The 1153433-nt window shown below is 34.6% G+C and overlaps 20 protein-coding genes and 5 long non-coding RNA genes across 34 annotated transcripts; 11 read left to right on the top strand and 14 right to left on the bottom strand.

Moving 5' to 3' along the window:
- Window positions 1-20747: 20747 nt before the first annotated feature.
- LOC147073097 (trypsin-7-like) lies at window positions 20748-38770 on the bottom strand. The gene is made up of 7 exons (XM_085945599.1): window positions 38497-38770; window positions 27812-28001; window positions 26371-26576; window positions 24392-24480; window positions 23800-23916; window positions 22864-22921; window positions 20748-20860 (listed from the first exon to the last, which is right to left on the bottom strand). Exons 1-7 carry the CDS (start codon window positions 38768-38770, stop codon window positions 20748-20750), a joined length of 1047 nt encoding a protein of 348 aa, XP_085801725.1.
- Window positions 38771-78794: 40024 nt separating this feature from the next.
- Window positions 78795-109569, top strand: LOC147073096 (serine protease filzig-like). Its single transcript, XM_085945598.1, has 7 exons — window positions 78795-79346; window positions 93229-93463; window positions 97788-97950; window positions 102664-102826; window positions 104507-104638; window positions 105546-105723; window positions 109300-109569. The coding sequence occupies exons 1-7, from the start codon at window positions 78795-78797 to the stop codon at window positions 109416-109418; spliced, it is 1542 nt and encodes a 513-aa protein (XP_085801724.1). The 3' UTR covers window positions 109419-109569.
- A 4944-nt stretch (window positions 109570-114513) lies between these two features.
- Window positions 114514-145024, top strand: EloA (transcription elongation factor elongin A). The gene is made up of 10 exons (XM_085945086.1): window positions 114514-114663; window positions 117382-117580; window positions 118420-118670; window positions 123499-124531; window positions 125297-125511; window positions 126677-126867; window positions 128459-128550; window positions 140886-141085; window positions 142877-143023; window positions 144237-145024. Exons 1-10 carry the CDS (start codon window positions 114592-114594, stop codon window positions 144459-144461), a joined length of 2625 nt encoding a protein of 874 aa, XP_085801212.1. The 5' UTR covers window positions 114514-114591; the 3' UTR covers window positions 144462-145024.
- Window positions 145025-182039: 37015 nt separating this feature from the next.
- LOC147073094 (F-box/LRR-repeat protein 12-like) lies at window positions 182040-184025 on the bottom strand. The gene is made up of 2 exons (XM_085945088.1): window positions 183931-184025; window positions 182040-183593 (listed from the first exon to the last, which is right to left on the bottom strand). Exon 2 carries the CDS (start codon window positions 183477-183479, stop codon window positions 182436-182438), a length of 1044 nt encoding a protein of 347 aa, XP_085801214.1. The 5' UTR covers window positions 183480-183593; window positions 183931-184025; the 3' UTR covers window positions 182040-182435.
- A 740-nt stretch (window positions 184026-184765) lies between these two features.
- On the top strand, window positions 184766-249442 carry Gdh (glutamate dehydrogenase, mitochondrial). The gene is made up of 9 exons (XM_085945087.1): window positions 184766-185350; window positions 226350-226550; window positions 227781-227920; window positions 233319-233412; window positions 236905-237062; window positions 239287-239448; window positions 239886-240090; window positions 245273-245427; window positions 248765-249442. Exons 1-9 carry the CDS (start codon window positions 184921-184923, stop codon window positions 248879-248881), a joined length of 1662 nt encoding a protein of 553 aa, XP_085801213.1. The 5' UTR covers window positions 184766-184920; the 3' UTR covers window positions 248882-249442.
- A 2698-nt stretch (window positions 249443-252140) lies between these two features.
- LOC147073085 (uncharacterized) lies at window positions 252141-945057 on the bottom strand. The gene is made up of 3 exons (XR_015070454.1): window positions 944740-945057; window positions 942243-944577; window positions 252141-253136 (listed from the first exon to the last, which is right to left on the bottom strand). It is a non-coding gene; the product is annotated as an uncharacterized LOC147073085 (long non-coding RNA).
- Window positions 263862-330397, bottom strand: Doa (CDC like kinase darkener of apricot). 6 transcript variants are annotated; one of them, XM_085945218.1, is made up of 11 exons: window positions 327801-330397; window positions 282238-282316; window positions 280963-281029; window positions 276978-277091; window positions 275490-275580; window positions 274377-274547; window positions 272016-272145; window positions 271437-271581; window positions 270153-270258; window positions 266975-267122; window positions 263862-265084 (listed from the first exon to the last, which is right to left on the bottom strand). In XM_085945218.1, exons 1-11 carry the CDS (start codon window positions 329727-329729, stop codon window positions 265032-265034), a joined length of 3033 nt encoding a protein of 1010 aa, XP_085801344.1. In that variant the 5' UTR covers window positions 329730-330397; the 3' UTR covers window positions 263862-265031. The 6 variants fall into 6 exon arrangements, with proteins under 6 accessions (XP_085801344.1, XP_085801343.1, XP_085801347.1 ...); XM_085945217.1 differs by having other exon boundaries at window positions 266975-267125; window positions 327801-329868; XM_085945221.1 differs by lacking the exon at window positions 327801-330397 and adding an exon at window positions 289937-293369 and having other exon boundaries at window positions 266975-267125.
- Window positions 333871-585093, bottom strand: LOC147073089 (uncharacterized). Its single transcript, XM_085945226.1, has 3 exons — window positions 584959-585093; window positions 577962-578101; window positions 333871-334598 (listed from the first exon to the last, which is right to left on the bottom strand). Exons 1-3 carry the CDS (start codon window positions 585070-585072, stop codon window positions 334304-334306), a joined length of 549 nt encoding a protein of 182 aa, XP_085801352.1. The 5' UTR covers window positions 585073-585093; the 3' UTR covers window positions 333871-334303.
- On the bottom strand, window positions 400934-403878 carry LOC147073091 (uncharacterized). Its single transcript, XR_015070445.1, has 3 exons — window positions 403252-403878; window positions 402631-402787; window positions 400934-402357 (listed from the first exon to the last, which is right to left on the bottom strand). It is a non-coding gene; the product is annotated as an uncharacterized LOC147073091 (long non-coding RNA).
- Window positions 414210-423362, bottom strand: LOC147073090 (uncharacterized). Its single transcript, XR_015070448.1, has 3 exons — window positions 421316-423362; window positions 419504-421194; window positions 414210-416778 (listed from the first exon to the last, which is right to left on the bottom strand). It is a non-coding gene; the product is annotated as an uncharacterized LOC147073090 (long non-coding RNA).
- LOC147073088 (progestin and adipoQ receptor family member 4) lies at window positions 610472-910735 on the top strand. The gene is made up of 6 exons (XM_085945223.1): window positions 610472-611138; window positions 774251-774463; window positions 896255-896358; window positions 903234-903371; window positions 907546-907686; window positions 908474-910735. Exons 1-6 carry the CDS (start codon window positions 610832-610834, stop codon window positions 908579-908581), a joined length of 1011 nt encoding a protein of 336 aa, XP_085801349.1. The 5' UTR covers window positions 610472-610831; the 3' UTR covers window positions 908582-910735.
- LOC147073087 (F-box only protein 9) lies at window positions 926466-939554 on the bottom strand. The gene is made up of 10 exons (XM_085945200.1): window positions 939430-939554; window positions 938985-939101; window positions 936897-937091; window positions 936226-936400; window positions 932842-932978; window positions 932240-932403; window positions 930811-931005; window positions 929632-929761; window positions 928702-928830; window positions 926466-927502 (listed from the first exon to the last, which is right to left on the bottom strand). The coding sequence occupies exons 1-10, from the start codon at window positions 939430-939432 to the stop codon at window positions 927311-927313; spliced, it is 1437 nt and encodes a 478-aa protein (XP_085801326.1). The 5' UTR covers window positions 939433-939554; the 3' UTR covers window positions 926466-927310.
- On the top strand, window positions 940437-942248 carry LOC147073086 (uncharacterized). Its single transcript, XM_085945224.1, has one exon. The coding sequence runs from the start codon at window positions 940578-940580 to the stop codon at window positions 941223-941225; it is 648 nt and encodes a 215-aa protein (XP_085801350.1). The 5' UTR covers window positions 940437-940577; the 3' UTR covers window positions 941226-942248.
- Window positions 945058-947482: 2425 nt separating the features above from the next.
- Window positions 947483-972164, bottom strand: LOC147073083 (mitochondrial protein C2orf69 homolog). 2 transcript variants are annotated; one of them, XM_085945566.1, is made up of 8 exons: window positions 971972-972144; window positions 968188-968355; window positions 965881-966008; window positions 965587-965691; window positions 965202-965316; window positions 964487-965111; window positions 963082-963354; window positions 947483-947711 (listed from the first exon to the last, which is right to left on the bottom strand). In XM_085945566.1, the coding sequence occupies exons 2-7, from the start codon at window positions 968323-968325 to the stop codon at window positions 963128-963130; spliced, it is 1338 nt and encodes a 445-aa protein (XP_085801692.1). In that variant the 5' UTR covers window positions 968326-968355; window positions 971972-972144; the 3' UTR covers window positions 947483-947711; window positions 963082-963127. The 2 variants fall into 2 exon arrangements, with proteins under 2 accessions (XP_085801692.1, XP_085801691.1); XM_085945565.1 differs by lacking the exon at window positions 947483-947711 and having other exon boundaries at window positions 961352-963354; window positions 971972-972164.
- On the bottom strand, window positions 969636-971535 carry LOC147073084 (TWiK family of potassium channels protein 18). The gene has a single exon (XM_085945376.1). The coding sequence runs from the start codon at window positions 971514-971516 to the stop codon at window positions 970464-970466; it is 1053 nt and encodes a 350-aa protein (XP_085801502.1). The 5' UTR covers window positions 971517-971535; the 3' UTR covers window positions 969636-970463.
- A 200-nt stretch (window positions 972165-972364) lies between the features above and the next one.
- Window positions 972365-991976, top strand: LOC147073082 (uncharacterized). Its single transcript, XM_085945563.1, has 6 exons — window positions 972365-972589; window positions 975230-975376; window positions 977358-977937; window positions 986307-986519; window positions 986976-988324; window positions 989655-991976. The coding sequence occupies exons 2-6, from the start codon at window positions 975277-975279 to the stop codon at window positions 990482-990484; spliced, it is 3072 nt and encodes a 1023-aa protein (XP_085801689.1). The 5' UTR covers window positions 972365-972589; window positions 975230-975276; the 3' UTR covers window positions 990485-991976.
- A 14574-nt stretch (window positions 991977-1006550) lies between these two features.
- Window positions 1006551-1028505, bottom strand: Mcm3 (minichromosome maintenance 3). Its single transcript, XM_085945292.1, has 13 exons — window positions 1028267-1028505; window positions 1027881-1028158; window positions 1026010-1026184; window positions 1025114-1025352; window positions 1023660-1023899; window positions 1022443-1022607; window positions 1021505-1021703; window positions 1018947-1019095; window positions 1018166-1018256; window positions 1017737-1017952; window positions 1010863-1011114; window positions 1009498-1009676; window positions 1006551-1008285 (listed from the first exon to the last, which is right to left on the bottom strand). The coding sequence occupies exons 1-13, from the start codon at window positions 1028342-1028344 to the stop codon at window positions 1008084-1008086; spliced, it is 2463 nt and encodes an 820-aa protein (XP_085801418.1). The 5' UTR covers window positions 1028345-1028505; the 3' UTR covers window positions 1006551-1008083.
- A 10482-nt stretch (window positions 1028506-1038987) lies between these two features.
- ppan (Brix domain-containing protein peter pan) lies at window positions 1038988-1047986 on the top strand. Its single transcript, XM_085945420.1, has 7 exons — window positions 1038988-1039276; window positions 1040245-1040568; window positions 1041459-1041643; window positions 1042279-1042533; window positions 1045660-1045788; window positions 1046221-1046324; window positions 1047451-1047986. Exons 1-7 carry the CDS (start codon window positions 1039091-1039093, stop codon window positions 1047927-1047929), a joined length of 1662 nt encoding a protein of 553 aa, XP_085801546.1. The 5' UTR covers window positions 1038988-1039090; the 3' UTR covers window positions 1047930-1047986.
- A 3107-nt stretch (window positions 1047987-1051093) lies between these two features.
- LOC147073079 (uncharacterized) lies at window positions 1051094-1053534 on the bottom strand. Of its 4 annotated transcripts, none has more exons than XR_015070474.1 (3): window positions 1053488-1053534; window positions 1052542-1052662; window positions 1051094-1052386 (listed from the first exon to the last, which is right to left on the bottom strand). It is a non-coding gene; the product is annotated as an uncharacterized LOC147073079 (long non-coding RNA). The 4 variants fall into 4 exon arrangements; XR_015070475.1 differs by lacking the exon at window positions 1053488-1053534 and adding an exon at window positions 1053247-1053386 and having other exon boundaries at window positions 1052542-1052744; XR_015070472.1 differs by lacking the exon at window positions 1053488-1053534 and adding an exon at window positions 1053074-1053152 and having other exon boundaries at window positions 1051098-1052386; window positions 1052542-1052760.
- A 10463-nt stretch (window positions 1053535-1063997) lies between these two features.
- Window positions 1063998-1075975, top strand: LOC147073078 (tRNA (guanine(10)-N(2))-methyltransferase TRMT11). The gene is made up of 8 exons (XM_085945419.1): window positions 1063998-1064129; window positions 1066745-1067134; window positions 1068151-1068285; window positions 1069813-1070002; window positions 1070838-1070911; window positions 1072070-1072208; window positions 1073255-1073453; window positions 1075510-1075975. The coding sequence occupies exons 1-8, from the start codon at window positions 1064073-1064075 to the stop codon at window positions 1075919-1075921; spliced, it is 1596 nt and encodes a 531-aa protein (XP_085801545.1). The 5' UTR covers window positions 1063998-1064072; the 3' UTR covers window positions 1075922-1075975.
- A 2451-nt stretch (window positions 1075976-1078426) lies between these two features.
- LOC147073077 (ER membrane protein complex subunit 2-A-like) lies at window positions 1078427-1085529 on the bottom strand. The gene is made up of 7 exons (XM_085945216.1): window positions 1085376-1085529; window positions 1085121-1085234; window positions 1082849-1082999; window positions 1082232-1082375; window positions 1081936-1082092; window positions 1080901-1080996; window positions 1078427-1079433 (listed from the first exon to the last, which is right to left on the bottom strand). The coding sequence occupies exons 1-7, from the start codon at window positions 1085419-1085421 to the stop codon at window positions 1079218-1079220; spliced, it is 924 nt and encodes a 307-aa protein (XP_085801342.1). The 5' UTR covers window positions 1085422-1085529; the 3' UTR covers window positions 1078427-1079217.
- Window positions 1085530-1085856: 327 nt separating this feature from the next.
- On the top strand, window positions 1085857-1086597 carry LOC147073076 (uncharacterized). The gene is made up of 2 exons (XR_015070453.1): window positions 1085857-1086003; window positions 1086223-1086597. It is a non-coding gene; the product is annotated as an uncharacterized LOC147073076 (long non-coding RNA).
- On the top strand, window positions 1086454-1108321 carry LOC147073075 (uncharacterized). The gene is made up of 4 exons (XM_085945215.1): window positions 1086454-1089179; window positions 1091833-1091945; window positions 1092609-1093175; window positions 1096097-1108321. Exons 1-4 carry the CDS (start codon window positions 1086525-1086527, stop codon window positions 1096995-1096997), a joined length of 4236 nt encoding a protein of 1411 aa, XP_085801341.1. The 5' UTR covers window positions 1086454-1086524; the 3' UTR covers window positions 1096998-1108321.
- Window positions 1108322-1125076: 16755 nt separating this feature from the next.
- On the bottom strand, window positions 1125077-1137602 carry Ppcs (phosphopantothenoylcysteine synthetase). The gene is made up of 5 exons (XM_085945078.1): window positions 1137419-1137602; window positions 1135890-1136118; window positions 1134995-1135209; window positions 1129821-1130006; window positions 1125077-1126320 (listed from the first exon to the last, which is right to left on the bottom strand). Exons 1-5 carry the CDS (start codon window positions 1137545-1137547, stop codon window positions 1126135-1126137), a joined length of 945 nt encoding a protein of 314 aa, XP_085801204.1. The 5' UTR covers window positions 1137548-1137602; the 3' UTR covers window positions 1125077-1126134.
- Window positions 1137603-1137933: 331 nt separating this feature from the next.
- Tango10 (transport and golgi organization 10) lies at window positions 1137934-1151239 on the top strand. Its single transcript, XM_085945192.1, has 12 exons — window positions 1137934-1138304; window positions 1139546-1139686; window positions 1140716-1140895; window positions 1141350-1141469; window positions 1141919-1142055; window positions 1142599-1142837; window positions 1143293-1143475; window positions 1144529-1144620; window positions 1145967-1146077; window positions 1148632-1148846; window positions 1149161-1149239; window positions 1150982-1151239. The coding sequence occupies exons 1-12, from the start codon at window positions 1138206-1138208 to the stop codon at window positions 1151042-1151044; spliced, it is 1659 nt and encodes a 552-aa protein (XP_085801318.1). The 5' UTR covers window positions 1137934-1138205; the 3' UTR covers window positions 1151045-1151239.
- The last annotated feature ends 2194 nt before the right edge of the window (window positions 1151240-1153433 follow it).

Genomic DNA, 1153433 nt, shown 5'->3' with positions numbered 1-1153433 from the left:
TCGGTGTGGGATGCTACAGTTTTCATATACCTAATATGTATCCAGCTTTGTGTATAGCCATATATATATACTTGATGAATATCTCAACGTCATGTATAGTGTTTTGAATGTTTCCGTATTCCACAATATGAGACAATAATATGTTGAGTACACAACAAAAAAGTTCATTTAATGCAGAGCTTAAGTGCCTTAACTATGGAGCTATTGAACATGTCAATAGAAGAGTATATATTATCGTGATACAGCATTTTATTAAAAAAAAAAAAAAAGACACCCAGGGAATACAGATATAATGGGAATTATGTGTTGCTTGATGAGTAAGGCTGTAATAAGGTTTAAATCTCGAGTAAGAATAAATATTAAATAAACACATGTTAAAGAATAATATCTTATTTTCAATGTTTACGTCTGTATCATAATAACTATGGTCCCCACAAGGGGGGCTGACGAGGACTCTATCCTGTAGGCCCGGTCTCAGGGGGGCCGGCGTGGTGGGTCGACCAGATAAGTGAGATAAACACACACATCACAAATTAATAATAAATTTCTCTTAAAACCTATTTTATTTCAAGTTTATTATATTAATACATATGTGGTTGCGCGACACAATTTTTGATTACCCGATAACTCCATAATTCAAATGAATGTATTAAAAATACAAAACTCACTAAAATTACACTGAATACCCTTAATTTTACATCGAACATTTATAAAGCGCTACTGTAGGGCATGACACTGCCTTCAACCTTGACGATAGATAGGGAACCCGCTTTAGGATGTGGGGCCCATGATCATACTATTATGCATTGAAATTTATCACGTGAACGAAATGCGCATCTCTAAATTGTGGACACTCGGCGCGCTTTGTGTTTATTGCGTTGTATGGCTTGCCATAAGGTAACGAACCAAACCCGGCTGTGAAAATTTGGTCTAGTGCGACTTGCTTTTACATTATTGTATCTTATTTATCTGTTCTGTGCAAGTAGACATCATCCATCGGACCTTGTAGTCCGGTGCGTAAGGCACTGGCCTTTCATAGAGGGACTCTGGGTTCGAGATATATACGTGATTTTCTTAATACCCAGATCCGCCATAAATGGTGCACACTATACTTTGTCAGTCATACGTATTTTGTTTTCATTGAAATAAGACTACAATTTACAGATGGTGTTGGTTAGTTTTTAAAATTCAATTAAACCCTGCGAAACCAAACCATAATAGATAATAGTCAAAAAATACTCATCTATCTATAAAATAGGTATCTAAAATTATACAATTAAACCATACGTAACTTAATTTTTATTGACAGAATAATATTTTTTATCTATTATAGTTTGGTTTAGGTTGGGCATAATGAATTTAAAAAAATGAACCAACAATATGACGTGTAATAGTATGTACATATTCCTAATCCAACGAAAACAAATAAGTATGAATGAAAAAGTGTGCACAATTTTGTCGTATAGCCCAAAATACACCAAAACTATTATGGTTCGGTTTAGACAGGGTTTTTTTTAATCTAACCAATACCATCTGTAAATTGCAGTCAGTTCAATAAAAACAAATACGTATGACTAACAAAGTTTAATGTGCAATTTTTATGGCGGATCATAACAGCCTACCTCCACCCTTCGTTACTGTTAATACCTACTTACACTGCAGTTTCACTACACTACTGTCATTGGGCCGCATGGCCTAGTGCTAAAAAGAGTAAAATATTTATATTGTAAATTATTCGAGCAACCAAAATAACTTTCCACGTTATGAAACATCGACAAGTAACCGCCATGTCTAAATCGAAAATAATGTATGTCATTTGCAATCAGTAGGTAATCTTTTTTATAATAATATTTGAAACTTTATTATGGATGTGCCACACAGTGAAGGAGAAATTTAGTTACGACCGTTTCGAGTGTGAAGCAATCGGCTGATAAATAAAATTAACATGTGCGCGTAACCTCACTGACAGGCTGGCGTAAGTAAGTGAGAATGAAAGTGAGTTTAATTACATATTACAACCGCTAACTGTTCGCAGTAACTCTGTGCGTACTTGATAAAAACATGGCTACTTTTTATGGATCATTGGCGTAACTATAATTGATAACTGTGTATAACTAATATAACATTGGTGACTGACGGCAATTGAAATGGCAACAGAGTGTTCAACCTTTTTTGTATGTTGGAACCCTTGAAGCTGGACCAGAAGGGAAAATTACAAAATGCCACCTTCGTAATATGTTACATAATTATAAAATAATATAATATTATCTTAATAAAAAGCATAATAACATACATCACATTTGAAAAAAATACGACGCCCAACGGGTTTGAACCCGTATATCTACTAGTATCGTGTCAATATGCTTTAACCAATAATTAAGCTACTACAGGCCCAGGGCTCGAAATGGACCGGAACGCACCGGAACACCGTTCCTGTTCGTGAAATCGGTAAAATTATCGCTCCGTCTTGTGGAATAAATAATTTGACCGTCTGAGCTGGATAGGCCATACAATAGAAAATCTAACACACTTATTTTTATGAAAAAAAACACATAAACTTTGATAACTTTACTATGTAAAAATCTTCAAAAAACTGTCGAGCGCTCCGGTTCGTAAATTTTTCCATTTCGAGCGCTGTACAGGCCTCCGACTTAATCAAGATTATTCAAATTAGTAGGTCCTACGACCTACATGAAATGCTTATCAAATTGCGTTATTTTTGACGATCGGTTTTTGTGTTTTAAATCAAGGAATCATTAATTACCTTAATTACTAACCAACTTCCGTGATTTTTTCTAGTGCGTATATACCGTCGCCGTGGCCGGCCCTCCCTCACCCTGCAGCGGTGCTACAGGAGCGACCTATGTGCTGCAGGTCTGACATGGCGGGAGGCGCAGGAGTTGGCGATGGACTGAGGGAAGTGGCGCGAACTTGTGCTTGCACTTTGCCCCAATGTTGGGTCGTGACAGGGTGGAAGAAGAAGATGAATATATCTGAGGTTCAATATGTAGAATGTTACATTTTTAAATCTTGCGAATTATTCGTTGAATTAAAGAAATGGTTTATTAAAAATAGATGAAAGTTTGTCTATTTCGCTTACGATTTTGTACCGATTCGAATCATTCAAATTCGATTTATTCAAAATACACAACACAACACACACATGTAACATCACTTTAGACTAACCAATGTATGTTACATGTGTAATTTCACATAATATGTTATAAGACTAATAAGGTTGACACAAATAAATGTTGATATGTCCAATTTGACATTGCTTACATTAATAATTTAGTATAAAAAACAAAAGAGCGTATTTCCATTTTTGAAATGCACAACAGTCTCTGTTTGAAATGTTCAAATTAGACCAAATAACTTTATTGTTTTTTAATTTAAACAATGGTCTTTTAAAAATAATAAAACTTATACTATATACCTAGAACCTCTAAAACCTATCATTATTTTTATGTGGATATCTCAATGTGTGAGTAATCTCTTTTGCTTTTGACCTATCTACTCAATTGCGAAAAGGGTAGGTAGGTATATTTGTTTAGTTTGAAATAGTTAAAATATATAGCAACGTCAAAACAGACCAGTTATGTTTGATACAACAAAAACGTCGTTTACTACAATATTAAAATAATCGAGTAGCAGAGCACAATATAAATATATACGAATTGTAAACAGAAACCAAATAAATACAGTATGTGTCATGTCCAAAAATTGTATCAAATACCGATTATCTACGCCAACACCAACCATTGAATTGAATAATTTATATGTAGTTAGTATCTACATGCAAGGTTTGTTAATAACAAACACAGAGAACGTGTTACCATTTCAATAACAATCAAAAATAATGCAAGGGACACTGTATTTGCCGTGTATACATTAATTCAAATAAAACACAAATAAAACAACCGTTAAATTGTCTATATTAAATGTTAATTTAAAAATGGTTCAATTTATATTCTGCTGTTTTCATTATTGTACCATTGTAGGTACGTCAATTAAAAATATCTTTATGGGTAAAATTAGAATTTCAAGTATTTCTAAGCTGAGAACTATACATAGGTAGAGATTGCTCAATCTGAACCGCGAATCCATGATCCAGATTAAACGTATAATCAGAAGTTAAGTTGTAATGAATCGTTTTGATTTTCGACTTGCACTATCCGTTATCCAGATTAAAGGTGTAACGCTTGCCCATGGCCCCCACATCCTAAAGAGGGTTTGGCGGGCCCCTCTACCTATCGCTAAGTTTATTAGCATATGTGACGCACAACATAACCTTTTTCAAAATTGTGTTAGAGATAAAAGTAGGGCCTCCGGTATATTTTTAGCGATTATTTGTAGTTTTAATACATCCACTTGAATTATGGAGTGGTCGAGTATCAACACAAAACAATAAAAAATTGCATCTTATAACGGCAGGCGACTTTTTTTACTATTAGAGCAAATTTGTGATGTGTTTTTATCTTACATATATGTTTGACCCGCCACGCCGGGCCCCCCCTGAGCGTGGACCCCTAGGCTAGAGCCCTGTCAGCTCCCCCTTGGGGCCCATGCGCCTGTTACAGACTTTAAAATGAGTTAGTTTTACAAAACGTTGACATCTTTGCCTTTCAGCTTTATTTATAATATCATATTCTGACAATATGCCCTATCTGACATTTCGATCAATCGATGTCACTCTATAAATGCAATTGCTCGTGGGTGTTCAAAAATTCTGATGCATATCCTACTATAGAAAACAAATTTAACTTGTCGGAACATTCACAACTTTGACTAGGTATATATTTCATTTTATTTATAATAGTTATAATGAGAATTGAACGAAAAATAAGATTTCTAATACGATAGTTACATAAACTAATAATTGGCATTAATAAAAATATATATATGTACTTTTTAGTTTCATAACTTTGATTTATGGCTCTCCTGTGAAGTTAGCTATTTTTTTAGACAGCATACATTGCCAGAATTCTGACAATATTAAAATTAAAACAACAATAATTAGTATGTAATTTAAATTATATATATACCTCGCCTATAACGAAAACTGGCAGCACGATAGCCACCAAAACCAAAATAAACATCTTCATTCGGGAAATCATTGTCACACTTTTTTCTGGTTCTAGTATCCACTTCACTTGTATATTATCTGAATAACATCAATGTATTTTTTTAAATAACCAAAAACAATAGAATGTTATTTAATTGTGACGTTTATTTTTGACACAATACACACAAATTTACACGTAATTGGTAGTGTTTCAGATATAATTCAACCAACAAATTCAACGGTAAGTTCTCGAATGCTTTCACGAATAAATTGAGCGATTCCGAATAATATTACTCACTTTCTATAAATCAGCGTAAAATCTAATAAACGATAGTCAAGGATCCATCGTTTATTGTACTATAATAATTATTACAGAATAAGAAAACAACGTTCTCTTTGGTGAACGTTTTTTTTATTTATAGCATTGACATTTTAAATCACTTTCTTTCTTCAAAAAAATATGCAAATAATCCACACGAGATTTCAATAATGATACGTTTCCAATATCAATGCCGCTCCGAATATTTTACACGAGCCTTGACTTCTATCAAATAATTACTACAGTTAATTTTAACCGTCAAAAGATTACCACTTGGTTTGAGTACACTATATTATTAAATAGTTACGAAATTTCACAATGTGTATTTAATTAAAACAGGATTATAGAATGTTTTAAATTTATAAAATATCAATGTTCACTATTTTCTTTTACAAGTTGATTTAAATAACACATAAAATTGTACAAAAATTATAAATGTATATTATTATTCACTGTTTTTAACGAAAATAAAAATGGTGTTATATTGCGTTTATTATACTAGATTACTGTCAATCGATGTGTAATTGTCCGGCGTGTTGTTTAGCCCGTGTTATGTGGATTACTTTCCCTGCCTAGCTTTTATTCTTCATAGCACGAGCTCGTTGACCGCCGGCACTTGACTGAGAAACAAATGATCGTGGGACCTGTCTTTGACCGCCCCTCCAATTAACGTGATGGGCTTTCTTTCTGAAAAGGTAAGGCCAAACTGTAGTGGAATCGGACCGGAAACTGATGATGAAAAATCCCAATAAAACCTCCAGAAAAATGGAGGTGAAAATATCAAAGTTTTTCAAATCGAACAGTGGTCAGAATATAGTGCTTAACTACATTTTACGAGGTTGAATTTTTATAAGTAAACTAAAATATAAAAAGCAGATACTATAAAATATAAAAGAAAAAAATATGGCCGTATAGCAATGAGATCAAAAACACGCGTTGTTAAATAAGAACATTAATTTTATATTGATTAGTATCAAATATCCGATAATAAAACTATTATTATTATCAGATATTTTGATACTTATGAGCACTTACCCGATTATTTTATTTCTAATTTTCTTACTTACCAATATTTTCTTCTGTCTTTCCCTTGTATTGCGTATTTTTAAGTAGTGTTTTATGTAGATATGAATTTGATATCAATACTATACGGCCATCTATTTCCGATAGAACAACTAACGTTATTATCCGGAAACGTTATTAAACAAGGTAAATATTATGTTCTGCTTTAAAATGTGTGAAATTTCATCACCCAGTGTGTGGGCCTATTTTCTATTTTCAAAGCCACCAACAACTCGATTTTGGGGTTTTGTTAAGTAAGTATATTAATTACGTATTTATTTATATAAAATGTTTTGCAAAATTTTAAACAGTTGTATTATCCATGAGCTTTCAATTTTATACCAATTTATTATGTCATATTCAAATATTAATTAAAATAAAACACTACATATTGTAGTTATTTTAACAGTAATAATGACCAAGTGTGTCCTCTTCAATGGGACATTATAAAACCATATACATGATATGCCTACAGATATATTTTACAGTTTTTGTAATATCTGTTGTTCCTAATATAGTAAATTTTATTTTGTATCAGTGGGCGATGTCCCGTTGAATCGGATAAAACTTGGCCTGATTAATATTAAACTATGTCGAATACATACTAGGTACATATAGTTTTATTTTAAATTAATACAATCTCATTCCACTACGAATTGATCATTAATACGATTTCAGTTAAGTATTTAAAATATTCAAATATAATAGTATTAATTATAACAGTCTCGAAAGTATAACTTTGCTGTCGAAACGCGTACGGTTCTTTGTACGAATCATTTACCCTGCAAGACTTCGTTCCTGCCATATCATCACAATCATCAGCAATCACTGCTGGATGAAGGCCTCCCCTAGCTTCCTCCACTCTTCTCGATCCCTAGTCTTTTGCTGCCACGTAGATCCACCGAACTTTGTGAGTTCGTCTAACCAGTAGATTTTACTGTGTCCCTGTGGGCGTTTAGTTCCCCTCGGGTACCACTGTATGATGGCATTTGTCCAGCCTATTTTCATTTCATCTGCTTAGCGACCTCTATCATACCGAGTATGCGATGTGACTGCCATATATCCATATTACATTATAATTTTCTCTTCTAAAGTTTTTCTTTTCGGATACTCTCAAACACAGTTATTGCCCACGCAATTGGCATTACCAATAGCAGGTTAGTTCTGCAACTTGGGAGAACAAGCCACTGATGTTCCTAATTTCTAAGATAGTTATCAAGGACACACCAGACCATCTGTTGAGCCCATCGGGCCGTCCGACCTGCTCGCCACAAAGGTCAACTATAATACTTTAAAAAATGCGGCGTGTTATTTTGGATGAGAATTTTTTTTCCGTATTATTTAAACTTTGTTTTCACATATTCTATCTAAATTAATTAGAATCATTTATTTTTGGTAATTCTCCAAAGGCCACTTTGATCAAATTGTGTCTCAGTAAACTCAATCAAAGCACACTTAAGTGCGTGCAAGACCTCAGTCGTGGACATCTGCTCCTGAGACATTCCCAGGCATAAACAACTGCTGACGCTTCACATTCAAAGGTAGGGTGTCGTGATACGCTCGATTAAGACCGAGTGTGGTGCGGGGCGGTTTGGTTTGGAGGAAACTATTAGGTAATCGTCACTACAAAGAATGGCAGAGCTCGCATTTACACCCGTATTAGTCGGAAAATTTATGAAACATGAATATTATAGCTGATATCTTCTGACGTTTAGACTACAGTATGTCAACATTATTAAAAGAAAATTAGTTGTATAAATTAACGGATAGTATCCATACAGCCTCAAATAAATTATTGGAGTTGCTATTACTATTTTAATTATCTTGTTAAATTACACACTCTGATAAAGAGCCGCTTATTGGAGCGCCGCTGGTTTAAAATTATTTTATTGCTTCATTCCGTAATTATTAATATTATTTAATATTACTATTTTAATTATCGTGTTAAATTACACACTCAAGAAAAGGACCGCTTATTGGAGCGCCACTGGTTTATTTCTATACACTTCAACTTATATTACTAAATTATATAATTATTTCTCGTTGTTTTTATTTTTAAAGTAACAACTGTCACTCTGTCGTTTATCCTTTGTTTACGTAAGGAATTGCAAATGGCCGACAATAGTAAATTCGTTGCTTAGGCAACGGAATAACCGTGTGTTATACTGAGTACCTTGCGTTTGTGTACAGCTGACTGATTCGCACATGCGCGTTGGGTATACCCCGATCATGTCGCACTTTTGTAACGGTATCAATTTTAGCTTCTACTAAACGCGTCAAAAGAAGTTTAACTTTAAACATTTAATTTTAAAAAATAATTTATTAAAATTAACCATTCTTTGATATGCGGGCTCCAGATTGGTCTCACCTTTCTAAATTCACTCTCGCTACCAGCTGGCCACTGTCCGAAGAAAGTTTAGCCTTCTCCTCGTCCCTCTTCACCTCCGATTTATTGATACCCCTCGCCCGCAGCCTGTCGTCATAAATATGTTAATATAGTGGCGTAACCTTCTCCAATATAAGTGGCCGTATAAATTTCTTTTTATTAATTGCAACACAGCCTAAATATATTTTTAATTTGTCTATTGGTATCATTGACATGTTTCGATATAACTATATGACGAATACGATGACATATTTTGACTAAACAGTGCGTCACGGTTCAGATAAGACAGTTGGATTAAATCCAATGTATATCGATGGAATCCTTATTTTTGTTTTCGTATATTTTCTTACTTTTCGGTAGGTAGATATAGTAAAGGAATACTCAGCTATTGTTTCTACTATACCGGCGGTGATGTCTCGAGACATAGGCCACCCTCTCACGCAGAAACTAAAATCCGACAAACTGGTTGCTGATGGAACTCATAAACTGGCCAGTGACTGATGCTTCGCACACTGGGCTACTGAAACCTTATAATCTCATAACCTCAAATAGTCAAACCCATTGTATTTCCTACTTCATTGCAAGCTTCTCCTGTAATTTCTTTACGGTAATATTCTGGTAGCCTGCAATTATACATGCAGGCGTATTTCTCAACATCTGCCTCATATTTTAAATAAAAAATCGGTTCGCCCATCTTTAACTTTTGACGTCTTGGCTTTTTCTTTCTTGTTCAGTGCTACCAATTTTGGTAAGAAAATATGATTTTTCATCGAATCTACTGATATTGGTACCACTGTTTAATGGGTGACTAGCAACTGAGATTCTGGGAGGCAGCATGTCGGGTCTCCTCGGTTTCAGTTGTGGAGATATTGAAACTGAGAGATTCCAATCTTGCCGTCAGCGAGCCGCCATTGAAATACATTAGCTAGATACTGGAGTTTCAGTCTCGTCTTTTTTGAGTATTCACGTGAGAGGATGGCCATAGTGTCGCTTTCCACGAAACCTACTCTCAAAAAATAATGGTGGTTTTAGATAGGAATGTGAAGGTCTGTAGCGATGATTGGTTTGGTGTCGCCCTTGTATAAATATTTCCTGTTTGATAAACCGCCATTAAAATATGTATTACAGTACCTACAACAATATTTATAAGTTTTTATGTTTAAATTATTTTTTAAACAAAGATGTCGATATTTTCCAATATAGTGACCGCAGCCTCTGCGTGATTGTAAACCGCCACTGCTCCAAAAAAAATATGTTGGTTCCTTCATTTGCCACCCTGTATAATGTGCTGCCCATATGCAACGCATTACCCGCAAACCCCACACGGGACGTCACTGTACGCTGGATGGCATAACGTCATAATGTATCACGAATATTATACAAATTTCACTCAATAGCTTTGATTTTTTTTGACCATGTCCGATCGTTATAGGACCATATGGGCCTCCATATTTTTTACGAGAAATGAATGTTACCCACTTGCTCAACCCAAAACTTTATTTTCATCATCATCATCATCATCATCATCAGCCTGAATCTATCCACTGCTGGGTGAAAGTCTCTCCAAGCTGATTCCACTTTTCTCGGTCCTGTGCATTGCGCTACCACGTACTTCCGCAGAAGTTTATCATTTCATCGATCCAGCGGCCTCTAGGTCTACCTTGCGGACGTTTTGTACCTCTTGGATACCATATTGGATATTATTGTTATTGTTATTATTATCATTATTCTCTCTTGCGAGTGTAACATTTGTTATGATGTAAATCTCATGTTGTGAACGTCCTGAATTTCGATTTGTTATGTACACAATGCTTAATTTTCTTAAATAAATAAATAATAAATAAATTATGTCCATACTCTGACTCATACACAAATTGAAAAACTATCTGTGTACTTGCCAGACCCAGGATTCGAACCTGGAACCCACGACGTTATAGGCCAACGCTTAAGCTACGCGGCCATCGTGGGTGCTAAATGTTTGGCCTTCAATAGATGGCAAATATTATTTAGAAGATATTGTAATGTGTATCTAACGTCCTTGGCCTGACGGGATATAATTTATGTTTGCATTGAATATGCATAACATTGGTGCATTTTGTATTACTTGAATGTCTATGTCAGTCGACATTATGCATAATAATATTATCATTGTTTTGGCGTAACCGAGTTGTTTCGCTAACCGCAGTAAATGTTGCATCTTATTGCTCCATATTATACGATAATGTCATGCAAAATCTCAGCTCTTTGGACTGGAAAATAAACCTAATTTTTATTCTCATGTTGTGCACGTCTTGTATTTAGATTTGTTATATCGGCAATATTTTGTTTTCTTAAATAAATAAACCTAAGATGGTTTCTTCCTCGTGTCTTTGTCCATGTTCGTTCCATAGTCAGAGCAGATGGACACCATGCGATGCTTTCAATATGTTTCATGTCGCTTGTCAGTCTTCTTGCATATTTTCTTATGGATGGTATTTAGCGGCATCTGAGTAAGGACAGATCAGGTTAAAACTATCTTGAGTCATCCGTATTACGTTTCCAGTATCACCTCTTCGCTTTAAGGGTGATCCTATATGCCAACAGAGAACCTAGCGGAAAAATACAAAGCTTGCAATTTGAGATATTTTTTTTGATAATTAACAATGTCAACTGTAATAATTAATAAATATGTATCTGAAAACATTAAAAAGATTTTTTTAAATCAAAGATAAACTTACAATTCTTGGAAACAAATGTGAATCTGTCACATATTTGGTACATAGGTTATGTTATTATTGCATTATTTTTATGGTTATATTTATAAATAAAATTTTAATGAGTTTTCAATTTTTAAGCGTTTAGATTTTTTACTAATTCATAGTTTTATTATTTTTATATCTATTTTAAAAAACATCGATTTTTATAAAAAATATAAATATGTATAACTTGAAATCCTTTTTATTTAAGTATATCAAATCGAGCTTAAATATTTGGACCATTTTCATATAAATAAAAAGGATGTCAAGTTATACACATTTATATTTTTTTATAAAAATCGATGTTTTTAAAAATGCATTGGTATTAAAATATTTCGTTTTAAAAAATAAGTGAACATAACGAATAAATTATATTGTAGTCATTCTGATGTTTGATTTTTACAGCATAATGTAGATGCACTATTATATACCCACTTTGACTTCGCCATTATTATTATTTTTTATAGTGTACCTATATACCTATACCTATGTGAGTATCTCTAACAATCCACTGTATTTGTAATTTGACATTTTTACAATCTTATTTATATTAATTATTCTATGTATATTTTTATAATCTGTGTTGAATCTTGTAATCTAATATTTTAAAATACATTCAAATTTTACCTATTTTGTTCGTTCATTTTATTATCTTTATAATTTATTATTGTTTTCATAAAATGTACACACTCATTTAAAAAATAAACGTACCTACGTACATATAAAAAAAATATTTCGGTTATAACCGGTTAGCCGGTTACTTAATCATAAATTAACCGTTAAACGGTTAGTATTTTTACCCCGGTTAATTGGAAGCCCTACACATGGCATATCGTGGAGACGTATCCCATCCTGAGAGAAGTTTCAGCCATACACAAATCCAAAACAAAAGCTATTGCATGAATTGGTACATTTCTGGTTCCACTGTGAGTTCTGTAATTTTGATTCAATTATTTTTTACTATCGCCATATCATTGTAATATAATGCATTGGCTTTCGTGGGTGTAATTAAGTAATAATAATTACAAGATAAAAAGAACTTTTTATATACAACGTTTTTAAATTTTCTGTTGAATCATATAAACTTGATTTGACTAGCTTAAACGATCAAAAAAATTTGTATTTGATAAAAATAATACTGAAATGTCACATTGACACTCATATTGATTTCCATAGTAACACACGTATATATTTATAATTTAGTTGCAAGGACCCCAGACCCCTATCAACCAATAATAGTGGATTGGATTACGGATTTCTTCCGAAATAACTTTTCATACAAAACAGAATTAACTGAAAATGAATTTAATTCTGCTTAAAGATGGCTAAAAGTATTAAAAGAATGCATTGGCATCGTGTTCTGATATATTCTAAAAGGTTCAAATGTCAGATGATCAGAATACGACCTAATAAAAACGTTGTAAAATGCAAGGTTGCCAACATAAGTATTACTGAAGTGTAAATTTTTTAAAATCATATGCATACAGAATGCGACGAACCTGTTTCCACAGGGCATAAAAATACTTTCACTTTTATAATAGTGTTATGGATGGAGAAATGTTTTCGAAATGATGCACCGTAAATATTACTGCATCGCTCTTTTGACAGTTCTTATCAAGATGGCGGCCGCTTTAATCATTAACGGAACAAAGGGACGTGTTTCAAAATGTAATGAATGTAATGAATGTAATGATACTATGCCCTGACTTGAATGATTAATTATGGTAGGTACCGAGAAAACAACGCACCCACGCGCATGAATGCTAAAGCTGAATTAACAAAATTAAAATACTTGGTGATTTTAATAGGCTAAATCAGGGTTTCCCGAACTTTTTCTGCAATGGTTTGAAATGGTGAACACTTAGTTTATTTTGTAGGTTATTTATTAGCGCAGCTAACTGTTCTGCCAATTTGGAAACTGTCGTTAAACTGACAAGACTTGTCAGCCGATCAGTTAAAAACCATATACCCCATCTTTTTCACGCGCACGGTGTGAGAAAAGATGGTTCTCCGTCTGTACCTAGATCATGGCCCCCAAATCCCGAAGCGGACCCCTACTTATCGTTAAGGTGTGACAATGTGACGATCTACAGTTTCATATTCCAAATGTCGTTAGAGGTAAGATTAAGTGTATTTTTAGCGATTTTTTGTATTTTTAATACACCCACTTTTTATGTTGATATGCACAATAATGGACATGTCAAATATCGACAATAATCAAAAATTGTAAGTACCTATGGCAAAACCACATATTATTAAATGTTAGTATGCCTGAAGTGAAACAGCGCAGGCGACATTTTTTTACTATTAGTGCTTGTTTGTGATGTGTGTTTATCTCACCTGTCAGATAAGTCAGAAGTTTCTGAAAATATTAGATAACTTTGAAACCATAAATGTACTTATTAGATAAATAAAATAATATATCTACAATATTTTTCATAAAATTGAACATTATATATAATTGTTCCCAATTACACAAACACAATTTTCCATTTTACAACGTTTTTCTTATCTCGTATTCTTGTCCGGTGGTTCTTTGTCCGGTACAAATCTTTCAATCGATTTTTAACTAACTTACCGACTAGCTAGACATTTGAAACTTTTAGAATATATCAGAACACGATGCCAATGCATTCTTTTAATACTTTTAGCCATATTTAAGTATAATTGAATTCATGTTCAGTTAATTCTGTTTTGTATGAAAAGTTATTTCAACACCATTATCAGTTGCTAGGGGTCTGGGGTCCTAGCAACTAAATTATTAATATACACGTGCGTTGCTATGACATGTCAAATTGATATTTCAGTATTATTTTTTTGATCGTTTAAGCTAGTCAAGTCAAGTTTATATGATTCAACAAAAAAATTAAAAACGTTATATATAAAAAGTTCTTTTTATCTTGTAATTTTTATTTTAAATATTATTGCCTACATTTATGTTAATCAGGTAAAGTCACTAGTCACAGTCACTAGGTACTCTACTGCACAAATTCTTAACAGGACATGATATTAAAAATTTAAAACCTCGTCTTTCATAATAAAATTTCGTTTATTAATTAATAAATGTCCGGCGTCAGACATTCCACTCATATCTCATGAATGCGGACCTAAAATAATGTATAAAATCGCTTTACAAAATAACCACATAAGTGAAAGCGACAAGTTATGAAACATCCCAAGAGACTAGGGTCGAATCCGAGTTTTGCAATTGGGATTTTAGCAAGTCGTGGACTTTCTCCGGTGTCTTGACATGCTGCATGGACGAAATTTATTGGTCAAGGTGTGGAACAGCTTCTGGTAATCGACACCTTGCTAATGACATCCGCTTTTGCACTGCGCGATATAGGTGATTATTTCTTAATTACAAAATGCAAAACAGTTTTTATCATTTTATCACCGTGTAGGTAATAAAGATTCAGAATTCTTTTTTTAAATATCACCATCATCATCAGCCTGAATCTATCCACTGCTGAATGAAGGCCTCTTCAAGCTGCTTCCACTTCTCTTGGTCCTGTGCTTTGCGCTGCCACGTACTTCCGTATAACTTTATCATTTCATCGATTCAGCGGCCTCTAGGTCTACCTTGCGGACGTTTAGTACCTCTTGGATACCAGAGGATGACTAAATTTGTCCAACAATTGTCTCTTCTTCGAGCTATGTGTCCATGCCATCTCCATTTGAGGCTTTTAATGAACTCTATTACATCGTAAACCCTTGTCTGCTTCCTTATCCACTCATTCCTCTTTTTGTCCTTTCGCGTTATGCCCAGCATGTACCTCTCCATACCACGTTGTGCTACTCTAAGTTTCAGAGTCTCTCTTTTACTTAGGGTCTATGTTTCACACGCATGTGTGATTACGGGAAGCACGCACTGGTTGAACATTTTGCGCTTTAGGCACAGATCTTTTGAAGACATTATTCAGGCGGCCAAAAGCACTCCAGCCTTTTTAAATATAGTTACTCCAATCCTTCTCTTTTCACTGCTGGATAAAGGTTCTTAAAGTTATGATCAAATTGAGATGCATGTCACGTCACTCTCACGCTGTCACTTCGATAGATTTAGTCTATGGTTTCATCATTTTGCAGAATATTTTGAACGATCACCACCTCTCTAAATTCAATTATAGAGAGTTCGAAATCTAATGTATTAGTATTTTGAATACTAATACATTAGATTACAGTTTATACGTATGCGTACGTTAAAATTACTTGCAAATTATATATATAGATAATATTTTGAACAGAACCCAACCTGCATACCATAGTTAATAGACAATATTTTCACAAAAAATACATAGTGCCAACCGCTAAAAACAAAAAACGTGATTTTTACATGAAACGAAAATGTTTAGACATCTAGAAAATGATAAAAACGTTCAAAACGTCATGCATGTGTCGATCCAGTGCGGTTCAACGTGAGGTGACCTCATTGTTGTTTTGGTAATTTTGGCAGATTTTGCCAACTGTTAATGTTCGTTTAAAGGCTCAAAATGGGATGGGATTATCAGTCTGATAACATTTTAAACACCAAGAAAAACGACGTCACACACTTTTTCCCCGTAGCGGCAGCTTACTGTGACGTTACGTGATAGTCCGCGACATGCACCATAATATATTTCGCGCTTAAATCTTTCATTGCTACGTATTTCCGCTAATTTTGATAACCTCATTACTACAGCGAGCTTTCATTTGCACTATCTATATTTTAATATCACTTGTATACAATTAGATGCTGTGATTTACCCAACGATATGTTAGGTATATTTTACAGAAATTGTTAAATACTTAAACCAAAGTTTTATCTTCTCTGATTGCATTTTTCTAGCGAAGGAATTCTTCGAGGAAATAACGATTAGGTATAGGTAGTAATAATATGTTGGCATTCAATTTATTGTTTATTAAAAAATATATATTATATACTTAAGTACTGTTACACCCCCGTATGGTCCCCATTTGGGGATGTCTCTGTGTATCTGGAGAGGCCCGAGTCGGTATCAGATCCAACAAATAGTAAAGCGCTGATTACGAAAATAAATAATAAAAATAATAGAGCCGGCAATGCCGTAGCTTATGACGGTTGAAAAATATTTGCAACGTCGCCTTTTTGACAATACTTCTGGTTGAAAGCGAAACACAAGATGGCGGGCAGAACGCTGCAAACAGCAAAATCGCAAACACGTACATTTCGTCCTCCGTAAAATAAATTATTAAAAATGTAACTATTATATAATATTAACGTAAATATACCTTGTCGTTTCCAAAACAATTTCGGTGTGTTATTTGTTCACCTCCAAGTCCTAAAATCCAGACGAAAAACCAGACAACAAAATAAAAGTGACAGCATGTTTTTCACTTACAAAATGGAGGGAAATGACAGTACATACACAAAAAAATATTAATTAAAGACATTCACAACCTGAAATTGAGATGAGAAAAATAGGTGAATCAAGATACAACAAACATATAAAGCAAAAAATAATTATTGTAGTAGATTTTTGGGTTTCCACCGTGTGTCCTTCTTCCTTCTTTCTTTCCATTTAAATCCATAGAAACCCTGAAAATATTAATAGGGATGATGGATTACGGTTAAAAACGTCATGGCTTCCGGCACTATCAGCAAAATCCAATATTCGAGCCGGTATCTCTGGTCGTAACGATTGACAGATTACTCTGAGCAACGTTTGTTCTTAGCTAATCAGATTCCTTTTGACATTCTTAGAGCAACATTAACATTCATATACCTCCACTACATTTTCATCATAAAACATATCATCTCTGGATAATGGCCTCTGCAACGAGCCCGAAACGTCGAAGGAAGAAGGACACGCGGTGGAAACCCAAAAATCTACTACAATAAAAAACAACCGTGAAAGCCTCAAACATTATACAAAAAATAATTAAACCCTAAAAAACAAAATACTACAAAGCGAATCATTAAACATGTATTCGTCTCTAGGAAATGCATTGACTAGTCATGCAGCCCTTACTATGGTAGCCTGATGAAGTCTGGAGACGAGGTTTTGATTGAAACAGCTTTTATCTAGAAATATATGACACTGAAGTTAATGGTCCCTCCAAACTATACCAATCCCGCATCACACCCATTCCGACTGAAATATGTTGCAGACAATGTAGGTTTTAGATACGTGGATTTCCAAGGCCCTGCAAGTCTGGAAGCCCCCTATGCGTTAAACCGTCATTGTGTGTTTAAAATACAGCAATGGTTAAGGTTTTGGATTAGGTTAGATCGTCAAAAATATGCATTTTTTGGTATTCTGGTACTTTCTAACGAAGCAAACTCTTCATTTGCTTGATGTAAAATGCCAAGTATGACCGTCTTTAGGTATCCACTATATTCTGTGAGATATGACTATGACCACAGTTCAGGGGTCTTGACTTTTAATATTTCAGAATCGTTGTCTCAGTGGCAGACTAGTAAATGAATAATCGAATTATTAGTCTATACTTGTGTCAGTCCTTGGAGACGAATGTGAGGTGTCTTACGTGGCTGAAATCTACTCCGGATGCAACTCAAACACTCCGCACCCTTGTGTTGTTGCACAGTCCTACAGATTTGTCTTTGCCAAGTTTTATCTACGCTCTGCGTGTCTAATATGGCAAAATGGCAAAACTCGATGCTTACTCTATGATCAGCTGCCGCAGGAAAGCAAAGTAAAATAAGTAAGTTGTTTCGGTAGTTTTCTGTCGCTGGAATAGGGTTCTCAAATTAAAGTCTACTAGTTTCATGAAGAATTGTTTTTACGCTCTTTTTCATGTTTTTTTATTATTTGAATCTATCAAAATTAATATTATTATTATTTAACAGTGGCATCTATGAATAAAAACAAAAACTATTTTACTAGCACGCCTTTTCCACTTCAGAGAGACTGCATTTTTTAAAAATAAAATTTAATTCACACAAAATATTATGAGGAATACCGCTGCTAACTTAGAATTTTTTTCCAGACCTTTTTTTTATAAAAAAAAATGCAATAATCGTATCTGGCATTTAGAGTTAAATGTTATAGTGTTTTTAGATAACAGAACAATCTCATAAAAAACTAGATAGACACTTAATTTGCTTGAAAATCAGCATTTTTTTCACCTTTTGTACCTTATTGTATTACAAATAAAGGTAAATTTAATTAAATCATTATTGAGCAGAGAATATTTTTTAAATAATGTCTCTTTTCTATTTTACCACGTTTTTGTTAGCTCGTATTCTTGTTTGTCCAGTACACATTATTTCTTGTGTATCCAGTCCTAGCAATTAAATTATTAATATAAACGTGCGTTACTATGGAAATCAATAATAAATGTCAAAATGACATTTCAGTATTTTATATTTATTCAGTATCTCTATCAAGTACAAAAAAAAAGTATTTATTAATACATAGGATTGTCAAGTTTATATGATTCAACAGAAAATTTGAAAACGTGGTATATAAAAAGTTCGGTACAGTTCGGTACAGTTCGGTTATGAGGAATACAGCGGAAATTATTATATTTTTAATAATTATTTAAAAATACCCGATATACTGGATTATTTGTTATTTTGGGTTAGTTTAGGTTGGGTTAGGTTAGGTTAGGTAAGATTTGGTTAGGTTAATCTAATAAATAATCCAGTATATCGGCTATTTTCAAAATGTGTTTGCCGCTGTATTCCTCATAACCGAACTGTACCAAAAGTTTTTTTATCTTGTAATTATTTCAATCTATGCTCTCGTGAAATTAATGGCTATGAGAATTATGGGTATTATGACGCAACTTCTAGACATTTTTCTTTCATTTTGAGAAAATCTACCAATTTTTCCTGCCAACTAGCTTATTTACTGGCATATTATTTTTATCAATTAAAATCGGGAGCACTTAGCACCGTGAAGTTACACAGCCCAGTCCGAGATCGGATAACGGTCATTTTTGTATCTTTTTAAAATGTCTGACATCCGATTTCTGTCCGGGTCATGGAAAAGCGGCGAAAGGTGACTGAAAGAATAATCGGGAAAACAACATTTTCTTCCATGAATCAAAATGAAAAAGTCAAACATCATTTCTTAACATTATTATATATTTTTTACAAGTGTAATAATTTCAATAAATTATTGTATTTACTAAGTGTTTATAATTAATTATAGAATACAATATTATACTTATATAATCTAAATAATTTACTTAAATATTTATATATATATATATTATAAATAGTTTATATTTATGATAATAATTAATACATTAAATAGGTAAGGACTAATCTATTTTTTTAATATTAATGGTTTGGAATATTCATAAATAAATAAATTACTAAAATTACACGTATCTACGTTTGACTAGATTTCACACTTCTTTAAATTAGGAGTTAATTAACAATACCTATATAAAGCTTTACAATTTTGACTTGGATCTAATTAATAAATACAGTATTTTGGCTATTATAGTATTATATTATATTTATAACTAATGTTTAAATTCACATTCGATGTTAGGTAAGAACTAACAATCATAGGACCGAGCAAATAGGAATAGACATTGATCAACGATACATGGCACTGAAAGGTCTAAGAAACGTTCACAGCTTTCTTTATATAGTCAAGTGATTCTCAAACTTGGATACATTGCTCGGAAGCTTCTTTCAGGCAGCTGTGATATATTTCAATATTTAAAAAAATGACATGATTTATTAATTTTTAATTAATGTGCCTAATAAGTTGAGCAAATGCCGTAAAACTATTAATTTATTTTTTATTTAAACCCTATCTCAGACCAAGCACATATTGTGTAAATAAATAATGTTTCCCGTCCACGAAGCATTCTCGTGAAAACGAAAATTCAAGGTTTATTGTTGGCATAAACATTCGGTAATGTACGTTAATTGTCGGAAACAATTTTGATACAAATTTGTAAACAGTTTGTATATAATGTTGAACACTTAACCGATATATTACCTTGGTTTGAACTAGGCATAAGGAACCTCATGGGGATTAGCCAAGGCACTGAAGCGTAAAGCTAATGGTAATATTATATAGAATTTTAGACTGGGTATGATTAATTAATAATTATACAACCATTTGAGAAAAATTGATGAAAATCTATTATAAATTTGCATTGATTGACCATTTTTAATAGGACGATCATTATTTGTCATTGCTTGAATCATATTTTTGCAAAAATTCTGTTTTAAAATTATGAGCACGTTCCATCCAAGATTTGGTGAATAAAGGGCAGGAAGCTGGCAACTCTTGTGTAGACTCCTGGAAGATTTGGACGAGCGCATCCTCGTCCCCATGATACGACACCTATTAAACAAAAATATATCACTTAAAAATATGCAAATAACACATTTACAAAAATATGCCAAGAAGCGTAATAAAATAATCCAGATGGCCTTTTTCGCACAATTTCAAAGCATTTCAAAAAAATATGCCATAAGTATTAGCACTGTTTTTAGAAGAACATAGATTGAAGACCAACTTATTCATCATTTTTTATGTATCAAAATATTTTTTATTTTTTACAAAACTTTTAAGTACAAAAGCCAGCATGTTAATTTTAAAACAAATATGGTGTAATATTTTAATTTTTTTATGAGTCAGTATCAAAAAACGTTAGATTTAACGCCATATGCCAAATGCAAATTTTGCAACCTTGGAGTATATTAAAAAATGCTAGATCAGGCAAGAAGTGCCAACGCTGAATTTGACTATAAAATGAGAGAACCCATTGCCGACTCAAGTAGAAAGCCGATACATTCACAATGACTGGTCTTACTTTTTCCGCCCCTCCCGTTGTTGTCTATGGATGACCTGTCATTGCCTACAATTATTCTATAAAGTGCTCATACTGATGCGTTTGTCGTGTTCACACAGGTCATGGTTTGATTTGGATAGATGAGTTACATGATAAATAATATACTAATATTAACACACCTTCTACAAATTTAATGCATAGATGAATGCTACATATTTTTTAGAAATCGATACTACCACCGGTTTTTGTGTGAAGGACTAATCTGACTTTGGCAGCTGATGAATAACAGGAATATATATTATTTATAAATAACACTTATAGTTAATATACCTATTTGATTTGAGATTTTTTATAATTCAATTTGAAACGAGAAAGGGCGAATTAATATGTCAACCAATCTGATAAGTATCTGATTTTGACAGCTGAAAAGTGGACCACTCATTGCTTGTGCAAAAAGTAATGCTCAGGCTTTATTAATCTAAAGATGGCGGTGGTTAACCTTATGAAAGTATTGTGTATTTGGTAACAAGAGCAAAATTAATGTCTTCATGTTGACAAATAGTAATTATTGAAATATGGCGACTATAAAGGTTATCTGTGTTTTTAATTTTCGATTCGAATGACATACTTATGTGTTTGACATTATTTAAGTATCTTTGCAAGATCTGCACATGTTTTGCTTCAATCCTAACTTGTCAATAATAACGATGCGATTCCACATTGAGAGGCCATTTTGTCAATTAATTTCTTAGCAAATCATTTCAAGTATTTTATCATTTTCACTAATCGTCGCCACATGTCGTCATAATGTGATGCCATTTAAAGCTAAAACTACACTGTTTCGGCATAATAGCAATAATATTCATTTATGGAATTAACGGTTTGAGTGACTTAAAATAATTATGTTGAAATGCTTGCAATTTTTTACTATAATAATGAAGTTTGCTCCAAATGAATACGGAATGCAAAATAAAATTTACAGTGCCACAAATTTATCTGAAGAATTTCTGGGGAAGCCACAGTCAAAAACTACCTAACCAAGACTCGCAACTGGACAGAATCTGTCATATCGGCTGTTAAAAGTAAAAAGGACTTAACCCACAAAAATCAAATTTTACAGGAGGCACAAAAACGTTTTTGTTATTGTTTTCGGTCAAAGTTAAATTATTATACGATACACATAAACCTTAAATAAATGATGATAATTAATTAAAATTCTGATGGATTTAAGTTTTGTATTATTCCCTGGTTTCGCCTTTTGGCATCTTCAGGCATTGTGTACACTCACCAAAAGGCCAACACACATTGCCAACGAACACTATTCATTTTAACTTATATAACAAATCAATACAATAAAGTAGATAATTAATTTGCTGTTTTATTTTTAATTAAAGAAAAACCAATAAAAATTATGATTAAGTCAAAAAGTTAAATAATATAACCTATTTTGAAAAAAAACTGATGGTTAAACCCTTTTTCCTTTTTACGGTCGAAAGGCTTTGTCTAGTAGGCGCATGTACCGATTGTAGCTTATTTATAAATATATACTTGCCTATGACTTCGATAACACCTTCAGGTCCTGGTAAGATCAAGGGTCCACCACTGTCACCCTACAAGAGTAAACAAATCCTTATTAAATAGATCAAGGAGTAAAACATCACACATAGTGAGCATTGGGTGCAGTCGGAAACTTCGTATCTTAGAAAAGTGTATGTATTATATTATGTATTTTTATAGAGACAGGTACCAACTCGGATAGAATTTCAGAACTTCAGGGACATAGAGGAAATTTTAAATATCTAAACAATGATTAAAATATTTTCAACTCCAGTTTCAGTAGCTTCAGCTAATCGGAATTGTAGTAAATCAAAAATTAATGACAATCTATTTTAAATCAATTAAGTATGAAACATTAGTATTTAATGGGTTTATTTATATATAAACAATAGTCAACCGCTAAAAATGAGTGTAATTAAATTATTGAAATATATAAGTATGGCTTTTAATGTTCGCAAAGTGAATTTGTGAAAAATACGTATTTAATTCTATCCATAGCTACTTTAAGATAAAAATAGTATTATAATATTATTAATATTAGTATCCCACGATGGCCGCGTGGCTTAAGCGTCGGCCTATAGCGTCGTTAGTTCCCGGGTTGGAATCCTGAGTCTGGCAAGTACACATATTGTTTTTCAATGTTTTTTAATGAGTCAGAGTATGGACCAAAGAGATTGAGTAAGTGGCTGACATCCATTTCTCGTAAAAACAAAATCTATTAATACAAACCTCCACTCTGTGGAGGCCCATATAATTTTATTAGGATTTGGACGGAAAAAAATAATATGTTATTTAGTTAAAGATTATCAGATTATTGATAAACAATTACTTTTTAAGATCTTTTGTATTGCGAAACGGGCGCATTTTTTTCAGTCAGGGTGCTAAAATAACTAGATTCGCCTTTGTTAAAATATAATAAAATTATTCTCACCTGGCAAGCATCTACGCCTCCTTTAGTTAGTCCTGCACATAAAACAGGACCCGAAACTCTCCTTGCGGGATATCCTGAATTCTTGCAGCGTGACGAGCCCCAGATTTGAACTTGAGCCTGTGTACATAAAATATGTAATCACAATTATTATTATAATTTTTTTAAATGTTTCAACTATCCATAATATTTTCTAGTAAGTGTCTATGAGTTTGGATTCTCTTAAAAAACAAAACAATAGTTTACAAGTCGAAAACAAATTTTGGCGCCAAAACTATGTAGTCTTATTAAGTAGCTGCCAATATGTACATAATATTGATTGAAAATAATCAATAAAACCTAATTATTGTATCACTCTTAAATCATATGACATAAATTAGTCGTGACTAATAATGTTGTAAAAACTGTTAAATTGTGTTTAGTTTGATTTGAAGATTTGAGAAACTGTGTAATGAATAGCAGATTCACTCAACTCAGAAATTAGTATATTTTAGGGCGCCATGAAAACAATATTCTTAATCTCCTCAGCGTCCCTACGCGATGAAACAAAAAAAAATAAACCAGTTAGTTTAATTAATATTTTGACATAGTTTACCTGTCTGGGAACATCTGATGGTGGTTTCTGTTCGGATGTTCTTCCCCATCCCGCGACAACTGCTGTTCTTCTGGAATATTCTGCATCGTCTAAAATCAGATAAAAAAATGAAATTATTCGTGTATTTGTCTATTTTCATTTTTAATTTAATTCAGAAGCAAGTGTCGAATTCATAATTGAGTGGTTCATAAGCCAAGTGAACCAAGTCCATTCTGGTTAGTTTTGAGTAATCTAGGTTTAAACATAATATTTGAGTATTTCCAATGCCGTAAGGGTATGATTTCCCTTACAGAATAACTTATATACTCAACAAAACACTTCAGAATAGAAATGATACTCTTACAGAATTAAAAATACTCAAATTTTATGTTTGAACCTAGCTTACTCAAAACTAACCAGAATGGACTTGGTTCACTTGGTTTGTGAACCACCCAATTGAAGACCTTGGCCTAAAAACAGCAAAAATGTCACAAAACACTTTTTTTTCAGGAGAGGGTCAACACATAATATCTTGGTTTTCAAAAGGAATTTTATTAATTTGACAATGAGGAATTATAGAGAAACATTATATGCACTATATGGAAGTAAAAAATATATTAAATTTAATTCGGTTAAATAGATATTTAAAAAAGAATGAGTGTAACATTTGCTGTTTTTACACAATTTTTGGACCTTTGTTGTTTTTATTGCAAAATTGAAAAGATGGAAATGTAAATAGTATGACCAAAACTATAATTTAATTTATAATTTAATAATTATTGTTTTAATTTTGAAAATGGTTACTACGTTAACTAGGGACTGCATCAGATGCATTTCCAATCCCAACCCAACACGTTTTTTTTTTTAATATTTCACTATGGATATAAACTTTTAATGTCAGTGATCAAAAGCGATATTAATACACATTGAATTTTATTATTACAACGTTTTTATTAGGTCGTATTCCTATTTGTCAGGTGGTTGTTTGTCCGGTACAAATCTTGCAATTGATTTTTAATTAACTCCCGACTAGCTAGACATTTGAAACTTTTAGAATATATCAGAATACGATGCCAATGCATTTTTTTAATACTTTTAGCCATCTTTAAGTAGAATTAAATTCATTTTCAGTTAATTCTGTTTTGTATGAAAAGTTATTTCGGAAGAAATCCGTAATCCAATCCATTATTATTGGTTGCTAGGAAATTATTAATATATTATGTGCGTTACTATGAAAATCAATATGATTGTCAAAATGACATTTCAGTATTATTTCTATCAAATACAATTTTTTTTGATCGTTTAAGCTAGTCAAGTCAAGTTTATATGATTCAACAGAAAATTTAAAAACGTTGTATATAAAAAGTTCTTTTTATCTTGTAATTATTTTTATTATGATTCAACAGGAAAAAAATTAACTGTTTTAAAAAAAAAAATTAACACGACAAATCTCACTAATTAGTATTATTTAAAAATAATACTCAACAAATCTTCCCTATTACAATATTATTTATAAAGAATATCTACAGTAGTTAAAATATATAAATCCAACGTCATTATTTTATTCATATAGTATTTAACTGGTAAGTAAAAAAGTGAACGTATTCTTTATTATAACGAGAAAATGAAAGTGAGTATTGTCTATTAACTATTTCCATATTGAATTAACGATAAACTAGTCAATAAAAAATATTTATTTCAGATGAAAATCATATAAAAGTAAATTCTTAAATCCCAGCGTTTGATCATTTTCAATAACAAGATTTTAGAACCAACAAATCTATCAGAATCCCAGAATTCTGGAATACGGGATTGCAACCCCTAATGGGGATTATTATCCATTAAGATGACTAAACTCATCCACAAACTGCAGTAAGTAACAGTCTGAGTTGTTGATACGAGGTATATAATAATATATCAAATATAACTTATTACGAGAAATTACAATGTTTTGGAGACCATTGATATGGTTTAGGACACGCCAAGTAAATATATCCCACCTCGTGCCGGTAAACAAATCGGCCGCAGAATCGGTGAGAACGTAACTTCTTCAACCAGCTCCAGTAATGCAATGTCGTTGGTGAAAGTGAAGATGTCAAAGTTCGGATGAGACCAGGCTCTCAGGATCTTGGCACCGCCAGCTCCGGCTGCGGCTTGGGAGAGAGAATGCACACCGATCCACGCATCAAGCTCCGACAACTCGATTCTAGAAAAAAATACAGTTTTATTAATGAAATTATGAAGGATTCTAAAAAAATAATTACAATATAAAAAGAACTTTTTATATACAACGTTTTTAAATTTTCTGTTGAATCATAGAAACTTGACTTGACTAGCTTAAACGGCCAAAAAAATTTGTACTTGATAGGAATAATACTGAAATGTCATGTTGACATATCATATTGATTTCCATAGTAACGCACGTATATATTAATAATTTAGTTGCTAGGACCCCAGACCCCTAGCAACCAATAATGGTTTCGAAATAACTTTTCATACAAAACAGAATTAACTGAATATGAATTCAATTCTACTTAAAGATGGCTAAAAGTATTTTAAAAAAATGCATTGGCGTCGTGTTCTGATATATTCTAAAAGTTTCAAATGTCTAGCTAATCGGGAAGTTAGTTAAAAATCGATTGCAAGATTTGTACCGGACAAATAAGAATACGAGCTAAGAAAAACGTTGTAAAATCTCGTAGCTCGTTGATAATTATCATTGTATATTTTTAATGTTGAAACTGATTTGCTTGCAATGTAAGATTTCGTGTTCGAAATCTTCTAGCAGGTGATGTTTATATATTGGTGTTACAATTAATTTCATTGGTTACAATCAATATTTCTTTTGTCTTGGATAGAAAATGGACTCTTTTTACAACATGATAATATAAATTATATTAAATTCTACAGATTGTTTTATTAGTTGATAGTTATTTCAGTGATAACACTATTATCAAGACTACAAAAATAAATGACTTGTCTAAACTTAAGTATAAAACTGACAGAATGAGACGGGATAATCTCATATTATTCAAGAATAATAACTATTAACTTGGAAACCGTATTAATTTTAAATAATTAATAATTTACTTTCGTACAAGTTATTAATTAATATTGTTTCTGTGAATACATGCTTTTCCATGCTCTCAGGCCGTTTTATAATAATTAATGTGTGTAGTTTTGCCCTCTCTGCAGTAAACAACATTGGTTTGGGTCACAATTATCCTTCGACAGTCCCATCTATTTGTCATTAATTCATACAATTGGTTAAAATAAAACTGCGATGATGTTTTAAATTTGAATCTGATATGGGCTTGGATGTTTAAATTCTCTCCCATTCTTCACCACTATTTCCATTCCCAATATATGGGTTGGGCAAATGGCTTACAACCAATCCAAAACAATCTTATCTAAATAAAACGATACTGTTACATTTCTTACCCATCAATACAATGTGCGGCTGTCAAGAGATGCTTCTTGGATATCAGAGTCGCTCCGCAATGAGGACCAGCATCCTTGGTGAGTGCGGCAAGCCATGGCGCGGTTCCTTGCGGAATCTCGTCTCCTCCAACGACACGTCCTCTCTTCATCAGGCCAAAGCTTCGGCTCTCGATCGCGTTTTCTCTGCAACCTATAATAGTAAGATAATTGTATCAATTACTTATAGATATGCACAGAAACATAAGTAGGTACCAGTGGCGAAGACTCCATACTAGGCGATTATTTAAAGCCTACCTAGAAAAATAATTTTTATTTTCATGTTGACGTATTTATATAATCACAAATAATAATATATTCAATATGCCCAAAGACATCTATCGTATAATTGTTATAGTTTTACGATCTTTTCCCATATTTCAATAACCACCATCTATGGCATCTCTCGAAAGTTAAAAAAAATAGAACACACCGCGTTTCGCTTCACATATTGTATAGGATTATTTTCGCGTGAATCGACGGGTTTTTCAATATGAAGTTTTTTTCTCATTATTTCAAAATGTCTGGCGTCCCGCATACAAATGTACAAGCTGTTTCGTTAGCGCTTCCGTCGCGAGTGCGCATTTATTCAAATAATTAATTAGAAGATAATTTAAAAAATAATTTATATGGGATTCAATCACATAAATATGTATTGATTGTTGTTAAAAATATTAAATAATTTATCTCGTGATTTTTATTTATTTATTAGTTCACTCATTAGACAATTTAGATATCTGATATTGTACCTACCCAAGTCTGTGTTTTAAATGTAGAAGTATTTTAAAATGTCTAGTTTTACGGGTTAAATTATAAATTGTTATGGAACATTATACATATACAACAACGGATATTTTCATAGATGATAGGTAATATATTTTGAGCGTATGTTACGTTTATAAATGTTTAGGAAAATACATAAGTAATTCAAACTAATTGCTTATTTTTATGAAGTGATTATAACAAACCAATTAAGCTTTTGAAATTTATTCGTTTTAGCGTACCTATTCATCAGTAGTAATATTGGGTTATCTTCTTACTTCCCGCAAATATATCTGACAAGCATGGTTATTCCCACAGCCTACCTCTTTCAAAAAGTCACACTTCGCCACTAGTAGGTACATACACAAACACAAAATCATATCGTCAGATAAGTTTATTCTCACTGAAGAGTTAGATACCTACCAGCAAATTCTTAATCGATCCCACAGTATTTCCATGCACTAAGTCCCGTTTCAGACGGGACACCGGTGTCGTACTCGATATAATATAGGAGGCCTTTGTATTCGAATAAAGGAGCCTTTGTATTATGTTTATGAACGCCCCAGATCTAATGAGTCAACGCATAATTTCGCGTTATAAATTACAACATAAAACTGGCTGCGGTAATAAAAACAAGTGTATCGGCGGCTTGAAAATGTAGCGGCCAACGGAAAAGTGTACCGGACACGCGTTTACTCATTAGCTCAGGGGCATTCATAAACATAATACAAAGGCTCCTTTATTCGAATACAAAGGCCTCCTTATTATATACGGGCGCGACACCGGTGTCCTGTCTGAAACGGCCCTTATCGGATCGGGAAAAGTCTTAGTATCATCAATACGGAGGTTTTACGAAAAGTAAATAGTGACATTAACTCATACAACACCATGTTGCAGGAATTGAGCATCAATGTGATGTCATATCATGCGATTCTTTAGAGTTTAGACGCACTGTCCACAAGGTTCAGAAAACCTCGGAAGGTTAATTTTCGATTCACTAACATAGTGTTTTCCAAACTGTGGTACCTTTGGCACTATGTAAACTTTGTAAACAATTTGAACGAACCATTTTCTGTCACAATTTTATGTAAAAGTCTTGTAAAAAATAGTCACGTGTCATATAAATAAAAAGAAAAAAAACGACAATAACTTACTACCTATGTGTTTACATAATGGTTTCATTGTAAAGTACCGACCGTATATTTTCTAAATTTACACAGTTAATACATAATAATTACCAAATAATATTATGCTTGTTGTATCAATTTATTTTTATTTGCGGTATGTATGTATATAATAATTGAAGATTTTAGATAATAAATTAAAGACGCGAAGTATAAGAGAAACTAAAACATGGTTCGGTCCTTTACCAAGGCGATATTGTTTACTTTTGATTTGAAATAATTCATCGATGAAAATAGTCCTTTGCAATCATAATAATATATTACCCTATACATTATACCCAAAATTGATCAAAAAGTTTTCATTGAATTGAATGTAATAAAGTAATGAGTAGGTACATTTACATTCCACAATATTACTATTTTTTGTTCACAAATATATTGATATGGGTATACCAATAAAAAATATTATTCAAATTGTCGCATAGTCTGTTCGAACGCCGATAGAATAAGCTAGTGTTGCCAGTTGAAGTGATTTTTTTTAAAAAATTGGATAAATTAAAACATTGATCCACGTGTCAATTAGCGATAAGCTCATCATAGGTCCGTCATCATAGACTTGGAAGAAGATTTTCTTTGACATTTTTTGGTACGCCAGTTAAATCTTTGTATCTAAAGGGGTACTAGCACAACGTAACTTTGAGAAACACTGGACTAATATATTACTTACCTATATGCAGGTGACGTTAACAATTAACAATGTCAATATCAATTCTATACCTATTATGGTGCGAACAGCCATGAACTACTGTCAAAACTGCCTTGTGTATTTATTATTTGTCATTTTAAATAATTATTTAACGACGATCTTGAACCTATTATGCACGAGGTATTATTTTAACCTTCCGTATTATCGTTATCAATAGTCCAACTCAGTGTTTCTCAACCTTTTTCACTTCACAGCACACTATTACAATTAAATTAAATTGTCGTGCACACCGAATATTACTTTACAATCTTATTTTAAATTAACATATTTTGCGTTTTTCACTTTACATGAAATTATTTGTGATACCATAATATAAAATATTAGTATATCTCTTCTCCAGACTCACTTCTCTCCTTTCAGTATACGCAAAAAATGACGATGCGTACTAATGCAATATTTAAATTTCATTATTTCGAAAAGTAAATCGACAACACCCGTGTTTTTCACATTTCTATCCGGAAACTATCCATTAAGAATCTATTAGTTAAGGTTGTTAGAAGGACCGGACCGCCCCCAAAGTTTAACAGAATGTATTTTCAGTGTATTAGCATGTTATGTGTGCCAAATTTTTCTCTGAATATACGGAAAACATGCCAAAATTGAACGTGACAGTGAAATTGAACGAAAAAACTTTGCAAATTTTATCTTAGCTTTCGAGCAGATTTCTTATATCGTCTCCTCAATACTACAACAAGATAACTCTGATATGGTCATTGTTGAGAAAACTAAAATTTAAACTTTACTTGATGAACATAAATCTAGGCTAAAATTATTATTTAAAATAAAAATGGAAAATTGTGCTTGCCTAATTGGTAGCAATTAAATAATGTTCAATAATTGTATGAAAGAATATTATAGATATTTAATATTTTATTTATTTAATGCATTTATGGTTTTAAAGTATCTTATATTTTCAAACACATAATTAATACAGTTCCCATTAACTTCTGACTTACATATTTTTATCATTTTGTAGAGAAGGAAATGTAGAATAATTATATTTAATAGTTATCTCAAAAACAGTGAAAATCAAGTTATCTAGTTGTAGTATTGAGGTGACGATATAGGTAATAATGTTTCATAAATTTCGGTAGGCATGGCAACACTACCAGTAAAGTTTCAAAAATTAGTATTCACAAAACAATACATAATTCGGAATATCAAAACACCAATTAAACGATCGCGCCTCCATACATTGTCATCCAAATATTGCACTAAATTCGCGTTATCTGTCGATAATTGATTGCGTTTGGTCATGAAACCGTCGTTATCCTTGCATTTGCCCCTATTTACTTTGCAGCTAGTATTTATTGTGTGTAGATAATGACTACACTAATTGCCACCATCTCAAAAATGCTCTAATAGCCGAAGGTCCTTACCAAGTCTGATACAAATGGATAATCGTAACACGTGTTAATTGATTTGTATTCAATCTACACAGTAATAATATTGTATATATCATTAACAGTCTGTATCTACGGTCACCACCATAACTTGTAAACATGCCGGGTTCAATTTTATACAATTTAAATATCCCGCCGATTGTAGATGGTAGCCAAAAATGCAATGAGAGGCGTCTGACTAAGCTTACGGCTAGCATCATGGCCCCCACACCCTGAAGCGGGCCCACAGGTTAGGATATTTGGCGCCTCCCCCCCTACCTATCGCTAAGGATAAAGGCAGTGTGACGCTCTACAGTAGCGTTTTCCAAATGGTGTACGCGGTAAAATTAATATGTATATTTAGTGTTTTTATGTATATTTTAATACATCCATTTGAATTAAATATTGTATCCCACAACCACATAATTTTAAATAACATTATTGAAGGACTTTTTTTTACTGTTCGAGAGAATTTTGTTTATCTCACTTATCTGGTCGGCTCGCCACGCCGGGCCCCTCCTGAGCCCTAACAGCCTCCCGTTGTAGGGGCTAAGGCTAGCATATTAAGATACTTCAGCACTCCTTTGAGTCAAGGTTCTCCTCGCTCTGAAATACTTCGATGCTATAAAAAAACTAATACAATTTTTCTCCAACTTATATAACATTACTGTACAATTCTTGTATAAATAGAATCACTGTGACCACGTGGTAAACTCCATTTTTAAATACACTTATCTCACGACAAGGGGTCACGTTTGATCCTGTCTTACATTGGAAGGTAACATAATGTCTTATTAGGGGTTACAGTACATACAAATTGGTGGAAGGATAGTGCTTATATAGTGCTCCATCGGCGATTTAAAACACTAATTTCAAGACAGAAATATAATCTCATGTATAAAATATAAATTTCTCTAATAATTACTCTTTTTAGCTTGTATGGTACATATTATATACATTGAGACAGTATATAAGTAGGTACGTGTTTATCGTTGTTGTTATTTCTTTCATATTTAGAGTAGGTAATTTAGAACCCCAATAAAAATATTAATAGAATATATATATCTAACAACAGTATAAATTAAATTAAATACCTACGTTATAATGTTCTCACATTTTTTTTATTCGAAAATGTACAAAAATAACGGGTGTAGGTACTATTTTCAGAAATGAAATATTTGAACGGTTTTATAGCATAAAATTATTTTACGTGATCATGGCGTATATATTATATTGTTTATTATTACACAATATGAAAAGATAAGGCATAATAATGATACAAAATATATTTCGTACAATGTTAACCTAACCTTCAAATGTATCGACGTAATTATTTAATTTCAACCCATAGGCAGGAAAGCAATTATTCCTTACGTATTGAATCGATAGTTAGCTAAGATAAAAGTTGTAAATTATCCATACATACATCGAGAAATGGCCAAAAATCCATGATACATTCTATCTACATATATTTTAAGCGCAAACCAATTTTAACCAACAGTATCAAGGAAGAAGTTACGGCTTTGTTTTTGTTCGATATCAAAAGGGCGCAAACGACGGGATGATAGGTGTAGTGGAGTCCAAGACTTGTCAAGAGTCAAAGAAAAGTTCAAAGGTGTGTATGATAATCAGTATAATATGGTGAAAACGCGTGAAGATGTCTAATACTTTATCCAGCAGTTACGACATGCGCGTGGATTGCATCGCAAATTAATTCGCCTAACCCTAAAATGACCAAAACAATATTTAATTATTATTGTGTATGTGAACATGTGAAAATATAAAAGAACAAATTTACACAATGGTGGAATTTGGGACTTCGAGGCCCGATCAAAAATTAAAAAAAAAAACTGTAAATTTCAACTAACAATCACATCATATAACTAAAAGTAATAATTATTATTGGAGATAACAATCATGACATCTATTTTTTTGGTTATGTTATGGGTCCCTTTATATTGTAGGGATTTCGTAGTGCGTTGGATAATATTTTATACTCAATTTGTGAGAAATACGCGTATTTTTTAAATTTTGGTATAATTTAATAATCGCATGACTGGTTTGAACTGTTTAGAGACTTCTTTTAAATCTTTTGACGAATCAATTGCGTCATCTGCGTCAAATAAAATCGATGCTCACTTTTTGACTTAATTATTTTCATTTTCAGATTTGTTCGACACTTGAAAATAAACCCTCATTTATATGTAGATTCAGCGGTGATTTGTTTTGACTCAGATGACGCATTCGGTTCGTCAAAATATTTAAAAGGAGGCCTTGAAACAGTTCAAACCAGTCATATAATTATTAAATTATACCATCTTTTGAAAACAAGGGTACACATTTTTCAGAAATTTCTATTATTATGTATCATTGCTGTCACTCATTAAATAATAATTATTTTTAATTATGGCATGTGATTTTAGGAAAGAGATGCATAGGTATTTTAGTAGGTATGTTGGAATATACACCCACGATGGCCGCGTGGCTTAAGCGCCGGTCTATAGTGTCGAGGGTCCCAGGTTCGAATCCTGGGTCTGGCAAGTACACATATTGTTTTTCAATTTGTGTATGAGACGGAGTATCGACCTAATAGATTGAGCAAGTGGCTGACATCCATTTCTCGTAAAAATAAAATCTGTTAATACAAACCTCCACTCGTGGAGACCCATATGATCCTATTAGGATCGGACATGATCAAAAGAAAGAAGAAGAATGTTGGGATTTTGATATATACTTTTTTTGATGTGGGTATTCACATTCATAAATCTGAAACTGTGTACGATGGATTAATCATTGGACACCATTGTGATTGTAAATAGTGAAGGCGGGGTCACAATAGCACCCTGCCTGGCGCAAAAGAGTTGTAACCCGCATATTATCGCACACGGCTAGAAGGACTCGACCAAGAAAGCATCGAGAACAATGATAAATGGGTTACGCCTTTGTTGACTGTAGCGAAACATTTAAACATTAAGCCGAATCTGGTACAAGGTGAGAGCGAGGCTTTACTCGAGACATTATATTGTTTTTTTATTATCGGAAAGATAAAATATATCTTCCAGTCATATAGATGCACTTTTGCTGACTAATAACTAGTACCTATGCTATTTTACATAATATTATTATTTTAAAATAGCTCACCTCTACACACATACATAATGTATTATATTAATATTATAGATCGTGTGAAAAGTGTCCCTAATCAGTGACAATCGCTATTAAAACATTTAAATTAAGTACATATACAAAAACAGAATTAAGCATCCAAAAATATACAAGGGAATTAGTTACAAAATCATTAATGTCCACCTTTTTTGAAATTTGAGTTTTGTTCTTTGTGTACTTTTCAACCATTAACTTTAACAAATTCCTATATTTTTTTTCATTTGAGTAGATTGTTTTTTACAATTTTTTTTTTCGACCATTTCCGATCCTAATAGGATCATATGGGCCTCCACAGAGTAGAGGTTTGTATTAAGAAATTTGGTTTTTTACGAGAAATGGATGTCAGCCACTTGCTCAACCTATTAGGTCCATACCCTGACTCACGCACAATTGAAAAACAATTTGTGTACTTGCCAGACCCAGGATTCGAACCTGGGACTCACGGCGTTATAGTCCAACGCTTAAGCCGCGCGGCCGCCGTGGGTGTAAACACCATCCATTAAAATTTAAGAATTTGGGCTTGTTAACGGCCCACATGCTCGTCGTAGGTCAAAATTGAGTTTTTATAGTATTTTCAAACCATGATCCTGGACACTCCTTAAACGTTGTAGATAATCTATATATATAATTTTGAAGCCTTATTATCTTTTATAGTTATTTTAAACATTTGATGACTGCATAAAGTATTTTTGTTACATAAAATAGTATTCTTTTAAACCTCTCGCTCAAACACGCGCGTTAACATAATTTTACTCCCTACTTTAATTATAGTTTGTCAATTTATGGCTACGGCCGTATGTTGTAGCTTATCCACTGGGGAATGCCAAAAGAAATGGCGTATTTCAAAAAAACACTACCTTATTCTTAGGTCAATAATTATTATACAGCAATCATTATTCGTAGGATGTTTATCATACTTGAATGTTCAAAGACATAGCTTATAATGAGTATCTTTAGAATTATCTTCAAATGTGTTAATCTTGCCGATTTTTGAATAATAAAATGCCTAATTCTTGTCAAATTTGGGATCACAGAGATTATCAATATAATTTTTTATCGTGAATATTTTACAAAAATTATCTCGTCATAAATTATACTAATGGTTTTATAAATGCGTTTCAAAATTAATAAATGTAAAAAATCTTAACACCACTGCACAGTTATGTACGGAAATATGATTATATTCTAAAACATTAGAGCAGAGGTTTAAAAGAATACTATTTTATGTAACAAAAATACTTTATGCAGTCATAAAATGTTTAAAATAAATATGAGGGATAATAAGGCTTCAAAATTATATAAATAGATTATCAACAACGTTTAAGGAGTGTCCAGGATCATGGTTTGAAAATACAATAAAAACTCAATTTTGACCTACGACGAGCATGTACCCCCTTAAAAAAGTTATGAAAATTAAACACGATTAACTATTAGCATAATTACTGGTCATGCAATTTTCAAACAAAAAATGTTCTAAGATACACATTTTTATGGCAGTGTTGTTAACAATCCTAAGCAGAATCGTGTCGTCTTCTTCTCGGTTTACAAGAAACCAGCGGCAAAAAAAATTTGAAAATAGCCGATATATTGAATTATATACCGTATAGTATACGGTCAACTCTTTCCGATAAGAAAGCTCACGGCGAACTGTGCTACGGTGAAATGTAATACGTACAATTTACACGTAATCAGGCAAAATATGCATTAAGGTGGCTCATTGACTTTAGTGACAAGTATGTGTATTGCATTATTTTTAAAACAAATGCCATGCTTTTGCATTGAAGTAAAAAGGCAACTAATATAATATTATTATTTATATTCTCTTCGAAGAGTACTTTCATTTACATTATATTATCTGTTTCACCATGCACGTATCAAAAATAAAGATTTTGTCCACTATTACATTAACGGCCCACGTGCGCAACGTAGGTCAAAATGGAGATTTTATGGTATTCTCAGAGCATATTCCTGGACATTCCTAAAACGTTGTAGATAATCTATGTATATAATTTTGAAGCCTTATTATCCTTTATATTTATTTTAAACATTTGATACTCGTAACTACATAAAGTATTTTTATTACATAAAATAGTATTCTTTTAAACCTCGTTTAAAAAAACACGTTTTTTTCGGTTAGGTACATGTTCAAACACGCGCATTAACATGATCTTACTCCCTACTTCATTTATCGTTAATTTATGGTTACGGCCGTATGTTGTAGCTTAACCACTGAGAAATGCCAATAGAAATGGCGTATTTCAAAAATATACTACCTTATTTTTAGGATAATAATTATTATAAGACAATCATTATTCGTACGATGTTTATCAGATTTTAGAAGACATAGGTTATAGATCAATGTCTTTAGAATTATCTTCAAATGTGTTAATTGTGCCTATTTTGTTGAATAATAAAATGCCTAATTCTTCTCAAATTTGGGGATCACAGAGATTATCAATATATATATGTTATCGTAAATATTTCACTATAATATTGTCAACATAAATTTTACTAATGGTTTTATAAATGCGTTTAAAAATTAATAAATCTTAACACCACTGCATATACTATACTGAAATATGACTATATTCTAAAACATTAGATGGAGAGGTTTAAACGAATACTATTTTATGTAATAAAAATACTTTATGGAGTCATCAACTGTTCAAAATAAATATAAAGGATAATAAGGGTTCAAAATTATATAAATAGATTATCTACAACGTGTAAGGAATGTCCAGGGTTATTCTCTGAAAATACCATAAAACTCCATTTTGACCTACGTTGGGCATGTGTGCCCTTAAGGTTTCGAAATAAATGTTTATGAAGATAACTAACTTCGCAACTAGTACCCTCATTCGTTATGCTAGGTATATGAATTTAAAAGCTAATTCACAAAAATAATAGGTAGGTGATAACATTTAGTTGGTAAATAACTATTATATAACAGTTTGTTAAAGGATTGTTTATATATTTATTACCACAATATATTTGTTGAATCCGCAGCTCTTTTACTTGTCACAATATTTATAAATTATTAAAAGTAAAAATTTTCCTTCCCTATGACTTTCATATCTTATTCACATGAAAACACGAAGAAACTAAATGGTGTAATATTTTTATGACGTAGTTAAAAATAATATAAAATAAGTTATTGTATTGAATAATACGGTAATGATAAAATAGTTTTTTGTTATTTCTACAATTGAAGTAGTGTGTTGACAGCTATTTTAACGTATAATTTCCAAATCACATAAAGATTCCCACAAGATCTAAAATCATAACTTAAATCTAATTGATATTTTACTCTTGGAATTCACAGTGTTTTTTCTTTCAAAAAAACAAACTTAGGTATATCTAAAGCAATCTAAAAATGGGTGATGAATCCATAAATTCTCTTCCCGTTGCTTGAAATATAAATAAAACCATCAATATAATATAACCACTTACCGCATTTGTATGGATCAAAATACTGCTGGGGTGAAGTGATGTTCATGAAAGGAAATCCAGCGGCAACACTTAAACTAGAAGCCAACCAAACGTACAGCAAAAATCTGATTTTCCCTTTAAACGAACTGTACAACCTATCTAAACCACCACGATATTCAGATCTTTTCAGTTCGTCACTATTTTGATTATATTCATCTTTTACAAGTGCAGCTTTTTCACTTATTTCATTGTGATCTTCTTCTTCAACAATACATTTCTTAGAAGTGTTGTTCATTCTTGAAGTATCTTCTTTTAAAATTCTTGTCTCTCCTTCATCATTTTTAACAGACTTTATTATTTCATCAACACTAAATTTGTCACTTTCTTTTATATTCTTCAAAAAATCTTCACTTTTCACACTAAATTCCCGAATATTTTCAAAATCATCTTCTGAATAAAAACAATCACCCTTTTCAAAATCTGCTCCATATTCAACTTCTTTGAACTTTTCAACTCTTTCCTCTTCACAAATTTCTTCACTATCTTCATATAATTCATTTTTTCTTTTAAAACTCCAAATATTTTCATACGAAAATATAACGTTATTTTCTTGAATTCTTTCAAAGCTTCTGACACCCATTTCAATTATCGCGCACTATTCACAAAGTTTTAAATATTTTTCAACTACTTTTATTACTTAATAAATAATTATTTTTTATAAAATTTATCACTGATTTTTGTTTATTTATTATTATTGTAATTTTAGATTATTTTTAAATGATTTTAATATATTTTTAGGGCACTTTGAGTTGTTTCGGTACCACAGTTGGCATCCAAACCCGAAGCAACACGGTGTATCTTGCAACAGGATCGAATGCAAAGTGGTTGTTGTAGCAATAATGAAAATCTTTTTTATAGTAGTTGACAACGACCTCCGAGATAAGGCTTCGATTTGCGGAAGGGAGGTCGGAGGTACAGAGGAGAGAGGAGAGAGGCAGACGCGCCGTTGTCACTGCAACCAAAATAAACTCAACCACCCGCAATATTACAATGCATCCGGACCTCTCAGTTACACAAATTAATTTGAATTAAGAATTATTTTTAATAATTAAATAAATTGGAAGTTTTTTTTAATTAAATGCACTAAAATATTCCGTTACTTTAATGGCTACTTACAAATATGAAAAAAAAATATTAGACCCTGTATTAATTATATATCAGTATTTAAATAAATATACAATATATAATTTATTGAAAATAAAGCATGAATACGTAATAAATTTAATTAAAAATTCCTGCTATAAATTTACAATGATATTTTTTTCTTTAAAAAGGTACTGTTTTACTTGACGTCAAATGGATAAATCGGGTTAGAAAAAGGTTTCAAATCTGATCTACTATTTTTTTTTAAAAAGACTAAAATTTAAATACAAAATATATTTTAAAAAAAAACTAATAATAAGATGTACCTAATACTTACAACAATAGGTCGCAAATTTATTTTCTTGATTTATACTAGATTCAATAACGATTAGAACCGATTTCGTCAGCCCTCAAGAACGCATTATTTATTTTTTATTATAGTAATAAATTTGTCCTGATTTATCTATCTATCTGTAAAGCAAAATCGTGCGTCTTTGTTGCACGATCGCATAAATATAATACCCTTCATGTCACTCACACGCAATGATATTCAAATTGTCGTGTTATTTACCTATGAATATTGTTATCCTATATTGCTTTGCTTATGATATAAATATAGTATTATTGAGGTCATCGACAAGAATATTGATAGGTGACGCTACCACCTGGTATTTTTAAAGTATATTATATAGTTGTTTATTTCATTTAATGGGGCACCATTAATTTGTAGTTGTTTTTATAAGGGACACAGAACTGTTTTTAATAGTTATTTATTATTAAATATATTAAAATGATAGTATGACTTTATTATTTTGATAGTTTAATAAGTTTAATGTCTATTGCGGACAAACAGTATTCGAGGAACGATTATTTGTGAACTGCTTGATTGAAAGGTTCGATATCGACTAATCATTATATTATCTAATACAATATAATATCATGAGCAGTTTGATTGGCGGGTATTTAATTATCGTCCGAGATCTTTAGTTCTATTTTATGTTGATAGATGTTACTATAATATATAAATAACTTATATATATAATGGTATTCAAATAAAGAATATTGAATGCTCGATAATTTTGATAATACTGACGAAATAAAGAAAATTATTAATAGTAATATTATGCAAAATTAAATAAAGACACTATGTGCTCTTTAGTCTATTTTGGATACATATTATGACTCAATAAATTATTATTCAATTTTAATTTGGCTATCCAATGTTAAATTAAATTGTCAAGGCATTTTTATAATAATCTTGAATGATGCAATATAATGTCATAATATGTCAGGGATACTAGATCCTACCAATGGTCGTGTACATAAAAATGTGGATCACACATTACATTGTGTGTTTTTGTTTCACTTTTTTTCACATAACATAATTCCAGAGCGTATATTTTATGTATGTATTTAAAAAAAATTCAAACTAAACCACACTTTTGTCTTGATTTAAAAACAAAGATGATGATCACTAAGCTGCTTCATTCACCATATAAAACACCTGACTAGGGTTTGCAATCCCGGTAACAATAGCTCGATCGCGATTTCCCGGGATATTGGGATAAGTATTCTGTGACGTCCCTAGACAAAATGCCGCCCCATTTTTTTATACCTACAGTATTTTTATCATCCTTCTATGACTCCAAAATCTAAGAAATGTGTTGTATAGATACGTCATTACTAACAAAATATATACCATTAAAACATACAAAATTAAATTTATAAATATTTATTGTGGGTTTTTTTTGACGTTGGTAATACTGTGGCTACTTCTTCGTCGTATTGGGTTTTCAATAGCTACAATGTGTCACTCCAAAAGTTGGCGAAGGCAACATAATTTTCCTAGGCTTGTAGGTTCTCGCCGAAATTGCAGCTTACAGGACAAGCCTTGCATGAAAGAAGGTGCTCCATGCTTTGCATTTCACCGAACTCACAGGTTTGGTCTCGGAGAACTTCCACATGTTGTCTCGAGTGCGCCCTACTATGGTTCTCAGTCTGTTTAAGGCTTTCCATATATGGTACCTGAGACTGGCTCCGAGTGGGAGATGCTCTGCTGGCTTTACCCAATCTTCAAGACTCTCAGAGGCTAGGTTCGCCTCCCATGCGGATAGTCTATCTTCTTCGGGTAGGATGCTACTTACATACCTCCTCCTTCTTGATGAATTCAATGCGGGCATGTCGCTTTCTTCTTCACAAAACTTGGCAACTTCGACGGCCAACGCAACTTCCGTGCGCACTGGTTAATAAGTCAGACTGTAATTTATTATACGCAAATCTGCACGTGTCGTTTCTGGTCACCAATGACGTTAAAGGGCAACGGAAGTAAACTAGACGTCGCGAACCCGACAAAAAAATACAGTCCTCTTAAACCTTTTATGTCAATAAACACATTTTGTTTCTATTCAGTGCGCTGATTTTTTTAATGGAAAGATATTTTCGTTATACTAAGCTGAGGTAGCTATTTCTATATATTTATACTAAATGATTCTCCCTAGTTTTCCGCCTTTTGAGTAACTACCCCCAAGCGACGCTCAATCTGCCTTATTTTTGAGAAGTTTTATCTTCCAACGTAGAAACCTTTTGAGATATCGAGATTAACCCTACTTAATTATTGACACAAACAGTATCTATCTTCTTCTTATTGTGTAATCCCCTAGCGGAGGTCGGCCACCATCAAGGCGATCTTAGATTTATCGTCTGCTACCCGGAACAGTTCAGTGAAGCTGCACTCGTACCAATCACGGAGGTTCTCAAGCCACGAAATGCGGCGCCGTCCTCTGATATGCTTACCATTGATCTTTCTTTGAATGACAAGTTAGGGAATGCTGTACGTTTGTCCTTTCATAATGTGGCCGAGGTACCGTAGTTTCCTGGTTTTGATACTACGCAGAACTTCTCGGTCCTTCCCCATTCGATTGGAAACTTCAACATTTGTCAACCGGTCAGTCCAAGGAATTTTGAGGATGCGTCTGTACAGCCACATCTTGAAAGCTTCAAGTCTCCTTGACATCTCTTAGTTTAGTGTCCATACAGTATCTATAGCTCTCTGCCAATCATTAATTATTTTTTAATTATAACCAAACGAGATTCTCTGCCAGCTGAATCGAATTTACTCTAAAAAAGTATTTACTTCACATTGTTTCTACTTGTGGTAATATTTTGTATTATATAACCTATTGTATACAATTAAAATTATTATTGTCACTAATCCCGGATACTTTAAGCCGGGAACATGTAAACTAATCTCTAAATCCCGGTATTGGAAATTCGGTCCGGAATTGCAAACCCTACAGCTGACTTGTTTCACCAGCTATATTTTCAATACGAAAGACGAATTTAATGTACATTCATTTTTACACCTTTTGCCCTGTCAGTCTTTCGTGTACTCATGTATGGATATTAAATTACGTAAATATTGTTTATTAACAGGTTGCATTGCGAAGGAATTTGAAAGTTCGCGCCAAAGCTCATTATTCAATAAATAAAAATCGCGCCCCTTCTCGGCAAAGTTACGACTATCTTAATAATTTACAGCGACAGTAAAAGTTGACAATTTTTTCATTCAATTTAAAATTGATTTATTGCTTTTAACAAGGAATACTTATACATTGATTTTTTTTAAATATAATTTCACCGAGGCCTTCGACTGAGACCCGCTGTTATATATTTCCTATCTGAGGCTCTGTTGTTCAGGACCCCTCTTCAATTCTGTCAAAAAAACTTTAATATATTTTACCATAACACTTCCACCTTCCCCAACCCATTGGCAGTTCCTCGACATTATCAAAGATATCTTCAAGTCACAGGTTTACTCCGTGTTGCCAAAAGCTTCAACATTGTAGAGTATATGCTTCATGACTTTACACTCCGGCTCAAGGATAAAAATGCTGTAATATACTCTAAAAATATTTTTTTACATATATTATCTATTTAATTATTTATTACTACATAATATATCATTTGATCCTATTTTATGCGAAGTAATCAGGCAAAGAGGCGTAGTAGTAAAAAGTGCAAAGTTATAAAACGTATTTATACTCTTCCGCTGTATGCAATGCCTCATCGCAGAGGTTCAAATCACTTCTGTATTTCACACATAAATAGTTAACAATCAACCCTCATATGCAGTATCTGTCAAGAAAAGTAATACATAATTTGAAAAAACTATAGGTATAATAAAAAATAGGTATATACTTAACCATTAGAAAAAATCTTTTTCACCCAGCAGGATATACCCAGCAGTCGTAGTTTGTAATATTTCTCAGAAGCGTTTTCAAAATATTTACGTTCAATAAAAAGAATGTTACATTATTAAGCCTTGTGAATTATTCTTTGAATAAAAAACTCACGATGGCCGCGCGTCGTGGGTCCCAGATTCGAATCCTGGGTCTGGCAAGTACACATATTGTTTTTCAATTTGTGCATGAGTCAGAGTATGGACCTAATAGTTTGAGCAAGTGGCTGACATCCATTTATCGTAAAAACAAAATCTGTTAATACAAACATCCACTTTGTGGAGGCCCATATGATCTTATTAGCATCGAATATGGTCGGAAAAAAATTGTTAAAAAAAAATGTCAAAGATGGATAAATATAATGTAAAAATATGGAATATAGCCTCTTTGTTAATTCACTAAACTAATGCTATCAAGTAGTGTTGCATGGTTTCCGGAGTGGGCGGGGCTGCATAAAGAGTCAAACGTCATTCCGTTTCTGGCCTAATTTACCCCGATTTTTAACGGAAACCGTGATTTACCTTGACGAGAGGAGGCCTTATGTTAATTTCACCCATTTATACACATTTTTAAAAAGCTTTCGCTTAACAATTAATATTCTCAATGACAAATGATTCCGCGAATGAAATGAATGTTTTTTTTATCTTAACGCGACAAAAAAAAGAAAAACAATATTAGCATTAATTTGAACACACCCATAAAATAAATGAGTCACGATATCAGTGCATAATTTGTCAATAATGATGTTTTCTGATCCAGTTTTTTATTGCTTAAACCTTCGAAATGCATTATTTGCATAGAACCTGTATATGTATTAGCTTGAACTCACCCATTAACCTTTTAATCTGCCCCTATTTCCACAGTTATTTTGGCAATAATTCACACTTAATTTACTTCTGGTTAACACATTTCTCGTTTGTTGTTTTTTTTCAAAATAATACGGGTAAATGCATTGAAAGGTTTCCAGCAAGTTCAAGAACGATGTTAAATTCTCTAAAATACATTAAAATCAATGTAACTGTCTGCTGTAACCTTTTCGAAGAGTAACACGTACCTACCTCATGGGCCCCACAAGGGGGGGCTGATAGGGCTCTAGCCTGGGGGGGTGGGCTCATGGGGGGCCCGGCGTGGCGAGTCGACCAAATAAGTGAGATAAACACACATCACAAATTTGCTCTAATAGTAAAAACTGCGGCACTATTAATTTAATTTAATTTATTTTATTTTTTAAATATCTGATTGTGCAATGTAATTTTGAATTGTGTCTTTACTCATTAATTAACTCCATAATTAGAGTGGATGTAAGCATTAATAATTACAAGATAAAAAGAACTTTTTATATACTTACAACGTTTTTAAATTCTGTTAAACCATATAAACTTGACTTGACTAGCTTAAACGATCAAAAAAAATTGTCCTTAACATGTCATATTGATTTCCATAGTAACGCACGTATATATTAATAATTTAGTTGCTAGGGCCCCATACCTAACAACCAATAATGGTGTCGAAATAACTTTTCATACAAAACAGAATTAACTGAAAATGAATTCAATTCTACTTAAAGATGGCTAAAGGTATTAAAAAAATGCATTGGCATCGTGTTCTGATATATTCTAAAAGTTTCAAATGTCTAGCTAGTCGGGAAGCTAGTTAAAAATCGATTACAAGATTTGTACCGGACAAAGAACCACCGGACAAATAAGAATACAAGCTAAGAAAAACGTTGTAAAATACACTAAATACCCTTAATTTTACCGTGAACGCCATTTGGAAAACGCTACTGTAGAGCGTCACACTGCCTTTAACTTTGGCGATAGGTAGGGGGGCGACAAAGATCCTAGCCTTGGGACCCGCTTCAGGATGTGGGGGCCATGACCTACCTACTGTAAAAATAACGAAATAATGAATGTGTACTGTTGAACGACGGATTCATAAAAACTTTATGTAGGTATTAATTACCTACGACAAAATTTGACAGATCAGAGCATTTTACAACGTTTTTCTTAGGTCGTATTCTTATTTGTCCGGTACAAATCTTGAAATCGATTTTTAACTAACTTCCCGACTAGCTAGACATTTGAAACTTTCAGAATATATCATAACACGATGCCAATGCAATTGTTTAATACTTTTAGCCATCTTTAAGTAGAATTGAATTCATTTTTAGTTAATTCGGTTTTTTATGAAAAGTTATTTCAATACCATTATTGATTGCTGGGGGTCCTAGCAACTAAATTATTAAATAATATATACGTGCGTTACTATGGAAATCAATATGAAATGACATTTCATTATTCAGTATTTCTATCGAGTACAATTTTTTTGATCGTTTAAGCTAGTCAAGTCAAGTTTATATGATTCAACTGAAAATTTAAAAAAAGTTATTTTTATCTTATAATTATTTAGTATGGTTCAATTGGTAACTATAAATAGTTTAATACTCCCATATTGACAACTTTACTGTCGTTGATAAAAATAAATTAAAATGAAAAATCATCGATATTAATCATATGAATATTAATCCATTTGTTAAAAAATGCTATGTCGAAAATACAACCAATTTTGAATAATAAAAACATTACAAAATTGACTAAAATGCATCTGGTGAGATCTAGTTTGTCCAATATGTATGTCTCTGAGACTTGAACGATCAAGGCAAGATAAAAATAAAGTCTAGAAATATTTGAAAAGTGTTGCTGGAGGCGTATACTAAGAGTCTCGTGTACGGCTAAACAGATTGTACGAATCAATCATAGAGATAGGTTCTCCTCAATTTGTCCTCATTTAATACAACCCGCACGAAAGAGGACAACTAATGGTATTTTATATGGCCTCCATATCTACAGACAGGTAAACGAACTTGATCAAGAATGCCCCCTGTTTTCTTTCCAATGAAATAATCCCTGCGTGTCAATGAATACTGTGAAGGGTAGAGCAAAGCCGTGGAGAATGTTAGACAATGGACAAATTATCGATCTCAGTTATTATAATATCCCGATAAAGAACTCGAAGGTTTAAAATACCATTTTTAATTATCATTTAATTTACATCCAAGACCATGGCCCCCACAAGGGTGGGGGCTGACAGGGCTCTAGCCTGGAGGCCCGGGCTTAGAGGGGGCCCGGTGTGGCAAGTTGACCAGTTAAATGAGAAAAACACACTACAAATTTGCTCTAATAGTAAAAAAGTCGCCTGTGGCGCTATTTTACTTATTGATTCTTTACATACAAAAATATGTGACTGTGAAATGTAATTTGATATGATATGATATGATGATCGATATAATTAAATGATAATTCATGCGTAGAATTTTATTTTATAATTATTTGAAGTGTGTTTCCCGACATATATTTACTCTCCTTTACTTGGGTACCTACCACAAAAGGAGGTCACGATCAGTGCCCCATAATAAATGCTGAATGCCGAGAACTCAATAAATCAACTAGATTTATTCAAAAATCGTTAAAATACAAGGAATACCCTTAACCCTGGGGTTCCGTGGGAACCACTTGGGGAACACTACTAACTGTAGAAAATCACACTGCCCTTAACTTTAGCAATAGGTATGGGGGCCCGCCATAGATCCTGGCCTGGGGGCCCGCTTCAGGATGTGGGGGCCATGTCCAAGACACAATACTGGACCTGACTCGGACGTGTGCTACCGATGTAAAAGACCATCTCGTGGATTCCGGCATCCTGGAATGCCGTTAAATAGGTACCTACCGTCCAACGTTAAGTCTGCAGAACTCCAAGATACTGACAGTGACGTACCTAGGCAAAATTCCGCCCCTAAGCAGCGCCAAAAAGCCGCCCCACGTTTTATGCAGTATTTTTATCACCCTTTCGTGACTCCAGTATCTAAAAAATGTGTTGTATTGATACATTACTAAGAAAATATACACCAATAAAGCATAAAAAATTAAATTTAGATATAAAAAGCGAATAAATATTATAATTAAGTTAGACACTTACCCAAATCATCAAAGTCTGATGACGTATTTGGTTGATATTTCTGACACATTTGGTTTGTACCATTTAGCAATACACAGATTTGTTATTTCCACACCATTTTTACAAACCTATTATTGTAGGTAGGTACAATATGTAAACAAAATATTTTTAGCTATTTCTATAAGTAGGTATACCAAATCTCGATTTGCCGCCCTTCGAGTAACTGCCGCCCCCAAGCGACGCTAAATCTGCCTACCCCCACGGGACGTCACTGGATGCTGTATGATCTTGAAAATGCAAAAATACTGGAAAGTTACAGGAATTCTTGAAGGCACCACGTGCTCTTTAATATGCTCTGATTAAGAATCTGACATGTACAAATAAAATTAAATACCTATAGAACCTTTTGCCCTAAATAACGAAGGCTACTATTATAATAATTTTATACATTGGCATTAAACATGTTTACACCGCTCCATTTTAGTTGATTTAGCCCGAATAGTTTTCAAAAGTCAACACAACACAGTAATATTTCGACATCTTGTTTTGGAGGCTCGTCTTTTGTTTTCGAGGAAATCAAATAAACAAGTGCTCTTAGTTGACCTTAGCTTACAAAATCTCAATGAGATTCATAAGGACAAAATAAATATTTTTTTACGATACATGGCGTCGTGGATAAATTGCATCAAATGTTACGTCACAGATGACAAATCGACAACCTTTTTTTAAAAAAAATCTCAAATGAATCTTTTAGGCTTGGGAAAAATGTCTACTATGACAAATATAGCCTGTTGTGTGCACAGTTGAACAGTCATACTTACGGAACTTGTGTAATTGAATTGTGTTTCATCTTCAACATTTTAATAATGAAGTATTTCTTCTTCTTCTTCGACCATGTCCGATCGTAATAGGATAATAATATGGGCCTCAACAGAGTGAAGGTTTGTATTAACAGATTTTGTTTTACGAGAAATGGATGTCAGCGACTTGCTCAACCTATTAGGTCCATACTCTGACTCATGGCCCCCACATCCTGAAGCGGGCCCCCAGGCTAGGATCTTTGACGGGCCCCCTACCTATCGCTAAAGATAAAGGCAGTGTGTCACTCTACAGTAGCTCCAAATGGTGTACGCGGTAAAATTAATGTGTTTTGTATATTTGAATTATGGATTTGTCGAGTATCGATACACAATTAAAAATTGTTACAACCACATAATTTTAAATAATAATAATGTTGAAGATAAATAGCGCCGTAGGCGATTTTTTTTTACTGTTCGAAAGAATTTGTGATGTGTGTTTAAATCACTTATCTGGTCGATTCGCCACGCCGGGCCCTTTCTGAGCCCGGGCCCCCAGCCTAGAGCCCTGTCAGCCCCCCCTTTGTGGGGGCAATGCTCTGACGCATACACAAATTGAAAAACAATACGTGTAGGTACTTGTCAGACCCAGGATTTGAACCTGGTTAGGTTAGGTAGGCCGACGCTTAAGCCACGCGGCTAACGTGGGTGATGTAGTATTTAATAATATTTATTAAATTGGTATTTTTATGTTCATATGAATTGAAATATATTTTTATAATGATTTTCAGTAGGTATATTACAATATTAATTTCTTATAACATAAATATTAAACCAATACCACCGCAGTCTCAATATCAGACTGTCAAATGTTTACAAACCTACCGTTTTATTTTTCTGGTATACGCTTAGCTTGTTAATAATTTCCTCGTCCACGCATATATTTTTTTAATATTGTTTATGACGTTTTCTGCGTAATTGTTAAGATTTTGAAAGCGTTGGATAGGCTTGTATAATAGTGAGATATATATGCAGATTCTGCCTCATTTAAACATGTAAATAATATTTTATACCATTTTATTAAATGATTTTTTTATAAATTAAGATAAACATTAAATGTTAAATAATCGCTTGCTATCGAGTCTTCGCTACCTTTTTATGATGCGCACTAAATAATCGTTCAGTAACGAGTCAACCCTTTGAATGCTAAACAACGATATATCTCGTTCATAATAACAACGAAAAAATAATGCTAACAACAACCATTATTGACGTTGTAATGTTTGTAATAGTAATTGAACTTCCTAGTTTTTATTTTGATTATTTCACACATTAATTATTTTTTTATCGGAAATTAAAGTTATTTATAGCTGGGCAAACCTAAGTAGTTACCTACCTACCATGTTATAAAACTTATAATAGTCAATAAAACGATAAAATTAATTACACGCCTGGTCCATTCGTTTTACCAAACGTTCAGCTGAAATACCCTAAAATGTATTGTATATGTCATTACTAGTGTTGTTGTTTTAGTCTCCCGCACGCAATGTGTTATACATTACTATATCGCACAATCAATAAATGATATGGTCAATCAAAATAATTATAAATAGTAGCATTACTCACTGGGAATTCGAAAAATATAAACTAAAGGGTTGTAGCGGCAGAATAATAGCGAATCAAATATCTGTTGTTTAAGATATAAAATTGCTCTGCGATTATACATTCCCAAGCGAATCCATTTTCTAGTAAACAACTGAGCAAATCGGTTGGTGAAATCAGAGACAGTGTAGTATTACATATCACAATACTTTATACCATTACAGTGTATGAGCTGAATAATCACTTTTCATGTATTATATTTTTGTACAACTGTAATAACAAATAATATTTCATTTCACTACTCGATTTAAAACGCTGATTATATAATTAGTTTAATATGATTATGTACCAGAATTATATGTTAATGTATCATTTTTTATTGTATAAATAACGAAGAATAATTTACCTTAATGTCACTCGAATCAGAGTACTTAGCTAGTATCTATCATGTATAATATACTATTGTACCGATACGCTGCTAATAAATCTCACCCCGCTACATCGTAGACTTCGTCATTATCATCATCCTCTACCTACACATCGACACCACACCCGAGTGACCCCAACAGGGTTAATGAGTAGAATGTAAAAAAACTTACCATGATTGGCTATATTCAGAACATCGAGAGTCTCGATAGATTTAACTACTTGGAGGTACACATGATGGGAGATACTATAATTGCTATAACATTATGTTTTAATTTACTCCTATTTAAAAAATGGACATGTTACTAAATAAAAACAGCCAATTGAATATAATATGTCGTCAGTTCCCAACCACTGACATAGATAAGAAAATTAAAAATCATCTTACGATATTTACCCTAAGAAGACGCACGTGGAAATATCCATCAGATATGAAGTGCCCTAAAAACTATTTAACAATATAGTCCAATTATTATCTACAATTGGTTTTCGTAGTCATAATTTTCACAAAATAAGCATAAAAAAATCTTTTAACAATATTCTTCCAATGGATAGTTATTTTAATAAAATTTATCAAATGTATTTTTTAGTTACACATTTTTGAACATTTGAGATCACTTTTACTTTATTTTTATTACAACGTTTTTATTAGGTCGTTTTCTTATTTGTCCGATACAAATCTTGCAATCGATTTTTAACTAACTTCCCGACTAGCTAGACATTTGAAACTTTTAGAATATATCAGAACACGATGCCAATGCATTCTTTTAATACTTTTAGCCATATTTAAGTAGAATTTAATTCATTTTCAGTTAATTCAGTTTTGTATGAAAAATTATTTCGGAAGAAATCCGTAATCCAATCCACTATTATTAGTTGCTAAGGGGGTGGTCCTAGCAACTAAATTATTAATATATACGTGCGTTACTATGGAAATCAATATGAGTGTCAAAATGACATTTCAATATTATTTCTATCAAATACAATTTTTTTTGGTCGTTTAAGCTAGTCAAGTCAAGTTTATATGATTCAACAGAAAATTCAAAAACGTTGCATATAAAAAGTTCTTTTTATCTTGTAATTATTCACTTTACTCTACTGTATTTTACTTTTCACCATTTTCTGGGGATTATTTTTGTAAGTAAATTATGGTCAGAAAGACTAATCAGTGACGTCACGTGAGAGCTGGCAGATCATGCGCTGTTTAGATTTGAATAATGCATCGATTTAATTGATTTTTAATTGAAATGAAAAAAACATTGTTTTATCAAGAAACTTGTGACCATTGTGCGATAATTTGAATTTTTATTTTATGCCCTACGCTTCCATATTATTTATAAATTATTAATTTTCAACCAAAACCAGGTACGGGTAAGTACTTTATAATTTGACAGTTAATAGGGCCACTGAGTTTTGGCGCTTAACTTTTGGATTGACTCGTTATAATATGTTCTAGAGCAGTGGTCTCCAAACTCAATAAGTATGTGAGCTACTTATACATATTCCTTCTTTATAATTTTTCATCGTCCTTTATCATACCATACATAATATTATTATATTACTTAAATAAATTAGGACATCGGACTTCCAATAAAACATAAAATGAGTACCTACTCATTTTATGTTTTATTGGAAGTCCTTCGATTATTTTATTGGAAATACTTCAATTATGTATTCTTAAACAAAATAATAATTTTAATATTAATACTTTCGATCCTATATGATGTTTTACATATGAGACTTTATTATGGTCAATTTTATTGACACAAAATTTATATACGTTCGTATGAGTTATATATGTTTGTATGAGAGTCTATGGTTGAGGATTTAGGTATGTAGAGTTGTATAATATATATATATATATTATTAGGTGAGTTATATATTATATTATATTAAGCGAGTTTATATGTATAATTTTGTTTTTGTTAAAAAATAATGTTATAAAATTAGGTACCTTGTAAGAGTATTATTAAAGACTAATATCTCATTAGTTAACTCGATTAATTATTTTTCTTAGAATTGACGATTTACACCTCTTGAGTGTAGTATTTTTATTGTTATAAAGAATTTTGACATATAATTCTTAGGTTTGACGATTTATTATAATAATATGCTGTCCAGTGTATTGTTATTAATAAGATAGGGTTTTTACTAATTAGGTTTTTTACTGACACTTCAGCTATTCAAAATTTGTTTATTGTATTTTTTGTTGTAACCTCTGACTAAATAGGTAGGTAATGGAGTTTTTAACTACTTTATTCTATTGATTTACTATATAAGGTAGAGTTAAGGGTATTCGTTGTCAGTGTGTGTGTTTGCCTTTGGTGAGTGTACACGACGCCTGAAGATGCCGAAAGGCGAAACCCGGGTCGCAAATAACGACTTAAATGGAGTAGTACAGAGCTTGAATCCATTAGAATTTAAAATAATAATTGAAAAATATCTTGAAACAAGTGTGAGTAAAAATAATTAGTGAAAAGAATGGCATTCACTTTTTCCCTCTACAATTTTTTCAATTCCCGGTAAGTACCTTGTCACTCCCATCCGAATGCAATTATCAAGATGTACATCTATCAGTCTGTTTCTATATTTACTTCTAACCACCTTCATAGTGGAAAACGTTGATCACATAAGTAGATAGAACAAAACAATGCCTTCATTTTGAGCAATAAAATTTGAGAAACAAATTTATAAATATGATAAAATATTCTACTAGGTAGCTCGCGAGCGACCGTTTGGCGATCACTGTTCTAGAGATATACCTACATTGATAATATGCATTATAAAGCATGACAGTTTTATAACTGCATGTCCATGTTGCAATAAGTATGTTTCTAGATTTCACCAGATTAGAAGATATTAATTTATCTAATATCATGGCCGTATTTTCAAAAAATTAATTATTTTGTAGCATATAGTCAGAGCCGGATTTACTATATGATTAAAGGGGCTGTAGCTCAGGGCCCCCAAATTGGTAGGAGTCCCGCGATCAAAATATATATTTTGGAAAAAAACTCTTGAGTGAATGAAATGAAAGTCCGAAAAAAATGATTTTACGCCCACGGCGGCCACGACATGGAAAATACCCATGTCGTTTTTAAATGTGTTTTTAGTACCTAATAGATTAAGCAAGTGGCTTTTAACATCCATTTATCTAAAAAAAAATCTGTTAATATAACCTCCACTCCGTAAAGGCTCATATTATGATCTTCTTATGATGGAACATGGTAAAAAACGTGGCTATTTTCAATAATATATCATGTAGGTATAACCTGTTATAGGATTTAATTTTAAAATGCCACCGAAAGAAGTGGTAAAATTTTTACTTATTTTCATATCAGAAGCCACCGCAGTGTCACCATTAATTTTACACGCATTAGTCTAAAAATGTATGATTGTGTAGAAGTTTTAGCCAACTCTACAACTGACATAATATTGTAAATGCTCATTTTAGAGCATAGACAATAACGGGACGGAAACATCAGTTGTCTAGACCCTAGAGAGCTTCAATAGATAGAGATTACAACGCACTCGTCCTTTTCTAAAATGTCAAGTTAAAAGTATCATTATACACCTGTGGTGTATGTACATCATAGATTGATATTCTTTTGTGCATCCTGCCATGTAATATCACCAGAAGTGTAATAATTGTGCTTTATACGAAATACAAAATAATAAAAATGCGCACGCGCGTTTCCTTTTGTAAAGGCCCATATTATAATATCACATCTACACATTAAATGTAACCTGTCTGAACATTTTTTTTTTCCGACCATGTCCGATCCTAATAGGATCATATGGGCCTCCACAGAGTAGAGGTTTGTATTAACAGATTTTGTTTTTTACGAGAAATGGATGTCAGCCACTTGCTCAACCTATTAGGTCCATACCCTGACTCACACACAAATTGAAAAACAATATGTGTACTTGCCAGACCCAGGATTCGAACCTGAGACGCACGGCGTGATAGTCCAACGCTTAAGCCGCGCGGCCACCGTGGGTGTCTAAACATCATCATCATCAGCCTGAATCTATCCACTGCTGGATGGAAGCCTCTCCAAGCTGCTTCCACTTCTCTTGGTCCTGTGAATTGCGTTGCAACGTACTTTCGCAGAACTTTATCAGTTCATCGATCCAGCGGCTTCTAGGTCTACCTTGCGGACGTTTTGTAATTCTTGGATACCACTGGATGACTAGATTTGTCCAACGATTGTCGCTTCTTCGAGCTGTATGTCCAGCCTATCTCCATTTAAGGCTTTCAATAAACTCAATTACATCGCAAACCCTTGTCTGCTTCCTTATCCACTCATTCCTCTTTTTGTCCTTTCGCGTTATGCCCAGCATGCACCTCTCCATACCTCGTTGTGCTACTCTAAGTTTCTGGATCTCTCTTTTACGTAGGGTCCATGTTTCACACGCATATGTGATCACGGGAAGCACACACTGGCTGAACACTTTGCGCTTTAGGCACAGTGGAAGGTCACTTTTGAAGACATTATTCAGGCGTCCAAAAGCACTCCAGCCTAGCTTTACTCTGCGAACAATTTCATCAAATTTACATCCATCTATAGACACGTGTTGTCCCAGATAGATGTAACTTTTCACCTGTTCGAGCTGAATGCCATTAATGAGGATCGCTTTTTGGCCCGCAAAGCAGTTGAACATGACTTTCGTCTTTGTTACATTTATTTTCAAACCTACTTTGTTGTTTACTTCAACGAGTTCCTGCATTCTGCTTTGAAGGTCTTCTGAGTCTTGCGAGAAAATTACTATGTCACCGGCAAAGCGCAAATGACTCAGGTATTCTCCATTTATGGGGATCTTTTTGTCGTTCCAGTCAACTTGCCTGAATAAGTCTTCAAGGGTAGCTGTAAATAGTTTAGGCGAGATTGTATCACCTTGTCGGACTCCTTTGCTGATAGGGATCAGGGATTCCCTGTTTTCTGAGTGCGTCGAGTATTGTACATTTCTTTATCGAATCGAACGACTTCTCATAGTCTATAAAACCCATGCATAGTGGCAGTTTGTATTCCTGGCACCGCTCTATGATTTCTCTGACGACTGTCTGAACATAATATTACATAAATATTAACGGGGGTAGACGACAAACACGACGGCTACGCCCCCCAATAATTGAAAATATTATACATTTTGTAAAATTTCTTTAATTAAGTTGTTTTCTGGGGAACTCAATATGAAGGTATTAGCCCAGGGCCCCTTCAAGCATATATCCAGCCCTGCATATGGTTATGGTCCAATCTCTTTGGTATAGTTTTATAGCGATGGTTTATTTCGAAATCTCGAACAAACAGCACAGTAGGTACAATAGTATGTGTCGCCTTATCAATTGTCATTGTGTCTGTGCGGATTCTCATTATACTAATTCACAAACACCTAATTTACACAATTTCGTAACACTGCCCTTAGAACACTGTTATAGAACGGAATCTTCAATTCCAGTTTCAAACTGGTTTCGATTCAGTTTTGAAATTGGTAAATCCGGTTATTTCCAGTATTTATGTACACATTATAATTTCCATGATTTACATACGATCCAAAAACGGTGATTTTCCAACATTATTTTTGGCATGGCGTATCATTATTATAATATTATCTAATTTATACTGGCTTTGTATGTATACAAACGACATTGCATCCCATCTCCTTTCACAGACAGATATTTCATTAATAAATGAATACATAGTTAAATTGAGTATTCTGGTAATGAACCCCTCATTAAATCAGCGCGCGAAGTAGACAATTTTACGAACCGGAACGATTAATAATTTTCCGAAAATAAGAGTATAAGTACTCGTTATTTTTTACAACGTTTTTCTTAGGTCGTATTCTTATTTGTCCGATGGTTTTTTGTCCGGTACAAATCTTGCAATCGATCTTTAACTAACTTCCCGACTAGCTAGACATTTGAAACTTTTAGAATATATCAGAACACGATGCCAATGCATTTTTTAATACTTTTAACCATCTTTAAGTAAAATTTAATTCATTTTCAGTTAATTCTGTTTTGTATGAAAAGTTATTTCGGAAGAAATCCGTAAAAAGTAAAACTATTATTGGTTGCTAAGTGGGTCCCAGCAACTAAATTATTAATATTATTAATATATACGTGCGTTACTATGGAAATCAATATGACATTTCAGTATTATTTCTATCAAGTACAAATTTTTTTGATCGTTTAAGCTAGTCAAGTCAAGTTTATATGATTCAACAGAAAATTTAAAAAAAACGTTGTATATAAAAAGTTCTTTTTATCTCGTAATTATTTAAGATTATCATTGACTTCCATTTGGTCTTTTGAATATTGGAAACGATTTAATGGAACAATCAATTTAAAATTGCACAAGTATACCTAAAAAAGGTTACCTAACAATAAAAAAATAATTTTAAGCCCAATACTTCACTTTCTACTTTCACCACCATTCCCCGAACTTATGGAACTCCCCTCGTAAATCAAATAAACCATAATACATATTATATTCAATTCAATTCAATTTATTTATTTTACATATTGTGGACATTACAAATTATAAGTTTAAGACGTTCACAACATGATATGAAACAGTATTATAAAGAATAAAGGGGAAATAAGTAATAAAAGGGGTAAAAATGAAAATATATAAAGAAAATATAATATAAACATACAAACGCAGTGAAAATACAATTATACATCTATAGTAGTTCAAAGAAGTACACCGAGTCAGCTAAGGAGACCCTATCTTATGAATTTATAAAATAGCGTCCATCTAAACTCACCCTCGCGCAAGTGGAATATATCAACACCCGTACCAATTTGGTTGAACATAGTTATCGCCCTCCCAATTGGCATTACCAGATTGGTTCTGCACCTTGGGAGAATAAACAACTAATACTCCCTATTTCTAAGATAGTTATCAGGGACACACAGGTCAACACTGCCCAGAATGGCAGAGTTCTCATTTATACCTCGTATAAGTCGAAAAAATACGTAGCTAAACAAACATATACATAAATGGGGACAAGTATGAGTCAAATCAACGCCTCTGAATAGTGGTTTCAGGTATATTATACATTGTATTATATTATATTAATAGAGCATCCTGAAAAATGTACATAATCAATTGCTAAAATTAAAAAAAGACTTCATTTGGATATTACAGAGAGTGGTTGCTGTGTATTTCAAAAATGTGAAGAAGCCCTTTTGATTCTAATATGCTCAATTACAAAATTCCACTCAGAAACATCGAGTTCTCATAGCAAATGGTCCAAAATCAATCTTCTGTTGGCTCTTCTGAGAAGTAGTGATTATAGACAAAGCATTCTTCATTTTGCATACATATTTATCATATATCACCAAACCGGCCCATCTCTCTGACCTCACCTTCATCGCTTCTATGTAATGCAGTGGCGAAGGGTGGAGGTAGGCTGTTAACATTCGACATAAATAGTGCACAAAACATACATAAACGATACAAATGAACATAACGACATAAACTTTGTCAGTCATACTTATTTGTTTTCATTTAATTTTCAAAAAAATATGAATAGAATGCAATTTGCAGATGGTGCAGGTTAGATTTAAAATTCAAATATACCCTGCCTTAACCATCAGGCAATCCGACAAAAATAGTGCACATTTTTTCAGTCAAACTTTTAGTTGAATCAAGAATATGGTGTTAATTAACAATTAACAAATGGTGTTGGTTAACTTTTTTAAATTCACTATAAGATATCTAAAATTATGTATGATTTAATGGCATAATTTTAGATATTATTTTATAGATAAACGATTATTTTTTGACCATTACCTAGTATGGTTTGGTTTAGGCAAGGTTTAATTGAATTTTATAAACTAACAAAGACCATTTACCCATTGTAGTTTAATGAAAACAAATACGTTTGACTAACAAAGCTTAGTGTGCACTATTTATGTCGGATCTTAACAGCCTACCTCCACCTTCACCACTGGTGTGTACATACTACTCAGTATAGTATATGTAAATTTGAATTATAATTTTAATGATTCTTAGTCTGACTTGATACTGCATATTTGGCAAGAAACCTTTTTTTAAGGAAAACTTCCACAGTTTCAGAATTAAATTTTTCCGATACACACAATTACTCAATAAGAAAGAGAATTTTCCATTAAAATGTTTGTTTTAAAATTATTATTTTATCTTCTAAGCGGAGGTCCGTGAAAATGTAGGTCGCAAGATGAGGAGCGGCCGCGTTTTCAGTGCCTTGGACCAGATTTTCTATTCATGGGTAAAGATAAGTAAATAATGATTTGGAGGCAACTACACGTGTGCAGGCACGTCCGCGTGTGGAAAACCACGTGCGGAAAAATCTTCTCGACTCTATTGACTTACCAATACACGCAACATGAACAATAAAAAAATTAACTACGTATTATACTACCCTGCCAGGCACGCACAACGTAATATTATATGGGATATTAATTTCAAATATTTAATCAATAAAATAGTTAAATTATAAATAAATAGTCAAGAGGATTAATTTATTTGAACTGGAATAAGTGATAAAAATTGTAACATCACAACATACATGTTATGATTTTATTGTGTGGTGGTTTTGTGTCCGGATATTAAATATGTACTTATGCCATTGGCCGTATCACGGTTGACAGTCATCAGTTGTATCAGAATATATGGCCGTATGGCAGTGGTTCCCAAAGTTGACTGGGCTCCGACCCATCTAACAAAAACTTCCAATCTTGGGACCCACTTCTTAGCTGTCTTAGAGAAAAAAGGGCATAAATTTTGGTAATGCTCAGATTCCCTAGTGGCGAGTCGTGGAACTATTTAATGCTGTCTTATTTGTTATAATTGAGTTATAAGTGTTTCCTATATGAATGAAAAACTGTTGAAATAAGAAACACAGCTTAAATAAAAAAAAAATACTTAAATACCTACACCTGCAAGGTTTTTTTACAAAGTTATTTCAATGGGAAAGGATGTATTTGTTTCTTATTTTTCTTCATTACAGTGTTAGCATCAACTTCAACTTTAGTTACTTTTAATCGCAGTGAGTTTGATATATCCAATTTATTTCGGTATTTAGTTTTAATGTTAACCATAGCCGAAAATCCGACCTCACATAGATATGAGGTAGTAAATAGGAGGAAGACTTTCATAGCTTCATCGAACAGGCAAGGATAATTATCAGCAACTGAGAGCCAGAATTTCGTTAACTGTTTACGATTGAAACTATTTTTCAGTGACGTATCTTCTGATAAATCAATGAGTTCTTCACTTGCTTTTGTTGACATACTAGTTGGTAAGTCGTCTTGAAATGATGCAACGAATCAAACTTTTTCATCTCTTCCCCAAAATAGACGTCAAAGTTATTTATTAACAGTGATAAATGACTGGAAATTTCAGACAGTACGTTCATCTTAGGCTGCACTTGGTTTTCTGTTGGTTTATTGTATTATTATTATTTTTTATAATTCATGTATACAGTGGCGAGGGCCCACTCAATATTTGCTCGCGACCCACTGGTGGGTCGCGACCCATAGTTTGGGAAACCATGCCGTATGGTATTAGTTGTATGTAGCATGTTCTTCTTATTTTGCAAACGATTCTTTCATATAGAGTTTATTTATTTATTATACTTAAGGGCCCACATGCCCCACGTAGGTCAAAATGGAGTATTTTATGGTATTTTCGGAGCATAATCCTGGACATTCCTTAAGCGTTGTAGATAATCTATACAATTTTTAGGCCTAATTATCCTTTATATTTATATTAAACATTTGATGACTGCATAAAGTATTTTTATTACATAAAATAGTATTCTTTTAAACCGAACCGGAAAAAAATTCGGTTCGGTACATGTTCAATCACGCGCGTTAACACGATCTTACTCCCTAATTCATTTATCGTTTGTCAATTTATGGCTACGGCCGTATGTTGTAGCTTAACCACTGGGAAATGCCAATAGAAATGGCGTATTTCAAAAAAATACTACCTTATTCTTAGGTCAATAATTATTATAAAACAATCATTATTCGTAGGATGTTTATCACATTTCAATGGTCAAAGACATAGCTTATAATCAGTATCTTTAGAATAAATCTTCAAGTGTGTTAATTGTGCCCATTTTTGAGTAATAAAATGCCTAATTCTTGTCAAATTTGGATTCACAGAGATTATAAAATATATTTTTTTATCGTAAATATGTCACTATATAATGTTAACATTAAGTTTACTAATGGTTTTATAAATGCGTTGAAAAATTAATAAATCTAAAAAATTTTAACACCACTGCACATGGATGTACTGAAATATGACTATATTCTGAAACATTAGATCGAGAGGTTTAAAAGAATACTATTTTATGTAATAAAAATAGTTTATGCCGTCATCAAATGTTTAAAATAAATAGGTATAAAAGATAATAATGCTTTAAAATTATATAAATAGATTATTATACAACGTTTAAGGAATGTCCAGGATTATGCTCTGAAAATACCATAAAATCTCCATTTCGACCTACGTGGCGCACGTGGGCCGTTAATAAATATTTAATGCAAGCTTCGTATTTTTCCGCTACGTGCCTCTGGTAGGTAGAGACATCACCTGAAGTGAATTTTATTACTTTTTAAATTACTTACTATTTTATTACTTTTTACAATATTACTTTTGCCCAAGAGACGGAGCGATAATCTCAAGGGTATTACGAACCGAAGCTGCGTTCCGGTGTGCTTATGTCCATTTTGAGCCCTGCATTGTATCGTATAAAATAATAAAGAGATTTTAAGACAAAAAAAAATATTAATTGTAGGTTTCTACTTCAGCCTCACAGTGGTATTACAAACATTTCCGTATTATGACATCTGTGAACGGTCTGATTAACTATGTAAGTAATGGCGATTATGTATTTTTTATAGGACATGAGGAAAATAGCAGAGAACCGAACCATCAAAGAAAATTCAAAAAGGCTGAGTTCTCGTCACAGAAGACAATAAAATTAATATTTTGTTGTGATTTTGATTCGAAATAAAGTCGTTTTATTGTTTTATAAATTCCTACAAAAAACATGTCACATAATAATATAATAAAAACAATATTTAAATAAATAAAACAAATACATACATATTAAGTATTATAAAAATACAAAAAATCTTTTACTATTATTATTTTAACAACTTCACCAGGCAATGGGATCAGGGCCGTATGTAGGTAGGTGTGCCGCTTTTTTACAGGTTCAATGTCAGGAGCGGCGCAAGTAATTGTCATAATGGGGCCGATATAGATTACGCCCGCTGTTTACAGAGCAATCAAATAGCAAAAAAATGCATTTTAGCGATAATGCAATATGTCGACTCTTACATTAATTGCTCTAAATCTAAATAACGCTCACCTAGCTAATTATAATTGATTTTGAAGGTGTCGCACGCCTTCATTCTATTTTTAAGCCTAAATAATTAATAATGCATGATTTTAATCTTCGTTATCTTCTTCTGTAATGACACTACAGCTCACGTCAAGCCTTGGCCCCTTTAAGTCTCCGTCTCCACGAGTTTCCGCTGCTTCCACGATTCGTCTACTAGCAGCATCTCCCTGATATCTATCCCCACATTATCCCCCAAACGATGGTTTACAGTGACGTCCCTAGACAAAATGCCGCCCCAAGGTAGCGCCATAATGCTGCCAATTTTTTACAACGTTTTTATTATGTCGTATTCTTATTTGTCCGGTGGTTATTTATCCGGTACAAATCTTGAAATCGATTTTTAACTAACTTCCCGACTAGCTAGACATTTGAAACTTTTAGAATATATCAGCACACGATGCCAATGCATTTTTTTAATACTTTTAGCCATCTTTAAGTAGAATTGAATTCATTTTCAGTTAATTCTTTTTTGTATGAAAAGTTATTTCGGAAGAAATCCGTAATCCAATCCACTATTATTGGTTGCTAAAAGGGTCTGGGATCCTAGCAACTAAATTATTAATATATACGTGTGTTACTATGGAAATCAATATGAATGTCAAAATGACATTTCAGTATTATTTCAATCAAATACAAATTTTCGATCGTTTAAGCTAGTCAATTCTAGTTTATATGATTCAACAGAAAATTTAAAAACGTTGTATATAAAAAGTATTATACAGTATCCTTTCATGACTCCAATATCTAAGAAATGTGTTATATGGATACATTACTTACTAACAAAATATATACCACTAAAACATACAAAATTAAATTTAGATAGAAAAAGGGAATAAATACAATATACCTAATTATGACTTATTTGGTCGATATTTCAGACACGTTTGGTTTGTACCATTTAACAACACACATATTTATTATTTTCACACCATTTTTAGTATGCAATTATTGTACAACTTGTAACCAAAATAATTTTCCTTGTTGTTTATTTAATATACATCTACTTGTAATCATAAATACACTATTAATTAATAGTCTCAACTCTCAAAAAATTTCTTGGTCTTTTTTGTTGCAAAGTCAGTAAATATGTCATCCAAATCTAATTTAAATACCTCTTCAATAGACAATATTATTAAGGGGGGACATGCTCGTCGAAGGTCAAAATTGAGTTTTTATTGTATATTCAAACCATGATCCTGGACACTCCTTAAACGTTGTAGATGATCTATTTATATAATTTTGAAGCCTTATTATCCTTTATAGTTATTTTAAACATTTGATGACTGCATAAAGTATTTTTGTTACATAAAATAGTATTCTTTTAAACCTCTTGCTCTAATGTTTTAGAATATAGTCATATTTCGGTACATAACTGTGCAGTGGTGTTAAGATTTTTTACATTTATTAATTTTTAAACGCATTTATAAAACCATTAGCATAATTTATTACGAGATAATTTTTGTAAAATATTCACGATAAAAAATTATATTGATAATCTCTGTGATCCCAAATTTGACAAGAATTAGGCATTTTATTATTCAAAAAATCGGCAAGATTAGCACATTTTAAGATGATTTTAAAGATATTTATTATAAGCTATGTCTTTTACCATTCAAGTGTGATAAACATCTTATGAATAATGATTGCTTTATAATAATTATTGACCTAAGAATAAGGTAGTGTTTTTTTGAAATACGCCATTTCTTTTGTCATTCCCCAGTGGTTAAGCTACAACATACGGCCGTAGCCATAAATTGACAAACTAAAATTGAAGTAGGGAGTAAAATGATATTGACGCGCGTGTTTGAACATGTACCGTTTAAAAAAAAATAAAAAAAAATTCGGTTAGGTACATGTTCAAACACGCGAGTTAACATAATTTTACTCCCTACTTTAATTATAGTTTGTCATTTTATTGCTACGGCCGTATGTTGTAGCTTAACCACTAGGGAATGACAAAAGAAATGGCGTATTTCAAAAAAACACTACCTTATTCTTAGGTCAATAATTATTATAAAGCAATCATTATTCATAATATTTTTATCACACTTGAATTGTCAAAAACATAGCTTTTAATAAATATCTTTAAAATCATCTTGAAATGTGTTAATCTTGCCGATTTTTTGAATAATAAAATGCCTAATTCTTGTCAAATTTGGGATCACAGAGATTATCAAAATAATTTTTTATCGTGAATATTTTACAAAAATTATCTCGTAATAAATTATACTAATGGATTTATAAATGCGTTTAAAAAATAATAAATGTAAAAAATCTTAACACCACTGCACAGTTCTGTACCGAAATATGACTATATTCTAAAACATTAGAGCGAGAGGTTTAAAAGAATACTATTTTATGTAACAAAAATACTTTATGCAGTCATGAAATGTTTAAAATAACTATAAAGGATAATAAGGCTTCAAAATTATATAAATATATTATCTACAACGTTTACGGAGTGTCCAGGATCATGGTTTGAAAATACAATAAAAACTCAATTTTGACCTTCGACGAGCATGTCCCCCCTTAATATATTTTACTTATTATACTTATAATAATATATTAAACTGACTTTTATAAAAGATTCGAAAGATTTTTCCGTTATTACAAAGTTTAGTAAGCTATTTCTATATAATATATCTAATGATTCTCCCAGCGTTCGAAATAGAAAAGTTTACGAACCGGAGCGCTTGACAGTTTTCTGAAGATATTTACATAGTTATCGAATTTTATGTGTATTTCATAAAAATAAGTGTGTTAGATTTTCTATTAAATTGCCTATCTAGCTCAGACGGTCAATTAATTTTTTCCACGAGACGGAGCGATAATTTTACCGATTTCACGAACAGGAACGGTGCTCCGGTGCGCTCCGGTCCATTTCGAGCCCTGGATTCTCCTCGATTTGCCACCCTTCGAGTAACTGCCGCCTTCAGCGACGCTCAATCTGCCTACCCCCACAGGACGTCACTGATGGTTTGGTATCAGTCTTTCCACAGATCTCATCTCCCCCTAGGCATCGATTGAGCATCTTATTCCAGTCTCGGGATTCGTGTATCCCAGTGACGTCCCGTGGGGGTAGGCAGATTGAGCGTCGCTTAGGGGCGGCAGTTACTCGAAGGGCGGCAAATTGAGGAGAATCATTAGGTATAGTTCAATTTTTTTAAATTTTTAAATTTATTTATTTTTAACATATTGTGAACATTACAAAATATAAGTTTAAGACGTTCACAACATGACATTTAGAAACAAAGAAATATAAAACAGTATTACATAAAAAAGAGAAATAAAAATAAAATATATAGAAATCTACCTAAACTTAGATAGTAACAACTATAACTATTCAACAGGACTAGTTATTTTGCCGGGTTCTCGATGTCTAGTTTACTTCCGTTGTCCTTGGACGTCACGCTCTTCAGTCACTCGCGAGTTATGGAAGTTTTCAAGTGTATTTTTAAATGTAGGTACCTATCTGAAACCGTAGACTCGCAATATCGTCTATTGAAGGAGAGATGGCATTTATATTAGATTTAGTAGTTTACCGATACCTTGTTAGTAATGTATCCATACAACACAATTCTTAGATATTGGAGTCATGAAAGGATGATAAAAAGTACTGTATAAAAAAATGTGGCGGCGTTTTGGCACTGCCTAGGGACGGCATTTTGTCAAGGGACGTCACTGGTGTATCCATAGCAGGTGGCTCTTCCATCTCAGCCGAATTATTTGTAGAGATAAAGTCGAGGATACAACTGCCGACTTCATCGCGTTCTTGAAATCAATAACACTTCGGTTAATGATTATCAGCTCATGATGTTTCCTGTAACACCGTCCAACTGGAAGCGTTGAACGTGGGACTTTAAAAAATGCTGAATCTTTCCGAAGCCGCTACGCTGTTGGAAGCGCTACGCCCGGAGCAAAAGCCTATCTTATTTACCCCTGTGGGTCTATTATATACACAATACGTTATCGGCGGCTATCGACAGCAGTTTATCATATTTATGTATTGAGTGCTTATTGTAACCGTTACAATAAGTTAGCAGTGGCGGCTCGACGACTTTCTAGGTGGTGGGGTTTAGCCATTAATTATTATATATACATATATACCTACCTACTTTCTCATATTATATATAAATAATATGATTATCTGACTATGACGATTAGTCGTCACTTAATCACATCGAAAAAGCGTGCTTAAAAATATTAACTTAATTAATACCTATTAATAATTATTATAGATTTACCATTATCAGTTTCGAACAACGACGTACAGCGAGCGTTTTTACTCACCGTGGGGTCATTTGATTCGCTCCCCAGTATGATAAAATAAATTAAATAGTTAATTTAATCATGTAAATAAGTATGTATATTGTGACAGTGATAAAAAGATCGAACTTGTATTTTTGACATATCGATGTGGGGATGGTCCCTACGAACCCTTAATGTAGAGCCGCCCCTGTAAGTTAGCCTTCTAAGCTGTCAAAACTATCTATCTCACTTTAAAAGTTAACACAGCGAAGAGAGGGTCTGTTAAAACTTAGCACTTTTTGACAATTTCGAGCAGGGGTAGTCAACCTGGTCCCTACCGCCCACTAGTGGGCGTTCCAGCTTTCATAGTCGGCGGTAGGGGTTTTAAAATCATGTTCATTATGTTTTCTCATTAATAATTTAATTAACTAAACGTAATTTCATCAGACTTAATGCTTCTATGTATGCAAAGTATAAATAAAAAGATAGATTTAACTACAGTAAGTTGTTTTATAATGACTTATTTTGCCAAACTTAGCTAAAGTCTAACATAAAGTATTTGGTAAGTAATTATTCTTATATGCTTTAACTTGCTGTAACTCTGCTTTATAAATTTTATAAAGTAACGTTACTTCCCTGCTTTATAAATCACCATTACTGTGGTATCGGTGGGCGGTTAGGAATTTGTACTACTAACAGACATACGAAATTGGGAGGTAGGTATAAAAGGTTATCTACCCCTGGTTTAGAGTGTTTAGATGGTTAACTTATTATAACAATTAACCACCTAAATACATCAATATGATAACCTAGCGCCGATAGCCGCATTGTGTATAGAATAGACCCACTGAATCCGATACTCCATGCAACAATACGTTTACTTAAATTACAAAGATGGTAGGTAGTCACCCGTTTTAGTAATTAGAAGCATCTTTAAATCATAAAAATATATATCGGACATCCGGAACGAAAGGACTTGAATTGATAGATTTACGGTTAGAGCAGTCACCCGGCAACCCCGTAACCTTTGAAGATGCGCGACTGACTCCCACTCAAGTCAAGATTTTTTAGGAACATAATATAGGTACCTACTTGTTTTTCTGAAGGTTTTTCAAGTTATTCTAAAAAAAATACTGGTGTAATGGTCCGGAGTCAAAGCAGTTGTCTACATTCGCCATTTTATATTTGGAAATATCCTGCCTTTGGTGAAGGCATCCCATTTTTCGCCAGGTCTTCAAAGCTGCATCCAGGCATCATTAGTTAAATAGAGCGCTTCACCATGGATAGTTTCTCGAATTGAATCGATTTTAGGAATTGAAAGCAATCAAAATGAGCTCATTACTACACTGGGAAATGCAATAGGTACAACACATTTTTTAGATGAAAAAAACGGGCAACAGGTAGGTACTTTGCTGACTTGAAGTGTTATCTGTTTTTTGAACTAAATAGTTTAGTTATATTATCGAAATGTCCGGTAAATTGTTGTAATAAAGTTGTCAATGAAAATGATTTGTTTCAAGTAAAACTACCTACTCATAATGATAAAAAAAAACTCCCCTGCAGCCTGCAGCGATAACCATTTTTGTAGGGAGGATACATAGAGAGGATACTTACTTAGGAGCCTCAATCACATGCTCCAATCGGGCCTCGCTCTTACTAGAACCGGTCCTGCAACAAGATATGCTAAAATATAATATATAAATATATCTATACTTATTATAATAATTAGCAAGATTGTCATTTTACACTAACAGTTTGAATATAACTAATTTAAATCAAATGCCACCTATTCGACGCTTGCATTCTAACGGTGCTGCTTTACGGTGGCGAATCATGGCACCTTACGAAGGCTCACAGCAACTGTATACTGAGCTTTGAAAACAGATGTTTTGCGACGAATACTGGGTGTGCGGTATTACTTTATGAGCAACGAGGAGATAAGAGAACGCACCAAGTAGCCTCTCATCACGCTGAGAGTGAAGAGGCGACGTTGGACCTGGCTCGGCCACGTGCTGCGGATGCCAGAAGAGAATTTCAACCTGGCTTGCCTGTTCTTCAAGCCAACCGGATTCCGGTGCTCTGGAAGGCCGCTAAATACTATCTCTAGAGTGTATACGGCGGAGCTACGGGATGCTGGTTTTACCTGGAACGATGCAAGAAGACTGGCGAGCGACAGGGATTCTTGGAGGCCCCTCGTGGTGTCCATATGCTCCAACTAAGGGGCGGATATGGCCGAAGAAGAAGAGAATTTTGTTAATCGGATAATATTTTTTTTGGTACCTATTCGAAGTTTTAAAAAAATGCAAACTTTGAACTGCTGGTACGTAGGTATGTCTAACTTGAGTATGTACATATCATATTACCCTATTATACCTATATTATCTGTCTATCACAAATTCCAATCGATTATTTTAATCGCCTGATACCTACGTCTCATTGAAATGCATCGTTGTTTAATTATGTTCAATAATTGCAATCACGGACAGGTTAGCGTGTTCACGAAAGCAACGGTATAAAAAACCTACAGCCACTTTGTTTTTTGACGGAATAACAAATGAGTAGTGAGTGACAAAGTCACATTGTCGAAAATAGGATCATCCTACCTGAGACCTACGGCCTACGGCTATTGAATATAAAGAAGACGCTTTGTCGACAGATCCGTATTGAGGCCATCCTATGATTTAAAAAACTTTAAAGTCTCAGATAGCATATCACGCATATATACACGACATGAATTAATGGTAACAAAAATGCAACCACATAAAACAGTGTTTCCCAAGTGGGTAGTCTTCTAACTACAATGTAGAAAATCGTTGGGGGCGTCAATAACCTTGAAAACAATAGGAGGCGTTGAATATAAACAAGTGGACGGTGGAAGTAAAATTTTGAAAAACTGTTCACCCATGTTTCATGTGTTGTGTGAGATAGTATTAAATTTGTTGTGATTACTATATATTTCAAATAAACATGGTGACATAATATATGTATTATATGTTAACTAAAAAAGAAATCAACTGAAAATATAACTAATCGCGATGTTTTAACAATGTAGCTGACAAAACCAGTCCAGCAAATCATCCATATCCCCATTCTCAGTCATGAAATCCTGACGAAAGAAGAAGAAGTAGAAGTAGTATTTTTCTGGGTCTAGTCCAACAACCCCCCCCCCCCCCCCCCCTCCTTTGTATGCGCGTTACCTGTAAAGACAAAAACAAAATATACATTAAGAGATAATATTATAATGATTATAATATAACTATTTTTTTATTCAACGAATAATTCACAAGATTTAAGAATGCAACATTCTTATTATTGAACATACTTACATAATTTTGAAAACACTTCTGAGAAAATATAAGAGAAAAAATCTTTTTGAAAAATCGCCAATTTGGAAAGCGCTTCAGTGAATATTAAAAGCCATTAGTTAAAATTTGTCGCAATTAAGTATGAGCGAAATGCAGAAACATTTTTGTCATAACTAAAATTTCCTTAGCAGAAAACACTATGCAGAAACATTGTCCTTAGTTAATATCATTTCTATTGAAAATAATACCATATTTAAAAATTCTCTTTCCTATAGTTTAGGTAAATTATTTTATAATTGTTAAACGATGACAAAAATATGACAACTGCATTTTATAAATGCAATAACTATAAATACATATTAATATTTAATTATAATACTCTTATGTTTCCGTTATAAGTCATTATACGTGATTCCACAGGCACGGCAAGATATTTTTTTAACATGGTAACACTAGCGTCAAGTGTCATTCTTTACCTGGCATTTTGTATTTCTGCGGGCTGGCGTATAAAAGTAAAATAATATTCTGCAAGTACATGCCAAACGAATTAACACTATCAATTTCCATATTGAGATACATTGTTAAATGAATTTGGTGTATGGACTGTTTTATAGACATGCGAATTTATTTTGACAGCAGCTGTCAGTGGTAAATGGTAATACAGAAGGGGGCGTGTTCATAATAAAAGTAGTCTATGGTTAAGGATTCATTAACTCTATACTCAGGATTGTCTATAGTTGTCATGCTTTTCGGCGACTTATCCTTAGGATCGAAATCTTAGATTGTGCATTCTGCTCTATGGCTTTAGCATAGTGGTCTATGTGCGTGGTCGCGATACCCGAAAGATGCAGGTTCGATTACTGCGGAGTGTCTTACTTTTTTTCAACTATTGGTTATATTATATTTTCTCAGAAATGTTTTCAAAATTATGTATGTTCAATAATACGAGTATAATGCATTACGATTAGAACCCGCTTAGTTGCCCATATCCCGATTTACCTCTGCTAAAACAGTATTGTCATATTGTCGCCAAAAAAACAGGTTATTAATTCATGTTATGTCATCCTTGCACAGATTTCGTACGTTGCTTGAAGACACGAAGCCAATGACCTCTTCACTTAGCAGATTTTTATATTATTGATAGTTCTCGCTGAAATTTAGCCAAAAATAATATCATACCTACTCATGTCATTTTATCTCAAAGTGATCATCCTCATCGTGGGCCAATTATTGTCGATTTACTGATGGATGCAGACCTCCTTTTGTATTTCAATCAATATTTTTTCGCTGCCAAGTAGAGTATAATTATTATGTTTTATAACTTTGCACTCTTTACTACAGTGATACGCCTCTATGCCTGATTACCTCGCATAAAATATATCCACTTGTATTCAGTGGCGCACCCAGGATTTAATATTGGGGGGGGCCCAAGGAGGAGAAAGTAAATTAGTCCCATAGGCTCTTTTTCTTCTTCACAGCCTAATTTCTCGTTGTCTATTGCACTCGGTGTACCTACACCATGGTCCCCACATCCTGAAACGGGCCCTCAGGCTAGGATATTTGGCGGGCCCCCTACCTACCGCTAAGATTAAAGGCAGTGTGAAACACTACATTAACGTTTTTCAAATTGTGTTTTAGTTGAAATTAAGGGTAGTTACACAGTGAATTATTGGCGATTTTAAATACATCCACATTAATAATGAAGCTGTCAAGTATCGACACATAATAATCAAAAAATATATTGCACAATTATATAAGTAATTGAAAATTTTCATGGTTATGAAATATAATAGCGGCGCCGCAGGCGACTTTTTTTACTATTAAAGCTAATTATTTGTGATGTGTGTTTATCTCACTTATCTGGTCTACCCGACCCGCCGGGCCCTCCACAGCCCGGGCCCCCAGGCTAGAGCCCTGTCAGCCCTCCCTATCCATGACCTACACCACTCCGGAATTCGAGTGGACACCGAGAATTTTTTTGACAGTTCCATTAGGGATTGGGTTTCTAAAAAAACTTGACATTAGTGTTTCGAAATTTTTGTGTTAGAAATTAAAATCTAAGAAATTGTTCTAAAAAGGGTGCTGGAGAATTACAAATCATTTTTTTGCCAGTGTTTTTATTTGTTTAAGCCCAAAGGTTTATTGGTTTTCAATTTCAATGGTTAAAATCATTCTGATAATTTTCATGTTTGGGTGGTGTCACCCCAATCAAAAAAAAGTATTATTGCATTTAACTTATAGGTACACAAACCTACCCAACAGAACACAGCCTAATTTCTCGTTTATCGCACTTTTGTCTATTGCACTCGGTGTACACCACTCCGGAATTCGGATGGACACCGATAATTTTTTGACATTTCCATTAGAGATTGAGTTTCTAAAAAAACCCGACATTAGTGTTTCGAAATTTTTGTGTTAGAAATTAAAATCTAAGAAATTTTTCTAGAGGGTGCTGGAGAATTTAAAATCATTTTTTGCCGTGTTTTTATTTGTCTAATCTATTGGCTTTCAATTTTAATGTGTTTGGGGGGGGCCAAGGCCCCTTGCCCCCCCCCCCCTGGGTGCGCTACTGCTTGTATTAATATAATATGTAGTGCATAAATAAATAAATAATATATGTAAAAAATATATTTTTAGAATATATTACATCATTTTCATCCTAGAGCCGGAGTGCAAAGTTATGTAGCATATACTCTATTTCTGGACTCGTCAAAGGTTATACCTACAGCCAAAAAATGATAATGATGATGACGTACTTCCACCGAATTTGATTATATCATCGATCCAGCCAGTTCTTATGCATCTTTGAAGAGACCTTTTTTGTGATTTTACCGAGGCTTTGACTGCGACTCGCTGTCATAGCGCCTTTTCTCTTCTAGAAGGGGATCCGACGATCAGGTCCTCATTCCTATTCTGTTAAATAACTTTAGAATTTTGCCTAGCTCTTCCGTCTTACCCACCGCCAGGACACCTTTCAATTCGTCAACATTCGAAGAGACCTTACAAAACAGAACTCCACACTCCAACGAAACCGGTCTTGCTTAATTATACAACATATGGAAAAGTAGGTACTATAAATAAAAAACAAAACAATCTACAATATTATTATAATACTTATGTTGTTATTTCTTCTTTCACAAATAAAATAATAACAGTAAAGACAATTAATGTGTTAAGTTACGAATTAATTAGGTTGTAATTTTAGGGGTACATTAGTACGACCGCGTTAGAAATACCCGAATTCGTGAGCAGACACAGCATACTTCGGTGATTGAGGTAATCACGAAGAAATGTTTTACGTGGCTGGAACATGTGTTCCGGATGCCGCAAAGAATGCGACACTTCGGCCCTCCCTCACCTGATCTATGCGCTGCAGGTCTGGAATGGCTGGAGGCGCAAGAGTTGGCGATGGATCGAGGAAAGTGGCGCGAACTTGTGCTTGCCCTATGCCCCAATACTGGGTAGTGACAGGGTGAAAGAAAAAGAATACTTCATAATAAAAATACGCATCTCTGGCATACAAGGAAACATTGTTTCAGTACTAAGTGGAAAGCTCGTCCAAGGATGTACGAAATAATATCTAAATTCTTATAAATTATTAAAAAAAATATGCTGGCTTCTATGATAATTATTTATGAACTCGTCTCGTGTAAAATAACATAAAAATATTACCTTAAGTCACCCTAGTATAGTTGGTACCATAACCCGTCATCATGTATTCATCACTTCCAAGGAATATGTTTTTTATTACTACTAGCACAATACTAATAGGTACCTTGTTATTGCAGTCATCAAAATGACCAGAATGACTTCTAAGACTTCTTTCAATACATATCTTTCATTCTTTTCTAAATGTTTCTCGTTATTTTAAGGATCCGCGTTCAGTATTCACGTATAATAATTGAATTATTAACAACAATATTTTCAGTGCGTAATACAAACAACAGGATTGCGTTTTTATGTTTTGTTCATCTGTCACATTGATCTGTCATGTCATAATTTTATTTCAAAATTGAGTTTTTGAAATTGGAACTGCGCATAATACCCATACGAATTTCAGGCTTACAAATTAAGAAACTGTAATATTATTTTAATTCAATTTATTTATTTTTTTAACATATTGTGGACATTACAAATTATAAGTTTAAGACATTCACAACGTGACATTTAGAAACAAAGATATATAAAACAGTATTACATAAAAAAAGAGATAGATCAGTAGATAAATTAGATAGGTACTTACAAGGAAGTACACCGGATGAGTTAACGGCCCACGTGCTCGTCGTAGGTCAAAATTGAGTTTTTATTGTATTTTCAAACCATGATCCTGGACACTCCTTAAACGTTGTAGATAATCTATTTATATGGTTTTGAAGCCTTATTATCCTTTATAGTTATTTTAAACATTTGAAAGTATTTTTGTAACATAAAATAGTATTCTTTTAAACCTCTCGCTCTAATGTTTTAGAATATAGTCATATTTCGGTACATAACTGTGCAGTGGTGTTAAGATTTTTTACATTTATTAATTTTTAAACGCCTTTATAAAACCATTAGTATAATTTATTACGAAATAATTTTTGTAAAATATTCACGATAAAAAATTATATTGATAATCTCTGTGATCCCAAATTTGACAAGAATTAGGCATTTTATTATTCATAAAATCGGCAAGATTTACACATTTGAAAATGATTCTAAAGATACTTATTATAAGCTATGTTTTTGACCATTCAAGTGTGATAAACATCTTATGAATAATGATTGCTTTATAATAATTATTGACCTAAGAAGAAGGTAGTGTTTTTTTGAAATACGCCATTTCTTTTGTCATTACCCAGTGGTTAAACTACAACATACGGCCGTAGCCATAAATTGACAAACTATAATTGAAGTAGGGAGTAAAATGATATTGACGCGCGTGTTTGAACATGTACCGTTTAAAAAAAAATTTAAAAAAAATCGGTTAGGTACATTGGTAACACGCGCGTTAACATCATTTTACTCCCTACTTAAATTATAGTTTGTCAATTTATGGCTACGGCCGTATGTTGTAGTTTAACCACTGGGGAATGACAAAAGAAATGGCGTATTTCAAAAAAACACTACCTTCTTCTTAGGTCAATAATTATTATAAAGCAATCATTATTCATAAGATGTTTATCACACTTGAATGGTCAAAAACATAGCTTATAATAAGTATCTTTAGAATCATTTTCAAATGTGTTAATCTTGCCGATTTTTTGAATAATAAAATGCCTAATTCTTGTCAAATTTGGGATCACAGAGATTATCAATATAATTTTTTATCGTGAATATTTTACAAAAATTATCTCGTAATAAATTATACTAATGGTTTTATAAATGCGTTTAAAAATTAATAAATGTAAAAAATCTTAACACCACTGCACAGTTATGTACCGAAATATGACTATATTCTAAAACATTAGAGCGAGAGGTTTAAAAGAATACTATTTTATGTAACAAAAATACTTTATGCAGTCATCAAATGTTTAAAATAACTATAAAGGATAATAAGGCTTCAAAATCATATAAATAGATTATCTACAACGTTTAAGGAGTGTCCAGGATCATGGTTTGAAAATACAATAAAAACTCAATTTTGACCTTCGACGAGCACGTCCCCCCTTAAGCAGACCCTATTTTAAGAATTTATAAAACAACGTCCACCTATACTCATTCTCGCGTAGGTGGAATATATCAACACCCGAAGCAATTTCGTTGAACATAGTTATCGCCCTCCCAATTGGCATTACCAGTGGCAGGTTGGTTCTGCACCTTGGGAGAATAAACAACTGATGGTCTCTATTTATAAGATAGTTATCAGGGACACACAGGTCAACACTGCCCAGAATGGTAGAGTTCTCATTAATACCTCGTATAAGTCGAAAAAAATACGTAGCTAAATAAAGATTTCTTCTAAATTGCAGACTGCAGTATGTAAGCATGCCTAAGAGCCGAGCCACACCGGGCGACTCTGGTCTCGAGACCAGTCGCCGAGACCAGGCCGATGTATGCAGTTATATGGGCCATGCCACACCTGGTCGCGCAAGCAAGTATACATCGGCCTGGTCTCGGCGACTGGTCTCGAGACCAGAGTCGCCCGGTGTGGCTCGGCTCTAAGAGAAAGTCAGTTGGATAAAGCCACGGATAGTCTCCATACAACCTCAAGTAAAGGAGTCTCAAGAATTTCTTCTGTACCCTCTCCACTATAAGGCCATACTTCAACTGATGCGGTGCCCAAACAACAGACCCACTTCAAATCTGCTTCGAACTAAAGAATTAAATAAAAGTTTTAATACCGTAGCATCTGAAAAGACCCGGGAAGTACCTATGACAAAGCTCAACATTTTAAGCGCCTATATACTTAAATGAAGGCGTCCCCGGAAAAGGGGTCTGTATTATAATATATCATGTCAAAAAGTGATTTTATTGACTAAAACGGGACTATATAGCATTGCTCACGATATTGGAAAGCTTTATTATTTTAACTGCCACACTTTTTGAGATATTAGCAACACTAAAATGCTTACCTTAGAAAAGGGTCTTTATGATTATTTTATTATCCAAAATAATAAAAAAAAATGTCAATGATAAAGAGTGTTTTCAAGAACGTAATTATTATCACAGATATACTCCAAAACTCCTTATGATCGAATAAAACGTTTTTTTCCTCTCCTGAACAATTTTGTTTTTGCATATAGACCCCTTTTCCGGGGACGCCTTCAAATAATGCCGTATTCTCACGAGGTGATTTTTTTCGTTGATCAGTGTGTTGAATGACAATTGAACATCAATTGATAATTATTAGTGAGAACCACATTTCAACAAATTTGATCAACTTGCAAGTTGAATTGAAGGAAGTTAAGACTCTTTCTACTATTAATAGTTCAACAAGGAATCATCATTCAAGTTAACTGGTTGCCTAGTCAAGTAACCGAGGTAATAACAACCCGCATCGGCATGTCAAACTTGTCTCGACTTACAAACAGTGAAGGGTGCAAGACTAGTCAATGCGCTCCCTAAATATGTATGTATTTTCGGTGACGTGCTCTGTATTCGAAATTTTATTTTTCTGTATAAAATTGTACTTATTAAGTAGGGTTTTTTTATTTATATTTTTTTATTATTATTATTTGTTATATTCTCTTCTTCTCTCTTGTGAGGGTAATATTATTTGTTATAATGTAAATCTCCTATTGTGTGCGTCTTGAATTTAGATTTGTTATGTCCACAATGTTTCTGTTTTCTTAAACACTACATAAATAAACATTATTTGACACTGTTTTAGCTAAAAACGATATTTATTACTTATTGTATTATTAACACACATTTCTCTGTATTTTTATTTTAAAAATAGTGAACACTTATTTTATGTCATGTCGTGAACGCTTTGAATTTATAATTTGTTATGTTCATTATAAATATTAAATAAATAAATTTGGTTTGACAATTTAAGCTATATCAACAATATTTTATTTAGTTCGTAACTTAACAAAGCAACTTGACGCTATCTTGATACGACTCTATCGATTTGTGGGAATACATTTTCTTGTTCAACATTCAGCTGACGGTTAAACGACAAAAATCTCCACATGAGAACGGGGTATTAGATTAATTAACATTTTTCGATATCTTGTATGATTATTTTACTACTCAGATAACTCTTCTCTTCTTGGTTGTTCCCTCGCGACCACCTAGTAATTCTGTCATCTTTGGATCAAGCAAGACTTTCCTCCTATCTCGATCCTCTGCTTCTATCAGGACAGAGTGAAGGCTGTCCCTAGTCAGCTCCTTCCCAACGCTCTTCATCTACTATCCAAAACCACCAGTCTCTTCAGGTTATTCGGTCCGCGATGAACAATATGTACAAAAAGCTGTATAACACGTTTGAAAGATATTATCGAGAACCGTTCCTTTATTTGTAGTCTCTGGATGATTAACTGGTTCGTCTTGTGCTCTGTCCAAGAAACATTACGAAACATTCGGCGCCAACACCATATTTAGAAGACATCATATGCCTTCCGCTCCTTTGCCCTCAGGGTCCATGACTCAACACCGTAAAAAACTAATACGCCATTTACACGTGTATGGATTTACTGTGCACAGTAAGAACATGTACTTACCTATTATCCTGCAGTTGGCATGATTGCGTGCATGAATCAAACAAGTTTGGAAGCTTTTGAATTGTTCTGATTTTTTATGTGCAGTAGAACGATAATGGCGAACTTGCCGGTAAAAAAACGAACTACTCATTTTGAGGTCAATCTATTTTCAATACGTCCTGTCAAAATAGTACTATAAAATGACAACATCGCGTCTCGCTTACTCTGGAAGAATGAGATTGGAGAGACATTCAGCACTTTTACGTATAAACAGTTATTGTCACGATATTTTAAAATAAGCACTATTGCCGACAGTAAATCCATGCACGTGTACAGGCGCTATACTGTATAATTCGATTCAAAATATTATATATTTGCTATTATTTTACATGAATTTTATAATACGTCCGTATTTGATTCGCAGAACTACAAAAAAATAGTCCAGGATTTAATAAGGTATAGGTATCTACTTTAAATCATAATTATAACCTTGTTCTAAATAATTCTAATTAAAGGATATCCGGAATATCATCAAATGTATTGTTTATAAACGAAAATTATCATTAAAATGTGTTTAGTAATGTATATGGAACATTAAGATTTCAGTTAATATACTTTAATATCTATACAAAAAAGTTAGTATTTAAATACATGTTTGATTTTTCATACTTAAGTACTACTTATATTTAACTATTTTAAATAGGTAGTTCTTCAAAGTGACGTAATATAAATAGTGTCAAATTCCCAATAGAAAAAAGTGTAAATGTTTATTATATGTTAATTTAAAATGATTTTTAGTTTGTGTTTTTTATAACTGCAATTCAATTTTCATTGTACTTGTTAACGTTTTATTAGACCTCGTTTCCATTTTCCGATCGGTTTATCATTTCATTAAGCAGGGCATCCCAGCATTCCGCGATTAAACACCAACCATACGGGCCACGTCCCTGTTATAACTGCTGCGGCAGACTCGCGTCCTCACAGAGGAGACAGAGGTCCAAGCGGCCAACTGACAAGAAGAGGACGATACTCGATCTGTCTGTCAGTCAACCGTCAAACGCCGCCATGGCTGGACGTCATACCCTCGCTCGGGCACTGGCCGTTTTCTTTTTTATAACCGCGATCTGCCAAAACGCTTCTGGCGTGCCCGATAAACACACCGAAGAAAGAATACAGATTAAATCATTAATACCAAAAAATAATAATGAATCTCCAGAAAAATTAACAAGTGACTTTGAAAGAGACGCGGAAAATTTAGGTGAATCACTAATTATAACTAAAATTCAAGAGATTATAAAAAACACAGAAGAAAATAACAATTTCGACGCATTGAAAGCAAGTGCTATTTCTTCCGAATCAAATGATGTCAAATCTAAGTCTAGTCTATCAGAAAGGTTGACCAATTTTCCTTCGTCTGATAAGTTCACTTCGTATTCCGAGAAAGCTTCTTTTGCTGAGCTTTTAGCGAAGTTGGATTCCGGGATTGGTGATAAGTTGTCTGTTCATTCTGGTGTCTTGAGGCAGAAGCAGTCTGGTTTTCCCGCCAAATTTGAGACACCTTCGCGAGTGACTTTGGAAAACGACCATGATAAAGCGATGCTGCTTTTGAAATCTCAGGTGAGGAACAAGTGAATCCTTTTTACGTCATTCTTAAGTAAAAATATAAAAAATATATAACAAGTTTTCAATCCAAATAATTATTTAAAAATCAAAATAATAGGACTGCTTCGAATCTGATTACTAATAGTACATAATATTAAAATCAGAATCCGGTATATTACGGTTTTGTCAATCCTGTTTTCTATATTATATTATACAACTGTCATATATACTAATAATAAAAAATATGTATATATCAGTAATTTCGAAATATTTGCATTTTGGTCAGCGTTTTGATTTCCATGATACCTAAGCACAAAATATAGTTTTATAATCTGCTGTCTTTCTGTTTGTTTCGTTATAACGAAAAAACTACTGCACGGATATTAATGAAACTTTCACAAGAGATAGGCTCTAGATTGCTGGTGACATTTTTGAGATTGATCTCATAATATCTCAAAATTATTAAAGTAGTTGAAGATAAAATTAATACAAAATAATGCACCGCTTGCAACGCTCACGAGTAAGTTGATAATGTGTTCAAATAGCAGCGGTGGAGTGGTGAGGTGAGGTAAAATGGGCAAGTGCCTACGTGTAAGCGTTGTCTATTTCGTGGGCTCACTCGAGCTCTCAGTCGAGTGCGATACTGACGTATGTATCTAAAGGCATCGGCTGCATATTCTTATAAAATGAGCGGCTGGGTAGAGAAGCGCGCGCCTAGACCCAACCGTTGTATATCTCATTGATTAGAAAAAAATCAAATCTAATTTATTTATTTTGTATATCTGACTATTCTTTATTTCCGTATTTCACGTAAATGAAGCTTGAAATGAAATATCGCAACATGTCTTAATATGTCAAAGTCTATTCTCTGTTAATCGAATAATTATCTTTGTTAGAAATTAATACCAGTTGTCGATAATTTGTGAAAATTGCAGATAATGTTTTAATTTAATAAAGATGGCTACACTAAACGGTGTTCGATAAAATGTTATTCATTCAATTTTACACCAATTAACACAATCAGTGACAGATCACTGTAAACTAGGGTGTCCATATATTGTTAAAATTTAATATCCTAAACAGTTTAATGAGAATCAATTGTTTTCATCAAGCATTGTAAGCTATTAAAGCAACTATCAGAAATATTTCCTTATGCATTATTAGCATGAAGGCTCATGCTAATGCATAATGTAGGCACAAACGATAGTAGGATTAATAAAATTACTGCATGCTTAATCACGTGGCACAGCCAATGTGGCCAACTGTCCGTCACAAAAATATGCCAGACAGAGGTCTGATTCGCAGAAAAAACGCTATTCTCAAAATATTAAATGGTCGAGAATTAGCATTTTAAGACAATAAGTCAGAATTTTTTCACAATAAAAGAATTGAAGAAAACTATAACTAAAAATGAATGCAAGTAGAAAATTTCGTCATTACTTAATAATTATTTAATGTTACATTTAAGAGACATAATGCCGAGTCCACACTGGAAACAATTTGCTGGCAACATCATTAAATTTCACGATAATTATCAAAATTTGTTTGACCAAAAAATATTTTAATCGAAATTAAAGGAGGTTGCCAGCAACTTGTTGCCAGTGTGGACACGGCATTAGATACAAAAGACAAGCACGTTGATTTCCAAACAAATCTGGAGCAATATTCTAACTCTTTCATGGTTTTTTTGCGGTATCAAAAACGCTAGATTTAACTCTACCCTACCCAAAGTCGCCGATTTCCAGTTCGATACTCCGGCAATCAATTGCCAACAAAGTTCGACGATATCTATTATTCTGCTCCTAATGATATCCATGGGGAGATAATGATTATGTATCAAGAAGACGATTCCAATAATTCACTATCCGAATGAGACCGTATTTAATATTCTGCTTGTTGTGCCATCCCAAGGCCAACTATATTCAGGCCGTGGCTTCTCTACTTTGTTTACAGCTAATAATTTCTTTTCAATTTCCATTTTATGATGAACATGGTATTCATTTATAAAAACATCATATTATGAGCCTTCACAAAGTGTGGGATATATTAACAAATTTTTATCTTTACGAGAAATGGATATTAACTACTTGCCCAACTTATTAGGTCCACACTCTGGGTCCAAACACACACTGAAAAACAATATGTGAATTTGCCAGACTCGGAATTAAGTTAATGAACGTTGTCCCATTTTCCTCTCATTATAAAATTTGGTACTCTAATTTTCTGGTGTTGTACCATACGTATAAATGAGAACTCTGCCATTCTGGGAAGTGTTGACCTGTGTGTCCCTGATAACTATCTTAGAAATAGAGAGCATCAGTTGTTTATTCTCCCAAGGTGCAGAACCAACCTGCCACCGGTAATGCCAATTGGGAGGGCGATAACTATGTTCAACCAAATTGATTCGGGTGTTGATATATTCCACTTGCGTGAGGGTGAGTTTAGGTGGACGCTATTTTATAAATTCTTAAAATAGGGTCTCCTTAGCAAACTCGGTGTACTTTCTTGAACTTCTATAGAGGTGTAATTGTATTTTCACTGATTTTGTATGTTTATATTATGTTATCTTTTTATCGTTTTTCATGTCATGTTGTCAACGTCTTAAACTTATAATTTTTAATGTCTACAATAGTCTACAAATTGAATTGAATTAAAATCAGATTGAAGGTTAATGTCTCGATGGAGGCGTCTCATTTTGAAAAAGACTTTACTTGCTATCTCAAATCTCGTTTTTATTTCTTGAGACAGCATCAATTTCTCATTGACAGATGTCTCTAAATATTTATATTGACCACGCATTGAATTGATTCGCCATTAATTGGGTAAATCGTGTTTGGTGTCTGCAATTCTGACATTATTTAAATGCATCAAGGACGATTCCAAAAAAACTTAACCCATGGACATCCTACAATAACGGTGTATCGCCCGCACTTTTTTTATTTTTTTACGAATTCCGACAACAACAAAAGACGATCGATTTTTTTCCATCGTGTCGACCTCCTGATGCCAGCACGAGGCACTATGACAAATTGATACCTCAATTCTAGCACTCGCCTCCGCGTCCTCTTTCGCTCACCTGAATTTATTACTGTCTTACCTGTTCAGTAGCGTGTCTTGTAAAACTCTCAGTGGGATAAAAAAAATGCTTTCCTCATTTAGCATAATATAACGCGGTGTGAAGAGGTGCATGCTGGGCATAACGCGAAAGGACAAAAAGAGGAATGAGTCGATAAGGAGACAGATAAGAGTTTGCGATGTAATAGAGTACGCAAAAAACCTCAAATGGAAATGGGCTGGACACATAGCTCGGAGAAGGGACAATCGTTGGACAAATTTAGTCATCCAGTGGTATCCAAGAGGTACAAAACGCCCGCAAGGTAGACCTATAGGCCGCTGGATCGATGAGATGATAAAGTTCTGCGGAAGTACAGGACCGAGAGAAATGGAATCAGCTTGGAGAGGCCTTCATCCAGCAGTGGATAGATTCAGGCTGATGATGATCCCATAAAATTTACAGAATTTTTAATAATTCATTGTTAACCACTCCCTTGCTTTCTCGTACAAACTAATCCTGTTAATCCATTAGGATTTTAGAACAAGTCTGTATTATGTAATGCATCATTATGTTTCTCCATTTATTTCTTTAATAGCCAAAATTAGATTTCAATTTCAATTTTAATTTTAATTTATTTCAATTTTAATTTATTTTACATATTGTGGACATTACAAATTATATGTTTAAGACGTTCACAACATGACATTTAGAAACAAATAAATATTATTAAAAAAGTATTATGTAATATTGTAATTATGCAATATTAAGTTATTCTATAGTATAAATGTGTAAATACAAAAAATATGAAGTATATAGGTACAAGGAAGTACACCGGATGAGTTGAGCAGACCCTATTTTAAGAATTTATAAAATAACGTCCGCCTATACTCATTCTCACGTAGATGGAATATATCAACATCCGAAGCAATTTGGTTGAACAGAGTTATTGCTCTACCAATTGGCATCACCAATGGCAGGTTAGTTCTGCTCCTCGGGAGAACAAACAACTGATGCTCCCGATTTCTAAGATAGTTATCAGGGACACACAAGTCAATATTACCAAGAATGGCAGAGTTCTCATTCACACCACGTATTAGTCGAAAAAAATACGTGGCCAAATATTGATATCTTCTAGCACTTAAACTACAGTATGTTAGCATACCTAAGAGAAAGTCAGTTGGATAAAGCCACGGATAGTATCCATATAACCTCAAATAAAGGAGTCTCAAAAATTTCTTTTGAACTCGCTCCACCATAAGGTCATATTTCAACTGATGCGGGGCCCAAACAATCGACCCACTCTCAAGCCGGCTTCTCACTAAGGAATTATAAAGAATTTTTAATACAGTAACATCCGAAAAGACCCGGGAAGTACGCAAGACGAAGCCCAACATTTGTAGCGCCTTTTTACAAATGATAGCTATATGACCACTAAATGACAGCTTACTGTCAAACGTAATGCCAAGATCCCTTACAGATGGTATTCGCGAAAGAACTCTGCCATTCATCGAATATTGGAAAAATAATACTCGCGAGGCTCTGGTAAATGATAAAATATTGCATTTTTCAATATTGAAGTCCAGTTTGTTACGCCTGCCCCAATCTAATATATTGTCTATATCAAGTTGGAGTTGACGACAATCGTCCAAGGTGACAACTTCCATGAAGAGTTTCAGGTCATCAGCGAACAACAAAAACATAGCATTTTTAATGACCATTGCTATGTCATTTATAAAAATCGTAAACAGCAATGGCCCCAAGTTTGAGCCTTGAGGGACACCAGAAAATGTATTGAACATCTGTGACTGATAACCGCCATACGATACGTATTGTTGACGATTCCTAAAATAGCTCCCGAATAACTTCAGAAAACGATCGGACAATCCAATTAGTTGGAGTTTTTCCAACAGGATGTCGTGATCGACTCTGTCAAACGCTTTTGAGAAGTCATTGTAGGAACAGTCAACCTGATGGCCTCTATCTAGTGCTGACGACACATAATCTACAAATACCATCAGGTTAGTTTCCGTTGATCGGCCAACTCTACATCCATGCTGCTCATTCATTATAAATGACTCAATTTTTGGATAAATCATGTTATGCATGATCATCTCAAGAACTTTTGCGGGTGCCGAGAGAACAGCCACCGGCCTGTAGTTCTCCACTGATGACTCAGCACCACTCTTATGGATTGGAGTAACCTTTGACATCTTCCACAATTCGGGAAAGATACCCGTCTCCATCACAAGATTAAATATATATGAAAGCGGGCCTTTGACAAAATCAATACACCCCTTTAAAAAAAATGTTGGGAGATTATCCGGCCCTAAAGATCGTGTGTTCTTTAGCTTTTTAATGAACCTAAACACAATAGCAACATCAATCGGAAGGATATCAATAGATTGGGCACCGCGTGATGGTTTTCTTGACGTTGAGGCAACATCCAGATTCGGACTACTACTTGCGTAGACAGACCTAAAGTGACCGGCAAATGCCTCTGCCACTCCAGATCCGGTCACCTCTTCGCCTTTCCAACTCATTGAAATGGCAAACCCACCATCCCTTCTTAAAGATTTAACATAGTCCCAAAACGATTTAGAATTTTCGCGGATGCAATTTTCTACCGTTTCTATATGCGCTCGATAGGCCAGTCGAACAGCTTGCCGCACTCTTGAGCGATAAAGACTAAATATTTCATAGTCTTGCTGAATATGCTTAGTCTTCCAAGTTCTATGGTAATAATGTTTGACCCTAATGTCCCCGATAATTTCCCGAGAAAACCACCTCGGGTATCGCCTTCCACCACGACATGGCGACTTCCTTGTAAAACACTGGTCAAAAATATTATAAATAATGTTGTAAAAGTGCTGTACCGCGTCATTTACGTCACAAATTTCATACAACTCACTCCAATCTACCTCACCCATAAATGAGTAAAGTAAATCGAAGTTTCCCCCTTCAAACTTCCACCCCCTCTACAGATTTATTCTGTGTGAGGGAATGTTAGTCCTCTGAATGAGAGTTGGACGAAAATCGTGTAAAAAAGATAAAGTAGGGTGATACGCATCTTCTCGTACGATCGGTGATATGCATCGCGAAATCGATATTTTAACGTTGCTAAAAATCCTGTCTAGAAACCCATTAGCAGAGTTAGGAACATCATTGTACTGGGAAAATCCAAAAACAGCACACAGAAATTCGAGTTCGCTCTTGACCCTTTCACTGCTGCGCGCTGAATTCAGGTTAAAATCTCCCATTACAATAATCCTTCTATCCCTAATTAAGATGTCGCTAGACAACATTTTCCCAACAAATAGTTTAAACATCTCCAATTCACTCGCTGGAGGAAAATACACGACACAAACATACGTGGTCACTCCGTTACAGGTTAGTTTTACCCAAAGGTCCTCATTAAGAGTCTTCAAAACATGAAAACGTTCGGCCCGTAACCCTTCCATATTTCTAACTGCCAAAAGACAGCCTCCACCCTGCCGGTGGCCTGTTCCGGAGTCTCGATCCCTTCTGAAGACCGTATACTCACTATATAATAAATATATTCATGACTGAAAACACTGTTATTGAGCCACGTTTCTGTTAATGCTATGACATCATAATCATCAACCAAAACGCCACTCGAAAACTCCACAGTTTTAGTTCTCAAGCCACGGACATTTTGGTAGTAGAAAAACAGCTCATTAGAGCGGTTACTATTCCGAAGTCAGCTACTTGGTAACCTCGGGGTTTCCACATTTGCCACCCATTCCTTTATAAATGAGTGACGTGGCCAATTTTCAGCCTTCAGAACAGTATCAGTAACGTCAGAAGGGATACCCACCTTGAATGATGCGTAGTCCCCTCTTGATTTAATCCGTACTACTGTAAATTCAGCGGTACATAACTTTTTTAAATATGTCAGGAGATCATTGCTAGTAGTGTCTCGGTGAAACGGGTGAAAATGATAGTGTTTCATCACTGGCTTAACCCGTCCTTCGAGACTTCCACGTACGGCGACTCGGCGTTTCCGTGAAATGGTAGCCCATCCGTCGTCTGTTTTTGTTTTTGCTGCTGAGGTCTTATCTGAGGCCTTATCACACGGTTTTTTTATTAGAGGTTGTGAAGATGTTTCTACATTATTTGGCACGGTACTGGACCCTGGTTTAATATATGATCCTTCACATAGTATTTTTGTTTTAATTTTCGATTGCGACCGTGTCGTCCTTGCATAGGTTGGTGGCGGTGTTGTTCGCGGTGCCGGCACAGGAGGCGAGAGCGAGAAGCAAACAGTGTCTTTCGCTAGTGCACGCGCTGCCGGTGTAGGCGATGTCGCTGGCAATATGGTGCGTCAACTACAATTATTGCACTGGGCTTAATTACACTGGGCTTAATTGCAGTTTTTATTGACACTGATTTATTTTTATTATAAATTTGGTGATCGGTTAGAATTTTTTCGATTGATTCTACCTTTTTTAACAAAATGGCAATCATTTCTGACTGCTTTCTTATAATACACAACAAATCCACATTTTCCACGGTATTGACGATGTTTTTAGACATTGTAATGCAGTTTTATAAGTGAATTATTGAATTATTGTATTTAAACTTAGAGCGCAGACTTGCACGTCTTGTCCCTAGTTATTCTAAGTATCGTCTTATGTAGTGTTCTTGTGTTGTTTAGTATTTCGTGAGGTTTTTGGAAAACAATTTATCTTGTTTACACAGAGCTCCGAAAGCCATTCGCTCCTTTTCTAGTACATATTGGGCAGTCGTTAATAGCATGCCACACTGTTTGAGACGTGTAGCCGTCACATAGACAGCTGTCCCCCCTCCCCAGATTTAATCTGTTTAGATATGTTTTCAGTATTCCGTGGCCGGTTAGTATATGTGTAAGTTTGTATGTTATGCTCCTGGCAAGAGTGGTGTCGGAGATTAAGTGTGGATGAAATGTTTGAACCTGTGGCGAATGTTATATATCTGCTGTTCGTTGTTCCATAAGTATAATAAATTGTATCGTCGTTAAGTTTACATAATTTAGGTTGAATTATGTACGTGTATGTTGAAGGTCATTTGTATGTTGTGACTTGGCTTACATGTAGCGTATTTTTCAGTATCCTCGTTTCCGGCTATTCCTGTATGTGTATGGCTTCTCATCCAGAATAATTTAATGTCAAATTAGTGTGTATTAGTGTAACTTAATTACCAAAAATCTTCTAAATTATTCACCTTTGAACGTTAAACGGCACGTGGCCCTTTAACAATCTGTAGTTTAAGCGTTGGATTATAAAGCCGTGGGTCCCAGGTTCGAATCCTGGGTCTGGCAAGTACGCATATTGTTTTTCAATTTGTGTGTGTCAGGGTATGGACCTAATAGGTTGAGCAAGTGGCTGACATCCATTTCTCGTAAAAAACAAAAATCTGTCAATGTAAACCTCTACTTTGTGGAGGCCCATATGATCCTATTAGAATCGGACATGGTCGAAAGAAAAAGAAGAAGAAGTTTCATTAAAATCATTTATCGCTTCCCTGTCTACGTTGTCTATTTGTGAGTCGAAACTGTAAGTGTCAGTGGCAAGGGGTGGAGGTAGGCTGTTAAGATTCTATATAAATAGTGCACACTAAACTTTGTCAGTCATACTTTATTTACTTTCATTGAACTAATACAATTTCCAAATGGTGCTGGTTAGTTTTTAAAATTCAATTATTAAGCCCTGCCTAAACCATTTGTTTTCGTTGTTTATATATAATTATTACAGATGGTGTTGGTTAGTTTTTTTTAAATTCATTATGCTTTTCCTTTGCCAAACCATAGTCAATAAAATATTCTTCTGTCTTGGATTAGGCAGGATTTCATTGAATTTTAAAAACAAACAAAAAGTATCAATACATTGTAGTCTTAGTTCAATGAAAACAAAAACGTTTGACTGACAAAGTTTAGTGTTCACTTTTTATGTTGGATCTTAACAGCCTGTCTCCACCCTTTGCCACTGACACTTACAGTTTCAATATTCTATCGAATGAAAGTATCAATATTGGTATTGTATCGAAAAAACTACTGTTTTTTATTATTATACTAAATGCAGTATTTTATTGAAGAACAGCAATAATTGTGATATACCTAATACTAAATTTATATAGTATCTCAGAGCGGAATGCAGAAACATTTGTCATAACTAAAATTTCCTTAGCAGAAAACACTATGCAGAAACATTGTCCTTAGTTAAGATCATTTCTATTGAAAATAATAACATATTTAAAAATTCTCTTTCCTATAGTTTAGGTAAATTATTTTATAATTGTTAAACGATGACAAAAAAATGACAACTGCATTTTATAAATGCAATAACTATAAATACATAATAATATTTAATTATAATACTCTTATGTTTCCGTTATAAGTCATTATACGTGATTCCACAGGCACCGCAAGATATTTTTTTAACATGGTAACACTAGCGTCAAGTGTCATTCTTCACCTGGCATTTTGTATTTCTGCGGGTTGGCGTATAAAAGTAAAATAATATTCTGCAAGTACATGCCAAACGAATTAACACTATCAATATCCATATTGGGATACATTGTTAAATGAGTTTGAGTGTATGGACTGTTATTGCGATTCTGCAAAAAGTAAATTATTTGATATAATTGAATGTTATTATAGATTCATGAAGCCGATCGTTATACTTTTTACCTTATCCACCGAACGCCACTGTTAGACCTAATTGTATTTTCATCGGTGTCTCAATTTGCAAACCGTTAAATCAATTTGTTACACACAGGGCTGTCAAAAATTCTCATTGTTAATTAAATTTTCATCGATAATTAACAAAATCAAACGTGATCAAAAGAAAGTCTTTAGAACGGTGGTTGTTAAATGTTTTCATGGCACGGTACCTTAAAAATGCATGTTCTGAGTAGCCAATTGAAAATTTTCCTTCAGAATTACGTTTGACAATTTTTGTCAGCTTTCTAAAACGCGTTGATAGGTGATTGACCGTTTATCAGTTAATTCATATCCGAATTCAACTCCTTGTGCGAAAAAAAATGAGTATGATTTTTGTTATCACTCGAAAAAACAGTCATTGATGCATATGAATCTCTCATTATGATCTTACATTGAATTAAGATTGTGGCATTCTAAGGTGCTGCGGCACACACTTTGAATACGACTGATATAGTCCTAAATTATGCACGTTTACTCATTTTGTACTAATGTTTAAATTGACTTAAAAATACTGAAACGGAATAGTATGGAACTGAATTCGATTATAATTTCAATTCAAATTTCATCACGTAGGTAGATACCTCTCCTATTAATTTGGTATATTCCAGTTGGGCATGTTATGTAAGAAGAATTGGGTTCTTGTCGGTTTAAGTTTAAGGGATGCCAGCGGCAAACAAATTTTGAAAACAGCTGATATGCTGGATTATTTGTTAGGTTAGGTTAGGTTATCATTCTTGAATTCATGAACTTTGCCAAAATCGACAATGAAAATTGGCGTGGTTCCCGCCCTGCTTCCCATAAACCGACTTGTACGAAGAATTGTTTTAATTTATTTCTTATTAACCTTATTTTAATTTAGCTCTATAATGTTGGTATATTCACAGGTAAAAACCAGATTAAGATTATCTAGGTCTTTGACGTATAGGTACACATTATGAGGCAATACTTTTAAAATAAAATATATATTTTTCTTAACTATTTCTTTTATTCAACAAATAATTCACAAAATTTAAAATGTACCATACTAATTATTGAACATACATAATTCTGAAAACATAGCCAATAGAGAAAATCCTTTTCGAAAAAAGTAAGACACCCGGCAGGAATCGAACCTGCGTCCGAACCCTCTGCATTACCACTATGCTACGACTGCCTTAATTGCGACAAATTTTAACTATTGGCCTTTTTAATACCTGCTCATAAGTTCTCTCCAAATTGAGTAAATTATTCTTCTTATTCTAAATTAAAGTATTTATTACTTTAATTACTAACCGACGTCACGGATCACTCCGATATTTTCTGTGGTAACTTACTTGAACTTGCTAATAATTTTAATTAACTATATTTTTCTCTATTTATTTTAACACTTGTTGGGCATTTGGAAATGAATTATAGGAAGTAAGCATACATTGCCAGTACTGTAACCGAAAAATTTCCTTTCCTCTAAACCTAGTTGCAAATATTGTCTTATTCTCTTCCCTCTCTCTACTTACCACCTCTAAGCAGTGCACTAGGCAGGGAATGGGACAACTGGACGCCAGGACAATTGGACGCCGCACTGTCGTATACACGTAAACAGAACGCAGGCGAGGAATTTTAATCAGTTCCTATCTACTACTTAGTAGTAATTCATTTCACTCTTAACATAGTGTTTTTTTATTGCGGATTGAGAATTACCATGCCTAAGGCTCTATATAAAAATAAAAAAAATCTTTTTTCGTTGGAACTTAAACATATGCACGATTAAATCATTATTCACGTGTGCATATTTAAATTCTCACCAACTATTAAATTATAATATAATAATTTAAATACAAATAATATTAAATATTTTTTTTAAAAGTACCTATAAGTACCTAACGTCTATTTATTTTCGAATTGCGTGGCGTCCAGTTGTCCCGGCGACAAATCGTCCTAGACCCCCTAGGCATGAATCCCTCATCTCGGGCTATCACCGTAGGTAGATACTATAATTCTTGTCCTTGACATTCTGTCGATTTAGCAAATAAAATAGGTTAGTACCTATTAGAAAACATCGACAGATGATTACATAAAATGTAATCTGTCTGTAATGGTAATGACATCGCATTACCGATGCACAATTGTTGTTAAATTATGTTAATAATATCATACTTCCGCAGGTAGGTACTCTATTGAATCAGCAAGGTCTATCTACTAACCTATTAAAGTGAGACTTCACCTACCAGAGGCACCCAGCGGAAAATACGAAGCTTGCAATTTGAGACATTGTTTTGATAATTTACATTTGCCTTTGGTATGTGGAGTATTCGCCTTAATTTATTGGCATGCACCTGGGTATGTAAATTAGATAACCGGACAAAACAGAACATGACAAAACAGAAAATGACAAAACAGAACAGTGACAAAACAGAACAGCCAGGGGAAAAATGAAACATTAATTTTTGTGGAATCTATTTAGGTTATATTAGGTTAGGTTAGGTCATTATTTCGTTGTACCTAGTCACCCGATCATTTGAATATATTATATTGATTAAGACGAGATATCCTAAGCTTACCGGCAAAGTCCCATTTATTTAAGGCTTTCTAGCGATTATGAATGCAGAAATTAGGTATATAATTTGATTTATTATGGCGTATTGAAAATCTGTGCTGTTAAAAAACTATCAACATAATAGAGATAGGACAATTTCAATATTAAATTTATATTTTTCCTGAAAGGTCATAGTTATATTTATCGTTGTTCTGTTTTGTCATGGAACCGTCTCTCCAGGTATCCCTGCATTCTACTATTACTATAGTAAGAAGCGGCCCGTAGCATTCACTTGGTCAAACCATCGTGTAAACCTAGGGGCGGCAGGTTATATGAAAGTATGGTGAAGCAGGCTGGTATGGAGAAAAAGTATGGTGAGGCGGGCTGGTAATCAAGTTGCGGCAAATTTCCACGTTATCATTATAATATTATGTGGGTACGTCATGACGAACAAAGTAAATCCTCTGTGATGCCCTGAATTTTATTTATCGCTTCGCTATTTCTCGTAAGTTGTCGGCTATTCTTGGCCTGCTTCATTCAGTTGTATGAGAAAGCCGATTCCTTGCCACTCTTTTTATTTAATACCTCTATGGTGTAAACTGTAAGCAATCTACCCCTTCGCGTCACCCTTTTGACGTCCTATAACGATGAGCCTTTCCAAATCGTTATTTTCGATAAATTATAGTAGAACCACATGAGGAATAAAAATAAAACAAAGTGAAATTGAAACGGAAAAAGAAAGCTGGCGACATTAAAATGAAATGGAAACCATTAAATACCCTGGGGGGAAAAGACTATTGGTCTTAAATCGGAGTGTATTTTTTTATTCGCCGGTGAAATAAAAAAAATAATAAGAAATACTAAAAAAAGATCAGGAATTCGGGCCGGATATTTCTCGAGAATTCTCGAGACCCAAAACATTCTTAAATTCGAGAATACTTGAATTTCGAGAAACGAAGGATGTCGAGAAATAACAAGCACTAGTCACAGCATTCAAATTACCAATTAGGTATACATTCACAACAGAAGAGGGGGCAAGGATCATAGAAATAGTATGTACCTACGTAGCAGTAATATTAACATAAAAACGGCGCGAATAGAGGGGTGAGTACGTTTACATCTTACATTATTAATGAATACGTGTATTTATTAAGGCGCTAAGTACCAAAAACATAAAAACTGACATTTTTATAGAAAAATGTTCTACATACCAACGCCAATAACTTCAACTATAGTCTAAGTGCCTCAAGCAAGTCAAAAAAATACAGCAAAATAATTAAACCTGTCGATGTTGTAAGTCCGTTGGCGTGTTTTATTTATAATGGTGTAAGTAGCACTGCAGTGGTCAACGGCATTCAATATAAAATAACTGACGATGGTGTGTTGACACTTGCGACTTCTTATTACCTAAAATTATAGAAGCTGCCGTGATTAATTCACACTGTAAAACTACATTTTTCAAAATGTCTGCATCATGAAATTTTACTGCAATGACTCGGTATTTTGTAACTACAGGCAATACTACTTTTTGGTACTTAGAGCCTTATTTAATACACGTATTCAATTTTGTTTCGATAACAAAACCAAATATTCAACTAATCTTCTTTTCCAGATCGAAAACTTGGTGGACCCTCACAAAGCCATCCCGGTGAACCACGGCGACGATGAACCTGGAAAGCCAGGAACCGGAAGTCGTCCGGTTTCTGGAGTTTCTGGCGGAACTGGAGGGACTGGAGGGACCGGAGGAGATAGGAACAGCTTCCTGGAGTGGCTTTGGAGTATCGCTGGTATCACAACAACTACACCGTCACCAGTTTTACATCCACCCTCGCATTGCGAGAATTGCAGTAAGTACCTACATAATTACTATTGTTCTTCCCCAAATCCAGGCGGGGCATTTGGGTCGGTAAGTACATCACTATCTGGAAATCAGAGATCATTAAATTTGAAAGAGTGTCCAAAACTATTAGTTATTATCTACTGTTTGATTCCCTATTAAGGAAGGAATTGATTAAGGGATGAGGGATGGAAGACCAATACACACATCATTAATTGTAACAATTGAATCAACAAAACGTTTCACTTAGCTGTGACTAAAAAAATATAAAAATAAATATATAGGGTCGTAATAGCTATAAACTATTATAAAATGTCGATCGAGCCATACTACCTGTCTATAGGTAGGTACATATTATTTAGAAAATGGTCTTATCATTTTGATGACTTCACTGAATATTAATTTAGTATTTAAATAACGTTTTAAATAGGTACGCAAGACATTGACATGGCAGTGATAAAATTAGGATTAGGTATAGGGAATGGGACAATTGGGCGTCAGGACAATTGGGCGCCGTACTGTCTTATACAGAAAGTAGACAAAGAATTTCAATCAGTTTCTATCTACTAGGTATCTACTTGGTAGTTTTAATTCATTTTTCTCTTAACATAATATTTTTTATTGCGGATTGAGAATTACTCTCTTTTCGTTGGAACTTAAACATAATATGCACAATTAAATCATTATTTACGTGTTAAATCTCTATATATATAAAAATCTCGTGTCACGATGTTTGTGGTCGAACTCCTCCGAAACCGCTAGACCAATTTTTATGAATTTTTTTATGTATAATTGTTAGGTATGAGAATAGGTCAACAAGTATATTTCATACCGCTAGGTGATTCGGGTATCTCTATCCAGAAAAAAATTTCTTTTATTTTTTTGACAATTTTTTTTTTTGTATTTTTTTTTTATTTGGCATCAAAAAATACCTATAACCCAAAATTTTCACCCTCCTACTTCCACCCTCCCATTTTTTAATCGCGATTTTAGTATTTTTGTATGAACAAATGAACCGTCGTTCGTATTTCAAACAGAACGAAATTATTTATGTTGTTGAATGACAGATGGCGCTATGTCCGAGAAGAATTCACGAGAAGCGTCGCGTTATTTTGACATTTCATGTACAAAGCGTTTTCCTAAACATTTCACCAACGACACGATCACAAATGTCGACGGATATCCAATATATCGTCGAAGAAATACTGATAATGGCGGACAATCATTTACGCTAAATATCAACAACGCAGACATTGACATTGACAATCGTTGGGTGGTACCATATTCGCCTCTGCTGAGCAAAACATTCAATGCTCATATTAATGTTGAGTTCTGCAGTTCGGTGAAGAGCATCAAATACATTTGCAAGTATGTGAATAAAGGCAGCGATATGGCTGTATTTCAAATTCAAAATACCGATGTGAGTGCTCCTCGATTGAATGACAACGACGAAATAATGCGCTACCAAATTGGCCGGTACATCAGCTCCAATGAAGCTGTCTGGCGTATCTTTGGTTTCCCAATTCATGAACGGGACCCAGCAGTTATACATTTAGCCGTCCATCTTGAAAACGGCCAGCGCGTATTTTTCACCAACGAGACAGCATTTGAGCGTGCCATAAATCCACCAAAAACTACTCACCGAATTTTTCGAATTGTGTAATCGTGCGGATACTTTCGGTGCCTTTGCACGAACATTACTCTATTCCGAAGTACCTCGCTATTTCACATGGAATCAAACAAAAAATGGATGCCCCGCAAGCAAGGCACACCAATTGTTGTGTGCCCCGGCCTATTCAAATCAAACACTTTGGGCCGAGTATATACAGTCAATCCAAGGCAGATTGAGTGTTTCTATCTGCGACTGTTGTTGGTTAATGTCACCGGCTCATTATCATTCCAAGATATACGCAAAGTGAATGGGCAACAGTATCCAACATATAAAGATGCATGCCTTGCACTCGGCTTGCTCGAAGACGACAATCACTGGGACGATATGCTTGCTGAAGCAGCATTGGGCTGTACAGCAACACAAATTCGTCTACTATCCGCTATAGTGTTGACTACATGTTTCCCGGGACGAGCAGACACGTTGTGGGATAAGCACAAAGATTCAATGACTGACGATATATTGCATCGAATTCGTACGCGGTGCAACGATCTAACGATTCCATTCAGTGACGCTATGTACAATGAAGCATTGATTACTATCGAGGATCTTTGCGTTGTCATTGCCAATTTACCACTCAGTCATTTCGGTATGAGTTCGCCAAATCGAAGTACTTCTGATTTAATGGACACCGAAATGAATCGTGAACTGCAGTACGATACTGCAGAAATGGCAGCGATTGTTACTCGCAATGTCCCACTACTGACTCATGAACAAAAAATCATTTACGACCGCATTATGCTGGCAGTTTTGGCGGGACAAGGTGGATTCTTTTTTTTTGATGCACCAGGTGGAACTGGCAAAACATTTCTCATTTCGCTAATTCTCGCCAAAATACGATCAAATAATGGCATTGCATTGGCTGTTGCATCATCTGGCATTGCAGCAACTTTATTGGATGGAGGCAGAACAGCTCATTCAGCATTTAAGCTGCCACTGAATATTCATAATAACCCAGACGCAATGTGCAACATAAAAAAACAATCGTCCATGGCCACAGTGCTGAAACAATGCAAAATTATCATCTGGGATGAATGCACTATGGCACACAAACATTCTCTTGAGGCGTTGAACAGAACACTCAAAGATATAAGAAACAACGACAAACTATTCGGCGGCACTCTGTTACTCCTTTCAGGTGATTTCAGATAAACACTTCCCATCATTCCACGTTCAACGTACGCTGATGAGATCAACGCTTTGAAATCATCGCCACTGTGGCGTAATGTTGAAAAAGTCCAGCTAAAAATAAGCATGCGCGTGCAAATGCTACAAGATTCATCTGCTGACACATTCTCGAACCAATTGTTAGATATCGGCGATGGAAAAGTTGCTGTCTATGAAAATACTGGATGCATAAAATTGCCCACTAATTTCTGCAGAATCGTTGATTCGCAAAATGCTCTCATTGACCGCATATTTCCCGATGTACGCACACAATACATAAATCATGCGTGGCTAGCAGAAAGACCTATGTTGGCAGCAAAAAATGTGGACGTTGACGATTTAAACTTCAAGATACAGCAGTCGTTGCCAGGCGATTTGGTATCATACAAATCGATCGATACAGTTTGCGATGTCAACGAAGCTGTAAATTATCCAACAGAGTTTTTGAACTCACTGGATTTACCAGGCATGTCAACACACCTTCTACGACTGAAAGTTGGATCTCCGGTTATTTTACTTCGGAATTTGAACCCACCACGGCTGTGCAATGGCACGCGATTGGTCATTAAAAAATTGATGAAAAACATTATCGAAGCCACCATTTTGAATAGCAAATTCCGAGCCGAAAATGTTTTGCTGCCACGAATTCCAATGATTCTTACAGACGTGCCAATTGAATTCAAACGCGTTCAATTTCCTATTAGATTGGCATTCACAATGACAATCAATAAGTCGCAAGGCCAAACGATGTCTGTTTGCGGCTTAGATCTGGGCACACCATGTTTTTCACACGGACAATTGTACGTGGCATGTTCTCGCGTGGGCAAACCATCGAGCTTATTCGTGTTGGCTAAAGACGGACTGATAAAAAATATTGTACACTCAATTGCTCTTCATTTTCTTTATTTCATTTTCCTACTTTAGGATAAAAAAATTATAATTTTTTTTCACTTTACATTTAACTTTTAAGAGATCAAACAATGAATATGTTATCGGCGGTCATCGTCTACAGTGCTCCATTCCTCTTTCTGTCATAGATCTCATCCCAACACACTTACAATACATTCGTTATTTTTATTTAACAACCAAAATATTTACTAGAAATAATTTAGATGGCAGAACAACGTTTGCCGGGTCAGCTAGTAATAATATAGTAATTTAAATATAAATAATAATATGTCATATATATTTTAAAAGTACTTATCTATAATTCACAAACGTCTACGTATTTTCTAATTTCATTCGATTGCGTAGCGCCCAGTTGTCCCGCTGCCAAATCATCCAAGATCCTTAGGTACATGCTTTATGGAGTGACTTTAGGTAACCTTTTTCTGTTATTCTACTTGAGGCAAGTTCTTAGATTATAAATAGGTACCACCATATAATTCCTAATGATTTAGTTTTTGTTGTACATCTTTGAATGGGCTTTCCATCTAGTTACATGATGAAGTGATATTATCTCGATTTAATAATATTTATTTGTGCTTGTATTCTACAGTTTGCGGTCAAACAAACAAGAAGAACCGAATAGTGGGAGGCCAGGAAACAGAAGTAAACGAATACCCTTGGATGGCACTTCTGATGTACAACGGACAGTTCTACTGCGGAGGAACTCTTATCAATGACCGTTATGTGTTGACGGCTGCCCACTGCGTTAGCGGGTAAGAAACAGTTTCTTATCATCATCATCATCAAGTATCATCACTTGGTTATCACACTGTTACTGTATCTCAGTATCTTACATAATTATATCACCAAGGCCACTGCAAGCATAAAGCATAATGCATGTATAATCAATAGATTAGGACCGGTTTCGTCCGCCTCAGAGGGACATTTTCAACTGAAAATGTCCCTCTGAGGCGGACGAAACAGGTCCTAATCTATTGATTAAAAGTGGAATAAGTACTACAAAAAAATGTGTTTTATTAAATTAAAACAACAATACAATGCAGTTCCACCATGAATTGACAGTTAACAAAATAAAAGAAATTAATGCATGTATCGTAAATTACCAATCATTAAGGACGCGCGCTTCAATAGTTTTGTTCTATCTCCAATTATTTATCCATCTCGCTAACAACGGACTTGTTTGTACGTTTGCCCTTCTACGACTCCCTCGATATCCATTTCCATCAATATAATATTTCAAATGCGTTCTGTCTAAATCAGAGGGTTGGAGCGGTTGGAGCAGACTCTTTTTTAGGTTGCTCCGCTCCGGGTAAAAAGTTTTAATAGGTATTATATTATGTACTTGCAACATAATATAATACCAATACTATATACATAATATAGTACAAATGGAGAGCAGGTGCCCATAGACGGAAGCATGCACGATGAAATTTCTCGAAGAACAAAGCTGGGGTGGAGTGCTTTCGGACGTCTGAATAGTATCTTCAAGAGTGACCTACCATTATGTCTTAAGCGTAGGGTGTTCAACCAATGTGTGCTACCCGTGCTCACGTAGGGCTGCGAGACGTGGACCTTCAACACGAGAGATGTCCAAAGGCTAAGAGTCGCACAGCGAGGCATGGAGAGGTGTATGTTGGGCATCACGCGAAAGGACCGTAAGAGAAACGAAAGGGTTAGGAAGCAGACAGACGTACGCGATGTAATAGACGTAGCCAAACAGAAAATGGAGATGGGCGGGGCACATTGCTCGCCGAAAGGATGGCCGCTGGACAAATGCCGTCATCCAGTGGTAGCCAAGGGGCACGAAACGGCCACAGGGTCGCCCTAAAAGCCGCTGGATTGACGAACTGGTAAAGTTCGCCGGAAATACGTGGCAACGAATGACACAGGACCGCGAGAGTTGGAAGAAGCTTAGGGAGGCCTTCATCCAGCAGTGGATTGACCCCGGCTGTTTTTTAAAAAAAAATTTAAAAGTGGTTTTGAAATAAGGTTTATTATTCGTTCCTTTCATTATTAATTATATTTAACAAATCACGGCAGCAAATCGTCTTTCATTATCCGCCTCTTCTGTCAAATTAAAAGTAAGGTTATTTATCTTTCGGCAGTGTTGCCGTATTTCAAATACGAGGGTGGGTCAATTAGTCCTTAGAAAAGCCGACAGGTGGCGCGACTAGTACTGTAAGCGGTTTGTTTTCATGCAGCGGCACTACCGATTCAGTTTCAGTATGCTGCGATGCTGCGAAGTTTCAATCAGATTGGTCGGGACTTAGATATGGGAAATGAGTCACTTAATGAGGACTCCGACCGAATAGGTTAATTACGGATAGGGATTTGTTCGGACAGATTAGGTCAATTGTGTCTTTTGTTGCCGTAATAAAATGTATAGTACTAGCCTGGCAGCGTGTTCTTCGCACCCACGTTTCTTCCTATACTGCGCGCGCACTCTCGCGTATCTCGTTCGCCTCGAACGACATATTCCGTTCGCCGGGCAGCGTATCCTTCGCACCCACGTTTCTTCCTATACTGCGCGCGCAATCTCGCGTATCTCGTTCGAGGCGAACGACATATTCCGTTCGCCGGGCAGCGTATCCTTCGCACCCACGTTTCTTCCTATACTGCGCGCGCACTCTCGCGTATCTCGTTCGAGGCGAACGACATATTCCGTTCGCCGGGCAGCGTATCCTTTGCAACCACGTTTCTTCCTATACTGCGCGCGCACTCTCGCGAATCTCGTTCGAGGCGAACGACATATTCCGTTCGCCGGGCAGCGTATCCTTCGCAACCACGTTTCTTCCTATAGGTACTGCGCGCGCACTCTCGCGAATCTCGTTCGCCTCGAACGACATAAGCGCCAGGTGACACGGGACCGATTTGTTCGCTGCAGTGCTGCCAACCGTACTATAATTATAGTATTTGTACTATAAATACCCCACGTTTAATTTTTTGAAAATGCAGAAAATTATTGGTCACTCAACGCGTACTATATTTTTTGCCAAAATACTATAATTTTGAAGGCACTGTACTATAATTCCACTTTCAAAATATGGCAACACTGGTTCGCTGGCTATAGATTAGTTTTAAACTAACAGTTTTAAAGGATACGTTGTCTATGGATACGTTCGTTCGAGAACGACGCATGCTAGGTCGGGTTGTTGTGTGTTTCTCGTACATTTAAAAAAAAATTGCTTGTTTACAAAAATGGAGAAAATTGAGTTTAGAGCTGTTATTAAACATTTTAATACAAAAGGGTTAACAGCAAAGGAAATAAAAAATGAGTTGGATTTAGTTCACGGCACATCTGCTCCTTCACTTGCAACTATTTATAACTGGTTAAATGAATTTAAACGTGGTCGTACATCAACAAAGGATGAACCACGCTCAGGACGTCCTGCAGAGGTGACTACACCAGAAATGATCAATAAAATCCACTATATGGTGTTAAGTGACCGAAGATTAAAGTTGAGTGAGATAATTGAGGTTACAGGGATCTCAAAAGGTAGCGTCATTTCTATTTTACATGACAAATTGGGCATGAAAAAAATTTCTGCAAGATGGGTGCCGCGTTTGCTCACAGTCGACAATAAACGCAATAGGGTGGTGGCCTCTAAAGCCCTGTTGTCGCTCATGCAACGCAATCCGGATGAATTTAGGACGTAAATTTAGTAATAAAAAAAACATCCGTAGCAGTGGAGCACTACAAATGTTTGGTATTGCGGGATAAACCCCATTGCTCCACTGCTCCGTTCGAATGGTCTGGTATAAACACTATTTTATTGTCTTTAAAGACCAAGTCTCAGAGACATAAATGAATTGAGAAGAACGGAGAATTTATTAGACATATTTTAGTCACATTCCTACATATTTTTTGCTCTCAAAAAATAGTTGTAACTTCAACATACCTAGCGTTTTGTTCATAATGGCTTCGCATTTACATACAGTAAATCCTCGACTTACGTGTTAATTCGTTCCGAAGGTTTTCGTGCAAGTCGAAACATCGCGTAAGTCGAATAAAACTTATAATCATGCATTTTTTTTAAATAATATGACGTGCTAGTTTCGAAGGATAAGTTGATGAAGTGGTTTGAATTTGCCATCTCCAGCAGCATTTCCACCAAGTAAAAGGGTTAGCCTATCTTCAGACACCTTAAAACCTGGCATAGATTTTTCTAGTTGGGATATAATATGACTGATCTGGTATCTTTTTCCAATGAGCCCAGTTTCGTCCACATTAAAAATTTGTTGTGGCAGGTAATCCTCATTTTTATGATTTCTGCTAGACTCTTTATAAAATTTATAGCTTTCTCTGTATCTGCATTACTCGGCAGCCTCACCTATTACTTTTATGTTGTGTAGTTTATTACGGCATTTAAAATTTTGAAACCGTCCGTGGCTTGCAGTGAATGTATTAGTATCAACACTATCATCATTTTTACACTTTAGAGGGCTCGCACATCAGAACTCGCCGCATGCGTCTTACGACGAATTCGTCGATGTGACGTCATCGTAAACCAAGAAACAAACATTATCACATGGAGCTTCGCAGATTGGCCGATGCAACTGCAACTTTGCGACCCTGCGACATTCGTCTAGTTGCATTGACCAAAGCCTGCATGTCGATCTCGAAAAATGTCGGCTCCGCGCAAGCGCACAGCCTGCGGCCATCGGCCATTTCTGTATCTGTCTCTGTCTACACTGTCATTGCTCGCTTATCGCTGGTCACCGCGTTTGACGTTTGTTCATACAATCAACACAATACAAATGGCAGACGAGAGATTTCTCCTTTTTCGCGTTTGACGTTTGCCGCTAGGCAGATGTGCGAGGTTGTAGCATGCAACATTCGCCGGCATTCTCAGAAATTTTGATTTATGGCCGTCAGGCACACAAGGCGAGTTGTGATGTGCGAGCCGGCTAATGTCTTCAAAACGACCCAAGGCTTCAATCCTGTATGAGTATAAGGCTTATTGGAATTTGTTGTTTCTGTATATCTTCCATCCATATAACCAATATTTCCATTTCTTCTATTAATATTCCTCTTTTATCTAATTATCGTAGATTGCATTACTACTATTTTTTTACATGATCATGTTATATTATTATAACATAATATTATATGTAAACACAAGCGCAGAGACACAAACTGCAGCAGAAAACCATATTTTAAAAAATCGCGTAAGTACGAATTCACGTTAGTCGAATTCGCGTAAGTCGAGGACTTGCTTTAGTTTTATCATTGGTAACCTCCTGAACGAAATTACACGCAGGCATAGCATTATTGCGATCTATGTATATCCGATTATCTCCCATCAGTTTGGTTTTTTTCCGGTGGAGCCAAACTCTTTAGATGATTTTGCAATGAACAACTTGTCATCTGCATAGGTATCTTAACTTCGAGAACTTTCTACCTCCAACAACACCTAGGTACATAATATTATAGTATTACTAGTGTTTTTATTGCCTTTTGACAGATTCAAAGAAGATAAAATGGCAATCCGTCTCTTGGAGCACAACCGTGACACTGCAGACGAGACACAGACCATCACGAGGAAAGTTATTCGTGTCGTCCGCCACTCCAAGTATTCCAATTCCAACTACAACAACGATATCGCCCTCCTGAAGCTGGATCAGCCGGTAATAACAATAACAATATCTTTTTTATTTAGTAACCATGTAGGTAATAAAAACTGCCTCTTGGACAGAGGTAAACACAACGAATACCTAAACATTATTGTCGTACAATCTCGCAATGATTCATGTGAGTTTATTTAAATTAAACCGAAAATCTCCAAATTAGGGAAGGTTCAGATTATTTTAAATAAAATACATTAGAATAATAGGAATAACCATAAATAATTACAAGATAAAAAGAACTTTTCTGTTGAACCATATAAACTTGACTTGACTAGCTTAAACGATCAAAAAAAATTGTACTTACTTGACATGTCATATTGATTTCCATAGTAACGCACGTATATATTAATAATTAAGTTGCTAGGACCCCAGTGCCCTAGCAACCAATAATGGTGTCGAAATAACTTTTCATACAAAACAGAATTAACTGAAAATGAATTCAATTCTACTTAAATATGGCTAAAAGCATTTAAAAAATGCATTGGCATCGTGTTCTGATATATTCTAAAAGTTTCAAATGCCTAACTAGTCGGGAAGTTAGTTAAAAATCGATTGCAAGATTTGTACCGGACAAATAAGAATACGAGCTAAGAAAAACGTTGTAAAATGTGTGTGGGCATCTAATAGTGTTGCAAGTTTAGCTAGCCGGCTCTCACATCTAAGCTCACCTTTTCTGCCGCATAGCCATAAATCAAACCTTCCAAGAACGTCGATCCGGTGTTGCATATGAAGACCGCGCACCTCTACCTAGCAACAGTCGCACATCCTTAAAAAATCTTCGACAAAGTTTCGATCCATTCGAAAGACGTCTTCCATTTTCTCTGACCACGAAGCTACTGAACCAAATACCATTCTTCCAGATATTTTATAATTACAACACGTATTTCAAGTAGGCACATACATTAATTAATTAATTAATTGAACTGGCGGTTACGTGACTCCATTATGATGGTTTTTAAACAAAGCTATTTTTTTAAATTCTATTTTATTGAGTTTATTTACGTCGACAGCGGTTTCAGTCTATAAACTCATCTTCGGAACGGTCGGGATGGCAGTTATAAAAAATGGGTTTATACCACGAAACAGCTGTCAACTTTCAACGTAAATAACTCAGATATACAGCAATAGCATTTATGGTTTCCAAATACTTTCTTTATAATCTACCAATCACAACTGCAATAATTAATATAGATGTTGCTATGCTTATCATATTATAATTATTATTAAGAAAGAATAAAATATCAATTTGTAGCAATTATATAACACTATGTTTTTTTCACATGACAAGAGCAACTTTTTTATTAGTGCTAATATTAGGCTAAAATCGTCACCAATCGATTCCTCGTGGTCGATTTCCAGATAGTAATGCAAAAAAACATGGTTGTTGTCAATGTATTTTCCAAGATGTTTTCCAAAAATGCCATCAAGCAACACTATTATATTTGGACGCCTTAGGATTTCCTGCAAATATCTATGACACCTGCTGGTAACACGATTAGCTAAGTCACTAAGATATAATTAGCATTATACAGACCTAAAACAGGTCAAAATAATTGTTAAATACCTACTTAACCTTTTTTTACTGTGTTTTGCCCACTGTATAAAGAATAAACATTTGGAAGACGAAATGTAAAATAGAAGAAATTTTAAAAATCAATGTATTTGTATTATCGTTAACAGGTTCCTATTGGTGGGCCTCTGCGACCTGTTTGCATGCCAGCTCGGGGGAAGAGCTTCTCGGGATACGATGGAGTAGTCACTGGATGGGGAGCCACAGAAGAACATGGTTCTGTCGCAACAAGTCTACAAGAGGTTAGAATACCATATTTTATAATATTATCAGCATTGTAACTGGAGTAATATTTTTGTAAAAACCCAACCCGGACAAATCTAGTCATGTAGTTGTACCCAAGAGGTAGGAAGATCGAGAGACCGCTGGATCGACGAGTAAGTTAAGTTATATATGACAATGCAACGAGAGTGAAGAATGGAATCGGCTTGAAGATGCCTTCATCCAGCAGTGGAATGATCCATGCTGATAGTAACATTTTTGCAGTGACGTGTTTAGTGAAAAGGCCCGACGCACTTACTGATTTTGAGGCCTCCTACAATGAAAAATGATTCATTATATATTCTGTTTTACTGTTTAATTTGTATTTTTTTTTTTTTGAATTATTGCTGTTTTTTCATTTTATTTCTTTTGTGTAAGACTATTTTTTGCTTTGTTTTTTTTTCTCTACCTTGTTTTTTCTCTAACTGATTACTTGTACTTTTTTAATGTCATATTGTGAAGTCTTGAATTAATAATTTGTTATGTACTCAATATGTCTTTTTTAAATAAACAATTCTACGAAAGCGAAATGAAATATATTCACAAAAATGGTCAATTGGGATAATAATTGTGACTGGACCATAATATTTGCAAACAAAGCATCATAAAAAGTACCATAAACAATTATTCCACGAAAGCGAAATAAAAAATATTCAACAAAAACTGTCAATCGAAAACGATAAATCAGGGAACGGTTAATGTTGGATTATTAATTAACATTGTTCTTTTGGGTGTTTGGCGGGACTTTCAAAAATGAACGATCCATGCGGGAAAACAGTTTATGCGAGAACGGTAGATCGAGGTTCCACGGTACAAGATTTTCCAACTATAACTTGCATTATAAAAATTATATAAATAGTGCTGATAATACTGCTGTTTTTTACCCAGGTGACTGTACCAATAATGTCAAACGCAGACTGCAGGAAAACGGCATATGGTGAAAAACGAATCACTGACAACATGCTGTGTGCTGGTCTTCCCGAGGGAACCAAGGACTCTTGTCAGGGAGACAGCGGTGGACCTCTTCACATCATCAATGGAACCACTGCCCTGCACCATATAGTTGGTAAGTTACTTCAGCTGGACAAACTTACCAGAATTTTTATTTAAAATATAATAGTTTATTAACTTTTATAGTAGCGGTTCCATCTGTTGGCCAGTGTTTATAATCTATAATAACTGCAATTTCTTACATCCAGTGCCATCTAGTAACTCAATTAAAAAATAAATAAAACATTAATTCAATATTTGTATGTATTGTTATTTGAGAATGCAATATTCTTTATTGAACATACATAATTTGGAAAACCAACCGCAGAAAAATATACCATAACATGCCAAAAGTTGGTAAGTCGATAATTTAGGTATTTAGAGTCAACAACAGATATAAAAATATGTTCTAGAAAAAAATTAAGGTCGTCCAATATATTCAAGGCCTGAACAAAAACGAACCATAAGTGCGAATGAGAAAGCATTCGGCACGCTTATATCTCCGCAATATGTGTTAGAGTAAGATATAATTTCTACGGCTGAATTAAATATTTTTTGGAAACGCCACCGGTAAATATTGATTTGAATGATTACATTAATTCAAAAACTGCGAACATGTGTTGCTAAAATTTGTTGTTTTTGTGTTAAATATAAAGTTAGTGGTAATTTATTGTTAGGTTATTTAGTAGAAAATATTATGTTTAACTATGTTGTGTTTAAATTTGGTAGCCGTACTGAAAAGCAACACGATGGTACAATATCTTTTATTGTGTTAAAGCTATACCTCATCTGAGGCACGCTCTAATAAAGATCGTGACTAAGCGATGCGCGGATTGCGGCTCGCGGGTGCAAATGACGCGAACCGAACGAAATGTAATTTGTCATAAAAATTCAACATGCATCCTTTTTATGTTATGTTTATTATTGTATTCGTAATAATAATAGTATATTCATTGACATGTTTTCTTTTTCAAGTACATGCAGAACGTTTTTAAGTCATCTTTACACGATTTAAGAATATACTCAGACGATTCCATCACAAAAGAAATTGATCACAAAAGAATTTCGTTCCACATAGTGTTGAAAATTATTTGCCGTTTCACTTATGTACGCTCTTAACTGTCAATACACGGTGGAACTGCATTGTATTGGGTATTGATTAATATTAATCAATAATACGATGGTATAATGTTTCATAGTTAATTTAATAATAATAATATTGAGGTTCAACTGTGCGTTAAATATGTATACGCTAGAAACACGGCTTTATTTTGTCGAACAATAGCCACTCTCTTTATATTATTACTCTGAGGATATTTATTATTGAATATTCACATAAAGCACAAAGATATTAGCATTATGCCTGATTTTAGAGGGCAAGTCAAACTTTAAATTGCAAAATAAATTACTCCATAACATGATTTCGAAACTTTTGACAGTACCCAACGAATTACTTGCCTTGAAAAAATTCTTGAAAAAAATTGGGCACCGTATAGGACTCGAACCTGTATCTATCGGACTCCGGCCAATGTGATTTACGAATTTAACCACTTGAACCCTACCTTATTACGACAAAATTAACTAATGATCATGCAACTGGAGCATGTTTACAAATTTAAGGTACCAATAATGGATACTTACCTAAAATATCATATTATTATTTGACTTCAGTTGTATAACGAGGTATTTTAGTTTATTTTGTCATACTTAGGTAGCTGATTAAACAGATAAAGCACATTGGCGCGAATCCGATATACAGTCAAACTTGGTTATTACGATCACGGAAATAGCAAGATCTCGGATGTAATGAGGAAACATTCATTGACATTTTAGTTTATGATTTTCTCGATACATTTATTCACTTTTATAACGAGCTACTTCTCGGGTATACCAAGCAAAACTGTTAATGTCTCGATCATTTAAAAACAAGATTTTTGACCCTAACCAATAAAATTTGACCGAGGAGTTAACTAGACCGATGCCGACGGGATCGGATTACATTTATGACACTAGTCAAGTGTCTAAATACCTAATTGGTGACAGCATCGAAAAAGTATTCACGCATATGGTTGAAATTGCATGTAACAAATCCAAGCTTTGTGAAGCCAGTAGGTACCTACCAGCGCCGACGGCTTAGCACTTCATTACAATAAACAACTTCTTTTGTAGTTTATGAATGCCATGCTTGTTTCGTGGATTTTTATGATGGTTTTCAGATTTTTTATGTTCTATGCTTAAATAGAATGTGGCGCGAAAAATGTTATATAACGAGTAATGCTTATAATGAGCAAATTCATTCGGTCCCATCTTCTTCGTAATAACCAAGTTCGACTGTATTATCTTCGGGTCCTGTCCGGGGACATATTTATATAAACATTTTTTTTAATTGGTATCTTTCCAAGGTGTGTCCAAATTATATATGTCAAAATAATTGTTTTGTATTGAGTCTTCGACACTGCGTTGATTAGAAGATTTTGTTATTTCTAGAATGTTTGATTACCAATACAAATTCCACAACAGGAATTTAATTGAAATGCTACACATAAGTAAAAATAATAGTTAGGAGCAGTTTTTACATCACCCCACCATATCTATTTATTTGTTATGAGGATACATCAGTGAAACGGCAATTAATTTTCAACTATAGGCGCGACGAAATTTTGGACTCGCTGGCATTCGGAAAGAGAACGTCGAGCTGGGAACACATCAATTTGTTTCGTGATGGTGACGGGAGTATTAATTCTTAAATCGTGTAAAGATGACTAAAAACGTTACCCATTTACTTGAAAAAGAAAACATGTCAACGAATATATTATTATTGTTACTAATAGAACAATAAACAGAACATTAAATGGACGCATGTTGGATTTATATGACAAATTATATTTCGTTCGGCATGCGTCATTTGCACCCGCGACCCACAATCCGCGCATCGCGTAGCAACGATCTTTTTAGACCATGCCTCAACTGAGGTATAGCCGTAAGACGAATTCGAGCATGTAAAATTTCTTTATATGAAAAGTCATACATTTTCTCGCCTTTGCCTTGAACCTTTTCTATGTAGTAATATTACGATAGTAGGTACTTTGGCAGTATCTGATAAGCCGCAGATTTTTAACGACACGTTGAATGTAGAGTGAAGCTACTGCAATCGCTGTAATATCGATAATTTGTGGCTTAGCTTAGTATTTCATAATTATTCAAACAGATGTCACTGTGTGTTTAATTATTTAGATTATGCAAATCAATTGATAGTGGCTAATGATTTGAGTTTAAATTCGGACGAGATAACACACGAATTTTGTATGTGCGGCCTGTCGATCACGGCTTCGTAGAGCGATAAAATTCGCTGAAGGCATGAAACTTGTTATTCTTTCAATTGATTATACTACATGAACTCATGTATATAAATTATATCTCTAGTAATAATTAACAATATAAATATCTTCACGTCAGAATAACACGTCATATAGGTATAAAATGTTGAAAATAGTTAGGTATATAGCATTCATAATCATATATTTTACTTTGAAGTCGATTCTCTTACTTAATTTGGTTACCATGGACATGGATCATTTTAATGCTCAATTTCTCAAGTATTGTAGAATTACCAAGCCATTTCAATATCATTTTAATATGTTATTCCTTCCAGGAATCGTCTCATGGGGGGAAGGCTGTGCTCAGGCTGACTATCCCGGAGTGTACACTCGTGTCAACCGATATACCACATGGATCCGCAGCAACACAGCTGATGCTTGTTACTGTGGATAATGATTATATTTATTTTAGTGCATTATTATTGAAATTGTAATTATTTATTTTGTTATTACCATTATTACATTGAATATGCAATATTAATTTATGTTACTCTCGAAACATACTTTTGCAGAAGCGACAGATCTGACGGGTAAGCTCTTGTACATTAGAGCCAAAAAACGTAATAGGTATTTAATTTACACACATTTGTCTTCTCTAATCATTAGATTATTAAATTATTTTTATAAAATATTGTCATTGAATATTATTTATGTAGGTAATTGGCAAATAATTTTATTACCTACTGTGACGGCCATGGCCCCCACATCCTGAAGCGGGCCCCCAGGCTAAGATGTTTGGCGGGCCCCCCTACCTATCGCTAAGGGTAAAGTTAGTGTGACGCGTTGCAGTAGCGTTTTCGAAATGGTGTACGTGGTAACATTAAGGTGAATTTTTATCGATTTTCTGTATTTTTAATATGTACATCCATTAAAATACAGTGAAAAATTGCTTCGTACAACCAAATATTTAAAATTATTAATAGCGCCGCAGGCGACTTTTTTTACTATTAGAGCAAATTTGTGATCTATGTTTATCTCACTCATGTGATCGACTCCTCGACCCCAGGCTAGAGCCCTGTCAGCCCCCCCCCCTTGTGGGGGCCATGGTGACGGCGTATATATTAGTTTACGGTGGTTGGCAGAAAACTTGACATGATTTCGATTCAAATGGTACCTAGGTAATTGATAATAGGTATTTCATTTACGGTGAAATCCAACCAAACACATTAATTTCAGTACTTACTAATTTACACATTTGATTGCACAGTTATGGAAGTGATTTTTAACTAATTGAAAGGGACTCAAGATCACAACAATTAATAATTATCATTATAAACAGTCTACAGTAGAATATTCTCTTATACCGTGTGTCCGAACACAATAAGAAATTTCTTCGATTCTTGAAAAATAAATGTGTCTCGTCAACATTAAACAAACGAAGGCCATGGGCCTACTGGAGGGACGAAGATGGAGCTTTATGATGGAGGGAGAAAGCGTGTCACCAGGTATGACAGTATGCTTTCGTGGGAAACATGTTACTCTGGCACTTTGAATAGGTAGTTAAGCTTGCTAGAACCAAAATTGTCGAGTCAGCCGCACCCTAGTGTCTTCATTTCGTAATACACACTACTGAATAAAAACCAATTACCTATTGGTTTAATATTTTATGCCCTCAAAAAAAAGGTAAATACGTATTAATTTTGCATAAACAGTGTCATAGTGGTAATTTTATATTATTATTTTATGTATGGATAAATATATTGATGGATTTAAATAAATATATGTATTTTAATATATTATACTAAGTGATTTTATGAGAAATACATTTAGCTACAGTGATTTTTCTTGTACCACATTTATGAAAACCAATAACTTTCTTGTATTTTTAAGTAAATAATAAATTATTGTCTTATTCAATTATTTTTACGAGAAGTGTTTATGTTACTACGGGCATAATATGGGGACAGGATAATAATACAAAATGTTTTAACCTTTTGGCTGCCGTAAAAAAGGACTTGGTTGTAGGTACCTCACAGGCGAAATATAATTTGCGAAAAAAAAAATCAAAAAACTACGACATCTCTAAAATCTCAGTTGTAACACTTGACAAAATTCAAGGTAAATCGATGATAAAATCATTAACTTTACTAAAAAGGTAAAATGTTTTAGAAACATTCCGATAGACATCAGTATGTGTCCTATTTTGAAATTATTTATTTTGACTGAATTATTAATACTAACGAGATATTAGCTCGTATGGCACTGATCATGGCATATTGTATGTTGTAAACTTACTGAGTGTTCATTGTCCACATTAACCTTATTATCACATTTTTATTGCAAATCTAGTTTGATAAGTTCTCTCGAAGATATCAATAACAATTATTATTATTATAATTTTCAATAAAAAATGTTTTACTGTTTTTTCTTTGTCTAAGTCAGGGTTTCCCAAACTTTTTCTGCAATGGAACACTGCGCAAACCTGGAAATTTTAACGGAACACTTAGCTTATTTTTTAGCTTGGGTAATTCCTAATAGTAAAAATTTAAAAAAAAATGTTATTAAAACACATTATTTATTTAGTAATAATTTTTATATATAGAACTATAATATAAACATAAAAAATATGAATAAATAAAACACTAAATGACTTTGATGATTTTGAGTCCTTGAATTGCATATCTTCTTGATATCAGGCACAATACTGGTAAGTTGCATTCTAATATATATGTTACGCCGAATGTGCGAAATTGAATATTACATGAAATGGGCAAAATTTTGCCTAAATCATGAAAAATGCAAGCCCGTTGCCTTATTCATGAATTAGACAAAATATCTGAAGAGTGCGTGAATTCGGCAGTAATTTTTCTGCCTAGTTCATGTATTGGACAAATTAGATAGTAGCGCTACGGTGGTATTTTTTGCAACTAAACTAAATGTATCAAATGCTCATGCATTGGTCAAAATGTACATATATTATCTATGATCAAAATAGATGATCGCGCTCCGGTGGTGTTTTTTGCAACTAATCAAACTAAACAAATGTCATTGATTATAATATAAAAATATACCAATCAATAACTCCAATGATGTTCATATCCATTTACTATGCGCAAAAAAAATCTAGAACTATAATATGATAACGGAAGAATTTTATTGAAAAGAATTTTCGCGATTTGATTCGTGCTTGGGTCAAACGTGCAATGGTCGATTGAATGTTTGTGATAGTTTATTGACACTTGATAGCTAACCTCAAAATGGACATTCAGTTGAATAATTTAATTCAGAATTACAAAACCTAACCTAACCTAATAATAATATTATATTATGTCCAATTATTATAACTAATAAAACTGTCGGTATTAAATTTACTTTTTCTTCTGTCATATTGACAGTTCAAGAATTCCATACCCTGGCGAATTCATGTACTCAACAGAAAATTTACCTAATTCATGAATAAGGCAACAGGCTTGACTATTACATGAATTAGCCAAAATTTTGCCCATTTCATGTAATAGTTAATTTCGCACATTCGGTGTAACATATACATGGAATACATAATGTATACATGGAAACTTTGCTGGTTCTTATTGTTACTTATTTTAAATTTTTGTAATCAATATGTAACTGTTTGTTTCCTTAATAAATAAAATAGAATAAAAATTAAAAATAATATCTGGTGTAGCGCCGAGCCTGTTCCTTCACTTTGACTTTGTTGCAGCACAAAAAGAAAATCCGGCTTCGCATAAATAGGTTGTAGAAAACGGAAGTAAAACAATAATAGCTTGTTTTGAAAAATTGGGGTACTCTTCTGACAAACTCGCCCAGAAATCATTTAAAGGCTGATCTTTGTATTTGTGTTTCAAATCAGAGTCACTAATTAAATCAATTATATTTTCATAGTCACTTGCGCTTAAGCTTACGGTTTAGCTATCACGGAAAATGGATTCTAAACCCAGGAATCGTCCTTACTAATTTTCGGAAAATATTGCAAAAGTGTATAAAACCTTTCCAAATTGTCACGGAACACCTATTCAGGTTCGGCGGAACACTGGTGTTCCACGAAACATAGTTTGAGAAACCCTGGTCTAAGTAATAACACTTTACATTTTTTCATATTCATGTACCTACTTGAATAAGATAATAATATTATTTCATTTATAAACAAATGAAAATTGTTCATTTTTATTTTTGCCATTCAATGAAACTATTTCTACGCCCCCACGAGAACTGCACCAGGGTGGCTGCCTCGCTCGCCCACACCTTGCTATGCCACTGACGCAACAATGCATAAAGTTTGTGGTTTTACTTTCCTCTAGTCTTACTTTTTTTTACATTGTTCAATCCTAAGATCATAATATGGGCCTCCACAGGGTGGAGGTTATAGTAACAGATTTTTGATTTTATGAGAGTTGTATGTTAGGCACTTGTTCAACTTATTAGGTTCATACACCCTGGTCCAAACACGCATTGAAAAACAACATGAGAACTTTTTCCAGACTCGGGATTCGAGCCCGGGACCCACGACATTATAAGCCCGACTTATTACTTAGTTCAAATAAATGTTCTTGGCTGTTTAAATATCTACAATCCGGTACCTACCTACTTATATAAAAATAGTAAATAAAATAATAATATATTGTAGTAGTTTTCGATAAATCCTATGTATTTTATACTTAGGGGGAATATTGAAAGAAAACTTTATAGGGAAGGAAATATTTAAAAAACATAATATATTATTATTTATATAGGTAGGTAGGTATTTACTCCCACGATGGCCGAGCAACTTAAGCGTCGGCTTATAATGTCGTGGGTTCCAGGCATTGATATATCAATGGTTCCAGGCTCGATCCTGGGTATGGCAAATACACAAATTGTTTTTAATTTGTATTTGAAGTCAAAGTATGGACCTAATAGGTTGAGCAAGTGGCTAACATCCATTTCTCGTAAAAACAAACCTCCAACCTGTGGAAGCCCATAATAATATTATTATGATCAAAGAGATTGGTGTTGATTGAGTCTTCAATCTCTTTAATTATGATCCTATTAGAATTGGACATTGTCAAAAGAAAGAAAAAAATGAATAGTTAGGTATTAATAATTAGTAGTATGTAGGTATGTGCATATTATAAAAAATAAAGTATTAATACATAGGTACATACCTAATTTAAAAAATAGATATTATTTTAACTTTTAAAATTGCCAGTCATAAAAAAAGTTTTTATTTTGCTCACGGTAAAATACGGTGAACTTTGCAAAATAAAAAGCCTAATTTCGGCAATGACCCCAAATCCTTCTCAGAATACAAGGGTACCTTGGTAATCAAATCCAAACAAAGATAAATAATATCATAAATATATTTCTATAATTTATTGTTTTACGTATAATATTTAGCAGTGTCTAATCTCTTGATCAAAAATCGGACTGTCGTATGGTTTAAGTATACCGTCTCCATGTAATATTTTGACTGGCCACATTTTAATAATACTAATCATTATCATATAGCCATTTAAAAGTTTAAAACTAAGACTTTCTGCAACCAAAAAGTCGTAGCAGCTGCTGCCTTCAAAACATGTCTAAATTTAGATTATAGGTTTTGAATAAGTAGTATTGTTGAAGTCAAAACCATGTCGTCAGTTTTACGCGCCGTCAAACATTATCAGAAAGATATTGAAAGATGTGTCGGCGACGACAAAAGGGTTAGTCATTGTCTTTGACGTATTTCTTTGAATTCTTCCAAAGATTTCATGTGGCAGTCGCTACTTTTATTGACCTCTATTTGCAGATGAATTACTATTATTCCTCTCAATCTCATGGCTAAACCGATAACCTACGTATACATGTATTATTTATTCCCTAATTTCCAACTTTAATACCACTTCTATAGCATTTTCTACGACTTGAAATATCCTCGACACTTTTCTTAGGTCGCCATCAAATTTGCGAATTTCACAACGAAATTCACTTATTTGATTATTATCGGAATTGTTATATGAAATTACTATGATTCAAAACCTTGTACCTTGATAATTTGAATAACTTTTAGAGTTCCATAACGAACAACGAATCTCTCTTCAGTTTTAGCATTGTACTTTTAAAAATCTATAATAATTTTCAAAATAATCAACTTTCGTTCAGGGATGTCTACCCTTTATTATAGACATCCTTAATAGTTTCTCTGTAGCCCTAATGCTTTTATTGCTTTCTAAATGTTAAAGGAAACACGATTTTCATTAAATACAAACCAAGTCATAAAATACTTTCATTTGACAGGTATATCAACATTTACAAGGTTGCATGTGACATTTTTATGTTTTGTATGGTCATATAATATTATGTATCAGGTGAAAAGGTATTGTGCTTCAGTAGCTACAAATTCATCCATACATTTCATGTACACCTACATTGACAACTTAAAAATCATAAATGTTCAGGATAAATTTATAAATAGACACGATTAAAAAACTTGACATGCTTTTGTAAAAGAATAAAGATTTCAGCTATCCACATATTCCTGACAGACACCAATATAACCATGTGACACTGACAAATTAAACAACAACAAAAATGATAAATAATATTATAATCTTGTTACATTGAAGTAACGTATTTCTATTATTAGCTCACTATTATTCATGATAAGATGCCCTAATTGTATATAGGTATTTAAAGAAAGGAAAAGGGGTTGTAACCGAAGTGTCTAGACTAATAAAGAAGGCAACTTAAATGCATAATTCGCAACATTCCAGAAAATATTTAGTACAATTGAGTCGCTTAGAATCATAACTCACATATTCCAAAAATCAAGTTTTGAGATAATCGCTAAAAACCAACAGAGCACTATTTTTTGTAATTAGAAGAACAGTATTGAACTCCCTAGAATATTAATGAGTGAGAGAGTCGAATAATTTTTTTTTTTTTAAATATATATACCTAATACTCCTAACGTTGCAGACATACAGCATACTATGAGAAATAGAGCTCCCCGATTAGTTAGGAAGGCGTTGGTGACAAAACTCTATTCTTTGAAATATACGACATATTACACCAACAATGAACTTTGTCAACAATTTTCACATGGTTTAAATTGACTTTTAATACTCAACTATTTTTCGGTATATAGATTAATTCATTTAGAATCACTTGGCATATTTAACTAAAAAACGACAAAATTGCAATATGTGAGTTATGATTCTAAGCGACTCAATTGTTAAATCCTCAGAACAGATTAAGAAGATAGAAACGCAAAAGCCAGTCGCCATAGTCCAAGACTAGTTTTAGATAGTACCAATATTGAATGCACGTTGTGTTTACGTGTCAAACTTTAATGTACATTATGATATAGACATAAATAATGAAAATAAAATATTATTCTAGGTATAACACGTGTTTTATATATCACATATTTTTCCACATTCGAGAATTGTAGCTTCTTTCAACCACACCCGCAATTTAAGACACTTTCCAATATATTTGCCTTCACTGGTTAAATCAGAAACTATCGAATAGTTAATATTCTCTATATTGGCAGCATTTAATATGTTGCTTGTGAATAAAATACAAAAGGTGGTCTGCTGTTTATATTCTTGCTTCGGTTATGCCAGTGCTCCATTGGCAAGCCAAAAGTCCGAGGACAATAAATCGTCCGATTTGTCTATGCTCTGCTACTGATCAACGAACGAATAAAAAAGTCGAGCTGTCAAAAGTCAAAAGTTGCGATTATCGTAATGTCTTCTGATAATCCTATAATTTTGTGTTATTTATATGTAGATTTGTATAAAATAATATAGCAGTGAAAACAACACAAGTTTTATGTTTTATTTTATGAATTCCGTAAATTCAAATCAAAAAATAATTGATGAATCTCTCATTTTCTAATGTGTAAATTAACAAATTAATCAATTTTCGGTCCGAATGATCGCGTATTAATGTGAAATCGAATTTCCATAGTGATCGACGGACGAAGTCTGGCAACTCGGAGAGTAAAATATCAAACATGTTTGAAATCCAACGAGCCTGGTCTGCGGATTATAAAGTCCGCAGACCTGGGGTGCTCCACGCGAAAAAAAGGTCCGAAGACTGTAAATCGTCTGACTTGCGTGCCAATGGAGCGCCTGCATAACATACTGTTATTTGTAATTTTACATCTAAATGGTGTTGGTTAATTTTATTAAATCATCTATTAGGCTTGTAATACTAATGCAAAGCATTCTTATCTCAGTGTGAATCAGGAAAATAAATCTCAAAGCATAGCAAAGTATATATCTTAGGCAATACGAAATGTATTTTGGCTAATTTAATTATTAGCCTTATTACTTATCCCTTCTTACAGTGTTATTGTTCTTTATCAAAGCTCAATCTCTATAGAAGAAGGTTTGCTTTCAGCGTTTTCGATCATTATCTTGTTTATTTTCTAGATATTGTACTGTATAGAGAAGCTATACGAGCTTCCGGTGACAGTGCAGCATCTGCAGGACACGGGGGTGGGGAGGACGGTGAACGCCCTCCGCAAGGGAGAAGGGGATGTGGCGGGGGCGTCACGCGCACTCGTCGCCAAGTGGAAGTACATGGTCGCACAGGAGGAGGTTGATGAGGAAGACGAACAAACTCAAAATGGTCAGTAATGAAACCTTCAGCACTCCAAGTGTAAAATAATCGCAAGGATGACTAAACCAGTGATTCAAAACACCTTTTTTTGGACAGAAGGAACCCTTTAAATGTTTTTTTAAATCTCGGGGAATTCTTACTTACCTGGCAAATAAATATTAGACCCAGAGGGTGAATTACAAAATACAGTCGAACTCGATTATTACGATCACGGATATAGCGAGATCTCGGATGTAATGAGGAAACATTCGTTGACATTTTAGTTTATGATTTTCTTCATACATTTATTCACTGTTATAACGAGCTACCTACTTATCGGATACACCAAGTTAAAATATCAAAAAAAAATTTAAAACTGTTAATGTGGATCGTTTAAAAACATTTTGACCCTAAGCAATAAAATCTGACTACGACACAATATGAGGATATTAGTTGCAAAGTCAGTAACCTCCATTTTTATTTATTTTTAAATATTTTTCGTAATATTAATTCTGTAAGTAATTCTGTACTTTTGCATCTTATTATGTAACGGATGTATTTTTTTTGCTTAGATAGAACTTAAGAAAGGGCGTAGGTATATACCTATTTTGTTTAAAATAGTTCATGTTAGACCCATTTTTTATTCTCTTGTTTAGAAAATTTCAATTTATCATTTTTTTTCTGCTATTCTCGCGAGAACCAATGGCACAACTTATGGAAGATCAGAGTTCTGTGGAACCCTGGTTGCGAATCACCAGACTAAACTGACTGTTTTTTTTTTTAAATGAGATCCCTGATTGGCCACAAAATCAGTATAGTCATTTAATACTACCCCCTAGTTGATGAGATAAATGATGTTTTTTGTACAGGTGACGATGATAACCATTACGAAAACCAGCGCGATCCGTCCCCGGCCCCACCGTCTCGTGAGGACAGTCCACGGCGCGACTCTGAAGACCACGATGAAGTGTACCAAGACAAAGAAACTAAAGACAAACAAAAGAAAGAGGAGCATCGTAAAAACGAGGACTCCAATCACAGGCAACACAAAAAACATAAACGGGACTCGGAGAAGAGTGACGGAGACTACAGAGACAGAAAGAGAAAGCATCATGATGAGGTAACATTATCATATTTATTAACACCATAGGACACTAAATGCAGACTAAACCTTATCGAACAAGTGAATTTGGATATTTTTTTTTTATACATAATTTGGAACTGCCTCATAAACCTATCGACATATTCGAAAAAAACTTAGAAACAGGCTACACGAATATGAGGGAAGTGGGTCGCCTTCTGGGTGTTGCTGTAAGAAGGTATAATTCTTGAGTGTGAAGATAGGTATCGTCGGTGTTTTGTAAAAAGGGCAAATCAACTGTTTTGGTGGAATTGAGATTTTAATGAAAAAACAATATGTACCTCACTAGCTTTGTTGTGTAAAAACGGCGAGTTTGTATCTCAACAGGAAAGTACTTAAAAACGATAATCGTAAGGGCGAATATCCACTTAGTGTTACGAAAGCTAATGATAAAGCTAATGTGACATATAAGGCCTTTTAAAATATTATAATATAAAGTATTCTTTCTAAGCTATATTATATACTTGTTAGACATTCATAATCATCCACAGGTAATTAATAAATAAATGTCAAAAGTTAAATTTTGGTTAATCCGCCCTTTAATTAAACACATGTTAAAGAAAGTGAAGAAGTTTTCCACGTAAACGAAATGCACTTTTAATATTAGTAACATTTCAGGACACTGTCTTGGTGTATGGCGACTGGCTTTCGCATTTCTATCTTATTAATCTATTCTGTGCTTAGAACAAATGTGACTTGAATCGTTGTACTTTTATCAAACATTTACTTTTCCGTGCCGTATTTCTTTGGTTTTATTTTTTCTATCTTGCAATGAGAGTCCACGTTTCACATGCGTTAGTGGTTCACTGTAAAGCTTGGCTATTTTTAAAGGTGATAATTAATTTTAAACATAGTCCGAACGTCTGATTACTTTTACTTTTATTATTTAGATTTACAATTATGACCAGTTTATATAGGTATTGATATTACGAATGATGAATTTTTTTTTTAATTCATTTTATTAACATCATATTAACATTTTATTTTCTATAATGATGCAATAGTGGCAAAACTTCTCATACCAAACTGTACCAAGTACATACATATAGATATGGGAAATGAGTCACTTAATAAGGACTCCGACCGAATAGGTCAATTACGGATAGTGATTTGTTCGGACAGATTAGGTCAATTGTGTCTTTTGTTGTCGTAATAAAATGTATAGTACTAGCCTGGCAGCGTGTCCTTCCCACCCACGTTTCTTCCTATACTGTGCGCGCACTCTCGCGAATCTCGTTCGCCTCGAACGACATATTCAATTCGGCGGGCAGCGTGTCCTTCGCACCCACGTTTCTTCCTATACTGCGCGCGCACACTCGCGAATCTCGTTCGCCTCGAACGACATATTCAGTTCGCCGGGTAGCGTGTTCTTCGCACCCACATTTCTTCCTTTACTGCACGCGCACTCTCGCGAATCTCGTTCGCCTCGAACGACATAAGCGCCAGGTGACACGAGACCGATTCGTTTGTTGGTTATAGATTAGTTTAAAAAGATTCGTACGTTCGAGAACGACACATGTCTACATACATAGCATTATTCTTAGAAATTACAAATGTTTATACAGTACACTCTCAGTAATCCACCGCTCGATTATCCGACAACTACTATAATCCGCCGTTATTTTTACTAGCCGAAAGCACAAAATCAAGCTCTATAATTCGCCGGCATTCGATTGTCAAATTCATTAGTCCCAACGCAGATGAGACAGGTTTATTTTGGAAACTTCTCCTTCGTAAAACGTACGTTCATCGCGAAGAAAGTAATGTACCAGGGAGGAAAGTGCCCAAGGACCGCATCACAATTATGTCGTGCTCCAATGCAACCGGGACACACAAAATGAAGCTTCAAAAGGAATCCTAAGCCATTCAAGAGTATCTGACTCACTGAACAACTGGTTGTGTCAAGTGATTTACTGTTTTATTTAGTTAATAAACTTAGTTTATAAATATGTATGTATAATTTAGTAAATACTTGATTTTGATTATTAATACCTAAAACCGTAATTTGCTGGTACAAATTTCTTGAAAAAACTATTTTTACGAAATACCTGTTTTAATTTTTACCATATTTTGTATGTATGTACTATAATCCGCTGCTTTCACTAATTCTACACTTGTCTGGTTTTTGGGGTGGCGGATTACTGAGAGATTACTGTATTGTAATAATATTTTACCTGTTCTACTTATTTTATATTACGAAGACTGTGTATGTTTCGACCTAAGAGCATACTTCAGTGAAACGGCAAATAAATTTCAACAATAGGTGGGATGTAATTTCGCACTCGTTTGCCAATCGGAGAGCGATAGTTGAGCTGTGCGAATTTTGGCACGCGTACGTAAAAAGGTTTGCCAGCCCTGATATAGATGGTATTTTTTAAGTTGAATGCGATATTACAGATGTAGGTATTTGTTAACTCTGATAGTATGTTTGTTCAAGTGTTGTTTTAAAAACAGATTAAATCTGCTCATTTTGTTAATATTTTTTTGGTGTTTTTGGCTGATAAATGATTATTTAATTGAAATTCGAAAGTAATAAATTAGGTTTATCGTATCTGCGACAAACCACAATGCATTTCCTTTCGCTGAAACAAAAATAGATATCTAGGGATATATTGGTTTATCTACCGATTGTCGAGGGACATTTTAGGATACCTAGCAATTTAAAAACATAAACAAATACATAATAATATGTAGGAGTGGTCGATGGTGTGGTAGATAAAAGACGATCGTGGTCATTCATGATGATGGAGAAGTAAGAATTTATTTATGGTTACATAAGTACAATAGTACAACGTAGTTGTGCGCTTATGCTGATGACATAGTAACTACAAGCAGATCTAAACAGAGGATGATCGACCATGGTGGCACTATGAAAATAAAAGCAAAAAACGCTGGGCTGCAAATAAACCAGTCAAAAACTAAGTATATGGTCAGCACACGCGATCAGATGCCGCTGCAGAATATAGACATAGGACCACATGCATATGAAGGGGTGGACAAGTTCACGTATCTCGGATCCAGCCTAAATACCCAAAATAAGACAGCAGAGGAGAGATTATCTCCGGGAAAAAATGCTGGCATGCCTGCAAGCGACTGGTGGGGTCGAAAATTCTACGCCGAAGAAGTAAACTTCTAATATATAAAACAATTATAAGGCCAGTGGTCACTTATGGCTGTGAGACTTGGTGCTTAACTCAAAAACAGGTAAATAAATTAGCTGTCTTCGAGCGCAAAAATCTTTGCACCCACGTTGAAAAATGGGAACTACATAAGAAAAATGAACCACGAGTTGGAAGAGCTGATTGAACAACAAACAATCATAAGATACTGTAAGTCCCAAAGACTACGATGGGCGGGACATGTGGAGAGAATTCCTGAAGTTGGATCATGACAAAGTGGCTACCCCAACGGAAGAGACCCAGAGGCCGACCAAGAAGGAGATGGGCTGACGCCATAAAAGAGGACTCACTTCATATAGGAAGACCCTGTAACTGCTGGAGAAGTGTGGCGAGAGACCAGAGTGAGTGGAGAGCAGTTGTGGAGGAGGCCAAATCCCAACCCGGGATGTAGCGCCGTGGAAGATGAAGAAGAAGTACAAGGGTACAATCGGTACAATGTAAAAGAGCTAGGTGTTATTTTCCGAGGCACTAAGTTCTCTAGCAAGATGCAAGTTTATCAAGTGAATATTACGGAGAGACTGACTTATTTCCTCCCGACAGCATTTTATTGAACCCGTCACGATGGAAAATGCTTACCTCAGCATCTCAGCCATTTGGTGAGAAAATATAATAAACGTTTAATGAATATCACTGAGGTAAACAATGTGCTTACTAAGTAGTAATTCGATTGTGTGAAAAATGTATACAAAGAAATTACACATACTAAACAATAAATAATTTAACTAATTTGAAAGCGATTCATATGTCATGGATTCTACTGACACTGCTTCGTTCTCACAGAATCATTGATAGCCACACATACTTACTATACGTCCGAGTCACATATATTTGGGGATCGTGAGGGAGAAAACAGGTGAGGTGATAAAGGCAGATGATGGATATAGCGTTTATTATCTTGATGAAGAGTTTCAAAGGGTCGCAATTGGTAGAAGTAAAGATTAACGGTGCAGAGTAATCGCGGTCAGCTTCATGCTCATATCGAGCCGCAATCCGGTTGCGATGACTACCGATCTACTGTTAATGACAATACTGAGAGCGAATGATGGTTGACTGTGTTGAGTGACCAGTTTATACCAGTACTTCTAAAACAGGGGAGCAGCCCTGACGCTTATTCCATTGAGCCGCAAAATATTTCAGTTGTTGGGGAAACGTGTTTCGTCCACATTTAATTGATATTTTAACACTTGTTAATCATTATTTATGTTGAAAATTGACTATTTTTGATTTGTTAACAAGTATAGTAATATGAATTATTGATATATTATAAATAAATTACATAAATAAGAATCATTAAAAACTATATTTTTTTCTCGATACTGTGAAATTTTTTTCTGATATATAGTACTACTATGAAATAGTTTTAGAAGCACTGCTATAAGAATGAAAATTTTAGTTGCAAATCCCACAGAAGGTTGTGGTGGTTTTATGAGACATACATTAATCAAATTACCTCGTAAAACCTCTTGCCAGTTTATATGGGTTTTTTTTCAAAATCCATTGTGCCCACCCACCCTTTCTGAAATGTAACGGTTACCATTTTTTCAATGTTTGACATATCGTTTGAATATAATCAACTGCATGCATATTACTTGTTTTACTTCAGGCTTAGCCTATGTGTTTCTTTCTAGCGGCCAATTGAGAACTCCAAAAGAATTAAGCCCGAACGCCCGCCCACTACTGACGACGAAGACAGCGACCGCCGTTCGAACGCCGATTCCGATGAGGAAGAACCCGATCGTAAAGAATCCGGCGACGAAGAGAACGGCAATGAATCCGATGCCTCGAGCGATCACGATACTTCTTCGAGACACCGATCAAATTCTAGACATCGTTCACCGGAAAAGATCTCGAAAAGCTCACATCATCATAACAACTCATCGAGTGAAAGAGGCTCCGATAAACATTCGAGCCGCTCTCATTCTGATTCAGCCGACAGAAGTAAAGTCTCCCACCGTTCTGACAGTCGTGAGTCTAGCAAGGCCAGTTCTAAGACAAGTCATAGTTCCTCTAAAGATAGAAGTAAACGCGATGAAGTTAAGAATAAACCGCACGAAGAAGTCCTCAAAAAATCTTCGCCTAAAGATGTCAGCAAGCACGGCAGCGATAGGTCTGAACACTCCTCTTCTAGATCTGTCGATAAGCATGAGAGTAAAAAAGATAAACATTCTAGTGACAGAGAGAAACATTCTAGTGACAGAAACAAATATTCTAATGACAAAGATAAACATTCTAGTGACCGAGACAAAAATGCTAGTAGTCAAGATAAAGATAAGCACTCCAGTAGGAAAGATAAAAACCACTCTAGTGACAGGGATAATCACTCTAGTGATAAGAATAAGCATTCTAGTAACGACAGAGACAAACAATCTAGCGATAAGCAATCCGGTTCCCGGGATAAACATTCAGAAAAGCATAGAGAATCGAGCAGCTCCGACAAGAGTAAGTCTGCGGAGAGTTCCGATAGTAGAAGAAAGGAGAAGAGTGACAGAAAAGAATCCGCCAGGGAATCGTCGTCTTCGAAAATAAATGACAGCAAGAGCGGCCCTTTGAAACCTGAAAAGGTCGACTCGAAGCCGAAAGTCAAATTCAGCGAGGATATTCCGGAAAATAAGAAAAAGAAATCCAAGAAGGAATATGAAGATGGAATCGACTGTGAATCAGGTACATATCGATGCTAATTTTACCTTAAAATCCCTCCGTCTGCGTAATGAAGATTTGATTCATTTTTTGTCTGTTTTTTTTAGTTTCTACTGAGGCTTTTTTTCTTGAATATTTCATCACATGAGATCAAACTTCAGTTGGCATTCCCTTTCTCAAATGATTTTAAAGGCATTCAATATATTGAATGTTGATTTAGTTAAGTTTCAGATTTCTAGTAAACACTGGGGTTTGAAATTCAAATGTTTGGACCCAGAGTGTGGATCTAATAGGTTGAGTGAGTGGAGTGACTAACATCAATTTCTCGTAAAAACGAAAATCTGTAATAAACCTCTTCGTGAGGTGGCCAAGATCCACATAGGATTGTATAGCCAATTAAAAAAATATATACACTTAGGATGTTGAAGAAACCCTTCTTCTATAGACATGCGGTCTAAACATATGAAAATGTGGTTAAAAAACGACATTTTGTTATCATGCAAACTCTTGTGAATGTCTGTTACTTGTGATGATTGAATGAATGGTACTTTAGTCAAACTAGAACTTGCTTCAGCGATTTGTATAGAGAAACCACAAAAGACTCCATCGGGATGAATATTCAACGTCTTTGGTATAATATGCAAAATTATCAATGAAGAAAGGACTATGAAACATTTCAGGACATTTCTTGCATGTTTCTTTGTTAATAACTTTATATGTCCTTAGTACCTACCACACCTCTATCATCTGTTTTCGTATTGAAATAAAATGAATATTATGTTCCGGTAGGTGCCAGCTTTGCCGAAGCCCTCGGCATGATGCTGCCGTCCAAGAGTGCTTCTAAAAAGAAGTCATCCGCCCCGAGCGGAAGCACTACCACCACCACCAATAATAGTAAACCAACCCCACCTGTCCAAGAGAGCCAGAACTCCACCGCCTCATCCAGTAGCAATCACAGAAGTCATTCATCCTCTTCATCCTCATCTAAAATGCCACCGGTTGATGTGAGTATATTTAGTAGCTTGATTAGTATTCTAGTAAAGAATTTAACACCTTCTAAAATCCGTCGTTACCAGATTAATCCTATAAACAATGTGGAGCACTGAACTTATACAAAAGATAAGCGTGATTATATTGTTGCAAATGGCCAAAATAACTTAAGGCCGGATCGGATTAGTTGAGTAGTTTAGTCGAGTGAAGAGTAATTTTATAACTAAACGTGTATAATTTAGTAACTAAATGTGTAGACAAATTTAGGCAAGTAATTTTGTAAAATCATTTAGTCGAGAGTCCATTTTGTTCTAATTTTTCAGTCAAGAAGCGTCCCCTACCACCTCGTCACTAAATACCAAACAAGCCACGAGAACGTATCACGTGAACATGTTATCTTTAGTCAAGTTTATTAGTTGTCATAGAATTTTTTCCTCTAATTCTTCTGATATTGCAAATGAAGTAAATAACTTATTTATTTTTTGAACATACATAATTTGAAAATAGTTTGAAAAAAATACGACACCCAGCGGGATTCGCGCCCACATGCATTGACCACTTGCTATAGGATCTTATCTATGAATTTTAACTAATGGTTCTTACAATACTCTGAAGCAGAGACGAAAAAAAAGATTTTTTTCTATTGGTTATATATTTCTCAAAAGTGTTTTAAAATTAGGTATGTTCAATAAAAAGAATGATACATTCTTAAATCTTGTGAATTTTTCATTGAATAAAAAAAATAGTTTATTATTTATTTTTGCTTTGATATCTTGTGCTCTGTTCATTTTGACACGTCACTCACTAATGTACTGTGTTCAGATACTTTTGAGTTACGAAATCATTTATTGGTAACTAAATCATTCGCCACTCGACTAAACTACTCGACTAATCCGAACCGGCCTTTGGGTCTACTAAATTTATTTTCACACCAATTAGCACTCCTATATGTGTGAAATATTAATGTTGCCCAATTTGTTTTTAATATTGTACACTAGTCGCGAAATGATCCATAATCTCACGGCTGTAAAATACACGATTATTATATGATTTCTTATATCTTCATTTTTCATCTACTAAATCGAATTCTTCACAACTTTGTGTCGAGTGTGGACAAAAAATAAGGAAACCATCCGTAGACGGAAATAAAATATGAACGAATTCGATTTATCATTTCAGGCGACGCCATCACTTCTTCAAGCTTCAGCAAAATTGGCCCCCCTGCCACCGTTGACAGTTTCCGTGTCGGCTTTACCCGACATCTCTCCCAACTATGTTCCTCGTCCCGCTCCCAAACTCCTTGAATCCCCCTTTCCGGGAGTAACAGAAGAGGAAGCGCTTAGAGTAGTCATGAACACCAAAAATCAAAGGTCAGTAGCGTCATATTCCGTACATAATACATTATATTCTTTGGATTTACACAACGGTTTCCAACAGTTTTGTTAACCTGATGTTTCAGATCCATTCCTAGATACAACGTTAAGTAATTAACTACATCAACTGGTTTTCAAGAATGTCTCAGAAGCGTAAATGTATTCCTAATATGTACTTTTAGTATTTACATAACATTTAACATTAAATAATGTTTAAAAACTTTTATTTTGCAAAAAAAGTTTTGCAGTACAATATGGAAAGGTGCATGTTAGAACTCACATCCAGAGTTCAAAAAAAGCACACTTTGAGTAGTAGATGTCATAGAATATGATGTTTCCATTCTCAAATGATGAACCTTTGACAGAAGTACAATGAATCATCGAGAGAAATACAATGAGAGTGGAGAGGTATACACCCAGCAATGTATGAAAGACGACTGAAGATGAATTACCTATTGTTACGACATTTTGTCGAGGCGCTCCCATTTTCAGCAATATGCGAATATTGGGAAATATTCGGCTACAGCTGATGAGGAAATAATGCATCATCTCATCTCACCTATCACATTGTCATGCTACGCCCGCACTATAATGTATCTTAACTACGGATGCAATAGACGTCTGTCGGAGATGTAGAGTTTGGTCATGTAAACGACTTGTAAGTGTCCTTCAATACATCAAATTTGAAAAACGTTGGGTGTTTGTAATAGGTAATATCGTCTCTGTTCTGGCAGAACACACTAACTGGAGAATACTAGTTTTGAGTAATTTGACTTTGAAGTTGTTAAAATGTTTGAAATGGTCTATCATGTGAGTTTATTAAGTAATCGTTAAAAGGATGACTTTAAAATAAAGACTGTTTATTTATTAAGAAAGTTTCCAGACGGTAAAGTTTGAAATAAGGTACATTTTGGTATAACTAACTCAATATGTCATGTTTTCGAATTAGTGTCTTCTGCCAGAACAGTGACGATATGTTCACAGCCATAATAAAATGAAACATATTAAAAGCGATGGTTTCTATAATTCATTAATTATATTTTAATTTTGGTAGTATATAGAACATGGAGGGTTTTACTATACTGTGGTGTAAAATAAATTAACAAAAATTATCAAAAAAGTCCACAATGCATGATTTGAGTGAGGATAATGTTTCTAAAATATTTGGAATACAAGCAAATTCATGTATTTAAATTTTCTTACTATGTATTTGGCTATTTTTCCTATTATCTTTTGAATTCAGGGCCCCCTGGTCAATAAAGGGGCTCTACAGAGTACCAGTAAATCCACCTCTGTTTCTGGGGCAAGGAAATGAACTCCTTAGTCCCGCGTCAGCTTTTAATAATAATTGTATTTTATAATAAGTTGTCATAAAAAAACATAATAATATATGCTTTATTGTTGTAATGTAATTGTCAAATCCGTCTGTAAATAAATATTTGTGGCCGACAGTGTGGAAATTTTTGTTGTTATTAAATGCACCCAACCTCTTATTGACATCTCGTCTGGTGGGTCTCTGCGTAGTGGAAGGTAACCGGGGGAGATGAGGTTAACACTACCTAACGTCAAAAAAATGTATTTTTTCCAGAACAAAGGTGTTTTCTGGAAACAAAGTATTACACGGAACGATACCAACCCTCTATGATCTCTGCGTCTTTGTTCTTCAGGAAAATATTGATGGTAACTACTCATATTATAAAACTTAACATAACCTCAATTGGATTGCGTTTTGCATTTAGAGATCAAGTGGCATGGCCAAAAATGAGTTGAAAACGCCAATTTATAGAAACATCTCGTAGTTCAAAGTAGAAACAGCAACTGAGAGCAGAAAAAAAGAATGTCTCAATTGACAAAATTTTAAATGTTGCAATATAAAAAGTTATACCAAACATTAACAATTTACATGAGACAAATCATACAGGCAAAATTGTTGCATCTCATCACTTGCGATGCAATTTTTATTGCTGTGGCAACGTCGATTTCAAAGACTACAAGACATACTGTAATACTGAACTCATACTAGCTAGGTTAAAAATGAAGTATTATGGGTAGGTTAGGGGTAAAGCCTGAACGATCCATATACTTTGAAAAAAATTATATGTCGATACATAATTAGACTTCAGAGAAATAATATTATACAACTGCTAAAAAAATCTTTTTTGTGCCCATGTGCTCTACCAATTAAGTTATGTGCATCCTATCTAATTATGACGAAATTAATTATTAGTTTTTGCACACTAAATAATGCCAGAATTGAGAAATGCAAGTGACGGCTTTTAAAATGAGTTGTTTTGTATACAAAGAAATGAAATTCAATGCTAAATTACTTGTATCCTGTGAGGCAGCATGGTTGATTATTTTGACAGATGCCACATGCGTTTTTATATTCTGCCACTATTTGGTGACCGCACCACTTAGTTTCTTCGACATAGCGGTGGCATCTTTGCATCGGGCCCTTACCGTTCAACTTAGAATTCTTTATTTTCGACCTATTCAGAACATGCAGTCCTTGTTAATGGTAATTGTCTCAGTTTGGCAAAACATCACTTGATCTGTAAATACGTAATGCTGTCCTAATAGTCTTTTGCAGCTTTTAACCAATTTCAGGCTAAATCTTTAGTTACATACATATGATTTTGAAATACGGACAAGTCCATAATTCAATTATGTGTTTTAGGCATAAATAGTTAGTGGTTTTGTGTTGTTTCTTTTTTCCATCTTATTGTATTTTATAATTAGAACAGTATGCCGTTTATTATTAGCCGATATACGCTTTATTGCAATAAATATAAGCAAAATACATGGTGACACGTAAATTGTACGTAAAACATCTCACCGTGGCACAGTTCGCCATGAGCTTTCTTATCGGAAAGAGATGACCGTATACTATACGGTCTCCAATTTTATTAGATTCAATGTGAACGTTAATTCAATTTTAATAGCCGATTTTGGCAAAATTCATGAATTCAAGAATGAAAACCTTACCTAACCTAGCAAATAAACCAGTATATCTGCTATTTTCAAAATTTGTTTGCTGCTGGCTTCCTGTAAAGTGTAAACCGACAAGAATCGTGTTTTATTTAGACATGAATTTTATGTCATTACCATACGACCCAAAGAGGTTGGACGGTCTTTAATATACGGCCATATATTTCCGATACAACATTTCACGCTGAAGTGTGATATGGCGAACTGCATACGTACAAGTTTCCGGACACCAAATAAAATAGGACGTATGAGCAATAATTTGTTTCTTTTTAATTTATCCATTTCTAAGTTTTTAAACATTTAAAATCTTTTGGTCATATGGTTTTGGTGGGTTTTGGAAGTTGTAGTTTACTATAAATTGCGTGAAATTACACTTGGACTATTTAGAATTTGACCATAAGTGTGGACTTGAGGCTATTGATTTCAAAGTCGGTTATCTCCATTTTTTTTTCTTGATGCAGGTTCTCTAAGCATTTTCCATCGTATGTATATACATAATTATTAAATCCAGCTCTATTTTTTGGTAAAATATAGTTTTACACCATAGGTGGATTGCAAAGTCAGTTATATTCATCAGTTGCCATTTTTTATAAATTTCAACCAAACCTAAACAAATATTTTTAATAATATTAATGGGTAGGTGATTTTATTTAGTTTTTCGCTTTTTTTCATTATTTACTTATACAGTCGAACTTGGTTTTTACGAAGAAGATGAGACCGACTGAATTTGCTCGTTATAAGCGTTACTCGTTATATCAGAGAATAGGTATTTTTAAATGATCGGTCACATAACACATAAAGTCGCAATTCAAACAAATTAGAAACAATTAGAATTTTTCCCCGAAACAAGCATGGTATTCATAATAAACTACAAAAGAAGTTGTTTATTGTAATTAACGCTGGTAGGTACCTACTGACTTCAGCTTGGATTTTTTTCATGAAATTTCAACCATATGAGTGGATACTTTTTCAATTTTGTCGGCGAGAAAATATTTTTAAACGATCGATGCATTAACAGTTTTAAGAAAAATTTTGACGATATTTTTACTCGGTACATCCAATAAGTAGCTCGTTATAAGAGTGAATAAATGTATGGAGAAAATCATGAACTAAAATGTCAACGAATGTTTCCTCATTATATCCGAGATCTCGCTATATCAGTGATCGTAATAACCGAGTTCGACTGTATGTATATTTGAAAAATAAAAAATTTGTAATAATTTTGTAATAAATGTTATATTTGCAATGGTCCAAATGTGCTTGATATTTTTTTTACATTCATGTCAAAATGATAGAACATGGAGGTAGCCGACTTTGAAACTAATAGCCTGACTTATCAGTTTTTGGAAATTGATTGACACCTCATAATTTATATAATATTACTAACCTCATTTTAAATTTGGTTTGAATTATCCAGGTGTTGGAATGTTAGATTGTCACTTCCTATATTATAGTAGTCTGGTATATATTTTGAAACAACTGTGTCAATTATTTGCGACATAGATTCATTAGTTTATTTATACATAAATTAAAATATAGCAGACGGTTGTTGATTTAAAAATTGTAACATTGATTGCTATTATATGGGTTCTGATCAAAGACATTGAAGGAAAACTCCACTAAGTATGTATTCCTCTGGCTCTCCACCTTTTTCGTGTTGCGACTGTTTTGTAACAGCCAAGCTACCAGCTATCTTCTGTTACAATAAATTGTATAAAAAAGGCATTTATAATTGGTTGAATAAAACACATTTTCTCTATGTTTACATGTAAATTCATTATCATCGCATTTTATCTATCATGAGTAAACATCGCATTTCTTGTCACTTTACTAATCTTTGTTTGTTTACTATCAAACATTACACTGTTTCTAGTCTTTTAGTGACTAATTTTTATCTTTTCCACCATTAACCAGTGGCGAAGGGTGAAGGTGATCTGTGGAGAGCCGAGATAAATAGTGCACATTAAACTTTGTCAGTCATAATCGTTTGTTTTGATTGAACTAAGAACACCAATTGCAGATGATGCTGGTTAATTCTTTAAATTCAATCAAACGTTGCCTACTCTGTCTGAGGTCTGACTTAAATACTGTACATTTTGTCTGTCATACTTATTTGTTTTCATTGAATTAGAGCATGAATAATTGCAGATGGTAGTGGTTAGTTTTTAAAATTCAATTAAACCTTGTGTAAACCAAACCGCAATACATAAAAAAATATTCTTTTATGTATAAAATATCTAAAATTATGTATGATTTAATGGCATAAATTGAAATATTTTATAGATAGACGAATATTTATTATCTATTAGGGGAGAGCAGGTAGGATTCGTACACTTTTTACTCTAAGCCGTATAAAAACAAAACTGTAAGATATTTTTAAATAACTTTAATGCTGCTATATATCCAATATATTTGACTTTAATAATAGTGAAGTGTAGTTTAGATACAAATTAGCATGGCGAAGCTACGGTAACTTTTCTGAAAAATGGAAAACGTACGAAACTACCCCACACGTGGGGTACCTTCGTACATAGTATGGGGCACATTCGTACATAATGGGGAACCTTCGTACAGTCAAAGAAAATGCCATTTATTCAATGTAATATATTCATGTATCGAGATCAAAGCTAACACAGAATCAGCCTTCATGTAATAATAATTAACAGTTATTGTTTTTAAAGTGCTTATAACTACTTAGTCATAAAACATAACACTTTTATTTATTTTTTTGTTAATAAAGGAACGAATAAATCAACATTATAAAATTTACCATTAGAGTAATAGGTCTTAATCTTATGTATTTAATAGTTGTACTCTCCAACATTATATATAGATAGGTCTTTTTCGAAGCTAAATATTATCCGGGCTGTTCTTGCTGTAAAAGCAGATTTTGATAGCGGGAAAACACATACCACATCTGATATGTAAACTGTTCCTTCATCTTTGGTAGAGGGAAAGACAAATTTTCAGGTATGAGGCTTCTTCCTTAAAAATGAAACTTTGTATTCAACGGGACTGTATTTTTTAAGCACCTGTCCAAGATAATATAAAACGGTATTTGTTTTCTTGAACTCTACTATCACAAAGCGTTCTTCTTTGATGTTCTCTGACGTAACTGGAGTTTCATTGTCAGTATCCGATCCTTCAGACGTCTCTTCGATGGGAGAACAAGAATTTTCTCATAAACTCATATTAGCTTCATCCTCACAATCAGTTTCATCCTGACTATCAGTCTTTACAGTTTTATTTTGCCTCTTTGGTTTAGTTGTCCCTGAAGTTTTCTTCTCTCTCTTTGTTTTGGTTCTTGTATCTGACAGTAAATGTAATGCTCACTTCATCTCTTTAGCCATTTGTTTCCTCTCTTGCTCTTGCTTCTTCAACTGTTTTGCTTTTTCTATTTCTTCTAGTCTATTTTTTCAGGGGTATCTGTATATATTCTCGATTTTCCTGGTAGTTTTCCTTTCTTCGACTTTTTTAACGCATTTCTGTCCACTCTGGGATAAGGCCGGATAATTTCTGGAGTTATTAATCCTCCAGTTGATGAAGATGCAGGTGCAGTTGTAGGTGATAGCAAGGAGGGTGATACTGGCGCTGAGCTCCATGGAAGATCTTGTTGAGTAATCTCTGTTTCTGCAGGTAGAGTTTCTGGCACATTGGCATTTTGGCCCGCTGTAAAAGTTGATTATCCACCTTACGTGGATTCTAACGGCTGCATCTTGCATCATTGCATCTTCATCAACGTCTCCTGTTCTTGTTCCCTTTTTCACATATATTCGCGGCATGGTTCTGCAACAATAATATTTTTGGTGAACAATCTTTCTACTGCCACGCAGTTAGGAATGGGGAGCATTCGTACAGTACGAATCTACCCCACTCATAACTGTACGAAGGTACCCCAAACCGAGAAATCAACAAATTAATTGAAAATAAAAATAACCGCTATAGTTAGCCTAAAATGACTATTTACATATTAAATGAAGTTATCACTTCATAAACTATACTAAGTCACTTATAACATTCGTTCAAAACTTATAACAGTTAACCGTGTTCAAAAGTGAATACAAAAAATACTTACGTAGAGCGAAAACACGTATCGGCGTGCTCCGTCGAAGCTGTTGGCCGCACTGATGCCCTGCCCCGCGGTTACACTATGCGTATGAGCGGGAGTCACACACACAAACGTGAGCACGCCAATGAATTGGATAGTGAAGATATCGCCACTGTACGAATGCTCCCTGTGTACGAATCCTACCTGCTCTCCCTTATGGTTAGTTTACGGTGGATTTAATTGAATCTAAAAAACTAACTAACACTCTTCAATTTGTATTCTTAATCAAATGAAAACTAATACGTACGACTGACAAAGTTTAGTTTGCATTATTTATGTCGGATCTCCACAGCCTACCTCCACCCTTCATCACTGATATCCACAGCCTTTGCACTCATGTCGCTACCCCTTTACTGATTACGATAACAATGCACTCACTAATCATGTTGAAAGTTGTGTATTCATACAATGAAATATACAACCACAATTATTAATCTATTTAATATAATATAAGAAGTCAATGAGATAAAATAGGGTGACCAAAAAAAATTTAATCTGCAGGCGTAGCGAGGTAAGATATTAATAAATTTAATGTCCCAATATATTACTTCCTGCAGAGTATCGCAATTGAAGTGGTGAGTATGAGTCAAAAACTTGAATTAGTTTTTTACATAAACTTTCGAAACAAATTAATATTAAATTCTATTCAGAAAAAAAATTTAAGGTTAAATTTTAGTATTGTACTTCATGTCATATAACAAATATTTTACACTACTGGTTTCACTCATATGGTGAACTATATCAAGTATGGGTTCTAGAGGTGGGAAAACTGGTCGATTTTGAAGACTAAGTGTACTTACTACCAGTATAAAAAAATACTTAGTATCAAAACTTGTTCCAAAATACTTACTAGTATTTGGAATACTATATAGAGCGTTTGGCGTGCGTATGCAACATAAGTCTCATACTAAACGGGAACTAAAACTTAACACCATATTAGTATTTGAAATATCGGCTTCAATAGAATCGCTAAAAATACACAGCTGGGGTTTTCGAAATGTCCCATTTATTATAAAATTTTAAACACATTTTAAATTTATGAGTTGTTTTTCTGTTTGGTTATAATATTCTTGTTAACATAATGAAGAACAGTGATTTTTTTTATTGTAAACTGCGTCACCTCAGTCACTTCACCACATTTTTGAGGGAATAATATGCTGCTACAGAAATTTTATGACCTATTCTTATACATAAGATGATGTCATTCGCATGCATAGACTAAAAAATTAAAATATAATTTTATTATATTCGAGTGTTATCTCGCTCGCGCGCGTTTAATATCAATAGTATTGAAAGTCTACCAACTAACCAGCGAAACTCGCAATGATATCATCACAAGTTTATTGGGCCACACGTACTGAGTATGGGTAGTTTCATCCGATACTCGAGTACACAAACTGGTGACAGTATTTCCAACTCACCTCTAATGGGTTCCATAATTTTATATAAATGTGGTTTATATTTTGTATAAAACAAAGTGGAAAAATAAGTTTTATAAATTATTAAATAATAATCTTTATTTAAAACAATATCAATGACTTGAAAATAATTAAAAGGTAGATAGGTACACCATTCAAATAAAATTTTGTCACTTATTTATTACAAGGATATAATATTTTAATGGGGGCATAGAATATCTTTATATCTCCAAAATTATCTTCTTATTTCGGTTCACAAAATTCGTATTTCAGTTCTGCTCCATGGTACAGAATATAGGACCTTAGCCATTCACCCAAACCATTGGGCTCATGGGCCCTTTATCCAAACACACTTTCGAATATATTTTATTTTAAAAAATTCATTGAAAAAAAAAAATATTTTGGTCCATTCGTGAAATTTTAACCAGGGACGCATGAAATATAGAATGCTCAAACCCTTTTCTGTTCCGTTCTGTACAGGTGACACTCATGAACTGCGTACAAAGTAGTATATTTTGTTATATAGGCCTTAAGTCTAAAACAATAAGTGGAATCAATCAATGCATCATGGTACAGACATTGAAATTATGAATAATATAACCAAATTACTAACATTAATAATTAAGTTGACACAATATCTAACGTGTTTTCCATGCTTCTTACATTAACTAAGCATAAAGTTCTGATTATATTGAGATCCACGTCGCTTACTATCACGTGACATCACAGTAAGCTGCCGCTACGGGAATAAGGTGGGCAATATCATTTTTCGTGGTGTTAAAAATGTTGTCAGACTGATTCTCCCATCCCGTAGCACATTTTGAACCTTTAAACAAACATTGTCAGTTAGCAAAATCTGCCGAAATCACCAGAACAGCAATGAGGTCACCTCACGTTATACTGCACTGCATCGACACCGGCATGACTCAATGAACGTTTTTTTATCATTTTCTACATGCCTACACATTTTCGATTCATGTCAAAATCGCGTGTTTTTTGTTTTTAGCAGTTTGCATTATGTATTTTCTAGAATGTTGTCTATTATCTACGGTCTGCAGGTTGGGTTCTGTTCAAAATATTATCTATGGATATAATATTGCAAGTAATTTTAACATACGCACACGTAGAAACTGTTAAAATTAATTGAAATTAGCATGAATAATGAATAATAATTCAAAATACTAATACATTAGAGTTGGCACTCTCCATCATTGAATTTACAGAGGTTGTGATAGTTCAAAATATTCTGCAAAATGATGAAACCATAGACTAAATTTGTCGCCGTGACAGCTTGACAGTACGTGACGTGCATCTTAATAATTATAATCACAGCTTAAGTGACATATTATTTCATCATTATTATTATCATTATCAAAAGCATGACAATACGGGTGGGTGCTGGTTTCCTTCTCCATCTCACTATTGGCTACTCCAATTCGCTATCTCAAGCAAAGGGCAATCGTCAGTATGCCCTGCCTCTTCTATGTCTTATTGGATTGCTCAACGATACTTTTATCACTGGTTATGGTTTCCCAGTCATTATTGTAAGGCCTCAGTACAGATAGTACAAGGTAGTGTGTGACTTACCTGGCGCGTAATGACCAGGCGGCCGATCGATGTAATTAACGTGCATTTTAAAGGTGGTAATTAAAAAAATCATTATCTAGTCAGCAGCGAATGAGTTAACTCTGTTGTATAATAATGTCGGTTCACCCAATTTAGACAAAACTTTTGACTTTATCCAACTTGTATGCAATGATTTCCAAATTAAGTGGGGTTGGGGCCAAGGAATATTGTGTATTGTCCGATAACAAGACATCGGCGATAACAGAAAGTCACTGTAGTCGCATGTAGAAGACTTCTCAATGGCGTACCTGTTATGGTGGCAAGGCGTGCTTAAATAATGTATCGGGTCTCCTTTGATTAGATGTGGCTCCTTTTCTTCTTCGTAATAAACCAAAAGTTTACTAATAATAATTCTACCATAACTCCTGATCGTCTTAGACATATTTTTATTATAAAAAGCTTCAAATTATGTAAATTGACAGATCCGTACACCACGGGAGCATAAAATGAAATCATAAATTTGGAGGTGTTCCTTTTTCGAAAACGGAAGTGCGATTAGCTGCACTGGAAGGAGTTGTTAGTTCAAAGTTTTAACACGTTTGATAGTAATATAATATTTTCACTACATAATATTTTCTATTGTTTTTTTTGTTCCGTGTCTTCTTCGTCATGTCAGATATTCAATGGCTACAGTTTTCGCTCCGGAAACTATCTTCCTTAGCTTGTAACAGGTTTCGTTGAGCAGTGTCTGGCAGTGGCGAAGACTCCATACTAAGCGATTATTTAAAGCTTACCTTCTATTTTCAAGTATTTAATTTATATAAATAAACTAGCTCACCCGGCAAACGTTGTTCTGCCATATAAATTATTTCTAGTGAATATTTTGGTTGTTAAATAAAAAATAACGAATGTATCGTAAGTGTGTGGGGATGGAATCTATGACAGAAAGAGGAATAGAGCGCTGTAGACGATGACCGCCGATAAAAACAAAAAAACATCAACCATTCATTTTCTCAATTCAAAATGTGTAATGATGTTCATAATGAATGAATTACCTGTGACAGGATCTCGTTATTTAATGTTTATGCAATATCCGTCTTGTCCCTTCCAGAAAATTAGCGGATATTGGAGAGCGTCGTATGAATGGTGTGTGTCAGCGATGAACTCCAGATTATTGTTTCTTCTTCGGATCACGATTTCTCGCGTCGATGTGCGGTCGCCAACCATGATTCCAGCAATGTCGTCAACAACAGGCACATTGAATCGACGCACGTGCTCTCCAGCTGGTGTTTTATCAGTATTGATGACAATAGCGTGATTGTCACTTTGCAATTCGTGCATGTGTGCTTTGAAGAATTTCAATAATTCATTGTGCTCATTCAACAGGGCGTCCAGTTCGCCGACGATGTGCCTGGCATTAGGCTAATCGAGGCTATTGTAACCGCAACGTGCATCCACATGATTGATGTCCTCACCGCCCATGAAGTAGATTTGTAAAAATGTATGTGGTTCGTTTGGCATTGGCAGCAATGAGCCTACTTTGTGGTATACTTGGCCTTTGATTTTGAACGTAGAATGGAATTGTTGACCATTTGCCGCAGTATTGTGAACTATTTCTGTTGCTCCGAACGAAGTCATTTGGAAGCATGAATTGAATGTGCGAATGGACTTCAGGAACAGGTTTGAATCTGGAACCGTGACGATGAGCAAGCCGTTCAATGGTTCTGGTGGTATCTCAATTTCTGGTAGTTGCACTTTTCCTGATGCGCAACACATCCCGGCTGACTCATGTTTGAATTTGAGCGCATGACAATGGGGACATTCTTTGTCCATAGCACCAATCAGCACTTTCGGATGAGCGGAATATTCAATATCTGGCTCGTACTCGAATGCGAGACGAAAGAACGAAGCGGATATAAATGTTCGATGTACTTGTTGGCGTTGTCGTCATTTGCTCTGCGTGTGTTAACTACGAACCGGCGCGCCTGGCTCCGTTCCAATTGTCGTTGTTGATTTCGTTCAGCTCGTGCCTCTTGTGATTGAGATGCACGCAATTGCGACATGCTTACACGCACATTTTCTTTATCTTGTTGGATTTGTTCGTCTGTTCTTTCTGCTCTACTATTTTGCATGTTTGTTGCTTTATTCGTTCGACGGCCCAAATGGCCCCTCTTGCGTCTTGCTGGCATTGTGACTTTGATACACGCACATAAAAATAGATAAATTAAAATAAATCGTACAAAATTTTGCACGCGTTTTGTGATATGCCGAATGAAATGTCAAAATGACGCGACGCTTCTCTTGAATTCTTCTCGGACGTAGCGCCATCTGTCATTCAACAACATAAATAATTTCATTCTGTTTGAAATACGAACGACGGTTAAATTTGTTCATACAAAATAATATAATCGCGATTAAAAAATGGGAGGGTGGGGGTAGGAGGGTGAAAATTTGGAGTTATAGGTATTTTTTTATGCCAAATAATAAAAAAAAATACAAAAAAAAATTGTCAAAAAAATAAAAGAAAAATTTTCTGGATAGAGATACCCTAATCACCTAGCGGTATGAAATATACTTGTTGACCTATTCTCATACCTAACAAATATACATAAAAAAATTCATAAAAATCGGTCGAGCCATTTCGGAGGAGTTCGACCACAAACATCGTGACACGAGATTTTTATATATATAGAGATATCAATATTGTAGGACATTGTAGGTTATAATAAAAATATTGATTGCCATCTATCGTCGTTATTTATAAGTAGAGCTTTTAATTTAGTCAAGTTTCGAATCAAAAATAAATGACTGAACGTCACAACGTGAGTGCTATTTTTAGAATTATTTCAACGATAATCCAAGCCGAATTTTCTACCGCAATTCAGTTGCCAACTTCATGCATGTCTGCGTTTTTGTTCGAGACTCAGAACGTAAACAGACAAGCTTATTCGAAATGTTGATTTGTTTATTGTCTATGCTTATCTTTAAAAGCAAATAATAAATAATAAGGTGATTAAAAAAAATAATAACTATTGTGTTCGATCACATATAATTTATAAATTGTTATTAAAAATAAATATTGTATTAATTCGCGATTATTATTTAGGTTACTTCAGTCATAGACAAACATAACATGCTATCCACAGTTTATGTCATTTTGACATTTCAAAGCGGTGATAAAGGTTTATTTTATAATACAGAATTCATTGTGTTACTGTGTTTTGAATGTGGATAAATTATCTCATATTGTACCGAAATCATTCGCCAGTGCTTTAAATATATAAGTATTTATTAAATTGTGTAGTGTCCCGGTAGAAAATGTGCGAACGATTGCATTTAAAAATTATCAAAGCTTGACCTTCCAAGGGTTCATTTAGATTTGAATACATCAAAAAAACTTTTATTAGACATTTTCACAACAATTTATATGATAAATATTTGTTTTTAACTATCAGTTATACATTAAACAACCCTTTTTTGTTGGCAATGCGTATTGTTTGGTAAAGAAAGTATGCGTGGAATTCTACTGCCATAAGTGATTTAAATAATTTGACAAATTCAGCGATGAAACCTATGACCAGTGTGTCGTTGTCATTAGTGTGCACCTATTCATCAGTAGTAATATCGTAAGTATTATTTTCTTATTTCCCGTAAGTTACCTGACAAGTGTGATCTCCACAGCTTACCTCTTTCCAAAAGTCACCCTTCGCCACTGGTGTCTGGTATGCGTAGACTTGTACCATTGTATACCGTACGCTCAGTATGAACAAATCCTTATCGTTTCTCTGATAGGTATCATAAAGAACGTAATATCATGGAGCTTGTCAATTTTGTTAAGTAGGATTATAACTGATCAGTTGATATTATTAAACCACAAGTTATTACGTGCAGCAGATATGGCAGTGAGTAATTGTAACGATAATCGATTTTTCCAGCCCTTGAATATACTGGCGGCGTGCCATATGAGTTGCTAAAACCTGTAGTGGACAAGGCGACGCCCGATCAGCTGTTCATGCTGGAGCACTATAATCCTTACTTAATCGACGACACCGATCTCTTGTGGCAAGTCCACTGCAACAAGAAATTCAGGAGTAAGCAGCGGATGGAGATGGAATCGTGGCGGGAGATGTATATGGTAAGACACATTTTATAAATTTAATTACTATTAATATAGGTAACTTTAACTCGCAAGTGTATTTGGTTCCGATTGCTACCTGTCTGACTATGATAGTCATGAAGAATCTCAACCCATAGAAGCTTTTCAATAATTTACTGTCATTAAACCCACAATAGTAGAAAGCATATAAAAAATTTGTAGTCGACTGGAACCTAAACCTGCCTCTTCAAAGCGTGCTTTATGATGGTGTTGCTTTACGATAGATAGTCATGCCAACTTACGAAAATTTGAAGCTACCGCTTGTTCAGATTTAAGAGCAAATGATTTGCGGCAGATGTCGGATGTGTCTTTGTTAAAAAAATGAAGATATGCGAGAGTTGACCATGCTGACTTTCGTTACTATTAGTTGCTTTAGTATTATAATGTGGAATAATTAAAAATAATATAAATATTATATATAAAAGTGATATAATTATTGAAAATTATGTTATATACCTATAGAAATTATATTATAATATAATTTTTATGGGAATGCAGAAATTACACGCAAATAGCTGAGATGAACTCCAGGCACATAATATTGAGGTTCCACTGTAGTTAAAAATATTTATAAAAAAATTCTTCTAAATAACTGACCATCAAGTGTTTACCCGAACAAAAACAAACCATGCAACAAACCACAACAAGTGCAAATGAGAAAGCATTCGGCACGCTTATTTCTCAACAATATTGGTTTGAATGATTACATTCATTTAAAGACAGAGCATGTGTTGCTGAAATTTATTGTTTTTGTGTTAAATATAAAGTTAGTGGTATTATTTTTAGTTAATTTAGTAGAAAATATGGTTAACTATGTTGTGTTTAAATTTGGTAGCCGTACTGAGTAGCAACATGATGGTATAACGCAGCGGTTCTCAAACTGAACCGCGAAGCGGTTTCGGTAGGACCGCGATAAACGAACGCATATTAATTATACTATTTATATTTTTATAATTATAGCATGTAACTTTTCTTGAGGACAATTTAATTCAGGAACAGTTTCTTGATTTGATAAATGATGGGGGTGCAAAACATGTTTTCCGTGAAACGTGTTGTAGTAATTTTTGGATTGAAAAGTTGTTGCAAAGTTGGCCCTAAGAGTGCTGATTCCATTGACCTATGAGTGTGAGACGGCTTTTTTTACATTAATTACTATCAAGTCAAAATCTCGAAATAGATTATACGCGACAAATGACATGAGAGTTGCACTGGCCAAAACAAAGCCAAACATAAAAGAACTGGTTCAGGCAAAGTAGACGCATCCATCCCATTAGAATTGTTATTTAAATTTAATGAAATGAATTTACATAACATGTAATATTCTCTGAATACATAATTGTTTGTAAAAAAAATGTTTTATTCACAACCTATAAGCCTATAAGCAGTGCCACGCCGTAGATATGACGTGGCACCCTTGTGCAAAGTATTTGGCGCCCCCAATTTCTTTAAAATAATATAGATTTTCTTTTGTTATTAAAGGGGTCCTCGAGCCATCAAACAATTTTTTAAGGAGCCTCCACACAGGAAATTTTAAAAAGTTTGAGAACCGCTGATATAATGTTTCATAGTTATGTTAATAATAATAAAATTGAGGTTCAACTGTGCATTATACACGAGAAACATGGCTTTATTGGCCGAACAATAGCAGCTCTCTTTATATTATTACTCTGAGACCTGAATGAATTTGTCACCTATCATTTTGTACTCCACTCTTCACCAGTCACATGGCATGCCTCGAAGATTCTTTGTTATTTTTTTCTCTCTTTGTAGCGCTGTTTGGATGAGCAAGAGGCAAAGCTGAAGTCTCTTACGGCGAACATAAAATTGTCACAGGACAAATCGCAACCCGTGCGGCAGACAAAGATGGCGTACGTCGACAGTGTGGTCAAACCGCCGCGTGGTGTTGCCAGAAAACAGGTAAATTATAACAAAAATTAAAGTATGTATCAAGCAGGTGGTGATTCATGGTTTTTTATTCTGCAGCCGTGTGATGAAGAGGCACTGTGGACAAAGAATTGAAATTCTATACATTCTAAAAAAGGGCATAAACACTAGCAGAACAAATTTACGGAACTTAAATAATATGAGTGATTCTATACAAAACAAAAGTAATAATTAAATGTCAGTAAGTATAGACAGATCCTCAGAATAGGGTTAGATGGAATAAGAAGAGAATTCGTGCAAGAAGCAAGGATCCATACCGGGGCAGCACCTTATAATGATGACGCCCACCAAATTCATGTTTAGTTAGGAAAACACAAGATATAATTTGATCAGTAAAATGATCCCATCATTAACCATTGTTGAACTAGGAAGATCAATTCCATAACCAGGATAAAGATCATCCATGAACTTCTATCCAGTACCCCAAGTATGGCTGTCATTGGTAGCTCCATAATATAGTAAAATTATAACTTGAAGTGTCATGGCCGCCGTTGTGGTGCTGCGATATATTATGAAAGGATTGCCAGCATTGGGAAACGGTTTTTCCCCCTACTTTCGTTCAGAATGTGAATATCGGATATAATACCAGACGATCCAGTCTGTCGGGATATTTTTAGCTATATGGTAACACTGAAATATCAAAGAATATCTACCTGTCATTGCATCGACTTTATAGGCCCAGTGAACTCATTTTGATTTTTTTCTTCTTCACAGTAGGTTATAACACAACTTATAACCCTCCTGCTACCACTTTTCAACACTTTTTGCATCATTAACTCGTTTAAACAGTCTACAAGAACTTGCATCACACACAAATAACAACACGTCAAATGGTTGCAAGGCAAGGGGAACAAAGAGTCTCGAAACAGCCACGCTTCACGTTATACTTGCCACAGTCTAGTCAGCGAATTTTTGGCTTGTCTCATCTGTTTAACATTACTTTCTTTACGGGTTTACTGTCATTTTACGTGATTGAACTACACTGCATCTTTAGTACAGACTGTAGAGCTCAGCCTTGTATATTAACCTACAATTATTACCATCTCCTATTGACCCATGAATGTCTGTGTTTTCGAGGCCTGGATGAGCGTCTTGTAAAACTTGGTTTTAGTTCGGATTAGATAGATTTAGCGCTTAATTTGAATTTCCTTTCGTGTGAATTTAATATTATTTTGGTTTATTCCAGGCCATATATGGCACCGCCAGAAAACCTGTAGTGAGCCCTGCAGCCCGCGTAGCATCCCTGGCAGGCAGCAACGTGGTGAAAGGGGCAGAACTGCAGCGTGCGGGCGGCGCCTCCTCATCATCGCCTTCCACCAACCGCACTTCTACCGGAGGATTCATCAAGCCAAAGAAAGCGCCGCTCATGCAGAAGGCGCTACAGCTCATCAAAGGACGCTACAAGCGGTAGTGATCTTCGCACTCTTTTGTTTCCATTATTTTTAAAAGTATCTTATCTGAAGACGTGCGCTATCGTCCTCGACGGATCTGAATGAACTGTGACAGATATTGTGAGCGTTGTGTGATTTTTTTTTATCCTTACGGACTGGGGTGGTCATTCCATCGTTAAATATTTTTATCACTTCTGAGAATAAGTGAACAATTCTGATTTATTAAATTGTCCCAATAATGTACTCTGAAGGAAAAGACGTTATTAACAAAACAATGACATGTTATATCAGTGGCGAAGGGTGGAGGTAGGCTGTTAGGATCATACGTATTTGTTTTCATTGAAATAAGACAGATGGTGTTGGTTAGTTTTTAAATTTTAATAATTAAATCCTGCAAAAACGAAACCATAATAGATAATAGTCAAAAAATATCTATAATCATGCAATTAAATCATGCATAACTTTGATTATTTTGTAGATAGAATAATATTTTTATCTATTATAGTTTGGTTAGGCAGGGCTTAATGAATTTAAAAAAAATAAATCAACAATAATATGTGTAATGTATATTCTTAATCCAACCAAAACAAATGAGTGAAAAAGTGTGCACAATTTTGCCTAAAATATACCAAAACTATTATGGGCAGGGTTTAATTGATTTTTAAAAACTAACCAATACCATCTGTAAATAAATTGTATTCTTAGTTCAATAAAAACAAATACGTATGACTAACAAAGTTTGTGCACTATTTATGGCGGATCATAACAGCCTACCTCCACCCTTCGCTACTGTGTTATAATGTAGTGTAACAACTTAAGCTTGAAATTGCGCAGATTGTGATTTCTTCTACTGCGCACAAATTTCATAGGGTGTATTTAATTATTTTTACGGTTATTATTTCCGACCGTTCTAGCCTATTGCATCATTTTCTCTTGCTCGATGTCGCTCTAAATACGTCATATTTTCTGTCAAAACTATTGAACTTTACGCTTATGTGGTATATGTGGGAGTCATGGTGTGATGGATGATGAGGTCGTGATCAGGAGAGATGAGAAGTCCAAGGTCTGGTGGTTGCTCCGATTGATGGAGGAGTGAGTTTTATTTGCAGCGTAAACAGTCGGTACAAGAGTATGTTAAAGTATTTATCTATATATAATACTTATGATACTGTTCCGAGGTCTGATCTCGGTAGAATGAGATGTTGTGTGGAGCGATTCCGAGGCCGAGATACTAACAGACCGGGAACTTATATTCGAGTGACGATGTCCAATGAATTATGATCCGCTAATTATTTATGTACTCACAATCAAAATAATATCTTGGAAAGAATATTTAGGTAATAATTATTGTAATTGACTCGGCTACTATATGGAGTTTGCGTCGTCGGATATAGCTGACTATGTGGAAAAATGGATATCACGGAAACAATCTGCAGTAAGCTATTTACTGAGTTTACAATAATTGGACACTTCAGGAAATGGATATTATTAGACAATTTGTAATTCCGGTAATATATTTAATATTGCCGGTCGATATGCTGACACGGATTGAGTTTTTTATCACCATATAGGTATTTTTATAAGTATATAAAAATTCTAAATCCCCCATTTTAGTCAATGATTTGATTTTTATTAAATATGCATTCAATCAATTCACAAAAACCGAGTAAATCATGTCCATGGAATTGAAAATTTTCAAACCTTGTAAACAACGGGAATTGTTCTGTCTACGTTACGCCTGCATCCATCCGTTGTAGATCACGCTAGCTTTCAGTCGACTGTGATACTGTCATACATACGTATCTAAAAGCACTGATTGGATATTCATAGAAATAGAATGGCCGGGTAGAGGGGCGAGTGTCTACCTCATTGATTTGAATTTTTTTAACCGAATCAGTCCGTTTCTTTATTTCGCATATCATCATCAGCCCGGGTCGATCTACTGTTGGATGACTGCCTTCCTTAGTTCCTTTCACTTTTATCGGTCTCTAGTTCTTCATTGTCACGTACATCCACCGAAATTAATGAATTTGTCGATCCAGCGGGTATTGCCTCTTAGGTACCACTATATCACTGCACTTTTTCAGCGATTGCCAACTGACCGAGCGACTTGCCAGGCCATTGCCATTTCATCAGCTTGGTGACCTCTATTACATCTCGTACTCTTGTCTACCTGTATGTATGTCTTGGCTGTATATAATATGTAGACTTTTCACTTACATATTACAGTGTTTATTATCTACTGAAAAAGATTGTTTTGGAATTACGAGGTGTCCAAGATAGAACGACAAGCATCTTTTTTATTGATTGATAAGCCGGTATGATGAAGTGATTCTCTTAGGCCTTCCGCTCACGAGAATACTCAAAAAAGACGCGACTGAAACTAAAAATCCAGCCAGTATCTAGCTAATGTATTTCAATGGCAGCTCACTGACGGCAAGACTGAAATCTCTCAGTTTCAAAATGTTCGCAACCAAAGAGACGCGACATGTTAATCTCCCAGTCTCTCAGTTTCCGATCATCCATAAAACAATGGTACCAATATCAATAAATTCGATGAAAAATCATATTTTCTTACTAAAATTCTTAGCGCTGAATTGACCTGAACAAGCAATAGCAAGTCAAGACGTCAAAAGTTAAAGATAGGCGAGCCGATTTTTAATTTAAAATATGTGGCAGATGTTAAGAAATACTCCTGCCTGTATAATTACAAGCTGCCAGAATATTCCCTTAAAGATATTACAGAAAAAGCTTAGAATGGGTTTGACAGTTTGAGGTTATGAGATTGTTATTGTAAGTGAGTTTCAATAGCGCCGTGTGCGAAGCATCAGTCATTGGCCAGTTTATGAGTTCCATCACCAACCAGATTTTAGTTTCTTCGTGAGCGAAGGGCCTTAATGATTAAAATGGCCACCCTTTATAATAAGAACTATATATTATAATAATTATATAGTGTACAATTGTACTACTTAACATACTGTATAATGTTACCTATGTAACTGTCTGTCTAATGAATTCTTTTAAGAACCTAGTATTAATTAGATGCATTTTTATTTATTTTATTTACTGCTTGTTTCTTTTATATGTTGCATTATACATCATCGTACCAATCTTTTCCTTGCTAGCAAATACTGCATCTAATCAATTCAGGTAATTTATAATTCAAAATATCTATCATATTTACTACATACATTATTGAGGTGCTTAGAAAGAAAACGGCAGGCATTAAAAATGTCTTATATCTTTCTAATATGTATAATTTCAGAAAAAAGTATCTTTAAATGTTGTTTGTTTGTAAAACATTTTTCAGAAATTAATAAATAAAGCGTCAGCTAGACGCTCATGGTTTACGTCAAGCTTACCTGCGCAAACCGGTTTGTATCGGGAATCCTGTGTGTATGGACGGGAAAACGGAAGCTAGCGCTAACCGAAAAGCGTTGTGAAAGTCCATACCGCACAGGCAAGTCGCTGCCGTTTAGCCGGCGCATAAGAGAGAAATAAGACATGTTTATTGACTTGCCAACATTTTTCAAAAATGAAGACTGCCGCTTTTGTTTCTAATCACCTCAATTATGTATTAAACTTTTAACTATTACAAAAAGATCAAAAAAGAAAATCATTTCTGTAAAAACTGGACATACTATATACAATATTTATGTACTAATTCATCGGTATACAATACCATTCACTGTATCTCACATTATGAAGTTCATTAGTTATATAATATATATGTTTATACAAAATGCTTGACTTAACCCATTGACACCCAACGACGAGAAATTCTTGTGTTGGATAAGGTACTTGGTAATGTTCTTTGACACCTTATTAGGGCATCTATTGAAAGATTCTGCTATTAAATGTGTTTAGAAAGAAGTTCTCTACAGAATTAATATAATATATAGCAGGGACTCTTACCAACCCCATTATAAAATATTGTATTTTAAAAAAATAGTACTATAGTTTTAAATTTTCAGTTTGTGACATCCCTTGATTGAATCTTTAGTCCAATATTTATTAAAACAGTTCACTGCATAGAAGAAAATTAAGTATTCAAACAAATTTACAATGGAATGAACTTAAAAATCAATGCTACCAAGGCTATTTTTTTATCGGCGTTCAGAATGTAATTCTGTTGGAATATTTACAAACCTTTGAAGCGATTTTAGATGCAGGATAATACAGGAAACAGTTTTATTAAAAATTATCATATGTATTTTTATGTGTCAGAACAAAAAATCACAACTTGTCAAACATAGAAATAAGTTTGCGGAAACGTGAAAAGTACGGCATTTGTCAATAGTTTTCAGATTTTTTTTGGGTTATCATACTAAAATAGGTTACACTTTATAATACAAGCAGTTTTATAAATCTTTGGAACATAATTAGTCTTTTATTTAGCACTAAACATAAAATTCTGAAGAAAAATAAACGAAAGTTTATATTTATTTCACTTTGAAACTCCCTATCTCCCTTTAAATATTTTTGTTTTCTTTTCTATAATTTAAATCATATCAAAGTATTTGTTTATTTATTTACAAAAAATCAAATGATTCAAACAAATACTTTTTGAGTTATTAATGTTTGATTGTTGGAAATCAATTTAGTTTTTTATATACAAAAATAAAGTCGGTAGTCAATGGGTTAAGTGCATACCACTCGAAAAGAAATATTATAATATAATCAGTAGTCAAACTCAAGATGCAAAAACCGAACCACTAAAGTGTATGAAAACTGATTGTATACATTTTGCATACTCATTCTGTACTGCTCTAATACCTCAACGTCAAAGCTATGCTGCCTTATTCACCGATCATATTTATGTTATATTGATACGTTAACCATTGAGCTATTAACTGGGAAGAGGTCACATTCGTATTCTATTGGTCGTATTGCATGTCTTACCACCTTCTTCCCATCTCACACCTTTTGTGCCTTTTTATTTTCCTCTACAAATTCAACAACATAACTGAAATCTGGGGTGATTTGATAATTTGTTTAATATTTACATTTATCAAATGCGTTCTCAACACTTCACCCACTCTATTTACAACCCATTTTTTTATAATGTTAACAGTTAATAGCTCAAGGATGTCAAATCAATTTGTTGAATTAGTTAAATATAATCGCCTTTAATAATGATTGTTATATTAAACAATATAGTTATATGTATTTTCTGGCAACGCAACCTTAAATCAAGAAATAAATCAGATATCTTCTTATACAACATTTTGTATTATATTAAAAGTTATATTAATGAATTTGTCATTAGCTAATGATAGTGAATTGTTTTGTATTGAAAATATTAAAAAAACGTGTTAATATTCGTGTATATTTCCCATTTTTGACTGATTGTAGTTTTATTTATTTTTTTTGTTCATTGTCCTATGTAGGTACTCGTATTGTATGATAGATTTTAAGTTCTTGCATTATTTGCACCATTAATTAGTGGTCATTATTTTTTTTTCTTAACTGGCATAAAGTGGATTGTGTTATGTATTTATTGTCCGTGCAACTTTTTCAAAAACTTGAAACGAGATATAAAATTAGCTTTAAAATTAATTTGATAAAATACTCTCTCATAAGAACATTGATCTGTAGTTTTGCCTATATAAATTGAGCCTTTCTTTGGAAAAACGGCATTATCGTGATAATGTTTGTCAAATCATGTACCATATATTTGAATATATACAGTAAAACCTCGTTAATAAGAACACGAATAATTCGAAATTCACCGTATACCGAAATCGATGCGAAAAAAGTCCTTTGAACATTATTTTCATATAAAACCATACCTTTGATTCGAATTTCATAATAAGAAATGATTTCAGAGTCCTGGCATATAAAAATATTCAATAAATCGTAATAAAGTACACTATTTCATGAGCCAGTCATTGTAAATTGTGACAGACATTTTTTAAAACATCATAAATTGCTTATTTTATAAAGGTAATAATAATAATCATGACATTTTATTACCCATCAACACATCAGTGGCACAACTGCACTCCACTCAAAGGAAAAACAATACAAACAGTAGGTATTTTTGTGTTGATTGATTATTGGATTTTCACATATTTTTACTAGAGAATCAATGTCAAACGATTGTGTTGGCAAATTTGAAAAATAAATGCGAAAAAAATAAAATGAAAGATAATATGCGGTTAAAAATGGGAGGAGCTTGTTAGTTTACAGTTTTAACACTTAGCCAAGAAGATCCTGTTGGACAGTACCTACCTACATCGCTTGGTAACTTTAATTAATGGATTAATGGCGCATGGTATTTGCACAGATTTTGATTTGAAAGAATTGTATCGGAAATTTGAATTTGGTACCTCTATGATCATAAACGAAATTAATGAAAATCAACATTTTATTTTATCCCCCCTATACATTTCGTAATTCGATTTTTTTTCGATTTTCGGTCCCGTGGAATTCGTATTAACGAGGTTTTACTGTATCTTCCAAAAATCTTGACAATAGATGACAAGAAGTCTTGGAGTCATAACACGGAATGCGAATCAAATGGCTTTTATTTTATTACGATAACTCTTTTTTGTGGAGAGGAGTTTAAATTTTTGTTCTATTTAATTTTAAGGTTTTAGGCATACCATTGTCCAAATAGTATTGTATTTTGTTTAATGCGTAATTTTTAGTCAATTGTGTAAAATAAAAATTATATTTTTGTTTGTTTGTTTACAAAATGCTTGAATTGATTAAATCTGTCGTGTTTTGAATTTGTATATTGTGTTAGTATTAATTACTGAATTTAATACATACAATGCCATCTGTTGTCACACAGGATATTAACGACCAGTTAATACGAAATAGTATTCTGAAAAAAATAACAGATGTCAGTCATTTCGAGACAGAAATTATTTATTTAAAGTTTCTCTTTATATCTAGCCTTCTTGCAAAACAGTCCAGTTTATTTATTTTCCTTTAGTCGTCACAGCAAAGTCCATGATTTGGATTTGGTGTGATCATGGAATAATTCATTTTCCAATGTAAATAACAAGAATACAAATTATTGTTAGCTTGTTGGTCAAAAAGATGGCATTTTGAGTTTGGTCTGCGACACTTTGCCCGGTTGTATCACTGGGTATTTGTGTCCAGTTTGATTCCGAAATTTGAAAAACTGAGTGGCGAACATGCCCACCCATCCCACTAACTGGCGTAATTTTAGGGCGCCGTGAAATGAAAGTTTGAAAACTACCGCACTAATGGTTATATATTCTCCTTTTATTTTACCAGGTACATACTGGAAAACTATAAACAAATCAACCGTGTTATTAATTATTTGAATACCTATTATTTTTTTTAAATAAACACTGTTTCTATTTTTAGTGGCATTACTTTCATTTATCATTGTATTGGAACCCTTCCCAATTTTTAAATGGCTTCAGTATACCTATTCTAGTGGTTGTGTTTACTGTTAACAAGAAATTTAACACACCTGCTCACTTTCCTATTATTAAATTTATTACTGTAACAATATTATGGTGCTAAATTTAGTGTTAACAGAAAACACGAATGCTTGAGAAACATCAATTAAAATATAATTCTCGATGTACCATGTGAGAATAAAACCTTTATCATAAACATTCATTTGCATTTACCCGGTTCTTTGCCTTCAGCGAGTTTTCTCGCACTAGGAGGCCGTGATCGACAGGCCGCAAATACAAATTTCGCAAGTTATCTCGTCCGACTTTAAACTCAAATTACTAACCACTGTCGATTGATTTGTATAATCTAAAATATTAAACACATGTGACATGAATAATCATGTAATACTAAGCCACAAATTATCGGTATTATAGCGCCTGTACACATGCATGGATTTACTGGCTGCTATAATAGTGAGTATTTTAAACTATCGTGACAATAACTATTTACATGTAAAAGTGCTGACTGTCTCTCCAATTCATTCTTTAAAAGTGAGCGAGACGTGATGTCATTTTATTGTACTATTTCATACTACTTGACAGGTAGTGAAAATCCATCAACCAGAATATTTGTTCGTAGTTCGTTTTTTTACCGACAGATTCGCCACTATCGTTCTACTGCGCAGACACAGATCGAAAAAATCCTACTATCGCATGAAAATTCAGAAGCTTCCAAACTTTTGATTCATGCATGCAATCTTGAAACTGCAGGATAATACATGTTTACCCATACATTTTCTTGTTATGGCCGAGATAATACTTACTGTCAACAGTAAATCCATGCACGTGTAAACGTGGTTTTACAGCAATTTTAGTAAGAGCTTCGCTCTACATTCAACGTGTGTCGTTAAAAATCTGCGGCCTACCAGATTCTGCAATAGTAATATCGTGAGGCATAGAAAAGGTTAAAACAATTAAATTTGTGGTATAAAATATTTACATACTAAATTTATTCTAGTTAAACTCGATACGTATTAATCGAGCGTATCACGAGGCCCTATGTTTGGTGTGAAGCCTCAGCAGTCTTATTGCGGACGTGAAGATCTCTTCGTATAGTTTTGTATATCCGTATTATGTAGCTTGGTTTGTATTAAGATATTTATAATTAGATTAATTTTATTTTCTGTTAGTTCTCCATGCTTTTCTCTCCCATGGCACGTTTTATTAACTTAAGTCAATTGAATAAATTCGGTCAAAGCTCACTTGAGAGCGTGACGACCTTAGTCTCGGGTATCTGCCCCTGAGACATTATCAGCCGTAAAAACTGCTGATGCTTCACATCCAAACGTAATATACATACAGCTAAATGTATGTAAATCTTATAAATGCCCATATTATAGATCACTATTCCCAACACAGCTTTCGCCTTCTGGCTTCTTCAGACTTCAAGCACTATCAATCAATAGGATTAAATTTGCTTTCCCTACGCTAATAAAATTACCCACCGTATTAACTATTTTTTCACCATATTATTACATAATATTATATTAAATAATAAGGACTTACTTATACTTCCTGTAAAATACCATAATATTATTTTTATATATAGTAGATAATAAAAGTAAATCTTAGCATATATCTACATTGCGATTTGTACAGTATGGCCGACAAGTGCTGTATGTGGGCATAGAGAATATATAAAAGAGCAGTGGGAATTTTTAATTCCGCAGATGGCTGTTGTGACTTTACAATCACAATATAGAGGTCACACTATACAATGAAATCGTTGACATTTTAAATGGTTATAACTGTTAACTATAAAGAACAATAGTATGTACTAATTCTAATACATAGTTATATTTTTCGATAAACTGCTTTCACTATTTGTTACAAGTCACAGAGTGGGGTATTTCTCGAGAAAATCTCAAGATTCGGGATTTCCAGAAAAGAATTCTCGAGATATCGAGGGAATTAAAAAAAAACTATAAATCCTAAAATCAGTGTAAAAACAGACAAATTCCAAAAACATATGATTTTTTTTAACAAATAGAAGTAGGAAAACAAAAATAATTCAAAACATTTGGTACTTATAAAATAGAATTTCAAAAAACACAAACTGTCCATGGCTGCGTCTGACAATCGCGTACGCTTTTGAGACACAAAATTCCCTGATGTTGGAAAATTGCGCTCATTTTGAGTCGACGTTGGCTTAATTGTGTTAAATGCCCCAATCAGTCTTTGTACGTTTTGTGTTTTCTGTCCACTTTTTTCATATACTTACATTTAGTTCGCAATCGTATATCTATTTATAGAACTAAAATCACTCGAACTCAAGTTAAGAAAAGTTATTTTAATTTAAAAATCGTTTTTTCAATTAATATTTTATAATCAATAAATCCCGAATCTCGAGAAAAGATTCTTGAGATCCGGGAATTCCCGTAATGTTAAAAATTTCAATTCTCAAGATTCGGGATGGAAAATCTCGAGAATTCCCTCCGGGAAATTCCCGAAACCCAACTCTAGTCACAGTCCTAATGATGTACCTATTTAATGTTGCGACTGAATTACTGATTATTAATTGAGTTAGCATTTACTTGGTAGAATTCCATTTTACATAAATGAAAATATAATTAATATTAAATTCTACAGGTTTTTTTTTCCTGTTTTCCGGTTTTCCTGTAGAATTTAATATTAATTATATTTTCATTTATGTGAATTACTGATGTTGGCAATTAAGTCAATAACATTTTGTAATTATTATATTTATTATCTGTCAATGTCTCTTATGACCGTTAGCGTATGGCGATCCACTGTTGGATGAAAACCTATCTGCTTCCACTCTTCCTTTGCTAGCTTCCACTGCTCCCCAATTGTTCACATGCCGCATACTTACGTCTCAATGAGTTTGTCAATCCAACATGCTTTAAGACGGTTCTTGTAATGTGTACGTAAATCACTGGCCTTTTATCTTGGGCCTCTGGGTTCGATTCTCAGTGAGGTCACAATATATTTATGTGATTTTCTCAAAGCCTAGGTGTGTGATTTTTTTCACTATACTATTGTCATTGGGCCTCATAACCTGTTGAAGTGTTTATTAAAAAAAATGTCCGGCAGTTACCGACTCTCTGAGCATGATGCTGGCCCATTGCCATTTCATTGGTTTGGCAACGTCTCTCACATCGCTTACTCTTGTTTGTCTCCTAATCGATTAGTTTCTTTAATGATCTTTCCGCATTATGCACAACATGTGCTATGTACGTTTTGAATTTTTCTTACATTGTTTCACATGCATATGTGACCACTGAAAGCACACACTACTAATTAAACAATACGCTATACACATGATAGGAGATCTCCTTTGAAAATACGACTAAGCAGAATAAATAACTAAACGGGTAGTTTATGGGTGGCACCCATAGTGGATTAGAGACCATAATATTCCACATTCTAAATCTGACGGTTTGTCAAATTCACATTTTTTTCTCAAAAAATATTTGAATTTAAATATTTAAAATACACATAAACTTTTTTAAAAACTACAACAGGCTTGATGCACAATGAAAGTAATGTGGTGAAAAACTAGTGCAGTAGTAGAAGTGAAACGATCACATCGCACCGTGAGTGTAAAACCAAGGCATCTGCAAAAGACATATTTTGGGTTTGAAGTCTTCGTTTTGTTAGGAGAAATAGAGTTTCTAAAAAAAACCATAATATTTGGTTTATATCTACATTATATTGCATGTTCTTTCAGTTACTTCACTTTTACATTATCAAGTTCACGACTTTTGCAGTTGTTTTGCATTTAATCTCGAAATTGAAAAATTTGCAGATGCCATGGTTTTACACTCACGGTGCGACATGAACACCCAGGCTTTGAGACAACAACAAATATACTGTACCCCACCAGAATCGAACCTGGAGCCCCCTTAACGATCAATCTTCATAAAAAGACCTTTAACCGGTGATCGACAGACCACAGCACAAAAGTTATCTCGTCCGAATTTAAACTCAAATTACTAGCCACTGTCGATTGATTTGCATAATCTAAAAAATGAAACACAGTAACATCTGTTTGAATAATTATGAAATATTAAGCCACAAATTATCAGTATTACAGCAATTTTAGTAAGAGCTTTGCTCTACATTCAATGTGTGTCGTTAAAAATCTGCGGCCTGTAAGATAATGCCATCGTAATATTGTGTGGCATAGAAAAATAATTTTCACAATAATATGTCCATATGAATCGTTGAGTCGCAAAACCTGATATTTTTAAAACCTCATTTCCTTGCAAATTAGGGTACTTGTAGTCATCGTTTTATGTTAGTTAATATGACGTGAAAATTAAAATACAGTCGATCTTAGTTATTACTAAGAAGATGGCACCGACTGAATTTGCTCGTTATAAGCATTACATACTCGTTATATAACATTTTTCGCGCCACATTCTGTTTAAGCATAAAACATAAAAAATCTGAAAACCATCGTGAAAAGCCCCGAAACAAGCATGGCATTCATAAACTACAAAAGAAGTTGTTTATTGTAATGAAGTGCTAAGCCGCCGGCGCTGGTAGGTACCTACTGACTTAACAAAGCTTAGATTTTTTACATGCAATTTCAACATGCGTGGATACTTTTTCAATGTTGTCGGTGAAAACACTAATTAGGTACTTAGACACTTAACTAGTGTCATAAACGTAATCCGATCCCGGCGACATCGGTCTAGTTAACTTCCCGGTCGGATTTTATTGCTTAGGGTCGGTTTTTAAACGATCGACACAATAACGGTTTTGCTCGGTATACCTACCCGAGAAGTAGCTCGTTATAAATGTATGAAGAAAATCATAAACTAAAATGTCAACAAATGTTTCCTCATTACATCCGAGATCTCGCTATTTCCGTGATCGTAATAATCAAGTTCGACTGTATATTGAACGTAGTAGGTATGAAAAGTTGAAAAAGTCGCCAGAGTAGGTTTTGTGACTCGACGACTCAAGTCGGCTTTGTAACAGAATTGATAATTTACCTTCATCCAAACCTTGCCAAAAGTTGGTAAGTCTCAAAATCATGTTTTGAAGTATTTGCAGTTTGAAGTTTGACATGTCCTCTAAAATCAGGCAAAATGCTTTTTCTTTGTGCTTTATGTGCATGTTTTATATATCGGATGACTTGATTTTTTTTCCTAGCATATAATATATTTATATATAGACACATTGAATTGTACCTAAATCATTGACTTACAAACTTTTGGCAGACATTCATGGGTTGTTAATTATGATTGCGGCTGCACATGTTGAGCTATAATGAATCCTATAAATTAGTGTAGACCTATTATAAATACCTACTGTTATAATAATATGTACCAATGTTTAATTTTAAACTATTAAAGTCAACAATTTTAATTAATTAAATAGAGTAGTATAATTAATTTTGATTAGAATTAACATTAATTATAAGGTATATAGATGATGAATAGAATATATGAAAAAAATGGCTATATATTTAGGAAATAATTATGATAATTGCTGAACGTGAATTATATGTGGTTCTGCAAGTTATTGATTGATAAATCAACAAATGTCTTATATAAATCTTATTGTAAAACAATTAACTAATTAATCATGAAAATTCAAAATGGATTGCTTCGGTTGTTTGAGTAGATTTTTAATTGCGCACCATTGCATATGTATTCAAGAGACAAACCTTTAAAGCAGATCTTCCGAGTTTCGTAAAATATGATCTCTCCAAGTCCTATTGTTTCGCTGATGTTTCGTCATATATGAATGGCATATCTGCATCCCAGAGGTAAAGTGTCTACTTGCAAAATCGAACATTTTCAATCCAAAAAATTAAATACTGCAGCTATTTTTCATATTTCTTATTATTTTAGTTATTTGCATATTTCAGACTTGATAATAGATAAATAATAGCAGGTTCGATCCTGCCGGGTGTCTTACTTTTTTCAAAAAGATTTTATCTATGGGTTATAATATATTTTCTCAGAAGTGTTTTTCAAAATAATGTATGTTCAATAATAAGAATGGTACATTCTTAAATCTTGTGAATTATTAGTTGAATAAAAAAAATAGTTAATTAAAAAAAGATAAATAATAATTTATATATTTTTGACACCTTTTACCTCATTTACACATGCGTGGATTTACTGCTGACGGTACGTATTATCGCGGCGGCCATAACAAGAAAATGCATATGTAAAAACTTATTATTGTACAAGTTGCAAGATTGCGTGCATAGATCAAAAAGTTCAGAAACTTCTGAATTATTTTCATGCGACAGTTGGAATTTGTGCGATATCTGCGCCTTTGCAGTAGAACGATTTGTTTGAATACAATCTTTGTCTATCTTTGAATATTAAAAAAAAATATTAAATTGCTAAATTGTTCGCCACTGTCGTTCTACTGCGCAGGCGCAGATGCAAAAAATCCCGACTGTCGAATGAAAATTCAGAGGCTTCTGAACTTTTTGATTCACGCATGCAATCTTGCAACTGCAGGATAATACATATTTACACGTACATTGTCTTGTTATGGCCACGATAATACGTACTGTCAACAGTAAATCCATGCACTTGTATACTGGGTATCATTATCAAAATACAGTATAACCCCTATTTTACGTTTTTTAAGGGACTGAAGAAAAAAAACCTAATTGGAGGGAAAATGTAAAAGAGGGGTATTGAAAAAAAAGGAACTTTTAAATATTATGTTTCTAAAAAAATAATGTTTTATTAAAAAACAAGTCAATTAAAAAAATTATTGAAATTTTTTTTATTTTTTATTAAAAAAATCATGTATATTAGTTTGTTGCATTTTTGTTTTTTTGTTATGTAAAGACCAATCACCGTGCGCCATTCTAAAGACACGGAGTTTTCCCTCCAAACACCTTACGCCGTTCGAATGTCATGACCCAATCATTGTCAAGCGCGCGTAACTCGCATATTTTGAATATTTCCGACGTAAATCGCGGGAAAGAAAAACGTAAATGCGGGTATTAAATGTACTGAAATACATCGGGACTGAAAAAATTACACGCAATTTCCGGGAAAACGTGATATCCGGGCACGTAAAAACGAGGTTATACTGTATATGCTATTTAGCCTCAAGCCGGTGTGTTAAAAACTAGAGCTATTTTACTTATTATGTATTAATAAATTTTGTTATTTTATTATACTGTCCTAACAACTATACAAACAAAGAAACCAAAATACACATAAATAATTACAAGATAAAAAGAACTTTTTATAATTATACCTTTTTAAATTTTCTGTTGAATCATATAAACTTGACTTGCTAGCTTAAACGATCAAAAAAATTTGTACTTGATAGAAATAATACTGAAATGTCATTTTGATTTCCATAGTAACGCATGTATATATTAATAATTTAGTTGCTAGAACCATCCGCTTAGCAACCAATAATGGTGTAGAAATAACTTTTCATACAAAACAGAATTAACTGAAAATGAATTCAATTCTACTTAAAGATGGCTAATAGTATTAAAAAAATGCATTGTTATCGTGTTCTGATATATTCTAACAGTTTCAAATGTCTAGCTAGTCGGAAAGTTAGTTAAAAATCGATTGCAAGATTAGTACCAGACAAATAAGAATACGAGCTAAGAAAACGTTGTAAAATGACACTGCCTCAGGGGTTCATATACTGCTGATAATATATGAGGGCCATTTATAATCTATTTAATAAAAGAAAGATAGCGAAAAATTAACCCAAATATATAAGCATATATACATAAAACTAGACGAAATTAACGAAAATATAAATCCAGAAATGTGACAAGTGTCATTATGCAGGAAACTGCCATAAACACTAAAATAACAAATTTCCATTTATCTCCTAAGAGTTATTCATACTCACAGATATAATTAAATGGTATTTATCATTAAAAAAGCTAAAATGCTTTATTAGGGTGTGTGGTTTTAAATCACATTTAACCTAAAAGAGCCTATTTCTATGTTTGTGTTCTGTGTGAACTGGCTGCTTTCTGTATAATAACACAATACTGTAAATTAATCTTTTATAATAATGTTAATTATAATATTTCCGTTAATGATATGGGCCGGTGGATTTCAATTCTAATATTTTTCATTTTCTAATTATAAAATATTTCTGTACGTTGTATGAAATAAATATTGTTTGCTTTAATTTATAATCAATGTAGACAAAGCCTAGTCTTAATATTACATTTTATAGTTGCAGTAATTACAGTATTTTAATAAAAGCATATTTTAACAAAGAGATTTTTGAAACCTTCATCTACTTGTGTATTTTTTATAATATAAATATTGTTGTGTATATAATTATTTTGTTTAATAAAATATAATAAAAAGAATTACTTAAATATTAATTCGGTTCAAATTATTATATTCACTAAACTATCCTTTCCCATTACAAGGGCTGGTCAAGAAGTATCTAACCTTTGTTTTTGGTAAGGTGAAGGTAACTTCATGCGTACCTACGCTTGATAAAAGTTGACAAATTTTTATGATGTGGAGTGTCCAAACTGCATTCAATTTGCTAGCAGTGTTTGCACACGCGTTGTTTCAAAGAACTTGCATTTGTGTAAGTTCAAAGGTTTACAGTTATATAGGGAGTATTCTTGAATAACATAGGTCCATTATCTGGAGTCCTTATGAGATTTCCTATAAGCTTGTTTTAGAGTGTGTTCAGAAGAAATTTCTTCGACATCTTTATTTTAATGCATATAATTATTTTCCTTTTGACAGTTTCTCAGACAGTATTTTCTGACTAACTTTCTTCGAGGCATTCTCGCCTTTCATTCTCTTGAAGTTCGTCGGTCACTTCTGCTCTTGAAGCATTTTTCCCTGCTCTCACGTGGCAAAGTTTCCAATCCTGATATTCTGGAGAATTTCAATTTTTATGCACCTGTCAATTATTGTATGCATGGTCTATTTTGGGTGAAAGATGTTTCCTCATCTCAGGCTTACCAGGCACCAATAGCGAGGGCTGTGCGGATGGTAAATGCACTCCCTGACATTTTTAGCGATGCATTATGTATTTTGTTTTTAAAATTCTATTTTATTGTTTAATTTGTATTTTTCTTGAATTATTGTTGTTTTTTTTATTATTTTTTTTGCTTTGTTTTTTTATTAAGGGCGGACGTGCTCAGCGTGGGTCAAAATGGAGCTTTTTTTCTATTTTCAAATCATGATCCTGGACATACCTTAAACGTTGTAGATAATCTATTTATATGATTTTGAAGCCTTATTATCCGTTATATTTATTTTAAACATTTGATGACTGCATAAAGTATTTTTATTACATAAAATAGTATTCTTTTAAACCTCTCGCTCTAATATTTTAGAATATAGTCATATTTCAGTATATAAATGTGCAGTGGTGTTAAGATTTTTTACATTTATTAATTTTTAAACGCATTTATATAACCATCAGTATAATTTATATCGACATTATTATAGTGAAATATTTACGATAAAAAATTATATTGATAATCTCTGTGATCCCAAATTTGACAAGAATTTGTCAATAGACAAACTATAATTGAAGTAGGGAGTAAAATGATATTGACGCGCGTGTTTGACAATGTACCGTTTAAAAAAAAATTCGGTTAGGTACATGTTCAAACACGCGCGTTAACATAATTTTACTCCCTACTTCAATTATAGTTTGTCAATTTATGGCTACGACCGTATGTTGTAGCTTAACCACTGGGGAGTGCCAAAAGAAATGGTGTATTTCAAAAAAACACTACTTTATTCTTAGGTCAATAATTATTATAAAGCAATCATTATTCATAAGATGTTTATCACACTTGATTGGTCAAAGACATAGTTTATAATGAGTATCTTTAGAATTATCTTCAAGTGTGTTAATCTTGCCCATTTTTTGAATAATAAAATGCCCAATTCTTGTCAAATTTGGGATCACAGAGATTATCAATAAAATTTTTTATCGTAAATATTTCACTATAATAATGTCGATATAAATTATATTGATGGTTTTATAAATGCGTTTAAAAATTAATAAATGTAAAAAATCTTAGATCCACTGCACATTTATGTACTGAAATACGACTATATTCTAAAATATTAGAGCGAGAGGTTTAAAAGAATACTATTTTATGTAATAAAAATACTTTTTGCAGTCATCAAATGTTTAAAATAAATATAAAGGATAACAAGGCTTCAAAATTATATAAATAGATTATCTACAACGTTTAAGGTGTGTCCAGGATCATGCTTTGAAAATAGAACAAAAGCTCCATTTTGACCTACGCAGAGCATGTCCCCCCTTAACTAAGTTGATTTACCTGTACTTTTTATTCTAAATGTCATGTTGTGAACGTCTTGAATTAATAATTTGTTATGTGCTCAATGTGTCCTTTTTAGATAAATAATTTGTGTATGTAGGTCTGTATTAGGCTATAATATCCTGACCTAGGGGCGGCAGGTTATATGAAAGTATGGTGAAGCAGGCAAGTATGGTGAGGCAGGCTGGTAATCAATTTGCGGCAAAATTTCCACATTAACATTATATTATATGGGTGCGTTATAATGACCAAAGTAAATCCTCCGCGATGCCTTGCATTTTTTTTATCACGTCGCTATTTCTCGTAAGTAGTCGGCTATTGTTGGCCTGCTTCATTCAGTTGTATGAGAAAGCCGATTCTTTGCCCCTCTTTTTATTTAATACCTCTATGATCCTGACCATTGGAACATAATATATACTGCATACCATTGGAACCATTGTGCTTTATGAATGATTCACTGACACAACACTACCATTCATTATTCTTCTCTACTCCCTTACGTTTCACATGCGTTTCGGCCCAACATTGATTGTGTTGTCTAATGACATATATATTATATTAAATACACATTTTTACACAAACAAATTTTGTTCGATTTTGCATGCGAACTGCTTTAAAAACAAACAGTTACAACCTGGCATGCCATTTCTTCAAGCCAACCGGAATCCAGCGTTCTGGTTGGCCGCTAAATACCATCTACACTCTACAGGGTGTATAGGTGCTGACATGACCTGGAGAGTGACGGGAATTCTTGGAGGCACCGTGTGGAAGAGCGGACAAGGACTAAAGAACATGAAAAAGTAGAATGTATTTACATAGTAATAAGAGTTTAAAAAATAAAATAAACATTTAATATCACTCACCTCTTGTTTATTCAATAATAATAATAACTACAAAACTGATTTACAATTATAGTACAAGGCAGGGATCGGCCACACGGAAGACATTTTATACTCTTCAGTGTTGTCAACCCTCATCAACAAAAAACATCACAATTAGGTAAGAAAAAGGTCATTTTATAAGTAATTTTCTAATAAATTTGCTCCATATACAGTAAAAAAGTCGCCTGTGCCACAATTTAGCTAAATAGCTATACACATTTTTAAACTGTGGTAGCGCAATACTATGTATATTTAAGTTTACAAGGTTTTAATCTGTCAAAAAATATATCTATGTGGCTCTTGTGATTTAAAATTTTTACAATACGACGTGCATGGGGAAAAGGTTGCCCAGCTCTGGTATAAGGATGTATTTCAATTGAATGCTATGCTAATCCTTGGATAAAAAAGATTTCTGTATTCGGAAACTTATTTTCCAACACATCACTAGCTTCAGCATCCAGCAATGGACACATATAGATGCCGAGATTTTTCATGTCTGGGCATTGCGTTGCGATCAAATCAATCAACTCTAAGTTTATATTTTTAATTTTCGAAAAGCTTAGTCTAACTAGCTTAACCCGATTCCCATTTAAAAATAAATGTTTCAAGGCACCAGTTGTAAATACACCATTATTCCATAGACTCAATAATTCTAAATTATCCAATTTGCTTAAATATTTCAAACCAGTGTTTGTGAAGTTTTCACACCTGACTATTTTAAGATGGGTGATATGCTGGCACTCTGAAATATACCGCAATACATTATCATCGTATGACATCCCAGCGTATAAAGAAATAGATATTAATTTATACTTCTGTCGGATTAGCAATTCTATGATGTTTTCTTGCGATACAGTTTTAATTTTTTCGATATTGAAATGAGTGAGATATTCACATTTTAAAAGTCCTCCAAAATTATTATCGTTCAACCCGAAATCTGACAACATCAAAGACTCCAAGTGAGGATGACAGCTGAAATCAATATCTTGACTGCCGACAATTCCAGTACGTCCATATGAATTTTTTATAGTTAATTCCTTCAAAGAACAATATCTTTGAAGAATTCTTATAATCCCGTCATCTAAACGGCACATACACATACATAATTTATTAAGATTAAGACATTTGATTAAAATAAAGTTCATGTCATTTGGCTTATCGACGCAGTACAATCTAAGATGTCTCACTAACGGAAAATAGCTGTGAAGACCCTGTACAAAACTTTGCAGGTTGTTTGCTTGATTGTAAGTGATTAGTCGACAATCCCAAAGATGGTGACTAAGTGAAACCTCATTCCAATATTTACATACTCGTCCTACGTGAATAAGAGAGGAAAGGGGCAGGTAACTAAATATTTCAATGAGCATTTCGAACGGTAGACCGCTGATGTGAGTTGTGAGGTGTCGACTTCGTATTGAAGCCATCATTACTGGCTGACAGAAGAAAAACCTTCCAACATATACGGTAGAAAGTTTCCTTGACGGTTTGATGGAATAACAGGGGCAGATCTTCGTCACAGTACTTGTCGATATTGAGGTGTCCTGATTAGAGACGTTGAATAGGAATAATTAATATAAAGGTTCAAATTGTAGTTTGAGAATCAGGTAATTGTGCCGCAGATGCCGTCATGAGATTTTATAACTTTCTTTTTAGACCAAACCTACCCCAACCTATAAAATAATCTTAGTTTGTGATAATGATGCATCAAAATGTATGAAAGTTTAAATTAACAATAATTATTGGATCGAAAAGCCTACCTCTCCGCCGACAGAAAAAGGTATTTATTATAATTGGGGGGTCTAGTTGCAAAAGCGGCACTGTTTACTTTTTGTGAATTTTCAGAATCAAGAAAAAACGATTCACAGGTTTATTTTGAGGGAAAACCAAAATACCTTAGGTTTTATTTAGAAAGTGTATCTCCAATTTACTGTTAATAATGATGTAATTCAAATATATGTACTGGATAAGTAAATATTTAAGAAAGTTTTTTTTACAGTGGCGGGTTTGCACATAACCTTTAAACAGTGGCGGTTTTACTCGAAACTAAATTCAATCTAACAGTTCATTTTGCCATCATTATTGTAACCCACTCATGACCGGTACATTTTTTAATACCTCGTGCACTGAGCATAAGTTAAAACAAGATTATAATACAGACTGTTTCTTGAGTTTATAGTTTTGCGTGTAGATATATTTCATAAAACAGATTATGTAGCCAATTCAAAATTAGGATTATACGTTTTTTGACTCGTTTAATGTAAGTATTGAACCCTATACACATTTAATTTGTAAATTAATCATGCAAGGATTTCAAAATAACTTACATATTGTAATGTAGGTATAATTATGATATATATTAGAATTCAACAATGAAAACAAGAAAAATATAAAATAGGTAGGTACCTACTATACTTATAGATAGAAAAAGTTTACTTTAAAATATATAAAAATAATATACCTACAAGATAAAACGAGTAAGATCTTTTTCGAATATCTATAATTTTGTGATTACAGGTTTTTTTGATATCCAGATTTGGTGAATTTTTCGATAAGTATCCTAAATAAACCTGTACGATGTACAAATGATATCACCAATTTGAAAACTATTAACACTGTAGGTACCTATATATTGGTTTTGGATAGATATTTCGGTACTTTTAAACATTTTTACGGAAAACTGATGAATATGTTCTATTTAACTAAATCTGCTTTCCGTAAATATGTTTATTCGGTACTGTTCGGTTATGAGGAATACAGCGGAAAACACATTTTGAAAATACCCGATATACTGGATTATTTGTTAGTTAGGTTAGGTTTGGTTAAGTTAACCTAGCAAATAATCCAGTATATCGGCTATTTTCAAAATGTGTTTGCCGCTGTAATTCTCATAACCGAACTGTACCGTTTATTCTGATCACAACAAAACTATTATATACTTACAATAAATTCAATGAAATAAAAATTTCTTTTTTTTTTGGAATATTGTTCTGAATGTGTCGATAAATATGTTCTATTTAATTAAATCTGCTTTCCGTAAATATTTTTATTCTGATCACAACAAAATTATTACATACTATAAATTTAAATGACATAATTTCTATTTTTTTTTTAAATATTGTTCTGAATGGGTTACATTGAGGAAATGGCACCCATTTCATTGTCAAAAGAAGCATAACTTTGAAGAGTAAAATCATACCTTTTAGCTTTTTGCCACGTTTCTTTTCTAGTTTTTTATTGTTGTATACCTTTTTCTGACTTGATATTCTATCACAGGTGTGACATTGACGCAGCGCTCGAAATGGAAAAGTTTACGAACCGGAGCGCTCGACAAATTTTCTGAAGATATTTACATAGTCATAAAATCGTATGTGTATTTTATAAAAATAAATGTGTTAGATTTTCGATTCTATGGCCTATCTAGCTCAGATGGTCAACATATTTTTTCCACGGGACGGAGCGATAATTTTACAAATTTCACGAGCCGGAACGGCGCTCCGGTGCGTTCCGTTCCACTTCGAGCGCTGCATTGACGTCCATTTTCACAATGAAATTCGACTTTTTAATAGAGCATAATGACTATCAACTGACAAAAACAACACCGCATAGCCATACAAATTTTATACCCGAGCTGTTCTGTGATTGGTTGAAAACAGTGGCGTTTTTGCAAGTTACATAAACAGTGGCGAGTTTGCACCTCACAGCATATTTTAATGTGATTTTTATGGTATGTAGGGTTGCTTTCGCATAAAAACGAAGATTGCATTCGATAGCTTTTTTGACACACTTTCATGATCAGTAGCTAACTCAATATCGACCAAAATCAAACAGTGGCGCTTTTGCAACTAGACCCCTCAATTGTCAACAAGGAATAAACTGTTTTCGTAAAAAAAATATTATAAAAGCTCATGACGGCATCTGCGGCACAATCACCTTAAATTGTTGTTTGAGAATCATTCTATACCTCGTGTACCTCATTTTAAAGTATTATTATTTTCACTATTTTGTTATCAACTGTATTAATTGTCAACAATGACGTCTCTACTGTCAATTTAATATTTATAGAGCTGTCAGAACTAAAATATAAATATTGTTTATGGATGTTTCAAGTTTGCCATATTTTTGGTGCATAGACAATAATTTATATAATAATAAAAATGCAAATTATAGACTGTAATTTCTTTGCTACGAATTCATAAAACCTACCGGTTATACAATAATTATTAATATACCTACCTACTATTAATTTTACGCTTATTTTATACGAATATGCAAAATAAAAGTAATAAAATTACCATATGAGTTTTCTTAACTGGTTAAATTTGAAACAAATAAATATAAATATCGAATTTACCTAGTAAGATCTGAAACCAAACAAATATAAAGGTTCAATGTAATTAAAGGTATCAACACAAATTAATAAAGAAAGAGAATCAGTATGAAAACGTCTATCCTCAACAATTAGCTGTATAAGGAGACATAATGAGATCCATATACAGTACTCTCTCTAGTTATCCGCCACCCCAAAAACCAGACAAGACAGTGTCCAATTAGTGAAAGCGGCGGATTATAGTGCGTACATATAAATTATGGTGAAAATTAAAACAAGTACCTATTTCGTAAAAATAGTTTTTTTTGAGAAATTTGTAGTAGCAAATTACGGCTTTATTTATAATCAAAATCATGAATGTACTAAATTATACATACTCATAAACTTAGTTTATTAACTAAATATTAAACAGTTAAATCACTTGACACAACCAGTTGTTCAGTGAGGTAGATATTCTTGAATGGCTTAGGATTCCTGGCTTTCCCTATGACCAAAAGCTTCAGTTTGTGTATCCCGGTTGCATTGGAGCACGGCATAATTGTATGCAGTCCTTGGGCACTTTCCTCCCTGGTACCTTACTTTCTTCGCGATGAACGTAGGTTTTACGAGGGAGAAGTACTTATCCAAAATAAACCCGTCTCATCTGCGTTGTATAGTTGTACGCGGCGGACTACTGAATTTCGTCACTGTTCTGGCAGAAGACACCAATTCGAAAAAATGACATATTGAGTTAGTTATACCAAAATGTTTCTTATTTCAAACTTTACTGTCTGGAAACCTTCTTAATAAATAAACAGTCGTTATTTTAAAGTCATCCTTTTTACGATTTTAATAAACTCACATGATAGACCATTGGAAACATTTTAACAACTTCAAAGTCAAATTACTCAAAACAAGTATTCTCCAGTTAGTGTGTTCTGCCAGAAGAGAAACGATTTGACAATCGAATACCGGCGAATTAAAGAGCTTGATTTTGTGCTTTCAACTAGTAAAAATAACGGCGTATTATAGTAGTTATCGGAAAATCGAGGGGCGGATTACTGAGAGTGTAAGTACTGTAAAACGTTTAAAAAAATCAAATCAACAATGTCACTCATTAATATTAAGAAGAATATTGCCTAGTTAGTGTTAGTGTTTTTGGCGGTCAACGGCTGGTCGGCCCCAAGTGGACACATTGACGCCAGTAGATGTGTTCATAGCAAAAGTTGGGAAATGCCAAACTGCCAGCAAGTCCCATCTGCTGGCCTCCCCGCGGCGACCTCCGGGCAATGCAGCGTACGCTGTAGCTAACAGCAGGGGGCGAAGGGCGAGTGACCGGGCTTCTGGCTAAGGGAAGGAAATTCCTGACAGAAAAACCTGGTCGAGCCGACCTTCAGGGCCCTCGTGGCTCAGGCCTCGGGAGCGCTGGGCTAACCACCTTGCCTCCTTAAACGAAACAGATTAACAAAACACCTACACAGCAGCCTCGGACGACAACCGGCTCTGTAAAACGACGACCTTGCATGGAAATGGACAATGAAACATGTAGAGTAATCCTCTCTAACAACTCGAGTATGCGCATTGGGACATATAATGTTCGCACCCTGCGTACCCCCGGAAAGGACCTGCACGCCACACGCGTCATGCACACCTACGGTGTAGACATCCTAGGGCTGAGCGAAGTGCGCTGGAAAGGAGCCGGGAGAAAGTTGATTGAGGGTTACTCTATTGTCTACTCAAGTCAGGAGCAATACCATCGCCATGGAGTGGCAGTATTTATGTCAAAGAGAGCGGCCCGTTGCCTCGTGAAATGGGAACCAATCTCGGAGAGACTGATACGTGCCTTCTTCAAGACCCCTGGTAGCTCCTTGACTGTCTTTCAGTGCTACGCCCCCACGGAGGATGCCGACGCGCAGACAAAGGATGCTTTTTACGATTCTCTCCACGCGGCAGTCTCCGCCATCCTCCGAAGAGACCGCGTGATTGTAACGAGGGATTATAATGCGAGAGTAGGACCAGACCCGGTGCTTGGCCCCACGGTGATGGGACGACACGGCCTCGGTGACCCCAACGATAATGGTGAGCGGCTCGTAGAATTCGCCACTCTGAATGAGCTTGCAATCGGAGGCACTGTTTTTCCCCACAAAGACATTCATAAATATACGTGGACGTCTCCTGATGGACGCACTAGGACGCAGATTGACCACTTCTTGTACAGCTTGAAGCACCGAAAGGAACTTCTCGACGTGCGTACTTACAGAGGCGCCGATATCCATAGCGATCATGAGTGACTTATTGGAAACATCCGAGTAAAACTCAGTCGCCAGGCGAGGTCTCCAAAGTGCGAACGAATTGACGTTGAGAAGCTCCGACGCCGAAGAATTCGGATCGACTTCGAAACTGCTGTTCGAGATAGTGTAGATCGTATCTACGAGCGGCACAAATCTGAATCCGACCTCATTGAGGCGGATTGGAGCCTCATAAAGAATGCGATTGTGTCGTCGGCTCGTACCATCCTTGGTACCAGAAGGAGTGAGCAGCCAAAGTGGATGTCTGACGAAACGTGGATTGAAATTGGTGAACGAGCCAGGCTGAAAGCCCTGAGAGACGAGGAGACAGACCCCGACCGAACCGAGGACCGCCGGACTGACTACCAGACCCAAGACAGTGTAGTTAAACGATCCGTGTGGTTTGACAAACGCAATTTTATGAACCGGAAAATTGAAGCGGCAGAGGAGGCAGCAAATCAAATCAAATCAAATCAAATCAAATTTATTTATTTTACATATAATGAACATAACAAATTACAAATTCAAAACGTTCACGACATGACATAAAATAAGTGTTAATACATAATTTTTAGCTAACCGGCAACCGTGGAGTTTCTACTCTCGACACCCATTCTTTTATGAATGAGTGAAGTGGCCAGTTATCCGCCCTCAAAACAGTGTCCGTGACATCAGAAGGGATACCTACCTTGAAGGATGCGTAGTTCCCCCTTGATTTAATTTTCACGACTGTGAAATCAGCGGTACATAACTTATTTAAATAGGTTAAAACATCAGCCGTTGTTGTATCTCTGTGAAGCGGGCAGATGTGATACTGCTTCACAATAGTTTTCGCTCGTCCAGCGAGGTTTCCCCGAACCGCGACACGCCGCTTCCGTACAACGGTGGCCCATCCATCAACAATCCTAGGCGTAGGTAAATCTTCAGCTGGTTTCGGTTGTGAGGCCTCGTGTGACGATGAGGAGTCCTCTTCTGGGGCGACTGCTGGGATAACCCCGAGTGCAGGATAATTTCCTATTTTTGTTTTAATTTTCGATTGCGACCGTGTCGTCCTCGCATAAGTTGGTGGCGGTGTCGATCTCGGTGCCGGCACAGGAGGCGAGAGCGAGAAGCAAACAGTGTCGTTCGCTCGCTCGTTCGCTAGTGCACGCGCTGCCGGTGTAGGCGATGTCGCTGGCAACGGTACGTCTACTACAATTGCACTGGGCTTAAGGGGGGACATGCTCGTCGAAGGTCAAAATTGAGTTTTTATTGTATTTTCAAACCATGATCCTGGACACTCCTTAAACGTTGTAGATAATCTATTTATATAATTTTGAAGCCTTATTATCCTTTATAGTTATTTTAAACATTTGATGACTGCATGAAGTATTTTTGTTACATAAAATAGTATTCTTTTAAACCTCTCGCTCTAATGTTTTAGAATATAGTCATATTTCGGTACAGAACTGTGCAGTGGTGTTAGAATTTTTTACATTTATTAATTTTTAAACGCATTTATAAAACCATTAGTATAATTTATTACGAGATAATTTTTGTAAAATATTCACGATAAAAAAATATTTTGATAATCTCTGTGATCCCAAATTTGACAAGAATTAGGCATTTTATTATTCAAAAAGTTGGCAAGATTAACACATTTGAAGATGATTCTAAAGATACTTATTATAAGCTATGTCTTTGACCATTCAAGTGTGATAAAAATCTTATGAATAATGATTGCTTTATAATAATTATTGACCTAAGAATAAGGTAGTGTTTTTTTGAAATACGCCATTTCTTTTGTCATTCCCTAGTGGTTAAGCTACAGCATACGGCCGTAGCCATAAAATGACAAACTAAAGTTAAAGTAGGGAGTAAAGTTATGTTAACGCGCGTGTTTGAACATGTACCTAACCGAATTTTTTTTTATTTTTTTTTAAACGGTACATGTTCAAACACGCGCGTCAATATCATTTTACTCCCTACTTCAATTATAGTTTGTCAATTTATGGCTACGGCCGTATGTTGTAGCTTAACCACTGGGGAATGACAAAAGAAATGGCGTATTTCAAAAAAACACTACCTTATTCTTAGGTCAATAATTATTATAAAGCAATCATTATTCATAAGATGTTTATCACACTTGAATGGTCAAAGACATAGCTTATAATAAATATCTTTAGAATCATCTTAAAATGTGTTAATCTTGCCGATTTTTTCAATAATAAAATGCCTAATTCTTGTCAAATTTGGGATCACAGAGATTATCAATATAATTTTTTATCGTGAATATTTTACAAAAATTATCTCGTAATAAATTATGCTAATGGTTTTATAAATGCGTTTAAAAATTAATAAATGTAAAAAATCTTAACACCACTGCACAGTTATGTACCGAAATATGACTATATTCTAAAACATTAGAGCGAGAGGATTAAAAGAATACTATTTTATGTAACAAAAATACTTTATGCAGTCATCAAATGTTTAAAATAACTATAAAGGATAATAAGGCTTCAAAATTATATAAATAGATTATCTACAACGTTTAAGGAGTGTCCAGTATCATGGTTTGAAAATACAATAAAAACTCAATTTTGACCTTCGACGAGCATGTCCCCCCTTAATTGCACTTTTAAATGACACTGATTTATTTTTATAAATTTGGTGATCAGTTAGAATTTTTTCAATTGATTCTACCTTTTTTAACAAAATGGCAATCATTTCAGACTGCTGTCTTATAACACACAACAAATCCACATTTTCCACGGTATTACCGATGTTTTTAGACATTGTAATGCAGTTTTATAAGTAAATTATTGAATTTAAACTTAGAGCGCAGACTTGCACGTCTTGAAAGAATAGCGGCAATATGCAAGCAGAAATGACACCAGGAAACTCTTCCGAATCACCCGTGAAGTCTGCGGCAGGCGACCACCGACTCCCGGAGCCATTCGTGGTCCCAGTGGAGCAATAGAGTCTGACGCAGAATGTGTCTAGAAGATTTGGAAGAATCATTTCTGCGGAGTGCTGAACCGCCCACCCACTTTGGATCCCTTTGACATTTCTGCGGAAGCTTTACTTTTGGACATTCTTCGAGCGACCGACATTTCCGATTGCCCGCCCACGCACACCGAGATAAAATCGGCTGTGAAAAGGCTCAAGAACGGAAAGGCACCGGGGGGAGACGGGATTCATCCTGAATTCCTCAAGTACAGCTTGAGCGCAATCCTGCACCCTATGTTTCATCTGATGACAAAGGTGTGGGAAGAAGAGCGCTGCCCAAGGGACTGGGTGAACGGTGAAATCATCACACTTCTTAAAAAAGGTGACCCTCTAAGCTGCGACAATTACCGAGGCATTACGCTACTCAGGAAAGATTTTGGCAAACATCATTTTGATGAGAATAAGGGACCCAATAATATTATTGTTGAAAATATTTCATTAATCACTCAATAATAATATGACAATCGACTGATCGGTTAAAAGTATTGTTAGCTGATTTATATTGACAATGTTTAATTTTATTTTCACTAATATAAAAATGTCTGCCCACAAAGAATAAACAGTTAAGGGGACGTTCTACAGAATTGGCCTTGAGAATTGAAAATATGATTTTTTACATGTGGTCCATAATATCTGGTCTACTAGTTAATATAAAAAGGTCGCGTCAAAGTTGTTTGTGTCAATAAACTTGCTCCACGACTCGATCAACTCATATTTCATATTTATTTCGTTAGGGCTGTCGAAGACATAAATCATTAATATATATACTTAAATTTTTTTATTTATAATATATATTACTTATTTAAGTTTTGTGTATCTAATGCAGGGTCCACACTGGCAACAAGTTGCTGGCAACCTCGTTAGATTTTACGATAATTATGATAATTATCGTAAAATTTCTTAAGCAATTTTATGGTAAGTATCGTAAAATTTAATGAGGTTGCCAGTGTGGAAATGGCATAATATCCACTGTGGTTCACGTAGTGGCATGGACCTGGGGTTAACTAATTCAGGAAGTCAACACCTATAATAGAATTTTTTCCAGTTTTGGTTGCATTATATTCCAAAACTTTTCTGTGAAAATCGTTTCCGATTTTATAAATGGAAATTTCTCGGTGTACATAGTAAACAAACCTACGAATAAAAAAAGACAAGAAGGAACATACTGATTCATCGCAGTAAAATCTGGCAATCAAATTCGCCATTTTGAAAAGCGACGTATGTTCAATTTGAATTTGGTTATAATAATAATATACCCGTAGATATATTGATACTGCCTAAACCATGGCATCCTCAGAGGATCCAAGGCCATGAGGCCTGAATCATCATTGGGCTGATTCATGCAAACATGAACAGATCGACTGCGAGGCAAATTTCTAGCCCCTAATCAAATAGTAATTATTAATATCATTTTTTAATATTATTACCTACATTAGCCTTCATCTAATTTTGACCAATAGGTATTAAATTCGTACACTTACCTACATACATATTGAAAGCAAAGTTCCCAGCCATACAATGTACCTAGCACCTAGAATATCTGATTTGAGATTACTTTGAAAAAATATGTATTTGTACCTAGTTCAAATATTTAAGAATATGTAGCTAACAAGCAAAGAAATGCAGAAGGTAGTAATAATTCCAAGAAATTCACAGCCCCTTTCCAAAGCATGTACCTAGAAAAGGTCTGAAATATGAGACCTGAGGTACCTACTTACAAGCCAGGTACATATGCCAGAGGCTGTTTTTGTCATTTTTCAGAGATAGAATAATTGTGAATTGTTTGTTGGGTATTATTACTACCTACTCTGCCCTACCAGCCCCTATTAGGGTCAGTCGGTTTTCGAACTCTCGAGGAGCGTGACGTCGGCCGTGGCGTCGCGCTCGCCGACGTCACCGCCATTTTAAATTTAATTATTATTTTTTTTAAATATTTTCTACGCTGTACTACTTGACTGTAAATGTATTCTGACAAATAAACGCCCTGTTTTCGCCTATAATTCCGCGTTGTCAATCAACATAAGCATGTCCCCGAAATAAGCCAGCAGACGATATCACCGTGACTGACATTACATCATCATCACGGGGGGTCCAGCGCTTTCATACCTACACCCCCCCCCCCCCCTTTCGGAGGTGACATTTGGCGCCCAGCATGAGGCGCCAGCTTATTACCGGCCTTCTGCACGCTCTTAAGCGGAGATGGCAGGCCGTGATAACGTACGGTCAAGCGGGGGGTGGGAACAGAAACGCACGGTGTAAAGTGTCAAGGCTGGTTTATTAATCGTATTGCAGGGTAGTCGATTGATGGCGGTCGGTTGGTAATTGGGATTTGGCGGGCTACAACGTGGTGTCGCGGCTGGGCTGCTGATGCTTGTTTTGACAGCCCTGTTTTCTGATCGGCGGACAACGTGCAGGTGTTTAGCAAATAATAATGTTTGGCGGCCGACAATATCAATAATAATAACAATGTTTCTTGAAATAAAATCTCCAATGATTAGTGATTTTGCGAAAAGATCGATTTAAATTAACGTGCTAACGACGCCGAGGTCCTTTTTATACTAAATTATAATTGAACATCAGTTCTTCAACCCCCTCTTAAAGCCTTACCACTATATCATGGCTACGGACGTGTCAGGGGTGAACTGCGGAACTACGTTTCCCCCCGGATTACAGGTGTATTTTTAGGGCCTTGACTCCTGCCAAAGTCTTACCAAATTTACTGTGTACAGCGCCATAAAATGGTAGTCAAGACAGTGGCGCACCCAGGATTTAATATTGGGGGCGGCCCAATGAGGAGAATGTAAATTAGCCCCATAGGCTCTTTTTCTACTTCACAGCCTAATTTCTGGTTTATCGCCCTTTTGTCTATTGCACTCGGTGTACCTACACCATGGTCCCCACATCCTGAAACGGGCCCTCAGGCTAGGATATTTGGCGGGCCCCCTACCTACCGCTAAGATTAAAGGCAGTGTGAAACACTACATTAATGTTTTTCAAATTGTGTTTTAGTTCAAAATAAGGGTACTTATACAGTGAATTATTGGCGATTTTTAATACATCTACTTTAATAATGGAGCTGTCGAGTATCGACACATAATAATCGAAAAATATATTGCACAATTATAAATAATTTAAAATGTTCATGGCCATGAAGTATAAAAGCGCCGCAGGCCACTTTTTTACTGTTAAAGCTAATTTATGATTTATGTTGTCTAAGCCCAAAGGTATAGTTTATTGGCTTTCAATTTCAATGTTTAAAATCATTCTGATAATTTTCATGTTTGGGGGGTGCCAGGGCCCCTTGCCCCCCCCACCCCTCAACTGGGTGCGCCACTGAGCCAAGATATAAGGTTCTACTATAACACAATCAGAGTTGATATCGCCTAAACCATTACATCCTTAGAGGATCCAAAGCCATGAGGCCTGAACCATCATTGGGCGGATTCATGCAGATATGAGCAGATCGACTACGACACAGAAATTTCTAGCCCGCAAGCTTAGATGTATGAAAATTTATAGTCACCCTTATGCAACTTCAACAAATAGAATCATTTTAGCCCTTGATGTATGTAAAATCCTGCATTTTTTATACTTACATTAATTCTAGAAGCAAAGCCCAGTAAAACCTAGCGTCATTATAAATTTCATACTTCTTAGTCAATTTTAAAAATACTTACAAACAAGCTGTAATTTTAAAGCCAGTAAATAGCAAACGATTTTGTAGTTACCTATATAACTTAAAACAATCGTCAGCACACTTTAGATGCCTAAAATACGAGGGTGGGTCAATAATTCCTTAGAAAAAAGCATTAAAACAGTTTTTATTTTTGTATTTTTTTTTTATTTCTCAACATAATCTCCTTGGAGCTCAATACACTTGGTTAGACGTTTCTCAATTTTTTTTAAACCGTCAGAAAAATAAGTTTTCGGAAGGTCCTCAAAATAAGCATTTGTCCGATCGATGACTTCTTCATTTGAAAAAAAACGTTGTCCACTTAGCCATTTTTTTAAGTTTGGGAAAAGGAAAAAGTCACTGGGGGCTAAATCTGGCGAATACGGTGGGTGGTCGACCAATTCGAACTTCAATTCTTCAATTTTAGCCATTGATCGTAAACATGTGTGAATACGGGCATTGTCCTGACGAAAGAGGATTTTTTTCCTGTTTAAATGAGGCCGTTTTTCTTCAATTTTGTTTTTTAGCTGGTCCAATAAAGATGCATAATAATCCCCTGTTATTGTTTTTCCTTTTTTCAAATAGTCAACGAAAATAATTTCACGTGCATCCCAAAATACAGTAGCCATAACCTTACCAGCTGATTTTACGGTTTTCGCCTTATTTGGACATGGTTTGCCTTCGCAATCCACTGCTTTGACTGTTCTTTCGTCTCGGGAGTATAGTGGTGTATCCATGTTTCATCTACAGTCACAAAGCGACGAAAAAATTCATCCGGATTGCGTTGCATGAGCGACAACAGGGCTTTAGAGGCCACCACCCTATTGCGTTTATTGTCGACTGTGAGCAAACGCGGCACCCATCTTGCAGAAATATTTTTCATGCCCAATTTGTCATGTAAAATAGAAATGACGCTACCTTTTGAGATCCCTGTAACCTCAATTATCTCACTCAACTTTAATCTTCGGTCACTTAACACCATATCGTGGATTTTATTGATCATTTCTGGTGTAGTCACCTCTACAGGACGTCCTGAGCGTGGTTCATCCTTTGTTGATGTACGACCATGTTTAAATTCATTTAACCAGTTATAAATAGTTGCAAGTGAAGGAGCAGATATGCCGTGAACTAAATCCAACTCATTTTTTATTTCCTTTGCTGTTAACCCTTTTATATTAAAATGTTTAATAACAGCTCTAAACTCAATTTTCTCCATTTTCCATTTTTCCATTTTCCACAAGCAAATTTTTTTTTAAATGTACGAGAAACACACAACAACCCGACCAATCTGATTGAAACTTCGCAGCATACTGAATCGGTAGTGCCGCTGCATGAAAACAAACCGCTTACAGTACTAGTCGCGCCACCTGTCGGCTTTTCTAAGGACTTATTGACCCACCCTCGTAATAATTATTAATATCATTTTTTAATATTGTTACATTTTAGCCTTCATCCAATTTTGACCAATATTAAAATTCGCATAGGTACTTGTTATTAAATATTGGAAGCAAAGTTCCCAGCCATACAATGTACTCGTACCTAATACCTAGAATACCTAGTATATTTTTAGTCTTAACTCTAAACTGATTTGAGATTATTTTGTAAAAATATGTCTTTGTACCTAGTGCAAATATTTCAAAATATGTACCTACTCTCTTTGGTACCTACCTAGCAAAGAAATACACATCCCCTTTTCAAAGCATGTACCTAGAAAAGGCTGGTCGACTATTTCTGTGGTGAGCAGAAATTCTCAGAAATATGAGACCCAAGGACCTACCTACAAGCCAGATACATATGCCAGAGGGTGTTTTTGTCATTTTCCAGTGACAGAATTTGTAGGTTTTATCTTATTCTTGCCTAGAGTTGACCTGCTCTCCAAAAAGGTTGATTGTCTGGATTGTCATTCGGTTTTGGTCTCACGGGACGTCGGCCGCGCTCGCCGGCGTCTCCGCCATTTTTTTTTTTTTTTTTTTATATTTTTGTTAAATGTTTTATACGCTGTAACTTTACTGTAAATGTATTCCGAACAATAAAAAGCACTGTTTTCGCCGTAATTCGGCGTTGTCAATCAACAAGCATGTCCCCGAAAGAAGAAGCCAGCAGACGATAACCCTGACCGTTACTTCATCCCGGGGGGGGGGGGGGTCCAGCGCCTCCTACGCCCCCTCTCCCTCCTTTCGAAGGTGACAATGTGACATCAAAATTATATGTTGGTTCTAGATATTTTAAACTTTTTGCAGTGTTGTTTCTGTCATATATTATATAATGTTCAAATGTTCTTCTGAATTTAAGAGGCCTCCATACATTGAACCCGTATGCGGTTTAGAAGTGTTAAGTCTAAGTTTGTAAGTGTTAAGTTCTATAAACCAGGGGTTCACAAAGTGTGCCTCGTGGGCCAAATATGTCCCGCGTGACTTTTTGATGTGTCCTGCGAGATTTATGTAAATTTGTATTATTTTTTATTCTCCATAATATTGAATACTAAAAATTACATTTTAAATTAAATATCCTTTGGCAAGAATGAATGGTCAGAAAATTTGAGCCTAGATTGCAAGATTTAGTTTCAAACAAACAATTGTATACCTAAATCACAGGGTGAAAAAATTTAAATATTATTTTTTAATAAGTATATTAATAAGAGTAATAGTAATGTATATTTAGTGTTATCTATGACGTCATGGGTCGCAGGTTTGAATCCTGGGTCTGGCAAGTACACATATTGTTTTTCAATTTGTGTATGAGTCAGAGTATGGACCGAATAGGTTGAGCAAGTGGCTGACATCCGTTTCTCGTAAAACAAAATCTGTTAATACAAACCTCGACTCTGTGGCGGCCCAAATGATCTTATTAGGATCGGACATGATCGGAAAAAATAATATTGAAATAATTTTTTTATTTTTTTGCCTTATGTTTTTTAAAAACAGAAAATATTTACAAAAGAAAGGGCCCCGCCAAATATTTTTAGTTTCAAAATTTGCCTCTTGACGAAAAAGTTTGTGAACCCCTGGTATAAACGGATCAGAAGCTTATAATCTACTTTGTGAAAATATATTTCCATGAACAGAAATCATAAGTTTAGTATGGCACACGGTTCTAAACCGCAGACGGTTTCAGTCTATGGATGGCCTCTTAAGTTTACTCTCATTGCACTCATAATATAGATAGAGCTAAAACTATGTAAATTTTATAAACGCCCATTTAGATTGCTATTCCCAACACAACTTTCGCCTTCTGGCTTCCTCAGACTTCAAGCGCCATCAATCAATAGGAATAAATTTGCATTCCCAACGCTAATAAAATTACCTACCGTATCAACTGTTTTTTCACCATATTATTACATATTATAACATAATATATTAAATAATAAGGACTTACTTATAAATGTTGAAAAAGTCGCCAGAGTGGGTATTGTGACTTGACGACTCATAAGTCCGCTTTGAAACAGAATTGATAATTTACCTTCTTCCGTGGCGTTATTGCCAAAAGTTGTTAAGTCTTGAAATCAGGGAATGGAGTATTTGAAGTTTGACAATATATCCTCTAAAATCAGGCAAAATGCTTTTTCTTTGTGCTTTATGTGCATGTTCTATACATCGGATGACTTGATTTTTTTTCCTAGCATACATATTTATATATAGACACATATTCCGGTGATAACTCTAAATAGGTACCTACCTAAATCATTGACTTACCAACTTTTGGCAGCCATTCATGGGTTGTTAATTATGTTTGCGGCTGCACATGTTGAGCTATAATGAATCCTATAAATATGATAAAAATGGCTATATATATAGGAAATAAATAGGATAATCGGTGAACATGAATTGAATGTGGTTCTGTAATTATTGATAAATCAACAAATGTCTTATAAATCTTATTGTAAACCATCATAAAAATTCAAAATGGATTGCTCTGGTTGTTTGAGTAGGTTTTAAATTGCACACCATTGCATGTATAATTAAGAGACAAACCTTTAAAGTAGATCTTCCGAGTTTCGTAATATATAATAATCTGTAAGTCCAATTAATTGTTTTGCTGACGTTTCATCAAATATAAATGGAATATCTGCATCCCAGACGTAAAGTGTCTACTTGCAAAATCCAACATTTTCAATTCAAAGAATTAAATCCTGCTGTTATTTTTCATACTATTTATTATTTTTGTTATTTGAATATTTCTTATTGTGTTTCATACAGATGTAATAGATAAATTATTACACATTTAAGATAATAATAGTTTGTATAATCTTTACACCTTTATAGCGCCTGTACATATGCATGGATTTACTGGCAGTAATAGTGCGTATTTTAAACTATCGTGACAATAACTGTTTACACATAAAAGTGCTGACTGTCTCACCAATCTCATCCTTCAAGAGTAAGCGAGATGTGATGTTGTCATTTTATGGTACTACTTGACAGGTCAAAACCCCAACTGTCGCATGAAAATTCAGAAGCTTCCGAGCTTTTTTTATTCATCCATGCAATCTTGCAACTGCAGGATTATACATGTTTGCACATACATTCTCTTGTTATGGCCACGATAATATTTACTGTCAGCAGTAAATCCATGCATGTGAAAAGGGGTATTATACCTTGCAATGTCCACAATATGTAAAATAAATAAATTTAATTGAATTTACACGTGCATGGATTTACTGCTGACAGTACGTATTATCGCGGTGGCCATAACAAGAAAATGCATGTGTGAAAAGGTATTATTGTACAAGTTCATGGATCAAAAAATTTCAGCAGCTTCTGAATTTTCACGCGACAGTTGGAACTTGAGCGATATCTAGTAGAACGATGTGTTTCAATACAATCTTTTTCTGTCTTGTAACGATTAGGTGGCCAATCGATATAATTAAAAAGTAATTATCTAGTCAGCAGTCAATGTGTTACAAATATTGAATTGCTAAATATAAAAACTTGATGCCAATTTGTTTGCAGTAACCAATAGTAACAATAAGGCATGTCAAACTGATAGCCTGCACAATGTTTCTATTACTATATTCAAATATATATATGTACCGAAAACATTACACATAGAAATTATCCAATCAAATACGAGTACCATTATCAAAATATATGCTATTTAGCGTCAAGCCGGTGTGTAAAAAATTATAGCTACCTATATCATGTATTAACAAATTTTGTTATTTTATTATACTGTCCAACAGAACTAGAAAACCGAAATATACTTAAACTGGGGTTCATATTCCTCTGGGGTATAAATATACCTTTATATAAACTGGGGTTCATATACCAAACCTCTGGGGTTCATATACTACCAGTGACGTCCCTAGACAAAATGCCGCCCCATTATTTTATATAATATTTTTATTGTCCGTGCTCATGTCGTTTCCACCAGAATTGCTTTAAAACCTAAGGACTGAGCTATGAAATTATATATTTACATTAAACGTAATGCTTATTCTTGAAGAGTAATTTACCTAATATTTTTTATACAATGTGATCTATCATCTATTATAGGTATATTTTTTCTTTTCAAAATAAAACATTAGTGTGCCATCCAAAATTATCTCGAGCACTACTAGTAGTACGCATGCCATAGGTTCGCCATCACTGATCTACAGGGTGTATAGGTGCTGGATAGCCTGGGAAAACACAAGAGTGACAGGAATTCTTGGAGGCACCATGTGGAAGAGCGGAGAAGGACTAAAGAACATGAAAAAGTATTAGGTATTTAAGTATATACATAGTAACAAGAGTTTAAAAAATAAAATAAAAATCTAATATCACTCACTTCTTGTTTATTCAGTAATAATAATAACTACAAAACTGATTTACAATTATAGTACAAGTCAGGGATCGGCCACACGGAGGACATTTTGTACTCTTCAGTGTTCTCAACCCTCATCAACAAAAAAACATCACAATGAGGTAAGAAGAAAGTCATATTTTCTAATAAATTTGCCCCACATACAATAAAGAAGTCGCATGTGCCACAATTTAGCTAAATAACTATACACATTTTTAAACTGTGTTAGCGCAATACTATGTATATTTAAGTTTACAAGGTTTTAATCTGTCAAAAAATATATCTATGTGGCTCTTGTGATTTTTTACAATACGACGTGTATGGGGAAAAGGTTGCCCAGCTCTGGTATAAGGATATATTTCAATTGAATGCTATGCTAATCTATGCATAAAAAAGATTTCTGTATTCGGAAACTTATTTTCCAACACATCACGAGCTTCAGCATCCAGCAATGGACACATATAGATGCCGAGATTTTTCATGTCGGGGCATTGCGTTGCGATCAAATCAATCAACTCTAAGTTTATATTTTTAATTTTCGAAAAGTTTAGTCTAACTAGCTTAACCCGATTCCCATTTAAAAATAAATGTTTCAAGGCACCAGTTGTAAATACACCATTTTTCCGTAGACTCAATAATTGTAAATTATCCAATTTGCTTAAATACTTCAAACCGGTGTTTGTGAAGTTTTCACACCTGACTATTTTAAGATGGGTGATATGCTGGCACTCTGAAATATACCGCAATACATTATCATCGTATGACATCCCAGCATATAAAGAAACAGATATTAATTTATACTTCTGTCGGATTAACAATTCTATGATGTTTTGTTGCGATATAGATTTAATTTTTTCGATATTGAAATGAGTGAGATATTCACATTTTAAAAGTCCTCCAAAATTATTATCGTTCAAACCGAAATCTGACAACATCAAAGACTCCAAGCGAGGATGACAGCTGAAATCAATATCTTGACTGCCAACTAGTTCAGTACATCCATACGAGTTTTTTATAGTTAATTCTTTCAAAGAACAATATCTTTGAAGAATCCCTATAATCTCGTCATCTAAATTGCACATACATATACATAATTTATTAACATTAAGACATCTGATTAAAATACAGCTCGTATCATTTGTCCTGTCGACGTAGTACAATCTAAGATGTCTCACTAATGGAAAATAGCTGTGAAGACCCTGTACAAAACTTTGCAGGTTGATTGCTTGATTATAAGTGATTAGTCGACAATCCCAAAGATGGTGACTACGTGAAAGCTCATTCCAATATTTGCATACTCGTCCTACGCGAATAAGAGAGGAAAGGGGCAGGTAACTAAATATTTCAATGAGCATTTCGAACGGTAGACCGCTGATGTGAGTTGTGAGGTGTCGACTTCGTATTGAAGCCATCATTACTGGCTGACAGAAGAAAAACCTTCCAACATATACTGTAGAAAGTCTCCTTGATGGTTTGATGGAATAACAGAGGCAGATCTTCGTCACAGTACTTGTCGATATCGAGGTTTCCTGATAAGAGACGTAGAATAGGAATAATTAATATAAAGGTTCAAAGTGTTGTTTGAGAATCAGATAATTGTGCCGCTGATGCCGTCATGAGATTTTATAACTTTCTTTTTAGACATAACCTAATATAATCTTAGTTTGTGATAATGATGCATCAAAATGTATGAAAGTTTTAAATTAACAATTATTGGATCGAAAAGGTTATGCGCCGACAGAAAAAGGTATTTTTTATAATTGTCTACATGGAATAAACTGTTTTCGTAAAAAAAATATTATAAAAGCTCATGTCGGCATCTGCGGCACAATTATCTTAAATTGTTGTTTGAGAATCATTCCATACCTCGTGTACCTCATTGAAAGTATTATTATTTTCATTGTTTTGTTATCAACTTTATTGTCAACAGCTTACTGTCAATTTATAGAACTGTCAGAACTAAAATATAAATATTGTTATATTGTTTATGGATGTTTCAAGTTTGCCATATCTTTGGTGCATAGACAATAATTTATATAATATACCAAAAATCCACAAACGAAAGCCAAGCTTGTATTTGCTTACGGAAAAAAGCACGCTTGCGCGACCGCCTTGCGTCTTGAGTGCGATTTTCGGGAACGCTGTCGACAGCGAATTATTCGCGACGCACAGATTTCGGAAGGGAATTAAGTTATTAATCTTATAAAGTTCAATATGGAGCGCTGCGATTGTTTGACGTTTCGGTATCGAGCATGTTATCGAGAGCACAGAACCTCACGGTTGAACAATTAATTAATATACCTACCTACCTACTATTAATTTGATGCTTATTTCATAACAATATACAAAATAAAAATAATAAAATTATTTTTTGAGTTGTGAATATGAAACTAATAAATATAATATATCGAATTTAGTATCTGATAAGATTATATTATTATATGGTTCAATGTAGGTAATTAAAGGTATCAGCACAAATTAATAAAGAAACAGTATGAAAAACGGTTATACTCAACAATTATCTAATTTTTACGCAAGAAAATAATATTTACCTATTATATTATAATAAGTAAATATTTTCATTCTAGAGACTTATGTAGGGGATTCAGAGTGTCAGACATGGCAATCTTTTTTGGGTTGAGTTTGACGTGACGTTTGCCGATATTTGCGCTGTCTAGTAAAAATAGAAATAGGTTCCGCTGTCCGTTTCCGTTAAGAATCCGCGCATTGCAGTGGGCTTTGCGGGCGGCTGCAAAAATTGCTCCGGTGACACCTAGTATTTAAAAAAGTGACACATATTTTAGTCACAATAGTGTAAATTTGTAACTCGCAAGTGTCCGAACGGGAAAATTTAAAATGTTTCATTTAAGAAACGTCGCCAAGTCAGTCGTGCCGCTGAAGCACGCATCGCAAAAAGACGTGTCGAGCTTTTTAAAAGTCGTGCCTTCCGCGCTCAACACTTTGAACGGCCGCTGCTTCGCAGACCACACGATCCCCGACAGGCTCAAGGATGTTCCCACCAGCCCCAATCCCAAATTCTTCGACATGGTGGAGTACTTCTTCCACAGGGCCTGCCAGGTCGTGGAAGACAAACTCGTCCAAGACATGAAGGGAAGAATGAGCGTCGAGGATAAGAAAAAGAAAGTGAAAGGCATCCTCATGCTCATGCAGCCTTGCGATCACATTATCGAAATTCAGTTCCCTTTGAGGCGCGATTCTGGAGATTATGAGATGATCCAGGGTTACAGAGCTCAACATTCCAGTCACAGAACCCCAACCAAAGGCGGTAAGTAACTTTTATTAATGTAATATATTTGTAGCAAATACCTATATGCCGAGACGTCATGTCTTTAATTTTAACAGTAGACGTAGGTATATTATGTTCATAGCTCCCTAAATATTTAGACGTGCAAACTACGTAAAATTAGGTAATTAATATTCGCCAATTTATCATGGTTTATTGTCTTCAATAGCTAATTTTAAATTCCCCCAAAAATACTATTACGTGTTAATTTTTCTCCAAATTTTCCAAGCAGTCTGTAAGATAAAATTGTGTAACATGCTGTGGCTTTCGATCACCTGATTTGACTTTGTAAATAATATGTGCTTAGGTGTTACAAATGCCTGTGTGATTTTTCATGTTTATCGCATAACGTTTTTTCATTGCCAAAACTTTAAAATGTGATTCTTATTTGCCGGAAATCTTAAAAATAGTCGCCATTCTGCAGATATGTCACGTAATATTTCGTTCTATTATTGTAAAGGGAATCTAGTTGGAACGGGACAATTTGCTTTTTCTAGACTAATAATTATTGGTAAATGTGCCGCAGAGGTGGCCATGAGATTTTACAACTTTCTTTTTAGACCAAACCTAACCTAACCTAACCTACCCCAACCAAATCTAACCAACCCCAACCTAATCTTAGTTTGTGATAATGGTGCATCAAAATGTATGAAAATTTCAAATTTTCAATTAAAAATTATTGGATCGAAAATCCTACCTATGCGCCGACAGACAAAGGTATTTATTATAATTGTCTGGACATGGAATAAACTGTTTTCGTAAAAAAAAAAAAAATACAAAAGCTCATGGCCACCTCTGCACCAATAAAATTGTACATATACTTTAGATTCTTTCAACACAAAATTACAGTCGAGCTCGGTTATCACGATCACGGATATAACGAGATCTCGGATGTAACGAGGAAACAAACGTTGACATTTTAGTTTATGATTTTCTCCATACATTTATTCACTTTTATAACGAGCTCCTTATCGGATATACCGAGCTGAAATATCGTCAAAATTTTACTTTAAACTGTTAATGTGTCGATTGTTTAAAAAAAATTCCACCCTAATCAATAAAATCCGACTGAACAGGATGCCGCCGGGGTCGCATTACGTTTATGACACTAGTGTCTAAGTACCTACCTAATTGGTTGTTTCGCCGACAATATAAAAAAAGTATCCATGCATATGGTTGAAATTCCATGTAAAAAATCCAAGGTTTGTGAAGTCGGTAGGTACGAGTACCTACCAGCGTTCATTACAATAAACAACTTCTTTTGTAGTTTATGAATGCCATGCTTGTTTCGGGGAAAAATTCTAATTGTGTATTTTTGTTTGAATTGTGACTTTTGTGTTATGTGACCGCTCATTTAGAAATACCTATTCTCTGTTATAACGAGTAACACTTATAACGAGCAAATTCAGTCGGTCCCATCTTCCTCGTAATATCCAAGTTCGACTGTATTCTTTTTTATAGGAAAATCTGTTTTTCTTGACGTGTTAGTTTTTCTGACACGGCATAGGTACATTTTAAGAACAGAGTTATCTTTTTTGTAGTTTTAATTTTGACACGCCGGTGAATTTAAATGATAAATTGTAAATTTTTGAATATTTTTTGCAAACAATTGAATCGTGGCTGATAATTAATCTCTCTCTGTTCCAATTAAGTACTAATTTCATTAGTAAACATTTTTGCTCCAACGTTAGAAATAAAATTATAATTTATCACTTGATATGATACCTAACCTCATGGCCCCCAAGAGGGGCCCGGAGAGGCGAGTCGACCATATAAGTGACATACACACACATTACAAATTAGCTTTATCAGTAAAAAAAGTCGCCTGCGGCGCTATTTTACTTCAGTAATATTATTTAAAGTTGTGTAGTTGTTGATACAATTTTTAATTGTGTATTCATACTCGATATCTCCATAATTCAAATGGATATATTAAGATATACAATAAAACATACACATTAATTTTACTGCGTACACCATTTGGAAAACGCTACTGTAAAGCGTCACGCTGCATTTTTCCTTAGCGATAGGTAGGGGGGTCCAAAGATTCTAGCCTGGGGGGCCGCTTCACGATGTGGGGCCCATGCCTAACCTACCTAGCTTCAGCCAAGACAAAATTCATACAAAACCTGAATTATTACACGAGCCATTCCATACTAATTATTGACTTTATCAGGATTCAGCTCGCGAATGTGCGTCGGGCACTTTAAGATGACCATTCGTTCCGTTTTAAACTGGACAGTGTTTTATCATAAAAATTGTGACATATTCAATTTTTATTTATCATTTTTCCTCGGATACACCATTATCAAGAAGGTACTTCGATATCATTTGAATAGCAACATAATATTATTGTTAATTTTTTTTTATCTGCACATTGAACTTTCAGCTTGTAGGTTAAATTTTATTTTCAACCATTGTCAAAAATAACAATTCTCAATAGTTTTTTTGGAAATCGGATGTTTAGGTACTTACAGGCTTGTCAAAATATTTGATAGCTTGCCATATCATAAAATTACACCTACCTCCTACTTGCATATAATTAACCACGTTATTTTTTCTACGATAGATACATATGTACAGAGCTCGAAATGGACCGGAGCGCCGTGCCATTTCATAAAATTCCCAAAATTATCGCTCCGTCTTGTGGACAAAAAAAAAATTGACCGTCTGAGGTGGTAAGCCATATAACAAAGAATCTAACACACTTATTTTTTTTAAATACACATAAAATTAGAAAACTATGTACTTATGTATATATACTTATATACCTAATGTAAATATTTTCGTAAAATTATCGAGCGCTCCGGTTCGTAAAATTTTCCATTTCGAGTGCTGCATAGGTACTATTATTAATATTTTATATAATTTTACCGAGATTTTGACTGGAACCTTCTGTCGTATTGCCTCTTTTCTACTGAGTGAAGACCCATCTCTCTCTAATTCTGTTAAATAAAAAATAAGTGCTGTCTTTCCAATGCCAGGACATTAGTTGTGTCGCTGAAATTTGGGGCACTTTACCGCTGTCCGCTATGTCTAAAAAATATCTTCAAGAGCTATGAATCACTTATCCCCACGAGCAATCAAATCTGTTACTTAATGCGTGGTCTGATTTTAGTTTCAATATCACCTTTAACTCATCTCTGTTCAAATGCAATCCGGCAAACCATGGCATCAGGTATGGAAAAGATATAATGGATTTCCTCTTGTCTAAAGATGCTCTGTGGTAAAAATCTATCCACATTTTTTGGCATATTTTCTTTGTGGACTCATTCTTGTCTAAACATTTTAGAATCCACTGATGGCGTCCCTGATTGGCCAGCGGTTTTCGCCAGATCTTTTGCTATGTCAGTTCCTTCAACCCCCATACGATATAATGGAATCTACCCTACTATTTTGTTTGCATTTGATCTGGTCATGGGGATGGAGCACGATATGCTCTTGCAAGTAGTGCAGTAAGGTGTTGTAAAAATGTAAAGCACTGAAAATCATTAATTCAATAATGAATAATCTGAATAATAAAAGGATCCTCGTATAAGGCCATGCCCATAGGCATCTGAGTCATCCAGACCAAGAACATTGTATGTGAACAATGAGATAAGAAAAAAGCATTTTACTTAAATATTCGTAAACAGTTTTCATTAAACAGAATTCATTTGTTCACGTGCATAATAATATGTAACTATCTTAGTCTGCTCTAGGCATTTCCGAAACAAATGAATGCGGTTGAAAAACAATTATATTTACATTACAATAATGGTGTAAATTCGCGTTCATGTCTGATCAATCCTGCTGACGTGTTGTTATTATTAATATATAAGTTAGTAGACAATGTTCGTAATATTATTACAATAATTTCATGAAAGTAATATTTTTGGTATCACGTCATGTACGTATGTTATTCAACAGCATCGCATTGCAGTTTTTAGTAAACCGCCTTCCACGCCAACGTCAATAGTTTCCTACTATCGGTGGCGATTTTCTCTGATGCAGATGACGCAATCGATTCACCAGATGATTAAAACGGGGGCCTCGAAACAGTACAAAGCAGTCACACAATTATTAAATCACAAATTTAGTATATTAAACTATAAAGCATAGGAAAATCCCTGCAACTAAAAGTGCGGCCACACCGAAAACAAGTCGCGCGACAACTCGTTAAATTTTACGATAAGCATGATAATTATCGTAAAATTTCTTAAGCAATTATGATAATTATCGTAAAATTTAACGAGTTGTCGCGCGACTTGTTGCCGGTGTGGCCCCACTTTAACATCAAACGGACTATAGCACATCCAAACAAGCAGATACGTAGAAAGATCACTAATATTATGATGTCATCACAGTTATCTTCAATAATATTGGATAGGCAGCGTTCGAAATTGAAAATTTTACGAACCGGAGCGCTCAATAATTTTAACAGTAACATAATATTAACAGTTTTCTAATGTTGTTTATATTTTATAAAAATTAAGTTAAATTTTTTGTTATATTATGGCCCATCTAACTCAGACGGTCAAATTATTTTTTTTACGAGACCGATAATTTTGGGTATTTCATGAACCGGAACGGCGCTACGGTGCGCTCCGATCATTTCGAGCCTTGTCAGGATTGGGAATAGATAAATTGTTATTTTTACTAGGTACGTCGGTATTTGAAATTTCTTTTATAAGTTTTTATTTTGCGTTTCAATTGCGGGGAGCCTTCAAATCAGTTGGTGCATCGGGCTGTGAATTCTCTAAACCCGCCACTGCTCAATAGTGTACATAAAGTAAACTACATTTTGTCCCCACCTTAATGGCAATTTCAATGTAACGCAGTAATTGTATTGTTAAAGATTGTCTTACGAGTACATACTGCTACGCTTCGTAGGCCGGTAGGATATAATGCTACGGCCTACGTCAAGCCGCTACGTTTATACGATGTCATTAGTCTGAAAATTGCTGCTACGATGTACTCACCCATTTAAGCGTTGCGTAAAAATCAATAAGTACAGTTGCCCATTCTTGATTGTATCGTTATTCCAATTGGCTATTTAAAGATGAAATAAGCATATAAATTATGTAAGATATATTTATATCATGTCATTACGACTTAAATCATTATTTTTCGTCTACAGCGAACGCAAAAATAATTTGATTTGAGTTGCCTTCTGAGCGAGTTTGTGACAAGGTTTAAAGAATATGACATTTTCAATTATCACGTGATATGCAGGGAACACGGAATTAATGGGAACTGAAAAACCTAACGGGTGTGGAGTAACAGGCAACCGATCTCGAGTGTGGAAGAATATGGGATAAACTTAAAGACGTGTCAAGAATACGTCATTCTAAGCTTTTCCTTCATTTTGACAACTGCTCTCGGCTTATGCACTGACGCTCACTCAATATTAGTGTATTTGAATACATTATTGCACGTCTATAATGTGTGGTTCATTTTCGTAGGATACTCACACATTCAAACCGTGCTTCAAAATGTAGTTGTGGTGATACGTCTGTATCATAAGTATGCATTGCAGTTCATCACGTAAACGAAACACGCATTCAATATTGGTTGTGTTTCTTGGGCTTTATGGCCTGATCGTCATAAATTAATTAACCGATCCCGGCTTCGAAACGTTGCTCCATGGCGAATAGCTTTCATATTTCTATCTTATTAATATGTTCTGTGGTCTACTAAATCCAAAGTAATCGCACTTTCGTGTCGTTGTTTTCATAAGATGCTTTCTTTTTCGTGTGCGAGTTTTTCGTTGTCATGTTTTTGTAATTTTACAATAAAATTCACAGAATTTTAGTTATAGTTAGGGCTTTACCTTTGAAATAGGTATGCGTAGATGAGGCATATGCCAAAACTCACGCGGAGTAATACGTCTCGTGTAAATAGTCCAGGTAAATTGCATTAATTTAAGTATGCACCTACCTATCAGCGATCTCATTTCTAAGTGGATCAGAAGATGAGATATGAAAATAGTTTACTATGATTACTATGTACGAAAACTTAAGGAACTTTAAGGTGTAAATCTTGCCCATTTTTTGAATAATAAAATGCCTAATTCTTGTCAAATTTGGAATCACAGAGATTATCAATATAATTTTTTATTGTAAATATTTCACCATAATAATGTCGACATAAATTTTACTAATAGTTTTATAAATGCTTTTAAAAATTAATAAATATAAAAAATCTTAACACCACTTCACATGGACGTACTGAAATATGACTATATTCTAAAAAAATAGGGCAAGAATACTATGTTATGTAATAAAAATACTTTATGCAGTCATCAAATGTTTAAAATAAATATAAAGGATAATAAGGATTCAAAATTATGTAAACAGATTATCTACAACGTTTGAGGAATGTCCAGGATCATGCTTTGAAAATAGCATAAAAGCTCCATTTTGACATACGCTGAGCATGTCCCCCCATTAAGTATGTTTTCAATTGTATTATTATATTTTCTGAGGTCTTTCGAAATGACGTACCTACCTTAATTTTTTTTAAACTACTGCACATTTGATAAACACATAAAAATTCTAAAACACAGTTAAGTAGTTAGTATTTGATAGAATCTGTATTTGATAGCCGATTTATCGTATGTCCAATTCGGGAAAACTCAATTAAGGATTTTTCAGCCGCTTGATTTCTATGGACTTTCGGCTTTTTGGTTTCAGGAATTTCAGGTTTCCATAACTCAAGGTTGCAAAGGTGAATTTTATTGGTTTTGAAAGATGTGATATTTTAGATACAGAATCTGTACTTATTAATTAGGTTACTATACGTAGGATACACTGATTCTAAGGCGATCGAGTCAGTTTAATAATCCATTATCGCGATTTAGATTGTGCTGTGATCGGATGATGCATGCCTAAAGTACTGTTGGTTATCTTAAATAGGTAAATTTTTATTTTAGAGTATAATTCTTGAATAAAATGACATTGATTATTAAATTATTAGCAAGTGCAAGTACGTTATAACTAAAATTTGGTGAGTCCCTGATATCGGCTACTAATAAATTAACGTAATATAGGTAAATTTCAATTTGAACCATAAAATCCGATTGCCAAAATTAACGCAATTTGTTACGCGCTTCAAGATGTCTTTGATACCTGTTTTCTGGCCATTTATTTAAATTTTACTTTCGCTCGGGTCACATTGCGATTACAGTAATCATTGATAGCGCCGTTTTTATCTATAAGTTAACAGGTAGGTTTGCATGGAAAATAATATTAATTAGTATCTTATCAACCAGGGAACTCAGATCTGTTCTGTGTTATCAACCTTGCTTAAAACGAGGGTGTGGTCAGCAACCTGATTATTAACTGACAAATGTTGACTGTAGGTTATCTGGTTTTTTATTATTTTCCTTCGACTTTCTATCAAATATCATTAAAACCCCCTATATTAGCAGTGCCTACCGATTCCAGGAAGTCAAATTAAAGAGTAAACAAGAAATAAACCCAAATTAATTTATATTTTCCTACTGTTACTATTGAAATACTGTTTAACACTTCAAAACGCCAAGAAACCCGTTCAGTACAGATTACCCATAGACTATAGATTACCGTAGTATTGTATTAATAACAGAATGTATTTCTACGTATAATTAGTGACGGTTAACACCATCTACCAGTGGCGAGGGGTGGAGGTAGGCTATTAAGATTTGACATAAATAGTGCACACTAAACTTTCTTAGTCATACGTATTTGTTTTCTTTGAATTAAAAATGCGATTTGCAGATAATGCTAGTTAGTTTTTAAAATTTAATTAAAACCTGCCTAGCCAAGCCATAATAGTTGAGGTTTGTTATAGGCGATAAGACAAAAATTGTGTACACTTTTTCAGTCATACTTGTTTTGAAGATGCCGAAAGGCGAAAGGCCGGGTCGCAAAAAACGACTCAAATGAAATAGTACAAAACTTAAATCCATTAGAATTTATTTGTTGTCGTTGAATTATGAATACCTACATATTATTACAGATGGTGTTGGTTAGTTTGTTAAAATTCATTAAGCCCTGCCTCAACCAAACCATAAAATATAAAAAATATTCTTTTATCTGTAAAATATCTAAAATTATGTATGGTTTAATGACATAATTTTAGATATATTATAGATAAACGAATATTTTTTCACTACTATATATTATATACTATGACTTGGATTAGGCAAGGTTTAATTGAATTTTAAAAACTAACAAAAACTATCTACACATTGCAGTCTTAGTTCAATTTATACAAATGCATTTTACTGACAAAGTTTGGAGTGCACTATTTATGTCGGATCTTAACAGCCTACCTCCACCCTTCACCATTGGTGCAGGGCTCGAAATGGACCGGAACGCACCGGAGCGCCGTTCCTGTTCGTAAGATCGGTAAAATTATCGCTCCGTGTCGTGAAATAAATAATTTGACCGTCTGAACTGGATAGACCATATTATATAAAATCTAACACACTTGTTTTTATGAAAAAAAACACATAAACTTTGATAACTTTACTATGTAAAAATCTTCAGAAAACTGTCGAGCGCTCCGGTTCGTAAATTTTTCCATTTCGAGGACTGCATTGGTGTCTTATTAGATCAACGATGAAATTATTAGAGAAGATCAAAATTGATAGCGTCGGTCATTGAATTCGTCAGTCTAATACTATTATACCTACGAGACGTAACTGAGCGCTTTCCTACACAATCAAAACGGTGATTTTGGACCATGTCCAATAATATACTGACAGCATACGTAAGTAGTGATGTAGTTATAAGATGTGGATACGAGCATCTGGGCTAAAATTATGCTAAGAATGGCGGCTGGTCGAGGATCAGTTAAGTTATTCCCTTTGGCAGTTCCGCAAGCTTTCATATATACAAGTTACATGCATCGCAGTAACGATTGTAGAACTTCTCAAGATCGACGATCAATTATGTAAGACGTCAAACTTTCCACCGTTTGGTTGTGTTTAAAACTAATAAAGTATATTCTATCTTATAGAATAAGTATAATGCAGTTTCTACACTAGCGAATCCAAGAAAACGGTTAAGGGGCTGGTCATTCAACTTGACAATTTAATTTGGCAACAATATTTAAATTTCACTCCTTCCTCATCGACGCCTGCATAAGAGATTCAATTATGAATAGTAAAATACGGGAATCGTGTCTAGGCTCCGGGAAGTTGTTAATTAATTCTTTCACGACGCATTATATTTTTTTTCGCGGAACACTTGAATTCCAATTATGTATCCATCGCTTTTTCAGACTGTAGATATAATATACGAACTAAGTATACACATTAATATTCTGTACGTTTGCACATTGAAATATTATATATATCGACTATATTTCAGTGGCGAGCGCCACGTGTTCTTTATCGAGTATTGAAATATCGATTATTTCGAGATGATTTTGGAGTGCGTTTTGTATGAACTGCGTGTCACGTGACATCGGGGTAGTCTGGCTTTTTTCATACGAATCTATAAGCTTAAAAGGCAAAGCCTAAAATCTCCGCATATATTTCGTGCGATGTCTGTCGCTTTATTCAAATAATAATTAATAATAGGATAATTAAAAAAAAATCTATGGCTTCAATCACGTCATTTCAAGATATATATTTAAAAAAATAAATAGTTACTATTTTTGTCTCGTGATTATTATTTATCAATTAATTCAGTCATAGACTAGCATAACTATATTGTTTTATTGTTAAGATGTTTGTCATTTTGAGCTGTTCACCGATTTACCGATGATATATTTTTGGGCGTATACCTATTACGTGTATAAGAAAATACATATATTATATTCATCGCTCAATTATGTATCGTCAATGAGCTATTGAAATTAAATGATTTAGTGTGACTTACATTTATTAGTCTTTACCTATTCATCAGTAGTAATATCGTATTGTCGTCTTATTTCCCGTAAGTATACCTGACAACTGTGCTATTTTTCTCTGATCTCCACGGCCTACCTCTTTCCAAAAGTCACCCTTCGTCACTCATATATTTACAATCGTCACATTTGGTGACTTATTTTGACGTTCTGTGTCATGTATGTATGAAATACTGTTTTTTGAGATTGTTAAATTGACGTAAGTAATAAATACACTCTATACATGCAGTGAATTTTCAACATATGACATTTATTTACCTAGACAAAAAGTGCGAAACTAGGAGAGAAAAACTGGTACTTACTGTCGCACAGGAAATTATGTCTTTTACAAAAATTTTGGCTGATTCAAATGGAATCCTACGAAACACTTCCATAAACCTTGTGCCCCCGGTTGAGAAGCACCGTCTTAAGGAGATATTTGTAATATTGTAAGCACATGACATTTTAATCTGTACAGCATGTTGAAACACTAAAAAATAACCTTCAGCTTTATGATGTAAACCGTCTTCGGATTACAATCATCTTGCCCCGAAACATATTTTTTTTTTTATAAATTCGAAATTTTTTGTCAATCGTTTGGCCTTATCACGTATTAATTATATTATGGAAGCTGATAAAGGGGGCGTTATCATTTATCGCGAACGAAATTATTATATAATTAAAATACGCATGGTAACTGTTTCGAGTGGCAGAGGAGGTGATGTATATTGTGCCCCCCGGCAATGATTTGATTATGTTTAGGTACCTACCGTACTTGCTTTGAACATATTTTTATTTACTTTACTGGAACGCGCGTTTACATAACCGACTAAAAAGAATTTGGCAAGCTCTGCTGAATTGCCATAGAGCTAATTATATCGTCAATTCCACTAAGGAAAGAAATGTGATACCGAAATTAGTCGCGAAATATCATTAAGTATTAGAGCACCGTGATGTGCCAAGAGGTATTTCGATTCTAAGGTAAACTAACTTGAAAAAATAAAGACAATTTTTAAATATAGAACATTTGAAAAAAGTGAAATGATTTTTTTTTGTCAGAGCAATGAATATTGCTTATAATATTATGTAGATACACAAATACAAGTTATCGTAATATTAATTTAAGTAAATCTTTTCACGATGTAGAATAAAACACTTTACTAAGTAATCCTAAAAAGAATTATATATTATATCAATACCTATCAATCGAAATTAATATGTTTTATTGGTACGTTTACCTTGCAATTTTCGTCGTGTTTTAACACATTTAATTTAATGGTTAATTTGCTTTTTTTTGTTATTGGCTACGGTACGATGTGGAGAAACAGGTGCTAACCTATTATGTCCATGCTTTGACTCCAAACACGTGTTGAAAAACATCATGTAATTTTACCAGATATGGAATTCAACTCCGAGATCTATGAATTTTGCACGTTTCTACCGTGCATGGAGGCGCCAGGCATAATATTTTTAGCTTGTTTTTAGTCGGTATTTTGTGATAAGTACCATTATTTATTCTAACTTATGATGAAGGTAAGGATATTATGTAGAGCGCATCAGAGACGCAGCACCTCGGTAATGCAGCATCCGTAAGTGACTCAATGACAAAGGCGTTAGTGATTTGACACGACTGGTCCAGGATAGCGAGATGTTCTGCAACTTTACAGCCAACCTTCTATAGAAGACGCTACCAAGAAAAAGATTCTTGTATAGAACTGGATTTAAAATCAAATTTATTTATTTTAAATATAATGAACATGACAAAGTATAAATTCAAAACGTTCACGACATGACATAAAAATAAGTGCTTTATGTATGGATATTATGCGTGGCTCTAACCGACTGACTTTCTCCTAGATATGCTTACATAATTACTATACCTTAAAGTTTAGAAGGGATCTTTATTTAGCTACTAACATATTTTTTCAACTTATACGCGGCGTAAATGGAATCTCTGCCATTCTTGGTAGTATTGATTTGTGTCTCTCTGATAATTATCTTAGAAATCGGGGGGCATCCGTTGTTTGTTCTCCCAAGGTGCACTCACCTGCCATTAGTAATGCACATTAGGAGAGCAATAACTATGTTATAATGCAACCTCTCAAGACACCTGTGTCTGGACACTGGTGTCTCGTGTGAAGTGGCATTACTGTCACATGACGACATGACCGACACAGTCCAGCAGTTCTAATCTGTACGAAAAAATATGCACCTGCTGGAAAAAAATCATCATTAAAAAGACTGTTTGCTCATTTCGACTATTTCCGGCATGTTTGTTTATATTGTATAATAAATAAGCAATATTTTCAGAATAGACATGAATATCATGTAACAACAGTTCCGTTTGTAGGGTTCAAGTGCATTGCCATGGTAACTCCTGTCACCTAGTTAATTGATGTCACGCAAGTCATGCACACATGGTGTCTACTCAAGTGTGTGTGAAGTGTAAACGATTTATTGAATGTGTACGCACAAAATGACATGGTAGCTGACAAATAGGCAACATTGTTAGTCCGCGTTCTTTTGAAAGGGTCTTTTATTAAAGAGATGTAATTGAATTGAGCACTTTACCACGTCGTCACTCCCGCACTTAATCCGCGTACAGGTACTCCGCGGTTTGATTCCCAGTGATGAAAACCTAGCTTGCAGCCGGTAGCATATCAAGTGGGGGTGTTAGGGGTGCGAAACACCCGGGCGGCAGGATTCACGGGGTGGTAAAGGTCCAAAAAACATGTTTAATAATATTAAAAAATATAATATGTTCTGAAATTCCATAAAATCAACTTTATGATGAAAAAATGTTGCCTGCGGCGCAATTTTTTTTAACTAGTATCTTTAATAAACTATTTCTTTTATTCAACAGTTACATTCTATATACCTAGGTACTGAATATACATAATTTGAAAACATCTCATGCACATACACTAATATACAGTATAGACACTAGAAAAAATCATTTTGTAGAAAAAAATATGACACCCGATGGGTCTTGAACCTGTATCTGCTGGATTAGCGCCAGTATGTTTTTCCAATTAAACTACGGGCATCTTAGTTAATTACGACAATTTTAACTAGTAGTTGTTACACGAAATGCTTATCGCATGATAGTGGTAATGGAGTAATCCGCTACGTCGGTTAGTAATTAAGGAATTAATTAATACCTACCTTAATTTAATATACTAAAACCGATAGCCTATAAGCATAAAATAACATTATTATAACGCAATTCGATAAGCATTTCAAAAAACAGGCTCCTTCATACCAATTATTTTTGCATAACAATGGCGACGTGAAATTAAGACCTATGAAAACCGTTGGCATAAAAATACTGACTGCCTTGCGGTGCACTTATTTGTGCAATATCGTCAATAATATACACATCAGACCGGCGCATGGCATGACTCATTCGTAGATAACAATACGTAAGGCAGGGGTAGCGAACCTGAGACGATTTTGCATGGCATGCGAATGTTTTGTATTGAAGAGAAAAAAGTAGATAAGTATAGCTGGTATAATTTAAAATATAATTTTTTTACAAATAGTTTTACAAATGCCTAAATATATATTAAATAATATTAAAAATGCGTATTTTTTCGGTTTTTAATAATATTTTTACCAGTAATATTTATCAATCGATGCGCACATGGAAACGACGAAATTCATGCATAAATGACAGATCGCATTGTATAAAAATAACAGGCAGTTGATACTATTGAAGAATAAGCATTATAATTAATTTAAATTGCGTAGATGGGTCCTTATATTTTATGCGTTACACATAATAATATTATAGCACTGACCTCATCAGGCGGCGGGGTAAGTCGTGTCGCGAATCTCTGATTTTAATCGATCTACAATCATTTTATAATGTTTGAGACCACTGTAGCGAGAGGATGCCTCATCTGATCCTGAAATTTTGGCGTCAATTTGTTCGTAAAGCACAACACTAAGTAGGTATTATAGTAATAATACTTAAGAACTCAATTGCTTATAATTTTGAACTTTTTTAATAGAATTCTTTTAACTATTTTTTCATTTTTTTCCTGCTCGATCTACTCGAAAAACTGCTCGGCACGTCAGACAGTCAAAAAAAAATATTTAGGGAATTTTGGCACGCGTACGTAAAAAGGTTTGCCATCCCTGACTTAGGGCGTTTTGAAATTCAACACCACTTAATGTCTAGACATGTACTTTAGTAATATGTGCATGCAGGTACCTATATAATATACTTATTAATTAATAATAAATAATATTTAATTCAATAAATTTTGTATTTTATAGTGCGCATACATAGATTGCAATTCGATGATTGTAAATTTTAATTGATAAATATTGTAAAAAATAATTAAAATAGATAGTCAGATTAAATAATTTTAACACTGCATACATTAAGTACTGCATATTTTATCATTTATCAAATTTATATATTATTAATGTTTGCGTTAATTGGAAAGCTTCACTTGAGTTTTTATCGTATGAGTGTATTTAGCATCTAATACCGTACATACTGGTAGCATCGAAGTGGGGCTCTTATTATATTATTGATTTATATAAAACGCTTTTTTTTTTGTACTTATTCCACTTTTTTATTTAATAAATTTGGACCGGTTTCAGTTTAACTACTTCAGTTGAAAATGTCCTTTGAGGGGGACGAAACCGGTCCAAATTTATTAAATAAAAAAATGGAATAAGTACAAAAAAATTACGTTTTATTCAGAGATTGGACTCCTCTGGTTTTATTAATATAAATCAATAATACAATGCAGTTCCATCATGTATTGACAGTTAACACAATAAAAGAAATTGGCTAATTATGTCGTCGTTGTCGTCGTCATCTACTGCTAAATGAAGGCGTCACCTAATTCCTTACACTCTTCTCGGTCCCTAGTTCTTCGCTGCTACGAACTTGCGGCCTCGGGTACCACCATATGACTGCATTTATATGTTGTCCACACGCCAGGCTTATTACCATTTCATCAGCTTGGCAATCTCTATTACAATGCGTCCTCTTATCTGCTTCCTTATCCACTGATTTATTTTGTGGTCTTCCCACGCTATGCCCAACATGCACGTCTGTATGACACGTTGCGCGTTTCTTAGTTTTTGAATTAGTCTTACATTAATGGAACCTAGGTTGTGAGCACCAATAGGACAGATTCGTTGAACTCTTAACGGTTTATGTACAATGGGGTGTCATTTTCAAAGATACCGGGCATATGATACATCTCCCATGAAGTGTACGATGCATAGTTCTGAATTATTTTGTTGTCCTATTATATGCTCCTTTGTCGTCATGAACAATGGTGCGTATGACCTTAGTCATAGGACTCGTGGTTGATGGAAGATAATAGTATTTAGTAATACCTACTCATGTGCTTTTTTATAACATGTCATTGTCACAATCTCGGACACAATAATAATAATAACAGCTGTACTTACTACTTAGGTACATAGTGAATCATATGGTTTCAAAAGTTGTTAACTCCACTCCTGGCATGAATTAACTTAGTAATGTCAGCCTGTAGATATAACATTAAAATCTCTACAAGTAGGCAATATCATAGGTATTATTAAAAAAAAACTCACTTAGCTTGAAAATTATTGGAAAAATAATTACAAGGTAAAAATAACTTTTTATATACTTACAACGTTTTTAAATTTTCTGTTGAATCATATAAACTTGACTTGACTAGCTTGAACGATCAAAAAATTGTACTTGATAGAAATGCTGAATAATGAAATGTCATTCCATATTGATTTCCATCGTAACGCACGTGTATATTATTTAATAATTTAGTTGCTAGGACCCTCTAACAACCAATAATGGTATCGAAATAACTTTTCATACAAAAAGAATTAACTAAAAATGAAAAAATTAAATGGCTGAAAGTATTTAAAAAAATGCATTGGTAAATGCATTTTAAAATATGTAGTAGGTACCTACCTACTTATTCCACACTATAAAAAGATACATGATGACAGTTCCACCTGTTGACATTCTCAGTAATCTGTCAATATAGGTATTATGAGAGTATCCTATCATTTGTTCTCTTTCGCGACCGCTTAAAAAACGTTCGTGTCAATTTATTTTTCAAATTAGAGTTTGCGTTTGCGTATATTTTCTCTTTCGCCCTACCCCGTTTAAGACGTCTTCTCCCTGTCTCGCTATAAGGCGTAAAACCCACTTAACGCAGCAAGTGGGGCTCTCGCGCAAAATTTCGCAAGTGGCGCGTAAGTCATCGAAAATACAACGCAATCAAATACGCCAGCGCACACTGGATTTGACGACGCATTGTGCCCGCCTGCCCCACGAGTCATCGTTTTTTGGCTTCTCAGCGATACGAATTAACGAAAATACAACGTAGTCCATTCATGAACACGGCGAGCAAAATCACGCTCCCTTAAGCGTCGTCGATAGACGGGCGAGAAGGCATTATTTAATAACAGTGAACTTTTTGTTTAGTTATTGCGTTTCCAATATTTCGCTGGTAGAATGATGTCATCGTGAATATTAATTACAAGCCCCGAGAAATTTAATAATATTTTTATTGCTATGTTATGAGAGACGCTGATAATAATAATTATTTTGTGCTTCTTGAGTCCCTTATTACATAGGTGAAGGGTAATGCGCGGGTGGGAGGGGGCCTACTTCGTAGAGAGCGCACCGAGCGCCGCTTTGGTGGGCTTTATGCCTCACGCGTAACCGCTCGGAAACTGTGGGCGTTTATATGTATTTTTAATTATTTAGCTTTCAATTGCCACGTTGACTTCTTTGTTGTGCTGATTACATAATAGCGGGTTTCTTGCTTTTTATTGAAAATGTGAGATAATATTTTTTTAAACTATGGGACCTACATGTCAGTTGTTCTGTTTTGAAAGATTAAATTTAATAAAAAGTTTGCCTGATTCAGAATTCAGTAGGTACCTAGTTTTCAAATAATATGTTCCCGAATTTGTTGTACATACTTCTTGACGTAGTTAACTGAAAACTTGCTCTATTACTGATAGTGGTTTTATTATCTTTTTACGCAATGTATTATATCGATTGATTTGATCGAATGTTGATATAAATCAGTATTTTACACACCTTATGTTTTTTGATCATAAACAGCTTAAAAATTCACTGATTGTTGATTATAAATAAAATTGATGAACAGTATATGATTAATGATAATGCTATCGTTTTCTAAAATCTAAGGCATACCTACTTATTCAATTAAAATCAATTTGTAACGTTCAAGATGTGTGATTATTTTGTACGTTATGCGGTAAGCTCAAAATTCCTCTATGTATATGATATGATATTATACCGTCACGACATGACAAGGCATGTCAAGTGTTACTTTTGCACATTGCGACGGCAGAAATTTGAGGAAGAAATTCAAGAAATGACAATGGGTACCAGCTTTATCTGTTGAAAGTTGATTCTATTGAGTTAAGATTTGTTCCCCTGCACCGCTGATAAGCTCCGATCGTTAGTGCATGGTTTACGTAACATTTATGCCTTTTTTATTCGGCACTTCGCCTATAAATATAAGAATGTCACTGCATTTAATTATGGTGGTACCTAAGCGCATAATGCATTTTAATACTTACTATAAGTCAGCCGATTATCGATAAATTAATAGTACATACCTACTAACTAACACATGGATAAACAGGTGGCGCCGCTGACGCAAAAACATTAAATTATACGTATAATTCTAAACAGCACACAATGAATATAGTTGTAAATGTTGTTTACTACCGATAAGTAATAATTGTTTTGAGTACTGATTATCTAAGGATAAGCAAACACACAAGATTAATTAAAATTAAACTATGGAAATCATATTGACGTATATTGACCACGTGTGTCAACTGACTTATAATTGCAATCCAGAAAATATTGTTTAAATACTAGGAACACTAGTGAGTGTTTCTAATTACAATTATTCAATTTAATATATTGTCCAGTTTTCATACTCGGACCCGTCCCGCACTATACTCGGTGTTAAATCGAGAGTATCACGAGGCCCTACGTTTAGTGTGAAGCATCAGAAGTTATATAATGTTTCAGACTTTCACAGTTTTTTCATCGTAATAGATTATTGGGTTTTTACCGCGTGTACTTCTTCCTTCTTTCCTCGACGTTTCGGGCTCGTTGCAGAGGTCATTGGAATATCTCTTGATACTGGCCTCTGCAACGAACCCGTAACGTCGAGGAAAGAAGGAAGAAGTACGCGCGGTGGAAGCCCAAGAATCTATTACGATAGCATCAGCAGTTGTTTACGCCTGGGAATGTTTCAGGAGCAGATGCCCAAGTACTGAGGTCGCCACGCACTCAATTGTGCTTTAACCGAGTTTATTGAGACTTAAATACACTCATATACTCACACCGTTGTATATCAATTAAGAATATTTAAAAAATGGAAAATCGTAACATAAAGAATGGTATTAATTTTGTTCGCGGAAACAGGCGTCGTCATGTTGCTGATTGTTAAAATGTCATCTAATTAGTTCTATGCATCGGGACCTAAGATGCTTACGCATATGACCGAAATAACGTGTTGCAAAGATATTCAATTTTATTGTTGTTATTCCGTTGGTAGCCTCTTATAAAACCTCGATACATATGGTATTTTCATCATAGTTCTATTCAATACAAGGTTATGTTATTTGTACTGATTATCGATAGAATATCTTTATAAGTGTTATTCACCAACATAGGTTAATTGGAGTCAGGTACATGGTGTATTTGACGTGTAGGTAATTAATACGTTTTTGTTACTGTAGATATACCAAATAAACATAGGAAATTATTTGCCGTTATAGTTAATTAAAATCCACTCGACTTATCTCATTGATAAAGTTATCTTTTTTATGAAATCGGATTAGCCGTTATTTGGACTAATTCGATCAAGTGCGATAGTGAGTAAGAGCACTTAAGATAACAGATAAGTATCATTTTTATCTCGTTATTTTTTATGTAGGTACTTATTCCAAAAATAAATTTAGTCATTTTTATTTGAAAGTACCTACATCGTTACACGTTATATCATATTGAAACTCCACCCTCTCCCTTCAAGAACTTGAAGAAAAGGTGAAAGTGAAAATAATCGAAATATAAATTCATTGGCTTACAATATTAATACTTACTATCGACCGAAGGCACTTGATGGAATTTGAATTTAAATTCTAATGGATTTTAGTTTCGTACTATTCCATTTGAGTCGTTTTTTGCGACCCGGGTTTCGCCTTTCGGCAATTTCAGGCGCCGTGTACACTCACCAAAGGCAAACACACACTGACTGGTTTACGTTGGAACAGCGAGGTTGGATTTATTCGCTGTGCTCATGGATACGTTCCTACAAATGAAAATCGTACAGTTTCCACATTCAGTTTGGGCAAACTCGATATAAAATCTCATTGACTGATGACCATTATATACCAATTAGTCGATACCACATTGGCTGCATATCGTTTAATACCAACACGCCGGCCAATGAATGGCTCGGAATGCGTTTTGAACAGGTAGAAATTGTGTACACGTACACCAAATCAATGTGAATTCCGAAGGCGTATCCTATAATATGGTAAATCAATGCGTTGAAATAATTCATTTGAATGTTTAAATAGCCTTTTCTATGTGCATATATTATATAATTATCACACATAAATTAATAATTCAAGGTCTCTGCAAAATTTAACAGTAAGCCGTCTACAGATGATAATATCGGCGTTGTCAAGTTTCATGATTATTAAAAATATTTTAATTTAGTTATATTATTCTAATGTTAGAAACCCGATGGTATTTTAGATAATAGAGAATATCATCCAATCAGTAGGTAACTTACTCCTCTGGCATTTGCATTACATTATTTTTAGCCGGCAAAACATGTTTACTACTTAACTAATACATTCCGCGTAGATTTAATCGATCTGTTGATTAAAATTTCTAGCTTTGTTAGTATTGATAATTATCAATAACTTACTAATCGTTTCATATATCTAAAGTAGGTAAATATATACTGTGTTTTTCTGCGTTTTATTTAATTTACTTATAATAATATATCTACGATAAAATTTGTGGACGTGATAATATTATATGTATGTTTTTATATAAATACTAACACACCTACCTAATAAAAAAATTGGAAATCATGCTGAGAGAAATATGTAGTTAGTTGCTAAATCAATCGATACCAAAATACTGACTAATAATCCAAGAAGAAAATTAAATCCAGTTTGAAATCCATGTAACCAATGACTAATTTTCTACTTTCTTAGCACCACAACTCAAGGCGAAATGTTACGTCCTCCAAAAGTGTCCACACTTCTTCAGTTCCCCGGAATTTCCATCCTGTTCCATCCTGTTCCACCAATCCACCTTTTTTTTCTTTCTCTTCCGATATGGTACTCACTTGGTCAAGATCTTTCGTGTCTTGTCGTATCGTGGGTCTTCATTTATTATATATTCTGTAATCTCCATTTTTTTATAGTGAGTCCAAGGATTTAACGTCATTTTACGTGGTTTTTGGCCATGTCTGATCCTAATAAGATCAATAAGGGCCTCCACAAAGTGGAGGTTTGTATTAACAGATTTTTGTTTTTTATGTGAAATGGATGTTAGCCACTTGCTAAACATATTAGGTCCATACACTTGACTCAAAACACAAATCAAAAACAATGTTTGTATTAATTTGACAAACTCAGGGATCGAACCTGCGACTTACGACATTATAAGCCGACACGTAAGCCGCTCGGCCATCGTGGGCGTCATATATAATATATTCATAAATACGTCATATAATTTATATTCGTTATAGTATTAAGATGATTTGGTGGTGCTCGGAGAATCTGAAGAAGAAGTCAGAGATATTTTCACTCCTCTGGAGGACACAGCGAAAAGGTTGAACCTACGAGTAAATGTGGGAAAGACCAAGTATTTGAAAATGACAAGAGGCATTGAACCCTCTGGAAACATTGGAATAAGAAACTCCTCGTTCGAGAGAACCTCTCTCTTCAAGTACTTGGGCTCCAACATTACCTCTAAAAATGAAATGTCCCTAGAGCTCTCTGACCGACTGAGAAGTGGAAATGCAGCGTACTTCGCGCTGAGTCGTCTGTTCAGGTCCAAAATGCTGTCCATCAAAACGAAATTCCGGGTGTATAACGTGGTCATCAAGCCAATCGTCATGTATGGATGTGAAACGTGGGGTTTAACAGAAAAACAAGAAAAGGCGCTCCAAGTGTTTGAAAACAGAATCTTCCGGAGAATACTTGGACCCGTCGATGAGAACCACCGGTGGCGCATCCGCACAAACGCTGAGCTCTTCGACCGATACCAACCTAGAATCACTAATATTCTGAGGTCAAGAAGGCTCAGATGGGCGGGCCACGTTGTACGATCTGAAAGATCTAGAACTCTCTATAGGATTTACAAAGGCACACCAGCTGGCACTCGACCTCTTGGCCGCCCTCGACGGAGATGGGCGGACAACATTCAAAGGGATGCGGAAAGGCTGGGGATAGTCAACTGGGAAGAGAGAGCGCTGGACAGAGATGCCTGGAGAAACGTTGTGCAGTCGGCCATGGACCTGAACGGCCCCTAGCGCCAGTTTAATAATAATAATAATAGTATTAAACTATCGTATTTTAACATAACTACCGGAGATTATAATATGATCTCAATATTATTGTAAATTACAGATTATATTATGAGCATACTAATTATAGATAAGATAATATTATATTCAGTCAACAGGGAAATCATGATTATTTCTAAATTGATTGATTACCGAAATAATAAAATATAGTGTACGCTGGCTGCTTCGAGCAGTAGATCGGCGTAGGTATCTACTAAGTCAGTGGTAGCAAACCTATGGCACGCGTTTGAAGAGAAAAAAATACCTATAATAATAAACGACATATCGCATTGTATAAAAAATAGCAGGCAAATACCCTTCAGGAATAAGCATTACGTTTAATGTATAATTGCATAGGTCGGTCTTTAGGCTTTATGCGTCACATATATTATTATCGCAACTAACCTCATCAGGTGGCGGGGGATGCCGCGCTGCGAACCTCTAATTTTGATCGATTTACAATGTTTGAGACCACTGTAGCGAGAGAATGCGTCATCTGATCGGAGCAATTCTGGTGTCAATTTGTGCGTACAGTGTCTACCCACAAAAATGGCTGCACCAAATAAGAAACAAAAACTGATGTGGATCTAGTACCTAGTAGTAATTCTGGCAGACAGTTTCAAAATTGGTGGACCGAAATATATGGCGTAATTGAAAAAAGTGACAACGTGTGCTATTTTCTGTGAGTGGCATCTAGAACACCATCATTAAAAAAAAACGATTTTCCCCCATTAACAACTGCTCTGAACGTCAGACAGTTGAAAAATAATATTTGGGAAATTTTGGCACGCGGGCGTAAAAAGGTTCGCCAACCCTGTATGTACTAAGTCTTGTTTTGCGTATTTTCCTTGATCACGTGTCATACTATAAAGTTAGTAATTCGTAAACAGCTGTTCTCCGGCGGCCATTGGTATTTATTTCACTCCGAGATCGAATATTACCAACACAGACGCGAGCGCAACGCGGAGGTGTGGTCGTTACGTCACACCCCCGACACCGACACGAACATACACACGCTCACTTGCAATGAACCACGTGAGTGCTTTCATTTTCCGTTTTCATTCCGCACGCAACGTCCGCGGGAAGAATTTTCCGCCGCGGACTTAATCGCCTAATCGCTCTGCTAAGAAATATTTTTCTACAGCATTCCTATTCGATTTTCGAATTGTTATTCTTTCCCTGCTCACCCGGACGACATTCCCGCTCGTATTTGAAATGAGAACACTTTTGCCAGAGCCGTGTTCTGAAAAGCAATAATGCTATACTTCTATGTCCAAGTATGGGTAATACTTCAGTACAATGTTCAATCCCTACACAAACGTTCGTATCTATCACCGTTTTAAAACCCATAAATCATAAATAGTAACAAGATGTCATTATTTAAAATTAAGGATTTCGGTAATAGTATAAAATAATATTATATTAGATACATATATTATATAAACAAAACAACCATATAAAATGTTTGAAATAAAGGAAGAGCATACATTAAACTGAGCATTTTTTTATTGGGTCGCCATTTAAGACCAATTATGACAAAGTTAAATAAAACATTATTTTAATAATATGCCTAGGTACTTGCACTTCTTGAATGCTTGAAAGAGCTACTCGAAATTCCTGTTAAAAATTTAACGTGAATTTTTTGAATGCTAAATAATAATTCACAATATTTTAGAATGTAACATTACAATTATTGAACATACCTACATACTTTTTAAAATACCTACTTTTATTTGATTTGATTTGAAAAGCCGATCGCCAATAGTAGCTCAATTTGTAAAGCGCTTCAGTGAATATTTAAAAAGCCATTCGTCGCAATTAAGTATGACTCCTTTGGCATAGTGGTCGATGTGCGTGGGCGCGACACCCGAGACATGCGGGTTCGATCCTGCGGGGTGACTTACTTTTTTTAAAAAGATTTTGTCTATTGGTTATAATATATTTTGTTGGAAGTGTTTTCAAAATTATGTATGCTTATAATATTATTTGAATGCAATAAAGACTCATCTACCATTTGATAATATATATTATATTTATGTGTGTAAACTTTTCCGTACCTAGGTATACAAATATTGCTTATTGCTTTTCGAACCTTTTTTACAGTCAACCAGAATTCAGACAGCTGATAGGTATAGGTACTATAACTCTGCGTTTCCGAATTTATTTTAGTCGCAGAACCCTTTTGTATTTTGAATAACAGAACCGGAATCCCTTAACATATAAAATTGCATATAAAAAAAATTGTTGTGTTTTCTTTACATCTAGTTCAAAATCGGATTCTTCAAGAAAATCCTTTAGTATTGGAAATAGTCTTATTTTTCTCCTCAACTGTAATCAGTTCGAACATACGAGACCGTACCTAATCATATTTTATCTCTCGCAATAAAAATCTTTATGATTTTCCTTGGGAGTGATAAAATACTTTTAGTAAATACGTCGGCAAGATAATACATATGCACTTTTCGATATTCACAAAATGTTTGTTGATCGAAAACTATGGTACCTACCTACATAAAATATGCTGAACACTTGCCGAAGTTCAAACATTCTGACCAAGACATTACCCCCGAGATGCCACCGGGAATGCAAAAGCAGGGCCGACAATCTACTGACTACCACTAACCAAGAGCCTCACGTAATCACATTTAATTAAAATTAATAATGACGTGATGCTTTGTCTTGCACAATTTTAAGATGTTTTGAAATATTTTATCTAGCCTTCGTCAAAATCATATCCAAACAATTAGCAAACCCTTGTGTAATCCCATTTGCGATACATCGCTACAATCTAGTACATTTTTATACCCCGTTTACACGTGCATGGATTTTCTTCTGACTGTAGGTACGTATTATCGCGGCTAAAACAAAAAAAATGCACGTCTAAACACGTATTATCGTGAAAATTGCATGACTGCATGCATGGATCAAAAAAGTTTAGAAGAAAAAGTTTTGAATTTTTGCCATAACAATTGGACTGTGCGATATCTGCGCCTGCGCAGTAGAACCGATAGTGGCGAACCTGCCGGTAAAAAAACTAACTACACCGCGCAGAGACTCATTTTGATGTTTAGTGATTTTCACGACTTGTCAAATAGCACATCGCATTTCAACAACATCGCGTCTCGCTTAGGTACTCTTGAAGAATGAGATTGGCGAGACAGTCAGCACTTTTACGTGTAAACAGTTATTATAGCGATGGATTAAAATATACACAATTGGTAAATCCCATGCACGTGCACAGGCGCTATTATTTCATATTATAAGAATGCGACTATACCTTCTATATTTTCAATACTTACATATTTTTCAATATAGAAGGCAATGTAGACAGTAAAGCAGTCTAATATACCTAATCCAGAACTCTTCGGCTGCATTGTGTATTTGAAATGACTTATTCATTGCTACAGATACCCGTTTAAAGTGCGTACTTCATACTACGATAGAAAAGATGTGTTACTTACATGAAAGATATCTGTTTCGTAAGAGCGATGATGTATTTTTAAATTTTAAAATGATCTTGGCTATTTTCACATCTGCTCAAGGTTGACGTATTTGCTAGGTACCTACTGCAATGCTGAACAGGTGACTGATAGATGGTCCCCATGCCAAAATCTTCTTTGCGTTTTCCACACAGACTTTTCAATTCATTCAATATCGATAATAAAAATGATCGTATCTAATTTACTAGGCATATGAGAAATAGTTTACCGTTCGGCATTTCATAGCCAACTCATTATAGAGATCAGAATTAATATTGAAAGCTATAAACATATTATGTAAGTATATTTATTTATTTTAGAATACAAAAATAAAATACTACACGTTATTTATTACTTACCTCCTATTAATGTCCAAAGACACATCTGAATTAGGTACTATTTTTTGCTTTAGTCAAAGAATATGAGTTTACAGAGTATGTGCAAGCCGAGGAGTGGTTGTTTGACGTTGTCAACCCATTTCATCATAAACCACAAGTAACTTTGTCTCTTCTGGTTGTAAACGGAAGCGAATTGATTGTGTTATTTCAGTGGAGTTTCTTTTATCTAATGCTAAACTAATCACCAACCACAAAAATAAAAAAAATAAAAAGTGTGCTCAGTTGTCTGCGATTATATTGTTTCTAATCTAATGCCTGGTAGGAAATCAAAGTCATAGTACATAATAAATCACGTAAGTGCATAATTCCTTTGTTACTTTTTAATTACAACATCGCCTTTTTTTGTTGCATATATTGCACGAATAGTAACTCAAGACTTGGTATTACAAACCTTCCGATTTGGTTGACTCAACATAACGCTTACAGGTATTTTAGTTTATGGTCAACCCGACCAAATCTTCCGATTTTTTGCCAGTTAATTTTTGCTTCCTGGACAGAAGCAGAGGCGGTTTTACTCTCTCCGTGAAACAGGTTAGGCGGTCGCTTCGTTGAAAAGTACTTAACTCTTAAAAAGTAATGTATTTTATCATCATTTGGACCTAAAAATCAATCTAACATAATTTTTTAAATCCTTGCAACATAACTATTGCTATATTTAAACAATCTACCGATAAAGGTTTATCTCATTAGCATTTTTTTTAAGGGAACCTCCAAACCTGTCTCGCATCGGGCTCTCAATGTACCTATCTAAAAATCAGAACCCGTCCGTCCATATTCCATACCTTTCCATATTTTATCGAAAGCACAATAATTTGGGATCACACGTGACAATTATTGTACCTACGTAGCTCGATTGGCGGTTGGATGGTTCGGCCACCGAATATCATCTGATACACCTACACGCGACACAATTCCAACCAAACTGCCCCCAATGCCCAACCAGATCAGAACGTCTGGAGGTGCTATTAGAATTGATTATTCTGTCTTTGGATGGATAGATGTTAAACAATGTATTACCAACATCAATGTTTTTTATTCGTCATAATAAATGTTCTGCTGAATCATAAAATTATATTATTCCATTGTGGGTATCGTTAAGTGTGGTATTAATATATATATATATATATATATATACCTATAGGTACTGTCGACTTTTAATGCCATTAGACAGTATGTAGGTACTTGCCTGGATGGTTGTAATTATATTTTTATAACTAAATTTATACATAATTACTTAGTTATATTAGTGCCATGAAACAAAATAATTCGCATTTACTTGAAATATGTTCTGAAAATGGCTTTACATAGATATCCAATTTATTGCGGGAAGAACAAACATTTACTTCAAGTTAACACAGGCATTTGGAAGAGCTTATATGTACTTATTTATGATTGATTATTATTGGCGTAAAATTCTTATGACGACAAAAAAACATACGCGCATTATGCGTCAAATACATTATCATCACGTTGTGTGCCGTCACGTGCTGTCATAGTAAGCTGCCGCTACGGGAAAGAGTGTGTAATGTCGTTTTTCTTGGTACCTATTTAAAATGTTATCAGACTGATGCTCTCATTCCGTAGCACACTTTGGACCTTTAAACGAACATTGTCAGTTAGCAAAATCTCACTTCACGCGTACCGCGCTACATCGGCAACCGCATGATTTAATGAACTTTTTTTATTATGTTTTGCATGCCTACACATTTTCGACTTACTTCAAAACGCGCGCTTTTTGTTTTTATTTTTTCTCTATGGATTTTCTATTAGATTATTATCTATGACGAGGTCACAATACAATATGTATGCAGTGCCGTCCCGTCGGGGTAGGCACTGTAGGCAGGGCATGCGTTGCATACGGGCGGCATATTAGGGCGCTAAATAAAGGAACGAATACAAATATTATAAACTTTGATAACTGACGGTTTTTTTATGAAGCAGACGATGCGGCCGATTCATCAGGAAGTATCGACGTCTTAGTTTAAAAAAAAATAATTAAAGCATAAAAATCATGATAACATAACTGTTGTATCGTAATAACTCATATTGTAATGGCAGTTTATTGCACAAGCAATATTTTCATAAGGTGCCTCCAAACCTGTCATCGCCACGTCGCCCACGTGCTAAAACCATCGCTGTTTGAGAGTAGATGTCGTGGAAATGCTCTAATCATCAGTAAATTTTTAAAATATCCGAAAATAAATACTTTTGCAGACAATTCTAAAAATAAAAAAGGACTGCTTATGGGCGGCACTTTGCCTAGAGACGTCCACTGCATGTGTGTGATTTGATTATTTCCAAGCCTGGCTATTTCTGTGATTGTCTCAATTCTACTACCTACTGTTGCCCTAAACATATCGAAAACGCACACAGCAACGATGTCTAAGAGTTCTATTAAATTTGATATTATTTCTTGGAATATGTACAAGAATTATTTTGATCTTTTCAAAGTTTTGACGTACCTACACTTAGCTAGCAAAGCAATATCAATATGACGTATAGGTATCTTTGCTCTTCGCCTTCATTATTTGATCTCATTCATTATGTAACGTTGGTATTTTTTGTGACGTAAAAACAACTTTGCCAATGAGTTATTCGGCTAGCGGTCGGATCGTACATTATTATTACGGCATACTTGACCAACCATCACAGGCGCGCACACCGAAAAATAGTTTGGGGGGGGGAATGTCCATTTCGAAAAAATATCCATAATCTATTATTGATTTCGCCGCGGCAGGAGGCTGGGTTAATAAAATCTATCAGGTGCCACTGATTTCGAAATAAACCCCGCCTACTACTTCTCCTTGCTTCAACTGCGGACCGCAACATTTTCCGGGTACATTCTCCATACCCGGATACTCCGTATTTCGAGTCAAACGATAAACACTTGGAGTGCTCACCAACAAGTTATTGAGAGCTGTCGCATCCGAATCGAATGAGCATGACCTAGTCATAATTATAGGGATTGTTAGTGTCCGTTTGTGTTGTCTGCGTTGTTTTGTCTTTTAGACATGCCGCATCAGAATATTCAAACGAACATTAGATGCCCCAGGTGGTCGCACTAACTCATGAGTGCTACGGGTCTTCCAGTCGCCACAGTCGTAGAAATATACCGAGAGGATTAGGATCAACCCGTTGAGAAGGCTGTTCGACAGCCAAATCACTTGGGTTACGACCTACGGTCATGAGGTCCTGATGAACCTTTCTACCTTGCTAATTTGTATTTTTTTCATTACTGGGGGGACTCCGGACCCGAAAACCAACCCCCCTTTGTATGCGCGCTTAAACTATTATCTCATTACTTGTCGTGATGTTTTTATTAAGTACATTATTTTACGTGGGATGATCGCTGTTACGTGAACACTACGTGACGGTATTCGTAATTGACAGAAAACACGGATTTTTTCATTATAACTCATTAAATGTCCAGGATTTTCTGAAAATAAAAATCTCCGTTGGAAGTTTTTGGTTCCAAATATTTACATTACTTTTTATCACTCATCTATATTGTAGTGTCTCTGTTTATGATTTTAAAAAGTGGTCAAAACAATGTTTGTTTTAATCATTATAGGTAGGTGGGAAATGTCAATGGATAGGTATCAGGATTTTCGATATCAGAACACCGCTAGCAAAAAAAAAACACTGAACACGAAGCAAATATGTATTTTTCGCAAATGAAAACTCACCTCTACAAAATCCTATTCTGGTTTTTAAGTAGTATTTATTCAAAGGCGCCACGCCATGTAATGCTGGCGGAATAATGAAATAAGTCAGAGATTCCCAATTTTTTGGCTGGAGGAACCCTTGAAACAATTTGTCAAATCTCGGGTACCCCACCTGGCTTACACATTTCGTTAAATATGGGCAAAAACAAATTAAAAGAATAATAATTGTCACTGTATGTAAGTAATATCTGTGATTTGTATTTGATAGAATTGTTCAATAATAAGCATTACTTTCAAAATGCTTAGAAAACGGTGATAGTTTGTACTTTTACTTTAAGCTTATACAACTTTTTTGCGGAACGACCGTTGGGAGTCACTGATTTAAGCAGTCGATTTTTTGGGTGCCCTTGAATATTGAGTTCTGCGAGTCCGTCGCTGGGCACTACCTATTTTACCTGAACCCCCCCTCTCCTTACTTCATTAGCACGTATGGTGACGTCATCGCTGCTGGCCAGGTGATAATGTGGTCGATCAAATGTAAATGCCAGAAACACAATATTTTATGTTTTAATCAGTTATGTATGGCTATTTTGTCTGGCTGTTTGGTGTGAAACAGGTTATAATACCTAATATATTTTCTAATCCATGGTCACATGACGCGTACACGAGAGAGTGAGTATTGTTTAGGCCCATTGACGTCCCGTAGGGGTAGGCAGATTGAGCGTCGCTTGGGGCGGCAGTTACCCGAAGGGCGGGAAATCGAGGAGAATCATTAGGTATATATTATAGCGACCTACACGTACTTAGTAAGTTCGGGTTCGCGATGTCTAGTATACTTCCGTTGTCCTTGGACGTCATATCCAGCAATGAATGACACATGCAGATTTGTGAATTATATTTGAATTATAGGTAGAGTCTGTATTCTATAAACTGGCTTACACGTCAACGAGAACGAGAACGAGATGGATGCTGAAGCGGGGGGGGGGGGGGGGGACCGGCACGCCAGCTTATAGAAGACAGACTCTAGGTACAACTTACCTAATTTAAAATTTATCGTAATAGGTATGTTTACCAGTCACTCTTTTGGAATTTTTCGGGTGTATTTTTAAATGTATTTGAAACCGTATTTGTCTATTGAAGCAGAGATGGGATTCTAGTAATGTATGCAGACAACACTTTTCTTAGATATTGGAGTCATGAAAGGATGATAAAAAATACTATATACAAAATGTGGCGGCGTTTTGGAGCGGTTTGTCTAGGGACGTCACTGTTAGTAGGCCACGCGTCAAGCCCTATGGTGGAGACTGGAGAGGTATTAGAAGAAATTTTTGAAACTCCTTTACTTGGTGCTGTATGGATATCATCCGTGACTTTATCCGACTGACTTGTCTAAAAGTTAGAAGAGATAAAGCATTATCATGTTTACAAAAATTCTTCAATTATTATTATCTTAGGATGTTTTTACACTTTGTAAGTATCACAAATTAAAACAATTGTGGAACGATGCTTATAAATAACGTAACCTTTAGGTTTACGACAGTAAGCAAGTGCTGACATATCTCTTTTTTTTTTAATTATATCTTTTATGACGCGTTCATTGCCAACCTTGATTTATTTGGCCATGTGATTCTTAATTATTCATTTTTACAGTTTTATTACGTCAATAATAATAGCAAAACTTTGGACTATGGTAGGAGGGAGTAGGGATTGCAATACGGAAATCCTATTTAATACCGGTATTCGTAAAATAATTGAAAAAAAACAGAAGTACCTACCTCTACCAATAAATATAATAATATTTAAAGCTAATCAAAATAATGTTAATATTTAAAAGCATGTGTCATTGCTAGTCACAAAGGACGATGAAAGGCCACGGAAGTAAACCAGACATCGCGTAACTCGACAAAAAATACAGTCCTACTAAGTCCTATGTTAGTTAATTCATTTTGTTTTCACTTTCAATACCGAATATATCGGTATTTTCTGATTTATAAAACCGGTAGGTATTTTGTTATAGAAAATTACTGGGATACCGGTATTGCAATCCCTAAGTGGGGGTCTTAGATTGATTGCAAATGATTACGTACTGCTAGACTCAACTACAAATTGGAGAAAGTCGAAGTCTATGTGTAAATTTTAGGGACAGTTTGGATATTGTGATTTTATATGGCTTGCGACACCTCCGCACCCCTCTCCTCCCAGTATAATATCCGGTGACCGAACCGTTACTGATATTTACACTAGACTACGAGTTCCTGTCATTTGTGGTAACGTCTAGTCATCGTAATGTGCGACGTGCCGTACAAATATAATTGCGTTACAATGCTTGATGAGGATTCTACAGCCTGCGTGGTAGAGTTGGTAGTCACATACAAATAATATTCTGTACGTTGGCGTATTCAACGAATACACACAGGTACTTATTATTTACGTAGGTATGTTGTTGTTTATGGAAATAATTTAAAATAATGACTTTTTGTGTAAATGATTGCATAAATATATGAACAATGTAGGTACACCAGGGAACTCAGAAATTGTGGGAACTGAAATACCTAACGGGTAAGGAGTAGCAGGTAACCGATCTTGAGTAAGGAATAATACGGGATAAACTTAAACACGTGTCAAGAATACGTCATACGTCGAATACTGACAACTGTTCTCGGTTTATGCATTGACGCTCATTTAATATTGGTGTATTACACACACTACTGCACGTGCATAATGCGTGTTTCATTTTCGTAGGACACTCACACATTCAAAACCCTGCATCAAAATGTAGTGTATTGAATATTGCCTATCGGAATTCTATTTATTAACTGTTCTGTGAGGTACACTAATTTGACGTTGTTTGTCCACTCCTCGGTTGGAATATATGGATACCACAAGGCGCCTCCAAGAATTGCTGTCTCTCGCCAATCTTCTTGCATCTTCCCTGGCCATGCCAGCATCCTAAAGTTCTGCCGTATACACTCTGGATGGTATTTAGCAGCCTTCCAGGACGCCGGAATTCAGTTGGCTTAAAGAATACGCAATTCAAGTTGAATTCTTTTGAGGTTTCCGCAGCGTGTGGCCTAGCTAGGTCCAACGTCGCCTCTTCACTCTCAGTGTGATGAGAGGCTGTTTGGTCCGTTTTATTATCTCCTCGTTAATCCTAAAGTTATACAGCGCACACCCAGTTCCAGCCGATTCACATGCAGACAACTGTCATTTGTATTATAATCGGAATATTTTGGTTCCGGTACAAGTCAACCAGGTCAAATTGCTCGCATCTGATTTAATCATCAGACTTAGTAGTCTTTTTCTCAGCCTCACAAGTATATGCATATAATATCAGAGTATAGATGAGTAAACTGAGTATCTGTATATTTTATGATTCCAAACTTTTTTGTTTGGTTGAACCTTTTAAACATTTTTTTAATCAATGTCAATGAACCCCTACCTGGCTGACATTCCAAAAAGATAAATTACAAAATATACGTACAACGCAGTATTTATGTAGTGACATACCTAAGTCAAGCTCCGCCCTTGCGTAGTTTCAATTAAGTCTCAAAACGATCATTAGCGCTTCAGGTGTAGGTGATCATAATTTAAAAAATATCCTAAAACCACAATATTGTGTATATTTTACATGATTATGAAATATTAATTGATATGATGAAAAAATAGGGCATAATAATGCCATATAGGTCCATATAACATCCCACAAAATCTATAGATTAATCAGACTAAGCTCTCTTGTTAAAGATACCCTAAACTCTTAATTTTTGACGTTCACAGGGCATATGTACCATAACTAAAAACTGTACGATAATTGTAGCAAAATTTAGTGCATAGTAGGCGGCGACTTATTGCTAATGCATAATATTATCTGCAATAATAAAATAACATTTATAATCAAGTTGAACTTTCAAAATGCTTCATTACATTTAAAAAATAGTTCTGGTTTCAATTACCTACATACTATTTTTTCGCTAGTCTTTGCTACCCTTTATACTGGGAACCAGGTTGGGAATCACTATGATTAGAACTATGATTTGGATACGTTAGAATAATAATATTTTATCATTTTTACTTGAATAGTCTGTTTGTCTATTAATGTACATTGCCGCCTTAAACATGCAATTTTCATATAGGTAGGTATCTATAATATTATATTAGTATAGAATTTTTTCATCTAGCGAAAATGCATTTTTATTCAAGCCTAGTGTCTGCTTAGAAGCCATAGAAAAATTTCTGACTTAAAATACGAAGAACTTATTATTATGCATATTTTTTAAAAAATATCCACAGTATTATTTCATTTTAAAAAAATAACTACACATTACCGTTTGTTTTTTGTACGTATACAATAGATAACTGTGTATCATATGTACTAACTTATCATGTTGATAAAACTTTTCGACTTTTTTCTAGTAAATAAATTACAATATTTTTTATTGTTTTTTTTTCTCTCTATCAGCTTGTGCTTGTTGAAATAAATCGCGAGATAAGTAAGTATGTTTTTTTTATTGTTTAAATTTGAATATAATTATATAAGCAGACGTAATGCTATTTTTGTCTACCTACCTATTTATTTTCCGATGAAATCTTATGACGCGAGCGCGCTCTGTTGATCAGCTTCTTGAACTAGTTTCAATAGGGGAAAAGTTATCCTGAATATGGTATCCCTATTTGAATATTCAAATTATTTTCCCGCGTATTTCAACTACGCAAATATCTTATTTTACAACGTTTTTATTAGGTCGTATTCTTATTTGTCCGGTACACATCTTGCAATCGATTTTTAATTAACTTCCCGACTAGCTAGACATTTGAAACTTTTAGAATATATCAGAAAACGATGCCAATGCATTTTTTTAATACTTTTAGCCATCTTTAAGTAGAATTAAATTCATTTTCAGTTAATTCTGTTTTGTATGAAAAGTTATTTCCGAAGAAATCCGTAATCCAATCCACTATTATTGGTTGCTAGGGAATTATTAATATATACGTGCGTTACTATGGAAATCAATATGAGTGTCAAAATGACATTTCAGTATTATTTCTATCAAATACATTTTTTTTTGATCGTTTAAGCTAGTCAAGTCAAGTTTATGTTATGATTCAGCAGAAAATTTAAAAACGTATATAAAAAGTTCTTTTTATCTTGTAATTATTATGTATACATAATATTATTGTCATTAGTTGTAATTGATTTACGTCAAGCATATTATTATTATGGTTATCGGCACATTGTGTGTTTTCATTTTGTTACGATTTTATTATTAAGGGGGGACATGCTCGTCGAAGGTCAAAATTGAGTTTTTATTGTATTTTCAAACCATTATCCTGGACACTCCTTAAACGTTGTAGATAATCTATTTATATAATTTTGAAGCCTTATTATCCTTTATAGTTATTTTAAACATTTGATGACTGCATGAAGTATTTTTGTTACATAAAATAGTATTCTTTTAAACCTCTCGCTCTAATGTTTTAGAATATAGTCATATTTCGGTACAGAACTGTGCAGTGGTGTTAAGATTTTTTACATTTATTAATTTTTAAACGCATTTATAAAACCATTAGTATAATTTATTACGAGATAATTTTTGTAAAATATTCACGATAAAAAATTATTTTGATAATCTCTGTGATCCCAAATTTGACAAGAATTAGGCATTTTATTATTCAAAAAATCGGCAAGATTAACACATTTGAAGATGATTCTAAAGATATTTATTATAAGCTATTTCTTTGACCATTCAAGTGTGATAAAAATCTGATTGCTTTATAATAATTATTGACCTAAGAATAAGGTAGTGTTTTTTTGAAATACGCCATTTCTTTTGTCATTCCCTAGTGGTTAAGGTACAACATACGGCCGTAGCCATAAAATGACAAACTATAATTAAAGTAGGGAGTAAAATTATGTTAACGCGCGTGTTTGAACATGTACCTAACCGTTTTTTTTTTTTTTTTAAACGGTACATGTTCAAACACGCGCGTCAATATCATTTTACTCTTTACTTCAATTATAGTTTGTCAATTTATGGCTACGGCCGTATGTTGTAGCTTAACCACTGGGGAATGACAAAAGAAATGGCGTATTTCAAAAAAACACTACCTTATTCTTAGGTCAATAATTATTATAAAGCAATCATTATTCATAAGATGTTTATCACACTTGAATGGTCAAAGACATAGCTTTTAATATCTTCATAAATATCTTTAGAATCATCTTGAAATGTGTTAATCTTGCCGATTTTTTGAATAATAAAATGCCTAATTCTTGTCAAATTTGGGATCACAGAGATTATCAATATAATTTTTTATCGTGAATATTTTACAAAAATTATCTCGTAATAAATTATGCTAATGGTTTTATAAATGCGTTTAAAAATTAATAAATGTAAAAAATCTTAACACCACTGCACAGTTATGTACCGAAATATGACTATATTCTAAAACATTAGAGCGAGAGGTTTAAAAGAATACTATTTTATGTAACAAAAATACTTCATGCAGTCATCAAATGTATTAAATAACTATAAAGGATAATAAGGCTTCAAAAGTATATAAATAGATCATCTACAACGTTTAAGGAGTGTCCAGGATCATGGTTTGAATATACAATAAAAACTCAATTTTGACCTTCGACGAGCATGTCCCCCCTTAAAGTATTTTTTATGATGCTTAAAAGATTTAATATGTTTTAAAGCAATAAAAATAAGTCTGAGGTTAATTTGTAGGTACAATATTATTCAGTACACAATTTAATGATTTTTAATGATACATTGTATGTAATATATTTTTTATTGTATAATTTATAGTGTCCGTAAACTTGTACGTATGCAGTTCGCCGTATTACAATTTTATTCTCCGTGAAATTTTGTATCGGAAATATACTATGGCCGTATATTAAAGACCGTCCAACCTCTTTTGGTCGTTAGACTTAAAATTCATGTCTAAATAAAACACTGTTATTGTCGGTTTACACTTTACTGGAAGCCAGCAGCAAACAAATTTTGAAAATAGCCGATATACTGGATTATTTTTTAGGTTATGTTTGGTTTTTATTCTTGAATTTTGCTAAAATCAGATATGATGAAATGAATTTATCTTCATATTGAATCTAATAAAGTTGGAGACCATATAGCAGTGGCGAAGGGTGACTTTTGGAAAGAGGTAGGCTGTGGAGATATGATAAAAAGAGCACACTTGTCAGGTATACTTACGAGAATAGTACGATATTTACTACTAATGAATAGGCACACACTAATAAATGATAACGACACACTAATTCAATGAAACTTCAAAAACTCATTGACGACATAAAAATGAGCGATGTGTTTAAATTACGTATTTTTCAAAACATGTATACCCATCAAAAATCATTAGATAAAATTTATTTTTATTTTTAAAAACAATCTATACTTATTTATTAATATTCGATTAAATGTCGTTGAAATTATTTTTTTAATTATCTAATTATTAATGATTTTTTTGTTTTGTAAACTGTGTAATACTGTAATACATTCCTACACATGCGATCTCGTTGGCAAAATAAATTATTTTTATATAACATAAAATAATGAAGTGATTAAGTATATAAATATGTCAATATGCAATTAAAAAATAAGGTGATGTCTCTAGGTAAAGTTGTTATCGAAAAATAGCTAGAAAAGTTTATTAATCGGTAAATATATATTCAAAAATAATGAGAAAAATAAAATAAAAAATTAAGAAGTATCGTGGAGTTCTATATACCAAAAATACGTGTCAAATTCGGTACATTTCTATCGGGTGGTAAGAATGAATGACATAAGATTTATTATCAAAATTACGATAAAAATGTACGTAAATCTATTACCTAGGGAAACGCTAAACGAAAATTTGAATTTATTATACCCTTATATCTTTTTTTTCAAATTTAAAAAACATCGATTTATAGGTTAGAAAGCATGTTTTTAAAATCGAAATATCTTGGTTTAGACTCAATTAACGACGAAAAACGCTTAGCGTTTCTATTAAAAATACTATTTATTAATTTTTACGGGAGTTATTTAAATTTAATCTTGTATTTTTGTATATTAACGAATCGATAGAAATCGAAATCATAATAATTGTCCAAATTCAACCGATGTTTAGCTGTCCGGTGCTGCCACCGTGGAACTATTTCGAAACAATACATATATACAAAATACACACACATGCAACAACATGACGTTGAAAATGAAACTCACACATAGACAAGACAACATAACATTTTTCTGCTTCATTTTGGCTAGAATCAGTTTGTGGTAAAACTTCGAGGCGAAATTGCCATATGAATAAAAATAACTTAATAATTAAAATATATTTTACTTAATATACGTAGGAACCTGCCTATATTCAAAATTTGTAACTGCAAATTATTTGCAATTAGTATTTGCTTAAATTACAACTGTTTTTTACCATTATTTATGATAAAAATAATCAAAAAATATACAAATCTCGCATTTTTACATATGGTAGCATTCGTGCTGTCGATCGAATATCGGGTTTATAACAATTAATTATCATCTTCTTTACATATTTGGCTATTATTATATTGTTTGAAAACAGGAATGAATCGATCATCAGTAACATTTTTGTCAAGTAAGTAAACTTTTCAGTGTATAATAATATTATCATACATCAATGACAAACTACCTATGTCACGCAGTTTTGATTGTCAAACAAACATTCAAAAATTATTTAAAAGACTTAAATATACTGTATTTTCAATCACCATCATAAGCATTTATCATCAATATATATTATTTTAGGCGAAGACTCATCGTTTTCGTAAAATTATAAATACTTTACGTCAGTTTGAGGTTATGTTTATGACAAAGCAATTCGTTATGTTGAATGTTCAGTAGGTACCTAGGTATGTAATATAATTTTTTTTTAAAATGAGAGCATAATATTATTGACCGAAACTACTGACTATAAACTGCTTTGTTTTTTGATAATCAAAAGTAAGTGTGACAGAAGAGGTAGGTAGGTACCTACCTATCTTATCTCCATACCAGTAGTAATGCAATTATAGGTACAACAAGTAAACATTGATCTAATTTTTTATTTAATATTTTCAGATGCCTCGGCGATGTTCTGCTACGTGATGAAAATCTAACTATGTATGATAGTTTTTATAAAAAAAATCCGGTGCTATCTACATTTTGTTTTCCCATGGACGTTGACATGAAAAGTGGTGTCAAGCAGCAGTTCCTTCAATATTCGATAACCTGCCATCGTACAGCAGTATAATATACTATTTATTATGTAGGTAGGTAGTGGTTATTCTGTTAGATAGTGAAATACCTACCTACTCAGTGCAAACTACAAGTGTTAAAAAATCCAAGTCCTGCGTCAATGACATTGAACTACTTTACAAGGTGTTTGTTGACAAATTTAAAAGCGGGTGATTCAGTTACTGCGATTGTGATGATGACACACAAAACTTTCCATTCGCTGAGAAGCCACAAGCCAGCGACTATTTTGACAGAACGTAGTTGCAGATCATAGACAATAGATAATATACGCAAAAAAGTATAGATAATATATACAAGCTAGCGAGTTGAAATCATAATATTGTATTGTTGTTTACTTTTATCGGGCTTTAACGCTATGAAATGGAATGTAAATGAAAGTAAAATGCTTGCCGAATAATGTTTCCATTTTAAAACGTCAAAACGGTAAATGTCAAAATGAGTTGTTCGTTTTTTTACCGGGACGTCGCTACCATCGCTCTACTGCGCTCTGCCGGCTGTCAACTTTTCTCGGTAGATTGTTTATAATCTGCTTGTTAGCTTGTTCGATGATGACATTGGGCGAGTATACGAGCAGATTGTAAATTCGCTATAAAATAACTAGTGGAACTTTTTTATATTATAATAAGTGAAGTAATTCCATAAACAACGTTTTTTGTGTAATTGAATTTGATCAAATTATATACCTACAATATTATATTATATACCTACTATAATGTAGTGGTTATTTTGGTTTCTTTGGCAATTCTTCTAAAATATATTCCTACAATTGCCAGACTTGTGATAATAAAAAGTATTTGTAATCTACGTATGTGTTTCAATATTATTTCCTTTGGCCCTATATTGGCCTTTTGTATTCTAAATTTCTATTCAAAATGAAAAAAGAAGTTGGCAAGTATAAATTGATTTCATATTCATAGTCGTATTCAACATCATAATGTTGGAAATGGAGACAGTGAATGTACTGAATCGAAGTTTATTAATAATAATTTGTGGAACTTCTTTAAGGGCGACCTATTGCATATTATGTATTACGAATTTCAGAATATTGATTGGGAAATTTTATATTCGATTAGTGGCGTCAATGCTGCAGTGAAGGTATTTTACCAATATAATGTATTTGACAAGTCATTCTTTATAAAAAAAATCATCGGGCTCTTCGCGTCGCTACCCAAAATGGTTCAATTTTGATTTAATTAAAAACATACGACTAAAGCACTTGCATCACAAAAAATGGAAGAAAGCGAAGTGTCTTAGCGATTATATTTTATTTTCTTATATCATATCACGTGTATTATATCAAATCTTGTGACATTGTCAATGTTATCAATGGAATCCAGTTTTTACTCTTGGCAGACGATTTAAAATTATATGTGTCAATTCACAGTGAATTAGATTGTCACATATTACAAAATAACTAGTGGATTTTTTTTATATTATAATAAGTGAAGGTAATTCCATAAACAACGTTTTTTGTGTAATTGAATTTGATCAAATTATATACCTACAATATATTGTAATATACTATTATACTATCATAAAAATGTCAATACGATATAATAAAATATTGTACTTATTTAAAAAAATTAATAATTATTTGAATAAGTATATATATAATAATATTATAGTAAGTAGAATATATTATACTCATATAATATGTAAATGAATTTTTGTCTAGCGATTTTTTTCATCTGGCAATTTTATTTAATCATACTTGCAACTTATTATAGTAACTTACTGCCATCTAGTTGGAATTGACCAAAGTTTTTAGTAACAGATTTTTAGAAATTCATGGTAGATGCCTTTAATTATAAATAGATGGCGTAAAAGTCACATTATATGTGTTATTTAGGCTAAAGACATCGCCTTATAATCGCCTAGTATGGAGTCTTCGCCACTGCCATATAGTATACGGTCATCTCTTTCCGATAGAAAGCTCTCAGCGAAGAACTGTGCCACGGTGAAATGTTTTACGTATAATTTATTTGGCAAAGGTTTAAACATAAATAGGGATTTAAATCGAGAAGAAATATGTACGTGCTCTTTGGTAGAATCATGGTTTCCGTTTTTTAAATAAATATAATAATCGTTTTGTGGCTACTATAATTCTAATTACATCACCATTTTAATAAAATTGATAACATTCACTCCAAAAAACTATACGATAATTAATATGAAGGTACAAAGGGCTACATTTTTGATATTTGTAACATCGATGAAACCACCTGGATTTTAACCTTATTGTAATAGACATTATAAAACAACGTCCATCTAATTCACTCTCACGTAAGTGGAATATATCGATGACCAAGCAATTTGGTTTAACATATCTATTGCCCTCCCAATTGCACCTTGGAAGTACGATCAACCGATCTCTTTGATATTTATCACGGATATAAACAATCCATTACACCACCTGGCCACGGCGTGCACATTACCTGTCAGCACAATGTTGAAAAAAATTACAAGAACTGCGAGGATGTTGCAGGCGTAGTTAGACGATGGGTCAGCTAGACGGATTCTGTAATAAGGGCAAATAAAGATCGTGGTTTGTGTAGGTGCCAGTTAAATGACTTGATTAAAGTCAGCAGGTGTCCACAGTGATACTGTAGGTAGACATTATGCTCTACAATAATTTTATTGTCTGATTATTAAACCAATTATTATCTTCTATTCCAGGTATCCGTTTCTCCCTGGACGTGTGCCGTGATGAGGTGAAAGCCCTGTCAGCTCTGATGACCTTCAAGTGCGCGTGCGTGGATGTTCCATTCGGCGGAGCCAAGGCCGGCATCAGGATCAACCCCAAGGTATACTCCGAGCATGAACTCGAGAAGATCACCCGTCGTTTCACCCTAGAGCTCGCCAAGAAAGGATTCATTGGTACGTTATAACCCTTTTTATACCCAATCTTCAACTTAGTGTTTCCCAAACTGTGGTACACGTACTCACTCATAAAAAATGAAGAGGTATGCAGTTGCATTGAAATATTTGACTTACTAGTATTCGCACATTTTGCACGTGACGTGATTGGTAGAGTGAATGTCTCTGAAGCAGTGGGTTGTGGTTTTTTCCCGTGACTGGGTTGATCCACAAGCGCTAGAAGGACTCAATTGGTTTGGTGCAGTAGCGAAGGGTAGAGGTAGGCTGTTATGATCTGCCATAATGGTATTGGTTAGTATTTAAAAATCAATTAAACCTTGCCTAAAACAAACCATAATGGTTTTGGTATATTTTATGCGATATGACAAAATTGTCCACACTTTTTCTTTCATACTTAGTTGTTTTAGTTGGATTGAGAATAATACATATTACACATATTGTTGGTTTTTAAATTCATTAATACATTGGACGCTAAAGACGCACCTAGTGCGTAACGATGAGGTGGCCATATTCGATATAATTAGCATGCTATTTAAATGTGGCAATTAAAAAGTAATTATCTAGTCAGCAGTCAATGTGTTAAGCCCTGCCCAAACAACTATATTAAATAAAAAATACTCTATCTATAAAATATTCAAAGTTATCTATGATTTAATTGCATAATTTTAGATATTTTATAGATACTCAAGTATTTTTTGACTATTATGACTTGGTTTTCGCAGGGTTTAATTGAATTTTAAAAACTAACCAACACCATCTGTATACTGTAGTCTTATGTCAATGAAAACAAATACGTATGACTGACAAAGTTTAGTGTGCACCATTTACGGCGGATCTTAACAGCCTACCTCCTCTCTTCACCACTGGTTGGGCGAATGGTTAATAACCATTCCTTGTAAGATTGTCTGTTAATATAACATCCGCTCTGTGGAGGCCCATATGCTCTACTTAGAACTCTTAGAAGTGAATATTCTTTAAAATATATACCCATACAATCAGTGCAATGCTACTTGACTAAAATTGCTATGTTATTAAATTTATGGGTTATCATTCAAAACTAGTCTTGTATATGACATTTAATCTATAAATGCATATGGCAGTTCAATTGTGATATCTTCAGAAGACCGATTAATGTCTGTAGAATGAAATCACAATACTTTTTTCTCTCCTTCATCAGGCAAAGGTTGAAAATTAAGACGGAGTCTCTGATGTGATTTGTTTATATTAAAGGACCGGCGATTGACGTGCCCGCCCCCGACATGGGAACAGGAGAGAGGGAGATGTCCTGGATTGCTGACACATACGCCAAGACTGTCGGTTACAATGACATCAACGCCCACGCCTGCGTCACCGGAAAGCCCATCAACCAGGTATACACTGCCATTTCTTTTGTATCGTCTTTCCTTTTGGCGAACGCCTCTCTATTTTGTGCTTTCATCGTGGTTTTTTAAAAACAGAAATTTCATCTACTTCCTGTTTCTTTTTTTTTCTTTTTATAGAAAAGATGAGACTTTCAACTATAGCTACCTTTTCTGGGAATTGTCTGTGTTTGTCTCATATTATGCATATATAAGTTATGGTCCAAAAAAAAACTGGTAACTGCACTTCTCTGGTAATCTCTAATCGGTGCTGATAATAAAGCAACTCTTGACAGTTTCTATCTTGCTTTGTATGGCACGCACAAGAGGCTAGAACACTCGCATTTTTCCCCATGGTTTGTGAGTTTTAAACCTGTAGCTCGTTCAAATATGGTATGTTTGCCATCAATATATAAACATTTGCTGGCCAAATTTCAGTGGCATGGGGTGGAGGTAGGCTGTTAAGATTCAACATAAAAAGTGCACACTAAACTTTGTCAATCATACTTATATGTTTTCATTGAACTAAGCATACAATTTTCATATGGTGCTGGTTAGTTTTTAAAAGTCAATTGAACCCTGCCTAAGCCAAACCATAAACAGTTTAGATATCCTGTGGAAAATCCTTCAAAATAGTGCACACTTTTTCAGTCATACGTATTTGTTTTCGTTGTTCAAAGGGTTTAATTGAATTTTAAAAACTAACAAACACTATTATTCAATACGTTGTAGTCGTAGTTCAATTAAAACAAGTACGTTTGACTGACAAAGTTTAGTATACACTATTCATGTCAGATTTTCATAGCCTACCTCCACCCTTCGTCACTGCCAAAAGTATTCATCCAGGGATACCGAAGCAGTGTTACCAATTGTCATTAAAAATGGCATCTTTAAAATTAAAAATATCTAGAAACTAGCATTTCTATATTGTCATCATCATCATCAGGGGCGCGACAACCTCCTGGTTCTGGCCTCCTCCAACAGCTCCCTCCACCTGTCCCTATTCAGTGCGGCCGCTTTCCAATTTGGTAATTTTTATATATAATTTCTATATTGAATTAAATCCATTAGAATTTAAATTCAAATTCCATCAAGTATCTTCGGTCGATAGTATTAACGTATGTTATTTTATTTTGATGCCATGAAATAACATCACAAAGTCTGACAAACTGATTTTCAAGTATTTATTATGAAAAGTTCTTCAGTGTAGAAAAGTGCTAGATTGAACGCCATACGTCGGATACGTATTTTATAAGCTAGATGCTTATTAAAACTAAGCGATGGCAAGAAAAACTCGTCGAAAAAGTTGGTAATGCTGTACCTAGCGGTAGATCTAGAGGCCATTCATCATCATCAGCCTGAATCTATCCACTGCTGGATGAAGGCCTCTTCAAGCTGCTTCCACTTCTCTCGGTCCTGTGCATTGTGTTGCCACGTACTTCCGCAGAATTTTATCATTTCAGCGATCCAGCGGCCTCTCCCATCGCCATTTAAGGCTTTTAATAAACTCTATTACATCGCAAACCCTTGTCTGCTTCCTTATCCACTCATTCCTCTTTTTGTCCTTTCGCGTTATGCCCAGCATGCACCTCTCCATACCACGTTGTGCTACTCTAAGTTTCTGGATCTCTCTTTTACTTAGGGTCCATGTTTCACACACATATGTGATCACGGGAAGCACACACTGGTTGAACACTTTGCGCTTTAGGCACAGTGGAAGGTGGCCATTGAATCAACGGAATAATTAAGTTCTGCGGATGTACGTTCTAAAATAATTCACAGGATCGAAAAGAATAGAATCTTTGAGTGATCTTAATCCAGTAATGGATTGATTCAGGTGTGTTTTTGAATCCAACATGTTTATCCAATATTACCCACCATTTTTAATGTCAGAATAACTAAATAGTGTTAGGTATAGCAACAATGTCCTCCATCCAATTAAATATAATATGTTATGCTCACATTGGTTGCATTTTTTGTTATTAGCGTCGTAATGTGCCCACCGTTATCGTGATGCATTAATTTTGAACGCAAACTTTTCCCCTCCACACTATTGGTTCTTAGATATTAAATTATTTTCTGTTGCCTAGTAACTATACGCCGATGCTAATGAGCAAAGTCAATGTTATCCACTTCTCCGAGTTCAATTTGCTATTGTTATTAGACTTGATGAAATAAGTGTATGCATATAGAATGTACGATATACGTCATACGATTTATGCAATGGTTTACGTTGAGACAAATTGGTACTGCAGATAATATACCATTATAAAACAACAATAAATGATGCTATGATGCTTAGTGATGTGATAATATCTGTCTGTTCCTATCGTAAAGGGCCGAAAATTAAGAATTTATCTTAGAGTATTTTTGAGAGCTCAGTCTGAACACTATATGTCGGTGGCGAAGGGTGGATGTAGGCTTTTGAGATCCGACATTGCACTATTATACACTAAACTTTGTCAGTCATACTTATTTGTTTTCATTGCACTAAGAATACAAATAATTTAATGAAACCCTGCCTAAACTAAACTATAGTAGATAAAAAATATTCTTCTATCTATAAAATTTATAAAATAATGTATGATACAATGGTATAGTTTTAAATATTTTATATTTAGAAGAATATATTTTATCTAATATCTATTGTGGTTTGCTTTAGGCAGGGTTTAATTAAAATTTAAAAACTAACTAATACCATCTGCTCAATTCAATGAAAACAAATAAGAATGACAAAGTTTAGTGTTCATTATTTCTATCAGATCTCAACAGACTACCTCCACCCTTTACCACTGTAATGTATATTATTATTGTGGTCTTTCCTTTCTCATCCTAGAAATCAACATTTCATGACTATATAAAATAATATATTAAAACCATTATTTATTTATTATAAATCTTGTCATTCAGAATGGAGAATAAAGTAATATTTTGGTACATCAGATATCCGTGGTTATAGCACATTTTAAAACTATTATTTTCTCAATATGTGCATTATACCTTTAATTTTATTAATTAATAACATTATATATTATAGTGAAATATATTAGGTAAACTTTCAATTAGACTTTGATATTGACTCATAATTTTCGAGAAATTGTAGCATTCTAACAAATTAGAACAATTTGCCCATTCTTATTAAACGATCAATATTGGTAGTTAGACATTATAATATCAGAACTTTAATAAGTCAAGTCTTTAAACAATTTGCTTTGTATAAATACTCTTGACAGGTTTTTTAAAATTATAAATCATTAAATAATAAATTATGATATTACATTATAGCAGCGATTTCCAAACTGGGAGGCGCGAAGCGTTGCGAAGGGAGGCGTGAAAAGTTTCACACAATTAATGTAGTAGACACAGGTTTGCAGTTTGCAAATGCTTATTTTATAAAACGGCCGCTAGATATAAACTACATAAAACAGTCCAATAAAAGGTTGTTTGCAAACCTGTCTGAAAATATAGAGACTAATTTTATAATACCTCACTTCTATAGTATATTGTGAAGTGCGCTGGCTATCTCGTGAAAAAATGAAATAAAAGGGTCAAATAATCATAATGTTGAAATTTGAGGCAAATTTGTTTAGGAACGATAATTTTGTTGTTAAACTTGTCTATTTGGTTGAAATTAAAAAAAAAAATGAGTGAATAAATCAATGCAAGAACCACTAATGCATTCACTGATTTAAAAAGATGAAGTGAATGCATTCATAAAATATTGGAGCTTTGGAAATCAAAATTACAAAAAAAATCAGTTCGCCATGTTTCCACTTTTAAATGGTTTGTGCGCCAGATACATAGAAGCAAACAAAAATCTATTTATTGAGTTCTTGGTTAGTTTGCTAATGCACTTTTCACATTATTTTATTAATAGTAAATAAAAGTCGGCGCTGCTTTGTTTCGAGGCTATTAAATATTTTAAATATATTGTTATGCGTTGCAATTTGATGTGATACCTATATGATGATTGATATACTTAAATGATAATTTTTTATATATGATGATATTATTTAAAAAGGTGTCTGTATTATTTAATGAAATAAAGGGGGGAGGCGCCAATATTAGATTTTTTTTAAAGGGAGGCGTAGTAACATAAAGTTTGGAAACCACTGCATTATAAAATACATGTATGTATTTTTTGTTAGATTTTGACACGGTATCGTGGTAGGGGTTTTTATTTGACATAAACTGCATTGTTTGCTGGCGGTACGAATTGACTAATTGGGGTCAATTAAGTCTAATTATTCAGTTTTAGTCACCAAGTATGCTGGCAATATCGAATCATACTAAAAACAAACTAATCCAACTGTGTATCACAATAGTACTATGTAACTTTTTATATAATATTATATTCTTCTAGGCACTAATTGGTTTCATAATCATTGTATGAATAAATCAGTTCCTGTCAGGTATGTCCTCTGATTCATACTGGCTTAGTTATATAACATTTCATTTAAATAAAAAATCTTAATTACAATTTTTACTCTTTCTTTAAATGCAATCTCCTAATTGGAAAATGGCCATCATAATCATTTTCCTATTCATTGCAGCTTTGAAAGTCGGTTCTATGCTTTGGTCGAAACGATGACACATATTCTTCAGTCAACAAATATTTACCGGTCTTCTTGTGTTCTCTATCTTCCCCCTTTCACTCCTGATTTTATAGATTTTCTGTTACCATGCCAAAAGTGTCATGCTATATATTGTGATTTGTGCTATTTTCTATCAGATATCCAATCGTCATAAGGACAATCTTCGCTTTATCATGTGCTCTCCAGAACAATTCGGTGATGCCAGGTCATCCTCTGCTATGTTTAACGAATGTTGCACTTTTGTCTTCTCATAATCTAACCGAGATGCTATAGTTTTCTGGTTTTGATACTATGCAAAACTTCTTGGTCTATTTGAGGACATCATTATTTTGTTCCCCTATCAGTTCAAGGAATTTTAATACAGCCACATTTCAAAGAGCTCAACTCTCCATGATATTAAATTGGATTCATAATTCAAGAGCATCTTACAGTTACTATTCACTGCCTCGAAGATATCAAGTTTCTCACTAATCTTTTAGCTTTTAATATTGTGACCGATACGTCATAGTGCTTTATGTGATGTGAAAGAATGGCAGTCATAGAGGGAAAGGGCATAGAAATGTGTATGAAAGACCAGGGAAAAAACCTGATTCCCAAGATACTGGGATCACTCATCCACAATAAATAGTAGTCACACCATAGTTTGCTAATATAAATCTAGCAGTGTGGTGACGTTGAGGTGACTTCTTGGGTTAGTTATACCAAGAGGAGAGTAAATTACTCTACTATTAACCGTTCTGTATTTGTTTTATCATGTTTGTATAACTGTTATTAGTTACATATTGTATTTAACAAGTCATTTATGTTGTTTCCAGGGAGGTATCCACGGCAGAGTATCAGCCACCGGTCGCGGTGTCTTCCACGGTCTGGAGAACTTCATCAACGAAGCCAACTACATGAGCATGATCGGTAGATTAACATTTTACATATTATTATCAATTATATTTGAGCAATCTACATATCCTATCAAAAAAACCACTGGCTTAACTCAATATTAGATGTAGCGGTGAATATAATATTTTTAAACGTACAGAACGGTTGGTCGTACAATGTGGTTCTCATTGACGTCTTAATGGCGTTTAATATTTACAAAAGGTAATTTTAACAGTAGTGCGCTGCCTGAAGCAAAATATTTACATTGGCTATTGTATAATCGAGGTTGTCGTTATCATTATTTAAACAATACTTCTCATTATGTAACTTAAGCATAATGTTCTACCGAAAACGAATTGTCTAATCTTTGACAAATATAATATATATTATTCATCACCCTTCAGGCAAAAGTCACCAACCCAAAAAATATCATTTTGAGATATTGCAATTAGAAAGTTTGGAGATGAAGGAAAAATCAGATTTTAATATTTTTAAGGTTTTATCTATATTAAGTACATATTTTTCTCATTCTTTTTAATAAATTCTTTAGGTTACTTTTACTTTTTGATGCTAATTAATACATCTGGAAGGTTTTGGAGGAGGCCAGGTGGCTAAAATGTGGTTTGTTACGAGGGTGGGTCAATAATTCCTTAGAAAAAAGCATTAAAACAGGTTTTATTTTTGTATTTTTTTTTTATTTCTCAACATAATTTCCTTGGAGCTCAATACACTTGGTTAGACGTTTCTAAATTTTTTTTAAACCGTCAGAAAAATAAGTTTCCGGAAGGTCCTCAAAATAAGCATTTGTCCGATCGATGACTTCTTCATTTGAAAAAAAACGTTGTCCACTTAGCCATTTTTTTAAGTTTGGGAAAAGGAAAAAGTCACTGGGGGCTAAATCTGGCGAATACGGTGGGTGGTCGACCAATTCGAACTTCAATTCTTCAATTTTAGCCATTGATCGTAAACATGTGTGAACACGGGCATTGTCCTGATGAAAGAGGATTTTTTTCCTGTTTAAATGAGGCCGTTTTTCTTCAATTTTGTTTTTTAGCTGGTCCAATAAAGATGCATAATAATCCCCTGTTATTGTTTTTCCTTTTTCCAAATAGTCAACGAAAATAATTTCACGTGCATCCCAAAATACAGTAGCCATAACCTTACCAGCTGATTTTACGGTTTTCGTCTTCTTTGGACATGGTTTGCCTTCGCGATCCACTGCTTTGACTGTTCTTTCGTCTCGGGAGTATAGTGGTGTATCCATGTTTCATCTACAGTCACAAAGCGACGAAAAAATTCATCCGGATTGCGTTGCATGAGCGACAACAGGGCTTTAGAGGCCACCACCCTACTGCGTTTATTGTCGACTGTGAGCAAACGCGGCACCCATCTTGCAGAAATATTTTTCATGCCCAATTTGTCATGTAAAATAGAAATGACGCTACCTTTTGAGATCCCTGTAACCTCAATTATCTCACTCAACTTTAATCTTCGGTCACTTAACACCATATCGTGGATTTTATTGATCATTTCTGGTGTAGTCACCTCTACAGGACGTCCTGAGCGTGGTTCATCCTTTGTTGATGTACGACCACGTTGAAATTCATTTAACCAGTTATAAATAGTTGCAAGTGAAGGAGCAGATATGCCGTGAACTAAATCCAACTCATTTTTTATTTCCTTTGCTGTTAACCCTTTTATATTAAAATGTTTAATAACAACTCTAAACTCAATTTTCTCCATTTTCCATTTTTCCATTTTCCACAAGCAATTTTTTTTTTAAATGTACGAGAAACACACAACAACCCGACCAATCTGATTGAAACTTCGCAGCATACTGAATCGGTAGTGCCGCTGCATGAAAACAAACCGCTTGCAGTACTAGTCGCGCCACCTGTCGGCTTTTCTAAGGACTTATTGACCCACCCTCGTAATTTTCGCTTGTAAATAATCTGGACCAAAGTGATCTTATTATGACAAGCTAAAGTAATTAATCCTGTTTAGTTATTGTTACCTGTTTCAGATGAGTATTAGAAGTTTTCAAATGACGAATCAGTAAAAGTCACCATACATAGTTTAGTAACTTTTGCTTCTATATTTATTTTTTATAATGTTAATAATGTCTATCCGCCTATAATGACTTATGCTTGTTAAGAAATTATCAATTAATTTCAGTAAGAAACAAACAACATTTTACTAAATACGTTGGTGACTTGCATCTTAAAGAAAATAATTTATTGCTTCGTGTGACTCAAAATTGCCTTTGAGGGTTGGTGATTTTTTTCCTGAACCAGTGACAATATATTATTATAGATCAGATTAATCAATATTTAAGGGTATCTGAAGATGTATCTTATTAGTGCTGGATTTACAAATAAGGCAAAGGGGGCTATTTAGTCCACAGCCCCAAATTATTAGGGCTACCAATGGCCAAAAAAATAATTTTAAAATCCCTGAGCCAAACGAAATAGTAGCTATTGCACCAATGAATTTCAGAGCTCCAAAAGCTCAAGAGAAGTTGTTGGTCATAATCAAATTTCCCCCAGTATAATTGCAACTGATTGCTACAACTAACATTTTCTACGTTGTCGTGAATTAAAAAGTATTTATGAAATATCATTGGATCAACAATATGTATTTACCAAGCGCCCACCCTTCAAGCGTAAATCCGGCCTAGTACCTATCTAACACCTTTCTACTATAGTTTTGCATTTTACATATCCCACAGTGAAAAATCCTTGTACTTACTGATACCAAATATCATAATGCCTAAATCCCACATCAAAAATCTTCCAATCTACAGAGTTGAGAATATAATGATAATATTATTGTAACTGTAAATGAGTCAAGGCTAAACGATGATGCACAGCGAAACAAATAAAAAGAAAGTTACCGTTATCTGTTTCTGGGCAGACGAGGGGTCGAGTGTGGTTACGGCCAGTCGGCTACCTACCGTTGTTGAGCCCTTACGTCGCCTCTAAATACGATTCGCTACCTTTTTCGCGTCAAAGCGCTTGTTTACAAATATTTTCAGTAATTAATTGTTACTTGCCAAGCGAAATATACTTAATGTCCATGAATCGGTGTTTTTAATAAGTGGAAAAGTGTAAATCAACACCCTCCGTAAACCCATACCTATCAATACATGTTTCAGTAGATTGCTGGAAGTATCTCTGACGTAATTACCCAATACCTATGCTTAACAATATTATAGGACAATAAATAATGGAAAAGCTCCGACATGTCTACTTACTCTATGGCATTCCAAAAACGTTATTCTTCAAATGATTTCTCATCTTCAGTCGGAGTCAATACATTATAGATGAAGGTCTCCCATAGATTCTTCCACTCTTTTTGATTAATGTTAAATCATATCATTGGTCCTATAATATTACTTAGAGACAATTACCAACAATCTGGTGTTTCTAAATTTGATTTAATTACTTGTGATTTACGCACAGGTTCCTGGAAACACATTCTGTGTGTAAATAGGGTATTGGCTATTATTGATTTGTGATGTTATTACAGGAACCACCCCCGGCTGGGGCGGCAAGACCTTCATCGTGCAAGGATTCGGTAACGTGGGTCTTCACACCTGCCGCTACCTGCACCGTGCCGGAGCCACCTGCATCGGCATCATTGAGCACGATGGATCCATTGTGAACCCCGATGGTATCGACCCCAAGGTAAAATGTAATCCCTTATTTATTAGTGGAATACAGTTTGATAATCAAAATCATGTAGTTTGGACTACACTAGGGCAGCTGGCTCTATATTACGACCGTACACCCTGGATAAACGTCAGATTTCTTTGTTCAATACTTGAAAGCATCTAAGCGAGATTTTTTGAGCATAGACAATCATCAAAAAAACCGCTATTATATGGCGACAACGCTATTATAAGCGTAGACAATAAGTAAAAATATAAAAATCATTTACAATGTAAGTATAAAATTCAAACATTTTAAATTAATAAAATTCGCCGTTTTCAAAAATCAGTATAGCATAATAGAGTTCGCCAATGCATTTCATAAAATTTAAATAATTATAAAGTAACCTAAGACATTCGTGTACACAACAAAGCGAAATATTCGCCAATCAAGTTTGTATTGGCTTACGGGAAAGAGCACGCGATGTTCAGATTTCGGAAGGGAATTAAGTTATTATCTTACAAAGTTCAATATGGAGCGCTGCGATTGTTAGATGTTTCGGTATCGAGCATTCACATAATATATCAATAATTTTATATTATCATTGATACAATTATTTGTCTCCGACACTGCCATCCATTCGCATTTACCAGGTCAAAATAACCCGAAAAAAGCACCCGCATCGATATGGAAGGTCCGGTCAAAAGAGTCTCAAAAAATAGCCAAATATATGACAAATTGATGGCTTTCATTATATCTTTTGATCCCCTGCGTGAATAAATGTTACGTTTGTTCATTAACAACAGGTAAGTAGGGAGAATTACAGCGGCATTGGCTTTTTTTGAGACTCTTTTGACCGGACCTTCCGTACCGATAGCGGGTGCTTTTTTCGGGATATTTTGACGGGGTACTTGGTGAATATTCGCGTTGGTTTGTGCAAGCCTTAAACCTTCATATAAAAACGCTCTAAATAGGTAAGTAGGTATGCGAAAATAAGGAACATTTTTCAAAATAACGTTATAGATAACAATATTTTATATATAAAATTGAGCCGTGTTAACTAAACGACATTGTTATAATTTCAGATAATTCTGACTCAAATTTGATCAATAAAATAAGAAATACGAGTGAAAATGGCTTGGATGGCTTTTATTTACTCTTTGATTAGTGATTATTCTTATAAGATTGTAATATTTATATCCATAGTCAGTATTCCGTATTAACGCATAACCGAGAAAATTAAGATTAAAAAAAAATACGAGGTTAGTTTGGTATAATATTTAATATGAAAGATAACACGCTTCATGCATATTTATGATATGTATATTATGCCGAAAGGTAAGTTTTAAGTAGGAAAAGTAGCATTTTAATGAAAACCAGTGACGTTTAATGTCAATCAGTGTGAGCCGTTTTATCGAGGCTATTTGACCGGACCATTTGTTTGTGGAAGCGAAATGTTAAATATCATAAACTGGAGCCTGTTTTATTTATTATACATTTAATTAAATGAATACAAAATAAATACGGAATACTGACTATGGATAAATATTATTATCTTATAAAAACAATCACTAATCAAAAAGTAAATAAGAACAATTCAAGCCATTTTCATTCGTATTTCTTATTTTATTGATTAAATTTGAGTTGGAATTATCTGAAATAATAACAATAACGGCAAAATTGCAAAATTTATCTATAACGTTATTTTGAAAAATGTTCCTTATTTTCGCATACTTACCTACCTATTTAGAGCGTTTTTATACGAAGGTTTAAGCACGAGTGTCTTTGTGTCAAAGGTTACTCTATAATTATTTAAATTTTATGAAATGCATTGGCGAACTCTAATATGCTATACCTACTGATTTTTGAAAACGGCGAATTTTATTAATTGTAAAAGATTTTTATATTTGTTCTTATTGTCTACGCTTATAATAGCGTTTAAGCCATATAATAGCAATTTTTCCGATGATTGTCTATGCACAAAAAGTGCCGCTTAGATGCTTTCAAGTATTGAGTAAAAAAATCTGACGTTTCTCTGCGGTGTACTCTCGGTAAATTGAGCCGGGCAGCCTTATGAACTATTGCTGCACTTAATGACGTTTTACTGTGATTGATGATAGACAAATGCATTCACAATGCATAATGACTCACAGCTAATTTAAACATTAGTCCACCAGTCCTTTTTTCTAAGTTTTACTTTCATATATTTAGGCTAATTAGATGTACTAAGAGGTGTTTTAAAATGGTGTTTGTTTTGCAGGCTCTGGAAGACTGGCGCAATGAGCACGGAACCATCAATGGCTTCCCAGGTGCCAAACCCTACGAGGGAGAGAACCTCATGTACGAGAAGTGCGACATCTTCATCCCCGCCGCCATTGAGCAGGTCATCCACAAGGAGAATGCCCACAAAATCCAAGCTAAGGTTTGACAATTATTTCTCATTAATGTAGTCTCCTCAGTTCATCTAGGGTCTATTTCACATGTTAATAAGTTGTTGGAGGTAAGTTGAATGTAGTTTGAATTAGGGATTGAATTAATATAATATAGGGTTGTGATATGAACATTATGCCATTTGATAGTGATTCCAGATTGTCTTTAGTGTGGTTGAATTGGGAACATGTATCTGTATTAGCATTCTGGCACAAATACATAACGTTTTTATCGTACTGTGACCCTGGCAAATAAATCTCGGCACAAGGTTGACGTTTGCCACAAATATCTTGCAGCTAATTTGATCATTAGCCTCAGTAACCTTTTTTCCAGATTCTCTGATACTTTGTAGAAGAAGGTTCAAGACAAACATATAATATTCATGTATTTCTACTGGCAATAACAATACATAAATATTACGTATTCCAGATCATCGCCGAAGCTGCCAACGGTCCCACAACCCCCGCCGCCGACACAATCCTGATTGAGCGCAACATCCTGGTCATCCCCGACTTGTACATCAACGCTGGTGGTGTTACCGTCTCCTTCTTCGAGTGGCTGAAGAACCTCAACCACGTCTCGTACGGCCGTCTGACCTTCAAGTACGAGAGGGAGTCCAACTACCACCTCCTCGGTACGTGCCCTTTTCGTTGCGGATTGTCTGTAACACGCTAAGCTATGCTAACTTGTTTTGTAATAGTGGACACATCAATTCTTATCTTGTGCGTTTCATTGGATATTATTTTATACTCGTGCAATATCTGTTGATGGTAATTTTCAATTTATTTTTATTTTGTCAAAACTCTAATAATGCATTGAATGAATACTGCGATATAGGTATAGTTCTGATGGTGTAGCTGTAGATGCGCTGATAGTCAAATTGTCGCAGTTTGCAAATTAATTTTTATTGCAATACAGTCGAGTTAATTTTTTCTGTTTACGAAAGATAGCAGATTCGATTCGGGCAAACCTAGAAATTCAGGGGGTGTGGTTTTTACAAGGGCCTTTTTATTTTCACACGCTTTGTCCATAAAGTATTTACATCAAAAATTTATATTATATAATATTTGGGTCCCAGAGGTGAATAATTGTCAATTGATTTTCAAAATTATTTGTTCCTATACTATTAATAACAAGAGTCAAAATAAAAGAATTGATCTGTCTTCCATTACTTGCTTTGCTTTGAAGAATTTATTTTATTTGCTCGCATGGGTGATCGTAATTATTTTAAATATTGACCAAATCGTAAGACAAAACCTAACTTCTATGATGCGTTTAAATTTCTTTTTTTGCCTGCCGCGTATTATTAATTTGACATTTAATCCTTTCCATGTGGACGGCACACCCGTTTGTGCGCTAATTATTTGGCCATTCGATTTAATTAGCATGTTATTTAAATGCGGTCATTAAATAGTCATTAAATGCTCCAAGGGCAACAAGTTAACGAAAGTTTTTTTTCCTTCTTAATAATTCAAATAGTAAAATAAGAAACTGTCCTATGATTGGTCAATATGGAATATTAAAATACGGTGACGGTATTTTTTTAACCCACGATATTATCTATGGAATATTTAGACCTCCTCAAATTTTATATAAATTTTCAATAATACTCACTCAGTAAGTGTAAGACCATCCACCTATGAAGCTGAATTCCAAATGAATCTGTGTGATCCAGCGACCTGATGGATCAGATGAATGGCTAAAACTCATTCTTTGTAAAAAAGGCATCTGTTAATATTATCTCTACCCTATGGAGGCTCATATAGTATCTAATTTATCTTTACAATAATACAATTTTTTGCTTTTACATAATATACATACATTCATTGAATGATCTTTAAAATTTGGAGCCTAAGCCATTCCATTATTTTTTGACAAGTATCTTACGTCAATTGTATTGTAAAAGTTCAGTAAGCTAGTGGTATCCCTGACAATATCTTTTGTATTACATAGTATTGAATAGTATACAAGACTGGTCAGCATAATATATGGTCCAGTGTATGTCGCGTATCATAAGAAGCTAATTTTGGCAACCATAGACGTAAAAAATAATACATATATTTTAAACAATTAATACAGTGGAAACAAACGACATGTTTGATAATTTAATATATACTTTTTCATGCACAATGAATGACAATAGAAACCTGTGTATACATTGGTATTTAATTGTTTTTATCACTACATATTAGATTGAAGAGGATCGGCTCTGGTTTTTAGTTTTAAAAAGATATTAAAAATATTTTAAATAATCAGTCATATCTGAATGTGCGAGGGAACAAATTGACTGTATTAACAAGGGGGTTAAACTGCAGCCACACTACATAGGGAAGCAGATGAGTGTGGAGTATTGGATTAGAGTTAATAAATACCCTTGAAGTTGTCTGAAAAGATGTCAAGATGTGCATTAGAGCTTCGGTTTGCGAACTGTGGTTCGAACACTTAGTAATTTGTCATATTTTTATTTACAATGATTTAAACTTCACTGTTGCATAGCGGGCATCAGTTAGAATTAGGTCTAAATAGTATGATTTTTGTGCATTATTTTTGCTTGCCAACATTTGATTGTCTATGCTCTTGTCAAAAAGTAAATGCTTGCTTTATATGACACGGGGCATGCACGGTATATTGACCAGTCTATAATTTATTAAATCCCTTTCTTTCCTCACATTAAAAATTGTATCGAGTAGGTAACTACATAATGTCTCGTTAATATGATAATTCAGTGCTTGGATTATGTTGATTATGTATTAACCTTTTTAGATATCCTAAATCGCAGTAAAACTCCTTTATAGTGTCTGTAGTTTGCCGGACATGCTATGTTTTATCTATGTTAAAAAATTTGCACTTCATTCTCATATCCAGACAGGACAACCGCATAATTATAATTGATGTACCTGACGAATGCTTTGCTCCTAATATAAGTGAGGAGTTCATTATAAAAGAGTTCTACTGATGACATATTAACTGTAATTTTTTGATTGTAAGTTTTTGAATTTCGGTCGTAAGATAAAATAAATTTGTATGTTTAAGTAAACTAAGCTAACCCCTTTACTAACAACAGTAGAACTCTTTTACGGTGACTCCGCTAACATTGTCGGTCCGTGAAATAAATCAAACCGTATCTTCCACCATCATTATGTGTATTTTTCGTTATTGTTTTATCGTCTCGTAAATGTTACCGTTTAATTGGGAAAATGAATTTGCCAATAATTGTGATTCCCGACTGAGTGAACGCGGGCACGTCGATTCAAATGAGTTCTACTGTGCAACGCGTTAAGGTGGCTAGTCGTGCGGCGTGATTACTCATTATGTGTTCTTTTGCTCAGAGTCCATTCAAGAGTCGTTGGAGCGCGCCACCTGGATTCAGGAGTCTGAAGCCAAAAAGGAAAACGCGGGTCATTGCTTTTTACAATAACACAGTCAGAAGTAGACTTTTATAATAGACAGTAACGCAAATACGAGGTTTTCTTACAGTCCGTAATCGAAATCCTTGTATTCGTTGTTTTTTTTCTTTTTTTTTGTCTTAATTATTAGAATACCATTATAAGGACCCTGAAAAAAAATGTTTACATCCAAAACTAACAGCAACTTTTCGCCCGTCACATATTTATTGTTTTAATATTTTATTACTTTCGAATATATTTTTAAATGGTCGTTCAGTTTTTTTTTTTTTTTTGGGAATTGGCATTTTCATTTTCGTGATATATTTGTAAATATTAAATGCACGATTATGCGATATACAATTATCAATCCTTTAGTCATGTTTAGTTGATTGTGGTAGCCATACCTCTTAATAAATACGCTCCCGCAGTGGTAGTTCACGTCTAAAACCATGGGTTGCGGGTTCAAATCCCACATCTGGCATAAATTTAGTTGTTTGGATCCATTGCATTGGCCTAGTAGTAGATTGAGCAAACGACTAACATTTTATTAAAAATACCTATTGAGATAACCTCTGTTCTGTGATGTCCCATGTGCTTTGTTTTGGAGCGAAAATAGTAGTTCACCTTACCTCAATACTCTACATTAATTGTTTAGTCAAATTAAGTAATGGTGAGAAATCAATTTCTTTGCTAATCCTACACTTTGGAATAATGGGTAATGTTGACAGCTATTTTGGGTTGATTAATATGGGACGATAGTGGGATATTAGTAACGTTGCCAACTTAGCATTATTCTTATCAAACCAAGAATTAGCTTCTAAAATCTAGCATTTTTCGACACCGCAAACAGCTTAAAACTAAAAAAATACAATACTACATCAAATTTGTTAGAAAATTAATATGCTGGACTTTTGTACCTTATTTCGATAAAATAAATTTCCTACCTGCAATAATTTGTAGTTCCTTTGACTTTGTCAATCTTCGTTTTCGTGAAAACAATATTATAACTTATTTTTTGAAATGCTAGTTTAAAAATATTTTTTTAATCTTGAAAAAATCCATTTTTACCTTTCCTCTTCTGGCATATTTTCGTGGCGTCACGGCATATTACGTCTATCACCAGCTCAAAAATTGTAGAATTTACCAAGACATTGGTTTCTTATGAAATTATACTGGAGTTATATTGAGTTAACGCCAGTTAGATCAATCCCATCTACCCAACTGATGACTGTTACAGTATAATGTATATTTTTTTGTACCCCATTTTGACACCCTATTTAAACTATGGCACCTGTCTAATGTTCTTTTTTCTGTAGTTTTTCTCCATGTTATGTATCCGATAACTTGTTTTATTCCACTATGTTAGAATATTAACTTCATTGTCTTCGTGAGATAATTGAAATATATATCATTTAAAAGTTAATTTGGCTGCATGTAATGACACATATTATGTATTATGTTTCATGGTTCACCATGTTCATAATATGTGTGTAAGTTAAATAATAATTTCATTACCATTAATTGAATTAGCAGTATATTTTGTAGAATTCCACTTAATATTTATTTATGTTGAATGAAATAGTTACGTTGAATTATAATTCTTCGACGCCCACGATGACCGAGCGGCTTACGCGTCAGCTTATAATGTCATCGGTCTCAGGTTCGAATCCTGAATCTGGCAAATACACATTTGGTTTGCAGTATGTGTTTGGAGTCTGAGTTGGACCTAATAGTTAATACAAACCTCCACTCTGTGGAGACGCTTATGATCCTATTAGGATTGGAGAACAATTAGGTACTTATTACTGAGTACATTTTTTCGATAGCTCTTTCTCATGAGTTTAATCAATCTTTTAAACCTTAAATATTTGGCAACAAACTTTGTTACCCCATTCTTTTTTTGTGTGAATAAAATTTTGTTTAAAAACTTACAGCTTTCTGCAGTGGACAAAATGTTTGATAAAAATAGCTATAGTTTTCAATCTTAGGTGTCACTGTTAATTTATAATAGATAATTATTATATTTGATTGATTAGAATGGTAATCGATTAAATTTAATGTTTTATATTATTTTTAATGTACAGTGGCACCTATGAATAAAACGTATAGGTAACTATTTTGTAAACACACTTTGTTCACTGTAGATAATTAATTACAAGTTTTAAAATATAATTTCATTCAATTGATGCAATTCACTAAAGCAGTTTACTTATATTGTAATATTATACTTCAAAGTACTTATTTCATCATAGTAAATTTTTACATTATATCATATTTCAACCCAGATAGGTCAATACTGTAGAATGTCTTTTAATCTGTTTGCATGTCTTTCTTACCCACTTACTAATTCAGACATTTGTAGGCTTGACAAAATTTGCGACTGAATGAAATTTTACCGATAATTGTGTTAACAATGTGTTCTCGGTTTAGAATCCGTGCAAGAGTCTCTGGAGAGGCGTTTTGGTCGCGTGGGCGGTCGCATTCCCGTCACACCCTCCGAGAGCTTCCAGAAGAGGATCTCTGGTGCGTCAGAAAAAGACATCGTACACTCCGGCCTTGACTACACCATGGAACGTTCCGCTAGGGTAAGAACTCCCCATTATGTTGATAAAATCTACTAAGATCGTTCAATAAATCTCTCCAAATTGTGATGGTGTAAAATCAAAAGTATCATAAATTGCGGTTTATTAAATTTACCAAATTTAATTTTGTTCTGAAGCTTGATGATGCAGAATATTACCCAGCTTAGTAAAACCCAAGTCCGAGAAGACCTAGCCAAAAAAGAAAGAAATATTATTTATGTAGTTGAAATAGTTATCAGCGCATCTATTCTATATACAAGGCTGCTATTGAGGATAGTTTATCATATTTATCTATTGAGGTATTATAATTGTTACAATAAGTTCTATGTTTTAACAGCACCTCTTTTATGGGTCTATTCTATACTTATCGACCGCTAAAGTGATAAATACAACGGCTAATTAGGGTAGGGTTATATCAAAATATTAGCACTTATTGTAACAATTACATTAAGTTGGTTGTAATTGTTGCAATATGTGCTATATTTTAACAGCACCTCTCTTGACTGTGATAAAATTTAGAGCGAGATATACAGTTTTGACGGCTAGCGCAATGTTTATTTGACTACACCTGCTTGCAATACTGCCCCCATAAGCAAAAACACAGCTAATGGGAAAACGTCAATTTTTAGAAAAGAGCGATTATCATGTTTTTCATTGCTGCGTCATTAAAAATTAATCAATTTTAATAAATGTTTCGGTTTATAATAGATTATTTAATAATTGATATTTTGATTACATAAAAATTGCAAAATTACAAAAATATTGATTATAAAACTTCACTATTGTCTTTTTATTTATGGTTTTGAATGGTATAATGTCAGTTTCATAAGGAAAAAAACAGTAAATATGTTTTTTTGATTATAATTTAAATTGTAATGAATATTTTTGAAAAATGAAATACTTATTCTTTAATGTAATGGTATTTTATTTATTAAATAATATTGGATGACAATACTTGTCCTTCACGTAGGGTCTACACCAGTGGTTTTTTGGTATTTATAAAATTGGTTGAATACACATGACTTGTCTTAAATTTCTTTCCGCCCTCAAAAATGATCCATAATGGGTTTTTCTGATGAGATCATATTATGTGAAATAGTCCTTTTCTGAGAATAAAGTCAATTTAAAGAGTTGGCAACAATCACTGCTGACCTGTTAATTAATATTTAATTACCACATTTAAATATCATGTTAATTATATCTAATGCACAATTGCAGTGTCAGCACTAAATGAGTTAATATTGTCCTACTACTGTATACTGTGAAAGATTATTCAGTGTAATGCACTTCATAAAAAACGAATATCGAAGCCAGTTGACAGATGTAAACTTAGAAGCAGCCAAAAAAGGAATATTGAGGAATTTCCGTTTGCATTATTTTTAAATATCAAATGTTCAGAGACATAAGTACAAATATCATTAATTTAATAAGACCAGATAGTTAGAAATGTGTTTTATGATGGATTATGATTAAAAAACTGATTTAGTGCTAACAACGGGAGTGGCGCGTTTTCAGTAGTTGGCCATTAGATATAATTAACATGATATTTAAATGTGGTAATTAAAAAGTAATTAACTAGTCATTAAAATTTTACTTGCCATTATAATTTCATTGGATTTTGCAGCATTTTGATCAAGTTAATCCAATTGCATACTCTCCAAAACAAGGTTGAGAATCTTTTTTTCACGATTCTTAGTCCAATTTTGAACTTAATCACCTTTGAATCTTAAAATATTGTTAAAAATGTAAGGCGATATGAAATAAGTGAAGGATTAATTTGAGGTCATCTCACTATTACCCAGTGGCGAAGGGTGGAGGTAGGCTGTTAAGATTCGCTATAAATAGTGCACACTAAGCTATGTTAGTCATATGTATTTGTTTTTATTGAATTAAGACTACAATTTACAGATGGTGTTAGTTAGTTTTTAAAAATCAATTAAGCTCTGCCTAAACGAAACCATAATAGATTTGGTCTAATTTGGGCAATACGACAAAATTGTGCACAATTTTTCACTCATAGTTATTTGTTTTCGTTGGATTAAAACTACATATTACACATATTGTTGGTTCATTTTTTTAATTCATTAAGTCCTGCGTAAATCAAACTATAATAAATAAAAAATATTATTCTATCTATAAAATGCTCAAAGTTATGTATGATTTAATTGCATAATTTTAGATATTTTATAGATAGACGTGTATTTTTTGACTATTATCTATTATGGTTGGTTTTTCAGGGTTAAATTGATTTTTTTAAATCTAACCAACATTATCTGTAAATTGTAGTCTTATTTCAATGAAAACAAATATGTATGTCTGAAAAAGTTTAATGTGCACTATTTATGGCGGATCTTAACAGCCTACCTCCACCCTTCGCCACTGCTATTACCAGTTACATGCGGTATTACGTTTCTGTAAAAATTCTAGAATCCTAAACAAAAAAACAGTAAGCCAACGTTTTTCAGCAAAAAACACAGCAAATCGATAGATGTGCTGTGTTTATGCTCATGAATCATTATTTACTGTTTTGTTGCTACGAAAAGCCTAACATTTTTGCAAAAGTAACAAACACATTATGATGATTTGTATATTAAAATAAATGATTTTCTGTTTATTTTGTTATGTAATTATGTTCAGAATTTTATCTAGTATATCACCTCATACTTACTTTAATTTTTCATTTTTTCCCATTAGCTGTGTTTTTGCTTATGGGGGCAGAATAGTAGTTATGAAGTAACTGGGCTGTGTTGGTAGGGGTGGGGGGAGGTTAAATTGTAACCACATGTGAAGCAAAGTGTAGGTGGGTACCAACACATAATAAATTGACAGATATTGGCCTTGAGATAACCGCAGGATGAAGGCTCCCCTAGCTCCTTCACTCTTCTCGGTCTCTAGTTTTTTGCTGCCACATACATCTACTGAACTTAATGAGTTTGTCTATCCAGCGTGTTTTAGGGTGTTTAGTGCCTCTTGGGTCTGTATGACGGCATTTGTCCAGCGGTTTGTCCACTCGCCGAGTGATACATGCCAGCCAATTGCTATTTCGACCTCTATCACATTGTGTACTTTTGTCTGCTTATTTATCCATTGGTTTCTTTAGTGAATGTAATATTGCTAATTATTACATTCACTAAAGAAACCAATGGATAAAGAAGCAGACAAAAGTAGTGAATTTGTACTTAAGTCACACCTTGTACGAGTTTGATTTTTCACATTGATTCGAATTTCACATAATTAATGTTAGGGTATGACGAGTTATTGTTGTAATGGGGCCGGGGTTAGAGAATGCCAATATTATTACTTTTTAAAATCATTGTTTCTCTTTTCTTTTCGTGAATAGGCTATCATGAAGACGGCGATGAAGCACAACCTCGGTTTGGACCTGAGGACAGCCGCGTACGTCAACTCCATCGAGAAAATCTTCACCACCTACTCCGAGGCCGGACTCGCCTTCTAAATATTTCTATATATACTCCTTAAGCATTTTAAATTCTTATTGTAGAATTATTTCAACATTTTTCTTCCGTTGCTGTCAATGTGAGGGTGGCGCGTCGCGGAGAACAGGAGACCTCCACCGCACCCGGCAATATTCATTTGTGTAAACCGCAACTAAATTATTTCAAATTATCGTGACGTAATAAAATAATATTAGCTTAAATACTCAAAATGATTTCAATGTCATGGCACCAATTTTATGTATAGGAAAAAAAAATCAGCACTCGAGTAGTTATTTAATTTTAAAATGTTTCAATATTTGGACTTAGTTTGTTATTCGTTGTGTGTATAAATTAAAGACAGCAATGTACCGTTGAAAGATCCCGGGTCTGTAATACGCTTGTCGCGAGCTGCGGAGGAATCATTACCCATTATGTGTTTATATACTTTATTTTATTTATCTACTTTATACCATTTTATTTGTTTCAAAGTGTATCTGTTGATTTTTATTTTTGAGTCGATATCAAAAACAGTATTGTAGGTATTCAAATTATTAATAAAGACATTGTTACTTGAAAAAATACCCCATTCATTCATTATTCGTTTATTTTCGTTGTTTTCTTTAATCACAATTATTACCCAAATATTTTCCAAAAATTCATCTATCCTTTATCCCATGGGTAAAATCTGACCTTATCTCTTTTTGTACAGCAATCCTTATTTTTTAATTCCTTTGAACGTTATCATTACTAGACTTGCTTTTCCCTCCACCACCCGCCACGTCTCCACACCCGTTATGCAGGTGTATACCGTGGCGTAACGAACGATAGGCGCTGTTCAAATTTGTGCCGAAAGTGTCCCAGAAGCAACTTTCCAAGACCTTGGTTGGCGTGCACTAGAGTGTGCGTGATCCCTAATTCCATATAATGTATTACGGTCAATTCTCGATTAGAAAAGACCTTCTCGCTCGCCGTATAATGCCGCAAACTTTTTAAAAGCTGAGAAATTTTCCCTCGTAGATACCAAGTCGCAATGGCCGACCGGTCCAACTGAGGGTCGGACCGACTTGAGAAGCTCTTCCCTTTCAACCGACATATGGGGACACTCCCAGAGGATGTGATCGGCATCCTGCAATTCGCCACATAAGCAAGTCGGAGATTCTATTAGGCCAAGCTGACAGAGCTTGGAGGCAAAACCACCGTGTCCGGTTAAGAACTGAGAAGTCCAATGGTCTGGAGTCAATCTGGTTAGATCCATGCGCCACTTAATTACTTATCATTACTAGACTGACTCTACATCAGTATGTCCAACTTCAAGTAAGTTGTGATCTATTTACTATCCGGTATCAAAACTGGCAGTAGATTACTATCACACCCCCATTGTCATTCTTCAACTTGACGAACAGTCCCACAAAACCTGAAAAGTTCATTATAATTAATTCATTATCGGCATCATAAGGTAATTATTAAAAACAATGACACATTCATTACTTATTAATCATGAACATACGCATCTGGCGTTTAATCCAACGTTTTTAGTCACTGCAAACAAATTCTTACAAAATAAGCTAGAATATTATACCATATTTGCTTGAAAATTAAGATACTGGCTTAACTTAACAATAAAATTAACGTAAGATATGATAATTGACCCAGTTTACAATCTAACCCCTTATTGCTAATGCAGGTAGAGTTCATTTTTCCACCACGTTTATGTCTATAAAAATATACTTTGTTCAATGGGTCAATTCTATATACAAGGTGGCTATCGACGGTAGTTTATCATATTTATGTATTGAGGAAGTTAATTGTTACAATAAGTTAACCGTCTAAACCAGTGGTCGGCAAACTGCGGCTGTCGCATGTGGCTCTTTGGCCCCTTGAGTGTGGTTCTGCCACAAACGACCACGTACGGACTAAAACAGCGAAAGATAGAACAGTCAAAATGTCTTTGAATATAACCAGCAAGTCGAAGTTCTTAAATTGGTTTCAGCTTTAATAGCAGTTGACGAGTCATGTGACATAAATAAATGGTACACCACAAATTTGTATGATTTATTTCATCTACAGGTCCTAAAGAAGAACTTTTAGGATTATTGCCACTCAAAGGTCAAAGACGTGGGAGGATATTGCAAATGCTGTGAATGAGTGCATGTAAAAACATCATATTCCACTCGATAAAATTGTGTCAATTTCAACAGATAGGGAGAAAAGTATGACCGGCGTAGGAAAATGGTTTGTTACTATTTTGAAAGAAAAAATTAATCACGAGATACTTTGCATCATTCGCCAAGAAGCGCTTTGTGCGCAGACATTTCTAGAAGAAATTTGCAAAGTTAGCTCTTAATCATCGCCAATTTAAAGAGTGAGTATGCAGATCTTCTGCTGCATAACAAGGTATGTTGGTTATCAAGAGGAAACGTTTCGCTTCCTTATTAACAGAAATTAAAGCATTTTGCCTTGAGAATTTCACTATTTAGAGATAATGGACGATCGATTGATCCGAAAATTTTATTTCATGGTAGACGTTATGTCTCATCTAAATCAGCTTAATCGTAAACTGCAGGGGGAAGATTTTTCGAATGTTAGAAGAAGTTATTTCATTCGAAAAAAAATTATCGCTTTTTGCTCAAGATTTCGAAAGAGAATCTTCGATTCACTTTCTAAGCCTGCTGAAACATCACAAAGAAAATAATTCTGATATTGACATTTGCTATTTCAAAACAACAATTTTAAATATGAGGGAAGCTTTTCTCAACAGGTTTCAGGAATTCAGAAACAGCAAAGTGACGTGTATTAACACTTATTTTATGTCATGTCGTGAACGTTTTGAATTTGTAATTTGTTATGTTCATTATATGTAAAATAAATAAATTTGATTTGATTTGATTTGTCAGTCTTTGTTAAAAAAAGTTTTATTCAGTGTACCTATAGTTTAATTAATTAACGTTTAACTTAATAAGCAGTGTACCTACATGCACTGGCGGCTCCCTCTATAGGTCATTCGGTCATTGACCTGCCAAAATAAATACCTTACAATCGACATAATAATATTAATAATATGTGCAATGTCATATATAATAATATTAATAATAATCGGTGGATTTGAAATTATAGGGCGCGCGATATTGTGTCAACCCAGTCTATTGGGCTTTTTTTGTTTGGGCGATAATTCCCCGAACAAAAATATTGTGTTCGCCGGCAGTCTGAAAATTGACCCAAATTGAATATTTTTATAAAATTTTCTCTCTCGTTTCTCATACATAAGACAGAGATCGATATAACACAAAATACGAGATCGAAGCTTGTAACGGTGCGTGAATTACTGTAATATCGGCAATGCCCGAGTGTGAGACAAAAGATTTTTTCACCTAATTAAATGAAACAGAATGATAACACTGACTAGATAATTGGTCTCAAGACGCAACTGTGTATGCGGTTCGGATTCGTTGACAGGTTTTGACGAATGCCTTTGGTTATTTTAATATTATATAAGGAGTTTTTGGTGATTTATAACATTTTTGTGAAGCAGTTAGTACGCACGCAGTAGCAATTGAAGTCTGTGATACAATTATTATAATGGAAATGGAAGCACGATTTGCATCCAACGATCATCTCATTATATCCGATTTGTTCAATAAAGAAAATTACACTGATTTTAAAAATAATTTTCCCACACGTCAAGTAAATTTGGTAAAACTGTTAGAAGAAATAAACATAATCAAGTTATGGCGTTAAGCATGGCGCTATTAGTGCAGTTTCTCTTCTACATTTTTTACTCAGCAATAATTTCAACGAAACATTTTCCGAGTCGATCAAAGTTCTCCAATTTATTTGCGTCATACCAATGACAACAGTTGAAAGTGAAAGATGTTTTTCCACTCTCAAAAGAATAAAAACCTTTCTACGCAATAGGGCCAGGATAGACTGACCGCTCTTGCAATGCTCAGTATTGAAGAAAAATATGTGGGAAAAATAGACAATTTTTATAATCGTGTGATTGATGATTTTTCAAAAAGCAAAGAAAGAAAAGTGGACCTGATTTACAAAAAATTATAACACGTGTGCAATTTCGGTTAACGATGGGTTGGCGTTATGAAAAACGGACATTTTTTGAAGGGTTAGTAGGTACCGACCTATAACAATTTCTAGCACTTATTCTATAATGTATAAAAAGTCAATTTGCAATACGTCTTTTCAGTATACAACGAAAAGGCAAATTAAAATAATATATTCAAAATTGACCTGCTAGGTTTTTCCGGATTAAGCCGCCAATGCCTACATGTATAGTTTTTGTTTACGAAATTCGGCTCTCAAAAGAAATCGCAATCGTTATACTGTTGATATTTGGCTCTCTTGACTAATGAGTTAGCCGACCACTGGTCTAAACTGTCAAAAAGTGCTATGTTTTAACAGCCCATCTCTTGGCTGTTGTTAGCCTCTGAATCCCTCGACTAGCTCTGGAGGTGGGAGTGGAGGTCATCTAATTAAGGAGAGCAATATGGTGGTCTTCAGGAATGTCGTATTCACAAATCCCATGTAAATGAAACACACTTGTAGTAACTAGTTTGTATATTATTTTAACACAGTAAAGTTATATACTGTCATAAAGTTTAAGTATTATTCACATAGTACCCCCTTACATTGGAGATATAAAAAAATTTAAGTTCACAAATGTTCACATCAATCGAATTAAGTTCAAAATAAAATTGACTAAAGTTCTCGAATGTTCGCATTAATTGAATTAAATTCAAATGAAATAAACTTGAAACTTGCACTGAGTTATTAAAGCGCGCGGGTCCACTACCGCAAAGTTTGGAAACCGATGGATAAAAAGTTGAAACTGATCGGAGCCTCTGTTGAAGAACCGCTGTTTGAAAATAAAATTTTCAAGCGCTCAAACAACATAGTCCCAAATAGGTATTTATAACCTTTAGACCAGAATAGCGACTAGGTATTTATATTTATCCATCGGCGGGTGATTTTCGGGGTGGCAAATCTGCCGCACAACCGAGTTCACTATGAACTTTTAGTCTTCGGAAGACTGAATGATTTTATATGAAGGTTTTGAACAGAAATCTTTGCGCTGACAGACGTGGAGTCTACGTCAAGTTGCATAATAAAACTGATATGGAAAAATCGATCTTTTATTCAATTCTGCGGGGTTGAAAGCTTTTAGACCGGCGTTTGGGTTGTAAAATTTGCATAACGGCTGTCCTATTTTTTTGTCATTAATTCGATCGTCACAATTGCATTATTAAAAATAATATTTGCAAAGTTATGCTATCTGGTCCGGGGGGCATGGCCGCCTTTGATATTATAGTCCAGAGGTCGGCACCGTGCCCAGAATTCATACCTATTTATGAAAAATTTATGTGAAATAGAGTATTTTAAATAAAATTGTCCTATATAGTGTGTCTCAATTATATACGTCAGTCCTTTTCTAACGCATGTTACAGTATTGCATAAGTCAATGAAGGAATAAGACAGGCATATGTATCGATGAAGCAATTTACAAAGTCGAGTGTCAACACATGGCTAATAAATAACAATGACAGATAAGACGGGGTAAGAACAAAAAGTAATCAAGCCACAAAATTTATTTTTGTCCTTTTCAGTATTTATATTAAACGGCTTAAAGTTCTTAAAGTTCAATTAAATTTATCTTAACAAAAAAGCCAACAGCACTAGATCCGAGAGTATAGGTGTGGAAAACGTAACTTTTTCAGTCAAAAAAGAGAAATTATCTTATTTAAAACATATTCGCAAGTATTTGATATTCAATATACGTACTTGTTGTACCATAAAACTTATGTAGTTTCACTTAAAGCCGGCTGACACGAACATGTTCAACTCAAAATTTGACGTCAATAAAAATATTTGTCAAAATAATTGCTTATTTTAATTATCATATAAAACAGTAGTTGACTTGTTTACGAAATTTTCAATCTAAAAAAGAACAGGTAAGTAACAATGCCGCTAATACTTTTCGTTTTTATACTGCGTGCTCCTGACAGTACTAATAAAAATATTAAATTTTACAATAATATGGTAATGTACGGCAACTAAAAAAGCTGTAGCTCATTGAACATTAAATTTGATAAAACAACTTAAGATTGAGCTGTACAGGGCAAGGTCATTCATAGTTTAGTCAGAAAGAAACCTCAGCGTTGAAAGGACGTCATTTTAATTCAGTCTAACCTCAAAAATCTCTAACCATCGGGGATTTATTTTAAGAAACGCAATAATTATTAATTACAATTCTAAGTCAAATGAATAATCATTATTATTATTATTACCTTCAAACATAAAATGTACGCGACGTAACCTGTCGCCGACCGAAGGAATACAGGGCTGTCAAAATAATATCAATCTAATGGAACGTTAGGAGTTACAAATTTAAAGTTAAAAATAGCTTACTGTACAGATGGAATAATTACATATTTCCAAGCGTCAAACGGCATACAACATTCATCTAAAATAAGTATGAAAAGACTAGCTGATTATGTTATGTTATTTTTGTATTGTTCTTATTTTTTTGCTTATATTTCACATATTATCTGATGATGTGTATTTTGAGTATATCGTAATATGTATCTTGTATCATTAAAATTGCTATTAAGTTGATATAACATAGGAAAATCATTAAAATGTTAATTTCGTTAGAGTTTTTAATTAAACCTGTGCAATTACATATTAGATTTAAACACTGTTGTACTGTGTGACTTTTATAATATCAGATAGCCTTACGCGAGATGGGCAAGATAAAAAATAAAACTGTAGGATGTCGGCAGAAGAGTAAACAAAACCCAGCTCATTGGATAACCGAATGGTAAGCAACTGTATATATTATATTTTTCCGCCAAATTGCACACAATTAAAAACAACTTATCATAAGAATAAGTAATACGTCTCGACAGCCCTGGCGTGATTGAATTGTCGGTACCTTTGTTATGTTCTCAGCGACCCGCTAGCTTTGAATAAATAAATAATCTGTGGGTGGCTCCACGTTAATAATCATTTTTTATATAAATTATTTCTTGCATTGGCTTTACTTACCAACAAAATACAATAATTATTGTACCTACCTATTGTTTCACTAGGTAAAAGTAAAGTTGCGTTACTTGTTTGTAAAAGTATCAGACTAAATTTAAACCAATCGGGTAAGTAATAAAAAGTCACTTTCTTTTTATAATAAACAGACATCACTATATTCCACGTTTTTTTTAAATATGCATTACGTCTTTTAAGAAACAACACCGCGTAAGTCCCCATTTGGCGGTTTTGAGTTTTGAATAACATTTGGTAGGTAAAAACATCCTACACCGTGTTCCTTCTATGGAAAAATTCTTTTTGAATAAAAAAATGATTTTTTTTAACTAAACACAAAAAAAAATAAGTTAAAAGGTATCTATTATCAATTTTTTGTTGATCAACGTTTTTTGTTTCCTCTGAAAATTTTAATTAATTGACTGCCGCGGTGTTGTTTCTTAAGCGACGATTAGAATTAAACAATATGTACCTATTTTTTTAATAATTATGTAATAGGTCTAACACATACAAAATAAATACTATTCATTAATAATGTTTTTTGGATAGCACATGAAATAAAAATGTAGGTAGATATGTATTTCAACATCCTTCATATGTTTAGTTCTCGGACAATTTCAGGTTAAAACGTTATTAATATATTATTAAGTTTATATCGTGGCTATCCATCATATTTGTTGCAATACTTCCCACCAAACAGCTGATTAACAAATTGAATTTAGTAACATTTACGTATATTAGAAGATATCATTTTTTGGTCACCCCATACTTTCTTCACGTCGACAGTGTTTATGATTTAAATTTAATTAAGAGATCATTATTAACTTTAGACCTAAGCATAACGGCGACCTTTGATTATTACCAGTAGAGCAACAATTCCGGACCACATGTAAAAAAATCATATTTTCAATTCTCAAGGGCAATTCTGTAGAGCGTCCCCTTAACAAGCTCAAATAGTTACGCTAACATACAGAATTTTCAGTAAAAAAATCATTCCGTTCATTCATTGCCGTTTGCAAGTGTTTAGTGGAAAACATTGAAGTTGACAGTAATAGATTAGTGAGCGATCGAAACACAAACTTCTTTCAGATTCAATTAAATTTGTCATTATTCACACTTATAGCATCACGTTAATATGATTGCAATTACTTATTCCGTGTGATTCCTTTATGTTTTATTTCTGAGGAACATAATTATTATTATTTAATTATAATATAGGTACTAAAATAATTATTACAAGTATACAGAATACCATACTCACACATCATAAAATAGTTACCAAAGAAATGTGTTTGCTAGGACATTTTTTTTTGTATATCGTTGCCACGTGTGTTCATTTTATGAATACGTCATAAAATTTGAGGCAGGTTAAGAATTGCAATACTGCCATTGTTTCTTCTTACTTGAAATTAGGGTATCCCCCCAGTGCGAAAATAATATATTATTTGTGCAGTTGTGTTAAAAGTTAATTCAGTGTATGTATTTATACCGCATGTTAGATAATCTTTTCAATCAAAAATAATTTGACTGTCCGTGTTTCTATTGAATTTAACCCAATGTTTACGGGCCGCACAAAATTGTGTTTTTGCTAATTGCTTTTCAAATGCAAATTAACACGTTAATTACAAAATTAATTAAAAGGGCCCGTAAGCATTGGGTTAAGTAAAATGAGTAGCCAAAAAAAATGTAAAACAGGTCCGAATTCGTGATTATAAAGACTCTTGGAAAAATTCGTATTTATGCATTGAACGCGAAAACAATATAATCTGTTTAATATGTTGTACATTAACAGTTATTTTAGGGAGTGCGTCCTTAAAAAATTATTACACAAAAGGGCACGCAGAATACGATCAAATTTACGCATTTACAAACATTCCAGTACAATTTGAAACTTTAGAGGTTAGGTTTAGGTCGTTTAGGACAATAAACTGGACTTTGTGTACCATCATGTTAATGTGTTAAAAATTATATTGGCCTTAGTTAAGTGTATCTTTAAGAAGTAATGGCAGTGAATGAAATAGGAATGGGATTAGAGTGGTTAGACTCTGGTTAGATTGTTCGAAAAATCGGGATCGCAAATTATGTAAGATATTATTGTGTCATATTGTTTAATTTCGTGTGGTCACCAAAGTGACTATTGTATCCTGTGTAGATTGCTCTTTTTGAAGACGGAGCGTTAAAAATACTCTCTTCTATACTTTAGTGTCCTAATAGTTGGGCACGGTGCCGACCCTTGTATTATACTCACCTTGAATCAGTACTTACTCGTTATCGAGCACTTGTCCTACCTACGAGTAACAATTATTGTAAAAGCTTCGATATTTTGTTTTTCAATTAACCACACGAAAACTCCACGTACAGTGTGAGGTATCGATCGTTTCGTCATGGAAAGATCTTTCAGATAAGCTCACACCTCGTGTCGTAGGTGTTGTTATGGCTGAGTGAAATGAGACCGAAGGTTGCGCCTGTTCGTTGGCCACCTCTGCATACCTTACATCGCATCATTATAAAATAAATTTATTAACCCGGCCGGCGCCGATGTCACACACCTTGTACAAATCGGCCAAATTCGCAATGCGCATGTGTATAAATCGATGCCACCGCGTCCATATTTATCATACGGGACTGATTTTTTCACGTAAATTTGGCCTGATTTGTCCTTCTCCTGCCACCTATGACATATTTTAAAAGCATTGGTTCTAAATATAAAATAATCACCAAAGTTTCGAACCAATTCGTACGGCCAAGTTTTGCCGGTCGACAGAAATCAGTTTGAACTGCGCGCCGCGTCTGCGCAGTATACGACAGACTTTCAACCGAGCGGGCCATTGCGCGGGATTGTATTTATCGCATACAAGTTGAATATTTACCGCAATCGTTGATAAATACTTTTTTTGCTGTCTGGTGTACTTATCACATTAAAACTGGCATGATTAACTATTGAACGTATGATTTTATTTTATCGCGATTTTTAAAATACTTTTTGTACTGTCTACCGTGTCCCATTTTAGTGAATGTGAAAATTAATACTGATATCAATAACTATGGTGTGTGAGTTTAATGGTTTCTGTGATTTGGCGTTTCTTAATACTGTAGTTAAACATTTTAAAAACATTTCATAGTTTTATAGTGCGTAAATATGGAGGAAGAAAATGTGCGTACTAATGAGGAATTGGACTCAGATTATGACATGTCGGAAGAGGAATTGGAACAACATGAGACTGATCATGATGTTGACGATACGGACTCTGACGAGCCAATTGAATTTTTGCGGTCATGGAGAACTGGTCCGTATATTCCAATAGTTCACGAATTCAATGATTGTCGATCTGGCGTGACATCGAACGACTTGGACGAATCCTCTCCCGAATGTCTTTTCTTTGAACATTTTTTGAATAAAAATATAATGTCGGAAATAGTGAACCAAACGAATACATTTTTTAACCATTCGTACAGTGCGGGAGACCTCGGACCGAAATCGCGGTCACACAATTGGACAGACACGTCAGTGCCGGAGTTGTATACATTTTTTGCCGTATCAATGCTGATGACTCGAAATAAGCACACGTCGATAGAGGAACATTGGAGTACCGATCCTTACCTGCATGCAGACATTTTTGGGAAAATAATGGCTAGAAATCGATACCAGCTTATTTTACAAATGCTTCATTTTTCTGATCCTAGTGTGACCGCCTCAAATGATAGACTAGCTAAAATTAGATTACTGTTAGAACACACAAGAACAATTTTTAGGGAAACGATGATACCGTATCAGAATCTTTGCATAGATGAGAGCATAATCGTGTTTAAGGGTAGATTAATTTTTAAACAATTCATTCCTTCCAAAAGACATCGATTTGGAATAAAAATGTTTGTGATGTGTGACGTAATGACAGGATATATTATTGACTTTATAATTTATTGTGGGGAAGGGACTGACATACAAGACAATGAAAATCTCGGTATTTCCGGTGCGGTAGTGACAACGCTAATGAAAGACTATATCGGGAAAGGTCACACCTTATGGTGTGATAACTGGTATTCGAGTCCGGCGCTCTTTAAATACCTTCACTCTCACAAAACGAATGCTTGCGGTACAGTGAGAAAAAATCGTAAAGATATGCCAGAGTTCAGCAAACTGAAAAAGGGAGATACCGAGGCTAAGTACAATAGTCCACTTTTGGCTCTGAAATGGCACGATAGGAGGGATGTTCACATGCTATCCACCCTCCACGATGCATCATTTGGACCAACGGGAAAAGTGAACTATAGAACTGGCGAAAACATTGAAAAACCAAAATGTGTTATAGATTATAACAAAAATATGGGTACGGTAGATAAGTCCGACATGATGCTTAGCAACTTGTCGTGTATGAGAAAATCGATCAAGTGGTATAAAAAGGTCGCATTCCACATGATCGACTTATATTTATTAAATGCTTTTTATTTATATAAATTTATTAAATCTGACAAAAAAACATTGGGCGATTTTCAACTCTGTGTAATAAAACAACTAGTGGACAAATATTGTGTGAGAATTTCAAATGCACCCCTGCCTAAGCCGACAGCGTCAACTAGCGATAATCCCGTACGATTATTGCCCAAAAGTGCAACGGGACATTTGCCAGAATACATTTTACCGACACAAAATACCGATAAGCCTAGAAGAAGATGTTTCGTATGCGGGAATTCTAAAAAAAATCCGAAAAAAACAAAACTCTCTCGCTATATGTGCCCAACGTGTGATGTTGCGTTATGTCTGTCACCTTGCTTTAAAATATATCACACATCTAAAGAATTTTAAAATAGGTTTATTATTGTATTTGTTTTTTTTTTTAAATATGTGAGTTCGTGTTAATTTATCAATAATATTCAATAAGTGAAGTGTTTGTGTAGTTTAAATATATTAAAAGGGTCCCCTTTATATTTGTTTACGACTCAACCCGAAGACATTAATATGTGATTTATCGATATGCACTTGAAAATTAGTAACGCTCGATTCGTGGGAACGTATGCACAAGTGTCGAAATATTACACACCGCGCAGAGCTCTAACTAGTTGCTACAAAATGGCGACTTGCGGTAAGTTCTTTCAAATTTGGATAGCATTCGTTTGTTCGAGTGTTTCTGATATTATAACTGATTTATTACGGTTTTTTAGTGTGTCGAAATTATCTTAATGGCTTTGGGTTCTCGACTGGAGCTGTGACATATTTTTTATTGCTTTTTTTAGTATAGAACAAAGACGATAATGAAATTCATGCGTAGTTATGGTGCGTCATACGATTTTTGAGGCAGGTGCCGGGTTAAGGAAGAGGTTTAACTTATCTAGCTAACTGGGTAATTACAATTTCTGTATGTGATAAAAATATTCTAAGCCAAGGAACCACATACATCTGAGTATTTCGCAAGCCACTTATACTACATAGTTGTAAACTTAATACGATCGCCCATGATCGGGCCTAAATTACTTTTCCAATTTTCAGCCCGATCGGACATAGGGATTGTGAACAAGTAATTTATTGTTTATATGAAATCCGTGGGTTGCTGCGTCAGTGCCTTATGTGCGAGCAAGATAGTGTCCGCAATACCGATTTTGAGACGCCGCGCTCAGAGATCAATATGGCCAGTTCTACATTGTGAACTGTAGAAAAACACTGACAAGATCGTGTGAGATTTTTATGCTTAGCCGGTTCCCGGTCGAAATTTGTATGGGCTCCTGACTTATGAATATTTTACGGATGAAAATTATTTAGTATGAAATTACGTGATATCCACTCGCGTATTATTAGGATTAATTTTATTGATACATAATTATTAACTATCAACTTAAGATTATGTTCTTAACATTAATGATATAAAAATGAATATAATCTTACGTCAGCAACTCTATACAACGCTCGTCCATATCTCCCGTTTTAATATTTATCAAATCATCTACATTATATTACAATTTATATTCTATCACATTTATATTAAGCAAAACAATATCTATTCCAAGTTATTAATATCTTTATACTAAAATTGGTCATAAAATTTTATTACTATTTTTACCATCTACATAATATGTTCATGGTCCTTATAACCGACTTATCTCATCTACAGCTCTTCTGAGAGGTCGTTGGATCTGTCAAACTGAGCTGCAGGACTTTCTACATACTATTTATTTTTAGCTTTGTCAAGGAGTCTGCATCCTTTACCTAGTGGTAGATTTTGACTATTAAGGTCAGATCGAAATGGTTACGTCGTCACCTACTTCACTTGGAACGTCTACAGAGAGTTGACGTTTCGTGTTCGTATCACTGTGTTAACTTTTAGAGCAAGATAAGACAATTTTGACAGTTAAGTCAGCCAAGTTATTGTAACAATTATAATCTCAAACACATAAATATGGTAAACTACCGTCGATAGCCGCCTTATGTATTAGAATAAGACCCACAGGAGCATTCGGGCACACTAAGGCGGCACGGTGTCATTTTATTATTTTCACAATTCGTCCATTTAATATGTCAATGGGAGCATCACATCAAAATAAAAAATAAATCGCTTTTCATACTTTATTGTACATTGTTTCAGATACATACATAATTTTTGGCTAAAGTAACATTAAAAACAAAGAATAATCATGTGAAAATTTATAATGGATTTCCAATAATTTTGTCCATTTTCAACTGTCTATCATCATAGAGAAGATTTATAAGAAAGTTAGATATAAACTCAATTGATATCTGAACCGCGTTAAAAATAATTATTTATCATATTGACTGTTAAAAAAAGGACCATTCCTCATTCGGGAACGACGGACCTCTAAAATAAAATTAAGACTTATCTAAATCAGTTTAAGAGAAACCTTCAATTTGAAAGTTAACTCTACATTACAATATATACATCAATCATTAACAAATATCAGGCGAAAGACACAATGATTTCATCAAACATTCGATACATTATGCGGTTTATCAATTTTATATAAAGAAAATACTCATGAAAAAAATTGTGTTCTGTTCATATACAAATCAGATTTATGATGTAGACTTGGATCATTTTATATACAATTCGCTAACTACAAATAGAGAACCAAATTTGTAAACAAAAAAATAGTATTTAGTAATAAAGGTATTTAACATGAATAATCCTTTAAATAGAAACAAATTCTCTCATTACTGGCAAGTATAAAGTATTACCTACAAATTAAACGTTGACTACATACAGGGAGAGAAGATGAGAGAATGTCACTGTGATGAAAAATATTCATTTTTTAAAGAATTAATCACATTTTAATATTTGATTAAAAAAAGTTACATTATATTATAATATATTCGATTGGTAACACAGAATATTGATTATTGAAATTAAGTTATTTATTTATAATATAGTATCAATATTGATGCTGCAGATTTGCTAGTGTAATTTGTAATGCGGCCGAGAACTGAAAATTAACCTAAAATTTGATATGAACACGAGACTAATTTAAAAATTACTCAGTCAAAAACAACAAGGCGATACATATTTAATAAAATACAATAATATCTATGATTTTCTTCACAAAGTTATTCATTTGTTTTGCCTCGATACTCTCTGATAAAATAACCACACAATAAGCAATCACTCGCGAGTCATAAAAAGGATGAAGAAGAAAAAAAAACATGTATATAAACACAAAAAAATAATTTAAAAAAAAAATGATAATTTGACACACTCCAGTAAAAGTACAGGTGTTTATACTTTTCGCAGTATTTCAAAATAGCATTACCTACTTAATCTAAGCAAGGCATTTTTTTACAAATAATAAAAATGTAATTTGATTTAACATGTGGGCCCCACGTTCAGGGGTACAACGATGACAATAATTATAATAATTCACGTTACTAAGCAAAATCACAGATAGGCTTCGCACCCTATCTTTCAATGAGCCGACTGACTATGCACTCACATATATCATTAAGTATAGCCGGAAGGTAAAACTGTTTATATTTTATCATAGCATTCTCACATTCTAAATAACACAAACATAATTTTAAAGAAAGTTTCGTCCACTTTTAATTCATTTTTAAAATATCCCACAAGCTCTCGCGAACATCACTGAGTTGACTTCATTATAATCCGATAAAATATATTCACAGGGACAATACTACATTAGATCAGTTATCTGATGTAAATTCACTATAATTTTAGGCGATCGATGAAATTAGGCCAATAATAAATTAATAAGATTTCCCCTGTTGTGAATATATTAATGTATAAATAGGTAACCAGCGCTTGACACCGAAACAATTTCAACGAATACTTTACTCCGAGAAAACTTCTTAAAAATAATTGGCGGTATTGGCACCGTATTTCAAATAATATTACATCATGGCATTAGATACATTCATTAGACAGCATTATATGATTTATCGATTAGAGACACGCAAAAATAGATAAGAAAGACGGATCGAATACTTTTTTTTGATTATTGAATAAGGCAAAAAAGGATCCATATTTCTTCTTTAGGCGATTTTGCCCTGATTATATAAATACAAAAGACAAAACATAAGTGTAATCAGTTTTGTAAAAGTGTCACTTGAATGATAAATTATTGGCAATCATTAGATTAAAAGCATGTCTAATAGTACAACTTCTATACTCCGACCAAAACTTCATATGTCAACGAGTTAGTGCGTAATGTTTTTTGTATTCAAAAAATCTAATTTGAGTGATCAATGACTTCTCAAATACCTATTTTGGACATACAATATTTTTACAACATAAAGATGAGCATTTTGTATAAAATTAACTCAATTTAAGTAAAAATTTAACATACAATATCTATACAAATACACATTACTGTAGTGTGAAATGAAAGAAAGGAAATAGGGGTAGAGAGCCAAAGGTATATAAAACGGTGAGAGTGTTAACTTAATAATTCCTCGGGTGGTTGCTGTGATGTGTCAGAATATAGAAGCTCTACTGTGGCGAATGAATAATATCTTTGCCATTTAACTGAGAGTGAATTATTTAAAATGACTGTGGTGTCAAGCGGCAGGTCCTAACGTAGCCGCCGATGGACGGGTCGTGCGGCAGAACGGGCGAGTCATGTTGAAGAGCAAGGAAAGTAGAGATGCGAGGAGGGCGGCGGCCACTTTCACCTGGACAGGCTGTGCGAACGCTCTCGGTCACCGGTCGCCAACTCCCCACCTGCAACATAATCAAACTGAACATTACACTCAACAAAATTCTTATTTAGCTTTTACATTCAACATCTATATGGATGGAGACATCTCGCAGCATCAATTTCCAACTGAGTCAGTTGACAGTCTCAAATAAAGTAAAGCTAAATGACAAATTCGGAGTCTTTTAATATGGAAAGTGATACCTATCCAATAATACAGACATTAACAAATGATGACTCCGACGTACATTGCTGAATTGTTAAAACTTACCGTTCAAGCCCTTACTCCGCATTGAAAAGGTGTACTAAATAAAAGATTTTAATTAACTATTTTTTTTTATTCAACAAATAATTCACCACACTTAAGAATGAAACTGGGGGGTGTCTTACTTCTTTCAAAAAGATTTTTTCTGTTGGTTATAACATATTTTCCCAGAAGTGTTTTTAAAATTATGTATGTTAAATAAGAGTTATTAAATAATCCTTTTAAATGATCGACACATATGTCATGAATGAGGGACGGCTGAAATTTATTATTTGAATTTTCGATTTGGATATTATATTTTCAGAAAAAAAAGGTAGGTATATAAAATGAAATATATAATTTTGATACGCAGATACCAAGCAATGAAAACGGTAAGGATATATTTCTTTATAATATTGGGTAGTATTAAGAGCTCTCTAGTTTTCTATACACCCATGGTGGCCTATATAGTAGAGCCGTCTCAGAAGCTGTGGGTTGCAGGTTAGATCCGGCAGTTAGCAAATTTTTCAATGTGTGCTTCACGTAGTGCAAGTACCCAATCAGTTGGGGGTGAATGGCTAAAAACTATTCATCAAAAAATTAGTTTATAAAAATACGGAATCCACTCTTCTGTTCACATAATTTTTTTGAAACCCATATCTAAAAACATCGTAATTGACACTAGACTAATAAACTTCTGGCCCATGGAAAACTGATTTTACGATTGCTGATTAATATCATTTTTTCTAAAACTCTTTCTTTAAGCACTAAGCTGCATGGTTGCTTCATCAGTCCTGTGCAGCATCGCTTCGGGACAAGGAAGTGTGGCACTAAAATGTTTGAATACTGACACGTTTATAGCGTCATGTGGAAGGCGGCCGTGCACAAACCGTGGCTGCATATACATGGCGGGTGGAGATGGGGCAACTCAAATCATTGCTGATTCAATATCAAGAATGATAATAAGAAATTAATAGGTGTAATCCATTGAAATGGTTGAGTACGTTTTTTTTTTGAATAAGCTCGTGAATATGTCCACAGAATCAGTAATTAATTGTCTGGATACAAACGTTTAGAATAAAGCCATATTTAGGTACATACAAAACTGTGGTTATTATACATTTTTGAATTATTAATAAGGAACAGTAGAACCTCGATTATTCGGACTAATTGGGGATGACGATAGTCCATATCTGGATAATTGGAAAAAAATTAAAACATCCATCTTATTTTCAGAATAAACATTTTTCTTAAAATCATATGAAACTGATGGATCAAAAAGAAATCCGGATAATTGTGGTTCGGATAATCAAGGTTCTACTGTATAACAATATGGGTGAACGTGAACATAATATATCTGTTGGCGAAAGGAAGAGGACGATAAGTCTTAAAATTCGAAAAATGACTTAAAGATCGCAAATGAACCATAATACATAATGCACAAATGAGAAAAAATCTAAGTCGAATCAACACCTCTGGATTACTAAATTCCATACAGAAACATTGGAGTGCCCATACAAAATGGTCTAAAAATTAATCTTCCTTCGGTTGTCCTTAAAAGTAACGGTTCAAGACTGAACGCCTTCCTTTCGCACACAGATATGTACCCAGATGGTACACAAGGCCACAGTACGAGAAGGTGCAAATATAAAATATTATATTGAATACAAACCTAATCTCTGGTGTGGTGGAATGCGTTGGAAGAAAGGATGTCTAAGAGCTTCTTTGAGCGTGATTCTCTCGGACGGGCGGTACTCCAGCATCCTGCCTACCAGTTCCAGCAGCTGCCGATGCTCTTCATCTTCACTCTCCAAGTATCTCTGCTGGGACAATGTAACACATATATATTACATATCAAATTATTAATGTTGGCCTATTCTATTCTAACTTACAAACTCTATAATAAATTCTGCTATTTTTATCTCGATGAGGTCCTGATAAATATTACACAGAACAAGCGTGAAGCTTACAACAAATAAATCTGCAATGTGTAATGACTTGTAGCTAATTTAATCATTAGTCTTAGTAATTTTATCATCAGCTTAACACTTTACGGTCCGGGAACGCCACATTGGCGTCCTTATCGAGCCGAACGTTACGATCCGGCGACGCCAATGTGGTGTTTTGACTTACGCATATCTTTACTGTGAAAAATAAATATGAAATTTAATATTTGGTTGCAAGATCTATCGACAGATGGTTGAATGACATGTGCAAGAAGTAAAATCACGATGGAAAAAAAAATATTTCGGGGTTTTTACAGAGATGGCGGACGTAATACCATTCAGTATTTTTTTGTACCTATACCATTTTTTTAATTAGTTACAAGCCCGTTTCTAAGCGGGTGAATCAAGAGACATAAACAAAAAAGGTAATAAACACTCAATGTTATATTCCAGTGTCGTCACTTCAACTTCGAAATTTAATTGTCGACCCTTTTCAGTGGCAGTCAACCATTTATGAACCTGCATTGGTTTTTTAAAAAATGAACGCGATTTTTAGCTATGAAATTGCGTGCTATTTGATATTTTGTCTTTAATGGTTTACTACCCATGAAACGTCCACCATGCTTCATCATCCATGATAGAAATTTTAACTTGAAAATGAGAACAGTTATAAATGTGAACTTGTATCGCGTTGTCATTTTCGTTCGCTTTTTTCGGGAGATTATTGCTTGTGTAACTGCATAAATAATAGCTATTATTATTTATATTTGTTGCACTAATTTCATTGAAAAAATAATTAACCTAAGTATATTTTAGCTAGGATATATATTTTTTATTAGTTTTATCTCCAAAAAAACTTTTTAAAATGGAGGACCAATCGTTTTTAGAGGAAAACTATGCGGATTGTATGTCAGATATTCCCAGGGACTGTGAAGATATCGGAGATTTTAGTGATATTGAAACAGACTCATTTGCTCCTTTGAGAACAAGCCCACGTACAACATATTTCGCGAGTGATTCTGAGGATTCAGAAACTGAGGCCGACAATGATGGAACGATGATGATCCGCCGAGAGAGAACAAGCCATTTGAAGGATTATCAGGAGTAACATTTGACACTGATAATTTAAGTCCTGAAGCTAAATCTAAAAAATGAGTGGACATAACCATGTCGGAGTTAAAAAAGTGGTTCGGTTTGGTGATAATAATGGGCATTGTCAGAAAAGCGACTCAGTCTTATTGGTCGACAAATCCACTTATTCCACGTAAGCGGTTTTTCAAATATTGCGTTATTTACATTTCACTAATAATGAAAAATGAAATTTCACGATTTTTTGTTGAACATAAAGTTTGGATCGAGGATATACAGACATCTGAATCAATTGATGTTGCGGAAACGCATGCACCTTCTACATCTTCTGATACAGATTCAACCCATAAAACCAGTTCACCTACTTCATTACAAAGACTCTCTGGCAGTATAAAACAACATCAAATATCTCCGCAATTTTCAGTCACAATCAAATATTTCCGGGGATTTCCGCAACTAATAAACGTTTAAGAAGAAAGTGTAAAGTGTGTACCTCACATAAACTTCGAAAAGAACCTATTGACATGTCCAAAGAGTGTAAAGTACCTCTACATCTACATATTGGTAATTGCTTTTTTTCGTATCAAAAAAGTGTATTAGTTGTTAGTTCATTTACATTCATAGTTTTATACTATTTCAAATAATTTCAGTTTTAGTGTTTAATTTGTTTTAAATCTACTCGTACACTATATTATTATGTGCCAATAATTATTTCATGCCTAGCCAGTTATCTAAAGGTATTATCCATAAGATTGAGTGTTGATTCAAATATTTTTGTGGAATATGGATGTTTGTTTTACAATTTATTGCTCTAAGATTTTGTTATATGATTTTTTTACGCACGCCTCTGCACTGTTATTGGATTGTCTCGATTCCTACAAAAATACCAAATTGTAATAAGCGGTGGGAATGTATATGCGTGCATTTTATTTAATTGAATTTACGCGAAAATATGCACGCCACTGCACTACCTCTATCGGCTAGCTAAGCCATAAAACTCGTAAAACCAATAAATCAGTAAATAAGTGTTTATTTTTAAACACTCACAGTTTGTGTGAAGTCTTTGTTATTTTATTATATTTGATAATCAGAGATATGAGTAGTAGCGCTAAAAATGAATTGATACGTATTCTATAGCGGTGTAAAACATTTTATATTTGAATATTTTATTACATTTTTTAATTAAAAAATAATATATTGTGATTGCTTTATATCAATAGGCGGTTTCCTTTACATTATATTTAACAAATTGAACTAATCTAATAACATATAATAAACAATTTACAAAAAATTTACAAATTATATACTTTACCTTTATGGAACGCGGGCCAGAGGTTGACAAGTGTTGAATAAATGACACAATTTGATGCATTGATATATTTTAAGTATTTTCTGAAAATTTTATTGAAATATATCAATAGGTTCAAAAGTTATATCATTTTTAACTTCGTGATCGAAATTTGTTGATTTTCATTAAAAAATACCGGATATTGGTGTAGGTACGTCGCGAAAATTCGCGGACCGTATAGTGTTAATTTCCTTCCATATCTTTCAGCAATAACATAATACCATTACGGTTCAGGAAAAATTAGGCAAGATTTGAAATAATATTTTATTTATGTTTTTGCTCTTTGATTGGGCATGTTCACTATTTTATTTCATTTAGGACCGTAGGGCCCCTTTAAAAAGTATTTATTTTTTAATCCATTGGCATATTTAATTTAAATCTGTCATTTCTAGTTATACACTAAATGCAATGGGTTTTACAGTCACCGTTTGAAATAATATAAAATGAAGCATCAGAAAGGCACTCACCATTAGTGGTTTACAATTCTCTCTAACGTATCGTCCAGCCGAACTCTTTTCGTCCCAATACAACGCTCCGTGATAGAAATATCTCGTTCTAGTTTTGCGGGCCATTCTGGAAATTAAAAATAAAAACAATTATAATAACAATTTGCTTCATGCTATTTAATGCTATCAGCCATTGAATCTAAAAATGAATATGAATAGTAAAAAAAATAACAAATTACCATGATCGATGGGCCTCCACAGAGTGGAGGTTGTATTAAAAGATTTTTTACGAGGAATAGTAATAAGGTTATTCGGTCCAAGCTATTGGGTCCTTGGATCGAATACACAATGAAAATCATTTAAACCCGATCATCAAATTTATACAAATTATGATTTCTACACCAAAACGAAGGAAATTGTACTCCACAGTGTAGTCCGGAAGTTATCTTATTTATGAGAAATGTAGCCATTCGCTCAATCAATAAGATTCATGCAGTGCACCCAAAGATAACTGGATAAATATGGAGATTCTCAAAAGGTGTCGATTAGCATAGTTGCTTTCACAGTTAAATTAACCCTGTGTCTAAGACATATGACATTACTGTTAATGAAGCGATAATTTATATCCACGACTAGCTTTTATAAGTAATCACTGTTCATATGAGCATCTTCTGGGGCTAAGGATTGGCAGCAGTGAGATGTCTGACCTGTTTACGGCAGATCATCATCATCAGCCTGAATCTATCCACTGCTGGATGAAGGCCTCTTCAAGTTGCTTCCACTTCTCTCGGTCCTGTGCATTGCGTTGCCACGTACTTCCGCAGAACTTTATCATTTCATCAATCCAGCGGCCTCTAGGTCTACCTTGTGGACGTTTTGTACTTCTTGGATACCACTGGATGACTAGATTTGTCCAACGATTGTCTCTTCTTCGAGCTATGTGTCCAGCCCATCTCCATTTAAGGCTTTTAATAAACTCTATTACATCGCAAACCCTTGTCTGCTTCCTTATCCACTCATTCCTCTTTTTGTCCTTTCGCGTTATGCCCAGCATGCACCTCTCCATACCACGTTGTGCTACTCTAAGTTTCTGGATTTCTCTTTTACTTAGGGTCCATGTTTCACACGCATATGTCATCACGGGAAGCACACACTGGTTGAACACTTTGCGCTTTAGGCACAGTGGAAGGTCACTTTTACTTTACGGCAGATATTCTTCATTTTACTTCGAGTTTCCCATTTTCTTGAGTAACATTAGAACCCAGTTAGGTAAAGTGGTTAGTGATGAATTTGCAAGTTACAAACCTGTATGGAATAGTTCCTAATATCCTCTGCATCATGGCAAGATGTTCTCTGTTGTCGTGTGTCTGGAAGAGTGTTGTGCCGTGGTACAGCTCGAATATGATGCACCCAATCGACCACACGTCGCACGGCTGCGCCCAGCCCAATTCTAAACGGAGAATTAACAATAACTAAAGTCCAGTCTACACATGCCATGAGACATAAATAATTTTACAGAATAATCAATTATCAAATAACGGGTTTCACCTTTCGGCATCTTCAGGCACTTTGTATAACATCTCAGTTGTTAAGAAATTTCAGCATGATTATTGTTTACATTGGTAACTTAAAGATGGTTGTGGGTGCAAGTCCCATTTGGTGCTAATATTGTATAAGTGTGGTTAAAAATTGTAAGTTGTGATTTTTCATTATCTGTACGAAAACTAATTTTAACCTTATGTAAACTAATGAAGTGCGGTCCTAGCACATAAATCTCAAAGCGCAAATGTGAATCTTGCCTTCATTATGAAATGACTGACATCAAATTACACATTAGCTGCCAACCTCACTTTCACATACAGAAACTCCTCAGTGTACACATACCTAATATAACTTCAGGTGCCCTATAATGTCTAGTGGAGACAATGGTGCTGTGGTGCTCCGAGTCAAAGGTGGCGCTGCCAAAGTCTATTAATCTTACGTCACTCCGCTTCACTCGTCTCAGGTCTCTTTTCTGGAAATAATAAGATTTCATTACAATCGGGATGGTAAAGATAATTTGAGTACTTCCTTACTACTACTTCATGCTGTCACACAAGAGGACAACATGACATGAAGTGCACTGACCCTACAGCGCGTAGATTACTATTGTGGTATCACCGTTTGACAGTGGCAACGAGGAAGATTTGCGATGGTAACAAAATGTCGATTTGTGTTGTTATTAGCAATGAACATATTTCTTTATAAGTTCAGGTAAACGTTGAATGTTAAAGTCACTTGGTATTGAATATTCGCCACTTGTATTTTTTAAGGTAAGTCTTCGTAAGTGAAAAAGCCCACAGGTGTGGAATTTGAAAAGTATTACGAGGCATTGGTCAACGACATGGCCCTATATCCTGAAGTGGGCCTCCAGGCCAGGATCTTTGCCGGCCCCCCTACCTATCGCTAAAGTTAAAGGCAGTTTGACGCTCTACAGTGGCCAAATGGTGTTTGAGGTCAAATGAAATTCAGTGTATTTTTTAGCGTTTTTTTAACACATTGAACTATGGAGTTGTCGAGTATCATCAACAAAAAATTGCATCGTACAACCATATATTTGAAAATGATAATAACTCCAAAAGTAAAATAGTGCCTTTTTTACTTTTAGAGCAAATAAATTTAAGATCCGTGTTTATCTCATTTATCTGGTCGCTAGAGCCCTGTTAGCCCCCCCCCTGTTGTCGGGGCTATGGTCAACATACACCACTCTGAAAATGTAATAACAAAGTAGTGAGATGTTTGCCATATGTTATCTCAGAAAGCCTATATATATGTAGATCGATGGTACTTTTTTTAACTCGCACATCCCTTCCACCCTGCCAGATTGTATTTTAGTTGAGTGGTCACGCCACTTGAAAAATTGATGAGTATGCCCTATGGGTTTTACGCCTATGGAGTCTTCGTCACTGCTGTTGGGTGAAGGAAGGCTGGCTATAATGACCGACACCGAACAGTTGAGCAGTGTCTCGAGGCTGACATTCAAAAGAGAATATATTACATCGGTGGAGCCAGTATAATCTTTTAATTTCAGGGATTAAAATGAATATGCATGCATACGCTTTATTATTTGGCAGTCACCCAATTATATTTTCAATCTTATGGATGTTTTTGAGGGGGCGCATTTGGAAGACTACAAGTATTCTGCAGACAGCCCACTCCGCTGACTTCTACGAGTCACAATTTTATCGGAAGATAGTGAAGAAAATGATATCTAACTATCTATCTAATGATTTTTGCATATATGAAATCATAGAGGGTCATTTGTAAATTCACCAGTATAATTTATAGGAGTCATCATATAAATGTTAGGCAATAAAACTCCAGATAAGCTTTTAGATTTTTTAAATAGCTGACTTGTGATTTCAGTCTTACACAGTTCCTACTGAAAATATAAACCGTATCGCTTCGGCTTCTTTATGAATTTCAATAACAGTTACCCTTCGTCAGACAATTCCTATCTCAGTGCCCTCGAATAGGGGTGTGTACATAATAATACTAATTCGTGTCGGCATCTAGAACAGGTCCACTACTTTTATCTAACTATTTATTTTATCTATCTAGCTTTAGCTAAACTACACTCAGTAGCATGGAGTATAGTAAACACGAACAAAAGGTATACTTAATAATGGAAATGACAATGGATGTATGTATTAAGTATGTATTATAATAAACGGTGTCATCGACAACAGTGTTCTTCAACGTATTAACACCTGTGGCCACCAGAGTGACATCAGAAGATAGCTTGATCAGCTTTTTTTCTCACGAGGATCAAGTGCGCATGATTTAATATCTTTCCAAAAAGGGATTATTAATCCAGAGGTTGAAGATCCACCTTTACATGTGTCTTAATTAAAAGATAAATATTTACTAAAGTTTTCAGCCAACGCTTTTAAATGTTGGCTTATGATATTGAATATGACTTTCTGGTTAATATCAGTAGCATTCAAAAATTCTCCCAGCATTTCATCTAGTGCGAATTCCCCAAATCGTGTAGCGATACAGTCGGTTGATGTGATGTGATGGTGAAAGCTTTCGAGTATCGGTAATAAATTCTTGCGGACCACCGGTTGAAGAACACTGATCTACAATATTAACAGATTGTCATATACCAGTTAAATTAAAATGATGTACTCCACTCTCCGTTGTGACAAGTAGTCCTATACCTGAATACTTAAAATAAAAGTCAAAGTAGGATTGATTGGTTACCTTATCTGGATTGTATATAGTTTCATAGTCGGAGTCTACGAATAGGATGTTTTCTGGTTTGAGATCGGTGTGCGTGAGCTGATGCTGATGCAGGAAGAGGACAGAGTAGATGAGCTGGTACGCGATGTGTCGCACGTGCTCGATCGGGTAGCCCTGGTAATTGTTATCTTTCTGCAAACACACACACCATAAAATTAATAACACAGTCAATAAATAGAAAAACCAGAACAAGCAGCCTTTCAAGTAAATATTTTGAACTTCGATATGGTTTTATCTATAGCCATTTTGAAAGTTATGTACATAAAACTAAAACCCTTCAAATTTTTTAAATCTTCATAATAATAATAACACTTTTTTTAAAAATCATATTCGAGTAGGTTCTCAGTGAAACATGGTAAAATGATTCCATCTATTAATTATAACTTTTAATTTATTGAGCGCCAACAGATGTCATTGATAGATATGCAAAGATCGCAGCAAACAATGGGAACGTGTCTCTCCTCACAAAACACCTGCATGAACGCGGACTTGACCACGACGACAAAATAACTGCACTACTTAATATACTATCAAAATCTGGTTGGAAAAGGTCTGACTTCTCACTTTTAGAGGAAATCAATTTATGACTAAGTAAAGTCTAGCATAGTGTCAGCGATCTCACTACATAATGCTAACACTCTCACTAACGATCTTACTAATGCTCTCACTCAGCTTCATATTGTTAACAGGTACATAGAGTACAGAGTGGCTACATTATCTGGTATGTACATATTAATTAAAAATAATTAGACTTTGGATATAATTATATCAGTATTTGGCACACTTTTCCTTATGTGGCTCATGAATAATAAATTATAAAATGGATAAATATTGACCCTACTGATAAAAAAGTTGTGTATTAATTACTGCTATAGGTATTCCTTCAACTATACTACAACCAACTATGTCGATTTTTAGACAGACGGTCGACAGACTTTCTTCTCCAAATAGTTCTGAGGCTGTATAGTGAAGATGACGAATGGTGGAGAATTGCCTAGAGTATGAATGGATATCTTGTCTCCAGTAATAAGAATACATAACCGAAGAAGGGTAAATAGTGTGATGTGTGCTTACCAGGAAATCAAATACACTACGTCCCAGCATCTCGAACGCTATGCACATGTGCCCGTGGTACTCAAACCAGTCAAGCATCTTTACGCACAAACTGGAAACACAAAATAAAACAATGTCAATTACAACGGTGTTAATTGGAAACAAATCACTGCTAATGATAGAAAATTTAATGCATAAAAATGGTTATTAACATTTTTCAGGAATATACCACATCAGAGGTAACTCATTAAATGCAATGTTAAAGTATTGAACTTAAAAGCTCTACTTTTAATATAATATGAATATCCACATGTGACATGTCTACAGACATTCACTCATGATTTTGTGTTAACCCATTGGAGACAATCGGTGTCAATTTGGCACCGCTGTTGACCAAGTGATTCTGGACAATCGGCGAAAAACGGTATAAATGTTTTATTTTCTACGTGAAACCCTACAAATTTACCTACGTATTTAAACTGAATTGTTTCAATACTTACACAAGTTTTGAATGAATATTAAAATTAGTCATATAATATAAAAGTTGTAGCTGTTTTAGTAAACTCTTGTAAAATTTACTACAAAATTAAATCTGGCTGTTGGTCCAAGATTTTTCCCATATCTGTCTTCAATGGGTTAACATCCTAGATCAGAATTATCAACAGTAGGTAATGTGTAAAATACAAGGAGATAATACATTTATTGTGTCACTAAAATTTAGCTGATTAATAAATTAATGTTCATTCCTGAAAAATTCTTCCAAAGTTGACATTCCGTGTATCGAAATGTACATCAGATTCATGACTATGTCGCCAACCACATAATTGTTGTTTAAAAACATCTATGTACATGAAACCCTCATTCATTGTGACAATGGCCAAGTGCGAATTCGTTATATGGTGATCGATTTTTAATAATGCCATAATATATAATATGCCAGGAATCAACGTACGATCAGATTATTTACAAATTTTACATATTCATACAGGCCAAGAAGGGTATATACTATGTAGATTCTTTTTTGCAACACGGAACACAAGATGAATATTATTTTTCTAGTTTATTGCAGTGTTTTCATATATTAATTTGTTTTGTTTTTAAAAACTCCATTTATTGCGAAATTTCGCTTATCGTGACAGTGTCTAGTCAAATTTGAAGAATAATTTTAAAACTTAAAATTGACTCATTTTGATGTTGCCCTCAACATCCAAATGCATATTATTGAATAGGTCGATTTCATATTAAATTATAAAAATCGGAGGCCGCATTAGTATAATATGCTATATAGTGTATTGTTGTCGCAAAATAACTTAACAGATATTGCACTCTACGGCAACTATATACAACATCAGTCAGTCGGAGACTTGAATCCACAATCCACTGTTGAGCAAGTAACGCAGTGCCAGGCTAGAGCTTAAATAACTTCAGTGTTGAGACTTCACGTTACTATGGATACACAATAGATTCGAGGTCTCCGTTTGTATCAAAGTATATTGGCGCAATACTTACTTTTTACAATCAGGATCTAGGTCTGCGAGTTTTTCCAAAACTATAATCTCCAGTTTGGCTGCATCATAATACTTCTCGACGTTCTTTATTATTTTTAGCGCCATTGTGTGATCTCTGGAAAAGCGAGCGGAAACCATTAGAAACAAAAACAACATCAAAGCGGACAATACAAATGTATTTTTTAAATTTAACTACCGAGTGGGTGTTTATGTCAAATTATTCATTCAGTTCACACTCTTATTTTCTGTAATATAAATTGACATTCTATTCTGCAATTGAGATAAACTAGTTTAAAAAAATTAATTAAGTAAGGCATATTTATGTTTACATTTTGACTACTAGTGGCACTTCTAGTCATCGAAATGATTATTGCTACATGTACAAATTTTGAATAATTCATAACAATATACTTACTGCCAATTTTACTTAGGTTTGTCTTATACCTCAGCTCTTTAAGTAATCATGGTTTCAACAATATAAACATTTATATATAAATAATTAATATTTTCAATGATGCTTGACTTTAAGTGACCCAGTAAGTGCTGCCATGTTGGTTAACAATGGCAAAATACTAATACCCGCAATGATGTGAATCCCTTGACTAGCAAAAACTGCTCTGGAAGTTTGGCATTTCCCCTTTTTATACATTGCATGACATTTCCTCGCGCATTGAAGTATTTATTACCATTGTTTTGTCAGTAAATATAAAAATTGTATTTATTAACAAAGTAAGTATTGAGTAAAAACGGTTTCCTGTGATTGTTTCATAAGAAGAAAAAGTCTCCATAGTGGATATTGTGACTCATTTATGTCAACAACAGATTTATTTTCCAATAAAAATATGAATTATAAAATACGAGGGTGGGTCAATAAGTCCTTAGAAAAGCCGACAGGTGGCGCGAATAGTACTGTAAGCGGTTTGTTTTCATGCAGCGGCACTACCGATTCAGTATGCTGCGAAGTTTCAATCAGATTGGTCGGGTTGTTGTGTTTCTAGTACATTTAAAAAAAAAATTTGCTTGTGGAAAATGGAAAAATGGAAAATGGAGAAAATTGAGTTTAGAGCTGTTATTAAACATTTTAATATAAAAGGGTTAACAGCAAACGAAATAAAAAATGAGTTGGATTTAGTTCACGGCATATCTGCTCCTTCACTTGCAACTATTTATAACTGGTTAAATGAATTTAAACGTGGTCGTACATCAACAAAGGATGAACCACGCTCAGGACGTCCTGTAGAGGTGACTACACCAGAAATGATCAATAAAATCCACGATATGGTGTTAAGTGACCGAAGATTAAAGTTGAGTGAGATAATTGAGGTTACAGGGATCTCAAAAGGTAGCGTCATTTCTATTTTACATGACAAATTGGGCATGAAAAATATTTCTGCAAGATGGGTGCCGCGTTTGCTCACAGTCGACAATAAACGCAATAGGGTGGTGGCCTCTAAAGCCCTGTTGTCGCTCATGCAACGCAATCCGGATGAATTTTTTCGTCGCTTTGTGACTGTAGATGAAACATGGATACACCACTATACTCCCGAGACGAAAGAACAGTCAAAGCAGTGGATTGCGAAGGCAAACCATGTCCAAAGAAGACGAAAACCGTAAAATCAGCTGGTAAGGTTATGGCTACTGTATTTTGGGATGCACGTGAAATTATTTTCGTTGACTATTTGGAAAAAGGAAAAACAATAACAGGGGATTATTATGCATCTTTATTGGACCAGCTAAAAAACAAAATTGAAGAAAAACGGCCTCATTTAAACAGGAAAAAAATCCTCTTTCATCAGGACAATGCCCGTGTTCACACATGTTTACGATCAATGGCTAAAATTGAAGAATTGAAGTTCGAATTGGTCGACCACCCACCGTATTCGCCAGATTTAGCCCCCAGTGACTTTTTCCTTTTCCCAAACTTAAAAAAATGGCTAAGTGGACAACGTTTTTTTTCAAATGAAGAAGTCATCGATCGGACAAATGCTTATTTTGAGGACCTTCCGAAAACTTATTTTTCTGATGGTTTAAAAAAAATTGAGAAACGTCTAACCAAGTGTATTGAGCTCCAAGGAGATTATGTTGAGAAATAAAAAAAAAATACAAAAATAAAAACTGTTTTAATGCTTTTTTCTAAGGAATTATTGACCCACCCTCCTATATTCTGTAAATGTCAAAATTCAATGAGTATTTTTCAAATTAACAAAACTAGAGTAGGATTCGAACCTACAATTATACTATAATGATTGAACAACCTATCGTATCATTTTCCAGATAGATTGAGAGAAAGAAATATTATGTTACAATTATCAAGTATACAGTAGTAAAAAGTACAAAGCAGCTTTAAAAAATATTAGCAAATCAGAGAAGACGATTTAGAAAATGGTAATCCTCCAAGTTAATCCTCAGTAAATTTATCTATTGGTCAATGACAAATATATCATAAATTTTAACAGAAAGTATCCAATTATATCAACATAACAGGTGTATCTCTGCGATACACAAAAGCTATGTAATAATCCCACACAGCAGTCAGTTGATTGAAGATTGGTAGATTGAATGTGTCAAATTACCTGCATAAACTGTGATGAAGTGACTGTACCTAGATAAAATATGAAGAGTCTGACTGGATGATACAATAACTAAAGTCTCACTCATTAAAATCAATGATCTTTTTATCATAATAGGCATAAAGGCAGATGAATCTTTCATATTGTCAATAATTTGATGTAATAATGAATGAAAATTTATACTGATAAAATAACGAGTGAAATATTCATTAATCGTATTTTAATAAAACATTCGCGGACACATGTTAGTGATATGATACATATTAAAATTTTTATTTTGAAATTTTCGATTTAGATACATAGAAATGAGTTAAGTCTCAAGATACGACATCTAATGGAAATATGTTCGCACCGTGACACAACTAGCAGGGAACATATTGTTTTAATCCAAAATACGACTTCTACAAATGTTGTGTCGTATTCCGTTTCACAGTACAGGACGTCTATGGACATTCTGTTATATAACATCTCACAAAATACGTTCACACACGGTTATACGTTTGAGTTGCGCACGCCGCAGCCGCCCGCTCGTCCACTCAGGCTTAACGCTATAGTATAAATCTATAATGGTAATTGAGATATGTATGGTAATACCTACCTTTTAATTTTAATTAACAAGGAATAAAGAGATGAGTAACTAAACTAACTCAAGAAAATAAAATGACATCTGATTTTCACTGTTTTACAATGTAGGGATACATTTTAATTTCATGTTTTTGACTGACCACCGAAATATTAAAGTAGAGACCGAAAAGTTTAACGTGAGGCCTGGTGGGGGCGCTCGTGTTGTATCTTATCTATGGTGTTCGATTTCGAAGTATTGTGAGTATTGCCAGGATTGGAAGATATCATTTCCCACTTCCTTAAATAAGTATATATTTTCGCAAATTTCAAATGATATACATTTTTTTTCAATAACTTAGGATAAATTTTATATGGCAACATTAAAATTTTATGTGTGTTTTGTAGCTGTCATCGCGGCAACTCTTTCGATAACGTTGTTAAAGGGCCGAATGAGTTTATTTTGTCATTTTTCTTCTTCACAGTAGGAGATAAGATGACTTATAATCTTCCTGCTGTCACTTTTCAAAACTTGTGCCATTATTAACACATCTAAATGACTGATACCGCGCACTTATAAGAAACGTCAAATGTGATCAAGGTGAGGGGTATAAATACTGAAATGCTAGAGGGGAACTAGTTCTCTAAGCCGCCCATCACCGCAAACTTTTCGCATTCTAGGACCTGGATCACATATGAACTTAGTCGGATTTTAGTCCGCTTTGTAGAATCTCTCCAATGAAGAGTGAAAGAGATGGGAAGCCGGAGGGGAGACAGGATCTAGTGACACGTTTTACTATCTCGGGTCATGTTTAGCACTTCCAAATAAATATAAGACGGAAAGGGGTGACTTACGTTTCATTATCTTTCACCTCGATGACTTTGCCAAAGGTTCCTTCACCGAGGGTGGTCAAGATCTTATCTGTAAGAGAGCGGTCCAAACAAATTTAATAAAATAATCACACAAACACCACACTGGAGGTGCATAACACGTAAAAGTGTTTATCAAACAAAAAAACTTTAACTCATTTCTGCCCATGAACCAATTCTGAGGAATATAATCTTTCAGCTAATCGAAGGATTATTTCTAATTTTCAATTTAAACGGCAATCAATATTGTAGTGTAAAGAAAAGGTATTAGAATAAACTAACCGCATCATTGTCATAAATTGACCACAGTGAGAAATAAAAAAATCACAATGAATCAATTGTTTTTTTTAGAGAATAAAATCATAAAGCTTCCAACAGAATGTATTAAATTTAATATTAATATGTGAACCACCTCATTTAGTCAATATATTCAAATATATTACGAATATTTGATTGATGATTATGGTATTTTGTATATATACACATCCGTAGACAATTGGGTTCATAAAGCAGAAATTAAAAGAAAAAAACAAATTAAAATTACTCATTCCCTCCAGAATGGCGACTGATTAAAACATGTACATTTCAAAAACAGTAAACTTTCAAGTGAGTGTGTCTCGTAACAAAAAAGTTTTAAAAGACTGGACAAAAACTAATTCACAATAATTTACATTATTTAAAAATATTAACAGGATTATTTGAATTTTTTTAAAAATACACTGAGTTTTATTTTTAGGCAGTATAATTGATAATTCTGCGAGTAGATCTTTTCGCACTAATCATAAAAAAACATGTCTTTCAATTCTATCCCACAAGATAATTTTTATTTTTATCGATCACAATTATTTTCTTCTATAAACAAATACGTTAGCAATAAATAGTTTAGACAGTCTGATAAATTTACAGTACAAATGTAGTATAATTACTCTGATTTATAAAAAATTAAAACTATTGACAAAGTACTCAGTGTTGAGAGATATTCTATGATAGCTGACAATCCATCGCTGGCTTTGATATTAAAATGAAACTCCTTATAAAACATAATCATTTGGACTGTCTTAATTGTAATGACTAAAGTTTAAACTAACTACGAGCGTTGAGAGTAGTATAGGTTTGTATTATAATATTTTGTTGAAAGCGAGGAGACGCGGGTGTTTCACACAAACAAAAAGTGTAAAACGGAAGGCATGGGAATAAACACGCGCCCGCCTTATTGATTACTGTGTTTAATATTTATCTCTTAGTGGTGTGGTCACGAACATCTGTCTCCCATAACATATCCGGGCCAGTAGACGAGGTGGCCATCGTCGTCATCCATCACCACCCTGGCTCTCGAACCCTGGAAGGCGCGGCGACACGCATCGCAGCACGCACAGCACGCAGCCACGCGGAGGCAGCACGACAGCGAGGGCGGCACGTCAGCAGGAAACGGCAGGAATGGGCCGGAGCGAGAGAGCACCAGTGAACCGAGAAGGGCATCGTCCGTCCGTCACAAAACGAGGTCACGAGGAGGAGCGTACCCAACAATCAAACAAGGGAACGGTTGCCCGTCAGACATATGGCTACTACACATAATTTTTTTCATCATCATTGTTTGTTTTATTATTTTCTGGGTGAAGATTTGTTGATGGAAAATTTCTGATACAATGTTAAGTGATTTGAGAACAAGGTGTTATTCCGGGAGCAGGTTCCGTCCTCGGAACTCCTGCTTCCTCATCAAACAATGAAATAATACAATCATCCATCCCCACGGGTGTCGGTTAATTTATCAATGTCTGGATGCTTTTGACATTTGAGTATCATGAACAGAATGTTTGTGAAGTGATGATGATAATGTTTGTAGGAACATATTATAAATATGAAATGTAAATTACATATTTACTGTTCACTTGGTGTGTTAACATAAAAAAGTGCTCAATATAATTTGTAAAGATTATATTGTATAGTGTGAGTGCCTCTTAATATGAAATGAATAATGGGATGTATAATATAATATAGATACATGATTATGATATATGAACAAAAATAATAATATATGATTTAACTATTGCATTGCATTGAATACCAATACCAAATGATTGGATTTAAATATTTGAAAATGATAAAATCAAAAAAACTTTTTATTAAATGGACATACATAAATACTAAATTAAATTACGATATACCTTGAAAAAAAATACCCCACAGATATAATATACTAGTTAAGAATTATTTAAAAAAATATTTTAATAAAAAGTTCCTTAGATTTTATACAAGAAAAATGACTTTAAAATTAAACAAAAATATATAGAATACAACACTATTGTTAATAATATATACCTAATTCAAAAGCTTCAATATTTAAACATGGAATTATAGTTAGTGTTACAATAAATTAATAATATTAAATTACGAAAGTCAAAATTCGTTTCCTTATCAGGATTTTCGTAAGTACATTATATGAAAACAAGACTAACCAAAACAAACATACATACACTAAACGCATAATAAATATTTAGCATATAAATTATTACAGTTAAGCTCGTTATTCGCAGCGCAATGATTTTAATACAAGACAAAATTTTGTATGGCGTAGCAGTTTTCGAGGTGCTACGAAGCGGCGTCTACGGTGGTCTACGCCAGACCATGTCTCATGAAAATTACGTCAACAGTGCCGTATTATTAAATTCGTAGTAATTAGAATTATACAGTAAAATCTGATGCCTTACCATCACCATTGTGATGGTTTGATAACCGAAGTAGCTATCATAACATTGGAATGTTATGTTAACTTGGTATACGATTTTTGAGTTATTTATGTTAATCGATCCAATGGTAACTCAAATTTAAAAAAAAATCAAACATACATTGTCGCTTGTTTCGAATGTCGTTCCAGAGCGGAAAAGGGTTGTTCTTGGAAACAAATTTGATTCGCCCCTTGCAAAATGACAGTGGTGTTTTCCGCGGGTTATTTCAGATTTAATGAATGGTGAATTTTGGGTTGTAAACAAAGATTATTTTGTCTAATAAAAATAAAACCGTACTACATCACCCTGTTTACAAATCACCCCCCACTACACGACACGCCATTCGAGCCGATAGTTATTAACGTTTGTTATTTTCATATATTTAAGTTTAGATCATTCAGAAGATGGGTTTATGGCCCGGAAAAACTCGCGGCCATTTTGACAATATGACCATCTGACATTTTTATTGAAATTCATGTTTTATTTCCATTCTATGTCAAATGATCTTGCGGATCTTTTGCAATTTATGAAATGTGTAAAAAAAATATTTCCTAAGTAATAAGGAAAAAAAAACCAATTTGTCCTATCACAACATTAAATAAAATTGGCGACAACATGACCTATTGACCTATCTAGCATATTTTTTTTGATAGCTGCCTTGTTGTGTGCGTTTTTTAAACCATAACAAAACACTAACTAAATGATATGGATTAAAAAAACTAATACATCCACATAAAATATTTTTTTCATTAAATTAGTTTTTTCGTTCAGACAACAATGTTGAAGATATGACATATTGTCAGAATGCACAAGAACTGTTAAAACTAAGTATAATAATATTGTACCAATCTACTAATTATTGTCGTGGAATTAAGATAAGCAAACACCAACTCGGTAAATGGATTTCCCATTCGTAATGACATATAATAATAAAACCCATATTAATGGAAATTAATTAGTGTAATACTGTTTTTGGAATAAAATTAGTTATACTTTATGTTTAAAATATTTTATAAATAGCGAATACCGAATGAATAATGAACTAATAATAATAATTGATAATAATTAGACTGTCGTAAAATAGAATTCTACCAAGTAAGTAGGTAAATGCTGTTTCAATTAATCCGTTTGGTCTAGGTGGATTTCTAAAAAAAAAACAAATATTAAAACTGGGTCAGATTCGCAAAATATCTGACATAATTTCCAGGAATACCCCGCGAGAGCTTTCTAGTTACACTGGAAGACGTAGCGTACCGACACATGGTCGGGCAATAATAACAACAGTGGAGAATTTATAAGACAGAAAAGAGTTGTTGGAAAAGCTCGCGATGTGTTAGAGGACGGTGCTCGAGCGCAGAGACGGACGGAGATGTGCTTTCGCAAGAGTGCTTCTAAATCTGGAAACGCCGGTCAACGAAAACGTGCCACCGGGTCAAGGTCAAACCTAAGCCGAACCGACAACAACCGAATGCACCATAAACCACCGGGAGATTACAACAATCAAATTTATAAGTCAACGTTTGTCAAACTTTCGTCAAGCGACACGAAATGGGCTATTAACTGTCAAACTATTAAGAGTAAAACCCAATTGATAGAATTTGGTACTGCTCGGTTAAAGCGGATACAGCGGAAAACGCATTTTGAAAATAGCCGATAAACTGGATTATTTGTTAGGTTAACCTAACCAAACCTAACCTAAACTAACCCTAACTAACAAATAATCCAGTATATCGGGTATTTTCAAAATGTGTTTTCCGCTGTATTCCTGATAACCGAACAGTACCTAGAATTTTCTTTTTTATAGGTATCTTTTGGTTTCAAAAGCACGTTTATATTCAGTTAACTTTAACGTGTTAAAAATCATTGTGTAATACTGCATTTAAGTAAAATAAATATAGTTTGACGTTGAGTACAACATTGACTTTAGTTAATTCATTGAAAAAAACGGTATAATGTAGATACGGATGAATTTAATTTAATATAATTGCATCCAACACCGACACAAAGTGTTTTTTTGTGAAGTGTTACACCCGGACATCACAAATAATGGCAGACTAGTATTAAATCTCCTGATTTTGGAGCGTAAACAGACTAAAACAGTAGGTATTAGAAATAAATAAAAATGACAATGCGTCGACATCATGATAATAATGTGTGGTTTTGTGTCATACTGCTTCTGTTCATTCTGTCATAGACAATCTGCTGCCATATGATTTTTGTTGTCGCTATAAATAATATTGAGAAAATACTCGTAAAGCTTTCGACAGGTACAAAAATTGATTGCCAGTATATGACAGTATGAGTGCCAGAATTATCTTTTTTGAACCGGTAAATTGGCACGAAAGGTGAACAGCACGAAATAATTTCATCATAGGAATTATTTCGAGAATATGAGGTTTGATTTAAAGACAAAACAACACAATATCCAAGAACAAATAAACACAATGCTATGTACATTTGAGGACACTTCAAGTAGAGTTTTGGTAATAACTTCACTGACATTTTTCTTCTGTTTCTTTTTTACCTTGACAAAACAGTCGAACACTTTGAGGATGAAAAAGTTTTTGAAAAACATTTTTGAAAGAAAATTAACAAAATGGACGACACAAAAAATAAATAATAAATAAATATGGGCGAAAGGGGGGCAAACCGCCCGAGCGAGATCGCAAAACTCTCTTCACTGACGTATCCAAAAATAATTCACAGTGATCGATTGATTCACCTGATTAATTGAACAATTAGTCCAAGTGGCAACAATAATATTGCTTAATTAATGAAGCCGCGGCCGTCCGATGTTATTAATTGATTATCGGTTGGCATATTGTGACGGAACTGTCAAAAACAGATGTTCCTCCCGCACGGCCAAGACAGTAACAGTAGGTAGTAAAAGCGAAATAGCATACATACTGCATTTAAAATTAAACAGATAAATAAATTATGTGTTTATTTTATATTCGTGTTTTTTCTCATAACGTTCGGAATCATAAAAATATTATAAACGCTGGAATAGTTTTAAAACATCGAATTACCAAGTAATTGTCATACATAACATATCCAGCTAATTACTTGAGAAAGAAACTAATACTCTATTAGATTTATGTTTAGTATAAATCCTTTTTAGTATTTTTTGCGTCACGGGTTTCGCCTTTTGGCTTCTTCAGGCACTATGCACACTTACCAATGGCATAATTTAAATGTAAATCGTCAGCTGAATGCAGAACTGTTCTAGGTAACTCACATTTGAAATATTGTTTTTTGAAACAGACAACTTAAGTTATTTTTATTTGTACTTATATAAAACAAATTGATACATCATTTTATTCATCAACAGTTCTACTAAATTATGATGTGGAAATTTATACATATAAATAATTGAAGAAGATTGTTTCAAAGAACTACTCCCTTCTAAAAAAAATCAAATGTGAGTTAAAATAGTTCTGCATTCCGCTAACGATATGCACACTGGTACAAAATATAGTTAATTACCGTTTACCAAGATTATTCATAAGTAAACTAGAAAGAAGAATATTATAAGTAATGCCTGCAAAAAAATGGTCAACTGGAATAGGTTGTGAAAGCTTACATTAATTAGAATTTAAATTCAGGTATCCTCAGACGATAGTATTAATTTGAAAAAATAATGTTTTAAAATTCTTAACCTTGATATAAATAAAAATCAACTTTTCGAACAAAATAAATATTTAAAACGAAAAAACATATTTGTGACTTTTCAACATTATCATACGAGTATATTCAATTTCGCACGAGCTTTCAACATCTTTTTTTTAAGAAATAATATGCGTTTAAAAGAAAATATTCTAAGAAAATTAGTTCACAATTTATTGTGAAAAGTCGCTTACGATCTTTCGATATTTCATAAGATTATTATCTTCAACGAATATTTTTCATAACTCTACACCCAACAGTGGCAGTGTGTTTTGCTTGTACATAATATAATTATTAATAATAAATTTCTCATTTATAGTGGATGTGTGAAAAGATAGTAGGCGAATAAAAACAATCTATTTGGGAAACGAAAAGTCGTCGGTCGGTAAAACTTAAAATCATCCGTCGGGAGAATATGAAGCGACAGGAAGTAACAAGCGACATAGCGGATATTAAAAGTATGAAATTCTGGCGCTGCAAAATGTTTACGTTCCTTTGCGAAAAATCACGACAGCAAAGAATGCATCGGCAGGAATAAATAAAACTACATATTTTTTGCGAACGAGAAAAAGTATAAAGTGAGTCGATGGTGAACTTAATTAACAAAACCACCCTGTTTTATAATATAACGAAGCCACTTAAAAAATAAATGTTTTTTACATTGTCAAAGCGTGGAAATTTTTCGACGTTTTCAATGGCATTCCAACCTGCCAATTAATTGGGTACGTACTAAGTAATCGAGGCACCATTTACTTGGTACGAGGGTGGGTCAATAAGTACTTAGAAAAGCCGACATGGATACACCACTATACTCCCGAGACGAAAGAACAGTCAAAGCAGTGGATTGCGAAAGGCGAATCATGTCCAAAGAAGGCGAAAACCGTAAAATCAGCTGATAAGGTTATGGCTTCTGTATTTTGGGATGCACGTGGAATTATTTTCGTTGACTATTTGGAAAAAGGAAAAACAATAACAGGGGATTATTATGCATCTTTATTGGACCAGCTAAAAAACAAAATTGAAGAAAAACGGCCTCATTTAAACAGGAAAAAAATCCTCTTTCATCAGGACAATGCCCGTGTTCATACATGTTTACGATCAATGGCTAAAATTGAAGAATTGAAGTTCGAATTGGTCGACCACCCACCGTATTCGCCAGATTTAGCCCCCCCAGTGACTTTTTCCTTTTCCCAAACTTAAAAAAATGGCTAAGTGGACAACGTTTTTTTTCAAATGAAGAAGTCATCGATCGGACAAATGCTTATTTTGAGGACCTTCCGAAAACTTATTTTTCTGACGGTTTAAAAAAAAATTGAGAAACGTCTAACCAAGTGTATTGAGCTCCAAGGAGATTATGTTGAGAAATAAAAAAAAAATACAAAAATAAAAACTGTTTTAATGCTTTTTTCTAAGGAATTATTGACCCACCCTCGTATAATAAACTGCCGATAGATAACCTTCAAATCAATCGTCAGCTGAATGCAGAACCACTCTAACATACATTTGAAATTTTTGATGAGAGTTTTTGGAAATAACTTGCCTACTGAAATTATTATTTATTATCTTTATAAATGTACGCATCATTATTTTAGTACGATTATTGATGAAACAAATGGTACACTTGTCTATATAAATAATAAATAACTGAAGTAAGCTGTTTCAAAAAACTCTTCTGCAAAATACTTCAAATGCGAGTTAGAGTTAGAATATAGTTCTGCAGTCAGCTGACGAAATATAAAACATAAATTGACTTATAATTACAAAAAAAAAATCCAAAGGCAAATTATTTCAAATTTTGAAAAAAACATCTTTTGATTTATAAATGCAGAAAGCACGCGCGTGTTGGTTGAAACAAACAAGAATATCGTCAAATTTCAAGACAAAACAATTTAAATGAAACTGTCATATTTTCTGAGTAAGAAAGGATAATAATATCAAGAATTAAGTTATTTGTGAAAAGAAATGATAAATTAATAACGTAAGTATATTCCACACTACTATCATCACGCTATTATTGATGCATTGCAGAAATGGATTTTAAAAGCATCGGCTTTTCCAATGCCGTATATTACAATATCGACGATTTCTAAAATTTCATAGTGTTTCGAAAATAATAATTAGCATACCGTATGTACTCGTCAAGGTCATTGGGTGGCTAAAAGCATAAACGCAGCGTTAGTGGAGCAGAAGGTGGGAGAGAGAGGGAGGGACTTCATAATTGAACATCACAAGCGGTGATTAATTATAATTATGTGTCAAGCAACAGAACACGTCCACAGTCAAGTTTACACACACAAAAAAATTAGGAACACTTTTAACTTGAACGGTGTAAAGTGGCACTTCACTTTATTTGGTTTTCAATGCAAATACAATCACACACTTTCATAAACAAACCATTCGCGATTGTTTTAAAAGCTCACGTAAAAAGCTGACTCAGTTGTTTAGCATGCAGAACTGTTTATGCTGGTTTATTTCATTGATAGGTCATAAACTCTCAAACAACATGCCGGGGTTAAGTCGGAAGATAATCCATCGATCGTTGCGGCAGGCGGTCATCCTGGACTTACGGGTGGCGTGACCGCGTCTACGTGCTTGGGTCTTCCGGTATGCGTTCTGGCGGGGGGTGGGTTTGCGAGATGGTTCGCGACGTTGGCGTTAGCGTTCGCCGGAGGGGGTTGCTGCGCAGGCGGAGGTGGATCGCCTCGACCGTACACCTCGTCCAGAGCGGCGTACTTCATGATGAGGCTTTGGATTTCTTTGCGCCTGGTCTCTCGCTCGAGGACCGCGGGGTCAATTGTGGGGGTGAGGTCATCGTCCTCGTCGAAGACTCGCTGCTGCCGCCTGGAGGAAGCGATGGCGGCGCACGACGCGCTCTGGCTGAGAGGAGGTCCTTCACCGATGTCGACAGCGCAGAGCCGCATGTGTTTCAATCGATCTGCGGTGGAACTCTTTCCGGCGCGAGACGATCTGGCGCTGTCGCCGAGTGTAGATCTGGAGCTGATTCTGTAGGCGCTGTCTCGGTCTTTTCCGCGGTAGGAAGAAGCGTTAGGTCGTTCTTCGGTTATTCCTTCGCGTCTTGTTTTGGCTTCGGTTCGACTTTTGGACACCGACGATGGTCTTCTTTCCCCACCTCTATATGGAGTCTTATCTCTAGTCTTTTCTCGTTGTTTCGGGGTTACATACGGGTGCGATTTATCACCGAAGACTGCCGAAGTTATACTTCTGACGATGCTCCTCGAAAGCGAGGGTTCAACAGTCCGGTCATGGTCTTCATTTTCTCGCAGCAGCTGTCGTTCCTTTTTCCTGCTGGCAACTTTGTCTAAGACGGCAGAGTATTTATCTTCCAATCTGCTTCTCGTCGATCCGAGACTGTTTGCTGCTAGAAGGACATCTGCGGCAGGAGTACGCGACACACTCGGAGCAGGGGAAACGGGATCAATCGGGCGGTTTCGATTATCCTGTCGGAAAGTGGAAAGGAGAGGTCTGGACTCCTCGGGTCTCGTTTTGGAGTGCGCGCTCGCCCTCACGGGCGTCACGTTTCTCCGGATAGTGGCCGTACCTTTTCCGTACGAAAGTACGGGAGTCTTGTCCTCTATTCGTCGCTTGCTATCAGTATACGCGGAATACATTTCGGGCCGTTTTTCGTAGCTGCGGTCAGTTTCATAACGTCTAACACTGTTCAAAACGGAATCCTTCTGTCTGTCCAACACCTTGAGTTCATCGTATCGCGATTTGGGAGAGAAAATCGAAAGGTTCGCACTGCGGTCCGGCTTTTCGGAGGGTACGCGTCTGGTGAGACGGTGCAAGAGACTGGAGCAACTGTCGGAGAGCATCTGCGTCATGCTGGTGGTGGCTGCGCGGGCGTAGCGGTGCCGCCTCGCCGACGCGTCATCCGCGGTCCTGGACGCCATGACTCGATTGTTCGCTGCACTTCTCTCACCTATCACTGGACTAGTCTGCGCCGTTCACAGGTGCCAACGATTCTCGCGCGCACTCGCGAATGGATCGCCGCGGCGCAATGCAACAGCAGGTCAGGTCGGAGATCACCGCGGCACATGTCATCGTATCGGGGACAAAACAATCCCTTATCGTGCGTCTAGTGCGTCTGGCGAGTGCGTAGTCGTGGCTGCGTTTTCCGCGGTCCCTCACGGCAGCGGGCCGGGGATGGGACTGAAGTTCCTCTCGCCGCTAGCGAGTCGCCGTGACGACGTACGTGTGTGTGCGTGGCCGGTGTGGCGGTGTGCGTGCGTGTGTCCGTCCGCTCTGCCAAGTAGCCGGCACTAAAAATATCTCGGCCCGGCCGGGAGAACGAGATGGAGGGCCGCCTCATAAATGCCGATCGGAAAGTATCCCCCCGTGTTGTGCTCTTCTGTTGCACAATCAAACATTTCCCACTTGTAGTTCCGCTTCCGGTTCGAGGGAGGGCCCTTCCACCCTTTCTGCCATTTCATGTTAATTCATACGTCATTTTCTTGTAGATTGGTCTGCTTGCTACTAAGTAAAATGTATGAGCGAAATATTTTTTCGCTATATAAGTATCTAAGTATCAAAACCTCATATTTTTTATACAGCCGAACTTGGTTATCACGATCTCGGACCTAGCGAGATCTCGGACGTAATGAGGAAACACTCGTTGACATTTTGGTTTATGATTTTCTCCATACATTTATTCACTGTTATAACGAGCAACTTATCGGATATAACGAGCTAAAATACTGTTAACGTGTCGACCGTTTAAAAACATTTCGACCTCTCGTGGTGCAGTGCGTAAGGCGCTTGCCTTCCACCTGAGCGTTCCTGGGTTCGATTCCCGGTCAGGACACACAATATGTATGTGTTTTTCTTAAAGCCTGGGTGTTTGTGATTGTTCAAAATTACTAAAAACCACTGTACGAAGAAGCAAGGACATGGTTATTAATAATAATAAAAAAAGCAATAAAATTCGATCGGACAGGATGATGTCGCCAGGGTCGGATTACGTTTATGACACTAGTCGAGTGTCTAAGTACCTACCTAACTGGTGTTTCACCGACAATAATAAAAAAAAGTATCCACGCATATGGTTGAAAAATCCAAGGTTTGTGAAGTCTGTAGGTACTTACCAGCGTTCATTAAATACACAGCTTCTTTTGTGGTTTATGAATGCCATGCTTGTTTGGGAGATTTTTAGGATGGTTTACAGATTTTTTATTTTCTACTTTTTGTGTAATGTGACCGCTCATTTAAAAATACCTATTCTCTGATATAACGAGCAAATTCAGTCGGTCCCATCTACCTAGTAATAACCAAGTTCGACTGTATATTTAAATTCAATATTTTTTAAATTAATCGATGTCCGATGATTTATTTGGCCGGCGCTTCGGAGGGCCCCCGCTATTTTCGAGCCGCTGACATTTCCAGGAGTCTCACCTCGCATACTCCGGCCCAAGACAATGCGACCGCCGCGCAATGGGTCAACATTTTTCAAGACCGAAATACGGAGCACGCGCCGGCACCTGCCCCAACTCTCGGCCTGACGAGTCAATATCGCGAGTGCGATTGGTGTGACTGTAACCACACACCGCCTGCCTCATTGTTTATTCTGGCTGTGCCGATCGGCACACTGCGGTGGGCGGTTGGATGGTTACCTGAGAAAACTGGCTGCAATGTTGTATGGCTAAATCACCCAAGCATGCGTTGACACATCGAGCTATTTCACAACGTAAACATTGATCAATATTATTATGTATTATGTCACATACAAACAACAAGTCAAACATTGTAATTTCATGTTATACTAACAATTGTTGCATTTGTTAGAAGCAAACATCTAAAATAAAATCAATTTTCAAGTTATAAAAATGCCTAAAATGAAGGTTTATCTAAAACTAGAAAACCCATGTAAATACAAATTTTAATATCCAACATCCATCAAGTCGATGTTGAACTAACTTTGAACATATAACTATTTGCTTTTAGAAGTAGGTACTTACGAATTGCATGATTCATATTTCCAAAATTTCTCACGCATAATATAATATTACTCATTAGTCGTTACTAATGTAGATGATCGACACAACAAGTGTCATTCACTCAACACCCCTCAGAAATGCAAACTGCATAACTTCGGGAGAAGAATTACGCAGCCGTTCAAATCAGTGCAGGTCGTGATCTATTATTAACGATATTTTTGTGTAGTCAATATTGTAATTGCGCGCAATTGACCGTGAATAGCCACAAGGATACCGAACGATGAAATATAATTTTGCTAGAACCTAAATCTTCAAAAGAAAACGTCTGTAATCCACAGAAGAAATACATGAAAAAATATATTAATGTCATAAATACACGATATCTTTAATAAAAAGTAACTATTTATAGGTATATAAAGGAATATAAACATTGTTTATTATTACCTAGTTAAAATGTATTAGAAGGGAATTGATTGCTTATTACATTTAGAAACATAAACATGTAATAATAATATATATTTTAAGATATGAGAGTTTCGAGAAGATCTATCCGAAGTTATCGCCTGTGATCCCGAGTTATTTCTGTATCGGGGATATTTTCATTGCCAGAGATTTTAATCTTGGACTGAATCTCATGTGGTTAAATACTAATTTATGCGTCTACTGATATCAAAGAATCACAACACAATAAATAAATAATGCGCATTTGAAGCTATTCCGCGTCTATAAAAGCGAAGGATTCGCAAGAATAAAATGCATGGCCTATTTTGTTGATCACAAATGAGCTCTCTGTGCGTTCGATAGAAACCGACCATTTTATCAACGTGTCTGGAAAATGTAAACAAACCTTGTGGGAGTCCTACCTAATACCGTTTGCATTGTTGATAAGATGATAAGAAGAAATAAGTTATTTATAACATAATACTCTCTGAAGCGCTTTCGTATATATTTATATATAGCGAATATATTTTTAATTATATGTAATTATATGTTGAATATTATTCTGATTAAATGCTGATAAAAGCTCATTATGCATTAGTTTTTTTAAGATGTTGAACCTTCTTCCAGATATAGCCTTATGTGGTTTTAGAAATTTCACTTTGACACAAGTGCCGTTAATTACGGAAGAAAGAAACAAGTATGGTAATAACAGAGTTTGTATAAAACTTAGTGGTCATTTTTGGCTCCATATATTATATATATTATACGAGAATATTTGCAACATCTTTGGACATAATGATTAATTTTAAAAAAATAACTATATTTTGGTCGTTTCTAAGGAGTCAATGTTTACTTGGTAGCAATTCATGATACATACATATATTTTTTTAAAACGCGAAGATTCCAATACGCAGTCCTCAAAACAAGTTTAATTGTATTTAAATAACTTCTGAACGTATTTCGATTTAATATAATATTGAGTTTATAAAAATGTAATGTAACGCGAGGGATTTGAAATGCGTCATACGCGGCTTCGTCGTGATCTGTTTGTTGTGATCGTCAGATACACGGGAAAGATATCGTCTCAGGTCGGGATTTAAAAAAAGCGCAACATAAAATGTGGAACTGGGCGACGGGAGGAGAAAGGAATAGCGTCTGAATTCTGAATAAATACAATATAATAAATTATTGAGCATCGCCCACCGAGGCGGGCGGAGAGCGAATCCCGAGACGCGACCGTCCGACATTACGGGCAGGTGGAGTGGAATGAATGCAAACACACTTAGCGGGAGCTTTCACGTACGAACTAAGCTTTTCACTGTCATGTATTTACCAATAGTTAGTCCATATATTATAATAAATTTAGTCAAGTGGCATAGCTAAAAAATGTGCACTTTTCTATAAAAGCATGAGTTTTGGCATGAGGCGCCATCTTGGTATGCCAAGGGCTTTCAATAATTATTGTTGTAAAATATCAAGTTTAACTTCGAGGTAGTAGTATTATAAAAAAGGAACTGTTCGACTGACTGAATCAATCAAACCAAACGGCAATTTATAGAAATTTAAATTTTGTTCATTATCTAAGTATTCAGCACCATACCAAACAGAAAATAACTAAAATAAGACAGTAATTACAATCAATTGAAGTGGCTCAAAATCTTTAAAAATACTATTAGAATATGATTATTCATCATGACAAAGTCCCTGCTTTTATACAAAAGTCTACAATTGGTTGAATTTTCCAGGTTGTAGTGCTGGCGGCTGGACTACTTGTCTACTATAAATTACACAACGATATAAGTTGGATATTAGGATCAGATTACGAAGTAGATGGTTACTTACTGTCTACCTATAATAGGTGCAATCTCAAAACATGCATATTTGAAAAAAAGGATCGATGCGATTGAATCCAGATTCCAGGCAATTAATATTGCCAGCGCCAATAATACAACAGATTGAACCTACTGTGTGATATTGAAGATAATTAATAATCACTATCGCAACCATTGCTACAGAATAGTATATAATATATTATGTGGGACATAACAAAAATGTAAAGACCCAAACGAAATATACCCAATCGTTATTCGAATATTGCTGTCCTAGAATTTCAATACATTCCATCGAATTTGAACCGCCCGCTGAAAAAGCTCCGCGTGTTATTTCTGGCAGCTGGTCATCCCCGAAGCCGAAAACTTTGGCGCTGATAGCCGTGCGGAATCAGCTGCGCGTCGCCGCCGGGCGGGGAGGGGTGTATGACGTCGTGGGTCCGCGTGGGCACTTAATGCCAAATCGGGGGCACAAATCCCATCAATTGAAAGAAAACACATCATCGTTAAATTAAAGTAACGGCCCTCCGTAAGTATTGCTGTACCCATTTTCGATTTGAATAATACATTGATCTGTTTACTTCCAATACTGATTTTAAATAGTTGAATTAATGTACTCGGTAGAAATTCAATATGTCTGATTAAATACAATTCTAATGGATTTAAGTTATGTACTATTCCAAGTGTACTTACTACTAAGTTTTGTACTCTTTTGCACTATAACTCAAATCCATTCGGTGACGATAGTATTAATATTGTAAATACATTTCACAATAGTTTGGTCAATTGAATGCAATATTTTTTTAGTCAGTTATAAAAAAATATCAAACGTCAGACAACACGTGTAAATCCAAAACGTGAAAAATTTGCAAACAATGGAGGTCCAAAGCATACGAGTAAAAGTCTATATATTGTTAAAAAAATACAACCTTTTCATGAGTTCCTGTTCCTGACCTTTGGTGAAGTTTATTCGTTATTTTAAGATGAAATAAGTTTTTGTTTATTCCCGAAGGGGGGGGGGGGGGGGGCGTTGATATGATTTTATTCTTCTCAAAATTAATCCCGGATTCCAGCTCTACATTGAACATAGTGCGAAATATTGTGGTAAAATCGGGAATTTTCAGTATTACCTGACACTGATTTTAATTCCATACTTTCCAAGTAGATATTAGGACAAATTTGTACCTACACATAAAAACAGCAATCTACAAAACCAATACTTGCTTGCTTATTTATAACAGTAAAACAGCTTCAATTATAAACAAAGAATACAGCTATGACAGTATACATGTCGAATGACAAAACAAATAACGTATGCGCACCTTGAGAAGCCAAACGGTGTAAGTCACTAACGATGTCTATGTTGACTTTTGTCGTTTTGCATTTAAGAAGTTCGCGTTTTGGCGCTTTTGGCACGCAAATAAAAGGCATCTATTGCGGTGTTGGCATTTCTCTTAAGTCCAACTACCTACTAACGAGATTTAGCGCATTTTTATTTAGCCACAGTATCTATTTGCACTAATAATGGGGGGAAAACAATGTGACTCACATAAGTTATATTATATAAGCAGGGGTTTTTTAAAAAAAAGCTGCCGGAACTCACTTCTTGCCAAACCTATTGTAAAAACGTCATATATTTGAAATGAAAGTATATAGTGATTTCCATGGTACCCACATCCTGAAGCGGGTCCTCTACCTATCACTGAGGTTAAAGGCAGTGTGGTGCTTTATAGTAGCGTTTTTCAAATGGTGTTAGAGGTAAAATTAAAGGTATTCAGTGTTATCAAAAAACAATAACCAAAAAATGCAATTACACAACCACATGTTTTAAAATGTTAATATGCCCGAAGGAAATTAGCGCCGCAGGCAATTTTTTTTACGATTAGAGCAAATTTGTGATGTGCGTTATTTCAATTATCTGGTCGATCCCCCATGCTAAAGCCCTGTCAGCCCCCCCTTTGTGGGGGCCATGGTGATTTCCAAAGTTCAGTCCAATTTTCGTCTGACAAATCGTCTCGATTCCTTTTCTTATAGTTAGAGTCTATGGCCGAATGTCTTCTTCCACTGACTCACCACCGATCAATGTATTTTGAATGATCGAAAAGTGTCAAGTGTGGTCAGACGAGTTTGAAAAAGTTTGAAGCTCTTATTGGGGTAATAATTACATTCACTTGAAGAAATGATAATAGAATTCAATGCACATATCAAACGCGATAGTTTTTCAGGATGTGTCTTTTCATATGAGATGATTCAGGACAATTAACTTGTACTATGTAATCGCGAACAATGTTTCATCTAATTGCTTTTGAAACATTAAAAATATCGTGAAAAAGGTGCCGGAACGCCGTTCCACCACGTTACATTACAAAAAAGCCCTACATATAAGTATATACGTATGTATTAATTCTATTGCATAAATAACACAATTTACAAAAATAACTATCTTTTGGTGGTATTTTGTTTGTCAACAAAAAGAGCTTGCCCTACCTACTCAATTGAGTAAGACTTTTAAAACAAAAAATGAAAGTGATTCCAGAACGTTTTACGGCAAGCCAAAAGGTATCTTCTTCTGGCGTTTAATATAATTATTTCTTTGTTTTTAAAACTCACCATATGTAAAATGTATAAATTTAAATCGTCAAAACAGGCCAAAAGACTCGTGGTGTTATACCTATAAGTGAAACGATCACAACCACCGAGACTTGAAGAAAATCGCATACATGTTTATTGTGACCTGACCGGTATCGAACCCGGAGCCCGTGGTTGAAAGACCAGAGCCTTGCGCACTGGAATACGGGGGCCGAGGGGGTGAAGGTATAAGCATGCACGGGGTCGAAACAGTAAGTATGTAATAAAATGGCAACCCGGCGTTGATGTCTTCCTTCGTTATTGACATTGGTATGTACTTTTTAAATAATTGTGTTACTTACTATTTACTTGGTAGAATTATATTTTACAAAATGGTAATGTAAATTATTTTTAATTCTACAGACATGTTTATTGGCAAATAACTATGTCGGTTATGATACCATTATCAAGACTAACTTGTAAATTAATCTAGGCGCTACTAGTGGATAGTAAGTAGTAGGGACACCCGAAATAGGTACTTATGTGGTAAATAATAATACCTAATATAATAATATGTAGAATTTAATATATTTTAAAATAATCGTTTTGTATTTTCCAAGTCGGGCACAAATGAGAATGAGATTACTCCAGTGCTAAGATTTCATTTTCCGAATCTTTCAAGCTTTCATAAATTGGAAACAGAGTAAAAGCAGAAAAGAATTTCTAACGTCACGTAAGTAAGTCTGTGCCAAAAATACGAATAAATTACCGGATTTCATAATAATCTACATTAATTTACGGCCCGTAAAATATTTTAATGGACATTCTGCGTCAAATCGCACGTAAATAATGAATCAAAATCATATTTAGGAAAGTAATAAGTACGTAATTACATTTGTAAAAATTTTCAACTCCTATAGGCACGTTTTATACCTACAGAGTGATAACTGAGAAGAAATAGCTGACCATGGTAAACGATAGGCAGTCAATGACTTGTGCGTATACATTACGAATGCAACCTACAGTGTGGCGTGTCAATAAAACGTCATTGCACTTTTTTACATTTACACAGTAGACATTTCAATATAAATGTAAAACCAGGATGCATAGACCGAAACCACCCTTGGTTTATGATTTGATGACGGTCAGAATGCAAAATGCAAGAAATACAAAGCCTATCCATTATCAATATTGAAAGTGTGTAAGTTTATATTTGTCCACGCTCGAGAATATTGTACCTTCTAACTTCTTGAAGGTAACGCACTTTCCATTATTGCCTGGTAAAAACATACTAATGGCGGACCCTTTTAGTCCAGTCTGTAAGGTAATTCATTGGCTTCTCATCTCAGAGCTCCAGGTTCGATTCGCAATGAGGTTACAATACATTTGTGATATTTACGCAATGTGTCGAAGTTAGATTGTTTCCGTAATTGTTTCAGTTATAACCACTATTTTACTGCACTACCTACTGTGTTTGGACCTCGCGGCTAGTTGTAGTGTTAAACAAAATATAATATAGAATAACATGATAAACGAAAGTGGATTCTTTGCTCATTTGAAGACTAAAATCAGTTATTATAAAGTTGTTTGATAACTTGGGAATTTATTCTAAAAATACATTCATTACGGCGTACAAATAAATAGCTTATCAAGAAATATAAGATAATGCTAAATAATTAACTATCGGAATGAAATATCTACAATAAAAGAGGAAACAGTTTTGCATGCATGAAATAATCAATACCGGTTTAAAAAAAGATTGGGGGATTATTCGAGAAATTTAGGAAAACACTGCACATTAAAAACGTCATAGTTGAGATAAATACAGCAGTTTTGAATTCACGATTAAAAATTATATTATTATGTACATATTCGTAGAAAAACTAAATTACTGTGGTTTTCGCCTATGATTCATACACCTATTACCAACTTTTACTCTAAATGATTTTCCTACTGACTGCGACGTCATTTATGCTGGCAAAAGTTTTATTTGGTTGTCCCCAATTTGAGACGTTCGCCCGGTATCTCATATAGGAAATATGTATATAAATACGTGTTGATATTTTCACCCCCACAAGTGGACATGACGAAAAGTACGAAATCGCCAACACTTATCTAATAAAAAGAAAACTACTGTCTTGATAGAAACCCACATGCCAACGGATTTAATGTTGATTGTGATTGAAAATGATACTTTGTTTGAATGAGCAATGAAAATGTCTAGATTTTTATGAACGTGTTTAAATTTTATAATAATATGAAGACTGGAAAAATAGTATTCAATCAGACATATCATTTAAAAACCAGTTCACCCAAAAAATAAAATAAAATTGACCCGACATAATATTTTTACTTATCGCAAAAACTTACAACTTAAAAAAAACAAGCATTTAATAAGTCATAATATTTTAAGAGTTGTTTCTACGCAAGTTGTTATATTATTATCACTAAGAGTGACAACTTGATAAGAAGCATACGGTATGGAAAAAAAGTAGTTGAAACTATATGCAATGTGGACAGAATGTTTTTAATTTCCTCATACCTGTCCTAATGTGCTATTGACTCCGTCCGTCGCGAAGATAGCTTCCGCGAGCGAGCTCAAGAGTTTGATCAGATCATTCCACTTGTACCCTCGCTCCTCCAGAAGTTTCTTCAGCTTCCTCAGCGGAGGCATCGCGGCTTCTATCAACCCGGAGTACGTCAGACCTGCCCCGTCATCCAGATCAACACACTCGCGTGAGGATACCGAGAAATTCGGTTTAGACCCCGAGGACGAACGCCTGAAGAACGGCGACGACGACGAAGAGTTTCCTTCATACTGGACGCTCCCGTCGGACGACAATCTCACATCTAATTCTGATGTATCGGCTCGCACTATCGAAGGATTATTGCGCATTGTCTGGACGCATTTGTTATTATTCAGTACATCGTCATCGGATTTTGAATTGTTTTGATCCGTTTCTGTTTGGCGTGTATATGAATCAGTACGGGATCGCCTGCGTGATTCTTTCTTGGTGTTCGGAGCTGGTCTCCTCGCAATGGATGTGCGAGGGACTTCTTTGATGTGCTCCGTCATGATTGCTTTCGTGTACTCAGATAGAGACGATATAAGACACTCCACGCACCAACAGGCGAAGAGCATTGTATTTAGAACACGTTAAAAAGATTAACCAACCACCATATATTAATTTTGATAATTATTGTTAGACAATATATTTTTATAATAAGATTTGACGTTTATATGTTGTGTTCAAAATAATTATTTCACCATTGTAAAAATAAAACAAACACTACATCGATAGGTTAGTATAGTATGCAATTGCATACAATATAATACACAGCAACTTCCACAGTAAACGTTTAATTATAATGAGTATAGTCTCTAGTCTAGTAAAGGAGTTCGTATGTGAATCCCCAGTAGAAACTGTTTCACTGATTTACTATTAATAATTGCTTTTGATAGTATGCCAAGTATGGTTTAATTATTAACTGATAGTTACACTGGTAAATGGCCACTAACTAAGATTTATACTTTTATACAATGCGTATTGTTTTCGAGACAGTACCCGCAAACACAACAGTTCAACTGGTAATGACTCAAAGAATGAGAGCCGTATCCAGCCACTGTGTGGAGAGTCACGTTCCGTCGTGGGAGATAGCCGGATAGGTGATCGCGAGAATAATGATATAATTAATAATAAACAACGGGTCACGTCGCCGAGTCGAGTTTGCCGTCCACGAGGGCGTCAGCTGTCAAACGGACTGAGCTGGGCGACCGGCTACTGGCGGCCGAGACGATTTCTGACTGTACCTACACTGCTATGCGTTTACTTAGTGGCGACATACAAGCTCACCGCAAGGCCCGCGTAATCGAATTATGTATTTATTACTTGCACGCGGAAATGCAACTGCAGTTCGGATTTTTGTATCCTAACAAGTTCGTTGCGCTTAAAATTGTATTAAGTCTTCCTCGACAAATAAATTGTAGATACAATTTCACACAAACAAAACAATTTCTCCGTATTACGGAATAATATTACTTAATAAAAAATAGTTTTTTTAGTCGACAGATATTAACGCAGTTAAGGAAAATTTGCTAAAAAGTATTCAGGAATACAGGAACTTAATTAAAAACAATCTAATAGCAACTTGAAAGTAAAAGGTAAATTGCAAAACTTGTATTATTGATTAGAAGTGTTGGAATCTGTCTATTCTTGTATACCTGTGAACCGTGCACAAAATAAACTAAACCACTAATTAATATAAAAGAAAACGTCAAATATCACCGTAGTATAATTCTTGGGTTTTCACCGTGTCTCCTTCTTCCTTCTTTACTCGACGTTTCGGGCTCGTTGCAGAGGCCATTATCAAGAGATATGTTTTATGATGGAAGAACGAGACACGGTGAAAACCCAAGAATATACTACGATAAAAAACAACCGTGAAAGCCTCAAACGTCAAATATCACCTTTATTTCAAAAATTTGACTTAACCAAATAGAAGACCTCAGAAAACTTACGAAAACTGTGAACAAAATATTATCTTGAAATTAGGTATGAATTACATAAATATAAAGCAGCAAGGACAAATTTAATTTCTTATAGTTTTGATAATGTTGTTACAACCGAATAAATAAATTGTAGAAGTAGAATGTAGGTAACATTACATTTAATATTATTCTGCAGTAAAATGAAATTGTATCAAATAAATGCCATCTCATTTAAGTTATTTACTAAGATTAATTTGCGACCGTTTATTAATTAAGATTAAATAAGTCTTAATTATGACGAATTATTAATTATAATTATTTTTTGTTGTATACACTAATGTCTTCACTCGTTAACATAGATTACTTGTTTCATTTAAATATCATTATCAAATATGTTTACGACAGATATACTTAATGATTTTATAATACGTAATACAAAAAGACTAGTTAAATTAAAGAAAATTATCATGAGAATTAGTTTAATTATTGAACTTAATATAACTCAGTTAAATATACCTATAGTTCCTTTCAATATTGTACAATATTATTTTAACGAAATACACAAACATTTTTATTTCGATGCGAACTGAAAACGAAAAGTCGTATGCGAGCAAGAAAATAAACAATGACAAAAAATGGCCACAGTATTCAGTGAAAAATCCCTGACACAAAGGAAAAAGAAACGCCAAACACTGATGCATACGAACTATAAGTAGGAAAAGCTTTTGTTGTGAAAAGCTCAGCGACGAAGTAAACTAAAAGAGGATGTAGAAATAAACTGCAGAGTGTGAGAGCTTCCATACGCCTTCATTATTTTTGGCTCCGCCGACTGAATGACTGATAGATAACACGGGCCGCGATAGCAGCCTCTTAATTAACCGAGCTTTGAATGTCTGGAGATACATCGAACTATGTAGATATACACATACAATAATGACAAAAAAATGTTGATATTTTTGTATAGGTTGCATCACATCAACATCTTAGTTCCGGCATTTGAATAGCTAATAATAATTTATTTAACTTGAGAGCGAGACGATGATTATGTTTATTTATTATAATATGGTTAATTCAATACAACACAGTATAATATTATAAACACGTACTATTTATTACAATAATACATCACCATGTTCGATCCTAAGAGGATCATACGGGCCACCAAAGAGTGAAGGTTGTATTGACAGATTTTTATAAATTACACCATAATAGAGTGAAATAATCGAACTAAATAATGATTATTAAACATAGGTATCTGGCATAATTACTAATTAAATGAAAATACAATATATATTTACAGGATGTACATACATATTCGACATAATTTAGTAGCGATCTGGACCGGTTTCGTCTACTTTAATGGTATATTTTCAACTGTACAACAAACATATTATAGTTATTGAACAAAATGTTAATATAAATCTTATTAAATCCTACGTGTATTTAGTCGATAGCCATTTCGTTTGTAACACAATTTTCGAGACAACAAGAATAAAGGACGTAAGTACGCTTAAGTATGATACCAATCATAGCATAAGACGGGATCATCCTACCTTTATTGAAGACTTGCACAATAATTGAATACAATTCTCTATAATAACTTCTAAAAAATAATTTATAACATACATAGCTTTTGAGAATGTCCCATTGAAGCGAACGAAACTGGTCCATATCATTATTACATTATATATATTAATATGGTGTTTTATTTTAATTAGTACAATGTCTTTCCACCATGAATTGACACCATTAGTGTATAAAATTTTACAGACCTACAAACTTATCTGAAGAATGGGATAGGGGAGCCACTGTCGAAACTACCCAATCAAGACTTGTAATTTGACAAAATCTGACATTCGAATGACATTTTCAAGATTCGTAGTTCGTAGTTCCATTTTTGGCCATTCTACAGATAAATTTGTAGGTCTGTAACTATATTTTAAAATTATTCGTGTATGCAGTCGTGTCGTTTATAATATTGGCATTCGCGAAGAACGTCTGAGTGTATCGACAGGAATACATGAGTTTTTTTCAAATTTAAAACGATCGCGGTTTGCGGAGGAGGTTCATTAGCCAACATAAAGATGACGACGCAATGCAAAAGCACCAACACAAAGGAGGGAAGAAGAACAATGGAATATGTATGTTCAGTTAGCAAGACAAAAATAATTATTGTGTTATATTAGACACAATATTTTGTATTGTTAAAGAGATGTAAATAGAGAAAGACATATAAACTATAGATGAGGTAGTAGTATAGTGTGGATAAATTTAAGAAAGATGCCAAATATCTTGGCAACCTTTCATATTCACGGCGGTGCTTGGTATTTGGCCGTCGCCATGATAGGTAGTTCGTTAATCTTAAAACATAATTATTTGAGTTCAACCAAGAGAATAAAATACCAACAATAAATACGCCATTATATTTTTTCTGTATCAATTATTATCTTGTCTATCATTTGAATACCTCAACACAAATTATGTGAATTCTCTGATAAGTTTTCCTAGCTACCAATAAAAATAGTGAACATCACATAATACGAATAATTTCCGAATGTACATGAGGGCATGGAAACGCCAATCAAACGTAAATCATACAATATTTAATAACGTGTTTAAAAGTAAATTTAAGGATATTAATTCTATTAAACTGAGTCATTTGCGCCGACATCTGATTCCTGTTATAAACCCATCTTCGGAATGGTTTCAGAAAAAAATATAATCTTACCTTAGGATAGGATATTGTGTAAACGGGTAAAATTGTACAATATTTGGCAGCTTCGCATCATGTCTATATATATAGGTAAACGGCCGGTAAAGCATCGCAAACATATTAATGTAATACCAAAATTAGCGCAGATTAGAAAACAACCTAATCGAATCGAGATAACCTCAGTGGCTGCAAAGACCAGACATTCACGGTCATCTCAATTGAGGTATACTGAGAATAATGTCATTAATAAATAATTTATTACCTACACCTTATATAAGTTTACTAAATGTAGATATCGAGTAGACAGACACATTGGACTTATCAACAATGTAAAAATGTAAACAAAAACATATTATTCACTCTTTGAACACTATTGAAGACATCCCGGTGTGTACGTGTGGAATATCACAAAATAATGTAACTGTTATTGTGCGAAGAGGTTATAAACCTACACGTTGGAAAGAAATCACCACACATTATTAATGTATTTTTACTCTACTTAAAAAAAACGTGTTAATGACCTTACACTGCAAGACGCTTTTCATCTGCCTGTCTGCCTGCATGTAGAGTTGGGTTTCGGGAATTTCCAGACGGGAATTCTCGAGAAATTTTCGAGATTCTCCATCCCGAATCTCGAGAATTTATCAACAAATCGTCTCTGTTCTGGCAAATGTCATTGGTTCTGGCAGAACACACTAACTGGAGAATACTAGTTTTGAGTAATTTGACTTTGAAGTTGTTAAAATGTTTGAAATGGTCTATCATGTGAGTTTATTAAGTAATCGTAAAAAGGATGACTTTAAACTAAAGACTGTAAAGTTTGAAATAAGGAAAATTTTGGTATAACTAACTCAATTAATATTAATTGAAAAAAAAACGATTTTTCTATATGAAAAAAGTGGATAGAAAATACAAAACGTTCAAATACTGATCGGGGCATTCAACACAATAAATTAAGCCAACTCGACTCAAAATGAGCGCAATTTTTCAACATCAGGGAATTGTCAGACGAAGCCATCCGAAGAAATTCAATTTTATGTCATAATAATCTAAGTGATGTTTTGAATTATTTTTGTTTTCCTACTTCTATTTTATTTGTCTGTTTTTACACTGATTTTAGGATTTTTAGTTTTTTTTAATGTTCTCAAATCTCGAGAATTCAAAATTTATCATTTCGGGAAATCCCGAATCTCGAGATTGAAATTTTCTCGGGAAATACCCAACTCTACCTGCATGTGATGTAGACATTAATAATTATTATACTATACCTACACCTACTTGGGCACAGATCAGAGGACCAAATAATAATTCGGCCAAATTCACCATGGAAAATATGCAAAGTAGGTACCTACTTACGTGAAATCAGAATGCAGAATAAAATGGAGATATTTCAGATTCCTGCCGCGTTTAATAGTCGTTTAACCAATTTAACGAGACTACAAATTCACACATCGTGAATGCTAATACATCGCCGGAATGGTTATATTTTACAACATTTTTCTTAGGTCGTATTCTTATTTGTCCGGTGGTTGTTTGTCCGGTACAAATCTTGCAATCGATTTTTAACTAACTTCCCGACTAGCTAGACATTTGAAACTTTTAGAATATTGAACACGATGCCAATGCATTTTTTAAATACTTTTAGCAATCTTTAAGTAGAATTGAATTCATTTTTAGTTAATTCTGTTTTGTATGAAAAGTTATTTCGATACCATTATTGGTTGCTAGGGGGTCCTAGCAACTAAATTATTAAATAATATATACGTGCGTTACTATGGAAATCAATATGAAATGACATTTCATTATTCAGTATTTCTATCAAGTACAATTTTTTTTGATCGTTTAAGCTAGTCAAGTCAAGTTTATAATGATTCAACAGAAAATTTAAAAACGTTGTATATAAAAAGTTCTTTTTATCTTGTAATTATTAATAATTATGGTCGTAAATGAAAATCTCAAAATACATTTATATCGTCTTGATTAAAGTCACGATAAAATATCTACAAATCCGCAAGTTGAGCTTAAGAATTGAATTTAGGTCTTGCCTAACTGTTTTTTGATTGATTAATATACTAAGGTCAGGAAATGCGTAAGAGGGTGGAAACATATAAATATAAAAATGCAGAGAATAAACTGGAACAGACACGCGCATAGAATGAGAAGAGTTCCCAGCAAGGTGGACTATGTACGCATCAAATGATGGTAAAAGACGGCTTGGACGACTGAATGGCACGGAGGATATAAGGATGTTCGGCGAAAGCATCTGGAAACCGTTGGATCGTCCAGGATGAGGTCAAGACCCGTCAAAGTTATAGTGTCAGAAATAATAATACTGTATTGGTTTTAACGTACGAATAAAAAGTTTAGTATATTGAACATACATAATTTTGAAAACCCTACTGAGAAAATAAATTATAACCAATAGAAAAAATCTTTTTGAAAAAAGTAAGAAACCCCGCAAGAATCAAAACTGCCTCTCCCGGGTATCGCGCCCATGCACATATAACCACTATGCTAAAGGAGTCATACTTCATTGTGACAAATTTAAAACTAATGGCTTTTAATACTCACTGAAGTGCTTTGCCAATTGAGCTACTATTGGCGATCGGCTTTTGTATTTTAAATCAAAGTAGGTATTACTTTAATTACTAACCGACCTCACGGATAACTCCAAGGTTTTTTTGTTGTATCTTACTTGAACTTGCTAATAATTTTTAATTAAATACTTGATTTTTTCTGTGTTATGTTATAATATATTTTCTCAGAAGTGTTTTCAAAATTATTTGTGTTCAATAATTAGAATGTTACATTCTAAAATCTTGTGAATTCTTCGTTAAATAAAAAAAATGGTTTAGTAGGTACCTACTTATATTATTTGTAGCCTGTAAATTACCCATCTGCCCAATTGACCTGTTACTTAATCATCGATCAATATTCGATCATAGAACAGATATAACAATACACGTGGACTGTGGACACGTGACGCCCGTCTAAGATCACGGACGACGCCTGTGATATTAATAAAATACAATCATTATTGCACAGTAGCAGAATCTAATAAGCCCGATCAATAATATAATTCAAGGCAACGCTCGATACAAGCGTTGTTGTTTCGATCTATCTATACAACGGTGAGATGATTCGCCCTATTAGGTGACTGCAACTCGGCAGGTTATGTATTATTTTATTATTTTTTATTGTAGCGAAGGCGCCGCGATGGAAAACTCGTTCGCCTCGGGTTGCGTATGCGAACTTCCGGAAACGTTACTTTTGTACGTTTCTTGTCAACATTGCTACCATAATAAATAATAACTTAAGGATACACTTCTGATTCGTTTCGTTGATACAATATCGTCGGTGTTTTGTAAAAAGGGCGAATCAACAATTTTGGCGAAATCGAGATTTTAATGAAAATACAATATGTACCTACCTCACTAGCTTTGTTGTATAAAAACGGCGAATTTTTATCTCTAGGAAAGTACTTAAAAACGATAATCGACTAAAATTAAATTAATTAAAATTACGAAATAAAAAGCAAATGTGACATTAGGCCTTTTAAAATATTATATCATAATACCTATTATAATGACAGTATTCTTTCTAAGATTTATTATAAACTTGTTAGATATTTATAATCATCTACAGATAAAAAACAAATAAATGTCAAAAGTTAAAAATCCTCCTCCTGTAAAGTAGCATTTTGGTTAATTCGCCCTTTTTACAAAACAACGACGATATATACATTAGAACAACTTAGCCAAATAACAAGCAAGACAAGTATATTGCGCAATTAACATACCTACCTATGACAAAATAGAACAACATAAACGCCACTGGGGGGGAATAATTGTTGATAATGTGCAAGACTAATAATTCTCTGCTACAGGCAACTATAACTTGACGCCGGTGTCGCAATGTGATTACTGATTACTGTACGCTATTGCTTTTAAAAACATTCGCACTTCAAGTTATAGTCGTTGGTCCTTATCATAATTTCATGTTGCCCACCATAGGGTGGATGGATGTTGGAAGCAAAAAAGAACCCCAAGTACCTATACTTATTTTATTGTAAGATGAGCATTTCAATGAGGTTGGATTGGTACTTGTGACAAAATTAAAACCTGTATCAACAATTTTCATACAGTAATAAGAACATACATACAGTAAGCTCCAACTGACAGAAGAATGGTTTCAATATATTATCTGATTATAAAACAATCACACTATGAATTAGAATAATTGATAATAACAGTCATATTAGATGTCGACGCCTGTTTCGTACCACGAAGCCATCACCCGAACACTATTTCACTGGCAATGATGTTTTTCGCCATGCACAGTTTCTGTAATCGTTGTCCGTGATTCAGGCGATTACCAACCACGTTAAATGGTTTATTTTTTGACATGTTTACGATTCTGAAAATTGAATAAACAAGCGCGAAGAAAATGCAGATTATAAACTTTGGCAACCGCCCTCTATATTGTGCAGCGTGCATTAAGGCCAAATGCCAATTTATTATCACTGCCAGAAATTAAATATTCTCTGCATCACACTGAAACATATTCATTTAACGCAGGGGTCATCCGAATCACAATTTCACATCAATTCAAATAAAAGATGGTTCAATTTATTATTTTTATGTATCCAAAGTGATACGAGTATGTAACTGATATATTATTTTTACATTGTAACATATTAGGAAATGTCACCGAACCTAACCTAACCTAACAATGCGTGTGCGCTTGTGGTTGATACATACCAATAATACGAACATTATGATTTATAATGCGTGCAAAGGAAGACGGCAGCATAGGTCTCAGTAAAAATCTTGCCTATTGCTTTGTTTCCCTGTTTTAATTTTATTGATAGTAACATGATATTCAACGAAATGTTCCCATTATGTAGTGAAACTTTTCGTACTACGTCATTCATTAAACAGTGTCTTGTCTGTTTCCGAGAAGCAGAAAGTGTCAGAATCTCAAAGACGATTATTTTTCAAAAAAATAGAAGAATAAAAAAAATCGTCAGGGGTCTCCAAACCTGTCATAGCCTCGGCCTACACATCCCCAAAACCGCCATTAAAGTTCACCCAGCCCATAAGCCCATAACATCACAATAATCAACACAATAAAACCCGAATGGCCAAAATACTGCCGAAATTGAGTACTAGTCTCATAATTTTCCTCATTACTGTGGACGAAGATAGTTAATTGAATTTTACTGAGGTTATTCCTTATATTCAAGAATTGTGTCTGTTAATTACTTATAGGTATAACATTTATTTTTCGGGATTTCGGCTTTCGAGTGATTCTTCATTCGGGAAATCGTCCGAACTTTATCATTATAATCTATAAGTTTATTCAGTACTTTTTATGATTAAATAAAAAGTTTTCAATAAATCGTGTGCAAGTGTGATTGTTAATATACAGTAGGATGGAAAAGACATGACTGATTATCGTGCAAAATCAACATTAAATAAATAAATACCCAACACAGGAAGTGATCTTAAGTATTCTCAGCGAGAGGTCATTTAGAGTTGCACGCGATGCATTTAATGATGCACAGATAAGGAGATGAATAATTATTATAATCATCAGAAATTCTGTCTGACAGAGTATTTGACTGTGGAGTTCACGCTTAATATGACGTATTGATAAGGCAGCACGTGGCGAGTCGAATGGTCTAATCACTCTAATCAGTGAACTCCTGTTGAGCTCTACGAAATTATACGGAAACATTGACCGCAGTAATATAACATCAAATTAATAATAACAGTTATAAATACGGCAAATCTAACTGTAAATTAATATAAATTTCAAACTATATTTTGTTTAAAATACAAGTGTCTATATACTCCACTTAGATAGTGTTATAATATAGAATAAAAATAAGTTGTTAACTTGTTCAAATTGTGAGCGGCAGTGTAATTTGTAATCGATTTTCATTGGATTAAAACGAAACCTTAATGAATATCTTAACTTAGTTAAACGGGAAAATCTATATTTTGGATAGTTTAGTTTAGTTCGACGAATAAATGCCAGATCATCATCATCAGCCTGAATCTATCCACTGCTGGATGAAGGCCTCTTCAAGCTGCTTCCACTTCTCTCGGCCTGTGCATTGCGTTGCCACGTACTTCCGCAGAACTTTATCATTTCATCGATCCAGCGGCCTCTAGGTCTACCTTGCGGACGTTTTGTACTTCTTGGATACCACTGGATGACTAGATTTGTAAAAAGATTGTCTCTTATTCGAGCTATGTGTCCAGTCCATCTCCATTTAAGGCTTTTAATAAACTCTATTACATCGCAAACTGACTGCTTCCAATCACTATTCCTGTCACAAAGGGTCTGCTTCCTTATCCACAAATGCCAGATAACAAACAATAATTCTTGACAATTGATTAATATAATATGGTCAGATTTTAATAAAACAACACGGTCATTGCGGACATTATTGCGTAGTAAAACTATTACACAATTGTTAATAAATACGAAAAATTGAGCATCGTAATTTATGGAAATTAATCAAGAGGTGGGTACTAAAAAATGTCCTCGTAAAATGAATAATATGTAATCTAAAACCAGTCGAGTCATGGACCCTAAGGCGTAAAACCCACTTAACGCAGCAAGTGTGGCTTTCGCGCAAAATTTCACAAGTGGCGCGTAAATCAACGAAAATACAACGTAATCAAATACGCCAGCGCCCACTGGATTTGACGACGCATTATACGCGCCCGCCGCATGAATCATCGTTTTTTCGCGAATCACCGCTTCTCGGCGATACGAATGAAAGAAAATACAATGGAGTCCATTCATTGAACACAGCGAGCAAAATCACGCTCTGCACCGCGATTTCCTAACTATCGACTCGTGTGGCACCAGACGACATGACGTAATTGTGACGTCAGCCAATACACGCTCGAAGCATGCCGCCCGCCCGCAGTGCCCACCGTAGATATTATTACGATGAAACACCTATATGTGTATGGTGACAATGAATAGCGCCGCTGTCGGAGTAGCGTTATATTCTCGAGCGCTATTATCACTCCGGTAGTACGTCACAATGATGTCATATGACGTCATGTCGACCGGGCAGCTGGCACTCGCAAGTTCTAACATCGGACCCCTGGACGGCGTCGTCGATCGACGGGCGAGAAGTCATTATTTAATAACAGAGATCTCATTGTTTAATTTTATTGCATGTCCTATATTTCGCTGGTTGAATAATGTCGTCGTAAATATTAATTACAATCCCCGAAATAATATAATATTTTTATTGCTTTGTTATGAGAGACGCTGTAATAATAATTATTTTGTGCTGCTTGGGCCGCTTATTACATAGGTGAAGGGTAATGCGCGGTAGGAGACGTGTGATTATGGTTATGAATAAACGCTTCATCCGCCGACTTCGCCCGCTCGACGCGTTCTATGGGCGCTATCGCTAATGGCACGAGATCAGAATGCAATTGATGCCTTTTAAATGCGGCGTTGGCACCAAATGCTTCGTATTTTTTGGACAGAGCACAGAACGAACCGGCCAATCATCCAGACTCCAAAATACAGAAACGGTTTTGAGACGCACTTTGCAGTTTTTTTGCACATATTCGGCGCGACAAATATTATCAATATAATATGCGTTCTGATGATATTTTAATATTATCGTACGAAAACCTATTTGCAGAAATAAGTGATTGTTTTGCTAATGTCATTCAAATGTGACTTAATCGATATTGTTATATAACTATCTCTTATTCGATTATTTTATTAACATATTTTTAGAAATATGAGCTTAATGATAAGTAGGTATAATAAATGTATCGTGGTTCGAAGGAGATTATTCCAAAGTTTGTCGGAATTCATCACCATTCCGTGAACCATTTATACCAGGGGTTGTCAATAGTTTATTTAATTAGTTAATTTCATGGTTGGCGGTAGGGGTTTTAAAAACATTTTCGATAGTGGTGGGTATGAAAACTTATGGCAAAATAAAAAAAATGCTTGTCTTAAATCCAAATATGTGGAAAATGATATTCAGTTTATTGGTACCTTTCTCTACCTCATATCTTATGGAATCAGGCTTTAGTGCTGTTAAACATGACCAAAGAAACCGCCTGATTATTGCCGAAAGAGGAGACCTTCGTTTGTTCCTCACAAAAATTAACCCAGATATCCAGTATTTAGTTTCGCAGCATCAGCCTCAGGGATATCATTAATAATTTAATTGGTTAAATGAAATTTCATCAGACTCCATGCTTCTATGTATGCAAAGTATAAATAAAAAGATAGATTTAACTACAGTAAGTAATTTTATAAAGATTTATTTTGCTAACCTAGCGTCTGACATAAAGTATCTAGTTATTATTATTACGTATATGCTTTAACTAGCTGTAACTCTGCTTTTTAAATTTTATAAAGTAAAGTTACTTCCCTACTTTATAAATCACCATTATTGTGAAACCGGTTGGCGGTTAGAAATTTTTACTACTAACATAGATACAAAAGTGGGCGGTAAGTATAAAAAGGTTGACTACCCCTTTATACCTTCCTATAATTTTCTACGATTCCTTGATGGTATTTGCACATTGCGTACATTGCATCATATATTTTGCTAGTATATCTAGAGCATGGTATGTTTTTAGCATGTGGACTGCGCGTTGATTTTCAATTCGGACGAATTTGCGGAAGTGCTATTGTAAACCAAAACAACACCCACTGGCGATTCGCTGGAACGGAATGCAGCGGCAACGATTGCAGCGTTTATCGTGCAAATAATGACACGTCGTATTGCGCGATGGTTTAATAACTCAATAAATGCAGTATTATTAATTATATTATCCAATAATAAGTTTGTAGAAAACTTAATACGACATTACTAGATTTTAACGTTCATCTACGAACAGAAAGTAAATAGGTATCTATATAAAATCGTAATATTATTTTAAACGTTGTTGGAGGGTTCCTAACACTAGAAAGAGATTTATTTCATTTTTCCGCCATTTTCACACCAAGCAGAGAGGATTACAAACGCCTCAAAAGAATATGAGAAATATTAAGTACTTTCATTAATAAATTCAGAGAAGGATTAAGCCCGGAACCTGTCAACGTATATAGTACATTTGTTTCATAATTATTCGTTGTGCTGTGTAACTCGTACAATTATATATTTTGTCATTAAGTGGGGTAAATCGGTGAAGTCTCCAGGGATACGAGTAAGTTTTGACTACTACTTGAACTACAACTGTTGTAGTTGTGAAAAATGGAATTAAGTATATTTAAATGAGTCTGCGTAAAAACATTTATGTTTAAAAAGAACATAGGTAGGTAGGTACACAATGCTATAAATCAACCACTTTTCATGATTTCATAAAAAAACAACAATATTTGTTCATTTCATAGAGATAAAATTGTGTGATTTTCATCATATAATATCCGAATGTCACCTTTGTTTTAAAATTAAATTCAATGTAAGAAATATAAAAGTCTGTAGAGTTTTGCCCGATTTGCGAATTTCAGACGTAACATACAAAATGCAAAGTTGTATATTATTTAATTATATTAAATTTATATCGAACAATATTCAAAAATCACTCACTAGGTACGAAAAGTATATTAAAAAAATACATATAGGTATACTTGAATAGAAGCAACAATATTGTCTTCGGAAATAAACAGTATTAATTTATTTGTTGCGTGGGCCTGAATACTTTCTCAGAGCTCGGTCAAGTGTGTGTTATGCTTCGAAAATAAACGATTTAAAAAATAAAACATGAAAAAAACGTCCGCCCGCCAAGCCAGCCACTTTTCTCGTGTTGCGAATATTTTTCCCTCCGGTGGAAAATTGAAGTGAAAACTCGAGACAGCATCACGTATGATTGGTTTGTTTGCTTAATGAATCTCCTCCCAGCGAATGTTTGCCAAATGCTCGCGAAAATAATAATAATAAAAAATGTCATCTACTTTGAAAGCTGAAAACGCTAATCAAGCGAAGAAGGTGCCAACTGCGAGTCACTGTTCGCAGAAAGAAGATTATACCTAAAACATACATTATCTGTTTACATAATACGAATACGGAAGCATTTAAAATCTCGTCTGCTGCCCAGAAGAGACAGCATAATTAGGTATTCGAACAGATTTTTTAAAACTTTTTTGTGTGGTGGAACCCTTAAGACATTTTTCAAAAACCTCTTAAAACATTTCTTAAAATAAATGGCCGTGCTAAGTAGTAGCTACATTATTTTCTAAGCAGAGATCCTTACTATTTTATTCTGATATGTTATCAAAATGTCCTACTGCAATTTGTTTGTTGATAAAATAATAATCATGTATATGCATAAAAAAATCATTAAAATTATGATTGACACCTCTACTGAATTTTGTAATCTTCTTAAGCAACGCACGACCTGCCTAACAGCACTATAGACACTGCCGGTAGGGTTAGTAAACAATAATAAGAAGTTATCTACGTATAACAGTTGAATTCCGCAATTTCTTGTTTCTTCGTATAGTTAGAAAAATTCTCATCCCAAGTAGAATTCGCTTTATCAATAATAACTATGACTTGACATCTAAACCCAGACAAGCACAACTCTTTTGCTTAAATTCAGGTCACGTGCTCACCTTTAACATATTATATTAGCAAAAATGTTTAAGATGTCTACCTTTTGAGCGAGGTTTTCCGAATTCCTGGCTGGGAAAGACTGCGTTAGACAGTAACTGAGGCGAGTGAAAATGCACTGTATTTTTTCTAGTCCTACGAAAAATCTACGGCCAACGCAGGTCGAGGGAGTGTGTAGATATTAGTTGTAATAATAATTATGATTCGTATACATATATATGTATATATCTCGATGGGACAATATGGCAGGCAGGATATAGATACGTGGTGCAGCGCATGAATAAAAGAACAGTTGCAAAAACCCTAAACGACGAAAAAGACTTACATGTACGAGACGCTAAATGCATCGTCATTAATAATCAATTAGATCAGAATTTACTCAATGGGACCTGGATGATGTACCAACTCTAATTTATTTTATAGTTACAATACAATAATAATCACCGGGCAGCATACAAATAAATAAATAAGTTTATTGAGGAACTACTGATATGCAATGGACGTTTCTGCACGATTTGAGATGTCTGTAACATTATTGATATGTGAACTGGCAAAGAAGGTTAAACGGCACCAATTGAAACAGTCATTCGTCAATTGAAGAGAGTGGCTGGCAGATCAATCTTGAAGACGTTTCGCCATCAGTCCATCAGTCATCGGATACGCTAACATCAAAGAAGTGACTAAACTCGACAATCACAATAGTTTTGAAAGTTTGTTAATACAAATCACTTGTGAAAAATCTTAGAAACAATCTAGGATTAACATTCGCTAAACCAACCACTAATTTAGCGACGAAGCTGTATGTAAGTGTATAATATATAGGTACCTCACGTTGAGTTTCTTGCGAATTTGCAAAAATTATGTATGAGTTTATGGATTACAAATTACGTATGCGTGCATGCGACTGCAACTAGGACACACATTGTGTGAAATATTTATTATATTATGACAGCATTTGGAAAGATTGATAGATGTCAGAAGAATATGGTCATAAGTAAAATACGACCAGACTGTCGTCAAATATGGCAATGCAAACAACTCACGACCTTGGGTATCTGCTACAGGACTGGTACATCAAACATATGGCTGAAAGTACCTACGTCATGCGGTACTTTATGTAGGAATGTATCTATGAAATGTGGGGACGAAAATATTATTCATGTTTTATTCCGTGAACATAATATGAACTCTCACAAGGTTAAGGGAAAATCGCGGCATTTCGATCTCCCTTTCTTCGTAAGGCAAACGTAGCATACGAAAAACTGCAGTGAAATCCGGCGGTCATTCACGTCGATTTAATTCGATGTTGAACAACGTATACCCCTAATTGGAAAAGGCTTCCGGGCACTGGATAAAATAGGTACCTAATCAATCTCCTGAAAAAATAAACCTTTAAAAACTACTGTAAAGTGGTAATTTTGTATGAATGTGTGTAGCCTTATTGGTTTAGTTCAGTTTTTGCTTTAAATACCCATAATGATAATTATGTGTTTTTAAGTTTAAAATAGAATTGATTCGAATGCATGAAGTATGGTCGTCTTCACGGTAAATGTTTCCATGAATTCACGTCGATTGATTTCGATATTCCACAGAATATAATTACTTGGAGAATGTCTTACCAGCGCCGGATAAAATAAGCAAGCTAATGGACTAAGTGAAGAGAGATACTTTCATAAATAATCAGTAATCAGTACCTACTTCATCCGAAGGCGTTAAAATCAACCATCGTAGTCTGGTTGTCTGCATGTTGGTTTCCGTGAATGCACGTCGATTTAGTTCAATATTATACAACTTTACATACATACTGTAGTTTAAAAGCTAGAAGATATCAATATTTGGCCACGTATTTTTTTCGTCTTATACATGGCGTAAATGAGAGCTCTGCTATTCTTGGTAGTATTGACTTATGTGTCCCTGATAATTATCTTAGAAATCGGTAGCATCGGTTGTTTGTTCTCCCGAGGAGCAGAACTAACCTGCCATTGATGATGCCAATTGGGAGGGCAATAACTCTGTTCAACCAAATCGATTCGAATGTTGATATGTTCCACCTACGCGAGAATGAGTATACGTGGACGTCATTTTATAAATTCTTAAAATAGGGTCCACTTAGCTTACCCGGTGTGCTTCCATGCGTTATAATTTATATTTTTTATAATTTTCGTACCTTTTACTTTACTTTTCATACTGTTTTTGTGATACTGCATATATTTATTTCTTGTTTAGACTGTTTCTTTGTTTTTAAATGTCATGTTGTGAACGTATTAAATTTTTAATTTGTAATGTTCACGGTACGTAAAAAAAAATCTACTGGATCAAGTATGCAACAGAGCTAAAAATCGGTAACTTCGTATTAATTTGTACATCGGTACAGATAAGTAGGTGCTTCGGAAACGCAAAAAGGGATATTATATCAAAACACAAGTGAATATCAAAGAAAAAATTGGCAGACGAAAATTCGGACGTCACAGGTTCGCGCGACGGAAAGGTCCTGGCAGGCGGCCCGCGGAGTTTTATTTGACAACAAACTGTGTAGGTTTGTATTGAGTCGCCGAGAAGTGGGCAAGTGCGATATAAGAGTTCCACTGGCCAGTGATGAAGACATTATTAATAGCGACTGCGACGACAGTTGATGATGAAGATGATGAAATCGAAACAGGTCACCGAGACTGAATGACTATCTGATCGAGGGAGACGGCGAGGCAACGGGAGAGATAAAGAGAATATAAATTAATCATATTATTATTAATTATAACAATATTTATCCAAAGCTCTTTAGAATCACTTCTACTTCTACAGTGATTCAATGCTGTTTCCCCAATCCCAAGAAAAAGATTAAATACTCTAAGGACAGGTATACGGCAAGCGGATGCCTGAACAAACCGTAAACGTGTAGGAAAGTTATTCAAATTCAAATATATTAAACGTCACACATAGTGAAACTTAATATAAATTCAAAAACCAATACGTTCACGGCGTGGCATGGGGGGAGGGGACAAAGACATAACTAACATTTTAATGGATTTAAATTCAAATTCCATCAAGTAACTAGTATTAGATAATATCTATAATAACATAACTAAAAGTATTAACAATATTTATATAAAAGTAGATACGGAAGTACATACACCATAAAAATATGAAATAGATAAGTATAAAAAATAACGTATATCTAAACTCATCTCACTGAAGTGGAATATCTCATATTATGAAGCGATTTCGTTGAACAGATATTTACCTTCCAATTGTTATAAATGCCATATCGTTCCTCATCATATAAATAAACATTCAATGAACAAATCGTTCGTTTCGTCCTAAAACTGAGAATATAATCTTATTACTACTTATTTAGTTTCAAAAGATATTCATGGTTATAACCCCCTTTCAGGTTATTATATTTGTCAACACTCGCATATTTTATTTTAATTAAACGTTCGCTCAACATTATATGGTAAAATATATGACGTCAAACCTTCTATTAGAGTTTAGAATCGACTAGTAATTTTGCGATATTTATTTGCCATATTCATTTCTATCTGAATAAATGAGAAGAGCTTTATTAATAAATTAACCTAAGCGGGTCCCAATCAGTATCAAATTGCACAATAATAGATGTAATATGCCTATCATATGGATATTAATTTATTATTATAAAAATATTAATATATTTAAGAACCCATGTCTCAGGAGTGATATTTATTTTAAAAGGTTGTTATGCTAAATATATTAAAACAATTACAATGTTAAAAGCCGGTGGTTCAGTAGAAGATTCTTAAGTTTCTTGAATGCCATTCAATGAATGGCCACACTTTGAATTTAAAGTTGTATCGCATTAAACAATTTCAAAGAATTCCTGTTTAGACTCAATCACCGGCATCCGCATTAAGATTATTATCATATTGTTTCCAGAACTTTAAAATGTAATAATACATGTAAAAAATGTAAAAAAAAAAAAAAAAAACAACGCGTTAAAACACTTCGGACTGAAATAACAAAACATTAATTGATGTCAGCAACGGGCCAGACCTATGCGTAAAAAAGCAAGCAAACAAGCTCAAGCCACGTGCCAGTTTTATTTATATAATATTTATCGATAAGAATTATTAGTATCGAATATAGTGAACAGACTATAATACAATTCCGTCCGCCCACCGGTACACAGGGAAATGGTTTTATTATTAAAACGGGCAGAGTGGAGACATCTGGTGGGAAAATCTCGCGATTAAAATGGACGCCGCGTGTCAGCTGATCGGCCGACGTCGGAAGGAAGACAAGGTGGCGCTATCTCGCGGCGGGCGAAGCAAATAAATGTCACATTTTAGATAACTTACTATTTGCCACAGAAAGTAAAGTTTAGTAGTAGTTATAAAGATAGTATTAATATCACAATATTTTTTTAATTTTAAGAAGCAACATTTAGAATACATATTTTAGATTAATGGTTAATTCAGAAAATACTAATTACATTACAATAAGACAGTGCAATTGATTTCATTTCTTAAACAGCTCAGTAGGTGTTGAAAATATACCACTTATTTTCTTTTATTGTGTTAACTGTGATATCACGGTGGAACTACATGGTATTGATAAATTTAATAAAACGCAAAATTTTTCTTTGGTAGGTACTTATTTCACTTTTTTAATAAATAAATCTGGACCGGTTTTGTCCGCCTCATAGGGATTATAGATTCAACTGAAAATGTTTCTCTGAGGCGGACGAAATCGGTCCAGATTTATTTATCAAAAAGATGGCATAAGTACCAAATAAAATTTGCGTTTTGTTCTATATTCTTATATTCTAACATTATTTTTTTTAACAAAATCAGCTATGAAATCACATCTTGATTGGTTAACTACTTAAAACGGTACTCCACTATGAAAAATCAAATAGGTAAGCCTAAAATAATTAAGGGTTGAAGATTGACAGTTACAAAATGACATAAGTAAAAAAAATAGCTTGGAGAAGATGTCAAATGGAGACATACATACTTATGCCTGAAATGGGAATCAAATATGTCAATATATTGTATTATAATCATTGTGATTATTGAAAAACGACTATAACTACACGTAATTCCAGACTGTAATTTGAGAGTTATAGAAAAAGAAAGCCAAATAAATTTGGTCATTTTTAGTGCACTCCCAAATTTAAAAAAAAAAAACAAATAAAACCGGCCGCCACTGATTACAAGCATTATTAATTAATATAACGATTAATAAAACGTTTTGATCTTTAGAAGAAAATGACGTGACGCAAAAAAACTTCGCACTGTTGACAGCGAGAATCAGAAATAGAGCAGCCAGTGGATAGAAAGCGCTATGAGGAACATCAAAACAACAATTCCACAGTCGATTTACCTAACAGCACCAACACCAATCCACCCAGTTTGCAAGGTGGAATGTAAACTTTAAATTTATTTAGCAGTACGTTAGTAAAATCGTATCTTCGAGCAGTGTTTGAACATCAAACACATGATTATTATTATTAACATGAAGAACTTGAAGAATTTCCCACTTCTCGGTTAAATTACAGACAATAATCGTCGCTCAAAATATTGCGTAATATTTACAAAAGCTAAAAAATACAGGTGTATCAAGGAGGAAAAGGGATGTGTACGGGATTCAGAATGATATAAAAGTGGACATTTGTTTTCCAATACTGACAAATTAAAATAAAAAAACGATCATTGTTGCTACAGCTATAATGCACAATAGTATATTTCGTGTTCTACCGATCGATTCTACATAGGTTCAACTGATCAAGCCATGGCCGCCACAAGGGGGAGGGGCTGACAGAGCTCAAGCCTGGGGGGCCCCTCGTGGCGCGACTACCTTATAAGTGAGATAAACACACATCACAAATTAGCTCGAAAATGGAAAAAGTCGCCTGCGGACCTATTTTACTCTAAGAATATTAACATTTTAAAATATGTGATTGTGCGATGCAAATATTTTGTCGATATTCGAAAACTTCATTACCCTCTTTCTTAACTTTCTTCTTTAAGCACTACGGTGCATGCTTGCAGCATCAGTCCCGTGCGGCTCCGTCTCGGGACGGAATGAGCACTTAAAATCACTTCTTTCAGACACGTTTAAAGCGTCATAGAAAGCGGCCGTGCATATCCACGGTTGTGCATATATGACGGGTGGCGGTGGGCACTTTAACGTACCCAAGTGGATTTATTGAAAAATACAAAAAATCGCTAAAAATACACTGAGTACCTTGATTTTACCTGGAACACCATTTGGAAAACGGTTCTGTAGATCGTCACACTGCTTTTAACCCTAGCGATAGGCAGGGAGGGGCGACAAAGATTCTGGCCTAGGGGCCCGCTTCAGGATGTGGGGGCCATAGATCAAGCCATTTAATTATAACCTTATTCAGATCCGTGACTAGATTCAATATTTAGAAAATATACTGTTTTCCCTGTAGTCAATGTCTCAATGGAAGTCTCCAAAGGTTAAAGAAATTATAAATATTTTCCTCGCCCTAAATAATAAGTACCTATCTAGATCATTATAATATATAATGGACAATCTATACATAATATTATCACATAACACATGATAATCAATTACAATTATTATCTCCAAATCCATTGGCGAGGGTGCGTATTACATGACTGACAAAAATTAGGTACCTACATCACAACCTGCATTTTTGATGCTAAGAAATCGTCCCTCAAAAAATGGGTCGACTGTCAGTTCCAACAGACGCTGTGAAACTCATAATATTGCAGTCAAGCTCGGGAAAAAAAGTAATCAATTCGGTCAAAATATGTCTACCAATTTGCTGAACTTGGCAGTGATAAATTTATATAACGTGAGTTTTTTTTAAATCAAATCATCAAGGTTGAAAGATTGGGTCGCATGAAATGTGCGTTAGTCACCGTCCCTGGAAAATAAAACGCGATCATTTCCAACGAAACATCATCGAAACGAGTAGGTATGTATGTGACAAAAAAACGAAGCTTTTAAGAAAGAATACAAACGGGCATTTATAGAAATTGGCAAGCTAAAAGAATGTGACAGTCGATTCTCAAGATAATGTCTATTTATTTACTATACCTAATAATATGAACGAATTCGAGTTCGTATGTGTTTCTTTGTTCGTTCTCACTGACTTTAATTTGTATGGTATTGGGAGCAAACTTTGCAGACATACATTCTAATAATGATTCAGAAGATGGTGGAAGCTGCTGCTACAATAATACATTATGGTTATATACACTATAGATTCTGGTGTCCACCGATAATATGGAAGAACGAAGAGATCGCCCAGGTTACTAATTCCTAGGAGAATTGTTCAAACAAAACAAAGGCTCCCTTCTCAATGAATTCAGGAATGAGTGGTCCAACGATCAACGTCGACCGTCGTGAGCAATCGTTAACTTTAAATAGTAATTACATGAAACGATTCAGGTGACACCCCGATTGTGTTAAAGCTTGTGATAAGATTCGTATGCCCACTTGCTACTATTAGCAATTATAAGTTTTTATTTATTTAGTGGTAAGTATATTATTTTTATGTTGTATTATTATTATGTGCTAAAATAATGAATAGAGTCAAGCAACCTTCATTATGTAAACGGCCCTTATTGTATGCTCTCGGGTAATTCGGATATTTTCGTAAGTACCTACCTGATAATCTTCAACCCAACTATCATCGATCGGCAAGTGAATCGGGCACTTAAAATAGGGATTATTCGATTTTAGCCCTGAGTCGAGGGAACGGTGCAAAGTGATGTTTCACGAACGGTGTCGATCGTGGCAGACGATCGTCGTGAGAATCTGCCAATGTAATTAAAACTGAAACGGTGAAAGAAGCCAGAGAAACGGAATGAAGATCTTTGTTTACCTTGTTTGTGCTATTGCCTGTTAAATTATAAAGACTTATGATTGATTTTGATTATCACAAAGCTCCAGCAATGTTGTATAACTACAGCGTAGAGCGAATAATAAACAATGATGAAAATGCATTGGATTCGACGATTTCAAAATAAACGAGGGCAAATATTCCGGTAACATAAATAAATTCGCAACACATTGCATATTGTAATATCAAAAGTATTTTTTTCTCCTTCTAGTAGGTAGGTACATCCAATTTGACGCGAACGAACATCTGTACTTACATGTTTTAGCACTAAGTAGCCGATGAAAAATATATTTAGAATATCCTCAAGCCGTTTACAAGTCAAGCCCAGATGATAGGAATAATATTATTGAACATTAAGTGAACGTTGAACTGTAGCATTATTGGTTTTTCGCAGATATTTTTACACGCCTGAAATATCTGAAGGTGCCTGCGAATAAGTATGAAATAATATTCCCTATTATTAACAGCTTACAGCATAAATACATAATATCTATACCATAATGCATCTACATTAAATTTAAGGGATCAGTGTAATGGGTACTACAGATTCTAGTGTCAGAATTGGCCGACATACATCTAAATGAAATGAACTGAAAATATGTTTTTATGTTTTGACTACCTATCTAAAACAATGTGGAAAATAATTTATTCAACGATTGATTTATCTTTTGAATCGAATTATAGTATTTTTATTTTAAACAAAGTCTTTTTTCTATGAAATGAAAATGTTTTTCATAATAAAACTTGTTTGTTTATAATATGTTTTATGTATAATCTAGTAGTCAATTAAACGAAGTTTCGTAGTAATCTATCGAATCCGATTAATAATCTCTTTAATAATACTGTGTACAAAACGAAAATCGGGATAAAACTAAACTTGCTAATTTTCAAGAGATGAAAGTAAAATTTAATTTTGGACCACTTTGCGTGTGAATTTGGTCATTCTTAGACGTTCAGTGAAATTATTTACTAACTTAATTCATCGACATTGATCTGACTTGTCTCTTTTCTCCTTTACGTATATATGAATCATGGTTAATTTGGTATATATTATATACTTTGTATCTTATTAGAAAAAAATAGACTTATTTCTTTTTCCTTTCGCATGATTACAGAATTTTTAATATTCCACCTGCAGAGCTGTTCCAAGAAACACTATATATTTTATAATCGTTTTTTATATGAAGAAATATGTCTAGCTATATGTACATAAGAATAATTTTCTTTAGTTAAATTTACTTAAAGGGCGCCGGCCTCATATTTTTTACTAGAATCTCTACACTAAGTATCATTGAAAATGCGGCATCGTCATAAATGGCGTCTTTAATCGTCTTCAATAACCGAAAACAACATGTCAAATAAGTTTATGTATGTTATTTTAATGAATACAACAAGTCAATAATCCAAATGGCTGACTGCATACAATTATTACAGAAGCCTACTCAGACAAATCTCGGTTGAATATAATTAATCCGATCATGTACAATGTACATACTTAAGTGTAATACGTTTCGCCAATGGCGAATGAAGGGCGACTGCGCACGCGCACACCGGGAGAATTATTTTCCATTGCAACACACAAATGGACGCTTTCCAAAGCGGCGGGTAAATTTAAATTAAAAAAAGACGCTCAGCTGACCGCGCGCTCCGCCCAGTGGGCGAAGGAAAAACACTATGTACCATACATAACACTATACACACAACTTCACTCTAGTCAATGACTTCTTTCTATTTTATTTTTCGCGAAATTTCCATGTACTCTAACGTAATTATCTACCGCGACTAGACACAACTCATAACATATTCTTATTACAAAATACCAAACACAAGCACAATCAAAATATAAATAGGTACAAAAATCACAAGAATGATTTGATGCCATTATATTTAGTTCGCTTGATGATATGTGTATCATCAAGAAAGCGATTGAATTAACAAGGACTGATATACTAGCATAGGATCGCTCTAGTTAGAAGGAAATTGTTGGTAACTCTTATATTAATTTCAGTAATATGTTCCGAAACATCCACAGTTATTTGACAAAGGCTATGAAAAGATTATTGAAAAGGAGAGGTTCAAATATCTTAGGTCTTATTTATTGAGTATCTTTATAGACGGCTTCAGAGTCACACGTGGAAAAGTTTAAAGAAAATCACATTGTTAATGCAACAATACCTTCGTACTGTCACTGATTATAGGTTCATTTATTCAGCTGTGAGGCGAGCATGTGATTATACTGTGTTATAGTTTCTCGTTGTTTCTGTGTGCAACACACTGCAGGCATACGAGAGAATTAACGTTTCCACTAGAGCAATAATAAAGTAAACACGACGAACAGTAAACCAATATAAAGAGACGTATGGATTTATTGTACCGTTGGCATTTACTTATTTTCAAATTCAAATTGATTTTCGGCATCTTCAGGTATTGTGCGCACTCACCAATGAATAGTAAAATGCATACTGACACAGGATACAGTTAATTTTCATTCATATAACAAATACGTACAGGCAATAAGTACAAATTGCAAAACCATCAAATTCCATTAACTACGCTCAGTCGATAATATTAATTTCATTAGTTTCAGATACGTACACGATATTCTCTCCATGCCTACCTCGTACAACACACCCTCCGTCGATGGATATAGCATGATGTATCGAACGATAAACTGTCCTCATATATCTCAGGAAGATCTTTCGACTAACTAGGCCATGAATGGAATGTATTAATTAGGCGTAGAAGGTCCTAGTTAGACTGATCTTATTGTCATTTTGAATGGATGTTTCATTACAATACACGTGTATCTGTAGGTTAAGCATTAAAGTTTCACCTACTCTCCTATATCTTTCAAAGTCCCCAAGTAGAACAACAAATCAAAGTAAATATGTGTAAAGATATCAAACAAATTATTATAGACAGCGTATATTCAGTTTGGATTGAAATTGTTTTTTTGTTGTTATCAAAATAATGGTCGAGTGTAACAAAACAACCCATTCAACATGATATTGTATGTTTACTCTGACGCAAATATTAACCAGCTTACTTGAGGGAAATTCAATAAATAGTAAACTGCGAAAGGCATAATAATATTATCATGCACATGCAGTATAAGATAAGATATATACAGTACAGTATAAGTATAAGATAAGAGATTTTTCTTATTTATAGAAAAGCAGATTAAAATTTAGTTCGATACATAATTCGAAATATCTCAATCGAAAGCTATAACGAACAAATAATTAAAAGCTTTGACTGTTTAGTATTAAAGTCGCCTTTCTAAATTCTAAATGAAATAAGTAAGTTATAATACTTTATTATATTGTATTCTAATAATAAATAATTAATATTATGTATTGTTGTTTTGGCACATGCTTGTGAAAATTGTAATACTAAGTATAATTCGATTATATTATTATTATTATGATACGTCATAGTAATAAACTAATTTTTATTGACACGAGAGCACATGGAAAGATAAAATTACATTAATTTTGATTGGGTGAAAATAATCACTGATAGCATCAGTTCGAAGATTAAATCAACGGATTTATCTGCATTTTATTGACAAATAATTTATAAATACATATTGATTTATGTTAATTAAATCATTATACAAATATTTCAGTTGCACTCGACTAATTATTGAATGTGAAAAGAATTACATTTAGGAATAAAATTAATTTGAATTTGTTCGCTATAAAATATAGATATGCAGGTATATAATATTACGACTGCAGTACCTGAGTTCCCCAATTAAACTGAATGTACCACCTACGTCCTACTGCATACGTTTGTATTGGAATTTGTAAAAGATTTAATAGATACAATGTTACTCTGAAGACACTAGAAAATTATAAAATAACGCCACAATGCCAACGGGTGTCAATAAAAATTAAATAAACTAAAATAATGTGAATTAACGATACGTGAAAAGTATTCAGACCTCCTGCTTTTCAAGCTGAGGTTCCCCGTCGGGCTGGGCCTCAATGGTCACCGGAGCGCACTCTTCGATTCCCAAGGTGTTCCCCTCGGGATCCAGCACCCTGATCTGCTGCGCGGGGGGTTCAGCGACACGCGAGCTGCACGGCAGCCACCCCCAACTGGGATCATCCTCTTTCACTTCGGCAGGTACCACGGGATCACCGCCGCACAGCGAAGAAGTGGAAGTCTTTTCGTCTCTAACTTCCTTCGATTCTTCCAATTTTGAACTGCTGCATGCAGCGTCGTTGGCTATCGCTTCAGAAAAATCGGGCGTAACATTTTCATCGTCGGTAAAAGGTTTCTGGGAATCGTCTCTCCATTCTTGGTCCAATTCTTTTTCTAACAGCAACATAAAATCTGAAGACCCTTGGACACTTTCGTGATGGTCTTCATCGTGACCGACCCCGCTCTCATTCGCGATTGATACGATAGATCTTTCGCTGCAAACATCATCGGCTACAAAACACTCCAAGTCTCTCGACAGAGATCCTCTGGCTGAATCCCTATTGACACTCGTCGCCGGAACATGGATAGAACTTTGGTCATAATCGACAGAAAATGCTGACGGCGGTTCTGGACTACCGTCAGGTCTAGTCGGAGTATCATCACCGCGTGTAAGATCGATGAGATCGGCGATTTCTTCGGTGAAAGAAGCTGTACTGGACACGTCATAAGAATCTTGAGGCGTTATATAACCTCCGTCATCATGTGTGGAGACTTGCGACTTATCTTCCAAATAAGGTGATAAACTGCCAGAATAAGTATTTTCCGGTGCTGCGTCGTAATACTTCAAGGCGTTGTCGGCTATTGCAACGTACGGGACGTCTTCAACGCCGGCTGCGTAGTCAGGGTACGGTTGGAATTCGGCGTTAGGAAGCCGCATATAAGGGATCGTTTGTAAATCCGTAAGGGCAGGATCGTAAGAATAGTTTTCTTCACCGGGACACACAGGTATCGCTGACGGAGCCCACGGGTCGGCGGAAGCCGTCGTGACAGTAGCGTCGTAGTAAAAGGGCACAGGCATTACGCTGGCGTCATAACTGGGCTGAAGAACGTCACCGTTTGGCATATAATATGGAGGTATATAAGTATCATCAACGGCTAAATAGCCTTCAGGAAAGACGATTTGTTCTCCTTGGCCCCCGTTAGCCCCGTAGGCCATTGAACAATCATAGAAAGGATTGTTCAAAATCAGAGGAAAAGTTGGCCAAGAGAGATGTCGCTCGCCGCCGGTTTGATCATAGAACGCAGGCGAACTCTTAGAGAAATCGGGTTCCGAATAAAGGTTTCTCGGAAAACCATGTCCGGATTCCGGACTTATTGTAATAATGTCACCTTCGCAACTTTGCGTGGTGCAAATTTTCTTCGGGGCCGAAGGCACTTCGTGGGGGTAGCCGAACCCTGGCGGAGGTAAAACCGGCTTCCTCTCGCCATGGTCTTTCAAAAATATATTCGGGGTCTTGAACTCGAACGAGTTCAAATCATCACAAAGTGATATCGGTCTGTTATCGAGCTTATAGCGACTATAAACCGGTTCAAAGGGTTCAGCGTCGTGACGCAGGATGCCATTACTGGATGAAGGGATAGTCGTCGCAGGAATATCTTCCAGCACAGGTCGGTCGTCATTAGTGCTTTCCTCCAGTGCAAAAGGAAAGATTTGATCATTATTGTTTGTATCCTGAGGATACGGTTGTCGCTCAGCTTCTTGGAGTTTTGGAGATGCCTCGTCAGAATTCAAAGAGAGGGCTTGCACTTGCGGGATGAGCACGCGTTCGAAGCATTGCGGGGGAGGTTGACAGTCGAAGAGGACGTTCCTCGGAGGATCGCGGTAGACTATACTTTGGGAGTCCACGTCATCCACGAACGGTAACGAAGAGTACTGAGCAGCCATGGTGCGCACCGATTACTATCCACCGCGATAATACAAATACTTATATTGATAAGCAGTAACTACTCAACGCACGGTATATTAGAATTATACTTTGTACCAGAATGCTTAAATTTTAATATCACAGAAGAGATCGCAGTGTCATCGGAACTAATAAATTAATTATTTCGTCGATCAATGCACCGCGTAAGGAAAGAAATTAAATATCATAATTCGCCGCCACTGCGCGCGACATGACCATCGGGCAGGACAATCCGACAACAGGGACTGGACTGCGGACCCGTTCGAAAGCAGGACTGACAGAACACATGGCAGAGCATCCTGGCAAACTTGTCTCACATCAACGATGCCACTCTTTTAAGACATCATCATTTAACACCCGCCTATAATTCGATAACAAACACTGCAATCCATAGGCAAGGGAGCTGTATAAATCCTGTGCACTCAATCACTTGGATGGAATATGTAACAGTATTGGCAATTAATGATGATATGTATGCCAGATTCACTTTTGTCTACGGTTTATCATGCACTGAAACGAATCACACGCTTTAAGTTTCACGAAAGACATGGCAGCTGAGCCTATGGGCATTATACGACGATCAGGAAGAAATTTGTTGGGTATCAAAACAATTCGAATAACTTGTAAAATCACGTTCGTTTCGAGGAGTACGTGCGATCTCCTCGTGGTGGACGGTTGGGGCACGCGCGTAACTGGCGGCCGACGTCCGAATATTTGGGTGAGACGGCGGCGGTGGAGACGCCCGCCCGCTTCACCGCCGGAAATAGAATTCGGCGCGTCGCGGCGCTCTCTCTTGGACACTGGTCGTGCTCGACGAGAAAACCGAGCGCCGAAGCGAGCGCGCGACGCCGCAGTGGCGAGGAAACGGGTTATCATGCACGACAGGAGACTCAGCAAGTGTGCTGGAAAGCCTGTGTATCATTACTTCTTTACTCAACTACAGGCAATATTCTACTAGACATTTTACTACAAATAAGTAAATATCTTTGTACGCTTTTGGCACAGTGGGAAGTCACTTTTGAAGATAATATTCAAGGCAAATAAGTGTGCGATGAATTAACACTCTACAATCTGATGAAACGTGAGTCGCTCGATATGTGGATAACCGCTGGAAAAATGCAGTCATTTAGTGGTATCAAAGTGTCACTAAATAACCACAGGGTCGTCTCAAACCCCACTGACAAACTTATCGGTAAAAAAACCAAAGAAATTTGGTAGGTACGATTAATTTAGATTTAGTACCTAGATGACAAATAATTATATGAGACATCATAGTCGATTTTTTTTACATTCATTGCGGATAATCGTGACTAGGGACGCTTTATATGTGAAAGTATTGCAGCTGATTCCGTAACTCAGTTAACGACATAAATGTGAAACCCAGTCGCCATGGGCCAAGCTTTTGAAATAAGGTTCGTTTTATTACTTTAGGTGGTAATCATGAAGCGCGCCGACTATCCTCAAATTTAATATTGAATGCGCCTTTCGTTTCGTGACAAACTTTAACGCATATTAACATAGTCAGTGCCCAAAACACGCCTGGCGTGTGGCCAGTATATACATATACATTCACACATTCACTGCTGTGTATTTCATTACTTTTTAATTACCGCATTTAAATAATATGCTAATTATATCGAATGGCTAATTAATTATAAAGGATTTTAACACATTTAATTATCATGCTAATTGCTACACGCCAGGCGTGTCTTGAGCACTGACCGAGTTGTGGTAATTAACTGGTCAGCAGTGACTGTGTGATAATGCAGACAGACGTAAGTATTGAAAATAACATATTCTTTTAAAAGTATTTAGTATTAAACTCCATCTAATCCACCGCAATAAAAATAAGATATACATACACCTTCCAGTCATCCTGTACAATTTAAAAGTGGTATACGTCGCGCGGTGGCCACGTGACATGCAAAACAATAGACCACGTCAGAAAATCTTCATTTCATTATTCACCTGACAGGTTTTAACGCGATACCCCAGTTTTCCTAGACCGGTGGTGTTCGCGGACCGTCACCACGCACATTAAAAGTGACGCGGTGCCAATCCGGAAAAGCTGTACGCTCCACAACAACTACGCATCTTTATATATATTATTTTTTGAACTTTACGTAATAATAATTATCACGGGAAGTAATGTGCCAAAAAGAAAGTCAATATGTTGCATATTTTTTCACGCTTGATCGCGTAATTGTAATAGATCTCTCCAACAAACAAATAAAACATTGGCAGACAGAGGGCAAATCAAGTATGGACACTCCATCGTCACAATTAATTAGGGCAGCAACAAAAAATGTAACTACTACCTACTTACGTGAAATGTCAATCGTTTGCCACACAATCGTCGAATGATTTTAATAATCCCCCTAACTACAAGTTATTTTTTTTTTTGAATTTAGATTGTCATAATTTATGTGTTGTTTCTTCTCTTGTACCATTTCTTAGAGCAACGTTCGAATTTATAAACCACATTGTAATGTCTTCCTTAGAAGTCAGAGGAAAAAGAACATTAAACCGAAAGCGATATCAAGTGCTCGTGCTAGTCTCAAGTAATATATAAATCATATAGTCATGCAGGGAAGCCTTCCAGGCCAATACATTTTCGGGATTTTATAGCGATCAAGAAAGTGTGTTCTCATCAAGTTTAGACCTTATCTCCAATCTGAGTCTTCGGGGTTACTCCTTCCACTGTAATACGTATGCTGCGTCGAAGACTACCTGTTGGGATGGAGGTATGCGAAAAGAATAACAAGGCACACTTGGCGGTAATCATATACAAGTATCGCGCGATAGCCGTCATAATCGACGTAAAACGAAAATTAAGTTCAGTTTATCTAAATTTAAAATATTAATCTTGTACGCGACATGAGAATGCGTATACGGCACTAGTTATTTTGATACAAATATTATTTATGATAGACCAATAATTTTATACAATTTAAAGATTTTGCAAATTTTCACGCTGTGAATTCGTAAATTCATTATTTATTTTGCACTATTCATTCCTATTTAAATTATTATGTTTACAAATGATGGAAACAACGTTTTTGTTAATTCTATAATAATATGTAGGTTATTTATGTCGATGGATGTTTCGGGTTACAAACCCATCTGCAGAACGAAATAAAAAGATCAAAGTTACGATTTAAACAGCGTATGTTATGCATAATATTATCATGTCCGACGGAGGGCGTATTTCCATGTGAGTATTACTTATCAAAGTCAAAGTAAACTAAACGTTCAATATTTAATCTTCGCCACGGTAGACAAGAGATGAGGAACGTCAAGATAGGGGTCGACGATTAATTCAAGTAAATTGCACCTACTGAAAAAACAATCAAATACCTACCTTATCGATAGATATAAATACTTCATAGAGTTTAGGCGGAGCTCTCGCACTGACACGACAGTAGAAGAAGAAGAAAAATCGCGTCGATTATGGGAGGACAAGTGCAAACAGTTTCCAAACGACTGAATATAAATAGTCAACCGCCTCGTCTGGATGGATGTCCAGCGGGGCTGGCTTATTGCGTATTTACAGTTTCGTTAATCGCGTCCAGTGTGAAAATAACCTCTCCAGAAATACACCGCGAGTGTCAAATGCATGTTGCAGTTTAAATTTCACTTTGACACGACGCGGATTACTTCGGAAACCGATTGGCAATATTTTTAAACTAAAACACCCACCAAGAGAGTGAGCTTGTATCCAGTGGCATTTCACTATAACACCCGCTATACCCCATATAACATACAATTAGGCCGACAATAAGGTTAATCTCGAAGGATTTGGAACAATGGACCTTGAACCAGAGCGTTGGAGCGGAGCTCGGAGCAGTGGATCAATGGGGTTTTATCCGGAGCAAGAGTGGAGCCGGAGCATCGAAAATTTGAAGTGCTTCACTCCTCCGGATGTTTGTTTTTATTATTAAATTTTCGTCCTAAAATCCAACGAAAATAGTATATTTTGACACTGGAATTATTTGAAATAAGGCAACCGAATGATAAATAACCTCACCTTTTTAGAAGAGGTAAATAATGAGAGACGATTTGCTGTCGGAATTTTGTTTAATAATGAATATTTCCATTCTTTTTAACTACTTTTTTTTTTTTGTTTAAGACATATACTATTTATTAAAACTTTCTACCCGGAGCGGATCAGACCCTGGAGCGGAGCTGGAGCAAGTAGGTATTAGGTCCCGGTGCGAAGCTGGAGCGGAGCAAATCAAAAAAGGGCTCCGCTCCAACCCTCTGCATTGAACAGAATACGGCCAACTTTCTAGGAGTGTATCTGAATGATCTCGGACAAATAGCTAATAATATGTTGTTTGAATGAATATTAATATAAATGAATATGGTGATGATGTATAATAATAATTATAATGTTAGGTATATGATAAAGGAGGCACTCTGTGTTGTGTCAAGTGTAAGTACACGACTGGCGTGTTTTGAAATATTTACTCATCCATCCCGCACAGTCAAAGTATGGTGGATTCAGGGGTTGTACCTCAGTAAGTGTGTTCAGTAAATTGATTGTAACAAAAAACTAGAGATTAGCTTGTACTGTGAGACTGACCGTGTTGTTGCTGGCCGAGGAGGGCTGCCGCTGGAGCTGGGTGCCGCGGGCGGGCGAGGGCGGCACGGCGGTGAGGGCGGAAGACGAGGGCTGCTGGCGGTCGCCGCCCCCGCTCCTCGTGGAGTGGTGACGCTGCGCCGGGGGCCCCGCGGGTGGAGAGGCCCGGTGGTGGTGTCTCCTGCGGCGCGCTCCATTCGACGCGGTCGGCGAGCGCCTGTGGGAGCGCTTCGAGCGGTCTCGTCGCCTGCGCCACTCATGCTCCGAGCTGTTTGACAAATGACATTGATAACAGAATTAGTTCGACTGTCGAAGATTCATTCAGACGACAAATTAAAAACACATTACATTACTCAATAATAAATCGGCATAATACATAGTTAATGATATCGGAAGGTATGTGTATTTTGATAATAGTATAGGAAACAGGAGCCGGTACAAGTCAAATTTGACCAAATCAATCAAATATTTTAATCCAAAAAAGCTGATTCTCAATTGACCTCCAATAAAAATAAGCTTATTTTGATTTGCACTGGCTCATGCTTATATTCAAATAATTACAGCATTTTTGTAAAAACAAATTTCAAAAATTTTCGGAAACCTAAAATTACAAGCAAATGTAATCACTTTTTTACATTTAAATTTCATTGTGACATATTCGACATGTATTTTCAGGTTTCTATTTTCAGCACAGAACATAAATAGACAATAACTAGTCAATAGCTACTCGTAGAAGATAATTTATTACACAATATAATATAAATTATTAAAATCTAATTGGTTGAATTAGTTTGGATGGAACCCAGGGAGAACGCAGGTATCTCACCTACGTAGATATATTCAATTCTAGTGACCTATTTCAGTAGGTATCAGTAATACCGTATTGCAGATAATATTATCATACATTATTATTATTATAGGTTTCATTTAGAAAAAAAAAACACTGAGAATGTTTAAACTCTGATAAAGGGCAATCAATGATTTATAAAACGTTCATTATTAATGAAATAATAATCCAAAATTATTAACAACTCATTTTGGAAACTCTCCTTCGGTTTTTACGAAGGACCACCCTTCGGCTATCTTACGATAAGAGAGGTCTCTTTTCCCGTAGGCTTCACTTAGTCAGGTAATAGGAATCAAACTAATTATTGCACGTCAATCAAGGACACTAGCGCAGCTTAGAAGATCGATAGGCAAAATTTACACGAATATGTATGGTACCATAGGTATACAATATACATCATGTAATTCGTATGAAAACACTATATAGCTATACGAAGGAAAATATGCCGAAATAATCATTATGATTTACAGATTTTTTTATAAGCCGAATAGAATTTTCATATTTGTCGAAAACGGACGTTTCTACGATTTTTAAAAACAATGTATTTAAATTAAATTAGAAATTAAGGAAGCTAAATGAATTAAAAATGCAAGACATAAATTAAATTAGAAATTAATGAAGCTAAATGAATTAAAAATGCAAGACATTTAATAAAGAAAAATATGAATGTATCTATATGATTACACAACGAGAGGATACATAACCAAAAAATCCAATTCATTATAATGGAGTTCTACTACGAAAACGACAATCATATTAAAATTTAAGTAGGTACCGGATGTTTGTGGAATTACTTAGGTAAATAATCACTTCAATTATTGTCAAATAATGTTTATTATGGATTGTTTGTTCAATTATTTCATTTAATCTGGAAGCGGAACATCAATATTTTCAAAAAAGAAATGTATCTCAACTGGAGATGTTTAATTCGTCCTAATTTCCCAGTCAAATGGTTTCGGGCGTACAAATTTTCATCCGTACAAACGAGGATGCGTGTCGGAGGAAAATCATGTATTTGTCGGTGACGTTCAAGTAAATGATACCTTGTGTGCCCATAACACTTGCGGCATCAGTATGCATCACATATACCTATATAGCGCGACCATGCCAATAAAATAAAGCCAAAAATATTTAAGTCGAAGCACTTGACACACATCCAAGATCGTATTAATAAGCCAGCCGCACTCCAACCGTGCTCCAATACACAATCCGCCCGATCCACGTAATAATACTCAATTGCGTTGAACTTGGTGATTTTTCAGGAATTCGACGCACTAATAACGGAGACGTAAACAAAACAAAATGTTTAATATAAAGCGCTATTTCCATTTAAAAGATCCTAACAAATAAGAAACTGTTTACCACTCCACTGTCGAGCTAGTTAAAAGAAGGAAAATTGATCAAACATTATTATTATGCGCCGGAAAAATATTTATTATGGAATTTATAATTAAATTAGAAGGTCGAATATATAAATATGTTTTACAAAGTTTTCTAAATTTATTGGAGATTTTCATCAAATTAGACAATTAGTATTCCCTCTCAGTAGTGCCGAATAATAATTTCGTAGCTTTATAGCGCCTGTACAAGTGCATGGATTTACTCGCGCCAATAGTGAGTATTTTAAACTATCGTGACAATAACTGTTTACACGTAAAAGTGCTGACTGTCTCTAATCTCATTATTCAAGAGTAAACGAGAATAAATGTTGTCATTTTATGAAACTATTTGACAGTCGTTAGTTTTTTTTTCGACAGGTTCGCCACTATCGTTCTACTGCGCAGGCGCAGATTCTAACGATATCCAACTGTCACGTGAAAATTCCGAAACTTCCGATTTTTTTTTGATTCGTGCATGCAATCTTGCAACTGCAGGATAATATATGTTTATACGTGCATTTTCTTGTTATGACCACGATAATACGTACTGTCAGCAGTAAATCCATGAACGTGTAAACTGAATAATATGCTAAAGCTTCGTTGATTTTGCTTTCTCATACCTAATCTCTCGGAGCAAATTTACAACTAATCAATCCATATATTTTTAGATTGTTACTGTTTACCCTCAAACTCGCAATGAAGACAGCAAGTTGTTACACACGAGTAAATTACCTGTGCGATGGACCATGTCGTTAGATGGGCGATAAGTATTGAGTTATGTTGATTGTTAATGTACCTATTTAAACTAAATCTCGTACGATTCAGTAGTGGTCCGAGTGATTTCATAAACAGAGGAGCTTTTAGCCAAAAACGATATAGTAAAGTTAGTGTTGCCAACTGTCATTCACAAAAATATGCCAGACAGGGTCTGAAAAAATAAGCTAGATATTCTAAAAATTCAAAGAGTGTCTCAAAACTAACACTTGAAAACAATAATTCATAATTTTGAACATTGTTGTGCGAGAACAACGTAGGTATATTGAAGGATAATTAATTATTTCGCAAATAATACAGTCAGACAACCAAAAAATAATCAACTATGACACTTGGCCATCAGTTAAAAATCGTATGCTATTATATATTATATAAATTCTATTATATAAATTTAATTTATAGGAAAGGTATTATAAGGTACACAGCATGTTGATTTTCAAGCATATTTGAATAATATTCTAGCTTTTTTGTGAGAAATTTAAAGCTGTTTGCTGTGGCAAAAAACGATAGATTTAACGGCATACGCCAAATGCATATTTTGCAAGTTAGATGCCTATCCAAAAATGCTATATCCGGCAAGAAACCGCTACGTTGACAATGCTGGTTATAGTGTGGGTAGTTAAACAAACTAATTTAAGTAATTTATCGCGTCCCTCGCTCACCTGCCGAAAATACTGAATGCCCATTGCACTCATAGCTGATATGAGCTTTTCCTGATTGCGCTTTCTTCAAACAAACAGTACATTATGGACAATGTGCATCGGCTGGCAGTCGTAATGGGCGGACAGCCCAAATTTATAAATGTGTGAAGGCCACATCAAGTATCATAAAACGGCCCATCGCGAAAAGTTTGAGCGCCGCCTGATTAAAATCGGAGATAAGACGATTTATAAATAGTGCGCGAAAATTATTTCCGCGCGCCAGTCGTTTGGCACAAAAATCGAAAGCGCAAAGAAGCGATCGAAACTATATCGTTCGTCCTCGGCGGTCCGTCACCTCCCACATCAATCAAAAGGTCGCATCGCCATACCGCAGGACACACGACATAACATGTGTTAAATATTATTACCTGGCGCCATTTTCAGAAACGTTCACGCATTCACTGACATCGATAAACTATATGACAGTTATCTCGACACAACGATGAGCGATAACTAGTAAGGATTGCAACTGCAGACAGAAAATTCGTGAAAATTACAATAATTCGAATGCGGAACTCGTGTACGTTTATAGGCCAATAGTTAAATGAATATGAAAGGAAAAGCTGTTTTGATTGAAGAGACTATCTATGATTATAGTGGAATAATTTAACCTTGAAATTGCGCAGATTGCTATTTCTTCTACTGCACACGTTACATGGGGTTATTTTAATTACTGTTACCGTTATTATTTCAGACTTCTCTTACATTAAGCATATCGGCGACGCTCTAACTACGTCATATTTTCTGTCAAAACTATCGAACTTCACGCTTATGTCGTATGTATATAATTAAATCATCACGGGTAATGAAACAATAAATGTAATTATTTCAATAACTACTTTCATAATGTCACGAGAAAAAACTAAAATATTATTAGGTACCTACTTCATTAGCAATTTCCTCGTAATAAAACGATACATGTCACTTATTAATTATTGTCCAATACAAAAAAAAAACCGAATGTATGTATGATTAAAATATTTCCTTGAAATATAATATAATATACTTAGATTTAAATACCCAAAAACCTCCCAAATGGAGAATTAATAAGCACAACACACAAGAAAATGTAAACAAAAATAATTAGCAGAGAGCCGAAACGACATTTAGCAGTGAACCATATACATACCGCCATCTAACGAAAAACGCGCGAATAACTTTAAATTACTAATAAAAAAAATAAAAAAAAAAACTTTAAATTACCTCAATAAAAGTGTTTTTGTTTTGAAATTTTTTAATATAGGTATTCCATTTTCAGGGATGCGCGGCATAAAATATAACTGTTCGATCGGGATTTATTAATAGGACACCCGACCACGGTAATAATTAATTCCAACATGGTATTCTTTGTATTTATTAAAAAAAATGCGATGGGAAAATGCTAATATGCCGAGCGCGTTTAGTACAATTTGAATAATGACCTAATTCGCAAATATTTGCGATTTATTTATATGCAAAGATAATCTAAATTGTTTTAATGTTACGAAATAAAACTGGGAATATTGATTTTATTTTTGTTAAATCGACAAACACAATGGGACAGGCCGGTACTATCTGATTGACCTTTCAGTTCTTAATTGTTTATATTAGAGATAAAATGAATTTATATCTCATCGATTTAGAAAAAAAACCTTGATTCATTAAAAATGCAACGCATTCCAACAGAAATAGTAAAACTTTTCAATCACATGGCGAACTTGAAATATCTGCTAGAATTATTATTAATACCATAATACCATACCAGGATTGTAGTAGTGCCAATCCCGATTCCATTTCCACGATTAGTATTACTGTACTATAAGATTAGGTACATATGAAATTTAAATAGTTAAAACAGTTTTTTTTGCGATCCGGTTTTCGCCTTGAGATCTTCAGCGCTGCACACACTCAACAATGACAAACGAAGACAAAAATAACGCAGAATGTAGTTACTGTTTATATAATATAAAATAATAATATATTAATGTAGAACATTCCTAAGTACTTTGGAATAATGTATTTTCACGATCAATAAGTGCATATTATGTTAGCTTATTACATAAACAGTAAGCAACTCTACCGTGTCAGCTATACGTTTGCCATCGGTGAGTGTGCGAAATGCCTACAGATCTATATAGATACTACTTATAAAAAACAATTGAAATTAAAAAACACAAAGTTTAATTGAATTGGATTTTAGGTTAAAAATCCATCAAGTATCTTCAGTCGAAAGTATACTTCCATTACTGTTTGTTCTTACCATTATGATTTATTTACTTATTTACCTACTATAACTACACAAACGTCAGTTCAAGCGTTACTTGTTGTATTAATAAAACATATGAATCTACATCATGAACGATAACACATATTATTATGATGTATGTAAATATTCTATACTACACCATCATTACCCATAAGAATCCAAATCAACGAGGTGATATCCCTCTTCCACGGACAGATAACTGAGATCACTGGCCATCGAAATGGGCTGGTCGACCCCCATGGCAGCGAGGACACAAGCGTGGTCGACTGGCTCCGAGAAGAGGGTCCAGCAGCTGGTGACAAGCCGGGAGAGCGCACGTTTGAGTTCTCCGCGTCTCCGCCTGTACCAAGGCAGGCCCTTCGCCGACATCTGTTTCGCCGTTAAGTGCATTTTTTTTATAGCACTCGATCAATTTTCTTTCGTTTTATCATATAGATTTTGATGCACTAGAGTTATTTTAGATTTTGTGCGAAATCTAATTCCATTGCAGTTGTCGGTTTCAGCACACAAACCATTTGTTTCTGCCTAACAAGATAATAATTGCGTTTGTTTATCGAAAAATATTGCACTGCAGAACGTACTCACAGTAAATAAGCCTCTCTAATCCCCACCACAAACGATAAGATAAACGGTGAATAACTTTATTTGTGTTATAATTATATAGGTATATATGTCACTTCTGATTTGTCCCACACTCTGATGTAAGCTTTAAAAGGGCGATAAAAATATGAAGAAAATTACATTTACTTCAAATTATTTTTATATGTTTTGGAACATATTGAAACAATAACGTGCTTTCTTGACCACACAATTAATAGCGAGATCGAACTCGCGACCCGCGGCTTCACAGACGCAATGCTTCAACATCTACGCCATTTTTAAACTGAATTTTCCAGTGAAACTTAGTTCCGTAGAGCACATGTCATCCACAATATAACAGTATTTTATTAATGTGTGTCTGAATAAGGCGAATGGCCAACAACCATCCTGAGTAAAATGTTATAGGAGCAAAAATTGTAATATGCCTGATTTAAAATGCGCAAGCAATTTTTTATGTTCGGTGGGGTCTAAAGAGACTTATAGTGAGATAATACGACTTTGTGCAACACTTTTCTAAATTAATATTTAACAAACAAACAAACAAACAAACGATTTTCTGCTGTTTTTCTTTCACATACGTTGAATGGGTATTGTTGTTCTATAATCTATGCGATTTGACACCAACGAGTATTCTTTATATTATTATGTAAGTACCTAATTATATCAATAATCTACATAATAAAAGTAGTATAATAAGTGTACTGATTTGTAAAAATTAACATTCGTTCGGACCTAGTTCGTTAAATTGCAGATAATCCATGATAGGACATAAAATTTATCCTAACTAGAGGACTGATACAACTAATAAAGAACGGAATAGATGAAACTGAAATGACAGCTACCAACTTTTCCGTATACGAATTAAATATTTTAAGCTTGCTTTAATTGAATTAAGACACGAACAATATTTTTTTACAATTATTGAAATCAGAGTAACATTACAGCGGTCGACGCATGCGTACAATATATGTGAATCGGGTTATGTGTTTGCGTAGATAATCGGCAAAAATATTATTTGTTCTGAAACAAAACTGTGGTTTAAAAGTATATTTGTTTGATTTGTTCACAATACATAATAATTTGACTGGTGTCATCTATCTATCGGTAGGTATGCACGATTTTTTTTTATTCAAAAATCGGCTGACTACTGCATAATCGAACGGATTTAAATTGTAAGTTGTATATACTAAACACTATGCATAGGACCTAAACTATATATAGGTGCTGTTAAGTTTTGAGGGTTAGTTTTTATGAATAAAATCGCTGAAAGATACCCACACATTACTGAACAACATAGCTATCTTGATATAACATAGTACCTACGTTTAAATAAACTAATATACAATTACTTTGTCCTGTTTGCAGCGATGTAAATAAAATGTTACTGCCAATCGCTTCCGCTTTACAATCGGAATGTCCATATAATATTAATAAAATAAAAAGTGCCTGATATATAAATTAAGTATAAATGGTCTAAATTGAAATATGATTAATAATTTAACTAATAACAATTGTGTAGATTTCTTCAAATAAACTCAGCAAATTAAACATCTGATTGGAGCACCAAGTGAATATCACAATGCGATGTATTAATTAATATTATAGCATTCCTTTAATATTCATTAAATTTATACATTTGATTGAAACTCGCGAGCTTTAAACTCTGATAAAAATAAGAATGTAATATTATTATTCCTGATAGTATAATAATGTGTATTTTGAGAAACACGACCCCGTTTACTTAATGATAATAAAAAAAATATTTATATAAAATTTAGAATTGCATAATATTTACGTTTAAAGTCATTATTGTATTTAGATTCCCATTCATCATCACAACGAACAACATTCGATGGACCAATACAAAGCAGCTCAATCAATAGTGATTCTGTTACAACAACGGTCGACTGACCACTTCCTCGTGTCGTCTCTATTGACAGTCAAAGTTCGACCTAAACTAAACGATTGATCTGTATAATATACATCTAGGGATACTATGCATGCATTTCAATCATTTAACATGGCGCCCTGCTCTGTCATTCGCGTGCATGCACATAATAATCATCTGCTTAAATATTCAATTGATTTAAATTTAAAGTAGGCAACACTTCTTGTTCGTTTTCCTACTCCAGTCTTCTTGACATTGATTTTGTATTGCACATTAAAATTATTTATTTCATCCGCGAACGCGATCGCTTTGAAGCAGTGCATATCATTAGAAGAATTTCGCATATAATTATCATTACTAGTTTTATTTCACTAAGTATTACAATAATATGTAGATCGGTCGGTTTAAATTAACAATTAGATGCAGCTGTCGAAGCAGTTGAATATACTATGTATCGCATTGGCGAAGGGTGGAGGCAGGCTAAATAGTGCACATTAAACTTAGTCAGTCATACGTATTTGTTTTTATTGAACTAAGCTACAATTTACAGGTGGAGTAGGTTAATTTAAAAACATCAATTAAGCCCTGCCTAAACCAAATCGTAATAGTTTTGGTATATTTTGGGCGATACGACAAAATTGTGCACACTTGATTTTCATTCAAACTTATTTGTTTTCGTTGAATTAAGAATACATATTATTACACATGCTGTTGGTTAGTTTAAAAAAAATCATTAAACCCTGCTTAAACCAAGCCATGATATATAAAAATATTATTTTATCTATAAAATATCCAAAATGATGTAAGTATGATTTAATGTCATAATTAGGTATATATTTTCTTAGTTCAGTGAAAACAAACACGTATAATAATTGACAAAGTTTAGTAAGCACTATTTATATCGGATCCTAACAGTCTACCTCCACCCTTCGCCACTGATGTACCGTAATATACCTACGTGGTATCGATTTATTTAAAATATAAAAGGGAAAACGTAACTATCATAAAAATGAAACTGAAATAGGTATTTGTTTAAATTATAACCTTCCAAAAAGAATTGACAGTAAATAAATTGTGTGTGTGCTATTTTTATAACATCACGTATGGACATTCATGTGTTTTTTTTTTTTAATTCTGAGTACCAACCTAGTTATTTCTTCATTTTAATGGTGATTAGATTATTATTTTTTTTCTTTGAAAGTCTGGGCTTGGGTGGTTAATGTCATAAAATACAATATTTTTCATAATACGCTAGCTGCTAGTGTATGAGTACCTTACATTGTCGTCTGATAGTTGACACTCAACAGACCGCAGTTGAAGACAACGTTCTAAAAGGACGAGAACAGAAAAATTGGTGTGGGGAGTCAAATTTAAAAAAATATCTACACAAGTATAATTTTTTTATTCATTTTTAAGACGGCCGGATCAACAAAATTTAGTTGGTTCCACTGACTTACAGATTTACCCCGCCTACTACTTGAAGCTTGTTGTCGTTTCAATCGCGGAATACCACACTTTTCCAGGTGCATTTCCCATACCCACACACTCAGAATTTTAAGTCTAGCTGTGTGTGTTCACCTACGATTCATTGCGAGCTGTCGCATCCACAAATAGCTACCGATTAGGCGTGGTTTAACTGTTATAATTATTAGGAGCGTTAGTGTTCTTTTGTGTCGTCCGCGCCGTCTTGTATTTTAGACAAGCCGCACCGGAATATAATAGAATATAATGCCCGGATAGTTGCACCCATGTATGAGTTCCACGGTTGTGTGCACGACTGCATGTTGACATAGGCAATATTATAATTTAATATACGAGAAGAAGATTCATTGGCTGTATACACTAAACAGCTTACGTTGTTGTTTACAAGACAGTCGTAAGGACATTAAACTTATACGAGCGCTATTTGATACATTCAGCATCATATCGATATTATATTAAAGTGGTCGTATTCAGCGCTTCTTAGAATTGTACACTCCTCGAGTTATATGTAAACGCAGGTACAGTTTCAACGGGTTTAGGAGTCGATAAAAAAATCGAAGCGTAGACACTCGGTATTATTAATTGATTGGATCGATACGCAAATGCCAAAGTTCGCGGAAAACTTCGGCTGGAAGTTCGCGGGCTATTTGAAGTCGGAGAGATGATTATTATGCAGGAATATAAAGCAAATATTTTTGCAAAAAATTCTCCGAAGAATCGCTTGCGTGGTAATTTATTGAATCGGGAAAACTGCGTATAGCCCAAACAGACCTTCCAATAATAAAAGCTGCTCTTTTCTGATCTTAGATTATTGGGATTATTCAGAATATGGCTATGTATCAACTTGAAATCTGGCATCGTGGGATATAAGATAGAAGGTAGTATCTATCGGTAGCTAGGATGACTGACTGTAATATTTGACATAACAAAAAAAAATCAGAATTAACTGAATGTCTACAATTTAATTTATAACATGAGTTAATAATTTAGTACTGTGAAGATTGTTATACGACACGTTTATGCTTATTATGGTGAGCTATAGGTATCAAGTTTAAGTACCGACATTTAATGTCATTAGCGTGTCGTGGGGTATAATATTTTATGCATATATACTAATGGGCAATAGCCAATGACATATGGACGAAGCATCTGGAAAAAAAAATGACACTCACTTTTTTGTCGGGTCTGCCGAATGGCATAATCTGTTCTAACGCCATTACAATAAAGGTGATATTGCTATAAATTCTCGATGCTTCTTGTCGGGTCTGCCGAATGGTTCGGTTCGAACGGGTTCGCTCAAACGAACATTGATACTAGAAACACTGTTCTAACGCCATTACAATAAAGGTGATATTGCTATAAATTCCCGATGCGTGATATTGCATAATGGATATTGATTGCGTGACGTCTACCTATGCAGTGCGAACGTTACGTTTGAATTTACTTGCTAGTTACTGTACTGAGTGCGTCGTCTATTAATAATGTCATTGATATATACCTTAAGAAAATACTGACAGCGATGAGCAGCATTTGCGCATGCGCCGATGCAATATTTTGCATTTCTACGTGCAGCCCACGTCGAGTGAAATTTGTTACATGAGACAAGTAGATTTTTTTTTGCCAAAAATATCGCTGTTTTGTATATAATATATATGTTACGCCGAATGTGCGAAATTGAATATTACATGAAATGGGAAAAATTTTGCCTAAATCATGAAAAATGCAAGCCCGTTACCTTATTCATGAATTAGACAAAATATCTGGAGAGTGCGTGAATTCGGCAGTAATTTTTCTGTCTAGTTCATGTATTGGACAAATTAGATAGTAGCGCTACGGTGGTATTTTTTGCAACTAAACAAACTAAACAAATGTGTCAAATGTCATTGATTATAATATAAAAATATACCAATCAATAACTGCAATGACGTTCATATCAATTTACTATGCGCAAAAAAAATCTAGAACTATACTATGATAACGGAAGAATTTTATTGAAAAGTATTTTCGTGATTTGATTCGTGCTTGGTCGATTGAATGTTTGTGATAGTTTGTTGACACTTGATAGCTAACCTCAAAATGGACATTCAGTTGAATACTTTAATTCAAAATTACAAAACCTAACCTAACCTAACCTAATAATAATAATATTATATAATGTCCAATTATAACTAATAAAACCATCCGTATTAAATTTACTTTTTCTTCTGTCATGTTGACAGTTCAAGAATTCTATACCCTGGCGAATTCATGTACACAGCAGAAAATTTACCTAATTCATGAATAAGGCAACAGGCTTGACTATTACATGAATTAGCCAAAATTTTGCCCATTTCATGTAATAGTCAATTTCGCACATTCGGTGTAACATAGGTATATACTGTTATATCAGTGTTTTGTGAATGACAACAAAATCATATCGACAAAATCGACGCGACGCAGTCGAGACGAGTTTGTATGCGCGACTGGGCTTACATCAACGATATTGTTTCGCTTTCTTTCGCCCCCTATCGATTATGTCTTGTTTCGTGCTAAAACTATCGATCATCATGGTAATGTGGTATATTTATAGCTAGCCACCACGTTAGGACTGTTGTAACGACATGGTATGGGTGTTAAGGGCGTAAGAAATCATATAAATTGTACAACATAGACATATAGGACAAGACACGAGTTTGCTAAATTATACTGAGATTATACATAGGTACCGAGATAAAAAAAAACACTCAAGTAGGTATTTAATCAAAATAGTAAACATTAAAATTAAACGGCAATACACTTCAATCAGGGATAGGCAGGCGTGCGCATATAATATACCATTTACGATTCAATTTAAATCGTCGAAATCCTTCAATGAATTCCGGACACGACTGGAGAATAATCAGAAAATACCAGTTCGGATACGCGCCCACGACAAAAGGGGTCATTATCGCTGAAACTGATAGTACATTCCTTACGAATAACACCAGCATTTATCATACTGTTTTTACGGTACGTCCACATACGGACGGACGGATGTGACTCTTGCTTTGATTCCAGTGATGAACACCAGTTGGCCTACTCAGGCAACAGTCGCACCCTCAAGTGGTTATCATTCGTGTGTCCAAATTAAATGTAAAGTTTAAGCAAGTAGACTACCATGATCGGTCCTAGACGGAACATATGAGCCTACCTCCACCTCCGCACAGTGTAGGTTATATTTTTTTTTATACAAAGAATTTGAAAAACCCGTATTATAAACTAGGTGAATTTGGGTATATTCGCTAAAATGGCCAGAACGAAAGATTTTGAGAGCCCTTGAAACACAGAAATGCGAAAGCCAGTCGCATTATGTTTTGAAGCCAGTTTCGGTTTTATTACGTAATGACAGTGCTTTCATAAAATGCAAGAAATACAAAGCACACCGAGCGTCCTCAAATATTACTTATATTGAATGCGTGTTTCGTTTACGTGAAAAAGTTAAAACTATTATGCTACAGACGTAACGATTGAAATGTTATATAATACGTGTTTGAGTGTATCCCGCAATTCTCCGCAATCGATAAATATGCCTTCTAACAGCCTCAATCAGAATGCAACCCACTTCCCATATGTTTTATGTTCTCTGGCTATGGATATCTCGTGGCCATCTTAGATTCTGCAATTATTAGAATAAAAGAAAGCTTGGAATCTACAGCCAGATCGCGGAAATAGATGTGTGTAAGATATTGGCGGAGAGAATAATGAATAATACATCGCGAAACGTTGTACCTATTATTAGTTGCCTATGGAATGTCGCCAGAGATATGAGCGACCTATTTCAAGACCAAACTTCCCACGTGTTGCGAAAAAAAACACTCACTGTTTTAATAATCAGTGTTTTCCAAACATTCTTCAGTGGCATGATACTAGTAAACCAGGAGTCGTGAGCAGGTATGTGATTTGTGAACCAAGAAACGGGAATACAATTAAAATCTGCTCTGTGTATAGAGGGTCTAGGACGATTTGGCACCGGACAACTGGACGCCACGGAATTTGAAAATAAATAGACGTTAGGTACTTATAGGTACGTAAAAAATATTCAATATTATTATTTATATTTCAATGATTATATTATGATTTAATAGTTGGTGAGAATGTAAATATGCAGAAGTAAACAATGATTTAATCATGCATATGTTTAAGTTCCAACGAAAAAAGAGTTTTTTATTTTATATAAAGCCTTAGGCATGGTAATTCTCAATCCGCGATAAAGAATACATTATGTTAATAGTAAAATGAATTCAAACTACTAAGTAGCAGTTAGAAACTGATTAAAATACCTCGTCTACACGTGTCTACGACAGTGCGGCGTCTAATTGTCCGGAGGCCAGTCGTCCCATTCCCGTGTATAGATAATATTGTGGGCGTACAGGCAGAAGTCACTAACTCCAAATACACAGTTCGGAGATAATCAATGTTTTGTGTTTTTCTTAAAATGTTTACTTATGCCAGTCAAGCAGCATTACTTTTTCTATATAATGACATTAAAATCTCAATTTCGTAAAAACTGGAGTTAGTGACTTCTGCCTGTATGTCCACGATATTATGTAGTGGATTTTATGATTTAATGAAAAACTGGTCATGCCACATATAGTTTTATTCAATTTTGCGAGATCTTTCGTTTGGTCATCCGAAACTATGAAAATATGTAATGATAGTAGTTGAACTGAGTCCGGTATAGACCTGTCCTATATGGACCTTGAAAGCGTACCCACAATGCGAATTTGGAGAGATTAAACCACGGACCGCATACAGCATAATTATATGACCGCCCTCCCTAGAGGAGTTTTAACTTTACACAAAGCCAAACCGGAGGTTGTTTCGTCGATTGATACCCTGCCGGTCCCACTGTGACTGTGACTAGTTCTGTGAATTTATTTTTGTGGTTTTGTCCTAATAAATATTTTTCTTTATAAACGTGTCATAAAATGTAGTTATTCATTATCTATTTATTTCAGTTTAATAAGAATTTACACATTCAAACTTTTCTAACAAAAAATATCAGGTTAATTTTTTTTATATAAATTGATCGAAGAACACAAATAAGATGATTTGCAATTTGAAATATTTTTCTTTGATACATATCCGCCTCATGCTAAGAGCGCCACGCATAATCATATTTGGGCGTCAATAAGATACCCACCTATCATTCAGTGGCCAATATCTGTAACTTAGATTGCGTCGCCTAGACGCATAGTTTCTTATCCGGTGGTCCACGTAGATTTTTGGGTGGACCGCAAAAATTTTCTGCAATTCAAAAATAGTTACCTAGAAACCCAACATTTGAAGTGTATGTTTCGACAATTGTTTCAAAAATAGTGTAAATATAAATATTTATTATTTTATTCCAATGTTGATGGTCCGCAAAACATTTTTTGATTTTGTTGTGGTCCGCGGATGTAAAAAGGTTAAGAAACATTGGCCTAGGCCCTAGAGTACCTATCCATACATAATAATACGTCAAATAGCAGGTAGTAAATCTGCGAAAAGGAACGAAAATATTTAAAATACTGTCAAGACACACCTGTCGGGCTAAATTAGCAACTCTCGATGGTGTTTGTTGACAAAATAATCTGGAATCTAGCTAGATGGTCCTGGATCGCACTCCAAGTAATATATCGAGATATGACAGCGGGAACTACAAAGTTAAAGTCAATCTGGCCGGTTGTGATTGATACATATGCGGCTCCATAGATTTCAGTAACAAATGGTAGCTATCATTGACGGAATCAGGCAAGTAATAAAGGTGAAAAAAAGCCAACACCGTGACCTCACCTATACCTCAGACGGGTATTACCGCCAGTAATATTAACCTTTGGGTTAGTATTCTATTATCTTGTATTTACTATATATTTTCATAATCAAAAGCCATCGTAACAAAGTCCAATTAAACAAATGTAAGTAGTTGCATTAAGTACCTGATATTTTATTTACAAAGCGTTTGGTGATTAGAATGTGTACATAACATTAGATGCATGACAATCTTAGTTCGTTTTGTTTGAACTAATATAACATTATTTTAGATTTAATATTGTTCGATCAAAACTAAAAGGCTACTCAAATAAAAAAACGAGACAATTAAATATTGTTTGCCGAATTTATCGATGAATAAGAAATGTTACAAATATTTCAGTCGACGAATGAAAACCTCATAGAAAATGCAGCCATATACATACTGAAGAGAAACTGAACTGAATTGATTCAATATGTGGAAATGAAAAATCATGGCCGAGAAGAGTGGAATGAGCTATAAAGCAAGCATGTCCAACGCGTCGATAGGCCATTATTTTCATATTAACCGTGATGAAGCCCGCGTGACCCTGTCGTATCACTTGCTTCTTATTACTTACATCACGCACAGTATGCCACAGGAGTGAAAGAAAGAGACTATGTGAATAACTGTGCTTTACAAACAAAGGCGCAGTTCCTTTTCACGGTAGGTAGTTTGACAATGGGTGCCTAAAAGAAAACCAAAACATAGACGAATGGTATGTAGAGTATTTCTTTGTGGCAATTGTTAAATTATCCTCAGCGAAATAATATAATACGTGTGTTTACGTTGAATAATGACAAACGGAGAGTGTTGTATCACTTCCATTTGTGACACTAGATATTCCTGACCTGGAGTAGGTTTTCGTGGAGCAGTGGACCAACACTGACCGATGTCGATTTGAACTATTATGAAAAACAGACGAGAAAAATCTATAAACCAATGATGTAATTAAAATTATCGCATCTACGTTTCATGGTTCAAATAGCAGGTAGTAACGTAGTAACATCGTGACAAAGTCAATCATAATGAATGTTTTATTTATTAAGCAAGTAAGAATCTACCGCATAACAATCAATAACATGAATAACACTAAGTATACCATAACTTAACCATTCACATTGGATTGTTAACAGATGTGTATGATCGATCAATTTCCTTTTTCATAATATTATTCATACATTCACCTATTGACATGGACAAATTGCAATGAAAATGTATACAATATAATCGTTGTTTATTTTGCAATACCTGTTATGTGCACCAAATAATGAGTATTTGACCAAGAGCAAGGACCCAATAATAGGTCGGACCAGCGTTTCCCAAAGTGGAACATATTACTGCCCCATAGGGTTGCTAGAGCGAACCGAAGGGCGATGGTAGCCTTGAACGCAAATGGTGGACATTGAATATAAATGAGGCGGTTGGAAGCAAAACTTTTAAAAACTGTTCGTAAAGATTTCATGAATTTTGTAATAGGTACTGTGACACCCCCGTATGGTCCCCATTTGGGGATGTCTTTGTGTATCTGGAGAGGCCCGAATCGGTATCAAATCCAACAAATAGTAAAGCGCTGATTACGAAATTAAATAATAATAATAGAGCCGAGACTATGACCGTTGAAATATTGCAACGTCGCCGTTTTTCGACAACGGCTCTCATTGAAAGCGAAACACAAGATGGCGGGTAATATGTTGCAACAGCCAAACAGTAAACACGCGAATTTCGTCCTCCGTAAAATAAATTATTAAAAATGTAACTATTATATAATATTAACTTAAATATAAGTTGCCGTTTCCAAAACAATTCCGGTGTGTTATTTGTTCACCTCCACATCCCGAATCCAGACGAAAAACCAGACAACAAAATAAAAGTGACAGCTTGTGTTTTCACTTACCAAAATGGAGGGAAATGATAGTACATATACCTACAATTAAATTCTTAGTGATTACTATATACCTATACAAATCAAAATTGTAAAAATTTTGTTAACTAAAGAAAGAAACCGACTGTAGGTACATTACTAACCGCGGTGATTTAATAATGCTACTGGCAACAAAATAGTCAAACATTAATACATCGAAAGCAGCGCACCCGTTCATCCTTCTGATTGGGAATATTATTTAAGAAGTGATTATCAGCTTTTAGTCTAATTATGGTGATTTTGTATGTTTAAAGCACCATTATTTATTATGCAAAAAAGAACGCAAAATTGTATATGTTTAATCTCGTAAAGAATTTAGATTTAAAGGGGGCGTTGAGTATTTTTTTAAGGGGGACAGTGGGCCAAATAAGTTTGGGAATCTCTGGGTTGGACGGATGGTCAACAACAATTTCTCAAGTAAACAAAAACACAACCCCAACTGAGACACTTAATATGTATGCTTCGCGTACGAGCGAAAACAATAATAAGTTACCTGTCAATAATTACAATAAGAAAACATTTCAGATTATTATTGTAACTGATATCTCATGTGCATATCGATTTATTATCAAAAAAACGTAGAAAAATTATATCTTATACTAATTTATAGATAAATGGCCGGTATTATTCACGTTAATAATGAATTGCATGGGCTTCCCCGAATTACAAAAAAATGTTTTTGAAGAATTAAAAAATACAACATTAAGTAATTTGAATATTATTTATTATGGCCTTTGTAGTAATACTAAGTACCTACATACTAGTGATTGGACACTGATAAAAAAATCACAGTACGTATCTGTGTCAAATATGAAATGAATTAAATAAATAATTACTTAACAACTTGTGACATGCACGTAGTTTTTTTTTCTATTGAAACAAATAAAAAGTCCTTATCACAATCGATATCACAACAGAACGAAATTATGGTGCAATAATAGCGTCACCATATTTAACCCAAAAACCATGCCGTGACGATGAATTGGTTTATTTTTACTATCGGATCGATATTCACATGTCGGGTTGCAGCAACGGTACGGCTGAAAACGATTGCAAAACTATTGTTGTCTTAGTAGGTATAATTAATTTCCGATTCCTGCAAGGACAAAAATAATCGTAAGCATACGCTGGAAGGCAGACTGTAATATAATCAAAAAAGAAAATTTAGTATTAAAAGGATTCAAGTTAAGAAAATCAATTTCAAAGTTGAATATGCGATTGGAAATTATTGTTTTAAAATAACTATTAGATATGTACAACACTCTGCAAATGAGATCGTGTTTTCAAATAATCCATCAATTTATTATTATTTATTATTGACTTGGTAGAATTTGATTTTACAAATTGATGATATAAATTGTATTGAATTCTACCAATTGTTTTATTAGTTGATAGCTATTTCGGATGTAACGCCATTATCAAGACTACAAAAATAAATACTTGTCTACGCTAGTATAAAACTAAAATTATTATTGATTAGTCGCAAAGTAAGGAGGAGGGATGATCCATCTCGTTATATGCGCTTTATACGAGTAGACAAGTAGATTATTTTTGTATTACCTCTAGCCAATGATATTACAATCGAAACAGCTACCGACTGACAAAATATTCTGTAGAATTGAATATAATTTATAATATCATTTTGATAAATAATTATTCAACAAAAAAAAATCTCGGCGCTTTGCACCTCGCGGGGGGCTCCTCAGATGATGGTTACTTAAACTCTGAGGGCTAAAATTATTAAACATGGAACATGCTTTGCCAACTGATTCTCTGAATGCTGGTTGTCAAAATTCGAAAGAAAATTTATTTGCCAAAATAAAGTCCAAAGGATTCAAACCGTTTTATTTTTTCTGAAAATTATGTAATTACAATAATAAAACTAAAGAAGTAATAATAACAGACGAACAATACGTCGCACAGAATGTAGGCTACCTACTGAACGTAAAATGAAAATAATCGGCGCGCGTAAGTAATCGGGCCGCGGGCGGGCTGCGCGTCTATGGTTATTCTACGTCTATTTGAGATCATGGGTAAAAAATGTTCCATGTTAAAATGTATTTATATTTATGATTGTTCGAAGCGATACGTGTAAGGCAAAAACATCCAAATTGGAACAGTATGTTTCTATGAAAAATAACAACATTACATACCTATAAGTAAAAACAGGATTTCATGAGTACATAAAATGCCTTCATACAAAACATATTTGAATCCCTTAAGAGTTCACGTTTACAACAATGTGCTGATGTAAAAACTGATACTCTCATTATTTTTTACGTACTTATGGCAAAAAGCTCCACAATTTTTCGATAAAAATAACACATGATGCAAGACAATAATTATTATTATGAATACCTACCTACCTATTGTATGTCGACTGTTTTCCAAAAAAGGACACATCGTTAAATTTGTTCTGCAAACAGTTTAAAATCAATGTAAGCAATATTACCTGATGCTAATTTCTAACGGTATTCCTTTGAAATATCATAACACGTATATTTTTTTATGTCGTCGCACAAGTGCTCGTCGCCATAATTGCAAAACACTCAGCTATACAAACGTTTATAATATGAAAATTATACTCTGTATTAAAATAAACCAAAAATACTGCCTTATTTGAGTCATCCAATTTCGCGCGAATTTCAAAAATAACAAGTGCTAAGTAGCGGCTACGCAACGTTCTGTTGCCAATGTCAACGAATTCGCGACCAATTTTTCAGAACCTACAAGAATATTCTCAATAATTCTATTATTATTTTTGACGGAACATATTCTTCACGTGTTATTAAATACTCAGGCGTGTCTACATGTCAATCCGTTTGACAGAAGACGGCAGCATCAGCTGATAAAATAAAAATGGGACAGTTTTCCGCACTTCACTCAAAAATAATTGAACAAAATTGAAATCCATACTGATATAGAACAACAATACCCAACACTTAATATACACAAAACAAACATGATAAAATTCAAATTGATAATTAAATTATACTGTGTATTGGCAACAATAATTGACGTAGTAAAGATTGAACGAATACAAAAATGAACCGTAGACCAGAATAAGTAAATCGATATAAAAACTACTTTCAATGTTCAATAAATAATTAGGTTTCATTTTCAAATTGATCCATAAATCATATTAGTAAATAAATACTGATTATTATTTATGTTTATTAAAGTTTTTAGTTCAGATCAGAACAACTTAATTTGATATCTACTTGATAATATAAAATGTTTATAGCTTTATACACAAGCAGTTACATTGTTTGACTACATTATTTTTATATTTATGTCACATTGTATTCGTTTAATCCTGAGCAGCTCAATTATTTCATTGCTCAACGTTTGTCAAATTTAAAACACCACGTGGGGATGGGTTGACAACAGTTTAATCGGCATGCATAATTTGATTATTAATATTGGTGGTGAATCACGAGCGATTTGTTTCGATTCAAAACATACACAAATCCGGTAGACACACGAAAAAACTAGAGTCGCAGTGCGGGCGGCTCTCGGACCGAAGCGGCGGGCAATCGGCACAAAACTGACGCGGAAACGGACCGCCACACATCGCGATCAGCTGTTTGCATACGGGCCCGGTGGATCACAGCTCGAATTCATACGTCATCTATACGCGGACAAACATAAATTATGTTACCTATTATCATCATTGTTTGTTCAGTCATATCACGGACTAGACAAAAAAGGTCTACGCGAAAAGTTACTACAGAATTTAAAAAAAACCTACGGGGTGCAAACATTTTTGAAACATACCAAGAAAATCCTAAAATAGCCTGTTTACAAATATATGAACAACCTTTCAAAAAAATATTCTTCTCATCAAAATCGCATAAATTGACATAGATTAAGACAATTTGTAATTCGCAGGGAAGAAATTAGAAAAAACTAATTTTATTTATCTCGTCATGTACTGGCAGCAACTACCCTACCAGGGAACTCAGAAATAATGGGAACTGAAATACCTAATGGGTAAAATGTAGCAGATAACCGATCTCGAGTAAGGAATAATCCGGGATAAACTTAAACGTGTCAAAAACACGTCATACGTCGAATACTGACAACTGCTTTCGGATTATGCATTGACGCTCATTTAATATTGGTGTATTACACAAACTATTGCACGTGCATAATGCGTGCTTCATTTTCGTATGAAACTCACACATTCAAAACCCTGCATCAAAATGAATTGTGTTGAATATTGCCCTCTTGCCGAATTATATTTATTATCTGTTCTGTGTACCGTACACAATAATATTATAACTGCATTTGGTATTCAAACCCACTTCTATTCCAACGTCTGACAAATTCACACGGTTAAGTGACTAAGGCCCTCCTCCCACGGAGCAACTGAAGTCCAACGGAACTGAAACTAAAATTCCAACCAGTATCTCGCCAATGTATTTCAATGGCGGCTCGCTGACGGCGAGACTGAAATCTCTCAGCTTCAAAACGGTCGCGAAGAGACGCGACATGCTAGTCGCGCGGTCTCTGAAGTTTCCAGTCACCGTAAAACAGTGGTACCAACATCATTAGATTCGGGGAAAAATCATATTTTCTTACCAAAATTGGTAGCACTGCGAACAAGTGTCATGCTATATAAACCATTAGAAACCCAAGACGTCAAAAGTACAAGATAAGCAAAATTGAAATAACCTAATTGTAATCGAGTAAACGCAGCAGCGTGCGTGTTGTCGGTTTTTGTACAAAACAGCTGATGGTCCAGTTTGACAGTTTGAGGTTATGTGATTTTTATTTCAAGTGGCTTCGGTAGCGCCGTGTGGGAGGAGGCCTTAACGTTAATTTCTATCGTTCACTTTGTGGAGGCCCGTGTGAGATAAAACCATTGATAACAATATGTATTATGCTTCTAGCTAGAGGCATAATATAGTAATACCCACTCTTCATTCAAGAAGAATCCTAAATTAAATTAGTAGTACTTATAAGTAATGCGACAAACCGGGGCAGGTTATGGCTTCGTCATATAATTACCACGTCATGTTAATTTTCAGAGTGGCCGGTTTTAAATGCAGTACACCAAACAAACGGTGGTCATTGGTAGCTATCGCATTTTTTCATCTGCGACTTATCGAAATTCATAGTCTGATTTAAATTTACCAACGTTCATCGAATTAAATAATTAAGAAAATATTTATAGCCCAGAATGAATACAACATGATATACCTAATATTATGTGATGTGTTCATCGACAGATAAAAAAATAATTATTGCTAACTTATTACAGGTGCAAAAATATGTGGCAGGACAAGGTCGTTTTTGTTGCATTATGAGCGCAACGATTTAAAAATGATTAGTACTATTATAAATAATTGTTATAATGAATGTATTTTAATGAGTTACATTAATGCACCTGAGAATTCGAAGAAGTATAGACGTTTTGAAACTATTTGCTTATTCAATGAATAATTCACACGATTTAAGAATTTAGCATTCGTTATTGAATACGCATAATTTGGAACACCTCAGAAACATACCTGATAAAAAAATTTATCAGTACGGATCGTGATACGAACATACATCCCAATATTAATTTTAACATGAATATTTCTTCTGTTTCTGAGGTGTTTCAAATTACGTTTATGTATTTTATGTGTAATAAGAATACCCCTTAGTTGCCTAAGTAAGTCATTCATAATATATATTGTTTACCTACTTGTACAAATTTTAAAAAAAATGCATTCAAGTCAATTGTCAAGTAATAAAAATACAACGTGAGAAACTAGATAACAGTTTTAAACACTGTTACATTATTTGGTTTGCAATCGTAACTTATGTTTACATGAACAAATTGCGCATATAAAAGAATTACCACTGTCATAAATGTGTATTGTTAGATATAATCAAGTAGGTGCATCCGTCCAAAAGGCAATATTCGTTACCGGTGTTCAATATAAACTGTAGGTTAAATGTGAAAGAAAAATGTGAGCTAATTGAAATTAAAATTATAACCCACCAAATAAACGCATGGCGAACGAAAAAATCGTATGTTTTGCATCAGATTATAAACTTGCGTTCTTCATTTAACCCACCTTACCTTTCGGACTTGGATGTATCGCGGGTTAAGAGGCTAAGTTAATCACCTGAGTACTCCCTCCTACTATTTGTACATTGACTGGTGAGTGACGAGTAAAAAAACCAAAAACGTTTTAGGCAAAACGAATTTCGTGATGACGTATGTGAGGCTTCAATTTTTGTAATTACTTCCGGCGCAGCCTACTTGAATTTTATCCAGCCTTGACAACCTATTATTGAGGTAAGAACACAACAACCAAACACTAATATCTGGCATTACTTCAGCATCAATAACATTACGCAAGGAACTAACATAAAATGGTAATAATATGTCAGAAAAAGCTAGAAAAAAAGCAACACGTCTAAAATAATTAATATAAAAGATGTATATGATTGTAAGTAAGGTCAGATAGTTGGAACAGGTAACAGGAGTAAGCTAAGCGAAACAAGCCGATACGACAAAACCGATGTAATCATTGTTGGCGATATCGATATATAAATTAGCCCTGGCTACGTCCTACGCACGGTGGTGCTAGTTAACCTTCTGTGGTTTGTTGGGTTTATTAAAAATAATTATTCACTGTCAAAATATGTACAGATCTACAAACTTATCTGGAGAATGAGATGGGGGAGCTACTGTCGAAAACTACCCAATCACGACTCGTAACTTGCAAGATCTGACATTCGAATGACGTTTTTCAATATGGCGTCCTATGGTAGTTCGTAGTGCCATTTTTGGCCATTCTCCAGATAAGTTTTTAGGTCTGTACTAGTCTGTATTCTATAAACTGGCGTACACGTCACACGGAAAGCATTGTGCCATCGCGTGCAACTGTTCAAGTTTTCAATGGGAGGGAACGAAATGGATGGTGAAGCGGGGGAGAAAACGGCACGCCAGCTTATAGAAGACAGACTCTACGTTCCGATGAGTTTTGAATTCAGTGCGTTGCGTCGTTTTCACATATTTGCCCTTTCTTCTTCTTGGTCGTTCCCTCATGGCTGCTGAGTATCGTGAACACTTTGAATTTATGTCATCTTTTGAGCGACCAAGACTTTCCACCCAATATGTTAATAGTAAGCATTTACTTGGCATAACTCCAATTAACAAATGATAATAGAAATGCAAGACTATGTTATTATGTCGATAACTATTTCGGTTGTAACATCATTATCAACACTTCATACAGAAATAAACAACTTGTCTACGTTAAAGTATAATGAGATGAAAAATGATCTCTCTCTCTCTCTCTCTCCCACTCTGGGACCACTCAAGAAGAAGCCTTGTATCTTTAAAATTCTACATTTTTTTTACAGATGTCAATGAGGTAAGAAAATTACAGTTAAACTGAAGCTTTTTGATGTTTTAGTTTGGATAACTAAACGGAAAATTCGAAATATAGTTCATAATATAATCTGTGGATGAAAGACAAAGCTCGAAACACCAATTACCACAGTTTTGCGAAGACGTTGTTAGATCTACAAGCGGGTAACGTCGTGATATTAAAAATATAATACATATTTAATCGTTAAGTCGACTAATAAAAGCAATATGTACTTACGGTATATTCTTCACGTCCATACATTAGCGTTAGACTTAGAAAAAAACTGAGTTCTGAGAACTAAAACATCCACTAGACTAGAACAATATGTAAATCGCGACAAGCAATATGTTAAATAAGCGGCACGTCACATGTCATTGTTTGGGAATCATTGAATACTGATTGACAACTTACATTTGCAACAATACAAAATATAAACCCACATACAATTAATTATTTGCATTGCAATATAATATATTAATATTTAAATTACATATAACTAACTGTATATTATTATAATACACTATGTTAATTAGGTGCTCCGAGTGATGTTACGAGGATTGATTGAGACTAGTTCTACTTTAGATTCGATTGCTTAGAAGAATATGGACAAGTAACATTGTGGATACCAGGAAACATGGACTGGAATGAGGCCATAAAGAAAATGTGTCAAAGCATGTGGATAGATTTTCACCATAGGGCATCACTAGAAAAGATGGAATGGAGTAAGTCTATTCTACCATCCACACGGTTGGTGCCATGGTTTGTGGAGTTTCTTTTGAAGAGAAACGAGCTTAAGCTAATACTGAGGCTAAGAACAGGGCACACAATGGGTAAAAGATTTGATGTCCTCATGGGAAGAAGCGATTCGCGGCTCTGCGATGAATATGATATTTTAGACTTTACATTGTACATATAGCAGTACAATGCCCTAAATATGAACGTCGCAGAGTACAGCTGCGAATTGCGGTTATCTTTGAGAAGTCGACGAATTGAAAGGTGCCCTGGCAGTGGGTAAGACGGAAGAGCTTGGCAAAATTGTAAAGTTCTTACCTTTTTCATAGATCGTATTTGCTACAATAGTCTGAATATTTTGTGGCTGACTTGACTGGCTGCGGCACAAGAATATTCTGTCAAAGCAACCAGAGAGTTTCGGTGCTAGATCATCCAGGATGGAGGAAGTTTTTGAAACGCCGATGGAGAAGATAGTGAAATCAGTTTCTGTATTATGTTATGAAAGCATTGTGTGTAGTATTTTTATAATACGAGATCATGTTACCTCTCGAGGCCACGTAGTAATATGTAAAACGCTGCATTATTGAAAAATTATAAATAAATACAGACTTTTGAAAGTGATTTAGTAAACATTGATAACAAATAGTAACAAGCAACCTTCTAATATTGAAACAGCGAATTACTGATTATACAGGGCTTTGAACCCGTGACTTTCTCATTGAGAGTACGAAATATTGCCAAATAGGAAGGTAGATACATTTATTTGTAGGAATTATGTTGCAGCGAGATAGAGACTAACAGTGTTAATGAAAGAGTGTAATGAAAGGTGTCCATCATTTTTTTAAAATCTATGTTTCATTGAGACATGAATTAAATATTGTCAGATGATTCGGCAAAGAAATGTGCGTCTTAATCTGTATGATTAACAGAAACAGTAGAAGTGCATAATAATTGTCAATTCGCATGATTTGGCAACATATTTTGATCATTAGTTTCATCATTATTCACCAAATTTCCGGGGTTTCATCAGGCACGAAAATCATTATGGGTTAATTATTGAATATTTCAGGATATATATCAGGGTACATTTATGTTAAACGGCAATAATGGAATTATAGGTAACATAAAGAATTAACCAAACTACCCTGGTTAAATTAATCATTCATTATTAAAATTTATGTCATTGCGGATGGTGTTCCATCTTGACAAAGTATTATTGGTTTTTTTTTTTAAATTTCTTTTAATAAGAACATTCTTTTATAAAACACGACAGTGCAGTAGTACACTGTGTAAAATATTCTATTGAAGTTAAATAGAAAAAAAGTGAATGTATGTTGTGGTTTGTGCGTAGGTAAGTATATATTTTCATTATTTTATTTCTTTTTTGTAATCTGTGTGCGGCGATTATTACACTAGTACGTATATCATAATTTTCCTATTCCACAATCAATAATTTTGTTGGTTAATTTCTTGCCGTCTTCCATTCCGTATTTTACGATGAGGAGTCAAAACAACAGTTGACTAATCTATTGTTCATTTGTAAAATCAATCGTTGATTTTTATATAAGTAAGTAGGTATTGTTGTCGATCTACTGAATTATGAAAATTCCACCCGGGAACATTCTTACTTAACCACAATATACAAATCTTTGATAAAATATAATGTCATGGTGTTACTTTCATTTTATAAAATATAGGCAATTACACCGTAAAGGATTTTATAAAATATTCTTCATATTTATGATAGTGAAACTGCAATAACAATTATTGTTTGGCACAAATTCAAATACACAGGTAAGTTCCACAGATTCTGGGTAGGTAACCTAAAAATAATTATGTTATAACTGAATTATATATAACAGTAGATACAATTTTGTTTGTTGTTGTTATCAGCTTTAGACCTAGATTGCTCTAGATAGCCCTAGACCAACTAGACGAAATGATTCTACGATGTCACTAGACAAATAACTGAATCTGCCATGTCACTGTACGACAATAAGGAATAAACTGTCACATTGAATAGTGTAAGGTAATTTGGTGTCGACTTAATCAATGTCAGTTTGAATAAGAAACAACAGCAACTGATAACGAAATATGAGGTGTAAAATAAACATCAATGTTTATTACTGAAACAGCATAGAAACGAAAGTGCAATGTCACGTACGACACACACTGAAGGATTTCGGTATGCCACATTGGGGCCAAGTATCGCGAATGTTAGCCCCCTATGATGCGTGTTAGAACACCGACACTGTGTCGAAGTACGGCCAACATTAAATTTGCTGATCATGGGCCACACAACGTGTATGTCGCTCTTCAGTCTACTACACAATGGTAACCGTGTACATTCGTCCAGCTTGACCCAATGGGAAAATGTGTATAAAGCTTTCACAAGCACGCGGAAACCTCAAACCGAAACAAAGAATAATACAATTATTTAGAATTAAAAATTACTAATTACTAACAACATTTTAATAGGTACTCAATTGCGTCTCAAAATTCATGATTCCCCATTAAAAAGTCCCACCATGTCTGATCGATTAGAAATTTTAATTTTATCAACCACCCCATTCCCACATTACAATATACTGCTTTTCTATCACACATCATTAAGGCCATACATCAGTTGAGACACGGTCTAAAAAGATCGTCGCTAGGCGATGCGCGGATTGCGGGTCGCGGGTGCAAATGAGGCATGTCAAACCAAATATAATTTGTCTTATAAATCCAACATGTGTCCATTTAATGTTCTGTTTATTGTTTTATCAGTAACAATAACAATATATTCATTGACATATTTTCTTTTTAAAATAAATAGGTAACGTTTTAAGTCATCTTTACACGATTTAAGAATTATTACGGCCGTCGTCATCACGAAGCAAAATGACGTGTTTCCAGCTCTACATTCTTTCTCAGAATGGGAGCGAGTGCAAAATTTCGTCGCGCCTATGGTTGAAAATTATTTGCCGTTTCACTGATGAATCACCTTAAGGATAATAATTACCTATTAAATTACATAAACTTGCATGAAAAGCTGCATGCTTTGTCATATCGGGGGAAAATCACAAAATAAACCGATGGATAAGCATACAAGAGGACGCGATGTGATAGAGGTCACCAAGCAGTTGGAATGGCAATGGGGTCGCTCAAAGATTGGAGAACCGAAACCATTCAGGCACGACCTAAAACCAGCCTCATAAAGTTCAGTGAATGTAAGTGGCAGCGAAGAATTAGGGACTGAGAAGAATGGAAAGAGCTACGAGACGCCTTCATCCAGTAGTGGATAGACTCCGGCTGATGATGATGACATAAACTTAAACGTTAATTTCGGTATTCCTGTTTGATAACGCTCACTCATCATAAAGCAATTTTACTATTTACTATTTTTTTTATTATTCAACGAATAATTGACAAGATTTATGAATGTAACATTCTAATTATTGAACATACATAATTTTGAAAACAGTTCCGAGAAAATATAAATTATTATAACCATAACCGATAGATTTTTTTTTAAAAGTAAGACACGCAATTAAATAATAATTCACAAGATTTAAAAATGTAACATTCTAATTATTGAACATACATACTTATTCGTTGAATAAAAAAAATAGTTAATTAAAAATTATTATTAAGTTCAAGTAAGGTACAAACAAAAAATCTTGGAATGATACGTGACGTCGGTTAGTAATTAAAGTAATACCTACATTGAATTAATTTGGGAAGCGATTCAGTGAGTATTAAAAGGCCAATAGTTAAAATTTGTCGTTATTAAGTATGACTACTTTAGCATAGTGGACTATGTGCGTGGGCGCGATACCCGAGAGATGCAGGTTCAATCTTGCATGGTGTCTTACTTTTTTCAAAAAGATTTTTCTATTGGTTATAATATATTTTTTTCAGAAGTGTTTTCAAAATTATGTATGTTAAATTATTTAACTATATTGTCGTGAATAGAAAATTTTAGGGGTTCCACAATTTTTTAAAGTAGTCGCTTCCCTCGCCTTGCCATCATATCATGTGATATTAATAAAGAAATTTCTGGACAATGTTTTGCGAAGTGTGCACCAATTGGAAAGCGACAGATATCAGTATAATACCTACATATTAATATGTCAATTTTTAAGTAGATCACTTAGAGTTCATTAAAATGACATACGTTTCTATTGACAGACTGGAATGTGAGTGTAATCTCTTTAGTAATGGTAGGCGACTGATTAAAAAATGAACTAAGGCACCTACCTACACTTGCCAGACGTGGAAAGTGAACGAGAATTATTGGGAACAGAGAAGATAACAAATAATCGTGATGCAAGTGTAGTCAGTTATCCCACACATAGTGTGTATTACAAACGGCTATTGTGCGATATGCACTTTCTATCATAACAAACATTTGAAAGAGTATTGGTTAAATTTAGCTAATTGGACAAACTATAGATATACGTAAGTAAATTAAAATAATATTTCTATACCGAATTTGAGCCCCAGTCTCTATATTTTGGGATGTCTGTCGGGAAGACGAAGGCCAACAGGTATTCCGAACCTAGATTCGTCGATTCTTTTCACATGTGCATTCCAGATTTTGTTTCCTATCTGACCAAATATGTAACTTTGAAAATTTGACTGATCTGTTAACTTTTTATGAGGTTTTCTCTGGTGTGGCCTCAAAGGTCGAGGTAGACTGTGGAGATCCACATTAAACTAAAAATACAAATTGCAGATGGTTTTTAAAATTCGATGAAGCCTTGCATAAACCAAACCATAAAAGATAGAAGAACATTGTTTATCGTTTATCAATTATGGTTTGGTTTGGGCAGGGTTTAATTGAATTATAAAAGTAACTAACACCATCTGCAATTTTTATTCTAAGTTCCATGAAAACAAATATGTATGACTGACAAAGTTTAGTGTGCACTATTAATGTCGGATCTCTAGAGTTTGTATACGTACATACTTGGTAAATTTCCAAATTACAATTAGAAGGGGTGAATTTTTGTGAACAATTCGTAATTTTATAATTAACTACTTATACTTAACTACTTATAACTCACTAGTCAACTAGTGTTGATAACTTATCTAACATTTATCATTTCTGACAATAATTATAATGACAATTTCGTCCATCAGATGATATGAAACACTGGAAATCATTCAGCAGAAAAATAAAATTGGCGACAGCTGATTCAGAGTGAGTACGAGATTCAAAGGAAGACGGTATAGAAAAGAATAAATTTGACCGAACGTAGGAACTTATAGCTCCTTTTATTATTCAACTATATACCTACAACCCGTTTGAAGGCTATTCGCTTTTTACAAGTAGGCATATCAACAATATGAAATTTAATGCACCATACGAACCATTTCCTATGTATTTCCTTTTGCGACATTTTCTAGCCGCCAGCGCATAAATAACATATTGTAAAGTAAACAAATAGGTAGAGAAAAACACGACTTAGTTAACTCATGGTCATGTTCGGTCAAGGAAACCATGCAAGTATTTTATAGATATAACGGCAACAGCGTTAAGGTGAATGTAGTACTACTAGGGACATCTAGTGACGATTCAACAAAATATAATAACTATTCTTTTATTTAACAAGAATGAAGTGTATGTATATTCAACATTATCAAATATTGTGAATTATTCGTTGAACAGCCAAAATAGCAAATAGAGAGATCCTTACGTCGGCTATCAATTATTAAGGTACGTACCTATTATTGGTACCTTGATTCAAACCACAGAATGCAATTACCCAAATTAAAGCTATTTGTTAAGGCCATGCATTAGTTGAGGCACGGTCTAAAAAGATCGTTGCTAGGCGATGTGCGGATTGCGGGTCGCGGGTGCAAAAGACGCCTGTCAAACGAAATATTATTTCTCATATAAATCCAACATACGTCCATTTTACGTTCTGTTTATTATTCTATTAGTAACAATAATAATATATTCATTGACATGTTTTCTTTTTAAAGTAAATGGGTAACGTTTTTAGTCATCTTTACACGATTTTAGAATTAATTGGCCCGTCGCCATCACGCAACAAAGTGACGTATGTCTGACTCGCCGTTCTCTCAATGAATGCGAAGCGAGTACAAAATTTCGTCGCGCGTACAGTTGAGAATTATTTGGCGTTTCACTGATGCGTCACCTTAAGCGCTTTGCATGTAACTAAATACTAACTACTAGTTAATTTTGTCGTAATTACAAAATATAGTAAACACGTAAAGATAGAACACACGTGGCTCAATTGGTTAAGCAGAATCCAGATGAGTCCCGCCGGGTGTATTTTATCAAAGATTATGTCTGGTAGTTGGGTATATACTTGTGGATCTATTCAATACACAAGGCGGTTATCGACGGTAGTTTATCGTATTATTATGTATTGAGGCGGTTAATTGTTACAATACGTTAACCGTCTATGTTTTAACTCTTAACAGTGTTAACTTTTAGAGCGACAGAAGACATTTTTGACAGTTTAAACGGCTAACTAATTGTAACAATTATAATACTCAATACATAAATATGATAAATTACCGTCGAGAGCCGCATTGTGAATAGAATAGACCCACCGAGGTGTTTAATAGTTATGTACAAAATTTGGATTATTAAAATGTAGTTTGTAACATTTTCTCATAAACGTAGTAGCAATTTTCGGATAAATCAGTCTTAATTTACTTTCGATCGTAACATCGATTTTAAAAAGCGATAACAAAAATCAAGATTGAAGACACCACATTGTTATGTCGTGCAATTGACGACCATGCGTTTTGGTTGCCACGGAGTAGGTACATATTTCGGATCATAGCGCGACGGTCACATTAATACAAATCGATTAGCATAATGGGGCGAAAAAAACCTAATATTGCATGACAAACGACGTAGGTTTGGTGAATACAAACTGAAAGTATTTAGTGTGTCACCAGTGCCGTAGGTAGGTACAATAGTTAGCTGACCAGTTGAATGGTACAGTAATCAGCATTATTAAAATCAGATTACGCAAACCGGATTAAGCTATTTCAAATTATTCTCTATTTATTTTAATTCGGTTTAATTGCGTACTGACATTCAAACTGATTAATTGACTTATCGAAACAATGCATTTTTTTTTTTGTACAATTGTTCAAAAAGGTTTTACGACATTGTCTAGATTTGTATACTTAATAAAATTAATGGTAAGGTAATCATTACTATGGATATAGCTCTAACAGAGGAAATCTCACGGCAATACGAACTGTCTTTCGATGTTTTGAGGATGTTGAACAGTATAGACTAGTCGGTGTCCCAAGAACCTGGAAATATGGGTGAGTTTTAAGTGAGGACGTCACATGTGAGTGTGATAAGGTGCTGATTTTACCTCGTATCCAGGTCAAATGCAGTTGAAGGCAACTGATAAGGTGATCTCTTCTGAAACGTTTTGGAGAGAAGTTATATGAATTCTGGAGTACCTCCGAAAAGTAAAGTTCATGTACAGAAAATTGGGAATCGAATTTCTAAGGATTATAAGGAGGGTATATTCGTAAACCTTGACAAAAGCAGAGAAAAAGAGGTTAGAAGCCTGGTGATATTAAATGAACAGGATTTTATACAGACAATATCACGAATGTAAAAATTATGACAATGGTGAGAGCGAACGCAGTAGGTAAACGGTGAAAATTCCAGTTTTTTAACTACGACATTATGTTCAAGACGCAGCTAACGTTGAGGGCAAATATCATGGTAAAAAAATCTGAGACCGGGTCACTCTTATTACATCGTCATCGGTGATTTTGATGAGAATAACTGGGTATCCAACATCCCTTGGGAGAAGAAACGGAAGAAGATTTGATAACTGAGAGGGTTTAGAATCGATTGCAGCGAACTGGATAAAAAATCCAGTTCGAAGAGTCCGAAACAATAACGACCAAAGTTCTAGAATTATTGTGGATGTGTCACCAGTAATTCAAATGAGAAAAAAACAAAACAGATGGTAATTTTATGGAATGCACCTACCAATATATTGTTTTTATAAAAATCTACGTTAAAATGCACTTTCCATGCTGGGAATATTTTACTTTATCAACAAGTAGGTATATATATCTATTTTAAAGCTTGGATATAATATCTTAGAATCGATATGCGTCAAGAATAAAGTTTACATAATATTATTTATACCTAGTCGTAAAACGGTAATAATTAACTTTATCATAACATAACGTAAGAAAATTCCATTACAATTTATGAAGTGTAAGCTCTGATGGTAACCATACATAATTTATTATAGAGGAAAGTCTGACAGATTTACCGCTTCCGCTGTTCTTTTAGCAGATGTGCCCACTTCTGACTAGAATATTGAATTGCACTCCATGAATGCATCTTCTAAAAATAATACCTCCTACGCACCATCACACCATCTGAGGTGAGTGTGTAGAGACCGTTTCAATATAGGATTCCGATCCACACATAGTAATTATGTGATGTCAGGTTAAAAAAAAAAAAAACACATAGGTAAGTTAAAGATATCAACTTCACAGGAAGCAGTTTAAATGCTACCTGTTTTTATTTTAAAATTAGAATCGGTAAAACAACCTTGAACAAACTTTGCTTAACTATTCGTCACAATTTAATTAAGTATGTACGTGGTATTTCAAATCGATTTTAAACAGTTTTTATTTTTTGTATCTTATAGACTTTTACTTGAATGTCGAGCAAAAAAATCCTGCCAAATGGTTATAGGAGCTCGTTGACAGAAATCAATACATAAGAACGCATCCACACCGGCCACATCACAGAATTTTGTGTGAACAATACAAGTTAATATAAAATATTAAGTATATTAGTTTTACTGCGATTTTAAGTGATTTTACGAGTTAAGTTCATTGGATTGTATGAAAAACTTGAGACTTTAACGTGTTATTTAAATGTGGTAATTGAAAGGTAATTAAAAGGTTAGCAGTGATTGTATTAATATGCGAGGAATCTTTTTAATTTTTAAGGTAACTGTGGCAAATACATATCTGACTACAATCGTGGATCTTCTTATAAATAAAAATGAATCTGTTATGAAAAACGATGTTCAGCTATATTCATCATTAGCCTTAGTAACCCTTTTCGGCATAATTTCATCACGAGTGGTCATTAGTAAAGTTGATGCGTTGTTAATGTATTTTTTTCCATAAGGAGTTAGAGCTTAGCGAGAAATCGGAACAAAAATAAAAAATTACCAAACCAAAAGAAAGAGCTCAGAAAACTGAATACATATCTTGTAATTAATAATTATCGATATTGGGCTTATCATAGATTGACCAGACTACTAACATATTATTATAAAACCTACCATCGGCATAGAAAATAAGTTTACTTTATAATTTTTTTGAAGTGTGTTATGAAATTAAAATAATTACAACAGGTATCCGATACCGTTCACCGGAATCACTTAGTGAAAGAGACTCTATAACCCGCGGGGTCCCCGAATACAGCAACGCTGGCGGCCCACTCGGATCGTGGATATCCCATCGCGTTTTTTAAAACCGTTTGTAATGATTTAGCATTGAAAGTGATACATTGAAAGTGAGATCGTGTTTCTATTGTAACAGTGCGGCACTTGCCTTGCGAGCACAAAAAAAATGTGAGGGTTTGACTTCCGACTTCTGAAGGTTGTCTTGCGGAATACTTTACATATATGATAAATGTTTTGTCACTGAGTATTCATAATACTCGCATTAATATTAAATTCAGTATGTATTGATAGTGTACATAAATACATTATTGCTATGCACTTGCGCCACATACAAGTATGTTTTAGTTGCTCGCAAACAAATAAACGTTTTGTATAAAATTAGTTTTTATACGTATCTTAAGGCTTATACCTCAGCTGGGCCACGGTCTCAAACGATCGTGACTACGCGACGCGAAGATTGTGCAAACGACGCCTGCCGAACGAAATATAATTTGTCATATAAATCCAACATGCGTCCATTTAATGTTCTGTTTATTGTTCTATTAGTAACAATAATAATATATTCATTGACATGTTTTCTTTTTCAAGTAAATGGGTAACGTTTTTAGTCATCTTTACACGATTTAAGAATTAATACCCCCGTCGCCATCACGAAACAAATTGACGTATTCACACCTCGACGTTCGCTCTCCGATTGCCAGCGAGTCCAAAATTTCGTCGCGCCTATAGTTGAAAATTATTTTCCGTTTCACTGAAGCATCGTCTTAATGTTGTTTGTATTCTGCTATGGAACACTTGCAAGTAATTGCACTAACAAACAATCAAGTACGGAGATATTCTCAGTAAAATTCTTATTCTTCCGTCGGAAGTAGCGAAGAGTGATCTCGTAAAGTGTTGGTTTGATTAAAGCGCGTAAATCTATACGATATGAACTAACCTACATACAATTAATTCGATAGCAACGTAGACATACTATTGCGTTAAGTTTTTTTTTAATATTGGTGCACGAGCAGTTGTGTAGGGGCAAATGATTACAACACGCAATTGTATTATGAAATGCTAAACAATATCAATTAATAAAGACCAAGGCGAGTTTGTCAGAATTTTTAGAGCATTCACAACTAATGCAAAAAAACGTGTTTATTAAATTAATAACTGTGACAATGTTTTTTTTGTCTTTTAACGTGATTACCCCCCCCCCCCCATTTACTCAGTGGTAATTCATGATAATGTGTACAATGTATCTTATCATTGGTTATCTACCACTTTATATTTTTATTGCATGTGTGGTATATTAAATGTGGATGTGGTGAATACCAAATGTTAGATATATTTAAGTATCCTCATACCTAAATAATAGAATAATATTATAAATACTATATTAAGTCAAGTTTGAAATATTCTAATATTAATAATGTGATATTGAATGTAGTAGGTATTATCGATTATTATAATATGGATAACAATCTATTATATTGATTGTATTATTAGTGATAAGGGTTTTTTTACAAACACTTAAACTATTCACAATTTAATATTAATTTTAATACTATCGACTGAAGGTACTTGATGGAATTTGAATTTAAATGGATTCAAGCTCAGTACTATTCTATTTAAGTCGTTTTATGCGACCCGGGTTTCGCCTGTCACTGTGTGTTAGTGTGTGTTTACCTTTGGTGAGTGTACACGGCGCCTGAAGATGCCGAAAGGCGAAACCCGGGTCGCAAAAAACGACTTAAATGGAATAGTACAGAGCTTGAATCCATTAGAATTTATATTCATAATTTGTTTGTTATTTTTTTATTGTGATCCTCGGACTTAATAGGTAGGTGATATAGTTTTTACTAACTATATTGTATTAAGTAATTTATTGTATACATTAGAATTAACTATATTCGTTGTCAGTGTGTATTTACCTTTTGGTGAGTGAATATGATGCACGAAGATGCCGAAAGGCGAAACCCGAGTCGCAAAAACGACTCAAACTTAAATTCATTAGAATTAAAATATTCTACAGAATTCTTTGAATAACATACTTCAATTGTTTACATTGTTGAAAAAAATGCAAACAACATATAATTTAAATTAGTTATTTTGAAGAGCTTTGCTGTATTTAGATGACGACCTGTTCTTGAAAAATGATTTGCGAGAATTGACATGCTCATTAGAATAAATAATGTTATGTGTGCAAAATCACATAAAATAACATGTCACTGCTTTGATAACACGTCGTGCAGTTATGACATGAGCATTAAAGTGGATAATACATCAATGAGTATCGCATAACAAAATGCAAGCAGGTAGGTGTGCATTATACCTATTACTGTCTTAGAAATGCATCATGTTAAAGTGACTGTGTGCAGTAACAGCCAGGTGCAGCCATATGGCTTCACTCTTAGGGACATTACGTTATTAGCCAACGTTCAAGGTGCATGACACTACTATGCTGTCGTAATTGCACCATGACTCATAATAGGTAACTGACTCCTTAAGTCTACTCTTTGATAACTTTCAAATACAACCAGTAAAATTGCTAAAATGCTATTAAAATATAATATACAATATATGTGACGTTAAAAAACAAACGTGGTCATCTCCAGTCACTGACTTTTTTGAGATTTTTGGTTGGTATGACTGCTTGTGTTGTTTTATATAATAATATTCACTTCAGACATGTCTATCTCCTTATTTTCTGCTTAAAAAATCAAAATAAAAGTTGTGATTTTTTTCAAACTTAGTCATCTCCATTGACTTTTTATATCAAACGTGGTCACATTCGTCTTAGCCAATCACGACGTAGCACTTTTTCAGAATGGCCAATCATGTCGTGGCATTTTATCAATATGGCTCCCATCAGCAAAAAGTTTTCTCTGTATATAAGATGTGCTCTTAAAGTTTTTAAGCGAAATAATTGTCAAAGAATGGAAAATAATCCAAATAAAGTTTGAAATAGTGTCTCCAGATAATGCACGAAAGTTTACCAGATCAAATTATACCATTAAACGTTCAAAGAAGACTGAAAAACGGTAAGTAAATTTTGATTTTCAAACGTTTTACGACAGTTAGCATCTTAGAACCTCAGGGCTGTGCCTTGGCTGTTCATATTTTAAGTTCAGTTTTAAAGCTGCATAATATCGTGTAAACTGGTTCAGTCATCTATATTTTTTTACATATTTTTATTCAAAAATATTGTTATGTTTGCTTAGTTACCTATTTAATTCTAATATCATAAAACTCAAAATAAATTCATAAACCCAATTATAATTTTCAAATTATTAAGTGTTAGTTGTAAATATGAAATAAGTTATACATTTATATTGTTTTTTTTTCGGGTGCCGGACAAAATCCCGAAGGCCGAAACCCCGAAAAATAAAAAAATATAAACAGTAATAATTTTCAACCAGCGGCACCTCAATAGGCGGCGCTTTTCCTCGATTGTATAATTTAACAAGATAAATAAAATAGTTATATAAAAACTATTATTAATTATAAAATGAAGCAAGAAAATAATTTTCAACCAGCGGCACCCCAATAGGCGGCGCTTTTTTTAGAGTGTGTAATTTAACAAGATAATTAGAATAGTTATATAAAAACTATTATTAATTATGGAATGATGCAACAAAATAATTTTCAACCAGCGGCACCCCAAAAGGCGGCGCTTTTTCTCGATTGTATATTTTAACTAGATAATTAAAATAGTAGTATTTAAAACTATTATTAATTATGAAATAAAGCAAGAAAATATTTTCAACCAGCGGTACCCCAATAGGCGGCGCTTTTTCTTGAGTAAGTAATTTAACAAGATAATTAAAATAGTTATATAAAAACTGTTATTAATTATGGAATAAAGTAACAAAATAATTTTCAACCAGCGGCACCCCAAAAGGCGGCACATTTTCTCGATTGTATATTTTAACTAGATAATTAAAATAGTAGTATTTAAAACTATTATTAATTATGAAATAAAGCAAGAAAATATTTTCAACCAGCGGTACCCCAATAGGCGGCGCTTTTTCTTGAGTAAGTAATTTAACAAGATAATTAAAATAGTTATATAAAAACTGTTATTAATTATGAAATGAAGCAACAAAATAATTTTCAACCAGCTGCATCCCAATAGGCGGCGCTTTTCCTCGATTGTATAATTTAACAAGATAATTAAAATAGTTATATAAGAACAATTATTAATTATGGAATGAAGTAAGAAAATAATTATCTTGTTTAATTACACACTCTAGAAAAAGAGCCGCCTATTGGGGTACCGCTGGTTGAAAATTATTTTTTTGCATTATTTCATAATTAATAATAGTTTTTATATAACTATTTTGATTATCTTGTTAAATTATACAATCGAGAAAAAGCGTCCCCTTTTGGGGTGCCGCTGGTTGAAAATTATTTTGTTGCTTGATTCCATAATTATGAATAGTTTTTTTTATAACTATTTTAATTATCTTGTTAAATTACACATTCAAGAAAAAGCGCCGCCTATTGGGGTACCGCTGGTTGAAATTATTTTTTTGCTTCATTCCATAATTAATATTAGTTTTTAATACTACTATTTTAATTATCTAGATAAATTATACAATCGAGAAAAAGCGCCGCCTTTTAGGGTGCCGCTGGTTGAAAATTATTTTGTTGCTTGATTCCATAATTATGAATAGTTTTTATTATAACTATTTTAATTATCTTGTTAAATTACACATTCAAGAAAAAGCGCCGCCTATTGGGGTACCGCTGGTTGAAAATTATTTTTTTGCTTCATTCCATAATTAATATTAGTTTTTAATACTACTATTTTAATTATCTAGATAAATTATACAATCGAGAAAAAGCGCCGCCTTTTGTGGTGCCGCTGGTTGAAAATTATTTTGTTGCTTCATTCCATAATTAATAACAGTTTTTATATAACTATTTTAATTATCTTGTTAAATTACACACCCAAGAAAAAGCGCCGCCTATTGGGGAACCGCTGGTTGAAAATTAATACTGTTTATATATTTTTATTTTTCGGGATTTCGGCCTTCGGGATTCCGGCCATTCGGAATTTCGGCCATTCGGGATTTTGGCTTTCGGGATTTCGGCTTTCGGGATGTCGGCATTTGGGATTTCGTCCGGCACCCATTTTAACACAACCCTGTTTGTTAGAATACAAAACAAACCAATCGAATACAAAACAAAACTGTCCATCTCCAAAAGTATTTATTTCAAACCTGGTCAAATCCAGATGATACAAAACAAACATAGCCATCTCCAACATAAAATCGTAAATATCTTGTTTGTTAAAGATTTGCGATTATTGAGCATTGTTTAAATCGTATCTTTTAAATAAAATATAATCATAAATTATGAAATTATTAACTTACGGGTTCAAATTAACCACAAAAACAAAAAAGTTGATTTACTCAGTTTCACTTGTGATGGAGATGGCTACGTTTGTTTTTTAGCGTCACATATATAGAACCCTTGGAATAAACGCACAATGAGCAAGAATATAATATACAATATATATAGAACCCTTGGAATAAACGCACAATGAGCAAGAATAAAATAAATCCTTGAATTAATAGGCCCATCTATTTTGGTAAATACAATCAGTATCAGCTCAACTAATACAATATTGTTGTGACCATCTGTTTTCATTTGATTGATTATAACTCAAAAACTAAACGAACGATATTGATGAAACTTTACTTGAGACTGCATTTTTGAACAATTTAGTACCTTCATAATTAATAGCAGTGTTAATATTATCATTCTGGAACCATCGCCGATATACGTGGGCGACGTCGATTTATTTTTCGAGATAATTGTCTTTGGATATTTATTCAATACCTCAGAAGAAAATAATTAAAAAAAATTAATACTGGCGCCTGCCAATTAAGTATTATTGTAAATCGCACCCAAGTAAACCGCGGTACTTCCGCTCCTACTCATCCATACTATGAATTACGAATAATTTCGCATCTAATGGAGAACCAGCTTTCCTAGTCGTCCCTCAGACAACATTTACGATATACACGACATGACGCGACGGCAAGTATTGTAGTGACATTTAACAATATCTAAATGCGTGTACCGTAAGTAAAGTTTAAATCTGCGGTTGGTTTTTCTTCTTGAGGTTTCTTAAATGTGATTTTATTAGTTTTTAATCGAAATCCAAAAATGCACAACAAAACACAATGTCGGTCAGTCAAAGTTTTCCCGTAACCACGGATTCAGATACGGACAACCTGACAGTACACCACCGGTGATGCATGTTTATATATTATTTAAATGATCATAAGGTTATTCATCACAGATGCAAGATACGAGAAGAAAATCTTGAATGCATTACTAAATAATCAAAGTGCACTTGAAATATATGGACAAAAATAATCCACAAAAATGCAATAAGTTCCTACCTACGTACATGACATTTAAATTTATTCAATACATTTTTTCACGAGGTTAAATTGTGAAGTTTTTTTTAAAGACACCGTGTGTACCTTGATATCATGTAAGCACTCTTTTGACCTTTATTACCTAGGTAGGTACTTGACATTTCAATTGTTAAAAGTAATATGAGATTCTTTTTGTAACGGTAACGAAACAACAAAAATATATATTTCGTACTTACACTATGTCATATTATAATAGCAGGTACTGAAGTAGGATTATTAAATATTATATTACCTTAGTGCAAATTCGTTAATTACCATTTTCGTTTTAAACGGGCCATATAACAAAGGTATACGGTAATGGTTGTTAGCCATTTGCCCAACCGATTGTGCTATTACTCTGGATCCAACACATATTGAAAAAAAACAACATTTGATTTTTCACCAGTACCTCGTACCTCCCAATCAAAGCGACAGAAACGGGTAATCTAACACTGCCCCATGGTGGAGAAAATCTAAAATAGGTGCCGTAAAATTTGTAATGTTCAATAATGGTAATGTATGGAAGAGTTTTCCTAAGCCAAAACAATTATTGACAGTTCTGTCTTTTCATGAATATGTGTGAAAAAGGGTATACATTTTCAGCAGTAGTTTAAAAAAAAATATGTTAGTAACAATCATACATTTCTTGAAGACAATCTAACATTGTCCTGGTCATCGAAATCGCACAGCTCATGTCGATAAATCCGGAATAACCAGCTAAACATCCTCTTCGAGCAAAAACACTTGCGATGCGGTGGTTATACGATTGTTTTTAATTTTCATAAAGTGAAAGTGAACAACTGCAATTATTGTAAACATACAAAAAAATAAACAGATCGCCCATGTTTCGAACAAAGCAAGAAGATACATAGCAAACAATGAACATGTTTACCGGAGGAGTGAATAAAGCTGTGCACACACACGTCTACGATAAATATTTACCGGCCGTGGGTGAAAAACAATCAGCAGTTAGACCAGCTGACAAAGAAAATTAACAAGAGAGCTTTATTCCACGAAAATAAAAACGTTTAAATCAAAACGGGTTATGATAATGTTCGGCGATAAACAAGATTTATAACGAAATCAAGACGTTTGATTTACTGGAGACTTAACAGTCGTGGATGTGGATTTATTAATATTAAAAAAAACGGCATGATTCACGGACCGGTGTCAAATTGCCGGGCGGGAATGTAGATTTTCCATTTATGGGGAAAATGTGTGTTCAACATTACATACCTAGTGTTAACGCAGACTGACAAAAGTGATTGATATAAATCTGCTTAAATAACTCCATCATATGAGGATTATGAATTATGATTTTGACGATCTTTAAATTCATGTCGATAAAAATATTAAATACATGGCGATATTCTTTATATTTGCATCATAGCCGGTGTTCACCTCCACATTGGAAAGCTGGACATTGGCCTCTACAAAATGTGAGAGCGCTGAACAACCAAAATATACCAACAATGCCGAGCTCTATACAACGAATCCAATGTTGTTTAATTGATCAAGATTGATCTCCTATATTCTCATTACATGTTACGATTTCCTGTTAAATTATGAAGAACATTACTGGTCGCATACTATGCGCGCGATTGGCTTAAAATCGATACAGCGATAAACGTTAATTGTAATACATGAGATGATAATTATTATCAAAGAAAGAAAATTATAATGATCCCGGTACCAACATAAACTAATTTACGTATTAGGTACCGTGTGAATATAGGTCACTAGTTTTTATGTAACACCTGGGTTCCATTGCAATACATTTTAAACATAGTACCTACCTATTCATCCAGAATAATAACTATTTCCTTACCTGAAGTACGTGGGGTTTAGTGTGATACTTACGAATAGACCGACAAGTGAATGTAACATTAATGAGACCATCCTGGAAGTACTGTTCATAACAAAAAAATAAACAATAAAATATTATAAGAATGATTTAAAGTAAGTAAAGAAAAAGATATACAAGTAAACCTATCGACATACGAAATACTCCATTCGTGCTCTTTCAGCCTGTTTTGGAAGACGGTGGACTTGGGAGTCCACGACGACAGCGACAGGTACATCGCGGGAAGGTCGGTGCTTCTGATGCTGCTTCGCTTGCCGTCCTCGGGAGGACTGTCTCCCAGCGCCACGCCGCTGTCGGGGGTCGACCAGCCCTTCCTGTCACTGTCCGTGTCCGGCTCTTCCGTCGTTAAAATCCTGCTGCACTTCGGCCTCACTCTCCTAATATCGTCGCACTTAGTAAACCCTCCCCTGAGATCATTCGACGAGTTGATGGCGACCGGTTTACTGTAGTCGCCTCTTCTGTACTGTATCTTCTCCTTCTTAACTTCAGATCTGACGTCCGTCATCGAGGCAGCGCCGTTCGTATTGATCAGCCTCGGGTACCTTCCGAAGTCTTTTAATTCTCTTATATCATTCAGAGATTCAGCCGTAAATTTGTTCGAGTTGAAAACTTTGCCTGTGTATTTGGAAGCGTTTTTAAAATCGAGCTTCTCATATACAAATCGATCGGAGGCAATCGGGCCAACGTCTTTATCGTCGGCCCTTACATATTTTTTACTGTCAATCTTAATTCCCAAGATATCATTTCTGACGTCTCCTCTGGTGTCTTGTCTAGTCTCGACTTTGGCATAAACCCTACTTCCGCCGTTCATATGTATCTTACAATCCTTTCCATAGTCTTCGTTCAATTTATTATTACTAACACCGTTGTACAGTTTGATGCTTTCATAATTATTACTGTCGGGTTTTTGGTAACTTTTTGGGGTTGCGAGATTTTTGGCATCTCGTTTGGCAGTCTCAGCGTTTCTTTCAAAAGCTGCCTCAAGGGCCGCTCGTCTTTCTCTTAGGGTGTCGCACCTGGCAATGACAGCTCGGCCGTCTGAGGCAGCCCAGGATGCGGCTGGCGGAGTGTGGGTGGCTTGGGTTTCCCCGGCGAACGCTGCCCTGAGAGCAGCGCGTCTCTCCTGGAGACTGACTCTGGAGAATTCGTGAACCGGCACGATTCTGGCAGCAGAAGCTGGCGGCATCGCTCTGGAAGACCGAAAGCTCCTAAACTCGCGGTTGAACTCATTATTGAGCGAGTAGGTTGGTATCCGTGACGTCACCATGATTGCTTAGTGAAATTCTCTCCTCCTTCAAATGCACTTTTCGTTATTATTGATTTTGCACGAAAACGCGCGCAAAACAGTATTTCAAAAACTGAAAAACATGTTGTTGATAGCAATATAGTTTTCTTATATTGAAATATATAAGAAAATCATTACTCTGACTAGTTTTCTTGCGAACTCAATACACTTTTTTCTTCAATTACATTTTCTTTAGTGCACGACGTTTACCATTGTCCACAACACTGCTTCAAACTCGCTTGTTTACGAAAACAACATTATCAATTGACTGAACAAAAAATTGAAACTGCAGAAAAAAATACATAATATTACTTATCATGACAAGACATGAGTTATGATTTACACAATTTCTTTGCAAATAAGTAGGCATACATTATTAATAAACACATACACATATATTACATTTAAAAAGGAAACCTTTTCAAGACCATATGAGAAACCAGACACTTAATAGAATTGATAATACATATATATTATAGTATGTTTCAAACAAAACAGTCAGTCATCTATAGTTGGGTAATGTGTATCTAATCAAATCACAATATGTAATTGTATCAAGAATTTTCTACACCGCGATGCATGCGTCGAAAAACTACATAGGTACTTCAAATGTTTTACACAGCGCTGCAGTTTGAATGTTGGATGCCTAGATGGCAGGAGGCGACTGCCGCGGCGGACGGCGACCAAAGCTAAACTGACAGACGAAGAAAATAAAATAATTAATATTATATTGTCTCCGCTTAAACCTCACAAGCGTTGAACTTTATTATTATCTTTACATGAGTTGGGTATATTTCGTTATTGCAATAGGATAATAATCCAAAGAATACTTTGTAAAATATAATAGAATTTTGTTGCAATCTGCAACCCTGACAACGAATGACAAGGAAAATTATTAAAAACTGTTTTCCGTAAAAATAGTATTCAAATATTTGTATTAATTATAAGTTCTATTAAAGGCACACGTCACACATAATAAATATGGAGCAACTCCATACGCCCTCTATGAATCAAATTTAGTATCGATTCAAAATAAAAAGAGAAAAATGATCCGGAGAACAGACAACAGGGCTATTCTAACTTATCATCCAACTCCAAAATCAATAATACAAAGAGTGATAAAAATGTACTGTGTTGTAAGTATTCAGGCAGTTAATTATCCGAGGATGTAAATTATCAGGTGTGTTTTAACACGGCCGCTCATTAATGTGTCAACTGCTTTAGAGCGAGATAGAGTAGGTACGACCATTACATATTGAGATACAGTGATTTTGAAAATTTACCGCGTGCTGTCAATAGTCGTTGAGCAGTACTACGAAACATTTTTTAATATGTCATAGGCACCCGATTAAATACATAATATGCAGTGCCGCTTATTACCGTGTTACTAATTATTGTAGACAACCGCATTGTATATGGAATTTCCCCGAGTGATATCCGTGTTATTTTGGATCAAGAAAAAAAACGGAAACGTGTTACTTAACTGTGTTCACTAGTTATAATATCCCTGCTGGAGTTGAGCAGCGGAATACCTAGTGTCGTAGAGGCAGAGAATTGAAGAGGGCAAGACTCAATTAGGACGATAAACATCATAATTATTCATAGAATTAGAGAAATTTAGGAATAGCGGAATATATTGTATTCGTTCAATAGATGTATGCAACAGTCAACCAGCGAATAGTTTGTGCTCGAGTTCTTATTTTATTTTTTTAAGTTTTTCTTTCATGGGAATATATGTGTGATGTTTATATCCACAATATAAAATTATTGACATCACGAAGCTATGCAGTTAGTGTAATAACATGATAATGTAATATGATGTCTCCACAATTCCCTATCTAGGTACTACCCGGCAAACATTTCTCTTTGATTGCACAATTTGCGTTTCACCGACCGCAGCAGTTTTGCAAGAGACTGCAAATTGTACCATTGCAGCCAGTGTAAGATAACCCCTATTTAATTATTCCATCTTATATTTTATATTACTGATATTAACATTACAAACAACTAAAGAACAGAGCTTAAAAACAACGGTGAATTTTACAAACATTTTCGTTTACATTAACCATTCAAATAATACAAAAAGTTTGTTCGCCCAATTAGTGAGTACTTCGAATATATTGAAAGAATGCATTTCGTTCGGAAGTTTGTTAAGAGATGAAAATTACATGGTCTGTGTTCTGTTACGATTTGTATCGGCCTTTGTTTCGGTTGCATTATGTAGCATGTTTGTCGGTTTGTCACAAAGTGAAAAAATAATCAAATATAGAACACACATCATTTTGAAAACACTTTTGAGAAAATATATTATAACCAATCGAAAAAATCTGTATTCTGTCTCTATCTATACGTATAGTATTTAAAAACGGCCTATCTGAATAGTCTTGATAACGGTGTTACAACCGAAACAGCTATCGACAAAACCTTCTTTAAAAACCTGTATAATTTAATATTATTTAACAAATAATTCACAAGATTTAAGAATGTAACATTCTAATTATTGAACATACATAATTTTGAAAAAAGTAAGACACCCCGCAGGAATCGAACCTGCATCTCTCGGGTATCGCGCCAACGCACATTGACCACAATGCTGATGTCATACTTAAGTCATACAAAAGCCATTAGTTAAAATTTGTCGTAATTAAGTATGACTCCTTTAGCTTTAGTTAATTAAAGATCAAATATACTTTAAATTATTTGAAATTTGCGGAAAAGCCTAGCCATATAATATAATGATTTTGAAATAATGGAGTTCTACTACGTAAACGCCAGTTCTATTAATATTTTTTTACAATATACAACTAACTAGTTATCAGAAGTTTTTCTACGAATGATGTGACGAAGGATAATGTAATATGGGCTGGTGTACAGCATAAAAAAACATATTTCACATTATTGTATTTTATTTTAATTGAGACATTAATTGATGGTTACAGGACACAGGTGTAGTAATAGTGTGCTTGAATGGGCCTAATTACTATTCTTAGGTATGATATATCATGAAGCAATTAAAATTTATTAAAAACGTGACTTAACTACTAGAATGAACGAGAAAGAAAAACTCGCTTATTATGAGAGTAACCCGTACGTAAGCAGGGGCAAGTCGTTTATTAAATCTTGATAATGGCGAAAAAACAGAAATAGCTATCGACCAATAATATTAGTTTACGAATGAGGTAAGTTGAAGCATTTAGAATAAAAAGGCCATATTCATAGATCTCTAGGATTGCTCAAACAAATTTGATTCTTTCGTCAACATGTGAGTACAACATATCACAGAGCAGATTAATAAGATATAAATGTGAAAGCTAGTCGCCTTTGTTTATTACTTTATGACAGGTCATAAAACGAAAAAAACACTAAGCGCGCGGAGTGTCTTCAAATATTATCAATATTGAATGCGCGTTTCGTTTACGTGACAAATTTTAATGCATTTCATGATAGGTACAGACGAAACTATTTAACATAACATAATATTCTTTAACACGTGTATAACAACATACATATTCTTAGATATTCATTATAATATATTCTTACACTACAACAGGCCTAGAGGCCTAACGACAGTAGTGTAATTTAACAGTAGTATATTTAGTAATGTAAGTGAAGCGATCTTAAACACCCAGGTCTTCAGAGAATCACGTAAATATATTGTGTCTTCACCGGGATCGAACCCGGACCTCTCTGATGAAAGGCCAGCGCACTACACCACAAGAGTCGCTTGCATTTACATCTTGTGTGAGCCTCACCGAGAAGGCAAACCACTTCACATTCTTTTTCGTGTTCCCTAGTACACATGGACGTGGTCGAAAAAATAACTCTACCAAAATTGCAAAGTCTCCGTGCCGATGTAGTGTTCTTATTTATTATCTTGCTAAATAGTCCTCTTTTATATTGCTAGATACAAATACATATTATAAGCAATCATGGTGCATATTGCCAATTCATGGCTTAATTATAACACCGCCGACGTGTCCGTTTTAATATTAATACGTTGTATCTAAGGGGTATCCATTTATTGACTTAATGAGTTGGAGTTAGACCCATTGACTGTTAGCAATCGTTTACCGTATATAATTGTATCGAAGAATCATGCAATTATCTCTAATAAACACTCGATAAAGAAAGCGTAGTGGATGAAGAAAACAATCGACGTTGACAAAAAACAGATTCCGACATAGTCTGGGAAAATCGAGAGTTTTCCACGCTCCCCCGGTGATAGCGAAATGACGATAAACTGCGGGCAACACCTGCGGGGCACTTCAAGAAAGAGTTTAAAAAAATGTTGGAAAAAAAGCCCATTTGGAAACTAAACAAACTCGAACGAGCTGCACCTATCGAGTCGGGAGATGATATTATTTTCTTTAGAAAGTCTTACCGGCCGCAAAAAAAACCAACACTCAACTAGATCGGTGTCGATAAAAATAATAATAGCGATATTGCCACTAATAGAGATGCTCTTGGCATAAATATCGAAATGTCAGTCGCGATATTGTCCATGTTTAATCGAATCAGTAAAAATTTAACACACTATTATGGAATTACTAGAAGCATATTTTATATCATCATATATCATCAAGCAGATTTTCGGGTATCTAATATAGCAATGAAAGAACACTTAACCGATTACAATAGATAAAACTAAAACAAAAATTGAGGTTGATTTTAAAATGCACAAGTGAATACCGACTGTGAACCAATCTGAATTAGTAAATCAAAGATATTTTAAATATTCTCTTGATAATGCGATAAAAGAGAGTGTGTAAACATGCTTGATAATTCAATGTAGAAACTGTGAAGAAAATACTTAACCGCTGTTAGTAAACATACTTATTACTCTGTGAGTTTTTTTGTCGTTTTCCAAAAACAAGTAAAGTGGATTGATGCATAGATTTGATTTCACTTGACAAAGTATTTTTCATGTTAATCGGCTTGAGAGAGTATTCATTCATGATGGTTGTGCACATTTATATTAGATCTATATAGCAGAAGACATGTCCAAATTCAAGAAGCCTGTGATCGACTATCCATTAACAAAAATGACAGTGATATACGGTGGAGCATCTACCGTTCTCTCCCATTGTCATGATACTTGACTGAGAGGCGTTACAAAATATAAGAATCTACAAACAAATACTCAATTTTCTATTAATTGTGAGAATTATGGTTTTCGTATACTTTTAAGAGCTTGGGTTGTGCATAGAGCCTATTGCGTGACGGTAAGGGAAAACTACGCCTCAGTGTAAAGCGCGGGGATTTACATCATCTCTTTCTCTTACCCCTGCGGCAGGTCGTTAGTGATGCGTTACGAAACAAGTGATACGATGGGTTCACGCTGGCTTCCTCGCGATTAATTTGAAAATAAGGAAATAAAAATACAAGTGGCTGATGCTACCGATTAAAAATCTCTAATCACATAATATTACTGCTGAACGTTCACGTTTCTTAATACACGACTCCAGTCAATCAATAATTCTAACATTGTTCGCCTAATACACACTGTTTCGATATGGTATCAAACGAGATATGTATCTGCGATCACTTTACTGTTAAAATACGGATACAGCAAAAGTAAAATTTACCACTCGAAAAATAGTGGTGCAGAAATCGAAAGCAAGATGGAAGGCGTTTCATAACAAAACCGCAAACTCCGATTAAAAATATCGGTGTCAAGTTCAGCCAAATTATTGGCAGCAGCAAAAAATAAAGCGTAGTACTATTTGCCACAATAAAAATAAATAATAACGTCTGACGAAGACCCCGGGCTTCGAGCCTAGTGAATGAAAGGCGAACAACCGCGAAATTCGTTTATTTATTCGCGTGAGATTATTCCGGCCTACCATGTTGGCTTTCGATTTCGGCGAAACCGTTCACCTCGCGATACTAACATTATAATTCGATAATTACAATGTAGGTACCTATGTATACTTTTTTTTTACCAACAAACCAAACTATTAACTGTAACTATTCATTCTCAAAGGACTGTTGAGGTGGTGGATGTCGACTACGTTAAACTAATGTCCGACATCGGTTAGGGTTAGGTGATGGCAAGATAAGGTGTTTAAGATAGAAGATAAAGATGTTAGGCGGATATCTAACAAAAAATAAATTGTTGTTTTTTTTTAAAATCTATTATCACCCCACCCTTCTCACTTTTTTCAATATTTTAGAGGTTAGGTACAGATATTTTCGTAACAAAATGTATCTAACCATTACCGATAAACAACAAACCAACGCGGTGGGATGCAACGAGAAATTCACCGCGCTAAATAAAAAAGACAATATTTTTTCACATTGTAGTTACTTCCGAATTAGACTTAGGTACTAATCCTTTCTGTCGTATATATTTTACAACGTTTTTCTTAGCTCGTATTCTTCTTTGTCCGGTACAAATCTTGCAATCAATTGTTAACTAACTTCCCGACTAGCTAGACATTTGAAACTTTTAGAATATATCAGAACACGATGCCAATGCATTCTTTTAATACTTTTAGCCATCTTTAAGTAGAATTGAATTCATTTTCAGTTAATTCTGTTTTGTCTGAAAAGTTATTTCGACACCATCACTGGTTGCTAGGGGTCTGGGGTCCTAGCAACTAAATTATTAATATATACGTGCGTTACTATGGAAATCAATATGACATTTCAGTATTATTTCTATCAAGTACAAATTTTTTGATCGTTTAACTAGTCAAGTCAAGTTTATATGATTCAACAGAAAATTTAAAAACGTTGTATATAAAAAGTTCTTTTTATCTTGTAATTATTTATGCTCAGTTTACTGGATAAGTATTCCCCAAGTTAAAAATAACAACGACATATTTGTGTATCGAACGTACATAATTTTGAAAAAAACTTCTGAGAATAGTTGAAAAAAAATACAAAACCCAGCAGGAATCGAAACTGCGTCTCTCGGGATTCGCGCCCACGCACATCGACCACAATGCTATAGGTATCTTATCTAATTACGACAAATTTTAACTAATGGCTCTTACGATTTTCTGAAACGCTTTCCAAACTGAGTTACAATTGGCAATCGACTTTCAATGTTCAATAATAATGTTACATTCATTTTGTGAATTAAGTTAATTTCTGTGCATATTAAATATTGACGGGAACCGTCTGAAGTGCTGGAGCAGGCTCCGATACACTATAATATAGCAGTGGCGAGGGGTGGAGGTAGGCTATTAAGATCCAACATAAATAGTGCACACTAAACTTTGTCAGTCATACATATTTGTTTTCATTTAACTAATATTACAAACTGCAGATGGTGATGGTTTTTTTTATAATTCAATTAAATCCTGCTTCAACCAAACCATAATAGTTTAGGTATGCTATGGGCGATCCGACAAAATAGTGCACACTTTTGTAGGTACCTTACCTATATGTTTTCGTTAAATTAAGAATACGAATTACATAATACGGTGTAAGTTAGTTTTTTTTAAATTCATTAAGCCCTGCCTAACTAAAACATGATAGATAAAAAAGTATTCTAATATCTATAAAATATTTAAAATAATGTATGTTTTGTTTTAATGGCATATTTTTTAGATAAACGAATATATTTTTTACAACCATCTACTATGGGTTTGATTAGGCAGGGTTTTATTGATTTTTAAAACCTTATCTACACGCTGTAGTCTTAATTCAATGAAAAAAAATACGTTCGACTGACCAAGTAGTGTGTACTAGAGGTGAGTTAGAAAAATACTGTCACCAGTTTGCGTACTAAAGTCTCGGCATGTACCACCCATACTCGGTACGTGTGGCCCAATAAACTTGTTTCACGAAACTTGTTCGAAATTCGAACGCATACGATGATATAATGTTTCGAGGGTTTCACGGTTGTTTTTTTTTATCGTAGCAGATTTTTGGGTTTCCACCGTGTCTCCTTCCTTCTTAAAAATCGACCAGTTTTCCCACCTCGAGCAGTGGCGAAGGGTGACTTTAGGAAAGAGGTGGGCTGTGGAGATCCGATAAAAAGAACATACTTATCAGGTATACTTACGAGAAATAAGAAGATAATACGATATTACTACTAATGAATAGGTAGGTACACACCAATGACAACAACACACTAATTTAATGAAACTTCAAAAACTCACTGACGACATGAAATTAAGGGGGAGAGGCACGCCAGCAGAGAACCTAGCGGAAAAATACGAAGCTTGCAATTTGAGATTTTTTTTTGATAATTTACAATTTCAACTGTATTAATTAATAAATATGTATCTGAAAACATTAAAAAGATTTTTTTTTTTTAATTTAAAGATAAACTTGCAATTGTAAAAAAATGTAATAAAATGTGAATTCGTTGCAGGGTCACATCTTATTATTATATTATATTTTATGGTCATATTTATTATTAAAATTTAGTTTATTAAGTTATAGATTTTTTGTCGTTTAGATATTTGACTAATTCATCGTTTTAATATTTTTAAAATTTATTTTAAAAAACATCGATTTTTATAAAAATATAAATGTGTATAACTTGAAATCCTTTAAGAAGGAAGGCTTCAAATAATCACCTAGTATAGAGTTTTCGCCACTGATCTCTAGTGTGTACTATTTATGTCAGATCTTAACGGCCTACCTCCACCCTTCGCCACCGCTATAATATATAGTATCACTAAATGAACGATAATCTGACAAGACAGCACAGACTATTAGTATGTGTAACGCCATTTCCTCCGGGCGAAGCAGACGGACCGGTCAAACGAAAGAGTGCCACCGGCCGGACGACCCAGCCCAACGATGGACCGGCCACCACCAGGAGAACTTGAATTTAAAGGTATAAAAAACAGGCGAGTGTAACGATACGACACGAGACGCCGCCCGAGTGAGAGAAAGTGAAATTTCCCATGTGCGTCTGAGAGCGTAAATAACATATAAATGGAAATTTTAACGCGTTTTAAAAACGTTAAAAGAATCTCAAGTGCAGTGTTGACATCGATAACGGCTAATAGTATTTCTTGTCCACACCATTACTATAAAATAAAAATAACAATATAGTCGCGTATACTTTTCAGACCTTCAGAATAACAATCAGTGACCTTTGAATGCAGTTGGATGCATATTTGGAGTTAATATTATCTTCCAATATAAATCGTATACGTTATTTAAAAAAAGAGTAATTAGCAACCTTCAAAGTCTTTATACAAATATAAACTTCCTAGTCTAAACGTTTTTTGTGCATTACGAAAGTGTACGCCAGGCATGTTCAACTTCAAGGAGGCTGTGATCTATTATCCAATATCAAAACTGGCAGTGATTTACCACACTCTCACATCGTCGTTTTTCAACTAGAACAAACGTATTATATATTGGAAAATAGAAGATGTCTTGGGGAGTGTTAAGACACATTATGCTTACACAACTTTGAAACAATGGTGTTTCACGTCATTGAGGGCGTTGAGAACAAACGCTATCTACGCGCTGGAGGTTTCACGTGGCAGAAGTCGCGGGAAGTGGAAAATAGCGTAATCTTGTGGTTGTCTTATGCTCCGACACTGGAGGGTGATTGGATGAAGTAACTACGTCACATACGTCGTGAAAATTATTTTAATTATGGGTATGGTATGTTCATAGAGTTTTCATCAAATTGTACTTGAATTTAATTCGGATATCAAAAACAACAGTAAGTAGGTTAAACGAAACATATGGAAGCGGAAACAATGTTATTTATTAAAGCCTTTTAATCAAATGAAAATTATGATAGAAAGTCGATAAACCCAGCAAAGATATAAACGACATTTGCCAAAATTTACGAATGTAGAACGGAAACAATAATATGTATCAAGATTGCGAAAATGATAATAGAAAGTCTATATAGACAAATAAAGTGATTGACATAAACGAAATTATTTATTAATTAATTCATTTTTAAATGATTGGACACAGTCTGACCAAACATATGACATTAAAGTCAATCAGTATATTATGCCAAGTTAAAATATAACTTCTGAGATTTCAGTTACACCTTTCTCTCAATCAGAACCACTTTCGCTGATATATTTAATATAAATTATAAAGATACTTATAGATAGATATTAGAGAGATAACATTAAAACGAAGCAGCTGCAAAATGTCAGAAAGCTCGTCCGAAAGTAATTGGCCAGATTTAATCATTCGAATCAATAAATAAAAAAAATAATGTAGGTTACCGTCAAATACGCCTATTGATGTGTGAACAGTTTTATCCGACGACTGAGACATCTAATGGCCCGTGATAATTGTATCGAAGTATAATAAATAAATAAATAAGTAGAGACGTTCACATTCTTACCACGTGTCGCGGCAATCGGGCCAACACCTGTCCGCTTTACCGGGGCCGCATATCGAATCAGCCGAGCGTACAATAATTAGTGGTCATTTTTACCTATGCTAAGAGATACTGACTTATTGGTTATTAATTACTAAAAGGTGAAACTGCTTCTGTGCATTATATATATATATCACTATATAAACGAACAATACGCTAGATTTTATAGGTATAAACGAATCATGAAACAGAAGAGCAGTTCTCGAATCAGTGACTATATATCGGGTACTAGTGGCGAAGGGTGGAGGTAGACTGTTGAGATCCACCATAAATAGTGCAGATTAAACTTTGTCAGTCATACATATTTGTTTTCACTGTAATAAGACTACAATTTATAAGTTGGTATTGGTAAGTTTTTAATATTCAATAAAACCCTGCGATACCAAGCCATAATAATTAATAGTCAAAAAATACTCGTCTATCTATAGAATATCTAAAATTATGCAATTAAATCATACATAAAATCGGAAATTTTATAGGTATAATAATATTTTTATCTAGCTTGGTTTAGGCAAAGTTTAATGAGTTTTAAAAAATGAACCAACAATATGTGTAAGTAATAATATATTGTTCACGAAACGAAAACAAATAAGTATCGCCAACAGTACTATACCACAATTATTACGGTTTGGTTACACAGGGTTTAATTGATTTTTAAAAACTAACTGACCTGTAAATTGTAGCCTTATTTCAATGAAAACAAATACGTTAAAAACTAACAAAGTTTAATGTGAACTATTAATGGCGTAGTTTATGACGTAAAAGCCTTAAATGGAGATGGGCTGGACACATAGCTCGAAGAAGAGACAATCTTTGGACAAATCTAGTCGTCCAGTGGTATCCAAGAAGTACAAAACGTCCGCAAGGTAGACCTAGAGGCCGCTGGATCGATGAAATGATAAAAGTTCTGCGGAAGTACGTGGCAACGCAATGCACGGGAACGAGAGAAGTGGAAGCAGCTTGAAGAGGCCTTCATCCAGCAGTGGATAGATTCAAGCTGATGATGATTTATGGCGGATCTTAACAGCCTACCTCCGCCCTTCGCTACTACCGGGTACCTGTACGCGGACGTCATATCTGCAGTTTCACAGTAATATTATATTTTCGAGTATATGTACATATGAAATTGCAAAGCCATCTCATTTTTGTAGTGAAAACTAATGTGGACGATTAACTGAATCGGGGATATAAGTACCGACCAACATGAATTACCTACTTTGTCATAGTAAGCTAATAAGATCGAATCTATAGTATGGTAAAACCGTGGCTACCCGGTAGCACATTGCGGAAACGGTTTTTTTGCAAATAATACATATTTATCCAGCTGCATTTAACTCTATTGAATGTCTAATTGAAGAATTAATTACCTGTATTTGAAAGAACCCGTCTTGCGAATAAAAATGCAACGCCGATCGACGGCGACGCAAAAAATGCACATCTCCAGAAGGAATGCAAGACATAAAAGCGATAGAAACGAGAATTGAATTCCCACCAGTGCAATAAATATACTGGATTTAATTAACGTTTGGTTCTGCGAAATCAATTAACTATATAATAATTATTTAAACATGTTGAGAGTAAGGTGTGTGATTGAATGCAAATATTAAAAGAAATAATCAGGTTTACGTTTATACCGTACCAAATGGAGAAACTTTTCAAATAGTATAAAAAAATTGAGGACTTTCTAGTACCTACATAAAACAGATGGGTACAGAGAAAAAAAAACCGCGAATATAAGAAAATGCCATTTTTCGCGCTATTATTACCAGTATGTAATAGTACCATAATGCATAATAGCATCGTTCAGTCTGATTGGTCATTACGTGTGCGCGTATTGCTTGAAGATGCCGAAACACAAGAGACAACATCTACATGGAAGTTTACATTACACATGACATAAAAATCAATCATGAAAACACCGCCATGAATAGAATTAACCTATAAACTTGGCATAATTAGGCCACATCATCATGCAGCATTCCGAGAGATATCAACGTCTGCATCTTAATCTTATCATTCAAGGGAATATCTCCAGTAAGCCAAGTCCTGATGGTAGAAGAATGTTTCGTATCAAAAATCTCAAGACCGGTTTTAGTTAAGCACTTCATCCATATTTAGAGCAGCGACAGACAAGGAAAATAATGCCAAAATCATCGCCGAAGTCCGATAACGGATATGCCACAGAAAGAAGTAGAATTAAAAAAAAAATACTAGAGTAAATTGTTGTGCTTCCTAGTCCTTGATTACTATAGTATCAGATTGTTTAAATTATATATGAAATGCCTCGTCCAGACCAAGATAAAAGCGTGAAGATAATTAATATTGTAGCACAATTTTTGACGAACATTTTTAATGTTCTGAGAATAATAATTTTCATGTTAATTTTGTATTGTGCAGCGGATGGAAAACATTGTTCAAACTCAAACACGTCAATCTATACAAGTATAATATGCGCTAGTTTTTCCTCATTTCAGAAACGCGTTAAAACAAAGAAACCTCGACGGGCAGGTGACAAAGTGTCCCTGCAAAGCGGCAATTTAATATAATTATAACATTTATGTATAACTCCAAGAAACGGGAATTGTCAGCAGTAACAAAAGGAAGCCGACGTCTCAGGACGAGTTTTAACGAGGAATACGCGGCCACTGCATTCCTGGGAGGGTGCCTACGGAGTTGAACGTCAGTGGTAAATATGCTTTCGACTGACACTACTTGACAGGAGTATCAGGTTCGGATATCTCATAGCTACAAGTCTTATCAGATCACAGATAATAATATGACTTATGAAGAGGCATTGCCGACTGCATGGTAGCCGCATTTTGAATGCGTACGCATTAATATGATTACAGAGAATGTCAAAAGCAGAAACGATAAGAGGATGGATGAAGAATGTATTTAATTTTAAAAACTAACCAACACCATCTCGATGGTCTAATAAACCTAATGTTAATACCCTGCATCTGACCTATGTGACAAAAATGACTTTTTGATGTAGTACTAAAAACAACAAAAATACTGCCCATCGACTGCGAAATTCCTGTATTTTGTAGTTATTTTAACAAAAAATGATACCTACAGCCATTTTAGTAATTTCCTGTATCTGAACATTGCACGAATAAACCTGTAATAGCCTGTATACTGCCTCTAAGCTGTTAAGTGTGTTGCATGACGTGTGTTCAATTCAGCTTTAAAATGTCACTTTAGATTTATTTAAAAGGTAAAACACTAAGTAATATAACAAATTTGTATGTTTATCTTTATATATATCACATTTTATTGGATGTTATCATTATATTAGGCGTTATGTGCCTTGCTTTACCACTTTTTACGTTGCGGGTATTGGCATGCTATATAGTTACAACATGTGTGAACTATTGACAGTCAGATACGGAATATTGAATATTTAGTTTTTTAGCTTCCTGCACAATTTGTAAAAAGTGACTTACGGGATATTAATATTAGGCATCGCTGTAACGTGTATTATTAATTCAATGAAAATAAATAAGAATGTCTGACAAAGTTTAGTGTGCACCCGGCTATATACAGATGGGTTTCTTAAACATGTTTGGATCTAACTGTGGTACTTGGATATTGTGTTAAAAGCTCGTAATTAAACAATATTTTTCAAGCACGTAAATAAGTATCTAAGTACAGCTCATCCATCATATAATTTTGTTCTTGCAATATTCAGTTACCGAAAAAACAAAATTATAATATTACAGTACGCTGTTCGATCTATGCGCAAGCGATGGGAAATAATATTTATGGAAAACGTGTTTCACGTCATTATAGGTGTGATGTTTCATAAAATTGTATGATTTATTTGAATGACAGGAAATCCGTTACATAACAATATGAATATACGAGAATGGCGATCTACAGTGATGGATGATAGATAGCTACACCACACCATTTTATGTAAATATCTCAAAACACTGTTTTGATACGTCGTTATTGAAGTGAAAAACATTCAATTTTAAGTTGTTACCGATCAGTCACTTTTACTCTGCAGAATGCTTGTTTCCATTACGTACGAAAATTGGAATAAAAGAATTTTACCACGATTGTTAAATATTAATGTGGCATAGGTAGTATTTTTGTTTACTCGATGACAAGCTGAGTTGGTTGAACAAAAAAAAACACAATTTTTTCAGACGAAAGAAGAAATTCTGGTATTGTAGAAAGAAGCCATTCTTTATTTATATAGAAGAATATTGTTATTTAACTTGGTATGGTATCATACTATACACATTTAGTTTATCACTTGGTATTCACCAGATAAAAACATGCATTCGCCCGGTCGCACATAGTTCGTGATTTTGTTGGCATTCACAAAACACGTGTAACATGCACTTCCGCACATAGCGTCAGTGCGACATTTTTGGTAGAAAAAAAAATGCTTGACGCATGTAACGAATTTCACGTTCGACATGGGTTGCAGGTAGAATGTCAAAAGGTTGAACGGGCGCATGTGCAGATGCTGTTTTTCATTCGTTTTGGCTAGTCGCTTGACATCACTGTCCTGGCATGGTCTCGCCTGTGCGCGCGGGCTTACGATACGTGTTTCGCTCAATTACGAGTACCGAAATTTACGTTTGAGTTAATGTACTGTTATAATTATGTATTGTCAATATTGTGTGGTGGATATAGATAGAATAAGAGCTAAGTAGTGTTGGAAAGGATAGTAAGCTAAATAAGAGTGGGGGTTAATGGTAATTTTTAATAACAAAATCGTGAGTGGGGAATAAATTCAACAAGGTTTAAAATGTTGATAAATAAATTTGCTATTAAATTTAAGCCTACTTTATTCATGTGACGAACGATTTTGAAATTACCATCTTTTCGATTTGTATACCAAAACTACATTATACAATACTATTGGATAAAGCAGCCATGCTGCTGATAGGTGGGTATAACCATGAACCATCAACGCGCCCAATGGTATAGGTATTAATTAAAACATCGGTGACTTGATCAGGTGGCGATTACTGGAGAAGACAAGCAGAAATGGAATGAACAAACAAAAGGAAAAGGGTATTAAAATTTCCATAATTTCTGGCATAGTTTAATTAAAATTTGTTCATTATAATGATAACATTTCCTCTATATTGTAAAAAGAAGCGAACATTACAGTGCAACCTTAAAAAAACTAAGCTATCGGCTACCTGTTCATGATCTAGTAACCAAGTTAAGTACCTGTCTAATAATTTTTCATTTTTATGAGTTTCCATCATGCGCGGTGACCGTCAATGTTATTTGTTTGATCGATCGATCCATTTACGTCCTAAATAGTAACGAATTATGAATCGATACTGTAGGGCACGTTCCGACCTCAGTATTTATGTTTCATTTTTATTATACGGGCGATCTAACCGATGCTACCTGAATAGTTAAGGTCGGAGGCATTGAGGAATGAATCACTGGTGATCGATATTGATTGATAAGCGCGATGACCAGACACGGTCAAAAAACTGTTTGAAAACGGCATTAGATAATATTATTATAATCACACAAATAAATGCTGCGATATTGGACAATACAATACTAAGTAATTGTAATATTTTTTATCTAACATATATAATATATTGTTATATAAGTTTTTGATAAGACAACTTATATAACAATAGCCACACAAAGGTAAGAGTAAATAGTGCGTTTTCTGAGAGTTTCCGAACCGAGAAGGTGTGGGATGTGTTTTATCTCCCCAGTTATTCAATATATATGGAGAGCATATAATGCGAAGAGCCCTAGATCATTGGCAAGGTGGCCAGAAAATGAACAACTTAAGATTCGCAGATGATACCACACTAATCGCTGCTGATGAAAGAGAACTCACAGAGCTGCTACACCGGGTAGAGGAAGAGAGTTGCAAATATGGCCTCCTTATTAATAGGAATAAGACCAAGTTAATGGTTGTTGATTGGGCCAACCTTCTACCAACACCAAGTACACTCCAAAACCTCGAAACAGTCGACGAGTTTGTATATCTGGGATCGACCAACAGTGGAAAGGGCGGATGCGAAGCGGAAATAAGAAGGCGCACACAGATTGCAAAAAATGCGATGACACGCCTTACCACTATATGGAAGGATCGGGGAATTTCGATTGCCACAAAAATGATGCTTGTGCAAACATTTGTGTTCTGTTCTCGATATTTCTATACGGAGTCGAGTCTTGGACCCTGAAGTGCCTTTGAGATGTGGTGTTGGCGACGAATGCTTCGTATTTCTTGGACGGAGCACAGGACGAACCAGTCAATCATCCAGAGACTGAAGATAAAGGAACGGCTCTCGACGATATGTCTGAGAAGAATTCTGCAGTTTTTTGGACATATTGTCAGGCGCGGACTGGACAACCTGGAGAGACTGGTAATTTTGGGTAACCTCCAGGGAAGGCAAAGCAGAGGAACAGCGTCTGCGCGATGGAGCGACCAAGTGAAAGAGCTGACTGGGGTACCATCCATTCTGCCCTGAGAGAAGCGGAAGATCGAGAAGGATGGAAAGTCTTGGTCGCTCAAAGGATGGCGAAATTTAAATGTGGTCACGATCCTCAGCCATGAGTGCACGACCAAGAAGAGAAACGAACCCATGAAGTTCGATTGATGTACCTAAGTGACAGCGAATAACTAGGGGACGAGAAGAGTGAGAATGAGTTATGGGATGTGGGTGCCATGGGGTGGGGTATTAGGCATAATGGTGAGGTGTACCGCATGTACGAATATTCGAAACTCTTTACCTTCATAACTAATACGACTAAGCGCGCTAAGGCACACGACACTGCAGTTAGCGTGCGTCGACACAGGTCTTACTTGATTCCAAATACATCCGATTAGAATCAAGTAAAACCTGCGTCGACGCACACTTACTGCAGTGTTGTGTCTGAGCCCCAAAATGGGCAGGACATGTCGAAATCATTCCAGACACATACGCATAGGCTTATAGATATCATCCTAGTTGCGAACACAAGAGGATGGAAGCTAGTCGGGAGACCACTGAGAGGAGATGAGGATGCCCTTTTTAACATGGAAGACTGTTACGGGGGCGAAGAGGGTCACACCCGGATGACGGCGATGGAGGTAAGGTAGACAAAAAAGCGTTAAATACCGATCCAATCTAAGCTTTCAGACAATTATAACTATTATCAAGTCAAGGTAATAATATAAACAAAATACTATGTACTTATATAGCATTTTGTCAATAAACTTCAACACAAAAGATTGTTTTTAAATAATGTCAAGTACCTACCAAGAACAAATCGTAATAATCCATGACTCGCCGAAAACCAAATTTGGCGATGGAAAAAAAGACTATGAATGCAACATGACAGGCGAGTTGTAAATATTGCACAATGAAAGAACACTTCCTGTAAACAAATACGATACACAGACATTATAAAAAAAAAACCTTCAAGGTATCAAACTATAATTTAACAGCAGTGTTACTGACCGGTCGGAATTATAATAATTTGAATTCGATTCGTTCGTTGACTTGGATAGCAAATTAAATTAAGGGTCAAAAATTTGCATAACATTCAGGCGTATTGGGAAACGGGAATGTAAAAATCTTATAATATGCAAACATATAAAGGTGATCAAATGGCCGCCCCACACCTGTCTGGGCATGCATAAGGAAAACCGCAATTTAAATAATAATACAACAAAGCGTTATGGATAAGATTGATCATTATTAAATTTCTTCGAAAAACAGGATTGAAAAAAATGGCGTGGAAAAGTTATGAGTTCTTTGTTTGATACATTTAGCATCGAGTGTAAGTAGCTTAGCGTGAATCGTTATATCGTATGAACTAAGAATACAATTTTCAGACGGTGTTGGTTAGTTTTTAAAATTCAATTAAACCCTGCCTCAACCAAACCAAGGTATGCTAGGTGCGATCCGACAAAAATAGTGGACACTTTTTCAGTATATTAATTTGTTTTCATTTAATTAAGACTACAGAGTGTAGATAGGGTTTTTTTTTAATCCTGTCTAATCCAATCCATAGTAGATAAAAACTGTTCATTTATCTATGAAATATCTAAAATTATGCTGTTAAATTAAACCATATATAATTTTAGATATTTTATACATAGAAGAATATTTTTTTCGATTATGGTTTGGTTTAGGCAGGGTTTAATGAGTTTTATAAAACTGACCAACACCATCTGTAATATGTAATCTTAATTCAACGAAAACAAATAAGTATGACTGAAAGCGGGCACCATTTTTGTCGGATCGCCCATAGCATACCTAAACTTTAATGGTTTGGTCGAGGCAGGGTTTAATTGATTTTTAAAAACTAACCAACACCACTTATAAATTGTAATCTTAGTTCAATAAAAATAAATTCGTATAGCTAACAGAGGTGTACCGTTTATGGCGGATCTTAACAGCCTAACTATTTGGCTAATGTGTATAACTGAGTATCCAGCTTGTATTATCTACAAAATGATACCACTTTCTGTTATATGGGTAAGTTTTTAACCATCATAACTGAAAGCCCCATCACTTAATCGTAGTTTGTTTGTCGTAAAGGCGACGTGCTAATGGAACTGCATAGACCGTCTAAGTAGCTCGCTTAACCGCTGACCACCCACACTTAACCAGCCCAACCCGCTAAGAGGTTCGCATCATAATATGTAATTATCATTTAGGAGACCTTTCCCTTTCTTCGCTAGAGACGTTTTCACTTCTTCATTACATTTACATGCCTAAAGCGCTTCGCCGGATACCTGACTAATTCTAAAGTAGATTCTTATTAGCGTCAGGTGTTCGAAAAGATAATAGGATCGTACGTAGGCACATATATTTGTGATTGATGTAGCTTTGTAATTTGAAAAAGTGTACGTGTGAGTAAATCACAAAGACGTAGAAGAGAAATGGAGATGAGGCATTTATATTAGGTAAGTGAACCTGATAATAAGGCTAAACTAAAGCTAAACATGTCAAAAATTCAGTGTTATCAACAAAGTATCAACAACACCAAATCATCACAGGCAGATTACTTCTGCATCTAGGAAAAACAATCAACTGATGTTACTAATGTCTCAACAATTATCAAGGATAAACCGATCAACACAGCAAGAATAGTGAGAATTTTATTTTACAGCAAATATGACACGGAAAATCTACAGATAGTACGTATACATTAAGCCAATTTTTTTTATGAACCCTCTCTACTATAAGGCCGTACTTCAACTGGTGCGGGCCCAAAAAATCGACCCATTGGTTCGAACTAATAAATCAGACATGTCCAACTTTAAGTAGCATGACGTGATCCACTATCCAGTATCAAAACTGACAGTGATCCACCACACTCCCACACTGCCATTCTTTAATTTGAACAAATGTATTGTATTTGGCTGAGGACACTGAGGCCACTGATGCATTACAAATTCAGCAACACCTGTCTTTTGCCGCAACAAAGAAATACTTAATTTATCATTCGGCGTGAAAACGATACAAACATTAACTATTTTACCATTGTGCGAAGAGCCTTGTTTGTTGTGTGACGGTAAGAGAAAACTGTGCTCAGTTTAAAGCGCGGCGTAGCACAGTTTCTCTTTCTCTCACTCCTGCTACACCAGACCATGTGAGTGTGTGTGTGATGCAATACGAATTAAGTGACACGATGGGGCTTGCTCGTGGTTAATTTGACGAAAGGACGCTTCATCATCAAAACTTCAATATCATATTAGACTACAACTGTATAATATATACGCATCGCTTATTACATTTTTGCAACTCAATTCGTACGGTGCGATCCGACGCGTTGGACATAACTGAAATAAATCGAATAAACCAAATTCTCCTCAAGCAAAACGAGACGATAAATCTGTGATCATCCAGAGCAACGACCCTGCATTACGCCTTCGTCTCGCAATGCATGCATACGACAATTTTTGCACAATCATCGCGTCACTATTGTGATTCAATGATTTCATTTCAATAGAGTCGCATGACACAAGGACACCGCGGACGAGGAAGAACCTTCGGGTTTAGTGTCCTCTGGGGTCAAGACCCTCCGAGAGCGGGGGGAATGGAAGGTTTTTGAACCCCGAAACGGTAAGAAAGGACCACGGACGGGCGGCGAAAGACAGCTCGAGCGAGGATAACGAACGACAGGGTTGGCAGGGTACGGGATAATTATTTCCGAAACACCTACAATATTTTTGACCCTTAAGGCGAATTCTTTGCCTCAATTTACGATCAAATGTGACTTCAACGCCATCTAAAGGCATCTACAGGCATCTACCATGAATTTCTAAAAATGTATTACTAAAAACTTTCGTCGATCGCAACCAGATGGCAATAAAATATAAAATAAAATATTGTGTGTCGCCACATATTAAAAATCATAAGTTTGATAAAAATGCATTTAAATTTATTATATATTTACTTACCTATGTAAAAATATTTACAATTAATATTTCCCCATAAAATATTTACAATTCTAACATGTCGATTTGATTTAAAGTGTTTATGATTTTTACATTTTGTTTACCGTAGTTATTTTTACAGTGGCAATACAAGGTATCCTGTCCAGCCAATGAACCAGATTTTTTTACGTTGTCAATACGAATTAATATAAATATTTTTCTACAGTAAAATTCATTTATAGTAGTAAATGAACATTTAAGTACAAATGTTTATAAGATTGAGTTTAATCTTGTACAATTGACAATTACATCGAATTTCTAGTATAGGTGGAATAAAAGAATGATATGAAATGAATAGCAAAACAAATGCCATTCGAATTATTATTAAACAAAATAAGGAATATACAGTTGTACTTGGTTATTACTAGGAAGGTTGGACCGGCTGAATTTGCTCGTTATAAGCGGTACTCGTTATATCAGAGAATAGGTATTTTTATTGTCGGCGAAAACAACAATTAGACACTTAACTAGTGTCATAAACGTAATCTGTCCCCGGCGGCATCCTGTCCGATCGGATTTTATTGCTTAGGGTCGAAATGTCTTTAAACGATCAACACATTACCAGTATTTTAGCTCGGTATATCCGATAAGTATCTCGTTATAACAGTGAATAAAAATGTATGGAGAAAATCATATACAAAATGTCAACGACTGTTTCCTCATTACATCCGAGATCTCGCTATGTCCGAGATTGTAATAACCGAGTTCGACTGTAGTTATAATTATGACAATGTCGATATTATATAGACATCCCAATTCATTTCGTTTCAACCATGTCCGATCCTAATGTACTATATATGCTACCAGGTCACACTGCAGATGAATATTACCTACTCTATAAACTTAGGGAAGGTAAAGAAAACAACTTGTCATAGGAATGGTCAATTTTAATAGAACATTACACAATAAAAACAATACAAAAACATTATAAATAGGATAATTAAATATATTTACACTTAAAATTAGTTAAAATTATGAAATAAAACCCTAAATATCTACTTTAAAATTGCTTTGAACTGCATCCTATACTGTGTGATACAGCTCAAAGCAAAATTTTGTGCACACGTATATATTGCATTTTATGTAAATATACCTGGTGCGGGACTTGCATCCAGGGTATCTGCACACGGATGCTGAATGGTGGCCAACGCTGTCCAAACGTACCTCAGCGATCGGTTGGGGGAAAACCGTTCTCCTGCGAGCTGGTGGCTCTGTGTCTACCTGCGATGTCGACATGTTTCTTGGCCGACCTCGTGCTGGCAGTGTTAAAATGTTGGCTACCCGATCTTCATACCGAATCATAGCTTTCGCTAATCTGATTCAGTACGACAACAGTCCCATAATATCCTTTCGGGGTACATTTTCTAGTTTACAATTCCGCATATACATTAGCCAACTGTTTACTACCGCCAAGTCCACAAAGTGGTTAAAAACCCTCACAGGCCATTTGCATGTCTTCATCGCAGTCCTGTAATAAGCAATTACCCGATCGCAAAGATCAATGCCACCCATCGACATATTGTAGTGCTTTACAATGGCCGGCTGAGTGGCACTGATCTTCCTCATTACTTCCTTCGATCATCGCATGCAGGTACCAACAGGAATACTGCCGACAGCAGTGTAAAATAATAACACGGATTTATTATCTTTCCACTTGACTACACAGACTTTGTCATCCTACCGAACCTTCTCATCCCAATCTCCCCTCTGCATTGCCTTATCGTTTTTTTAATTTCTTAATCACATCGCCGATTCTATTACTTCTGACAGTTCCAGTTAAGAATATTTTGTCTTGAAGTAACGAATCGGCGAGCTTCAAACTAGTGAAAAACGATCAGTATAGACAATGCAGGAGGATTGGGGAGAGTCCGGCAGAGTAACTTGACCACACTTGCGCCCAGACCGAACTGCTTCATATCTCCATCTGATACCGTTCCCTTCCCTACATATATGTGAAAATCTATCACTAATCCATCTCTGGCCGCGAGAACAAAATTTTTAAGGCCTACAGGATTTGGCTTGTTAAGCACAAATTGCCTGTGTCTACAGCGGCCAGTGAACGGCATCATTTGCTCGTCGATGGAGTTATGAGCAGGTCTGGGCAAAGTATGGCATTTTTTTAGAACCTCACTTAAAAAGGGACTAATCTTCCAAAGTTTATCTGTGCAGCCCATGCGGTCAGCAGTGTTATCTGCAAAATGAAAGTGATTCCGCAGTTCGAAGTACCCGTCTCTGGGCATTGCTTGATTAATGATTGGAATGCTTAGATCATAAACACCAGTACATTCGAGTCTGCGGAAACCTTAATGTACCCATCATAATTTGGATGACGGTGAATACGAATTTCGAATTCGTATTCACCGACCACAAGTCCCTTTTTTGTGCTGAATATAAATTTGTCTGCTCAGCTATTTTTTCGAAGAGAGCGAGGTTGAAGTATTCGAAAAAGGAGCTGAGTACATTGTCAGCAACATGCCCTCTCGCCAACAAATCTTCCTCCAATTCCGGACCAGCATTCGGCATACTGAAACAATAGGAAAAAATATTATTACATAATCCATATTTCCTCATTAATTCAAGTATTTAGCAGTAAAAATACAAATAATGATGGGCAATAATATGTTTTGATTGAAGTTTACTATTCAAACCATCAACTCCTCATTCGAGACAATCGCTACATCATGTGTACAAGATGTAATGAATTCTTGTTTTTATGCCAAAGCATGAATGAATCTAATGTATGACTGGATGGTATATAAAACCAATAAATATATTATTAAGAAAATTGTAAACCTACCATTTTGTGAGCCAGGGAAGAACCCTGGATTGTGATGTCGAAGGTTGTAAATGTCGAATGTAAATGTCGTCGCTGTTGTCGGACTCGTAACCGTCGCCGACTTCGCAGTCACTGTCGTCCAATATTTCGTCGAGTTCATCAGTATTAAAAGATTTATCTATATGTAAACAAAAAAACATATCCTCATTATATTCATATACTCGTGTTAAACTTATCACTGTAGATAACGTTTTCAATTTACGATTATGTTGTATTAAAAACACGGACACGTGTTTGAAAGCACATAAAATATTTGATTTTCTACAATCATATTATGCGAATGAAAGAAATTCACTATCTATTAGATAATTTACAAAACGTACAAGATAGGCTCGATGACATTTGTCATAAACATAACCTCAAACTGACGTAAAGTATTTATAATTTTACGAAAACGATGAGTATACGCCTAAAATAATATATATTGATGATAAATGCATGATGGTGATTGAAAATACAGTATATGTAACTCTTTTAAATAATTTTTGAATGTTTGTTTGACAATCAAAACTGCGTGACATAGTTTGTCATTTTGATGTACGATAATAATATTATTTATTATACACTGAAAAGTTTACTTACTTGACAAAAATGTTACTGATGAGAAGTATCTTATCTATGCTGATGAGTCGATTCCTTCCTGTTTTCAAACAATATAATAATGGCAAAAAAATAAAGAAGAATTGTTATAAACCCGATATTCGATGTCTGTGTATTCGATCGAGAGCACGAATGCTACCATATGTTAAAATGCGAGATTTGTTTATTTTGTTGATTATTTTTATCATAAATAATGATAAAAAACAGTTTTAATTTAAGCAAATACTAATTGCAAATAATTCGCAGTTTCAAATTTTGAATATAGGCAGGTTCCTACGTATATTAAGTAAATATTGTAATTTTAATTATAAAGTTATTTTTATTCATATGGCAATTTCGCGTCGAAGTTTTACCACAAACTGATCCTAGCGAAAATGAAGCAGAAAAATGTTATTTTGTCTTGTCTATGTGTGAGTTTCATTTTCAATGTCATGTTGTTGCATGTGTGTGTATTTTGTATATGTGTATTGTTTCGAAATAGTTCCACGGTGGCAGCACCGGACAGCTAAACATCGGTTGAATTTGGGCAATTATTATTGTTTCGATTTCTATCGATTCGTTAATATACAAAAATACAAGATTAAATTCAAATTACTGCCGTAAAAATTAATAAATAATATTTTTAATAGAAACGCTAAGCGTTTATCGCGATAAATTGCGTCTAAGCCGAGGTTTTTCGATTTTAATTGCGTGCTTTCTAACCTCTAAATCGATGTTTTTTAAATTTGAAAAACAAGATATAAGGATATAATAAATTCCAATTTTCGTTTAGCGTTTCCCTGGGTAATAGATTTACGTACATTTTTATCGTAATTTTGATAATAAATCTTATGTCATTCATTCTTACCACCCGATAGAAATGTACCGAATTTGACACGTATTTTTGGTATATAGAACTCCATGATACTTCTTAATTTTTTATTTTATTTTTCTCATTACTTTTGAATATATATTTACCGATTAATAAACTTTTCTAGCTATTTTTCGATAACAACTTTACCTAGAGACATCACCTTAACCATAATAGTTACCGATATAAGTAGCTACCGATGAGTGATGAATATGCAACAAAAACGTCACCAGAAAATATACTTAGGTTATCGGTCGAAGAAATAAAAAATTAAATATTAAATTATTGGCAAGTGCAAGTACATTAAGACTAAAATTTGGAACGATACTGACGCTGCCTAGAAATCAAGCAAAGTATCTATCTATTATTGGTACCTGTAGGAAAGTTCAAACCAGAAAAACCAGTTGCTAATATTAGCAAAATTTTAGAAGCGCTTCAGTCGTATTATTATTAGTTCATTGGATCCTGGTGGCTAAATTGGTATACCACTATGGCTGGAATCCGATTTTTCAAAAGATTTTTATCTGATGCGTTTCCTAATTATATAGATATGTTCAATAAACACTGTTGCATTCTTAAATCTTGTGAATTATTCGTTACAATATTTATAGAATATACTCTTGATAGAGATTCCTTGTATTGATTATTCATATCTACGTGCTGTTGAGTGTTATTTTTTGCGATTGTTCATACATATTCTAAATAATGACGGTAGATTACAGATAATTTCCAACACGAAGCAAGGCCATTGTTAATTTTGCAAATAAACCTCGAGGCACAAAAGTGTGAAATTGCCTTAAATGAATCTGCAATGCGAAGTAACCTGTAGAAAATGTAAATGCCTGTAATGTATTTTCAGATTTACTTTCATAATGTAGACAAAGTTTTTTCAACGACTTTGTAATATGACTATTTTCCGAAAATTTTAAAAATATATTTGAATGTTTTGCACTATAATCAACATACGGAAAAACTGAATTTATTCGGTAAAAAATACTGAACCTACACACCTTCATATTAGAAATTAGCATTCTTGACACGATATTCCATACTATATTTATGACTTTACCCATTCTGTTAAAAATCTGAGCAATCAAAAAGGATGCCAGAACACGTGAGGCTCTTCGCGTTGTGGCGCCCCTATACAGGAAGATAAAGGACGTCGGAATCCTTCCGCGCAGACACGCGTGACTAATTTCCACCGGTGTGATGATAATGCATGATCAGCGCAATTAATTCGCCAGTCGCAGGAGGGATTGACCGCGTACATTTTACGTGGGACGGGTAAAATGCATAAAAATTACATGAATACTACATAATTTTTGATGGAAACAACTAGTTTTACTAGTTAATGCAAATGTCATATTATTGTTTCGTTTTACATACGGTATGAAAGTTTTACACTATCGCTTCGATGGATATCTAGGCCCGAATGCTGGATAAAATTTAAATATCTGTATTGATTAGATGTAGTAATCAAGTGAAGAAATTTATAAGCACCCACCACAAGACTTGCAGAGGATAGGGAAAAAGATCCAGAATGTCACAGTAGTAATTACGGAATGATCGTGATCCAAGACACACAGGTTACAGCGATGGAGATCGATGTCAATTCGAATTCTTTATATTTTTTCCTGCCATGCCGTGCACATCGTAAACTAATAAACTTATAATTATTGAAATGTTCGTTCATGCAAATGTATGTATCTAAATTATTGCATTTGTAGCAAACACAAATGTACATAGTGAACAAAAACAACATACAAATTTCAACCGGCCCGAGTGTCGAACCGATACCTACTGAATCACTATCACGACAACTTAATGGAAGGCCATACATAGTCAGAACTGCGACACGAAACTGTGAATTTTGATTGTAGCTATGTATTTATTATACTTCGAATGCAACATGGTAAACTGTTTGTATAACATGATGATTGTTTCATATCGTAAATATTGTAATACGTTAATAATAATTAATATGAATGAAATATGCAATAGAAAATCTTCATTTATTGCGAACAGATTAGTATTCGTTGGCATTAGCAGCAGAGCATTGCATTAAGTTAGGGCTTAGGCAATAACTAGCACTACGGTCAGTAAATTTCGTGCCGCGGTCTGACGATAGACGGCCTAGCAAGAGTGTAAAGCAAATAATATTTAAATATTTAAATTCATTTCGCCAACAGTATCGACAAATGCGAAAACAGGAAAGCGCGTAGTTAACTATAAAGTATGTTATCCTCTCTACACGTACAAAGGCATATTTCCAAGAATCCAGGAGACGAAGACCGCATCCAGGAGGAATAATTACAATAATTATGTTGACATTACGATTGTACCGCGCTGACCACAAATTACTGGGACATTGACGTAACAAAACATAAAGGGTAACAAATTTGGTTTACTGCATTATTATAATCACATTAAAATTCCGCAATAGCAGGTATGGGAGCTTCTACTCAACAGTATGGTCAAATAGTTACATACGCGGCTGATTCTAGGGTTCGAGAAGCATACCTGCCTACCAAAATATAGATAGTAAAATCAGTTTTGATATTTATTAAGAAGTGGGTATAAACACACACGGTTCAATCTTTCGGTTAGGTACCTCATTTTTACGTAGGAAGAATTCGGACATCATAAGTTTACGAAATGGGGTGAAACGACCAAGAAGACAATTTAGACAATTGTCAAGTGAGTTATGACATTCGTGATAGTTGTGTACATTTCGTTTTTTGTCCATATAGCCTGCAGGAACGGCAACTTGCAGTATTTTGTCAGGTAAGAAGTCGAAGATGAATACCTTCCTCGAGACGAAGACACCAAATTAAGCGTGCATCTGTTTTTCACTATCACAGAATCAGCGAATCGATCAGTACCGAGAGAGGTTGTGTCACATCACGTTTTTACGTATACAATTGTCAAAAAGAATTAGGCATGAGGAATCTAGTAAATCAAAAATACGAAAAACCATGACGAGAAGGATAGCGCACAAATTTATCGGACATCGCTGTTACACCATTTTGAAAAAGCCTTGCATGACATCCATTCGATCACCCTAACCTTACCGCACACGAACTAGGATCTATCTGGATCTTCAACAACGTCTGGCTGAATATTTTATTTTCAAATGATGCCTTCGGACGGCATCTATACAAATACAGTTTATCATATAACTTCAAACCACTACAAGAGAAGAGGACAGCATACGAATTCATCTGACACCTCTTTCACACCATACGGAGAAAGGCTTGCGATGACATCCACACGATCACTCTAACCTTGGCCAAACATGAAACGATCTCTTTGGATCTTCAGCATCGTCTTGCTGAATATTTTATTTTGAAATGATGCCTTTGGACGGTATCTATACAATTACAGTTCATCATGCAAAACTTTATCAGAGACAGCAAGACGTAAATTCTATATGTATTTGTCAAATTCGACTAACATTTAAACGAATTTTAAATTTACTTAACTTTGCACCTATTTGTTTGTAAATAAAAAAAAACTGCACACCCATCTCATATACCTAATACGATATTATCTACGTACAAGTATATTATAAAAAGCTGTAGGTAAACAAGACAAGTATTGTTAAAGATTATTTGGTATGGGCACTCGTCACGGTGTTATCCCGCGGATGCGATCGCCTCAGAGGCTTCGTCTAGTGATGGAGTGGACCTCGCAGACCTCGCGCATCGTCGTGTCGCTCCTTATAGAGGCAGCACCGCAAGTACACCCGGTAGCGGAGACCATCGAGATTGCCAAGTAACTACTTGAATCGATATTATGTTAACAGCGAACGGGGCGCTGCTCGATTATAATTAAGTCGCAAGAAATCTAACCCGTCTTATGTAGGTATAACTTCAACGTATGGTGATATTTTAGAAGTATTTCATAGGTAGTTGGTGATTATTAGAGTTCAAAAACGATTGTACAAAAATGGGAATGAGTACCTAATGAGAATTTTAAAACCAAATACATGGTCGATGACTTATTCACGAACCATCGATAGACTCGCCGTACACGACAACCACTTTTTGATGCGACAGCAGAATGGTTTAAACCGCATGCGAGTCGTCCATTCTACAAATGGAATGTTAAATTGTTTCCAATAAATGTTAAGAAAATGCGGACATCCCGCTGCAGAAGCAACGAGGCGCGGTATGGCGATCAGCGGATGACATGCTGCAGATACTCCGACAAGTCAAGAAGAGTGTACCCACGCGGCGAATGTGCGATGAAGAGATTAAAGAAGACACTCTTAAAACTTGCGAATAGTCAACTATTTCGTTGTAAATTACCTTGGGAGTCATTGTCATTGATAACAAGGCGTCGCAAATAAGAAGTTATTTCTTGTCGATTGAATCAAAGCAGTAAATGTTTCATTTTTTAAATACCGACAGTATAATATTCCAGAACGTTTGATATTCGTGACACCACAGTGCACACGCATCACGAGCATCAATGATGAAATGAAAAAAGCATTAAAATGCAAAAATGTCGCCCGATACTGACGACTGATGACTTCTTATTTTGGCAAAATTACTGCGTATTCGTCTGATACCATGTAACATTGATATGCTCACGTTATGATTTTATTGAATATATCGCACCTATGTGCGAGACCGGGAAAACATTATTGATTACCCAGGGCCGCTCTATGAGTGATTAGCAAAAAATGGACAGTGATATCACGGGCATTCTTCAAAATTAACGCAGTAATAAACAGACATATAAAATTTACAACCACAGGTAACGGGATAACTAAATATAAGGCAGGCGCCACGGTGAATAATCTTCACGAGATAATCAACTCCAGATACGAGCACAATGTCAGCATCGCATTATTATTTACAGACAAGTTACCAAGTTACTTCGTACTAAAGGAGCAAGCGAGTCAGATTAAACCGCAGTTTTATCACCCGGATAAATCTGAAGGGCTGGCAGTGTCAACCGCATCAAAGATGGAAGGAACGTCGCCTTAATTAGCTACCAGGTAAAATATAAATATGATACCTATAAATACGTCGGTAGCAGTACATCAGGTATGTCCAACACGTTGATCGCGAGATGGATTTTGGTCGATTGAGCAGTGACAAACGCGTATACATAATATAATATTCTAATGGATAAGTATAAGTTTTGTACTATTCCATTTGAGTCTATTTCTTGTGACCCGGGTTTTGCCTTTCGGCATCTTCAGGCACTATGTGCAATCACCAAAAGGTAAATACACATTGACAACGAATACAATTAATTAAACTAATAAATAGAGCACAGTTGCAGAGCCCACCTATCCTGAATGATCAGCTTATTATCATTATTGTTATTGTGTAATTACCTTTTGGTGAGTACACATCAGTGGCGAAGGGTGGAGGTAGGCTGTTAAGATTCGCTATAAATAGTTCACACTAAACTTTTTTAGTCATATGTATTTGTTTTTATTGAACTAAGACTACAATTTACAGAGGATGTTAGTTAGTTTTTAAAAATCAATTAAACCATGCCTAAATGAAACCATAATAGTTTTGGTCTAATTTGGGCAATACGACAAAATTGAGCACACTTTTTCTTTCATAGTTATTTGTTTTCGTTGGATTAAAAATACATATTACACATATTGTTTGTTATTTTTTTAAATTCATTAGGCCCTGCCTAAACCAAACTATAATAAATAAAAAATATTATTCTATATATAAAATATTCAAAGTTATGTATGATTTAATTGTATAATGTTAGATATTTTATAGATTGACATGTATTTTTTGACTATTATCTATTATGGCTTGGTTTCTCAGGGTTTAATTAAATTTTAAAAACTAACCAACACTATCTGTAAAATGTAGTCTTATTTCAATGAAAACAAATATGTATGTCTGAAAAAGTTTAATGTGCACTGTTTATGACGGATCTTAACAGCCTACCTCCACCCTTCGCCACTGGTACACATAGTGCCTGAAGATGCCGAAAGGCGAAACCCGGGTCGCAAAAAAAACGATTCAAATGGAATAGTACAAAACATAAATACATTAGGTAGAATTTAAATTCGAATCCCATCAAGTACATTCGGTCGATAGTATTAAATACTATGCGATATGATATTACGCTTTCATTGAGATTTTGTGTCACATTATTAGAGGAAATGTGACGGGATTTTATAAAATTATTAATAAGAATAATGTATAGAATATCATACTCCACGACGCTTACTATTAGTAAAAAATTGAAAAAAAAGATAAATACTGGAGAAAGTGAAGACATGATGAGAAGAAACTGAATAATATGTTGAAAAAGACTTCTTCGATATAGATAGAACCTAATTATATGAAATTGAAACGAAAAAGACAACTAGTACACATGTTATAAATGATTTAGCATTGCGGGTTTGTTTGCAGAGAACTTCACACTACTGATTTGACATTTATTTGCCAATTTGCATACAAAGACAATCCATCACGATGAGTAGATAATTAGCCGATAATACCTACTACACTTAAACATCATCTAAAATTTGTGTAAAACCGTTTATTACTGGACTAAAGTACCTAAGTAATCATAATAAACCACAGAACAGTAATAAACATAACAAATCGAATAGCAACTCAGCGATCGTAATATTTGAGAAGTTTACTAACTTAAATATGTTTCGCGCGCTTGCAAAATAAATATTTCAAATGTTATAACAGAAATAACGTAGGTATAAAGCTCCTTCTATTTATATGTATTCAAAATTCTTTGGAAGAAACAGATGAAATGGACTGACGATAACCACAATTTGTCACTTACTATCTTACTACTTAGCCATCCTTGCAAACTGATGTAGGTATGTATCAACTGTCACCTCTGTGGGCCATAACTCTGCGTTGGCGAGGGCCGATCGAAAAACATAACGCATTGGAAATTGCAAATTGCAACGAGCCAGGCCCGGCCTTATAAGGCGACAGCATCAAAATGCAATAAGGTTCGCGCGACCATAAGGTCTCATATCCTATACACGAGGATCTGTAAATATGCGATGACAGCGCTGCGCAGGTATGGAGCACGGTACCATGTCAGCGCCTATGCATTGCGTTAAATACAACTTTATTAGGCACGCAATCAATAGTGCACTTCTGAATATAATTGGAATTCAATTCATAGACAAATGTAAATGATTAACTGTTTGCATATATTGCATTTATTGCAGAAATCATGGATTAGTAGGTACAGATTACAGATACAACTAATGCAATTACCTAAATGTCAACCACACAGTATATCTATTACGATCATAATATGGCCATCCATAGAATGAAGGTTGATTTAACAGACTTTTGATTTACGAGAAATTTGTGATAGCCACTTAACCTGTCCAAATACACCTTGAAATTTTCTAGACCCGGGATTCGAACCAGAGCCCGATGAAATTATGAGGCGATCCGCTACCGCTCGGCCGTCGTGAGGTACTAGGTGAAAAGCCTATCAAAGTATGTACGAAAAAATATCTAAATTTGAGTTACTTAATTATTAGAAACTTCATTCTGGCATAAATATAATTTAAACGTGCTTCATGTAAAATAACAAAAAATGTTTCCACCCCTATAATACTTAATACCATTATCATTTTTTTACCACTGCCACGGAAATGTTTGAGTACCTATGTAAACCAATTATTTCCACATTTCATAATTTATGAAGACATTCAAAGTGCTACAATGTCTTCTAAAACCTTTCTACAAATCTTATGCAAAACATTCCCCATTATTTTAAGGAACTATCATAATATTACATAATACTATGCATGTATAATTAAATTATAAAACGTATAGTGCTTGAAACTAGGAGTATTTTCGACACGTTATACATGGTGGAAAATATCACGCAACTAACTTATTATTCTAATGGATTCAAATTCCATCAAGTACCTTCAGTCGATAGTATTAATATTAACTTATTATTATATAGGACAGTGAAAACTCCTGGAAAAGGTAAAAAAAACTAATGCCATGAGCGGAAAATCGATTTTACGATTGCAACCTTCGTAAAGGAGACAGCACTTAAAAACAAAGAAGACCATTTAATAATATCTATATACCTACGTGGTTGGGTCAAATATGCTAGCCCTCGTTCCTTTCTTCCCACCTACTTCCAAATCCCTTATTTATTATTTTCACAAGACCAGGGGACGAGCAATTACGGGACATGAGGAGACCGTGATTGAATAACATGCAGCTAGCTCGAGTGACATCAAGAAAGCGGTCGCGTTGCGGGCTTCTGATAGATTAGCCGTCGTTAACTAACGATTGACTCAACATGCATACCTATGATCGGTCTTCGTTGCACTAAATCTGTTACAATATGAGTGAACGTCGAGTGTATATCATCCATCCTGAACTTATCAAATTATTATGTCCATCAAAAGTGTACCATCCGTTCCACCAGTGCGCGAGTACCGAACCGGCCCCAGCCCTCTCAACACAAAGGTCAGTGTCTGGCATCCTGTGCAACAACAACCCCCCCCCCCTAGATCCGTAATCCACCAATCTAGCATTACCCTCAAATTACAGTCCACTGCTAAAAGCGCCACCACTACGTATTTCAGCAACAGTATAAACAAATATTGGGTTAAATTGGGTAAGTATTTTTGTTTACGTCTAAATTTAAATGATTTTTCATGGTCTCAGGCATTACACAACACATCAGCAATAACAACCATGGATGAAGAGAGAATGTAATAAAATACCCGTTTCCAAAATATGGAGAAAAAAACATAAAAACCCAAGAAGGATCTGTCGCAGAGATTTATATAAAGTATTTACGGAGTCTAAAATAAATCAAGCATTTGACATATTGATATTGGACTATAAAAAAACCCCAAAAACATTTAGTTAATGTGTAATAAATTACTGCCATAATCACATCGACAGCCAATTTTGGTAAAAAAAAATATGTTACGAATGTCATAAGATTCTTGAAAGAGAATTTAAAACAAAAAAACTACCTTGGAACACAAATTATTTCATAATAATATTAACCAAGAAAAAAGCACATTAATTCTATTATAATTTTGGTATTTTGCGCATTAGGGAATTTCAAGCAATTTAGTTAGCAGTAGCAATAATCGTTAAAATACCTCATACATGTTCAACTCAGGATAGCTTTACTAAAGAACATGTCTGTGATTATTTTTGAATCATCAGGTCAACTCAGAAATGTCAGCATTCAAATCGAATGCAATTTTCATTAAAAAGCTCTTTGCCCATATTATGGTAATTTATACCAGTGGGGTGGATGGAGGTAAACTGTTAAAATTCGACATACATAATGCACACTAAATTCATTTTACCGAAACCAATAGATAAAAAAATATTCTTATATTATTTATAACACATCTCAAATTATGTATGATTTTATGACATAATTTTAAATATGTTACAGAGACAAATATGTTTTGACTATTATTTATTATGGCTTGGGTAACGCATGGTTTAATTGAAATTTAAAAACTAACCAACACTATCCGCAATTTGTAGTATTAGTTCAATGAAAACAAATACGTACGACTGACAAAGTGTAGTGTGCACTATGTCTGATCATAACCTACTACCTCAATCTTTCGCAACTGATTTATACGATTTTTAAAATTATTACGTGACATTTGATTATAAGTACGACTTTCATTTAAAACAAAAATTGGAATTGAAAATTAATTCGAAACAAGTATTCGATAATAATTACGGTGGTTAACCACATTTGCATGTAGTTATCTGTTGGGTATTCCATATCAATTGCAATTTATTGAAATAAAGAATATCACAATAAAATATAAGTGGATATGTACTATACTGGAAGCATTCAGAATTTCTAAAATGCAAATAAATAAGAACCTTCGTTATAAAATTAACCCGATAGTCGTAGAATTAACCCAGAACTATTGTTTTAAAACCAATATAATGAAATTCTTCAAAATCAATTCAATTAACAAATAAGTAGGTAGGTACCCCATCGAAACTATTATCTTAATATATATTTATTTGTAATTGTCTCCTTTACTCTAAATGACTCACTATTATTCGCATACATTAATAACTGCATCGGCAAAGTACCTACTTATCGAATACTTATTCTGAATCGGCATGTTGGTTCCGGTTTTTTTATCTACGTACAAATTACATATAACCGTATGTATGATTATATTATCTTTCGGGTGGTATATTATAACATAGTTTTATAAATTCTGCTAAAGCTTCGATTAAATCCGTTAAATACTGTTTAAGGTTTAGAATCGATACATAATAAGTGTGAATCATACACTGAAAATGCAATTCAATCCGTATATACATGCACGCTGGCGTTTTATGATGGAGCCATTGTCTTAAACAATTACTATTCAAATTAATTCAATGCAGAAAAGTGCAGTAGATAACTACGTACAAAATCAACCGACAGTAAAATTATCCGTAGGCTGTTTGCACAACAGGATTATTTACCAACATAGCGTTACGTGTGTGAATATAATTCTATCTGCCGTAGGTACTTGAAGTGGAAATCTGAGAGTTATGTAGGTACTGAAAAAGATTGAATCAATCCGATGAATTGGGCTGACAGTGGGCGGAGTGACAATTCGCAAGATCAATACCCGCCCACCGTTCGACTTGAACGGCCGTCCACTTCGATACTTCCGCAAAATGACAAATAATCTCTTATTTAACTACACGGTGTGAGAAAAAATAATAAACAATTAGTTATTAACAATTATTTTCAGTCTTTCTCCACGATCGATGTGAACGCTGCTCTGCCGATCTGTTGAGGGAAGTACAGAATTCTGAATGTAATCAGCGGTGGCCGACCTCTTATAGAGGTGGGATGGGACAAGAGGAATAACGGTTGATATTTGTGGCAAAGTATGCCCGTGTGTGCGAATTTGGTGTTCATCCAAATTCCAGAAATTCAAAAAATCAGATGGAAATCTACGCATTCTATTTTTTTTTACATATTGCTGTTCGTATGTTTTCGTAAGCCTTCAGAAACCAAAGCAGAGGCAGAAAGCCTCATTCTCCACGGAGAGAAGTGGAGGTCCACGAAGGGTGGAGAGTTTTAGCCGCTAAGAAAATGACTGAATTTCGAAGTGGTCACGAATAACGATATATACTCAGCCGAGACACATCAGGAAGAGAATGGTTGATCATTAAAGCCTCGACGAGAAAACCCTGGACTCTGGAAGAATGTATGTGAAGATATTATTGAGTCGCTAGATCAAAATAAATTTGCTACACACCTAAGTAAAAATAATCTGATTGTATGAATACTGTAAATGTCGTGAGAACCCCTCCGGATGGAAGGAAAAAAATAAGAGTGTAACACCATTTCAACTGACGCAAGTCCGGAGGGATGGGTCTGAGCTGTGAACAAGGTTGGTCGATAATTATGTAAATTATTAGGAATCTCAACATACTTTTGAAATAGCAGATATGATTGTTCACAATGATACAAAAAGTTCGATAAGTGAGCAAGTGGTCCAGTTTGTAAGGCACTGACCTTTCATCCGAGGGGCGCCGGGTACGATTTTCGGTGAGGTCATGATATATTTATGTGATTTTCTTAAAGATTTGTGATTGTACCTATATCTCCTATTATCAAACACACTACTGACATTCAACCCCATGGCCTGTTGAAGTGTTAAAAAAAGAATAGAAGTTAAAAGACGTCAGCGAAAAATATTGTGATTCGTGTGGGAATGGACAGGAATGGAGCTGGTGATAAACCCCGAAAGGTAGAGTAGAACAATATAATCTTCTATACGTGGTTGTATCGGTGTATGAGGAAGATATTCTGGATTGATCCCAATGCCAATAGGAAAGTTTTAAGACGATTCAATCAATAATCAGGTTTTACTGTTATGATTGTGTGAATCAGTCATCCACGTGTCTTTTTGTCGTTGACAAACATCCGCCATACGAATGCATAAATCCATCCTTTCAATCAAATTATCGTTTATCTACTGGTCGCGCTCTTCGCGGTTTTCGAACTGGCACAGTGTGCAATTGCATTGTACATTTCTCCTTCCAACGTCTACTCTGCGATTGATATATTTCACTTGCGTGAGGTAAGTTTAGGTGGACGCTATTTTATAAATTCTTAAAATAGGGTCTGATATGAAAAATGAAAATTTGTGAACACCTTGCCGAAAAATAATATTATCACCACCGCGGCGTGCCATAAACAAATCACGTGCGATTATGGAAAGAAACCAGAAAAGTTCGTCGTCGACTGTCGTACGCCGTTCGGTGGAGTCGGGGGGAGAACGCAGCGGGTTACCGCTGTATTCACAATCGGGACAACCTTTTCGCATGTCCTATTTCGGAACGCCGTTCCACTCGCATGCGCCGATACGCGGGGGAACCTGCCAGTCCAGTCAACACGGAGACACTTTGATGGATTTCATTATTTATGTCAACGTAAAATGTATTATTACATCGAGCAATAAAAACTGAGATACATCGATGTATCGAAGAAATGTGTGATATAATATATATTTTTTTACTATGGGAAAAAAATAATTAATCGATCAAGTTTTGAATCACCAGCGATTGTCCTGAAATTTGTACGGAAACATATGGTCGATTCACAAGTGACAGAAAAGTAAATTTCGTATGTATTTTTAATCTCTACTCTTTTTTTACAAATACCACAATGGACTACCAATTCGTGGGTCGGGATGTGAAGTCAGATAAGTCACAAATTGTCATTTTGAGATATAGCAAAAACAAACTTCAAAAAATTCCCCACATTCCCCTAATTATAGTTATGTTTTTTTATGAGTAACAAATCAAAGTACATGTAATTGGCTTTCAATTACATGTCCTAGAAGTATTCTAACTATTTTGTTTCATTAAAATTTAATTGGTTTAAAAAAAAGGGAATTCACTTATCTGGATTTGCACAAAAAATGATTGACTTACCTTACTACGCACAAAGTAATATTATTATTTTTTCCGACTAATATTAGCAATAAAACACACATTTTATACATAAATCTTATTGGTTTATTGAACAAAATATTATATAAATTTAAAATTAGAATTTGTATAACTTATTTTTACTTTAATGTTATTTAAGTAGTGAAAAGGCACACACACCTGAATATTATAAAGGTTCATCGTTATCATTAAACTTCAGTACGGATTTCTTCAATTGTATCAGGTTAAATATCCCTGACTGTCTCAGATGTCTCAAGTGACTCATAAAATTCTCTATAATAAGGTGAAATGTATGGAAGTAAGTCTATCAAATCTTTCGTCTTGTCTCGTCTTATATATGAAATTTGTTAAAATGCAGTCGTCTCGTCGAGAGTTCTTTTAAATTTCACTATTCCCGGTTCGTGTTTGTTGAATTAAAGCCACTTAACATCTCTCCAAACAAACTTATTCCCATATGTGTCTATACGATACGAGTAGTTAAAACAATCTGCACGAGTTATTTCAGTGACTTGAAAAGGATTTTTCTTTGCAGTCTCGCATATTGATTTGGCCCAATCATAAGGATGTTCGATCGTTCCACCAAATGTCTTTTTTTTCTTCTCAATTATGCGATGCTCACTATCGCACTCCATATGTGTGTGGCCAGGGACTAAAATTTTTTAATCAATTTTGTTTCAAGTCTCAGAATGTTTCACTGCTATCATGCACATTACAGCTACGTGGCTATTTTTGTTTTGACCCGCACATCTATCGGAATACATGATCACATGCTTAATATTATCATGTATCCCCTTGGTTAAGTATTTGAACAGGCATGCAGCGATATCGTTAGCTTCTCTATTAGCAAGAGCTCGTGGCATACAAAGCAATATCCCTGGTTATTATCACAATCATGCACTGTCAAAATGTCGTTTGTAAAAAGCCAGGAAACTTTCAACAACTGGTGTGGGCATACATTGCTGCATGTCAAATGTTACAATTTGGCAAGAGGAATCTTGCAAGTACTCTTTATCACAACTCTTAGCTGAATATGCAAAGTCAGCTTCGTCATGATATGATGCTCTTTCAATTCCTCACGATTTTTATTTCTTTCTTCATCATCGGTGGAATTCTTAATTTGTATATATGTACATAAGTTTATCGCATTTTTGGCAAGTATCCTTATTTAGCCGTTTGAATGTTAAGTTCATGCCATGGAATATTTCTGCGTATAAACGAATATTGATGGGATTACAGCAATATTGAGAATACATCACAGTTATTGTCAAATGTGGCGGTAAGTATTTTCTGACAGTCACATATGTGTCTTTGCTATTTGCCTATCTTGTTCGCTATCTTTGTTTTTAGGGATATTTTTCCTCTTGCATCTTCTTGAATGAGTATACCAGAAGCAGTCGCACGTTTTTTTTTCAAAACATGTTCAAAAAAATTGTGACTTTCACTTAATGTTTTTAATGTACAACCTTTACAAATTGGTTTCCGTAACAGTACAACAGTCGAGTAATATTGAACTGTTACTTGGCGAAAATGATGTTTTCCTGGTTCGCTTTGTCTGATACGACTTTTTTCCATATTCATAACTTTCATTATAGGTATCTACATTGTAAATTTTGCCAGTAATTCGTGCAACTTCTTTATCATTTCTGGAGGCTTTTGTATCATTCTTTAAGTTACGTTTTTGGTGATTATTTCTTCTGAATCGAGAACGAGGGTCATAGCTTAAAACAACGTTGTGATGTGTAATCGTGGAAGCATTATTTAAGCATGAAGGGTGTGGTTCTTCAATGTTGATAAATTAAACTAATAATTCTTGAATATTAAAATCAGGATGTTTTATGCTACCATATGAATCGTCAACATACAAGTTATTGGAGTATGTGGTTGAACCTAGAAGCAAGATTATTTGTTTGGATATTTTTTACGTGTTTTTAGAGTTAAATAAATCAAATTCGATAAATTTGGTATATTTTTTATAATATACTAATAATACACATACGTATTTATATAAGTCATAATTTATTAAAATATGACTATTTTACTAACGTTCTGTTGTTATTTTTTTTTCAAAATTTCTCAAAATATCTTAAAAAATTCGTTAGATTCACCAAGATCAACATGAAGTAGGTATGACGTTTGAAGATAAGCCAACCATGAGTAGTAAGGTAAGTCACACAAAACGTTGACTTATCTGACTACTCATGTGACTTAACTGTGTACACAACCCGTAAAATAAAAAATATGTTTTGACTGAAAATGCATCTCGCTAATGGTGAGACGTACGACTTATCTGACTACACAGAACGAAAGATTTTTTTTTTTTTAGTATAGTGGCATTCATATCTCATTTTTGCTGTTTTGTGACTTACCTGACTACACATCCCGACCCACGAATTACAATATGTAGTGAAACAATCACAAACACCTAGGCTAATGAAAATCACAAGGGCTAATAGATTGACATTTGGCTTGAATACTTATCTGCGAATTGTGATTCGGTTGATGGTTTCGGTCAATTACATTTCGTACAAATTAATAGAACCGCAATTTTTACATTTAATAATTTGATAGTGGCAAACAATTTAAAAGGGCGAGGAGATTCAAAAATTCTGGCAAACGATAATGAAATATCATATATTTTAAATTTAATTACTTAAGAAAAGTGTTTTTTTTAAATACTGACTGCTACCTGCTAAATTTGAAATAATTATGTACTACTAGTACAATGTTTATTAAAGACTCATTTTAACTGGTGAAAAACATAACTACATTTATATAAGGGCAGGTAATTTATTCGTATAGTATAAAAATTGACTAAGCTAAACGTGGACTTTTATATAATGCATAATACACCACTGCACATAATCATCACACACATACTTTTACCCTCCAAAGTCTAAAGCTGAACCGAACAACCCCGTACCACACTCGGTCTTGATCGAGCGTATCGCAAGCCACTAAATTTGGTGTGAAGCATCAGCAAGAAGTGTTTACACCTGGAAATGTTTCAGAAGCAGATATCCAAGACTGAATCGCCACGCACTCAAGTTGAGAGATGTGCGCGGAGAACTAATGCTACAGACACACAGCATTGCAGTGGACGTGCGTATACGTGAGTCCAGATAAAAACAAATCCAATTGGTGATTCTAATCGGATGCAATTGGAATCAAACAAGACCGTCTACTGCAATGTGTGTCTGCGTCCTGACAAAAATAAATGATTCAAATTATTGCTTGTAAATGAAGAAAATATAATAAGCCAGTTAAATAAGACTACAAAATGCGATCAATGTTTGTATCCGAAGTAGCACAGCGTTCAAAATTACAGAGATATTATCCATTGAATGTAGAAAATGACAAACGAAAGCGAGAGTGAAGATGATGCGTCGACGCTCGTGGGACGCGAAAAACACGTTTAAAGAAAATAAATTTATAGCAACAGCAAGGCGTTTTCGCAAAACAAAAATGCTATAATAAGACCAACCAACATAACACCGCCGTGTCACGACAGTCCAAAAGGAGACGTTTGCAAAATCGGCGGAGATATTCCGCGGTAGGTACAATGGCCGGAAGAACCAGTCATCGGGACGTGGCACAGTCATGCATGCCAATTATTAATAGCGTTATGAAACAGTCATAGGTCACGATAATGATATTATCTAGCGCCTTTGCGTTTTTGGTCCATCACCAATTAAGGAGATGCCTATTGTATTTTAGTTGTGGAGAAATGGATAATGCCGATTTGTGTAGGTACTATAAACATACCACATAAGCGTGAAGTTTGTCAGTTTTGACGTAGTTAGGCGATGCAATAATAGGCTTCATGTAAGAGCAGTCGGAAATTTAAATTTAATAAGTTTAAATTTGATTTTTATCGGGAGTTACCACAAAATCGTCAGTCCTTCAGGCCCTAGACTCGTCACCGACTAGCTGTGCTTTCAATCATTGAAATCAGTAGGTAACTATATTAATTTATTATTTAAACTGCTGCGGCTCTGCACATTGTATATATTATATTTTATACACAAGGCTACTTTCGGCCGCTATCGAGGGTAGTTTATCATATTATGTATGTATTGAGGCGATTAATTGTTACAATAAGTTAACCGTCTGAACTGTCAAAAAGGGCTATGTTTTAACATCACCTCTCGGCTATGTTAACTTATAGAGCGAGAATAGACCGTTTTGACGGCTAACTTATTGTAACAATTTATAATATCTCAATAAGTACATAAATATAATAAACTGCCATCAATAGCCGCTGATAGCAGCCTTGCGTGTCGAAAAGATGCGCTGGTAGGCGTAACAAGGCCATCTCAAACATACAAGATGGGGATATCTTGACGGCCCTCGTAGTCCAGTGCGTAAGGCGCTGGCCTTTCACCGGGGGCTCCGAGTTCGATCTCGGTAAAGTCACAATATATTCCACATTATATAATATGTGAAGCCTCAAACATGGTAGTTTTGCCACTGGAATTCGGCTTCACGGCCGGCTGTGATGTTTAATAACGAAACGAATAAAAAATAAAATCAAAACATCTTCGAAGACTCTCATTGATCTATAGAAAAATATTTAGGCAAATCTATTAATTGACAATATTAATTCAAATAACACAAAGCTTCCGTAGAGTTAGGTGGAATAATCATATATTATATTGTTGTGTTTTACTTTAACTAATTCAATGTTTTTCCAGCAAGAATTGGCAATTAACACCGTTAAAGCGAATAATTAACTGAATTAACAGTCTGAATACTTCTTCATCCGCCTAATAAAAAATAATGTCATTATACTCGTCATGGCAATCTCATGTTATTAATAAAATTATCAGGGTGCGACGTAATTAAAAATTAACCATTACAAAAGAAATGGGTACAGTCCCCAGTTGAGCAGATCATCACAATTAATTCAATAACAATACGACTACCTTCTCTACCAGCAACAAATATACACTAAAACCTAAAAACGGTGGATGAGCTTATATATCTGGTATCGACCATTGGTGGAAAGGGCGAAGGCACACACAGATTGCGAAAAAATCAATGCCACGAAAATGATGCTTGTCAATCAACAATCAACGTGAGACTACAGATAACGAAACGGTTCTCGACAGTATTATGTGGAGACAATAATATATTATGTCAGAGATTAGTGGTTTTGGGTAGCCTAAAGGGAAGAGAAAGCAGAAGAGCGTCGGCAGCCTTCACACTGCCCTGAGGGAGAGGTGGAAAGTGTTGTTCACTCAAAACATGACAGAATTTTAAGGTGGTTACGATCCTCAGCAATGAACGACGAATAATACAACTATAAATAAGAATACATATGCATATTAACCCGTATGATTGACTTACCAGGTATCCGTGAATCTGAATACATATGTAAATATTACTATACTAAGAAAATTGCAAATGCAATTCCATAACGGTATTATAGACGTAGTAGTCAAATAATGTGGATTGGCCATCCTCTGGGGTAACACCGGAAAAGCTGTTAAAAATCTTATTACTAAGTAAAGAAGCATTGCAATGAACAGACTGAATGTATTAATAGTGAGTACCTAACTAACGTATCAACTACGATATTTCCAGACAATTTTTCCAACACTAGTTTGTAAAAGTCTTGCTTTAGTAATAAGGTTTTCGCGTTGTTTTATATTGTATTAATTTGTTATATACATGTGAATTAACTGTATCATATCATTTTGCACCATACGAAGGCTCAGAGAAACCGAGTGACTTTATGAGTAACGAGGAGACAAGAGAACGAACCGAGCAGCCTCTCGTCACGCTGAGAGTGAAGTGGCGATGTTGGACCTGGCTCGGCCACGTTCTGCGGACGCCAGAAGAGAACTTCAACCTGGCTTGCCTGTTTTACAAGCCAACCGGAGTCCGGCGTCCTGGAAGGCCACTAAATACTATATATTTGGATGCTGGTATCACCTGGAATGGCGCAAGAAGATTGGCGAGCGGCAGCCATCCTTAGGCCGAAGAGAAAGAAGTGTGCATTTTCCATTGGTTAGTGCGCAAATTGCCTGTGTAGATGGTCGCGAAATATTACTCAAAATAAATTGTACAAAACTTAAATCAATAACATTTCACCAAGTAGGTACCCGCAGTTGATAGTATTATTTTTTTGTTAATAATATTATTTAAACCGCGTGAAAATTATCGTTCGATCGAATCGATGCAGACGTTTTCCTCCAGCAGATTTTTTACGGTCGCGTGACCTGGTTTCAATACAACCGCAGCGGGCAATGCAGACGCGAAATTATTGTGACGATGTTCCTCCAGCCGGTAACGTGCTGGGGTATAGAAATCAGGTCACACATCATCCATCGTTCGCCGATGAAAAGTGAAAGAAAGCAATATTGGAAGATGCAATATTGGTCTCACCTGTACAGTGTGCTCGCAAAGGAGGTAACCTAACATATTATAATATATTGAATAATAACTAGATATTCTAATAACACATATCAACCAACGCGCCGCGTATATCCCATATCTGGTCGTAATCGTGCACAGTGTTGCCAACTGCCGTTGACAAAAATATGCTAGGGAGGGTAAAAAAATAAGCGAGTTGGCAGAAGAAAAAATGAGTCATATTTTTGAACACTGCTTTGCAACTAATAAATACCTTAGTCACCAGTGGGTCTATTCTATACTTATCGAACAATAAATTGATAAATAGTATCAAACTTAGGGTAGGTTTGTATCAAAATATTAGCACTTATTGTAACAATTACACGAAGCCGGTTTTTATTGTTGCAATAAGTGCGATATTTTAACAGCAGCAAGATAGGTGCTGTTAAAATATAGCACTTATTGCAACAATAAAAACCGGCTTCGTGTAATTGTTACAATAAGTGCTAATATTTTGATACAAACCTACCCTAAGTTTGATAATATTTTTCACTTTATCACTTTAGCGGTCGATAAGCATAGAATAGACCCCCTGGTACAATTAAAAAATAATCAGTTACGAAATTTAGTCATAACTTAAATATCGTATGTTAACATTAAATTAAATTTATTTGTAAGATATTATAAGGTACTGAAGGCCAGCATGTTGATTTTGAAGCAAATTGGTGTAATATTCTAGCTTTTCAATGAGAATTTGATATGTAAGTAGGCAAGTAACCAAGACTTGTCACGTACTCAATTTATTATTAATGGATTCGCAGAAAAGGATCCAAGTAGAGAAAGAAAAAAAAGAAAGACATGCGTCCCAGCAAACGAAGAGTTGAGATCGTCTCGCTATACAATGATACTGCAAATTTTATGAATGCAATAAAATTGGCATGGTAACCACGTCGGATGGCTCGACGGGCCCTACATCTGTTTGAAAAATAGTGACGCGATCTATACACTGCAGGGTTGAGAAGGCACGATAGCTATCGTTAGCCGAGGGTAATGCTGAGAGCTTGTGCTGTGATAGGGCGAAGCAAATATGTAGCAATCATACCACTTACTATTGCATGTGTGACACACTTCAATATTTATGGCTCGTTGTCAAAACAAAACAAAGTAGCGGAAGCGATCGTCAGCATTTCCTCTATAATAACCTAGATCAATAGTGTATATTATTATGATTTGTATATGTATAAATAGCAAGGATGATCCATAACTCGTCACTCATTTCGAGTCCGTCACTCGGCTTACTACTCATCACGAGTCCGGTCACTCGACACAGTCAACTCTCAATTCTCACTCGACATTTGTCTTTCGAGCACAGACTCCCGGGCGCGTCCCGATCATCTCTACTGGAACGCGACCTAGCTCACCGCGATACTCTGTACTACTGCATGAAGACAATAAACATCTACATCCATCTCCACCGCCGCTGCCTTTATCACCTCACCACCTTCCACCTCATCGATCCCCACAAATAGTATTACATACATCAAGAGATGCGAACTAGTGCACCATGCTTTAAGGTTAAAAATGTTGGTTTGAGTTTACGGTGTCGTTCTTCTCTGATTCATTTCGCCCGATATGTACGGTGCAATTTATTCATATTAATGAAATGAATTCATAAGCCACAATGAAATGTCACCTGTTGCTCTCTTCCCGTTGTGGTGTAACTTAAGGGGGGACATGCTCGTCGAAGGTCAAAATTGAGTTTTTATTGTATTTTCAAACCATGATCCTGGACACTCCTTAAACGTTGTAGATAATCTATTTATATAATTTTGAAGCCTTATTATCCTTTATAGTTATTTTAAACATTTGATGACTACATAAAGTATTTTTGTTACATAAAATAGTATTCTTTTAAACCTCTCGCTCTAATGTATTAGAATATAGTCATATTTCGGTACATAACTGTGCAGTGGTGTTAAGATTTTTTACATTTATTAATTTTTAGACGCATTTATAAAACCATTAGTATAATTTATTACGAGATAATTTTTGTAAAATATTCACGATAAAAAAATATATTGATAATCTCTGTGATCCCAAATTTGACAAGAATTAGGCATTTTATTATTCAAAAAATCGGCAAGATTAACACATTTGAAGATGATTCTAAAGATACTCGTTATAATCTATGTCTTTGATTATTCAAGTGTGATAAAGATCTTATGAATAATGATTGCTTTATAATAATTATTGACCTATGAATAAGGTAGTGTTTTTTTGAAATACGCCATTCCTTTTGTCATTCCCCAGTAGTTAAGCTACAACATACGGCCGTAGCCATAAATTGACAAACTATAATTAAAGTAGGGAGTAAAATTATGTTAACGCGCGTGTTTGAACATGTACCTAACCGATTTTTTTTTATTTTTTTTTAAACGGTACATGTTCAAACACGCGCGTCAATATCATTTTACTCCCTACTTCAATTATAGTTTGTCAATTTATGGCTACGGCCGTATGTTGTAGCTTAACCGCTGGGGAATGACAAAAAAAATGGCGTATTTCAAAAAAACACTACCTTATTCTTAGGTTAATAATTATTATAAAGCAATCATTATTCATAAGATCTTTATCACACTTGAATGATCAAAGACATAGATTATAATGAGTATCTTTAGAATCATCTTCAAATGTGTTAATCTTGCCGATTTTTTGAATAATAAAATGCCTAATTCTTGTCAAATTTGGGATCACAGAGATTATCAATATATTTTTTTATCGTGAATATCTTACAAAAATTATCTCGTAATAAATTATACTAATGGTTTTATAAATGCGTCTAAAAATTAATAAATGTAAAAAATCTTAACACCACTGCACAGTTATGTACCGAAATATGACTATATTCTAAAACATTAGATCGAGAGGTTTAAAAGAATACTATTTTATGTAACAAAAATACTTTATGCAGTCATTAAATGTTTAAAATAACTATAAAGGATATTAAGGCTTCACAATTATATAAATAGATTATCTACAACGTTTAAGGAGTGTCCAGGATCATGGTTTGAAAATACAATAAAAACTCAATTTTGACCTTCGACGAGCATGTCCCCCCTTAATCAGAGGGTAGGTTACAGTCTGTGACTATGATTTTTTTAAATATAAAATAAACAATTTCGTAGGCGTAGAATTTTCAAAGAATAATAATTGACATTACGTTACGAGACTATTTTTCACGAATTTCATAATAATAACGTATCACATAGATTCCATACATGTTGATATCTAATACAAAACGTGATATGAAAGAATGAAAGAAAATCTAATGCGTGCGGCATTCGCAAAGTGAGTATGTGAATCCGAGAAAGTTCCCAGTACAATAAGTATGCAGAATAATGAAATATGAATATAAATAATAAATCACGCAATGTAATGTAAGCCTACAGTAACTAGACGGTGAAGGAATCCAATTCGACATGGAGCTGGCAATTTCACTACGGATGTGCTGTAAAGCTAGAAAATAATAAATAATCACTAATTTTATTTTAATACTGCTTTGGTGAAATTGATAAACTGACACTCAGTAAATCACAAGTTATGCCAAGCGTAAAGAGAGGAAAACAATCTATTTATTTTTACTGTGGACGCCATTTCACTAAGTATTATATTTTATTTGAGTCGCACATTTCCAAAATTCACCTTGTCCACTTTGTTTTGTTTTGAGATATTCACAAAATACGTGTATGGAACACATAGAAAAAACAACCATTTTTTGCTTGGGCTATTGGGCGGGTGTTTTTGATATTGTTACTACAGAGCTTTTTCAATCAAACACTCGAAAGTTTTGCGGAACATGATATAGGTAGGTAATTTCCCGTATTAAGCGAAAGTTTCAAAATACACACTCTGTAAGCTGTAACAATGGAAACGATGACATTTGAAAACAGCTATGGACAGGATGCATTTTGAATTTGGAAGATGTTTTTCAACCGTTATACTTGACTGCAAAATACTAGTTTTGGGATTGTTTATAGAATGATATGTGTATGCCCTTTTGAATGTGGAATAGAATTGGATATTCTGTTCATTTTTTGGTTAAAACTGGACAAGATGATATTTGGAAATGGGCGACACATTTATAGTCAAATTATGAGCGCAAAATATTCCTAAGTCGGATGTAAAAAAACATTATTGAAAGTACAAGAACGTCCATAATATTATATTTAGCTAGCGCCGGACGTCAGTCACAATTAATATTATTAAGTTAGTGTAATGTCATTTACCTTGATTTAATTGATTAAAAAGCAGATCGCCTTTCGATTGGCGGAATTTGGAGTACCTACCTACCTTGAGTAAAACGAATCATAGACGGATCAATAACTTAAAAGCATCGAGTATTCCATCACTCAGAAAGTGAACGATCTAGTCCCAGTTGGTTCAACCTTTTTTCTATGCTTTTACTGCTTATTCTCAAAGTTTTCCACGTTAACGTTATAGGTACTTACACAAAAGTATTGGTGTACCTTTTTTGTTAATTCCATTTGTAATATTTTTAAATATATTTTTTTTAAATTTATAGTTAACCTACCTAATAATGAATAAATACATTAAAATATCCGAGAGGAATGCTACCAATACCTATAACTTTTCAATTTGTTTAAATCTGTCAATGAATTTCGTAATTTTCCCTTTATTACCAGCAAGATAGGCTTCCGCGAGAGTTTACAAAATGCTTCAACGGTTCCGCCATATAGCGAATGTTAGGAATTACTTACTTACAGGTAAAGCGATAGAATAAAAATGATTTATAATATTGCAATTGATATCAGAACGATATTTTCCTAATAAACTATATTCCACTACCTTCGATTATTTCAACATATTTTTTTCGGTTCAGTATTGTTATCGTATACAATAAAATACAATACTTATGTATAACTATTATTGAAAAAGTAAACACCAATAAATGAAAATAATCAGCCGCAGATCGCCAGCTGGCGGATGTTTAAAACTATACATCCAGATCCAGCATTGCTATTATAGTACCAAACTAAAAATGCCCTAAGAGAAAGATAGCTTTGATCTAAATTACCTCTTTCCTCTTCATACTATAAACATGTGAATACTTACTAGCTCGAAGACTTTTTTTTTCACAGAGTATGTAATTAATAATTCATTGTCAACCATAAATGATTAAAAATGATTAACTTACATCATCTCAACAATTAAACCATTAAAAATGTTGAAAGGGGGACGACAAATTGGAATATACAATTATCTCGTCTCTCGAAGTTTAGTAATTAATATTAAAACTGATTAAAATGCATCATGCAAGTCTTATACATCTTCGCTCCTGACTAGTATCTTCAAAATTGATAACCACAAGAGAAACTGATGTGGCCAAACTTACAAAATTGTAAAATGCTGGACATGGCGCGTGGTAGCGAACCACTATATAATTCAATTAATTGATTTAATTAGCTTAGGCATCGGCCTATTGCATCGTCGGTCCCAGATTCGAATCCTGGGTCTGACAAGTACACAATACATTGTTTTTCATATGAGTCAGGGTATGGACCCAATAGGTTGAGCAAGTGGCTGACATCCATTTCTCGTAAAAACAAAAACTGTTAATACAAACCTCCATTATGTGTCTTATTAGGATCGGACATGGTCTAAAAAAAATCAAATAGGAATACCTAGCTCATTCGATCGATTGAAAAAAACATAGTATATTATGCAGTTGTCCATGTACATTAATAATAACAATGTTATAAACATAACGTAAAATAAACCGAGATAAGGACATAAAAATAATGTCACTTTACTGTGATTATGTGATTACAGAGTGCTGCGGTCAACAGACCTAAACCGCATCAAGTAGGAAGGTAGTTAGTTACTTACATAAAATGATAACTTGCGAAATCCACTTTTAGAATACGACCAATGTAAAAATACATAGCCATGTCACTCGTAATATAGATACCATCAAATTCGTCGCTTGTTAAAGAAACCTATTGCCTTAATTAGACACAATGTTTCATACTATTACCGTTTAAAACATCAAGGACGTAATCATATTAACTCCAGGGTTGGCGAACCTTTTTACTTACGCGTGCCAAAATCTCCTAAATATTATTTTTCGACTGTCTGGCGTGCCAAGCAGTTTTTCATGAGAAAAAAAAATGTTTTTAAGAATACTATTTAAAAAATGATGATGCTCTAGATACCTCTCATAGAAGATATTACACATTATAGCTTTATAACTTTTTTCAATTAAGTACGTCATACATTTCGGTCCACCAATTTTGAAACAGTCTGCCAGAATTACTACTAGCTCCTCCAAGTTTTTATTTATCAATTGGTGCAGCCATTTTTATGGGTAGAAATGAAAGCAGATGATGCATTCTCTCGTTACAGTGGTAGTGGTCTCAGGCATTGTAAATCGATCAAAATTAGAGGTTTGCGGCACGGCATCCCCCGCCGCCTGATGAGGTTAGTGCGACAATATTTTATATGACGCATCAAGCCTAAGGACCGATCTATGCAATTATATATTTACATCAAACGTAATGTTTATTCTTGACAAGTATTTGCCTGCTATTTTTTATACAATGCAATCTGTCATTTATTATTATTAAAGATATTTCTTTCTCTTCAAACGCGTGCCATAGGTTCACTATCACTGGATATAGTCGGTGGTATGAATGCGAGTATTTAAATTGTAAATGATGACGACAGAGCGAAAGAAATATCTCTGTCCGACATTGTAATAATTATTTTATGACTTTATTTAAAAACAACAAATACCAAGGAGATTGTGGAAAGATACAATCAGTGGCATTTGTTCTATAGGCACATAGGTACTGCAGGCACGCGAATGTTGCTGCGACCTTTACAATTAACACGAGTAACTTGGCGTTATCGTTATCAGGAGTCAGTTACATAAAAGTTTAAATGTGAAAGAGTTGAAACAATTAAAAATAACATTGAAAAGATCACGTTTGAGCAGGTAGTTTGTACTTATACAAAAGTAATGTCGCTATATTACGCTATGGGTTGGGTATTCTTACTGCAGTAGGCGCGTGTTTAATCATCAGCCGGACTCGATACACCGTTGGATGAAAACATCCCCTAGCTCCTTACAACTTTATATGTGCTTACTTCTTCATTGACACATATATCAGTCAAACTTGAGTTTGTCGATACAGTGGGTTATAGAGTGTAGTAGGAATATAGCATTGACGTATTTATGGACGAGGTGCGGTTTGCCAGAATTATGACATAAAAATTGATTCTTTCGTAATAAACAGATAAATGCAGATGGAGGTTACGGGAAAAGTAGCTCTACCAGCATTGTCAATTCCCGAACTGCGTTAATAATGAAAGAAAATTGTACGTATGCAGTTAACCATGGGGGTATTTGAAACAGATGGCCGAATAGCACTGTAAACAAATCGTCTAAATAACACTTATAAGAAATATAAGAAAAGGACAGAATGGAATAAGCAACTAAATTAGAAATACAATCCTATCGTACCTATATATTCATATAGAGTTCAGAATGATTCAAAAGTAGGTTAGCAAGTAGATGCTCGTGAAATGCGCCACGAACAACGCGTCATTTTTTGATCGCAATGCTATACGGCTACCTATTTCAGGTACAACAACTAACGGTGAACTGTGATACGGCGAAATGTAATTTACATGCGTAATTACGCATTTTTTTCTCCTTACCGAGTCCGTGTCCCGAACGCAGGATGGTCATCTTATAAAATAATACATTTATTGTATGAGTCTACTTATAACCAAACTCTACACACATTGCAATAAGGGTGAATCTTAGATTTTTGTAAGATGTTTATAACCTTTTTTGTAAAAAATATCCATTTTTCAGTTCAGATATTTTATTTTGTAGATATGTATATCAATGGAATAGAAGAAAAGCAGATACAATTACAAACATCCTGTCACACGTATTAATCTAAAAAACAGAATGCATACACGTTTAACCTACAAAACAGGATTCGAATCCCAGACCTTTATCACAGTGGGCGGCCGTCACAATTGACCCAAATATGTCAAATATGAAATTGTCTCATTTAAAGATTAATCCTTAATAAACAGGGCACGCATCTCGACATCCAATAAAACAGGCTAAATTGACGTCGAAGGTAAGTTCCGAGTTAATTAGTTCCCTGCAAACCATCGCACACACAAAACAACAAGTATTAAAGCGATGTGCATACTGTACGGCCCAAAAAAACACAAGTCACGCGTGCGGTTTGACAGTGAAATCACACGACAATTGAGGTCGCCGTTAACAGCGGATGGGGTCAGCGATCCCCCCGAATGCCCCGCAGCCCATCGTATGTAAATACATTATAATCTATGGCGGCCGTGTCCGAAATGGTGACAAAGTTAATACTGACCACAACGAATGTCCACGGTTCAATTATTGAAGCCACCAGAGATCGAAGACAAAAAAATATAGATAGGTACCTACCAAAGCTTTGAAAGACATTAAATAAAATAGTTAACTAACTATTTTTTTATTCAAGGATTAATTCACAAGATTTAAGAATGTAACATTCTAATTGTTGATCATATATAATTTTGAAAACACTTCTGAGAAAATATATTATAACCAATAGAAAAATCTTTTTGAAAAAAGTAAGACTACATGAATCGAACCTGGATCTTTCGGGTATCGCGCCCACGCACATAGACCACTACGCTAAAGGGGCCATACTTAATTGCGACAAATTTTAACTAATGGCTTTTAATATTCACTGAAGCACTTTCCAAATTGAGCTACTTGTTATCAAATGTGAAAATTTGTTTATCGTGATGTGTCCAAAATGTATCCCTCGCGATCAACGTGAGTTTCCTGTACATACCATCGTAATATAGAAAAAAACAACACGTCAAATAAATCGAGCCGCTATATTGGAACCCGAAACTCGCCGATCGGCATACTAGCGTGCTAATCTCTTCTTGTTGCTCGTTGCGAGACCAGGATGGTGATGAAATTCTTTAAAAGGGCGCAGTGCATACATATTATCATTGTGTCATAATGAATTTGAATTTAGATACGCCTGTCAATTACCTACGTGGTCGCAGCCATTATTTATTCTGGATCGGAACCTTTTCCTCGTGTCAAGCCTATCAGGTACCATTAGCGAGGGGTACAAGACTAGTCAATGCGCTCCCCAAAGACGTAGACATTTTCGGTGACATGTATTTGTATTCGGCTATGTATTTTGTATTCGAAATTTAATTTTTCTGTATAAAGTACTTTTATTTTTATTTTTTAGTAGTATTATTATTTTATAATATATTCTCTTCTCTCTTGTGAGGGCAATATTTGTTATAATGTAAATCTCATGTTGTGTCCGTTTTGAATTTAGATTTGTTATGTCCGCAATGTTTTGTTTTCTTAAATAAATAATTTATTTAATGCATTTACCAAATGAAAACAACACGTTTTCGATTCGTCCTTGAGAAGAAATAACGTTGAAAACTACAAGATTAACACTTGAAACGCATGCAAGCATTGCATATTACATTCGAATGCACCGCTCCCTGGCGAGAGAAACAAAATGATTACTCTACGGGCGGAGAGGATTTCAATCGCCAGGTAGAACAGCTACAAACTACAGTCAGAACAGTCGGTGCGTTTATAATGACCGCCAATATCCGGGCAGGATATCCTGTCCGGAGTGCGGAGTGGGGACCAGTCAGGTCTCCAAGAAGTGTTGATGCATGTCAGGCGACGACCGGACGACCTTTGATAGCCGGGCCGCAGCGAATTCGTAAACAAACGGGGTGGGTGGATAATTCTCTCTCCACTGACTCTACTTAGACAGTGTGCATAGTTGATTGGGTGCATTTACTATGGGAGGATCGCTTGAGCGGTCATCCGTAAATATGCCGGGTTTAAATTAATTCACCCTCAGATAAGTAAGAGCATAACAATCAGTTACTCTACAGACATAGGTTAAAAGTTATTGAGTATAGCTATATTAGGTATATCTATCTACGTATATTGTGTTATTATTATTAGTACTTATATTATTATATCTATAAAATATCCAAAGTTATGTATGATTTAATTGCATACTTTTAGATATTTTATAGATAGACAAGTATTTTTTGACTATTATTTATTATGGCATCGTTTCGCAGGGTTTAATTGAATTTTAAAAACTAACTAACACCGTCTTATTTCAATGAAAACAAATACGTATGACTGACAAAGTTTAGTGTGCACCATTTATGGCTGATCGTAACAGCCTACCTCCACCCTTCGCCACTGCTGTATAGCCACGGACATATGTAAATATTTTGTCACCATATACACTGTTTGGTTTTATAAGATTTGTAACATTTCATAATTTGAGATGTTCGAATAAACGTGGGTTGCGCATCCACTCACCCTACAATCCGTACCTTCCTAATATCTATCCCGTGTGCCTGTCCTCCCAGCAAAGAAGTACCGTCATTCGGTCATCCCCTACTAATTCAAGGAGTACAAGGAGGGAAGGTAAGAACGCTGTATTCATACATATATACCGACATAGAGCCCAAGTGAGACTTAATATTACGAGTAATTTAAAACACAAAACGAAAACATCACTGCCAGATTTCGCTTGTTACATCACCAATCAATGTGAATGTCCTTAGCAATCACACAACCCACGAAAACGTGTCGAAAAGCACGGCATTGACAATAACATTATTATTCTATTGCCTGCTATTAATTAACTTCCAAATAAAACACCTGTGCAAATAATAGTATGTAATTGATTTCGCGAAATGTTTAAAAACAATATCAGTGTCAGTTGCTCATAATATTATGGGCGAGCCACAAGGCTTCGACGCGGCCGAAGGATCATCACAGCAGCTGCTGTTGCGCGAGGAAGAAATTTCTGCGTGCGACTGTGTTGTAAAAAACCCTGCGTGACTGACGGACGGAGATATAAAATCGAGAAGCGTGCTCGGAACGGCGAACAGTTAGTTACGTGCAACAGATAATAATAAATTTCACACTCTGTGAATCTGCCATTAATTTCGTAACATGGACTGTAAATTTTTGTGAGAAATACACAAGACAAGTAATGACAGTTTTTCGGTATTTTATAACACAATCGAAACATTCACAAAAAATACTTCAGTTTTCAAGGCAATATTGTGAAGTGATATTAATGATATAATTATTTCAATTGATTTGGCATTGATGTACACAAAAACACATCATTATAAAAATGAATCATTCTATTTCGGGAATTGCAGATATACATTTATAAATATTTTAATTACGAATTAAAACATACGTCACTAGTAATTCAGTATCTACAAACTAAAGAAAATTGAACAACTTTCAGTAAGTACCCATTAACACCAAAACTACACACCATATGTAAATTCCACACATAAATGCCCTAATTCTCCATCGAAAATCTAAATACTATCACAATATCTACAAAACAGAATTGTAGGAGTGTTAACTTGTAATTTGAAAAAAGAATGTCAGTTCTTTCCTCCCCTAGAAATTTACTATAATACAAGTTCAGTGCACAATTTAGTGAAATAATAGAAAAGTGAACAGTGCATAGTAATAACAGATCTATGGTTAATCAACGTCCCCATGGCATTGTGGGTCTACCGACAATTGAACGTATCCCGGGGCTATAATGTTATCCCTTCTACATAATAACTTTTCACCTCTGTAACCAAAATTTAACTATAATAAACAGAGTTTAACTCTCCTGTTTCATTGTCTAAGTTTAAATGAATTAACGAGCGCGGACGATGTTTAACTCTCATGTGCTTTAATATATTACTGTGTTACATGATGCAATGTTTAATTCATCCGTCCCCTCCTCCCCTCCTCTTCCTCTTAACCCGAAAATGAAGGACTCCCGAACACCACCACGCAGCATCCAGCCGGGATGAGTTATCACAATTCATATTGAGTCATGATAAACTTTTCTTTATATATCACACGTCTTGCTAACTAAAGAGGGATCGAAGGACTGCGGTGGCTTGACTGTGTGGAAATAGACAGCATCACTGAGACTAAGTTTACATCAATTAATATTACAGACAGATTAATGTTTTTTCATTCTGTCTCACAGCTAACAATTGGTTGGCAAACAGGCGCATAATTTGAAGCCGTGTAAGCCGGCTCGCACAATCTAAATGGTAACAATCACAGCCAAAGGGGAGTGGAGAAGTATCCTGGAGGCGGCCAGGACCCACATTTGGTTGTAGCGCCGATGACGAACGAATAGTTCAAATGTACTATATAAATATATTGTTTGAATCAGGTTTTCAGCTTTTTTCATTTACCATTTTACGTTAATCAGAAAGCAACCCACTTCCCTTATATCTTCCCTGGCCCCTCCAGTAACATACTCTGGAATAAACCCAGCGGACGATGCCTGATAGTTGACAGTTCTTTTACGTAGACATTTCTTTGGCGATGATTAGATATGTTCGAGAAAAGAGGACAAATGATGTGTTTTTTGTTGCAATCTTCAATAGACAAACAACGAGACAACATTTCACTAAATTACCTACATACAATACGAAACAAAAGGCATTGCAGACGGAAATCGAAACAGTCGGTAGACAGTTGACTTTTCTGTGCAAAAAAAAACCACTATAGCATTATTTATTTAGTCACGATGAAAAAAAATTCAAGGATTTACCATTTACCAAGCAGTTTCACAGGTTTATTTCGTATCTAGTAATTTGCGGTTATTATTTGCAATGTATAATCATTTTTATTACAACGGGCAAACTGACAAATTTGGATTAGACAATTATTAACAAGTTAAAGAGTCTTAGATAATTTGGGATGACTGTTCCGACGTCTTTACAAAGAAATTGATCACTCAGATCAGTCACCCGTATCAGAAAAGATGGAATCATTGACGCCAGTTTATTGAGTCATATAACTTCAGTTAGGTACCTATTGTCGAACAAGAACTTCTTGCCTACGTGTTAAACCTGTGTACACAGAACAGATAATAAATAGAATACCGATAGGCTATATTCAATACGGCGCACGTTGAAGTAGGGTTTTTGAATGTGTGAGTGTCCTACGAAAATGAAGCACGCATTATGCACGTGCAATAGTGTGTGTAATACACCAACATTAAATGAGCGTAAATGCATAAACCGAGAGCAGTTTTTAGTATTCGACGTACAACGTATTCTTGACACGTGTGTAAGTTTAACCCGGATTCTTCCTTACTCGAGACGGTTACCTGCTATCGCCTTACCCGTTGGGTATTTCAGTTCCCATTATTTCTGAGTTCCCTGCCTGTGAACTAACAAGCCCATGCTATATAGTTAATCGTACTTCCGTTTCAAATGAGGAACGCCCCTAAATTTATCATTTCATTTTACGCTTCCGTGGTGTACAGATGTATCAAATTTACGTAATTCGATGCTTTTTATAATAAAAATATATAGAAAACAATCAGGAGTGATTAAAATAATTATTAGTAAACTTTTTTTATTTATTGCGAACAAGAAGAAGAGTCACATCTAAAAAGAGAGATGATACATTATGTAAACACTCGTTGCCGCCATGACAGGTACGTCACTGTGAAGTGTTCTATATGCAACTACAGCAACTTCCGGTTATCGACGCGACCTTATTGTCGGACAGTATCTACGATCATATTATTATCAATTGCATGCAGTGTTGTGTTAAGAAAAATATGTATGCCAAACCGGGTACGAAAATAAGCAATTTTGAGTTAAGATTAGAATAACCAGTCCGCCCCTGAATGCGATATTATTCCTGCCACTAGCGGGCAGAAGCGTCATTCGGAATTTACCATTGACATCGACGAGTCGATGACAAAACAGCTGTTATCGGAAAAATACTCACAAATACTCGACAGTGATAAGGAAACGCCTCTTCAAAAATAAGTAAACATTACGTTTTCAGACGCGTAATAAAACGACATACAAAAATATCTCGGTAGCTATATTATCAGTGGCATACAAGAAATAAATAACCGGTAGCTACGCATTATTTCCTTAGTAGTATCATTCAGTATAAAAATAATATCGATTCCTACCATATACGGTTACTGACGTACGTAGTCGAGGTGAGCACTCGGCGATCCGTAGTGTAATATTAAAAAAAAACACGCATACATTAATAATTGCAAACTGATAAAAAAAAAGAAAAACAAATAAAATCGAGTTTATATTGATTTATTGATAAGAGTAATACTCTACTAGGAGTGTAAAATTGGAGTGGTGCTGAAGTGTGACTGATGGATTTTCGTCGATAAAGGCAAACACTTTTAATCAAATGTTTTTATTACTTACATATACTACCAGCACGCAAACCCATCACAATCGGTTAATATTAAACTCGTAGCCAACTAATTTAACTGAAAGGTTATTGCCGCAGTTAACAAAGAAGATTTATTAATGTGTGACCTATCTCTTCTCTGTCGTTCCTTTCGAGATAGTCATCATTTATCTCCACCCCTTGCTGAACGCTGCTTCTCACAAGGAAGACCGAAGTGATTACGAGGGTGGGTCAATAATTCCTTAGAAAAAAGCATTAAAAAAGGTTTTATTTTTGTATTTTTTTTTTATTTCTCAACATAATTTCCTTGGAGCTCAATACACTTGGTTAGACGTTTCTCAAATTTTTTTAAACCGTCAGAAAAATAAGTTTTCGGAAGGTCCTCAAAATAAGCATTTGTCCGATCGATGACTTCTTCATTTGAAAAAAAACGTTGTCCACTTAGCCATTTTTTTAAGTTTGGGAAAAGGAAAAAGTCACTGGGGGCTAAATCTGGCAAATACGGTGGGTGGTCGACCAATTCGAACTTCAATTCTTCAATTTTAGCCATTGATCGTAAACATGTGTGAACACGGGCATTGTCCTGATGAAAGAGGATTTTTTTCCTGTTTAAATGAGGCCGTTTTTCTTCAATTTTGTTTTTTAGCTGGTCCAATAAAGATGCATAATAATACCCTGTTATTGTTTTTCCTTTTTCCAAATAGTCAACGAAAATAATTTCACGTGCATCCCAAAATACAGTAGCCATAACCTTACCAGCTGATTTTACGGTTTTCGTCTTCTTTGGACATGGTTTGCCTTCGCAATCCACTGCTTTGACTGTTCTTTCGTCTCGGGAGTATAGTGGTGTATCCATGTTTCATCTACAGTCACAAAGCGACGAAAAAATTCATCCGGATTGCGTTGCATGAGCGACAACAGGGCTTTAGAGGCCACCACCCTACTGCGTTTATTGTCGACTGTGAGCAAACGCGGCACCCATCTTGCAGAAATATTTTTCATGCCCAATTTGTCATGTAAAATAGAAATGACGCTACCATTTGAGATCCCTGTAACCTCAATTATCTCACTCAACTTTAATCTTCGGTCACTTAACACCATATCGTGGATTTTATTGATCATTTCTGGTGTAGTCACCTCTACAGGACGTCCTGAGCGTGGTTCATCCTTTGTTGATGTACGACCACGTTGAAATTCATTTAACCAGTTATAAATAGTTGCAAGTGAAGGAGCAGATATGCCGTGAACTAAATCCAACTCATTTTTTATTTCCTTTGCTGTTAACCCTTTTATATTAAAATGTTTAATAACAACTCTAAACTCAATTTTCTCCATTTTCCATTTTTCCATTTTCCACAAGCAATTTTTTTTTTTAAATGTACGAGAAACACACAACAACCCGACCAATCTGATTGAAACTTCGCAGCATACTGAATCGGTAGTGCAGCTGCATGAAAACAAACCGCTTGCAGTACTAGTCGCGCCACCTGTCGGCTTTTCTAAGGACTTATTGACCCACCCTCGTATTTATTATATTTTTTACAAAATCGGGTCTAGTTTTTTTTACTTTTGATGATTTTCACCGTTCACCTACTAGTGTCCTTCTCGAAAGATACGATTAATTAAAATTTAAGTAATAATAAATATTCCCCACGTTCAATTCTCGAATCTTCACAAATTAATGTTGGGAAATATCGTCTTTAGCACGGAAACATTTTCATATTCAGTAAAGTGGATTATGAAGACATTTCCGATTGAAACAACTGATCAACATAATTTGGCACAATTCCTTATGTAATTTAGTATATTTTATCAGTGTACTACATATGAGTACATTGAATTTCATGTATTTTAAATAATTCTCAAAATATACTGTTTTTTTTTTTAAATATGTACACTATTTATTTTAAAAAATCACACTAAATTTAATTTAATAGGTTACATGTAAATAATATGTTTTACACTTCGCCGTGGCACAATCCAAAGTGAGCTGTCTTACAGGAAACAGATGGCCGTATAGCATTGAGATCAGAAGTAATGTTCCAATTTTATTAGAGTCAATGAGAAAGGTAATTTGATATCGTTTGGTATCAAAGATATGATACGGCCAACTGCATACGTACAAATTTCCGCACACGATATACAAAGCTTTTTTTCTGATCTATATTAAATGCGGTTCTGAAATAGTCCTTGGCGAGGGGGTTTCCGTTATGCTTCAGGGATCCGATATCCTCCGTGTTCCTTCACCAGCGTGCGCATAATAAATAATGTTATATTTTAAATTAACAGACGATAATTTCCATACAACGATTGCAAAAATAATCTGTACCTAATAGGATTCCTACTAATTTAGCAAAGTATTTCATTGTACGACTACAAAAATAATTTCCATCGGGATTCCATAAAATCTATCCTGTAATGTAGGTAACAGTCTGGTTTCTTTACAATAAACATGGTCTTGAAAACGTCTGTACACTTATAATTAAAACATAAACATCAGTCAGTTAAAATCTTACCATTTGCCGCACAGTAATGACGTCTAATAGGCCGTAACATTTTTTTTTATTTCCTCGTAAAATCTCTCCCCGTCTTCTGGAATAATCGTCGACCGAGAAATAAATGGTGGTCATGTAGTTTTGCCTGTCCGATCCGACCAGTGGACATGATTTGCACAATAATAATGTTTATCGCTACACCATCTGCGCATACGCCCGTGAGCACACAATATGGAGAAAACTCACTCACGGCATGCACGCAATCTTCGGCCAATCCCACACGGCCATATTATGCGGTCGACACAGAAGCAAAACGCGGCGGCTGCGGTTGCTTTATAAATTTCTCCGTGCACTCACGCAAGGTTTTTGCACCACATCAACCCCTTTATAATATGACAATAAGAAAGTTTTATTTGTGGCTGATGCAACTGCAAATCTGGACGAATGGGACTGACCTTGCATATTATTATAGTTATAATAATTAATACTACGATTATTAATAATTGTCACCCCAGTTATATCGTGTTGTAAGTGTGATTTATTAGTTTTGAATAAATCGAGATAAATAACCTATAGTAGAATTCTAGATAGCAAAAACAAAAGTTTACAGAAGGGAGACCAAAACCACATAGGTAGATTATTTGTTAATGATTGAAGATCATATCAAAGTTAATTTATTTTACATATAGGTACATAATGAACATAACAAATTATAAATTGAAAGCGTTCACGACATGACATAAAATAATTGCGATTCAAAAGCATTTTTTCTATTACAACAAGATAAAAACGAGGTGACAATGTGTATAATAATGATATTACGGTGCATTACTTATTTGTAAAACATCACTAAATACGTTAGTTAATTAAAAAAAATAACATTGTCTTATTAATTATTGAAACAGCAATATTAATCTGATTTTAATTTAGAAATTCACAGACAACATAAGAGATACTAAACATGATAGACTAGTTACTAGGTCAATTATTGCCATACACGAAAATCTGTTAAAAAAGTTACATACAGATCGCTTATTCCAAACTATCACGTGAAAGGAAGTGCAGGTGCAAGTGAAGGAAAGCAAGTTTTATATAATATTATTATTAATATAAATTTCAATCAAGCAAATCATAATTATATCAAATCACTATATTAAAAAACAGTAATGCGTGGTTTTATTGAAAAACTAAAATGACAATACAAATTAATTGTTACTATCTACAAAATATTATAAAACAATTCTCATTTTATAATCTAGCAGTCTTTTGACCTATCACCACGCTCAGTTATGTGGTTCTGGCAGTATAAATAATATAAAATATACCGACATGCAAGTGGCTAGAACATTTTAGAGATGTACTGATAAAAAAAATCGTATCATTAACGGCAGTCTTGCACTGATACATTTCTACATACGCCAGAGTAACAATCATCTCGGCAAGCATGTCCGATCTAATTTAGCCAGATAACGTCATTCACACATGTCAAATTTCTCTCAAACGATTACAAAAACAAAAAAAATACATCTAGAGTATGTAATATATCAAACGTACGTTATCTCTGTTATCATTTTCTACTCAAGTATTTCACTTTAACACATAATAGATTATAACTAGATACTATTATTAACTGTCACATAGAGTTGTAGGTACCTACTGAGAAAAATGACAGCCAATTATGAAAGAATGGAAACGACCGGTTAATACATTGGACGCTAAAGACGCGCCCATCGCAACGATTAGGTGGCCATTCGATATAATTAGCATGCTATTTAAATGTGGTAATTATCTAGTCAGCAGTCAATGTGCATTCGTGAAATTAGAGCGCTAACTCAGTGCGCACTTATGTTTATAATTCAAACGATTGCATTCGCAGAAATATTTGAGTGGCCGAGGATTAAACGAATGCAAGCAGTTTTTACATCACCACATAGTACTTATATGCATGGACTCCTATAATTTTCATAGCAACATATTTTAATTTCGACCAGACATTTTCTCCTTGAAAAACATTAATAGACCCAAACGAATATTAATATTTTAATTGGAGTATTTTTTTTATTAATAATGGATGATTTGAGAACAAGACCTCATTAAAAAAATATTGACAACTACTGTAATTAATTTTTAGAAATTACAACCACATACATATTTAATTTTAAAGTCGATATACCCAACTTGTCATTTCTAGGAATTCGCTCAATTCTTAGCACCTCAATGCATTTATTTTAAAATAATTTTATGCATTGTGTATCTACTTAATTCTTTTTTGAAGCACGTCGATATTATGAATGAATTGTGGCAAACAATTAAAATCAAGTACCTGATAAAAAGAACAGTACAGATTTTGTCGTGCAAAATATGTATTGTATAGGTTTATATTATTTAATTCGGATTATAATGTAGTCGACAGTGGCATTTGAAATCATATTATATAATTTTGATAATGTGAATTTTCTTAATATTTCCATGACACCATTTTATAGAATCATGCCACAGATGTACTTTTAATAAAATAAATATTAATAAGCTGTGTCACTCTAAATAAAATCACGTATTTCAGTTTGATTTATGACAAGTATTACAGATCTGGAAGGAAATGATAGATTTAATAAGATCGTATCGTAGAATTATAAAGACATTTTGCAAACAATGCAACGAATTCTTTCAAATCGAATATCTCGACTCAGTATCTAATCAGTTTTTGGAGGGAGACACGGTGGCAAATCAACCAGAATTAACCAGATAATGAAAAAATGGCAATTTCAAAATTTAACGTTAAATTTAAATGATTAACAATGAATTCGTGTTTAGTAGTGACTCATTGGGTAGAGAAATCAATTTATTTAAATGTTGCCATTACAAGCATAAAACTATTGAACAAGCCACTTATTCTGCTGATTAAAATTCATCTCACATATTTTTTTCGTACACAAAAAAATAAAATAGTTACACATATAAGTTCAAACTAATAATGAAATTTACAACTATGAATCTAACAGAATAATAAGTATTTGATAAACCAATAGGATTGTAAATAAAAAAACAAAGCAAACGGGTTTTTAGACAATTTACAACAAAACTGAGACTTGTGACAATCGACACATTAACTTTTTTGTCTATAATCTAAGGTTTGATTAATGCAAACAAGGAAATCAAAATATTTATAAAATCGTGCGTGTATATACAAAGGAAATTATTTGCAATGGTATTGTGTTCCTATAAGGGCTCAGACACACGACACTGCAGGACTGGATTTTTTTATCCAATTTGAAATTTTCAATCTGATGCATTTGGAATCAAGACCTGAGTTGTCGTGTGTCCCTACGGGATCGTCCAAATATTTGACGATTTGTGACATTGTGGAATAAAGGGGTTGTAAAATGTCAGAAAAACCAAATATTCTGCGATATTATACAGAAATCGAACATTTCCAATAGTTTATTAAAATGTGACATAATTTAGACAGGGGGTCGTAGTCTGTGAAGATTTAAAAACTGCATTTAAGGCAGATCTGTTGGACTCTTAGCCCTTCACGTAATGTATATAAAACACAGTGCAATCGGACATTTTAATATAACTAAGTATATATTATAATACACACTACATGGTTGTTGTAATAAGTGCAGCAACCGAATTGCAAATCAACACTAATTTTAATAACATTGCAACAAATGATTTACTACTAACGAAAGCATTGATATTACAATAATACAATTGCGGGTAGGTACTAGTTGCAAAGTCACCTACGAGAACCGCAAATCATACAAAATTTGCTTTGATAAACATAGTATTATTACGCGATTAAGAAATGCAAATGGCCAACTTTTATATAATAGCCAAAAACACATTACCATTGTTAGAAATCTAGGTTTTCCTATTGATCAAAATAAATAATACGTCATATTATATCAATATCAACTGACGAAAGTAACCTACTTTGCAACCAACTTAAACCCAACTATACAAAGAAAATGAGCTGGATTTGATGGATAATGATCCAACGCACACACATAACGAACAATAACCAAATATAAAAGAGTGGCAATAGCTGAACTTGGCAACCAATACTCTTCTAATTTATTATAATAATGGCGATTTCACCACATTTCACTGATAAGTAGTATTAATTTATTTTGTGGTGTCAACTGTCAATTCTTACTAGTACCTAGTACTGCATAGTTCCATTTATTTTAATAATTGTCAGGACCAGTTTCGTCTGTTTCAAATATACATTATCAACTAGTAAATAATATGCAATGCAGATACTCGTATTTATGCTCGCAAATTTTTTTGAAGATATGAATACTAATTACTTTAATAAAATTTTCTGTTCAAAAATAAATCAAATAAAATTATAACAATGTTTTATGATAAACCGTGTAAATTTATTTGATTTAATTTTGAACGGAGAATTATTATTCATACCTTCAAAATAAGTTCGCCCTTAGAAGTCTAAATATCTGTATTATTGTATATTCTTTACCAGATAACAATGCTCTTTGTAGCGGGCGAAACTGGTCCTGACAAATATTAAAATAAGTGGAACTAATACTACATAATATCAAACAGGAATTGATTATCATAACAGTAACAAACATCATAAAATAATAAAACGCTACTCAGGACTTATTATAATATATTTTATTTAGTAAACAAATAAATTGAATTGTTGTTTACTAAACTCAAAGTGAAACTAATTGTATTTTCACATAGAATTTTAAGAAGCGTGATGATTTAATTTACATAAGTATTTTTACTCAAAGATATAGCGAATATGCTTTTCAGCATTTTTTTAAAAGTAGTTTTAATATCAACAGTAAAAACAATACAAATTTCATCATCACTGAAATTATAATATGCAATATGGATAACGTTATCAATGCATTTTTACAACAATATTATTATTGGAATACGATAAGCTATATCGTGGCTATAGTTAGTTATTCAATCGGAAATTATTGAATACAATCGACTTGTACAGGTACGTAGGTTATAACATACTTAAACTAAGTTTTTTTTAACGAGACAATAATGAAAAAAAGAGTGTAAATACAAATATTATTATATTATATGTATAACCTAAGTTCTCAAATTAACATCGCTACATGTTAAACATATAATTGTAAAGCTAAAATTAATAAAAAAATGACATCTTGTTGCACTTACATACACTAACGTAATACTATTTTATCTTAAAAATAATCCACACATAATCCTTCAGCATGATTATTCTTATCATATCAATAAAAAAGACAAACATTAAATATCATATACTTACACGATATGTAAATATAAATGACAGGCATTCAAAAGCAAACTCACATCTCTCCATAACCACCCCTATTAACAAAAAGAAATTGGGTAAATTAAAAATGTAATTTTAACATACAAAACTGTTGACTTAAAAGCTTGATAAATAATAATAATAAACATTATCATCAGCACCTTTGCCAAGTGGCAAAACGTCCGGCACGTAAGCCGAGGGATATTGCTTCGAATCCTGAGCATGCTACATGCGAATTTATGTTTGTTTTGTCGATGCCTATAACCCATAACATATTATACTTGTCAGGTTGAGAAAATGACTATCAACCAATTCTCGCATAAAATATATCATTAAGCCTCTTCGAGAAATTATAGTTGAAACTGTACAAATAGTGATTAATACCATGGGGAATAATAGATCACACAATGGTTTTATTATTTATGTTGCTTTTCATGTAATTGACAACCCGCTGTTTTCAACGGAAAAAAAAGCAATTATTTAACTAAATATGTTAAGTTAACTGACGTTTAGTTATTGTACAAAGCTTGTAGAATTATTAACTATTGTTATATAATATTTAACTGTCCTTCATGGGGTAGGAACTTCATAACTTATGGCTATGGTAACAAATACAGGTATTTGTTAGTTCTGTGATGAGTTTGGGAACCCATCATCAGAATAGTAAATGCTAAATACTCATTCCTGTAAATCAAAAGACAATTCTTTCAAGTATGGAAATGTGAAAGAAAAATAAACAATAATTGGATGTGTGTTTATTGGGAGATTTGCGAGTTTGATTTTGAACTACTCATTGCAAAGAAATTAGAAAACACGTTAACAATGCACATTACTTTATAACAACTACCAAAAGATATTGCAACCAGAAACACACTTCATCAAACAAACAATCACTCAAAACATTAACATATTTTTTTTCTTTTTAAAACTAACATTTGGCACTGGATCCTTTATTCGAAAGGAGTGGAGTAGGACTAAAAAATAAAACTTCGCAAAGAATCATAAACGCGACCGATCGTTGTGTTATTATCTCTCGCACGGATAACACGATCGACGCGAGGGTCTGACGGCTGTACGGCGGAGGACGGCCGGTTGTACACTGAACGGAACGCACTCCGGCTGTCACTTCGCGAGGCAGCGCAGCCGGGGGCGCGGCGGTCAGAGGGGGGCGAACCTCCCGACGGGGGCGGTGCACTCTCCGCCGTCACTGCACTCGCTTTTGTTTGACAACAGGGCCCGGTTGCACTACTCAGTTATTTTATTTATTATCAATTATCACCAATTATAATAGTGCGTACACTTGTCGCAATCAAACTCAACGTTCACCATAGAGCGAAGGTTAGCACGCTGAAGCTTCTGATAAGACAGATATATCATGGGTTCAAATCGTTTTGGCTGGAAGAATTGTGTATGCGAAAGGAATGGGTAGAGAACTAAATTTCACACGGTAACACTAACCAACAACAATGTTGTCTAAAAGTTAATCGAATACGTGTATTTAAATCGACGGCTATTAGCAACCCTTCGGTTTGGATGATTCTTTCAGCTCGATAACATAATATAGGTAGATGTAATTAGTTTTACATTATCTAAAAAAATGAAGCCTGAAACGCAAACGGGTCTTCTGCGCAGTTCAAATTAAAAAAAACATTATTTTGAACTCTACGACAGATGAACAAAACAAGTGAAAATAGCGTTGCTGTCATTTACATTACGCACTGAAAACAATATTTATTAATTATTAAAGTATAAGTGTATTTTATAATATACTTATTCTTGTTTTCAGAAAATAATGGCAAGCATTTTGCAAAGCTTGAAAAAGATTAATTATTGTAAGGTTTTAAAAAACATTTCGGCCATTTTGATGATTTCATTAATTATTATTAATTGTAAATAAACATTAAACTTTATAGGACTTTATGTAATCTTTTTTTGTTTTTACACAAAGCAATAATAATTACAGAAAGATACCGGCATAATTAACAAGAATTTAGTATTTTTTTTCGTATATCCTTGGTTAGGCTTTCTACATAAGTAGTGGATTATAATTGTATATTATATAATGTATATGTATAAAAAAGGAATATGAAGAAATACTGCCTAGGTGTAGGGATCGCATGCTGAATGGTTGAAATAATAATCTATGTAATATTATATGTTGCAAATATGTAGCTACAGTTGGGTGGCAAACACATGAAGAGGTTTCACTGGTTTCATTTTCAAGCTGACGATTCAGGAAAATATTTTATATCACTGCTTTCAGTAGGCCTCGGACAAAAGATGAGATCCACACAGTAATAATTTTGGCCGATTAAAATGGATCGGAAGACCCCGTTCAATTAGCCCTAATGTGGATGTGCCACATCCGGCATCGCTGCAGAATCCCAACGCGAGCGAGCTGGGAGTGAGGAGACGACGGCGCATCCTGTCGGCAGGTGAATGGACGTCGCGATGCAACGCAGATGGCACCATCGTCTGTACCATAGCGACGCCACTCTTTCTAATGACTTTCATACTGGTGGTTTTGCAGGTTTTTGTTAATTTTACAAGAAATGGTTCGAGTGGTTGAAGTTAACAGCAATTGTTTTAAACTCTAACTAAACTAGGTGGAGCCAGTACCTACTGCAATTTGTGTTTTATTTTAATACAATGTCTTTCCACCACGAATGGATAATAATTAACGATTTACTATTTTTTTATTCAACGAATAATTCAAAAGATTTAAGAATGTAACATTTATCATAGTGGCCTATGTGCGTGGGCGCGATACCAGAGAGATGCAGGTTCGATTCCTGCAGGGTGCAAAAAGATTTTTACAATTGGTTATAATAAATTTTCTCGGTGTTCTCAAAACTATGTAATATGTTCAATAATTAACTACACCAAAAAGAGTAAACAGCAATGAACTGTAAAATAAACCAATCCTTAGAACGACCTATCGATATTATTATTATCAATCTCAGCTGTTCAATACTAACGAAAATACGACAAAATTATGTGGTTGACATGATTCATGAAGACATAGGTAGATACTAAAAAAATGTATTTATTTCACATAATTCAATGATAATCAGGACCGGTTTCGTCAGACTTCAACGAACGAAACCGGCCCAGGTCACTATTAAAATATGTGGAATTAGGGATTACAATACCGAATGAAAATGTCAATACCGGTTTTTCGGTATTCCTTATTGAATACCGGCATTTCTTAAACATTAAAAAAACAGAAGTAGGTGCTTATTAATAAATATAGCTATTAAAATCTTTTTAAAATATTATTTTATAGCAAAAACTTACATTTATTATGTTGACATTTAAAAATATCTATTGATCATAATTGTAGAACTAATGATGTTTTACAAATAATTTGAATATATTGATAATTTTCACCAAGTGCAAATAAGTCCCGGCTGCAGGAAAAGCTTCCTAAATTCAACGCTTGTACAGTCATCAATAATTATAGAATAATTGAACATTTTTGTCACGGATATTTTCTATTTCTGAAATAATATTATGATAATTCATCCCGATAATTACTTATATAAATATATTGATGAAATTTTGTTTTATTATTTTTTAACCTCTGTTGATTCTCTCAATATATTTGCATTTTAGCAGCACATAACTTACAATCATTTCAAAAACGTAAACAAGTGTGCTTTCTAAACTCCGGTATTTGGATTTTTAAAACCGGTATTTTGGTATTGATAAATACTGGAATGCCGGTTTTGAAATACCGGTATTGCAATCCCAATGTGGAATACATACTACATATTGTGTTTTATTTTAATTAATACAATGTCTTTCTACCAGGAAGTGAGAAGTAACACTATTAAACTGATCAATGCACACACCGAATAACATATTCAGTTTATTTTAAATAAGTATTACTTTCGTATAGAAACCGATAATTCTCATTTCCCCAGAGCACGGCGCTAATCAGATATTAAGTTCGTACAAAATATTAGCTACGCTTACAGAACCAATAACTTCATACTATTCAGGTCTCGATAGTCTCTCACGTTGCAATTTCATTACTTACTGATGTAATCAGTAATCACAAATCAATTCGCGCCATTCATGGCGTTTAATTGCCTCGGAGATATTATATTTAGAAATTCACGTACCTATTTAAACTTATTAGTTATTTTTAAACATCTTCGGGCGCACATCCGTACATAGAATTTAAACGTCAGTTAGAAACTGAGGAACAAGAGCGGTTCCATCGTTGGATGTTTACAGCGACTGGCATTTCTCTCCGGTGGAACAACTATGGTCTTAATTCCATCATAAGCATTGTGCAATGCAAGTCTATCTCGTCTCGACTGGTGCAATTATTTATAATAATATTAGCGATCATGCTTGTAATTATATTTTGATGATACTGTTTCACAAGCAATAAACTGTTGCTAATTATATAATGGAGAGTAAGCAGTGCAGAAAATTAAATCAGTTTTAAATAAAAATGACTGCAGAATAAAAGTAGATATTTTATGTCGTCTATAAAATATAATATACATAATAAAAATACATAAAAGAGAAAATAATTGGAATTCAACTATTCATTTGAATTGGAAGGTGTCGAAAAGTACATATTATTGGCAGGTTGCTAAGACGATACATCAGTGAAACGGCAAATAATTTTCAACTATAGGCGCGACGAAATTTTGGACTCGCTGCATTCGGAGAGAGAACGTCGAGCTGGGAACACGTCAATTTGTTTCGTGATGGCGACGGGGGTATTAATTCTTAAATCGTGTAAAGATGACTAAAAACGTTACCCATTTACTTGAAAAGAAAACATGTCAATGAATATATTATTATTGTTACTAATAGAACAATAAACAGAACATTAAATGGACGCATGTTGGATTTATATGACAAATTATATTTCGTTCGGCATGCGTCATTTGCACCCGCAATCCGCGTATCGCCTAGCCACGATCATTTGAGACCATGCCTCAACTGAGGCTCTGAAAAAATAGTGGACACACTGATAAAATCATTGCTGGAGATACGTGTAACATAATATTACTTTCAAGCTTTTTTTATCACATCCGATCCTAATTATATCATATGGGCCTCCAAAGAGGGAAGGTTTGGTATTAACAGATTTTTTTACGAGAAATGGATGTTATGCGAATTGCCTGCGAGGTATAGTTTGTGCAAAAAATACAGAACACTTTTACAGTGCTTTTCGGTTTGCGGGAGCTACAGTTGTCCCGTCCATACACACGGCTTCCCGATACAAGGCGGTTTACGCAGGTAAGCTTGTGGTAAAGCATGAGCGTCTAGCCGGTGCTTTAGCCACTTGCTCAACCTAATAGGTCCATACGACTCATCCACAAATTTAAAAACAGTATGTGTTCCTACTTGCCAGACTTAGGATTCGAACCTGCGACCCACGACATTACAGGCGGACGCTCAAGCCGCACGGCGATCGTGGCATGAATAGGCGCACACTAACGACATCGACATATCAAATTACGAAATTTCAAAACCCTGCTGACGATATAAAATTGGGCGAAGAATTATTGAGTACTTATTTTTTTTTTTTAATAATTAATCAAAATACGCTACATCTACATACAAAATACGTATATTGTGATCTCCACCCGCGGCAGAAGTAAAACTTAATTACAATTTAAGATCAAATTCACCTTTTGAGACATTTTAAGTAACGTTAAACTTATTAGAAAATTACAAAAAATATGGAATATTTAAGAATAGAAAATATTCTTTATGTTACACCGGAGAAAGATTTACAAAATAATACGTTGTGCATTACACTTATTTTGAATGTTATATATTATATAAATGTGTCTTTATTTTATATTACGTGATGAATGTTGGCCTAACATTTCTTTCCTCCAATCGAATTTTCCCCAGTGCAGAAAAATAAATTTTAATACTTACTTTAAAAAATAAAGCTTTTAGACTCCGGCTCAATAAATGTAATACATTGTAATTTAAAATTCGGTACTTATATAATAATATTCAAAACTCATTATTAGAGAATTACATTAATGCCTTCTCAATAAAGACAAAATTAAGTAGGTATGCAATTATTATTCTCATCGTCTTTGCCTACTAGAAATTAACTAAGTAATATTTAAATAATATCAAGTTTTGTCTAAAATATTACATACTTGTAGCATTACGTCATATTAGTATTCTGGCAAGATTAATTAATTCTATGGTTATGATTGTTGACAAAATTACTCACAAGACACGGAGAAGACACGATCTAGGAAAAAATAATAATATAATTATATTATCAATTTCTAGAATCCAGACAACGTCTGCGCGTATAAGATGACAAACATCAATTAGATTTAAAGTACGTATATGCAGCAAATACGTCTTACACACCCACGTTCTTATTATTTCAATAAAAATGACTTGCATTCTAAAAATTCTGTGTATAAATCATGAATAAAAAAATTAATATAAATTATTCATAAGAAATAGAGCGTTACGCCAAAAATTTAAAGTATCCAGACGCATCTATGGATTAAAATATTTAGTAATAATTATTACTAAAACCCCCACAACCCGTTGGATGTACATGGCAGCGAAGAACTAGAGACTGACGAATGGAGGGAAGTAGGGGAGGCATTCATCCAGTAGTGGATCGACGATGATGATTATTACATTATTATAATATTGACATAGTGGCTTTTGAGATAATAACCCTAATATTACACCATTGGCACCTGTACCGACCTCTGTATACATCATACCTACTATGTAAAATAAATTTTTAAAAAAGTACATACCTTAATAAGTTGGGCATAACGCGGAAAGATCACAAAAGAACCAATGGATAAGGAGTTAGACCAGAGTACTGGATGTAGTAGAGGTGGGCTGGACAAATTCAGTCATACAGTGGTACCCAAGAGGCACCAGACGAAGGGACGCTCTAAAACACGCAGAATCGACGAACTCATAACGTTCGGTGTATGTAGGTAGCAGGGAAGAGCTAGGGACCTAGAAAAGTCGAAGATCAACCACGGCTGATGGTGATGATTCATCAGTGATGACTGATGATATACCCATGTTCTTGGCGTGTGCAGAAGTGCTATCTCAGCCTTGCCTGACTGTGGTAATTAGCCATTAGTTTGTGTTTTAGCGAATTTTACAGCAGACGATATCATTTTCGATTATAACAGCATTAATAAAACTATGAAAATAAACAGTCAATATAAAGACGGAAACCATATGTTAACGGAATTCGATAGCATCTTCAATGTATTATCGAAAGTGTTAATATGCAAGCAAAATAGTAGCTTAGTGGCCAGGGCCCTCGTGTTTCGAAGGTTTTAACCAAGTTATGTTGTAATTATAAGGAGGCTAGTCAATCAGAAAACGATTTCTTTTTAGGGAACTAACATAAAAATCATATTATATCGAAGCCCTTGTTTTTTATTTGCTTTTGTATTGATATAATACTTTTGTTATTAATTATTATCCGATTGCTAGCTTTTAGTTTTCAATGTCGTTCTCTACTGATAGCATGAATTATTACACCTGGACAAACCCTGACTTTAACATACATTTAGAAGATAATAATTTATTATCTCGAATCATTGAGCATTCCTGTTTTAGAATAAACAGTTAAGGGGGGACATGCTCGTCGAAGGTCAAAATTGAGTTTTTATTGTATATTCAAACCATGATCCTGGACACTCCTTAAACGTTGTAGATAATCTATTTATATAATTTTAAAGCCTTATTATCCTTTATAGTTATTTTAAACATTTGATGACTGCATAAAGTATTTTTGATACATAAAATAGTATTCTTTTAAACCTCTCGCTCTAATGTTTTAGAATATAGTCATATTTCGGTACATAACTGTGCAGTGGTGTTAAGATTTTTTACATTTATTAATTTTTAAACGCATTTATAAAACCATTAGTATAATTTATTACGAGATAATTTTTGTAAAATATTCACGATAAAAAAATATTTTGATAATCTCTGTGATCCCAAATTTGACAAGAATTAGGCATTTTATTATTCAAAAAATCGGCAAGATTAACACATTTGAAGATAAATCTAAAGATATTTATTATAAACTATGTCTTTGACCATTCAAGTGCGATAAAAATCCTATGAATAATGATTGCTTTATAATAATTATTGACCTAAGAATAAGGTAGTGTTTTTTTGAAATAAGCCATTTCTTTTGTCATTCCCTAGTAGTTAAGCTACAACATACGGCCGTAGCCATAAAATGACAAACTATAATTAAAGTAGGGAGTATAATTATGTTAACGCGCGTGTTTGAACATGTACTTAACCGAATTTTTTTTTATTTTTTTTTAAACGGTACATGTTCAAACACGCGCGTCAATATCATTTTACTCCCTACTTCAATTATAGTTTGTTAATTTAATGCTACGGCCGTATGATGTAGCCTAACCACTGGGGAATGACAAAAGAAATGGCGTATTTCAAAAAAACACCACCTTATTCTTAGGTCAATAATTATTATAAAGCAATCATTATTCATAAGATGTTTATCACACTTGAATGGTCAAAGACATAGCTTATAATAAATATCTTTAGAATCATCTTGAAATGTGTTAATCTTGCCGATTTTTTGAATAATAAAATGCCTAATTCTTGTCAAATTTGGGATCACAGAGATTATCAATATAATTTTTTATCGTGAATATTTTACAAAAATTATCTCGTAATAAATTATGCTAATGGTTTTATAAATGCGTTTAAAAATTAATAAATGTAAAAAATCTTAACACCACTGCACAGTTCTGTACCGAAATATGACTATATTCTAAAACATTAGAGCGAGAGGTTTAAAAGAATACTATTTTATGTAACAAAAATACTTCATGCAGTCATCAAATGTTTAAAATAATTATAAAGGATAATAAGGCTTCAAAATTATATAAATAGATCATCTACAACGTTTAAGGAGTGTCCAGGATCATGGTTTGAATATACAATAAAAACTCAATTTTGACCTTCGACGAGCATGTCCCCCCTTAATAATCAAGTCACTATAATTTAATGGGACTAAATACAAATTGACCGAATTCTTTCTGATTTTATTGTTTAGTATGAAGTATTAAGTTTAACATAACAGGAATTACAGATACATAAATTTTTATAATCATACCAAAAAGCTGACCAGTATAGATAGCCAAATTGTGATTTATCCATAAAACGTATTTTATGAAACACGTATTATAAAGATGACTTAATTCGTATGCAAAAATATACCGTAATTTTCAATAATCATAAAATTATAAAACACCGCATTATCATAAATTGTAAACCTACTAAATGATTAGGGACAAGAAGCATACTTAACACGAACACTTTTAGTAAGGTGTCACATTTTTATGCAAACTAATGTCAACCCCAAAAATCTATGTTCAGTGTTTGCCTCTATACTTGAGAGTTAAAATGCGATCTCAATTCTCGATACCTAAGGTATGTATTTTATATATCACGACCATTGGGGGCGTCGTAGTGATTTTAATGAACAACACCAACATCGCTTCAATATCCGTCGTTGTGAACTAATCAGTATATTTTACTAAATTTTGTCACAATGTCAAAAAACATGAATAACCTAATTCCGCGCGAACGTTCCACATTAGTTATTCATCCTGATATGCCACTCAATAACAACATTTTCCACCTTTACTTCCGTGATTTTACCCCATTCGTACGGAGGCTAGACAGAGGTTTGTTAGTACCTACATCATGGCTCCCACACCCTGAAGCGGGCCCCCAAGCCAGGATCTTTGGTGGCCCCCCTACCTATCACTAAGATTAAAGGCAGTGAAGCGCTCTACATTAACTTTTTTCCGAATGGTGTTGGAGGTAAAATTAAGAGTAGGTATTTAGTATATTTTTAACAGATTTTTTAATACATCCATCCACTTGCATTATTGAATTGTCAAGTATCGACGCACATAAAAAATGCATCACATAACTACATAATCAACATTAATATTTGAAGTAAATTAATGCCGCAGGCGACTTATTTACTATTAAGGAGAATTTGTGGTGTGTTTATCTCACTTATCTGGTTGATCCACCACGCCGGTCCCCCAGGCTAGAGACCTGTCAGCTCCCCCCTTGTGGGGGCCACGACCTACATACACAGAAGGGGAAGCAATCTGTCGCAACTCTAATTTCGAGAGATATACATGTGTAATTAAAAATTACATTTAATACAAAGTGGATACTTATAAAATACAGAATATGAATTATGTGACATAATTAGTTTCATGTCTCATAGTTATTTATACCTGGCAGATGCTTTTGAGGGTGTTCTCAGAAGATTGATGCAATGCCATGTATATGTATAATACAATAACAATGTCTCAAATTGAAGCGGGCGAAACCGGTCTTGATATTTATTAATAAAACACAACCTACATATTGTGTTTTATTTTAATTGATATAATATATTCTTCTTCGTAGTAAGTAGAATATCGTGGGCACAGTCGGTGAGAACAATCGCACTTCCAATACGGTACGAAACTAGTCATGATTTTAAAACAATTAAAGACACACTAAGTATAATTATAAGTGCTATTAAATTGGTATCATCCCACAGTAATTTTTCGTACTTTTAAACGAACAGGAATTAAATAAGTATGCAAATAGTTTGATTTTACTGAGAATATAGAACATTATGTGTAAAATACAATTATTTTGGCACACTGTTTCAAGGCCTAGAACGACGTTACAGTGTATCAGCGAAGAAACAGACGGGTTGCAATAATGAGGTGGAATGATCAAGTAGTGAAAAAAATACCGAAAAACCTCCGGAATGACAACAGTTGATTTACTTGTACTTTTTATTCTAAATGTCATGTTGTGAACGTCTTGAATCAATAATTTGTTGTGTGGCCAATGTGTCTTTTAATAAATAAATAAATAAAAATAAGAAGAATGTTTCAGACATGGCGATTCACAACTAACGCCAGACCAGTAAGTTATAATGGCGAAAGAAACCAATGAATAAGGAAGCAGACCAGAGTACGCAGTGACGAGGTCGCTAAGCAGATATGACAATGGGGTGGACATGTCGCTCGGCGAGTGGACAACCGCTGGACAAATGTCGCCATACTGTGGTACCCAAGGGGCTAAAACCAGCTGGATAGACGAACTCATAAAGTTCGGTGGGTGTACGTGGCAGAGAAGAACTGGGGACTGAGAAGGATGAGCATGGAGAGAGCCTTATGCAGCAGTGGATCGACTACGGCTGATGATAATATAAGATGTTGGTGTACGCGGCAGAGTAAAATTTCGGCTAAATTGATAAAAAATATAAATGTCTACTTAAGAAACTACAAAACGTCACACATGTGTAATTCAAACAAGTAATTCTGTCCATAGACGTTGTTCTAAAAATCTAAAAGTAAAGATATATAATATCACTAGTCCCGAAAGACACAACTACCTACGTTCCAAAAAAAAACACCATCAAAAGTTGGAACAGCTTTCAAATGTTACGTAGAAAAAAAATCAGGACATCTGCCACCAGTTTGCCCGCGAGATCTCACGAATCTCAGACGGACACCTGTTGGCAGTGTGTTCAGGTATTATTTTAATAATAATAAACGTCACCTGTTCGTGTGTTGCTGCACAAAAAACATCCACCAATATCCAAGAAGAAGTCATACAACATCTGCCGATGGAAGATGGCGAAGACGCAACGTTCGTTTTTGTAAATAGTTAATACTAAATTGTACACTGACCATAATGATAGGTAGGTTAATTACTATAAATCAGTGATTTCCTAACTTCTTTGACCACCCCCTTATCAGATAAAAAAACTCATCGCCCCTCTGGAAATCGAACTTTTTAAAGCGGAAAATCAGAAACATGCAGTGACAGGTTTACGCGCTATATTTCTACCTACGGAACATAATAAAAAATATATTATGACATTTAAGTTAAGATAACTAATAACATTAAAAATAATCCTACTGAGAAAGATGGACCTGGTGTGCTCCTACCAATGTATTAAATTAATGTTCAGCAATATTTTTGTCAGCAGCATTCTTAGTCAACAGGTTTGACCACGCTAAACCCACGCTGAACTAAATATTATGAAGGTAATAAAAGCTTTTCTACGATAGCACATAATCTAGGATAACGTGTAAAAAATCGTGTATTTTTCTAGTAAGTATGTACATTTCTAAGGTGTTTTCAAATTATGTATGTACATCTTGTCACCTTCACCACAGGAATCATTTTATGTGTTTTGAAATCATCAAGAAATGCGTTATTTGTTTATGAAAATTACAATGTCTTTTCCAGTAGGTATGTGGTAATTTTATGAGTTTTAAGTAGTTAAACCTTCTGTTTGTAAAATAACAAAATATCGCATAATTTATATAACTACATTTACAGTGGGTTAATTTTAACCGACTTTTATGGGCTGTAAATGATTTTGTACACTTTGGTGCATAGTAGTGTATACTGTGGAATGTAGGTAGGTAGCATGTAATAACACGTACCTATAGTTAATTGGCGCAAGATGGCATAACGCGAAGAGACCATCAAGTAAGCCCACAGGCAAGGACGAGTAACCTGTGTGACGTCGCTCGGTTAGTGGTAATCGGTAGACAATAATAATTATCGTTGGTAAAGACATACGAACAGCTATCTAGAAGTCACTGGCTGCCAGTGGCCAAGGGTGGATGTAGGCTATTAAGATTCGTCATAAATAGTGCACAATAAACTTTGTCCGTCAAACGTATTGGTTTTCATTGAAATAAGACTACAATGCGTAGATGGTACATATTTGTTAGTTTTTTTTTTAATTAGGTTAAAACCAGCCTAAAAACCATAATAGTTTATGGATACGCGATCCGATAAAAATAGTGCACACTTCTTCAGTCATACTTATTTGTTTTCGTTGAATTAATAATAGATAGTACCTACATTTTATTACAGATAAGTTTTATTTTTAATTCATTTAGAATACTAATAGAAGCCTACATCAAAACATACTCGATAAAAAATATTCTTCTATATATCTAAAATGATGTAGGTATGTTTTAATGACATAATTTTAGATATTTTATAGATAAACGAATATTTTTGATTATTACCTATTATGGCTTGGATTAGGCAGGGTTTAATTGATTTTTAATAACTAACCAATGATATCTGTAAATTGTAATCTTGGTTCAATAAAAACAAATACGTATGACTAACAAAGTTTATTGTGCACTATTTATGGCGGATCTTAACAGCCTATCCCCACCCTTCGCCACTGCTGGCTGCATATTATACATGATGGGTGGAGATGAGGTTTAATTATTGATTAATTACAGCGGACATACGTGTCACCGAAAAGATTCTCGCTAGGGAAGGACATCGTCCAGCAGTATGTAGAGTAGACCCTGTGACTTGGAACCGATGATAACGATAATTCTAAAGAAATCATGTAGGGGAGCGTGGGGTAATGGGAGCTTGCGGGTAATGGGAGCGACTGCAAAACAGGTACCATCTAACACTAAAATGACTCGGAAATAACCAAAACATCTTCGTCAATCGTCGGCTAAGCCCATCGATCGCTGTCGGCTGTTTAGTGGCACGTGCACGCGCGTGGCGAGTGGAAGTGTGTTTTGGGTTAGGTGCTTATATCAATTTACAATACATAAACATCAACGTAAGTACTTAAAATTTTACTTATTTTATCATATTTTGTGTCCATTGTATAGCCAGATACATGTATTTTTGTTTAGTAGTTTCAGAATCAAGGTTTAAAATGGTTTGGTTGCGTTATTTATCAACCTTCAAAGTGGTTGACATTCGGGTAATTGGAGCCTAGGTGGCTCCCATTACCCCTATATAAATTTCACACCTCTTTTACAAGTAGAAAATATTTTAATTGTTCCAGATGCCCAGAAATAGAAAGCTGACGACTTTCAATGCTGGTTGGACGGTGACTTCGTTGGAAAATGCCCTCCGAAACCAGAAAGATTGATTCTTTTGATATTTTTAGTACTAGAGCATATTTTTGTTGAATTACATTAGTAAATATTTAACATTTTATTGTACCTATGTCTGTTATAATGTGTATACGTGTTTGTAAGCATATTAAAATATGAAGCTCCCATTACATATTTGGTAAATTTTTGGCTCTCATTACCCTACATGTGGGATAATTGGAGCCAAATGTGTTTTTTGGGAAAACGTTTTTTTTGTACCTTAGTTATAGAATATTTGAGTGGAAATTGCGGTAATATTATTACTATGTAACCAAAGGACTCATTTCAAGTCTTAATTATAAACGATTAGAGCATTTTGTTACTTTTTTCAACAATTTCCTTAGTATGCTCCAATTCCCCCTTGCTCCCCTAATACTCCAGTAAGCTAATCACTGACATGACGTCAAATATTATACCACGCTGGCGGGAATAATCCTTACGGTGATCGAACGAGCATATTATTGAAACCACGAGTCAGTTTCTTGCATTACGAGTGCAATGGTCTTTGAGGGCGCGTGCCGAGGCTCGCTTGCGGTCTGCGAATAACCACTGCGAGGGAGATGGACGACCCGGAGGACCGTTCGCTTGTTCCCTCTCGCATAGAAATAACCCACACAGAGGGACAGGATCGGCGAGATTCACGCGAAAGGTATCGCAGATGATTCTAGCTAGGATATGCCGTGCGGGGCAGCGCTTCTAAAGCAACGATACAGATTATATTAAGAGCATACATAAGTGAAACGGCAAATAATTTTCAACAGTAGATGGGACGAAATTTTTCACTGGTCGCCAATCGGAGACCGACAGTCGAGGTGTAAGCACGTCAATTTGTTTTGTGATGGCGTCGGAGGAATATATTCTTAAATCGTGTAAAGATGACTAAAAAACGTTACCCATTTACTTGAAAACGAAAACATGTCAATGAATATACTATTATTATTGCTAATATAACAATAACATAACATTAAATGGACGCGTGTTGATTTTTTATGACAAATATATTTCGTTCGGCTCGCGTCATTTGCACAATCCGCGCATCGCCTAGTCACGATCTTTTTAGATCATGCCACAACTGAAGTATAGCCTTAATATTTTCTTTTCTAACTAACTATATACCAACGTTCCCGTTTTTATAATAATTATATGTGGATCATAAGCCCTGACCAGCAAATTTTGTTTAAATATCATGCTGAAATAAACACAATTTTCGCGTATATAAAATGAACTCGTCGAATTATTATGCAACAAGTAACAGTAATTATATTTATACAAATTGCACATTATTTTGTCCTATTTTTTACAAGTGGGAACGTTCCTGCATTCTAGTACGTCGGTCATATTATTATGAGCCGTTACATGTAAGTTGTACGTAAAACATTTCACCGTGGCATAGTTCGCCGTGAGCTTTCTTATCGGAAAGAGATGACCGTTATACGGTCTCCAATTTTATTAGATTCAATATTTTTCAATGATTTTGGCAAAATTCATTAATTCAAGAATGAAACCCTAACCTAACCTAACAAATAATCCAGTAAATCGGCTATTTTCAAAGTTTGTTTGCTGCTGGCTTCCTGTAAAGTGGGTGTAAACCGACAAGAACCGTGTTTTATTTAGACATGGATTGTATGTCAGTACTATACGACCCTGAGAGGTAGGACGGTCTTTAATATACGGCCATATATTTCCGATACAACATTTCACGGTGAAGTGTGTTATGTCGAACTGCATACGTACAAGTTTACGGACACGATTATGAGCTCAGTATCTATTTAACTGTCAACGGTCTGAATCCGTCAGAGGTATAGATGTTGCCCAGCTATTTGGTGTAGTATCTGTTACATAATTCAACAATGTCAAAATTATGTTATCGTCTCTATAATACGTAATGTACCTACCGAAGTAATTAAATACATAATATTATCACACACTGCAGTGACATGGCCTTGCTAAATTGTAGACATAAGATAGTAAAATATTTATAAAATTTGCTAATTTTTGCCAAGGTTTATGATAAAAAATAAAAATTTGGATGTTGCGATAAGATAGAAATAAAAATGGCAATAATTCGACGTAAAACCCAAAGTTCAAACTCATTTCAAAGGAGTCATGCTTGTACTAATCTGTTTATATTCGTTTTTCCGTATTGTTTAGTACCTATTTCTATAACTTACTTATATGACATTAAAGATTGATTAAAATGTCTCAGAATGCCGTCTCCTTTACGAAAATTTACCATCATCAAAGCGATCTCAATTTTTGAGAACACTAACTGGAAGAACAAGGTTGTCCTCTTATGAAACGGTTTTTTTAAGATTCCTCGGCTATGATATTCGCCTTCTGCTCGGATATATTTACCCGCATAAATCATGACTAACGGTCTCAGACGATAATTAAGTACTCTTCACTCGAACATAATATTCATCAGTCGATATCAAACCTTTTAATCAAGCAGTTCAAAATTAACCCCTCAATTAAATAGTCGTTCCGCGTATACTGTATTTGTATTCTATTAACATAGATATCTAAATTAATATTATCTAAATATTATATATATTATCTACTCACATCCTCAAAATGTAATACAGTGTACAAGTGCATACAATAAAACAATCATACAAACAGTTGTCTATCCATCAATTATGCATCCACATATCAACAATATTAAACTTAGTGGTTATAGAACTAAAAATAGTAACCCCTTAAATGAATAAACAATAGAACTACACTCCCATGTAAAAGTTTAAAATGATGTGCGGTGGGGCTTGGTGTGCTAAATTCCGCTTTCTATGGAACCATTTGACGTCTCTTATTTATTTTGTGTGTGCTGCAAGTCATTTAGATGTGTTAATAATGCAAAAAGTTTTCAATAATTGAACGTAGTTATGCAGAATGTAGCCAGTCCACAATAATGTCGAGCTGGGATATTGGCACTTTAGCAACAACATGATATTAAAAATGTAAAATTGTAAGTAGTATTTTATTTCAAGAATATTTTTTTATTGCGGCTTGGCTATTTTCAGCAGAACGTAGAGAAAACCTTCTCGCATCTGATCTATAGCATATCTCATTTTTTGTGGACTGGCTACGTTCTGCATAATTATGTCCACTTATGGTAGGATTATGCATTATGCAGTATGGATTGCATTTTATATTTCTGTTTTTTATCAAGTGGGAAATAATATATAATACTCTCACAATACTACGAAATAACACGAACACCACCGCCTGTCCAAAATACATCGGTTATATCTTCGATTTATGGTGTAATATTTCTTAATTTATGACGGACAGATACTATATTATTGATAATAATAATTTAATAACGTTTAATATTTTAATAACGATCGGGATCGGAGAAACAAAGGCATGATCGTAGTTTAACCAGTGCGTAATGTTCATTTTTGCAATGGGTGTTCGTTCAATACAGAATTCGCACTACATAAGACAATAATTCTGTAACAATATTGCCAGAAGGGCCCCATGAGCAAAATTTTTTGAGAAGTCTCCACCTGAGATTTTATGGGATGCTTCGTTCGTTGACTTAAGAGTCTCTAAGAGGAGTTGGAACGAAAGGATAACGGTACATTTTATTGGTTGCATGCATACATACTCGATTCTAGAAATATTACCATACATTTACTTATATATTATTGGCCAAAACTCAACAGGTTACCTACTAAAATATTGTTTATCATTTACCTTGACTTACTAGCATGTATTAAAACACATTAAGCAATTAGTGCCACAAATAAAGTAAATTAATTTATTTATCTATCGGTATTTAACTTAGCTGACACGTTCTTTTCATGAGACTATTCCACTCTAATCATCGTGTATAAAATGTACATATTAAAGAAAACGTCATACAGTACTAAAATATACTTATAATTCTACAAAAAAGTGTATCGCGCGCACACAATATAATAAACGGAATTAAGACATGATTTCGGGTTTATGTGACGTGTGTGTTCTGTAAAATACTCAATTTTGTGTAGCTATATTAACTGAGTTTCATCATAAATTCCGTGATATAATAATGTTATTTGAACAGTACCTACCTAACTATCTAACTACAGTTCCTCGGCCACATTATGTGAGGACAAAGGTACAGCATTCCCCAACTTGTCATTCAAGGAAAGATAAATGGTAAGCGTAGCAGAGGACGGCGCCGCATTTCGAAACTAAAGAACCTCCGTGATTTTTACGAGTGCAGCTCCACTGAACTGTTCCGGGTAGCGGACGACAAATCTAAGATCGCCTTGAAGGTGGCCGACCTCCGCTAGGGGATGGCACAATAAGAAGAAGAACCATCTTAAGTTTCGTAAGCAAAATTTAATGTGTACTCAGATCTTATCGGTTACGAATAGCTAACTTACCACTCCAATCAAAATCCAAAATCATGGTAATAAATCGAAGCATTCAGATTAACTCAATAAAGACAGGCGATGGTTAATGATTTTCTTTATCTTGACCTCTTGTGAAACGGAGGTTAATATCAAAATAGACATCACAAAGGGAGCAAAGACAGGCTTGAACAAAATATGGAAAAGTAGTATCAAAATTGACCAAAGATAGTGAAGGATGCGAAAACTATTAACTTTCCTTCAACAGGCAGTCGTTGCCATTAATATATATCTAACGACACTTACAGTATTCATACAATCTAAAGACTTCCATCGTAACTTGTAATAACATTAAAATGCAACAGGTTCCAAAAACGTTTACTTGAAATCACGCGGTCGGCTGGCTCGGCTTGCATTCTAAACAGACGATTATGTTTAAATATAATATAAATAAGGCAAGTGAGGCACGTAAGTAGGTAATAAACTCACTAATAACACCTCTCATTGTCAGTTTATTTGTACGTATATTAGGGGACTTTCTCTCGGAGACCAGCTGAGGAGAGTTTGTCCGAAGGGCCAAGGTTCGGCGGAGAACCGAGTGGGCAGCGTAATATCAAAGACAAATAATAGGAAACACGAAATAGATACGATTAATTTTTACGACAAACAATATATATATATATATAATATAGAGAATAAGCGTATTGTCAATCTAGCTGACAAGAGATCAATTTTACAAATCTATTACTTTCATACCTGACATTTCAGAAACAACGTAAAAAGGTAAGAGTGGCGTGCGGTGACCTTTGCTTGTAGGGATTCTGTTAAAATAATTCACAATTACGCTATATATTAACTAGATAAGTACTTAAGATTTTGTAACTAATTGGATCATGACAAACAGCCGACTTAGTAGTTTTGTGTGATCTATTGGGCCGTGGTAACTCTGCGATATTCATAATATAATGCCAATAATAACAATCGATTAAGAAAATTACAAGCAATGTATAATTTATAGAACCATTCGAAATAGTACAGTTTAGTAAAATTTACGAGAAAATCGCGCAATAAATGCATACGATTATTGATGGTAATTTATCGAATAATTCTAAGGACGCTCCGCATCTACGCTATCCTGGTAGGTTACAATAATTTTAATGTTGCATTTAAAGTAAAATAACTACATGGAAACTCTTACGTCAAAATGGCAAAAAGATCGTCTAAATCTATTGTAGAATTTGTCCAGCGGTTTATTTAGGCCAGACTGGCAGGACCTTCAAGTACCTATAAACTATTTATGGAGAACAGTTGAAAAATCGCCGAAAATAAACAATATTAATATTGTAGATTCAACGTACCTATTGTCCTATAACTACCTATGCATACATGTGAATAGTTGTAGATTTAATCTAATACTAGTGTAAAGTTGATATAAATAAACACATTACAAAAAAGTTCAGAAATTACATCATTATTGTATATTGTATAATATGCCCCGGAGAATACAACCTTTTCGGACTGATATTAATAAAGTTGTCGTCCTTTGTTTTTTAGCTTTTATTATAAGCAGTTGAATCAACATTGTTTTTAAAACATTACAGTAGTGGTAGTTAGTACCTGCCTGTCAGATTTTAGGCGATCTGAATTAGTACCGAGTAATTCAATGCAACAAGAAATTGCGGATTACAAATGTGAAGTCATAACAGCTGATGATTATTAGTATACTGCAAGGGAGTCGTGGGTTCCTGCAGGCCTTCGCGCCATATTCAACCGGGTCGCGGTAAAATGTGCAACATACCCGGTTCCCCTTCGCACTATCCAGTGCAGGCATACTAAATCTACGGCATGGCATAAGATTGCGTAATCTCTTGATTTGAATGACATATTTAACATGTATAATTTTGAAAATACTTCTGAGAAAATATATTATAAACGATCGAAAAAATCTTATTGAAAAAAGTAAGACACCCGCAGGAATGGAACCTGCATCTCTCGGGTTTTGCGCCCATGCACATAGACCACTATGCGGCGCCATACTTAATTGCGACAAATTTCAACTCTTACTGAAGCGCTTTCCAAATTGAGCTACTATTGGCGATCGGCTTTTGAATTTTAAATCAAAATAGATATTACTTTAATCAGTAACCGACGTCACGGATCACTCTAAGATTTTTTATTGTAACATACTTGACCTTGCTAATAAATTTTAACTGACTAAATTTAATTTGGCGGAAAAAACGTAGAATTTTGGCAACGCAACGTATAGAACCGAGAGGAATTGAGTCAGATTTGAGAGGACATAATTTATGAACGTGGTAAATTGTCGAATAATTACAGTTCAGTTGGGCCGGTTCGCTATTGTGACCGGGTTTCCACGAGGGTTAATTACGTACCATTTAGTAAATTTACGGCGGAAGAGAAGTTTGTTTCTTTCTCATCACGGCTCGACCGAAATAACATTAGGAATATCACAACTAGAAATCCTGCACATTCGGGTGCACGTCATTCGTAATCAGAGTTTTGGAAGATTGTTACCTGAAAAGGTGTGAAAACCAGTGGCGAAGGGTGGAGGTAGGCTGTTTATATCCGACATAAATTGTCCACATTAAACTTTGTTAGTCATACCTATTTGTTTTCATTGAACTAAAGTTACAATTTGCAGATGGTGTTGGTTAGTTTTTTAAAATTCAATTAAACACTGTACCAAAACATAATAGAAAATAGTCAAAAAATACTCGTCTATATATAAAATATCCAAAATTATGTCATTAAAACATACATAATTTTGGATATTTTAAAGATAGAATAATATTTCAATCTCGACACTATGATTTGTTTTAGGCAGGGCTTACTGAATTAAAAAAAAAAAACTAACAACATGGGTAATATGTATTCGTAATGTAACAAAATCAAATAAGTATGAATGATAATGTGTAGGTACACTATTTTGTCGAATCGCCCATAACATACCAAAACTATAATGGTTTGGTTTAGGCAAGGTTTAATTGATGTTTACAAAAATAACCATCAGCATCTGTAAATTGTAGTCATAGTTCAATAAAAACAAATACAAAATGACAAAGTTTAATTCGCACTATTTATGTCGGATTTCAACAGCCTACCTCCACCCTTCGCCACCGGTGAAAACGTGGTGGGTGGCGGAGGAAAAGCATGTGGTCGGATCGTTGCAAGTTTCCGTTTCACAAGCCTGCCAAATAGATAAAGTATTATTGAGATTGGTATTAAAATGACTATCGAAATGGATATCCCTGAAGTATCCAAACCAGCCGGTATCGAGTGCATGCCCGACACCCACCTGCACCGGGCCGCCCGCGACTGCAGGCTGATCGCAAAGTGCATCAATCAAACCTTTCGCTTTCGGAATGGTGAACTGACTGCGCCGCGGTCACGATTCGCGACGAGTCCACCAAGTCAAATTCATCATCAACCACACTTAAAACAAATCAGAAGTAACTCAACTTATCTAATGCATGTACATATAACTGGTTATAACATTAATGAAACGTCTTCATTTATATCTATACCCCACAGTGGTGAAGGGTGGGGGTAGGCTGTTAAGATCCGCCATAAATAGTGCACATTAAACTTTTCAGACATACGTATTTGTTGTCATTGAAATAAGACTACAATTTACAGATGGTGTTGGTTAGTTTTTGAAATTCAATTTAACCCTGAAAAAACCAAGCCATAGTAGATAATAGTCAAAAAATACTCGTCTTTCTATAAAATATATTAAATTATGCAATTATTTATTTATTTTTTATTTATTATAGTTTGGTTAAGGCAACGCTCAATCAATTAAAAAATTGAACCAACAATATGTGTAATAATAATATGTATTTTTAATCCAACGAAAACAGATAAGTATGAATGAAAAAGTGTGCACAATTTTCGTTTAGTTTAGGCAGGGTTTAATTGATTTTTAAAAACTAACCAACACCACCTTCAAATTATATTCTTAGTTCAATGAAAACAAATACGAATCTTAACAGCCTACCTCCACAACTTCGCCACTGTATCCCTGCATGGGGGTGCGGAACGTGCGGCCTTTAAAATGAATCCAAATTAGTTAGGTTTTAGATCAGGTACCCTAGGTACATAGTAGTTATATTTAACACCAAAATATATACTTTGAAGAGCACCTAATTGAAGTTTCTTAAATGCGACCTTATTAGATTACAATTAACCTAATGTGGGCTTCCAACATGAAATGGTTTCCCTGCACTAGCCGCATTGTGCCTGACCTATTTGACAGCACCGTAACTTTCACACTATACGATTTTAACCGTACTGAAAATCGAACGGTAAAAGTCCGAATCGGCAACAAGTTCACGCTCTTTTCACACTACACGGTTTCACGGTTTTTACGTCATAAGCTCAGTTTGTGGTTGAGTGTTGTCGATTTAAAAACGTCTGATGTGAAAGCGTGCATTAGATGACATATGTCGTATACCACTGAGTCATCGGTGGCCGTCCGGGCACCGTGAATACAGTGGAATGGACGGCTGCTATACGGCGCCGTTTCGGTTTATAACCGTCGTCGTGTAATGTGAAAATAGTCATCTCTTCTACACGCCACAAAAATAATGTCGCCGTTCGATTTTTTGCCGTACGGTCAAAATCATATAATGTGAAAGAGGCTAATGTTGATTTTTTATACACTCCACTTGGCTGTGACCAATGACATTAGAAGTCATCGATGGGACGTGCATTCAGGATGCCGCCTGAGAGTGTTACACTCATGACCGACATTTACCTATCCTGTAGCGATCTACTTGCTGCATTATCGACATGACAAGAGATGCGAGACCAAAGTAACTGGTGCAAAGTCTCGCTTGATTTATGCTCACGGGTGAGATAGTTATTTTTATTAAACTATTTAATAACTACTTTCGATTACGTATTCGTACATTCTGTTAAATTAATTAATGTCTGTGCCAGTGTCTCTAATTGTACAGAATAATATAATCTTTTTGTTCTCATATAAGGAAATTATTGCATTTAAGTTGACAATAATCGGTGGATGGTACTGAAAAAGCATTCGAGGTTTCTTAAAATAATACACATACCTTCCAAGAAAGAGGGAAAATGAAAACAATAGGACTCAATAGAATCATAATGCACCACTCGCAGTGTTCCGTGTAGGTACGCACGGACAATGATTGTATGATGATTGCGACTTCAGAAAACTCAGCTTACCTGAAACAAAAGAAATTAACAACAATTGATTAGTAACAGGAACTTGGTGCAGGTGATAATGAATGAATATCAATTATTATGAGCAATATGGTCTTCCGGTTCGAACATGAGCTTCCTGATTAATTTTTCTTAGAAATGCTTTCTGTTCGTAAATTGCCAGTAAAAGCATTCCATCCCTACTCGTTGCTAGGGATTGCAATACCGGTATTTCAAAACCGGTATTCCAGTATTTATCAATACCGAAATACCGGTTAAATCCAAAATTACAGAATTTTCAGTATTAAGAAAGCACACTCGTTTACGTTTTTTTAAAATGAATTATAAGTTACGTGCTGCTAAAATGCAAATATATTGAATGAATCCAACAGAGGTGAAAAATAATAAAAAAAAATTCATCAAATTTAATATAATTATATAAGTACAAATTGTCGCGATGAATTATCATAATATTATTTCGAAATAGAAAACATCCGTGACAAAAATGTTCAAATATTCTATAAATTATTGATGACTGTACAAGCGTTGAATTTAAGAAGCTTGCACATAATGAACTTTTGAGAGATTTAGTGTAAGGCCTCAGTGCCAGCGTTCGGCGCAGCGTTTTGCGCAACTCAAGACGTATAACCGTATAAAAATGTATAACCAAAAAAAGACATTGTCTACAAACATTTTCACACACGGTTATGTTTTGAGTTTCGCAAAACGCTCAACGCTGCGCCGAACGCTGCCACTCAGGACATACACTTAGTTAAAATTATCAATATATTCAAATTATTTGTAAAAACTTCTTTTGTTATACAATTATGATATATGATATATTATATAGATATATATATATTTATAATTTTGATAGATATATATTTTTAAATGCCAACATAATAAATGTGGGTATGTAGGTTTTTGCTATAAAATAATATTTTAAAAAGATTTTAATAGCGTTTTTTATTGATAAGCACCTACTTCTGTTTTTTTAATGTTTAAGAAATACCGGTATTAATACTGATATTCAAGAAGAAATACCGAAAAACCGGTATTGACATTTTCATTCGGTATTGCAATCCCTATTCGTTGCCGTCCTATTTTCTCATCCATAATAAATATCTACAATGTAATTTTAACAAAATTTGAATCGTATGTAGACTCTGTTGCCATTTCATTAGCATCAATAATAATCAATAGCAATAGTATCGAGAAAAAAACAAAAACGACTCTTTATAAAATTATCCTGCATCCAGTATTAACATATTGATCAGAATGGTGGGCAGTAGGCAACCAGTAAACATGAGAAAGAATTTTTGAAGAAAATTGCATTTGGCGGTCAAGATGTCACAAGGAGCTATTTTCACTGCCGGGTGAAACGATTACGTGACATATTGTGGGTAATCATGCAGCTCTGGTGATTGATCTACCACATACCTACATTAAATGTTGGAGGAACTTCCAGTAAGATGGCCAGCGTCTCATAAGCTATTGGTTTTCAAACTTTTTAGTAGTTTAACAGTAACCTAAAAAATGTCCTAGTCAGACATTTTACTCACTAACTGTCTTATTCTTTCAGATTCAACACATTTTCTGACCTACCAATTGATATTTTTGAATTAGTACCTAATCGTATTCGATCACTTTAAGGGTTCCGTCGCTGTGGGCAACCCTGCAACGATGCTACAAAGGCGATCTACGGACTGCAGGTCTCACATGGCGGGAGGCGCAATATGTGGCGATTGACCGAGGGAAGTAGCGCGACAATGCTGGGGCGTGATATGGTGAAGTAAGTAGCACCATATTTTCAACATTCCAACGAAAGAACTACTGTCCTCTAAATAGTCAACATGGAAGAACAAATTTTCACCGTGACTGTAAGGGAAGAGCAGTTTATACTTTGTTATCGCAAGAACCGAAAACAGCTACCGAAACATACGAATCTATCATTGTGATCGTGCGTCTGCAGCGGCCGGATTTAATTAAAATTGTCTGGAATGATGTATGTCGAGAGCCCCAAGACCGAGACTTGCAGAGTCAAGAATGATGGATAATTAAAATATGAGAAGCTGTATTCCCAAGAGAAAATTAAATAATTGGGCATATTGCATTTGATTCAATATTAAATAGTGGCAAATTGACTTGTAATTATTACGCATTAGTTAAGCAGTTCAATAATATTATTTATTCGTACCTACCGTCAGTTACATAATTCAATTTCACCAATGTCTGTACAATTCAAAAAGACATTAATTAAATAATGGTGCTTAATAATACAAATAGAACAAAAAACGAGAAAAAAATCATTCGGAGAAAGTTTGTTATTAAAAGCAATCCACCGTGATTGATCAATAATGAAAATAATTGAAAGAAGAAGAAAAAACGCAATTAATTGTGCGAGATGCAGGCTCATCATCATGAGAAGAATGATTACACACTCGAATAGCTACCGACATGAAATATGCCGTGCGTAAGACCCAAGGCGGACACGCTAGGGCTGAATCCAATTCATGATTTGTATTTTGTAACCGCTGGATATCGAGAAGGTGACTCCGCCATTGCTTATGACAGACAGTGGTTTCCAAACTATCTTCATTTCACGCCGCCCCTACTGAACATAATATAAAGATTTTTGAGGGCTTTCTAAAATACCAATGCATTAGTGTATTATAGGCCATCCACCCAATATTATCGAATGCGATTTTACGCCAGATGGCGTGCGAAACGTATAATTGCGTTCATGGAGATTTTGTATATAAGCATCTCGCCGAATCCGAGCACAGAATGCCCCTCTACCATAAGTTTAGCGACCCGATTGATAAATATGGCAGAGTCGATGTTTGACAGATTGCAACTGACAGAACGCGTTTGTTGATATTGTCATAGGTACTTGTTTTCTTCCGCTTTTCATTATGATTCAGTGAATTATTTCGATTATTGTCTAATGGTATTATCTATTTTACAATTGATCCTATAATTGGTGCTTCATTTTATTCAATTATGACTGCTTTCTTTATTACTAAACTTTGCTTTCGTGGATGAAACTAATCTACAAAGCCGTAAATTTCGTAAAAGCGGCGACGCTTTCGAATTCAAGAGTTGAAAATATTTTTCTGTTTATATATTATAAGAAATACTTGTTTCAAATAGACGTGCATGTACAAACACCGTTATTTTGAATGGAGCATTATGGAACACGAAGCGATTTCTGTATACAGTTTCGCAAGCATCTCCATGAACGCTCGACTAGTAAGTAAATGGTTGTAAACGGAAACAGCGTAAGTTTGGAGGGTAATAAACGATTCGGTTTGGCTTATTTCCATGGATACCCTATTAGTCTGCAATTTACAACAGTTTCTACAATTTTGGAATAAAACTAGATACAGCTACACTTATTTTGACCCACGTTAAGTTTTCAACGGACATAAGGTTTATATTCCAGATAGTGCCGAATATATCTATTAAGTAGGTACTTAGATTTATCTATTTGGTGTAAAATTATGGTAATAATTACGTCAGATTTAGTTATTAATTCTTGTTTTCATCTTAGTACTAATCTATTCCTATCAAGTATAGAAGTACCTACTAGTTTTACATTATTCTAAAATAGAGGCAAGAAATACACGCGGATTTTATGTGCATATCAAATTCGATTTTCCTTGAATTAAAGTGTCTTGATTAATTTTCAGCTCAGACTGACATACAGGCATTCCAATTATATAATTATTAGTATAGGTAGATTGTTTTCGCATCTCTTTGGACGGGCTTTCCACGTTGTATTTTAATAAATAATCTGTAATTTCCATTGCTTAATTGTAATCTATTTACTGTAGGATTTATAGAATCTATATTTTGTATTCGATTTGGTAAACTGTATGTATATTATCTATATCCATTTATGTTTCTTCACCAACAACACCAATACATATGAGTACTGGTTTCAGTAGCGGTATATTATAATCTGTCTTTAGTATTATTAGTCTGAGATATAAGACAAATGTATTTTGTTTTTAATGTAGCAATATTACTTAGTTCCTCTACGAAGTATTAAATTTAATGGAGATTAATTTCATCCTGAATTAGTCTTTGAACCTCTTTGAGAGATCATTTTTCTATATAAAATATACCACTGTTATTCCACATTGGATGACTATATTCAGTGTTTATGGGATATTATGACGTTGTTATCGCTTGAAGAGAACAGTGACACTGTGACCTTGCATCAACGAATTGACGCTGTAGTACCAGGAACTCAATGACATTATTAATGGACAACGCACTCAGTACAGTAGCTAGCAGGTAAATTCGCGCATAGCGACATTCGCACATGTATATGTAGACGTTACGTGACAAAATTTCCTAATTTCCATTAAGCGATATCACGCACCAGGAATTTATATCAATATCACATGTCGTTAGAACAGTGTTTCTAGTGTCAATGTTCATTTGAGCGAGCGATATTGATATTAAAATATGAATTATGCCATTCGGCAGACCCGACAAAAAAGTGAGTGTCATTTTTTTTCCAGATGCTTTGTCCATATTAATGTCATTGCAGGAACTAATAAAATGTTACGCTAAGGTAGGCTTTGCAGCGCACACTTTGAAAAACTGTGGTGCGAGATACTACTGGCGATCTCGTTTAATTAAAATGCATAACGAATGATGTGCGAGGTGATACGCCAGATGAGCAGTAGAAAAACGTGTTCGTGAAGTATTTCCGAGCCGAGTATATCAGACATATGCGATACCTAGTTGAAATACGTAGGTATGTAATTCGTGTAAAATAAACAAAAAGAAAGCTTGTCGAAAGATTAACGACAAATGTCAAATATACAACTTTGCATTACTTAGTAATCACTGCACACTGTTCCGAATTTAAAAAATCGCGGCACACTGAATAATAGCATAAACTCTAACTCTAACTAACCAGTGCTGCCAATTATGCATGGCATGTGATTAGGGATTCCAATCCCGGGATCCCGGGATCCCGAGCTATTTTCGATACCTATGAATCCCAGGATTGATAAACATAATCCCGGGATTTCGGGATTGATTTTTTTTATCAATTTTTATGGAAAATAAAATAAAAGCGAAAATATAACAGAAAAAATACTTGTAATAAAAAATAACTACATTATAAATAAACTGAGTTTGAATGAAGTTTGATTTATACCCATGTGTAGGTTGCCGATTCCTTTTATTTTTTCACGTGAATTATTAAAAATGGAAAGATTGGAAAAAAAATGCTTTGCACTTTTAACAAAGTATATCATACGTTTTACGGCAGTTTCATATTTGTCTGACTAATTAGATTTATGAAGCGGAAAAGCCATAAATACGCCATGATTATTTGCTTTAATATTTTAAATCTCGCTAATCTATTCATTAAGTCTTTACTATCAGAAACAGCAGTCTCCTATTAAATTCACATTATTATTTAAATTACAATATTATTTACTCCGTTAAACTTGTGTATTTCCAAGATTGAACGTATACAATATTAACAATAAAATAAATGTCTTAAATTGTATAAGTAAATTATACTAGATTTATTTTTGATCGATTTTATCAATGATATTTGTAAATATAAAATTTTTATATTAACAATGGAAAAAATGCCAATCCCGGGATTGTCAAATTGTAATCCCGAAATCCCGGGATCAGAATTTTGGCTCGGGATTGGATTCCCTACATGTGATAGGGAAAAGATGGCCAAAATAATCGCCGACGTTCGATAGCTGATATGTTACAGGAAGATGATTTAATTATGTTCATTATAGAACTAATTATTTGAGCAACTTTCGATTATTCTTTCAATTGGTTGAAGTTTTACAACAACAAGCGTGTCCAAACACCGCTCCCAAAAACCCAATTACTTTGAAAATTGTATTTTATCATCGATAAGATTCTGGATGGATTTCGTAATGTTGTAAGAGCTAAATAAAAATTTTCACTTTTTAATGTGAGTTTTCGATCTGGATGGAAATTTTTTTCGCAGGGAGAGATAACAACATCAACTTTTTTCTATGCCTGGCCCAAGAGAAGAAGAGACCGTGGCTGACGTAATGGGTGTTAACCAATGACATTTTAAATGGACATCTCACTTCATATCGGCGCGCACGAGAAATTGTGCATGAGAGTCATTCACAGATGTATAGGTAGACGTCACGTGACCATATGACGTATCCATTTCCATTATGCGATACAAGCTTCAAGAATTTATAGTAATATAACCTTTATTGTAATGGCGTATTAGTGTCATTACTCATTACGTTAGAAACAGATTCTAGGTTACTTACGACTTCTCGGAGATTAGACGCAAGTGACCCCAGCGCATCACAGGCGTCTGTCCAATGGTTTCTGTCATTCAATTGCATTGAATAAACATTCATCAATATGTATCTTAAAATGGTATTTTATCAATAATAAATAATACTAACACATGAAAAGTGATATCCCATCTTTCTTGGAGTGTTTAGTAGATTTTTTTACAATTTTTAACTATGCACATTGGCATTTTGTAACACAATAATAACGGTGGAGTCGAAACCTGACAGTCAGAAATTTTGTATGGGCAGACCCAGCGGTGTCGCCAGACCGCTTGCAAGCAGAATGTTCATTTGAGCGTAGGATACCGATATTAAAATATGAATTTCGCCATCCGGCAGACCCGACACAAAGTGAGTGTCATTTTATTTTCCAGATGCTTCGTCCATATTAATGTCATTGGTGTTAACACAAAACGTATTAGTAAATAATTAGTGGAAAATCAATCTTCATAATATCATTTGACTCATTGCTGAGGATATCACCATCCTGAATATGCAGGTATTGCCAACAATCTAATTCTAACTAGAGCAGTGTTTCCCAAACTTTCGACATCTGTGTACCCCTTCTATAATTTTTGTAACACTAAGTACCCCTCGTCAAAAAAAAATTATAACTATAAATTAATAACAATCAAAATACATATATTTTTAAAAAAAATTTAGTAGGTACACAAACAAAAAAATAATAAACGAAAAAATTAAATTCATTCGTACAAAATAAATAAAAGTTATATTATAAATAACATACAATATTATAATCAATGAGAAGGGTGAAATTGTTTATGTTGAGACGACAGATCATCGTAATTTGGTTCCCTAGTTATTAATTTTAATCTGAGATGCGGTTCCACATCCAAAAGCCTGTTCCTTTTTGACTGAATGTCTACAAATGCTGAAAAAGCAACTTCACATAAATATGAAGTTTGAAAGGCAAGATGTGTTTCAGGACTTTCTCTGTTAAAAGTGGATACACATGTTGCATTTTCAACCAGAATGGTGTTAAAGTACGTACACTCCTTATATTTATTTTTCAAGAATCCGTCTGAAGCTAATTCCAACAATTGCTCTTCGCATGCGATAACGGATCAACCTTCTAGCATGGATGTTGTATTAATGCTTGTTGCACCAGACGCAGCCAAAGCCCGGTGCAGCGCGTACCCCCACCAAACTCTTCACGTACCCCAGGGGGTACGCGTACCACACTTTGGGAAACACTGAAATAGAGCGTCCATGTGCCGCCAGCAACGATGAAGCACTTAAAAATATATTTTATATATTATATTTCCTTCACAATCACTTATTTAATTAATATTCATACCGGCTTTGTCCGCTGAAAGTACATTCTCAACCAAGAATATAATGATACATAGTATATGTAAATTGTTGTATAAATACGCCAATTAATTGTAAGTACCTATAATAACTTAAGTGCCCATAATGTGACTATGGTTTATTTAATTTAAGATGACAACTTTTAACATTTTTATACATTTTTTTTTTTTTTTTGACCATGTCCGATCCTGATAGGATCATATGGGCCTCCACAGAGTGGAGGTTTGTATTGACAGATTTTGTTTTTTACGAGAAATGGATGTCAGCCACTTGCTCAACCTATTAGGTCCATACCCTGACACACAAATTGAAAAACAATATGTGTACTTGCCAGACCCAGGATTCGAACCTGGGACCCACGGCTTTATAGTCCAACGCTTATGCCGCGCGGCCACCGTGGGCGTTAACATTTATCAGTAAGAATTATGAATAGAAACATTTTATTAAACCGTAATGCACCGTGCACCGAATAATTTACGTAATATATTAAGAAACTCCGGAAATATTAATTTACACATTCTATTCTATTGACGTTGTTAACAAGCGTTACAATACTGAATTGAGCGTGAATACACACAATTATTACGTTTCCGATTTAAACGTAAGAACAATGGTGGTAAACTACACCAACTGTGTAATATTATAGAACCATAATATCAAATATGTAAACATAATATTAAAAACAATACACCGGAATCATGATTAATTATTCGAGTAATTATTAGTTTATTTCAATGCACTTCTCCTCAGCCAATGCAGCGTTACTGATGATCGTGATCTTCAATACATGGTAGAATATTCAATCAGACGAATCAATGTAAAAGTGTCATGGGTTTACACTACGGAGAAGAATTGGGACTGGGAAGTGAAGACACCCTGCATGCGATTCTCACAATGTGCACAACCTGCCATTGGAGAAGACAATTAGATCGTAGTAGTAGTAGTAATGCGTAAAATCAAATATGAGATAATAATATATATGTACTTACGTGTTATTTTCAATAGTTACGTTATTGTTTTATAATAACGAAATTTGTAAGGTAAACGAAACGCGTATTCAAAATTGGCAATATTTGAAGATACTCAGTGCCTGGCCGTTATAAAATAATTAACCTAATAACCGAAGAGTGAGAGCTCGGGATAAATATCCTCGAGGACATTTGTGGAGTCGGTCATGGACTTAAAACAATCTGCAGCCCCAGCTGAAGTATGCAAATACTAAAATATCAATATTCATTTTATGGAGCTAGTGCTTAAATTCGTTTAGGTACCTATAGTATACTAATGTTTTCTAAAAAGCGAGGTAAATTTAATATATCTATATTTGAACAGAGAATTTCTTAGAATTTTATTTAATTATTATCGATATCTTCGATATCTTCAATACATAAATGATTATTTGACATTTAAAAGTTGTAATATTGTATAATTTTGTATCAATTGAAACGGACGAAGACGGTCTTGGGTATCAAGTATCATTAAACTATGTGTTAACACCATTAGATAAAACAGACTAAATACGCAGAGCCAATGTATGAAGAAAGAAGGTTTATCACGGAGTCGTGTTATCCAGATGATAAAAATTCAAGCTCAGCTTGCAGCTGATAGGTACTTTGTGACAGCTTTATTAAATTTGAGTAGTGTCTTCGAACAGAATTCAATAATAAAAGAAATGGAAATTTTAATATGTAATGAAAACTAAACTGTTAAAAAACATACTCGTGAAAAGAAAAATCATAAAAGCGAGACTGCATTCAGATAAAAATGTGAATAGATCACAAGAACATTTAAAATGAGCAAACGGCGGACACGCATCTTGCAAAATGCGACACAGAGAATGCTGCACTTTCGAATAACCACGGAGCATAGTAATTAAATAAAAAAGAGTCTCATCTCAACCAATTAGTTAATTACAACTAAAATTAATCTTGGCACACGTAATGCCATAATGCTAGCGGTGATATTCCGGATATGTAGAGAGGCACGGTTTCTTGTTATTATAACATGAATATTTTACAATTTAACATTATATGTTTTCGGCAACGGATATCCTTAACAACGGGCCCCGATCCTTCACGTGGTCCAGTTGAAGGTGTATGTCAGTCAGTAATAAACCTCGATGGATGTTTAATCTCCAGAGATGTTTATTCGTCATGTCTCAATAATATACAGTTACATGGTGTAAAAATCAAAAGAACTCAGGAGAGTTCGATCCGCAGTGAATCGACACGGTGAACAGAGCTAAATTAAGTTTGAAAAAGTTGAACGGTCTGAGTTGAATGATATTACAATCATTTACAATAGTATAAATATGAAATAGTAAGTAAGTAGTATTAGTGACGCTTAGTTCATGTACAAGGGTTTATATGTGCGTAGTAACACAGCTAGATAGGGTGGATAAATTGGTATTGATCAATAATATAATATTGAGTAGGTACATTGCAATAGTCGACATCAAACCGATCGAATATTCTTAACAATGGTACATAATTAGTAACTTAGGGTGTCGATCAATTAAACAATAGATAATTTATTGTCATTGGGGAGATATCCTAGAGAGGGGAGTTACGGATACACATAACAAATTCAAGATAGCCTTTGAGAGGTAAGAGGTTAGCACTGTTTTTTAATTTCTCGTCTATTGTTATTTCACAGGATCTCGTATCGTTCACAAAATATAATCCCAACTACGGAATGAATATCCAACCATCCCGAACTGAATATCCAAATCCGGCATCTGACAAAACCCAGTGCCAACATAATAATATATATATGTATTCATACAGACACAAAAACATAGATACCTAGGTATATCAATTTCACATTTTAGTAGCACATTCTTGATTCATTATTAACTCACTATAATTAGAAAAATATTTGCAGCGAATGAGCTAAATATTTTTCGATAGATATATAAATAGATACGTCAAACACACAAAAAAATCACCATTGTTTTACCACAGTGCATGGATGCCAAACCTTTTTACGTACGCGTGCCAAAATATCCCAAAAAATATTTTTCGACTGTCTGACGTGCCAAGCAGTTTTCTATGGCGAAAAAAAGTTTTTAAAAGTTTTCTAAAAAAATAGTTTTTAAGAATTCTATTAAAAAAGTTAAAAAATTACAATTGATTTCTTAGTATTCTATCTTTCACTGTATTTCTAGCTGAACGCATATCTTTTATTCTTTAAATATTTTTTTCTGGTTTTCAAATTTCTCAAAGAGATCGTGGAAGCATTTAAACCACTCTTCTTTCATATTATAGATATTATTCTCCATCACTCAACGGTTTTCCATTTTTAGAGATTATGTTTGAGGCAAAATAACAAGCAGTTATTATATTTGAATGACTGTCGATAATTAATTTCATCAGGTTTGTTGATTGAATATTTAAATTTTTAATTGACCTACCAATGAAATTGTATATTACCATTAAACGTGATAATTATTCTTGAAAATGATTTGCCTGCTATTTTTTATACAATTCGATCTGTCATTTATGCATGAATTTCGTCGTTTCCGTTTGCGCATAGATATATGGATAAACATAATATGAAAAACCGAAGAAAATAGGCATGGCTATGTCGTCATTATTTTTTGATTTCATATGTAAGTAGACCTACTTATATATTTATTTGTAAAACTTTTTATAAAAAACACTTTTTAAATATATATAAAACTTCTTTTCTCGTCAAAATGAAATATTCGCGTGCCATGCAAAATCATCTCGCGTGCCATGGGTTCGCCATCCCTGCCATAGTGCCTGAAGATGCCGGAAGGCAATACCCGGGTCACAAAAGAACGACTCGAATGGAATATGTACCTAGTACTAAACTTAAATCTATTAAAATTTAAATTAAAACTCCTTTAAATACCCTCGGTCGATAGTATTATTAATAATAAGGATACTGACGCAGTCTATGAATAACGGTGAGTGAGTTACCTACCTCAAAATTACAAAAGATGGTCGCCAATATTACCCCACTGAATTGGAAATAACACATCAGTTAGATAATTTTAGATAATTTCGTCGGAACTAGTGTTTACACCATTACACATGGTAGAGCACAGCGTCCGGTTGGTTTTGGGTTTAAGTCCCATTCAGCGCACAAGTTTTTATATTTTTGTGCATGTAGGTATATCCAATAAATAATGTAACATTCTTAAGTATTGTGTGCATACCAGTGGCGAAGGGTGGAAGCAGGCTGTTAAGATCCGCCAAATATAGTGCACATTAAACTTTGTTAGTCATACGTATTTGTTTTTATTAAAGTAAGGCTACAATTTACAGATGGTGTTTGTTAGTTTTTTTAAAAATTAATTAAACCCTGCGTAAACCAAACTATAATATTATTTGTATATTTTGGGCGATACGATAAAATTGTGCACACTTTTTCATTCATACTTATTTGTTTTCGTTGGGTTAATGATACATATTACACATGTTGTCGGTACATTATTTTTTAATTCATTAAGCCCTGCGTGAACCAAACTACAGTGGATAAAAAATATTATTCTATCAATACAATATTCAAAGTTATGTATGTTTTAATTGCATAATTTTAGATATTTTATAGATGGACGAGTATTTTTTGACTATTATCAATTATTATGACTTGGTTTTCACCCAAAACCATCTGTAAATTGTACATATACAAATACCAAAGTAGCTTGATTTGGAAGAGCGCTGATGAGTAGGTATTAAAAGTGACCAATAGTTAAAATTTGTCGCAATTAGTATGTCACGCCGTAGCATATAGGTTAAATGCTACGGAATGTGGCGTAAACCCGTGGAGATGCAGGGTTCGATTCCCGGCCAGGGTGGCTTACTTTTTTCAAAAAGATTTTTTCTATTGTTTATAATATACTCTCTCAGAAACTGTTTTTCTAAATTATATATGTTCAATAATCAGAATGATATATTCTTAAATCTTGTGAATTATTCATTGAATAAAAGAAATAGTTAATATACAAATATGTATGACTGATAAAGTTTAGTGTACACTCGTTATGGCAGATCTTAACAGCCTACCTCCACTCATCGCCACTTGTACATATCGACTTAACCTATTAATAATTTGTATCTATATTATAGTATTAATAGTTTAACTAAAACTGCTTTATTCAGTTGGCATATTCGCTGAAGGAATATTAACATAGTGAACATGGTTAAGACATAATATAATCACAAATCTATTTCAAATGCAAACCAATTCACTACGCCATCTCTAGTAAAACAAACTGAAAGTTATGTATTAACATAATAAATGATATGTGTGCCCAACAACGTATGAGAGAAATCTTTATGGATTTCAATATACGGAGGAGAAAATAATTAATCATAGAAAAAACGTTAAATATTAATAAGCTTACGAGAGAAAACAAAAAAAACGATCAACTGAAAATTCTTCAAACCATGTCTAATCATAAAATAATTGCTACATGTAGGTATGTGTACCGGGTGCCTATTTAATTGAAAACACCTTTAATGTACCAGTTCTTTAAAGTCACATTTGAATGATACACAATAGGTAGTTGGAAATACTTACCATCTTCTCTTTCATACTAGAGGCAGAAGAGCTGGTGGTAGAGAAAAATTTGTACGGGGCGCGAGCTTTGATCAAATATTGCCTACAGGTGCGAGGCATATAAAAGATTGGGAGCGTGTCTTAAATCTTTCACGGGATGGAAAATTAGCACACGTACGACAGGTATCAATTCGCGAGCTGTGTAGACGATCGGGGAACGAACAGGTGAGGCGTTCGACGGATGACGCTTGTCGGAAAACCGCAAACGCTAACCGATCCCGTGTCACGTGACACCGCAAGCCGCGCTCGCCAAAGTGCGCTGCATCACAAAATTAACAAAATATCGTTTCGGTGTTTTGTAAAAAGGACGAATCAACCATTTTGGCGAAATCGAGATTTTAATAAAAATACAATATGTACCCCACTAGCTTTGTTGTGTAAAAACGGCGAATTTTTATCTCCACAGGAAAGTACTTAAAAACGATAATCGACTAAAATTAAATTAATTAAAATTACGAAATAAAAAGCAAATGTGACATATTAGGCCTTTTAAAATATTATATAATATTACCTATTATAATGACAGTAGTTTTTCTAAGTTTTATTATAAACTTGTTAGATATTTATAATCATCTACAGGTAAAAAACAAATAAATGTCAAAAGTTAAAAATCCTCCTCCTGTAAAGTAGCATTTTGGTTAATTCGCCCTTTTTACAAAACAACGACGATATATTATGACATACTAAGGCATAAAGCATTCCTATGATTTTTTTTTTTAATTCAACTGTTTTAATCGGGGGTGTTAATAGCGTCATGACTTTGTGACCATCGAAAAAGCGTGGGTAAATAGATTTTTGGGTTGTAATTGCGTGTCATTCCTCCTACTTTCCGAAGAAACGAAGAGGTGATAGATAACCCAAAAATCTTATTAGAAGAAGAATAAAAACCTGTATTTTCTACAATGGATCGTACGTTTTATATTACAGACTGTATGATACTGAGAGGTGTATGTTGGGCATCACGCGAAAAGACCGTAAGAGAAACGAATGTGTTACGAAGCAGACAGGAGTATGCGATGTAATAGACGTTGCCAAACAGCTGAAATTGAGATGGGCGGGGCACATTGCTCGCCGAAAGGACGGCCGCTGGACAAATGCCGTCATTCAATGGTACCCAAGGGGCACGAAACGGCCACAGGGTCGCCCTAAAAGCCGCTGGATTGACGAACTGATAAAGTTCGGCGGAAATACGTGGCAGCGAACGACACAGGACCGAGAGTTGGAAGAAGCTTGGGGAGGCCTTCATCCAGCAGTGGATTGACCCCGGCTGATGATGATGATATTAAAGACTATAATGCGGAAAATAAAGTAGTCACGCTCGATGATGACTATATTGAATATAATAAATATAACAAGGTTTTAAGAATATTTGATGCTTTATTATAGAAATAACATAAATTTGAATAACCTCAGAAACACAAGAAATAATTCGCATGAATCATAGACGGATCGATAGCTGAGAGGCCAAAGTACTCACCTGAAAAGTGAAAGACGTGAGTTTGAGACCCACTTGGTCTAACGTTTTTTCTAGATTTTTTTCTATTATGTAAGTATGTTTCTGAGGTTTTTCAAACTTATGTTAAATTATAATAATATATAATTGACGTATTTATTAGTGATCACTATCAGAGTCAACAATAACCCAACCAACTCAAAAGTTGTGGAACAGTTTGTAAAATACTTACCAGTCGAAGAAAATATTGATGGTACTCAACCTTTTTATACATACCGCCCCACTTTCGTATCTCTATTAGTAGTAAAATTTTCTAACCGCCAATCGGTACCACAGTAATGGTGATTTATAAAGTAGGGATGTAACTTTACTTTATACAATTTATAAAGCAGAGTTACAGCAAGTTAAAGCATATAATAATAATTACTTATCAATCACTTTGTCAGACTTTCGCTATGTAATATGATTAACAGCACTAAAGCCTGATTCCACAAGATATGAGGTAAGGAAAAGTATCAATAAGCTGAATATCATTCGCCCACCATGAAAGCTGGAACGCCCACTAGTAGGCGGTAGGGACCAGGTTGACTACCCCTGTCTAAGATGCTCATTGAGTTGTGAAAGAACCAACTGCTGCAAATACAAACTATAATCACACTATTCCAAATAAATACAAGCGATAGGTGTCTGCTACGTCAAAAATATGGTTATTTTTTATATATTCATTAGCCTCAGCTAAGTAGTGCATAGGTACTCAAAAAATACAGATATTGTTATCAGATAAAACAGTATCCAACACGGAGTTTAAATGATAGACTCTACAAAATATGTAGTTGAGGCAGAGTCTTCGTGTTTGCATCAGTGTTGTTATCAGATAAAATTTTATCTCGCATGTTTGTGAATAACTATTATGTTTACATTTGACTACTACAAAAAAAAAGATAACTAACCTACGTAAGGTGAGAAAAGTGGAAAGGAGAGCATAAAAATAGCCTTTTTATCATTGACTCTGCAATACAATGTGGATCTTGGCCGCTTCGCGAGAGTGAGTACATTTTTTAAAAATATGAAAAGTGATTCCAGCGTTTGGATATTGTAAAAACAACACCAGAACTTGCCAGATGCAGTATTTGAACCAGGAACCCACGGGGTTTTAACTTAACTGCAAATTACGTTAATTAAAACTTAGTGCTCGATAGATATTAGGATGATAATACCGACAATGCAACGTTTTTTTAATACAAGCTGTAGAAAATGTAAGTCCTTCAACACTGTCCAACCGACAGTGCCGAATATGAATTTATTTCTGTTTTATATTAATTGTCAGTGACAAGACCACAGAACAGACAATAAATAGAATACCGATTGGCTATATTCAATACGCCGCACGTTGAAGCAGGGTTTTTGAGTGTGTGAGTGTCCTTCGAAAATGAAGCGCGCATTATGCACGTGCAATAGTATGTGTAATACACTAACATTAAATGAGCGTAAATGCATAAACCGAGAGCAGTTTTCAGTATTAGACGTACAACGTATTCTTGACACGTGTGTAAGTTTAACCCGGATTCTTCCTTACCCGAGACGGTTACCTGCTATCGCTCTAACCCGTTGGGTATTTCAGTTCCCATTTCAAGTTTCCCGTTCCAAATTCCCTGGACAAGACGCTAGAAATGTGTGACAGAAGAAGAAAGGGTAAATTATACACATTTCGCCGTAGCCACGGTTCACCATAAGCTGTTGTACCGTACTACACATCAGTCAGTTTTTGACAGGCCATGGTGGATTCAAGCTCATAGAGCTTGGCAGCGTGCCAACATGTTCATGTGACGAACTACAGGATGCAAACCACATCCTTTGGGAATGTCCGAGAATGTGGTCCGAGAGGCAAGATATGCTAAACTCGGTCCAACCAGCTGTTGGGCCCATCGGGCCGTCCGACCTGGTCGCGACAAAGGCCAATTATATTGCATTTAAAAAAATTGCAGTGTCCTATCGTGAACGTAAAGATCTCTTCACATAGATTCTTTGTCCGTATTGTTTTAGCTTTGTTTTTTGTATCTTAATATACTTACCTATATCATTAAATTCATTTATTTCTGTCTAGTCTCCGTGCCTTTCTCTCCCATGACATTTTTTATTAAATTACGTCTTTCAGTAAACACAGTCAAAGCTCACTTGAAAGCGTGGCGATCTCCGTCTTGGGTATCTGCTCCTGAAACATTCCCAGGCGTAAACAACTGCTGATGCTTCACATACAAACGTATGGCCTAGTGATATGCTCGATTGAGACCGAGTGTGGTGCAGGGCGGGTTGGTTTGGAGGGTCCATGTTTGTGTTGTCGTACCGGAAAGAGATGGGCATACAGCATTGAGATTCGTTGGTTATGATTAGACACCGGACATCTGGAGTCCTTTTTTTTTTGGGACGGACTCGAATATTACAACATTTTTTAATTAAAAAATGCGTTAATAATTTATGGAACCTATGTTTTTCAGAAAAATAAGTTGTACGATGTAGTAGGTACAATGAAATATGAAATAAATGATATTGATAATATGTGCAAGAGACTTTATCGATACTTAATTATATAGAAACGCTGCTATTAGTAGATATACTATACTACTTAGAGAAATTAATGAAGCGCTTACGTATAGAGTGGAAGAATTAGTTGTAAATAGTAATATCTATAATATTTAATAATATTCCACTTATATACCTATTATTGAAATCAATGTTTAAAATTTCTACTAAACTACTTTTATTTTCACTATCAAATAACAAATCACACTTGCTCCCATAATGAGAAGGACCTGACAGCTAGTGTATTATTAAAATTGTACCAATTCTGAATGATTTCGTATATTATGTTGATACTACGAAAATATATAATATGAAAACATATTATTATATTATATGGATTTATGGATAGGTAAAATGGGGAATATCGGACCTACGTGGTTAATGAAACCCTTTAGAAAAAGTTTCGTACGAAATATACTTCAAATCGTACTTTTGTGTTTCAAGCAAGTGGTTGGACATATTGAGATATTCAATTTTAATATATAGGTACTGATGTTGTAATGTTTTTTTTGACATTTTATAGGCCATTTTCAAACACTTTATATTCATCATGCAAAATATGTAAGTACATGCGTTTTCTGTTAATTGCTACTCCCTAATACTATAAATTATATATCATAGTATTATTTCAATGAAATATATAAACCCGATATAATTATTTATTTCGGAAGTTATCAAAATAATAAATCATAATTAGTCGACATTGATACATTGTGTATATATAGTACCTAATACCATTGATAATAAATTATTTTATCAAGAAAATATTAGATATAAATAGGTATAACACAGTTGCAGTGCCTACCATTTGCCTTAACAAGTTGACCTTGGTTCTAATAGTTCATTGCTTTATCCAATCTGGGAGTTCACACATGAAACAATAATTTGATGTTATAGTAATATGGTAGAAAAAACAAAAAAAACTTAACCTGCGCGTTTGTTAACTGATCTACGTATTTTCTTAAAATCCGAGATCACTCAGTTTTGACGATTATGGATTATAGCTTAAAATTGTTTATTTGTTTTTATTTAGTGAGTAGGTATATTTCGTGATATTTCACATTAGCTGGTTCCATTGTTTGCGGGAAATGACGATTTAACGGGCTTACATATTGAATGTATTAATAGTATGTAATATATTCATTACGAGTTTTCACAAACACTTCAGATAATCAAAATTTGTTTTTTACTTGATCCTTTACTAATAGGTAAGAAGGTTTTAACAATCTTTTATTATGTCAATGTGCATTTACGATCGGTGAGTGCGCATAGTGCACGAAGAAGCCAAAAGGCATAAGCCGGGTCGTAAATAATGACTAATAGAATACCTAGTACAAAACATAAATCAATTAGAATTTATTGATTAATATTTTTGCCACTCGTACCCGTTAGATATAGGGACCATTATACCACTTTCCTCTAGAAGGTATATAAGGTACTTTTAAACACTTTGTACATTTTGCATTTTTGTTTATTGTTATTAAATCTTAGTTGATATTATTCTTTTGACTTATTAACTTAAAAATAACAACAATGGATGAAATATAATATTCCTAAATATTATAATATGTCACATATATAATATTGTGTAAGTATATAATATATAATTATCAAGCCTCGATAGCGAAGGCTGCGTGACTAGCAAATGCACTTACGACCTATGTAAACCTGCCGTTCATATTATTTTAAAAGCACATTGGCATTGTTATTTTTTTAAGATTATCCTTTGCTTTGTAATTTTATTCTTGTAAATCCACGGTATTATAGATGGTTGCACTATTATATCTAAAATGTAAACATAAATTTATATACAATATTGGTATATACTACAGCTGATGATGATACATACTATCGTATGGAAAATAATTCATTTTTAAGTTGTGAACTTCTTGTACGTATCATGCAACGAAAGCAATAAAATCGTCTTCAAGTTTTTGTCATTGGTCGGGAACCTTTTTTGATACATACACCTACGGCAGGTGAATTTTAAACACAGCAAATTTTTCACAGTTTTGAAGTTACGCTATTTCTTAATGTATATAAATCAGTCATTTAATAAATAAGGACAAATATCACCAACAAGTTAGTTCAAGTAAACAATCGACTCCCACGTCCTCTATACTTAATTGACTTTATATGCAATAATATGTACCTACCTATATTTTGTACTGTTATTCAATTGAAAATGTCCATTAGGATAAAATCGGTTGAATATCAACATTATGGAATAAATGTGGAAAAAGTACGAAAGTACATATTATAAAGTGTTTTAATGAAATATTTATCTAGGTACCAGTCGTTTTATGTGATGAATAGTTCTTTACACTTTATAATATGTAAGTATTTAAATCAAATACATAATATAATCATATATCAGATAATTACTTTTTAATAACAACATTTAAATATAATGCTAATTATGTCGAATGGCCGCCTAATCGGCGCGCCTTTAGCGTACAATGTATTAAATGGAACGGCGGGACTTTTTTTAACGTTACACACCTACAAACTTACCTGTAGAATGGCCAAAAATGGAACTACGAATTACCATAGGACGCCATTTTGAAAATTTCATTCGAATGTCAGATTTTGTCCAGTTACTAGTCTTGATTGGGTAGTTTTCGACAATGGCTCCATTTTTTTGTAGTACTTATTCCACTTTTGATCAACAAATTAGGACCGGTTTCTTCCGCCTCAGAGGGACATTTTCAACTGAATCTTCCCTTGTTCGGTTGAAAATGTCCCTCTGATGCGAACGAAACCGGTCCTAATTTATTGATTAAAAGTGGAATAAGTACTAAAAAAAATGCGTTTTTTTAATTAAACAACAATAAATATTAACGTAATACAATCACTAAGTGAAAATCTGAAGTATTAAATGGGACAGCGGGACTTTTTTTAACGTTACACACCTACAAACTTACCTGTAGAATGGCCAAAAATGGAACTACGAACTACCATAGGACGCCATTTTGAAAATTTCATTCGAATGTTAGATTTTGTCCAGTTACGAGTCTTGATTGGGTAGTTTTCGACAATTGCTCCATTTTTTTTGTAGTACTTATTCCACTTTTAATCAATAAATTAGGACCGGTTTCGTCCGCCTCAGAGGGACATTTTCAACTGAATCTTCCCTTGTTCAGTTGAAAATGTCCTCTGATGCGAACGAAACCGGTCCTAATTTATTGATTAAAAGTGGAATAAGTACCACAAAAAAATGCGTTTTATTAAATTAAACAACAATAAATATTAACGTAATACAATGACTAAGTGAAAATCTGAAGCAATATTATATTGCAAAACCTTTAGAAGAATGCAATTACGGCTTACGCAATACATAATATTATAATAGTAGGTTCAAACGAATATTTTCAGGGATGTTTCGCATCTACAGATGTACGCCACTGGTATTTTGAAGATGAAATTTCTTACGATCGATTTGATGAAATTCTTCAATGTCAATAGTTTATAATCAAATAGACCAGTTTGGGCAGAGCATCCTCAAAATACTTAAATATCTAAAGAAATAAACAAGTAGGTATGTGACTTTTTTATCGATATGTAGGTACGGTATTGTTGCTTGGTAATACTAATAGGTATCAATATGATACACTTAGAACATAAAACGGGTCAGCGGACAAAATCTTTCAATATTTGTATTTATATTAGTGGTAGGTACGCAAAAGCTATTCGATATTTAATTATGAAAAAACATATTCTACACGCATTTTATAAAAATGGTTTACCATTACTTACCTGCAATAAAACAAACCATAAATTTTGTAATGCGACCTTTTTAATTACAGTTTGCGAATTTGAATTCGTGTGAGTCGCCCGCACGTCGCGTTAAAATATTGGCAAGACGATTATCTTAATTACAATAATTACCATCGCACCTGAGCTGCCAGAAAAAACAACTGACTAATTGTAGAAATCCATACTAAGAATCATTTGGGCAAAAGTCTCCTTAGGATATTGGATTCGTCCACCATTTTAATGTGTTTTTTTATGGGTTGACGGTTAAAGACTCGAAAGATCCGGTCTTTAGTTATGATGAAGCATAGCAGACCTACAATTATAATTGATAACACAGTGATAAGCGAATATTTAAGTTGGTAAACCGTGTCTCTTTATTGCACAACTCGGTCAACGTCACGTGGACTTGTGCGGAGCTTCGTGCATGGTACATATCAGGTTGAGGCGGTGATCATTACAAAATCGCCGCATCTCGATTATCAATATGTAATTGTCGTACTCTATCTCGCCCTAAATCAGTTAAAAAAATACCACGACTGATAGTTCATATACCTACCGGGATAATTAACTGTCGGAATACGACATATCATATTATTTATAATTTTTTTTTTTTTTGATTTTTGAGTTAAGTGATATGTTAGAATAGCCCTGCAGGTGTTATATTTCAAGAAAACTAAGTTATAGCCTGTCAGCCTAACTGTGAATGTTACGACAAAGCTTGCCTATAAAATTCATTGAATTGTCTACCTATACAAACTGCATAGTATGAATTTATTAAAAGTTATAAAACAACGCAGGCATCTAATAGTGTGCACGGTCAGGTATTGTTTTATCGTAAGATCAATGCTTTCTAAGCGCGTGTTAATATTCCGGACCGCCAACGCAAAAGTGCAGGGAACCTCAAACCCGTTTCACCTGTCTATTTGTGACTGCAGTTAACTTCCATAAGATGATTCCATATTAGTATCGTAATATTGGCCGGATGCACAATTCGATAAAGCGACATTTAGTGATGTCATAAAAGTTATCTATTAATAATAATATTTAAAATATTTAATACAAGCGTTTCACTCGCATAATAAAAATTACATATACCGTATGACGTTTTAGGGTAAGAGCTACTATTATGGGCCAGCTTCAATTATTGGCCACTTGCAGATAAAATCTAGTTTTTTAAGATATTAAATCAACATTGCCATCTGTTAAGTTATTAAGAAATCTCATCAATTGTTCCTCCGTTGGTTAAACAGATAATTGTTACTTTTAGCATTATAAAACAACCTCAAAACCGCATTTTTATCTGACAGTTCGAGCGAAACCGTGAAATAAGTGCGATTTGTTGTAAATTGTACAAGGACATGACTTCTGTTAAAAGGTATGTTAAACATTTAATATCATACAAAATGCTAATCCAATTGACAAGTATCTATGTATTTGATTTATGTATACATTATTAGACATATATTTTGGAAAAAAATAGGTGGGTAGGTATATTATGATGGTGGCCAATAACTGATTCCAAAATACGTCGATTTTCCTTTATCGGCCGGCCTTGCTAATAATAGAATATGTGACTAATTAGTAAAGTATTACATTTATTTTTATTAGTTGAATAGTGTTTTAACAGTATTATTAATCATCTTTGTTTTTATTATATTTCTCCGACATTCGTAGATAAATGTTGGCCACCTGGCCCATAATTGTAGTTTTGATGGCCGATAATAGAAACTTTTTTCTTGATTGTTCCAGAATAAAAATGCATCAAAATAAACGAATGAAATATAGTCAAGAACTGAAGAATAAAAGAAGCAATATAGTATATGAAAGACCATAGTGAAGAGTCTTTGCGTTCAGTAACAAGAAGATTTGAAATACCAAGAAGCACACTAAAATAATTCCTTCCGCAAAAATCCTCTACTGAAAAGTTTTGTATGCTGTTCCTACCGTGAACTTCAATGATTGTCATTTATCCTTTATGCTACGTCAAGATGTTTGTTAACTTCTATTAGGGAGGTATAAAATTTCTTTTGAATTTTTGAAATCAATTTCCAACAAGCTCTACGTATTTAATTAAATATGCCTATCTCACTGTAACTCAATGTGAATGTGTTCTTTGTATTTTTAAGTAATATGTTACGTATGTCTAATAAAATGACGATAAAGTTGCATCAAGTACTTGATTGAACACTTAATAATGATGTGTGATCATAATATTACATAAACTGTTTTTTAATTTTTGTTTAAATAATGTTATTACAGCAATTTCGGGGTGGCCAATAATTGCATTTTTTGGTGGCCAATAATTGAAAAAAGTGGCCAATAATTGTAGATTTCTGCCTTTTTTTTTTGATTATTTTTTTTATGATGTAAAATATTTTTTTTTAAATGTTCTGATAATTGATTATTATAAACAAATAAACAATTTAACAAATAATATTTTTTTATTTCACCTTCCTAATGATGTCCACAAAAAATTAACAAAGTTGAAAAAATCCTTAACTGGCCAATAATTGTAGCTCTTCCCTACCTCCAAGTAAAAATTTCACCCCCAACAAAGATAGAAATTTTGCAGAATCAGTATGTGATAAGTACCCAATTTTTTGTTTGCGCATACTACACAGTGTTACTTTATTGCACCCACCAAAGTATGCATATTATACATAGACTTATTTCTCGCAGCCTAATGATTTGACGAGTTCATTTATAACTAACTGAAGCAATGAAGTTAAGTACCATTAAAAGTTTTGCTGAAGTAATAATATAAAGTACCTAAGGATGTAGTCGGGTAATCGGCATGGGCGTCAGTTACGTCGGAGAAGGCATAGATGAGTTTCTCCGTGGACTGATTGCGTGGAATCAGTGACCCACACGTATGGTTGAGTAAAAGCGCCTTTTCACACTGTCGTTTGTAAGTAGACGGCGTTTGGTACATTATTGATTGTACATGAGGTTATGAGCCATTATAAAATATATACCTATTGTTTTTAGTGATTCGTTGGGCAGGTACTGACTAGGGAATCCAATCGCGGACAACTTTCGATACCTAAAAATCCCGGGATTAGTAAACATTATCCCGAAACTTTCGGGATAATGATTTTTTATCAATCACAATCAATTATTATGACGTGTACAAAATCATGTTAGTGAACAGGGGAAATCGCCGGATGCTCACGGATAATAAATAACCATTTTGTCGTCATACGCAATCGTAACATCAGAAAAATAATAAATTCGTTCATTTAAAACCAGCCCGACGCCACAGACGTTCTGGCACGCGAACGGCGTCTAACCGCCAGTGCCGCGGACATGCAGGAAGGTTTATTTGCACTTGTTTCTACGGTGAATTTTATGAAGAATTAATTTAATGAAATAAATAAAAAAAACTGTTTTACTTTCACATTATTATCTATATTACAATATTGTTTACTCCATTGAACCCACCCACGTATTTCCAAGATTTAACGGAAACATTATTATCATTAAATGTCTTTAATACGAGGGTGGGTCAATAAGTCCTTAGAAAAGCCGACTAGTACTGTAAGCGGTTTGTTTTCATGCAGCGGCACTACCGATTCAGTATGCTGCGAAGTTTCAATCAGATTGGTCGGGTTGTTGTGTGTTTCTCGTACATTTAAAAAAAAATTTGCTTGTTTACAAAAATGGAGAAAATTGAGTTTAGAGCTGTTATTAAACATTTTAATATAAAAGGGTTAACAGCAAAGGAAATAAAAAATGAGTTGGATTTAGTTCACGGCACATCTGCTCCTTCACTTGCAACTATTTATAACTGGTTAAATGAATTTAAACGTGGTCGTACATCAACAAAGGATGAACCACGCTCAGGACGTCCTGTAGAGGTGACTACACCAGAAATGATCAATAAAATCCACGATATGGTGTTAAGTGACCGAAGATTAAAGTTGAGTGAGATAATTGAGGTTACAGGGATCTCAAAAGGTAGCGTCATTTCTATTTTACATGACAAATTGGGCATGAAAAAAATTTCTGCAAGATGGGTGCCGCGTTTGCTCACAGTCGACAATAAACGCAATAGGGTGGTGGCCTCTAAAGCCCTGTTCTGTTGTCGCTCGCAATCCGGATGAATTTTTTCGTCGCTTTGTGACTGTAGATGAAACATGGATACACCACTATACTCCCGAGACGAAAGAACAGTCAAAGCAGTGGATTGCGAAAGGCGAACCATGTCCAAAGAAGGCGAAAACCGTAAAATCAGCTGGTAAGGTTATGGCTACTGTATTTTGGGATGCACGTGGAATTATTTTCGTTGACTATTTGGAAAAAGGAAAAACAATAACAGGGGATTATTATGCATCTTTATTGGACCAGCTAAAAAACAAAATTTAAGAAAAACGGCCTCATTTAAACAGGAAAAAAATCCTCTTTCATCAGGACAATGCCCGTGTTCACACATGTTTACGATCAATGGCTAAAATTGAAGAATTGAAGTTAGAATTGGTCGACCACCCACCGTATTCGCCAGATTTAGCCCCCCCAGTGACTTTTTCCTTTTCCCAAACTTAAAAAAATGGCTAAGTGGACAACGTTTTTGTTCAAATGAAGAAGTCATCGATCGGACAAATGCTTATTTTGAGGACCTTCCGAAAACTTATTTTTCTGACGGTTTAAAAAAAATTGAGAAACGTCTAACCAAGTGTATTGAGCTCCAAGGAGATTATGTTGAGAAATAAAAAAAAATACAAAAATAAAAACTGTTTTAATGCTTTTTTCAAAGGAATTATTGACCCACCCTCGTAGTATAAATTATACTTGACATTTTTGACAGATTTTATCAATGCTACTTGTATGAATAAAAAAAATCGGTGTGTGCACTTATGTACGTGCGTTAGAAGTTATACTTCTTTGGCGTAATAAAACAAAAACAAAACTTGTGATAAACTAGATTCTTTGACTAGCTCTTAATTATCTTGTTAAATTACTCAAAGTCTGGGTGTTTGTGATTGTTCAAAATTACTAACAACCACCTTGTACGAAAAAACAAGGACATGGTTATTAATAGTTCTAAAAAAAAAACTTATATTATTAATTATATAATTACTTATCGTTGTTTTTATTTTTAAAGTAACTGCCACTATGACGTTTAATAGTTTGCTTACGTAAGGAATTGCAAATGGGCGACAATAATAAATTCGCTGCCTAGGCAACGGAACAATTCTAAACTATAATATTATACTGTATAATCATCACGTTTGCAGTATCATACTGTGGCGTAAAGGTAGTGGGTTCGGCTGATAACCGAACAATCGGTGGTTCGAATCCAATCGAGTGTGTTTATTTTTGTGTAAAAAAATAATTATGTGTTACATGTCACACCTCAAAAATTCACTCTGATCCGATTTTCCAAACGCGCCTAAAGAAGTGTAACTTCAAAAATATTAACTATCGAAAAAACCGCCAATCCCGGGATCAGTCCCGCGATCGTCAAATTGTAATCCCTAAATCCCGGGATCAAAATTTCGGCTCGGGATTGGATTCAATAGTGTTGACGAAGGGGTAACGTTTCTTCGGGCACAATATTCGAAACATACCGGGATTCGGGCCGCGGTCCTGTCGTTAAAAAGCGCCGCAATCATAATGCATTCTGAAAGTTATTTATTTATCTGATCTTTGTAGGTGTTACACAGTAAAGTTCGAGTCTCCCGGTTTTGAAAAAAATACTTACGGCAATTAATAACTGTGACGAAAATACGACTTAAAATATTTTACATACTCGCCCCGTATTAATAATAAGCACCTACTGCCACATAAGACCAATCTCATCTTCTCTGATGGTCGGTATCGGTATTACACCGAAAGACAAAACTCAACTCAATTCGATAGAGATGTTGGCGCATAGACCGTACTGCCAAGTTACGATACAAACAGAATCATAATGGTACTGAAATATGCATAGTATTCTTTACGGTGGCTAGTCACAGCATCTTACGGAGCTTTAGAGCAACCGTACAAGCTTATCTGAAGAATAAAATGGGGGAGCCACTGTCGAAAACTACCCAATCAAGACTGGTAACTGGACAAAATCGGACATTCGAATGAAATTTTCAAAATGGCGTCCTATGGTAGTTTTAAGTTTCATTTTTGGCCATTCTACAGATAAGTTTGTACACGTGTGCTTGCAATACCGAATGAAAATATCAATACCGGTATTTCGGTAAGTATTTCCGATCGAATACCGGTATTTGTAAAATAATTGGAAAAACCGAAGCACCTATCTAAAAATAAATATTATATATTATGTAAAAATCTTTTTAAAATATTAATATTTTACAGCATACTGTGTCATTGCTGGTCACCAAGGACGATGAAGTGCCACGGAACTAAAGCAGACCTCGCGCACCTGACAAAAAAAAATACAGCCCTCGCCGTTTATGTTAATTAATAAATTTAGTTTCCACTATCAATACCGAATATATCGGTATTGGTCTGATTTTTATAACCGGTATTTCGGTATCGAAAAATACTGGGATACCGCTTTTGAAATACCGGTATTGCATCCCTACTTGCAATGGATAGGTGCTACTAAGTGTGCGGTTGTGGTATGAGTTACAAGAAGTTCCGTGGAGCCTTCCATCACTAATATGGTGAAGTTGCGACTTGTACATTGGAAGAAGTAAGTACACTAGTGAGAGGCAGGGATTCTTGGAGAAACGGTGAGGTGTTCATTGAAACAGAAGCTAGCTAAGGGGTCGCTAGATTGTTTTTATCGTTAGCACCACAAACGTGTTTCAACAAGGATAATTCCGTGACTAATGTAAAACTATTTTTTGGTAGGGTATATATAATATGATGAAACCAAAATAGCAAATATTTGTAATATTCAACGAATAATTCAGATAATTTGACTAGACAAAAATGACAGCCAGCGAGACTCTAACCCGCAACCACTAACTAGTATTCAACCTCGAATTTTCCGTGAGATACGGAAAGGAAAATAAGAGATAGATATATACATATACACCCACGATGGCCGCGCGGCTTAAACGTTGGCCTATTGCGTCGTGGGTCCCAGGTTCGAATCCTGGGTCTGACAAGTACACATATTATTGTTTTTCAATATCTGTATGAGTCAGAGTATGGACCTGATAGGTTGAGCAAGTGGCTGATATCCATTTCTCGTAAAAACAAAATCTGTCAATACAAACCTCCACTCTGTCGAGGCCCATATGATTCTATTAGGATCGGACATGGTCGAAAGAAGAAAAGAATATAAGTATATAATTATACAGTGAAGAAATAGACTCAATCGTACTATTATGTCTGATTATTGAAAATCATTGACACCGGCTTTTTTCCATTTCTAAGCACGCACTACCCTAACGCATGCCTCACAAGTGAATTAGTTTTGAGAAGTTTCTTTTGAGATATCCATCGATATACAAGATACATGTACTGAATTGGTAAGACAATGTAGTCTATATAAGCTATGCACGTTTCATCAATATTGGTAAATAAACAAACGGACAGACAGATAAATTTACAAATGTCACTTACAGCCTTTCAGCTTAGCAAACTCGATATCGCGACGTAATTGTAAAACCATAACAAGTTCAAAATTTTCGATTCCGAGATTTAAATGTGAAATATCTTGTAAAATACAAAAATATGGAAATGAATAAACCAATTTTATTATTCTCGTTTCATTTTGGAAGCTCCTTATGTCTTGACTGAATGAAATCTGTAAACACTAATATTATAACTATATTTCCGAACACAACCAACAAGAGAGATCCATGGCGACCAAAGTAGGATCGGGTCTCACGGCGTGAAACGACCACGTGAGTGCACCGGACAATCTCACGGATGTTACCATAGTGTTACGAAACAACAGTAAATAGTTGCATACGTGGCGATGCTTTCAAATCCTACTTAGCTATTGTAACTACACTGGCGGTGCATGCGATTCGGTCACACTATCCGAGACTAATACTTTTCCGAATGAGTAATGTGTGTCTTTAGGCAATCGTGATATTATTCTTTCTTTCATCAAGAATGCGTTTCGAAGATGTAAGTAGGTATGTCTCATTATTAATTTAGTTCTGATTGCATGCCTCGCGTGGGTGTTTATCGCCAAGTTTGTATGTTGAAAAATTATAAAAATTCATTATTTTATAACGAAATTTTGGCATACCATACTGAATCGCAATTAATTAACCGATGTTGATGTCTGTAATCATAATATACTGATGATCCACCAAGTTACTTGCAGGAGTCGAGTCGGAGCACAGAAAATTTGTAGTGCTCCACTGCTGATGTTTTTTTTATTATTAAATTTTCGTCCTAAGATCCAATGAAAATATTATATTTGACACTTTCGATCACTGAAACTATTTGAAATAAATAACTTATTTGACAGAAGAGGCAGATAATGAATGACGATTTGCTGTCGGTTTTGTTTAATAGAATTAATAATGAAAAGGACGAATAATAAATCTTATTTCGACTTATTTTGTATTTTTTAACATTTGTATACATAGGTATTATTACTTTTTACCCGCAGCGAAGCAAACCCTGGAGCGGAGCTGGAGCAGGGCGCATTTAACCTAACGAAGAGCCGCATTTGCCCACGTCTGCACTATGATCTTCATAGCCTACATACATCTATAAGCCACTCTTCGCCATGTCCAAAGGCTAAGAGTCACACAGCGAGGCATGGAGAGGTGCATGTTGGGCATCACGCGAAAGGACCGCAAGAGAAACGAATGGGTTAGGAAGCAGACAAGAGTACGCGATGTAATAGACGTTGCCAAACAGCTGAAATGGAGATGGGCGGGGCACATTGCTCGCCGAAAGGACGGCCGCTGGACAAATGCCGTCATCCAATGGTACCCAAGGGGTACGAAACGGCCACAGGGTCGCCCTAAAAGCCGCTGGGTTGATGAACTGGTAAAGTTCGGCGGAAATACGTGGCAGCGAACGACACAGGACCGAGAGAGTTGGAGAAAGCTTGGGGAGGCCTTCATCCAGCAGTGGATTGACCCCGGCTGATGATGATGGATCATGTCCATCAAAATGGAACCGGAGATATTCGGACCTAAAGTTAAAACTCCTTTTGTAAAATTCAGGAATGTTTTCACTGTTATATGTTATATACGTACCATATTATTTTGATAATAAATGGATCAATTTAAATAAATAGTCGAAACATAAAGTATATTCAGGCTTTATCAATATTAGCAGATTAATGTTAGCAAATACCTCTTTATACTGCTGAAGGAACTGTCAAAATGGACATGATTCATATTCAATTTGATGTCTTATCAATACTAGTATTGCCATTTATGGGGAAAATTGTAGAGCTACGATTGTGATATTAACAAACAATATAGAAATCTGTGTTATCTAGCCATTGAATTAAAAAATCGAATTTTATGAAAATTGGACACAGTGTTTCAGTGTCTACCTACATCTCTAGGGACCGCATTGACAGGTCTCGCAGCCCTAGCAATTGGTGCCTGCGAAGCCTGACACAAGTTAACAGTTTTGATCCAGAAGAGGTGAAAATGTGCCCACGTGAACGAAGGCAAAATTTTTCTATGAGTAGAAAAGTGACCTACGAGCTACAAGAGAGTGAAAAGCGAACAGGCTTTGAAAAAAGGTAGATAGTTGGAAATTAAACATACATATGAAGATAGTAAGTTCTTTCTTCATACATTATAATTCGCAACATTTGATGGCGCGGTTATAAATGAATAAACATGCTTCAATTATTGCAAGGTGTAATTAAATATCCACTAACGAGTATACAAATTTCCGCATCACGACAGTCGATTAATCAAAATGCCTCCCGCCGTAAAAGGAAGGCATATTGGAAATGAAAATCATGTATCACTTACTTACTTATTGACTAGATACGCGCGCAATACCTACATTTATTTATATTATTTATTTCTGAATCGAATAACATACAAATGGTGATTTAATGCACTCCTTAAAAGGAATAATTGAAAAAAAAAAACAGTTTGATCAAAACACCTTTCTTCCGGTGTCTTAAAATGTCATGTGGTGGCGATTTTTTAAAAATATGTTCAAGGCGCACGCGAACACTTCACAAGTTGAAGTTTAGATATATAATTAAAAATATAAAGCATTTATTAAGCTGCCATTGAAACTGACCATTGAAATACAATACAAATAAACACTATGAAAAAGTCTACATATAATTAGATATTATTTAGACACACATATTAGAATTCCTTCGTAATATGTGTGATATGCAATAAGCATTGGCACTATTGCCACTTACTTGTTTGCTAGTGTATACTTAAGGCCGTCAAGCATAAAATGTCACTAATAACTAAATACCAGTAATTTGTGCAATTATTAACATATTTAGTTTATAAAACACAAAAACCAATTAATAAAATTGAAATTCAAAAGCGCTTGCCGTAGATCAATATTATGATGGAAGTTTTGGTTTACGACTTAATGAATGTCCTCAAACATTGAAGGCGTGTTGCATTTACGTGACAAACTTTAATGCATATTAGGCTACAGGGCGTAATTATTAAAAATTACATATTATTCTTTAAATCTTGTTTAAGTTTAACAAATATTCCTCCACAGTTGAGATTTAAACCTTGACCCATAAGGCAGCCTATGTCCCATTATTTTTGTGTTCTCTTGGCCTTCTCGGGGGCTCCGGTTTCGACTCGGTGAGGTGAGGCACAATATTTTATTTTTATGTGATTTTCTCAAAGCCTGAATATTTATGATTGTTTCTTTTCTATTACTAATGTCATTGGGCCTCGTGGCCTGTTGTAGTGTTAAAAAGAATATTATGTTTTGTATAAAAAAAATTTTACATACCCAATTGTACCGTGTACAACATTGTTGCCATATTTTTCTATGCTGATTATGGTACAAAGGCGTAAAAATTATAGTATTTCTGAAAAATATATAGTACACGAACATTTTTCGTCTTGAATCCTTTAAAATTATAATATTTTGGTATATGTGGTGTAAAATTATAGTATTTACATTTTTCGCGAAATCAAACTTATTATTGTACTTATGTATTGTACTATGATTATAGTACGGTTGGCATTACTGTTGTACAAACAAACTGATGATTTATGAATTTAGTCGCACGCAAGGGTGGCTTCTAATGACTTAAAAACCTGTGACATCATTTAAAGGCGACGTCTAAATATTAATTTTTCTAATATATTAAGAATAATGACAATTTATGATAAAATTGAATAGTCATCAGTGGCGAAGGGTGGAGGTAGGCCGTTAAGATCCGACACTAATAGTGCACACTAAACTTTGTCAATTATACTTATTTGTTTTCATTGAACTAGGACTACAATGTGCAGATAGTGTTTGTCAGATTTTAAAAATTCAATTAAACCCTGCCTATTCAAGCCATCTAAAATTATACCATTAGATATTTTGTCTCTCTCTCCGACCATGTCCGATCCTAATAGGATCATATGGGTCTCCACAAAGTGAAAGTTTGTATTAACAGATTTTATTTTTACGAGAAATGAACGTCAGCCACTTGCTCAACCTATTAGGTCCATACCCTGACTCACACACAAATTGAAAAACAATATGTGTACTTGCCAGGCACAGGATTCGAACCTGGGACCCACGGCGTGATAGTCCAACGCTTAAGCCGCTCGGCCACCGTGGGTGATATTTTATAGGTGGAAGAATATTTTGTAAGTATCGATTGTAGTTTGGTATAGACAGGTTTAAAAAAAATAACGAACAACATGTGTATTATGTATTCTTAATTCAACGAAAACAAAAAAGTATGAATGACAAAATGTGTACTATCTATCTTGGTAAACTATTATAGTTTGCTTTAGGCAGGATTTAATTGATTTTTAAAAATAGCCAACACCATTTGTAAATTGTAGCCTTGGTTCAATAAAAACAAATACGTATGATTGTCAGTTTTATGTGCACTGTTTATGTCGGATCTTAGCAGCCTACCTCCACCCCTCGCCACTGATAGTCATTAATGTGATCCTTGTAAAAAAAAAATAAGATTTCGGATACAACTATTCGTACGTCATAAAACAGTAATTATAATAATAATGTTGATGTAGCATTACAGTCATTATTTGCAATGATCTTAATTATAGAAAAAAAATGTAATTGGCGTAGAGAGAAAGAGAAGACGGCAAGAAAAATATTATTAAGTGCAAAACAATCTCTTGAAAAAAATTGCACACACTGGTAATTCAAAATAACATTGTAATGAATAAATTAGATTAATTAAATCTAAAATGTGTTAAACAAACGTTTTGTCACTGCAGATCTCAAACAATAACATCACACAATGTAAAACGCGTAAATATTTATGAGTTACAATAATAATTATATATTATTTTCCACAATGTAGAGCAGAGGTCGCCAACCTTGTTGACATGAAGGGCGAAATACTTTTATTTTTAAAACACCAAGAGAGCATCTACTCATACTCTTAGACCAGGGCTGGGGAACTTTTTCATGTCGGAAGAACGCATTAAGTTAGCCGGAAACTAATAAGGCCGGATTCGGGAAACTTTCAAAAAATGTATGCTCTGAACAACCAATTAAAATTATCCCCACAGAATCATATTAATTGACAATTTTTGTTACTTTTTGCTTCCGTACAACCAATATCTTCCTTTTTTAAAACATTTAAATTAATTGCAACACAAAGGCCTTGTCCACATGGCGCGTTTTGACTCGCGCGTATTCCAGGTACACGTGACCTCATTGAGCTGTCCACATTCACTCGCGGTGAGACACGCGCCACGTGGACAAGGCCAAAACAACCAAAACAGAAAATTCATTTACTGCAATGCTTGAGTGCCTGGACAGAGTTATTGAGCATGCCCATAGGAATAGACGAACTATGTGGAAAAAAAGAATATTTGGTATTGAACCATACATTTAAAAATGCGATTTATAACAATTTAAAACGTATAGATTCGCTAATATGCGGTTCAACCACCATTTAATCTGAGTGGGGTTACGACATGTCATGCATATCGACCCTTAATCGGCAGAACAACGTAAGCGACACTTTTTGGTAAATTGCGTTTTAAATGGAGAACTGTTCAATATAACCTAGCGCATAAGTGACAAAAATATTAGAGCCCGATCTCAATCGCGTGACATTTTTTTAGGGTCTGTGCCTTTTAGCGTTTTAACTTGTATCGCATTATAAAGTAGAGCAAAACAACGTAACCGACGTTATTTGATAGTGTAAGCTACGGTACGGTTTATTCGGTGGTCCGTCTGGTAGTGAGTTGTGCGAAAACCGATTTGGGAGCAAAGCTCGCGCCGTCCAGTAAAACTGGCTGAGATAAAATAAACCTGGTAATAGAGTTTATTAAACAATAATTACCCGCCGTTACATCTCACTACTGTCGGAATAATCTACGAAGAATAGTATCTTCCTATAGATTTTTGAAATGTTAAAAATGTATAAGTATAAAATTTATACTGAAAATTTGGATTCTTTGAATGAATCCACTAATGTCGTGATTCGGAATGTTTTCAGAAACGTATTTACTAGACAGTAAGTTCAACTTGGGTTTTCATCTACCAAAAAAGATAATAGTGTTCTTTTTGCGAGAAAGTAACAAATATGTCTGGTGACGAGAGAATTCGGCTAATTGAAACGGATACTTACAAATGTCCCCTTACCGTAAAGGATAAATGCAAAGAGATGTTCTTTAATGATCTGGCCAAAAGTAAAAATCACAATGATGTTTTGTGCGCAAGTTTTGACCTCGAGAAGGTGCTAAACACTCCCTAGTCGAAATACGCATACTATAATGAAAGTATCTACGAAAGTGGAACAAATAATGGATACTGCTTTTTATGAGGTGAAACTGATGGTAAACGTGGCAGTAATGAGATCTCAGCAATCATGCACAAATCTTTGGACAGGACTGACAAAGCGGGAAAAAATCAAGGAATTATTATACTGTGATTGGTTAGAATAAGAACCGGGCAACACTGGGTATGCTATCTTATTTTATGAAAAATTCAACTTTCATTGAATTGATAGAATTACATTTTCTATTACCAGTGGGTCTATTCTGTATTTATCGACCGCTAAAGTGATAAAGTGATAAATATTATCAAACTTAGGGAAGGTTTGTATTATAGAATTAGCACTTATTGTAACAATTACAATACGTTGATTATAATTGTTGCAATAAGTACTAACACTTTTATATAAACCTACCCTAAGTTTGATAATATCTATCACTTTAGCGGTCGATAAGTATAGAATAGACCCACTGGTCGTACTACGATGCCGGTCGATTCCATTCATGCGACAATTGAGTCATTTATATAGTAGTTTGGGCACTATCAAAATGACCCACCATCATTTCCAACGCTAGGTCACCATGTCATATGCAGAATTCCGTGACTGGAAATCTTTCGCTGCTACTTGTATTCCTTCAAAGTTCAAAATTAAATTTGGTGAATTATGAAAGGCATAATTTAAAAACTTACCAAATATTGTACCTACTCTGGTGACAGTAGGACTAAACTGTTAGACCTAGAAAATGTCATCAGATCCCGATCAAGTGCTGTGATGCTTTAAGCGCAGCCACCCTTGCTGTATAGTGCTAAATCACCAATATTGGAAATCCAGTACAACGAGTAACAGTATAAAAGTCTCTGTGTTAAATGTAATATCCCTCAGAGATGACGGATGAGTTTATGAAACTGCCACATGGATTATCAGTGGAAGATACTTTACCGGAATCCGATCAGGAAGATGTGAATGAGGATAATACAGCGATTACTGCTTAAAAAATATGGGACAATAATTTTTTTGTAAAACTGAATAGTTGATTACAATTTTATTTTATCATAATTAGTAGGTCCCCATATTTAATTATGTACGAGTAGATACGTACCTATTTCATTTTGAAAAATAACAATACCTGATAATATTAATAATATAAGCGAAACCTTAAAAATACCAATCATTTATTTTTATTTTACCTATATGTGATTAAGTATCTACAAGCAAAAATATTAATTTAAAAAGTCAAAGTATTTTTAATTTATTTAACAACGTCTCCCTTCGTAAAATAAATGGGTGCTTATGTTATTTATTTTAATACTTAATTAGTAATGCCCTGTGATGATAATTTGCATGAAATTTATAAATAAAAACGACTACGCCAAATAGCGTAAGCGACATGCCTGGAAAAAATATCGTGTCATAGACATAAGCAAAACAGCGTTACCGCCACTATCTCGAAAACTAAAAGCACTAATGCAATTGTTTTATAATTTCCGTATAGGCAGTAACCAATTATTATTAACCACATTAACAGAATTCATTTTTGGAACTAATTACGGAAATAATTTAAAAAAAACCTTCTCCTGTAAAATTTATGAATTGTCGCTTACGTTGTTCTGCCGATTAAGGGTCGATATATGCATGTGGCTCTAAAATTTTACCTTATTTTTATTTTCTCTCAGTTTTTGAACTTTTACATATAAATAATAAGGAAATTAATGCGTGTCACTACGTACATCAGTGGTGACAATAACTCGTACAATGGCAAATTCAATGCGTAACTTTCAATAGGTGCTGTGGAACCGCTTCCGAGGAATAAAATAATATACATACCTTCACGGATGAGAGGAAATGAGAACAATACCAACACAATATCACAATGCACTACTAGCAATCGCTCCGATCCGCGTAGGGGCAATTTGTACGATGATTAAGATTTCAGAAAACTCTGCTCACCTGAAACAAAAATATACAATAATTGATTAGTGACAGGTAATGGGTGAATGCAAACGAAAATAGTGACAATGTCACGGCAATTTCATGGGTAAAAAATACCAAGAGGTATATATTTATTCTCGAAGCAGCAGACTTATCAGTCTCTAATAGGAATCACATGTATTATATACACCTACTATACCCAAGTCTCCAAGAACACCTGAGTTCGTGAGCAGATTGACGTAATCACGAAGAGACGTTTTACGCGGCTGGGACATGTGTTCAGGATGCCGCCAAAGAGTGCGACACTTCGTACCCTTGCGGCACAGCCTTAAGGGTTCCGTCGTCGTGGCCGGCCCTCCCTCGCCCTGCAGCGGTGCTACAAAAGCGATCTACGCGCTGCAGGTCTGGAATGGTGGGAGGCGCAAGATTTGGCGATGAATCGAGAAAGTGGCGCGAACTAGTGCGTGTCCTATGCCCCAACGCTGGGTCGTGACAGGGTGAAAGAAGAAGAAGAATTCCGAAGTCTATCGAATCTTTTACTAACATATTGCAAACAACGGCTCGGCGTCTTTTGTGAACTTTGATTGTGTTTGTCCTTGAGAAAGGAGGGCTGACTACTTTATGGTATGAAACGGGTAATATTTTCACGACAACGTCTACGTATCTTTGCGCATTGGCTATGCCATGTTACACACATCATGCAAACTCCGGGTGGCCTACCGGAAAAGAAGTCTAACTAGCGAAGCCGTATTTTCTTAGCACAAGTTTTCAGCACTAACAGAACGTGAAAATATGTTTAAATATACCTAATATAGAACTTACTAAAAATATATATATGAAAGTGCGACTTCCAAACTTGAAGCTCTAATCGAATTATTTGCACTGTACACAGCTTGATGATAGATGACAGAAACTGCGAAATTAATGGAGTGCCCATGGAAAGAGTTCACGTAATGGTATACGTATTGCACTTTGGGATTATGCCATTAAACTCGAATGCCGAGTCGAGGAAGCCCGGGGTACTTTTACATGACTGAGGAAAATAGTTTGTAGCCACGACCTAAGCTTAGGAATGAGAATGGCTAGATGCTATCTATGTCTTTTCAGTCATATTACGAGTATGTGGAGTGTAGACGTGGATTCTCACAGATACGACGCTCAGAAAACTTGAAGCTTTTATTAATTGTGGGTGTACAGGCGTCCGTATCAGCTGAGAAGACAAAGTTACAATTAATGTCGAGGTGATGACATCGACGAAATAACGTTGGCATACTTTGGCCACATCATGAGGCATCATCCTGAGAGATATCAACTTCTACATCATTGTGGGTAAGATCTACAGTAAGCGAGGCTCTGGTAGAAGAAAGAAGAGTGTCCTCGCTCAAGAACCTCAGTCTAGTTTGAGTTCAGCACTCCATCCCTATTGAGAAAATGTCCGAATTCATTACCGACGGCCGATAACGGATATGGCACGAAAAGAAAAAGCTTACATGACAACATTCAATTCTAAAACCAACCCAATGTAAATATTATACAGATATATTCATTTGTCGAAAGGATTCCAAACACTCGAGTAGCGAAAAGATATAATTATCATAATACCTGCTGCGCGAAATGAGTTGCATTAATTTATTGCTACAGATTGTGTTAATTTGAAAAAATAAATCGAAATAATTAGCACGTGAAGGTGATCTAGTTTGCCGAAAATATGAAATCAAATAAATCGCAAAAGTGTGCGAGTTGTGAATAATTGACCAATTTTGGTCACTTGATGATTTTGCGTGCAATCTCCCTCCATTCACTGCTTGCAAGAAAGTAAAAATATACTTTTAACGCACAGTTAAAAAGTAGAAATAGAATATTATAATGCCTAATAAAACATTAAGGTGAAATAAAAGTATTTGTATGACGAAAACATGAAATTTTCTACGAGAAAAATATATCATTTTAGACGACAATTAATTACTGTCTACTGGTATAATATATTATACGGGTGGCAGGTACGTGAGCAGTTATTGCAGGGGTATACTCGAAAAAAGAATTGAGGAAAACATGGTGATCTTTTAATGACGAAATAAATTTTAGGATTAGGACTAAAACACACGGCTCTACAATTTGCAGCAAATTGACGCGAACTATGTTAGTCCTTGCTTGATTTCAATTAAATACATTACATACAATTAGATACGAATCTGTAGAAGAATGGCGTTGACAAAAGCAGCAAAAGCTTTCATCGGCGAATTTCCAAAATTTCGATTCTATTCGGCAGATGTATTTTTCTGTTTAAATCTTACCTTTTACAAGCAACAGTTTCTCGAATTCTCGAGATTCCCATTGATGATTTCTCAAAATTTCCGATATATTATTTCTTAATAATTCCTGATTGTTTCTCGTGAATTTCTCAAGGCGAGATGTCTCGATACAACCACTAATTGAAAATAAGTTATGGATTTTTTCTCTTGTAAATTACTGTGGAAAGACATTGTATAATATTTAATAAATTCATAATTAAATCAGGACCGGTTAAGTCCGTTTCAATCGGGCATTATCAACTGATACAAAATATACTGCACTGTTTCACCTGGGACAAGATATTTGACAGGTAATGCAGCTGCTTTCGTAGACGCGTGAACGAAATGAGGCTGAATAATTTGCCGCAGCATGGCGGAGTTTGTCGTGTTTTGTTTTCACAGTCCACCGGAGAGACAATGCATAGAAAGCAAAATGATCGCGACAACCCAAAGATAAATACGGTTATCGTCGGCGAATCGCTGCGCATTGTGTGGACTTGTAAAAAACGTATAATTCTAATTTACTTAAACACTTTTTGTAGGTCAATACAAAAAATAACAACTCTGTTTAACAACATTTGTTTTAAGACAATAGTTCGTAAAGTGTCACAGATAGACCGACTTATTCTATTGTAGTCTGAAGTCCAGATCGAGTACACATTTAGAACATTTTGAAAGTAATACGTATTGTAGGTAAGTTGATAATAATTTAACCATATAAGATTTCATCTACTGGCTGTTATAAGAAACGAAACATCTCCGCAGTTAAATCTTTACTAATAATACAATGAGAGTGTATAACTGTGATTTCGACTATTTCTATTATACTTGGTTACGCTTTTTAGTGGACTGTAATAGGACGGGATGATTTGGATGCTGGGGGGGGGTATACCAAGGATTCCAGGCACTAGCCATTAATGATGATGAGGCTGGCTCCGTGGTCTGGTTCTCACTCACTAGTATTACCACTCTCCCGGTTACACTTTACTTTTTGAGTCATTAGATGTTTTTTTTTTAATTTTGTGTGTATTCCGTTATAACAAAAAAAAGGAAACATAATATTTATTAAAGTTGCACAGCTTCTTGACTGCATTTTTGTAGTATATTTTGCATATTTAGTAGTTTCATTGCAATATCTTCGTTTCGGAAGTTAATAATGCACATACAAGAATTCATCACAAGTAAGGAAAATGATCAGATAGTAGCGTTGGGGTGCGGGTAAAAGGGCGCAAGCCTACGTCCAACCGTTACCCATACCATCGTTTTCAAAAAATCAAATCAGTCATTACTTCATTGTGTAAATATATATTTACTTTATATTTTTCGCGGACAAAGTCTCGAGCTATCACTCGTAGGTATATTATACATATAGTATCCAGTAAGAAACTAATAAACATAGAAATTCAAATAGCAAGGAGCGCTTTTAATCAAAATGAGACGCCTCCTTAGCAATGGAGAACTCGACCTCATTCTGAAAGACCACACGTGGTTTGTTGTTATATTCGTATAACCTTTAAATTATTTTCTATTAGAAGAGACATAATAGTCACCCCACAGCCGCGCGGCTTAAACGTTGGACTATAACGCCGTGGGTCCCAGGTTCGAATCCTGGGTCTGGCAAGTACACATATTGTTTTTCAATTTGTGTGTGTCAAGGTATGGACCTAATAAGTTGAGCAAGTGGCTGACATCCTTTTTCTTGTAAAAAAACAAAATCTGTCAATACAAACCTCTACTCTGTGGAGGCCCATATGATCCTATTAGGATCGGACATGGTCGAAAGAAGAATATTATAAACTGATTGTATAGGTCATGGACTCCACAAGGGGGGGGGGGGGGTGGCAGGGCTCCAGCCTAGGGGCCCGGCTTGGCGGGTTGACTAGTTGTGAGATAAACACACACCACAATTTTGTTCTATCAGTAAAAAGAGTCGCCTGCGGCGCTATTTCACTCAATGAATATTAACATTTTAAACTGTGTAGCTGTATAATGCAATTTGGTATGGTATGATGATTGATATAACTAAATGATAATTGACGTGTATAATTTTTTATTATAATTATTAATTATAGTGTTTCCTGTATAATAAAAATGGCTATTTATCCAATATCGAAGTCTCGCATGTTACTAGGCTACCACAAGAGGGGTCGCGACCAGTGGTTCATAATAATATGATGCCGATTGGCGACAACTCAATAATTCATGAGAGTTTTATTTAAAAATTCAGAAAATCGCTAAAATACACGGAATACCATTGAATTTGGGGAACACTATTGTAGAACATCACACTGCCCTTAACCTTAGTGATAGGTAGGGGGGCCGCCAAGCATCCTGGCCTGGGGGCCCGTTTCAGGATGTGGGTGGCATGGTATAGGTATCATCTCCTCTTTCCTTTCGCATAAAGAAAATAGAACTTCATATATAACATGCCGTCATCCAATGGTACCCAAGGGGTACGAAACGGCCACAGGGTCGCCCTAAAAGCCGCTGGATTGACGAACTCGTAAAGTTCGGCGGAAATACGTGGCAGCGAACGACACAGGACCGAGAGAGTTGGAGAAAGCTTGGAGAGGCCTTCATCCAGCAGTGGATTGACCCCGGCTGATGATGATATAACATATAACAATCTTTGGATAAACCACCGAAACGACATTTATATGGAAATATGTTTTTCATAGTGCAATGAAATAAAATAAATCAGAAAAATTGTAAAAATAATTAATAATTTAATTAATTCATTCATTTCGCGCCGATTGGACGGTATTGTCTTTGGTGCGCGGTCGCGGCCTGATAGTCAAGTCGGGCAAGCCCCCGATACCCGCCCCACCTCTCTTGTTCCCTAAGCAATATTATTGTATTTTGCTAGACATGTAATCTCGCTTTCGTTCGTTCAGACTCCGATACACGGATAATAGCATTATAATACAGTAGCGAAGGGTGGAGGTAGGCTATTAAGATCCACCATAAATAGTGCATATTACACTTTGTTAGTCATACGCATTTGTTTTTATTGAACTAAGACTACAACTATTTACAGATAAAATGGATAATAAAAAACAAATTAGGATTTTACAATGGAATGCCAGAAGTATGAAGCAAAAAAAGAATGATGTAGAACTTTACTCAATAAGACAAAAAATAACAATAGCATTAATCTCAGAGACTTGACTGAGGTCTGAATTAGACTATCTGAAATTCAACGATTATACGATGTATCGAAAATACAGAGGGGATGGATACGGAGGAGAGCGATTCTGGTGCATAAATCACTGGCATCTAAAGAAGAAAGAAAGAAAGACGGAAGAGCTAGGCAAAATAATTAGAAAGCCATTAAACAGAATAGGAGTGAGGACCTGATCGACGGATCCCCTTCTAGAAGAGAAGAGGCGATATGACAGCGAGTCGCAGTCAAAGCCTCGGTAAAATCACAAAAAAAAAACTATTTACAGATGGTATTGGTTAGTTTTTAAAAATTAACTAAACCCAGCCTAAACCAAACCATAATAATTTTGGTATATTTTGGACGATAAGACAAAATTATGCACACTTTTTTATTTTCGTTGGATTAAGAATACATATTAATATACTTAATATTTTGTTGGTTTTTTTTTTAATTCATTTAAGCCCTGCCTAACAAACTATGATAGATATAAAATATTATTCTATCTATAAAATATTCAAAGTTATGTATGATTTAATTGCATAAATTTAAAATATTTTATAAATATACGAGTATTTTTTGACTATTATATACGAGGGTGGGTCAATAAGTCCTTAGAAAAGCCGACAGGTGGCGCGACTAGTACTGTAAGCGGTTTGTTTTCATGCAGCGGCACTACCGATTCAGTATGCTGCGAAGTTTCAATCAGATTGGTCGGGTTGTTGTGTGTTTCTCGTACATTTAAAAAAAAAATTTGCTTGTGGAAAATGGAAAAATGGAAAATGGAGAAAATTGAGTTTAGAGCTGTTATTAAACATTTTAATATAAAAGGGTTAACAGCAAAGGAAATAAAAAATGAGTTGGATTTAGTTCACGGCATATCTGCTCCTTCACTTGCAACTATTTATAACTGGTTAAATGAATTTAAACGTGGTCGTACATCAACAAAGGATGAACCACGCTCAGGACGTCCTGTAGAGGTGACTACACCAGAAATGATCAATAAAATCCACGATATGGTGTTAAGTGACCGAAGATTAAAGTTGGGTGAGATAATTGAGGTTACAGGGATCTCACAAGGTAGCGTCATTTCTATTTTACATGACAAATTGGGCATGAAAAAAATTTCTGCAAGATGGGTGCCGCGTTTGCTCACAGTCGACAATAAACGCAATAGGGTGGTGGCCTCTAAAGCCCTGTTGTCGCTCATGCAACGCAATCCGGATGAATTTTTTCGTCGCTTTGTGACTGTAGATGAAACATGGATACACCACTATACTCCCGAGACGAAAGAACAGTCAAAGCAGTGGATTGCGAAAGGCGAACCATGTCCAAAGAAGGCGAAAACCGTAAAATCAGCTGGTAAGGTTATGGCTACTGTATTTTGGGATGCACGTGGAATTATTTTCGTTGACTATTTGGAAAAAGGAAAAACAATAACAGGGGATTATTATGCATCTTTATTGGACCAGCTAAAAAACAAAATTGAAGAAAAACGGCCTCATTTAAACAGGTAAAAAATCCTCTTTCATCAGGACAATGCCCGTGTTCACACATGTTTACGATCAATGGCTAAAATTGAAGAATTTAAGTTCGCATTGGTCGACCACCCACCGTATTCGCCAGATTTAGCCCCCCAGTGACTTTTTCCTTTTCCCAAACTTAAAAAAATGGCTAAGTGGACAACGTTTTTTTTCAAATGAAGAAGTCATCGATCGGACAAATGCTTATTTTGAGGACCTTCCGAAAACTTATTTTTCTGACGGTTTAAAAAAAATTGAGAAACGTCTAACCAAGTGTATTGAGCTCCAAGGAGATTATGTTGAGAAATAAAAAAAAATACAAAAATAAAAACTGTTTTAATGCTTTTTTCTAAGGAATTATTGACCCACCCTCGTATCATAGCTTGGTTTTATATATATGAAGGTTATATAAGAAGACCCGGTAACTGGAGAAGAGTGGCGAGAGACCGGAGTGAGTGGAGAGCGGTTGTGGAGGAGGCCAAATCCCACCCCGGGATGTAGCGCCGAGTAAGAAGAAGAAGGTTGGTTTTCGCAGGGTTTAATTGAATTTTAAAAGCTAACCAACACCAACAACCAATAGTCCAATATGTCTGACCGAAATTAATACCTACTAATAAAATTCAAGAAAACTTATTTTTCTTCAATTGAATTCAATTATTACTGTCAACTGTGATACTTATAGGTATAGCCCGTGTGCTGCTTTATGTTTAAATCACATTGTATTAAATTTACCTAGACCTAATTTTGGCACTGACCTACTTCATAATGTATTAGGCGATTTTCGTGCTTCAAATCAAGTGCCCGAGTTGAGTGTGGGATCGCCCAGGAAGAGATGATCTTATCCGATCCATTCACTGATTGATGTATGCGCCTACCCTACTCGGTTTAAATTGGTTTTATGATCCGCAATTTACCCGATAACCTCCGAATTTTAAATGCATTAACTAATTCAATATGATATTATAAGTATCTAAATCATTCCATGTAAAATTGGTGTTTTAAAATAAAAAAGACAGGTGCTTAGTTTAAGGATGAGACGTGACTGAATTTAAAAATTACGATGGCAACGTGGCAAGGTAAGATACATGATGGGTATACCGCAGAAAAACTACAAAAAAAACAATATATAAGGTCGGCAGACAAGAAAGAGTACGCGATTTGATGTCGCTTAATAGGTGAAATGACATGGTTGGACAAATGCTGTCATATAGCGGAACCCAAAGGTCATTAAACAACCACACGGACGCCCTAAAACCCGATAGATAAACGAACTCATAAAATTCGATGGATGAACGTGAAGACGAATATCTATGGGGCGAGAAGAGTGGAAGGAGAGTTCTTTATTTTACGGTATGTCAGTCGCTCAAACGGTGAGCTTTGACAAGTCTCTCTCTTTTTGGTCGTACACTCATGGCTGAGGATCGTGACCACTTTTTAATTTTGCCATCCTTCGAGCGACCAAGACTTTCCATCATTCTCGATCTTCCGCTTCTCTCAGGGCAAAATTAGTGGTCATCAGCTCTTTCACTTGGTCGCTCTAGCGCGCAGACGCTCTTCCTCTACTTCGCCTTCCTTGGAGGCCACCTAAAACAACCAATCTCTCCAGGTTGTCCGGTCCGCGCCGGACAATTTGTCCAAAAACTGCAGAATGCGTCTCAGACATATTGTCGAGAGCCGTTCCTTTATCTGAAGTCTCTGGACGATTGACTGGTTCGTCCTGTGTTCTTTCTGTCCAAGAAATACAAAGCATCTGTCAAGTATGATTCCCTAAATATGACGTTGGAATTTATGTTATACTATAATTATTATAATGCTGTGAGGTGGGGGTAAAAAATGCAATTTGAGAAAAGCACAGCCGATAAAACTACTTACATTTTTGGATTTTCAATGTGTCTTTTTTCCTTCCTTGGCGTTTCGGGTTCCTCGCAGAAACCATTCACAAAAGTCTCGAGCAATATACAAGAGTTTTTAATGTATGTAATGTAATAATATCGTGAAAAGTGGGGTGCAATATTATTAATATTGCTAATTAAAATTATGTAGTAATGTTATTTACCGAGGTGTATGTTCAGATGATTTAAAAAGGTCCTACTAATAAATTGATATTGCCATTTTTATAATCTTTCATGCTTCCTGTACATTTTCAAAAAGTTTATGAAAATGCACTTTTGGATAATCAATTAATAATTAACTCGACCTTTTATGGAGATATCATTAATAGAATTGTCAATATATTGCTTTCGCGAAGGTCACGAACAAGTTTTCCGCCATCACGTATGCATGGATATCCGCCGAATCGAAGTATTTCCGGGATTGGATCTATTTGAAAAATTCACACACCCAGAAGCCGACAAAAATAAATTCGATTAAGTATACCAGGTAGGTACGTGCATAGGCCCATTATAATTACTACTACCGCCGGTTCAATTTTATTGTATTGATGTCATTATTGAGAAATTCCGTACATATAGGGATGTCAAAAAAGTATTGATACGTTCCTTTCGATATAGTACAGCAATCGATACAAAACCGAAAGGAACCAATTCACACTCGGTAGACTGAATTTCCAATCGACACAATTGTAGAAAACGTAGAAAAAATTTGAGACTAAGACTAAAACGCTGGATTGTAATTGGGCCCGCATTAAATGTAGTGGTCTTAAATGTATTTTAATGCGATCTCCATAAACAAGAGTGAAACAAATGCCAATATACATCGATAACTTCCTACTGCATATAAATCGATTAAACACCCATGCGGGTCTATTATATACACAAGGCGACTATCGACCGCTAAAGTGATAAAGTGATAGTATTTATTGCATATTTGTATTGAGGTATTATAATTGTTACATTAAGTTAGCTGTCTAAACAGTCAAAACTGTCCATCTCGCTCTAAATTGTATCACAGCCAAGAAGAGTGCTGTTAAAATATAGCACTTATTGCAACAATTACAACCAACTCATTGCAATTGTTACATTTGATACAAACCTACCCTAAGTTTGATAATATTTATCACTTTATCAATTTAGCGATCGATAAGTATAGAATAGACCCAATGGAAGTGCAGTGCGATCTACTCAGTAGCAGATTTGGTATGTACCTATACATAGTACATATACAACATAATATAGGTAGGTATCTATTATTTTCTGTGTCGATTCTTTTAGCGGTTATATGAGTTAGCAGGCCAGGAGTCCAGGGTTGCCAACTTAGCGTTTTTCTTGCCAGATTTAGCATTTTTAGCAAAATACGCATCTGGCGTATAACTTTAAATATAGCGATTTTCGACATCGAAAACAGCTTGATTTTTCTCACAAGAAAGCTAGAATATTACACGAATTTGTTTGAAATCTGGCTCTGGAGCTGGCCTCTCGTACCGTAATGTCTTACCGATAAATTAAACGTAGCATACGATATTTAAGTGATAGGTAGGTATACCTGATTAGTTTTTGGTTGTGTAACTCGGGTATTTATAAGTTGCGAAACAACGACAACAAACAACGAATTAATTGTTAATTCTCCTTCAATATATTTTGTCCTCGCAAAAAAAGTTCAAAATAATGACTTAAATAAGTGCGATTTTCAAGACCTTTTTTATGCCAACTAGCTTGTTTTCTTACTATATCTGGCATATTTTTGTCACTGGCAGTTGGCAGCACTGGCCAGGACAACAACTTAAATATAAGCCATTCAGTATTCTTTTTTCACTTAACGTCGGTTACAACTAAGTTAGTAATGTCAATTACCTGCATTGAATACAAAGCCGATCGCCTTTCACCTGGCGGTATTTGATTGTATCTCAGATAGCAAAATTATCAAGAATTCTAAAAAAAATCTATATTAGTTATGTTTTGCTTAACTATTTAAAAATTGTGTATATGTATTATAATAACGGGAGACTTAATTAAAACAATTTCGTAGGTTAAGACCAAAATATCGATACCTCGGTGATAATCTTAAAAGGGGTCTCATGAACAAATTCTTTCAACACGATAATAATAAAATTGCAAGTATCAATACTTTATTCTATTGATGCCATTACCGATAAGTTTTCTTTCGATAAGACATCCTTACGTAAATCTAACTAACCGTTCAAAATTGATTGAACGTATCATACTAAAAATTGAGAATTTAGCACGTTTCCATTTTCCCACCAAACCAATTGGATAACGTAATGCATCAACAGACCAAGCAAAGCAAAGGTCACTTAAATGAGAAGAATTCAAAATTAAGACATACTAAAACATTTTTAGAAGAGCACACCAATACTGTTCCCCATCAAATTGAAGAAAAATTGGTAGGCGCTTTTGGCTTGTAATGAAAGAATTACTAAGTCATACGAACTGTTTTACAGGAGAAGATACAATATATAGAATACAGTAAGAAGACGCGTCTGCAAAACATGCTAGCAAAACATGCTAGTAAGACAAATATTTTCAGAACTGGTGCCTCGTAGTGTGAAATAAAATAAACACAACGATTGCCGACCTTCAAAGAGAGCTTGAATAATCAAGGAGTGGTCCAGTTTTCCTCATCAACTTTCACTCGGTCCAGACCCTAGTTCTTCGCTGCCACGTAATTCTACCCTAACTTTATAAGTTCAACGATACAGCGGATTCTTGGACAACCCAGCGTTCATTTAGTGCCCGTTACCACTGTTTGACAACATTTTTCCAGTGGTTATAGACTCGTCGAATTTTTTTAAAATACACGATAAGTATTGTAACCTCAGGACTTCAGGTTACTTTCTAATTCACGGCAGAGGGTCACGAATGATGCAAGATTTCATTTCGAATAGTGTATTAAAACAAAACACACATTCCTCACGCCCAGTATTCAGGATAAAATCAATCAAGAAGCCCCCGAAAGACTCCCGAAAAGGAGTCTCAAATAGACACGAGTTGACCGTCTGCGATCGGGGAGGTTTCTGTTGGTTTTTTTCAAGCATGACATGTACAAAAATTCAGCAAATTTTAAAATCAAAAATCAAACGAACTGTTTTGGCCAGGTCTCCAAAACATACCAGCGTATAGTCTCACGTGTTCTCACGACGTATTATCATTATTGCGTTGGTTACAGTAGACACACTGTTATACTTCTAGAAATCGCAGATTGTGCCATGCAGGTAATTGAAAATATTTTTCATTGGCAGAGTATAAGAGTTTTCTATTAAAGCAGATAAGACAGGTTTTCAAAATACCTGTTATTAGCGCAGATTTTACATAGATAACAAAATGGACGCCTTGACATGCCGGTAGCCGATACTAAAATAAGTTAATGTGAATAACTATCGATTGTTCTCAATACTAATTATTTATTGCGAGTGCATGCGCATGCCGTTTAGAGACACAGTAATTATATTATTATTATTTGCATGTCTATTATAAACCTACTTTCTGCAGGCATATTGCTGACTAAGAATATTCGCATAGTAATATTTTTCTTGAATGTAGTCTTTATTTACGTAAGTATTGTGACTATACTGAAACAGAACTTCTAAAACAGATGTTCGCGACGGATACTGAGTGTGCGGTGGTGGTATGACTTTAGGAGCAACGAGGGGATAAGAGAACGCACCAAGAAGCCTCTCATCACGCTGAGAGTGAAGAGGCGACGTTGGACCTGGCTCGGCCACGTGCTGCGGATGCCAGAAGAGATCCTCAACCTGGCTTGCGTGTTCTTCAAGCCGACCGGATTCCGGCGACCTGGAAGGTCGCTAAATACTATCTATATTATATGGTGTATATGGCAGAGCTACGGGATGCTGGTTACGAATCAAGAAGACTGAAGAACAACAGGGATTATTGGAGTCGCCGCGAGGTGTCCATATGCTCCAACTAAGGGGCGGATATGGCCGATGAAGAAGAAGAAGATTATAAACAGTTAAGAAATTGATTTTCAACCTCTTGGCGGGGCTCGAGATTACAAAACGCTCTCCCAACCAGAAAAAAACAAGCCTGTGGAATTACGGAGTAGAGGTTTGTTCGTGTATTGGTCAGTAAATTATGGATTGGTAATACATACAGGACGTTATATTCCGGATTGAAGCGAAAATCTTTTTAGATGCACGAATACTACGGACTAAAACACGTTTCCCCTTTCATATCCATTTTCTAATTCAAATAAAGAGCGACGCTTATGTGTATTTCTAAATCGCTGATAATCTCAAACATGTTCGTGTTTTGCATCAAAAAATGCGATAATATACAAAGATAATAAATAATTAATTGCCGATTGTCTAGCTCTGCAAAAATTATTACAATCAGACAAACAGGATAATATAACATTGCGAATCGCAAGCAAAACAAAGGCCCATTATTACCGACACCCCTTTATAATACAGCTAAGGTAGTGCGTTATTTACAAGCCAACTATCTGGTTATTGGTAGAGTTTAAACAAAGGATTATAAAACGCCTTCTTGGATGCGGACTAGCCCCTTACTACGGAACAGTGTTATTATCGCAGAAACATTATAAAAGTGGGGTCTCGAATCTTGATTGCAGCCGGTCAACCTTGTCGGGATCCTATGACGAGGAGAGTACTTTGCTGGGTGTCTGTCGATGGCAATGCCCTCCCGCATCCAATTTCGCACAAAGATCAACCAACCTCAAACTACAAAATCAAAATAACAGAGCAATAACGGACCATGTGACAACATCCAAGGTGAAAATACGATGTTGGACCTGGCCCGTCTTCTTCGAGCCAACTTATTCCGGCGGGTACCTAAATACCTTCCCAATGGTAATCTTAGGTATGACTTTAAGGACGAGAGGGTAAGATAACGGATCACGTAACAAAGATGTGACGTTGACTAGACCAGTGTTTCTCAACTTTTTTAGACTGAAAATAGTAGAACCGTTTTGCCGACCCGCTAACACTAAATAAAAAATATTACCTATTTATATAAAAAGTGAAGATGTGACGTTGACCAGACCAGTTTCTCAACTTTTTTACACCACTGAAAATAGAACGTTTCGAGGACCGCCAACGCAGAAATAAAAAAAACATTATTTTTATAGTATCCCATTTTCTGACGTTGCTCAGGCGGATAAATGAAAAATATACTTGCATATTTGTGAAATTTTCAAATTCAATATAAAACCATAACATAAAAAAACAATAAAATAGACAGATACAAAAAAATATAAAAAATATATTGGTAATTAAAATAACTAGATGTCAATCTGTAAATAGATATTTTATAATACTAGATATCTGAGAAATGGTTTAAAAATTTAATGCGAAATCGGTTGCTACTTCTTTACTACAATATTTGATATCCGTGACTTCAGCGTTGTTTCGGCGGGACGAAGCGTAGGCATTTTCACGCCAAAAATTAGCGGACCATTAGAAAAATTTTACGGACCATCAGTGGTCCGTAGATAACAGGTTGAGAAACACTGGCTAGACTACGTGGTTTAACGTGTTACGGATGCCTTAAGAGCCGTTTCACACGAGACACTGGTGTCTGCATAATATACATATAAATGAACGCAACGCACGTGTTTCTCCGTCTGAACGCGCCTATACATTTATGTGTAACTGTAAATGCAGCGATGTATCTGGACACCAGTGTCTCGTGTGAAAGTGTCATACTGGGCTGCCTCTTCTTCGAGTCAACCTTAGACTATAGATACATCTAGACGCCACCCGTTGCATTACTAAATGAAGCCGCGTGCCTTGCGTTTGGTTTGTGGGCGAGCAAATGCATTCGTCTACAAATGTTCGAGACCATAGACCATTTCGCTAGTGCTCGCCCAAAGTGCTCGCAAAGACGCTCAGAATTAAAATATAATTTTCTATTTTTTTTACGTTATATAGTATTTTTAAGCGGTCAAAATGCAACCATTAGATAAAGATATCCATAATTTAAGTTATTTTAAAGAAACACTAGGTCACTGATATTAAAATATATAATAATATACAAATAAATTATCACGAACATGTATCAACTTACCTATGAATCGTACTACCATCTTCTTGCTTATCAGTACGGCTGCCATATTTTAAGACAACACACAGAACCATCTTTTCTACTTAATTAGGTAAAAATATTTACCACTGACTTTATGTTTAACACAAAAAATAGCAATTTTAGCAAAAAAAGCTCGCAGGTTATCGACGTTATGTGAAGCGTTTCGCCCCGATTTGCCGGCGATACTTTTGGAAACTAGCTCACACATATGTAGACCTTTTATCTTACTCTAGCACGTGTCGCAGAGATTGTAAGGGTGCCGAATACTTTCTCACTCGCACACATGCATCGTTTTTGTTCAGGCCTTGGAGTCAACCCATTTCGGGGACTTAAAAGGCGGCTAAATTCCTTCCATACAGGGCGACAGGGATTCTAGGAGGTACCTAATGTGGGCCATATGCCCTACTTAATGCTGACGGCATTATTATCTGCAGTTTTATCCATATGCATTTTTCGTTCAAAGACTTCTAAATTTTGTGGTAAAGTTCTTTGTAATTTCGTAAAAAACCGACACGTCTTATTAAACTCTTTTTAGAGACGGTATGAAAGATGGAACAGGCGAAACCCTAGAGACAATAGAGAGGACACACAAGTAGTAAGGAACTGCTAATTTCATAACTATTTAAGTCATTGGAGGTCGCGGACCTTTAATGGGAGAAAACTACTAATATACAAGTTATTTAACTATCGATAACGCTATTCTAGGACGTTTCCCATCAAACAAATCGATAATTTTACGGTCAGTTCGTCACTCTCACAGCGCAATGAAATTTTACTAATGTGGTAACTCTTCAGATGCACGGTTCATTAGAAATAATCACTCTTCGAGTAACGTGGAATTCATTACATACTAAACCCATCCACGATGTGAACATAATATCCTATTCCGGCTGGCGTACGTGCAATAATAAATACGAACATCAAATAATTTCATTTCAATAATTATTATTATAGTTATCTATCACTGATCTTCGTTATAATAATAAATTCACAATGGGCAATAGGTGCGTATTACATATATTATATAAAATCAAAATTATAATAGGCCTGTCACATAATCGATTGATAATGCTTACGCCATCTTTTATAAAGGATGCAAATTTTTCAAGGTTTCTTTCTAGCTACCCGTTTTCATAATAAACATCTTTGAATAAAATAAAATATGATTCTTTCGATAGATAGATAATTATGTTTATGTGAATAATAAGTCTAATATAGTTAGGCTGTGGAGATCCGACAAAAAAAGTGCACCTTTGTCAGTCATACTTATTTGTTTTCATCGCACTTTGCAATACAAATTGCAGGTGGTTTTTAAAACTCTATTCTATAAAATACTTATCTAAAAATATGCCAGATTAAACCGTACACAATTTAGATATTTTATAGACAGAAGAATATTTTTTATCGATCATGGTTTGGTTTGGCAGGGCTTAATGAATTTAAAAAAAAACTAACCAACAACGTCTATATTCTTAATTCTACGAAAACAAATAATAAGTAAGACTGAAAAGTGTGCACTATTTTTAACGGATCACCCATAGCATAGGTACCAAAACTAGTAGATATGGTTTGGTTCAGATAGGGTTTAATTGAAATTTAAAAACTAACCAATTCCATCTGGAATTTTTGTTCTTAGTTCAATTAAAACTAATAAGTATGACTGAAAAAGTTTAGTGTGCAGTATTTATGTCGAATCTCCAGTTTAACTCCACTCTTCACAATTGCCATAGCGAGCCTTATACCCCGCTTACACGTGCATGGCTTTACTGTGCACAATAAGAAAATGTATGAGGAAACATGTATCATCCTGAAGTTGGCAAGATTGCATGCACGAATCGAACAAGTTTGGAAGCTTCTGAATTATGCTGATTTTTTATGCGCAAATAAGATTTGCGCCTTCGCAGTAGAACGATAATGGCGAAACTGCGGCAAAAGAACGAACTACTCATTTTGACGTTAACCTATTTTCAATACGTCCTGTCAAATAGTAGTATAAAATGACAACATCGTGTCTCGCTTACTCTTGAATAATGAGATTGGAGAGACAGTCAGCACTTTTACGTGTAAACAGTTATTGTCACGATAGTAATAAGCACTATTGCCGATAGTAATTCCATGCACGTGTACAGGCGCTATTAGTTTGGGATTACGGAATTCAAGCAGTGTGAACATTAAAGCCCAAATGCGATCTCTTAATATTATTAGCTCAACGGTTTCGACGGTTCTCGAATTCATACAGAATCCCACCTGATAATAATATGCTTGCTACAATTGCGAAATATTTCTTCAAGACCAGCAGTGTAAAAAACGTATCAGCGAATTGGCGATAATTGAATGGCTATAATGAATGATCCACCCACCACGTCAAATTAGCATAGCCATCTGACTAGGAGTTGAATTATCGCCGACGGTCCTCGGGTGAGGAGCCTCGGCGAGGTGGAGTGCAACACCTCCTATTCGTGTCAATGTCGGCGATTCTGTGATCGATCTCAACGCCGCGGCCTTGCACCGTTTCGTGCGTGCACGGTGCACACTTGAGAATATTGCGGGAACATTTTGGAAGCGAAAACACCACCCACTCCCAACACCAACCTTTCTTGAGTATGATTAATGTGAGAGATTTCGTTTTAGGCATTTGCTATAATAATCATTTCGATTTAGGTAAGTATGGGTACAATACATCCGCAGGTAGTAAACAACGTGATGGATCAATATGGAACAGGGGAAAATTGTCCCAAATGTGGTAATCATGACAGTATTGTGGGGAATAAGGGCCAAATAAATGTATAATATTCTTCTTCTGTCGTGTCCATGCGAGATGCGCCCAAACCAGCGATGACAAACACTTGGCACGCTAAAAGTTTTCGACACGCCAAAAAATTTAATTCCTTTAAATTTTAAATATTCAAAACGTTTAAAAGGAACGGAAGATAGGAAAAGGAAGCAAAACATGAAAAATCATGATACTTTTCTGTACATGATACTAGCCATCTCCTTGTGGGCCATTTTTTCTTCCACGTACTCATATGGAAATATTTTTTTCTATATTGAATCATGTACATTCAAAAACTATAAACAGGTTGACAAAAGAAGATTCAGCAACGCAACATGTATTAATTTGCAATCAACGACATATTATTATCGCCTGATATAAAAAGTCTCGCAAATAACATGAAACAAAAAACCTCAAATAAAAAGTTTTTATATTTCCTTATTTTCTTTCATGTTATGTGTATTATTTTGTTTATATATTCAATAAATATGGTCAAGGTATCTAGGAAAAATAAAAAGTTGGACCGAGTGGGATTCGAACTAGAGTGATTTCACTTCTAAACTATCGATCCGTATATGATTCACGCCAATTATTTTTTATAACTACGTTTTAACTCAGGTAAGGTAATTACTTAAAATTACAACAATCAGGAGTCAATCAATGTAATCTTGTGATCAATGAAGGTAAATGACATTACTAACTACAGTATCAAGATGTCTTTAAAATGTGTATGAGTTTACGACCATAAGCTGGCAACCAGTAGCTGTTGTTTATTAGCAATAAAACTAGATAAGCATCTCTTTTGAAGCTTTTTAATGTAGGTAAAATGATGATGGGTGGAGAGGGAAAGTACATCACGGTCAGTGGACACGGTATTAAATTCTTCAACTTTAATTCCGGCAATAAAACGTCAAAAATTACTCACATCGCATACCTTTATAAATATACACCGCAGTCGACAGATTTTACGTATCGTCGTAAAATAAGTCACCTTTTAGACATATTAATAAAAATAAAACTCGAGTGTTAACATAACTGTCAACATTCTGTTAGAATATCAGTGATAGGTATTACACTAAAAATATATGATGCTATTCCATAACGCAGGCCAACAAAATTTATTATCGTTATAATTATTAAGACGATACATCAGTGAAACGGCAAATAATTTTTAACTATAGGCGCGACGAAATTTTGGACTCGCTGGCATTCGGAGAGAGAACGTCGAGCTGGGAACACGTCAATTTGCTTCGTGATGGCGACGGGGGTATTAATTCTTAAATCGTGTAAAGATGACTAAACACGTTACCTAATTACTTGAAAAAGAAAACATGCCAAAGAATATATTATTATCGTTACTAATAGAACAATAAACAGAACATTAAATGGACGCATGTTGGATTTATATGACAAATCATATTTCGTTCGGCATGCGTCATTTGCACCCTCGACCCGCAATCCGCGTCGCCTAGCCACGATCTTTTAAGACCGTGCCTCAACTGAGGTATAGCCTTAAGGCTATAGGCATGGTAAAACGACAAATAGGTACTGAAATTTGGGGAGACCCTTCCTCCTGAGGGCGTCTCCATTCAGCCAGTTTTAATTGCAAGCTGGCCGCACGAAAGACGTCACCACACAGCCTTTCCAATGGTGTATAAAGCTTCCGTCTATCTTTATGCAAGACTTCGGACCAAGGTAACCAGAACCAAAGATAATAAAAGGTATCGGGCAACAAAGAGCAAATATGGTGTTGAGGGAACCATGCAGTTCGTGGTGGTCTGACCGTTTGGGCTACGGCGAAAACGTCAACCGAAAAAGTTATGGGGAATCGTTTGCACGGTCATGACACACGAAGAAGAAGAATCACATTTAATCAATTAAAAAAGCGTTTGGAGAGTCTTGTTCTTGGATAGTTGTAATTTATGTTCAAATTTTGACGATTGTATGTGTTAAAACAGAACGCAAAAATCCGTTCCTTAACCCTTTACTGCATAAAGTCGCAAATTTGCGACATTTCAAACTATTTCGGTATAGTCAATGCCATCTGTGTAAATTATCAAATAATATCCTTTTTCGATGCCTAGAAAACTGTTTTACCATTAACATCCTACTTTACCGATTTTGTTTGGACATTTCAAGAAATAAAGCATTTCTGCATTATAGTCTCTGCATTTCTGCTTTGACAGTTGACGAATTCGTATGTATGCGAAAATCCGCATTTGTAAATAAATAAAAAAAAATATACAGAATATCGAAATTGGTTGAATAAAAATATCTACAGATCAAATAAGGTGTGTACATTAGTTTTTTATAATTGTTTTCATTTGGTTTTGTATTTTGTCATACTAAAATGTAAGATTTCCAAATGTCGTAAATCTGCGACACTACGCAGTAACATACAAAATTTAATGAAATTTTCGAAAAATAGTTTTTTTATTATTTTTCCTTTACAGTAAAGGGTTAAAATAAATTAGTTTTATGTTAATATTGACCGATTAACTCCAAATATTGATAGATATCGTTAAAAGAACTTGGTACGTACCGGTTTAAAATAAAAACCAATATATATTTTTTGTTTTCCTCTACATTTTTGGGCACGCTGTTGTCCATAATGTTGAGTTTTCTTATTTTTAGGATGTGTATTTGCATATTTTCTTTCACGATACACTTTCAATCGTTTGCGGTTGATTTCGCCCTAATTGAGTTGGCAAATTATAGCTGTATTGGCGTATGAGCACGTTGATAATTTCCTACAGCATTCGTGACTCGGTCGACATTCGAGAGTCGTTCGTTTTGGGTTACAAAAACTAAAATTACTCGTCCTATCATTTCTCCATATTTTTTTCCAATGCGAAAAACCAAAAGTCAAAGGTCATTCGAGTATATACTTACAAATACTTAGATGTGATACATTCGATCCGGTGTTACTTATTGTAAATCAATAACAGCAATTCAACGGGGCAGAAGCGCAGTTGGTTGGTCGACAAAAAAATAATCGCACATTGATAGCCATGTAATTTGGCATAAAATGGCGAACGGGAAACGATTAGGTGCCTACCATATTGATCGAGCGTGAAGAACGATTAGACAAAAACACAGAAGAAACTTAGCGTCCATTACAACGAAATTACTGGGGAAATCTTTCAGGTTTTTTTGTCAACGGGGAAAAAATACTAATAATAAAGTTAAAAAAAAAAAAAAAAATATCGAGGTGCCTACCATATTGATCGAGCGTGAAGAACGATTAGACAAAAACACAGAAGAAACTTAGCGTCCATTACAACGAAATTACTGGGGAAATCTTTCAGGTTTTTTTGTCAACGGGGAAAAAATACTAATAATAAAGTTAAAAAAAATAAATAAATTATCGAACATATAGCCTGAGTAGGGTTGTCACCCATACCATGGAACTTTTATATCCATTTCCATCTCACAACATCTCTATCCATCAGTGGCGAAGGGTGACTTTTGGAAAGAGGTAAGTTGTGGAGATCAGAGAAAAAGAGCACACTTGTCAGGTAACTTACGGGAAATAAGAAGATAATACTTACGATATTACTACTGATGAATAGGTGCACACTAATGACAACGACACACTGGTCATAGGTTTCACCGCCGAATTTGTCAAATTATTTAAATCACTTATGGCAGTAGAATTCCACGCATACTTTCTTTACCAAACAATACGCATCGCCAACAAAAAAGTTTGTTTAATGTATAACTGCCAGTTAAAAACAAATATTTATCATTTATAAATTGTTGTGAAAATGTCTAATATAAGTTTTTTTGCTGTATTCAAATCTAAATGAACCCTTGGAAGGTCAAGCTTTGATAATTTTTAAATGCAATCGTTCGCACATTTTCTACCGGGACACTACACAATTTAATAAATACTTATATATTTAAAGCACTGGCGAATGATTTCGGTACAATATGAGATAATTTATCCACATTCACAGTAACACAATGAATTTTGTATTATAAAATAAACCTTTACCACCGCTTTGACATGTCAAAATGACATAAACTGTGAATAGCATGTTATGTTTGTCTATGACTGAAGTAACCTAAATAATAATCGCGAATTAATACAATATTTATTTTTAATAACAATTTATAAATTATATGTGATCGAACACAATAGTTATTATTTTTTTTAATCATCCTTATTATTTATTATTTGCTTTTAAAGATAAGCAAAGACAATAAACAAATCAATATTTCGAATAAGCTTGTCTGTTAACGCTTCTGAGTCTCGAACAAAAACCCAGACATGCATGAAGTTGGCAACTGAATTTCGGTAGAAAATTCGGCTTGGATTATCGTTGAAATAATTCTAAAAATAGCACTCACGTTGGACGTTCCGTCATTTATTTTTGATTCGAAACATGACTAAATTAAAAGCTCTACTTATAAATAACGACGATAGATGGCAATCAATATTTTTATTATAACCTACAATGTCCTACAATATAGATATTTATTTATATAAATTAAATACTTGAAAATAGAAGGTAAGCTTTAAATAATCGCTTAGTATGGAGCCTTCGCCACTGCTATCCATTATCCCGGTTGGATAATATCTAAGACAGAACATGTCCCGGAATATTAGAGAAAGCCATCAACATGAGTCGTATCAATCGCACAGAAATACGACCATTTCAAAACTATTCTTAAGAATAGGGTGATTTTTTGTAAAATTGAATAATTCGGTAGTAGATTGCTTTAATGACACCCACCGCCCGCAATGGCTGATCAGTAACGTATCAGGTTATGAAGTGATAGAACGCGGGTTTAAATTTATCGTCTGAAACGACATGTGATATTGATCAGTGTGTTCTTATATTCAGAGCATGTACCTAAGTAGTTGAGCAGGTGACTAGCTCACTAGAATCTACTTCTCGTGAAAAAGTGTTGGTATAAACTTCTGGGATAAGCGGCCGAAATTCACATCGGACAGTAGAAAAGATGAAAACAATAGTCCTGCAAAATACAACTGAAGCAAGTCTCGTTGAAAATGAGCTAGCAGTGGATTTAAAAAAAACTAGATTCTACACCCATTGATCAGAAAAATAAAATTAAACCAATATATCCATCAGGGAACTCAGAAATAATGGGAACTGAAATACCTAACGGGTAAGGAGAAGCAGGCAACCGATCTCGAGTAAGGAAGAATACGGGATAAATTTAAATACGTGTCAAGAATACGTCATACGTCGAATATTGACAACTGCTCTCAGTTTATGCATTGATGCTCATGTAATATTGTTGTATTACACACACTATTGCACGTCTAGAACGTGTGGCTCATTTTCGTACATTCAAAACCCTGCGTCAAAATGTGCTGTATTAGAGTTATTAGACTATATAGCCTATCGGAAATATATATATGATATGTAAAATCGCCTTTTTAAATTTGCACTACTAAGAATAGCTTTGTGCAACTATATACTTAGCGTCTAAACTATATTTTTATTTGCTTACCAACGAATATAAAAAAAGTTTCATCGAATAGACAATTAAGTTAGTATCTGATGGGCAAATTGATTTTGAATGAAGAATATTGTGAAATTATCAAAATATTTTTTCGACTCAAGTGCCCGGGATTGTCTCAAAACTAGTTGGCAACCCTAAGAGTAATCCGCTATACATTGCACGCCCCCGTTATTTTGATGATTTAATTATGATTATATGGAAATGATTTCGAAGAAAAACAAAGCCGTTCTATGTACATCTCAATAAATCGAAACATCGAATGAAGCTTCTTAGTAAAAACGTTGAACTCTCTCCAAGTCAAAGATATTAGCATGATACACATAAGATCATTCACCTCAATTTAAAAAAAAACTATACACGTCAATTGAATACCTATGATAATGATGTGAAAATCAAAATAGTAGAAAACTTCTTGGAAGTGGAATTTGTTAAACCAAAAAGTAGGTATGTTTCCAAAAATACAATTCAAAGGATAAAATGCTCATCTTCACATCACTTGTAGCACACCAGCCCGGGGTGAGCTCTAGCCTTAAGCCGTCTTCACCAGTAAGGGCTATCCTCCGCAATCATCCTTCAAGCTAGAATTACGATCATTCGAACATCCTGGGCGACGCCATTCAAGCATGAGTAAATGTCAACCGAATTAATCAATGTTTACCAGGGGCATTTTATAGTTACACAGCCGCACGGATTCTGTCGTTGTTTCCAATTCTCCCTCACCTTGCAGCGATGCTATAAGAGCTATCTACGCACTGCAGATCTGACGACATGGCACGAGCAGCGGAACGTGGCGCTGGACCAAGCGAAATCTATAGTTTCAATATGCTCCGACGATGGAGACGCAAGAAAATGTGTAATAGAGAAGCAGCAGAGTTTAAAAATGTACAGAAATAACCCCTTCAAAGTTACGTGGAAGATGAACCAGAACAAACGGATTTTTTGATCGATTTCTTAAGATGCTATCGAACGACGGAACTTGAATCGTGTTGTGAATAATGATCTACATAAATTTAGAATATATTTCTTTCTGTTTTTCGTGGTTTTCAGGTAAATACACATTTTCAGTATATTTAAACAATTAAGTATAGTTTTACAGTTGACGAGAGGTAAACATAAACGTTTTAAAATACGCAAATCGATTAAAACAGGCCGGACGGACCACACACCGTGTACATTATAATTGGATTTATTTATGTGGACATTTGTTAGCAATAACGGATCGCCTATACGGAAACCCTAAACACCTTTCGACATCGTCAATTTGAAAACCGTTAAAACTTAGCTAATGAGTGGGTTTCCGTACTTACGCCTTGCATACAGACTACCGTATAACACAAAAAACAGTGGACCAAACGGTACTGGAAACTGTCAGAAATTATATGTAATCAAGACATCGCTATTTGTAACTACTGTAGTTTTATATATTACGTATTATTAGCAAACGCCGATTTATGATCTGTATTAGTGGAATCATAACTAGATACGCTACTTAGGCATAATAAATTGATAACTGACAGGTGCTTAAAAAGGTGTAAGTACACTAATTTAATTAACCATGGATAATTAATCCACACACACCTCATGTTTTCTTTCTGTCAATTACAACTAATAATTTAATCATAATTATCCTGATCGTCGTTCCCTACAAACCGTTAAATAAGCATTGGACAGATAGCGTTTAGCAATGTGTATGTTAATAAAAAATTAACCCTGTGTCCTCGAGGAAGCGGACAATACGTCTTGTGACGCTGGATGCGGCGTCGAAGACCTAGCAACGACAGAGGGATGAAACGACCAAGGGCAGGCACACATATTTGTTTTTTTTTTTATATCTATAACATGGCGATTGGAGATAACCATGTTGACTTCTGCCCACTACACCAGTCATTTTTTGACAGGCCATGGTGGGTTCGCTGCCAACCTCTTTGAGCTTACGAGTTGCTACCCGACCAACATGTCCATGCGGTGGAGAAAAACAGGATGCGTTTCACATCCTCTGGGAATGTTCGTGAATGTGCTCTGAGAGGAAAGAGATGCTTAAGTCGATCCAACCAACCGTTAGTTCAGTAAATAGTACACTTAGTGTAAAGTATTGCAGTATTAGAAGTGAAACAATCGCATACACACTCAGGCTTTGAGAAGATCACTTACACGTATTGTACGGGGAATCGAACCCGGAGCCCCCGGATGAGAAGCCAGTCTCTTACGGGACTAAAATGTCAACGTAGAATAATATCGCAGAATTAAGAAAATAGATAGTAGTAGTTTTTTTAATTATTTGATTGACGACGGATAATGAAAAGCCTTCAACTCTAGTACAATTTGCCGATCTGTTACGATAATTTGCCGGTAGATGCCATGGTGGTATTCTATACAAAAACATGCTAAAATTACGTACGGATTATTACAGCTTTTGAACGCACGAGTATTGGTGGTGGCAGTGCATCAGTAGGTAGATATATTGCGACAACTATTAAATTATATTACGTATAGACGCATCTGTTGGTCTGTAACTGTAGTAATTATATTAAGATAGGCTCCACAGAACAGATGATTAAATTGAATTCTCATAGGCTATATACCATTACAGTAAATTTTGACGCAGGGTTTTTAAATGCGAGTGTCCTACGAAAATGAAGCACGCATTGCACACACAATACACCAATATTTAATGAGCGTCAATGCGTAAACCGAGAGCAGTTGTCAGTATTCGACGTATGACGTATTCTTGACTGTTTTTAAATTTATCCCGTATTCATCCTTACTCGAGATCGATTGCCTGCTTCTCCTTACCTGTTAGATATTTCAGTTCCCATTATTTCCTAGTTCCCTGATAGGCTCTAACTAAATGATTGCCTAGTAAGGAGTCTTCGCGACTGCATTATGAAGTACAAACGAGGTACTTATTAATAAGTAAATACATTACGGTATGACTGGTATGAGGCTAAGTAAGTCTAACGATCCGGTGAATAGCGGACTCGTAAGTAAAACAAAAAATGCCAAAAGTATGTGGCGAATAAGTATCTGTCGTGTCGCATGGGGGCGTCGAATTGAAGCGAAAACAACGGAACCGTCAATCAAAAAGCGCTCCGCCAATGCGACGTCTCAGATGCACACTTTCCGCGGTCGCCGGACCTTCAGAAAACTCCAGCAGTGGCGAGGTTAGTGTTATGTTATGAGGCTACAAGACAATAATCATGTTAATTACTATCCGCACAGTTTTCGGGCGAAATTCGCCGTAGTTTCCTTGACACACGCGACGGGAGTGGGCAGTGAAGTTATCGAGTCACGGCGTTTGACATGTTACAACAGTAATTGGGTGTAATTATTTCTGCTTTCCGAAGCGGCGGCGGATTTGGTGAGACAAACGTATCGATCAAACTAATCGCTCTATTATACTTGAATCACGATATTTTATTTTGGTAGTTAGTAGGTGGTCAAACGTATGAAATTGACGTTTTATTTCTGAATGCCGTTTATTCAACAATGACGACTGTAGGGCGTGGGATCTTATCAAAGCCAACAAGGAGACACTCAGTGCCCTTGTTTCGACTGCGGCAAGGATTCTGCCGTGAACGACCATCCCTCACTCGGCTATCTCTACGCTCTGATGGTGGAACTTGATATACGGAAGTAAATCAGTAAGTAATATATCATCGAATGCGATATCCGCAATATATAATGTTTATAAAAGTATACAAGATACATGCAAGTCTTTTTTTAAGTCCATTGTTATTCGAAGTTTTAAAAGAAAGGTACCGAACCTATCTTGAAAGCGAAACGACAATAGGTATTCAAAACCATTTTTTTTAAAAATAGATCATTTTAACCCATTGTATATAATCGGCGCCAATTTAGTGCTGCTGTTACAGGATGCAGGACATGGTAAAAATCAAATATTTAAAAATATAATTAGATTTTTTTTAAGTCGAAATAACTTGACAATAGGTTATCCATTAATTAATGGCGTTACTTATTATTGATTAATTTAATAAAACGCCAACTCAGTTGGAAATGTCCCTCTGAGGCGGACGAAACGGGTCCAGATTGATTTATTAAAAGTGGAATAACTACCTACTATAAAATTTGCGCTTTATTAAATTAATCAATAATACAATGCAGTTCCACCGTGAATTGACAGTTAACACAATAAAAGGCGTTAGTTATATAGTCTGATATATTTTTAAAGAAGTATTTGATTTATAAAATCTATTTTTATTTAAATTTCCCAAAATAATGATCAGTTCGGTAAGTATGGGGTGTTTGAGAGAGTAAAAACAAATAATGGACCTCCATCTTCTAAATATCTAGCTCCAGTATTATATTTAGCTCCAGTTTTAATGTATCTTTCTTTTATCATTTACTACTATCATAGACTTTTTACCTTTGTCATTTTGTATAAAAAAAAAAACACAAAAAACCATATTTGACACGTTGTCTTGATTCAACTGATACAAAAAAATAACTTAAATATAAAATAAATAATAGAAAAATTCAATACCTATATGTAAGTATGTAAAGGATTTATTTGAATAAAATGAATAATAAATGAATTATATCAATCATAGAAGTGCCTTTTCACAGAAAACGCCACTAAAAGAAGACTTTATCATGTATGGTGACTGGTGAATAGGTGTTAAATTTATTTTACTAATTCAATTTATTTATTTTTAGCATATTGGGGACATTACAAATTATAAGTTTAATACGTTCACAACATCACATGAAACATTATTATAAAGGTGAAAAAAGTAATAAAAGCGATAAAAATGAAAATATAAAGAGAACATAATACAAACATACAAAAGCAGTGACAATACAATTACATATACGCGGAGTTTGCTAATGAGGCCCTATTTTAAGATTTTATAAAATAGCGTGCACCTAACTCACCCTCACGCAAGTGTAATATATCAACACCGGAAGCAATTTGGTTGAACATAGGTTATCGCCCTCCCAATTGGCATTACCAGTGGCAGGTTGGTTCTTCGTCTTGGGAGAATAAACAAGTGATGCTCCCTATTTCTAAGGCAGTTATCAGGGACACACAGGTCAACACTGTCCAGAATGGCAGAGTTCTCATTTATACCTCGTAGGTATAAGTCGAAAAAAAATACGTAGCTAAATAAATATGTCTTCTAAAAAAAAAAATGGACACTAAGCGACTGACAACAAAATATGACTACCACTTACTTTTACGATCAATCAATAGCAAACATACGTTTGTTGCACTGTTAACTCTCTTCAGATATTTACAGAGGATTGCAGTTCAAAAAAATTACTAAGAAGGAGGACATTGACGTGACGGCGCGACGAGGCCGTGGAGCGACCTCTGGAACCTACGCGAAAACTCACGTCACATACACCAACATTTCAATTGGCCAGCAGATTCAATTATTAGGCCAAAGCTCGGTTCAAATAGATTTCAACAACCCTGCGGCATTGAAAATAATATGGTCATTGCTTCATTGCATTACCCGTTCATTCATTCACTCCCACGGCGAACATCCAGGGAGTGAATGATATACAAAGGCATTCAGAAACTCAACCACAAATCACATTCAGTTTTACTAAATAGGTTCCGGTAGGACTTCCATTCATGCAAACGCATTCAGATTCAAAGGACTTTTCTGAATGGAAAAATGGAAAATTCCCGAAGGAAAAATGTGGCTATCAACTTTATATTCTGTGATTAACAAGATATTAAATACCACTTATACATTCACTACATCCATTAAATTTACCCCCTTCGAGGATAAAGCCAGAACCAGCTTCTAGTAATTTAATACTAGGAGTAATAATGGTAAAATTGTACCTGAATGTTCTGACCATGAACCATTTCCGAGAAACTCACACGGACGACAGCCAGCGACGGCTTTAGGCAAAGCGAACGCTATGGATTGGGCGAGGGGGGAGTGATGATTACACATTGTCGTCACTTGCCGTTTACCTGAGAGCCACAGTTTATGTGACAGTCGGACCGTCCTTTAGCAGGCTGCAATTCTAAATGCTCATTCTTAAACAATGTACGACCCTACAATCCTATAATCTAAAGTCAAAGTAGAGTTATTGTTTATTGGATTCGTTACCCCGAGCTTTCAGCAGGTATATAAGGTAGGACGAGAAAAGTTTAAGTATTTTACATTTTCTGTGGAAATGAAAATGCCATTCAACCAGAAATAGTACCAAATGTTGTTTCATTCGAATGTTGAAATCAGAATAGTACGTGACACAGTTTAGGAGATACATACATCCCCACATTACTAAAGAATAAATTAAGTACTGTCCTGGACAGTAGGTACTTTTTTTTGTACTTATTCCATGTATTAGTAGATTATTTGTGTCGCCTTTATGATTTTGTTTTTGTAAATACCTGTTTTATTATTCAGTTGAAAATATCACTTTGAGGCGAACGAAACCGGTCCAAATTTATTACACAAAAAAGTAGAATAAGTACAAAAAAATGCGTTGTATTAATATAAATCAATAATACAATGCAGTTCCATATATTGACAGTTAACACAATACAGGGAAAAAAACTTATAATATTCGCAACTGGGTTTCGTTGAAATCCACTACGGATGAATCCACTATATTGACGTCTGGGCGTCTTTGACCAGATAGTAGTTCCCGCGTAGACGCCAGACTTCTACAAACTTACGAAGTCGTTCCTTTCATAGCGTCTAGTCCCAGTCAAATGCTCAATTGATTTAAGCTAGTGTACCAGAGTAGAGAACATAATATTGTGACAATGCTGTAGTTTTTTTTTTCATTTTTAATAACTTTTTGTACTCGACATAATGAAATGAAAAGTAAATACAATAGCAATTATTACTTGCTATCCGAGTTCAGCCTAAAGCGGTATCTCACATATACAGTTTTTAAGATACAGAAATATGATAACTGTTAATACATTTGAATTCAGCGAGTCTTCTAACAGTATCTACCTACTTACTTTGTAGGTAAGTGATCCCACGTCTCATAAATCACACGGCTAGTTAGATTTTTACTCAAACGGTCCTACAGTGACGTATTTAATTTTGTTTTCATCAACGGTGAATTTGTAAATTCATTACGTAGCCACCTCTGCAAGAAGTTTTAATGAAATACTCATCGTCACTTTCAATTTTAACGCGTCCCACGATTCGTATTATAAAATAAGGCATACATCACTTGTGTCAAAATCTATGAATATACGCTGCACATATAGGTAATATAGGCACGCTTGAGATATTTCAATTTTATTTTTCATTTGAATTCCCTATTTACAGACATTGTATTACATCTAAATTTCAATCGAAATCTAGGTTTATTGTGAACATACTAACTAATCATCCACTAAATTGACCTCCTTCGGGGATTACATCAAACTCCCTGAAAGACTGTCTTATAACAAAATTGACTGAAACTTATCATTGAGTCATTTCCGAGGTCAGACACGCACAGACGATAATTAGATGGTATCGTCACATTATCTTACCTACGAATTAAAAGAGGTAACGGCAGCCGGGGAGACAAGTTTTAGAATAATTATAGTAAATTGTACGCCGTCTGTCTTTATCCGTAAAATATAAAATGTTGCCTCAGTCCAGTGCATGTGTGTTGGTTGGAATTGCCACCCCCAGCCTTAACAGCACACAGACGCAATACTGTACTCGTATGTGCTTGAATTCTGAGTACGGTACGCTCGATTATTTTGACAACAGTCACATTTATTTTGTTTCTCAATCCTTGCACTAAATGTGGCGGCGCTTTCACCAAGCAGCTGATTTCAGCCACAGTTGAGAACTAAATACCACTAGGTACATGGTGTATACGACGGAGCTACGGAATGTAACCATGACCTGGAAGGATGACTGACGGGCAACTGGGATTCTTGAAGGCGCCTCATTGTGTACGACATGCCATAGAAAACATAACAATGATACCCATATTATTTTTGTTTGTCTCCAATGCACGAGAGAAAGTGCGTAAGAGAGAGCGACACAGGGAGAAGACGTATTAAAAGGGGTGAGGTGAAATAAAACATGGTTATATGTAAACGCAAATTCTAAATTGATTCTTGAAGAATAAACTGACACGCAAAAAACTAATAATAGTTTGACAGATGCCTACAGTGCATATCGAGTATAGTATAAACCAGGGGCGGGGAAACTTTTTGGATGGAGGGCCAAATTCAAGAATTCAAAATGAGCGGCGGGCCGCAAGTAAAATACCATTTTTAGATATACACTATTTATTATCACGAAAAATAAACATTACAAAAAAAAATAAAGAGAAGAATGAAACTGTTGTACATTTTTTTAAATTTAGGTGTTTATTTTGTAGTTGATATTGTTCAAAATCAAAGCTCAAAACTGCTAGTAAATGGGCATCGGAGATATTTGATCGTAAAGAATTTTTATTGAGGTTCATGATCAAAAATGTTTGTTCACATATATAGGTTGATCAAAAAATAACGAACATTTTTCTTACATACCTACTCTTTAAGTTGGTCGAATTTGTCTGAATTAAGAGCATTGTAAAATTTGGAGATTTCTTCACGACGATGCAATTCTCTTAAATTAGTGTCACACTGCAGATTAATAATCTCAAGTTGTAGCTCTGTCGGTACACTATCAATATCTATTGAAATCGATGTTCAACGTAGAAAATCGTGGTTACATAGTGTGAGACGAGACGCAAGGAATACGTACTGAGATAATACATTTACGAAACAACAAATTCTTCAAATTATGATCTATTGTCAATATTTTTTTAAAAATTATAAAAAAGTTATTCGTAATCACAAGTACAATTATCGATGGCGGGCCGCGAAAAAATACCCGGCGGGCCACATGCGGCCCGCGGGCCGCAGTTTGCCCTCCCCTGGTATAAACTATAAAGTCTGGTGTCAGATAGGAAACACGATTTTGAAAATAATAAGGTATATCTCGGAAATCTCTAATTAATGTGGTTATAAATATCTTTCAAGGTAATATATTTTTTCAGTTTTCTATTTAATTCCCACGATGGCCGCGCGGCTTAAGCGTCGGCCTATAGCGTCGTGGGTCCCAGGGTCGAATCCTGGATATGGCAAGCGCACATATTGTTTTTCGCTTTGTATATGAATCAGAGTATGGACCTAATAGGTTGAGCAAGTGGCTGACGTTCATTTCTCGTAAAAATAAAATCTGTTAATACAAACTTTCACTTTGTGGAGACCCATATGATCTTATTAGGATCGAACATGGTCGGAAAAAAATAATTCGATCAATGGGTTAGGACTATTAGGAGTCCACGGATTAAAATCAATGTGACTTAATAAATTGTACTTGAATCGTTACATAAAATCATAATTTACAAGGCGATACGTACTGTAGCTAATACGATCGAGAACAACTGGCCCAAGCCGAACAAAGCAAGGAGAGATGCCATGCAAAAGAAAAACTCAGACAACAATCTATTAATTACGCATGCAGTGTTTATTTTTGGACGGCCGATGCAGGTAACACGCACCGCGGCGTGATTTACCGCTTCGCTAATTAGCAGGCTCTCTCGGGGAAGGCTGTACTTGACCCAGATACGAGGAGAACACAATACAGCTTTGGATAGGCGATCTCGATCTCGATCTCGATCCCTTTGTAATCGACGGCGTGTGTGAGCCGTATGACACATTGACCTTTCCGAAAGGAAAGAAGTCTGATGGCCGTCTACTATAAAATATATCGTCGATTCTTCAATACGAAACATTGAGCTATGAACTACTCAGGACGCTGCATTTCGTATGTACGATTTTTTCAAACTGCAAATGTGGCGCCGAGAAAATTGCGGAACACGCGATGGTCTGTCCGTTCGTCGCGTTCAACATGCCATTGATGGTACAGCTACCATCAATGGCATGTTTAAAGTTATTGGGAATAGTCTTGGCACATTTCTCGCCGTGTCCGGAAACTTTTACGTATACAGTTCGCCGATCATACTTGTGTCGCTAGATTTCAAAATCAGCCAAGTCCATAATAGATGAATAGGAGAAAAACAGCTTTTTGATTTCTCAAATACAGTCACAAGGGTGAAAGTTCATATTATTTCGTATATAGAATATTTAAAAATAATAAATTCCACATTTTGATAATGCAGAAATGTTAGAAAGCAGTAGTTTTTCAGCAATACACAAAAAAGTAAAAAATACCTAAAGGTGGACTTGGCTGATTTTGAAATGTAGCGACACACTTCACCGTGAAATGTTGTATTGGAAATATATGGCCGTGTATTAAAACCGTCCAACCTCTTTGGGTTGATAGTACTGACATAAAATTTAGGTTAGGTTAGGTTAGGTTTTCATTCTTGAATTCATGAATTTTGCCAAAATTAACCATGGAGATTGAATTAATGTTCATATTGAATCTAATAAAATTGGAGACCGTATAGTATACGGTCATCTCTTTCCGATAAGAAAACTCAAGGGCGAACTGTGCCACAGTGAAATGTTTTACGTATTATTTACATGTAACCATTTCTCAATCTACTGCACACAATATTCCTAATAATAATTATAATTTAAGATATCAATATCATTGCAAAGAGGTATTTAAGAGCGTACATAAGTGAAACGGCAAATAATTTTCAACTGTATGTAGAACGAAATTACGGCCGCGTTGTCATTCGGAGAGCGATTAGTCGAGGCGTCTGCACGTCGATTCGTTTTGTCATGGCGTCGGATGAAAATATTCTTCAATCGTGTAAAGATGACCAAAAAACTTTACGTATGTACTTACGTAAAAAGAAAACATGTCAATGAATATACTATTATTATTACGAATATAATAATAAACATAACATAAAAAGGACGCATGTTGAACTTTTATGACAAATTATATTTTTATATTTCGTTCATCATTTGCACCCGCGACCCTCATTCCGCGCATCGCCTAGTCACGATCTTTTTAGACCATGCCTCAGCCGAGGTACAGCCGTAACTGAAATGATTAAATTATCAGCTAAGCTAATTGGGTCTTTCATGAACAGCAAATTGATGAGCAATTTATATATACAATTTATAGAAAAGAAAACTTACTTTAATGCATTTTGTTATTTTGATTGTTGAATTGTGTTTTACCTGTAACAGAAAGAGAAAAAAACAAGATTAATAACATAATGAAATGACAGAAATGTGAATCCGACCATGTCCGATCCTAATAGGATCATATGGGTCTTCTTACGAGAAATGGATGTCAGCCAGTTGCTCAACCTATTAGGTCCATACTCTGACTCAAACATAAATTGAAAAACAATACGAGTACATGTGTATTTGTCAGACCCAGGATTCGAACCTGGGACCCACGACACCAGTGGCGAAGGGTGACTTTTTGAAATAGGTAGGCTATGGGAGAAACCATGCTTGTCAGGTATATTTACGGGAAATAAGAAGATAACCCAATATTACTGTTGAATAGGTACGCTAAATCGATTAAATTTCAAAAGCTTAATTGGTTTGTTATAATTAGTTTATAAAAATAAGCAATTGGTTTGAATTACTTATGTATTTTCCTAAACATTTATAAACGTAACATACGCTCAAAATACATTAAAAATATAAATATAAAAAATATCCGTTGTTGTGTATATATTATGTTCCATAACAATTTATAATTTAACCCGTAAAACTAGACATTTTAAAATACTTCTATATTTAAAACACAGACTTAGGTAGGTATAATATCAGATACACAAAAACGTCTAATGAGTGAACTAATAGATAAATAAAAATCACGAGATAAATTATGTTATGTTTTTAACAACAATCAATACATATAATTTATGTGATTGAATCCCATATAAATTATTTTTAAAATTATCATTATCATTATAATTAATTATTTTGAATAAACGCGCTCTAGCGACGTAAGCGCTAACGAAACAGCCTGTAGATTTGTATGTGGGACGCCAGACATTTTGAAATTGTGAGAAAAAAACTTCATATTGAAAAACCCGTCGATTAACGCAAAAATAATCCTATACAATATGTGAAGCGAAACGCAGCGTGTTTTATTTTTCGCTTTCAAGAGATGCCATAGATGGTGCTTATTTAAATATGGGAAAATATCGTAAAATTATGACAATTTTACGATAGATGTCTTTGGGGCATATTGAATATATTATTATTTGTGATTATATAAATACGTCAATATGAGAATAAAAACTAATTTTCTTAAGAAGGTAGGCTTTAAATAATCGCCTAGTATGGAGTCTTCGCCACTGCACGACACTATAGGTCGGCGCTTAAGCCGCGCGGCCATCGTGGGTGTATAAGGAGGCCGTATTTGCGATTCTCTTTCTCTACCCAGTGCAGCAGCGATTAACGTAGTATCATCGGCGTATTTTAGGTTATTTATTTTCTGGCCACCAATTGCTATTCTGCTGTGTCAATGATCTAGATCGGTGGTTCTCATGTGCGGCCCTGTGCGAGGATTTTGCTGCGGCCACCAGCGCTTTACAGAATATATCAAAAATTTATTTATAAAATTATGAAATTGGTTGATTACATATGACTTGTCTTAAATTTCTTTCCACGCTCAAATGATCCATACTCCATAGTGTATTTTGTGATGAGATCATGTCTGAAATAGTCCGTTTCTGAGAATAAAGTAAATTCAAATAATTGGCAACAATTGTTTTATTAATATTGTCGATTTTTCCTACTACTGTGTACTGTGAAAGATCATTCAGTATAATGGACTTCATAAAAAACAAATATCGAAGCCAGTTGACAGATGTAAACTGAGAAGCAGTCATGCGGCTCGCATTGGAAAAAAGGAGTATGGAGGAATTTCCATTATTGCATTATTTTTAAATAAATAGATAAGTACTAAAATGTTCAAATATGTTTTATTAAATGGACTTGCATATAAATAAATAATTGATCATTTTTTTTAGTAAATAAAATTTAGCTTTAATTTTTTCAATCACAACAAAACTACCAGACGTTTCAATAGAACTGTCAATGTCAATTGTGCGGCCACAGTTAAATTTCACGTGAGAACCACTGATCTAGATTCAAGAGGTCTCTGCATTATGTGCTCTCCATATTATGATAATACCAATCACAAATTGGTAAATAGTATAAAAGATTCCTTTATAATATTGAATAATTTGAAAGTTTTATTGTCAGGAATAGACAAACTCGATTTTCGGACCCGCGAGAGCGGTCTCACCGCCCAGGGGTTGCCAATCAACGAACGCCACACCAATTAATTATTATTAATACAAATACAGGCCAAAACTGGCGCAAATCAATAGCAGCCGAGGGAAGTGGATATTACATAACGAGCACGTTGCCAGCGCAATATCATTAAACACGCCCAGCCACTAATAATAATTAATTAATTCAAGTGCCGTGGCAAATAATGATAATTACAAGCACACAATAGTAGGCAGATAGTGATGTCGCTATGTCAAACGAAAAGTATCGATATGGTACCTATTCAGTTTTCGAAATGTCAATAGAAAATTTCCTTGTGAGGATCTGATTTGAGTTGCCCCATCTCAACCCTCCATGTATATGCAGACGCGGTTTGTGCCCTTCCATTATGCTATAAACGTGTCAGAATGAAAAGATTTTAGTGCCACACTTCCTTGGGACTGATGTAGCAACCACTACCATGCACCTTCTGTTGAAGTTACATAAATACTAACTTAATAGTATACATAAAAAAGTTTATAGGTATACAAAGTATACATAATATTATCAGTGGCGAAGGGTGGAGGTAGGCCGTTAAAATCCGACGTAAATAGTGCACATTAAACTTTATTTTTCATACCTACGTATTTATTTTTATTAAAAGACTACAATTTACATAATATGGTGTTGGTTAGTTTTTAAAAATCATTTAAACCCTGCCTAAACAAAACCATCATAGTGTTGGAAAATTTGGGGCGATCCGACTAAATTGTACACATTTTTTCATTCATACCTATTTCTAATTTGTTCACACTTTTTAATTCATACCTATTTGTTTTCGTTGAATTAGAAATATATATTACACATGTTGGTTATTTTTATAAAGTTCATTATGCCCTGCCTAAACCAAACTATAATATATAACAATATTATTAATATTATAAAGTATGCAAAATTATGAATGATTTAATGGCATAAGTTTAGATATTTTATAGATATGTAGACGAGTATTTTTTGACGATTATCTATTATGGTTTAGATTTCGCAGGGTTTAATTGAATTTTAAAAACTAACCAACACCATCTGTAATTGTAGCCTTAATCCAATGAAAGCAAATACGTATGACTGACAAAATTCAGTGTGCACTATTTATGGCGTGTCTTAACAGCCTACCTCCATTCTTCACCGCTGCTTAATAGTAGGTATACATAAAAAAGTATATCGGTATATCTATATATAAATATTTAGTTAAAGTATCCTGCCAACGCGTTGATCGACGGATTTTGGTCGATCCCACCGAAGGAATATAATATTATGAATGGAGTCGTTCATTAAAATTTTGTAGGGATAGCATTGACCATTACTTTTGTTATGCTCTTAGCCATCGGGTCGTATCAGTTCTCTATTATTCCATCACTCACGCCTGTCGCAGGAGTGAGAGAAAGAGTATGTGTAAATCCCTGCGCTTTACATTTAATCACACGCATGAAATACATAATATCTATGTATGCAGTTGAAAAATCAACGCTACCTGCATTTCAATAAGGGTTTCAGTCTTCAAAAACTTTTGACCACATTTGGGCAGGATTAACCAAAACCAAAGTTAATAATATGAGAAAGTGGGGATACTTCCACAAACTGGAAATGTGGCATGTGATGGTCTGTCCGCTTGTACCATCGACATGTTGGCATAGTAACTTATTACATCGGCTGAAAACAAAACTAACTGTTTCAATCGATAATAAAAATCACTCGTCATCGAACAGTTAATACAAGCAGACGATGTCCATCGCTAGGATGTAAAACGAACAAAATTCATTTCATTATATTATAAAATTATAGTTCAACATTACATATAATATGTCGTCTACAACAGTAAGTGAACAATAAAATCAATATAAAAAGAAAAGTTCCGTGTTTTATTAAAAATATGTGCCCAACCAATATTTATTTTGGTAGTTACCTATGTGTAGTAACATAAAAAGTAAATTAAATTATAACTACACACAGTGACGCAACATTAAACTACAAACAACTTACAGTGAACGCCAATGAAGCTTCCATAACAGTGGTCAAAGCGTGAATCGGATAGTTTAGGCCGCGTTTAGGCGCATCTATAGAGCATACATGACAGAAAAAAATGCGTCAAATACATTATCATCACGTTATGTGCTGTCACAGTAAGCTGCCACTACGGGGAAAGGTGTGTAATGTCGTTTATCTTGGTATTCAAAATGTTATCAGACTGACGCTCCCATCCCCTAGCACATTTTGAACATTCAAACTAATATTGTCAGTTAGCAAAGTCTGCCGAAATCGCCAGAACAACAATGAGGTTACCTCATACGTACCGCGCTACATCGGCAACCTCATGACTATTAACGTTTTTTATTATGTTTTGCATGCCTACAAACTTTCGACTGAAAACGCATACTCTTGGATTATTGAATAATTATCTATGTATGCAATATCGCAAGTAATTTGAACGCACCTATAGTCCCACAAACTTATCTGTAGAACGAACAAAAATGAAACTACAATGAGGCCATATTGAATAGGCAATTCCACTGTCAGATTCTGTTCAGTTGCGAGTCTTGATTGGATAGTTTTCGACTGTCGCTCCCCCATAAATTCTCCAGATAAATTTGTGGCACTGTATGCACACGTAGAAACTGTTAAAATTAATTGAAATTACCATGAATAATAAATAATAATTCAAAATACTAATAAATTAGAGTTGACACTTTCCACAATTAAAAAGATAGTGATCATTCAGAATATTCTGCAGAATGACGAAACCATATATTAAATTTATCGCCGTACCATCATGTGACAGCACGTGACGTGATCATAATGTAAATGCAGCATAAGGGTGTATTTTACCAGAGCGTTGGAGCGGAGCTCTGAGCAGGAGCACGGAGCAGTGGAGCAATGGTGTTTTACCCAGAGCAGGAGCGTAGCCGGAGCACGGAAAATGTGTAGTGCTCCACTGCTCCGGATGTTTTTTTTATTATTAAATTTACGTCCTAAAATCCAATTATAATACTATATTTGACACTGCAACACTGGAATTGAAATACAGCAACACTGCGGAGTGATAAATAACCTGACTTTTTTTGACAGATGAGGCAGATAATGAAAAACGATTTGCTGTTGGAATTTTGTTTAATATAATTAATTAATGAAAAGGACGAATAATACACCTTATTTCAAAACTAATTTTGAATTTTAAACTTATTTTGTAATATTTGTATACCTTTTTACAGACCTTTTTAAAACTTTTTACCCGCCCGGAGGGAAGCCAACCCTGGAGCGGAGCTGGAGCAAGTATTAAGTACCGGAGTGGAGCTGGAGCGGAGCAACCCTCCGTATTTTGCCAATTCTTTTTATATTCTGGAGTAAGTGTCGATAGTATCGATACGTTACTTTCGATACCGCGTCATGCAACGCATGTCTACTTGGTTTCAGCAGAGCAACAGAGTTGTCACCGCGACGTTGAATTATTAGGCGACAATCAGTCGGCTTAGATGCTTAGTTAGCATCACGAAATCACGAAGGTACAGATCCAAAACGACATCCAAAAACAAGCGAACTTTGCGTGAAACATTGGTAAGGCTTACAGCTTCCGATTTCGCGCCGGTGACTACAGTAGACATGGTTCTATTTTGTTATTAAATTATTCCCTCCCACGGGAAGGAGCTGCGGATTGGCAAAAATAGTACGCGCATAAGCTAATGTAATTTATTCGCTCCCAAGGTGATATGATTTTAGAGCGAGCGAATTGAAAATTAGGATAGGAATATTAGCATAGATTGAATTGAACTAAATAAAAGCAAACATTGGAATTGTTTGTAGATATAACAGATGAACTTGATTTCAATAAATAATCCTGCATTTTTATTGGCATACCATTCATCTACAGGTCTACCAATCCTGCGAGACTTTACTGTCTCCACTCTAAACCTAAACCTGAAATGATGTTCACTATAACTTCCATTGTCCATCAAGATTTACGCGAAACCAAGCTTTGTACCACGTCAGTCGTAGTTAGGGAATCCAATCCCGAGCCAAAATTCTGATCCCGGGATTTCGGGATTACAATTTGACAATCCCGGGATCCCGGGACTGGTCCCGGGATTGGGATTTTTTTCCATTGTTAATATAAAATTTTTATATTTACAAATAACATTGATAAAATCGGTCAAAAATAAATTTAGTATATTTTATACTATTTAAGACATTTATTGTTAATATTGTATACGTTAAATCTTGGAAATACACAAGTTTAATGGAGTAAATAATATTGTAATATAAATAATAATGTGAATTTAATATGAGATTGCTATTTCTGATAGTAAAGACATAATGAATAGATCAGCGAGATTTAAAATAGTAAAGCAAATAATTATGGCGTACTTATGGCCTTTCCGCTTCATAAATCTAATTAGTCAGCCAAATATGAAACTGCCGTAAAACGTATGATATCATGGTGGAATTACTTTGTTAAAAGTGCGAAGCATTGTTTTTTTTACCAATCTTTCTCATTTTTAATTATCTATGTGAAAAAATAAAATGAATTGGCAACCTACACATGAAACTTCATTCAAACTCAGTTTATTTCTAATGTAGTTATTTTGTACTAAAAGTATTTTTTCTGTTATATTTTCCATAAAAATTGATAAAAAAATCAATCCCGAAATCCCGGGATTATGTTTATCAATCCCGGGATTCATAGGTATCGAAAATAGCTCGGGATCCCGGGATTGGATTCCCTAGTCGTAGTGATTCTAATTATGCACAAAATTCTTTTATTCGGCGCTCTTGATTATAATATGTATTTCTCCACCGTTGATCCTTTCACCTGTTTCATTTTTGAAATCTCCAAAATTTTGTATAATGGACATTAATCGAATTTTAAATGTATGTTTGTTTTTCCTTTCTTATTATTCTTTTTTCTGTTATATCTTAGATCACTCATAGTACGTATACATTTTAATAATTCTTAACACACATATAGGTAACATATATATAATATACACACTTATATTTATTTAAAAAAAATGTTACTTTTTGTCTATAATTATTCAACATTCTTCCTCATTTTTCTTATATACTTATATTCTTCTTACTTTATTACTTTCTAAATTGTTAGGCTTAAATATAGTATAATTTATATATGGAAACTTTGCTGGTTGCAATAACTTTTTACTATTCTATTTTTAAACATATTTTTGTAATCAAAACGCAACAGTTTGTTTCCTTAATAAATAAAATAAAAGAATAAAAACTATCTATCGATATGCAATTGTGTTTTTAGAAGGATTGCAAAAACAATTATATTTATTTCAGGTTTTTATATAGGCATAGGTATAATATTTCTGAAGCTTTCTAATGTACCACAAAGGGTGAAAAATAAAAAAAGCTCCTGTCGACTAATTCTACATTTGCAACTGCATTTTTTCAATGAGACAATAAAAATAATCCTATTATATTTATTTCAAATACAAAATTTTGAATAACTTCAGAAAAATACGTATCTATTATAAAATAATTTAACAAAAAAGTTGGACCGATTGGGATTCGAACTCACTTTTTACCGTCTGCCCGTTGAGCTACCAATTCGAATACGCCTCATGCTAATTAATCCTAACACAGACGTTAAATATCTGAAATGCTTAAATTCTGCCGAGGGAAAGGCAACCAACTTTGTTGTTAGTCAAGGTAATTAATTATATTACTAACAAGATTATAGATAACATCAGGTGTTAACCAAATCTATTGTAGGAATATATTCAGTATGTATTGTATAAAAAGATGTTCTATTAAATATTATACTAAAGAACATCAATCTCAAGATCGTACATTATAACATTTTCACATCCGTCAATAACTTTATTGATAGGTACCTATACGATTTCTATTAGAGTTTAATCCAATAATGAGCTACGCCAAAAACAACAACGTCTAAAATAGGTAATACAGGTAGCGAAATTGACGGTAATAAAATGATTTGGTAAGAAGAAAATTACCCCTTCGCGGTATGCGAGAATTTTATTAGATCAATATCTAAATGCATGCATTAATGTCAAGGCTGTGTCAGGAAACAGAAATTACATTCTTTTTAAATTATTTAATACGATTTTGGCAATTCCATGGACACCTCTCCGGATAACAAACACATCTCGTGGGCTTCAATAATACATTTTTCAAATAGCAATATTTTTTCAAGCGAGCACTATTCCACACGATCAATGTCATACTAAAATTCTGGTATCGACAGGGATTGTAATTACGGTATTAAATAATAACTTTATTCTGAATTCACAAGCTTGAAGTTTTTTTTTTAATGAATTTTGTCGAAATTTAATTAAGAAGCATAGTGCAGCTGTTCGTCATTTTAATTTGATATGGATACATAATTGATTAATAAACACAACACTGTTTTTATGTTTGTTTACTGTTTCATATGTATTTATAAATTACATGATAGAAATGGCTTTATTACATAGGGTTGGAGCGGACCATTTTTTGAGTTGCTTCGCTCCAGCTCCGCTCCGGGATATAACACTTGGTCCACTTCCGCTCCAGGTAAAAAGTTTTAATAGGTACCGATTATAAATACAAATGTTAAAAAAATAATAAACAAATAGGTAATTTTGAAATAAGGTATATTATTCGTCCTTTTCATTATTAATTCTATTAAACAAAATTTCCGACAGGAAATCGTCTTTCTTTATGTGCCTCTTCTAGCAAAAAAGTGAGATTATTTATCCATCAGCAGTGTTGCTGTATTTCAAATAATTCCAGTGTTGCAAAGTGTTAAATATAATATTTTCATTGGATTTTAGGACGAAATTTAAAAAATAAAAAAAAAACATCCGGAGCAGTGGAGCACTACACATTTTCGGTGCTTTGGCTCCGTTCCTGCTCTGGGTTAAGCCCAATTGCTCAAGTACTCAGTTTCGATGCTCTTCTTTATTAAAAATAAAGAATGTTGATTTTCGTCTATTGCGGACAAACACAGTATGCGAGGAGTGATTATTTTATTTAGACATTATTTTGTGAACTGCTTGTCTGAAAGGTTTGATATCGACTACTCTAGGATTATTTCTAATATACCTAATATGATAAGTTCGAGTGACGAGTACTTCATTGTCGACTGAGATTGTTAGTTCTATTTTATGTCGATAGATGTTACTACAATTACTAAATATCATGAATGAAAAAAAAATATGGTTAAAAACATTGAGCGTGAACTTTAGGGGCTAAATCACTATACATACATATTCTTTTGGTGAAGAATTCTTACTATTTTTCTTTAAGAATATACATTAACTAAGTGATGAAAACAAATGATTATTCCCCAATATTAAAATAGCACAACGGATTTACTTGTATTTAATACTACTAGAGAGAGGGAGTTTATCCACGATAAAAAATCCAAAGAACATGCACTTATAAAAATAATGACACAGTAACTACGAGGGTGGGTCAATAAGTCCTTAGAAAAGCCGACAGGTGGCGCGACTAGTACTGTAAGCGGTTTGTTTTCATGCAGCGGCACTACCGATTCAGTATGCTGCGAAGTTTCAATCAGATTGGTCGGGTTGTTGTGTTTCTCGTACATTTAAAAAAAAAATTTGCTTGTGGAAAATGGAAAAATGGAAAATGGAGAAAATTGAGTTTAGAGCTGTTATTAAACATTTTAATATAAAAGGGTTAACAGCAAAGGAAATAAAAAATGAGTTGGATTTAGTTCACGGCATATCTGCTCCTTCACTTGCAACTATTTATAACTGGTTAATTGAATTTAAGCGTGGTCGTACATCAACAAAGGATGAACCACGCTCAGGACGTCCTGTAGAGGTGACTACACCAGAAATGATCAATAAAATCCACGATATGGTGTTAAGTGACCGAAGATTAAAGTTGAGTGATATAATTGAGGTTACAGGGATCTCAAAAGGTAGCGTCATTTCTATTTTACATGACAAATTGGGCATGAAAAATATTTCTGCAAGATGGGTGCCGCGTTTGCTCACAGTCGACAATAAACGCAATAGGTTGGTGGCCTCTAAAGCCCTGTTGTCGCTCATGCAACGCAATCCGGATGAATTTTTTCGTCGCTTTGTGACTGTAGATGAAACATGGATACACCACTATACTCCCGAGACGAAAGAACAGTCAAAGCAGTAGATTGCGAAGGCAAACCATGACCAAAGAAGGCGAAAACCGCTAAATCAGCTGGTAAGGTTATGGCTACTGTATTTTGGGATGCACGTGAAATTATTTTCGTTGACTATTTGGAAAAAGGAAAAACAATAACAGGGGATTATTATGCATCTTTATTGGACCAGCTAAAAAACAAAATTGAAGAAAAACGGCCTCATTTAAACAGGAAAAAAATCTTCTTTCATCAGGACAATGCCCGTGTTCACATATGTTTACGATCAATGGCTAAAATTGAAGAATCGAAGTTCGAATTGGTCGACCACCCATCGTATTCGCCAGATTTAGCCCCCAGTGACTTTTTCCTTTTCCCAAACTTAAAAAAATGGCTAAGTGGACAACGTTTTTTTTCAAATGAAGAAGTCATCGATCGGACAAATGATTATTTTGAGGACCTTCCGAAAATTTATTTTTCTGACGGTTTAAAAAAAATTGAGAAACGTCTTACCAAGTGTATTGAGCTCCAAGAAGATTATGTTGAGAAATAAAAAAAAAATACAAAAATAAAAACTGTTTTAATGCTTTTTTCTAAGGAATTATTGACCCACCCTCGTACTTGCTGTTGCTGCAACTGAAAACGATATTGTCGAGAATTCACAATTTAATAATGGTTTTGAGAAATTTGATGATAATGTCAACAATTCTGTTATGCTTTGGCGAATATTTTACACTCAATTTGTGATTCAATAATTGACCGACTGGTTTGAACTGTTTTGAGGCCCCCTTTGAAAGCTTCTGGCGAATCGACTGCGTTATCTACGTAAAAGAAAATCACCGCTGATCATCACCTACATAATATGTGAAAAAAACTATGTTAATTTCCGTCAAATACGAACTTAACTGATCCTGCGCATCTATTCTATACACAAGGCTTCTACCAGCACTTATCGGCGGCTATCGAGGTTAGTTTATCATATTTATGTATTACAAGTGTACAATAAGTTAGCCCTCTACTGTAAACTGTCTATCTCGCTCTAAAAATTAACACAGCCAAGAGAGGTGTGTTAAAACGTAGCACTTTTTGACGGTTCAGACGGTTAACTTATTATAACAATTATTAGCCGCCTCAATACATATAATATACATATTATAAACTACCCTCGACAGCCACCGATAGCAGCCTTGTGGATAGAATAGATGTGCAGGCCGTTATTGAGTAAGATACTTACGAGAATTTACTACAATAATTTTATGCGTTTAATTAATTATCACTTGGCCGTTTAATCTCCTAATACAAAACAAAGCTCACCCGATAAGGCTTTTTATTTTTAGGCCTTGCAGCTTTTAAATATACGACGGAAAATGCGTATATTTCTTTAAATTGGCAATATGTATATATTATTGATGTTGTAAATGTGAAACTGTTGGGATAGTATGCAAAATCCCGGTAGGTGTTGGAAAATCGGGTAGGAATTACGCTATCCCTGGCTACGGCAGTGACTAGGCCACATACGATTTAATATTGCCATGCGAAAACAAACAGAAAAAAACAAACGTCAATGCAAATAATAACAATGAGATATTTTTTGCGGCAGTTAAATTCGTCAAATATTTACATATTATGCTTATTGAGCAATAGTTTGATTGCGTGGCGTGCAGGCATGCAGGTTTCGCCGTTTTTTTTTTTTTTGCTTCTCAACGGTCGGAAGGAATTTTCGTTATAACGGAAAATCGACGCCACGAAATATGATTAGGTACTTTGTAATTCTCGTAATTACTGTGCAGAAATCAAGAGCGAAGCCGAATTTATATTGAGTCAGTCGTTTTCATCAGCTATTTCTTCAGTAAGAAGTCGTTGATAAGTAGTCAATCAACCAGGATACACTTCCACATCTGCGTTTTTTTTTTTTTGAAAACCACAGTTCTATGGTCGTTCTCTACGTGTCGCAAATACTCTTCCTTCTGCTATATTATGAAACAAAATATCAGGTCAATTATATCGTAATCTTTTATATTATTATATTTATTATCTTAGAAGTAAACTATAAGTAGTTAATATTATAGTTAATTTTTGATAACAATTAATAACCAAAACACTTTAATTTCAGTTCAATAAAACATTTCTTAAATATCGAAGACTGAGATGCATTTTGTTAATTAAAAAAAACGGTTTTATTTACATTGGTGAAGAGAGATTGAAACGATATTGTGAAGGTAACTTGGTTTTATTAAAATTATTGAACGGTCAGTTATCAGTTGTATGTATGTACCATAAGTGAAGTTATCGAAAAGCGAAACCCTGGTCGCTAAAAACGATTCAAATGGAATAGTAAAAAGCTTATTAATTTAGAATTTAAATTCAACTTCCACCAATTAGTATAAATAAGTAAAAAAAAAAAATCGTAATATCAAATGGAAAATTGTATCGAGCACAGCAAACCAATTGAAGTTTCGATAGGGAATACCTACCATATTATGTGAAGTCAAAGTTAATCGATTGCCCTGGACGAAGCGATATGAAGTGATGTGTGAAAAAAGGCAGGAATTGAATCAGAACGCTTGGAGATGGATTGCGTGGACATGAATGAACTGTTTCTTATCTCTAAGCTTGGACTTATCACTCGGCCAACATATCCAAGTGGCGGAGAACTACAGGATGCAAGCACATCCTCTGGGAATGTCCAAGAATGTGCTCCGAAACGGAATATATGCTCAAGTCGGTCCAACCAGCTGTTGGGCCAATCAGACCGTCCGAGTTGGTCTTATTGCAGACGTGAAGATCTCTTCACATAGTTTTGTATGTCCGAATTATTTTTTGTTGTATGTATATTATTAAATTCATTTATTTTATATCAGTTCTCAGTGCTCCTCTCTCCCAGGCACTGTTTATTAAATTAAGTCAATTCAGTAAACTCAGTCAAAGATAACTTGTATCTGCTCCCGAGACATGACCAGGCGAAAACAACTGCTGATGCTTCACGACCTCAAACGTAGTGCCTCGTGATACGCTCGATTAAGACCGAGTGTGATGCGGGGCGGCTTGGTTTGGAGGGGTCTCTGTGTTGTTTTTTTTTTTCATTTAGCCAATACAACACATCATAAAAACAGCAGCCTAGACATTTTATAAATAAAATTTCATTTGCGCGTGGGAATATTGTGGGATAAAGGAAAAGCCGCCGCTGTGACAATGAACATAAATCTCGCGTTGACCTATTCGAAAGATTTCCAGAGATAAATGGCGAACCATTTTACTTCCAAGACTGCTTCCTCATACATATTAATAGACAATAACAATACAGATCGATAAGTTTGCGTGGTCTTTGACCAATGCCACAAGTTTATTGTAAAACATCCATCATAGCTTGGACGGACGAGGTGATGGTGCACTGCTAACAACGAGTGATGAATTTAAGGCTATCCTAGAGTGCGACGCAGACAACGTATGACTCGATAGCAACAATACAGAAACATTACAATATTGTATACTGCGTATCTACGAAATGATATCCCCACAAAATACGACCTAATATCCAAGAACATGAGGACCTTTCTTCCTTGTCGTCATCCCCATTTCTGAGCATCGTGATCATTCTGAATGAAGCACTGCGGAATTCTGGATCAACTTTCTTTTTTCTTTCTTCCTCTAAATGCAATGTGGTCCAATAATTTGAGCTACATATTATATAGAAAGAGTTTTAAACACTTTCCACGACATTTCAACAATATTACTAAACGAATGGTGCATAATTTAACAGCACTAAGTTACCATTTCCAATTTCCTAACTAAAGCAAAGGCTGTCAATTTTTGAGATTCATTGTATTTTACGCTCTTCACTTAAGGTGACGCATCAGTGAAACGCCAAATAATTTTCAACTGTAGGCGCGACGAAATTTTGGAGTCGCTCGCATTCAGTGAGAGAATGTCGAGCCAGAAACACGTCACTTTGCTGCGTGATGGCGACGGGTCAATTAATTCTAAAATCATGTAAAGATTACTAAAAACGTTACCCATTTTCTTTAAAAAGAAAACATGTCAATGAATATATTATTATTGTTACTAATAGAACAATAAACAGAACATAAAATGGACGTATGTTGGATTTATATGACAAATAATATTTCGTTTGACAGGCGTCATTTGCACCCGCGACCCGCAATCCGCGCATCGCCTAGCAACGATCTTTTTAGACCGTGCCTCAACTATAGATCTACCATCATAAATTGGCGTTTCAGGGAGGGCGCTAGTATGACATTGAGAATATTACCATAACTAACAAAAAAATGGTAATTTATAATTTTTTATTGGTAGTAGATTTCTGTACAAATATTATGCAATCCAAACATGTTGTAAAATTAAATGGCATTTGTAACAAATTTATCCTCGATAGACAATTTTAGTTTCAAATTCGACCGGCCGCCAACTTACGAGGGTAGATCTATAATGCATGGCCTTAAGAGCTTATCATGTAGTTATAAACAATTTTAAATATTGTTCAACTTAATAATAATGCCGTAAAAATTTACCTTTCGAGGCTTTCAGGGTAGGTAACTAGAGTTCAGAGTGCAGGATATTTAATTTATTGACACTATCAATCAACACGGTCTTAATCGGGCGTATCACGAGACCCTATGTTCGGATGTAAAGCATCAGTATTTTTTATGATTAGGAATATCCCAAGAGCGGCTACCGAAGACTGCGGTAATTGTGCTGTAACTGAGTCCAGAGTAGGTAACCATATGAGAGAGGAGCACATACAAGAAAAATTGTAATAAGTAAACAGTACTATGACACCAAAAAACCAAATTACCAAATGCAACAAAATCGGTAATGGTGGTGACCTGGTCAGCTGGGTCCAACAGTTGGTTAACAGTTAGTTTGCCCGGCAGCTCTTTCCCTTACGCTTGACAGTAACGACGGCAGATGAAAATGCACTGACTGTTTTCGAGAAAAATGTACTGCTAAAAATCTATAGTTTTACTCAGGTCCTAGTAGACGAATATGGCGAATTTATACACATTGTTGAATGAGAGAAACACGCCCTATAGAGACTGCGCCGACATGAACCACCGAACTCATCGATATAATCAAGACGGTAAGACTACGTGGGAGATCGAGGATTAAACGCAACCAACAGACGGCGTTAAGAGCGTACATAAGTGAAAAGGAAAATAATTTTCAACTGTATGTAAAACGAAATTACGGCCGCGTTGTCATTCGGAGAGCGATAGTCGAGGCGTTTGCACGTCGATTCGTTTTGTCATGGCGTCGGATGAAAATATTCTTAAATCATGTAAAGATGACTAAAAAACTTTACGTATGTACTTAAAAAAGAGAACATGTCAATGAATATACTATTATTATTACGAATATAATAATAAACATAACATAAAAAGGACGCATGTTGAACTTTTATGACAAACTATATTTCGTTCGGCTTCCGTCATTTGCACCCGCGACCCGCAATCCGCGCATCGCCTAGTCACGATCTTTTTAGACCATGCCTCAGCTGAGGTATAGCCTTAATAGACGGGCACCCATAATATAGTGTTTGAGTGGACAGGGCGTGGATGACGGTAAACCGTATTGTGTTGTCGGCGACGATGCTAGTGTATCGGTATCCAATAACCTTACCTCAACTACGAGGGTGGGTCAATAAGTCCTTAGAAAAGCCGACAGGTGGCGCGAATTGTACTGTAAGCGGTTTGTTTTCATGCAGCGGCACTACCGATTCAGTATGCTGCGAAGTTTCAATTAGATCGGTCGGATTGTTGTGTGTTTCTCGTACATTTAAAAAAAAAATTTGCTTGTGGAAAATGGAAAAATGGAAAATGGAGAAAATTGAGTTTAGAGCTGTTATTAAACATTTTAATATAAAAGGGTTAACAGCAAAGGAAATAAAAAATGAGTTGGATTTAGTTCACGGCATATCTGCTCCTTCACTTGCAACTATTTATAACTGGTTAAATGAATTTAAACGTGGTCGTACATCAACAAAGGATGAACCACGCTCAGGACGTCCTGTAGAGGTGACTACACCAGAAATGATCAATAAAATCCACGATATGGTGTTAAGTGACCGAAGATTAAAGATGAGTGAGATAATTGAGGTTACAGGGATCTCAAAAGGTAGCGTCATTTCTATTTTACATGACAAATTGGGCATGAAAAATATTTCTGCAAGATGGGTGCCGCGTTTGCTCACAGTCGACAATACACGCAATAGGGTGGTGGCCTCTAAAGCCCTGTTGTCGCTCATGCAACGCAATCCGGATGAATTTTTTCGTCGCTTTGTGACTGTAGATAAAACATGGATACACCACTATACTCCCGAGACGAAAGAACAGTCAAAGCAGTGGATTGCGAAGGCAAACCATGTCCAAAGAAGGCGAAAACCGTAAAATCAGCTGGTAAGGTTATGGCTACTGTATTTTGGGATGCACGTGAAATTATTTTCGTTGACTATTTGGAAAAAGGAAAAACAATAACAGGGGATTATTATGCATCTTTATTGGACCAGCTAAAAAACAAAATTGAAGAAAAACGGCCTCATTTAAACAGGAAAAAAATCCTCTTTCATCAGGACAATGCCCATGTTCACACATGTTTACGATCAATGGCTAAAATTGAAGAATTGAAGTTCGAATTGGTCGACCATCCACCGTATTCGCCAGATTTAGCCCCCAGTGACTTTTTCCTTTTCCCAAACTTAAAAAAATGGCTAAGTGGACAACGTTTTTTTTCAAATGAAGAAGTCATCGATCGGACAAATGCTCATTTTGAGGACCTTCCGAAAACTTATTTTTCTGACGGTTTAAAAAAAATTGAGAAACGTCTAACCAAGTGTATTGAGCTCCAAGGAGATTATGTTGAGAAATAAAAAAAAATACAAAAATAAAAAGTGTTTTAATGCTTTTTTCTAAGGAATTATTGACCCACCCTCGTACCTTAAGCGGCGTCTGAGTTGTGAGTCCAAATATTACGATAACACATAATGATTTGCAAGCACAGGACCTTAATAAATTGCAAGCCAACAATATCATTCGATTTTCAATAACTTTGCGTGGTTCCTGACCAATGCCACGGGTTTATACTGAAGCATCATCCATCTTGCTTTGGACAAACGTATGCGGAATTTCATATTATTAAAACCTATGTACGTTCTGATTTTCTATTATGGCGAGTCACATAAGCTGAAATAACATACATTACAATATTACCTCCCACACCATACGAACGGCGCACGGGTGGTAAGGACCAAGAAGGTAGTGTCCGAATGAGATTTAATTTGAATACAATGTCATTCTTGCTCATTGCTCGATCACCGTTCAAAAGACATAATAAAAAAAATGGCAATAATTATATAGTATAGTATTATAATGTCTTATCGAGGTTTGGCCGTATGTATGAGGTAGGTAGCTTCAATTTTACAAGTACATAAATATAATGTATATTATAGTAAAAAGGATAGCAACAATACGAGTGGTGATGGCAAAAGCTTGAATAAAAACAAACCATAAGTGCGAGTGAGGAAGCATTCTAGCACGCAAGATAGAAGACATATTAATAAAAGATTTAGGTTTTTGAAGGTGAAGCCGAAGGTGAATATTAGTTTAACGATTAACGCATGCGCTTTGGGCAAAAACTGAAAGAGTACGCGCTGCTGAAATATACCTACAGTTAGTGGTATATATTTTTATTTAATTTAGTAGAAAGTTGGTTAATCTGTGTTGTGTTTGAATGTGGTAGCCGAACTGAGAAAGAACAATATGGTGGGTAGGTATAAGTTTCATAGGAAAGTTAATAACAAAATAAATTGAGGTTCTACTGTGAGACTGATGAAAAAAAAACGGCTTCAAATAGCCGGACCAGGGAACTCAGAAATAATGGGAAATGAAATACCCAACGGGTAAGGAGTAGCAGGCAACCGATCTGGATTAAGGAAGAATACGGGATAAATGTAAACACACGTCAGGGGGGGGAATTTTTTTTGTGGATGTACGTACATCTCGTTTCGCATTATAGATTTTCATTTTTGTACTACCAGTATCACACTAAATTTCCTACAAAATATACAGTCCTCATAATGGCTGATTAAATATTACAATTATTCGACGCTTTGTACGAGGCATACGGGGATTTATGAGACAGCCAAACATCATGTGTATTTTCGGGATTCGTACCCACAACCTAGCAATAGATTTAGACCAGGACGCTTTGCCACGGATGAGGATTATAACACTGGTCCAATGTTTTCATGCAAATATGAGGAACAACGCATCGCGATCCCGGGATCCCGCGAATGATTTATCTATCAAGAAAATTTGATAAAATCACTCCCCATTGTGTGGTGATGCGAAATGGTAAAACAATCATTGGTTAATTTGTATGAGTACAAACTTGGCTCGAACATTAAATTTAATAAATTGAAAAATAAAGACGGTAAAAAATCAGCAGCAAGACGTGTGGCCCCGCACATCGAGCGATCGGTTAATGATTCGACAAGAACAAGTTTTTTTCTTTGCGATCTGTCAAAGCTAATTTGCTGATGATAATAATTATTATTCCCTATGCCAAACAGTTACAGCTGACAGCCCACGCGGCCGTAAATTCATTAGGCTTCTACATACAATAATAATATATATTAAGGTTTGCGTTGCCGGGATTCCGTTATGTTTCTTAATCAAGAAAATCCGGAATCGAAAATGCCTGTGTTCAAGAATTATGGGAGAAAATTTAGCCGAAGAAACACAAATACAAAGGAAAAAAAATCACCAATTGTAAAATGCACACTGACGCAGAATAGAGTTAATTCTCGTTCACATACATACAAATTAATACACATATTCTAATGTTGTTTCTCACTTTTCTATCTATAAAATATCTAAAATTATGTATGGTTTAATGGCAAAATTTTAGATATTTAAAAGATAAACGGATATTTTTTACTATTAGATATCTATTATCGCTTGGATTAGGCAGGATTTCATTGAATTTTAAAAGATAACAACAATATTTATACATTGTAGTCTTGGTTTAACACAAACACGCCCTCCAAACCAAACCCGCCCGCACCACACTCGGTCTTAATCGAGCGTATCAAGAGGCACTTAGTTTGATGTGAAGCATCTGTAGTTTTTTACGCCTGGTAATGTCCCAGGAGCAGTTACCCGAGACTGAGATCGCCACGCTCTCAAGTGAGCTTTTTACTCTAATACAAAGTGCCGGGGAAAGAAAAAAACACAAGAAAATTAACAAAAAAGAAAGGAGTTTAATCAATATAACAAAAAAACGAAGCTAATCATACGGACAGCAAAAATTATGTGAAGAGATTTTCACGCCCGCAGTAAGATGCCGCAATTTTTTTTAATGCAAGATAATTGGCGTTTGTGGCGACAAAGTCGGACGGCCCGATGGACCTAATAGCTGGTTGGACCGACTCGAGTAACCCTTCCCTCTCGGAGCACATTCTCGGACATTCCCAGAGGATGTGGTTTGCATCCTGTTTTTCTCCGCCACGGGGACATGTCGGTCGGGTAACAAGTCCAGGATCAAAGAGCTTGGCAGCGAACCCACCGTGGCCTGTCAAAAATTGACCGTAGAATATAGATAAATATATGTGAGGGCCCTTGGTAGATTCATCTCACTTTCGCTGCCAGGTCTTCGGTTACCTTTTCAGCAACAAGCCGATGAGGCGGGACAAGGTGAAAGTCACCAACCTTACCAACTTAGTCTTGTAAAATGTAAACGAATGCATATGACTGACAAAGTTTAGTGTGCACTATTTGTGTCGGATCTTAACAGCCTACCTCTAGCCTTCGCCATCGCCATTACCACCAACTGAGGGTGGGTACTTCATTGAATTTGATTATTAATTTCAATAAATCTACACTAGTACAGCGTATGGTAAATATACAACTCAGGTGTACCATAGCTAGATACGTAGATAGATATCATCCGACCATGTCCGATCCTAGTAAGATCATATGGGCCTCATATGGGCATCATATGTGATCATAAAGACGTCGAAAGGCGAAACACGAGTCGCTAAAATTGATTCCAAATGTAGGTATTTATTGTCTCTCGATTACAATATCGGCACATTTTTAAACCTTATGGGCAATCATATTACTATGTGGCATTTATATTAAGCGAAAATTAATTGTTTCTTTCGAAATCCGGGATTTGAGTATCAAGTCGCCGGGATTGCAATCCCTAATCGCTATAAGTATAGACTAGTTACCATATATTATTAAATTCCTGTCGCAATGTGAACGTTTTCATTAGAAGTTGTTGATTTAGTAACGCGAGATAGTATTAAATGATTACACGAATATAAATTGGAAACTGTCTCTATTCGTTTGCTTGTTTGTACACTGCTTTACAATTCGTTATCAAGCACATTAAACCACTTTATAATTAACGTTTTTCTCGATCAATACAATATGTTCTTGGTATGAGAAATAAAAATGCAAATCCATAAATTATTAAATGTGCAGATACTGCCAAGATAAACCATGAAAATTTAATTTGTTAGGAATGGGTGGTATTGTTTTATTTATTTCAAGCAGATACCTACCTTACCTACCTACATCACACGCGCACAAATGAAAATGATATGCTGGGAGCAGTGGCTTGGGGTGGAGTTAGGCTGTTAAGATTCAACATATATTATAAATATAAATAATAGTCCACACTATCATACTTATTTGCTTTCATTGAATTAAGAATAAAGTTTGCATGTGGTGCTGTAAAGTCCATACAAAAAAAAAACATCAGCATTCCTCGGCGAATCCGATAAATATATTAAATACAGATGGCGCACTATGACTAATTTTTTAAACCTTTGACAGATTGCTTTGTAATGCATTCTTGACTACATACACGACATAATTATGCTATTAGTACATTAGATTATTTTGATAGAATATAAAATAATCAAGTGATTGTATAAATACGTCAACATGCGATTAAAAATTATTTTTCTTAAGGTAGGTAGGCTTTATATAATCGCCTAGTATGGAGTCTTCGCCACTGTTCCCAACGGCTAAATGTAAATTCTACGTAAAACATTTCACCGTGGCACAGCTCGCCGTGAGCTTTCTATCGGAAAGAGATGACAGTATACTTACGGTCTCCAATTTTATTAGATTCAATATGAAAATTAATTCAATTTTCATAGCTGATTTTGGCAAAATTCATGAATTCAAGAATGAAAACCTTACCTAACTTAACCTAACAAATAATCGAGTATATCGGATATTTTTAAAAATTGTTTGCTGCTGGCTTCCTGTGTAAACAGATAAGAAACGTGTTTTGTTTTATTTAGACATGAATTTTATGCACAGTACCATACGACACAAAGAGGTTGGACGGTCTTTACGGCCATATATTTCTGATACAACATTTCACGGTGAAGTGTGATACGGCCAACTGCATACGTACATGTTTCCGGACACAGTTCGCATCAAATTGGAAAATTTATTCATTGCCTACACATTATTCACAAGTTGATAAGCTCCTGGAAGTCTTACATAATAAGTAGGTGATAAGAATCAGGTACGTAGGTATTGCAAATTCATCCTTAACTACACTTACGCCCACAATACTTTAAAAAAATCTCGGTTGCTAAGCCAGACCAAATTTATACACGACGAGATTAAAGAAGCGGTAATCATAGTAGATCGGAATTAAACGAATCGTAAAAAAACATCAAATCGGGTGGTGTGTGAATCAGGCGTTGGTGGTGAACTGGAAGACTCAAAGCCTTGCGGACTTCTGCAAATCACCACGATACCTTCCTCGGACGACGTGGGCGGATAACACCGTGGAGAGGTACCAACGACCACTGAATTACGTTCACTTATGTCACATAACAAATGACCGCATATCACGCTAGGCTCTCTCGCTTTGGGATTATTATTTTAACATCAGTATCTAAGTACGAATAGATAATGACTTGGAATATATTCAGAGCTTACTTATAAATAATTAATCTGTATCAACAAAACATAGAATTAAGTTGTTATGCCAACTATGGTTAGAGACAAAACGAAATACATACCTACAAAGCGCGTGTAATAGATCGAGGTACCGTACCATCGTTCAACAACCATTCCTCGTAAAAATGTATTTCATCATACTACGAAAAAGTAGTGTGTACGTTTAATTAAAACTATCGTCTTACAATAGGACCAAGGCATCCATTTTGGACCAATCATATTATGGTTTTACCTGCAAATAATTCGCCTAAAGGAGAGACTTTCGCATGTGCAGAGCACTAGTTTCCGGGAAGTACCTGCATGAGATGCAACGATTTAAAAAGTTACTGGATGCAATAATCACTTCAGAAAATGCATAATTAAAATTCTGGTTTTTTTACATATCTTCCTATCCTAGAAATTTGTGACCATTGCAGATACGACACAGAAAGCAGAACATCGCCCCTATCAAATAATAGTTTGTGTATTTTTTTAATGGTCTTTAATATTTCTCAACATTTTCAACGTTGATGATTTATGGCTGAAAAAATAAAAATCGTTCACGACTTTCCAAGATGGCGGCCGAAGCACAGCATGTTGCGAGTGTTGATATTCTGTATTACTGGTCACTAGCACTATTTATAATATACCAAGCCACCCCCCACAATTAGGGTAATTGCTTCCAGGTAAAGGGTTATTTTCATAATACGACTGGCCTATTTGTAGTCATACAAAGAGATCTTAGAAATAGTGAGTAGGTACAGTTGTTTATTCTCCCAAGGCGTAGAACCAACCTGCCACTGGTAATGCCAATTGGGAGGGCGATAACTATGTTCAACCAAATTGCTTCGGGTGTTGATATATTCCACTTGCGTGAGCGTGAGTTTAGGTGGATGCCATTTCATGAATTCTTAAAATAGGGTCTCCTTAGCAAACTCAGTGTAGGTACTTCATGTCATGTTGTGAACCTCTTAAACTTATAATTTGTAATGTCCACAATGTGTAATATATAAATTAAATAAATTGAATTGAATTGATAATATATTGTTTGAACAGTCGCCCAGTGTGTTTGAACCTCACTTTTTACCAACGGTTTTTCTAATGTATGCATTTCACTTAAATGTAACTGTTAATTATGGTGTAATAGCACACGTACACGTGCATGGATTTACTGGCGGCAATAGTGTTTATTTTAAACTATCATGACAATAACTGTTTACACGTAAAAGTGCTGACTGTCTCTCCAATTCATTCTTTAAGAGTGAGCGAGACGCGATGTTGTCATTTTATGGTACTATTTCGTATCTACTATTTGACAGCAGTGAAAATCGGTAAACCTGAAAGTTCGTTTTTTGCCAGCAGGTTGGCCACTATCGTTTTACTGCGCAGGCGCAGATCGATTTTTTTTTTTACTGTCACATGAAAAGTCAGAACCTTCCAAACTTGTTTGATTCATGCATGCAATCTTGCCAACTGCAGGATAATACATGTTTACCCATACATTTTCTTACTGTCAACTTACAGTAAATCCATGCACGTGTAAAAGGGGTATAAAGACATGTCATTCTAAAATGTACGTTTAGTCTTGAACAAAATTAATAAACAAGAGTGTCTAAAAATAATATGAGATATATTGTAGACACAAAATTTGCAACAACAAACACCCATAGAAAAATTTATGCAAAGTGCACCATTACCATAAGAACATAGATCGCCAAAAATTTCAACACGAGCATAAATCCAGCGCCTTGCAACCGCAATCCGTCACGCCACCCATTTTCCTCAGCAGCGATTGCCGCACGGTTGACATTATCGCATAATATAATAACATAAATACATCCCATATTACGTGTTTGACGGTCAATAAATATGGCCCGAGTGACAGATGAGGGGGCGCCGCGCCATGGCAACCGCAAAGTCCAAGATACAATACTATTTGAATTTAATTGTGATGGAAATGATATTGCCCGCCCGGGGCTATCGACCAGCGTATATTACGAGAACAAATCTGTTATATATATTTTTTGCTATATTTTTCATCCCAATATGGACCGAAACATTTATGCCTTGCTTCTTATTTATTATGTAAATTCGTATATTTATAGTTTTACCTGCGACAATGATTCACGGCGGATTAAATTTACAAAATAGTAGACAAAGAAAAGTCAAATAAAAAATTAAGACATCTATAAGACTAGTAATATTATGTTGAGGCTGAGTTCAAGATATATGAAGTCACTCATTTCTAGGTGATTTAGTCTTTCGAATGGGATATTCAATTGTTACAATACGATCAAATTTATTTACATTACAAATTATAAATTTAAGGGACACAACACACTTTTATCAGGGACACACAAGTCAATACTACCATTTACACCACAGTCGAAAAAAATACGTGGCCAAATATTGATATCTTCTAGCATTTGAACTGCATTATGTAAGCATACCTAAGAGAAAGTCAGTTCGATCAGATCGATTCAAATGATAAATCAATCAAAAACTCTATATCAATTTCCAAGTAGAAACATGTAAAACAAAGATAAATAGACCGTAAATACGCCATCGTCATATGTGAAGACGTTTCCATCGACATCTAAACACTATGTCGAGCGTGTACTATGGGATAAACAACGAGACACGCCCATCAAAGTTGTACCCACTCCCAGAAACATAGATCTCTTAAAACCAAAACCGCCCCGCACCACATCCTGTCTTATGCGTCAATGACATTGAGATACTTTACAAGCTGTTTGTTGGCGAATTTAAAAGCGGGCGATTCAACTACTGCGATTGTGATGATGACACACAAAACTTTCCATTCGCCGAGAAGCCAACAAGCTAGCGACTATTTTGATAGAACGTAGTTCGTTTTTTTACCGGGAGGTCGCTACTACGCTCTACTGCGCAGACGCAGTAGGCCCACACGCCGGCGTGTAGCGTGTAAAGAAAACACCTCAGATATAGACCGACTAGAAAAAATCTTTTTTCAGTCTCTTTCTCAAATCTTGTGAATTATTCGCTGAATAAAAGAAATAGTTTATTAATGTAATTTATAAATGATCATTTTGTAAGATAGGTACTTAAACTCCACAACCTACCACATCTACCACCTTTCACAACATCAGGCGTATATCGTGGCGTAATGAACGTATCAAATCCATGATTGTGAATGGTGTTCATAATAAAATTGTGCCAAGATCCTTTCCGTCACTCGTAGCGTTATTCATTTTAATGAGCACAGTTAATTTAGTGATATATTAGTAGTTTTTCATGAAAAACCTTTCAACGTATGAAACGATTCGCAACACCCAGGAGGGCGATTCACGAATGAAGCAGTATTACCGGTTGCGCAACATAAGCGCAAACCTACTACAACGAAGTATATTAAAAGTCGACCGGTGGTGTCGAGTACAGTATGCAATTTAACTATACACGCTTTGCCGGTAGAGGCGCTAGCAACTCTCCGTTTGACATATTATAACGTCAAAAATTCGTACGTAGTGAACAGGCTGTTATTCTATTTTTTTCTATCTTCACATAACTATTACCGCTGAAAGTATTAGTTTGTGTTTAAATTCTCACTTACATATTTATTGTCATTTTGTAATACAGAAACACACATGTTTGTTTGCAAAATACAACGGAAATTCCGTGTTGTAATATTTTTATATTGTAGACGTGACTAGCTTGTTTAAAGATTAATTGGCTACGTACTTCAACAATGAATGATTTAATCATGCAACGTTAACGGTAGGTACTGATTAAATATGAAGTCATTACCAAAATGGATAAAAATGTTATTTAATTTCTATGAAATTCACAAACGATCCGTTTTGGCATGTTTACTTTCTATCTTTCTCTAACGCATGGACATGAGGTATAAGCATGCTGAATGCTTTCTTACTCGCACGTATCCATGTCGTTCGAAAATCTATACACACAATATCTCCTAAAATTTACGTGCTTCAATTAAAGCGGTGTTTTTCACTGCTTCGTTCGTGAATTACCCTTCAGTACGTGCCTGGGTATCAGCTACAAATATGACGCGCCGAGTATGGGTAACGGTCTCGAACGGGTTTGCTCGCCCACTCTTCTCGGTGCCGGAGCAATGCCTACATCTTTACAACAACACATGAATAGTCAATAGATGATGCCCATTTCGGCAAGGTCGGAGAAAAGCGATGCCGTCACGTAGTCGTGCGAATATCTTAGATTCAATTTTGCCACAGGACTACAAGGCACACACATGTAATATATATTATTATTTAATACCACATCATTTAACACGCATAATTCAATTGCATGTGACTTGAACTCACATTATCCGATCAGTTTTACCGTTGAAGCTATCGGCACAAACACTATCATCCACCACCATCCAACCATCGTTTGTATTTTTAAACCGAGTTATAAATAATAATGTAAGTATAGGTAAATCAGTATACCTATAGTGGCACCATATTATGTAATTCGTGGGTGTATTGCAGTGGTCGGCAAACTCATTTGTCAACAGAGCCAAATATCAACAGTACAACGATTGAGATTTCTTTTGAGAGCCAAATTTCTTAATCTTAAATTATATAATATGTAGGTACAATGTTATTAAGTTGATATCATACGTAATAATGATCTTATTTATTGATAAAAATTAAATTGTAAGTATGGTATCCATAAAATTAAATAATGACAATGACTGACAAACACTCAATGTGAATTAGTGAATAGTGGTCTTGCATCTCCTTGGATAGTTTGGGAAGTGAGGTTTGCGTGTTGTTGTTTTCAATTATAAGCACAATTCCAGGTTCTCATCAATAAAGTTCTCAATTTACTCTTGATTTCCTCTCTTAGAAATCTCTTTACTAACCACAAAACTTGCAATAATAACATTGTTGGAACATTGTCTTCAGTAATTAAATACAGAACTTGATTTTTCTTGACTCTTCTAAAGTTTCTCAACCGCTTTCTTCCTTACATCACCGATAAGATATTTAGTGCGAAATGACGCGTGTTTAGTTGTAAAGTGTCTCTCTAAATTTGCATGCGCCAATTTTTCCCGACAAATAATACTGGTCGGTAGGCCATTTAAGTTTTGAATAAACGCGAAAGTCTCGGTCCATTCAACTTTAAATTCATAGTTTTCGTCTTCCATTTTACTTTGCTACATTTTTGTAACCATGTCAAATAGGGCAGAGGGCATTTGTGGAAGAGCCGCACTCAAGGGGCCAAAGAGCCGCATGTGGCTCGCGAGCCGCGGTTTGCCGACCACTGGTGTATTGGAATGGTTTTGTGCAATCCCTGTTCCTTCCAATGCTAGCAAACAATTATAAGACCACTACAACTGTAAGTCACTTTTATCTTGCCACTGTATACTGATTTATCTAAAATATATATAGGTCCTATAATAATATATATTTTGAAATATTTTCCAATAGTTGAAAAACAAAATTGATACATACGCAGTTTGGAATAATGACTTTGAAGGCTAGAAACAAATTGATCATTCTCTTCGTTTATATTTAGAAAAATCCATTACACTACTCTTATTATGCATCAGGTAAGACTGGGGCTTGCAAAATTACCGAGAAAGAACATTACTTACAAGTAAATTGGTAAACATATTATTATGAAGTTGACGCAGGTTTACCGTTAATTAATAAGGTATATATTAAGGTGATTCATCAGTGAAACGGCAAATAATTTTCAACCATAGGCGCGACGAAATTTTGCACTCGCTCCCATTCAGAGAGAGAATATAGAGCTGGAAACACGTCATTTTGCTTCGTGATGGCGACGGCCGTAATAATTCTTAAATCGTGTAAAGATGACTTAAAACGTTACCCATTTACTTTAAAAAGAAAACATGTCAATGAATATATTATTATTGTTACTGATAAAACAATAAACAGAACATTAAATGGACACATGTTGGATTTATAAGACGAATTATATGTGGTTTGACATGCCTCGTTTGCACCCGCGACCCGCAATCCGCGCATCGCCTAGCGACGATCTTTTTAGACCGTGTCTCAACTGAGGTATGGCCTTAAGGGGGAGAGGCATGCCAGTGGAGAACCTAGCAGAAAAATACGAAGCTTGCAATTTGAGATTATTTTTTGATAATTTACAATTTCAAATGTATTAATTAATAAATATGTACCTATCTGAAAACATTAAAAAGATTTTTTTGTTAAATTCAAAGATAAACTTAGAATTGTAAAAAAATGTGAATTCGTTGCAGGGTCACATCTTATTATTACATTATATTTTATGGTCATATTTATTATTAAAAAATTGTTTATTAAGTTTTCAATTTTTCGTCGTGTAGATTTTTGACTAATTCATCGTTTTAATATTTTTTTTATGTTTATTTAAAAAAAACATCGATTTTTATAAAAATGTAAATGTGTATAACTTGAAATCCTTTTTATTTAGTGTAGAACGCTCCTTCTGCAGAGTATACTATGTTCCAGTAGCGAAGGGTGGAGGTAGGCTGTTAAGATCCATCATAAAAAGTGCACATTAGTCACAGGTATTTGTTTTTATAGAACTAAGACTAAAATTTACAGATGGTATTGGTTAGTTTTTAAAAATCAATTAAACCCTGCCTAACCAAACCATAACAGTTTTGGTATATTTTAGGCGATAAGACAAAATTGTGCACACTTTTTCATTCATACTTATTTGTTTTTGTTGGATTACGAAAACATATTACAGATATTGTTGGTTAATTTTCTTAAATTTATTAAGCCCTGCCTAAACCAAACTATAATAGATAAAAAAATATTATTCTACGAATAAAATATCCAAAGTTATGTATGATTTAATTATATAATTTTAGATATTTTATAGATAGGCGAGCATTTTTTGACTATTATCAATTATGGCTTGGTTTCGCAGGGTTTAATTGAATTTTAAAAACTAACCAACCAGGGAACTCAGAAATAATGGGAACTGAAATACACAACGGGTAAGGCGATAGCAGGTAACCGACTCGAGTAAGGAAGAATCCGGGTTAAACTTACACACGTGTTAAGAATACGTTTGACGTCGAATACTAAAAACTGCTCTCGGTTTATGCATTTACGATCATTTAATGTTGGTGTATTACACACACTATTACACGTGCATAATGCGTGCTTAATTTTCGTAGGACACTCACACATTCAAAAGCCTGCTTCACCATGCGGCGTATTGAATATTGCCTATCGGTATTCTATTTATTATCTGTTCTGTGTAACCAACATTGTCTGTAAAGTGTAGTCTTATTTCAATGAAAACAAATACGTATGACTGACAAAGTTTAGTAAGCACTATTTATGGCGGATCTTAACAGCCTACCTTCACCCTATACGCTATATTCTGCAGTAACTATTCAGTACATAATGTTGGGTACAATTTTTTTGATTTTTACATCATTGAAAGATAGCATTTCGCTTCCTACTACCTTAACTAATCACACTTTATGTCAGTGGCTTCACCCCTTAATGTAAACCTTAAACCATCCTTGTCGGCGCAGCTACAAAATGATTCGTTACAAAAAAAAAATTTAGTTCTATAATGCAAATAAGTATATAAAACGACTTTTGTAATTGACCGCAATACCGGTTAATTACAAAAAAATAAATACCGGTAATTTATCGTCTAGCACAAACACCGGGTATATTATTAAATGTTAATATTTAATAATATAAGACCATCAGCAAAATTACATAGTTTCACAGCAAGCAGTGACGGCGAAGATGAAAAAAGCACAGTTCAATATTAGAATAATGAACAAATCATATTCTTAAAAGTGTGAACCGGTTCAGGAACCATGACGTATGTACATACTCTTCCGAGAGCGGGGTGCAACTGCTACAATATAATAACTAATTCCTTTTTGAAGTTTATAAAAATTACTTTATAAAACGCAAGAAGGAAACCATCAAAATATTTCGACAAATCTCGTGATCTTGTCTAGTTATATACTATGTAGTGTCTATCTAATTAGGTACGTTATTAATAAAAAATGCGCCAATATTATCACATGACACACAGACATTAATTGATGAATATTTTAATAATACTTTGGAAAGCACAATTTAAAATGACGTTGTTTTCTAAATCTCTTTAAATTCCAGTTCCGACCATGTCCGATCATAATATGGGCCTCCACAGAGTGAAGGTTTGTATTAACAGGTCCATACCCTGACTCAAAACACAAATTGAAAAACAATATGTGTATTTGCCAGGCCCAGGATTCGAACCTGGGACCCACGACGCTATAGGCCGACGTTTAAACAATAGTGCCTGTTATACTATATATTTAAAACATAAGTACTTGAAAAGAGTATATTGTAAGCTGAACGACTCCTATCCAACACAGTGACAAATAGAACACTATGAAATATGCAAGGAATGATAGTACCTAAGTTCTAACAAATAAAAAATAAATAAAGAGTAAATTAATAGACTAAATTTACTAGAGATCAAAATACATAATACGGCATAATGAAAGATTGGCTAGTACCTAGTGTCAAGCCAATCGTAGGATGTTTTAAAAAGAAATATATTAAGTTCTGCCTAATGGCTTTGAAACGATTTTTGTTGTTGAGAAAAACTATTACAATGGAGTTCTACCATATAAACTCCAGTTCAATTAATATGTTATGCCTACATATTTGAATCACCAAGAATTTAAATCAAAGTCAAATCATTCCACTTTATAAAATACGTTCTGATTTTTTATGTCGTAAAAAAACCATAATAACATGACTTCAACCATTTTTGCAATGATCAAGATTAAGTGTGTGTTTTTTCAAAACACAAATGTCGATGAGGAAATGAATTGAGAGAGATATACACATTAAATTATTTTTTTCGCTATTAATATAAGCCCCCACGTGTATTTTTTTATAACATTAGTCAGATTACGATATCAATCATTGACAGCCAATAAGTAGCGTAATAAAATTATATCAAAAAGATTACCGATTAAATGCATTAAAAATAATGCATTGAATGTCACCAAGATAATGAATATTAATGGATAACATCTTATAAGTTTAAATAGTGGGATTTAAGTGTGATTGTTTTTGGCTATAATACCCACATTCCAAACTGCTATCAAAATAATAATTATTATATAAAATTTAATTTTTAATTTAATAAAGCAACAAAGTAGGTTTGAAAATAAATGTAACAAAGACGAAAGTCATGTTCAACTGCTTTGCAGGCCAAAAAGAGATATCCTCATCAATGGCACTCAGCTCGAACAGGTGAAAAGCTACATCTATCTGGGACAACAAGTGTCTATAGATGGATGTATATTTGATGAAATTGTTCGCAGAGTAAAGCTAGGCTGGAGTGCTTTTGGCCGCCTGAATAATATCTTCAAAAGTGACCTTCCACTGTGCCTAAAGCGCAAAGTGTTCAACCAGTGTGTGCTTCCCGTGATGACATATGCGTGTGAAACATAGACCCTAAGTAAAAGAGAGATCCAGAAACTCAGAGTAGCACAACGTGGTATGGAGAGGTGCATGCTGGGCATAACGCGAAAGGACAAAAAGAGGAATGAGTGGATAAGGAAGCAGACAAGGGTTTGCGATGTAATAGATTTTATTAAAAGCCTTAAATGGAGATGGGCTGGACACATAGCTCGAAGAAGAGACAATTGTTGGACAAATCTAGTCATCCAGTGGTATCCAAGAAGTACAAAACGTCCACAAGGTAGACCCTAGAGGCCGCAGGATCGATGAAATGATAAAGTTCTGCGGAAGTACGTGGCAACGCAATGCACAGGACCGAGAGAAGTGGAAGCAACTTGAAGAGGCTTTCATCCAGCAGTGGATAGATTCAGGCTGATGATGATGATGATGATATAAAATTTCTTAATGGGATTTCGTCTTGTTTATTTGTTTATCATCCTATGTAATATGGTGAAAAGGGTATGGACATGGACCACGAACGATACGTGATATAAAATGATCCCTCTGTCGCCTCACACGTGACAGCAGATTGATTCATATCTTAAGGATGGAAGACACCTAATCACCTAAAAAGATCTTGTTCAATAAACCAGAAGGGAAAAAAGCCAAATTAAACCCTGACGGTTAAAATTATTAAACGTGGAACATGATTAATTATAATTAATCATAACCTACTGATTCTCTGAATGTTGGTTGTCCAAATTCGAACGAAAATAAAATAAATTGCGGGGCGCGGGTTTACACGTCATTCCCGAAACGCCGTTCGCGACCGACTGGAGTCTCGCGGCGACGCTACTTTTGTGACTTTATTTGTCGTTACGCTTGTGCGATTTTTCGTAACGAATCCGCCCAGGAGGTCAAGACAAACGCATGTATCCATGCTAAAAAGAATAGGGAAACCTAGATTGCAGTGGTTGAGCTGCGTAGAAACAGACCACGGCTAATGGGACGGAAGGACCTTGCAGCAGACAAGAAGAAGTGGAGAAGTTTCCAAGGCCCACATTGGACTGTAGTGATGATGATTTATTTATCAACAACTTTAGTTGTCGTAAGCGCAAAAGTGGCAATTAAGTTCATAATATATTACAGAATTTTTAAAAATTTCAGTGGTAACCTAAGTGAAAAAATGTGTCACGATACTGCGGATACGCTGGGAGTAAGTGTGAAGAGAAATGCCACCACTTTCTTCAAGATTTAGAAATTAAGAAGACACACGAAGACCAGACGTGCCGTAAGAACCTATGGTTTCAATTATTCCGTAATATAGCACCATCAAAAAAATTACGAGGTTTATCGGTGTACATAAAAATTATACAAGGATTTAAAAAATATTAACAAGTTAAAGTGTCTGTTAAAACTAAAATTTGAAGATCCTGCCTCCGTCTATAAACTATAGTTAACATTGTTAATACAAAATTTAAAAAGATGGTGGCCCATATTAACAAAGTTTGAAATAATAACACAGATGCGTTGTTAGGAAAAATCAATGTAATTAATGATTGCATTGTTAGATTAATTGTTAAAGCACACTGCCCAGTCTCATTGAATACAAAAAATCAACAATAAAATAAGTATATTTCTTAGGCTCTTACAAATGATGAAGGTAAAACCAAATTAAGTTTTACAAGCTCAAACAATGTACCTATGTACATATTTGTCAAAACTATACTACCATCTATACAGAAATCATTAAAATCAACATCAATTTGTCTCCCACCTTTTTTCCAATTATTGTAAGCATGTAAAAAATTCATTAACCCCCATAATATTGAATATCAGATATCAAGATAGATTTAAAAAAAAAAAGGATTACTAGGTTCATTAATTAATATTGGATAATACATAATTAATCAAAATTTAAAATCAACAATATATTATTTTAATTAAACGCCATCTGTTAAACGATAACAATATTCATACATTAACAATGTGTGAATTCGTACTTCCAATCATAGATGGCATTAGACAATATTTTTTTTTACAATAATATTTTTTATAAACTCAAAATTCTTCAGTAAAATATTATATTGCTATAAAGGTCAAAATTGTGATAAAAAAATTACATTATGAATGTCATATTTTTATTATGCAAGATTAGTGAGGATTGTTTGAAAACTTCCTCACTGCCTATTGAAAAAGAGCAATGCGTCAATTATTAATGATTGCGGCATCAACGGTATGGAGTTAATTTCACCATTTTTGGCCCACAGAAAAACATATTTAAACACATAAAAATGGAGCACAATCCCATCCCAGATTGCATATAATTATTAATGTCTTAAACTTAAATGTACAGTTCCTAAATTGACACAATCAATACCCTATAATTCTAATGGATTTAAGTTTTGTACTATTTCATTTGAGTTGTTTTTTGCGACCCGGGTTTCGCCTTTCGACATCTTCAGGCACTGTGTATACTCACCAAAAAACGACTCAAAAGGAATAGTACAAAACATAAATCCGTTACAATTTAAATTCAAATTCCATCAAGTACCTTTGGTCGATAGTATAAATAATACCCTATAAATATGCAGGCCCAGTCAGAGGGCGATCGGACCCAATCAGGTCTCGTGCCCTATATAACTTTGGGCCCCGCAATAATATGAAGCGATAGATTAAAGGGTTTTTAATTGCCATCAAATATTTGCAGCAGTAGAATCGTAGAATTCTCCCCGAAAATCGTGTATGATAAAGCTATTCAGAAACTAAATTAAAATTGAAAAAACATTCTGAATACACTTTCAAAATAAGCTCAACAGCATCATGAAAGATGCAGTACAAAACAATACTATTACACAGTTAAGGGGGATCCTTATACCAACAGAGGCACCTAGCGGAAAAATACGAAGCTTGCAATTTGAGATATTTTATGATAATTTACAATTTCAACTGTCTTAATTAATAAATATGTTTCTGAAAACATTAAAAAGATTTTTTTTAAGTCAAAGAAAACTTAAAATTGTAAAAAAATGTGAAATTGTTTCAGGGTCCCATCTTATTATTACATTATATTTTATGGTCATATTTATTATTAAAATTTAGTTTATTAAGTTTTCAATTTTTTAATGTTTAGATTTTTGACTAATTGATCGTTTTAATATTTTTTATATTTATTTTAAAAAACATCGATTTTTATAAAAATATAAATGTGTAGAACTTGAAATCTTTTTTATTTAAAAATTTATATTTTATGTTATATATGTTTTAAGAGAGGATAATATTTCTGAACCATGTATATTATGTTATGTTAGTATTCAAATTCACAACACAATACAAAAAGTATTGTGAAGGTTTTTAAAAGGTTTGTGAAGTAGGTACCTACCAGCGTTCATTACAATAAACAACTTCTTTTGTAGTTTATGAATGCCATGCTTGTTTCGGGGAAAAATTCTAATTGTGTATTTTTGTTTGAATTGCGACTTTTTGTGTTGACTGCTCATTTAAAAATAACTATTCTCTGATATAACGAGTAACGCTTATAACGAGCAAATTCAGTCGGTCCCATTTTCCTCGTAATAACCAAGTTCGGCTATATTTCTGTTTAAAAATATTTCGAAGGAGGACCGAGGAGGAAGTCGAGCCAAAACATTCAAATTAGGGTTGCTATTAAAATAATGACATTTATACACATTCATTCACACGTCATTCTCAATGGGATGTATTCCAAAGTTATGAATAAAATAGTTATACCTAAGAAAAAAAAAGGTATTGATACCTTTAAAAATATTACTGGGAATACCGGCCCAAATATCCCTTAGCTATAAAATCACTATTTTTAAATAAATGGCAATAATTATCATCATGTGGAGACGTAGAAAAATATACATAATGACCCCAGTCACATCGGATGTCGTTTCGATCGTCTTTCGACGAGGCAAATAACACTGTCTCTTCTGCACAAGCTCAAAATAATTAATAGTGCACCAAAAAAAGGACAAGAAAGTGTGCCACTAGAATTCAGATATACTTCAGAGCACTCATTGCATTTAACAAAGTTTTTCGGTCGGCTATCAAGTTGATACTTTTTACTGCCGTGTTCATACACTTTTGAACCGCACTCAACGTAGTAAGCGGTTTATCGGCCGAATAAGAAACCTATAAAAAATGAGATGCGCACAGGAATGCGCACGAAAATGAAACATGGTGGTCCACCTCCTGTCAGTTTGACACATGACAGGAGCATACTTATATACGTAAAGAGTCGGCAAAAATGAATTCATTACAAGTTTTTTGTTGGGTAGAATTGTCATTATACAATAATATATGTAATACATATAATTATAATTAAGAACCCATCAATTTTGTAGATTCGGTAGAGCATTTGCGAACTTTAAACAATAATTGTGCCGTTTAAAAAACACATCATGAATTTTAATCCATAGTCTAGATACAATGCTCCCGTGGTTCGATCACTCACTACAGACGTCATAAAAAATGCAATATTTTCCATGGATAAGGTGGATTTACGTAACATTACAATTAAATAGGTACTACATAATAATATCAGCCTACTAGTTACTGCTTTATTTAAGATATTATATATGCAATTGGAAGCAGTCTGCATTGTTTCAAAATATCACCCAAACTGAAATCAACAAGATTAAAATCTCAAACACACTGGTAAGACTGTCATAGGTTGATTGGTATAAATTATAAATGATAATAATTAGATCCGTTTTCATTTCATTAGGACGTCGTCCATTTCATTTCAGTACATTAGGAGGACGGAATTCTCGCAGTCAATAACACGTCATCTCATAACATAAATGAAGTTAGCTGCGAGACAAAAGTGTGGCCACTCGATTCTTAAATAAATATTTATATTGTTAGAAGTATAAAATAAATATGATGTCATAACTAATAAATTATTTAAAGTACATGATAATTATTAAATTTATATGGTACCGTTTGGACATTTTTACACCAATTCACAATTTCAATATTTTAAATTAATTATCGGGGAATCAAAATTTAAAAATTGGTAACATTAGTCTCGGCATGACCCGTATTACGTCAGAGACGTGATGTCACTATTCAACTGATGCTATTTAGGTTTATGCATGCAAATTTGCATTAAATAGCTTGAATGCAGTTAGCTGTTATATGCATACGCCAGTTAGACTAGTTATTTACAATTTTTCATCAAAAAGGAACTTCATATTTAAATCCTGTTTCACGCATAAATAAGAATGTGGTGAAGAAAAAACTGTTCCTAACTACTTTTTTTAATTATGTCAGTTGTATGTACTTGTTTAATCCTCAGCAATTAAAATTATTATGATAGTATCATAAACAATAATCATACTAATGCTTTATACCACGTATTCAACGCTTGCATTCCGACTGCTTTAGGGTAACGAATCATGGCACCTTAGGCACAGAACAACCGTATACTGAGCTGTGAGAACAATGATTGCGACAAATACTGGGTGTGCACTGGTAGTAACTTTAGGAGTAACGAGGAGATAAGAAAATGAATTGAGCAGCCTCTCATCACGCTGAGAGTGAAGGGGCGACGTTGGACACGGGTCGGCCGCGTGCTTCAGATGCCAGAAGAGAACTCCAACATGGCTTGCCTGTTATTCAAGCCAACCGGAATCCGCCGTCCTGGAAGGCCACTCAATATAATCTATAGTGTATACAGCGGATCTACGGGATGCCGGTATGACCTGAAATGATGCAAGAAGACTGGCGAGCGACAAGGATTCTTGTGGGCACCGTGTGGTGTCCATATGCTCCAGCTAAAGGGCGGACACGGCCGAAAAAGAATGCTTTATACTAGCGTATTTCAATTAAAATCAATCTATTCTCTTAATCACCTGATTCTAAATGTTGATTGATTTTAATTGACTGTCACAATATTAACAAATTATTCTGCATTAATCTATGAAGTTGAAACGGCCACTAAGTGTTTACATGAAAATGAAGAGTACAAAGTACTGCAGACTTTAGATGATATGCATAAAATAGGATTCACCTCTATTGAGTTACGTTTTATAAATATTTTCCACTTATGTATAGAATATAGAATAACGCAAATGAAAAATATAGAGCGCACAATACCTGTGAGACTTGGAGCGCTTGCGGTACGAAGACTCCGGAGGCGAGTCGTCCTGACGTCGACGCTTCAGGTCATGGGAATGCGAACGCGACCGGGTACGAGAACGCGACGGAGAGTGGTGCCTTTTACGTGCGCGCGGCATCTGCAATTCAAATACAAATATTAATTAATACAACGGCATTATTTCAACATTTCTTCTTCTTGCTGTAGCGTCATCTATCAAAGATTGGCAACTAAACCTTAGTATGTCTCCATAACCGTGCCCACATCATGCAAGGTTTTTCAAAAACAGGTATAATTAATTGACTTCGAATATTTTATATTTTCTTAAATTATGCAAGCTGTGCGATCATTGATAACTGATTTCAGCTGGTTGAAACCTTTATTATATACATAATTTAATGGTTTACAATCCCGTGTCCAGAATTGTATGTATGTAGTCGGCCGTATCACAGTTCACTGAGAGATGTTGTAACGGAAACATTTCAACATCCCACAAAAAGATGTCAACGGAACGTTTGAGATAAAAATCATGTCTAAATAAAACACTTAAAAATACATAATAAAAATGACAAGGTAAGGACAGAAGAAAATATATTAAAAATACATTGCAAGTAGGTGCTCATAAGAGTCGTAAGTATCAAATCGTACCTGTCATTATCAAATTAATGTATTGAACCTAATAAATATTTGCAATGCAACACAAACAATAAGTCATTTTTTTATTGTGATACTTACTATATGGCCATTTCTTTCTGGTAGGACACTGTGTGATAATATGGTGAAATGTGATACGTACAACATACATGTAACCTTACAATGATTCATAACTAACTTTGAATATCCAAACTTTGAAAAATCACGTTCACGAGCAAAACTTTTCATCTATCTCAATAAAAATTGATGTTTATTGAATACACTAGTAAATATTATCGAACATCTATTTTTGTGTAACATTCTTGCACCATTAACACATCTAATAATTGCAAAAATCAATCATCAAACACCTCGTAATTCGTGTCCATTCAACAGAAAAATTTACAAACGTCATATTTACTACAAACATTGTAAATTTGTTGTTTTTAAATTCCTAACATCTACTTAAAATTAGACAGTTTTTACAGTATTCTGAAAAAAAGTTGTTTAAATCTACGACAGTAAAAGTTTAATGGCCTAAACTATATTTTACTGTAAACTAACACCCACGCAAATCGATAGAACTATGTTCCACGAAATTGCTGCGGGTGTTGATATATTCCACCTACGTGAGAATGAGTTTAGGTGGACATTGTTTTATAAATTCTTAAAATAGGGTCTGCTTAACTCATCCGGTGTACTTCCTTGTACCTATCTAATTTATCTACAGATCTATCTCTTTTTTTATGTAATACTGTTATATTTATATATCTTTGTTTCTAAATGTCATGTTGTGAACGTCTTATACTTATAATTTGTAATGTCCACGATATATTAAAAAAAAAAATTGAAATAGATCCCTATCTTCTAGAAGTTGATCGCCCGCCTATACAGGTGCAAGCTGTTAGCAGCAAAGGTAGAATAATTTAAATTTATACATTTATCAGCGACTTAATTTACTTACTAGGATTAATTTACTCGCAAGTTGGTACGTGGAATTTTTGAGGACTGCATACGTTGTTTGACCTAAAAAGACTTTACTCTGTCCAAGAATCGGCGCTGAATATTGTTATAACTTAATATTGCATAGTCACAAAAACATCGATAGGCATATTCATCCGCTGCACTTTGTCAAAAGTATTGGAGTCATTGCTTCAAAAGTATGCAAGTGTCCTGCGCTTTATGATAACTATACACAGTATAAAAAAAGATAATCAATTTGTTGCATTATCTCTTTTTTTTATTATGTAACGCTCTTCTTTTTACATCACCAAACTGGATATCTACAAGGTCACTGCCACATTAAAATTATATAGATTTACAATAATTCAAAATAACAAAGAGGTTTGAAATTGTAATTATAATGAATGCTCAGCAGACAATAGGAATTTAGTAGATAAATACTAAACATTACGCAATATATTGATGATTTACATTTTTAATTGTTTTATTAATATTGCATGTTATTTTATGGTTATAGCTCTGGTTTCGATATGGTCACAACATTGAAGCTTGATTCAATATAAATAAAAAGGATTTCTATAGTTAAGCAGATTTAAATTAAATATAAAACTATGAATCTCTTCCATACCTTTGAGAGAATTAGTTAAATAACATTTTAATGATAACCATAACAATAAAATAATATTATGTAATAATAAGCCGAGATAAGTTAATTAAGTTAAGATAAGTTAAGTTTGCTTAACCGGATGGCTGCCAATGACGTCTTAAGACGTGAACTTTTCCATGAAAAGAACGCCGCTCGTCCAAAAATGATGTCTTTGGACGTCCCGCTTTAAACGGGATTTTACGTAAACGTTTAACGTAAATGAATTATTTTAAACATATAAATATGTTTGAACACACAATGACATATATTGGGAATATCGTCACATACTCAGAATTGAAACTGAATTCCTGTATATCGCTTGAAACATAATTTGATTAATTTTTTATTTTTGCAAAAAGAATTACATGCTTTGAATTTTTCCGCTAGATCCCTCTGGTAGGCTGAGCATTCACCTTTAACAAGCACAAAAAAGCAGCGAAAAATTAAATATGAATCAGTTATGGATTAAGAGGAAAATAACAGGAAAGGTTAACTTTCCCTACAAACTCAAACTCAACATGGATTGATTTGACCAAATTGATCTGCAGGGACAACGGTAGTTGATGATTCTAAAGAATTACCATGAATGTTGATTGTTGTTAACAATCAACATTGGTATTAAATGCGCCATATCCAGTAATGAACTGCGAAGGTCAATTGGTTATGGAAAATTCATATCGCATTATGGTGAAACAAAACATTTGAAAAAAATGTTTAGATCATCCTAGATCAGATGGTGGCCATCAAAACCGCCAGACAACAAAAAAGGGATCAGACTTTGTTTTGCTCTCATTGCCCACTTGGGAATTCGATGGTCTGATGGATCTAAAGTTATGTTACCAATTTGCATATTATAATTGCTTGTATTCAGAAACTTGTATGTATCCAGGTCGCCGTATAACACTTCACCGTGAAATGTTGTATCGGAATAATATGGCCGTATATTAAAGACCGTCCAACTTCTTTGGGTCGTATAGTACTGACATAAAATTCATGTCTAAATAAAACACGGTTCTTGTCGGTTTACACTTTACAGGAAACCAGCAGCAAACAAATTTTAAAAATAGCCGATATACTGGATTATTTGTTAGGTTAGGTTTTCATTCTTGAATTATTCATGAATTTTGCCAATATCAGCTATGAAAATTGAATTAATGTTCATATTGAATCTAATAAAATTGGAGACTGTATAGTATACGGTCATCTCTTTCCGATAAGAAAACTCACAGTGAACTGTGCCACGGTGAAATGTTTTACATACAATTTACATGTAACAATAATTGCCACCGTTAAACAACATACTGTAGCCTTTATCTGAAACCAATAGCACTTGAAGACATTTTGTTGAACAAATTCTATAGGCTTTAGACTTGGATATTGTTTTGTCTACTGTTACAAAAAGTTAAGAGCTACATTACATCTGGCTTGATGACATATTATCATTTTAAAGTCACGTACAACAAAAGGTTATGAAGCCTCGAAGATTAACATTATCAAATTCAAGTGACCAAGAGCTGCAGCTGCCCACAGGATTTGCAAGAGAATTCTGGCAGATAAACCTTCGGCCACTGACGAGAAATGAATGAATAATATGCATGCGGATGCACACGCTTAAGATCAAAGGCCTCGATGACGATTATGCAACCATCCACCGATCTGGATGATACATAGCACCATTTAAATAATTAATAGCCGCCAGCAATATAATGATTCAAGATTTTAATTTCATAATAATTACTTAATGCTCTGTTGATATTTAGACATTAATTTCGGTAGGTGCATACAAATTAAAAAGGTAAATTCAGCTGTTTAATTAAGAAAAATTCAAGCATTGACATTCCAATGTAGCTTTTGTTTAAATTTAATGAATTACGCAGCAAATTTTTTTTTATCATTGCATATAAGAAGGTACCTTCTTAAGTAGGTACTATTATATCATATGAAAATAATATTATTCAACAAGTAAAATCATGTTTCCATGGTAGAACTCCATTATAATGGTTTCAAACTAAGTTTAAAAATTGTACTTAAGTTATTGTTGGAGTCATTCTGAAGATGAGTTTGTAGTGATAAACAACCATCACCCGAGCACATTTGCCATTATACACATAAAGCCTCAATTACATTGAGCTTCTTTACGAGCTGTTTATTGGCGAATTTAAAAGCGGGCGAATCAGCTACTGCGATTTGATGATTACACACAAAACTTTCCATTCGCTGAGAAGCCAGTGACTATTTTGACAGAACGTAGTTCGTTTTTTTACCGGGAGGTTGGTACTGCGCAGACGCAGTAGGCCCACACGCCGGCGTGTAGCGTGTAAAGTTGACCGGCTTTCAACTTTTCTCGGTAGAGTGTTTACATCCTGCTTATTAGCTTATTCGATGATTACACTGGGCGACTTTACAGGCAGATTGTAAATTCGCCAATAAACAGCTCGTAAAGAAGCTCAATGTAATTGAGGCTTAACTGAGTTGCGGAACGTGCGGATGGATAGTGTTTGACATTATTCGAGCAAATGCGGACAATCGGTATCAACAAAAAATTTAACAAACAAAATAAAATGCATAATAATCATTAATAATTGGTGCTTTTACGGTTTATATAATCAAAGAAAATAAATATATCACTGTACAAAACTCTCATGAGATAGACACTGATATACAAGGCTAAGATATAAACCCTGTGCTCCGTTTTATCATGAACTTTACAGTGCCTGCGATGAGCTGAATATCGTGAAATTTATAATGATTCAAAAATGTTGGATGGAAAACATGGAAAGAACGCATTGAACGGCTAAACACTGACAAAACTTGAGGGACGACAATGCGCCGGGAGACCATGAGTCCGTCGACTGGACGGAGAAGAAAAAGACCGCTGTGTCCAACCGAGTGGTATAAAACAACGTTGGTGACGATTGGAGAGATACTGGACAGTAGCGCCATTACATAATTTCAATAATATTAAGGTAAGGTTAGCTAGGTACCTTGGAGGAAGATAGTATTTCTATTACTCCTACAAAAGACTGGTTATACCATGATCATTAAGTACTTTTTTAATTTCAATGTGTATTATATTTTTTTTTTTATTGTATTACATTGTATGTTGGTAGACCTTTTATAACTTTCTTTTTAGACCTAACCAAGCCCAATCTAACCTAATCTAACCTAATCTACCCCAACCTAATTTTAGTGTGTATTAATAATCGAAAAGCATATGCGCTGACAGAAAAATGTATTTAATATAATTGTCTACATGGGATAAACTGTTTCCGCCAAATCACCTGCGTCATCTGCGGTACCTATAACCCATTGTACAATATTGTGGTACATCTATTTATTTTGATTTTTAAATTCCAAAGAAACTGTAGCTGCAGAATAATAAGCGATCGAATATCTATTGTTTATAAAAATATCAAATTACTTTGCAGTAATATATTCCCAATCCGTTTCCAGTAAATAACTCAGCTAGACCAGCAAGTCGATTAAGCGAAATAAGAGACGGTGTATTATTACATCATATCACAGCATTTTATACCATTACGGTGTATGAGCTGAATAAACATTTCTCATAGTATTTTCTTACAACTGTAATAACAAATAATATTTCTTTTCGCTACTCAATTTAAAACGCTGACTCTATATTTAGTTTAATATGATTATGTAACAGAATTTAATGTTAATGTACTACCTTTTTATTGTATAAATAACGAAGAACAATTTATCTCAATGTCACTCGAATCAGAGTACTTAGCTATATACTATTGTACCGATACGCTGCTAATAAATCTCACCCCGCTACATCGTAGACTTCGTCATTATCATCATCCTCTACCTACACATCGAACACCACACACGAGTGACCCCAACAAAACTGTTGTGTATGAGTTGGATTTTGGGTTATTTTAGTTTATTCTACCTGCTTTGGTAGGTATTTACTTACTTACAAACATTATTTAGCTTAATATGTATCCGAAGCACAATGTATTGATCGATAAATTAACAGTTTTTCCTATTTTCAATAGGTACCAAGGTAAATTATATCACACTGTAGGGATCGCATCCAATTAAAAATGAATTAGAACCATAACCTAAAAAAAAAACAATCGGGCATCTCATTCGAGCACCTTCCAAATTCTTTTCATAGCTTATCCATATTATGAAACATCCACATGACATCATATTGATTAGATTTGCTGACACTGTATTTTTTAAATAGTAATAGCATTGCAATCGTAATAGGAATTTTGGACGTGCATTCTTAATTTTTGACAGAACATTGCATGGCTAACTGATACGAAAACATTTTGACAACTAAAGATTTAAACACAGCTAATTTAAATCGGATTCAGAGTGAATTATGATGTAATATCACAACATCGCAATTGTATTATAAAAGAACTGTCAAATCTTACCTTAGATAATAGTTTTCACGGCAAAAAAATAAATAAAAACCAAGCTAGACTGCAATAACCTGGCACAGAGTAGTTAATTATTATAAACGAAGTAATAAAGGCGAGTTTGACACATAAAAGTCAATCTGTGAATATGTTATCAACTTAATTTCAATGAAAACTACAATACGCGTAAATGTAAAACTTAATCGGAACGACGAAACGTCAAGTTAACGATTTAAACGTCTGTATTTACATGACGCCATGTTGGTTAATACAGTTGTCTAACTCGCGTGTATAAAAGAAACATTTGGAAATAAGGTAGAGTCAATATTAATTAAAACACCGCAAATTTATACTCACTTTTGTCTCTCGTAAATGATTCAGTTTACACCAAAGAAGGTGAGCAAAATTGGATACACAAGTCCAATACGCGGAAACCTGCAGAAAGTCTCTACGCAATAATGTACCAAACATCGATCCGACCTGCCGCCTATTGGTCGAAAATTAGAGATGGCGCAAGACGTTCTTGTCAAACAAATAATATGTTTATATTAATGATTCAACTAACTTTTTGTCACTCAGAAATTAATAGAATTAATTTTAATATTATTGGAATCAACAAAGTATGAAAAATTACTTTTAATAAGCAATAAGTGTTTAAATGTTTGCACTTTGACTCAAAATTTCTTGATAGTGACAATATCACAGACTGTTTTACCGACACATTTTGATTTGGCGGTAAACAAAATGTTGTTATTTTTGTTCAAAGTGATAAATGAATTTGCAAAAGAGAAGATTCAATTAAAAAATATGGTCTCCAAGAATCAGCGTTTACTGTTAGAAAGTCGATGACAGAATGCTTGTTTGTAAGCCCGTTAAATTGTGTTTATAAAAGACGATAATACAATGGTAACAGTTTCAAATATCAAAATACAGTAGCGGCATCTTATTTGAGAGCACACAAATTTTAGAAAACATTGTAGTAAAATAAAATGATAATAATACAATTTCTGTGTAAAAACATATAAACATTATAAACCATAAAATTCTGATGTTGTATAAGGGCTTACTTAGTAGATGGTGTTTTTTTAACATCTTATTAATACTGTAAAAATACAATATGTATTTTAAATATTTTGTCGCAAATGGTTATATTTTTTTCTAATATCATGGAACATGTATATGTTACGCCGAATGTGCGAAATTGACTATTACATGAAATGGGCAAAATTTTGACTAATTCATGTAATACTCAAGCCCGTTGCCTTATTCATGAATTAGGTAAATTATCTGCCGAGTGCGTGAATTCGCCAGGGTATGGAATTCTTAAACTATCAACATGACAGTAGAAAAAGTAAATTTAATACGGATGGTTTTATTAGTTATAATTGGACATACTATAATATTAGTATTATTAGGTTAGGTTAGGTTTTGTAATTCTGAATTCAACTGAATGTCCATTTTGAGGTTAGCTAACAAAGTGTCAACAAACTATCACAAACAAACAATCGACAATTGCACGATTGATACCCAAGCGCGAATCAAATCGCGAAAATACCTTTTAATAAAATTCTTCCATTATCATAATATTATTATAGTTCTAGATTTTTTTTGGGCATAGTAAATGGATATGAACGTCATTGTAGTTATCGATTGGTATATTTTTATATAATCAATGACATTTTTTGACACATTTGGTTAGTTTGACTAGTTGCAAAAAACACCACCGGAGCGCGACCATCTATTTTGACCAATGCATGAGCATTTTGACACATTTGGTTTAGTTGCAAAAAACACCACCGTAGCGCTACTATCTAATTTGTCCAATGCATGAACTAGGCAGAAAAATTACTGCCGAATGCACGCTCTTGGCAGAGATTTTGCCGAATTCATGAATAAGGCAACGGGCTTGCATTTTTCATGATTTAGGCAAAATTTTGCCCATTTCATGTAATAGTCAATTTCGCACATTCGGCGTAACATATATAACAATAAAATTGATATACCTATTATCGAATTTTTTCATTGTAGTAATATGATACTTATCATTTTTTAACATTGTTTAAAAAACGTATATCGCATAATCACTGCATATATTTTTTTTTAAATCGCGTACCTCTTCTAGCAGTGATTATCAACCAGTGTGTCGCGAAGTTTTTTTTTAATTTAGACTTATTATAAAGTATGATCATTCACGACCAAGAGTAAACAGCATTTTGTAAACCCTGGAACCAATGACATTAATATGGACGAATCATCTGGAAAAAAAATGACACTCACTTTATAGCCGGGTCTGCCGAATGGTATAATCTGTTCTAACGCCATTACAATAAAGGTGATATTGCTATAAATTCCTGATGCTTTTTGTTGGGTCTGCCGAATGGTTCGGTTCGAACGGGTTCGCTCAAATGAACATTGGCATTAGAAACACTGCTCTAACGCGATTACAATAAAGGTCATATTGCTATAAATTCCCGATGCGTGATATCGCATAATGGAAATTGCATACATACGAATGCGCGAATTTACTTGCTAGCTACTGTATTGAGTGCGTCGTCCATTAATAATGTCATTGCCTGGAACACAATATCCAACGTCAATTCCCATCCTTCACTACAGGGTAAGAAAACCACTCTTTCATCTGACTTATTTTACAATATTCGAAAAAGAGTTAGCTTATTTCAACTGATCGCGGTCTTAAAATTAAACACGCCGAGCTATATTTGGATATGTTTTGGATTTCTGTTAGAGACAAATATTCTGAAATTGCATAAAGATCTTTCACAATTTTGATGCAGTTTTCAACATTTACGAGAATTAAATCCAAAAAAAAAAGTCTCAACTGTTTTTAAGATGAAAGGAGGGTCTGCTAATCACAACAACGTTATAATATCAACGAAATCACCAAAAACCACCAAGTTAAAGTGTCACATTAATATTAGTATCACCTTTTTAAATTATATTAGTAACAAAAATTGATTATGTCTTATGTTTATTTTATTTTGTCAATTCTTCTTTGACCATGTCCGATTCTAATAAGATCATATGGGCCTCCACACTAGAGTGGAGGTTTGTATTAACAGATTTAGTTTTTACGAGAAATGGATGTCAGCCACTTGCTCAACCCATTAGGTCCATACTATGACTCATACGCAAATTGAAAAACAATATGTGAACTTGCCAGACCTATGATTCGAACCTAGGACCCACGACGCTATAGGCCGACGCTTAAACCGGATCACTCATTAACTTTCCAAAATATCAATTGTTTGGCACTCATCTTAGACGGGCAAAATATGCAGTAAAATATTAAAACTGCTGACATGCATATCTAGCAGGCACGTATTGTTGGCGCCGCGGGCGAAAACAAATCTCATTTCTACTAAATCAACTCTAATTGCTAACTGCTAATTAGTGCATGCCCTATCCTACCATCGCTAAGACACCACTATGTTCTTACAAATATTTTTACTTGTACGATCGTTTAATTAACATTTTAGTAAAATATAAACAGTTTATAAAATAAATTGAATTGATGAACAGTTGAATTTAATTCTTTTTTAATACTACTGAGGAATTCACAGGATTTGCATAGCGATTCGGTCGATTTCGGCCCCTGTAAATAAATTTATTATGAATTAATTAAATACATACAATATTTTTTAGACTATTTTAGACACGCCACTGTTCATCGAAGTATCTCTCATTACTTATTTACTATACATAAGACATGCAAATAAGCCGAAAATTGACACCTTTCCTTCAAGCTGAGCCAATACTCATTATTTTGTTATGTTAGTTTATTTATGCATTGCGAAAAAATGTATTTCTATTAATAAAACGAATCTACATTATGTCACTCATGTCATTATCCTCGCAAAATGTCATCATATTTTCTCTCGAAGGATATTATGATATAACATATACCAGGCAGGTCCAATGTCAATTAGGCTACTCAGTATCAAAACTGGCAGTGATGTACCACACTATACCATTGTCATTCCTCAAAAATAAATGGATTATATTTGACACTAAACAATAACACTTGCCTTTTTCTCCTCTTCTTCTTCTTGGCACTCACAGTACCCACTCAGTGCCGTTCCTAGTCAAAGTGCCGCCCAAACAGACTTTGAATACCACCCCCTTCATATTTAATTTCAAATTGAATGGAAATTTGTTCGATACCTACCGACATATTTTATTAGTCATCATCTACTGAAGATTAGAGAATTTCCACGAAACAGTCTTAAACAGTGATGCTTTTAGGTACGTGTATGTCTGCACAAGGGGGGGGGGGGGGGGGGGGGGGGGCTGACAGGGCTCTAGCCTAGGGAGCCGGGCTTAGGAGGGGCCCGGCGAGGCCAGTCGACCAGATAATTGAGATAAACACACATATCAAATTTGCTTTAATCGTAAAAAAGTCGCATGTAGCGCTATTTTCCTTCAATAATGTTATTGCTTAAAATTATTTGGTTGTACGATAAAATATTTAATTGTGTATCGACACTCGAAAACTCCTTAATTCAAATGGATGTATTAAAATATACCTACAACAAAAACAGTAAATTTACACATTAATTTTAGAGATAGGTAGGGGGGCGCCAAATATCCTAGCATGGATGCCCGGTTCAGGATGTGGGGGCTATGTCTGAGGCCTTCACAAGTTGGCAGTTCCGCCTGTCAAAATTTTTCCTGTGCGATAAAACGCCATTGAGTAGGTATTAGATTATAAAACTATGAATAATATGATAATAGTAACCAGGATTCTGAATGCTTCCATCATTTTTTAAACTAAGACGTTGGCACTCTTCAATGAATAAAATGCATCGTCTGCTTTACGGAAAACCGCCACTGTTCTCAAAAGTTATAATATTCCTATTCATTCCTTTGTTTGCCGCCCTTCATAATGTGCTACCGTTAAGCAATGCATGATCTGCCTACCCCCACGGGACGTCATTGCTTGTAACCGACTATTCGCCATAGTCCAGAAAGCTTCTCAAAGTGGGCGATGCCGCCATGTTATGATGGCAGTAGAAGCTCAATTAATTCAAAACTAATAAATCACAACGTGCGGTAAGCTATGGGGCGTGACGAATCGAGGCTGGATACGCGGTTCTGATGTTTCCCATTGCCTTTCTTACTGCATTTTATCCATTTTTTACCATTTTCGGGACATAAACTCGCATCCGGCGGATTCTGAAAAATGTGCCTTACCAATTAAGCAACCTGTGCAACACTAATCACGTCGAAAATTATTAAAATCTGTGCGTCCGAGGTGTTTTTCAAATTCCGTTAAGACGATACATCAGTGAAACGGAAAATAATTTTCAACTATAGGCGCGACGAAATTTTAGACTCGCTGGCATTCGGAAAGCGAACGTCTAGGTCTAAATACGTCAATTTGTTTCGTGATGGCGACGGGGGTATTAATTCTTAAATCGTGTAAAGATGACTAAAAACGTTACCCATTTACTTGGAAAAGAAAACATCTCAATGAATATATTATTATTGTTACTAATAGAACAATAAACACAACATTAAATGGACGCATGTTGGATTTATATGACAAATTTTATTTCGTTTGGCATGCGTCATTTGCATCCGCGACCCGCGATCCGCGCATCGCCTAGCACGATTTTTTTAGACCGTGCCTCAACTGAGGTATAGCCTTAATATGTAATAATAATTGTGAATCGAGGTATTAACAATACCAACTTTGATTTCTAGGTGGCGCCAGGATGTCTCTAAATTTTAGATTTAACGAAGTATGTAGGTACTTATTTCACATGGCCACATGATTTTTGTATTACCTATTATTATTTTAAAATAATTAGATATATAATATAGTTTTGAAATGGTGTCTTCATGTGTTAATTCACGTGTCATGTGCATGTCGCGCCGTCACCCATGTCACTAATAACACAAGCGACGAAATAAATCGCCGGATCAGCCTCGTCAACAGGTGCTATTTTGGGCACCAGAGGCTTCTGAAAAACAAAACACTCTCAAGGAAAACCAAAACAACCTTATATAAAACCCTCCTGCGCCCAATATTAGCGTAGGGATCAGAATGCTTGGCACTCGGAAAACAGGACGAGATATGTTTTATATGAGAGTTTTGAGAGGAATATTTGAGGTTGTACAGGAAGATGGCTCTTTGAAGTCAAGGCATAATGAGGAGATAAGGTATAACGAAAATATCACGTGGCATATGAAAATGCAGAGACTTCGCTGGTTCGGCCACGTGCATAGACTGCTGAACACAGAACAGATAATAAATATAATTCCGATAGGCTATAATATACTAATACAGTAAATTTTGACGTCGGGTTTCGAATGTGTCCTAGGAAACTGAACCACGCATTGTAGATATGCAATAGTGTGTGTAATACATCTACATTAAATGAGCCTCAATGCATAAACTGAGAGCAGTTGTCCGTATTCGACGTATGACGTATTCTTGACACGTCTTTAAATTAGGTATTGCAGTTCCCATTATTTCTGAGTTCGCTGCTGCTGAAGGAGAAAACAGCAAGGCGGGCGATGGACGCAACCCCCTATGGTAAGAGAATATGGAATGCGCCATATGAGATTTAAGAATGCTCGGTCAAATCAACTCGAGAGTGTCGGCGCCGGATCGTCCTGGATGGAGGAAACTTATTAAAAGAATGATGATGATGAATGATTATACATACCTAAAACTACATAATATTATGTTTTACTTTTATTAATACGATGTTTTTCAGCCAAGAATAATTTTCAAATTATTTGTATTCAATAATTAATGTAAGTATAACTATTTTTTTTATTCAACGAATAATTCACAAGATTTAAGAATGTAACATTCTAATTATTGAACATACCTACATAATTTTGAAAACACTTCTGAGAAAAAGGCCACTAGTTAAAGTTTGTCGTAATTAACCGATTAAGTGCCCAAAGCGTCTTTAGACGCCCTAATTACACCAATTCTTATGTTAATTACTATCAATTAACTAATTGCGGCATAGAAAGGATTAAGTATGACTCCTTTAGCATAGTGGACTATGTGCGTGGGCGCGATACCCGAGAGATACAGGTTTGGTTCCTCTTGTGTCTTACTTTTTTCAAAAAGATTTTTTCTATTGGTTATAATATATAATTATAATAAGTGTTTTCAAAACGATCTATTAAACCTTCACTGCATATTGTCACACATTTGCGACATTTCAAACTATTTCGATATAGCCAATGCCATCTGTGTAAATTATCAAATAATATCCTTTTTCGATGCCTACAAAACTGTTTTACCATAAACATCCTACTTTACCGATTTTGTTTGGACATTTCAATAAATTAATAAACCATTTCTGCATTATTGTCTATGCATTTCTGCTTTGACAGTTGTTGACGAATTCGTATGGACGCCAAAATCCGCATTAATTTGTAATTTGTAAAATATACAGAAGATTGAAATTGCTTGAATAAAAATATCACACATTAAATAAGGTGTATATATTAGTTTTTTTTATAATTGTTACTATTTGGTTTTGTATTTTGTTATACTGAAAAATGTAAGATTTCCTAATGTCGTAAATCTGCGACACCACGCAGTAACATACAAAATTAAATGAAATTTTCGAAAAAAAATAATATTATTTTTCCTATGTTTTTGAATTGTTTTAATTATAAAACATAACATATCGTATAAAATACCTACGCGTGTTCCTTCTGCAATGTAAAGTTTTAACATTCAATTCACTCGCACGGTAGGCCTACGGATTTTGTTATAAATTATCCGGATGTCATTACGCGACAGATAAAATCTGACAGTTCAATTTCAAAATGGCCATGAATTCCCGCCTTCCAGTTCCGTGTTGGCGGGAAACGGTCGGATCTGCTTTTCTCGCTGCAGCCCAAAATCAATAACACGGTCTCCAAGGAAACTATAGCGCTCTCTGTTCCACAACGCAGTGTTACGTCACGAAGCAGGTTGCAGATAAAAATATATTTTTGGCGGTCGTATTTTTTCGACGCTTCCCTGATTTACTGCACAATGATTTATTTATAGCCCGTCATCCCTCAAGGGGTTTAAATATTATTTGGATAAATTAAATGGACTTTGAAACAATAATATTACATTTTTTCCGACCATGTCCGATCCTAATAAGATCATAATGGGTCTCCATATACTATATAGTGGAAGTTTGTATTATTAACAGATTTACTTTTTACGAGAAATGGATGTAAGCCACTTGCTCAACCTATTAGGTCCATACTCTGACTCTTACACAAAATGAAAACTAATATGCATACTTGCCAGACCCAGATTTCGAACCTGGGACCCACGACGCTATAGACCGACGCTTAAGCCGCGCGGCCATCAATTATTTACCATTAATCGATTAAACAAACCGTCATAAAAATACATTATAATATTATATGGCATAACAGATCGTTAAATGCAGAAATTTCTCCCAAATTACAAGTCAATTATTGAAAACTAACAATGTAAATGTTTACCAAATATAAATAGTTGATTATATCATTATCAATGGGGTCGATCCACTGCTGGGTGAAAGCATCCCTTAGCTAACTCCAGTCTTATCGGTCAAAAGTGAACCAGTGACATCCCTAGGCAAAATGCCGCCCTTTAGAAGACTTAGATTGCCCTGATTTTTGGTATAAAATTATCGGCATTTTCGTTAGCTATTTACCTATTTTATTAGTTATTCATTTTAAAATATACCAAAAATCTTTAAATTGACATACACATACTATGAAAAAGAAAGTCTGTAGCGCTGACCGGTTAGGAGGCACCCTTATGAAAATGTTGCCTGTGTGATGACCAGCCATTACGCAAAAGTTAGGATTTTGTATTTTTCGATTATTTTTTAACTAACTATTTTTTCTAACGTTTTAAGCGCTAAAGTTCTGCGACGAGCAGTCAAATGTCGTAGATTAACACAGTTAACATGTCGATACATTTTGAATCAATACGACGTTACAATTATAGATTACCGCCTTGTTTATGGAATTGCTCCGAGTGATATCCGTGTTATTTTGGAGCAATAAAAATAACGGAAACGTGTTACAGTGTTAACTAGGGAATCCAATCCCGAGCCAAAATTTTGATCCCGGGATTTCAGGATTACAATGTTATGTATACGCCCTTTTATACTATATTTTATTCCTTGTTATATTATTCTTTGTTACCCCTGTATAATATTGAGAAGCCCTGATGTATAATTATCAATACTTATCGTATTTACTCGTCGCGACATTATTTAAACTAACTAAGTGCTTTCCATTGTAATGTAAACAAACAATACTAAATTTCTAGCTAAATTACTTACTATCATAAACATACATCCCTGCATAATAAGTGCAACGTCCAAAACTTTCCTTTGTCTCATTCCATTATAAATTGCTAGATACTCACAAGTATCGACACCTCAGAGGCCAGTAATAATCCTAAGTTCCGACTGTCCAGGTCTATCCAGACTTCTCCGTATTCTGACTTGTAAGTAATGTAAGTGAAAATTATTATAACTGTACGTGTGATTTGTGTTGTGAATTGAATAAATAAACATAAAATAAATTATTAGTGTTTAATTATATTAAATCCATAACATAAAATTTGGTGTCAGTCGTGGGATTTAGCTTAAATAACGTGAAGTGTATTAATTAATATTACTAAACGGTGAATTTTATTCTTTAAAACCAAGCAAGAATCCATTAAAAATAAAAATAAAACACGTAACTATACATAATAATAAATTTTAAAAGTACATCGATTTAGAATCGAACGGAAATTAATCTTACACATTACTCAAGTTTTCAAGTCTTCTTCATTTATAAATAAAACTGCAAGTCTCCAAGAAGCTTCCAAGTCTCCAAATCTCTACATCTTCAATCTTCAAGTCTCCAAGTCTCTGCAAATCTACAAGTGTCTGTGTCTCAATCTCTCGTGTCTCCAAATCTCCAAGTGTCTGTGTCTCAATCTCTCGTGTCTCCAAATCTCCAAGTGTCTGTGTCTCAATCTCTCGTGTCTCCAAATCTCCAAGTGTCTGTGTCTCTAGCTCTTGTGTCTCCTAATCTCCAAGAAAGCTCAAACCTCCAAGTCCGGAATCACCTACTCAACAAGATCTACAATGAATCTTTTCCTTATAATCTGTTTGTAAGTAATAATATCTGTTATTATTATAAGTATTATTTTTGTCATAATCTTACTCTCGTTACACAGTGAAAACACACACATAAAATGTCTACACTTACCATTGACACTCTCATGAAATTCATTTCAACTTTTGACGGAGAAAGAAAAAATCTTTATCCATTTTTAAAAGATTGCGACTCTGCATTTGAATTATGTTCCGAACCATTAAAAAATACATTATTAAAATACATGATTCATAGAATAGAAGGTAAAGCCAAATATACTATTGCTAACTTTGCATTCGAAACATACTCAGAATTCAAATCATTTTTAATATCTACATACGGTGACAACAAACATACCTCACAATTAGAATTAGAGTTAAGAAATTGTAAACAAAATTATAATGAACCTATAATTAATTTCATTCAACGAGTAGAAGCATGTACTAATAATTTGATAGGCGCAACGCGATTCTCAACTAGTGATGATAATGAGTTGAAAGGTTGAATTAAACAAATAGAAGATAGCGCATTAAATACATTTATTCTAGGTGCAAATACACAAATATCAATGGCGGTCAGACTTTCTAAGCCAAAGACTTTAGTTGAAGCTACAAATATAGCGATAGAAGAGGAAAAAGTATTAAGTGCCATTAAGGAAATGAACATTAATAATTCTAGAAACAATAACTATCATTCTAGACAGCCCAACGTAAATCCTTTTAGAAATTCTCAAATAAAACGGGAACATAACATTAATCAATTTATAGCTGACAACAGCACACCTCGTAATTACGCAAATAATGTAAAATTCTGTAGATATTGTAAAAAATCAGGTCACATATTAGAAGAGTGTAGAAAACGCCAATTCAATAATAAAAATCAAAATTCGCGAAACTTTTCTCCGAACGTTCAGAACAGTCATAACGGTCAAACATCTCAAACCCCGCGAAGTCAGTTTCAAAATCGTCAATCTCCACACAATACACAGAATAATCCTCAAAATAATTTAAACTCCCAGCACTCCCGGAATCCTGCCAATTCCAGGAACGTGCGAAACATTCAGGCAGAATATTCTCACTAGAACCTATTACGGCATATGTGGAATTACCATATGATAGTATAATAAGGAAATCCCTTAGGCTATTGCTTGATACTGGTGCAGATATTTCATTAGTAAAGATGAATTCCCTTAACGAGGAAGAATTGGTCAATGAAACCGAAATAATCACACTTAAAGGTATCGATAACTCTCCAAATCCTGTGAAAACTCTTGGCATAGTTAATTTGTTATTTCCATTGAAATATAAGCAATTAGAGCATACTTTCCATATGATTCCAAATGATGTCACCAATGTTCCATTAGACGGACTATTAGGTCATGATTTTTTCCTAAATAACCACGCGAAAATCGATTATGAAACGAATACGTTGATCATCCACAGCGAAATCATTCCTATTTTTAATAATAATACTAATCCTATCTTTTCTCTTAATCCTAGATCCGAAACCCTTATAGAATTAATTGTCCAAAATCCAGAAATCAAACATGGTATAATACCAGATGTCCAAATCCTTCCAGACGTATATCTATCACGAGCTCTTACTACAGTACGTCCAGGAAATAAAGTCTATGCAACTATTCTTAATAATAGTGAAAAGTCAGTTAATATTTTATCGAACGAAATAACTCTTGAACCATTTGACGAGCATGCAAGTTTTCTATTCTTTACAAACACATCTAGTAAAGATTCCTCTCGCAATCAACGGGTTGAGAAAGAATTACGGCTATCTCATCTGAACAATGAGGAAGCTGATTCAATTATATCATTATGCCACGAGTATAATAATATATTTCATTTAGATGGTGATCTATTAACCCATACCAACTCAACTCATCATAAGATACCTGTTACATCTCAAGTCCCAATATACACTAAATCATATAGGTATCCAGAAGTACATAAAATTGAAGTCCAAGACCAAATAGATAAAATGCTTTCTCAAAATATAATAGAGCATTCTACTTCACCATGGTCCTCACCACTTTGGGTCGTGCCTAAAAAGGACGATGCCTCTGGTAAAAAGAAATGGAGGGTAGTAATAGATTATAGAAAACTCAATGACGTCACTATCAATGATAGCTATCCAATACCTAATATTTCAGACATCTTAGATCAATTAGGTCATTCAAAATATTTTACAACGCTTGACTTAGCCTCCGGTTTTCATCAAATCCCTATGTCACCTGAAGACGCAGATAAAACCGCTTTCTCCACAAATCAAGGACATTATCAATTTTCAAAAATGAGTTTTGGTTTAAAAAATGCACCATCTTGTTTCCAAAGGCTAATGAACAATGTTTTATCCGGTTTACAAGGAATTAAATGCTTTGTGTATTTAGACGATATAGTTATATATGCAGATTCAATCGAATCTCATTCTCGAAAACTGCGCGAGATATTTCAGCGTCTCGATCAACACAACCTAAAGCTACAGCCAGACAAATGCGAATTTATGCGTCACGAAGTCGCATACTTAGGTCATATTATTTCCGAAGAAGGAGTTAAACCAAATCCCTCAAAAATCAATTCTGTTACCAATTTCCCTAGACCTAAGAATCCCAAAGATATCAAATCTTTCCTCGGAATGGTAGGATATTATAGGAAGTTCATTCCTAATTTTTCTAAAATCTCTCAAAATCTCACATGTTTGTTGAAAAAAGATGTAGTTTTCAATTGGACTAAGCTGCAGGAAGATGCTTTCCAATCATTAAAAACCAAATTAACAACAGAACCTATACTTCAATATCCCGATTTCACGCAACCGTTTAACCTCACAACGGATGCTTCTAACTTTGCTATAGGTGCTGTATTATCTCAAGGATCATTAGCAAAAGATTTACCAATTGCATATGCATCTCGTACATTGAATAGAGCTGAATCTAATTACTCCACGACAGAACGAGAACTATTAGCGATCGTATGGGCATGTAAACATTTTAGACCTTATCTATACGGTAGAAAATTTAAAATATTTACTGATCATCGCCCCCTTTCTTGGCTTTTTAACGTAAAAGACCCAGGTTCTAGACTCGTAAGATGGAGATTAAAATTAGAAGAGTATGACTATGAAATTATTTATAAACCAGGTAAACTGAACTCTAATGCTGATGCTCTATCACGAATCGAAAATCAAGGTGTAATCTTAATAAATAACCCTTCTACCTCCACTGGTATTCAATCATACAATGACTTTCTTGAAAAACAAAATGAATCTTTTAATACTAATTTAATTGAAATAGATGAATCAATTCTTAATCAAAAGCAATCCATCGCACACTGTATCTCTAATGATAAGTCTATGTCCAAAGGTCTTGCTCTCGAAATTAGTACCATGATCAATAATTACGATGAATTGTTAGATACACACTCTCAAATAGGTGATGTACTCAAATCAATAGTATCTAAAAACAACATTTACCATTTGATTACGAAACAAAATTTTTGGGAAAAACCAAGTTATATTTCTATTTTTCAAGCAATCTCTAATCTTAAAACTATCCTAATAAATAATAACGAACCATGTATCTCTTTTCCACAACTTGGGTGCGGTTTAGATAATCTTAATTGGAAAAAAATTAAAAAAATTATTCAGTATATTTTCCATAATGTAAATATAGATATCACGATATGTAATAACAAAATAATTAACCCTAAGCATGATGAAATACCCTCAATATTAAAGGAATATCATGACTCTCCTCTTAGCGGACATTCAGGATATCATAGAACTTTAAATCGTGTAAAACTAAAATATAAATGGACCAATATGCAAAAAGATATTAAAACATACATTAAACAATGCGAATCTTGCCAGAAAAATAAAATATCTCGTCAAAATCTTAAACAACCGATAGAAATAACTACAACTAGCCAAAAACCTTTCGAACGTATTGCTTTAGATATAGTAGGTCCCCTTCCTTTAACAGAAAATGGTAATAAGTACATATTAACTCTTCAAGATGACTTAACCAAATATTCTCAATGTTATCCTATTCCTAATCATGAAGCCGTTACTATTGCAACTCAATTGACTTCAAAGTTTATTTGTCAATTTGGAATTCCAGAAAAAATACTTACAGATCAAGGAAAGGATTTTACCTCTAATATTCTTAAGGAAGTAGCCAAACTTTTTAAAATAGAACAAATACAAACAAGCGCATATACTCCTCAAAGCAACGGTTCTTTAGAGCGCAGTCATGCTACTTTAGCTGATTATCTAAAACACTATATCTCTCCTAGCCAGACTGATTGGGATGAATGGTTACCCTTTGCTATGTTCAGTTACAACACTACTCCACATACTGCTACAAAATTTACACCATTTGAACTTGTTTATGGAAATCAACCTAAGTTACCAACAGCTATTAAAACATCCGAATTTAAGTACACATACGATTCATTTTTAGACAATCTTAAACTCAAACTCACAAAATCACATGAAATAGCAAGAAAAAATTTAATAAGAGAAAAAGAAAAAACACAAATTAGGCATAATAAAGACAAAACCCTACGAACATTCGAAATTGGCGATAAAATATATCTTACGAATAATGCTTCTAAATTAAATAAATCTAAAAAACTGTCCCCTAATTTCCAAGGACCTTACGAAATCATAAAGGTCAATGGTCCTCTAAATGTTACGATTAAGATAAAAAATAAATTAATTAAGGTACATACTAACCGAGTGAAACATGCTGTTTCAGATCCATCACAGTAAACACATACGCATTAGATTACGACAACCAAAATATCAACAAATCTCCTGGTCTTCTCTACGATAATTTGGGAAAACTTACATTCTACGACTCCAGCTGGAAGCTCATCACACATTACAACATAACCTTTTTAAATAATAAAATCAACCTAGCTGAACAGATCTATATCAAAACGTCTCACATTTGTCATTTCATATCTAGAAAAACCGAAAATAATATTTGCTCTTCTAAACTAGAATACTTAAAAAATAAAATTCCTGTTCTAATCAAACTGGAAAATACTATATCTCAATTGGTAGGACATTCTCAGAACCACACGCGATCAAAACGCGGACTCATAAACGTCATTGGTAGCATTAGTAAAACTCTCTTTGGAACGTTAGATTCTCAAGATGCCAGTTACTATGATGAAGCTATAAAAAAAATATCTAAAGAAGATATCGAAATCTTGCATTTGCTTAAAGATCAAACTCAAGTTATAACAACCACTATCAATAATTTTAATCAAACTATTTCTAATCTTAATGATAATGAAAAAATATTCAATGCTAACATACGAAATTTTAACAAACACATACATACTATTCAATCAACTCAAGATGAAATGAAAACAATAGAATTAGTTTTATCACACTATACCTCATTAACATTTTTTATTAACGAATTGGAAATCGAATTGAATACCATTATATCATCTATCCTTTTTGCTAGATCAAATCAAATCCATCCATCTATTATCTCCCCAAATCAATTACTAGAAGAACTACGTAAAACTCAATCGCTTTTACCAGAAGGTTTTAGCTACCCTGTGTCATTAGATATCGAAAACATTCACTATCTATTAACCATTATTAATATAAAATTATATTATATCAATAAAAACATAATCTACAAAATTTCTATACCATACACTAATAACAATGTCTATGACTTATATCATTTAATTTCTTTACCCGTTTACACTCCAAATGGTTTCATATCTGTTCATCCATCTCAAAAATACCTAGCTTACTCCACAACAAAAATTCAATATACTCTATTACAAACACTAGAAAATTGTTATGAATTATCTAATCAAAATTTTATTTGTAAACAAATGAATGTAATACATACTAGCAATTCCAGACCTATTTGCGAAACAGAGTTAATAAATTCCAATATAATACCTAAATCTTGCATAGTTCAACAAACTTTTGAAAAATTAGACATTTGGTATAAACTATCAACAAATAACCAATGGGTATATGTCTTCTCAGAACCATCTACAATTACTTTAAGTTGTAACTCTAAAATAACCGATGTAACTTTGTATAATGTAGGAATACTATCGTTGAAACCTGGATGTAAAGGTTATACAAAAAATGTCATGTTAACCACTGAAATTGTACAAACATATTCTAATTATAATGCTTTTATTCCTAATATAAATATACTAGATGATGATTGTTGTAAAGAAGAAATAAATAAAACAATCCCTTTTCCTCCCTTACAGCCATTACACTATGCTAACGCAGGATTAGAAAATCTGCACTTAATCTCACACAAAATAAACTCTATCTCAGATAATATAGACAATCTGTTAGATCAACCTAAATTCAAACAACAAATGAATACATACCAATATTTCATGTATATTATCTCTATATGTATTGTTATTTACCTCTTGTATAAACTGTATAATTTATGTAATAAGAAATGCTCTAAAATACTATCTATAGAAGGTGCCAATGACACCAATAGACCTGTCAATAATATATTCAATGTCTGCTTCAATAATCAAAATCCTCCAGATGATGTTGAACTAAGTGAAATAACAAGTTTAAACCTAACTCAACCAAATGAAGTAAATGTTCACCCATCCACATCAACTGTTAGGAGAAGCGCAAGATTAATAAATAAAATTAATTAATATTATCTAACATAAACTCATGGCAAAATTGTCAACCATAAGTTTATTCTTTTAGGAGGGAGTTGTTATGTATACGCCCTTTTATATTATATTTTATTCCTTGTTATATTATTCTTTGTTACCCCTGTATAATATTGAGAAGCCCTGATGTATAATTATCAATACTTATCGTATTTACTCGTCGCGACATTATTTAAACTAACTAAGTGCTTTCCATTGTAATGTAAACAAACAATACTAAATTTCTAGCTAAATTACTTACTATCATAAACATACATCCCTGCATAATAAGTGCAACGTCCAAAACTTTCCTTTGTCTCATTCCATTATAAATTGCTAGATACTCACAAGTATCGACACCTCAGAGGCCAGTAATAATCCTACGTTCCGACTGTCCAGGTCTATCCAGACTTCTCCGTATTCTGACTTGTAAGTAATGTAAGTGAAAATTATTATAACTGTACGTGTGATTTGTGTTGTGAATTGAATAAATAAACATAAAATAAATTATTAGTGTTTAATTATATTAAATCCATAACAACAATTTGACAATCCCCGGATCCCGGGACTGGTCCCGGGATTGGCATTTTTTTTCCATAGTTAATATAAAAATTTTATATATAGGTACAAATAACATTGATAAAATCGGTCAAAAATAAATCTAATGTAATTTATACTATTTAAGACATTTATTGTTAATATTGTGTACGTTCAATCATGGAAATACATAAGTTTAATGGAGTAAATAATATTGTAATATAAATAATAACGTGAATTTGCTGTTTCTGATAGTAAAGACTTAATGAATGGGTTTGCGAGATTTAAAATAGTAAAGCAAATCATGGTTTATACTGTATGGCCTTTCCGCTTCATAAATCTAATTAATTAGTCAGCAAAATATGAAACTGCCGTAAAACGTATGAAACCATGGTGGAATTACTTTGTTAAAAGTGCGAAGCATTGTTTTTTTCCAATATTACTCATTTTTATTAATTTTTGTAAAAAAATAAAATGAATCCGCAACTTACACATGGGTAATAAATCAAACTTCATTCAAACTCAGTTTATTTCTAATGTAGTTATTTGTTATTAAAAGTATTTTTTGCAACGTTTTTCTTAGCTCGTATTCTTATTTGTCCGGTGGTTCTTTGTCCGGTATAAATCTTGCAATCGATTTTTAACTAACTTCCCGACTAGCTAGACTCTAGCTAGTAGACATTTGAAACTTTTAGAATACATCAGAACACGATGCCAATGCATTTTTTTAATTCGAAAGTTATTTCGACCCATTATTGGTTGCTAGGGAGCAACTAAATTATTAATATATACGTGCGTTACTATGGAAATCAATATGACATGTCAAGTACATTTTTTTTTGATCGTTGAAACTAGTCAATTCAATTTTTTATGGTTCAACAGAATTTATAAACGTTGTATATAAAAAGTTCTTTTTATCTTGTAATTATTCTGTTATCGTTTCGTTTTTATTTTATTGTTCATAAAAATTGATAAAAAACCAGTCCCGAAAGTTTCGGGATTATGTTTACCAATCCCGGGATTCATATGTATCGAAAATAGCTCGGGATCCCGGGATTGGAATCCCTATTCAGAATTTTATCAACTATTTAGAATCAGCTCTGCTAATGTATTTTCATAATTCCAAATCTGTTAACGAGAGCCATCCATCGTTGTATTTTAAATCAATGTGATAATATTACCTACAAGCATGATTCATAGAGGACGTCATAATAATTAATTCGCGACATCCTTGTAGGTAAGTACTTACTAATAACTGTTAATTTAATTGTATTGGAGAGGTGAAAAGAAATTTGTGAGGTTTCTAAGGACATTTCCTAATGGTTATGAATTAAATTTACAACTTTAATAATAATTCATGTTAACAAAAATATTTATAACTATAATGATTTATCGCTTTATATAATTATGTCACGACAAAAGCTCCTTGTTTCAGATTATAATAATTATTATATACGAGGAATAATTATTTAACTTTTAAGCTTCATTGGCCATTTAAGCAAACTTTATCCTCGCCAAGTAAAACTTTACGTAATAAATAATGCTACTAATAAGAATTTTTATTTCTTTTATAATAACGCTTTATGCATAATATTATTTTAATAATAAGTGATGAATTATATTGTTTGAAAATCAACGCAAAAAAAAACAACCGTCTTGTGCAATAGCACCTGTCCTGATCCAGATTTCCCTCTGATTAGCGATGGACAAAACATCGAGAGCGTCGACAGCTTCAAGTACCTGGGGGTACACATCACGGGAGATGGCATTTTGCAGAAAGAGCTCGCTATCCGAATGGGAATGGCTGGAGCAACATTCAACTCGATGCGAAATGTCTGGGACTCACGATTGTACTCGGTCAAAACCAAATGTCGCCTATTTGACGCTTGCATTCTGATAGTGCTGCTTTACGGTAGCGAATCATTGCACCTTACGAAGGCTCAGAGCAACCGTATACTGAGCTTCGAAAATAGATGTTTGCGACGAATACTAGGTGTGAGGTGGTATGACTTTAGGAGCAACGAGGAGATAAGAGAACGCACCAAGCAGCCTCTCATCACGCTGAAAGTGAAGAGGCGACGTTGGACCTGGCTCGGCCACGTGCTACGGATGCCAGAAGAGAACTTTAACCTGGTTTGCCTGTTCTTCAAGCCGACCGGATTACGGCGACCTGGAAGGCCGCTAAATACAATCTACAGAGTGTATACGGCGGAGCTGGTTTGACCTGGAACGAAGCGAGAAGACTGGCGAGCGACAGGGATTCTTGGAGGCGCCGCGTGGTGTCCATATGCTCCAGCTAAGGGGCGGATATGGCCAAAGAAGAATTATATTATAGCTAATATTGTTGGTTTCATAACTTTCTACGATATATTACATCGTAGATGATCAACCTAATGTTTCATCTTTATTTTCATATTGGTCTATCTATGTCCACTCCTTAGACCGGCGGAAGGGGTTCAGGGAGCAGCAAACGTCCAAAAAATACAATAAAAATGATTAACATATATTTATTAAATTGCAAATACGGAATATTACGATGAGAGCTATATTACGAATTTATATTATATGTGGGTCTATTCTATACTTATCGAACACTAAATTGATAAATAGTATCAAACTTAGGGTAGGTTTGTATCAAAATATTAGCACTTATTGTAACAATTACACGAAGCCGGTTTTTATTGTTGCAATAAGTGCGATATTTTAACAGCAGCAAGATAGGTGCTGTTAAAATATAGCACTTATTGCAACAATAAAAACCGGCTTCGTGTAATTGTTACAATAAGTGCTAATATTTTGATACAAACCTACCCTAAGTTTGATAATATTTTTCACTTTATCACTTTAGCGGTCGATAAGCATAGAATAGACCCACTGAAGGGTTAAGTTGGACTGCAAAGGTAGTACCTTTGTTGTGAGTAAACCAGACACTGGTCCTCGCTGTCCTACAAGGCAAGTGGATGCGTAATATAGATCTAAAACAGATCATTAGCCTCTCCCTTACCGAGACCGTCTGTGCGTGGTGCCAGCACCACATCCTCCTAGAGGTGACCCTGGTATCGCAGAACACAGCGGATCTAGGCTGGGAAGTCAATAAATATCCCTGGTATTGGGCAGCAGCAATTACCAGTGCTGATGTAAGGTGGAGAGGATGGATTTCGGTACAGATTACATTTAGATAACTGGAGGCATGGTTGCAACGGTTTTAATGGCTTTGACACTGCGATGTGGAAAGCAACAGGAAACTACCACATTAACTATATCCTTAGTAATCATTATGGCTGGAAAATAAAATTGCATGGCCCTCAGTCCCCGGCAGGCCTTAAATGGTCAGAGGATGCTAAGAATCCCCGGACCGGCTATGAACATTGCGACCTGGAATGTGCGATCAATGTTTAAAAGTGGAAAATTGCAAAACGTTATTAAGAACCTCCGTGATTGGTACGAGTGCAGCTCCACTGAACTGTTCCGGGTAGCAGACGACAAAGATAAGATTGCCTTGATGGTGGCCGACCTCCGCTAGGTGATGGCACAATAAGAAGAATTATCTGACTTTCTATATTAGACCGCATAGTTGGTTCAAACCTCAATATTTTATAAAGGTAACTACCACCTGAAATAAAATTAGTATAAATAATTATTTAATTAATTAACTTCCTATACACGTAGTTATTCCATCGGAGCTATTACAAACCTCGATGATAACGAGCCGTCATTACATGTTGTTTAAATAAATGAAGTTATTGAGTGACTGAGAACTCTGCCATTCTGGGCAGTGTAAACCTGTGTGTCTTTTAGGTATGCTTAGGTACATACTGCAGTCTGCAATTTGGAAGAGATCTTTATGTCGCTACGTACTTTTTCGACTTATACGAGGTATAAATGAGAACTCTGCCATTCTGGGAAGTGTTGACCTGTGTGTCCCTGATAACTATCTTAGACATAGTGAGCATTAGTTGTTTATTCTCCTAGAACCAACCTGCCACTGGTAATGCCAATTGGGAGGGCGATAACTATGTTCAACAAAATTGCTTCGGGTGTTGATATATTCCACTTGCGTGAGGGTGAGTTTAGGTGGACGCTATTTTATAAATTATTAAAATAGGATCTCCTTAGCAAACTCGACGTGCTTCTTTGAACTTATATATATGTATAATTGTATTTTCACTGCTTTTGTATGTTTATATTAATATGTTCTCTTTTTATATTTTCATTTTTATCGTTGTCATTACGTTTTTCGTTATAATAATATTTCATGTTGTGAACGTCTTAAACTTATAATTATTGTAGTGTCCACAATATGTTAAAAAATAAATTGAAATTGAAAAATTGAAATTGGTTTAATTAAAAGTCTACTTTCAGATTCTTGTCTACACTAAAATTTAAATACTGTCACATTCGAGCTTACCAGTAAAACGATGACATGCGGGATATCTTGAAATTTAGTGTTAATATATTTGCAATTACTAATAATTTAATCAATTTTTTAACCATGTTCGATCATTCATAATCTTATTTAGGTTGAAAGATTTAATATGAGATATTTAACTCGATTTGATATAAATAAAAAGGATTTCAAGTTATACACATTTATATTTTTATAAAAATCGATGTTTTAAAATAAATATAAAAAAATATTAAAACTATGAATTAGTCAAAAGTACGAGAAAAAATTGAAAACTTAATAAACTAATTTTTAATAATAAAAATGACCATAAAATATAGTAATAATAAGATGTGGTCCTGTGATAAATTCACATTTTATAACATTTTTTTACAATAATTGTAAGTTTATCTTAGACTTAAAAAAATATTTTTCTTTTTAATGTTTTCAAATACTTACATACGTATTTATTAATTAATAGAGTAAAAATTGTAAATAATCAAAAAAATATCTCAAATTGCAAGCTTCGTATTTTTCCGCTAGGTGCCTCTGCTGGTATACGCATCCCTCATAACATAATATTTTTTATTGCGAATTGAAAATAATTATCCATGAAGTCTCATATAAAAATAAAATAACTCTCTTCTCGTTGGAAATCATTATTTATGTGTGTATATTTAAATTCTCACTAAATCTTAAATAATATAATAATAAATAAGTAAGTATTAAATATATGTTTTACTTTCTACTTATAATTCACGAACTTCTATTTATTTTCGAATTTCATTCGATTGCGTAGCGCCCAGTTGTCCCGGCGCCGAATCTTCCTAGAACCCTTAAAACCAGCGCATATATTCCATACACAAGGTTGCTATCGATGACTGTGGAGGGTAGTATATCATATTTAATATATAAGCGGATAATTGTTACAATATATTAACTGGATGAACTGTGAGAGTGCTATGTTTTAACGGCACCTCTCATGGCTGTATTTACTTTTAGAGCGAGATAGACAGTTTTGACAGTTTATACGGCTAATTTATTGTAACAATTATAATACCTCAATACATAAATATGATAAACTATCCTCGATAGCCGCAGATAGTAGCTTTGTGTGTAGAATAGATGCGCAAGAGCAGTGGTGTACAAATCTCTACATATTAGGTGATGTATCAACATAGTGCAAAACTTCCAAAGGGTATTAAAGAGTAAGAGGACAAAGCATAGGTACCTATATTGCATAACCTACAAAACTATTGAAGTATTTTCTTTAAACTTGTTGATATCAGTTTTTGGCGCTTCTATTTTGGACTAAAAATAGTTTAAGAATAGGAACGGGTAATGTTATATTAAAGTTTTTAATATTTACGTATTTGAAAAAGTAACAACTTAACATTGCGGTTGAATTAGAGGTAAGTGTGTGTGAAGGAACGTAGGTAAATCTTAATTATATTACTACTAGTCAGGAATGAAAATGCTTAAAGAAAACTCATGTTCGATACTTACAAAAACGACGGAGAGAGGGACGGACATAGAGAGAGAGAGAGCAAATATTGTAGTGTTGAAGTTGGTTTTGGACGGCACGCGGCGTCCCATCGCGCAATCAACCCCCTCCGTACGGAGGGTTGTTCACGGCAGTGCCGCCTGCCCCCCGCGAGCCTCAAAGCCCAGTCAGTGTTGCCATTTAATCATTTACTTTTCCAAATATGGCATTCATTTAATCGGAAGATAATTCTTATAATTCAATTTGTATAATTAAAAATTGCCGTATAATCATTGTATTAGAAGACCCAAAATTTACAACATTCTTACTGGAATTGTATGGAGAGGTACTCGCCGTTTCACATGAGACACTGGTGTCTGGACACCGGTATCTCTGGACACTTCATATACATATAAATGAACGCGACACACGTGTGTCTCCGTCTGAACGCCCCCATTCATTTATGTGTAAAATGCCTGTGTCGGGACACCGGTATCTCGTGTGAAACGGCTTTAAATAAAAATATAATCTTTTGTGTTTATGAATTAACATGCAATGACAGTGACCGAGTCTATACTGGGAAGGCCTCGCAGCCCTTCAATATTAGGGTACCTAGTAAAAAATATTGAATCCATTAACCATAGTCCAGACCGAGAACATTTGTATATAAACAGTGTTCTACCCACGCTGAAAAACAATAACACACGGACAGTTTTAATAATATAATATTCAGGAAACACAGAATTAATGGGAACTGAAATACCTAACGGGTGTGGAGTAACAGGAAACCGATCTCGAGTGTGGAAGAATATGGTATACGCGTGTCAAGAATACGTCATTTTAAGCTTGTCCTTCGTTCTGAGTGTTCTGACAACTGCTTTCAGTTTATGCACTGACGCTTATTGAATATTGGTGTATTACATTTATAATGTGGGCTTCATTTTCGTAGGACACTCACACATTCAAAGCCTTGCTTCAAAATGTAGTGTATTTGGGTATAGCCAATCGGAGTTGTATTTATTAATCTGTTCTGTGATAATATTCAATGTACGTAAATGCTCAGAACACTTTTAATGCAACTTTCGTAAAATTTGTATAACTAAAATTTTCATTTGTACAGCAGACTGATGTATTTTGATATAAAAATATCAATAACTTCATTTAAGACAGAATTAATTATTGTGTCAAATATTAAGCGTGTGAATGGTGCAAACTTAAACAATAATAGTTTAGAATTTCTATAAAGAAATGCAGCAATAACACATTAATAAACGATATTTCATTTCTAATTTCTCAGAAATTTTCAATCTCACTCCTTATAATTCACCTATATCTATTCACCAATTGCAGTTTATTCTAAGCTTTTTTTTGTAATTATTAATAACCATGTCCTTGCTTTTTCGTACAAGGTGGTTGTTAGTAATTTTGAACAATCATAAACACCAAGGCTTTCAGAAAAACACATAAATATTGTGTCCTCACCGGGAATCGAACCCAGAACTCTCGAGCGGAAGGCCAGCGCCTTACCCACTGGACCACGAGCTAAGCTTTATCAGATACCTATCGCTTTTTCAAGTCACAAAAAACTAAAATTCGAATCGATATAAATTAAAATGATTTCAAATCATACTCATTTTAATTAAACAAATGTGTAAGCTAAACACTTATCAAACGACATTTTAATGAACGAACTATATATAAAACACGACGTAGAGCTGTGTTTCAGTGAACATTCCAAATAAAGTGTCATTGAAATAGGTATATTAATATAAAATATTGTTATTCTTCTAATGCGACTCTGGTGTTCAGTTATAAAATACAAACATTGCCTCAGTTTAGAATATCACGTTAGAAGAATATCCATTTGCAAATTGCAACGCTTTGTAATAATTATTATCCAGATTTTCAATTACATAATAATCGGTCATAATAGTAATAAAACGAAATAGAGATGTAAATACTGCGTTTCGTCTCTCTGAAACAACACTGAAATCATGGTTATCGGTTACATGTAAATTGTACGTATTACATTTCACCGTACCACTGTTCGCCTTGAGCTTTCTTATCGGAAAGAGATGAAAAAATTACGCGTTGTTCGTGGAGCGTTGCAGACAATTATTATGTTCCAATGTTATTAGATTCAATATGAACATTAATTTGATATTGATTGGTTATCATGCACAGTAATTAATCCTATGTTAGCGTCCACCGCAATACATCAGTATTAAAATAATCCTATGTGAACACGGCATGGTTACAATGAATCATGTCATGATTCAACACGGTGCATATAGAATTTTATTAATTCTATGTGATAAAGACACGGAAAAAGCTACGATTTTACCATTTAATAATAAATATATTGTAAAAAAAATATGATTATCCAATTTTATTTTGTAATTAGGATCTTCAAAAAATGTTAAAACTTATATATCATTTACGATTATTTTTTAAATCAGTTTTTTACGATTATCTCAGAATATGACTCAAACCACATAGGAGGTATTTAAAATACAGCGACGTTTTTCAATGTAAATCTAGCCGTTTATTTTTTGCACGCAAATTTTCTTCCCCCATCCAGCACCGTGTTTCGCGGCAGAGCACTGGCAACATCGGCGCAGCCCTCCAGCGGGCCGGGTCAGTCAGTCAGTGGCGCGGCGCTCGAGCGACGTCGGCGCCTATCGCCTCACTCCGACGCTCCGCCCGGTCGAGTTCGACGCGCGTGCCTGTCAAACGCACTAGTCCACGTTCGCGCCTCAGCGGCCCGCGCCCAAACTATCTTGTGCAATACTATTATATTACAAAATAATAACACATCTTCGGCTAACGCGATCATCTCTCGGGCAATCAGTAGTGCGCGTTCGGTTCCCGCGTCAATGCAAGCGTCGACGGCATCGCTTTTCATTCATGTCTCGAGCTTTACGTAATGCGACGCGGTATAATAATAACTATGTAACTCGCCGGCGTTATTTTTAGTGTTAATTGAATATTTCGCGCGAGATGTCGCTCGTGGACTCTAACGGCGGTCCGCCGAGGCTGCGTCTGGCCGCGGACCCTGACCCTGCCGCCGATAAAGACTCCGAAGTCGTCAGCGAGACTCCGAAGCCGTCCAGCAATGGCAAGGAGCACCGCGGCGAGAACGGCTGCAAGAGCGACTGCCAGCAGTTGCTCCTCTGGGAGGACATGCCGAGGCACTTGCAATTCAACCCCTACGTCAAGACGGGGTATAGACCCCTGCTCAGTGCGTGGGGTTGCGTCTATAGCCTGTTCTACCTGCATAATGAGACGGTTAACATTCTAACTCACGGTAAGATAATATATTATCAACAGTTTTCTGTTTACATTATACATGGCAAACTACATTATTATTAAATTTATTACACCAAATTTACATCGTTTACACTACAACACATGGTCGACAAATATAACCTCCAAATTCTCAGTTCAGTTTTTATTAATTCGTTTTAATATTTCGCATCTACCTATGTATCAAATACAATTAATTAGGTATAATATATTATATAATAACAATATTATTCAATTGTTAATTTCAATCCTTTATAAAATATTACCTCTGAACTTATAAATTTGAAAAAACACTGCGGACAATTCTTAATGATTTCATTAATGATTTCTAGAATTAATTACATTTTATATATTGGCATTAGCATTATTAAATACAGGTATGGATAATAATTATCGATATTATTAGTGAAAGTAAATTGTTTAGTTATATAATTATTCTGAATATTATGACGTTATGCATAATATTAAAATAAAATATTATATTTAACGGATTACGTAATATGTACACATGTATTTATAAATAATTAACTAAGATTTATTATTTAATTTAACAACTGTACCTTCCTACCTCCATTGTAATATAGGACGTGTAAAATTATAGGTAAATCTTCAAAATATGAAATAACTATTTACCGCTAAATATTATTATGGTATTAAAAATTAATTATCAAATTAAAAAAAAAACTTTTATTCGTTAGAACTAATTTTAATGACATAGAAAATATTACACTGGCATAATAGTAAATAGGTATTTATTTATAAGTGTGTGCTTTTCAAAAGTAGAAATGGTTCTTGTCGGTTTATGGGAAGCCAGCGGCAAAAATTTGAAAATAGCCGATATACTGGATTATTTGTTAGGTTAGGTTAGGATTTCATTCTTGAATTCATGAATTTTGCCAAAATCGGCTATGAAAATTGGCGTGGTTTCCGCCTCGCTTCCTGTAAACCGACTTGTACCGTAGAAACTAAACGGTTTTTTAATTTAACCAAATACTGGTTAATCGGTAATCAAATATAAATGTATTTACCGGTAAACCAGTTTATCGAAAACATAATATTATAATACATCATGCTCATGTAGATGCTATTAATTAATAGTCACTGAAGTGATTTCATACAGATTAATTTATTGTTATTGGTAAAATAAGAAGAAAAATAATTACAAGATAAAAAGAACTTTTTATATACCACGTTTTTAAATTTTCTGTTAAATCATATAAACTTGCCAATTCTATGTATTAATAATTTAGGACAAATAAGACAATTGTCAACAAATCATTTTTTTACTATTTTGCAACAAACAAACAAATATAGAATACTGAAATGTCATTTTGATTTCCATAGTAACGCACGTATATATTAATAAGTTAGTTGCTAGGACCTTAGCAACCAATAATATTGGATTGGATTACGGATTTCTTCCGAAATAACTTTTCATACAAAACAGAATTAACTAAAAATGAATTCAATTCTACTTAAAGATGGCTAAAAGTATTAAAAGAATGCATTGGCATCGTGTTCTGATATATTCTAAAAGTTTCAAATGTCTAGCTAGTCGGTGAGTTAGTTAAAAATCGATTGCAAGATTTGTACTGGATAAACAATAATACGAGCTAAAAAAAACGTGGTAAAATAACCATGTAACTGCACTTATTTTGATCTTTGAGCCGCCATATTATTGTCTGATCAAAATATAACAATTATGTCAATATCGTCGCAGATTATTCATAATACATTGCATTGCGATTCATATGAATATTTAACATTGGACTTAGTCATTTTGTTCAATAGTTGTTACTGTTAATGTAGTTATTATACTGCACAATTCAATTATTAGCATGCAACTACTAGAAAAAAACTTATCAAAAATTGTTAATAATACTTTGGACGCGGAAGACGCACACGGTGCGTAATGACCAGGCGGCCGATCGATGTAATTAACGTGCATTTTAAAGGGGGCAATTAAAATCTCATTATCTATTCAGCAGCGAAAGCGATAATTATCAATTATTTCCGTTCATTATAAGAATGGTAATCAATAGTTTATTTAATTACTATTCAAACATGCATTGGTTACATGACTTATTAAAGATTTAGTTACCTAGATACTTCGCAACAATTGATATTGAAAATATTATTACGTCGCTAAAGCCGCGTTGACACGGTCCAAGTACGATCCAAGTACACTTGGATCGAGTGCCATCCAAGTGACATCTTCATACTAATTATTCCTATCCAAGCTAACTTCGATGAGTAGGACGCGGTCCAAGTAGCTTGGATAGGAATAATTAGTATGAAGATGTCTCATACGACTACACTTGGATGGCACTCGGTCCAAGTGCACTTCGATCGTACTTGGACCGTCTCAACGCGGCTTAAGGTAATTTACTTCGAAATATGATTTCTTTTTAATTACATAAGTATTGTTTTTAATATTATATTGTTAACAAAGATTATTTTTAAATACAATACGAATAAATTTTGTAACAATTGGACATAATTATGCAGAAAATAGCCAGTACACAAAAAATAAAAAAAATTAGATATGATATAGATCAGATGCGAGAAGGTTTTCTTTACGTTCTGCTGAAAATAGCCAAGCCGCAAAAAAATTATTCTTGAAATAAAATACTATTTACAATTTTACATTTTACGTACATTTTTAATATCATGTTGTTTCTAAAGTGTCATTATTTCAGCTCGACATTATTGTGGACTGGCTACATTCTGCATAACTACGTTCAATTTAAGTCGTACTTACTATTAGGTAGACTATATTATAAATAGGTCTGTAGTATGCATATTATATCATTATAATATATTTTAAAATACAGAAACAAAAAATGTACAGAGTACACAGCGGTGGCGAAGGGTGGAGGTAGGTTGTGCACATTCTACATAAATAGTGCACACTAAACTTTATCAGCCATGCCTATTTGTTTTCATTGAACTAAGAACACAAATTGCAGATTGTATTGGTTAGTTTTCAAAAATCGATTAAACCCTACCTAGACTAAACCATAATAGTAGAGGTAGGCTGTAGAGATCCGCAAAAAAGTAAAGCGTACTTTATCTGTCATTGAACTAAGAATACAAATTTTGGCAAATAGTTTTTAAAATTTGATTAAGCCCTGCTTAAACCAAATCATAAAAGATAAAAATATTCTTCTATCTATAAAATATCTAAAATTATGTATATATTGCCATAATTGATTTTTAAAAACTAACCAACACCATCTGTAATTTATATTCTTAGTTCAATGAAAACAAATAAGAACGACTGACAAAGATTAGTGTGTACTATTTAAGTCGGATTTCCACAGCCTACTACTACTCTTCGCCACTGTCAGACAGATACACGGAATATATATAAAAAATATACATAAATTAGATAGAATATTAAATATATATTTTAAAAGTACCTATAATTCACGAACGTCTATTTATTTTTGAATTTCATTCGAATGCGTGGTGCCCAGTTGTCCCGGCGCCGAATCGTCCTAGAACCGATGCTATCGGTAGCTTTATCCAACTGACTTTCTCCTAGGCATACTTACTTAAGTTTAAAAGTTAGACATGATTTTTATTTGAATAAGTACGTATTTTCCAACGTACACGTGGTGTAAATAAGAGTCGTCCATTCTGAATAGACACGCATCTAAGACTAGATTACAAATTGTTTGTTCTCCCAAGGTGCAGAGCTAACCTTTAAACATGTCTAATATTATGCCAATTGCTTCAATTAGAGCAGTGTTTGTCAAACATTTTTATCTGACGTCCCACTGGTGAAGGGAAATTTGTTTCATGGCACACCAAAGAAAAAATTCCCAAAAATATACGTCGACAGGTAACTACTATATTAATATTAATATAAAAACCATAATATAAGTAACGATATAAAAATATTTTTATATAAATAAATCACCAACATAGATACTTAATAAACATAATAATTTTGGTACTGTTCGGTTAAAGCGGATACAGCGGAAAACGCATTTTGAAAATAGCCGATAAACTGTATTAATTGTTAGGTTAACCTAACCAAAACTAACCTAACCTAACCTTACCTAACACAACCTAACCTAACATAAACTAACCCAAACTAACAAATAATCCAGTTTATCGGCTATTTTCAAAATGCGTTTTCCGCTGTATCCGCTTTAACCGAACAGTACCATAATTTTATAAATGAGAAGGATATAATTGATTTTGGAAATGAATTATCTTAAAACGCAGGATACTCAGAAATAATGGGAACTGAAATACCTAACGGGTAAGGAGTAGCAGGCAACCGATCTCGAGAACGAAAGAATACGGGATAAACTTAAACACGTGTCAAGAATACGTCATACGTCGAATACTGACAACTGCGCTTGGTTTATGCATTGACGCTCATTTAATATTGGTGTATTACACACACTATTGCACGTCCACGATGCGTGGCTAATTTTCGTAGGACACTCACACATTCAATACCCTGCGTCAAAATATATTGAATACAGCCTTTAGGAATTCTATTTATTAATCTATTCTGTGTTAAAATGCGTCTCTAAATTAAATAAACAAATTTAATACGCATCAACGACCGAAACGACAACAGAGATTTAATAGCTAGATATAGTTAGTAGAAAATGCTGACAACTGTTAAGTTACTGTGTTACATTGTGAAAGGATTGATTCAATTTCAATGTATTTATTTTTAATATAATATTGTGGACATTACAAATTATAAGTTTAAGACGTTCACAATATGACACGAAACACTATTATAAAGAAGGAAAAAAAGTAATAAAAGCAATAAAAATGAAAATATAAAAAGAGAACATAATACTTATAACCATACAAAAGCAGTAAAAATACAATAATACATCTATAGAAGTACAAAGAAGTACCTACAACGAGTTTGCTAAGGATGACACACCTGTTGTACTGTAGATTACCCAGAAGGGTTTTCTACTATCTTTTGCACTTCTGACAAAATTTTCGCGGCACACCTGCAACCTCTTACGGCACACTAGTATGCGCGAGTCACAGTTTGGCAGACACTGGCTTAGAGATACAATCTACTCGTGTGAGTTGAGCTTAGGGGGACGTTTTTATGAACTATAAATTTAATATAATAATATGTATTTAGCCCACTCCGTATATTTAATTTCTCGTACTTGGTTACATAATATTTTAGCAGGTTATACGAATAATTTTATTGTTTTTTAATAATGTCAGTTTAAGTTAGGTTATGATACTATCCTTTATACTTTTTCATGCCGAGTTGTGAACGTCTTAGGTATGTACAACTGTAATGTTCGTTCTTGACAAGAAAATAATTTTAATTTGAGATATAGATGAATGTTTTATCCGAACTGAGATATACCTAATATTATAATTGAGTAGATACAAATAAAAGGGCTAACCTCCATTTTTTAAATTTAAATACTGGTCAAAGTAGCTCAGTATACTCTATTAACATAGTATCATCATCAGACTGAATCTATCCACTGCTGGATGAAGGCCTCTCCAAGTTGATTCCACTTCTCTCAGTACTGTGTGTTGCGTTGCCACGTATTTCGGCATAACTTTACCATTTCATCGAGCCAGCGGTCACTAGGTCTACCTTGCGTACATTTTGTACCTCTTGGATACCACTGGATGACTAAATTTGTCCAACGATTGTCTCTTCTTCGAGCTATGTATCCAGCCCATCTCCATTTGAGGCTTTTAATGAATTCTATCACATCACAAACCCTTGTCTGTTTATTTAACCACTCATTTAACATTACATGCTATTAACAATTTTACTCCTATTCGACCGATATTTCGGCCCACCATACTATGCGAAAAATCTGGGCCGATCCATCGGCTGAAAGTTTGGAACCAAATTTACGATTTATTCCATTTTTTTTTCGTTTAATTTCGTCTGGTGTAGACAAAGCACTATATTCGCTCTCTGTTAGATAGTATAATAGAACATATTATAATGTACCTAAAAACCTCTCAGAACAATGTCATTATTTTATATATATCTCAGTGTGTAGGTAAGTAATGGAGAGAACCCCTTTGTTTTTAATCTTTTTATTTGATATAGCATTTAATTGAAAAAATTAATAATTAATAAAAAAATAATAAATTAATCATGGATTTTAAAGATGTCAAATTTACGTAAATGTCAACTTAATATGCAAATTATTGTCTATGTCGCGAAATCTTTCATTTTTTATTTGTGTTTCCACTTAATATTCTTGTGATATTTATGTACCTACATGACATGTTTTTTGTATCAATATAGTATCTATGATTCGTCTATAGGCGGAGAAAATAGCATAAAAAGTTGCAGTTTTAATAGCAGGTAGAGAATATGATCACGAACAATGCATTACGAACTTACATATTAATTTTACTAAAATTTGCCTAGTGATGTCCCATAAAATAACCGGTTATCGAGTTGTTCGCTAAAATATGAATATATTCGCAAAACAAACAGGTTAACTGTTTCAAATTTTTATATTTTGTACTAATAGGTCAATGTCAACTACTTGTTTCAATGTATCGTTTTGTACTATGAAGTAAATATTTTACAGTACCTACTACCTACCCACAAAAAACGCATTTTTTTTTAAAATTTGTAATATATATTATATAAAAATGAGCATAAATCGTTCAAAATTATACAATTCAACACAATATTAAATAAAAACTTCATTAATCTGTCACATCTCTGTCATCTTTCAAAGAACATCTCACTACATTTTAAAGATAAAAATAACAATGGATAATAAGAAGAGACTTCAATAATTCATCATCATCATCGTTCGTGGTCGATCCACTGCTGGATGAAGGCCTCCCCAAGCTCTCTACACTCTTCTCAGTCCCTAGTTATTTGCTGCTACGTACATCCATCAAACTTTATGAGCTCGTCTATCCAGCGTGTTTAAGGGCGTCCTTTTGGACGTTCAGCGCCCCTTGTGTACCACTGTATGACGACATTTCGCACACTGAGATCTATAGGGTCATAACTGCAAAAAAACCAAAAATAACTTATGAATGCAGTTTGATAGAAAAAATCAATTTTTTAATGCTATATGGCATTAACTGCTACTTGGAAGCAGTGGCCTCCAACACAATTGTGTCCATGGTTATTTTATATTTAAAATTTTAATTTAGAGCTATATAGAGGCATTATCTTACAAGAGGCCCTTTTACCTAAAAAATATACATCTTTGGTACAATATTTATTGTGCAGTCTACTGCAATTAATTAAATTGTAGTTAATTATTTAGCATTCAAACTCAAATTACTCAGGATCATGTTATTTGCAGTTATGACCCTATATATCTCAGTGTGCGATTTGTCCAGTGATTGTCCATACGCCTAGCGATATGTCTGACCTATTGTCATTTCATCTGCTTAGCGACCTCTATTACATCGCGTACTCTTGCCTGCTTCCTTATCTATTGGTTTATTTTATGATATTTACGCAACTTCGATTAATATAATATTTATTTTATATGACAATGAATTAGTTAAGATACTTCGAAATGTAAATTATCAGTGAGTTTTATTATATTGCATACGTTTTATATGAGAATCCACCACATTAAGGGCCGTATGTATGAGATTCCGAAAGTATGTATGAGAGAAGTCATTTAACCGACTTTCCACCATATAGCGTATAGCACTGTTTGTGACGTAAGCAATCTGACGTCACATGTCATTCAAAATGGCTGCTTTATATGTCACTTTCAAATATCATTTTAATAATGCATTCATTACAACAAACGTTTGCTTGAGGCCCTCGCTCATTTTGTAGACTCTATAAAACATTTGCGAACTTTAAAAACAGTTCTTAGTCGTCCTGTATATTCATTTCATTCATTCATTTATTCTTATTCCGTTTTGACATCTCATAGAAGTGATTGAAGCGAAGTTAGTCATTACTATGAAAAAATAACTGTATGTATTGCCAACAAATGGAAATGTTTACTGGGAATACTCCATCATTTCGTACAGTAGAATTATAAAATAAATGTGATAAAATATCTGATAAATTATTTAAAGTTCATAATAATTATTCATTTATAATTATTAAATTTATATGGTACCGTTCGCACACTTTCAGATACATTTACAATTTTAAAATTTAAAATTAATGATCGGGGAATGAAATTTTATAAGTTTGCCATTATATGGACGCCATGATACATTATGACGTCACATCGTGACGTCGCTAACCAACGGATTACATTTATACTCATGCATACAAATGAGCAGTATTTAGCCTATAAATTATTTGGGAATCTCATGCATACGACCCTAAGAATCTAACCACGTTTAAATACATGCCATTTTTCATTATACCCACACTTTGAAGAGACTATGCATATTATTATTTGGTATATATATAAAAAAAATGTAAGCTGCCAGATCAGGTAGAAGTCAGGGCTGCAACAAGGAGGACTATCGCCCCTGCCCCAACCCTGAATAAAAAAAATAATAAAGAAGTTAAAGTAAAGTTTAAATAATTATGTTATTTTCCTTAAAATAGTTAATCATATTATAACAAGAATGATTATAAATTTTATCTATTAAATAATATGTAAGCGACTACCACCAAACCATAACCAACCAAGGGACAAAAAATGGTTTCGTGCACTGCATACAAGAAGTGAGCGAAAACATGGAACAAGATCACAACGATTGGACACAAAATAACTACTATTTCATAACTCCACCCCAATTAACATAATTTAATTTATATTCTTTTTATCACTCATGTAGACGATCACCCACCTCGTACATAACAAGAAAGACTTAATTCAAATAGGAAATACATAATTATATAAATAATTCGAATTTAGAAAGGAAAAAAGGACGTAACCCTCAATTTTTTTTCAAAATAGATTCTATTGGATGATAATGTTGTACACGACTAAATTAATATACGTTATGTCCAAAGGATGTAAATTTCAAATGCCGGCAGTTAAAAAAAAAGATAGGAAATGAAGTCGAAAAACGACTTAACCATCATTTAAATTAGTTTTTGTTTTTAAGTAACTTATTTACTAAATCAGATTAGGTATATAAAAATCAAATTATTAATTATTATCATGCACTTAATGGTTAGGTCTATTTTGTATTTTAACTTTGACCGAAAACCATAACAAAAACGTTTTTGTGCCTCCTGTAAAATTTTGGTTTGTGTGGATTACGTCCCTTTTCCTTTCTACAGTCTAGTGATGTAAAATAAAATATATTTGGTGATGTAACTTAAAAATAATATGAATAAGCGTATTTTAAAAAAACCTAACCTAACCTGACCTAACCTAATCATATTTAAACAGGTGCCATTTTATTTTTTACATTTGGAAGTTTCTAAAATACATTAAGTACCTATGTATAAAAATAATTAGCTACCAGCTCGAGTAGAAGTCGTTATATTATTCATTAATAGATGTTTCAGAATTCTTGGACATCACTGGTTTTGCAGTTTTGAAAGAATACGAATTATCTGCAAGATGTAGGTATAAAACATAGGTATTAAAAATAACCTTCGTAATTCACCTTGGATTCTGTGAATACATTTACTGCATATAAAACATCTTTTCTAGTAAATGTAGTCGTTTTTTATGCATTTATTTTTAATTGATAAAAAATCAAATGTTATATTTTTTTTATTTTGTTTCATCCGTTAAAAGAGAAAAATATGTGATTATGTTAAAATTTTGTCATGATAATAATATTGCTTTGTTAAGTTAACCATTGGGTCTATTCTATACTTATCGAACACTAAATTGATAAATAGTATCAAACTTAGGGTAGGTTTGTATCAAAATATTAGCACTTATTGTAACAATTACACGTAGCCGGTTTTTATTGTTGCAATAAGTGCGATATTTTAACAGCAGCAAGATAGGTGCTGTTAAAATATAGCACTTATTGCAACAATAAAAACCGGCTTCGTGTAATTGTTACAATAAGTGCTAATATTTTGATACAAACCTACCCTAAGTTTGATAATATTTTTCACTTTATCACTTTAACGGTCGATAAGCATAGAATAGACCCGCATATGGGAAAACCCTATTATAATATTGTAGATAACGGCTTGGCTCTATTGTGGCAAACATTAATGTTTTCAAATAAATGATAATAATATAATAAATCCAATAAATTTAACTTAATTTTATTTCTCATTTGTCACTACAAATGCCGATTCGCTTTAAAAAAAATGCGGTGACATACCTACTGCAAACGACAATATCATTTCACTTAGATTTACATTGTTTGGCAGTTTTTTATAAGCGTTTATTTTATATTTTATTATTAAATTGTGCCTGTTATCCGTGCTCTTCTTTCTCGTGGGTGCTCTTAACTTAGTCAAAGCATACTTGAGTGTATTCCGACCTCATTCTCGGCTGCTCCTGTCTGATTCTCGTACGGATCGGATTCCTTTTCACATTCTTAGAGCAATGTTTACATTCACATACCTACACTACATTTTCATCATAAAACATATTATCATCTCTTGGCATACCACCGAATGGCCTCTGCAACTAGCCCGAAACATTGCGTAAAGAAGGAAGAAGGACACACGGTGGAAACCCAAAAATCTACTACGATAAAAAACAACCGTGAAAGCCTCAAACATTATGTAATTGGTGATGGTTTACATCAATCGTAGGCCCTCGTAATACGCCCGTTATTTTAATTAAGTTTGAATAGAGAATGTTTATTTTATCATTTTTAGATAAACTCATATTATCAGATGAACTCCTGATAGGACAGAGTTACGGACCGAAAAGTATTAAAGATAAATTAATGAACAGAGTTTAGAAACAAACTATCTAAAACATAATTTGTGATCTTATAATATTATCTATTAATTTTTTTATTAAAAAAACTAAACTAAATTTTAAATACTAATATCTTTTTTTTCGCAATTAATTTATATTTTTAACACAGTACCAGTTTGATCCCGATGCATTTTCAATTGGTAAAAAAATTTTAAACACCACAGTATTATTATAAATGTATTAACTCACTCTAATATATAATGTATAAGGATATTATGTTTCTAAATTTGGCTATAATTTTAGCACTCTCAATTTTGAATAAACTAGTTAATCGTCAAAATATGGTGGCTCTCGTGGGGCAGTGGGTAAGGCGCTGGCCTTCCACCCAAGAGTTCTGGGTTCGATTCCAGGTCATGACAAAAAACATTTATGTGTTTTTCTCAAAGCCTGGGTGTTTGTGATTGTTCAAAATTACTAACAACAACCTTGTACGAAAAAGCAAGGCCATGGTTATTAATAATTCTAAAAAAAAAATATCGTCAAAAGTGGATGAAAAACTGGCTAAGGAATGAAAAAATCTTAATATTATATTATCAGCTATCATTTTATTTATATCAAATTATCTATGGTAAGTGAAGGTGAAGGTAGGCTGTGAAGATTCGATATAAATAATGCAAACTAAACTTTGTTATTTTTTTTAAACTAACCGACATTATCTGCAAGTTGTATACTTAGTTTGATGAAAACAATTAAGCATGATTGACAAAGTGTGCATATTTTTTTGTCGGAACTCCACAGCCTACATCTACTATTATGGTTTGGTCTAAGCAAGGTATAATTGTATTTAAAAAAAAACTAACAAATACCATCTGCAATTTTTATTCTTAGTTCAATGAAAACAAATAAATATGACTGACACAGTTTAATGTGCACTGTTGATGTCGAATATTCACAGTCTACCTCCTCCACCCTTCGCCACTGTATGGTATTGCAAAATAATATTGATAATGTATGGTACTGACAGCAGTGGCGAAGGCTAGGCGATTATTTAAAGCCTACCTTCTTAAGAAAAATAATTTTTATTTTCATGTTGACGTATTTATATAATCACAAATAATAATATATTATTCAATATGCCCAAAGACATCTATCGTATAATTGTCATAATTTTACTATCTTTTCCCATATTTCAATAAGCATCATCCATCGAAAGTTTAAAAAAATAGAACACACGCGTTTCGCTTCACATATTGTATAGGATTATTTTCGCGTGAATCGATGGGTTTTTCAATATGAAGTTTTTTTCTCATTATTTCAAAATGTCTGGCGTCCCGCATTCAAATGTACAAGCTGTTTTGTAAGCGCTTACGTCGCGAGAGCACATTTATAATTTTTTTTACAAATTTACAAAATAATTAATTAGAAGATAATTTAAAAAATAATTTCTATGGGATTCAATCACATAAAATATGTATTGATTGTTGTTAAAAATATAAAATAATTTATCTCGTTATTTTTATTTATTTATTAGTTCACCTATTAGACAATTTAGATATCTGATATTGTACCTACCTTAGTCTGTGTTTTAAATATAGAAGTATATAAGTTACTCCCACAGCCTACCTCTTTCAAAAAGTCACCCTTCGCCACTGACTGACAGTAATACTGGTCATGTACGGATAGCTTAAAAATATTAATTAATTGTGCGAAAAGTACATGAAACGTAAAAATGATAACTTGCATATCGAAGTGTTTGTTTTCTGTATTATAATATGCGTACCGTACCTATGGTTTTATTAATGGATACAGTTTGTACTCATTTCATAACTTATTTCCATACTTTGAAATTTAATCAAAACTCTCAACTTCAATAGGCAGTGCTTAACATTTTGTACAATAAAAATATGACAATGTAATCTTTTTATTAAACTGCCTCTTAATGTGAATTCAATTGCATAGCATTATCTGTGACAGTGCAATTTATTTGTATTTACAGTACGTATTATACAGAGTGGCCCAGAGTAAATGCATTGATGAAAAATTTATATAAATGTCGACATACGATAGTTCGAGAAAATTTTTGAAGGATAAAGAATCACAAAAACTTAACAATACTGTTGGCAAAATACATAAATGAAACGGCAAATAATTTTCAACAATAGGTGGGCCGAAATTTCGCATCCATCGCCAATCGTTGAGCGGCATTCGAGGTGGGAGCACATCGATTTTTTTTTGTGATGGCGTCATAAGAATATATTCTTATATCGTGTAAAGATGGCGAAAAAACGTTATCCTGTACTCGAAAAAGAAAACATGTCGATGAATATATTATTATTATTATTACTAATATAACAATAAACGTAAGACTAAATGGACGCATGTTGAATTTTTATGAAAAATTATGTTCCGTTCGGCACGCGTCATTAGCACTAGTAACTGCCGCCCTCAAGCGACGCTCAATCTTCCCACCCCCACGGGACGTCACTGCATACGCAATATTTGCGTGGAAGCATAGACTATAGATATCGTGGAAGCCTAAAGCCAGCAAGCTTGCTATTGAGTATAGAGAATATTGATTGGAATTTATGATTTAAAAATTAAATCATCAAGACAAGCCCAGATTATGAAATAAGTATAAAAATGACATTTGTACTGACTGGAAGAGTCTTAATATGACTTATAAATTGTCCGTTATGGAAAGTTTGAACCACGATGTGTACAGCATAATTACGATTTTTGGAAGTCACAAGTAACATTTCATCTGTTTTTTTTTTAAAGAATTATTAATAACCTTGTCCATGCTTTTTCGTACAAGGTGGTTGTTGGTAATTTTGAACAATCACAAACACCCAGGCTTTGAGAAAAACACATAAATATTGTGTCCTGACCGGAAATCAAACCCAGAACTCTCGGGTGGAAGGCAAGCGCCTTACGCACTGCACCACGAGAGCCGTTTATTTCATCAAATCAAATCAAATGAAATTTATTTATTTTACATATAATGAACATAACAAATTATAAATTCAAAGCCTTCACGACATGACATAAAATACGTGTTAATAATTTTTAATAATAAAAATACAGAGAAGTGTGAGTTAATAATACAATAAGTAATAAAATAAGAAATACAATAAGAAAAGAAATAAAGTAAATAACAAAAATAACAAAATAAAAGTAGATAGAAGCACACAGAGTGAACTTTGATAGACCCTATCTTAAAAACTTATAAAACAACGTCCACCTAAATTCACCCTCACGTAAGTGGAATATATCAATATCCGAAGCGATTTCATTAAATATGGTTATTGCCCTCCCAATTGGCATTACTAATGGCAGGTTAGTTCTGCACCGTGGGAGAACAAACAACGAATGTCCTCGATTCCTAGGGTAATTATCAGAGACACACAAGCCAACACCACCAAGAATGGTAGAGTTCACATTTACGCCGCGTACAAAAATATGTAGCTAAATAAAGATCCCTTCTAAATTTTAAGCTACAGTATGTAAGCATCCCTAAGAGAAAATCAGTCGGATAGAGCCACGGATCCATACAGCCGAAAGTAAAGGAGTCTTAAAAATTTCTTTTGGACTCTCTCCACCATAAGGCAGTAACTAAGGAGTTATAGAGAATTTTTAGTACCGTAACATCCGAAAAGACCCGGGAAGTACGCAAGACAAAGCCCAACATCTTTAGCGTCTTTTTACAAAAGCTTTTTACAAATGGTCATCTGTTTATTTAACTTAGTCTGAATGTCTGATCTCACCTTTGTGTAATGCAAATAAGCATTTATTATGACACAGTTGCCCAAATCGTAACTATTGCTCAATGAAGTGATCTCTTGTGTTGCAGTGTTGCATTTCCATTACTCCAGTATATTGCGAATGTCAATGAAAATACCAACGTTCACTTTCTCTATACTACTTTTTTCGGTTCGAGAAGTTCGTGTGCGACCTTGAGGTTATGATTTAAATGTCGAACCGGTCTCTTCTAGTCTTATAGGTATTATAATCCATTATTTTTATTTAAATTGACATTCGGTCACGATTCTATTCTATGCAAATGATACTCAATATGAAATGATCAACATACATGCACGAATCATTGTTTTGGTAAAAAGTGCATACACAGAACGCACGTTGAACGCCGGCTCTCGCATTTAAACTCGTCTGGTCTGCAACGTGTCGAATACGTCGATGTGACGTCATCGTTATTCACAAAACACACGTTGTCGGACCTTCGTACACTGCTGGAATAAAACAAAAAAAAAAACATCCAGAGGCACATACGACTATTTTCACCCGACACCCCGATAATCCCGAAATGTCGCACTTCGCCATTCACTTTAGCTTGCCGAGTGACGTCACTGTCCTGGCTAGGGAATCCAATCCCGAGCCAAAATTCTGATCCCGGGATTTCGGGATTACAATTTGACAATCCCGGGATCCCGGGACTGGTCCCGGGATTGGCATTTTTTCCATTGTTAATATAAAATTTTTATATTTACAAATATCATTGATAAAATCGATCAAAAATAAATCTAGTATAATTTATACAATAATATTGTATACGTTCAATCTTGGAAATACACAAGTTTAACGGAGTAAATAATATTTTAATTTAAATAATAATGTGAATTTAATAGGAGATTGCTGTTTCTGATAGTAAAGACTTAATGAATGGATTAGTGAGATTTAAAATATTAAAGCAAATAATCATGGCGTACCTATGGCCTTTCCGCTTCATAAATCTAATTAGTCAGACAAATATGAAACTGCCGTAAAACGTATGATATCATGGTGGAATTACTTTGTTAAAAGTGCAAAGCATTGTTTTTTCCAATCTTTCCATTTTTAATAGTTCACGTGAAAAAATAAAATGAATCTGCAACCTACACATGGGTATAAATCAAACTTCATTCAAACTCAGTTTATTTATAATGTAGTTATTTTTTATTACAAGTATTTTTTCTGTTATATTTTCGCTTTTATTTTATTTTCCATAAAAATTGATAAAAAAAATGAATCCCGAAATCCCGGGATTATGTTTATCAATCCCGGGATTCATAGGTATCGAAAATAGCTCGGGATCCCGGGATCCCGGGATTCGAGATCCCGGGATTGGAATCCCTAGTCCTGGCATACGACCTTGTCTATACGCAGATAAGAAAGTTGCATGTTGCGCTTAGTTTTGATTTATGACTATTATCCCAATCGAGACGATTTTCGATGTGCGACTGGGCAAGTTACTTATAAGCCGGCTCTCACATCTATACTCACCTCGTTTACAACGGTTTGAATACGTCAGTGTGACGTCATCGTTATTCACAAAACACACGTTGCCAAATGGAGCTCGCTCCGCAGATTGGGCGAATGCAACTATTTAGTTTGAAAAAAACATCTAGTGCTGCTAATTGCATGCTTCTCGGGCTGCGAGTCAAAGACGCCAGATCGCATACAAAAACCTACGGATTGGTCATTCCTATACCGGCTAGCCGGTCGCCACATCCAAATATATATATACGTTTCGAGAGGTTACGTGCGACTGTCGCTAGGTCGGTGTGCACGGTCTTCATAGTATACAATATCGGATCGATGGTCTTAGAAAGCTTTATTTAAGGCTGTGCGGCAAACGAGGCGAGTTTAGATGTGAGAGCCGGCTAACAGATAAAGTTCCCAGAAGGTACTGTTCGGTTATACGGAATACAGCGGAAAACGCATTTTGAAAATAGCCGATAAACTGGATTATTTGTTAGTTTGGGTTAGTTTAGGTTAGGTTATGTTGGGTTAGGTTAGGTTAGGCTAGGTTTGGTAAGGTTAACTAAACACAAATAAGGATTTACGATAATCATTGACGATTCGATTTAGGTACGGAAAACGCGAGAATTTATGTAATATCGATAAATTAAGATAATAAAATAACGTCGGTTTTTTTAAAGAAGGTAACAGCTGATAAAAAGATAAGAGTAAGTACATAAAAAAAATACTACTGTGGACTTACAGATCTAAACTCATACTTCATTTTAAAGGTTTATATTTATATAATATGGATGAGTGTAGGGATTGAAACACCGGTATTTCAAAACCGGTATCTCAGAATTTTTTGATACCAAAATACCGGTTTTAAAAATCAGACAATACCGAAATATTCGGTATTGAAAGTGGAAACAAAATGTATTAACTTACATAAAAGGTTTAACAGTAGTGTACATTTTTGTCGGATTACGCGATGTCTAGTTTACTCCCGTTGTCATTAGACGTATAAGTGTAAAAATTACAATAAACTAATAAAACATTAACGGCCCACATGCTCAGGGTAACGCGCGAGTTTGAACATGTACCGTTTTTAAAAAAATATTTTTTTCTTGGTTAGGTACATGTTCAAATACGCGCGTTAACATGATCTTACTCCCTACTTCATTTATGGTTTGTTAATTTTTGGCTACGGCCGTATGTTGTAGCTTAGCCACTGGGAAATGTCAATAGAAATAGCGTATTTCCAAAAAAATACTACCTTATTCTTAGGTCAATAATTATTATAAAGCAAATATTATCCGTAAGATATTTATCACATTTGAATGGTCAAAGATATAGCTTATAATCAGTATCTTTAGAATTATCTTCAAATGTGTTAATCGTGCCCATTTTTGAATAATAAAATGCCTAATTCTTGTCAAATTTGGGATAAAAAAGATTATTAAATATATTTTTTTATCGTAAATATGTCACTTTATAATGTCGACATAAATTATACTGATAGTTTTGTAAATGCGTTTAAAAATTAATAAATATAAAAAATCTTAGCACCACTTCACATGGACGTACTGAAATATGACTATATTCTAAAACATTAGAGCGAGAGGTTTAAAAGAATACTATTTTATGTAATAAAAATACTTTATGCAGTCATCAAATATTTAAAATAAATATAAAGGATAATAAGGCTTCAAAATTATATAAATAGATTATCGACAACGTTTAAGTAATGTCCAGGGTTACGCTCTGAAAATACCATAAAAGCTCCATTTTGACCTACGCTGAGCATGTGGGCCCTTAAGTGGAATAATTATCAGTGGGGCACATACACATCAAGATCATTTCATAATATAAATTTATTGAAAGATCATTCAAAGAAGAAAGTATTAAGTAAACATCAACATCTCTACCATATCTTACCTTTACCTATTTTTAAATGTTTACATATCATAATATGTACGTATTTAGATATGTTTTCTTTGCAATATTCATATTTTAAAGAGATTTTTATATCTATATTTATTGGTAGATACTTCTACATTTTTCATATATTTCACGAATACCGATATTATTACCGGTACTCAATAGTATATAAGTACCCAAATACCGTTATTGGTATTTTCATTCAGTATTGCAATCCCTAAAAGATTGCTAAGAACTGGTACCCGTTTATGAAGAACAATTTATATGTATTTTTCAGGAAATCGTTGCATGGTTTACAAATGCATTACTACTTATTAGAATCATTAATATTTTCCCCATTATTGTAATGAGAACACTGAAGAATATTTGCATTTTAATATTATTATCATAATAAGGAAAAACATTGCTAGTAAAGTTGACAATTCCCATGAATTATTGGAAACAAATTTCTATAAGTATAATTTTATAAATCTATAAAAATAATACGTAATTTTTAAACTAAAAATATGATGGGTGTTCCACTTTCAATTGAGATTAAATCAGATAACATTAATTTACACTGTTTGAATTTTTTATGAATAAATTATGATAACAACGTTTAAAATAACACTTTTACTTTACTACACTTTTTAGATAAGACAATGAATATATTACGCTGGTATCTTTTTTCAACAAAATTGTGTTGATTTTTTAAACGCAAATGTTGGATTAAGTTAGATCAGTGATTCCCAACCAGGGTTCCGCGAAACGGTTCAAAGCTAAATTGACTTGGTCCACGTCTCAAATTTTAGATAAATTCATTTTATTATATCTTCGATGCCATCTTAGATGGGCAAAAATGCAACCAATAAATAACCATAATCGGCCCTAAGCGAAACGGGTAATGGTTATTAGCCATTCGCCTAATCAACCGGGTCATTAAACTGGATGTAAACTCATATTGAAAAAAAAACGACATGCGTTTTTGTGTTAAGCCGTGGAATTAAACTCGCTTCCGATGGCATCAAAGACGGCCGCTCTACCAACCAGACCACCGACGCGTCGGTGCAATGTTAAATAGAATAATATTGCAATAAAAATCGTTAAAAGAATTACAGGGATATACGTGTGTTTGAAGCATTTAAAGCAGGCATACTTTACCAGCGCTGCAGGCGAAACACCTACTCCTTCTCACTAAACCATGCTACAACTACATTAATCTCACGTCGTGTGAGTACACAAGCTCGCGATACGAGAAAAAGTGTGAAATGACATTTTACTTAGTATTTAAATGTATCAGAACCGCACTGAAGTCGCGTCACGCATATCACGCCACATTGCCAATATCACGCACGCGGTACGATATAATGTTTTTTATAATGTTATGCAAATTTATATATTTTCTAGTCACTTGATCTCACGTATCTTTGTATTGTATATATTTTAGTGGTTTGGAACGATAGGTAATTGACACAACTGTTTTTGTAAGTTGTAAGTTATTATTATTAAATGTTCCAATGGTTCTAGCATATGAAGTCACGTGACGTGATGGTAATGTGTTTCCAACTCTACTCTTTGTAGTTGATTTATTCTCTTCCCTTCGTTTCTTGCCGCGCCTTAACAGTCCATGACTTATCTACCCTCACAGGCCGTCACCGATTCTTTCATAGTTGCTTATAAAATATCACACGTTTCGATTTATTTGTACATTCTCGATGGTAACAACCGGTGCGCAAAGTAATCGTATTTTAACTAGTGGCTCGAGATGGTTTTTGCAAACCGGCTTAATGCTACAGCTCACGTCGTACGTAAAAATGCATCACTCTGTCTGCGTGACTATGCCAGTCAAGATAAGGCGGCATGTTCAACTTTTTTGTCGTTATCAGGGTCAGTTTTGGCGTAATATTTGACCCGCTTTTTGAGATTAATCAAAAAAAAACACGACAGAACTAAGACAAGGTCAGTGGCATAATAGTAATAATCGTGTTAGTCGACCATTTTTTGTCATTTCGTTGTTGCCAATTTTATTACATATAAAATAATCGTGCCTCTAAAAATGTTACCAAGTATATAAAGTGAGCGCTTCTGTGATATTGTAATGTTATGTTATTCGGTTATCTGTAAATTGTACGTAAAACATCTCACCGTCGCACTGTTCGCCGTGAGCTATCTATCGGAAACAGATGGCCGTATACTATACAGTCCGCTATTTTTGGCAAAATTCATGAATTCAAGAACGAAAACCTAACCTGACCTAACCTGACCTAACCGACACCAACAAACAATCCAGTATATCGTCTATTTTCAAAAAATGTTTGCTGCTGGCTTTCTGTAAAGTGTAAACCGACAAGAACCGTGTTTTATTTAGACATTAATTTTATGTCAGTACTATGCCACCCAAAGAGGTTGGACTTTCTTTAATATACAGCCATTTCTGATACAACATTTCACGGTGAAGTGTGATACGGCGAACTGCATAGGTACGTACAAGTTTCCAGACACGATGATTCTCGGTAAGAATCAAATAAATATGTGTCAATCCAAACTGTATCGTCGAATTACGAATTCTTCGTGTAAAATACGGTAACCTATACGCAATAAATGAAGACTTTCGATTGAATATTTCGTTAAAATTAATTGAGTCGTATAGTATCCAAAGCAGTGACGTCCCTAGACAAAATGCCGACCCTAGGCAGTGCCAAAATGGCGCCATATTTTTTTTTGAAAAATATTTCTGTTATTACTAAGTTTAGGTAGCGTTCTATGTAGATACCTAATGATTCTCCTCGACTTTCCGCCCTTTGGGTAACTGCCGCCCTCAAGCGACGCTCAATTTGCCTACCCCCACGGGACGTCACTGATCAAAATTAGAACCCATCCACGTAAATGTCGGAATTGAACTAATGATTACTACATTATCCTTCTGATCATAATGTACGAATAGCATTAAATTTTTCATATATTTGTGAAAGAAAATGCGGCTTCGTATCAAAGTTATAATTGTTCACGTATTCGGAAACAAAAGTAGAACTTACTGTTCTTGACAATCATACTTTCGACCAATCACAGAGCTGCCCCAAGTATTGAATTTCTGATTTCTAAAAGTAGAAAAATATTCCATAGTATTATTAATCTCGAAAACCCAACAAAACATTTTCCTGGTTTTCTCGAAACGATGAATAATGTATAGTTATTTAATATATGATTCAATGCGATTAGTGTATTATAATTTTACATCAATCATCATTTTTTGAGAGTTCCATAAACAAAAACGACAGTTTTTATTTTATAAAAAATATTGGCAAGTCTATGAAAATGTATATTTCTCTCTAATAGGTTATAATATCTAAAAACAACATATTATAATACAATGTTATATATTATTAGTAAGTATACAAACTGCATTAAAAAAAATCAAAAATTCACATTCACAACATGACATTTAGAAATAAAGAAATATTATTAAAACAATATTATGTAAAAGTTATGAAACAGTAGAAAAGTGTCAATACAAAAAAAATATATATAAATTAGATACAAGGAAGTACCTATACCGAATGAGCTAAGCAGACCCTATTTTAAGAATTTATAAAACAATGCCTACCTATATTCATCTCACGCAGGTGGAATATGTCAATATCCGAAGTGATTTGGTTGAACAGAGTTATTGGCCTCCATATTGGCATATGGTAGATCCTGGAGGAGGCCGAGATCCACATAGGGTTGTAGCACCTGGAAGCACTCATAATAATCATTAAAAACATAATTATTATAGTACTTACCTATTTGATACAAAATAAAATATTTTTGATAAAACAAGTAATATTTTTTATGTCAATATAATTGCATTCAAATCTCGGTATACTTACTAATTGCACTATAATTGCTTCATTAATTACGGTGTTATTACGTTAACAACGTCGTCAGGTCTCTCTGGCTTATTCTATAATTTAAAACATATCATGAGTTATTACACGTCTTTCTTGTTAACTTATTTACAGAAAGTTATTAGACATATTATTATAATTTTTTTTTTTTCGATATGTCATAATTCCTAATATTACGTGTGTTACATATTTTCATAACATCTTTATTCGTCAAACAGACAAATGGGCACCGCGTACCCGGAACGAAATTTATTCATTTAGAATGAAAATAAGTCACCTGTGACATCCAAGGTGAGAAAAATGTCAAAGAAAAATAATTGCGAACGCGAAAAAATGTACGATTTATCTTTCCTGTATACCTATTTCACTTCTTCGAAGATTTCGTTTTCAAGATTTATGCGTTAAAAAATTGCCGGGAATATTTTACTCGGCTTGTATGGAATTGGGTTTGAAGTTTTGTGGGTGTGGCAAAACAGCTTAAGTACCTATTATATTGTATGCCAAAGGTTTTCAACCGGTGTGCCGCAATATGTCCTTTTTATAATTTTACCGAGGCTTTCACTGAAAGCCCTGTCATGTCGCTTTTTCTCCTATCAGTGAGGATTCGTTGTGACAATGACATTAATACACATAATGTACCAAAGATTAAAGAATTTTCTCGAAACCTACTCTCAAAAGGCAGTGTTTTAGGTACCTACGTAAAGGTTTGATGCGCTGACATGTTTGAAGGACCTATTGTCTATGTTGTATTGTATTGTCTATTACCTATGGTCTAAAGTTTTTCCTGTACAATAAATCACCATTGAGCATTCACCATGTCCGATCTTAACAAGATCATAATATGGGCTTTATTATCATAGGCTTGTATTAACGGATTTTTGTTTTTACGAGAAATGGATGTTAGCCACTATCGAAAGGATGTTCCTAGAGTTCGTATTTTCCTCTCTTCAAAAACGTACATTTCCCATACACTGTGAAAGGTAGTTACTGGGTGGTAAAATAATATATCTTTAAAACCTTATACTTAGTTAACTATTTCTTTTATTCAACGAATAATTCACAAGATTTAAGAATGTACCATTCTAATTATTGAACATACATAATTTTGAAAAACGCTCTTTGAGAAAATAGATTATAACCGATAGAAAAAATCTTTTTTGAAAAAAAGTAAGTCACCCCGGCAGGGATCGAACCCTGCATCTCCCGGGTTTACGCCCCATCCGCGCATTAACTCTATGCTACGCGGTGACATACTAATTACTTTTAATACCCACTCATCAGCGCTCTTCTAAATCAAGCTACTTTGGCAATCGATTTTTGTTTATTAAATCAAAGTAGATACCTATTACTTTAATTACTAACCGACGTCGTGGATTTTTCCAATATTTTTTTATGATGTAACTTACTTGAACTTGCTAATAATTTATAATTAACTAATTCTTTTGTTCAACGAATAATTTACAAGAGTTAAGAATGTACCATTCTAATTATTGAACATACATAATTTTGAAAAACACTTTCTGAGAAAATATATTATAACCAATAGAAAAAATCTTTTTTGAAAAAAGTAAGCCACCCCGGCAGGGAATCGAGCCCTGCATCTCTCCCTTGCTTAAGGCTTACTTTTTTCAAAAAAGATTTTTGCGTAGTGTTTATGTTTTTCTTTAAATTTTGTTATGTTTTATACGTAGTACTCTTCTGAACTGATTTATATTTATTTATTTTTTATCACCTATGTAACTTTATAAAATATGTACATGACAAACAGACGGATCTGTTTATAAAGATATCTATTAAATTTAAAGTAAATAAGTACATAATTTATATATTTATATTTAAAGTTGGACGTTTCTTTAAAATTATCTATGAAGGTGAAGATAAATTACATTTATAATGGTAAATATATATACTTTTCATATGCAATAGTATTGCTTCGTAGAATAAAAATCCTTAGTGCAGATAATGTTGAGTATTTTTATCATGATAGACTTCTTGATTACTGTCATTATTGGCCAATAATAGCTTAGCCTTTCCGATAATGATATTAAATTGATGGGTAAAGTGGCTTAACATCTTCAATTACGTGCATCTAAGTACATAATATAATAATACTAGCTGACCCGGCAAACGTTGTTCTGCCATATAAATTATTTCTAGTGAATATTTTGGTTGATAAATAAAAAAATAACGAATGTATCGTAAGTGTGTGGGGATGGGATCTATGACAGAAAGATGAATAGAGCGCTGTAGACGATGACCGCCGATAAAAACAAAAAAACATCAACCATTCATTTTCTCAATTCAAAATGAGTAATGATGTTCATAATGAATGAATTACCTGTGACAGGATCTCGTTGTTTAATGTGTATGCAATATCCGTCTTGTTCCTTCCAGAAAATTAGCGGATATTGGAGAGCGTCGTATGAACGGTGTGTGTCAGCGATGAACTCCAGATTATTGTTTCTTTTTCGAATCACAATTTCTCGCGTCGATGTGCGGTCGCCAACCATGATTCCAGCAATGTCGTCAACAACAGGCACATTGAATCGACGTACGTGCTCTCCAGCTGGTGTTTTATCAGTATTGACGACAATAGCGTGATTGTCACTTTGCAATTCGTGCATGTGTGCTTTGAAGAATTTCAATAATTCATTGTGCTCATTCAACAGGGCGTCCAGTTCGCCGACGATGCGCCTGGCATTAGGCGAATTGAGGCTATTGTAGCCGCAACGTGCATCCACATGATTGATGTCCTCACCGCCCATGAAGTAGATTTTTAAAAATTTATGTGGTTCGTTTGGCATTGGCAGTAATGAGCCTACTTTGTGGTATACTTGGCCTTTGATTTTGAACGTAGAATGGAATTGTTGACCATTTGCCGCAGTATTGTGAACTATTTCTGTTGCTCCGAACGAAGTCATTTGGAAGCATGAATTGAATGTGCGAATGGACTTCAGGAACAGGTTTGAATCTGGAACCATGCCGATGAGCAAGCCGTTCAATGGTTCTGGTGGTATCTCAATTTCTGGTAGTTGCACTTTTCCTGATGCGCAACACATCCCGGATGACTCATGTTTGAATTTGAGCGCATGACAATAGGGACATTCTTTGTCCATAGTACCAATCAGCACTTTCGGATGAGCGGAATATTCAATATCTGGCTCGTACTCGAATGCGAGACGAAGGAACGAAGCGGATGTAAATGTTCGATGTACTTGTTGGCGTTGTCGGTCATTTGCTCTGCGTGTGTTAACTACGAACCGGCGCGCATGGCTCCGTTCCAATTGTCGTTGTTGATTTCGTTCAGCTCGTACCTCTTGTGATTGAGATGCACGCAATTGCGACATGCTTACATGCACATTTTTGTTATCTTGTTGGATTTGTTCGTCTGTTTTTTCTGCTCTACTATTTCGCATGTTTGTTGCTTTATTCGTTTGACGGCCCAAATGGCCCCCCTTGCGTCTTGCTGGCATTGTGACTTTGATACACGCACATAAAAATAGATAAATTAAAATAAATCGTACAAAATTTTGCACGCACTGCGTTGTGATATGCCGAATGAAATGTCAAAATGACGCGAAGCTTCTCTTGAATTCTTCTCGGACGTAGCGCCATCTGTCATTCAACAACATAAATAATTTCGTTCTGTTTGAAATACGAACGACGGTTAAATTTATTCATACAAAAATAATAAAATCGCGATTAAAAAATGGGAGGGTGGAGGTAGGAGAGTGAAAATTTGGGGTTATAGGTATTTTTTTATGCCAAATAATAAAAAAAATACAAAAAAAAAATGTCAAAAAAATAAAAGAAAAATTTTCTGGGTAGAGATACTCTAATCACCTAGCGGTATGAAATATACTTGTTGACCTATTCTCATACCTAACAAATATACATAAAATAATTCATAAAAATCAGTCCAGCCATTTCGGGGGAGTTCGACCACAAACATCGTGACACGAGATTTTTATATATATAGAGATATCATCTATATCGCATAGCTTCGAAGACTCGTTACTGAAAAAATACATATTTTATAACATTTACTGTGTATTGTAAAAACACCTCAGAAACATACCTTCTAAAAAATCTTGAAAAAAATACAACATCAGACAGGAATCGAACCTGTATCCATCGGATAGCGACATATGTAATTACGACGAAAGTAAATAGTGGTTATACAATTGAAGCTCTTTACACATTTTGCAAGCATTAGCTTTTGTGATTTAAATACAGCTACCAATAATATATATTTAAGCCTCAATTACATTGAGCTTCTTTACGAGCTGTTTATTGGTAAATTTACAATCTGCCTGTAAAGTCGCCCAGTGTAATCATCGAATAAGCTAATAAGCAGGTTGTAAACACTCTACCGAGAAAAGTTGAAAGCCGGTCAACTTTGTACGTGTGGGCCTACTGCGTCTGCGCAGTAGAGCGCAGTACCAACCTCCCGGTAAAAAAACGAACTATGTTCCGTCAAAATAGTCGCTGGCTTGTGGCTTCTCAGCGAATGGAAAGTTTTGTGTGTAATCATCAAATCGCAGTAGCTGAATCGCCCGCTTTTAAATTCGCCAATAAACAGCTCGTAAAGAAGCTCAATGTAATTGAGGCTTTACTGATATGCAGGGACGGCTCTTGTATAGGAGCAAATGTGCACTGATCTCCCAAATTATTATGTAATAATATGTACGTATTCAAATAACTACATTTATTGTAATAATTAATTATTGTAAAATATCTTTAATTTGTCGCCCGTCCGCTAAGTGCATCCACGTAACTATTTCTGGCGTATTTTTAACCAGCCGCTGAGCTGGAGATGTGTATCAATGTACGTCTTTCATAGTATTTGTTGAATGTTCGAAAGACGACCTGTACCGCCCGAGTGCCCGACCGTAGACAATTTTTTTGCATGCTGCCGAAATGTAACCTCACTGAACGTACAATTTTTACCTTGCTTTGAGCAATGTCCTCCCTCTTAGTGCTTCAAGTATAACCGATAGATGTCGCCATTGACTGGCGCGTTTATAATAATATTATTTTACGTACGTATGAAGTAGGTAAAAGGTTCCCGCGCAGTATTTAAAAATACTAGGTATATTATTATTTCATACGTTATGACGTTATGAGGTAAATGCTCTGTTGTTTGAAGTGCCATATTAATATTGAATCAATCAACATATCGATTAGAGTAATATTGTGATAATTAAGTTAGGTACAGCCATCTCACCATACAAATACGATTTTATAATTTTACATTTCAAAATTAAACACTAAATAATTTTAATATAAATAAATCTACAGAAAAGTAAGTCAGTAACATAATACATACAATATACCTACTTATACTTACTATTATTTTTGATTTTGAATGTCTTTCAAATCAGTCCCATTTGGAGTGCAATTTTGGAGTGGAGGTGTACAAAAGTGGCAAATTTTTAATACACGTGATATGCCGTTGGAAAATTAATGATCCATGCCCAGTATTTATAAAAATTATACAACGCGCATATGAGAATGATGTGGGATGACAAATGAGGATTTTACGGCTTTTTCTCAATGACACACGTCTAAAATACTTACATCAGTTACGATTTATGGAAGTTACGAGTGACAAACATGGTAACTATATCAGCACATATGAAGTGTAATTAGGTACAATAAAAATCGAAAAATGTGTGTCGTTTAGCATTCGCCTACCTCCACCACGAAGGCTATTGCAGATTTTTTTTCAATACCATGAAAAGAAAAATGCATGTCTTTATTTGCACTCCCTAATTTTATTATCACCGGCCGCCACTGCTGATATGATTACTAGCAGCTAGAGTCGGGAATCTCACAAAATTTTGTCTTAACTAACACTTGCTAGTAATTTATAAAAATATTTTTTTAATCCGCATCGGACGAGCGGCTTATAATGCCGTGGGTCCCAGGTTTGGATCCTGGGTCTGAAAAATACACATATTAATTTTTAATGCGTGTTTGGAGTCAGAATATGGACCTAATAGGTTGAACAAGTGGTTAACATCCGTTTCTCGTAAAAACGAAAATCTGTTAATACAAATCTTCACTCTGCGGAGGGCCTAATTATAGATCGGATAAGGTCAAAAAAATATATTGCCAGGAAAATGGGAGTTGTTTAATTATTCCATACGCATGTAATAAAGTTATAACGCGAGAAACTAGCGACATTTTTTAATATCATTTTAGTCTATAATCGTGTCATATATATTTTATAAGTCATACTTCTGAGAAATTAGAAGAAGTCACCAGTATTTTTACAAAATTTATATTTAAAAACTAGAAAAAATTAAAAGTGGTAGTGCCACTTGTCAACATTCTTGTAATATTTAGCTAACAATAATATCATAAGCAAAGTAATATAGGATAATAATATTCTCGTGGCTAAAGAACGTGACAATTTGAATATCATTATAGATTGGTAGGTATATATTTCGATAAAACCTGTGTATTTTACGTGAATTTCATACAGAGTTACAGTTAGCACGAGAGAGCTACCACGCGGTCCCGATTGCGCCATTATTAATATGTAGTGCAATGCAGAATGAGTGTGTGTATGTGTGTATGTATGTGAACTGTGCTGCGCTGCGTTACAGACATACTGATATACAGATAAATCAAGACAAATATAATATCATCATTATCAGCCTGAATCTATCCACTGCTGGATGAAGGCCTCTTCAAACTGCCTCCACTTCTTTCGGTCTTGTGCGTTGCGCTGCCACGTACTTCTGCAGAACTTTATCATTTCATCGATCCAGCGGCCTCTAGGTCTACCTTGCGAACGTTTTGTACCTCTTGGATACCACTGGATCACTAAATTTGTCCAACGATTGTTTCTTCTTCGAGCTGTGTCCAGCCCATCTCCATTTAAGGCTTTTAATGAACTCTATTACATCGCAAACCCTTGTCTGCTTCCTTATCCACTCATTCAAATTTTTGTTCCCAGCATGCACCTCTCAATACCACGTTGTGCTACTCTACGTTTCTGGATCTCTCTTTTACTTAGGGTCCATGTTTCACACGCATATGTGATTACAGGAAGCACACACTGGTTGAACACTTTGCGCTTTAGGCAGAGCGGAAGGTCACTTTTGAAGACATTATTCAGGCGGCCAAAAGCCAAATATAATATAATGTAGTTAATTGATACCATCGACTACGGGTACATTTTAATTTAAATTTGAAATCATTCAGTTTTTTAATTTTACATTTGAAGAGTTGTTTATGATCCGGATTTTGAATTACGGCATCTTCGGGCACTTAGTAGTATTCCTTATTCTATTATGTTAGCGTTATTCATAGAAAAAAATAGTTAAATATTGTGTAATGTTGCCAACAGTTGCATTAATACAAGTATGTCAATTTTACGCAATTATTTAAATTCAAACCTTTACCCACCGAGCAACATCGAACGTGATAACAAATATCTAGATAATATATACGAAAAATGTGTGTTTTTTTTACGAATTACGTACACTCCCACTGAGCTACGGTGGTCGACAGAAACAATACATCGTATGTTTAAAAATAGATTAAGTAGGTAATTATATATTATATCCCGCTAAATTTAGCCTGTTTATAATCAATATACAGTTGTTATACAAAAATCCACGCGGTGGACTATTTTGAGAGAGTGTATTTTAAGAATGACACAAATCTATGCTTTTTTGTTATGCACAGACAATATGATAAAAATATAAAACATTTTGAAATTTAATTATATTATTCTGCTGTCGCGGCGCACGACCAATGTGGGATAGAGCCAACAGCGCTTGCATCTTGTTAGATAGGTCACGGGTTCGAATCTCACGTGTCAATCGCTATTTTTACATGTTTTGTTGTTTATATATGGGATTTTCCAGACATTATTATGAAAAATCATCATTCTGGTTTAGCGATTAATTGATAATGAGATTTTCGAGGACTCTAGTAATATTCAACACATTTATGTATACGGAATACACTACCTAATAGTTCCCTCCAAACCAAACCGCCCCGCACCACACTCGGTCTTAATTATACGTTTTACGAGGACCTATGTTTGGTGTGATGCACCAGAAGTTTTTTTACGCATCGGAATATCTCAGGAGCAGATACCCAATTATTGGGTACGCACTCAAGTGTGCTTTGACTGAGTTTGCAAATACTTTCTAATGAAAAGTGTTCATGGAAGAGAGAACCACGGTGAGCCGACATGATTCTAATTAATAAATAGGTATAGTAATATAGTACAAAAAACAAAGTAAAAATAATACGGACATACTAAAATATGTAAAGAGATCTTCACGTCCGCAATAGGACGCCGCAATTTAAGTATTATAATTGGTCTTTGCGGCGACCAGGTCGGACAGCATCTCTTTCTTGATACTATCAAGCACCTACCAGAATTATGTTTCTAATTTACTTACTTATGATTTGTCCACGTTTTTCTTAGCTCGTATTCTCGTTTGTCCGGTGGTTGTTTATCCAGTACAAATCTTGCAATCGATTTTTGACTAACTTTCCGACTAACTAGACATTTGAAACTTTTAGAATATATCAGAACACGATGCATGAACATTCTGTTAATACTTTTAGCCATCTTTAAGTAGAATTGAATTCATTTTCAGTTAATTCTGTTTTGTATGAAAAGTTATTTCGGAAGAAATCCGTAATCCAATCCACTAGTATTGGTTGCTAAGGGGATGGTCCTAGCAACAAAATTATTAATATATACGTGCGTTACTATGGAAATAAAAATGACATTTCAGTATTCTATATTTGTTTGTTTGTTGCAAAATAGCAAAAAAATGATTTGTTGACAATTGCCTTATTTGTCCTTAATTATTAATACATAGAATTGTTAAGTTTATATGATTCAACAGAAAATTTAAAAACGTGGTATATAAAAAGTTCTTTTTATCTTGTAATTATTTATTACGTATTTTTAAGAGTTTTATTTAGTCATGAATTCGATCTCAATATTAAACGGCCATCTATTTCTGATACAACGTCTCATAGTGAAGTGTGATAAGGCCAACATGCATACGTAAAAAATTCCGGACACGAGAAAATTCATACCGTGTTCAAATCTGCAAACAAGAAAAAATAACATGACAAATAAAATGTCCCCAACATCAGTTCTGAAACTGATACCTACGTCATGTGAATTTACTAAACTCGAGACCCCCAACTTCATAAGTGGGCACGTAACCACACATCTTTCTTCTTTACTTTTGCATAAAAAACGGGCTTCGTCTTTATAGAGAAAGGTTACCTCAACGTCTTTCTTGGTAACGTTTATTATTATAATATTGCTGTTGGAAACGTTCCGTTATGCGTTACAAGTTTTCAAGGATAATTTAAAAACTATATGGAATGTATTATATTGTCTCCTGTGACGTCACAATTGGACATGCCGGTATAACATAACCCCTGCGCGACCTCGAATCGTTAAATAATGCATAATTTGTTGTACCGGTTATTTAATCTGTACCTCATTCTGATATGACCCCTGCGACGGTTTGAAGTCATTGCTAGTGTGATAGATGATGCACGATTAGCGTTATCAATCATTATCTAGTTACTAATGGCAACATTTAGTATCTCGTTTATATTATTAACGTTTTGCAAGGTCATGGATACTCTGGACATAGATGAAAATGAAAGGAATAAAAATATAGCTTCATCCAATATTTATATTCAGCAGGTAAAAAGTATATTAATTTTTAATAATATTTCATAAACTATTTCTGTATTTAACGAATTAACAAATCTAGTGAATCATTCGTTGAATAAAAAAATATTGAATTAAATAATTAACGAGTGCAAGTGCGTTATAACTAAAATTTGTAAAATTAAGTACCAATCTATTATGTGTACCATGATCAAAGCCGGTTATCATTTATTTATTATGATTTAACCGAGGCTTTGACTGCGACTCGCTGTCATATCGTCTCTTCTCTTCTAGAAGGGGATCCGCCGATCAGGTCCTCACTCCAATTATGTTAAAGAACTTTGCCAAGCTCTTCCGTCTTACCCACCGCCAGGGCATCTTTCAACTCGTCGAGATTCTCAAAGATATCTGCAATTGGCAGCTGTTCACTGTGTCGTTCATATTTAGCACATTGTACTGCTATGTGTACAATGTCCTCCAAAACATCACATTCATCGCAGAGCTGCGAATCGATTCTTCCCATGAGGATATCACGTCTTTTACCCATTGTGTACCCTGTTCTTAGCCTGAGTAGCAGCTAAGCTCATTCTTCTTCAAATGAGACTCTACAAACCAGGGCAACAACCGTGAGGATGGTAAAATGGACTTACTCCATTTCCCCTTTTCTAGGAGAATTTTCTAGTGAAAATCTATCCACATGCTTTGACACATTTTCTTTATGGCCTCATTTCAGTCCAGGTTTTCTGGTGTCCACTAATTATATTATGACTTAATAGTTGGTGAGAATGTAAATATACAGACATAAATAATGATTTAATCGTGGATATGTTTAAGTTCGAACGAAAAAAGAGTTTTTTATTTTATATAAAACCTTAGGCATGGTAATTCTCAATCCGCAATAAAGAATACATTATGTTGAATTAAAACTATTAAGTAGTAGATAGAAACTGATTAAAATACCTCGTCTACGTTTTGTATACGTGTCTACGACAGTGCGGCGTCCAATTGTCCGGAGTCCAGTTGTCCCATTCCCATTGGTATGTATCCCTCATTCGTGAGGATGATAACTCCGGTGAAAATATCCTAGGTATATTTCTTTACCAATCTGTTTATTCTGCCGTCCATATATTATATAGATGTATTAATAGGTCCAAAACCTTCACTAGATCAGATCGTTACACAGGCTGACGATGATCTTTTCCAAAATATTGTTTTACCTTTTGACTATGCGGATAAATAATTGCAGAACTTTCTGGAGAGATATTTTAGAGAGCAGGTCTTCACGTTTATTTTCTTTAAAACGCAGATAATCGTTTCAATGACGTTCAAGCAGATCAATTCCAATTAGATAACTCCATAACACCATTTAAATATTCCCGAGATCGTTACTCGTGTTACTGATGTATTATTCTATCATATAAACCAGTGTTTTTGCTATCATATAAACCAATTTGAATGTTTTGGGGGGCAATGTGCAAATCATTAATATTTGATACATTTTTCGAATATATTTTTTTGATATTGCAACCAAGACTTTGCCATTTCCATCATAATATTTAGTTGAATGCGGCGCATTACCGCTAAAAATTATTTGTTACTGAAAACAAGAAATCGTTTTGATATCACAAACTGTGGAGATTTAAGATTAAAATCGACCAAATTAGTACCTCACATAAAAACTCCTTGCAGCTCACATCACGCACAAGGATCGCACTAATTTTAGTTATACCTACACCTAATACATTTAATAATATACGAAAGTTAAATTAAAAACAGTATTGCCTATGTGCATTTTTTATTTGAAGTAATTCATTTTTTTTTCAGAATTTGTTAGTTAGAGACCGACAAGTTTAACTTGATAAGGTAAACTTGTCGGTCTCTAACTATGAAATTTTAATAAGGGGGGGGGGCTTGGAGATTTTTGAAGCGTTGAAGTGGGGCATGGCTCAAATAAGGTTGGGAAATACTATGCATATTATAAACTAAAAGGATTAAAAATTTGATCTCGTTCTGCTTCGGGCGAGATCGTGCTTGCTACTAAACGATGGCGCGCTTGCGCAGTGTGATTATCTAATTAACACTGCGATTAAAGTGTTATTTAATACACAGCGCACAGAATAGAGCCAAGTGTTATATTGAAATAGACCTTTCACTACATCTCAAAGATATCGGTGTTACGTCTTTTTTATTTTATAGTATAAATCTCATTTCTCAACACTATTAAGAAAGATCGAACAAAACAACATCGAAATGCGAACTACTCTTTATCTCTAATACTGAAAATAGTATTATACTTGCAATTTTAATAATTTCATTACAACTTACAACTAAATACCTTATAACAGATTTTCAGATCTTTACATGTTTATTTTAACCTCTGACAAATGAATGGTCTTCTGCCACATTGTGGCGTCACTTATCTTCAGAACCATCTTAGAACTTGACGGCAACAAATTTGTTATAATAAATAATAAACGTCTTGCGAAGATAACAATATTTTTCTCACACACTGTTATTCATTAGTTAGATAAATAAAACAAACTTATCACCTATTAGAACACATTATGAGCATAATTATTGTTCACTTTGTGATACTAACATATATTTTTTATAAATATGTGTTGTCACTTAGAAAACCACAGAGGCGGTTATTTAGATATAAATGTGAAGGCAGTTTCTATAGATCATGAATTTGAAGTGAATTTTAGTTTATAACTTAATGATGGGCAGGCCATAAAATCGAAAATATACAAAGCCTCCCGAATGTCATTAAAGATCACTTAGGTACATTAAATGCGTGTTTCGTTTACATGATAAACTTGTATGATACAGACATAACTATTGAAAATAACATTCGACTTTAAAAAGGAAAAAGGACTTAACCCACACAAATCAAATTTTACAGGAGGCACAAAAACGTATTTGTTATCGTTTTCCGTTAAAGTTAAAAAATATACGAGCAGATAATTATATTGGTGTTTTATGTTCCCAATCTGATAATAATTATTGAGGTAATTTAAGAAAAACCAATATGGTTAAGTCTTTTTTTCCCACTTCATTTCCATATATTTAAAACAATTATAAGCTAAATTTACAAATGATTTGGTATTTGCAACTAACATCATTCGGACACAGCGTATATTTATTTATTCGTGCTTAATGTTATTATCCAATAAAACTGATTTTGAAATAAACTGATTGTTAGGTCCTTTTTCTTTTCTATAGTTAATATAATTTAACAAATGTTTGATTTCATTCCATATTTCTCCATATTTGAAAGTTAAACCTCATTACAGTCTCAGCCAGAAGGAAACCAATTTTTCTTTATTTTTAAGTTTCATATAGAAAACAAAGGTAGATTTTGTAGCGTCCTGGATTTTAGACTGTTCTATAGCCATCTTTTAAAAAATGGTTTTTACTATTACCTATTTCCAAAACTGTTAACAATGTGATCAAAGAAATGAGGTAACTGAATGTTTTATATTATAATAATTGATAAAGATTACACATAATTATCACTGTCGTTGAATTGATAACTATTTAAAATATATATATATAATATAATATTATTTATTTTACATTATATTCTACGCTGGCAGCATTCCATACATTAGATACTCACTCAAATCCTGTTATTTACGATTTTGCGCTAGAATTTATCTAAATTGAGAAGTTAAGTGGTATTTTTTGGCTTTTCGTTTCATTTTTTTTACCGCAGTGCGGGACTGACAAATATATAGTACATTGTCAATTTGCTATAAGTGAATCTGCAACGGGCTTGCAGATTGGCCTACGCAACGTTTTTACAGCCTCACTTTCATATATTTAAAAGAAGGTTCTATTCAACGTACCTAATTCGCAAAATTAAAAGGGCCCTTTGAATGGGTCTGCTCATAGTTACTTGGATATACTCATATAAGTTAAAATCTCTAACAAACAGATGGGTGTTGCTTAAAATAAATTCTTTTTTAACCACACAATGGCTGAGTGACTAACGCGTCGTCTTATAATGTCGTGGATCCCAGATTCGAATCATGGGTCAGGCAAATACACATATTTGTTTGCCGTTTGAAGTCAGAGTATGGACCTAATCTAATAATATAAAAATCTCAACTCTATGAGGGCCCATAATTATGATCTTCTTAGGATTTAATATAGTCAAAAAAATGATGCGTTAACAGAGTGTATCCTGCAAAATTGAGTTAATCTATTATATTAACAATGTCATTGTATAACGGTTACACAATGTCCGTCGGTAACCTTTCAATTTTTAAGTCTCGCTTAAGTTAATGGGGAAAGACTACATCTATTCAATATTCAATGTTTTATTAATAAACACTTTATACGCATGCTATTTTCGTGCTAAGAAAATAAAAATATTTTTGCTCATGTGTTATTATTTTTAGTTTGGTTCATTCAAATATATCTTTCAATTCACATGTTCTATTTCTGTCTTAATGGATTGAGAGTAATAATACTTTACTAATAATATAATTGCTTGCATAAACATTAGCAAATTCGTCCTAACCACAAGAAATAGTGCGATTTTTACGGCATCTTTTGTGAATTTAAATTTCAATCGAAATTTAGTATCAATGTATCGTACATCCTGTATATTATCCCGAGTGCTCGAAATGGACTGGAGCGCACCGGAACACAGTTCCGGTTCGTGAAATTACCGATATTATCACTCTGTTTCCCGGAACAATTAAATATTGCGTACCGGTTTGTTAATCATTAAAAAAAATCATTTTCTTTGTATATATTATATACTTACATATTTAAAATTTAATACGAAACTTGTCAGAGTCATGGTAAAGCACGTATATATATTAATAATTTTGTTGCTAGGACCCCAGACCCCTAGCAACCAATAATAGTGGATTGGTTTACGGATTTCTTCCGAAATAACTTGAAAATGCATTCAATTCCACTTAAAGATGGCTAAAAGTATTAAAAGAATGCATTGGCATCGTGTTCTGATATATTCTAAAAGTTTCAAATGTCCAGCTAGTCGGGAAGTTAGTTAAAAATTGATTGCAAGATTTGTACTGGACAAACATCCACCGGAAAAACAAGAATACGAGCTAATAAAAACGTTGTAAAATCATAAGCACTTATTTGTACGTAATATAGGTACATACAATTAGATGTACATCAGTGGCGCATCTAGGGGGGGGGGGGGGGGGGCAAGGGGCCCTGGCATATATCTGCATAATATCTGCAACATCGCAATTGTCGCCGTTTTTCGACAACGCTTCTCAACAAAAAATGGCGGTTAATACGCGGCAGACGGCCAGAAAGTAAACACTGTTAACTCGCGCTTAATATAAAAGAAATTGTAACTGTGAAAAATGTAACCATTAGTATATATTAACGTAAATACATCTCGTCGTTTCCACCACAATTTCGGTGTGTAATTTGTCCACCTCCAAGTCCTGAATCCAGACGAAAATCCATACAAAGAAACAAAGTGACAGCGTGTTTTCACTTTCGAAAATGGAGGGAAATGACAATTGCCCTGAGCATTTTAGATTATATAATTTTGTGCGATATATTTTCTGATTATTGTGTGTCGATACTTGACAGCTCCATTATTAAAGTAGATGTATTAAAAATCGCCAATAATTCACTGTATAAGTACCCTTAATTCGAACTAAAACACAATTTGAAAAAAGTTAATGTAGTGTTTCACACTGCTTTTAATCTTAGCGGTAGGTAGGGGGCCCGCCAAATATCCTAGCCTGAGGGTCCGTTTCAGGATGTAGGGGCCACGGTGCTTGTACACCGAGTGTAATAGGCAAAAACCCGATAAACGAAGAACTGACTACACCCACTAGTAATTTTTACATTAGAACATTTTTTTTCAGTGGAATTTGGCATAAATATTGTAGCTCTCAAATAATGTTTCACATGTCCAGCATGGTCGCTGTTAGTCACTTTCAATCCACCAGTCGCTGATGACACGCATAACGGTTACCGCCGTTATGCCTCCAATTTAATAAAAACTAGGAGAACCTGTACAAATATAACGACGTGTATTGTGAAAATATGTAAAAATAATTCTATGAAGAAGAAAACATACATAGAACAACATACAAAATGTGTTAATATATTCTGCAAATTATCGAGCGCTCCGGTTCATATACTTTTCCATTTCAAGCGCTGTAATATCCCTGATGTATCTCTTTCGAAACAGTAAGATACCTCTATTTCTAGATGTTATCTATATGTTCCGAGAAATCGACAAAATCAACAAGGTTTTCAATTCCTGCAAATGCTTGCAATGAAACCGAAACGGCGCGAATTATTTTGACACTAATGGACGTGTGAACTAATGTCACACGCAGTTTCTTATGCACAACGCTTCCCGTGCGTTAAACTGCCGATAAACGTCGTAATCATCATTATCATCATCACCCTGAATCTATCCACTGCTGGATGAAGGCCTCTCCAAGCTGATTCCACTTCTCTCGGTCCTATGCGTTGCATTGCCAAGTACTTCCGCAGAACTTTATCATTTCATCGATCCAGCGGTTTCTAGGTCTACCTTGCGGACGTTTTGTACCTCTTGGATACCATTGAATGACTAAATTTGTCCAACGATTGTCTCTTCTTCGAGCTATGTGTCCACCCCATCTCCATTTGAGGCTTTTGATGAACCGCAAACCCTTGTCTGCTTCCTTATCCACTCATTCCTCTTTTTTTCCTTTCGTGTTATGCCCAGCATACACCTCTCCATATTACGTTGCGCTACTCTAAGTTTCTGAATCTCTCTTTAACTTAGGGTTCATGTTTCAGACGCATATGTGATTATGGGAAGCACACACTGGTTGAACACTTTGCGCTTTAGGCACAGTGGAAGGTCACTTTTGTAGATATTATTCAGGCGGCCAAAAGCACTCCAGCCTAGCTTTACTCTGCGAACAGTTTCAAATCAAAAAAATAAATCAAATATACATCCATCTATAGACACTATCTTGTTGTCCCAGATAGATGTAGTTTTTTACCTGTACGAGCTGAGTGCCATTGATGAGGATCTCTTTTTGGCCCGCAAAGCTGTTGAACATGACTTTCGTCCTTGTTACATTTATTTTCAAATCTACTTTGTGCTTACTTAACGAGTTCCTGTATTCTGCTTTGGAGGTCTTCTGAGTCTTGCGAGAAAATTATTATGTCATCGGCAAAGCGCAAATGACTCAGGTATTGTCCATTTATGGGGATCCCTTTGTCATTCCAGTCAAGTTGCCTGAATAAGTTTTCAAGGGTAGCTGTAAATAGTTTAGGTGAGATTGTATTAACTTGTCGGACTCCTTTGCTGATAGGAAGGCTACTATTTATATTAGGTGAATTTATACTTTTATAATATAAATGTGAAATTTTATTTCTAATCATTTTTTTCTCTCTTTTTGTTGCAGGTAAGAGATTCTCCCACTTAATTCAAACCACCAAACAGTAAATTGGTAAGTATGTACTATATTAAAGCTATATAAAAAAATATTGCGGTGTGACTTGTAAAAGAGACCTATAGATGGCGCGTCCCATTGACTGGACGCCGCAAGCGCTATGTAGACAGATTAGGATTTAACTCTACATTATTGCGGCGTGACTTCGAAAAGAGACCCATAGATGGCGATGCCAATTGGCTGGACGCCGCAAGCACTATATAGACGGATTAACTCTATATTGACTCCGTAATTAATATCTCTTACAGTATTATAGCCAGTCAGCTTAGTCTGATAAGCTCTGATCCTTTTGATCATACAGGTCCTCTACTTTGAGACTAAGCACCTTACACTATCGAGATTCGTTTCTTGTGATAAGTGTGGTATATAGTTGTCAAATGTGATACCTATCTGAACTGAACTAATCATTTGACAAGTTCATCTGGTTATTTGGTCGAGCGAGTCATCTTATCTTGTTAATCTGTTTTCGTGTACCGTTTGACGTGTTCTCTGTTATTGTTGATTAATCTCTGTGAACTCTGAATCAATACTAAAACCGGAAAAGTTTCTGTTTTATAAATATAACATATGTACTATAATGTGTAATAAATAATAGCAGATACGTAACAATTTGCCAAGCAGCAAAAAACTACTGCACGCTACTGATGTGTCCATACATATTATTTTTTTATGAAATAGTTTGAAAATATTAAGTATTACAACTTTCAAAATGATTTGATGACAAAAATGAACGAAACTGTGAAACAATCAACAAAAATAGTCTTTACATATTGTGAAATCAGTAAGTTCTTCAAAATTTATTTACCGAGATAATATAATGAACGATTTTGTAAGAAATGTTTTATCACAAAGAACTTTACAGAACATAGTTCGTCGTAAGACTCTGATAAACAGAATAGTTGTCTGCTATCCTTTATTTTCTTCTGTTCTAAAAATCCCTGAGAAAACCTTTAACCTTGTTCTTTAAGTGATAGCAAGTTGAACATCAAAACTTCCTTTATGTCTAGTTCATTTTAAAAATAACTCAGCTTGCAGATAACGTAACCTTTTTAGAATAAAATACTTTGCCACAATATTATAAAAGTTTTTTTCTATATAACATCTACCCTTACTAAATACCGACTCATTCAACGTAGGGATCGGAAAGATCTGACATTAGTGTAGTGTCTACGGGTGGAAAGAGATGAACTACTATAATATAACATACTTTTAATAAATCGCGTAACTGGTTTGAACTTTTAAGTTAATCGAGATTGAATATCGAAACGAAATATACCTATGCAATATTAGTGGAGGAGGCCAGGACCCAAACCGGGTCGTCGAGCCCCTGATGATGATGATATTAGTGGCAGCTCTACGACTTTCTAGGTTTTCTAGGGGTTTAGCTAATAATCAGTGACGCCCCGTGGGGGTAGGCAGATTGAGCATCACTTGAGAGCGGCAGTTACTCGAAGGGCGGCAAATCGAGGTGAATCATTAGGTATATATAAAAATAGCTATCTAAACTTAGTAATAACGGAAATATCTTTCCATTAAAAAATCAGCTCACTGGTTGGAAACAAAATGTATTAATTAACATACAAGGTACATATTATTTTTTGTCGGGTTCGTAATGTCTAGTTTACTTCCGTTGTCGTTGGAGGTCACGTTCTTGATGACCAGCAATGACACGTTCAGATTTTTGAATTATAGGTATGTACATACTTGCCTAATTAAAAAATTATCCAAATATTTTTGCCAGTCGTTCGTGAGTTTAGGAAGTTGCCAGGTGTATTTTTAAATGTACAGCTGAAACCGTAGAAATATTTATATTGAAGCAGAGATAGCATTTAAATTAGATTTAGTAGTATATATTTTGTCGGTAATGTATTTATACAACACATTTCTTAGATATTCTAGTCAGAAGGATAATGAAAAATATTATATTAAAAAATGGGGCGGCATTTTGTCTAGGGACGTCACTGCTAATAAATATTAAATATACATACTTACCTACCTCTTCATAATTATTAGATATACATGTTGGTACCAAGCTACGAGCTATGATTTTATAAATGGGAAATGAGTAATTATAAATAATATGATTATCTGAGTCGCTACTTAATCACATCTAAAAAGCGTGCTTAAAAATATTAATTTAATTAATAATAACAATTATTATAGACATAGAGCGGAATGCACAATCTAAGATTTCGTTCCTAAGGATAAGTCGCCGAAAAGCATGACTTAACTATAGACAATCCTGAGTATAGAGTTAAGGAATCCTTAACCATAGACTACTTTTGTTATGAACACGCCCCCTTCTGTATTACCATTTACCACTGACAGCTGCTGTCAAAATAAATTCGCATGTCTATAACACACTCCATACACTCAAATTCATTTAACAATGTATCTCAATATGGATATTGATAGTGTTAATTCGTTTGGCATGTACTTGCAGACTATTATTTTATTTTTATACGCCAGCCCGCAGAAATACAAAATACCAGATGAAGAATCACACTTGATGCTAGTGTTACCATGTTAAAAAAAAATCTTGTGGTGCCTGTGGAATCACGTATAATGACTTATAACGGAAACATAAGAGTATTATAATTTAATATTAATATGTATTTATAGTTATTGCATTTATAAAATGCAGTTGTCATATTTTTGTCATCGTTTAACAATTATAAAATAGTTTACCTAATTTACCTAACGAGAATATTTAAATATGGTATTATTTTCAATAAAAATGATCTTAACTAAGGACAGTGTTTCTGCATAGTGTTTTCTGCTAAGGAAATTTTAGTTATGACAAATGTTTCTGCATTACGCTCTTACCGACTACCGACATAGAGCGAGCTTTTTTTTACCAACCTTGGGGTTATTTGAATCGCTCCCCTGTATGCGAATACTAACGCTAATGCATTCGCATCATCTGTAGAATGAGATTTGTATCGCGACGACGTGATGGAACCGAGTTATCCCGGTCGGCGAAAAATAGACGCCATAAATTTCTTAATTAATTGTATATAGGTACCACTGCGGAATGGTGGTTGTTTAATTTAATTAATTATTTTTATTACCACGTAATCATTATGTTATTACATAATTTACAAGCATTGCTTAATTTATTTCTATAATAATAATGAATATCTCTATTAAATAGCGACGGGCTTATGATGGGTAAAATAAATTAAATAGTTTTAATCGTGTAATGAAGTAGGTATATTATGTCAGACATATATTTTTTACATTATAGGGATGTGGGGATGGTCCCTACAAACCCTTAAAGTAGAGCCGCCCTTGCAACGTTGGTATATTCATCAGAGTGGAATTCCTTCTAACACAAACTTGATCCGATTGATAAAATATTATGGCAGTGTCTACTGAACTGAACTAACCAACTGATAAATTTGTAATAACTTATGAAAATTGACAATACGTTGTAAACGGGATATCAAATTGAAGTCACTTAAGTACTTAAAATTCACGAGTTGTTGATATTTTAATAGTATTTGAAATTTAAATGTCTTTTTTTATGATTGAGATATTAGCAATTTCATATACTTACTTTGTATTCTATTTCACCTAAGTTTTGTACTTCTCCAAAATATTAATAATAATTTAACTAAACACGGAACTGCCTATTTTACCAGGCGCGCACACAGGAGAATATTGCAACAACCCCAATAGAAATTGCTGAGGAAAACCCTCACCCGGCTTTCCTCAAAAGCCGGAATAAATTAAAATCGCACACAGTAAACTCAAACAAACCTATAATCCAGATCAACAACCTCAGATGAAGGGGATGACGCGATTGCATATGTGCCCCATAAAATAAGAATATCCCAAGTCAAGGGGGTGGGGGGGATAAATTAACTATTAGTTCTTCTTCTTTTTCGTCAGCACGACGTGACAGAATCGGGACTCGGATGATTATGCAAGGCGTGTGGCCAATAGAAGAATCGTGATACTCATAAAACGGTGCAATTATTTGGGTCATGCAATGTTTGGTTTAATAATCTAATATCTAAAAAACAAGACAGCGTGGACGATACAAACGGACACTAACGATCCGAATAATAATTAAGCCCGTTAAGCCTCGCGCATTCAATAGCCGCTTGTGAACGATGTACAATGTTCAATGAACAATGAATGTCAATGAACATGTCAGATGTATATTACTAGATTCAAATTGTGGAATTCCGGAGTTGCGGTATTCCACAGGAGGGATAAATTAGTGTCACCTGCTAAATTTTGTTAACCTCGCCCCCTCCCGCCGCCTTAAAAACAATACAAAAATATTACTATACATAATATATATAAATTCGTCAGCTGAATGCAGAAGATTTCTTTGAAACAACCTATACGTTTTTATTACTTGTATAGACAAATGTAAACATTATATTTTACTGAGACTATTGATGAAAATAATAATGCATAAATGTATATAATATTTAAATAATAAATATCTTAAACAGGATGTTTCAAAAAACATTCCTGTAAAATATTTAAAATGTGAGTTAGAATAGTTCTGCATTCAGACATTAAGAGGATACTTCGGTAAAACGGAAAATAATTTTCAACTATAGGTGCGACGAAATTTCGGACTGGCTGCCAATCGGAGAGCGATAGTCGAGCTGTGACCACGTCAATTTGTTTTGTGATGGCGTCGGGGGAATTGATTCTTAAATTGTGTAAATATGACTAAAAAATGTTACCCATTTACTTGAAAAAGAAAACATGTCAATGAATACATTATTATTATAACAAATAGAACAATAAACATAACACTAAATGGACGCATGTTGAATTTTTATGACGAATTATGTTTTGTTCTGTACGCGTCGTTTTCACAATCTTCGCGTCGCGCAGTCACGATCGTTTTAGACCGTGCCCCAGCTGTTAATAATGTTTTAGTGAAACTATATTTTTTTGTCCAAAAACGTACGTTACCCGCCATATTATTATTATTATTAAACTGGCGCTAGGGGCCGTTCAGGTCCATGGCCGACTGCACAACGTTTCTCCAGGCATCTCTTTCCAGCGCTCTCTCTTCCCAGTTGACTATCCCCAGCCTTTCCGCATCCCTTTGAATTTTGTCCGCCCATCTCCGTCGAGGGCGGCCAAGAGGTCGAGTGCCAGCTGGTGTGCCTTTGTAAATCCTATAGAGAGTTCTAGATCTTTCAGATCGTACAACGTGGCCCGCCCATCTGAGCCTTCTTGACCTCAGAATATTAGTGATTCTAGGTTGGTATCGGTCGAAGAGCTCAGCGTTTGTGCGGATGCGCCACCGGTGGTTTTCATTGACGGGTCCAAGTATTCTCCGGAGGATTCTGTTTTCAAACACTTGGAGCGCCTTTTCTTGTTTTTCCGTTAAACCCCACATTGAACCACGTGAACCAACCGTTCACATCCATACATGATGATCGGTTTGATGACTACGTTATACACCCGGAATTTCGTTTTGATGGACAGCATTTTGGACCTGAACAGACGACTCAGCGCGAAGTACGCTGCATTTCCACTTCTCAGTCGGTCAGTGAGCTCTAGGGACATTTCATTTTTAGAGGTAATGTTGGAGCCCAAGTACTTGAAGAGAGAGGTTCTCTCGAACGAGGAGTTTCTTATTCCAATGTTTCCAGAGGGTTCAATGCCTCTTGTCATTTTCAAATACTTGGTCTTTCCCACATTTACTCGTATGTTCAACCTTTTCGCTGTGTCCACCAGAGGAGTGAAAATATCGCCATAGAAAAACGGAATAGATTGTGCTATTTATTACCAATATATTAATTTCATTTATGAGACATCGAATTATTCCATTATCTTTCAAGTGTACTCAACCATATTAATATTCGCCATTTTTCACAGTAAAAAAAATATACGATATCTCCCTAATTTCATCAATCAATCATTTTATATCAGTGGCAAAAAGTGCCTGTTGGACGAAGGTAAAATATAATCCCTACCTACACAAATATTCCTAAAATGTGAATTATATTCCACTAATAAATTCACAAAACAAAGTAAATTCGTTAATATTTAAATGTGATTCTTCGATAAAACTATCTTTGTTATCGAAGCCGTGACAAAAAATTGCGAATTACGATAGTAGTGCTAGTTACTGATACTCTTCAAAATGCAATGACCGATTAATTATTTATACATATTATTAAACACCGGTTTTAAAATTTCAAAATACCGGAATTTTCGATGTTAAGAGGGTACTTCAGTGAAACGGCAAATAATTTTCAACTATAGGTGCGACGAAATTTTGGACTCGCTAGCAATCAGAGAGCGAATGTCGAGCTGTGAACACGTAAATTTGTTTCGTGATGGCGATGGGGGTATTAACTCTTAAATCGTGTAAATATGAGTAAAAAAGTTACCCATTTACTTTAAAAAGAAAACATGTCAATGAATATGTTATTATTGTTACTAATGGAACAATAAACAGAACATTAAATGGGCGCATGTTGGATTTATATGATAAATTATATTTTGTTCGGTACGAGGCATTTGCACAATCCGCGCATCGCCTAGCCACGATCTTTTTAGACCATGCCTCAACTGAGGTATAGCCTTAAGAAAGAACACTGATTTACGAGTTATGTGCTGCGAAAATGCAAATATAATGTAAAAAAAATCCATCAAACATAATATTAATTATATAATTGTCGCAATGAATTAGCATAATATTATTTCTAAATATAAAACATCCGTGAAAAATATTCAATTTTATTATTCGATGATTGTACCTGCAGTACCTGTTCCTGCAGCCGGACTTATTTGCACTTGATAAACTAGTCTTTTTAGGGCTTTAGTTAAAATTACCAATTTATTCAAATTATTAATTTACTATTTATTTTATTCAACGAATAATTCACAAGATTTAAGAATGAAACATTCTAATTATTGAACATACATAATTTTGAAAACACTTCTGAGAAAATATATTATAATCAATAGAAAAAATCGTTTTGAAAAAGTAAGACACCTCGCAGGAATCGAACCTGCATCTCTCGGGTACCGCGCCCACGCACATATATCACTATGCTAAAGGTGTCATACTTGATTGCGACAAATTTTAACTAATGGCTTTTAATCCTCTCTGAAGCGTTTTCCAAATTGAGCTACTATTGGCGATCGGCTTTTGTATTTTAAATTAAAGTATGTATTACTTTAATTACAAACCGACGTCACGAATCACTCCAAGATTTTTTACTTCGTTGTCTTCTTCTTCTTCTTTCTCGGCACTACATCCTGGGGCGGGATTTGGCCTCCTCTACAATTGTCCTCCACACGCTCCTTTCCCTGGCTGCTCCTCTCCAGTCTCCAGCCCTCCCCATCTTTCTCCAGTCCTCTTCGATACAGTCAGCCCACCTCTTCTTTGGTCTGCCCGTAGACCGTTTCCACTGTGGGATCCACTTGGTCATGATTTTTGGCGTCCTGTGCTCAGGCATTCTCTCAACGTATCCAGCCCACCTTAGTCTTTGGGATCGACAGAATTTCACCACCGTTTCGTGTTTTATTAACTGTTCTAACTCGTGGCTCATTTTTATCCTGTAACTTCCATTTTCCAATGTGGGCCCGAAAATTCTCCTGAGGATCTTTCTTTAGAATATGGCCAGTTTTTTACTTCATTGTAACTTATTCAAATTATTTGTAAAAATCACCAGTTCTACAATAATATATATATACCAATATATATTTTTAAATATCAACATAAGTCCCTACACTACATAAGTATATAGGTTTTTTGCTATAAAATAATGTTATAAAAATATTTTAATAGCTATGATTGCTGAATAACGAATATCGGTATTCAAAAAAAATTCAAGCCTATCAGGCACCATTAGCGAGGGGTGCTAGATTAGTAAATGCGCTCCCTAAAGACATGGACATTTTCAATGATGTACTTTGCATTTTGTTCTTGAAACTTTATTTAACTGTATAAAATTGTATGTTTTTTGTTTTCAAAATTTTATTTTACTGTATTAAATTATTGTACTTAATAAGTATGTTTTAATTTTATTTTTTTATGTTATTATTATTATTATATTCTCTTCTCTCTTGCGAGGGTAATATTTGTTATAATGTAAATCTCATTTTGTGTACGTCTTGAATTTAGATTTGTTATGTCCACAATGTTTTGTATTCTTAAATAAATAAATAAGAAATACCGAAAAACCGGTATTGACATTTTCATTCGGTATTGCAATCCTTACTCATAATACATTATATTATAATATATGATGTTTATATTGATTATAACGACAACCTAAATACCAAATTGGTCTTATTTTTAGCAACGTGAGTTGATTAAGCCGCAATCATTCCCAGGTGATTCAAAATTCTCCCCTAACAGCTTACATAGATAATTAGTTTATTTCTTGCCGACCAACATCCGCCCCTCCCAAAGTAATTTCTGCTTGGACTGCCCCATTCAATGTTACGGCGGCAATTATATTATATTTTCAACCCCCGGGGTTGTTGTAATAATTGCGAATTCTTTGGGCTTGAAGCAGAGCTTTTTTAATGTCAAATCAGATTAAAAAGTTAAATACTGTCTGTTAAAATGTTAAATGCCCGGCTCGGCACTGTTAGACATTAACATATCAAGGAAAATGTATAGTGATGGTTTAAGAAAAAATAATTGGTACTGTTCGGTTAAAGCGGATACAGCGGAAAACGCATTTTGAAAATAGCCGATAAACTGGATTATTTGTTAGGTTAACCTAACCAAACCTAACCTAACCTAAGCTAACCTAACCTAAACCAACCTAACCTAACCTAAACTAACAAATAATCCAGTTTATCGGCTATTTTCAAAATGCGTTTTCCGCTGTATCCGCTTTAACCGAACAGTACCAAATAATTAATTGAACATATATAACTTGAAAACACCTCAGATATATATATACCCACTAGAAACAATCATATTTGAAAAAAAATACGAAACTCGAAGAAACGAACCCGTATTGGTGTCACGCCAATCTGTGCATTAAGGCTATTATACTTCAGTTGAGGCATGGTCTAAAAAGATCGTGGCTAGGCGATGCGCGGATTGTGCAAATGACACGTGCCGAACGAAATATAATTTGTCATAAAAATCCAACATGCGTCCATTTAACGTTATGTTTATTGTTAAATTACTAATAATAATAATACTATATTCATTGACATGTTTTCTTTTTTAAGTTTTTTCATCCGACGCCATGACAAAACAAATCGACGTGCGGACACCTCCACTTTCGGTCTCCGATTGGCGGCTAGTGAGAAATTTCGTCGCACCTACTGTTGAAAATTATTTGCCGTTTCACTGAAGTACGCTCTTAACCAATTGATTCATACACGAAATGCTTATCAAATTGCGTTATTATTAACTATCGGTTTTTGTGTATTAAATCAAGGAATATTAATTACTAACCGACGCCCGGCTCTCACCAAATATATAACGTCTACTTGAACTTGCTAACAATTTTTAATAAACCATTTTTTTACTCAATGAATAATTCACAAGATTTTGAAAATGTAACATTCAATATATTGAACATACATAAATTGAATACACGTCTGATACCCACTAGAATAAATCATATTTGAAAAAAAAATACGAAATTCGACGAAACGAACCCGTATAACCATTGGTGTCGCGTCAATCTGTGCATTAACAAATTATGCTACGAGCCTCCTATATAATTACGACAATTTAAGCTAGTCGGTCATACATGGAATGCTTATCAAATTGCGTCATTATTGACTATCGGTTTTTGTGTCGTAAATCAAGGAATATTAATTACCTTAATTATTATGGGTATATATCTGAGGTGTTTTCAAGTTATGTATGTTCAATAGATGGAATGTTACATTCTCAAAATTTTGTGAATAATTAATTGAATGAAAGAAAAAATAATAAACAATTGGGAGGGCGATAGCTATGTTCAACCAAATTGCTTCGGGTGTTGTTATATTTCACTTGCGTGAGGGTAAACTCGGGCTTAGGTAGATGGTATTTCATAAATTCTTAAAATAGGGTTTCCTTAGCACACTCGGTGTACTTCTTTGAACTTATATTTATGTATAATTATATTCTCACTGCTTTTGTATGTTTATATTATGTTCTCTTTTTATATTTTCATTTTTATCCCTTTTATTACTTTTGTTTTTCTTTCTTCTTTATATATAATACTGTTTCATGTCATCTTGTGATCGTCTTAAACTTATAATTTGTAATGTCCACAATATGTAAAAAAATAAAAAAATAATTACTGATCAGTTAATTTTAAAAAAAAATGTATTTTTAATACAACAAAGAGCTTTGAAAATATTCTTCTCTGTGAAGGACCAAGATTCCATTCAATATGCTTTCCCTGTTACATCTTATATTACCAATTTATTATTTACCCTGTTTGGACCTTGTCACGTGTCTTATATATAGAGATTTTCCTAGAGGTTGGTAATCGCATATGCCATATGCGAGTCAAATTGAACGCTTTATGCGTGGACCACGGTGAAAGAAAATTCATGCAAATTGCGCGTTACGTATGCGGTTGGGTTAAAATAATCACTGCTGCCCCACGTGTATTCCGTCTATTTATATACGTAAAGAAAATTATAACATCCGGTTCGCTTCAAGATTATAAGTAGTATGAAACGGTTCGGTTTAAGAGCATCAATTGAGGGCGCAGCACTGGTTTTACGGCTGCGCCGAAGTTTTAAATATAAATTTAATGACGGGCACGAGGAAATATTACACTTTGGTTAGTGCTTTTTTATGGGTTTCCAAGGATAGCGTCACTGTGACAACTTGTAGGGAAAAATATCAAATGAAAGAGAAACTTCTTATAAGAAAATCTAAGTAGTCAATTATGACAAAATTGAATTTCATTCAATTACTCGTAAAATAGGAAACCACTTCCCAGATTTATAACAATACATATTATTGGGTCTAGGACGATTTGGCACCGGGACAACTGGACGCCACGCAATTCGAAAATAAATAGATGTTAGGTACTTATACGTACTTTTAAAAAAAATAATATTATTATTTATATTTAAATTATTATGTTATGATTTAATATTTCGTGAGAAATTAAATATGCACACGTAAATAATGATTTTTATCGTACGTATGTTTAAGTTCCAACGAAAAAAGAGTTTTTTATTTTTATATAGGTAAAGCTTTAGGCATCTGAATCCGCAATAAAAAAAACATTTTGTTAAGAGTAAAATGAATTAAAACTTCTAAGTAGTAGATAGAAACTGATTAAAATTCATCGTCGACGTTCTGTTTACGTGTCTACGACAGTGCGGCGTCCAATTGTCCTGGCGTCCAGTTATCCCATTCCCAAATTATTAACACTTATACATATTCCGACTAACTTTCTTCAAGGCATGCTCGCCTTTCATTCTCTTGAAGCTCGTAGGTCATTTCTATTCTTAAAGCATTTTCCCCTGCTCTCATGTGGTATTCCAATCCCGATATTCTAAAAAATTTGAATTTGTATGCACCCGTCAATTATTATACGTGGTCAAAAAACAGTCAAACACGCGCGTTAACATAATTTTACTCCCTACTTTAATTATAGTTTGTCAATTTATGGCTACGGCCGTATGTTGTAGCTTAACCACTAGGGAATGACAAAAGAAATGGCGTATTTCAAAAAAACACTACCTTATTCTTAGGTCAATAATTATTATAAAGCAATCATTATTCATAAGATGTTTATCACACTTGAATGGTCAAAGACATAGCTTATAATAAGTTTCTTTAGAATCATCTTCAAATGTGTTAATCTTGCCGATTTTTTGAATAATAAAATGCCTAATTCTTGTCAAATTTGGGATCACAGAGATTATCAATATAATTTTTTATCGTGAATATTTTACAAAAATTATCTCGTAATAAATTATACTAATGATTTTATAAATGCGTTTAAAAACTAATGAATGTAAAAAATCTTAACACCACTGCACAGTTATGTACCGAAATATGACTATATTCTAAAACATTAGAGCGAGAGGTTTAAAAGAATACTATTTTATGTAACAAAAATACTTTATGCAGTCATCAAATGTTTAAAATAACTATAAAGGATAATAAGGCTTCAAAATTATATAAATAGATTATCTACAACGTTTAAGGAGTGTCCAGGATCAAGGTTTGAAAATACAATAAAAACTCAATTTTGACCTTCGACGAGCATGTCCCCCCTTAAAAAGGAGATGAAGTGTGGCCTTAGCTTATGATCGCATTAAAATGTCGAAAATGTAGATTTATTGGGAATACTTTAATTCTAAAAATAAAATCGAGATTTTGTAAAGAAAATAATTAAATGATCTTAAAATTAGAACACGTGCAATTTATCATAAATATTTATTATAATTTAACGTCATAATTATGTGTACGATCTGTTGAAAACACATGTTTTCTTCAATACTAATATTATTTTGATCGTGGTGAACACAAACGTTTTGATATTGTTTTGGTAAGACGTTAAAAAAATAATGGCTTTGTTCGAGATATAAATAATAAAGCAAAACCATTCAAACATAATTGTGTAGATAAATGCAGTATATTGGCCTCCTCAGAATGGGCGCCTTTCTTAGTACGGTTGGATGTGAGCCATTTTTTCAATCCATTGACTCGTTGCACTTGAAAAAGTGTGATTTTTGCTACACGAGGAATTCATGCACTACCCACACAAAGTTATATCAAAAGTAAGTAACTTAAAAAAAATAGATACTTATCCAATTTGACTTATTTTTTTTGAATGAATTTTGAGGGCTCAATAAAGTAGATGTTATTTTAACGTATATAAATAATGGTTGTTAGCCGTTTGTTCAACAATCCATTTGATTTTTTTTCTGTCTTCTCGGTCGTTCCCTCATGACTGAGGATCGTGAACACCCTGAAATGCACTCATCTTTTGAGCGACTAAGACTCTTCGCCCCTCACAGTCCTCTGCTTTTCTCAAACCATAATGTCTGTCCATATTATCAGGACTAAGAATTTTCGGTAATTTTTTTGGCGATGAATTTTTAGCGATGAATTGTTGGCGAAGAATTGTTGGCGAAGAATTGTTGGCGAAGAATGTTTTTAGACTACTATTTGCTAAACTTCGGCTAGTTATACCATATGTAGATACGTCACACATGTGCATAATAGTATATAATTATAGTATTTTACCTACCTATATTACATACACGTTCGTATATTATTAATTTTTTGTTTGATTCCTACAGACATTAAAAAAACAATGTTTTTACACCATACAAAAGACTGTTTTACGCAGATGTTTTTTGCCAGTACGTGCGATTTTTATGTGATTATAATTACTTTACATTTTAAATTACTACGTTGGGTTATTACGTGTAATAGTAGGTAGGTACTTTTTCTCTGACATGGTATATATTCTGATGTATAAACAATGTTTTTTTCTGTTGATTAGATTTAATATAATGATATCATTTTAATGATGCAATGTAGGGATTGCAATCCCGGCTGGAAATTTTAATGAAATCATAATGAAATTCATGGTTTATTGAAAAAATTCCATTTAAATATTTTACGATTGATAAAATGTTTTATAGATAAAAAATACTAATTATACATCATAGCGCACCCTCCCAACTAAACTGCCACAATCCAAAAAACGTCAAACAGAGAAAATCAGCTTTGAAGTTTTTACCTTTCGCATTTTTGTACTGTATTTTTGAAATATGTTTAGATATTGAATAAAGTTTTGACTTGAATTTGATGACTTAGACAATATGAAATTTTCGGTATATATACTATGAACGATAGACAATGAAACGTAGCAATTAACTCAAAACACGTAAATTTGGACTTGTGGCGGTTTAGTTGCGAGGGTGCGATAGTTTAGGATTATATGGGCCTCCACAGAGTAGAGGTTTTGTATTAACAGGTTTTATTTTGACGAGAAATGGATGTCAGCCACTTGCTCAACCTATTAGGTTCACACAAATTGAAAAACAATATGTGTACTTGCCAGACCCAGAATTCGAATCTGGTACCCACGACATTATAGGCGACGCTTAAGCCGCGCGGCCATAGAGACATATGATTATGGTATAAAATCAATTCAAAAAATACTTTTTATTTATTTAATTATTAAACACCAAAAAAACGTGTCATTATAGTTTATGTGACGACAACACACGTACATTTATAATTTAACAATAAAATTAAAAGGATCATCCGCGCAGTTCCAATCTTAAAAACATACTTTTGAAGTCGTTGACAGATGAACAAAACAAATGAAAATGGCGTTGCTGTCATTCGCATTACACACTGAAAAATAGTTATTAATGGTTCAAAAAACGGTGAAGATTATGCAAAGCATTATTTTTGGCAAGCCCGGGAGGGTCTAGGACAATTTGGCACCGCGAACTGGCCTCCGCCGATTGGCCTCCGGTAATTGGCCGCTGGTACAATCGGACGCCGGCCCAATTGGACGCCGACCCAATTTGACGCCGCAGAGTTGAATTAAATGCGCAAAGGAATAGACGTACGTTACGATTTGTTGGAGTAAATAAGCAAGTCAGTGTAATATGCTTCTATCTTCTCAGTAGTTGTACCTTATACATTTCGCGCTTGACACATTTTTAATATAGATTGAGAATAATTATGATGCCTTATGATGTTTATTAAAAGAAAATAATTCTTACCTCGCTAAAACTTAAAGATGTGCGTAATCAATTAATTTATTGTCTATTCATGGGTACTTATTTATATTTACAACAAATATTAAAAATAATGTTAGATGTTAGAATGAAAATGACATTATATTTCAGCGTTTTATCGACTAAATATTATAATAAAGTTTAAGCATGTATATTATTATGCATAAATGCGTATTTTAAGATAGTATGAAATTACAAACAAAATATTAAGTAAGTTATCTGCTAAGTATAAATGTTTCAGTAGTTTGATTGATAAACTACTTAGGTACTGGGTGCCGGACGAAATCCCGAAGGCCGAAATCCCGAATGGCCGAAATCCCGAAAGCCTAGTTCCCGAAAGCCGAAATCCCGAAAGCTGAAATCCCGAATACCGAAATCCCGAACGCTGAAATCCCGAATGGCCGGAATCCCGAAGGCCGAAATCCCGAAAAATGAAAAAAATACAAACATCAATAATTGCGCAATTTTTGCAAGAGACACAAAAACCCATTTTTTGTGGAAATATAAAAAAAATGTAAAACACAAACGTCAATAATTGCGCAATCGTGAATTGCGCAATTTTTGCAAGATGCACAAAATCCATTCGTTCTACAAAATGGTCTCTCCTGAAAAAAATTGCGCAATCGGAAAAACCCATTTTTCGCAATTCACGATTGCGCAATTATTGACGTTTGTATTTTACATTTTTTTATATTTCCACAAAAAATGGGTTTTTGTGTCTCTTGCAAAAATTGCGCAATTATTGATGTTTGTATTTTTTTTATTTTTCGGGATTTCGGCCTTCGGGATTCCGGCCATTCGGGATTTCAGCGTTCGGGATTTTGGTAGTCGGGAATTAGACTTTCGGGATTTCGGCCATTCGGGATTTCGGCCTTCGGGATTTCGTCCGGCACCCAGTACCTAAGTAGTTTATCAATCAAACTACTGAAACATTTATACTTAGCAGATAACTTACTTAATATTTTGTTTGTAATTTCATACTATCTTAAAATACGCATTTATGCATAATAATATACATGTTTAAGCTTTATTATAATATTAATTCGATAAAACGCTGAAATATAATGTCATTTTCATTCTAACATCTAAGATTATTTTTAATATTTGTTGTAAATATAAATAAGTACCCATGAATAGACAATAAATTAATTGATTATGCACATCTTTAAGTTTTAGCGAGGCAAGAATTATTTTCTTTTAATAAACATCATAAGGCATCATAATTATTCTCAATCTATATTAAAAATGTGTCAAGCGCGAAATGTATAAGGTACAACTACTGAGAAGATAGAAGCATATTAAACTGACTTGCTTATTTACTCCAACAAATCGTAACGTACGTCTATTCCTTTGCGCATTTAATTCAACTCTGCGGCGTCCAATCTCCTGGAGGCCAATTGGGTCGGCGTCGAATTGGTTGGCGTCCAATTGTGCCGGCGTCCGATTGTACCGGCGGCCAATTACCGGAGGCCAATCGGCGGAGGCCAGTTCGCGGTGCCAAATCGTCCCATTCCCAGCCCGGGAGATGCAGGGATCGATTCCCTGTGGCTATGGCGATTCCCGGTGGCTTACTTTTTTCAAAAAATTTTTTTTCTATTGGTTATGATATATTTTCTCAGAAAGTGTTTTTCAAAATTATGTATGTTCAATAATTAGAATGGTACATTCTTAAATCTTGTGAATTATTCGTTAAATAAAAGAAATAGTTAATTATAAATTATTAACAAGTTCAAGTAAGTTACATCATAAAAAAATATTGGAGAAATCCACGACGTCGGTTAGTAATTGAAGTAATAGATATCTACTTTGATTTAATAAACATAAATCGATTGCCATCTAATATAATATATAATTTTAAAAAAACTTGGAGTAGCAGTAATTCTGCCAAACAGTTTCAAAATTGGTGGACCGAAATGTATGACCACGATCACGTGACTCGAAACACGGTGAAAAATAAAATCTGAAGAACTGAATTGTACTTGTTAAACAATTTAAATAACATTCATAAAAACGTATTAAACATTAATTGTTCCCCATTAAAAACTGTTCGGCACGCCAGACAGTCGAAAATTAATATTTGCGAAATTTTGGCACGCGTACGTAAAAAGGTTCGCCAAGTCTGCACTAGCTTGTTCAGTGAAAGAAGTGTATAAGACCCCTAATCGGTTTTAAAAAAATCCTGGATTTATCTCGGGATTCTCCCAGGATGGCGGTATTAATATTTTAGGTGGAATACCGAGATTTAAAACCCTATTAACGCCCAGAGATTTTAGTGAACCATATCGAATATTTTTTGGCAAAATAATAACTTCCAATTAAACGATGTATTGTGTTTCATTACTCCTTATCTATTTTATCAAAGCCTAGATATAGTGCTTTTCATTTAATATAATAACATAATGAAAATCAATAATACGTTATGTAATGAGAGTATTTGTAATATATATTATCATGATCAGAAGTAATTTTCTGGGAAACTATCCATAGTATATAATCGTCCATTGGCGTGTGTTTTTATATAAACATTTTCCCAATTAATATTATGTCCATAATATTGTGCAGATAATTGCGTCCATTTATACTACTCCATCCTTCTCACTGGAGTAGCCAGTTCCTCACCGACCATGGCAACATCCCCGCCAGACTTCACGATTTTGACTTGATCGAATCAAATCAAATCAAATTTATTTATTTTACATATAATGAACATAACAAATTATAAATTCAAAGCGTTCACGACATGACATAAAATAAGTGTTAATAATTTTTAAAAATAAAAATACAGAGAATAAGTAATAAATTAAGAAAATAAATAACAAAATATTAGATAGATGGAAGCACGCAGAGTGAACTTTGATAGACCCTATCTTAAAAACTTATAAAACAACGTCCACCTAAATTCACCTTCACGTAAGTGGAATATATCAATATCCGAAGCGATTTCATTAAACATGGTTACTGCCCTCCCAATTGGCATTACTAACGGCAGGTTAGTTCTGCACCGTGGGAGAACAAACAATGAATGCCCTCGATTCCTCAGGTAATTATCAGAGACACACAAGCCAACACAACCAAGAATGGCAGAGTTCACATTTACGCCGCGTGTAAGTCTGAAAAATAAGTAGCTAAATAAAGACCCCTTCTAAATTTTAAGCTACAGTATGTAAGCATCCCTAAGAGAAAATCAGTCGGATAGAGCCACGGATAATATCCATACAGCCGAAAGTAAAGGAGTCTTAAAAATTTCTTTTGGACTCTCTTCACCATAAGGCCGTACTTCAACTGATGCGGGGTCCAAACGATAGACCCACTCTCAAGTCTGCTTCTAACTAAGGAGTTATAGAGAATTTTTAGTACCGTAACATCCGAAAAGACCCGGGAAGTACGCAAGACAAAGCCCAACATCTTTAGCGCCTTTTTACAAATGGTATCTATATGACCACTAAACGATAGTAGATGGACCAGATTGTACCAGCGGGCATGACCACCAAGACGCTGAACACGTCCTCCGGGATTGCTAGATTATGGAACTGGAATGAGCGGAGCTGTTTGCCAGGGTCCGTCCTCACACGTGCTCAATTGGCCACGCGGATCTGATAGCAACCGATGCCAACTTTGAGGCATTCGAGAAAGATCGCAGCGTCGTATGGGGAGCAGGATAGTCCCGACTCCTCTGTAGACTCATCAATTTCACTCAGTATGTGAATACACAGGGCGCTTAACGTCAGCGGACAGCAGAGCCAGTCCAAAAAAATGCTTTCTTCTTTCTTAACTTCCTTCTTTAAGCACCACGGTGCATGGTTGTAGCAGCAGTCCCATGCGGCGCCGTCTCGGGACGGTATGAGCATTTCAAATCACTTTAGTCAGACATGTTGATAGCGCCAAAGAAGGCGGCCGTGCATATCAACGGCTGTACATACATGACGGGTGGTGTTGATAACCTAGGGTTCAAACCTGACGAAGTCGAATCGGGGTAGGCCAAATTAGAACCTACAAGTTTGGATTATCGAAAGCTTCAACCTAACTGGGATGTAACACTAAACAAGAAGACGTACTTGAAAAAGTAAAACAGAGAAAATCCATTGAAAAGCATGTCATACTAAACTTCTCAATGTTGGCCCCAAATTCCAGAATTGTTCACAAAAAAAAAACAAAGATTCATCTTTAAAAAATTGCTATACTTACAGTTTACTTACTATCTCTACGGGAAAAGCTTTACATACTTTTGTTTTATCCATTTATTTATTGCATCCTGTATTTCTTTCTGTAGGTATATTTATTTCAATATTGTTAACACTTATTTTTATGCCATGTTATGAACGCTTTGGATTTATAATTTGTCATGTTCATAATATGTAAAATAAATTAAGTTGAATTTGAAGATTCTGTAGATGTTATAGGGATCTGTAAATGAGGGTGGGGTGTGAAGAATCAGCTATAATAATGAGTTTTTAATAACGCATTTTTTAAATTACATATTATCTACATAGGTCCGATGACAGTATTGCATTTAGCAATATAAATAAAACAATCACATACACTGAGGCTCAAATAAATATATTGTGACCTCACGAGAATCGGAGCCTCCGGAAGAAAGGCCAACGCCTTACGACCCGAAACCCGCACCCCACCTTATGTGCACGCCTGCCAATAGGTATTCTTTGCCACTGTTTAGCAGCTCCAGCATTATAACGTGGCACTTTCATTATCAAATCAAGAATCATCTAGCTTGCAAAAATCACATCTTTCATGTAAATTTTCACCTAAATTGAAAAGGACGAAGGTTTTTTTTTGTCGATCCTCCGATAAAAAGCTCACGACCTTGGATGACAAAGCTAAAAAACAGCTTTTCTTGTAGGATGTTTTATGGTACCACAGATTTTTCACCGGAAGACCTATTTTTCTCAGACACTCTTTTCAGCAACGACAAATAGTAGCTACGATCATTTTTCCTATTAAATAGGTTGTTTTTTACCCTGTCTGGAATATTTTTATCTACAATAGTTTGCCAAACCGGTAGGTATATAAACCTATATAATAACCAAAAAATTAGGTTTTTTATCAAATATTTTATATATGTGTACGTGTACCTATATCAATCCGTTTACACAAAATTAATACGGCCGGCCCGTTCCGGCCCAACGATGCGGCGTCAGTGATTTCAGCCACGGAATGGTACCTATTATTATACAGAAAACTCATAACTCGTGCTCCTGATTACTTTTAAATTATTTTATATTTATTTATCTTTTTTTTTAAATAAAATTTTAAAACGATAGCATTATAAAGACACAAAGACATTAGAAAGTAACTAGATGTTGAAGTAAAAGTCAGTTATATCCAGTGGCGGTTCGTCCATATGTACTGCGGAACTGCAGCAGCCCCAAGCAATTTGAGAAAAATGTAATATTATAAAATACATAAATTTATGTATTTTATATGAAAATATCAATATTATTTAAGCATGTAATAAGCTCGCCCGCGCACCGATACATCCAATGTCCAATAATATTATCATACACCGCGGTAGGTACTTGATTTTGCACAGTACCAATTTCAATAAAATATTCTCGAGTGGGCGCAGGAGGGGCGCGGGGAGCGGTGCTCGCAGCTGGAAGCCTAATCGGTACTGCCAGTCAAATAGTCCGATTCCAGTATTTCTCCGTTTCTGCGTCGCATGTGAGGACGCGCGCCACAGCGAAGACAGAAATATATCTATAATGAATTATTAACATTGTTAAAAATTATTTCTGCAAGCAATTTATGAAAAATTCTTTAATTTAATTATTAATATATTTATTTATTTATATTTAATTTAGATGTTAATAGTAAAATATAAATCCAAATAAACATTTATGTTTATTTTTAATCAACCGTAATACCCCCACATATCTTATCCACGACCCGCCACTGGTTTAATCACTAAGTAAAATGTCCCCCTTTAATATTTAGTAAAAATATGTATGCTACTTCATTAGGCACCTACGTACCTATTTTATTTATAGTAACATAGCACATCACCGAGAATGTCTACGTCTTTGGGGAGCGCATTGACTAGTCTTGCACCCCTCGCTAATGGTGCCTGATAGGCTTGACACGAGAAAACGGTTCTGACTCAGAATAAATCATGTCTGCGATTACGTAGGTAATTGGTAGGCGCATGTAAATTCAAATTCATTAGGACACCAGGATTGGAAACCATCCCTCGTGATAGCAAGCAAAAGTGTTTCAAGAGCACAAGAGACCTACGAGATTCAAGGGAGTGAAAAGTAAGCATGCCTTGTAGAAAGGCAGTCGGACGAATTATGGAAAGGAACATATTTATATGTCGTAAAATAAAGACATAGAAGAAATTTCTTCTGGACTCATTCCAAAATAAGCTTATAGCAGTTACGTTATTTATATATACTCGTAGTATAGTTATTTAACATTATAAATAATAAATCGTTGATAAACTGATAAATGAAATCAATGATAAAACTGCTTTGCTGAACTAAAAGCAATCCTCATCAATGGTAGTCAAATTGAGCAAATCAACAACTACGTATATCTTGGACAACAGATGTCAATTGACGGTGATATTATGTATGTCACTCTTTTTGGCAGAATTTTCAGTACAGGCTGCAGGTTGACGTTAGACGGATATTTTTTAAAGAAAATATACCTACAATAAAACTAAACGTATATGTTATGAAAATTAAAAATACAGCGCGACTTATGAGCTTGCTGTATTATCCAAGGCCGGATTTCTTATCACTTACCATGGGCTGCGTCATTATTATTGCTCGAACATATTGGGCATGCTAGTCGGGGTAAACTTTCACCTCCATCAATCATCCCCGTGACGTCACGCCGAAATCCTAACCCTGGAAACGCCGCATTACATATCCCCGAGGTCAACCCTTTCGCAGATTCCGTTGCGACTTTGAAAACAAATATTTGAATATCGTCAAAGTTCAATGTCAAAGATGAAAACTACTGAAATCTCTATTATAGATCGCTTCCTCGTGAATGAGGATCTTGAAATGCAACCATCTTTTGAACGACTAATAAGACTCTTCACCCCTCGCGATCCTCTGCTTCTTTCAGGCTGACTCCAGTAAAGAGGACTGATCCAGTAAACTCATTAACTTAATCGCTCCAGCGCCCTATATGAGGTGTCTAAATACAAAAAGCGACAAGTTCACAATTCGATATTTGCGGGAAACAACGTTTTTATGTTTCAAGCTTCAATTATTTGTTTTAAGATGAGATTATTTTTTCCGTTGTATGTCAAAATTAGAACCAAATTCCAATTTGTTTCAGCCGATAAACTCTTGAATGTAATAAATATAGGCAAAATAAAATTGGATGTAGCGCTACTTGAACCTCACTTTTAATTTATCCTGCATAATGCACATATTTCCGTGGCACTTTGATGAGTTTACCGGATGCTGCAGCATGGGAGACGCCATTTCCAATATTGACCGTTCCATTATTGGCTGACAAGCTTTAAAAAATATGAAACACGGACTTGGCGCTTTTTGTAATAAATGGAGACTTAAAATATTTTTTTTCGTAGGGTTTTGTCGCGTTTTGGAATTTATATATCAATACATATTGTGTAAAATTATACAAAGAATACGTGCGCATTTTTTTTCGCGATTATGACCAAATGTGGACATTGGACATTTTTGGAATTAGACGCCTCATATCACCTTTATCTTCCCTGATGACTAGACCATACAGATCTGATACGTAGGGATTGCAATAGGTACTGAATGGATATTTCAATACCGGTATTTTGGTATTTCTTATTGAATACAGATATTCGTCAAAACATATTATAGAAAAAAATATCTATTAAAAAAGATTGCTATTAAAATCTGTTTTAAACAATATTTTATAGCAACCTAAAGTAACTAACTACATTTATTATGTTGACCTTTATAAATATGTATAGATCATAATATTTTAGAACTGTTAGAATTTTTACTAACAATATTAGTCCAGGTAAAGGAAAATCTCTCTCAAATTCAACGTTTGTTGAATGTTCTATAAACTATTGATCAATAGTTAAGTTAGAATAATTGGAAATATTAGCCACGAATGTTTGCTTTTTCGAAATATGTAAATTCATCGTGATAATTATGTATTTAAGTAGGTAAGTAGTAAGTGTATAAATATTTGAGGGATTTTTTTATTGTTATTTAAGTTTTGTCGGTTTCAGCCAATAAATTTACGTTTAGGCAGCATTAATCTTATACACTAAATTTAATATACAATATAGTAAAAGTAAAAAAAAAAAAATATTCGCAGTCCAAATATGCTTGATGGTTTTTTATGATTATCTTAAAATAGTAGAGATTTAAACATAGTGAATAGTGAAATAAAATGTCCTTAACGTCATTAAAATTAACAAATATTGTTTGAAGTTAGTCGTAATAATTTCAAGATACAAAGAACTTTTTATATACCACGTTTTTAAATTTTCTGTTGAATCATATAAACTTGACAATTCTATGTATTAATAAATATAGAATACTGAAATGTCATTTTGACATTTCATATTGATTTCCATAGTAACGCACGTATATATTAATAATTTAGTTGCTAGGACCCACTTAGCAACCAATAATAGTGAGTAGTAAATATTACTTTAACGATTTTTTTTCCGAAACATACAAAACAGAATTAACTGAAAATGAATTCAATTCTGCTTAGATGGCCAAAAGTATTAAAAAATGCATTCCCGTCGTGTTCTGATATCTTCTATAAGTTTCAAAAATGTCTAGCTAATCAGGAAGTTAGTTGAAAATCTTGGACAAACAAGAAAAAATCTGTTCGGGAAAAACAAGAATACGAGCTAATAAAAACATGGTAAAATATAAAAATGACGACTGATGGAATATAAATAATATTATAATCGACATCTGGTATAATTGATTGTATTTAATTAACAAACAAACCCCCGTACTGACTGGGTGACAAATGTTGACGTTCTCAATCGAATGAAAAATTACCGAGAAATTCTGTGTTGTATCAAAACTAGATAACTACAGTACCTCGGCCATATTATTATGTGAGGACAAAAGTACAGCATTCCCCAACTTGTCATCCAAGAAAAGGTCAATGGTGAACGTAGCAGAGGACGACGTTGCATTTCGTAGTTTAACGAGAGCAGCTCCATCACACTATTCCGGGAAGCAGATAAGGCAAATATCGTCCTAATTGTGTCCTCCGATAAGGGATGGCACGTTAAGAAGAAGAATTAATGAATAGAGCAGGGTTTGATATATTTGATTTAATATACATGCGATGGAAAAGTACTTACAGTATCAGAGTTAAGAAAAAATATATTTAAAAAAAGTAAAAACGGAGGTTACCTACTTTGAAACTAATAGCCTCATTTTATAATAGGGTCCTGTTAATCATCAGCTGAAATGATTATATCCATATTTTATATATTATTAGGTTACAAGGGTAAACATAAATCATAAACAAAAATATCGAATATACACACTACAGAAAGGGCTGGCGAACCTTTTTACGTACGCGTGCCAAAAATTTACAAATATTATTTTTCGACTGTCTGACGTGCCGAGTAGTTTTTCATGTGAAAAGAATAGTTTTTAAGAATCCTATTAAAATGATGATGTTTTAGATACCACCCATAGAACATATCACACACATGTTTTATAACTTTTTTCACTTATGTCATATATCTGAAACTGAATTTTGAAACCAAGTTTTTATTTCTTATTTGGTACAGCCATTTTAGTGTGTAGAAATGAAATTATATGTTACTGTATTACTTAGCTTGGTTCTTTATACACAAATTGACATCAGAACCGCTCCCATCAAATAAGGCATTCTCTCGCTACAGTTGTCTCAAGAATTGTAAATCGATCAAAATCAGAGTTACCCCCGCCACCTGATGAGGTGAGTGGGATAATATTATATGTGACGCATAAAGCCTAACGACCTACCTATCCTGTTATATATTTATTCACATTGAACGTTATGCTTATTGTTGAAGAGTATTTGCCTCTTATTTTTTATACATTGCGTCATTATCGTAATAATATTTTGGGTTTCCACCGTGTATACGTCTTCCTTTTTTTCTCGACGTTTCGGGCTCGTTGCAGAGGCCATTATCATGTTTTATGATTATGTATAGTGTAGGTATATGAATGCAAACGTCGCTCTAAGAATGCCAAAAGGAATCTGATTAGCTAAGAGCAAACGTTGCTCAGAGTAATGTGTCAATAGTTACGACCAGAGATACAGAGAAACGTCGAGGAAAAGAAAGAAGTACACATGGTGGAAACCTAAAAATCTATTACGATAAAAAACAACCGTGATAGTCTCAAACATTATACGATCTGTCATTCATTATTATTATAGGTATTTTTTTCTCTTCAAAATAAAACATTCGCGAGTCATGCAAGATCATCTCGCATGCCATAGTTTCGCCACCACTGCACCACACAATGGAAAACAAAATACATATTGTTTTTGTCGGACAGATATTTTAGCTTGGGCATGGGCATAAAATCGTGCGACTAAGCAACGTTCGGTCCAAATTGAATGCGCCGCGTTTTCTTTCAAATCCTCGTTTATTTCCGCCATTATTCATGTTTTTCGCGGGCTTTGCATTGTGTTTCCTGCTTCGGGTTGCGATGAGAGGATCCCTGGATTAATAACATAATAACATAAATATCTTTCTGAACATTTACAGCTAAAATGTAAGCTATTTCAAAAGGTTTGTTCTGTGTATTTAATATATCGCTATAGTCAGGCGCTCACGCGATGTTCTCGAGTCTCTCCCATCCTCTCGACAACGAACGAAAAAAAAAACATAAATTATTAGGTAAATAGAATATTACTTATAATGTTGTCGCCCTTTTAATGTCTAAAAAGCGCGAGAACGCGGCGCGGTCAACACAAGCGAACACTAGCGGTCCTAACAATAATTATAACCTTTAGACTGCATGTATTCTATGGTTACATGTAAATTGTACGTAAAACATTCCATCGTGGCATAGTTCGCCGTGAGCTTTCTTATCTGAAAGAGATGACCGTATACTATAAGGTTTCCAATTTTATTAAATTCAATATGAACATTAGTTCAATTTTCATAGCTGATTTAGGCAAAATTCATGAATTCAAGAGTGAAAACCTAACCCTACCTAATCTAACCTAACAACTAATCCAGTATATTGGCTATTTTCAAAATTCGTTTGCTGCTGGTTTCCTGTAAATTGTAAACCGACAAGAACCGTGTTTTACTTAGACATGAATTTTATGTCAGTACTATACGACCCAGAGAGGTTGGACGGTCTTTAATATATGGCCGTATATTTCAGATACAAAATTTCACGGTGAATTGTGATACGGCGAACTGCATACATACCTACTAGTTTCCGGACGCGGTATTCTATAACTATTTGTGGGTGACGTTGCCAACTGTTTTGAGTAAGCGTCTAGCTTTAAAAAGAGTTTGACCCCATCTCACATAATTGTTGATTGTGACAGGTCGCAGAGATTCGCAGGTGAGCATCCCACCAGTGGTTATAGCTAAATACCTGATATACGTAGCAGTGGCGAAGGGTGGAGATAGGCTGTTAAAATCCGCCATAAATAGTGGGCATTAAACTTTGTCAGTCATACGTATTTGTTTTCATTGAAATACGACTCCAATTTACTGATGGTGTTAGTTAGTTTTTAAAATTCATTTGAACCTTTATAGATAATAGTTATAAAATACTCGTCTATCTATGAAATATCTAAACTTATGTAATTAAATCAAACATGGCTTTAGATATTTTATAGATAGAATAATTTTTTTTATCTATTATAGTTTGGTTTAAGCAGGGCTTAATGAATTTTAAAAAATGAACCAACAATACGTGTAATATGTATTCTTAATCCAACGAAAACAAAAAGTATGAATGAAAAAGTGTGCACAATTTTGTCATATCGCCCAAAATATACCAAAACTATTATGGTTTGATTTAGGCAGGGTTTAATTGATGTTTAAAAACTAACCAATACCATCTGTAAATTGTAGTTTTAGTTCAATAAAAACAAATACGTATGACTGACAAAGTTTAATGCGCACTATTTATAGCGCATCTTTATAGCCTACCTCCACCCTTCGCTATTGGTACATAGCTATAATCAAAATTGTGTATGACTGAGCATAAGGAATACGCGCGGGAAAATGCGGGAGTCGGTAATGTATGGTAAATGCTTGACAACGCTTGTAGTACAATGACTTTCTCGTACGGCTTCCAGGCTTGATACTCGGCTGGATCACCATATATTTTTGCTGTTATTTTTCAATGCTGTATTACTTAAACTACAGTAATTGATACTCGTGACCAATGAATGATCAATGGCACCGATTAGCAGTGAACTTTTCAAACTCCGTAGCTCGCCGTACATCCGTCAGTATTATATTCCTGTAATATTTTTCGAAATAGAACCCCACATATAATTTTTCCATGTATGCGCCTAGGTATTATATATTTATAAAGCGTCGCCGTTTTATCCGCTCTACTACGAATGTGCCATAAAAATGTCGAAAAAAACATATTCTATGCAGAAGGAAGGATCTTGGAAAAATGAAGCTAAAAAGGGTTAGGTACTAAAGTAGCTGCAAGTCGATCCGGATTACTGATTCATTTGTAGCTAGTTTCGCGCATATCCCTTGAGATTTTTTTTCAGGGCCGCACTAAAATAATAAACTTTGTATTTCTTTGAGTTTTAATTCAGTTTTATTTAGTAAATCGTTCGATTCTAATGAAATATAATATAGTATAATACGTATCCTGAAATTTGTACATAAACAGTTCACCGCGGGATACTTATTCGTGCGCCGCAGTACGTGAAACTTGAGTTCGTGTAACATTTAATCAAATGACGAGTTCTTCGTTGAACATTTCACCGTGGAGTATATTTGTACGTATACTACAACATGTGGAGATGTCTTTACTAGGTTAGGTTAGGTTAGATTAGATTAGGTTAGGTTAGGTTAGAGTTAATCTAATTGGAACAGTATTATTTGCAAACTATCGCCGCATTTTGTAAGAAACGTACAAATGTATTTTACGGTGAAATGTTCAACGAAGAACTCGTCATTTGATAAAATGTTATACGAACTCATGTTTCACGTACTGCGGCGCACGAATAAGTGTAATATTCAACTTATACCTTGTTAAAAAATTGTATTATTTACTCTCTACATGCTATTTTTACTGTTTTTCTAATACAGTTAATTTTATTTAATATTATGAAAAGATAAACTTTAATAAAATCAACAATTGCATAGAAAATCACATAGGGGATTAATATATATATATATAATATATAATATTATCAAATTACGTTATTATTAAGTATCGATTTTTGTGTATTAAATCAAGGAATATTATTTACCTGAATTCCGATGGTTATACGGGTTGAAACCCATCGAGTTTCGTATTTTTTTCAAATATGATTTTTTTCTGGTGGGTATAATATATCTAAGGTGTTTTCAAATGACCACTCTGTGGAGACCAATATGATCTTATTAGGAATGGACATGGTCAAAATAAATATTTTAGCTGTGGGATCAATATTTTAATATTGGTAAATTATTTTATCATAAATAGCATAGAATTGTGTTCATAAATACTCATAATATACAGTATAAATAATATAATAATCACAGGATAATAAAAAAACATGAACATTATTCATCGTGAATTTAAAATGGATACCCATATACCGTGATCAGTCATTATTGATAACATCGATCATTATTTGAAATGGCATCCATATTGGAAAAATACAAATGAGGCGAATTATTTGACATTCAAAATACGATTTGGACAAACACACCGTTATTGCCTTTTTATGCAAGTTTATATCATATGTATGTATGTTCATTTGGGGTTGATAACACTTACTATTATTTAATGAGGATTAACAGCGATATAATTTCTTGGGTTGATCAAATTTTCAAGAGGAAGTTTAAAAATAAAATCTACAGGCTTATGCAAATTTCAGAGAAACACAGTTTTTTTAATTATGTTATAAAAGTGTAAATATAATAAGATAAAGAGATAGAGGAGTTACATCATTTACTTCATTTCTTTTTAAACTTCAGCTGGGAGCTAGAATATTTAAATCTTATAATTCCACATCGACTTTGGAAAGAAAAAAGGACGTAACCGGTAAATCAGTTTTTTCACGATAGATTTTATTGGATAATAACGTACACAACTAAAAATGGCCAAGGATGTAAGTTGCAAATGTCGATTTATTATCTAACTTTAGTTGGCAATTTTTATAAAAAGAAGGAAGTGAAGTGGAATAAACGACTTAACCATATTTTTTTTGGTTATTCTTTAATTAACTCAATAATTTATAATATCAGATTAGGAATATAAAAACGAAATTATTAATTATTATATACTTCATGATTTTATGTATAAATTTTGTGTTTTAACTTTGACCGAAAACTATAACAAAAACGTTTTTATGGCTTCTGGTGTGAATTACGTCTTTTTTCCTTTCTACAGTCAATATTATAATTGTGATAGCTTAACTCCCAATAATTAATTATCATACCATCTAACTCTAATTCTCTATTTTAATGAGGTGAATTTCTAAAAAATATTCTCAACAATTTACCATTGATTTTAAGGTGGCGGATGGAGGCGGGGTTAACAAAATCTTGCAAGTGCCACTAGTTTCTGCTTTAACCCAGCAAACTCTCGAACTTTTACGGCTACATACCCCATACTCAGGTACTCCGCACTTTGAGTATAGCTATGAACACCTGGACTGCAACTACTCTTAAATATATATGTTACCTCTGTCACTCCCCGTAGCGGACTGAGTCGATGAAGCCACACATCTGTATATTATACTAAGTAAATAAAAAAATCTAATAATTTGAAAATTATGTCCTCATTATCAAATCTAAAAGAAAAAAATCCAGATTAACGTCCCACTGAGTTCGGCAAATGGGTTTAAATTAAATCATTATTTTTTGTGGAATAAAAGCGTATTAATATTAGTATATTCTACAGAGAGAGTTGAAGTCTACTCTGTGGATATAATATATAATAATATATTATTGTGAACTGCTCAGTAAATATTGAGTCAATTAAATTTTATTTTAAAGCAACTATGCTTTACCCGTATTAGTGTCAAGTTGGTTTTAGTGAATTCAAGTGAACGGATTACACACAAGCCGAAACGTTTTTATTCAACAGTTAAGCAACCTAAGTGAAAATCCATATTGCTCACAAATAATCTTTTTACATCTGCTCGGGTTGGAAAATGGAAAATTGTGGGAATGGCATTAGCGCAATCCGGCTTAGGGCTGACCTAAGAATTATGCTGTGAAACGTCAGAATGATTTATGACTTCATAAAATAATACATCGCGGTTATTTTCTGAACGAGAATTTCAAAAATCCATACTAAGTAATTAGTTTGAAATGTAAATGATTGCTAAACGAAAAATATTTGCGTATTTCTTACTATTTTTAGAATAGAAAATTTATTGCGTTACTTTGTAAACTATACAATGGTATATTACGTCATCATCAGCCTTTCTTCTAATGGATGGTTTGTATTTATTCCTTCCTTCACCACCCGCCATGGCCCCCACATCCTAAGGCGGGTCCCCCGGTCAGGATCTTTGGCGCCCCCCTACCTATCGCTAAGTTTAATGGAATGTGTGACGCACAACAGAAGCATTTTCAAAATTGTGTAAGATGTAAAAGTATTCTTAACGATTTTTTTGAAGTTTTAATACATCTACTTGAATTATGGAGTTGTCGAGTATTAACACAAAATAATCAAAAATTCTCAAAATTGATGAAATGGTGGTAGGTCGGACATATCGCACGGCGAACGGACAACCGCTGGACGAATACAGTCATTCAGTGGTACCCGAGGGGCGCTAAGCGGCCACAGGGGCGCCCCAAAACCCGCTGGATTAACGAACTTGTCAGGTTTGGTGGAAGTACGTGGCAGAGAAAAGCAAGGAACCGAGATGAGTGGAGGGAGCTGGGGGAGGTCTTCATCCAGCAGTGGATCGACCCCGGCTGAAGAATATAATCAAAAATTGCATCTTACAACCTCGTTTTTAAAATGTTAATATCCCCCTTGTGAAATAGCGCTAAATAAATAATAAAGTAAAAATAAATCTTTACTATTAGAGCAAATTTGTGATGTGTCGCATATCTGATCGACCCGCCACGCCCCCCCCCCCTGAGCCTGGGCTCCTAGGCTAGAACCCTGTCAGCTCACCCGTTGTGGGGGCCATGCCACCCGCCATATCTCTACACCCATGACGCAAACGTACTCTGTGGGGTAGTGTAATTAAAGTTAGGCGCTCGAAGTTATGTCGAGATTTTCCCAGGTGTAACCTCACAACCACAACACTATACTTGGCTCCCACTAGACTAGAGTATGAGTGATTCATATTCATCATAGTGATTGACCTACCATCACGCTACAATTTTACTGCAAGGACGATCTAAGCGCTACTGAGCTGACTTGGCAAGAAGCGCTGAACTGGGGAAAATGGCATGAATATTTTTGAAGTTATATTTCTTTTGGCGCGTTTGGGAAATCAGATCAGAGTGTATTCTTGGCATGTGACATGTAACACATAATTTATTTTTTCACACGAAAAAAAACGCACTCGATTGGATTCAAACCACCGATTGTTCGGTTATCAGCCGAACGCACTACTTTTACGCCACAGTATGATACTGTAATCGTGACGATTATACAGTTTAATATTATGGTTTAGAATTGTTCCGTTGCCTAGGCAGCAAATTTATGATTGTCGGCCATTTGCAATTCCTTACGTAAACAAACGATTAAACGTCAGATTGACAATTGGTACTTTAAAAATAATAACAACGAGAAATCATTACTTAATTCAGTTATATAAGTTAAAGTGTATAGAAATAAACCAACGGCATTCCAATAAGCGGTCCTTTTTTTGAGTGTGTAATTTAACAAGATAATTAAGAAATAGTCAAAGAATCTAGTTTATCACAAGTTTTGTTTTTGTTTTGTTTTTGTTTTGTTACGTCAAAGAAGTACAACTTCTAACGCGCGTACATAAGTACACACACCGATTTTTTTTAAATAAGCTATACCATAAAAGATATCACCTTCCTTAAAAACGCGAGAACGGTGTCCGATAATGCCTTGAAAATTTGGGGCGTGCATTTCTGATCACGTAAGACTTTTAATTATATTTTAGAGTTTAAAGTATAAACTCCATGACAACTGCAGTTAACATTTAAACAACAAAATAATCTAAAATGTGGTAATTCATTATCATATTAAATTTTGTCAGTAACCGTTATTATGGTTATTAAAACGAATGATTGTTAAAGTACCTATGTAACTAATTAATAATCCGTAAATTATTATTAATAATAAGTAAATAATATCACATTGTTAAATACGAGAATGTAAACAGAACTAGTGATGGCGTATTTTACTATCATATGAATTGACATAAGGTAACACTTGCAACGATAACAATTAAAAAAGAGAAAACACAATTAATAACGGAGCGTTGCTACATTAGACGGCTTGACATCCGACAACCTGTCAAAAACGAAATATGGTCGGGCCGGAAACAAGGTAGCGCCTCTGGCGGGAAATCGTCGAAGTAAAAAAACTCCACTGCTTTTAGATGAAATTGTATAATAATATATCGAAGTAAACGTAAAATTTCTCAAACAAAACTAAAGCTGAGTGATTTTTTTAACGTAGTCCATTGTCCCTATTCATATTTTTCTTGTAACTTTTGTTTGAAAAACGTTGATGGAACAAGGAAGAAGAACACGCGGTTATAGCACAAAAATCTATTACGATATACTGTGGTCGCTGTGTTGTGTTACAGAATCAAATCCTGAGCCAAAATTTTGATCCCGGGATTTCGGATTAAAATTTGACGACCCCGGGATTGGTGTTTTTTTCGTTAATATAATATATATATTATTTTTTATTTATACAAATTGCATTGATAAAATTGGTCAAAAATCTAGTATAATTTATACTATTTAAGACATTTAATGTTAATATTGTGTACGTTTAATGTTAGAAATGCATGGATTTAATGGAGTAAATAATATTGTAATATAGATAATAAAGTGAATGTAACACAGTTTTTTTTTTATTTATTTAAGAAAATATAATATTCATAAAATTCCGCGTAGAAACAAGTGCCTGCCTGCACGTCCGAGGCACTGGTGGTTAGACGCCGTTCACGTGCAAGAACGTCAGTGGATTCTAGCTGGTTAAATGAACGAATTTATTATTTTTCTGATGTTCTTACGATTGCGTATGATAACAAAAAATGGTTATTTATTATCCGTGAGCATCCGGCGATTCCCCCTGTGATATGTGCAGGTACATACACTTCACTAACATAATTTTGTATACATACTAATTGATTGATATTGATAAAAAAAAATCAATTCCGAAGGTTTCGGGATTATGTTTACTAACCCCGGTATTCATAGGTATCGAAAATTGTCCGGGATTCGGGATCCCGGGATTGGATCCCCTAGTTGTGTATAAAGAGACACACCATCTATATAAAGGCTACATCAGTGGAGGGAACTTAAGGTAGATGTAGGCGTATCCGGAAATTTGTACGTAAACAATTCACCGCAGGACACTTATTCGTGCGCCGCAGTACGTGAAACATGAGTTCGTGTAACATTTAATCAAATGACGAGTTCTTCGTTGAACATTTCACCGTGGAGTATATTTGTACGTATGCTACAACATGTAGCGAATTTTATAAGATGTCTTTCCTAGGTTAGGTTAGGTTAGGGTTAATGTAATTGGAACAGTACTATTTGCAAACTATCACTGCATTTTGTAAAATACGTACAAATGTATTCCACGGTGAAATGTTCAACGAAGAACTCGTCATTTGATAAAATGTTATACGAACTCATGTTTCACGTACTGCGGTGCACGAATAAGTGTCCCACGATTAACTGCATACGTACAATTTATATGTAACCGTAGGCGTATCCAGAAAATATGTAGGGGGGTAGAGAGGTTTTTCTAAGGCGACCATGACCCAAATTGGATTGTATTACTGATGTATGATGATGATTCCTGAAATGGATTATGGATTCAATGGGCTAATGGAATCAGAGAGTGTCATATTATTAGTAAATTGATTCATTCGTATTGTCACATTTGTCGCAAAGCCTTGGCAAACTTTTGTATTTTTACGGCAGCCACTTTCCTCGGAACACGACCCTGACCTCGCCTGCCGAAATGTCTGCCGCACTCGTCCATAAATCATCGGGCTTGTCGTTAATCAGCCCGCCGCAACTCCGATACTAAAAAAGTAAATGTAACGATTGGTTCGATCGGTGAGTCTCAACCTTTTTTTGTTTGGGGGAACCCTTAAAACATGTCGTAAAAACTCCTTAATATCCTTTGCATCAATACTCAGATTGTGATCACTGAAAAATCAGACGTTGTTGATAATCCCGTTTGCTATGTAGCGATCAGTGGCGAAGGGTGGAGGTAGGCTGTTAAAATCCGACATAAATAGTCCACAATCAACTTTGTCAGGCATGCGTATTTGTTGTCAATGAACTAAGTCTTGGTGTTGGTTTTTTTTTTTAAATTTAATTAAATACTGCGAAAACCAAGCCATAATAAATAATTGTCAAAAAATAATCGTCTATCTATAAAATATCTTAAAGTATGCGATTAAACCATACATAATTTTGGATATTATATAGATATAATAATATTGTTTATCTACTATGTTTGATTTAGGCAGGGCTTAATGAATTAAAAAGAAACTAACCAACAACATGTGTAATATACATTTTAATTCAACGAAAACAAATAAGTATGAATGTAAAAGTGTGCAATATTTTGTTGAATAGCACATAACATAACAAAACTATTATGGTTTGCTTTAGGCAAGGTTCAATTAATTTTTAAAAACTAACTAACATCATCTGTAAATTGTAGTCTTAGTTCAATAAAAACAAATACGAATGACTGACAAAGTTTAATGTTCACTATGTATATCGGATTTTAACAGCCTACCTCCACCCTTCGCCACTGGTAGCGATCCTGCCGTTGTTAATAAATTAATTCGCGACCTCTTCCCTACGGCAATACCAGTGATCACCCTTCACTCCAGGCAAAAAATGCAAATATTAAAAATAAACTATGAATTTCTGTTACTAATAAGGTTTGATAATGGAACGTAATTTTAAATGTTTGAAAATATCCAATTACCGACATACCACCAATCAAAAAACATATGCAATTATAAAAAGATAATTTGGAATAAAAAAAATCTTTAATTATTTTAACTTTAAGGTCTTTTAGATTATAATATATAAAACTCTCATAAAATGTATATATCAAGGCAATTTGTTGCAATTTCTTCAAAATTACGAACAACTCCATTGAATAATTTATTCAAAATATTTGACTATAATATGTTAGATTTAATAAAAAATTGAAGACACATCTAATGCGTGTGATAACAAAATAATAATTTGAAAATTACTATTCTCAATAATTTTCACAACTAATCTTTAATAATTGTATTAATATCTTTATGGTTATTACATGTTAATTTCTAATATGAGAAAAGAGATTGTATCATTATGACATATACGTTTTTCTTATAAAGTCTCCAGATTGTCTAGGTTAAGCTCGCAAATATACTTTAAATTATTCATTTGTTACATTCACACAGTACTCTGGCATTTAAAGTACAAACGATTGAATTAGAAACAAGTAGGTACGACAAACTAAAGTCAGTAAAAATCTGAATTCAAATCATCAAATAAATCTTGATACCAAGTAATCAAAAATGTCTATTAGAAGAATAGTTACACATAATTTGTACATATACATTATGGCCGTGAATATTTATTCAATTAACAGATATCAGAATAGGATTGAAACCTGATGAAACGATCTTCGCCAGCGGTAATTTGTCTCAATTTTAACATTTTCGCCATTTGCTATTGATTTGAGACTTCGCTGCCAAATTTCCACGTTGTTCTATGTCACTTTCAGTAAAATGTTCAGGAGAGCAATTTGAAAGTTCACATTGAAATAATAAATTGTACCATCAATATATATATCGCTCTATGATTCCCAGGTTGTTCTATGTCAATTTCTGTAAAATTCTCAGGAGAACAATTTGATAGTTCACATTGACATAATTGCACAACCTATATATATTAAAAACTGTGTTCTGCATATAAAAGAATAACTTATTTTCGACATTATCGATAAATGCGTTCATATTTTTTATATTCTGACTAATGGGTTAAACAGAGATCTGGAAATAGAACAAAATGGCATTAAAAAGTCATTTTGCTTAAAAATGTGAAATAGAACAACCTGGAAATCAGGCAGCGACCTATTAATTTGCAGACACTTATATTCTAACTAGATTGTATTAGACCATTTCATTTTGATTCGTATCAACTATCTGATGAAAATAATATGTACCCTATTTATGACTATGAATATCTACTTATTTGACGACAGAATATGACGATAAGGGTAAAATACTAGACTAAGAACGTGTCACCTGGTATCAATGGCATTCTGTTACGTAGTATTTGAATAAATTTTCACGGCCATAATCTATACTTATCAGTGGTGAAGGCTCCATAGTAGGCGATTATTTAAAGCCTACCTTCTAAGAAAAATAGACTTCAAGTAACTAATTTAATTTAAAAAAATAAATAAATACACAGAAAATGCCAACTCATGGCGCCAACCATTGTCTGGCTTTTTATTCCGAAATCATAAGTTGTTTAGTTTGCGCTTACATCGCTAGGGCACATTTATTCAAAATAATTATTAATAAGATAATTTAAAAAATAATTTCTATGGGATTCAATGACATTTAAATATTGATTGTTAAAAATATAAAATAATTTATCTCGCGATTTTTATTTATCAGTTATTTATACCAAAGTCTGTGTTTTAAATATATAAGTATTTTAAAATGTCTAGTTTTACGGGTTAAATTATAAATTGTTATGGAACATATTATACACAACAACGGATATTTTCAAAGATGATAGGTAATATATTTTGAGCGTAGGTATGTTACGTTTATAAATGTTTAGGAAAATACATAATTCAAACTAATTGCTTATTTATAAACTAATTATATCAAACTTTTGAAATTTAATCGATTTAGTGTACCTATTCATCAGTAGTAATATTGGGTTATCTTCTTATTTCCCGTGGTTACTCCACACCCTACCTCTTTCCAAAAGTCACCCTTCGCCACTGATACTTATAACTGTGAATGTACATAAATACATATGTACATAAAAATAATGAAAATTAAAAAAAAAGTAGTTAAGATTTATCAAGAATTATTAACAGTTAAATAAATTAATAATAAAACATACCTACTTAAAACAAAATAATATGAACACGTCTCAGGCAATCCTGGTTGTAAACCACTGGCTTAGGTATACGAGGCCGAAATAAGCATGAAAGTTATTTCGAGGTCCGCTATGATCGGAGTTGCTTTTTTATTGAAAGGGATGATTTGTGTTTGATTTTCAGTTAAGTTGTTTTTAATTAAAGGCTGTTCGACTTGAAACAGTATTGTGTAGTAAAGGCTGGAGCTCTATGAGTAAATAATACCTCCAGACTAATATAATTTGTTTGTTTTCTTGTTTTAGTTTTTCATAACACATTGTCTACTTAGTTAATGACTTGCTTTATGAACTGGGGTCGATCCACTGCTGAATGAAACCCTCCCCTATCCGTAATTAAGTATGGTACCTTTAGCATAGTGGTCTATGTGCGTGGGTGCGAAACCCGAGAGATGCAGGTTCGATTCCTGCGGGGTGTCTTACTTTTTTCAAAAAGTTTTTTCTATTGGTTATAATACGAGTATAATAATAAAGTTTCTCAGATGTGTTTACAAAAGTATGTATGTTTAATACTAATGTCTTAATTAGTATAAATAAATAATGATAAGTACCGGTTTCGTCCGTTTTAATATGACGTTCTCAATTGACTAACTCAACGCATTTCCACCGATAACTGACATTTAAACACCATTACAGTGATTAAAAATTATCAAATAAACCTGACAGATATAACTAAATAAGCAACCGAGCTTTCGAATGCGGCACCGTTAACCTTAAACGAAAAATATGTAACGATGGCTCTACAAGGTCGAAATACGCCGGCGGGAGGGCGGGAGTCTACGCCGGCTCAGCTGGAGGGATGATTTACAACTTTTCACTTTAATTAGCATTGCGTAATTGAAGGCTTTCGAGGGTTTCTATAAAGAAGAGCTTTCACCTAAACAGCCGTTCATTTTTCACGAGCCCGTGCAAAGTTTATTTTCGGTGTACACCCCAATATAATTACTTAAAATGGGCCTGCGACATCGACAGGAAAATGCTGACGTTGACAAATTGCCTTTTAAAATGGGTTAAGTATGCGAAGCCATATATTTTTTCGTAACCCGGGACTTATAATTTCATTAGTGTTCATGATAATTTAAAAAATGACTCTCATAAAATATAGTGTTGAATTTTACATACTCTCTATCGATTTCACTTAGTAAGAGGCAATCCAATCCTGAGCCAAAATTTTGATCTCGGGATTTCGGAATTATAATTTGACGATCCCGGAACTGATCCCGGGATTGCTATTTTTTTCAATAGTTAATATTACATTTTTATATATACAAATAACGTTGAGTCAATCAAAAATGTGTAGAAGGTATAATTTATCACGACGTTTTTATTAGGTCGTATTATTATTTGTCCAGTGGTTGTTTATCCAGTACAAATCTTGCAATCGATTTTTAACTAACTTCCCGACTAGCTAGACATTTGAAACTTTTAGAATATATCAGAACACGATGCCAATGCATTTTTTAATACTTTTAGCCATCTTTAAGTAGAATTGAATTCATTTTCAGTTAATTCTGTTTTGTATGAAAAGTTATTTCGGAAGAAATCCGTAATCCAATCCACTATATTGATTGCTAGGGGTCTGGGGTCCTAGCAACAAAATTATTAATATATACGTGCGTTTCTATGAAAATCAATATGAAATATCAGATTTTATGTTATTGTCAAAGTGTGATCCTGGACATTTCTTAAACGTTGTAGATAATCTATTCATATAATTTTGAAGCCTTATTATCCTTTATATTTATTTTAAACATTTGATAACTTATTTTTTTAACATAAATTTAACTAATGGTTTTGTAAATGCGTTTAAAAATTAATAAATGTAAAAAATCTAAACGCCACTGCACATGGATGTACTGAAATATGACTATATTCTAAAACATTAGATCGAGAGGTTTAAAAGAATACTATTTTATGTAATAAAAATACTTTATGCAGTCGTATGTTTAAAATAAATATAAAGGATAATAAGGCTTCAAAATTATATAAATAGATTATCTACAACGTTTTAGAAATGTCCAGGATCACGCTTTGAAAACGCCATAATAGAAATAACATATAAGATCCTTCTATTTATGTGTAGTCCAAAATCTTTGGGTATACGTTATTTTAAAATCGTAAAATTTAAGTTCGTAAAAAATAATTTTGTAAGATATTGTTAACTTCAAAAGGCGACGCATAAAATTGTAATTTACACATCGACCACACACGCGAGCCTTTGTAGAATAGAGATATTATCGCGAAACCCCCTGATTACCTACCTTAATGAGTCATATTCACCCTTTAGTCGGTTAATATAATATGAAAGGGGAATGAGTATTTTGACATTTATATGCGTACAACTACACGTGGATCGAAACATAAGGGAAATTGAAGTCAGAGAATCGGAAGCTATTAACATCGATCTGAAATAGTAATTTGTGGGGATTACGATAATGATCACAGAAAGATTTCTCAATATAGTTATTTCGGGATCAATAGTTTCAGACTTATTATAGTATTATAGTGATAGTATTTAAGTATTTATTTATTTATTTAAGAGTACAAAACATTGTGGACATAACAAATCTAAATTCAAGACGTACACAACATGAGATTTACATTGTAAGTCAAACATTACCCTCACAAGAGAGAAGAAGAGAATATAGAAAAAAAATATAATAACAATAATAATAATAATAACAAAAAAAAATTAAATAAAATCAAAACATACTTAAGTACAATTTAATACAGAAAAATATAATTTTTGAAAATAAAAAAAAACATACAATTTTATACAGAAAAATACAGTTTCAAAAACAAAATGCAGAGTACATCATTGAAAATGTCTATGTCTTTAGGGAGCGCATTTACTAATCTTGCACCCCTCGCTAATGGTGCCTGATAGGCTTGATACGAGGAAATGGTTCCAATCCAGAATAAATCATGGCTGCGACCACATAGGTAGTTGATAGGCGCATGTAAATTCAAATTTATTAGGACACCAGGATTGGAAACAATCCCTCGCGATAACATGCAAAAGTGTTTCAAGAGCAAAAGAGACCTACGAGATTCAAGAGAGTGAAAAGTAAGCATGCCTTGTAGAAAGGCAGTCGGAAAATAATCATCTGACGAATTATCGAAAGGAAAATAGTTAAATGTCTTAAAATAAAGACATCGAAGAAATTTCTTCTGGACGAGTTCTAAAATAAGCTTATAGCAAACCTCGTATTAAAACATCGAGAGTGTCGACAGCTTCAAATACCTGGGGGTACACATCACGGGAGATGGCATTTTGCAGAGAGAGCTCGCTATCCGAATAGAAATGGCTGGAGCATCATTCAACTCAATGCGGATTGTCTGGAACTCACGATTGTACTCGGTTAAAACCGAATACCACCTATTCAACGCTTGCATTCTGACGGTGCTACTTTACTGTAGCGATTCATTCCATCTTACGAAGGCTCAGAGCGACCGTATACTGAGCTTCGAAAACAGATGTTTGCGACGGATACTGGGTGTGCAAGTTAGAAGCAACAAAGAGAAAAGAGAGCACACCAAGTAGCCTCTCATCACGCTGAGAGTGAACAGACGACGTTGGACCTGGGTCGGCCACGTGCTGCGGATGCCAGAAGAGAATTTCAACTTGGCTTGCCTTTCTTCAAGCCAACCGGATTCCGGCATCCTGGAAGGCAGCTACGGGATGCTGGTTTGACCTGGAAGGATGCAAGAAGACTGGGGAACGACAGGGATTCTTGGAGGCGCCTCGCGGTGTCCATATGCTCCGACTAAGGAGCGGATATGGCCGAAGAAGAAGTTATTGAGTACAACTGTTTTATTCGCTTGACTTTTTGAAAATATGTTGCGCTAAAGCTTAATTCGTAAAAACTTGATTACTGTATTTTGATTGCCTATCGTTTTTTTTTATGATAAGCTTACTTATAGCAACTGTCTTTTTTACGCCCATTTTTCATTTTCAACTGTGCTTTCTGTATCCACGTATTCATTTTCTTAAGTTAAGCCACGGGAAAACGTGTGTAATGTCGTTTTTATTGGTGTTTAAAATGTTATCAGACTGATGCTCCCATCCCGTAGCATATTTTGAACCTTTAAACGAACATTGTCAGTTAGTAAAATCTGCCGAAATCACTAGAACAACAATAGGTCACCTCACGTTGAACTGCACTGCATCGACACTTGCATGACTCAATAAACGTTTTTATTATCTTCTACATTCCCACACTTTTCGACCGTCATATCAAAATCCGTTATTTTTTTGTTTTTAGCGGTTGGCACTATAATTTTCTATAAGAATGTTGTCTATTATCTATGGTCTGCAGGTTGGGTTCTGTTCAAAATATTATCTATGGATGTAATGTCGCAGGTAATTTTAACGCATGCACACGTAGAAATTGTTAAAATTAATTGAAATTAGCATGAATAATAATTCAAATTACGAATACATTATAGTTGGCACTCTTCATCAGTATCATTCTGTGGTGAATTTACAGAGATGGCTATCGTTCAAAATATTCTACAAAATGACGAAACCATAGACTAAATTTGTCGCCGTGACAGTAGGCGACATGTAGGCGACATGCACCTCAATTTGATTCGCGCTTTATACTCATAAAATAAAAAGTCTAGACTTAATTGATCGGTTATGTTGCTTTCATTCCCCAAACTTTATAAGTTCGTTGATTCAGCGTATTCTACGGCTTCCCTGCTGTCGTTTAGTGTCCCTTGGGTACTACTCAGTATTTTTCCAACGGTTTTCCACTCTCCGAGCGACATGTCCAGCCTATTACCATTTCACTTTCTTTGTTTAGAGATTTCTATCACATCGCGTACTCTTTTCCACTTCCTTATCCATTGGTTTATTTTGTGGTCTTTCTGCGTTGTGGCCAACATGCACATTTCCATGCCACGTTGTGCTACTCGTATTTTTTTTGATTTCGCTTACATTAATATTCCATGTTTCACACGCATACGTGAGCACTGGTAGCACATATTGGTTGAACACTTAAAGTCTAAGACACAATGGGAGGTCACTTTTGATGGTACTATGCATGCGCCCAAATGTACCCCATGCCATTTTGGTTCTGCGAGCAATCTCGTTATACATACTGATTTGAGTTTCCCCATCTCCACCCGCCATGTATATGCAGCCGCGGTTTGTGCACGCCCGCCTTCCATGACGCTATAAACGTGTCAGAATGAAAATATTTTAGTGCCACACTTCCCTGTCCCGAAGCGATGCTGCACGGGACTGATGTAGCAACCATGCACCTCAGTGCTTAAGGTGACGCATCAGTGAAACGCCAAATAATTTTCAACTGTACGCGCGACGAAATTTTGTACTCGCTTCGCATTCCTTGAGAGAACGTCGAGTCAGACATACGTCACTTTGCTGCGTGATGGCGACGGGCCAATTAATTCTAAAATCGTGTAAAGATGACTAAAAACGTTACCCATTTACTTTAAAAAGAAAACATGTCAATGAATATATTATTATTGTTACTAATAGAATAATAAACAGAACATAAAATGGACGTATGTTGGATTTATATGAGAAATAATATTTCGTTTGACAGGCGTCTTTTGCACCCGCGACCCGCAATCCGCACATCGCCTAGCAACGATCTTTTTAGACCGTGCCTCAACTAATGCATGGCCTTAAAGAAAGAGTTTTAGAAAATAAAAAGATCTTTATACATACTACCGGCAATTAACATTAATTGTTGTCAAATGTAGACGTAGTTGTTGACTCTTAGTGCTATTAATTGGTGAGGATCGCTTTTAATTCAGCAAAGCAGTTTTACTAATATTTTAATAAGATAAAGCAAGGAGGAGGGAGCTAGGAGAGTCTTTCGCCCAGCAGTGGATCGACCAAGGCCGATGGTGATTATGTTGAAATGTATATACCTACAATAATAATTTATTAAGTCACATTTCTCTGTATTTTTATTTAAAAAAATGTTAACACTTATTTTATGTAATGTCGTGAACTCTTTGAATTTGTAATTTGTTATGTTCATTATATGTAAAATAAATACATTTGACTTGATTTGATTTGAAATAATATTTTATATTTTATTGTAATATTATTAATTTAAATAAAACGATAATTTTATCGTATTGAATCTACTAAATATAACTGGACCGAATTCCTCCGCCTTAGGGCATGTTGGAAGAGAGCCATGTTGAAAATGTCCATCTGAGATGCACGAAACTGGTCTAGTTATATTTAATAAACGTGGAATCACTACGATAAAATTTTCATTTTATTTAAATTGATAATACAATGCATTTCCATTATGAATAATTGACAGTTGATACAAATAATAGAAATTTATTGTAATATTATTAATGTAACTTCTTTTACAACTAATTTATGGTTAAAAGTGTTACCATCATTAAAGTGAATATAATCTAATTGTATTGTGTTATACTTTTTAAGATTTTTATTTTACAATGTAAAAATAATCATTTGACACAAGTTGCGGTGATATTATTATTATTTTAAAGAGCTTTTATGTTCTGGAGTTTATGAATAATTCATTCATGGTGCTCCAGCTGATAAAATATGTCCGAGGCTGTCCGCTAGAAAATAATATGTAAATTGCCATTCTTTCAGCAAATACGTGACAACTGGTAGGGAGGGATTCTGGCTAGGAATTTTCGAAACACACTGTGATTCTATTTGAGTATAAAAAGCAAATTTTAAGTATTCTTTTTCTGAAGTTTTTACTTCAATATATTACAATAAAATAATCGAATTATTTTAAAATACCTTTAATTTAATGGGTAACTGTCAGTATCGGTGAGGAGCGTATGTTATTTCGTGTCTAATTTTGATCACACAGTCCTTTTCTGCTGGCAATTTTATTATTTTATTTAAAAAAAATACTATAAAAATGCGTTAAAATGGAGGATAAAATAGAGGAGAGAATGTGTGAATAAAAAAATAGAGATTGGACTAATTGTAAGTTAAGAATAGAGCATGATTAAGATGTTAGCGTAAAAAGTAAAATAGGATAATTAAATTATTCAAGGCATGAGATCGCGCTGACAAATGTTTGTGACTATCAGTGAACTAGTATCTATAGAATATAATAAAAAAAGGAATTTAATTAAGTAGACTAAGAAAACTATGTATAAACCAAGACTTGCAAGTGTATGATAAATTGAATAATGATTAGGGCGCCAAGTGCTTTCTATGTGTGTACATAACGAAATACCAAATAAATAAAGAAAACACCATAATTTAGAGGTAACAAGTGTTTATTAAGCTAGAAATATTGAATTTATTTGAACAAGTAATAATAGACATTAAATAAAGGAGACTTGTGATCTTTTTTATGCGAAAACACACAATTTTACTAAAACATTATAATACAAATAATAGGGTACTCATTTGCTGCTTCCCTTGGAATTGTAGACACTGATTTTAAAAATTAATGTTAATGAAAGTTCAAATGAAATGAAAGAAAAAAAACTATTCTTTAATGTGGGCAATGTGGTCGGCGTCCGAACCGGCCATGAACTAAGTAGGTTAAGTTGAGAGATCCATCCAGTAGCGACGTCAGGGTAAACAGTGATATAAATCGATAAAGGTCCAACCCTCCTGCCCGCCAAAGTACAAGTAGGATCTCGTCCTGCCGCAGGGTGGGGGTTTGTGTGAAAGACAATCAATCTTGCATCCTCTTCTATCGGTCAGCATTTACCTACTTTGAATTTAGGTATATATAGGTATCCACAACGTGACAATACATGTAGGTATATATTACATTTAAAACTACAACAGGCCATGATACCCATGCCAGTAGTGTAGTGAAGCAGTAGTGTATTTAGCAATAGAAAAGAAATAACCGCAAACACCCAAACTTTGACAAAATCACCTTCATAATAAATATTGTGACCTTACCGAGGATTGAACTCGGGACGCCCGAATGAAAGGCCTGCACTATGTCACTTGCCAGACTTGCTAGACATTCGAAACTTTTAGAATATATCAGAACACGATGCCAATGCATTTTTTAATAGCTTTAAATCTTTTAGCCATTTTTAAGTAGAATAAAATTCATTTTCTGTTAATTCTGTTTTGTATGAAATGTTATTTCGGAAGAAATCCGTAATCCAATCCACTATTATTGGTTGCTAGGGCCCTAACAACTAAATTATTAATATATACGTGCGTTACTATGGAAATCAATATGAGTGTCAAAATGTCATTTCAGTATTATTTCTATCAAATACAATTTTTTTTGATCGTTTAACCTAGTCAAGTCAAGTTTATATGATTGAACAGAAAATTTAAAAACGTTGTATATAAAAAGTTCTTTTTATCTTGTAATTATTTATATTTGACTAATTTAAAAAAAAAGTACAAATCTTCCACGTACCAATTGCGTCAACTGCCTCATAGAAAATCGCCACCGGGTTGTATAAGACAAAACCCGTGTGCCATACTAAACTTATGATTTTTGTTCATGAAAATATATGTTCACTAAATTTGTAAATGGTATAAACGGATACGATCAGATGCTTATAATATAGTTTGTAAAAATATATTTCCATGAACAGAAAAGATAAGGTTAGTTTAGCACACTCTTCTAAACCGCATACGGTTTCAGTCCATGGATGGCCTATAAATATTGGTTTAAAAATGCCAAAACAACGCGAATAATAAATTATTGTAGGTCAGCGGTGTTATTTGGGATGGAACCGAATAATTGTAATGACAGGTCCACGCACAACAAGAGACCCCTAATAAAATAGAAATCACAATAAATTTGATTATCAAATGTTATATTATTATAGTTGAGTGATGTATTCTTTTGATTCAAAACATTGTAACGAGTTTGGCCTCAATGCGATAATATATAATAACGAGTAATGACAGATAATAATGCCTTTGATACGATTGTCAAGTAACACAGGCGTACCTAAAATATTCCAGGATAATTGAATTTGCGTTTATTTATTTGTTTATGCTTTAAAAAAATGGACTGTTTGCCGTGTTCTCATATATAAAACATATTTAAACATACATAATTTTGAAAAACACTTTCTGAGAAAATATATTATAACCAATAGAAAAAATCTTTTTGAAAAAAGTAAGCCACCCCGGCAGGGGATCGAACCCTGCATCTCCTGGGTTTACGCCCCGTCCGTTGCATTTACCTCTATGCTACAAGGCGACGTACTAATTGCGACAAATTTTAACTATTGGCCTTTTTAATACATAGTCTTCAGCGTTCTTCTAAATTAAGCTACTTTGGCAATCGGTTTTTGTTTTATTAAATCATTGTTCAATAATCAGAATGGTACATTCTTAAATCTTGTGAATTATTTGTTGAATAAAAGAAATAGTTAATTGAAAAACACATTTTTTTTTCATTTAACTACGAGTAATCCTACATTGTGTAAATAGTATTTATATTTTTAAATTCAATTAAACCCTGCCTAATATGTTATGTAGTATGTAGTATATGCCTAATATATTAAGAGAGTACATAAGTGAAACGGCAAATAATACAGTGGAACGAAATTACGGCCGCGTTGCCATTCGGAGAGCGATATTCGAGGTGTCTGCATGTCGATTCGTTTTGTCATGGCGTCGGATGAAAATATTCTTAAATCGTGTAAAGATGACTAAAAAACTTTACATATGTACTTAAAAAAAAAAACATGTCAATGAATATACTATTATTATTACGAATATAATAATAAACATAACATAAAAAGGCCGCATCTTGAATTTTTATGACAAATTATATTTCATTCGGCTTGCGTCATTTACACCCGCGACCCGCAATCCGCGCATCGCCTAGTTACGATCTTTTTAGACCATGCCTCAGCTGAGGTATAGCCGTAAGTATTCCGTATAAATTATTGTAAATGCACGCATCGCGAATAAAGTATCCCAGTGTAATCCTGGAGCCAGGTGTAATTTTCTGCGAGTTATTTTTATAGTAATCGCTGTAAGTAATTTCAATTCAACACAAGTGCCATTTTACAACGTTTTTCTTAGCTCGTATTCTTATTTTGTCCGGTGGTTGTTTGTCCGGTACAAATCTTGCAATCAATTTTTAACTAACTTCCCGACTAGCTAGACATTTTAAACTTTTAGAAAATATCAGAACACGATGCCAATGCATTTTTTTAATACTTTTAGCCATCTTTAAGAAGAATTGAATTCATTTTCAGTTAATTCTGTTTTGTATGAAAAGTTATTTCGACACCATTATAATATATTTCAAAATTATTAATATATCGCACCCTCGCAACTAAACTGCCACAATCCAAAAAACGTCAAACAGAGAAAATCAGCTTTGAAGTTTTTACCTTTCGCATTTTTGTACTGTGTTTTTGAAATATGTTTAGATATTGAATGAAGTTTTGACTTGAATTTGATGACTTAGAGATATGAAATTTTCGGTACATATACTATGAACGATAGACAATGAGACGTAGTAATTAACTCAAAACTCGTAAATTGGCGGTTTAGTTGCGAGGGTGCAATATACGTGCGTTACTATGGAAATCAATATGACATGTCAAGTACAAATTTTTTGATCGTTTAAGCTAGTCAAGTCAAGTTTATATAGGATCGATCACCCTCCTCTTGAGGGGGATCAGCACAACACTCGCCGATGTCCATCTGACACCACCGCAGAGATCCGAGGACGTTCCTTACAGGAAGACTGTAAGTGACATTGTGTACAAGACCGCATTTGCGGCATGGCAGGCGAGGTGGACCGCCTCCCCCAAGGGGCGGCACACTTACCGTTTTTTTCCAGACGTATTCTGCAGGCACCAAACTAGAAGACTCCAACCTTCGCACTGGATTAGCCAGTTCCTCACCGGCCATGGCAACTTCGCCGCCAGACTCCACGAGTTTGGCTTGATAGTAGATGGGCCGGGTTGTACCTGCGGGCATGACCACCAAGATGTTGAACACATCCTCTGGGATTGCCCGCTTATGGAATTCGAACGAGCGGAGCTGTTTGCCAGGGTCCGTCCTCGCACGGGCCCAATTGGTAATGGAGATCTGGTAGCAACCGAGGCCAACTTTGCGGTATTTGAGAAATTTGCAGCGTCGTATGAGGAGCGGGATAGTCCCGACTCTTCTGTAGACTCATCCATTTCAATTCGTGACACTCAGTGTGCGGGTACACAAGGCGCTTAACGTCAGCGGACAGCAGAGCCAGTCCAAAAAACAAAAATTTTCTTTCTTAACTTTCTTCTTTAAGCACTACGGTGCATAGTTGCAGCATCAGTCCCGTGCGGCTCCGTCTCGGGACGGAATGAGCACTTAAAATCACTTCTTGCAGACACGTTTAAAGCGTCATAGAAAGCGGCCGTGCATATCCACGGTTGTGCATATATGACGGGTGGTGGTGGGCACTTTAACGGTTCAACAGAATTTAAAAACGTTGTATATAAAAAGTTATTTTTATCTTGTAATTATTAGTTATATACGGACCTCGCTCAGACGGTCATATTATAACAGTCTTTAAACTTGTGGCATGCAAAAAAACAGGGTTTACGACACGTCATAAATCATATTTTTTACCATGACTGACAAGTTTCGTATACAAAGAAAATGAATTAATTTTTTTTTAATAATTTACAAACCGGTACGCAATATTTAATTGTTCCGCGAAACAGAGTGATAATTTCGGTAATTTCACGAACCGGAACTGCGTTCCGGTGCTCTCCGATCCATTTCGATCACTGGCCGGATAATATACAGGATGTACGACTTTTGTGAATCTAAATTTCGATTGAAATTTAGATTCACAAAAGATGCCGTCAAAATCCCACTATTTCTTGTGGTTAGGACGAATTTGCTAATGTTTATGCAAGCAATTATATTATTAGTAAAGTATTATTACTCTCAATCCATTAAGACAGAAATAGAACATGTGAATTGAAAGATATATTTGAATGAACCAAACTAAAAATAGTAACATAATAATATGATAATAAGAGATCATTTTATACTATGACTGTCATTTATGTTTATGTTCCAACTCTATACAAGAAGGTATTTCTCAATATCTTTGGAATGTAATAATTTTTATTTTATTGTAAAATATACAGGTCACACCATATATTTCATAATTTAAACGAACGGAATAATTACTTATTACTCAAATTAAATGAAATGTCCCTCTATAAATAAATCATTTCTATGTGTGAGATATGTACAGATATATAACATGCGTGGGAAAGGAGATGCTATTTTATTTTCTGTCGACGGAACAACGCACGAGTGAGCTTATGCGAGATTGAAAACTTTCTTTGCGAAAAGAAATATGTTATATTATATTATGATATACAGTCGAACTCGCTTATTACGATCTCGGACATGGCGAGATCTCAGATGTAATGAGGAAACATTTGTTGACATTTGTTTTATGATTTTCTGCATACATTTATTCACTGTTATAACGAGCGACTTATCGGATATCCCGAGCTAATATACTCGACCTTAAGCAATAAAATCCGATTGGACAGGATGCCGCCGGGGACGGATTACGTTTATGACACTAGTTAAGTGTATAATTGTTATTTTCGCCGACAATAATGAGAAAGTATCCACATGCTTGAAAAATCCAAGATTTGTGAAGTCCGTAGGTACCTACCAGCGTTCATTACAATAAACAACTTCTTTTGCTGTTTATGAAGGCCATGCTTGTTTCGGGCATTTTTACGATGGTTTTCAGATTTCTTATTTTCGACTTTTTTTTATGTGACCGCTCATTTAAAAATACCTATTCTCTGATATAACGAGTACCACTTATAACAAGCAAATTCAGTCGGTCCCATCTTCCTCGTAATAACCAAGTTCGACTGTAATATGCCAAATTTTTAATATAAATATAACACAAATTGGCATAATTTAACTCATCTCGATTGATTATATAACATAGTTTAACCATACGTCTTATTCCACATTCCCACGTGTCGTGTTTTGTTGATCAATAATTGCATGTTTAATGATACCATATATCAGTTTAATTCGAATCAATATTATAATCAATTTGATTGATTTTTAGTTAGACATAATATATATTATATTGTATGGAGCTAAATACAACTTTAAAGTTAATATATTGTGATTAGGGAATCCAATCCTGAGCCAAAATTCTGATCCCGGGATTTCTGAATTGATAAAATCGGTCAAAAATAAATCTAGTATAATTTATACTATTTAAGACATTTATTGTTAATATTGTATATGTTCAATCTTGGAAATACATAAGTTTAATGGAGTAAATAATATTGTAATATAAATAATAATGTGAATTTAATATGCGATTGCTGTTTCTGATAGTAAATACTTAATTAATGGGTTAGCGAGACTTAAAATAGTAAAGTAAATCATGGTGTACGTATGGCCTTTCCGCTTCATAAATCTAATTAGTCAGCCAAATATTATGAAACTGCCGTAAAACGTATGAGATCATGGTGGAATTACTTTGTTAATAGTGCTAAGCATTGTTTTTTTCCAATCTTTCTCATGTTTATTAATTTATCTGAAATAATAAAATGAATCAGCAACTTACAGATGGGTATAAATCAAACTTCATTCAAACTCAGTTTATTTCTAATGTAGTTATTTGTTATTAAAAGTATTTTTTCTGTTATATTTTCGTTTTTATTTTATTTTCCATAAAAAATCAAATCAAAAAAATCAATCCCGAAAGTTTCGGGATTATGTTTATCAATCCTGGGATTCATAGGTATCGACAATATCTCGGGATCCCGGGATTGGAATCCCTAATTGTGATTGAAAGCCTGTAAAATATCAAGGTGGTGAATTATTATCTGATTATTTTATTTTAATATTTAGGAATCTCACAAAAAATAGATCAATTAATACTTACCCAATAATAGTAAATATTTATTTAGTTATCCGCATCTCGTCTTATAGTACCTACTGTTGCAAGTGCGTTATTTTTGAAAATCGAGGTGAAAGTCTACTGTAAGTCAAGTAAATTGGTACCAATAATCTGATGTAAAAGCTGTGGATTTTTTTATTATTATTGTTCATGTATTTTTTTCGTTATAACCAAACAAACGGACAGACAGACACCCCGGTTGTATTATTAGGATATATTATTACTGCATGTCCTTGGATGGGCTTTCCACGTATTTCATGATAATTCTTTTTTCTACGTGGTTATTTTTGTCTCTATTTTGCTTTTTTTGGGAAACATCTGCTGTGTTTAATCCCGCAATATTCATATATTATGTTATTGTTATTATGGTATTCATTGCGGTGTCACGTGAATATCTATTTTACAACATTGTTATTAGCTCGTATTCTTGTTTGTCCGGTGGTTGTTTGTCCAGTACAAACCTTGCAATCGATTTTTAACTAACTTCCTGCTTAGCTAGACATTTGAAACTTTTAGAATATATCAGAACACGATGCTAATGCATTCTTTTGATCATCTTTAAGCAGAATTGAATTCATTTTCAGTTAATTCTGTTTTGTATAGAAAGTTATTTCAGAAAAATCCGTAAAAAGTAAAAGACTATTATTGGTTGCTAAGGGGGTGGTCCTAGCAACTAAATTATTAATATATACGTGCATTACTATGGAAATCAAAATGAAATGTCAAAATGACATTTCAGTATTATATATTTGTTTGTTTGTTTTTTATTTACTTCAAGTACAAGTTTGAGCATATTGAGCATAATAATTCAACAGAAAATTTAAAAACTTTGTATATAAAAAGTTCTTTTTATCTTGTAATTATTTATATATTACTATAAAAAATACCTGGGGACAGTACCACCTGTCAACATTCTTTTCGGTGGAATCGGGTAACGGTTCCTGTAGTACAGGACGTAAGGCGATGGTTTTTCATCCGGGGACTTTCACTACACTACTGTCATTTGGCCTAATGGCCTGTTTTAGTGATAACAAGAATGTATATGTATTCCTACATATAATGTTAATAGCTAAAGAACGCGTCGATTTGAATGGCAACTGGTATACTTTGCGTAAGTAAGCGATTAAGTGCAGAGCGTAAGAGAGGGATGCAGCATGGGTTATAGTTTTGCGATCGCGCAATAAAGACGAAAACTCAGACAAGTTTACGTATTTCGAAGAGAAACGGCTTATGCGTTACATATAGATAAATCAAGACAAATATAATAGACCTAATATACCGAAGTAATAACATTACTTATTATTAATAATAGAAGGCGTCATTTTTGTGAAATCTTTGTATTTTTTACAACGTTTTTCTTAGCTCGTATTCTGGTTTGTCCGGTGGTTCTTTGTCCGGTACAAATCTTTCAATCGATTTTTAACTAACTTCCCGACTAGCTAGACATTTGAAACTTTTAGAATATATCAGAACACGATGCCAATGCATTTTTTTAATACTTTTAGCCATCTTTAAGTAGAATTGAATTCATTTTCAGTTATTTCGACACCATTATTGGTTGGTAGGGGCCCAGGGGGTATGGGGTCCTAGCAACTAAATTATTAATATATACGTGCGTTACTATGGAAATCAATATGACATGTCAAAATGACATTTCAGTATTATTTCTATCAAGTAAAATTTTTTTTGATCGTTTAAGCTAGTCAAGTCGAGTTTATAATATGATTCAACATAAAATTTAAAAATGTTGTATATAAAAAGTTCTTTTTATCTTGTAATTATTTATTCATAATTATATTATATACAAAGTGTTTATTAAACGTATATATCCTGAAAAATATTATACGGTGTACATTTTCTTTTGTTATTTTAAGTGTGGAAATACATTATATGATTAATACAGATCTCTACTTTAAATTACAATAAGTAATAAGTGCTGTTGTAAATTCCGTATGGATTTGTTGGAAAGAATGCTCTTGCCGCTTTTCTACTTGCTGTAAGAGAAATCGCCATCATTAATCTCGAAAGCTTGAGCAATTTTCGATGGCCATGCCATTTTCCGAAGCCATTTTGTGTTTCCTAATGAAAAACTCTACCGCACAGCGCCACTTCAGGGACTGTGAACTCAATTTAAAGTTTTAATAAGCCAGCGTACAACTCAATTCAAAACGGAATATGTATACCGACCGGACAATGAAAATTTGTGATGTTTATTCAATAGAATGTACCTACTTGTATTCATTCACACATTCATCCATTCATTCATCAGAACTTAAATACAATACGAGTCCTACCCGTCTCCAAGGCACGGGTCTAGGAATATTCGACGCCGCTGACTGAACGACAGGCGTCTGGACGCCAAACCAATAATGAAGGGTGGAGGTAGGCGGTTAATATCCGCCATAAAAAAGTGCACACTACACTTTTTTAGTCATACGTATTTGTTTTTATTGAACTTAGACTACAATTTACAGAATGGTGTTGGTTAATTTTTTTAAATCTATTAAACCATGCCTAAACAAAATTATAATAGTTTTGGTATATTTTGGGCGATACGACAAAATTGTGCACACTTTTTCATTCACACTGTCTTATTTGTTTTCGTTGGATTAAGAATACATATCACACATATTGTTGGTTCTTTTTTTTAAATCCATTAGCCCAGCCTAAACCAAATAGATAAAACATATTATTATATCTACAAAATATTTATAGTTGTATATGATTTAATTGCATAATCTTAGATATTTTATATTTAGACGTGTATTTTTGACCTATTATCTATTATGGCTTGGTTTCGCAGGGTTTAATTGAATTTTAAAAACTAACTAACATCATCTGTAAATTGTAGTCTTATTTCAATGAAAACAAATACCTATGACTGACAAAGTTTTGTGTGCACCATTTATGGCGGATTTTAATAGGCTACCTCCACCCTTCGCTACTGATTCGGCGCCCAGACGCCACTGCGTGCAACAGATGCCTACCACACGCGAAGAGAAACACGTAGGCTACGCTACAATTTATTTAGAAATGCAAGTAGATAAAAATCTAAAGTATATACTTGCAATAAAGCAAGATTTATGGTTGCATGCGAAGACATGGAGATCAGTAAATTACAACGTGTGATTGTGGCTTCCTCATTTTGTGTGATCTTCATCGAATATGACTCTGAAAATCTTTGTCAATATTATCTTCTTCAAATTTAATATACCCAGCATCCTTTAATTGGTTTTTGATAAGGGTTTTTCAGAGATTAACAAAAAATAATTACGAGATAAAAAGAACTTTTTATATACAACGTTTTTTTTAATTCTGTTGAACCATATAAACTTGACTTGACTAGCGTAAACGATCAAAAAAAATTGTATTGACATGTCATATTGATTTCCATAGTAACGCGCGTAGTTGCTAGGACCTCAGACCGGCAACCAATAATGGTGTCGAAATAACTTTTCATACAAAACAGAATTAACTTAAAATGAATTCAATTCTACTTAAAGATGGCTAAAAGTATTAAAAAATGCATTGGCATTGTGCTCTGATATATTCTAAAAGTTTCAAATGTCCAGCTAGTCGGGAAGTTAGTTAAAAATCGATTGCAAGATTTGTACTGGACAAAAAACCACCGGACAAATAAGAATACGAGCTAAGAAAAACGTTGTAAAATAGATGGAACATGTAGTTTCAAATACCTATCAACATATTGTATGTCCAGTTTTTGTCGAAATTGAGTTAACATAATATACAAAAGGTTCGTCTACATCATATCTTTATGCTGTAAAAAAAATATGCGTTTTAATTACCACCTTTAAAATGCACGATAATTACATCGATCGGCCGCCTGGTCATTACGCGCCAGGTGCGTCTTCAGCGTCCAAAGTATTAAACTTCAAATTTCTCAAAACATACTAAACTACACTTACAATATCTTTGCACTAAACTGACTAAACCATCGTATTCAATGATTTTGGTAAACGACAAGGTACACTTGGGTTTATATGATAAATGAGTTTTGATTTACTAGTTTGCACGAAAATATAATTATTGTTTCCACGACAGTTACACTGTACACGCTCGTGGTTTGCACTTACACTTTTTGGGTTAATCTGTATGCACTTTAAATTACTCGTTAACGAAGACCAAACTGTAACAAGCATAAACGCGGCCGTTTTCTTGATCTAGCTAATTTTTCAATCACGGTCGACCGATGACTCGAAACTGAGTTGCGCCTGGACTTGCGACAATAACTTTGGATTATAGGTAAGAGTGAAATATAGAGATGATGGTGACCATAATTGGCCCAATCATATGTAGATATATACATATTATTTTCATTAAATATTTATAATAAATAGTAGTTTGACTTTTGGCAATTTGTTTCCCGTTATAAATTTAAAAGATTTCGCCCCACTGGCAAAGGGAACATTGCTTTTCCAAGTGAACATCTCGTGACGCTTAATAAAAGCCATTATTCCTCGGTTTATAGCTAAACTTATTGCTGTACTTGCTGTAAACTAATAATAAAAAAGTATGGCTTGACGTCAGATGTCATTGGTCCGGTCTTGATAACGGAAATGACGTGAAACAGGGGTTCGATTTTCGGAACTTCGGAAAATAATTTAACTTTAAGCTATTTTAAAACGTTTTTTCATCTGATATTGCTCTTATTTATCAATATAAACACGAAATAGTGTTGCGATCAAAATATTTTACATTTTCATGCGTGCAATATTTTTTTGTAATGCGGTCTCAATGGAAAATTATAAAATTTTTCAGTTATAATATTTTCCCCTATCTTTATCCAGTTCGTGGTGCCGATTTCTTATGCTATCTGCCATCCATCCACTACACCTTGAGTTGAGATGCCATTAGAATTAAAAAAAATGAAATTTATTTGGCTACCTACATTTTTTTCCCAACTTATAGGTATGCGCTACAAATATAAATTACAATTTATGTACCTATTTATTTTCTTGATATAATTATCTAACCTCGAGATGCATAGAATATGTTTGCGTACATTAAATCAAAATAACGGAAAAATAACATGCATAGATCAAGATATAATGACAGCTGCGAAAGTCGCGAGATATTGAGGCAATATCGCATCCGAAGGCATTTTTAAAATTTTGATTTTCCAATAGTTATTAAAATATTTTTTATTATTCATACAATAGTAAAGGTATACAAAATCCACACTAAATTGAATAGGTACTTATAAATTAATAGTTAATATAAACCTAATAATTTGATAGTTGCTTTTTCAGTGCTTAACTGTAAATACACGAACAGTGATAAAGTATACCCATAGTGTTTTACGTATATTTTTATTGGCAAGGCAAGAAATTCGTATTTCATTCTAAGATGACATCGGATGACATCTGTTTACGAAAATACATATCAGGTATAGATATTAACAATTTTGATAATAATTGTAATATGATATATTTAATTCTGATAGTCTTTCGTATTTGGGTATTAATCGATAGGTACTCAAAATAATTTTCATTTGTCGGAAACAAGTAAACCATATTCAAAACTATTTAATTTACTGTTAAAAATGACAGATGTCAATTATCCTGACGTCACTAGTCTCAATTTCGTGCGTATTTTCTTATACGCACGACGTGTAGGTACTACCAGGTATTGATGAAGACACTAATTGTGACAACTCCAAGTGGATTTATTAAAAATACAAAAAACCATTACAATATCTTTAATTCAAGCAATAGGTAGGGGGGGGGGAAATATCCTGGCCTGGGGGCCCGCTTCAGGATGTGGGGACCATGCTGATAACTTAATAATTCTTTATAGATTTCATATTAAAGATATCTTCATTTTGGCACTCAGAATCTGTCTTTCAAATATCATCAGTCCGTTTTCCGACTTTGTAATTATAGCCCAGTATTTTGGTACATATATGAGTAGCTAATGTCAAAAGTTGAAACATTTGAACCTTGGTAAGATGCCATGTCTCACAGCCATACAGGAACACAAGTAGCACGCACACGTTGAACAAACGACATTTTTGATCCCCTCAGAGTTTATAACTAATGGAATCTTAGTAGGTATCTGATAGTTCTAGTATAGTAAGCGGTAATGGGGTGTGTAATCTCTGACAAATCCTAAAAAATATGTATGTAATAATAATAATATGTGACTTCGAAAGTTAAGTATTTTTTACCATACGATTACCGAACATATTTTTTCTAATATACTATTAATTATTTCTGGAGATGCACTGCATCTACACCATCTGTGGACCGCACGCCACTGGTATGCAATAGAAAAAAAAATAATGGCAGCATAAAATAATTAATCAAAACTATAGACAGCATTATGTCCGTTTTGCGATAGGGCAGAAGAATTAAAGTCATTATACTCAGTATGGCCAGCCCTGCACTTGAGTCCCCTGTATCCTTGATCGTGTCCGGAAACTTGTATGTATGTAGTTCTCCGCTTCACAGTTCACCGTGAAATGTCGTATCGGAAATATATTGAGTCGCCTAGAGTCATAACTCACATATTCCAAAAATCGAGTTTTGAGATAATCACAAAAAACCACCTGAGCACTGTTTTTTTGTAATTAGAAGATAAGTATTGAACTCCCTTGAATTATTATTATTATTATTATTATTATGATATTAAAGACTGTCCAACCTCTTTGGTTCGTATAGCACTGACTGAAACAAACAAATTTAAAAAATAGCCGATATACTGGATTATTTTTAGGTTAAGTAAGGTTAGGTTTTCATTCTTGAATTCATGAATTTTGCAAAATCAGCAATGAAAATTGAATTATTAATGTTCATATTGAAACTAATAACATTGGAGACCGTATAGTATACGGTCACCTCTTACTCACGGCGAATTGTGCCACGGTAAAAAAATTTACGTACAACTTACATGTAATCGTGATCGATGACTTAATTGTCACATACAGCATAAATAATATAAAATCAAAAGCTATTTTTCCCTAAATGTGATATTTATTTAATGAAAAAATGAGTAATGATTGTTTTTTGCCATGAACTTGTGCGTGTATCACTATTTGATTGATGTGTTTTGTCAAAGGGAATTTACAAGTTTCTGGATCTATAGAAAGCTATTGGGTACATATTTAATCATTTCAAAGCCAAATGTCACGTCATAGGATAATGGCTAAAATACACGTTATGGTGATGTAATTAATGTTTGGTTTTTGTACTGAACATGGAAAGCTGTTATCGGTAAAATCTAAAGTAAAATGTACCCTCCTGTCCTATATTAACTGTTATGCGATATTAAATTCTATTATGTCTTTATGATCCATTATTCCTTCAAGGTTATTCAAAGTGGTTTATTGTGTGATTTCAAACAATACTAATTAAATAATAACATAATAATATGTACTATATTCATATATTTATTAGCTAACCCTATAAATATATAAGTTTGTGATCGAACCCACTGATAAAATGGTAATAAAGAAAATAATTCGACTTTTGAAAGGCAAAACCACACAAGTGACCATTGCTCACTTTTCAGTAGATCAAAAACTATGAACTTTCAAAACTTTCAATTTAAAATCCAATTTAATGGAATTTCAATTTATTGATTTACATAAAAAAGGCCAAAGGCCGAAATCCCGAATGGCTAAAATCCCGGAAATGATGTATCCACTTTAAATAGAGATAAACTGCACTCGATTACAATATCGAATCGGACAGACAATTTTTGTAATACGATTGAAAGTAAACACTTAATTTATTTATTCACAGATGTCTTTTAAAAAATAAAGTTGGTAAGTACATACCCAGCAATCTTTACAAATTTCAAATTCAAAACGTATGACATGAAAAACAGTTCAAACAAAGAAATATAAGCAACACTAGTAAAAGAGTAAATACTATAACTAGGAAGTACCTACATGAAAGTACACCGAATGAGCCAATTACATTACCTATTTTAAGGATTTATAAAACAACGTTCATTTAAATTCATCCTCATGTAAGTGGAATATATCAATATCCGAAGCGATTTGGTTAAACACAGTTATTGGCCTCCCAATTGGCATTTGGAGTGGCGGTGGCCGCGCGGCATAAGCGTTGGACTATAAAGCCGTGGGTCCCAGGTTCGAATCCTGGGTCCGGCAAGTACACATATTGTTTTTCAATTTGTGTGTGTCAGGGTATGGACCTAATAGGTTGAGCAAGTGGCTGACATCCATTTCTCGTAAAAAACAAAATCTGTCAATACAAACCTCCACTCTGTGGAGGCCCATATGATCCTATCAGGATCGGACATGGTCGGAAAAAAAAAATTGGCATTACTAATGGCAAGTTAGCTTTGCACATTGGGAAAATGGACAAATGAATATGTTCCCTATTTCTAAAATAGTTATCAGAGACACACAGGTCAATACTACAAAGAATGGCAGAGTTCTCACTTACACCGCATATAATATAGTTTTTCTAATCTTTAGACTACAGTGTAATATATTATACAGGAAATAAGAAGGCGCACACAGATTGCAAAAAATGCGATGACACGCCTTACCACTATATGGAAGGATCGGGGAATTTCGATTGCCACAAAAACGATGCTTGTGCAAACATTAGTGTTCTCGATATTTCTATACGAGTCGAGTCGTGAACCCTGAAGGCAAGAGAACGGAAGGCAATTGATGGTTTTGAGATGTGGTGTTGGCGCGCAATGCTTCGTAATTCTTGGACGGAGCGCAGGACGAACCAGTCAATCATCAAGAGACTGAAGATAAAGGAACGGCTCTCGACAATATGTCTGAGAAGAATTCTGCAGTTTTTTGGACATATTTTCAGGCGCGGACCGGATAACCTGGAGACACTGGTAGTTTTGGGTGGCCTCCGGGGAAGGCAAAGCAGAGGAAAAGCGTCTGCGCGCTGGAGCAACCAAGTGAAAGAGCTGACTAGGGGCACCATCCATTCTGCCCTGAGAGAAGCAGAAGATCGAGAAGGATGGAAAGTCTTGGACGCTCAAAGGATAGCAAAATTCAAATGTGGTCACGATCCTCAGCCATGAGTGCACGACCAAGAAGATATAAGCATAACTAAGTGAAATTCAGGCAGATAATTCTACGAATAGTATCCATAAAGGAGTCTCTAAAACTTTTTTCAACCCTATTCATCATAAGGCAGTACTTCATCTGATGTGGGCCCAAATAATAGGCCCATTCAAGCTTGTTTCGTACCAAGGAATTATACGGAACAATGAAATACATACATAATAATATAATATTGTAAATCACTACAGGTGAAGTCAAATTTTTTAACGTAGTGTGTCGAGTTTATAGAAAATTTGAATGAAAATAATACATGATAATAGAAATTGATGTGCTAATGACATATTGTATGCGATATACCGGTATTTCATAAGCATCGAATAAGAGAGCACTGTTCTAACCTATTTAGGATTAGAAGCTGGAAAAGTTCCAAGGAATTTTCTTTTTTTTTTATCTTTCACAAAGCCTTCGCTATCTACTTCCGCGCTTAGAGGACTTCAATTGTTTGCAATTAGTATTTACTCGCTGTACTCAATAAGGGTTGACTTACCCTTATTCAATCTAGGGCAGCATTTCCGCAAGATAAAATAAAGGGTTTTGGCGACAAGATAAATTTAATTGTACAGGTACGAAAAATAAATATTGTAAGTACCCACTGTTAAAGTTGGGGGTGGATGAACCCAATAACGCCAATTATTATAAGTTGATGGCGGAGAGGTATTTATTTTAGGAAAAGTACGATTACAGTGTATTACCTACTATAATTATAAATATAAATTTATAAATGCACCCTGCATGAGATGCTAAAGGGCAGGAGCCAAGTGCCCTCCTTACCTGCGATATCAGGTGAGCGACAAGTGATGACAAACGTAATACTATATTACAATATTGCAGCAATTTTAATTTTAATAGAAATATAAAATATAATACAACTAAATGTTAATATTAATACATATTGAATATACGTTAACTTCCAGTTATAAGATATCCTAAAGTCGGTTCTGGCCTAATTGCTGGATGGGAATCAATATAGTGTATTCCAGTACGGTTATGCTAATACTTATGGTTTGCGAGGAATGACAGGAAACTGGATACAATCTCGAATCGATAGATAGGTAACTGACAACTGGCAAACTTTTTTCAACAAACAGATTTTTTTTTAAGTCGAAGATAAACTTACAATTGTAAAAAAATATAATAAAATGTGAATTTGTTGCAGGGTCCCATCTTATCATTACATTATATTTTATGGTCATATTTATTACTAAGAGCTTACTTCAGTGATATGGCAAAAAAAATTCAACTGTAGGTGCGACGAAATTTTGAACTCGCTGGCAATCGGAGAGCGAAAGTCGAGCTGTGAACACGTCAAATTGTTTCGTGATGGTGATGGGGGTATTAATTCTTAAATCGTGTAAAGATGACTAAGAAACGTTAACCATTTTCTTGAAAAAGAAAACATGTCAATGAATATAATATTATTATTGTTACTAATAGAACAATAAACAGAACATTAAATGGACGCATGTTGAATTTTTATAACAAACTAGCTAAAGTACCCGGCTTCGCACGGGGTCGCTTCGTGGTTATATTTATCTTAGATATTTGAAAAATAATAAGAGGTAATTATTTCTTTAATATTAAAATATCTGTGTAATACAATATGGCAATATGAAAATAATTATAATAGGAGTAAAGGTCAAACATAAGAACACTAAATTAAAATCGAATCCAAAATATGAAAACGTTATTAATGTTATAAATATGTAGTAAAAAAAAAATCAAAATTGGATGGAACAAACAAACAACAAACTTTGTATGTTATATAATAATAATTTAGAAACCGCACACAACTGACAAAAGTTTCATCGCAATCGGATGAATGGTATAGGAACGCATACGAATAGTAGAAGAAGATGATTTTCTAATTCAGAAACCTTCGTGGGCATGCGCATGACAACTCACCAAAGTTTCATTGCAATCGGATTAATGGTATAGGAACGCATACGAATAGAAGAAGATGGTTGTACTAATTCAAAAACCTTCGCGGGCTTGCGCACAACAACTGGTCAAAATTTCATCACAATCGGATGAATGGCATAAGAACGCATACAAATAGAAGAAGAAAAAGATGATTGTAGTAATTCAGAAACCTTTGCGGGCAAGGGCACAACAACTCACCAAAGTTTCATTGCAATCGGATGAATGGTATAGGAACGCATACGAATAGAAGAAGAAGAAGATGGTTGTACTAATTCAGAACTCTTCGCGGGCGTGCTCACAACAACTGGTCAAAATTTCATCGCAATCGGATAAATGGTATAAGAACGCATACAAATAGAAGAAGATAGAATAGAAGAAAAAAGAAAATAGTTGTAACAATTCAGAGACCTTTGCGGCGTGAGCACAACAGTTGATCAAAATTTCATTGTAATCGGATGAATGGTATAGGAACGCATACGAATAGAAGATAGAATAGAAGAAGAAGATGGTTGTACCAATTCAGAAACCTTCGCGGGTGTTGGCACAATTACTGACGAAAAATTTGTTGCAATCGGATGAATGGAATAGAAACGCATACGAATAGAAGAATATAGAATAGAAGAAGAAGAAGAAGATAGTTGTACTAATTCAAAAACCATTGCGGGTGTTACCACAACAACTGACGAAGGTTTCATCGCAATCGGATAAATGGTATAGGGACCATACGAATAAAATAAGATAGAATGAAGAAGAAGAAGAAGAAGATGGTTGTACTAATTCAGAAACCTTCGCGGGTGTAGGCACAATTACTAACGAAAATTTTATTGCAATCGGATGAATGGAATAGGAACGCATACGAATAGAAGAATATAGAATAGAAGAAGAAGAAGATGGTTGTACTAATTCAAAAACCATTGCAAGTGTTACCACAACAACTGATGAAGGTTTCATTGCAATCGGATGAATGGTATAGGGACCATACAAATAAAAGAAGATAGAATGAAGAAGAAGAAGAAGATAGTTGTACTAATTCAGAAACCTTTGCGGGTGTTGGCACAATTACTGACGAAAATTTTATTGCAATCGGATGAATGGAATAGGAACGCATACGAATAGAAGAATATAGAATAGAAGAAGAAGAAGAAGAAGAAGATGGTTGTACTAATTCAAAAACCATTGCGGGTGTTACCACAACAACTGATGAAGGTTTCATCGCAATCGGATGAATGGTATAGGGACCATACGAATAAAAGAAGATAGAATGAAGAAGAAGAAGAAGATGATGATTTTTCTAATTTAGAAACCTTCATGGGTGTGCATACAACTACTTACCAAAATTTCATTGCAATCGGATGAATGGTATAGGAACCATACGAATAAAAGAAAATATAATGAAGAAGAAGAAGAAGATGATGATTTTTCTAATTCAGAAACCTTTATGGGTATGCATACAACCACTTACCAAAATTTCATTGCAATCGGATGAATGGTATAGGAACGCATACGGGACAGACAGACAGACATTCATTTTTATATATTAGTATAGCCTATACTCTTCCCGCAAGTGCAAGCAATAAGTTTACAAAGTTTTATCGCAATCGGATGAACGGTATGGCTGCGCATTAAATACGAACAAACAAACACACAAATATTAATTTTTATATATTAGATTATGTTTTGTTCTGCAGGCTTCGTTTGCACAATCTTCGCGTCGCGTAGTCACGATCGTTTTAGACCGTGCCCCAGCTGAGGTATAGACTTAAAATTTAGTTTATTAAGTTTTCAATTTTTTTCTGTTTATATTTTTGACTAATTCATTGTTTTAATATTTTTATATTTATTTTAAAAAACATCGATTTTTATAAAAATATAAATGCAAATGTAATAAATACAAATGTATACAAATGTATACATTATATAGTATATAGATTCCAAATGTGAAGTTAGTATAAGATAAGGGTAATAAAAAAAGGAAACCGCGAAACTAAATCAACTTAACACGTGTTTAATAGCAGTTGAAGGAATATAATGTTAATAGGTGGTGTTACTGAAATGAACAAACATAAACGAGATACATCTGGTGAGTAATAAAGCGGAAAATAAAATGTATCGCGGTTATTCTAAAATAGTTTATAGCCCGCTTTAAATGACGCGAAAATGTCGGCATTAAACAATCGTAAAGCGAACTATTGTTGTTTTTCTAACAGAACTATTGCATTCTGTGTTCTATATTTATGCCTTCGTCTGCAATTAAAGCGTGAATCAAATTGAGGGGCATGCCATGGTGCATGTCGCCTTCTGTTGGTTGCGACAAATTTAGTCTATGGTTTCGTAATTTTGCAGATTATTTTGAACCATCGCCATCTCTGTAAATTCACTGAAGAATGACACTGATGAGGAGTGCATACTATAATGTATTAGTAATTTGAATTATTAAATATTGATTATTCATGCTAATTCCAATTAATTTGAACAGTTTCTACGTATGCGTACGTTAAAATACTTGCGGCATGACATCCATAGATAATATTTTGAAAAGAACCCAACCTGCAGATCGTAGATAATAGACAACACTCTTATCGAAAATACATAGTGCCAACCGCTAAAAACAAAAAACGTGATTTTGAGATGACATTCGAAAAGTGTAGGCATATGGAATATGCTTAGATTAGGAATATGATAAAAACGTTCATTGAATCATGCAGGTATCGATGCAATGCAGTTCAACGTGAGATGACCTCATGTTGTTTTAGTGATTTCGGCAGATTTTGCTAACTGACAATGTTCGTTTAAAGGTTCAACATGTGCTACAGGATGGGAGCAACAGTCTGATAACATTTTAAACAACGATATTACACACTTTTTTCCCGTAGCGGCAGATTACTGTGACGTCCGCGTGATAGTCCGCGACATGCACCTCAATTTGGTTCGCGCTTTAGGTTCCGCTGTATGCATACTATAGATTTACGTTTTGCTGCTATTAATCTAGGTATGTATTAATGCTATGCACACTCGAAACTATGAAGAGAAAATCATTATGACTCGTCAACAGCGTTGCCAATTTAGTTTTTTTCTTGCCAGATCTAGCATTTTTCGATAGGCATCTATCTAGCTTTCAAAAAATGCATCTGGCTTGTAGCGTTTTTACTAGCATTTTTTGATGCCTTCAACAGCTTTCAATGTGCTGAAAATACGGTAGATATTTAGTTTATGACTGTAGGTAATACTCCTAGGTAGGTCAGTATATATTTTAGTAGCGTCAGAAATAAAGCAACATAATTTGACACTTGAAACAATAGGAGCATTAATGGCCTTACAGTGAAATGGTATAATCTCCTATATATTATTATCCTAAGAGATTTTGGAAAATTCACCAACAGCTCATTTAAGCGACATTTTATTGTTATTTTTACATCTTCACTTCAAAATGTGCGCTACCGATTCATCTACCGTTTGAATTGACCACATTTCAGAAATTTTCAATGATTTTACAGGTACGTGACGTTTATAACTGATATTTTCTCATACAGCGTATACAATTCGCCATACTTCTTTTAACATACAGCAGAATGACGTCTTCGTCGCTTAAGACCTTCTAATCCTTTATTTGACAAACGGATTCGATTATTTTTATTCAAATATCGTAATGTAGGCATTGGCGCACTTTTTTCCGGTGAAAAAACCATAATCCTGGTACAATTTACTACGTATAATATCTTTTGACAGCGGGGTACGCCACTGACGGCCATTTCATAGATAACGTGATATTCCAAATTTGATTTTTTGTGGCTGTTCACTCAATCCTTTTTTATTAAATAATTACCTAGGCTACTAATTTCCATAGATCAGATAGTCATATTAAACTAACAAAGTTGCCATTGCAAACAATAAAGGAAATTAATACGAATTGTCATAGTCATCAAAATGTGTGATATTGTATAATATCTACCTATTTTTATCGTCCCTATCATCATCAATCTTGACCTATCTATTGCTGGATGAAGGCCTCCTCAGCCTTATTCTACTCCTTACTTACACATGAATTGTTATATTTATCAAAATCAGTGATATTATATTATTATCTACTTATCTATATATTATGCCATTATTATCACGAGCCTCAATAAATCCACTGCTGGATGAAGGCCTCTCTACGTTGATTGTATTCTTGACAGTATTGAATTTCTAATGCTATTTATCTACATATTCATATCGTCATAATAATCATCATCATCATCAACCAGGATCAATCCACTGCTGGATGAAGAGTTCCGCAACCTGATTCTACTACTATTGGTTTAACGAATTTGTGATATTATACATATTTCTATCCATCTTATCATCATCGACTTGAACCAATCCACTGCTGGATAATGGCCTCCCTAGCCCGAATCTACTTCTTTCTGTCATATGAATTGCTGTATTTATCAAAATCAGTGATACTATATTTATCTACAAATTCATATTGTTATCATCATCATCATCAACCAGGATCAATCCTCTGCTTAATAAAGACCTCCATAGACTGATTCTACTCCTTTTTGTCATATAAATTTCTGTATTTATCAAAATCGGTTATATTATATTTATCTACATATTCATATCGTCATCATCATCATCATCACGCCGACCTGAACCAATACACTGCTTAATAAAGACCTCCCTAGCCTGATTTTACTCCGTTCTGTCATATGAATCCCTGTATTTATAAAAATCGGTGATATTATATTTATCAGCATATTCATATCATCATCATCATCATCAACCAGGATTAATCCACTGCTTAATAAAGACCTCCCTAGCCTGATTCTACTCCTTTCTGTCAAATGAATTTCTGTATTTATCAAAATCGGTGATATTATATTTAACTACATATTCATATCGTCATCATCATCATCATCATCGACCTGAACCAATCCACTGCTTAATAAAGACCTCCCTAGCTTGATTCTACTCCTTTCTGTCATATGAATTGCTGTATTTATCAAAATCGGAGATATTATATTTATCTACATATTCATATCGTCATCATCATCATCATCGACCTGAACCAATCCACTGCTTAATAAATACCTCGCTAGCCTGATTCTACTCCTTTCTGTCATATGAATTTCTGAATTTATCAAAATCGGTGATATTATATTTATTTACATATTCATATCGTCATCATCATCATCATCGACCTGAACCAATCCACTGCTTAATAAAGACCTCCTTAGCCTGATTCTACTCCTTTCTGTGATATGAATTTCTGTATTTATCAAAATCGGTGATATTACATTTTATTATATATTCATATCGTCATCATCATCAACCAGAATCAATCCACTGCTGGATGGAGGGTTCCGCAACCTGATTCTACTACTATATTATACCTATTTCTATCTTCCTTATCATCATTGACCTGAACCCATCTACTGCTGGATAAAGGCCTCCCATGCCTGATTCTACTCCTTTCTGTCATTTGAATTGCTGTATTTATCAAAATCGGTGATATTATATTATATCTATTTATATTTCCATTATCATTATGAGCCTGAATCAATCCACCGGTGGATGAAGGCCTCTCTAAGTTCTTTGAATTTCTGTCGGTCATATGAATTGCTATATTTATCAAAATTGCTGATGTTATATTTACCCATTCATAATATCGTCATTATCATCATCAACCAATATTAATCCACTGCTGGATGAAGACTTCCCTAGCCTGATTCTATTCCTTTCTGCCATTTGAATTGCTGTATTCATCAAAATCTGTGATATTATATTTATCTACATAATATGTATATAGTCATCATCATCAACCAGGATCAATCCACTGCAGGATGAAGGGTTCCTTAGCCTGATTCTACTACTAGCGGTTAAACAAATTTGTGATATTATACCTATTTCTATTATCCTCATCATCATCGACCTGAATAATTTCACTGCTGGATAAAGGCCTCCCTAGCTTGATTCTATTCCTTTCTGTCATTTGATTTACTGTATTTATCAAAATCTGTGATATTATATTTATTTACATATTCATATAGTCATCATCATCAACCAGGATCAATCCACTGCTGGATAAAGGGTTCCACAACCTGATTCTACTACTAGCGGTTAAACAAATTTGTGATATTATACCTACTTCTATCATCCTCATCATCGACCTGAACAATTCCACTGCTGGATAAAGGCCTCCCTAGCTTGATTCTATTCCTTTCTGTAATTTGAATTGCTGTATTTATCAAAATCTGTGATATTATATTTATCTACATATTTATATAGTCATTATCATCAACCAGGATCAATCCACTGTTGGATGAAGGGTTTCACAACCTGATTCTACTACTAGCGGTTAAACAAAGTTATGATATTATACCTATTTATATTATCCTCATCATCATCGACCTGAACAATTCCACTGCTGGATAAAGGCCTCCCTAGTCTGATTCTACTCCTTTCTGTCATTTGAATTGCTGTATTTATCAAAATCGGTGATATTATATTTATCTACATATTCATATCGTCGTCATCATCATCATCATCATCAACCAGGATCAATCCACTGCTGGATAAAGGTTATCCCAACCTAATTCTACTCTACTTGGTCATATAAATTGCTATATTTTTTTTTATTTGTGATTTTATATACCTACCTATGTATTTAAAATACCCAAAATAAATTTTGTTTCGATATGAATGTCCCGCACCGGAAGACTATGTTATTTAAGGTTAAATTTTAATTCAAAATTTGATTTTTTAAATATTATTCAACGGCTGCAAGCATTTATTAGTTATATACTGCTAACCTTTTATTATCTAAATGGGTCCCATGGCAGATTAATATTCATGTTATATTGGATCACCATTTATAATAATCACATACATTGCTTTATATTCGAATTTATGTATAATTATTTATCATTATTAAATGCACGTGTTTTAACGAAACATTTATATAACTACACATATTTTATTCTATTAAAATGTCAGTGGTCGCAATCGGCGATTGCAAGCTGTTCTACTTGGCCTATCAGCCTGAGGTGGTGTCGGACGATATTGTGAAGGCCAGACTCCAGAATAGACTACACATATGACCCCAAATTTATATTGATAGTGACGACTTGAAAATCGTAAAACTGACAAATCAGCAAAATGTCAAACTGTCTTGAGGTGAATGAAAATCAATTCCGAAGGGAAAACTCTATGCATACTTCACAATTAAATTAAAATCCAACACCGCCAAGCCGTCTGCAAGACCTAGCGAGACAGACTGGCGAGAGCCAGCTGGCTCAGCTAGTATAATTTAATTTGCGTTTAGATATGTGACATCACGAATGACACAAAACGAAACCTAAACGCCGTTGACACAAAATAGACATATTTGTTGCCAATTTTGAAATATATTTCTGTTAAAATGTGTGGTTTTTACGCGTATATTTATTTTCGATTTTTTCACTTTCTTTCGATACGGGAAATGAAAGGTATTGACTTCGTTCTTGGTAGAATAAGTAGATTTAGGTACTTAATTTTATTTTCACAAAATCTAACGTTTTTTTCTGCCAAATAGCTTGTTTTTTTACCCCGTCTGGCATGTTTTTGTCAACGACAGTTGGCAACACTGCTCGTCAAGGCACCTTTCGGCAGATACTGAGTGTGCCTTTATTAGAAATATGGCAGTACAAGTGAGATACCTTCGAAAAGAGGCACACCTGTTCTTACTATATACTATTATGTGGCGAATTGAGATACCTGCCCTGACTCCGGACTGTCATACAAGTCAATTGTTTACTAATCATGATGGTTTTGTTGGAAAACTTTTCCAGTTTGACAGTGTATAAGCGTCTATATGTCTGACGTATAGTAACTTAGTTTGTAAAAGGACACTGGATTGGCAAGCGAAAGACGTGTGTTCGAATCCCGCTCGGTTCTAGCTAATGTTTTGTATAATATGTGGGTGTCATGGTGTTGTGGATGAAGAAATAGTTTATTTGGTGGTTGCTCCGATGGTTGGAGGAGAGAGTTTTATTTGCAGCAGTCGGTATAAAAGTATGTTACAGTCATGTCACAATACTTATGATACTGTTCCGAGGTCCGAGTCTCGGTAGAATGAGATGTTGTGGAGAGCGATATAGAGACCGAGATACTAACAGACCGGGAACTTATATTCGAGTGACATGTCCAATGATTTACGATCTGTTATTTATTGACGTACTCACAATCAAAATAATATCTTGAAAAGAATATTTATAATTAATTGAGTCAGCTACTTTATATGGAGTTGAGATCATTGGATATGACTGACCATGTGGAAAAATGGGTATTGCGGAAATTATAATTGCAGTAAGCTATTTACTGAGTTTGCCATAATTAGACACTACGTGAAATGAATATTAAGGAATTTATAATTGCGGTCAGATATTTAATATCGCCGGTCAATATACTGTCACGTATTAAGTTGTTTATCCATGTATACATTCAATATTTAATTTAATTAATACTCATCAATCCAATTAGTACTTGGTTATATTTAAAGATTGCATGTGTTATAATTATATTGGATAATTTCCTACTCACATAACTTTAAAAAAATCCTAGGATAGTTTATAACACTAGCAACAACATGGCACAACAACGAAATATAGATGCCATCTAGATATGTAGCAATCGTATAAAAAAGCGCTTTTACTAAAGCATGCGCACAACATAGGCCGTTCTGGATTTTGTTACTATTTCCACGCGATCACTCCATGTAGAACTTTACCTAGCCTTCATCTGACTTATGTGACGCGCACCAGCTTTAGTGCACGTGACGTTAATTTGTTCAGTTTTTCGTCGCATTTTTCTGAGATTACTACGGTATGATTTTTATATGGGGGGTTAGAGGAGAAGTAAACTGTTTATACATCAAAAAATAATCTCATTTGAAGAACATCAAATACTTTATATATACGCATCCAATAAATAAATAAATAACAAAATAATGTGGGACCACTAAATCCGCCGTTAGGTAGACAGAGTAAAGTTCAAAGTAAAACCCAAAGCGGATGAAAATAGCAATTTCCGGGAAACTCCGGAGAGCAAACAATGACATGCCACTATAGAAAGAGAGGGCATGGCTTAGCCAAGGGTCATTGAAATGTTTATGTCACAATACGCAGTTAAATTTATCCATTTTTACGGTTTTTAAACACAATTTTTGAATAATTTTGAATAAAGTTGTTTTTCTCCAAAAATGAGAGTTGTAACACGACTTATAACGTCGTGGGTTCCAGATACGAATCCTGGGTCTGGCAAGTACACATATTTTTTTTCAGTTTGTGTACGAGTCAGAGTATGGACCTAATAGGTTGAGCAAGTGGCTGACATCCATTTCTCGTAAAAACATAATCTCTTAATACAAACATCCACTCTATGGAGGCCCACATGATCCTATTAGGATTGGACATGCTCTAAAAAAAGAAAAAGAATATTTCGTTTAAACAGCAAAATAAACTTATTAATCAAACCCTTTTATAACCTAATTCTGAATGTATATGATCAATTTTACCGTTTTTTTAACCCATGACCGATCCTTAGAATATAATATAGGCCTCTACAGGGTGGCGATAGTATTCACAGATTTTTTGTTTTTGTTTTAATGAGATTCCAACCTATTAGGTCTATACTCTAGATCCAAACAAACATTGTTTTTTTGCCAGACCCGGGATTCAAACCTGGGATCGACGACGTTATAGATAGGCCAACACGTTACCCTCTCGGTCATCGTGGGCGTGTTGTTCCAGAAATACCTGTATTGAAATTAATGATATTTCTGGATTAGATTTCATATATTTTTTCGGCACAGGAAACTTTTTTGAAATGATCGAGTTTTTAATTACTTGCCTAAAGATTTATAATGAAAAACCTTCAACTTTACTGCAATTTGCCGATCTGTTACGATAATTTGAAGGTAGAAATTTTAGAGGTTTTACCCAACTCAATAACTGACATGTTTATGATCTAAAAATAAGCATTGACAAAAGCAGGCAGAAACGTCATAAATATCAGAACTTTAATATAGACAGTGCAAGACATACGCCCGTTCCTAAAATGTCACGCTAAAAGACCGTATCATTATAAACTTGTACATCATAGACTAATATACTTTTGTATATCCTGCCATGAATATCACCAGAAGTTTAATAATGGTGCATTATACGAAATACAAACGATACAAATTCTCACGCGCGTATCCTTTCGTAAAGACCAATAAAATATCACATGTACACATTTTAATGCAACTTGTCTAAACATATTATATTAGCGCAGTAGTTGACAAACACAAAACTACAACCCCAACCACGATAGTATGTACAATTTATTTACGAATTATTACAGTCTTTGAACACACTGGTATTGGTAATACGACGCAGCGCACATGACATGTATAGATGCCCTTGTTAGTCGGCTACTAATTTTGGTTTAATTGATGAATTTATTTTGGTTCTTGCGGTATAAGGGAAGCCAGCGGCACATAAATTATTATCATAGACGATATACTGGATTAATATTTGTTAAGTTAGGTTAGGTTTTCATTCTTGAATTCATGAATTTTGCCAAAATCGGGTATGAAAATTGGCACGGTTCCCGCCTGGCTTTCCGGAAACCGACTTGTACCCTTATTTTTATTAAAGTAGGTTTCGTCGCTGATACAAGCTGATGATAATAATGACATAAGAATGTTATGTAATAAGAAGAATAATGAAAACTACATTAGGTACGTACTGCAGCTCGAATCCTTCTGCTTAGACTTAAGACTATACCTCAATTGAGACATGGTCTAAAAAGATCGTGGCTAGGCGATGCGCCGATTGCGGGTCACGGGTGCAAATGAAGAATGCCGTACGAAATATAATTTGTCATGCCAACATGTGTCCATTTAATGTTCTGTTTATTGTTCTATTAGTAACAATTATAATATATTCATTGACATGTTTTCTTTTTCAAGTAAATGGGTAACGTTTTTAGTAATCTTTACACGATTTAAGAATTAATACTCCCGTCGCCATCACGAAACAGATTGACATATTGACACCTCGACGTTCGCTCTCCGAATGCCAGCGAGTCCAAAATTTCGTCGCGCGAATGTATCGTCTTAACAAGTGCAATAATGATTACTATTTTATAAATAACTGCAATATAATATATATGAAAATATTACGGCATTAAAAAATTAAATTTGAAGAAGATAAGACTTTATTTTAGAGTAAAGTATATTTTATAATATTATCATGATGTCGATAAAAAAAATACTTGGCTCATCGCTTGTATACTAATGCCATTTGACGGTCGGCGGAAGATAACAAAGATTACTTCTGGGAGCCTTTTGGCACTTGACAAAGGCACTTAGTATTAGGAGCTCGAGTAGAAACATTCAAGAGAGAAAATCGTTGAGGGTCTGAGAATCGGTCTGCTAGCGTGTACGTATTTTACGTTATCGAAATACCGTATTGATTCATCGGAAATTTCTTATACTTAATATTTTGTGGGTCGCAAGTGGTGCGTAAAAAGCAAGTGGACTGTATGGAATGGGGTGCAAATGCGACCACTGGGAGGGTGAATTGAGATTCAACCTTAAATTTGTAGATTGTACCGTATATCGGGATTTAACGAGGATAGGTATGTTTATAGATACATTTGCATAATATGGTTGACACTTTTGTTACTGGTCTGTATATTGGTATTCGGTGACATGTAACATTCTCATAAAGTTTCAGGTGAGTCAAACGTGAAGATGTTACTGTACTATATGTTCGCGTAAGGGAAAAACTAACATTATTTATTTAGAAAAATCAATGTATTTTCTTTTTAATTTAATATAAAATAGGTACATATTTACATAATTGCAAATACTTCTGCCAATATAACCACTATAAAAAAAATAAGACCCCCAGCCCCCCGGGATTCACGCCCATGTGCCCTGACCACTAAGCTATACGTGTCCAATCTAATTGCGACGAAGTTAACTAGCGGTTTTTAAAATACCATCTCAAGCGCTTTCTAAACTTTTTGGAAATAGGCTTTTGTATTTTAAATCTCGACATTACCTCAATTACTAACGCGTGTAAATTTTTAGCTATAACGTACTTGTACTTACTTACAATAATTATAAATAATTTTAGTGGTTATTGTATATTTTTCAATATCTAATGTTTTAAGATTATGCATGTATGTTCAATAAAAGAATGTTACATTCTTAAATCTTGTGAATTATTCGTTGAAAAAAAAATAGTTTATGAAAATAGGTAGAGGAAGAACAGATTCGTCTGGCATTGTCATTTGAAAGTAGAGAGACCATTCTACATTAAAACTATGAATAATAAAAAATCTCTTTGTCACATTCGAAAAAACTTGTTACCAAATTTTAACAATAAACCAGTAATAATAAGAAGATGAACGCACGTTTTATAGTTCTTTTTTTAGTAAAAGATATTTATTTATATTTTTATATACACATTGGTCAATTATCAAAACAATTTTAAATGTTAATTATAGCTAGGTATTTTTGAGGTCACTCGTGTGTGGTGTTCGATGTGTAGATAGAGGATGATGATAATGACGAAGTCTACGATGTAGCGGGGTGAGATTTATTAGCTGCGCATCGGTACAATAGTATATTATACATGATAGTTACTAGCTAAGTACTCTGATTCGAGTGACATTGAGATAAATTGTTCTTCGTTATTTATACAATAAAAGTTAGTACATTAACATTAAATTCTGTTACATAATCATATTAAACTAAATATAGAATCAGCGTTTTAAATTGAGTAGCGAAAAGAAATATTATTTGTTAATACAGTTGTAAGAAAATACTATGAGAAATGTTTATTCAGCTCATACACCGTAATAGTATAGTGCTGTGATATGATGTAATAATACACCGTCTCTTATTTCGCCTAATCGACTTGCTGGTCTAGCTGAGTTGTTTACTGGAAATGGATTGGGAATATTTTACTGCAAAGTAATTTGATATTTTTATAAACAATAGATATCTGATCGCTTATTATTCTGCAGGTACAGTATCTCTAATAGCATTACACACCCCCTGAATGCTTTATCTCAAAAAAATTGACGACCACGAATGGAAGCTTTCCTGTAAGCTTTTAAAAAAATACTTCCTTATACATAATTAACTGACCGATCCTTTTATTTACGAGTATATCGCGTTCTGAAAGTTTATCGTAAATAATAGATATAAACGTATTTGTTAGGCCAACATTATTTTTAAATTCGGCTATCAAAGCTTTAACCTTTGAGCGCTCATAAAATAAACAGCTTAACAATCAGTCCACATTGAATGGCTGAAAACCGAAAGTTAGTATGCCGCGCCTTTGCTACTTTATACAGCCATGTTGAATTTATTGAGTTTCTATCGATTATATGGTGAATTTAATTGCCAGAATAACCATATAATATATATCAGGCATGTGAAACTTCAAATAGGCTGTGCTCTACTATCCATAGCATAATGGCTCTATATCTAGTAGTATTTCGCATACTATTCATACAGATAACATTATCACATTCCGAAACTTTTTCTGCAATGGAACACTTTGAAAACCCGGAAATTTTAACGGAACACCATTTTAGGTTGGGTAAATCCTACTAGTTAAAATTAAAAAAAAATGATATTAAAATACATTATTTATTTAGTAGGTAATTATTTTTAAATATAATATAAACATAAAAGTATGAATAAATGAAGCACTTAATGACTTTGATAATTCCTTAGTCCTTAAGTCCTTGAATTGCATTTATTATCTTCTTGATATCAGGCACAATATTGGTAAGTTGCATTCTAATATCTGGCGTGGCGTCGAGCCTGTTCCTGCACTTTGACTTCATTGCAGCATAAAAAGAAAATCCCGCTTCGCATAAATAGGTTGTAGAAAACGGAATTAAAACAATAATAGCTTGTTTTGAAAAATTGGGGCACTCTTCTGACAAAATCGCCCAGAAATCATTTAAAGTAAAGGCTGATCTTTGTGTTTTTGTTTTAATTAATTATTTCAATTAGATTTCCATAGTCGCTTGCGCTTAAGCCTTCTAAATATCAGTGGAGATTTATTTATTTAAGAAAATAAAACATTGTGGACATAACAAATCTAAATTCAAGACGTACACAACATGAGATATTACCCTCACAAGAGAGAAGAGACTATATAAAATAATAAATACAATAAAAACACAAAATTTTGAAAACAAAAAACACGCAATTGTATACATAAAATACCACGTCTCTGGGGAGCGCGTTGACTAGTCTTGCACCTCTCGCTAAAGGAGCCTGATAGGCTTGACACGAGGATCCAGAATAAGCCGATCCAGAATAAATCATGTATGCTAATTAGGTAATTGACAGGTGCACGTAAATTCAAATTCATTAGGACACCTGGAGATTGATCATCACTCGCCTTCCAATATGAAGTAGATTCTTTACTTATTTTAGTTTTACTTATTTTACTTCTACTTAGTAAAGGTCTTTAAATATTATTTTTAATATAAAAATCATAGATTTCTTCATAGAATACTCACTAAGAAGAAAGAACGATGAATTTTCAACATTACATTTATTATCCTGACGAAAGACTAAACAATCGATCCACAGCGTATTTTTTCGTATTAAGAATACTAACACACTTATTTGACGATTTATCATAATTATAAGAAGTTTCGTTCCCCCATAATTTAATCATTTTAGGATGAAATTTTCCATTATTGAAGTTATACTTCTTTGGGCGCGTTTGGAAAATCAGATCAGAGTGTATTTTTGGCGTATGACATGTAACACATAATTTATTTTTTCACACAAAAATAAACGCACTCGTTCGGTTATCAGCCGAACGCACTACCATTACGTCACAGTATGATACTCCAATCGTGACGATTATACAGTATAATAGTATAGTTTAGAATTGTTCCGTTGCATACGCCGCGAATTTATTATTGTCGGCCATTTGCAATTCCTTACGTAAACAAACTATTTAACGTCACAGTGGCAGTTGTCACTTTAAAAATAAAAACAACGATAAATAATTATATAATTTAGTAATATAAGTTAAAGTGTATAGAAATAAACCAAGGGCGTTCCAATAAGCGGTCTTTTTCTTGAGTATGTAGTTTAATAAGATAATTAAGAGCTAGTCGAAGAATCTAGGTTATCACAAGTTTTGTTTTTGTTTTGTTACGCCAAAGAAGTATAACTTCTAACGCGCGTACATAAGTACACACACCGATTTTTTTTTATTCTTCCATGTTCAACGAAACTCCACTTTTGCCCCACTCACACACTCCTTGTTACGGCATTGGATTAAGACTAGATACTATTAATTTATATTGGGTGAATTTACTTGCCGTTAATTATGAAACTTGTATATTATAAATGTGAAATTTCTAATATTTTCTTCCCTCTATTTGTTACAGGTAAGAGATTCTCCTTCTTAATTCATACCACCAAACAGTAAATTGGTAAGTATATACAATATTGAAGCTTTATATATAAAAAAAAATACTATAGCGGCGTGACTTCGAAAAGAGACCCATAGATGGCGCGGCCAATTGACTGGACGCCGCAAGCGCTATGTAGACAGATTAGGATTTAGGAGCGGAATGCAGAAACATTTGTCATATCTAAAATTTCCTTAGCAGAAAACACTATGCAGAAACACTGTCCTTAGTTAAGATCATTTTTATTGAAAATAATACCATATTTAAAAATTCTCGTTAGGTAAATTAGGTAAATTATTTTATAATCGTTAAACGATGACAAAAATATGACAACTGCATTTTATAAATGCAATAACTATAAATACATATTAATATTTAATTATAATACTCTTATGTTTCCGTTATAAGTCATTATACGTGATTCCACAGGCACCACAAGATTTTTTTTTAACATGGTAACACAAGCATCAAGTGTCATTCTTCATCTGGTATTTTGTATTTCTGCGGGCTGGCGTATAAAAATAAAATAATATTCTGCAAGTACATGCCAAACGAATTAACACTATCAATATCCATATTGAGATACATTTTCAAATGAATTTGAGTGTATGGACTGTGTTATAGACATGCGAATTTATTTTGACAGCAGCTGTCAGTGGTAAATGGTAATACAGAAGGGGGCGTGTTCATAACAAAAGTAGTCTATGGTTAAGGATTCCTTAACTCTATACTCAGGATTGTCTATAGTTAAGTCATGCTTTTCGGCGACTTATCCTTAGGAACGAAATCTTAGATTGTGCATTCCGCTCTAGCTATATATATAGTGGCGTAACTTCGAAAAAATACCCATAGATGGCGCTGCCCATTGACTGGACGCCGCAAGCACTATGTAGACGGATTAAGATTTAACTATATGTTGACTCCGTAATTGATATCTCTCACAGTCTTACAGCCAGTCAGCTTAGTTTGATTACCTCTCACCTTTTTAATCATACAGGTCCTCTACTTTGAGACTGAGTACCTTACATTATTGAAATTGATTTCTAGTGATAAGTGTAGTTTCTAGTTGTGAAAAGTGATACCTACCTGAACTTAACTAATCCTCTGGCAAGTTCATCTGGTTATTTGCTCGAGCGAGTTATCTTATCTTGTTAACCTGTTTGCGTGTACCATTTTAAGCATTCTCTGTTATTGTAGCTTTACCTCTGTGAACTCCGAATACATACAAAAACCGGAAGTGTTTCTATTGTATAAATAAATAGTACATAGTAAGATAATCATAAATATAATATCCGCCTAAATTTAAGCAGAACTTTGCTAGTGTCAATATCGTTAAACCACATCTTGACCGGAGTAACCCGAGTCAAAGATATTACCATGTAAATTTAACGATTCTATGACGATGCCATAAACTGAGAATATGGGGCGGATAAAGGTGATGACTTGTCTGATTGATTTGTCCGTCTCTGTTATTCGTATAGTCATACTAGTTCAAAATCACCTCATATCTGAAAATAATTTCCCTAATGGGGAGAGTTTACATAATATACATAGTGGTCGGTACTCGTATGTGCTGTGCTATGGCCGCCATCTTGGAAAATAGGTGACGATTTTTAGTTTGTCAACTATATATAAATAATAACGGCCAGAAAATAAAGGAAATTAAAATAATACATATTTTGAAAAATAATATTTTTATCATAATATCCGCAACAGTTACCGAGATAGGAATAAATTAATGTAAAAAACAGTTAAAACTTTTATAATTTATTATGTTTCTTTATTTTCGCCACGTAGTTTTTCAACTTATACGTGGTGTAAATGAGAACTCTGCCATTCTTGGTAGTATTGAATTGTGTGTCCATGATAACTATCTTAGAAATCGGGAGCATCAGTTGTTTGTTCTCCCGAGGAGCAGAACTAACCTGCCATTGGTGATGCCAATTAATTAGGAAGGCAATAACTCTGTTCAACCAAATCGCTTCGGATGTTAATATATTCTATCTACGTGAGGATGAGTAGAATAGGTGGACGTTGTTTTATGAATTCTTAAAATTGGGTCCACTTAGCTCATTCGGTGTGCTTCCATTCTTTATAATTTATATTTTTTATATTCAATTTTTTTTATAATTTTGTACCTTTTACTTTACTTTTTATACTGTTTTTGTGATACTGAATATATTCATTTCTTTTTTACACTGCTTCTTTGTTTTTAAATGTCATGTTGGGAACGTCTTAAATTTGTAATTTATAATGTTCACGGTATATAAAAAAAAAATGATTTTGAATTTGAATTTGAAATAAATTTGAACTGTAAGTGTCCTGAACTTATAATTTTTAAAGTTCTTTGTATGTAAAATAAATAATTTAATAAACTGAGATTTGAGAATGTAATTTTTTTTATTGAACTTACATAATTTTAAAACACGTCAAAGAAATATATAAGTACATAACTACTCACTAGAAAAAACGTCGTATTTTTTCTAGTAAGTACAGTGCTCTGATGTGTTTTCAAATTTGATGTATGAAATAAATAAATTTGAATGCGACCTCTAAAATTCCATTTCTCTCACAGTCTCAAAGCTTCTTCTCATGACTCTCATCCCAAAGATATCCATATTTACATCAACTGTTTTAATACAAAAAGCTTATATCATACCCTCAATCTCTTTGGATGGACCACCCCCATTCAGTGAGTAATACAAGACTATGGAAATGGAGCGCTTTATTAGGAAAAGTCGTTCCATTTTAGTTTGAAAGTGTTGCAATGTGCTGCAGGGGGCGGCCTTGACCCGCTTTCTGCGCTAGCAGGTGTAACTTACTTTGATAGTGCTATTATTTATCGTAAAATGCACCAACTGCATTTTATAGCTTCCAGAATAAACTTAAACTTACTTCAACAATGCAGGACGTTTAAACTATCAAAGCAAGTTATTTTACGACCCTTTAGAGTTTAATATGCCTTATAAATAAAACAAAATATGCATGTTTTGTAAGATATATTTCTTTAAATCAGTAGTAAAAGGTCAGGTATCGATCTGTTTTTAATATGTTTTATGAACTTAGTCATTTATATTCTGTCTTGTCAACATAATGGTAATCGATTCGATGCTCTACAATGAAAAATGACGACGTTAAATCATTGTGGTACAAACAGTCGAGTCATATTAAAGTTTTACCAGAAAAGAATTCCCCATAGCTAGCTTTCAATAGCAATTACTCGTACATGCGGCAGCCATTTTGAAAAATGGCGAACTATTTTAGTTATCCACCCATATTTTATTAACGGGTGAAATTATCCAAAAAAAGTTTAACTTGAAGACAATTAAGAAATCGTAATTCAAATAACAATATTTTTTGTTGTACTTATCTAATTCTTCTTCGGCCATATCCGCCCCTTAGTTGGAGGATATGGACACCACGCGGCCCCTCCAAGAATCACTGTCGCTCGCCAGTCTTCTTGCATCGTTCCAGGTCAAACCAGCACCCCGTTGCTCCGCCGTATACACTCTATAGATAGTATTTAGCGGCCTTCCAGGACGCCAGAATCCGGTCGGCTTAAAGAACAAGCGAGCCAGGTTGAAGCTCTTTTCTGGCATCCGCAGGACGTGGGCGAGCTAAGTCCAACGTCGCCTCTTCAATATCAGCGTGATGAGAGGCTGTTTGGTGCGTTCTATTATCTCCTCGCTACTCCTAAAGTACAGTATTCCCCAACTTATCATTCAAGGAAACCTCTGTGATTGGTACGAGTGCAGCTCCACCGAACTGTTCCCGTGTAGCAGACGACAAATCTAAGATCGCCTTGATAGTGGCCGACCTTCGCTAGGTGATGGCACAATAAGAGAAAGACTCCTAAAGTCATACTCACCGCACACCCAGTATCCGTATTCAAAGTATCTGTTTTCAAAGCTCAGTATACGGTTGCTCTGAGCCATCGTAAGGTGCCATAATTCGCTACCGTAAAGCAGCACTGTCAGAATGCAAGCATCGAATAGGCGTCCCAGACACTTCGCATCGAGTTGAATGTTGTATCTACATAGAACAATAAAGTTACTATGTATTATTATAGTACATATCTACTTAATAGTTAAAAAAAATCAATATTACAGTCAATTAAAGTCAGTTACATTAGGTTATTTTTATTGTTTACCATTCTTTCTGCACTTATTATTTTTTTGTAATTTTTGTATTATAAATAAACAGCGCAGGTTCGAGCAAAACCGTCTCTGATACGGTCAGTAAGTAAAAGTCAAAGACAATAATATGATACGCCAAGAGAAAACTTTCATACCAGCATCGGGAGATAAAAATAAACCCGCGCCGCGCAAAACTTCCAGTTTTAATTGTGTTTACGTTTGAGAATTTAATAACATTCTACGGCAAAGTTTGCACATCAAAGAATTTATTTTCAACACAGAAGAAAGAATTTGTTTTGTTTTCCTCCAGGAAACGAGCGAGACGTGGTTTTAGATTTACGGCCATCTTGTTGGATGATAGTTTTTATATGTTTGTTTTTTTTCCGAGAAGGGACGACCACGTATGGATGATGTTATTACGTTATAGAAGAAAATTCAATCTTGCCCTCGCGAATATAAAACTGGAAAACAAATCCGTCTTACTCACTGGGAATAAATTCGTGAGACGTTGACGTTATCTCGTTGTGAATCGCTAAAAAGCAACGAAAATCACAGCTCTTAGGGAGGAGGGAAGGGAGAGATATCTTCTTCTCTTCCCCACACCCAGTACCACCCTCTGTTTGTATTTCAATGACTTTATTTATTCAACTTATTCCAAGGCCAATCTGTGAATCTCAGTTGCGAGGACCGTCTATTGGATTGAGATAAACAATTATAAAACTCTAAAAGAATAAAAATGTTTATTTAGACTATGGCGATATTACATATTACAAATTGAATTAATAGGCATTTTCATGTAGGTATCAAGTCATAGCTAACTTTGTAGATCAATGACCGCGACAATAATCTTTGTATATCTGTTCTCACTTAGTTAGTTAATAGCCTAATTATTACATAATTATAAGTTGATAAAATAATAATCAGTACGTCATGATTGATAAAAAGAGAATTATTTGATTGTAAGTTTTCGACCGAAGCACATCGCTCTGTGCTGTGATTCGCATTATTGTAACAAGTGTACACACGTCCATACAGAATTTAAATAAACTCACCCTTCATAATCACGACAACGACTTCTCATCTCTCCTCGTCACCACACCATTGGCCTTCACATCGACCACCCCTACAAGACAAATATCTTTTATTTTGTTAACTGTCAATTCATGGTGGAACTGCTTTGTATTGTTGTTTTTATTTAATAAAACGCAATTTTTATGTAGTACTTATTCCACTTTTAATCAAGAGATTAGGACCGGTTTCGTCCGCCTCAGAGGGACATTTTCAACTGAAGTTGAAGATGAAAATGTCCCTCTGAGGCGGACGAAACCGGTCCTAATCTCTTGATTAAAAGTGGAATAAGTACTACATAAAAATTGCGTTTTATTAAATAAAAACAACAAGACAAATATCTAATATGTTATAATATAATTCGTCACTGTTCTGGCAGAAAACACTAATTCGAAAAAATGACATATTGAGTTAGTACCAAAATGTTCCTTATTTCAAACTTTACCGTCTGGAAACCTTCTTAATAAATAAACAATCCTTATTTTAATGTCATCCTTTTTACGATTATTTAACAAACTCACAATGACCATTATTTCAAACATTTTAACACCTTCAAAGTCAAATTACTCAAAGCTAGTATTCTCCAGTTAGTGTGTTCTGCCAGAACAGAGACGAATTATTATCTGCAGTAAATAGCAACGCACTGAAATTTATATTCGATTTAACACTATATTGTATCGGACATGTTCAAATCCAAGTAGGCTGTGAACCATCATCTAGAATTCTAGAAGAATGAAGACTAACAGTGATCAACACTCTTCCATCGTCATTCTTCAACTTGAAGGAACACTGAGGCATTACAAACAACAAGACTTGTCAACACACATAAATACTCAATCTCTCATTCGTCATGAAAATGATAAAAAATGTTGGTCTTCTTTTGGTCACTCATTGCACTCAACATCAAATTATCAAGATACTGCTGCAGTAAGGTGAAACTACGCCTCAGCTTAAATCGCTGGTATTTACATCTTCTTTTGCTCTCACTCCTGTGGCAGGCGATGAGTGATGCAGTACTAAGTGCACATTTAGATTAAACAATGTATTTAATATATAATTTAATATCTATTATATTAATATTATTAACCAAGGGCACAATGATAACGAATGTGCATTTACAATTATTGGTGATACCGAAACCTGGAGCACAAAAAATGACACAAATGTAATAGTAAAAACTTAAATTAAATGTCATTCTGTCTGTTGAAAAAGTAAGTGGGATAGTATTTTATTAATAAATAATGTCTAGTGGTTCTTTTTACCATCGCTTTCATATATTTAGGCTCCGTTGCTATACGAGAATCGTGTCTTCAGCGTCTTTTGTAGATATGCATATTATTACATAGATAACTAACTATATAAAGTTTGCGGGATTTAATATGTTATCCATCTTATTTTCTGCACATGACGGTTGGTTCTTTCTTAGATAACAGTTAAGACAATAAATCTTGTGTAAGGATTTTAACTCGATTTATCTTTTCGGACGTTTTTCAGAAGAAAGGGGAAAAACAACATAATACTTTACCTAAAAACTTATTTTCTTCTGTAAATAAACACCATCAAATTTAATATAAAACTGCACGCATTTAATTAAAAATATATTCGTTTATTTATTTTTTTCGTGTCATGGATATGACAAATTAAAAATTGAATTTAACCTTCAAACCACACTTCAACCAACAAAGCGAGACGCAATGTTGTCATTTTATTGTACTATTTCGTACTATTTGACAGGTATTGAAAATCGGTCAACCTGAAAATTCGTTCTTTTGCCGGCAGGTTCATCACTATCGTTCCACTGCGCAGGCGCAGATCGAAAAAATCCTACTGTCGCATGAAAATTCAGTAGCTTCCAAACTTTACAGGATAATACATGTTTAGGTACTCATACATTTTCTCGTTATGGCCGCGATAATACTTACTGTCAAATGTAAATCCATGCACGTGTAAACGGGGTGCGTCTCCCTCACTTTTAAAGATGAATTGGAGAGACAGTCAGCACTGTTACGTGTAATACGTTATTGTCACGATAGTTTAAAATACTCACTATTGCTGCCAGCAAATCCATGCACGTGTACAGGCGCTAATGACTAAATATAAATGTCAAAGTGACGAAAAAGACAGAATGCTTATTTACATATTATATGACTACCTACAGACCATTTTCATTAATTTCTCTCCCAATTTTATCTTTTTACGAATATTTTTATAACCCCTGTCCGAAAAATGATGTAATAATTACGGACCAAATCAATAAGCTTTTAAGTCGTCACCATTTTTATTCCCATCACGATATCTGTGTGTATTGAAAAATACGCAGTCAACTGCGTCATCGAAATTCGCACAGAATATTCGTTGCAAATTCGCACGCTAGGCGCAAGACGGTCGCGCAAATTTGCTCTTTCCCGTTAGCCGACATGAGCGTCATAGGCTGAGCCATGGCTGAGCGATGCAAAACATTCGCAGCTGCGACTACTCACATCGTGATTTTTGAAGTTATACTTCTTTTGGAGCAATAGTGAAATTGAGAGCTGCGCGCGCACATCGTTACGACAGTATGTATGCGAATCAGTCAGCTATATACAAACGCAAATTTGATAGTAGAATTGTTCGAACTAATTATTATCGGCCATTTGCAATGCCTTACGTTAACAAATGAATAAACGTCAGATTGACAGTAATGTTATTTTAAAAATAAAAACAACGAGAAATAACAAGATAATTAAGAGCTAGTCGAAGAATCTAGGTTATCACAAGTTTTGTTTTCGTTTTGTTACTCCAAGGAAGTATAACTTCTAACGCGCTCACATAATTACACGCACCGATTTTTATTTTTTAATATATTGCATACATAAAATCATTTTTTCCGCAATTAAGGGCGGACATGCTCAGCGTAGGTCAAAATGGAGCTTTTATTGTATTTTCAAAGAATGATCCTGGACATTCCTTAAACGTTGTAGATAATTTATTTATATAATTTTGAATCCTTATTATTCTTTATATTTATTTTAAACATTTGATGACTGCATAAAGTATTTTTATTACATAAAATAGTATTCTTTTAAGCCTCTCGCTCTAATGTTTTAGAAAATAGTCATATTTCAGTACATGCATGTGCAATGGTGTTAAAATTTTTTACGTTTATTAATTTTTAAACGAATTTATAAAACCATCAGTATAATTTATGTCGACATTATTATAGTGAAATATTTACGATAAAAAATTATATTGATAATCTCTGTGATCCCAAATTTGACAAGAATTAGGCATTTTATTATTCAAAAAATGGGCAAGATTAACACATTTGAAGATAATTCTAAAGATTCTAATTATAAGCTATGTCTTTGACCATTAAAATGTGATAAACATCCTACGAATAATGATTGCTTTATAATAATTATTGACCTAATAATAAGGTAGTGTTTTTTTGAAATACGCCATTTCTTTTGGCATTCCCCAGTGGTTAAGCTACAACATACGGCCGTACCCATAAATTGACATACTAAAACTGAGTAAGATCATGTTAACGCGCGTGTTTTAACATGCACCGTTTAAAAAAATATTTTTTTTTCGGTTAGGTATGGTTAGGACTCATTCTCACGCAGGTGGAATATATCAACACACATGGTTGAACGTAGTTATCGCCCTCCCAATTGGCATTACCAGTGGCAGGTTGGTTCTGCACCTTGGGAGAATAAACAATAATTGATGCTCTATATTTCTAAGATAGTTATCAGGGACACACAGGTGAAGACTGCCCAGAATGGCAGAGTTCTCATTTATACCTCGTATAAATACGTAGCTAAATAAAAATATCTTCTACATTTTTGCAGACGTATGTAAGCATACCTAAGAGAAAGTCAGTTGGATAAAGCCACGAATAGTATCCATACAACCTCAAGTGAAGAATTTCTTCTGAATCCTCTCGATCATAAGACGATGAGTGCCCAAACAATAGACCCACTCTCAAGCCTGTAAGTGTGTAATGCAAATGACGGCAATGTTCATCTGTAATAATAACGTTTTTGAAATTGTAAGTGCGCAGAAGACCTGTGCCAAGGCCTGAACAAAAACGAACCATAAGTACGAGTGTATAAGCATTCGGCACGCTTATATCTCCGATCTATGCATTAGAGTAAGATAGAATTTCTAAGGCTGAATTTTAAAAATTTGAAAACGTTACCGGAAAAATTGATTTGGCTGATTACATGCATTTAAAAACTGCGAGCACGTGTTGCTGAAATGTATTGTTTTGTGTTAAATATAACGTTAGTGGTAATTATTTTTAATTATTTTAATAGAACATAATATGGTTAACTATGTTGTGTTTAAATTTGGTAGTCGTACTGAGAAGCAACACAATGGTATAACGTTTCATAGTTAAGTTGATAATAATATTGCCGAAAAATAGGCCCTCTATATAATTATATCATTACTCTGAGACCTGTGCACATTTCGCCTTCAAATACTGTAAAAATATAAAATTATATAATTATAAGAAGAAGCATTTCCTTACTCGTAATAAGTTTTCTTGTTGGCATAAAAGACTTTTAAATAAATATGCATAGCTTAAATGCATTTTTTGTTTCACAATTATATACCAACCTAGACAATATTAAAAGTATAACATATGTATTCGCTTTACTGTACCTAATGCTTATTCGTCGATATGAATATCCTTATCTACGTAAAACCGTAGACCCTACAGTCTACGCTGTAGACTCTCTCAGAGGGGTGCAAATAGTTTGCATTGTAAAACCGTTTTGAATAGCTGCTTCTCGTAACCCTTTCAGTTCGAGGGTTTTTAAATTGCTTATTCTATAATATAATATATTATATAATATATCAGTGAATGGCTATAATCATCGCTAATGTTAGATCTCCAAACTAATGTTAACTTCATACGTAATATCATCATCGTATCAACAGAAAAATATTTGAAATTATTTTAAATCATTTTTTTAGAAACTAAAATGAATGCATGTCATATCAATAATCCAGTCCAACACTCTTTAGCTCAGTTTTTGTCGGATAAACGTTTTGTACATTAGGATTTAGTACGACGGGAGAGGATACTAAACTAGTTGATTTTGTAGACCAAAATAGCACCAGTTTGTTATTTGTTGCTAATGGCTCGATGACATTGAGCTACTTTACAAGCTGCTTGTAAACTCGCCCAGTGTCATCATCGAACAAGCTAACAAGCAGATTGTAAACAATCTACCGAGAAAAGTTGAAAGCCGGTCTACTTTACACGCTACACGCTGGCGTGTGCGTCCTGTCAAAATAGTACCAAAAATGACTGTTCCAACTCGCTAGCTTGTTAGCTTCTGAGCGAGTGGAAAGTTTTGTGTGTCATCACACAATCGCACTAACTGACTCGCCCACTTTTAAATTCACCAACAAGCTGCTTGTAAAGTAGCTCAATGTCATAGACGCTTAAGACTCTATTTTATTTATTCTCTCATGACACTTTTGTTCATTAAAGTCGATAAGAACCCTTGGTGAAGTGACGTCCCTAGGCAAAATGCCGCCCCTGGGCAGCGCCAAAATCTCGCCCCATTTTTTATACAGTATTTTGTATCATCCATGCACGGTGTCGTTTCTTGTCACCATGGACGTCGAAGGGCAACGGAAGTAAACTAGACCGCGAACTCGACAATAAAATACAGTCATTAATTATTAATACATTTTGTTTCCAACTAGTGAGCTGAATTTATTAATGGAAAGATATTTTCATTATTACTAAGTTTAGGTAGCTATTTCTATATATACCAAATTATTCTCCTCGATTTGCCGCCCTTCGAGTAACTGCCGCCCCCAAGTGACGCTCTATCTGCCTACCCCCACGGGACGTCACTGCCTTGGTGACCCTTGTATAACAAACAAATATATATTCATTGCGATATTAACATAAATATTAAAGAAAAGAAACAGCTATTTGCATTCAAATTTTGTTTTAGTTTCGTTCATATATTTCGAAAGATATGCGCATATATCACATCGTAGTTTCGCAACAACGTACTATGCAAACGATGATAGAAGACAGCAATATGATATACAATTGTATAAATAAATTATAATGTAGTAATAGTTCTGCCAACAACCGGAAGAATAAAAAAACGAATTTCGTAAGGTCAAGTTTTATGGCACCAAAGAAAAGTTTTGTGAAAACTATTTCGGGCGCCGCGGAGTTACGGCGAGCACGTCATCAAATAAACTCAACGAGAGAGGTCAAAGTCGCCCTTTGTTGGACCGATAACAGATGGCGCTCGTTGCCTGGTCACGGAGATAAACTAAATCACTCTGAGCGTCCCCTAGTCTTTAGAATGGAAAACAGAATTTATGTTATAGTCGTGCCATAATATATCGTTTAAAATCCCAATTATGAGCTGATAATATTACTGGTATATTGTTACAGTTAATATTTAACTTTTTAATAAAAATAATAATCGTTTTTAAACTAATAACACTGTCAGTAGATTAGATAGATTCCCAAAATTGCAATAGTTAAAAATTTCATACCTATTTAATATTATGGACAGATAGCAGATAGCGCTAGCTACCTATCACGCAGGTTATAAAGCATTTAAACATAGTTCCTTCTTCTACTTACTTCATAATATGACATTACATTTTTACAATATAATTATATACCCATCCTCGATACCCACATGCTCGTTTAGTTGTTGCAGCATTGGGTTTCTGGACCGTTATAGTATAATCTGTCTTCTCCAGGGAACTGTGGTCTTCTCCATGGCTCGAAATGGACGGGAGCGCACCGGCGCGTCGTTCTGGCTCATAAATCCCCAAAATTATCGCTCCTCGTGAAAAATATAGTTTTACCGTTAGAGCAAGATAGATCGTATAACCAAAAAAATATAACAAACTTTTTTGTAAAATACACATAAAATTAGATAAATATATTAATATTTTCGTTAAATTATCAACAGCTCCGGTTCGTATAATATTCTATTTCGAGCGCTGTCCTTCTCCCATCAGCAAAATTTAATGGTTCATGCGGCATCTCTGATAATTAATTAACATACTAAACTATCACCCTTTTTGTCTGAGTAACGTTTTCTGTCAGCTAAACCACATCTTTTACGACACAGAACGGCGTTTGCATTCATATAACTAACATTGAAGTTAAATTCCCTCCACCAAACCCGCCCCGTACCACCATCGGTCTTAATCGAGAGTATCACGGGACCGTCAATTGGTGATGTGAAGCATCTAAGAATTGGCCTGGGAGTGTCCTGGGAGAAAGTGCCCAAGACTTAGGTTAAAGTGAGCTCTGACTGAGTTTACTCTAATGCATAGTGCCAGGGAGAGAAAAAGCACATGGAAATTACTAAAAAGAAAGTGAAGCTACTTGTTTATTAAATCAAAGAACGAAGCTAATCATATAGGCAGCAATATTTATGTGAAGAGATTTTCACGCCCGTAGTAAGACGCCGCACATTTTTTGAAAGCAAGATAATTGGCCTTAGTAGCAACCAGGTCGGACGGGCCGATGGGTTCAACAGCTGGTTGGACCGACCTGAGCATTTCCTCCCGTTCGGAGCACATACTCAGACACTCCCATAGAATGTGGTTGGCATCCTGTATTTCCCCTCCGCATGGACATGTCGGACGGCTTGCAAGTCCAAGCTCGAAGAGCTTGCCAGCGAATCCACCATGACCAGTCACAAATTGACTGGTGTAATGGTCTGGAGTCAGATATTTGGTTATCTCCATTCGCCACTGTATGTCTGGAAAAAACGTATAAGTGTGCCGGCCCTTGGTCGATTCGTCCCACTTTCGCTGCCAGGTCTTAATGGCCGCATCGAGCGACATAAGTCTAATTCTGCGCTTCAATAATGCTACTCCTTCGCCAGCTAGCCGAGGAGGGGGGACGAGGTGAAAATCACCAACGTCGGCCTCCTCGCCCTTGAGGAGCAATATTGAAGCGCCGCTGACCTGAATGTGCTGGTCAAGTGGGAGAATGCCGGCCAGGACCGAGAGCGCGTCAGTTGAGGTAGTACGGTAGGCCTTGGTAATGGACAGAAGCGCGATATATAACTATAACTAACATATTATTAGTTATAAGCATATAACTAACAGGGTATTATCCTACTTATTATTTATATGATTGTTGGCTCTATTTTCAATAATTGGCCCTGACGAAGCTGCACATTTCAGCTTCGGCCGTCTAAGTTTTCTCTTGGCCGTTGTAGTTGCTTATATTGCTCACCTTCTTCTCTACCATTCTATGCACGTCGTCGATCCACCGCAATCTATGAATTTCCATGCCATGTGATCTTCTAGCCCCCCATAAAGTATGTCCATCTCTTCGTTATACATTAACCTTCAAAGACAACACTTCAAATACAATTGTTTTATACAATGATCATGTACCTAATTAGTAATAATATGTAAAATATCTGGCGAACAATACCGGTGTTTTTTTTCGTGTTATATTACATTGTTTTTTGGTTGCTATGGTTTCCTGATCTATTATTTTTCGCCTGTCGCCGGTGTTGCCATCTCTGCAGTGACACACTATCTTATTTAACAGCCCCAAAGATTCTTCATAAAGATATCAGCAAAGTGCGCAGCTTTCTGATTCATACTTACATTGAGTTGTTTTGGTTTTCCTTGAGAGTGCCTTGTTTTTTCAGAAGCCTTTGAATACCAAATTAGCACCTGTTGGCAAAGTTGGTCCGGCGATGTATATCGTCGCTTATGTTATTAGTGTTTGTGGCAAGGGAGTCTTTAAACAAATAAATCGACTGTTTCAAAACCATCGCCACCAATAATAATGCTGTTATTACCATTTGTTGCATTGTAGAAAACTGGAATTTATTTTGTTTTACTTTCGTTTATCCGGAGTTTCGTGTTTGCAGCAATTTTACAGATATACATGCATTTTTAAGGGCTTCTGAAAACTGGGAAATGGTACCAATATAGAGGCTATGTTCAGTAGTTTTATACATGGGCCCCACAATGGGAGGGCTGACAGGGCTCTAGTCTGGAGACCCGGGCTCAAGGAAGGCCCGGCGTGGCTGATTGACCAGATAAGTGAGATAAAAACACTTCACAGATTTGCTCTAATAGTAAAAAAAGTCGCCTGCGGCGCTTTGAGAGGTTTTAAGGTTTTAAAACATGTAGTTGTGTGGTTTTTGATTATGCTGTGTCGATACTCGACAACTTCAAGTAGATTTATTAAAAATACACTGAATATCCTTAATTTTATTTGGCAACACCATTTGGAAAACTTTACTGTAAATCATCACACTATCTTTAATCCTAACAATAGGCAGGGGGCCCACTTCAGGATGTGGGGGTCATGGTTTTATACGACTCATTTATTCTTTGATTCCCTACTCTATGGACATTGCATATTCATTTATTGTTTCATTTTCTATTAGTGACACTGCAAAATTTTTCCGTAGTGTAATGTATTATTAAATTAATGCTATTAGGGTAATGGATAAAGCAACATGACGTGAATTTTACCAGTCTTGTCTACACTCGGTCTAAATAAAGAATCACTTTATTATATAGATAGACTATAGAGAATATAAAATAGACCATATCGATCACTATCACCAGCATTTCATGTAGTAACTATTTCCAATACTTACTTTGAGATATTTTTAGCCTAGATCAAGATAACGTAGTTACTGAATAAACAAAGTTGGTAGTAGATCATTGACTCTTAACCTTTTTTCGGGTAAATACTGGGCTTTTCCAACTGTAATAAAATAATATGTGAGTTAGGTTCTACCTTGTGATTCGATCCCATTAATTTAGAAACGGGTATTTAGTGCACTACTACACTGGACATTAGGGATTCCAATCCCTAAATCCCGAGCTATTTTCGATACCTATGAATCCCGGGATTGATAAACATAATCACGAAACTTTCGGGATTGATTTTTTATCAATTTTTATGGAAAATAAAATAAAAACGAAAATATAACAGAAAAAATACTTTTAATAACAAATAACTACATTAGAAATAAACTGAGTTTGAATGAAGTTTGATTTAAACCCATGTGTAAGTTGCCGATTCATTTTATGTTTTCACATAAATTAATAAAAATGAGAAAGATTGGGGGAAAAAAATGCTTCGCATTATTAACAAAGTAATTCCACCATGATCTCACACGTTTTACGTCAGTTTCATATTTGGCTGACTAATTAGATTTATGAAGCGAAAAGGCCATAAGTACACGATGATTTGCTTTATTATTTTAAATCTCGCTAACCCATTCATTAAGTCTTTACTATAAGAAACAGCAATTTCATATTAAATTTACATTATTATTTACTTCATTAAACTTATGTATTTCCAAGATTGAACGTATACAATAATAATAATAATAAATAGTATAAATTATACTAGATTTATTTTTCACCGATTTTATCAATGTTATTTGTAAATATATTTCCTTTATATTAACAATGGAAAAAATGCCAATCCCGGGATTGTCAAATTGTAATCCCGAAATCCCATAATCAGAATTTTGGTTCGGGATTGGATTCCCTACTGGACATGCTATAGAAATAACAAATGTTAATTACTTTAGCATATTCATATTCATTTTTTTTTTTTTACATATAGTGAACTTTACATATTATTGATTTCAGACGTTCGCAACATGGCATTTAGAAACAAATAAATATTATTAAAACAGTATTATATAAAAAAGAAATCGATCAGTACATATTCAGTTTTTAAACAGTAGAGATGTGTAAATACAAAAACATATTAATTAGATACAAGGAAGTACACCGAATGAGCTAAGCAGACCCTATTTTAAGAATTTATAAAACAACGTCTACCTATAATAATACTCTTCCTCGCGTAGGTGGAACAATCACAATAATTTAGTTATAATTGTTACATTAAGTGCTATGTTTTAACAGCACCTCTCTTCTCTGTGATAAATTTATTTTAGACCGAAATAGACAGTTTTGACAGTTCAGGCGGTTAATTTATTGTAATTGTTACAATAAGTGTTAATAATTCTATACTTTCCAACCATATTTAGCTGCCGTAGCGGACAGAAAGCAGGCTTGTGTATAGAATAGACCCGCTGAAATTCTAATATTTAATTTCCTTCGTTAAATTCCTAGTATCGACGATTTTAGACCTCGTGAATGTAGTTTTTATTGATTATTATTTAATGTTCTATTATTAGGGTTTTGACGATGTATACGCCTCTTGATTGTATTATTAGTGATATGGGTATTTTACAAACACTTCAACTATTCAAAATTTGTTAACTTAATAGGTGGGTGATAAAGTTTTTACCTACTTTATTGTATTAATTTATTATATAAGTTGGAATTAATTGTATTCGTAGTCCAGTCGGGGACAAAAAAAGAGGCCATTTGGTAGCCTCTCCACCTACATAGATATAAAAAATAAAATATTCCGCAGTGCTGACTCAGTCAATGCGAAGGAGAAACCACTGTATATCCCCTATTTTTCCCACCTCTTTTCATTTTTTCCTTCAGACCCACGACGAAGAGCCATGCGCTCTTCGTTAATAGGTATAAAAACGCGAACACTACAGATGACGAGGATAAAATGCCGTTTGGACTTGGTGCCTCATATTATACCTATATATGATTGAATTGAATATTCGTTGTCAGTGTGTATTTACCTTTTAGTGAGTGCACATAGTGCCTGAAGATGCCGAAAGGCGAAACCCGGGTCGCAAAATACGACTCAAATGGAATAGTACAAAACTTAAACCCATTAGAACACATACATGTATTGTGGACTCGCCGGGAATCAATCCCTGAGTCCTCAGATGAGAAGCCAGTGTCCTACACAGTTGACTGCCAGAGTCATCACTAACGACGTACAATATAAATAATGCTGTATAATTACTTATTATGTCACTTCCAAAATTAAAAAAAAAAACAAAAATGATTACCTAATGTGCCTACCGTTTGCTGTGTTATATTTTTAATTAACTTGAAATTATTCTTTCAAATTTAATAGCTTTGAAACAACAATAATCATTCAAATGCCATGACGCCCTACCATTTTAATTTATAATTGAATAAATAACTCTGTGGCTATTTTCGTACTAACCCTACCTAAAAACAGGGGCGTATTCAGATAATGACTACGTATTATTAAAATCTAAAATTAATATTATTTATTATAAGATATACGTTTGAATCGAAACCTGTCTAGTCTAGACAGAATTTTGATAAGCAGTAATATGATTAGACACACTAGTCGATGTCTAGTTGTGTTGTCGACTTTACGATGTGCAAACATGTACACTTAGCAGAGGATGCTTCGATTTATATGTACGGTTAAGTGCACAAACGACTGTATCCGTAATTCGCTTACATGTAAATTGTACGTATGCAGTTCACCGAATACATTACCACCATGAGCTTTTGTACGGAAAATAAATGGCAGTTTAACATTTAGACCAAATGACGCAAATTTTGTATGCACGTGCTATTTTTTTAGATACAATGTTTATTTTCTTAAAAGTAAAATGTTGAACTGAAACAGATAATTTCTGTTGGCTTGTAGAACTTCCTTTATACTATAAACCGGATATAGCTGTGATACCGGATGTTCCGTGTCGAGTTGAACATTGCTCCATATCTTCTTCTTCTTCCACCCTGTCACGTCCCAACATTGGGGCATAGGGCAAGCACGAGTTGGCGCCACTTCCCTCGGTCCATCGCCAACGCCTGCGCCTCCCGCCATGTCAGACCTGCAGCACGTAGGTCACTTTTGTAGCACCGCTACAGGGTGAGGGAGGGCCGGCCACGGCGACGGAACCCTTGAGGCTGTGCCACAAGGGTACGAAGTGCCGCAGTCTTTCTTCGCATAGATCGGTTGTGTCATCATGATGTAGGCGTATCCCATGGTCGGGGCAAACCGTCTTACGCATCATGAAATCCATCATGATGATAAAAAGAAAGGGTGCAAGTATACATCCTTGCTTGACTCCTGACGTGATTTCAAAGAGGTCAGTGGATGTTCCGGCTGCTCTCACGCGACACTCTGTATTGGTGTAGAGAGCACTTATCACGGCGACCAGTTTTCGTGGGACACAATAGTCTAGCAGAATGTGCCACAGATTCACGATGAGGACTGTCAAATGCCTTTTCATAGTCCACGAAGCAGCAGGCGACAGGTATATTCATCTCTTGGTACTGTTGCAGGAGGCATCGGAGAGTTGAAATATGCTCCGAGCAGGACTTCCCTGGGACAAATGCACTCTGCTGCGCACGCAAAACAAGTGTTCTTTTCTTTGCGAATTGCTATTTTCAATGATGTTTAAACTTGAAGCTTTGGATACTGTCGATATTCATACAATTCTGTTTTTTTTAATGTATTATTAGAAAGCTAAGCAAAACATTGAATTACTACCTAGTTAAATTATTTTACACACCGACCCAAATATTTTCCATTCGAGACCGGAATTCGCAAATTCGAAATTAGGGTAAACATCACCTTTGTAATCGCGTTATCTCTAGTAGAAATTTAGTTACTAAATCGAGACATATTTGCATAACTTCAAATATTTGAGGATAATCTGTTGTGTGTATGGCATATTACGTTAGCTTAATAATGCTAAGTTTACACTATGCGGAGCCAGACAATATTGTTAAATCAATATCGGGGATACTTAGATTACTCGTACTTAGGCTAGTAGATGTTACGTAATTATCAATGTAACAATGTTTGAGGCTTTCGCGGTTTTTTTCATCGTAATAGATTTTTGGGTTTCCACCGTGTTTACCTCTTCCTTCTTTCTTCGACGTTCCGGGTTCGTTGCAGAGGCCATTATCAAGAGATGATAATATGTTTTATGATGAATTGCATTGTTGGTATATCTAGGTAGGTATATATCAGTGGCGAAGGGTGGAGAAAGGCTGTTAAGATCCTTCATAAATAGTGCACACTAAACTTTTCAGTCATACGTATTTATTTTCATTGAAATAAGACAAAAATTTACAGAAGGTATTAATTAGTTAGTTTTTTTAAATTCAATTAAACCCTGCGAAACCAAGCCATAATAAATAATAGTCAAAAAGTACTCGGCTATCTATAAAATATCTAAAATAACGCAATTAAATCATACATACATTCGGATATTTTATAGATATAATAATATTATGTATCTAATATAGTTTGATTTAGGCAGGGCTTAATGAATTAAAAAAAATAAACCAACAATATGTGAAATATGTATTCTTAATCCAACGAAAACAAATACCTATGTATGAATGAACAAGTGTGCACAATTTTGTCGTATCGCTCAAAATATACCAAAAATCTCATGGTTTGGCTTATTCAGGGTTTAATTTATTTTTAATAACTAACTAATACTATCTATAGATTGTAGTCTTAGTTCAATAAAAACAAATACGTATGACTAACAAAGTTTAATATACACTATTTATGACAGATCTTAACAGCCTACCTCCACCCTTCGCCACTGAGTATATATCATCTCTTGATAGTGGCCTCTGCAACGAACCCGAAACGTCGAGGAAAGAAGGAAGAAGAACACACGGTGATTACCCAAAAATCTTGATAAGATATAGTCAGACAACTATGGTGTGGCAGGTTGGCCAGATAATTGAAATATACACACATAATAAATTTGCTCTACTAGTAACAAAAATTCGCCTGCGGGGCTATTTTCCTTCGAGGATATTAACATTTTAAAATATGACGTCGTGTGTCGATATTCGACAACTCCATAATTCAAGTGGGTGTATTAAATATAATATTAAAAAAATCCCTACAAATACACTGATTACCCTTAATTTTACCACGAACTCCATTTGGAAAACGCTGCTGTAGAACGTCAGACTGCCTTTAACATTAGTGATAGGTGTGGGGGGGCGCTAAAGATCCTACCCCGGAGCAGTGACGTCCCGTGGGGGTAGGCAGATTGAGCGTCGCTTGGAGGCGGCAGTTACTCGAAGGGCGGCAAATGCAGGTGAATCATTAGGTATATATAATATATATATATATAAATAGCTGCCTAAGCTTATTAATAATGGAAATATCTTTCCATTAAAAAATCAGCTCACTGGTTGGAAACAAAATGGATTAAGTAATTAACATACCTACAAGGCTTAACAGGACTATATTTTTGTCGGGTACGCGATGTCTAGTTTACTTCCATTGTCCTTGGATGTCACGTCCAGCAATGACACGTGCAGATTTTTTTTATAATAGGTGGTACATACTTGCCTAATTTAAAAATTTTCCATATATTTTTGCCAGTCACTCGCGAATTTTGGAAGTTGCCAGGTGTATTTTTAAATGTATCTGAAATCTAGGACTCGTAATATGTCTATTGAAGCAGGGATAGCATTTAAATTAGATTTAGTAGTATATATTTTGTCGGTAATGTATTTATACAACACATTTCTTAGATATTTCAGTCACGAAATAATAATGAAAAATATTGTATAAAAAATAGGGCAGCCTTATTTCGCTGCCTGGGGGCGGCATTTTGTCTGGGGACGTCACTGCCCCGGAGACCCGCTTCAGGATGTGGGGGGCCATGGTGACAGATATCAACTAATGCACTAAGCCGTAGAAAATAATATAATTTATTTTATATTATCAGTTTAAAATCTTATTTATTTATTTCGTTTTTAAATACAGTGAACTTCCACATCAAAATCTTCTTTCCTCCTAGTGAAAGGTAACTGAAAGTCGACATCTTTCTATTTTCTAATGCGTTGGTCACTAAGTGTTTTTAAAACTTTGTTTTTTTTATAATAAATATATTATATTAAACATACATAATTTTGAAAACATTTCTGAGAAAATATATAACCAATAGAAAAAATCTTTTTGAAAAAAGTAAGAAACCCCCGCAGGAATCGAACCAGAATCTCTCGGGTATCGCGCCCACGCATATAGACCACTTCGCTAAAGGAGCCATACTTAATTGCGACAAATTTTAACTAATGCTAATAACTTTGCTTTCCAAATTGAGCTACTATATATTATTAAATGCCACGATATAATTATTTATATCTCTCCGAATGTAAGCGCTGCTTTATAAACAAGGCAGTAGGTAATGCGTGCCTGTTTGCCAATAACCACCCTCTACCGGCTGATTTGAGAGGCAAACACTTCATTTGCTGACTCTCTCTGTTTACTCTGTGAAACACTTTGCCATTATTTCAAAGTAGTGTGTTTGCTATATTACCATCTACCAGCTACCTACATAACTAAAATATTACGTTGTCTATGGCTGTACCTGTGTAATTTTCCTTGTAGCTCTTTGGTATGCTAAATATATTCCGAAAATTCAAAATAGACTTACTTAACATTATTCTTCTTGGCTCCGTCTTATATTGAAGTTTGCCGAACTACTGACAGTACGTCAGCCTATTCTAAGTCGTTCATGATAGATCACCAACTCCTTGGTTAATTGACGCACTTATAGTAGTTGTGTAGCCAAGATAACCTAGGATATGGAACATAGGGACCCCATGTTCCAAACACTTCTAACCCCAGGGTGCAGAAAATACAATTAAACTTTAACGCCTCGAAGTAATATACGCTAGACATAGATGTAATATAATGTATGTTTTATTATCATTGACAAGCCAGACGAAGTCAACTATACTTACTAATATAAGACAATGTAGTGCATCAACAATCATTTGGGGTTAGGATCTACCAAGTGATAGACCCAATGGTAGAGAAGGCGTACGTCCAATTCATCCGCTAATTAGTAGTAGGCTTCAACCGCATACACTGAGGACTTACGCTCCTTTCACATTATACGGTTTTGACCATACAGCAAAAAATCGAAGGCGACATTCTTTTAGTGACGTGAAGAAGAGCATGGTCCTTTTTACATTACACGGCGATGGTTGAAAACCGAAACGGCGCCGTATAGCAGCCATCCGTTCACACTGTATACACGGCGCTCGGACGGTTACCGATTACTCAGTGATCTACGTCAGTGATCCCCAACCTTTTTATCGCCGCGGACCGGTCAACGTTTAATAATTTTACCGCGGCCCGCTTAGTGGGGGACGTTGATTGTTTATATTTTAGATTGTTTTGATTTAATTGTATTTAAACATGCCTTCAAAATAAAATACAGTTACACCAAAAAATGAATATAAAGTGATTTAACATTTTAACTCACCAGAACGCTAAATCAATGAAAACCCTGAGCTTGTTTCTTTGCAACGAGACGGTTCCATCTGCGGGTAATAGGATACAATGACACCCGAAGTGTATTGTGATCTTTTTATTGCACAGACATGCTAGATTCACCTGGTTCATGGAAAGTCGCACAAACCCGAGAGAAATACACCACAGTAAATAAAATGGAAATAATTTAATGTTCCTTGGGCGGCCCGGTACCATTTGATCCACGGACCGGGGGTTGGGGACCACTGATCTACGTGACCTCACGCACGCTTTCATATTAGACGGTTTCAAATCGTGCGGTCCGTCGATTCATTATAACCAAACAGCACCAGAAACTGAGTTTGTGACGGAAAAACACCGTGCATAAACCATAGAGTGTAAAAAGAGCGTGAACTTGTTGCTGGTTCGGATTTTTACCGTTCGATTTTTTCCATACGGTTAAAACCGTATAGTGTGAAATGAGGGATATCCGATGTGATTACATTTGACTTATTTATATGATTGTGGAAAATCTAAACCACTAAGCATATCTCTAAGGGACGCCTAACCGTAATGAGAGAAGAAATAAAATAGTATGTCTGATTAAATGAAACAATAATAATAACTAGTTCAAAGTATAATTAATTCCACAGATGTATTCGGCTTAGCGCAGAGACGTACCGGAAAAATGTTTTTAAATATAATTTATAGTAACATCTATCAACATAAAATAGAACTAACGGTCTCAGACGATAATTAAGTACTCGTCACTCGATCTTATCATATTATATTAGATATTTATATATAGTAGTCGATATCAAACCTTTCAATCGAGCAGTTGACAATTAATCTCTCAATTGAATAGTCGTTCCGCGCATACTGTGTTTGTCCAAGAATGACATAAAACTATTAAATACTAAATTTATATATTATGCAACTAAATTAATATTATCGAAATATATACATCCTACAAATGTATATATATAAAATTAAATTTAGTAGTTGGTTATTATACCAAATTAAAATATCTACCATACAACTACAAATTCTAGGGGAAAAAATGTTTTTTTAATGTAAGAATATACGCAACCCTCAAAACTTCTCAGCAACAGATCTTATAGAAAAAGAGGGGTTGGGAGACTGCGGTTTTTGGACCGTATAGAAAGAAACAAAGTAATCCTCGTTGTGGATTGAAATTGCGGCAGGTATAGGGGACTTGAGATGCTTCTTAGATCCAATTTGAATTGTAGTACCAATTATGATAAACGGTATTACGTACGTACTCTCTTATCACAATATTATTTATTGAGAATTATTGCCTCTGCAATGGGCCAAAAACGTCGAATAAAGAATAAAGAAGACGAAAACACGCTGAAAGTACAAAAACCATATTACACCAGATTAATAATTGTTGAAATTTAAAGTTACGACTGTTATAAAATCGACTTAATTGTACCTATTTCATTTGCAATGAATGATTGGGTGTTTACAGTATTTAAAATATTTAAATACCTTTAATTAAAAATAAAGTAGACTTACCTTCACTGGCATTAAACGGGTTTTATGCCAGACAATTGAAATGCTTTTAATACTTATTATTATGAACGGTTTATTACATAGTTATTATCTTATTAACTAGATAATTATTAGTTGTTTTCTAAATAATTAAAACTAAATATTTTTGAAGATAATATTTTAATTTGTGTATGATTGGGGCAAGAATGATTGAACAAATACACGTGAAACAGTGACTATGTGGGATAAATAATTGAGGTAAAAATATAGGGTGTTTTTGGAGGTATGTTTTATGAATTGGCAACACTTTTTCAAGCGACAGCCAATTTAGCAGCTGACAGCTGATTTGTGCTCAGTTTGGTTTGCCATTTTACTATGAATAGACTTATTTCAGAACAACGCTTGCAAATTGTGTAAATTTATTTCGAAAATCGTGGTTAAGCTTACCAACAAAAATGATGCCGGCCAGAACGTTACAGTCAATTGAGAGCGCTATAGGTCTTTGGGGTTCGAGGATGATGATGAAGAAGTCGAAGATGTATGCAGCAGCGAATTTTATTAGGCCTAACGGTTGGTACAATAGTAGGTTACAGCAGTTATATTACAATATTAAACTTATGATAGGTACGGATCCGAGGTCCGCATCTCGGTACAATCAGATGTTGGGCGAAGCGATATAGAGACTGCGATAGTAACAGACTGGAAACGTATATTCGAGTGACATTTTGTTAAATCATTATTCGTAATTTATACAGTCGAAAGTAATACCTAAACATTATATTCTAGTACATAACTATATTGAACGAGTCAGCGGTTTAAATACGAGTAGCTGTGAATTTTATTTATTATTCAGTCATAATATAATATGATACTATGGGAATGGATATTAGACTACTTTTCCATTGGGATACCGTATTTAATATCGCCAATCAATCTGCTGACACGCTGGGAATTTATTATTGCGGTCGAATAATTTGATACATTAAAAATAGATATTTAGTCAATAATATACTGACAGCTACAGATCCATGATTACTGACTTTTTTATTCCCCAATTGAATGGCATTAATGTGGAAGAGCTGTGGTGTATGCCACACAGCCACACTCGCCACATTACAGTAAGTTATATATTGTGTTTTGTGAATGATGAGAAAATCGCATGTTGTAGTAGCTCTACAACGAGCCCGAAAACTCGAAAGAGCTCATCAGTCCTAGTAATATTTTTCCGGCTTCACTTTCATACGTTTAGACTTTATAGATTTTATATACTTCTTTTCGTCTACGTCTTTGATATTAATACACAAATAGATTTAAAGTGGGACCAATTATTTTCATCGGATTTAATAACTAATCTAGATTATATTCCGATGAGTGAACAATTTCCATCATTATTTCTAATTTGTAAACAATAACGATTAATTTTAGATTAAATAGATGCCTGCCGTGGCATAATTAATCACCTAAGGGAGTATTTTATTACAACCCTTCACAATTATTACTTTGTTCAAATAATATTATTGTTTCGTTTTCATTATAATAGAGAACTAATTTTTATTTTATTGTTTTTAATAAAATCGTATAATGGTTCCATTTAAAGTAAGGATTAATTATTATGAATTACAAGAAACTGAAATACAGATGATTAAACGAATAGGTATGTTATGTAAAATATAATAAATTAAAAAATACTTATATGCAGTTTTTACACCAATTTGTGAGATATTAGTATAACTTATTAATTCTATCTAATTAATTATTTTTTTTATTCAACGAATAATGTGACATTCTAATTATTATTGAAAATACATAATTTTGAAAACACTACTTCTTCACAAAAAATCTTGAAGTGATCCGTGACGTCGGTTAGTATTTAAAGTAATACCTACTTTGATTTTAAAATACAAAAGCCGATCGCCAATAGTAACTCAATATGGACAGCGCTTCAAAGAGTATTTAAGAGCAATTATTAGTTTAAATTTGTCGCAATTAAGTATGACATCTATATCATATTGGTCTATGCGCATGGGCGCGAAACCCGAGAGGTGCAGATTCGATTCCAGCTGGGTGTCTTACTTTTTTCAAAAAAAAATTCTGTTGCTTATAATATATTCTCTCAGAAGTGTTTCTAAAATGATGTTTGTTAATTATATTATATATTAATTTTATCGCTGGCTTGAACTGTTTCGAGGCCCCTTTTATATCTTATGGCAAATCGATTGCGTCTTCTGCGTCAAAAAAATCTTCGTTACCTCTTCGGCGTTCGCCCTCTTTTACTTGACACGTTACCCAAAATTAATCACATTTCGAGGTTTTATGAGCCACAGCGAGCAGCATATCCGAATAATCGCATATTAGATACGAATATACATAATTTGAAAACATGTCATGCATATACACACTAGATAAAATCATTTTGTAGAAGAAAAAAATACCCGACACCCGACACCCGACGGGATTAAGCTACGGGAATCTTATTTAATCACGACAATTTTAACTATTGTACGAAAACATCTTCTTGGCTACGTGTTAAAACTGTGAACTAACATGCTCCGCCCATTTTTAACCGCACTTCCATTATAAACTAACAAGCTCCTCCCATTTAGTAGACAACAGCGCCTAGAAGCGTAGCGCAAGCGTAGCGTAACGTTTCGCACAGTAGTACTAAATTTGTTACACGAAATGCTTATCGAATTACGTTATAATGCAGGCTATCGATTTTAGTATATTAAATAAGGTAGGTATTAATTAATTTCTTAATTACTAACCGACGTCGATTAATAAATTTAAATGTCCAAATCCTGTGCAAAATCAAATTTAACGAAGCGTTAAAAATAAGAATATTAAAATGTATAAAATATCAGCTGGTAAATGTATGTGAAGCGAAATCCCTGGGAGATAGTCTGCGGAGCTTAAACCAAATTTAACGGTTCATTGTGCTGAAGGTCTCCCCGAGGAAATCATACCTCTCATCCCACAGTCCCCACATGTGCATGCCTTATTAAGTTTACCGAGCATGCTCGTCTAACCCCAACATATATTATTACAGATTTGACCATATCATTTGGGACACCGGACGGTATAGGTCGGTGACTGTGCATTATTAATATGAACGTGGGCACTGGTTACAAAGTACGTTATGTTCATAATCTTTAATTGGGAAGTATTAAAAAAATACGTATCATATTATACTACTATCATCGTCAAGTATATTACAACTTACTACTATTTCATTCTGTCACGTCCCAGTGTTGGGGTATAGGGAAAGCACAAGGTCACGTCACATTCATCGGTCCGATACCACGTCTCGTGCCTACCAATAATGTGATACCTACAGTGCGTAGATCGCCTTTTTAGCACCACTGCAGGGTAAGGGAGTATCCAGAATAGAACTCTTCAGACCATATCATAAGGGTATGGACTTATCCGCTCTTTGGCGGCATCTAGAACACATGTTGTAACTACGTTAAGAGTCTTTCCGTGATTATTTCAAGCACCGAGGGATGCCGTGTCCACTCATGAACTCGATTGTTTACTACGCGGTCGTAGAGGTGAATTTAATATTTAAGACGGTCAATAACACCAACATAATATTTGTTATCCGATAGAATTTGCTTTATATGGCTACCCATTGGCCGATATAAATAGTCAGTATTATCAGTTATTTTAATTAAATTTTATTGTATATAATCTTTTAGTTTAAACTATTATTTTTGAGCACAAAAAGCTACACAAAACCATCTTATAATTTTTTACTGAGTCTACCAATGTATCCATAAGATTCGGTAAGTATATATAACTAGTATATTATTAATTTAATTTAATAAAACGCAATTTTTTATCGTGCTTATTCCACTTTTATTAATAAATATCTGGACCGGTTTCGTCCGCCTCAAAGGGACATTTTCAACTCAAGTTGAAAACGGTTCAAATATTAATTAATAAAAGTGGAATAAGTATAATAACAAGATTGCGTTTTATTAAATTAAATTAATAATATTATACATTTCCACCATGAATTGACAGTTAACACAACAAAAGAAATTAACAAGTATATTACTAAATACATAATTGGAACAATTAAAATATACAGAACGGAAGTCAAGTCTACTTCCAATGTGCTTTACCAATAATTGCATCAATTAGTCTGAAATGTTACCTCAAATTCCGTTAATAATGCCCAAATTTTAATTTAACATACTTACCTATTACTAATAAATTTTAATTAAACTAATTTTTATTTAGTAAATTTAATTTTGAACAATAAAGTTTTCAGAATACAGAATTGGTCAATTAATACTATCGATCGAGAGGAGGGTACTTGCCTTAGAATTCCTTATGCATTAGTTATTAAACGGTACATAATTTTTAACATCTAATAAATATACGCACATATTTAAAAATATAATTAATATATTAACAAATATTGTTACTGATTTGAACAAAGACGCCATGCTTTGACATAGAACGGCACAAATTGCTTATTTGGTAAAACACATTGGCCAGTTGAATAGAGAAAAACTGGTAGAAATATCATTTAAAGCAAATATAAATCGGAAAAAATACATAGTCAAATAAAAATTAAAAGTAATAACAGTAAAATAATTACAAGATAAAAATAACTTTTTATATACCACGTTTTTAAATTTTCTGTTGAATCATATAAACTTGACAATTCTATGTATTAATAATTTAGGACAAATAAGGCAATTGTCAACAAATCATTTTTTGCTATTTGGCAACAAACAAATATAGAATACTGAAATGTCATTTTGATTTCCATAGTAACGCTCGTATTTATAATTTAGTTGCTAGGTCCACCCGTTTGGCAAAAAATAGTATTGGATTGGATTACGGATTTTTTCCAAAATAATTTTTCATACAAAACAGAATTAACTGAAACTGAATTCAATTCTACTTAAAGATGGCTAAAAGTATTAAAAGAATGCATTGGCATCGTGTTCTGATATATTATAAAAGTTTCAAATGTCTAGCTAGTCGGAAAGTTAGTTAAAAATCAATTGCAAGAATTGTACCGGATTAATAACCACCGGACAAATAAGAATACGACGTAATAAAACGTTGTAAAATGAAGAAAAACACGGGGTAAAAACCCAAAAATCTCTTATAGCATGAGAGCTCAAGTTTGGCGGAAGGACGTAGCAGCAAAGAACTAGAGATGAGTCAGCGCGGAAGGAGGGGAGGCCTTAAGGCCATGCATTAGTTGAGGCACGGTCTAAAAAGATCGTTGCTAGGCGATGCGCGGATTGCGGGTGGCGGGTGAAAATGACGCCTGTCAAACGAAATATTATTTGTCATATAAATCCAACATACGTCCATTTTATGTTCTGTTTATTGTTCTATTAGTAACAATAATAATATATTCATTGACATGTTTTCTTTTTAAAGTAAATGGGTAACGTTTTTAGTCATCTTTACACGATTTTAGAATTAATTGACCCGTCGCCATCACGCAGCAAAGTGACGTGTTCCTGGGTCAACATTCTCTCACTGAATGGCAGCGAGTCCAAAATTTCGTCGCGCGTACAGTTGAAAATTATTTGGCGTTTCACTGATGCGTCACCTTAAACCAGCAGAAGATCTATCCCAGCTAATGATAATGGTGTACGATTGTTTGAAATTAAGATATTAAAGTAACGTCCTATTAAATTAATTGAGACAAACTTATCAATTTGTATTACTTACCTATGTGATTTTTGACCAACCTGTTAATCAAACTCAGAATCGTTACAACTTACCGTCCGATAAACTATCGTAAATACTTTTCCAGTTGTGTATTATTTTATCTATTCTAAGACACGATGTTTCCCATAAAATATGTAAACCATACATTTTGGTTTACATCATATAAAATAGATACTTATACAAATTTTCGCATGTGTTTTTCGTGTACCCAAACAGCATCTGACCTACATAATATTACAATTTTATTTGATAATATCGTACTAGAAATAAACTTCTCTCGTTGGAAACATTTTGGGTTTTAGCTTTTTGATTACAGTAGATTTAGTATTCTCACAAAAATGGTTTGATACGACAAATTGCAACAAAAATATATTGAAATAACATATTATTTTGATCGTTTTTATAACGAGAACTTTTGCATATTAAGGGCCCACGAGCGCCGCGTAGGTCAACATGGAGGTTTTATGGTGTTTTCAGAGCACGATCCTGGACATTCTTTAAACGTTGTAGATAATTTATTTATATAATTTTAAAGCCTTATTATCTTTTATATTTATTATTATTATTTTTATTAGATAAAATAGTATTCTTTTAAGCCTCTCGATCTAATGTTTTAGAATATAGTCATATTTCAGTACATCCATGTGCAGTGGGTGTTAAGATTTTTTAGACTTATTAATTTTTAAACGCATTTATAAAACCATTAGTAAAATTAATGTTAACATTATATAATGAAATATTTACGATAAAAAATATATATTTTATAATCTCTGTGATCCCAAATTTGATAAGAATTAGGCATTTTAATATTAAAAAAATAGGCACGATTAAGATATTTGAAGATAATTCTAAAGATACTGATTATAAGCTATGTCTTTGCCCATTCAAATTCCTTTAAAGAAATTCATATAAAATAGTCGATTTCAGTTTAATGTGACGGTCACATTGTCTGCATCTTCCCCCTTAACCCCTCGTCAAAAATCATTACATTATATTCAACCCCCTCCTCCCTTGGGGCGTGACGTCATATGTGGACAACACCTTAGCAGATAATTAATATATATTTCCGTATCCCAGACCGTGTGAGCTAAATACGTGGTGAGAATTACCGAGTAAACGCTGAGTCACTTGAAAAGAAAAAAAATGTATCTATTCTAATTGTAATGCATTATAAGGTTGCCCATGAGAAAGTCGATTGAATAAATTTAATCTACGGACAATATCCATACAGCCTCAAGCAGAGGTTTTGCTTGAGAAAAATACAGCGCTCGAAATGGAAAATTTTACGAACCGGAGCGCTCGACAGTTTTCTGAAGATTTTTACATAGTAAAGCTATCAAAGTTTGTGTTTTTTTTCTTCATAAAAATAAGTGTGTTAGATTTTCTATTATATGGCCTATCCAGCTCAGATGGTCAAATTATTTATTCCACGAGACGGAGCGATAATTTTACCGATTTCACGAACAGGAACGGCGCTCCGGTGCGTTCCGGTCCATTTCGAGCCCTGGAAAATATCGTCTCGAGAAATTAATTAACCGAAATTTCAAGAATAATTCTCATTTGTAGAGAAATCGTCTACGAAATTCTCGAGCAATTATCTGTAGTACAAGAAGCTGCCGAAAGCAACTAGAATTTCATTTTTCAAGATTTCTCGCTAAAAAAACTCGATTAGATTCTGAACGAATTTTTGAAAAATTGTCAGTAAATAATAAATTGGACGGAAGAACAAAAAAATAAATGTAAAATTAATTTTCAACACAATAATTTTAGCAGTGCATTACATCATATTATATTTGTCTTGATTTATCTGTCTGTAACGCAGCGCAGCATATACACACACACACTCTGCATCAGAGCAGTCACGTTATTTATATTGGAGTAATAATAATGCTGCAATTGGGCCTCTCTCATGCGACTCTCACTTTGGATAAAACCCACGTAAAATACACTGGTTTTATCGAAATCGATACCTACCAATACATATTGGTATTCAAATTATAGCATTCTGTATCTATTGATATTGTTAGCTAAATAGTACAATACCTAATATGATAACATAATATAACAGAACTGTTTACACATTGAATACGTACCTACGCTAACTTCCCTCAAATGAGTAAATTAAATCGTCAGTTTCAAAGTACATTATATAAAATAAATTTTCACGACCTTTAGGAAACTTAATTTGACAGACTGGTTCCACAATCAGCATCTCTGAATACGAATTTCAAAATCTAAAAAGTTTTCCTTGTTAACACAATAAAAACATTTCGAACAATTTGCATAAAATTAATAATGATATATTCAAAGAAACTCAATGTAATACGGCAATTTTGTAAATTTACTTACTTAGCATTAAAGAGAACTTTTACAAAGTTATTTATACATTTATTTGAACTTATTCATCATGGTGGGCTTTCAAAATTCTGTAAATGTCAAAATACTTTTTTCTTCCTTTTTTATGATGCCATCTTGTTTTGAAAACTGGAATATTATATTCGTTGAAATTATTATTACTAAGAGACCCTACTTAATTATATTCTTATTTGCCCTATACTTTTCTCATCCGCTGACTTTTAAGGTAGAAAAATGTCTACTAACAAAAGATTTTGAATCGTCTTTCAAAGATTTCTGTGATTTTTCTATAAAAATGCTGAAGGCAACTTCCGTTTTATGTAAATGCCACTTCTGTATGCAACAAAACAGAATTCTGGATCATGTTAGGAGTTTGTATGAAAATTAGAGGTCCTTTTTGTCATTTTTATAGAATAAGGTTTTCTTTAACATATACACCAATAATCAATTGTTAAAGCTATACCTCAGCCGAGGCATGGTCTAAAAAGATCGTGACTAGGCGATGCGCTGATTGCGGGTCGCGGGTGCAAATGACGCAAGCCGAACGAAATATAATTTGTCATAAAAGTTTAACATGCGTCCTTTTTATGTTATGTTTATTACTATATTCGTAATAATAATAGTATATTCATTGACATGTTTTCTTTTCCAAGAACATGCTGAACCTTTTTTAGTCATCTTTACACGATTTAAGAATATTTTCCATCACACTCCATCACAAAAGAAATTGACATGCGTACAGGTCGACTATACTTCTCCGAATGGCAACGCGCCGCAAAATTTCGTTCCACATAGTGTTGAAAATTATTTGCCATTACACTTATGTACGCTCTTAAATCATTAATATGCAACATAATTTAATATTTTCCCATTTTAATATAGCACTAAAACTTGCAAAAAATGTACCTACAATAACAAACGTATAAACTTTTTTTAAATGTCAGTATTCCACGCACAGAACAGATATAGATCTATCTCTTTTATTCGTAATGCAATGCGATGCTCTGTTCGTAATGGGCATTTATAATATGACAGGTAAATGCAATCTGATAGATATCTATCAATTATTACATTTACTGGATAGTGTTATCGATTTTGAAAATTATAATTGATGATTCTAGGAATAGTTGACAAATTAAGATGATGAAGTGCATATTAACTGATCTAATTAACTGACTAATCTAAGCTGACATTACGGTAACGGGAGTGTTAAGAGCCCGATGCATGGAAAATAACGAATCGTTATTAGCTATTTAACGAATAGTAACAAAACATTTGCGCATTAGACTAGGTTACGTTTACACCCATCCAAAAAGCTGTCATTGTCATATGACGTCTATAATTTTAGAACGAAAAATTAAATAGATTCGAATATCATTTACTTCTTTAAAACAACAAAAAATAACAATATTGTGTATCGATTCGTATTCGCATATATACAGCATTAATTTCGTCTTATTATAATATTATTTTCACTTTGAATCTAAAACATAAATAACTGAACCATTTTAAAACTCTACATTAATAATTGTATTGCCATAAATAAAATATACGGATTCAACTTACTAGGTTAACTGAATCCGTATTGCATTAATTAATTCAGTTTACCACTGATAAAACAAACATTAAATTATTTACAGTATTATGTATTAAATTTATATTGTGCCGTTTGCATATTTGTATATATCTGACTTAAATGTTGTAATAATGTATAGATTTACTCGTATGATTATAATTAAGTACAAACGCCTTTTTGGTAATTTTATAGATACAACATTTATAACAAATACCAAAATATAATGATCATGACGTAACCTTATTAGAAGTATGATGTAAAGATAGGCACTTCCCTTTTACTTACTGTAATATTATCAATCTCGTACGATAACCCAAGGTGATATTATCACTGAAATAGACTTTATTAGCATCGTAAAGGGAGGATTAATAATATAAAACATTCGTTAAAAATTATAATCAGCAACTTTGTAAAATATTAATCAATTTGAAACGAATACTGAATTTTTATATTTGTTTTAAATCGACATGAAAGGTAGGCAGGCATCTCGCTGCCAAATTAATTGAATTTACCTGTTTTTCAGGTAAACGTAAACTGTTATAACAAAACGCTGGTAATGCGAAAAAATGGCGATATTCCGCCACAATTGCCTATATTTGAATTTCAAATTAGCGCGAAGCTTTACGTCCGAGCTTTTTTCAATGTCAAACGAATATCGCCCGATAGCCGAATGAAAAATGTTGAAAATGTTCTCACATTTTTTTTACATTGCTAATTGCTTTCTTCTCGCCCATGGTCGGCTATTTGGATTAGCATTTTTATTTCAAATTGCAACAAAAACGACATAACTATTAAAATACGACACATTCTCATACATTTTCTTCAACGAAATAAAAGCATTTTTTTACTAACCTAATATTAGTAAGGCTGTCACGTAAAAGCACGAAAATAAGAATTTGGCTTCTAATTATTCGGTAAGTATAAATATGCAAAAACAGGAAGTATCTTAATAAAATTATATCATTAAACGTTGGGAATAATTTTAATACCAACAGCAAATTAAAATGGTCATTGAAAAGTATTCAAATAATATATTAGAAAGTATTTACTAAACACATTAAATACATCATATGTATAGTTATTTGTACCGAATTTTCATGAATTTGGTATGCGAGCATAGACTAATATCCTTTACGTGCGAGATGGTAACCCTAAATTGCTTTGCGTCCTAAGGTTGTTTACTTGTCAAACTATCATAATAATAATGAGTATATTATTATGTTTTATCTGCTGTCACACGTAATTTAAGTAATGATTATTTTGTTTTACAACCGATTTTTTTATACGAGTATTATTACTTGCTCAGACATTATTTTTTATCCTCCATATTAAAACTGACGTCCGTATATCGAAGCTTCAAAATAAATGCGAATGAGTAAAATTCTGACTGAATTACTTCAAAAATACACAAATTCTGCAATCGTTATAAACATCATCAACATCATAATCAGCCGGGGTCAATCTACTATGGATGACTGCCTCTTTTAGCTACTTCCACTATTTTAGAACTGTAATTCTTCGCTGCCTGATGCAGCGGGTTTTAACACCTTCCTGTGGTTGTTTAGTGCCCCTTAAGTATCACTTTATGGTAAATTCACCCCATAGCTGTTTCATAGACTTGGTGTCATCGGCTGCCTCGTTATCAAACATGTGCCTACATGAATATAAGAGAAATCTAAAAAATACGAGTTACGCAACGTTGCAGGGAAAGGTGCATATTGAGCATAACGCGGAAATATCACAAAAAAATCAATGTACGATATTAGGAAGCATATAGGAGTAATGTAATATAAGTCGCTAAGCAGATGAAATGGCAATAACTGAACATGTCGTTCAGCGGGTGGAGAACCGCTGGATAAATGCGCTCATACAGTGGCACCCAAGAGGCACTAAACAATTCATATGGATGCCTTAAAACCCGCTAAATTCATAAATTTCTGTGGACGAACATTACAGCAAAGAACTTGGGGCTGAGATAAGGGAGGAAACTAGGGGATGCCTTCATTCAGTAGTGGATCAATCCCGGATGATGATGATATTTATATAATATGTTTAACACTGCAAGTTAGTAATAGAAGTGAAACAATCACAAACACCCAGACAATATATTATGACCGCCGATACTATCACCGAGGATCGAACCCAGAGCCCCCGGATGAAAGGCCAGTGCCTGACGTACTGGACCATATGGAGTGCTACACATTGCTTAAATACTTTACACTTTATGCACAGTATACGGTAACTTTTGAATATATTATTCAGGCGCCCAAATGCTTTATATTCCATTATTTCTGCCAGAAATCTCATCAGACATACCTTCGTCGTTGTTTAAAATAGCTCGATTTCCATGCCATTGATGTGGGTTGCTTGTGGGTCAACAAAGCAGGTGTACCATTGCTTTTATCTCTGAGGCATTTATCTCTAGATTTATTATGCGGGTTACATTTGCAAGCTCCTGCATCCTATCTTGAAAGACTTTTGAAGTGTTTTAGAAATCCAATAATCTCGTCTGCAAAGCGCAAGTAATGACTGCGTAAATTTACCGAATTTGCTCTTATCGTAATTTACCAAAGACAACAGAATGTATAACTTACGACATTATTACTCCACAAAGTCACAGTAATTAGTAATAATGTTGTCAATTTTTGTTACTCGTAAAAATAAGAGGTTCCCTAGTAATTTAAAAAAAAACCCCTATCAACTTTAATAGTCACTTAGTAACAAAGCATTTATTTTTCATGCAGAAATGAGGAAAAATCTCACGTCGTTATGACGTTTTCTCACGTAGATACATAGTAAAGTTTAACCTAAAAACGTATAATATATCACATGACAAACTCATCAGTGGCGAACACTGAATGCTAATCTGTTTATTAATGTAACGTTTCCTTTGTTTTGTTAAAAACAATTTAATTGCGAGAACTATAATATAGAACAAATAATAATATTTACTAAACAATAACTTTTGTCTAATTGATTTAAATCTCTCGATTATCCATGACTTCATAAACAAAAGCTTACAGCATACCAGAAAAATAAAACTGTATGTTTGAAAAATATTAATTGTGTATGAATAGTAGACTAATATTGAAACCCGTGGCTGTCTTATTTTTTAAATGAACACGTATGTTTTAGTAGACTAGATTTTGAATTCGTGCCACATATATTTATTTACGCCCACGTCGGCTTATAGTGTCGTTGATACTAGGGTTCGAACCCTAGGTCTGGCAAATACACATGTTGTTTTTTAATTTGTGTTTTTGGAGTCAGAGTATAGACCTAATATGTTTAGCAAGTAGCTAACATCCATTTTTCGTAAAAAAAATCTGTTAAAATACAAACCTCTACTCTGTGGAGCTCCATATTTTGATTATTATGATTATTACTTATTAAGATCAGACATGTCCAAATGAATGATATTTATTTAAATATTATATGCGTGATTCTCAGCGATTTCATATGTATAATATAATATTTAAATAAAATTACTGTCTAAGTATATATTATACTGTTCCTTTCAGTTATAATTCATTCACCTGTCTCAAACAGGTAGTCTTTGCCATGAACATAACGTAGATTTATGTACAATGACACATCTGGTAAGTATATGTCAAATGTAAAATAATATATATTTTATAATATAGCATTACATGCCACAGTCATTGTTTTTTAGTGTCAGTCATCAATGAGTATTGGACTCAAAGTACGGCAGCGTGTTCTTCAAACTTGATAACGGCGATTGATCATTCAAAGAATTCACAATGCAGTCCACCGATAATAAAAAATCTAATTGTTTTTAAGACTTTTTAGCACCGTTTTGCATATCTTCGATTCAGGAACATTAATTTTAACTAATTTTATTACTTGATGTTTGTGAAAATCATTATAAATATATTTTGTTAAGTTGTGACTCAAAATCAGGTAAAGTAAGTAGATTTTATTTTAGCGTAAATCATCGTTTCTTATTGTTTAGATACCTTGAAAGTTTTGGCACCTTACCAAGAAGCTATTAGCACTTTTAATATAATATCTACAAGCAAGAATGCATGCTGTATTTATTTTTTTAAAGTTTAAATTATCTTCGCGAACATCATGTTAAAAATATATGAAAAAACATACGAGAGATGTAATTTTACTCATTTAAATAATAGTAAATACCACAGAAAGAAAACGATTCTTTACTCTAGAATCTAGATTAAGCTTTTATATAAGTAATAAAAGAAAATAAATAATAAATTGCGTTACTATTGGAATTCGGCTTTTGCATTTTAATTAAATCTTGTGAATTATTCGTTTGAATAAAAAAACAGTTAATTAAATTATCAGCAAGTTCAAGTAAGTTTCAACAGAAAATTTTTGAGAGATCCGTGACGTCGGTTATTAATTAAAAAAATTTAATACTACCTTTATTTAAAATACAAAAGCCGATTGCCAATAGTAACGCAATTTAGAAAGCGCTTAAGAGAGTATTGTAAGAACCATTAGTTAAAATTCGTCGCAATTATACAAGATTCCTATAGCATAGTGGTAAATGCACGTGGGCGCGAATCCCACGAATCCCAGACACAGGTTCGTAAATGAAATAAAAACTGAAAAAATTAAAAGAAATAAAAAAAAATATGTTTTCATTTCTTTTGAACAAGATATAAAACAAAGTACCCACCTACTTGGATAAAAGTTGCTAAAGCCAATGATCGAATTGACTGTATTAAGTCGTTGGGTGTTTTAGATTAATTTTTAGAAAAATTCACACTTATGCCTGATATTTTTTATTTTCTATGGCCGTATTGAGATTAACTTTAGAAGACTAAAATTGTATACAATTAAGTTTTTCCGACCATGTCCGATCCTAATAGGATCATATGGGGCCTCCACAGAGTAGAGGTTTGTATTAACAGATTTTGTTTTTTACGAGAAATGGATGTCAGCCACTTGCTCAACCTATTAGGTCCATACCCTGACTCACACACAAATTGAAAAAACAATATGTGTACTTGCCAGACCCAGGATTCGAACCTGGGACCCACGGCGTGATAGTCCGACGCTTATGCCGCGCGGCCACCGTTAAGTTAATCAACCATTATTACTTCAAATAACTACATAATTTTGAAAAACCTACCCACGTGTTTTTTAAGTTTAATCGAGTGAGACTCATCCTCACATCTTTCACTATATGAATGAGTATTCTTATTCTTTAAGCTACCTATCCGTTTATAAGTCATGCTTCTAACAACTACATTATGTGAGATATTTTAAATTACAATAATCAAAGGCAGCTAGCTTTGTCATAATTATTAAATCAATGTAATGTACGTATTAACGCGATTATTGATGGTGGTGGTGAGTAATGCGAATATATTTTTTTAACACTTTTTACGATTTTTTCTAATATTAATACTGGATAATAATATGTTTCTATTATTTTTCAAAAAATATATTCACTAAATAATAGGTAAGTACTATTAAAAAATGGTAATATAAATAATAATTATTATTTAGATTAATTATCACGTATAATCGTAAACAACACAACGTATATTATACAATAGTTAATTCACTTAGTCGTCAGGAATATTGTCGACTGTTACAAAAAATACATTTTATATTACTAGGTACTGCACTAATATTTATAGTTATACAGACATTAGTGCAATGTTAAAATAATTGTATCAAGACAGAAAAAAATTATTATTTAATTCCAACAATAGATGAGTGATCTGTATTCAATGTGTTTATTTTATTTATTTTTTTTACACCAATAATTGATTTGATATATTTGGAAATCGTTGTACTATGTAAAGCTGCTCCATCTTTTAATATCATCATCAGCCGGAGTCAATCCACTGCTGGATGAAGACCTCCCCAAGCTTCTTCCAACTCTCTCTGTCCTGTGTCGTTCGCTGCCACGTATTTCCGCCAAACTTTATCAGTTCGTCAATCCAGCGGCTTTTAGGGCGACCCTGTGGCCGTTTCGTGCCCCTTGGGTACCATTGGATGACGGCATTTGTCCAGCTGCCGTCCTTTCGGCGAGCAATGTGCCCCGCCCATCTTCATTTCAGCTGTTTGGCAACGTCTATTACATCACGTACTCCTGTCTGCTTTCTAACCCATTCGTTTCTCTTACGGTCCTTTCGCGTGATACCCAACATACACCTCTCCATGCCTCGCTGTGCGACTCTTAGGCTTTGGGCATCTCTGGTCTCGCAGCCATACGTGAGCACGGGCAGCACACATTGGTTGAACACCCTACGCTTAAGACATAATGGTAGGTCATTCTTGAAGATACTATTCAGACGTCCGAAAGCACTCCATCCCAACTTTGTTCTGCGAGCAATTTCATCGTGCATGCTTCTGTCTATGGGCACTTGCTGTCCGTGCATCTTTTAATATAAGCAGTGTTATACCTACTATCAAAGTTCATGTATTTTAAATATGTATATCTATATTGTCATAAATATTAGATCATTTTTACTGAAACATTTTCAAACACCACGTCGAAATATCGTTCACAATTTTGATAGTCGGTCAAGAAATAAAAAAAAGAATCAAAAACTCCAGCTGATATTATTTAAAAGAAGAAACGTTTGGTGATTAAACTAAATATTTACACAAAATGGTATTAATCGAGCTTGTAAACCGACATAACGGAGCAGTTCTGGGACTTACTTATGTTATACTGCATTCTTTTGGGTTCGAATTTGATTATTAAATAATTACAAGATAAAAAGAACTTTTTATATACAACGTTTTTAAATTTTCTGTTGAATCATATAACCTTCACTTGACTAGCATAAACGATCAAAAAAATTTGTACATGACAGAAATAATACTGAAATGTCATTTTGACATGTCATAGTAACGCACGTATATATTAATAATTTAGTTGCTAGGACCCCAGACCCTAAACACACTAAAATAATTATAAAATAAAATTCCACACGTGAATTATCATTTAATTGCATCAATCATGATATCACCGCACAGCCCCATATTAAAACATTCAAAGTAATATAGCAACACAGGCGAATTTTTAAAAATATTATAGAAATTTTGGTGTGTGTTTATCTCATTTAACTGTTGGACCCACCACGCCGGGCTTTCCTCTAAGCCAGGGCCCCGAGGCTAGAGCCCTGTCACCCCCCCTTGTGGGGGCCATTATATGATTATATAAAGAAGGAAAATATTTTAAATAAAAGAAAATCACGGAAATAAAATGTTCAAATTCAAATAACTTCAATGGTTAATAATAATATTTTTGCTGTATTCATTTAATTTTTATTTCCTTTGTGATCCGGCATTTTTTTACTTTACTGTTTTTCAATATCATGTCCAGATAGAGGCCATGAAAATATTCACGAAACTTTAAAGATATTCAAATACACCTCTAATAATTTAGGTAATATTTTTTTCAAAAGAAACTGGAAAATATGTTATTGGATTCTTAGAATGGTATAAATTATCCTCTAAGAGATTTGTTATAGGTATAATATACTATCACCATGCCCTCAAGTCATTGAAATAAATCAGCTTGAGGTGGTGTCTCCTCTCAAGAGTTCTCAGAGAGAAACCTTCGATTCGCATAAGTTTTACACATATAAATTGGGAAAAGGGTTAGTTTAATATTAGAATAAATAGATTCAAACACAATTTTATCGGAAAAAATGTACAGACAATTGTATTACCACATAATTCAAATATAGGGTTACATAATATTACTTCTGTTACATTTCAGTATGTAGTATATTGAAAGAGTTAGTTATTCAAAAACTCAGGTTAACCTTTTTGTTTTTACTGTGGGTATCCCGTCATAATATGTAATGTGCATTTTTTTCTTAGCCCTGTTCAATATGAGATTTTTGGTGGGGAATTCGGGTTCGGTTTCGGGAAAAATAGCTTTGGATTCATTAATTTGATATCAATACCTACATATTCAATGCGTTATTTTATCATTGTATCATCGTAGTCAGAAGAATTACAACCCTGAGTAGATTCCGGGATTTTCAAACAACTCTCTTCTGGTGGCTGGAATTCAACTAATAATAGTATACGTAATTGATATCTGCATTTAGCCAGATAATCTGGCTCAACCTAAACAACAGTCTCCAAATCTTGGAATCATTATTGTATATTATCCTCAAATTGTTTCCATTGTGATTTGACGATATACGAGTTTCATGAGGTTGATTTTTGCTTTCCATGTCCACTACTCGAAATAAGTTTATGGAAGAAAGGCATTTTCCTTACCTACCTATTCTTCCTAACTCTAAAAACGTATATCCACTCATGCTGAGTAAAATGAGGTGGAAAAGTGTAAATACAAAAAAATATAAATTAGATTCAAGGAAGTACACCAAATGAGATAAGCAGATCATATTTTAAGAATTTATAAAACAACGCCCACCTATACTCATTCTCATGCAGGTAGAATATATCAACACACATGGTTGAACATAGTTATCGCCCTCCCAATTGGCATTACCAGTGGCAGGTTGGTTCTGCACCTTGGGAGAATAAACAACTGATGCTCCCTACTTCTAAGATAATTATCAGGGGGACACAGGTCAACACTGCCCAGAATCGTAGAGTTCTCATTTATACCTCGTATACGTCGGAAAAAATACGTGGCCAAATATAAATATCGTCTAGTTTTTAAGCTACAGTACGTAATCATACCTAAGAGAAACCCAGTTGGATAAAGCTACGGATAGTCTCTGGAGTCTCAAAAATCTATTTTGAACTCGCTCCACGATAAGGTCGTATTTCAACTGATGCGGGCCCCGAACAATCGACCCACTCTCAAGCCGGTTTCTAACCAAGGAGTTCTGTAATTAACTTGTTACTTAACACATCAATTAAGTTGTCATTCTAATATAAAACTTTTTAACCTTTTAAAATATGTGTGTTTTTAATGTATAATTAATTGTGTAGTGACTACACTGTTTTTATTTGCTTTGTAAATCCGTCACCTAGTTTTACTATAAAATTATAATGTATTTCATCATTGAAATTGCTGCGCAGAAGGCCCTTGCGCATCCTTTGCTTATATTATAAGATGTTTTAAAAGCAGAGTAATAAACGAAGAATTTTATACGTAACACTATCTGAGCTGACTCCAGCCTTGTAAAATTTCTCATCGGACATCATGACACGTGTTGTAATCCAAATAATTCTCAAGGCCTCGAAGATGTTTTCCGACTGTTGTCAACGATGACGTCACTTTTTTTTGCTTTCTGTCTCATTTTTTTATTGCCGTAATAACAGATCCATTGTTGTTACCATTTGCTATGTGATTTTTTCCGATAAACATGCGCACGTCCAGTAAAATGTTGTTTTTCCGTTTGTGAAAAACAAGGCATTGTCATTGAAAATATTCATCTGATTACAAGTAAATAATATTCTTTTATATAAAACCATTTTCTTTGGTTTACTTTCACAATTTGTATGTCTTGATACTGACATTTGGTTAACGGGATCATAGCGACAATCGCGGAGAAATAATAATAAAAAAAACGTTTCGCCTTATATTCAATCTCTTTAGTTTGGCCTATATACCGTAAAACAGTGCTTCCCAACCTTATTCACGTCACGGCATACTATTAAAATTATAAAATTTTCATAACGCTTTTAAGAATACTCACGAACTTTTGACTAACTTTCAAAGGTTCTCTATGGTCAGGCCGCGACACGAAACTGTAAATTTCGAACGTAGTGTTCGTTATTGCTTATGCTTCTGTTATGGGTTGGAATTATTAAAAGATATTATTAATTATATTTAATGTTGTCCTTTATTTCCACTTTATAACACAAAATCACATAACATATTTTTACTGGTATACTAATATAAGGTTTGAATATTACTGGGTACAATATGTGTTTCTTGTTAGAAGTCCGGTTGAAGAGTGTTTTGTATACTGGACAGTGTTGCCATATTTTGAAAGTGGAATTATAGTACAGTGACTTCAAAATTATAGTATTTCGGCAAAAAATATAGTACGCGTTGAATGACCAATAATTTTCTGCATTTTCAAAAAATTAAACGTGGAGTAATTACCGTCTTGTTTTTTTTAGACAAAATTCAAATGTTAAGTCAGTGGTTTCCAAACTTTATGTTACTACGCCTCCCTTTTAAAAAATCTAATCTAGGTGCCTCCCCCCTTATTTTGTTTAATAATACAGACACCTTTTTAAATAGTCAACAATGTACCTACTTACGAATACAAAAATGGAAAAAAAATAATCAAGGTTTTTACTACTTGTATTAGATTATTTTTTGACGAATGTGCTTGTTTATTAGCACAATCAATTTCAATAGTAGTCAATCCAAATTCATCTTCGTTCATTGACAAATGGATTCTATCATGGACCCCACATCCTGAAGCGGACCCCTCGGGTCAGGATTTTTCAACCACATATTTAATAGCTCCGAAGTAAAGCAGCGCCACAGGCGACTTTTTTTGCTATTATTAAAATAATGTGAAAAGTGCATTTGCAAACTAATCAAGAACTGAGTAAATAGATTTTTGTTTGCTTCAATATATCTGGCGTAGAAATCATTTAAAAGTGGAGACATGGCGAACTTTTTTTTTGTCATTTTGATTTCCTAAGCTCCAATTTGCCTTCAGTTTGTCGTTTTAAATCAGTGAATGCATTAGTGGTCCTTGGATTGATTTATTCACTTAATTTCAACCAAATAGACAAGTTTAACAACAAAATTATCGTTCCTAAACAAATTTGTCTTCAAATCTTTGAAATCAACATTATGATTAATTTAACCCTTTTATTTCATTTTTTACGAGATAGCCATTGCGCTTCACAATAGTATAGAAGTGAGGGATTATAAAATTAGTCTCCATATTTGCAGAAAGGTTTGCAAACCTTTTATAGGACTGTTTTTTGTGTAGTTTATAACTAGTGGCCGTTTTATGAATTATTGTGCATTTGCAAACTGCAAACCTGTGGCTAACGTCAACTTTTTTTAGACATGAGGATTATTTTTTTTGCTTCTCACGGATTATTTTGACGTTGTTTTTCTTCTATTGGCAACTTTTTTTCCGATTTCTCAAAATTATAGTATTTTGGGCGTACTATACCTGTTTTATATCGTACATAGTACGCAGACGAAAATTATAGTACAAATACTATAATTATAGTACGGTTGGCAACACTGATACTGGATGACTACTAGGCACAGTGTTGCCATATTTTTCTATGCTGATTATAGTACAAAGGCGTAAAATTATAATATAAATATTTCTGAAAAATATATAGTACAGGAACATTTTTCGTCTTGCATCCTTTAAAATTATAGTATTTTGGTATATTTGGCGTAAAATTATAGTATTTTACATTTTTCGCGAAATCAAAATTATAGTATTATACTATAATTATTAAAGCCAGTCGAATCTATTGGAATGCTGACTCACCAACAGTTACAAATAGTTATAATAATGCAATATGATAAACTGTTTTTAGAAAACTTAATGCATCAGCCTGAATAAAAACAGTTTTGAACATACATAATTTGAAAACACCTCAGATATATATATTGGTAGGTACTAGAAAAAATCACATTTGAAAAAATACGACGCCCGACGGGATTTGAACCCGTGTGTCGCGCCAATACGCTTTAACCAATTAAGCTACGGGCCTCCTACTTAATTACATTTTTTTTAAATAGTAGGTACTACATGAAATACTTCAAATTGCGTTATTTTTATTTATAAGCGTTGTTTATTTAGTGCGTATATATCTGAGGTATTTTCAAGTTATGTATATTCAATATATAGAATCTTCCATTCTCAAATCTTGTGAATTATTCGTTGAATAAAATAAACGGTTAATAAAGACAGTTTTGATTTTTCAAACACCAAAATTTAAACATGTTGGTTATTTCACGTGGAAAAATAACCAGATGCAGTTTTTTTATAATAAAGGTTTTCCGTAGGTAGGTAAATAGCATCATAATAATATTTTAAAATACTAGTGGCTTGTTGGGACAATAGCCACAATATAGTGGTAGAGCGTACGTTTTATAACAATGCACTTTTTTTGCACTTTTTACTATACTGATACGCCTCTTTGTCTGATTACCTCGCATACAATTAGATCAAATTATATTCGCTTGTATTAATATATCGTCACTGTTCTGGCAGAAGACACTAATTCGAAAAAATTACATATTGAGTTAGTTATACCAAAATGTTCCTTATTTCAAACTTTACCGCCTGGAAACCTTCTTAATAAATAATCAGTCTTTATTTTAAAGTCATCTTTTTTATGATTACTTAATAAACTCACATGATAGAACCATTTCAAACATTTTAACAACTTCAAAGTCAAATTACTCAAAACTAGTACTCTCCAGTTAGTATGTTCTGCCAGAACAGAGACGATATTATGTTGTAATAAATGAATAAATAGATACTCGTAAGTTAAAAAAATATTTTTAGAATATATTATATCATTTTCATCATAGAGCAGTGGGTCTATTCTATACTTATCGAACACTAAATTGATAAATAGTATCAAACTTAGGGTAGGTTTGTATCAAAATATTAGCACTTATTGTAACAATTACACGAAGCCGGTTTTTATTGTTGCAATAAGTGCTATATTTTAACAGCACCTATCTTGCTGCTGTTAAAATATCGCACTTATTGCAACAATAAAAACCGGCTTCGTGTAATTGTTACAATAAGTGCTAATATTTTGATACAAACCTACCCTAAGTTTGATACTATTTTTCACTTTATCACTTTAGCGGTCGATAAGCATAGAATAGACCCACAGGAGTGCAAAGTTATGAAACGTATACTCAACTATCATAATCGCTCGCTGGCGTAACCATAAGGTTTTTTAGCAATACATTATATTTTGCATATTTTCGGACCCAGATGTTTCATTCACGCCATCAAATACCGAAATAGATTTTTATTTTATTATATAATTTTTATTACAATACCAACAATTACAGAAAACCATAAAGTAATAAATGGTACGTAAATGTTCTCGTTCCATACAAATTACCAATTAATAGTAGTATCATGTATAATAATGCTTTTTTTTGTTTTCCAGGTCTTCCCATCATCTATATAATCGTGGTAGTCCCAAGGCTTCTGCCATGGGACGCGACCCAATTCCTGGCGTGGTGCCACCTCGCCGGGGCCTTGGCTCCCTGGTGCGGCAGTTTCCTCTACCACCTCTTCATGAACACGAGTCGAGGAGCTCCAGCCTACCACCGTCTTCTCCAGCTTGACATGCTCGGCATTTGGGTCAGCCAAAGTTTCGGTGAGCTCATTTTTATACTATCTACGACATTTGTTTTGTAACACTACAGCAAGCCTTTGTTACTGTAACAAAGGCGAGTAACACTCTTTTCACACTATACGGTTTATGCACGGTTTTTTCCGCCACAAACGATTTAAAACCGTCTAATGTGAAAGCGTACATTAGGTCACGTACACCACTGAGTCATCAGTGACCGTCCGGGTGCCGTGAATACAGTGAAAATAGATGGGTGCTATACGGCGCCGTTTCGGTTTTTAACCGTCGCCTTGTAATGTGAAAAGAGCCTAAGACTGTCTTCGAGAGTTTTGTTTCGTGTGATAAATTTATTGACTTAAACAGATCGATATAGTGTGGCATGTTATACAGTTGGGTAATTATAGAGATTTTATAATACCTAATCATACGACATATTCTTGATTGGACGACAGGATACGTACAGCGTATGTTTGACGAAGGGTCATTCAAATGAGTATTTCAAGTGAGCACACAAGAGAGTACCTGCCAGTTCAGACCCCCCCCACTGACATTAAAAGAAATGTTTCCTTTTTTTATATCGACCATGTGGCATATCTAAAAAACGAAACAACACAAATAAAGACCCCTCCAAACCAACCCGCCCGCTCCACATTCGGGTTTAATTGAGCGTATCACGATGCCCTACGTTTGGATGTGTAGCATCAGCAATTTTTTTACGCCTGGCAATGTCTCAGGAGCAGATACCCAAGACTGAAGTCACCACGCTCTCAAGCTTTGACTGAGTTTACTGAGTTGATTTAAGTTAATAGAAAGTGCCATAGACACGGAGAACTAACATAAAAGAATTTTTTTTTAATAATAAATATAATACAAAAATAAAACCATGTGAAGAGATCTTCACGTCCACAATAAGAAGCAGCAATTTTTTTAAAAGCTAAGAAATATAAAAGACGGAACAGTACGTTGCGGATGATACAAACAGACATCAATGGTCTCATTAATTAGGACTGTTAGGTCGTTAGTATTGTCAGCGATAACTGTAGGACAAGTGGCTATCGTTAGAATCAAAGTGCGGAGTATCTGAGTATAGAAAATACACTCGAGAATATATCCACATATTACCGAACAAGAACTTCTTGTCCACGTATTAAAACTGTGAACTAATAATCCCCTATAGTGCAGCTAATTGTACTTCCATTTTCAAATGAGATGTCTCCCGTGGTGTTTGAAGCTGTTTATAATTAAAATATGTCTAAAACAACCAGGAGTGCTGTTAGAATTATTATTAGTAAACTTTTGGTTTATTGCGAAGAATAAAATGAGTCGCAACTATAAGGAGAGCCGATACAATATTTAAATACGCCTCTAGCACGCGTTGCCGCTATGACTGGCCGATTTCTTGTTGTCGGACAATTGTGAAAATGTCTAGGTACCGTAAGCATTAGGAGGGGTAAAAACCGCCTTTACTTGGACCTCCTATATAATGTTGTTCTGCGTCGTCCATGCCTAATAGTAGACCAGGGTTCGCGAACCTTTTTACGTACGCCTGCCAAAATTTCCCAAATATTATTTTTCGACTGTCTGACGTGCCGAACAGTTTTACATGGAGAATGAAAAATAGTTTTTAAGAATTCTATGAAAAATGATGATATTCTAGATATCAATCATATAACATAGCACACGTATTATAGCTTCAGCACTTTTTCAATTACGCCATACATTTCGATCCGCCAATTTTGAAACTGTCTGTGAGAATTACCACTAGAAGATCCACCAAGTCTTTGTTTTTTATTCGGTACAGCCATTTTTCTGGGTAGAAATGTTTTTTTTTACTCTATTAGTTAGTTTGGTTCTTTACGCAAAAATTGACAGTATAATTGCTCCGATCATATGAAGCATTCTCTCGCTACAGTGGTCTCAAGCATTGTAAATCGATCGAAATCTGAGATTCGCGTCGCGGCTTCTCCCGCCGCCTAATAAGATTAGTGTGATAATATTACATTCGACGCGTAAAGCATAAGGACCGACCTATTCAATTATTATATATTTACATTAAACGTAATGGTTTTTCTTGAAGAGTATTTATTTGCCTGCTATTTTTTATATAATGCCATCTGATTGGAGTTTCCCCATTTCCAGCTGCCATGTATATGCAGCCGCGGTTTGTGCACGGCCGCCTTCCATGACGCTATAAACGTGTCAGAATGAAAAGATTTCGATGTATATTTTTTCTCTACAAAATAAAACATTCGCGTGCCACTGGTGGCACGCGTGCCATAGGTTTGCCAACACTGTAGTAGACGATTATCAAGCTTGAAATTACTACTTGAAGATACCGGAATCCTCCCTAAGTTGTGGAGCAAAATATGATGATGTAGTCATAAGTAGAACGAATAGTTAATATAACAATAGTGACTTATCTCTTCTCGTTAGTTATTTCCGCCCATAAAAGGCCATCAAATTACAACTAACGTGAAAGCCTTACTGTTGAAAAAACCTTCTCATATGGACGTAATGACTATTGCCAGGGCTTTCTATTCTGGGGTTGTTAATGATCAGAATTTTCCCACTCTCGTTTCCACTGACTCCGCCCAATTTGTCTTCTCTTAATGATTTTCCCTGTGTCCATTTATACTTACTCCTATTTCCATTACAACTACAGTAATTATTTATTTTCCTAGAAATATAACTCACTACTGGCCTGTTGAGTTATAAATGATGCCTTGTTTTACTTGTGATAAAGATATCTCATCAATTTTATATTACTTTGTACCTACTTATATAATAATTAAATTACTTTCGTATGTATATATTTATATCAAGGGACATTATAAGTAATAAAATCACAACAATATTTTATAGTGTGAGGCTTTCACGGTTGTTTTTTCTATCGTAATAGATTTTTGGGTTTCTACCGTGTGTACTTCTTCATTCTTTCCTCGACGTTTCGGGCTCGTTGGAGAGGCCATTATCAAGAGAAGAGATTATTATATCTGCAACGAGCCCGAAATGTCGAAGAAAGAAGAAAGAAGTACACATGGTGGACACCCAAAAATCTATTACGATAACAATATTATAATTAATGGAAAAATACAATAATAAATGTTATTTTATACTATAGGATGGTTTTATATATCTTTAACTTAAAAACACTTTGGGCCCACGTTGGTAGCCAGTTATAGTATATTTTATTTATAAAATAGAAGCACTTCAAACACAGGTTTTAGTATTTATTTTGAGTTCCCAGAGATTAATCAACAATAACAGAGAATACTTCAAACGGTACACGAAAATAGATTAACAAGATAAGATGACTCGCTCGACCCCATAACCAGTTGAACTTGCCAAAGGATTAGTTTAGTTCAGGTAGGTATCACATTTGAAAACTGAATACCACACTTATCACTAGAAACGGATCTCGATAGTGTAAGGTGCTTAGTCTCTAAATAGAGGACCTGTATGATCAAAAAGGTCAGAGCTAATCAGAATAAACTAACTAACTTTGAGAGATCTGTGAAAAATCTGTGAGAGATATCAATTACGGATTCAACATAGAGTTAATTAAATCCTAATCCGTCTGCCTAGTGCTTACGATGTCCTCTCAATGGGCCACGCCATCTATGGGTCTATTTGTGAAGTTATGCATGATATGATACTTATTTATCAATCATCGTCATCATTTACACCTCCTTCAAAAACTTCCTCCATCCTGGACGATCTAGCGCCGACACTGCACGGTTGCTTAGACCTAGCGTTCTTAAATCTCCTCTGGCTCGGGCCAGCCATCTTAATTTCGGCCGTCTGGGTCTTCCCTTACCCTCGGAGATTGCGTACATAGCCCGCCTTGCTAGAGTACCTCCGGTATTTCATGCACGTGGCCGATCCAATGAAGTTATACCTTGATCTCCAAATTAGTAATGACCATGATCAGTTTCTTCCACTTTAATTGGACATTCTCAACTGATGATCTGACGAGATAAGCTACAAAAAACGGCGCACAGCGTACTGATTTTCAAGTAACTCACTGAGTTCGCCTGGACGCCTCTTGTTGTTACTGTACACAGTATATACCAGTATATACACACTAATGGCGATAAAATTCAAATCTATAATATTAGCAGAGCATGTATCTTCATTACGATGCCCAAATTAAATATCAATAATAACAAACATCGATTTACATGTCCTATTATTATGACGGTAACAGTGGGTACTGAAACACTGAGGCTTGAGAAAATCGTATATGTATATTGTACTTGTACATCATTTGAAATGAGTACCTACCCATCAATAGCGAAGGGTGGGGGTAGGCTGTTAAGATCTGCCATAAATAGTGAACATTAAACTTTTTTAGGCATACGTATTTGTTTCCCTAAGACTACAATTTACAGATAGTATTAGTTAGTTTTTAAAAATCAATTAAACCTGTCTAAACCAAACCATAATAGTTTTAGTACATTTTGGGCGATACTACAAAATTATGCACATTTTTTCATCCATAGCTACTTACTTGTTTTCGTTGGATTAAGAATACAATATATTACACATTTTTTAAAAATACATTAAGCCCTGCCTAAACCCAAGTATAATAGATAAAAAAATATATTCTATCTATAAAATATCCAAAGTTATGTATAATTTAATTGCATAATTTTAAATATTTCATATATTTTTACAAGTATTTTTTGACTATTATCTATTATGGCTTGGTTTCGCAGGGTTTAATTGAATTTTAAATACTAACCAACACCATTTGTAAATTTTAGCCTTATTTCAATAAAAACAAATACGTCTGACTGATAAAGTTTAGTGTGCAGTATTTATGGCAGATCTTAACAGCCTACCTCCACCTTTCGCCATTGTGTTATATTATTTCCATTGACAGTTAAAGCCAATTAACTGAGAGAGTCCGACATACACATTACTATGTGTAACTTAGTTAATTAACTAGCCAACTACTTGACGATAGTTTCCACTTCCGTATACATGATAATAAATATCAGTTTCTCTCGAAATAAAAGAGCATTTCCGGGCAACGATTAATTATTACATAACCCACATGCAAGCGGAAATGCAGCAACCTCCCTTTTATCGTCGTCTCTTTGTTTCCAGTCAATTTGGAATCCAGCCAACGCGGTCCAGTTAGCTAAAACCTTCTTCGCTTTGCTCCAGATACCAAATATTATATGTAGGTACCCAATCTTATCAGAGCGAATGTATGTAGTAATGTTATGAATGAAGGAAATTTAACTGACCGATATTGCCACGAGTTTAAACGTAAAATACTTTTATAATATAATGTCCTAAAAATTGTACGTATGAAATTGGCACAGTTCACTGTGATCTTTTGCATTCGAAACCAATAGCCGTATAGTATTGATATAAAATGCATGCTTAAAAATTACACAATAAAAACCTCCGGAATACAAAGGAAAGACAGAAGAAAATATCTATATATTTCAGTAAATTGAAAATACAAATTTATGTACAATTAATTTGGAATGATATAAAAGTAGGCTGCCCATAAAACAACGATATATACTAATGCAATGTTTGTGTTTTATTATCTCAAAAAGTAAATCGGCAACACCTACCTACTTTTTTTTTTTAAATCGTCAATGTGGAATTTATTGGTGAGGGTTTCAGTTCAGTTGTTAACGAAAAAGATAGCTGTTTCATTTCAATTCAATTCATTTTTTTTAACATATTGTGGACATTACAAATTATAAGTTTAAGACGTTCACAACATGACATGAAATATTATTATAAAAAATAATAGTAATAAAAGCGATAAAAATGAAAATATAATATAGTGAACATGATATAAACATACAAAAGCAGTGAAAATACAAGTATACGGAATATATAGAAGTTCAAAGAAGTACGCCCAGTTTGCTAAGGAGACCCTATTTTAAATAATTTATAAAATAGCGCCCACCTAAACTCACCCTCACGCAAGTGGAATATATCAACACTCGAAGCAATTTGCACGAAGACCCCATTCTCGGAATACTAAGCCACTCCCAAATTTTGATAAAATATTATTCTCACGGTATTAGCATAGGTGCAACGAATTGTAAGTCTTTATGTGTACTGGAAGTATGCTAAAATTAAGCGTACTTATAAAAAGTGAATCACTATATCTATCTCAGCGTGACAGCACGTGACGTGATGGTAATATGTTTAGGCCATAAGATTACTATATTAGATTTATCTATATTAGATTAGATTACTATTATAGAGTATTGTGTAAGTACGAATAAGATCGTCGAACGTTTTTGTAGATCTTGTTACTCTAACAAGCAGTAAATTAATCACTTAATATCAAATACCTAGTAATAAAACATCAACATTTTTTATTTAAGTACCTGCAATAAATCTCACTGCTATTTCCTGAAAGTTTCTTGCGATAAAACTCCCGCTCTTTCCACGGCGTCTCGCAAATTATAAATAATTGATTGCGCAGTGACCGTACTTCCACCTTCGCTTCTCCTTCGGCTCGGGCATAGATTTCCACTTCCAGAATCTATCGCAGCTCGTGCGGAAGTGTAAGGAGGTCGAGGAAATTGGCTCTGCCGTTTTGCAGCATCTTCCGATAATACAATATAACTATACTTACCAATAGTGCTATCAGCTGATTGTATATGTATTAAAAGTGTACGTAAGTTCGCCCTGCTTTATTTAAATGCATAAATTATATTTTATTAATTGGGTAAGTATTATTTATAGTAAATGGCAAGTATTTCTAAATATTTGCAAGTATGAAATAATTGATGTTAAGTATAATCAATAAGTGGTAAGTATGTAATCAATTCAGATTTAGATGTAATTCCACCAGCGTGAGTGTGAGTTTAGATGGTTATTGTTTTTTAAAACCTTAAAATTTGTATTTTATTTATTCGGCAGAATTCTCTCTATTTACATATGTTATGTTTTTAAACTGTTTATTACATAATTTTAATGCAATGTCTTGGACGTCTTAAATCAATTATTGATTATGTCGATAATACGATACACAAAATAAAGAATATAATAATAAAATACGTTTTAATAGTGTAATAATCTAGGGGCTGAAGATTGAACCGATTTAAGTGAGATATTATCGCTCGTGGGTAGGTTTATTGACAACCGGCACTTTATTTTCAAACAAACACATTTATTTCGGTATTAATTTAATTAAACATTTCACAAAGCACATTCATATATGATAATTAATTATACAATATACGCGGATATAGAATTGGTTAATATTTACTAATTGAAAGAGTTTTGAGATAATACATTGTTTCGCCCCGAAAAAAATATTTTGAAAGGAATACATATTCGTGTTTGAAAGTATGGCGGACGGTAGTCAAAAAAGATTATTTTTCAGTTAAATCAAACAATTTTGATAACACAATAAACAGTCTTGATAAAACGCGGCAATTTCAGATAAAATCAAACCGGCTCTTCTTTGGTTAATTGATGACTTCTACACGAAATAAAAATAAATAATCTATTATTACGATGTTAACAATATATTATTATATTCCTGCATTATTGTTAAATATACGTTATCTTAGCGTTAGTAAGCTGTAATGTAATTTATTTTATTTCTGTACGTGTTGTACATAAATGAACAATTTTGAAATTAAATTCTTATTTCAATTTGAATTGGTGCTTTTTAAACAGCGTACGAATTAATTCAATTTATTTATGTTTGCATAATTCAACCCAATTATGCCAATTCTACCCTCCTAAAAACGGCAGAATGACGTCAACTACCATAGATTCATTATACCTACGTGTGAGTAGCTATGCAAGTAAAAGGCGTGCTACGTGTCCATGATTCATAACGCAATAACCCGGCTTACCTGCCTTCGTTTCATTACCAACATTCAAAACACAAATTTCATTGCCCCGTCGCGTCCTAAGTAAGCGTAGACACCGAATACTTGTATGGAATCCTTACCTCGAGTGTGTTGTACTAAATTTCAAATCACGAATATTTGAATATTACAGAAGAACAACCACCATCTTTTTATGAAATGTTATATTATTATTGGTTCTTATTTTTCGATTGCTTTCTTCTATAAGTTTTGTATACTTACCTAGTAAAATAATATATTCTTTTTCATAAGTTTATTTTTAGTTTAGACTAGATACATGCAATTTAAAGATTTAAACCATCATGGAATAATATCTACATAATTTAGATTATCCTCGGAAACATAATCATTAGAAAAATCATCATTGCAGTCCGATTAACCTACGCAAATACTATATAGCTAGGTATACAGACATTTTCAAAGAACTATGCATCTGAGAGTTGATAGACCCTATCTTAAAAACTCATAAACAACGTCCACCTAAATTCACCCTCACGTAAGTGGAATATATAAATATCCGAAGCGATTTGGTTGAATATAGTTACTGCCCTCCCAATTAAACAGGCAACGGATGACCCCGATTTCTAAGATACTTATCAGAGATACACAATTCAATACTACTAAGAATGGCAGAATTTCCATTTAGCCGCGTATAAGTCGGAAAAATAATATGTAGCTAAATAAAGACTTACTTTCACTTTGAAACGTGGTACAACATTTTTTCCTTAAAATATTTGCTTTGTTAATTCTGTGCAATTTTTTTCTATTAGAAAATTGAAAGACAATTAAATGGGATACATACCTATAAAGGGGTGCTAACATTAATGTAACTTTGGGAAACACTAATTGAGGCAGTTATCACGACTCTTAAATTTTACCATACTAGTTTCCGTGTCCGGAAACTTGTACGTATGCAGTTCGCCGTATCACACTTCACAGTGAAATTTTGTATCGGAAATATATGGCCGTATATTAAAAACCTTCCAACGTCTTTGTGTCGTATATTACTGTCATAAAATTCATGTCTAAATAAAACACGGTTCTTGTCGGTTTACACTTTATAGGAAGCCAGCAGCAAATTTTTTTTGAAAATAGCCGATATACTGTATTATTTGTTAGGTTAGGTTTTCATTCTTGAATTCATGAATTTTGCCAAAATCAGCTATGAAAATTGAATTAAATCTAATAAAATTGGAGACCTATAGTATACGGTCATCTCTTTCCGATACGAAAGCTCACGGCGAACTGTGCCACGGTGAAATGTTTTACGTACAATTTACACGTAACCACTAGTTTCGTAGTCCAAAATAACTATCAGGCTTTTGAATAAAATTTGGCGAGTAACGGATATATTTTTCTACGTATGTTTTCGCAAACCGCCTTTAACATCGGTGCAATGGATTTGGTTTCATGATCTCACTCACTATGCAAAGTAGTAACATTGTTTCCGCCACGAACAAATACTCCGCCATTTATGCGGGGAGCTTAATTTAACGCGACACTTATGTATGGGGGGAATCAAACGAGCTTAAAGCGCTCGGCGTAAGCAGCATTGAAATCAAACATCGCAATGCGCCATTTTCAATTCAATTTTCACTCTCATCTCGGTAATGGAGAATATACAATTGATGTCATTGCTGCATAGTTTTATCGTGCATTATATGGACTTTATTATTATTCAGAATAGTTTGTTTGTCTGGCTATATGATCAACCAGTACAATTATATCAACATGGATACAGTGACATCCCTAGGCAAAGTGCCGCCCTTAATGAAACTTAGTATGTCATCCCCTTTCATTTCAAATCTTCTGAAAACACACAAATACCTAAGCCAAAACTCTTTAAATTGGCATTCAAACCATCTACTTAGCAGTGATTTTATGTATGTGGAGGTCTATAACGCTTACTGGTATGAAAAATAATTGTGAGATAAACCATTATATTATGGATTACAATGGATAATACAATACAATTAAATATATATACTCTTTCCACAGTCATAAATAAAACCTTCTTGGAACGTCGTTCCCGTGTTGCATATGAAGACCGCACACATCTACCTAGCGACAGTCGCACGTAGCCTCTCGAAACGTATAGATATTTGGATGCGGCGATCGGCGGGCCGGTATAGGAATGACCAATTCGTGGGTGTTTGTATGCGTTATGGCGTCTTCGACTCGCAGCCCGAGAAGCATGAATTTTGTTGATAGCAGCACTAGATATTTTTTTCAAACTAAAAAGTCGCATTCGACCAATATGCGGAGCTCCATTTGGCAACGTGTTGTGAATAACGATAACGTCGCATCGACGTATTCGACACGTTACAGACGAGGCGAGTTTAGATGACCGCCAAAATGTGTCATCCCCTAAGGATAAAATTCTATGGAACCCTAAAAAAACCAATATCATTATCGGGCAGATTCATTGAAATATGAGCATCGTTTACTACAAGACAGCAATTTTTAAACCAAGAAAAATTTAATTATTTATAGTTAATAATAATATAAAAATTTGTTTCGCATCCGCAATATGTTAAAACTGCGCGGATATGTCGCATGATACGACTCGCTTCTGATTGGCTGAGGTGAGAATTATTGAGAACTCAAAACCCATAATGTAGGACTCCCAAGAATCCTCTCTTAGTATCCTACCGTGGGTGTATCAGTATATTATATAAAATAATTACCTACTCTAATATTTTAACTATCAATTATTTTTGGTGGAATGGCATTGCTTAAAGAAATATATAGAAATTAAGTAATTCACATAATTCATTAACGATCGGGATTGGTTGAAAGATCGGAAGGAGGTAGGAGAAACCTTTATCCGACGGTAGATCGTCCTCGATTAATGATTATGACGACGATCAGTGTCGAAGGGTGTTGGTAGGCTGTTAAGATCTGCCATAAATAGTGCATATTAAACTTTGTCAGTCATACATATTTCTTTTCATTGAAATCATACTACAATTTAAAGATATATGGTGTTGGTTAGTTTATAGATATAATAATATATTATAGTTTGGTTTAGGCAGGGCAAAAAAATGAACCAACAATATGTGTAATATGTATTCTTAATCCAACGAAAACAAATAAGTATGTTGAATATATATATTAAAAAAGTGTGCACAATTTTGTCGTATCGCCCAAAATATACGAAAACTATTTTGGTTTGGCTTAGGCAGGGTTTAATTGATTTTTAAAAACTTATCAACACCACCTGTAAATTTTTAGGTCAATAAAAACAAATAGGTACGTAATTTATGACTAACAAAGTCTAATGTGCACTATTTATGGCGGATCTTAACAGCCAACCCCCACCCTTCGCTACTGACGACGATATTACATTGCTAAGTTTTTTTTTATAATTTGAAAAATAAAACTCGTTAAAAAATTATGGAATTTTAAATATTCTCTCCATTATTTTTGGATAATTATTATTTGAAAACTGTTTCAATTATGCTTCAAATTACAAATTTGTCTTGGCAGCTTTACTAATTAATACTTTTTTGTCTATTATTAATCATTTGAAGGATTAATCTCGCGCGTTAAAAACTAACGCCTCTCCGCCGTTTTATAACAAATTGTGTACAAGAAAATAATTTTAATTAATGAGAAGCGGCCATCCATTAAGCTTCGCCATTTTTAATGACATTCTTTTACCTTTACTTTTTTTGTATCAAGGAAGTGTTGTGATATTTTTAATTGCACTTTACTTACCTTTTCATGTAAAGTATGCTGAAACCCGACAATTAAGTACTTTTCTATTTTGAGAAAAAGGAATTTGGGTTCCTCAAAACAAATCTTAAATAATTATTATAAATAAACCAAATGAATCTATTTTACAACGTTTTTCTTAGCTCGTATTCTTATTTGTCCGGTGGTTGTTAGTCCGGTACAAATCTTGCAATCGATTTTTAACTAACTTCCCGACTAGCTAGACATTTGAAACTTTTAGAATACATCAGAACACGATGCCAATGCATTTTTTAATACTTTTAGCCATCTTTAAGTAGAATTGATTTCATTTTCAGTTAATTCTGTTTTGTATGAAAAGTTATTTCGGAAGAAATCCGTAAAAAGTAAAACAATTGTTGGTTGCTAAGTGGGTCCTAGCAACTAAATTATTAATATATACGTGCGTTACTATGGAAATCAATGACAAATGACATTTCAGTATTATTTCTATCAAGTACAATTTTTTTGATCGTTTAAGCTAATCAAGTCAAGTTTATATGATTCAACAGAAAATTTAAAAACGTTGTAGGTACTTATATAAAAAGTTCTTTTTATCTTGTAATTGTTTTATTATTATTAAAGCAACAAAATCTCAGCTGAGGTTTATTTGGCTGTACATATACACGCAGTTGTCATATGTATATACGATTAATGGTTATAAAAACATAAATAATACATATTAAACATACATAATTTGAAAACATCTCATGCATATACCCACTAAAAATAATCTTTTTTAGAAAAATACGACATCCGACGGGACACAAATCTGTAACCGTTGGATTCGTACCAGTGAAATTTTCCAGTTAAGCTACGGGCAACATACTTAATTACGACATCTATAACTAGCTGTTACATGAAATAAAAAAAAAACTGTGTTATTCTGAGAATAAAATATTCTATGAGATTATTATACAGAAATCGATAATTTTCAACGAATCGTTTTTAACTAATAGGGGCAGGGTTAAAAATATGGCGTAATTTAGATGAAAAATAACTATATCTTGTTATTATGTCATTCTTCCATAACCCCAATGACGTGAAAAAAATGACATGAAAAATTTACGGTGTACCACCTTGACAGACCGCAAAACTAGTTAATTCTTATCGTGATCCTAAATCAGTCAGCACCTAGAACATCCATGTACTTAAAACCGTCACTCAGGGCAATAGGTGTCATGTAGGCAAATTTCCAGGGTTATTCTAAGTGCTAATAATTGTAGAAGGGGTGCTTTATTAATTATGTAGATGATTAACCTTGCAGACAATTAAACAAATGAGTAATAATGTTAGTTCATAAAAATGGTCTTTTGTGTAAAAACACATAAGTGTAAATGGGAGTGTTTGTGTAAGAGAATTTACAGTTCGCCTGACTTAGTAGTGTCTCATTTTGGCCACAAAATGTGGTACGTGTGGGGCAAACATAAGAATCCCAAATATTATGTTATAGGTATATTTTTATGAATTTAAGACTTCACTACTTAAAAAAATATGATATGTATATATTTTAATACCTACCTATTTTTTAAGCCACTGACTAGACTCACTAAAGAAACAAAATACGATAAAGTCTGTATATATTATATCAAAAAAAAACTCTTTAAAAAATAAGACAGACGTAATTTTATCTATTGAAGTAAGATTTTTTAATAATATTTTAAGCCTTTAACAAAACTGCTAATAAATGAGTCAACGTTGAGTAATTATTATTTGATGAAATTTTTCTTCAAATTCAACACTTTTATTTAAAATATGTATATTATATCTTTTTTTAGTACTGTCAAAAAACTTGGTCTGCGATAAAGTAAAGGTCATTTGAAAGAACTGATGAAAAAATGTTTTTAAATTAAATTGGTACGACTTTTGTATGCACGAGGGGAATCATTTATTGTACATAATCACGTATTTTTTTTATAATACAATCTAATTTAATAATACAATAAGTCTTCTTCTTCTTTTGCCATATCCGCCCCATAACTGGAGCATATGGACACCACGCGGCGCCTCCAAGAATCCCTGTCGCTCGCCAGTCTTCTTGCTTCGTTCCAGGTCAAACCAGCATCCTAACCAGGCTTGAAGAACAGGCAAGCCAGGTTGAAGCTCTCTTCTGGTATCCGCAGCACGTGGCCGAGCCAGGTCCAACGTCGCCTCTTCACTTTCAGCGTAATGAGAGGCTGCTTGGTGCGTTCTCTTATCTCCTCGTTGCTCCTAAAGTCATACCACCAAACATCTGTTTTCGAAGCTCAGTATACGGCTACTCTGATCCTTAGAAAGGTGCCATGATTCGCTACCATAAAGCAGCACCGTCAGAATTCAAGCGTCGAATAGGCGGCATTTGGTTTTGACCGAGTACAATCGTGAGTCAATAAGTAGGTATGCCGAATATACATTTTGAAGTTATATAATTTAGTTTATCATATTTATGTTTTGGGGTATTATCTTATTATTTCACGGCGCTACACCCCGGGGTGAGATTTGGCCTCCTCCACAACTGCTCTCCACTCACTCCGGTCTCTCGCCACACTTCTCCAGTTATCGGGTCTTCCTATACGAAGCCAGTTCTCTTCTACGGCGTCAACCCATCTCCTTCTTGGTCGGCTTCTGGGTCTCTTTCGTTGGGGTAGCCACTTCGTCATGATCCTTGGCGCTCTAACTTCAGGCATTCTCTCCACAAGTCCCGCCCATCGTAGTCTTTGGGACTTACAGTATCTTATGATTGTTTGCTGTTCAATCAGCTCTTCCAACTCGTGCTTTTTTTTATTCTGTAGTTCCCATTTTCCAACGTGGGTCCATGATTTTTCGGAGTATTTTGCGCTCAAAGACAGATAATTTATTTTCCTCGTTTTGAGTTAAGCACCAAATGACTACTGGCCTTATAATTATTGTTTTATATATTAGAAGTTTACTTATTCGGCCTAAAATTTTTGACCCCAACAGTCGCTTGCAGGCATGCCATCATTTATTCCCGGAGATAAGGCGGATTTTTATCTCCTCTGCTGTCTTATTTTGGGTATTTAGGCTGGATGCGAGATACGGGGTATTATACTTGTTACAAATTATGTTAGCCGTCTAAACTGTCTATCTCGCTCTAAAAGTTAACACATCTAAGAGAGGTGCTGTTAAAACATAGCACTTTTTACAGTTCAGACGGTTAACTTATTGTAACAATTTACTCAATACATAAATATGATAAACTTCCCTCGATAGCCACTGATAGCAGTCTTGTGTATAGAATAGATGCGCAGTAGCGAAGACTCTATACTTGTGATTATTTAGTGATTATCTTAAAAATATTAGTGGTGAAGTCTCGACTATTTAACATTGTTTGCCTTAACATCAAAGAAATCATTTAATTATTATTAATTCACTGCAAAATGTAGATGACATTTACCTGTGTGTTTATTTAAATTAGGTCGTGACATCTTTCGAAATCGTGGAATCCTCACGATTATTGCTGTCTACAAAATTATTACGCAAAATCTAAACAAACACGCTAAGGCCCCGTCCATCGTTGGCGCGTTCGGCGGAACGTTGAGCGGCGCGCGCAACTCAAACGCATAACCGTATAAACGTAGGTACATATCACCAAAGAAAGACATGGTCTACGAACATTAATTTTCACACACGGTTATACGTTTGAGTTGCGCGCGCCGCTCAACGCTCCGCCGAACGCGCGTACGCTGGACGAGCGCTAATAACGTGTATGAACTAGTCGATTTTTGACAAGATATGTCGTAAATAATATACTGTATGTTTCAAAATAAAGGTTGATATTATGATATTAACAATCTACTGACGGCAGTTTTATCTTGTTGCTATGAAAATATTTAAAATGCTCGTATGGTAATCATAGCGTTTTGGTTTTTGCTTGCGTGGATACTCGTGATAATGATATAATATATCAGCTATCACCAGTCCTATGCACATGTTCTTTGTTCACACTTTTTCCTATTCGTTCAACAGCTTATAAACGAAAAAATAGGGTCCAGCAATAATTAATATACGTGACATTCCATCCATTTCGGCCATAGTGATTAATATATTTTCTTCTATATCGTAATGAGTAGGTGAAGCTTGTGATTCTGCACGCGTGGTGAATTAATGGTGCACACAATAATGTTTACGCATTCATTTTTTACCATACCATACCATTTGATACCAAAATACCGGTTTCAAAAATCTAATATACCGGTATTTTCAGTATTAAGAAAGCATACAGATTTATGTTTTTCGAAATTGAAATAAATGTTATTTTGACATTACTTACAACTATATTATTGTATATTAAATTGAATGTATAAGTTTTATGCTGTCAAAATGCAAATATTATATTGACTGAAAATAACAAAGGATAATAATATTAAAACAAAATCCCTCAAATATACTCACAGAATAATAATTGTCGCGATGAGAATTAACATATTTCGAAAAAGATAACATTCGTGGCTAATATTTTCAATTATTGTATAAAAATTAATATGTAAAAATTAGCAGTTGTAAAATATTATGATTCACACCAACGGTGGCCGCGTGGTTTAAGCGTTGGACTATAACGCTGTGGGTCCCAGGTTCGAATCCTGGGTCTGGCAAGTACACATATTGTTTTTCAATTTGTGTCTGTCAGGGTATGGACCTAATAGGTTGAGCAAGTGGCTGACATCCATTTCTCGTAAAAAACAAAATCTGTTAATACAAACCTCTACTCTGTAGAGGCCCATATGATCCTATTAGGATCGGATATGGTCGAAAGAAAAAGAAATATTATGATCTATGCATATTTACAATGGTGCTTTAGCTTGCTATAAAATAGTGTTATAAATAGATTTAAATGGTCATATTTATTGATAAGCACTTATTTTTTTCTATAATATATTTTGACGAATACCGGTATTCAATAAGAATTACCGAAATACCGGTATTAATATATTCATTCGGTATTGCAATCCCTAACTATAACCATCATTGCAAATTCACGACGTTTTAATGGCAGCCATTTTGCGTATAGTATGTAATATGTGTAATGGTCGAAATAGTCGTAAAATTATTATGGGACAACTAAGTATAAAGAGTGAAATTTTATGAAAGGTGTTTGGTGAGACGGTACGCGGTTAAATTGATTCACGCCATACGTAGATATTGCGAAGATTCACTCAGCGTTTAACTGTCAAGGTTTTATACGTGGCGCGCAAAACCGTTAACGTATTAATTATTGTAGATATATGCGTCGTCATCTTGTACCATAATATGAACATAATAATGTAAAAGCCTATTAACTAACAAGTAACTTGTTTTATACTGAAAGAAATCTTCTTCAATTGTTGTAAAATACAAAAATTACCTACTTCGAATACTGCATGCGCAACCCGAAGCAAAAATTCCTCTAAACTATTATAGAAAAGAAAATATATTTGGTGGCGCTTTTAGCAGTGGACTGTATAATTTAAAGGTGACTAGGTGGTAGATCTAGAGGGAGGGCGGTGTAACAGGTTGTCAGACACTGATCTTTTTGATTAGAGGGCTGGCGCACGTTGGGCCGGTTCGGTTTTCACGCACTCACGCACTTTGATGGATGATATATGAGGTTGATGAATGATGTTGATAAGTTCGTGATGGATGATATAGATGCAACGTTGACTCAAACTGTAACAGATTTAGTGCAATGAAGGTCTAACATATGCGTTTTGAATGAATCACTCTGTAGTTAACCCGTCCTCATTCGTATCGTATAGATAGAGCTCGATTGCTTTAGCAAGCCTACGCGCTCGGCTGTCTTGGAGTAACTCGACTTATCTTTCATCATGGTCGATCATGACCCATGATTGGTGGTCTTGTGATAATAATTGGGGATTTGAGGTTGGTGGAAAGAAAGGACGAATGCGAATATAAATGGCCCAACCACAGATATGTCTAATTTACAATAAATTTCGGTTTGTTAAATTAAACTTTTAACATTCAAAATTATACCAAATTTATTATATGTATACTAATTTTTATGCCAACTCTGATTATATTTGCTATAAAGTTGCTCAATACTGGTTTAGGGTTCCTTTGAGTTATATGAGAATAATTAGGTCCCATGGAGATGACACCCTTTGACGGTGTCAATAGGTACGTCCAAGTAATACGAAGCATTCGGCGCCAACGCTACATGTCGAAGGCATCAATTACCTTCAACTCCTTTACCCCCAGAGTATATGACTCGCCAACATAAAAAAATACGTAGAACACTAATATTCGCAAACGCATCAATTTCGCGGCAGTTGAAATTCGCCGATCCCTCCATCGTTATGCCGGCGCTCCATTGGCACGGAAGTTACATACAATTTACAGTCTTCGGACTTTTTTTCGCGTGGAGCACCCCAGACCTGCGGACTTTATAATCCGCAGACCAGGCTCGTTGGATTTCAAACATGTTTGATATTTTTGCCAGACTTCGTCAGTCGATCACTATGCAAATTCGATTTGACATTAATACGCAATCATTCGGACCGAAAAAAATCTGTAATTGTTTTAAACATTTTCATTGATTAATTTGTTAATTTACACATTAGAAAATGAGAGATTTACCAATTATTTTTTTATTTGTATTTATGAAATTTATAAAAGAAAACGTAAAACTTGTGTTGTTTTTTTCATTACTCTATTATTTTATCCAAGTCTACATAATTATAAATAACACAAAATTGTAGGATTATCGGAAAACATTACGATAATCGCAACTTTTGACTTTTGATAGCTCGACTTTTTTATTCGTTCGTTGGTCAGTAGCAAAGCATAGACAAGTTGGACGATTTTTATTATCCTCGGACTTTTGGCTCGCCAATGGAGCGCTGGCATTAGATACTATTATCTAAATTACGTTATCTGTAGAAGTTTGTGTTTTTAATATCGCTTAGGCTTCGAACTTAAATTAAATATAATACTAATACTCCATCGTATTATTATCTTCGATATTAAATCTTTCTGTTTATTAGGATTCAGTTTAAAGTCGACCTTCGTCAAATCCAGAAGTGCCGCTGAAAACAGACGGTATTTATATTAAATAAAATCTTCGAGGGTGAATTTTCTCACGAAAACAATCCCCACCCTTACAAGTTCTAAATCAGGCGGGGAATCCAATATGCGAGAGAAGCGTCAAACATACAACCCTGCCCACCGCAATGTATTCCAACTAGGGAGTGGAAAACCAATTTTTGGTTCACCGAAATTCCGATACTTTGCGATTTATCAAGGGTCTAAAAGACGGTATTTGCATATTAGTAAAGTATTATAAATATTTTGTTGTAACCATTGCAGCATATAAAACAATTCCAAAGTTTCGCGTAACACCTATTCACATTTGTTTTGGAAACTCTGATTTAGAGAACCAAACCAACGAATTTTTTTGTTGTTTCGTTTACAGACCTATTGTAATATACCTATACCAGCCCTCCGCATGAGCCGATTTTAGTAAGTAATGTTTTACGAAGTGCATAGCCAACACGCCAGTGTTGCCGTAATATAATGTATAAAAACATCGCTTGTAAAATTATAACATTGGAATAAATATTTGATATCTGGCAACACTACGACACGCACACTGTCACACATATTTTCGAATAACCCAGGAAAGGGTTGCGGAGAAAGCGTGAAGGGGGCGAGGCAAGTGCGTGAAAAAGTTTGTCATGTTTTGAAGGACAAACACATGCAATAGCTCTATCTATATTTTTCTATAATCTAAGAATATACAGTTATTTATAATAAACAAAGTATATCATTCTGTTCAATCTATTATAATATTTTTATATTGGTTGAAATTACTGAGATTTTTACTACTGAATCAAGTGTTATTTTTTGTATGAAAATTAGAGGTTTCAGAAGTTTTTTTTTTGCCTCATTTTCTTAATAAATTTTTACCTTAATTTAATATACTCGTAGTTATTAGTTTACATAATATATTATATAATGCAGTGCTTACTACAATTACAATAAATATTACTAGGAACACTGAAGTTGCTATAATTGTAAATACCCGCACTAATATAATAATTTATAATCGGACATACAATTGGGTTGATGAATGTGAACACGACAGAGTGCAAATATCATATAACTCTACACGCGAGACAGGTGTGATGTTTCATGATTCCGTATCATCGTCAGCCTGAATCTATCCACTGCTGGATGCAGACTTCTCCAAGCTGAATCCACTTTTTTCGGTACTGTGTATTTAACGTTGCCACGTACTTCCGCAGAACTTTATCATTTCATCCACTTTTCGGTCTACCTTGCGGACGTTTTGTACCTCTTGGATACCACTGGATAACTAAATTTGTCCAAAGATTGTCCTTTCTTCGAACTATGTATCCAGCCTATTTCCATTTAAGGTTTTTAGCAAACTCTATTACATCGCAAACCCATATTATGTTCCCGTATCCACTCATTCCACTTTTTGTCCTTTCGCGTTATGCCCAGGATGCACCTCTCCATACCACGTTGTGCTATTCTAAGTTTCTGGATCCCTCTTTTACTTAGGGTCCATGTTTCACACGCATATGTGAAAAACATATTTGATACAATATTAATTGAATTTTCATTTTTCTTTGTTCTTCGTTCGATCAAGGATTGTGACTCCTTTTAAATATCCCAATAATGCCTCCCCAGTAAGCCCTCCATTCCACCGTCCAATTGAGAAGTTCTTATTGTCATCAGTTGGTCGTATCGTCATGTAACGATCTCCATATTTCACATTGAACCTCGATGTTTTCGATGATGGTGAGCCTTTCCAAAGTACTCGTATTATGTTCCTTTCTGGCTATGCGGCCAAAGATTTTTTAGAGAGCTGGTTTTTTACAATCATTGCTTACAGAGCGGAAATATTCGCCCTCTTTTACGTATATAGAATAATTTGTATGTGCTTTCAACCTCCTACGTATTATTGTAATGAAAATTTGTGTATCATGATTGCGATTTTTTATTACAAAGTTTTTCTTATTACAACGTTTTTTCTTATTACAACGTTATTCTTAGCTCTTATTCTTATTTGTCCGGTGGTTCTTTGTCCGGTATAAATCTTGCAATCGATTTTTAACTAACTTCCCGACTAGCTAGACATTTGAAACTTTTAGAATATATCAGAACACGATGCCAATGCATTTTTTAATACTTTTAGCCATCTTCAAGTAGAATTGAATTCATTTTCAGTTAATTTTGTTTTGTATGAAAAGTTATTTCGACACCATTATTGGTTGCTAGGGGTGTCTGGGGTCCTGGCAACTAAATTATTAATTATACGTGCGTTACTAAGGTAATCAAGATGGCATGTCAAGTACAAATTTTTTTGATCGTTTAAGCTAGTCAAGTCAAGTTTACATGGTTCAACAGAAAATTTAAAAACGTTATAAGTATATAAAAAAACTTCTTTTTATCTTGTAATCATTGTATTTTATTTCCTTTAATAAAATTTACTGGTATAATTTGGTTAATAAATTTTAGCGTAGTGTTACTAGGCTTTGGATACTGTTAAAATAATGACATTTCTGCTTATTTTATTCGATTGAAAATGTGAGTATTTTTTTCAACGAGACCCGTTATTATATTGTTTCCTACATTGCAGTCATTTCGTTGTGGCAAGAAATAAATATCCGGACAAAAATAAAAAGCGTAGAACTGTGACGTGTACGTGTTGATGTAACACAACGTCTTGTAGGAATAAGTGTTTAATTAAATTGCCGCCTGACAGCCTCTCGAGATAATTTGACACCTGTCGACCACTGGTGTTCGAGTGTACAAGGGTTGGCCGACCGGAAAAAACAATCGCTAATATCATATTAAAAGATTCAAAGACATAATATTAGTAATTTAACAATATTTTTTATTATTTAATGAAAAATAATCTTTAATAACAAACTTTTAATTAAGAGACAATAATCAGTAAACCTTCAGAAAGTGAAAATATTTTAATTAAAATATCAAACAGTATTTACGATTTTCAGTCGAAACTACTAACTTTGTATCACTCTTAACCAATCAAAAATAACTTTTAATTAATGTTCCCGTCATATGCAATTCAATATAACATATAACTAGATTCCAAAGTATTATTTCATTTATCATTTATGGCACTACAACCCTTCGCGGGTCTTGCCCTACTATCTTCCTCTAACCGTTACTGGGCGTCTTACGTGGGCGTAGTCGTTGCTAACGCGATCGCGATGCGGTTTAAAACTATACAATCCAAAACGATGCGAAGCGGCATCATTGTCCTACGTGTAGCTGAGTCACCAGCTGTCACAATCGCACATTTATACAATTTGTTTATTACCATGGTAACGCCTAAGAATATTTAGATGTATGTAAATAATTACCTCCTATATTTATTATAAAATTGTTACCATGGTGACGCCTACACCGCCGCGTCCATTTCGCGCAAAAATATCAAACCGTTTGATCGCTTTGCAGAAGCCCCGCACCGCTTCGCTCCGCTCGCCGGGTATTATCTGCACGTAGACTACAGGTGGCGTTGACTTTTTGATATTTTCGTGCCGTGCCGCGTCGCGTCGCATTCGCATTGACTTCACCCACGTAAGACGCCGCGGTAGAGGAACATTGTTGACATTTGATACTAAAAATATTATAAAAGAATCGATGATAGATTTATAGTTATTTAATATACATAATTTGAAAACATCTCACACTAGAAAAAATCATTTTGTAGAATAAAATACGACACCCGACGTGACTTGAATCTTTATCTGCAGGATTCGCGCCATTATGCTTTTCCAGTTAAGCTATTAATTAAGCAATTAAGCATGAGATATTTCATAATGATGTAGGTATATTCATATTTAATATATAGAATCTTGCATTCTCAAATTTTGTGTCTTATTCGTTGAAAACAAAAATAGTCTATTATAGTTATTTGTCCACCCAAGTAATTACATTACATTGGAAAATTTTACGAACCGGAGCGCTCGATAATTTTAAGAAAATATCAACTATAATTATTTTACTATACTACATTAATTGTAAACGTGATGTATACAAATAAGTGTTTTATTTTTTATTATATGAAATATCTAGCTCAGACGGTCAAATTAATATTTCCACGAGACGGAGCGATAATTTTGTGGATTTTATGAACCGGAACGGCGCTCCGTTGCGTTCCGGTCCATTTCGAGCCCTGGCAATAACTTAATTTTTGAATAGCCTAAAAAAAATTTTAGGTATCTATATTTTATATTCTCATAAGAATCTTTCGCGTTCGAACCCGCATAGATTGCATGTCGAGCGGCATTTCCAAATGATCTGAGTCTGATATCTTTTTCCTGTATAATATTATTTTTTAAAGACTTATTTTTATTTCAATTCGTTGTCAACATTTGCAGCGTTTCCTCGTCCAATAGGTACGATGTTTTAGCCTCAAAGAAAAATGACACTTCTGTCTGCAGTAAATTTGGAGAGCACAATCGAATCAAGTGCTTGCGATCGCGATCGAGTGATTTTGAACCTTTCTCAATGACTTGGCACTTACATTTATTATTTCCTGATAAACGATATCATAATAATGTTGTCCATTCAAGTGAGAGTACTTTCAATTCAAGCGAGATTAGACATAAATGTCAACAAAATTATATATTCAATATTCGTCAAATTTACTAGAATATTTAACATAATCTCGGAATCCCTACTTATCTTTGTCAGAAATAAGAAAGAGCAGACTTCTTTTCCTCTCTTCTTTATAGCGTCAATTTTTTTTTTATAAAATTTGACATACAAATTTAATATAATTAGAAATAACACACTATAAAATCTGTAGTGATAATTTTAACAGTACCTATTCTATAAATGTTAAAGTTATTTATTTCCAGGTGTATGTTAATGTAATATGTACTGTCTGGAGTCCTTATGAGGTTTCATACAAACTTATTTGAGAACGTATTTATTTTAAGACATGTATAATTATTTTCCTTTTAATAATTCCTCAAACAATAATTGTTAATAATAATTAATAATTATTATTCTCCGACTACATGGCATGCTCACGCTTCACTCTTTTGAATCTCGTAGGTCACTTCTGCTCTTGAGACATTTTTGTCTGCTATCACGAGGGATGATTTCCAATCCTGACGTCCTAAAGAGTTTAAATTTATATGCCCTTGTCAATTTACTTACGTGAACTATTCTGGGTCAGTACTGTTTCCTTGATTCAAGCCTATCAGCCACCAGGGGTGCAATACTAGTAAATGCGCTCCCTAAAGACAGATATTTTCAAAAGTTGTTTATGTTTTTTTTATTTTTTTATTCTTCTCTCTTGTGAGAGTAATATTAACTCATTCGCTGCTGACTATATAATGATTTTTTAATAAGAACCTTTAAAATGCACGTTAATTACATCGATCGGCCGCCTGGCATTACGAGCATGTGCGTCTTCAGCGTCCAAAGTATTAATTGCTATAATTTTAATCTCATATTGTGAACGTCCTGAATTATGATTTGTTATGCCCACAATGTTTTGTTTTCTTAAATAAATAAATATATATTTATTTATTGGAGAGGGACTTGTTGACGTTGTATTAAAATACGGCGACTTACAGTGTAACGTGTTTATTGTATGACTTCCATCTTCATTTATAATTTAATTAGATAATATTAATTTAACAGCCACAATTATTAAATTATAATACTTGTTTCATCATAATGGATATATTTTTTAATTGAAAATAGACACTTTTATAACATAATATTTATACACCTTCTACCTATTAACCTAAACATCATATAAGTATATAGCTTAACCATGATGATCCAATCAAATCTACACGACTCCTCCCCTCCCCCCATTCTGTGTATGACTGTAAAAAGAAATGTCAAATCTACCGTAACCTTTTTTTCCAGACAGAGTGTAGGTATGTTTCATAATTCATTTTACGGTCATTCTCGAGCTCAAAATACTCTTTTTAAAGTTCAATTTAGTTGCAAAAGATGTAGTAAAGGTTGTAGCCAAAGCATTTATTGATTTTATTTAAATTAGGAACAAAAAATCGGAAATGCAAATGACAATAGGTATTAAATAAAAGTATAAGTATATTTGAGGTGTCTGGAAACAAAGACGGCAGTTTTTAAAAATCGATAAAAACAAAAATGGAATTATTCAACAGCTGCCGATTGCCGTTTTTGTTTCTATCAATTTTTTAAAACTGCCTCTTTTGTTTCCAGACACCTCATTTATAGTAATGAGAAAATTAACTTTCAATGTTTACATTAATTAATTTAAAAATGGTTAATAAAAATCCCATTCATTTTGGTACCATATTCTGTATTATCTCATATAAATATCAGTGGGATTTAAACTATGCGCCGTGGCTTATTTCTAGAACTAAAATTTATTGTGACTATCTTAATGCCACTGTTCCATTTAGGGATTGCAATACCGAATGAATATATCAATACCGGTATTTCGGTGTTTTTTATTGAATACCGGTATTTCTCAAAATATATTATAGTAAAAAAAGAAAGTACCTATCAATAAATATAGCTATTAAAATCTATTGAAAACACTATTTTATAGCAAGCTAAAGAACATACATACGTACATTATTTATTACGTCGACCTTTATAAATATGTATAGATAGATCATAATATTTTATAACTGCTACTTTTTTACAAATATGTACTATAAAGTTCAGGTACAAGAAAATCTTTCTCAAATTCAACATTTTTTGGATCTACTATCAACATTGGATCGAGAGTTATAGAATAATTGGAAATATTTGAAACGAATGTTTTCTTTTTAGAAATACGATAATTCATTGAGACAATAATTCTACAAATATTTTACAGATTTTTTATTATTATGTAACTTTTGTTGATTTGTCAATATATTTGCGTTTTGGTAGCATTACTCTTATACACTAAATTTCATATTATAGTAGTAAATAATGAAAAAATCACATTAAATTCATTTTCAGAAACATAAACGTTTATGCTTTCTTAATACCGAAAATACCGGTAATTTGGATTTTTTAAACCGGTATTTCGGTATCGATAAATAATTGAATACCGTTTTTGTAATACCGGTATTGCAATCCCTAGTTCCATTGGCACACAAGTCGGGCAATTTACAGTCATCGGACTTTATGTCGCGTGGGGCAATTTAAATCTGTGGACTTTTTTAAGTCCGCAGATTTGGTTCGTTCAATTTCAAACATGTTTGATATTTTACTCGCCGAATTGACAGAATTCGTCCATTAACCACTACGTGAGTTCGAACTGACATTAAAGTTGTGATTATATTGAGACGAATGTCGCGTACTGTCACGGCGACAAATTTAGTCTAGGGTTTCATCATTTTGCAGAATATTTTGAACGATCACCATCTCTGTAAATTCTATGATGGAGAGTGCCAATTCTAATGTATCAGTATTTTGAATTATTATTCATTCTTATTTCAATTAATTATAACAGTTTCTACGTGTGCGTACGTTAAAATACTTGCGGCATTACATCCATAGATGATATTTTGAACAGAACCCAACCTGCAGACCATAGATAATAGACAACACTCAATAGAAAATACATAGTGTCAACCGCTAAAAACAAAAAACACGAGATTTTGACACGAGTCGAAAACTTGTAGGCATGTAGGAAATGATAAAAAAACGTTTATCGAGTCATGCAAGTGTCGATGCAGTGCAGTACAATGTATGTTTTCTAACTGATAATGTACGCCTAAAAGTTCAAAGTATGCTACGGGATGGGAGCATCAGTCTGATAATATTTTAAACACCAAGAAAAACGACATAAAACACTTTTTTCCTGTAGCGTCACCTTACTGTGACGTCACGTGATAGTACGCGACGTGCACCATAATATAATTGGCGCTTAATACACAATCATTCGGATCAACAGAAAAAAACCTGTAATTGTTCGTTTTTTAAATTACATATTAGAGGATTTAAGAATTATTATTGAGAATTGAAACATTGTTTTACTTGTTAATTACGAAAATTAGTAGGTACGTATTTTAAATTCCATAAGTTTCTTCGCAAATAAATAACCGTTTAATTGAAAGCTTTTTCTTTATATATTATTATTATGTTATTTAATTTATTACTGCGTAAAATATAGTTTAATTTCAGAGTCCTGTAATGAATGGTATCTGGCGTGTAATCTAAGAACTGGGGAAACTAAATTTCGAGGATCGAGTTCCACCTGGGTACGTTTAATTAATAAATTCTCAGTTATACCTGTTAAACAATATAGAAACCAAAGACTACGTGGGTGTAAAACATTGCCTTCTATTTATATTACAGTCGCAATTATGTAATTCATCTGACAATGAAACGTAAAGTAATTTATTCATGGAAAGCGAAATTTTCTCTTATATACTCAATGACATTGTCATTGTATATACTATACAAAATTCAGTGGAACCCATCAACTAAAATTCAATAAATTAAATTAAAATAGAATTAAATTTAAATTCTTATTGATCATATATAATTTTGAAAAACACTTTCTGAGAGAATATAATATTATAACCAATAGAAAAAATCTTTTTTTGAAAAAAGTAAGCCACCCCGGCGGGGAATCGAACCCTGCATCTCCCGGGTTTACGCCCTATCCGCGCATTACCACTATGCTACGCAGTGACATACTAATTGCGACACATTTTAACTATTGGTCAATTTTAATACCTACTCATCAGCGCTCTTCCAAATCAAGCTACTTTGGCAATCGATTTTTGTTTCTTAAATCAAAGTAGATACCTATTACTTCAATTACTAACCGACGTCGTGGATTTCTCCAATATTTTTTATGATGTAACTAACTTGCACTTGCTAATAATTTATAATTAACTATTTCTTTTATTCAACGAATAATTCACAAGATTTAAGAATGTATCATTCTAATTATTGATCATACATAATTTTGAAAAACACTTTCTGATAGAATATATTATAACCAATAGAAAAAATCTTTTTTTGAAAAAAGTAAGCCACTTACCACTATGCTACGCAATGACATGATGAATAGGTATTAAAATTGACCAATAGTTAAAATTTGTCGCAATTATTATGTCACTGCGAAGCATAGTGGTAATGCGTGGATAGGGCGTAAACCCGGGAGATGCAGGGTTCGATTCCCCGCCGGGGTGGCTTACTTTTTTCAAAAAAAGATTTTTTCTATTGGTTATAATATATTCTCTCACAAAGTGTTCTTCAAAATTATGTATGATCAATAATTAGAATGATACATTCTTAAATCTTGTGAATTATTCGTTGAATAAAAGAAATAGTTAATTAATTATAAATTCTTATTGATTTAAGTTTTGTACTATTCCAATTGAGTAATTTTTTGCAACCCGAGGTTTGCTTTTCAACATCTACATATATTATAGAAAGGATGTGTTAAAAACTGTTATATACATACCACAGAAGTGTGAAGTTCGATCATTTTGAAAAAAAATATGACGTAGTTAGAGTGACGCCGAGCGAGAGAAAACGATGCAATAGGCTTCATGTAAAACCAGTCAGAAATAATAACTGACAATAATGTGTTATTTGTGCGCAGTAGAAAATATCGCAATCTGCGCAACTTCAGGGTTAAGTATTTCCATTATAATAGCACACATGTTTAATTAATATACCTATCTTCTTAAATCCTTACATTTTGTACCACAAGTCACTTCGTACTAACAAAAAATAGATACTAATTACATTCTTCAATATTAAAATATTTTGTATCTAGGCATAGAACATGTAAAAATGAAAATAATTCTGACGTCTGGGTCAAACAAAAGAATATCAAATAAAATCGAATCTAAAATAATATGCAAACTTTATCTTGACCTACCTATCGTGAAACATTGAATTGGCAGGAAAGTTAATTTGAACAAACAAACTTTGCATTTTACAACGTTTTTATTAGGTCGTATTTTTATTTGTCCGGTGGTTGTTTGTCCGGTACAAATCTTGCAATCGATTTTTAATTAACTTCCCGACTAGCTAGATATTTGAAATTTTTAGAATTATCAGAACACGATGCCAATGCATTTTTTTAATGTAATTTTTAAGTAGAATTAAATTCATTTTCAGTTAATTCTGTTTTGTATGAAAAGTTATTTCGGAAGAAATCCGTAATCCAATCCACTATTATTGGTTACTAGGAAATTATTAATAAATACGTGAGTTACTATGGAAATCAATATGAATGTAAAAATGACATTTCAGTATTATTTCTATCAAATACATTTTTTTTTGATCGTTTAAGCTAGTCAAGTCAATTTTATATGATTCAACAGCAAATTTAAAAACGTTGTATATCAAAAGTTCTTTTTATCTTGTAATTATGTTATGTTGATGTTGGAGCCAAGTAGGAAAAGAAAATCAAAACAAACATAATATTTGGACTTTTATATTTTAGTCACATTACTTGTTTCCTAATTGTGTTAATCTCCCAACACTTTTCCTAGTTCCATTGTTTATGAGTAATGGCATTGTAATGCGATTGCTGAGTGTATTAATAGTTAGTAGGCATCTAATGAATCTACAGACTATGTTATTTTCATACAATTCATATTTATAACACTAGTATTTATATTTATTCCCTAACTTAGCTAAGATCTCCACGTTACTTTATTCTATTAAATTGTTATATACACGATAATTTAACTGTATTATGTGTGTATGTATTAGGCATTGCTGAGTGCATATAGTGCATGAAGATGCCAAAAGGCGAAACCCCGAGTCGCAAATATATAATAAATTAAATCAATTTGAATTTAAAACATAAATAATAATTTATGAGAAAAGATCAGAAGATATTATTGTTACTTGCATAACATCGTATCCATTGATTGCTAATTCTGCATAATATGCGCACTACTTCCCGTGCGATTTATTTTCAAATTTCATTTAGTTTTTTATGGGCATAGATCTAAAAAAAATCCCACCTAGCAAGATTGTGTATGGAATGAGCGCGCTAAATTTTATTAACTTATTTACAAATTAGAAATGTAAGATAGAAGTGTATGCCAAGCAATCAAAACCGACGAGACTAGCTTTTAACCGCTCGTCTGGAGGTAGCTTAAGTCTTGTGTGGGAAGAGCTTTCATACTTCTGACAAAGGTGACTGAAAACTTTATGCTTTTATAACAATACTAATTTAATAACTTTAATTTAAAAGTTTTAATACCATGCCTACAACATGGATCCAAAACCTTTTTATTAATATTAGAAATATACTGGGACGTATTAGATGTGTTTTTTTTATTATTGGTGAAGTCACATAAAATATTATTATTTGTAACCTATTTTCGTACTATTTACAATCCTATTTCCTTTTTAATTTCAGTTGTCTTCTACATAAAGACTGGACCCAGCTTATAAAATCAAGATGATAATTTAGACTTTAAGAAGTACTTTTCAAAGGAAAATCTCTTCTGCAATCGATACATAAGTATGGGTATTCGATGAATGTCCACGACTTGCTACATCGTACCCATACAGATCTATAATAAGACTACACAAACATAAACGTCTCCAAACCGACCCGCCCCGCACCAAACTCAGTCTTAATCGAGCGTATTAAGATTCCCTACGTTTACTTTGTTGTGAAGAATCAGAATTTTTCACCTGGGAATGTCTCTAAACCGGCTCTCACATTAAAACTCGTCTCGACTGCAACCTGTCGAATACGTTGATGTGACACCATCGTTATTCAAAATAAAATTCCAAATGTAGCTCCGCAGATTGGTAGAATGCGACTTTTTAGTCTAAAAATACATCTACTGTTGCAATCGACAAGTTGCATGCCTTTCGGGCTGTGAGTCGAAGACGCTAGGATGTATAGGAACACAGACGAATTGGTCATTCCAATACCGGCTCGCCAATCGCCGCATCCAAATATCTATACGTTTCGAATGTTACGTGCGATTGTCTCTATGTAGATGTGTGTGGTCTTCATATGCAATACCGGATCGACGTTCTTGGAAGGTTTGAGCTATGGCTGTGCGGCAGATGAGGTGAATTTAGATGTGAAACCCGGCTGTTGGCTACTGGGTACCGTGTTTCTGATCCCTGCTTTAGTCTATGCCTACTTTGAACGGCTTTTCTTTGTAAAATTACTTACTGAAACACAATGTGTCAACATAAAGTCAATTTAAACTAAAAAGTTTCTTCGCGTTCACATCCTGACATTAGTGAAAGTGCTTTGCGTAGTTACTCGCAAATCACGAAGGACGTTTAATTTACCTGTATCTCTATATTTAGTTGTATTTACTTGCTACACCGAATTAGGTTAATGGTTTTATTCGTGATTCTTTCTCATTCTTTATCCGTGTCTACCGCTTAGATGGCGCACATGAACACCATGATTTTCTTCAAAAAATCAATTCACAATATTTTTTTATGCAGTCGTATTGGATTTAATTATGATTATCCAGTAAATACACATTATTATATAATATACATTTTGATTTATTTTATTTTATATAAAGCGTTAATGACATTGAGCTACTTTATAAGCTGTTTGTTGGCGAATTTAAAAGCGGACGATTCAGCTACTGCGATTGTGATGATGACACATAAAACTATCCATTCGCTGAGAAGCCAACAAGCTAGCTACTATTTTGACAGAACGTAGTTCGTTTTTTTTACTGGGAGGTCGCTACTACGCTCTACTGCGCAGACGCAGTAGGCCCACACGCCGGCGTGTAGCGTGTAAAGTTGACCGGCTTTCGACTTTTCTCGGTAGATTGTATACAATCTGCTTGTTAGCTTGTTCGATGATGACACTGGGCAACTTTACAGGCAGATTGTAAATTCGCCAACAAGCAGCTCGTAAAGTAGCTCAATGTCATTGACGCTTTATATTATGGCTTTCCACTAAAAATCCATAATGAACAACATTGACGTACTTTTTCTATATAATATTTTATGTAGATGGGTAATATTGCACAATTTAAATGTTGGTGTTTTAATAATTTTGAAATTATACCTATATTATGAATTATTTTGAATTATAATGCTGTCACATTTTCATAAAGATCTTACTTACAACAGATTCTAAGGCCGTAACATTCATTTCAAAATGATCATGTTATCTCACCGCGCATTTATCTCTCATTTCATTGTCTATGGTTACACATTTTGACGCCTCGTTATAAACTAATGTCTATTGTTCTTCATGGCAACACTGTTATTCCAATTTCAAAACCCGCCAACCGCCTTCATTTAAATTCCGCTTTATTTTATTCACCCTATATAGTCATATTATAAGAAATAATAATAATGTCTTGAAACCAAATTACAATAATGTAATATTAGTTAACTTACAATCAATGAAACTTTGACAGAACCTTGGCTGATTCTGCGAATTCATCAAACTCGACAGTCGACAGACCACGTAATATAAAATAGATAGAATAAACAAGGGTAGACCTTTATGTGACGACATCCACCCGTAGACCAACCAAACGTGTCGCTGATATGTATAAGCTATGAATTTTAATCTCCATGTGATAGCAATGAAATGATATGGCCCACCAAACAAGTGAAAAAAAAAACTTGCCCGTCAAATGCTAACGTCAGCTAAAATCAGCTTTTACTCAGTTCAAATCCAAAAGTCAATCTGGTAACACGTACTTACAACTGACACCCCGGAAGTCCGGGTAGGGAGGGGAGTCGGGGCCGCACAGCTCGATCCGACCTCCGCACTCAACTCTCCGGTCGACCTGACGTTAATGACGCCCTTGGTAGCGCGTCGTCGGTCGATACGTGTGAGTCACACGACCAGCTTCCACCCTTCGACTAACTCAGTGATGGTAAATCGTTCAGGGCGGACAATCGAAGCCGGCTTTGGTTTGGTAGAGCACGTTCAGTGTAATGTTAGGTCTTGACAGTTGGGTTAAGATGTAGGATTGACAATGGTGGATATTCAAAATGAAACACACGTTGTTCATATCACAAATCTTAGCAGAAAGTTTTATTTTTACAATTAAGGTTCACAAAAAGATTACTCACTATTACACACAGATACACAATTATTAAGTTTTTTCACATAGATAATTTGCAACAGCCTTAAATTTGTTAATGATGGGCGCCGTGGGCTGCGGCAACTAAAGGTTAAGAATCTGTGTATGACTTGATTTGTAGCTCTAGCCAATTCTACACTACAACGGATGTAGCACACGAACTCTGAAATTATTTTGACAATCAGCGAAAATTATAACACTAGGAGTGGCACGCGGTGAGACACCCTGTCCATCCTATCCAACGACCTCAGTTTTACTGACCTGGCAGCTCGCACCACTGGCTATGTCCCCTTTTCAGCCTTATCGCTGTCCCTCTCGATCTACCCCTGAACGCTCACCCCCTCTCTGTAATTCTCACCCGTGGCAGAATGCTTGGCCTTTACTTGGGTCGTCCAAGTCACCTTTTTGCCAGGTAGTCGAGCGATTTCGGAGGAATCGAGCCCAAAAGAAACAACATTAGGTATGGTTTTTGAAATATTAGAATTACGACTATAAATATTAATCCTGCGTGACCAACCTTTATCTCGCCCATCTGGTAATTTGAACATTTTTAGTTAATAAATACAGATCATTTTATTCATCGATCGGCGATAGATGGACATTTGGCTTAGCGGCGTATAAGAAACATGAATGTGGCATCCATAGCTTCGCTCGTAATTTACCCTAAAGGGGTCCTCCATACACGTAGAAACGTGGAGGTATCACAACAATATCTTAATTTTAATAGAAGACGCTCAAACATCTAAGACCGGAAAAAGAAAATGAGAATCGGAAGACCAGTGTTTGGATGCTATATAAAAAAAAAACACAGCATCCCTGAGAAGCTAAGACACTAGACGAAGCTTAAGATAAACAGCGGGTAGTAGAGACGTTTCTTGAAGGAGTCAACACCTACATTGGGATATCTAACACATTTTAAAAAAATCACGTTTAACTCAGTGCGTGGGCATTTGAATAATTTGTAACACACTGTTTCGGACATCATAAACAACGTCTTCCAGGAACGTTATTATATTACTCACGAGGCTGAGAAAGGGTCAACCATTCAGCCATATAACGGACTGCTTGATATTTAGTTATCACTGAGATCGGCTCAGTCTAGTATCTAGCTTGCCTAGTTCAGTACATTAGCCTTGCTTGACTTCTGAAAACGGATACGCTGTATTCAGTGAGCTATTGGAATGGCGTATATACACAATCAGAATTAACGAATGAATTATATTAATGTATATTAATAAACCTTACAAACTTTGATTACAACCTACAATTTTTCAATATAAATAAAGAACTAACGAATAAATCTATACCGCACGCCTTATACACGTTATTAGATTTCGCAAACACATTTATTTTTTCCTTCTGTACGTTAGATGAAAGATAAAAAAAAATATGGATTATTCTATATGTCGTATATCTGGCGAAATATGTTATGTACTTGGGTGGGTATTTGTTTTGTCTCCCAATTATATGTTAGCGCGTGAGCAAACATCTCTCAAACCACCGAAAATGTATTTCCTTTTCAATCTATTTCTCTTTCATTCTGTACTTTCAATCAAGGGCGTGCTGGGGATTTGATTCCCAACGTGTCAACTTCCAACCACAATATACGGTTATGTCAAGACGGACAGACAAGACATCTTACATCTTCAGCGTACAAAAAATGAACAATTTTAATTGTATAATGGTAGGATACATACCAGTGGTGAAGGGTGGAGGAAGGCTGTTAAGATCCGTCATAAATAGTGCACATTAAATTTTGTTAATCATAAGTATTTGTTTTTATTGAACTAAGACTACAAATTATTTAAAGCTGCTTTTTCACTAGACAAGTCTATAATTACAAGTGTCTTGCAGTCTAGGCGAAAACCGCCTGCATCTTAACCGTCCAACCCCATGCCGGCACAATACGTACTTAGTATAGGTAAATCAATATACAGTGGCACCATGTACACGATAAAACCACCATGCAGTTGTAGTGGTATTGTTTACTAGCATAGAAACAAGCATTGCAGAAAACTATTCCAATATAACCGCTTGTCGCCTATAGTGCCACTGTAGAACGATTTACCTATAACCCCGTACTGACTGAGCGAGCAGCCTCGCGAGGCAACTTCACCATAGATAATATACGCAAAAGCCTCGAAAGGCAAAAGGTCAGTCAGTATGAGACTCGCCCGAGCGTTGCCGTGACCGATCCAAGTGTTGTCGGTTTGTCGATGCTCAAAGGTACAGTGCGCGGCAGCCTCGTGTAACGTTAAGGCTACACTTCAGCTGAGGCACGGTCTAAAACGATCATGACTACGCGACGCTCAGATTGTGCAAACGACACGTGACGAACAAAACATAATTTGTTATAAAAATTCAACATGCGTCCATTTAATGTTATGTTTATTGTTATTTAAGTAATAATAACAATATATTCATTGACATTCGATTGATTGTTTTTCAAGTAAATACGTAACATTTTTTTGTCATCTTTACACGATTTAAGAATAAATTCTTCCGACGCCATCACGAAACAAATTGACGTGCTAACAGGTCGACTATCGCTCTCCGACTGGCAACACGGCCGAAATTACCTCCCTTCTAATGCTGAAAATTATTTGAATTAATATTTTTTAATACAACGTATCTAGTAATTGGCACAGCTACCTTAATTATTTCATAAAAGTAATAAACACTTTAATGCAGTACCTACATATATTTTTAATTAATTAATTAACCATTCAATACTAACTGTATTTTGTAATCTTATCTATGTATGTCACGTTTATTTATCTGAAGGACATGAACATCATAACAAAATTACCTCGATTTGATATCCTTTAACACGTCACTGTATTTTTTTTATTCATAAAATATATATCTGTATTCATAAAAGATATTATTTGTATTCATTTTATTCAGTAAAAAAGGCCTATCATTTTTCGTCTGGACGATATATTATATGAATACAAATTCTATACGCATTGATTTTTCATTTATTTCATGAACACAGCATTCCATGTATTTACTTTCTTACTTATGGAATATTATTTTATGTGATTTTATTTGTGGGTTATATTATTTATGTGTATTTAATTAATTTTACGGTCAAAAAACAATATTGAATACAAATATAACAATAAATTTCTTCATCGAAATCATGGAAAGTTTTTTTACATGATTTTATTTGTGGGCTTTATTATGTATGTGTATTTAATTAATTTTACGGTCAAAAAACAATATTGAATACAAATATAACAATAAATTTCTTCATCGAAATCATGAAAAGTTTTTTTTACATGATTGTTTGTTATTAATTTGTATTATAATCAAAACCGGAACTTTCCATATGTAGGTTTATCGATGGACTGTTATGTCCCTTAGGGTAAAAAACAAATGAATCAGGTGACTCGTGTTGAAAGGAACCTGAGGTGGTATGATGGTGATCTCCTTCCTTTGTCTCCTTACCAAAGACTATGTTTCTGTATGGTTCCTGAGTAGTATGCACAGCTGTTACTTTTAAAGACCGTCTTGAAGGTAATTGTCAGGTGAATTCCCTTCAGGGATGTTTTTAGACTAAATGGCGAGAAGATGATCAGGAAACAATAAAGCTTTCACGAAAATTAAAACATTAATGTTTATTCAATGAAAATGCAAGTACAAGATAAACAGCGGATAAGATATATGTGTTACAGGGAATTGAAAATAATAGAAGAGGCCGCGAGGTGCTTGGCTATTTTATAATATATTTTGGTGATATCATATTAATTGGTATTTTGACTTCTTGTGTGTGATATCCGAGCGTGGCTCCACAGTACTATGACCATCTGCTGACCCACACTTGTGTTTATCAAGTTAAAATAATTCTGTAGGTATTGCATCATATTACATGTTGTTTATTAACCCTTATGGTGATAAACAACTCAATCCGTGTCAGCATATTGATCGACGATATTAAATATATTACCGAAATTACAAATTCTCTAATATTCCTGGAGTGTCCAATTATTGTAAACTCAGTAAATAGCTTACCGCAGATTGTTTCCGCGATATCCATTTTCCACATAGTCAGCTATATCCGATAAATCTATATAGTAGCTGACTCAATTATAATAATTATTTCCTAAATATTCTTTTCAAGATATTATTTTGATGGTGAGTACGTCAATAAATAATAGCGAATCATAATTCATTGGACATGTCAGTCGAATATAAGTTCCCGGTCTGTTTGTATATCAGTCTCAGAATCGCTCCGCACAACATCTCATTCTACCGAGATCGGACCTCGGAACAGTATCATAATTATTGTAACATAAATACTGTAACATACTCTTGTACCGACTGTTTACGCTGCAAATAAAACTCGCTCCTCTATCCATCAGAGCAACCACCAAATCTCGACTTCTCAACTCTTCTTCTGACAACCTCTTCATACGCGATACCATGACACCCCCCCCCCCCCCCAGTGATGACTCCCTACACCCTTATTAACTTCCAAAGTTTTGTAGGTATAACATACTCTGAAACTTGGGACGTCATATGACAGTCCTATTAAGCTTTCCTGGTCTGACGACGTTGCCAATGAGAAGGTTATAAAACGAAGGAAGAATCCAAGAAACTGCATATTATAACCAGCCATCACACGTAGAAAAATTGCATACTGCAGACATATTTTCCGGGAATGTAAATTATTATTGAATTCAACTCATAGTACAGGAAAATGTATGTTATCAGATTCTCTTGTATCCAAGGCATTCGTGATGTGATATGATTTATCAAGGAAACGGAGATGTACTTTCAACTCCACCACCCGCCATGCCTCTCCACCTCTTATGCGGACATAATTATACCGCATTGCAGGGTTGGCGAACCTTTTTACGTATGAGTGCCAAAAAATCCCAAATATTATTTTTCGACTGTCTGACGTGCCGAGCAGTTTTTCATTGGGAAAAAATAGTTTTTTTTTTTTTTTAAATGATATTCTAGAAACTAGATACCACTCACAGAACATAGCACATATAGCTTTATCACTATTTTCAATTACGCCATACATTTCGGTCCACCAATTATTGAACGCCAGAACTACTACTACTAGATCCACCTAGTTTTCGTTTCTCATTTGGTGCAGCCATATTTTATGGGTACACAAGACATTGGTTGTTAATTTATTAATTAGTTTGGTTCTTTACGCACAAATTTACATCAGAATTGCTCTGATCAGATAAGACATTATCTCACTATAGTGGTCTCAAGCATTGTAAATCGATCAAAATTAGAGTTTCGCGGCGCGGCATCCCCCGTCGCCTGATGAGGTTAGTGCAATAATATTATATGTCACGCATAAAGCCTAAAGACCGACCTATTCAATTATATATTTACATTAAACATAATGCTTATTCTTGACGAGTATTTTCCTGCTATTTTTTATATTGTCATGCATGTTGTCATTATTAGTATAGGTATTATTTTCTCTTCAAACGCGTGCCATAGGTTCGCCACCACTGCCTTATTGTATTGAGCATTGGACACCCTTCGATCGTCCCAAAACTATCTCCCCAAGACGTTAGTTGGCGTACGCTAGATTCTGCGTGGTTCGTATTCTAATATAATCTATTACGGCTAATCCTCTATGAGATAATCCCTTATCTATGGACGATGACAAATTACGTATATATCGGACAGCAAAATTATATAAATGGACGAAAGTATCCGGATATCAAACTGGGACATTATTGAAATGCATTTGAACGTCTGCATAAAATATTTAAGAGAAATATACAATATAATATGTTGACAAATAAAGTAAAGAATCGCAAAGATAATAATATAAAATTATTTCTTAATGGTCGATAGTCAGCGTAAGCAAATAATATTATGTTTGCTAATAATAGATAATCATTCCTTAAGCTATATCCAATAACAAGGCGGTAATTGTACGGCCAGCAGTAATTTTAATAATTTAAGCAAATAATACCGTGCTTTGCTATGCTTATACTATCATATGGTTATACAACTAGACTAGACAATTTGTTTAAACCGATATTAAAGGTTTTTTTATATTTGACTTTAGTTTTTTATGACAAGTAAAACTAAGTAAAAAGCTTCATATTTTAATAACTACAGGTTGTCTTAAATAAAACTTTTACACGCGTTACATCAACATCGCCGATAGTTTGAATTCGGCTGATCTGTAACTAAGTCCGTTTGCAGTCGATTCTAAAATCAAAAAATCCCAATGTAGATTACACATTTACACATTACACGATTAGACATTAAATCGAATAACCAGGTACCGAAATGGGTGGGATGACCACGGGGAGACCTTCATTTGGCAATCCAGTTGATGATTGGACAGGATTTTTCAACAAAATAATAATGACTAATTGTATTTGTATTTACTCATCACAAACTATATTTTGATATGTCCTGTTAATTGGCGAATGAAATTCATAGTATACCTAAGTGTGAAGTTTTCAGTCACTTGTAGTTAATATAATCAGTAGACCGATTTTTTTTTTCGTTACACTTTTATAATTATTATGTTTAGACTACATCGGTTCCATGACAAAACAGAACAATGATGAATATAACTATGACCTTTCAGGAAAAATATAAATTTATTATTGAAATTGTCCTATCTCTATTATGTTGATAGATTTTTAATAGCACAGATTTTAACACACACATAATAAATCAAATTATATACCTAATTTCTGCATTTCTAATCGCTAGAAAGCCTCAAATAAACGAGACTTGACTCGGTGTTGCCGGCAAGCTTAAGATATCTCATCTTAATCAATATAATATGTTCAAAATGATTGGGTGACTAGGTACAACGAAATAATGACCTAATCTAACCTAAATAGATTCCACAAAACTTAATGTTTCATTTTCCCCTGGCTGTTCTGTTTTGTCCGGTTCCAAAAAATCAACAATTTCAATCCAAAAATTCTTTTCTTACCTTTCGAAATAAAATATTTACCGTATTTTATCTAGTCTCAATCGAATTATTTATATGTAGTTTATGAAATTGCCTCAAATATATCTTACCATTGTGATCACAGAATTATCAGATAGAGATAGACCATAAAGAAAAACATTCCGCAAGGAAACCTAACAAAATACTATAGGGTCTCGGAAATGACTTACCATGGTAATCCGTGCGGTTTATTGCCGAAGTTTTCCCCTTATCTATGGCGGCAGTTACGCGAAGTCCCACAAAGGTCACGGACACAGAAGCGCGCATATACGGACTAGGGATTGCAATGCCGAATGAAAATATCAATACCAGTTTTTCGGTATTTCTTATTGAATACTGGTATTAATACCGGTATTCGTTAATACATAAACACATACTTATCAGTAAATATACCTATTACAATCTCTTTAATATTTTTTTATAGAAAAAACCTACCTACATTTATTATGGTGGCATTTAAAAATATGTATTAATGTCAATATTGGTGACAGATAGGATAGATAGATAGGAGACAAATAATTTGAATATATTGATAATTTCAAAGAAAGCCTTCAAAAAGGCTCGCTCATTAAGTGTAAAAAAGCGCGGCTGCAGGAAAAGCTTCTTAAATTCAACATTTTTATACAATCATCAATAATGTTATTATCAATGACATTATTAATGGACAACGCACTAAATACAGTAGCTTGCAAGTAAATTCGCGCATGGCGACATTCGCACATGTATAGGTAGACATCACGCAATTTCCATTATGCGATATCACGCATCGGGAATTTAATGCAATATCACCTTTATTGTAATGGCGTTAGAACAGATTATGCCATTCGGCAGACCCGACAAAAAAGTGAGTGTCATTTTTTTCCAGATTCTTCGTCCATATTACTGTCATTGGTTATTATAGAATGATTGAACATTTGTCACGGATGTTTTTTATTTCGAAATAATATCAGTATGTTAATTTATCGAGACACTTATACAAATGGGTATATTTAATGAATTGTATTTTATTGTTATTTCAACTATGTTGTATTCAGTCAATATTTTGCATTTCATCGGCACATAACTTATACACTCAATTGAATAGGAAATACAGTACAAACTAATGAAGAAATATCATTAAATTCATTGTTAAAAACGTAAACGAGTGTGGTTTCTTAATACCGAAAGTTTCGGTATTTTGGATTTTAAAACCGGTATTTCGGTATTGATAAATACTGGAATACCGGTATTGCAATCCTTAACCCGAACTCGCCGCAAAATAATAATAGTGATCGAAAATTTGCGACTTTGCGAGCGGCACTAAATAATTTTATGGTGCTTTTTCTTTCTGGCGCGGGCAAGTTTATTACTCTTTGATGTTCGAATTTATTCTCAATGATATAATACGGGGTGTATTTATACCATTAAATGCATAATCAATGTATTAACCACGGTAATTTATTTATTGACGCAGCTTGTGAGACTATCCACCTTCTATATTACGTAGTGGTAGATACCAACATCAGTGGCGAAGGGTGGAGGTAGGCTGTTAAGATCCTACAGAAATAGTGTATATTAAACTTTCGTCAGTTATTCGTAATTGTTTTTATTGTAAAATTTACAGCTGATGGTGTAGGCTAGTTTTTAAAAATAAATTAAACCTTACTTAAACCAAACCATACTAGTTTTGGTATGTTATGGGCGATTCGACAAAATAGTGCACATTTTTTCATTCATACTTTTTTTTCAATGAAATAAGAATACATATTAGAATAATAGATAAGAATACACATGTTGTTGGTTAGTAAAATTCATTAATACCTGCCTAAACCAAACCATAGTAGATAAAATATTATTTTGTCTACAAAATATCCTACATTATGTATAGTTTAATGGCATAATTTTAGATATTTTATAGATGTGGATGTGGCTTGGTTTTCGCGGTGTTTAATTGAATTTTACAAACCATCTGTAAATTGTAAATTTAGTTCAATGAAAACAAATACTTATGACGACTGGTAAAGTTTATTGTAGACTATTTATGTTGGATCTTATCAGCCTACCTCCACCCTTCGCCATTGACTAACATAGATGAAAATAATTGCATTATTATGGTGAGAAATTTAGATTTCGTAACATTCCCAGTATTATTTATTTATATTTCGTAGCTCTGTCAACACCGGGTAAAATCCAAAGTAAATGATGTCTTTGTAAAAATACGGTGCAGTTCTTCTCTGATCAATTTTCATGCAAACAAGTCGCCTTTTTGACCGCTTTGTAAAAACAACATATTTGGCCTAAGTGCAATTTTTAAATGGTCTGTGACAGCTTTAATTATATTATATAAAAAGGTTATCACAAGCATCCTGTCTTCTGCTATAAAAATTACAATATAAATAAGTACATAATATTATGTTTACCAGCGCATCTATTCTATATTCTAAACACAAGACTGTATCGAGGGTAGTTTTGTATCGAAGTAATAGCACTTATTGTAACAATTACAATAAGTTAGCTGTAATTGTTACAATACGTGCTATGTTTTAACAGCATCTCTCTTGGGTGTGCTAAATTTTCAGAGCGAGACAGTTTTAACTGTTTAGACGGCTAACTTATTGTAACAATTATAATACTTCGATACAAACATATGAAAAACTACCTTTGATAGCTGCGGATAGCAGTATTGTGTATAGAATAGATGCGCAGGCCAGCCAATTACGTGGAATTATTAAATAATGTCATAATATTAAAATCTTGCTGCATAAAATGTCAACGTTGTAAAAAACTAACTAACATATCCATAGATGACAATAAAATGTATCAATATAATGATTAGATCGCTTTATGCAAACAAAATTGTTGTCATTTTTTTATAAATAAGTTCTGTCATCAATTATTAAAATATTTAGTAATTCACATACAATGGTAAAAGTGTGAAAACTGCACGATATAATAATATATTAAATACATAAATTAATATTACATATAAACTTTCAATAATTTAGTGGTTGCTTTATCAATGATCAATTGAGTAAATGCATGCACAGTGGATAAAGTATTCCTAGCATATTTTTATGTATTATTAAAATGGCAACACGCTCTCCGTGTTTATTTATGCCATTAATCCGCGAAATTCCCGCAAATGCATGCGAATTATTCATAGATAATCAATACTCAGTACAATATTGATTTGTCTGAAACAAGGAACATACAATTAATGGGAACTGACCCATATAATATCACATCGGCATAATATGTAAACGTAACCTGTCTGAACATATAATATTAACGGGGATAGTTGACAAACACAACAACTACACCCCCAATACTACCACACCCGGTAGGGTAGGTACCTAAGCCAGTTTCCAATAATGTTGTGTTACCTCGTTTGAAACTATATATTTTAATGATTTATTTAAGAATACAAAACATTGTGTACATAACAAATCTAAATTCAAGACGTACACAACATGAGATTTACATTATAAGTCAAATATTACCCTCGCAAGAGAGAAGAAGAGAATATAAAAAATATATAATAACAAAATAATTACAAGATAAAAAGAACTTTTTATATACAACGTTTTTAAATTTTCTATTGAATCATATAAACTTGACTTGACTAGGTTAAACGATCAAAAAAAATTGTACTTGATAGAAACACTGAATAATGATATGTCATTTCATATTGATTTCCAAAGTAACGCACGTATATATTATTTAATAATTTAGTTGCTAGGACCCCCTACCAACCAATAATTGTATCGAAATAACTTTTCATACAAAACAGAATTAACTCAAAATTAATTTAATTCTACTTAATGATGGCTAAAAGTATTAAAAAAATGCATTGGCATCGTGTTCTGATATATTCTAAAAGTTTCAAATGTCTAGCTAGTGGGGAAGTTAGTTAAAAATCGATTGCAAGATTTGTACCGGACAAACAACCACCGGATAAATAAGAATACGACTTAAGAAAACCGTTGTAAAAAAACGTTGTAAAATAAAATAAAATCAAAACATACTTAAGTACAATTTAATACAGAAAAATCAAATTTTTGAAAACAAAAAACATACAATTGTATACAGAAAAATAAATGCAAAGGACATCATTGAAAAATGTCGATATCTTTAGTTAGAGTATTTACTTATCTTGCACCGATCATTCCGATCCAGAACAAATCATGGCTGCGACCGCATAGGTAATTGACAGGCGCATGTAAATTCAAATTCATTAGGACACCAGGATTGGAAATCATCCCTCGTGATAACAGGCAAAGGTGTTTCACGAGCAGAAGAGACCGACGAGATTTAAGAGAGTACTGATACTTTGATACTGCTTATAAAACATAATTATTTGACAGTATTCGTCACTTTTGTTACAATTTCGTCACCATGCTATGACTAATATCTGTTTATCTCTTTGCGTGATTTCTTATTTATTCAAAAATTGGCTGACTACCGCATAACTTTATTTATTAGTATTACTATGCATCAGGCTTTAAGCCATTAGTCATACATGGGTGTTACATTGCATGTTTTGTGTTACATATTAAAATCTACTTAAATATAATCATTTCTATTACAAAAAGGGTAGTAAATATACAATGTTTTTCACCCCTCATAAACTATATCGTGCAGCGATTGCTTTGAATTAATAATGCGAGTTGGCGACGTATTGCTCAGCGCCGTCCCGAGACCACCGTTTGTTTTGATTGGACGCCGCATTATCCATTTGAATTGATTTAAAAGTTATGATATTTGCACTTTGACCCAAGGGTAGTTCTACTTCAATCGATTCCAATATGCCCAAGGTGGCCGTTTTGTATCATGCATATTGAATCTTTTTATCGGATTATGAAAGAAAGAAAAATGTTTTAATGAAAAATTAATGAATACTTATCGCTTTTCCGTGTCCGTTACGGAACGCCGGCGATAAATATTTTGTTAGTCATAATCAATTCCATGGGGACAGTGACGTACCTAAGCAAACTGCCACCCCTAAGTAGACTTAGAATATCGCCCCTTTCATTTTCAGTCTCAAATCTACTTTTGTTTATTATATTCTTACCTTTTATTCTCGGCTACATTAAACAGACAAATACACTAAAAATTATAATGTTTGAGGCTTTCACGTTGTTTTTTATTGTAGTAGATTTTTGGGTTTCCATTGTGTGTCCTTCTTCCTTCTTTACTCGACGTTTCGGCTTGTCTCGGTTGCTCTTAGCTAATCGGATTCCTTTTGACATTCTTAGAGCAATGATTACATTCACATACCTACACTACATTTTCATCATAAAACATATCATCTCTTGATAATGGCCTCTGCAACGAGCCCGAAACGTCGAGTAAAGAAGGAAGAAGGACACACGGTGGAAACCCAAAAATCTACGGCACTAAAAATTGTTTACATACATACCATATTATTGAACATACATAATTTTTTGAAAACACTTCTGAGAAAATATATTATAACCAATGGAAAAAAATCTGGACACCCCGCAGGAATCGAACCTGCATCTCTCGGGTATCGCGACCACGCACATATACCACTATGCTAAAGGAGTCATACATAATTACGATACATTTTAACTAATGGCTTTAATACTCACTGAAGCGCTTTCCAAATTGAGCTACTATTTGCGATCGGCTTTTGTACTTTAAATCAATGTAGGTATTATTTTAATTACTAACCGACGTCACGGATCACTCCAAGATTTTTTGTTGTAACTGACTTGAACTTAATAATTTTTAATTAACTTTTTTTTTATTCAACGAATAATTCACAAGATTTAAGAATGTAACATTCTAATTATTGAATATGTATGTTCAATAATTAGAATGTTATATTATTAAATCTTGTGAATTATTCTTTGAATAAGTTAATTAAATACCATATAATGTTTAGAGCATTTTCATGCAACATACTCTCACACAGGGGTGGTTCTAGCTACGTGAAGGGCTATCTAATAGTTCCCTTAAAACCAACCCACCCCGCTCCAAATTCGGTATTAATCGAGCGTTTAGATGTGAAGCGTCAACACTTTTTTACCCCTGTGAACGTCTCGGAAGCAGGTGCAAGTCTGCACACTCAAGTGTGCTTTGACTGGGTTTATAGAGACTTAATTTAATAAAAAGAGATCTTCCCGTTCGCATTAAGAATTATTTCTGAGTTCCCTGCTGCCAACGGGTAAATAACTTACTGATATTGTACGGCGCGGCTGTATGTACGTCATGATTAGGGATTCCAATCCCGGGATCACGAGCTATTTTCGATACCTATAAATCCCGGGATTCATAAACATAATCCCGAAATCTTCGAGATTGATTTGTTTGTCATTTTTTATGGAAAATAAAATAAAAACGAAAATATAACAGAAAAAATACTTTTAATAAAAAATAACTACATTAGAAATAAACTGAGTTTGAATGAAGTGCATGTTCATGTGTAAGTTGCCGATTCATTTTATTTTTTCACATAAATTAATAAAAATGAGAAAGATTGGAAAAAACAATATTTAGCACTATTAACAAAGTAATTCTACCATGATCTCATACGTTTTACGGCAGTTTCATATTTGGCTGACTAATTAGATTTTTGAAGCGGAAAGGCCATAAGTACACCATGATTTGCTTTACTATTTTAAATTTTAAACATTCATTAAGTCTTTACTATCAGAAACAGCAATCTCATATTAAATTCACAATAATATTTATATTAAAATATTATTTATTTCAATTCAACTTATGTATTTCCAAGATTGAACGTGTACAATATTAACAATACATGTCTTAAACAGTATAAATTATACTAGATTTATTTTGACCGATTTTATTCATGTTATTTGTAAATATAAAAATTTTATATTAACAATGGAAAAAATGCCAATCCAGGGATTGTCAAATTGTAATCCTAAAATCCCGGGATCAGAATTTTTGCTCTGGATTGGATTCCCTAGTCATGATGGGTGGAGATGGGGTTACTCAAATCATTGCTCTTGTACGGTATATTCATAAAAGAATATTGTGGAAACTAATCTTGAATTCCCGGGAAAAAGTGTTCTCGGGCTCTATAGTATCCACAAGATAGCATGTCACTTCGCGAACCCGAATATCATTATCTCTTTCTCTCCACGAATTGTTTGACAACATTTACAGACATAAAAATTACTATACTATATTATTTAAAAGTACCGATAGTATTTTATTATTTACAAGCTGAAGTACCCGGCTTTGCACAGGGTCGCTTCGTGGATTCATATATCTACTATTTACCTTTGCGGGTGTGCGGACAACAACTGACGAAAGTGTCATCGCAATCGGATGAATGATATAGGAACCATACGAATAAAAGAAAATTGAATGAAGAAGAAGAAGAAGAATAAGAAGAAGAAGATGATGATGATTCTTCTAATTCAGAAACCTTTGCGGGTGTGCATACAACCAAGAGATGTCACGGAGACTTGAAGCCTTCGAGATGTGGCTGTATAGACGCATCCTCAAAATTCCTTGGACTGACCGGGTGACAAATGTTGAAGTTCTCAATCGAATGGGGAAGGACCGAGAAGTTCTACGTAGTATCAAAACCAGGAAACTACAGTACCTCGGCCACATTATGAGAGGACAAAAATACAGCATTCCCCAACTTGTCATTCAAGGAAAGATCAATGGGAAGCATAGCAGAGGACGGCGCCGCATTTCGTGGCTTAAGAACCTCCGTGATTTGTACGAGTGCAGCTCCACCGAACTTTTCCGGGTAGCAGACGACAAAGATAAGATCGCCTTGATGGTGGCCGACCTCCGCTAGGGGATGGCACAATAAGAAGAAGAATACAACCACTTACCAAAATTTCATCGCAATCGGATGAATGGTATAGGAACGCATACGGATAGACAGACAGACAGACAGGCAGACATTGAAGTTAAGGTCCCTCCACCAAACCCGCCCCGTACCACCCTCGGTCTTAATCGAGAGTATCACGGGACCCGTCAATTGGTGATGTGAAGCATCTAAGAATTGGCCTGGGAGTGTCCTGCGAGAAGATGCCCAAGACTTAGATTGCTACGCTCAAAGTGAGCTCTGACTGAGTTTACTGAGTTTACTCTAATGCAAAGTGCCAGGGAGAGAAAAAGCACATGTAAATTACTAAAAAGAAAATGAAGCTACTTGTTTATTAAATTAAAGAACGAAGCTAATCATACAGGCAGCAAAATGTATGTGAAGAGATCTTCACGCCCGTAGTAAGACGCCGCAAATTTTTTGAAAGCAAGATAATTGGCCTTAGTAGTACAGACAGACAGACAGACATTCATTTTTATATATAAGATATAGCCTATACTCTTCGCGCAAGTACAATCAATAAGTTGACAAAGATGAACGGTATGGCAGCGCATAAAATACGAACAAACAAACAAACAATAATATTGATTTTTATATATTAGATAGATGCTCTCATCGTGAAGTAGAGTTATTATAGTAATAATTATTTAATTTTTGTACAGACTGGATGTATTCAATAATGTTGCATTATCCCATCGATAGAATATCAGAAGGAGTTCTAAACTAACGATTACAATTTCCCCTACCGTATAACGCTTTTAATAATATATCAATAGATATGACGTAAACATCTTATGGGTAATCAATTATGTTATAACCTATTCAGGGGTGTCCAACGCGGCGATCGCGGGCTGGATTGTGGTCAGTCGCAACATATGCCCAAAGGAATTGAAGGGAGAAAATTTTAAAAGAGTACATTCATTTTTATTATAATATTATATTTATTTTATTTTATTTATTAAGAAAACAAACAGTTAGATATGATTACAGAAATAAGTTTAAAAATAGAATAGTGAAAAATTATTGCAACCAGTAAAGTTTCCATATATTATAAATTATAATTAATTACCGTTTAAAAAAAAAATCGGTTAGGTACATGTTCAAATACGCGCGTTAACATCATTTTACTCCCTACTTCAATTATAGTTTGTCAATTTATGACTACGGCCGTATGTTGTAGCTTAACCACTGGGGAATGCCAAAAGAAATGGCGTATTTCAAAAAAAACACTACCTTATTCTTAGGTCAATAATTATTATAAAGCAATCATTATTCATAGGATGTTTATCACACTTGAATGGTCAAAGACATAGCTTATAATAAGTATCTTTAGAATTATCTTCAAAATCTTGCCCATTTTTTGAATAATAAAATGCCTAATTTTTATCAAATTTGGGATCACAGAGATTATCAATATAATTTTTTATCGTAAATATTTCACTATAATAATGTCGATATAAATTATACTGATGGTTTTATAAATGCATTTAAAAATTAATAAATGTAAAAAATCTTAACACCACTGCACATTTATGTACTGAAATATGACTATATTCTAAAACATTAGAGCGAGAGGTTTAAAAGAACACTATTTTATGATATAAAAATACTTTATGCAGTCATCAAATGTTTAAAATAAATATAAAGAATAATAAGGCTTCTAAATTATATAAATAGATTATCTATAACGTTTAAGGAATGTCCAGGATCATGCTTTGAAAATAGAAAAAAGCTTCACGTCCGCCATTAAGCCTAACAAGATAAAAAGTAAGAAGAACATAAATACAAAGAAATTGCATAAGAAAAATGAGGAAGAATAATCAATGATTATAGACAAAAAAGTAATATTTTTTTTAATACATAAGTATATATATCTATATTATATGTGTGTTAAGAATTATTGAAATTTATACGCAATATGGGTGATCTAAGATAAAATAGAAAAAGAGAATAATAAGAAAGGAAAAAAAATTTAATATTTAAAAATTCGATCAATGTCCATTATACAAAATTTTGGAGATAGCGCGTTTAAATGAAACAGGTGAATTATTGTAAGGATCAACAGTGGGAATAAATACATATTTCAATTTAAAGAAGAGCGCCGAATAAAAGAGTTTTGTGCGTAATTACTACGACTGACATGGTAGAAAGTTTGGTTTCGCGTAAATCTTGATAGACAATAATGGAAACCCACCCTTTCGAGTAGTATTTAAATAAGTGATTTTAAAGGGAACCATTAATCATTCATATTTCTATAAGGAAACCCGAGTGATAGAAAGATACAATATAAATTTCCGCGCTTTAAACTGTGGTGGCGCTTTTAGCAGTGGACTGTAATTTGAGGGTAATGCTGGATTGATGGATTACGTATCTAGGAAGGGGTTTACACAGGATGCCAGACACTGACCTTAATGTTGAGACGGCTGCGCATGCTGGGTCTGGTTCAGTGTTCACGCACTCACGCACTGGTAAACTGACGCCACACCTTTGATGGATTTTCATTTTAGACGTGTCCGGAAATTTATACGTATGCAGTTCACCGTATCACACTCCATCGTGAAATTTTGTATCGGAAATATAATATTATGGTCGTATATTAAAGACCGTCCAACATCTTTGGGTATAGTACTGAGATAAAATTCATGTCTAAATTAAACACAGTTCTTGTCAGTTTAGAGGAAGCCAGTGCAACCAAATTTTGAAAATAGCCGATATACTGGATTATTTATTATGTTAGGTTAGGTTTGGTTAGGTACATTATTGTTTGCAATGCTCCACGAACAGCGCGTTTTTTCATCTCGGTGCTATAGAGATGGCCGTTTAGTATAAGAAAGCTCACGGCAAACTGTGCTACGGTGAAATGTAATACGTACAATTTACATGTAACCTATTTTAGATGTTCGTGCCTAGATAAAAAAAAACTACCCCAATTTGCCAGTAAACTTTGTATAGTAGAGTAGATCACAGCCTACATTAAGTTGAATATGCCTGGCCTATAGCTAGTACTACTAACTGACCTTGTATGGTCGATATTTTCATATTGATACAGCAAATTGCCACCATATGTCAATGTCATATTATTAAACTGTCAATTAAGGGCTGACTCGGCGCCATATTAAATCGATTAGTTTTATTAATTACTATTTTAAGATGTCAACCTACAGTAAATAATATTTATTTACTTATAACATAACAAATGACTTAATTACAGTCTTCAAATTTTTGAATAATTGATTATTATTCCGATTTGCGTCTATTTAATTATATATAATTGAAACTGACATAATGATAGGTATATTAAATGTCAAAACTAACCACTATATTAATTCAATAAACTATCAAAACTATACATTGGCAATATTCGTGATTATCGAGTGTTCTGTATTTTTTTCTTTTTTTCTAAATAATAGTGTTAACTAAATTAAATTGTACAAATTGATAGTGGGCCGCGTAGGTCGAAATGGAGCTTTTATGGTATTTTCAAAGCATGATCCTGGACATACCTTAAACGTTGTGGATAATCTATTTAAAAATATTTGAAGCCCTATTATCCGTTATATTTATTTTAAACATTTGATGACTGCATAAAGTATTTTTGTTACATAAAATAGTATTATTTTAAACCTCTCGCTCTATTGTTTTAGAAAAAAGTCACATTCCAGTACATAAATGTGCAGTGGTGTTAAGATTTTTTACATTTATTAATTTTTAAACGCATTTATAAAACCATTAGTAAATTTTATGTCGACATTATTATAGTGAATTTTTACGATTAAAAATTATATTGATAATCTCTGTGATCCCAAATTTAACAAGGATTAGGCATTTTATTATTCAAAAAATGGGCAAGATTAACACATTTGAAGATAATTCTAAAGATACTGATTATAAGTTATGTCTTTGACCATTCAAGTGTGATATACATTCTACGAATAATGATTGTTTTATAATAATTATTGAACTAAGAATAAGGTAGTATTTTTTTGAAATACGCGATTTATTTTGGCATTTCCCAGTGGAAGCCATGAATTGACAAACTATAACTGAAGTAGGGAGTAACGTTTAAGGAATGTACAGGATCACACTTTGAAAATACCATAAAAGCTCTATTTTGATCTACGCGGCGCACATCCCCCCTTAAGTATGATTTCGAAAACATTTTTTTGTACTCAACTAATAATTTACAATATTTGAGAATATAAGATTACTTATAGAATATATATAATCTAAAAACATCGAAGTATAAGTAATACTTTAATAAAAATTGCCGAACAGAACTAATACAATAATAATTACAAGATAACAAAAGAGCTTTTTATATACAACATTTTAAAATTTTCTGTTGAATCATATAAACTTGACTTGACTAGCTTAAACGATCAAAGTCATTTTGACATGTCATATTGATTTCCACAGTAACGCACGTATATATTAATATTAATAATTTAGTTGCTAGGACCCACTTATAATAGTTTTAGCAACCAATAATAGTTTTACTTTTTATGGATTTCTTCCGAAATAACTTTTCATACAAAACAGAATTAACTGAAAATTAAATCAATGCTACTTAAAGATGGTTAAAAGTATTAAAAAAAATGCACTGGCATCGTGTTCTGATATATTCTAAAAGTTTCAAATGTCTAGCTAGTCGGGAAGTTAGTTAAAAATCGATTGCAAGATTTGTACCGGACAAATAAGAAAACGAGCTAAGAAAAATGTTGTAATAATAATAATAATAATATATGCTTCTGATGTATTTTCAAATTAAATATGTTTAATAATTAATAGTGTGACAAATGAACATACATTATTCTGAAAATACTCATGACAAAATATTATACCTAATAGAAAAAATGTTTTTTGAATTATGTATGCTCAATAATTAAATAATTCGAAAGGTATATTCTTAAAATATTATTTTTAAATAATAGTTATAGTGAATTTCATACTTAATTTTAATAAAAGCGAAATATGCGTTATATTGTTATAAGGTTTTCATCTATACCTATACTAAGAAATACAATTTAAGTGTTTGTATATGATTTCAATATTTTTAACAACGGCTTGACATTAATTACGTGATACCTAACCTCAAAATATTTTTGTTGTTTATATTCTGTCAGTCATTTTGTTCCGTTGCAACTCAAAATCAAACTATACACAGTCAATATTACTGACCGTATTCATGAAAATGGTATCCATGTTTTAATGAAATTTCACAAGGACCACTATAGGCAGGCCGTGACACGAACCTGTAAACATCGATGGTAGTGCTTACTATTGCTCATACTGTTTCTAAAAAAATATCATTATTGCACATTGAAATAAATGGTAATAATTTGAACAAATTGTGCAATTTAAAATCTTTATTTATGGCGAACAGGTGTCCGCATTGAATTTGAAGATAATCAATAACTAGCACTACTATCGTAATTCGCAATTCACTGCCACGGTCTGAATATACTCGGCCTTGGATCTTACACGAGCTTCTTCTTCTTCAGCCATATCCGCCCCTTAGTTGTAGCATATTGACACCACGCGGCGCATGTCGCTGTCACTTACACGATACCTGCCTAAGTATTGCTGCCCGCATCTCCTGATATGTAAAGCATACTCATCCAATTTTACCCCTGACTCTTGAGTCATATTACTGCCAAGTTTTTTTTTATACTGACAGTAATACTGATCGTGTACTAGCTACTGCTTTTACAATAATATTGAAACTTATATTACATACGTATATATTAAATTTTTGGTTCCAATTTAGTTGAGTTCCATTACGATATCTTACCTTCTAAATATTCAATAATCTAATAGAATGATTGTTTTGAGAAAATTGTCAGAAAACTTTATTGAAGTTTGCTGACAATTTGGTCAAAGCTCTGATGGATACAGGACTCAAATTTGACTTCGAAACCAAGATACTGGGTCGGGATAAAGGATATTTCGCACGATTGGTAAAGGAGGCCACCGAAATCCATAGAAACCCTGAAAATATTAATAGGGATGATGGATTACGGTTAAAAGCGTTATGGCTTCCGGCACTGTCAGCAAAACCCAATATTATATCGGGTATCTCGATATAGTTTGCTCTTAGCTAATCGGATTCCTTCTGGCATTCTTAGAGCGACGTTTGCATGCATACACCTACACTACACTTCATCATAATACATGTCTTGATAATGGCCTCTGCAACAATCCCGAAACGTCGAGGAAAGAATGAAGAAGTACACACAGTGGAAACCCAAAAGTGTATTACGAGAACTTCATTAAAATTTAAAAATAAAAACAGTTTGATCTGTCATCGTTATTTTTCTGATGTAGATAACTTAAGGCGATACTTCAGTGAAACGGCAAATAATTTTCAACTATAGGCGCGACGAAACTTTGGACTCGCTGGCACTCGGAGACCGAACGTCGATGGGTGAATACGTCAATTTGTTTCGTGATGGCGACGGGGGTATTCATTCTTAAATCGTATAAAGATGACTAAAAACGTTACCCATTTACTTTAAAAATAAAACATGTCAATCAATTTATTATTATGCTTACTAATAGAACAGATTAGTGCCCACCACCACCCGTCATATATGCACAACCGTGGATATGCACGGCCGCTTTCTATGACGCTTTAAACGTGTCTGAAAGAAGTGATTTTAAGTGCTCATTCCGTCCCGAGACGGAGCCGCACGGGACTGATGCTGCAACCATGCACCGTAGTGCTTAAAGAAGAAAGTTAAGAGAGAAAATGTTTGTTTTTTGGACTGGCTCTGCTGTCCGCTGACGTTAAGCGCTTTGTGTACCCGCATACTGAGTTTCACGAATTGAAATGGATGAGTCTACAGAAGAGTCGGGACTATCCCGCTCCCCATACGACGCTGCAAATCTCTCAAATGCCGCAAAGTTGGCCTCGGTTGCTACCAGATCTCCATGACCAATTGGGCCCGTGTGAGGACGGACCCTGGCAAACAGCTCCGCTCGTTCGAATTCCATAAGCGGGCAATCCCAGAGGATGTGTTCAACATCTTAGTGGTCATGCCCGCAGGTACAACCCGGCCAGAACAATAAGCAGAACATTAAATGGACGCATGTTGGATTTATATGACAAACTATATGTCGGTCGGCATGCGTCATTTGCACCCGTGACCCGCAATCCGCGCATCGCCTAGCCACGATCTTTTTAGACCATGCCTCAACTGAGGTATAGCCTTAATGAAAACTCTTTGTATAATATAAGATTAAAATATAAATTAAACTGAATTTTAAAAAGTATTCAGCATTTTCAATATAAAAGTAGAAAGGCTTAAATTGGCCAGATTCTTTCTTCTTAAAGGTCTGGTGAGCAATAATTTTGCAAATTCGCAATCTCTTCCATAACGTATATAAAACCCTTGCTTGGCATTTCAATTTAGCCGGCGAAGCACCTGGCGCACCTGCGAACTAAACACACTTTAGCCTGTGTAAAAATTAATCGCAGACCGAAACCTATTCTAATTAATAAACCACGAGATTAAGTATGAAAGGTAATCACCTTTTCTAGAATTTTAAATGAAATTTATTATTAAAAGGGGTTCATTATTCCACCTTTGCCTCTTAGTTATTCCACGAACATGATATATTGCAGTATTAAATGGATTATAAGAGACTATGTATATTTACTGGTTCTTATTAATTGGTAAGTATATATGTGTCGCTAGATTTCAAAATCAGCCAAGTCCACCTTTAGGTATTTTTGACTTTTTTGTGAATTGCTGAAGAACAACTACTTTCTAACATTTCTGCATTATCGGAATGTGGAACTTATTAATTTTAACTTGAGAAAATAAAAAGCTGTTTTTCTCCTATTAATCTGTTATGGACTTGGCTGATTTTGAAATCTAGCGACACATATATCACTAAATGGCAAGAATTAAATAAAAAGCGGAAAATCGGGCAACATTAACATTAAGCAATATTTATTCAATTGCACATGTACTAATGTGGAATACTTTGTATATAAGAGCATCATCTAGCCTGCCGGGCTCAGGAGGTTCGACCAGATACGTGAGATAAATACACATCACGAATTCGCTCTAATAGAAAAAAGAGTCACCTGTGGCGCTATTTTACTTCAAAAATGTTAATATGTTATTGTGCGATGTAATTTTTAATTGTATATTTGATACTCAAAGACTCCATAATCCTAATGAATGTATTAAAAAATACATCTTAGTTTTACCGCGTTCACCATTCGGAAAACACTACTGTAGATCATCACACTGCCTTTATTTTTAGCGATAGGTAAGGGGCCCCGCCAAAGATCATAGCTAGGACCGCATCAGAATGTAGGGGCCATGAAGGGCATACATCTGTTGTTAGTTAGTATCAACAATCATTAAAAATATAGTATATGGTACAAAAGTTCAGAATATCGATGCACTCAAACAAATAATTACAAATGAGCGCATATACTACCAGTACAATGTTTTTTGGCAATTTCAACAATTGGCTGCGATAACGGACCTCTGTGAGATCTATAATGTTGACGTTTACCGTCTTGACTCACGCTTGTAATGTATTATTATATAACTTGATAATACGAAACTCAGTTATTATCACCTGTCAAAATATATTTTCACATATACCGCGGCGATATTTTAAATAACAAATACAATAAAAAAAAACTATTGAGTGTAACCACCAATAAATCTGACCAAAATATATTTTCGATCTATTTTTTAGCACAAGCAATACAACATTTTGCTAATATCATATCGTGTATTCTGACAATTATTCTACAATTACTTTTTCGATATTTCTGACTTGCATATGCAAGTTTTGTAAAAAGTTTTTGCTATTTATTTCTTCTTCTTGGTCGTGCACTCATGGCTGAGGATCGTGACCACATTTAAATTTCGCCATCCTTTGAGCGACCAAGACTTTCCATCCTTCTCGATCTTCCGCTTCTCTCAGGGCAGAATTGATGGTGCCCCCAGTCAGTTCTTTCACTTGGTCGCTCCAGCGCGCAGACGATCTTCCTCTGCTTCGCCTTCCCTGGAGGCCACCCAAAACTCAAAGTCTCTCCAGGTTGTCCGGTCCGCGCCTGACAATACGTCCAAAAAACTGCAGAATTCTTCTCAGACATTTTGTCGAGATCCGTTCTTTTATCTACATATTTATTTATGTAACTTACTATTCACTGTAAAAACACGATGGTACTTAATAGTGTGTTTTTTGTATAAATTCTAATTATTTGAACCCTTGCGATTTAATATAAATACTTGCCTTGATATTTATAATACTTGCCGAAAATTACACTCCTACTTCACTGCTGCAGTATCATGTAATATTACTTACTGTCTGCTATATTGTCGTTTCCGTTTCCGCCACTAAATCCATACATTACGTATACCTTCGTACGTGACGTAAATCTGCCGCACGGCGTGAATTATTCACGTGACGTGACATATAACGCGCTTGCAAAGCTATGTCGCGGTAGAGACAGTTTCACATATGGATTCCAACCACACTCGGGCTGTATATGAATTTATATTTTCTCCATCGATATAATAAATCATCTTGCATACGACCTCCATATTCTGCATTGTTATCCCGGGGATGGAATAAAAGTGTATCAAGTTTCAAGTTCCAATAATAAGCAATGGTCTTATGATTTTTATCCATATTAAATGACACACACTGGTTAATATCTATATTTTTGTTTATTGAAATACACACTACTGGAATATCTCAAAATACACATAAAATTGAACACACTTGTAAAAGAAACTACACAATTATTGTAACTCAGCTAAAATGTTCCCGTCTCGATACGGAAAAAACATTAATCAATAGTTAGTCAAATTAAACTACATAATATATATCAATGCGATATATTATGTTCATCTTAAACACATAATATGACACGTATTGGTGAAAACCATATGAATTCAAGGTTTATTCATTTCATCATCACCAGCTGAGGTCAATCTACTCGTTCCACTCTTCTCTGCCCCTAGTTCATCGCTGCCATCTACATCTACCAAACTTTACGAGTTCGTCTATCCAGCGAATTGTAGGGCGTCCTTGTGATCGTTAGTGTCCCTTGGGTACCACTGTTTAATGGAATTTTCTTAGCGATTAAGAGACATGTCCAGTACATTACCATTTTATTTGTTTAGCGACCTTTTATCATATCGCGTACCCTTGTCAGCCCATTCATTGGTTACTTTTGTGGTCTTTTCGCATTATTCCCAACACAGCGCCCAATTAGCGCTCGAAATGGACCGGAATGACCGGAGCACAGCTCCTTGAAACAACCGCACCATTTCGTGAAAATAATAAAAATGGCGCTCCAGCTCGGAAATGAAAATCAATACATACATATTATACATTTTTGAAATAAAATTTAATAATAAACTTGACATGTTGTGCACACTTGTTTTTATAGACAATAATAAGATTTTGTGTTGTTTTGTTACAAAGTTTTTATGCGATCTTATACATTCTGGTTAATGAGAGTTTTGTACTATTACATAGGATTTAAACAAACAATGCATGTTAGGTCACTTTTGATGATTATATTCAGGCGCCCAAATGCCCTTCGTGCCATTTAATTCTGCCAGCAATCTCTTCATACATATTCAATTGTTATATGTTTACAAAGATTTTGGAAATATCGTTGTGTAAAGCGCCGGCTAGACGCTCATGCTTTACCACTAGCTTACCTGCGCAAACCGATTTGTATCGGGAAGCCCGTGTGTATGGACGGGAAAACTGAAGCTCGCGCAAACCGAAAAGCGCTCTAAAATCTAAAGTCTATACCATGCAGGCAAGTCGCTTTCATATAACCTGTGCATTGACGTAGATAAAATAAACCAAAATGCGTCATGTTATCATATTTCTTATTGAATTTTAGTTACTCAGTGCTATTAAACTATATAATATACATAATTTGTATCTATAAGTCTACCCTCCAATGGAATCATTCTGTGAACTAGAGTATCAGGCGCTCCATGACGTCATACAAGCTGTGCTGTAAATGAGGGCGACTAATTCTATAGGGCGTCAAATCCATACAAACTATTGTAGCATATCTGGTGTTCTAAATAGACAATGGAATGTTAAATGTAGTAGTCTGTATTGATGATTTTATATGAAAATTTTAGTAGAGTAAATAATATGTTATACAACATTAATGTGTCAACGATTTCTATAAATCACCCGTGATGAACTCATATTACACAAAACTAAATGGCATTGGCGAAAGGTAGGCTGTTAAGATCCGCCATAAATCGTGCACACTAAACTTTGTCAGTCATACGTATTTGTGTTCATTGAAATAAGACTACAATTTACAGACGATATTGGTAAGTTTTTAAAATTCAATTAAACCATGCGAAACAAAGCCATAATAAATAATAGTAAAAAAATACTCGTCTATCCATAAAATATTTAAAACTATGCAATTAAATCATGCATAACTTTGGATATTTTATAGATAGAATAATATTTTTTATCTATTATAGTTAGGTTTAGGCAGGACTTAATGAATTTAAAAAAAAAACAATATGTGTAATAATATGTATTCTTAATCCAACGAAAACAAATAAGTATGAATGAAAAGGTTGTGTATAATGTTATCTTATCGCCCAAAGTATACCAAAACTATTATGTTTTGGCTTAGGCAGGGTTTAATTGATTTTAAAAACTAACTAACACCATCTCTAGATTGTGGTCTTAGTTCAATAAAAACAAATACTAATGACTAACAAACTATTTATGGCGGATCTTAACAGCCTACATCCACCCTTTGCTACTGCTGTACGGTCTTCCTCAACCTTCTGGTCAGATTTTTTGCATTATAAAAAAAATTCAATATGATTTTTTGGTGATTATAAGGGATGTAGAGATAAAGTTGTAGTTGCTTGGATGTTGCGAGGAGAGAGTTTATTTATCGATACATGAATAAATAAAATGTGTCGCTAGATTCCAAAATCAGCCAAGTCCATAATAGATGAATAGGAGAAAAACAGCTTTTTGTTTTCTCAAGTACACAGTCACAAGAGTGAAAGTTTATATTATTTTGAGTACAGAATATTTAAAATGAATAAGTTCCGCATTCCGATAATGCAGAAATGTTAGAAAGTAGTAGTTTTTCAGCAATTCACAAAAAAGTCAAAAATACCTAAAGATGGACTTGGCTGATTTTGAAATCTAGCGACACAAATACAATGTGTAAGATGACAGAGTAATGTTATAATCGCGCGTATGGATATACTGTATCTACTATATAGAGATTGACTATATTATTGAACTGACTGAAGATGTACCGAGATGTTAATATTACCGAGACACTGGACTCGAAAGGAATGGTGGTTGACTGTGTCGAGTGACTGGACTCGAGATGAGTGACTAGTTATGGATCGTCCTTCCTATGTATACGAATACAGTCCATATATTCCAATAGATATTATCGCAATTAACAAATAATAATAGACCGTATTGATCTAGGTTATGATTGAGAAAATGCTGACAATCGCTTCGGTCACTTTGTTATGTTTTGACAACAAAACATTGTTACAAATTAGTATATACCAGTGGTTCTTTTCATACCACACACGGCCCCCAAAATCTGAAAAAAAAAATCCTCGCCCCCAAGTCTTTGATAAATAAATTATTTTGTTATCAAAAGCTTTATCTTGCAGTATTATATTATATAAAATAAGAAACATATACTATACCTACGTGAAACCTACAAAAACCATTTAACAAGAGGTATTTGATTGCATGTGTTTACGTAACAAATCAATATCAGGTTCAATGTTAACCATGGTAATTCGTAGGAAATTTTTCCAGTTTTCGTTTAAAAGCATGACCTGTATTAATTTTTTTCATTATGAATAATAACGAAAATGCTTTTTCGCATAAGTACCCACGTTGCCGAAAAAAGAATTATGGGTGCCAATGCTGCTTTTGCAATAGACAGATTTGATATTCTTGCTGTCGCCTTATCCAAAACTCTGAAATACTTTTTTCCCGACCCATGAGTATGGAAAGCACTGGTTTAGACACAATGAAGTGAAAAAAAGAGTTCTATTTTTGCCAGACCTGATTCGACGACTATTATATTATTAGATCGGGCACTGAACAAAAGTTCGTACACAAATTCTAATTAATTTATTATACTAGTCCATTTCAGTAGTTTATTGCGACCCGGATTACGCCAATGCAATATGAGCACTCACCAATTTTTAAATACACACTGACAACAAATAAGCACGGTTAATTCTTACTTATAAATCAATAAAAGAAGGTAAAAAACTTATCATCTAGATTATAGTATCTCCTAGGTAAAGGACATCTCCCTCACAAGGGGGCGGCTGACAGGGCTCAGGAGGGGCCCGGCGTGGTGGGGCAATCAGATAAGTGAGATAAACACACATCACAAATTGACCTAATAGTAAAAAAGTCGCCTGCGGCGCTAATTTACTTAAAATGTTGATGTTGATTATAATTTTAAAACATGTAGTTATGCGATGCAATTTTTGATATGTGTCGATACTCGACAATTCAATAATTCAAGTGGATGTGTTAAAAAATACTACCTCGAACACGATTTTAAAAACGTTACTGTAGAGCGCCATACTGCTTTTAATTTAAGTGATAGGTAGGGGAGCTTACCAAAGATCCTGGAATGGGGGCCCGCTTCAGAGTGTGGGGGGCATGGTAAAGAATCAAGTATAAAAACAAATTTTGAATATTTGAAGAGTTTGTAAAAACTCATAATATAGTATTCTATTACCTAATGCATTAAATTGTTGCAAAAACGACTCAAATGGAATAGTAAACTTAGGAAGTAAACAAAACTTAAATCAATTAGAATTAAAATTCCATGAATCTCCCTTGGTCGATTAATTGACAGTTATATTATTAGACCGGGTGCTGAAAGCTTTTTCTAATACATCAGGGATGTCCAACGCGTCGATCGCGGTATGGATTGCAATCATACCGGTACTTATCTCAATATTGATCGATACCGAAATACGGTTTTGTCGGTATGAAATAAAGCAGAAACCAAATGTATTCAATTTAACATAAAAAAAATATAATGCACATAAATTTATTGACAGACGATTTATGGTTTGATTTCGTTATCGTCAGTCACTAGCAAGTAGCACGTCTTAATATTCATAACACAATAAATTATATTGTAGGTAATAAATACATTCAAATGATTTTCACCAGTCAATCTTAGTTTTTGGAATCTTGTAAAGATTTATCTAAAATCGTGGTGATTATCTATATGTATTTTATTATTTTGGTGGCCCACCGTTGTAGTGGGGAATATTATTTCATGATAAATTGCTAAGTAAAAAATGCAGCCGGAATTATTCGGACGAAGATATTATGATCAAGGCTTGTATACTCTTTACACCCAAGGTGGCAGCGCGGCTTAAGCGTTGGACTATCACGTCGAGGGTCTCAGGTTCGAATCCTGGGTCTGGCAAGTACACATATTGTTTTTCAATTTGTGTGTGAGTCAGGGTATGGACCTTATAGGTTGAGCAAGTGGCTGATATTCATTTCTCGTAAAAACAAAATCTGTTAATACAAACCTCTACTCTGTGGAGGCCCATATGATCATATTAGGATTGGACATGGTCGAAAAAAAAATACTCTATTTTTGATTAACTAGTCTTTTTAAGGGCATATTGTAATTCAAATCGTCAATAAATTTAAAGTATTTGTAATAGTAAACATTCCCACTATATTATTGCTATACAATATAAATCTTTTAAAGAATTTCATATATCTGTGTTAATAATTAATATATACTTCTGTTATTTTCTGTATGTTTTAACTAACAGCTGTATTAATTGATTCAATAAGAAATGTCAAAATACCGGTTTTCATATTATCATTCGGTATTGCAATCCCTAATCCATAGCACCGGCAAAAAATGTAAAAATCGATTACATTCGGTTTTAATATATTAAGTATAAATAATAATACATAAGAGCGGAATGCAGAAACATTTATCATAACTAAAATTTCCTTAGCAGAAAACACTATGCAGAAACATGTCCTTAGTTAATATCATGTTGTCTATGGTTCACCTTGTCTTAAAAGCTTCGTTCGTTTTTTTCTATTGAAAATAATACCATATTTCAAAATTCTCTTTCCTATAGTTTAGGTAAATTATTTTGTAATTGTTAAATGATGACAAAAATATGACAACTGCACTTTATAAATACAATAACTATAAATACATAATCAATATTTAATTATTATACTCTTATGTTTCCGTTATCAGTCGTTATACGTGATTTCACAGGCACCGCAAGATTTTTTTTTTAACATGGTAACACTAGCGTCCAGTGTCAATCTGTCTGGCATCTTGTGGACTCTGCGGACTGGCGTATAAAAAATAAAATAATATTCTGAATGTACATGCTAAACGAATTAACATTATCAATATCCATATTGAGATAAATTGTTAAATGAATATGAGTGTATGGACTGTTTTATAGACTCGCGAATTTATTTTGACAGCAGCTGTCAGTGATTGTAATACAAAAGGGGGCGTGTTTATAACAAAAGTAGTCTATGGTTAAGGATTCCTTAACTCTATAGTCAGTATAGTCTATAGTTAAGTCATGCTTTTCGGCAACTTATCCTTAAGATCGAAATCTTGGATTCTGCATAGGGCTCTAAAAGTGGGCGGCTCCCGTGGTGCAGTGCGTAAGACACTGGTCTTCCACACGGGAACTCTAGGTTCGATTCCCAGTGAGGACACAATATATTTAAGTGATTTTCTCAAAGCCTGGGTGTTTGTGATTGTTTAAAATTACTAACAACCACCTTCTACGAGAAATCAAGGACAAGGTTATTATTAATTACAAAAAACATAAGTAATACAAATCAACCCTCAAATTGTAAATATCGACATATTACCAACATCCCCTCTGTAAGTAAAAAGTATAACTGAATAGCACAGTAAACTTTTTGATGATTATTAACTCGAGTTGTTATTTTGAACATTGCTTTTTATTAGTTTCGAAACTCAGCGTATTTTTACAGCAGCAATTTATTCACTTAAATAAAATTAAGCCCGAGCGAGTCATCAATTTTATATCAGTTCAATGCTTACTTTTACTACCCCCAGTTCTCAACAACTACCGAAACATTAAAAGTTCGATATAATAAGCAAATTAATAAATATTATAGTCATTGGACCTTCTGGATATACAATTTTTTTATCAATTTTATATTGATAACATCTAATTGCTATATTATTACGAATTAATTGAGTCTCATACTTTATGTTAATATTTTTTAAGGTCGCGATTGGATATAAGTCGTATGTTAAAAATTAAAAGATTCAAGGCAAATACTGTAGTTAGTGTGGCAGATATCCTAATCATGGCCCCCACAAGGGGGGCTGACAGGGCTCTAGCCAGGAGGCTCCGCATGGCATGACTACCTTATAAATGAGATAAACACACATCACAAATTTTCTCTAATGGTCAAAAAGTCGCCTGCGGCGCTGTTTTACTTTACGACTATTAACATTTTAAAATATGTGATTGTGAGATGCAAATTTTGATTATTGTATGTCGATATTCGAAAATTTCAAAACTCAACTGGATTTATTGAAAAATACAAAAAATCTCTAAAAATACCGTTAATTTTACCTGAAACACCATTTGGAAAAATTTTCCGTAGAGCGTCACACTGCTTCTAACCCTAGCGATAGGTAGGGGGGCCCGACAAAGATCCTGGCCTGGGGGCCCGCTTCAGGAGATGGGGGCCATGATCCTAATAATAATATTATAATATATTATATTTGCTTTTTACTCACACATCACCTATACAGCTAGCTACATGCAAGCAAGCTTCTAGGATTAATCATGCAACAAGGTAAACCATTCAAAGGTCCAAAAATATCTTACGTACACTTTACTTCTCGTTATTGTGTAGTATTTTTCTTTCTTGCATTGGCAGATTGCATCTGGCCCGATCGTCTGCCACGACTGTCAAACTCTATCTCGGCGAAATCTCAAAAAATGTATGGACTAGCGCTTAGGACACGGTCCTCGTCGAATTAATACACGCCAATTGAAATATATCCATACTCGCTACAATTAGTCTTAATCGATTGGCTTGGAGATTCAAGCTCGCCCAGTTATTCATGATGTAAATTAACAATAAGTATACAAAAATTTCTATAAATGTCAAACGGCCGCGCAAATTTCAACAGATGCTCGCTAGGTTTGACAGCTCAGTTTTTTTGGCATAAAATTGCGCGGAAATACGTTCAGTGTAGCCACCAATCTAAGAAATATCTAGTTTTCGGTCAACCTATATTTTTAATAATAGCAACACTATGTTTATTTTAAACCAATCAAAAGCAAGGACCAACGCGATTGAATCGTTGCGTGTAATTGCAAATAGTGTTAAAACGTTGGCCACGACGTTTGTTGGATCGGGTTGTGTCTGCGCGTCTGCCAATGTAATTAAGCCTTTATTCAATTATTTGGAGTCCTTTATTGCTTTGTACTACATAGTTTAAGATTGCCATTGCATTATATTCTTGAACTATTTAAATTGAGTAAAATCCAAAATGAATATTCCGGTAGCTCATTAAAGAGAGATAGTAAGAGAACGGATTATCAAGAATTTAGCATAATATTATTTGTGGTAATCGGATGAATGAAGGAGACTGTTTTATCTACTGGAACATTTGAAGACCTACGAAATCTGACATAATTATTATTTTTTATTGCTAATTATTTAATATCGATTCCTCTGTAGTTACTGGCTCCTTGTGTGGTTAATAAAAGTAATAGTGCGTCTATCTCTATAGTACTTATGAATACATATTTTAATTGCATTTATCAATCACTACATAATGATTAAAAAAAACTTCACGCTGTTTAATAAATTAACTAACTTGTTAGTGAAATAGTTAAATATTTTAAAGACTATTTTCATGACCTTTTTAAAGTTTGCTTTCATGACTTCTCAATTATTCAAATGAATCGTTTTGAATAAAATTAAACTGTCTGCAATTTTCGCTGTTTTAGCATTAATAATTCATGTGAAAATCCTTTGTTAAGCTTGCCCCTTTCTTTATATTTTTTTTCATGAAAGCATATATTATTATGTTTTATGCCGTTACAATTTAAATATAATATTACTCCACATTTTCATATTATTTTTCTTTCCCAAAAATGAATGAATATAAATTATTGTTTTCATAATAATTGTTGCCTGTCTTTCCGTTTGTTAATGTTACCTTTTGATTTTACTATCAAACAAAATGAATTTAGTCGATCAACCAAAAATTAATTACATTTTCCGCTTAACCGGTTACTCCATACTCAAACTGCCATCCGTTTATTATAACAAATCGCCTTCTTATTCCTGACAAATACGGCGGAGAATCGCGTGAGAGAGGGGTAAATGTTTTTTGTGGAATGAACACTGACTTGAAATCAATTTTTCAAGTTATATTTCTTTAGGCGCGTTTGGAAAATCAGATCAGAGTGTATTTTTTGAGTGTGACATGTAACACATAATTTATTTTTTCACACAAAAATAAACGCACTCAATTGGATTCGAACCACCGATTGTTCGGTTATTAGCCGAACGCACTACCATTACGCCATAGTATAATACTCCAATCGTGAATACAGTATAATATTATAGTTTAGAATTGTTACGTTGCCTAGGCGGCGAATTTATTATTGTCGGACATTTGCAATTCCTTACGTAAACAAACTATTAAATGTCATAGTGGCAGTTGTTACTTTAAAAATAAAAACAACGATAAATAATTATATAATTTAGTAACATAAGTTAAAGTGTATTGAAATAAACCAACGTCGTTCCAATAAGCGCTCCTTTTTCTTGAGTGTGTAATTTAACAAGATAATTAAGAGGTAGTCAAAGAATCTAGGTTATCACAAGTTTTGCTTTGTTACGCCAGATAAGGATAACTTCTATCGCGCGTACATAAGTACACATACCGATTTTTTTTATGATGTTCTCTGATAATTCTTGGTGGCTTCAAATATACATCTTCAACTCACAAAACCGGTTCTTTCTATTATTAAATTAAGTGGAATTAGTACCTACTAAATATTGCGTTTTATTTTAGTTAATATAAATTATAAAGCTAAGTATAACAATCGTTTACATGACCCGTGTGCGAGGAGAAATATCAAGTTAATATCACGTCTATCTTTTTCTATGGGGAAATAAACTTCATGCATCCGGGGTACACATCGTTAACCAAATGCGTCACGAATCAACTTTAACGATTGAATGCGGAGCTTGAAATGCATCCAGGTGCGTGCTATCATATACACGCGATGTCATTAGGTACTAGCATTATATTGTGTTCGTATTGTTTCCACATTCCACCGCTACAAGATTAAATACAACCAATTTAACATTCAAACTTTCGCTCATCTTCATAATTGAATCAATTCAGCGATTCAATTATCTGCCACGCAAGTCTCCTTCAATCGTCGCCTTTCTTCATATTCATTAATATTCCATGATAACCACTCCGACTCTTATTTAAACTTTTCTACTTTGCAATAGGAGTACCAACCACAGATGTACTTGGTATTCATCCAGCGCCCTCACTCGACTTCGCTCGATCTTTCTCAACTAAAGCCGAAGTTGCTCGTGTTATGTTACCTATTATTTTTTCCCGCCTTCTTCTAATTGTCACGTGCACCTCTACGTGGCGCTACCGGTGCTGTCCTTCTCAATTAGTGTCAACCGGCTCGCCAAACTAAAGTACAGTTCGAAACCGAATTAGATTATATTTTCCAGAAAGTGTAACTATAATATTTACCTAATAACAGTTTTTTTGTTGTCTTGCAACACCAAACTTTGAGCAAAATAATAACAGTTTGTATTTACTAGAAGCGAGCATTTATTTACGCATGTGAAAGATTTCACACTAATTATTTGAAAAATACCGCCAAATAGTTTAGATCAGAGATGATTTGTCACATATTTCAAAAATACATATTTTTGAAGATATGCCTACTTCTTTTGGCGCGTTTGGTAGAAGCTGAAATTGAGAGCTGCGCGCGCACACTGTTACGAAAGTGTGCGACAGTATGAAGTTAGCTGCGAATCAATCAGCTGTATACAAACGCAAGTATGATAGTAGAGTTATTCCGTTGCCTAGGCAACGAATTTAATATTATCGGCCATTTGCAATTCCTTACGTAAACAAACGATTAAGCGTCAGAGTGACAGTTGTTACTTTAAAAATAAAAAGAACGAGAAATAATTATATAATTTAGTAATATAAGTTAAACCGTATAGAAATACACCAGCTGCGCTCCAATAAGTGGCTCTTTTTCTTGAGTGTGTAATTTAACAAGATAATTAAGAATCTAGGTTATCACAAGTTTTGTTTTTGTTTTGTTGCGCCAAAGAAGTATGACTTCTAACGCGCGTACATAAGTACACACACCGATTTTTTTAAACGAACAAACAAAAAGATACAATAACAAATTTCTTTTTTATATCTATATTTCTACCTACAGAACATAGTCTTGCAAGATGTTGTAACTATGATACCCTGATGCTTAAATAATAGAAATATTTATTAAAATAAACCCATGGAGAGGTCTTCCTTAGACATCCTCTTACACCACCCCCTTATCTATATTCAACACCCCTTGTGTATTTTTTTTATTATGCTTCCAATCCACTTATGACTCGTTCGAAGTCATTCCAATAACTGTATTATCCAAGTTTTAAACTCCACAACATGAAAGGGCAATCAGCTTTATAACTAACCAAGTTTAATTATTATAGATGGCGTCCAGTATTACCCTAATTAATTGATGACGTCCTTGCACTTTCAAAACCTTTCCAGTGACTAAAATAAATAACTTACTAATAAATAACTAAAGTAAATCAATGACTTTTTTATATAAGTAGATGAAATTTAAGAATATTAGCTTTATACTAATAAATAATTACAAGATAAAAAGACCTTTTTATATACCACGTTTTAAAATTTTCTGTTGAATCATATAAACTTGACAAGTCTATGTATTGATAAAAACTTTTTATTGTACTTGATAGAAATACTGAATAAATATTATAGAATACAGAAATGTAATTTTGACATTTCATATTGATTTCCATTTTAACGCAGTAGTATGTATATATTAATAATTTAATTGCTAGGACTCACTTAGCAACCAATAATAGTGAGTAGTAAAGAAATATTACTTTTAACGATCTTTTTCCGACATATACAAAACAGAATTAACTGAAAATGAATTCAATTCTGCTTAAAGATGGCCAAAAGTATTAAAAAAATGCATTGTCATCGTGTTCTGATATATTCTAAAAGTTTCAAATGTCTAGTTAGTCATGAAGTTAGTTAAAAATCTTGGACAAACAAGAAAAAATTTGTACTGAACACACAAGAAAAAATTTGTACCGGTCAAGAATTCGAGCTATAAAAACGTGGTAATAAAATAATAATGTATTTGTTAGAAATAATTCGCCGGACTCATATACGGATCGGTGGCTTTAAGGATAAGAGCACTCACGTGAAAAGTGAAAGATGTATGCACTCAAATCCCACTTGGATTATTTTGTTTCTATTAACCCATAGCTTACGGGCCGCACAAAATTTTGTTTTTGCTAATTACTTTTAAAATGCAAATTAACACGTTAATTACAAAATTAATTAAAAGGGCCCGTAAGCATTGTGTTAAGTATGTTTCTAACACCATGACAACCTAGCGCATAATGCGTCGGCTTATAATGTCGTGGGTGCCAGGTTCGAATCTTGGATCTGGCAATTACACAATATATTGCTTTTCAATGTGTTTTTGGAGTCAGAGTATGGACCTAATAGATTGAGTAAGTGGCTAATATCCATTTCTCGTAAAAACAAACATTTGTTAATACAAACCTTCATTCTGTGGATCTTAGGATCGGACATGGTAAAAAAATAATAATTCCAAGATTATTTAATATTATTTATGGTAACATTTTATATTCACCATATTTTTTTCTGAGATTGTAATCATAACTTTTGATTCAATCAGCTTCTCCTACACTTCGTTTTATGATTTTTCTTCGTAGTGTGACTAAATATTGTTTAATTATTGTATCAATCAATTCGCGCGAACCAGTACCAATCAAATCCAAGAGTTATAACATGGCACATCACTAACAGTATGTTGAACTTCCAAACCAGACTATACCAATATCTCTAAAAGAATTTTATTTTATACTGAGATGTATTTCGTTTCTATTTTTATTTTATTCTATTTCCTTTTTTTGACAGAAAAAAATGTTTCTATTTATAAAAATGCGTTGGTAAACCGTTACAATCAGCATTTTTATTTGCACCATTACGCAATATCTGCGATATATTTTCGAACATACTTCAAAGCACATTTACGCGGGTATTTCTTTTTCAAGTAAAGAAAGTATTGTTCTCTTTTTAAACATAAGTCCTTACTGAAGTATGCAAATTATGATCATTTGTTCGATGACTTTTACACAATATTCTCCATTATAAAAAAATATAGTAGGTACCTAATACATCTTCTTTTCAGTCTTTATTGTTACATTCTCCAGTTAAATGCGCTTCAATGACTTCATTTCAAACACATTAATAATTAACACATTATGCTTTATGGTTCAAATCTCAACACCATAAATACTAATTGAGTTGCCTTGAGTCATAAGTCACATATTCCAAAAATTGAGTTTTGAGATAATCGCAAAAAATCACCAGGGCATTTTTTTGTAATTAGAAGAAAGATACCTATTGAACTCCCGTGAATATTAATGAGTCGATTTACATTTTTTTTTTGATATTTATAATATTTATAAGGCTGCAGACATACATCATAGTATGATAAATAAAGCTCCCTGATTGGTTAGAAAGGCCTTGGTGACAGAACTCATATTATTGTAAAATGTGAGTTATGACACCAACAATCAACTTTGTCAATAATTTTCACATGATTTATGACTTTTGATACACAACTATTTCTCTTTATATAGAATAATGCCTTTAGAATCACTTGGTATATTTAACTTAAAAATTGTAAAATTGCAAAATGTGAGTTATGACTCTAGGTGACTCAATTAAGAAAACTTGTACGCAATCAATTATTTTATTTTACATTCTTTACTTACTTTAGTCTATAACAATCCAATATTGGAGTTTAACGAAAGCACAAGGTCGCGCCGCATCACTCGGTCTATAGCCCCGTGTTGTGCCTCCTGTCACGTAAAATCTGTAGCGCATAGATCGATTTTGTAGTATCGCTACTGGGTAAGGTGGGTCAGCCACGGAAACTGAATATGTGCGGCTTTACTACAAGGATATGGAGTGTTGCACTCTTGGACAGTACCGTTTCGCGACCACATCCTTCACCAAAGGACTGATGTACACAGTGGCGCACCCAGGATTTAATATTAGGGGGGGGGCAAGGAGGAGAATGTTAATTAGTCCCATAGGATCTTTTTCTTCTTCACAGCCTAATTTCTCGTTTATCGGTCTTTTGTCTATTGCACTCGGTGTACCTACACCATGGTCCCCACATCCTGAAACGGACCCGCAGGCTAGGATATTTGGCGGGCCCCCTATCTACCGTTAAGATTTAAGGCAGTGTGAAACACTACATTAACGTTCTTCAAATTGTGTTTCAGTTCAAATTAAGGGTACTTATACAGTGAATTATTGGCGATTTTTAATACATCTACTTTAATAATGGAGCTGTCGAGTATTGACACATAATAATCAAAAAATATATTGCACGATTATATAATTAATTGAAAATGTTCATGGCCATGAAGTATAATAGCGCCGCAGGCGACTTTTTTACTATTAAAGCTAATGTATGATGTGTGTTTATCTCACTTATCTGGTCAACCCGACACGCCGGGCCCCCCACAGCCCGGGCCCCCAGGCTAGAGCTCTGTCAGCCCTCCCCAGCCATGACCTACACCACTCCGGAATTCGGGTGGACACCGAGAATTTTTTGACAGTTCCATTAGGGATTGTGTTTCTAAAAAAACCTGACATTAGTGTTTCGAAATTTTTATGTTAAAAATTAAAATCTAAGAAATTTTTCTAAAAAGGGTGCTGGAGAATTATTACAAATCATTTTTTTTGCCGTGTTTTTATTTGTCTAAGCCCAAAGGTATAGTTTATTGGCTTTCAATTTTAATGTTTAAAATCATTCTGATAATATTCATTTTTGGGGGGTGCCGGGGCCCCTTGCCACCCCCCCCTGGGTGCGCCACTGGATGTACATACAATTCCTTTGTTTACTATATTTTAGTCAACGAAGATTTAAGAATTTAATATTCTTTATTGAACATGCATTCTTAAATCTTGTGAATTATGTATTTTTTTTTTTGAGTGATTATTTTTTTCCACTTGAAGTTTTTAGACCTGGTGTATAACTAAAAGCATGAATAGAGTATTAGGCTCATTTGAGCGGAGCGTACTGTGTGGTATACAAAGATACGGTTACGAGCTGTACCCTTTGTACAGAGGAGCACACATTGTACAGTTCATGTAAGTTGTATTAGTAGGCTGAGCCATGTACACAGGATAGACGAGTCACGCATAACAAAAAAAACTGTCATTCGGGAAACCGGAAGGCAAATGAAAACCTCGTCATTCTCGTACACTGTGGAGGAATAGTGTCGAGTTGGATTTAAAGACCATGGGCATCCTAAATTGGAGGGAATTGGCTTAAGATAGGCATGGGTGAAGGTAAATGCTGGAAGAGGCCAAGACTCACAGTGTTATAGAGCCAGGAAGAATGAAATGATATTTATAAGGTGTTTCCAAATTATGCATATTTAGTTTTTAACTTAAGCGTCGGCATATAGCGTCGTGGGTCTCAGGTTCGAATTATGGGTCTGGCAAAGTACACATATTGTTTTTCTATTTGTGTATGAGTCAGAGTAAGGACCTAATAGGTTGAGCAAGTAGCTGACATCCATTTCTCGTAAAAACAAAATCTGTTAATAGAAACCTCCACTCTGTGGAGGCCCATATGATCCTATTAGGATCGGACATGGTCGACAGAAAAGAAGAAGAATTGTAAATTGACCCAGAAAAGTTTTCGTAGACATCACCATAAGGAACTGGACCGCTCAATAAAAGGATCCGTGCCGCTGAGACGATCGATGGAAACTCTTTTGATCAATAAGGATAATTATAGCTATTTTAATTCCACACCTCGACTAGTGTATAAGCTTTTCACGTATTGTGTTTATGGTTGCTGATAATGAGTCTTAAATATTTATCTATGAAATATTTGTGGTATTTATTTTGCCGCGTACCTCACAAGAACCCAAAACAAATACACCTCAAGTATTTTTCTTTCGGCTTGATTTTGGTAGGATAGGTAGTTAGAGGCTTCGATGTAAATAAATAAAGTTTCTTGGGCTTAGTATTTCTGTATACGATCCGTGCTTAGCCGTTATTCGGTGTAACTAGTTTATTTTTTCTTCAACTCGCGACCTTCCCTGCCCTTCCCTTGAATTAGTTTGTTTAGTTGGTTAACTTTCAGGAATTTCCAATAACACTTAATGATTACGGAATTCGACGTTTTGTAGTTATTTATCTACTTCAATAATTCATTAGCAGAATCAAACTAAATCAGAGCAAATAGTTGGTATGTAATTTATTGAAAGCGAATGTAGTATTTGATATCGTAACTTTTATGAGAATGGGTTGAGCTGAATAAAGTTGTGTCCAAACCAAAAACATCTGTCGAATATGAACAATATTTTCCATCAGCGATGGAAAACAAAAATACATGGACATTGTATTTATTTATTTATTTAGAAAATAGTCTTACGGCATTACAGCGATTGGCCAATGCGCCATAATACATAATTAATACAAAATTATAAAAATAACTTAATTACAAAATAACAACCAGTATAACAAGAAAGTAGAAAAGAAAGTATAATATGCTTTTGAATGTAGATATTAGAGTAAAATGATAAATACAATCATAAATTTAACCTATTTAACACGTCCACAAACATGATATAATTAATAAAAAACAAATCAACCTTAATGATGCCATCAAATAAGTTAATCGCACGATACACAGCATCATGAAACATCACATTTGTTCTGCGATGAGGTATCATGAAGGCCCCGGTGTTACGACTGATATTGGTGGGAACGTGAAAATTAATATTTGCCAGTATGTACGGATTGTCAATGAACCCACGAAGAAGTAAAAAGAAATGCTTTAAAAGAGCAATCACTCTTCGGGTGGACAAGGATTGCATTGATAGCATACCCAGAAGAAAATGAGTTGGAAAATTTATTTTATACGACGAAATTTCAGACTCGCTGCCAATCGGAGAGCGATAGTCGATCTGTGAACACGTCAATTTGTTTTGTGATGGCGTCGGGGGAATTAATTCTTAAATCGTGTAAAGATGACTAAAAAACGTTACCCATTTACTTGAAAAAGAAAACCTGTCAATGAATATATTATTATTATTATTACTAATAGAACAATAAACATAACATTAAATGTCGGGTAGTCACGACCGTTTTAGACCGTGCCCCAGATGAAGTATAGCCTTAATTAATAATGTCTCAAAATTATGACATAAAGAAAGATTGACATATTTCAAAAAAAGGTTTATTTTTTAATAATCTAGTAATATCTAATAACCTAGTTTTAGAACCGAAGGTTAAAACCGCACTCTTTTTTAGCATCTTTATTTGCGACTATTTCTAACACGAAGTATATGGCTCGAAACACAACACTTTCATTCAATGGGATCTTTTGAGAATAAAATTGAAAGAGTCGAGATTTTTTTTTGTATTCGAGCTCGAGGTGAAAGCAAAAAAAAATGTCAGCGATGAAAAAACTATACGTGTGAAGTAAAACATTCAATAATATGAATCGACACCATTATTTAAAATATATCTATCTAAATATATAATATAACAAAAAAGAGCTGTCTGGCTTTTTATTCGAGAAAAAAATACCCCGATCTATTTTATTTTTACTTCTTTATAAGATTTGTAACGTTTATAGAAATAAAAAAAAATCTAATGATAATTGATAGACTACGGAAGCCATTTTGTTTTATTTTTCTTTAACGGGATATTCGTTTATATCCCTCGAGTATATTTCGAAAAGAGAAATAAAATAAATCTAATTACCTCTCAAAGAGTCCTTGGAATAATAATGATGATTTATGTGTGTTTAAAACGTGCCTTATTGATTCTTCAGCGAAAAATAGCGTATTAGTTCGTAACCAGTGAACACAAAATTAATGATAACTGGCTTACCCACTGGGTCTGGTATAATAGGCTACAGATCTCGAGTATCGAAGAATATGGAATATACTTTAACACGTGTTTCGTGCAGAATATTTTGAATGATCACTATCTCTATAAACTCAATGATGGAGAGCGCCAACTCTAATGTATTAGTATTTTGAATTATTATTCATTATTCATGCTAATTTCAATTAATTTTAACAGTTTCTACGTGTGCATATATTGAAATTACTTGCGATATTGCGTACATAGATAATATTTTAAAGATAACCCAACTTGCAGAGCATAGAAAATAGATATGAATTTAATAGAAAATACCACTAAAAATAAAGAACACGCGATTTTGACATGCCGAAAGTGTGTAGGCATGTAGAAAATGATAGAAAAAACGTTCATTGAGTGATGCGGGTGTCGATGCAGCGCGGTACGTGTGAGGTGACTTCATTGTTGTTTTGGTGATTTCGGCAGATTTTGCTAACTGACAATGTTCGTTTAAACTTTAAATGTTCAAAATGTGCTACGGAATAAGAGCATCATTACATACCACTTTCCCGTAGCGGCAGCTTACTGTGACAGCACATAACGTGATCATAATATATTTTTACTATTAATAAAATAATAAGTGCATTAGCAAACTAACCAAGAACTCAGTAAATAGATTTTTGTTTGCTTCAATACAAAATCTGGCGCAGAAATCATTTAAAAGTGGAAACATGGCGAACTTATTTTTATTGTAATTTTGATTTCCAAAGCTCCATTTTTTATGAATACCTTCACTTTGTCTTTTTAAATCAGTGAATGTATTAGTAGTCCTTGCATTGATTTATTCACTCTTTTTTTAAATTTCAACCAAATAGACAAGTTTAACAACAAAATTATCGTTCCTAAGCAAATTTGCCTCAAATTTCAACATTATGATTTGACCCTTTTATTTCATTTTTTCACGAGATAGCCAGCGCGCTTCACAATAGTATTGAAGTGAGGTATTATAAAATTCGACTCCATATTTTCAGACAGGTTTGCAAACAACCTTTTATATGACTGTTTTTTTATGTAGTTTATAACTAGCAGCCATTTTATAAATTGCATTTGCAAACTGCTAACCTGTGGCTGCATTAATTGTGTTAAACTTTTCGCGCCTCCCTTTGCAACACTCTGCGCCTCCCAGTTTGGAAATCGCTGTTCTAGAGTCTAATCATTAATTGTTTTGTAAATGACCACTAGATTACATTGAAGAATTGAGATTGCGTCAAGTATATATGTGCAATTTCGCTAAAGGTTTAGCGCCTCTCTTATACACGAAAGGTGGTCTGAAAAAACATGTAGCCATGACCTCTTTTTGCGTCTTTTTAAAGCTTCTCATAGCTCTTGTTTTTCAATAAAAATGGTTCAATATGAGAAGGTGCTTCAAATAGATCTGTGAATTCAAAACAATAGCAGGTAAGTACCTATATTGCAGGTGACATTTTTATACTTTTTTACATTTTAGTAAAAGTCTATATCTAAACTAAACATAATATTTATAACTAATGCTTTTGACATATTTAACATTTAAAATAATACAAACTATAGAGTAATAAAATTAATCCATATGTTTTAATAAATATTTGGATCGGTTTCGTCCGTTTACAGTCTCCTTATAAACAAACATATTTATAACAAATATATACTAGAATATACGCTTCATAACTTTGCACTTTTTACTAGGTACACTGATAGTTACGCCTCTTTGCCTGATTACCTCGCATACAATTAGACCAAAATGGTATTCACTTATGTAGTAATAAATAAATAAATAAATATATAATTATTATTATTATGTAATAAAAATATTTTTAGAATATACTAGATCATTATCACTCTAGAGCCGGTGTGCTAAGTTATAAAATGTAAAATCTACGTATGTATTATATGTAGGTATACAATGTTACCCTCGTAAAAATGCATCGGTAACGTGTAAAATGGTGTAGGTACCATTTCATCTATTGACCAAAGCAGAGTCAGTTTAATTTTTGTTTGAAATCCGCGCCGTTTTAACGCCGACTAAAGTCGGCGCTCCATTGGTACGCAAGTCAGACGATTTACAATCTTCGGACTTTTTTTTCGCGTGGAGCACCCCAGATCTGCGGACTTTTTAATCCGCAGACCAGGCTCGTTGGATTTCAAACATGTTTGATATTTTATTCTCCGAGTTGCCAGACTTCGTCCGTCGATCACTATGCAAATTCGATTTGACATTAATACGCGATAATTTGGACCGAAAAAAAATCTGTAATTGTTTTAAACATTTTCATTGATTAATTTGTTAATTTACACATTAGAAAATGAGAGATTATCAATTATTTTTTTATTTGTATTCATGAAATTCATAAAAGAAAACGTTAAACTTGCGTTGTTTTCACTGCAATATTATTTTATGCAAGTCTACATATAAATAACACAAAATTATAGGATTATCGGAAGACATTACGATAATCGCAACTTTTGACAGCTCGACTTTTTTATTCGTTTGTTGATCAGTAGCAGAGCATAGACAAATCGGACGATTTATTTCCCTCGGACTTTTGGCTCGCCAATGGAGCGCTGGCATTACAGCGAAAGCGAATAATAATATAGATGTTTCCAAATTCATTTACCTACCTGAAAAGATCAGTTATCCTTCGCCTTTGCTAACACGAGCAAGATTACATTAAAAATGTAACTTGCCTCTGGTTTGTTTTTTTTTCGGGTCGAGAGAGCGTATTGTAATCTCGAGCCCCGCCAATAAGTTAACAATCAATTCCATAACAGTGTACAGATAATAATTATTACAATATAAATGTGCTTTGCTGTAAATTAGCATCAAACTTAATGTGTTTAATTGGCCCCGACCGTAAATGAAGTAGCTATTATCAATTACCTATCCCTAGAATCTTAATCATATGGAGTTTTCTGCCAATCCCCATAAAGTACCATTAGGCCAGTGTCACAATATCAATATAAATTATTCTTTTAATTAGGTAGGTATTATAATATTTTTCTACATCAATAATTAAAAGTAGGCAAAAATCGAGAAGTATCCAAAGTATACATTTATTCTATTAAAAGTATACGGATATACAGAATGAAGAAAAATACCGGTTTGATTCGAGTTGTTTCAATGGACAATGGTTGGATTTATGTGCGAGCCCTCACCACCATACCACACCGCAACACTCCTCCGCTGCTAACTGCTAAAATAAATCGTATCCGGAAATTTGTACGCACCGCAGGACACAAATTCGTTCGCCGCAGTACGTGAAACATGAATTCGTGTAACATTTAATCAAATGACGAGTTCTTCGTTGAATATTTCACCGTGGAGTATATTTGTATGTATGCTACAACATGTGGAGATGTCTTTACTAGGTTAAGTTAGGTTAGGTTAGGGTTAATCTAATTGGAACAGTACTATTTGCAAACTATCGCCGCATTTTGTAAGATACGTATAAATGTATTCCTCGGTGAAATGTTCAACGAAGAACTCGTAATTTGATAAAATGTTATACAAACTCATGTTTCACGTACTGCGGCGCACGAATAAGTGTCCCATGATGAACTGCATACGTACAACTTACATGTAACCAAAATACATAGTTTTGCGAAAACAGTTTTATTATTATAAACATGTTAATTATTCAGGGCTAGAAAATATTCTTTTTTGATCGAAGTGGCCCATTACACCGATGGTTTAGAGTCCAGTGTTTCCCAACCTGTTATACAAGCAATACGGTGAAAATAGAAATATATAAACACATAAATAAAATATTATTTAAATAGTATTTTGTTTATTACTTTTTTTTTTAAATATTATATTAAAAAGACACGGTAGTCTGATTGTGATATGAAAATTCATAATAATTTACGGACCGGCAGAAAATATCTCCGTACTGGCGGTTGAGAAACACTGGTCTAGACTATAGAAGAAAAGGGCGTAATTTTGACCACATATGACGCTGTGTTTAAGGTGTTGACAAAAGTTGGACAAATATTGGAGCGCCGTTGATTTATTTCTAAACACTTTAACTTATATTACTAAATTATATAATTATTTCTCGTTGTTTTTATTATTAAAGTAACAACTGTCACTATGGCGTTTAATCGTTTGTTTACGTAAGGAATTGGAAACGGCCGACAATAATAAATTCGTTGCCTAGGCAACGGAACAATTCTAAACTATAATATTGACACCCCCGGAAAGGGCGGGTAAAGTAGCGGACACGTCGGTCAGGACGCAGCAGTCATCACGCTTGCTCTTTACCACGACCTAATGTTGAGACACTGATGGTACGCGTGTCGGCGGTCGTACTGCGCAAAATACACATCCCCCTTCAACTCTTCGATCTAGCTCAGTAAGTGTAGGTTTTCAAGAGTGGGTCATTTGAAGGGGTTAAGTTGGTAGAGCACGTCAGTGTGCGGTCACGGTTGATAGTTGAGTCCATATAATATGTTAGAAAATAATTGAGTCCATATACGGAACAATCCTACTATCAAACTTGCGTTTGTATACAGCTGACTAATTCGCAGCTAACTTCATACTGTCGCGCACTTTCGTAACGGTGTGCGCGCGCAGCTCTCAATTTCATTATCTACCAAACGCCCCAAAAGAAGTATAACTTCAAAAAGTACACCTTCGCGTTACGATTTTTTTGTGTCAGTCCTAACATATTCTATGTTAAACAATCTATCACAGATTCTTTTCGAATGTGCGAATTCGTAACGATAAATCAAACCATCAAAAATTCACTAGGATATTTATAAAAATAAAAAATACGTCAGTCCGAGCGATAAACTTTAACGCCCCTCTAGGGTGAGATATTAAATGCGGTGTCGTCCGCCAGGGCCGGAGTGGCGTTGTCCCATTTCCACTTCGGCGCCCGGCTTTATCATTTTATTTGATAAATAAACATCGGGGGCTCGGGGCAAAGATAAACGTAAATGGGAGGAATTTTCTGAACAAACCCGCGCCAATTTACACAACGTAACGTCAGCGATTCTAAACGGAAAATATACAAATAGAATTTCAATTCAACACAATGTTTCAGATGGTTTTGTAAGGCTATGCCTCAGCTGAGGCATGGTCTAAAAAGATCGTGACTAGGCGATGCGCGGATTGTGCAAATGACGCAAGCCAAACGAAATATAATTTGTCATAAAAATCCAACATGCGTCCATTTAAAGTTATGTTTATTGTTATATTACTAATAATAATAGTATCTTCATTGACATGTTTTCTTTTTCAAGTAAATGGGTAACGTTTTTTAGTAATCTTTACATGATTTAAGAATTAATACCCCCGTCGCCATCACGAAACAAATTGACGTCTTCACAGCTCGACTTTCGCTCTCCGATTGCCAGCGAGTCCAATATTTCGTCTCACATATAGTTGAAAATTATTTGCCGTTTCACTTATGTACGCTCTTATAAGTGTACAGGCATACATGCATATTCATTAATAAACAATTTATAAACAATTATGAATGTTTTTAGTATTCTGCGAATAGTGTAGTAGTCGTAAAACTGTTGTGTAGTAGTAACATTGAAACAATTAATTAAATCACCGGGAATCGAGCCCGGAGCCCCCGAATGAGAAATCAGTGACTTACGCATTGGACTACAAGAGCCGCATGTGCAAAAAATGTACTTAGATACAATTTTTTTGAAATGTTTATTGGAAAATGATTACTTTTTCATCGGAAGTAGCGACGCGTGGTCTCGTTGAATTTTGATTTGATGGAAGCACGCATTTTTACGATGTGGTCTGTCTAAACTACATTTAATTTTATTGCAATGTTTGCAGGTGTGGATATGCGTTGAGTTTCAAAGAAGAACGTTTGCGCACGTTCATTAAAGCGTCAATTACATTGAGCTACTTTACGAGCTGTTTGTTGGCAAATTTAAAAGCGGGCGATTCAGCTACTGCGATTGTGATGATGACACACAAAACTTTCCATTCTCTGAGAAGCCACAAGCCAGCTACTATTTTGACAGAACGTAGTTCGTTTTTTTACCGTGAGGTCTCTACTGCGCAGACGCAGTAGGCCCACACGCCGTGTAGTGTGTGAAGTTGACCGGCTTTCAAGTTTTCTCGGTAGAGTGTTTACAATCTGTTTGTTAGCTTGTTCGATGATGACACTGGGCGACTTTACAGGCAGATTGTAAATTCGCCAACAAGCAGCTCGTAAAGTAGCTCAACGTAATTGACGCTTTAAGTAGCGACAAAGGTTCACAAATAATATAGAATGCTACATTCTTACCAGAAAGCTTCACAGAAACGTATTAAAATGCAGGGCATTCAGACACGTTTCCGCATAGCAAATTTATAATACAAAAACAATATGTTTACATTAAAATTTTGATAACTTTCCGTAGGTATATATTTTTTTCAAAGTTTCAGCATTTCAAAGTTTCGTCTTTTTCTATGTCATTGGTCACCATCGTCAAATATCTTACCGGGATACAGACAACGATGGGATGATAATGTTTAGAATCACTTCGTAAACTACGTGCACACGTGTGTCGCAAAATTATTACTTTGCGACTACTGAATCCATACAACATCATTTCTCTTGAAAAGGGTATTATATTAATATAAAATTCAAAAGACTATACATACACTAGTACGTGCTCAGATAACTTAATAATGGATTGAAACTTAGCACTTAGAATTGACTGAGATTGATTAATGGAAAATTCATTTTAGATGGGTAATGATTGTTTTGAAATGATATTCTTTGTTACAACCCATTAAATGCCGGGATATATTCGTGGTTACATATGTAAATTGTACCTACAAAACTTCACCGTGGCACAGTTTGACGTGAGCACTATTTTCGGAAAGAGCTGATCGTATACTATATGGTATCCAATTTTATTAGATTCAATATGAACATGAAATCAATTTTCATAGCTGATTTGGAATGAATTCAAGAATGAAAACCTAACCTTACCCTACAAATAATCCAGTATATCGGCTATTTTCAATTTTTTCTTTTGCTGCTGGCTTCCTGTAAATACGCCATTTCTTTTGCTGAAATGAAATGGCGTATTTCAAAAAAATACTACCTTATTCTTAGGTCAATAATTATTATAAAACAATCATTATTCGTAGGATGTTTTATCACATTTCAATGGTCAAAGACTTAGCTTATAATCAGTATCTTTAGAATTATCTTCAAATGAGTTAATCATGCCCATTTTTTGAATAATTAAATGCTTAATTATTGTCATATTTGGGATCACAGAGATTATAAATATATCTTTTTATCGTAAATATTTCACTATATAATTTTACTAATGGTTCTATAAATGCGTTTAAAAGTTAATATATCTAAAAAATCTTAACACCACTGCACATGGATGTACTGAAATATGACTATATTCTTAATCATTAGATCGAGAGGTTTAAAAGAATACTATTTTATGTAAAAAAATACTTTATCCAGTCATCAAATGTTTAAAATAAATATAAAGGATAATAAGGCTTCAAAATTATATTAATAGATTATCTACAACGTTTAAGGAATGTCCAGGCTTATGTTCTGAAAATACCATAAAATCTCTTTTTTGACCTACGTGGCTCAGTGGGCCCTTAAAAGACACGTGTTTCCAATCAAGTATACTTACTAAGAGTAAATTTTACTATTATACATACATTGTAAACCGCTTTTAAAACACGGTATTTTATACACCCAAAATATATAAATTACATACATAGAAAGTATTGAAAAGAAATGAAGATTTAAAAAAAAATATTTACGTATTTTCGACCTCTAAATTAAAATATATTCTTTTTTTTCGATTCCATTATCTCGATATATATCAGTATATATACTAGATCATAGATAGTGTATTATTATACTGACAACATTGTAACATAGATAGCAAAGATAATTTAACAATAAATAGTAAAAATACGAATCCATCAACAAAATAATAATAATATGTCAAAATAGCTTTCCAATCGTAGCTGTCAAAATTGAGTGTTACCAACTTTACGGCAATTCTAGTGTAATAAGTTATTCAAATCGCTTTATCTCACTTGTTTTAGAATAATATACCTACCTATATTTTTTTAAATGTATAACTACCTCAATTTATAGATAGGTACGAAAACGCAAATAAATTATCCATACTGAATCAAGTGAAAATGTTTTTTTATAAAAGAAAATATGCATAGGTAGGTGTACTTTGAAGTGGAATAACATGACAAGAATTTATAAGATATTTTGCGCCTGCCACGAGAACTGTATGCAAAACGTTGTACATGTAAATCAGATTACGGTCTTTGAAAAATGATTCAAACATTATTTAGAAGCCTAAAAGCGCCTGTACACGTGCATGGAATTACTGTCCGTAATAGTGCGTATTTTAAACTATCATGACAATAACTGTTTACACGTAAAAGTGCTGACTGTCTCTCAGTCACGTCCCGTGGGGGTAGGCAGATTGAGCGTCGCTTGGGGGCGGCAGTTACTCGAAGGGCGGCAAATCGAAGAAAATCATTTGGTATATATAGAAATAGCTACCTAAACTTAGTAATAACGAAAATATCTTTCCATTAAAAAAAATCAGCTCACTGGTTTTGTCGGGTTCGCGATATGTAGTTTACTTCCGTTGCCCTTCGCCAGGGCTCGAAATGGACCGGAGCGCCGTTCCGGTTCGTGAATCTGTAAAGTTATCGCTCCGTCTCGTGGTTAAAATATTTTGACCGTCTGAGCTAGATATGCCATATTATCATAAAAATCTAGCACATTTATGTTTATAAAATACCCATAAAATTTGATAACCATGTTAATGTCCTCAGAAAAATTTCGAGCGCTCCGGTTCGTAAACTTTTCCATTTCGAGCGCTGCCCTTCGACGTCCTTGGTGACTAGAAATGGCACGTGCAGATTTGCGAATAAAATTAGTCTAGTATTTTGTTAGTAATGTATCCATACCACCCATTTCTTAGATATTGGACTCAAATAGGCTAAATTTATAATTGTATAAATTATCATATTTCATTAATATTTACACATGCTGTCTTTTTATTGTTATTTGTAATTAAGATATTTTTATTCATTTGTATTTATTATGTATTATGGCGCATTGGCCAATAGCTGTAATGCCGTAATACTCTTTTTATAAATAAATAAATGAAAGGTGATAAAAATAATGTATAAAAAAATGAGGCGGCATTTTGGCGCTGCCTAGGGGCGGCATTCTATCTAGGGACGTCACTGCTGTCTCTCCAATCTCATTCTTCAAGAGTAAGCGAGACGCGATGTTGTCATTTTATACTACTATCCGACAGGTCGCATTGAAAATCGCTTAAGCTCAAAATGAGTAGTTCGTTTTTTTACCGGCATGTTTGCCCCTATCGCTCTACTGCGCAGGCGCAGATCGAAAATAATCTAACTTGCGGGTAATAAATCATCACAACTCGGAAGCTTCCAAACTTGTTCGATTTATGCACGCAATCTTGCCAACTGCAGGATAATACATGTTTCCCCATACATTTTCTTACTGTGCACAGTACATCCATGCACGTGAAAACGGGGTATTATACCACGTTTACACTGGCATGGATTTATTGCTGACAGTACGTATTATCGTGGCCATAACAAAAAAATGCACGTGTAAACACGTCATCATGCAAATTGCAAGATTGCATACATGAATCAAAAAAGTTCAGAAGCTTCTGAATTTTGACGCGACAATTTGACTGTGAAATATCTGCGCCTGCGCAGTAGAGCGATAGTAGCGAATCTGCCGGTAAAAAAAAACAAAGTAGGTACACCGCTCAGAGACTCATTTTGAAGATAATCAATTTTCGCGACCTGTCAAATAGTATCATAAAGTGACAACATCGCGTCTCGCTTACTCTTGAAGAATGAGATTGGCGAGACAGTCAGCAGTTTTGAATGTAACAGTTATTATCGCGATAATGTAAAATACATACACACAACTGGTCCAAGTAAATCCATGCACGTGTACAGTCGCTATTATTACATAAATACTAATCCTCATAACTATTGTGGCTACTGCCTACTTGTATTAGGTACAGCTTACATTAGCGTATGGACTCTTTTTCCATTTCGAATGATACCTATAGCGCGGAACCCCCCCCTCCATGGATATTGGGTCCTCAAAGAAGATAGAGGAACGGAGCCCCTCTAGTATAACTTCGTTATATAATATGTCATCATAATAATCCGGGGTCGATCCACTACTGGATGAAGGCCTCCCCTGGCTCCCTCGCGATAATAGTTGTGAAGCTTATTGCTAATCAATCCGCAATATAAAATAACTTGCAGTTAATTTAGACATTTTTTATCGGGTTCACTTTAATATATTTACACACCGTTTGGTAGAGAAGGTTTTCTCTAATTCTTGGCTTGTAATAGATTCTTGAATATATATCTTTACATAATGAGGAAGTTAATGCTTTTATGCTTAACCTTGTAGGTTACATTGGGTTAAAAATAAATCTGCAAAAAATACACATTTTGCAAAGTACACAAACAAAATTTCTTCATTTTGCGTAAATTGAGTTTTATGATTTGGCGGCAGTAAAAAAATTTACTGCCTGTTTTCTGAGTAGCGAAATTTCCCAGTGCCTTTGCAAGAAAATTTCTCTGCAAATTCCCGGCTATTCAATATTCAGGGCATTGTTTTTTTAGACGTCAGGTTATCGAAGGCTTTTTATTGTAGTCGGGTTGAAAAGACGGGGGGTGACCTTGGGGGGAGTACGCACAGCGGCGGAACCTTTACTCGACACTTCGCTAAGGGATGAAGTGGGATAGTGGTGTGAATAAGGGTTGTTATATTATTACGAAGAAGGGTTCTCTACAGTCTACTAGGCTATAAAAACCATAGCGATTTAAATAGTTATATTTAGTTTACTTTGAATTATTCTACTTGAGATATGAATGTCATAAAATAAATAGGTAGGTAACCTGTAACTGTGCAGCGTAATTAACTGTCGGCTAGTTTCACTAATGTGATTCTCATGTGTAATTGTCAATCCATGTATCTTTGTCTACCTACCTATTATTTACTCATTTACTCTAGACTTTCCCAAACTGTTTGCGGACTATTGTTCTCTTTAAGGCATATGTAGCATGCAATGTTTGCTTTTGTACAAGTAGAACGTTCAACAATTAAATTTATACCACTGGTCAAAAAACAATCATTAAAATACGATGTTTTTCCATATAAAATATTTAGTTTTGGTTTATTAAAACGGGTCTAGGAAGATTTGGCGCCGGGACAACTGGACGCCACGCAATTCAAAAATAAATAGACGTTAGGTACTAATTATACGTACTTTAAAAAATATATATTATTATTTATATTTAAATTATTATATTATGATTTAATAGTTGGCTAGAATTTAAATATGCACACGTAAATAATGATTTAATCGTGCATATGTTTAAGTTCCAACGAACAAAGGGTTTTTTTTATTTTTATATAAACCTTAGGCATGGTAATTCTCAATCCGAAATAAAAAACATTATGTTAAGATAAAAACGAATTAAAACTACTAAGTAGTAGATAGAAACTGATCAAAATTTATCGTCTACGTTCTGTTTACGTGTCTACGACAGTGCGGCGTCCAATTGTCCTGGCGTCCAGTTGTCCCATTCCCATTAAAACACATACCAGAGAAAAATCATCTACACGCAATGTTTGTTTTGTCCATCAACAAATTACTTATATATTATTATGTGACAGTGATACATCATGGTTTATAATTATGTACCACTTTCGAGTATATTCTAGTGCATTCAGGTTATCAACTTACTTGTTATTTTTTATTATTAATTACCATGTAGTTGCTTTTTCATACAAGGTTGTTAGTAATTTTTAACAATCACAAACACTCGGTCTATCAGAAAAACATATAAATATTGTGTCCTCATCGGGAATCGAACCCTCAACTTTCGTCTGGATGGCCAGCGCCTTACGCATTGCACCACGAGAGCCTCCAGGATATCAAGTTTACCATTTTGGAAACCACTGATCAAAATTCTGGCGAGATACGAGTGAACGATTATAACAATAAATACGCGTCAAATTTACAGGCGTGTTGTAAACTTGTGTCTTGCTATTTTCAATCCAAACACTTCCTGCGGGAGCAATAAAATGACAGAACTATAATAATCCAACGAATATAATATATGTAATATATTCGTATATATTATATACAAATCTATTTTAATATAAGCTGTACAGTTTCCCTAAACAACGACGTAAATGTTAAGGACGCTTAAATGAGGAGAAACTGGGAATAGCGGGGGTGGATTTAAGGGTTGTGGGAAGGGTTCGAACTCATCCAAGGACGGGGTATGAACAAAGAACAGCTAAAATAACACCGTTTCTTGCTCGAATGAAATGAAGGTATGCTATTTATATGTTTGTTTAGTGATGATGCGTCAATGTATTTAGTTTTACAAATACGACGTATACTATATTCACGAGAACACTAAGTCAAAGGGCGTTAGAGACGTTCTGACGAAAATTAAATATTTATCGGTTTAGATTAGTTAGAATGTCATATTCACCAATATTTGACAGGGTAGAAAAATTACAACCACCTTTCATATTTAATTATATCCTGTAGAGCGTGGTTTCCCAAACTATGGGTCGCAAGCGAATATTGAGTGGGCCCTCGCCACTGTATACATGAATTTAAAAAAATAGGAAGTGATAAATTTGATATTTCATTCAGCTATTTATAATTCCTAAAAATTGAAATAAAGTTAAGTTACGGAAAATATTGTGATAAAATAATAATAATTTGAATTACCAATGCACTACAGATGGCAGCACAGTCGCGGAATATCGCCAGCTTTTTTATGCAAGTTGTGTTTCTTATTTCAACAGTCTTTCATACATATTGGTAACACTCAATTAGAACAAATAAGACAGCATTAAGTAGTTCCACGACTCGCCACTAGGGAATCTGAGCATTACCAATATGTATGCCCTCTTTTCTCTAACACAGCTAAAAGGTGGGTCCCAAGATTGGAATTTTTTGTTAGATGGGTCGGAGCCCAGTCAACTTTGGGAACCACTGCTGTAGAGTGTAGACTGTAGACTGTAGAGTGTAGAGGTTTTATACAACTCTACAACTGACATGTATAAACTATTTCTTTTGTTCAATGAACAAGACACAAGATTTGAGAATGTATATTCTATATATTGAACATACATAATTTGAAAACAGCTCATGCATACACCCACTAGAATCTATCATCTAGCATCAGTTGTTTATTCTCCCAAGGTGCCACCAACCTGCCAGTTGGGAGGGCGATAACTATGTTTAACCAAATTGCTTCGGGTGTTGACATATTCGACTTGCGTGAGGTTTGCACGAGTTTAGGTGGACGCTATTATATAAATTCTTAAAATAGTGTCTCCTTAGCAAACTCGGTGTACTTCTGTGAACTACTATAGATGTTTAATTGTATTTTCATTGCTTTTGTATGTTTACATTGTGTTCTCTTTTCATATTTTCATTTTTATCGTTTTTATTACTTTTTTTATTTATAATAATGTTTCATGTCATGTTATTAACGTCTTAAACTTATAATTTGTAATGTCCACAATTTCTTAAAAAAATAAATTGAATTGAATACAAAAAAATCTTTTTTAGCAACCTTCGGGTGTAGTATTTTTTTCTAAAAAAAGATTTTTCTAGTAGGTATAATATGCATGAGACGTTTTCAAATCATGTATGTTCAATTATATAAATATTATTTACATTAATTACTAAATAATATATAACAATTAATTACTGAAATTTAAGCAATCTAGCCAATTTATACTATTTGGCTAGTTTTCCAGTGCTTGAACATGAATTTAAAATTCAATTGAATATGCAAATTTATTCTTCTGTAAAGCTTCCGATAACTCGTTATGTGTAATGTGTGGAAAAATATTTACTTAATCAACACAAGGGTCAGAGGGAGAGTGACAGAATAAATATTTTCATATTCTGTTTGTTTTGTTTTTACACCCTCCTACAATATAAATTGAAATAATATTCAATAAAACATGAATCTGCGAATTACAATAGGTAGGTAAATAGAACTCGAAGTATCACCAAAAGCTAAATGTCATGTAAATACGTAAATACATATTATTATCAACTTATATCATCACAATTTGTAATTGTGTCGCTAAATTTCAAAACCCGCTATAATCTTTTTTTGAAATAATTAAGATATGTATATCGTTGGATTCGTTATTAAAATCTCTACATGAAAATTTTATCGCGTCTTTCAAAATCCGCTACGATTAACTGTCATTTATGAAACAGAATCAATGTGTCTATCAAATCCCGCTATAACACTACTGAAGCAATCAAAAACCTTTTTAGTTCAAGAAGTTTTTATTGATTTTCTCAACATAATGAAAAAGTCTTATAGCGGGTTTTAAAACTCAGCGACACAATTAACAATATTAGAAATGTATGTGTATAGTTACGAATTTCACGTATTTCATTTACTATAATGAACATTATCATAAATTATACAAGGTCTTATTATTTCATTTGTTAAATAATATAATGCAGTGGCATATAACGTGACGCGGTTATTCAGAACCAGAGCTTGAAGTCTTTTGTAATATAGCATATCGATTATTGTGTTTAGTAAAAAGGGCGTAACCCTCGATTTTTCGAAAACTGCTTTTATTAGATATTAACAATGTATACAACTAAATACAAGTTCTGTAAAAAGGAAGTAAGCCGCAAATGCCGATTTATTATCTAAATTCAGGTTTTAATTGAGCTTTAATTAAGTTTTAATTAAAGGAAAAAAGCATTTACTCTCAATTTTAATGATTTTCTGTAATAACTTCTTTAATTATTAGTAGATCGAAAAGATTTTACACCAAATCATCAATCATCATGCACACAATGTCTATGCCTATTTTTTTTATTAATATTAAACCAAAATCATTCAAAAAAACGTTTTTTGCCTCTTCTATAAAATTTGTTCTGTGTGGGTTACGCCCTTTTTCCTAAACACGATCGATATGCTTCATAACTTTGCACTCCGGCTCTATGATGAAAATAATGTAATATATTAAAAAAAAAATTATATCTATTTATTTTCTTATTATTACATATATTAATACAAGTGAATAGTATTTAATTTAATTTTATGCGAGGTAATCAGGCAAAGAGGCTTACCAGTGTAGTAAAAAGTGCAAGAAATGTGCACAGTTATAAAACGTATACTCTACAGTCTACACTAAAAAAGATTTATCGTAACTTACAATGAGAAACTCTAACTCTATAAAATGGAATCTTCATTGGCTTTACTGTCAAAATCTCCAAAGCAAGTTTCAGTATGACGTAATTTTACTATGCAACTTTAATCACAAACCGTTTTACCTCTCAGTGATTTGTATGAAATTTAGTAAACTATTTAACTTTTCTTCGCTTTATTTTCATACATTTAGGCTCCATCTTTATGGAGGAAGGTTCAACATGCTGATGAAATGATGCTTCTGAATGATGCTGCTGAAATGATGAAATGATGCTTCAACATGATGATGAGCTATTTTTAAACAGTTCAACATTTTGAATGTTTAGTTTGGATAGAATTCGCGGTAGCGAAGGGTGGAGGTAGGCTGTTAGGATCTGCCATAAATACTGTACCTTCAAACTTTTTTCCTCAAAATTCCTTGGACTGACCGGGTGACAAAATATGTTGAAGTTCTCAATCGAATGGGGAAGGACCGAGAAGTTCTACGTAGTATCAAAACCATGAAACTAAAGTACCCCGGCCACATTATGAGAGGACAAAAATACAGCATTCCCCAACTTGTCATTCAAGGAAAGATCAAATAGAAGCGCAGCAGAGGACGGCGCCGCATTTCGTGGCTTAAGAACCTCCGTGATTGGTACGAGTGCAGCTCCACTGAACTGTTCCGGGTAACAGACTACAAAGATAAGATCGCATTGATGGTGGCCGACCTCCGCTAGGGGGTGGCACATTAAGAAGAAGGAACTTTTTTAATCATACGTATTTGTTTTTAATGAACTAAGACTACAATTTGCAGATGATGTTGGTTAGTTTTTAAAAATCAATTAAACCCTGCCAAAACCAAACCATAATAGTTTTGGTATACTTTGGGCGATAGGCCAAAATTGTGCACACTTTTTTGGTCATTTTCAATCATCAATTTACATATTATTATTGATGGTACATTTTTTTTAAATTCATGAAGCCCTGCCTAAACCAAACTATAATATTTAAAAATAGTATTCTATCTATGAAATATCCAAAGTCATGTATGATTTAATTGCATAATTTTAGATATTTTATAGATATACGAATATTTTTTGACTATTCTCTATTATGGCTTGGTTTTCGCAGGGTCAAATCGAGTTTTAAAAACTATTGTAAATTGTAGTCTTATTTCAATGAAAACAAATACGTATTACCGACAAAGTTTAGTGTGCACTATTTATGGCGGATATTAACAGCCTACCTCCACCATTCGCCACTGAGATTTCGACATAGTTATTATTGAAGTAGCCAAAAGTTTACTTGAAAGAAATCGTTGAACTTAGCTTTCAGTAATGAGCTTTGTCTCCTACAACGCGTTTACATTTTTCACGCTATGAATTATTAGCTATCAATTATAAATAAACTAACTATAAAATATTTTCACAACCTATTCAACCATAATAATATTAATAAATGTATTTAAATTCACGTATATTATCTATTCTAGTAGGTACAAATATTGAAAAGAAAAAAATGGGAAAATTTCATGTTTACTTCACGAGTTCGAGGAATTTAATCCCGAAGTTCTGTGATTGACAATTAACTTCTAGTTTTAATTTCACTATCAAAATTTCATCCCACAACTTCTGAGCACAATGAAATATAATTAATACTTTTTTGCTTATATTCCAAACACGCAAACGTGCGTGAAAATTTACAATATAGGTATTTTTTTATTATTCTAGGGCTCTTATCAAAAATCCTATAAACCTGCTATGTGGATGAAATAAAGAACACAAAAGCTTTATTTTGCTCACATTATCCCGTAATATTTTATAGAGCAGGTATTTTATTAAACACGTGCCTTGGTATTTAAATAGTATGTTTTAAAAAGGTGACTATAAAAAATTAAGGGAACCTAATTACTAAAAATTAACTAAGAACCCACCAAAAATTACATAAAACAGAGTTTTTAGAGCAGTTTTACCATATTTAGAAGTGGCCAAGGGTAGAGGTAGGCTGTTAAGATTCGGCATAAATAGTTCACAGTAAAATTTGTCAGTCATATTTATTTGTTTTTATTGAACTAAGAATACAATTTGCAGGTTGTGCCAGTAAGTTTTAAAATTCAATTAAATTCTGCCTAAACCAAAGCATAATAATTTAGGTATGCTATGGGCGAATCGACAAAAATAGTGCACACTTTTACAGTTATACTTATTTGTTGAATTAATAATTGCTTAGTTTTTTTTTAATTCATTAAGCCCTGTCTATTCCTAACCATATTTGATTAAAAATATTGTTCTATCTATAAAAAGTCTATAATTATGTATGGTTTAATGTCATAATTCTAGGTATTTTATAGATAAACGAATATTTTTTGACTATTATCTACAATGGCTTAGATTAGGCAGAGTTTAATTGAATTTTAAAAACTAACGAACACAATACGGTAATATTACTTCAATGAAAACAAATACGTTTGACTGATCAAGTTTAATGTGCACTATTTATGTCGAATTTTAACAGCCTACCTCCACCCTTCGCCACTGATATTTAGGGATGACAAAAAGTATTCAATTTCCATACGACAGTTATCGATATTAATTGTATAATAAAAGGGGGCAGAATTTGAAGAGCCGCTGCTGCAACTACCCCACTAATCTAATTGGTATATTGGTCTTGATCAAGGTCATGATAACAAAAAGGATTTTTGAAAAATGAAACATGTCATCTGCAATAGAGACATGGATCTGAGCAGTTCATGAAAGGCGTTCAATTGCTACATCATTCCTGAAGGCCAATTATTTTCAGACCGTGGCAGTGAATTACGAATTACGATAGTATTGTAGTAATATTATGGTATTGCATTTTTCATTGAAATTATTAGGTACCATTTATTTCAATATACAATAACTGTCATTTTCTACAAACGGCTTATCATATTATTACGTTCAATATTATACAATACCACTACCATCGAAGTTTATAGTAAGTTAACAGTTTCGTATCACCGCGTGACTATATTGTACTTTGATTATACCCGTACAGATAATTTATTTCATTGTACCCACCGCGAGTGGAATATATTATAACGACGGGATTATGAAAGTTGTTACTTGATTACTCGAGCACATATTGTTTTTCAATTTGTGTATGAGTCAGAGTATGGACCTTATAGGTTGAGCAAGGGGTCTAGGACGATTTGGCACCGGACAACTGGACGCCACGGAATTCGAAAATAAATAGACGTTAGGTACTTATTGGTACTTTCAAAAAAAATATTCAATATTATTATTTATATTTCAATGATTATATTATGATTTAATAGTTGGTGAGAATGTAAATATACAGACGTAAACAATGATTTAATCGTGCATTTGTTTAAGTTCCAACGAAAAAAGAGTTTTTTATTTTATATAAAGCCTTAGGCATGGTAATTCTCAATCCGCGATGAAGAATACATTATGTTAAGAGTAAAATGAATTCAAACTACTAGGTAGTAAATAGAAAATGATTAAAATACCTCGTCTACACGTGTCTACGATACTGCGGCGTCCAATTGTCCGGAGGCTAGTCGTCCCATTCCCTGAGCAAGTAGCTGACATCGATTTCTCGCATAAACAAAATCTGTCAATACAAACCTCCACTCTGTGGAGGCCCATATGATCTCATTAGGATCGGACATGGTCGGATGAATCAAGATAATAAACACTCTATAATCCCGTCACGACACATTCCACTCGCGGTGGGTGTTATGGAATAAAGGCGCGGCGCCTTGATAAATAAAACATCTCTTCTGCAATCGAGATATATATCCTGGCTGGTGATCATACCCCGTACTGGTCTCCGGGGTTGAAGCCGCCTAGACGTTAAATGAACAGGCTATAAGCAGAATGACGGCTTTCAGGACGTGGCTGTATCGGGGACTCATGAAGTTATCATTCGCTGATCATAATACCAATAAGGATGCTTGTCTTAGCCAATACGCAAAAGGGGGACATGCTCAGCGTAGGTCAAAATGGAGCTTTTGTTCTATTTTCAAAGCATGATCCTGGACATACCTTAAATGTTGTAGATAATCTATTTATATAATTTTGAAGCCTTATTATCCTTTATATTTATTTTAAACATTTGATGACTGCATAAAGTATTTTTATTACATAAAATAGTATTCTTTTAAACCTCTCGCTCTAATGTTTTAGAATATAGTCATATTTCGGTACATAACTGTGCAGTGGTGTTAAGATTTTTTACATGTATTAATTTTTAAACGCATTTATAAAACCATTAGTATAATTTATGACGAGATAATTTTAGTAAAATATTTACGATAAAAAGTTATATTGATAATCTCTGTGATCCCAAATTTGACAAGAATTAGGCATTTTATTATTCAAGAATCTGAATCAAAGAGACTGATTATAGGCTATGTCTTTGACCATTCAAGTGTGATAAATATCCTATGAATAATGATTGCTTTATAATAATTATTGACCTAAGAATAAGGTAGTGTTTTTTTGAAATACGCCATTTCTTTTGTCATCCCAGTGGTTAAGCTACAACATACGGTCGTAGCCATAAATTGACAAACTAGAATTGAAGTAGGGAGTAAGATCATGTTAACGCGCGTGTTTGAACATGTACCGTTTAAAAAAAAAAGATTTTTTTTCGGTTAGGTAGTAAAACGATGTTAACGCGCGTGTTTGAACATGTTAAAATAAATATAAAGGATAATAAGGCTTCAAAATTATACAAATAGATTATTTACAACGTTTAAGGTATGTCCAGAATCATGCTTTGAAAATAGAAAAAAAGCTCGATTTTGACCCACGCTGAGCACGTCCGCCCTTAAGATCAGAAAATCTGCATATTTTCCGCGATGAGAAGTATAATTTACTCCAGCAAGGCAATGCAAGGAAAGCAAAGAAGGAAGGTTTTTTGAACTACGCAGCCTCTTTAAGTGGCTCAATATCCAAGATGTTGGGATCTGTTGCAACTGGCCCAGGATAGGGATATGTATTGCAACTTTGATAGAAAACGACACCAAAAGAAGAAAAGGTGTTCCGTGAAAAAATCGTTATATTAACCGTGAAACTAAAATGTATTGAAACCACTGACGTAGATATAAGTAACAACATTATTCAAGTACGAGGATTGGAACTACCGACATTTTAATGTCATTGTTATACTATATATGGCTCAACTTGTGTGTTCATAATATTAAACCATCTTATATGTATATTATACTTACATATGTTTCCTTGAAAATATATGTAATATATCCGCCGCTTAAATGGCTTCCCTCTGTACCTATCCAAGGCTTTAACTATCATATTTCATCGAAAATATTGACAGGCAGTAACAGGTAAACAATAACTCAATACATATCGCAAATTTCGCCGCAGTAAACATCGAAAAAGGTCTTCTGGCTGTGGAATATGTGAAAGGTAATATTATCCTGAATTTATACTATTAAATTTGTGTTAGAATAATAAAAATATTATGAAGCAATATTAAATTTAATAAAACAGCTAAAATTTTACACCCGTTACTAGGTTTTATTGAAAACAATGAAAATTAAAAATGAGTGATTTTTATTGTTTCAACTTAATAAATTAATACTATCGACTATTGAAGTTAGTGGCACCACCCAACCACACCAGTGCATCTATTCTATACACAAGACTGCTTTCAGCCGCTACGGCAGCTATCTAGGGTAGGTTTGCATCGAAGTATTAGCACTTATTGTAACAATTAAAATAAAACAAAACTGTCTATCTCGCTCTAAAATTTACCACAGCCGAAGGAGGTACTGTTAAAACATGGCACTTATTGTAAGAATTACAACTAACTTATTGTAATTGTTACAATAAGTGTTAATACTTCGATACAAATCTACTCTAAATAGCAGCCGTTGCTGCTAAAAGCAGTCTTGTGTATATAATAGATGCGCTGGTCTTAATCTGGCGATCATGGGACCCTACATTTGTTTGTGAATCATCTTTTTTATGACTGGGAATGTCTCGGGAGCAGTTACCCAAGACTGAAATCGCCATACATTAAAATGTGCTTTGACTGAATTTACATGAATTTAAGTTAAGAGTAGGATGGGAGAGAGGAGCACATGGAGGCAAAATTAAAATTTGTAGTAAGCAACAAAGGCTAATGCAAAACTGCTGAAAAATCTACGTGAAGAGATCTTCACGTAGCAATATGACGCAGCAAATTTTCTAAATGCAACGAAATTGGCCTTTGTGGCGACCGGGTCGGATGGTCCTATGGACCCAACAGCTGGTTGAACCAACTTGAGCAGCTCTTCCCTCTCCGTACAAATTTTAGGACATTCCCAGAGGATGTGGTTTGCATCCTGTATTTCTCCGACACATTGAAATGTTGAACGGGGAACAAGACCAAGTTCATAGAGCCTGCCAGCGAAGCCACCATGTCTAGTCAAGAATTGATCTGGAGTCAAAGCGGTTATCTCCATACTATCGACAGAGGGTACTCAATGTAATTTTTATTTGTTTTAAGTTTTGTACTATTCTATTAAAGTCACTTTTTGCGACCCGGGTTTAGCCTTTCAGCATTTTCAGGCACTACACAGAATAAAATTAGTTGTCGCTCATATACCAAAATAATACGTAAGTATAATTAATTTAAGGGGGAGAGGCATAGAAATTCATTATGAAATTAAAGCTTTAAACATATTTTAATCGATCGATACCTATCTAAATACAATAGGAAAAATAAAATATATTTTTTTATTTCAAAGAGAAAGCGACAAATTTGAAAAAATGGCTAAAAATAAGGGTTTTACTAAAATAAATATTTATTGTTCCAAGTAATTTCTTGAAACAAAATTATCGATTTAATGTTGTTTAATAAGTTTTCTTGGAACTAGTGAATCTCTTTTGTCAATTCATTATAGTTTTAATGTTTTTTTTTCAATCTAAAATCAATCGATTTTTACGAAAAATAAAAATGTTCAATTTTCAATAATTGCATCAAGCGAAAACGTGGGCCTGTTCAATATATTTTTCTTACTTTTTAGATATATTTAACGTAATATTTTAATTTATATTTATTATGTTATTTACTAATTTCAAATTAAATACAGTCGTCAAGGACGTGCTGCCTCTAGCGGCAACAACGTGCGATACCGAAATAACTGTCATCTGTATTAGATTCTAGTTCGCATGAATAATAGGTACCTACCTCGTATGTAGATACGTGCGGTTAGTGTGCATGCACATGGTAATATATTTTATTACGAATGATCTGAAACAATTTGAGAAATTTATGTTAGCATTTACATTAAGCCGTCTTCTCATTTGTTTACTTGTATATTGATAAAACAAAGCAAACATTCATCAGTCAATTTCAATACACTGCTAGCAACGTTCCCTCTAATTTTTCTATTGTGTGTGTGCGGATCATCAATTCACGCATTTGAGCAGTGGCGTAAATAGGGTTGGTGTCACCCGTCAGCCGGTGTGGTAAATTTACATCCCCCCCCCACAAACAAACACATACAATTTTTCGTTAAAACTTATATTGTTAAGGTAGGTATCTATTTATTAATTTCAGCGATTTTATATAATAATAACACTAACAACGATAATTTTTGAAGTACCTACTTAAATAAAAAAATAGGAAATAAAGAAAAAAAGTAAAACGCCCGATCTGGTCCCACAAAAGCCAATTTGTTGCATTTAGAAAATTTGCGGCGTCATACTGTCAACGTGAAGATGTTTTTACTTCCTTAGATATTTCATAATTATCAGCTTTGTATGAGCTACCAAAATTTTTAATTTTGCTTATGTGTTCCTTTCTTTCATGGCCACTCTTGACTAGTCATATAAATTCGGTTAAAGCACACTTGAGTGCATGGCAACCTCAGTTTGGGTAACTCCTAGGTAGGTAGGTAGGCTCCTGAGACATTCTCAGTTATAAAAAAGCAATTAGACGAAATAATGTTCGCGCTTACGTAGTAGGTAGGTACAAGTTAATTTTCCTGAATCATCTTATATGAAAAGACATACATATCCTGAAAAACTATCGCGTTTGATATATTATATGCATTGAATTCTATTACCACGTCAAGTGAATGTGAACGCGAATTTTCGCAAATGAATCTAATTATTACCCCAATAAGCAGTGGCGCACCCAGGATTTAATATTGGGGGGGGGCCAAAGGAGGAGAATGTAAATTAGTCCCATAGGCTCTTTTTCTTCTTCACAGCCTAATTTATCGTTTATCGGTCTTTTGTCTATTGCACTCGGTGTACCTAGACCATGGTCCCCACATCCTAAAACGGGCCCTCAGGCTAGGATATTTGGCGGGCCCCCTACCTACCGCTAAGATTAAAGGCAGTGTGAAACACTACATTAACGTTTTTCAAATTGTGTTTTAGTTCAAATTAAGGGTACTTATACAGTGAATTATTGACGATTTTTAATACATCTACTTTAATAATGGAGCTGTCGAGTATCGACACGTAATAATCAAAAAATATATTGCACAATTATATGAGTAATTGAAAATGTTCATGGCCATGAAGTGTAATAGCGCCGCAGGCGACTTTTTCTACTATTAAAGCTACTTTATGATGTGTGTTTATCTCACTTATCTGGTCAACCCGACACGCCGGGCCCCCCCACAACCCGGGCCCCCAGACTAGAGCCCTGTCAGCCCTCCCCAGCCATGACCAACACCACTCCTGAATTAAGTTGGACACCGAGAATTTTTTGACAGTTCATTAGGGATTGGGTTTCTAAAATTTTGTTTGTTTTTTTCGTTTTTTTCAAAATTTTTGTGTTAGAAATTAAAATCTAAGAAATTTTTCTAAAAAGGGTGCTGGAGAATTATTACAAATCATTTTTTTGCCGTGTTTTTATTTGTCTAAGCCCAAAGGTATAGTTTATTGGCTTTCAATTTCAATGTTTAAAATCATTCTGATAATTTTCATGTTTGGGGGATGCCAGGGCCCCTCGATCCAGGGCATATCGACTTGGACACTAAAGACGTACCTAGTGCGTAACGATTAGGTGGCCAATCGACATAATTAGCATACTATTTAAAAGTGGTAATTAAAAAGCAATTATCTAATCAGCAGTCAATGTGTTAAGTAATTAACATACCTACTTAATATATATTCATCGAAAATAAAATTGATACAATGTTTGTAAGTAGCTACATAAAAAAAAAACATTACTTATAAAATATCTGCAAACTAAATAATGTCAAAATTAATTATAAAATTAATTTGGGATATACCTACCTATTCAGATTTAAATAATTAGATCAGTCCTTATTTGGTTTCACTTAACCAGTTTCCAATATTTGTATAAGTAATCAGAAGTATTTACCTACCAAAAATAATCTCGACTGGCATATTTATACCTAGTCACAAATCAAAACTGGCGCAACGTTGCTTTTTTGCGATGGTCCGAGACCACAGAAAAGAAAAAAAAATATTTCTGAGTTCCCTGTCCAGCCAATTCAGCCAGCATTGATGGCAGCTAGCATTGATATATTACTAGGTATGTACCTGCACGACTGACAGATGCTTTCCAAATAAACCCTGCAGTGTGCCTGCCTACATTTATTATTATTACCTACGTTTTGTGAATGCCAGAAAAAATAAATTATCAACACATTCGACGTACTGTTTTGAGTCCGGTCTAAATTCTATTCAGATGTTAGGTATATTTTCTTATGATGAGAATAAATTATTATTGTCAATGTTTTGGGTATATTTTCTTTTTTTAGAATTATTAATAACCATGTCCTTGCTTTTTCGTACAAGGTGGTTGTTAGTAATTTTGAACAATCACAAACACCCAGGCTTTGAGAAAAACACATAAATGTTTTTGTCATGACTGGGAATCGAACCCAGGAACTCTCGGGTGGAAGGCGAGCGCCTTACCAACTGCACCACGAGAGCCGCCTAATTATTTTCAAAACACCAAACCGGCTGTCATCTTCGGATTGTTCTAATAATGTATTGATAATACCTATTTATATTTTTACTTAGGTAACCTAATCATTATTTTCTAAAAATGTGTTGTAAAATAGTCTATGACGCCATTTTTATGGAGATCGTGTGTATGGTCTAATGATTCCATACCTAATTAATTATCTTCATTACTATGAGAATGTCAATAATTCACAGATTGTTATCACATATAAATATCATTACACAATATTATTATATGTATATATTTTTTTAATATTACTATAAAATCCAAATTCTAATACAATCCAATCCATTCCAATTAAACTCACATAAGTAATTATTATAAGGTACTACCAGGTCGATGGTCCACGTATATTTTTATAATAATCTGACAAAATATAAAAAAGTCCGATTGAAATAAAATGCACAAAATATATATATACCATTGTTTAAATAATAACTGTAATTATATCACCTGTTTTTAGATTTTTTATTAATATATAATTACAGTGACATCTAGATAAGATGCCTCGAAGATTCATTCAAATTGGATTGTAATTGGAATTAGATTCTGATATAATTTTGACCTATATGCTTTGTAATTCGGGGAATAGATGGCTCTATAAAAACGAAACTTTTGATGACATCCCCCTTAATAAGTAAGTATAATAGTGTTGGACATTTTAGTGGTTACAATGTATATAGCTACTGTTAAATACTTGAACAAGACTCACCAAAAAAGGAATCCTGGGTCGCAAAAAATACTCATATCGTCTCTAGTCCGATATTATGGAAAAATTAAGTTTGTTCGACAAAATTTAAACAAAAAAAAACATTTTAAATCATATCAAAACCTCGGTTCTCTAGACTAGTGTGCTGTCCATCTATCGACAAATTTTAAAAACTCGCAGGTCTCGTGGTTTTAAAAATGGAATTAAAACCTCATATTTCAAGCAGATTCATCGATTAGAGAGGTGTTTAAAATGTTGTTTTTATTACGTTTTTTCCTTCCCCTCAACATTCTTTTCAAATAGACTTACGAGGTTTAAATAGTAAGGTAACGATATGGAAAATAGTACACAGTTTTAATAAATTAGAAGTTACAGTAGGTATTTATACTGTAAACTAGGATAATAAAAAAAATGTTGCCATAATAACTGTTTATTCTATTTAACGTCGTAAATTTTCTTATTTAGTTTTAGATATGTTGTAAAACAATCCAATTTCTTTTAAGCGGATTCTTAAAATCGACAAAACGTAACGTCCTTTGCTGGGCTTATAATAAGGCAATTAAAGGTGCGGAAAACGACCCGCCGGGTAGCACCGCCCCCTGCCCCCCGCAGCGGCGGAGGGTCGTAGCCCTCAAACTAACCTAACCTTGGCAATCCGCGCATGGTCCGTGCGACACCCAAATGCGCCGACGACGACTAGGTCAGTGATCGGCGACGTCATCAGATCACACGCCAAGGGAAAACTCGGAAACGGCTTAATACGTATTATTTTTTATATGGAGCGATGTCAAATAATAATGCTCTAGTTTAGTGAAAAACTTTTATTTTTAGTCAGATTTCCTTGAACAATCTTATTTTCAATAATCAAATGTCTTAAACATTTTTGTTCGATGTACATAATAATGTAGTTATGTAGATATAATTAAGTAATAACGTCGGAGAGGTTGAATGTTTATACAGTCGAACTTGATTACTACGAGGAAGATGGGACGAACTGAATTTGCTCGTTATAAGCGGTACTCCTTATATCAGAGAAAAGGTATTTTTAAATGAACCGTCACATAACAAAAAAATTCGTAAATAAAAAATCTGAAAACTATAGTAATAATCCCCGAAACAAGCATGGCCTTCATGAACTAAAAAATAAGTTGTTTATTGTAATGAACGCTAGTAGGTACCTACGGACTTTACAAACCTTGGATTTTTCAACCATATGCGTGGATACTTTTTCATTATTTTCGGTAAAAACAACAATTAGGTAGGTACTTAGACACATAACTAGTTAAATAAACGTAATCCGTCCCCGGCGGCATCCTGTCCGATCGGATTTTATTGCTTAGGGTCGAAATGTTTTTAAACGATCGACACATTAACAGTATTTTAGCTCGGTATATCTGATAATTTGCTCGTTATAACAGTGAATAAATTTATAGAGAAAATCATAAACCACACTGTTAACGAATGTTTCCTCATTATATACGAGATCTCGCTATTTCCGAGATCGTAATAACCGAGTTCGACTGTACTATATTTACTGATTTGTTATTGCGTTTATTCGGACACTCGAATGAAATAAATATATCACTAACTTGAGCAAATATTGCCACATATATGTATTCATAGAATTCAATTTATTTGTTTGAACATTATCATGTAGGTACTCCTAATTCACCCTATCATAACCATATCAGCATCGAATTGTTATACAACCTACCAAATTTCAGACTATGTTATACCTACCAAACTTTTCATTTTAATAAGGGTTAATAAACAATAGCCATGTAATATGATGCAATACCTACAGAATTACTCTAACTTGATTAACGCAAGTATACACACACATATACACAGCGAATATCACAAACAAGACGTCAATTAACTAATTAAAATGATATGACCAAAAATGTATCAAAAAGGATACGCACCTCACGCCCTTCATCTATTATTTTTAATTCTTTGTAACGCGTATATCTTATCTGCTGTATATGTACTTGCGTTTCCGTTGAATAAGCTTTAATTATTTAACTTTTGTGAAAGCTTATTGTTTCCCGATCGTCTTCTCGCAATTTAGTCTAAATAATTCTTGAAGGTAAATCACCTGACAATTACCTTCAAGACGACGGTTTTTAAATGTAACTGCTGTGAATAATACTCAGAAGTTGCACAGAAGTTCAGTCTTTGGTAAGGAGATGAAGGAAGGATCACACCATCACATCACATCAGGTTCCTGTCAACCCAAGCCACCTTATTACTTTGCCTTCTTCTCTGAGGGACATAACAGAACCATAACGCAAGCATAAGGTAACATCATTATTCTCGATCCATCACAATGTCCTGCGCTTCCTACCATATGAGACCTACAGCGTGTATATAAATTTTGAACCATTTAAAAGTAGAAAGGATCAAAAATTGCGACATAATCCATACTGCTGTATCACAAAGGTGTGGATTGTTGCACACCAATATACTCGTATTATATTACAATTTATTAATTCAAAACTTTCACGGAATGTTATTTTGATTTAACTTAATAAATAGATTCTATTTTAAGAAATTATACAATATCATTGAAAAAGCCACTGTTAGTATCTCAAAAAAGCTTCCAGTCAAATCATCAATGTACGCAGCAGTATGTTTTTATTTAGAATTATTAAAAACCATGTTCCTTGTTTTTACATACAAGATGGTTGTTAGTAATTTGAACAATGACAAACACCCAGGCTTTGAAAAAACACATAAACATTGTTTCCTCACTGGGAATCGAACCCAGAACTCTCGGGTGGAAGACCGGCGCCTTACGCACTGCGCCGCAGTATTTGGAACAATACACTCAATTATTGCTAACACTTTCGGACACCCTTAGAGCGGCGTTCGCGTTCATAAAACTAATAACTTCAGAATGGCTTTTGGCAACAAAATTTTCAATCAATTTCATTATTTTATTGTTTTAAATTACAAATAAATAAATTATTAAAATTGAATTGTAGCTAACAACGAACTTATTACAAATTATATTATAAGTTGTAAAGCACCAATAATAAATAATGTATAAAAAAGGTTTGAACATATTTTTATATACGAGCAACACTTTACAGCGTTCTCTATGACGTATATACTAGGTATATATTATGTAGTACAGACCTACAAACTTATCTGAAGAATGAGATGGGGGAGCCACTGTCGAAAACTACCCAATCACGACTCGTAACTGGCAAAATCTGACATTCGCATGACGTTTTTCAATATGGCGTCCTATGGTAGTTCGTAGTTCCATTTTTGGCCATTCTCCTGATAAGTTTGTAGGTCTGTATACTACACGCAATATCAAAAAGTTAGGGAAAATTCTATTTTCAAATATCGATGTCATATTATTATTATTAAGTTGGCCATATTAAATTATTCTAACAAAATCAGATTGTATAGGCAGATACGAATCGAATTTGTCGGCTGTCAAAATAATGGAACGACCTTGGCACGAAACGGAAATAATATAAATATTGAATTGTTTAAAAAATATTCAATATATAGAGACATAGCAATATAAGTAGATATTTTCTGATATTATTCAAAATAACAAAATTATAATGAAATAAGTAGGTATATAATATTATAATCCCAATGATATCGCGTGGCCACCAAACGCATTCGTGACAAGCATTTAACCCAGAATTTTGTTTGAGCAAGAAAATCAATAGAGACGCCTGCTGGTACAGTGACGGAGCACCTTTTAATACAAAAGCCATTTTTGATTACAATATAATATATGTTCGGGACATTATTCTCATGAATTGTGTCGTATACGTTTTTACAGGGACTGAATTATCAGAATAAAACTTGTTTAGCCGGGCTAACGTAACATAGTTTGAACTCTGAAGTAACGTGAAACCAAAAATAAATCAAGACAAATTTTAAATATAGCATACAAATCAAAACAAAATGGAAACTACATAAGTAGTTACAATTCTTTGAAAATATTTTTAATTTTGCGTTTGGGAAATTATATCAGAGTGTATTTTTGGCGTGTGACATGTAACACATAATTTATTTTTTCACACCAAAAAAAACGCACTCTGTTGGATTCGAACCACTGATTGTTCGGTTATCAGCCGAACGCACTACATTTACGCCACGGTATGGTACTGCAATCGTGACGATTATACAGTATAATATTATAGTTTAGAATTCTTCCGTTGCCTAGGCAACGAATTTATTATTGTCGGCCATTTGCAATTCCTTACGTAAACAAACGATTAAACGTCAGAGTGACAGTTGGTACCTTAAAAATAAAAACAACGAGAAACCATTATATAATATAGTATTATAAGGTAAAGTGTATATAAAAAACCAACGGCGTTCCAATAAGCGGTCCTTTTTCTTGAGTGTGTAATTTAATAAGATAATTAAGAGCTAGTCAAGAATCTAGTTTATCACAAATTTTGTTTTTGTTTTGTTACGCAAAAGAAGTATAACTTCTAACGCGCAAACAAACTTATACACACCGATTTTTTTTTTATTGGCTATATTTTCTTATGAGTGTTTTCAAAATTATGTATGTTCAATAATTAGGATGGTATATTCGTAAAATCTTCTGAATTATTCGTTGAATAAAAAAAATATTTAATTTAAATCATATATATTTGTGCCGAAGTTTCCGCATCACTGCACTTGAACTTAAAAATACGCAGAAATGCAAATAACACTGCCTGAATGTGGCATTGAACCTCTTTGCGCATTCGGCTAAAATATATTATATTTTACGATGTCGACTTTCACCCAACTAACTACCGAACTACCCTACCGTAAGTCTTCGAACGGTGCGGGAAACTTGAACCCAAGAAAATGAGAACATGCTTTTAGGTGCCCCTTTATTTAATAACTAAACCATATTTGCATATTACACAGGTGTAATGTTTATCCATCTCACATTTTATATTCACTGTTATACAGTGGTGAATAGTTTTTACGATTCTCACTGTCGAAAATTGTGTTTCTTAATTTCTTTCTAAATTTGCCTTTATTCTATCACATATATTATTAATAAACTGAAGGAATTCGAATTAAAATTAATATTTATTTATTGACGTATATGTATAGCTCGAAGAAAGGACAATCGTTGAACAAATTTAGTCATCCAGTGGTATCCAAGAGGTACAAAACGTCCCCAAGGTAAACCTAGAGGCCGCTGGATCGATGAAATGATAAATTCTGCGGAAGTACATGGCAACGTAACGCACAGGACCGAGATAAATGGAATCAGCTTGGAGAGGCCTTCATCCAACAGTGGATAGATACAGGATGATGATGATGAGAATGACGTATACTAAACTTCACAAATTACAAATTCAAGACGTTCACAATGTGACATGGGGTGGGAAACATTGTAATAGTATATAGAAATACGCCGAATAAGCTAAGCAGATCACAACATCTACATAAACTTATCCTCACGTAGATGGAATACATCAATATCGAAAACGAATTTGTTTAACACAATTGAAGACCTGAGAATGATAATAGGATAAAAACCATAAAGTCTAAAAACGGTTTTTCGGTGATTTCATATAAAAAAATACTCTATCGATGAGTTTGCGAACGAGATATACTATGTTGAGATGTTGATCCTCAAAATGAATGAAAAATATTGTGGATACTTTCATATTTTGTAACATTTTTACTTATAAGTAATAAAAAAACATTTATACAAATAAATAAGCCAAAAAACGGAATTAATATTCATTTACTTTCTAGTATTTAATAATAAAATTGATATTGAAACCAGGATAAAGACCAAACACAATTTAATTGTTAAAAAAATATGTATCTGCAAATATATAATTATTTTGATTATAACATGTACAAAACCAATTTAATTATCATGTTACATTTACTTTTTGAATGATAGGATCACACATATTTTTTTAATCAGTTTATATGCTCTCCTGTAAAATTCACTATTTGGTCTTTGTCCAGTTTTCATTCTCGGGTCTTCAATTATTGCCCTCCCAATTGGCATTACCGATAGCTTTGCATCTTATGAGAACAAACAACTGATGTTCTCGACTTCTAAAGTAGGTATCTCAGGGAGACACAAGTCAATGACCAAGAATGGAATTCACAATTACACCGCGTAATATAAATATCTTCTGACTTTAAGACTACAGTATGTAAGAATACCTATGAGAGAAACAGTTGGATAAGGCCACAGACGGCCAATTTCTGTTTCACTGACGATGAACGTCTACAAATTATCATTTTTCCTTATTGTTATGTAACCAATAACTACAAAACTCTATAAATATCGTAGGAAGCCAATTATTTGCTTTCATTTAGACACACATAGTGAACGGTGGTAAATTCGTGTGAGTATACGGTAGTGGCGAAGGGTGGAGGTAGACTGTTAATATCCGACATAAATAGTGCCCGATAAACTTTGTCAATCTTACGTATTTGTTTTTATTGAACTAAGACTACAATAATTTACAGATGTAGTTGGTTAGTTTTTAAAAATCAATTAAACCCTGCCTAAGTCAAACAACACTAGTTTTAATCCGACAAAATAAGACACACTTATTTGTTATCGTTGAATTATGAATGCATATTACACATGGTGTTGGTAAAATTTTTGAAATTCATTAAGCCCTACCTGAACCAAGCAAAAATGGATAAAAAATATTAATATATCCATAAAATATCCAAAATGATTTATGATTTAATCGCATAATTTTAGACATTTTATAGATAAATGAACATTTTTTTACTGTTATCTATTATGGCTTTTGTGTCGCAGGGTTTAATTGAATTATAAAAAGTAACCAACATCAGCTATAAATTGTACCTAGTATTAGCTCAATGAAAACAAATAGGCATGACTGACAAAGTTTCGTGTGCACTATTTATGTCAGATATTAATAGCCTACCTCCAATCTTCGTCACTGGTATACGGTCGATGATTGATAAGAGATTTCTAAATCATTCATATTTTCTCCGTAGTGTAGTATTACTTGGTTTCCTACATTACATTCCATGACAATAATTTAATATATTTGACTCGTTAATGTTGCAATATAATATATTATAGAATTCATTAGTTATCACGTTGTTTTTCAATATATATTGGTGTAAGAATAAACCACTCACATTTCTAGAAAGATACATCGTATATACCGCTCGCTTTTATGTAAAAGGTTATTCCTGTTTCAATACATGATGCAAGCGATTACTTCCATATATTTCTATTGGAATTGTATATTTATTGTAATAGACATTTGAACCAGTCTAACGTCAGTGCATGACCTGGATTCCAAATCCATTCGACTAGCCGACCGTTTCAATATTCAATGAATTCACGAAACTATAAATACCGGTTCTGCTTTGAAAATAAACATCCACCGTAAATGCATGCCCCTATTCAAATATTGTTACCAACATTATACTATTATTATCTATTATTTTTACGTATTAACAGGTTCTATTTTTTAAATTTCATATTTCCGCGGGACAGTACCCGTATAAAAGTTTTACAAAATCTCAGGCTAAGAACAGATCACACAACGGGTAAAAGATTTAATATCTGCATGGGAAGAAGCAACTCGCAGCTCTGCGATGAATGTGATGTTTTGGAGGATATTATATATATAGCAGTACAATGCCCTAAATATGAACGACACAGAGTACTGCTGCGAATTGCGTATATCTTTTAGAATGTTGATGAATTGAAAGCTGTCCTGGCGGTGGTTAAGACGGAAAAGCTTGGTAAAATTGTAAAGTTCTTTAACAGAATAGTATAGAACCTGATCGGCGAATCCTCTACTAGATGAGGAGAGGCTATATTATAACAGTGAGTCGCAGTCAACGCCTCGATAAAATCATAAAAAAAATTAAAAAGTACAGCAAAAAATAGATACAATGACCTCCCTTCCCACTGAGTAAGAAGTTGCACCCTAATAGCGTGTTTAACCAATTTTAATAATATGTAGAATGAGCTTTAAACGGTGTATAGATACATATATCCTCAAAATTCATTGGAATGACATGGTAGCATCCAAACCAGAAAACTACAGTACTCTACCACATTATGAATAATTCACAAGATTTAAGAATTTAACATTCTAATTATTGAACATACATAATTTTCCAAACACTAAAAATATAGTCTTACTTTTTTCAAACAAGATTTTTTCTATTGGTTATATATAATATATTATCTCTTAAGTTTTTTCAAAATTATGTATGTTCAAATATTAGAAAGTTTTGCCACATCCCATGAGCATCCCGAGGGATGTTGATATCCGATTCAGATTCTGTTCTGTTTCTGTTCAAGGATTTTTTTCGGTAATCGAATAATCTTGAAGAATTTCAACACTCCACGTCTGTTTAGAGTAGTGACAGATAGAGAAAAGATAGCCAAACCCATCGCTAACGTCCGACAACGGATATGTTACAGAACAATGAAGTAAAATAATCCGTCTCACCAATGTCCACTTATCATTTTATTTTATAAATACTTTAATGGCAGTTCAATTAAAAATAATCTGAATCATAATTAGGCAGGTTTTTTTTCTTAATTACTAACAGACAATTATAACGATGTTCCGTAACTAAGTTCATCTCTTCTGTAAACGTAGCATTAGTTGAAACTATCACTACTTTAGTCGGTGTATTTACTCTAGAGTCTAGAGTATAAATATACTAAGTAGTTGTTTATTCTAAAGCCTGCATGGCCTACAATGCTTAATCTTATACGGGTCGCAGTTGTCATGTCGACATTGATATCTTCTACGTGTCTACGGTGCTACGGGTCTACGAGCTACGGCGTAGGCCGTAGATTAACAATGGGATACTGCTCAACGTATTTTAAAATAAAATCTTTATTTAGAAATCATAATTACATATATATAGTGAAACCTTATTAGTGAGAATACTATTAATTGTTACCGAATAAACATTTGAGATATTTGACTATTTTATTCGAAAACTCCATAACCAAACCCAAAATATATAATTACTAGAAAAATCTTTTTTGAAAAAAAAATATGACGCCCGGCAGAACCCGCATTCACTGGATTCGCGCCGATGTGCTCTACCAACTAAGCTATGTGCATCCTATCTAATTACAAAGAAACTAACTAGCAGTTTTTTTATATTTTTGAAGCGCTTCACGAGTCGCGTTAATTTTGATAGTCGGCTTTTGTATTTCGAATCAAAGTATCAATAAATACCTTAATTACAAACCGGTATCAAGATATCTCCAAATTTGTGTTGAAATAAATAGTTTCTATAACACTTGCTAATAATTTGAAAAACTATTTTTTTCAAGATTTGAGAATGTAACATTCTTTATTGAGAATACGTAATTCGAAAAGATCAATAGTTTATACTTATTTTTTAATACTTTTTTGTTTTAAATTTTAGAATGAACCCATATTTTGGTACATTTTGCCCCGTAATTATAGCACCTATTTAAATTATGCTTCACCCAACACGTGCATTATACCCTTAATTTAATTACCATCTAACATCACATAGTAAATCTTATGTTCCGTTAACTTTGCCTTGAAGTTTGCAATTGACATTTTATATTCATTATTTTGCATACCATATATTGTATTTTATGATGGACTAACCTTTTTTATCTCAGGCTCCATTCTTTGTCATTCAAAGACGGGTTATTTATTAATTATACATTTTCCCAACAAATTCTATAGATTTTTAAGGCCGAGCTCCCAAAAAACCCTAAATTCTTTATATTTTCGACCTTTATTCGGCACGTGGCCTCTATATATTCTGATTATAATAAAATATTATGTTATTTCTCGAGAAAGGTTCCATTAGTCGATGTACCAGCATCTAAAATATACAATACATATACTGATGTAGGTACATACTAATTAATTGTTTTTATTATTTACCTTTCCTGGGACATGATTACTGTTAAATTTACAATATCGACATCATCATTCAATTTTCAATTCATTTCAATGTTTTTTAACATATTGTCGACATTACAAATTGTAACTTTGAGACATCTACAACATTACATGAGACAGGAGATAAAGAAGGAAAAAAGGAATAAAAGCGATAAAAATGAAAATATAAAAAGAGAACATAATAATATAAACATACAAAAGCAGTGAAAATAATATTATGCATCTATAGAAGTTTAAAAAAGTACACCGAGTTTGCTATGGAGACCCTATTTTAATAATTTATAAAATAGCGTTCACCTAAACTTACTCTCACGCAAGTGGAATATATCAACACCCGAAGCAATTTGGTTGAACATAGTTATCGCCCTCCCAATTGGCATTACCAGTGGAAGGTTGGTTCTGCACCTTGGGAGAATAAACAACCGATGCTCTCTATTTCTAAGATAGTTATCAGGGACACACAGGTCAACACTGCCCAGAATGGCAGAGTTCTCATTTATACCTCGTATAAGTCGAAAAATATACGTATCTAAATAAACATCTCATCTAAATTGCAGACTGCAATATGCAAGCATACGTAAGGGAAAGTCGGTTGGATAAAGCCACGGATAGTATCCATACAACCTCAAGTAAAGGAGTCTCAAGAATTTCTTCTGAACCCTCTCGACCATTAGGCCATACTTCAACTGATGCGATGCCCAAACAATAGACCCACTCTCAGGCCTGCTTTGAACTAAGAATTAAACAAAAGTTTTAATACTGTAACATCCGAAAAGACCATTTATCCACTGTAAGACATATTTCCTCCACTCCTATCACCCATACATTGCTACGGTAACCGGACAAAACAGAACATGACAAAACAGAACCGTGACAAAACAGAACAAGACAAAACAGACCATGACAAAACAGAAAATGACAAAACAGAACATGACAAAAACAGAACAGTGGAAAAACAGAACAGCCAGGGTAAAAATGAAACATTATTTTTTGTGGAATCTATTTAGGTTAGGTTAGGTTAGGTCATTATTTCGTTGTACCTAGTCACCCAATCATTTTGAACATATTATATTGATTAAGATCCTAAGCTTGCCGGCAACACCGAGTTAAGTCCCGTTTATTTGAGGCTTTCTAGCGATTAGGAATGCAGAAATTAGGTATATAATTTGATTTATTATGGCGTATTGAAAATCTGTGCTATTGAAAATCTATTAACATAACAGAGATAGGACATTTTCAATATTAAATTTATATTTTTCCTGAAAGGTCGTAGTTATATTTATCGTTGTTCTGTTTTGTCATGGAACTCATAGCTACATATTGTGAATAGTCATTCAATGTTTCTACACTGTAAAAAAACTACGCTAAAACCCTCTATCATAAAACTATTCCATATTTTTATATGGCAATTTGGTAAATCGACTCCTCTTTGTTTTTGTGAGTGTTTCCCTGTTATTAAATCTAAATAAATGTAATACAGCTTGTCTTGAAATGTCTTTTGGCAAATTGAATAAATCTCTGTTACGTAATGAAATTGTTAGGTTGACAAATAAATTAATGAAGTTTATATTGTATAAAATAAACTGTATTTGATTATAATTGGGATATAGATTATCTTAATTGTAATCTTAATGTGAAGTGTGTTTATGTAAATACATTTGTTATATAGAAATACTTTGTGTCTACCTAATTAAAAACAATTATTTTTGTCAATTTTATTTTCAACTACACAATGAACGGTTACAGAAACTAAACTAAACCCTGAAACTGAGAATCTCTAAAGTATTTTGTAACCGATGAACCGTGATTGAAACCTTTGATTTCAAATCTTAGAACCTCTTCCTGAAACTGGAACCCCTGAAAATGACGGTATTCAGGAAGTTCAATCTTTAATATAATATGTAATATTTTTATTCTGTTTTTTTTTACACATTCCGATTTCGTGTTTTACAAATTTTTTTTTTACTAAAATAGTGCGTCTGACAAATCATGCAAGTGTACATATTATATACTATATTATAGTATATTCTTTACATATTTTAAGACCAGTAGTCGTGTACCTACTTCTAAATTGATTCTACTTCGGGGATTATGCCGAAACTGGCTTCTAGCTGTCTTCTGCACCGAACTACAATTTTGCTGAGATTCATTTTATTTCGTATTTAAGTAATTTTACAAATATCAAATATCCAAAACTAAGAATATGATGGTAACTAACCATATATCTTAATGTTCTGCTAGTGAGCCGTTTCCGAGAAGATCGATTATATATTTTCGTCACTTGCGGGTCACATGCGAATAGCCAGATGCACTATGTCTGGCTAATCAGACAAAATTCTCGTGGACGAATATTTTTAATGGAAATAGTTCTGGAATATTTTTATGTAACATCCATCTAATTATAGTATAAATAGTTTAATAATTTATAAAATTATAGTACAAGTATGTATAAAAAATCGATTTGTGTACATATGTACGCACGTTAGAAGTTATACTTCTTTGGCGTAACAAAACAAAACCAAACTTGTGATAAACTAGATTTTTTGACTAGCTCTTAATTATCTTGTTAAATTACAAACTCAAGAAAAGGGACTGCTTATTGGAACGCCGTTGGTTTATTTCTATACACTTTAACTTATCTGTTTCTCGTTGTTTTTATTTTTAAGTACCAACTGTCACTCGTTGAAACTGACGTTTAATCGTTTGTTTACGAAATGAATTTCAAATGGCCGACAATAATAAATTCGCTGCCTAGGCAACGGAACAATTCTAAACTATAATATTATACTGTATAAGCGTCACGATTGCAATATCATATTGTGGCGTAAAGTTAGTGCGTCCGGCTGATAACCGAACAATCGGTGGCTCGAATCCAATCGAGTGCGTTTTTTTTTCGTGTGAAAAAATTAATTATGTGTTACATGTCACACGCCAACAATACACTCTGATCTGATTTCCCAAACGCGCCAAAAGAAGTATAACTTCAACTTAAAAAATCGGCGTTTATTTCTACAGTATTTAGACTGAAAATCAATTGCGAAAAAGTGTCACGCATCCCTGAGATTTTTTCCGTTTCATTGAAGCTTCCTCTTAAATTTAATTAACTTGGAACTTAAATATAACAGTTATTATTGTCAAGGTTCTTCACGATAGTATAACTCCCTATGGAGATACTTTATACAAACCACCAAACTTTATATAAACACATTTTCCGGTCGGCGGCCATTTTATCGTCTCGGCCGGGCAAACATTCCCGTTCAAATTCAACAGCCTAATTTTCAAGAAAAACAAAGACATTTATTCAGTGCTGGTGTATAAAAAAAACCTCTGCTGAATAAAAAAATTGGTGGGAATAGTGATTGAATGGAAATGATGGCAATTAACCTTGTGTAAATCGCATTAAACCCGTTTTCTTAACCGGCTAAAAGTTTTATTTTTGGAATAACATTCACATTACGAGCGAAAATGTTTGTTTGTATACAATATACATTATAATAAGTATTCGTCTCCAAGGCAAGTGTACCTATATACTATATAGTATATTCTTTAAATATTTTAAGATCTGTAGTCGAGTACCTACTTCTAAATTGATTTTACTTCTGGGATTAGGCCAAAACTGGCTTCTGGCGGTCTTCTGCACTGAACTACAATTTTGCTGAGATTCATTTTATTTCGTGTTTAATTAATTTTACAATTATCCAAAACTAAGCATAGAATTGTAACTAGCCCTGTACCTTAATTTTCTGCCAGTGAGCCATTTTCTATAAGGTCAATTATATAATATTATTTTTGTAATTTGCGGGTTATTTGAGAATTGCAGGAAACGCCAGTCAGGAACTCGCCTTTTACCGAGCGGGCCGCTTTATTTTGATTCACTTATTTATATAATATTTAATGTAAACTGTACGCTATCTGTCTTAATCTTAAAAATATGGATTCATCACCCCTCAACTGTAACATTACTTAGCATGTCAGGAATCATAGCATGCCTCTCTAAAACATTGCAGTACATGTTGCCTTATCATTCGCCTTCAGCGAGTCCTCTTCTTTGCATGTGACCCTGATTTCGTATCGTATAGGCGAGCCTGTATAATACTAACTCCCGAACCTTATCATACTGACATGAGATACTATCCCAGTTAGCATTCCCCATCTCATCAGGTATTCTTTCCAGATGTCAATTTTTTTAAGAGGTTGGACATCTTTAAACTAGATGAAAATCGAAATGCTAATAGACCACAACATCGGTGGCTTGTTGACATGAAGAATGATTTCCGACTTATTGGAGATCTAGGCGCAAAATACAAAGATCATGAAGAGTTTGTTTGTGGAAGTCAGTACCTATTCCAAGCTATAGAGCTATAATGATGATAATGATAGTGGTGCTCTCACGAGACATAAAGTAGAAGTGGAAAAATGCTACAAATATTCCAAACTTCCGCAGTGTTGCCGCACCGAATCAATTTCAAACCGGCTTGTGCTAAGCGGAAACGGAAATTCGCGATACCGATTATTATCCGACAACGGAATATTATTTTGTAGGGGATTGTATTTATTTCTGTAACAACCCAGAAATGAATGAAAACAGACTATGGTAAATTTCGTATATTTTTTAATTTAATCCAAATATTATGTATTTAGTTTCAAAAAATACATTCTCGTAATAATATTAACACTCCATACCTCATTTAATTTCACTATAATTCAACGCAATGTTCTTCATTTTATTCCAAAGTATAGCAACATCATGTAGATATTCCTTGTAGCACCGCTGAGGCAAGATAAATTGTCAGTTACGAATACGCATTCTCTGTACATATAAATTTTAAAAATATAGATATACTCTTATTAAATGTTTTTATCACTTTTTGGTGAATGAATACCAAACGAAGATAATCTTTTATATTATGAAGTCTCGGCTAAGGCTACTATGTTATTACATTTATATAAAATTAATGATTATAAAAACAAAATAAAATACATTTTGTTCATTATGGGTCAGTATATAATATTACATGTTAGCTTCTACCATGTGGTCTTATAATTTACATGTACTTGCAGAACACAATATTATCTTCCAGAATCTTGCAGAACCATTTGAATACGGAATTAGGTACTCAACAATGCTATGATGTTTGGCTGAACTATAAACGTCAGGATTAAGTGGTAATTAGCTGCGTACTGACTGAGCGAGCAGCCTCGCGAAGCTGCCTCAGGCATTTGCTTCGCTAAAATTGCTGCGCGAGACAGCTCGCAACAAAATTAACGTCACGCGAGGTAGCCGCGCGCAGCACATTTGAGCATCGACAAACCGACATTGATTGGATCGGCCGCGGCAACGCTCGGACGAGGCGGCGCGTACGTTTGCCTCGCAGGGCGTGTTTCGCTCACATGGTGAGCTTTATCAAGTATGAGTGCTGAAATTACCGTTTTAGTTTTTGTAATGTTATAATTTATAATATTCGATATTGAGTGGGGTATTTATAATGATAGGGCTATATATAAACTATATTTTAATGTGGAAAAAGTAAAATTCCAAGTTGTAATTTAGTACAGAGTAGGAGTTTCTTAGCATATTATAGTTTATAAAAATGTATAAATATAATATGACGTATGTGCTAATAATCCATTATTTTTAAATATTAACATACTTATTTTCTGACATTTACAAAATCACTAAACAATGGTTGAAATTTAATAAAACACAATGCTTATTGGTTAGTTGGTATTAAAGGCGAATGTGTAGGATTTATAATATTTGAAAAGGAAGGCTGTATTCAAAATTCAATGGAAATAATATGCCAATGAGTAGGAAAATATTTCTGTGAATCAAACCAAAACTCTTTTATATATTCCAGCATTGTTGTAGATAATAAAATAAGTCGACCAAAATGTCACAGTTCAAACAAATCCGATTCTCCATATTCACACTATTTGTTTTTTCTCTCTCACTTTTATGTCTATCAACCAACATTATTTTCGTAACTTTTATAAAAGTGCGCTAAATAAACTCCGTACCAGGTGCGAAAATTGTTTAGTTCTTGAATCTTTCATGCAAAATTTACAATTTATACTTACGGGAACATAATAAAAAAGATATACATTGCGCTGTTTATTTATTTTTTGCTGAATAATGAACTTTTACATTTTAAATTATTCAGATTCTTGGTTTTTGTTGGTGAAAATTGTTTTTTTTCTAATTCTTGTTGTTATGCGATAATACCAGGATTTGAGTCAATTTCCACACTTGAAAGAGCAGAATGAATGTGCTGCAGATAATAGCAATTTGAACAAATATATTTAAAAAATCAAGATACTGCAAGTGTCATTTGAAAGACGTTTTCATGATTTTGCTGAAAACTGCATGCTCGCATTTATAAATCGATTTGCACTTAGTGAACAAAATGTAATGCAGATGCCTAGTAACATACAAATGGAACTGATTGATTTAAAACAAATTCATTATTGAAAATAAAATTTGATGAGCTTTTTAAAGATCAAAATGCTTCTGAAATAATTAATTTCTGGCGTTCATTACCCTATGCCTTACATATGTGAACAAGCTTTTTCATAAATGAAATTGATTAAAGGCAAAGCAAGGTTGCGAATAGCTGATTCAAATTTGAAGAATTCTCTGCTGCTCTCAGTAACAAATTTAACACCACTGATTGAAAGACTAGCGAAATCCAAACCCTCAAAAGCTTTCAGTGCTCCATCCCGCTTAGACCTCTCTCTCTCATCACATCCAACAACTGTGGTCCAGAGTTATCTTCACCAAACGAGACTCTCCAGCAGCTGTAGCAGAATCAGTGGGATGCACGACAGCGATCACCCTCTCGTCCAAGAGATCATTTCTGACTATTGTAGATTGGTGCTCCAATAAACATGTGTTTTTTGAACTGGCATAAATTAATTAATTTAATTGCGTGATTGAGTTATTTCTTTTCCTGCCCTAAGCGAAGCGGATTCTACCCCTATTTTCCAACCCCAACCGTGAACGTAAGAAGGTAGAAAAGGTGCTTGAATTATATGGCGCATCTGAACTCGTCTGTGAAAAAAACTGAGGTAATATTGTATCAGTGACGTCCCTAGACAGAATGCCGCCCCAGCAGCGCCAAAATGCCGCCTCAATCTTTATAAAGTATTTTTGATCATCCTTTCATGACTCTAATATCTAATAAATGTGTTGTATGGATACATTACTAACAAAATATAAACTGTAATTATTCGCAAATCTGCTCGTGTCGTTTCTGGTCATCAAGGACACCGAAAGGCAACGGGAGTAAACTAGAAATCGCGAACCCAACAAAAAATTACAGTCCGGTCCAAAACTTTTATGTTAATTAATACATTATGTTTCCAACCGCCGCCCCCAAGCGACACTTAGTCTGCCTACCCCACGGGACGTCACTGCATATTATAGATAATACATATTAAAATAGTTTTTCAGTGCGCGCGATGGGTCGCGAGTTCAAATCCCACGATTGGTAAAACCACATGTGGTTTTTATACCTAATCGATTGAGCGAATATTTAACAACAAAAAGTACATTATTATTTTTAGTAAAATACTGTTCTATTCCGGTGGTAGCCAAGTTCCACTTCGGATCGTATAGCTATAGCCAATGATCATGAAATACATCAACCGCGCGATAGACAGCATCATGCAACACCACGCCTGCCCTGCGATGTGATATCGTTCAAACATAATGTTTGTTTCTTTCGTATAAAAATAACAAACTGAAATAAAAAACAACATATTACTTATTTACAAGTTTCTTTTATTTTTCTGAAGGACGCCTCTTTATGAAACTTATAACAACATTATTCTTGATAAAATTATAATCTCCGAAAAATATTTCTCTATTTTTTCCATCACGTACTTTATATTATACAAAAGTATGCTTACTGTTAAAGAATATAATGCTGGTAAAAAACCTCGCTATATCTTTTTATTGCAGAGGTGTTTCGCTCCAAGGTACACAACCTAATAATATGCTAAAACAGTTTTCATACACCGTGTACTTTTTTATAACGAAACATTTTTCATTTTTGCTAGGTTGGTATTTATTTATTTTTAGAACTGTTCTTTTTTCAAAGTATTTTTTTACCGCTAAAGCAGTGATGTCCCTAGAATAAAATATCAAAATATTACATTGCGTTGAATATTATTAATTATGAAAGGTGTGCACAACAAGAAAAAAAAATATAATTATGGCGGTAACGAAACTGACAATTGGAGAGAGGTATTCGATCGGTAAAATAACAACACATACTTGTATAGTTGAAACTATGGTAGAAATACATAATTTTGAAAACACTTTTGAGAAAATATAATATTATAACCAATAGAAAAAATCTTTTTTGAAAAAAGTAAGACACCCCGCAGGAATCGAACCTGCATCTCTCGGGTTTCGTACCCATGCACATAGACCACTATGCTATACGCGCCATACTTAATTGCGACAAATTCTAACTAATGGCTCTTAATACTCTCTGAAGCGCTTTCCAAATTGAATTACTGCTGGCGATCGGCTTTTGTATTTTAAAGTAGGTACTACTTTAATTGCTAACCGACGTCACGGATCACTCCAAGATGTTTTGTTGTAACTTACTTGAACTTGCTAATAATTAGTCATTAACTATAACGAACAATTCACAAGATTTAAGAATGTAACATTCTAATTATTGAACATACATAGTTAATTAAAAATATAATAATTTATTATTGATAAACTAACGGCGCTAACAAAATCTAGTAGGCGCCACTAACTTCCAAATTTACCCCATCTGTTTCTCGCCGTTTCCCCCGCGGGCCACCTTACGTTTCCGGGTACATTCCCCATACACAGACACTCCGCACTTTGAGTCTAGCTATTAACACCTGTGCAGTAGCTGTAACTTCTGGTGCCACGCAAGATTTTTTGATGTAACTTAAACTTGCTAATAATTTTTAATTAACTATTTTTTTTATTCAACGAATATTCACAAGATTTAAGAATGTAACATTGTAATTATTGAATACACATAATTTTGAAAACACTTCTGAGAAAATATAGTACTTATAACCAATCTTTTTGACATGATATTTTCACTGTTGAATACACTATTCCAGTTTTATTGAATATGACATATTATAAAATACAATCGAATATAATAGAAGCTCACGGTCAATTTTAAATTGGATTAGTTTTTAAATAACAAAATACACGACATGACAAAGCTAAATGCAAATTATGTTGTCACAGTGAGTTTTATCAATCAATTTTGATATAATTATTGTCAAATTTTTAGGACTTCACTGCGGATAAGTTTATTCATATTGAATATAAAAATGCTTGAAAAAGTGTATTATTTTGCCTAAGTATATTTCGTTTCGAATACATTTGAGTAGGTACCTACGCGTATTGAGTGAGCTTAAACTTCAAAGCCAGAATTTGACGTTGAGAAATGTTATTTTGGAATATTTTTTATGACCCGAAATGTAAATTAATCGAAAAATATACTTTCAACATACATAAACGATACATATACACATATTCAATCAATATATATTTGTAATATGGCTTCTTTTCCTGGAAACAATATTAAAAAGTGTTAACTTTTTAAGAACCTTTAAACAACAATAAACTCAAACGTTTACGAATTTGCTTGTTAGAATTCCATATTACAATACACAAACATAACCTTTATCAAGACTGGTTAACTATTTTAAAATTTAAAATTTTATTTGTAAAATTATTTTTAAGTGAAATAAGAAGTCAAATCCGAAATTTAAAGAGATAATAAATTTATTATTTTGACATTGGACTTTACTTACAATATACGTATAAATAAATTTAATGTGTCTATCTGAAGTTTAAAAATACTTACATTTTGATCAGCATTTTAACTACGTCCATGATACTTAAAGTTCAAATACATTATGATCACGTTATGTGCTGTCACGTGCTGTCACAGTGAGCTGCCGCTACGGAAAAAAACGTGTGTAATTTCGTTTTTCTTGGTATTTAAAATGTTATCTGACTGATGCTCCCATCCCGTAGCACATTTTGAACCTTAAAACAGTTTAAACGAACATTGTCAGTTAGCAAAATCTGCCGAAATCACCAGAACAACAATAATGAACGTTTTTTTTATCATTTTCTACATGCCTACACAATTTCGACTCATGTCAAAATCGCGTGTTTTTTGTTTTTAGTGATTGGTACTATGTATTTTCTACAGAATGGTGTATATTATCTATAGTCTGCAGATTGAATTCTATTCAAAATATTATCTATGGATGCAGTATCGCAAGTAATTTTAACGTACGCACACATTGAAACTGTTAAAGTTAATTGAAATTAACATGAATAATTAATTATAATTCAAAATACTAATATATTAGAGTTGGCACTCTCCATTTATAGAGATAGTAATCGTTCAAAATATTCCGCGGAAACCATAGCCTAAATTTGTCCCCGTAACAGCATGTGACAGTACGCAACGTGGATCAAAATGTATTTGAACCTTTATGAATATAATATTTTTTTTCTGTCAGCCTGTCTTTTTTGTTATGTTATAAGTATAACTGAAAAACTATAGGACTAAGATTGATAAACAACGAAAGTATATTATACAATACGTCATGGTTAGTACCGATGTAAGATATTTCAATATCTACTGGTTCAAAATATTTAGACATAGCTACCAGGAAACGATGTTAAGAATATAAAGATATTAACATTTCAATTTCGATCGAAGTTGCCAGGCCGGACATGGAAGTTTTCGTTGGCATATCGTCTATTTTTAATTTGTTGGGATTCCGATGTATTGCAATGGCTTTCTTTATTAAAAGCGAAAGGTAACCTATGTACTGGTCTGGAAGTCAAATGTACGACCTGTTTTTATCGAGTGCTTGTTAATCGCTGACATTATATAAAGTTTAAGTTAAATACACCCTCTCGTGTTCGCTGACACGGTTTTTAATAGTGCGTTAAGTCTGCCCCATATACTTATTTTTACATCCGCGACAGTTTAACTCGTAAACGCCTGTCAAATTCAAATACTATAAGAAAGAAACTGTCGTAAAACATGTCTAACCTTTAAAGACGGTCACTATAGCATCGGTAGTAGCTAAAAACATTTTATTTATATATTATTTGTAGCGTAAATTTTTTTTAAACATTATTTTATATAATATTTCTCTTCTTTCTTTTCAGGAGCGCTTCCAATGGTGACTGCGACTGTATTCTGTTTGCCGTTCATCCCAAGATGGTTTATTATAGGCGCCTACTGTATACTCTGCATATGGGGCCTGTATAAGGTAAGATACATAAATTAATTAGCTTATTTTTGGAGGTATATTCATGGTGTCACTTTTTAGCAGTAGACTGTAATTTGAAGATGGTGTTAACTGGTGTTGAGGGGGCTGACGCGCGCTGGAGCCGCTTCGGTGTTCACGCACTCACGCACTGGTAAACGGACGGTACACTTTTGATTGATGATACATGAGATTGATGAATGATGATGATATGTTCAAGATGGATGATAGACGTGACGTTCGCTCAAACCGTATCAGATTTAGCGCAACATAGGTCAAAAATATGCATTTTGCATGAATCACTCTGTAGTTAACGAGGCCTCGTTCGTATCGTATCGGATATAGCGCGATAATTTGAACAAGCCTACGCACTCAGCTGTCTTAGAGTAACTGACTGTTATTCGCAATCACGGTCGTCTCATGCCCCGTAATTGCTGGCTGCCTGGTCTTGTGACAATAGTAAATAAAGATGTGAGGTAGGTGGGGAAATAAGGGATGACGACCACAATATTTAACCCAACCAAATCATATGGTGACAGTTTGTCAATGATAAAATAAATAAAAGGCTCTAAGCTCGACTTCATGGTACCGATACACCTAACATCGATACAAAGATAATTAACCCATCGAAACCTCGGGACGTCCTAATCATCTTTAGGGCTTTCACAAAATACTTTCTTTAACGGCTCATTATTCTGGTTCTGCACGTGTCCTACCTATCGAGGTCGTCTAATCGAGATATTTTGTTTTATACTGTATCCTTTCTAAAATTTACACAATTGAATACTACTGCATTGTGGTTACTGAGGCCTTGTTAATTTTATGAATTTGTGATTTGCCGCCTTTCTAACAGCTTGACAAAGGTGTTTAACATGTCCGATCCTAATATGACCATATGGGCCTCCACATAGTGAAGGTTTGTATTGATAGATTTTGTTTTTTATTTTTTACAAGAAATGGATGTCAGCCATTTGCTCAACCTATTAGGTCCATACTCTGGCTCATACACAAATTGAAAAACAATATGTTTACTTGCCAGACCCAGGATTCGAACCCGGGACCCACAACGCCAAAGGCCAACGCTTAAGCCGCGCGGCCATCGTGGGTGTTTAATAATACTGAAAGATAAAATATGACACCTGAGCACTTTTTGGCAGGTACCATAGATTCGGTCCATTTCGCGCCATCTTTTGTAACCTATTTCATCAAAACGTTTGGTTAGAAAATAAAAAATATAGCCAAATTTGTAAGTACATTATGAAGAAAACTAATAAATTAAACCCCAGAGTGTATAATCTCGTTTAAGTAGAATGAGTTTGTTCCTGCCTACCATAAAAATATTCGTATAAATATACACGATTTGGAGGGATCCTATTGTGTGTGTTAAAATGACGTCTTATGTTTAACCATGTATTATCAGTCAATAGATCCTAACTCCTAGTATGTGTCATAAATTTTTCTTCGTCATGTCGGGCCTTCAATAGCTACAATGTGTCGCTTCAGAAGTTGGCGAAGGCAACACCATTTTCCTCGGCTTGTAGGATCTCGTCGAAATTGCAGCTTTCTGGCCAAGCCTTGCATGAGAAAGGGTGCTCCGTACTTTGCATTTCACCGTAATCGCAGGTTTGGTCATCTGAGAACCCTCACTTCACCATGTTATCTCGAGTGCGCCTTACCATGGTTCTCAGTCTGTTTGTGGCTTTCCATGTACGGTACCCGAGACTGGCTCCGGGTGGGAGATGCTCTGCTGGCTTTACCCAATCTTCGAGACCCTCAGAGGCTAGGTTCGCCTCCCATGCGGATAGTCTATCTTCTTCGGGTGGGAGGGTCAGAGGTATGGTTGTCGCCATAAAGCTTCTTCTGGATTTAGCCTTTAACCTAGTAAAGTATAAGGGATACATTACTTACATATTTAATAAATATAAAATTAGGCAATTGGGTATCTCAGTTTCACAAGAACATCACTTGACCGACAAATGTATAATACAATCCCACTTAGAGTGTATTTATCTCGCCAAATTTATCCAAACACGTAATTTTATTAATCCTTTATAATCAACAGTTAAAGTAAATGGCCGTTTGTCTTGTGAGCTTTATTGCCAATTTGTACGCAGCCACAAAATGTTTAGCCATTAGAGTTCTCTTGTGTTGATACAGCATTACAGCATTAACTATCTCTCAGCCCTCGGATTGCAGGTGGGTTAACCGGTACGAGGTAACGATGGCGAATGTATGTATTCGGACCACGTTATTTATATTCTTGAGATTAAGAATGGACAATCATTATTCGTAGGATGTTTTATCACATTTTAATGGTCAAATACATAGCTTATAATCAGTATCTTTAGAATTATCTTCAAATGTGTTAAACGTGTCCATTTTTTGAATAATAAAATGCCTAATCCTTGTCGAACTTGGGATCACAGAGATTATAAATATATTTTTTTATCGTAAATATTTGACTATATAATGTTAACAACAATTTTACTAATGGTTTTATAAATGCGTTTAAAAATTAATAAATCTAAAAAATCTTAACCCTACTGCACATGGATGTACTGAAATATGACTATATTCTAAAACATTAGATCGAGAAGTTTGAAAAAACACTATTTTATGCAGTCATCAAATGTTTAAAATAAATATAATGGATAATAAGGCTTCAAAATTATATAAATAAATTATCTACAACTTTTAAGAAATGTCCAGACTTATGCTCTGAAAATATTATAAAAGCCTCATTTTGACATACGTGGCGCATGTGGGCCGTTAAACATATATATTCTAATAGTGTGGTCTTGTGTATGCATAATTTCTCAGTATGAACCCGTTGACATCAAAAAGTGGCTAACAACCGTCATTCTAAAAAATCAATCGACATCGATCAGTGCCGGAAACAAACAAATACAATTATTGAAGCTATACTTCTTCAGGCGCGTTTGGAAAATCAGATCAGAGTGTATTTTTGGCGTGTGACATGTAACACATAATTTATTTTTTCACACAAAAATAAACGCACTCGATTGGATTCGAACCACCGATTGTTCGGTTATCAGCCGAACGCACTACCATTACGCCACAGTATGATACTCCAATCGTGACGATTTTACAGTATAATATTATAGTTAAGAATTGTTCTGTTGCCTAGGCAGCGAATTTATTATTGTCGGCCATTTACAATTCCTTACGTAAACAAACTATTAAACGTCATAGCAGTAAGTTGTTACTAAAACAAACTTAAACAACGATAAGTAATTATATAATTTAGTAATATACGTTAAAGTGTCTAGAAATAAACCAACGGCGTTCCAATAAGCGGTCCTTTTTCTTGAGTGTGTAATTTAACAAGATAATTAAGAGGTAGCCAAAGAATCTAGTTTATCACAAGTTTTGTTTTTGTTTTGTTACGCCAAAGAAGTATAACTTCTAACGCGCGTACATAAGTACACACACCGATTTCTTTTAAACAGTTTTAGCGCGCCGCATTGTGAATTTTTCCAGTTCGAGCGCTGCTTTCTCTCACTGTAGATAGAGTAAGTACTGACACCGTGAATATTTGCGTTTAATTAAAGTTTCCGTATTATTTCTACGATCCATGGAAGGCTTTGTGCATCTGTCAGGCGGGAAAATGTTAGTTAGAGCTTTATGACTTGCTACAAATTGAATTTTTGTTTTCATACTCTATGTAGGTATTGTACAAATGGGTATAAATGAATATCTTGGCTTCTAAACGACTGTACTGTTTATATGTATGTATTAATTATTTCCTCTATTCTTCTTCCCTCATCACCGTATCGTAATTAAATTATTATGTGCATCGCTAATGCACGATGGCCGCGTTAGCCTATTGCGTCGTGGGTCCCAGGTTCGAATCCTGGCCCTGACAAGTACACATATTGTTTTTCAATTTGTGTATGAGTCAGAGTATGGACCTTATAGGTTGATCAAGTGGCTGACATCCATTTCTCGTAAAAACAAAATCTGTCAATACAAACCTCCATTCTGTGGAGGCCCATATGATCCTATTAGGATCGGACATGGTCGAAAGAAGAATTGTATTATTACATACCGTACATTAACATCACGAAGCCATGCAAGTCCAATGCGTCGTAAGATGGATTTTGAAGCAGTAGCGAAGGGTGGAGGTAGGCTGTTAAGATCCGCCATAAATAGTGCACAGTAAACTTTGTTAGTCATACGTATTTGTTTTTACTGTACTAAGACTACAATTTACAGATGGAGTTGGTTAGTTTTTAAAAATCAATTAAACCCTGCGAAGCCAAGCCATAATAAATAATAGCCAAAAAATATTCGTCCCATTTATCGGGGGTCTATGACGTTCGGCGCCGGGACAACTGGGCGCTACGCAATCGAATTAAATTCGAATATAAAATAAATAGACGTTCATGGATTATAGGTAGGCTTACCATTCGTCCCGGTTTCACAAATTGGTTTCGGCGTCCCGGCTGGTTTATAATAAATTGTCATGACTAGGGATTCCAATCCCGGGATCCCGAACTATTTTCGATACCTATGAATCTCGGGATTGATAGACATAATCCCGATACTTTCTGCATTAATTTTTTTATCAATGTTTATGGAAAATAAAATAAAAACGAAAATATAACAGAAAAAATACTTTTAATAACAAATTACTACATTAGAAATAAACTGAGTCTGAATGATGTTTTATTTATACCCATGTGTAAGTTGCCGATTCATTTTATTTGTTCACATAAATTAATAAAAATGAGAAAGTTTGGAAAAAACAATGCTTCGCACTATTAACAAAGTAATTCCATCATGATCTCATACGTTTTACGAAGAGTTTTATTAGATTTATGAAGAGGAAAGGTCATAAGTACACCATGATTTGCTTTATTATTTTAAATCTCACTAACCCATTCATTAAGTCTTTACTGTCATCATATTCACAATATTATTTATATTACAATATTATTTACTCCATTAAACTTATGTCTTTCCAAGATTGAACGTATACAATATTAACAATAAATGTCTTAAATAGAATAAATTATACTACATATATTTTTCACCGATTTTATCAATGTTATTTGTAAATATAAAAATTTTATATTAACAATGGGATCCCGGGATTGTCAAATTGTAATCCCGAAATCCCGGGATCAGAATTTTGGCTCGGGATTGGATTCCCTAGTCATGACCGACGGTAGTAGCGTATATGTGATGAGATAGCGGGGAAAGGTGAGAAAAAAGTTCATTCCAGCGAGAAGTACGACTGGTACTATAAATAAATTAAATAAATTAAATTTCTGCTGCAGCACAGACCTTCTGCATTCTTCTTTTGAACATACTTTTAATAATAAAACAATTTTTGGTGGTTGAAATGGTTTCTTTGCCCTATATCCCGTTCTTGTCCCGGTTTAGAGTTTCATCAATATGGCAAGCCAAATTATAGGTACTTTTAAAATATAAATTTAATACTTATACGTAAATATATTACTTAATACTTGGTGAGAATTTAAATATGCACACGTAAATAATGATTTAATTGTGCATAATATGTTTAAGTTCCGGCGAGAAGAGAGTAATTCATTTATTTTTACATAAAGCGCCAGGCATAATAATTCTCAATCTGCAATAAAAAAACATTATGTCAAGAGCAAAATGAATTAAAACTACCAAGTAGTACAAAGAAACTTATTAAACTTCCTCGTCTAGCTAGAGTATAATATTACGTTTTATAACTTTGCACTTTTTACTACACTGATACGCTTCTTTGCCTGATTACCTCGCATAAAATTAGATCAAATAATATTCACTTATATTAATATATGTAGTAATAATTGTACAAATAGATAATTTATGTAATGAAAGTATTTTTATAATATATTAGATCATTTTCATCCTAGAGCCGGAGTGCAAAGTTATGAAGCGTATACTCTACTTTCTGTATTAAATCGTAACAAACGTCTTTTTATTTAATTAATGAATGTTATTTCATTCGACAGTGCGGCGCCCACTTGTCCTGGCGTCCAGTTGTCCCAGTGACTTTATCGGCGACTTATTTTAAAAACATGTCCAATATAACGTCGCGCACTTCAATAATTCAAATGGCTGCCAAAGTTACCATGGACATTGTGGAGAGCTCTGAACGTGAGAATGTGATCTAACTAGGGATTGCAATACCGGTATTTCAAAACCGGTATTCGATTTTTTATTGATACCGAAATACCGTTTTTAAAATCCAAAATACCGGTGTTTTCGGTATTAAGAAAGCATACGCGTAGATATATGTTATTTTTTCATTACTTACTACTGTATTGTATAATAAATTAAGTTGTATCCTGCCGAAACGCAAATATATTGACTGGAAACCAATAAAAGTTAACTAATATTAAAACAAAATCCCTCAAATACACTTATAGAATTGTCGCGATGAATTGACATATTTCGTAAAAGAAAATATTCATGGCAAATATTTCCAATTATTCTATAACTATTGTAATTATTACAACGGTTATAGAAGATCCAACGAACGTTGAATTTCACAAAGATTTGTTTGTACCCGATAATTATAGTATTTGTAAAAAAAATAGCAGTTCTAAAGGTCAACATAATAAATGTAGGTAGGTTCTTTATTAGGTTTCTATAAAATAGTGTTTTAAATAATTTGTAATAGTTATATTTATTCATAATGTACTTCTTTTTTCAATAATATGTTTGGACGAATACCGGTATTCAATAAGAAATACCGAAATACCGGTATTGATATATTCATTCGGTATTGCAATCCCTAGATCTAACCATTTGAGTTTTCGATTGCTTACTGTTATAGGTATCAAATAATAAACGTCGAATGTATTTAATTGACTAGAATTGTTATTTACTTCCAGGCGATGACTGCGTGGTCTCCATGGGAACGAAGACTGTGTTTCCTGCTTCCCTTCACGATGCGAATCCTGCTGGCGGGATTACGTGGCACCAGGTTTGGTGGAGGGCATCCGGAGTCCATCACACATGTCGTTTTACAGGTTTGTTTCCATTTTACCACGTTTTTATTAGCTTGTCCCGTACAATTTTTTTCTTGTTTGTCCAATACAAATCTTGTTCGCCGCTCCTTAATATGTGCTGTTTCTAAATAGTGCATTATTTGCCCCCGCAAAACGTCATTATCATTCCTGGAGAAAATTTTTTCTCTAGAAACAGTCTAATGCTCACCGTTAATTTTACCACGTTTTTATTAGCTCGTATTCTTGTTTGTCCGGTACAGATTTTTTCTTGTGTCCAGTATAAATTTTTCCTTGTTTATCCAAGATTGGACGATTGAAGATTTTTAACTAACTTCCCGACTAACTAGACGTTCGAAACTTTTAGAATATATCAGAACACGATGACAATGCATTCTTTTAATACTTTTAGCCATCTTTAAGCATAATTGAATTCATTTTCAGTTAATTCTGTTTTGTATGGAAAGTTATTTCGGAAAAAATTCGTAAAAAAGTAAAATACTATTATTGGTTGCTAAGGGGGTCCTAGCAACTAAATTATTAATATTATACGTGCGTTACTATGGAAATCAATGTGAAATGTCAAAATGACATTTCAGTATTTTATATTTATTCAGTATTTCTATCAAGTATAAAAAAAGTATTTATTAATACATAGAATTGTCAAGTTTATATGATTCAACAGAAAATTTAAAAAGTGGTGCCTATATAAAAAGTTCTTTTTATCTTGTAATTATTTAATACTTATCACTAAAAACCGAAACGAGGCTCTTTATAGCCTTTGCATCATTACTAGGAATGGTGATCAATCTATAACAGACGTTATGCCGGGTCCACACCGAAAACAAGTCGCGCGACAACTCGTTAAATTTTACGATAAGCATGATAATTATCGTAAAATTTAACGAGTTGTCGCGCGACTTGTTGCCGGTGTAGCCCCACTTTTACGTTTCAATCTCCTTCCATGTCAATATTTTGCTTCCGTTATTCTTAATTCGGCCGTTTTCTTCACTGTGTCATATTAGTCTATGACTGTGTCGCTCCATCTTGAAACTGCACGTCCTCGCGAACTCTTTCGTATGACGACATCAGTGATTCAAAATGAAATGCCTCCCGAACGCCTGACATTATAATATTATCTTCCGAATCAAGACTTGTACAAATCCGACATATTATGATTGCAGGGCCCACATGCGCCACGTAGGTCAAAATGGAGCTTTTATGGTATTTTCAGAGAATAAGCCTTGACATTCCTTAAACGTTGTAGATAATCTATTTATATAATTTTGAAGCCTTACCATTTTATTGGCGATTGTTTTATATATGATCTACTAGTACGTTATAAAAATTAAATATTGGAGTAATCCGTGATGTCGGTAGTAATTGAGATATTTAATAGACCTTGATTTAATACACAAATATTGTAATGCAATTTATTTGATACGCATTTCATGTAATAACGACAAGTTAAAATCGTCGTAATTAAGTAGGATGCCTGTAACTTAATTATAAAATCACACTGGCGCGAATCCAGCGGTTACAGATTCAAGTCCCGCCGGATGTCGTATTTTTTTCTAAAAAAAAGATTTTTTTCTAGTGAACAATGAATGGCATGATATGTTTTCAAATTATGTATGTTCAATATATCGACTTTGGAAAGGAAAAAGCACGCAAACCAGACAAATCCAATTTTATAGGAGGCACAAACACGTTTTTGTTATAGTTTTCGGTCAAAGTGAAAATACAAAATAGACATAACCTTGAAGTGCATTATAATTAATTATTTGGTTTTTGTATCCCTATGTTATCTGATATTAATTATTATTGAGTTAATTAAAAAACAAACCAATAAAAATTATGGTTAAGTCGTTTTTCCCACGTCACTTCTTCCTTTTTTTAAATTTCTAGCTAAACTTCGATAATAAATCGGCATTTGCAGTTTACATCATTTGGACACAACGTGTAGTTAGTCATTTACAACGTTATTCTGCAATAAAAGCTATTTTGAAAAACTGAGGGTTAAACCCTTTTTCCTTTCAAAAGTCGATATAGAATGTTACATTCTAAAATCTTGGCATTATTCGTTAAATAAAATAAATAGTTTATTAAAAAATAATTAAAAGAAGAAAATAATTAAAATATTAAAAAATGTAAAATGGATTTCTTTTGACTGTCCAAATTTATCATTATATTGAATAATTTCATCCAGCGCTCGAAATGGAAAAGTGTACGAACCGGAGCGCTACCTATTTGCGAACCTATTTTATAAAAATAAGTGTATTAGATGTTTTGTTATAATATGGCCCATCTAGCTCAGGCGGTCAAATTATTATTTCCACGAGACGGAGCGATAACTTTCCCGATTTTACGAACCGGAACGGCGCTCCGGTCCATTTCGAGCCCTGATTTCATGCCAATTAGTCAGGATAATAAATTGAGGTTATACTATCCGTCATATAAATATGAATTTAATAGTATATTATCCTCTTTCTATGCATATTTTTGTTATGGCTTCTCAATTCTTTTCGGTGTTATAAAGGCATCATAATTTGAATAAAATATTTTATCAAAGCGAAGTTCAAAGGTTCTGTATAACCGATTTTGTATTTCGTATGGTATGTTTGATAAAGGATATTACAAAAAAACGACGTATTTTTCTAAATAATTATGTGTATTTTTCCGGTCACGATTTTCTTTGTACCCCATCTCAAAGAGGCTGTATCATTTTCATGCGTCACCGGCTCGGCCTGTTTTCGAAGGGTTGTTTTATAAAAGACAAAGATATTATCTTTCTTTAGCCTTTACTTTTATGTCCATGGGGCGAGGGTGAGTAAGAAGGCGGCCAGGTATTCAATTTGAATTTCTCAATTCGGTCTAGCCCGTTCAACCTTCGAACTATACCTGACGGGTGATTGGTTTGTTTTCCATATCTACTAGAAAATCTGATTGAATGTTGGACTTGATACAAAGCGACTTTTTTGCTAAATTGGATGAGGATTTCACCCTATCACAAGGTCGTGCCATTTCCATTAGATCTGTAGTGGCCAATGACCTCGGGCATTCTCATCATTATTTCAAGATTGTAATAATAAAATTAGCAAATCATTTAAACTATCGCACAATAGTCGCATCTACAGTCAGCATATTCTACACGCGTGGCATCGAAGTGCAATAATGCAGAGGCCAGCAGATTTCTCAATAGCAAACTTCATCAACAATGATTCGCAATTTACCGAATATTGATGTATATAATTAGCATGTCATAGTTGATGAGTGGCTCAGTCTCAATACCTATTAGTATCAATCATAATCTCCGTCCGATCAGTAAGCTCCTGTCCAACGAGTTCGGACCTCGGGACAATATATATCATAAGTATTGTAACATAACGCTCTTTTAATATACTCTTCTACCAACTGTTTACGCTGCAAGTAAAACTCGCTCCTGCATCCATCGGAACAACCACCAATAAATCTCGACTTCTCATCTCTCCTCCTTACGACTCCCCATCTACACCTCCTGATCATCCCCAAACACAGCGGCCTCGTCCCTCAACCACGAGACTCCGCAAAAGAACATCACGTTTCTAGTCACTTCTCATGCTTACATCTCGTAGCATCAATCAAAATTCGCCCGTGTGGTTGATCCATAATGGCGCAGTGTCCAACTTATGGATCCATAGTACATTACCAGGCTGCATGAAGCGCTTCTTCGCGCAACCATTCAATTGATCACGCAAATGATTCTAGTGTGTTTCCTAACTAATAAAAATGACTATTTATTCAATATGGCGAAGGTTCGCATGTTGCTTGGCTATCACAAAAAGGGGTCACGATCAGTGTTTCATAATAATAATAATATGATGCCGAGGGCCGACAGTACAGATGAATTTATTTAAAAATACCAAAAATCACTAAAATACACGGAATACCCTTTATTTTACATGGAATCCTGAATAATATTACACTCCCTATAACCTTAGCGACAGGTTAGGGGATCCGCTTCAGGATGTGGGGTCCATGCTCTACAGTCTACACAATGACCCTCTTCCAAAACAAACATGTATCTACTTATAATTTAGATGTTGATTTAACTATTAGTTTATTAATTGTTTTATTAGCTTATCGTCCATGACGTTACTCTATATAATTGCTTGATCGAGAAAAGCATAATTCAGAATGTGCACTCTTCTCTGCGTAGGATGCTGTATCAGCCGTTGGAGGAGTGATCGGTGCCATGAATATTCCTGAGAGATGGTTTCCTGGAGCCGTGGATCTGTACCTCAACTCTCATAACATCATGCACGTACTCGTCGTCACAGCTGTATACTCCATGCATCAGGTAATTTTCTCCAATATTTTTCCACAATTCAACAATCTTTTAACGACACAAAATACTGGTTAACTTTTCAATTGTTCCAAATACGGATTTCTGGATTAGACAGTGCCTACCAAATTGGTAATTCAGAGAACTCGATGGCTGTCATACTTGTGATCAGCCTACAAGTACATGGTTCCATTGAAGCAAAATCAATCAGCGGCGATATTCAGAAAATGCCCGCATCCACAAAATCACTTACTTCAGCCACCGATGATAACCACACTTTTCTATTTCTTTTGTGTGTGCGGATCATCAACGCATCTGAGCAGTGGTGTCACCCATCCCCCGGTGCGGTAAATTTACACCCCCCCACAAACACACACATATAATTTTTCATAAAAACTTATATTTTTAAGGTACATGTGTTATATGGTACAGGTTTGTGCATGTGATGGTTTCGTGCATTCGAGCAAAACTAAAATCTGGCAAATTAAACTTTATTTTACAATATCGTTATGTGAGGACTGTGCGGGGGATGAAAACATGTTTGCGGATACATTTTGGAAGGTAAGCGCGCGCACACGCGCTCACCTAGAGGGAACATTGGTTACCATGCGTGTCCTTGCGAGTAGGTCCAGCGGAAGCACACTAGCGACACAGGAAACACGGCGGTAGAGATGGCGGTGCTCGCTTAAAACATTCATCCATTCATTAATCGGCAGGCTGCATTTATGGTACCACCTACTGACCGAGTGTCCAGTGATGCTCATAAGAATTTGAAATCAATATACCTACTTGTCTTTTACAGGCCACGGTCCTAGACATCGAATGGATGGCGGACGTGGAGTGCAGCGCGCGCGGCCAGCCGCCATCGCTCGCCGCCAACCTCCTGCCAGACTCCATCTCCAACCTCTGACACGTGCTGGCCGCGTGACCGTTCCTCATGCTGTGACGCCCCCTCCTCCCGTAACCGGAAGTGACGCAGCTCCGTCGATAGCGGATCCCCGCCGGCGGGCCCAAGCGCCGATCAGCTGATCTTAGTCCGCCATTTTGTGCACGCGTTTCCCCGCGCGGGATGTTTGATTTTGTTGACAGCTGCTGCAGCTTTTTCCTAGCGGACTCTTCGCATTTTCTTATTTTTACATACGCTATTTTGTAATATATCTTTATTCTTACAAATTGCTTCTGAATATACATATTGTTTTAAATAGCGTTGCCATTTTAAACATTCTCTAAAATAATGTTGCTACCATTCACCGCGTTACACAAAATGGCCACCAGCTTCATTATGTACAATGTACATAGTTTAATTAATTTTATTATAAATCTTTATAGTACCTACACTTATTCATTTAAACATGACGTTTTCTAGAAAGAAATTCCATAATAATATCCTGTTGATACGTTATTTTTGAGGTTATTTTTGTGCCACCATATTGCTCATGAAATGTGTAAAAATGACAACGTTATTTATACGTTAGTTTATAACTTAATTTAATGTATCGAAAACATTAGATTTACCTATATTTATCTCAATAAATCAACCGACATTAAATTATTATTTAAAACGAAATACAAAAACAAATTTAATACACGTGGGAATAATAAATATTTATTAATTACTAGTACAAATTTACAATGTGCTGGCGAAACATAAAACGACATGGTTTCGCGTGTGGAAATTATTATAATCCTTCACGTTGTACAGTATTTGAAATGTGACAGGATACGGAAATGACAAATATATTTATTTTGTCAGGGTGGGTTTCAGTGATAATTTTACCCCATGCCTGTTAGATACCCCTTCTTGCAAACGAGAAGCTAACGATCAACGTAATATTAATAATGTTTGTCTTCAGTTACTGTACTGTTATTATTATTATTCTTGAGGTATTCTTTACACGACGTGTGTCATAAAATAATATGTTAAACGTACGTATAATTAACATTACAGTGAGTTAATTTTAGTCATTTTATTTTTAAGTAGGCAATTTAAAATTAAATCTACAATAACCATATTAATATTAAGAATATTCATTGATTCGTTTATCAAAAAACTATTTATTTTAGTGATGATAAAACCCATTAAGTGCAATAGTAAATATTATCATAATGTAACGTTATTATTCGTCTTCACTATATTAAATATAGTATAGTAAAGCGTTCGTAGACAGAGTAATTTATATAATGGTCAAATTACACGAAATGGCACGATCTGCATTATAAAAATGTCACTAAATGTGTTTTAGTCTAAAGAGAAATACAAAAATCCGTATTCGATTTTACGGCTATGACCAATGATCGCATTCCTGCATACAAATCGATCTATCATCGACGTTTGGCTTCATAATTTGTCGCTTGGACGTTAAACATTAAATGAACAGACAATCTCGTAACAATATATGAAATACAACAATTATGTAACATGTTGTAATATGTTTAAACTCAATTTCAAATGCATGGTTTCCTGTGACAATTGAAATTTAATAAAAAATACTTTTAATGTAGCCATCAAGCTTGATTCAAGATGAACAAAAGATACTTTTGGTATACAAAGCACTAACAGTAAAATTGTATTGTATTGTTCGTCAACCACAACTAGCGTAAAGAGTAAAGAATATCCGTGGATTGATATCTGAATCGTTGTGTGTAATAGTGGACGGCCGGAATCAGTGAGTCGTTGAAATCGTTCGTGTAATTTAGCCATTAGAGAAGCGCTGACGTCTACATCGTCCGGTTCCTTTTTGTCTTCGCAATAGTAGGAACTGATTATTTAATTTCACTCAATCTAAAATAAATATGCATTTAATGAGTTTTGTCTCTACTTTTATGGTTGTAACATGGTTTTTACAAATGCGTAAATTGTTTTTATCGCTTATTCGTTAAACGAAAACCACACTGATCTTTTAGAGTTACACTTATTCAGGCTCAAAAATCTGGTATTCTTCATTTTTGATTTTCCGCGCGGACTTATTCTTATTCGTATTTTATTTATGTATGCACCTAACCGTGTTCCTTAAACCTTAAATCGTCTGCTTTTGCTACAAATCGTTTAAGAATCAATTATTTCAAACAAAAAAAAATACAAATTGATGTTTTAATATTTGCATATCATACGAAGCAAATAATAATATTATTGTACATAATTATTATATAGTTGTATGTACATCTTATGATAACTCGAGTTAATTTAATTCCAAAATTTACATACTGTAATAATAACATACTAATTTAAAGATAGTAAATATATCTATTATTATACTGATTTAAACAAAAAAAAATCAGTGTTGTGTACATTTGTGGTTCTAATAATATCAAAAGGTTGTATGTCACATTTTTTACAATTTAACGGTTATCTATGTCATATAACTATACCTAAGTACTATTTATAATATTATACTGATAATGCATTCGTCAAAAAATTATAAAGTAGTAAATTTTCAAAATAAATTTTTCCAACAGTATTTTTTTTTAAAATGTGACATACAACTTTTTGACAGTAAAATTAATTTTGTTATATTTCATACAATACGGTCATGAGTTTTCAAATATGCTAATTAAATTAGTGCGCGTACATTATAATATTCGAGACTTTTAAAATCAACTACATAATATTATAATGTTTTGCCCATGGTTTTAAATTAACTCGAATTATTAAAATTAATTAAATTGCTTCGAAGCGCACATGTTTTAAAACTGAATACACGTAAATACAATCGCTAGTTGCAAAAGAACAGATATTTTGTAATAGGTACTATCAATAGTACAGAATAGCTAGATGTAACTACTTTACGACCTTGTTCAAATGAATTTGAAAATATTATTATTATGTCTCATGTGGGATAAAATAGAAATCGGCTGTAATTTTATTTATCGCGTGTTTTTATTCTGCCGTGACAAAACAGAAACAATCATATTTCACACGTAAGTGAATGGTTCATATTTGGTCTCATTTAAAAGGCAAAAACAATATTGTTTTATGAAATATTGAATGGTTGGTGTATTGTTATTAAATAACCTTTAATTCTGTCGATTTTATCAACCATTACATATATATCCAAATATGTAATTAATCGCATGTGCGTTTAATGCGGCTGTATCTGTTATGGGTGCAACGTATACGCAGTACGCACGATATTATGTATTACTACTGCGTTGTACGTATGCGTTGAACGCATACGCTTTATCCCGGCGTGTATGTTTCCACATGAGACAGTTAATAATTATTTTAAGTATAAATTATTAGAACACGCACTTTTATAATTAGGTCTAGCAGAATAAATGGCGAAATAGAATAATTATGATGCGAAGCACACTATTGCTTACATTTCAATGATACCTTCTATGATTAGAATTATTGTGGAATATTTCTTTACAACATGATAAACATTTTCACTTTACACCAGCTGGCTAACTACTTACCAACAAAAATATTGTAGGTATATGATTTTGTGTTAGTGTAATGCTATTTGAGTCGCCATAACCATAGATAACAGACGTATATACATTATTTCATATAAGTAACTCACATTTTGCGATTTTGTAATTTTTGAGTTCAATATACCAAGTGATTCTAAATGCATTCATCTAAAGAAACATAGTTGGCTATCAAAAGTCACTTTAAACCAAATCGTTTACAAAATTGTTGACTGTTGGTATCATAACTCACATTTTTTAATGAATAATAACATAACCAAAAAGGGAGCTCTATTCCTCATATTATACATATGTCTGTAGCCTTAGAGTACCTATTATATATATTTAAAAAAAATCGACTCACTCACTCATTAATATTCAAGTGAGGTAGAATACTTTCTAATTACAAAAAACAGTGCTCTGGTGGTTTTTTTTTCAGATTATCTCAAAACTCGATTTTTGGAATATGTGAGTTATGACTCTAGGCAACTCATTTGTATAAGTATACAATTCTTTGATTAGCTAATCATCAGACGTACATTAAACCAAGCGTGACTTACTTATAAAATACTTTGTTGGTTTTATTAGTAAGTTACTTGTAAAACTTATTGTTTTTATCAATGGTTGCAACTTGCTTGGTTTTTGCAAGCTTTTGCATATTCTCGCGGAGATGGAGAATTATTGCCTTACATGGTAATAAATAGCATGTACGCGATGATCAAAGAGACTTAAATCATGCTAATAATTATAACTAAACAATTCAGTTACTTTGCGGCGCTCTTTCTGTTCTGTGTCCTATTATATCACAGACGAGTTATATTAACTCATTTAGTGCTAACACCGCGACTGGCGCGGAGTAATGGGCCATTAGATATAATTAACGTGTTATTTAAATGTGGTAATTAAAAGGTCAGCAGTGATTGTCTTAAGATCTTTTACGTAATTTTCGTCTCATAATCAATCTAATTCGCCATTTTGTGCGACTCCTAAGAAGTCCCGGAAGAAACCTATTTCCTCTTAATCCATCTTATAGTCTTCCTCGTTTCTCTGCAACCAGTCAAGCCCTAGTGGAACATGGCTGAGCGCGATCTCCAAGTCGACGTTTCAATACCTTTAATCCACGAGTCGAATTATAATTAAGTATTTAATAATATTATTGTACATAATCTTGTTAAAAAGAAAGTAATTCAATTCGTCGCAATTTGAATAATCGCTTTAAAAAGTTTAATCGAGCCCCAGGTTGTTCTTGGTAAATAAAAAACCACAAAAATAAACTAAAAATGTTTTTTTTTACTTTTGAGCAAGTAAATAAACGCGGCGTTTTTGTGACAAAAATAGATTTAATTTATTTGCGCCCCAAAAAGCTCTGTGAATACATTTATTATTAATGTAAATTCACTTGAATATTTAATATTTCAGGTTGGGTTTTAGCATTGAATCGGACTTTAATAATATCAATATTGATAGTCAATAATACATAGAAATATTATAACTTGTCTACATCTAACCATAAAAATATATTACTACAATCACTACAAAAACCAAAAAAGTATACTTAGGTACCTATAGTGCATTAATTCTGTACCTCAGAGTCAATGTGTCTTAAGTACTTACGGTTTTATCAAAATAACTTAAGTACTGATTTTATAAGTAACTACATAAAATAATAACTTTCATAACCAGTTATTCACCTTTTAAGTACTTATATTCATAACAGAACTATGAAATTTCTAAAACCATAACGCTATAAGTCCATTAACATTTTAGCGTCTGAAAACTCGTTATTTCCGTTTTCCAATTGCTCTTTTTAAACTTAAGATACATTGGTTTTCGGGTACGGAATGAATTATAAAAACTTCTTTATGTGTCATTTTCTAAACAAAGTCTCTGGTAGCAGTTTTTTTTAAATACTTACCTATTTTGCTATGAAAAGTGACTAACGCATTTCTTATATTCTTGAGCCAAGAAATGCGGCTTCATCCTGATCACCACATGTTCTCTCTATTTTCCCTTGTATGATTATCAGAAGCAGTGCATATTAACTCATTCACTACTGACTAGTTAATTACCACAACTCGGTCAGTGCTAAAGACACGGCTGGCGTACAGCAATTAGCATGATAATTAAATGTGGTAATTAACTGGTCAGCAGTAAGAGTATAATATGTATCTAATGGCCACACGCCAAGCGTGTTCTTAGCACGGAATGTGTTGTTTGTTATTAAATTGCACATGGTGTGGCCTGAGATTCCACTTTTGAACTCATTCATTGGAGTCTCCGTGACAGCTAGAGTACAGATTCTCCGGTAAAGTAACCGTATATCTCGAAAGCATTTAATTGATTAGGTATCGACAGTAGAGAATTGAAAGGATTTAACCCTCAGTTTTTTCAAAATATGTTTTATTGGATTGTACATGACTAAATTCATGTTGTGTTCAAATTTGGTTCATATGATGTAATCTTCAAATACCGAGTTATTATTAAAATGTAGCTTACATTTAAATGGGGGAAAAGGACTTAACCATCATTTTTATTGGTTTTTCTTTAATTATTTAAATAATTAATTCAGATCGGGAAAATAAAACACCAAATTTTTAATCATCATGCAGTTCAAAATGATGTATATTTTATATATCAACATAATAAAAACATTTTTGTGCCTCCTGTAAAATTTTATTTCTGTGGGTTAAGTCCTTTTGTAATTTAAAAGTCGATATGTACTCATTTCTTGAGTTAGAGTCCATGGTCCTGTATCACACAAGGAAATAGAGAAGACATATCATTAAGCCAACCGTGTCTTTAGGTGTATATTTAAATAACGATTGCGGGTGATTTCGTTTAACTGGTAAATGCATTTTTCTTATCTAACTATTCTGATTTGCATTCTACGATGTTATTATTTAATTTATCACACTTAAATGAACAAACTTATAACATCCTACAATCAAAGATCAAAATATAACTAGCTTTAATAAATAGTTAATTAAAATTAATAAACTTGGGGCTCAAGATTTTTGATTTATTTTTACGCCGATTGGCCTAACATCCCGGTGGGGATATATTTTTCTTCTAATTAAAAACTAATTATTTATTATGACTTATATAATAAATAATTAAAATGTTATTATTTATAATATTATTCCCCACTACTTCAGGCTGCTGTGATTATTTAAGTGACTTGATCTATTGTTAGGTGACTTAACAAATTAATAATTAAGTGTTGTTATCACCATCAATATTATTATTTCGTTGATTTTTATTTATTTATTTATTTGTTAGGTAATTTATTGCCTAAATTGAGTATAATCTTTGTAATTATTATTATTATGTATAAAATAAAGTTATATAATATACCTACAATAGATTTTGATGTCTGTCTTTAATGTAAAAATGTAAATAGGTAATCAACGTCGTGGCGGTCATAGGGCAAAAAAATCTTATGTTTTTCATTTATCTAGAATGATGGATTTTGCAAGAAACATTTTATTGACATACAATGTTTTGTTACCACACAATATTAACAAATAAAATGGCGTATGTACCTATGTGGCCGCGCGGCATAAGCGTTGGACTATAAAGCCGTGGGTCCCAGGTTCGAATCCTGGGTCTGGCAAGTACACATATTGTTTTTCAATTTGTGTGTGTCAGGGTAAGGACCTAATAGGTTGAGCAAGTGGCTGACATCCATTTCTCGTAAAAAACAAAATCTGTCAATACAAACCTCCACTATGTACCTATTATACAAAAGGTCCTATGTCAAATAAAATAATTGCCTACACAATAAAACAATGTAGAGGGGGAACTCAATCACATAAATGTATGTATTGACTAACGCCCAAGGAAGGTGGACATGATAGAACAGTGACCTCTAAATCCGTGGGTAGGTATTCCACTTTTTGAAATTCACATGTTGGTTGTTCAATGGGTGTGTACGTATCCAGGCCATGGATCCAATGATTTTAGCGAAAGGTTAAGAACTATTCCTCGCACCAATCTACTAAGCGTATTTAAAAATACTGCAGCCATATTAACTTAAAGCTATATATAACGTTGGATTTATAAAATGAGAAAATATACATTACCATATACCATTTATTATGAAGTGTCAAATAAAATTACCTACATAGAATGTTGGATTATAACTGTAATATTTTGTTAAGAGTGTTTCTTGCATATTCTAAGATTAAATGGCCGCTACCGACTTCTGTAAATTGTGCTATGTGGTCCACGCCGTAATATAAGACAACTGCATTGCATTCTATTAAAAAATGTGGTTAAGATTAAAAAGAAATCACTAAGTATTATTTAATGCTTGAACCAACTAAGTTTTATAAAGTGATTTATAAATAGATGGCTTACGTGACTCGGCTGAATTCAATTAAAATGTCAACAGTTTTAAAATGTCAAAAGGTGATATCTACAAATACACAAGTTTAAAAATGACACAAATAAATTTACCTACCTAATAATATGTCAACAGGTACTCTACTTTACAAAAAAATGTAATCCATAACTATTGAACATCGTAAAAACAAAAAGGTTTTTATGATTGTCCATAATAATGTCCATAAGGCTCTTTTGATAGTTATTAGACGTCTGAGTTGATAATTCATTTAGTAGGTATACTGAATTTTAATACAAAAACATTACAGTTTTTAACTTTAAGCCTCAAACAGAATTTTGTAGGTATTATAATTTGTAAATTTCAATCAATATGATTTTGACTTACAAACTTTACGCACATACAAAATCAATGTTAACCCAAAACTGACTTCACACACAGCTCGCGAAATTCCATAATAAGCGTGCCTGTCAATCTGTCAAACATCTGAAACGTCTTCATAAGTAAAAATGTCATTAGGTACAGTTTGGAAATTACTTGGTATTTTATCTAATGTTAATCTAATGTATCTATACCTAAGTACATGGAGCAATTTTAGCAGCTGCAACAAACCTCTACCGTGCCGCAGTCATTTTATTTGGTAGGTACCACAAGTTTTTTTTAAACTTTATTGTACTTCACAACCGATGCATCGTATGCATAATTTTGGAGAAAATTTGCCAAAGGGAGATTTGTACCTACAGTATCGTATATTTTAACGTTTAGATAGATATTGATAACGGAAATATCAAATTCCCAAAACCAAAAAGTCAAAAGTCCATCGACAGCGACTGTAACATCGTAAATGTGCACCTATGTGCACCAATGCATTAAATAACATGTGTTTTGTAGTTGTCATTACTGTTTAGCTGAAATTGATGAGTTTTGGTTTATATGTGCGAAGTCGCTTAGTATTAAAACGGTCCAGCCATATCACAGTTTGATGACATTACAGACTAGTTACAGTGAGCCGTCATTTACAGAACTAAAAATAAGTGTTTTTTTAATAATATGATATTTAAAGTGCAAAGTTTACATTAATGAAATTGAATATTTACTTAATAATGTCATATCTTGAAACAACTGTTGGATGTTTTATCATTTTTCGTGATCGATTCTGAAAATTTGATAATAACCAATGTTTACACGCTGAAGATTTGATATATTATAATATCTATGTGGATGTGGATATTATTAAATATTGTTACCAAGTAAGACTTCTGTTGCCTTACGGCCCTTGCGCTTACAACAATTTACACACGTGGACCCATACATAATGTTAAAAATTTCCATATTTACTTTTAGTGACCAAAAAAATATTATCAGAGCAATAATTATTTGTAAATTATCGTCTTTGATATGTTCACAATAATACTATTGTTAAATTTAGAAACTAAAAAAACTATTAGTTCTATTCTTCTCAGTAGATTATAGTTAAAATTACCATAATGTAACAACAAGATATTCACTTTCTTATTGTATTTTTTGTGTAAAATATGACCAACTGATGGATGTGACAACCCTGAATAAAAAGTCAATGCCAATTAAAATTTCTTGAAGAAAATCTATTATCTGCTGAAGAATAGTACCTATATATTAATCTATTCTATATCGATACCTGCTTCGGTTTTCTTATATCAAGTATATTTTGACAAAAGGTCGTAAGGTTAATATATTATTTTTTATTAATATTCTAACAAGAAAAAGGTTGTAACTTCGTCGCAGAATAATCTTGGTGATTGGACCTTCAAGATGCTGAAAATAAAATTCTAAACAATACAACTTATTTTTGTTAAAAATGTACATTAGACCTATTGACTACACACACACACACACACACACACACACACGCACGATATAATAGATACTTGGGTACTTTTAACATTGCATTGAGATTTTTTGACTTGGGTTGTTTTTCCATCAAAGGTGAAAAAATATTATTTGTAATTATAGCATAACATTGAAACTTAATAACTTTACCTGGTCAATTTTTACAACTACTTATATTCGATAAATTTCTTTATAAAATTATTGAATTATTGAACCCATGTTTTTGAACACTCTTGACAATGATTTGAATGTCTTCCAATTCACAGAAAAAAATAGACGTCCATGGGTGTAATTATGATAACTAAAAAGTACGTACCTGAAAGGGTGGTTAAGACTTTTGACGTGAAAAGAAAGATAACTTTTATAATGTAAATATCAAATTTCAATGGCACTTCAATAAAAATCGTACTTTTTTCTCTTTAATTGATATCACATCCATAGATTGGTCATACTTTTATGAAAAGCAACCAAAGAATAATTTGGGGATTTAATCTTTGTAAACTAGCGAAATAAAACAGTTTGTGAAAATTACCACTGTTCAACATTTTCATTAATTATATTTTGTAGGACTATTGTAACTATTAAGGTTTTTAATGTTAATTTATTTTTAAAGAAACTATTCCATGATATTATACCTAATTATGCTTTTATGAATAAATTGAAAATGGAGGATGAATACTTTATATACTGATCACACAGCGGATTACAAAAAAATGACTAGACAAAAGGGTTTAACTACCAAAATCACGTCTCTGCTACAGATATTTGTAGATACACCCTTTTGATATTACAAACGATAAAAACCTTAAGCCTACGTGTCTCTCTTTCTGTCTTGCGCTCACAAATCATACAAGGCATGGCATTGTACGGTGATGAAAAGGTTACAAGAATAAACTTTGTATTTACCTATGCATCAGATGGAATATGGATGTTATGAAAAAGTACATAATATTATTGGGCATTCGCTGAATGACGAGTGTATAAAACGGTTGTACCGAAAATAGTAATAATCGTTCCACTAGGTTAGGGGTTAGAATTAAGTTTACTAGAAGAAATTAGGCGTAGCGGCATGAAAGAAATTTAAAAGATATTCGCAAAAATGTATAGGAGCCGTGATTTATAAAACAAATAATATTAGAATAATATCACATTTATAAATAAATACAGCTAATGAAAATTATTGCACATTTGAATGCTTAATAAGACAGCGATTGAAAATGGATTTATCATATTTTTATTTGCATCAAAACAATAATTAATTACTTAATGGTTTTGTTGAATTGTATGCTAAAAGGTTGTAAGTCAGTGTACAAATAACATAATGCATCCTCACTTACGCTTTTCAGCTTCATACCATGCTATTTACGGTTTTTCTATAAAGCAATAATCTTTTATTGAATAGAAACGAATCAGACTTTCTCGGTGTAGGTATTGGAAATAATATTATTAGATTATCTTATGAAACGGAAAGGAATATTTTGAGTATAGCCGTGGAACGAGAGAAAGTATTCTAGATCGTTTCATTTGTTTTATTAACAGATGAAATAAAACTGGAACTTCACAAGACAGGAATGTACAGCCGCAGTAAGAAATCTTTATTTCAGATTCTAATGGTCCTATGTCCAAAACCAATAATTGAAAAAAGATTTATACACTTACACCGTTTTGTATATGCATTACTATTTATTTTCATTGCAGAAATATGTTTTTCAATTTATTGTCTTGGAATTTATAAATCTACAGTTGAAAACTCATTTTGTGTCGCTTGACATAGGACTATTAATTAAATAAATAGTTTCGATTATATAGTTCTAAAATTATATTTTGTAAATATTGTATATTATTTTCATTAATAAAAGAAAAATTATCGTTTCCTAATGAATTACTTTTAATATTACCTAATGGAAATGGGTTCACCAAAGATGTTTAGTCAGTTTGTATTAGTTTTAAGTTTATTAATTGTAGGGATTTCTCACAAAGGTACAGTTAATACTAAATTTAATAAAAGAATTAAGGTATTAGAATGTGAAGGTAATGATTGGTCGAGAAGCGAAATGTGTTAATCTATTAATAATATTATTATAAATAAATTAAATTTCAAGTCTTGTTACTTATTTATGAATTTATACCTATAAGAGTAATACATTTTCCACTGACCTAACAGATTATTAATTGATCGTCTGAGACTCAAGTAAAATTTCAAATATTTCATAATGTCATGAAGATAACACAAGCTTATACATATCTATGAATACAGTTCAGTTTTGTTAACAATTATGTAATTATGACGTGTAGATGAAAAGATTCTACAGCAGGGTTTACTTAAAATATTAGTTAAAAGGTGCCAAGTCCATTCTGGCTATTTTTGAGTAAGCTAGGTTCAAACATAACATTTGAGTATTTCTTATTCTGTAAGGGAAGGGTATGATTTCCATTACATAATAACTTAAAAAATGTACTCAAAATAACACTTTAGAATTGTAATCATACACTTACAGAATTAGAAATACTCAAATATTATGTTTGAACCTAGCTTACTCAAAAAAAAACCAGAATGGACTTGGTTCACTATGCTTGTGAACCATTCATATTTTATAATCTATTATGATTTGAAAACATTGATATACTACTAGATGAGGAGTTCCCATACAAGTGTCATTTTAAAAATGTACCACAAAAGAAGATATTACGAATATCGTCTTATAATATTTCCTTGTAGGTATAATGCGTTAAGACCGTTAACATGGATTCCCGAATTTCACCCGTATTGCCCTGGCTGTAAAACTAAATTTGCATTCTTGGAATAGTGATCCTAAGGGTGTCTGCAACCCAAAGCTTGCAAGCTACCAAAAATTCATGTCTGAGCGGACAGAGCAAGTCGTCATGCGCTGACTATTAGTTAGAGTAAGATGCAAGCTAGATCGGGCTTACTCATAATTATTGCCAGGTCGTTTTCGAGACAAATATTAAGTGAGCTTATATCGAGTTAAGTCCGCTGATATTAAAACAGTAAGTTTTAACACTGGCCGAGTCGCTGAAAATCAGGCGTCATTAAGAAGCATATGATTCATCCAGTAGTATATCAATGTTTGAAAAAGACTTTAGTCATAACAGTACATTTAATTGTATTTTAGATATGGTTTCATAAATAAGCATTGCTGATTAAATCGATAAAACCTTTAATTTTGCAGTATTTCATTCTTCGGTTTAATTACTCCTAGAAATCAACTGAATTTGAAATTGAGAATGAAGTAAAACGGATGTAACTACTGAAAATTGAATTTGCCATGTGAATTTAAAAATATCCGAGGAGGTAAAGTACGGTTATTTCGACATATGTATACTTTTGGTGATGTCTATAGGTCTATTCAAAATGACATACGTCAGCAAATAATAAGTTAGGTCAGTGTGAATGAAGACAAAAATTTTCATATCAAAATAAATAAAGATAATAAGATATTTTTGTTGTATTCGAAACTATTTTTGATTTAATCGAAATGAAATGAAAATAATTTATCTTTGTGCGAGGCACATTTTTATTTTTATACCTCTCTAATTCAATCTAATAAATTCTCTTAAGATTTTCAGTCGTAGTGCGTTTAGAAAACATATTGAATTTTTATGATACGTAGAGAAAAAAATTCATAATAAACACATAAACTCTAAAATATTGTATTAAATAAATTTTCTTCGGATAGTGGCATCCATGATATAGAAATAATTGTATACTTAAACAAAGTAAAATATTATCGTTTATTATTTATTGTTATCCGTCAAAATACCTACCCAATTTACGATTTCTTAAACTTTTAATAATATAGCATATTATTACTATAGAGACTTTCAGGCTAATTATTGTAATATATATATTAGCCATAGGATTGTTTAAAAATAAAACTATGCAAAAACACGGTAACGTTTCTTAAACTTGCCGTATTGTTAACGTCAATTATAAAGGAAAAAATCGCAACTTTTTTCTTTCCGTTGATTGAAATCTACAATAATTTCCAAAGGAGCGTAAAATTGTAAATAAATAATAATGTATGGAAAAGACGGTATAATTAAAATTAATAGTTACAATATTGTAACCTATTAATGTTTTCCATAATGCTTACAGTTTGGCTGTATAGAATTAAAATGTAAAAAAAAGATTTCCCTTTCCCCGTTTTACAAATATTTTTTTGACACTGTCAAATTTTATATAAACAAGAGAGGCAGATAAACATTCTCTTTTTAAATATTTCAGTCTTCGATTTTTAATTAACGAATCAGGTTAAAAAAAAGTCTATGTAAAAAATCTCAGATAATTTTGCAATCGAGCTGTCATAATTTTTTTTATCTTAAAGCTTTATTAAATTAAATAAACTTCTTTTTTAAGCATGAAATTATTTTGATCTCGATAAAAATTAAAACTTTAAATCGCTTGTAGGATTAAAATAAAAATTACCAGATGAATAAAGTTTGTAAGCGAATAAAAAGCCATTGAAATAAAATCAATATCATTTATTAATTATTAAATAATTCCACAATTTACATAAATGGTTTTTGGGTAAATAAACCATAGGTTCTCCACTCCTTGAAAATGTATCATAATACAACATGATAATTATAATTATATACATACACTAAAGTTAATTGTACAATTGTTGCTATGATGGATTAATTGATTTGGATGTGACAATTTTTAAGTATTTTTATGCAACACTTAGATTGTATTATTTACTAGAACAATAAAATACATACATTACATATTGACGACTTGTTTTTATTACAATTAGACCTTACATAATGCACTCTAAAATGTTATTTGGCGTGTGGAACTAAGGTAAGAGACCAAGGCCTTCCGCTCACGAGAATACTCAAACAAAACGAGACCGAAACTAAAATTCCAGCCAGTATCCAGAACCAGATAATGTATTTCAATGGCAGCTCGCTCACGGCAAGACTAGAATCTCTCAGTTTCAAAACGTTCGCTACTAAACTGAAGAGACGCGACATGCTAGTCTTTCAGTCTCTCAATTTCCAGTCTCCCATAAAACAGTGGTGCCAAGATCAGTAGATTCGATAAAAAATCATATTTTCTTACCAAAATTGGTAGCACTAAACTGAACTGAACAAACAATAACAATTCTGGACGTCAAAAGTTAAAGATGGGCGAACCGATTTTAAATTTTAAATTTGTGGCAGAAATTGAGAAATAGTCATGCCTTTATAATTACAGGTTGCCAGAATATTCCCATTCCCGTCAAGATATTACATAAAAAGCTTAGAATGAAGTAGGATAGACAATGGGTTTGACAGTTTGAGGTTATGAGATTTTTATTTCAAATGGGATTCAGTAGCGCCGTGTGCGAAACATCAGTCATTGGCCAGTTTATGAGTTCCATCAGCAACCAGTCCGTCGGATTTTAGTTTCTCCATGAGCGAAAGGACATATAGGAACCAAAACTCTTAAACAATCATACAGTAAATTGGAAGAAAAATATAATATAAACTGATATCACGACAGCCATTTTGCTAATTAACCCAAATGATTGTCATTCAACTCTGCAGATGGCTAATTTAATTTTTGTGAAATTTCAATTACATAACAAGCAATATCTTCCAAAAGGTTTTCTTTTTAATTATATTTTTATTCAAGACTGAATGTACACAAGATATAAAAATACTGAAAATACATAAATCGGAAAGTCTTGGATCGCTTGGACACTCATTATACGAAATTGAAACATTATTATACAAATTCGATACATGGATTTATTTTAATATGAAAATTAGGCAGTCGGCGACATAACGGCAAATACCTTAATTTTGATTTACGAACAACGTTACAGTTGAAATTTTCCAAAATTTAAACAAGAGTTAGAAGTGCTGCACATAAAAAAAAATAAACTGCAACATTATTATAAGGTTAATAAAGATAAATATAAGTCATTCAATCCAAATCATCATCATAATGTTACATTCTTTTATAATATCATATTAAAATGTATCTTTAAATATTATGCAAGTGTGAAACAAGTACCTACACAATATTATATATGCAAATCTGTGAAACCTTATTTATACATCATACTGAAATAAAAAGTCGTTTATTATCAAAACATTAAAAATGAAAGCAAAACATTTATTTTTTTGCCAAATTTCAAACATTTTAATTTATAGCACCATATTTCTAAAACACATCAAAGTCTACATCCAGTGTTGCCAGCACAAATCAATTATCTACCAGTGCTTAATAGGCCTAATTAATTTATTCATTTTAAATAATAAATTAATAATTAATTTTAGTACGGGGAGAAAAGGATTGGCATGGTTTTCATCAATTTATTATAGTATTACTATACTATGCGGTAGGTGTTCGAATATACAATACGCAAAAAATTAACTTGAGTCAAAAGAAGAAAAATATTGTATTGAATAATAAATGGCCATTGCAAAACGTATACCTAACACTATACAGTGTCCGGAAACTTGTACGTATACAGTTCGCCGTATCACACTTCACCGTGAAATGTTGTGTCGGAAATAAATGGTCATATATTAAAGACTGGCCTTGCTCTTTGGGTCGTATTTTTTTTTTACCATGTTTGATCCTAATAGGATCATATGAGCCTCCACAGAGTAGAGGTTTGTGTTAACAGATTTTGTTTTTTACGAGAAATGGATGTCAGCCACTTGCTCAACCTGTTAGGTCCATACCCTGACTCACACACAAATTGAAAAACAATATGTGTACTTGCCAGACCCAGGATTCGAACCTGAGACCCACGGCGTGATAATCCAACGCTTAAGCAGCGCGGCCACCGTGGGTGTATAGTACTGACATAAAATTCATGTCTAAATAAAACACCGTTCTTGGCGGCGTACACTTTACAGGTAGCCAGCAGCAACAAATTTTGAAAATAGTCGATACACTGGATTATTATTTGTTAGGTTAGGTTAGGTTAGGTTAGGTTAAGTTTTCATTCTTGAATTCATGAATTTTGCCGAAATCAGCTATGAAAATTGAATTAATGTTCATATTGAATCTAATAAAATTGGAGACCGTATAGTATACGCTCATCTCTTTCCAATAGAAAGTTCACATTGAACTGTGCCACGGTGAAATGTTTTACGTATAATGTACATGTAACCACACTATACATGTCAAGTAGAATACATACGGACCCTTTTTAAATCACTACAATCAAAAGTAGATTAATAAATAGCCACTGTTCTGTATTAACAGAATATATTATATTTTTATTATGAGAGTGATTACTAACGATGCTAAAATACTGAGGAAAAAGAAATCTAAATATCTATACTTATTGAAAACATCTTTCAGTAGAATAGCTTTAGCAAAAGTTAAATTATAAACATTTTCACAATGGGCTTACAAATGTTATTTTAACACAATGCTTACGGGCCCTTTTAATTAATTTTGTAATTAACGTGTTAATTTGCATTTGAAAAGTAATTAGCAAAAACACAATTTTGTGCGGCCCGTAAGCTATGGGTTAAGAGACTTTTTAAATGACAAATTGTTAAGTCATTCGTCCAACCCATTGGGTCAAACACACATTACAAGAGACAACATGCGATTTTGGCAGACGCGGGATTCAAGCATGCATCCGTGGCTTCAAAGTCGGACGCTCTACTACTTAACTAATAAGATATAATCTCTAAAAACAGAGGTTTATAAATAATAAATTGTATATATATATATGTATAACACATACATAGTAAGAAAATACAGTGCACACTTATTTAATTAGATAGGTACTGAACCGTTATCAGTAAGTTGTGAGGTCAATCACGAAATCAGAATAAGAAAAGGTAACAATACTAAGACGCGTCGGTTTTTTGTTCCAGGAGACAGACAACACAAAAACGTTCTGATTTTTTTACACACGTATGTGTAAATAAAAGGTAAACTACACAGTGCATCAGTAGCGAAGGGTGGAAGTAGGCTGTTAAGATCCGCCATAAATTGTGCATGTTAAACTTTGTTAGTCACACGTATTTGTTTTTATTGAACTAAGACTACAATTTACAAATGGTGTTGGTTAGTTTAAACAATCAATTAAACCCTGCCTAAACCAAACCATAATAGTTTTGGTATACTTTGGGCGATACAACAGAATTGTGCACATTTTTTCATCCATACTTATTTGTTTTCGTTGGATTAATAATACTTTTTACACATGTTGTCGGTCAGTAAATTCATTAAATCCTGCTCAAACTAAGCCATACTACATAACAATATTGTTCTTATTCGTCTATTCAATTCTAAACTATCCTAAATGCCAAATCGTAAAATGTGCAGGAAAGCGAAATTTAGAAATTATGTACCTATACTTAATTCGATTTAGTTCTGTAATATCGAAATATTAAAAAATCATTTTTTGTGTTTCAAATTACAATAAATTTTGGGGAATTTTTTCCAATTTCAAATTTATGAAAAATTCAATACATTGGCAAATAATGTCACTCAGGATACTTAAGAAGTGGCATGAAAATAATTGTTTCTTAAATTCAATATAATCATATGCATTTAGGTTTATACAGAAATGTTGGAAATTTCATAGAGAATCGATTGATGTAAAAAAACGTATTTCGAAAAATTGGCATTTAGGATAGTTTAGAATTAAATAGACGATATATAAAATATCCAAAGTTATGTATGATTTAATTGCATGGTTTTACATATTTTATAGATAGACGTGTATTTTTTGACTATTATCTATTATGGCTTGGTTTTCGCATGGACTAAGTTTAGTGTGTGACAGATCTTAAGAGCCTACCTTCACTATTCTATTCATATTACATGGAGTCCTGAACAATCATTGCAAACAGTTAGAAATTTACTCATAAATAGGGTAACAGTCATGCGACAAGTACAACATCAACCTGTAATTATAACTATGTGTGTCTATGACAATAAATAAACATCAAATATTTCTCGTAGAATATTGGCGATTTTACCTCCGTTGACAACCGGTGCTTCTTAGTGACGCAGGCCAAAAGAATAAATTACTGCAGAGGGCTTTCAGACTCCGCGTGGTAACTCTTGACCCGCGAGAACCAGAACGGCGGGAACTTGCTCTTGACCAGCTCAAAGCTGTTGGAGGAGTCCGTGCCGTTGCTGTTCTTGGTGAAGATGGTATAGCCGCACCACACCAAAGAATTGAACGAGCGAGACTTCTGCGATTGGATCTCCAACTCCTGGAAATAGTGGAACGAAACTGTTAGCTCATAATAATGTGAACAACAATTGAAACACTTTAATTTGGATAACTTTATAGCCTTCCTTACCCAGAAGGTTACAATTTCCTTTATATTTGTGTAAAATGCAGTTTAATAAGTTCGCTTGAATGTACTAGAGAAATGTGTGAATAATTCGTAGTTTTAATGCATTTTTATTTACTTTAATAACCACTATTTTTCACATGAGGCGCCCAATATATTTATAGCTATAGATCTACCATCGTAAGTCCGTAAGCCGGTCGAATTTGAAACTAAAATTGTCTATCAAGGATAAATTTGTCACAAACGCCATTTAATTTTACAACATGTTCCTCGAATTATGGATTGCGCTTGTGTTTTATCTAGCTCTCATGGCGTCAAAATATCAAAAACACATTATATTTAGTGTTGATAAATAAAATATACCTATTAAAAAAAGAGATCAACAAGTAAAAAAAGCTTTTTCCTTTTTAATAAGAAATGTACATACATAATTTTATATTTGATATAGTATTTTATAATCAAACGAGTGTTTGCTGCTAATTTAGGCACGCTGATTTTCTTGCTCGCAAGATTTTTATTGTTTGTACATTTGAAAACATAAAAAGAGCATTTTAGATTATGAATAAACGAATGTGACCTTTTAATATTTGACATTATTCGATAGCTACTTAGCACCAATTATTTAGTAAGTATTTAAAGTAAGCTATATTTTAATATAATCAACAACGAATTATAATGTCTCCACGAAGAAATGAATGCAGACGAAGCGCAATCCGAAAATAACTCCGCAGTAGCGTTTACTGATTGGGCGTTATGACAAATTTATTCCAGACTGAGTCAAATGTTTACATTGTGAAACGTCAGCGTGCAGAATTCGGGACATATATTGTATTATTGAAAATACAGAAGAAATAAGTTATTATTAAATTGTGTTAATTTTTTATTTTAATAATATTTGTACATAAATCTACTACCAATAAAAATTTATAAATAACCATTTTTTGTTAGTTATGGCAACATTCTCAATGTCATACTAGCGCCCTCGCTGAAATGCCAATTCATGATGGTAGATCTATACAGGCGGTGCTTTTTTGTCTATATGGGGTGCACACCACTACCAACAAGCAATACAATAATTTAGTAGATATTAATTACAATAATATCAATGAACATACCAGATGGAAAGTCTGTCCAAGGTTAGTTTCCTGTGTGTTTTCTTTCCGCCGTGGCCTGAACCGGGTGTTGGTGGACTGGAACTGCTTATTCTGGTTGGGCGCAGGCTGCTTCTTCACCACAATTATCACCTGGAAAAGCACCATCAATTATTATCAAATTACATCTGTACATCAACAGAAACGGATCTTGTTAACGTAAGCCGTATTTTGTCAACTAATGGTGTTTTGATAGATTTTCAGTATAGGAGCTCACTCTTTCCGTGCTTATCATAAAGGAAAACTTCATTTTTGGCACACTGCATTAATTTTGTGTTTTAATTATCACTCATAACTTTGGAAAAATCATATCTATCGATACATTTATAACCATCAAATTCCATACATCGTATCCGTCATCCGATCTGTCATTTTGAAGCAAATTAGATACAAAGGATTTTCACATACAAGATATTTGTAATATCGAAGAAATAAAATATATTATAGAATTATTTAAATAAATCGGAAATTATTTTCAGTTACAATGTATATTATGTTATACGGTTTGAAATACTTCATCCGATTACGATTACATCATCTCAATTGTCAGTGCATGCGAAAACGTTTTTAGGCCTGCGTGCTTTGCAACAGTAAAAAACAATTACTGCCGCAACTGTTGTAAGTCGAGGAATACCTGCATAAACATAGCATCAATTATAAATATGTATATTTTTCTTTTTAAAACTACAACAGGTAATACGGCCCGATGAAAGTAAGTAGTGTAGCAGTAGTAGGTATTGAGCTGAATAACTATGTAAATCACTTTAAAGGATATTGGCGCAGATTGCACATGGAAATTTTCTACATTTGCATTTTGATCTTTTGGCGTTTATTGCTTTTTTTATTTCAGGTGAAAATACTATTTAGAAATTATATTTGAGCGTGTATCCTTACTTTATCCCCGTGGAGTCTGTAATGTCCGGAGAGGACTCCTTGCGCCCGGGTAGATCTCTTGAGATAAGCACAGCTGATGCTTGGCTCGTCGGCAGTTGTCAGCATCACCACCAGACCGTCGGGAAAGAATCTGAAGTACACAATAACAAAATTATTAGGATCACAAAAATGTTTGACATTAAGACGATACATCAGTGAAACGGCAAATAATTTTCAACTATAGGCGCGACGTAATTTTGGACTCGCTGGCATTCGGAGAGCGATCGTCGAGGTGTCAATACGTCAATTTGTTTCGTGATGGCGACGGGGGTATTAATTCTTAAATCGTGTAAAGATGACTAAAAACATTACCCATTTACTTGAAAAAGAAAACATGTCAATGAATATATTATTATTGTTACTAATAGAACAATAAACAGAACATTAAATGGACGCATGTTGGATTCATATGACAAATTATATTTCGTTCGGCATGCATCATTTGCACCCGCGACCCGCAATCTGCGCATCGCCTAGCCACGATCTTTTTAGACCGTGCCTCAACTGAGGTATAGCCTTAACAAAACGATGCCTTATGAAATTTAAGTACCTACCTATTAAAATACTTGACATTTCTGGAAAGTTTTTATTATCGTTACACATTGGAACATAGCGACTTGTTACTTTCCCATGCGAATGAAATACACATTTGACATGTTATTGAAGTTATACTTCTTTTGGCGCGATTGGGAAAACAGATCAGAGTGTATTTTTGGCGTGTGACGAAGTTGCACGCGCCGATGCAACACAATTTATTATTATGATTATATTCATTTCGGTCTCGAGGGTACATGCGCATAATGTCATTTAGTCAGTCGTTCAATACAACCAAGTAAACAGCACGTGTTGTAAACATATCGCGTACGTTTTCATCAACCTAATCCACTGTAATATTAATAGATTCAGGTAACGGCTTATTTTATTTTTTATTTGTGATGATCATTCATCTAAATAATTTGGCAATCTGCGAACTGCTATGTCAATTATTACGATTCAATTCCATATTGAGAAACGATGCAACGACCAATCATTTCAGGATAGGCTATTTCTCATTTTCACTCATCATCATCTCATTAGAAATTAACACTACACGTATTTGACATCTTCATGAATTGGACATTACAATGTTGATTATGTTACCTGAGGTATCTGTAGTATTCGATGAGGTGCCACGGCCTGTAGAACTGATCCTGGAAGCTGTTCTCTCCGTGCCTTAGGTATGTGGTCTTGCTGATGTAGCAGCCGTTGAAGCGAAGGCGCGGTCGCTCGATGAACATCTGCCGCCAGTTGGCAAACCCGCACGCCTTCAGGGTGCCGCAGTTCATTCCCCAAGTTCTAAAATGTAACAAACATTAATTTCAATAATATAGAATTAAAAAAAGAACCATTTCATTTGGGTAGGATTGTTATTGGTAAACTTTTTTAACCCGTAATCATCGTAATCCAGACGCTGTAACACTTTACCGCTTAAGCTACTGATCTACTAATCATATCAAAATTTTCTGAAAAACTGAATTACGTGTAAAACTATTATTTATCATAAAAAGAGTTTGAACCTTTAAATTCACGCTGTAAACCGATAAAAGAATTTAAAATTGACAATGATTTTTTTCTTGTAAATATCTAATGTCAGAAGGTTCAACGAGTTCTTTGATTTTCATAAAATAACAGTATCATTTTAATTCTACAAATCGCACCCGGGGAATAATAGTGGCACAACTCGAGAAACTGTTTTTGCAGGAAAGCAGTTTGAATATTTTATTTTGGTGTGTTAAATCAGTTTTTTTTAAATTTACTTTATAATAGCGTGAAGTTGGCACACTTGAGTCATCTCATTTTGAATGTTATCCGCGATAACAATGGCACAATGATCATTGTGCCACTATTTCTGCTTGAATTCAAGTAAAATGTTATAATATGATAATGACATAAATGCTTTTAAGGCCACCATTATATTTTTAAGAATTATGCCGCTATTTGTGCGGATAGAAATTATATCTTGGAACATTTCTGCATACTTAATTCAAAAATGACATTTTGGACTTGTGCCACTATTATTCCCAGGGTGCGAAATATTTCTTTTGAATGACATCCTAGGGTGAGGAATATATGGAAGTAATATCACCGTAGTAAATCTGCAAATCCATTGTCATTTTATAGTTTTAATCAAATAGTTTATATTTACAATTCTGCAATTAGCCGATTACATTTTGTATTCTTTACAGCTCATGCGCATCTCAAAATGTTAGAAATAATTTGTTAAAATACACATGTGCAAGAAAATTTTGCAAGAAATAGCAAATTTACCATGTTGCCCAATCGGCGGATCTTTGAATGGTAAATTACTGCAGAACGGATTCGGATTGCCTAGAGCAGGGGTTCACAAACTTTTTCATCAAAGGTAACTAAGGTAACAAAAGGACAAATCGTTTATTCTTGTGGTCTTGAAAATTATGCATAAATATCACACTAGTGATCTCTGTAACATGTTGACAAATAAAATCAGTAGTCAACAGGTAAAACAAATATCTGAACTATAGATCTAGAAGACAAAATAATTCATACGTACTTGATGCAGACCAGTCGCCATATTTCCTGATCGCGAGCACACAAGTAAAAGCCTCGGCACACGGCTGCGCATCGCTCCAGAGACATGAGATCCAGCTCACTGGAGACTACCCACCGGAGGATGTAAAGCAGGAGCTCCGTAGGCAGGCAGGAAATGTGAGCGATCTATATTGAATGACAGACATGAGTCAATATCATGCAATACAAGACCCAATATCTTGTTTACAAAAATCTGTCATGTGCTTCAGGTCAATTATTATCGTAAAGCAGAGGATAGCATGCATAGGGAGCCACGGTTTCTAATCAAATAGCTGGGTCAAATCCACATGTTTTGCCGTCCATGTATATTTGGATTGAGCATGTGGACAATGGGCTGAGTAAATACTTCATAAAAACAGCTTGACCAATGAAATGATTGACAGAAGGACTATGATTCGATCCTATAATCTGCCATCGTGGCCGATCCTCTCTCACCTTCCGACATGGCAAGTCGCAGAGTGTGGGATGACTCTGCGCGTTCCCTATTCTCCAGGAATGGAGCGTATTAAGGTGAAATAACACTTATATTTTATACACATCAACTTGAGGTGGAATTGAAAATACCTTCTGGTCATATTCAGGAGAGCAGACGCATCCCGTTCTCGATATCATCCGTTCTATCCTTGCGATGAGATCTCCCGCTTCCAGCTCATCTTCGCTAGAGTTGTGAACTCTTGTTTCTTCCGGAAGAATATTCCTTTCTGGAAAAAAAAAATACCTATGTCAATATCATAATACAGTTTGGACCAACCTTTTGTATACCATGTGCCAATTTTTCTCACAGGAGTTCAGATGCGCCATACCAGTCAAGCACCTATTCTACCTTCTTACGTTCACGGTTGGGGTTGGCAAATAGGGATAGCGGGAGGATCTGCTTCGCTTAGGGGAGGAAAAGGTATAACTCACTCACGCAATTAAATTAATTAATTTATGCCAGTTCAAAAAACACACGTTTATTGGAGCACCAATCTACAATAGTCAGAAATGATCTCTTGGACGAGAGGGTGATCGCTATCGTGGACCCCGCTGATGGTGCTACGGCTGCCGGAGAGTCTCGTTTAGTGAAGATAACTCTGTACCATAGTTGTTGGATGTGATCAGAGAGAGAGAGAGAGAGCTCTGAGCGGGATGGAGCACTGAGAGCTTTTAAGCGTTTGGATTTTGCTAGTCTTTCAATGTTTGGTGTTAAATTTGTTACTGAGAGCAGCAGAGAATTCATCAAAGTTGAATCAGTTATTCGCAACCTTCTTTCTTTCTCTCACACACACACACACTGTTCACATCCTACAATTGTAAACTGTCAAAAAAATGGGACAAACTGATGACTAAGAAGGCTGTATGACTTGAACTGAGAGCACTCAGGTGTTGAAAATATGAAGAGAGATTCAGTTATGGCGCCTACTTCAAAAGAATAGGTAGGCACAAAGATTCAATGCGCCACGGTTTGGCCACCGCTGAGTTAGGTGATCTCCGATCGGGGCCTCTGTAATCGAGTGTTTTTCAATGTCTTGCCATAATTGATAAATTCAAAACAAATGAGTGACCACATACCAGTGGCGAAGGGTGGAGGTAGGCTGTTAAGATCCGCCATAAACAGTGCACATTAAACTTTTTCAGACATACATATTTGTTTTCATTGAAATAAGACTATATTTAACAGATAATGTTGGTTAGTTTTTAAAATTTAATTAAACCCTGAGAAACCAAGCCATAATAGGTAATAGTCAAAAAATACACGTCTATCTATAAAATATCTAACATTATACAATTATATCATACATAACTTTGAATATTTTATAAATAGAATAATATTTTTTATTTATTATAGTTTGGTTTAGGCAGGGCTTTATGAATTAAAAAAAATAACCAACAATATGTGTAATATGTATTTTTAATCCAACGAAAACAAATAACTATGAATGAAAAAGTGTGCACAATTTTGTCGTATTGCCCAAATTAGACCAAAACTATTATGGTTTCGTTTAGGCATGGTTTAATTGATTTTCAAAAACTAACTAACACCGTCTGTAAATTGTAGTCTTAGTTCAATAAAAACAAATACATATGACTAAAAAAGTTTAGTGTGCACTATTTATAGCGAATCTTAACAGCCTACCTCCACCCTTCGCCACTGCCACATACATAGATATGGGGATTATTACTGGAAGAATGATATCATCTAATGATATTCAACTCATCCTAAAAGACCCAAAGATAAATCCAAGATATAGCATCTGTACGTTTATAGTGTAAAGGTATACGAACAACCTTTATATTGCAAAACATTCGATAAACCCATTTAGTCTACATGGGAAAGAAAGGCATAGGATGGAATTTGGTAAAGAATGCAGCGGTTGGAAGACAGCTGAAAAAACTTCTAATTTGCACCAAACATTGTCTAAAATTCAATATTTGTTGTGTGTATGACACCAATAATACTATGGATCACAGGTAAAAGTCATAGTATGTAGTTACAGCTACATACTGCACTAAATCTGCACATATAATTATCTTAGCAATATCAGCATATTATTTAATATTTTATGGAATTCACTGGCGTGACAGTCAATGTTCCCTATGTGTATCAAAATGTGTCCACACACATGTTTTCATCCCCCGCACAGTCCTCACACAAAAATATTGTAAAAGAAAGTTTCCTTTGCCAGATTTTAGTTTTGCTCGAATGCACGAAACCATCACATGCACAATTCTTCGACTCATTTCTCGGAAAGGAAGGTCAAGTGCGACTAACGTGAGCATGCAAGTGAAATTTTACATCAAACGGGATCACTATATCCGTTCCGTTCTATCACGTGCCGAACTATAAGAAAAGAAGACACGTATTTTAGTGTTTATCAATGACCACCTATGTGCCGGGTCCTCTACATTTTTTATTCTTTGACATGTTTCAACTTGCAAGAACATTGTCAATACGGTCTCATAGTAGTCCTTATTGTGAAAACATCACAGTTCTTACAATATTTTTTAAACGGTAAAAGTGTTTGTGCCAAAAAGCAGTGTTTTTTACTTAAAATATTTATAATACAAAACTAATAAACAATTTTTGTAATAAATAACTACAGGTGTGTTCAGTTTACATAACAAACAAGGTGAAGGTCAGGGTGAAAAGAAACACATTTTCATAAATGTTTATTTTGCATATAGTTAGTGTTATTATCACGTTTTTCTTAGCTCGTATTCTTGTTTGTCCAGTGGTTGTTTATCCAGTACAAATCTTGCAATCGATTTTTAACTAACTTCCCGACTAGCTAGACATTTGAAACTTTTAGAATATATCAGAACACGATGCCAATGCATTCTTTTAATACTTTTAGCCATCTTTAAGTAGAATTGAATTCATTTTCAGTTAATTCTGTTTTGTATGAAAAGTTATTTCGGAAGAAATTCGTAATCCAATCCACTATTATTGGTTGCTAAGTGGTGGTCCTAGCAACTAAATTATTAATATATACGTGCGTTACTATGGAAATCAAAATGACATTTCAGTATTCTATATTTGTTTGTTTGTTGCAAAATAGCAAAAAAATGATTTGTTGACAATTGCCTTATTTGTCCTAAATTATTAATACATAGAATTATCAAGTTTATATGATTCAACAGAAAATTAGAAACGTGGTATATAAAAAGTTCTTTTTATCTTGTAATTATTATTATATAAAATCACTGAAATTAATAAATACCTTAAAAATATATATAAGTTTTAATGAAAAATTGTATGTGTGTTTGTGGGGGAGGTGTAAATTTAGCGCACCTGGTGACGGGTGACACCAACCCTAGTTACGCCACTGCTCAGATGCGTTGATGATCCGCACACACAATAGAAAAATTAGAGAGAACGTTGGTGACAGTGAATAAATAATACTGTAAAGTTTGCTACAAATAAATCAGCATTGCGAAATTTATGAAATGAAAATGACTTGATCTTACCGGAAGTTGGGTGCGGTGACTCATCTCGGCCACCCTTTGACTTCATTTTGGTACTCTCGTACAGTCTGAACTCAATGTCGGGTATCAGCTGTACGGCCCGCTTGTAGAACTGGATGGCTTCGTATAATTTACCGTTCTGTTCGTGCTCCACACCCTTCAAGAAGAGCTTTTTGGCCTGAAAATGACAAATCGGCAATAAAATTTTGTTCTACACAGTGAGAAACAAATGCAGTCCAGTCCGTTCAAAGCTTGCACTTGCACGTTAACAGTGATGATAGTAACTCACAGGACCATACAAAGATACGCAAAGTTTGATACAAAACTGCTGCTCTAGTTGTTCTATAGTTTTGTATGAAATTAAAATCCCGTGGGCTCTGTATACTTCCTCACTCACAGGCTGACTGCCAGCAACTGACACTTCCAGCAGATGGAAAGAAATTCATGCATGTGCATGAAAGTATCATCTGCCTCTCCGACGGAGGAAACTTTGCGTATTTTACAACCCTTGTACTATAAAATCAAATCTTTCGCATCCCACCGCTAACCTTGGAAGACACGCAAAATAAGTCTTTTTAACACATTCCATTTCCATATCACTTCTCAACATACATGATATTGCGCAATAGCATACTTTTGTGGATTACCCGTCGAGTGAACAATAATTAACACACCTTATCTTCGTCTGATTCAACAGCAGAGTTGGCATTCGGTTCCGCACTGGGGCCAGAAGACCGTAAGTTGTTTTGATTGTTCAGAGCATCGGTAGAAGATTGATTCGGCGCCTGTTTGGCAGGAGAGCCCAATTCCCTCTGCCACTGCTGACGGAAAGATGTCAACACATCCTCAACAGGATCCGCCTCCTGTGTCTATGATGAAACAGAAAATATGTATTAAATTATCATTAATTATAATCAGTGACTTCCCGACCATGTCCGATCCTAATAAGATCATATGGGCCTCCACAGGGTGGAGGGTTGTATTAACAGATTTTGATATTACGAGAAATGGATGTCAGCCACTTGCTCAACCTATTAATTCCATACTCTGGCTCATACACAAATTGAAAAACAATGTGTACTTGCCAGGACCCAGGATTCGAGCCTGGGGCCCACAACGCTATAGGCCGACGCTTAAGCCGCGGGGCCATCGTGGGTGGATGGAAATATTAATTCAATGTAAATTAATACACTTTTTAAAATAGTGGGTGTAACTGGAGAAATCACCAAATCATCCAAAGTCTAAAGTTACTTTTTTTCTAACCATCTCTAAACTCTATATGAGAGTTATGTAGTAGAATTAATAGATGGCGTCAACCAATGATTCTCCTATTTTTTAATAATTCATTATATCATGACAATCTATTACTTTACAGGAGAACAGTCTGAAAAAAGGATTTTATTAGTTTTGTTACACATTTTTCACCAACTGCCTGCCAAAAGCTGTTGTAGCCAGAAGAGGTGTTGTTAACGTTAAAGATGGCATTATAATTATTCCAACACCCTAAACAACTTATTTTTGCCACAATTGTCCCTACCGCAGTGGCGAATGGTGTCTGTAGAAGGTAGGTAGGCAGGTAGAAAACTGAAAGTAAGTTCAAGGACGGCCATATTTACAAGACTTGAATTTGAATTTTGTTGATCTTCGGTATTTTACTGAACAAAAAATATTATATTTTACCTTTTAATAATAGATGTCACAAAAAAAAACAACAGGCACTAAAATAGATGCAAAAAAGTAATGCCTAACCGCAATTCGACGACGGACTAGAAAAGTCTCGGTAGTTCAGCGTTTTGTCGAAGAGACTGTTTTGCATCAAATCCCGCGTGAAAAATTTTTTGAACATAATTATACAAAAACACATCACAGTTAACATGTCAGGCTTTTATACCTATAGCCTCAGGTTTCAACATTGTGGATGTGTGAAATGTACTAAATTAGTCGAAACCTTTGTTAGATAGTGTTTGTGTTATAGATCGATGATTAGTGGAATTGCTATGTGCCGTTTGGTTGTCCAAGTCGACAATCAATTTATAATACCTACAGACAGATTGTGAAATTATATTTCTTGTGGAATATAAAATAAACAAATAGGTAAGTTAATAGGCAATTAAAAATATTTTTATTAAAAGGGTACTTATGTAGGTAAAAATAAATAATAATATGTAGAGTATGTAATATAACCAGATTGTCAGTTTTTAGAAGATTAATTAAAATACTTTAAATGTAATACACCCACGCTGGTCGAGCGGGTAACGTGTCAGCCTGTAATATCATGGGTCCCGGATTCGAATCCCGGGTATGGCAAATTCACGTGTTGTTTTTCAATGTGTGTTTGGACCTAACAGGTTGAGCAAGTGGCAAACATTTATTTCTCGTAAAAACAAAAAAATCTGTTTATACAACTTCCACTCTGTGAAGGTCCATATATCTTATACGGGGTTTCCCAAACTATGTTCCGCGGAACACTTGTGGTCTGTGGAATGTGAATAGGTGCAAAAATAGGTACAAAACAAGGTGTTCCGTTAAAATTTCAGGATTTATGAAGTGTTCCATCGCAGGAAAAGTTTGGGGAAAACTGTTTGATTCTTAGAAACTAAGGATCAAACATGGTATTTCAGAAAAAAATAATTGTAAGGCTTTCTTTTTATTGCAGCCATAAAAAATACCACTTCTTTCTTTAATACACAAAGAACATTCACCAGAGTATTATAATAAAATTGAAAGCTCCTTGAAAAGTTCACCTAACAATTTGAGTTTACCTGATTGTCTTCGGCAGAGCCTTCGGGATCTTCGAGGCTCTGAAAATCGAACGAGGATGGCTCTTCTTGCTCCTCACTTTCACATTCACCAGCCGAAGTACCGCCGCCTTCGCCTGACTATAAATAAACAGAAAATATGCCCTATGTAATATATCGCTAACTATGCAGGTACGTTTTCATACTAAAAGATACGCCAACGTGCGTAGAAATAATGAATCTTCTCAAAAACTAAATGCTCTTGTCGAACCCATGGTTAAGCAAAAACTGGAATGCTTTTCTGACGTTTCCCCCGTTTATATTCAGCGGAAAACTTAAAAATATTTCGTCTCGTGGTGCAATGTTTTGATTATGAAACCGTAAGGTCACAATATGGGGACGTCGAGTGATAAGAAAATCGCAGGAATTACGGCGGCATCCCTTAATTTTTGTGCCGGAATTCACTCACCATTGTATAATTTGTACTTCCACGCGACTCTTTCAGCGCAAATAATCACGGTCGGAGAATCTGAATATTATTTTATAGCAGCTGACGATTTGCAACTTTGACAAGTTAGCGGCCATAGTTAATAAACAGATGATAAAACAGTTTCCGCATTGCCGACCTAATCGATGTATTTTGTAACGGCAGCCGTGTTGCCAATCGTACTATAATTATAGTATTTGTACTATAATTTTGGTCCGCGTACTATGTACGATATAAAACAGGTATCATCATCAGCCTGAATCTATCCACTGCTGGATGAAGGCCTCTACGAGCTGATTTTACTTCTCTCGGTCCTGTGCATTGCGTTGCCTCGTACTTCTGCAGAACTTTATCATTTCATCGATCCAACGACCTCTAGGTCCTTGCGGACGTTTTGTACTTCTTGGATACTGCTGGATGACTAGATTTGTCCAACGATTGTCTCTTATTCGAGCTATGTGTCCAGCCCATCTCATAAAACAGATATATTACGCCCAAAATACTATAATTTTGAATATCGGAAAAAATGTGTAAATAGTACCTACTAAAATTTCGTTCGATAAATTGGTGCAAAGTACTATAGTAATTCCGCAATATAGAAAGATTTGGAGAACTTGGAAAAAAAATGCTCGAAAAATGAAATTTATTGAATGCTTCGGTAAGTATTTTTGGTCGAATATCTAAATAAAAAGGGGTCTCGGAGTTTCTCAAATTCTCCGTTATTTTTTTCTGAGAAACAAAAAACCTTTACATTTTCAACAGATGACAACGCGTACTATATTTTTTCCCCAAATACTATAATTTTGGAGGCTCTGTACTATAATTCCACTTTGAAGCAACACTGAACGTCGTTGACAGCGTAGTTGACAGATATCACATATTTCGATTCGATAAACATTCGGTTTTTTATTAAACAAACATTGTTTTATTCGATTGTTGAGATATTACTACTCGTAAATAAATAGTTGCAATATTTAGCGTGCCTGAATTCTATCCATGAATACATTTTAAAGGTTATCGGCTGTTTGTTTACATAGCTGTTATAATGATGGTGTCTTATCAAGAAAATATGTCGAAAAATATACCGGTCAGTGATTAATATATCGATAAAAGACGTAGCTAATTGAATCATGAAAAAGGTGTGGGTGAAACGAGAAGATGCGTACAGCAAACCGTCGATTTTTAGACAAAAAAAGAAGTTAGTTCTGATAATTTTCCTAGTGATTGCTGTATTGTTCTTTTTTTATCAGTTTCTATTTATATCGCTTCTCACAAAGTCTGAATCGGACCTAGGTAAAAAGGAACAAGCCAAGATAGTTATGGATCACGTTTCCAAAAGTCCTCATGTGAAATCGGCAGTGGACATTGGCAGTGTGTTCGACGATAAAGGCTTAGTGAAGGGCACTCGCTTGATGGATTTGATAAATTATAAACCCAACTCTGACGGCAAGTTCACCTGTTTTATTTCTAAATTGGAAATCGACTTCTCATTGGTCAACGACAACTATTGTGATTGTCCGGAAGATGGCAGCGACGAACCGGGAACGAACGCTTGTGAAAAGGGACACTTTTATTGCAAATATCAACAGAGGCATCGGACGGGCCGAGGACACCCTCAAAGGATTCAATCGAGCAGAGTGAACGATGGAATCTGCGACTGCTGCGACGGTTCTGACGAGTGGCGCAAGTTACAATTGGTACACCACATTCCGCTGGAACTTCAAAAAAAACTAGGAAGATATCAAGTACCTTGTCCAAATGTATGCTTGAATTCATAGTTCACATATCCGTAGGCCAGCTCCAGATGATGCAATAATTCGTATGATTATCCAAAAAGACAAATAATAGCACCTGTACACGTGCGTGGTTTTACTAGCACCAATAGTGTGTAAATTAAGCTATCGCGATAATAACTGTTTACACACTGACAACAAAAAACGACTCAAAACAGTAGTAGTACAAAACTTAAATCCATCAGAATTTAAATTCAAATTCCATCAAGTACCTTCGGCCGATATTATTAATATTATCAATAACTGTTTACATGTAAAAGTGCTGACTGTCTTGCCAATATCATTCTTCAAGTGTAAGCGAGATGCTTTGTTGTCATTGTATAGTACTATTTGACAGGTTGTGAAAATTCGTGAACGTCAAAATGCTATGTACTTAGTTCATATTTATTCTGGCAGGTTTGCCATTACCATTCTACTGCGCATATGTCATGCAAGTTACGACTGTCACATAAACATTCAGAAGCCGCTAAACTTTTTTCGATCCATGCATGTGGTCTTGCAACAAGCACGATAATACATGTTTACATTTGCATTTTTTCATTAATGGTCGCGACAATACATACTGCCACCAATAAACCCATGCACATGTAAACGGGCTATTAGCGCCGGCTAGACGCTCATGCTTTACGACAAGCCTACCTTCGCAAACCGGTTTGTATCAAAAAGCTCGTGCGTATGGAATGGACGGGAAAACTGTACACGCAAACCTAAAAGCTCTGTAAAAGTGTTCCGTATTTCATTATACCGCGCAGGCAAGTCACTGCCGTCTAGCTGGTGCATTAATGGATAATATTATCTCACGTATCGGAATATAATAGTACTTGTATTAAAATAACATTATTCATATGAATTAATGCATCATCCGTAGCTGCATTAGATTTATCTACGTTACCAATATTTAGGAAATAATAAAATATCTTCTTACCTAGCATTTCCAAATACCATTATATTTTTTATTAGTTTGTCCAAGCATGACATCTATTTAAGAAAAAATATTAAGACTGGCAACACTGACTGCAGATTTGCAGAATTGCCTGGTGACAGAAATATAGAAGTCGCATCGGTAACTGTGGAGCAGTTTGGTCCTACTCATAAGTATATAATTATTTCACACATCGTATTTGTCCATAAATGAAGTCATACAATTTTCTGTATATTTTGACCACTATTGTCTCAAAAATTCCCTCTCCCATTTGTCGAAAATGATCTATTTCAGTTTTATATTCTCAACGAATATTCATTCTCCAAAGAAAATGAGTATATTTTGTTGGTTTTGTCAGACCGCCTCACTTCCCTTGAGTTTAATATCATATATGAACATCCGCGTAGGATCCAACGGCGGCAAACGTAGACAACAACTTTGCATCTTAGAACAAGAGCACTCGAGCTACAAAATACTAGTGTCATATCAAAAACTGACCGGCGTCTTTATTCCAATGTACCCACAGCGAGTGAAATGTATCGAGTTGCCTAGAGTAACTAAGTTAATAACAACTCGATAATCGCGACATAATACATTCCACTAATGGTGTGTGTATGGGAATAAAGGTGCAGGAAAACAATAGCACTATTGGTAGACACCATGTTCTTTACACTAAGATCGGTGTTTGCATTCATACACCTAACAATACTATCTCTTGGGAATGGCCTTTGCCACTAGCCCGAAACGTTGAGGAAAGAAAAAAGGAAGAACACCCATTGATCACTCAAAAATGTATACAAATTGATAACAAGCAACCGTAAAAGCTTCATATCATAATATGCATATTATGCAGTTGTATTTTTCTGGTTGGTATCAATGTAGTTTTCCGGCATGTATACCCTAGCTCTTTAGCGTTCCATTTCACAGTAGGTTGACACTGTCTATATTGACAGACCCTATATATTCATCATCATCAGCCTGAGTCTATCCACTGCTGGATGAAGGCCTCTTCAAACTGCTTCCACTTCTCTAGGTCCTGTGCGTTGCGTTTCCACGTCGTACTTCCGCAGAACTTTATCATTTCATCGATCCAGCGGCCTCTAGGTCTATCTTGCGGACGTTTTGTACCTCTTGGATACTACTGGATGACTAAATTTATCCAAAGATTGTCTCTTCTTCGAGCTATGTGTCCAGCCCATCTCCATTTGAGGCTTTTGATGAACTCTATCACATCGCAAACCCTTGTCTGCTTCCTTATCCACTCATTCCTCTTTTTGTCCTTTCACGTTATGCCCAGCATGCACCTCTCCATAACACGTGCTACTCTAAGTTTCTGGATCTCTCTTTTACTTAGGGTCCATGTTTCACACGCATATGTGATTACTGGATGCACACACTGGTTGAACACTTTGCGCTTTAGGCACAGTGGAAGATCACTTTTGAAGACATTGTTCAGCCTTACTTACATTAATATTACTTTATTATAAAATCTATTTAAACTTTAAGAATATTTCATCTGTCCTGTGAAATAATGAATATAATGCCAAGACCATATATTTTCCATGAACTGTCTTCCTGTATTTGTCTTTAATTCTTTGTACAAATTGGGATATCTTGTCGAATAGTAGGTACGTATAGAAAAGACGCTTATGTCACATTTCTTCATTTGATTCATTCAGCATCATCCATCTTCACTCCCCTCTATCTGCTGCAAGCTCTCGACTTGCTCGCCTCTCTCTTAACTGTATGGATGCTGTCACATTGTACACAGTCCAACAGCCAACGAATCTTCGTTTCTACTTTCATCTATCGTAGAGGCGTCTCTTGGATTGTTAGGTGTTTTCCATTGTTGAAACATGACCTGTTCAACGGATCCTCAATATAATAAGAGCATATTATTTTGGTTAGAGCTCTCCCAGATGGTGCAATCTGACTCACACTCAACCTCATTGAGCTGTCCACATGCACTCACGGTGTATCACCGGTACTCATGCGTAAAGCGTTGCGAGGTACACGCCGTATGAATAAGCTCGTACTTAATCTACCTGTCATATTAAAAGAATTTCTCAATATACCCAGTCATCCAGACAAGGTTTAATTCCCTCGTTTAGTTATATTTCATGGCAGCTTTTGGAATCGTACCCAATTTCTTAATATAAAATTTGATACCTAACACCCCTGTTAAACTAAAGTAAAAACTTTTATAGAATCAACAGTTTTTTTCTGAGATCAGAAAATGGCATGAGTTTTTCAAAGAACCAGAAAAATTGTTTATTCTAGAAGTAAAAAGGATTTTTTTCTTTTCAATTATCTGGATACATGAATATCTGGACTGCATTCATTTATAATTGGTTCCAAAAATGGATGCTCTATTGTTGTTAGATTGAATTAAACTGTATTAATTTGTTGTTGAAACTAAGACCCGTTTCACACGGGACACCTGTGTGGCGAGCTTCCGTATTTACATATAAATGAACGCGACACTCATGTGTCCGCGTTTGAACGCGCCCATTCAGTTATGTGTAAATGCGGAATCTCACCACGCCGGTGGCGCCACACATGTGTCCCATGTGAAACGGGTCTAAATACCATATAAAATTATAAAGAAAATTCATATTAATTTTTAAAATTGAATTCGAATTTTTATTATTGAACAATTTCACAGTCAGTTATGTTTATGATAAATAATTGTAAGGAAAAACTATGTTAAATAATATCTACGATGCACTATTAATTGTTAAGGTTCACTTAATTCACTATGTATTTGTTTGTACATCTTCTCTATAAAAGATAAATTGGCTGTGCTGTAAAATGTAGTGAATATGTACTACATTCATTTCTCAACTGAGTTGTAATTTTACCTTCACTAGAATAAAATTTGGTTACACGTTTTCTACAATGCTGTTTCTTTTTATTGATCCTTACACGCCAATGTCACGTGGTGGGGCTACAAGATGCTGGCATGGCCTGGAAAGATACAGGAGACTGATGAGCGACAGGGATTCAGGGTAGTCTCCAAATGCTTCATCCAATACATGGATCAGTGGCGAAGACTCCATACTAGGCGATTATTTGAAGCCTGCCTTCATAAGAAAAATATTTTTTAATTGCATATTGACTTATTTATATAATCACTTGATTATATTATATTCTATAAAATAATTTATTTTGCCAACGAGAGATGCTGTGTGTGTAGCAGTGGCGAAGGGTGGAGGTAGGCTGTTAAGATTCGCTATAAATAGTGCACACTAAACTTTTTTAGTCATATTTATTTGATTTTATTGAACTAAGACTACAATTTACAGATGGTGTTAGTTAGTTTTTAAAAATCAATTAAACCCAGCCTAAACGAAACCATAATAGTTTTGGTCTAATTTGGGCAAAACGACAAAATTGTGCACACTTTTTCATTCATAGTTATTTGTTTTCATTGGATTAAAAATACATATTACACATATTGTTGGTTAATTTTTTTAATTCATTAAGCCCTGCCTAAACCAAACTATAATAAATAAAAAATATTATTCTATTTATAAAATATTCAAAGTTATGTATGATTTAATTGCATAATTTTAGATATTTTATAGATAGACATGTATTTTTTGACTATTATCTATTATGGCTTGGTTTCTCAGGGTTTAATTGAATTTTAAAAACTAACTAACACTATCTGTAAATTGTAGTCTTATTGCAATGAAAACAAATATATGTATGTCTGAAAAAGTTTAATGTGCACTGTTTATGGCGGATCTTAACAGCCTACCTCCACCCTTCGCCACTGGTGTGTAGGAATGTATAACACAGATAATTACAAAACAATCTGCAAATGTTTTAAAAAATATACCACAGCGCGCCATCTGTCTTGACGTAAATAAAGGTCGGATTATGTTTCAAATAATTCTCAATTTTTTTTCATATGGACTTTATGTCACGTAGCCCCGGCCAGTTTATCGAATTGTATTAACTAAGGTAAGCTCCGATCGCAGAGCCTAAAACTAAATAATTAATAATTAGATAATTTAAAAAAATAATTTCTATGGTGTTTAATCGAATATTAATAAATATAGACTGTTTTTAAAAATAAAAAGAATTATCTAATGATTTTTGATATGTATAAATGTTTTGAAAAAATACATAATTTAAACAGTTGATCGTTTAATTTTATGTCGTCAGTGAGTTTTTGAAGTTTCATTAAATTAGTGTGTTCCTATTCATTAGTAGTAATATCGTATTATCTTCTTATTTCTCGTAAGTATACCTGACAAGTTTGTTCTTTTTATCAGATCTCCATACCCTACCTCTTTCCAAAAGTCACCCTTCGCCACTGGCATGGATAAAGGAAGACGTGTTGATTTTCAAGACAATTGAAGCATTCAATAGTCTGAAATAATACAACCTCCATATCCACTTCTTATGTTGAAAATATGGATACTTAACTTGACACATCAAAGAATTCTTCTTTCTTGCATCTTGCTGGGTCATGTTAGCATCCTGTAGCTCTACCATATTTATATCTTGTGGATGGTATTTAGTGGTAAACTTGATTTGATTGATGGATTCCAGCAAACTTGAAGAAGACAGGTTTTCAAAACTCTTTAGACAAAGTGTACACTGACAAACTTATCGTATTTGTAAAATATATCTGTTCAAAATTTTATTTTTTAGATACATTTTTTGTAAACAAATAAAGTAAATTACTATCATTGCCCCTAAGCAGAGCATAATATATTATGGCTATATTACATAACAGACTTTTTTATGAGGAATTGTGATAAGCCATTCTATAAGATAAGCCCACCCATTGAGGTCTTGCACTGGATCACACACATTGAAGAAAACATGTATTTTTTGACCAGCTGCAAATTCGAAGTTACAATCCACGCAATATAAAATTATAATGTTCCACTCGAGATTAAAGAAATTAGAATTAATGAATATTCATAACTAACACTCATCCAAATAAAAAGTGTCATGAATAATTATACATGCTCAAAAAGTGTGCGCTACAATCAAACAATTCTTATTGCTCGTATGTACAAAAAATAATAATGTTCACAGTTCCATCTTTTTTGAATGGGTTCGTTAACCAAAGCTTAGCATTGAAATGTAAAATATTGGTTTCACTGGTTTCATTCGCACACTCACACACTGATGCATAAACATTAAGCATACACTTATTGAATTCTCACAATTTTATGACACCTTTGAAAAAAATACGCCGCAGGGCGGGACTCGAATGTTTTCGATTATGTAAGTTCAATAAGGAATTTTGAAAATTCTCAAATACTGTGAATTATTTGTTGAATAAAAAAAATAGTTTCTCATACATTTATTACCAGCATACATTTGACACTTCGATAAGTGAATTAATACTGATGAGTTATAAATACACTGTCACTGTATTGAGTAATAGTTTCTTCCATAAAATTGTAAGGAGTGCAGTGCACTTGTATAGTATTTGTCCAGCCGCCGCTGGTTGAATCTCTCTTCAAGAATCAGTAGCACGAGGCTATAGGCTGAGGCAGATGTGACCGGAGACAGCATCTCAACTGTGGGAGGAATAAAACTTGGGGATTTGAAATCAATAAAACACAGTATTAAAATTTTACAATAATTATTTTATTATTATTCGAATTAGTCAGTACAATTAATTTACAGAAGACCATGCGTCACAACGGACGTAGTGTTTCCGGTTTAATATTAACCACTCCACTCCACATCCAGGACACTTTTTAATAATAATTGTACTAACGTAATATAATATAATATATTTCGATGATATTAAAAGGAAATAATTTAAATTATCGTTTATTCTAATAAGCTTGGCATTAATTATTAATTTATTTATTTATTATTATTAATCGTAGTCTTTCTGTAAAATCTCTATACTTATAAAAAAATAATTAAAATCTGCGTAATGATCACTCGAATGTAAGAGTCCAAAGAATATTAATTTAATTTTCAGTAACTAATTAAACGTTCAATCTGTTGTAGCCATTTTTAAATACTATATTATTTGAGATGATAGTAAAATACTGAGTGTTTTGAAATACATGATAATTAAACACAAATCGCAATCTAATAATATATCCTCAATTAAAATAATTTCATAATAGTACTTTGAGGTGCCACAGTGTGGCCATATGCTCCACAGACATGATCAAGATCTTTTAAAATATTAGTCACTATATTACTTAGGATTTTCATGGTTGGTCGTTATTATATTTGGTTTTTGGGCTGTCATGATAATTGTAATCTTCCTCTTTCTTTCAACATTTCGATCTCGTTGCATAAGCCATTCATTCTCAAGAAATGATATAGTTAAGCAACTGTTAGATGTATGAATGAATACAAACGCTGTTTTAAGGGTGTCAAAAAGTGTACGGTTTGGATAATAATGAACGTTTCTCAGAGTAAAAAGGTGAGTATAATATGCCAGATAGGATATTGGGTTTTGCTGAAAGAGCCAGAACCCATAACATTTACTTACAAGCATTTTGGTGTATTTCGATGGCCTTTACCAAGCATGAAAGATATCCTTTGTTCCACTAAACCGAACACTCTAAGAGCTGCGTTTGAATTCATAAACTATATTATTATCTCTTTAGAATAGCTTCCACAATGAACCCAAAACGTCCAAGCGAAGAAAAAAGAATACAGTGACAGCCCATAAACCAAAGACAATAATTGATCACACATTCGCCCCCATGCTACATCAGTCAGTACTCATATAATTCAACGCATTCCACTCTGCCTGTAAGCTTTTATTTTTCCATCCAACATTATACCAAAAGAGCAAAACTGTGACAAAGATCACGCAATAAACAATTAATCTCGTTGAATGGACAATAAAAAAATTGTTCAATTCGTGAACAGGTGTTAATATGGTAAGGTATTGAAATTAATGGCCTCCAAACCACAGCTGCCTGGCACCACACCCGGTCTTAATCAGGTGTATCACGAGACCATACGTTTGATGTGAAGAAGGGAGCAGTTGGCCAAGACTAAGGACGTCATGCACTCGAGTGTGCTTTAACTGAATTTAGATGACTTTAAGTTAAGATTGCCCATGGGAGAGAGGAGCACATACAAGCAAAATTAAAAATAAATTGTAGTAAATAACAAAAGCTAACACAAAACTTCCGAACAAACTAAGTAAAAAGATCATCATGCTGACAGTATGATATTGCAAATTTTTTAAATGCAATAAAATCGATCTTTATGGCAACCAGGTCTAATGGCCAAATTGAATCAACTTGAGAAGCTCTTCCCTTTCCGTACACATTTTAGGACATTCACAGAAGATGTGGTTTGCATCCTGTATTTCTCCACTATGTGGGCATGTTAAACGGGTAATAAGACCAAGCTCATAGAGCCTGTCAGCAAAGTCACCGTGCCCAGTCGAGAATTGACCGGTCTAATGGTCCGGAGTCAGAGCGGTTATCTCCATTTGCCATTTTTTCAATGCCACATCCAGCATGTTGGCATGATCAGTGATACATTTTGTTGATTTTTGGCAAACTATACAGGTGGACTCACGGCGAAAAGGGAACTGTGGATTCGGCGAGCCAAAGGAATGGTAAATGATGTAAGTACTGTGTCATACAAGTCATTGACGCAGTGATTGTGACTAATTCTAACAGTTAAGCGGCGGTTAATCAGTAGCCATAGTACCAAAAATTCAATAGTTCCATTTTGACAGAATTTGTAAGTGGGACAGATTTGAATCCATAATAATTATATTACACATCATTTAGAGAGCACGTAGTAAATTATTTACAAGTATTAATTATTCAAATTATCAATAACTGAAATAAAAATAATCATGTAAATGCAGTATTATGACTAGGCTCATACGTCCAGTTACAAAATAAATTATTATTTTATAATGTAATATTAACTGCCTGAAAAAATAGTTTAACTTGTTTATGCACTATAGACAATATTTTCAAATATCATTGTCTATAAAAAATAAAATCTGCCTATGGCTGTACCTACTTGTAGGTACTGACAATATTAAATCTAATGGCCTAATCTTCCCCCTGATTTCAGATAGTTAATAGAATCTTTGTAAAATTGAACATAATTTTTTTTCAATTTATAAATATACATTTTTTTCTGCCAGACAATAAAAAGCATTATTTTGTTTTTGTTAATTTAAAATAAAATTGTTAATAGTAAAAAAAATAAAACCAATGTCATCCTACTACACATTTGATATGGGGATACTGTATATATTATGTTTTGTCTCGTACTTGGACCAACTTTATTCCGGATTATTACAGAAACTGCTATTTCATCAATATTGGATAGTAAGATTTTATGCATACATAGATGTTTTCAACACGATTTATTATATGACAATAAGGCCATCCTCCCACGGCGCAACTTATGTCCGTCGGAACTGAAACTAAAATTCCAGCCAGTATCTAGCTAATGTATTTCAATGGCGGCTCGCTGACGGCGAGACTGGAATCTCTCAGCTTCAAAACGGTCGCGAAGAGATGCGACATGCTAGTCGCGCGGTCTCTGAAGTTTCCAGTCACCGTAAAACAGTGGTACCAACATCATTAGATTTCGGTGAAAAATCATATTTTCTTACCAAAATTGGTTAAATGTTAATTGGAAAATCAAAATAACCTTATGTAAACGCTGCAGCGTGTTGTCAGTTTTTGTACAACACGGTTGATAGTTGAGTTTGACAGTTTGAGGTTATGTGATTATTATTTCAACTGGGTTTCAGTAGCGCCGTGTGCGAAGCATCACATTGGTCAGTTTATGAGTTCCTTCATAAACCAGTTCCATCAGATTTCAGTTGCGCCGTGGGAGGATGGCCTAAGGCTGTAAGTACCCACTTCAGTGGCTAACCCAAAACACTTTTGAAACAAAGAAGTTTAAAAAAAACAGTTGCTGAGTTAGGTATCTCATATATACATAACTTTGTGTTTGGCAGTTGAATCGAAAATATTATCCTAATTATTTTAAATAAGATAAAGATCGTTATAAATCAGCTAATGTCAAGAACAGCTACTGTGGGTTAGGTCACTGTGGTACCAACAGCACCATATCACATTCTAGGCCTAAAGCATCATAAATAACGCTGACTATATCCTGTTTAATTACTGACACCCATCGTTTTTATGGGATACTAGACATTCAATCTAAATTTTTTACGATAATAAAACCATACAAATACAATCATATTGTATTATCAACTACAGAAGTGTGTCAAACGGCAGTTATACATTGTTCATCTACCCTCACTCCGATAAGATCATCCATGATACATTGGAAAGTTATGTTTTGATTTATGTTACAAAAGATACCATTGAATACCGGACATAATATCGCCAATAAAACTCTTAAAGTATATTATACTTAACTATTTTCTGCTTAAAACAATATTATGACGCGTATAAAAAAATATACATAGCTTAAAACACAACCCAGTTACCATATTGGAGACAAAGCTTATTTTTCAAAATAAGATTTAATTTATAAAAGAATTCTCAATAATATATTTCCGACAGATATACACAAAATTACGCAGTAATAAACAGTGAAATTTTCCGCTATTAAACGTCAAAATCATTGTTATTTTCTATGTACTTATAGATTTTTTATATTAGAATCCTAAATAACAAACCCCACAGCAGGTGGCACGGCGGGTTTTCGAATTCACAAAGCACACATAACAAATCGGACACCCCTGCATTGCCTGTGCCAGAATCAAAGTACAGTACTCTCTCAGTAATCTGCCACCCCATAAACCAGACAAGTGTCCGATTAGTGAAAGCGGCGGTTTATAGTGCATATATATAAAATATGGTAAAAATTAAAAACAGGTATTTCGTAAAAATACTTTTTTTTAAGAAATTTGTACTAGCAGATTACAGTTTTATTTATAATCAATAAATAAAAATCAGTAAACCACTTGACACAACCAGTTGTTCAGTGAGGCAGATATCTTGAATGGCTTAGGATTCCTGGCTTTTCCTATGACCAAAAGCTTCAGTTTGTGTGTCCCAGTTGCATTGGAGCACGTCATAATAATTGTGAGGCGGTCCTTGGGCACTTTCCTCCCTGGTACATTACTTTCTTCGGGATGAACGTACGTTTTACGAAGGAGAAGTTTCCAAAATAAACCTGTCTCATCTGCGTTGTATACTGGTAGTCCGCAGACTACTGAATTTGACAATCAAATACCGGCGAATTATAGAGCTTGATTTTGTGCTTTCAACTAGTAAAAATAACGGTGGATTATAGTAATTGTCGGATAATCGAGCGGCGGATTACTGAGAGTGTACTGTAGTGAAAGTTTCCTGTCATTATCTTCAACAGTAGATAGACGGCATATTTTTCTCGACCATGAAAAATTGATTGATTCAGATCGACAGGACACATAAAAAAGGTAGGCGAATGGCCGGGGTGTCGTCGCCCTCTGATCAAGCCTCTAACGACATAAATTAAACAATCCGTCCGCCCTGCCGCCTTCTTTAGGATCTGCAGTATTAGAACACTTTGTATTTTCGTTCAGTGGTCACGCCACTCAAAAAATTTACAAGCACTGCGTCGCCCCACCGGTTTCTGTAGGCGTTACGCCCGACAGACGATTATGCAATAATCACTAATACGGTCGGGTATGTCATAAAATAAAAGTTCTGGGTATGCCAACTTAAAAAACTAAAAAAACAAAGTTGTTCCACAATATACTAATTACTTTTGTTTAGTTATACTTGAACACACAATATATACAAAAAAAGTAATAATACATAGAAATGATATTTCAAAGACATCAAAATAAAAACATGTGGCCACAAACATCACAAACTCACATGGAAAATATTAAAAAAAATATTTCATATTATTACTATTTTCCTGCTTAAACCATAGAGGATTTTTTTATTTATATTTAATTTAAGACAGTAACTATATATACACTTTCATCTTAGCAATGAGCAAATACACTTAACTTAAACAAAATCTGTTTATTTTTATACACTAATAAATAATAATAAAAAAGGTTACATACACTGTATGTATAATTAATGGCTCTTCAAGATGTGACAATGAGTGAAGTCACAATGCAGTTGTCGCGGGAACGCATGCAATCTACGCACGTGTATAACGCAGCCGTCTGCTGCAAGCGTGCGCACACCGCAAACGTTGAACACAACACAGATATCCTGATTCGAGTACGGATTCACAATAAATTTAGCAAAATATTGTTGAAATAATAAGTACTCCGTAAAACATTATTAAGATATGGGTTTGATTTATTGATTTGAGACATAAAATGTGATTGATGTAATAGGATAAAAATAATTTCACTTAAATACATGGCGATCTTGTGATTCAATATTTTATAATAGAAATATCTTAATACCATAACATTTTGTAACCTCTAATAGTTTCTTATTGTGGTCATGTTACACCTAAAGCCTCAGCTCACTTCGACACGATTATATACATACAAATTCAAAATTTTACAGAAATTTTATTTTTAGATCTTTTTAGTTTCAATTATAACAATTCTAACCGTGACAAAACTGCCGAAATAAACAATAAAATAAAAATCTACACTTTGACAGTGATCAATATGTTGAATATTATTTTTGTGTGTAACTTCTGAATCTTTTTTACTTCTCCAAAGTGTGGCGCTAGTTATGTTAATACAAATAATAATTACAATTACAGACTAAACAATTTCACAGTATTTGAAAATGTTGCCAGTTCACATGTTGTAATTTCATTACTTGCGGATGTAGCAATAAATCAATACGCATTATTCGTGGAAGGCTGTTATTTAAATTATATTTACGACTGAAGGTAAATGTTAACCCATTGAAGACATAAAAAAAGTGGACCAACAGCTACAACTTCTTTATTATATCGTCGGTGTTTTGTAAAAAGGGCGAATTAACCAAAAAGCTATTTTACAGGAGGATTTTTAACTTTTGACATTTATTTATTGATTACCTGTGGATGATTATAAATGTCTAACAAGTTTATAATGAAGCTTAGAAAGAGTACTGTCTTTATAATATAATATTTTAAAAAGTCTAATATGTCACATTCGCTTTTTATCCGTAACACTAAGTGGATATTCGCCCTTACGATTGTCGTTTTTAAGTACTTTCCTGTGGAGATACAAATTCGCTGTTTTTACACAACAAAGCTAGTGAGGTACATATTATTTTTTCATTAAAATCTCAATTTCGCCAAAATCGTTAATTTGTCCTTTTTACAAAACACCGACAATATGTTTAATTTGAATATTTTTTTAAAACTTGTGTAGGTCTTGAAACACTTCAATTTATACTTATCTTTTTAAATACGTAGTGCTTTAAGAAATATCTAATAATATTTTTACCAAGGACAAACGTCAACAAATTGACACCGATTATCCAGAATCACTTGGTCAACAGCGGTGTCAAATTGACACCAATTGTCTCCAATGGGTTAAATAATCACTTAGTAATGAGTCTTGTTTACCGCTGGCATCAAATGAGTTTTTATTAGATCGATAAAGAGTTATGAGTGCAGCTTATAACATTATCAAAATTCGACCGCCCTCTGTACATAATATTATAATATATACCCTTCTACTGCATTAGCCGGTTTATAATATAAATATCATGTCGCACATCCGGTGCAATAACATCATAAGTGCAAAACACACCTTTTTTCAGGAGAAGCATTTAAAGATTGTGAACTTGATAGAGTCAAATGGTTTCATGATTTGACATATGAGACTTTTGACGGAAACTATAAGAACTACACTTATGACATTGACGCACCAGGTGACATTAATCTCTTTTTTGATTTTTTTAGCACTTGTGACGTTGTTGCACCGGATGTGCGAGTGGTGATATTTCTAAAAGTAAATATTACTGTCAGTACGGCTATAAAAGATTTATATAAAAAAAATAAAAGCATTTTTCACCACAATGTGCAACATAGACCCTTGTTCAAAGGACACATTCTACGATGATCAGTAATGAAGAGAGCTGAGACTTGTAATGTAAAATGGTCATGATGTGTAACTTATCACTCTACTAATAGCTACATATTTAAAAATACAGCACGGTCATTTAGTTAATTATATTACTGGGTGGCTTTCGTATAAAAGATTTTTAAAAATCATTAATTCTAAATACCTACATTAATGGGATAAAAAATAATAAATAAAGATCCTACAATTAGCCACTTTCACATTACAAGGTTCCATGTAACAGTTCAATACTTTCAACTACCGGTATCTTATAACTATTGTATACTGAAACATAGTATATTTAATGCTGATATACCCTCGAAATATCACTACGAAGAATGAAAGAACATAATGGGAAAGTGCCCCAACCAGTGGGATGCAAAAGAAATTTGAACCCACACCTACATTATGCTAACGGCCTGATCTTATTGGTAACTCCCTCCCTCGTCAATTATCCTGCGGTGGTGTGATTTACATTCTAGCAAAGGTACCTACAATATATTTCCAAGTTAGTAGAAGAAATTTTATGAATACACTATTTAAATTTAGATGTTTACCAGACCTAATGTGATGAAATAATTCACTCACTTGCTAATTTCAAGAGCGTCCACGATGGCTTAGTAGTAACGTCGAGGGTCTCGAGTTCGAATCCTTTGTCTAGCAAATTTCACATGCTGCTTTTCCGTGTGTGTTTGGACACAAAGCATGTACCTAATAGGTTGAGCAAGTGTGTAACATACATTTCTTGTAAAAAAAACCTCTTCATGAGGCGGCCTAGAACCACACCGGATTATTAATAAAGAGTTGTATTATGTATCTGTTGATAATAAGTACAAATCAACCATTTACAGCAATATGCTTAAACATTGCAGCAGTTTGTGGACTAATATTCACTATGTGCATATTCTTACAGACTTACTTGAATCACAGGGAAGTAATTTTCTGAACATTACTAAAAAAATCAACATAGACCTTTGTAGTTTTGAAACAGCGAATTACACATCGACCACTAGAGCAATTAATACATGGCAGTATTAGCGGCGATTAGTGGAACTAAAAATGCACTATTCACTGAGATGATCACAGTATACGGACCGAATATTCCTAAAGTAGTAAATTCAAAATAAAGTCATTCTATTAGATACAGAGGGTTACATTGATTACAGCACTACAGTGCTCGATCTATTGTAATTGTCTAAATATTGAAAAGCTACATATAACTTTGTAATATAAGAGCAGCAAACTACGTCAACCACTAGAGCAATACATGAGTCTGCAGCGATCTTTGTAAATAAAAATTCACCATCACTGTCTACTGGGATGGTCATAAACTGGGAGTATTGTTACAGTGGATGGTCTCCTGTCAAGTGACAGAGCAGGATTTTAATCTAACATGACCTCTAGCCCATATTCTTACTACAGATGTAAAAAATATTCTAATTTATCCCTATATAACTAAGTACCTCGTATATCTTATAGAATTAACATACTATGTATACCATTGTAATAGCTGCATTATGCTCAGTCCAGACCAAGATACATATTATCGACTGTGCTTAGGAAAAAGGGCGTAACTCTCGATTTTTCAAAAAGTGCTTTTATTAGATAATTACAATGTATACAACTAAATACACGTTTTACAAAAAGGAAGTAAGCCGCAAATGGCGAATTATTATCTAAATTCAGGTTTTAATTGAGATTAATTAAGTTTTAATTTAAGGAAAAAAGCATTTACCCTCAAGTTTAATGATTTTTCTGTAATAACTTCTTTAATTATTATTAGATCGAAAATATATTACACCAAATCATCAATCATCATGCACCCAATGTCTGTGCCTATTTTTAAAAAATATTAAACTAAAATCATTCAAAAAAACCTTTTTTGCCCCTCCTGTAAAATTTGTAATGTGAGGGTTACGCCCTTTTTCCTAAACACGGTCGAATGTCTGCAAACAAATTGTACAATGGTTTCTAAACATTTGGCGCTAGACATTTGTTTGAAACTCAACGCATAACCCCCTGTGACCAGTGGGTCTCCAGAATAGCATTTTTTAGTTGTGCGCAATGGTTTACTTTCACCTATGAGCATTACTATTAAATTTAATTTACTTTGGACAGAATACATCGTACAAATGTGAACAACATTCCACAAGCGTTGCTACTTCGGATTTGTTTGTCAATACATTTGCACATGTCTTCAATAAAATGTTTGTAAACACTTTATACACAATATGTATCTTGGTCTGGACTAGATATTACACGATACGACAGACCCGGATAAGTCGCAATTGACCAATATTTTGTAAATACGGTTTATGAGGATAACTGTTTATATCGATCTACCAGTATAAGTTAATATTCAAAGGAAGATGCTACAGTATTACTGTTTTTGGCATAGAACTACGTTTTTCTCGTACCGTCGGATAGGCGACAGATGTCACCTAACAATACAAAGTACCAGATACGTGAGTGGAAATGTGTCTTGTGGCGGAAACAGTAATCTTTAGCAACCTTGGCACAACGCTGCATTATGAGTCAGGGTCGATTGTGTCAATGTTACGTGAGATACGGAAGCGAACAGTACCTCATTCTGTAGCTTAAAGATATCAGAGGATAGTAATACCATTTATCTGTGATTTAAACTACAATAGTGACAAGGCCTAGTTTGTAAGAGTGGCAGTGAAACTTGACTAATCGACAAATGGCTTAACTACCTATAGAGACTTGCGAATGCTAGGAGTGATCGACTGAAAAAGGAGCGGAGGAGTCTGTTTGAGATGGCCGAGGTCCACCCCAGGCTGTAGTGCCAGAGAAGAAGAAATTCAAAGAACATCTTGAATAGCAAAATATTACAGAGTTGGAATTAGAATGGGCGATCTATGAATTTAGAGACAGGCAAGTTCTATTCAACACTACACGGCAGACGAAGAAAACTTGAACAGTATCCACATCAACACAATATTTAGAGGAATATTTAAGCATATTTTTATAATGAGTTACATAATGCTAATTTACATTGTCGGTCCTAATAGTCCTATGCTCAAGGCACTGACTTCTCATGCCAGGGGTTACGGGTTCGATTGCCAGTGGGCTTCAATGCTTCAATTCAATGTCTAGGTGTTTCTGGGACGTGCTTCACTACTCTAGTTGGGCCCCGTGGCCCGTTGAAAAAATAACAATGTCTCTGTACAGGTCGATCGTATCGTGGAATATATTACGGCGTAAATAACAGAATCGTATTTTTGCACAATCTGAATCATTAAGCTCCAATAAGATTTACATCTAAGCATTTACTACTTACAAAGTAATAGATTTCTATGGCAATTAAAGATCAGTAGTATGTAAGTCAGTTATTTTGCTTTTCACAAATATGTAATCAAAACCAAATAATAAAAAATTGTCCATGGTTTTAGAAATATGGCGACAATACAAAGACCTCACATTGTGTCAATAGTGCCAAAGATTCAATTCTGAACATAAGCGGGCTCACGCATATAAACTCGATGCAACCGAAATTCATCAAGTAAGTTAACATTCACAAAACACATGTAACTTGATACGACGCACGCATAGTTGACACAGTGTTGTAGATAGGAAAACATTAGTTTACGCATCCAACTAAAGTGGTGCTGAAATTGCCTCGGTAGATACTGATACTGGCGGATGTTTGTAACAACATCTCTCTTGTCCGACAGGTTGAAAAATGCACTTCTAGTAATGAACACACTGTGAACCGAGGAGGAAGATAAGAGTATTCAATGCGATAGAAGTCACTGAGATGATGACACTGAGTAGATAAACACTGCACAAATGGTGTCATACATTGGCTGCATTAAACAGTCACGCTAAAATTTGCTGGATCAAGGACTTTACCAAATATGGCGGATCTACATGGCAAAAAAAATACTAGGGACCGAGAAAAGAAAAAAGAGCTAGGGGAAGCCCTCATACAGCAGCGGATCGACCCCGGCTAATGGTGATTTCAATATTATGTTTAATTAAAATGTCTATTTTCAAATACCGATAAGTCCACAATAAAATATGTTTTGTGGTGTTGTGGATACAACATTTTTTGTTTCTTTTTTCCATTGTATTGTATTTTCAAATTTGAATAATAATATGCCAATTTTGATTAGCCGATAAACCTTTTAATGGATTAAAAAAAACCAAAACAAAATTGCACATCTCGTGCACACATCTGTGACTGGTTTCTGTAAAGTTTTTCATATTCTTTTGGCGTGTTTTTAAGTTAATATAAATGTGTGAAATTACAAATAATATAATTTGTACATACAAGACTTTTATTATGACTGTGTTGACTTATCGGTTTCTTGAAATATATGCTTTAATTATTGACTAATAATGCACCCAATATATCCATTTACTTCCGATCCTTCCTGCGGAATCAGTGATTCTTTGTCTGATGACATGTTGTTCAATGATTTTTAGTCAATCTGAATATTGACAATTGAGTCTATATTGACGTTTTGATTCTATGAAATAAATTGTATCTGTCTACGAGATCGGGAAAGCATTTGAATTGAGTTAACATTGATTCCGTGTGCGCCGAAGAGATATACAGGTGGACCTCGACTTTCGCACATAATTGGTTCCTGAAAAGGTGTGCGAATGTTGAATGTTCGAAAGTAGAGGGAAGTAAAAAAAAATTAAATGGTGTGTATTTTGAAATATTATAAGATGTTTAAGAGACATGTTTAAGTGGGGTTTGCGGGTGTTACCCTTAAAAAGTTCTTCTTTATTTTAAATGGTAAATCATTAAATTTACAATATTGCTTAACTGCTGGCACGAAATGTAAAATGAACCAATCTTTTAATATTAACGCAGTAAACCCAGGCTTTCTTATTTGATTACTGGAAGCAATTCTTTATCCTTCCCTTTCAATGCTCTGTGATTTTCTGTTTGATAAATTAACATTGGCATCAATTTTAAATCACCAGCCAAGTTTCCACCAAGAAGCAATGTCAATCGGTTTTTAGAAGGTGTATGCTTTTTTATTAAGATTTTTTATTAATATTTAAGATTTATATTTTTCCATTTCATCCATAACTATGCCGTGTCTTTTGGAAACAACCTTTAAAGATATATTTCCACAATTTGTAACATATTCCTTAATTTTATTTTTACTTTTCAAAATTGAACATATCGTAGTAGACCTGTTTGTATCATACGAACATCCGATTGAAGCAAAAGATTCACCGCAATCAGAACGTCATGTGAAGTTTATAAATCCTTGATTTCTCTTTGTTCGTATCAACACTGCAGTTTTTCCGTTTCTCACTCATGTTTATAAATTTTTAGGGTGAAAAATTTCAAATGAATAAAATTAGCAAAACGCACAACATGACACGCCCGCACGCGCTCCTGCGCAAGAATAAACCTATCCTAGCTAGCTCACAAGCAAAGTGACGGGTGCGAGCAGGATGCAAGTGACGGCCAGCGCGACGTTTTAAAAAAACGATTTTTTTTTTAAATATGCGAAATAGCGAATTGTGCGAAAGTCGAACGTTCGTAAGTCGAGGTCCGCCTGTATTAGAGATATATGAGATATAGATTTCTTAATATATCACATAATTCAACTTTAACATTCTTCTAAATGAGTATTTACAATAATTAAAGAAGATATGATTTGAATTGACGTTATTATAATGAATTCGGTACATATAATAAATACACCGTTAGCAAAGAAACAATACGTTTTAACAATTTCACCTATATTCAAAAAAATATTCATAATAAGTAAGTAAATGAGGGTCATAATAATTCATTCATTCACTCTTATGGCGGTAGGGTGTCAAAAGACAACATAGATATAAACATGCACAGAAACAAAAACCATTGGCACCAACGTAAAATTACATTTTCAGATATTGTTCTCACGCGAGAAGCACCGTTAGATTCCCAATCCACACCGGTGCCACAGGCTTACTGATGATTGCCAAAAGAAGAAGATGATGACTAAAATGTATTTCTCCGAGGTTATAAATGATATGCTTCGAAATTACTAACAAACATACTTATAAAATCATTGCATGTTGCTTACTTTTCGTGATTTTGACGATTTTTAATTATATATAAATAATAATGTGTGTTATTATATAGTAATATACATAATAGCAACACACTAGGAGGGAGTGTAATAGTTACTAGAGATATCTAGTGACAGTATTTATTTTGAACAATGCATATTTATTTACTGAAAAATTACTCAAAGATAAAAGTGTTCATTAAACCATCGTTTTGTTACTATTGGTCGTTTTAAAATAAATTATATCTGGCCGAGCGGACTAAGCGTCGGATTATAATGTTGTGGATCCCAGGTTTGAATCCTGGGTCTGGCAAATACACATATTGTTTTTCAATTTGTGTTTCGAGTCAGAGTATGGACCCAACAGGTTGAGCAAGTGGCTAACATCCATTTCTTGTAAAAACAAAAATCTGTTAATACAAACCTCCACTCGGTCAAGGCCCATATGATCTTATTAGGATCGGACATGGTCAAAAGAATTATTGATAGTGTTTAACTTATTGCAGGCGGTCCTCGATTTTCGTACATAATTGGTTCCTGAAAATGTGTATGAATGTCGAATGTACGGAAGTAAAAAAGTGTATTTTAAAATATTTTGGACAATGAGGAAATAAATTCATTTGCAGCATTTTTATCTGCACTGGCAGCTTCTCCAGTGAATTTAATATCATGTAAGAATACCTCAGTTTAAATTTGTTGATCCAGCCTTTACATATTATCTTTGAAAGTATTGAACGACATTACAATTAATTTGTGACAGATTGACGGAAGGTATAAAGAAGTATGATATAGGACAGGAAAATGATTTTGAAAATGATATATCTCTGAAAATTTAACAAATTCCTTTAGTTAGTTACGTTGTAAAACAAGTTATTTTTCGTAATTTCGTCACTAGATGTGCCTAACAATTGCTACGCTTTGCCCCAAGAAGAAGTCAGTGAAGTAAAATGCACAAAAAATAAAATTATAAACGTCACTGGAAATTTTGAATAATTTGATAGTCGTTTGTTTTTATCGTGCAATTGATTTGATTGTGTCAACAATTGGAAAAGTACACCGCGAAATACGCATTCAAGAAATTATTCGACATGCCGAGGATTAAACCAGTACGGGTGACATAAATACACATAAAAAATAATTAGTTTTCACATCACCGCATACTTAGAAACACGATTCAAGAACGCTTTTTATGAAAAAGTACAATCATTTTATTCTTAAGATTGGATTACACTCCATGGACTTCTGTGTAACAAATTAATGTTGTTATTTTCATAGAAACATATCTGATTTGTTTGTTTTGGCATGACTTATCCTCCTTCAAAAAACGATTCAAAGGTGGTCACGATCCTCAGCCATTAGGGAACAACCAAGAAGAAGATTCTACTTCAAACACATGTCTGAGGGTACATGATGAAATTAGAATTTTAATTCTAATCGATTTAAGTTTTGTACTTTTCTGATTGAATCGGTTTTGCATCCCGGGTTTCACCTTTCAGTGTCTTCAAACACTATACACACAACGTACATTTGTCATTAATGAGCTTCCATAGTGCCTGACGATGCCAAAAGGGGAAACACAGGTCGCAAAAAGATCATGGAAACTTAAATCAAAATTAAAAACAAAACCTCATTAACAGAATGTTGAAAAGAGTTGTGTAAAATCTATAATCGCATGTTTAACTTTGAAGTTGATTAACTCATCTTGGTCATCGGTGCATACTTCACAGTCATTCAATTCTCAGCTCCGCATTTATCCTAAACTATAGTTATGTTTCATCTCGTATATCTTTAATTCTGACCTCAATAATGTATCCTAGAATCGCTACAATATACAATATTAAATTTATAATTAGCTACCCCACAATTGATTCCACTCACGGTGATTGTTAGTCGAGGATATACACAGACGCAGCCGGAGGCCTTCTTACTTCTCGGAGGCCTGCCCCAGAAGGTGGTCGGGACTCCTGAACACGTTCAGGACATCGAAGTGCATGTACAGGTTGGGCGTGGCCCCGTCAAAGTGGAGGGTCCTCGTGACACGCGCCCCTAGCCTCTGCAGGAGTTCCGTGAATGTTTTTTCTTCACGTCGGATCCACGATCGCCGTTCGTCCTGCACTTGATACGGCGTCACGTGAATCCAGATTTTTATTTCTGCAAAAATTAAGACATTAAAGGATTTTTAAATAGATTGAAGCGTCGACATAGAGGAGTACTACAAACTTTTGACTACTGTCCAACAAGATCTTCGATTGAAGCGCCTTCCGGTTAGCAACGAGTTGTCCACGTGTTAAAACTGTGAACTAACAAGCTCCTCCTACTTTTAACCGCATTAGTGACTTCCGGTTATTGCCTCGATCTTCTTGTCGGACAGTAGAAGTCTGCGCGATTCCAAAACATTTTTAATATGGATAAACCAATGACGAAGGGCGGAGATAAACTGTCAGATAGAATGACAAAGTTTAGTGTGTACTATTTATGTTGGATCTTAACAGCCTACCTCCACTCTTCGCCACTGTTACATATAAAGAGATATAGGTTCCACCTCTGTAAAAGAAGGCCTTCAGCATCTTTGAATTATGTCACCTTTCTAATACTCGCAATTCAAATTTATCATCATCAGCCTGAATCTATCCACTGCTGGATGAAGGCCTCTGCAAGCTGATTCCACTTCTCTCAGTCCTGTGCGTTGCATTGCCATATACTTCTGCAGAACTTTATCATTTCATAGATCCAGCGGCCTCTAGGTCTACCTTGCGGACGTTGTACCTCTTGGATACCACTGGATGACTAAATTTGTCCAACGATTGTCCCTTCTTCGGGCTATGTGTCCAGCCCATTTCCATTTGACGTTTTTGGCGAACTCTATTACATCATAAACCCTTGTCTGTTAGTAAGCAGGCTTGTAAGTAGGCTTGAAAATAAATGTAATTCTAATTATCTAAGTATAATTAAATACCGCATAACGAGCGGACGTATATTAAGGTATAGGTGTAAAGTTCTCAGATGAAGGTTTTCTTCAACATCTTTGATTTCTAACAATAAAATTTAAGCTACTTATAAACATACCACATAAGCGCGAAGTCCGATTGTTTTGACAGAAAATGATATAGTTAAAGCGACGCTGAATAGAAAAACGTTACAATAGACTTCATGTAAGAGCAGTAGGAAATAATAACGGTAGTGTAATTTGTGTGCAGTAGAAGAAATCGCAACCTACGCAATTTCAACTATTGAAAATAAATTACATCATTTGTCTATGAATATTACATAATAATAAACTAACCTAATCTGGTGAGCGTCTCAAGTAGACTCCGCGAAGTAATCCAGCTGTTCTTTCCGCCCGAGTGCCCCCCGTCCAGCCAGAACATCTCCGATATCCTCGAAACGAATATCATCATTGTGCTATCGTCCGGCGTAAGCGTCTTCAAATAATGAAACTCGTAGATCAGCTGATTTAGCACGACGCACCCCTTGCTGAATCCGATCAGGGTCAAGTTGGCTTTGTCCAGCGCCAGGTTTTCTCGCCACCACAGTGGATTAAAATTCGAGTCCTTTTTATTGACTTTGTTGTCGTCTATGCAGTTCTCCGCCGATTCGGTATTGACAGATTGCGGGTTGACCACTATCGTCGACTGGCACTGCGAAGACATGAGAACCCCTGATGTTTGGTTCTTGTTAGCGCTCTGAATGACGCCACTCTGATTACTGAAAGCTTCGGATTGTTCTTCTGATTCTAGCGACGGTTGCTTGGTCGACGTTATTGTGACATGATGCGGCACGGTTTCCGGAGCGGGCTGGGCGTGCGAGTCATTGTACGAATTTACATTTGACGTGGTTACTGTTAAGTTTCTTGTATTCTCCAGTTCCCTCTGCAGTATACTGGTGGTGGTATCGACAGTTGTATTTTCCTGTTTAGAAGGTTGCAACATTAGCTGATATACAAACAATTTTAAAATAATTATAATATTTGAGTAACTATGTATATATTTAATTGTTACCTGTAGTATGTCTAGATCCATGTAAAATTGTTGATTGGCTAAAGAAGAAGAAAGCATTTCCCGCAGCTCCGAATTTGGCATGGTCTTAATTTTCAACGTTACACCCTGTAGCAGTCTGAAACAATCAAACATATTATTAATTTAAACAATTCGGTACTATAATGGGAAACGGTTATGTCCCCAATGCATAGTAGTACTTATTTAAATAAGTCGGCTTATGCACTGGTCGGCTAATTTTCAGCTAAATAAAAAAAACTAATAACCAATTTACAAAGTATAAAGAAACAAGCCGTTCGGTAAAAGGTGTTTAACTTTAAAAACTAAACGCAACACTGGGAAAAATTAGTTTAAAATATTGAAACTGAAAGATGTCTCGTTTATGTACCTCTCGAGATGCTGTAACGCCTGATGTGTGGGGGTGTGGTCGGGTACTCCAGCCGTATTACTCGGTACAAAATTATTATAACAGCTAAACGTCTTAAACTCCATCCTGTAAATAAAATTAATAGCATTAACATTTCAGATACCAAACCACTCCGATCATGTAATCAGTGCAATCAATCAATCTACATCTCACTTAAAACAAAATCCGTTAAACGCCACAACACGCTTCAGGTGCTAGAAATAGTTCCTCCAGAAATTTGTAAGGCAGAGAACAACAAAAATAATTAATAATTACCTCGACGGTTTGATGACGACTATGTGTGATCGCGGGAAGTTGATATTTAGCATGGCCGCCATATTTTCTAAGTTCCATTTTATGTAATTCTTATTATCGCGGTGCGTCTTCATCAGCTCGGGGAAATCCTAAAAAGAAAGAATTTTTTATTCGGCCTTTTTCTGTTATTCAGTCTCTTGAACCAGTGAACCACATTTTCTTTTTAGACAGTAGACAGTTTTAACAGTCGTAGTTAATGACCGAGTATAGTCACTTCAAGCTTGACTAGGATGAGTCATTGTTCCTTTTCAGTATCAGCTGTTCAAATCTCACTGCAGAATCAAACTAACATGTTGTTTCTTGAATCCAGAGCATGAACCCAAAAGTCTTTGAAGATATCATTTTATAAACCTTTTTACGTTTTTGATCTTTATTTAATTAAAATAAAACACAATGTAGTAAGTACTTATTCCACATCATTTAATAACGATCAGCATTAGTTTTTTTCGTCTATTTCAATGGGTCATTGCCAACTGACAAATACAATATTACATGTATTTATAGGTACTAACAATTTTTAAGGACAACACATGGACAATGTTAATTACACAATACAATATCTGTACAGGAAGAATTGACAATAATTTATTAACAATAAAGAAATTTTTGTTCCTTTCAAATATTTAATTTAATTTAAATATTTAAATTTAATTTATTTCACATTGACTGCTGACTAGATAATTACTTTTCAATTACCACATTTAAATAGCATGCTAATTATATCGAATGGCCACCTAATCGTTATGCGCTGGGCGCATCTTTAGCGTCCAATGTATTAAGTAGCGCATCGGGATAATTAACTGATTCCAAACCAAATCTTAACTAGTCGAGGTGGTTTCGCTGGGAAGATTTGTCAGCTTAGGCTTAAAGTCCTACACATGCTATGTGGTAATGGCAGGCTGTCAATCACATTCTCTTGAAACAGTAGCGAAGGGTGAAGGTAGGCTGTGGAGATCAAACAAAAATACTGCACACTTTGTCTCAGTCACACTTGTTTGTTTTCGTTGAACTAAGAATGCAAATTATTGCAGATGATTCTTAAAATTCGATTAGCCCTGCCTAAACCAAGCCATAATAGATAAAGAATTTTCTACAAAATATCTAAAATTATGTATGATTTAATGGCATAATATTTAGATATTTTATAGATAATAGAATAAATGTCTTAAAGACAAAAATGATGAGGAACTGTTTTTCGGACCCTGCGATTATCTGTATTTATGGCACCCAACTCGAGCAAGTCAGCAGCTACGTCTATCTCGGACAGCAGGTGTCCATAGGCGGAAGCATGCACGATGAAATTGTTCGAAGAACAAAGCTGGAATGGAGTGATTTCGGACATCTGAATAGTATCTTCAAGAGTGACCTACCATTATGCCTCAAGCGTAGGGTGTTCAACCAATGTGTGCTACCTGTGCTCACGTATGGCTGCGAGACGTGGACCCTCAACACGAGAGATGTCCAAAGGCTAAGAGTCACACAGCGAGGCATGGAGAGGTGTATGTTGGGCATCACGCGAAAGGACCGTAAGAGAAACGAATGGGTTAGGAACCAGACAGGAGTACGCGATGTAATAGACGTTGCCAAACAGCTGAAATGGAGATGGGCGGGGCACATTGCTCGCCGAAAGGACGGCAGCTGGACAAATGCCGTCATCCAGTGGTAACCAAGGGGCATGAAACGGCCACAGGGCCGCTGGATTGACGAACTGGTAAGGTTCGGCGGAAATACGTGGCAGCAAACGACACAGGACCGAGAGAGTTGGAGAAAGCTTGGGGAGGCCTTCATCCAGCAGTGGATTGACCCCGGCTGATGATGATAGATAGAAGAATATTTTTTATCTAATATATTATTATGGTTTGCATTAAACAGGTGTTAATTGAATTTTAAAAACTTACTAACACCATGAGCAATTTGTTTCTTAGGTCAACGAAAACAAAAATAATTATGACTGACAAAGTTTAGTAACATCTACACAGCCTACCTCCACCCTTCACCACTGTCTTGGATTATCCCCATATATTGGTTGCAAGGGAAGATATTCAAGTCTGTCCCACATTCAGTTGAGCTAATCGGCTATTTCGACCTAGTTACGTTTCAAATAGGTTCGATTGAAGTGATCAAAATAGAAATCTAAATCACTATAGCTCATAACCTTGGGAAAATTCTTCCTGAGATGCACTTACTTTTTACGGCAGAAACTTACTTTTTACGAGACTTTGACTGTCCTGTAGCATAAAAATTATATATTTAGAATGAACGACTGACCTGCACGTCTCCCCCGAAGTAGACGACGGTGGAATGTTCATCGGAACGGAGGGCGGGGGGGCAGAAGACGACATCGTTGACGCGGCCGTCGTAGCCCGACACGGAGCACAGGCGGATGGGAGGCATCGGCGACAGCATCGCGCAACTGCATCCGCCCACAGGCCACCGCTGAACACAACATATTCTATCTGTTAGTCTATTTGACTTAGAGCCAAGGAAATGTAGTCTTTCCACTTACGCATCCTCACAAATTTATTTTACTTACTTAGGGCCAGATGCTTAGTCATAAAAACAAATGGTTTTATGTGTCTCATAACTGATGCAACCATGCAGCCTTTTTCGCACTACATGGATAAATAAGTTTCGTAGACAGAAATAAAGTAAATATAGTATCGATTATCGTTTACTTGTTTCCAACATAGCAAAATTGTTTTGAGCACCGATAATCAACACAAACATGAAAAACAATAAGTAGATATTAATAACGTAACTAAACTATATTATTTAAAGCTTTTTGAAATTTATTAAAAATTTATTTTTGTATGCGTGGATTTAATAAATTATATTTGACAGTGTTGCAAATTCAAATAGTATGGTCCAAATGCAAGGGACAATATATCTGCGGCGTGTGCATACAACCATTAAATTATAGTTTAAAAATATTTTATGTCAAGGAAAATCGGAGTTAAAAAAATGGCAGCACTTTCAATAGAAAAAAACAATGTTGCAATTGTATGTACCATTTTCCTAATTACAACATAATTGTCAACGATGCATCAGGCTCATAAAATTAGTTGAACATAACGGAGACATCTTTGCACCTGGCCCTTATTATAATAGATTTTCAATACAAGATATTATACTATAAATGTATCCCATTATTGGCACGGTTCGATATTTTAGGAAGGAAACAAGAGTGGGAGTGGCACCAAGTGGAACGAGGTGACACAACAGACAAGACCTAAACACTCTTGACGATAGCAACCATAGACAATAAACACACCATCCTCCTCATGGAAGAAATCGGATCTGCACACCTTAATTATCAAGCTGGATCGTGACTCCTTTCAAATATCCTAGTTATGTTTCTCCAGCGATCGCTGAATTTCACCATCCGCTTAACGGATGTTATTGAGAGAGCCACAGCATCATTCGCTTGATTGGACCGTCGTATAGGCGACCTCCCTCTTCTGAATCAAACCTTGATGCTTTTGCTGACAATGAGCTTTTTCAAATCATCGTTTTCCCTTCTGGCTGTGTGGCCAAAAACTGCAGAACTCTTTGGAGACATAATATATTAGATTCATCCTCTGCCATCCAAGTGGATCCACTAATTATGTAATATAATTTAGCATCGCTTATTGAAAATGTTTACAATTCAACACTCATAATATAACAACAGTTTTTTTAATATATTATTTTCAATTATTGGAATGAATGAATGATTATAAAAATTTATTATTATAATATATTATAAAATATTTTTCTATCTACAACATTATAAAAATTTATATTTTTATTCATTTGTTTTAACTTTAATTTAGAAAACTTGAATGTAATCGTGAATGTGAAATGAATGAGTCCATATTAATATAGTTCTGCCATCATCAGGAGTCTGACAAGCCTTGATGGGTCCTGACTTCCTCTAACAGCCTTCTCCATCTGTCCACAATGGCTGCTTTTCAATTGGGTACCTCAAGCATACAGTTATTACGTTTATATACGGTTATATACGCAAATTAAAATTTGATTAAAATAGAATGTTTGCAGATTGTTCTCTACTTACTGTAATCTAACAGACATGCGTCACAGTATACTCTGTAATTATTAACTTTACGAGAGGTGGCGTGTTTTTGGATTTGATAGTGGCTACCAATTTCGTCACCCGGAGAATTCGTAACGAATAGGACTAAAGATTATTAAAAATTAACAATGTAAAGAAATTCTATCCGTATCCGTTCCTCGAATGGAGCATACAAACACAATACGCCACCTCCATGAATCCATATCACTTTAGCTTCGCCGTATACACCATGAGGATAGTATTTAACAGCCCTCCAAAATAGGCGGATTAGGTTGAAACTCTCTTGAGGATGCCTCAAGCACGTAAGATAATAAACAAAGTCACGATACACGAGGAATAAAATGGTTACTTCAACTTCCAGTGTTTTTTTCTGAATGTCAAACTGCCACCATATGAATAAATAAAAAAATTTGCAGACTCAGTTTATCTTCATTGCAAACCATAAAGACGATACTGAGTGAAGATGTTTCCGTCACACTTTCCCAGGATATCTCTTAAAACCGACGCATCTCGAAATTTTAAACCGCATATCTTCCATGCACTGCCGCATGTCCTCCTTCACCTCTCTGGCCTTCACTCGCACATCTTCCCGCATCAGATTATAGCACATCGCTATCAGCCCCATTCCCAGGAGCATGTAGACGAAATTAATAACGAGTTTAGTCTGGGAACCGCTACGGGAATCTGATATGTTGGCACCGGGCACGAAATCACCGATGCCGATCTTACATAAACTTGTCACGCAGAAGTATGTGGAGTCTAAATAGTTCCAGTCTTCCCACTCAGCAAACATGATGGTTCCGCATAAAACATAGAAGCTTATCACCCATAGACAAGCGGTTGAAGGTACAATTATCTTTTTACGAGGCGGTGGTAGAACGCTTTCATCGAAAATATAGTCCTCTCTCTCGTGACTACATTCATGAAGTATCGTATATAACCATTTGAAGGTTTGCGCTAGGACTTTGCCCATGTTCATGAAATATAAAATGTAAATCGGGATGCCGAGTCCGGCATACATCACAGTGACGCCTTTACCCCATGACGTTCTCGGCACCATGTTTCCGTAGCCTATCATCGTGAACACGGAGAGACAGAACATTAAAGCGCCAGGAAACGACCAGATTTCATCAGTTGTTCTTCCGTCGTAACCTTTTTGAACGGTAGCTGCGAAGCCGTCTTGGAATCGTTTCAGAATAATATCCGCTTCGTTCGACCATATCGTTTCGTTGAATACGTTCTCCGCGGCGGTTACTCGCCACAGTTCGGTGACACAGTTCCGTCGGAGGTTGGCGATGTGCTCGAATTGAGGATTTTTTTCTTGAGTTTCGAGCGTGATGAATCCGAATGCCCCCACGATGGCGTAGCATACTACTAGGCCTCCCACTCCCACTTGCGTGCACATAAAAGCGATGAACTTCCGGAAGCAATCTTTGATCTTCTCTCTCGGGTCACTCTCCGTAGTGGAGGAAGAATCCCTGCTCCTCATGGAACTGCGGAACCCTTGCCTCTCGAGCTGACGCATTTTTTCGGTATTCGTACGCCGGAACCGATCGCCGATATCTCTATTCTATATGGAATTCCGGCAATACTGAATAATATAATAAAGCATAAAATCTATTTTTGGAAACACTCTGGCGCGGTGCCAATCTCCTTTCGGCTATAGAACAGAACCGAAACTAATCAATCTAGAAACGGTGTTATTGAAAGATTTCAAAACTGATAAAACAAACCTATAAATAATTGCGCAAATCTGGCCGCAACAGCTACTCACCTTTCTTTGAATATTTTTAAAAATAATATTTATATTTCAATAATATAAATGCAAAATTAATGACAGAAACGAATCGGATGTTATTATTACAGTACAATGCGAGCTAGTAGCGCGATTCGTCTGGGATAATATGAAATAAAAACATTTATAATTAGCAATTTAAGGGTTCGTACCTACAAAATAATTAGAGGCTTCAAAATGTATACCTTGTAATCGAGAGTGTTATTCCGCTAGTATCAGCGAGGGGGTCTGTGTGAAGATGAATTATTTTTAAACCGGTAACATTTCATATATTACACATCTCAACTAGTGATTCATATGTAGCTTGGTTTAAGTAAAAATACAAGCATTATCCGAAAAGTGTCAAACAGCCATTATAAACACTCGTATTTTATAATTATTTATTTGGCTATAGAGTGTAAACATTTTCGGCAGTCTTTTTTAGTATCCCTAGCTGTTATTTTTATTTGACGACATTCCACCCCCTTTCAGAGAATCGCTGCGGTTACGTTAATTGTCTATGCCAATATTAGTCTTGTCTATGCTCACTACGCCGATTTCATTGAACAATTTTGTAAAATCACAACTAGTCTATGATCACAACTAAAATGTCTATGGACGATAATGTCCGGTGTGTTTTGCGATGGATTCTTATCGTATATTGGAAATAATAACACATTTTCTCGATGACCATTTGCCGGTTCCTAATCTACCTCTCCTCATTTACTGTTAGAATACAAAATGTGCTTTAAACTGTCCAATTACTCGTTCAGAGACGTTTTTAGGTTAGCTTTGCCGAATGCCTCCTGCACGATGCTGCAGAAGTAAGTATAAATTAACAAAAATATGTATGGCTTTACGCCTATTTCAGGGGTGTTACCCTCTCATTTTTAATTAACGATTATTAGTCGTAATTTTAATTACATATGTTGTCAAATTGGAGTGTTTTTATTGTCATTAAATGACATTATATTTGCATAATAAAAGTACCGAAGATTACCGAATTGTTAAATTGATATTACATTCTGTGCTATTATGATAGGTCAATAACAAATAAGAGTCAATTATATTGAGATCGGTGATCGGGTGTGTTTATTTTCTCGTATTATTTGATGACTTCCAACAATTTCAACGAAATACCGGCACAATATCGAAAGGTCGAAGGTGACAGCTAATTTGGAAAAAGGGTTGGAACTTTCAACAAACATGAAACAGTACCTATTTTAAAAACAATTAGTTACACAGTACTGTTAATCACAATAGTTCACTTGTTTAACCTAGATATATATTCAGTCTTGTAGATAGATAAACTGAATAATAATGGCATTGCCATAATAATATGTTAGAAGAAATCCCATACAGATGAAGCTGAAAAATGGTTAAATTAAGTACCTGTAAGTTATTTCCCATTACAGAATATTTTGTATGAACCTTGAGATGAAAACGCCCTGCATTAACAGAACAAGTCCTAAATAGTGAACCATCATTTAGATCAGGGGTTCCCAACCCCGTGCCCGCGGGCGCCATGGTGCCGATTCGTATGTGCCCGCCACTATTCGACGGAGACAGAATTTTTACGCTAGCCTGACACACAGTTTGTTTGTTTACTTTGTTTACGTTTTGTAAATACATTTCTCTGTGTGTATGCAATTTGAATAATAGTTTTATTATTTTGAAACATTTTTGTTTATTATTTATTAATAAATTATGAATATAAGAAAATAGATTATGGGAAAATGAGAAGTTATGGAAGGAGTTTGTCGATTAAAAATAGCTGGTGCCCGCCACCCTACCGATATTTTAGAATGTGCTCTAGAGTACAAAAAGGTTGGGAACCCCTGATTTAGATGAACAATCATAATGTAATTGGCCCCCATTTTATTTATTATTTGCATTCAATGCCTATCGCAGAGAACATTATTTTTAATCATTATAATAGCTCAATCTCTGAGCTTGACATAGTTAGTTATTAGAAATTTAGGTAATTTTACAGTACCCTTATGGAGGTCTTTTGAGCCAAAAACCTAACACAACCTACTGTAACCCAAAAATAAGTGTTTTGGTTTGGTTTTTGGTCTCAAAACATCTTAACCATAATGACGATACGGAATACTATAAAATTACCGAAATGTAATTTGACCAGCGTGTCAGCTAAGTTGGGAAGTCATGCATATCCTCGAGTAAAGACACCTTTTCACTATGTCGCACGACATTTTTATTACCAAATGAGCCAGCTGTATAATATTGATTAATTTAATAAAATGCTAAATGCGAGATGATTTTGCATGGCACGCGAATGTTACATTTTTAAGGGAAAGAAATTACTAGGTATTTCATATATATTTAAAAAAAAAATTAAGTTTTACAAATAATTATATAAGTACTTATATAATATTTAAAAATAATGACGACATAGCCATGCCTATTTTCTTCTGGTTTTCATATTATGTTTACCAATCGATGCGCAAACGGATACGACGAAATTCATGCATAAATGACAAATCGCACTGTATAAAAAATTGCAGGGAAATCTTTTTCAAAAATAATTATTACATATAATGTAAATACAGTATAACCCCTATTTTACGTTTTTTAAGGGACTGAAGAAAAAAAACCTAATTGGAGGTAAAATGTAAAAGGGGGGTATTGAAAAAAAGGACATTCAAATTTTATGTTTCTAAAAAAATAACATTTTATTAAAAAACAACATTCAATTAAAATTTTTATTGAAAAATCGTTCGAATGTCACGACCCAATCATTGTCAAGTGCGCGTAACTCGCATACCTTGAATATTTCCGACGTAAATCGCGGGAAAGAAAAACGTAAATGCGGGTATTAAATGTACTGAAATAAATCGGGACTGAAAAAAATACACGCAATTCCGGGCACGTAAAAACGAGGTTATACTGTATACAATTGCATGGGTCGGTTCTTAGGATCGAAACATTAAAAATAAAAATATTCAATCAACAAACCTTATGAAATTAATTATCGGCAGTCATTCAAAAATAATAACTGCTTGTTAGTTTGCTTCAAGCATAATCTCTAAAAATGGAATACCTTTCAGTGATGGAGAATATAACATGAAAGAAGAATTATTAAATTTGTAATGTTCACGGTATGTAAAAAAATAAATAAATTTGAATTTGAAAGAGTGCTTTAAATGCTTCCACGATCTCTTTGACTAATTTGAAAACAAGGAAAATAAATCAAAGAATAAAAAAAATGCCTTCGGCTAGAAATACAGTGAAGGATAGAACATCAAGAACTCAATTTTAATTTTTAAACTTTTTTAATAGAATAATTTTTTAAAACTGGTAAAAACTTTATTTTCGCGATGAAAAACTGCTTGGCACGTCGGGCTGTCGAAAAATATTATTTGGAAAATTTTGGCACGCGTACGTAAAAAGGTTGGCCATCCCTGCACTAGCTAATGTTTAATGTCGGGTTTGTTTATTTGCAGATTTTGTTTTATTTCTAAATAAACATGCCGCCGCCCGCTGATTCGCCATGAACTATTTCAATGAGAAGTTATCTGCTGAATGTGACGTGGACAATGGTCTCCGAAACTTGTCGGAAGTTCCCAAAAATGGAGACCATTACCTCAACTGTAAGTCAACCGTTGTCTCAGACTTGCTATCTATTCAATTTTCTTCCTCCTTCAACATTTAAAGGTCGTGCAGAAACCATTCTTAACAGATATGTAGTAAATTATATTGTTTGGTGTGTGAAAGTGTCGCTCCGCGAGTGGACAACCACCAGAAAAATGCCGTCACACAGTGGTACCCAGGAGGCACTAAACTCTCACAGGAACGCCCTAAAATCTGCCGGATAGACGAACACAAAGTTCAGCGGATGTATGTGGCAGCAAAGAACTAGGGACCGAGAAGAGCGGAGAATGCTAGGGGAGGGCTTCATCCAGCGGTGGATCGACCCCGGCTGATGATAATGATCATATGATCATGATTATTGTTGTTAACACATTCGCAGACACATGTTAGTGATATGACACATTGATATTAAGAAGTTTTACCTACTTTTTTATTTTTTTCCATTTATATACATTTATATAGAAATGAAGTTTTAAGATACGACATTATCTAATGGAAATATGTTCACACTGTGACACTAGTAGACAGGGAACATATTGTTTTAATTCAAAATACGACTTCTATAAACGTCGTGTCTTATTCCGTTCCACAGTAGAGGACGTCAATGGACGTCCTTTCATATCACATCTCACAGAATACGACATCGTGAACGTGTTGAAGACAATATTGCATTTTTGTAAAAAGTTTCATTTCTCTTATTCTGATAGGAAACTAGTATCAATACTTTATTTCGTTACGACAACCAGCGGCGGCTCCTCTAATACCATCCAAGTGCTACGCACCGCCTGCATCTTTGAAGACATCGCTCAACTTTTCATTGTTGTTCATACGTGTATCACTCACTTCGCGAACTATGAACAATACTCCGTTTGTGCGCAAAGCGATTACGATCCAAACAGATTTTCAGTTTGCACAGGATTACAATGAGGTCATTATATACTTCTTAAACCGTGGTCAAATGTCCCGTAATGACGTTTTGTGTAGAATTTTTTACACACTTTTAGATCGGCGCACGAAATTAGGACTCTAGAAACAAAAACGCCAGTTTCTGTTATATAACAATGTTGGCGAGTTAATTTTTAACAATTTCACATTTAAGATTTAATGAATCGCCAAACTTTTACGAAAATACAAACTACCGCATTTATTTCTAAACCACTCAAATACATTCAATAAACAAAAAAACACATCAGCGGTTATTTATTTGGCTGAAGCATTGTTTGCCCAGAGTGTAAAGTCGTAAACCGTGACATTTATTTTTCTTTATTGATATTAAATCATTTGAACTGTTTAAAAACTCTTTTTAAGAAATATAATAAATAAACAAAGACATATTTAATTTACCTTCTGAGAAGTTCAACGTTTCGGTCTTTTTACACTAAGATATTATCTTAGCTTATTGACACGGCAGCCTTCGGTGATTAAGGTAGTCATGGAGAGACCCTTTACGTGGCTGGGACAAGTGTTCCTGATGCCGCCAAAGAGTATGACACTGTGTACCCTTATGGCACAGCCTCAAGGGTTCCGTTGCCATGGCCGGCCCTCCCTCACCCTGCAGCGGTGCTACAAAAGTGACCTACGTGCTGCAGGTCTGACATGGCGGGAGGCGCAAGAGTTGGCGTAAACTTGTGCTTGCCCTATGCTCCAATGCTGGGTATAGAAGGTATACCATTGCGCACTACCAGAAAATGCTATTCTGAAGACCACCGGCCGCCACTGACGACAACTGTATATATAGCTGATGTGTAACTAACTATAAGTTTGCAGAGAAACTTAGAGGTGGTGGTGATGGGGATAGTTTATCGTGATGACTTTTGAAAAGAAGAATTTTGAAATGAAGGACCAAACAAAAACTTTCCACTTCTGTCGTGTGTGTGACACTTATTTTATACTTACTGAGATACTTTGATTTTTCCATATCGTGATGAAGCATAATATCATGTCTATTATTAAATGAATCTTTTTTTCCTCCATTTTCAGACTTTGCTAATCCAGACCGAAAGCAAATGGACACTCACTATTTAGCAGTCAACTTCTTAAAAAATCAAAATTACACCGAAGAATGGTCATCGCCAGCCGCCCGACAGCCGATCACACCGGCCGACATCTTTTTTTCGGTCGAGAACAAAAATAACACCCTCAAACTCATCATACAGACCGGACACCATGTACGCCACGCCGACAACGCGGCGAAGAAAGACGCAACTACCGAAGATATAAGTTATTCCAGGAACACTGCCGAAACAATTATCAAAAAGAATAACACACCCGAAAAATTGAAATCAGACTATATTGACAATTCCAATGACACCGCCGACGCGATCGATCCCGAGTCCACCGACAACCACTCCGACAAGTACAACTGGCTGAAGGTCCTCGGCATCTTTTGCCACCTGTGCAACGGAATCTTCCAGAGTAAGGTAGATTTCGACGAGCACTTCAGAGTCACGCATCCCGGAACCAAAGTCTCATACGCCTGCTCCAAGTGCAAGAAGGACTTTGAAATATATCACCGATTCAGAAATCATTGCTACCGCCACCTTATAGGAGGCAGATATAAGTAAGCAGAACTTATCTATTCAATGTTTCTTTTAATTTTATATTCTATTAGGCTTCGGCCACATAGGTAGGTGCTTCGCTAGTGCTAAGCTAGGTGCTATGCTTGTCCACTAAAAATACTACTGCCACAATGCACGTTACGTGCTTAGATACAAATTCATTTGACATTTGGGAGTGCTCAAGTCAACAACGATGTCACTCAAAACTAACCAGAAAGCTACTTCTCACAGAGAATTTAAGTTTAACCCTTTTACTCCCAAGTGATTTAGCCTAGCATATGTGAAAACTCCCAAGCGTTTTTTGCCAAAAAATCGTTGATTTAGTTTTTTTTAAATAAATAATTCTACACATGTTTTAAAAATTTGAAACTTTTTTTGTCTGTTCTCAATGGTGTATAAAGCAATAATAAGTAATAATATTGATAGTTTACACCAATAAAATAAAAGAAAAAAATAATGTATCAATATTTATTTAGAAATGAACGGATAAAACTATGTTTGAACTACAAAACAAGTGTGACGACATTTTTTTATTTATAATTGATATATCAAATTGTATAGTATAATCTATTCTTATCTAGTAAGAGAAAAAAAAATAAACATATTATTATTTCTCTATGAAATAGAATTTTTATAAAGTAATCAAAAAAATATCATATAGTGTCAAGGTATTCAAGAATATTATTCAATTCACGAAATCGCACGAGAATTCGATACAGTATTGGGGACCAACTGATATGGGAATGAAGTAATTTCAAAAAATAAGTTTCAAAGCACTAAAACTATTATAATAATATTTATTCATGTATTTTTTCACCATTCTACCAACAGAACAGTGGGCATTCATTGTTCGTTCAGTCAGAGTTCATTAAAATTACAAAATTTATAATTATATGATAAATGAATCATAAAACAACTAAAAGAAACCTCAGAACTTAAAATGTGTCATAAAAATGATGTTTTATTATTTTTATGACCCTCTTTGGCTTCGATTTCGACAGCTAGAACAATTATGACTTGTGAGTTATTAGGGTATGCCACAGTTATAATCAAGTGTGACACTAAAAAAACTATTCGTCACACCTAAGCGATGATGCCCACAGACGCGTCGGGCGCGCGAAGTCGGCGAATGCAGTGTTTATTCATAACCATAATCACACGTCTCTTCCCGCGCATTACCCTTCACCTATGTTATAAGCGGCCCAAGCGGCACAAAATAAATATTATTACAGCGCCTCTCATAACAAAGCAATAAAAATATTATATTATTTAATTAAAATTTACGACGACATTCTTCAACCAGCGATAAACTGAACACGCAATAAAATAAAACAATGACTTCTCTGTAATTAAATAATTGCTTTCCGCCCGTCGATCGACAATGCCTCGCGCAGCGTGTTTATGCTCGCTGTGGTCAATGAATGGACTCATTGTATTTTCTTTCATTCGTATCGCCGAGAAGCGGTGATTCGCGAAAAAACGATGATTCATGCGGCGCGCGCGTATAATGCGTCGCCATATCCAGTGGGCGCTGGCGTATTTGATTACGTTGTATTTTCAATGATTTATGCGCCACTTGTAGAAATTTTGCGCGAGTGCGGCGCCTGACGCGTTCTGTGGGCACCATCGCTAACACATACCGAATATAGTGTTTTGTCTACATGAGAAGAAATATGACCGGAAAAAATTGGAATAAATCGTAAATTTGGATCCAAACTTTCGGCCGATGGATCGGCCCAGATGGAGTTTTCGCATAGGTATGGTGGGCCGAAATATCGGCCGAATGGGAGTAAAAAGGTTAAAGTCTCAAATTCGAACTTGTTGGATGCATAATGTCAATTCATCTCGAAGTACTCTTGAAGAGTTTCAACTTCTCTACAAAGAATTTCGGAAATAAATGAAAAGTTTTTTAGTTATTCAGGATGAACCAGGAAACATTTGACTTATTGTTGGGCAAATTAAAAGAGACATTACAAAAGGTTGATACGCATTTCAGATGTTCTATAAAACCCGAGGAACAACTTCTTGTAACATTAAGGTAAGGTAAATCCTTTTGCATCTCTTTGCCTCGCAATATTTTTTCGTCTATGGGCACACTACGGCCCATGCGTCATTATTCATAACCTCAAAATATACGGTGTTTGACGTTTGTCATACTGAAGAAATATTCTAAAATTCCTCCATCTTGCAAAATCACTAGGTGACACAATAAAATTAACCAACACGTTTGTTCGCCGGGAGACTCACTAGGTGACTAATAATCACGTAGTGAGGCATGCAGTGTGTCCATTGCAATAGTATAGTGTGCGTCCGTTCGCTAGGATATGTCACCTAGCACGTAGCCACCAAGCAAGGCACCTACCTATGTGGCCTTAGCGATCACGTATGTGAAATATAAAAATGAAAAGTAGACAGATATACCCAAGGAAAAATAGACTTATTCAGTTTGAATGTAATTTATCCATCTACATAACATAGACAACGTTGTAGACATGCGACCCTCTACCCGCACCTCACCACTCCACTGCTGCAATCTGACCACTTTACTTATTCCGGGTTCGAATTTTGGGTCTGGCTAATATGCGTTGGGTGTCTGAATATAGACCTAATAGGTTTTTTTTTAAATTAACAACCATGTCCTTGCTTTTTCGTACAAGGTGGTTGTTCGTAATTTTGAACAATCACAAACACCCAAGATTTGAGAAAATCACATAAATATATTATGTCCTCACCGGGATCGAACGCAGAGCTCCCGGATGGAAGGCCAATGCCTTACCCACTGCACCACGAGAGCCGCCTTGACCTGGTTGAGCAAGTAAAATCCATTTCCCCTAAAAACAAAAATCTGTTTAAAAACCTCCACTCAAGGCCCATATGATCTTCCCAGGATTGTCATCATCATCATCATCAGGGGCGCGACAACCCGGTGTGGGTCCTGGCCTCCTCCAACAGCTCCCTCCACCTGTCCCTATCCAGTGTGGCCGCTTTCCAATTTGGTACCCCCAGAATACGGCAGTCACTGGCAGCTCCATCTAACCAGCGAATCTTTGGCCTCCCTCTTCTTCTACGTCCTATTGGATTGCTGGACATCACTCTCTTTGCCGGTTCATTGTCATTCATACGGTGCACATGACCTAGCCATCACAGTCTCCCAATCTTAATTGATTGAACTGCGCTGCAATCTTCGTACAGTCCGTAGAGCTCAGCATTATATCTTCTCCTCCAATTGGTGCCATCCCTGATCGGTCCATATATACGGCGAAGAATTTTTCTTTCAAAGATGTTCAGGGCTCGTTCATTTCGCAGAGTTAATGTCCAGGTTTCCGATGCGTAGGTGAGCACTGGCTTTACAAGTGTTTTGTAAAGAGTGCTTTTAGTTCGACGAGATAGTAAGCGGGACTTAAAATGTCTTAACAGACCAAAGTAGCATTTATTCGCAGACATGATTCTCTTGTTGATTTCTTCTGTAATATCATTATGTCGAGTTACAAGAGATCCAAGGTATATGAAACTGTCGACCGTATCAAACTTGTATGCACCAATATCTAACTTTGGTGCGACTTCTCGTGGTGTGACATAGACAGGCATGTATTTAGTTTTTGCCTCGTTTATTTGTAAACCCATTCTTTTGGCAGAGGTTTCTAGTGCTGTGAATGCCTTTTTCAGCGCCAATTCTGATATGGCAATGATGTCGATATCATCGGCATACGCCAGCAGCTGCACAGGCTTAGTAAATATCGTGCCGCTGCCACGGGCATCAATCTTTGCATCCCGTATCGCCTTTTCTAGCGCAATATTGAAAAGAAGGCATGCCAGAGCGTCACCTTGCCTTAGGCCATTCAGTGATACAAATGGCTCGGATATTTCCGCTTGAAGCTTTACCCGGCATTGTACTGGTGTCATTGTCATCTCTACAAGTTTAATTATTTTCATCGGAATTTCAAATTCTCGCATTGCTTCGTATAGCCGGTATCGATTAATGCTATCATAAGCTGCCTTAAAATCGATGAACAGGTGATACGTGTTAATATTGAATTCAGTGGTCTTTTCTAGAATCTGCCTTAGAGTGAATATTTGAGTAACACATGATCTCCCTCGTCGAAAGCCTCCTTGGTAGTGCCCGAGTATTCCTTCTACAATGGGTTCCAGCCGCTGGAATATCAGAATCGACAACAGTTTATATGCAGAGTTAAGGAGTGTCACCCCTCTGTAGTTACTACATTCTAGTTGGTCTCCTTTCTTGTGCAGGGGACAAATCAGCCCAGGGTCTAGGACGATTTGGCACCGCGAACTGGCCTCCGCCGATTGGCCTCCGGTAATTGGCCGCCGGTACAATCGGACGCCGGCCCAATTGGACGCCGACCCAATTCGACGCCGACCCAACTGGCCTCCGGGAGATTGGACGCCGCACAGTTGAATTAAATGCGCAAAGGAATAGACGTACGTTACGATTTGTTGGAGTAAATAAGCAAGTCAGTTTAATATGCTTCTATCTTCTCAGTAGGTGTATCTTATACATTTCGCGCTTGACACATTTTTAATATGATTGAGAAAAATTATTATGCCTGATGATGTTTATTAAAAGAAAATAATTCTTCCCTCGCTAAAACTTAAAGATGTGCATAATCAATTAATTTATTGTCTATACATGGGTACTTATTTATATTTACAACAAATAATAAAAATAATGTTAGATGTTAGAATGAAAATTACATTATATTTCAGCGTTTTATCGACTTAATATTATAATAAAGCTTAAACATGTATATTATTATGCATAAATGCGTATTTTAAGATAGTATGAAATTACAAACAAAATATCAAGTAAGTTATCTGCTAAGTATAAATGTTTTAGTAGTTTGATTGATAAACTACTTAGGTACTGGGTGCCGGACGAAATCTCGAAGGCCGAAATCCCGAAAGCCTAAATCCCGAAAGCCGAAATCCCGAATATCGAAATCACGAACGCTGAAATCCCGAATGGCCGGAATCCCGAAGGCCGAAATCCCGAAAAATAAAAAAAATACAAACATCAATAATTGCGCAATTTTTGCAAGAGACACAAAAACCCATTTTTTGTGGAAATATTAAAAAAATGTAAAATACAAACATCAATAATTGCGCAATCGTGAATTGCGCAATTTTTGTAAGATGCACAAAATCCATTCGTTCTACAAAATGGTCTCTCCTGAAAAAATTGCGCAATCAGAAAAACCCATTTTCCGAAAAAATGGGATTTGTCTCTCTTACAAAAATTGCGCTCACGATTGCGCAATTATTGATGTTTGTATTTTACATTTTTTATATTTCCACAAAAAATGGGTTTTTGTTTCTCTTGCAAAAATTGCGCAATTATTGATGTTTGTATTTTTACATTTTTCGGGATTTCGGCCATTCGGGATTTCAGCATTCGGGATTTCGGCCTTCGGGATTTCATCCGGCATCCAGTACCTAAGTAGTTTATCAATCAAACTACTGAAACATTTATACTTAGCAGATAACTTACTTAATATTTTGTTTGTAATTTCATACTATCTTAAAATACGCATTTATGCATAATAATATACATATTTAAGCTTTATTATAATATTAAGTCGATAAAACGCTGAAATATAATGTAATTTTCATTCTAACATCTAACATTATTTTAAATATTTGTTGTAAATATAAATAAGTACCCATGTATAGACAATAAATTAATTGATTATGCACATCTTTAAGTTTTAGCGAGGGAAGAATTATTTTCTTTTAATAAACATCATCAGGCATAATAATTTTTCTCAATCTATATTAAAAATGTGTCAAGCGCGAAATGTATAAGGTACACCTACTGAGAAGATAGAAGCATATTAAACTGACTTGCTTATTTACTCCAACAAATCGTAACGTATGTCTATTCTTTTGCGCATTTAATTCAACTGTGCGGCGTCCAATCTCCCGGAGGCCAGTTGGGTCAGCGTCGAATTGGGTCGGCGTCCAATTGAGCCGGCGTCCGATTGTACCGGCGGCCAATTACCGGAGGCCAGTTCGCGGTGCCAAATCGTCCCATTCCCATCAGCCCATCCTTCCACTCTTCTGGCATCTTTTCTGAAGTCCATACTTGGTGGATTAGGCTATGTAAATGTTTGAGCAGGCTTTCTCCCCCACATTTTATTAATTCACTCTGTAGGTTATCTATTCCAGGCGATTTGTTTGTTTTTAACCTTGACATGGCACCTTTTACCTCATTTAATGTCGGTGGTTCTTCGTTATCATCCATGCCACTTTGTACTGATTCCTGGTCATGAGTATTAATGATAGTGTTGCCGGCATCATTATGGGGGGTATTTAAATGTTGATCAAAGAAACCCACCCACCGGGCAAGAATACGGTGCTTTTCTGTGAGTATCATGCCATTGTCATCCTTGCACATTGTGATACGAGGCTTGAAACCCTTCCTAACATTATTTATCTTTCTATAGAACAGCCGACTTTCTTGGGCTTTATAGTATTCTTGGAGTAGGATCATTTCCTTTTTTAAAATAATCACGTTTCTTTTTCTTGTGTAGTTTCTTTTCTTCACGCCGGCGCTTTTTATACTCATCGTCTGATGCCCGTGTTTTCTTCTGTAGCATCATTAAGTAAACCTCATTCTTTCTCGTAGTGACTTCGCGGCAATCTTCGTCAAACCATTCTGATCGTTCACCTGTTTTTCGGCGTCCTAAGGTATCATTAGCTGAGGATACTATGGCAGTCTTGCACTCTTCCCAGTGTTGATTCACCTCTTCATGGTCTCCAACCTCAACATTGTCGCTCAGGTGAGTGTTCAAGCTCTCCTGGTACCGAGCCAGTTCCTGCGGAATCTTCAGTTTCTCTGTGTCAAAGGGTTTTGCTCTTGCTCCCATTTCCTTTTTGGTGTTCGAGATCTTTGCTCTAACTTTTCCACACACTAGGAAATGGTCTGAGTCTACATTAGCCCCTCTATATGTCCGGACGCTCATTAGATCCGATCTGTGCCTGTTGTCTATCAAAATATGGTCTATTTGGTTTATTGTGCACCCATCCGGGGATTTCCAAGTTCCCTTATATATATCCTTACGGGGAAACATTGTGCTACCAATAACCATATTTAGTGACGCTGCACAGTTAATTAGTCGGGTGCCATTGTCGTTACTTTCATTGTGAAGACCTCCTCCCGTCCTATTTTAGCATTTAGATCACCGAGTATTCCCAGGATTGTATATGGTTTAAAAAGAAATTTAACCATTAAAAATATTTCGAAAATTGCAAACATTAAGTCTTTATATAATATAAATCATATTATATCATTATTAGAATATTATTAACCTTTTCCACTCGAAATTTTTTTTATTGGTACATACCACCCACTCGAGACTTTTTCCCGCACAAAGCATAATTTCAATATAAAACATTTAATTGGTGAAAAAAATGTAAAAAAAATTTTTTTTTTTTATTCTGTAAAATAAATTTATAATGAATATACTGTACTTATTTTTAGTTTATTTATAATTCTTCATTGTGTGGTATTTCACAAAGCAATCTCCAATATGTAATCCTGGCTTATCACAGAATCGTAATGAAATAGCGGTATGTAGAGAACTGGCTATAAAGTGTAAATCGTCCATTATGACTGTAAATATGATACAAATGAATTGCCTTCAAATACACTTGTAATATAAGCGGCTGTCTCGTAAATTTCCTAAATTAGTTTCGGGCTCATAACAACTCATTCCCAGTGCGGTACACATTATCAAAAGATTTCTCAAAAAATAATAAATCGATACGTAATAATTTTCATTTGACTCATTAGAGTATTTCACATTATATAGGTTCCGAATCTGCATAATATACTAGTAAGTATTGTCATCAAAAACAGTATTCAAATATAAAACTGTAAACTATACGAGACGCCCCTGCGCAAGCGAGAACCAATAAAAAATATAAACACACATCAAAATCATGCGTGACAAACACTTCACTCTAGTCTGGGAACGTTCAATAAATAAAATTTATGTGACAAAAAAACATTGCTTGCAAGCGACGACCTACGAATAAAAAAAGAGAAGATTCCGATAAAAATACTATGTTGAAATTAGGCACGCAGTATTCTTTTGCCGACTTCTTTCTCAGATAAATGTAATAACCTATTATTATTCATTCTAACTTGATTGAAATCGCATTATAAAAATTTCTGAAAATATTACAAAAAATGACTTTATAGGCGGTGCCGCCGCTACGGCGGCACTCGAGTAATACGGGAAACTTCTAATGCCGCCGATATGGCGGCACTCGAGTGTTAAGGGTTAAGGCTCGTTCTATGTGGGCAAGGTATTCTTCAATGTCATAATGTTTACTGTATTCTTTTTTTCAGATGTACCGATTGTAGCCGATCTTTTTCCCAACGCAACCAGTTGCTGGAGCACACGAAAGCATTTCACTCCGAGAACAGCAGACCCGACGGCAAGCCCTTCATCTGCGAGCCGTGCGGGAAGGCCTTCATCACCAAGGCAGGGCTCTCAGGTCACACCCGCTTTCACCACAACGACACCCAAGTGCAGTACACGTGCCAAGAATGTGGCAAAGTGTGAGTTCTCTTTGATTCTTCTGCCACTGTATCACTTTGTAATCCTCTCTTGTCGAAGGCTTCCCGCCAATACTGTTACCTTCTTCTTTCATTAACTTTGCAATGCTTGTTGCAGCTAAATGATTCTCTATTATCCAGCTAGAAAGTCAAGTGGGATTCAATCCTTAATTACAATAAATATTGTACTTATTTCAAGAAATTACATTATACATTTAATTAGACATGAAAAATGACAGCTATAAACAAGGTGTCATATTTCAACTTCAATGTGTTATCTTAAAAACATTAATTTTGCTCTAGCTAACAATTTAACAGCATTAAACACATTTCATAAATGCCATCAAATGTTCTAATATTAAAATTTCATAAGCCTCTGTCAAACTCTGATGAGTATGCGTAGTATTGAACTGACGTGTGACATATATTAAACTAATTGTTCGCCTTCTTATGAGATAGGTTGCACACGGGAAGCGGTCTGGCAACGCACGTGGCCGCCCACAAGGTGGGGCGCCAGTTCATGTGCCACGTGTGCGGGATGAGCTTTGTGCAAAAAGTGAACATGCTGCTACACGTGAAGCGCCACAAGGGACAGCAACCCTTTCTCTGCACCTTCTGCCCCCTCTCCTTCCCCAGCCGCTCCGCCCTGGCCAGCCATGTAGCCTTCCATGCCAACGGCCGCCAGTTCAAATGCCCCACCTGCCAGAAACTCTACAAGACGGAGCGAGACCTCAAGGTCCACTCCCTCACCCACGCTGACCGTAGGCCCTTCGTCTGTGACACCTGTGGCAAGGGCTTCCTCACCTCCACCAAACTGAAGCAACACTCCAACATTCACACTGGAGAACGCCCATACGGATGCCAGCACTGCCAGATGACGTTTACCAACGTCCCTAACCTGATAAAGCACACAAAGAAAAAGCATAAAGTCCACCATAAAACAGGAATGCCGCTAGATTATACGGATGTCCTGGGGAAAGATGGCGTCGCCGAATCTGTGATATCCACGTCGGACGATTCTACTATGTCTGTGATAAATAATTTCGCTGTGATAGCTTCCTACGAAGGGACGCCCTCCGTCGCATCTTCGTCCCAAGAATCCGGGATCTCTTCAATATCCGACTCTGACGGAGTTATGCATTTTATCCCGGCCCCTGCGGAAGATTCAGGGTATTTTGTAAAAGAACCCGCAGCCCACAAAAGCGATCGAGTCGAATCAGACATCTATCGGGATGACAGCGAACTGTCGAATATCGATGCGGAGTCTGTGGTCTCGATGGATTTATCCGATAACAGTGTTTTATTGTACAACGAACGAATGGAAAACGCCGACGACGTCTTGAACTGCACCTTCCTGGACATGAACGATCTTGACGATCCGACCGTCCGGGAGTGCGCCATAGAACCGAATTTACAATTGGACCAGACCGACCTGCTGCCGCACAACGGCTGGCAGAAGGTCAACATGCAAGATATCTCCGTGGACGCGGCGGAACGGAAGATCACCAATCCGATCGAAACCGCCACCCCTGAGATAGATCTGAATTATATTTACTCCGGCGTCATTGATCCTTCCAAAGATGCGGAGCTGGATAAGCTTCCCGATTTCACCCTGGACGAGGGCATAGTCGAGTTCATCGAAGATGTCAATCAGTTCGTCGACGAGACCGCCCTCTGTGAGACCTTGCAAGATCACATGCTAGAACTCAGCCACAGTTACATCGAGGAACAAATCAAAGGATTCAATTTACAATCCGATGCAACCAGTTTTGTTAAACCCTACAATGATGCCAATTCAAATATTAACGGTGAGTTTTCATTTTACATCTAATGTTTGAATGAAATGACGCGATTTCTGTTGACCTGCATGCATAATAAAAATGTAATTTTATCTAATATCTATTATAGTTTGCTTTAGGCAGGGTTATTCTTCGTTCAAAGAAAACAAATAAGTATGGATGATTAAGATTCGACGATGTCAGATCCTAATCATAGATCATATTATGGGCCAACATAGAGTGGAGGTTTGTATTAACAGATTTTGTTTTTATGAGAAATGGATGTCGGCCACTTGCTCAATTTATTAGGTTCAAACTCTGCTCATACACAAATTGAAAAACAATATTTGTACTTGCCAGACCCAGGATTCGAACCTGGGACCCACGGCACTATAGGCCGACAGTTAAGCCGCGTGGTTAAGTTTACTGTGCACAATTTAGATCGGATCTCCACCCCTCGCCACTGCTCATGTTGATGATGTGTTTCCATATTCGAATCTTACTCTACCATTCACTATCATGATCAGACTGGGTCGATCCACTACTGTATGAAGTCCTCCCCTAGCTGGTTCCACTCTTCTCTGTCCTTAGTTCTTCGCTACCATGTATAGATCCACCAGTATAAGTTGTCTGCTGAGTGATGATGCAACATGATAACATTTGACATATATTATCTTTTCATACTAAGATAAGCTTAGTTCTAAATTCGAATACCTGACGATTTATGATGGTATATCTATTAACACATAGAACTTAATGAGTTTGTGTATCCAGCAGGTCTTAGGTCGTCCTTGCAGTTATAGTGCCTCCTGGGTATCACTGTATAACTCCATTTGTCCACTCGTCAAGCGACATGTCCTGGCCAGTGTCATTTCATCTGGCAATCCATATCACATCGCATATTGCTATCTGCCTCCTTGTCCATTGGTTTCTTTGTGCTATATGAAGCACTAAAAACTACTGTGTTTTTTATTTAATAAAACGCAATTTTTTTATAGAATACAATGAGAAATTCCATTAAAAGTGGAATAAGTACTATAAAAAAATTGCGTGTTATTAAATAAAAACAACAATACAATGCAGTTCCACCATGAATTGACAGTTAACAAAATAAAAGAAACTAAAAACTACTACAACTCTCAACTATTTTCTACTTTGGGTTACTACCCTATATTAGACTTATGTGTATTTTTTCAAGCATTTCATTCATATCTAGCGGTGTCAAAATGGCCATGCAGTTAGCAGTCGCCCTGGCATCCAGATGGCCACATCGTATCGTCCCATTCTTGTTAGAAAACATTGAAACTGAAAAAATCTCTTTGGTGTATAACAGCCGGTGATATTATTATTATTTTTCTAGTTGGAGACGTATCCACCACAGAAGACAATCATCAACTGCCATCCATCGCAGATCTGTACCATCTCCAATCGAAATACATGAACGTTATGAACTACCAAACGGCAGGCCTCGATCCTGTCTCGCAATACGACAACGCAGAAGAAATCTCTTCGAAACATTCCACAGAACTTCCACAAGATGCTTTTGAATACCACGAAAGCAACGCCACCAACGATTCAAGTGTCTGCCCACTTTACGGGGACGACATCTCATTGACCACTAGTAATAATAACTTAGTTACTACTAACAGAAACCTGTCTACCTCAAATATTATTATATTTAATGCCAATGACTTGAAACATGATACGGAACCAAATGCAGATTTTCATTTCAGTGTTGCCACTCTGCCGGCTGACGAATTGTCTATAAAATCAAGTATGCCCGATGAAAACTATGATTTAAATTTAAATATAGACACGTTGGAAAAAATTAACAACAAACAATCCGATACCGATTCAATTTACGAACAGTCACTCGATATTTTGACTGCAGCAAATCTCAGTTTGATAGAAGATATTTATAACTCCGATTCAAGTCCCGATGAAGTACAGCAAATTTTAAATTTGAGCGAATCCGAACAGTCGGATTTATTGGACGATTCCGCCGATATTGATTCACATTTGGACGTTCTGGACGCAATCGATCATTTACAATGCAACGGTAATTATTTGAACGATCTGTACTTGTCCGCCCAAATGCTGACGCATCCGTTGATCCTCAGCGACAAACCGAGGAATAATGATCTTATGTTCAAGGTTCATCCGTCAAAGACGCTGCTGCATCATCAGTAGGTCGGCTGCGCCCGGTGAAATGAGAATGTGCATCTGGTCATATCATATTTTTACGTAGTTTTAACGTAACACATTGAAATGAAGTACAAATATTATAAGAAGAGCTTTTATTTAGTGTAACGCGTATGTTATAGGTTTACTGTTGTAAGGATAATTAATGCGTATTATATTGTGCGTACTGTGAGGAGCATTGTGTTTATTTACACCGTGTTCGGATGTGTGTTAAAGATTGAATGTTTTGTTATTTATTTTTTTTTTATAATGTTGAATGGTGCCTATTATGTGGACTTGAGGAATGAATTTATAACCTTGGGTTTACTCGATACAGATGAATTATTATTGCGTACGAAAGAATCTATTGTATGTTAGTTTAGCCCAAAGAGCTTGAGCACTACTAGAGCGGATCGCGATCACAAACCGGATGACTTTAACGGTATTTGATGTCAATTCTTGTTGGAAATATATAGTACTTAATCCCCATTGTCAAATAACGATCAGATCCTTATTTATTTACTTTCAAGTTAGACTATATTAGAGTTTCTCAAACCTTTTTAGACTTCAGAGCATCATCAGAATCAGAAAATTAAATATTAATTGAAAAAGAAGATACAGTGTGTATCACCACTTAAAACCACATTGTGTTGAGAGAAAAAAATATTTAAATAATGTTTCTTCATATACTAGCAACGAGTTTACTTGAATTGACACATACTGGTGGATAACCATTTAAATATGATATGTGTTCTTTTACATGTCCAAAGCTTGATGACTTCAAAATACAAAATGACTCATATGGTTAGAAGCTGTGGGGCATCTATCTGTGTTATTGACCATTTTTAAGTAACCAGCGCCCTATTGTCTTCCAATGCGACTTTCTCTTCCAACTCCAATCATTCAATTCTATAGCTTCAATATATTTTTATTCAGCACATAATTTTACAATGTTCTGATTTAAAATAACTAAATTGACACTACCAATTTGTTTGCAAGTAATCTTTTATCATTAAAAAACTACCTATGGCACTACAGCCAGTCATATTTGTTAACTGTCAAAATGAAAAACAAAAGTGTTGCCATTTTCAATACAATGCTACCAATAGTATGTTGTTACAGATTGAATAACCGTGTGCTGTAAAAATCTTTAGTAATGTTCAACCTCTTTGGTGTAGCCATTATTTTAAACGGAAGTCTTCCTCAACGGTGACAGTATTTTGTTTGATAGACCGTAGAAGTGTGCTAGAGAAGGTGTGTAATTTTTTATGCAAGTTTTCAAAGATATATTTTGTAAACCATACTTTTCAGATAATTGTAAACTTAACCTCATCAAGAAAAGTACAAAATGTTTACTAATATAGCTATGTACTACAGTAAAAATGTTAATTATGTAATAATAATATGTAACAATTCATTGCCTTAATATAGAACTGGCCGAAATCAATCTACATAATATAATGTCAAATTTTCACTCTGGTATTCCTAACCTCAAACCCACAAAATCTATAAATTATATCTATTTACACATATAGCCACGAAAGTAAACTATTTTATAGCCAATGGATAGGGGCGATATAGCCTGTTTCTCTATTGAGGTGATGAAATGTTGTGCAAAGCGGCAGAAATTACTGAAAATTTTAAGAGACCATTAAAATATAATATGTAGGTATTATAATCTACTTGATTTTATAATAGGAATGGCTATTTAACAGGCAACGATGTAAGTTAGCTACTATTCGACTTCATTAAATTCTTTTCTATTGCATGGCTTTTTGTAGTTAAAGTTGGCTATCGTCAGATCATTTTCACTACAGAACTGTCGTCACTACCCACCAGTAAATATCTGGTACTGTAAATTGGGGCTAGCGAGACAACCGATGTAAACACTGTCGGGAATAGAGAGCTTATAAATTAGCCCCACCTACTTACACATGGGAAGAAATCTTATGTGAGCACCTTACTTTCACATGGGTACCATTATAGGCTTAATGTCTTGACCTAACGGTGCCCAAACTTGGTGCCGCTGCCCTTCTTCGGAACCGATCACTATCAGTATGCAATGCTGCTTAATTTCAGTACCGTTTTTGTCAACATCGCATTGTTCTGGCATTCCTTTGTTGTGATCATTTTTTTAAATGAATTCAAATCATATCTAACCTAACAGGTATCCTCAATTTCTTGTTACATATCGCTACCTCAAAGGAACAGTGGGATAAGTCTAAAATACCAGTTTCAAAATAATCAAATTTTAATCTCCGTGTCATACGAGTGAAATAGTTAACTATATGTTTATTTTGTTTTTCTGCGGTTTATAATAGATGATAATGGTAGGATTTATTGTATAACATTATTGAGAGTGGGGTATCTTAGTTATCCCACTGTTGATTTGAAGTTACGGAACAATACAAAAAAGCGGCATTTTTTCTTTTAAATGGGGTACTACATTTTCTTTTAAAAATCCCAATGATTCATTATGTAAGTATTGCTTTCACAAATCAATTGGCATACTTATCTCAAAATCGACTTTTTCACTTTATATCACTCTTGCATTCAGGTAGTGGTATTGAAATTGATAAGCCAAAATGGTGTTGTTGATAATTTGCAAATTAAAATAATAAATTTAGATAATGAAATAACAACATTTTCTATTCGACTGCGTTAGATGTATTTGCATCGTCATGTAACTCCGACTGCTTTTTTTATTATAACCATTTAGTCTCCTGTCCGATTGTTGCTAACTTCACTTCGGTGCCAGCTAAATAGTCACCTCCTGAAAGCCTTATCATTCAAACTAATAATTGATTATTACAAATATATGAAATTGAATTTTCTAAACAATTTATTTACAAGCGAAATGTATCAGTAATTTTTGCCCTTTTATATTTTACCTTTAAAACAGAATAATATAATAAATTTTCATTTTCCTAAAGAATAATTGATATACATACATAACATGTAAATAGAATATGTTTTCCGATTGAACATTTTATTAAAATGTTCATTTGGATACATTAATTAAAACATAATTCCGTGGATATTTTCGAATCTCCATACGGAATTAAAATGAATTTGTGTACAGAATTATATTTATGTGATAATTTCAACACTGGAAATTTCAGTTTCTATTAGGAACACTTCAAAAGGGTTAAAGAATAACTGGAGAGCCATACTATATGTATATATTCTGATTGCCGTAAAACTTTGACCCAATTCGGCAGATACTGTCTTTCATTTTGATAACCAAATTTGTATTGTTGCCATCTGCTCTAGTTTTTCCTTTCATAGCAAGTCTGAAACGTTGAGAGGATAGCATACCTGGTTATAACCCAGGTAGCAAAGATGCAAAGTATTAATTATTATTTAGCGTTAACCTTGATTTGTATATATTGAAATAACAATTTTTATAATTCTTCTCTGTTTCCATGTCATTTAGTATTGATGGTCTTGATTAATGTCACGGTTATATCTCTCCGACGATCACAACATTCTGCCGTCCCCATAACTTGTTACCTTACGGTTGTACCGTCTGACCTGGTCGCCACAAATGCTTTAAAAAAAAATTGCAGCATCGTATTGCGGACGTGAAGAGCTCTTCTCATAGTCCGTACTGTTTTAGCGTTGCTTTTACATAATATTGTACGTAAATTAATTAGAATCATTTATTTTTGTTAATAATTCTCTGTGCTCCTCTCTCGCTTGGGCACATTTTATTAAATAAAATCTCAATCAAAGCACATTTGAGTTCGTGGCGACCTCAGTCTTTGGCATCTGCTCCTGAGACATTCCCAGGCGTAAACAACTGCTGATGCTTCATGTCCAAAAGTAGGGCCTCATGATACACTTGATTAAAACTGAGTGTGGTGCAGGGCGAGTCGGTTTGGAGAGAACTAGTAGATAGGTTCGAGTAGGCGACCTCCCTCAATGATTACGCTACCGATAATTTTTTTCTTAAATGTATATTGTCATCCATCCACTGTATGTATACTAGATCAGTGTTTCTCAACCGGTGGTCTGCGAATTTTTGGCGCCCAAATGCCTATGCGCCTATATGCCTAAGTGTTTGTGCATTGTGGACTTGTTCTTAAAATAGATTAATGGTTTTACGTGACGTAATCAACTGCAATCAGACGTCATTATATATTACTGTATAAATAATATTTTTTATTTCTGTGTTGGCGGTCTGCAAAACGTTTCTCCTATTGTCAGTGGTCCGCAGGTGTAAAAATGTTGAGAAATACTGTTAATTCCATGATTTATTATTTTACCTCTGGTATATAATAGTATGTCCCTAATGGCAATTGAAGTTCCTTGTTTGATCCATCACTTTAGGGAGATAACCAATATCAAAACAGCAAGGAAAATTACGTTTTCATTGGTAACGTTGAAAATGACGCATCACAGGTATTAGTTATTTCCCAAATGTACCTCGAATATTTATTATAGTTTATGTATAAAAATTATGACCTTTTTACTTCTGTACATTTGAGTGTTTTTTTTAACGCAAACGTAGTTATTCTAGATTTCTTTTTATATTATATTTGTATTGTCAATATCCCTTCATATTATAGAAAATAATCTGTCAACAGATTTTTAACATCCGTCAGCCAAATCCGCGGCTACACCTTTGACATATCTACACACAAATCGACGTAAACATTACAAGAGGACAACTATTGTCAAACGGAGTTATTGGAAAAACACTTTTGAATGATGTCATAGTCGATATTTAAAGATGAAAATACTTTTAAGTATGAAGTGTTTGTATTATTTCTTGAAGTCGGTGGCATTTATTGATGTTGCCGATGTGAAATGTTATAATATATTGGGTCTGTATCGTGTGAAACGATTTGAGATAGAAGACTGTAAACTATATGTCGTTTACATTCGCCGGATGTTCGGTCATAATTCTGTTTGTTTAGCTATCTTAGTGAAAAAATCATGAAAAACAGTCGAATGCTATAACTTTTAAATGAAGCGCAACTTTTATATTTCCGGCTGTCACGTTAGATCACTGTAGATTCACACTACGATGCAATTTGGGTCTCGGCCGCCTCAACTGCCTTAGCTCTCTTTCTGCAGAGTCAAACCGCCTCAATGTAAATCTCCTGGGCCTCCTTTTTTCTTCGTCTATTGAAGTGGAGCCTTATGATAAAAGTGACAATGCTATGTCAGTAATTAATACTGCCTAATCACAATATTATATACAAAGAAGGCAGATGGAGTATAAAAATATTTAATAATTTTTATTCAAAAGTTAATTTGATTTTGGCTAAATTGGCTAAACGAACAGAAACATAGGAAGGTTTAAAATGTGATGTCACGCACGTATAATAAATTAACAATACGTATCTGGATGCGTATTTGTTTTTCAACAATTGGCGCAGTCTAACGAGAGAAATTTTATTTGTATACTGCCGGAAGAAATTGTATATATTATGATGTCCACTGACGAGTTTTCGGGTGTAACAAATTATATATAATATATTATATTGGTGTAATCCAATTGAACAGGGTTGAAAAGACTGCAATTTTTTTGTAGTAATTGGAAATAACACGCTAAAAAATATTCGCAAACGTATTTCATGTCCAGCTTGTACAATCGGCAAAGATTTACTCGCATGAAATAGTCTGTCAAAATTTACGAGAAGTCACGAGCATTGAACTCCACACAACAAAAAAACAGTTTACACAAATACACGTGTAATAAAAAATATGAATTGGCTATTGTTAAAATACAAGCATTTCATTAGAAAGAATCTTTTCACTGAATGCTTAATATATTGGGTCCAGATTTGATCTTTTCACATTCTTATTTAATAAAATATCTACAAAATATAACATATTAATTTTACTGATACATTAATTTATTATATATTGCTATGAGTCTCTATCAATTACCTTTTGTCTATGCTAATATATGTCACGGCTTATGCAAAAAAACAAACCATGTCATTGATGAAGTCTCATGTTACGGAGAAAATCTCAGATCTTGACCCAACATCCATACACTGTTTTAGAATAAAATTATAATCTGTTTTGATATTTAATACTGTATCTTGGTTCATAAATCTCGGAGGAATAGTACGAGGCTATAAATTAGCATGTTTGTCGTTTTGGTAACGAAACATTCTATTTATACAATCTTATCTTGTCAGTAATCAGTGGTAACGAGACAGAATCACTGTAAAATAATTTGTAAATTGATTTCATCAGACAGTTCAAAACTTAAATAATTGATTAGCCACAGTCTGAATCAGACGTTATAAGTAGACCATACTTATAGGGCCTAATGCATAGTAATACTTATGTAAATAAGTGGGCTTATGCATTCGTCAACCGATTTTCAGATAAATAAGATGTAAGGAAAACCCAACAGCAAAATTGAATCAAAAGTGACTGCTGTTGGAACAGAAGTAAATATGGTTTGAAAATCAGGATCAGTTTGAAGATCAAGATTGTATTGAATACCGATTTCTCTTATGCACACCAATTTATGCCAAAACTGAATGAATATCTTACATGCATTCGTGGAAATCGCAATCCTTGTATAGATTAATCAATGGAAAGATTTTTGAATAATATTAAGGAACACGGACTGCGTATCGCCAGTTTAATAATAAATAGTATTTGTGCTATGAATACTTTGTCCACGGTGCACTGATAAAGCAAACATTAAATTATTGAAAGTATTAGTTTATATTGTGCGGTTTCCATGTTCTGCCATTGTATGTGAACTTACAAATATTTTAATGTATTGAAAATCGTAATTTATAAAATGGCAACAATTTTGCTTGAGGAAAACGATGTTGCCATATTGTTATTTTATAGTGTTTTGGTAAAATGTCATCTATACATGAGTATCGTACTTCGTTAGTTTTACATAACATTGACAAAATATATGCATCAGACCTTTAGTTGTTACCTGGATAAAACTTCTTAAACACGGTTAATTCTATATTTCTCTAATATTTGATATTATTCCTCCGAGATAATCAAAACAAATTAATTACATATGTCCTTTTAAGTTGTATTGTACTATTAGTAAGTCTATAAGTATGTCTTACATCCTCTGATCCACTGAACGGTTAATTTATAATACCTACAATAATATTGTAATTTGTTAGTCAGTATTTGCATACATAAAATTTTAACATAGTTACTTGGTTATTCATTAAAATTAAAATATTCAATGTCCCACTTACAAGAATACAAGTGTAGATGTTATGTTCCGAAAGGAAAAGTTAATTAAAATTAATATTCCTTTCCTAATTCTAGGGAGAACTGCGATAATTTTTAATTTAATTCCATGAAAATTTTATTTTATTTCCTCGAACATTGAAGGAAAACTGCATGCAAGTTTGCTTAGGGTCTGATGCATGGTCACAAGTGTCTTTATGTGCCACATGACTTCTGCAGTAAAAATTGAGAAACGCAAGAATAAGCTGTCAACATACATTGAATTCAAACAAATAATTTGTATATGATTGTACTTTGTTGATTTGTTAGCGATAAAACAGATTGTTTTTGCGAAGTACAAAACTTAATTATTTTGACAGCTGCCAATTATGTTTGTCATTTTTGCCACTATGAGGCATATAAGGCCTCTTATCTGACTATGCAACTGACCCTTAGTCCAAACGATATGTTAGAAAAAGAATATAAATTTATTATTATAGATCTACCATCATAAATTGGCATTTCAGCGAGGGCGCTAGTATGACATTGAAAATATTACCATAACTAACAAAAAAATGGTAATTTATAATTTTTTATTGGTAGTAGATTTCTGTACAAATATTATGCAATCCATAATTCGAGAAACATGTTGTAAAATTAAATGGCATTTGTAACAAATTTATCCTCGATAGACAATTTTAGTTTCAAATTCGACCGGCTGCCAACTTACGATGGTAGATCTTTAGATTGTGTCATTTTCATCAAATTTCAATGTCATGGGAGGAGATCGATCCAATACTGAATAAAGACTTCTCCTCGGTCCATCTATAATTGTCGGTCTTTAAATTTTTGTGCCGTCTTATTTGATTAATTTGTCAATCCAGAGCCCTTCACGTCGGCCCATAGTATTTGATACAGGTTCTACTCCGCATTATATGGCAGGCATTATCCACTCCATAATTGTTCCAAGCTCCGTAATTTGGCCATATTTTCCTCAATGAGAAATACATTTACTCTCACTCGTAATTCGGAGAAAGGTAGAGATCAGCAGAGGCATGGGTAGAAAGAGATTCTCTTGGCTACACAACCTCCACAAATTTCTCAATGTCGGTGATCTAAAGAGATAAATTTTGACACAGGTCTTCGATACAAGTTGGCACCGGCACGGTGAGAAAATTCTCTCAACTGTAGGGGCAGGGCGGGACGCTTTGATACATGATTTTATGTTAATTATTCAGCAAAGTGGCAGTTTTCATTTTCTTTTCCCAACACGCCAAGAACCCAAATAAGAAAGTAAACAATTAATTATCAAAATGAGAAAGTCTAATTAGGTTGGGGGTTTTTTGTGTGCTGCTTTTCATATGTTTTTTTGACTATGCCGAGCACTGTATATTTATCGACATAATTTTTAATTGCAAATAACTTTTTTGTACCGTTCTCCCTAGAAGACGAGCCGTTATTTTTAAGATACCTCTTCAATATTGCTTGATAATGTGTCCAATAAATAATTATTGTTAAATATACCTACTACCCATTAAAATAGTGCCGGTTATCGCATGGATTTGCATAATTTTATTCATTTACATGACCATATAAGTAATCAGTAATAATAACACTATTGTTATTAATTAAGGCTGCGATCAATGTTAACCGCAACCGAATGAGCCATCTTTGCTATTTTTTTAATCAGAATTCGTTAGTTACTCTTACATCGTATTTACACAATAATATTACTATACCTATGTTCATAAGATGCAGTTGTTGTACAATCCATTACAATAATAATTATAGTTTTACATTTTTTTTTAAATACTAATATTTACCACAATAATAATTAATACTGAATGTTATGATAATATACAACCAGAATATTTACACTGTTAAAGTCTCCCCTATATACCGAATGTGAATCAATCCATAGACAATGCAATAATTTAAATTTGGAAGTGAAATTATAATATTCAGTGTTTACATATAATGCCAGCGCTCCATTGGCGAGCCGAAATTCCGAGGACAATAAATCGTCCAATTTGTCTATGCTATCTACTGATCAACGAACGAATAAAAAAGTCGAGCTGTCAAAAATAGTGATTATCGTAATCTCTTCCGATAATCCTACAATTTTGTGTTATCTATATGTAGACTTGCATAAAATAATATAGCAGTGAAAACAACACAAGTTTTACGTTTTCTTTTGTGAATTTCATAAATACAAATAAAAAAATAATTGATAAATCTCTCATTTTCTAATGTGTAAATTAACAAATTAATCAATGAAAATGTTTAAAACAATTACGGATTGTTTTTAGTGATTGATGGACAAAGTCTGGCAACTCGGAGGGTAAAATATCAAACATGTTTGAAATCCAACGAGCCAGGTCTGCAGATTAAAAAATCCGCAGATCTGGGTGCTCCACACGAAAAAAAAGTCCGAAGACTGTAAATCGTCTTGCCTGCCAATGGAGCGCCGGCATTACATAATTTCTAGACAGACTTTATTACACAATCTAATTTCACTTCCAAATCAACATACATACCTCTTTATTTTTCTAATAAACTTTTACGATATATTAATATTGAAAGAATTACTAAATACATAATAGTTTTAATTTTATCAGCATATTGAAGTTTGACCATATTATTATTATAAGAGTACAGTTAGTAGTGTTGTACTCTTTTTTACATATTACTGTGGTTTTTTTATATTTACTTCATCTACCTCCTAATATAAATAAATGGTGTTTTTTAAATCTTTGGATTACTTTTGCTAATATTTTACTCTCATCATAGTAGTTTTGGATATTGTGATTATTTTCGTATTATCACTAAATAGATTTAATTTCTTTTTGACCGTTTTGTGACGAATATTGATGTGAAGTTTCCAAAAATAAAATTTTACTAGAATATTAAGCGTCTTGTTTATTGTACCACAAACCAGTTTTACCTAAACTTACAGCATGTTATTATTCCTTCCTGCAGGCCTATTCTAACATATCACTTAACATCCAAAAAGCTAATTGTGATAAATATATTACATTCAGCTTTACGTATTCTGGCGGTTAATTATGTAAAACATTTAACCATCTGAACTGGCAAAATGTGATATCTTTTAACAGCCCCTCTCTTGGCCGTGCTAACTTTGAGAACGAGACAGAGTATGTCAATTTTACATATTGAGGTATAAGACTGTTGTAATGCAATTGCAATGACATGACTTAAAATTGTAGGTTATGTCGGACATGTCAATTCAAAATTCTTGTGTTTCGCTCATAATTGACTAGATGGCGCTGGTTCAGCATTAGAGGTGAGTTGGAAATACTGTCACCAGTTTGTGTACTCAAGTTTCGGATGAAACAACCCATACTAAGTATTTGTGGCCCAAGAAACTTTTAAAGTATTAGATGTTCGCATTCGATGATATCATCGCCGTGACTCGCCATTCGGTACTGTTGGTTGACTTTCAATGCTATTGATATTAAATGCGCGCGAGCGAGATATCATGATACACGTATGTCTAGCCGTGATATTATACTGAACTGTAATTGCTCTCCCTTTCTCCTCTGTTGTAAAGTTGGTATAGTGAAGGACAGAAATGGTCACATGTTCGTTTTATAGTAATACTATTGAGTTTGTTTTAGTTTTAGAGTTTTAGTTTCAGTTGAGTATGAGATTTATATCGAGTTGACGTCAGTCTCAAGTCCCGGAGTTCGACGCATGCTGTGAGAACTCGCCGTCCGCTAGCTAGTTCATAGTCTTGCTACGTATGACATCATCGCCTCGGACGTCGCGACTCGAGTATGTATAGTAATACTACGGAATTAGTTTTAGTTTCAGTTGAGTATGACATTTAAATCGAGTTGACGTCAGTCGCAAGTCCCGGAATATATACTAGTATTCGAGTTCTGATAACGCTAACTGACTACGCGTTTATCTGGTTTTGTAAAAATTCTATTTCATAGAGAAATAATATTAATATGTTTATTTTTTTTGTCTGTTACTACATAAGGATAGATTATATTATAAAATTTGATATATCAATCTAATATATAAAAATTAATATTTGTGTATTTGTGTGTTTGTTTGTTCGTATTTAATGCGCAGCCATACCGTTCATCCGATTGCGATAAAACTTTGTAAACTTATTGCTTGCACTTGCGGGAAGAGTATAGGCTATACTAATATATAAAAATGAATGTCTGTCTGTCTGTATGTCTGTCTGTCTGTGTGTCTGTCCCGTATGCGTTCCTATACCATTCATCCGAATGCAATGAAATTTTAGTAAGTGGTTGTATGCACGCCCATGAAGGTTTCTGAATTAGAAAAATTCTCATATTCTTCTTCTTCTTCATTCTATTTTCTTTTATTTGTAATGTTCCTATACCATTCATCCGATTGCATTAAAACCTTCGTCAGTTGTTGTGTTAACACCCGCAAAGGTTTCTGAAATAGTACAACCATCCTCTTTTTCTTCTTCATTTTATCTTCTTTTATTCGTATGGTCCCTATACCATTCATCCGATTGCAATAAAACTTTCGTCAGTTGTTGTGGTAACACCCGCAATGGTTTTTGAATTAGTACAACCATCTTCTTCTTTTTCTTCTATTCTATATTCTTCTATTCGTATGTGTTCCTATTCCATTCATCCGATTGCAATAAAATTTTCGTCAATAATTGTGCCAACACCCGCGAAGGTTTCTGAATTAGTACAACCATCTTCTTCTTCTTCTTCATTCTATCTTCTTTTATTCGTATGGTCCCTATACCATTCATCCAATTACGATGAAACCTTCGTCAGTTGTTGTGTTAACACCCGCAAAGGTTTCTGAAATAGTACAACCATCTTCTTCTTCTTCTTCATTTTATCTTCTTTTATTCGTATGGTCCCTATACCATTCATCCGATTGCAATAAAACTTTCGTCAGTTGTTGTGGTAACACCCGCAATGGTTTTTGAATTAGTACAACCATCTTCTTCTTTTTCTTCTATTCTATATTCTTCTATTCGTATGCGTTCCTATTCCATTCATCCGATTGCAATAAAATTTTCGTCAATAATTGTGCCAACACCCGCGAAGGTTTCTGAATTAGTACAACCATCTTCTTCTTCTTCTTCATTCTATCTTCTTTTATTCGTATGGTCCCTATACCATTCATCCAATTACGATGAAACCTTCGTCAGTTATTGTGGTAACACCCGCAATGGTTTTTGAATTAGTACAACTATCTTCTTCTTCTTCCTTGGTTCCTATACCATTCATCCGAATGCAATGAAATTTTAGTAAGTGGTTGTATGCACATCCATGAGGTTTCTGAATTAGAAAAATCATCATCTTCTTCCTCTTCTTCATTCTATCTTCTTCTATTCGTATGCGTTCTTATACCATTCATCTAATTGCGATGAAAATTTGACCAGTTGTTGTGCGCAAGCCCGCGAAGGTTTCTGAATTAGTACAACCATCTTCTTCTATTCGTATGCGTTCCTATACCATTCATCCGATTGCAATGAAACTTTGGTGAGTTGTCGTGCGCACGCTTGCAAAGGTTTCTGAATTAGTAAAACCATCATTTTCTTCTTTTATTTGAATGCGTACCTACACCATTCATCCGATTGCAATGAAACTTTGGTGAGTTGTCGTGCGCATGCCCACGAAGATTTCTGAATTAGAAAATCATCTTCTACTTCTATTCTTATGCGTTCCTATACAATTCATCCGATTGCAATGACATTTTGATCAAGTGTTGTGCCCTTGCCCGCAAAGGTTTCTGAATTAGTACAATCATCTTTTTCTTCTTCTATTTGTATGCGTTCTTATGCCATTCATCCGATTGTGATGAAATTTTGACCAGTTGTGCGCACGCCCGCAAAGGTTTTTCAATTAGTACAACCATCTTCTTCTTCTTCTATTCGTATGCGTTCCTATACCATTAATCCGATTGCAATGAAACTTTGGTGAGTTGTCATGCGCATGCCCACGAAGATTTCTGATTTAGAAAATCATCTTCGTCTAATATTCGTATGCGTTCCTATACCATTCATCCGATTGCGATGAAACTTTTTTCAGTTGTTGTGCGCACACTTGCGAAGGTTTCTAAATTATTATTATATAAAATACAAAGTTTGTTGTTTGTTTGTTCCATCCAATTTTGATTTTTTTTTACTACATATTAATAACATTAATAACGTTTTCATATTTTGGATTCGATTTTAATTTAGTGTTCTTATGTTTGACCTTTACTCCTATTAGAATTATTTTCATATTGCCATATTGTATTACACAGATATTTTAATATTAAAAAAATAATTAACTTTTATTATTTTTCAAATATCTAAGATAAATATAACCACGAAGTGACCCTGTGCGAAGCCGGGTACTTCAGCTAGTTATAAATAAAAAAAATTTGTCACACTTGTTTTGTTGTTCAAACATAGTTTTATCCGTTCATTTCTAAATAAATATTGATACATTATTTTTTTCTTTTGTTTTATTGATGTAAACTATCAATGTTATTACTTATTATTGCTTTATACACCATTGAGAACACACAAAAAAAGTTTCAAATTTTTAAAACATGTGTAGAATTAGTTATTTAAATAAAACTAAATCGACGATTTTTTGTCAAAAAACGCATATGCTAGGCTAAATCAGCTGGGAGTAAAAGAGTTAATAAACAATTTGTGTAAAAATGGCTACTAAAAGGTTAAGTTTCGTGTGGAATCGTTCCATAGAAATAGTTACAAATTATGCCATCTGTCAATTAAGTCTATGTCAAATTTGAAGAAACATTTACAGCGCAATCACCCAACTAGTCATATTGAATTTGTCAGGCAAAATATAGCTCCACCTGTACATGAAAATGCTTTACAGATAAATGAAACCAGTGCTTTTAATGCTTCAGTATTTTCTACTGAAACAGGAGTGACTAGTGCCATAGTTCCAGCTGTACCTGTCTCGAAAATGGGACTTTTGGAAAAGCGGGTGTATTTTTAATGATTCTATTAAAGCCGATATTTCAAATACTATTTTGGAACAAGTTTCGATACTAAGTATTTTTTAATACTGGTAGTAAGTATACTTAGTCTTCAAAATCGACCAGTTTTCCCACCTCTATTCAGCATCACCAACATGTCTACTAACCTAAATTTTCGCCGTATTATGAATTAGAGATAGCCGCTGATAACTTTTCTTTATAGAATCCCTTCCGTGTTAATATGGACCAATTAAAGTAACGGAAACGTGCTAAAGTGATAACCGTTAAGAAAAGACCTGCTGCAGATCTATTCTAACTCCATAATACCTTTTAAATTTTAACCGCTTGGGAAAGACATCATAGACAATTCCTGGTTAAGACTGGAAGGAGGAGGTATTGGGGATACTACATACATAAGGGATTATTGAAACAAGTATGTATATTATTAAAAATACTTTATTCTATTGCCATAAATATAAAAAAATAAAATGACAAACATAACCTACACCAGGAGTAATTATTGGGGATTAAGCGCAAACCAAATTGAGGTGCATGTCGCCTACTGTCACGCTAACAAATTTAGTCTATGATTTCGTCATTTTGCAGAATATTTTGAACCATCTTTTTCAAGATTTACCATCTCTGCAAATTCACTGAAGAATGACACATGAATAGTGCTACTATAATGTATTAGTAATTTGAATTATTATTATTCATGCTAATTTCAATAAATTTTAAGTTTCTACTTGTGCATACGTTAAAATTACTTCCGACATGACATCCATAGATAATATTTTGAACAGAACCCAAACTGCAGACCATAGACAATATTTTTATAGAAAATACATACTTCCAACTACTAAAAACGTTTCAAAACGTCATGCAGGTGCCGATGCAGTTCAACTTGAGGTGACCTCATTGTTGTTTTAGTGATTTCGGCAGATTTTTCCGACTGACAATGTTCGTTTAAAGGTTCAAAATGTGCTACGGTATGGGAGCATCAGTCTGATAACATTTTAAACACCAAGAACAACACACTTTTTTCCCGTAGCGGCAGCCCGTGACAGTAGGCGACATGCACCTTAATTTGGTTCGCGCTTTAATGTGGTCCGGTTAATATAAATCCAGATATGTAACCGAAAAACAAAAAATCTTTCACTTCCAAAATAAACTTGTGTGAAGATTTAACCATTATCCATGCCTTTTTCTGATGCCCACATGAAATCGATGAATCCGGATAATCAAAGGTCTATTAATGTATATTAACATGAGGTCTCAGTATAAACTATGAATTAAAAATACAGTATAACCTCGATAATTCGAAATCCAAGGGACCCTAAAAATTTGATTTCAAAATCGCTATAAGTAAATCGAATTTTCAGAAGAAAAAAAATTTTTCGTCAATTTGTATGGGGACGATTTAGTATTGAAAAATAGTGTTACGTGGTATTTACCAGTGAAAAAAGTAATTTAATGGTGTAATAATTTAATTAAAAGTTCTAAATATGTGTTTTTTACACTTTGTAATTAAGCACTAATTACTGAGTAATCAGACATCCAGTTAGATATCTACCAAGAATAAAAAAAAATCGGTGTGTACTTATGTACGCGCGTTAGAAGTTATACTTCTTTGGCGTAACAAAACAAAATAAGCCGTTACCTGAGTCTATAGATTAGTCTGAGATATTACAGTGGATTAGGTTGATGAAAACGTGGGTATGCGATTCATCTGTGTCTCATATAGCACATGATAATTGTAATTTAATAATAATTGTATTGGACCAAAACTCATCTTTGCCATACAGAGGTTATAATCGATTCAGAAGTGCCCATGATGAATTAATAAATAATTTCCTCATCCATCACTATGTCTCGATTAGAGAGGGCTTGTAAGAGTGAGGCTTCAGCTAATTATTTCTTTTTTTTTGCTCGCTATAGTCACGTATGCTCCGCTGATGTTATTTTGGTTACCCGGACGTTACAACGCCGAGGAGAAGTTTGTATATGTACCTCAGCTTGTACAGTAATAATATTGCGATTATTCTGTGTTGGACTAATATGAGCTTGCTGACATGATGGTCCGGGAGTCAGTACACATATGTCTTGATTTGAAATAATACTGGAAGGACCATTTGCCGATGTTACACTTTTTTGTGTAATTTATTTTCTTTAACATTATTATTGAAATTATTTTTTGACATAGTCTGTGAGCTCGAACACGTTCTGCTGTTGTTTTTCTTTTCTCTGCTTGATTACGCTCGCGATATTTTTTACATCTCCACATTTGTTGAAGGCATTATGAAAACTAAAATATATATATCAATCGCCTAGCAACTCCGACAATAATAAATTCGCTGCCTAGGCAACGGAACAATTCTAAACTATAATATTATACTGTATAATCCTCACGATTGCAGTATCATACTGTGTCGTAAAGGTAGTGCGTTCGGCTGATAACCGAACAATCAGTGGTTCGAATCCAATCGAGTGCGATTTTTTTCATGTGAAAAATAAATTATGTGTTACATGTCACACGCCAAAAATACACTCTGATCTGATTTCCCAAACGCGCCTAAAGAAGTATAACTTCAAAAATACTTTCGTAAGGAACAATAAGAATGTTGTTCCTTACGAAAACCTAATCTAGAGTCATACAAATTCACAGTAAAAATCGGGTATGTAGGTGTGTATTGTGTTTAAAATAAAATACTTTAATATTCTATAAACAATAATAAAAATGTCAAGTTAACTCATTGAATCAATAATTAGTGAACTAGTCCTGTCAAACAAAGGGTCACTGTATTCATTATTGCCAGTTTAATCTAAACATTCAGTTGTTATCAACATAAATTTTAAAAGAAAAGAATCTAACTGGATGTCAGATTACTCAGTAATTAGTGCTTAAGGGGCCCAAATCCAATTTTACGCCAGTTTTAGTCATCTTTACACGATTTAAGAATTAATACGCCCGTCGCCATCACGAAACAAATTGACGTGTTTCCACCTCTACGTTCTCTCTCCGAATGGCAGCGAGTCCAAAATTTCGTCGCGCCTATAGTTGAAAATTATTTGCTGTTTCACTGATGTATCACCTTAATTAAAGTGTAAAAAACACATATTTCGAACTAGTTCACCATTAAATTACTTTTTTCACTGGTAAATACCACGTACCACTATTTTTCAATACTAAATCGTCCCCATAAAAATTGACGAAAAAAAAATTCTCAGAAAATTCCATTTATAGCGATTTTCCCTAATTTGAAATCAAATTTTTAGGGTCCCTTGGATTTCGAATTATCGAGGTTATACTATATTTGGAAAAGATGCTTCAAATGTGTAGTAAACATGTTACCAAACTAACATACGTGGTAAATTGTAGAGGACGAAAGTGAATGAATGGAGAAATGTCCTGGCAATGACTAAGATTTGCGGGTTGTAATGGTGACGACAGCAACTCTGTTCAAATTAATATAACGATATCATCAACAACCATTACATGGTTGTCTTGTGTCATCTTGGCAAGCGCAGAGTCAATCTCGGAGCGGCCAAACTCATCGTGAGGATATTGTCGATTGACATGTTCCTTGATCCTCTGTACCGGGAGCGACTGTGACCGTTCTTCTTTGAACAGTTGGAAGAGAGACGTTTTGAATAGCTGCAGTCTGAAATAAACAACAAAAAAATTAATCAGTCTGTTACATCGAGGTTTTAGCTGAGTCGCACATACAAATTCGTCATGACACGTTGAATTTGTCACTGTGATTTGCTGGCATTTACAAAACACACGTTACGTAATGTACCCCCGCACACAGCATGAATGTCGCTTGTGTAGTTCGAAAAGTAGCTTCCTCCACGTGAAGGTCGCGTCGCGGCTGTGTGTGCGGAAGACTCGCAACATAGTTAGCAGTTATGATTTATGATAATGTTGATTTCGAGTCGAATTTCAGTGTGCATTGCGTCTTACACTACTATAATAGATAGTATGACATTTTTTAAAACAATACTTAAGATTTTCACATGATTGAATTGGTAACTACAGAAAAATTAATATTTCCTGCGTTGGTGGCATTCAATGCATTGCTTATAAATAACAAAAAATGACAACTTGCTGTAGATATTTTATTTTTGCGTACTTACTACCGATTTGCAATTTTATATGATTATAAATCTAAATAAAGATGGCTCATTGTACAAAAAATCTTTTAGGGTTATACCTTTAATGGTATTATCAAATATTTGTAATAACTGATATTTACCATAACTTGACATTACCTACATCACGGATGGTGAACCTTTTTATAAATGTGTCAAATTACATGTCCACTTCTTAAAAAAGTTAAATTAAGTTACCAGAAGCTGATATGATATAAGAATAAGCAAGAAAACTGTCAAGTACCGCATAGTTGAAACTACCCCACAGTGGCTATATGCTCCACTTACAGTAGTATTTTAGATTTTAATATCGATATATACAGTGCGACTTTCATTTCGAGTCTTCTACGTCACCATGGTTGTTTCTGAAACTAAAACCTTGCCCCCGCATTTACTTTCACCGCTATTACATTTCCCACGCCCGTAATTCAGTGTGTGTTTGATATCCCGTCGAGTTTTATTAACATTAAACCTGCCTAAGCCTGTGGAGAAGCAGACAAAGAGCATTACTTTGAATGTAAAAGTATTGTAAGGAGGAGAAACAGAAAAGAAATCTTTTAATTCCCCTCAAAAGTGCCAGTGGTAGAGTATCTGCTATGACAAGTCAACATGCAAAGAGCACGTAACGTAATAGTATCAGTGCGCAATAGCCACGTGACGTAATAGTGTCAGCACATGCAGCGCTGTGACATAAAAGACTTGATATAGAAGTTGATCTATACCTGGGTGCTGTAATAGGTCCATGAGTTCTTGCTTCCACAGCACCGGGAACTTGTTGATCTGAAGATTGTTGTGAGCCTGAACTAGCTGGGAGGGTGGTCTGCGAAATGGACGCCACCGCAGCTGTCTCCTCATCATCCATGTCTGCGTCCGACGCGTACTCATAAGGATCTGCCCCAGCCTAAATAAACAAATTCTAATTGTATCAGCTTGTGTACATGAGGAATAGACGAAAATGCATTGGCGGGTATGCAGAATAATATATATTATATCAAGCCGGTGAAATTAATATGTATAAGGTTAGTAAAAATATCAAGGTTTGTTTGATCCAGAGTAACGATCTAGTGAATTTGGCGAATCTCCAGCAACTATCTATTGAAAAAAAAAGTATGTTGATACATTATAACCTCAGGAATAAACAAAATTATAAACAGTATCAAAATAAAGGACACCAAACACCAACACAAGTATTGTTATTAACAGAAAACCAATTGAACATGTGAACCACTATAAATATTTAGGAACATGGGTAAATGAGAATAATTGGGACCAGTCTCAAGAAATAAAAACTAGAATTGAGATCGCAAGGAGTGCCTTAGTGATCGAGACCTTAACTTAGGTCAGAAACTACCTATGGTTTGTTTTCTCTCAATCATTTTTCTATGGTATGGAGGTTAAACCAGGAGATGTCACGGGAGTTGAGGCTTTGAGATGTGGGTGACACATCCTCAAAGTTCCTTTAACTGACCGGGTGATAAATGTTGACATTATCAATCAAACGGGAATGGATCGAGATATTCTGCGTAGTATCAAAACGAGAAAACTACAGTACCTCATACACTTGTGTTTAGGAGAGAACAAAAGTATAGCAGTTCCCAACTACCAAGGAAAGATCGACAGTAAGCATAGCAGAGGACGACACCGCTTTCTGTGGCTTAAGAACCTCCATTATTGGTATAAGTGCACGGCTCCACCAAACTGTTCCTGGTAGCAGAAGATAAAGCAAAGATCGCCCTGATAGTGGCCGACCTCCGTTATGAGTTATGTTATCACTTCATAACAAAATGCTAAAATATCTTTTTTAATCTTTCAGTAACAATTAGATATTCAGCAATTTTCAGTCAATCACCTATTACATAGTACCATACTCTGGATCCGAGCAAACATTGATAAATAATATGTATATTTATCAGACACGGTATTCAAACTCTCGACGAAGAGCTTCAAAATCGGAGAATCTACCAATCATCCATTGTTTGGGAACTAAAATATGACTGGTTCAGAACATTGGGATTAACCCACATATAACCGTTGATAAAACTCAACATAAGAATTAAGAATAGGATCTTCTGATGAACTATACTTACGGCTGCTTTGGTCCTTTTGGGTCGCGGTCTAGTTGGGGTCTCTGTCTCGGATTCGTCCGATCCGCCTTCTGAAGAGTTCCTCCTCCTCTTTTTCTTCTCCTTGGCGAGCACCTTCTTGAAGTAGGCAAACTGCACTAGCTCAATGGCGGCCTGAGCGTCTTCCGCCGTAACTTTTACGCTCATCCGCGCTTTTGCGTGGGCAGTGGACAAACGGATGAGGGTTTCCAAAGTTCTAGCTGTCACCGGTTGAGTCTGTGTCAATATGATAGCACAAAAGAATTAGTTGTAAAGAATAAATGAAATTTAAAAAAAAACCTCATTATGTATGTTGTCACCTCCGGAAGGATGGGGAGGGGGGGCGTAGGACGCGCTGGACCCACGCGGGATGATGCAATGTCTAGGTTAGGTTTGCTGGCTTCTCCTTTCGGGGACATGCGGGTTTTATTGACAACACGGATTTACGGTGGAAACAGGACTTTTTATTTTCGGAATATCTTTAGTCAAGAATACAGCGTCCTAAACATATTTTTTAAAATTTAAATAATTCATGAAGGTGCGTCGGCTCCGAACGGCCGACGCGAGGCGAGAGCGAACAACCAACCAATCTCCCTCGCAATCTCGCTCGAAGCGACCGGACGGTATCTTGCGCATGCGTCGGCGCGTGCTGGCTGCGCTCGACTGCGCAGGTGACGCCATATTGAGTCCATGCATGATTTGACACATTTTTTTCGAAATAATGATATTGCTTACGGGCTAGAAATTTCTGTATCATGTCTGCATGAATCCGCCCAATGACAATTCAGGCCTCATGGCCTTGGATACTCAGAGGATGCCATGGTTTAGGCGGTATCAATATACATATGCAATTGTCGTGTACACAGGACGAAACAAATTTGTCGCTGAGAACGCCCTCACTGTACTCTGGCACAACATTCAACGCGAGAATAAACATTTGCTTTTTAGATATTTAACTTTAGTTATGTAAGAAAAATATGTGAAGACTATCTACATTCTACATAATAAAAAAGAAACTTTAAAAAGGATAAATAATGCTAATAATTATATTAATTAGCTGTAAGCCATTTGAATTGTAACTTACTAATTTGTAGAAAGTTTCACACATGTATTCTGTGACTTACTTGCCAGGATCGTACTGAGGTAAATATGCCTTCGATTAGTGTTACAAGGCTAAAAGTATTTTTTGTCAATTACTATGTTCACTCCTAAGCAGAGTATATAGGCGTACATCATAGGTGGCCAACCTTTTCAGCAGCCGGGCCAGATTCTAAAAATGAGATTTCCTAACGGGCCGCACAACCGATTTTCTTTATTTATTATACAAAAAAAATATATATATATATTAATAAAATAAAACAAAAATGAGAATCAAACATATTTATTAGATTAGACTTTTTTGAAATAATAAAAAATACACAAAATAATAAATTTTAGTGACAAGTTTGATTTTGTGTGGCAGAACTAAGTGCATAAATATCGATATCGAGTGAGGTTGTTCCTACACGCGAACAGTTTTCCAAATGCACATCAGTGATTCGTGTTCTCACTTGGGATTTGATATGCTTCATCCGACTAAAAAGCTGTTCACACGTGTAAGTGTTTCCAAATAGCGAAGTCATCATTAGAACATGTTTGTAAAATGCAGGAAATTTCTCCTTATCCAAATAAATGTTTTGTAAAACTCTTCCAAACCAACCTGATGGAATTTCTCCTTTAACTGTTCATCGCAACATATTTCACAATGTTCCATTTGCAAATTTCCCGGTAATAAATTCACATGTACGGAGAATCGCATTGCAAATGCAGCAAAAAGCACAGGTGCATTTTAAAATGTTGAGCTAATATTGAATCTCAATTTTCGAAATTAGCTACATAGAATGAAATCAATATGTATTAATAATTTTAGCTTAACCCTTTCCCGGCGACCGTATTTCAGTAGGATACAGCTAGTACGTAACAAGTGCGCGACCGTATAGCGGTCAGATACGTAAACCTCGACCTGTCGATAATGCATGAAATATTAATCATATGGCACTGAGAATTTTATTAGAAAATAGCCCGATTCATCCGCCTACTACCACCTATATAACTTTTTCGAAAATATTTTGTTTTAATATCATAATCATCGATGTTTCAAACCCTCACGATTTATCGAGTTTCGCCGGCAGGCACATTTCGATTTGAATGAGCGCGACTTAGACTGTGCAAGGAATCATAATATTGTGTTGATCTTTGTCGCGATCGCGTTACATCTTTATGTGTGTCGTATTTTCGAGCATTGTAATTGAAAACTGATTTTAAAACAATTATATGTTTATTAATATTTGATAAAAACATTGTAAAAACATTTATATAAGTTGTGTGTTGACCGCGATTATTATAATTACGTTTTTGTACTGTTGTGTCCGTACTTTGAGTGAAATTTTAAACTGATATTAATAACTGGTGTGTGTACGTCTGGTTTTAATTACTTGTGTGTGTTTGAACTCGTGTTTATTGTTAGCGTAGAAAAACTTATTAAAAACAATTCAAATTTTTTGTCGAATTTAAAAAAAATATTTGTGCTTAAACATCATGGCGGAGAAAAATGTAAATATAGGAGCAATTGTGATTGAAGAGTTGGGCACGGATTACGACATGTCTGTAGACGAATTGGACCAACAGGACAGTGCCCGCGATGCAGATGATGTGGAGCGTGATATTGCCTATATATAGAGCCTATTGAATTCTTACGATCTTGAAGAACGGGGCCTTATATTCCTATTATTCATGATTTCGATGATTTTCGATCTGGCGTGACATCGAATGACTTGGATGAAACCTCTCCCGAGTGTCTCTTTTTTGAACATTTTCTAAATAGTGATTTTAACACTTTTTTTAACTTTCCGTACAATGTGACCAACCTTGGACCAAAATCGCCGTCACACAATTGGGAAGATACTACTGTGCCGGAACTCTATCCGTTTTTTGCCGTATCCATGCTGATGACGAGAAATAAGCCCACGAAGCATTGGAGTACCAACCCGTACTTGCATGCAGATATTTTTGGTAACATAATGCCCAGGGATCGTTACCAGCTTATTTTACAGATGCTGCATTTTTCTGATCCCAATGTAACCACAACCACCCCAGACAGACTCGCTAAAATTAGATTACTATTGGAACACACGAGAAAGATATTCAGAGAGTCAATGATACCACATCAGAATCTGTGTATCGACGAATCCATAATAATATTTAAAGGTAGATTGATTTTTAAGCAGTTTATTCCATCTAAACGCCATCGCTTTGGAATACAAATGTTCGTCCTGTGTGATGTTCTCACTGGATACATTATAGACTTCATTATTTATTGTGGAGAAGGGACCGATATAGAGGACACACACAATTTGGGAATTTCTGGTGCGGTCGTCACGACACTGCTAAATGACTATATCGGCAAAGGTCATACACTGTGGTGTGATAACCGGTACTCCAGTCTGGCGCTATTTAAATTTCTCCATGCTAATATGACCAATGCATGTGGAACGGTTAGGAAAAAACGAAAAGAGATGCCGGATTTTAAAAAATTGAAAAAGGGAGAGACTGAGGCTAAGTGCAACAGTCCCCTTTTAGCTCTAAAATGGCATGACAGACGAGAGGTTCACATGCTGACCACGCTTCACGACGAATCTTTTGGGCCAACAGGAAAAATAAACTTTAGGACTGGTGAGCTCATTCAAAAACGCAAATGTGTCATTGACTACAACAAAAATATGGGCACAGTTGGCAAAGCCGACATGATGCCTAGTAGCTTGTCGTGCATGCGTAAGTCCATCAAATGGTATAATAAAGTGGCGTTCCATATGATAGATTTACATTTATTAAATTCATTTTATTTGTATAAATTTATAACAGGACGTAAACAAACATTGGGTGAGTTTCAGCTTACCGTGATTAAACAATTAGTGGATAAATATAAAGTGAACCCTTCAAATATACCCCAACCTCAACCGTCAACAAGCGATAGTCCAATCAGACTATTGCTAAAAACCGCGACACAACACTTGCCAGAGCTACTTCCGGGCGACTAGAAATACCAATAAGCCTTGACGTCGATGTCATGTATGTGGCAATTCGAAGAAAAACAAAAAAAAAAGTGTCAAGTTTTGTAAATAACAAACTTAGGATTTAAATATTAAATGTGTCAATCAAAAATAATTAATGTGAATTCCTCACCCAAAAGGGGCATATGTATGTTTAAAATTCAAATGTGTGATTAATTGATTTGTACCGTGAAATTAAGCATATGAGCTCCAATTCGTTCTGCAAGCATGGCTGACGAATGATATGGGTGAGAAATTTGTTACTGAAATATTTGTTCATGTATTTTTGAGTGCATTGGGCAATTAATTCCTATTTTATATGTGTCACAGCAATCTTTATGTGTTTGAAGGCAATAAATGTCAGACCACGCATTTTTTACTGCCTATTTTTTACTGCCGTATTTATTACGATAGAGCAAACAAATCTGTATTGAAACTTATGCGGCGGCCGGGTTAAAGAAGTAATGATTACTCTATATTATCAAACACACATCTAAAACACTTATGAATTTTGCCGGACACGGGGTTCAAATCCACACCTACAGAGATGTGCAGTATGTCACTACTCCACCGGTGGGTATGTACCACCACTATTTACATGGACAATCTTGTAAAAATGCAAATAATAGAACAAAAGTCAGTGTTTCTATAAGAAAGTTAAACTTAAGAATGATAAAATCTGTGATGAGTGATTAAATTTGCTTTAGAATATGGTTTCATTCAAGTATAACAAAAGGTTCATACTATCGAACAAGAACTTCTTGTCCACATGTTAAAACTGTGAACTAACAATCCCCTCCAGTAAAGCTAATCGCACTTCCGTTTTCAAATGAGGAACGCCCCCAAATTAATCAATTCATTTTACGCTCCCATGGTGTACGGATCTATCAATTTACGTAATTTGAAGATTTTTATAATAAAAATGTCTAAAACGATCAAGAGTGATGTTAAAATTATTATTAGTAATTTTTTGTTTATTGCGAAGAAGAAAAGGAGTCGCATCTAAAAAGAGACCTGATACATTTAAACACGCCTCTAGCACACGTTGCCACCATGACAGGTACATAACTGAGAAGTCCTCTATATGTGACTACAGCGACTTCCTGTTATCGCCGATTTCTTGTCAGACAGTACTTGTGACTGTGATACACATGGCCCCACATCCTGAAGCGGGGCCCCCAGGCCAAGATCGTTAGCGGGCCCCCCTATCTAAAACTAAGGTTAACGACAGTGTGATGCTTTACACTGCAGCGTTTCCCAAATGTTGTTCCACGAGATAAAAATTAGTAAGTGTATTCAGTGTATTGTTGAGTACCTACCTAATCTACTCGAAGATTTAATATCGACTAACTATAATAAAAAATTGTATTGCACAACCAAATATTTTAAACTTTTAATAATCTCGAAGTAAACTTGTGACTTTTTTTAATATTATAGCGAATTTTGATGCATGTATATAGTATAGTATGCGGACCAAAATTATACTACACATACTAAACTTATACGGTTGGCAGCATTGCACCAGACCAGTATTGTTATCATTTTGTGACCAAATTATAATTACGTGGTCCCAAAAAGTAGTATTTTTCTCATTTTTAGTCACATTTTTTACCTCCTACTATACATTTTTTCAACAGCGAATCTGAAAAACTGTTTCGTTTCGAGGACTGTTTTTTACCTCACAAACCTTTTTTTCTCTCGGTTTGACCAATTTTCCTCTATTTTTTTATTGTAGAAATGAAATCATTAGGAAAAAAAAAACTTTTATCCGATATTCAAAAGTATAGAATTTTGGGCGTACTATACTATTTTTATATCGGATATAGTATGCGCACCAAAATTATAGTACAAATACTATAATTATACTACAGTTGGCTACACTGCCAGACATGTTAGAGACTTCCTGACAGACAGGGATATGAGTTATAAACTTTATATAATGCACCTTTTGTTAAGTTAATTTTCTTTGTCGGCATGCATTATCTGAATTATCTCAAATGGGGTTAATTATCAAAACAAACACCTGTTGTTATCACTTTGTCATCACAAGTTGTCATCACCTGAACCTAATGTCATAAACTTTACTCATAAACACCACCACAAAATAACGCTTTTTGTCTCCGAGTATTTTTATTGTTTTTGATTTTTTTGACAATTGATTTACTTACTATTACGTATTGTATTGTATTTCGTCAAAAAACGACACGAGACACGAGGAGTGCTTACTGCGTATAGACAGCGATAAAGATTGTAAATCACAAGAGCCGAAATAAGTAGGTATGATGAAATGAATAATTGTGTTGTGCCTAATAAAATAATTCATTTTAGTTGCATGACAAAATTAAGGTCAATATTTTATAAAGTGTCTTTTTTTCTGTTCATCTCATTTAGCTGGTCGCCACACTGGGTCCCCCTAAGCCCGGGCTCCCACGCTAGAGCCCTATCAGCCCCCCCCCCCCCCTTGTGGGGCCCATGGTGATACTTATTTGTCAAGACCAACCCGACAATAAAAATGACTTGCACTAGTGATATGAGGCTGGTTTTTTATATAATGAACCATCATTATTTAGATGTGAAATCACAAATAACGGTATATAAATAAGTAATCAAAGCAAGCGCATTAACTGCAGGTTGATTTTTTTTACAATGCATACAATACTGCCGACAGAGCGGATATATTTTCAGGAGGCAATCAAAACCCACAATGGATTGTAGAGGCAATGGTAATAATTTAATCATCTAAAACTTGAAATATTGTACTGTCTACTCACTCTGGCTACATCATTATCCATCATGTCCTGACTCCTGAGCTTGGAGTATTCATCAGCAATTGCCTCGGAAGCCTCTTCGGTGAGTTTGGGCTTCATGCACTTGGCGAAATGGATATACTTCTTCATGAAACGCATTGACAGGATCTGATCTTTCCGAGATCTCGTGCTGCCGTGCAACAGGGCGTCGTATTTTTCATAGATCGGTGTGTCGGTTTCCTAAAAAAAAACAAAAAATCAGTTACCATTGGCAGTGATGTTGAACTTGTTACTGTAGAATAGTGATTCGCAACCAGTATGCTGCAGGATTTCATTCCTTTTCCTTCAAAAATCATGTACAAATATGTTCATCTACTAACATACGTAATAAGTAAAGTAAAAAATCGGTGGACAACAGAAGAACAAAAATAACTTATCATAAAGATATTTTACCTCAGTATCGTCTTGATCAGGATTATGAGTGGACAACATGTCCACGGAGGACCCCATTGGCAGGACTTCACCGTCTTGTTCCTTAGGATTCCTAAAAAACAAAAGTAATTACAGATTATGGTAAAATAAGCGTAAAGAGATTCTGTTTTATACATACTACAGTCGAACTTGGTTATTACGATCAAGGAAATAGCGAGATCTAGGATGTAATGAGGAAACATTCGTTGACATTTTAGTTTATGATTTTCTCCATACATTTATTCACTTTTATAACAAGCTACTTCTCGGGTTAACCGAGGAAAACTGTTAATGTGTTGATCGTTTAAAAACAACATTTTCGACCCTAAGCAATAAAATCTGACCGGGCACTTGACTAGACCGATGCCGCCGGGATCAAATTACGTTTATGACACTAGTGAAGTGTCTAAGTAGGTATCTAATTGGTGAAAAAGTATCATATGGTTGAAATTGCATGTAAAAAATCAAGCTTTGTGAAGTCAGTAGGTACCTACCAGCGCCGGCAGCTCATCACTTCATTACAATAAACAACTTTTTTTTGTAGTTTATGAATGCCATGCTTATTTCGGGGATTTTTAAGATGGTTTTCAGATTTATTATGTTCTATGCTTAAATAGAACATGGCGCGAAAAATGTTATATAACGAGTAATGCTTATAACAATCAAATTCAGCCGGTCCCATCTTCCTCGTAAAAACCAAGTCCAACTGTATATAAATATAAAACAACCGTCAATTGAATTGATAGATGGTGAGTGTTTTTACCTGTATCGGTGCATCCTGACAACATGCTCGGATATCATATGATCGTGGTCTCCTTCCACCATGTCCAGCATCACAAAGAGTAAATCAAAACGGGACAGAAGTGAATCTTGCAGGCCAATATTTTCCATGGGTGTTTTGTATTGATCATACTAAAAAAGATAACAAGACCAAACGTCTTTATGCCGGAAATTTCACAAACTTTATAACATTATCAACTTTGATTCCACAACTTGAGGCTGGTATCCCAAGTTACAAGTACTCTATTTCAAACTCCACAGTTTTCCCCCACCAAGTGTCAATTCTGGATACTGATGCACCTACTATGACACTCTGTCGAAAAGAGTTGGTCCATACATTTTTTATAGGACTTTACTCTCGAAAACAGCTGACACATTCTCACTATACTTTGTTACTGTCCAATATTCTGAGCCATATGAAAGAACTGACCAGATGAGTCTTTCTACCTAGGTACCATATAACATTATGTAAAAGTAATTTTATTACAACACTAGAATAATAGATAGAAATACTAGAAAACATGTTAATAACAGGTGTTTTTTTTTTTTTTTGCTTAGATAGAACTTAGGCTGATTTTCTCATGCTGATTGTCAGTGGGGCTGACGCACAGCGCGTACGGATGTGCACGGTTGGCGCCGATGCTGGACACCGCCGAGCAATCAGTTTTATTAGGAACACATTGTGATAATACATATTCGCCGATCAGCGCCGACGGTCAGCGTGACTGGAAAATCAGCCTTAGATAGAGCTGTGATACTACACTCACTTATTGACATTTATGATCGGTAGTCTGGCAGAGCATCATGAATAGTCACGCTTGAACAACGCTACCGAATTATTCAAATTTACTTTGAAAATTAGTCGTCGATTCGCGCAACATAATATATAGACATTATTTTTCCGCAAAATTGCATTCAGCGATGAGGTTTGTTTCTGGCATAACTGTTTGATAATAAACAAAATTGCCTTAGATGGGAGTGAGTCCAATCCAGAAGAGACCCTACAGACTCTATTACATCCACAAAAATTCACCATTTGGTGCAGTTTACACACTGGCGACATCATCAGCGTGTCCGGAAACTTTCACATATACAGTTCACCGTATCACACTGATATCAGATGAAGGTCTCCCACAGGAGACCACCTCAAAGGGCGGGCCAAACCATCATATTTCCCAAAATACCACAGCCTACGTCCACTCTTCGCGGTTATCGTAACCCTCGGCCGAGCGAAGCCCGCCTCAATCGGAAATTCAAATTCGCCAAAACAGACGCGGTCTGTCAAAAACGGCTGCTCGCGCCGCCACTAGTCAATCCGTCGGTAAAACAGGGAGGTTCCCGACCGACAGACAAACATGACGCCACCTGACAGTTAGACGTGCGCGAAAATCTCTCTCTTTCCCGTGACGCCGAACCAACAGCATCGCCCGAAAAAGCTCTCTCGTATCAGACGTCAACCAGCCAGGATCTCTTCTCGCATCTGCTCGCCTCGGACGCGAAGCCAAGCCAACATCCCCTATTCTCCAGCCAAAAGGACCGCGTCGGCGCCAAGCAAGATACCAAGCTAAAAGCATTCCGGACAGCCAGCCAAAAAGACTGCATCGCCACGCCGCAAGCACTGACTCGCCTCGGATGCCAAGCATCAGCAGCTAGGACGCAAAGAAGCCACGTCTGCAGCTCGCCATGACCAACCCACCGCCACGACAATAACCTGTATCTACTTAAAATATACCAGCCTTGACAAAATACCCCGTGCGTTTGTCTCCCACCCCCGCTTTGGCCTTGACGTTATCACGGCCTGCTATCTCCGCTTAAGAGCGCGCGGAAGGCCGGTGATAACACTTTACCGTGAAATGTTGTATCGGAAATATATGGCCTTATATTAAAGACCGTCCAACCTCTTTGGGTCGTATAGTACTGACATAATATTCATGTCTAAATAAAACACGGTTCTTGTCGGTTTACACTTTACAGGAAGCCAGCAGCAAACAAATTTTTAAAATAGCCGATATATTGGATTATCTGTTAGGTTAGGGTAGGTTATCATTCTTGAATTCATGAATTTTGCCAAAATCAGCTATGAAAATTGAATCAATGTTCATATTGAATCCAATAAAATTGGAGACCGTATGTATAGTATACGGTCTTCTCTTTCCGATAACAAAGCTCGCGGCGAATTGTTCCACAGTAAATTTTTTTACGTACAATTTACATGTAACCCATCATCAGACCTTATTTCAAATTCTATCCGGTTTAAAAACCCTTTATATATAATATATCCAGATTTATCATTATCCAGACTACCTTCGTGAATGACGCAAGAAGACTGACGAGCGACAGGGATTCTTGGATTAGTTGTGTGGTGTCCATATGCTCCAGCTAAGGGGAGGACATGGCTGAAGAAGAAGAAGGACTATCTTCGTAACCAATTAGTCTGGATAACCGAGCTTCTACTTTATAACTTCTGGGATGCAGCTGACTACTTAAATGGATATTTAATTACGTGTATGAAAATAAAATGTGACATTATTATAGTCTTACTCTTCCATAGACAGGATTGGCAGCGGCGAGGACTGAACAGCGAGCGTTGAGACTGGCGTGGATGCCCGCCTTGGCGATGGTCACTCGACCTTGCTCCATCACCTCGTGGATGGCCGTTCGATCGATGTCCGACATCTTGTCAAACTCATCGATACAAACCACTCCTCGGTCAGCCAACACCATGGCACCAGCTTCTAGCCTGTTAGAAGCATGAAAAATCATTAGTACATATCTCTATTATCTTCTTCTTTCACCCCGTCACGACCCAGCATTGGGGCATAGGGCAAGCACAAGTTCGCGCCACTTCCCTCGGTCCATCTCCAACACTTGCGCCTCCCGCCATGCCAGACCTGCAGCGTGTAGCTTGTTTTTATAGTACCACTGTAAGGTGAGGAAGGCCGGGCACGGCGACAGAACCTTTGAGGCTGTGCCACATGGGTACGAAGTGTCGCACTCTCTGTCGGCATCCGGAACACATGTCCTAGCCACGTAAAGCGTCTCTTCTTGATTACCTCAATCACCGAGGGCTGCTGTGTCTGCTCACGGACTCCAGTGTTTGTAATGCAGTCGTACCAATGTACCCCTAAGATTCAACAGAAACATCAATTCTCAAAGCTGAAAAACCGAGACCTTTGAAGCTTAGTAAGATGTCATGTCTCAGCCATACAAGAGCACAGGTAGCATGCACGCGTTGAACAAACGACATTTGGTCCTCACGGAATCTCTATTATAATGCATTATTAATGTTTGGCCAATATTCCTGTAATATAACAATAACAAGAGTAAAAATACATCACGTGCGCGAATCACATTTCTCACTACAGGTAAAAGTAACAGAGCTAAGTACATTATAGTGTCGACCGTGTTTGCATTGGTTCGTCACGCACATGTCATCCACATTGAACGATAGGAAGTATTTTAAATAATATACCAGGTACCTTCTTTCGCCAGTTTCCTGATCAGTAGTGACGGCCGCTGTCAAACCGACACCGCTGGAGCCTCGTCCAGTTGTCGGAATAGCCCTGGGCGCAGTCAATAACACGTAACGCAACAGTTGGGATTTAGCGACTGAAGGGTCACCTATCAGCAACACATTTATATCCCTGCAAGGCAAAACCACCACATCAAATTATTTTAACTACACGAAAACATTCTAAAACATTCTCAAGACTTCGATGGACCTTTCGGTATTTAGAAATGCTACATTCTATCCGTTTAGGTCTACAGAGTGAAAACCGGGACCTACCTTCGTTCCTCTACTCCCTTCTTGGAGGTTAGGGGCTTGTTTCTTAAATTGTGAAGGTCCATTTCATTGATATACAAAATAAATCCATCCATAAAAAATCTAAACACTAAAGTGGACACTTTTGCAAAATAGGTCAAAGACATCAGATGAAGATATTTAAAAATCGGCCTATTGCAATGTAAGTAGAGTTAATATTATTTAACTGCATAGGTATCATAAGTATTTTTACAATAAAAATTTGGTGATATAGCCGTAGATCTATTAGCAGTGCTAAATTATTGCGGCGGCGGAATCGAAAAGCAAAGATCTTGGCGCGCATGCGCAGAAGAGGAGGTTGAACAGCCATTTTGGGAAAACACGGAGAAGGATTCTGTCATTGTAACAGAAAAGAGCGTAATTTTGACGCGCTCCGAAAACAAATTTATTAAAATGTAGTAATCCTAGCTGTAATATTTAAAATAAAATCGCCGTTTCCGACCACAATACCGGTGTAATTTGTTCATCCCTTAAGTTTATACACAGACGAAAACACCACATACTGAGTGAGGCGGTGAATGCCTCTTCTCACTCACAACTTGGACGGAGATGTCAGTAGGTAGGGTAAATTTCTGTATTTTTCTGTTTATGGACCCGAGTACTCAATTTGTATGGCATGGTCATCTAAGAGGGCACTTTTATTTTTCATACAATGTATCTGTTTTAATATATCAGTGGTTCATTACTAGTCAAATTTCTCCAGATTTATGTCATACCAGAAGTGTCAAGAGCGAATCAAAGGAATCCAGCAAAAAAATTGAGAGAAAATAATGATGTACAAGCCATATGTACATATGTCACTGCTTTAATTGACTTCAAACATACCAACGGCTTCTAAATGATTTTTGGAAAACTAATTTATCATACCCTTACCCTCTCAACCTTGTACCGTTGGGAAGAATCTTCTCCACCCCGCCTAAGAGGAGACAGAGGATAGCTTTCTTGATGTACTCGTGGCCATGGATGGAGGGCGCCAGACTCTTCCCCAGCAGATCGAAGATGTCCACGTTGGACTTTTTGGCAAGCTTCTTGAACATGGCGATGTCTTCGCGGGAAATTGAAAGGTTGGAATCCTTGCTCAGTTGGGAGATGTTGTTTGCGATTAGGATAGTTCTGCAAAACAATTATTATGGATTTATTACTCTATTTCTAAATAAAATTGGAGAATGTAACATTCATAATTTGGAACACCTAAAAAACATACTTAATATATCTTGTACTAAGCGGGACTTGAACCTGCGTCCTTTGCATTCCGGCAATGTGCTTCACCAACTGGTGCAATACTAACATACTAATTTAAGTGATGTTCTAAAGAACACGGACCGATTCAACAGGTCCAACGGTGAGAAATTAAAATCACCGAGTATCATCAACTGACTAGTCGCCGAGGTAACAACATTCTCCGTGTAAACGAGTATAACACAATAGTTTTTGAAACACTTCTTTTCTTAACAACATCATCCGACCATGTCCTATCCTGACAGGATCATATGGGCCTCCACAGAGTGGAGGTTTGTATTGATAGATTTTGTTTTTTACGAGAAATGGATGTCAGCCACTTGCTCAACCTATTAGGTCCATACTCTGACACACAAATTGAAAAACAATATGTGTACTTGCCAGACCCAGGATTCGAACCTGGGACCCACGGCTTTATAGTCCAACGCTTAAGCCGCGCGGCCACCGTGGGTGTAATGTTAATAAACCAATATCGTCGGTCCCTATTAAAAAAGTCGGATCTGAAATTTTGTCATTTTCGGATTATTACGTAAAAGTTATTTAAACACTTTAAACATTTATACCACAATCACAGTTTTTTTTGTTTGTTTGAAAAATTTCGAGATACTCAAGTTAAAAATGACGGATCTACCGAAAGTGTCCGAATAACAATGTCGGCTCTTACCAACCGACATTGTTGGCTGGGCGTGGGTGAGCAAGATGCGTAGGATCTGACAGTTGCTGCTATGTTCACCGGACAGACGGATGTTTTTATAAGAGTTTAGAAAAGTTTCTATAACCCGTATTTTTATTCATTATGGCAAGCAATAGGTCACAAAGGATATTTGATGGAACATCTTTGATTGTTCGTACTGAAAAATAGCATTTTGCAGATCCGACTTTTTTAATAAGGACCGACGATATGATTCTTTCAATAGATAGATATGTTTATGTATGTTTATTTATCCAATTTTCTGATATTATTATAATAACCCAACGCAAACAAAACACCAAAAGTTTGCATCGAAATATTGAAGAAATAAAAGTGATAATCATCTGGTTTTTTATGCCTACACATATTATGAAGTAGCAAAATAAATTGTTCACACCTGAAAGTGCCAGCGGTGAAGCTTCCCTGCTTAGCAGGAAGACATCGATAGTTGCCGACGATCTGGACACGATCCCCCGGCTTGCAGCGGTCCACCAGATCATTATCGCAGATGACATCTACGCTGCGCGGCAGCTGCCCGGCCGGTGCCTTTTCCGGCATCTCTTGTATGCTCAGCGTCTGGTGGTCTTTGTACAGCGACAGTCCGTATTCTGTTTCCAGAAGATTTCCATCGTCATCCTGATAATTAATAACAAGTTTTTCATACTTCATCATACTATCATCATCATTGGGAGTATGACAACCCGTGGTGGGTCCTAGCATCCTCCAACAACTCTCTCCACCTTTCTTTATCCATAGAAACTATTGTTCATATTGTTACCCACCTATTTATTTTCATGTTGTGAATGTCATGAATTTGTAATGTTCACTACATTGATAATTACCATATAGGATAAACTTTCAGCTAAACTCCCATAAATTTGAGGCGCAGATAATTTCTGACAGTTCGTAAAACTAACAAGATATATTGATAATAGACACTATGCAAACAATAAGGTGTCAGCTAATTAGTATGGAATTTATGGTAATTGCAATATGGTAATTTTCAGCCAATAATATTTTCCATACGCTTACACCTACGATGGCCGAGCGGCTACTGCGTCAGCTTATAACGTCAAGTGTCCCTGGTTTGAACCCAGGGTAAATTCACATGTTGTTCATCAATGCGTGTTTGGACCAGAGATTGGACCAAATAGGTTGAGCAAGTGACTAACATCAATTTTTCATAAAAAAATTTGTTAGGAAACCTCTTCATGTGGCGGCCAACATCCACATCGCATTACATAGACAATGAAATAAAAACAAATTAATTGAATAAAAGTCTTTGATACAGACCTTTGTGGGGTAAACAGCACTCGTCGGGAAGGCTTCGAAGGAAGTGAGGTCAGTGTATCGCCTCTCCATGACTTTCTTGGTGGCGCTGCAGTAGTGGACACTCCGCACTACCTTTGGTCTCACCAGAGAGATCCGAGTCACAATGCCTTCGACGCAAATCAGATTGCCCAGGTATCTGAATGAAAAATATGTTTAGCATTAATTTACTATGGGGTTCATAGACCACCCGTGTTTGACGAAGCAAACTTTTGATATCCAAAGCAGGTCAACCATGTATGATATCACGCCATGAGAAGGGTAAGGGGTCTGATATAATGTGAGGATTTCTGATGAAAGAGAATAGGGAGGGTCGTAGAAAACGTGACATTATAAAACCAATAAAAAAAAAATTTCAGAAAAATGGTAGGAGAGTTCAAAAATGTGATGTAATTTAGACAATAGTCAATATCATTTATGGATCTAAAGGTTGGTAAAGGTTTACGGGAAGCCAAGCGGGAACTGCGCTAATTTTCATTGCCTATTTTGGCAAAATTCATGAATTCACGAATGAAAACCCAACCTAACCTAACAAATAACCCAGTATATCGGCTATTTCCAAAATTTGTTCGCCACTGGCTACCCTTAAACTGACAGGAACCCATTTTTCATTTTGAATCCTTCAAAATTTACATATTTCATCATTCTGTTGGCAACAACAACGTGAAGTTACATAAAAATCTAATGTTGATGGAGCTGTGCAGTAGCACTTTCATCAAGAAAAATTACCATTTTGAAACTGGTTTGAGGCAGCCAATGTGCATATAACGCATGCCCTGCAATGCGTTTCTTTAGCAAAGGAAAAAATGTACGTATGTAGATATAACTAATGATAGGACACTACAGATCGTGACCGTGGGAGTACACCAGCGACCTTCACTCAGACCCCGAAACTGGTGGAATAACCTTATGGATGCTGGAAAAGGATGGAAAGGTCTGAAAATTGGAGACGATTGGCAAGGAACAGGAAAGACTGGAGGATTAAGCGAGAACCACATTGAGATGCGTGTCGCAGACTCGTCACGTGAACTCACGGCGATAAAAATGTCTATGGTTTCGTCATTTTACAGAATATTTTGAATGTGCACCATCTCATATATTCACTGAATAATGACACTGATGAAGAGTGCCTACTATAATGTATTAGTAATTTGAATTATTATTAATCATTCATGCTAATTTCAATTAATTTTAACAGTTTCTACGTGTGCATACGTTAAAATACATGCGGCATGATATTATAGATAATAAAACACGACCTGCAGACTATGGATAATAGACAACATTCTCATAGAAAATACATAGTGCCAACTGCAAAAAACAAAAAAGAATGTCAGTTTGACAGTTTGACGTGACAGACGAAAAGTGTTGGCATGTGGAATATGATAAAAACATTCAATTGTCGTTCATTGAATCATGCAGGTGCCGATGCTGTGCAGGTCAACGTGAAGTGCGCTCATTCTTATTTAATGATTACGGCAGATTTTGCCAACTGACAATGTTCATTTAAAGGTTCAAAATGTGCTACGGGATGGGAGCATCAGTCTTATAACATTTTAAACACCAAGAACTACCACATTACACATTTTTTTCCCCGTAGCGCCAGCCCGTGACAGCAGGCGACAAGCACCGTGATATGCACCTCAATGTGGGTGGCCCTTAAACCATTTAAAGAAAATAGTTTGCAGGTTTCTTAATGATATAAAAGAATATTATTATACTCTCCGGTTCTAAAAGATACAGTTGGTAACACTGAATCAGTTCGAATGAGCAGTAAATAACAAGATAGAGAAATTTAGATATTAAAGTTAATCGGAAAAAATAACAACAATAACCTTGATGTGAGACTCCTCGGTGTGACATGCTTATTGCCAAAGCTTCCTTCGAATGCAATGAAGACCTCCTCTTGCTCCTTAGCATACGACGGATCAACAGAAGCGACATATTCCGTCAATGCTCTCTGAAAAGCCATTTGCTCCTCAAACGCATTGATCAACAAACTTAAAGCTCGTTGCGGATTCTTCCTTCTTAAATCATTTACATTTACTACGAGCCTCGATGACTTGTCAGCAATCATCATCTTCACTTTCTCCATGTAAATTCCCTGGTCTTCCTACAAAACAAAACAATAAAAAGGATAAGTAGCGAATCCAAATCATTGTATCGAAAATTACTATGTACTGTTGGAACTTATTTTGAAGTGTTATAATTATGTTTGTACCTCATCGTCGAGGAATTCCAAATACTCCCGCTGCAAATCACGCAGACGCTGATCGATTTCTCCGCCATCAACTTCCATTGTTTTTCGGTATTTTTATTTATTACAAATTAAAAACAAAAAATTGACAGACCGTACGAACAACGCTGAAGAGCAGTCACAATTTTCGCGGGAATTTAGGTCCGTTCATAAATTGCAAGTTGCATAGATTCACAGAGATTAGAGACGTGCGACCATAGACTAATATACTTTTCTTACGAGTCTTACGACGTACAGACCTACTTATATGGAGACTGGCCAAAAATGGAACTACGAACTACCATAGGACGCCATATTGAAAAACGTCATTCAAATGTTCAATTTTTCCAGTGACGAGTCGTGATTGGGTAGCTTTTGACAGTAACACCCCAACTCATTCTCCAGATAAGTTTGGAGGTCTACGAAAATATTACAGTGTTCATAAATCTTAACAAAAATCAATAAATTTTAATTAATATTCAAAAATAAAAATGACGCAAAAAAATATGGTTGAAAAAATTAACCAAAACAATAAAAATATGTACTGTACTGACGATTTTGTTTAAATTAATTCAATAAAAATTGTAAAAATGAAAAACTATAATGAGAAACCACACTTTTGTACACCAACTACCAACCTACCTACATACTTAAAGAATTTTGGCGTTTTTCAACTATGACTCAGTTCGTTTAATCATCATTTCAATGTTTGTGCAATTTACAAGAACTTTTTTATATTTCATTTGGTAACCAGATTTTCACAATAAATTTCAATACTATAACGCGTCTTTTATACCTACATTATATTATTGTTTTAGAATGAAATACAAGTATATTTACCTTACGTCCCTGCTCCATAACCATGCAAGTCGGTCGATTTAAAGTAAGTTGTCAGACTTTTGTCAGCATGAGGCACCTCAATGCCGCCGGTTCGTTGTATTTTAAACACGCTTTGCTAGCGCACTGACGAATCAAAGTCCAATAATTTGTGTATACGCTGTTACTGACCACCGAACGAGTAAAAAGTCAAGCTTTGCGTTGACAGCTGATTGCGATACCTACACTTATTACAGACATCAAAGTTCACCGTTTTTATTATTTGTACCTACATATTAATTGTCCGCGGACTTTTGGCTCGTCAGTAGAGCCCCCAAAAAACATTTTTGATATTTTACTCAGGAACTTTGGCTCGTCAATGGCGGTAAATTAATAGAATTACCTATATTCGTATTCAGTATTATTCGAATTTGACTTTGAAGTCCTTGGAGAGAGGGTTTGCTCTTTCTTCTCCGCGTGAGGTTATATTCTACTAATTTATTTTTCTTGTCGTTGGTCATTCCTCCGTTTTTATTTACTGGTCATACCCGCGCGTCCATTTTTTTATGTATGGAGTTTGGGACCACTTTGTCTTCATTCTGGATTTGGCTTTCTTATTGTTTACATGTTGCGTTTGACTGTTCATTCTAACTAACAAAAAAAAAATCTTGGACGAACGTTAAGTGATCAGTGATTATGGCGCAACATCTGAATGACCGTGAGCAGGATATTCTTAAAGCAACGGACACCGAACGGCGAAACAGAACTGCTACAGGAAGAAAAGTTCAACGTACGAGCGTCGATTAAGATGCTGACGTTTGAGGTATCCTCGTTACGTACCTTATTTCAGCAGGAGGAAAGGCAAGGAATGGCACAACGCCCAAAAAACAATTCTTGGTGGCCCCTACGGTCGTAGAGTTAGGTCTAAATGACAAGTTGCGTCGGTGCGACCACTCGTCATCAGCTAACCATCTGACGGAGAGGACCATCGCGGCCCTCCAGAATGCGATGTTTTCCCAACGGGACAGCTTCTGAAAGGGTATGCAAGGGTTAGTGGATTGGGCAACCAATCCTCAAAATATCATAACAGCGATGAGCCTGTACCAAAAAATCAAAGAGGTTTTTGGGGACAACGCATAATAAAATTTGCGAGAACATGGCTCAGATCCTTACCGGAAGGATACCTTCACTCGGGAGGCACTATCAAGGAATCATCCGAGCTGAGAGTCCCGGAACACTCACATTATGGCCGGGCCACGTCTTGTGGGAAGGAAGTTCTCCATCGGAAGTACGGGCTCCACCAGGGATCCGTACTCTAAGCGGAGGTGACCGCATCTGGACGACCAACAACATTGGGGCCGCCTAAGAGACTTTCGGGGAGTCTGGATGGCGTAGTGTACCCCCCCCCCCCCCCCAACATTTGTAAAAATAATAGCCGTAGCCCGCGCGTAAGTCCTTCTTTACTTTTACGGAAAGAATTTCAAACGCAACAATCAGCAGAGGTCACTCTCGAGATCGAGGACTTAAAGAACTCAGGGGTTCTAGAAGAAGCGGGTCCAACCTCCAGTTTTCTCTCAACCCTGTTTCTGATCAAGAAAGAAGACGGGACCCTATGTCCTGTTGTCAACCGAAAGCATTTGAATGCGTTCCTACAGCCAAAGCCATTCAAACTAATTCACCATTACGAGGTTCTAGCCGTCTTACAAACAGAAGACTAGCTAGTAATAATAGATCTAAGCCAGGCGTACCTCCAGGTACCCATGGCTTCTCAACATCGTCGATTCGTTCGACTAGCCTACCAAGGAGAGCTCCTACAATTCACGTGTCTCCCGTTCGTGCTGTCAGCCACTCCGATTATGTTGGCATTCCTGACCAATTGGGTCGCCGAACGCCTACGAAAGAATGGTTGAGAATATTCACTTACCTAGACGACTTCTTAGTAGCCAACCAATCCGAGAAACAGTCTCGGTTCAGGTGGAATACAGGATAACCTTCCTACAGTCTTTAGGGTGGTTAATAAATATTAAAAGATCCAGTCTGAACCCAAGCCAACAATGAGGGTTCCTGGACATCACATGGGACACACACAACAAACGGAGGTTTCTGTCGCCGGAGAAATGTGTAGCACTCCGTCACTATCTGCTAATGCAGGTACAAAAAGGCAGTAGGTCCCTCAGACAGGCACATATCCAATCCCTTCTGGGGTGAATCAACTTCACATTCTACCTCAACGAGGAAGGTTGTATTGCCGACGGCTACAACGCTCCAGTCATCTATATGGCCGAGGTACCATCCTCGCTAATTGATGACAATCCCACCACAGGCCTAACAGGACATCATGTGGTGGTCCTAGGCGATAGGATCCTCAGATTTGACACAACGCAGGAACAAAAAGGCAGTTGGTCTCTCAGGCAGGCACATGTTCAATCTCTTCTGGGGCGACTTAACTTCGCATTCTACCTCCACGAGGAAGGTTGTATTGCCAACGGCTACAACGCTCCAGTCATCAATATGGCCGAGGTACCATCCTCGCTAATTGATGACAATCCCACCACAGGTCTAACAGGACATCATGTGGTGGCCCTAGGCGATAGGATCCTCAGATTTTACACAACGCAGGAACAAAAAGGCAGTTGGTCCCTCAGGCAGGCACATGTTCAAGCCCTTCTGGGGCGACTTAACTTCGCACCCTACCTCCACGAAGAAAGTTGCATTGCCAACGGCTACAAAGCTCCAGTCATCAATATTGTCGAGGTCCCATTCTCGCCAATAGGCGACAATCCCACCACAGGCCTAACAGGACATCATGTGGTGGCTCCAGGTGATAGGCTCCTCAGAGTTGACACACAGAACGACATTCAATCACTTCCTGACGACAGACGCAGCCGACACAGGCTAGGGACCCCAACTGAATGAGCACCACCTATCAGGTACATGGGAACAAGACCAGTTAGCATGGCATGGCATTCCAACAGGAAGGAAATGTTTGCAATTCAATCTCGGGTACAATCAATCATAGGATCAGATCTGCTTCTACAGACAGACAACAAAACAGTGGTGGCATACATCAACAACGAGGGCGGCACAAAATCTGTCACCCTCCTAAACCTATGCCGAAGGATGCTAGTATTTACCAGTCGAGCCAACATCACGTTTACTGCACAATACGCAGAAATTACAACTGCGTGGCAGATCATCTCTCCCGCAGACAACTCATTCCCGAATGGCACCTCATCAACACCGCAACCACCCCCCTGTTTCAAAGATGGGGTGTTCCTGAGGTCGATGTATTCTCAAGCGAAACAGCACATGTCATTGCAACGTATGTGTCACGAGACGTCACAGACAGTGGCGCGTGGTTTCACTACGCCTTCAGCCGAGTGTAGGACTTCAGACTGGCGTGGATATTTCCCCCACCAAACATACTTTCACGAGTCCTAGCGCACCTGAACTCAGCAAAAGGGAAGTACTTACTAGTGGCACCGAGCTGGGAACAATGCTTTTTGGGAGTGGACTTACGAAAAAGGGCGATAGTACCTCCTTATATAATGCCTCACCTACATACGACACTAGTAGGTATGGAGACCAACCGTCCACCTCCAAGGACCCAGGACCTGTCCCTTTAACTATGGATAATTTCGGGTGAGATGAAATAAGATCAAATTGAATGGTGGAAAAAAGGGCACTCATTACTTCCAGATGGCGGCCTTCGACTCTAAAAACTTACAAACCAGCTTGGAACAAATGGAAGACAATGACATGATGTAAGCATGAACCTAATGGATCATAATAGCCCTCAACCAATGGAATTGGCCAGATACCTAGGCTACTTGCACAACATGGAGGGTTTGTCGTACAACACCATCCTGGTGCATAAGTCAGCCATAGCCACATTTTGCAAACCGATTATCATTGTAGATATCAGCATCAACGTGGTAGTACAACACAATATGTTACAGGCAATTTCGGTACAAAAAACGAAACCCGTCAAACCACCGGTTTGGGATTCAGGACGAGTGGTAGATCATCTTAGGAAAACAACACCGGTGGAGTATAACCTATTCGAAACGTCTCGCAGGACAGCTACCTACTCGGTTGCTTCTCGCATCGGGACGAAGGGTTCATGACCTCACACTACTCAGTAATAGTAGACAATGGATTAGTGGATAAAAGTGACCACATAATTGTATGGCCAATGTTTGGCGCAAATATAGATACCGCCAAGCATCGTCAATCGGAATGGAAGCTAAGCGCTTCCGCGTGTCAAAACATCGACCCAGTATTCTGGTTACGAAAACTCGTCTGCATGTCAAATCCAAGGAGAGAGGAAGGTGGGGATATTTCGGAATTATTTATATCTTCAAGAGGACCACCAAAACCAGCCACCAGGACAGTTATAGGGAATTGGATAAGGTCAGTACTGTTGGAAGCAGGGGTACAAAAACCACCAGGCAGTGTCCGCTCAGTGGTGGCTTCCTTAAACTGTAAATATACCCAATAGATGATATCTTAAAGAGAGGTAACTGGCGTAGTGAGTCGACATTTCACAACAACTACCAGAGAACGATGGACACACCACCATCAGAAGGGGAAAAGAACCCATTAACTTCTCTATTCAACCATATACATTGAAAGTCACGATGTTTTATACCTCGTCAATGAATCATTGTCACATACAGGAATTTGGCATACCCAACACCAGGTGATAACAAACAGATATCTCAAGGACTTCAAAGTCAAATTCAAATAATGAAAGGAGTTTTACCTACCAATAAAACTCTTATTATTCATGTTGACTTTGAAGTCCAGGTAACTTGTACCTGGTTCCTTGTGCCATATCATAATGAAGACAAAGGGGTCCCAAACTCCATACATAAAAAATGGATTCGCGGGTATGACCAGTAAATAAAAACAGAGGAATGACCAACGACAAGAAAAAGGAAAATAAATTAGTAGAATATAACCTCACGCGGAGAAGAAAGAGCAAACCCTCTCTCCAAGGACTTCAAAGTCAGCATGAATACTGAAAGGAGTTTTACCTACCATTAAAACTCTTATTATTCTTGTTGACTCTGAAGTCCCTTGAGATGTTGATCGTATTTTTTGCCTTGTGTTCTTCTGTGCTGGTCCTTTTTTACCTCCTTTTCTTCTCGATTACTTATCTCTCTGGTTGCTCATCTTGTTTTACCGGCTGGCAGGACTGACGCTTCTATCGTAGCGTGCTTTGTCTTTGGTTTTTCAATTTGATATGTCTCAAGGAAACCAGGTAGGTGTTATCTGGACTTCAGAGTCAACAAGAATAATAAGAGTTTTAATGGTAGGTAAAACTCCTTTCATTATTCGCTATTGACTCTGAAGTCCCTTGAGATATCTGTTTGTTATCACCTGGTGAAGCAAGATAGATCCTGCAAGATAAGGTGGATGAACCTAACATGAGAATTAGGTATAACATCTCCTTGCTTTTAGGCTCAGTGCACCGGGCTGAACAGAGAGGTCAACATATTTTGTTCCCCCGCTGTAGAAGTCTGTGTGTCTATCGGTCTCTGGTAAAATGTTTTAAAAGTAGCTTCTTGGCGCCAATTACCTCTCTGCAGGATGCCATCTATGGAGTAGTTCTCTAACCAATTTAGAGAGGCCACTGCTGATCGAGTACTGCCTGGTGATTCCTGTACCCCTGCATCAGCGAGTACTGATATTTCCGATGACTGCTCGAGTCGCAGGTTTTGGGGGGCCTCTTGACGAGATAAATAATGCCGGAATATTACCACCTTCTTCTCTTCTTTCATTGGAAACGCAGATAAGTTTTCGTAGCCAAAATACTGGATCGATGTTTTGGCAGCTGGAAGCGCTTAATTGATGTGTCTGTCTTGGAACCAAACACTGGCTATAGAATTATATGGTCGCCATTATCGACTAGGCCATTATCCGCTACACTGAGTAGGGTAAGGTCATTAACCCGTCGTCCCGATGCGAGTAATAATAATATAGCTGTTCTGCGTGAAACTTCATATAGGTTGTATACTAGTGGTGTTGTTTTCTTGAGGTAGTCCACGATTATTCTTGGATCCCAAATCGGTGGTTTTGTAGGTCTAGTCTTGCGGGTGGATATGGTTTTTAACATATGACGCACTACTATGTTACTGATGATGTCTTTACTGATCATAGGTTTGCAAAGGGTAGCTATGGCTGACTTATGTACAAGAATAGTGTTATATGAAAGACCTTCCTTTTGTATAAGTGACCCAGGTATCTAGCCACTTCAATCGGCTCGGGGGTATTATAGCTTATCGTCTTGTCCATGCACCATGTCTTTCATTTGTCCTATGCAGGTCTATAAGTCTTCAAAGTGGATGGTCGCCAGCCGGAAGTGAGAAGTGATCTGTCCTCTACCGACCAGCTAGAAACTAACTCTGCCCACCCAAAATTATCCATAACTGGAGTGATAGGTCCCGGACTTGTGGAGGTGGATGGTTTGTCACCGTATCGACTAGAAATGACTCCAAGTGCGGGATCGGGTAGGGGGGTTCCAGTGATCTCTGCTGTAGGTCTGCGCTCCAAAAACACTTCTTCCACCATGGGGCCACTAGTAAATATTTTCCCCTTGCCATGTTCAGGTGTGCCAATACTTGTGGAATTAGATTCGGTGGCGGGAATATCCAGGCTAGTTGGAAGTCCCACTGTCGACTGAAGGCATCGTGGAACAGTGCAAGGGCATCGTTCGGATTTCGTTAGTCATACGTTGCGACAACATGGGCTGTGTTGGACGCGAACAGGTCTACGTCTAGGAGTCCCCATCTTTGAAATAGGGGAGCTGTAGCCGCCATAACTAGGTGCCATTCTGGGATAATTTTGCTGCGTGAGAGATGGTCTGCCACGCAGTTGTATTTTCCTGGAAGGTATTGTGCAGTCAAAGATATACTGGCCTGGTTGGCGATTTCCAGCATCTGTCGGCAAAGACTTAGTAGGGCTGCAGACATTGTGCCCCCTTCGTTGTTGATGTAGGCCACCACTGTTTTGTTGTCGGTTTGTAGGAGTAGTAATGATCCCCTGAGCGTTTGCTTCCGGAGTTATATGGCTGAGATTACTGCATACAGCTCTTTTTGGTTGGAGTGCCACGTGGATTGGCGTTTTGTCCATGTACCTGATAGGTGGCACTCGTCTAACTGCGCTCCCCAACCTGAATTGGCTGCGTCTGTGGTAAGGAAGTGATTGCAGGCTGCCCTGTGAATCTTTCCTGAGGAGCCCACCGCTCGAATCCACCACATGATGTCCTCTCGAGCTTGTGGTGGAATCGATGTTGATTTGTGAGGGTGGCACCTTGATAATTGAGCACTCGTACGTTGTAGACGTCGGCAATGCAACCTCCCCTGTGGAGTGACGAAGGTTGCAAAGTTGAGTCGCCCAAGGAGGCGTTGGGCCTGCCTGAGCGACCAACTGCCTTTTTGGATCTGCAATTGCAGGTGGTGACGAAATGATGTGCACTTTTCTGTTGATAGATATTTCCGATTGTTGTGAGTATCCCACGTGATACCCAAGAACTCCCGCTGTTGCTTGGAATCAGACAAGATTTTTTCTTGTTGATTATCCAGCCTAGTGCCTGCATGAGATCTATCGTATAAGTCAGTTGCGACAGAAGAATCTCTCTGGACTGATTTGCCATCAGAAAGTCGTCTAAGTAAGTGACGATTCTCATACCCTTTCCCCGGAGGTGTTCGGCCATCCAGTTTGTTAATGAGGCAAACAGTCTTGGTGCTGCCGACAGTCCGAACGGAAGGCACGTGAATTGAAGGAGTTCTCCTTGGTAAACTAGCCGAAGAAATCGGCGATGTTGTATAGCTATAGGTAGATGTAGGTACGCTTGGCTTAGGTCTATTTTTACTAACCAGTCTTCCCTTTGCAGGAATGTTGGGACCTTGAAATGGTGGAACAGTTTGAACGGCCTTGGTTGTAGGAAACCGTTTAGGCGTTTTAGGTTGAAGACGGGTCGTTGACTGCCGTCTTGCTTCCTTACTATGAACAGGGTAGAGAGGAAGCTCAGAGATGGTTCTGCCAATTCCAATACTCCCGATTTCTTCAGTTCCGTGATTTGTGAAGTGATCTCCGGCGATTGTACGGAAGGCATTATTAGAGGGGGTTTCTTTATAAACGGAATACGGGTTCCCGTTATTATTTTTAATAATGGTGGTGGTGCACCCTTGGCCTGCCAGATTTCCTGGAAATGCTGGAGGCGTCCCCCTTTGAACGTGGTGAGAGAGACCCGGTCACCTGCGTTTAGGGTAAGTGCCCCTCGCACCACCTCGGTTATCTCTGGGAAAACCTCGGTTGGATGGGCGTGGGCCTCTCGGCAAACCACCCCTAACCTGGTCTGGTATCCTCCTAGTGTATCCCTGCCTCCGAAAGGTGTCCTTGTGTCCACCTGACGAAGTGCTAGGTTGACTCTCCCTGCCCTGGTCAACCACTTTGGTGGTCTGATCGAAGACTTTCTCACGACCCCCACCTTTTTCTAGGAACCCCGCCAGTTTATTTTTATTGAAGATATGTTCGGCGCTAGGTGGGATCTTGTTAAGAGCCTCTCGGGTGAAGGTGTCTTTTATACCGGAGAGGATTTTCTTCCGCCTCGTCTGAACCAACTCTGCCCGTTTTCCACAAATGATTCGGGTGACGTCCTCAGACACTTTGTTGAGTTCTGAAGAGGGCCCGAACTCCTTTACGACCGTCTCAAAAAGAGCCGTACCGATGGTGTGGTCGCTGACAGAGTCGACCACTCGCTGTAACGCGTCCCGAATACACTCCTTTTGAGCGAGCATCGCATTTTGGAGGCCGGCGATCGTACGCTCCATTAGATGTATCGTTTGCGATGAACGATCGTAGGGGCGTAACTCATCGTTGAGTCCCAACTCAACGAAAGACGTGGCCGCCAAATATTGTTTTTGGGTTTCAGCGTAGCGAAACCCCGCCCAATTATTTGTGTCGAACAGTTGGAGCCTGGTAAGTTCCGCTTCCCGAGCTTTGTCTGGCGTCGGAAAGCAGGCTTCTGAACTACGACACTAAATACAGGCAACGGAATCCTGTTGGGTTTTTCCGCTGTTTCAGGCCTTGCGGGTGGCCGTAAAAAACTTACCGGAGAGTCGATGTTTACCGTCGGCCTCTGCGGAGTAACCACCACTGCAGGCAGACCCTGTTGGGACAAGATTGAAAAAATCTGTGATACCTTGTTATCCAGTGACATTACTGTTGCCCTCAGTTCACCCACTGGATCGTCCAACAGCAATTCCGACTCATTCGAGTCGGTCTCCATCGCTAGTCCCTCCGCGACGTTGCTGGCTCCATTATTGCACAAATTTCACAATTTTACTGCACTTAAACGTTTGACAAATTTTTTTCGCTTCTGAACAAAGGGAAAATAATCAACTAATTGAAGAACCAAAGACATAGCACGCTACGATAGAAGCGTCAGTCCTGCCAGCCGGTAAAACAAGATGAGCAACCAGAAAGATAAGTAATCGAGAAGAAAATGGGTTAAAAAGGGGCCAGCACAGAAGAACACAAGGCAAAAAATACGATCAACATCTCAAGGAACTTCAGAGTCAATAGCGAATAATAAGAGTTTTATTGGTAGGTAAAACTCCTTTCATTATCGCTTGTGGATCACTTAATAAGGCGATGGCACTATAAGTATTATGTTTTGGTCAATGGTGCACTATTTAACTGTAGTCTCCCTTATCTAAAAAAATCGCGTAATTTATTAATTGTAATATGAAATTTCTTATTAATTGGTAGTACATTTTGACCCGGCACGATTAATTTCAAGAATCCATGTTTGACTTAGAATTATTTTAGTCTATTGATTTTAAGGCATACAAAATATTACACACGGTATAGTTTATGGTGACACATGTGTTTTCTACAGCTGTCAAACAGTACATAACCTATAATATAATAAAGTGCTTAACGTCGTGTACAAAATACTACACTGTAAAAGGGAAATTAAACATGGTGAAAAGGAAAGGTCGCTGCTCTAGAAAAAATCGTGCGACGAAAGATGCTCCGGAACCAGAATCACTGACAAAAGCTCCACATTCCTTCGTTATTCACAGAGGTCTAGCTTCTAAACACACATCAGAACTCACGAGAGATTTTCGAACGTTGATGGAACCATACACAGCATCACAACTGAAGGTGAGATGGTGTAATTTCTATATTATGGACTAGTTTTAATGCCGTTACATGTAATTTCTAGACACGTCGAAATCAAGCTTACGTTATAAATCTTCCACATTTTTGTATTATTACAAGAGCTAGTTTGTTTCTATGTTATTATTTCTCAGGCGTGTTACTCTCGTATACGTATTTTATATATTACACACAACTCATAGTCGTGCGCAAGGCGCTGGCAGTGACGTCCCGTGGGGCTAGGCAGATTGAGCGTTGCTTGGGGGCGGCAAATCGAGGATAATCATTTGGAATATATAGACATAGCAAGGTACTTAAACTTAGTAGTAACGAAAATATCTTTCCATTAAAAATTCAGCTCACTGATTTTGTCGGGTTCGCGATAACTAGTTTACTTCCGTTCCCCTTCGACGTCCTTGGTTACCAGAAACGACACATGCAAATTTGCAAATAATTACTATCTGATATTTTGTTAGTAAATAATGTATCCATACAATACATTTGTTAGATATTGGACTCATGAAAGGATGATAAAAATACTTTATAAAAAATGGGGCCGCATTTTATCTAGGGACGTTACTGGGCGCTGGCCTTTCATCCGGGATCCCGAATTCGATCTTGGTAAGGTCAAAATATATTTATGTGATTTTCGCAATCCCTCGGTGTTTGTAATCGTTTCTATTCAATTACTAAATACACTACTGTTTCACTAAGTACATTAGGTACTATCATTAGTCCTCATGGCCAGTTATAGTATTACCAATCATAGGTACATATATTTTTTTAATCATGACCAAATATTTTCTGAAAGACTATTCGTAAATAAAATAATTTTGGTAATCATTTGGATCCTACATGACCTCAGATTTCCTCAAATCTCCAAACGGGTTTCCTTTTAATTTGTCGATAATACAACGTTGATTACAATTTGTTGAAATGTTAATAATGAACATTACTTAATATTTTTATTTCAGGAAAGAAAAAACAATAGTATTAAAGACTTCGTATCCGTTGCCGGTTATCTTCACGTATCTCACTTGTGCATATTCAGCACGACAAAGTTGGGGCTATATTTGAAGATAGCTAGATTACCTCGTGGGCCGACCCTGACATTCAAAGTGAATGACTACTGCTTCGCCCGGGACGTGATCTCCAGTCTCAAGAAGCAATACTTCTTGAAGAAAGCCTTCGAGTGCTCACCGCTTATTGTGATGAACAGTTTCTCTGGAGAAGGAATGCATTTGAAGCTCATGGCCAACATGTTTCAGAATATGTTTCCGACTATTAATATCTCAAATGTAAGTCACTTAAGCCTCGTATAATAGACCTACATACATTTACCTGCAAGCAAATAAACAATTCTACTTATAGAAACTGTTGTCAAATATTTGTTTAAAAACATGTTTTATTTTTACTCTGCTGCAAATGGAAAATGTGCAAAAATGCACGGAAGTGATATCTGTCATGTCTGCTTGAACTCCATGCGTAATATTTGCCATAAGGAATGAGCAGTATGCTACATTGAAGTTTTGTTATTGTCTGAAGAAAATAACCATATAAACATACAAATCTAGTATATTGTGATCATGGGTTTCCAAACTTTATGTTTCTACGCCTCCCTTTTAAAAAAATCTAATCTTGGCGCCTCCCCCCCTTTATTTCATTAAATAAGACACCTTTTTAAATAGATTAAATTTGTGATGTGTATTATGCCTGGGCCCCAGGCTCTTTATAAACTATGCATTTGCAAACTGCAAACCTGTGGCTACATTTATGTTAAACTTCTCGCGCCTCCCTTGGCAACACTCCGCGCCTCCCAGTTTGGGTACAATTAATTACAACAACCCCGCTGATGTACATTGAATTACAATTTCCTGGGTTTATTTAAATTTTCAAATATCATTGGACTACCCTAGCTAGGTTCATTTGGACCCGTTAATTTAAAGGCATGTTATCAAATAATCATTTATGGGTTTGTTCAACCAAATTGATTTTTATGATAGTATAAAAAGTGTCTGAAAATAGGAAATGACAATAATTAAACTATTGAAAAAAAGCGATTAACCATTAAATTATTCTGTGTATGAGTAGGTACCTCTTTGAACATTTTTTAATCCATTTTCTGATAAAATTGTTAAGTGAAATCTCCGATCATATTTTGTTTATTAATAACATGTTTTCTTTTTAGGTTCAACTAAAAACGATCAGGCGGTGTGTGTTGTTAAATTATAATCCAGACACAAAACAAATTGATTTCCGACATTATTATATAAAAATGGCACCCGTTGGCCTTACGAAAGGGACAAAGAAGATTGTTCAAGGAAAAATTCCCAATCTCAGTCGGTGCGCAGACATGGCTGAATTCTTTGAGAAGTATGACATCCATTTTGATATTACAGTCGAACTTGGTTACATATTATGATCACGGAAATAGCGAGATCTCGGATGTAATGAGGAAACATTCGTTGACATTTTAGTTTATGATTTTCTCCATACGCAATACGCCTAAGCAATAAAATCTGACCGGGCAGCTAACTAAACCGATGCCGCCGGGATCGGATTACGTTTATGACACTAGTTAAGTGTCTAAGTACCTAATTGGTGTTTTCACCGACAACATTGAAAAAGTATCCACGCATATGGTTGAAATTGCATGTAAAAAATCCAAGCTTTGTGAAGTCAGAAAGTACCTACCAGCGCTGGAGGCTCAGCACTTCATTACAATAAACAACTTCTTTTGTAGTTTATGAATGCCATGCTTGTTTCGGGGATTTTTACGATGGTTTTCAGATTTTTTATGTTGTATGCTTAAATAGAACGTAGCGCGAAAAATGTTATATAACGATATAACGAGTAATGCTTATAATGAGCAAATTCAGTTGGTCCCATCTTCCTCGTAATAACCAAGTTCGACTGAATTTGTAGCCAATTTATCTTATTACTAACATCATATTTTGATAATTTAAAATATGCTGCGAATACTTAATCAATGTGGTGTTTGTTTTTAGGGCTGGTATGCTATCTGAAAGTGAACAAGAAGACGATCCGAATGCGCATATAACCCTTCCACAGAATCTGAGCTCGAGGGGCGCCAAAAAAGAAGGCCAGTCCGCCGTGAGGCTTTCCGAACTCGGTCCTCGGCTGACTCTTCAATTGATGAAGGTGGAAGACGGCCTCATGGACGGAGAAGTCTTGTTCCATGAATTTGTTCACAAGACTGACGAGGAAAAAGAGGAAATTAGGAAAATGAGAGAAGCCAAAAGGTACAAAATATATTATATCTTATTAATTATTTACATTTATTTATATAATACGAGGGTGGGTCAATAAGTCCTTAGAAAAGCCGACAGGTGGCGCGACTAGTACTGTAAGCGGTTTGTTTTCATGCAGCGGCACTACCGATTCAGTATGCTGCGAAGTTTCAATCAGATTGGTCGGGTTGTTGTTTTTTATTTTCGTACATTTAAAAAAAAAATTTGCTTGTTTACAAAAATGGAGAAAATTGAGTTTAGAGCTGTTATTAAACATTTTAATATAAAAGGGTTAACAGCAAAGGAAATAAAAAATGAGTTGGATTTAGTTCACGGCATATCTGCTCCTTCACTTGCAACTATTTATAACTGGTTAAATGAATTTAAACGTGGTCGTACATCAACAAAGGATGAACCACGCTCAGGACGTCCTGTAGAGGTGACTACACCAGAAATGATCAATAAAATCCACGATATGGTGTTAAGTGACCGAAGATTAAAGTTGAGTGAGATAATTGAGGTTACAGGGATCTCAAAAGGTAGCGTCATTTCTATTTTACATGACAAATTGGGCATGAAAAAAGTTTCTGCAAGATGGGTGCCGCGTTTGCTCACAGTCGACAATAAACGCAGTAGGGTGGTGGCCTCTAAAGCCCTGTTGTCGCTCATGCAACGCAATCCGGATGAATTTTTTCGTCGCTTTGTGACTGTAGATGAAACATGGATACACCACTATACTCCCGAGACGAAAGAACAGTCAAAGCAGTGGATTGCGAAAGGCGAACCATGTCCAAAGAAGGCGAAAACCGTAAAATCAGCTGGTAAGGTTATGGCTACTGTATTTTGGGATGCACGTGGAATTATTTTCGTTGACTATTTGGAAAAAGGAAAAACAATAACAGGGGATTATTATGCATCTTTATTGGACCAGCTAAAAAACAAAATTGAAGAAAAACGGCCTCATTTAAACAGGAAAAAAATCCTCTTTCATCAGGACAATGCCCGTGTTCACACATGTTTACGATCAATGGCTAAAATTGAAGAATTGAAGTTCGAATTGGTCGACCACCCACCGTATTCGCCAGATTTAGCCCCCAGTGACTTTTTCCTTTTCCCAAACTTAAAAAAATGGCTAAGTGGACAACGTTTTTTTTCAAATGAAGAAGTCATCGATCGGACAAATGCTTATTTTGAGGACCTTCCGAAAACTTATTTTTCTGACGGTTTAAAAAAAATTGAGAAACGTCTAACCAAGTGTATTGAGCTCCAAGGAGATTATGTTGAGAAATAAAAAAAAAATACAAAAATAAAAACTGTTTTAATGCTTTTTTCTAAGGAATTATTGACCCACCCTCGTAGCTCGACACAACTGAGATTTTAAAAAGTTAACATTTTGTTGAACTCTTATTTGGGTGATAGGAATAAATTGGAAAGATTGTAAAACATTACAAGAAGTGTTATTCTAGTCCCTGGGTCTATTTTTATTTTTATACTTTTTACCACTACAACAGGCCATGATGCCCAATGACAATAGTGTAATTAGTAATTGAGGAGAAACAATCACAAAAACCCAGGTTTGAGTAAATCACATAAATATATTGTGACCTTACCAAGTCGAACTCGGAGCTCCTGGATGAAAGGCCAGCCCTGGACTATGATGGTCCAAAGCATAATGTTACCAACAAGGTCAAAGCTGGCGACAAATTAGTGATTTATTGCCATAATATTTATTGGGTTGTACGTGATTAGGGAATCCAATCCCGAGCCAAAATTCTGATCTCGGGATTACAATTTGACAATCCATTTTTTCCATTGTTAATATAATTTTTTTATATTTACAAATAACATTGATAAAATCGGTCAAAAATAAATCTAGTATAATTTATACAATTTAAGACATTTATTGTTAATATTGTATACGTTCAATCTTGGAAATACACAAGTTTAACGGAGTAAATAATATTGTAATTTAAATAATAATGTGAATTTAATAGGAGATTGCTGTTTCTGATAGTAAAGACTTAATGAATGGATTAGCGAGATTTAAAATATTAAAGCAAATAATCATGGCGTACTTATGGCCTTTCCGCTTCATAAATCTAATTAGTCAGCCAAATATGAAACTGCCGTAAAACGTATGAGGTCATGGTGGAATTACTTTGCTAAAAGTGCGAAGCATTGTTTTTTTCCATTCTTTCTATTTTTAATAATTTACGTGAAAAAATAAAATGAATCGGCAACCTACACATCAGTGGCGAAGGGTGGAGGTAGGCTGTTAAGATTCGTTATAAATAGTGCTCACTAAACTTTTTTAGTCATATGTATTTGTTTTTATTGAACTAAGACTACAATTTACAGATGGTGTTAGTTGGTTTTTAAAAATCAATTAAACCATGCCTAAACGAAACCATAATAGTTTTGGTCTAATTTGGGCAATACGACAAAATTGTACACACTTTTTCATTTATAGTTATTTGTTTTTGTTGGATTAAAAATACATATTACACATATTGTTGGTTAATTTTTCTAAATTCATTTAGCCCTGCCTAAACCAAACTATAATAAATAAAAAATATAGTTCTATTTATAAAATATTCAAAGTTATGTATGATTTAATTGCATAATTTTAGATATTTTATAGATAGACATGTATTTTTTGACTATTATCTATTATGGCTTGGTTTCTCAGGGTTTAATTGAATTTTAAAAACTAACCAACACTATCTGTAAATTGTAGTCAGTCAATGAAAACAAATATGTATGTCTGAAAAAGTTTAATGTGCACTGTTTATGGCAGATCTTAACAGCCTACCTCCACCCTTCGCCACTGCTACACATGGGTATAAATCAAACTTCATTCAAACTCAGTTTATTTCTAATGTAGTTATTTTTTCTGTTATATTTTCGCTTTTATTTTATTTTCCATAAAAATTGATAAAAAAAATCAATCCCGAAATCCCGGGATTATAGGTATCGAAAATACCTCGGGATCCCGGGATTCAGGATCCCGGGATTGGAATCCCTATACGTGATCAATTGTACATGGCATTTGTCTCTTTCAATGTTTATGTATCATTTTGTTATTTAAGGAATAGGACTTGTTTATGTTTATGTATGTACTGTTTTTTTTTTTTTTAGAAAATTGAAAGAAAAGCGTCGAAAGGTTCAAGACGATAATGTCAAACAGAAGGTGGCCAAGAGAGAAGAGCACAAACAGAAATCAATGGATGGCATCAAGAAGAAGAAAGAAAAAACAGAAACTGAAAGGTAAAAAATGGTTGGCAGGTTACGTTTTATGACTGAGGCGCTGAAGGTTTATAACACTAGTCTTGCATTCAGCTCATATGCACCTCAAATTATTACATAAATGCACCAGATTGTAGTTATTGCAGTTTACTGTAAGTCATTTTTAGTCACGTTTTTCCGACTCACGCTTCCGTGTTTAATTGTGGTAGTCTTTTAAAAAAATAATTCAACATAACATAGGTTCTGAATAATACAGTGTGCGATTTTTCATCTAGGAGATGACTTAGAGTCAAGGGGCAAATATAAAAGTGCATATTATAGTCTGTTTGTTGAAAATGGATAAAAAGAACAATCTTTTCTTCTCTGTGTTGTACATACTCATTTACTGACTAACAGTTTCTGATGTATTAGGTTGTGGTACTCATGTAATCAATGGTCGTTTAAATGTTACAGATTAATGGACATAGCAAATGCCGAATCTCAACGAGTTACGGCTGGAGTTGACGATGATGATGCCGAATATTACAGACAAGCTGTAGGCGAAGAACCTGAACACGGTAAGCTTATTACATTTCATAGAAAAATATTTCGATAATCTGTTGACATGGTATTTTAAGGCCCACCCACATTGAGATGCATGTCACGGTGCTTGTCGCCTGCTGTCACAGGCTGCTGCTACGGGAAAAAAAGTGTGTAATGTCATTGTTCTTGGCGTTTAAAATCTTATCAGACTGATGCTCCCATCCCGTAGTACATTTTGAACCTTTAAACGAACATTGTCAGTTGGCAAAATCTGCCGTAATCATTAAAACAAGAATGAGCGCACTTCACGTTGAACTTCACTGTATCGACACCTGCATGATTCAATGAACGACAATTGAACATTTTTATCATATTCCACATGCCAACACTTTTCGTCGTTTTTGTTTTTAGCAGTTGCACTATGTATTTTCTATGAGAATGTTGTCTATTATCTATGGTCTGCAGGCTGTTCTATTATCTATGAATGTCATGCCGCATGTATTTTAATGTACGCACACGTAGAAACTGTTAAAATTAATTGAAATTAGCATGAATGATTAATAATAATTCAAATTACTAATGCATTATAGTAGGCACTCTTCACCAGTGTCATTATTCAGTGAATATACGAGATGGTGTACGTTCAAAATATTCTGCAAAATGACGAAACCATAGACATTTTTATCGCCGTGAGTTCACGTGATAGTCCGCGACATGCACTTCACTCAATCTGGGTGGGTCTTTAGAATCTAGAAAAAAAATTAGAAATTTTCTAATTATACTTATATAGTGACAAGGCGCATGTTGCAGCAAATGGACACAAACTGTTGTAGATGTTGCCTGATCCACAAAGGTCTGTGTCGATTTGCTGCAAATTGCAGTGCCATGTAGATTACCCCTTTGGTATTATTTTGAATTCTGTTAATACATATTGGTGACGTCTTTTGTAATTTTAAATCAAGGTATTAAAAAAAATAGATTCTAACTTTGAATCCAAGACAATGTCAGGATCTCTTCAAATTTTAGAAAGTACTTTTGTTTCAATGAATGCTTAATCTATGCGTAGTATTTCACATAGGAGAGCGACTTGCAAGAATATCTAAATTAGAAACATACATATATTTTCTCTTCTTGTATCCAATATATATATTTTCATTCCAGATCTGTTTGATAGTAATCTACCGAATAATAGAAAGCGGTCAGCCAGCGACCATGTAGATTCAAATGCAAAGAAAATGCGGTTTAACAAAAGCCCTAGAGAAGAAAAATCAAATGACAGCAGTAATAATTATCGAAACAAAGGCGGGAAAGACTTCAAACAGAATAAATTCGGAAAAGGAAACAAATTCAATAGAAAGGGAAATGACAAGTTTGGTGATTCAAATAAGAAAGTAACCAGCGGGCGAGGTGGAAATCCTAAATATGGATGGAAAGCTCAAAACGAAGGCGGAGACGACACTAATAATTCACGTGGAGGTTTTAAGAAAGGTGACAGGAAACAAAATGCACCTTTTAAGAAAGGTGGCGACAAAAGGCAGAGTGGACCGTTTAAAAAGGGCGGCAACTTTGCAGGAAAAGGCAAGAAGGTCCTCGGATCAAAACTCAACAAACCAGGAAAGGGTTTTAAAACTAAGCGTTAAAGCTTAAGTAATGTTTACATATTTTATTGACTAAAGTTGCTTTATATTAATTGATAAGTCTATTGTTTCTTTATCCACCTCCTCAAGTCCTTGTCCATCAGTATTAATTAATATGATAAGGATATTGATAGGAATATTATCATCATATTAAAGGAAAAAGTCTCCATACTTCATACTTTATAATATTACCTACTTGCAAGTATCAGTATTGTATTGAAAAAAAATAATGTATTAACACATTTTTGACATCCCTATTCACAAAACAGTACACAACATATTGCATTACCTACATTCAAATGCCGCTCTTGCAAGATACAGTAGTAGTTGCTTTTACAGTATGTCTGTATGTATAAAAAATCTATTTTATGTTGGTTTCACCGAAGAGTTTAATAGAGTTCATGATTGTAGTGACGTTACTAGATGCTATCTGCAGATAGAGGTAAGGTCCACCCCGGGCGATAGCCCCCAGAAAATAAAAGGGTCCGTCAACAAAGAGTTCAAGTTCATTTAATACTTTTTGGTAGGTATTGCATTGAAATATTGAGCTCGAAATCAAAACAGCCATATTAGATTATTCTTTAACCTTTAAAAGCATGATTTTTCCGATTTACATTAAAAAATTTTTTTTTTTTTTTTTTTTTTTCGACCATGTCCGATCCTGATAGGATCATATGGGCCTCCACAGGGTGGAGGTTTGTATTGACAGATTTTGTTTTTTACGAGAAATGGATGTCAGCCACTTGCTCAACCTATTAGGTCTATACCCTGACACACACAAATTGAAAAACAATATGTGTACTTGCCAGACCCAGGATTCGAACCTGGGACCCACGGCTTTGTAGTCCAACGCTTATGCCGCGCGGCCACCGTGGGCATATATTTATATGCTGTCGCATATCAATACCGGTATTTCTTATTGAATACCGGTGTTCGTCAAATCATATTTTAGAAAAAAAGAAGTACCCATCAATAATTAATATAACTAGTATAATCAATTCAAAATACTATTTTATAGCAACCTAAAGTACCTACCTACATTTATCATCTTTACCTTTAGAAATATGTATAGATCTAGGTATTATAGATCATATTTTAGAGCTGCTATTTTTTACAAATAATTTAAGTCGGTACAGGAAAATCTCTCAAATTCAACGTTGGATGTACTATCAATGTTGGATCAACAAATAGAATGATTAGAAATATTTGCCACGAATATTATCTTTTTCAAAATATATTAATTCATCGCGACAATTCTATAAGTAGGGATTTTTGATCGATTTTGTTTTAATATTAATTAACTTTTGTTGGTTTCAGTCAATATATTTGCGTTTTGGCAGTGTAAAATTTATACAATAAATTTAATATACAATATAGTAGTAAGCAGGGCTTTTTTTGTAATGTAACGCGGTGGAACGGCATTCCGGCACCTTCTTTCATGATATTTTTAATGTTTCAAAAACAATTAGACGAAAAAATGTTCGCGCTTACATAGTACAAGTTAATTTTCCTGAATCATCTCATATGAAAATACAAATCGCGTTTGATATATGCATTGTATTCTATTACCATTTCTTCAAGTGAATGTGAATGCGAATTTTTGCATATGAATCTAATTATCACCCCAATAAGAGCAAAACAGTTTTGGGACTTTTGTTTATCAAACTAATCAGACCACCTTTGACACTTTTTGTTCCTTCATAGTACGTTGATCGAGTGGAAGACATTCGGCCATAAACTAAGATATTAATAGCATAAACACTACGGAAAGGAATCAAGACAATTTTTCAGACGAAAGTTGGACTGAACTTTGGAAATCACCATGGGGGGGACTGACAGGGCTCTAGCCTAGGGAATTGACCAGATAAGTGAGATAAACGCACATCACAAATCGTAAAAAGAATCGCCTGTGACGCTAATTTCCTCCAGGCGTATTAACATTTTAAAATATGTGGTTGTGTAATTGCATTTTTTGGTTATTGTTTGTTGATACACTGAATACCCTTAATCTTACCCCGAACACCATTTGAAAAACGCTACTATAGAGCGTCACACTGCCTTTAACCTTAGTGATAGGTAGGGGGCCGCCAAAGATCCTGGACTGGCGGCTCGCTTCAGGATGTGGGAGCCATTGAAATCACTATATACTTTTGTTCAAATATATGATGTTTTTACAATTTAAGTTGTTTATTTGTATATTTCCGTTTGTTTAATTTTTTATGCGCTTCGTGGTATAGGAAAAGTTGCTTTAAATGATGTTTGAATATAATTTTCTTTAGTAGGTAGGAAGTTTGGCAAGAAGTGAGTTCCGGCACCTTTGTATTTAAAAAAAAGCCCTGGTAGTAAGTAATGAAAAAATCTCATTAAATTTATTTTCGAAAAACATAAACGTGTATGCTTTCTTAAAACCGAATATACCGGTATTTTGGATTTTTGAAACCGGTATTGCAATCCCTAACCACATGTAAAACAATTTATACACCAAAACAAAGGCACACATACTCTAAAATAGTGTTTTTTAAATGGTGTTCGAGGTAAAATTAATGTTATTGATTGTATGTTTAGCGATTTTTTGTATTTATTAATACATCCATTTGAATTATGGTTAGTTGTCGGGTTAAGAATAATTATTTGTCGAGTATTGATATAATAATAATAAATTATATTATCCTACAATCGCATGTTTTAAAATATTTATACCAACGTTGTAAAAAATTTTTTACTATTCGAGCAAATTTGTAATTTGTGTTATCTCACTTATCTGGTTGACCTGCCACGCCGGCCGCCCCTGAGCCTGGGTCCCCAAGCTAGAGCCCTGTCAGCCCCCCCCCTTGTGGGGGCCATGCACCAAAATTACATTAATTTATGTTTTTTTTATTTGATAATAAATTAAATATACAAACAACATAACACACGACGAAGAACTAAATGTACATATTTTAATGCATTTGTATCATCAATATAATAACTAATTTGATAACTGAGCTTGTTTCAATGAACATAAAAGTTTTATGTATTTTGACTTGATATTTGAAAGAGCAACACAAAGTTCTCAGTTAAGAGTCTTCAAGCAAGACTGCACCGTGGCACACCTAGCATTGTCTCGCGGCACACCAGTTGCGGAGTACTGGTCTATAACATGGGAAAAATAATTTAAAAAAAAAAATTTTTGGACAAATTTTAATAAAAAAACCATTTGTATTCATATGAATACACCATGCATTTAGATCATAAAACTGAAGTTTACAACATGAAATGGAAAAATTGAAAGACTTAATTAAAACCTTATAATTATAAATCAAATTCTTGTAATTACTAACAAAACAATTTATAATACATTATGGAATAATTTAAAACAATTTTTTGCTTGATTAAAGCACAATACGACTCCACATTTCTCACAATATACTCTAGATTGTCCCTTGCATCCTGGAATTTTGCAACGGTTTCTTTTTTTATTCCAATTCGGCCAATGGCCAATGCCATCAGTCCGCACATCTTTTGAGGGACCACAATTTGGTCTTCCTTTGTTTTGTGAATATACCATGTCTAGTAGTTCTACTCCGTTGCTTGGCCTTCCTCGTTTATTAGTGTTTTGAGTCCCCAGTTTACACAATGTGGCAGCAACTTCAGATCGAAAACTGCTGAGTGTCATAGGGTTGCCTTGTAATTTTTTCGCTTTATGTACCTTCTTATATAATATCCAAGAGTTGACGACTGCTATGTCGATCATATGATAAATAATTCTTAAACACCACTTTCGACTTTTCATCGTGATTTTATATCTACCGTGGTTAGGGTCAGTTCTGGGAAGAAGCGTTGCATTTTGGTTGAAGTACAGAAACTGACGAATCTTTTCAAATTTATTTATAGGCATTGTTGATTTTATTGGTAAAAACGGATATACATCTGACCAGTATGAACGAGTGCCAGGATATCGAAAGACAGACATGAAAATAATTATACCTATATACTGCCTTATGTCAATAGAAGAAACCCCCAAGGGCTTACTCGGGTCTTTTTCAATGGAAAACAAATTCGTTTGAGCAACTATTTCTTCAACTTTATCATTGGTAAAAAAATAATTGAAGAATTGGTAAGGTGTTTTGAGCTCTAATGTTTCTTGAAGAAGTGATGTGCTGCCTAAGAAAGATAAGCAGTCTTCTTCCAGTGTTATATTTTTCCTATTCCATAATAGTTTTAGGGGATTATTTTTTGAAGTTGAAGCCATTGGTTGATCATAGGACTCATCTATTTGCAATGGTGGGTCGTCATTTGGATCATAAATGGAAACTTCCGTTTCGTCATCTTGCATACTTCCATCTATCTCTGGTCGAAATTCTGGATCCCCAATACTGTCATCGTCACTGAAGTCCATTCCATCATCACTATCAGATAAGTTGTTAGCGTACTCTTCAAGTTCCGTGTCAGTTAAATAGTGTCGGTGAGCCATGGTTGATCTAAAAAGGCCAAAATATATTCACAAAAATTAGCTTTCTATGTGGTAAATATTACCCGTTTAATGCATGGTGTATTCGAATGAATACAAATGAAAATATCACATTATTCTAGAAATTTACAAAAAAAATATTTTATAAAACTTTGCTTGACTAACCTTTATTCAATATAAAATAATTTTTTGTAGGACGGGAAGATGTATTTTTTCATAGATATAGGCATTGTGAAGATGGAGAAACATCACGATCCGAGGAAATGTAGAGATTAGTTTGGTATGGCTAATAAGTAATAAAAAATGAAATAGTCATCTGGTGGTCAAACATGGAACTAAATGGAAGCATAGGCCCTCCCATGGAGCAACTGAAATCCGACAGAACTGAAACTAAAATTCCAACCAGTATCTAGCTAATGTATTTCAATGGGCGCTCGCTGATGGCGAGACTGGAATCTCTCAGTTTCAAAATAGTCTCGAAAAGACGCGTCATGCTAGTCGCACGGTCTCTCAAGTTTCCAGATGGTTTCCAGTCACCGTAAAACAGTGGTAGGTACCAATTTCAGTAGATTCGGTGAAAAATCATAATTATTTTCTTACGAAAATTGGTACCTAGCACTGCGTAACAAGTGTCATGCTATGAAAACCAAAACAACCCAAGGCGTCAAAAGTACAAGATAAGCAAAATTGAAATAACCTAATAATTGTATTCGAATTCGAATAAACGCAGCGGCGTGCGTGTTGTCGGTTTTTGTACAAAACATCAGCTGTTTTGTACAGTTTGAGGTTATGTGATTATTATTTCAAGTGGGGTTCAGTAGCGCCGTGTGCGAAGCATCACATTGGTCAATTTATGAGTTCCATCTCCACCTAGTTCCGTCAGATTTCAGTTGCGTCGTGGGGGAGGGCCTTAGACTTTGATAATGATTAAATTTATAGGTTTACGACAACACTAAAACTTGGAAGATTTGGACAAGAGATGTCATATTATGCTGTGTATTCGTATGAATACACCATACATTTAAGGGTTAAATTTTATTTATTTAACATGAATTCATAATAATTGCGTCCTGTTCATGTCCTGCTTTATAGTTTATAGTGAAAGTAAAACCAATTTCAGATTTTCAGAATGGTCCTTTTATTATTTTAGTGTACAGTGTTGCCATATTTTCAAAGTCGAATCATAGTACAGAGCCTCCAAAATTATAGTATTTGGGAAAAAAATATAGTACGCGTTGTCATGTGTTCAAAATGTATAGGTTTTTTGTTTCTCAAAAAAAAATAAGCTTACCGAAGAATTTAAGAAATTTCATTGTAAACCAAAGTCAAGGGATTTTTTTACGTTTTTCGAGCATTTTTTTACAATTTCTCCAAATCTTCTTATATTGAGAAATTATAGTTATCATCATCATCAGCCTGAATCTATCCAGTGCTGGATGAAGGCCTCTTCAAGCTGCTTCCACTTCTCTAGGTCTTGTGCGTTGCGCTGCCACGTACTTCCGCAGAACTTTATCATTTCATCGATCCAGCGGCCTCTAGGTCTACCTTGCGGACGTTTTGTACCTCTTGGATACCATTGGATGACTAAATTTGTCCAACAATTATCCTTTCTTCGAGCTATGTGTCCAGCCCATCTCCATTTGAAGCTTTTAATGAACTCTATTACATCGCAAACCCTTGTCTGCTTCCTTATCCACTCATTCCTCTTTTTGTCCTTTCGCGTTATGCCCAGCATGTACCTCTCCATACCGCGTTGTGCTACTCTAAGTTTCTGGATCTCTCTTTTACTTAGGGTCCATGTTCACACGCATATGTGATTACGGGAAGCACACACCGGTGGAACACTTTGCACTTTAGGCACAGTGGAAGGTCACTTTTGAAGACATTATTCAGGCGGTCAAAAGCACTCCAGCCTAGCTTTACTCTGCGAACAATTTCATAAAATATACAACCATCTATAGACACTTGTTGTCCCAGATGGATGTAGTTTTTCACCTGTTCGAGCTGAGTGCCCATTGGTGAGGATCTCTTTTTGGCACGCAAAGCAGTTGGACATGTCCGTCTTTGTTACATTTATTTTCAAACCTACTTTGTTGCTTTTCAGCGAGTTCCTGCATTCTGCTATGGAGGTCTTCCGAGACTTGCGAGAAAATTACTGTCATCGGCAAAGCTCAGAAATTATAATACTTTGCACCAATTTATCGAACGGAAATATCGAAATTTTAGTACTTTTTACATGTTTTTTCCGATATTCAAAATTATAGTATTTTGGGCGTACTATACCTGTTTTATATCGTACATAGTACGCGGACCAAAATTATAGTACAAATACTATACTTATAGTACGGTTGGCAACACTGAGTGTAGTGAAATTGGATGTAGTTAAGCAGAAATGTCCATTCACAAATTGAGAATTTTCATTTTATTACGTATAATCCTTTAAAAACATCAATATTTTAATATGGAGAAAACGTCCAACTAGAAATCTACACCCAAAAAGTGTTATCGCTGTTTTTTCTAACCCACATACTAACAATTTACGAAAAATAATATCGAGAAAACGTTCATGTGGTTTGGACGTATCCTGCTTTTTATTGCAATTAGACAAAACCATAATTTTAATATTGTCAGAATACACCCATATGGGTTGGACTTATTAGGAGTTTTAAAAATCTTCGCCTGTATGTAATCCATGTTATTTGGACGTGTTAGGAGTTTTAAAATTAATAGATTATTTTTCGATAGAGATATGATACGATACGATTTTATATTTTTTTATTAGTTATTTCTCCAAGCCTAGATAATGCAGATATCGAGTCGGCTGTTTCCATGGATACAAATGATGTCAATTCCTCATCTCTTGAAAATTCGTCACAAATATTTACCAGTCGTCCAAAAAGAGGTCCGAAGCCAAAATATAAGCAATCAAAGAAGACATCGAAGTTGAACAGAAATGCTAATAAGCCGTATTATGACTATAAAGGTGTACTCAAATCAGACAAAGAATTTATTTATTATTACCTATTGTAATTGTATAATGAAATGCAATGAACAAATTACCGAAGAAGAATGTAAATTCGAATTCAAACGTTTTTGGGAATTAGATTTTTATAATTCACAAACAGCATTCATCAGTACCCTTGTGACTGAAACACCCAAAAAACGGTGTTATTGTATAAATTCTACAAAAAGACAATTCTCCAGGGTTTATACTCTCAACAAAAAAAGAGTATACCGAATGATGTTTGGCAAAACAATCAATATAACTTCTACCAGAATTAACACTGCTCTTCAGAAAATTTCAGGCCGTAAGGAACTATTGGATCAAAGGGGTTAAAACAAGGTGGGTTGAACAAAGTACCTGAAGAAAAAGTGAATGCTGTCATTAAACAAATTAATAGGCTTCCAAAATATACCTCACATTACTGCCGTGGAGACATGGAAAGCAATTTTCTACCACCTGACATGACATTGGCAAAAATGTATGCTATGTTCAAAACGGAAGTTAATTATCCTGTAACCTTTGCTATCTATAAACAGATATGTTATGCTAAATTCAACCTAAAAACAAAACCGATAAAAAAAGATATGTGTAACGTTTGCGATACATTTGAGGTGAAAATCGATAACGTAAGAGATGGTTCCGAAAAAGCACAACTTATCACAGAAAAAGAGAAACACCAGGCTTTAGCAAAAAATGCGCAAGATTTGCTAAAATTAAATCTGCTTACTGCAAAAAACAGAGACGACACAGAATTTCTCACATTTGATATGCAGAAAACCCTTCCCTTACCGAGAATTTCCACTAATATCATATTTTATAAACGCCAACTATGGCTTTATAATTTAGGCATTCATAGTGGAAAACAACAGAAAAGTTTCTACTATGTATGGTTAGAAGGCATTGCAGGAAGAGGTTGTCAAGAGGTTGGGTCATGCATATTAAAGCATTCAAGTCACATATCTTCAGCAGTTAAAGATTTAATTTTATGGTCAGACTCATGTGGGGGGCAGACCAAGATTACTCTCATGCTTAAGGCATTACTTGGATCAAAGCCGTCCCTCAATACTTCTTCTTCTTCTTTCACCCTGTCACGTCCCAACATTGGGGCATAGGGCAAGCACAAGTTGGCGCCACTTCCCTCGGTCCATCGCCAACTCCTGCGCCTCCCGCCATGTCAGACCTGCAGCACGTAGGTCGCTTTTGTAGCATCGCTGCAGGGTGAGGGAGGGCCGGCCACGGCGACGGATCCTTGAGGCTGTGCCACAAGGGTACGAAGTGCCGCACTCTTTGGCGGCATCCGGAATACATGTCCCAGCCACGTAAATCGTCTCTTCGTGATAACTTCAATCACCGAAGGCTGTTGTGTCTGCTCACGAACTCGGGTGTTTGTAACACGGTCGTACCAATGTACCCCTAAGATTAGGCGGAGACATCGATTCTCAAAGCTCAAAAGCCGAGACTCTTGAAGCTTAGTGAGATGCCATGTCTCACAGCCATACAGAAGCACAGGTAGCACGCACGCGTTAAACGAACGACATTTGGTCCTCACAGAATACAGCCTTGACCTCCATGCGACTCCAAGTTGGTTGAACGCAGAGCCCGCCACACCCATGCGGATTCCAAGCTCACTAGAAATACCACCATCATTGGCAACCGTGGCACCCAAGTATTTGAATCTGGACACCAGCTCGACGGGCAGACTGGAAACCCGAAGAGGAGTTTCGGCGTTGATGCATGCAGCACTGCAGATGGATTTGGTCTTAGCGGCATTCAGATGAAGACCAACACGCATCGAGTTCGCGGCTAGCCTGTTCACGGTTACCTCCAACCTTTCGATCGTCGAGTCAAATACGACTGCGTCGTCTGCATACTCCAAGTCGCACAGTCTTTCTTCGCATAGATCGGTTGTGTCATCATGATGTAGGCGTATCCCACTGTTGGGGAAAACCGTCTTACGCATTATGAAATCCATCATGATGATAAAAAGAAAGGGCGCCAGTACACATCTTTGCTTGACTCCTGACGTGATTTCAAAGAGGTCAGAGGATGTTCCGGCTGCTCTCACGCGACACTCTGTATTGGTGTAGAGAGCACTTATCACGGCGACCAGTTTCCGTGGGACACCATAGCCTAGCAGAATTTGCCACAGAGATTCACGATGAGGACTGTCAAATGCCTTTTCATAGTCCACGAAGCAGCACGCGACAGGTATATTCACTTCTTGGTACTGTTGCAGGAGGCATCGGAGAGTTGAAATATGCTCTGAGCAGGACTTCCCCGGGACAAATCCACTCTGCTGTGCACGCAAAACGTCCAGCATGGGACTTCTAATCCTGTACAGGAGAATCTGCGCCAACACCTTCCCGGGAACGCTGAGGAGAGTGATTCCTCTGTAATTATTACAGTCTTGTGGGTTACCCTTTTTGTGCAGAGTAACAACGAAACCATCCCTCCAGGCTTTGGGGCACTGTTCCCTTTCCCACACCTCGTGCAGAAGGTCACACAAGGACGGCAATACAGCGCTCAGTCCGCAGAGCAGAAATTCTGCATGGATGCCATCATCTCCAGGAGCTATCCTGCGCTTCAGTCTTTTGACAGCCTCTTTAACTTCAGCAGTTGTCGGAGGATCTTTGCAGAATCCCGATGCAGTAGTGATTCCGAGGGCGGTGATCTCCGATGGAATATCGAAGGGATGCAATGGAGGTGGACGATTCAGGACATCACTGAAATGTTGGCGCCATAGCTCCTGGACCTTTGCAGGTTCAGTGACTGTCACTCCGTCAGAGTTGCGTAATGCAGTGACCACTGGACGTTTCCTACCGCAAATTGCTCGGGTGATGCGGAAGAGAGCACTTGGATTATTCTTGCAGGCAGCAGATTCCACATCCCGAATGAGGTCATCCAGGCGTCGGCGCTTATCGCGGCGGGCAGAACGCTTTACCACGCGGTCCATTGTCTGGTATTCCGCGCTGCGCTGTGGGTCGTATGTACTATTGTCTCTCAATTCTATCAGGAGCTTCCTCTTCTCAATCATCTCCCATGTATGAGGTGACATGCAGTCCGGCCTGTGCGTATGCCGCTTTCCTAAGGCAGTAGTTGCGGAGCTCATTATAGCATCCCGGAATAATATCCATTTTCCTTCCAAGGGATCCGAGTCGATGGAAGACGTGAGAGTTCGAGCATCATATAAGCGCTTCCGCAGCTTCAGCTCATAGGTTGCACGCACACGGGTACTTTTCAGTTTTTCCACATCGAGTCTGACCGTCCTTTTGGGTTTTGGGACTCGTTTGAGGTCTATACGGGATTTCCCGACCAAGAGTTCGTGGTCACTGTGGATGTCTGCACCTCTATATGTCCGCACGTCTAGCAGTTCATGCCGGTATTTCGCTTTGACCAAAATGTGGTCGATCTGGTTTCTTGTATTACCGTCTGGCGATGTCCATGTATTTTTGTGGATGGTCTTATGAGGGAAAAGACTACCACCAATCACAAGACCATTCATTGAGGTAAAATCTACCAGACGGGAACCATTATTGTTCATTTGGCCAAGGCCATGTTTTCCCAGCACAAAGGGTCCACGCGAGGGGTCAGATCATACTTTGGCATTTAGATCACCAAGGATAACTGCATGATCACAGCTGGGGATATTTCCAGCGGCTTCCGCCAAACTTTCGTAGAATGTATCCTTATCTGCATCGCTAGCAGTCTCTGTGGGAGCATAACACTGCAGAAAAGTGATCTAGCCCGACTTGGTCTTGAAAGAAGCACGGAGTAGACGTTCGGAGATAGGTTCCCAGCTGGCGAGGCACTTGCAAGCTTCCTTGGACATCAGCAATCCGACTCCACTACGTCGCAATGTGTCGTGTCCGGAGTACAATAGACGAAACCCACGAATAAACTTCTCGCCAATGCCAGTGAGTCAACACTCACTGATCCCGAGAACATCTAACTTGTATTGAGAAAGTATTTCTGTTAGATGCTCAGCCTTTCCAGGGACATTTAGAGTACGGATATTGTAGGTTCCAAAACAAAATCGTTTACCGAATTCAGGCGAGGTCGTCAAGATGGAAACGGGGGTCCGAGGCTTCTCTGTGCTTGGATTAATCTATTGTTTTAGGGTGTGCAGGTGATCATCCTACAGCACCCGAGTTCACTGGTGGGGCTGCCACCTTAGGGCCCGTGAACATGCCCTGGTTTTCTGTAGGGGTTTTCCTTCCCGTAGCCAGAATGTACCAGTTTTTAGGCGCTGGTGATTCGCCTTGCACCCTCCTCTATCTGCTACAGCATGCTGCACTGCCTAGGGACCCCTACGGAGAGGTTAGAGGTAGGATTTGTTGGCAGAGCTATCATGGATAGTCGACATACTCAGCATTTCAAAGGTGTGCTTCCATTTGAAATGCTGAGTATGTCCCTCAATACAGTAACACTAAAATTTTTGTGTAGTGGACATAGCTATCTGCCCAACGACAAACATTAAGGTGATATTGAATGCAGTCTCAAATACCAGCAACGAATATACACTCCATTCGAATATATAAACATAATGGAAAATTGCCGCAAGAAAAATCCTTTGATTGTTACGCAAATGAAAAGCGTTGATTTCGAGGGTAGTAAAGATCTTGAAAAACATATTGTGAATAGAAAAGTCGATACCAATGGCCAAAAAATAAGAGCGGTAAAGTTGATAAAGGAAAACCCATATTTAATGAATATCAAGAGCAATAGTTTTGAAGAGGATTTCGTGGCAATAAATATACAGCGTAAAGGTGTGTCGACTAACAATTTATTAGGTAAGTCTATTAACTGCACTATGGCCAGAAGGAAAAGCAATTGCTATTCCAAAATTAAATGATTTGAAAAGCATCATGCATTTAATTCCATGTAATTCCAATATAACATTAAGTAGGTAACATATAAATTTATTTTGACCACAGTACCCATACCTATTTTAAGTTCTAATGATTACCGCCTGATCCTTTTTATACAAATTTCCAATAAATATATGTGTAAAATAAATGTACTAATATAGTGTTTTATTTATAAAGAAATATTCAAATAAAGATGATTGTCCCAAGGTTTTATATGCTAAGATCAGTACAATATTTAGGAAAATACAAACACAAAACGGTCAGTTTTTAATTTGCAGAAAACATCAAACAAACAAAAATCTATGAATCAATTAATATGCACTATAATTCTATGTAAATATTTAAATTACAAATTCAATCTTAAGAAGATAAAAGTCATACTAAATGTTAATTTATGACTTCAAAATTTCAAATGCGTTTTTCTCAGTTGGCAGCCCAACGCCAAAAGCAACCTGACCATAGTCTATGGTCTATGCCAGTGGTCGGAAAACTCATTAGTCAAGAGAGCCAAATATCAACAGTACAACGATTGCGATTTCTTTGAAGAGCCAAATTTCTTCAACTTAAACTATAGATGTAGGTACACTGATTATTAACTTAATAAACTTTAATTAAAGTTTTAAGTCTTAATTAAACTATAGGTAGGTACACTGAAAAAAATTTGATGTCTTATTTAAGAATGATCTTATTTATTGATAAAAATATAAGTCATAAATTCTCTTTAAATTAACAATTGCCTTCCATCTTCTTGAAAAGTTTGGGTAAGTCAGGATTGTATGTTGTTGTTTTTAATTTTATGTACGATTCCAGGTTTTAATCAATAAGACGACCTTACTCTTGATAAGGTTCATGCTTGCAAAAGATTGTTCGCATGAATATGACGTAGAACCGGAAAGGGAAAGAACAGCAAACGCTAGTTTTTTCAATAGAACATATTATGAGTCAAGAATACTATTCCAGGTGTTAAAAATCATCACGTCTTCCTTCTCCCAGGTCTTTCAAAGAAGACTACTTGTGCTATGAACCATATTCATATTTGTTTTTCTCCAATATGTCTATATTATCAGCACAGAGACGTTGAAATGTAGAGCTCCATAATTCTTCATTTTTTAAATTCAGCAGTTGCATTTCAAAATTTCAAAGTTGCCAATGTCAATATTAAAGGGAGAAAAAATTAATTCTGTTACCGTAGCATTAAGGGGTTTTTTTTAACAAAGACTAACGTCGCTTTGCTGTTTCTGAATTCCTGAAACCTGTTGAGGAAAGCTTCCCTCATATTTAAAATTGTTGTTTTGAAATAGCAAATGTCATAATCAGAATTATTTTCGTAGCGATGTGTCAGCAGGCTTTGAATGAATCGAAGATTCTCTTTCTAAATCTTAAGCAAAAGGGGATATTTTGTTTTCTAATGAAATAACTTCTTCTAACATCGAAAAAATGTGTTTCCTTCCCCCTGCTGTTTACGATTAAGCTAATTTAGATGAGACGTAACGTCTCTCATGAAATAGAATTTTTGGATCAACTGATTGTCCGTTACCATATTTATGGATAGTGAACAAACACCCTTCTCAAGGAGAAATGCTTTAATTTCTGTTATTAAGGAAGCGAAACGTTTTAAAACATTTTTCTCTTGATAACCAACGTACCCTGTTATGCAGCAGAAGATCTGCGTAATAAACTAACTAAAAAACAAAAATGGCGATAATAAAAAGCTAACTTTGCAAATTTCTTTTGGAAATGTCTGCGCACAAAGCGCTTTTTGACGAATGATGCAATATGCTTATTTTTTTCTTTCAAAATAGTAACAAACCCTTTTCCTACACCAGTCATACTTTTCGCCCTATCTGTTGAAATTGACACAATTTTATCGAGTGGAATATGACGTTTTTCCATGCATTCAATTACAGCATTTGCAATATCCTCTCCACGTGTTTGACCTTTGAGGCAATAGTCCTAAAAGTTCTACTTTATTACCTGTAGATGAAATAAATCGTACAAATTTGTCCTGTATCATTAATGTCACAAAACTCGTCGACTACTATTAATAAAGTTGAAACCAATATAAGATCTTCGATATGCTGATTGGTTATAATCGATGACATTTTGACTGATTTATCTTTCACTGTTTTAGTCCATACGTGGTCATTTGTGGTAGAGCCACACTCAAGGGGCGAAAGAGCCACGTGTGGCTCGCGAGCTGTGGTTTTCTGACCACTGGTCTATGCCAGTGTTGCCGTACTACAATTATAGTATTTGTACTATAATTTTGGTCTGCGTACTATGTACGATATAAAACAGGTATAGTACGCCTAAAATACTATAATTTTGAGATATCGGAAAAAAAGTTGCCAATAGAAGAAAAACAACGCCCAAATAATCCGTGAGAAGCAAAAAAAATAATCTCCATGTCTAAAAAAAGGTGACGTTAATTACTTAACACAGCTATTTCCAAACTGGGAGGCGCGGAGTGTTGCAAAGGGAGGCACGATAAGTTAAACACAATTAATGTAGCCACAGGTTTGCAGTTTGCAAATGCATAATTTATAAAACGGCCGCTAGTTATAAACTACACAAAAAAACAGTCCTATAAAAGGTTGGTTTGCAAACCTTTCTGCAAATGTGAAGTCTAATGTTGTGATCCCTCACTTTTATACTATTGTGAAGCGCAATGGCTATATCGTAAAAAAAATAAATAAAAGCGTCAAATTAACGCATTCGCTGCTGAGTAGATAATGAGTTTTTAATTAGCACCTTTAAAATGCACGTTAATTACATCGATCGGCCGCCTGGTCATTACGCGCATGTGCGTCTTCAGCGTCCAAAGTATTAATCATAATGTTGAAATTTGAGACAAATTTGTTTAGGAACGATAATTTTGTTGTTAAACGTGTCTATTTGGTTCAAATTTTAAAAAAATTGAGTGAATAAATCAATCCAAGAACCACTAATGCATTCACTGATTTAAAACGACAAAGTGAAGGCGTTCATAAAAAATTGGAGGTTAGGAAATCAAAATGACAAAAAAAAAGTTCGTCATGTCTCCACTTTTAAATGATTTCTACGCCAGGTATATTGAAGCAAACAAAAATCTATTTACTGAGTTCTTGGTTAGTTTGTTAATGCACTTTTCACATTATTTTATTAATAGCAAAAAAAAGTCACGGCGCTGATGTGGTTGAAACAACCTGACCCGTGATCCGCTTCAGGATGTGGGGTACATGATAGGATCGATTTATCAATGAACGAAGGTGAATTTGGATTGACTACAATTGAAAGTGAGTGTGCTAACAAGCAAGCACATTCGTCAAAAATTAATGTGTGGTAAAGCCTTGTTTATTTTTTTTTCATTTTTGTATTCGTAAGTAGATACATTGTGTTGACTATTTTAAAAAGGTGTCTGTATTATTTAATGAAATAAGGGGGGGAGGCGCCTAGATTCATTTTTTAAAAGGGAAGCGTAGTAACATAAAGTTTGGAAACCACTGACTTAACATTTGAATTTTGTCTAAAAAAACGAGACGTTAATTACCCTTCATGGATATTTTGTCTAAAAAACAAGACGTTAATTACCCCACGTTTAATTTTTTGAAAATGCAGTAAATTATTGGTCACTCAACGCGTACTATACTTTTTGCCTTAATACTATAATTTTGAAGGCACTGTACTATAATTCCACTTTCAAAATATGGCAACACTGGTCTATGCTGACCATAATATCGTAATACGTAAATCTGACAGCTTGTTTTGACAGTTCTCGTGCGATTTGAATTTCCTCGTGCTAGAATTAGATAATCGTCAACGTAAATCATTTATCAAAAATAAAAATGTGGAAAAGATACCTTTTGTGGTTTGCACATGAACATATCGATTTTCGTTATCCAGTGAGTCTAATTTTATTGCATACTTGTTTCAACCATTTACACTTTACAGGCATTCAAAATCACATCCTATCTGTCAATAAACACAAATAAATTCATTGATCTATTTAATTTAAAAATACTATTGTAAATAACGTATTGAAGACGTTTTTAAATAGTTAGGGTCATTGTGCCGCAGAGGTGGACATGAGCTTTAATATTTTTTTTTTACGAAAACAGTTTATTCCATGTAGACAATTATAATAAATACCCTTTTCTGTCGGCGCATCGGCTTTTCGATCCAATACCTAATTGCTAATTGAAAATTTTCATACATTTTAATGCACCATTATCACAAACTAAGATTATATGAGGTAATATTAGGTTGGGGTAGGTTTGGTTTGGTCTAAAAAGAAAGTTGTAAAATCTCATGTCCACCTCTGCGGCACATTTACCATAGTTAGTACCTGTCTTGCTAAAGAAATCGTTGAACTTAAAATCCTACTGTTGTATAAACATTTTTAATTTTCTAAATTTAGGTACTTGATTGACTGGTTGTAAATAAACTTTTTTGAAACGATTTGAATGCATGATATTAGCGTGGTTTTTTTTTATTGATGTGCCATCTTCTATCGAAGGTTGGCTTCCAAAATGACTGATGGGAAAGTTTCCCTGTCCTATCAAATCTGCATAAACTCTCCACTGTCGGGAATGTTTAACTATTTTTTCAGGGTCCATAGCCAAGAAAATTTTTCTGGTACTTACTGGTATTATACACATTTTTCAGATCATGAAATTAATACCATGAATAGAGCACATTCGCGGACATGAGGTTTTTTTAAAATGCGATATGACAGAACGTCTATCTAGACGTCCTGTACTGTTGAACGTAATACGACACGACATGTATTTATAGAAGTCATACTTTGGATTAAAACACTATGTTCCCTATCTACATGTGTCACGGTGCGAACATATTTCTATTAGATTGTGTCGTATCTTAAGACGTACTGATTTCTATATCTAAACCTAAAATTTAAAAAATTAAAATTTTAATGTGTTATATCACTAACATGTATGAGCTAACATGAGTGTCCGCGAATGTGTTTATGATATTTTTCTGCAAAAAAAAAGTAAATTACGTAGTATGTTTCCTCTTAAGCCAAGGATATTATTATGAATATCCACAGTGTGAAGGTTATGAGCCTGATGCAGAAACATTTGTCTTAATTAAGATTTCCTCAGGACAAAACACTATGCACAAACATCGTCCTTAGCTAAGATCATGTTGTCTATGGTTCACCTCGTATTAAAGCTTCGGTCGTTTTTTCTATTGAAAATAATACCATATTGAAAAATTCTCTTTCCTATAGTTTAGGTAAATTATTTTATAATTGTTAAACGATGACAAAAATATGACAACTGCACTTTATAAATGCAATAACTATAAATACATATTAATATTTAATTATAATACTCTTATGTTTCCGTTGTAAGTCATTATACGTGATTCTACAGGCACCGCAAGATATTTTTTTAACATGGTAACACTCTTATTTTTTGCGCGGTATCCGGCGAACATAAGTTGAGAGGGGGAGCAAAAAAAAAGAATAGGCCTGTCTATCCATTGAAAAAGTATCGATATATGGAATGGGTATCGTATCGAAAGAAAGTATCGTCCTTTAAGGAAAGGATGGCCCACACAACCTGAACCGGGCCCCCACTCCCCAGGCCAGGATTTTTAAGTTTACTTAGGGTTAAAAGCAATGTGACGCTCAATATTAGCGTTTTCAAAATGAATGCTGTATTTTGAAAACGTTACAAGTCACTATTGTGTTTTAGTCAAAATAGTGAAAACAATCCTATAGGTATAAAAATAAATAGGTAGGTAGATGTAAAATATATTATTTTATAGCAAATGTTAACCGTTGTCTTTAAAAAAACTACTAACATTTGTGTATTTAGGTAATATGAAGATTTTTGCAACTTATGTCACTGTTTTTTAAAATATGTCAAGCAACGTTTTCGAAATACAGCATTCAAACGGTGTTCGAGGTAAAATGAAGGATATTCACTGTATTTTTAGTGATTTTGTGTATTTTTTAATATATCTCTGTATTAAAAGGTCCGCAGTGAATGGGGACTTGTTGGACTGGGGATGTTTATCTCACTTATCTGATTGACCCCCTGGCTAGAGCCCTGTTTGTAAATATCGTTGTCAAATTATGGTTGTTTGCGAAGGATTATTTATAATTTTATTATATATCCATCGTTATCGAAAGAAATTATCAATAGCAAAATATCGATGTATCTTTCATAAAGTATTGATACTTCAAAATATCGATATTTTTGTTACGGTCCTGCACTCATGCGTAATACGGAAGGGGGCGTGTTCATAACAAAAGTAGTCTATAGTTAAGGATTCCTTAACTCTATACTCAGGATTGTCTATAGTTAAGTCATCCTTTTCGGCGACTTATCCTTAGGAACGATTTCTTAGATTCTGCATGCGGCTCTATAACTATATTAAGTTAAAATAATGTACATATTTCAAAACTTAAATATCCGACATGATATAATATGATTTTAGAGGCTGAAGTACTATATACTTTATTATTGTTGAATTTTCTTATTTTTAGGAGATACATTCGTTGCTGAAAGTATTTAACATATATATGAAATTTGTCGAAGAACCATGCCATGAAAAGTCGTACTGGATTGTGGAAATGGCGTCTGATGAAGCTCTCCGCCAGATAGCGTCTCGCTCAATGTCTGTAAAATGGTGTCTCGAATTATGGGGGATATCCAAATCCCCCGAAATGTTGCACAAAAATTTACAATTGTCACTGGATAGTAACGTGGACGCGTGGTGCTCATTTGGGGGAGAGAGTAATTATAAAGATAAAAGTGGAAGTGCTTGCCCTAGGAAACTCATGGAACCTTATTTCACAAAAGAAAAATCTTTTAAAATAACAGTCGAAACATTTTGCAGGCATTTCAGTTTGCCGGAGAAAATTAAGAAAATAGAGGTTTGTACCATTGATATTCCAGAGATTCTCAAACTTATTTGGCCCACTGCCCTCTTTTCAGAAAAAAAAATCTCAGAATTAATGTCATGTTATCGAATGAAGGCATGCTTTTTATTATAAAATCTATGGGTTTAACGGAAATATCAAACAGTGTATCTGAAAATATTGTATGAAATCATATGATTATAACAATCTAGTGAAGCGGCTTTAGTTTTATCAAATTTGTCCTTTTTACTGTGATGTAATTTTGTATATAGATAATTTTATATAGACTGTTTTGTTATTATCACATCACAAATTTGCTTTAATAAGGCACTATTTTCTTTCAATAATATTATTAATTTAAGTTATGTGGTTGTACGATACAATTTTTGGTTTTATACGTTTATTCTGGATACATAGGCAAACACATTTTAAAAATAGCCAATGTACTGGATTATTTTTTAGTTTGGTTAGATAGGTTAGGTTAGATTAGATTAGGTTAGGTTATCCTAACAAATAATCCAGTATATCGGCTATTTTCAAAATATGTTTGCCGCTGTATCCAGGATAACCGACTAGCACCCAATTTTTAATTGTGTATCAATACTTGACATCCCCATAATTCGAATGGATGTATTAAAATATACAATAAAACACTAAATATACAGATAGTCAAACATTTTCTAGAAGTGTGAGGCATAGAAAAGGTAGGGAACCCTTAAGACTTAACACTTTCTGCCCTATTATTAAGTTGAATGTAGCCCATAACTCCGAAAAGGTTGCCGACCCCGAATTTAGATGAATTATCACTAAAAACTACATATTACGTTATACATAGGTTACAACAAAATGTTAAAACAGGCTAAAGGTTGCGGCAGTAAGCTTGAGAGATTATAGGTATCATCTTCCAATGCGTCAACATACAGAATATTTATTTTTCTATGGCTACCAATTCAACTACACAAAAAACATATTAAACTAAATGAAAAAATATCCTGTATTAGTATTTCAAAATTATGTGAATGTTTTTTCAGGCTTTTGATTACTTACCAATGAATGGTCAAATTAAATTGAAGAATCCAGACACGGAATTAATGCTTCTTGAATATTACGGAATAGATTCTAATAATATTCCTGACAAACCTTATGAAGTATTCCTCGGAAGATTGGTAAGAACTATTGGCTATTCACTTAATATATAATTAAGATAAGTATTCCATCCATTCATGGTCAAATTACAACACAAGAAATCAGAGACTATGTACTTGTGTAGAATTATTATTTTCATTTATTTACACTCTTCACTATTACGACAGCACATGGCTTATCTAAAAGTCTTTTAATTGTTCTTAGATGCAGACTATTAATAATAAAAGTGTTTTTTAGAGGTATAGAATTTTAAAATGAAATAATCTACATAAAAATCATGGTAATGGCCATGGTATTGGCTTAATTGGAAAGATGATTTTACGCCATTAGTGTTTAAATGTGGTCGGGCATATGCCGGCTGGCTCGAAGAAAGCGCAATCTGGAGGTCCAATTCCGACCACTTTTTGGAGCAGCTGGGGCCATATATCGGCAATCACGTGGCGCATGTTGGCTTCCATGTTGTCTATCGTCTCTGGTTTATCGGTGTAGACTAGCGATTTCACATATACTCTTAGAAAATAATCCAAGGTGTTAAATTACACGATCTTGGAGGCCAATTCACAGGTCCATAGGTAACGCGAAATTATGCGCTCATCGAATGTTTCCTTTAATAAATTGATTGTGGCGCGCGCTGTGTGGTATGTTGCGACGTCTTTTTAAAACCACAGCTCTTCCACATTAATGCCATTCAATATGGGAATGAAAAAGTCAGTAATCATGGATCTATAGCGCTCTCCATTGACTGTAACATTCTGGCCGGCATAATTTTTGAAGAAATATGGACCGATGATTCCACCCATGGTCCTCACAAGGAGGGAGGGGCTGACAGGGCTCTAGCCTGGGGGCCCAGGCTCAGGTGGGGCCTGGTGTGGCGAGTTAACCAGATAATTGAGATAAACACATCATAAATTTGCTCTAATAGTAAAAAAAGTCGCCTGTGGCGCTATTGTCCTTCAATAATATTTTTACACAGTTTCTGTACAATGTTTAATTGTGTATGGATACTCGACAACTCCATAATAATTAAAATCGATGTAAGTATAAAAATATACAAAAAAACACTAAATATACACATTCATTTTACTGCATACATCATTTGAAAAACGCTAGGTACTGTAGAACGTCACACTGCCTTTATCCTCCTTAGAGATAGGTAGGGGGGCCCGCTTCAGGATGTGGGGGCCATGATTCCACCAGCCCATAAAGCACACCGAACAGTGACTTTTTGTGAATGTAACGGCGTCTCAATAATGGCTTGTGGACTTTATTCACTCCAAATGCCGCAATTTTGCTTATTGACGTAGCCTTCAACCAAAAATGAGACTCATCGCTGAACAAAATTTCGCGAACTGAACCACGATTTTCGAGATAAATTAGCAAGCATTGTTCTGATGTAAGAATATTCATGGTGAAATGGCAAACCAAACTGAGCACAAATCAAAGCACGAACACAGCTGTCAAATTGGCTATCGCTGGAAAAAGTGTTGCCAATTCGAAAAACAAACCTCTAAAAAAACACCCTATACTTATTATTTGCATTTATTTAGGTATCAGAAGGTCAAAGGCAATTGATGTCGAAGCTATCCTTAAAGACTCGCAAGTTCATTGGAAATACAAGTATGGATGTTCAATTATCTTTGCTGATGGCTAACCAAGCTCAAATAACTAACGGAGATATTGTTCTCGATCCGTTTGTAGGTAGTGGATCCTTATTGGTTGCGGCGGCTGAATTTGGAGGTAAGAAATTCTTCTCGATTCTGAGACCCGTCGTTATTTATGATTTTTTTTTTCTATAAATAATAACTTTTGAATTGACATTAACTGACTTTTCATTTACCTATCCTTTTTGGCCCCGAGATGTTTGCTAAAGAAAATATGGCCCGCGGCCTAAAATAAGTTGGACAGCGTTGAGGTAGATGATACCTCAACAAAAATGACTTGGTTATATTTATCAATGTGTAATATGTATTAAATTGTTTAATTGAATTTTAAAAACTAACCAATACCATCTACAATAATTTGTATTCTTAGTTCAATGAAAACAAATAAGTATGAATGACAAAGTTTAGTATGCACTATTTATGTCGAACCCAACAGCTAATTCCCACCACTCACCACTGATAGACTGACACCCTAATTATATTATTATCGCTCGTCTTTGGATGGGTTTTCCACGTAGTACATAGTTTGATTGCAATTGCGACCAATTGAATTACAATAGGGCTCGGTAATCCGGCACCCATATTTTTTCACCTGTGCCGGATTGTCGGAAATGCCGCATTATTGGATTTCTATACGAAATAATTCTATCACAGATTTGTACAGTAAACATCTTTCCTGTAAATCTGATCTGCTCCAAAATCCGCTCTGTAATCCGGCAGTTTAATGTGAAACCTGCTGGATTATGGAGCAGGAGAGCTGTAGCAAAATGCCGGACTATTGGACATGCCGGATTGGTGACCGCCTACTATTTATGGTATTAGGTCTCTGCAATTTGTTGGCACCGCTTAGTAGCTGTAAAGTGAGAAGTTGCGTTGTCAATGTCTTTGATTTATGATTTTTATAATTTTAGGGTATGTTTGGGGCACTGATATAGATTTTTTGATGCTCCATGCCAAAACCAGACCCAGCAGAGTTAAACAAAAGGTAATATGTCATGCATTTATGCCCCACAGTGACGTAGTTGATAGATCACCTGTCTCCGACACTGTGGGCGTATGTTCGATGCTGTGTCTGACTAAAATAACATGTTTTCAATGCAGGATTGCTTCAAAGTAAGGACCCAATATGTTCTGTGAATGGCCGACTAGCATTCGCCGTCAAACTTGTCTTTTAATAAAGCCTCCTTCCTGTGGAAGTCCATATGTTCCACTAGCTAATTCTGTTAGCAAAACACTGTCTTTATGACAATGTCATTTAAAATATCAATACCTGCGCATCTATTCTATACACAAGACTGCTTTCGGCCACTGCGGCAGCTGTCTAGGGTAGGTTTGTATCGAAGTATTAGTGTTACAATAAGTTGTAATTGTTACAATAAGTGCTATGTTTTGACAGCACCTCTTTTGGCTGTGGTAAATTTTAGAGCGAGATAGACAGTTTTGACTGTTTAGACGGCTAACTTATTGTAATTGTTGCAATAAGTGCTAATACTTTGATACAAACCTACCCTAGATAGCTGCCGTAGCAGCCAAAAGCAGTCTTGTGTATAGAATAGATGCGCTGATTTATATTGTAAGTTAATCATGGCGGTAGTTTAACACCCACGGTGGTCGCGCGGCTTAAGCGTTGGACTATCATGCCGTGGGTCCCAGGTTCGAATTCTGGGTCTGGCAAGTACACATATTGTTTTTCAATATGTGTGTGAGTCAGGGTATGGACTTAATAGGTTGAGCAAGTGGCTGACATCCATTTCTCGTAAAAAAATCTGTTAATACAAACCTCTACTCTGTGGAGGCCCATATGATCCTATTAGGATCGGACATGGTCGAAAAAAAAAAGTTTATCAAAGGATACAGAAACGTTTTGACACCAAAGACAGACAAGATCTGTTACATTTTGTTGGTTTTTAAAACTCTGGGTATTTTTGTTAACTCTGCCGAAACTGGCAGATAATTAATCTTCGGTTTCATTATTTGGCGGCAGTAACCAAATTTGGTAGCCACTATGAAATTCGAAACACACGCTTATAAATAATATTATGACCTATGTACAGAATCACAATCATTAAGTGATGACTTCTGATGATTAATTGAAGAGTATTAATATTGGACTTGAGTAATTTTGTGTATCTTTTTTCCATAGACAAGGGAAACCGATGAAAGTATTAGAGCGAATATGTGTCAGTACGGCACACAAAGACAATACTTGGATGTTATGGTCAGTGATTTCTCATTGCCAATATGGAGAGACACAATGAAATTTGATGCAATCATAACGGATCGTAAGTGTTAATGTAGATATTGCAATGATATTTAGAGAATATTCATGATAATATATGAACAATCAAGAATCAAGCCACTATGGTTTAATTTCTTTCTGCGAATATACAGAATATTAATTTTGCTCTGGGTTACTAAATCAATTGTATTAAAAATGTTTCAGAGATACAGTCAATTGGTAAATAATTGCAAAAATGAATTCACTGTCTTGTTCGCTGCATATTCAAAGAAGCAAGATGGTGGTTGTAGCTAAATTCAGTTTTTGATTCTTCATGAACTTGTTATACAAATCTAAATTAAAATTAAATCCATTAGAATATAAATTCCATCAAGTACCTTCGGTCGATAGTATTAATATTAAAAATTCCCTTTTCGATATGAAACTATATTAAATTGTCAAACAAGAACTTCTTGTCCACGTGTTAAAACTGTGAACTACTAACAATCCCCTCCAATGCTGCTAATCGCACTTCCGTTTTCAAATGAGGAACGCCCTCAAATTTATCATTTCATTTTACACTGCCTTGGTGTACAGATCTATCAATTTACGTAATTTGAAGCTTTGTAATGTAAAAATATCTCTAAAACGACCAGGAGTGATGTTAGAATTATTATTAGTAAACTTTTCGTTTATTGCGAAGAAGAAAAAGAGTCGCATCTAAAAGGAGAGCCGATACATTATTTAAACACGCCTCTAGCACACGTTGCCGCCATGACAGGTATAGCACTGAGAAGTTTTCTAGGAGACTTCTGAGGAGACTCCTTGTTATCGCCGATTTCTTGTTGTCGGACAGTAGTCCAGTGCGTAAGACGCTGGCCTTTTATCCAGGGGCTCTGGGTTCCCGGTGAGGTCGCAATATATTTATGTGATTTTCTCAAATGATTGTTTTACTTCTATTACTAACTACACTGCTGTCATATTAAGCCTCATTGCTTATTGTAGTGTTACATATATATGTTTTTTTATTTATAATAATAATAAAATCTATATATCGTTCTTAATTTCACAATTTCATACTCCTAGATGACATAAAAAAATGCTTTTTAGCTCCTTACGGCATCCGGGAACCTACAGAAAAAATTGGCATCGAGAGAGAGAACTATTCTCTGACTGAAGCGCATTTGGTGAATCATTTCCCTGCTAAGGTGGATTACGGATTGCCTGCCATCTACAGTGACCTTCTCTCATTCTCTGCAAAGCATTTAAATTTGGGGAGAAGACTTGTCTGCTGGTTTCCATTTTATAGGTTGACATTTTAAATATTTACAATATCACATTGAATAGGTACGATTATCAATACTATGAAATAAATACAGTACTCTCTCAGTAATCTGCCACCCCAAAAACCAGAAAAGTGTCCAATTAGTGAAAGCGGCGGATTATAGTGTATACATATAAAATGTGGTAAAAATTAAAACAAGAATTTCATAAAAATAGTTTGAAATTTGTACTATAAAATTATGGTTTTATTTATAATTAAAGCATTTACTAAATTATACATATTTATAAACCAAGTTTATTAACTAAATATAGTAAATCACTTGACACAACCAGTTCTTCAGTGAGGCAGATATTCTTGAATGGCTTAGGATTCCTGGCTTTCCCTATGACCAAAAGCTTCATTTTGTGTGTCCCGGTTGCATTGGAGCACGGCATAATTGTGATGCGGTCCTTGGGCACTTTCCTCCCTGGTACATTACTTTCTTCGCGATGAACGTACGTTTTACGAAGGAGGAGTTTCCAAGATAAACCCGTCTCATCTGCGTTGTTCAATTTTTTTTTCAATTTTTTTTTTTTAACATATTGTGGACATTACAAATTATAAGTTTAAGACGTTCACAACATGACATTTAGAAACAAAGATATATAAATATAACAGTGTTACATAAAAAAAGAGATATATCAGTAGATAAATTAGATAGGTACAAGGAAGTACACCGGATGAGTTAAGCAGACCCTATTTTAAGAATTTATAAAACAACATCCACCTAAACTCATTCTCACGTAGGTGAATATATCAACACCCGAAGCAATTTCGTTGAACATAGTTATCACTCTCCCAATTGGCATTACCAGTGGCAGGTTGGTTCTGCACCTTGGGAGAATAAACAACTGATGGTCTCTATTTCTAAGATAGTTATCTGGGACACACAGGTCAACACTGCCCAGAATGGCAAAGTTCTCATTTATACCTCGTATAAGTCGAAAAAAATACGTAGCTAAATAAAGATTTCTTCTATACCTGTACGCGGCGGACTACTGAATTTGACAATCGAATACCGGCGAATTATAGAGCTTGATCTTGTGCTTTCAACTAGTAAAAATAACGGCGGATTATAGTAGTTGTCGGATAACCGAGCGGCGGATTACTGAGAGTGTACTGTAGTTTATTCATGCCTATGTGTGTATTACTTATTGATTTATTCTAATACTTATTTCAAACATAACACCAGTATTCTGGAAACTTTATTAATCTAATTAACTTAAAAATAAGATTTTATTATTGTTTGCCACATTGCCAGTGCGTGGGTTTCCTTGGGTATTTCTGATATTAAAAATAAATTAATATAAATTGAAATAAATCATATTAGGTTAGCTTGGAATATAATGAAATTGTCAAGTATGTATATAATAATTATAGTGATTTCACGATAAATTTGATAAAGGTACCTATATCAGTAGTTAATATACTATATTAGTTAGTATGCTATATCTATAACACCCACGGTGGCCGCGCGGCTTAAGCGTTGGACTATCACGCCGTGGGTCCCAGGGTCGAATCCTGGGTCTGGCAAGTACACATATTGTTTTCAACTCGACAACTCAATTGTCAACTCACATATTATGAGACTATTAGTTTCTTGGTAACCTCCATTTTTTTTTTTTAATATTTCCTGATTTTAATTCTTTTAGTATTTTTTCATCATAATATGAATATTCATGAAATATCAAATCGAGCTCTAATTGTTAGTTAAATAAAATTAAACCGTATATTGATTGATTGTAAAGTCATTTATTTTCATCAGTCGCCATCATTGATATTGTATGATTAACCTTAAACATGATTTTTTATTAATTCGAATGGTGTTAAAGGATATTTTGTTTTACTATTCGCTTTTTCTAATTATTGTTTATTATGTTTGCAAAAAAGAAAATATTCTATTTGAAGTCTTAAATGTGATTTGATGGTTTTTTGCGATTATCTCAAAATGGTGGAATATGGAGGTTACCGACTTTGAAACCAACAGCCTCATATGTGGAACATGTTCTCTAACTTCAAATTGTCGTCTATGATTTTTCAGGGAGGATTATAAGCTAGAGAACATGCCTTCTCATCGATGTTTACGACTCGTAGGCAATTCAGAACAGGTCCTGAGTGTATATACAGCTAGAAGGCTACTTACCTATGAAAAAATATCAGAACCTTTACCGGACGACGATTTGAACTGTCGAAATAAATGTTTCGATAACAAGTTGAAAGCAGAATCAAACGGGGCAGTCGGGGAAATTGCCGATAGCAAAGACAGCGGTGTCGTGTTGGACTTCCGGCAAAAGTATTTTGATTCCGGGGTTAACGTAAGGAAGGAGAGAAAAGAGCAGAGGGCGAGAGAGAAAGAGCGAGGGAAAATGGAGAAAGCATTGCGTCGGAAACCGGAGCAATTGTCGCAAACTGAAAGTGGTGATGATATTAGTGAAAATAATACAGAAAAATAATGAATTGATTTGTAAAATTTTAGCAGTCGAATAAAAAAATATTGCAAGATGTCAGTTGTTGTTTTATTTGTTTATTGGTTTCTGCGGCAAGATTTATATTTTTATAGAAATTAAACTTTTTTAAGTTACGGTAAATGAAAACTGTCATTATTTATTCAAAATAAAAAATAATGCTGCCGGCGGGTGGGTAACTGATATATTTTATCTCATAATGTGATTTTCTTTCAAATTTAATTATAACATCTCCAACAATTCTGATAACTATTTATCATAATATTAAGAAGTAAACTATTATTGTTGACCACGATGGCCGCGCGGCTTAAGCGTTGGCCTATTGTGTCGTGGGTCTCGGGTTCGAATCCTGGGTCTGACAAGTACACATATTGTTATTGTTTTCACATAAAAAAAAATCCGTCAATACAAACCTCCACTCTTTGGAGGTCCATATGATCCTATTAGGATCGGACATGGTCGAAGAAGATGAATAATAGTATTATGTAGTTTGTTTTAGTATTAACAGATGGCAGTATAAAATTGTTATCATATTTATTTGAAACCTTAATATGTAGGTGGCAGTAGAGGTTGTTTGAGATTTCTCGTGAAATAAATTTTCAGTAATTTGGAGATATCGAGAAATTCTTATCGGGATAAAATAACTTTGTGGCTAGAAAAATTGGGTCGGAATACTTATTATTGTTACTTTGTTCAATTCGTCGGTAAAATTTCTTTCCTTTGGGCAAGGCTTTTGCAGTGGACTGTAATTTGAAGATGCTTGTGGATTACGGATCTAGGGGGGGGGGGGTTAAACAAGATGCCAGGCACTGACCTTTTGTGTTGAGGGCTGGCGCACACTGGAGGTGGTTCGGTGTTCACGCACTCATACATTGGTAAACGAATGGTTCGGAATGTCACTCTCACAATTTCACTTGGGTTTTGGGATAAATGATGATGACAAGTGTTCAGGATGGATGATAGATGCGATGTTCGCTCAAGCCGTATCAGACTTAAAGCAATGAAGGTCAAACAGATGAATCACTTTGTAGTTAACGGCGACTTAGCTTTAACAGGCCGTCCGCTGTCTTGAAGTAACTTAATTACGGTCGAATCATAACCACCAGTGACTGCTGGTCACCTGGTCTTGCGACAGTAACTGGGATTTCTGGTAGGTAGGAAAAAAGGAATGAGGGCCAACCAAAACCTAAAAAACTCGATTCTGATCTTAAACGGGATCTGTTAAATTCAACAATAAAACAATTTGGGACGGATGAGCTAAAAAAAAAGAAATACACTGATCGTAAAAGAAATGGATCATTCGGAGATATTTAATATGAATAAAAACATGTACCAATTGCTTTAAAACATGGGTAGGCAACCCGCGGCATGCGGCCCACTGGGTGTCAACTTGTGGCCTGTGGAGCAGTGAGAAAATAAAAATAATAATGAATCAAATGCTACCGCTAGATGTGCTAATTTCGCAAATTGGGATTAAATATTGGCTCAAGATTTTAAAAAGCACCGAGTGCTTTTTGCTGCATTTGCAACGCCATTCTCCGTAGACGTGAATTTATTACCGGGAAACTTACAAATGGAACATTGTGAAATATTTTGCGATGAACAGTTAAAGGAGAAATTCCATCAGGTTAGTTTGGAAGAGTTTTACAAAACATATTTGGACGAGGAGAAATATCCTGCATTTTACAAACATGCTCTAATGATGACTTCGCTATTTGGAAACACTTACACGTGTGAATAGCTTTTTAGTCGGATGAAGCACATCAAATCCCGAGTGAGAACACGAATCACTGATGTGCATTTGGAAAACTGTTTGCATGTAGGAACAACCTCACTCGATATCGATGCACTTAGTTCTGCCACACAAAATCAAACTTCTCACTAAAATTTCTTATTTTTATATTATTTTGTTTTTTTTATTATTTAAAAAAAGTCTAATCTAATAAATATATTGTTTGATTCTCATTTATGTTTTATTTTATTAATATATATTTCTTTTTTGTTTTGTATAATAAAAAAATCGGTTGTGCGGCCCGGAAGGAAATCTCATTTTTAGAATCTGGCCCGGCTGCTAAAAAGGTTGGCCACCCATGCTTTAAGACTCACGGCTGATACTAATATAATATATTATAATGTTTATTTTCATATTATATATTTATGTTATATTATAACAAAAAGTTTCACTTCTAATTTAATAGATGTCAAGTCAGTTCATATTGTGGGGCAAATATTGAGTTTGACAACAGTGACACTTTTGTGTTATTGTCAAAATTAGTGGTCCTATAAAAAATTCATTAGCTTTGACAGAAATCAAGGCATAGTCGGAGCTTTGAGCAGAAAATGATGCAATTAGCTTGTTGTGCAGTCGAGAATATCAACTATAAAAATGATCACATTCGCCCCGCTTGATTGCTGACCACTGGGTTAAATAACTCCAACTCTGTACAGGAAGGTTTTCATTAACATTTGTCATAATAATATAAACACAGCCAATGACTATTGAGGACCAGGAAAATGTTTTAATAATAACACAGTCATACATTTAATAAATATATAATAACAAAAATTGTACAGAAAATCTATCGAATATTTTAAAGTGTAGGTATAAACAGATAAATTGTTGGAATGAATACATTGAAAGTTTCTAAAGCACAATTTTTTTATATTGTTCGTGCAAAACATTGATGTGAAAATATCCAGTATTTCTTTATTAATCATTATGTACTAATATTTTATATTTTTACAAATGACTTATCTCTTACTACTGCAGCGGTTGATAAAAATACACAAGTTTTTTTACAAGTTGTCAGGTAACAAACAATTCCACCACAATACGAGGCATCTATTTCCAAAAACCGATAAGCCCACATACGCATGGTCAAATCTAACAAAAAATATGCAATGATCAATGAAATTTAAAACCCGCCAAAAGTATACAAAAAAAAATGTTTCAAAACCTAATGACTTAACAGGAAAACAAATGCCGATATGTTCAATTCTATTTTGCTTTTTTGGAATTGAGTGAGGGATTTCATAGGCAAAAAAGTAGTTTACTACAAATATTGAATTGTGAGCTTATTGGTAAATTTGCAAATAAATGCCGCATATAAAGAAATACCTCTTTCAGCCGACGTAAGGGACAGTTATTTTGGGACATAATAAACTGTTACAAAATATTGTAGTATCACACAGAATTGTGGTCCAAAATTACAAATGAGACCCTCGGTCTAGCAGTGGATAATTAACCCGGTATGTAATAATGAATTAGGGTTAAATTGACCGTGTCAATTCATTGATAATGCTGTTAAAGAGCCCAGCATTCCTTCGAGGGGGTCTCCCGCTTTGTCACTATTCTTAGGTCCTTCCAAGACAGGGACGTTTTGCCCCAAATTCTGGTAGCGGACCTTGATCTGGTTCAGTGCCCACACCGCCAGCTGCGTCACTTCTTTCTTTTTAGTTGAGCCCCCGCTTTTGCATTGCGATGCCAAATTGTTGCATACCTGTAATGACAACAAAATAACAGTATGACATCACTTGTATGTAAAACCGTGTTTCCAATGTGGGCGATAGCACCCCTCTCTCGCAGGAGCAATCCAGGGGGGCAGCGGTAGCCTCGGAAGCAATAGGGGGTATTGAATATAAATACGGGGGCAGTGAATCAGTAGTAATTATATTATACAAATGAAAATTAACACTAAAAAGAAAACTGTAAGTAACTATTCGGGGTGATTTAAGAATGCTACTGACATCAATAGAGCCAAACATTAAAAAATTAGAAGCAGCGCACCAGGTTTATCCTTCTCTCTATGATGCTTATTTTAAATCTTATTGAGAAAATTATTCCAGTTATGTTTTATCATATTAATCTTGATGTGTTTAATGCGAATTTTACATGAGTTGATTTTAATAAAAAAATTCTATACATAATTAGCATCAGTGTATTTTATTTACATATACAGTGGAACCCTGATTTACCGTTCCCGCATGGATCATTCATTTTTGAAAGTCCCGCCAAACACACAGAAGAACAATGTTAAATAATCTCGCATTAACCATTCCTCGATCTGTCGTCTAATTATTATGGTCCCGTCACAAATATTATCCCGATTAACCGTTTTTGTTGAATATTTTTCATTTCACTTTCGTAGAATTGTTTATGATACTCTTTATTATGCTTTGCACAGATCGGTCGGCGCTCAATCTCGCCTGACCATTCAGTTGCGATGCTTTGTTTGCACAGGCCGCTCAGGCTTGCCTCGCATCTCGTATCACGAATTTTTATCAGTCGCAAATAAAATGCCCCCTATGAAGAAAACTAGAACTCTAGCTGAGAAACTTAGAAAAATTCAAGACGTCGAATTTTTTTTTTTAATATATCCCGCATTTATCGTTTTTAGGGTCCCTTGAAATTCGTAGAATCGGGGTTTCACTGTAGATATATAAAAGAATAATATAAAGATGTCATCGCATCTTTCTACGTTCACTTAAAGAAAGTGGATTTCCAAGAGGACTTTGAGAATTTCTTTTCTGAAAAGGGGGCCAGCAGCCCTATGTTGTAACTTGTGACATGAAGTCACCCAACGACATGATGTAATTGTGACGTATGCTCAATACACGCATCGAGTCGAGCCGCCCAATGAACACGGCTCACCATAGATATTATTATGCTGAAACACCTATTTGTGTATGGGGCAATGAATAACGTCATTATTAGAGTAGCGTTAATTTCTCGAAGACTATTGACTCACTCCGGTAGTACGTCACAATGATGTCATATGACGTCATGTCGCCGGGTGACTTCATGTCACAAGTTACAACATAGGGCTGAAGATAAGTTTCATGAGTTCCCAAACTTTTTATTTCCGTATTTCGCGAGAGATTGCTAATTAATAAATAAATAAACTGATTATGCACGCAGAAATGTCACTTGAAAAACAAAATGTGTTTGTATAAACAGTTTCACTTACCAGATACAGTCCAAACAATGCACGCATGTTATTATTGTTCAACTTGATGGCTTGGCAGTAATATGTCTTCGATAATTCTAAATTATCTACACCCCCCTGTAGAATTAGAATTCAAGTATTAGAAACATGACAATTCAAAGATGCTAAAGAAAGATTCTTTTAAGGAGATGGAACCTATAGCTCTCTATATATAACAATGAAGACGGGTGGAGATAAGCTGTTGAGATCGACATAAATAGTGCACACTAAACTTTGTCAGTCATACTTGAACATCATTGAACAAAGAATGCAAATTGCAGAGGGTGTTGGTTAGTTTTTAAAATTCAATTAAACCCTGCGTAAACAAAGTCATGATGTATGAAAAATATTCATCTATCAGGAGTAACATGAATTAAAAAAAAACTAACCAATGCCATTTGCAATTTGTACTCTTAACTCAATGCAAACAAGTATGACTGACAAAATGTACACTATTTTTGTCAGTCATACAAAATATGTTTGTATTATAATAAAAGTGAAACTGATAAAAATGTACCACGTTGTACAATAAAGTACAATACTTAGGGTAAAAGATCGCCAGCCCCAGATGCGTGGATGACATCTGGTGACGTAGTTACCACAATCATCACCATCACCAATACCACATTACAATCTTGAGCTATAAGTTATTTGATGAGCCTGACGTCATCAGATCTATCAAAAACAAACGCTTGCGATGGGTCGGTCACATGACACGTCAAGATGATTACATTCATACAAAATCTACACTTTCTTTTTCAATATGTGTTCAATTTAGTGTAAGGACTGAATAGGTTGGACAAATGACTATTTCTTGAAAATGTCTCAATCAAGAATGTTGAGCTCAGTTGGAGCCTTCTGTAGTTTAAATATATTCAACATTTTTTCGCTAATCTATTTCGTGAAGTAAGTGCGGCACAAAAATGGCACGGAGGGAAGCGGGTTGTGTTTCACTACTTTTTCTTCAAGCACTTTTGATTTTAACACATTGTGGCATATACTAGTAAAGTGAGTTACCATAGTGTAGCGTATCTCGGCGACTCTCTGATGGAAGAGGTGAGAGTGTGGCTGATGGAGCAACAACTCCTCGGCGCAGAAGACAGCCTTGGCGTACTCCGCTTGGCTCAAGTACAAGTCGCACAGCTCCTGCCACGCCTCTACGTCCGACATAAACCTAAACAAACATAATTTTTCATTTTTTCAGGTTGCCATACTCATGTTAGATAAGTCGGCAAAACACTATAAGAGCGCGGTGTAGGCAGACCGAGGAAAGTATTCAACTTGCAGATGATAGAAAAAAACATTCAACATACTTCTTGAGGTATTCAGTCAGCTCTTTGATGGCTTCCGTGATGCGGCCCCTAGCCTTGAAGATGGTCACACGGCGTTTTCGCGGTGCTGGATTTGTCTCATCTCGTTTAATCAGCGAGTCCAATAAATCCAAAGCCTCATCGTACCTGCAATAAACGTTATAATAGTATTACACTTTTGAATAATCGCAAACCAATAAAATAATTACATTTGCCTAGTGAATTATATCAATTCAACCGCATTATGCCAGTGAAGACGGGGCAATTTGGAGTACACAGTCATTCTCGAAATATCTTCGATAATCTAAATGTTAGAGGTTGTGGGGATGCCTACAGCTGTGATTGGTGCTGAGCTTTCCGCATGTACTATTCGATATGTTGAATTTGAGTTCGAGAGTCGGTTATGAAAATCAGGCAGGAAGGGGGTGAATCCCTCTACAGTGGCTCCATGGGCAAGGCAAAAGCGACTTATAGTTATATTGGTACTATTGGTATTAAAACGAATGATTTACACTTGAAACAAAAAAATGTCATTTACCAATGTAAAATTGAATTGTGGATATACTGTTTTTTTCAAATAGACACCTCAGACATAGAATGTTTACAAAACATTATCATACTTCTCCATAGCCTCCAGTTTCATGGCTTGATAGCGGTGAACTCTGAGACTTCCAGGGAACTCGGCTGATAATAATCCGATGCATGATTCGGCTATGCTAAAATGGTGGCAATCGAGAGCGGCAAATATCACTTGCTCCAAAATGACATGTTCTAAAAAAATAGGAACAATAATATATTATCTTTGCTATTAAAATCATCAAATAAATTGTACACAATTTCAATAAGTGGACTAAATATGACTTTCTGAACACACTATAGTGAATCGCTTAACCATGGATATATGCAGATGTATAGTATTTAACCAGGGCTAATGTGATTATTATTACGTCTGCTGCTGTCGACTTTAGTTACATCAAACGTATTGTATCGGTTTTACTCACTTTTAGGTCCTTTTACGTTTGGAATATAACAGTGGCGAAAAGTGGAAGTAGGCTGAGGAAATCCGGCATAAAATAATACACACCTAACTTTGTCAGTCACACTTATTTGTATGTAAAATAGTTTACGTATACTGTGAAGATCTGACAAAATTGGTGCACACTATTTCAGACATACTTATTTGTTTTCATTGAATTAAGAATACAAATTACAAATACTGTTAATTTTGCGTAAGCCCTGCGTAAACCAAACCATAACAGATAAAAAATATTCTTCTATCTATAAAATATCTTAGATTATGTATGATTTATTTGTATACCATACAATATTTTATAGATAGACGAATATTTTTCATCTTTCATCTATTATGGTTTGGTTGGCAGGGTTTCATTGAATTTGAAAAACTATCCAACACCATTTGCAATTTGTATTCTTAGTGCAATGAAAACAAATAGGTATGATTGACAAAGTTTAGTGTACACTACTTACGTCAGATCCACAGAGCCTACATCTACTCTTTGTCACTAGGATATACTAGAAAATTATATTAGGAACGTTACCATTATCTGTTATTGTGAATATATTGTTGCGAATACACCAAAATCATTTAAAGATATCCCGTGTTTGTTTTTACCATACCTACACTCATGGCCCCAACAAGGGGGGCGGGGCGGCTGACAGAGCTCTAGCCTAGGGGCCTGGGTTCAGGGGGCCCTGGCGTGGCGGGCCGACCAGATAAATGAGATAAACACACATTTGCTCAATAGTGAAAAAGTTGCCTGCGGCGCTATTTTACTTTGGCATTATTACCATTTTTAAATATATGGTTGTGCAATGCAATTTTTGATTGTCTTCTGTTGATACTCGACAACTCCATAATTCAATGTGTTAAATACAGTGGATTTTATCTGACCTTGAATACCATTTAGAAAACACCACTGTAAAGCGTCAGACTGTTTTTTACCTTAGTGATAGATAGGGGGGTCGTCAAAGATCCTGGCTTGGGTGCCCGCTTCAGGATGTGGAGCCATGCTTATACTACATTAATAAAATTCTAAGAATCGCTGACCGATACAGCACAAGGGTAGTTTGGTAGACATTTCCTAGATGCAATTAATCAATAGATATGTAAACTCATTGCCCACTGAAGAAGGAAGCCGATACATTCCACGACTGGTCCTACTTTTCTCCCCTCCCGTTGTCTATGGATGACCTGTCATTGTCTATAGAGTGCTCATACTGACGCGTCAGTCGTGTTCACTTGTCCGAGTATTCTTAGTTTCAGATTATTTTAACGTATCTTGGAGACATTGGAGTTCATCTGATTTAGTGGTGGTATGTGTTATTAATAATTCGAAGTGATGATCAAAGTAAGTAAACTTCTTCTGTGTATAATAATACAATAGGACGTTTGTCAATGCAACAGTCGATTCTAAACGACAATAACTAATAACTTATTTATACTCTGCAGTCATTATAGAACATCAAACTCTGCTTGCAAGTACGTTATCAATTAATAGTATGGCAGTGGACCACTCGTTGCTTGTGCAAAAAGTTATGCTCAGGCTTTATTAATCTTAAGATGGTGGTGGTAAATTTCATTATGGAAGCGAAACACGTCCTATAAAATAATATTTGAATACCTACCAATTGATACCGTTTGGAAACAAACTAGCTACCTACTCAGTTTAAGTATTCTATAAAGTAATGTTCAATCAACACTTTCTTTATAATAAATAGGTATGTAGGTAAGAAAGTGAATTTTGATAACCATATACTTTTATATTCAGAGAGAATTTATTCATTGTCTCGTTCCATAAAAAAATGAACCGCGCAAATTGAATTTTAAATTGAACATGAAAGCCATCTTTGATCATTCATTATAGAGCTTACTCTCTTTGCCGAGTTTTCCGACATTATCTCCGAGAACGGCATTCCAAATCTCGACAACTTCTTCGCTGCGCCGAAGGTTATTTTCTCTCCAGGCCCGTAACAGATTCAGAATATCTGCAATAAAGTTGAGTATGTTAATTTTTTCTTTTATAAATCTCCCGTCATACATGCGTAGGTACATAAATAATGACCGTTTTATTATGCACAACATTGGCCTGAATAACAAGACACTTGACGAACGTTGAAAGCACCCACCATTATTCATTTCATTCAGACTCAGCGATTCATAATCGATCGTCATATTTACAGTATAATTAAACCACTTTTCAATTAGACAAGATTATCCCCATAACCTAATAAACGATTATGATAATTAGGAAAGTGAATGACATTTGTCATCATCTGAAATGGTTTGTTCTGTTATTCGGTTACTATCTGAGATCTGTTTCTGTCAAAGCGTAATACTGCCATACTAAAAAAATAATTAAACGTTAAAATATATACTTGCTCTCATTATTATCATATCTTGAATTAATTTTGCACAAGATAATTTTTTAACTACTAATTTAAAAACGTGGTATCATAATATCGAACAATAACTGTCGGTAAGGGAGTTCTATAAAAATTGCTTTGTGTGTAAAATCGATTTTGTCAGACCATATTGGCAACACCTGCGGTACGTAAGAAAAACGAACGTGCCATTATCAAATAAAATATGTCGTAAAGGTCTCCAATGGCGAACAGTTTTGATGCGAGACGTCTTCAACATGTCTGACAAAAGATAGTATTTAACGAGTTCGACCAGCTTTCGTTCTCCGAATGTCAGATATGCGCGAGTGGAAATAGCATTTTATAAATTTATCCGACTCCGAATGCGGATCAGGTGAGTCTAATCTAAAATAACTAACAAAAAAGGTCTTCTCAAGTTTCTCGCTCATCGTCAATATTACGCTTACATGGCCGTGTCGTCCGAACGATTTGTTTATTGATCGAATCCGAAGACGGGCCAGAATTTCTCCTCGCGAGGGTCCGTCTCGCCTTCGCGGACGACCGTCGACCTTATCTACGGACCTATACTCACGTATTATGTTGTCTTTGACAGATCGATAAGGAAGCAGCGCACTCTCAGAGGGAGAGGATCCCGTCCGAGTCGGCCGCTGCGTCTCTCCATCGCTCTTCCGCGGTCGTCGAGAGGAGAACGCGCGTCCCGAGGGGCGGCGCCGCCGCACCCCCGAGCGGGAGGGCGCGATGCTCGCGCGAGCCTCCGGGAAGTCGACCCCCGCGGCCCTGCCGCGCGCCCGCCGGTCCGCCCCCTGACCTGGGAGGGACGGACGGAGACGCGAGAGATGCGCGGATTCAGCGGAACCCGAAGAAACTGAGACAAGATCGGACGCAGACTCCGCCATGGATCAGTGCCCCGTTTGCACTCTGTATCTGCGAGAGGGAATGTCCCTCAGCGCCCATCTGGACACCCACCCCAAGGACCAGGTGATCAGGGCACTGTGCTCCATAACCAAGGGGAGCCGTCGCGGTACACCCTACGACAGCGGCCGCTCGGAGGCGTCCTTCCGGAGTAGGTCGCGGACGCCCGCTCACGACTCTCGCCGTCGTCGTTCCGCGCGCGCTTCTCCCGCCCCCTCCGGCTCCTACCGCTCCCTCGAGTCGGCCGATGGGTCGCCCGAGGCACGCTTCGACGGCGACGGTTTCGGTCTCCCCCGCCGGACCCTCGAGCCCGCCAGGGTCGTCTCCACCCCCTCGCTGCACGCCGACTCCAGCTATTCCGATAGCCCCGGGACCGGGGGAGCGCTCCCGGAACCCCTCGAGCGTGCCTATCTCGTATCGAGGAGCTCCGCTGACGCGTCTGTCTCAGTCGGGGGCTTCGGCCGACCCGATTATCTCTTCCGTAATGAGAGGGGCGGGAGCGATAGCACCGAGAATGTTCCGCCAGCTTTTGCTCTGCCGCGGCCTTCGCCGAGCGCCTCCGTCAAGACCCCTGCGACCAAGGAGGTGGACGCCCCGCCCGCTCTACGTTATGTCACCCCCGTTCATTTTGTGCTGCCCGCCTCGCCATCGTTCGTCCGGGGCCCCGTTGACAACATCGTGGTGGCGGTGCCCCCAGGTGACGCACCGCGCCCGAATGCGGGGTCTCCTGCAGGGGCTTTCCCCCAGTTCGCGGTTTCCTTTCGGCGTCCTGGCCCTGCTGTCGCTCCTGTGTCTCAGATTGTCTACCGGGAGTCCGCTTACGCAGACGGAAAGCGATTCCTGTCCGCCGTGCCGGCCATCGGCCCGGACCTCCGCGATAACGGCCCTCTTTACCGGAACCTGATGGTGTTCAACCCCTTCTCAGGGTCTTCCTGCCTCTATCCACAGCAGGCTCCCGCTCCGGACGGCCGTGGACGACTCGACCCCGCGTTCCTCGATGCGTCCCTACCAGGCCCTCTTGCCGAACCCGTTGGGAGCGTCGGGGATGTTCTGGCTGATGATAAGAGTTTTTCGAGTGACAACATCAAACCGCCAGATGGCGAGGAGATCCCGCCGGCCGAAGATGTCCCAGCGCCAGGCGTCTTCGGCAGCTGGGGGGATGGTGTTGACTTTGGAGATGCCTCTGTGAAAAACTTAGGAGTGAAAATTTTGAGTAATGTGAAAGTGGAACTGCCTGTGCAAAGCGGTAGCCTCCGCAGGGAAACAGAGTCCGGTTGTGGCCGGGGGGAGGGCGGCGAGGTGGACGCCGATGACGCCGCGCCGCCCGACCCCTTCGATCGCGAGATTTGCGACTCATATGACCGCAGCCGGTTTTACCGTCGGGATGACTTCCTCTTGGACAGCGGCCGACGTACCGGGGAGGCGGATACGCCAGCTACCAATGCTTTCTCCGTCATCAAGAACGTCGGAAACCCCGGCATGGGCAAGGACGGGGGCAGTGCGCCGCCGGTGGATGAACCCCGCCCCCTGCCCGACCTCACTTGCAATGAGAAGCCGTCCGTGTCGCCGTGCAGTGACCTCACTAACGACTCCGCGGAGGCGGTGTATGAGCGGCCTCTGGGCCGTCCACTCGGTCGTCCCGGCCCAGCCTGCTCGCGGTACACTGCCTCTCCGGCAGGTGTCCGAATCTCCACCAGAAAGCACACATTTGCAAAGAGGCCCAAAAAAATATTGCGCATTAAAAATAAAAGGGACACCAGGAAAGCAACAACTGGACCGCCGGATCCGGACGGGGGTACATCCGGCGGGGAGGGACCATCTGAAGGCTTCTTTAAGATCGAAAAAATTAGAAAGAACTCGGTCACGGCGGAATCTCCTTCAAGGGCCTGCTTGGATTTGTTTGCCGACCCCCCTGGAGAAGCTTCCCTGAATTTTGTCATTGGAAAACGTGAGCCTTCGGAAGATGATGAGTCTGGACGTCTATCAAGGCTCGATACCTGTTACAATTCAACCATTACCGACATCCCAGATGACCTGCCTGACCGGGAGGCGACGCGGCCCGTCAACGTGATCGCTTTCGGGAACATGACGGCTTCCGAGGTGGATGCGGGCGGCTCTGCCGACGCAACCCCGGAGCTGGGCAGCTTCGAAGCGAAGCGTGATGACCCGTACGCTGAGTTCTTTTCGGCCGCCCGGGAATCGTTTGATGGCGGTGTCCGAAAGATTGAAGTTTGCATCGTGGAGGAAGAAGTGACCAAGGACGGCGAGTATGCTTGGGATGACACGCCGCAGAAGGATGAGTTTGCCTTTGCCGACTTCATGCGCGATGACTACGGGCGCGGGTGCTGCCGCCCAGATGGAGCCGGGGCTGGAGAGCTGGGTGGCCCGGAAGGGCAGCGTGTGGCTGGACACTTCTCTGCAGATGACGTGTGTGGCGATGACGGTGACTACGTGGAGCTTCTCTGCCCGCAGGACGCTTTCCTGGAGCGGGATCATAAGGGCTCATTTTTGGAAGTTCGGGGGGCAGACGGAGGGGAAGGGGCCGCGCTCAATATCCGCACCGATGAAAGGATGCCGCCGCGGGGAGAACTCTCCGAGCAGGACAGCAGTGGAGACGTAGACGCTCCTTGGGCAGGGGTAATTATACCTTTCATATTGCTTTACTTAATTTAAAATGACGCTCTTTTCATTGATAATACCGCTCTCATGAAATTCAGTCTTTGGGATGAGCTGTCACTGAGCCTGTGCATCACGTGACAAGGGCCATCGACTTAATCTCATGGAGCAAGTTAAAATAAATATAAGTATAAGTATTGCAAGTAAATATTGCAAAAAGGCTAGAAATTACCTAAATGTCATAAATAGTGTAGCAAGTATATTTTTTTTTTTTTGAATTATTAATAACCATGTCCTTGCTTTTTCGTACAAGGTAGTTGTTAGTAATTTTGAACAATCACAAACACCGAGGCTTTGAAAAAAACAAATAAATTTTTGTGTCCTCACCGGGATCGAACCCAGAACTCTCAGGTGGAAGGCCAGAGCCTTACGCACTGCACCACGAGAGCCGCCGTAGCAAGTATATTAAGAAAAGTCCTTAGCAGTAAATCTTTCTAGTGAAATAAATAATAATTAAAATAAATATAAACTACATCATCGTTGGGAGATTACCCAAATTAGGGTATGGTCCTGTCCAGGGTCGACGTGTTCGGTGGAGCGTCGAGCGGCGTGCGCAACTCAAACATATAACCGTGTGTGAAAATGTTTGTAGACAATGTTGTTTCTTGGTTATACGTTTGAGTTGCACACGCCGCTTAACGCTCTGCCGAACGTGTCCACCCTGGTCGGCGCTTAATAGTTTTGGTATTGCGACCCAAGACGATATGAATTAAATAGCACATACTAACAAAAACTAGAGTTATTTTAATAAGATAAAATAATATAGTATTGCAAAATACAACATTAGATCTTGTTAAAAAGTTTTTTTAAGTTTTTTTGGCTTCATTACTTAATTTTTCACAACATAGCACACACTGGTTTCTCTATTTTACCGAAATTCACTAAAGTAACATTTTTGTAATGTCAACAACATCCAATTTATTATATTATTTCGATGATTTAGTGCAAAGATATTGTATGTCCGGTTTTGTATGTTTTGAGAAAATCGAATTTTTGGATTTGACATGCATGACAAATGGAAATAATGTATGTATTTGAAAGATACAAATCTTCTCGAATATCCTATTTGGACGTACAATATTAATATATAGCATAATGATACAATGCAGACGAACATTTTGTGTATGTTAACTCAATTTCGACAAAAACTGGACATAATAATCTTTGCACTAAGCCAGTGGTCGGCAAACTGTGGCTCGCGAGCCACATGTGGCTCTTTGGCCCCTTGGGTGTGGTTCTGCCACAAATGATCACGTACGGGCTAAAATAGTGAAAGATAGAACAGTCAAAATGTCTTCGAATATAACCAACCAGCAAGTCGAAGATCTTAAATTGGTTTGAGCTTTATCAATAGCAGTTAACGAGTCTTGTGACATAAATGATACAGCACAATTTTCACGTTTTGTACGATTTATTTCATCTACAGGTCCTAAAGAAGAACTATTGCCACTCAAATTAAAAGGATTATTGCCACTCAAATGTCAAACACGTGGAGATGATATTGCAAATGCTGTTATTGAGTGTATGGAAAAACATCATATTCCACTCGATAAAATTGTGTCAATTTCAACAGACGGCGCGTTAAGTATGACCGGCGTAAGAAAAGGGGTTGTTGCTATTTTGAAAGAAAAAAAATCACGAGATACTTGCTTACCATTGCATCATTCGACAAGAAGAGCTTTGTGCGCAGACATTTGCAAAGTTATGGAATTGGTGATTAAGATTATCAACTCTATTATAGATAAAGCTTATGGATAAAGAATTGTGGAGCTCTAAATTTGAAAATCTCTGTGCTGATATGGACATATTGGAGAAAAACAAATGTGAACATGTTTCACAGCACAAGTTTAGTAGTCTGCTTTGAAAGACCTGGAGAAGGAAGACATGATGATTTTTAATAACTGGAATATTCCTGACTCAAATGATCTGTTGAAAAAACTACGTTTGCTGTTCTTTCCCTTTCCGGTTCTAGATATTAACGCGAACAATCTTATTTAAGCATGAACCTTATCAAGAGTAAATTGAGAAGTCATCTTATTGATGAGAACCTGGAATCGTGCCTAAAATTATTAAAAACATCAACATACAAACCTGACTTACCCAAACTTTTCAAGGAGATCCTTGCATCTCACATTGCTCACATTAAGTGTTTGTCAGCCATTGTTATGGTTGTCAATAAATAAGATATGATATCACGTTAACAGTGTAGGTACCTACATTTATAGTAAGTTTAAGAAATTTTGCTCTCAATCGAAATCTCAATCGTTGTACTGTTGATATTTGGCTCTGTTGACTAATGAGTTTGCCGACCACTGCACTAAGCCAATGTTTGTTGTAAGGCTGTATTACGTTTGATAATGATAATCTAAGACCTAAAGCAGTACATATTAGTAAAAAAGTGATTGATGTGGAAAAAATGATGAATAAAGTCTTCGAAAATCGTTTTGTTAAAAGAGCGATTTTGTCAAAATCATAAATTACGACAAAACTGAATTAGGAAACAAATTTTTAAAATTAACCAAAATCCGATTTTTAAGTTCGAACCCTTATTTCAATTTCAATACATGACTTGAGTTTAAATTAGCAGTTTAATTTATTTCCGAATATTTTTCAGATGTACCACGACGTCGTCGGGGGCTCCACATCCTACGACTTGATAGCGCGGGAGACTTGGCCCTCTGACGGTTCAGATATAGACATGCCCGTATCTCCCCCCAAACATACGTTGTAAGTATACTGTACATTTTCGCCCCTCTTAGAATGTGGCAAGGCAAAATTTATATTATCTAAAAACGCTGTGGATCTCGTCCAGTATAATGTCTTAGTCAGACAGGTAGAACCGTTATGTTCGGTTAGGTAGAACCTTTATCGCAAGGTATAAAATACATCCGTGGAAAACCAGAAAGACAAATTCACAATCATGAATCTCATTGAGAACGGCCATATAATACATATATATCCAATTCATCTTATTCTGGTCGATAAGGGTCATCATCATCTTAGAGGCCATCCATGGACAGAACCGTATGTGGTTTTGTACCGTGTACCATATTTGAGTTATGATTTCTGTTCATGGAAAATATTTTCACTTTTATATATAAAATATTTCACAGTATTACTTATAATTGTCTGAACATAACCGTTTATATAATGTACATATTATTATACATACATACATACCTAGTGAAGCTGTATTTCCATGAACAGAAATCATAGGTTTGGAATGACACAAGGTTTAAAACCACGTTTGGTTTGTTAACCTCACGCAACGAGTTGAGGTACATTTATATAAATACATTGCAAAAAAGTTCACGTATTACATAATATGTGATTATGTAATGTATTTTGCTGACTAACTGGGATTTAATGCTTTTTATTTTTGTTCAACAGTGAGACAGAAGACATCCCGATAGTCGTGGGGGTGAAGCCCCCTGACAAAAACTACAAATGCGCCACATGCGGCAAGAGTTTCAACTGCCCCAAGGAGAGGAGAGTCCACCGCACTAAAGAACACCCCGTCGCTCTCCTCCCTGGAGACCCGGCCGACGTCAAGAAGACCGTCAGAAAGAAACGGCCGCCTTCTCTGAAGACCAATATCAAGATAAAGAGCGAGAAGGTTGTCAAAAATGAAGGTCTCTCTTCCCTGTCCAATTCCAAGATGGATCTGACGGATGACGGTGTGATGAATCTGAAACTTGTGGATGGAGTGCTGTCACCCGAGGTGGAGGGCGTGGACGTTGACAGCAAACCCAAGCTGGAGCTGGTCAAAGACGAGTCAAAAAAGAAGAAGCGCGACTACACATGTGTCACTTGCAAAGTGGAGTTCTTTACTGACCTCTCTTACCATGAGCATCTCAAGATTCACCCGCTCGAGTGCCTCACCTGCGGCAAATTCTTCAACCGTCGGGCCAACCTGCAGCTTCACATCAAGAGACATTTAGGAATCAAAAATTTCAAGTCAGACATACTTTTTTTATAATAATTATATAATCGTATGGTGAATCTTGATCTATCAATCCTCAATCAATCATTTCCAGTTAATGTCGCTCATTTTATTAGATTCATAATTTTTGCAAAAAATGATCTTTTCGTTCCTCTAAGGCGCTTTGTACGTATAAAATCGTTTCATCTGCAGTCCTAAATCAAATCTTGTAGGAATGATGTAACTTTCGCCCTCAAACACAGCTCCGACAGTGATGCAACGCCACCTCTCAAAATGGATAAACGTCATTGTCATTGTACATCTGAAAAAGAAACTGAATTGTATTGGTCAAATCAGTCAGAAATATGCAAAAATATGCGAAGGCATTTCATTATGATCACTGCCATTAATTGTCATTTTTGCTCTCTCATGATTTGACACTGATGTGCCCTCCGCAATTGTGCGGCGATCACGTGTACTACTGTACTTGCGTGAAAGGCAACTCATGCGCTGTAAGACTTTTTGAACCACACAAGCGACATTCATGCTGTGTACTTCGAAATATGTTGCATGTGACATCGGGCGTCAGCCGGCTCGCACATCTAAACTCGACTCGTCTGCAACATGTCGAATACGTTGATGTGATGTAATTGTTATTCACAAAACGCATGTTAGCTTATGGACCTTCGCACACTGCTGGAATGAAACATTTTAGTTAGAAAAATACAGCTGGTGTCGCTAGCAACAAATTGCATGCGACTCAGCCTGCAGTCGCTCGCCGTCAGTGTTGCAGTTACGCCTGCGCAAACCACTACGAGTCGGCCATTTTAATTCAAACGTCACCGGTTACCGTATCTCCTACAAATATACAATATTTACTTTGTCCAAGAGATTGAAATATAATTATTATATGTGCATATATGATTAAACAAGGAGAGACCGCTTCAGAAGATTTCTGCGCTCAATAATCAAAATCACTTTGGAGTCTGTATTATTGAATATACATAATTTTAAAACATCTCATGCATATACACACTAGAAAAAATCGTTTTGTAGAAAGAAAAAAAATATATATACGACGCCCAACGGAACTTGAACCGGTATCTGCTGGATTCGCGCCAGTATGTTTTACCAATTAAACTTGTATTATTGTTTGGCATTTCATTTTTTTGATGACTTGATGTATCGAGCGGTTGCAATCGTCACTTTCGCTAGGCTCGTTTGTGCGCGGCCAGTTATGCAACATGAATGCGACATTATTACTAGGTTTGATTTATGGCTATGTCGCAGACAAGGCGAGTTTAAATGTGCGAGCCGTGTGCAGAGGTACATTTATTGTTTTATGAATGCAAACAAAATCATGACAAATTCAAAGTGTTGAAGTTGAGACGAGTTTGTATGTGCGACTCGGTTAAGTATCATTCTCCCACATGAAAAAGTACTGTACATATAATGTGAGAAAGGTACAGCTAATTAAATTTCCAAGTTACGGTTCAGTAATTTTTTAATAGGAATCGTGAGGAGTGGGGTGCAATCGAATTGAACAGTAATGTACTGCCTTTATCCCGCATTCGCTGTTTGGTTTATCTGGACACTTCAAACACGATAGATCGAGAATCCACTGTATTTCTTTCAGTAATAAATTATACATTGAATTCAAATATGTAGCATACATAATTTTATATGATGTGTCGGTTACATTTTAGAGCCAGCCTGTAGCTAATACATACGTTTATGTAATAATTAATGATACAATTTCTCAATATGTTAAATACTTCTTCTAGTCAATTATACCAAATAATAAACAACGCTCGCATTGTTTTTTTGGATTTATACACTTATTCACTGTCTCTGGTCGTCGAAATATTTGATGATATTTCAACAATTTTTTAGACCTAAATATCTGTAATAGGTATATAGGATATCTAAAGAGACAACATGATGCTTGTAACGGGTGTGTTTTTACATATTGTACTACTTATCTAAAGCCGGGTACTCATTAGTGAGCCGTAACTGTGACCGTTGCAGATACTGTAACCAACTCTGGATGTGGACGCGACATCAATGATTTCCATGTAACCGATGGCGAGTTGCCGTATCCCCAGTGTTCATTCCGAGCTGAATCGTGTCAGACGAATTGATAGCTAGTGCAGCGCATATTGTCTTTTGGGTCCCATAGCATTCTATTATTTTTGTAAACATCAATTAAAAGTAGGCATTTCTCGTAATCCCAGTCAGCAGCCATGTTCATGTAAAAAGATGTACAACAACACTATCGAAGTATTTTCACTGTTCACGGTGAGCAACGGGTATCACATTCAACATTGCGAACTTATCATTTGGCGTCCATACTAGTTACTGTATTTGCAACGGTCACAGTTACGGCTCGCTAATGAGTACCCCGCTTAAGAAGTGAACAAATCTAAAATATACTTACATACTATATTATTGTATGGTACATAATAAATGTAATGCTACAGTTGCAGAAAGAAGAATTTTACATTCAGGTTTTACCTTAATAGATGCATATACATGTATAAATAGGTTTTATTTTTATTGGTTTTGAATCGATTATATTTTATTAGCAAACAAAAATGATGAAACATCTATACGTGATGGTGGATTTTGAGGTTTAGGTCCAGTGCTAAAAATGTCTGTCCACCTGAGGTCATGAGATTGATTCAAAATGTTATTATTCGATGTAAAAAAGTTTCAAAGCACATGGAATGTTTAATCTGAAAACAGAAAAATAACCCTCTGATGCTCTCGAGGCTGTAGATCTGTATTTATTTTTAAATGAACACCTCTAGCGCTTGCGGGATAAACTGTCCGCTGACCCAGTAACTCAATTTGCACTAAATTATATTGAAAAACGATAAAACTCAAATTCTGTCTTATTTTTTACATTGTAACAGTAACAGTCTAGTTTTAACATTCATAAATGTTTGTATGGCAGGTGCGAGGTGTGCGACAAGCGGTTTATAACGAAGCAGAAGATGTCTGAGCACCACAACATCCACGTGATGTGCGCGCCCATAAAGTGCAACCTCTGCGACGAGACTTTCCGCCGCCACTCCAACATGGTGCAGCACCGCAATCGCCACCACCTTCGTCTCAAGCGCCGCCCCCGCGACCATGTCTGCCACTGCGGCGAGGTCTTCCACTCCAAGAAGAAGCTGCTCTGGCACAAGGAGGTGCATGAGGACCGGCCGAAGGCGTGCCCGCACTGCAGCGAACGTTTCGTGCACGCCGCTTCTCTCACGCGTCACATGCGACGCGCCCACAACAACTCGTACGTGCCGGACGAGCGACGCCATCGCGAGAACGTGCAATGTCCCGTTTGCGCCAACGTCTACCTCAAGTCCTCTATGGACATGCATCTGCGCACGCACACGGGCGCTAAGCCTTTCTCCTGCGTCATCTGCTCCAAAGGCTTTTCCACCAAATGGAATCTGAAACTGCACCGTTGGACGCACGCCAACCGCTCTAGTAAGCCTTTCAAGTGCGCGCTCTGCAAGGGCGCATTCATACGCCGCGCCGATTATGTCTCCCACATGAATGCCCACCGCTCCGTGCGCCCCTACACCTGCAACCACTGTGGTTGCCGCTTCATCCGCAAATACAACTGTCAGCGTCATGTGCGCGAGCACGAAACCGCCAAGCGTCATGCCTGTCCCGTGCTCGACTGCGGCAAGACCTTCCACCGTGGTTACTACCTCTCCGAGCACATGCGGGTGCACTCAGGAGCGCGCCCGTTCTCCTGCAATATATGCGGGAAAGCCTCCTCCACCAAATCCAACCACAACAAGCACCTCAAGATCCACCACGCCAAGGAGCCCGTGGCGCGCGAAGATTAATCTCCGAAAGTAAAGTGCGCGCGTGATCATGAACATGCTATTTCTCCGCACCCCAGATATATTGACTGCGTATTTTTATCCATCGTTCGCCGTGTACATTTTTTTAACATTCTTTTGGCGTTTTAACTTGTGAATCGATCGGTCAGTTTAGTCTAATGAATACCATTATTTTGTATTAAAGTAGGTACGTGTAACTATATTGTTAATGTTATGGTAGGGAACATTTTCTATTTGTATATTTTGACTGCCGAGTGTAGTGTTATTATTCGTTATACGGCTTCGATATCACCAGTACTGTTTTCCACATCTTCGTGATCCTTCTTAGTAGAATGCAACGGTAATGACAACTCTCATTACAAACCGTCAAGAAACGGATTGTTGGAAGTGAAATATTTTGTATATTATCAGAGGTTTCCGTTTGAAATCTCCTTTTCTTTCAGTCATTTTGAATGTGTAATTTTCTTGCAAAAACTATTACAATCTTTTCAATTCTACTAGAAAAAGCATTGTAATTTTTTTTCAAATTATGTATGCCTGAGAAATTGGTCAATTAAGGTATCGAGAAGAACACGGATCCAAGTACATTACGGGTTGATTAAATTTAATTGACTTTAAAGTGAAAAACAATATCTATATTCAAAAAAGTTTACTATGTATGTATATATTGTATTAAGAAAAAATATTGCTTTTCCTTTAGGGATACGAGTCATGTTATAAACATTCAAATTATTTGTTCATGTGAATGTTCAGAGTAAAATGAAACGTATAGATTCACTTGTTTAAATTTGAATTTGGCTATGAGCATTTTTTTATTAAGACTGCTCACAGAGCAAGTTGTACATGTGAATTGTTGTTTTCACGAATAAATTATGTAACGGTGGTTAATCAAGTTTTTATATACATGTCACTCGTACCCGTACCCTTGGATCCTCGGCTTCTCGATTACTTTATAAAAATGCATGTATTATCAAATTCCCGGCAGGGCAATTTGAATGATTTATAAATTATGCCAATGATTATTTATTAACTGAAAAAATTCATAGTAAACATTTTCTTGTTTCATACATTTTTCTTTGCATCGGTTCAACCGAGTATTGTGGAATCAACCAACATTTAATAGCACCTGTGAGTCAAATTCATCAACACTTAACTTACTATTTCCGCTTATGAACCTTACAAACCGCGTATGCCACACAGTCGTCATTTGATACGTACGACGTCTTTGCCCTGCAGAATAAATTCGATATTCAATTTTAAACATGCTGATGCCCAGCCTGCTGTTTGAATTTTGAAACAACTGGGGTTTTGTTATATTTGAACATGAAATTTAAATTAACTATCACAAAATTCATTCAATAGACTCAACCATTGGAATGCTCTTTTGCTTGATGTACGAGGGTGGGTCAATAATTCCTTAGAAAAAAGCATTAAAACAGTTTTTATTTTTGTATTTTTTTTTTATTTCTCAACATAATCTCCTTGGAGCTCAATACACTTGGTTAGACGTTTCTCAATTTTTGTTAAACCGTCAGAAAAATAAGTTTTCGGAAGGTCATCAAAATAAGCATTTGTCCGATCGATGACTTCTTCATTTGAAAAAAAACGTTGTCCACTTAGCCATTTTTTTAAGTTTGGGAAAAGGAAAAAGTCACTGGGGGCTAAATCTGGCGAATACGGTGGGTGGTCGGCCAATTCGAACTTCAATTCTTCAATTTTAGCCATTGATCGTAAACATGTGTGAAGACGGGCATTGTCCTGATGAAAGAGGATTTTTTTCCTGTTTAAATGAGGCCGTTTTTCTTCAATTTTGTTTTTTAGCTGGTCCAATAAAGATGCATAATAATCCCCTGTTATTGTTTTTCCTTTTTCCAAATAGTCAACGAAAATAATTCCACGTGCATCCCAAAATACAGTAGCCATAACCTTACCAGCTGATTTTACGGTTTTCGCCTTCTTTGGACATGGTTCGCCTTTCGCAATCCACTGCTTTGACTGTTCTTTCGTCTCGGGAGTATAGTGGTGTATCCATGTTTCATCTACAGTCACAAAGCGACGAAAAAATTCATCCGGATTGCGTTGCATGAGCGACAACAGGGCTTTAGAGGCCACCACCCTATTGCGTTTATTGTCGACTGTGAGCAAACGCGGCACCCATCTTGCAGAAATTTTTTTCATGCCCAATTTGTCATGTAAAATAGAAATGACGCTTCTTTTTGAGATCCCTGTAACCTCAATTATCTCACTCAACTTTAATCTTCGGTCACTTAACACCATATCGTGGATTTTATTGATCATTTCTGGTGTAGTCACCTCTACAGGACGTCCTGAGCGTGGTTCATCCTTTGTTGATGTACGACCACGTTTAAATTCATTTAACCAGTTATAAATAGTTGCAAGTGAAGGAGCAGTTGTGCCGTGAACTAAATCCAACTCATTTTCTATTTCCTTTGCTGTTAACCCTTTTATATTAAAATGTTTAATAACAGCTCTAAACTCAATTTTCTCCATTTTTTGTAAACAAGCAATTTTTTTTTTTAAATGTACGAGAAACACACAACAACCCGACCAATCTGATTGAAACTTCGCAGCATACTGAATCGGTAGTGCCGCTGCATGAAAACAAACCGCTTACAGTACTAGTCGCGCCACCTGTCGGCTTTTCTAAGGACTTATTGACCCACCCTCGTATTTTAAATATTTTCTGAAAATTTGATTGAAATACATCGGTTGGTTCAAAAGTTATATAAATTTAAATTTAGCCAGGAAATGAAAATATAAATAATATTAAATTCTACAGGTTTTTTAAAAAAGGTTTTGTCAATAGCTATTTCGGTTGTAACACTATTATCAAGACTATTCAGATAGGCCGTTTGCCTTTGCTTAAATACTATACGTGTAGATAGAGACAATACATTTTTTTATTCGTTCCAACAATATGACTGTGTAACATCAATACTTTGAAAACCCTAAGTGGGTTTTTAATGGATATCAAAATTTACGAAGTTTATCGAAAGTACAATGTTTGAGTGCTTTGGTTATTTTTTGACATTATTAATCAATTAAAATATTAGTATAATTGTGTTAATCATGTGCTTAAATTATATTTAATAGTGGCGACGAATGCATTACCAAATTTATGTGATTACTTTTGAATAATTCACGATTAATTTCCAACTGTTTGAGTAAATTTAATTTTAGACCTTTGTTACAATATATATGCATACATTCTGGAGTTATGTTATTACTGATGCTATGCGAATTTGATATCAAATGTTTAGCGAACTGAGAATCTGTTTTACTGAAGTAGCTATTTAATTAGTTACAACCGAAATAGCTATCGACAAAACCTTTTTTAAAAAAACTGTAGAATTTAATATTATTTATATTTTCATTTCTTGTAAAATGGAATTCTACCAAGTAAATGCTAACTCGATTAATTGAATTTTTTTGATTTTTATCAAACAGTGTCAATATTAGACGTATATAATTACTTTGTGTAATTTTAAGCAGTAGATGAAGTGTTCAAGGTGCTATCGAACGCTGGCTGAAACTTCTATAAACTTAATATTCTTACCTAAGAAACTAAGTTTAAAAAAAATCCAAATTATTCATTTAAAATTAATCCATGTATCCGTCTGATGTGATCTATGGTCTTTTCTGACCGAATGAATGACAAAGTGTATTAAATTAAGTTTAAATGTGTAAACAATTTTCCTGTCACTATTCTATGCTAATGAATAATCATATTAATGGTTATGTAATCGTTTCATTTAAATTTTTTTTAAATAAGATTACGCAAAAATGGCAAATTAGTGTTAAATTACTGTTATCCTATTACGTGTACAAAATGTGATTATATTTTTCCAAACTTTATAATATTATATGTCATATAACTACTCATTGATAGGTTGGAATCGGGGGTTGTAAATTATTACGTATGTCGGATGTTTTCATGGACAGAGCTTCGGTAACACTATCGATTAGCATCGGAACGGACTTGCTAAGTGCAATCCTAAATGGTACCATTTAGATGTCAACTAATAATACTACTCAATTTACCCCAGCAGACTCGATGACTCCCTGCGACTGCTTGGCTCCATTGTGAAGTGTCTTTTTTTAAACTTTTCATCTAGTCGTGAGTGAAATAGCAATATTTTCATTATATATATATATTCAGCTTGACAATCGGTGTGAAAGATGGCTTCGAAGACGTTAGGTTCTGCCCTGACAATGCTGTCATGATGACATTGCTTTTATAGTGTCATCAGACTTATTCATTATTTTAACGGACAATAATAAATGTTAGTTAATACAATCAGCAACTCGTTACTTGACCAAAGTAAACTACAATAGTTTTTCCAATATTTGAAGTAAGCAAATATGATGGACGACTGTTTAGTGTAGACACTACGCGAGTGGAGAACCACAAGGTTCTAAGTGTTGGTCCTTGACGAAACAAAAGTAACAATGTGGCGGCTTAGAATACTACTTCATTGTTGAGTTTGTTTTTTCAAGGACGAACACTTAGAACCTTGTAGTATTAGGCTTGCGACTAAGCTGACCGATAGATATTTGTTGATTTACTTATAATTTTTAACACTAGCAATTCAATGTGTGCTAAGAATCAATCAGTGTCGAGACAAGCTAATTGTCACGTGAGTCATCGTGTAATATGTTTGCTGGTGTAATTAGAGCATAAAGGTATTGGACCCAATACTAAGTTGACAGAGTTATTCATTATGGTGGCATATAATTAAGTTGAAACAATAATTCGCTACATATATAATTATCTGGCGCTAAAGATGGTTCAGGTCTGTGTAAACATTGACCGTTGCACACTATCTCTAACGTGGGGGCCCGAGTGACGCTGTGGATAGCTCTGGATTTCTCTTACCTTAAGGATCCATGTTTCATACACATACGTGAGCACCGGTAGCATACATTGGTTGAACACTTTACGCTTAAGATACGATGGGAGGTCATTTTTGAAAATACTATTCATGGATTGTAATTACATAAGCAATATTGCATCGCTTTCTATAATTCGGCGCCCCTCTGACTATGTCTAGCTTTCTGTCAAAATTATGGAACTCCACGCTAACGCAGTATGTTTATAAGGCAATACAGTAAAATACTGTTAATTTGAAATCGACGTGACCGAAAATTATATTATGAAATACAAAAATGAAAAAAAATCAGTAAAAAAAGGTTTTTGTATCAGTTTTCTGTTACTGTTTCCGATACGATTTATTTCAGATTAATATCTGTGGTGACCATTATGGTCCATTTATCGAAATTAGTGATAATCACTAAATATATTTTATGAATTTCAGCAAATATTTCGATTTACAGTGAATTTCGAATTATCTGTGTTCGTATTAACGGGGTTTCAAAGCCAATTATCTCCGACGTCCATGTAATATTTAAAAAAAAACCTTAAAATATATCCATTGTTTAATAGGATTGTCACTTTATCATTAAATGGCGCCAGGTCGGATTTTACTTATGTCATCGTTGGGGCTTTTCAATAATGTTACCGTCGTTAAAAAATAGAATTAAAGCAATATAAAAATAAAATGGTGGCCCTTAAAGAGAAGAACATTCATTATAAATAAGGTGTGTTTAGGTAACCGTACTAATAAAGATTATTATTCTAAGTTTGCATTTATTACTGGTATTAGAAATGATCGAGCGATATCGATCGACACGATCGAAAGACACCAAAACATTTTAATACATCGGATAGTTTGTTTTAGTGCAGGAATTTTAATGCAGTGCAACAGTGAAGTCATTTTGTTATCGTTCTGCGGTACGACACATTTAAATAGTTAGTCTTAACACTTAATGTAACATTTTAACTAACTAACATTTTATTGAAGAATATTGTTTACGATGTGAGTACGTATTAGAATTTAGCGGTCCGTATGACTGTACTGCCACTATTTAATTGATACAAAAGTCTCTTATGCGTGATATAATAATATATCGACAGTAAAGAATAATTAATGAATATTTAACACATCACTAAGAAGACCACAGAAATAATGTTAATTTATTATAATAACGTGCAAACTACGCACATGTAAAACTCGGCCGTATGTTTTATTGTTTTTCACGTGTGCAGTCAGTACGCATAAGCGGAAATAAGTCAAATTAAAAATGTACACATTGGACATTCCTGCGTTGACCGCAGAAGCAAAAATGGGACATTCGTTTTATTTTTAAATATTTAAGTAACTGTTGGTCGCTTTGATGTATTTTTTAATGCATGATTTATCGGTTTTGGTTCATATAAATCGTTTCAATTTGAAGAATGCTATTGTTACATTATACATTTTAATCCATGGCCATGGTAACATACTATAATTATATTTGGTACTTGTTCAGTAGCCCGACCAAAGAATTTGTAATGTAGGTAGAAGGTGCCTTATATGGTATTTCTATTATGACATTTGCAATTATTTTCCAAGTGCATGAAGCATAGTTAAGTCAGTAAACTCCACAGATATTAACATTGCTCAGTTGTCATTTTGATTTTCTGACACACAATGGCTGCCATTTTTTATGTTCATTGTGATTACTTACTCGACTGCAGTTATAAATGGTTTTACACAAATTTTACAGGATTTTTCAACTAAATACCGAAGGTGTGTTATTATTTGCTCATTGTGGCGGATTGTCTTTTTACACGCCATGCAAATTGGCAAATAAATGTCATAGTAGAAGTGTGAAGTTCTCTTCGAATGAGCTTGTAATGCGAAGTCACTTGTAGCTAATTTCAAATGTGGACCTTTTTTTGCATCAATTTCTTAAGGCTTAATCTCTATAGAAGGAGGTTTTCAATATCTTTGAGCCCAAAGCATTTTAACAGCTATAAAAATACTTGTTACGGACTCGATCTCTAAAGTGAATCGCCGCATACAATAAGTCAACATTACCCATCATCTTTCACTTTGAATTGTCTGAACCATAAAATATTAATACTATCGACTGAAGGTACTTGATGGAATTTGAATTTAAATTCTAATGGATTTAAGTTTTGTACTATTCCATTTGAGTCGTTTTTTGCGACCTGGATTTTGCTTTTCAGCATCTTCAGGCACTGTGTACACTCACCAAAAGGCAAATACACACTGACAACGAATACTATTAACTCTAACTTATATAACAAATCAATACAATAAAGTAGATAAAAACTTTATCACCTACCTATTAAGTCAAGGATCACAATACAAAAATATAACAAATTATGAATAGTTTAAGTGTTTGTAAAAAACTATATATCACTAATAATACAATCAATAGGCGTATACATTGTCAAAACCCCAATAATAGATCATTAAATAATAATCAATAAATAATACTACATTCAAGAGGTGTAAATACGTCAATACTGGAAATTTAATGGAGTTAACTAATGAGGTATATCTATGAGTTAATATTATTCATTGTCAGTGCCTGAAGATGCCGAAAGGTGAAACCCGGGTAGCGAAAAACGACTGAAATGGAATAGTACAAAACTTAAATCCATTAGAATTTGAACTATAAAAAATCATTTATTTTGAAACTTAAAAATAAACCAAAACCTAACCTAGGTTATAGTGGGTTGTGGTCATTATGCGACGATGACCCTTATATTATTACAGTTATTCACTTTTTATTACATCGGGCTATTTAACATGTACCTTATATTTTCATATTTTTAAAAAGGCTTGGACACAAAACAATTATTTATTTACATTTCTGTGTCTTGTCTTGTCATAGCATTTCTCAGCAGTTGCAACTAATAAAATAAAGAACCGTGCTTTGTACACAATCTAAAATTTTCATCATATTATTGAATTTTATTTAATACATTTTGGGATATTGTATTTTGGATGTTCAACGAGATGTCTAGAAGTCACGTTGAATGACGCAGTCAAATTTAATATATTGTTATTGGGATGAATTTAAAATTACTCCATAGGCAGGTTTTATGACGTTAAATTTAATGCATGTATGCTTTAAAAGCGATTAGTTCTTGTCAAGCAGATTTCTCATGAGTAAAATAGCGCATTGCTACAGGAAAAATTTACATTGTAATTCATTTTGTGTTCATGATTCCTCCTGTGGAGGTTTTTTTAAAATGATTTTTTACTGATTTTCATCATCACAAGATTCTGGACGACAGTATTATGTATGGGTAATTGGAACTATTTTTTTTTTAAATTCAATATATTGTCACCTTACTATTAAAACCTTGTAAGTCCGTTTGAGAAGAATGTTGAGGGGAATGAAAAAACCTAAAAAAACCAAAATTTAAAACACCTCTAATCGATGAATCTGCTAACACTGGTTGTGAAATACGAGGTTTTAATTCCATGTTTGAAACCACGAAAGGTCTTGATAGTGAGGTGGCGATATCCACTAAATGTATGCAAACATTTCCTGTGTGTAGTTAACCGATTGCATAAAATTAAAAAAACATGTCACATTATACTTTTACTTAATTAATAAAGAAAATGTGAAGAAATATGCTATAAGTATGTACGAGAAGTCAAATCAGTATGGCACATTCAGTTTTTTTTTTATCTCAAACATTTTTCAAGAAGAGTAAAAAAAAAACAATAAAATCTGAACTTGTTATAAACTTGCTAGCCATAAATTGGTTTTAAATTTGAAAATTTGAATGTTCTTTTTGTCAGATTCTTTTTTATGGCTAATGAATACGGGTGATGATGAAATAATAATTGGTAATTTCAAATTAATATTGTTGAATTAAAACGATCTCAGAGAAATAATTTGAACTATAATTTCTGTATGATAAAATATTCTGTGTACCTGGTAAGATTTAAAGGAGGGGGTTTTGTGTTACTGTCTGTAAATTATTAGTATTGTTTTTTAAACCCTTTCTATTTTCTGTTTGTAGAACAAATTATTATCCTTGTAAATAAACTGTATATTATGATTATTATTTAATTATTGAAGATTTCGAAATTATTTTTATTTAATATTGTCAAAGACTTTGGTTGCACTACGGTAAGAATAGCTTCGGGTGAAGTACGGTAAAGTTCATTAGTTCATATTATTACCGTTTAGGTTACTTTTAAAATTTTCATTTGACTTATATATTTATAATAGGAAATATATTTGTCATTAAATTTTACCATGTGAACTTCGATGGCATTATAAATGTGAATATTTTAAATAATAAAAAAAGTATATTTATATCTAAAATATATTATTATCAGGTTAGTGTAATAATCAGATTTTAGATATATGGCGGCGCGACTGACAATTGTAAGTTTTTAGGTATTAAAATGAACAGAGTGAGTGATCTAATGGTAGTTAGCGCCCAAAAAGTGAAAATGTTGAATAATTTTGCAAGGTTTTTTGAGAAGTAATTAAGTTCATTGACTGTCACTCGTCGACCTTTTACCCTATGGCACTGTTCAATTACCAATATCTACAACACTATGCATCACCACAAATTACATTATTAATCTTCATACGAAGAAGGTAAATTAATAGTCCAATCCTAAGATCATATGGACCTCCACAGAGTGGAGGTTATATAAAAAGATTTTTGTTTTTACGAGAAACGGATATTAGCCATTTGCTCAACCTATTAGGTCCAAACACACATTGAAAAGCAACATGTGGGCATCTTTTTATTACCATGGCAATACTGTATGAGAGCAGGTGCTAAATTATCCTTCACTGCTAGAATAGGACCAGTTTTGTCTATCGAGCAAACATTTTCAACTAGGCACTGACTGAATATGTTGAAAAAGTATACTTGACAGATAAAACCACAACAGAAGATTCTTGGAGAGAAAAACTAGAAAATTTGTTATTATAATGAACTTCCAACAAGGATGAGGAATATGTATAATATATCGTTGGGCGTATTGGCTTCTAACACTATACATAATTATTATTATCATTGCTTCTGGTGAATTGACTGTACAGAGGTTTGGGAAATTATGAAAGACTAGCTCTAACTGAGGATATGTTGCCTATGATAAATAAATGACATTCGATAGAATAGTGACACCCATGACCCCCACATTCTGAATCAGGCCCCCAGGCTGGGATCTTTGGTGGGCCCCCCTACCTATCGCTAAGTATAAAGGCAGTATGACGCTCTACAGTAGCGTTTTATAAACGGTGTACGGCGTGTACGCGGTAAAAATTAATGTGTATATTTTGTATATTTTAATACATCCATTAGAATTATGGTATAGTAAAGCAAATTAGTGATGTGTGGGTCACAGTCATGCCCGGTTTCAGCAAGAATTTGCATTAGCTTGTGTTTGTTTGTAATCAATAAAGTGAAGGCATTATGAATTTTTTTTTTAAAATATAAATGTCGGCCAGGTATTTTAAGGACCCACGATATTATACAAAATATTTAAACTAACAAAGGCTGAGAATCTGCCATAAAATAGCAAAGCTAGCGAATTGATACATGTGTGTGGGCTTTTTTATATGATACATGTTTTGTTTACTTAAGCAAAACAAGTACCCGTAATCTTGTGAATAAAAACAATTTTATATGAATACATAATGTGAAAACTTTACGGAGATGGGCGGCAGCTTGGAGAACTAGAACCCCTCCTCTCGCGTTTCAGTATTCATTCCCCTCACCTTGAACGCATTTGACGTTGTGCGCGGTATCAGTCATTTAGACATGTTAATAATGGCAAAAGTTTTGAAAAGTGACAGCAGGAAGTTTATAAGCCATCTTATCTCCTACTGTGAAGAAAAACGACAAAATAACCTCATTCGGCTCTTCAACAACGTTATCGAAAGAGTTGCCGCGATGATGGCTACAAAACACACTTAAAATTTTAATGTTGCCATGTAAAATTTATCCTAAGTAATTGGGAAAGAATGTATACCATTATTTGAAATTTGCGAAATTATATATTTATTTAAGGAAGTGGGAAATAATATCTTCTAATCCTGGCAATACTCACAATACTTCGAAATCGAAAACCATAGATAAGATCAACACGAGTGCCGCCGCCAGGTCTCACGTTAAAGTTTTCGCACTATACCGAGTGGTATAACGTTTTGAAATAATTGTCCAAAGATCAAAGATATTGGTGGTTGTATGGTTGTGTGTAATTGAACAGTGCTGAATTGTATTGGGGAAACGCATCAACCCGGTAAATAAAAGAAGACCTCATTATCTATTAAGGCAAAAATCCTTTTTGCAGTTATTTTACTTTTACAAACGATGTGCAGTACAACGGGGTTGTACAACAATATCATAAAACTGTGCAATAGTCCCTTAGTAATTTTATAATTATTATTAAGATAAATAAAACGATTTTTCTTTTTTGAAATGTTTTTTTTAAATCTGATGAAACCCATTGTATATTATTCTTACTAACTTCATCGAAGATACAATGCTGTTCTATCGATATCATCGCCATGTCACAATCAACACTGAAAAAAGAATTTACAGTACCGGAAGCCTTAACTTTAAAGAGTGGGCCAATGTAAGGTTAAACCGACAAAATACCCCGTTTACGCGTGCATGGATTTACTGCTGACAGTAAGTATTATCACGACCATAACAAGAAAATGTACGTGTAAACATGTATTGTCCTACAGTTGCAAGATTACATGCATGAATTAAAAAAGTTCGAATTCATGCAACAGTTGGGATTTTTTCGATCTGCACCTGCACAGTAGAACGATAGTGACGAACCTGCCGGCATACACCGCGTAGACACTCATTTTGAGGTTAACAGATTTTTACAACCTGTCAAACAGTACTATAAAATGATAACATTCATTGTTACGATAGTTTAAAATACACACTATTCTTGCCAGTAAATCCATGCACGTGTACAGGCCTTATAATAAAATAACATGCTTCTCTATCACACTATGAGAAGCCGCACCAAAATTGTATATTGATAGACTGGAATAATTCTACAGTGGCACCGTGGGTACCGTAAAAACCATTCACAGTTGTGTTGGTTTTGTTTGCTAGCGTTGAAATAGGCATTGCAGTAAACAACACAAAATAATAGTTTTGCGATTGGCCCATGGTACCAATGTAGAATGATCTCACTATACATACAAATTTGATACAGTCAACGGTTTTGTCTACTTTGGGACTCTTTCATGAACTGACAAAATGATATAGAGGAAATTGATTGAAGAGAAAAAATGCTAATCCAGCCTTATAAGACATATTATGTCTCACCAAACTAAAAGCATGCTTTACAAGACATTTATACAGCCTGTGCTCACCTACACTTTGGAAACATGGTCCTTCAATTTGTAAAACGCACAAGCCCAAAGCCATCCATAGTTAGGCCGCGGCATTAAAGTGTGAGTTCCGGGTTACATGTAAATTGTACATAATATGCATTTCACCGAATCACATTTGTACCGGAAACAGGGGGCCGCATAACATTGATTAAAAAAATTACGGTTTCGTGAATAATTTCACGAGCACCTACTTGCTAACCTATTTTTCATTCATTCAGAATTCTTTTTAAATATATATGACAAGATTGTATTTCCAATTTACTTGCTTATTTTCTTTTATCTTTAAGTGTTTTATTTAGACATGAATTTGGTCTCAATGCTATATGACCAACTGTTTTCAATACAAACAGCGCACAGCAGTGTTGCCATCTTTTTCTATGTTGATTACAGTACAAAAGGGTAAAAATTATAGTATTTTTTAAAAAAATTAGTACAAGAACATTTTTTGTCTCGAACCCTTCAAAATTATAGTATTTTTGGCATATTTGCGTAAAATTATAGTATTTTACATTTTTCGCGGATTTGAAATTATAGTATTGTACTATAATTATAGTACGGTTGCCAACACTGGCGCACAGTGAACCATGAGATGGCGAACTGCATAAAACATTCCAAGTTTTAGTCAGAATATTGCTTAACTTCGAATGTGTGTGACGTAAAATTTTAAGCTAAATTAAAGCTTTAAAGTTGTCTACAAAAATGTTGGATTTTTTAATGAATAAGACCATCGACCATGGGTTTTCAGGAAGGTTAAAAATATTGTCAGTATTTTGTTGATGCTCCCAACATCGAAAAAAGACAAACCTTGATTTATTAATAATTTTTTCTCTGGCAGTCTAGGGAAACAGGTTTTTTGTGTTTTTCAATCTTATTTCCTGATTATCGTCGAGGGATGATGTGTAATTTGTAACAAAAGGACTGGTCTATTTTCAGTGTCGGTGAGTTTCCACGACATTGGTTGAATATCCGCAACTTCAAACAATGATTCTAATACTTTGAAATATCAAAGTAGTTCATAACATGGTAATAAGAACATATAAGAAGAGAGAAAGAAGTTAATTTTTGTAACCCAAGCTGTGTTCATATTTATTTATTTTTAAACTATTTGTAATTCGAATTTTAAGTGATATTTCAAATTACGAATTATTAGTGTTTCATGGGTCCAGAGTGCTGCGATGTGTTCTGGATTGAATTAATCATAAGAAGGGGTTGCATTCGAGGCAGTGAGTATAATACCTGTCATTGAATACAGTAGACGGACAAAATAAAAAAATCACACAAACATTTTCAACGTTTTAATGTCAGAATTAAAATTAAAAATTCCATACATAAAACACATTTCCATTTAACAATTTTCATAAGTAAACTGCTTTCGAGCTTCATAATACTACCACCAACACCAACACACTCAAATATATATATTTTAAACATGTATATTATGTTATTTTTCATTATCAACCCTGGATTACCAGACCTCAGAATTATTTTTAGTATAGGTGAAGTTTTTTTTTCATCATTAATACCTCGACTTTTATTATCTAATTTGTAATTTGTGGCATCTGTAGATCAAGTGACATTTTATGAAACCATGATAATTGGCTTTTAAGTTTCATCTTTTAGAATGGCAATTATTGTTGAAGTAATAACTCAACAATAGCCAATTGACAGTACAAAAGTGGCGATTATCAGTTTCTACATAATATTACTATAAAACATCTACTGGAAAAACAGCTGTAGTACATAGCTAAAGTACATAGTATACAATGTAATATGTAAAAAGTATTGATTCAAAATGCTTGGCATTTTACCATATAAATGGATGTATAACATCATATCTTATTTATTCGTAACATGTAGCCAAAGGTGATGATGGTTCATTCAAACTTGTTAGAATGAAAATAGATGTTCAAAACTGTTCAAATTTTCATTATTTAATTAAACAAATATCTATCAATCATAGCCATAGTATATTTTCTTTGGTGTCGTTTGATCTACAGATGCATATTGCGGTTCATTTGACTCAGATATTTCACTTTATTATTATGTAGGTATCCATGATCAGCAAAATAATATTTGTGTATTGTTTCATTGTATACATTACAATATCTATCTGAATTCATTGAAACATTGTTTGAAATCATGATAAGACACTGGTTTCGGTGTTAAGTCTTGAATATACTTAACTGAAGCCGCGCCAATTAATACATGTTAGTTCCCCTTCATTATTTCGAAGAGCTGGCTTGCTAATATCAGAGATCAACAGTTAACATATAATATATACACATATTTTAGCTAAAAATGGTAACCAGGGTTAATAGCGATGAAATAGATTTTTTTGCTATTATTTTTGACATTTAAGGGATATGTTTTTGATACATACATTGAAAGCAACATTATTTCAATATTACAATAATTGTTAAAACTATATAAAAATCAGACATAGATTTAATGACAGTTTAAAATAAATATAGGATCTTATGGGTGTTTGTAATTTAATGATAACTTTCAAAGTAGTATTGTATTCAGAGTGACATGGTAAAGTATAACGCCTTTCCTATCGAGAATGCAATTATATTTTGACCGAGTAACATCCATAAAGATGGCAACCAAATATGCGATGGTCTAACATTCACACCTCGTATCTGACATTCAATATTTTTGATAGGGGGTAGTTAAAATGTGATACATAAACTATTAAATGATAATAAATAAACACAAAAATATAGTTTATTATAATTAATAGTTTTTGTATAACATTTTACCTACCCCCCTGTCAAAAATATTGATTGTCAGATACGAGGTGTCAATGTTTGACCATCGTATGGTTGCGTCACTGTACCACTCTGAAATCATACTTTTGCAGCTGTACATATTGTATATGCCAGTAGCAAGAATGTGGCATATTACCAACTTGCATGCCAGGAGACACACACGAGTTTCTGTCAGATAACGGATGCAAAATTTGGATAATAACAAGATAGCGTAATAGTAATATTATCTAATGCAAAAAATAAATAAAACTGACATTTTTATTGACGGTTTCACTACTATGACCTGCGCCTATATAAAATAATACAGTAACCGGCGCATGCTTCTGGTATGCAAATTAACAGCAACAGGATTATGCCAAATAACAGGTGTGTCTTTATAAATACAACGAAAAACTCATTGCCACTGGAATATATTTTTATTATATATGATATGCATAGACAATAAGTTACAGAATACCCCACTGGTGTATTTTTATGACCATTTTATCATTTGACAATTTGAAATTGGAAAATTGCCATAAGAAAGAAAACAAATTAATAAATTAGGTAATGATTTGAATATACCACTTGCTAATCATATTTTATATGCATTTATAAAGATTTAGGTATAAAAATAAAAGTACTCTTAATCTATCCTTTTACTTTTTTCACATCTATGATGCAAGTTACAAATATATATATTATATGTATCTACATCTAAAATAATGACACTGCATATATATATATTTTTGTTACACTGAACGATTAAAAATGCTAAATACCCAACCACATAAATTTTATATAAGTTAATACGAATATGTACTTTTGAAGTACCTCCACAACTAATTATTAGTTTATTACAATAAATAGTGTTCAGCTTTTTTTAACGGTAATCCGATGAACACACAAGCCGAGTTAGATTTCAAGCAAAATTGACTATATTCACACTTTATAATTTCTTTGTAAAACTCAGCTTGTGTGTCTATCGGAGACTTTATAAATTTACAATGTTTACATTGCAAAATATACAGATTTCCTTATGATTAACAAAATACAGTGTTAGATGGCTTATTGGTACAATTACATGACCACTAAATACTTGTACATTCTGTCACTCATTTATTAGGCTTTGACAGTTATTTTTTTGACGTTGCACATGAAGTTGGTGTAAGTTTAATTTTTTTCATTTATCATTTTACGTTATAGATGTAAAAATAGCTCTTTTTTATTAAATCTCATTTACATATTACATCATGAGAAAAATCTTATTAGAGTTTCCTAATAACAATATATCAGCCATACTTTTGACAATCAATATTAAACACTATCATTATATTACATAAGCAATCAAATTTTTTGACTATTAGACATAATAATACCGAAACTTAAGGGTTTTACAGTAACTCAATAGTATACAAAATGACTACTATCCACAATACAGATTTAGACAACACAGTAGTTTAACTAAAGGCATATTTACGAATCTGAGAAGCCAGGTGTCGTTAATGAAATTTTTTATGTACAATACATGAAAATTCCCAAGAGAGTGAATACTGTCGACCTGTGATGACAATTTCTATCTACATGATTTTCCTTCATTGATATAGAAAAAAACTATTATTGTAGACACAAACCAATTTAAAAGAATTAGTTTATGTTAGCATTGACAGATGGCAGTATAATAAAAATACAAATTACATTAAAACATTAAAAACACACTTGTCATAGCATAGCCAAATTTTATTTATGATGGCCAGGTCATAAAATGCTTGAAATATAAAGACTACGGAATGTCCTTAAATATTATCAATATTGAATGCGTGTTTCAGTTAAGTGACTAAATTTAATATATTACTACAGATATGATACAGATGTAACTATTGAAAATAACATTCTTTAACACGTGTTTAAGTTTATCCCATATTTCTCCACACAAAGAAAGTAACGCATTTTCCATTATTTCTGCATTCCCTGGGAATATCATCATTATGCCTGTCTCGTTTAAGAAATTAATAGAGGTATAGTATTGCCATTAAATGCAGTTACGACACTATACTTCTCAGATTCTTACTTTTTTGGGTTATTATTAACTATCATAATATTTAGTATTATATTTTTAAGCCATTCACAATAATTATTTCAATTTAGTTTACACAATGCATTGTTAGTATATAGTTATAAAGGTTCCGAAAAATTCTTTGGCAATATCAATACAATATCAGGTATAAACATACCCAAATACTTACATGTCATGAAAACAAGATCATCTGATATTCTTCTTAAATAATACAATAGAAAAAAAGTATATGTTTAAAAAAAATGCTCTATAGATTACACAATTAATTGCAATGTACTAATGCACACCGCACATCAAATAATTTAGTTTGCATTTCAAAAAGTCTACTTTCAAAAGGACGGGTAATATACCCTAAAATTTCAAAAAACATTTTTCATTGAGTGGCACACAGAGATATACAAATTTAGTGTTGGCATTTTTAATTTGGCAAAACTAGCAATATATTTTTTTTAATAAATAATTTATGGTCGATAAGATTCCAAAGACACTAAAATTTAAAAATTTATGTACAGACCTACAAGCTTATCTAAAGAATGGCCAAAAATGGAACTACAAACTACCATAGGACGCCACTTTGATAATGTCATTCGAATGTCAGATTTTGTCCAGTTACGAGTCTTTATTAGGTAGTTTTCGACAGTGGTTCCTCCATCCCATTCTTCAAATAAGTTTGTAGGCCTGTAGGTATGTTCCATTATAAAAATTCAAATGGACCAATCACAGTTACAGTGTAAGTATTACTCACACCAATAAACAAATAGTTTGAAAATTTTCCTTGGATTCCCAAAAAACCACTTCATAACAACCAAAAAATAATTTACTTAACTTGGAAACATTTACTTTTTTTATAGTTTACATCAGCAGTCCCCAACCTTTTTATACAGAAGACCACACTAAACTTAAGAGTGCCAGTGATTTAACGCAAACAATGTAAAAAAAAAACACAAATTGCCATTTTCAGATTGGATACTACATTAACATTTTTTTTTTAACAAAGAAGCCAGTTGCCCAATCCATTAAGCACTTATGTTACATCAAACCTGCGGTCCACGGCTTCATAGATAGTCGCTCTATCAAGTAGGCCACAGGATGAATTTAGTGGATACTGTTTACTTTCTAAAAGAAAATCTGTGTTTGGGTTTAAATAATAATGTACACAATATTTTTGTAACATGAAACTAAGCATGAAAATAAACATCAAAGTTTCTTTCAATTTTGGCTAAAAATAAGCGAAATAGTACCGTTTTCAAGTTACGGATGCAGTGTCCACAGTTCTAGGGTTGGGGGCCACTGGTCTACATGCATATTTCCTAAGTATAAAAACTATAAAAATATGCCTATTCGTAATACTTGACAAGTTAGAATTTATATTATTATAGTGCCGTTGATATTCCGCCATGCGATCAATATAATTTGAATGAGAATTGAACATATTGGTGTTAAAAGAAATATTCTTTTAAAATTGAACAGACTTTCAAATATATAGGTGACAATACGTATGGTTACTAATACATCTAAGCTGGTTTATTAAATATTGGTATTAAACTACTATAAGTAAGACCTGTATTCTGGTCAATATGTCATTACAGTAATATGAGGAAGTAAAAATCTTTTTTCATTACATGTACAGATCTATGTCCGCGCTTCCATTCTTTCACATTATATAAAGCACTGTGATGTCACGACCACTATACATAATTCGCACTTTATTTTATCGATTTGATTAATGACATTTAAACTGAACAAAATTCTACTAATAAAATCATAATTGGACTACATCATGCATTTATAGATTAGGCAAGGTTTTCATACCAATGTGTGTTTGATTCAGAACATTGCTCTTCCCATCGGGTAGAGCAAATATCAAACAATTATTACGTTTTAGGAGCGGACGTGTTAATTGATTTTTACTCTCCTTTATAGGGCCTGTACACATGCATGGATTCACTGGCACCAATAGTGTATATATTAAACGAGATAATAAGTGTTTACACATAAAAGTGCTGACTGTCTCGCCAATCTAATTCAGATATCTCACAAATTCCAACTATCCCGTGAAACCTCGGAAGCTTCTGAAGTTTTTTGATCCATGTATGCAATCGTGCAACTTGCATGATAATAAGTGTTTACACATGTATTTTCTTGTTATGGCCGCGGTAGTACGTACTGTTAGCAGTAAATCCATGCACTTGTAAATGGGATATTAGGTTTTACTAGCAATAAAGGGGTAATTTACCATTTTCGAGTCTAAGCGGAGGTTGTTGTTATGATGTATTCAAAAAACATTTTTATAAGAAATACACCGACACTACACTTCATCATGACATATATCTCTTGAGAATGATCTCTGCAACGAGCCCAAAACGTCGAGGAAAGAAGGAAGAAGTATTCGCGGCTGAAATCCAAGAACTTGTTAGAATAAAAAATAACCACGAAAGTCTCAAACATTATACTTCCATTGGCTCTCATGAAAAGTACTGGATTTAGACAGTGCTCTCTTTTTCTTTAGTTTACGACATTGTTAATTAATTTGATCATGTTGCATGGAAAACAATTAGTAAATGATAAGTTTTATTAGTTAAATTTATTCTTATAATATTATAGATATCCCCTTACGATGAACGCAATCTATGAATCTATCATTGTTTGGAAAACATTTGGCAGTCTATTGATCATAGGGAGAAAGGCGAGATATATCCAAATTAGTTTCATAATCCTACAAAAATATACATACTCTTGTAGTGAAAACTTTACTGGTGTTATGAATTATGCATTAGTTCATTTTTAACTATCCTAGTAATAAAATAAAATTAAGACGTGGAACCGAATTACTACAAAATAAATATTATAAAATTTTTATAACACAAGCAAATTTGCTTTAAGATTTTTTTCATATATCATTTTGATGTAGTTAACTGTCACTTGCATCTTAAAATATTATATTTGCAGATCGAGCGAAGTTTATGTGAGTGGCTTTGAGGTTTATTCATTTTTTAAATACGCATTTTAAAACTACGTCAAAGTAAAATGATTCTACATTTTGTTTGATATTTTTTTATTATTTATCAGTGTTTCCCAAAACATACAGACAGATTTTACAGGCACGAACGAAGGCTTCGAACAGGAGCTGAACCGAAAAACTGTTAAAAGAATATCCATTTTTCAGTTTCGTACGTGTTCAAACACACGTGTTAACATGAAATTACTCCCCACTTCAGTTGTCATAGGTAAGTCATATGTGTGTCAAATTCAAGGCGCAAAGAAATCATTCACGATCGCACAATCACACAATTCTCATAATTTATAATATATTATTTTAAAAATTTATGGCTACGCCCGTGAAGTGCAGTATAACCATAGTTTCGGAGCGTGGCGCCGGGCTATCATACAAGTACCATAAAATGTTCTAAATTATGGTAGAAAATATAATTTAATACACATAAAATCATTTAAAAACACTCTTGAGCTGAACCGAACCGATATAATTTTTTTTACTTGAACCAGAACGAAAACCGAAATAGTAAAAAAATAATATTTACCTTTCAAAATCGGATTTGGGACTTTTTTCTTTTTAGTACTTGTCAATCGAAGGCTTCCCTTTAGTGTCATATATGTAAGGATTTTTTTTATCTTATGTCAATGATATAATATATACGCGATGTAATTTTTTTTAGTATTAATTTTCCGATAAATTTTTTTTTTTTAAAAACGATTTTAATGAACACAATTATTAAAAAATATAAAGTTATAGTAATTTCAGGCACTATATATAGATATTAGATAGGTCAAAAGGAAATTATCCTTGCTACGAGCATGGTACCAAGCCCCGGTAATTGCACCAAAGAACAATTTAATTTTTTTTGTCAAATAAATGTTGATAACAAACGTGACACTGCTGTGTCACAATTTTTTAAGGTAGGCAGGTCTTGCCAATAAACGTATTCTACGTTAAAATTTTAACAATGTACCACTTCATATTTTGCGGGTTAACAGCTTGGGAAACACTGCTTTATTGTAATGATTTTTAACTCAATTTTTTTTGACACATCGCTTTACCAACAAAATTTGAATGCATTATACAATACAAGTCCAATTCTTATATATTTTTAAAAATATTTATAGGTACACAGTTCCCCAGCAAATACCTAGGCTTGATTGAATTTTGATATATTTTTTATACAATATATACATACGATGATATATTAAAAGCTTTGTAATACATTTATTACGACAACAGATATGTATGAAACTAAAAAAGGAAATATTTAATTTCGAAAAATAATATAATATGTACATATTATTATTATAAATTTTTAAATTATTGGTTGTATTTCTTATATAAGGATAATATAACGCCCTACAAAAGGCTTTTTAGAAGAATATATTATAAGAAAAATTAATACCGGATGACTGTTCGATAGATCAGTGTTTTTCAACTTTTTATTAAAGCGGCACAGTTCCCTATGCTAAGCTCATATAGTGCACTAGGAATGATTGGACATGGCGCTCTTTATAAAGTATGTATGACTCACATCGCTGAACCGAATGATGCATTCACTGACATTTTAATTTTGAGAGCAGCCGGCTTCATGATTGATTATCGTGCTAAGTTAATGCACTTGTATATGGGTTATACATATTTAAAAAAACAATGATGGCTTAAATGTCTCTAGCTAGTTGCATAATATCTGCCAATTGTTGTCAATGGTGTGAGTTGGTCGAAGGTTTTATGGTATATTAGGATAACACTCGCGGCACACCTGTTGGAAAACACTGTTCTAGATTTACATCCGAATATAAGGAGTTATACAAATAATAGCATGGTAAAAAACAAACATGATAAAAATATTTATTTGTATTGGATATTTATCCAATATGTTGTAATTAAGAGATGATACTATATACCAGTGGCGAAGGGTGGAGGTAGGCTGTTAAGATTCAACATAAACAGTGCACACTAAGCATTGTTTCTCATACTTATTTGTTTTCATTGAATTAAACATATAAATTGCAGGTGGTGCTGGTTAGTTTTAACAATTCAATTAAACCCTACCTAAACCAAACTATAATAGATAGACAATTAATATTTTTTGACTATTATGTATTATGGCTTGGTTTACACAGGGTTTAATTGAAATTAAAAAAAACTAACTAACACTATCAGTAATTTGCATTGTTAGTTCAATGAAAACATATACGTATTGCGCCGGTATAGTTTGTGCAAACTACTTTTACAGCGCTTTTCGGTTTGCACAAGCTGCCGTTTTCCCGTCCATACACACGGGCTTGCTGATACAAACCGGTTTGCGCATTTAAGCTTGTGTTGCAAAGCATGAGCGTCTAGCCAGCGCTTATGACTGACAAAGTTTAGTATGCACTATTTATGTCAGATCATAACAGCCTACCTTCAACCTTCACCACTGCTACTTACATATATTTAGACATACCGTATAATGTTTATACAATCTTTTGAATTTATAATAAACTTTAGATCTATCGTTTAATTAGACAAAAAATAACATTTATTTGCCAGCATACTACTATCAGTGTTACGTCTACGGGTATATATTATGTTTTCCAAAAGCAAATTTTGAGATATGTCAGTTTGATACATTGGGCAATGGACCCACAATTTCGACGATATCAATCAGTTCAATAAATGGACCAATATACATGACAAGTTATATCATATATCTCGGCTCGTATTACATCAAATGGTCAATTCCAGAAACCTGTTGTACATATTCTAGGATTAATATTTTAGTTTTGTCGAATTATTAAATAACAAACAGTCAATATGATCTTTGGAAGAAAGATTCTGAGAGCGATATCTGGAGAATAAAGTCTACGAGAAATTTGAGTAATTACATTGGGTAAATAATATAATCCAAAGCATTCAAATTTCTTGCTTACATGGGCTAGTTATATCCAACGAATGGACAAGTATTAAATGTGAAGCCGTCTGGTCGGAGAAGTGTTGGGAGACCCAACTTGCAGTGGTCGGATGGTATGGACTCGAAACGACTGGAAATCCGGATTGGAGGAGGTCAATAGAAGATAGACCGGACTGGTAACAACTTGAGGATGCAGGACCCACCTAGGGTTATTGCGCCACAAGTGATATGATGCGAGGTACAGGTAGTTATGCATGTTATAAGTTAAAATTTTTTTGTTGCATTTGTCGTTTAAGATGGCAGAGAAGAAATTTAATTATAAAATATTTAGAATTAATTTATGGTTCCATGAATAAACAAAACATGAAGAAATAGAACGGTGACCAAACAAAACATGAAAAAACAGAACAGTGACAAAACAGAACAGTGATCAATGGAACCTCTCAGGAAAAATATAACATTTAATATTGAAATTGTCGTATCTCTATGTTGTACGGATTTTTAATAACAGGTTTTCAATACACTGTAAAAAAAAAAAATCAAATTATATCATTCCTGCATTCCTAATCACTGAAAAACCTCAATTAAACGGGACTCAATGTTGCCAGCAAGCTAGGTATATCTCGTCTTAATCAACCTAACATGTTCAAAATGCTTGGGTGACTAGGTACAACGAAAGAATGAGTTTAATAATTCTGTGGAGTTGTGAATGATTATCAAAATCAAACAGACAAATTGAGGTTTTACACCAAATCGCCGACATACAGTGATTATATATATTAAATATTTATATATATTTTGTTTATAAACTTAAGTTTTATAAGTATTTAACCTTTTCCACTCGAAATTTTTTTTAAAGGTACATACCACCCACTCGAGACTTTTTCCCGCACAAAGCATAATTTCAATATAAAACATTTAATTGGTGAAAAAAATGTAAAAATTTTTTTTTTTTTTTTTATTCTGTAAAATAAATTTATAATGAATATACTGTACTTATTTTTAGTTTATTTATAATTCTTGATTGTGTGGTATTTCACAAAGCAATCTCCAATATGTAATCCTGGCTTATCACAGAATCGTAATGAAATAGCGGTATGTAGAGAACTGGCTATAAAGTGTAAATCGTCCATTATGACTGTAAATATGATACAAATGAATTGCCTTCAAATACACTTGTAATATAAGCGGCTGTCTCGTAAATTTCCTAAATTAGTTTCGGGCTCATAACAACTCATTCCCAGTGCGGTACACATTATCAAAAGATTTCTCAAAAAATAATAAATCGATACGTAATAATTTTCATTTGACCCATTAGAGTATTTCACATTATATAGGTTCCGAATCGGCATAATATACTAGTAAGTATTGTCATCAAAAACAGTATTCAAATATAAAACTGTAAACTATACGAGACGCCCCTGCGCAAGCGAGAACCAATAAAAAATATAAACACACTTCAAAATCATGCGTGACAAACACTTCACTCTAGTCTGGGAACGTTCAATAAATAAAATTTATGTGACAAAAAAACATTGCTTGCAAGCGACGACCTACGAATAAAAAAAGAGAAGTTTCCGATAAAAATACTATGTTGAAATTAGGCACGCAGTATTCTTTTGCCGACTTCTTTCTCAGATAAATGTAATAACCTATTATTATTCATTCTAACTTGATTGAAATCGCATTATAAAAATTTCTGAAAATATTACAAAAAATGACTTTATAGGCGATGCCGCCGCTACGGCGGCACTCGAGTAATACGGGAAACTTCTAATGCCGCCGATATGGCGGCACTCGAGTGTTAAGGGTTAATAAATAAATAGATACGACAACAATGAATGTTTTATTTTTCCCCTGGCTGTTCTGTTTTGTCACCGTTCTGTTTCTTCATATTTTGTTTATTCATGTTCTGTTTTGTCCGGTTACCGAATTATAATTTATTTTCGAATGTATAATTTGAGACTAAAAATAGAAAATTGTGCCATATTGTCTGTTTAAGGGCAATACTATGCCTAGAATGTCACTTCAAGTGTGCACAGTATTTTTTCAAACTCAGTTTCTCAGTGATGAGTTTAGAGGGATGTACATTAATTTCATGTCCTTGAAGCCTATGGATGCTGCCTATTAAGGCGAAGGGTGGACTGTTATTGGAATCAGCTATTTAATATAATACAAGCCCAAGAGTATAAGTACATAATATTATTATAGACATTAATTTTATTATTAACAATCGCTTAATGATAAACCTATTACAATTATCCATTTAATTCTCTTTTACACTTACGATTCAAATCTAATAAATTAATTTTTTAAGTTGTCACTTGTTGTGAATTGTTAGCCTTTGTTTGACATAAGTTCTAATACAGACACCTTTCAAACGATTAGTCTTCTAAAAACGACTTTAGTTATTTATTTTATTATCCCATTGGAATTTGATAAGTCTAAGGCGCAAAGCTCACAGGACATGGCGAGGCGAGGACGCGACCACTCAATCAATGTGACTTAAAACTGTAGAACCCACTAAGTGTGAAATGGTAGAAGGGGCATGTTTATCTTTTTTGGTCCTCTTCATCTGAAATTTTTGCCATTTTTTCATGGTCGGTTTCAAGGCGATTCGATTTACTTTCTGAGATGATGTAATGCAAATGTTTCATACTAATATGTACAGTGTGGGAGCACTCACATTTTGTGTACATTGGGCGATGCCTCGTAAATCCCCTACTAATTTTACACTTTGCCGCGCTGCATTCTGTGAGCTTTCTGCCAAATGCACTGCTACACTGTGCGAAATTGTGGAAATAATAATTATTATGGTTCTATTACGGTTTCCCGCAACATGACGTTACATAATGAAACATATTGCAGTAAATTCTGTTTCAAATCGCACAGTGTGGCGACAGCCTGAATATTAATTTATTTTAATGTTTAAAAATAGCCCCTGTCAAATTCATCCCCCTATTTTTGCACTATGCGAATCATGTTTTAGTTGTAATTTGTTTCTATTGTCAATAATAATGTTATGCGGTTGCAATGTTTTTGTATGCAATTATTTGCAACTACGAGGTATACGTTATTTGATTTTATTTGTATGGTACACTCTCAGTAATCCGCCGCTCGATTATCTGACAATTACTATAATCAGCACTTATTTTTACTTGTTGAAAGCACAAAATCAAGCTCTATAATTCGCCGGCATTTGATTGTCAAATTTAGTAGCCTGCCGCGTACAAGTATACAACGCAGATGAGATGGGTTTATTTTGGAAACTTCTTCGTAAAACGTACGTTCATCGCGAAGAAAGTAATGTACCAGGGACGAAAGTGCCCAAGGACCGTATCACAATAATTATGCTGTGCTCCAATGCAACCGGGACACACAAAATGAAGTTTTTGGTAATAGGGAAAGCCAGGAATCCTAAACCATTCAAGAATATCTTCCTCACTGAACAACTGGTTGTGTCAAGTGATTTACTGTTTAATATTTAGTTTATAAATATGTATAATTTAGTAAATACTTGATTTTGATTAGAAATAAAACCGTAATTTGCTAGTACAAATATCTAAAAAAAACTATTTTTACGAAATACCTGTTTTAATTTTTACCATGTTTTGTATGCATACACTATAATCCGCCGCTTTTACTAATTGGACACTTGTCTGGTTTTCGGGGTGGCGGATTACTGAGAGAGTACTGTATAATGTTGAATTGGACATCGGTATGCATTTATGGATGAAATGAGAATTTTGCGAATCTGAAATATAGATATTACAATTTCTTTAAAATTACAAGCAATTGTAAACTCTGATATAAAGTTGGTTATGCATTTTTGTTGGTCTATAAATGCATTACATTGTCCATAATTATATATCAAGTGTAATATAATTTATTCATCTCGATATCAATTATTACTTTTATTATACATTGGAAACAATGATAATAATTAGAATATAATATAGTAAGCATGAAATCCATGTTAGGACTAACAGAGGATGACATATTTCCTGCCTGCATTTGTTTACATTGACGTATGACAGTAACCATTCATACATTAGGATATATAATAAGTAGCATACGCGTGTGTTATATTGACAGGAATATTACATAATATACATAAAAAATTAAAACAACATAACTAAGTATAACAAAAATATATAAAAATCTATACATATTATGTAAATAAAAAATTATGTTGTCTGTTTACTTTGAAACACCTTTTAAGTCTATCAAATGAGTTGACTTTCACTTGGTGAAATACCATTTTACTGTAATACATGAAGTAGCAAAAAAAGCACTCATATAATATATGAAATGTTAATGCCATCATTATGAAACGATTGTCACTCAAATCGAAAGTCACTCTGAGCAACGTTTGCTCTTATTTAATCGGATTCCTTTTGGCATTCTTAGAGCGACGCTTGCATTCACACACCTATACTACACTTCATCATAACACATATCTCTTGATAAAAGCCTCTGCAACGTTCCCGAAACGTCAAGGAAAGAAGGAAGAAGCACACGCAGTGGAAACCCAAGAATCATAAAGAAGAATGATAAAAAACAACCGTGAAAGTCTCACGGTTTCACAAACATTATATAAAAAGATAGTGTTTTTTGGTTTTAGTGAAATGAGAACCAAAATACATTGTCTATTTAAAGATTTTGTCAAAACAATCCAATAATTTTGCATAATATAAGAGAAAAGGTAGTTTAAAACTAGTCAAAAACACTATCTTTTTACTTAGCATGGCAGTATATCGTCTATTGCAAAGTATGGTAATTTAGATGAACAAAATTTCAAAGTAAGCAGACAGCAATAATAAATAAATTATCTATTATATTATGGAATTGTCTTTCTATATTCCTCTTCTAATCAATCTAGATTGGTGCTACAAGAATGATCTCCGTACATAGACAAGTCTTTTTATGAAAGACCACGATAACCGGCTGATCGCCGAGTCAGCAGTACAGGGATCATATCCTGGCCCTGATTACCGTGGGGAGTATACAAAGTCTCTGCTCAACCTCTCAACCCCTTTACAAAGAAATGATTGTATTTTACCTCCTAGGCTTTGTTTTTTTTTTAAAAACAAATTCGTGCTATTGAATTTACTACAAAAAATGTTTTTTTACTGATGTCTAATTAATTTATTGTTGATTGTAATTTTTTTTTGTATCGATAATTCTACACATTGGTAACAACATTTATATTTTTTATTATTGTCTTTGATTGTCATGAGTTTTGAAAACTATGATATTACGTTTAATCTATGACTTTCTGTGACCAAAATAAGAACATCTTTACCAAAAAATCTACACAGAAGTGAATGATGCGCGAATGAAATTGAAGTGCATGTCATGGTACATGTTGCCTAATGTCACGCTGTCGCGGCGACAAATTTAGTCTATGGTTTCGTCATTTTGCAGAATACTTGCGGCATGATAACCATAGATAATATTTTGAATAGAGCCCAAACTGTAAGACCATAGATAATAGACAACGTAATTATCGAAAATACATAGTGCCAAACGCTAAAAACGTCATGCAGGTGTTGATGCAGTGCAGTTTAAACTGAGGTGACCTAATTGTTGTTCTAGTGAATTTGGCAGATTTTGCCAACTGACAATGCTCGTTTAAAGGTTCAAAATGTGCTACGGGATGGGAGCATCAGTCTGATAACATTTTAAACACCAAGAACAATGACATTACACACTTTTTTCCCGTAATGGCAGCTTACTGTGACGTCACGTGATAGTCCGCGACATGCACCTCAATTTGGTTCGCACTTAATCAACGAATTTTCAATCTTGAAAATGAACACACTGTACAAATAGCTGTCAAAAAATCTAATACGAAATTGTTGTCTTTTGCTTCTATCCAAAATTTTTTGTTTTCAAAATTAGGTTATCTTACCTATCGTCAGAATATTATTAAGGAAGCCTACAGGATGATTGAAAATGTGTTGTGAGAGACATTGAGAGTTTTAGCAGAGACTGACAATGAAATCAAAACGAAAAAAGGTACAACAGAGAGTATACCTCAGTCGAGGGTAAAGAGTAGTCTAATCGTCGAAGAGAAAGACGCGCTTGCCCGCACCCGCGCCCGTGCCCCCGGATGGCAGGCAGGGCGCAGGACGACGGTCTCAGCGAACGAGGCAGCTCTGTTTGAGGTGCTCCTCGTGCTTCTTCACCACGTTGCTGACGATGGAGGCTTCGATCTCCATTCCCGAGTGCACCTCCTCGCGGCTCAGCACGATCTCGTGGCTCTGCTCCGGAGTCACAAACACTACGCGGTGACGCCGGGTCTGCAGGATGTTCGCTATCACCAACTGCACACAATGCAAAAGAGATTCTTCAATTCTCAAACCAAAAGATGTTGAAGATAAACTTTCTACGGAGTTGCAGTCAGAATATTTGAGGTAATGACACATACCTGTTATCAACAGGCTTTTGTTGGTTTCTGTAAATATTAAATAAAAAACGGGCCGAACCGCAAACCTGATCTCTATAAACAATTGAATAAAACACCTGATCTGGTTCCCTGCTCAACTACGTTAATATTTTATTTAAGAGTAAAGGCCTTCGTCCGGTGCGTGAAAATCACTTACTGGGCGGAGGTGTAATTAAGATAGATTTTAAAGTATAAAAAATGATGATGGATGAAAGAGATAATTTTAAGACTAAATATAATACATAAAATATAAGTATTCAAATCCAGTAAATTTTGCCGCGCATTGCGCAACGTTAAAATTTCTGCGCGCCTGCGTCGAGGTGATCCTCGTGATTCGCCAAATCAAAAAGATCATCCGATCGAATTTGGCCAATCACGAGAGTCCCTTTTACTGGTCGGCGTGGGTCCAGGGAATTTCAAAAGAAAAAAAGTCAGTAAGCGTCCCTTAAAAAATGTGTACGGACCTGCGACTCTAATTGTAAAAACTAAATATATAAAACTGTAAAAAAGAACACAAAATAACCTTGTCCAACTAAAGATTAAAATATATAACACTAAGACCCGCACAAGAAAGACTTCGTGGTTTTATTTAATTTAACGAACATAAATGTATCCTTTTTTTTTTTTTTTTTTTTTTTTTTGTGAATCCGGGGTTCGATAGACACCTGAGCTAGCCGCTGGAACCCTGGACATCTCAGTAAGTAAGGATGATGATTAAAAATATATGATTTTGAAAAACCTCAGAAACATACCTAGAAATGTGTGATTCCAACTCACATCATTTACTGTCCGGGTGAGTGCTCGTATCAACAATGCTATCGATCCATCTATGATTCTTGCAAATTATTGTTAATAACTACGCTATCAAATTCTGTCAGGGAAAGCATACCAGCACTGTAAGTAATTTAAATGAAAATAATGATATTACTAACAAGATTTATATCTGCCGTTTTAGTTATGACACCCTTGCATTTGTTAACGTCGAGACCTTTCAATTAGCAGGCATCATAGAGGTATTAAATTAAAAGAGCGGCAAGTAATCGGCTTTCTCATACAGCTGAATGAAGCAGGCCAACAATAGCCGACAACTTACGAGAAATAGCGACGCCATAAAAAAAATTCACGGCATCACAGAGGATTTACTTTGGTCATTATAACGTACCCATATAATAGAATGTTAACGTTCAAATTTTGCCACAAATTGATTACCAGCCCGCCTCACCATACTAGCCTGCTTCATCATACTTTCATATAACCTGCCGCCCCTAGACAGGCATGCACGTTGCCAATTACGCTATTCCAGCCATCGCATGATTGCTAATTTATATCAATATCCTTATGATTTAATTTTCAAGGCAGCTAGATATAATTGAAAGTACGTCAACCAAAAAAAAAATATATCTTGGACTCATCGGGGATTTGAACTCGAGATGTCTTTCTTGCACCCTAAGTGAAAAGTAATATAATTATGATTTAAATGATATTTAACACAACATATAATATAATTAAACGTAACAACAACATTGAGCGGATTATCAGTGACCATCACTCCCACTCCCAGACACTACAGTAACAACATTTTTTGATGTGGTTTATTGATTGAAAAAGCATTTCACTACGAGGGGGGTACTATGGTAATACTCACTCAAACTGACTTTAGTACCAGTCTCACTATCACTAACATGCACTCCTGCAACCATTGTATCAATATTCAACCTCTCCGACATGTGTAACATTTACACCTAAACCACATTTTTTTAGTAATATCTGTACCTTAGAGAAGTCACAATATTTTGCAAGAGAGCAGTTTTAACATAGTTCATCTGATCTAGTTAAAATACTCATTCGCTTTCGGACAAAAACTCTGTATGTTGGACTTCCGCACTTTTGTAATTAATCTTTTTGCTATAGCTTAAAGCAAAAATGACTTCTCTTTCACCTCTAAAGTATAATAAATGGACTACCGTCGTTTTAGAAGTAAGTATTTTGAAAACTAATTGAAAATTGGACTCCCAAACCCCTTCAACATTAAGAAAACATGAACGCACATTTAAATCAGCATACTTAACTCTACTCTACTAAAGTTTAGTGTACCTACAGTGATGCCAACCGTACTATAATTATAGTACAATACTATAATTTTAATTCTGCGAAAAATGTAAAATACTATAATTTTACGCCAAATATACCAAAATACTATAATTTTAAAGGATTCAAGACGAAAAATGTTCCTGTACTATAAATTTTTTAGAAATACTATAATTTTTACGCCTTCGTACTATTAAAATCGGCATAGAAAAAGATGGCAACACTGTGTACCTATATCATTTAATAGGCTGTAAAATCGAATGAGTCAACATTGTAAAGGAGACACCGTCAAACAATATTTTGCTGTAAAACGCAAAGTGAGTCGTTAATATACAATAATTATTCTTTTATTGACCATCCTTATAATTTACTATTTATGACGGAATAATGTGGATCAACAAGATTTTACGGGAGGGTTGTTCTGATCAATGTGTTTTCTTCTTTTGTCTTATAGATTAACGTTTCTCAATTAATTGTAGCCACACAACCCCTTAAACCTATAATTACAAAATGGACAAAAATAATTACAAGATAAAAAGAACTTTTTATTTATACAACGTTTTTAAATTTTCTGTTGAATCATATAAACTTAACTTGACTACCTTAAACGATCAAAAAAATTTGTACTTGATAGAAATACTGAATAAATATTATAGAATACTGAAATGTCATTTTGACATTTCATATTGATTTCCATAGTAACCCACGTATATATTAATAATTTAGTTGCTAGGACCCCAGACCCCTAGCAACCAATAATAGTGTATTATTTTTTACGGATTTCTTCCGAAATAACTTTTCTTATAAAACAGAATTAACTGAAAATGAATTCAATTCTACTTAAAGATGGCTAAAAGTATTAAAAGAATGCATTGGCATCGTGTTCTGATATATTCTAAAAGTTTCAAATGTCAAGATAGTCGGGAAGTTAGTTAAAAATCGATTTGTACTGGATAAACAACCACCGGGCAAACAAGAATACGACCTAATAAAAATGTTGTAAAATGATAAAAATGTGACTTCCGCATTTTTAGCTCTAAGGTACAGATATATAGTTTAATAGATAAGAGCACTCATATGTTGATAAGTGGTCCCACTGTATTAGTGCAAATTTTGGCGTGAAGGAATTCTACTCTACAAGCACTGATGCTAGGTGAATCGGTGTGAAAGATTGTTGGCAGCTGGCGGCGGAAGCTTGAAGTCTGGTGGTTTAGGATGGCAGTAATAGATCATAAAGGTAATGACACCAATGAAACATGACCAAGTAAATGTGCAGTTTGAGTGACTCACCTTGTGTTTATATTTATTCAGTGACTCCCGTGACTTGGCTATTAGTAAATTTTCGTCAGTTTCCAACTTGAAGGATACGACATAAGCCCTCGGCACCCACACGTTCACCAAGGGGGACAACATCTTTGGCACTAGCTGGAGCTGAATTATCGGAGCACCCTGTCCCGATTGGATCTTATGAGTGGGCTGTAAAATATACATAAAGAGTTATTTACAGACAGGTAAAAAAAAGGTAAATTATCATTTTCCTCCCATAGCAGATTATATGGGATTCCATAAGGTGAAGGTTATCTGAACAGGTTTTTTTTACAGTTTTTAGCCATTCTTTGAACTTACTGGGAACCTACCTTCGTCTGAATTAAACACAAACAAAAAAAAAAATGTGATATTTGCCAGAAGCGGTATTCGAATCCGTGAGCCAGTGCTTCAGACGCTCCGTTATTACATCGTGGGTGTATATGTTACGCCGTATGTGCGAAATTGACTGTTACATGAAATGGGCAAAATTTTGGCTAATTCATGTAATAGTCAAGCCTGTTGCCTTATTCATGAATTAGGTAAATTTTCTGCCGAGTACATGAATTCACCAGGGTATGTAATTCTTAAACTGTCAACATGACAGAAGAAAAAGTAAATTTAATACGGATGGTTTTATTAGTTATAATTGCACATAATATAATATTATTATTAGGTTAGGTTAGGTTAGGTTTTGTAATTCTGAATTAAATTATTCAACTGAATGTCCATTTTGAGGTTAGCTAACAAGTGTCAACAAACTATCACAAACATAAAATCGACCATTGCACGATTGATACCCAAGCACGAATCAAATCGCGAAAATACCTTTCAATAAAATTCTTCCGTTATCATATTATAGTTCTAGATTTTTTTGCGCATAGTAAATGGATATGAACGTCATTGTATATTTTTATATTATAATCAATGACATTTGACACATTTGGTTAGTTTGATTAGTTGCAAAAAACACCACCGGAGCGCGATCATCTATTTTGACCATAGATAATATACGTACATTTTCACCAATGCATGAGCATTTGACACATTTAGTTTAGTTGCAAAAAATACCACCGTAGCGCTACTATCTAATTTGTCCAAAGTATGAACTAGGCAGATAAATTCGCCAGATATTTTGTCTAATTCATGAATAAGGCAACGGGCTTGCATTTTTCATGACTTAGGCAAAATTTTGCCCATTTCATGTAATAGTCAATTTCGCACATTCGGCGTAACATATACACCAAACACAACATATTGATAATTTAGATTTAATCTAATAATGAAAATAAATCTAATAATAAAAAATGGTTATTTCATGAACAAATATCACGGATATACGAGGGTGGGTCAATAAGTCCTTAGAAAAGCCGACAGGTGGCGCGACTAGTACTGTAAGCGGTTTGTTTTCATGCAGCGGCACTACCGATTCAGTATGCTGCGAAGTTTCAATCAGATTGGTCGGGTTGTTGTTTTTTATTTTCGTAAATTTAAAAAAAAATTTGCTTGTTTACAAAAATGGAGAAAATTGAGTTTAGAGCTGTTATTAAACATTTTAATATAAAAGGGTTAACAGCAAAGGAAATAAAAAATGAGTTGGATTTAGTTCACGGCATATCTGCTCCTTCACTTGCAACTATTTATAACTGGTTAAATGAATTTAAACGTGGTCGTACATCAACAAAGGATGAACCACGCTCAGGACGTCCTGTAGAGGTGACTACACCAGAAATGATCAATAAAATCCACGATATGGTGTTAAGTGACCGAAGATTAAAGTTGAGTGAGATAATTGAGGTTACAGGGATCTCAAAAGGTAGCGTCATTTCTATTTTACATGACAAATTGGGCATGAAAAAAGTTTCTGCAAGATGAGTGCCGCGTTTGCTCACAGTCGACAATAAACGCAATAGGGTGGTGGCCTCTAAAGCCCTGTTGTCGCTCATGCAACGCAATCCGGATGAATTTTTTCGTCGCTTTGTGACTGTAGATGAAACATGGATACACCACTATACTCCCGAGACGAAAGAACAGTCAAAGCAGTGGATTGCGAAAGGCGAACCATGTCCAAAGAAGGCGAAAACCGTAAAATCAGCTGGTAAGGTTATGGCTAATGTATTTTGGGATGCACGTGGAATTATTTTCGTTGACTATTTGGAAAAAGGAAAAACAATAACAGGGGATTATTATGCATCTTTATTGGACCAGCTAAAAAACGAAATTGAAGAAAAACGGCCTCATTGAAACAGGAAAAAAATCCTCTTTCATCAGGACAATGCCCGTGTTCACACATGTTTACGATCAATGGCTAAAATTGAAGAATTGAAGTTCGAATTGGTCGACCACCCACCGTATTCGCCAGATTTAGCCCCCAGTGACTTTTTCCTTTTCCCAAACTTAAAAGAATGGCTAAGTGGACAACGTTTTTTTTCAAATGAAGAAGTCATCGATCGGAAAAAATGCTTATTTTGAGGACCTTCCGAAAACTTATTTTTCTGACGGTTTAAAAAAAATTGAGAAACGTCTAACCAAGTGTATTGAGCTCCAAGGAGATTATGTTGAGAAATAAAAAAAAAATACAAAAATAAAAACTGTTTTAATGCTTTTTTCTAAGGAATTATTGACCCACCCTCGTATAACAGAGTACCTACTGTTGGCCATCATCGGGTCTGTTATCCAGAACAGTGCGTATGGTAGCACTCAAATATGAGTAACTACATTCAATAAGGATAGATGGAGAGAGTTGTTCAGGACCCTCTCATTTGTTCTCCCAAGGTACAGGACTAACCTGCCATTGGTAGTGCCAATTGGGCTGGCAGTAACTGTGTTCATTCAAATCTCTTTGGATATTGATATATTCCACTTGTGTGAGCATGAATTTGGATAGATATTGTTTAAGGTGAAGTCTTTACTGAGCCTTTTTTAAAGAGGCACCTAGCGGAAAAATACGAAGCTTGCAATTTGAGTTTTTTTTTGATAATTTACAATTTCAACTAAATTAATTGATAAATATGTATCTGAAAACATTAAAAAGAAAAATATTTTTTATTTTAAGTCAAAGATAAAACTACAATTGTAAAAAATGTAATAAAATATGAATTTGTTGTATCGGACTGCACCCTATTATTACATATATTTTATGGTCATATTTTTTATTGTTTTCTAAGCATCACCTAAGAGATTTTTAATTCATAGTTTTAATATTTTTTATATCTATTTTAAAAAACAGCAATTTTTATAAAAAATATAAATGTGTATAACTTGAAATCTTTTTTTATTTATATCAAATCAAGCTTCAATATTGGGACCATACATAAATAAAATTCTTGTATTCGTTGTCAGTGTGTATTTGCCTTTTGGTGAGTGCACATAGTGCTCGAAGACACCGAAAGGCGAAACACGGGTCGCAAAAAACGACTTATATGGAATAGTACAAAACTTAAATACATTAGAATTTAAATTCAAATTTAATCAAGTACCTTCGGTCCTTAGTACCTATTAATACATATATAGGAAAAGCTCGAAGACAGTAATTGAAAGAAGGTGAAATTATTAAATTATCAGAGGGACTGTGCTGTGCTCAATAATTGGAATATTTGTCGAGCTAAAAATAATTATGTTAAGCCCAGCTAATGGGTGTCCGTGTAAGTGTGTCACAAAATCAATATTATTGGTATGTAATCTTTTAATGTGACACCAACAATATTTGTAGAATATACATTGCACTAGTATTATGTTTATTTACAAATATACAACACATGAGTGTTTGTTAGTCAATTCAAAAAAGCAACCGACTAATTATATTTCCGCATGACTAGGGATTCAAATCTTTGAACTTTGATCTCAAACTTCTACACTATGTCAATAGGAAGTAGACGTAATGTATGTTAAAACAAGAATTTGTATACATAACTGTGGCATTTATGTAAACACAAAAAATTTTATCGATTACTTATCGAACATATGTAATTATTTGAAAACAGACATATTTATTTATACACCTGCCAGAAAAAATCTTTGAAAAAAAAATATGATGCTGAGCAAGACTAAAACCCGCATGCGTTGGATTCTGGCCAATGTGCTTTACCAATTGAGTCACCTGCATCCTACTTCTATCACTTCTTGGCTGTTTTTCTGCTGCGTCTCAGACATATTGTTGAGTTTTATGCACAATTTTTGAAACGTTTCACATGTATGATGTTAATTTCATTTTAATTCGGTAAGACGCAGATGGCTCAATTGATAAAGCAGTAGATATATATCTGAGGTGTTTATAAATTATGTATCTACAGTAAAGAAGAGCGCCCACGATTACCAAGCGTTAACATATCCGGTTAGTAAGTCTTGTGTCTCGAGTTCGCATCCCGGGTCTGGCAAAATTCACATGTTGTTCTTCAATGTGTGATTGAACCCAGAGCATGAACCTAATAGATTTAGCAAGAGGCTAATATCCATTACTCGTAAAAAAACTGTTATGAAACCTTTACGTGAGGCGGCAAAGTTCATCGATCTGGCAGGATGTAGGGTGACAACGTGGCTGTTTAGTGATCTGTGGCTACCACTATAATAGTGCATTTGCGCAGCGGTTACCGTGAAATGACATATCAAGTCCATAGCCATTTGATCAACTTGGCAATCTCTATTATTATGTACGTACAATATTGACACTTAATGTAAGATAAATGTAAAAATTAGGAATAACGCAACGGTGCAAATGGTGTACCTATGTTGACGTGAAAGACTATGAAAGAAAACTATAACAAATGAGGCAGACAAGAGTGCATAGTGTGATAAGAGGGCATCAAGCTGATAAATGAAAATGGGCCAGATATGTTGCTTGAAGAGTGGATGTCATACGGTGGAACTAAACGACCACGGGGCTGCCATATAATCCACTAAATTGACAAAATCATTTAGTTCAGTGGAATTACATTGCAATTGCATCGGGTCTGAGAAGCATGGAAGGAGGCAGTGGATCCATCCAGGCTGACCATGGAATATTACATTATGGAGTACTAAACTTATGATAATAACCTGAAAAATTGGGAGATTCTTATCTGATTATTCATGCATAAAATGTTTCATACTGATTGTGCATTAGAAATAAGTTGTAGAATAGAAACCATAAATTTAGGATTTAGAATAAGTATTGGTCTTACCATTTGATTACTTGGTATGTAGAAGTCGGAGACAGCCGCGGCTAAGTAGAGAAGGGCGCGAGGTCCGAACGAGGCGAGGCACTCACAGGCGGCTCTGAGGAGCCACAGATAGTCGGAGACGCTCGTGAACGACACGTATAGTAACATCCCTGCTCCGTGGGCTGCCTTGTACCGCGACAGAATTGGTGCCACTACGTCTACACTATCGGGTTTAACTGTAATAATTAGAAAAATTATACTGTATAAGGGCACTACTAACGCGTAGTACTATTTATAAATAACATGTAGTGGGTATCTCTTGAAAATAACACGGTAACAGTAGAATGATTTTGATGTGTGCGAGTATAATAGGTTAGAGGTAACTGAGAGTGGAACTACGACGTAATCAGACCATGTACCTAGCTCAATCAAATAGCTCACTGGACTCTGATAGGGCTTACGGCTAACCGTGTATCCGTTTTCAGAGTGCAAGCAAGACTACTGTAGTGATCTAGGTCTCTTGACGAAGCCAAGCCCAACCCAATTCTGACTGATTATTCAAGGCCACGCGTCGCCTTATATAGTCAAATAGACGACCCCATCTCTGCTGTCTATGTGATCACGTCTGCATGCGATAGGGGAGGCGCCGAATAGAGTGGGAACGCCCGGACTGTGCGGTATGCGATATCCGATGAGTGAAAGAGAAGGTATTCGAAGGCGCACGCGCTATAACTGCCATTAATGTTTGTTCAAAAATAATATGTAACTAACTCAGTATACCAAGGAAGTTAAACTATCATGAAAAGTGAAAATCACATCATTTCGAGACCCAAAACATAATATTTGATCTGTCATTGTGGATTATGAAGAATCTGATTTGTAACTTCACTAAATAACCAGGGAAACATTGTCTTACCATTAATAGTGGTGTTAGGTCCTCTCTCTTGAATGTCCAGCATGTCCATAAACCTCTGTCCGTTAAAATGGCGGACAAAGGGTTCCAGGGACTTCTGGCGGTGCATAAAAATAACAGCGTAGCCATGGTCTAAAAAATACTCTGCCGATGCGGACCCCCGTGTCCCCGCACTGAAGTTGTCCACGAATCGGACAGTGTTGTGTTCTAACGGGACAGTGGTGCCGCCCGACTGAAAAAAACAACAATAATTATTATAAGGGGCACGAGAAATGTTATTATTAAAAGTGGCCTTAAGCGACGCTTAATATCGGGTGCCACGACACTAAATAGCAGAGTTGAGAAACATAAGTGACAGCTCTAAAAATAACTGAGTACAGTCGAACTTGGTTATTACGATCATGGAAATAGCGAGATATCGTATGTAATGAGGAAACATTCGTTGACATTTTAATTTATGATTTTTTCCATACATTTATTTACTTTTATAACGAGCTACTTCTAGGGTATACCGAGCAAAAGAGTTAATGTGTCGATCGTTTAAAAAAAACATTTTCGACCCTAAGCAATAAAATCTGATTGGGCCGTTAACTAGACCGATGCCGTCGGGATCGGATTACGTTTATGACACGAGTTAAGTGTCGTAAGTACCTAATTGGTGTTTTCGCCGACAACATTGAAAAAGTATCCACGCATATGGTTGAAATTGCATGTAAAAAATCCAAACTTTGTGAAGTCAGTAGGTACCTACCAGTGCCGGCAGTTCAGCACTTCATTACAATAAACAACTTGTCTTCTTTTTTTAAATTATGTAGGTATGGGTTAGTGGCATAATTTTAGATATTTTATAGATAAATGAATATTTTTGATTATGGATTGGATTAGGCAGGATTTAAGTACTAAATTGAATTTTAAAAACTAAGAAACTCTATCCACAAATTGTAGTCAGTTCAATGAAAACAAATAAATTTGACTGACAAAGTTTAGTGTGCACTGTTTATGTTTGAGCTTAACAGGCTACCTCCACCCTTCGCCACCCCTCTCTTCAAACAATATCTTAAGAATATGGCAAAAAAAAAATTAAAAATATAAATCGAGTTTTCTTGGTAGAATCCAATATAAATTATATTATCATTTTATAACAGGAGAATTGATTGGCCTATATTTAAAAAGACATTAATTAAAGAAGATTATTATTAATGACAATTAAATACTTAATACTTGGAAGTCTACTTTGAAAATGTGTATTAAATAGATATTTCATTTCAGAGGTCAATCAAAGTGGATTTCGATATTACTTATTATTTTACAAAATAATATTATATTCTCAGCTATGAAATACTTCAGTAGAAAATTTAAATAACATAAAACACTTCTATATTACTTGGAATACTAGTTATACTTATAAGAAGAATATCTGTAATACAAAAAACAGTCACACTTGAAATTTAATTGGTATGACAAAAAAATGTAGCCTTCTACAGGTGATCCTTGTTAACCTATCAATGAAATAAAAAAGGGAAAATACAAACCGTAACTAGGACCACTTTGTGGCCAAATTTGCTATGTCTCTCGCAGAATTCTTTCAGGAGAGTTCTATTGTCTTCAAAATCAGTCGGTGGTAAATGAGAAGCGTAAAAATCCTCCCATTGCGAAGCCATTTCCACACACCTGCCGTCAGCCCGTCAATCCTCCGCCAATATAATATTAATTATCATGTATGCAAATGCAAATATAAATCATGATAAGAAACGTCAGAGAAACTTCCGAATTTTCATTGCCATGTTGTTAAAAAAATAATATGCGAAAATTTACCTATTATTGTGTTTATGAACAGGCAGAATGTAAATTTAAAAATAACTTGAAATATAAAAAATAACCTTTAAACTGAGATACATTTAAAAGTAGATTATAAAATTGTGATATAAAGGTGGTTTAATTTGTAATTTTTGATGTCCATAATACAAAAAAATATGTTTATGTATACATTTTAGTTAGGTATACACACATTGAAAGGCGTGAATTAACTAGCCGTGTAAGCCATGTTATTAAATAAAAAAAAAAATGCAACTGACAGCCACAGTTTTCACTTTTGTAAATTATTGAAAAGAAAAACTGAAATAATTTGTATCAATAGATATTTTTTGAGATAAAGTTGTTTTAAAATAATAAGGAACATTCGACTCCAGAATTTTGAATTATGAAATACAGTCATCGTATGAGCGTAGTTTAGTCATTTTTATGCAAATATAAATACAATTTTCATTTGAGGTTAGAACTGTAAATAGGTTTTATAAATCTTTGACAATAATAATTAAGATGAGCGGTCGAGATCCTGAACAGGGACCTTCGTCAGCTTCAGATACTGAATCGAAGAAGCCAGATGCGACTAATCCTGATGCTCCGCCTTTTATTGAGGTTCATGTGTTCATTTTCTTGTTATGTTATTACTTTTATCAATTTTTATTATTTGAGAGGTATTTTCCTTGGATATGTACAATCTATTTTGTAGTTCTAATAGAAGTTAAAACAAACCCTCAATATTCATATTATGCATTTGTTTATTCAAGACTTAGAATGCAAACCATCTTTATTGACATACGTAATAACCACAAAATGTTATAAAGTTGAACCGAGTGGGATTCAAACATGTATTTCGCTTACCGGGCAAAGAGTCAAACCACTAAACTACCATCTAGTGTCCAGCCGAGAGATATTACAGCCAATTGCTGTATCTGTATCATTATAACACACGTACACGTGCATGGATTTACTGGTACCCATAGTGTGTAAATTAAACTATCGCGACAATAACTATTTACACGCAAAAGTGTAGACTGTCTCGTCAATCTCATTCTTCAAACGTAAATGGGACGCGTTGTAGTCATTGTATGGTGCTATTTGATAGGTTGTGAAAATTGGTAAACGTCGAAATGCTCTGCGCGGTGTAGTTAATATTGTTTCTGGCAGGTTCAACACTTTCCTTGTACTGCGCAGGTGCAGATATCACACAATTTCCATCTTATCACGTGAAAATTTAGAAGCCGTTGAACTTTTTTGTGTGACCAACACAAATTTTTTGTACACCCACGATGGCTGCGTGGTTTAAGCGCCGGTCTATAGTGTCGAGGGTCCCAGGTTCGAATCCTGGGTCTGGCAAGTACACATATTGTTTTTCAATTTGTGCATGAGTCAGAAGTATGGACCTAATAGGTTGAGCAAGTGGCTGACATCCATTTCTCGTAAAAATAAAATCTGTTAATACAAACCTCCACTCTGTGGAGGCCCATATGATCCTATTAGGATTGGACATGGTCAAAAGAAAAGAACTTTTTTGATCCATGCATGCAATCTTGCAACTTGCACGATAATACGTATTTATACATGCATTTTCTTGTTATGGCTGCGATAATACGTACTGTCAGCAGTAAATCTATGTATGTGTAAACGGGCTATTAATCCAGTTTGTTTCCTTATGCATTGATTTTTTGTGACTTGTGGAAAAGCACACACATTGGTTGAACACTTTACGGTAAAAACACAATGAGTGTCACTTTTGAAAATACAATTCAAGTGCCGGAATCATGCCAGTTTATGCCCCTTTTCACATTGCTGTTGATTGACATTATGTTTTCACAGATTATTTGTTTGGTTTACAGGTGAATAATTCACGGAGTGTTTTAGAAAAGATTGCAACTCTTTACGCAGAGCAACTGATGAGTGATGTCAGTCTCGTAGTCGGAGGAGTCACTTATCCAGCACATAGAGTCATCTTGTGTGCCACCAGTGAAGTTTTCCAGGTATTAATTTATATTTGAATTAGCTAGTTACAGTACATTACGAAGCTCATACCAACCATATGTTCAGTTTCGAAAACAGATGCTTGTGTCTGATTTTAGGTGTGTATAGTATAGTCAGAAACGAGGAGATAAAGCTGATCATGCAGCCTCTCTTAACATCTACACATCTCATGCTATGAAATTCAGACTGTCTAAATCTAGCCATTTGAGGACCACTAGTATGCCGCCTACTACTTACAATGCTCCCCCCACTCTTGATGCCGCTACATACAATTGTCCGTGAGTGAAGCATTCCGATCTAATGTGGCAGCACGGGTAACCCGTCGCCCGTGCCAACCTGCCAATTAGCGATTCTAGTAACACAATTATTTGCATCTAACTTTGCCACTTGACCTCCGATTGAGCTGAAATAAACGCCAATATTTTTTAAGCGTACACATTCTAGCGAAATTTTCAATAAAAAATGGGGGTTGCAGCCAGTGGCGTAAAATGTTTAAAAAATGCTACACAAAACGCTACTACAGGAACATTGGACCACCGTTTAAGAAGTATACAATGACCTCATTGTAATCCTGTGCAAACTGAAAATCTATTTGGATCGCAATTGCTTTGCGCTCATAAACGGAGTATTGTTCATAATACTGGTACATGTTCTACTTTCGCGAAGTGAGTGACATACATATGAATAACAATGAAAAGTTGAACGATGTCTTCAAAAATGCAGGCAGTGCATAGCACTTGCATGGTATTAGAGGAGCCGCCGCTGGTTGCAGCATTAACTTCCGCGTTTCAAGGCCCTGTACGCGGCGCCCTTTTTCCGCAAAAACCGGAAAACTGTCCCCGGGATGCAATGGGTTAAATCTGAAATTCGAGACCCCGACCACTCACTCCTTCACGTCGACCTCCGTCTACTGTCCAAATTTTGTCAAAATCCGACAGCGCGTGTGGATTTGTATAACATCCAAATATATTCTTCAAATTATAGTATAGATATCTGTTTTTCATTATGTTTTCATTTATCTTTAATAGGTGATGTTGATGAACCGCGAGTGGTCGGAATGGAACGAGAAATTAATAGTCCTTAAGGAGACTCCACAGTGTGCTGCCGTCTTTCCGCACTTCTTGAAGTATTTCTACACGGGATTCATACGCATCACACAAGATACGGCGCTGCCTGTGCTCTCCTTAGCTGATAAATACAATATAACGGTAAGGTCATCAACTGAAAATTAATTTATGAAGTTATAATTTAATATTTCCATTATTTGGGTCAACCAACAGGATCAATCATATTCATGTGTTTACCTAGTTTCAAAGTAACTAAATATGTTGTCTGTTAATGAATTTCACTGTGTACGAAGAGTACCTGAAACCCACGATTTGATGTGCTTTTTCTCTTTATCATATTAACCCGTATCTCTCTGGAGACCTAAGGCACTTTGTGTGTTTAGCTTGGAGTTTTTGTAGTCACTTCCTTTCATTCATTCGAATAGATACTTTACCATACTTCAGACGTATTTCATATAGGCTGCGATAATAATTAAAACATATAATATTTACTGTCATAGATTGGCTTGGTATGTAAAAGTTTTAGTCTTCTATTAGATATACTACCGTTTTAAATATGATAATTATGATATTAATCACTTCTTTCGTGTTACAGGATCTGGTTGCTGTGTGCGTTTCATTTATGTCCCAGCACGTCGCTCACGCTGTACAGCAGGGACATCTGGTGGAGTGGCTGCAGTACACAATGGCATGCGGACATGCCGAGGTCGCTAAGGTATATTACCATCAAACGAAAGATTGGTGAAACAAAATCGCAACAGAGTGACGAACATTTATTTATGGAACTAATGTTTGGTATGGACGCTAGGGACAAATGTACATCACAGGAGATGGCACTCGGTAAAGCGAGCTTGATTGGTAATAGTTGGAGCAATTTTCAACTTGATCTGGAATGTTTGGAATTCACGACTGTACTCAGCTGAAATCAAATGCTGCCTGTTCGACGCTTGCATTCTGGCGGACACACTGTGATGATATAACATTGGGAGTAACGAGGAGATCAGGCACCTGACTGAACAGATTCTCATAAAAACCGAGAGTGATACCTCAAGAGCTTGTCTGTTCTTCAAGCCAACTGGATGCTGACGTCCCAGCCATATGCCGAATTTTTTTATTACCAAAATGTCAGATTAGCATTTATGAATTTGTGTTTTTATTTTTCAGGAATGTCAGAAGTTTGTGAAGTGGAACTTTGAAACAGTAGCGGGGACGAGTGATTTTGGAAACTTTGAACCCGATGTCTTCATTAGCTTTCTCAATCGAAACGATTTGGTTGTTCATAATGAGATGTCACTCTACAAGTAAGCTTATCAGAATATATAGTGAAACCCCGATGTTACGTTTTAGAAGAAACTGACTAAAAAAATGTTGGTACATATACATATCGAGGTGTTCAAGAAAAAAGGAACTTTCTCGAAAAGGTGAAAGAACATATTATTATTGACATAATATGCTCCAAACCAATTTGTATGATTTTTTTTTTAAATATTTTATATTTTTTTTATTCCTTTTATTTCCATTCTTTTGTCAGTCCCTTCAAAAATGTAAAATCAGGGTTTGACAATAATAAAAAAAACAGTAACTTAAACATTGTAATAATTTAGAATTCACATGCAGCATAGACAAAATGTGATGATTGATAATTCGTATGTAAAAATTTGTTTTATGATTATTTTTAATTGTTTTCTTCACCGTATTAAAAATGTCTTTTTATGTATCTATATGTAGCATGGGGTCACGGGCTATTATGAAAGGTTGCCGCGATTCTAAAAAGATTAGTTGCCCATGTTCTAACATCTTAGGTTGTTAGATATTGTCTGATAGAAGTGCTAATCCACTTTTAGGTCTGTGGTCCAATGGCTTGAGCATCAGAAGAACAGACTACTGGAGGATTCCGAGCGAGGACTGACAGATGACGATATCAAGAGCCACATGGACTATCTGGTGCTGAGCACCATGGCGCACGTCCGCTTCCCCATGATGTCCCCCCGACAGCTGGCCGAACTCCTTCTCAACCCTCTCACACAAAACTATAAGGAGTATTTCGTAGAACGGATGGCTTTAGGGATGAGTTTTCATTCAGGTAACAATCAATTGAAATTCTTACATAGATCATATTTAAGCAAAAAGTCCACAAAGAGTGGCATGGCGACAGCATAGACTTGGAGGTGCGAGTACTCACTAAATGTAGTATAAAAATATAACCTACTGTGCTCACTGGTTTTCAACGATCGCATGTCGCAAAGTCGCATGGAAATAGTGACTAAATTCCTCACTCACCAGTTTTCTTACATTTTTCTTGGTCTAGCCATCATGGCGTAGCTTTGCCATAATATATATCCTGTGGATAGTATTTCGTTGTGGCTTTCCAGGACACCGCAATCTGGCAGGCCAAGTTGAGACTCCCTTGAGGCATCTATAGCACATGGCCGATCCAGGTCCAATGTCGCTTCTTCACTTTCTCAGGCTGCATGATCTGCCATCTTGACATTGTTTTATCAGGACTTGAAACTGAGAGTATCTATGAATACGTTCCAGGTCACACTTCCCGGATAAACGAGGTGTTTGCAACAGACGAGGGAAAGTATTTGTTCACGCCGCGCCTCTACACCGACGATAGATGGTGCTCCATGCTAATGATCGAGAACTTCCATTCCCTGCAGTGCTACCACACCAGGACATTTGTCTTCTCCTCGCATTTGACATTCGATGAATATGCAGGTGCATTTACTAGCAGTTTTTACCAACTTTGGTGCTTTATATCTATAATAAAATATAAGCATCTATCCTTCAACTATTTTCAGTGTACTATCGACCGAGGGTACTTAAATCCATTTTCAGTGATTTTGGTGACTTGAAATTCAATAAATTCTTTTAAAATTCGGGAACAGTCAGATGTTCCAAACATGGGAATACACGGCTCGAGAGGACTTTGTTCTGTTATGTGTCCGAAACAAAAATCCTTTCCAACATGCTCCGATCTTTTACATTGTACAATAAAAGGTGTTTGTCAGTATTAAGACTCGAATGGTGTTAATCTTCAGTGTTGGTTTATTAATGAATCTCAAAGTATAGGTACATGATATAAAAGGTAAATAACTCAAGAGAGTAATAACTCAATGTACATGGGTTTTATGTGTGTAGTAACAATGCTTGATAGGGTGGATAAGTTGTGGAAATCAGTGGCGGCTTCTCTAATACCATGCAAGTGCAACGCACTGCCTGCATTTTTTAAGACATCGCTCAACTTGTTATTGTTGTTCATATGTGTATCACTCACTTCACGAATGTGGATTACATTAAATTTATAACTATATTTTTTTATTTATTGCAGCATTATTATGAACCGTATGTCTTTCAAACCGTGCTGAGAGCGATTCCGCCCCATATACAGTTTTCAGTTTGCATTGGTTTACGCTTAGGTCATTAATAAACCACTTAAACCAGGCACGCCCAACTTGCGGCCCAAATGAAAACTTTGCGGCCCAATTGAAGTTTTCTATATTTTGCATTTTGGTATTCATACAATACAACCTAAGGAAACCCAATAATCTATTATGATTTTCTGCCGGTAACTGGTTTTGTTTCTGTTTAAATTTTTACAATCTACATCATGCGTTTATACGACCGGGTGAATGAATTGTGTTGAAATGTACAACAACGATATAATATAAAACCCATTTCTCACATATATGTATCCATTATTTTTCAAGATGTATTTCATTGTTGGTAATATAATAAGTATGTAAGTTACATTCCCATGATTTACTTTAGGAGACAAGACTTGCGAATGGATGGTGGACGTTTATCCCAAAGGAGTTTGGTTCAAGAAGTCGCTGCTGATTTCGTGGGAGAGCTCGTTTGAGGTTTGCATGAAATCAACACATTAATATTTTGTTACGTTTGTCCCGTAAGAAATGCGTATGGTGTGATGATGTTCAATGCATGCATATTTATATGGTTTCAATTCTGGTTCTGTAAGTCTAGTCTTAAAATAGAGTAAAGTTGTAAACTTAGGGCCGTATGTATGAGATTCCCAAATTCTTTATAAGCTATTTAACCGATTTTCCATCATATAGCGTATAGCACTGTTTGTGACGTAAGCAATCTGACGTCACATGCCATTCAAAACGGCTGCTTCATCTGTCATTTTAGTAGGTAACTGATACAAAGTCTCGTACCTATTTCGCTTACAAAGCGCAATATTTCTCATGGAGAGATAAGATGGATTTACGTAAGATTACGATACAATATCTCCGCTAAACGACCGCAAAAATAGGTACCTACTGCTGTATCTGGCATTAAAATATGCAATTGGAAGCATTCTGCATTCTTCAAAATATTATGGTACCTACCTACCTAGTTAATTATTGTAAGATAACTGTTGCAAAGTTCATAATAACTATTCATTTATAATTATTAAATTTATATGGTACCGTTCGCACACTTTCAGACACATTTACAATTTAGAAATTTTGAATTATTGATCGTGGAATGAAATTTTATAAGATTGCCATTATACGGACACCACGACACATGATGACGTCACTGAACAACGAATTACGTTTGTACTCATGCATACAAACATGCAGTATATAGCCTATAAGGTTTTTGGGAATCTCATGCATACGACCCTTATTTTATATTGCAATTCCAGAACCTTTTTAATATGGTTGTATTGGCAATAATAGAAAAATTAATATTATCTATGTGTGCAGCATTGAGTGTACTGCTAAGAAACTAGTGACCTGCTGTTGATGTCTTGCTTTGATTATTCAAAATGACTTGCAAATAATTTAATCATTAGCTTTACTAACCTTATTGTCAGCTTCACTTTAATACATAATATATAAATGTTTCATCTTCATAGAAGGAGGTTTTCCTGCCGTGTGGTTGGAAGGTTCAATAATAATTTGAAAAAGTACCAAAAATAACCGTGGAAAAATCTAATCTGTACCAAACATAACTTAATTATCATTTTCAACACAATGACGCTTACAACAATACTCTTCTATGGTATTAATATATTTTATGTGGTCATTAATTAATGTTAATTTTCAAAATGAGAAAAGACAAAGTATCATAATGACATATTATATCTATTATGTCTACAGATCATCTAGGTTAAGCTCGCCAAAGATACCCCAAATTCTTCATTTTCGACCTTCACTCTGCACTCTGGCCCTTAAAAATGTTGTTGATTAATTTGTAGGTGCCGGAAGTCGTTTTGCGGAAAGTTCGGTTAGCCATCACATGCCGAGATCCTCCGCAGCCTCAATTCCAAAAGTATTATATGGAAGATGATCCTCATATGAGAGTGAAGGTATATCAATTTAATTTACAAATGTTCAATTTTAATATTATGAGTAGGATTCGAACACACATTATTCCACAATCCATGTGTGTTCTTAAGGCTATACCTCAGTTGAGGCACGGTCTAAAAAGGTCGTGGCTAGGCGATGCGCGGATTGCGGCTCGCGGGTGCAAATGACGCATGTCAAACGAAATATAATTTGTCATATAAATCCAACATGTGTCCATTGAATGTTCTGTTTATTGTTCTATCAGTAACAATAATAATATATTCGTTGACATGTTTTCTTTTTAAAGTAAATGGGTAACGATTTTAGTCATCTTTACACGATTTAAGAATTAATACGCCCGTCGCCATCACGAAACAAATTGACGTGTTTCCAGCTCGACGTTCTCTCTCCGAATGGCAGCGAGTCCAAAATTTCATCGCACCTATAGTTGAAAATTATTTGCCGTTTCACTGATGTATCACCTTAAGCATTATGCTACCAAAACAAGTGTCTTACGAATAATTCCTGGTGACTATCTCGATGCCCCCTACATATAAGGTGGGAACTGCAAAATGGTAACATTTCAGTGGTACGATTTCAATAATGACACCACAACGTTAATTTAAATGTTGGAATCATAATTTTTTAGTTATGCCCAGTGGCGACTCGTCCATATGCACTGCGGAACTGCAGCACCCCAAAGCAAATTGAGAAAAATGTAATATTATAATATACATAAATTTATGTATATTATATGAAAATATCAATATTATTTAAGCGTGTAATAAGCTCGCCCGCGCACCGATACATCCAATGGCTAATGATATTATCATACACCGCGGTAGGTACATGATTTTGCACAGTACCGATTTCAATACAATATTCTTGAGTGGGCGAAGGAGGGGCGTGGGCAACGGTGCTCGCAGCTGGAAGCCTAATTAGTACTGCCGTTCAGACAGTCCGATTTCAGTATTTCTATGTCGCACGTGAGCACGCGTGCCCGGCGCCGCAACGAGGAAAGAAATATAGCTATAATGATTTATTAACATTGTTAAAATTTATTTCTGCAAGCAATTTATACAAAGTTCTTTATTTTAATTATTAATATTTAATTTTGATGTTAATAGTAAAGTATAATCCAAATAAACATTTATTTTTAATCAACTGCAGCACCCCAAAATATCTTATCCACGAGCCCCCACTGGTTATGCCTATAAAATATTGATTGATTTTTTTTTTTTTTTGATACATCGTTTTATTATCTTAAAAATTATTTGATAAAGCCAATGAAGTTAAAATAGCTAAAAACATAGTTTCTACCTTTTACATAGGAGGTGTCGATCTGAGAAGAACCAAGAACCTGCTAGGTATAATTTTTGTAAATCAATTCAAATTAATACATTAAATTAAAGGTGGGGTGCAGGTAGAGAGTCGCGTGTCTACATTCACACGTTGTTGAATAATGTATTTGCAACAATTTATCACGGTTAGGTTAGGTTAGGAAGTATTCAGATAGCGAAGATGGAGTGGTGAGGGGTGGACTCTAGAGGTGAGTTGGAAATACTGTCACCAGTTTATGTACTCAAGTCTCAGATGAAAATACCCATACTCAGTACGTGTGGCCCAATAAACTTGTTCGAATGCATGCGATGATATCATCGGGAGTCGCTCGCTGGTTGGTAGACTTTCAATACTATTGACGTTAAATGCGTGCGAGTGAGATAGCACTTACACAATACAAGTATATTTTAATTAATTAGTCTATGCAAGTGAATGACATAATCTTATGTATGAACAATAGGTCATAAATTTTGTGTAGCAGCACATTCCCTCGGGAATGTGGTGAGGTGACAGCACAAGCTTGTTATGACCGCTCAAAACATTTTTAAAATAAAAATAAATCATTGTATAATCATTTTATGTTAAAAGAATATTATAACTTAACATAAAAACAACTCATAAATTTAAAATGTGTTTTTTATTGTGCATTTTATAATAAATGTGACATTTCGAAAAGCCGACCTCAGTGTCTTTTTAGCAATTCTATTGAAGCCGATATTTCAAATACTAGTAAGTATTTTGGAACAAGTTTCGATACTAAGTATTTTTTTATATTGGTAGTAAGTATACTTAGTCTTCAAAATCGATCAGTTTTCCCACCTCTAGTGGACACCTACATCCAAACAACCTATTAATAACCTACTCGTAACAATTCATCACGAGTAAGTTGTCCGATAGTAGCCGCAGAGTGTTAACCCATTCACCGCGGAACATTTAATTACCACATTTAAATAACATGCTAATTATAACTAACAGCCAAATAATGCCGACACAACAAGTGTGCCGTCAGCGCTGTAAGGATTAAGGTAAGGTGTGGATAAAAGCGCATTCCTTGATTCAACTGTTGTCTCTCATTGTATCAGTCTATTTCTTTATTCTGTTTATCTATTTCACGCAGACGAAGAAGCAGGCTATCGCTAGTGAAATAATATTTACATAGATGTCGCTACAGTTCTCAGCTCCGATACTTTACAGATAAGATAATATAACATGGAGAATGTTGGCACATTCCAGATTGGCATTCTGATATCGGGTCTACAGTGGGGCATTGAGTATGTGACGATAGTCAAGGAGCGGGTGTTCCACTTCTCGCACGGGCAACGCGTGCTCAACATTGACGACGTGCTGGACTTCGACGAGCTGAACACTCCCATCTACTCGCCCTCTCTAGGACAGCCGCAGATGCAGAATGCCAACAAGTCGTGTACAGCACGGCATAATGCACCATGGTCAGTGCCATAAATAGTAAACTTGATCATACATAATTTTGACTTGGGTTTACGCCCCGTTCGCGCATGCTACGAGGTGACATAATAATTACAACAAATTTTAATTATTGGCCTTTTAATACCTGCTCATCAGCGCTCTTAGACTGAAAATTGCACAAGATTTTCTGAATTTACTCTATGCAATTATAATGCCATCAACAGTCATCAGATTGTTTTAAAAGTTGTTCATAATATTATATTAGCGGTTATCCTGAATGTGTCTTTTAATTGCAGTTTTTCAGTTATTTTTAAATGTTGCATAATATTTCTTTCAGTGGCAACAAAAAGTGTATCCAATGTACGGGACCAGATCCGCCACCGAATCTAGTTGGACCAAACAGAGATCAATTGAAAGTAAGTGAACATTCAATATTAGAAACATATCCTTACAAACCCCGCAAAATATTCACTCCCTTGTGATCACGAGCCATCCTGATGTGGACGTCTCTGCTAGACGCATTCATAATGTATAACTTAAATTCTAAATTCAATTTCAAAAACATAAGATCAGTGCAATGCTCTTTACAGCTGCTCTTAAACAGACTATTCTATCTTTTAAAAAAATGTAAAATCCTGTCATCAATAAATCAAGTTAAGTTGCATATAATGGCAGATGTAGCTGTTAGCATGCCAACATAATGACCGTAGCTTTTCGCTCATGGAGAAACTAAAATCTGGCGAACTGGTTGCTGATAGAACTCATAAACTAGCCAATGACTGATGCTTTACACACGGCACTACTGAAACCAACTTGAAATAATAATCTCATAACCTCAAACTGTCCAACCCATTGTCTTTCATACTTCATTCCAAGCTTTTCCCGTAATATCTTTACGGGAATATTTTGGCATGTCATTAGTATACAGGCGGGTACTTTTAGTGTAAATCGGTTCGCCCATCTTTAACTTTTGACGTCATGACTTTGCTTGTTGAGTTCAGTTCAGTGCTATCAATTTTGGTGAGAAAATATGATTTTTCACCTAATCTACCGATATTGGCACCACTGTTTTATGGGGGACTGGAAACTGAGAGACTGGGAGAGTAGCATGTCGCATCTCTTCAGTTTAGTCACGAACTGAGAGATTCCAGTCAACTGCCATTGACATATATTAGCTAGATACTGGCTGGAATATTAGTTTCAGTCTCATCTTTTTTGAGTATTCTCTCGAGCGGAAGGCCTTAGGGTTACTTCAAATGAACGACACAGGATCAAACGACATTTCATTGTGGGAGTTGAGTGTATTAAAAAAAAAACAGAAGTTTCGCGTTGTCATAGCGTTTTAGTTTAGGTAAAGAATTTATATATTACAGGAACATTATAAAAATCCATTTATACATTTTAAACACAATGATATGTATTTCCCCATGCCTCCGGATAACAAAATTGGCATCGTATACATTTTAGCGCTCATGATGGCTGAGCAGTAACATGGGTCTTGAATCCCGGGATTTGGCAAATCCGGACCCAGAGCATGGACATTATAGGTTAAGAAAATGGCTAACATCGATTTCTAGTGAATTTCGTAAAGACAGAAATCTGTTAATACAACCTCCAATTTGCGAATTTGCTCCACGTAGGATCGAACATAATTTACTTTATTCACTCACATTTTAAAATATCTCTACTTGGGCGAGAGCATTCTAAGTAATTTGTAAGCGAGTGGCTGACTAACAAAGGTTTAGGCAGGTAGTTGATTCACTTCTTCACCAGGAAGGCTCTGTTGGATGTTTTTCGAACCTTCATACAAAATCCTACGAAATTTGAAATTTTGTAAAAATATACTGGGCATGATTAAGTCAAATCATCCCTATCATATTAATGCATCGGTTTACAACCCTCACCGATACATTATCATCTTCAATATGGTCCCACAAACTTATCTGTAAAACAGACAAAAATGGAACTACAATACATACATAATGAATCTAATACGTCATTCCGCTGTCAGATTCTGTTTACTTGTGATTAAACCATATCAACTGTGGCTCCACCATGAATTCTACAGAGTTTATTGCTCTGTATTTCCATAGATTGTTAGTCATTTGTTCCTTCGCTGATATATCTAGTGATAATGCGATATTGTTTTTATTTCCAGATGCAAGTTGTCATCATTCCGCTCTCAAAAGTAACGTGTCTGTACGACGTCGCCCTGACATGATAGCTGTTCCGAAGACTCGTAGCGTGACACGTCAAATATGGCCGACCATTATGATAACAGTGGGAAAGACTAGTTGTTGTTAAGTGTTTGTAAAAAAAAAAATCGTTAACTTGGAGTGTCACTAGTGTTACTAGTGTTACGATAATTAATATTGTTTTACAAAAAATCAAGAGAAGACTGTTATTAATATATTGTAAAAAAATATTATAAATTCCAACAAACTATTCCAATTTAAAACTTTATCTATTGTAATTTGGGCACGGGAGATTCGAAAAATATATTCACCGTTATTTTGAATTTAAAATATGTAACCGTAATGGATTCTGTAGGGAACATTTCGATACTACGCCTATAGCTACATTCGATCAATTCCTGTTTGAGTGAGAGGGAGAAAACATCATATACACGTAGATGTTAATTATTGAAAAAGATCAAGGTGCACTGCAACACTGATATTCGACTTGACAACAAAATTATCCCAACAAAGTTGCATTCATCAACCTACCAAATTAGAAATCGGCGGAAATATTGAGTACATTTTTCAACTAGAAATATACTAATGCAAGGATATACTAATGCAATATTTCTCTCTGTACGATCTGACAGGTTGAGCAACATCAACTTACGCACTGTAAATTCTATGGATTTTGTGCGTGACCTCTTTGAAATACTGTAGCAACATTCATACTGAGTGCTTTCAACTATGTTGCATGCACCGACAGATTTTTTTTTCAAACAATAATATTGCACCAATGTTGTATGTGACGGTACAATAAGTTACATGACGTGTTTTCTGATTGCCAACAAAATCACATTGACAAAGTCAACGTGTTGCAGTACTGTCAGAATTAAGTGCTTGCATTTGGTTGGTACTTTTGTACAGTTTTTTGCTATTTGTAAGATGCATCTGTATGCTGAGCTTCAAGAGCAAATATTTACAGTGGATTTGAGACGCCACGTCGTATTCATACGTTCAGAGTACATGAGATGTACAGAGAAGTCACATGAGGCGTGTATTTGCAAAGTGAACTTATTCCACTTCAACAAATTTTTGGCAAAAGCAAAAAACTGTTTACGGCATTGATGTTACAATGTTTTTTTGTATTGGAATAAGTTACTTTTCTAACTAACACGATTTTGAAGTTGATTTTTTTATGGATTGAACGCTATTTGGTTCTTCTATACAAAAAATACTTGTTCAAAATTTTATCCTTTAAATTCTGGCATTCATAACTCATTTTCATCAAGTAGTGGAATAAGTTCACTTTGAAAATACACCCCTCACATATTAATTCAATTTTTATATTTAAAATAATTGTTTTGACTAAATAATTAACACAAGTTCTGCAGAAGAACATGGAAACACAATGTGGAATCAACCTGGAGAGGCCTTCATCCAGTAGTGGATTGTTCCAGGTTGATGATGATGATATGGATTGTAAATTTGTTCACGGTATAAAGTTTCTTATTACATAATGTATTGGCAATTATTATTGTATGGTTCGTTTAAGATGTTTGTTCTGGTCAAGTACGTAATATATTTGTATGTTCAATGTGTTTTACTTAATTTTATCAATAACTAAGTCAGATAATGTAAATGTGGCTTTAATGTCTGTCTATATTGTGACATTACTTTCAATTTTCTACATTTTAATTGCAGTAGTTTTGGAATTAATTATATATTAATATGTATATTTTAAAATTCATTTAATTGAAAATTGTATGCTACGAGGGTGGGTCAATAATTCCTTAGAAAAAAGCATTAAAACAGTTTTTATTTTTGTATTTTTTTTTTATTTCTCAACATAATCTCCTTGGAGCTCAATACACTTGGTTAGACGTTTCTCAATTTTTTTAAACCGTCAGAAAAATAAGTTTTCGGAAGGTCCTCAAAATAAGCATTTGTCCGATCGATGACTTCTTCATTTGAAAAAAAACGTTGTCCACTTAGCCATTTTTTTAAGTTTGGGAAAAGGAAAAAGTCACTGGGGGCTAAATCTGGCGAATACGGTGGGTGGTCGACCAATTCGAACTTCAATTCTTCAATTTTAGCCATTGATCGTAAACATGTGTGAACACGGGCATTGTCCTGATGAAAGAGGATTTTTTTCCTGTTTAAATGAGGCCGTTTTTCTTCAATTTCGTTTTTTAGCTGGTCCAATAAAAATGCATAATAATCCCCTGTTATTGTTTTTCCTTTTTCCAAATAGTCAACGAAAATAATTCCACGTGCATCCCAAAACACAGTAGCCATAACCTTACCAGCTGATTTTACGGTTTTCGCCTTCTTTGGACATGGTTCACCTTTCGCAATCCACTGCTTTGACTGTTCTTTCGTCTCGGGAGTATAGTGGTGTATCCATGTTTCATCTACAGTCACAAAGCGACG

Source organism: Rhyacophila brunnea, unplaced genomic scaffold, assembly GCF_057557595.1.
Source record: "Rhyacophila brunnea isolate RB1 unplaced genomic scaffold, BYU_Rbru_1.0 scaffold_18, whole genome shotgun sequence".
Lineage (NCBI taxonomy): Eukaryota > Metazoa > Arthropoda > Insecta > Trichoptera > Rhyacophilidae > Rhyacophila > Rhyacophila brunnea.
This window is presented reverse-complemented; position numbering and strand designations above follow the sequence as displayed.

Coding starts and splice junctions, on each gene's coding strand:
- Gdh (XM_085945087.1), top strand. CDS start 184,921: ATGTTTCATTTAAGAAACGTCGCCAAGTCAGTCGTGCCGCTGAAGCAC. Junction 227,921..233,318: donor CCGGAAAGCCCATCAACCAG/GTATACACTGCC, acceptor TGTTGTTTCCAG/GGAGGTATCCACGGCAGAGT. Junction 240,091..245,272: donor GTCCAACTACCACCTCCTCG/GTACGTGCCCTT, acceptor TTCTCGGTTTAG/AATCCGTGCAAGAGTCTCTG.
- LOC147073083 (XM_085945565.1), bottom strand. CDS start 968,325: ATGCTGTCGCCGATGCCTCCCATCCGCCTGTGCTCCGTGTCGGGCTAC. Junction 966,009..968,187: donor ACTTCGGGGGAGACGTGCAG/GTCAGTCGTTCA, acceptor CTTTCTTTTTAG/GATTTCCCCGAGCTGATGAA. Junction 965,112..965,201: donor TGGATCTAGACATACTACAG/GTAACAATTAAA, acceptor CCTTCTAAACAG/GAAAATACAACTGTCGATAC.
- LOC147073082 (XM_085945563.1), top strand. CDS start 975,277: ATGAACTATTTCAATGAGAAGTTATCTGCTGAATGTGACGTGGACAAT. Junction 975,377..977,357: donor TGGAGACCATTACCTCAACT/GTAAGTCAACCG, acceptor CTCCATTTTCAG/ACTTTGCTAATCCAGACCGA. Junction 977,938..986,306: donor CTTATAGGAGGCAGATATAA/GTAAGCAGAACT, acceptor TCTTTTTTTCAG/ATGTACCGATTGTAGCCGAT.
- LOC147073094 (XM_085945088.1), bottom strand. CDS start 183,479: ATGATGGCTTCAATACGAAGTCGACACCTCACAACTCACATCAGCGGT.
- LOC147073077 (XM_085945216.1), bottom strand. CDS start 1,085,421: ATGACGATCGATTATGAATCGCTGAGTCTGAATGAAATGAATAATG. Junction 1,085,235..1,085,375: donor TCTGAATGAAATGAATAATG/GTGGGTGCTTTC, acceptor ACTTTATTGCAG/ATATTCTGAATCTGTTACGG. Junction 1,082,376..1,082,848: donor AAACTGGAGGCTATGGAGAA/GTATGATAATGT, acceptor CGTTTATTGCAG/GTACGATGAGGCTTTGGATT.
- Tango10 (XM_085945192.1), top strand. CDS start 1,138,206: ATGAGCGGTCGAGATCCTGAACAGGGACCTTCGTCAGCTTCAGATACT. Junction 1,144,621..1,145,966: donor CGTGGGAGAGCTCGTTTGAG/GTTTGCATGAAA, acceptor ATTAATTTGTAG/GTGCCGGAAGTCGTTTTGCG. Junction 1,146,078..1,148,631: donor ATCCTCATATGAGAGTGAAG/GTATATCAATTT, acceptor GGCACATTCCAG/ATTGGCATTCTGATATCGGG.
- LOC147073089 (XM_085945226.1), bottom strand. CDS start 585,072: ATGTTTGGTACATTATTGCGTAGAGACTTTCTGCAGGTTTCCGCGTAT. Junction 578,102..584,958: donor ATCATTTACGAGAGACAAAA/GTGAGTATAAAT, acceptor TTTGAATTGCAG/ATGCCGCGCGCACGTAAAAG. Junction 334,599..577,961: donor AAGCGCTCCAAGTCTCACAG/GTATTGTGCGCT, acceptor TTTGTCAAACAG/CTCGGAGCATGAGTGGCGCA.
- LOC147073086 (XM_085945224.1), top strand. CDS start 940,578: ATGAAAAAGGTGTGGGTGAAACGAGAAGATGCGTACAGCAAACCGTCG.
- EloA (XM_085945086.1), top strand. CDS start 114,592: ATGTCGTCAGTTTTACGCGCCGTCAAACATTATCAGAAAGATATTGAA. Junction 117,581..118,419: donor AGACGAACAAACTCAAAATG/GTCAGTAATGAA, acceptor TTTTTTGTACAG/GTGACGATGATAACCATTAC. Junction 143,024..144,236: donor GTGGTGTTGCCAGAAAACAG/GTAAATTATAAC, acceptor GGTTTATTCCAG/GCCATATATGGCACCGCCAG.
- LOC147073075 (XM_085945215.1), top strand. CDS start 1,086,525: ATGGATCAGTGCCCCGTTTGCACTCTGTATCTGCGAGAGGGAATGTCC. Junction 1,091,946..1,092,608: donor TCTCCCCCCAAACATACGTT/GTAAGTATACTG, acceptor TTTGTTCAACAG/TGAGACAGAAGACATCCCGA. Junction 1,093,176..1,096,096: donor TTAGGAATCAAAAATTTCAA/GTCAGACATACT, acceptor TTTGTATGGCAG/GTGCGAGGTGTGCGACAAGC.
- LOC147073096 (XM_085945598.1), top strand. CDS start 78,795: ATGGCTGGACGTCATACCCTCGCTCGGGCACTGGCCGTTTTCTTTTTT. Junction 79,347..93,228: donor TGCTGCTTTTGAAATCTCAG/GTGAGGAACAAG, acceptor CTTCTTTTCCAG/ATCGAAAACTTGGTGGACCC. Junction 97,951..102,663: donor GCTGCCCACTGCGTTAGCGG/GTAAGAAACAGT, acceptor GCCTTTTGACAG/ATTCAAAGAAGATAAAATGG.
- LOC147073078 (XM_085945419.1), top strand. CDS start 1,064,073: ATGTGGAAAAGATACCTTTTGTGGTTTGCACATGAACATATCGATTTT. Junction 1,064,130..1,066,744: donor ATATCGATTTTCGTTATCCA/GTGAGTCTAATT, acceptor TCTTATTTTTAG/GAGATACATTCGTTGCTGAA. Junction 1,073,454..1,075,509: donor TGCTGGTTTCCATTTTATAG/GTTGACATTTTA, acceptor ATGATTTTTCAG/GGAGGATTATAAGCTAGAGA.
- LOC147073084 (XM_085945376.1), bottom strand. CDS start 971,516: ATGCGTCAGCTCGAGAGGCAAGGGTTCCGCAGTTCCATGAGGAGCAGG.
- LOC147073097 (XM_085945599.1), bottom strand. CDS start 38,770: ATGAACAACACTTCTAAGAAATGTATTGTTGAAGAAGAAGATCACAAT. Junction 26,577..27,811: donor GCCGCACATTGTATTGATGG/GTAAGAAATGTA, acceptor ATTTTTTTCTAG/AATCGAGTTGTCGGAGCTTG. Junction 22,922..23,799: donor GAGGCGTAGATGCTTGCCAG/GTGAGAATAATT, acceptor TTACTCTTGTAG/GGTGACAGTGGTGGACCCTT.
- LOC147073087 (XM_085945200.1), bottom strand. Junction 936,401..936,896: donor TTGAATCAGACGAAGATAAG/GTGTGTTAATTA, acceptor TGTCATTTTCAG/GCCAAAAAGCTCTTCTTGAA. Junction 928,831..929,631: donor ACAGACTCCACGGGGATAAA/GTAAGGATACAC, acceptor GTGCTTTTCCAG/GTGATAATTGTGGTGAAGAA.
- Doa (XM_085945217.1), bottom strand. CDS start 329,729: ATGGCTGCTCAGTACTCTTCGTTACCGTTCGTGGATGACGTGGACTCC. Junction 267,126..270,152: donor AGAATTGTAAACCACTAATG/GTGAGTGCCTTT, acceptor ACATTGTCCCAG/CAGAGATACTTGGAGAGTGA. Junction 265,085..266,974: donor TCCACCACACCAGAGATTAG/GTTTGTATTCAA, acceptor ATTATGTTGCAG/GTGGGGAGTTGGCGACCGGT.
- Mcm3 (XM_085945292.1), bottom strand. CDS start 1,028,344: ATGGAAGTTGATGGCGGAGAAATCGATCAGCGTCTGCGTGATTTGCAG. Junction 1,023,900..1,025,113: donor TTCACCGCTGGCACTTTCAG/GTGTGAACAATT, acceptor ATTGTTTTGCAG/AACTATCCTAATCGCAAACA. Junction 1,021,704..1,022,442: donor CAGGAAACTGGCGAAAGAAG/GTACCTGGTATA, acceptor TGCTTCTAACAG/GCTAGAAGCTGGTGCCATGG.
- ppan (XM_085945420.1), top strand. CDS start 1,039,091: ATGGTGAAAAGGAAAGGTCGCTGCTCTAGAAAAAATCGTGCGACGAAA. Junction 1,040,569..1,041,458: donor CGACTATTAATATCTCAAAT/GTAAGTCACTTA, acceptor TTTTCTTTTTAG/GTTCAACTAAAAACGATCAG. Junction 1,046,325..1,047,450: donor AGGCGAAGAACCTGAACACG/GTAAGCTTATTA, acceptor TTTTCATTCCAG/ATCTGTTTGATAGTAATCTA.
- LOC147073088 (XM_085945223.1), top strand. CDS start 610,832: ATGTCGCTCGTGGACTCTAACGGCGGTCCGCCGAGGCTGCGTCTGGCC. Junction 611,139..774,250: donor GGTTAACATTCTAACTCACG/GTAAGATAATAT, acceptor TTTGTTTTCCAG/GTCTTCCCATCATCTATATA. Junction 907,687..908,473: donor CTGTATACTCCATGCATCAG/GTAATTTTCTCC, acceptor TGTCTTTTACAG/GCCACGGTCCTAGACATCGA.
- Ppcs (XM_085945078.1), bottom strand. CDS start 1,137,547: ATGGCTTCGCAATGGGAGGATTTTTACGCTTCTCATTTACCACCGACT. Junction 1,136,119..1,137,418: donor ACAAAGTGGTCCTAGTTACG/GTTTGTATTTTC, acceptor TGTTTTTTTCAG/TCGGGCGGCACCACTGTCCC. Junction 1,130,007..1,134,994: donor ACATACCAAGTAATCAAATG/GTAAGACCAATA, acceptor TATATTTTACAG/CCCACTCATAAGATCCAATC.